Source organism: Macaca thibetana, chromosome 8 (genome assembly GCF_024542745.1).
Source record: "Macaca thibetana thibetana isolate TM-01 chromosome 8, ASM2454274v1, whole genome shotgun sequence".
NCBI classification, from domain to species: Eukaryota; Metazoa; Chordata; class Mammalia; order Primates; family Cercopithecidae; genus Macaca; species Macaca thibetana.
In genome coordinates, this window is record NC_065585.1 from 58,754,450 (window position 1) to 59,883,777 (window position 1,129,328).

General features: G+C 38.8%; 11 protein-coding genes, 2 long non-coding RNA genes and 6 pseudogenes across 19 annotated transcripts; 6 read left to right on the forward strand and 13 right to left on the reverse strand.

The window, feature by feature from the left end:
- The first annotated feature begins 47,702 nt into the window (after positions 1 to 47,702).
- RBIS (ribosomal biogenesis factor) lies at positions 47,703 to 920,666 on the forward strand. Of its 2 annotated transcripts, none has more exons than XM_050801245.1 (5): positions 47,703 to 47,706; positions 914,844 to 914,910; positions 917,679 to 917,795; positions 920,132 to 920,248; positions 920,537 to 920,666. In XM_050801245.1, exons 3-5 carry the CDS (start codon positions 917,682 to 917,684, stop codon positions 920,606 to 920,608), a joined length of 303 nt encoding a protein of 100 aa, XP_050657202.1. In that variant the 5' UTR covers positions 47,703 to 47,706; positions 914,844 to 914,910; positions 917,679 to 917,681; the 3' UTR covers positions 920,609 to 920,666. The 2 variants fall into 2 exon arrangements, with proteins under 2 accessions (XP_050657202.1, XP_050657201.1); XM_050801244.1 differs by lacking the exon at positions 47,703 to 47,706 and adding an exon at positions 494,960 to 494,963.
- Positions 50,776 to 66,021, forward strand: SLC7A13 (solute carrier family 7 member 13). The gene is made up of 4 exons (XM_050801233.1): positions 50,776 to 51,566; positions 58,532 to 58,663; positions 62,219 to 62,580; positions 65,717 to 66,021. The coding sequence occupies exons 1-4, from the start codon at positions 50,882 to 50,884 to the stop codon at positions 65,978 to 65,980; spliced, it is 1,443 nt and encodes a 480-aa protein (XP_050657190.1). The 5' UTR covers positions 50,776 to 50,881; the 3' UTR covers positions 65,981 to 66,021.
- Positions 125,552 to 182,100, reverse strand: ATP6V0D2 (ATPase H+ transporting V0 subunit d2). The gene is made up of 8 exons (XM_050801234.1): positions 181,649 to 182,100; positions 166,076 to 166,247; positions 140,080 to 140,258; positions 138,190 to 138,269; positions 136,744 to 136,821; positions 129,483 to 129,659; positions 128,232 to 128,306; positions 125,552 to 126,966 (listed from the first exon to the last, which is right to left on the reverse strand). Exons 1-8 carry the CDS (start codon positions 181,776 to 181,778, stop codon positions 126,805 to 126,807), a joined length of 1,053 nt encoding a protein of 350 aa, XP_050657191.1. The 5' UTR covers positions 181,779 to 182,100; the 3' UTR covers positions 125,552 to 126,804.
- On the forward strand, positions 210,608 to 233,929 carry PSKH2 (protein serine kinase H2). The gene is made up of 3 exons (XM_050801246.1): positions 210,608 to 210,792; positions 215,966 to 216,632; positions 232,261 to 233,929. Exons 1-3 carry the CDS (start codon positions 210,608 to 210,610, stop codon positions 232,570 to 232,572), a joined length of 1,164 nt encoding a protein of 387 aa, XP_050657203.1. The 3' UTR covers positions 232,573 to 233,929.
- LOC126960660 (60S ribosomal protein L36a-like) lies at positions 272,782 to 273,124 on the reverse strand (annotated as a pseudogene).
- LOC126961184 (uncharacterized) lies at positions 379,262 to 384,990 on the reverse strand. The gene is made up of 3 exons (XR_007728213.1): positions 384,845 to 384,990; positions 381,570 to 381,618; positions 379,262 to 379,603 (listed from the first exon to the last, which is right to left on the reverse strand). It is a non-coding gene; the product is annotated as an uncharacterized LOC126961184 (long non-coding RNA).
- Positions 444,156 to 467,143, forward strand: LOC126960662 (mitotic checkpoint protein BUB3-like; annotated as a pseudogene).
- On the reverse strand, positions 512,604 to 521,634 carry LOC126960663 (exonuclease GOR-like). The gene is given in 4 exon segments (XM_050800320.1): positions 512,604 to 512,799; positions 515,583 to 515,769; positions 515,772 to 515,807; positions 519,770 to 521,634. Coding segments are annotated over 4 exon segments (2,250 nt in total). The 5' UTR covers positions 521,601 to 521,634.
- Positions 528,891 to 530,994, reverse strand: LOC126960664 (exonuclease GOR-like; annotated as a pseudogene).
- On the reverse strand, positions 538,247 to 540,347 carry LOC126960665 (exonuclease GOR-like; annotated as a pseudogene).
- LOC126960666 (exonuclease GOR-like) lies at positions 547,593 to 549,693 on the reverse strand (annotated as a pseudogene).
- On the reverse strand, positions 556,929 to 559,029 carry LOC126960667 (exonuclease GOR-like; annotated as a pseudogene).
- Positions 660,420 to 678,755, reverse strand: CA2 (carbonic anhydrase 2). Its single transcript, XM_050801243.1, has 7 exons — positions 678,264 to 678,755; positions 676,920 to 677,117; positions 668,217 to 668,335; positions 667,618 to 667,710; positions 666,217 to 666,279; positions 664,797 to 664,952; positions 660,420 to 661,239 (listed from the first exon to the last, which is right to left on the reverse strand). The coding sequence occupies exons 1-7, from the start codon at positions 678,295 to 678,297 to the stop codon at positions 661,120 to 661,122; spliced, it is 783 nt and encodes a 260-aa protein (XP_050657200.1). The 5' UTR covers positions 678,298 to 678,755; the 3' UTR covers positions 660,420 to 661,119.
- Positions 693,370 to 704,077, reverse strand: CA3 (carbonic anhydrase 3). Its single transcript, XM_050801242.1, has 7 exons — positions 703,369 to 704,077; positions 702,406 to 702,603; positions 700,165 to 700,283; positions 698,235 to 698,327; positions 697,131 to 697,193; positions 696,079 to 696,234; positions 693,370 to 694,357 (listed from the first exon to the last, which is right to left on the reverse strand). The coding sequence occupies exons 1-7, from the start codon at positions 703,400 to 703,402 to the stop codon at positions 694,238 to 694,240; spliced, it is 783 nt and encodes a 260-aa protein (XP_050657199.1). The 5' UTR covers positions 703,403 to 704,077; the 3' UTR covers positions 693,370 to 694,237.
- Positions 759,006 to 810,427, forward strand: CA1 (carbonic anhydrase 1). The gene is made up of 8 exons (XM_050801241.1): positions 759,006 to 759,114; positions 796,636 to 796,696; positions 800,057 to 800,254; positions 801,443 to 801,561; positions 805,138 to 805,233; positions 806,192 to 806,254; positions 808,891 to 809,046; positions 809,985 to 810,427. The coding sequence occupies exons 2-8, from the start codon at positions 796,660 to 796,662 to the stop codon at positions 810,099 to 810,101; spliced, it is 786 nt and encodes a 261-aa protein (XP_050657198.1). The 5' UTR covers positions 759,006 to 759,114; positions 796,636 to 796,659; the 3' UTR covers positions 810,102 to 810,427.
- On the reverse strand, positions 853,912 to 890,746 carry CA13 (carbonic anhydrase 13). Its single transcript, XM_050801240.1, has 7 exons — positions 890,470 to 890,746; positions 885,489 to 885,686; positions 877,099 to 877,217; positions 869,980 to 870,075; positions 868,725 to 868,787; positions 868,054 to 868,209; positions 853,912 to 856,770 (listed from the first exon to the last, which is right to left on the reverse strand). The coding sequence occupies exons 1-7, from the start codon at positions 890,504 to 890,506 to the stop codon at positions 856,651 to 856,653; spliced, it is 789 nt and encodes a 262-aa protein (XP_050657197.1). The 5' UTR covers positions 890,507 to 890,746; the 3' UTR covers positions 853,912 to 856,650.
- On the reverse strand, positions 920,653 to 965,828 carry E2F5 (E2F transcription factor 5). 2 transcript variants are annotated; one of them, XM_050801236.1, is made up of 8 exons: positions 965,595 to 965,828; positions 932,434 to 932,543; positions 931,426 to 931,589; positions 928,888 to 928,929; positions 927,623 to 927,687; positions 925,707 to 925,974; positions 922,939 to 922,983; positions 920,653 to 921,420 (listed from the first exon to the last, which is right to left on the reverse strand). In XM_050801236.1, exons 1-8 carry the CDS (start codon positions 965,826 to 965,828, stop codon positions 921,311 to 921,313), a joined length of 1,038 nt encoding a protein of 345 aa, XP_050657193.1. In that variant the 3' UTR covers positions 920,653 to 921,310. The 2 variants fall into 2 exon arrangements, with proteins under 2 accessions (XP_050657193.1, XP_050657192.1); XM_050801235.1 differs by having other exon boundaries at positions 922,939 to 922,986.
- Positions 965,829 to 995,065: 29,237 nt separating this feature from the next.
- On the reverse strand, positions 995,066 to 1,036,244 carry LRRCC1 (leucine rich repeat and coiled-coil centrosomal protein 1). 5 transcript variants are annotated; one of them, XM_050800268.1, is made up of 19 exons: positions 1,036,002 to 1,036,244; positions 1,033,588 to 1,033,793; positions 1,033,217 to 1,033,282; positions 1,030,303 to 1,030,470; positions 1,028,104 to 1,028,279; positions 1,027,796 to 1,028,005; positions 1,019,818 to 1,020,011; positions 1,018,515 to 1,018,662; positions 1,016,930 to 1,017,078; positions 1,013,402 to 1,013,606; positions 1,012,536 to 1,012,675; positions 1,010,939 to 1,011,140; positions 1,007,928 to 1,008,113; positions 1,006,996 to 1,007,170; positions 1,005,309 to 1,005,472; positions 1,002,875 to 1,003,083; positions 1,002,643 to 1,002,780; positions 999,589 to 999,724; positions 995,066 to 995,744 (listed from the first exon to the last, which is right to left on the reverse strand). In XM_050800268.1, the coding sequence occupies exons 1-19, from the start codon at positions 1,036,097 to 1,036,099 to the stop codon at positions 995,622 to 995,624; spliced, it is 3,093 nt and encodes a 1,030-aa protein (XP_050656225.1). In that variant the 5' UTR covers positions 1,036,100 to 1,036,244; the 3' UTR covers positions 995,066 to 995,621. The 5 variants fall into 5 exon arrangements, with proteins under 5 accessions (XP_050656225.1, XP_050656226.1, XP_050656228.1 ...); XM_050800269.1 differs by lacking the exons at positions 1,027,796 to 1,028,005; positions 1,028,104 to 1,028,279; positions 1,033,217 to 1,033,282; positions 1,033,588 to 1,033,793; positions 1,036,002 to 1,036,244 and having other exon boundaries at positions 1,030,303 to 1,030,428; XM_050800271.1 differs by lacking the exons at positions 1,027,796 to 1,028,005; positions 1,028,104 to 1,028,279; positions 1,030,303 to 1,030,470; ... (1 more) ...; positions 1,033,588 to 1,033,793; positions 1,036,002 to 1,036,244 and adding an exon at positions 1,027,381 to 1,027,779.
- A 31-nt stretch (positions 1,036,245 to 1,036,275) lies between these two features.
- On the forward strand, positions 1,036,276 to 1,113,558 carry LOC126960596 (uncharacterized). Its single transcript, XR_007728072.1, has 7 exons — positions 1,036,276 to 1,036,436; positions 1,074,915 to 1,075,057; positions 1,088,690 to 1,088,792; positions 1,089,272 to 1,089,413; positions 1,089,542 to 1,089,659; positions 1,111,021 to 1,111,123; positions 1,113,473 to 1,113,558. It is a non-coding gene; the product is annotated as an uncharacterized LOC126960596 (long non-coding RNA).
- The last annotated feature ends 15,770 nt before the right edge of the window (positions 1,113,559 to 1,129,328 follow it).

The window sequence follows — 1,129,328 nt, forward strand, 5'->3', positions numbered from 1 at the left end:
TTTTTACTTCAAAAATTTTGTTTAAGGGGTGATGACTGCCTGTCCACATCCATTCTTGTCTGGCTTAGAACATTTAATTGACTGGAAGTCTTTTGAATCTAAATCCCTCAGCCATAGGCGTCCCATTGAGGAACAGGATGGGCCCCAGGTGGGCAGCCATGCCACCCCGGCAACATCATGGGACAATATAAACATTTGGTGGCCACTGATGTTGCCTCTGGCAAATCTTGGCCAGAAGGGGGAGAATGTAAACCAAAACTAAAATTCTAGGGCCCCTGTAGCCAACTGAAAGGATTCCTCTTCTTGGCCAGGACATTCTGAAGTTAACCTGAAAAACTCGTTCAGGCCCTGACAGGAAGGGAGGGTCAGACATGCCTCATGTCTTCCTCCCTTTTGGAATTCAGGAAAAGCTGATCAGCATTTAACATCAACACAGACCTTAAGTTTGACAAGAAACATTTACAATCTATTCTCTCTGAAGCCTGCTTCTTCTGCATGATAAAACTTTGGTCTCCACAAACTTTTATTGTAACCCAGACATTCCTTTCTATTGATAATAACTCTTTTGACCAATTGCCAATTACAAAAATTTTAAATCTACCTATAACGTGGAAGTCCCTTCCCCCTACCTTTAAGTTGTCCTTCCTTTCTGGATTGAACCAATGTATATCTTTTATATATTTGATTGATGTCCCATGTCTCCCTAAAATGTATACAACTAAGCTATACCCAGACCACCTTGGGCACATGTTCTCAGGATCTGCTGTGGGCTGTGCCACTGGCCGTTGGTCAGTCACTCATATTTGGCTCAGAATAAATTTCTTCAAATAGTTCACAGAGTTTGACTCTTCGTCAAAAAGAGTGAGTACCTTCTGGCTTCAGATCAGTTGTCCAAATGAGTGTGTCTCCCTGATAGTGAGTCCATCTCATAGTTAGCTTCCTCTATTGAACCAGTTTCTCCCATCACTCATTCCTACAAAATAGGATGACTCAGTTAATTTTACTACAAAAGCAAAGTACTGGACATAAAGACTAATTGCAGGCATTTGTTTGGCTTGATAGTACTAAAATTTGTACTCTTGAAAAGTCCTGGCTGAGTGTGTTGGCTCATACCTGTAATCCCAGCACTTTGAGAGGGTGACACAGTTGAATTGCTTGAGCTCAGGAGTTTGAGACCAGTCTGAGTGACATGGAGAAACCCTGTCTTTACAAAAAATACAAAAATTAGTCAGGCATGGTGGTGTACACCTGTAGTTCCAGCTGCTCAGGAGGCTGAGTTGGGAGGATCGCTTGAGCCTCGGAGGTCAAGGCTGCAGGGAGCTATGATTGGACTACTGCACTCCAGCCTAACTGACAGCCAGACCCCGTGTCAAAAAAAAGTCCCAGTATTTCAAATGCTGCTGTGACATCTTTGAGCCTCACAGGGTCTTAATGGCCTAACTGTGAGTTCCTTTGCCTTTGCCAGATATTCCCCAGACTCATCAGGAGAGGCTCACCACCTGACTAGTTCGCTTCTTTGCTGGAGCAGCCACACTCCACCTAGACCTCACCCTAATGGGAACCAGAAGGCAGCTCATCCACTTGTTACTACAAAGCCTGACTCCCACAGCCCTTGCTGGCTCGGTATACTCTCAAGTGCAACCCCTGTGTGTCCCTGCATGGCAGGCATCGTCCTTTTCCTCTGAGCTGTGAATGTATGTGACTGACTAACTGCTTTCATTCTCATCTGTCCAGTGTTGGTTGCCGCATGTTTGTCCATCTCATGCTACTCGGGGTGAAGGACCCCTCCTTCACTAACAGGGTGAATGGAAGATAATCAGAACAGGATGGTTAGGAGGCTCGCCACACCGCATTGCCCAACTTTGCAGCAGAATTTTGTATTTTTTTCTTCTGACCATTTTTGTTAAGAGTATGACCTTAAGGGGCACCTGTTTCATTATTTGGTTTAGTGTGTTTGTTTGATTGATGGTTCCATTACTTAAACGTTGTGGAGAAGACAGTTTTGAGGTGTAACTTTTTGTTTCAAAATTATAGACAATCATCTTGTAGAAGAACGTAGAATGACAATGTACGGGGGTGTTGAGGAGCAGTCAGCACCGATATCATTATCGGACATGAACGATAAATAAGACAGGAAAATTTAAATAAGAATGACCAGCCTGGGCAACATGGTGAAACCTTATCTCTACTAAAAATATAAAAAATTAGCCGGGCCTGGTGGTGCATGCCTGTAAATTGCTTGAGACAGAGGTTGCAGTGAGCTGAGATCGTACCACTACACTCCAGTCTGGGCAACACAGTGAGACCTTGTATCCAAAAAAAAAAAAAAAAAAAAAAAAAGACCATTTTTGTATTGGCATTTTAAAAAGGCCAAAAATAACTTATAGACTTAAAAAAATAACTCAGTACCACTATACCATATGATCGCTATGTCTTTTTAGTTTATGATAAAGTCTTATTCGTTTATGATAGGCTAATGTTAGTGCCATCAAAGACAAACTGGAGCTACTGAGTTCCAGAACAAATGCATCCCAAAGGGCATATATTTAGAGACTAACTCTACTTCTGAAGATTAAAAAATTGCTTTAGGCAGGGCATGGTAGCTCATGCCTATAAATCCAGCACTTTGAGAGGCTGAGGTAGGAGGATTTCTTGAAGCCAGGAGTTTGAGACCAGCCTGGGCAATATAACAAAACCCTATTTCTTCAAAAAATAAAAAAAATTAGCCAGGTGTGGTGGCATGTGTGTGTGGTGTTAGCAACTTGGGATGCTGAGGTGGGAGGATTGCTTGAGCCCAGGAGATTGAGGTTGCAGTGAGCTGTGATAGCACCATTGACCTCCAGCCTGGGGAACAGAGCAAGACCCTGTCTCAAAAAAAAAAAAAAAAAAAAAAAAAAAAAAAAAAAAAAAAAAAAAAATTCCCTTAGAATGTCTTGTTTTCTACTTCTAGAATACTCTTCAGGACCTATCTTTGCATGCATCTATGTAATATACAATGATTTTTATTATCAGTGCATTTTATCTCTCAATTTGGCAATTACAAACTGCTATCTTTTTACCTGTAAGTAAAACATAATGTGCTAGTCCCTATGTTTCATCTTGAGTCAAGTGCCATACACATCTGCCTCTGTGCTGTCCTGAATCAGCTGCTTGCACCTACATGACATGACCTACTTTTACTGCTGACTTTTTTTTCCTTTTTTTTTTTTTTTTGACGGAGTCGCACTCTGTCACCCAGGCCAGAGTGCAGTGGCACAATCTAGGCTCACTGCAACCTCTACCTCCTGGGTTCAAGCAATTCTCGTGTCTGAGCCTCCTGAGTAGCTGGGATTACAAGCGTACACTACCACGCCTGGCTAATTTTTGGGTTTTTAGTAGAGAAAGGGTTTCACCATATTTCCCAGGCTGGCCTCAAACTCCTGACTTAAAGTGATCCACCTGTCTCAGCCTCTCAAAGTGCTGGGATTACAGGTATAAGCCACCATGCCCGGCCACTGCTGACTATTTTTAAAAGAACACTCTGATATGGCTCTTCTCTCTCTCCTTCCCCTCCTCTTCTGTTCTTTTGTCTTGCTCTGCTTCTCCCACCTCCTTTCTTTCTCTTGCTTTCTCCATTTTCAGCAGCTTGTTTTGTGCTTTTCCCCTATGATTTTGACTATACCACATGGCCAATAAATCTTAGAGAATATTCATTTATTCATTCATTCAATGAAGAATAGTTTTTGATTACCTTCTGTGTCAAAAATCAAAGTAGGGACTAAGTTTATAGAAATGAAAACAACGGAATCAACCTTAAAAATCTTCAAAATATAGTAGGGAGACAAAAGAACATCAAAAGTACAATGAGCGTCATAATGAATATATTTAAGGATTTTATGGAGTACAGATGAGGGGCATCTATTACATTAAAATTCACTGAAAAGTGGAATTTAATATCCTTAGTTATTCACAGGAGAGCTTTATCCATTTGGAATTAATAAAATGATCCCATCTCCAGAGAGAAGCTTTCCAAATGTGCCTTCTGCATTATGTGACTCCTGTAACATGACTTGATAGAGATATCTGTTAAATAACCTTTTATTTTTAGCACCTTTTGGACAAATGTAGCATTTACATTTGTGATGCTGAAATGCATTACAAGCCAAGAGGGCCAGATACTTTTGTCATTCCCAATATATGATGTTCCCACATTTCCAGTTAGGGTTGTGATGATAATGTTTATTTGTTTATTTATTTTATTTTATTTTTAGATGAAGTCTTACTCTGTCACCCAGGCTGGAGTGCAGTGGCACGATCTTGGCTCACTGCAACCTCTGCCTTCCGGGTTCAAGCGATTCTGCTGCCTTGACCTCCTGAGTAGCTGGGATTACAGGTGTGCAGCACCAAACCTGGATAATATTTTTTTGTATTTTTAGTAGAGATGGGGCTTCGCCATGTTGCCCAGGCTGGTCTCAAACTCCTGACCTCAAGTAATCTGCCTGCCTCGGCCTTCCAAAGTGCTGGGATTACATGTGTGAGCCACCGCACCCAGCCAGTTAATGTTTATTGTGTATTGACTTTAATCATTGAATTAAATAATCATCTCAATAAATGAATTATCTTTTGCAGATTTAAACTTCCTTATTACTGAAAATGTAACTTAAATGGCTATACCAAAAGTTCAAGCATCTTCGATCTTATAAGGAAAGAATGTCTTCATATAACTCTTTCTCCTTAAAAAGAAGATGCTACTGTAACGATCTGACTGACACTCAGAACACCTGTGTGTAGTACTCTTTGTCCACTCAGTCGACTGTGAAATTATTCTACAATAATGTTGTTTAAGTTCCAATTTTTCCAGTTTGTTGTTTTGCATCTTACCTTATAGGCCCTACTTAATAAGAACTCTCAAGTTTGATACGTCAAAACAATTCCTCACTAGAGAGAGGGCAGATAGCTCTTGCTGTAGTTGAACAAAGACCTTTACTGCTCTCTAGGAAGGATGATCTGTTTGAACAATTATGCAGTTAGTCATGCATGCAGGTTTAATAACCGTTGATGGATCATTCATAAACTATCACTCTGCATTTCTTCTTAATCAGAGGGCAAGTGGAGTAGGCAACTTCCTAAGTGGTGCTCTGAAAATTCCCACACTTTGATGTCAATCCACCACCTACAATTTCTGTGTTAACCTTCTTAACCTTATTCCTTTGGGTTGGAAAAACTATTTGGTCTTTGGTGCCTCAAAAGGATAAGGAGAATGTTGACAGCAAGAATAAATGGATAACAACATTCCTATTATAGGATTGTTGGTCAAAACTTTCTTGACTTAAAAAACTAGGAAAAGATGCTCTAATTAATAAACTTGTGCAAAATACCTAAGATGATGATGACGATGGTGATGATGATGGCAACTAACAAGTATGAAGCAATTACAGTATGCTAAGCATGTTGCTAAGAGTTTAACACGGATTATCATATCTAATACTCACATCAACAAAAAGTTCGATGCTTTCATTATCTGTGCTTTGTGGATAAAGAAACTGAGGCTTAAACAAAGTTGAATAAAGAGCCACGGGTATTCGATTAATATGTATTCGGGTTGAGAATCTAACGTTGGATTTCTGACTCTGCTGTCAAAGCTCTTAACCAATGTTCTGCGAGTGTCCTGGGCTGCAGGAAAGAACAGCTGGAATAAGGACTAATGGGGCTGTTTTATATCTCTCTTCCCATTTCAGCTTTCTTCCAAATGGCTTCTCTCAAATTCTACTTTAATTGCTAATTTATTCATCCAGCAGCCACTTAGTGGCCACCAACTAAGATCTTGGGACTATGCTTGATACTGTGAATATAAAAATAATTGTTAGGTAGTTCCCTCCTTCAGGCAGCTCATAGCTCAATGGGACATCTAGAAAATAACAAAGAATTGTAGAAACAGCATGGCGAGGACCATGCAGGAACAAGCAAGGAGCGTTGGGCAAGTACAACTGGCACTGGGGAGATTTGATGACTGTCAGGGTGACACTACACTATTGTTTGAAGTTCCAAGAGGTGGCCAGGTGCAGTGGCTCATGCTCGTAATCCCAGTACTTTGGGAGGCTGAGACAGGGGGATCACTTGAGGCCAAGAGTTCAAGACCAGTCTGGCCAATATGGTGAAACCCTGTCTCTACTAAAAATACAAAAATTAGCTGGGCATGATGGTGGGCGCCTGTAATTTCAGCTACTCGGGAGACTGAAGCAGGAGAATTGCTCAAACACAGGAGGGAGAGGGTGCAGTGAGCTGAGATCACGCCACTGCATTCCAGCCTGGGCGACAGAGTGAGACTCTGTCTCAAAAATAAATAAGTTAAATAAAGAAAGAAGTTCCAAGACGTGCAGTCTTTTCCCTTCCTCTTTTCTTAGCTGTTCTTTACCTCATTCTTTCATCAAATAGTTAATGTAATTAGATTAAAAATAACCACGGGAACCATACAGTGGTTACAAGCTCAATCTCTGGTTACTGAACCTCTCAGAGCCTCATGGCTTCTCATTTGTACTTGTTAGGTTTGTTGGATATTGGTGAATATTAAATTAGAAATAATGTCATCACATTCTAACCATCCTTCCCTGCTTTACTTTTCAGAATAGCTCTTACCACTCACTGATATATTGTTAATCAGTTTGCTTGGCTTAGCCTACTCGTATGAACACTCCATGAAAGCCGGGATATGCTGGGCATGGTTTCTCACACCTGTAATCCTTGCACTTTGGGAGGCTGAGGTGGGAGAATTGCTTGAGCCCAAGAGTTCAAGACCAGCCTGGGCAATATAGTGAGAACTCATCTCTACAAATAAAACAAAATTTGATGGGCATGGTGACACATGCCTGTAGTCCTAGCTACTCAGCATGCTGAGACAGGAGGATCATTTGAGCCCAGGGGACAGTGGCTGCAGTGAGTTGAGATGTGCCTGGCAACAGAGCAAGACCCTGTCTCAAACAACAACAACAAACAAACAAACAAACAAAAAAAAAAAAGGAAAAGAAAAGGAAGCGGGAATATTATCTGCTTTCTTTATTAATATAACCCATATACCAAGAATAGCATTTGGAACTTAGTATTTGAATAAAGAAGATGGCCAAATAGGAACAGCTCCAGTCTCCAACTCCCAGCGCGAGCGACACAGAAGACCGGTGATTTCTGCATTTTCAACTGAGGTACTGGGTTCATCTCACTGGGGAGTGCCGGACGATCGGTGCTGGTCAGCTGCTGCAGCCTGACCAGCCAGAGCTGAAGCAGGGCGAGGCATCGCCTCACCTGGGAAGCACAAGGGGGAAGGGAATCCCTTTTCCTAGCCAGGGGAACTGAGACACACAACACCTGGAAAATCGGGTAACTCCCACCCCAATACTGCGCTTTAAGCAAACAGGCACACCAGGAGATCATATCCCACACCTGGCCGGGAGGGTCCCACGCCCACGGAGCCTCCCTCATTGCTAGCACAGCAGTCTGCGATATCGCGGCAAGGCAGCAACGAGGCTGGGGTAGGGGCGCCCGCCATTGCTGAGGCTTAAGTAGGTAAACAAAGCTGCTGGGAAGCTCGAACTGGGTGGAGCTCACAGCAGCTCAAGGAAACCTGCCTGTCTCTGTAGACTCCACCTCTGGGGACAAGGCAGTAACAAAAGCAGCTGAAACCTCTGCAGACGCAAACGACTCTGTCTGACAGCTTTGAAGAGAGCAGTGGATCTCCCAACACGGAGGTTGAGATCTGAGAAGGGACAGACTCCCTGCTCAAGTGGGTCCCTGACCCCTGAGTAGCCTAACTGGGAGACATCCCCCACTAGGGGCAGTCTGACACCCCACACCTCACAGGGTGGAGTACACCCCTGAGAGGAAGCTTCCAAAGCAAGAATCAGACAGGTACACTCGCTGTTCAGAAATATTCTATCTTCTGCAGCCTCTGCTGCTGATACCCAGGCAAACAGGGTCTGGAGTGGACCTCAAGCAATCTCCAACAGACCTACAGCTGAGGGTCCTGACTGTTAGAAGGAAAACTATCAAACAGGAAGGACACCTACACCAAAACCCCATCAGTACATCACCATCATCAAAGACCAGAGGCAGATAAAACCACAAAGATGGGGAAAAAGCAGGGCAGAAAAGCTGGAAATTCAAAAAATAAGAGCACGCATCTCCCCCGGCAAAGGAGCGCAGCTCATCACCAGCAACGGATCAAAGCTGGACGGAGAATGACTTTGACGAGATGAGAGCAGAAAGCTTCAGTCCATCAAATTTCTCAGAGCTAAAGGAGGAATTACGTACCCAGCGCAAAGAAACTAAAAATCTTGAAAAAAAAGTGGAAGAATTGATGGCTAGAGTAATTAATGCAGAGAAGGTCATAAACGAAATGAAAGAGATGAAAACCATGACATGAGAAATACGTGACAAATGCACAAGCTTCAGTAACCGACTCAATCAACTGGAAGAAAGAGTATCTGCGATTGAGGATCAAATGAATGAAATGAAGTGAGAAGAGAAACCAAAAGAAAAAAGAAGAAAAAGAAATGAACAAAGCCTGCAAGAAGTATGGGATTATGTAAAAAGACCAAATCTACGTCTGATTGGGGTGCCTGAAAGTGAGGGGGAAAATGGAACCAAGTTGGAAAACACTCTTCAGGATATCATCCAGGAGAACTTCCCCAATCTAGTAGGGCAGGCCAACATTCAAATCCAGGAAATACAGAGAACGCCACAAAGATACTCCTCGAGAAGAGCAACTCCAAGACACATAATTGCCAGATTCACCAAAGTTGAAATGAAGGAAAAAATCTTAAGGGCAGCCAGAAAGAAAGGTCGGGTTACCCACAAAGGGAAGCCCATCAGACTAACAGCAGATCTCTCGGCAGAAACTCTCCAAGCCAGAAGAGAGTGGGGGCCAATATTCAACATTCTTAAAGAAAAGAATTTTCAACCCAGAATTTCATATCCAGCCAAACTAAGTTTCATAAGTGAAGGAGAAATAAAATCCTTTACAGATAAGCAAATGCTTAGAGATTTTGTCACCACTAGGCCTGCCTTACAAGAGCTCCTGAAGGAAGCACTCAACATGGAAAGGAACAACCGTTACCAGCCATTGCAAAAACATGCCAAAATGTAAAGACCATCGAGGCTAGGAAGAAACTGCATCAACTAACGAGCAAAATAACCAGTTAATATCATAATGGCAGGATCAAGTTCACACATAACAATCTTAACCTTAAATGTAAATGGACTAAATGCTCCAATTAAAAGACACAGACTGGCAAACTGGATAAAGAGTCAAGACCCATCAGTCTGCTGTATTCAGGAGACCCATCTCACATTCAGAGACATACATAGGCTCAAAATAAAGGGATGGAGGAAGATTTACCAAGCAAATGGAGAACAAAAAAAAGGGGGGCTTGCAATACTAGTATCTGATAAAACAGACTTTAAACCATCAAAGATCAAAAGAGACAAAGAAGGCCATTACATAATGGTTAAGGGATCAATTCAACAGGAAGAGCTAACTATCCTAAATATATATGCACCCAATACAGGAGCACCCAGATTCATAAAACAAGTCCTTAGAGACTTACAAAGAGACTTAGACTCCCATACAATAATAATGGGAGACTTCAACACTCCACTGTCAACATTAGACAGATCAACGAGACAGAAAGTTAACAAGGATATCCAGAAATTGAACTCATCTCTGCAGCAAGCAGACCTAATAGACATCTATAGAACTCTCCACCCCAAATCAACAGAATATACATTCTTCTCAGCACCACATCGTACTTACTCCAAAATCGACCACGTAATTGGAAGTAAAGCACTCCTCAGCAAATGTACAAGAACAGAAATTATAACAAACTGTCTCTCAGACCACAGTGCAATCAAACTAGAACTCAGGACTAAGAAACTCAATCAAAACTGCTCAACTACATGGAAACTGAACAACCTGCTCCTGAATGACTACTGGGTACATAACGAAATGAAGGCAGAAATAAAGATGTTCTTTGAAACCAATGAGAACAAAGATACAACATACCAGAATCTCTGGGACACATTTAAAGCAGTGTGTAGAGGGAAATTTATAGCACTAAATGCCCACAAGAGAAAGCAGGAAAGATCTAAAATTGACACTCTAACATCGCAATTAAAAGAACTAGAGAAGCAAGAGCAAACACATTCGAAAGCTAGCAGAAGGCAAGAAATAACTAAGATCAGAGCAGAACTGAAGGAGATAGAGACACAAAAAAACTCTCCAAAAAATCAATGAATCCAGGAGTTGGTTTTTTGAAAAGATCAACAAAATTGACAGACCACTAGCAAGACTAATAAAGAAGAAAAGAGAGAAGAATCAAATCGACGCAATTAAAAATGATAAAGGGGATATCACCACCGACCCCACAGAAATACAAACTACCATCAGAGAATACTATAAACACCTCTACGCAAATAAACTGGAAAATCTAGAAGAAATGGATAATTTCCTGGACACTTACACTCTTCCAAGACTAAACCAGGAAGAAGTTGAATCCCTGAATAGACCAATAGCAGGCTCTGAAATTGAGGCAATAATTAATAGCCTACCAACCAAAAAAAGTCCAGGACCAGATGGATTCACAGCTGAATTCTACCAGAGATACAAGGAGGAGTTGGTACCATTCCTTCTGAAACTATTCCAATCAATAGAAAAAGAGGGAATCCTCCCTAACTCATTTTATGAGGCCAACATCATCCTGATACCAAAGCCTGGCAGAGACACAACAAAAAAAGAGAATTTTAGACCAATATCCCTGATGAACATCGATGCAAAAATCCTCAATAAAATACTGGCAAACCGGATTCAGCAACACATCAAAAAGCTTATCCACCATGATCAAGTGGGCTTCATCCCTGGGATGCAAGGCTGGTTCAACATTTGCAAATCAATAAACATAATCCAGCATATAAACAGAACCAAAGACAAGAACCACATGATTATCTCAATAGATGCAGAAAAGGCTTTTGACAAAATTCAACAGCCCTTCATGCTAAAAACGCTCAATAAATTCGGTATTGATGGAACGTACCTCAAAATAATAAGAGCTATTTATGACAAACCCACAGCCAATATCATACTGAATGGGCAAAAACTGGAAAAATTCCCTTTGAAAACTGGCACAAGACAGGGATGCCCTCTCCCACCACTCCTATTCAACATAGTGTTGGAAGTTCTGGCTAGGGCAATTAGGCAAGAGAAAGAAATCAAGGGTATTCAGTTAGGAAAAGAAGAAGTCAAATTGTCCCTGTTTGCAGATGACATGATTGTATATTTAGAAAACCCCATTGTCTCAGCCCAAAATCTCCTTAAGCTGATAAGCAACTTCAGCAAAGTCTCAGGATACAAAATTAATGTGCCAAAATCACAAGCATTCTTATACACCAGTAACAGACAAACAGAGAGCCAAATCAGGAATGAACTTCCATTCACAATTGCTTCAAAGAGAATCAAATACCTAGGAATCCAACTTACAAGGGATGTAAAGGACCTCTTCAAGGAGAACTACAAACCACTGCTCAGTGAAATCAAAGAGGACACAAACAAATGGAAGAACATACCATGCTCATGGATAGGAAGAATCAATATCGTGAAAATGGCCATACTGCCCAAGGTAATTTATAGATTCAATGCCATCCCCATCAAGCTACCAATGAGTTTCTTCACAGAATTGGAAAAAACTGCTTTAAAGTTCATATGGAACCAAAAAAGAGCCCGCATCTCCAAGACAATCCTAAGTCAAAAGAACAAAGCTGGAGGCATCACGCTACCTGACTTCAAACTATACTACAAGGCTACAGTAACCAAAACAGCATGGTACTGGTACCAAAACAGAGATATAGACCAATGGAACAGAACAGAGTCCTCAGAAATAATACCACACATCTACAGCCATCTGATCTTTGACAAACCTGAGAGAAACAAGAAATGGGGAAAGGATTCCCTATTTAATAAATGGTGCTGGGAAAATTGGCTAGCCATAAGTAGAAAGCTGAAACTGGATCCTTTCCTTACTCCTTATACGAAAATTAATTCAGGATGGATTAGAGACTTAAATGTTAGACCTAATACCATAAAAATCCTAGAGGAAAACCTAGGTAGTACCATTCAGGACATAGGCATGGGCAAAGACTTCATGTCTAAAACACCAAAAGCAATGGCAGCAAAAGCCAAAATTGACAAATGGGATCTCATTAAACTAAAGAGCTTCTGCACAGCAAAAGAAACTACCATCAGAGTGAACAGGCAACCTACAGAATGGGAGAAAATTTTTGCAATCTACTCATCTGACAAAGGGCTAATATCCAGAACCTACAAAGAACTCAAACAAATTTACAAGAAAAAAACAAACAACCCCATCAAAAAGTGGGCAAAGGATATGAACAGACATTTCTCAAAAGAAGACATTCATACAGCCAACAGACACTTGAAAAAATGCTCATCATCACTGGCCATCAGAGAAATGCAAATCAAAACCACAATGAGATACCATCTCACACCAGTTAGAATGGTGATCATTCAAAAGTCAGGAAACAACAGGTGCTGGAGAGGATGTGGAGAAATAGGAACACTTTTACACTGTTGGTGGAATTGTAAACTAGTTCAACCATTATGGAAAACAGTATGGCGATTCCTCAAGGATCTAGAACTAGATGTACCATGCGACCCAGCCATCCCATTACTGGGTATATACCCAAAGGATTATAAATTATGCTGCTATAAAGACACATGCACACGTATGTTTATTGCAGCACTATTCACAATAGCAAAGACTTGGAATCAACCCAAATGTCCATCAGTGACAGATTGGATTAAGAAAATGTGGCACATATACACCATGGAATACTATGCAGCCATAAAAACGGATGAGTTTGTGTCCTTTGTAGGGACATGGATGCAGCTGGAAACCATCATTCTTAGCAAACTATCACAAGAACAGAAAACCAAACACCGCATGTTCTCACTCATAGGTGGGAACTGAACAATGAGATCACTTGGACTCAGGAAGGGGAACATCACACACCGGGGCCTATCATGGGGAGGGGGGGGAGGGGGGAGGGGGGAGGGATTGCATTGGGAGTTATACCTGATGTAAATGACGAGTTGACGGGTGCAGGACACCAACATGGCACAAGTATACATATGTAACAAACCTGCACGTTATGCACATGTACCCTACAACTTAAAGTATAATAATAATAAATAAATTAAAAAAAAATAAGTGAATGAATGTCAGTAAAACATTTAGCAGAGTCTGGCTGATAGTAAACACTCAATAAAGATGAATTTTTATCATCATCATTATTATTATTTTAGAGACAGTGTCTTAAGGTCTTGCTATATTGCTCAGGCTGGCCTTAAATTCCTGGGTTCAAGCTGTCCTCCTGCCTCAGCCTCCTAAGTAGCTGGGATTACAAACTGCATCTGATTATGATTATTGCTCGATATATATATATTTGCATTTCAAAAGTGGTAAACCTTTACAAGGGAAAATTCACTAGCATTGTCTTGTGTGTCCTGTTTAGTTATCTTCTGCCCATTTCCATTTCTCCATCATTCTCAGTTATTTCACTAACGAATACCCTAAAAGGCGTTAAATGATTGGTTTACCTTTAACATTAGTATTTAAGAATTAAATGCCTGAACACACAATAAATTAAGAAAAGAAGGATGAATCCTTCATTGTCGGTTTGGAACTAGTGGTTGAAATATTGGCACCAGCAGTGGAGGTATTTTTGGAGAAGGGAAGTAACAAAACTCAGGAATGGCTGAGGATATTGTTTGTCAATGCTTTTAATTCTTTTTTCCCTTTCTGCACCTTTTAAATCGTACCATTAACCTGCTACATTCTGACTATCACACAGTCAGATGACATTTGTGTGTTTATAACATGAACGTTTTCTACTTTGAGATATGATTGCTTGTGTTGCCCTGAAGAAAATCTTCTTATCCACCTCCTCCTGGCTAGGGCAGGAAATGGCTATAATCCTGACACATACGTGGAGTTTGATGACTCAGGAGTGTGCTTTCCTTTTAATCAAAATCCTGACAAAGACATCTGTATTAAATCATCTCCTCTTATTTAGTTTTACTTTAAAATTTCAGAGGTGGCTCTGTTGTTTGAAGTCACTAACCTCGTTGTCATTTTCTGTATCATCAGAGAAATATGCAGAGACCTGTCATGAAGTTTCAAATCTAAACTGTCAATCTAGCCTGACTTTTTTCTTTTGGGGTAAAAATTGATAGGTATATTATTTGTACAATTGGAGTCTCTGAAAGAGATATATCAATAGTTAAGATTTCAAAACCTTAGTGAAAAGTTCACAACATCAACACATAAACTCATGTAGATCAGAAAATTTCAGAATTTATCTAAGTATAATGCCATATCTAGAAACTGCAGTGGCAAACTGGTAAAAACCAAATATGAAAAGTAAAATCTTAGACCCAACCAGAGAAAGACAAATTACTTAGAAGGATATAATGCAAGAGATGGCTGATTCTTGATTAGGAACAATGGAGGTCAGAGTAGACAGTAAAATAAATTTCAAAAAACCTGAAACTACCATTATAACTTTAAACAATTTCTTATAAAGTGAGAATATTCTTTAAAAATGGGTGTAATAAAGACTTTGTGATAACCAAGTGCTGAGAAACCTAGCGTGGTTTTGATCCCAATGATCACATCTTCATTTTACCTATCTGTAATATTTTCTCTATGGGATACTTGTTTTTATTGACTTTTAGTATTCTTTAACTTACAGTTCATCTTGTTTGCTGAACACCACTGATTCAGGAACACTGTCAAGTGCTTCTTTCCCTGACATAGCTTGTAAATAGCCACCAGGGCAGAAAGCTGTAAAAAAAAAGAATAAAAAAAAAATAACTCTTTGAAGATGATCCCAACTTCAAATAAAGATTAAATATGCGGTAAATCAATAATGATAAAACACTATAATAATTTTATTTCTGAAATGAGCTACTATATGAATGCATCTAAATTCATACCTAGTCTATTATAAGTTCACATTGTTTTAAACAATTTCTATCTCTTTGCATTGATCTGCATGCTTATTTCATTAAAAACCAAAAGAATTGTTAGTATTTGTCTTACTAAATTCTTTCTTTCTGTATTTTCTCTGTGAAATTTGTAAGTTATGTTCAAAAGGAAATAATTGTGCCAAAATAAAATAGTCTCTTCGGTTTTCCTAAACATTTCTACTGATACTGATTTTTTAAATTATTTTATTTTATTTTTATAGAGATGGAGTCTTACTATGTTGCCCAAGCTGGTCTTGAACTCCTGGGTTCGAACAATCCTCTTGCTTCAGCCTCCCAAATTGTTGGGATTATGGGCATAAGCCACTATACCCAGCCTCTACAGATACTATTTCGAAGAGAAGGGTAATACCATTTGTCCAATCAACATTTTTCCCCTGTGTGAAAGCCGACACATTGGGATATTCATCTCTATTTTTCCCACGTGTACATTTTTAAAAATTCTCAAGTGCCTTAGAGAAACACACTATGTGTGTGCGTATTCAATTAAAAATAAGACACATCAATTTCCTGCTCAAATACTACAATTATATGGCAATATTTTATTATTGTGCCTTAAGGTTAGTTATTATTCCCATTTTTGCAGATTCAGTCTCACAGCTTCAAATTCACAGTACCTGGCAGTAATTTAAATTATAAATGGTAATAATCAGAGAGCAGAATTATCATTTCTTTGATTCTAGATACAAACTTCTCTTAGCTGCTTTGGAAGACCATCATACCACTGAGTCATGTGTAACATTGTTTTACAACTAATACATATCAGTCTTTTACAAAAACTCGTGACTGGTGAGCTACACTTTCTCTTTTTGGTTATTAATGACAACAATACTTAGATGAAACTGCATACTAACTGAACATGGACAAATAAAGTAGTAGAAAAATATTTTTATTATTACAATTTTTTTCTTTTTCCTTTATGCTTTGTAAGTTTTACAACCATTATACTAATAAAAATGTACTTTTTCAGTGATGTGTTGGAGTGGGCTTGTACTGGTTTACAAGAGCTGATGGTTGGGCACCTATTCCCATTTCCAAGTCTAGTGACATCAGGTTGATAACTTGAAATTGGCCTTAGTGGAAGTATTTGCATTATAGGAAGTAGCAAATGTGACAAACCAGGGCTCTTGTCTCTTTAGACCTGGAGAGCTGGTTGTTAAACATTTACCAGCATACCACCTTTAGTATTGTATCAATGCTAATTTTCTGATTTTGATAATTATACTAAAGTTATATGAGGAAGTACCATTGTTTTTAGTAAACACACCCTGAAATATTCAAAGACAAAGACATTTTATATCTACAGCTTACTTTCAATAGGTTACGGTCCTGTGCCACGAAACAATGTTTTGGTCAATGATTGACTGCATATACAATAGTAGTCCCATAAAGTTATAATACTGTATTTTTACTGAAACTTTTCTGTGTTTAGATACATTTAGATCTACAAATACTTACCATTCTGTTACAATTGCCTACGGTATTCAGTACAGTAACCTGCTGTACAGGTTTGTAGCCTAGGAGTGAAACCACCTTTGCAAAGACTATGACAGTGAAAGAAGTCTAGCATGACTGACTCCATCTTGCTTCTAGCTTCACAGGCTGGCTCTTCTCACTCATTCCTGGGTGTAGACCAAGCTAACCATGGGGGGAATTTACAGTTTAACTTGGAAGTAAGGAAAATAATAATGCTTCTCTGAAACTAACCCCTTCCTTGCTCAGAGACTGAAGCTGCCTTTGTAAAACTAATACAAAGCCATGAGATTAGGATTATGGCAGGGGCCTGAGTTCTGCTAAAATGTAGGTATAGTTTCTATAATCCCTTATTGATCAGGAGTCATGTGGCCAGAGGTCACAAGATTTGTGACTTCCCCAATTGCTCTCCAATAGATAACATCACTGTTGTAGTACCTAAGATTGGACTTTCGAGATGTTTTTCAGACTTTTGCATCCTGGTAACTGACTGACCCCACCTGGACCTGTGACTCATGACTCAACCATTCCTGTGGCCTCCATCCAAAGGTGGACTTAGTGTATAAGGACCATTTCTGCACCCCTCTGGTTTCATCCACAACCAATCAGCAGCACCCGTTCCCTACCCCCACTGCCCACCAAATTATCCATAAGAACCCTGGCCTCTGAGTTCTTGGAAAGACTGATTTGGGTGATAACTCCAGCCCTTCCACTTGGCTAGCTCTGCATTAATTAAACTTTTTCTCTACTGGAATACTGCAGTCTCAGTGAATTGATTTTGTCTGTGCGGTGGGCAGGAAGAACCCACATTCGGTGACTGCAGGAGCAGTAGGCTATACCATATAGCCTGGGTGTATAGCAGGCTATACTATCTAGATTTGTGTAAGTACACTCTAATGTTCATAAAATGATGAAATCATTTTATGAGGCATTTCTCAGAACGTATCCTTGTTGTTACATGATGCATGACTATATATATATAAATGTATGCATATATATGCATGTTTGTGTGTGTGTGTATGTGTATAGTATATAGGCATAAGAGAGTTATGATAGGAAGAGACAGAGAAGGAGAGAATGATAAAGCAAATGTGGTGAAATGTTAACATTTGTGGAATTTGGGTAATGGTTATAAGGAATTCTTTGTATTATTTTTGTAATTTTTCTGTAACTTTGAAATTATTTCAAAACAAAAGGTTAAAAAGAAGTGTCCTTGAGGCTAGAATATAGTGGTACGAGAAACAAAGAATGGAAAAGAACAGAAAAAGCCAAGAACACATTCTTGAAAGGTGACATAAAGTAGTGTTTAGGAGTGTAGACGCTGGAGCTAGGCTGCCTGGGTTCAAAAGTCAGCTCTGTGTTATTTTCTGTGGTCTTGTCCCACTAAACCTCTGTGTACCTCTTTCATCTGTAAAATGGAGTAATAATAATATCTATGTAAAGGAAAACTGTTTCTCTACTTAAAACACTCTGACAGTAAATGTATGAGTTTTCCATAACAAGTGAATCTCTAATTTTCTGCAGACATGGGTGTCCTATAATTTAATTCACTTTTGATACTAACTACCCAGGGCTAGTTCAGACCCCACAGGTTAAGGGTTCAGTTCCACACGACTGCTTCCCATTTCAGATGCCCATCACAAGTAGTGAGTCCTCAAGTTACTCACACTTCTGTCTGATGTGGCTACAAATCCTGGCTTCTAACAACTTCCTCCTCAGGTTCGATCGTTTGCCATAATGGCTAACGGAACTCAGGGCAATACTTTGTTTACTATTAGCAATTTATTATTAAGGAGATTATGAAGGATACAAATGAACAGCCAGATGAAGAGGTACATGAAGTGAGGTCTGGAAGGTCCTGAGCCCAAGAGATTCTGTCCTTTAGTGTCAGGATATGCCAGTGTCTGTGGATCTGATTACCAGCCAGGAAGTTCTTCAAACCCTGTTGTTTAGAGTTTTTATGGAGGTTCCATTACATAGGCATGATTGATTAAATCACTGGCCACTGGTGATTAACTTGATCCCCAGTCCCTCTCCCCTTCCTAGAGGTTTGGGGGTAGTGCTAAAAGTTCCAACACTCTAATCACCTGGGTGCTTTCTGTCCAAGAGTCACCTCATCAGCATAAGCTCAGGTATACAGAAAGGGGTTTATTATGAATAACAAAAGATGCTCTCCTCACATCTGTCACTCAGAAAATTTCAAAAGTTTTAGAAGCTCTTTGGTCAGGAATCAGGAACTAAGAACAAACATCAAACAAAAGATACTCCTATCACCCTCTCACTTAGGAAATTACAAAGGTTTTAGTAGCTTTGTGCCAGGAACTGGGAAAGAGAACAAATACATGATTCTTATTGTGTCACATTATGCCATCCAGTTGTGATGATTGAACAGTTAATATATAAAGCACTTGTGTCAGTGACTGGCCCTTAGTGAGTATTAGCTATTACTGTTTTTATTGGCTTTGAGTTCCAAAATAGGGTATTGAAGTTTCCAAAATCAGCTTGGGCAACGTGGCAAGACACTGTCTCTAAAAAAAAAAAAAAGAAAGAAAAAAAAAAAAAAAGAAAATTAACCAGGCATGGTGGCTTGTGCCTGTAGTCTGAGTTACTCAGGTTGCTGAGGCAGGAAGATCACTTGAGCCTGGGAGGCAGAGGTTGTAGAAAGGTGAGATTGCATCATTGCACTCTTGCTTGGGTGACAGAGTGAGACCCTGTCTCAAAAAAAAAAAAAAAAAAAAAAAAATAGTTTCCAAGAGTCAACAGTCAGGTGCTTGGGAGAGGAAAGTGCTCTCAAAATTCCAAATTCTTGGCTTTAATCACCAAGAACCAAAGTTGGTAGACTTAAAACAAAAAGTATACTATAACCATTATGGAATGTGATGGTGTAGGATATAGATAAAAGGGTAGTTTTAAGTTACAAGGTAAGGAAATTAAAAAACAAAACTCAAGACAGAAACCCAACCACCAAAAATATTTTTCCTTGGCTGGAGTAAGGTATTTGGGGAGAATTTGGAAAAAAGAGCTAGAGAGCTTAGATAAAATGTGAGGCTTTGCTCCCTGTCTCTCTAGTCTTACTTTTCCAGGTTGAAATCTTTATATCAATGATGATGATAATGGTGATATTTACTGAGCAGTAACTATATGCCAGACTGTTCTAAGAGCTTTATGTGGATGATGTAATACAATTCTCCCAACAAAACTTTGGGGTAGGAATTATTATCACCATTGGTACATGAGAACTTAGGAGGCAGAAATGGCAAGTAAATTGCCCAGAGTCAGACAGTTAACAAGTGTTGAAACAGAATTAGAACCCAGATAAATGCCATGGCCTGTACCATCTCCAGTGGGTTTGGGGATTATAAAGAAGGGTGACTTGTGCTTGCATCCCATGTGGAATTTGAGGAGGAGAGAAACTTGATAGAATATTCAAGTGAGAGTGGCCCCCAGGATGCCACCCTGCTATCCACCTCCTGGCACTGATCCTTGTGTAGTCCCCTTCCACACTGCATCAGTGTCACCGGTAGAATATGGCAGCAGTGATGGCATATGACGTCTGAGGCCAGGCCAAAAAAGACAGCATGGCTTCTGCCTTGTTCTCTCTCTCACATCACTTGCTCTGAGGGAAGCTAGCTGGCGTGTCCTGGGGAGCATTCAGAACCTCTGCAAAAAGGCCCACGTGTTAGTGTTAAAAGGAAAACTTTGGACAAATTTAAGTTAGCAGAGTTTAATTGAGCAAGAAAAAAAAAAAAAAAAACAATCCATGACTCAGGGAACCCACAGAATCATAGGAGATTCTGAGAGACTCCAGGGATGGCACATGGGATGCACAGAAAAAGGAAATGAGGTGCAGAAACACCTGGATTGATTACAGCTCGGCATTTGCCTTATTTGAACATGGTTTGAACAGTTGGCTGCCGTGAGTGGTTGAAGTACGGCTGCTGGGGATCGTCTGAGACTCAGTTCTTGCTACAGAAGCATACTCCTAAGTTAGGATTTTCAATTTGCTCCCCTACTAGGTTAGGTTGTGGTTTTTCCATAAGGGCTCAAGTATGCGACCTATAGAGGCTTTCTCAGGCCAGATTTCAGTTTGATTTAACATGAGAAACTGCAGCCTGTGGTCAATAGCCAGTGAGGACTGAAGCCTCCCACCAACAGCCACGTGAATGAGTTTAGACATGGATTGACCAGCCCCAGGCAAAGTTTCAGGTCACTGTGTATGGCAGATGCACCTGACAGCAACAACTTAACTTAGACATACCCTGAGAATGACCCTATGGTTTAAGAACAATGTGCGTTTAGAGTTCCAAGCAAAGAAATCCAGGGGTGGCCAACCTAGAGATTCATTCCTTATCTATGAGAAACATCTGAACCCCTGTTCATCCCACAGAATGCAAGCCGTACAGGGGAGTGAGGCCTTTTGTTTGGGTTAAGTGAAGATTGCCAGGTGGAGCTTGATGGGGGAGGGTGCTAAGTGAAAATGCTGTATAAATTGTATACTTTTACAAGTGGATTCAGTTCCATGCAGCCCACCGCCCTTGGACTTCCCTGTATATACGTCCCCTCAATAAATCCTATGTCTCATTTGCTGGCTCCATGTGTCTTCTTCGTCCTTTTGAACATAGTACCATCCCTACTGAAGTTAATAGGGGTCCAGCACGACAAACTGTAGCACTAACTGATACTGTGATTGCAGCCTCAGATCTGAGCCAGAACCACCCAGCTAAGTTGCTCCTTAATTCTTAACCAGCAGAAATACATGTTTGTTGTTTTAAGCCACTAAATGTTGGGGTGATAGGCAGCATAGCAACACATAGTCTAGCACAAACAAAAGACAGCCTCAAAAGAAATGGTGGTGTAGCAAAGAAAGTATCAGCTAGACCACTTTCCCCCTTTAAGACTTTTTGGCTAAGAACCAAGATCTACCAGGGAAGTCCAGGGATAGGGTTATAGAACCCTGTAGCGGGGTCTGCAAGGTGGACCATCCATGCCAAGGCAACAGACTCAGTGTTATGCCAGCTGAGGACATATATGGGAAGCAGTGGAGACAGAGGTCGATGCTCAAGACCTCTGTCTCTTCCTTTCTCACTGGCACAATACAAGTCACCCAGGAACTCATACAATCCTAAGAACATTACTCAGGAAAAAAGGGCCAAAGGAGAAGGGAGAGGTGGGATAGTCATAAGAGACTGAGTTTTAAACTGAAAGTAACTAAGCTACCTTGAAGTGGTGAGAATGAATTTTCTTCTCAGATGAAAATTGGGGTTTCAGAGTAAAATTAATTTCAGGTACAGAGAAAATAAGTTATTTATGGCCTTTTGCTCACTCAACATTTGTAGTTAAAAATCTTCACACCCACTATTTCATGATTGATAGTAGCGACCTCTTTATTCCAGAGCAAGGTAAAAAAAAAATAGATCAGTGGTGTCACAAAAAATCAGTGTTGTCTTTATTTAGAGGGAATATGTGACTTTGAATTATTTTTGGTATTGGGAAATACATTTTTATGGAGCACAGTATCTCTGGAATTGCACTAATGATGGCCAATACTCCTGATGCACTCATGGTGTTCCATAAAATGATTCTCACTATTTTACAAATATTAAACTCATTCCATTCTCACAACAAATTTATGGTACACTTATTACCATCAACCCTCGCTTTAAAATGGTGAAACTGAGACAAAGAAGGTTAAGCAAAGTGCCAAAGGTCATAACTAGTCAGGCTCTGAGATCTATGAACTTAACCATTACCTTCTCATGCTCCTCAGCTTGTATCTGATAGTTCTTCAATTTTTTTCCCCCAGTATATCAGGTTTGTCCTGGGAGCTGTGACTAAGTTGGAAAAGTGTAAGATACGGAAGTAGATTTAACGTGTATTCTTATGATGATACTAGACAAGGAGCTTATTGGCTTGTGTCTTAAATGGAGTTAATTATACTCACCTACATGCACAAGTATTTGTGGATATAATTCTGTTATATCTGGACTTCACTTTAAAGGTGAATAGCATTGGATGTCCTGGCTGTGGTGTGGAGGACTGCACAGATCTTCAAGGGTTGGCTTGTAAACATGTAATCAGAAGAGCCGGTTGCTGCCTGAGAATCCAGAGCAAGTTTTAAATAGCTCACTGAGAGCTAAGCTGGTCTTTTTATGTCCAAGTTATCAAAAATAGTTTCCTAATTTGTGTGTGTGACCTTTTCTGGCTACAGATGCTGAGCCATGAAGGCCATTCTGCCTTTGCTTGTCTCTTGTCTGGAGGCAAGAGCAAACTCAAGGCATTCTCAAATATGAACTACAATTTAAAAACCTAAATAATCTCAAACATGGTGCCTGCATAGAGTCCTGTGAGGTCCATGAGTTTCTCTGAGTTCGATGGAATCACTCTCTCTGTCACATACCTTTAAGACAGGGGATGGGAAATGGAGCCTTGGTAGCTGTGTCCTACTTTCTTCAGAATGTTAAGTCAGAAACCAAAACAGCCATCAATAAAGAGAAGCCTGGAGATTCTTCTATAGACAACTTGAGACTCTTTAACATTGTCGATTAACTTGTTTTACCTGACTCGCCTAATAATTTATAGGAAGAAGCATTACTATGATCTAATGGCTCTGCTCACTACTTTTCATTGACCTAGAAGACAGGTTCAAACATTTCTAAATCTTTTTCATGACCTTTTTACTTGAGAAGAGTTCTGATAAACACTCATTATGTGAAGTCAGTGGGGAAGATGAAAAATTATGTCCATGTGGAGAGACTGTCTAGAATGCTGATCATGTGGAAATATTATGAAACATGAAAAATAAACTAAGGAAAACTAGAGAATAAACATCCAAAGTACTTAGGGAGCCAAATTTTGGCACTATTTTCCACTTTAAAAAAATCGGCTACTATAGTCCAGAAAAAAATATGTTTCAGTGTTCTTCTCTATAAAGAGATTTATAAGTTCCTAGCTAGCAGAACTTATTATATTTGTACGAAATACAAAGTTATGAACTTCTATTACCATTGCTAATCGGCAAAGAATTTGTTTTAATTTTCTAGGTGAGTTAGTTGCAATTTAACACTGTTTATTTTGCTGATCCAAGATGGTAAGCTAGCATTTATTCAAAGAATGGAATAAATAGCATTTTATTTTCCTTAGTTACAAAATAGCTATTCCTGAAAATTTTGTATTACTCTTTTCCTATGACTTTAATTTAGGCTCACTAGGTGTTTTGTTTAATTTTAGCTTACTGGTTCTTGAACCCCCCCAGAAAGAAATTTTTAAATGATGCATTCTAGGCACGCATAATGAATGCTATAAACTTCTGCTTCATCATAACTTTTCTTGCACATTAATACTGTTTACCATGGGTCTATTTCAACTCTGTGGAGCTCTTTTACATTTATGATTATGACCATTTCTGCTTCTTTTCTTTTTAAAATTTTAATTTTGCTGCAGAAATCTACTAGCCCAGCTGATCTTTTTGATCAGGTCACAGAAGGCATCTATAAGTCACTGATCTATGTATGCCTTTGGGCTGAGTGCCTACTCCTGGTAGACACACAGGCCGAAGGTAAGCAAGTCCTCAAGGAAAAAGATGTGCAATACTGGGCACTACTGGCATATTATTATTCCGTATAATACAAAGTAATAACCTAAACGTTATCCTAGTTCCTTGAATATTGAATGTCCTAGTACCTTGAATATTCTTTTGAGATAAATTCCTTACTGTTTATTATGGAGCTCTTGAACTTGATTTATTTCATAACAAGCATCTTAGGACAAATAATTAAAAACAGCTTTTGAAAACTTGCTGCCATGGTTGGTTAGCTGACCCAACAGTTCTTCTTACCTCTCAAGCTAAAGAATTTTCATGAATTTTATTGATATTCTGGTAAAATAAATATGTGGGGCAGCACAACCGCCCTCCTGTTCCTCTTGCTTTGGCTTAGATTCTGTGTCTGAAGCTCTAGCAGCCATCTATGGCTGTCAGGGAGTCCCTTTGACAAAAGGGAGCCATTGAACTGATGTCGACCCTAGGCTTCCTCTTATGCAAGAAAAAAAAATGACTCTATTTTGAAAAATTCACTCAGATTTCTGATATCTTGATTTGCACATAGTCCTAACTAATACAATGAAATACAGTTATATCAAATATGGTTAATACCAAAGTATGATTATTCCAAATACTTAGAGAACTGATGATGTTGAAGCCAAAATGTACATTGCCCCATTTTTTAATGCAATGAAGAATTTCAAGACTAATTTCAACACTGAAAAAAGTACTTACTAGTTTGCTTTCTTCCCCTTTCCGTTTGCCAGTTTACTCTATTTATAAGCTTTTAAGTGTCACCTCATATGCTGGGTAAACTGTATTGCTTTACAAGCAGAGGCTTTTATCAATTGGTCATTTCCCTCAAAACATTATATGCTAATATAAAAATTTCCGCTTTGGAAGAACTAAGGATTTGAAGCATGTAATTAAATTAATAGCAAAAGGATAAATTAGATCTCTTTGCTTCCTTTCTTCATCTCTCTTTCTCCAACTCTTTCTTCTTTCAACATTTCTCTTTAGTCTTCCCACTCTCCTGTTTTTTTTTTTCTTTCCCATAGCTGGTTCTTTATAGTATTGCACAGTGCAATGAGATATATTTTTCATGAAGGATCTAGAGATCTTTTCTTAGTATTTATAACTAAGTATTAAGTTATAAGTAAAAGCGTGACAGATACTTTTTTTCTTATAATTTTGTAAGGATTTTTTCTTTGCCAGCATGTTATATAACATATTATGCAATAGAACTAGTAATGAAAAAGTTATCCAAATCTTCAGTTTCAAGTAATTTCCCCACATTTTTTTCTGTAGAAATATCATCTTCTGAGGTACATGCCATTATGTCACAATGGTGAATTTTTGATCCAAGTCAAAATATGAGGTCTCAAGTGATAGTTAACATTTGATTATTTACCAAAGTTTTTCTGTTTACATGTAGAGAAATACTGCATCTTTTAATGGTACACTTATCAGCTAAATGACGTAAGTGCATCAGTGTGCGACAAATAAGGCAAGGCTAAAGAACATAAGTTGGTATGTTATAAATGTTTAAAACCGAACAGGATCAAAACCAAAATGCTTAATGTTAAGTAAAACGTATTTAAAGCAAACCTATATCATTTCCTCACACAAAAAGGCCACATAGAAGATATCTAAATGAGAGGAACAAAACAGAACATACTTTCCAGTTTTTACTAAACTAAAGGAAATGTAAAAGAATCTATTGGAACAATATATCTATGCCTGTATTAGTCTAATAATCTAAATAGACATTATTTAACCAGATTCCAAAGTTCAAGGACAACATAGTTGAAAGATCTCTGATTTTAAAATCAATGTTTGTATAAGTAAACCTTTGTGCCCAAGCTGTAAATTATTAAAATAAGTAAATAATGAGTTCCCAGGTCTCCTCGTTAGGTCTTCCACATGCAATGTTTTGTTTAAATGCCTCACTCACTCTTTGGTAGTTCATTACTAGTGATAGTCTGGGCATTTTTAGATTTGCCAATGATACATGGGGATTAAGTACCCACCAGCATGTCCTCATGCAAATTTCAGGTTAGCTATTCCTGCCACATTCTCAGAGTTAAAGTTTGAGAACCTCTGTGAAGGGTAGAGTTCTTTGCCTAGCAGTTTCTCAAGTGTCCATTCCTTTATTTTCTGTATAGTTCACTTTGATTTTTGTCTCTAGGCCCTTCTTTGTCATGCGGCAGAAAACTTAGTTTAGTCATTTTTAAGTAAAAGTCAATTCAGTTATTTTTCAGTCATTTAATTTTGAAATTTAATCATATTCAGGATGTTCCTTCTTTCAGTCCCTTGTTGCTGTCTTTTTTTCCTGGGTTGGAGTTTTAAATTTTAGGGGCATATGTAACTGCTACTGTGGTAATGTTGTACCAGAGTCAGGTTGGAGCTGGGTATCTTATTGCTACAAAGAGTCTGTTTTGTCAGTCCATGATCTCTATTTTAATAACATTAAATGGCTTGGACTTCCTAGCCATTCCTAAACTCCAAAAGGAGAAGGGTATAATGAGGCATGTCTGACACCCGCCTCCCCACTGCACCCTTCCTATCACGTCCTAAATTAGTTTTTCAGGTTTCTTTGGGATACTGAAGCAAGGTCCTTGTCCATTAAGTCAGCTGGGGAGACTTAGAATTTTATGTTTGGTTTACAATGTCAAGGATAAAAGAGCTTATGGCTGTGAGTTCCATCACTCTCTTTCTTCCTCTCTCTTTCTCTCCTTCTCTCACATGTGCTCTCTCTCCATGTAATGATTTCTACCATGTTATGACATAGCAGGAAGGCTCTCACTAGCTGCAAACCCTCATTCTTGGACTTCCTAGCCATTAGAACTGTAACAAATAAATCCCTGTTTTTTATATATTACCCAGTCTCAGGTATTCTGTTATAGGAGCAGAAAATGAACCAAGACAGAACATTGGTCTGAGAAGTGTAACTGTCGCTGTAACAAATACCTAAAAATGTGGAAGCAGTTTTGGAACTGGGTAATGGGTAAAGACTGGAGGAATTTGGATGAGCAGGCTAATGTCAAAAGACAAAATTACAAGTTTAGCTTGAAGATCTTAATTGGCTTCTATTGCAATTCCAGAGTCAGACAACACTTCATTGTATAAAATAGAATAAGTATTCCAATGAATTGAGCAGAAGGGATTGGTTTTCTGGACAGAAAACGGCTGAAGACAGTAGAAACAAAGAATAAAAACAGATGGTCATTTCAAAAATACTTTTCTTATAAGAACAGGACAGGGAGACCGAACAACAGAAAAATAACTGATTGGTTAACATTAGGTTACTTTTTGTTGTAAAGATTAAAACAGAGGGAACTTCATTATCATGCTGATTGAATATTGAAACTGGCCTGTTTGGGAAATTGGCTATCTCTTTTGTGATTTCTTGGAAGGTCAGATAAAAACTTAATTTTGTTATGCTGATCTAAAACTTTAGTATGGGTGACGCCATTTTGATTTTTAGTCTGGTCTGTTGAGGCCTACTTCAGGACCTTAATCTAAAACAAAGTCGTTCTATGATTTTTATTTAACACTAGAAGAAGCCTAGATTGCTATAAGTGAAGCACTAAGGAAAATTCTGACAAGGGCTCAGAAGACAAGAGCTGTAGGGAGAGCCAAAATCTTAGGGATTACGTTAGTGGTTGTGATCAGAATGTTGGTAAAAATATGAATGGCAAAGACTTTTCTGATGAGAACTCAGACAGATATGAGGGGAAAAAGCACTGGAATCTGGAATAAAGGCTCATCTTGTTATACAGTTACAAAGAACTTGGAAGAATTATGTCCATGTCCTAAACTTTGTTGAAGACAAACTTAAGCATGATGTACTGGGATATCTGGAAGAAGAAGTATATAAACAACAAAGTATTCAAGGTACTACATGGCTTCTTTTGGCTGCTTACAGTAAAATTAGAGAAGAAAGAAATGATTTAAATCAAAATTTATAATTAAATGCGAAGCAGAATGGAAAAATTTAGAAAACTCTGAGCCTGGCCATGCAAAAAGTCAAAAAGCATGTTGGAAGAGAATATTAAGGGTGTGGTCAAGTGAGCAGTTGCTAAAATGATTAATAAGGATAAAAAGAAGGGAGTTTGTATTCATCAAGACAATGGAAGAAGGACCCCAAGGGCATTTTAGAGATCTTTGAGGCAAGCTAGAACTTTGAAGGCAAGATACCCAAAGACGTACCTATGGAACTTCAGTGTTCACCGCCCTACACCACCTTGGGACTCTGCTCCCTGATTTCTGGTGCAGCGCCCCTCAGCTGCCTCAGTTGTGGCTCAGGTGGGCCCAAGTGTGGCCCAACCCTGCTCCAGGAGGTAAAATCATAAACCTTGGCAGTGTCCACATGAGTATGTGTTTGAAAATACTTGCTTTCTGTCTATTGCTTATCTTTTCATTTTTTAAATGGTGCCTTTAGAAGTGCAAAAGTTTTAAACATTGCTGAGGTCCAATTTATCAATACTGTTCTTTTACAAACCATGCTTTTGGTCTTTACCTAACCCAATATCTCAAAGATTTTCTTCTACTACTGAAGAAAATGAACTCAAAATAAATCATAAACTTAAATGTAGGAGCCAAAGCAATGACACTTTTAAAGGAAGTTTTATTGTTTTGGCTCCTACATTTAAGTTTATGATTTATTTTTAGTTAATTTTTGATATGGTCCGAGGCAAAAGTCTAAGTTCATCTTTTTGCATGTGGACATCTAATGGTCCTAGTACCATTTGTTAAACAGACTATACTTTCCCCAGTGAATTGCCTTGGTAACTTTGTTAAAAATCAGTTTAATAAAATCTAGGTTTTATTTTGGAGCTCTCAATTATGTTCTGTGAATCGTGAATCTATATGCCTAAGTACTACTATGGTCAGGGGTGGTGGCTACAGGATGAAGCTCCTCTGCCTTTGGAAAGGGGAGAGAAGAGTGGAAAGGACTATGTCTTGTGGTTTGAATGGCAGCTGAGCTGCAATAGAATAGAATACCAGGTAGATTTCTAAGGTTTTTGACTCTAGTCTCTGACTTCCGGATGGCACTTCTGGACCCACCTGGGGCCTGGGGGACCTCACTACCATGCAAAAAAAGACACAGGCCTGGATGGCTTTGCCACTTGCTGATTGTAGAGCCCTGGGATCTTGAGTGAACATAGGCAGTAGCCAGGGCATGGTTACAGCAGGCCTTGGACAAGACCCAGTGCTGGGCTGGTTTCAGGTCTGACCCAGCACAGTCATAGTGATGGTGGCTAAAGGGGTGCTTGTGTCACTCCACTCCCAGCTTTAGGTGGCTCAGAACAGAGAGAGATGGTCTGTATGTTTGGGAGAAAGCAAAGGAAGGGAAAGAGTCTCTGCCTGGTAATCCAGCAGTTTCTCCAAGATTTTGTCCAAGACCATCAAGGCAGTACCTCTACGAGTCTGCAAGAACCACAGCATCACTGGGTTTGGCATGCCCTTTAAAGCAGATAAAGCTTGGATCACAATACCCAAGTACTTCCAAATATTTGGAAAGTCTTCCCAAGAAGGATGGCTACAAATAAGCCAAGACAGTAAAGACTAAATACCTAAGCCTTCAATGCCCAGATACAGAAGAATATCTACTAGCATCAACGCCATTCAGGAAAATGAGACCTCTCCAAATGAACTAAATAGGACACCAGGGACCAACCCTGGAACAACAATGACATGTGATCTTTCAGATAGAAAATTCAAATTAGCTGTGCTGAGGAAACTCAAAGAAGTTAAAGACAACACAGAGAAGGAATTCAGAATTCTATCAGATAAATCTAACAAAGAGATTGAAATAATAACTAAGAATGAAGCACAAATTTTGGAGTTGAAAGGTGTAATTGGCATACTGAAGAATGCATCAGAGTCCTTTAACAGCAGAATGGTTCAAGCAGAAGAAAAAATCAGTGAGCTTAAAGATGGTCTATTTGAAAATATACAGTTTCAAATATAGGTCAGGTGTGGTGGCTCACACTTGTAATCCCAGCACTTTGGGAAGCCGGAGCAGGTGTATCACTTGAGGCTAGGAGTTTGAAACCAGCCTGGCCAATATGGCAAAACCCCATCTCTACTAAAAATACAAAAATTAGCTGGGCACGATGGTGCATGCCTGTAATCCCAGCTACTCAGGAGACTGAGGCATGAGAATCACTTGAACCTGGAAGGCAGAGGTTGCAGTGAGCCAAGATCATGCCACTGCACTCCAGTCTGGGTGACAGAGTGAGACTCTGTGTTAAAAAATGAAATAAAAATAAAATAATGCTTATTTTAAGAAATAAGATAAAAAAGATTTAAAAATTAAAAAAAATACACAATCAGAAGAGACAAAAGAAAAAAGAATAAAAAAGAATGAAGTATGCCTATAGGATTTAGTCATGCTAAATAGTCTCAAAAGAGCAAATCTGAGAGTTATTGGCCTTAAATAGGAGGTAGAAAAAGAGATAGGGATAGAAAGCTTATTCAAAGGGATAACAACAGAGAACTTCCCAAACCTAGAGAAAGATATCAATATCCAAATACAAGAAGGTTATAGAACACCAAACAGATGTAACCTAAAGAAGACTACCTCAAGGGGCATTTAATAATCAAACTCGCAAAGGTCAAGGATAAAGAAAGAATCCTAAAATCAGCAAGAGAAAAGAAACAACGTACAGTGAAACTCCAATATATCTGGCAGCAGACTTTTCAGTGGAAACCTTGCAGGCCAGGAAAGAGTGCCTGATATATTTAAAGTGCTGAAGGAAAAAACTTTTATCCTGGAATAGTCTATCTGTTGAAAAGATCCTTCAAACATCAAGAAGCAATAGCTGAGGGATGTCATCAATACCAGGCATGTCTTACATGAAATGCTAAAGGGTGTACTTTAATCAGAAAGAAAAAGACATTAATGAGCAATAAATAATCACCTGAAGGTACAAAACTTACTGGTAATAGTAAGCACACAGAAAACCACAGAATATTATAACATTTGTAACTATGGTGTGCAAACTACTCTTATCCTAAGTAGAAAGAATAAATGATGGACTAATATAAAATAGTAAGTACAATAACTTTTTAAGACATGGTCAGTACAGTAAGATATAAATAGAAACAACAAAAAGTTAAGTGGGGGGATGCAGTTAAGACAAGTATTTATTAGTTTTCTTTCTTGCTTCTTTTACTGTGTATGCAAATAGTGTTACATTGTTAACAGGTTAAAATAATGGGTTATAAGACAGTAATTGCAAGCTTCATGACAACCTCAAACCAAAAAACATACAAATGTATACATAAAAAATAAAAAAGCAAAAAACTAAATCATGTCACAAGAAAAAATCATCTTCACTAGAGGAAGACAGGAATGAAAGGAGAAGGAAGGAAGAGAAAAGCACAAAACAACCAGAAAACAAATAACAAAATGGCAGGAGTAAATCCTTACTTATCAATAATAATAATGAATGGAAATGGACTAGACTTTCCAATAAAAAGACATTGTCAAGCTGAATGGATGAAAAAGCAAGACCCATTGATCTGTTGTCTACAAGAAACACAGTTCACCTATAAAGACACACATAAACTCAAAATAAAGAGATAGAAAAAAGTAAGAAGCACAGATGTGTTGCCTATAAGAACCACACTTCACCTGTAAAGACACACTCAAACTGAAAAATAAAGAGATGGTTTCTATTGGTTTTCATGCTAATGGAAACACAACAAAAACAAAGAAACAAACAAACAAGAACAGATGTCACTAGACTAACATCAGATAAAATAGATTTCAAGACGAAAACTGTAATAAGTTCTGATGCTTACTTGAGTCATGTAAAATAATTGTAAGAAGAGACAAAGAAGGTTACTATACAATGATAAAGAGGACAATTCAGCAAGAGGATATAACAATTATAAATATATAAGCACTCAACACTGGAACACTAAGATATATAAAGAAAATACTATTAGACCTAAAGAGAGAGACAGCCCCCAGTACAATAATAGCTAGAGACTACAACACCCCACTTTCACCACTGCAAAAATCTTTCAGACAGAAAAATCAGACTTAATCTGCACTATAGCCCAAATTAATCTAATAGATATTTATGGAACATTTTATCCAAGAGCTGCAGAATATGCTCTTTTCCAGAGCACATGGATCATTCTCAAGGATAGACCATATGTTAGGTCACAAAACACGTCTTACAATATTCAAAAACAATTGAAATAACATCAAGCATCTCCTCTGGCCACAATGGAATAAAACTACAAATTAATAACAAAAGGAATTTTGGAAACTACACAAATACATGGAAATTAAACATCATGCTCCTGAATGACCAGTGGGTCAATGAAGAAATTAAGGAGGAAATTGAAAAATTTCTTGACACGAGTGATAATTGAAACACAACATACCAAAACCTATGGGATAGAGCAAAAATAGTACTAAGAGAAAAAGTTATGGTTATAAGTACCTACATCAGCAAAAAGGAAAAACTTCAAATAAACAACCTAATGATGCACCTTAAAGAACTAGAAAAGCAAGAGCAAACCAAAATCAAAATTAGCAGAAGAAAATAAATAATAAAGATCAGAGCAGAAATAGATGAAATTGGAATGAGGCCGGGAGCAGTGGCCCACACTTGTAATCCCAGCACTTTGGGAAGCTGAAGCGGGTGGACCACTTGAGGTGAGGAGTTAGAGGCCAGCCTGACCAACATGGTGAAACCCTGTCTATACTAAAAATATCAAAAATTAGCCAGGTGTGATGGTGGAGGACTGTAGTCCCAGCTACTTGGGAGGCTGAGGCACAAGAATCATTTGAGCCTGAGAGGTGGAGGTTAAAGTGAGTAGCGATTGTGCCACTACACTCCAGCCTGGGCAACAGAGCGAGACTCCATTAAAAAAAAAATTGATGAAATCAAAAGTTGTTTTTTGGAAAAGTTAAACAGAATTGACATACCTTTAGCCAGGTTATTTAAGAAAAAAGACAAAAGATCCAAATAAATAAAACCAGAAATGAAAAAGGAGCCATTATAACTGATACTGAAGGAATTCAAAGGATTATTGGTGGCTACTATGAGTAACTATATGCCATTAAATCAGAAAATCCAGATGAATTGGACAAATTCCTAGATACAACCTACCAAGATTGAATCAGGAGGAAATCCAAAACTGGAACAGACCAATAACAAGTAATAAGATCAAATCGGTTATAAAAATCTCCCAGTAAAGAAAATTACAGGACCTGATGGTGTCACTGTTGAATTCTGCCAAACATTTAAAGAAAAATTAATACCAATCATACTCAAACTATTCCGATACATAGAGGAGGAGGAGGTACTTGTAAACTCATTCTATGAGGCCGGTATTACCCTGATACTGAAACCAGGCAAAGACACATCCAAAAACAGAAAACTACAGGCCAATATCTCTGATGAATACTGATGCAAAAATACTCAGCAAAATGCTAGCAAACTGAATTCAACAATACATTAGAGAGATATTTCATCTTGACCAAACGGGATTTATCCCTGGGATGCAAAGTTGGATGCAACATATGCAAATCAATCAATGTGATATACCATATTAACCAAATGAAACATGATCATTTCAATTGTTGCTAAAGAAGCATTTGATATAATTCAGCATCCCTTGGTGATAAAAACCCTAAAAAATCCGGAAATAGGAGGAACATTCCTTAACATAATAAAAGCCATATACCACAGAACCACAACTATTCTGATACCAAATAGGGAAAAACTGAAAGCCTTTCCTCTAAAATATAAAACACAACAAGGATGTCCACTGTCACCACTGTTGTTCAACATAGTGTAGGAAGCCCCAGCTAGATAGAGAAATCAGACTACAGAAAGATAAAAAGGGCATAAATTGGAAAGGAAGAAGTCAAATTATCCTCACTTGCAGATGATAGGATCTTATATTTGGAAAAACCTAAAGATGCCATCAAAAGACTATTAGAACTAATAAACAAATTCAGAAAAATGGAAACACAACAGTGTCAACAGTGGACAATGTGAAAAAGAAATAAAAAAGTAATCCTATTTACAATAGCCACACATAAAATTCAATACCTAGGAATTAACCAAAGAAGTGAAAGATCTCTATAATGAAAACTATAAAATGCTGATTAAAAAAATTGAAGAGGACACCAGAAATGAAAAAATTTTCCATGTTCATGAATTGGAAGAATCAACGTTGTTAAAATGTTCATATTACTGCCCAAAGAAATCTACAGATTTAATGCAATTCCTATCAAAATACCAGCGACATTCCTCACAGAAATAGAAAAAAAAATCCAAAATTTATATGGAATCACAAAAGACCCAGAATAGCTAAAGCTATCCTAAACAAAAAGAACTAAACTGCAGAAGTCACATTACCAGACTTCAAATTCTACTACAGAGCCATAGTAACCAAAACAGCATGGTACTGGCATAAAAGCAGACACATAGACCAACAGAACAGAATAGAGAATGCAGAAACAAATCCACACACCTACAATGAATTCATTTTTGACAAATTTCCAAGAACACACTGGGGAAAGAGAATCTCTTTAATAAATGGTGCTGGGAAAACTATACACATATTCAGAAGAATAAAACTAGACCCCCATCTCTTGCCATATACAAAAATCAAATCAAAATGGATTAAGACTTACATCTAAGACCTCAAACTATGAAACTCCTACAAGAAAACATTGGGGGAAATCTCCAGGACGTTGGTCTGTGCAACAGTTTATTGAGTAATACCCCACAAGTACAGGCAACCAAAGCAAACATGGACAAATAGGATCACATCAAGTTAAAAAGCTTCTGCACAGCAAAGGATACAATCAACAAAGTGAAGAGACACCCCACAGAATGGGATAAAATATTTGCAAACTACCCATTCGACAAGGGATTAATAGTCAGAATATATAAGGAGTTCAAACAACTCTATAGGAAAAAATATAATTCGGTCAAAAATGGGCAAAAGATTTAAGTTGACATTTCTAAAAAGAAGACATACAAATGGCAAACAGAAATATGAAAAGGTGTTCAACATCACCGATCATCAGAGAAATGCAAATCAAAACTACAACGAGATATTATTTCACCCCAATCAAAATGGCTTATATCCAAGAGACAAATGGCTTTTATCCAAATAACAAATGCTGGTAAGGATGTGCAAAAAAAGGGAACCCTTGTAAACCGTTGGTGGGAATGCCAATTAGTGCAACCACTAAGGAGAACAGTTTGGAGTTTACTTAACAAACTAAAAATTGTGCTACCATATGATCCAGCAATCCCTCTGGATTTCCAAAAGAAAATAAATCCATAAATTGAAGAGATATCTGCATTCCTATGTTTGTTGCAGCACTGTTTACAGTAGCTAAGATTTGGAAGCAACATAAGCGTTCATCAACAGATGAATAAATAAGTAAAATGTACACATGCACAATGGAGTGCTATTCAGCCATGATAAAAAATGAGATCCAGTCATTTGCATCAACATGGATGGAACTGGAGACCACTATGTTTACTGAAATAAGCCAGGCACAGAGAGACAAACATTGCATGTTCTCCATTATTTGTGAGATCTAAAAATGAAAGCAATTGAACTCATGGACATAGAGAGTAGAAGGATGATTATCAGAGGCTGGGAAGGGTGGGGGAATTGGTGCAGAGGTGAGGATGGTTAAAGGATACAAAACAAAATAGTTAAAAAGAATGGATAAGGCTTCCTATTTGTTATTGCAACAAGGTGACTATAGTCAATAATCAATAATAACAACTGAACATTTAAAAATAACTTCACGAATGTAGTTGGATTATTTGCAACTCAATGGATAAATGTTTGAGGGGATGGATACCCCATTCTTCATAGTGTTCTTGTTTCACATTGCATGTCTGTACCAAAACATCTCATGTACCCATATATACACCTACTATGCACCCAGAAAAGTTAAAAATGAAGAAGAAAGCAAATAAATAAAAAAATCCATATGCCTTTATGTCTGTGTACCAGTACCAAATTATAGCTTTTATAATAAGTTTTGAAATTGGGAAGTAAATGTCCTCCAACTTTGTTCTTATTTTTCTAAATTATTTTGACTACTTTGGGTGTTTTTCATTTTCACATAATTTTCAGGATTTATCAATTTCCACACACAAAAAAATCTACTGGAATTTTTGATAGGGATTGTGTTGAATCTATAAATGAATTTGGGAGATAGTTGCTATCTTCGCAATATTGGTTCTTCTAATAAACAGACATGAAATGTCTTTGTATTTATTTAGATCTTATTTAATTGAATTCAGCAAAATTTTGTTATTTTCAGTGTATGTTTTATATTTTTCTGCTAAGTTTATTCATATTTTATTCTTTTTGTTGCTACTATGAATGGCATTTTATTCTTAATTTCACTTTTATTTAGAAATATAATTGATTTTTATATACTTATCTTGTATCTTGCAATAAAGCAATAGATTTTATCTGAAAAGCAGTTTCAGGTTTACAGAACAATTGAGCAGAAACTACTGAGAATGTCCACATTTTCCCTCCACCCACTACCACTCCCCTTTCATGCTCCCTACCCAGTTTCCCCTATTATTAACATCTTGCATTAGCATGGTACATTTGTTACCCTTGATGAGCCAAAACTGGTACATTGTCATTAACTAAAGTTCATAATTTACATTCGAGTTTCTCCTTATTGTATATTCTGTGGGTTTTTACAAATGTATAATGATGTGTGTACACCATTACAGTATCATATCTGAATACTTTCACTACCCTAAAAATCCCCTGCACTTCATTTGTTTCCTTCTTCCCTCATGCCTCCAGAAAACACATCCTTTTTCTCCCTCCAGAGTTGTGCCTTTCGCAGAATATCATATGATTGAAATCATGCAATATGTAGTCTTTTTAGTTTAACTTCTTTCACTTAACAGTATGCACTTAATGTTTATTTCATGTTTTGTTGTAGCTTGATAGCTCATTTAATTGCTGAATAATATTTCATTGTATATTGGAGTATACCACAGCTAGGATGTACCACTGTTTATCTATTTACTTAATGAAGGATATTTTGACTGCTTCCAAGTTTTAGCAGATTGTGAATAAAGCTGATACAATTCTTCATGTGCAGGTTTTTGTGTATATATTTCAGCTCATTTGAGTAAATACCAAGGAACACAATTGCTGGATCATATGGTAAACCTATGTTTATTTTTGTCAGAAACTTCCAAACTGTTTTTCAATTTTACTGTATCATTTTTTCATTCCCACTAGTAATGAGAATCTCCATCGCTCCACATCCTTGTCAGCCTTTGGTGCTGTAAATGTTCTGGATTTTAGCCATTTTAATAGGTATGTCATGAGATCTCACTGTTGTTTTAGTTGGCAATTCCCTGACGACATATGATGTTGAGTATCTTTTCATATGCTTATTTGCTATCTACATGTTTTCTTTGGTGAGCTGTCTGTTCAGGTTTTTTTTTTTTTTTTTTTTTTTTTTTTTTTTTTTTTTTTTTTTGCTCACTTATTAATTAATTGGGTTGCTTACTTTCTTATTGCTGAGTTTTGTTTTAATAGTCATTTCTATATTTTAGGTATAATGATTCATCAGATATGTGTTTTGCAAATATTTACTTCCAGTCTGTGGCTTATATTTTTATTCTCCTAAGAGTGATTTTTTGTGAGCAGAAGTTTTTAATTGTAATGAAGTATAACATCAATTTTTGCTTTCATATGTTGTGCTTTTGGTGTTGTATCTAAGAAGTCACCACCAAACCCAAGGTCACCTAGCTTTTATCTTATGTTACATTCTAGAACTTTGTGGTTTCTTGTTCTAAATTTAGGTCTCTAATCCATTTGGGGTTAATTTTTGTGAAAAGTGTATGATCTGTGACTAGATTCACTTTTTTTTTTTGCATATGAATGTCCATTTGTTCTAGCACCCTTTATTGAAAAGACTCTCTTTTCTCTATTAAATTGCCTTCGCTCTTTTGTCAAAGTTTAATTGATTATATCTGTGTCTGTCTATTTCTGGGCTGCTATTCTGTTCCCTTGATTTATTTTTTAACCTTTTGCCAATACCGTATTTTCTTAGTTATTGTAGTTTCCTTCTTTTTTAAAAAAAATTTCTAGTTTAACTTGATTTGTATAATTTTCCTCCTCCTAAATTTATTAATACTTACTTCATGACTTAACATATGATTTATCCTGGAGAATATCCCATATGTGCTTGAAAAGAATGTATACTCTTGGTGTTGATGGGTGTTTGGTCAAGTTGGTTGATAATGTTTTTTACGTTTTATGTATTCTTGCTGAATTTTTTTACTAGTTGTTCTATTAGTTTTTACTTTGTTGCTTAGGCTTGAAACTTATCAGTTTTCAAGAGTGGAATATTAAAGTTTATAACTACTATTGTTGAATTTTCTATTTCTACCTTGAATTTTGCCAGTTTTAGTTTTGTGTATTTAGGGATCAGTTATTAGATGTTTATAATTTTTATGTAGTACTGCTGAGTTGATGCTTTTATCATCATAAAATGTCTCTCCCATCCAGTAGCAATTTTTTAAAGTTTATTTTGTCTTTTATTAGTATAACCTCTCCAGCTCCATTTTGGTTACTGTTTGCATTATATGTCTTTTACTCATCTTTTTACTTCTAGCTGATTTGTGTCTTTGAATCTAAGTTCTCTCTTGTAGACAGCATATAATTGGATCATGTAGTTTTATCCATTCAACCTGCCTCTGCCTTTTGGATTGGAGCATTTAATTATTTACATTTAATTTAATGACTGATACGGTGGGATATATGTCTGCCATTTTACTATTTGTTTCCTGTGTGTCTTGTGTCTTTTTTGTTCGTCTCTTTCCTCATGACTGACTTCTCTTGTGTTAAATAGATGTCTTCAATGTTATCATTTAAATTCTCATGTTGTTTCTTCTACTCTTTTTAAAAATATTATTTCTTAGTGGTTATCCTCAGGATTACAACTGCTATCTTAAAGCAATCTAGTCTGGATGAATACTAACTTAATTTCAATAGTACACAGAAATACAGAAATTTTGCTCCAGTATCACTCCATTCCCTCCTTCCTCTTACGTGATATTATTATACAGATTACATCTTTATACATTAGACCATCAATACAGATTTATATTTATTCCTTTATGCACTTGTCTTCTAATTCAGAGAAGAAAAGCAGTACAAAAATTATAATTTTATTTGTCTTTCGTTTAAGGCTGAAGGAGCCCCTTTAGGGCAGATTTGCTGGTTGTAAATTCTGTAAGCTTTTGTTTACCTTGGAATACATTTCTCTCACAGTTTTGAAAATTGTTTTGTTAGATATAGAACTTTTGGTCAGTGGTTGCCCCTTCCCCTAACACTTCAAGTATGTCATCATGCTACTTTCTGATCTCCATAGTTTCTGATGAAATGTCAGCATTAATAGTTTTGAGAATTTCTTGTACATAATGATTTAATTTTCTCTTATTGCTCTCAAGATTCTCTCTTTGTGTCTTTCTGCAGTTTGACTATGATGTATTAATGTGTGTCTTTCTTTGAATTTTTCTACTTGGGGTTCATTTGTTTTTTCTATCAATGTTGGGAAGATTTCAGTCATTATATACTCAACTATTCTTTCTATCTCTTCCTCTCCAATCCTTCTGGTACTCTTACTATGTGTTTGTATTTTGTCTTTTATTAGTATAACTTCTCCAGCTCTATTTTGGGTACTGTTTGTATTATATATCTTTTATTCATCTTTTTACTTCCAGCTGATTTGTATCCTTTCATACAAGATGGATACAAAGGATGGAGAGGCTGACTATTTGATAGCACAACAGGGTGACTATAGTCAATAGTCAATAATAACAACTGTACATTTAAAAATAATTTACAGAATGTAATTGGATTGTTTGCAAATCAGTGGATAAATGCTTGAGGGGATGGATACTCCATTCTTCATAATGCACTTGTTTCACATTGCATGTCAGTACTAAGACATATCATGTACCCATATGTACACCTACTGTGTACCCACAAAATTAAAAATGAAAAAAAAAACAAATAAAAAATCCATATGCCTAGATGTCTATGTACCTGTATCAGATTATAGCTTTTATAATAAGTTTTGAAATTGAGAATTGAATGTCTTCCAAGTTTGTTCTTCCTTTTCTAAATTATTTTGAGTACTTTGCGTGTTTTCATTTTCCCATAGTTTTTAGGATTTATCAATTTCCACACACACACACAAAAAGCCTACTGAAATTTTTGATAGGCATTGTGTTGAATCTATAAATGAATTTGGGAGATAATTGCTATCTTCATAATATTGATTCTTCTAACGAACAAACATGAAATGTCTTTTTATTTATTTAGATCTGCTTGATGGCATCACACTGGTCTCTGTGACTCTTTTCATTTTTCTTCGTTCTTTTTTCTTTCTGTTTCTCAGAGTGGATAATCTTATTTGATCTATTTTCAAGTTCACTGATTCTTTTATTCCTGCCAGCTCTAATCTGTTATTGAGCTCCTCTAGTGAGTTTTTCATTTTAGTTATTGTACTTTTCAATTCCACAAATTGTATCTGGTTCTTTTTTATAATGATTTATCTTTAATATTCTCTATTTGGTGAGATGTCACTGTCACACTTTAATTTTTTACACTCTGTTTCCTTTAATTCTCTGAACTGATTTAAAATGTTTTTCTGAGGTCAGGTGCGGTGGCTTACACCTATAATCCCAGCACTTTGGGAGGCCAAGGCGGGCGGATCACAAGGTCAGGAGATTGAGACCATCCTGGCTAACACGGTGAAACCCTGTCTCTACTAAAAATACAAAAAATTAGCCAGGTGAGGTGGCAGGCGTCTGTAGTCCCAGTTACTCGGGAGGCTGAGGCGGGAGAATGGCATGAACCTGGGAGGCAGAGCTTGCTGTGAGCCAAGATTGCACCACTGCACTCCAGCCTGGGTGACAGAGTGACTCCATCTCAAAAAAAAAAAAAAAAAAAAAAAAAAAGCTTTTCTGATATGTTCAACATCTTGGTTTCCCTAGGGGGGAGTTTCTATTGACTACCATTTTCCTGTGTATGGGCCACACCTTTTTGGTTTTTTAAATAAGCCACATACATTTTTATTGAAAACTGGACATTTTAGTAATATAATATGGTGACTCTCAAAATCAGGTTCCTTCTGCCCAGAGTTTGTTGTTGTTATTGTTTTATTGCTGCTGCTGGTGTGTGTGTGTGTGTGTGTGTGTGTGTATGTGTGTGTGTGTGTGTTCATTCAATCACTTTCCTGGACTAATTTATAAAGTCTATATTATGGGTTGAATTGTATCCCTTGAAAAATATATGTTTAGTTCTAATCCTCAGTGCCTCAGAATGTGTCCTTATTTGGAAATAGGATCTTCACAGAGGTTATTGGGTTAAAACGTGGTCATTAGGTTCGACCCTAATTCAACATGAGTGTTGTTCTTATAAAAAGGAAATTTGGACACAGAGACATATAGGCACAGTGGGAAGATAATATGAAGGCCGACAGAGAGAAAACAGAATGTGACTATAGTAGTACATTTATAAACTAAAGAAGCCCGAGGATTAAATCACTAGAAGCTAGAAGAGGCCAGAGAAGTTCTCACCTAGAGTTGCCAGTGAGAACATGGCCCTGACATCTCAATTTTGAATTTCTAGTCTCCAGAACTGTGAGACAATAAATTTCTTTTGTCTAAAGTCACCTAGGTTTTGGCACTTTGAACTAATACAATCTATATTTTCTGTAGTGTGCAGCCTCTGAATTCTCTACTAAGAAGCGTTAGTATTCAGCTATTGACTGATTAGAGATTTCCATAAATACTTTGAACCAATAAATCTTCCATTGTTTGCCAAAGAGCTCTCTGTGTTTGTGTTGAGGCACTCTGATGCTCAGGCAATTTTCCACTCAGCCTTAAACTTCACTTACTGTTTTCACAGGGTCTCAAGGTGAGCCAGAGGTGAGATACTGGAGTCCTTTCAGTTCTTTCCTGAGCATTTGCACAGCCCTGAACATGCACATGGCCTTCTAGGTCTTCAGGGATATGCCAGGGACTTTCAAAGGCCCTATAAAGATCTTTTCCTTCAGATATTCCAGGCTGGGATTTTATTTTCCTATACTAGTATTGTTGCCTTAGGCAACTGCTGTGTTAGATAATCACAATTGATTGTTTTAGACAAATACTCTGCATATAGGAATTTTTCCCACAGAGCAATATCTGAGTTATGTCAAATGACAACAGTGCCCTGCAAATGGGACTTCTTCAAAAAGCTAAGAGATACATTAAATAAAAACAATGCTATTGGCTAGGCACAGTGGCTCACACCTGTAATCCTAGCACTTTGGGAGGCTGAGTTGGGAAGACCTCTTGAGCCCAAGAGTTCAAGACCAGCCTGGGCAACATGGCAAAGCCCTGTCTCTACAAAAAACTAGCCAGGTGTGGTATCATATGCCTGTAGTCCCAGCTACTTAGGAAGATGAGGTGAAAGGATAACCTGAGCCCTGGAGGTCTAGACTGCAGTGAGCCAAGATTGCACCACTGTACTTCAGCTTGGGTGACAGAGTGCGATCCTGCCTTTAAAAAAATTGCTCTGAAAATGGGATCTTTTGAGAAACTCCTGGTTTTCCACTTTCTAGTGGCTGAGAGACTGTGGTTTTCTGACAGCCCAATGAGTTCATCTTGCCTGCTACCCAGATATAACCAATTTATCAAGACAGGGGAATTGCGATAGAGAATTTAGTACATGTAGAGCCAACTAAACAGAAGACCAAAGTTTTATTATTAATCAAATCAGCCTCCTTGAAAATTTGGAGGCTAGGGTTTCAAAAAGATAGGTTGGCAGGCAAGTGGTTAGGGAATAGGTGCTGTTGATTGGTTGGGAATACAATCATAGGGGTAGGGTATCTGTCGGCATGGTGGGAAAAACTACAGGGAAAGGATGCAAACCTTCTGAAAGGTCGGAAGGTTTTGCAGAACAGTGGGGGAGAATAGCTGAAGGCAGCTGTTCTATAACCCTGAGGCAGAAGGCAAGGAGTAGGTACAAGGGAGTATAGGGGAATTTATCTTAAACAGTCTTGTTTATATTGATCAGGAACTGACCTTTGATCAGCTGTGTGTGTGACATTCCCTGAAAGGGGAACAATAAATGTTAATTACTTGCAGGTTGTGTTTGCTCCAGGTTTTCGGCATTGTGCCTGCACTGAATAAAAGCAAGCAGCTCCAGGTTCTTGGGGCTGCTCCCTGGCCACTAGAGCCAGGCAGTCACCTAGCTGTTCTTACATTGCATACCTACTTGTGTCTGAGTACTCATTTCATCTGCTGGCCAGGGTCTGTAGGACAGACCTCGGAGTGTGGAAAATGGTCCTAGTGTGCCAGATCCACTTCTGAATCAGGGCCACAGGACCAGTTGAATCATGAATCCCACCTCCAGGTAGAGTCATTCAGTCATCAGAAATGCAAAAATCTGAAAAGACACCTCACAAGGCCAATCTTAGGTTCTAGTAGTGATGTTATTTACAGGAGTAATTGGAGAAGTTACAAATCTTGTGACCTTCGCAACAAAGGCTGGTTATAGTTTAACTACACCTGCATTTTACACCATGATCTGTGCCCATGTAAGACAGTGCATTTAATTGATAAATGTGCATGATCTGATTGTTCCACCAACTGGCTGTTTCATTGTCTCTCTCCTTTTCCTCCGGTCTCCCTGTTCCCTGAGACACAACAATATTAAAATTAGGCCAATTAAGAACCCTACAATGGCTCTAAGTGTTCAAGTGAATGGCAGAGTTGCATGTCTTTCACTTTAAATCAAAAGCTAGACGTGATGAAGCTTAGTGACAAAAGCATGTTGAAAGCTGAGATAGGTTGAAAGCTAGGCCTCTTGAGCCAAGCAATTAGCTATGTTATGCATGCAAAAATAAAGTGCTTGAAGGAAATTAATAGTACTATTTCAGTAAACATCTGAATGAAAAGAAAGAAAACCACCTTATTACTGATATACAAAAAATTTAAGTGGTCTGGATAGAAGATCAAGCCAAACATTCCCTTAAGCCAAAGCCTAATCCAGAGCAAGGACCTAAATCTCTTCAGTTCCATGAAGGGTGAGAGACGTGAAGAAGCTTCAGAAGAAAAATTTGAATCCAGCAAAAGTTGGTTCATGAGGTTTCAGGAAAGAAGCCATCTCCATAACATAAAAATGCAAGGTAAAGCAGCAAATTCTGATATAGAACCTGCAGTAAGTTTTCTGGAAGATCTAGCTGAGATCATTGATGAAGGTGGTTACCCTAAGTAGCATATTTTCAGTGGAGATGAAGCAGCCTTCTATTGGAAGATGTCATATAGGACTTTCATAGCTAGAGAGGAGAAGTCAAGGCCTGGCTTCAAAGTTTCAAAGAACAGCTGACTCTTGTTAGGGGCTAGTTTAGTTGGCGACTTTAAATTGAAGCCAATGTTTGTGCACCACTCCAAAATCTAGGACCCTCAAGAATTATGCTAACTCTACTCTACTCTACTTTTCAAATGGAACAACACACCTTGGATGACAGCACATCTGTTTACAGCATGGTTGGTTTTACTCAATATTTTAAACTCACTCTTGAGACCTACTGCTCAGAAAAAAAAGATTCCTTTCAAAAGTTTACTGAACATTGATCATACACCTGGTCATGCAATAACTGATGGAGATGTACAAGAAGATTAATGTTGTTTTCATACCTGCTAACACAATATTCATTCTGCAGCCTATGGATCGAAGAGAATTTTGACTTTCAAGTCTTCTTATTTAAGAAATACATTTCATAAGGCTGTAGTTGCCATGGATCATGATTCTTCTAATGGATCAGGGAAAAGTAAATTGAAAGCCTTCTGGAAAGAATTCATCATTCTAGATAGCATTAAGAACACAGTGATTCATGGTAGAAGATCAAAATATCAGCATTAATAGGAATTTGGAATAAGATTATTTTAACCCTCATGGGTGACTGGTGGGTTCAAAACTTCAGTGGAGAAAGAAATTGAAGATGTAGTGGAAATAGCAAGAGAACCAGAAGTGGAACTACAAGCTTGTGATAAAATCTGTACAGATCAGGAAATGCTTCTTGTGAATGAGCAAAGAAAATGGTTTCTTGAGATCTGTAACTGGTGAAGATGCTGTGAACATTGTTGAAATGATGAAAAAGGGTTTAGAGTATTACATAAACTTGGCTGATAAAACAGCAGCAATGTTTGAAAGGATCAACTCCAATTTAGAAAGAAGTTCTACTGTGGGTATAATGCTATCAAACAGCATAGCGTGCTACAGAGAAATCTTTCATGAAGAGAAGAGTCAATTAATGAGGCAAACTTGATAGCTGTCTTATTTTAAGAAATTGCCATACTGGTCAGGTGCAGTGGCGCACTCCTGTAATCTCAGCACTTTGGGAGGCTGAGGCAGGCGGATCACCTCAGGTTAGATGCTTGAGACCAGCCTGGCCAACATGACAAAACCCCGTCTCTACTAAAAATGCATAAATTAGTTGGGTGTGGTGGAGCATGGCTGTAATCCCAGCTACTTGGGAGGCTGAGGCAGGAGAATTGCTTGAACTCAGTAGGCAAGTTGCAGTGAGCCAAGATCACACCACTGCACTCCAGCCTGGGTGACAGAGCAAGATTCTGTCTCAAAAAAAAAAAAAAAAAAAAAAAAAAGAAAAAGAAAAAACAACAAAAAAAACTGAAAACAAACAGACAATAAAACCACACAAAAACCCAAAAAAGAAATTGTCACAGCCACCTCTGCCTTCGGCAACCACCACCCTGATCAGTCAGCAGCCATCAACATTGAGGTAAGATCATCCACCAGCGAAACATTACAACTTGTTGAAGCCTCAGATAATCATAAGCAGTTTTTTTTTTTTTTTTTTTTTTTAGTAATAAAGCATTTTAAAAATATTTTTAAGGACATAATTCTATTACACACTTAAAGGACTACAATATAGAATAAACATATATATATATATATGCATATATATATGCATTGGGAAACCAAAATATTTATGTGATTTGTTTTATTACAATATTAACTTTGTTGTGGTGGTCTGGAGATGAACCTGCGAAATTTTTGAGGTATACCTATGAAGATCATGAGCTTTGGATAACCCAGGACGAGATGTAAATCCTGGCTCTTCTACTTCCAAGAGAGATGAAATGGACAAGTTCCCTAAAATCTTTAAACATTTTTTTTTTGCATTGCTGTACAATTGAGTTAATAATATATACTCTCTAAGATTGACACTTTCAGTCCTATCATCATGACAGTTCTTCTCTTAGTAGTGTAATTATAGAAAAAGAAAAACAAAGATAAAAAGAAATATCATTGTAAATCTTCAGGTGGCAACACTTAATGCCATTCAATATGTCTCCTCTCTTTTGTTTTCAGTCTCCTGTTTCCACAAGTCATTTATAAGATGATATGAACATGACAATTTTTCAGTTAGCTTTCTGAAGTTCCTGTCCAAAAGCTGAACATACCTACATGCTGTGTGAAAGATATTCATCTGGGCACTGAAGGAACTGTGCAGCTGAGTCTAATATTGGAGAACTTACACATCTTCCTCTTTGATGTATAATAGTAGGCCCACACAGAATGTCCAAGAATAGCCTCCTTAGACTAGAGGGCACTGCTTCAAGGAATATATCTCCTGAGTTTGGAGAATCTCCGATATTCTTGAAAGTTAACAGAAATGGGGATTGATTTCCCAGCCTATCTCTTATCTTACATTCTACATTTTCAGAGTCATGGACCTACCTGAGTAGGGTAGTGCACCAGGAATGCAGAATACATCATAGCCTTTTGCTCCTTATATTAGGAATCAAGAAGATTTAGAAGCAGAGCCTCTAAATCTATATCTATGTCTTTCTATATCTATGCCTATACCTTTATCTGAATCTTGTCTCTATCTTTATTACCTATTTAGGTATTTATAAAAATTAACAGGATTTACTCTGTTACAGAGATTTGACCTTAAGCAACTATGGGAGGTAGCTGGGCAGTCTCTACAAGGCTGTTGTCCTTAAGTCTGATGCTGGGAACTTGAAGTACAAGTAATTCAGAAAGGACAATATATGTAAAAGTGAGGGAGAGCAAAAACAAATTGGAACTCACAGGCATGAGTTGAAGACCAGGAAGATGGATTGAAATCTGTGCCAGTTCTCATGACCTCTGACCTCAATGGTGTGGTATCTTGCAGAAGTTGAGGTCCATTATCATGGAACTAAATATACATGCTTGTCCCAGGAGCTGTAAAAGCTGAAGGAGGATCTCACAGAAGGTGGAAGAATTGTACGCTCAGTCACAACCCCACATTAATGAGGAAAACCAGCAGATACATGACAATGACAGCAATTATATGGGTCATCACATGTTAAATAATGAATGTTGTAAAAGAAAAACTGCACCATTTGTTAAAAATGGCAAGATAGATTTCATATGAGCTACTGAAATAAGGGAGAGAGATTTCAGTATAGAACTGAGCTCAACTCCAAATACAGCAAAGACAGCTGGGGATTTGTAGTCAATGAACAGAATGAGGGGGTTAATGGATGGACAGTTACCAAGAAGAGCTTGATTGTATATCAAGAGTGAGGAGATTCTTGCTAAGCTGAGCTCAGCTGGCCAAGGATGAGGCCTGGTCAGGAAGAGAGATCAAAGGAGCCTGACTGAAGTTTAGTCATGGGAAAATTTCTTATCAGTGTGAACTACCAATGCAATTGCTGTTTCACTTCTGTACTCCACATCTCACACAGACATCTTCCTTATGAGAATTCCTTCCTTATGAGAATCTTCCTAATTGAGAATTTAGGAAAACGTGGTTCAGTCTAGCCAAGGTAACAACTACAAAACGACCACACTCCCATTTGGTGGTCCTGGTTCTTCTGGACTTATATATTTTCCTGTTGTGAGATCCAAGGCTTGGATAGTGGATTCCCTCACCATCTTCCCTAAGAGTAGATTGTTAGGTAGGGAATTTATTGGTGGGACAATGGTCACCTTTGTCCCATGCTTCTACTTTGTCTCTATTGCAGCCAAGGGCAGATCTGACTAGGCTCGTGAAACTTTAACCCACTTTGCTTGCTTTTAGCTAGTTTCACTGTTTTAAAAGATTACTAACTCTAAACGAATGTCACATAGCTAAGCAGTACATCACAAGACTCCCTTGAACTTCCCTATAGATACCATCTCTGACGCATGTATGGGTCACAGTGGTAGCAGTTGCCTACATTGCTTTTCAGGAACCTAGAGTCAACTCTTGTCCAGTTTAAACCAGGTGAGACCACCACCCCTCCACCTGGGTGGGCCTCCACGAATGTCCAATGTGGGATCTTTTGACATCAGAGTGCCATTTATAAGATGTCATTTATAAGCTCCACCCTCATATCATGATAACATTATCATTTTCTGAACATCCATCCTATGGGGAGCCATGAAGCTTGAATGTGCTTGCACAGAACATCAATTATCTCACTTGTCCTTCTCCTCAGTCACCTTTCTCCATGCCTCAGACCATCTACTCCTCAATCCCATAAATATTCTTAAACCCCATCTTTGAGGAGGCAGATCTGAGACCTGTTCTCCAATCTCTTCACTTGGCTTAAAGAGAAAGGAATAAATCCTCTCTTTTTCGGAAAGCTCATCATCTTCGCCATTGGCATACTGTGCAGTGAACAAAACAGGCCTGGTTCAGTAACACAATCTTTTGGAGAGCTTTCTGGTATTCTTTTCACACTCCCAGGTCCTTGCTTTTTGAGACAAGAAAGAAGGCACGGTTTTATTTGGGACATGGACCTGGTCATGTTTACTGAAATCTATATAGTTTTTTGTTTGTTTGTTTGTTTGAAACAGAGTCTGGTTCCATCTCCCAGGCTGGAGTGCAGTGGCCCACTCTCAGCTCACTGCAACCTCCGCCTCCCAGGTTCAAGCAGTTCTCCTGCCTCAGTCTCCCTAGTAGCGTGGGCACCACCACGCCCAGCTAATTTTGGTATTTTTAGTAGAGACGGGGTTTCGCCATGTTGGCCAGGCTGGTTTTAAACTCTTGATCTCAGGTGATCCACCGACCTTGGCCTCCCAAAGTGCTGGGATTACAGGCATGAGCCACCCACTGCACCCAGCCCTATATCACTATGTAGTATTATCAGTGAATTTTCTTGGATCCAATCTGCCAGAAAATAGCCAGTTTTCCCAAACCAAAGCAAAACCAAGCAATTTCACTTTCACTTACTCTTAGGGGACAATTGAGAAATACTTTACTAGACCGGGCGTGGTGGCTCATGCCTGTAATCCCAGCACTTTGGGAGGCAGAGGTGGGTGAATCATCTGAGGTCAGGAGTTTGAGACCAGCCTGGCCAACATGGGGAAACCCTATCTCTACCGAAAAAAATCCCCACAAAAGTTAGCTGGGTGTGGTGGTGCATGCCTCTAGTCCCAGCTTTTAAAAAAAGAGAGAGAGAGAGAGAGAGAGAGAGAGAGAGAGAGAGAGAGAGAGAGAGAGAAATTCTTATTTCCTAGGCTTAAATGTGCTCCAGGCTTATGAGCCTTTGGAAATTCTCAGGACAGGGCTTTTCATTATAAAGTCAACAAATGTGGGAGCCACTCCTAGACTTGTAGGTTAGGACAAGACAGTTAGGACCCTCCTTCCCTCTGTCCCTGGGGCCAGTTCTTCTCCTGTACTTTCTGTTCACAATTTTCTGTATGTGACTAAGGCTACCAGAATGATAGGTGACTGGTTAAACGACAGGCTTATGTTTTAGGACATTTCCCTCCCTTGCCTTGCTAATTAGCTTCTGTGAATATAAGCCTGATAAATTGTTTCCTGAAAGCTTAGTGATTTTAAAAAAATGTGAAGAAGAGGGAAGCAAGGTAGTAAAAGGATAGTGAGCTAATTCCTCCATGTTCATGGGAAGAGGTCAGTATTTGCTTTCTAAAGTTGAGATATTTAGAAATAAAAGTCTTTTTGTATTATTTAGAGTTATGAAGGCAACCACCAAAAAGATCTAAAACCATACACACTTTAAAATGGTTGGCTTTTAATCCCAGCGATTTGGGAGACAAGGCGGGAGGATCACTTGAGCACAGGAGTTCAAAACCAGCCTGGCCAACAAAGTGAGATCCTCGTCTCTACTGAAAATAAAACAAAACAATAACCACCAAAAACCTTAGCCAGGTGTGGTGGCTCACGCCTGTGGTCCCAGCTACTTGGGAGGCTAAGGTGGAAGAGTTACTTGAGTCCAGGAGGTCAAGGCTGTACTCCAGCCCAGGTGACAGAGTGAGACTCTGTCTCAAAAAATAAAATAAAATAATAAAATAAAATGATTGTTTCCAAAGGAGGGAACTAGGAATGCATTTTGGAAGCAGTGAAGCAGAGCAGGAAGCCCCAGCTTTGTACTGTAACCCATGTCTTCTTGGAAATTCCTTTTTTAAAAAATCTGAGTGCATTATTTTGATAATAATTGAAAGACAAGTCAGACCAAAGCCTTCTACATGTTGGTCTATTTTATTGAATGTGTCACATATATTTTGTTACTTATTATTTTTTGTCCCCATCTTCCACCTCTATTTTGTTAATTATTAAAACCAAGCTATACTTAATGAAAAGGGAACAGAAAGGACAGCATTATTTTATTTCAGGAATCCATCAACATCCTTTGCAGCTACATAGGCAGGAAAATCTAGAAATTGTAATTTATATAGAATTTGAAAAGTCTTCAATTACAATGGATAGAGGGAAGAAAATACAGCTCAAGAGAGTGTTTGGATATTGCTGGGGCACAAGTTTTTTACTTATTAATATCATTGGTGCAGGAATTTTTGTGTCCCCCAAAGGTGTGTTGGCATACTCTTGCATGAACGTGGGAGTCTCCCTGTGCGTTTGGGCTGGCTGTGCCGTACTGGCCATGACATCAACTCTTTGCTCTGCAGAGATAAGTATAAGCTTCCCATGCAGTGGAGCTCAATACTACTTTCTCAAGAGATACTTTGGCTCCACAGTTGCTTTCTTGAATCTCTGGACATCCTTGTTTCTGGGGTCAGGGGTAGTTGCTGGCCAAGCTCTGCTCCTTGCTGAGTACAGCATCCAGCCTTTTTTCCCCAGCTGCTCTGTCCCAAAGCTGCCAAAGAAATGTCTGGCATTGGCCATGTTGTGGATTGTAGGAATTCTGACTTCTCGTGGTGTGAAAGAAGTGACTTGGCTTCAGATGGCTAGCTCGGTGCTGAAAGTGTCCATACTGAGCTTCATTTCCCTAACTGGAGTAGTGTTCCTGGTAAGAGGGAAAAAGGAGAATGTAGAACGGTTTCAGAATGCTTTTGATGCTGAATTTCCAGATATCTCTCACCTTATACAAGCCATCTTCCAAGGATATTTTGCATATTCAGGCGGGGGATGCTTTACACTTATAGCAGGTAACAATCCATTGAGGAAGAAAAAATCTAAAATCATGACTTATTGCATACAGTATGAAATGCCTATCATTTGTTGTATTTTGAGTCTTAAATGATTCAATGTTTCTTTCTTCTTTGTGACTTTCTAAATCAGATCATGCCAGCCTTGCACTTGTTACCTACTCTTAATTATCTTCCGGTTTATTCTAAGGTACTTATTTGATTGAACAGCTTCTCTTTTACAACTTTCCTTTCTGGGACCACAGATATATGACTTCTGTGTTAATCTGTTTCCTTTCTGTTAATGGATGAAAGCTGGGGTTGTGAAAATATTCCCCACCCATGAAACTGTAAATCCAGGAATGATCCAATGCTGGACTATGTTTGTGTTGTAGGTAGGTATGACACATTGAGGCTCTAAGTATTTTTATTTACTTACTTTTGGAATTATGTTTTATATTTTATTATAACTTTTTCCTTTCATTGATGAATGTAGTAATACAAACCGATTTTACATGCAATTGACCTTTTTCACATCAAGCATTCTAATTAATGATAAAACTATAATTTTCTTGTGTGCATTATAAAAGCTGCCACCCTACAACAACCTTGGATGCATTTAAAAGTTAAATTAGGGCTGGGTGTGATGGCTCATGCCTATAATCCCAATACTTTGAGAGGCCGAAATGGGAAGATTGCTTGAGCCTAGGAGTTTGAGACCAACCTGTGCAAAATAGTGAGATCCCTCTCCTCAGATTTCTTTTTCTTTCTTTCTTTTCTTTTCTTTTCTTTTCTTTTCTTTTCTTTTTTTTCTTTCTTTCTTTCTTTCTTTCTTTTTCTTTCTCTCTCTCTTTCTCTCTCTCTCTCTCTCTCTCTCTCTCTCTCTCTCTCTCTCTCTTTCTCTCTTTCTCTCTCTCTCTTTCTCTCTTTCTCTCTTTCTCTCTTTCTCTCTCTCTCTCTCTCTTTCTCTCTTTCTCTCTTTCTCTCTTTCTCTCTTTCTCTCTTTCTCTCTTTCTCTCTTTCTCTCTTTCTCTCTTTCTCTCTTTCTCTCTTTCTCTTTCTTTCTTTCTTTCTTTCTTTCTTTCTTTCTTTCTTTCTTTCTTTCTTTCTTTCTTTCTTTCTTTCTTTCTTTCTTTCATTTTTGACAGAGTTTTCCTCTTGTTGCCCAGGCTGGAGTACAGTGGTGTGATTTCAGCTCTCTGCAACCTCCCGGGTTCAAGCAATTGTCCTGCCTCAGACGCCAGGGTAGCTGGGACTACAGGTGTGCACCACTATGCCTGGCTTATTTTTGTATTTTTAGTAAAGACAGGTTTTCACCATGTTGGCCAGGTTGGTCTCGAACACTTGACCTCAGGTGAGCCAACTGCCTCTGCTTCCCAAAGTGCTGGGATTGCAGGCATGAGCCACCACACATGGCCACCTCCTCAGATTTCTGAAAAAATTATCTGAACATAGAAGTGCACACTTTTAATCCTAGCTACTAAGAGGCTGAGGTGGGAGGATCGCTTGAGCCCAGGAGTTTGAGGCTGCAGTAAGCTGTGATTGCACCACTGCACTCCAGTTTGGGCTACAGAGTGAGACCCTGTCTCAAAAAAAAAGAAAAATAAATAAATAAATAAATAAGTAATAAGTTAGCCCACAATGCAAAGATACTATAACCAGGATTATAGGAGCCCGAAAGAGGCTCCCTTCCTTCCGCTAGCCTACAGACGAGTACTCCCTGGACACCCAAAACAGGAACTTCTCCAGCAGTTCAGACCCCTTGACCACAATGACAGCACTGGGCAGCTGACTGAAGTGGGTGCCAAAGTGGAACAGCATCTTCTTGATTCACTCAGGACATCAGAGAAGAGCAACAAGTGCTGGATTTTTGCCTTGCACTTTTACTATGCTCTTAAGCATCGTTATTCTTATATATTCGGGGATCATGTATAAGTTTACTACATGGATTTATTTGTATAATAGTGAGGTCTGGGTTTCTAGTGTACCCATCACCCTAACAGTGAACATGTACCCAATAGGTAATTTTTCAACCCTTAGCCCCCACCCACTCTCCCCACTTTTGGAATCATCAGTGTCACAGTTTCCTCTGTATATCCATGTGTACTCACTGTTTAGCTCCCATATATCAGTGAGAATATACAGTATTTGATTTTCTGTTTTTGAATTATTTCTCTTAGGATGATGGTCTCTAGTTGCATCCATGTTGCTGGAAAAGACATGATCTCATTCTTTTTATGGTTGCATGATATTCCATGGTGTATATATACCACATTTTTAAAAAATCCAGTCATGCATTGATGGACACTTAGGTTGATTCCATGACTTTGCTATTGTGAATAGTGCTGCAATAAACATGCAAGTGCGGAGGTCGTTTTGATATAACAATTTCTGTTCCTGTGGGTAGAGACGCAGTAGTGAAATTGCTGGGTCAAATGGTAGTTCTGCTTTTTGGTCTTTGTAGGTTCTTAAGTATCTTTAAAGAGTAGAGAAGCATAGATATTGTAGATTGCTCTGAGGCTATATACCCTTCCCTTCAATGTTAGAACAGAAGTTTTCATCTTTTCATTTTCAAAGTCAGTCTTTTCCCTTGAATTCTTTATCTTTTCCCTCCCATCACCTTAAGGACTTTTCTTTCACATTCTTTTATTTCATTTTTTCTCAACTTCAATTTTTTTAAAAAAATCAGTTCTTTTCCTTGTTATTTAAATATATATCAGACTCTTAACTACTGAACAAAACTTTTTAAAATCTCAAGTCCCCCGCCACTAATTTATCTATCATTCATGAAATCATTTGAGTAGCCACCATCTTTTCAAAGACTGTTTTTAAAACCCTGTACTAGTGCCTCTAGATGAGTAAGATACAGTCTTTATCAAAGAGGCTTACAGTCTAGTAGGAGAGGCAATACCTAGATTTGGGTCTGCCATTACCAACTATAGCAAGTATTTTCTCCTTTCCAGTCTCTTTTTTTTTTTATCTGCAAAATGTATATCATGGTTTAAAATCACTATAATTCTTGCCTTATAAACAAATAATTTGATACAGTATTTAATGGATAGCCATAACAGAACAATATAATTACTTTGGAAATCAGCAGAAAGGTCACTTTTTGCTGTCACTGAGTGGAAAAGGTGGCAATTTGAATTGAACCCACAAAATTCCAGAAAAATATGAGTGAAGCCATGGAGAATAGAAGCATGCAGCATAGATAGTAGACAAGGTATGTAACCTCAGGTGACTACAAAATGGTTTCCATCTGAGAGTCTTGGTATTAGATATGATTACTAAGGCAAGTACATACAAAGATGAAGGACAAAATACATAGGGTTGATTACTAAGGCAAGTACATAGAGAGACGAAGGACAAAATGGCATAGGGTCGGAGGGAGGCAGATGACTGGACAATGCCAACTTTTAAGCAGGAGGTAGAGAAGGAAGATTCAGTGAAGAAGCCAGAGGAGGCTCAGAGTGTTATAGAGGAAAATCAGAATATGTTTCAAAAAGCAGGGGATAATCTATCTGGTTAAATGCTTCAGAAGTCAAGGAGCATGAGGACTGGTTAGAGCACTGTCACTGATAATGTAAGAAGTCATTGGTGAATTTTGAACATGAGAGGAAATCAGTTTGCATTGAGTTAAAAATAAGGTATTGAGAAAAGAAAGCTATGAGGATATTTCTGTTTTACGTGGCTTGTGATTAAATGGGCCAATTTCAGCAGCTGGCATAACGAGCAAAAGTTTCTCATTGTTTCTTGCTTTCAAGGCTAGAAGCAATATTTCTGGATTTTTATTTGAGCCAGTTTCATTGTATCCCATTGCAGAGATGTGCCATTGTTAGATAATTATTGTCAGCTGAAAATATATTTACAGAATTTATTCATGCTGACCTATAAACTGTTATGGAATTCCTCACAAGCCTGTAGTGGTGAACAAAAGTTGGAGGAATTTCAGTGTGTGCTGGAGTTGTTAATTTACAAAATAAGTCTTAAGTACATCTAAGTTTTAAGTAACACTTTTACCTGCAAAATTGTGATTTGTAGACAGGTGACTTTGCAAGGTGTAGGAATACCTATCTTTTTTAAAAATTTTTATTTTTTATCACCCAGGCTGGAGTGCTGCTGTGCAATCACAGTTCACTGCAGCCTTGACCTTCTGGGCTCGATTGATCCTCTCACCTCAGCCTCCTGAGTAGTTGCGACTACAGGCACTCACCATCATGCCCCGCTAATTTTTTTTTTGTGTGTGGATTTTTAGTAGAGACGAGGTTTTGGTATGTTCCTCAGAATGGCCTTTAACTTCTGGGCTCCATTGATCCACCTGCCTATACCTCCCAAAGTGCTGGGTTTACAGATGTGAGCCACCACACCTGGCTGGAATACCCATCTTCTAAGTTCAAGAGTCAAGGATATTTGTCGCCTGTCTGGCTATTATAACTTTTTATTATAAATTAAATTGTAATCTCCATCTCCTTTTTACAAATCAAGTACATGATGAGAACAAGTAAAAGGCTCAGAAGAAAGTACAATTAATCCAAAAAATTGCCCTTTTGTCCCAAAGCTTTAATAACTATAGTAATTAACAACAACCGTATATTCAGCACTTACTATATGCTAAACACTAGGATTGGAATCTTGTTGTCCCTATAGTTTTCACTATAAGGAGATTGAAACCTTGACAGCCAATACATTGTCCAGAAGTCCCACAATAGTAAGTGGTGCAGGCAGGGTTAAAATTAAAACCTTCTCAAATTTTTTACTGTTCAAGTTCTTAATCAGCTCAGATTAGTGTACCCCATGGGCATTAGATCCAACCCCTGGGCAGACACAGATAGAAGAAATTTGATATAGTCAAATGATAGATATTTATTAGCAAAGGGGGTTTGGTTTTAAATAGCAGAAACCCACTCACATTAGCTTAAGCAATAAAAGGGGAACTTACTGGAAGGATTGTGCTATATTTTAAGGAAGATTTGGGCAACCAATCTTCAGGAGCAAAAAAAATTGGGAAGCAGACTGAATGTGGTGACTCACATTTTTAATCTGCACTTTGGGAGGCCTAGACTGGAGGATTGCTTGAGGCCAGGAGTTCAAGACCAGCCCAGGCAACATAGCGAGACCCCCGTCTCTATAAAATAAATAATTAATATGAAAAAATAGGGAAGTTCTAGAAATTAAAAAAAAATTGTTTTCTCATCTTCCTTTCTTTTTTAAAACCATTACGTTGCTTTTCTCTTGACCTTTGGTTCAAATTCTTGAGATAAATTTTCTTGTATACTGAAAATGATTGGCTTCCGGTGGATCTGAGGTCTGTTCTTTGTTCCTTGCCACTGGGCAGGGCACAGGGTGCCATTGTATATTATGGTTATAGATGATCATTTCTTCATGGCACAGAGCAATTTTCCGGGTAGGACAAACTTTGGGGAAACGGTGTGATGAATGGAACAATATTTAACATAAAACTGTCCTAGAAAATCCACTCTATATGATGCTAAATTACAACTGTTTCGGCCTTCTTTGCACTTAATATTGGCATAAAGGAATGGTCAAGAGCATACAGGGAGAGAGAAGTTATGACGGACTCTTCAACTCCTTTCAATATACGATATGAGAAATGTATAATAGGAAAATTTTGCTAGCCAGGGAGAGAGTTTCCTTTCCCATTTTCCAAGAAGTAATTATTTTCCTGAGATCTGAAGGAAGGGTAGAGGTCAACTAGGCAACTAGGAAAGAACATTCCACATAAGAAAACAGACCCTATGGCAAGAAGGGAGAAGACATTGTTGAGGAACTGCAAAGGCCAGTCTGTCTGTATCTGTCTATATATGAAACACACATAGCAAGAGAAACTATCACATTGTCACATAATATATCCCCATAGCACTTAGTTTCTTTTCATACAGACACTTTCCATAGTTTCATTATTTTAACCTCTTATTTATGCAATTGTTTACTCATGTGTAGCTTTTCTTCTTGAGGTCAAACTTCATGTAGTTTCTGCTCACTGCTGGATTACCACTATCCAAACTCAGTGCCTGGAATTAATAGATGAGGCTAAACACGTAAGTAGGCTTCAAATGGTACAGGACTTATGGGCTCCGATTTCATTTTTTATTCTTCAGTCTTTCTTCAGAAATTTCACCATCTATGGAGAAAATGAAGCATATTTCATATTTTTCTTCATGTAGCTATATTAGGCAGGTGGGTGTGTAGCAGCCCACCAGTGTGTGCTTGTGTGTATGTGTGTGTGTGCGCGCGCGCATTTCAGTGTATGTGTAGTGGTGGTGGCTGAATGAATAGGAAGAGCTTAGCCCAATTTTTGACACATGGAGCGATGATGGTAGGAATGTAAGTTAGTATAATGTCTATGGAAAACAGTATGGAGATTTCTCAAAGAACTAAAAATAGAACTACAATTTGATCCAGCAATCCCACTACTGGGTATCTATCCAAAAGAAAACAAATCAATAGGATACCTGCACTCATGTTTATCACAACACTATTGTGTGTTTGTATATACATATGTATACACACCACAGTATACTACACAGTCATAAAAAATAATGAAATCATGTCTTTTTCAGCAACATGAATGCAGCTGGAGACCATCATCCTAAGTGAAATAACTCAAAAATAGAAAGAGAAATATTTTACCTTCTCACTCATAATTAACTACAAAATGTGTACTTATGGATGTAGAGGGTAAAATGATGACCCATAGAGACTTGGAAGGGAGAGGGAGTGGACAGGTGGCTGACGAAAAATTACTTCATGGGTACAATGTACGTTATTCAGGTTATGGATACCCTGAAACCCTAACTTGACCAGCACACAATCTATGCATGTAATAAAATCATAGAAAAGGCATAACCATCCTTGGTATGCTTGCACCTCATAAATTTATACAAATACAAAAATATTAATCTAAAAATAATGAATTTTAGAAATAATGTTTACCAATTATGATTTTGTCCTCTTTTGTGTTATAGGGGAGCTGAAGAAACCCAGAACAACAATTCCCAAATGCATATTTACTGCGTTACCTCTGGTGACTGTAGTTTATTTACTGGTTAACATTTCCTATCTGACTGTTCTTACACCCAGGGAAATTCTCTCTTCAGGTTTGTATGCAAATGGCTAAAACAATAAATAAAGTGCTCGTCCTTTCAACATACCTTAACTATCATTTCACCAGTCAGGACCACTGTTTACTGTTCATTATTCTATGTATATAATCAACTTATAATTTTCTAAAATAACAGAGGGCCAAAGGGAATGATTTGTCTTAGAAAAGATATTCATGTTTAAGCATGGTTATGCCTTTTCTGATAGTATGAAAAGATGTATATAATGTTGATGTATGCTGTAGATCAGATTCAAAATATTAGTATTCCTTTCATGATCTCATCTCACCAGAGTGACACTATGTAATCAGTGTTTACATCTACTGTAAAACTTTCAAAATGTTTGAGTCTCAATGTTTTTCCAGGTGTCACAAAAAATGATCAAGTTGAAATGTAGAATATTGGCAGTCAAAAGAGTAGATGCTAATGTTCAATTGATGCATATCAATATTTCGAGTAGCTGGGATAACAGGCATGGGCCACCACACCTGGCTAACTTTTGTATATTTAGTAGAGATAGGGTTTTGTCATGTTGGCCAGGCTGTTCCGACTTCAAGTGATTCTCCCTCTTGACCTCTCAAAGGGCTGGTATTACAGGCGTGAACCACCAGGCCCAAACCTAGGTTCTCAAATTAAGAAATTTTAAAGATTAAGAGATGTATTTTTTTCAAACAGGTATATGTAAAAAATGTGAAAAGTTCCCAGATGAATATAGAGCATCTATGATATGGCATGAATTGTATGCTGCATTTTATTTAAGGAACATTGAAAGAATTATACCAGGCTGTGATAAATATTAGATTCTAATATTTGTGGTTTACATAGAAAAAGAAACAATGGTATTAATTATGTAACATTTTCGTCTGTGTCCATGTCAGAGCTCTGACTTGTGTTTCTTCACATATTTTCCTCCTGGGGGGGGAAAAAAAAAAAGCCTTTATTGTGAATAAGTACCACAACTGAGAAGGGAAGGGTGTTCTTCTAGAACAAGGGGTATGGAAATGACTTAGTGAGGAGCCCTGTCCCAGCTTTGAAAATTGAGGATTTCATTGTTCCCAAAGTCCTGCCACAGACTGCTGACAGGGTGCTCACATTTGGTTTTCTTGAGAGTTCCATGCCATATTTAAAACTAGAGAAAATTGGCATGGGACAAGATAATCTAAAACAGTAAATACATTTTATGGAAGCAGAAGCTGAGAAGGTTTCCCTGTCCAGATACAGCCTAAAAGTAGCTGGTCCCAAGTACCCAGATATGGTTAAGAATTTTGGAAAGATAGCCAATGATAGGCAATAAATAAATAAATAAATTAAAAATAATAATAATAAAAGAATGTTGAAGAGAAAGTGAGAATTTTAGAATCATTTATTGGTAAATTAATGCAATTATTTTCTGAGGTCAATTTTGTAACATCATCCTTATTTTAAAATGTGTATACCTTTGGACTCACAAGTCCCACTTCTAAGAATTTACTCTAAGGAGACTTGAACAACTATCAAGAATGGAAGGCATGAGTGTTTTCATTAAAGCCCATTTTATATTAGCAAGAAATTGAACATAAACTACAAATAAAACAATATGAAATGGGTAGATAAAGTCATTGACAGTTATATAATGGAATGCTGAGAATTTGCTAGAATAATTAGATGCATGCAAATGTACCAATAAGAGCAAGATGCACCTGCAAAAACAAGCCTAAGTGAGCGTACACAAACATGCACACTCATACACAACCCTAATCAGTGCTTATACATTCATACCAAATTTCTGGAAGAGGATCCAAACAGCTGTTAATGGTGGTTACATTTGCTGCGCATGAATGGGAGGTTGGTGAAGAGAGGGACATTTACTTTTCACTTTATGTGCTTCAGTGCTATTTATTTTACTTTTCACCCAAAACATGTATGAAATCATTTTTAAAAGAGAAGAAACAACATGTGGAAAGTGTAACAAAGAAAAAACATCCCTTATGGCATAGAGCTAAAGATGATGTAGAAAGATGTATCGTTTTTGCCAGCCAGCACTGACAGAGCTGCACCTGATCCTCCTCAAGTTATAACTAACCACGTTTGTAGAATGCACACTGGTAAATTGAAGGGGAATTTCCTTTGCATTACTGGAAATAAATATTTTGGAAATGTGACTGAAAATGTGAAATTTATGGAGGTATGGGTGTCCGGGAAAAACAACTAACAATATCTTCCTGAAAAGAACAATAAATGAGACAGGAGATATTTTTAAGGAAGATCCAAAGTTGTAGAATAGCACTAAGGAAAACAAGTGAAATGGCACTTGAGGCTATTTAAAAAGGGTTACAAAAATTAAAGATCTTTAAGAACAAGGGCTATTAATGATATTTTAATTTTGTCACATTTGGGAAGTCCTACCTTGTGTTACAAGCCAGTATGTTGATGTCCCAAAAGTCCCTCTAGAAACCAACCTTGGTACAAGAGCATAGGCTCCAAGGACACATACCCCCAGGGACCTCAGGCCCCATTGTGCTCATTCCATTGAAAAACTGAGAATTTGTTTCTCTCTGACCAAGTGATCTGTCCTAGCATATATTCACATAATATGAACTGAATCAAGTGAATTCTCACAAACAGTGGATGCTTTTCTTCACAGGTTCGTTTTTTTTCCTGTGGACTTTTATTAAATTAGTACCTGTAAGGTCTCATCTTTAAGCAAAAAAAAAAAAAAAAAAAAAAAAAAAAAAAAAAAAAAAAAAAAAAAAGTAGAATATTCTCTAATGGTTAGTTTCTTAATCTCAGTACCATGAACATTTTATACTGTATAATTTTTTGTTGTAGTGAACTGTCCTGTGCATTATAAGATGTTTAGCAACATCCTTGGCTTCTACTCACCAGATACGAGCAGCAACCTTCTACCTCCCCAGTTGTGACAGCCAAAAAAGTCTCCAGACATTCCCAAATGACCCTGAGGAGTAAATTCAGCTCCAATTGAGAGCTATCGGTCTATAGAAAAGTCCCAAATGTCATACATATTTTTAATGGTGTGTAATTTATTTTCTTCTTCTACGTGGTTCCTTTTTCTGCGAAGTATTTCAAATTGCACTGTGCTGTGGGAAAGTCTCATTCTGGTGTCAGTAGTGTTGCACTGTGCTTTTTGGCCTCTGAATGTAACTATTAAGACTCTATAAACTAGTTTTAGAAAATAAGCATGGATTCAATCGTCCATTCAACAAAATCAATTCATTTCACAAGTGTTTATTGAAAGCCTACTATATGTCTGTCACAGAGTGAGCCACTAGTTTTATAGAAAATAAATGGATTGTCCTTGCCCTCTAAAACATTCTTGGTCTATTGGGGAAGACATATAAAATGATAACCATTTACAATACAGTGTGATAGGGCTCAAATAGACACCTTTAAAAGGTGTTATGTAAGTGTAACTAAGGAAATAAACAATAAAATTAAGCAAATTGAATGTTATTCCTTAAGTTTATGTTTTTATGTTGAAATAATATTAAAGGGTTTATCATTAGTATTTCTCTTTTAACACGTTTTCTTTTGTGTGTTTTTGTTTTCCTGCAGATGCTGTAGCTATCACATGGGCTAATCGAGTTTTTCCCTCATTGGCATGGATTATGCCTTTTGCTATTTCTACCTCATTATTTAGCAACCTTCTGATTTCTATATTTAAATCATCGAGACCAATATATCTTGCAAGCCAAGAGGGCCAACTGCCTTTGCTATTTAATACACTTAATAGTCACTCCTCTCCATTTACAGCTGTGCTGCTACTTGTCACTTTGGGATCCCTTGCAATTATCTTAACAAGTCTAATTGATTTGATAAACTATATTTTTTTCACGAATTCATTATGGTCTATATTATTAATGATAGGAATATTAAGGCGGAGATACCAGGAACCCAATCTATCTATACCTTATAAGGTAAAATTTGATTTTCTAATTCTTTTCTGTGTGAAAGAACAGATATTGAGTATAACTGTATTTCAGATTATAATCAAGGCATCTATAAGTAGATCTTCTGAATACTCAGTTATTGTGAAACATAAGAATAATCTGGTCTTGGTTTTAATTTTCATTTTTATTGGCTAGGTTACTCAATATAAAGTCTCTTATATTCCATTTAATGGTTTATTAGAGAGAAAAACAGTTCTCTGGATGGTTAGACAGATCATTATGAGTCTTTTGAACAGATATTATTTTGTCTACCTATGTAACTAGTTATGCATATGAATGTCTTCCACAGTCAGGGTCAGATTTAGCAGATGAGAAACAGAAGAGGCAAGGTGAGGTCACAAGTGATAACATCCACTGTTCTGAAACATCAACTTACTTTGTTGGCAAATTCCAGTCTTTCAACTTTACTTATTTTAAACTGACTTTCAGTCTGGATGAAAAAAATTTTCACAGGAGAGGAGACAACCATTTAATTGTAGAAAAACAAATAAGCAGCAAAACTTGGTAGCATAAGAATGTTATTGGAGAAAGATGGCCCTGACACTGATGATCAGAATAATAAAATAATCTTGGTTGCCTAGGTAGGTTGTTCAAAGCTTGGCTTGGAGGATCACCTTTAATCCTCTCAGTAATAGAAAGGTGGATTCTATTGTTATTCCCATTTTACAGATAAGAAAACAGACTTAGAAAAGTTAGGTCACTTGCCCAAGCTCACACAGCGTGGATTAGAGCAAGATTTAAATCTAGGCAGTCTCTTTGGAGTGTTTGACTCTCGCTAAATACAAAATATAAGAAAGAACTGCTGAGAGAACGAAAGCAATGTTCCCATCACCAGCTGTGGTTGATTTATGTCCTTCTTTCCTTTCCAGCCTTCTTTTCAACTTCTTCCATCCAGTCATCTCTTAATTGTTGTGTATCTGAGTATTAGTTGTCAAGAAGCAACTATATTTTAAGCACCTTGCTAGGTACTCTGAGTAGAAAAATAATTAAGACTTGGCTCCTGCCTTTAGTCAGGTTATAATCTATCTGGACAGTCATGTAAACCAAAAATCATGGCGTGATGATTGCTACCTAGTGATCTGCAGAGGAAGCTCAGAGAACACATACGGAGAGAGATCGAATCTACAGCAGGGTTGATGGTCGTAGTCCCCCTTGGATGTGCCTCCCTAACGTCTGCTCTCTGTATAGTTTCACATGCTGCATCTTTTTAATGTCTTTTGCTGTTTTCTCACCCACACTTTTGTTAGATCACTGACCCTAATAGATACAATTATGAAGAAGTTATGAACTGGGGGATAAATTAGTTCTACACAAATAACAGCATAAGATAATCATTAAGAGCTTTGGGCTCAAGTCCAGTTGCTTGGCTAATAGCTGAGTTTAGTCTTGTTATTGAACCTCTGAACCTCAGTTTCTTCAGATGTAAAATGGGAAAAAATAATACCTACCTCCTATTAACATTGGATGTATTAAGTAAGCTAAGGCATGCAAACAATCCAGGGTCTGACATTGATGGCTATTATTGCTTATATTATTATTCAACTTACATTTGCATCAGAAAGGAAGGCAAGAACAGCCTTAAGTACAAGTGGCTAAAATTTGTCTTGTATGCCCCCAGGAGTGCTCTTTTCTTTTCTCTCAATTATTTGATAACTGATACTGAGCCATGAGATGATAAAGTATCTTTATTATTTATTTATTTATTTATTTATTTTGTTTTTTGAAATGGAGTCTCACTCTGTCGCCCAGGATGGAGTGCAGTGGCGCAATCTCAGCTCACTGCAAACTCCACCTCCTGGGTTCACGCCAATCTTCTGCCTCAGCCTCCCGAGTAGCTGGGACTACAGGAGCTCACCACCACACCTGGCTAATTCTTTTGTATTTTTAGTAGAGACGGAGTTTCACCACGTTAACCTGGATGGTCTCGATCTCCTGATCTCGTGATCCGCCTGTCTCAGCCTCCCAAAGGGCTGGGATTACAGGTGTGAACCACCGTACCCGGCCTAAAGTATCTTTTTCAAGGATGCTTTATAAACTAAGAAGAGATTATTATTTTTTTTTTTTGAGACAGAGTCTCTTGTCGTCCAGGCTGGAGAGGCTGGAATGCAGTGGCGTGATCTTGGCTCACTGCAACCTCCGCCTCCTGAGTTCAAGTGATTCTCCTGCCTCAGCCTCCCAAGTAGCTGGGATTACAGGTGCCCGCCACCACACCCAGCTAATTTTTGTTTTTTTAGTAGAGACGGAGTTCCACCATGTTGCCCAAGCTGATCTCGATCTCCTGACCTCATGATCCACCAGCCTTGGCCTCACAAAGTGCTGGGATTACAGGCGTGAGCCACTGTGCCCGGCCAAGAAGAGATTCTTAATGATTAAATCCCAACAAAAGATCCTCTAATGAAAGGGTTTTGTTTCATAAATTATGACTAGCTGTCTTATATATATCTTTGGGGAATGTAGATTCATATTAGTTATATCTTATATCAATTTTCTCCCTAGGTTGGGTAATGTTGTAGAGAACTCTTACAATTCTAACACAAAGCAGGTACCAAGGACTGGTCTTTAAGGCTTTTGGCAAAACAAAAACAAAATAGAAAACAGGGAAAATTGTTTTAGCTAAAATTTTTGTCTTGATTTTTTTTTTTAATATGTTGAGCCTATAAAGTTATAACATTTACCTGTCAGTATTTACCTGTGTAACAGAGGGTCTGAGGATGGTTCTTCTGTTTTGTCATGAATTTCTTACTGCCTTGAGATATTTTCCAAAGAAGATTTTTGTTACTTCCATTGGGCCTTAGAAATTCCCTCTTAACAGATTCATGGTACTCAGATCAGTAGATTGTGATCTTATCAGCAAATGGTTCTAGTTATTTCCATTCATGGACAGTCAAATGCTAGATGCCCATTCCCTCCAACCTGACAATGAGTCTTCAACGTCTCCTTTCACTCAGGCATTTATCTGACTTCTAAGCCAGGTTTATTCAACTTTACAGCTAATTTAGCCTGTTTAATTAGCTTGTATCTCTGCATTTTTATTTATATAAAGATGCAGGTATCATTCATGGATGTTCATATCTAATATTTTTTCAAACTTTGCTCTTTTCAGGTGTTTCTGCCATTTCCATTAACCACAATAGTCATCGACGTGGGCTTGGTTGTGATACCATTGGTAAAGTCTCCAAATGTGCATTATGTCTACGTGCTTCTGTTAGTTCTCAGCGGATTACTATTTTACATACCTTTAATGCATTTTAAAATAAGATTGGCTTGGTTTGAGAAGATGACTTGCTATTTACAATTACTATTTAATATTTGCCTCCCTGATACGTCTGAGGAACAGATGTCAGAAGTGCAAACTGTTAAAAAATAGCCTTCTAAAAAACGTATATCAGATTCCAAATCAAGGTTAAACATGATAGAACATTCATGGTGAAATTCCTATGATAACTATTTTTTTTTCTCAAATGAAATAAGTAATGTATACAAAAGTACCCAAGACAGTACCTGGCTTCAAAGTCACTAAGAAATTGTTATGCATAACTAAAGCTCTGCTTTGTGTGGTAAAAAACTTAAGTCCTGGTTTGCATAGCTTGATAGAGTGATTATACATCTCCCATTCTCTAACTCTTTTTTCTGTATCCCACCCCTTTTCTACTGAATTTGTGGGAATCCTATAATAAAAGTGAATGACTAAAAATTTTAAAAGCATTCCTTATCTTCATCTTTCCTGAGTCCTTTTTTTTTGAGGTGGGCGGGGCCAGGGAAGATGCTGATTTGAAGATGAAAAGAATAATTCTATTTTTCCAGTTGGCTTTTCCCTTCTAGAATGCAGCACTTTTTTTTTTTTTTTTTTTTTTTTTTTTTTCTCATCGAGATGGAGCTTCACTCTGTTGCCTGGGCTGGAGTGCAGTGGCGTGATCTCGGCTCACTGCAACCTCCACCTCCTGGGTTCAAGGGATTCTCCTGCCTCAGCCTCCTGAGTAGCTGGGGTTATAGGCACCTGCCACTATACTCAGCTAATTTTTTGTATTTTTGGTAGAGACTGAGTTTCACCATATTGGCCAGGCTGGTCTCAAACTCCTGAACTCGTGATTTGCCTGCCTTGACCGCCCAAAGTGTTGGGATTACAGGCGTGAGCCGCTGTGCCTGGACCCAGTTTTTTTTTTTCAAGCTAATAACTATTTTAGAAGCATGGGGCTGGGCGTGGCAGCTCACATCTGTAATCCCAGCACTTTAGGAGGCTGAGGCAGGCGGATTACTTGAGGTTAGGAGTTCAAGGCCAGCCTGGCCAACATGGTGAAAACCCGTGTCTACCAAAAATATAAAATTAGCTGGGTGTGGTGGTGTGCACCTGTAATCACAGCTACTCGGGAGGCTGAGGCAGGAGAATCACTTGAACTCAGGAGGCAGAGGTTGCAGTGAGCAGAGATCGTGCCACTGCACTTCAGCCTGGGTGACAGAGTGAGACTCTGTCTCAATAAAACAAGAAGCATGAATCTTTAGGTTAATTTACTTTGAGTGCCTTTAAGAAAAATGTTGACATGTCTTAGAAGAACAGCATTACTGTGTCTTCATTTGATTTATTAATAAGTGTGACCTACTGGGAATGATGTAGTTGTATATAAAGTGTGTGTAATAGATGGCTAAGTGGATAGCATCCCAGGAGTCACACTCATCCAGCATCATTCAGTTTAAAAAATTCATCCACATAGCTTAGAATTTTAAAAGATCTGGTTTAGAGTTGTCTTCAGAAAGTGGGAATGTGGGAAGATGTCCAGTGACCTTTGTTAGCCAGCTTTATTCCCAGCCTCCCTTTATCCCTCAGAGGTGGCATCCACAGATGTCGAAGGACTTGTCAAGTTTGAGGAACTATCCCCTGGTGTGATGGTTAGTTTTATGTGTCAACTTGGCTGGATCATGGGGCCCGGACATTTGATCACACATTATTCTGGATGTTTCTGCAAGGGTGTTTTTTGGATAAGATTAACATTTAAATAGTTGGATTCTGAGGGAAGCACAATGCCCTTCCTATTGTGAGTGGGCCTCGTCCAATAAGTTGAAGTCCTTGATAGAACAAAGACTGACTTCCCCAAGGGGGAATTCTGTCAGCAGATGGCCTTCGGACTAGAATTGCGACATCAGCTCTTCCATGGGTCTCTAGCCTGTCAGGCCACCAGGCCACACTACAGATTTTGGACTTGCCAGCCTCCAGCCTGCATGATTCCGTGAGCCAAGCCAATTCCTTAAAAATAAATTCTCTCTCTCTCTCTCTCTCTCTCTCTACCTCTCGCTCTTTATCCATATACACATCCATGGGTCTGTTTCTTTGGAGAAGCCAATAACATATTTAAGTTAGCATGGTAGATATCTATTTATAGCATACTACTTATTTATTCCTAAGACAGTTGCCTTATGTGGGCCTCATGGTTCAACATTCCCTTCACATAAACCTCCACTACACTTAGACAACTGCCCAACTTTCCTCTTCCTATGAGCTTTCAACACAGTATGCGACAAAATACTTCCTGAGCTTAGTTTCATAGACATCATCCACATTTTATAAATTCAGGATCAGAGCTTCAGATTCTGGAGACCTGGAAGATATTCAAATTACAAGTGAGAAGAACCAACGATTTGACTGACATTAGATTGAGAAAAAATCTTAAATGTTTACAGCAGCCCCACAAAGTAACTCTCTCATCTATGTTTGTATACTGCCAGGGATGGGGGAATCACTACTTGCTAAAGATGCTGGTCCTATCTTTGGACAGCTTTGTTTTCCAAAAGCTTTTCCTAATAATATGAAGCTGCAATGTAATTTCTATCTGTTAGGTAAGTCTAATCATCTTTCACATGATATCCTTTTAGATATTGTGGCTCTGTGTCTTTTCCAGATTAAAACCCCCCAGTAGTCCAAAGTTGCTGCTTTTGAAAACCTTGAACCCTGTACACCTTGCCAGGCCCTTTTAAACGTAACGATGTCTTAAATTTTTATGCCATAAACATTGTAGTCTTTCTGAATGTGGTCTGACTATGGCAGAGCAGAGTGGAGCTATCATTTCCCTTATTTTAAATATTCTAGTTTTGTGCACTGTTTTGGTGCCACTATACACTTAAACGTCCTACGTCTTTCATGAAAGTCATGGCCGAGACCTGCCTATTCTAAGACTGTGTGGGACATTACGTCGGCAAGTCTAATAGGTCAATACAATTTCTCAGGGAAACTTTTGTTCCACAGGACGATAACAAGAAATTGGCTGACGGTAGCAAGAGCGGGGTTATAAAATTTCAAGACTTCAAGGAAAGTCGCAACATGAATTTCATTATAGCTTTTATATTTTATATTATTTTTGGAAATAAGGCCTTACAAAATATATGTGTAGTAAATTTTCTGCTTTGCAATTCCTTTTGTTCTACTTCAGACCACCAGCAATTCATCTTCCTGCTATGTTTCTTTTAAGAAGAGTCTATTTCGAAGCCATCTATAAAGAATTCCTGGCTGGGCGTAGTGGCTCATGCCTGTAATCCCCCAACTTGGTAGGCAGAGGTGGGTTGGTCACGAGGTCAAGAGATCGAGACCATCCTGGTCAACATGGTGAAACCCTGTTTCTACTAAAAATACAAAACTTAGCTGGATGTGGTGGCGGGCACCTATAGTCCCAGCTACTCTGGAGGCTGAGGCAGAAGAATCACTTGAACCCAGGAGGCAGAGTTTGCAATGAGCCGAGATAGCACCACTGCATTCCAGCCTGGCAACAGTGTGAGACTGTCTCAAAAAAAAAAAAAAAAAAAAAAAAAAGAGTTCCTTTGATGACGTCGGGCAAGGACTTATTTGCTATACTCTCTGAGTTGAGGCTTGTGGTACTTAGCTATTTGACACAGGTGTGCTGTGAAGATTAATGAGTTTCGTGTGACATACTTTGAAGTTGAAAAGTAATCACTTTTCTATTGTACATATAGGGCCTTCAAGGTGTTATCTCTTGTTTGTATCATGAAATTTGCAAAGCAGACACTACCTGAGAAGCTTCTACCTCCTCTCTATTCAGAACAGGTTTACTTTTTTTATTCTATTTTTTTTTTTTAATTGAGATGGGGCCTCACTCTGTCATCCAAGTCGAAGTTCATTGGCACAATCTTTGCTCACTACAACCTTGGCCTCCCAGGCTCAAGTGATCCACCCACTTCAGCCTCTCAAGTAGCTGGGACTACAAATGCATGCCACGAAGCCTGCCTAATTTGTTTGTATTTTTGGTAGAGAAGGAGTTCTGCCATATTGCCCAGGCTGATCTTGCACTCCTGAGCTCAAGCCATCAGCCTGCCTTCACCTCCCAAAGTGCTAGGATTACAGGCATGAGCCATTGAGCCCTGCCCGGAACAGGTTTAAATAGCTTTGTGAGGTTGTATTCACTTCCTAGAGCTGCCGTAACAAATTATCACAAATTCAATTGGCTTAAAATAACAGAAATTTATTCTCTTGCAGGAGGTCAGAAGTCTAAAATTATCCTAAGCAAATTAACACAAGAACAGAAAACTAAATACCATATGTTCTCACTTATAAATGGGAGCTAAACATTGGGTACTTGTGGACAGAAAAATGGCAACAATTGACACTGGGGACTTTTAGAGGGGGGAGTGGGGAGAGGGGCAAGGGTTGAAAAACTGACTACTGGGTATTATGCTCAATACCTGCTGATGGTATCATTAGGTCTCATACCTAAACTACAGCATCGTGCAATGTACCCAGGTAACCAACCTGCACATGTACCCCCTGAATCTAAAAACAAAGTTGAAAAAGAAAAAGATAAAATTAAAATTAAAAAACAAATCTCCCTCTCCTTTCTCTCATCAGATTAGCAGTCATTGGATTTAGGGCCCACTCCAAATCCAGGATATTCCTGTCTCAAGATCCTGAACTTCTTACCTCTGCAAAGAACCTTATTCCAAGCAAGGTCACATTCTGATGTTTCCTCTAGATCTGTTTATAAGAAGACCATTATTCAACCCACGAAGCTAGGTCCTCCTCATTATCCAACTCCATTCCCAGTTTGTGTGGTGGCCTCTTGCAGCTATAGAGGCTGGTTCAAGAAGGCCACCCTGATTTTGCTTCTCTCTGTAGGTAGTAATTCATCTGCATGTTGGAGTTGGAACTAAAATATGGAATCTGAAAAAGTCTCAAACTTCATCCCAAGATGTAGTACTGTGAGCCTCCATTATTAGCAATGTCTCCTAAAATGATGGGATCAGTGTTTCAAAAGGAACCTTAAACTAGACTTGAGAAACAGCCAGGTAATGGCCAGAGCTGGGTTATTCTGACTGATGCCAGGGTGTCCCAGCAGACAAAGAGAGAGTATTGGGAATTCTTGACAAGCAAGAACCTGGATGTTACTATTTACATCATGTTTTCTTATCTTGACTAATGATGTGGTTTTGAAGGAAATAATTGTCCTGCAATCAATCTGTTCACATCTTTCCATTAGGCCTAGGCCTCTCTGAGATGACTTCTCTCTGAGTTGCTGCTTGTTCAGTATCTTGTATATGAAACCAGTAGGAAGAAAAAAAGTCACTTTGCTTAAGTGTCAGCTCTGTGCCAGAGGGTTAGGAATGCTGGCGTAGTTCCCAGAATACAGGATATACGCTTATTTTCAAGCATGAGAAACAAACTACCTGAATGTAGAGAAGTCACAATAACTTTATAGGGAGCAAAGTTTCAGAATTGTATTTCTAAGTAACGGACTTCTATTACTTTAAGGTGAAGAAAAAAATAAGCGTCCCTTTATTTAGCTGTAAAGCGGAAGTGGGTTATTTCTCAGATCCTTCCCAGGTGTAACAAATGACAAGCATTCTTCTTGTTTTAAAAAATGTCAAATTGTATTTTAGATTAAGAGGTACATGTGTAGGTTTGTTACATGGGTATATTGCATAATGCTGGGGTTTGGGATGCAAATGATCCCATCATGCTGATAGTGAGCATAGTACCCAATAGGTGGTTTTTCAGCCCATGCTCTCCTCTCCCTGTCCATCTAGTAGTTCTGATTGTCTCTTGTTCCTATCTTTAGGTTTATGTGTACTCATTGTTTAGTTCCCACTTATAAGTGAGAACATGCAGCATTCGGTTTTCTGTTCCTGCAAAAATTTGCTTAGGATAATGGCCTCTAGCTTCATCCATGTTCCTGCAAAGAACATGAATTTATTAATTTTTAGTACAGTATAGTTCTATATGTATGGTGAATATAGTACTGTATATGCACCACATTTTCTTTATCCAGTCCACCATGGACGGACATTCAGGTTGATTCCATGTCTTTGCTATTGTGAATAGTGCTGTGAAGAACATATGAAGGCCTGTGTCTTTTTGATAGAATGAATTATTTTACTTTGGGTATATACCAAATAGTGGAATTGCTGAGTTGAATGGCAGTTCTCTTTTAAGTTCTTTGAGGAATCTCCAAACTGCTTTCCCCAGTGGCTCAGTCTACATTTCCACCAACAGTGTATAAGCGTTCCCTTTTCTCCACAGCCCTGACAGCATCTGTTACTTTTTGACTTTTTAATAACCACCATTCTGCTTAGTGTGAGATGGTATCTGTGGTTTTGATTATAATGCATTTGAACATTGTGTGGTATAAATCAGCTGTTTCTCACTTTGTCTTATTTTTAGTTTAAGGATCCACGGTCTTGAGACTGCTAAATCAGTTACCTTTTATCCATTCACTTTCTAGTTTCCAATATTTTGTTGCTCTCTTCTTTGTGGGGTTATTTATTTTAAAAGTTCCTTTATTACCATTTTTGTGAGATTCCAGAAGGGTGGCTAAAACAGATGTTTCTTTAATCTGCTGTCTTAATGTGGATGCTTAAAAAGTTTCAATAATTTAAGAGTGTTTAAAATGTTGCAAATGTTTTTTTAACAAATAAAATGCCAGTCAAGAAATCTGGATCAATAATACTAACCACTCTCAATAAAGTTTAAAGGAAAAACGTTGAAAGAGATTTGACTTATAAATCTCTGTCTCAGTGATCCAAATTGTTCTAAAACAAAAATATAATAATTTCTGAGTTAAAGTCTTATGGAAGAAGGCTGTCTATAGCAAGCAAGAACATTCTTTATCACATGGCAGCTATGAGCACTTTAGTGGATGAGGGAGACTCTATTGTTTGCCTCTTTCTCCTTTGATAAGAAAAAATTGATTTTATATGAATAAAAGGTAAAATCACTCCTGTCTTAAGAGGATGTATCATAAATGATCTTAGCCAATCACTGTCATCCTAGGCTCCTTGCCTGTGATTGGCTTTGGTGTAGGCATGGGACCCAGTTGTTGCCAATAAAATGTAAAGAGGAGTCTAATGTAGAGTTTATAAGAAAGACTGTCCTCCCCAATTGAACGACAAAAATCCAAAAAATTCTCTATTCTTTCCTTTCTTGGATTTTGTCATGTAAAGATGTGATACTTGAAGCCGTGCTGGCCAGCTTGTGACCCTGAGGTGAAAGCTGGGAGAACCAGGGACAAACAGACAGAGCCAACGTATTGTTTTGCTGCAAACCTAACCAACTCTGAAACTTCCTGCTTCCAGACTTTTTATTATGTGACTTAATTAAATATGGCTATGGTTTAAGACATTGTTGTCCAATTTTTCTATTTCAAGCCAAAAATAGTTTTGTGTTTGTTTATTCGTTCATTTTTGCAACGGGATCTTGCTATGTTGCTCAGGCTGTACTCGAACTGTGATGGCCTCAGCCTACTGAGTGACTGGGACTATAGGCAAGCACTACCATACCCAGCTAGTCAATGTCTTCAAACCTGTTTTATCCTCTACAAATTAGAGTTAATACCTAGCACTTAGGTTTTTTTAAAAAATGAAAACCAAATGTGATAACATGTTAAAAATGAGAAAAGGAGTGGGGTGCAGTGGCTCACACCTGTAACCCCATCACTTTGGGAGGCTGAGGAGGGTGGATTGCTTGAGCTCAGGACCAGCCTGGGCAACTTGGGAAACCCTGTCTCTACAAAATGAATAAATAAATAAATAAATAAATAAATAAGCTAGATATGGTAGCACGTGCTTGTAGTCCTAACTATTCAGGAGGCTCAGACAGGAGGATCACTTGAGCCTGGGAGGTCAAGGCTGCAGTGAGCTGTGACTGCAGCCTGGGTGACAAAGCAAGACTCTGTCTTAAAAAAGGAAAAATTTAAAAGAGAGAGAGAGACAGTGTTTTTCTCGGTGTCTGGCACTCTAAAGAAATGGTAGTTAACAATTATTTTAAATTAAGACTTCTATTTTTAAGATTTTAATAACTGTCTTCATAACACCCATGATTTGGCCTAATGAGTGTATGCAAATTAGATACATACGCAGCTTATTTTTCATGCCCAATATCTGGCGCATAGTAAGTACTCCATAAAATTTTAAAAACAAGTAAACATAGTAGCTATCCAATACATCTTTACTAAATGAGTAAAGAAAAGAATAGATGGGCAAGTGAATGAACTAATAAGTGTAAACAGTTTCAAGTGACTTGATTACTTTAAAAAGCTAGAAGAAACAGTGGCATGGTATCCAAATCAATTCTGTGGAAAACATAATAGATACAATTCCTCTGGAAAACAGGATAGCATGATAAGTAGCAAAATATAAACCCTGCATAGGGCATTGTGTAGTGTCACTTAGTACTGATGAAGTAGTGCATTGTACCATGGAAAATAATCCTGGAGCCCCTCATGGGAAATCTCTCTGAATTGTATAAAAGACAGACCTAGTCTCTCACCCTCTCTAGGATTTTATCTGGGAATCTCACATGCTTGTGTAGCATCAAGTTTCAATTGATATAATACATGTATAGCATTTTGCCATAAACAAGACTCAATAAAACAAATGGAATGTGCTGGAGAGTTTTCTACAGAACGAGGTGTTCCTCATAGAAGCCTGTGGCCTCTATAATTAATTCTCTTTCTTTTCTGAACTGATGGGCTCATTCTGGGCACCAAGCAGAATTTTAGCTAGAATTTCATCATCTGTTGGTCCCAATCTTATCACAACAGTTTGTATTTTTAAAAGAAATACATAACATTGAAAAATAATATGATTTTCTGTTGCTCACAGGAAACATGCATTGTGCTTTTTATTGGAAAATTCTGGCTCACATACCTCTTTATGTCACATCTGAACTCAAAGCCCATTCTTGTTTTGGAATTTTTTTAAAGCCTGATTCCAAATTCTCTAGAAATCAGCATTTAAAAAGCAAGAGCTCAAAATTTTGTGATGTTTTTGATGCTGATTCAACAGAATCCAAGTTACCTCAGGTCAATATAAAGAAAGTGACTTAAACCAATTATTCAATTTGTGTAATGTTTTCTGGAAAGAAGTAAATGATTTATTTCTAAATATTTTATGACTCCAAAGGCTGAATCTTAAAGCTATGGTTTTAAAAAGCCAACACCATCGAAGAATTAATGCTCTAATTTCTTTGGTTGTTCGTCTGGAAAGCTATTGTAAGATTATGGGCACATATGCGGTTGAGAGAAAAAAGCCACTAAGAGACAGTGCCATATGCTTTCTTTACCTTGGATCTGAGCTGAAAAAAATGACTCTTGTTGAGTCCCAGGGGTGAGTAGGCTTCAAGTTCAGTGGAAGACTCAGCTTGTGGTTTGATGAGGGCACACCCTAGTTCACAAATTCATGAATCAGTCATGATGGAAGAGAAAGTGTGGCTGGTTTGCGTAGAACCTGACTGCATTGAAGAAATTTCCAGCTCTGGCGAAAGTAGTAAAATGAAGGTTCAAACTCCAGTTGGAGAGTAGAATATCCAGCTAAAGTGTTTCTAAATTTGGGTATATGAAAATTTGAGAATGACAATTATCACTCTCTGCACTGGAGATGGAGCTTTTGTTTGCAGGTTCCCAGTGACGACGGAGTTGTCTATGACAATACGTCATCCTCCTAGCATTGCTGTGAGGCTTAAATAAAATTATGTGTAGCCATTGTTTAGCCTATCATAAGGGTTCAGGAAATGTTAGTGTATCATTATTATATGTGCTGTACGAAACAGCTATTGCACAGAGACAATATCTCTATAGATTATCTCAGATGCTACTCCAGATCAGGTGATTATAAAATGAGCAAGTCAGCCATTCAATCTCAGACATCCATGCTTTACTGATTCTTATTTTTATAACAAGATAGAGTGGATGAAATAATTTCTGATGTTTTAAGAGAGAATTACCTTTTATCCTACAAGCATCAAGGCTCCTCAAAAAATTACTGGAAAATTTTCAGTAGAGTTGAATGAAAATGATAATGCTGATTATTAGAATCAGAGTGTTTTGCCAAATTATGTGTCTGAGACAGTGCAGAAATAACCTGCCTGCCTCGCCTGCCTCACAGCCTCTTCCCTCTCTCACTGTCTCTTGCCAATTTTCTATCGCATCTTTTCAATATTTCAAAGAAGGATAAGAATACAGTCAGCTACCTGTGAAAAAGTTGAATATACATATTAAAGGAAATTGCTAAGCATGTATTATTGTCATATTTTGAAAGGGTACATTTTAGAATATAGAAAAATCAGAAAGAAAAGAAAGCCCTTTAAAACTATGTGAAGGAACAAAGGAAATAGAAACCAATCTTCAGACACAGAAATATAATTAACATACTACACAGATAAAAACATTATCTGGCTTGGAGGTCAGTAATAGCATATTTTCTATACAGTTTCTAAAGGCAAGACCTTCAGGGATTTATTTATAATTTATATTTTCTTCTTACCTTGGAAATAACTATTTTTCTCAACTTGATTTCTTGGTAGTGAAAATGATTTCCAAATGTTTGAGTTTCTTTTGAAAGGTATCTGATGGAGAGAATAAAATGTCAACATGTCCCTAAGTTTCATGTTGGTTGATCTAATCTCCAAGAAGCAATTTTTTCAATACAGTATAAAATTGTTACTGAACTGAACCCTGACATTTTCATCTGCCTACTTGCGCTGGTGCACTGAAATGTTTCACTGGAATTTCAAACTCAGCATGTACAAAATTGAACATCTTTTCTACCAGATTTCCTCTACTTTCACCTCTCAGCTAGGGGCCAATATATTCCTAGCAATGTAGACTCGTAGGTGACAGTCACATTTGAGCTCTCTCTTCTCCCACCTCCCATATTCAGTTGGTGATCTAAATTCCATTTGTTCTACCTTGACAGGTTTCTTGCACTGATCCTCTCCTTTCTATTGCCACATTTACTTTTCTAGAAAAAGTCTTTAATATCTTTTTCTAGCAGTTACTGCAATATCTTTGTAATTATTCATCCTGCATTTAGTTGCATTCTTTTCCAATCCATCTTTCTCATTGGTGCTAGTTTCATCTTCCTGAACCATAGCTACGAACATGTCATTCTCCTGTTCAAAATCCTACAATGTGTTATCTCACTAAGATTAGAGCAGCATTTAAAGTTCTTCCACAATATTCACATATCATTCTAATCTTTAAAATGTCCATCATTTTTAGCCACAGGTAATGGCACACACATGTGATCTCAGCTACTCAGGAGATTGAAGTGGGAGGATTGCTTGAGTCCAGGCAGTCAAGGTTGCAGGGAGCTGTGATTGCACCACTGCACACCAACCTGGGCAACAGAGCGAGACTCCATCTCTATTAAAAAAAATTAAAATGTCCATCATTTTTTAAGCATCTGTGTCAGGAACTGTTAGAGCCTTCACCTGTATTAACTTTATTTCTCATTACTAGGCCAATGTGGTAAGACTCTATGAGCAGTAAGACTCCTTGAGACAGGGTGGGACAGGGGTGGATGGTGGGTGCATTCTAGCTATTAAGAAGGTGCTGGTGATCGTGGAGCCCTCCCATGCTAACTCAGTGGAAGAGGGTTTTGAAATACAACCAAGGAGAGAAGAACATAGCTGTTATTTTACTTAAGTACTTGAAGTTATGCTACTAGGGGAGATATGAATATCTTATGTAGGTTCATGGAGGGAGGCTATCTGGTTTTATATTCTAAAGATAACCAAAGAAAAACAAACTGAACACCCAAACTCCAAACCACATTGGAAAATGATCTTCCTCTTCTCCTCCCTGAGACTTGAATCTTCCTCTTCTTTCTCACCCTGCAGTGAACACAGAGAAAGGGGAGAAAGACTATGATTCAAAACTTATGCTAGGAGGTGGGGCGTGGTGGCTCACGCCTGTAATCCCAGCACTTTGAGAGGCCGAGGTGGATGGACCCTTGAGATCAGGAGTTCGAGACCAGCTTGGCCAACATGGTGAAACCCCGTCTCTACTAAAAATACAAAAATTAGCTGGGCGTGGCGGCACATGCGTGTAATTCCAGCTACTCAGGAGGCTGAAGCTGAGAATCACTTGAACCCGGGAGATGGAGGTTGCAGTGAGCCGAGATCATGCCACTGCACTCCAGCCTGGGTGACAGAATGAGACTCCATAAAAAAACAAAAACAAAAATAAAAACAAAAATAAAACCAACCAAACAACAACAACAACACAACCACCAAACCTTATGCTGGGAGGAAGCAATATTTCAGATACTAAGGAAAGCTTAAGAATTCTAGCTGCTGGGGGAATGGAAGTGTCCAAAGTCAGGAAAGAATGAGGAAAACATGATGGTGAAAGTAGAAACTTTGCGGAGAGGTGGTAAGAGGATAAGGAACATAGGAGAGGGTCAATACAGGACAATCTGTTGACATAGGAAATATTCATTTGAGGATACCCGGAAGACCTGGGTAGTTCAATTGCATGCATAAAATTTTAATTGTGATGAAATACATATAACATAAAATTTACCATTTTAACAATTTTTAAGTGTACAGTTCTGTAGCATTGAGTATATTTCATTTTTTTCTTTTTCTTTCTTTCTTTCTTTTTATTTTTTATTTTTTTTGAGACAGAGTCTCACTCTGTCACCCAGGCTAGAGTGCAGTGGCACAATCTTGGCTCACTGCAACCTTCATCTTCTGGGTTCAAGAGATTCTCCTGCCTCAGTCTCCCGAGTAACTGAGACTACAGGTGCCTGGCTAAGAGCTACGGACATGTCATTCTCCTCTACAAACTCCTACAATGTGTTATCTCACTAAGATTAGAGCAGCATTTAAAGTTCTTCCACAATATTCACATATCATTCTAATCTTTAAAATGTCCATCATTTTTAGCCATGGGTAATGGTGCACACCTGTGGTCCCAGCTACTCAGGAGGTTGAAGTGGGAGGATTGCTTGAGTCCAGGCAGTCAAGGTTGCAGGGAGCTATGATCGCACCACTGCACACCAACCTGGGTAACAGAGCGAGACTCCATCTCACCTGTCTAATTTTGTATTTTCAGTAGAGACAGAGTTTCACCATGTTGGCCAGGCTGGTCTTGAACTCCTGACCTCAAGTGATCCGCCCACCTTGGCCTCCCAAAGTGCTGGGATTACAGGCATGAGCCACTGCACCCGGCCGCATTAAGTATGTTTCACATTGTTGTGCAACCATCACCTCCATCCATCTCCAGAATTTATTCGTTTTTCCCCCACTGAAACTCCGTACTCCTTAAACACTTAATTTCCATCCTCCCTCGCTGCTGTTTCCCGGCAACCAGCATTCTAATTTGTGTCTCTGAATTTGACTACTCCAGGTACCTCAAATAAGTGGGATCATAGTACTGTTCTTTTGTGACTGGCTTATTTCATTTAGCATAATGTCTTCAAGATTCATCCATGTTGTAGCTTGTATTTCCTTCGTTTTTAAGACTGAATAATATTCCATTTTGTGTATATATCACATTTTGTTTATCCATTTATCTTTGACAAATACTTGGCCAACTCCATGTTCATATAACTAGAATAGAGGGTAAAATGCTCCCCTTCTCCCAAGGCTATGTTATTTGGATTATCACTGAGATCTTGATAGGGTGTCTCGAAATTTGCTTGAAATTTTCTGTGTGAAGTCATAGAAACGCCTCACCATCTCCGGGGCTAATGCAATACCAGGTACCTGAGACTCTTTTTTTTTTTTTCTTTAAGAACACTGAATTCCTTACCCACCTTCGCCTTCCCCAGACACCTTATACCCAAATCTTGCCACCCCCAAAGCCAAAGTCAGGACCATATGACCTAGATACAACTACTTTCCATCAGAAGACCCTCCACCTTTTGCCAGACCCATTTTAATGCAAATGTTTCTTAATTTTTTTTATTATACTTTAAGTTCTAGGGTACATGTGCACAACGTGCAGGTTTGTTACATATGTGTACATGTGCCATGTTGGTGTGCTGCACCCATTAACTCGTCATTTACATTAGGTATATCTCCTAATGCTATCCCTTTCCCCCTCCCCCACAATAGGACCCAGTGTGTGATGTTCCCCTTCCTGTGTCCAAGTGATCTTATTGTTCAATTCCCACCTATGAGTGAGAATATGTGGTATTTGGTTTTCTGTTGTTGCGATAGTTTGCTGAGAATGATGGTTTCCAGCTGCATCCATGTCCCTACAAAGGACACGAACTTATCCTTTTTTATGGCTGCATAGTATTCCATGGTGCATATGTGCCACATTTTCTTAATCCAGTCTGTCACTGATGGGCATTTGGGTTGATTCCAAGTCTTTGCTATTGTGAATACTGCTGCAATAAACATACGTGTGCATGTGTCTTTATAGCAGCATGACTTATAATACTTTGGGTATATCCTCAGAAATGGGATGACTGGGTCAAATGGTATTTCTAGTTCTAGATCCTTGAGGAATCGCCACACTCTTTTCCACAATGGTTGAACTAGTTTACAGTCCCACCAACAGTGTAAAAGTATTCCTATTTCTTCACATCATCTCCAGCATCTGCTGTTTCCTGATTTTTTAATGATTGCCATTCTTACTGGTGTGAGATGGTATCTCATTGTGGTTTTGATTTGCATTTCTCTGATGGCGAGTGAAGATGAGCATTTTTTCATGTGTCTGTTGGCTGTATGAATGTCTTCTTTTGAGAAGTGTCTGTTCATATCCTTTGCCCACTTTTTGATGGAGCTGTTTGTTTTTTTCTTGTAAATTTGTTTGAGTTCTTTATAGGTTCTGGATATTAACCCTTTGTCAGATGAGTGGATTGCAAAAATTTTCTCCCATTCTGTAGGTTGCCTGTTCACTCTGATAGTAGTTTGTTTCGCTATGCAGAAGCTCTTTAGTTTAATTAGATCCCATTTGTCAGTTTTGGCTTTTGTTGCCATTGCTTTTGGTGTTTTGGACATGAAGTCCTTGCCCATGCCTATGTCCCGAATGGTATTACCTAGGTTTTCTTCTAGGGTTTTGATGGTTTTAGGTCTAACATTTAAATGTCTAATCCAGCTTGAATTAATTTTTGTATAAGGTGTAAGGAAAGGATCCAGTTTCAGCTTTCTACTTATGGCTAGCCAATTTTCCCAGCACCATTTATTAAATAGGGAATCCTTTCCCCATTTCTTGTTTTTGTCAGGTTTGTCAAAGATCAGATGGTTGTAGATGTGTGGTATTATTTCTGAGGACTCTGTTCTGTTCCATTGGTCTATATATCTGTTTTGGTACCAGTACCATGCTGTTTTGGTTACTGTAGCCTTGTAGTATAGTTTGAAGTCAGGTAGCGTGATGCCTCCAGCTTCGTTCTTTTGGCTTAGGATTGTCTTGGCAATGCAGGGTCTTTTTTGCTTCCATATGAACTTTAAAGCAGTTTTTCCAATTCTGTGAAGAAAGTCACTGGTAGCTTAATGGGGATGGCATTGAATCTATAAATTACCTTGGGCTGTATGGCCATTTTTCACAATATTGATTCTTCCTATCCATGAGCATGGTATGTTCTTCCATTTGTTTGTGTCTTTTTTATTTCACTGAGCAGTGGTTTCTAGTTCTCCTTGAAGAGGTCCTTTACATCCCTTGTAAGTTGGATTCCTAGGTATTTTATTCTCTCTGTAGTAATTGTGAATGGGAGTTCATTCATGATTTGGCTCTCTGTTTGTCTGTTCCTGGTGTATAAGAATGCTTGTGATTTTTGCACATTGATTTTGTATCCTGAGACTTTGCTGAAGTTGCTTATCAGCTTAAGGAGATTTTGGGCTGAGACAGTGGGGTTTTCTAAATATACAATCATGTCATCTGCAAACAGGGACAATTTGACTTATTTTTTCCTGACTGAATACCCTTTATTTCTTTCTCTTGCCTGATTGCCCTAGCCAGAACTTCCAACACTATGTTGAATAGGAGTGGTGAGAGAGGGCATCCTTGTCTTGTGCCAGTTTTTAAAGGGAATTTTTCCAGTTTTTGCCCATTCAGTATGATATTGGCTGTGGGTTTGTCATAAATAGCTCTTATTATTTTGAGATATGTTCCATCAATACTGAATTTATTGAGAGTTTTTAACATGAAGGGCTGTTGAATTTTGTCAAAGGCCTTTTCTGCATCTATTGAGTTAATCATGTGGTTTTTGTCTTTGGTTCTGTTTATATGCTGGATTACATTTATTGATTTGCGTATGTTGAACCAGCCTTGCATCCCAGGGATGAAGTCCGCTTGGTCATGGTGGATAAGCTTTTTGATGTGCTGGATTTGGTTTGCCAGTATTTTATTGAGGATTTTTGCATCGATGTTCATCAGGGATACTGGACTAAAATTCCCTTTTTTTGTTGTATCTCTGTCAGGCTTTGGTATCAGGGCGATGTTGGCCTTGTAAAATGAGCTAGGGAGGATTCCCTCTTTTTCTATGGATTGAAATAGTTTCAGAAGAAATGGTACCAACTCCTCCTTGTACCTCTGGTAGAATTCGACTGTGAATCCATCTGGTCCTGGTTTGGTTGGTAGGCTATTAATTATTGCCTCAATTTCAGAGCCTGCTATTGGTCTATTCAGAGATTCAACTTCTTCCTGGTTTAGTCTTGGGAGAGTGTAAGTGTCCAGGAAATTATCCATTTCTTCTAGGTTTTCTAGTTTATTTGCATAGAGGTATTTATAGTATTCTCTGATGGTAGTTTGTATTTCTCTGGGGTCGGTGGTGATATCCCATTTATCATTTTTTGTTGCATCTATTTGATTCTTCTCTCTTTTCTTCTTTATTAGTCTTGCTAGTGGTCTATCAATTTTGTTGATCTTTTTCAAAAAACCAGCTCCTAGATTCATTGATTTTTTTGGAGGGTTTTTTGTGTCTCCATCTCCTTCAGTTCTGCTCTGATCTTAGTTATTTCTTGCCTTCTGCTAGCTTTTGAATGTGTTTGCTCTTGCTTCTATAGTTCTTTTAGTTGTGATGTTAGGGTGTCACTTTTAGAACTTTTCTACTTTCTCTTGTGGGCATTTAGTGCTATAAATTTCCCTCTACACACTGCTTTAAATGTGTCCCAGAGATTCTGGTATGTTGTATCTTTGTTCTCATTGGTTTCAAAAAGCATCTTTATTTCTGCCTTCATTTCGTTATGTACCCAGTAGTCATTCAGAAGCAGGTTGTTCAGTTTCCATGTAGTTGAGCAGTTTTGATTGAGTTTCTTAGTCCTGAGTTCTAGTTTGATTGCACTGTGGTCTGAGAGACAGTTTGTTATAATTTCTGTTCTTGTACATTTGCTGAGGAGTGCTTTACTTCCAACTATGTGGTCATTTTGGAATAAGTGTGATGTGGTGCTGAGAAGAATGTATATTCTGTTGATTTGGGGTGGAGAGTTCTGTAGATGTCTATTAGGTTCGCTTGGTGCGGAGTTGAGTTCAATTCCTGGATATCCTTGTTAACTTTCTGTCTTGTTGATCTGTCTAATGTTGACAGTGGGGTGTTAAAGTCTCTCATTATTATTGTGTGGGAGTCTCAGTCTCTTTGTAAGTCTCTAAGGACATGCTTTATGAATCTGGGTGCTCCTGTATTGGGTGCATATATATTTAGGATTAGCTATTCCTGATGAATTGATCCCTTTACCATTATGTAATGGCCTTCTTTGTCTCTTTTGATCTTTGCTGGTTTAAAGTTTGTTTTATCAGTGACTAGGATTGCAACTCCTGCTTTTTTTTGTTTTCCATTTGCTTGGTAGATCTTCTTCCATCCCTTTATTTTGAGGCTATGTGTATCTCTGCATGTGAGATGGGTCTTCTGAATACAGCAAACTAATAGGTCTTGACTCTTTATCCAATTTGCCAGTCTGTGTCTTTTAATTGGACCATATAGTCCATTTACATTTAAGGTTAATATTGTTATGTGTGAACTTGATCCTGTCATTATGATATTAGCTGGTTATTTTGCTCATTAGTTGATGCAGTTTCTTCCTAGCATAGATGGACTTTACATTTTGGCATGTTTTTGCAATGGCTGGTACCTGTTGTCCCTTTCCATGTTTAGTATTTCCTTCAGGATCTCTTGTAGGGCAGGCCTGGTGGTGACAAAATCTCTAAGCATTTGCTTGTCTGTAAAGGATTTTATTTCTCCTTCACTTATGAAACTTAGTTTGGCTAGATAAGAAATTCTGGGTTGAAAATTCTTTTCTTTAAGAATGTTGAATATTGGCCCCCACTCTCTTCTGGCTTGTAGAGTTTCTGCTGAGAGATCTGCTGTTAGTCTGATGGGCTTCCCTTTGTGTGTAACCTGACCTTTCTCTCTGGCTGCCCTTAACATTTTTTCCTTCATTTCAACTTTGGTGAATCTGACATTTATGTGTCTTGGAGTTGCTCTTCTTGAGGAGTATATTTGTGGCATTCTCTGTATTTCCTGAATTTGAATGTTGGCCTGCCTTACTAGGTTGGGGAAGTTCTCCTTCTCCTGGATGATATGCTGCAGAGTGTTTTCCAACTTGGATCCATTTTCCCCATCACTTTCAGGCACACCAATGAGACGTAGATTTAGTCTTTTCACATAATCCACATAATCCCATATTTCTTGGAGGCTTTGTTCATTTCTTTTAACTCTTTTTTCTCTACACTTCTCTTCTCACTTCATTTCATTCATTTGATCTTCAATCGCTGATACTCTTTCTTCCAGTTGATCAAATTAGTTACTGAAGCTTGTGCATTTGTCATGTAGTTCTCGTGTTATGGTTTTCATCTCTATCAGTTCTTTTAAGGACTTCTCTACATTGGTTATTCTCGTTAGCCATTCGTCAAATCTTTTTTCAAGGTTTTTAGTTTCTTTGTGCTGGTTACGTAGTTCCTCCTTTAGCTCTGAGAAGTTTGATCGACTGAAGCCTTCTTCTCTCAACTCATCAAAGTCATTCTCCGTCCAGTGTTGTTCCGTTGCTGTTGATGAGCTGCGTTCCTTTGGAGGGGGAGATGCGCTCTGATTTTTTGAATTTCCAGCTTTTCTGCACTGCTTTTTCCCCATCTTTGTGGTTTTATCTGCCTTTGGTCTTTGATGATGGTGACGTACCAATGGAGTTTTGGTGTGGGTGACCTTTCTGTTTGGTAGTTTTCCTTCTAACAGTCAGGACCATCAGCTGCAGGCCTGTTGGAGTTTGCTTGAGGTCCACTCCAGACCCTGTTTGCCTGGGTATCAGCAGCGGAGGCTGCAGAAGATAGAATATTGCTGTACAGTGAGTGTTGCTGTCTGATTCTTGCTCTGGAAGCTTTGTCTCAGGGGTGTACCCAGCTGTGTGAGGTGTGAGGCGTCAGTCTGCACCTAGTGGGAGATGTCTCCCAGTTAGGCTACTCAGGGGTCAGGGACCCGCTTGAGCAGGCAGTCTTTCCATTCTCAGATCTCAATCTCCGTACTGGGAGATCCACTGCTCTCTTCAAAGCTGTCAGACAGGGACATTTACCTCTGCCGAGGTTTCTGCTGCTTTTTGTTTAGCTCTGTCCCCAGAGGTGGAGTCTACAGAGGCAGGCAGGCCTCCTTGAGCTGTGGTGGGCTCACCCAATTCAAGCTTCCTGGTGGCTTTGTTTACCTATTTAAGCCTCAGCAATGACGGGCGCCTGTTCCCCAGCCTTGCTGCCGCCTTGCAGTTAGATCTCAGACTGCTGTGCTAGCAATGAGGGAGGCTCCATGGGTGCGGGACCCTCCGGGCCAGGTGTGGGATATAATCTCCTGGTGTGCCATTTGCTAAGACCCTTGGTAAAGCACAGTATTAGGGTGGGAGTTAGTTACCCAATTTTCCAGATGTTGTGTGTCTCAATTTCCTTTGGCTAGGAAAAGGAATTCCCTTCTCCCTTGCACTTCTCATGTGAGGTGATGCCTTGCCCTGCTTCAGCTCTCGCTGGTTGGGCTGCACCCATGGACCAGCGCCAACTGTCCGACATGCCCCAGTGAGATGAACCCAGTATCTCAGTTGAAAATGCTTAAGTCACCCATCTTCTGTGTCACTCACACTGGGAGCTGGAGGCTGGAGCTGTTTCTATTCGGCCATCTTGGGCATGCCCTTACATTTCTTAATTTTTAAAGTTATAAACAATGTAGTCTTTCCAGACTATGGCAGTGCCAAGAGTTGAACTTAAATCTGTCTTGATCAACACTCATACTATTTCCACCATCCCATTATCTTTTACCTAGAGACAGTCAAAGTCTCCCATCAGGTAGAGACCACCTGGGCCAGATGGAGGGGAAGGTGCACTGTTGGTGGGGAGGAATCAACAGTGGTGGTAGGAGCGTGTTTTGTATAAAAATGGCATTGATCTTTGACTTTTAAGTGTCTCAAGTTGCTGCTTCATATTTCTTTCTTTAATACATTTTTATTATAGCCTTAAAAGTCACCAGTCCTGTTACTTTAAAAAACTAAAATATCAGTTTTAGAGAAACTGCCCAAGAGAAACAATTGCTCTTCCTTTTCCTATCTCTTCTTCTGATAAACAACCATCTCCTCATTTCTGGGCTTAAATTTTACAACTTCCCAGTGTACATTCTGACTAAACTAACCTAAACTGATTAATTGTTCCTTCAACATTCAATTTACTTCTTCATTTCAGTCTTTTTGTGTATAATATCATCACCTGGAATGCTTTCCTTTGTCTCCATCTTTGTTATCAAGACACCAGACTGAATCCTTCCTTGAAATCTCTGTTCTCCAAGCAGTAGGAGTCTTCTCTTTAATGAACTCTCAAGTTCCTACAGAGAATTTAACAAATTCTGATATGCATTCTAGATATGATGCATATATATTTCCTCATTTCAGATTACAGACTTCTAAGAGGCAGCAACGTATTTTATTGTTAAAGTGTAAGTTCCAAAATGGTAAAATCATGACTCTTATACAAATATAACTCTTATACAAACATGTATCAAAGATTATATCATTAATTAGTGAGAGAACTAGTATGATGTTAAAACTGGTTCGAATTTGACTTACAGAGATTTGTTTTCCTCATGGGACAAAATTAATTTATGTCATCACGAACAGGAATGATTTACATTGTTATCAGTTTTCTACAACTTAACTTCTACCCTCACAGATTTGCCAAAACATAGTCAACCTAAAAGAATCAAAGGTCACATCCCTAGAGAATCACATAATTCCAGATAATCTTTCTGCTAACTTCCAGGATTCCACTGAAAGGACACCAAGTAGTCTCTGCTGGCCATCTCCAAGTCAGTGACAAATTTTTCTTATATTACCCATCTTCATTTATCATAAAATGCCAAAAATGTGAATCTTATACTGGAAAAACAATATACCATTGAATAAGTATTATTACTGTTATTTAGAAAATATAAAGTAAATAGAAATATGAAAAAAGTCACAATTAGGTAACTCTTACAAGTACTTCCTACTAATTTTAGACCACTTAATGAATTCTAAGCTTGTCAGGTCTTTAACTTTAGAACAATTTTAGTAGTACTATTTAGGAACTCTTCTAGTTCCAGGGAGTAGGCAGACCCAACTCACCTAATTTTAATTAGCTTACCCAAGACATATTTAATTTTAATGATCAGTAGCACTTAACACCAATTTTTAGGAAATGAAATAAATTATGCTCTGGGCATTCCCAAAATATGTTGTTTTGATTGTTACTACCTCAAACAACTTAGTTCTCCCAAATGATTCAGTAAGTAAACTAATCTTTTTATTATTATTATTATACTTTAAATTCTAGGGTACATGTGCACAGCATGCAGGTTTGTTACATATGTATACATGTGCCATGTTGGTGTGCTGCACCCATTAACTTGTCATTTACATTAGGCATATCTCCAAATACTATCCCTCCCCCCTCCCTCCACCCCAAGAACAGGCCCCAGTGTGTTGGGAAAAACTACTTTAAAGTTCAAATGGAACCAAAAAAGAGACCACATTGCCAAGACAATCCTAAGCCAAAAGAACAAAGCTGGAGGCATCATGCTACCTGTCTTCAAACTATACTACAAGGCTATAGTAACCAAAACAGCATGGTACTGGTACCGAAACAGAGAGATACACCAACGGAATAGAATAGAGTCCTCAGAAATAACACCACACATCTACAACCATCTGATCTTTGACAAACCTGACAAAAACAAGAAATGGGGAAAGGATTCCCTATTTAATAAATGGTGCTGGGAAAACTGGCTAGCCATAAGTAGAAAGCTGAAACTGGATCCCTTCCTTACACCTTATACAAAAATTAATTCAAGATAGATTAGAGACTTAAATGTTAGACCTGAAACCATAAAAACCCTAGAAGAAAACCTAGGCAATACCATTCAGGACATAGGCATGGGCAAGGACTTCATGTCCAAAACACCAAAAGCAATGGCAACAAAAGCCAAAACTGACAAATGGATCTAATTAAACTAAAGAGCTTCTGCACAGCAAAAGAAACTACCATCAGAGTGAATAGGCAACCTACAGAATGGGAGTAAACTAATCTTAACTGTATTTTATCTAAATCTTCTAAAAAATATTTGATAATAGAAATCCTTTAATATGCTGGTTGTGGTTGGTGGCTCACGCTTGTATCCCAACATTTTGGGAGACCATTGTGGGAGGATCACTTGAGCCCAGGAGTTTGAGAGTAGCCTGGACAACATAATGAGCCTCTGTCTCTTTAGTAAAAAAAGGAATATATATATTACATGTTATATATATACATGTAATATGTATATATGTATGTGTATGTATATTGATAGGTAGTACTATGTGTAGGTTTTCCAAACTGTATATTATTTGTTTTGATAGGTAGTACTATTTAATTAACAAATAGTACATGTTTTGGAAAACCTACACATAAAATAACACATGAGAAGTTTATTGAAAATTTTTGTCTTATAAATTAAAAAAGAAACTAAGATTATTTTTTCATGCAAGGAATATTTATATGCCTACTATTTGCCAGGAAAAAACTTTTCAGGAATTGAAAAGTGTTTTGAGAGTAGAAATGGAAAATAATCTAATAAGTAGGAAGCCACAGCATTATGGCCCATTTACTATGATAAATTATCTCTACACAGTGATGTTTTCCTGGTACCTAAAGGAAAGGCTATGAATCAATGTAGAATTTACAAGATGCAGTTTCAGTTGAGCTTAAAGAGCTACCAAAGAAACCAGGTCAGTTTTGTGCCTATGTAGAACCAAACTAATCTCTATAATTAGTCCAGCTAAAATCACTTAATTAATGAATATTCTTAATTAATTCATTAAAAGACAATCCAAGGTTGCTGACTTTAGGTTTTCAGAGGAAAATTCAGATTAACTGGTTTCTGGTCCAAGAAACTTCTCACAACTGACTTTTTGCCAAATGTTTGACGGACGTGCAGACCACATCAGGTATTAAAATGGCAATTTCCGTGGGCAACTTGGTTTGCATTCCTCTCATTGTTATCAGTGTTGGCACTGCATTAGTTTATCTTCGTAATCACTTCAAGGGCCAGAGAACGTTCGAAGGAGCTAGGGCCACATGTCACCTTCACAACAAGAGTTTTGGAAGCTGTTTCTCATGGATGTTGGAGGAGGTTAGAGAGGCGTTCCAGCATAGGGTCTGTTGGGAGGAAGAGGAGGCCTGAGGCGACTGCTGAAGGTGGCTCTTCCACTCCCAACAGCAGCTGAGGAGTGGCAGGGAGGGTGCTAGGGACAATTGTTGATGCTTACTGGAGGAAGCCCTGGGAGAAGATGTGGTGCAAAAGGAAGGGGGATGCAGACAAAATCAGGGGCAAATTTCCCCTGTGAAATCCCTGAGATTTCATCATTGCCACTGAAATTCTGTCATGGGAAAAAATATCTAATGCATGATGGATGATTTTTTAAAATGTTGAATTTAGTCACCCTTACATCCTACATTACTGCTAGCATGGCCATCATTAATGTGTAATTATTGAGTGCTTGCTGAGTGGATGCCCTTTAAATAGGAAGTCTGGAATTATTGTAAACCATGGGAAAAGGGTGGATAATTTCTGGAGGATTTAACAGAGAAACTAACAGTCACATATTAAACATAAAAATTAAATATAAATGTATGTCCATATAAACAACTGAATGGCTATTTTAACTTTGAGTTAGTGTGTTCAGATTGGAGATGATACATTCAAACTGAGAACAGGTTATAATCTGTTTATGTTGGAAACAATATAACGTTATAAAAGAATTTTATACACTTTTTCAATAGTTACTTAATTACTTTAACATTAAGCTTATGAGATAAATGCTATTTAATAAGGAATCAGTTATAAAACTATTTCATGTACTTAAAGTACTATGTTCTTTAAATACAGTCTTATTATGCCACCTTCATTCCCACCAGTGGTCCCATGAATCACTGGAACCACTCAGATAACAATGACAGACTTAAGTTACATAATATCTGTAGGCTTTCTGGCCTCTTACTTATAGGCAAACTCTTTATAAATGGGAATATGAAAGACAAGATTAACTACAGATATGATTCTTTTAAGGATTATGGTGTCTCTTAACTCTTTGTCAAGTTAACCCAAAGAGATTCAAATAAGGAGTAGGTCAGAAAACAGTTATCTGCCTTTTGGGGGAAGGGAGCTGCAATCTTGCATTTGAAATCTTGACTCCCCTCTGTGTGAGAGTGGTCCCCTCAGAGCACACCTGCCCTACTCTGGCTCGACTGCAAGCCTGATCAAAACCCATAAGCTCCTATCCAAGGGCACCAAGGTAGACCAGGTTAATGAAGTAAAGGCTCACTCTCCTTTACCAACACCCACCATTGCAGTATACAGAACTGTTTCCTCAAACTTTATTACATTGCTCAGTGTAATTCAAGAGTGATATCCAATATGCTTCAAATATGACTGTTCCCAAAGTTCGTAGGGCAGGGGTCCTCAGGTACAGATCTGTGGCCTATTAGGAACTGGGCCACACAGCAGGAGGTAAGCAGCAGGTAAGAGAATGAAGTTTCATCTGTATTTACAGCTGCTCCCCATGGCTTGCATTACTGCCTGAGTTTCACCTCCTGTCAGATCAATGGCAGCATTAGATTCTCATAGGAACATGAACCCTGTTGTAAATTTTGCACACAAGAGATCTAGGTTGTGTGCTCCTTATGAGAATCTAATGCTTGATGTTCTCTCACTGATATGGTTTGCCTGTGTCCCCACCCAAATCTCATCTTGAACTGTAGTTCCCATAATCCCCATGTGTTTTGGGAGGGATCTTGTAGGAGGTAACTGAATCATGGGGATGGTTACCTCCTTGCTGTTCTCGTGATAGTGAGTGAGTTCTCATGAGATCTGACTGTTTTATATGGAACTTTTTCTGTTTTGCTTGGCACTTCTCCTTCATTCCACCATAGGAAGAAGGATGTGTTTGCTTGCCCTTCTGCCATGATTGTAAGTTTCCTGAGACCTCCCCAGCTGTGAGGAACTGTGAGTCAATTAAACCTCTTTTCTTTATAAATTATCCAGTCTTGGGTCTTTCTTCATAGCAACGTGAGAACAGACTAATACGGTAAATTTGTACCTCAGAGAGTGGGGTGCTGCTATAAAGATACCCAAAAATGTGGAAGTGACTTTGAAATTCTGTAACAGGAAGAGGTTGGAACAGTTTGCAGTGCTCAGAAGAAGATAAAAAATGTGGGAACGTTTGGAACTTGCTAGAGACTTGGAGGCGTCAGAAGACAAGATGTGGGAAAGTTTGGAACTTCCTAGAGACTTGTTGACTTTGTTTGACCAAAATGCTGATGGTGATATGGACATAAAGTCCAGGCTGAAGTGGTCTCAGATGGAGATGAGGAACCTGTTGGGAATTGGAGCAAAAATGATTCTTGCTATGCTTTAGCAAAGAGACTGCCACCAGGTGGCATTTTGCCCTGGTGCCAAAGATCTGTGGAACTTTGAACTTGAGAGATATTATTTAGGGTATCTGGTGGAAGAAATTTCTAAGTGGCAAAGGATTCAAGAGGAGGCAAAGCATTCAAGAGGAAGCAAAGCATAAAAGTTTTGAAAATGTGCAGCCTGACGATGTGATAGAAAAGAAAAACCAATTTTCTGGGGAGAAATTCAAGCCTGCTGCAGAAATTTGCATAAGTAGTGAGGAGTGGAATGTTAATCACCAAAATGACAGGGAAAATGTCTCCAGGGCATGTCAGAGACCTTCATGGCAGCCCCTTCCATTACAGGACTGTAGGCCTAGGACAAAAAAATTGTTTCATGGGCTGAGCCCAAGGCCCCCTGATCTATGCAGCCTCAGAACATGGTGTCCTACATCCCAGCTGCTTCAACTCCAGCTGTGGCTAAAACGGGCCAAGGTATAGCTTAGGCTGTTGCTTCAGAGGGCACAAGCACCAGGCCTTGGTGACTTACACCTGATGTTGGGCCTGTAGGTGCACAGAAGTCAAGAATTGAGGTTGGGGAACCTCCACCTAGATTTCAGAGGATGTGTGGAAATGCCTGGATATCCAGGCAGAATTTTGCCATAGGAGTGGAGCCCTCATGGAGAAACTCTGCTAGAGCAATGCAGAAAGAAAATGTGGAGTTGGAGCCCTGACACAGAGTTCCCACTGGGGCACTGCCTAATGGAGCTGTGAGAAGAGGGCCACCATCCTCCAGATTCCAGATGATAGATCCACCAACACCTTGCACTGTGCACCTGGAAAAGCTGCGGGCACTCAATACCAGCCTGTGCAAGCAGCCAGGAGCAGGGCTGTACCCTGCAAAGCCACAGGACCAGAGCTGCCCAAGGCTTTCAGAGCCTTCCTATTCTATCAGTGTGACCTGGATGTAAGATATAGAGTCAAAGGAGTACTTTGAAAGGTTTAGTGGCTGCCCTATTGGATTTCAGACTTGCATGGGACCTGTAGACCCTTTGTTTGGCCAATTTCTCTCATTTGGAAGGTATTTACCCAATGTCTGTAATGCCATTATATCTATAAAGTAACTAACTTGCTTTTGATTTTACAGGCTCATAGGCAGAAGGGACTTGCCTTGTTTTAGATGAGACTTTGGACTTGGACTTTTGGTTAATGCGTGAATGAGCTAAGATTTTGGGGACTGTTGGAAAGGCATGATTGTGTTTTGAAATGTGAGAATGTGAGATTTGGGAGAGGCCACAGGCAGAACGATATGATTTGGCTATGTCCCCACCCAAATCTCATCTTAGACTGTAGTTCCCATAATCTCCATGTGTTGTGGGAGGGATCAAGTGGGAGACAATTGAATCATGGCCATGGTTACCCCCATGCTGTTCTCGTGACACTGAGCGAATTCTCATGAGATCTGATGGTTTTACAAGGGTTTTTTTCCCCCTGTGCCTGGCACTTTTCCTTCCTGCCACCATGTGAAGAAGGATGTTTGCTTCCCCTTCCACCATGATTGTAAGTTTGCTGCTGCCTCCCCAGCCCTGTGGAATTGTGAGTTAATGAAACGCTTTTCTTAATAAATTGCCCAGTCTTGGGTATTTCTTCATAGTAGCATGAGAACAGACTAACACAGTCACTGTCTCCCCTCACCCCAATATGGGACCACTTAGTTGCAGGAAAAAAGGCTTAAGGCTCCCATTGATTTTACATTATGGTGAGTTGTATGACTATTTCACTATATATTACAAAGTAATAATAACATAAATAAAGTGCACAATAAATATAATGCACTTGAATCATCCTGAAACTATCAACCCCCACCTTCAGTCCATGTAAAACTTGTTTTCCACAAAACCAATCCCTGGTGCCCAAAAGACTGGGGACCTCTGCCATAGGGACAGCACCCAAGAAGCTACAACATTCATAAGGGAACTCCTCTTGGGCTCATCCATGTTACTAATCAGGCTTCTTCCACCCCATGTGTCATGTTTCTGACTTCTGTTCTGCAGATTTCTACCCTCCTTTTCAGAAACTATTTTGGGAAACGTTATGTTCTGAATGTTTATGTTCCCCATTCCCAAATTGATATGTTGATGTCTATGCAGGCAAGATGATGGCATTGGGAGGCAAGGAGTTTGAGGGGTGATTAGGTTATAAGGACATAGTCCTCATAAATAGGATTAGTGCACTTATAAAAGAGACCTAAGAGAGACCCCTTGCCACTTCCACCATGTGAGGATACAATGAGAAGCAGACCCTCACAAGGCATGAATTGCTGGTGCTTTGATCTCAGTCTTCCCAGCCTTCAGAACTGTGAGAAACACATTTCTGTTGTTTATAAGCCACCCAGTCTACGGTATTTTGTTATAAGCAGCCCAAGTGGGCTAAGACAGAGATGATGCCTCTTAGCCAGAGAGATTAATCTGTTTCCATGCTATTCTCTTCCACAGAAGTATTTTTTCCTAACTCTGAGTCCTTGCTTTTGAAGTAATGTTCTTGAGGCTGGGGGCAGTGAGAGAGCCAAAGACCCTGTCAACAGTGCAGTCCATAACCTGTGCTGACACTCTTCGAATAGCTTGGCAATATCCAGGGTGGGCACGAGTTCCCCAGGACAAGTCAACCTGTGAGAACACTGTAAGTGGAAGGAAGGGCACTTTATTCCTCCAACTGTGCAGTGAGGAACACACAAAACACACACACACCACACAACACACACACATACAAACACACACACATACACACAGAGAAAACACACACAAAAACAAAACACACACACATACACACACACATATGTATACACACACACTCAAACCACACACACCACCTTCCAAAGCTATATGTTAATCCTTAGAGACAGTGAATTCCAGTTCTCTAAGAAAGTTGGGAAATATCTTTTTCATCCATAACTAAATTACTATTTCATATTTTTTAGGCTAAGCAAAAAAATAGTTTTGCCTTCTTCCCTTGTTTCCAAATATTTCTTACAATGAACAACCCCTTTACTTCCCAAAGGCCCTGCCAAGGTGCTGAGATCAGTTTCTTTCAAGAAGAGGGAGGTGGAAGTTTTATTCTTCTAGTTACCTCTTATTCCTGCAGTTACATTTTTAACACAATAACCCAGGAGATTCATTAATTTATTCAATAGTTCTTCATTCATTCACTGATTCATTCAACAGATGTTTGTTGAGTACTAATGTGTGCTAATCAATGCTTGGGAAAATACAAATAAAACAAGATATGCCTTCAGTCCACAAATATCTCACAATATCATTAATTATAATACTATGTGAAAAGTGCTATGGGAAGTGCGAGGTGGGCATAGAGACAGTTGCAATTACATTTTCCTTGAAGAGTCATGGTCCTATTTTCCATCTGTTTTCATTGATAATGAGAAGTAGTAGCTCAGTTGTGAAAAAGGATTTTTTTCCCCTTTTTCTGAATTTGTACAGGACCATCACTCAGAATTAATGTTGGGTTTTTGGAGATGTGTGTGGTATGTGTGTGTTTTCATTTCAACTACCCCCTCTGTTCAACTGGAAGAAGAAACTGCCACACTTTCAACTTAGGGTGGTGGGCGATGTGGCAAAGATGACTGGACCTGGAAAACCCACCCACCTGGATACCTTCTGTAAAGTCTTCACTTCATTTCAGGAATTAAAGATTCTTGGCTGGGCACGGTGACTCACGCCTGTAATCCCAGCACTTTGGGAGGCCGAGGCAGGCAGATTACCTGAAGTGGGGAGTTCGAGACCAGCCTGACCAACATGGAGAAAGCCCGTCTCTACTAAAAATACAAAATTAGCCAGGCATGGTGGTGCATGCCTGTAATTCCAGTTACTTGGGAGGCTGAGGCAGGAGAATCGCTTGAACCCCAGAGGTGGAGGTTGCAGTGAGCCGAGATTGCACCATTGCACTCCAGCCTGGGCAATAAATGCAAAATTCCATCTCAAAAAAAAGCAAAAAAAAGCAAAAAACAAAAACAAAACAAATCTAAAGATTCTCATAGCACAGATACCAGTCAATCTCACCAGCTTCACCCTTGCAAGAAAGCCACTTTGTAACTGTACACACAGTTACTCTTGTGCTTCTGGAAATCTCCTGGGTCTTCTACTCTCCTGGATCCACAGCTGCCTCTGGTAGAGGAGAGTGAAGGGGTGAGAATAAGGTATGGGTGATGTCAGTGATGGTATGAAGATGTGAGGTCCATTCGTCAATCCATCTTATGAGTATTTGTTGAGCAGGTGCGCTGGAGCAGGCACTGTGGTAGGCTACAGAGACACTGTGTTCATTGATAAGACACAGATCTGTGGCAGACAGCTAGTTGTCTCCCTATATTTATTTTATGTCTTTATTTTTTGAGACAGGGTCTCGCCCCGTCACCCAGGCTGGAGTTCAGTGGTGCAATCTCGGCTCACTGCAACCTCCGCCATGTTGGCCAGGCTGGTCTCGAACTCCTGACGTCAGGTGATTTGCCTGGCTCAGTCTCCCAAAATGCTGGTATTACAGGCATGAACCACCATGCTTGGCCTATCTCCCTATATTTAATCTCCTCTCCTTCCCTAGTATTGATAATCGCCAGTAAAGCCTACAGTGTGCAGGTTCTTTTGCTATTAGGTGTACTCATGTGACAAAGTTGTGGCTAATGTAATGTGAGTGGAAGCAGCATTTGCTACTTTGGAGAGCTCAGCTTTTAAAGTATTCAACTTGTGCACCTCTCATCCTTTTCCTGTTCTTATTGACAAAGAGGTAGCAAGAACTTGGCAGCTTGACTGAGAGATGGAGGCTACGTATTGAGGGCAGCAGAGCAATCTCATCAGTGCTAGAAGATTATATGAAAAAAAATATATGTGCAGCTTGTATAAGTGACATTACTTGGAGTTCTATTTGTTAAAGTGTTTTAGCCTGTACCTTAATTAATGCAGGCCTTGCCTTCCTTGAGCTTACAGTCTACAGGGAAACTTAGTAATCAACTGATCTCAAAATAAATATATAATAAAAACTGAGTTAAAAGTTACATCTGTAAGGGCCAGAATAGTGAAGTGAAGTAGTACAATAAAATGAAAAATATTTAGCAAATTATAAAATGCCGTTTTAGGGTAAATTATTGAACGGTAGTGTCTAATAAGATGTACAAGCTCTAAGTCATATAAAAAGGAAAAATACTAAAGTTTGAACAGAACAACATTACTAGTATTTATATTATAATGCTAGGTTTAGAAATAAAAGGTAGAGGCCAGGCACAGTGGCTCACACCTGTAATCACAGCACTTTGGGAGGCTGAGGCAAGTGAATCACCTGAGATAGGAGTTCGAGACCAGCCTGGACAACATGGTGAAACCCTGTCTTTACTGAAAATGCAAAAATTAGCTGGGCATGGTGGAGCATGCCTATAATCCCAGCTATTCGGGAGGCTGAGGCAGGAGGATTGCTTGAACCCAGGAGGCAGATGGTGCAGTAAGCCAAGATTGCGCCACTGCACTCCAGCCTGGGTGACAGAGTGAGACCCTGTCTCAAAATACATACATACATACATACATACATACATACATACATAACAAAGAAAAATGTTTATATAAGGTAAATCTATCTAGACAAACATGAGGACAGATGAAGTACAAATAACATCCAAGCAAAAAGTACAAGCTATTTCTTTTATTAAGGAAAAGAATGAGATTATTTTTTGTCTAAATCATTGGCTTGTCCACAATGATCAGATGCAACTGAAAGACTGTGCAAATGTCTGCTCATTTTGTGTAGACTTGAGACTAATTTTGTGTAGAAGCCAGAGACTAATTACAACAAACAGTGTGTACTGACAGGAAAAAACAACACACAACTAGAATAATGCTTCACTAAAGAACAAGAAGCACTTTCAGAATGATAGACACACAAGCAAATTTAATAAGGTAATGCATAAATGTGCAATTTTACAAGCAAGGAACATCGCATCACTGGATGACATCCAGATACAAGAATAAGAAAACCAGTGGGAGAGGCCAACTCATGAACTGAGAGCTGACCACTTAGTCTTATTATTCTATGTAGAATCTTTGTTTCTGTTATGCCTAATATGGAGATAATTTGGACTTGAAACCATGGGAGATTGACTAGGCCCTCAATGTCAATCTAAAACATATCTACTAAAGCACACTTTGTATAAAAATTAAAAACAACAACCACTAATTATGGAAAATAGTAGCAACTCTTACGCCATATTATCCCATGGTGGGGAATTTCAGTATCCCTAAATTAAGATGCAATAATGTGGGAGAAATAAATATATCAAGTAAAATACAATATTTGCAAAAAATATTGCCTTTACTAATTAGTTCACATGCTAAACTAAATATAATTTAGTACCATAGAGACCAAAAAAAAAAATTCACTGGAGGGGAAGAGAGAAGAATGAAAAATGTATGAATGGTTAAAAATACCAATATAGCAATGAATATATTTTTTCCATATAAATGCAAATTTTGCCAGTGGATATAATCTTAATAGTTATGATGATGATGAATTTTCACTTCATTAGAATTCAAGTTAAATGAGTTACTGGAAGTGTTTTCCAAGAGAGTTCTGATAATTTAAACAAATCTCTTCATGAGAAAATAGTTTACTACCATGTTTTGGCTTTATCAGCATATAAAGGAGAAGAGTGTGTGTTTCTGGAAAGCTGACTTTTAAAATGGGAAAGAAGAACATTTAAAGACTCCATTGAAAATATTACCCTCATTTACTCTGACATAATTAAAAACATTTTTTTTTCTGAGTCTTCTTGCTACAGAACGTAATTTTATTACAACAAAAGTCATATCTAATTCAAGTTAAGTATGTGTTAATATCATGATTCAATTATGGCTGCTTTAGAGAAACAAACATTTCATCATTTAGAAAATAAATTGTGATACCATCTTAAGTGGAATATAGAAAAAACTAATAAAAATAGAAAAATCTAGGAAACATTTTAATATGCATAATCATATCTACGTATTATTTTATCATTTTCAGGACATTATCACAGACATCACATTGTTTTGAGATCTGTAAAATCCAGGTGAGAGCAGGCACTTATTCAATAGGTACTTACCTAGCACCAACTATGTGCCAGGCACTGAAAAGCACTAAGGATTTAATGTAGGGCAAACAGAGAGTCACTGATTTCTTGGAGTTTATGGTTTCCTGGGAAAGGCAGCCAACATATTTGATAGTTCTTAAATATAAGGAACTATGACACATTAGAGAAACTTAAAGTTGGTCGATATGGTTAAAGTACAGAATGGAAGAATGGTTAAGTCTGGAGACAGAAGTGAGTGCTGCTAAACTGGTTCTCCTGCGTGAAGGAGAGAGGGGAGGTGTGGAGAAAACCCTTTGTAGCATTTGCCAGTTTCCACAGGGTACATACTCTCCCCACGTCCAATGATTCAGCAATTAGCTCGCAAAATTCCAGAATATTTAATCAACTGTATGCAGGTTCCAGCCAGTACGAGCCAGATCTAACACACTCCCTTTCTTCTCCAGAGGCTAGATCATGCAGGATCCTTGTATGCCATAAGCAGTTTGATTATTATCTTAAAGAGCAACAGAAGAACATATTTTTATTATATGTTATATATAGTGGACTTCTTCAGCATCAGCTTGCAGCATCAGCTTGTGAGGGTCCAAGAGAAAGACGGTGATGGCTAGAGTAAGAGTGATGGCAATAGAGAATAAGCAGTTGACAAAGTCAAGAAACAATCTGATGGTAAAATCAACAAGTCTTAGTGATGGACTAAGACACAAGGCAGAGGATGATGTCTACAGGTCTCTGACTTGCAAAACTGGAAGGGTGGATGGGTAATGGTATCAAGATAGAAAACCCTTGGGTCAGGAGAAATAGGTTTTAGGGGAAAAGACCATGAGGTCAGTTTTGAATTTGTAGATTTTTATGAACCTTTCTTTCAGATCTCCAGATCTCCAGAAAATGTTGAGTGGGTAGTGAGATGTGCGGATTTGGAGATTAGGAGAGGTTTGGGCTGAAGATAACCTTTCGGGAGTCAAAGTTTCAATTACATGATAATTGATACCATGCACTGATATTATAACCTAGGGAGAAAATACAAAGTGAGAAAAATGAGGACACTTAGGAATGATTCTTGAGAATATGCAGCATTTAAAGACAAGCAGAAGAGGCTGAGCCAGGAAAAGAGGGACACCATGGCCAGTGGGTAGGAGGAAAGCCAGGAGACTCCTCGGCTTTTCTTGGTCACAGAAGCCAAGAGAAGAGAGTGCTCAGGATGGATGGAGGGGGCAATGTTGCTGAATGTCAGACAAGTAGCTTGTCCAAGCTCACCCTGGGGATTAGGATGCAAACATTCTCACTGTGTTTGTCAAGAACAAATTCTTAGTCTAACCAGAGCAGATAGAAAGAAAAGATATTTCAAGGATATGCAGATTTCGTTGATAAATGAAGACAGTATCTGAGATTAATGAGAATTGGAACTGGAAAGAGCTTATCTTTTATTGTCATTGTATTTGATTATAATTATTATATGTAGTATTGGATATAATTATGCTATGTTATTAGCATTAACTGTAAGTTTACTGTGAGACACTGCTCTGCACTTCACATGCATCTTTCTTTTGATTCTTACAATCCTGTGAGAATGATACTACTATTAGCTTCATTTTACAAATGAGAAAAATGAGTTTTAGAGAGGTTAAGTAACTTGTTCAAGGTCACACAAGGTGATAGGGGAGTCAGGGTTCAGAGCTAGGTTTAAGTGATTCCAAAGCTCATACCCTTGAACAATGTACAGATTGGCATTAATCAAGGCATCTATTCCCAGGGGCCAGGCATGGTGGCCTTACACCTGTAATCCTAGTGTTTTGGGAGGCCAAGGCAGGAGGATCATTTAAGGCCAGAAGTTCAAGACTAGCCTGGGCAACATAGCAAAACCCTCTCTCTAAAACAAAAATAAAATAAAATAAGTTATCTGGGCAAGGTGGTACAAGCCTGTGGTCCTAGCTACTTGGGAGGCTCAGATGGGAGGATCACTTGATCCTAGGATGTCAAGGCTGCAGTGAGCTATGATACCATGCCACTGCACTCCAGACTAGGTGACAGAGTGAGACCCTGTCTCTATTAAGAAAACAAAAAGTGTCTACTCCCTCGATCACCGCTCTCCCCTCAGAGGCCCAGTCACATATGCTCTGTCCAGAGTGCTCCATTCTCCATTCTTATAGTGGACTTCTTCAGCATCAGCTTGCATACGACCCATCATAGTCTTAGCCCTGATTCTTTATGAGCTTAGCACCTACACATCCCAATTCTAAACCTCACAGAGGAATGTGCTCAGACCAGTTCATCTAGGATGTAGAAGGAAGGCAGGTGCCCTCTCATGATTCAAACAGCTATGTCTAGGGATTGAGGTCATAAAGAGAGTAGTGTTTTGGGGCAGGGACTGTTACCTCAGAGTGAAGCAGAAACAGGATTGCTGTTTTGGATACACATACTCTCAAATTCTCAGTCTTTTTGTATCTTCAACCTTTCTTCTGACTTTTTCCTAAACATATAAACATGTTCCTCTCAGTTTTAGTCGGATATTTTTAATGGTAAATGACAGAAACTCAGCTACAATTTATTTAAGCAGAAAGAGAAATTTTATTGTAGAAATACTGATGATCTCAGATCTTGAGAGAAAGAATGTTTCTGGCTCTGCAGGAACAATCAGAAGCAAGGATCTAAATGTTGCTAGCACTCTTATCTTTCTTTCTGTCTTTCTGTTTGTCTTTCTTCTTCACATTTCTCTACATTTTTATTTGTCTTTATCATTGCAGGTTGCTTTTCAAAACATGATGGAAAACATGGCTGCCAACCAATTTTACAGCTTACAGTTTCAATCACTGAAATGAAATTGATTTGGTATTTCTCCAGTATAAAATCTAAAAATCTCATGGTGGGGAAACTGGCTCATTTGAGTACATTAGCCACTCCTCATTCATCCAGGTGGTTCATTGGAATGGATTCTTTGGACCAATTTGGATTAGATTAACTACCAATTAATTCTGACAAGGAAATGGATCATATAAGAAACATGATATCTCTCAGCCAGGTGTAGTGGCTCATGCCTGTAATCCCAGCACTTTGGGAGGGTGAAGCAGGTGAATCACTTGAGATCAAGAGCTCGAGACTAGCCTGGCCAACATGGTGAAACCCCATCTCTACTTAAAAATACAAACATTATCCCAGCGTTATGGCAGGCACCTGTATTCCCAGCTACTCAGGAGGCTGAGGTAGGAGAATTGCTTGAACCTGTGAGGCAGAGGTTGCAGTGAGCTGAGATTGTGCCACTTCACTCCAGCCTGGGCGACAGAGCAAGACTCCATCTCAAAAAAAAAAAAAAAATACACAAGAAATATGATATCTCTCATTCTTCTATCCCATGTTAGTGGAACTGCTTTGGGAGGACATCAGAAGAAGAAGTTTCCAAGAGAAGCAGGTTGCTCCATTCTCGTCTTCCTAATGGCTGGTTTCCTCTGCCTCAGCTTGCACATGGCCCATCAAAGTCTTATCCATGAGTTCCTTTCTCATGAAGGTGCTGAGCTAACTACAGTCTTCCTTCTCACCTTCCTTTATTCATCCCTTGTCTCCAGGGTTCTATCTGGTGATCACTGAATATTCTAAGTATTTTACATGTGAAACCTCATCAATATTCACACTTAGAATTGCTATATTATGTTGTTGACTCAGAAATACAAGTTTCTAGTCTTTCCCTCTTCTTTTGACTGCAGACCCAAGTTTGCACTTAGCCTCTGAATGATTTTAACTTTTTAAACATTCTCTTAAGTTGCTTATATCAGTTAGTGACCTCCCTATCTAGCCTGAGAAAGAAGACTGAATTTCTCTGGACCTCTCTAAATGGTCTGTTGCAGCAGTCTTATAGCTGGTCTTCTCTTCTTTGAATTCTTTTCCACATTGCTGCCAAAGTTGTCTTTTTTTTTTTTTTCTTTTGGCAGGGTCTCACTCTGTTGCCCAGATTGGAGTGCAATAGTGAGATCATGGCTCACTTCAGATTCAAGCCGCTAGGCTCAGGTGATCATCCCACTTCAGCTGCCAAAGTGGCTGGGGCTACAGGCATACACCACAATGCATGGATAATTTTTATGCTTTGTAGAGACAAGACTTTGCCAACTTGCCCAGGCTGGTCTCAAACTCCTGGGCTCAAGAGATCCATGTGCTCAGCCTCCCAATGTGCTGGATTATAGACATGAACCACTGTGCCTGGCCAAAGTTGTTGTTCCAAAACCAACTCCAGTCATGATACTTTCCCAAATAAAAAATCTTTTAATGACTCTCCATTGTCCAAAGCCTCAACTTCACTCACCTTAATGTGCATAATAGAAATTTCAGGTACTGCTTCTCTCTCCAGACTCATTTTCAGTAATCTCCTCAGAATCCAAACCTTCAAAAACACTGAACCATTTGCAGCTCCTACCTGAGCCATGCTCTTTGTAGATACAGGATGCTTTGAAATGCAGTTTTTCTATAGTTTTTCTCTCTTCCCATTTCATAGCAAATTCCCACTTATCCTTTGAAATTCAACCCAAACATTCTTTCTTCTATAAAGTTTTCCCTGACATCATCAAGTCTATGTAGATTGATGCTTTTCTTCAATGCTTCTAATAACTACCTAAATAGGTGCAAGCCTGCATTATACCTGCTATGATGCTAATCACTTTAGTTACACATCTGCATTTTCGACTTGAGGTAGAGCTTATTTTTTTATACCTGCAGTGTCGTCTTCTTCCTGGTACACTGAAGGTATTTAATAAAGTGTTGAAATTATTAATTTATAAAGATAAAAATATGGAAAAACCAAAGTTCTGTTTATTACTAATTCATCTGGAACTTGATTATGAGCTCATCAAAAATAGCATTCCCAAATCAGGTTGCTACTCAGTACATGATTCTCTGAGTGGCCCTGTCAGTATCACTCTTCCTTTTATGCTTATCCCATATCATTTGCATTGGCTATTAATCCAAAAGCAGAAATTCTAAGTCCAGCTGGGCCAACAGGATATTCCCCCCACAGGCATGTGAAAATGACTTGAGGTTTTTCAGAAATGGAAGTTTCTGAGAGCTGAGTCATCCGATGTGAGTGTCTTACAGAGAGGATTTGTGAGCAACCAGGCCTGATGATTTCCCTGGATCTGTTCCCATTTCTGTCCTCTTCAAGGACTACGTACACTGCTTTTCCTTTGATTTTGTGAGCAGCCCTTTTCACACGCTCCCCTATTTCACTGCGATGAGCTAGAGTCAGTTTCTTTTGCTTATAAATAAAAGAATCTTAACCAAAGCACCAATTATAAAAATACTGAAAGATTGCAAACACTATTGACTGATTCACTATTCTGAGGGTTAATGACTAGGTTCTCATAAACGCACACAGTGAAGCTCTTTGAGCATACAGATTTTGTAGCTTTCTAAGAGGTTAGATTTAGCAGAAACAAAGGTAGGCAAATTCTTGTTACTCTTTTCTACAAAACCACATGAACTCAATTTAAACATTGTTTTCATTTCAGGTGTCCTTTTTTCATTTTTTTCATAAAAGAATATATTTTTCCCTTTCTAGAAATAGTCTTTTCACTTCAAATTTAAAATGCCATGTTAAGTTAGCATAGAATTTTGGCTTCAATTGTTCCTAGATGTTAGGTCCACTTCTCCTCAATGCCAATTAAAATGACATAGTCTGACGTATGTGTATCTGATGTTTCCATAGCAGCTAACACTAAGCAGCTTTACTTCCTAATTAGCTTGACGGTACACTGTGAAATTCCTTCTATCCAAAGACGAGATGTTATAAGATATGGTCTTTGTGTAAACATAACCTTCTATGACAGGAAGCCAAAAAGCAAAATTTATCCAGATGAAACAGAAAGGGGAAATGTGCTCAGCCAAAGTGTTAAATTCAAGCTGAGATTTGGCAGAACACTGGGAAGAAAATATCCTCTACCGTTTTGTTAGCACACGCACACTCAGTGGAATACTTAATAATCAGAATGAATGTAAGGCTTGGTTTTGTAATGCAGTTTGGCAACTGACATCTCCAGTACCCGAGGTCTGTACATATCGTCACAAGACATTATTTAATATTGATTTAGAGGACACATCAGCCTGCTGATTCAGCTCCACTACTTGCTGTCAACAACAGTGATAATATTATAAAAACCCTCATGTACTCAGCGGTTATTTAACAAAGTAATCTCAGCTTTCAGGAAATAGAAAATAATCCATCAAGCTAAAAAGCTTACCAAGAATTCAAAGCAGCATCTCAAAGTCCAGGTGCTAAAGCTGATCTGATCTCTATTTACTCTTATGTTAGACTTAATTCTAACCAGTATAAAAATTTAGTTTTATGGCTCCCAAAAAATAAGCAGCAAATAAGAAGACAGAGACAAGTGACTTCTATTACACTGACAGCGAAAGAGGGGAAAGAACATTATAGAAAAGCAAGAATAAAACTGCAAAATGTATACTTGTCTGGAGTCACTTCAAAGAAGGACAAATATTGGTGTAAGGAAGAGACTCAGTGAAGAAATAAAAGAAAGAAAGAAAAAGGACAAATAGCCCAATTTAGCTTAGTAGCCCCCGAGGCAACTCTGTATTATTATTGGAAGGGTGGGCATCCTGAACCATCAAGAAGAGTTTGGTAAATTCTGTGTGGTGGCCTCTAGTTATGAAGAAAGCAGCTGGGTGGGGTGGCTCATGCTTGTAATCCCAGTACTTTGGGGTCCTCAGGTGAGCGGATCACTTGAGGTCAGGAGTTCAAGACCATCATGGCTGACATGGTGAAACCTTGTCTCTAGTAAAAAACAAAACAAAACAAAACAAAAAAACAAAAGCTAACTAGGAATGGTGGTGCATTCTTGTAATCCCAGCTACTCAGGAGGCTGAGGCAGGAGGGGAATTGCTTGAATACAGGAGGCTGAGGTTGCAGTGAGCCAAGATTGTGCCATTACACTCCAGCCTGGGCACCTGGGCAACAGAGCAAGGCATGGTTTAAAGAAAAAAAAAAGGAAAGAAAAAAGAAAGCAGAAACATATTTAAATTTCAAGAAGAATGTATTATAACACTGAATGGAGGCAGGGATGAGGGGAGGATACTGAAGGAAGAGGAGCAGCCATGAGTCCCAGGAGCCATGAACAAAATAGATGTGACTAAGGGCTCAGTTGTTGCAGCAGACCTTACCACGAAGGACTTGGGAGTGGAAACAGAAAGGAGGGTTAGGAGGAGTAACTGGAATTGCCAGATAAGCACGTAAACTGCTCCAGGGTCCTAGGGAAGAGAGGCCTTGAGATGGTAACAGAAGAAATCACTTACAAAAGAGACCGTACAGTGTAGTGTAGGCTGCTGTGGAAGTTGAGAGGTCCCATTGCTTAGAATTCATCTGCAGCCAGCTGTAATTTGGGAATAAAGCAAAATTATTTTAGTCACGCATCTATAAACAGGTACTTTGATATCTAATGCCAAATGTTTGATTTAATTTGAAAAGCATGTTTTGCTTATTTTCAGCAAGCATTGTGCTGTGAATTAATGAAGGCATAAAAGATAATGAAGAGATTCTTCCAAGATGGCCGAATAGGAACAGCTCCAGTCTGCAGCTCCCAGCGTGATTGATGCAGAAGACGGGTGATTTCTGCATTTCCAACTGAGGCAAGGGTTCAGGGGATTTCCCTTTCCTAGCCAAGGGAAGCCGTGACAGACAGTACCTGGAAAAATGGGACACTCCCATCCAAATACTGCACTTTTGCAATGGTCTTAGCAAATGGTACACCAAGAGATTATATCCCATGCCTGGCTCGGTGGATCCCATGCCCACAGAGTCTTGCTCACTGCTAGTGCAGAAGTCTGAGATTGACCTGAGAGGCAGCAGCCTGGCACGGGGAGGAGCGTCTGCCATTGCTGAGGGTTGAGTAGGTAAACAAAGCAACTGGGGAAGCTGGAACTGGTTGGAGCCCACCACAGCTCAGTCACGCCTGCTGCCTCTGTAGACTCCACCTCTATGGGCAGGGCATAGCTGAACAAAAGGCAGCAGAAACTTCTGCAGACTTAAACATCCCTGTCTGACAGCTCTGAAGAGAGCAGTGGTTCTCCCAGCACAGTGTTTGAGCTCAGAGAATGGACAGACTGCCTCCTCAAGTGGGTCCCTGACCCCCATGTAGCCTAACTAGGAGACACCTCCCAGTAGGGGCCGACTGACACCTCATACAGATGGGTGACCCTCTGGGACGAAGCTTCCAGAGGAAGTATCAGGCAGCAATATTTACTGTTCTGCAATATTTGCTGTTTTGCAGCTCTGCTGGTGATACCCAGGCAAACAGGGTCTGGAGTGGACGTCCAGCAAACTCCAACAGACCTGCAGCTGAGGGAGCTGACTGTCAGAAGGAAAACTAACAAACAGAAAGGAATAGCATCAACATCAACAAAAGGGACATCCACACCAAAACCCCATCTGTAGGTCACCAACATCAAAGACCAAAGGTAGATAAAACCACAAAAATGGGGAGAAACCAGAGCAGAAAGCTGAAAATTCTAAAAACCAGAGCACTACTTCTCCTTCAAAGGATTGCAACTCCTCACCAACAACGGAACAAAGCTGGATGGAGAATGACTTTGACGAACTGACAGAAGTAGGCTTCAGAAGGCCGGAAATAACAAACTTCTTTGAGCTAAAGGAGGATGTTCGAACCCATTGCAAGGAAGTTAAGAACCTTGAAAAAAGATTAGACGAAAAACTAACTAGAATAAGCAGTGTACAGAAGACCTTAAATGACCTGATGGAGCTGAAAACTGTGGTAAGAGAACGATATGATGCATGCACAAGCTTCAATAGCTGATTTGACCAAGTGGAAGAAAGGGTATCAGTGACTGAAGATCAAATCAATGAACTAAGGTGAGAAGAGAAATTTAGAGAAAAAAGAGTAAAAAGAAATGAACAAAACCTCCAAGAAATATGGGACTATGTGAAGAGACCAAATCTATGTTTGATTGGTGTACTTGAAAGTGACAGAAAGAAAGGAACCAAGCTGGAAAACACTCTTCAGGATATTATCCAGGAGAACTTCCCTAACATAGCAAGGTAGGCCAACATTCAAATTCAGGAAATACAGAGAATGCCACAAAGATGCTCCTCGAGAAGAGCAACCTCAAGACACATAATTGTCAGATTCGTCAAGGTTGAAATGAAGGAAAAAATCTTAAGGGCAGCCAGAGAGAAAGATCAGGTTACCCACAAAGGGAAGCCCATCAGACTAACAGCAGATCTCTTGGCAGAAACTCTGCAAGCCGGAAGAGAGTGGGGGTCAATATTCAACATTCTTAAAAAAATAATTTTCAACCCAGAATTTCATATCCAGCCAAACTAAGCTTCACAAGTGAAGGAGAAATAAAATCCTTTACAGACAAGCAAATGCTGAGAGATTTTGTCACCACCAGGCCTGCCTTACAAGAGCTCCTGGAGGAAGCAGTAAACATGGAAAGGAACAACCTGTACCAGCCACTGCAAAAACATGCCAAATTGTGAAGACCGTCAATGCTATGAAGAAACTGCATCAACTAATGGACAAAATAAGCAGCTGACATAATAAGGACAGAATCAAATTCACACATAACAATATTAACCTTAAATGTAAATGGGCTAAATGCCCCAATTAAATTGGATAAAGAGTCAAGACCCATCAGTGTGCTGTATTCAGGAGACCCATCTCACGTGCAGAGAGACATATAGGCTCAAAATAAAGGGCTGGAGGAAGATCTACCAAGCAAATGGAAAGTAAAAAAAAGCAGGGGTTGCAATCCTAGTCTCTGATAAAACAGACTTTAAACCAAGAAAGATCAAAAGAGACAAAGAAGGCCATTTCATAATGGTGAAGGGATCAATTCAACAAGAAGAGCTAACTATCCTAAATACATATGCACCCAATACTGGTGCACCCAGATTCATAAAACAAGTCCTTAGAGACCTACAAAGATATTTAGACTCCCAAACAATAACAATGGAAGACTTTAACACCCCACTGTCAATATTAGACAGATCAACAAGATAGAAAGTTAACAAGGATATCCAGGACTTGAACTCAGCTCTGCACCAAGCAGACCTAATAGATGTCTACAGAATTCTCTACCCCAAATCAACAGAATATACATTCTTCTCAGCACCACATCACACTTATTCCAAAATTGACCACATACTTGTAAGTAAAGCACTCCTCAGCAAATGTAAAGGAACAGAAATCACAATAAACTGTCTCTCAGACCACAGTGCAATCAAATTAGAACACGGGATGGAAGAACTCACTTAAAACCGCAGAACTATATGGAAACTGAACAACCTGTTCCTGAATGACTACTGAGTACATAACAAAATGAAGGCAGAAATAAAGATGCTCTTTGAAATCAATGAGAACAAAGACACAACACACTAGAATTTAAACAGTGTGTAGAGGGAAATTTATAGCACTAAATGCCCACAAAAGAAAGCAAGAAAGATCTAAAATCAACACCCTAACATCACAATTAAAAGAACTAGAGAAACAAGTGCAACCATATTCAAAAACTAGCAGAAGCCAAGAAATAACTAAGATCAGAGCAGAACTGAGAGAATTAGAGACACAAAAAACCCTTCAAAAAATCAATGAATCCAGGAGCTGTTTTTTTGAAAAGATCAACAAAATTGATACACCGCTAGCAAGACTGATAAAGAAGAAAAGAGAGAAGAATCAAATAGATGCAACAAAAAATGATAAAAGGGATATCACCACTGATCCCACATAAATACAAACGACCATCAGAGAATACTATAAACACCTCTATGCAAACAAATTAGAAAATTTAGAAGAAATGGAAAAATTCCTGGATACATACACCTGCCCAAGACTAAACCAGGAAGAAGTTGAATCTCTGAATAGACCAATAACAGGCTCTGAAATTGAGGCAATAATTAATAGCCTACCAACCAAAAAAAGTCCAGGATCAGACAGATTCAGAGCCTAACTCTACCAGAGGTACAAAGAGGAGCAGCCGAACTCTACCAGAGATACAAAGAAGAGCAGGTATCATTCCTTCTGAAACTATTCCAATCAATAGAAAAAGAAGGAATACTCCCTAACTCATTTTATGGGGCCAGCATCATCCTGATACCAAAATCTGGCAGAGACACAACAAAAAAAGAGAATTTTAGACCGATATCCCTGATGAACATCTGTGAAAATCCTCAATAAAATACTGGTAAACCGAATCCAGCAGCACATCAAAAAGCTTATCCACCATCATCAAGTTGGCTTCATCCCTGGGGTTTGATGCTGGTTCAACATATGCAAATTAATAAATGTAATCCATCACATAAACAGAATCAATGACAAAAAACACATGATTATCTCAATAGATGCAGAAAAGGCCTTTGACAAAATTCAACAGCCCTTCATGCTAAAAACTCTCACTAAACTAGGTATTGATGGAACATATCTCAAAATAATAAGAGCTATTTATGACAAACCCACAGCCTATATCATACTGAATGGGCAAAAACTGGAAGCATTCCCTTTGAAAACTGGCACAAGACAGGGATGCCCTCTCTTACCACTCCTATTCAACATAGTGTTGGAAGTTCTGGCTAGGGCAATCAGGCAAGAGAAAGAAATAAAGGGTATTCAATTAGGAAAAGAGGAAGTCAAATTGTCCCTGTTTGCAGATGACATGATTGTATATTTAGAAAACCCCATCGTCTCAGTCCAAAATATCCTTAAGCTAATAAGCAACTTCAGCAAAGTCTCAGGATACAAAATCAATGTGCAAAAATCACAAGCATTCCTATATACCAATAACAGACAGAGATCCAAATCATGAGTGAACTCCCATTCACAATTGCTACAGAGAGAATAACAAACCTAGGAATCCAACTTAAAAGGATGTGAAGGACCTCTTCAAGGAGAACTAGAAACCACTGCTCAATGAAATAAAAGAGGACACAAAAAGATGGAAGAACATTCCATACTCATGGTTAGGAAGAATCAATATTGTGAAAATGGCCATTCTGCCCAAGGTAATTTATAGATTCAATGCCATCCCCATCAAGCTACCTATGACTTTCTTCACAGAATTGGAAAAAACTACTTTAAAGTTCGTATGGAACCAAAAAAGAGCCTGCATTGCCAAGACAATCCTAAGCAAAAAGAACAAAGCTGGAGACATCACACTACCTGACTTCAAACTATACTACAAGGCTACAGTAATTCAAACAGCATGGTACTGGTACCAAAACAGAGAGATAGACCAATGGAACAGAACAGAGGCCTCAGAAATAACAACGTCTAGAAAATCTAGAAGAAATGGAAAAATTCCTGGACACATACACCCGCCTGTGAAAGAAGATCTACCAAGCAAATGGAAAGTAAAAAAAAAGTTACATAGGTATACATGTGCCATGTATATCTCCATCCCTTTATTTTGAGCCTATGTGTGTTTCTGCACATGAGATGGGTTTCCCGAATACAGCACACTGATGGGTCTTGACTCTTTATCCAATTTGTCAGTCTGTGTCTTTTAATTGGGGCGTTTAGCCCATTTACATTTAAGGTTAATATTGTTATGTGTGAATTTGATCCTGTCATTATGATGTTAGCTGGTTATTTTGCCTATTAGTTGATGCAGTTTCTTCATAGCATTGACGGTCTTTACACATACACATCTACAACCATCTGATCTTTGACAAACCTGACAAAAGCAAGAAATGGGGAAAGGATTCCCTATTTAATAAATGGTGTGGAAAACGGGCTAGCCACATGTAGACAGCTGAAACTGGATCCCTTCCTTACACCTTATACAAAAATTAATTCAAGATGGATTAAAGGCTTAAATGTTAGACGTGAAACCACAGAAACCCTAGAAGAAAACCTAGGCAATACTATTCAGGACATAGGCATGGGCAAGGACTTCATGACTAAAACACCATAACCAATGACGACAAAGCCAAAATAGACAAATGGGATCTAATTAAACTAACAAGCTTCTGCACAGCAAAAGAAACTACCATCAGAGTGAACAGGCAACCCAGAGAATGGGAGAAAATTTTTGCAACTACCCATCTTACAAAGGGCTAATATCCAGAATCTACAAAGAACTTAAACAAATTTATAAGAAAAAAAACCCAATCAAAAAGTGGGCAAAGGATATGAACAGACACTTCTCAAAAGAAGACATTTATGCAGCCAACAAACACATGAAAAAATGCTCATCATCACTGGTCATCAGAGAAATGCAAATCAAAACCACAATGAGATACCATCTCATACCAGTTAGAATGGCGATCATTAGAAAGTCAGGAAACAACAGATGCTGGAAAGGATGTGGAGAAATAGGAACACTTTTACACTGTTGGTGGGAGTTTAAAGTAGTTCAACCATTGTGAAAGATAGTGTGGTTATTCCTCAAGGATCTAGAACCAGAAATACCATTTGACCCAGCGATCCCATTATTGGGTATCTACCCAAGGAATTATAAATCATGCTACCATATGGACACATGCACATATATGTTTATTGAGGCACTATTCACAATAGCAAAAACTTGGAACCAATCCAAATGTCCATCAGTGATAGACTGGATTAAGAAAATGTAGCACATATACACCATGGAATACTATGCAGCCATAAAAAAGGCTGAATTCTTGTCCTTTGCAGGGACATGGATGCAGCTGGCAACCGTCATTCCGAGCAAACTCTCACAAGGACAGAATACCAAACACTGCGTGTCTTCACTCCTAGGTGGGAACTGAACAATGAGAACACTTGGACACAGGGTGGGGAACATCACACTCTGGGACCTGTTGTGGGGTGGGGGAAATGGGGAGGGATAGCATTAGGAGAAATATCTAATGTAAATGATGAGTTAATGGGTGCTGCAAACCAACATGGCATATGTATACCTATGTAACAAACCTGCACATTGTGCACATGTACCCTAAAACTTAGAGTACAATTAAAAAAAGAAAAGAAAAATTAATGCAAGGTTTTTTTTTTTTAAAGATAACGAAGACATGGTATTCACTTTCCAGATGCATTCAATACAGTGACTGGGATAGTCACACATGCAAGTCATTCTAATGCCAGTCTGTCTGAAGGTGGTATGAATAGAACATTTATTGAGCACTTTGTACTAAGCTGTGTACTGCCTGTGCATTTAAACATATTAATATATTAAACATAGCAATTATATTTAACATATTAAACATACTATATAATTTCAATCCTATAGAAATTTCAAGGAATAGTTGCAATTATCCCACTTTCATAGATGTGGAAACTGAATCTTAAAAGTTCAGTAACGTGCCTCAGGCCACAAAGTTCTGGAAATTAAAATGGATTCAAATTCCTCTAACTCTTCTCTTAGACTTGTTTTCTTTTCTGGTCTAGCCAGTTCCTTCCCTCCCTCGCTTGCTTCCTTCCTTCCTTCCTTCCTTCCTTCCTTCCTTCCTTCCTTCCTTCCTTCCTTCCTTCCTTCCTTCCTTCCTCTCTTTCTTTCTCTCTTTCTTATCTTTTTTTCATAGTCTCCCTCTGTTGCCCAGGCTGTGATCTCGGCTCACTGCAACCTTTGACTCTGGGGTTCAAGAGAATCTCATGACTCAGCCTGCCGACTAACTGGGATTACAGGCACGCTCTATTATGCCTGGCTAATTATTATTATTATTATCACTTTTAGACATAGCCTCACCCTGCCACCCAGGTTGGACTGCAGTGGCGTGATCTCAACTCACTGCAAACTCCTTCTCCTGGGTTCAAGCGATTCTCCTGCCTCAGCCTCCTGGGTAGCTGGGATTACAGGCACGAGTCACCACATATTTTTAGTAGAGATGGGATTTCACCATGTTGGCCAGGCTTGTCTCGAACTCCTGACCCCAAGTGATCTGCCCACTTGGGTCTCCCAAAGTGCTGGGGTTACAGGTGTTAGCCACCGCACCGGGGCCCCAGTTGATTTCTGAAAGTTGATTTTATTTGTTTCATCCTCAAAAAGAGTCAAAGCATTTATTTCTAAGACCCTCATCAGCCGGGCACTGCCTAGCAGAGTAAAGGGGATCCGTTTTGAAGGGTGGAACAAGAATAGATTAAGAGGGGAAGATCTACTTGGAGGTTGGAAACCTTTTCATTATCCCAAAGAATGAATATGGAGAATGGAGTTCGCCTCTGAATTTGGCATTTTGACCTTTTAAACTCTCATGCCCATGTATTACCAAAGCAACTAATAGTCTTTGAGGTAGCCCTGTTTTAAAATATTTCTCAGCACTTTGGGAGGCCGAGACGGGCGGATCACGAGGTCAGGAGATCGAGACCATCTTGGCTAATACGGTGAAACCCCGTCTCTACTAAAAAAATACAAAAAAAACTAGCCGGGCGAGGTGGCGGGCGCCTGTGGTCCCAGCTACTCAGGAGGCTGAGGCAGGAGAATGGCGTGAACCCGGGAGGCGGAGCTTGCAGTGAGCTGAAATCCGGCCACTGCACTCCAGCCTGGGCGAAAGAGGGAGACTTCGTCTCAAAAAAAAAAAAAAAAAAAAAAAAAAATATTTCTCCATGACTATGAAGTTGGTTCTAGTCAAAGGACTTAAGCACAGATCAAAAGAGCTACAAATAATCACCAGTATGTGTAAAATAACTTTATCTTTTCGGACTTTCCTTAACCTAGGCCAGTATTTCATAGATCTTCCTAACTGTATACATATTACAGTATTAGGATTATTGAACTGGTTTAACCAGGAGGTGTCTCCTTGAAGCACTTCTATTTTGGAATGATGCGTTTAAGAAACTTTTGACAAGATTAGATTTATTGTTTACATGTCTAGGAGGAGCAAGTGTTACTGAGGAAACAATGCCAGTCCACAGTGAATGCATTTTCACCATTCTTCACCTCAAAAGAAAATTGCACAACTACAGAGGTTTCATAAAACTCTGTGCATTCACGTGGCTTTTGGTCTGTGTTTAGACATGGTTTGTTTCTTAATCTTAACCTATTCCTGAAAAAGTCCATTGTGAAATGTCCGTCCCCACATCCCCAAGGTTTCTGCATTTAAGTAAAAATCATTGTTTGAACAGACATGGAAATTGTTTGAACAGATGCCTAAATGCTACCTAATAATCAGAAAAGCATATTATGCTTATGTTATAAATATGAAATTCCTAAAACAATTTTTTTCAGACGATCTTATTGTTCTAGCTGAATAGTATCCCATCTGAGAAGCTTTCTGTTCTTAATAGGATGAATGATTTGTGGCATGGTGCCTGGTGTACAGACACTAGGTTCAGTCAAATGTCGGGGACTTTGGAATTACCTTAAATGCCATTTGCAGTTGTTTGAAATCATTTCTATTCTTCTCCTTTTTCTTATTTTATTTGTCTTTTTTTCCTTAATACGTCCATTAATTTTTATCACTGAGATGGAATATTCTAGGCTTCTGCTTTTTTCTTGCCTTCAACCCTTTGAAGGAGAAATAAGATAATTAGTTGAATAAACAAACAGTACATGGCAGAGTAAATCTCCCTTGATAATTCAGTGTAATTTTTCCTCCTTTAATGCACCCCAGACTAGAGGAAATTAACCAGTCTTTTAGGTATTCTAGGTTTCTGTGAATTTCAAGATAGATATTAAGTATTTGAACAGAAAGGCAAATTGGATTGAGAATCATTGCGCATTTGTTTTAGCAATTAGGGGACACCATGGAGCAATCTGTGAATTTACCTGTTACTAGGGTTTGCCCCTCGTAGACACCTGTATTTGTAGACTATGAGAAGTAGGCTCTATTTAGTTAAGGGGTATATTTCTGTGAACTGGCTTGCCTACTGTCTGGTGATGCTGTGCCCAATGTTATGCAGGCAAAGAATGGCACTCTGGCTGCTCCCACTCTCAGTGGATGCTGTGCTTGGTGCAGATCCTTGTTTGTTGCAAGGATCAGGTGTGGGTGCTGATGCAGTACTTGCCCCAGCTATACATTTATTCATCCAAAAAATATGTTGGATGCCTACTATGTGCTGAATATTGCAGTATGCTCCAGCGATTCATCAGTGAAGGGACAGCAGGGGTCCTTTCTAAAGTGTTGCTCTGTGTTTTCTGAGTGAGGCAGTGACATCTTTTCAAATTAAGTGTCTTCGCCGTTTCCATTTCTGGGCACTAAAATGTCTGCCTTCAGTGAAAATCTATGAATCCATTGGCCTAATTATGTTTTGACATTTCTTTCTGTAATTTGAATCAGAATTTACAGGTAGAAGAATTTGTTCATTTATTCACTAAACAATTATATATTTAGTACTGCCATATGTGCCTGACCCTATGCCGAGCATTGAGTAAACAGCAGCGATCAAAAAGATAAGTTCCTTACTTTCACAGTGTGTATTTGGATGGGAAGACCAACATTGCAAAACAAAGAAACAGATACATTTATGATTACAAATTGTGATAAGAATTATGAGCTTAAAAAACAGGGTGCTTCGCTGGGAGTGGTAGCTCATGCTTGCAATCCCAACATTTTAAGAGGCTGAGGCAGGAAGATTGCTTGAGGACAGGAGTTTTAGACACCCCAAGCAACATAGTGAGATCCCATCTCCAAAAAGAAAAAAGAATAGCTAAGTGTGGTGGTATGCACCTCTAGTCTCACTACAGGTACATACCTGATGGGGAGGCTGAGGCAGGAGAGCCACTTGAGCCCAGGAGTTTGGGGCTGCAGTGAGCTAAGATCATGCCCCTGGACTCCAACCTGGGTGACAGAGTGAGACTCTGCCTCTAAAACCAAGCAATCAAACAGGGAGCTTTGAGAGAGAATAATATAAGGAACCTCCTTGTGCTTGGAAGATCTCTTTTAGGAGGTGATATGAGATATTGTCATGTACTGGTGATTTGCACAATTCTAAAGTTATGGGAGGTGGTCACTGGCGTTGGGCAACCTGGCAATGTGGTGACATTGAAACCTGAAGGGAAGAAAGAGCCAGCCATGTGACAATCCATTGGGAAAAGTCTCTATGTAGAGAGAACATGTATGATGGCCTCAAAATGCACATCAAAACTAGGTGTATCGGCAACCTCAAAAAAGGCCAGTGAGAATAGGTTAGCAGACAGCAAGAAGCCAACAGGAGAAGAGAATGGAAAGGTAGGCAAAGACCTGACCATTATGGGCCTTGTAAGTCACGGTAAAGTTTTTGAGTTTGCTTCAAATCTAATGAGATACAATGGAGAGTCTTAATAAGAGGGTGACATGGTCTTAGGTTTTTAAAGCTCTCTCAGTTGTAGAAGGAGTAATAGGTTGAAAGAGACAGAATAGAGACAAGTTAGAGGTTTATAGCCCTAATCAAAACAAAAGATGATAAGGATTAGGTTTAGGAGATGGGTTAAAGGAATATAATTGGGAGAATTTATTGATGGGTTGCAGATGATAGGTGAGAAAGATTAAGATCTCATAATATAACTTCATTACTGACATTTTAAATTTAAAATCTTAATAAACCAAAGCTTTAATAACTAGCGTTTTAAATAATTTTAAGGTTGAACAATGACAGAATTACTTGCAAATAGAAGTCTCAAATTACACTGAGCATAACATAATCTGGTACTCAGTAAATAAGCAAATATATATTTAACAAATAACTTGGTAAAGTAAGTAGAATTTTGCCTCTTCTAACAACTTATGAAAGTAAATTAACACTACATTATTTTTATCGTATTTACTGATTTCTCAAATATTAGTGAAATAATAAATATTAAGACTGAAAAGGTTTACCTGAAGTGCCTTGGCAGACAGTCACTGGCAAACCCAGAACATTTTTGTTGCTGTTGTACAGAAGGGACTCTTTCTGCTGGGCTGGGTAGTTGGTGAGATGGGAGCCTGAGCCGCTGCTGCTGCTCCCTTTGTCACTACCTGGGGAAAGACAGACAGACAGTTCTTCATGACATTTTTGAAGCCCTGGGTACAGTTCCATGAGCTCTTCAACTTTCCAATGATGCGATGTGATATATTTACCTTTTGTATTTTAAACTAGTGTGATAGGATTTCTGTCATTTTTTGACAGAATGTATTCTGAGCAAGCAAGGATCTTAGTCTCAAACTAGAGGCTGTAACTTAAGGAGAAGGGGAAAAATGAAGCTAACATTAAGAATCAGGACCCTTGACATCTAATTTTGACTCTTCTACTCTTAGGTTTTCTGACTTTAGTTTTCTTATTTGGAAAACTAGTATCCATTCTAGCCCTGAAATTTCTATATTTCTAAGGACCTGTTTTATGTCTGTATTTTAGAATCTTACTTAAATCACACATCCTTTTTTTTTTTTGTCTCTGTAGGAAAGATAGAGCTGTAAGGAAATAAAGATGTGTTTCTTAGAAGGCTAAATTGAATAAGAAAACCAAGGAGTATTCATCTTAATGTACTAAAGTTGTCAGCTCAAGATATGATCATAAAAGTAGATTGATTTACTGTAGAAAAATTAATGGGTCATACATGTATGTAAATTTATTTATGGAGATATTATGTTGACATTTAGCTTGAATTTTTTTTGTAAGATAAAGACCTAGCTATCGATAACATAGAGAATGCTAATCTCTTAGCAACATACAAAACGAATTGTGCTGACCAGGTGGTTTGAGGTCCATAAAAGGTATCATAAAAATATAAAAATGGACTCTCATAGTATTGGCTTGTATCTCTTTGGAGAAACCATGGGTTATACATCTGTTCTCTGGCTTGGTTAAAACTGTTTCCTTTATTTTCCACATCACTGAGTGCATACAAAATGATAACAGAGGCTGGGTTCAGTGGCCCACACCTGTAATCCTAGCACTTTGGGAGGCCAAGGCAGGAGGATTGTTTGAGGCCAGGATCTCAAGACAAACAAAGCAAGACCCTCTCTCTACCAGCAATTATATATATATAAATTAGCCAAGCATGGTGCACCTGTAGTCCTAGCTACTGAGGAGGCTGAGGTGGGAGGATTATTTGAGCCCAGAAGTTCAAGGCTGCAGTGAGCTATGATCACACCATTACACTCAAGCCTGGGGGACAAAGTGAAACTCTGTCTCTAAAATCAACCAATCAATAAATAAATCAATCAATATTAAATAAAAATTAAAAAATAAAATGATAACAGGTGTATGCTTCCCTTTGGAAGAGAAGACTGATGTTGGGCCAAGAATACTGGAAGCCACAGACATCCTGAGACTGTGAGAATGAACGTTTGTACAGCCCTGTAATTCACACGAGGTGCATGTGTGCTTTGACATACTGGCTGAGAAACTCTGGCTTAAAAACGTAAAGGTGACATAGATGTTCCCATAAATTTTTTTGTTTTTTTTCCAAATGAATGCTCAAAAACTCCCTTCCTGGCCAGGCACGGTGGCTCACGTTTGTAATCCCAACACTTTGGGAGGTCGAGGTGGGTGGATCACGAGGTCAGGAGTTTGAGACCAGCCTGGCCAATGTAGTGAAACCCCGTCTCTACTAAAAATACAAAAATACAAAAATTAGCTGGTGGACATCTGTAATCGCGGCTACTCAGGAGGCTGAGGCAGGAGAATCGCTTGAACACGGGAGGTGGAGGTTGCAGCGAGCCGAGATTGCGTCACTACACTCCAGCCTAGGCAACAGGGTGAGACTCCATTTCAAAAAACAAACAAACAAACAAACAAAACCTCCCTTCCTTAAATTCTGGCCTTAGATTTGCGTCAGTTGGCAGTGTCATTTAGTCCCTAAAACTTAATATAACAGGGGTGCTAGCCCTTTTATAAGCCTGTAAAGAAATACTCTTGCTCTACATAAACTTTATACAATAAGCAGACTACTTCGTAATTCCTATTTAATAAAAAGGGAGCTTTTCCCTTGTGTCTGCAACAACCACATTAACAGAATGCCTAAGATGAGGGATCACTCTCTATTAAGTATAGCTGTGCAGGTGGGGGTGGGTCCTTTGGCTGTCCAGCAAAAGCTGCCATACTGCCTTCTCTTGGTCTGTGAGAGGTTAAATGCTTTGCTTCCACAGTGTCTGTGAGTTTAAAGCTAGCATTTGTTTTCTTATTCTGAGTCTATTCTTTATAAATTTAGTGTTTACAATAGTTAAAATTGGTAAAATACATAGGGAAAACCTAAAGAACTTAGGTGGGAAAATGTTCAAGCATTAGCTTGATCTGAAAAGAATGTGCTTCTCATTCATATGCTTTTACTTCGTTTTCCTCAGGTAAAGTTATCTCTCAAAGCAGGCTACTCTCATGGCTCCAACCCAGAGTGAATTTTCAAAACAGTCCTACTCCCTGTTGAGGTTTCTTCTGCATTGACTGTTGATTTTGGCTTTATTTATTTATTTTTTTTACAGAGGCGTTCCATTTCTCTTTGCTGCTGCCTTCCCATATTTTAAAATTACTCCTGTCTTGAGTCAATTTATGTTTTCCATGTGGCTTTGGAGGGGTGAGCAGTGTGCCCAGCTGTTTTTGATTTATACACACTCATTCTCTCCACAGTCTTGCCTGAAAATGGCCTCATCAATGCAGGAGAGCAGAGGCTACTTCCTGAACATAAAGATACATGCTTCCCCCTGGGAAATATACTGATTTAAATTTCCACCTGCTCTTCCGGGATTTATAGTATTTACTGAGGAGGTTATGTGTCTGTCCTGCTCACTATTTACTCTTCCACTTGGCTTACTTTTATTTGACTTTAAGCAATAAAAGTTGACTAAAAAGATAGAAATGATTCATTTCTAGGTGACACGAGGAAATGTGAGAGTGCAATTTCCTTCCATTTCACCAAAGGTAAAGGCTTAAAAGTAGTTTTTTTTTTTTCCATTTGATCATTCAGTCCTGGAGTGTGCTTCAAGAAACATCAGCTGTTCAGCATTTACTTTTATTTTACTTTATTTTTTATTTTCCTACAACATGGTCACTGCACAATTAAAAAAAAAAAACTCACAAATTTTCACCTACTGTTCTTGCAAAAACCAGTAGCATTGGGTAATGCATTTAATGAATAAGAACATTAATAGTTTTAAGAAGTAGAATATGGATGCTTTGGAGTATAATTTCAATTCGTTATGTAAGCAAACTACTTGTGACCTTGGTCTCTTCACCTTCTCCGTGATTGACATGATTGACTTGGTTAGGCAGGTAGGGAGCCCTTCTCCAGCTAAGAGGTTGCCTCCATCCTGAAGCTACTTGCTCAGCACAACAGGATGTCCTTCTAAGAGATGGGAAAAGTATGTGTGTACGTATACTTTATTTTTCAAATTAAAATTATTTTCCATTTATTGCTTTCTAACCTGTCATTTCTTCCATTCCCCAACTTATGCAATGGAGATGTCTATCCTGGACTCTATAGAGGTCTATATCTAGATTGCTCATGAATGGATTTTAGAGCATCCATAGCCCTTTCATGCATTATGCAAAAATTTTGGGAGGATGTGCAAATGTCTATTATTCTGAAGAAACATATCCATGGATTGAAGTCATTGTTAACGACTTATTAAATTCTATAAATAAAATAATCTTGATGTTTCATGGAGTTATATCCAGTATAAGACACAGTTAAACTATGAAGTGTTAATTCCCTATGACATAATTTATGTTTGTTTATTTATTTGCATATCTGGATCCTACAGAACTTCCTTATGATCCACCTACTGAAAAGCATTGGGGCTCTGAAGGATTTATTCAACATATGCAACTGTCATTATACAACCATGGTGAATCCTTGTGTACAAATACATGATCTAGACACTGGGATCTGGGATTTTGGTCACCCACCCATCCAAGCTGATCTTAATAAATATATTACTGAATTTTTAAAAATCGAATAATGAAGATATTAAATCTGAATTCTGTTTGTTTTTTATTTTCAAAATAATCTTTTAATTTTTTAAAATTCCTGATGTTGTAGAAATAACCGGAAATATATTGGTATCCACTCTTACATTTATATGAAAAACAAAATTTAAAACTCAAGTTGAAATAAACCCAAAATGTGAAACAGTGAGCATCTTACACAATGAAATGTACATCTCAGCATTAACAACTAAGTAGCTAAATAGATGCTTTAATTTTTTAAAACCTACAAAAGTAGGATCAGAAAATGTATAAATTATTTAAAATCTAGAATTGCTATTTGCTTAAAAGATAAAGGTAATAATGACATTCACCACTGAAGAGCTTGACTCAGTGTCAGCGAATCTGGTGCTGCCATCTGACCATCGATAAGAGATCCATCCCACTAGCAAGTATCACCAGTCTCAGGGATACCAGGAGTCTGCTATTGCCGTAGAGCTACCGATGTAGGTTTATATTTTGTCAGTAAGCCTAGCTTTTGAATGGCGTTTGTGGATCTAGTTAGAATGGTAATTCTCAGGGGACAATTCCTTTCTAATGTATTGATACTCACAATGGTCTCTATGTGCATCTTCTTTACTTATTCTGCTTTCATTCCAAAGATAACTCTAACCTGGCCTTGCTTACATAAGAAGCCAGATGTCATCCATGTTGAGTAGGGCTGTGATGAGTTGGATTTCAATTACTGACCAAATGTTCAGTAAGTGGTGGAAGTTGAAAACTGCAGCACAGCTGACTGAGGAGAAAGGGGGAGTCAGTGGAAAAGCCGTATGGAATAATGAAGATGCTGGAGAGAGGGATTACTTAGGTAAAGTAGTTTGGGCATTATTCAAGTTTCCACGTCCTGTGTTTGTGCATGTATAAAACTTACACATCTTATGACTATGCAGTCATCCAAGATGACATCAAAACTCTTGGGCTCAGCTATTGTGAGACATAAGGGATGAAATCACTGAGAATAATGCCATCTGATAATGCCACATATATTCCTCAGCAATTCTTACTCAGTATATATAGTGTATATAAGTACTAGTGATTCCATTTGCTGAAGTGAAGAGAAAATGACTCAAAGTGAATAAAATGAATCATATAACAGGGAGAATTTTGTCTGCTTCTGAGAGTAACTAAGACAAAACAGAATGAAACTGTAATTGCATCTTTCCTGTGTCTTGTCTGTGAGATCTAAGAGATCTAAGTGGTAGACTTAAAAATTACTATTAATGAAGTGCCTCAGATCTGATTATCACCAAGACTTTCTTCTCTCTACAATTTGTTTTGTTATTTGAGTTGGAGTCTTGCTCTGTCGCCAGGCTGGAGTGCAGTGGTACGATCTCGGCTCACTGCAACCTCCACCTCCTGGGTTCAAGCGGTTCTCCTGCCTCAACGCCTGAGCAGCTGGGATTACAGGTGTGTGCCACCACGCCTGGCTAATTTTTGTATTTTTAGTAGAAATGGGATTTCGCCATGTTGGCCAGGCTGATCTCAAATTCCTGACCTCAAGTGATCTGCCCACCTCAGCCTCCCAAAGTTCTGGGAGTACAGGAGTGAGCCAGGCCTATAAATATTTCTTTTAGCCTCCCAATGCCCTGTTACACTGTTGCCATGCTGTGGAGGGGATGGGGGGCCCTCCAGGGTGCTTAATGGAATTCTGTCATTGTTCAGTAATACTTAGCTTCTGGGCCAAACTCAAATTCACTATCCCCACCAGCCCTCAGTCAGTGTTCCTTTTTCCTAAAGCATCTAAACAACCAAAATGACTGCATTTCTTCTGAAATGTTCTCCAAATGTCCTGAGAATTGCAGCTGCTACATTTGTATCCCATAGAGCAACACAATTCTGCAACTGCAAAATCTCATTAGAGGACTAGCAAATTCTGCCCTCAGATAGGCTGATAGAGGACCTGGGAACCTCTGAGAGCAATGGATGGGAGCAGAAGGCTGGAGACCCTCAGAATACAGACAGGACTGGCTGCAGACCACCAAGAATTCTGCCTAGAGTTTAATTGGAATATAATGTTCTGACACTAACTGCAGCAGATAGAGGAGGAATTTGAGGGACTGATGAAATGTTCAGGAGGAGAGTAGAGAAGGGATGGTGAAGTGCCTCAGCTTCAGTCACTTAGAACAAGATTTTTTTTTTTTTTTTGAGACGGAGTCTTGCTGTGTGGCCCGGGCTGGACTGTAGTGGTCCAATCTTGACTTACTGCAACCTCCGCCTCTCAGGCTCAAACAATCCTCCCACCTCAGCCTCCCGAGTAGGTGGGACTACAGACATGTATCACCACATCTGGCTAATTTTTGTGTTTTTAGCAGAGACGGGGTTTTACCATGTTGGCCAGGATGGTCTCAAATGCCCGACCTCAAGTGATTTACTTGCCTTGGCCTCCCGAAATCCTGGGATTACAGGTGTGAGCCACTGCACCCTGCTCAAGAAATTAGTTTTTGCTTCACTGTTTTCCGTGTTCCATATATAGTACCTGAACTTTTGGGCCTCATTTTATAAGATGTTTTTCAAAGGTTCATGTTTTCCATTGCAGCCCAGTTTCCTGAGGCATGATGAAGCAGTCAGATCCCCGCTCAGCCACTGAAAAGCTGTGAAACTTCAAGGTAAATTCTTCAAATCGCAACATATATATCCTTATCCATGCCAGGGGCACACTTTCTACTTGCCCCAAGGGATTAGGGAAGTTCCTTTCTTCTATATTCACATAACGGTTGGACTCTTGGGTAGCTGAGGAAGGGGTTAGAAGGATTGGAATCTTCTGTTTATATCCAGGAAAACAGAATTTAACTTCAGCCTACAGCCTTGTGGCACATTAAGGGCCCTACCCATACCACAGAGAGGTGGGGTGGGAAGGGGATAGTCTGAGAATCACCTTGGAGTCTTTCTTCAAGCTACCCCTTTCCCATCAGTGTCTTTTCTCCCAACCTTTAAGGGAGCCCTAAGCCTTAAATCCATCATCAAAAACCACAAGTTAAAATGAACAACAGGGGTGTCTCTGGGTCCAAGTCCCCCACCGTGAAGGACAGCATCCTGAGCAAGGCGGGGAAGATGCTTTCCAGACCAGGGGCCTTACTTGGTCAGTGGCTGCTTTGGTTCCAGCTGAGGGGTCTGCACTGGAGTCCTCCAGGGGGATACCATCAGGACCCCAGTGTGGGTTGGGCCTCCTGCATAGATGTGAGGCGGGGCACTTGGCTTTCTTCCTGGTTCTATGAGCCACTACTTTACTGTATGCTTAAAAGTTCCATTGGCTGGGTGTGGTGGCTGTATTCCTAGCACTTTGGGAAGTTGAGGTGGGAGGAATGCCTGAGCCCAGGAGTTTGAGATCAGCCTGGGCAACATGTAGAGACACTATCTCTACCTTAAAAAAGAAAAAGAATTAGCCAGTTGTGGTCGCACACACCTCTAGTTCCAGCTACTTGGGAGGCTGAGAAGCAGGAGGATCACTTGAACCTGCGAGGTTGAGGCTCCAGTGAGCTGTGATCCCACCCCTGCATTCCAGCCTGGGTGATGGAGCAAGATCCTGTTTCAACAACAACAAAAAGGTTCCTATCACTAAAATTACTAAAATATTTAACTAAAAAAGCTGGATTTTTGCAGAAAATTTGATTTACTCCTTGTTCTATGCATCTAATTCTAGATATCAATATTTGTATACTCTCTGTAAATATTCTGATTTGAAGAATTTTCAAATATATATGGGTTTATTTTTTAAAACATAGCAAATGTAGATTTTACATTTAGGAATATCTTTTATATTTAAAGGAAGGACTTGAGCAGTGCTGTGTTGCCTTTGTTTTCCTGGTAGCTCTATGCACCATTGCTACTGAGATTTTAATAGAGAATCCATACCCTGCAAACTGAACTTGCGGTTTTTGAATGAGTAAACTACAATTAAGGAGGTCATTTTCTTCTCATGTAAAGAAGGAAGAAACCACAAGAAAGAGAGATATACCTTTTATTTAGAGAAAGGTGTGAAAAGCAAATTTATTAACAAATTGAACACTGCTTGCATCTAGAAGATAGAATTTGGAGTTGTGTTGCTTTCTCAAGCTGATTGGATCAAAGTATATTAGAAAAACAAAATAAGGGGCCAGGTGCGGTGGCTGAACAAGGGGCCTGTAATCCCAGCACTTTGGGAGGCCGAGTAGGGTGGATCATGACGTCAGGAGTTCAAGATCAGCCTGACCAAGATGGTGAAACCCCAGCTCTACTAAAAATACAAAAAATTAGCCAGGTGTGGTGGTGGGCACCTGTAATCCCAGCTACTTGGGAGGCTTAGGCAGAGAATTGCTTGAATCCAGGAGGCAGAGGTTGCAGTGAGCCGAGATTGTGCCACTGCACTCCAACCTGGGCGACAGAGCGAAACTCTGTCTCAAAAAAAAAAAAAAAAAAAAAAAAAAGCAAAACAAACAAACAACACATTTTCCAACAAATGTGAACCATGTTGGCTACATACAGCTTTGGATTTCTGTGAATCTAGGCAAGGAACAGACAGTTAAAATGTCAATGAAGCCCAGCACAGTGGCTCACGCATATAATCCCAACACTTTGGGAGGCCAAGGGGGATTGTGGATCCCTTGAGCCCAGCAATTCGACACTAGCCTGGGTAATATGTAGAAACCCTGTCTCTACAAAAAATACAAAAATTAGCTTTGTGTGGTGGTGTGCACTTGTAGTCCCAGCTACTTGGGAGGCTGAGAAGTGGGAGGATCACTTGAGCCTGGGAAGTGGAGGCTGCAGTGAGCTGTGATCACACCACTGCACTGTAGCCTAGGTGACAGACTGAGACCTTGTCTAGAAAAAAATTTAAAAGAGAAAAAGCAAAGGAGACATTCAGTATTTGGACCTGTAGCGAAGCATGGAAAAGCATGAATAAAATACTTTTATTAGGTCCAATTTTTAACATGATCAAACAAGAATAAGAAAAATACCATAGGGTTAATTAAAATTAACCTGTAAGACCCAGTGAAGAATGAGACAGACATGTGGAAACAAGATCTAATGCCACTGAGAGTAAGGAAATGCTTTGTTTCAGGGCTGGCTTACTGTGTTTCCATGGATTTGCAGCTCAAGAAGATATAGTGTGGCTTACTTTTGTGTAGTCTAGATAATACAACATAATTTCTTTTATTTTCTTCAATAACTTCCTTTCAACATTTATAATTTTCTGCATTTGAGAACTTCACTTGGGTTATAAAATTGGAATGTAACTGTTGATTTTAGTTCGATGCCTCTGTGAAATACATTCTGCTATCCACACAATATTTCTCATTTCCTGTTCCTTCAGCTTTACATATGCATAAAACACACCGTAGTGGAACTGTCTGTTGAATGCCAGCACATTCATTTGTACCTGAGGAAAGAAAAAAAGTAACACAGATCATCAACTTATTTGGAACATTATGAAATAATATTAAGCTGCTGACTGGCTTGTACATTTGCAGTGCTTATTTGTGTTTAAATAAGCAATCTCTAAATTGGGCCTAATAGAGGAGTATGGTGACAACTCAGAAAGTTCTAAATGGAGAGTGTCACTCTGCAGATAAATGTAGACAATGGAAGTTATTAAAGTAGAATCACAAGAAAAGCTCCAAATTGAAATAGGATAACTTTTACACTGTTGGTGGGAGTGTAAATTAGTTTAACCATTGTGGAACATAGTGTGGCAATTCTTCAAGGATCTAGAACCAACACCACCATTTGACCCAGCAATCCCATTACTGGGTATATACCAAAAGGATTATAAATCATTCTATTATAAAGATACATGTGCACATGTTTATTGCGGTACTGTTCCTAATAGCAAAGACTTGGAACCAACCCAAATGCCCATCAATGATAGACAAGATAAAGAAAATGTGGCACATATACACAGTGGAATACTATGCAGCCATAAAAAATGATGAGCTCATGTCTTTTGCAGGGACATGAATGAAGCTGGAAACCATCATTCTCAGCACACTAACACAGGAACAGAAAACCAAACACCACACGTTCTCACTCATAAGTGGGAGTTGAACAATGAGAACATATGAGCACAGGGAGGGGAACATCACACACTGGGGCCTGTTGGTGGCGGGGGCAGGGGGGAGCATAGGGGAGGGATAGCATTAGGAGAAATACCTAATGTAGATGAGGGGTCGAGGGGTGCAGCAAACCACCATGGCACATGTATACCTATGTAACAAACCTGCACGTTGTGCACATGTATCCCAGAACTTAAAGTATAATAATTTTTTTTAAAAAAAGAAACATTATCTCGTATGATTAACCAAAATTTTACACTAAAATTTGTAGCATTTGTAATAACGTTCTTCAGCAAATTCCATGAGGAATGGAATGTACTTCCATTAATTCCTGCAGTTTTTAAGTAAACTCTTTTAGAAGGGGGAAAAAAAAGAAAAAAGAAAAGCTCCAAACTTTAGCAGCACTGCTAGCATGAAGATTCCTAGGTGTGTGTGTAACTTTGTAGTAATAATACAGTAATACTGCTTATCAGGCTATGAATGTGCCTAATCAATTGATATGATCAGTTGTAAAAAGAAAATCCAAAGTAAGAAAATATATAAAATCCACAGTAAAAGAAAAATAAGCTAATAGCATTTTCACTTATCATACCTCATGCTCGTAAAACACGTCCTCCAATGTCTTTCCCCCACTGCCACCTACAGCTTCAAATAAAGGTTTGTATACCTTAAAAACAAAAATGTTAATTTTAAATACATTTTCATTTCTTATAAATGTATGTAAGTATATTTTTCCTAGCATTATAGAAATTGCACACATATTTAAGAAAAAAAACTATACCAGGAGGACTGAAGGTTTTTTTTTATAGGATTTTGGCCTCCCAAAGAAACAACAAAAAATCCAAATAACAAGAGTGAGGATGAAATTCTAGCCTACTGGCTTGTTTAGGGCTACAAGGCAATTCAACTCTCAGTATACAGTGTTTGAACTCATTTTCTCACTCAGGGTCTTGGGGCTAGCTAGGTACATTATAGAAGCTCAGTGAATGCTCATGATTTGATCGGTATGGGCTCACAGGTTCTTTGAGATGAAAATTGATAAAATTCACATGCGATTTCCAGTGTGGAAGGGGTCAAATGTGGGAGAAATTCAAATTTTCATATTGTGCTAAAGAGTCTCACGCAATTACTTATGAGATGTCACAAAGTTTATGCATTTGCTGACTTTCATCTTTCCTGGAGTGCTTCAGAACCCCACAGGAAAAGATGAGTGTCATTCTAGCCCTGGAAAAGTTACCTGGAGGTTATGTAACTCTGTGCAAGTCAGAGGGAATGGAAGCTGAGCCGACGCGTACAACCTTAAGCTGAGGTGTTTTAGGTGCTCCAAGAGCAACTGGATGCTGGAGTGGGGGAAGGACACAAGCAGCTGTCTTTCCTCTCCTGATTTCTGGCCACTCAGCAAGGTGAGTGGAAAAACTAATACATCCATATCCTTCCTTGCAGTCCACCTAGACGTTCTGTGCCTAACCTGGTTTTCTTAGTGGGTACCTGAAAGGGCTGCTGGATCAGACTATTTTACATAACGTTGATATGAGCTCACATTTCCAGAACACTCCACCAGTCTCCTGGGGGAACTTGCTTTATCAAACACTTCAAAAGGAGTGCTCAGATGACCATTCCCCAGAGATTTAAACAAGTACTTGCTTGGCAGGAACCTTAAAAATTAGCAGCTTGGGCTAAAAACTTAACGTGTCCCTTGCTGAAGCTTGCTTCAGCACTGCTTGCTACCTTACAAATGTTATTACTTCTTTTGAGTGTAAGTGGACATTTGATGTGTGAGCTTCTAAAGCACATGGAAATGAATTAACACAAGGGACTTAGGGAAGCCAGGGTCATCACATACTCCGTAATGATCTGCTACGTTCTTCATCTGGTCAAAGTCTTCTGCTTGAGCCAACAGCCGCAACCCCTCAGGATAGAGCTTGCCGAAGGTTGGATAGAGGGTCTCCCGGTCTTCTTTGCTCAATTCAGTACCAAAGGAGTTAAGAGTGATGATAAAAGCACGTCTGTCGGCCTCAAACTGAATTTGCAAGACAAAAACCAGTAAAATCTAATAAACTGCTAAATGCTATAAACAGACTCTTAACTACACAAATTCATTTCTGAAATGATTTGCTTTCCTTTCTGGATCTATGTCTAATTATACTCCAGACATGTGTTATTAGTGTTCCCCTAGTCTTTTCTTGTAATGGAGTAACTCTGCTTGCCAGAGAAGGATCACACAGCAGCAATGATGACCTATGACTCCTGAAACCCCAGTAAGCTTTATTTCCCGGGCACCCTGCAATGAATTCCTCACGTGTCTCTGTCACATTAGGCCACCAGCGTCGCAAGTGTCTCTTCTATAAAAAGGAGAATAATACCTATTTCTTAGGGTTCATTCAGGTACAGAACCAGGTAATATAAGTGGAAGTGCTTAGAATGATATTTGGAACAAAAAGTGCATGCCATACATGTTAATATCGCTTCCTAGTTGTCAATGTCAGCATAACTTTTTACATAATGAAATTTTGTGCTACCTACCATTTGTTTATACTTTCATGCCTTTGGTTTTCTTTGTTAGTGTCCTAGGTGAGGTATCAATAAATCTAAGACTAGCTAAGAACTATGTGGGGTGGGACAAGTAATGTTTCTCTCAAGAAGTTTTCTTCTTTGTAAGATGCTGGAGTGTGGCTAACGATCTTCAAGATAGGTCAACACATACTCACAGCCTGTCTTCTCTGTGCTGAACTAGGCACCTGGGCTCCCATCCCTCCATCATTCCTATTTCATCTGACCCCTCAAGTCTTTCTTGAAATTTCATTTATATTCCTTTGAGCTCCATGTTTCTACTGTCTCTTGGTTCTCCTCCTATCGACTCTGGCCATTCCATCTCAGTCTCTCCTTCAGGGACTCCTCCTCTGCCTACTGTGGGGGCTTGCCATGGTTTCCTTGGGCTAAGCAGCAATTCTCTAGGTACTGCAAATGTCCAGTACTTACCACTTCATTTTGAAATCTGTGCCTGTGTTTCTCCCCACTTCATTGTTCTTTTTTTTTTTCTTTCTTTTGAGATTGGGTCTCACTCTCTCATCCAGGCTGGAGTGCAGTGGTGGGGTCAGGAGTCACTGCAACCTCAACCTCCCAGGGCTCAGGTGATCCTCCCACTTCAGCCTCCCAAGTGGCAGGGACTACAGGCATGTGACACCATGCCTGGCTAATTTTTCTTGTAGAGATGGGATTTTGCCATAATGCCCAGGCTGGTCATGAACTCCTAGGCTCAAGAAATCCTCCCTCCTGGGCCTTCTAAGTGTTAGGATTACAGGCATGAGCCACCATGCCCAGCCTTTTGTTCCTTTTTTAATAGCCAGTGCCTGACACATAAGAAAGTCTTAAGTACTTACTGAATCCAACAGAGTGATGTGTGATCCCCTAATACTTTGAAAATTCTCCAACATTCTCCATAATGTTGCTATTCAAAGCAATATTTTGTGGCTCAGTAGCTTTGACGTCACCTGGAAGCTTGTTAGAAGTGCAGAGTCTCAGGCCACAGTCCAGCCCTACTCAACCAGAATCTGCATTTTCATAGGATTCCCAGGCTATCCGTATGCACATGAAAGCTGAAAAGAATTGCTGTGCTATCCTCTAATCAGCTTTTGACTGGTTAACCGATAACAAAACCCAACTTGCAACAGATTTCACCGGAACTGTTATGTAAGAACAGGTGTTTTCTATCAGGAGAGTGAGAGTTAGTTCCATCTGATCCTTTTGATTGCTCTCACGGAGATTATGGGTGAGCTGAAAAGTAGGGAGTGGCTTTATTTGGAAGCAAAGGCAGCTGTCTCTGGCTACTGAATATAACCAGTCCTGTCAGTAATTTTAGACCTTCTAGGGATAAGAGAAGAAGTGCAAGAGGAAGATTTCATGGCAATAAGAAAACTTCAGACAAAAATTAGGGCAGCAAGAGCAACAATGGAGGTAATTGTCCCAGATGTTCTTTAATGTGCTCTCTGATTCTAAAATGTTATGATCTTATAAGAGAATTAGGGCAAGGTAGGCAGCATTGCAGACATGCAAACAGCAGAGGCCAGGTTGGAGGAGGGAGCTGCAGGAAGTAAAACAGGATGTTTTGGAGGAATTGTCATCGCTCAATCATTGGAAAAGCAATTGGAGAAGTGGGAAGGACAGATAGCTGGGGAGAGAATATGAATACAAGAAGAAAGGACTTTGTCTGATACAGGTTATCAGAGCCCCCCATCTTCTCACTACCTTCTTGTCCTTGTTACCACTTCTTCCCTTAGCCTACCACACATGTGCTCTCTTCCATAACTCTGCATGCCGAAATCCTCCCTGCATTCGCGTCCCATCAATTGTCATCTTTTTCATAAGAAGTCCTTCCATTTCTTCTCTAATTGGATATGATTCCCTTTGAACCCTGATTACATTCCATTTTCCTTTTATCATAACTGACTATGTATCTACCTTGCTTTTCTAGTCTAGAGGCTCTTTTGGGTGTGTATATTATCCTCTTAGGGAAAAAAACCCATCATTTTAGAATTGGAAAAGGACTGTTCTTTGACCATCCCCAAGCAGAGTTTGACACGCATTTGATTAGAGGAGACCGAATGGTCTGGTGTAGTGTGACTTAGCTCCTGTTTCTTGCAGAGAGTTGGCATGCTGTGTGGTATGGTGTATGTTGGTAGTCCTGTACCTTTCCTTTTACTCTTCCCTATAAAAACATACTCATGTTAAAACTAGACCTTATTTTTTGTTGTTATTGCAAGAGATAGCAATATACTGTTGGGAAGAAGGGCACACCTGGCAGGAGGCAGTAGGCGGAGGTGTCAGTGGCAATGGAAAAGAGTAAAGTGAACTGGAATGGAGCCCAGCCTTATCAGCATACACTGACCAGTAGAGATTAAACAAACATATTTTATGCTTGTTTTTCACTGCCCTATTAACTATAAGATTGAAGAGTAGGAGTAAAAGGCAAATATTATACTACAGTGCATTTGCCTTGAACATAAGTCAATTTCTTTTTTTTTCATATGAAGTTATAATCTTGTAATTAGGTCAGATTTTCACATGTAAGCTGAGCTTAATGGTCTCTTCTACCATATTAAGTCTCCGGCCAAATGAGAGTAAATGAGAATATACATGGAATTTATAAATAGTAAGTGCTCTATAGTTACAAAAATAAAAGGGAGGTAATTACACGATCGAAAGTATTTATGTAAACTGACAAACACCCTTTGATCATATAATTATAAACGTTTTAACTCCATGCCCTATGTAGCTGATATTTCTATATAAATAAAAATGGTTCAATGGATTTTTATTTTTATTTTTTAGAGACAGGATCTCACTCTGTCGCCCAGCCTGGAGTGAGGTGGTTTATGGCTCACTGGAACCTGGAACTTCTGGGCTGAGGTGATCTTCCCACCTCAGCCTCCTGAGTAGCCAGGACTATAGGTGTGTTCCACCAGACCTGGTTAATTTCTGTATTTTTGTAGAGGTGGGATTTTGCTATGTTGTCCAGGCTGGTCTCAAACTCCTGGCTTCAAGCAATTCTTCTGCATAGGTCCCCCAAGGTGCTGGGATTGCAGGCATAAACTACCATGCCTACCTGCATTCTTTTTTAACGCTGTTTGAAACAAACAAACAACTAATTAATCTGATACCATGAAGATTGGAAAAGTACAATGAGAACACTGGGCATATCATAATTTGATCATATCATCCCAGTGATAAGCATTTTTCTGATACTATCTTTTTTTTTTACATTACCGAGGATTACAAAGACATAATTCTTACCTATTTCTTACCTATTCAAAGACAGAATTCTTACCTTACCTATTTACCAATTCTTATAGTACACAGTATGATCTTGCTTATGAATTAGCATTTATGTTTATATAAAAGAATTGTGAATGGTGAATTTAATGCAGAGGCACTATGGCACAGTGGATAAGCACATAAGTACCGGAGCCAACTGCCTGCATTCCAATCCTGACTTACTAGCTGTGAGACACAAGGTAAGTTACTAGCCTTCTCTGTGCCTCAGTTGCTCCTTCTGAAAAACAGATACTAGACTACCTATTCTGTGTGGTTTTGAAGTCTAAGTGAATTCATGTATATAAAGCACTCAGCAATAGTGCTATTGTATACCTTTGATAAGGTTTTGAGTCTTCATATAACTTTTATTTCACATATTTCACAGGTAGAAAGTACACAAACCATTTCTAAACCACAAGAATTATGCTGAGTAGAAATTCTACTTTTGAGCCATAGATAATACAGATTCTTATAGTGTGGCTAGTAGCTGAATTTATGAAAAGAAAGGGTAAGGCTTCATAGGGTCACTAGTTACTCATGTTGCATGATTAGCATGACTGAGAGAGACTATTTTTCATTCTGTCATTTACTATGCCTTAAAAATGTTATTTATTTATTCGATATCCACTTTCTGTACAATATAGATAAGGACAAAAATATTTTTTGGAGATCTTTAATGATAAGATTTTCACTTCATAATTATTTAGGCTTTATTTTAAGAATTTCAGGCTGGGACAACATAAATACATAAATAGACCTCATCTTTTTTTCTTTTCTTTCTTTCTTTCTTTCTTTCTTTCTTTCTTTCTTTCTTTCTTTCTTTCTTTCTTTCTTTCTTTCTTTTCTTCCTTTCTTTCTTTCTTTCCTTCTTCTTCCTTCCTTCCTTCCTTCCTTCCTTCCTTCTTTCTTCTTTCTTTCTTTTCTTTCTTCCTTCCTTCCTTCCTTCCTTCCTTCCTTCCTTCCTTCCTTCCTTCCTTCCTTCTTCCTTCCTTCCTTCCTTCCTTCTTCCTTCTTTTCTTTCTTCCTTCTTTTCCTTTCTTTTCTTTCTTTCTTTCTTTCTTTCTTTCTTTCTTTCTTTCTTTCTTTCTTTCTTTCTTTCTTTCTTTTTTCTGATGGAGTCTCACTCTGTCGCCCAGGCTGGAGTGCAGTGGCGTAATCTCGGCTCACTGCAACCTCCACCTCCCAGGTTCGACCTTCATGCCTCCTGTGCCTCAGTCTCCCAAGAATCTGGGATTACATACGTGCACCACCACATCCGGCTAATTTTTTTTTGATTTGTTATTAGAGACAGGGTTTCACCATGTTGGTCAGGCTGGTCTCAAACTCCCAACCTCAGGTGCTACACCCACCTTGGCCTCCCAGAGTGCTGGGATTATAGGTATGAGACACCATGCCCAGCCAAGACCTGGTCTTTTCAAAAAAATAAAAAACTTAGCTGGGCATGGTGGCATGGGCATGTGGTCCCAGCTACTCAGGAGGCTGAGGTGGGAGGATCGTTTGAGCCCAAGAGGTCGAGGCTGCAGTGAGCCATGATCATGCCACTGCACTCCTCCAGTTTGGGTAACAGAGTGAGGCCGCATCTCAAAAACAACAAACAAAATCTCAATAAGGAATAGCAGAATATTTTCAACTATAAAACTTTTTGTTTCTTTTTTCTATATCACCAGTCATCAAGCAAGTAAAATTTTAATGATTAGATGTTTTGAGGGGAGCTAATTTTATCATATGTGATTTCAGAGCATTAGGTTGAAATATTTGCAAATGAAGTTAATTTTTTTTCTTCTTACCTAAAGGGTAATGCTTATTAGGCTTTTCTCAAAATCAGAATTCCACCCACCAGTGAAGTCACTGTACCAGATAATGTAATGATGAAAAATATTCTTTAGATAAAATGTAGTTTCACAGGGCAAAGTAAGGGCTTATAAAAGCCCAAAGTGATATTTTTTTCTTTTTAAGTGAATTAGAAAATTATTTACTAGCAAGAGGAATAGATGTAAAGTACTCAGTGCAAATTATGTGCAGGATGCCCCACAAATCCTTCTGATCTCTGCCCTGAATCTCCCATGCATTTGTGGGTCAATATTCTTATGCAAGAGGACTCCTAAGCATAGATGAAATCTGTAGTCCTTAAGAGGAATTAACAAGAGTATCACATCACCTAGAGAGGTAGATACCCATGGTGGCGTTTGACACGTAATTAAATGAGCTTACCCACTGTGAATCACATAGCTAAGGGGTCTTCCTGCCAAAAGCTGGAATGCTCATGGGATGCTTGGGGCAGCCTTTATTTTAGGATTTATAAGGTACAATGTCCCTGTGGATGAAGTTATAGTGGACTTTTGGTGCCAAGTTGTGGGGGTTCCCAACTACTCAATGTTCCCTCACCAGAGGGAATCTGGGTCATTATTGAGTGTCTATAGTCCATTCATTACTCATAGGGTCAGAGGCATTTGAACCAGAGCAACTCCATCTTGAATAGGAGCTGGGTAGAATAAGGCTGAGACCTACTGGGCTGCATTCCTAGATGGTTAGGCGTTCTAAGTCACACGACGAGATAGGAGGTTGGCATAAGATACAGGTCATAAACACTTTGCTGATAAAACAGGCTGCAGTAAAGAAGCCTGCTAAAACCTATGAAACCAAGAGTGACCATGGTCTTCTTTACTGCTACCCTTCCACCTGCACCATGACAGTTTACAAAGGCCATGACAATGTCAGGAAGTTACCCTATATGGTCTAAAAAGGGTAGACATGAGTAATCCACCCCTTGTTCAGCATATAATCAAGAAATAACCATAAACACGAGTAACCAGCAGCCCTCGGGGCTGCTCTGCCTATGAAGTAGCCATGCTTTTACTCCTTTACTTTCTTAATAAACTTACTTTCACTTTATAGACCCAAATTCTTTCTTGCTGAGATTCAAGAACCCTCTGTTGGGGTCTGGGGTGGGACTCTTTTCCAGTAACAACAGTATACTAAATTTTTATTGTTTATAATCTATTTTTTACATACTACATCAAAATGAATCATAGCCTAATCTGTGTAAGCATTATTATTTTCTAATTCCAAGATAACTTTTCCATGTAGAAAACTTCCAGGCTCCAACTTAAAGAGTTGGAAAATACAACTCTTAACCAAATACATCAAATAATATATATAGTAAAATGTACTGCTTGTCTTATTTCTAGATTAAAAAAAACCTTCAAAGATAAGGAAATTTAAGTAAGGTTAAAACAATAAAAAATATGGAAGCACCTTATATAGCATAACAAAATTCAAGGACTCTTTCTTACCTCAAGAATGGGACACATAACGTCTGCTGTGACATCACCATGATTCTTACAGAATTTATAGAATGCCTCAAGGTAAGACTTAAAAAGAAAAAAGATCATAAAGTGATATAATGAATATATATATTCCTTTTGAAAATTTCTAGATCAGCTTTTCATGGTTTATCAAATGCTTTAATGGAAATTGAATTACATCTCCCATAGGGAGATATTTTATAATAAATTTGGTAGAAGCTTTCATATTGCAGCATGTTGCACAGACTAAAAAGGAAATCCAGAAAAGGACAAAACTGCATTTATCATAACTTATAATTACTTAACAAGCACTTTTTTTGCATGGTTTTGGATTATTTCATATGGTTAATTCTTGCTATTTTAACAAGAGTGCCAAGTTCTTTTCTGAGATCAGTGAATAATTTTAGATTCAGCCCTATGCTGACATTTAATCTCTTATAGAGGCACATTTGGGACAGCTTTGAGCTTGGAGCTATATGGGAAAGGTTGTAGGGTCAGACTGCCTGAGTTTGGATCCCAACTCTAATACGTTTTAGCTAACTGACTTCTTCCAAAGAAACCTTGGCTCTCCAAGCCTCAGTTTTCTCCTCTGAGGAATGGAGATAGCATAAACATCATATTTTTGCCAGGTGGATTAAGTGAGTTAAGGCCTATAAATTACTTAGAACAGTGCCTTCTGTTAGTTATATCTCAAAGATGCCTCCTCTAGGCCCATAAGTCACTTTACCAAAAGGAACACTGCCTGCAATACGCTTTTGAAAGGACCACAAGTTTGAACACAGGATGCCATGTATATGGCATGGCCGTATATATTCAGTTACTCTGTGTGAGTGTCCAAAGAGGCTATGGTTATTTGAGTAAAAATGGATAGATTTTGCTCAGTCTATAGTATATACAGCTACTCAAATGGTGGCAGCACAGTCCAGACAGACAATCAGATTATGCAAAGTGGTACCTATGATGCAGTGTACACAAATTGTTCATTCTGGTATGCTGCACAGTGTAGATTAAAATTGTGTGGGCAGATTAGCTGTGAGATTCAGGGATACTAACAAGATTGAGGTCAGAGATGAACACTGCATAACAGAAGGTTTACTATGTGTGCTGGTTGCTTTAAATGGATTGATATTGTTCATCCCACTTATTCACCTACCACCATCCAAACACCTTTTATGTTCCAGATACCATGCAAGGAGCTGGGAATATGGAAGAATAGGGCATGTTATTTCCTCTCAAATATCTTGCTGGCTAGGGGAAGCTGACATGCATGCATTTAACTAGAGAATAGGCCAGAACTATAAAAGTTATATTCCAAATATGCACAGTTTCATAATTGCAGAAGTTGGTTAATGAGCAACGTAACTTTTATTAGAGAACACTAGTCACAATATATTGTGTAATCAAGAAAAACGCAATATTTGGGAAAACCATTACCTTGTATAGTTTATTGCGCAGCAATTCAATATTCAGTTCATCTAGAGCATTTTCAGACATGCAGTCTTGGAAGAACGGAGCTGAAAGCAGAAATTGCCATACCAAAAAATGAATCTTAAGCAAGATTATAAACTGTAGAAAATGTATCCTGAACACACCACCCTCTGCTCACTCCTGACAAGAACACTGCAGAGTTGCAATCCATACACTCAACTAAATAAGGCTAATAGTAATGAGGATGAAAGCACTTATTACTTTTTAAGCATTTATCATGTGTAAGCCCTAAACCGGGGGGCCCCAACCCGCAGGCCACAAACCAACACCGGTCCGTGGCCTGTTAGGAATTGAGGTGAATAGTGGGCCAGAGAATGGCTTCAACTGTAATTATAATTATATAACCATTCCCCATTGCTTGCATTACCACCTGAGCTCTGCCTCCTGTTGGATCAGTGGCAGCATTAGATTCTCATAGGAGAGCAAACCCTATTGTGAACTGTGCATGTGAGAGATCTAGGTTGCACGCTACTTATGAGAGTCCAATGCCTGATGATCTGTCACTGTCTCCCATCACCCACAGATGGGACTGTCTAATTGCAGGAAAATAAGCTCAGGGCTCCCACTGGTTTTACATTATGGTGAGTTGTATCATTATTTCATTAGATATTACAATGTAGTAATTATAGAAATAATGTGCACAATAAATGTAATGTGTTTGAATCATCCTGAAACCATCCCCTCTCTCCCATGTTGGAAAAGTTGTCTTCCACGAAACCAGACCCTGGTGCCCAAAAGGTTGAGGACTACTAAACCTCACTCACTACACTACACACTGAATATACTTTCACTTAATCTTCACAACACCTTGGAGCTATTCACTTAAGGCTTTTTTGGAAGTCCCCCCTCCTCTACTATCTAATGATAATATTTATTATTTGCAACTTTAGTATGTGCCAAGCATGGAGTTGTACTTAAATTGTGTTTTATTTTTAAAACTCTGTTATAAAAAGACATGATTATTTCCAAAATGAGGAAACTGGGATGAATTGAATTGCTCCTAGTCACCTTGTTGGGACCGGGCAGAGCCTGGCTTCATGCTCATGCCTGTCTGATTGCGGTCTCAACCTCTCTCGACTAGCCTATGGTATCTCAGCATCGGGTGCTTAATGATGACACAAATATTTTTTTTTCCTTTTTAAAATACCTATTTTAAACAGCAACTATTTTGACAAATGATCAATAGTGAATTGCTACTATCCAGATTTCCTGACAATATTAGATAATGATGCTTATACAATTATCTCTTTAGCATTTTGAATACTACAACTCTTGTTAGTGCCAAATTATAATGAAATTAACAATCATTTCATCATTGCTTCTGATGACTTGACATCTCAGTCATGCTCTTGAGCATCTCAGAAAAATGACATTTTTAAACTTCCCGAAACAAAATGCTTCCTATATGCAACCGTATCTAGACAGAAGTTTAAATGGAAGGACAAGAAACTAATCCTATAAAACCAAGCTAGAAAATTACATTTTTTTGAAGAATGACAAGTTCTATTATTTATTTGCTATGACCTGGTATAAAGTGAAGGGTTTGAAGGTTGAGAGATGAGCCCCAATTCCTTCTCTACTACAAATGGTTCACATGTGATCTGAGCAGGTTGCTTCATTTGTCCTCATCTGAAAAATGAGGGAGCTGAACTAGATGATTCCTTAATGTCTCTGCCACTTCCGGGAATCTGCATAGTATGCTACTGTATACATGGAAAAAAAATTGTGAAATCAAAGTACATTTTCTTTTGGACCACAGGGAAGAAAAAATAGTACATTTTCTAATGACTGTGATAACATACACAAGCAGCTACCAAATTACCTAAGTGTTCCTACCTAATGGCGTTTCGATCAGAATGGCATTAAAGAGATCTGAAGGTGTCTCTGCAATGTTGACAGCTTCCATTTCTGTGAAACGGCCCAAGGGGTGGCACTTCCCCAGAATTTCTTTCACAGATTTTTTCTGCAATGCACCATTCATCAGCAGAATCACATTGTCTATCATGTAACCGCACCTGGTTTAGAAGACAACTCAATCATTAGAGGACAACTGCAAAAGGATAAGAAGAATCCTACAAGTAAAAAATACACACCTTTGAGGTACACACTGTTTCATTCAGAAAATACATGAGTCTCTTTTTATTTTGAACACTGGAGTTTACGAGATGTGGAGAAAAATATATGACCTCTGAGACTGTCATAAATTGAAAAGGCATATTCAATACTCTTTTTTTTTTTTTTTTTTTTTTTTTGAGACAGAGTCTCTCTCTGTCACCCTGACTGGAATGCAGTGGCCCAATCTGGGCTTACTGCAACCTCCGCCTCCCGGGTTCAAGTGATTCTCCTGCCTCAGCTTCCCAAGTAGCTCTCGCCACCATGCCCAGCTAATTTTTGTATTTTTAGTAGGTACAGGGTTTCAGCATGTTGGCCAAGCTGGTCTCAAACTCCTGACATCAGGTGATCTGCCCACCTTGGCCTCCCAAAATTCTGGAATTATAGGCGTGAGCCACTGTGCCTGCACCTGGCCATGAAAAAGCATATTCAATATTCTAACAACTAACTAAATAAAACCTTGGCTGGTGGGAATATGCGGAAGAAGCCCCTCCATAGTCACTGTCAAATGCGATGGGGCAGGGGTAAGCGTGTGAACTTGTTTGGTTTATCAGAATGGACAAAGGGCTTGAAAAGTTGAAAAACACAGACCTGAAGCATCTTACTCTACTTTAAAAAGTGACAACTATATTTGAATCTGCAATGAAGTCTATCACTGAGGATTCAAAATTTAATGCTAAAAAATACTGTGTAATTCTGTCCTCATATGAGATCACATTGTGAATTTTCTAGGCCACCTTCCCCACATACCCAAGAGTTTATTAATTCATATTAATTCATATTTTAATCCTTTTAATGTGATTTCTTTATTTGATATAAGCTCTGCTCAGGATATCCTGGGTGCGTGTCCTGGTTCACTCATGTACTCAGCACCTAGGATATTCCAAGCAATGAGGTTGAGAAGTAAATGAGACCGGGGCATTCCTTTACAGAGAATAAAGCTTAAGTGAGGAACTGGACACAGAATCATTTACAATAAATCACAATAGGGCATACATGCTATGCAAAATAAATTATAGGGTGGTGTGGAGAATCATAGCTGGACACTAAACCAGTCCTGGAATTAGACTTGCTAGAGAAATGACAGTCAAGTAGAAACTTGAAGAATTAGTAGGAGCCGGTCAGCCCAAAGGGGCTGGGAACTGGGGGAAAGCACGTTTCAAGGCGGAAGGAAGAACGTTTGAAAAGCCCCAGAGATGAGAACACGAGGACACTCAGGGAGTTTCCTTTGCCTGGGCCGAGCAACGGAGGTTACTGACTGCCCTTACACTGAAGGGACCATTATGACCTATGTAAATATTAAAACAGGAGAAGAGGTAAACAAACACCTATACAGTAAGGGCAGTCAGTATCCTCCGTTGCCCTTAACATCCAAGTTCCTCATCTTGTCTTTCAGTACCCACATGCTCAGCCCCAGCCCCGGCTCCAGTGCTCGGCCCAGGCAAAGGAAACTCCGAGTGTCCTTGTGTTCTCATCTCTGGGGCTTTGCAAACGTCCTTCCTTCTGCCTTGAAACGTGCTTTTCCCCAGTTCCCAGCCCCTTTCCAGAGTCTGGCTGCATGGGGGACAGACTTCCTGGGCAGGGAATTCATTTCTGGCTGGAAAAGGGGGTCTCCTTCATTGTGGAGCTTCTACAGCTTACTCCCAAAAATTCTAACTAAAGAAGTTTTTGAAGCAGGCAATTATCCCTTTATAAAAAGCACATGACTATAAAGTTTCTTCACCTCCTGAACAGCAGTACCAAATTTAGACACTATGGAATTTTAGAATCCTTTTTATCTCTTCAAAATGATATTAAAATGGAAGTGCTTATTTAACTGTCCCTTTATGGCTCAAAAGCAATTACCTGAGAGGGCAATTGCTAGCACTTAATAATCCTTAGCAGACTCTAGACATTTAATTGTTCCCCACAACCCCCCTGCAATGTAAAAGCATCCGAGCTGTGAACATTCCCAATTAGCAGAGGACTATTAGAGCAACGTTGACGGGCAACCAACGTCAATGGTGTGAGTAGGATGCAGCCTGCGTATAACACGCAGACGTGCCTCTACAATGTGTGCATGTGTGTGTATTAAATATTTTTATTTTTACTTTTTTACTAATAGGCTAAGCCCTATATGGCAATGAGCAAGAGCTTTATAGATTGAGTTCAATTTTATTTCAACTCTTACTGAGAGGCCTTGTTTCTAAAATGGAACAATAACACCAGTTCTTGCAGTGTTGCTCAGAAACACTGAGAACCCAGGGCTTAGCCTACGATGAGGGGCAGGGGTGTCTCTTTCCTGTCCCCTTTCTCATTTCCATCACACATTGGTACCAGGTATATAATTATCATTGGCTGTTGGGGTGACAGGGACATAGTGTAACCAGAAGACAGTTTACTTTCTCCAGACTATAACGTTTGTAGCTCTCCAGGGAGTCATGCAGGCAATGGTTGCGAAGCAAATAATTGCTGACATTACCTGAGTAATTTTTGAACAAAAAGACACTAGGGTGTTTACCTAATTCAAACCCCTGTTTTAGATAGTTATCCTCATAAGTAGTGACAGAGCCACCCATTCAGTTAGGTTAATTTTTCTCCTACTCATGGTCTAGACAAATGTCCTTTGACACCTGTAAAAATCATAGTCACCTAAAACTGTGATGAGCAAATTACTCAATTTCAAAAATTTTAGGATATTAAAATTTTTTTAAATGCTGATTCTTTTTGAGGTTTTTACTATGTGGCAGTAATTATGTGCACACTCTCACTCAAGCTTCACAACAACTCAATGCTGTAAGAACCATTATTAAGGAAAACCGAGTCTTAGCAGTACTAAATACCTTGCCCAAGATCACAGTGCTGGCAAGCAGCAGAGTTGGGTCCCTAAAATCAAAGTGCTGGCTCTCCCTAGAAGGTTCAGATAAAAGAGCTCAAGCCAGATGATATTTTAACATTTCCATTTGATCTTAGAGCTATTCTTTCTCCTCCTGCTCCCTAGCTTAAGGATCTCAAAGATAACTATATTTTCTGTATGATAACTACCACATTCTGGTGCTATAACAGTTGCTAAGAGGTCAAATAATATAGAGCCATAATTTGGTAAGTTAGAAGAATTGCTCTTCTCTGAATAAAAATTTTAGTACTTCAGTGTCATTAGCAATAGCTGAGAAATGACTGTCATTCACAAAGCACTCTGGCATGAGATAGAAAAAGAGAAACGCCTTCTAAGAAAAACACAGTTCAGTGAAGAAGCTCTCCAGGGTATTACCTCTTCATTGTCACACCCACCCTTTCCCACCCACCACCCCCAATGCCTAGAAAATGCGAATCAGTTCTCCCACTCTATAATTTTGCCGTTTTCTGAATAATATATAACTGGCAGCAGATAATAAGTGACATTTTGAGACTGGCTATTTAGCCCTGCTCGGTGTTCTTGAGATACATGTAATACATTCAAGCTGTTGCATGTAAACTGTTTGTTCCTTTTTATTGGTGAGTAGTATTCCATGGTATTGATATACCACAGTGTATTTAACCATTCACCTATTGATGGACATTTGTGTTTTTTTCTAGTTTTTGGCTATTACAAATAAAAACTGTTAAGAACATCTCTGTGCTGATTTTTATATTAAAATAAGTTTTTATTATTCTTGGATAAATGCCCTGAAGTGCAGTTGCTAAATGGCATAGTAAGAGTATGTTTAGTTTTTTAAGAAACTGCAAGACTATTTTTTAGAGTAGCTGTCCCAATTTTAGCGCAGTATTAAAAACTTTACTTCTTTTTAAGTGTCTTTTCTTTCCCTGTTTATAACTGTTATAAATATTTCCTCTATATACATCAAGAACCACATCAGACAGTGTAATGATTTTGCTTCAACTGTCAAATACAATTTAGAAAACTCAGGAGGAGAAAGAGTGTATTGTATTTACCCATATTTTTCTCCTTTCTGTTGTTCTTTCTTTTTTCCTGTTGTTTCAAAATTACTCTTTTTATCATTTCCTTTGTGTTTCAAATGCTTTGTTTAGCCATTCTTTTAGTGTAGGTCTGCTGGTGACAAAATCTCTTAGTTTTCCTTCATCTTAGAATGTCTTGATTTTCCCTTCATTCCTGAAGAATATTTTCACTGAATACAAAATGCTAATTTTTTTCTTGTCTTTAGTGCTTGAAAAATACTACACTGCTTGCTTCTGGCTCCGTGGTGCCTAATGAGAAATCTATGGTTCAAATTGCTTCTCTCTTATTGGTAAGGAGTCATTTCCCATAGCTTTCAAGATTTGTTTTATCTTTTTTTCTTTCAAAAGTTTGATTATGACATGTCTTGGCCTGGATTTCACTGGATTTTTCCTGTTTGGACTTTCACTTAGCTTCTTGAATCAGTGGGTGTGTGTCTTTTGCCAAATGGGGGGGAATTTTCAGCCATTATTTCTTTGAATACTTTTTCAACCTTTCTTTTTTTCTCCTCTCATTCTGGGATTTATTACTACTCTGCACGTGGCCTCTATTGACACCAAGGCTAAAAGAGGGCTTATTACTGCTGGGAGGTGGTCAAAGGCCCAGCTTCCCGCTTGGCCCTCTCTGACCCCATTTACAGCCAGGTGAGGGTAGACATCTGGGCCCCCACTAAGCCTTTGCTTAAAGGGGTAGGGTTGCAGTTTTTCCCATGGCACTTGGTTAGAGTAGAGTCATTATTATCTAAAGATATTCTTGTTGTGGCCAGGCGTGGTGGCTCACGCCTATAATCCCAGCACTTTGGGAGGCCAAGACAGGTAGATCACAAGGTCGGGAGTTCGAGACCAGCCTGGCCTTGGTGAAACCCCGTCTCTACTAAAAATATAAAAATTAGCTGGGCTTGGTGGCGGGCGCCTGTAGTCCTAGCTACTCAGGAGGCCGAGGCAGGAGAATCGCTTGAACCCAGGAGGCAGAGGTTGCAGTGAGCCGAGACTGCACCACTGCACTCTAGCCTGGGCGACGGAGCGAGACTCTGTCTCAAAAAAAAAAAAAAAGACTTTCTACTTGTGAGGTTGCCCCTTTCCTGGTCCTTTGGCTAGAGAGAACAGGCTTTTCTTGGGGCTTTTTTGTATGTGCCCGTTGGCTTTCTGGGCTGTAAGAGTCTCTAGCATCCAGCTGGGAGTGTATGAGACAAAAGGAAAACCCAAGAAACTCAAAACCAAGCCATTTCCTGGGTCTCAAGTTTCTTAGCCAATCGGTCTTCTCTCTACCTTTTAGTCATTAGTGTCCTCCAAGATGCCAATACTTCAACCGCAATAAGATAGCATCTTACCCAATTTAGAATGGATAGTATTAAAAAGACAAACAATAAAATATACTGGAGAGAGGATGTGGAGAAAAGGAGATTCTTATACACCATTGGTAGAAATTTCAGTTAGCACAGCTACTGTGGAAAACAGTATGAAGATATCTCAAAAAACTAAAAACAGAAACACCATACAATGCAGCAATCCCACTACTGGGTATCTATACTAAGGAAAATAAATCAGTATATCAAAGGGATACCTGCATGCACATGTTTATTGCAGCACCATTCACGATAACAAAGATATGGAATTAACCTAAGCATCCATCAACAGATGAATGGGTAAAGAAAGTATGGTATAGATACACAATAGAATACTATTCTGTCATAAAAAGAATAATATGTCATTTGCAGCCACATGGATGGAATTGGAGGTCATTATGTTAAGTAAAATAAACCAGGCACAGAAAGCCAAATATCGTATGCACTCACTCATGTGTGGGAACTAAAGAAAGTTGATCTCATAAAGGTAATCAATAGAATGACAGATAATAGAGGCTAGAAAGGGTGGGTGGTGGGGAGGGGGAGATGAGGAGAAGCACATTAAGAGGTACAAATATACAGTTAGATAAAAGGTATAAGTCTATAGACAGTAGAGCAGAGTGACTATAGTTAACAATGTATGACATATTTCAAAATAGACTGATGGTTCCCAACATAGATATGACAAATACTCAAAGTAATAGACTCATCAAATACCCCGACCTGATCATTACACATTCTATAACTGTACCAAAACATCGCATGGACCCCATAAATATAGAAAAGATTATGTATCAATTAAAAAAACAACACTCTAATACTTCAAATAGTCCTGTGGTTCGTTTAGTGCCCTGAAGTTTTTTATACCTCAGGGCTATACATCACAGTATGGTGTAAAAGGATGGTGGAAAAAGAACAATTGTGATAAGGAGGTGATAATGGGAACCCAGCACAGTGTTCTGGCTTCAAGTACTCTTAGGTAGTTTTAGTACATATACATATAGGCACTCAGGATCTGGAAACTGGTCATCTTGTAATCACTCCTGTCTCCATAACCCTTGGAAAGCATCCTGTAGACCTAGGGGGACACGTACAACAGGGGAAAGATTGCTGTACTATAGAATGTTCAAAATTATTCACTAAGATAGGTTTTAATTTCTTTCTTTTTTAAATTTCAATTTTTGCATATGTTTTTAAATGGACATAAGACTGGGTGCAGTGGCTCACACCTGTAATCTCAGCACTTTGGGAGGCCGAGGCAGGCAAATCACCTGAGGTCAGGAGTTCGAGACCAGCCTGGCCAACATGGTAAAACCCCATCTCCACTTAAAATACAAAAATTAGCCAGGCATGGTGACAGGTGCCAGTAATCCCAGCTACTTGGGAGGCTGAGGCAGGAGAATCGCTTGAACCGGGGAGGCAGAGGTTGTAGTGAGCTGAGATCGCACCACTGCACTCCAGCCTGGGTGACAAAGCGAAACTCCGTCTCAAAAAATAAAATAAATAAAAATGACTGAGTGCGGTGGCTCACACCTGTAATCCCAGCATTTTGGGAGGCTGAGGCGGGCAGATCACGAGGTCAAGAGATCAAGACCATCCTGGCCAACATGGTGAAACTCTGTCTCTACTAAAAAATACAAAAATTAGCTGGGCGTGTTAGTGTGCACCTGTAGTTCCAGCTACTTGGGAGGCTGAAGCAGGAGAATCGCTTGAACCCAGGAGGCAGAGGTTGCAGTGAGCTGAGATTGCACCACTGCACTCCAGCCTGGTGACAGAGTGAGACTTCGTCCCCCTGCCACACAAAATAAATAAATAAATAAATATAAAATGGACATAATATATTAGAAAAATGCATATAATATATAATTAAGTATGTTAGCATATTATGTTGGTCTTGTGTTTTAATGATTGAGGTATATGATTAAAGGATGGTGATCACTGATCTAAGGGGACAGAAGGGACGTTGGACATTATATAACAAAGAACTGCTAGCCACACTGTTATTTGTCTCTAAGATAAAATCCAAAAGGGTCTCTGAGGTAGAGAAGGGGAGAGTTAAGATTTCTGATGTACTTACGAGTACTGAGTCAGAGTGAGCAGAGATGGCGATAAACCCAGACCTTGAGAACAGAATCGAAAGGGGAAAAACTGGGGTGAGGGGTCATTATGCCAGCAGAAATGCTCCGAGGCTTCCCCAGTAGGGCACATGGGGAGGAGGACAGAGGCAGGCAGCTGGGCATATTATTCTTCCTCTCAAGTACCAGCAAGAAGGTGGCTTCACTCTGGGGAGACAGTGCTTTTCAGGCTGCATCTGCCAGGATTTGCAATGGTATTTGATGAGTGTAAACACCCCTCCAGGACACCTTCCTTCTCATTCCTGGAACTTGAATTCTGTGATCACTTGTCTTATGATTGCCCTATCTCCCAGGCCTGTCATTTTCTTTTTCTTTTTAGCTCATTTGTTGTTTTGTTTTTCCTGTCTGTCTCTTAAGCATTGCACACCCTGAGACTAGAAAACCTCTGTTTTGTAAAATTATTTTTAACATAACTTAATTTTTAGAATAAGTTTAGATTCACGGAAAAAATTGGGATTATGGTACAGAGAGTTTCCGTATACCCCATACCCAGTTTCTTCTTATTAACGTCTTAAAATAGTTTGGCACATTAGTTATAATTCATGAATCAATATTAACATATTGTTATTAATTAAAGTCCATATTGTATTATTTCCTTGGTTTTTAAGGGATAGGAAGGAGATTTTTGCAAGGAAGAAGGAGAAAGAGTGAAAATGGTAAAAAAAAAAAAAAAGGAGCACAAAGAGTTGTCACAGAATGAGACAAGGACATCAACAACGGTAAATGACATGGTGAATTAGGAAAGAGCTGAAAAAATATCCATTGGACTTAGCTGTTAGAATGGCTTTTGGTGACTTGATGGGGAAGGAAATAAGTCTGAAGTGGAATGAGGAAATAAGTGAGAAAATAGGGAAGTATAGATTATTATTTTCTTTTGTTTTTTGAAACAGGGTCTCTCTTTGTGACCCAGGCTGGAGTGCTGAGGTGCAATCACAGATCACTGCAGCCTCGACCTCCTGGGCTCAAGCAATCCTCCCACCTCAGTCTCCAGAGTAACTGCAGCTGCAGGCATGCACCATCATGCCTGGTCAATTTTTTCCTTTTTTTTTTTTTTTCCTGAGGCAGAGTCTCACTCTGTTGCCCAGGCTGGAGTGCAGTGGTGCCATCTCGGCTTACTGCAATCTCCACCTCCCAGGTTCAAGCAGTTCTCCTGCCTCAGCCTCCTGAGTAGCTGGGACTACAGGCATGCATGACCACGCCCAGCTAATTTTTGTATTTTTAGTAGAGATGGGGTTTCACCATGATGGCCAGGCTGGCCTCGAATTCCTGACCTCAGGTGATCCGCAGGTCTTGGCCGCCCAAAGTGCAGGGATTACAGGCGTGAGACACGCACCTGGCCATTTTTTTTTTTTTTTCCTTTTTTATAGAGAAAGGGTCTCCCTGTGTTGCCTAGGCTGGTCTCAAACTCCTGGGCTCAGGCAATCCTCCCACCTCAGCCTACCAAAGTACTGGGATTACAGGCATGAGTCACCATGCCTGACCAGATTATTCTTTTTAACAAACTTGGCATCACAGGGTGAGAAGAGGTAGACAACTACTGTCTTCACAGGGTCACTGCAAACTAAATCAAATTACATATAGGAAAGCAGTTTGTAAATCATAAATAAATTGTCACAATAGAAGGAGCGCAGGCTTTGAAACAGCTAAACCTGATTTAAGCCCAGCTGTGTAACTTAAAAACCCTAAAAGTTCCATTTCTTCAGTTTTGAAATTAAAATATTTATTCAATATTGAATGGTTGGTATCAGGCTTACATATGAAAGCACTTGTAGAGTGCCTTGGATAAAGGAGGACATACACTGTTAGAAGAAGATATTTTCTTGTAAAGTGGACTTTGCAGGAAATTATAAACCACATCATCTTGAATGTAAAACATCTGAGAAAAGTTTATTTGCGGTAAGCCTGAGCTTTCTTCATCTCCGTAGTTTTGGATTTAGTTTTAGCTAAGAGAGTTCTTTCTAAATTTACCTGTTGCTCTTAGATAATAAGAGATTATCATGTCAGCTGTGGTGTGAAGACAAGAAGCTGAGTGGTAGAGTCATTTGGAAGGCTGGGACACCAAAAAAGATCATAAATCATATTACTCAATAGTGTTGAGATACTAGCCCTCAAGTCTGATTTATACGTATTTCATAAAACCTGTTACCGGCCGGGCGCAGTGGCTCACGCCTGTATTCCCAGCACTTTGGGAGGCCGAGGCGGGCGGATCACGAGATCAGGAGATTGAGACCATCCTGGCTGACCCGGTGAAACCCCATCTCTGCCAAAAACACAAAAAATTAGCTTGGCGTTGTGGCAGGCGCCTGTAGTCCCAGCTACTCGGCAGGAGAATGAAGTGAACCCGGGAGGCGGAGGTTGCAGTGAGTCGAGATCACACCACTGCACTCCAGATATAGGCTCCGTCTCAAAAAAAAAGAAAACCAAACAAAAAACAAACAAACAAAAAAACACAAAAAACCTGTTACCGTCTTGTTTTGTGTCTTGTAACCCCAGAGCTGTCTTTGTGTGGTCATTATTTTATATGATGTTTTCTTTAAGTTATCTGAACTTCAAAAAGTTCAATGTTACCTCTTTGGAAATGTAACCACTAATCTCAAAACAATGCTTGCCAGCTGTTTGTCAAAACTGGTAACAGCGTTCATATAAAGAGACCTGACCCCCTTTGCTAGTTGGAGGCACCTTAAGACTCAGTCTGAACTCCGTCCTTTGTACCTGAGGGAACATTTAACTTGGTGATGACAACAGCTTCACTGTCTACACACATTGTGACTAATATTTGACTTGATCACAGGAGCCACATCCCTTTTATTGTTTGTTTGTTTGTTTGTTTGTTTTGAGTTGGAGTTCCACTCTTGTTGCCCAGGCCGGAGTGCAATGGCGTGATCTTGGCTCACTGCAACCTCCACCTCATGGGTTCAAGGGATTCTCCTGCCTCAGCCTCCTGAGTAGCTGGGATTACAGGCACCCACCACCATACCCAGCTAATTTTTTGTTTTTTTTTTTTCATAGAAATGAGGGTTTCACCTTGGCCAGACTGGTCTTCACCCACCTCAGCCTCCCAAAGTGCTGGGATTACAGGCGTGAGCCACTGCCTGGCCTTATTTTATTTTTTTAGAGGCAGGGTCTTTCTCTGTCATCCAAACCCAAGTGGCACAATCATAGCTCACCACAACCTCTAATTGCTAGGCTCAAGTGATCCTTCCACCATGGCCTTCCAAAGTGCTGAGATTATAGGAGCGAGCCACCGTGCCTGGCCCAGAAAGCCACATCCTTGTATCAGGCCTTGATTGCTACAGGTTTCCTTTCTACCTAGAAGGCCGCATCCACATCCTTCATCTGCAACATGTAATCAAATTCTTAATGACAACCATTTTGTTTTAGGTGACCAGAACTATGTGAGATGTTGGCTAGGTAACAATTATACATAGAGAATGTACGGGGGTAGGGACATAAAATGCATGTTCAGGCTGGGAACTGTGGCTCATTCGTGTAATTTTATCTCTTTGGAAAGCCAAGGCAGGAGGATCGCTTGAGCTCAGGAGTTTGAGACCAGCCTGGCCAACATGGCAAAACCCCCCTCTCTACCAAAAATACAGAAATTAGCTGGGCGTGCTGCTGCGCGCCTGTAGTTTCAGCTACTCAGGAGGCTGAGGTTGCAGTGAGCCATGATCACACCACTGCACTGTAGCCTGGGTGACAGAATGAGACCCTGTCTCAATTAAAAAAAGAAAAAAAAGCATTTCAGGGGTCATTGTTCATGGAAAGGACCGGGGTGTGTGTGTGAAAGGCATCTTTCATTTAGGAGTTTCATTGAGGAATTAAATAATTTATAAAAATACACCAAATGTATTTCACAATTTTTCAGTATATGAATTTTCAAATGAAAGTTTTCCTTGATTACATTGGTAAACATTTTTGTTATACCGTGGATTTGTTCAATCCAGCACTAACCACATATGCTTACATGGGGCAACCCTGTCATATTGCATGATTTGCTAGTCAGCTGAATTTAGAATATCCCCATAAACATTCTTCTGTCTCTTAAAATTTGACATTTTTGGTAACATTTCTTCCTTCTCTGAAGCTTCCCTATTTTAAATAGAGGAAGTGAAAATTAAAATAATTTGAAAAAGCAAACAATTTTGCTGTCACACTTGTTTTTCCTTATAGCAAAAAAAAAAAAAAAAAAAAAAAAAAACTGAAAAATTACTTAGATGTCAGCATTGCCATAATAGCATATTTTAGAACAAGAATGCTGATCACTTTGCATTTCCCAAGCCCTTGGTGGCTCTGGAATTTTAAGAAACCTCTTCAGTATTTAAGATTCTCTACAATCTTGGTCTAACCCAACTGTTTAGATTAAAAATTCCTCAAACTTAACTTGTCCTTTTCTAGATTAATGTCTTGGTTCCTACTCTTATCTAGATGTATAATTTCCCTTCCTTACCAATTGTTAAAAGTTAAAATCCTCCCCATCCTTTAAGGCCATATTCAAGTATCATATTCTTCCTGAAGCTTTTAAAATGTCTCCAGCTAGAGGTGATATCTTTTTTCTTTCTAGATTTCTGTATTTATATTTATCCTGGGGTGAAATTAATTTTCTATATACATTGGCAGTAGCAGTGATGAACATAAGGAATAGTTAGCTCATTCATTCACAAATATTTATTACGTATTTAGTGTGACATAAGGCTTGGATTCCAGTACTAATTCTGCCACTGTAGAGCTGTATGTTCTTGAGTAAGTCATTTTACACGTTCATTTCAAACATAGTTATTTACAGAGAATAAGTAACTGTGGGGGAGTGGGAGTGGGAGAGCATCAGGAAGAATAGCTAATGGATGCTGGGCTTAATACCTACATGATGGGATGATCTGTGCAGCAAACCACCAAGGCACACATTTACTTAAGTAACAAACCTGCACATCCTGCACATGTACACCTGAACTTTATACTATATACATATTAATATATATAGATTGAGCATGGTGGCTCATGCCTATAATCCCAGCTCTTTGGGAGGCTGAGGCAGGCAGATCACTTGAGGTCAGGAGTTCGAGACCAGTCTTGCCAACATGGCAAAACCCAGTCTCTACTAAAAATACAAAAATTAGCTGGGCATGGTGGTGTGTGCCTGTAATCCCAGCTACTCAGGAGGCTGAGGCAGGAGAATCACTAAAACTCAGGAGGTGGAGGTTGCAGTGAACCAAGAGCGCACACCTGCACTCTAGCCTGGGTGACAGAGTGAGACTCTGTCTCAGAAAAACAAATAAATAAATTAATTTAATTAAGTAAATAATACATAAATTAAAAATGTATTAAATAAAACATATCTGTATATATTTATGCAAAAAATTATAATAGATTACATTTTAAAAGGACAAATTGTAGACAATACATATATGATCTCACTGTTCTAAAACAAACAATAAGCCCAACTGTGTACATTTATATTTGTGTTTACATATAATCACATGCATATATAAAAAAACATTTTTCACAAAGAAAAAGTTTAGAAAGATATGCATGAAAGTTTTGAGTGGTTACCTCTGGACTCTGTGACATGAATTCTGAAGTATAGTCTTTACTTAATCCGTTTCCTTATTTCTAAAAAGCCAACAATATTAGTACACTCCATACGGTTGCTGTGAAAATTGATTAAATTTAATACAGGAAAGTGATTATAAAGGTACTAACTTGTGTAGTGAGCACAAAATACAATTTAGTAAAAAAAAATCTCTCATTTTTTTAAAGACACGTGATTATTTTCAATTAAAAAATAAACAAGATAAAATAAAACTAGGACAATGGATAAGTGTGGATTTCAGTCTCCATCCTGAAAATGAAGGTTATGGGACAGTTTCAAATCTCTTAAACTAAAAGGAGTAGTATTTCGGAAAACAGGTTACTGGGATCAGTATCGCCCCCTGGTGGTTGATTGATGCCTTGCCAGACAGTTGCCCAAGCACAAGGCAAAGACTATGCCCACCTTGGTCCTGATTTGTATCCCACTCAGAACTGTTGTAGCGATGGCATCCTAAGCTCTTTCACATCCATTACCTTAACATCCTCAACCTCAGACACTAATTTTGCTGACATGTGGCATCAGCAACCCAACAACAGTAGTGGCGGGGCCTGTGTTTTCTGTTCTCTCTGCTGTTTGCCTCTCTCCAGCCATGTCCACCTACAAATGCTTAGCCTTTCAAGCCTGAGCTTGGGCATCACCTGCCTCATGCCACCTTTTCTCACTCACACAGGTGAACATTATACTCAAATACACAAATAAAATTAGCTACATTTGTTGAGCATGTGTATGGATGTATGGGTATATTTATGTACTGTGTAAGTATACATTTTTTCAATCAGTCAGTTTCAGGGGATTGTGATCTGTGTAGTCACACAGGACTCCATGCTTGGTTTAATTCTCTGCTGCTGTTCTCTTGAAATCATTGAACATATTTTAAACAAGGAGCTCTATATTTTGCACCGGGCCTCACAAAATATGTAGCTGGTTCTGTTTTTAAACTCACAACTCTATATTGTATATAATTATGATCCCTGTACTACAGATGAGGAAACCAAGGCTTTGAGTGACTAAGGGACTTTTTTTGAGATCCTACAGTTGGTATATTGTAGACCCAGTTTAGAGTCTACCTACTGGTTATAAGAATTTCCCACCTGTATCAGGGTCACCTGGAGAGCTTTTAGAAGAGCAAATTTATTGACTGCATTCCAGAACCTAGTAAATCATAATTTTTAAAAGTATGTTCTTAGAAACTGCACCTTAAGTAACTCTTCCATTGGTTAATGAACAAAGTCTATATTCAATTCATTTCTAATCTTAGAGTCTCACATAAGCCTTTACTCATAGCCACTTACTGTTCTGCTGATTAAATGAATATCATTCAGTTTCAGAGAGACCAAGTATAGCTTCGGCAGAATAGCACCAGTGTTTTTCAGTTCACAAAATGCTTGAGAGTTTTAAACACTGAAGGTCTTATCAGCAACTGTAGTAGGGACATGTTTGCCCTACACTTGCTCCCCTTTCACTATTCCCATTGAATACCTGAGTGCAAAGCCTTTAAGACAGTGCAATCTATAAGACCACAGAAGAACTTTTCCTACTAGAGACGCAGGATCACAAGGGCATGGTGGTGTCAAAAAGCCAATTTCATATTATTGGAAATTTGATTGTTGAAGTTAGAATTCAACAAATTAAATACTATGCAGAATTTGGGGAAAGAAAGACACAAAACTCAACGCATCTGTGTTCATGACCAGATGGAAGGCTATATACTCATCAAAAGATGTAGGAAAAATGCCGATAATATACAGAGAAAAACCAAGATTCAAAATCAAAATGATGATAATGTTAGTTCTTTAAAAATGTATAGAAAAAGAGTATAGGGATATGTCAATTGATGGTGAGATTTAGGGTGATTTATTTACTTCTCTAATTTCCTCTAATTTACAATGGTCTTCCTAGTCTCTTTGGTAAGAACTAAAAATAAAATCCACTTACCTGACTTACAAATCCTTGCTTTCGGCCGGGCGCGGTGGCTCAAGCCTGTAATCCCAGCACTTTGGGAGGCCGAGGCGGGTGGATCACGAGGTCAGGAGATCGAGACTATCCTGGCTAACATGGTGAAACCCCGTCTCTACTAAAAATACAAAAAACTAGCCGGGCATGGTGGCGGGCGCCTGTAGTCTCAGCTACTTGGGAGGCTGAGGCGGGAGAATGGCGTGAACCCGGGAGGCGGAGCTTGCAGTGAGCCGAGATCACGCCACTGCACTCCAGCCTGGGAGACACAGCGAGACTCCGTCTCAAAAAAAAAAAAAAACAAAAAAAAAAACAAAAAAAAAACAAATCCTTGCTTTCCTTAACTTAGAATTCCCAGGAATTATTGTCTGCTTTCCCTCATGCCTCGTAAATCAAGATACTAAATCCTGTTAAGTCTATCTCTCAAATGAATCTAATCATACTCCCCGCCTTCCTGTCTCTACCCTTCAAAGTTCCAATCTAAGCTTTTAAAATAGCTTCCTCTATTGTTTCTCTGCTTTGAGTTCCATCCCCTCCATGCATCTTTTATAATACTAACAAAATTATTTTCCTAAGATATACATCAGATCAGCCCCCTCACTTTGCAAAGCAGTAGGAGTTAAAAAGTAAAAACATGCAAATAAGCAAAAAAGAAAAAAATGATCACTTTTGGAATGCTATTTGGAGTGACTTGATATCACCTCTTAGGCTCTTTACTTACCAGCTACAAGGACTTGGACACTTTATTTTTAAATATGCCCCAGGAAATCAGCATAATAATAGCAATCGACAGTTATTGAACAAGTACTACGTGCACAATAATCCTAAGAACAGGTACTCTCCCATTGGCTAGATGAGAAATTAATGCTTAGATGTCAAACCGCATTTGGCCACACAGCCAGAGGTAGGGGAAGTGTTCAACCACTCTATCACATGGCCACCCAGGGGGAGAATACTTCTCCCCTTACAGGGTGGTGACCATTAAGTGAGGGGGTATCGTCTGCAGCACACAAGAAGCATGTAATTGATAGCACTTTCTGAAAGCCTTCAGACACTTAGCGGCAAAGCCTTTCACCCGGTCAAACTCTTTACTCTCTTGTCCAAGTATCTATTCTCCCTACTCATGTCTAGGTTCCAGCAACATCTGAGTTGCCATGTCATCTCCAAACACAAAATCCTTTCATGCCTCACTTATTCTTTCAATCCATGCCAATTTTAAACAATGGCCAAAATTCTACTTTCTCTACAAAATCATTTAAAGTCAAAATTCGTTGTTCCAGTCCTCTAGGTTCTTCTCATTGAATGTTCAAGCTTCTATTATAGCTATGGCTTAATTCTGTCTTACTTTTACACCATTTGTGGACTTGCTTGCTGCATTAGAATGTAAGCTCTTATTGAGCTAGAGTTATGTTATTCGTTTTTTGACTCTCTGGTGATAGAGTGATCAACTCATCTGGTTTTCCAAGGACTTTCCTGGCATCAACACTACAAGTTCTGAGTCCTGGAAAACACTTTGGGTAAACTAAGGTGTTCAGTACCCTAATTTACAGCACACCACAAAGGCTGTAGATGGTTTATTATGTGTCATTGGGATATTTTAAAACTTTGATTAGCTGTTGGGAATGAATCTTTAAAGATTTCTTCAGTGTGTGGTCCTTAACCTCAGATTCTCAGTAATCTGAGAATTAGGACTTTAACCTAGGATTACTCATTACTGTTTAAGTACCAAAGATGATATTTTCTTGGTCATCCTCTATTCAGAAATTTTACAGCCTCTGAGGTGGGATACTTCGAATGCTTGAGAGATTATTTTTAAAAAATGTCTAGTTTTAAAAAAGATGAGAAGTTGAAATGCTGATGGAAAATGTTGGATAGGAAGGAAGAAAAATAAAACAACCAAGGCCTATATTAAATGGTCTCTTCATTAAAATGTTATTGGATTCATTCCTTTGTTTCACACAACTGTGTATAATTATAGTATACAAACCCTCCAGCAGATCTTCCTGCTATTAAGTATTTAAAAATATCCATTCCAGATTTTCAAAATAAGTTTCACATGTACAGTAATTATATCTCATAAAATGTGCAATGCTTAAGATTATATTTATTATTCCAACTTAAATTTAGACTGTCTCTATTAAAATTGATTTAATCATTTGTATAATGTTGTCTTGGGCATTTCCTAATAGGACAGGAAGTTACTTCATTTGATGGAATTTCATGGGTGCTAAAGAGACCCTTGACTTTGGAAGACATACTGGAAGAGAGATAAGAGAAAGGGTTTCAGAACTGTGGGATACCTTTCCACCATTTGTATACCCTTTCTCCCCTTCCTTCCTTCCTTCCTTCCTTCCTTCCTTCCTTCCTTCCTTCCTTCCTTCCTTCCTTTCTTTCTTTCTTTCTTTCTTTTTCTTTCTTTCTTTCTTTCCTTCTTCCTTCTCTCTCTTTTTCTTTCTTTCTTTCTTTCTTCTTTCTCTCTCCTTTCTTTCTCTCTTTCTTTCCCTCCCTCCCTCCCTCTCTCTCTCTCTCTCTCTCTCTTTCTCTTTCTTTCTTTCTTTCTTTCTTTCTTTCTTTCTTTCTTTCTTTCTTTCTTCTCTCTCTCTCTCTCTCTCTTCTTTCTTTCTTTCTTTCTTTCTTTCTTTCTTTCTTTCTTTCTTTCTTTCTTTCTTTCTTTCTTTCTTTCTTTCTTTCTTTCTCCCCCGCCTCCTCCTTCTTGTTGTTGTTGTTCTTCTTCTTCCTCTTCTTCTTCCTGAAATAGTGGAGTCTTGCTCTGTCACCCAGGCTGGAGTGCAGTGGCATGATCTCAGCTCACTGCAACCTCCACCTCCCAGGTTCAAGCAATTCTCATGCCTCAGCCTACTAAGTAGCTAGGACTACAGGTGTGTGCCACCACACCTGGCTAATTTTTGTATTTTTAGCAGAGACAGAGTTTCATCATATTGGCTAGGCTGGTCTCAAACTCCTGACCTCAAGTGATCTACCCACCTCGGCCTCCCAAAGTACTGGGATTACAGGCATGAGCCACTGTGTCCAGCCATTACCGTTTCTTATTGTAATAAATCTCTAAGCTCCACAGAGAGCAGCTGAATGCTGCCAGGGTTGCAAGTCACAAGACATTACATGACATGATGGGACAGATCATGGATGGAGATTCAGAAGACCTAGGCTTTGGTGCTATCTAGTTTCCGACGGGGAGATAATGCTATCTGTATAGGTAACTGTCAAGAGAAGCTCATGAAAGTATTTGTGAAAGTCACCTCCAAGTAATCAAGCTGGGGCACCCTGATGAAACATTTTTAATCAGAGGTGCACCTCAGTACAACCTGGGTGCCTTCCAAAATATAGATGGGCCCCACTCCAAGGCCAATTAGATCAGAATCTCCTGAAGTAGGGGTCAAGAATATAAGTGGTTTCTGAAGACCCACAGATATTTCTGATTTGCTTGCCTTATTATAAACTACCTGGACAGTGGCAAGATCATTAGCTTGCTAGACTGATAGACCTGGAATGGAATCCTTTCATGTCTCTTGCCTTTGTGACTTTGAAAAATGCATTAGTTCATTGACCCTTCATTTCCATGCTTTGCAGGGTTCTTGTGTAGAGGTGAAGGTAAAACATCTAGGTCAGAGTAAATATGTTCAGGGGTCTGATAAGTAGGTTAAATACAGGAGTGTTGGAGACTGTGGCTAATGGAAGAATGCAGCCTTGAAAAAATGGTTTATTTATTTATTTATTTATTTATTTATTTATTTATTCATTTATTTAAAGAGACAGGGTCTTGCTCTGTTGCCCAGGCTGGTGAATCAAACTCCTGCATTTAAGTGATCCTCCTGCCTCAGCCTCCTGAGAAACTGGTATTACAGGTGCAAGCCACCACACCTGACTTCAAAGTGTTTTTTGTATGTTTGCTTTTGTTTTTGTTTTGTTTTGTTTGGAGACAGGGTCTTACTCTGTCAAGCTGAGGTACAGTGGCATGATCATGGCTCTGCAGTCTCAATCTCCTAGACTCAAGCAATCCTCCTGCCTCAGACTCCCCAGTAACTGGGACTACAGGTATGCACCACCACACTGGATTAATTTTTAATTTTTTCTCTTGTAGAGACAGGGTCTCACTATGTTTGCCAGGCTTTTGAAACTCCTGGCCCCAAGTGATCCTTCTGCCTTGGCCTCCCAAAGTGCTGGGATTACAGACATGAGCTACTGTGCCTGGCTCAAAGTGTATTTTTTAAAAGTTATTTTCTAAAACACTGAGCTGGCCTCACAAAATATATCTGCAGGCATGACATCCAGTTTTACCCCTAACATAATGGTCAATAAAAAACCAATTCTCAACTGCTATATAAAATATAAACTGCTGAGTTATCTGGATATATTTTTCTAGCTCTGTGTAACGTACTGCTGAATGCAGAATTCTATATTGATTCAACAAATATTCAATGCCCATTAGGTAACAGCGAGTCTAGACAGAGATACTAAAAGCACTAATTCAAAGCATGTATTGCCAATAGGAAGAGTAGATACACTAAAATATATCCTTTAGTAACAATACTAATACTACCAAAACCACCTTTCCAATTTTAATTTTGCATTAACATTCTACCCTGGGCTTTGTGACTATCTGTATTTTTGTAAACCATTAAAAAAATACGGCTTATAACTAGAAATATTTAAAATTTTAAGTAATTATTTTTGTTTTAGAAACAGTATATTTTAACACAGTAATTTGTTGTGAAATAAGGACACTTGCTTAATTAATGAATGCTAAGTTTCCTTCCATGTCTAAGAGTCTATGATTAGGGCCAGGCATGGTGGCTCATGCTTGTAATCCCAGCACTTTGGGAGACCGAGGGGCGTAGATCACCTGAGATCAGGAGTTCGAGACCAGCCTGGCTAACATGGCGAAACCCCATCTTTACTAAAAATACAAAAATTAGCCAGGTGTGGTGGTGTGCACCTGTAATCCCTGCTACTTGGGAGGCTGAGGCAGGAGAATTGCTTGAACCTGGGAGGCAGAGGTTGCAGTGAGCCGAGGTCGCACCACTGCACTCCAGCCTGGGTGACAGCGCGAGACTCCATTTCAAAAGAGAAAAGAAAAAAGATCCTGTGATTAGGAAACAAAAAATCTGTGGGATCATCAATGAGAGGAACCTTTGATCAAAGGACTCACAGCTGTCTTTAGAACTAGAGCATTTCCCAGTGTATTCTGGGCACATTTCCTTTATATGAGATTTGTTTCCCAACCCCAAAGTACAAACCCTGGCAGCTTTCTGACTTAGATAAAATTGGGCTGCCCTCTGTCACTGTCATGGTCAGATTTTCTGAACTCAATGAAAATCTGAGCAAAATAATTTAATGAAGCCTACTGCTAACAGTTATTTCAAACCACGACGCCACCACTTGTTAGATCTGTGATCAGGGCAAATTATTGCACTTAAGTTCTAGGTTCCTCATCCTTAGAATGGTGATGGTAAGAATTGAGTAAGACTTGTCAGGAGGGTTAAATGAGAGAATGTTTGTAAAGCACTTAGCTTTCCAACCCAATAAAGTCCCCGGCATATAGTAATATTCTGTAAATGTTGTCTAGTATGTTGATTATTATTTTTCCTTCCACACAACTAGGACCATCTTGTCCCTCAGCTCAGGAATCTTTACTGTTTTCCGTAATTATCCATGCCAGGCATTTTTGCAGGAGGCACCACTGCTTGCAGAGCCTCTCTCACGGCAGCTATTGAAGATTAGACATGAATTTGGATCTGACTCAGCCCAAAGCCTAAGCACTTTCTACTTCCTCCCAACCATCACTGGGAGGAGGAAAATGTTCTGTGAGTAATCCCGGCATCTTCTTTCGTCTCTTTTACATTTTGGATTTCTCCTTAAGGTTTTTACTTTTTAGGAAGGGCCTTGCAGATACCAACAAAATACACCACATACACACACAACCTTGAAAAATACTCTGCGAACGGGTGCGTTGGCTCACGCCTGCAATCTCAGCACTTTGAAAGGCTGAGGCCGGTAGATCACTTGAGGTCAGGAGTTGAAGACCAGCCTGACCAACATGGGGAAACCCCATCTCTACTAAAAATAAATAAATAAATATATATCTATATACAAAATTTAGCTGGGCGTGGTGGCGTGCCCCTGTAATCCCAACTACTCCGGAGGCTGAGGCACGAGAATCACTTGAACCCGGGAGGCGGAGGTTGCAGTGAGCCAAGATCATGCCACTGCACTCCAGCCTGGGCAACAAGAGTGAAACTCCGTCTCAAAAAGAGAGAGAGAGAGAGAGAAAGAAAGAAAGAAAGAAAGAAAGAAAGAAAGAAAGAAAGAAAGAAAGAAAGAAAGAAAGAAAGAAAGAAAGAAAGAAAGAAAGAAAGAAAGAAAGAAAGAAAGGAAGGAAGGAAGGAAGGAAGGAAGGAAGGAAGGAGAGAGAGAAAGAAAGAAAGGGAGGGAGGAAGGAAGGAAGGAGGAAGGAAGGAAAAGAAAGAAAGAAAGGAAGGAAGAAAGAAAGAAAGAAAAAGAAAGAGAGAGAGAGAAAGAAAGAAAGAAAGAAAAAAAAAGAAAGAAAAGAAAAGAAAAGAAAAGAAAAGAAAAGAAAAGAAAAGAAAAGAAAAGAAAAGAAAAGAAAAGAAACACTATGATGTGATAAAGCTCAACTTCCTTAGCCTGGCATCAAAGACTTTCTGTAACGTGACTGGAGTTTGCATCTCCAGCCTCCTTCCCCCACTTCCTCCTTCCCATTTGGCACACACACTCCAGCCAAAACTGAACTGTTCCTCACGCATGGAACAACCTTCCCATCTACATGTTTCAGCCCCGGATGCTGAGGCTTCTCCCGTGTGTCAAATTCTACACTGTTTCCAGGCTCAGCAACATCAGCCCTTCTGGAAGGCTTTCCAGAATCGCGGAACTGAGTCCTATGTAAGTTCATATCTAATCTCTACCCCTGACTAGCTTTTGTGAATTCTTTGAAATTTGTGAATTCTTTGAAAACATCAGCATCTGTGTCTTGCCTGTAAGTAATATGGAAGGAATTATCCTAACCCATAGCGCTGATAGGAGGACTGAGAGGGGCAAACAAGAAACATTGGCACTAACGCCATGTCTCAGGTATATCCACAATTCCTTCCTTACTTGACCTATGGTCATTTCTTCTACTTACTTACTTACTTATAGAAATGGAGAGCTATTTGGGAAAAACAATTTCAGCTAGATCTGTAGTCTAATTCTTTACATGAAAATAAATTCTAAGATGGACCAAAGTTTTAAATGTAAAAAAATGAAACAACATCTGTAACAACAAATAAATAGAAGAAAAGACAAGTGAATTTATTCATGAATTTGGAGTGGAGAAGGCCTTTCTAAACAGGGTACAGTAAAATACCCAGAAGCCAATGAATAAAAACATTGATGAGTATAGCTAATTTAAAGCATTCAATGTTTCCACAGCAAAAAAAAAAAAAACACAAACATAAAAATTAAATTGTATCATACCAAGAAAATAGTTTTGCAACATATATTATGAAGGGCTAAAACTTTCTTAATTTACAAAGAGCTGTTTTACGTCATCAAAAACTGCTGAAAACTCTAATAAAAATAGGTAATTAGGTCATGTATCAAATCCACATAAATAATATGAAATGATCAATTTCACTCATGAAGAAATATAAATTGAAGCAAAGAGATACTATTTTTTTTAACCTATGGGCTGACAAAAGTTAAAAAGAAAATATCCAATGTCGATAATGGTGTAAGGACACAGGCCTTTTCACAGGCTGTTTTAGGGGATTCAAATTGGTGCTACCTTTGTTGAGTACTTAGAAATATTTACTAAAATATGAAAATGCACTTTCCTTTGATTCACCACTTCCACTGCTAAAAACTGAGCTTAGAAATAAGTTCAAGATCTGCATGGAAATAAGCTAATTGGTCTACGGCCATACCAGCCTGAACGCACCTGATCTCATCTAATCTCAGAAGAAATAAGCTAATTGCAAAATTTTTTGTAATGGGAAAAAATAAAAATAATTTAGCTACTTGTCAATAGATGATTGGTAAATGGAGTCATGACACATATAATCAATTCTATGCAGTTATTTAAAAATTATGATGTTTTCCAGGCATGATGGCAGACGTCTATAATCCCAGCAGTTTGGGAGGCCAAGGTGAGAGGATGGCTTGAGCCCAGGAGTTCAAGACCACCCTGGGCAATGTAGTGAGACTCTGTCTGTAAAAACAGAAATAAATATAAAATAAAAAGAATGACATTCGCAAGCATATTTCTAAGAAATAATAAGTGGGAAAAAAGTACAGAAGGAATATGTTTCCATTTGTATAAATTTGAAATGTATGGGTGGGAGACTGTGTAGCAATAGACACACATACATGTAAGTATTTTTCTGGAATAACACATAAGAAACTGAGAAGTGGTTACTTTTGGGAGAGAAACTGAGTGGGAGAAGAAGGGGACATGTAGACACAGAGTGATATTTTTATTTTATGCTTTTCTGAACTCTTGAAAGATTGTAATCATGTCCCTTAATTACTTTTCTTTTTTTCTTAAAGATATTATTCATTAAGTAAAGTTGATCCTCGGATTGTATGATGTGATGTGAAATCCCAAACAGAAGAGACTTCCTTTACTTCTGCTCTTGCCTGCTGTCAATAATAGGAAATTTGCATTGGTTTTCCTTTGTGCCAAAGGCCTAGGAATGCAGTTCTGTTTTCATGGAATATTTTCTGGTTGCCATATTTAGATGCCAAGGGATATCTGCTACAGTGTGAGAAATCTTGCTGACTGATATTTTCCCCTGAAATTAAAGGCATGTGTACAAATTAAGGTCCACTTAACTTTGTTCAGCTCAGCAAGTACATTTGGATCTTCTTAGTTCCAATCTCTTGTTTGCAGGACTCAAGGGCAGAGATACTGTTATTTGTAAAGTGGAAGAATGGATGATGGAGGCTGGGCATGGTGGCTCACACCTGTAATCCCAGCACTTTGGAAGGCCGAGGTGGGTGGATCACCTGAGGTTGGAAGTTCGAGACCAGCCCAGACAACATGGTGAAACCCCCGTCTCTACTAAAAATACAAAATTAGCCGGGCATGGTGGCACGTGCCTGCATGCCTCCTTCCCATTTGGCACACCCACTCCAGCCAAAACTGAGGTTGAGGCAGGAGAATCGCTTGAACCCTGGAGGCAGAGGTTGCAGTGAGTCAAGATCATGCCAGTGTACTCCAGCCTGAGTGACGGAGTGAGACTCAGTCTCAAGGAAAAAAAAAAAAAAGAAAAAAAAAGAATGGATGATGGAGATATGGAAGGACAAAGAAAGAATAGAAGGATAGAGGGAGTATCTGCCTGGTCAGATAAGCGGATTCTTTCATTCCCTGGTCCTTGAGGCAACACTGTCATTTTATCGTTCAACCAGACAGATGCTGAAACTGCTCTTTCAGAAAGAGTCTCTGCCTTCTACCTTTCCAGGCTTTCTCTTGTGATATTTTCTTGGAATCTGCCTCTAAAAATCTTAAGTTGTCTCCCAAAGCCATGCCTTCACACAGCCAATGCCCAGTTTCCTTTATTCATACAACATGTCTCTAATTTCCTTTTTCTAGTACTGAGCAGTGTTTGACATGAAGTCCTGTTCTTTTGTTCCCCTTTGATTAATCTTTGGCTTGTATTATCCAGCATTTTTTTTTTTTTGATATTTTCTTTCCACAAATATATTGATGCCTTAGTGCCAGGCACTAGACCTGGGCTAGGACCTAGTCTTCAGAACTTTGTGCTTTACGTCTAAATTTTATCTGCATAACACACAGCTCATCCATTTGTGGGTCTTTGTTCTGTTTTTCAGCTAGGAGAACTGGAAAGGCACAAACCTATTTCAAATGGTCCATTTCAGCACTAAGTAAGATTTATCAATTGGTGTCATAAAAGTGCAGTTTACTATTATGTGGGAGTTCAATTTTTTTTTTTTTTTGAGATAGAATCTCACTCTGTCACCCTGGCCGGAGTGCAGCAGCACGCTATCGGCTCACTGCAACCTCCACCTCCTGGCTTCAAGCGATTCTGCCTCAGCCTCCCAAGTAGCTGGGACTACAGAGGAGCGCCACTACACCTGGCTAATTTTTGTATTTTTAGTAGAGATGGGGTTTCACCATATTGGGCAGGTTGGTCTCGATCTCCTGACCTCATGATCCACACGCCTCGGCCTCCCAAAATGCTGGGATTACAGGCGTGAGCCACCGCTCCCAGCACTAGATATTTTTTAGAATGAGGAGCTCATGTGTTGCACAATTGGAACTGTGGGTGATGGATAAAAATAAAACACATACAACTTTCACAACAGCTACTTATACTGTTACAAAGGGAATTAGCCGCGGTATATGTGACCTTATGAATACTGTGAGATATTGTCAACCCCATCCTCAAAAGTGATCTAAAAATGTCACATAACATTTACCTTCAGCACTAACACCTAAACACTGGCAACACTTTTTTTTTTATTAAATGAAAACTGAAAATATTCCTTTAGATGGAGGCTACCACCACTGATACAGTCACGTTTATAAATCAATGAAATCCATTTTCTAATGCAAAAATGTGGCTCTGTGAGCTGATCGGTTGCTAAAATTTGAATGAATTTAAACTTACAAACAATGTAAAAGGTCTTAAGTCTCACTCTGGCTTAATACCCCCCAACCCCACGAGTACTCTTAGGGGTCATCCGCACAAGTACATTGGGGCTTATTGGGGCTTTCTGTCGTCACTTACGTCATATAGGTGAGAAATGTGCTAAGGGGCTCCAGGGAATGATTCCGGAAATACTCAAATTCTCCACATAGTCTTTTCCTCATCTCGGTGTCAATTTTGGAAACAGTAAGAGGATTTGTTTGATTAGCCAAAAAGTTACCATAGTCAGTAGTCTGGAGATGAATTTTCAGGTCTGAAATTAAATAAAACCCAATTCAGGTTAAATTTTGAGCATACACAAATAGCTTTTTCAACATTAGTTGAATTCATGACAATTTTATGGTACATACATATGTATTATCTTATTAGATTTTAATATGAGGTCTAAATATGATTTAAACTTGATCTCTAAAGCAACAGAAAATGTAATGTGAATATGGATAATCCAGCACACCACAAAATGTGTTTTTCTTTTGTTTTGAGAGGGAGTCTTCCTCTGTAGCCCAGGCAGGAGTACAGTGGTGCGATCTCAGCTCACTGCAACCTCTGCCTCCTGGGTTCACGCAATTCTCCTGCCTCAGTCTCCCATGTAGCTGGGACCACAGGCGCATGCCACTATGCCCAGCTAATTTTTGCAATTTTTAAAGTAGAGACAGGGTTTCACCATGTTGGCCAGGCTGGTCTCGAACTCTTGACCTCAAGTGATCTGTTTACCTCAGCCTCCCAAAGTGCTGGGATTACAGGCAGGAACCACTGTCCCTGGCCCTCACAAAATATTTCAATTACCTAAGAAGTCTGGTATTATTTAGAAGGTCTGAAAAAAAAACAAAAAACAAAAAACTAACAAACACCTAATCCACAGATAGCAAACAGGTTTTAGTCATTTGGAAATAGCTACCTGGGAAACTGTTGAGGATACTAATGCTCCATCTCAGCTTGATGGAAAAGATAAATGTATTAGTAGTAGCTACCGTGGGTGTGGGGGCAGGTGGCATGGGCAGTCATCGCTGCTCTGTTTCAGTATCCTTTTATTACAGATGAAGAAATTGAAGCTCAGTGGGACTAAATGGTGGAGTTATCTAATGAGATTGAAGTAGGAGATTAGTCCCCTTATTCTTATAACCCAGCATCGTTTCCACCAGACCATGCCATGCATCCGTTAAATGTCATCCATTTTGGTTGCCAGGTAATTGGATTGAACTGAATTTCAGCTTTGTTGATTGTCACTTCCTCCTGAACAAACCTTGTGTTTTCTAGCATCCATACTTCAGTCAATGCTGACCCAACCCCACTCTAGAATTTTTTTCCCGCACCCCTTTTCAGATTGGCTTATTATGATCTACCCTTCAAGGTCTGGTTGTAACATTAAAATAATAGTTGCCAGTGATTGAGTGCTTATTAGGTACTAGGTACTGTACTGAACTTGTATTATCTCATTTAATACTCAAGGCAATTTTATGAGGTAAAAATGATTTCTATGCCTTTGTGCAGATAAGAACACTGAAGCTCAGAGAGGTTAGTAACTTGTTCAAGATCACATAGATTAAAACATTTAAAAATCTCACGTAGATAAACTGTGATTCAAAACCAGGTATACCTGACTTCAAAGTCACTTAAAACTTTATTTTATTGCCAACCAATTCAATTAGATTATCACTTGCTCTGTAAAGATTTACTTATCTCAGGCAGAATTATTCACTCTCACTCATCTGAATTTGAAAGTACTTTGATAAAACCTCTAGCATAACATCTATTATAGGATATTATATAGTCTTAAGCATGTTAACCCAGAAGGCAGTTACACTATCTTAGTTACATATTTTATCTGTGACTGCTTGTGCAGAACCCAACATGTAAGTGTTATTGCATATCTGAGTGTCTAAAATGTCCTTGGCAACATCCAGCACACATATGGAGCTTATTGGATCTGCATTCAAACATTTATTAAGCATCTATTACATGCTGCCAACTACAGGAGACCCAAAGATAAACCAGACATATTCCTCATTCCCAAGGAAACTCACTGTTTGGTAAAGGAGGAGGCAGCCACAGATGATTCAAACAATGTGTTAATTCAGTGATAAAGATAAGGTCCTTGATTTATGGGAACATAGAAAATGAGACCCAGATCCATAGCGATAGGAGCAAGAAGCCTAGGAAAGTGTCTTGAAGGAGATGAGCCTTAGAATACTGTGTTAAGAGTGGAGGAAGAGGGGAGAAAGAATAAGAATAGGGGCAGGCATTCGATGACTTAGTACAGGTGTGGTGTGTGCAAGGAGCTCAAAGCAGTTCAGTGTTGCTGAAGCATTAAGTGGGAGAGAAATAAATTGAAAATAGAACTCCCATATGATCTAGCTATTTGGATATATACTACCGGGTATATATCCAAAGGAAACGAAATCAGTATGTTGAAGAGATATCTGTACTCCTACATTCATTACAACATTGCTCACGATAGCTAAGACATAGAATCAAGCTAAGTGCCCATCAACGGATGAATGGACAAAGGAAAGGTGGTATGAATATACCATAGGATACTGCTCAACCTCCAGAAAGAAAGAAATCCTGTCATTTGTGACAACTGAGAAGTAGAGAGTAAAGTAGTGGTCATCAAAGGGCGAGGAGTGGGCCAGGAGTGGTGGCTTATGCCTGTAATCCCAGCATTTTGGGAGGCAGAGGTGGGAAGATCCCTTGAGCCCAGGGGCTCAAGGCTGCAGTGAGCTATGATCACGCCACTGTATTCTAGCCTGGGTGACAAAGCAAGATCCTGTCTCTACATTTAAAAAAAAGAAAGAAAGAAAAGAAAAAGAAAAAAAGAAAAAAAAAAAAGACAGTGGGGGACAGGTGAGAGGGTGAGGGATCGGAAAGATGTCAAAGGATACAAAATTCAGTTAGATTCAGTTAGACAAGAGGAATAACTTCAAGAGACCTATGGTACAAAACGGTGACTATAGTAAATAGCAATGTATTGTATCTTTAAAATCATGTAAATAGTAGATTTTGTGTTCTCCCCACAAAATTTGGTATGTGAATTAACATATATGTTAATTCACTTGATTGATAACATATAGGTCACATTGGGCAGGCTTCCAAATTAACCTGCCTGGCAGAGTTCTTACGATGCCTATCCTGTCCTGTCCTATCCCAGAGTAAAGAATCTTACCGTGAGTCCCTCAAATTGTTGATGTACTGATTAATACATAACCTACTGACACTGAAAAGGACATTGATTTGTTTCTGAATCATCAAATTTTGGTGATTAGTTTCTGCATCATGAAGTTTATTGATTGTCTTGCATGTAGACATTGTAGCCTGTATATCATCTGTAGCCAGTGATCGTAACCTCTATGTTGTAACCTCCAATGAAAAGAACAACGGTAGTATGAAGAGTCCTCCTCTGTTCTTCTAAACTTTCCCTTAAAAGTCTTCCAACTCACAGCAGACTCTGGGACACACCCAGCTTTGTTGCTGTGTCTTCCTTGATCAGTCCTCACACTTGGCTTCCAATAAACCTTTGTTGAACTATTTCTGCCTTAACAGACTTAATTTCGGTTGATACAACAATTAATACATATATTAAAACAACGTAGGCTGGGCGTGTGGCTCACACCTGTAATCTCAGCACTTTGGGAGGCTGAGGCGGGTGTATCACTTGAGATCAGGAATTCCATCCAGATCAGCCTGGCCAACATGGTGAAACCCCATCTCTACTAAAAATACAAAAATTAGTTGGGTGTGGTGGTGTGTGCCTGTAATCCCAGCTACTCAGGAGGCTGAGGCATGAGAATTGCTTGAAGCTGGGAGGCAGAAGTTGCAGTGGGCTGAGATTGCACCACTGCACTCCAGTCTGGGCAAAGCAATGAGAGACTGTCTCAAAAAATATAAAATAAAATAAAACATCATGTTGCATATGATAAATATATGCATTTTTTGTGTGTCCATTTCAAAGGAGCGGTAGAGAAGGGCAGGTAAGAATTGAAGCCAAAGAAATAAGCAGGACTGTCCTAAGGACGGTTTGGTATGCCATGTTTATCCGGAGATAACAGGAAGCCACTACTGCGGGCTGTGAATTGACTGCTCTGGTAGCTGGGGGAGGGTGGATCTGCAATTAGGGACAATGTGGTTCTTGCAGTCTTCCTCAGTGTCTGGAGTAGATTTTGTGTCAGAAATGCTGTTTATCTGATGGCAGAATTTATTTGCTCAATTGCCTATTTAATTAACTTAAAACAATTCTACTTTGTTGCCATGCCTTATTTGGCTTTCATTTTGGCATTTCAGATTTTTATGCAATTTGACAGTTTGAATCCTCAGCACCAAGGAATATTTGCCAACAGAAGTGACACAAATGGTATTTCTTTCAAAACCATGATATTTTGCTCATGTGACATATGTTTCTTTCAAGCTAAATAACTTTCAAACCTTTCAGCTGCCAGGGACATCCTGAAATTAAATGTCTCAGTGTTTCAGACCCTATAGGAATCTTACAATACTGTAATCAGTGAAAAGGCAAATGGAATAGAAGGAACCTCTCTTTCCCAGCACGAAAATGATCCAAGGGATGCTTGCTTTCAGATTCTAAGAGAATCTTAGGGTCTGAAATGCACTCTGGGATGATGATAGACTGTCAATAATAACAACAATACTCACAGTTTTATAGTTTTCAAAATGAGTTCACTTAATTTTTGTTCCTGCATTTCCCTAAATGCTTATCCAAACAGGTATGTGAGTAATAAGAGTTTGTGGTAAAATAAATTTGGAAGGCACGAGCTTCTTTACTGTAGGAGTTGAAAGCCTTTACTACATGAAAGTGATTTCTTCGAAAAGAGTATGGGACAGAACCTCCCAAGCCACTAAAAAACAATGGGCTGCCCACAGAGCACACTTGGGAAAATTACACTACTTTTTATCTAGAAAGGTAGCATGGCAAATGGTGTTTTTTCCTTTTTATTAAAATAAGGAAAAAAGAATGTATTCCAAACTGTAGGATCACCACCAACTAAATCAATTTAATAGGTGTCACACAGCAATAGAATTAAAAAAACTAGATTATACCATTTTAACAAATAGAGTCTATACATAGTGTGAATGTGTGCCTGCATGTATGCACTCAGACATAATATAAACATGCGTTTTGTGTGGGTTGCAGTCACTGTGTGAAGGGAATTATCTGATATCACTTGGCTAGCGAATGAGTCAGGATAGGGAAGTTAGACTTCATGATTATTGTCTACTAATTTGTTGGCAGACTATTTTTAGAACATTCCTTTTTGCTGGGCGTGGTGGCTGATGCTTGTAACCCCAACTACTCTGGAGGCTGAGGTGGGAGGTTTGCTGAGCCCAGGAGTTTGAGACCAGTCTGGATAACATAGGGAGACCCTGTCTCTACTAAAAATAAAGATTGTCTACTGTTCTATCCAAGCAGCCTCCTGCCTTTCCCCACACTCTGCTGCTGCTGAACTTAGGGAAATTATCTGACTTTTCTGAGCTCAGTTTCCTCATCTACAAAATGGATATAGTCTATGCTTTCAGGCTGTTTTGGGGATTAAACAAGATTGTCTGGTACAGTGGCTCACGCCTGTAATCCCAGGACTTTGGGAGGCCGAGGTGGGAGGACTGCTTGAGGCCAGGAGTTTCAGACTAGACTGGGCAACATAGCAAAACCCCATCTCTACAAAAGAAAAAAAAAGTTAGCTGAGCATGGTGGCACATGCCTGTGGTCCTCCTACTCAGGAAGCTGAGGTGGGAGAATTGCTTGAGCCTGGGAGGTGGAGTGAGCCATGTTCAAGCTACTGCACTCTGGTTCAGGCAATAGAGTGAGACCCTGTCTCAAAAAAGAAAACAAACAAACAAAAAAAGATGATGCAGGTAGGTAAAGAGCCAGCATAGAAAATCCACCACAAAATATTATTTTTTCAATTGTACTCACCTATCTCCAAAATAAATTGCTAGGGAATTCAGCTTTTATTCTCTAAACCAGAATTTTTCCAACCAACCTATTGGAATCAACCATCAAATCTGATAATTACTCAGACTTTTAATAAGTACACCAGAAGATGTACAACCGGACACTTCTTTTTTTTTTTTTTTTTTTTTTTTTGAGACAGAGTTTTGCTCTTTTTGCCCAGGCTGGAGTACAATGGCACGATCTCAGCTCGCTGCAACCTCCGCCTGCTGGGTTCAAGCGATTCTCCTGCCTCAGCCTCCCAAGTAGCTGGGATTACAGGCATGTGCCACCATGCCTGGCTAATTTTTGGTTTCTCCATGTTGGTCAGGCAGGTCTTGAACTCCCGACCTCAGGTGATCCACCCGCCTGGGCCTCCCAAAGTGCTGGGATTATAGGCGTGAGCCACCGCGCCCGGCCACAACCAGACACTTCTTTCTCCATTTTTGCTAATGTACTGCTATTCTCAGGGTGTTGAAACTTCAAAGTCCTCTTTGGTGCTTTATTACTCCCAATGTCCTGCATTTCTTCCCTGATTTCTGCTCCTTACTCCCATTTTGAATGACATCTGGCACTTCGATTACTGCAGCAATCTTTGAAGCGATTTTCCCAGGCTCATTTCTCCTCATGTGCTCCCCGCTTCAAGTTTAATCTTTCCTAAGAATTGTTTTGGTCCTGTAATGATCCTAAAAATAGCTCGGAGCCACTGAAAAGCTTTAGGCAGATTAAAAACAACTTTTATAAAATTTGTAGAGCGTTTTACCATTGCCAGAATGGTTTCAGTATACATAATCTCTTAACTTGAGCAATAATCCTGTTTCATAGATGAAGAAACTGAGGCTCAGAGAAGTAACTTCTTCCTATTTTCCACGCTGGCAAGTAGTTGACTGAGGTAATACCTGACTCTTGCCCTCATTCAGTGTTAGCTTCAGGATCTTGAAACTTCAAATCAAACCTTCAAAGTTTTTCAGAGTTTTCCCAACCTGAATTCCAGCCTTATCTCCAAGTATTCTAGTATTGCAGCCTAACTGGTTTATTCCTCATCCACAGGCTTTTATTTTTTCCCTTTTTTAATTCATTTGTTTTCTCTGACTGCTAGAATGTCTTGACATCTCAATTCTTCTCCTCCTGAAAACCCATTTCATTGGCCTTTTATCAACCTATTATTCAAGACTTGGTTCACCTTCAAGTATATCTGCTATCAATAGGTTTGAACCATTTTTGGATTTTGAATTTTTATCTCACTTTACTTATTTGTGACGTCCTATCAACTATACAGTTGCCTAGGTAGTAAATGGTGTCTTTTTTTTTTTTTTTTTTTAAAGACAGATTCTTGCTCTGTCACCCAGGCTAAAGTACACTGGCATAATCATAGCTCACTGCAACTTTGAACTCCTGGCCTCTAGCAATCCTCTTGCCTCGGCCTCCCAAAGTGCTGGGATTACAAACATGAGCCACTGCATCCAGCCTTTTCTTTTTTGTACTCTCCACAGCTCCAAATGCATTTTTTTTTTTTGCCACATAAATGAGCCTCAAATATTAGATTTAATTTGTGATTAAAACTGAAGATCTTATAGCAGTGACCCCAGAGAACTTCATTATGCAGTCCAGTAAATCTTACTGATGTTGAAAATCTTCATTTTAATTTTTATTTACCAAAATAAATATTTTCAAAACTGGTGCTTTCTGAAGGAGAACAGAATAAACTAAATGGAGTCATATCCAAATGCCGTTATCCAAAACCATAAAATGGAAAGAACTATTTCAGGAATTCCAAAGTCTAGCAGAAGAGGGAAAACAAATTCTTGTTGTATATAAACTACAGTGCAGGGGTGTATTTTTAAGATTTACAATTTACAAAACATCTTCAGATATTTTGGATCCTCCCAGTGAACTGGGAGTTAGGCCAGGGAGATACCATCTAAAGATGAGATAAGAAAGCACTTATCAGTGCTCACGCTTGTAATCTCAGCATTTTGGGAGGCTGAAGCAGGAGGATTGTTTGAGGCCAGGAGTTTGAGATCACCCTGGGCAACAAAGAGAGACCTTGTCTTTGCAAATGACAAAAAAATTAGCCAGGCTTGGTGGCACACACCTGTGGTCCGCACCCAGATACTTGAAAGGCTAAGGTGGGAGGATCACTTGAGCTTAGGAGGTTGAAGCTGCATTGAGCCATGATCACGCTACAAGCTACTGCATTCCCTGGCTTGGGCAACAGAATGAGACCCTGTCTCAAAACAAATTAAAGAAAAAAAAAAAAAAAAAAAAAAGCACCATGTTAAAGGTTAAGCAGCTTGCTTAGAATCCCAGAACCATAAAGTAGAAGATCCAGGACTTGAACCCAACATGCAGATATTCCCAGCGTGTATTTTCAGATTCTTACTACATGCAAAATACACTCTCAGGCTTAGGGAGGTAGAAGAGAGAAAAGTTTAAGGTGTGCTTTCTGCCCTTAAGAGGTTTATAGGCAACCGGGCACAGTGGTTCACGTCTGTAATCTCAGGACTTTGGAAAGCCGAGGTGAGCGGATCACGAAATCAGGAGATCGAGACTATCCTGGCTAACGCGGTGAAACCCCGTCTCTACTAAAAATACAAAAAAATAGCAGGGCGTGGTGGTGGGCGCCTGTAGTCCCAGCTACTCGGGAGACTGAGGCAGGAGAATGGCATGAACCCGGGAGGCGGAACTTGCAGTGAGCCGAGATAGCTCCACTGCACTCCAGCCTGGGCAACAGAGACTCCATCTCAAAAAAAAAAAAAAAAAAAAAAAAAAAAAAAAAAAGAAAGAAAGAAAAAGAAGTTTACAGGCTGGGCACTTGGTGGCTTATGCCTGTAACCTCAGTACTTTGGGAGGCTTAGGTGGGCAGATCACTTGAGCTCAGGAGTTCAAGACCAGCCGGGGCAACATGACAAAACCCTGTCTCTACAAAAATTAGCCAGGAACAGTGGTCCGTGCCTGTAGTCCCAGCTACTCAGGAGGCTGAGGTGGGAGGGTCACTGAAGTCCAGGAGAGGTAGAGGTTGCAGTAACTGAGATTGTGCCACTACACTCCAGCCTGGGTGTCAGAGTCAGACCCTGTCTTAAAAAAAAATAAAAAAGCTTGCAATAAAGCAGATAGAGCTATGCATTTATTTATCGGTTAAGCCTGTAACTGCAGCAGCCTCTAGAGCTAGACAGACAGATGAGGCAAATGTTCTGCCTCAGGATGACACATCTATGCAAATGTCACAGATGTTATACAGGATAGGTTCATTACAAGATACCGTGGAGCATAAAGTTGAAGCTTGTCAATTCCATCCCATCATAGATACTGTAGAAGGGGGCTTACAGAGGAAGTGGCTTAAATGGAGACTTTAAAGGGAGATGGTCGCTTTCCAGGGACATGGGATAAGGGATGGAATTTGTGATTGAAGGAGCAGCTTTAGAAAAGGCAAAGCATTCTGGGGAAGGGCTTACAAGGTAGATCAGCTTTTTAAGCACAGTGTCATTTATTTTGCCTGATGGAAGCTATTGATGAGTGTGTGTGTGTGTGTGTGTGTGTGTGTGTGTATTTTAAATAGGAAAGAGAATTGGATATGTCTCTTTAATATAAGGCAGAAAAAACACTATAATTAGAGGTACAAATAATGTCTAAGGAAGCAAAGACAAAACTCTTTGAAATCAGTCATCTTCCTATATGTTATTTTGAAATTAAAAATAAGTAATAGGTGTATATACGGGTAAACAGTGACAGGTCCCTATGCTTGTAACTCACCTACCCACCACCCCCTGCCACTCATTCCTAGCTTCACGTAACCTCTATTTTTAGTTTCTTTTTAATCCTTTCACAGTTTCTTTGTATCTAGGCAATCATATAGGAAGTATATTTTTAAAATTTATCCCCCTTTTTACTGAAGAGTGCCATGCCACACCTGGTTCTTCCCCTTGCTTTTCTGACTTAATGTATCTTGGTAATCTTTCCATATGTCTCATTTTAGACTGCTTCCTCATGTGTTTTTCCTTTTATATGCAGAATATTCTATTATGTGAATGTTCCGTAACTTACTTATTCCTGGCTGGTTGTGGTGGCTCAGGCCTATAATCCCAGCATGTTGGAAGGCAAAGGTGGGACGATTGCTTGAGCCCAGGAGTTCGAGAGTAGCCTGGGCAACATAAGACCCTGTCTCTACTAAAAAATAAATTTAAAAAAATGAAAACTTATTTCCTGCAGAGGGACACTTGATTTGTTACCATCGTTTGCTATTCCAAACTATGCCACATAAAGGCCAGCCGCGGCGGGTCATGCCTGTAATCCCAGCACTTTGGGAGGCTGAGGTGGGTGGATCACTTGAGGTTAGGAGTTTGAGACCTGCCATGGCCAACATAGTGAGACCTCATCTCTACTAAAAATACAAAAGATTAGCCAGGCATGGTGGTGCACGCCTGTAGTCCCAGCTACTCAGAACGCAGAGGCACAAGAATCACTTGAACCCAGGAGGCAAAGGTTGCTGTGAGCCGAGATTGCGCCATTACACTCCAGCCAGGGTGACATAGCAAGACTCCATCTCAACAACAACAACAACAAACTCTGCCACATAGAGAGTCTTGTACAGCTGTCATCTCACATGTGTGTAAGTTTGTCTGTGAGACTTGGAATTCCTGGACAAAGTGTATAAGCATTTGGAATTTCGGTAGGTACTACCCAATTGCCATCCTTAAGGGGTTCTCATTTTTCTAATATTTTTATTCTCCAGATGGGATGCTTTTTAGGGCAGGGACTCTATCTTATTCATCTTTACTCTCTTGGCCCTAGCTAGAAAGTACTTACTAGATGGTGTTGAATTAATTCCTACCTGAAGACACAGTTGGAGAAGCTCTGAAGCTCAAGCCCCTTGACAGGGCACCATTGTTGGTGAGATATAATCAGCTTTCCTAATTCCCTTCTAAACAAATTGTGGCAAGGACAAAGTAAAGACTTAATCCAGGCCGGCAGCTCACGTCTGTAATCCCAGCACTTTAGGAGGCCAAGGCGGGCAGATCACCTGAGGTCAGGAGTTTGAGACCAGCCTGGCCAACATGGTGAAATCCCATCTCTACTAGAAAAAAAAAATTAGCCAGGCATGGTGGTGCATGCCCGTAATTCTAGCTACTTGGGAGGCTGAGGCAGAAGAATCGCTTGAACCTGGGAGGCAGAGGTTGCAGTGAGTCAAGATCATGCTATTCGACACTAGCCTAGGTAACAGGAGCTAAACTGCGTCTCAAAAAAAAAAAAAAAAGGCTTAATACAGAATGACCTCCCACATCTTGAGAGCCAGTGGACACTGCTATCATATGTTTTAGAAAAGACTATTTACTACTAAACTTCAAGTATTAATTTACTATTTTGTCTTTTTTGAGAAGGGAAGAATATTTCCAAAAGTCTTATTTGTAATTTTTAAAAATTCTGATGCTGTTGTAGTTCTGGACAGCTTTGTAGTTCTGGATGGCCCCTGAAGACATGCACTAGCCTGGGAAAAGTGCGAGTAATTATCAGGCATCACAAGCAATCTGTCAGGTGGTAGGTAGTCAGGGTTTGTGTGACTAGTTTCCTCTGGTTTCTGTGGCTTTCAACACAGCACACTCAGCCCTGTTTTTACAGCAACAATGAATCAGCCAGATGACCCAAGTAAACCCAGGCAACAAACCACCATTGGGAAAAAAAGATATGAGAGTCAGGGGAGGATTCAAGCTCAATTCTTACTCTCCCACAGATGGGACCCCTCCCAGCTTTGCTATTGGGAGGCTTTGGGAGTCCTTTGCTATTGGGAGTCCTTTCAAAATAACAGTAGTGTTATTTTTTTAAAAGAATATCCTATGCTCTTTCAAAGTTACTGTTTTGGTTCAAAGTCACTTTTAAAGACCCTAAAGTTTCTTTATAGGTACAACTTTAAAGCAGTACCAGTGACAAAGGCAATGGGAACTAATTTCCTTCTTCTGTACCTAGGAAAGGCTGAGTCACAGTGGATCCAGAGATCTGAATCAAGTCACAATTAGTCAGGGGCAGGCGTCGGAATACATGAGTATTTCTTACTGCACTGAACCCAATTATGCACACAATTAAGCACAATTATGAATACTAACACTTTTCAAAGCTTTGCTAGATGATCTTTATTTTCTCTCTTCTAAATTTACCCAAAACCTTATATGTTCCTTGCAAGTTGTTCTAAAACAATTTGTTGCTATCAGAACACTTTCCTTTTAAAGACCAGATGACTTAAAAAGACTAAAAGCAAATTTAATCTTGGCCAAGTTAGTTTTTCTTTTACAGAAAGTGCCTGCTTCAACATATGGTATTGGAATGGCACAGTGTAACATGTTCTTTATCCATAGTTTGTATGGTGTATATTTTGCGCAAAAGTAAACTAAAATCCTTAAGCCCTGAGAATTCTATTCCAACAAGTGCCTTTGATTCTTCTCAACTCTGAATCTAGCTCCGGGTGGACTGAGTCTCCCTAAGTACATTCACAGATGCAACTGTTGCATTGCTGTTCACACACTCTTTATTTCTCAACATCCTATAAAATAATCAGGTAGAACACTCATTATTTTCTATTTCAAAATGGAGTGGACATCAACTCAACACAGACCTAGTCATATATCTTCAATTTATACTCAGGAGGCAATGGCATATTTTTGTGGAAAAGGAGACACAGATAGCTCTATCCATCCTCCATCACTGTGACAGCCTGTTAGGTGGTCACAGCCATTCTAAGTCCTAGTGTCCTCAACTAACAGAGGACATGAAATTCTTGTTTAGATTTGTTTTCTCAGCAGTCAGTCATGATAACCTAAACATGGTTTGATGATTCACGCTTGATATTTCTGGGAGTCTCTGAACAGTAGACTGGCATACAGATTCAAATGTAGTTGAGAATTGGGAGGAGAGAGAGGTAGAAATCATGAGACACAATGACAACAAAGCAATAGAGCACAGGTGGGGTGGCTTCAGGTGGTTTCCCATCCCCTGACGTTGTATGGAAAATTCTGCATATGCCTGATTTACAAGCTTTATTTTTGAGATCTTTGAGAGGGTTTGAAACCTTTTCTTCTCTCCCAAACTGAAAATGAAGATACCAGATTCAGCTTACTGTCTGCGTAGAGGATAGATCTGTTAATCTCATTTCTTCCTCCTTCTATCTATCCCCTTGCCTCAACAAGTCTTTTGATTAAAATGGACTTTGGCAGAAAATATAGGGAGCAGTTTTTAAATTCCTGATTTTTATCTTTTTACTTTCTAGAATTCTTTTTTTTTTTTTTTTTTTCCTGAGACAGGGTCTCACTCTGTCACCCAGGCTGGAGCACAGTGGTGCAGTTACAGCTCACTGCAGCCTCAACCTTTTAGGCTCAAGCCATCCTCCTGCCACAGCCTCCCAAGTAGCTGGGACTACAGGCATGCACCGCCATGCCTAGTCTATTTTTAAAATTTTTAGTAGAGATGAGGTCTTGCTATGTTGCTCAGGCTGGTCTTGAACTCCTGGTCTCAAGCAATCCTCCCACCTAGGCCTTTCAAAATGCTGGGATTATAGGCATGAGCCACTACACCCAACTTATTTTCTAGAATTCTTTTTTTTTTTTTTGAGACAGAGTTTCACTCTGTCGCCTAGGCTGGAGTGCAGTGGCGTTATCTCAACTCACTGCAACCTCTGCCTCTCAGGTTCAAGAAATTATCCTGCCTCAGTCTCCCGAATAGCTGGGATTACAGGTGTCTGCCACCACACCCGACTAATTTTTTCTATTTCTAGTAGACATGGGGTTTTACAGGTGTGAGCCACCTCTCCAGGCCTAGAATTCTTTATATGGCTTTAGATACGGCTTCCCTTGATTTATCTCTGAATTTTCTTTCTTTCTTTCTCTCTTTCTCTTCTCTTTCTTTCTTTCTTTCTTTCTTTCTTTCTTTCTTTCTTTCTTTCTTTCTTTCTTTTCTCTCTCTCTCTTTCTTTCTTTCTTTTTGTATCACAAAGATATTTTATGTTTTCCTTGCATTTAAATTTGCATTCCTTAGCTCATTTAAGAACTTGGCTGAAAACTAAATATAATTCATTAAAATGGCTTCTCTCAGAAACACTTAGTCAGCCCTGTGTTCTTTATTTTATGCAGATTTTCTATACATGATTAACATTCTCCAGTCACCAAACTCCTATTTTCATACGCTGAAGTGACTTAAGACTTGGGGTTTTACTGTAATTATTTGTAGTCAACAGAGTTAGTTATCTGAAAGGTTCTTGCTGTTTGCAATGCTAATGGAAGAGCAGGGTTTGTCCTAACTTGGGTGGTTCTGTCTGAACTCTGGCTTTAACTGGTCAGAACTATAAACAAGTGGCCTCAGGACCCTTCAGCCCTACTTGAGGAGGCTGCAAAGTCACGTTTAGAAGATTCATTGGTTCGTTTTTGCCTTTTAATATCCTTCCTAGGAGGCTTTATTCTTAGCGCTTTCTTGCCTTTTCTAGGATAACCTGGAAGCGCTAAACCACCTTATTATTGACCTATATGGGTTTTATAAGTATGTTTCAAAATGAGTGAGTGTAGCTGTTTTTAATAATAAAAATACTTTTACAGATGTGGAATCTTTGGTAACGTTTTGGAAAAAAATTGTGGTTTAGAGACAGTTTCCACTTGTTGAGTACTTATTTATTATAACTGAGAACACTGTGGCTCAGAGGCTTGGAGCCACAGGTCACCTACTCAGGCATGACAGAAGTCAAATCCAGGACTATTGAATCCAGGGCTGGCCCCACCAGTAACGTCTCTTGATTTTTTTTTAAACTTCAGTTAAAGGTAAACTTCAAACTCTCAAATTAATAGATACTGAGAAATGTGATAGAATAAAATTCTATAGAACAAGGTTTTAAATATATATATTTTTTTCTTTGCCATAGATCCCTTGGCAGTTTGGAGAAGTCCTTCTCCAAATAATGTTTATAAATATGTAGAATGAAAATACACAGGATTACAGAGGAAACCAAATATTTTTAAACATAGTTATCAAAATGTCTTTAAAATGTATAAGAATCTGGCCGGGCATGGTGGCTCATGCCTGTAATTCCAGCACTTTGGGAGGCCAAGGCAGCAGATCACCTGAGGTCAGGAGTTCGAGACCAGCCTGGCCAACATGGTAAAACCCCATCTCTCCAAAAAGTACAAAAATTAGTCGGGCCAGGTGGTGGGCACCTGTAATCCCAGTTACTTGGGAGACTGAGGCAAGAGAATCACTTGAACCCAGGAGGCAGAAGTTGCAGTGAGCCAAGACCACGCCACTATACTTCAGCCTATGCAACAAGAGTGAAACTCTGTCTCAATAAATAAATAAATAATAAAAGATGCGTGTAATATCTAACTTCAAAATAGAGAAAACATACATGACATTTCAAGGTATCTGCAAGAACTTTAAAGGGATATGAAAACATTGAATTTTTGTTGGTGACAGTGTCACAGCTACTACTTATCTTAACCACTGTGATTTGTTGCCTACATTCGTAATGAAAGATGTTATATTTCACTTAGAGATTAAAAATAGAGATGTATTTTTTTTCCTCATTCAAGTTTATGGACCCCAGAAATCTGGACTGCAGGAATAAGGATCTGCTCAGAACTCTCAAACCATAGGATTATGGGTTTTTTTTCTCCATGCTTCTGGAGAGCGACATCATTTCAATTTTTTTTTTTTTCTTTTTAAAGGGTGAGAAGAGTTACACTTACCTTCTAGGGTCTCACACTGGACCAGGTTGATATAGTCTTGCTGGGTCAGGAGACTGGCCTTGCATCCTCGAACCAGGCCCTCCAGGTAGCCATGGTCCACGTTGAAGTACAGCTCTGCACCTTCGAGCATGGGGGAAGAGATCGAAGCCAAGGTAGGGTGAAACAGCTCTGTAGTTCTGGACGGCCCCTGAAGACATGCACTAGCCTGGGAAAAGTGCGAGTAATTATCAGGCAGCACAAGCAATCTGTCAGGTGGTAGTCAGGGTTTGTGTGACTAGTTTCCTCTGGTTTCAGTGGCTTTCAACACAGCACACTCAGCCCTGTTTTTACAGCAACAATGAATCAGCCAGATGACCCAAGTAAACCCAGGCAACAAACCACCATTGGGAAAAAAAGATATGAGAGTCAGGGGAGGATTCAAGCTCAATTCTTACTCTCCCACAGATGGGACCCTTCCCAGCTTTGCTGGGAGGCTTCAAACACCTGAATGTTTTGTAAACATTCCTACCACCAGCTGAGCTTTCATCTGTAATTTACACTAACCCAGAATTCTTTGAGGATTATCAACATGAACATCAACATGAACAAAGAGAGGGTTTTTTTTTTTTTTTTTTTTTTTTTTTGAGACGGAGTCTCGCTCTGTTGCCCAGGCTGGAGTGCAGTGGCCAGATCTCAGCTCACTGCAAGCTCCACCTCCCAGGTTTATGCCATTCTCCTGCCTCAGCCTCCCGAGTAGCTGGGACTACAGGCGCCCGCCACCTCGCCCGGCTAGTTTTTTTGTATTTTTTAGTAGAGACGGGGTTTCACCGTGTTAGCCAGGATGGTCTCGATCTCCTGACCTCGTGATCCGCCCGTCTCGGCCTCCCAAAGTGCTGGGATTACAGGCTTGAGCCACCGCACCCGGCCTGAGAGGGTCTTTTAGTAAAAATAATTTAATATAGACCGGCATGGTGTCTTACCTGTAATCTCAGCACTTTGGGAGGCTTAAGGGGGCAGATCACCTGAGGTGGAGACCAGCTTGACCAGCATGGTGAAACCCCGTCTCTACCAAAAATACAAAAATTAGCCGGGCTTTGTGGTGCATGCCTGTAATTCCAGCTACTTGGGAGGCTGAGGCATGAGAATTGATTGAACCTGGGAGGCGGAGGTTGCAGTGAGCTGAGATCATGCCATTCCTCTCCAGCCTGGGGGATAGAGTGAGAGTCTGTCTCAAAATAATAATAATGATAATTATTATTATTATTATAATTATATAAGTAAATCAAATGTGGCTAGGCAGTTTGAAGAGTCATGAGAACCTAATTCTGCTACACAGTTCATTTGTAAGACAAATGGTCAGAAATGTCCTAAAATTGCCAAAGGATCGTAGCTGCTTCCTAGCCAGTCAAAGGGCACAGCCCAGAAAACAGTCCTGGAAGCAGATACACAACGCTATGATTCTATAATAATAAGCCACTACCTCTGCAAAATTGGACTGCTTATAAGGCACCCTATTTTCTTTTTCCTACTTAAATCTCATGATTACTCTGCGATGTGGATCTGCACGGACAATATTATTACTAAAATCACAAATAAGGAACAAGTCCTCAGAAGCTGTGAGGCAGCTCAAAACGCATAGCTGGCAATACAATAAGTATTTAATGAAGCTGGGACTTAAGTTGAGTTTCATGCTTCAGAAGGAGTGCTTGTTCTCCCATATATTGTATTTAGTTAAAAAATTATGTCAAATATCCTGAATGCTATTTGCATATAGAGTGTTTCATATATATTGTGTCAAATCTTTAATTGGAACTAAAGTCCCAGGAATTCTCCAGTCTCTACCACGGTATTTCCAAACTGTGTGGGAGAAGCTAGATAAAATGGAATCAATGTAAATTCTGCTTTGATTGTTGAAAATCACAGAGAATCAAACTTACCTTTATGCAGTGCCCAGACTTTGAAAGTATTCAATAAATAGAGGCTCTCGTTATGTTATCATTCTCTATCCACCCACCACAATTCCACCATCCTTAAACACCCTGAGTGTGTTTTATGTTGAATCAATCACTTATTTATCACTTCTGTGGTCTAAAGACGGTTACCTATCCTCAGTTTTATAGAGTTCAAACTAATACAACTTAAATAAATTATAAACACCACGCTTATCTTTTCCTAATTATTTTACTATGTTTAACTATTATTTGTGCACTTGAGGTGATTATGGCTATTGTATTTGTAAGGTAGATATTCTATATAATGACATGCTGTCATGCATCTCTTCTCAACTCCGGGTTGAATGACATAATGATGGTAGCTTGTAGCAGACCATGGCAGGAATGAAGTATTTTACCATGAAAATAGTCAAATGTTGCAAATCAGGGCTTGATTCATTGGTTAATTGTCCGGTCTTGAGAAAAAGATGGAGAAAATGTTAATAAAGCAAAAGTATGTAATGTTTATAGTCATTATATTGTAAATTGCAACCAATTTGAAGAAATGTTCTATTAGTATTTAAAAACTGTTATCTGATTCAGCAAGGAAGCCACTCACTTTATGAAGAACAAGAGAAGTTTTGACATATGTCTTCGTTGTTTCACTTTCATGTTATTCATTATGTAAACAGAAATATTAGCCAGCATTTATGTTGGATATTCACTTATTTGTCAATTGCAAGTATAGGTTGGGTACAGATAGAAGAATTGAACAAACAAAAAAATCAATGAAAATGTTCTGTGAAAATCAATTCACTATTGAATTGGAATTTACAATGAAGAGTGTTTTTTTTGGCTGGGCGCAGTGACTCACGCCTGTAATTTCAGCACTTTGGGAGGCTGAGGCAGGTGGATTGCTTAATAAGGCCAAGAGTCTGAGATCAGCCTAGGCAACATAGTGAGACTTGGTGTCCACAAAAAAATTTTAAAAAATTAACCAGGCATGGTGGTGCACACCTGTGGTCCTAGCTACTTGGGAAGCTGAGGTGGGAGTATCACTTGAGCTGGCTAGGCACAGGTTGCAGTGAGCCAAGATCACACCACTGCACTCCAGCCTGGGTGACACAGTGAGAGCCCATTTCAAAGAAAAAGTATTATTTTATTGTTACTTATAAATTGGGTGATACACATTCTTTGCATCAATAAAATTGAAAATAAACATGCCATACATTTTTACGGACAGCCAGTTGTTACACATGCATACCACAACATCTTCAGAGTCTTGCCTAGAGCCAGTCCTGCAGGTCAACATGCTCAAAAAAAAAAAAAAAAAAAAAAAAAAAAGGATTTTGTTGCTGTGTGTGTGCAGAACAACTTTCCAATTTGCCATATTTTACATTTATATGTAGATACAAGTTTCGATGCATCTTTAAAATAATAGTCACCCACATTTTTTGCTATTACGAAATTAAGGCAGCAAAGTGTTCCCCTTTCCCTCCACATTGTCCTTCTCACCTGGCAGAAGTAAAAATGTCTCACTCCTGCTAAAGGTACTTGTCATAAATGCCATCAAGCTCACAAGAGATGAGAGGAAACCAAAAAGAATGACAAGATCTGGAGTTTCTTTATAAATGGGTCCTTATGGTGAAAACATAACAAAATTGTCATTCCAGTGTTTCAACTACCAGTGATGTTCAGGAGAGTGGGCTTTGGAGTGTGACGGGCATGGGTTTGTGACTCTGTCTCTCTAATGGCCATGTGTGAAATGGAAATAATAACACCTGCCTCATAGGTTGTTGCCAAAACGAAATAAGATAAAATCTTTAACATGCTTAGCACAGGTGGGCATGTGTGCTAAGTACTTGGTGAAAGGAAGCTACAGTTTTAGTTATCCATGATTAATGACGGTCTGAAAATATTACATGGAAAATTCCAGAAATAAACAATTCATATATTTTAAACTTTGTGTCATTCTGGACAATGTGATGAAATCTCTCTCTCGCCAGCCCTCTATGCCCCAGCCAGAACATGAATCCTCCCTTTGTCCTCCAGGCTGTAGGCACCCCCGATTGTGAGTCACTTAGTAGCCATCTCAATTATCAAACCAAGTGTCAAGACATTTGTTTTGTGTTCAAGTAACACTTATTTTACTTAATAATGAACTCAACGTGCAAGAGTAGTACATCTAATTTATAGATAAACTTTAAATTACGCAGGTATGTATGTACAGGAAAAAACAGTACATAAAGAGTTTCCATTGGGGTGGATTAGGAGGGTCTATTGTACAAAAACCACTGTAATCACTTTTATTTATTTGTTTATTTATTTTTTGAGAAGGAGTCTCACTCTGTCCCCCAGGCTGGAGTGCAGTGGCACGATCTCGGCTCACTTCAACCTGTAACTCCCGGCTTCAAGCGATTCTCCTACCTCAGCCTCTGAGTAGCTGGGATTACAGGCACATGCCATCAAGCCCAGCTAATCTTTGTATTTTTAGTAAAGATGGGGTTTCACCGTGTTGGCCAGGCTACTCTCAAACTCCTGGCCTCAAGTGATCTGCCCACCCCAGCCTCCCAAAGTCCTGGGATTACAGGCGTGACCCACTGAGACTGGCCTGTAATCACTTTTAGATTGAATTTCCTAAATCCAGGAACAGTGCCTTATTCATTTTTCTTTTTTCTTTTCTTTTCTTTTTTTTTTTCTTTTGTTTTAAGAGGCAGGGACTCACTGTCACCCCGGCTGAAGTGCAGTGGTGTGATCATGGCTTACTTCAGTCTTGAACTCTTGGTCTCAAACCATCTTCCCACCTCAGGTTCCTGAGCAGCTGATACTACGGGTGCACACCAACAGTCCTGGCTCATTTTTCCATCTCTCCAGTGCTTAGTAGCATGCCTTGTTGGGGGCCAGAGAATTCAATACTCATTTCATGAATTAACTAGAGTCAGAGTTTTAAAATGACTTAAAATTGCTTTTACAGAATATTTAATTCCCCGTTTCTCTAGGAAACACTATAATTGGTAAGTGTATCTGAAGAGTGAGGGTATTTTGTGGTTTTGTAGTGTAATGCACATACATATATAATTGTGGATGTGTGTATATCTGTATAGGATGTACAGGAATTATTGTGACTTTCTGTCAGCTTCAGGGGTTCCCAAGAGTCATTATCTTCATAGCATTAGAGGATCAATTTATTCTGCAAGGAAAGGAGATATTCCTTGACGAAGTATAGTATAGTGTCTGTCACACTGAGCATAAAGAGCTTCTTTCTAGATGTAGTAGGTTCTTCAAAGCACAGTGTGAAAGCAAAGGAGAGGAAGGCTGCTTCCCACACACAGTCCTCCGATGTCTTCGATGCAGCTAAGGCAGCCCAAGGCTTTGCCAACTCTAAAGTAGTTGTCAGGGTGGACAGTCATATCCACTCTCAAACAGCCCCTGAGAGCATCTTTAGAGGCAGTGTGTGGTACACAATGCCCCCCAGAGCAGACCTATGATGCCATGGTTAATAGCCAATCAAAGGCCAGGTCAAAGCCCTTTCCTAGGACTATCGCACTTTAAAACCAAACCAAAACAAAACTTTTAAACTTTTTAGGTTGGGTACAGTGGCTCATGCCTGTGATCCCAGCACTTTGTGAGGCGGAGGCAGGTAGATCCCTTGAGCCTAGGAGTCCGAGACCAGCCTGGGCAACAGGAAAAAATCACGTCCTTACAAAAAGTACAAACAAACAAAAATTGACCAGGCATGGTGGGCACGTGCCTGTAGTCTCAGCTACTTGGGAGTCTGAGGTGGGAGAATCGATTGAGCCCTCAGAGGTTAAGGCTTCAGTGAGCCTTGATCACACCACTGCACTCCAGCCTGGGCAACAGAGTGAGAACCTGTCTCAAAAAACCAAAACCAAAAACCAAAAAAAAAAATCCCAAAACAAAAAAACCAAAACCAAACTTTTAAGTTTTTTATGATGGAAAATTTTAAATATACAAGAAAGAAACACTACTATAATTAACTCCCACATATCCATCACCTACGTTCAATAATTATGGACTCATGGCCAACCTTGTGTCAGTTATACAAGGGATCAGTAAAGTATCTTTTATATAGGTCAAATAGTAAATATTTTAGGAATTGTGGGCCATTTCATCTCTGTTGAAACAACTCAACGTTGCTATTGTGGTGGAGAAGCAGCCGTATATCACACATAAATGAACGAACGTGGCTGTGTTCCAGTGTAACTTTTTTTACAGAAACAGTTCATGGGTCAGATTTGACTTCTAGGGTATAATTTGCCAACCCCTGATCTATATATAACCTTGCTCCCTTTCTTCCTACCCTGAATTATTTTCAGTTAAAACCAAGATATATTATTTTATCCATAAACATTTCAGTACTCTAAAAGATAAAGCTCCTCTTGCAATATAATTACAATTCTATTAGCATACTTAAAGTTATTCCTTAATATCAACAAAATCTAGGCTGGACACGATGGTTCACGCCTGTTATCTCAACACTCTGGAAGGCCAAGGCAGGTGGATTACCTGAGGTCAGGAGTTTGAGACTAACCTGGCCAACATGGCAAAATCCCGTCTCTACCAAAATACAAAAATTAGCCAGACATGGTGGTGGGTGCCTGTCTTCCCAGCTGAGGCTGAGGCAGGAGAATCGCTTGAACCCAGGAAGCAGAGTTTGCAGTGAGCCAAGGTCTCTCCACTGCACTCCAGCCTGGGAGACAGGGTGAGACTCAGTCTCAAACAAACAACAACAAAACCCCAAAATCTAGTCAATGTTCAAACTTTTCCAATTGTTTTATAATTTTTATTTTCTATTTTTGCAGTTGGTTTATTTGAATAGGAGACACTACAATTGGTTTACATGTTTTTATATTTTCTTTTAGGTATGACTTCCCTCCTCTAACCCTTCTTTGCAAGAAACTGGTGGGTCATGTATCCTGTAGAGTTTTCCACATTTGGAATTTGCTGATTGCATCCTGTGGTGTCATTTAACTTGTGGTGGTGTCCCCTGCAATTCCTATAAATTGGTAGTTAGATCTGGAGCCTAGATTACAATTATGTTAGATTTTTCTTTTGTAAGAATACTCATAGCAGTACTGAATACTTGCATCAGAATGCATGTAACATTTGTCTCTCACTTTTTTTTTCAAAGCAGCCATTTATGATCACCACCTAGATCCACTATTTCATTAAGAATAACAAAATAATGATATTTTTAGTTTATTATTCCTTCATTCATTAGCTGAAATACTCTAAAAAAGAAACATCAACTATTGGTTACCCTAGTATACAGTTTGTATAAAAAAGTCAGGATAGGCCAGGTGCGGTGGCTCACACCTGTAATCCCAGTACTTTGGGAGACCAAGGCAGGTGGACCATGAGGTCAGGAGTTCAAGACCAGCCTGGCCAAGATGGTGAAACCTGGTCTCTGCTAAAAATACAAAAATTAGCTGGGCTTGGTGGCAGATGCCTGTTGTCCCAGCTGAGGCTGAGGCAGGAGAATCACTTGAACCCAGGAGGCGGAGTTTGCAGTGAGTTGAGATCACACCACTGCACTGCACTCCAGCCTGGGCGACAGAGCAAGACTTTGTCTCAAAAAAAAAAAAAAAAGGAAGAACAAGCAGGATAAAGGCCAAAGTGACCAATAAGGGTTTCTAACAAATAAAGATATTATTAACGTACATATTTAAACATGATTAACACGTTCTTTTGATATAACTCTGGCAAGATTTTTTGTCCTTCCTTCCTTCCTTCCTTCCTTCCTTCCTTCCTTCCTTCCTTCCTTCCTTCCTTCCTTCCTTCCTTCCTTCCTTCCTTCCTTCCTCTCTCTCTCTCTCTTTCTTTTCTTTCTTTCTTTCTTTCTTTCTCTCTCTTTCTCTCTCTCTCTCTCTTTCTTTCTTTTCGACAGTCTTGCTCTGTCACCCAGGCTGGATCACAGTGGTGCAATCTTGGTTCACTGCACCCTCTGCCTCCCAGGTTCAGGCGCCCGCCACTGCACCCAGCTAATTTTTGTATTTTTAGTAGCAGCGGGGTTTCACCATGTTGGCCAGGCGGGTCTTGAATTCCTGACCTCAAGTGATCCACTCACCTCAGCCTCCAAAGTGCTGGGATTACAGGCGTGAGCCACCACACCTGGCCAACTCTGACAGTTTTTGATAGCTTCCTTGCTTTCTGTAATGACTGGATCTTCCTAGCTCATTTTATACAATTTTTTGCCCAGACCTAGAATGAGCTGTTCTTGGAGAAGCTCTGGTTTAACCTTGCAGTTTTTATTCCTGCTGCTTTATTAAGATATAATTGACAAAATTTGAATATATTTACTGTATAGAATGTGAATTTTTGATACATGTATACATTGCGAAATGATTACCTTTTTTTGTATGTGTATAAAGAGAAAAATTTAAGATCTAGTCTCTTAAATTTTAAGTGTACCATACAGTATTGTCACCTATACTCACCATGCTGCACATTGGGTCCCCCAGATTTACTCACCTTGTAACTGAACATTAGTACTCGTGGACAAACATCTCCCCATTTCCCCCACCTCCAGCCCCTGGCAATCAACATTCTACTTGTACTCTCTGTTTCTTTGAGTTCAACTTTTTCAGATGCCTCATATAAGTGAGGTCATACAGTTTTTGTCTTCTTAATCCCACTTCCGGGCATGTGTCCAAAGGAAATAAAGTCAATATCTCAAAGAGATATTTGCACTCCCATGTTCATTACAGCACATTATTCACAATAGCCAAGACATGGAAACCCAGTGTCCATCAGTGGATGAATGGATAAAGAAAATTAATAAAGCAAATACATTTATATGTATATGTGTATATTTATATGTGTGTGTGTCTGTGTGTATATATATAATGGAGTATGTATTATTTATTATTATTTATTTAGTCATAAAAGAGAAGGAAATCCATTTGTAACAACATTGATGAGCTTTGAGAAGATGGCAGTCCTTTTGTTAAAAAAAAAAAAGGAAATTAAAAGAAAAAGATATGGAATCTCACTATGTTGCCCAGACTGCTCACCTGGGCTCAAGTGATCCTCTACCGGGGCCTACCAAAGTGCTGGGATTCCAGGAAGACTGCAGTTCTTAGTGCATGTTCAGAAAAATGCAAAGCCCTTGCAGTGTGTGGACGATATAATACGTGGTGTGATGGCCCCACACTCGTCTCTGGAATCTAAAGTGAGGGCCCAGGAGGCACACATCTAAGAGCAGATGTGCTCAGTAGGGAACAGTGCTTTTGTGGATGGCTATGTGGTTACCTTTTCTTAACTTTCTCTCTACTAATTAAGTTTTTTAACTAGAACATGTCAAAACAAAACAAACCTTCCGTATCAGTCCAAGAAAAACATTTTCCTGGAAAAAGTGAATTATAAAGTCATATGAACTTGATGCCTGTGTATGTTCTTCAAGGATTCTAGCTTCACTAAGGCAGATTACAGTGAGAAAACTTAGCATGTGACTGTCTTCAGTATCAGAACACTGCAGGCAAACATGATAGCTCTCTTGACATTGATTCAGAACAGATATTATGCTCCTCAGCCAGAACACACTTCTGGTTAACTTGCTTTTGATAAACAGAGGAGAATTTGTGAACTGTCGCCAGAACCATTGACTTCTTGGACTACTTCACCCAGAAGGATCTCTTATGTTTGGGGTTGGAAGTGGGGACCACTTATGCTTTGTTGATTTTGGCAATTTAAAGTTATAAGAATATTTTAATAGTTTCTTCTTCCTGAAGAGAAGACTAAAAGAATTTCAGGTGTTGGTTGGCTGTTAAGTCTTCCTTGGCAGTAATTTGTAATGTGTTATTTGCCCAAATGGTTTACCTTTTGTATTTTAACAAAATAATATTTTTGCTATTATATATTAATTAAACCTGGACCTAATTTAGTATATCTTCCTTCATAGTATCTCACTGTTCTTCAGTGACCTTATTTCATTTCTTGTTACAAAATCTGTCTAGTGGCAAGAATTTTTATTTGAATTAGAAAAATGGAAAAATCGATAATCATTTATTAACATTTAGATAAAATATTTATGTAGGTATTAACTACAAAGCAAAGGTAAAAAGTGCAAAATCATGGAATAACTGTATATTTCAAATGCTTAAGGGAATTACTTCGTACTTTAATCCAAATTCTATATTCTGATTGCAGTGAAATGAATAATTACCTGGGAAAGATGATAATTTTTTTCTATATTTTATTGTATTTTATTGTCGTTATTTTCTTTTCTGCTTACCAGAGCAATGCATACTTTTTAAAAAATTGAGCCATTAAAAAAATATATGAGATTAAAGCTACCTAATACCACTCTTAAAGAGAACCTCTCATAACAATTTGGGGAACCACTAAAATTGCTTATTGAAGCACCGAAATACTTGCTTGGGGTGGCAGAATTAATTTTCAAAGGTCATTTTGATTTTGAACCACAAGAGGTCACCATAACATTATAGCAAGTGTCTACATTTGGTTCCTCCCATCTGCAAATTTTTAATTTGAAATTTGTCATGTCAAAGTTTTAACAAGTGGCTTCAGGTTGTTTATGTTAAGAGATTCTTTAGACATCTCACTAAGTGTCAAGGAGTTCTGCTATTCCCTAGCTCTTACTCACTCCTCAAACCACTGTTGGTCTTCATCACAAATGTCAAGCCCTTCTTCTCTTTCCTAAACGGCAAGTAACTTTTTACCTCTTTGGCTGTTATTTCACACTCTATGTATGTTTTCATTTCCTCTGTATATTCACAGTGACTTATTTCATTTTAAGAATCCCTGAGTTTGCTCTGTTAAAAAAGAGAGCTCTGTGAACAAACAGGTTTGGGAAATGCAGTAGATAATCAACGTGTCATCTTGGACAGTCAGCATGCGTATTAACATAGTAAAGTCTCTGAGAAGCCCTTCATAATTAAAGGTGTCTAACTTTAACCCAGCACTTTCCAAACAATTTATTGGACAATGGCTTCCTTTGTTTAGACAATTGTATTAGTCCTTTTTCACACTGTTATAAATAACTACCTGAGCCTGGGTATTGTATTTTGTTTTGTATTATATTATATTATATTTTACTAAGAGACAGGGTCTCCCTATGCTGCATAGGCTGGTCTCAAACTCCTGGATTCAAGTGATCCTCTTGCCTCGGCCTCCCAAGTGCTGAGACTGAGTAATTTATAAAGAAGAGGTTTAATTGGCTCATGGTTCCACAGGTTATACAGAAAGCATGGCTGGGGAGGCCTCAGGAAACTTACAATCATGGCAGAAGGTGTAGAGGAAGGAGAAACGTCTTACATGGCCAGAGAAGGAGCAAGAGAGAGAGAGGGAAGATGCCACACACACACACTTTAAAACAACCAGATCTTGTGAGAACTCTATCAGGAGACAGTACTACAAGAATGGTGCTAAACCGTTAGAAACCACCCCCATGAGCCAATCACCTCCCACCAGGCCCCACCTTTCACACTGGGGATTACAATTCAACATGAGATTTGGGTGGGGACACAAAGCCAAACCTTATGACTATTTAATACCTGTAGCAACCTGAAGAAGTGATATTCTTTTGAACATTATCTGGGAAATTCTGATTTCTAACATTAACTATTTTAAAAGTGTTACAAAACTCATATGTCACACTATTCTATAAATATCCACTTCATTTTTAACTTGAATAAATTATATCTTTTGGATTCGCATGAATTTAAAATTTGTATTTTAAAATATGTATTTTTAAAGCTTGACAGTATTTTCTTCTCTCGTCCAAATATTTCCTATTTTTATTTTTTTTTTTTTTTGTATTTTGATGGCAATGATCCCAGGAGCTGTCTTACTACAGCAATAACTCGTATGGTAATTACACAAACTAATGATGGAAAATTCACCAGCTGGAATTGTAAATGGCATTATTATGTTGAGAATACTATTTTCATGAGAAATAATGAACTAAGAAAAGTGAATAATAGGCAGAAAAGTCATTATTTTAAATTATTATAAGGCTACAAAAATGTCACAGAAGAAAGATTAGTAATCAGAAAAAGGTTTTATACTAACAAACCTTGTAATCTTAGTGTATGAAGAGACCTCAGTGTCATTTGATATAATGTCATATCACCTGCAGAAATCGGGAAGAACTCATGACTGAGGCTGATCATTAAATTTTCAGATATCTTCAAGTAGTAGAAATATCTGTTTACTAGCAAAGCAAAACGTGTTCCCATGAAACTAATCTATTGGTTCTATTTCTGCAACGTATAGGTTTTCTTTTTTTGAAATGACCTTTTTATTTTCCGGAAAATAAATTTCTTGATGTAAGAGTTCTCCAAAGATCACATGCAATAGAATAATAGAACATATTGGCAATAACAGAGAACTTAGGACAACAAAAACAGCCTTCTTACCTTAAAGAAAGAGAAACTCAACTTCTGGAAGATTAAGAAAATTTTTTTAAAATGTTAAATTAAATTAAATTAAAAAATTGTAAACATCTTTATTGAAATATGATTCAATGCCATAAAAGCCAACCATTTAAAGTGTGCAATTCGGTGGTTTCTTATATTCAGAATTGTGCAATCATTCCCAAAATTTAAGTTTAGAACATTTTTATCACTGAAAAGAGAAATCTCATGCCCATTACTACTCATTTCCCAATGTCTCTCTCCTACTTTCCCCCACCTCTACACAGTCGCTAATCTACTGTCTTTATAGATTTACCTATTCTGGGCATTTCATATAAATGGAATAATATAATTTGTGTTCTTTTGTGTTTGTCTTCTTTTGCTCAGCAACATTTCAAGATTCATCCATGTTGTAGCATATACAAGTACTTTACTCCTTTTTATTGCCAAATAATATTCCTTTCTCTATTTTTTCTTTCTCAAATCTTTTTAAAAAATAATTTCAACTTTTATTTTAGATTCGGGTGTGTGTGTGCAGGTTTGCTACATAGGTATATTGCATGATGCTGAGGTTTGGGGTACAGATGATCCTGTCACTCAAGCAGTGAGCATAATACCTGGTAGGTAGTTTTTCAGCCCATGCCCTCCTCCCTCTCTTTCTGCTCTAGCAGTCTCCAGTGTCTATTGTTCCCATCTTTATGTCCATGTGTACTCCATGTTTAGCTTCCTCTTACAAATGGAACATGCAGTATTTGGTTTTCTGTTCCTGTGTTAAGTTGCTTAGGATAATGAACTCCAGCTGCATCCATATTGTTGCAGAGGACATGATTTCATTATTTTTATGGCTGCATAGTGTTCCATGGTGTATATATGTACCACGTTTTCTTTATTTAACCCACCTTTGATGGGCACCTATGTTGCCCAGGGCTGATACCCACCTAGGTTGATTCAGTGTCTTTGCTCTTGTGACTAGTGCTGTGATAAACATGTGAGTCCATGTGTCTTTTTGGTAAACTAATTTATTTTCTTTCTGGTATATACCCAATAATGGGATTGCTGGGTTGAATGGTAGTTCTGTTTTAAGTTCTTTGAGAAATCTCCAAATTGTTTTCCAAAGTGGCTGAGCTAATTTACATTCTCATCAACAGTGTATAAGCATTTTTTTTTCTCTAAAACCTCACTCACATCTGTTATTTTTGTTTGTTTTTTAATAATAGCCATTCTGACTGGTGTGAGATAGTATCTCATTGTGGTTTTGATTTTCGTTTATCTGATGATTAGTGATCACGAGCATTCTTTTCTTATATTTGTTGGCTGCTTATACGTCTTCTTTTGAGAAGTACCTGTTCGTGTCTTTTGCCCACTTTTTAATGGGGTTACTTATTTTTCACTTGTTGATTTGTTTAGTTCCTTACAGATTGTGGATATTAGACCTTTGTTGGATGCACAGTTTGTAAATATTTTCTCTCATTCTGTAGGTTGTCTGTTTACTCTATTGATAGTTTCTTTTGTTGTACAGAAGCTCTTTAATTAGTCCCCATTTGTAAACTTTTGTTTTCGTTGCAGTTGCTTTTGAGGACTTGGTCATAAATTCTTCCTTAAGGCTAACTTCCAGAATGGTGTAAGAATTAAAAAACAAACAAACAAACAAACAAAAAAAACAGACATCACAAATCAATAATGGCAGAACTGGGGGTAAAACAAAGATATTACAATTCCAGGTTTATGATGCATTTATGTTTTATTTTAAAATTGATTCATAAACTAAACATAATTTTGTTCAAATATGAGTTAACTATTCAATTTACCTTAGAGCTCTATTCTGAAATGGGGTTTATTCTTCTGGGGAAAAACTTCTACCTCTCTATTTCCACCATGAGACGGCAGGCTACTGAATAGTACACAATACAGGATCTTAGATACAAGTATCAGTGAAAAGAGCGGTAAATTGCAAAGTCAGCAAAGATAGGAGGTTGTAAGATTTGGGTGAGTGGAATTTACTTGGGGAGAATGAGGTCGTCACTTTCCCACTCCACTCTACTGCTAAAGCAATGAGATCCAGTCTAATGTCTCCTGAACCCTAAGATGTAACTTGCTTTGGCGATCTCACTTGTGTGGTGAGTAGAAAATGAGAAAATTTAATCCAGAGAACAGAGATTGATCACACAGCACATTTCAGTGTCATCATGTATCCAATATAGAAGGCTTTTCTGGGTATATGCAAAAGGCAGAAACAATAAAGGGAAAAAATGGAAAAATTTCTACATAAATATTTAAAATATCTATATGTTTAAAAATTACCATAAACAAAACTGAAATACAAGACTGGCAACATTTATTTTTGAGTCCCAGAGACTGAACCATCTGCTAAGAAGGGAGTATTCCTTTGGGCAGGACTGAATATACCAAAGAGTTAATATCTTTAATTTATAAACAGCACATTAATAAAGGAAAAAAAAATTGACAAAGGGCAGATAGTTTTATTGTGAGGGTGGAGGGGAGAGTAACCCAAAAGAAAAATTGACAAAAAAGAGACAATTCGCAAACAGGAGTATAAGTGGCCGAAAAATGTCAGGAGCAAAATTGAAACTTTCTAATAATCAAAGAAATGTAAATTCTAACTATCAGGTTTTATTGAATTCTTCATAAAATTGAAAAATTGGTATTACCGGTTGAGTTCCTCAGGAAGCAGGATGTTTAGTTAATTTTTAACTTTAATTTTAGTGTGTAGGACGTTTATTAGGGAGGGTCCTGGAATTAACACCTGTGGAAAGAGTGGCAGTAAGATTGGGCAGAGGGAGAACTTGAGCTCTGACGCAGACTCAAAGAAGGCCTCAGCCTACCCTGCAAGGAGCTCTGGAGTTGTGATGACCTTCAGAGTGACTGGAGACAAAGAACTGGGCCTTTATACCTTCTGTATATCGGTCCTTAGACATGAGCTTAGGCATGACCTTGGGCGAGGCAATTTTCTTTAGCTGAGTCATTCCCAAAGAGGAACCAGCCAGGGGCTTACAGACGGTGGGGCAGTGGGAGCAGCCACCTCTGGGTGCAGGTAAGAAAGAAGAGCGATGCCTATAGAGAATTTAAAAACAATAACGAACTGCCTACAAAGTGGGTCTGCTTTTTAATACCACCATACACCACCAAGTCTAAACAATGTCAGTGATAAAATACTGTCTCTCCAAACTTTTGTTGGTCTAAGGTCAAAATAATTGAAATTACTGTGGAATTTAATAATATGTAGGTAAGCTTCACATTTGCACAGTTGTATTAGTCATGTGTGATACAGTGATATAAGAAGAAATATCTATCTGCATATCTATAGCTATATCTATCTATATCTGCTACCTCTCTATATCTATCTATATCTGTATTTGCTATCTATATCTATATCAATAGATACAGATTTTTTCTAGCTATCTCTATCTATATTTATATCTATATCTATCTATATCAATCTATATCTATATCTGCTATCTATCTATATCTATTGATATGAATAGCTATATCTATATATTTGTTGCCAGGAACTGGGGACAGATATGTAGATATGCTTCTCAACTATATATGTCTATATCTATATCTGTCTATATGTACAGATATAGATAGATATAGCTCTAGTTGAGGAGCATCTGTATAGATATATTTATAGATATAGATATATTGGTCCCTGCCCTCAGTTCCTGGCGTAGAGCTCCTAAAACCCTCACAGACGGGGGTGCTATAAGTATTTTTTGTTCTAATATTTGTTCTAATAGTATTCGGTCTCTGACCCCGGTTTCTGACACAGAGCTCTTAAATCCCTTGAAATTTCTTGGGTGACAGGATCTTTTTTATTGTTCTAATGAGGCAGATCTTGGAGATTCCTCAAGAGCCTCAGGATGTGGGCTGTTGCCAGGGGAACCAACCATGTGATGAGAGGGGTGGAACTTTCAGTTCATTGGGTGCTTGTGAAAAATGAAGATGTTTGGCTTTCCCAGGCTGGTATTTTGAGAACAGTGTTCTCGAATTTGTGCTTTTTTTTTTTTTTTTTTGAGACAGGGTCTTGCTCTGTTGCCCAGGCTGGAGTGCAGTGGTGCAGTCACAGATCACTACAGCCTCGACCTACTGGACTTAAGCCATCCTCCTGCCTCTCAGCCTTCCTAGTCACTAGAGCCATAGGTGCATGCCACTATGCCTGGCTATTTATTTATTTATAATTTTTTGTAGAAATGAGGTCTCCCTATGTTGCCCAGGCTTAGAATTTCCATTTTTAACTAGCTCCCTGGGTTATTTTTACATTAAAATGAATTATTATTATTATTATTATTATTATTAGAAATGGATTCTCACTATGTTGCCCAGGCTGGTCTTGAACTCCTGGGCTCAAGTAATCCTCCCACCTTAGCCTGCCAAAGAACTGGGATTACAGGCATGAAGCAATGTGCCCAGACCCTGATTTATGCACATTAAAGTTGTAGAACTGTTGATAATGACTGGGATCAAGGGTGACAAAAATAACAATACACATATTGAACTAGTGAATACTTTTTTTTTTTTGAAACAGGGTTTGGCGCTGTCACCCAGGCTGGAGTGCAGTGGGGCAATCTTGGCTTACTGCATCCTCCCCATCCTGGGCTCAAGTGATCCTCCCACTGCAGCCTCCTGAGTAGCTGGGACTCCAGGCTCGTGCCACCATGCCTGGCTAATTTTATTTTGTATTTTTTATAGAGATGAGGTTTTGCCATGTTGCCCAGGCTGGCCTCAAACTGCTGAGCTCAAGTGATCCTTCCGCTTTGGCCTCTCAAAATACTGGGATTACAGGCATAAGCCACCGTTTCCGGCCCCTGAATACTTTTATTTTTAAATTTTATTTATTTATTTATTTATTTGAGACACGGTCTTGCTTTGTCACCCAGGTTGGAGTGCAGTGGTGCAACCATGGCTCACTGCAGCCTTGACCTCCTGGGCTCAACCAATCCTCCCACCTCAACCTCCTGAGTAGCTGGGACTACAGGCATACACCACCAAGCCCAGCTAATGTTTAAATTTTTTGTTGAGACAGGGTCTCGCTGTATTTCTCAGGCTGGTCTCAAACTCCTGGACACAAGTGATCCTCCTGCTTTGGCCTCCGAACGTGTTGGGATTATAGGCATGAGCCACGGCCCCCAATCTGTGAATGCTTTCAAATTCTGAATTTTATTTGACTCCTTATCTAAGCTATTTTCCTAGCAAGTGATTATATAATCAACATTTTAAAAGGCCCAAACACATAGAGACAATCAATGATGCAATTTTAATAACCTGAGAGCTCTTTTTCTCTCAGAAATTTACTACTTCATTAGGGTACCCAACATGTATTTAGAAATTGAAGTAAATAAACCAAGAGCCAATGTCTTAAACAAAACAAAGAAAACATGAGATAGCATTTCAGAAAGAATACTTCACATAATGGAGGAACAAATTCTGGATCTAAACGTCCTGTGGTATTCCTGAAACTAAATGACCCCTGACAAATTTGGACACCAAACAAGTTGATAACAGGATGAAGATAATTAGGTCTTGAGAGCTTTCACAGTTGGCTTCAGCTTGACCATAGTCTTCTCTTGGGCAGTAGGGCTGTGTCCCACATTCCGAGGCTAATGTTTGGAAGGAAACTGTGACCTCCCATTTCAATCCACAGCAGGGTTTTCCAAAATGTTGCAGAAAGAAAATTGGTCACAGACTAACAGTTGGAGAGAAAAGTATGGTCAAAGGTGCAATTGATGGTGTTCTAGGAAGAAAATGCTATTTCCCTGGAGAGAAAGAATTGTGTGGAAATTATAGATATATGAGAAGTATCTTTCATAGATTGTGAAAATGCATAGAATCTACAAATCAAACAAGAACCAAGGTTCTTTACCCTGTTAACTTTTTAAAACCTTGTTTATCTTAAACATTGCAGCAAGGAAAGCCAGAGTACGTTTCAGTAAATAGTTAGGAAATGTTGATCTATTTAAATTAGAAATCAGTTTTGAAATGTTTGTGAAAACTTTGCAAAAATTCTTCAAATAAAAGTGCAGAACTGATTTTTACTTGTTAAAATGTTCATTTGAAAATAGTTTATCTAGATATTCAATGTTATTTTTTAAAATAATAATTACATTGAACACTTGATATCTATGGCATCCATGAAAATTGTGTCTTGCAAACCTCCTACTATGGGGAACACAGTTGATCGGGGGCCCCAGGGTCCGAGCTTTGAAATCCATCTTTGAGTTTGCATAACAGCTACACCACCCGTGAGCAGCTCCTCATCAGCTGTCTGAGTGTGGTGAAGATGCTACAGCTGATCTTTTTCTGACAGACAGGGGACTCCTTTCTCAGTTGACTTTGACTCAAGGACTCCCTGATGGCCTGCATAGCACTCCGAGACACTTTCTCTCAACCCTCTTCAGTGGCTTTCCTAGTCTTTCCCATCACTCTCTTTATTTTTTTTTACATGAATATTATACCTAATAAAATCCTTGCCCATTTAGTCCTGTCTTGGCATCTGCTTCTTGGAAGATCTAGAATAACAGTATCTCGTTGGTAGCTTCTTCCCTCAGAATTATATTCTGATTGGAGGTTACAGTGGTTGAATTTGAGGCCCAGGAATAAAAATGCATTTTTTTTTTTTGTAAAAGAAAAATCTACTATGAAACTGGAATCTGGACTACAGTGTTGGAAAGTTTAAAAATGTCTAACTGCTGACATGCCACTGGTATTTATTTAGTTTCTTTTTGTTTCCATTATCCTCTTACTTTGGATGATTTGGTCCTCTTTTTCATATTTATTTCTCTATCACCTAGTAACTGCACATTTTCCTTTCAAGATGTTTTACTTGAAATTGCATGAGTTAATAGTTATCTTAGGACTTTAAAAAGTTTATGAAATGGAGGGAACATCCCCTGAAGAAATGAAACATAAATAAATATAAATAACTGATTATGGCAAAGTCAAAGAACTTGATTAAAAAAGCATAGATATAAATATATTTAAAAATAAATAAGCATACAGATACAGCCTCATAATAGTGTTTTAAAGTTTTAAAATTTAAATATTATTAACTTATTTTTAGAGATGGGGTCTTTCCATGTTGCCCAAGCTGTTCTCAAACTCCTGGGCTCAAGCAATCCTCTTGCCTTAACCTCCCAAATTGCTGGGATAAGTGTCAGCCACCGTGCCCAGCAAGTCTGATAATAATGTTAATGTCATATGAGGGATGGGTGTGGTAGCTAGCTCCTGTAATCTGAGCACTTTGGGACGCTGAGGTGGGAGGATCACTTGAGGTCAGGAGTTCAAGACCAGCCTGGCCAACATGGTGAAACCCTGTCTCTACCAAAAATACAAAAATTAGCTAGGTGTGGTGGTGTGTACCTGTAGTCCCAGCTACTCAGGAGGCTGAGGCGAGAGGATCCCCTGGGAGGCAGAGGTTGCAGTGATCTGAGATTGCACCACTGCATTACAGCGTGGATGACAGAGTGATACTCCCTCTCAATTAAAAAATATCTATCTATCTAGATATCTTTATCTATAGATATCTAAATATATCTATGTATCATATGGGCTACAGACAATTAACAAACATTTATAGATTGAAGTCAGGTAGCATGATGCCTCCAGCTTTGTTCTTCTTGCCCAGGATTGTCTTGGCAATGTGGGCTCTTTTTTGGTTCCATATGAAGTTTACAGTAGTTTTTCCAATTCTGTGAAGAAAGTCAGTGGTAGCTTGATGGGGATAACATTGAATCTATAAATTACCTTGGGCAGTATGTCCATTTTCAGGATATTGATTCTTCCTATCCGTGAGCATGGAATATTTTTCCATTTGTTTGTGTTCTCTCTTATTTCCTTGAGCAGTGGTTTGCAGTTCTCCTTGAAGAGGTCCTTCACATCCCTTGTAAGTCGTATTCCTAGGTATTTTATTCTCTTTGTAGCAATTGTGAATGGGCGTTCACTCATGATTTGGCTCTCTGTTTGTCTGTTATTGGTGTATAGGAATGCTTGTGATTTTTGTACACTGATTTTGTATCCTGAGACTTTGCTGAAGTTGCTCATCAGCTTAAGGAAATTTTGGCTGAGACGACAGGATTTTCTAAATATACAATCATGTCATCTACAAACAGAGACAATTTGACTTCCTCTCTTCCTATCTGAATACCCTTCATTTCTTTCTCTTGCCTGATTGCCCTGGCCAGAACTTCCAATACTGTGTTAAATAGGAGTGGTGAGAGAGGGCATGGTTATCTTCTGCCAGTTTTCAAAGGGAATGCTTCTAGTTTTTGCCCATTCAGTATGATATTGGCTGTGAGTTTGTCATAAATAGCTCTTATTATTTTGAGATAAGTTCCATCGATACCTAGTTTATTGAGAGTTTTTAGCATGAAGGGGTATTGAATTTTGTCGAAGGCCTTTTCTGCATCTATTGAGATACTCATGTGGTTTTTGTCATTGGTTCTGTTTATGTGATGGATTATGTTTATTGATTTGTGTATGTTGAATCAGCCTTGCATCCCAGGGATGAAGCCCACTTGATCATGGTGGATAAGCTTTTTGATGTGCTGCTGGATTTAGTTTGCCAGTATTTTATTGAGGATTTTCGCATCAATGTTCATCAGGGATATTGGCCTGAAATTTTCTTTTTTTTGTTGTGTCTCTGCCAGGTTTTGGTATCAGGATGATGCTAGCCTCATAAAATGAGTTAGGGAGGATTCCCTCTTTTTCTATTGTTTGGAATAGTTTCAGAAGGAATGGTACCAGCTCCTCTTTGTACTTCTGGTAGAATTCAGCTGTGAGTCCGTCTGGTCCTGGACTTTTTTCGGTTGGTAGGCTATTAATTGCTGCCTTAATTTCAGAACTTGTTATTGGTTTATTCAGTGATTCGACTTCTTCCTGGTTTAGACTTGGGAAGGTCTATGTGTCCAGGAATTTATCCATTTCTTCTAGATTTTCTAGTTTATTTGCATAGAGGTGTTTATAGTATTCTTTGATGGTAGTTTGCATTTCTGTGTGATCAGTGGTAATCTCCCCTATATCATTTTTTATTCCATCTATTTGATTCTTCCCTCTTTTCTTCTTTATTAGTCTGGCTAGCAGTCTATCTACTTTGTTGATCTTTTCAAAAAACTAGCTCCTGGATTCATTGATTTTTTGAGGGTTTTTTCATGTCTCTAATTCTTTCAGTTCTGCTCTGATCTTAGTTATTTCTTGTCTTTTGCTAGATTTTGAATTTGTTTGCTGTTGCTTCTCTAGTTCTTTTAATTTTAATGTTAAGGTATCAATTTTAGATCTTTCCTTCTTTCTCTTGTGGGCATTTAGTGCTATAAATTTTCCTTCAAACTGTACTACAAGGCTACAGTAACCAAAACAGCATAGTACTGGTACCAAAACGGATATATAGACCAATGGAACCCAACAGAGGCCTCAGAAATAACACCACACATCTACAACCATCTGATCTTTGACAAACCTGACACAAACAAGCAATGAGTAAAAGATTGCCTATTTAATAAATGGTGTTGAGAAAACTGAATAGCCATATGCAGAAAACTGAACCTGGACCCCTTCCTTACACCTTATACAAAAATCAACTCAAGATGGATCAAAGACTTAAACGTAAGTCCTAGGACCATAAAAGTCCTAGAAGAAAACCTGGGCAATACCATTCAGGACATAGGCATGGGCAAAGACTTCATGTCTAAAACACCAAAAGCAATGGCAACAAAAACCAAAATTGACAAATGGAATCCAGTTAAACTAAAGAGCTTCTGCTCTTTAGAAACTATCTTCAGAGTGAACAGGCAACCTACAGTATGGGAGAAAATTTTTGTAATCTATCCATTGGACAAAGGGCTAATATCCAGAATCTATAAGGAACTGAAAGAAATTTAAAGAAAAAAAAACAACCAACCACATCAAAAAGTGGGCAAAGGATACGAACAGACACTTCTCAAAAGAAGATATTTACGCAGCCAACAGACATGTGAAAAAATGGTCATCATCACTGGTCATCAGAGAAATGCAAATCAAAACCACAGTAAGATACCATCTGACACCAGTTAGAAGGGCAATCATTAAAAAGTCAGGAAACAACAGATGCTGGAGAGGATGTGGAGAAATAGGGATGCTTTTACATTGTTGGTGGGCATGTAAATTAGTTCAACCATTGTGGAAGAAAGTGTGGTGATTTCTCAAGGATCTAGAACTAGAAATACCATTTGACCTAGCAATCCCATTACTGGGTATATACCCAAAGGATTATAAATCCTTCTTCCATAAAGGACACATTTACACATATGTTTACTGTGGCACCATTCACAATAGCAAAGACTTGGAACCAACCCAAATGTCCATCAATAGTAGACTGGATAAAGAAAATGTGGCACGTATACACTGTGGAATACTATGCTGCCATGAAAAAGGATGAGTTCATGTACTTTGTAGGGACATGGATGAAACTGGAAGCCATCACTTTCAGAAAACTAACACAGGAATAGAAAACAAAATAGCGCATGTTCTCACTCATAAGTGGGAGTTGAACAATGAGAACATATGGGCACAGGGAGGGGAACATCACAAACTGATGTCTGTCAGGGATTGGGAGGCTGGGGAGGGATAACATTAGGAGAAATACCTAACATAGGTGATGGGTTGATGGGTGCAACAAACCACCATGGCACGTATATATCTATGTAATAAAACTGCACGTTCTGCTCATGTACCCCAGAACTTAAAGTATAATAAAAAAATGTATAGAGATCATTCTTTGTTTGGAATACTTGGGTGGACACAAAGATTCAGGTTTCCAAGAGGCTTACTACCTAGTTATGATTAGAGTTGACCACATGAAAGAAAAAGTCATAGAAGCCCAGGCTTGGAAGGGATCTGAAGGTTCAAGTCCAATCACCCTTGTGCTTGAGTATCCTTTTCCTCAGCAAGGCCAAGAGATGCCCAGGCTGCTTAAACAGCTCCAGTGACAGACAGTCTGCAATTTCCTAAACATAGTGTTCATCTCTAGATTTATCTTTGACTTTCAAAATTCCTCTTTGAGTGTGGTTGCTGAAGCCTATAATCCCAGCACTTTGGGAGGCTGAGGCAGGAGGATCACTTGAGCCCAGGAGTTGGAGACTAGCTTGACCAATGTAGTGAGATCCTTTCTCAAAAAAAAAAAAAAATTTATCTCTGTAGTGAAATTTCACTCTTCAGTCCCACTTCCATGACAGTAGAAGCCAGCCTCCATGACGGCTTCTCCAAATCCCCACCGCCTGGTAGCCACACCCCTGCGGAGTTTCCTCTCATATTAACAAGAGTTGCTCTGCGTGACCAATATCATGTGGCAAAAGTGATGGCATGCCACTTCTGAGATTGAGTTAGGAGAGACCGAAGCTTCTGTTTGCATGTTCTCCTGCTCATTTGCTCAGGCACACTCACACTCCTCACTGGCTGTGGGGGACGCCAGCTGTCATGCTGCAAGGACACTCAGGCAGCCTATTGAGAAGCCCACGTGGTGAGGAGTGGAAGCCTTCTGCCAACAGCCAGCTGGGAACTGAGGCCTGCTGACAGTCACGTGCATGCACTTGGAAGGGGATTCAGTTCCTGTCAAGCCTTGTGATGACTATAGCCTCATCAGACAGCTTGGCTCCAACCTTCCTCCTGAAATCCTGAGCCAGATCTACCCTCTCAGATACTCAATCTTCAGAAAATGTGAGAAAACAAATGCTTGTTGTTTTAAAACTGTACAATTTTGGGGAAATTTGTTATGCAGCAATAGATGACTAATGCAACACCTTGAAGCCATTTCTTTATTTATTTTTGAGACATTGTCTATATCAAAAGAAAAAAAAGACATTGTCTGTATCAAAAAAAAAAAAAAAAAAAAAAGAAAAGAAAAAAAAAAAAAATCAGCCAGGTGTAGTGATGTGCACCTGTAGTTCCAGGTACTCAGGAGGCTGAGGTGGGAAAATTGCTTGAACCCTGAGCCCGGAGGTCAATGCTGTGGTGAGCTGTGATCATATCATTGCACTCCAGCCTGGGTGACAGAAAGAGATATAGTCTGTAAAAAATAACAAATACAGAGTAAAAGAATTAAATGATTCCCAACAACCCTATGACATTTGTGTTACTATTATTTCAATTTCACAGATAAGAAAACTGAGAAGACAGAGAGGTTAAATATCTTTCCTAAGGTCACAGAACTGGTAAGTGGTATACCAGGACTTGAACCTGGAAAGTCTCTTCTCAGAGCTGTCTCAGGAGGTTGCCATCAGGCTGCCGGCCAGAGCTGCAGTAGTCTCAAGGCTTGGCTGAGGTTGAGAATCAGTTCCTAGGATCACGCCCATAGTTGTCAGCAAGCCTCAGTTCTTTGCTCTCTGTCAGCTGGAGACCTCCCTTCCTCATCATAGGAACTTATTTTATCAGTGACTTTTTAAAATGAGATCATGCTCTGTAGGCTTTTTTTTTTTTTTTTTTACCTTGCAACATATTGTAACTGTTTTATCATGTAACTAAACATATTTCTAGCCATCATTTTTGAAGGTTTTGGATGCGAATTGCCAACTTGAAAAGGCAGAAATCCTTTAGGCAAATCAGCAGAACAGTGAAATACTCTATCACTTTATCTTTTGAAATTTATACACTAAAATAAGAAAACTTAATTTCCTGTTGTGCCTGGAGACTTCTTTGAGTCACTACTATAACAAAATGAAATGTGTGTTTTTACTGGACAGTAGAGATTTTTTTCTATCACTTATTACTATATACTAATTTTTTTTTGTAGTTTTAAGACAAAATTTATAAAACTTGAAAAAGCTAAATATTCTTTCTTTGGTGCTAAATATAAAGATATGCAAGTTAACATGAATTATTCATTAGTGTAGTGACAGAAAAATACTCCCAGTAATTCAAAAATTATGACTGACTTGTCTGACTTATTCAAGTCCTGTTTTTGTAAGGTGTTGTGATAGTGCAAAATAGTTTGGCAGGGTGGCAGGAAAGCGCTCACCATCTCCGAGTTTCACACAAAGCCATCCTACTCAGAGGCTCGTTATTATTTGTTTATGGGAAGAAAACTGTGAGAGTAGCTTTGCATTGTTGGTTTCACACGTCATGGTGTATGTGAAATTGGCTTAAAAGAGCCCCATGCCAGTTGTCATTATAAACACAGATCCTACACCTTGGGGAAAAGGCAGCTGATAAGCTGTATGCCTTCAAACTGATGTTTAAGGCAGGAGATCACTTTAGAGAAAATTAATCCCAGTAGGGGGGATCTAAAGAGACATAAAACTTGAAAAGCAACAACATTGAAGCTATTTCAAGCAGAACTAATGTCTAAATGAAGCAAGTTCTTCATCTTACCTGTTAAAAACGAAGGTTCTATCTTTTTAGCTGTAAGGTAAAGGGGGGTATAGTATTGTAGGGCTTCCCAGTGTATCACTTCCTTAGGGTATCCCTAGTTACTTGTTGTGTACTCTTTATGTTACTGGAGTATGATAAAAACTGATGACAGAATATCATGATTGTATTCTTTTCCATATTTTCCATCAATATTGTTCATCAAAGAAAGAAGTGAGTTTTGTCTAAATGTTAGTCTAAATCAGCAATGATTTTTTGATTTGGCATAGTTCCTTAAATCCTTGCAGTGGAATACTCTTTAGGGGTTGGATTATACTTTGTGAAGAATATCTCTCATAAACCAAGCCACTTAATTAAATCGCTGTATGAAATGTAAGTCAGAGAGTTATTCTAGGAAGCTGCTATAGTTTCAGAATCTCGATAGTCCAGGACACATTCTGAATTTAATTCTTTGTGTCCTCCTAATTCTTCTTTTTAAAAACTTCGTGTAGAGTAGAATCTGGCATCAGGTGACGGGAGCTATATATTACACATTATTAGGAAAGTTACAGTTGACTAGTAAGAATTTGTGACTTTTGAGAAATAAATGGCAGTTGAAGTATGATTTTTTTGTTGTTGTTAAAAAGGAGGTCCAATCTAATTACTCTTTATAATAAATACCATGTCACAGGACCATTTCCATTTATTAAGTTGCTTTAAGTGTCACAGGTAGCCACTTGTAAGCACTAAACACGTTGATATAAAAATAAAGCTTCATTTAAAGCTGGCCTTAAGTCTAAGTCTAGAGCTATTTTAACATTTTATTACTTTAATTAAGTTAAATATATAATTTAAAGAACTATGAAGAGTTAATTAATGGGTGAATAGCAAATGGTCCCAAACAATGCTTGCGTGGTCTCCATATAATCGAGCAATTGTACACAATAAAGAGAAATACATGCAGGAGAGTCTATGTATTTGGATATTTTTCTATACGTTACTTTATGAATTATTCTTTCTGAGACTAGTCATATTAAAAGGATATACTTATGACCATTTTAACATTTCAGAGCTTAGTGGAAGTCCTTGAAAGTAAAACTTTCAAGTGCACAGGTACTTACATTTTGTCTCCAGGCAAAGTATTTACATCAACAACACTTCTAGTTCATAGTTGGGGCTTTCCAAAAGAGAACTAATCAGTGGTTCTATTAATGTTTTCATTTTTAAAGGGCTTTAAAATCAGCGACTGTGTTTTCCAATTTTCAAGAAACACGGTTTAGGCTTAGCGGGAGGCTTGTGACAAAGCTTTCTCTGCTGTGCGGCCAGCCGCAGCCAGCACAGAAGAGGCTTCTGCAGCCTACTGTGAAGGCCCTCATTGCTGGAAGAAGGCAGACAGGCAGAGGGACTGTGTCTGCTGTCTTCACTGCTGCCCAGGTTTAGGTTTTATAGTAGATGCTTCCTATATGCTGTGCGATCCTTATGCAAACAATCCTTACAACAGGCTCTCTGAGGAACGCATTTTGGTTTTTTCCTGAGCAGTACCTTAACATCTGACTTCAGTTTGTTCCCTTTGTTTCTGTCTTCCATTCTGTTTATGCTATTAGGTTGATGCAAAAGTAATTGCAGCTTTTGCCTTTATTTATTTATTTATTTATTTATTTATTTATTTTTGACATGGAGTCTCGCTTTGTCACCCAGGCTGGAATGCAGTGACGGGATCTCAACTCACTGCAACCTTTGCCTCCCAGGTTCAAGCAGTTCTCCTTCCTCAGCCTCTCAAGTAGCTGGGTCTACAGGCACGCACCACCAGGTCTAGCCAGTGTTTGTATTTTTTGTAGAGATGGAATTTCACCATGTTGGTCAGGGTGGTCTAGATCTCCTGACCTCAGGTGATCCACCTGCCTCGGCCTCCCAAAGTGCTGGGATTACAGGTGTGAGCCACTATGCCTGGCCTTGCCTTTACTTTTAATGGCAAAAACACAATTGCTTTTGCTCCAGCCTAATAAATAGCCTATTCTGCAAATTAATTCAAAAGCTCAAGACATGTAAGAACGAGTTGTTTACCTGCTTAAAATAAACCTTGTTTCCTTGTTTCTTAGTAGTTGGAAAATTCTGAGGGTTCTTTAGGAAGAAAAGTCCATTATTTGGTAGTTATGCTCTCTTTGCAGGATGAACTAATTTTCCCTCAGCTATATGCAAGCCATATTTTAAATTTTCCATCAAAATATAGCTCTGGGAAAATTCATGACTACTTTATTCATCACAGACATTCCTTGTTAAACCAAACTACAAATTAAATGAAATTAGAAAGGAAATTACACAAATTGAAGTAGCACTGGCCTGGAAATCAGGAAACAGCCTCCAGTTCCAGTTCTACAACTTGTGAGGCATGTGATCTTGATTTGCTTGATCGTGACTGGATTTCATTTCCCACACATCATTTGTGTGTGTGTGTGTGTGTGTGTGTGTGTGTGTGTGTGTATGAATGAATATAATTGACAAATGTCAATGAGGTCTAATCAATATAGTGATATAATCAATATACCTTTATCAAAATGATAAATATTTATAAGTATAATACTGTGTGTGTATAATTTATATACACACATTCACATACATGTATAATATATATAAATAATATAAGAATGAAATGTATAGAAAATGTAAAGTTACTATATATATTTATATATACACACACATATATATACACATACATATATATATACACACACACACACACACACACAGGTTTTCTCCTTGTATTTGCTTAGGGTGTTCGTCTGGGTTCTAAACATCTATTGTGGCCCTAAGTTTTTCTGTCTTAGATGGATTACCCGTAAGATGGTCATGAGGGCCAGACACAGGCCTTTGTCAACTGTTTAATGCAATAGAAGGCAGTGAAGTTCTACTTTAAATATTATAAGCTCTTAGAATTTTAATTGTTCATGTCATCCGAATATGAGCTCAGCGAAAAGTTCTTTAGAGGGGCGATATCCTTTATAGAATCGTATAACTGTATATGTTCACTTCCTCAGGTTAGAGATGCAGAAAGTGAAGCCCAGAGAATTAGGCGCAGGCTCTGCCTGCTGGTTGACTTTGCTTTCATCACGTCAGATTACACACACAGACGGTGACCAGCGATGCTCCAGGCATCTCGGTCGTCAGCGGGTATCCTGAGGGCTGTCCGCCTGACCACGACCCCCCAGTGGGGTTTCTTTCCGAGTGTGCCGCCCCTCGCAGCTGCTCTGGGATAAAGGGCGGAGGAACAGAGCTGGCTGCTTCCCGAGTCCCCGGGTCCTGCGAGCGCCGGTCGTGTTGCGGGTATGGGGTGCGGCGCCAGCAGGAAGGTGGTCCCGGGGCCGCCAGCGCTGGCCTGGGCCAAGCACGAAGGTCAAAGTCAAGCCGGCGTCGGAGGTGCGGGGCCACGGCCCGAGGCGGCGGCCCAGGCGGCGCAGAGGATACAGGTGGCTCGCTTCCGAGCCAAGTTCGACCCCCGGGTCCTTGCCAGGTAAAGCGCCACGTGAGGAACTGGCCTGGGACTGGGCTGACAAAGAAAAATCCCTGGCCAAGACCGCCTCAAGGTTTCCTTCAGCTTGACTCAATTTTGGACAGGGTTCTTTCGGATGATAGACCACTGATCTACCCTTCTCTGCCCTTTTAAGATGTAAATCTTCTACAACCCAAGAGTGTCCTTTTCAAGCACCTGGGAGCCATCCCTTTGAAATGTAGTCATCAAGAGAGTCAGGGCCACTGTCTCCCAGTCTCTGTGGGAGGGTAGGAGCCTAACTTCCATTAGGGCCAGGTAGCAAACACAGATCTCATTGACCACCTCTCCCTAACCTTCCCCCATTCTTTTCCACTAGCTCACCCCAGCGCTTAAAAACTTTCTTGCCTTTTCTTTCAAAGGCGTCCATTTCCTTTCCTCTGTTGCAGAAGCCTTGACCCCTATTGCAATAGTCTGGGATAAGCCTTCTTTGCTGTGTTCCATAAGTGCCCAGTACAATTTATCTTTGACATCTCTGAGCAGGGAGTTCAGAGGATGGGAAAAAAGAGAGCAGGAGCAGCAGCAAACAAGGGAAAGAATTCCTGTCTTCAGAGGTGGGGTGTGGGGCTGTGAGAGGACTGCCTACCAACCTCCAGCGTCTGTGGCAGAAGACAGCTTTGCCACCAATATCCTGGGGCTGGGTCCTACCAGACCTGGTGTGTGAAGGATCTTCCACTAAATTCTAAAAATTGGGATTACAGTGAGTGAACTAGAGACACGCCTTTGAGTCAGCCAGGCTTAAGGTCCAGTTCTATCTCTTCTATCATGTACCATTTAGACTATTCCTTAGCTTTTTTCCTTCCTTAGTTTCTGCCTCTGTAAAATGGGAGTATCTATCTCATAAGACTGTTGGCAGCATAATTAAAGTAACACATGCAAATTATGCTGCACAGTGCATGGCACCAGTCCTCCTGTAGACATTAGTGCAATGCTGATTACTGTCTTCATGAAGTACAAATAAGCCCTCGCTATGTAGAAGATTGCAAGTTGGTTGGCCTCCTCAGAGTGTACCATGTTGGACATGTTGGACATTTTGACCAAGTAAATCACAGAATCCCCTTCTCCTCTGTGTGTTTGGGGGCACACAATAATGGGTGGCTCAGCTGGCTTCCCAAGGCACTTCTGGTCCTAGAATTGCACACTCACTTCATCACAGTGCTCTGTCCAGAATCTATGCAGAGCCATTTCCTGGCTCTTTGAGAACTTTTAATGACTCCTGGAGGATTAGTCCAGTGGCTGCTAAGTTTAGAGAAGAATAAAACTGACTAATATGACTGAACTGAATCTGAGTAGGTACAGGGTCTTGTCAAGACTGAATGGGTTAAATAGCATCTCTGGTCATTTGTAGTCAGAGAGTTGATGCTAGTCTGATCTAGTCTTCATCCACCCTCCTCATTCCCAATCCCCGGGTAGACCCAGCCCCATAGAGTGTAAAGGGATCACAGAAGTAGAGGATCTCAACATTACAACGGGCTTCAGAGACTGTAACTCAAGGCTCATCTTTAACCAATGAGTAGTTGAGTTCCCAAAGGTTAAGTGATGACTTGTCCAAGTTAATGGTAGAATTGGGACTAGAACACAGTCATCTTTCTTCTCCATTGTGATTCCATCTATAACTTTTGCAGAAAAGAGATGATAGAATTTAAATATGAGTATATTTACTTTCTTTTTTTTCTTTTTTTTTTTTTTTTTTTGAGACGGAGTCTCGCTCTGTCTCCCAGGCTGGAGTGCAGTGGCCGGATCTCAGCTCACTGTAAGCTCCGCCTCCGGGTTTACGCCATTCTCGTGCCTCAGCCTCCCAAGTATCTGGGACTACAGGCACCCGCCACCTCACCCGGCTAGTTTTTTGTATTTTTTTAGTAGAGACGGGGTTTCACCGTGTTCGCCAGGATGGTCTTGATCTCCTGACCTCATGATCCGCCCGTCTCAGCCTCCCAAAGTGCTGGGATTACAGGCTTGAGCCACCGCGCCCGGCTATATTTACTTTCTTGTTGGGAGTTTATTACAATTGTTTCTCTCAAGCAGATTGTGACATTATTATTATTTTCTTGTTTCAAATCTTTATGTTCAAAAATTCCCAGTTTGTATAATAGCAACTGAGGTTAAAGTAATATTTCCAATTTATGTAGTCTCTGGAATGATACAAAATAGCCCCACCTATAAACTGACTTTGAGGCTACTCTTTTAAGAGAGTGGAGGGGTAAAAGTGAAGGAAATGAAAAGACCTTATAGAGGCATTCTTCCCTGCTTGATGTGATTTTTACTTAATATTTTCAATATATATATGATGATTCAGGAATAATATGTATTCAGTGAATGATTCTTTTGTTCAATGTTTATTGCTACTTCTCTGTGCTAGGCACTTTACAAGGTATAACCACGCAAATCATAAAGATGGTCACCGTTCATGGCTGTTGAGGACTCATGAGCACGGCTGCAGCTGTAAGAATTTGTTATGGGACAAATTGAATAACAATCTGAAGCATTTACTTCCACCACTCTAAATCTTGGCTTAAAGTGTACTGTTTCCTCCAATGCCAAATTACTAGCAATTTTTCAAATATTGGAAATATGAAGGCCCCTTAACAGTATTGAAAAAAGCTTCTTTTATTTGAGCAAAAGAGTGTAGTTCTCAGAAATGGTAGTTTGTTTGATATGATTAATTCTGTGAACAAATGAGTTTGGTGGCAGCTTTGAGGGCATGGCGATAAATTAGCATTTGCAGAGTGCTTTCATCCATAATAGAGGTAATATAAAACTTGGTTGGTCTGCAAAGCAATAGAATTTGAAATGCCTGTGATTATCTTCAAAATCACACTGGGAATGCATGTAAATAAAAAAGCAGAGATGGAAAGGGAAAAGGGGAAAGAATCTATTTAAGATTACTAAATTGCTATCTGTTTTGATAAGGTAATTGGCCAGAAAATTAAGTGCTCTGTGGAGAACAAAGCTGTTTTCTGTAATCTGGTACAGCCAAATGTCATTTTTATTCAATACACACAGGAATATAAAGAACAAACAAGAAGGCAAAGAAAAAAAAAACGTTACAGGAAAAATAAGCTCAATAAAAGAAGTAAGACTATTTAAAGAATAGTTTAGTATTTGTATTTGAATCTTCAGTATTGAATATGTGGTATAAAAACGTGCCTTCTCCCTGGGTGCTCCCTGAGTACATTCCATTCTCTGTCATCCTTAGCTAGGAGAGGTTTTATTAAAATGAAGTCTGGGTACAGTGGCTCACATCTGTAATCCCAACACTTTGGGAGGCTGAGGTGGGCAGATCACTTCAGGTCAGGAGTGCAAGACCAGCCTGGCCAACAAGGTGAAACCCCGTCTCTAATCTAAAAAAAATACAAAAATTAGCCGGGCAAGGTGGCGTGCACCTGTAATCCCAGCTACTCAGGAGGCTGAGACAGGAGAATCACTTGAACCCAGGAGGCAGAGGTTGCAGTGAGCCAAGATCATGCCACTGTACTCCAGCTTGGGTGACAGAGCAAGACTCCATCTCAAAAAAAAAAAAAAAAAAAAAAAAAAAAAAAAAAAAGAAAAGAAAAAGAAAAAAGAAAAGAAAGGAGACCTGTGTTCTAATCCTGACTCTGCAACGATTGGCTAATGTGTTCTTTAAATTTCCTCATTGGTAAAACAAGAAGTTGGATTAAATACCCAACTTTAATATTCTTTCCAGCTATAAAATAATGATTTTAAGTCTAGCATTTTCTCGACACATCTTAAATATGAGGTAGAGGGCTAAATTTGATAGGATTCCTTTTTAATTTTTTTCTTTTTAATTTTTGAGACAGAAGTATCACTCTGTCACCCAGGCTGGAGTGCAATGGTCTGGTCACAGGCCACTGCAACCTCAAATTCCTGGGCTCAAAGGATCCTCCTGCCTCAGTCCCCCGAGTAGCTGGGGCTATAGCTGTGCATCATGATTGGCTAATTTTTAAATTTGTTATAGAGAAGGGTTCTCACTTTGTTGCTCAGGTTGGTCTCAAACATCTAGGCTCGAGCAATCCTGCCATCTCGGCCTCCCAAAGTGCTGGGATTGCACAATGAGTCACCGTGCCTGGCCAGATTCTTAAATTTTAATAGAGGTTTACACAGATAATTAAAGCTTAAGATCCCTAGCATTTGAAATCTGAGCTGACATCCAGGCCTTTTTTTTCTTCAACTTTTATTTTAAGTTCAGGGATACATGTGCAGGATGTGCAGATTTGTTACATAGGTAAAAGGGTGTTCTTGGCCTTTTTGTGGGATAATTGGTTTACAGATTATTGACATACATTCCATGTTAAAATTCTCTTCACTGCCTAGAGATTCCAAGCGCGGGAATGGGGATGGAGGGAGACTGTGAGAAACTACTGGCTGCAAGGTGGCCATAGCACTACTCCCACCAGACTGCTGAAACCTGCTCTTATAATAGCACAGCTGCATTTACTTCTTCCTTAGTAACAGCTACTGTGTACAAGACGAGCCTGGGGCTGAGCTCACAGCCAAGCAACACAAAGAAACACACTGTTTATTTATTCTCTGTCTCCTGATATGGGATCCTCTGTCTTTTGAGAAATTATAAACAGGAGTAAGCTTCTACTGTATTCTCCCCCACTTGATTTGTTTGTTGTTGAAGAATGATAAAAACAAGGGCTAGAGGAAGGGAAGAAAGTAGTAGAAGGGGGTCTTAACATTCTTGAAACAGTTTTTGTAAAATGCATTTGAAGGGGCTGGATTTGAATCCCATCCATTCCAACCATAATCTGGGGGGCCTTGAGAACTCATTTAACTTCTTTTTAAGTCTGAATTTCTTTATTTGAAAAAGGGGGGTATCATTATATTACCCAGCAGGGTTTTAGTACGGATAAGATTTTTAAAAATTGTTGGTATATAATAACTGTATAATAAATGGTAGTTATTGTATTTAAGGTTGTCTTTCTACCAACAAATTACCTTTATAGCATTTTCTTCCATTTCGATACAGGATTTGGGGCAGCTTTCAAAAATAATAAACACAAGTAATAATTAGCAAAGAAATCTGATGGGAGGAATAGAAGGATAGAAAAAATGATATAAAGCATGGACTTACGTAATTTTGAGAATCATCACTTCTGGGGATAACATGTTTGTTTTTTCTTCCCAACAGATATGATATCAAAGCTCTTATTGGGACAGGTAGTTTCAGCAGCGTTGTCAGGGTAGAGCAGAAGATCACCAAGAAACCTTTTGCAATAAAAGTGATGGAAACCAGAGAGAGAGAAGGTAGAGAATCGTGTGTGTCTGAGCTGAGCGTCCTGCGGCGGGTTAGCCATCGTTACATTGTCCAGCTCGTGGAGATCTTTGAGGCTGAGGATCGAGTTTACATGGTAATGGAGCTGGCTACCGGAGGGGAGCTCTTTGATCGACTCATTGCTCAGGGATCCTTTACAGAGCAGGATGCTGTCAGGATCCTCCGGATGGTTGCTGATGGGATTAGGTATTTGCACGCGCTGCGAATAACTCATAGGAACCTAAAGCCCGAAAACCTCTTATACTATCATCCAGGTGCAGAGTCGAAAATTTTAATTACAGATTTTGGTTTGGCACACTCTGGGAACAAAAGCGGTGACTGGACAATGAAGACACTCTGTGGGACCCCAGAGTACATAGCTCCTGAGGTTTTGCTAAGGAAGCCTTATACCAGTGCAGTGGACATGTGGGCTCTTGGTGTGATCACATATGTTTTACTTAGCGGATTCCTGCCTTTTGAAGATGAAAATCAGACAAGGCTTTACAGGAAGATTCTGAAAGGCAAATATAATTATACAGGAGAGGTAAGAGAGCATTATTTTATTTCTATGGTGTTGGTTTAGAGTGGGGTTTCTCCACCTTGCCACTTTTGACATTTAAGACTGGATTCTTTATTGGGGTTGTCCTGTGTGCTGTAGGATGTTTAGCAGCATCCCTGGCCTCTACTCCAAATACCAGTAATGCACCTCCTCCAGTTGTGGGACCCCCCAAATGTCTCCAGACATTGTTAAATGTCCCCTGTGGGGCAAAATCGCCCCTGACTGAGAGCCATTTGACTCAAGATAGCAAGGGCCTCCATTACTAGCTGCCTGTGGTTAGCACATGACACTGACAATCAAGTAGATAAATGAGTTTCTCTGCAGTATTTTTTCTCCAGTCTGTGCAGAGCCGGAGCTGGCTGACTAGACTAATGTGTTCACAGAAGCTCAGCATGACGCTTGGGTGTTTGGTGAGAGATTTTTCTGCCTTAAATCTTGATGATCCAAGCCCTTTTTGTGATGAAGTGTTTTCTCAGCGAAATGTTTAACCTCACAGCTTGTGTAAAATATTTATCCACTGATTAAACTTGAAACTCCCAATGTTCATGAACGTGTTAACTTTTTGTTGTTTTGGGTAGGGAAGGAAAGTTGCCAATGCTTGTGTGTGGGAAGCCTGACAAAATAGGAAATTCAGTTCATGTGCAGCAGATGAGCAGATTTATTTGACTTTTAATTTCTCATAAAGAAAAATATTGATATTTGCTTATACCTACTTAAAACGTAGCATGTATATCTACAGCAACATCTTTGAGCAAAATTAAAGTTAAATAACAAATTTAAATATAATGTTTTCTACATTCTGACAGACCTTTAGTGCCTTATGGTACATGTATAGGTTTTTGCAAACTCATATAAATTGATAAATAAGAACTAAAATTTACACAAGGAAGTAGGAAGGGATGGGAAAAATTCACAGACAATGCAATACCATTGATTTTTAAAAGTCTGAAAAATGTCCAGCCTCACTAATGACCAAAGAAATGCAAATGAACACAAAAATGTCTTTTTATTTGTCTTTCAAATTCATAAAGATAAAACAGAAAACAACTAAATTCTACTCATGGCTGCGAAGGGTACTGAGAGAATAGCTCTCTCACTAAGTACTAGTAGAGGACAAATTGTCACAGGTTTCTTGGAAAGTAGTTTGAAAACATGTATCTAGAACTGTATTAGTCCGTTTTCACACTACTGTAAAGAAACATCCAAGACTGGGTAATTTACATTAAAAAAAAAGTTTAGTTGTCTCACAGTTCTGCATGGCTGGGGAGACCTCAGGAAATTTACAATCATGACGGAAGGCAAAGGGGAAGCAAGCTTGGACCTTCTCACATGGCAACAGGAGAGATAAGAGAAGAGGAAAGAGCCCTTTATAAAACCATCAGATCTCGTGAGAACTCACTCACTATCATGAGAATAACATGGGGGAAACTGCCCCATGATCCAATTACCTCCACTTGGTTCCCCTCCTGACACTTGGGGACTACAGGGATTACAATTTGAGATGAGATTTGGGTGGGGACACAGAGCCAAACCATATTAAGAACTTTAAAAAACTTATGTATTTTGATCTGATAATTCAACTTGTAAAAATCTAAGTAATCCCAGATGCAGCAAAAGTTTCACTATAAGAGTACTAATCCGAACTGTATTTACAAAAGTAAAAAATTAAAAAGAGTCCTGAGAGAATGTTTGAATAAATTATGGAACATCCATATGATAGAGTATGATAGTCCCCAATTTATGCACATTTAAAAATTGTAATGACATTGGAAAATTTTCACAATATACTGCCAAGTGGAATAAAAGCAGGATATAAACTGTGTATACACTATGATCACATTCATGTGGGAAAATGTTTGCATGGGAAAAGGCTAGGAGGAGATACAATAGAATGTTTACAGGGCTTTTCTCCTGGTATGGAGATTTGGATCATTTTGATTTTCTTTATAGCTTGAGTATCTTTGTATTTCTGTTTTTGTTTTGTTTACAAAGAATACACATTTCTGTTTTGGTTTTATCTGCCACTGCATAACAAACCATCCACAAACCTAGTGGCTTAAAACAATCATCACCTTTTTATGACTCATGAACCTGTGGTTGACGAGGCTCAGCTTGTGACTCTTCTGTACCACATGATGTTGGGTGGGACTGCAGTCATCTGGGGGCTTGACTGGGATGGAATATCCATGAGGGTCCCACTCAAACGTCTGGCATCTTGGTGGGGATGGCTGGAATCTGGGTTCAACTAGATCACTGGGACTCCTAGGACTTTGTCTCTCATTCTCTCTATGCATCTTTGGCTCTCTTTTCCTCCACGGGTTTCTCTATGTGCTTTCTCCAGCAGGGCAGCCAGATTTTTTACATGACAGCTGAGGGAAGGGGATATTCCAATAGGGAGCTATGGAAGTTGCCAGTCCTCTTCAAGGCTAAACTTGAAAATAGCACAGATCCATGTCTGTCTCATTCTGTGGTTACTGAGTCCTAGGCCAGCCATGATTCAGTGTTGGGGGGAACTACACAGAGTGTGATATTGGGGTTATGGTCCATGGAGGCCATATTTGGACTAGATATTATAATTATTTTTTAATGTGAAAGAATAATAAACAACATACAATATTGTCTGTTACAAAGTCCTTTTGTTAGGTTTAATTCAGAGAGTTCCTAAGGTCAGTATCCCCAGAAGCAACTCTGAGAAGAGGATTCATGTGCAAGTGATTTATTGTGGAGAGACTCTAGGGGAGACAGATAGGGGAGTGAGGGGAGCAGGACAAGAAAGGCAAAGAGGCCAAGGCCACAGAGGGTAGGCCTTATTCAGCAGGGGAGATATTAATACTTCTCAGCATTGTCCAGAGGCTAATGGGAGGGTTTTCACACCACACCTATCTGTTGGTCACTGGGGTTGGTAATGGTGGTAAATTCTCAGGCCCTCTGAGGTCAAGGCAAAGTGACTCCATGAGCCCCGGGGCAGACTGCTGAAAAAGAGCAGGGGGCTGAGTTTTAGAAGCAAAGCACTTAAAAAGAGGGGTGTGTGCATGCATACAGGAAAGACAGGCCCAGGGTCTAGATGAAGCACTGACAGCATCTCCAGAGTGGGAATTGCAAGGCACCCTCTGTTTCTTGAGGAAATGCCTGCCTATAGCCCCAGAGTACTGACAGCATACACCACAGAGGAGTGCGGCTGCTTGTAATGAAGTTCTGGATTTATATGATCTTCATTTTCTTCCCCAAGTCTGTCAGGAACTCATGTCCAGCATATTAACATTTCTTTTGATATCACAAAGTGTCTTAGTCAGCGCAGGCTGCCATAATAAAATACCACAGGCTTGGTGGCTTAATTACTTGGAGGCCTCATCTCCAAATATAGCCACACTGGGGGTTAGGGCTCAACAGATAATTTTGAGAGAATAAAATACTCAGTCCATAATACCAAGGAATCATATATTGGTAGACTCAGAAAATATCATCATGTTTTCATTTGTCATCATATTATTGTATATTTAACATCTATTGTCCATCTAGTAATTGCTAATTATACTAATTTTATTTAAAACCAGGTGACCACTGTAGGGTAAAGAGAATTTTCCTTCCCCTTCTTCTGAATATAATTTGAATCTATAAGACCTACTGACAATAGGCAGATTAACAGGAGAAGATGTATGCAAATTTATTTCTGTGCACAGGAGCCACACAAAAGATGAGACTTAAAGAAGGGCCAAATGCCTGAAGTTTTTATACTGTACAGAAAGGAAGAGAGAATTGGAGTCTGGAGACAGGTTACGGGAGGGACAGGGGAGCAAAGGCATGCTGAGCAACGGCTGTCTTGTTTTGCAGATGGTGTCTCTCAGGTAGCAGCTCTCAGAAAGAATAGATGGAATCCAGTGGTGACGGTTTCCCTGTTGGAACTTTAATAGTGTCAGATATTTCCTATGAGTGAATCTTTCCTAGTTCAGGATAAGGCTGATAAGGGGTCTCAGAGAAATCCTGTTTACATCCACTGTTTACTTTGCTAATGTAGATTTCCTCTACAGATGCAAATCTTTTCCACAAAAGGACAGTCATTGCTGTGTCTGCAGCCCCTCTAAAGAGCCATCTCAAAATATGCCAAAGAAGTATATCTTGGTGGATATATTTTGGTTTCCCATATCATCAAGTCTGGAAGCATAGATGTGGTAGACAGAATAATGGCCCACCAAAGATGTCCACGCCCTAATACCCAGAACCTGTGATTGTTACCTTATGTGGTAAAAGAGAATTTGTAGATGTGATTAAGTTAAAACTCTTGAGATTGGGAGATTATTCTGGATAATCTGGGAGGCCCAATATGGTCACAAGTTTCTTTATAGTACGGAGACAAGTGGGTCAAAGCTAGAGAGAAGAGATATGACTATGGAAACAGGTTGAAGTGATGTGCCTTTGAAGGTGGAGAGAGGGGTCATGAGGTAAGGAATAAGGACAGTCTCTAGGAGCTGGAAAAAGCAAGGAATGCATTTTCTCCTAGAGCCTCTGGAAGGAACACAGCTCTGGTGACAGTTTGATGCTAGCCCATAAGACCCATTTTAGACTTCTGATTTGCAGAACTGTAAAGTAATAATTCACATTTTTAAAAAAGGCTTTCTTTTGCCTATAACTGAAATTCCAGATATGACACATGTATAAATCACTTATTTTTCCCAGAATTCAGGTATAAAAATCAAATTAAATAGGTCGGGCATTGTGGTGCACACCTGTAACCCCAAAACTTTGGGAGGCCAAAGCAGGCGGATTGCTTGAGCTCAGGAGTTCTAGACCTGCCTGGGCAACACGGCAAAACATTATCTCTACAAAAAATACAAAAAGTTAGCCAAGCATAGTGATGTGTGCCTGTAGTCCCAGCTATTCTGGAGACTGAGAGGGGCAGATTGCTTGAGCCTGGGAGGTCTAGGTTGCAGTAAGCTAAGATTGCAACACTGCACTCCAGCCTGGGTGACAGAGTGAAACCCTGTCTCAAATAAATAAATAAATGAAATAAAATAAATTGGATGAAAACTTCCAGAGATTTATGTGGTATACCTCTTATGGTGAAGGGGAGTGATGTGTTTAATATAAATACTAAATATTATACTAGTATCTAACAGAGCCATACTCTAGCTCCACCCATATATAAGTAAAAATTAGCCAAAATACTAATGTTTAACTTTTTTGGATTTTGTTTTGAAATATATTCTTTTTCATGAAATCTGCAATGGTCATTCCACTTCTGTCGTTCTTTCCCTTTTCCGAATACCGTTTAGAATTACAATTAATTTCATTTGTTCTAATTTAATCTGGTTGCTATAGGTTGTTGCTTTAAGACATTATAAGCTCCTTAAAGGCTGAGATACTGCCATATTTTCTCTGTGTGTTCAATAAGACATCTAAACGGAATAAGCATGGAGAATGCATTCAATTACAAATAAATTGCTTTTGAAAAGTATTAAAAGTTTCTGATTTATAACTGCATGAGTAAATGTATCTCAAATATAACTGTTTTGAACACAGCCTAGAATTTCTGACTTATAGTTAGGTAGATTATTAGATAATTAACATCTTTAATTGCTGAATGTATTAGATCCATTCTGGAACATGTAGATGGTCTGAAAGGCTACATTTACCCTATTCACTGGGTTTTGCAGGGTAGGCGTGGGCTTTCCCTTTTCTAGTTGCTTTCTGCAATGCTGGAGGAGCAGCCAGGGTAGACAGGTACAGCAGATGGTGGAGAAGGGATGGAAGAGAGCAAAGATTTCCTCCCCAGTGTGCAAGGAAGGCCTTCATTTATCTGCTTGATTGCCAGTGCCATCACAATGGCTCTTGGATGGTGGCAGAGCTCGTGCTTGAGACACTAAGTAAAGGACTCATCATGGAGACCATTTGAAGACATGTTTATGTGGTCCTCACCCCTTCCTTCTGGTCAGGCCTTCCTCGTGCCAGAAATTTTGTTCAGCTCTGGGAATAACCCCATAAAAATTGCTCAGTGTCTCTGCTTTTAGGAGCCTGATGGTCTTGGCTGAGAGATCAAGTATGATTATGTATCTCTTCTACTACAAGTGCTTTAATACAAGTGGGAACAAAGCCTCAAAGTTCACAGGGGCAATGGAAGAAAATCTATCATTTCTTAGGAAAATTGGGTCAGGGTCCAGGAAAAGGGCCACATCTGTGCTATCTTGGAGGAAGGGTAGGAATTTCTGGAAGGAAGAAGATTCCAAATAGGCAGAATATATGCAAAAGCATATAAGGGAATACACTAACTAGTAAAATGTAAAAACTTTAGGCCAGGAGCAGTGGCTTATGCCTGTAATCCCAGCACTTTGGGAGGCCGAGGCGAGCAGATCACGAGGTCAAGAGATCGAGACCATCCTGGCCAACATGGTGAAACCTCGTCTCTACTAAAAATACAAAAATTAGCTGGGTGTGATGGCGCGTACCTGTAATCCTAGCTACTCAGGAAGCTGAGGCAGGAGAATTGCTCCAACCCAGGAGGCGGAGGATGCAGTAAGCCAAGATTGTGCCACTGCACTCCAGACACTGCACTCCAGCCTGGTGACAGAGTGAGACTCTTTCTCAAAAACACAAAAACAAAAATAAAAACAAACAAACAAAAAACTTTAGAGCTCAGATGCATGCATATGTGAGTGTGTGTGTGTGTGTGTGTGTGTGTGTGTGTGTGTGTACATGCATGCATATTGATATAAGTATTTTGAAAAACTATGTAATATAATAAAGAACACAATCTGGGCCAGGCATGGTGGCTCATATTTATAATCCCAGTGCTTTGGGAGGCTGAGGTGAGAGGATCACTTGAGCCCAAGAGTTCAAGGCCAGCCTGGGCAACATGACAAGACCCCATCTCCACAAAAAACATTTTTTTAAAATTAGGTGGGCATGGTGGCATGTGCCTATAGTCCTAGCCACTTGAGAGGCTGAGTCAAGAGGATCATGGCTGCAGCGAGCTATGATCACACCACTGCACTCTAGTCTTCTGGATAACAGAGTGAGACCTTCTCTCTAAACAAGAACAACAACAAACAAACCAAACAAACAAAAAAAATCCATGATCTGGAACAAGACTGGCTGGATTCCACTACCAGCTCTGCAATTTACTAACTCTATAACTTTGGACATTAAAAAATTTTCTGTATCTCAGTTTCTGCATTTGTGAAATGGTAATCATGGTGGCACCTACCTAACAGGGTTGTTGTGAAGATCAATTGAGCTAATAGATTTAGGTGCTGAGACTATTTTCACATGCTACTATGTACAGAGTTAGTGCTATATATATGTTCGTTATTTTTGTTATTGTTACTATTAACTTGGGAGACTGGGACTGAAAGTTTGAATTTTGCATAAGTAAGTGATTAGTTTTATGGCTTTTTTCTGCAGTACAAACTTCATTTATCAAGTGCACCTTTTAAATCTTTTACATGGAATAGTGAAGAAAGGTTGGTGTTAGAATTTTAATATTAATGATTAATTACAAGAATTCTCATCAATGAGTTGTGAATCATATATTATTGTCTAATTATATTCCACTGTATCACAGTCATGTTTTTTTGGTGAGCAATACACTGATTTTTTAAAAAGGAGTCTTACAACCATATTAGCCAGCTGACAAGGACAGACAGTGGTATTAAAAACATTTTTTTCTTTTTTGAGAGACAAGGTCTCACTCTGTCACCCAGCAGGCTGGAGTGCAGTGGCGTGATCATAGCTCACTGCAACCCCAAATTCCCTGGGCTCAAGCAATCTTCTCACCTCTGCTTTCAGAGTAGCTGGAACTACAGGTATGTGCCATGCACAGCTCATTTTAAAAAAAAAAAAATGTTTTGCAGAGATAGGGCCTCATTATATTGCCCAGGCTGGTCCTGAACTCTTGGTCTCAAGTGTTCCTTCTGCCTTGACCTCCTGAGTTGCTGGGATTACAGATGTGAACCACAGTACCTGGCCTAAAAACGTATATATGTATATATATTTTTAAATCCCGCATGGATATTGATAGAAAATGGTCCCTATCTACTTAGGTTCATCTATGATTCTCACACTGTTAGGAAAAACTTTTGCTGATATTCTCTTTTAGAAGTAACATGTCTGATTGATTAAGCTCATTTTCATCAGCCATGATCCCAATTTTGTTCTGTCTCCTTTTCTCCACTAATTTCTCTTATTCTCTTGTTCTCCATTCAGGTTATTAAGTAGGAAAAAAGGAAACAAAAGCAGAACCTTCAGTATTTTAATTCTCTTTCCATCATGACTAGAATTCTTGGAATGAATACTCTACCATATTTCAGATAGGTCTGCTAAGCCTTAATTCCTGTAATTTGTTTCCCATTCCTATGATTTAGTTCCTAAGTACTTATGCTCACCAAAAAATGTGGTGCCTAACAGTTTTTAATGATATTTTTACTTTAAAAGTTATTTTATAGAAAATAATTTTAGTGGTTTTAAATCTTACAAAAGTAAATTCATTTTCTGCTCTATCACTTTCTTCGTCTCTTCTCTGACTTGCCTTAAACTGAATGGATATAAACCTTCATCTCTTAAACTCAATCACAGACAATAACGTTTCTAGGAAGGGAAATGATGGTGGTGCATTTTGTTTTGACTGTGTAGATTTCACCTTGCATTAGTGATTAGAGTATAAACGTAACTATGCTGTCTGCTTCCTTGATTAGGTTGCATCTTGACCTTGGTATCATCAGTGGAATTCACAGAGTTGAGAGGAAGGGAACTATTTGAGTAAAGTTTCCAGAAACTGACTTAATATTAATACTATGTTTATATTATATTTTATTAGTTTTATACTGCAAGAACTAGTTATAAATAATAAACACATTATTCTATATGTTTATACTATAAGCACTAGTTATGAATAATAAATGTATATTATGCATAGAAGAATGAGTCATCTGTTGATTTGGGATTCAAAGGCCAGTTTTAAAAAAAATTATTTTGGCCACTCTTGTGTTGTTTTTTCTTTGGAGAAAATGGAACACCCCTCTTGTTAACTTCTGGTGCTTTGAAAAATAGTAGGTGCTCAAAAAACTGCAACTGTCCCCAATTTTACTTAAATTTAGTGTTTTCCAATATGAGTAAAGAAATGGAAGCATTCCTTCTCTCAAAGCAGAACCCCTTCACGCACAAAAATATCCTCTTTATGAGCCTAGTGTAAGATTAGTTAACTTTCCATTTTAAAATTAAATGGTACCTATGACTTGTGAGTATGTATTCACTCTTCCCAGAGTTTACAAATGCCCCAGCAGACAGAGCATTCTGACATAATTAGTCAACGCTTTTCCTTCTGCAGTTTCATTTTTGGCAAGATAAAGCATTAAAAATCTGCTTTGTAGATTGAGAAATAAAGAAATAAAAATATTAAATATCTATGACAAAAATGATGTATGGAATCTTCTGCTCCCTGAGAGGTGGAAGAGTAATTTTTGCCGTGTCTACTACTAACACAATCATGCAGAGTAATCAGTTTGGGGCATATTTACGTAACTTTTTTTTTTTTTTTTTTGAGACGGAGTCTTGCTCTATCACCCAGGCTGGAGTGCAGTGGCCGGATCTCAGCTCACTGCAAGCTCCGCCTCCCGGGTTCCCGCCATTCTCCTGCCTCAGCCTCCCGAGTAGCTGGGACTACAGGCGCCCGCCACCTCGCCCGGCTAGTTTTTTGTATTTTTTTAGTAGAGACGGGGTTTCACCGTGTTAGCCAGGATGGTCTCGATCTCCTGACCTTGTGATCCGCCCGTCTCGGCCTCCCAAAGTGCTGGGATTACAGGCTTGAGCCACCGCGCCCGGCCTACGTAACATTTATTTGCAAAGCCTTGAGTTAAATTCTACAAAGACCATACACTAATGTTCAAAGAAGGAAGGAAAATTCATCAGAAGGTTGTCACGAGTAGAAATTTTTAATAAAACTTAGGATTTTTGTGGAGATAAATGCGACAATGAGTTCTTCTAGTGCAAGGAATTGAAGGATAGCTTATTTATTTATTTTTTAAAAATAGAGATATTTGTAGCTTTTAAAAAATTATTTAATGAAATCCACTGATAAGTACCCTATACTTCAAGAGCTCTATATTTAGCAAATTGCAACATTAATTACAATCTTAAATTCAAAGGTTTGCATCTAGAATTTTAGGGACTGGGTCTATGTTGTGTGTGTGTATGTGTGTATAGTGTTTAGCTTTTTAATACTTTTTGTTTCTTTGTATTTTGAGACAGGGTCTTGCTCTGTCACCCAGGCTGGTTACTGTGGTATGATCACAGTTCACTGCAGCCTCAACCTCCTGGGCTTAAGTGACCCTGCCACCTCAGCCTCCAGAGAAGCTGAGACTAGAGGTGCGCGTCACCACACTAAACTAATTTTTGTATTTATTGTAGAGACAATGTCTCACTGTGTTACCCAGGTTGGTCTTGAACTCTTGGGCTCAAGTGGTCCTTCTGCCTCGGCCTTCCAAAATGCTGGGATTTCTGGCATGAGCCACCACTCCTGGTCCTAATAAGTATTTTTAATAATGATTCTTTGTGGGCATTTATGCAAAGGAACTGAGAAATATTAAAGCGTTGACTAGTTGTAGGACTGTTAGTCATTTTTAAACCAGTTACCTAGTTAGCTTTTGGATATTTACTAATCTCTTTCACAAGATATTAAATTAGCCCCACTAATTTGTGTTCATAAAAAAGAAGAGAATGAAAATATTGATCTTGAATATATGACTCTTGTCTCCCGGAAGAGGAGCCACCAATCTCCATGGGATTCCTGGGACTCATGGTGAGGAGGAGAGATAGGGGAACCATAGTACACAAAGTGATGGGTGATCCCTAGATAAAGAGAAACCTGAACAGAACATTTAATTTGGAAACTGATGCAGAAAACTGGAGAGGGAAGGGTCTGACTACCAGACCATGGAAGGCAACTGAAAGGAAGAAGAGGACAGAATAGGAGGGAGTTGGAGAACAGAGCCAGCGAGCGGCAAGTTGGGGAGATGGGTTAGAGAGTCACCACTGAGAGGAAGTTAGAGAAATCGTGCTGGAGAAGAGTCCAGCAAGGTCCTCGCCAGGGCAGGTCAGGCTGTGTTGTGCGACGAGAGCCAGACTCTTTTAAAGGGCCTGGATGTGGGCAAGCAGTAGAGGAAAATTGTTCATCAAAAAACTGGAAAGCAGTAAACTATAATCATTTTTTACTTCTCTGAAGGTGAGAGTCAAGATATCTAGAGCATGTAAGATACCATCCCTCTGAATTCCTTTGAATCCTTTAAAGCTAATAAGTAGTGCAGTTGCTGGTATAAGGTTCAGTTTTGTGCCTGTTTTGGGTTACTGTTGTTTTACACGGTGAAGCCAATCTCTATTGGAAAAGACAGAAAAATAAGCAAAGAACCAGATGAAGAAAATAGAAAGGGGGAAAAAAAGCCCTGAAATATCCACAAATGTTACAATTTACTTGCAACTAAATTAATTTAATGATCTTGGGATAAAATAAAGTTCTCCTTTTCTTTGTAACATGGTTCATCACCTCTTAACACATAACTTTTTTTTTGAGGGTGCACATTTATCATGCTATCGCGAGTGGAACTGGTTTGAGAATTATTGGATAATTTTCATATTCCAGTTCTCTAAGTTCAGTTAGTTAATCTGTCCACAAAAGAACTGAGGAAGGAGTTAAGGTGTAAGGATTTAATACAAACAAGAACAACAGTAACAATATTTACAGGTTGAAAATCATTTTTCACATCCTTGGTCTAATTTGGTCCTAATGACAATCTCGTGAAGGAGATATGATGATCCCCATTTTTCTGACAAGGAAACTGAGACCCTGAGGTGGCAGAGCTGTGTGTGGTCAGACAGCCTGTCTAGTCCAGATCCACTGACCTCATGCTTTTTCCACAGTAAGATGCGTTAGCAGTGGGGCTCGGGGCGGTGTCTACCTGAGACTGTCGAGAAACGCCAAACAAAGAGGAATTTTGAAGCAAAGAGTGGAGATGGCCAAATTTGGGAGGAGAAATTATAAGGAAAGCTTATTGGACATCAAGTGGATGGGAAAGCTGGTGAAAAGACTAAATGATGTTGTCAGGTGACAGCTGGTCCATAGTGGGTATTCGATTCAAGCTATGGTTTCGTAGTTGTTTTTGGTTATATAGCACTATTAGTTAAACATCTGGGGGCATGCATACTCCATTTTTATTCATTAATAGATATGTACATATATGTATATTAGTCTATTTTATACTTTACTAAACAGATGAAAATCGATTTTAGATTAATAAAAGAAAAATGAAATAGTTCATTTTCTTTCCGTAGCTGCCCTTTTCTAATACGAAATGTGAAGTTGACTCCTAGATACTCTCCAGTTGTTCTTTATGGCTCAGGAATTCTGCAATTTATAACTCATGTTTGAATAATAAGCTTTGGCTGAAGAACTTTTTTTCCAGTTACTTTATTTTCTGCAACTGCATTTTAATGTACAATCATTTGGGGTCATCTTAATAAGCTCTCCATAAACCTTGCTGCACATATTTTATATTCTTTCAGAAAGATTCAGTTGCTTGTCTTAAAATGTTCCAGAGGAGCCATCTAATTTAACCTTCATTTAAATAGTCTTGAGCTCAGATAAATGTGTCTGGATTCAGGGCCAAATAGATGTCTAGCCAGAACCAGAGGGCATGGCATTGTGAGTGTCAGCCACTGATGTGCTTTTTCTAGACTTGCAGAGGTTATACTTTATTTTTCCTGTGTTTGAGTATTTATCAGATATGCTCATTTATTTTATGACTTTTATTTCTGGGATAAATATTTCTCATGTCTCATTTACCTAAATACACTGAAGGAAAAAAAAGAAGAGTTCTTTTACTGGTTTCTTATTCAAATTCTGGATTAAGGTTGGGGGGAGTGGTTCATGCCTGTAATCCTAACACTTTGGGCGGCCGAGGCGGGCGGATCATCTGAAGTTAGGAGTTTGAGACCAGCCTGGCTAACGTGGTGAAACCCTGTTTCTACAAAAATACAAAAATTACCTGGGCTTGGTGGCACATGCCTGTAATCCCAACTAGTTGGAAGAGTGAGGCACGAGAATCGCCTGAACCCGGGAGGTGGAGGTTGCAGTGAGCCAAGATCGTGCCACTGCACTCCAGCCTGGGCGACACAGTGAGACACCATCTCAAAAACAAACAAACAAACAAATTCTGAGTTAAGTTGGCGTGGGTGGGGGTAGCAGTGGGCCTGTAGTCACAGTTACTTGGGAAACTGAGGCAGGAGGATGGCTTGAGACCAGGAGTTCAAGTCCAGCCCGGGCAACATAACAAGACCCCATCTCTAAAAAAACAAACAAATTAACAAAAAACAAAACCTAGAGTTAATAGGGTGCGCAGAGATTGGAGAGTGTGGTGTCTATGTATGGACTCTGATTTATCCTTACACAAGGGCAAAGACAATACATAGAAGGATTCCCTTGTCTTTCCTTGGAAACACCATCTTTTAAAAACACTCATCAACTAGAAAGTATATTTGAGATACAGCAAACGTACGGGCAATTTTCTCAATGTTTCTCTTTTGTAGAGGACAAAGGATACTAAACTGCAGTGTTTTCCAGGTATGTGGTATCTGCTGGTAGTGTCAACCTAAAGGATGAGGCTGAGGCACAAAATATAATTTTTAAGAGCTTGTGTGATCAGGCCAAAGTGAGGACAGCTGCTCTGGAAAACGTCCTAACTTCTGTGAGGCGTGTGCTCTTCGGTCTGGGCTGATACAAAGTTGTTTGAGAGGAATTAACACTGGTTTACAGAAATAACATTGATTAGTGATTGGCTATGTTGTTGAACTGCAGGGTATGAGTGATGGTGTCCAACCTATGGCACTTTATGGCTACTTGGTGTTAGTTAGTGTAGAACCCACATAGCAAGTGGCTTCAGGAGGTAATTATTTAGCTCAAGAGGGGAATGAGAAGTGAAGGCTGTTATATTTCAGTGCCTTTCTTGGCCTGATAATTTAAAGGGGCTTGCATTCCTCAGATTAAATGTTTCTTTTCTTTCTCAGCAGATAATGCAGAAAGCAAATTTGAGTATAAAGCAACAGTCTTCTTATCCCCATGCTCACAAATGCCACAATGAAGTGCTGCTATTGTACTTAAAGTATATGCAATTGCTGTAAACACTGCCACAATAAATCCCTGAAATAGGAACTACTTAGCCGTGCATATTGTACTGTGTCATCGCTGTTACATGTCGAATCTATTTGTAGTCAAATCTATTTTAATCTATTTATTACATGTTGACTCTATTTGTTCCCAGCTGACTGGGAACAGTGAGGGCCCAGTGTGTTTGAGGAAGTGCACTTCACTTCATTCCCTCCTTTCCTTCCTTCCTTCCTTCCTTCCTTCCTTCCTTCCTTCCTTCCTTCCTTCCTTCCTTCCTTCCTTCCTTCCTTCCCTCCCTTTCTCTCTTTCTTTTCCTTCCTTCCTCTTTCTTTCTTTCTTTCTTTCTTTCTTTCTTTCTTTCTTTCTTTCTTTCTTTCTTTCTTTCTTTCTTTCTTTCTTTCTTTCTTTCTTTCTTTCTTTTCTGTTTTCTTTCTTTCTTTTCTTTCTCTTTCTTTCTCTCTTTTTTTCTTTCTTTCTCTTTCTTTCGTTTCTTTCTTTTCTCTCTTTCCCTCTCTCTGCCTCTCCCCTCCCCTCCCCTCCTCTCTCCTCTTCTCTTCTCCTCTCTTCTTTCTCTTCTCTTCTCTTCTCTTCTCTTCTCTTCTCTTCTCTTCTCTTCTCTTCTCTCTCCTCTCTCTCTCTCTCTCTCCCTCTCTCCTTCTCCTCTTTCTTTCTTTTGAGAGACAGGGTCTCACTCTGTCATCCAGGCGGGAGTGTGGTGGTGCCATCATAGCTCACTGCAGCCTTGAATGTCTATGCGCAAGGAATCGTCCCACCTCAGCTTCCTGAGTAGTTGGGATTACAAACATGTGCCAGTGTGCCTGGCTAATTTTTACATTTTCTGTAGAGATGGGGTCTTGCTGTGTTGCCCAGGCTGGTCTCAAGCTCCTGGACTCAAAAGATCCTTCTTCCTCAGCCTCCCAAAGTGCTGGGATTACAGACGTGAGCCACTGTGCCTGGCTCAGAGCAAGCTTTCAAAGGGAGGGGAAAGCTGATGATTTCTCAATCCATTCCACTTTCCCCTTCTACTCCTTCTCATTCTTGAAGTCACAGGAACTCTGTGAGATGACCACAATGTTGCACACATTGACCTGATGTTGACATAGTTCATAAAAGACAGCTGCTTTGCCTTGTCCAGCTCCTGTAAGTGCAGTATGGGAACTCGTATTGATAACAACAGCACAATGGACAGATTTCTGAGAAGGTTTTCTCACTCATTGGACAGAGTTTGGAAGAGAATTTCTGTGTTTGTGTTTGTCTTTTTCTTCTGTGAAAGTTTTTTCTTTTCCTCCCTCAAAAGTGGTTGTTTAGTTCCTCTATGTATGTAATGACACAGTATTAAAATTGCTTATTCGAAAAAGTTTTTTTGGATTTGATTGACATTAATCTATGTAATTAAGAATAGGGTTCTTTGTGTTTGTGTATATTTCTATTTTGTTGATTTTATTCTAACTTATTTATTTTTGTTCTCAGCCTTGGCCAAGCATTTCCCACTTGGCAAAGGACTTTATAGACAAACTACTGATTTTGGAGGCTGGTCATCGCATGTCAGCTGGCCAGGCCTTGGACCATCCCTGGGTGATCAACATGGCTGCAGGGTCTTCCATGAAGAATCTCCAGAGGGCCATTTCCCGAAACCTCATGCAGAGGGCCTCTCCCCACTCTCAGAGTCCTGGATCTGCACAGTCTTCTAAGTCACATTATTCTCACAAATCCAGGCATATGTGGAGCAAGAGAAACTTAAGGATAGAAGAATCGCCACTGTGTGTGTCTGCACTTTTGTAAGCAGATGACCTCTAAAACCATTTTGGCCTATTTTAGGACCATTTCATCATGATTTGGGCACCCTCAAGTTCCAAGGACATGGGACTCCGTGGTATTATTGATACTGTTGACCTTGACTTTTGACATTTTCTTGTTCTATAATTTTTCCTATACCTATATTCATTTTCCCAAAATATACTGCTGCAAACGATTAATAGTTTAGTAAATACTAGTTATGTTTAGATAACTGGAAACAATAAATAGATGAGAAAAACTTTAAAGTATTTAATGGATTAAATAAAAGATAATACTATAGGAATAAGGGATTGTATGTGAGCATGGTGAATCAGAGATATAGCAGGAATAGTTAGATATGGGAACATATGTCTTTATCCTGAAATCACTGATTTTTACCTAAGCCCCAGTATACAGTGTTAACTAGGTAACACTCAAGGTAGTTATAAATGGCTGTTAATTTCATATTTAGTGTGCAAATATTTATGAAAAATTATTAACTATGGGGCCTATAAAGAACTATAAGATATTTCAATCTCTCAGAAACTTTTAGTCTAATTGGGGCATTACTCACGGGAAAAAGTGGAGATTTTTAAGAATCATAAAATAGTGATTTTTTTTCTAGTATTAGCATTCACCAACCACCAGTGTTTAGAAAAAAAAAAAAAAAAAATGATCATCTTGCTTCTTATCACTACTGTCAACCCTTTTTAGTATGTACTGGTTTCTTCTAGAATTATTTTATCAAATATCTTGATGACTTTAAACACTCACCATGAAATAATTATAGGTAACGCAATAAAGAGGTATGTTTCAGAACTTAGTTCTCTAGGCAAGTCACATATGGCCTGATCTCTTATACAGTAAATTTTTGTAAAATGATATAAAGATTGAAATATTATTAATTATAATTAATCTAATTAAAAATCTGTGAGTCACTCATATGTGTGGGTAAACATAGTAAATAAATGATTGATTGATATTGCTTATTTTATTAAGTAAAATCATAAAATGCCAGAACGACATTTATTGTAACCTTAAAATCGGTCTCAATTTTTTCATTTTATTTTTCTCTTTTAGGCTATATAGATGGAACAGCTATATATCTGATATATAGATATGAATATGTAATTAGTGATGCAACTAGTTTCTTTTTAAGTTGTAATGCTGTATCACATGATATATGACAGTCCTGGATTAATTCCTTTAATATAGAAAGACACTTACAAATTTATTAAATAATAGAAAAATGGGCAAATATTTTACCAGGTGGTTTGTAAACATATAGATGGCTAATAAGTACATTACAAATGCTTAGTTTCATTTGTAATTTACAAAATGAAAATTAAAATGACAAAGAAAACAAAAACTTAAAAGGCAAAGAATTTGTTTACCTGTCAGATCAAAACAATTTAAAACTTAGATAATACATATGGTGGAAGGTTGCAGGCAAGCAGATACTCTCATGCCCTGCAGAGAGAGAGGAGTGCAATTTGGTACCACCCCATGGCATTGGGGGACAGTTTGGTAGTAATATCTACTCACATTAAAAATACATTGATCTTTGACCTAATTGTATCATTTGTAGAAATTTGTCCTACACATATTATTGCCAAGGTATGTATAAAACATTGTGCATAAGGTATAAAACACTGTTATTATAGTAACAAGAGTCATAAATAAATGCCTATCAGTAGGGAATGCCTTAAAGCATGTTACATTTAAGCAAAGGTCTACCATGTAGCCATTAAAAATAATGCAGTAGATCTATAAGTTTTGTTATATAACATGTTATTGTGTTAAATGAGAAAACAAGAAGCACAGAAGTATTATAGTATGGTCTCCTTTGTGTGAAAAAAAAAGTGTTCAGAAGCTTGAAAGATTGCTAAGAATTTGATAAAGGAGATAGTGATTATTTCTGGAGAAAAAAAGAATAAGTCTGGGTGGGAGGGAAAGGTTTACTTTTCATTTTACATGTATTTCTACCCTAACTTTAAAAAAATTAATGCATTTCGGCTGACTGCAATGGTTCACACCTGTAATACCAGCACTTTGGGAGGCTGAGGCGGGTGGATCACTTGAGGCCAAGAGTTGGAGACCAGCCTGGCCAACATGGCAAGACCTCGTCTCTACTAAAAATACAAAAATTAGCCGGACGTGGTGAATGCCAGCTACTCAGGAAGCTGAGTCATGAGAATCACTTGATCCCCGGAGGTCAAGGTTGCCATAAGCAGAGATCACGCCACTGCACTCCAGCCTGGGTGACAGAGTGAGACCCTGTTTCAAACAAACAAACAAAAAAGATGCATTTCTTTTAAGTCTATAGTAAAGAGAAAATGCAATTAAAAATGCAAGTGGCAAAAGGGAAACAATCTAAAAGGGAGAAGCTTGAATAAGCACCCCCATAGGAACTGCGGATTGACTAACGAGATGTGAAAACTGGTTCTTTTTAATTGAATTTTTCATATATTTGCCCCCTGAAGTTTTTAGAATACAAAAAAGCAATCAAAATTTCTAATGCTAATATTTTTCAGATTTCTTAAGTGATCAGAAAATCACTTTCACATGCTGCCATGGTCATTTTATCCTAACATTTATTGAAAACTTACTCTGTGCCAAGTACCATGCTAAGACTTTAACATACATTATTTCATTTGCTCCTCACAACAAAGCTATAAGGTATTATTCTTAATTTGGTTTCTATCTGAGGAAACTGAGGTTCACAGATGTGAAGTAACTTATCCAAGGTCATCAGTACATAAATAGCAGATTTGGAATCAGAAACTCAGAACTTCTCCCTTAATCTCTTTGTTGGATCATTTCCAAGAATTGAGAATGCAAAAGGCAGGTTCTGATGACTTAGATTTTGTCTATGCTGCCACAAAGAAACAATGCCATACAATATTATGCTGAGTTATGGTGTAAATATTTGTAGTTTCCATGGATAATTGACTTTCACCTTTGCCTGTGTAGGTTGCCTTGAGGTGCTTTTCTACCCTCACCAGCCCTAATGAGCCTGCCCAGCAGGCATCCTCAAGTCCAAGGGCAGGACAAGGTTATTGCTTGGACAACAAAGGATATTAAACGCAGGAAAAAGTGCGAGGTCTAGGAGAAGTGGGGCTGGGCTAGGAAGACGGTCAAGCCTCAGAGATCAGCAAAGGCAGGGAGTTTGTAATCTGGGAAGGGTGTCTGGAGAAGAAGAGACCAGAAGAATCTCAGACACATGCTCTGGGCAACCCAGGCTCAAGAACCCAGGTAGAGGGAAACAATTAGGTGTCAGAGCCTTTGAAGAGGGGCTTAACAGTGAGTCAAAAATTTCTCAAGGTCAGAGTGCTTGTGTACATGGTGACTGGGGGACCATTAGTGAGACAGCCTACATGATGGGAGGATTGACAGGTAGGCAGTGCCTCTTGACTCCTACGTTTTTAAGTTCTCAAGAGCAAGGACCAGTCTTATTTATCTTTGAAATCCCGGGATCTGGCAGCCCACATATAGCTGGCGCTCAGTTAGTGTTTGAAAATGAACTGTGGACTGGTCTCTGTATCCCCTTTTCTCTGCTCAGCAGCCAGAGTTTCCTTTGAAGATCTTCTAAATCACTCGCCTCTGTTTAGAAGGATGAATGAGATGGGAAAGGAAGAGGCATGACGAGGGAGACAAGATGCCTAGCAGGATGTACAGTGGGAATTTTCATTCGTAGAAAAGAAATCCTTCTGTCCCCTGCTGAGTACCCCCCAGCCCTCGCTAAGAATCCTCCCAACCTTAAAGGCTTTTGAATGGAAGGTTGTGGTTGGGTAATTAGTTCTCTTCTCTCCAGCTTTTGTAAAGTTCTTACAAATCAACTCAGTTTGTTTTTTAACTGCTCCTCTAGTAAGCTCATGGTTCTCTCAGAGGCTTAGCTTCCTGTTATCTTGATTTGGTGTGACAAGGAACTTCTACGTCAGTTTATCCCCCAGAATGGAATTCTCCCCATTCCCTTTTCCTACTGCAGATGAAACAGACCAACAAGCAAATTAACCAACCAACCAATCATCTTACCTTTCTAAATTCTACTTTTGAATAAATAGGTTTTGACAGTCCTACAAATTAGACATATCATTTAGCTTTATTGTGAACTCCTGAGAGAAAAATAGATAAACTAGCACTTTTTCATCTATTTTGACCCTATTCTACCATCCTCTGGTGAAATTAGGTATTGCAAATCAATTTCTAAATATGAGGATATTATTTTCTTTATTTGACCAGAGTTAATATCAGTAGAGTGAAAAGAGCACTCAGATTATTTTATAATAAACACATTAAACCTCACCTTTTCTTTTCTTTTTTTTTTTTTTCTTGTGACACAAGGTCTTACTACTGTTGCCCAGGCTGGTATGCAGTGGCATGATCTCAACTCACTGCAGTCTCAACCATCTGGGCTCACGTGATCCTTCCACCTCATCCTCCTGAGTAGCTGGAACCACAGATACGCCTCGCTATGCCTGGCTAATTTTTGTATTTTCAGTAGAGACAGAATTTCCCCATGTTGCCCAGGCTAGTCTCAAACTCCTGGCCTCAAGTGATCTGCCTGTCTTGGCCTCCAAACATGCTGGGATTTCAGGCACGATCCGCCCCGCCCAGCTGTGTTTCATTTTTCTTATTACTTTTGTGGAATCACTTTTACTTAGTTCCTAATAGAAAAAAAACAAGTGTCTCCTGAACGATAATGTAAACTTCTTTCATTGCTATGTAATATTCATTTAGGTTTCGTCTTATATTATTATTTGTTCTGAGCCCTCTTACCTTAGTATATTCTCTCTCACCCTTTTTCTGTTTCCTGGAAGCTACGTGATAGCTCGTTGTCATCTTTGCCTGCCATATTTTATTTTTCAGTTTTTATGGTGGTTTTATTGAAACACAAAAAGTGCACATGAGCTGTCTCTTCATTTTCTTTGCTGCACAGCCTGGCATTGTGGTTGGTGACTCTGATGGCCAGCTGGGTGGCCCTTTCCATGTGACTTTGCTATCCTGGAAGGAAACACTGTGAGTGATCTCAGCACAGTAAGATTTGTTGCACATCAGCAGCACTTTCAGCCCCTTGACGTTGTGGACCGGGAACTTCTGGAAGCCATGGGCAGCATATGTGTGTGTGTGTGGTTTTTTTTTTTTTTTATGTGCTCATAACTAATGTTGGGCATCAATATCTGGCCCTTGAACTTTCTACGAACCATGTTGTCAATACTTCTGGGTTTCCCATCAGTTACACTTAATTTTGACATGTTGGTCTGACTGGTGCTGGATGAACCTCTTGGTCCTCTTTTTGACGATCTTGGGCTTCATGAGGGATCTAAGAACCGCCATGATGCTGCAGAGAAGATGGCTGCCATCTCTGTAGGCAGTGCTGAGGAAGACAGCTTTGCTTGCCATATTTTAAAAATGTTTGTTTAAAAGATCTGCTTTCAATGACATACACAGAATGTTAATGACTATGCTTTGAAGGGTTCTATAATGTTTGACATAACCTGTATAACAGAAATCATGCTCACATGAGTTGTAGTTAGTCACCTTTTCATACTATTGTGTTATACCATTGTCTATTAGCTACATATAAATATGTGATGACAAAAAGTGTATAGAATTCTGGAAAGTTAAAATCTTTAGGCTAATGTACAAACACTTTCCATTTAATATGACAAATAATGACTGACTTGTGCTTGGGATTTTTTTTTTTTTTTTTTTTTTACTTTTACTACAGATGCTTTATTTATTTATTTTAAATTTTATTTATTTATTTTTTGAGGTGAGGTCCTCCTATGATGGCAGGTTGGTCTTTACCTTTTGGCCTCAAGCAATCCTCCCACATCGGCTTCCCAAGGTCCTAGGATTACAGATGTGAGCCGCCACACCTGGCCATTAGAAGCTTTACTTTAAAAAGTCATTTTTACCAAGAGTTAAATTCACAGAGGAAGGTTCTAAAACCTTAAACATGAGTTAATATGAATTTCAATCTTGAGACCTAAGACGATGCATTAGATTCCTAGGGTTGCTGTAACAAAATACCACAAACCAGGTGGCTTAAAACAACAGAAATTCATTCCCTCACAGTTCTGGGGGCCAGAAGTCCAAAATCCAGGTATCTCCTGGTTTGGTTCCTTTAGGAGGCTCTGAGGGAGAATCTGTTCCGTCCCTCTCTCCCAGCTTCTGGTGGTGGCCGGCAGCCCTTCGCGCTCCATGGTATGTGACTGGCCCCCTGTTTCTGCTGTAGTCTTCACTTGGCTTTCTCCTCTGTGTGTCCCTGTGTCTTTTCCTCTTCTGTCTTTTATAAGGATTCTCATCATTGGATTCAGGGGTCCATCCTATTTCAGGATGATTTCATCTTCAGATCCTTACCTTAATTACATTTGAAAAGACTCATTCCAAGTAAGGTCACAGTCTGAGATTCTGCTTGGACATATCTTTTAGGGGTCATTTTGCCACCTACCACACATGGAAATCATGACCTGTGGTGTGCAGCTCTGAAGAAAATACGTGCTATCTTCCCTGAGCACTGGCATCCTAAACCACTTTCTTTGTCTTTCTGTTGTCTCTGGACTTGGTTTTGTGGCCTTACTTTCAATATTTTATGAAATGGTGCTTTCAGGATTAATTAGTGGATTTTTTCAGAACAATATTCTATATAATTGTTCCAATTCCATAAGATTATATAATAACATTCTATTTCTTGGTATATAAATTCAGGAAAAGAGAATCTTATTTGCCTCTGAGAAATAATTAATTGAAAGTACCAGATATTACTGTCTGTTTATTTATTCATTTTCCTATTTTAAAAGTTTTAAGGTATCTTATGTAAATAGATAAAAATGAGACAAAAGTCCATTTGACTTGAGTGGAAGAGGAATGCAGGAAAAAAAACCTGAAAGTAGAAGGGATAGGAAAAACTAAGATAATATTCTCACATAAAAATTAGAAATAAAAATATAAAAAATTTAAAACCATAAATTACAGCAGGTGACTTTGTATTTGACTTTGTTTTCTGGCAGCCCATTCAAAGAAGAAAGCAGGCACATGGTTCAATGTGGTTATAAAATTAAAACAAATAATTTTAATTAGTTGCTTGAGGGAAGCACATACATTCCTGACCCAGACTCAAAAGAAAATTTCTTGTGGGATCTCCCAGGGAGGATGTACAATGTAATTAACAAGTGCAATGCAATTAGCAACATCCTCTTAGTAAACACAGTGAGCAGTTTCCGCAGTTTCTTGTTCATAATGTCCCTCAATGTCGGCCAGTGGGTAATTTGATGAAAATAAGTCCAGGGAGCTCAAAAGAACATGGTCCAGGGACGGAGCTCTGTGTTTGTCTGGATTACTGGAGAGAGGGATTTTTAGAAGATTCGAATGAAGGAATAGCTTACTTGCTTTTCAAGTAATATTCCAAAAATACTGTTTCTCACCCTGATTTTAGTTTGCATTGCACAGCAGTGATTCCAGGTCCTACACACAACAGTACCTGCAAGGTGGCTGCCCGCAGTGCCAGCTCAAGGCATAGCCGTGTGGCTGAACTGGCAGCTGGTAGGCTGGGCTGACAACCTGTGCCACACACATGCTGGGCAGAAGCTGCCTCCCCTCCACATGGAGGTGGGATGAGGGCACATCCTTGGATGCCCCAGAATTTTCTTCAGAAACTGGAGCCTGCTGCAGTGCACAAAGGAAAGGGCAACCAAGGCCACCAAAACTCCAGAGTGAATGGCATGGATTATTTTAATATTTGAAAAACCTTAAAGTGACAGTGGCAAAATACTTACTTCTGATACGTAAAATAAATTTAACAAAGTATCACATGACTTTTATTGTTAGTGTCCCCTCTTGGTGTACCTTCTTCTAAAATAAACTGGCATAAAGAACTGTTTCTAGGGAAATTGAATAAATTAGTGTGTTATGTAGAATTAATATCTTTATGCTAGTTAAAAGTTGGGGAACCTCTGATAAAGATGATGACTATGATTTAAAAATAGATCTCTAGTTCTTCTTCCCAGCAGATATCCAACAGGAGGGTCATTTATCTATTTAAAGCATACCTAGTTTCTGATAAGAGAGCCTCTTCATCTATATTTTGGCTACTTATGATTTTATTTTTATAGGATTCCTTATCAATTATTAACACATTTTCTTGATAACAATAAATCATCTAAGTACAGATGGAATCTCCTCCCACCGGTGAAGGCAAATCCTTGTCTCAGCAGAAGAGCAGAAAAGCAAGAGCAAGCAGCTTTTCCTTGGATACCTTATACCACAGCAAAGCCAGGGAGAAGTCAATTACATTTGCTTCCCATGATGCTGCAAAGCTTTGGGGCGAGTAGGAAAATCTAGGACTTTTATGTTGTTGAGTCCTTGACCACCCACACCTCCTAACCCCCTTTAACATCAACACCTCCGGCATTTAAAACGTGGGGCAGTGAGTCTGTAGCGGGAGGATGCAGAGGCTGCTGCGTGTTTATGGAGCCGTCCAGGGGATTAACCGGCTGGGTTCAGCTGGGTAGTTCTCTTTTGGATCTGGAAGCGGAGTTCTTGTTCTCACAAAATGTCTAAAGTTAGATTCATGCTCCAGGCAGTTCTCCTGGTACCAGCTTGGTGTGGCGGCTCTGGCCACAGTTTAGAGCAACTTCAGAAGCCCGCTGTTTCACTCGGTGCCAGAGCTGGCTTCACTTTTGAAGCGATTAGCGAAGCTCAGCGCTGGGCGCCTTGCATTAGCATTGCTTCAGTGCTAAGGACATTCCTGGCCGCAGTCACTGCCATTTTCCCCTAGCCACAGGTGCGACTTAGAGACAAGCAGAATTGTGAGCAGCGGGTGGATCATGCGGGAGAGAGCCTTTCACGGCCTTTAGGACAGACTTGTGCTTAGAAGGGAAAAAGAAAGCAAAAGGGAAAGGAATCAAGGATGTGGCCACGTCTTAGCCCACACTCCAATGTCCTTAAAGCAACCCAGGGACTCTTCTTCTCCCACCAGAGTTCATGTGAAATAAAGCCCCCCTCCAGAGTGGAGAGGCCACCCCAGAGTTATTTGTGAATCACAGCTTAGGTCTGAGGGTTTCACTAATCCCAGCTCCAACCAAGGCAGAGGACCCGGGACTGGGACTGGCACCTTTCCAAGACATGGCCAGTCTCCATTGGCACTCGCAGACAAAGCGGGAGACACTAACAGCTGAGGGGACCAGGCTTATTTTTCTCTGGCAGAAAAGCCAGGGAAGAAGGAGGCAGTTTGGAAATGTGGCTGTGCACAAATGCCAACTTCAAAGTGCTCTGTGTACAAAAGCCAGCGCAGAAAGCAGGCTTCTTAGTGGAAAGCAGTGTATTGCCCCAGTGGGAACTGTAGTCCGTGAAAGATCAGAATTACCGAAACAACTGTTTTCTATATTGAAGTATGGATGATTCTGAATATAGGGCTCTCTTTGTAGAGACTAGCCTGTGGCTGCTGGGTACAAAATAACAGAAAAAATACAGCAAAATCAGTCCAGTCCTGGGCTCTTAACATTCCTACCTATGCAGACTTCAGGGAAGAAAAAAGTGTCTGAGCACAATTTTTATCAAAAGGCTTCACAAAATTGGTAGATGGATTGAAACATGGGTGTTGTAATTTTGAAAATGCAGTTTTTTTTTTTTTTTACAATTCTGACATATTTTCAAAACAAGGAGAGAAATTGTTGAGAAACAGACATCTAATCACGACATTGCAAAGTAGTAAACAAGGTTTTCAACAATAATGAAGCATAATTCATCATATTTGTCTTACTAAATACAATTTTTATGAAAGTAAAATAAATCCTATTGTTAATAAATATTTTATCATTAATGAAGACAAGTTAAAATTACTTTTAAAGAATTGTTTTATTTTTAGCTTGTCTTTTTGAAATTTCTAGTTTTGCATAATTTTCTTGAAGTATATGTTCATATAATGGCATAAGTAGATAATTTAATAGTAAACAAAAATAAGTAAATATATTTACTGATAAAGACTAAATAAGAAAGTTTGGAGACCATTCATCAAAGCTATCAAAAGACATTTCTAATAATCTGCACGCTCAGAAAGATTAAAGTAATTGATATTATTGAATATCCTGAGGTTTACTTTGGACTCAGAAATGCAGCCTCAACTGAATTTTGTCCACAGAATCAAAAGCAAAGGAAAGGTCAACAATAGCCATAGAATAACTTTGTTATTCCTAGCAGATTTTTTCGTAAGAGGATTAAGAATGTAATTGTGGTTTATATCCCAGCCTATATATTTATCAAGAAGAGAAAAATGGGAAAATTGAATCATTTTTTGCAATGTCTGATAAGCTAATAGTTTACAACTTAGAGAAAGAAACAGATTACCTTTTTAAAGATAGGAAAGCCCACCTATAGTTTCAGAAAGAAGGGATATACTTGTAGATGTTATAAAGAGAGAGAGGCCAGGATGGAAGTCCAAACACTCTTCCTAACAGTCTTTAAGTAGTTCTGTGGTCAGAGCATCACATTGTTAGTCAATTCACATCCATTTTTTTTCAGCCTTCTATGTATAGAAAGCAGGGCTATTTTAAAACTTTCTTTCACAAAGTAATGTTCTGCTAAAATCAACTTCAATCCTGAAGAATGCTGTAGTTATATATATTGAGACAGGGTCTTGCTCTGTCACCCAGGTTGGAGCACAGTGATGTGCTCATGGCTCACTAAAGCCTCGATTTCCCAGGCTTACATGATTCTCCCACCTCAGCCTCCCTAGAAACTGGGACTACAGGTGTATGTCACCACGCCCAGCTAATCTTTTTTTTTTTTTTTTTTTTCTTTTTTAGAGTTGGGGTTTCACCATGTTCCCGGGGCTGGTCTCAAACTCCTGGGCTCGAGCAATCTACCCACCTTTGCCTCCCAAAGTGCTGGGATTATAGGTGTAAACCACTGCGCCTGGCTGTAGCTATGTGTTTACCCAGTTCTATTTTTAAATTTATTTTTATTTATTATATATTTATTTATTTTTGAGACAATGTCTTGCTCTGTTGCTTACGCTTGGGATCGTGCCTAAGGGCACAATCACGGCTTACTGTAGCCATGACCTCCCAGACTCAAGCGATCCTCCTACCTCAGCCTCTCTGATAGCTGGGACTACAGGCACGTATCATCACACCTGGGTAATTTATTTAAAAAAAGTTTTGGTAGAAATGGGGTCTCACTATGTTGCCCAGGCTTGTCTCAAACTCCTGGGCTCAAGCAATCCTATGACCTTGGCTCCCCAAAGTACTGGGATTACAGGTGCGAGCCACCATAAAATAGAGCCACCAGTTCTATCTGAAATCTTCAATAGATTTTAGTAGCATTTCCAAGTAATGATAAATATTATGCTTTCAAAAGAAATGCCAACTCTGAAATTTGTTTAAGCCAATGAACATTTCCATTGTAGACATAATAGCAAAATATGAAATGTGAGATGCAGCCTACACAAGTCGATGATCAGAAAATCCAGAGACACTTTGCCTAAATGATTGATTACCCTTTTCGGAGGAGCCAGTATGGCAGGCCTGGGACTCCTGGTCACATGTGGCTTCTCTGTGGGGTGATGACTCATCATCACTCTCATCCATCAGCCTCTGTCTGTCTGTCTAGCCCAGCTGAACACCCCCATTCCCCTCTCCCCCAAGTAAAAGATGGCCTGAGGCTCTTTGTTTACTTTAGCAGAACTGAAGAGCTAAGGTTGTCTGCTTCACGTATCACTTAGCAAAACAGCAGCAGCAGCAGCAATAATAATAATAAAACCTGTAAATATAATTCATTCTTTTTTTCTGGCCAGGTCAAAAATTGCTTCTTTAAAAAACATACAGGTTTGGCCGGGCGCGGTGGCTCAAGCCTGTAATCCCAGCCCTTTGGGAGGCCGAGACGGGCGGATCACGAGGTCGGGAAATCGAGACCATCCTGGCTAACATGGTGAAACCCCGTCTCTACTAAAAAATACAAAAAACTAGCCGGGCGAGGTGGCGGGCGCCTGTAGTCCCAGCTACTGGGGAGGCTGAGGCAGGAGAATGGCGTAAACCCGGGAGGCGGAGCTTGCAGTGAGCTGAGATCCGGCCACTGCACTCCAGCCTGGGCGGCAGAGCGAGACTCTGTCTCAAAAAAACAAAACAAAACAAACAAACAAACAAAAAAAAAAAACATACAGGTTTAAATATTCCAAACTCAATATTTAAAAGATAACTCTTCAGATTAACCATGCCACTGCTCTTCTGACCTTGTGCTTAATGCAGAGGTAGCTGGACCTGTTGGGAAGAACCCATGTCCTCTAGGGTTCTAAGGAACTCCTTGTAGCTACGATAAGCTATCAGTGGAGGAGGTGGCACATTGTCACTCGTTAAAGGGTCTGTAGAACTTTTTTCATTCACATAAACTGTGATGATCAAAACGTCCAAGGTTTGTGCCAGCTGCATTATCACAGCACGAGCAGCCACCTCACACATGTCCCGTCAGTCCCTTTCTGCTTCAATTTCATCACCAAACCCAGTCTTCTACCTCCACAATGCCTCTCCACAATGTCTCTCTCATTCATTTACTTTTATCCATTCCTGTTCTAGATCTTTGTATTTTTCTAAATTCTGCACTACTGCAGTAGCTTTCAGACTGGTAGCTCTGTTTTCAGTTTCTGTTCTTTTTAATTCATTTTCCACATTACACACACACAAACACACACACACACGCACACTTCTAAAACACAGAACTTGATTGTGGCATCAGCATTCTTAAAATCCTTGAAAGAAAAGGCCTCCCAATAATCCACTGAATACATCAAAACTCCAACTACCGTCTTCTCATGCCATCTTTCTAGTCATCTCCTCGCCCTCGTCCTGCCTGCCCTACCCACCATGTGTCGTGGTGACACTGCAGACCTCAGGTCACTGAAACACTCTGTGGGTGCTGCATTTTCTTTCAGTGACTCCAATTGTAATGTCTGGCCACAGCCGTGTGCCAACTATTTTTGCTGTTTGTCAGCATAGAGCCTCAATTAAGGCCAAGTTACATAAAAATGATTGTATAGCTTCACTTCTAGAGATTGTTGTTATTCTTTGTAAGGACACGCCTCTATCATGTAAGACAATCACTAATTGTCTTAGTCATTAGTCTAGATTAGTCTAATCTAGACTAGATTATTATTGTCTAATCTGGTCCTGCTGCAGGACAACACTAGTGTAAGTTCTCATGAAAATAAAATCTGAAGTAGATTCATGTGATCTCATCACCTGGGTTCTAAACAGTGATGACACTTGGCTGACCCTTGTTATGTCTGCTTAGTTGCAATGATAGTCATGGTTCTTTTGGAAGAACAATGGATATTCTGTTTCTTCATTCAGGCTCATGACTTTATCCAACTCATGACTAATTTTTTGTGTATAAATTTTATTGGTTTTTTGGTGGGGGTTATAACAGATGTACATGCTCATTGTGCAAATATGTAAACCCCAAAGAGAAAATCAAATTACCCATAATTACAATACTCAGAGATATCTACTGCCCACATTACCATACTTTATAAATATGTATGCGCTGTTTGGTCTCCACTTTTATATTGTGGAATTTTTCTATCTCTTTAAATATTCCTTCAAACATTTTTAATGACTACCTGATGCTTTAGCATGTGGATATATCATAACTTATTTGGCCATTATCCTACTTTTGAGCATTTAGTTTATTTCCAAAACTTTGCTATTGTAAATAAATGGTATGATGAAAATGCTTGTAATGTCTTTCTTTTCATTTTTGTTATTGGGATAAATTATCAGAATACAATTGGCAGATCAAAGAGAATGAACTTTTTATCCTCTAAAAAGTTTACATAAATGTACACTTTCCACGCCCTTGCCAAGATATTGGGTACTGGTAGTTTAAAAATAATCTGATCTACTCAAATAGATGAAAAATGATATCTTGCCTTAATTTGGATTTCTTTACTTTCCAGCGGCAAGTGAACCCAAAGATGAATTTGAGGGTAGAGACTAGAACTCAGGACATATGTATGGAAGGATAGTGTATGTTACTTTGATAAGCCATCTCTACCCCTGTCATGTCTTTACTTGCCTATCAAAAATAAAACAAACAAAATATTCAAACCCGAAATGCCTTGTTCTATAATTTATTGACACATTTTATACAATAGCTTATTTTAATGAGATTTTCTTGGCAATCCCATGTTCTTCCCTCTGCTGCTGACATCAGAGCTTGGTTAAGGGGTCAGGGCTCACTCAGTAGTCAAGATTGAGACCTGCCTAAACTCAGGCCCAAGAGAATATAAGCAGTGATGGTTTATGGCCTTCAATTTGAGGCAGGGGCAGGAATAGACGGCTCATTTGCCTCAAAACTTCTGTGAAATAAAATGTTGCTAAAAGAAAAGAAATGGCATTTATTTTGTCTTTGTAGTGCCTGCAACTGTTCTCACCAAAATTCTGCAGTTATGCTTTCAGGGACGATACAGTTAAGTGGCTTAACTCCATTTGGGGAAGTTGCTGGTGACTAACAGGCTCTTGGTTACAAAATAAGTAGAAAATGTAAGAACTCTTATCACCAGTAGCTGGCAACTTCTCACAAGGAATGAAAATACCAACTTTTAACTCTACTTTGTTGAAATGTTAGAGACAGTTCAATTTATAATTCAGAAACCAATTTCCACTTCCGTAAAACAAACAAAGCAAGGAGGCAAGCAGAGTGAATTATTCTTCACTGAAACGGACTATTCTTCTTTAAGGCTACAGACCTAGAGAGCTGAGACCTGCATGTGCTTCTGGTTAGGCAAATGCTATAATTGCATATTTCTAACCTCAGTTCCTCTCTCTAAAGTGCCATACTAACGTGAGGCATTTTTTTGAATAAGGATCCTTGACAGCCACACTATCAGGCCATCGATATCAAATCGCTGAAAGCCTCAACTAAGGCCAAGTTACATAAAAATGACTTTGTATAGCTTCACTGCCAGAGATTTTTGATATTCTTTGTAAGGACACCTCTGTCATGTAAGACAATCACTCTGGATATCAAAATTTTGTCCTTTGAATGGCAGTATAATTCTACCAAATTGTTGATATTTCTACTCTTGTCCATTCAGATTTTCTTAGAACTCGGTTTGTTCCAGGCACTGCATACAGCGTGGTGGCCACAAAGATGAAAGAGACTGGGTTCCTACCTGTCTAGGACAGTGGAAATAGGCATGTGTGGGAACAAAGCACGTGGACCCAATAGATAATTGTTTTGAAATGTGTACAGAGCATGATGTTAACAGAGACAAAGGACTTCTGACCTAGTATTGCCAGTGTGGTCCCTTCTAAATGATGGATGAATTCTCTATGTATCTAAGATTTAGATGCTTATTCCTAGTAAAGCAGATTGTATTAATAAGCATTTGACACTAGATGGAGCCATAAGACGTTCAGATGTTAGCACTTTGTAGGTCTGGAGTACTACTAGTTCAAACAGAAGTTTGAAGTTAAAAATTTATTAAGGAAAAGTTACCGTGTATAGAGCTAACATTTTTTACTTTCACATATATAGTCACATTTTTTACTTTAAAAACTAAATAAATTGTAGAACTACATTTTAGATGATTACAAAGTGGATTTTTTGTTTAAAAATTATATGTAGATATTACCATACAGCAAAATGTTCAGTGTTTTTTTATATTTTCAAGTTCAATCTTTATTAAACAGCCACTGTCTTCTATGTCAAGATGGTATAGGTTATGAGTCAAGAAAGTATTACTCCAAGTAATGAAGCGGTTGCATTCTAATGAGTCTTTTTATTTTCAGAAAACTTTGCCATAAGAACAGATAATACTGGAGCGAAAACATGTACAAAATAGAATTACAATAGAAAAATATTTCTTATTTAAATAAATTCTAACTTAATGAATGAACAATTATTAAATGCTCCTGAGTATTGTAACCTGGGCTAAGTGCTTAAATGACATAAAATATCATTTAGTTTTCGAAGGGAACCTTTGAAATAATTATCATGATTCATGATTCTCTTTTTATGATAGAGGAAACTCAGTCTCTGAGAAGTTAGTAATTTGCAGAAGATCATATTGTTAATAAATGCCAGGATGACTAATAATGTCAGATTGTCAAAGATCAAATGGATGCCTACATGTGAATTTCAACATTTAAATCTGAAAAGCTTCTTCATTTGTTTTTCAAATATCTACCCCCTGCTATCTATATTCACCCTTTCTGCTACTTCTATTAAATAAATGTTGGAGCTCCTTCATTTATCTTCCAAATGTTTTATTTTCCTTTTTTTTTTTTTTTTATCACTCCCTGCCCTATTTTAAGTAATTTCCCCAAACCTATCTTCCAAAATTGCTGATTTTCTCAATTCTGTTCAATCTGTTATTTAATCTTTTCATTAAGCATTTATTTCTATAATTCTATTTCTATTTTATTTGGTCAGGTCTTTTTTTATTAGATCTTGTCTTAGGGATCCTATTGGAGAAGAAGTTTAGTGCCAAGGGTTAAATAAAGGTGGAGGTTCTGGAGTCAGACTGCCTGGTTTGCATCCTGACTGTGTGGTCTTGGGTGGGTTACTTAACCTCCTTGGGTCCCAGTCTCCTCTTGTAAAGTACGGTCGTAAAACCTACTCATGGGGTCACTCTGAGTAACAGATGAAATCACAAATGTGAAGCAATCAGCAAGCACTTTATATTAGGTAGGTGCTCAATAAATGTTGACTTTGTTAGGATGCATTCCTTTTATGATTTCTCCATGATCAGAAGTTCTTGAAAAGCAGCCTCTGTCATTTGTTGCATCTTCTGGCTTTCTCTATGGCTACTCATAGAGCATTTGGAAGTTTGTAATTTTTTTTTTTTTTTTTTTTTTGAGACAGGGACTTGCTCTGTCACCCAGGCTGGAGTGCAGTGGTGTGATCTCAGCTCACTGCAACCTCCACCTCCCAGGTTCAAGTAATTCTCCTGCCTCAGCCTCCCAAGTAGCTGGGATTACAAGTGCCCATCACCATGCCCGGCTAATATTTTGTATCTTTAGTAGAGATGGGTTTCACCATGTTGGTCAGGCTGGTCTTGAACTCCTGACCTCAGGTGATCCACCCACCTCAGCCTCCCAAAGTGCTGGGATTACAGGCGTGAGCCACCACGCCTAGCCAGAAGTCTGTAATTTTTGACTGTGAGCTTATCCAAGTGAAATTGTTTTCCACAGATCTCCTGCGGTGCCATGGGTTGCAAAGATGTCCTTATAGGGTGAGGTCACATTTGCCTCTGTGTGTCTGAACCAGCTTTGGTGATAAGTTCTCAGTTTGGGTAGGGTCTCATGTAGACAGGGCCACCTCAGATCCCACACTCACACAGGGTGGGGACTTGATGTTCTGATTTCTAAGGGGTGAATCTCCTTCCACCCAAGGCCCTCTCACACTGTGTCCCTGAGCCCAAAGAACAGGTGGCTCAGTTTCTTGTCTTAGTTCTAGAAACTGAATAGCCTTTTAATGGCTCTCAGATTTAAACCGGAAAATTCCTCCGTTCAGTGCCCCATCTTTCTCCATACTCAGGGGACCATCACACTGTCAAGGGATCAAAGCTGATATCTAGCCCTGAGGCCTTAGATGAACACAAAAGCTCAGTGTCTTCTCTGGTTTTGCTTTTGCTTGTGACTCTGGTACCCAGTTCTGGCTTTGTTTAAAACATGCCTAAGTTAAGAAGCTTTCCCCGTTTGTACTAAAGCATACTTTTAAAACATTGCATTCTTAAATGTTATCTAGAATTTTTGTGCTTTTGAAAGAGTGGGATGTTTTTTCCCACTAGCTCAGTCCACCATATGGACTGGAATTCCAGTTTTACCATTTGAAAAAGAAACCCGGCATTGAGAAAGATAGATTAGATGGAGGTGAAGTGAGTGATGGCTGTTCTTGGGTGGGTAGTGGGGCTTGTCATCTCCCCAGCCTGCCTACACAAATGGAATATTGTCTGCTGCAGTGGTATGGTCCCAACAACAACTTTGCTCTTTTCTTCCAGATAAAGCTCCCTAGAATTCCCACCCTGTCTAGGAATGCAGCTTGGCAGATAAGGCAGGTTTTGTGCCTCCCTTAGGGAATCTCCCTCCACAATTCTATCCCCCATCCCTAGTGACATGACTTGTTCAGTTTGGCCAATGCACTTTGTGAGTTCCTGGATTATGATCCTTGCTGCTCCCAGCCCCACAAGAGCTCATATAAGTTGTATTCCAGATGTTTCCAACACTTTCTCCATTACTGCTACCCACCCAGGGCACAGGGGCCACTAGCACCCACCCCCACTCCCACTCTGCCCTGCCCTCACTTCTCATCTCCCGGCATTCTAATCCTTTCATATCGTGGTCTCCAAAAGCTATGAAGCTAAACAGAAATTGTTCTTTCAGAGTTTTACTCCTGTTTTGACTTAAAAAGCCAAACTTTATATAATATTTAAAGAGGTTTATTTTGAGCCAAACATGAGTGATCATGGCTTGGGATATAGCCTCAGGAGGTCCTAAGAACATGTGCCAAAGGTGGTTGTGTTGCAGCTTCGTTTTATACATTTTAGGGAGACAGAAGTTACAGGCAAACACATAAATCAATATGTGTAAGATATACATTGGTTTGGTGTGAAAAGTCAGGACATCCTGAAGTGGGAGCTTACAGGCTACAGGGGCATTCAATGATTTTCTGATTGGCAATTGGTTGAAAGAGTTAAGCTTTGCCTGAAGAGTTGAATTCAGCAGAAAAAAATCTTGAGTTAATAAGATAAGGGGGATTGTGGAAGCCAAGTTTCTTGTTACATAGATGAAGCCTCCAGGTAACAGGCTTCAGAAAGAATACATGGTAAATATCTCTTATATGATGGACCTTAAAAGGTGTCAGACTCTTCATTTAAATCTCTCCTGGATCTGGAAAAGACCTAGAATGTAAAGGAGATTCTCTACAGAGGTGGTTGGAGTGCAGAGAGGGTGAATAAGCCCAGCATAACTATGGGTGAATTGAGTCTGCTGTCTCTTCATGTGGGCATGCCAAGAGTCTTTAAAAGGCTGAAGAGGTGCTGCTCCCTTGCTTGCATCTTCTGCTTTGACTGCTCCTCTCTGACTTACAGAACACTTTGCCCTGTGCACCTACTCCTGGCTTTCTCTCTGCTCAGGACTCCTTTCTCCTCCTTAGCTCCTTGACTTGACTCCCCAGTGTTCCATACATAGATGGACCACATACATTCTGAGAAACTGAGCTTCAGATGGATTCTTCCTGATTTCATAGAACCAAGCAAGACCCAATTGGACTCACTCTTTTCAGCCTAGCTCTCTATAGTCACTTTTCCCATAATTGCTTCCCACAGTTTTTAAGGCATAACTATAATTAATCTTGATTAATAGCCAACTGATCAAGAAGTGTTTCAGTGTAGTGAATATTTTCCTTAAATAGAAATTTTAAAAGGTGAGTTATGTCCACTGTCTTTGGAAACAACTCTATATTTTAGTAGACATGTCTAGATGCCAAGCTAAATATACATCTGGACCATACGAAGTTGAGCAGCTGATTGCTATCTTATTCCAGAACATTTTCTCCTCTTTTTCCTGGTTAACTGTTGCTCACTTTTTATGTATCAATTGAAATGTTTTCTGAGAGAGACTTGATTGGAATCCTTAGTCTCTGTTTTTGTTTTTTTGTTTTATTTTGTTTTGTTTTGTCCAGAGCACCTATTTCACTATTGCGTTTGTACAATTGGAATTATATACTTGTTTGAATGATTGCTTATTGAGCCCATCTTTTCCTCGATACTGTAAAGTCTATGAAGCTCTTATTTCCTCAGGATCTTACACAGTGCTTGGTACCTGGAAGACACACTAAATATTTATTAAGTAAAGACATTAATGAATCTTGCTCCTTTAAGAAATTGTTCTGCTAACTAACAGCTACGGTTATAGGGAGAAATGGCTCTCTGGGACCAGGGGAATATTTGAAAATATATGTTTGACTCCACTCAAACCTACACAGCTCAAGACCAGTTTGTTTATTAGACAAGAAAATGGCTAAGTTCTAATTATTAATTTGTAAGTGAATGCCCAGTCATAGGAGGTTGATGATGAACTTGAAGCTGAAAACTAAATGGAATTTAAAGGTAATAGGTTCATTGAACCTGGGGTGGGAAATAAAGCATCTGTTATTTTGTGTATATAAGACTTTATGTTTCACAAGTATAACAAATAGAGAAGCATATGTTGACAGAAGGAAATTGAAATGCAGGGAATAGAAATTGCAATCACAGTTTTCTGTTACAGGGCTTACAATATTGCCAATATTTACTGACAAGCTTTTGGGACAATAAATAACTGAAAAGATAGTGATAATAAAGCAAATAAGAGCAATAATTGTGATATTCATGGAAATGCACGATAGTGCAGACAAGAGTAATTCACTCTCCCTAGGAAAGTCAAGTAAAGCTATAGAGAGAAGGTGACACAAACTAGGTCCTGAAAGATGAGTAGGGGCTCACCACCTGGCAGAAAGAAGAAAGATAATTCTAGGAAGAAGAAATGTATGCATATGGCATGATGATGTTTGGGAACACAGCATTTCTGAAGATCAGAGAGACATTGAGTGTGATGGGGTAGGGGCAGGTGGTGGGCAGTGATAAAAAGGGAGGCTGGGAGGTGAGGCTGTGGCTGGCCTGGGAAGAGCCTTTCATGCTATGCTTTCAGGGATGGCAGTGGAAAAACAGTTTACATTACAAAATAACATGGCAATTAACTACTGGAAGATGATATATTTTCTGACTGGCATATATCTTCCCTTTTGAGGTTTCCACATTAGAAAGTAAGGAAGAGAACTATTTAGCATAAATATGACTGCATTTGTTACTCTGGCCATTAAAAGAGTCTCAAATGCTGTAACCGATGTTGTGCTTCCTCAGCAGAGTTCTGGGAAGAGACAAGTAGCAGTACAGTACAGCAGTTCAGAACATAAAAGTTTGGCTTTAGATTGTCTGAGTTTGAATATTGGCTCTCTCTTGACTAAGTGATTTAACCCCTTAAAGCCTCATCTGTGAAATGGACTTGAAAACAGTATTACTGATGACAATAGACACACAGGGCACTACTAGATGGGGAAGACAGGGAGGGGTCAGGGTTGAAAAACTAACTGTTGGGTACTATGCTCACTACCTGGATGACAGGATTAGTCGTACTCCAACCTCACTACCATGCAATATACCCATGTAACAAACCTGCACATTATTCGGAATCTAAAATAAAATTTGAAATTATAAAGAAAAAAATATATATATATGAATTTTTTTTCTTTTTTTCTTTTCTTTCTTTTTTTTTTTTTTTTTTTGAGACAGGGTTCCACTGTGTCACCCAGACTGGAGTGTAGTGGCGTGATCTCGGCTCACTGCAACCTCTGCCCCCTGGGGTCAAGCAACCCTCCCACCTCAGCTTCCCAGGTAGCTGGGATTACAGGCATGCACAACCACACCTAGCTAATTTTTGTATTTTGTGTAGAAATGGCATTTTGCCATGTTGCTCACGCTGGTCTTGAACTCCTGGACTCAAGTGCTCCACTGGCCTTGGCCTCCCAAAATCCTGAGATTACAGTCATGAGGCACCACACCCAGCCTGAAAATAGTATTACTTAACTTCACGGATTTGCATGAGAATTGAAATAATACTTGCAAAACACTCAGTTCAGTGCCTCCCACAAATAGAAATAATAAATATTAGGTAACAAGAGGTCAACATTCAAGATGCATTCAGTACACATCAGAATCCAGTCTCTTATCTCATAGAGCCTAAATCAGTACTCATTCAATCTGAGAGTTACTTCACTGGAACTTCACTGACATCAGAAATAAACTTGTTTTTCTGGGGCTATACTAAATATTCCTTCCCAGAATCTGCACAGAAATTCCAATGATGGATGAACAACAACTGCTTGGCATGTCAGTCACTCCAAGACTTTGACATCATTAAGGTAATCTAAGCACAGGTAGTTTTGTCTTAACTATTTTTTTAAAGAATAATTAAGAGACTTGAAAACTACATTGTAGTTACTGTGAAGCAAAATAATTGGAGTGACCTTGAAGCAGTCGTTACTCTTGTCATCATGAAAATGATAGAATAAAATGAGCCGAGACACACAAATTAATGGAAGATCATGCATAAGTTTTTACACTACATGGCTTAGAAAATTCAAAGAAAGGTTTTAGTAGCTAGGCAAGAGGAAAAATGTGGACAAGAAAGGCCATGGCAGAAGAGCTTTAAGAAAAATGGCTGGTAAGAACAGCTCTTTATCTCCTTCTCTCTGTCTCTCCTTGTCCTCTCCCTGAAGGAGTGGAGAAGGAGAGTGACTGGGGAGGAATTAGTTAAGAGGCTGGCTTAGCATAGCCAAGCACAATGATAAGTTCCAGAAAAAAGGCCCTGGACATCTTAGATTTCTAACAAAGAAAAGAAAAGAAAACAAAATATGCCAGCTATTTGTTTGGTAAAAGGAGTGAAGGGCACCTCTTCACATTTTATTATGAAAGGAAAAATCTTGTTCATACAGCCCATCTCCACTCACTGCTGGGCTGAACACAGAGAAGGGAGAGAAGTAATTATGTGCAGAATACATACTCCCTGGGTGAGCGGGAGCCGGGCATGTACAACTGCAGGTAGAATATTGGAAAATTTCAAGAACAAGAATTATGTTAACTTAGAAAATTGCCTCAAGTCAGGACTTTGAGATGACTGTGGGGATTATGAAAATGAATTATCCCCATATGTGATGATTACATAAGGAACTTGGTAGGCTTGTACTTATATTTCTTAGGCCTGCTGAGGATTGGATCTCCCCACTACATGTTGTCTCTCTCTCTTTTTTATTTTTTTGAGACAAAGTCTTGCTCTGTCATCCAGGATGGAGTGCAGTGGCATGATCTTGGCTTACTGCAGCCTCAACTTGCAGGGCTCAAGCGGTCCTCCTCCCCAGCCTCCTGAGTAGCTGGGACGACAGGCCCATGTCACCACACCTGGTTGATGTTTTGAAAAAGTGTTTTTAGGGTCCAGGAGTGTTGGCTTACACCTGTAATGCTAGAACTTTGGGAGGCCAAGGCAGGAGGATTTCTTGAGCCCAGGAGTTTGAGACCAGCCTAAGCAACACAGTGAGACTGAGACTGAGAGATTTAAAGAGAGAGAGAGAGAGGTCAGGAGTGGTGGCTCACACCTGTAATCCCAGCTTTCTTTATCCTGGTCTCACCGCATTGCCTAGGCTTATATTGAACTTCTGGTCTCAGGTGATCCTCCCGCCTTGGACTCCCCAGATAATGGGATTATAGAAATGAGCCACTGCGCCTGGCCTCTTTCTCTCTTAACATTTCTTGATCCTTCTGTTGAATACTTTTAGTTAATATTTCAGGGAGTAAACATTAAAGACACAACCAATGAATAACTAAATCGATGTGCCTATGTTTTAGTTTTTACCTACTAGATTTTCAAGTCCTTAAGGGCAAGAAACATCATGATGTCTCCACAACATTCTATAATTACCAATAATTTGACCTCAAGTGAGTCACGTGAACTGTCTGTGCCATGGTTTCATTAGCTACAAGATACAAATGGTAGCTGCTCCAACATCATTTATTTCTTGTGATAATATAATGAAATGATACAAGTGAAGTGTATATCATGGTGCCTGACCCATGAGCTCTATTTGTGGATATGTTGCCCAATGTTTGTAAATGCCCCGTTAGACCTTTCAGTCAGAGGGTGAAATCTCTCAAAGATTTTATTGTACTGCCCCTATGAGATTCCTAGAATGCTGTAACAAAGTATCCCAGACCAGATGGCTTAACACAACAGAAACGTATTGTCTCATAGTTTTCATGGCTAACAGGCTGAAATTAAGGCGTTGTGAGGGCTATGCTCCCTCTGAAACCTGCAGGAGAAAATTCTTCCTTGCCTCTTCCTAGCTTCTGGTGGTTTGCTGTCAATCTTTGGTGTTCCTGGCTTGTATCTGCAGCAATTCCATCTCAATCTCCATTGTCATATAGCCTTCTCCCTGCATGTCTTTCTTCCTCCCATAAGACACCATCATACTGGATTTGTGGCCCACCCTCTTCCAGTATGACCTTATCTTAACTAATTGTATCTCCAGTGGTCCTATTTTCAAAGATACTGCAGGTTAGGACTTCAATATATCTTTTTAGGGGGTCTCAAGTAAGCCCATAAAACAACTTTATTTTATGTTCATTAACTCTATGACTACCTATAACCATCAAACATTAGTTCCAATTAAATAAACCGTGAAAGGGGAGGTTGTTTAGATTGCCCAAGATTATGGAAGATGGAAGTCAAACTCTCTGCTTCACAGCTCTTTACTAATAAAATACCTAACTGCAGGTATGTGACTGTAGATAAATAAATCACAAATGAAAAGTCAGCTTTTTTGGTAAGCAATTGCTTGATTTACATGTATTTACACATATTGTGTTTATGTTATGGTTGTGTGCTCATGTCAGGCTTGTTTGCAACAATGTAGAATGCAATACCAAAGCAACAACCTGGAAATAAAGTAAGTGGTGTTTTGAACGCAATCTGGTACAGATGAGGTAGATGAATGTGATGTTGAAGGTTTTTATTGTTTTGTTTTTGCGTGTTTGTTTTTTGAGACAGGGTCTCACTCTGTCACTCAGGGCTGGAGTGCAGTTGCACAATCATAGCTCACTGCAACTTTGGCCTCTTGAGCTCAAGCGATCCTCCCGCCTCAGCCCCTGGAGTAGCTAGGATTACAGGTATGTGCCACCATGCCTGGCCAATTTTTTATTTTTTGTAGAGACAGGGTCTCACTAGTTGCCTAGGCTGGTCTCATAGACCTGGGCTCAAGTGATCGCCCTGCCTTGGCCTCCCAAGTGCTTGGATTACAGGAGTGAGCCACTACTCCCATGCTGTGTGTCTTTTTTTGTTCATTTGTGTGTTCAATAAAGAAGAAAACATTATTTTCCAGGAAAAAGATGACAAAGGGAATCCAACAAAAAGAGCACCTTTTGGGATCTTGGTGAAGTCAGAACCAAGTTACAATGTCTGAAGTTGTAAAAGCACATAGACAGGAAAGCAGTGTCCACATAAAACACGCAAATGACCTGAGCAGTCCCGAGACTTATTATGAATGAGGATACAGAGAGACACTCAGTACCTTTTCTGTGGTTCCTGGGCAGGTATGGTTATTAGAATGTTGGACTCCAGAGCCCTTGCTTGATTAATCATCTCATGCAGCCTCTATCTAGTTGGGACCTGCCTTGCCCCACTGTTTCTACCACCTCATGAAGATTTCTCAGTCCCAGGCTTCACATTTGGGCCTCTCAAGACCCCACCTTCTCAGAGAAGATGTCATTGAGCAACAATATTTTCATTACATCATCCTTGTTTTGTATTTGCATTTGTTGAAGAATACCTCATTTTGATTATACTTTGTAGGAATAAACTTGATTATTTGAAATGCAATTAAAAGTGAAACCTATATGACAGCAAGAATAATTATGGAACACCAGTTGAGCAAGGTTTATGTACAAAACACTGCCTCACTCCTTTTTACCCATCAACCCATCAATTTGATCCTCAGAACTCTTTAGACATAAGGTTAGATAAGAGGTACTGTTATTTGTTATTCAGAGATTAGAAAACAGATTCATGAGGTTGGTGCTTTGTCCAAAGTCTACTGAGAAGAGAGTCATTCAGTCTGGAGAGATGTTGAGATCATCTTTGGTCTTAGATGTTTCTGTTCTCTTCTGGAAGCTTACTAGGCCTACAGCTAGTATTGATCATACATTTTGTTTGTTTAGGTCCATTACATGGCCATCACTGCTGGTTGCTCAGAGTCACATCTCATAGTGCTGCCTGGCTATTCCTGAGGAAGTCTCACATGTGCAGACGATCAGCTCTGGAGTGCATAATGCTGCTGTTATAAATTTGCATTTTCTAGTTGTAGAAATACAAAAATATTCCAAGGAAATGCACACAAAGTGTTTTTGAAAAGCAAACATTTGTGCAAAAATGATGTTTTTCATTTTTCTCTGTGTTGCTGGCTGTATTTCTTTGGAAGGTGATTATTATACTGAATGATTGTTAGCACAGAACGTCAAGGCCATCACGATCTCATCTTATGCAGTCAGCATTTCTATTGAATTACAAATGTGGCATTCATATTCTCAAACCATTTTTGTCTTTCTGGCATTTGCCTGAAAGACTGAGTTCCGTTGCTTGTTTTAATAATCTATCTCTCTTTGACATATAATAATTCAGATCTTCCTTTATGTGGAAAGATGAGCATCCCTCCTGTGATGAGATGCTCACCGCCATTTCTGACCTAGAGGTAGGGTCGTAGCAGGTAGGGGTGGAGTGTGGGGCTCTGGGTCTGACATAAGGTCAGAATCCCACTCTGCTTCTGTGCTCAAAATTGCTTAACTTCTTTTGTTCTTGGTTCACCCATTAGTAAAATAAGGATAATAGCAATTATACCTGTTTCTTAGCATTTTAGTGAAGATTAAAGGAGATTGTTTGGGGGGAAAATGCTTTTCCTTTTCGGTACTCTCAGAACACTTCTGGTTACCAAAACATGGGGATTTCTCCCTTACCACACAATTCTCCAATTCTTTGCAGACACCAACTGGGTGTCCTACAATTTGTAAACCAAAATTAAAATTCTAACCTTCCCAGCAGGCTGAATGGAACCCCTCTTGCCCAATGGTACCCCAAAGAAACCTGAAAAACTAGTTCAGGCCATGTTGTGAAATGGGGTGAATATGCTTCATTACACCCTCATCCCTTTGGAGCTTAGACACAACTGACCAGCATTAACATTAAAACAGATATCTTAAAATTCACGAAACACACTCTGTAGCAAGAGATACCAAATTCTGACTCTGGTATTGCATCACATGACAGAAAACAGGCCCTGAAGGGAATCAAAGTAATTTTATCCTCAAATTTATTTATTTAACGTGAGAATCTCTTTCCCTTGCTAGGTCTTTTCAGCAAAGTCTGACACCTTTTAGGGTCAAATAAGAGATATTCACCATCTATTTTCTCTGAAGCCTACTACCTGGAGACTTCATGTACATGACAAGAACCTTGGCCTCCACACCTCATTTATCTAAACTTAAGCACTTTTTCTGCTGAATTCAGCTCTTCAGGCAGAGCTCACCTTTTCCAACCGATTGCTAAATATTTGAATCCACAGATGACCTAGAGCCCCTGCTGTGAGATACCCTGCCTTGCCAGCTCAAACCAATGTATACCTTACATGTGTTGATTTAAGTCTTTTCCTATAATTTCTGTCTCTCAAAAATGTATAAAACCAAGCTATAACCCAAACACCTTGGGTACATATTCTCAGGACCTCTTGAGGCTATGTTATGGGCCACAGTCCTTAACCTTGGTGAATTAAAACTTTAATCTGATTGAGACTTCTCTCAGATACTTTTTGGTTTCCAAATTCAATTAAATTCTGACACTAACATAAGTTAGTGCACACCCCCACAGGTGAAGGGCTCAGGCCCATATGACTGCCTCCATGTAAGATGCTAATTGCAAGTAGTGGGTTTCCAGGTTACTCACAACTTCTGATGGACCATTTACAAACTGGAGGGTCTCATAACCCCCTTCTTGGGTTTGAGCATTTGCTAGAATGGCTCACAGAACTCAGGGAAACACTATCTTTACCTATTTTACTATAAAGGATGCAACTCAGGAACAGGCAAATGGAAGAGGTATATAGAGCAAGGTATGGGGGAATGAAACCACCTTTGCAAAGATTATGTTACTAAAACACCACAGGTTTATCCTAGGTCCAGTTGCTTGCCACAATGAAAGCCAATCACTGAGACAATGAGTATTTCCAGGAAAGAAGGCTCTAATCCAAGGCTACAGAAGAGGAGATGGGAGGTCAGACTCAAATCCATCTCCCTGACCAACTAAAATTGGGGTTTATATAGCAGGGAAGGAACATAACTACATGTGTGTAAACAGGAATTGGGTGGGGGTGAGTAAGGAAGAGGAGTTAATTAACCAACATGAAGCAGATGGTCAGATAGGCAATCATGACAGGTGAGAGATGTGGCATCTTATTGTTCAGATTCAGTGATCTGGTAAGTTTCAGTTTCTTGATACTATCTGGGAGGACTGATGGTTGGTTTCCTGAGAAAGGACTCAGATAAGATAAATGTAACTTTCTTAAGTTTTAAGATTGGAAGTATCAATTTCTATGTTTATTCAAAATAAACCATAAACATCACTTCTATGGGAGAATTGGGCCAGTTTCAGTCTCCCCTATTTATCAGTTCCTCAATCATGTGGAATCTGATCGTTCATCCTTCTGGCTGCTTCATGCTAAGGAAGAGCATTGTGGGTAGTTCCATGCCATGGGTGATCATGTGACTACTCAGGAATCAGAGGTTAATCTAATATCATGATTTTCTTCAGAAGTACATTTTTTTTCCTCTCCAGTCCACAACTTTCACCAAAGACAAATCACAGCAGGACCAACCTACCTGCAAAATAATCTTCAGTCCCACTATACTGGGCCTGATTACCCACATGAAGTACAACAAGAATCACTGTCCATAAAGGCTCTTCTAAATTGACTTTTCTTAAACCTCTCACAAGGCCATTTTAGTCAAAGCCCTGGGAAAATAACCAGTTCTTCCAACTGTATCCCATTATGAAAGAAAACAAATTTTTATTGAACTTATGCAAACAACCACATTGTCATGAATTGAGAATATTCACAAATAGTTTATGAATTCTGGAGAAATTAGGCAGAAAGAGGAATATGACTCAAATTCTGCATACTCTACTTATTTGCTAAAGGCTATAAATAGCTCAAAGAAAAAATTCTGTAGACTATGAAAAGCGAAAGAATCAGCAATGTTTCAAAGAAAAAAAGCCATTATAAAGTATTTCTGCCTCCATTAGTTCAGTCCATGCAATCAACTTCTGCTCTGCTCCATATTGGATTTGTAAATGTTATCAACACATCCACCTTTCAATTAGAGTCCTGGACATTTTTCTCTAGTCCAGTGGTATAATCTCCAGTTACGAGAAACATGCATTGAAGAGTCCTTTTCATGAACTCTCCCAAAGAAGCAAGCCCTGGACTATAGCTGATTATAAACTGCTTTTTGCAAAGAATCAAAGCAAAACAATTGTGGATGACAAAAGTTTCAGGACAGACACAATTGACAAAGAAATTTGGCATATAAAAATTTATATTTTTGTGGCATATAAAAATTTAATGTAATAATCATAATTATTACTGACAACATATGTTAAGACATATCAGGATTTTAGGAATCTCATAAAATCCTGAGACACATTAACAGCACATCTATATAAATATAACCCAAAGAAAGTTAAATACCACCTCATATTGACGATGCTTCCTGCATAACTTTAACAGAACAAATAATCCTAATATGTCTCTCTTGAACTTTAGGAGACCCAATATCCAAAAAAAGTTAGAGTAAGGTCAAAATGATGAATTTAGAAGTTGATATTTTGCTTTTGGAAAGTTTGTCAAATGTCAAAGGCTTAAGACACTTGATATCACAAAATAGATTTGCAGGTCACTATAAAATAGTCATTCATTTGGCCAAAATGATAAAAACATATACTTTTTGATAAAGATGAAACTTAGTTTTCCAAACAATAAGACCTAATACAGACAACATATGGCCAGCTAAATCTGTCTTCTCCCCTCCATTTTGTTCCCCGGCAGTTTACTCAAAAGTTAAACAAAAATCTCTTATTAATATTACACAAAAATTTTGTTCAAAAGAGAAAAAGAAATTTTACATTTGTATGGTGTATTATTAATGTTAAAGCTAATTTTAATAAAGCTTTATAAACAAGTCTATCTAATTTTAATCAGTTTGACCATAAGGTAAGATTTCCAAAAACCTTTTATAACCTTTTACAATTTTTTTTTTTTTAAAGAGCAGATCGATGCTTCAAGAAAACACTATTATACCAGCACTGGCCTTGCATCAGTGTACTTTTGATATTAATGTTTAATTTATAGAGAAACTGTGAATTAATTTCATCCCTCAAAATCTGCCCTTACAATCTCACATGCCCATGTCTCCCATGATAATTCCTGGGCCTAGAGGGATTGAATAGTTTTAATTTTTGGCTTTGTGTGAAAGCAGTTCATTTTGATTGTTACTTTCTCCTGGGTCTGAAGATAAGGCTTTGGTGTGAATGTTCAAGATTTAGAAGGAGTAAGGGAGTAAGTGCCTTTTTTAGATCCTGGAGTCAAAGCCTTGTAACTTTTCAACAGAAGGACTAGGTAATAGGACATTTATACTGTGGAAAGTCCTATCATTCTCTCTAACATGTCACAAATTAAAACACTGTGACTTAGTGTCCAGTAGTTACTGCCCACAGCACTTCAAACCACTGTACTAAAGTGGTGAGGTTATTTCTTGCATGTGTCTAATTGCTAGCAACCTAGTGACAGAACTGAAAAAAAAGCGTAAAAAAAGTGACAGCTCCTATGACAACTTATCAAAGAAAGACAATTAACTTTTCTCTTTATCGCTTAAAAAATGGTAAATGCAAATATCAGTTTTAGAAATTCAGCAGAGGATAAATAATCAATTTTCACTTAAATACTATACAACCAAACAGGGACCTAGTAAGAATAAGCACAGAATAATTTCATTTCGGCTCTTTTAAAAGAGTACCATCACACATTTTCAAGAATGGTTTCTACTGACAACTTATTAGGTAACTTTTGCCACTGGAATCTTTAAACCAATGCAACACTTGTACTTATTTTGTTTTTGAGTATATATCTGAAGGCCTAATGGTAATAAAGGCTTGGGATCAAAAGTCACTGAAAAGTCTCACATTTTTCATTACTACTTAATTCAAGTGCATGTCACTTAATTTTAATAATGGTAAACACAACTAAAGTAATTTGAGAGAAATCCCAGTTAATATGATTTTCCTAAGAACAAAGCCAATATTTCCTGAACATTAAAACTTTGTTCCCATACCACAATTTTCTTCTCATCACCTAAAGGAAAAGACTCGAAATCAACTTAAATTATTGATTGAATTACATTTCAATGGAAAGAAACATAATTTAAACAATTCTACTCCCACCTTCTTTACCAAATAACAAAATAAATATTATACTATTTCTATTCTGAACATTAAAAATAAGTCTTTTATTTGAATTTTTTGCCAGGAAACTTAAGGCTGTTATAGTTCTCTAAATCATCAGAGGTAAGCAAAACCAATCCAGTTTTAAATAGCTGGTATGCTTGATAATTTTTTTTCTTTTGGAGGCTTGACAAAGATTCCTTAGGATTTTAGATAAACAGAGCAAATACGGAACTGTTGGAAATGCCTAAGAAACAAAATGAATATTCACAGAACCAAATACACACCTTAATTTAGAAACTAAAAAACATTGACAGTTTTATATATGTATATGTAAGTAAGACCCCAAGGAGAACAAACAGCAAGTAAATGAAAATTAAAAGCAAAAGTAAACAGGAAAGTAACCCCAATTTTTTCTCCTACTCAATTGACTATGGAGACTGCAGTTGTTACCCAGAGTCTAAAAAGCAAAGAAAAAAACAAACAAAAAAACCCCATGATGGATATCCTGTTCCTTATACACAAAGTAATGTCTTTAAGTCTACCAATACCACTACATATTTTGTACAATTAAGAAAATCACTTTAGACCCATGACCACTAAGTGCATTAGTGCTAGTACTTACTATCTATGCAGAATAGCAGACACAGTGTGAAACAAAGCAATGTGGCAAGTATGTAAAATGTGACTCCATGTTAAATGTAGCTTCATGCTTAACTGCATTAAAAAATAATTGCCAAACTGCCAGTGTATTTCTTTATAATATTTCTCAATTCACTTTCATCAAGACTAAGAGTTTTAACTATGAGCAACATTAATTAGCCAGATTTTTTTTATTTTCTATTGGGTTTTAAAGAATATTTTACTATCTAAATCTTTTCAACTTTTATTTTCTCTGCATGTATGCAAAGATAGACATACAGAGAAACAGACAAAAAAACTACATGTGACATGCACAGACCATCTATGGCACGCTTGGACTTTCTGCTTTGTCCTAAGTTTTCTCTTGTTTAAAATAACCTTTCTTACCAAAAATATATCTTTATATTCATAACTTTCTTTACATTTTTGTCACTTGTTTGCTGGTTCCTTTCTACCCTGTTTTATAAATAACATTTCCAAGTCTCTAATTTGAATGAATCTTTAGATAACTTTTGAATAAGACAAAATTATTCCTTTTTTTCAATAAAGACATATATTATTTGACACATTTTATGTACAAAACTACATATTAACTACAATTCTTATTGTTAGTAACCTTAAATTTTAGTGTAAACCTAGGAAGCAAGAACTCTGAAACTGTCTATTAGATATTAGCATTTTATAGATAAGAACCATACCACAATTTTAAAAAACATGTTTCCTTGTATCATAACACTTTCTCAACTGGAAATGACCCAGACATTCAAGGAGTATCAAAAGTAATTTTAAGATTTTAAATTACACAAAAAGTTTACCCACAAGCATTTATCCTATTTACATGTACTAAATTCCTTCATTTTATAAAAATTTATCTAGATTACTTCTAAAAACTGAGATATTAGACAAAGCTAGTCATTTAAAATTATTTCCTTGTTAACCATTTTTACAGTCTGTGAAGAGCAGGTGCTCACCTAAGTAAGAACCTTAAAATTAAATATGTAGGTATTTTTTCTAATAACTAAGAATATTCAGTTGTTTTTATTAGACTAACTAACATCATTAAACTAGTTTCATTTATCAACGAAGGCACACAAAGATCATTTTATTTTGACTGGGTTTATAGTTTTACAAACTTCTGTGCCAAACACTGACATCTCAAAATATCTAGCAGAGACAAAGATAAAACCCAGACAAAAATGTATCCTAACATTTCTGATGATATTTCTATTTTCATCTTACCAATAATTTTAAAGCTTGTTTGTTTATGAAAGATTTATTTAAGTCATATGAAGTTGACAATGCTTGGACACATTTACTTAATTTATGAGTGTTCTTTTATTTATAAGCCAATTTGGTAGATTAAACATATAACATAACATAACAAATGTACATACACATAAACACATCTAAATATGTACACACATATACAAACAGAGGTCCAATAGCTTTTACTTCAGAACTCTAGCCATACAATCTCACTGGTCTTACAAACACATTCACATGGCTAAACTCTGTTTGCTCCAATAGGTAATTCAAAGGAGGTTGTGAACCAAAATTTTGAGCAAAGCAGTTTCCATGGCGGTTTGGTTTTTAAAGGTCAAACTTCCTCAGTGTCCAAAGAACACTGGAGTCAAACAGCACCACAGAAGAATATTGCATACTAACCAGGCCCAACCTTGCTTGCATAAAAGCCTTGATACATGGAACTCCATCCCACTTTCCCATTCAATAGCATAACCCACAGAAAGGCCAAACTTCTCCAGATTATAAAAAATGTTGAAGCCAAGCAGTATTACCAAAGGATATCAGTTTATCAAATTCTGATTTCCCATGGCTATACTGACACACACACACACACACACACACAATCACAAAAACACAATCCAATGGCTGCAGCAACCAACAAGCCCCAAGACTGTTCAAACTGAAACAGTTACGGTACTTTCCTCTCTCAATCAGCTGGGCTTGTTTAACACGCAAATGGAAACTCCTGTAGAATTATCCAAATAGAAAGAAGCAGATCCCGCTGTCCAGTACCCACAAAATACATTCACTTGCCTGGATGCACACACAACTGCAAACAAGCCTCCAAGAGTGTCCAAACTGAAACAGTCAGGATACTTCCCTCTCTCAGTCAGTCAGGGTTGTTCAATCTCCAAATGGCAGTTCCTTTAAAAATCTCCCAAATTGAGAAGAGCAGATCCTGCAGTCTGGGCCCACTAAGGACACTCTCCTATCTTGATGCAGGTGTCAAATTTCAAAAGCTGTTCTTCCTAAGCAGTCAGGAACACGGTTGGGGCTGGCATTTTTTAAAAGTTTATTTACATTGGCAGGGTCAAATACAGAGACCAAAATCCAACTACAGGTAAAGAAGGGCCAGACAGCTGCTTAGGAGGCCTTCTGAAATTCTCTTGACCCATGACAGCTGAGCCATGACAATGCATTCTCAGTCAGGGAACCAAAATCTGTTACCACAACACCAGGGGTTTGGTCTAGGTCCCGTTGCTCACCACACAGAAAGCCAGTCACTCAGTATTGTCAAAGAAGAAGGCTTTAATCAAGCTATGCAGCCAAGGAGATGGGAGATGAGTCTGAAATCCATCTCCCTGACCAACTAAAATTGGGGGGTTTTATAGCAGGAAAGGAATGTAACTACACATAGGTAAACAGGAATTAGGGGGGGTAATGAAGGAGCTGATCAACAGGAAGCAGGTGGTTGCTTAGCCAATCATGATGCTTGAGGGGTCTGGCATCTTATTGTCCAGATGTGGTGATCTGATAAGTTTCAGTTTCTTGACACTACATGGGAGGCCTGATGGTTGGTTTCTTAAGAGAGGAACTCAGATAAAACAAATGCAACTTTTAAGTTTTAAGATTGAGAGTATCAATTTCTATGTTTAGTCAAAAGAAACAATAAACATCAGTTCTATGGGACAATTGGGCCAGTTTCAATAACAGTGAGAAAATTATGACAGTGAGAGATCTGACCTAAGCAACTGCATCTTGCCTTTAACCTCTGAGCTACCTTTGTTCCTTTCTGGGTGTATGCCATACTAACTTTGAGAGGAATTTTGTTTATAGTTTAAGACAAAGATGATAATAGCCCCCCCGCCAAAACAAATCCTTCCTTGCTTGAAAACCAGATCAGCTTTGTAAAACCAACAAATTAGCCTCAAGATTAGAAATTATGTCCCAGGAGTCAAAGAGCCAGAGGCCACAAGATCACTAGCCTCCCCAGTTGCTTGTACGGATAACATCATTATTGTAAAACCCAAGTTTAGTATTTGAGATTGATATGGTTTGGCTCTGTGTCCCCACCCAAATCTCATCTCTAATTGTAATCCCCTTTTGTTGAGGGAGGGATCTACTGGGAGGTGATTGAATCCTGGAGGCAGTTTCCCCAATACTATTCTCATGATAGTGAGTGAGTTCTCATGAGATCTGATGGTTTTATAAGTGCTTGACAGTTTCTCTTTCACATGCTTTCTATCTCACCTGCTGAGATGTAAGACATGCCTGCTTGTTCTTCTGCCATGATTGTAAGTTGCATGAGGCCTCCCCAGTCATGCAGAGCTGTGAGTCAATCAAACCTCTTTCCTTTTTAAATTACCCAGTCTCAGGTATTTCTTTACAGCAGTGTGAAAACAAACTAGTACAGAGGTAATTTTCAGACCCTGAATTCTGATTAATGAACTGGTACCACCCAGATCAATAAACTGGCTCATCCTGTATTATGGCCCTCTAACCAGGAACTGATTCAGCACAAGAGGACAACTCCAATCCCAGTGATTTCATTCCCAACCCAACCAATCAGCATTCCCCATTCCCTAGCCCCCTGCCTGCGAAACTCTCTTTGAAAAACCCTAGCCTCTGAATTTTCAGGGAGACTAATTTGAGTAATAATAAAACTCTGATTTCCTGTTTAGTTGGCTCTAAGAGTGTTAAACTTTTTATTTATTGTAATCCCGCCATCTTGATAAATTGGCTTTATCTGGGCATCAGACAATATGAACCTCCTGGGCAGTTGCAAAAAGGGGTGCAGAACTTCCATGCCCTGTCCCGATGTGCCACACCTTTGGCAACTAGAACCTTCCTAAATATCTACATTTTTGGCAACTGGAAGCTCTTTGAACTCTAAGTTTTGGGTTTTTTGGAGTCTTCATTACATAGGCATGATTGATTAAGCTATTGGTCCTTAGTGATCAACTTAAACTTCAGCCTCAGTTGAGGCTGAAAGTTCCAGCCCTCTAATCACAAAGTTGGTTCCCCTGGTAACCAGCCCCCAACCCTGAGGCTCTCCAGGAACTCCCAGCCATCAGCCATCTCATTAGCTTACAAAAGGATGCTTATCACTTCAGAGATTCAAGGATTTTAGGAGCTGTGTGCCAGGAAATGGACTAAAAGCAAAATATATATTTCTTATTCTATCACAATATCACAAAATAGTGCATTCAAAGGGCTTAGCACAGTGCTAAATAGTAAGTCTAGAAAAAATATTAGCGAATAGTACCTTCACAGTTACTTCTTCTCTCAATTCAGAAGCCACAGGGCTTGTATTCTAAATGCTTTATAATTATTTACTGAGAACTTTTACCCATAGAGATGTCTTAAGAAATCTTGAATCAGTTTTATGAATTAATCTCAAAGTGAATTTAATGAACACTTAGTGACCATTTCTAGGACATCAGGCACTCTGCTCAGTCCTGAGAGCAGAGGCAACAAATCATGATGAATCCTGTTCTCAAGGATTCTTTCAATGTCTCAAAGGAGACATTTACAAAAACATGATTATAAATTGTAGGTGCAAGGATATAGGGTTGCAGTAGGTACAGGGGGAGTGCCATTTAGTTCTGACTACAGTTCCCAGGGCAAGATCACACACTTGGTGAAGACACAGACCCTTCCTTCTCTCCCTTGTCTGGTGTATCATTCATTCCCATCACATTTGCCTTGTAAACATTTCTTGTCACTCTATGCCACTTCAGTGTCCTAGTTCAGAGGCTCATCGACTCTGGTCTGGACTAGTGCAATGGTCCCTGTGTAATCTCCAGGTGTGTCCAATCCATTGTCAAAAATAAAACATTGGTCTGGATTAGTAAGAAGAGGCTTTATTCAAAATGATTATTGCAAGATGGCGGGTAGTAGGGAGAATGGAAGGAAGGAATTATTGCATCAGGGAGGTGATTGGATCATGGAGGTGGTTTCCCTCATACTGTTCTCATGATAGTTATAATAAAGAGAATGCTCTGACCATGAGATCTGCAAACATCAAAAGAATCTCTCTTTCAGGGGGAGGAATAAATAAGGAGAGAGAACCGGGTGCAGGAAAATGAAATAAAAGAGAATGGCCTAAGTGGACAGTAGACCAGAGTGTGTTGTAATGCCAGCCAGTTCTCAGTGTAGGGGGAGGTTGCTAAGGAGGGTTGTGTGCTGGTTGAAGCTGAGGGTGGGCCAAAGTCAGGGAGTAGGCAGGGAGGAGAGAATCTTCACCAAATATTAAATGAGGTTTGACTAACAAGCATTTTGTTCTGGTTTGTCACCGGGGAAAAACATTTACCTAATTATTTCTGAGGCAAAAAATGGGAATTTGAAGGGTCTGTGTCTGGCTTTGTCATAGGTAAATTAGAGTGATGGTGGAGACACATATGAGTATTATTTAAATTATATAGGGACTCGTTTCCTTGTAGCAAGCTGTCTCCAGAAAACAAAAGGGATTCCTGCATCCCTAAACCATTACCATTTTCAAGGAACACAGGGCTCAGGCAAGTTCAATGTTGTTACCATCTTCTACTCAGCCACAAGAACTTTCTTTCTGAATGCAGGTATGGTCAAGTGAGTCTTTATTTAACATAGTTCCATGGCTCTCACCACAGGATAAAGTCCTTCTTAACGGCCCTTGCATACCTCTCCTGCCATATCTCCACCCTTGCACTCCAGCAACCCCAAACTGCTTGGAGAGTGTGGTCTATGCCATGAGATTTTCAGCCTCTACACCTTTGCCCAAGCTATCCCTTATGCCTGCAATGCCATCTCACCCCTTTACCTGATGAAACCTACACTCTTAATGATCCTCAATGTCTCAGATAAGGCAACATCTTCAGAAGCTGGATACTCTCTTTGGGTTCCTGCAGTATTCTGAAATTACAGCTCTTGTTACACACAGCACATTGTAATAATTGTTTTTCTTGTGTCATTAGCATCAGGAACTATATTATAAACCACAACAGTTAACATTTATTTAGCGTATGTCTGCTTCTTCACCAAGTACTATAAACTCACTTTATAATCTCCATTTTTCAGACAGGAAAACTGAGACTAGAAAAATAAGCAACTTGACAATTGTCATGCAGAGACACTGAATTGCATAGAATGGACATGCTAATGTGAAGATTAACTTAGAATTGCATCTCCCATGTTCTCTAGTGGTGCCTAGTACCCTAGTGGTGACAGAATGTTGGAGCTTGGAGGGATTGTGGTGTATATATCCAGTTCATTGCCACCAGTGTACAGATATTTAACCGTTGGGAGGCAGAAGACACAGAACGTAATGTGATCTAACAATACTGCCTATTCTAGTTCCTGTTGATGTTTAGGATGGCAAGTATATATTTTGTCAATAGTGTAATACTCAAGTTAATTTATGTGTACAGTAAATACAGCCCTAGAAACCTGATATCTTTATTCACAGTTCTGAGAAGCATCCAGCAGCTGTTTGGCTTTCACTCCCAGAGAAAGCTTTCTGGTGTCCAGGGACTTCTCCTTTGCCTCATTCCCTGATCCTCTGATAGTGGCAAAATGTGGGTTCTGTGTCCTTACTATGGCAGATAAAGAGCTACTGAGAAATCCAGTGGTCGTGACTTGTTATTTCATTTATTCACTCAAGCAGTTATTTATTTATTCATTAGATAACCTGACCAATATAAATTTTATTATTTTTTAATTTTATTTTTAAAAGGTAATGTAATTTAATTTTTTTAAGAGATGGAGTCTCCCTTTGTCACCCAGGCTGGAGTGCAGTGGCGTGAACATGGCTCACTGCAGCCCTGACCTCTCAGGCTCAAGCCATCATCCTGCCTCAATCCCCCAAGTAGCTGGGACTACAGGCTTGTGTCACCACGCCCAGCTACTTTTAAATATTTTTTGTAGAGATAGGGTTTTGCCATATTGTCCAGGATGGTCTTGAACTCCTGAGGTCAGACAATCCACTCGCCTCGTCCTTCCAAACTGCTGGGATTACAGGCGTGGGCCGTTGTGCCCAGCCTGACCCATATTTATTAAGCACTTAACTTGTGCTGGGTACTATCCTAGGCTCTGGAGATAAAAAGAAAAATGGGACATGATTCCTATCTTCAAGGAATTTACAAGCTTCTAGAAGAATCAGTCTGGTAAACAAAAAAGCAGTATGAAGATATCACTGCTAAGTTAGAAATAATGTTGAGTAAAGAAGAAGGAATAAAGAAGCTGTGATTCATCAAAGTATTATTTATGGTAATTATGGTATTATTATGGCAAGACCATGGGCTTCCTTACTATTCTAGGATTCATGTCACTCAAGTAATTATAAAAATTAGAGGCAAATTACCAATTAGATTCCATTGAGAGACAGCATGATTCCATCAAAATGCTATTATGATTTTACAGATTTATGTGTGTGTATATATATAGCACAAAATAAGCATACACTTTGAATCATTAACAAAACAGGCAGAGAACATGGGTGCTGATCGCTGAGTCTGAAAATTAGTACATGTCAGAGCATCAGGAATGAAATTGTCTGCCACACTCTCTTGTTAAAATGCCATGAGAGACATCAATGGGCTTTGTTCTGCTTTTCCATCTCTTGTAGGTGGTTGACAAAATAAACTCTGAAAGATCTTCTTAGGAGATACTGTTTCTCATTTTTGTTTTCTTTCCATTCTTGTCCTTCCACACTTGTCAAGGTTCTGTGGGCCTGGTGCCACCTGCCTCATGTCCAAGGGCACACAAAAAGACTGCCGTTTTTGGTAGAAGGCCGCTGGGGGAATACCAACTTACAAAAGAAATACTTGTGAAAGGGAAGTACATACAAGTCCAGGAAATATTTCTTTTTCCTCATGTACTTCTTGTTCGAATGAGAACAAACCATGGTAACTTATTCTGACTGCAGTGTTGTCGGCAAGATGTCATCCTCTTCTTTGCTGAGCTGGTAAATCATTGTAGATTCCTCTGAAGACTTGGCTGGGAGCCCTACACCACTTATTGAAGGCACTTCCTCTTCTCACCAACTAAGGATAGTAGTAATTTTCTTCCCCTGAGGACATAAGTTTATGCTTGTGAAATTCAGAACTTTAAATGGTCCAAATTTGGGAAAATGAAAAAATTATAATGTAGTATAATATATAAAATACTATGATACTAACATTGAGGATTACTTTTTTTACCTTTTTTTTCTCTTTTGAACATAAACTCAAGATTTTACTGTCTTCATAATAAAAGATGACACTGAGAATTGGATCACTTGGCCCTTTCTCTTCTTATATCCTCCCAGTTCAAAATGCATCTTTTAATAGCCTTAGACTTGCAATTGGGCTCAACCACTCAAGCCTTAGCCCAATCTTTTTTGCAGTTTTAGCCTTTTTCTGGAAAATCGGTTTAGTCTGCCCACCATAGCCACTCTGCTTCCTGTCATAATGCCGCTTTCCCTGGGCATACAGAGAATCCTTGCTCTTCTTGTACTGTGTCACTTTGTAGGGTTGGTGCTTGCCACCCTTCTTACAGAAAGTCTGACAGGTTTTAGGAACATTCACCATGTTTGCATGAGTGCTATCGGCATAGAAAGACAGAGGCCGGGTGGGAAACAGAAGTATACAGCACTTTTTTACTTTTCTTTTAACAAGGGCACCATGGTGGAGAGTGGATTGTGTCTTAAAGCCAGATGGCCTTGTAATTGATGGCTTTTGTACTTGCTAGTCAAGTGTACTTAGGTTAATTTCTTAACGTTATTTGTCTCCTATATAGCACCATTTATAGTGGTAGGATTAAATGTGAGTAGAGGACAAGGATACTGCTAAACACTAGCAGATGCCAGGAGCATACTCTGCCCCTCAAGTTTTGACAATCAGAAATGTTTCCAGACACTGCTTGGGTGCTGAAATCATCCCTGGCTGAGAACCATGGTCATAGACAAAGACACCTTGGACTTGGAGAATGGAAAGTGGGCTCCGCTAGTTATAACACCTACTTAAATTTGCTTTTCTCAATTTTAAAATGTAGGAGTTAAGCAAGATGATCTTTAAGGTGATTTCTACTTCTAACAAGCTGTGATTATATGAAAGAAGGAAATAAATGTACCGGAGATTGAGGAAGGCGTGGGGTTGAAGACCAGGGAAATTGGCTAAGATAGGGAGTGGTCAGGTAAGTTATATATTTCTGAGCAGACGAAGTTGAGAATCCATACCACTAAATAGACAGGATTGCCCACTGAAGCTAACCAGCTAGGGAACAAAGGATTGGAAATCCAGACAAGGAACTGGGACTTCTAGAGATGACAGTGATGGTGGTGGTGGTGATGATGATGATGATGGTGATGGTGGTGACAGTTATGGTAAGGACAAAGCAACTAGTATTTATTTAGCACTAACTATGGACCAGGTTCTCAGTCCAGGCAGTGGGGAACAAAAGATCAGCATGTAGACTAGGGTGAGGTGTAATGGTAGATGTTACAGAGGAAAGCTATAAGAGTCAGGCTGCCCTCAGATCCAAGCCAAGGGAAAACAAGAAACTTGGGACTTGGGTCTATATTTCATGGAAGGAAATGAGACAAGACCAGTAGAGAATGTATCTTTGCTGATGAAAGTATTAATGCTTCATTATTAAAATTGAAGTGGAGGCATTTTTAATAGAAACAGAAGAAAGGGAACAGTGAGAGGAGGGGAATCCTAAAGGCGCTAACAAGCAGTGGAGGTGATCAAACAACAAATCAATCTCATCAGTGGAAATATTTCCAGGTCGTAACTCTCATTCTTTCTCTCTTAGGTAGATTTTATTGTTAATTACATTATATTTTATTTATTTTTATGTTGAAACTGAATGAGTTTTGTTTTGGATTTTAGGATTAACGTATAGTTATTTGTCAGAGATTTAATACTTAGTGGAGATGTGCATATATTTTATGTGGTCGTATTTGGTACCGAACAAATGAATCCAGTTCTTAACTTCTTGCTTCATCAGACCCGGTTTGTTTGGCTTTTATTTTTTATTTATTTGTTTATTTTTTGAGATGAAGTCTCACTCTGTTGCTCAGGCTGGAGTGCAGTGGCACAATCTGGGCTCACTGCAACCTCTGTCTCCCGGGTTCAAGCGATTTTCCCAGCCTCAGCCTCCTGAGTAGCTGGGATTACAAGCACACACCACCAAGCCTGGCTAATTTTTGTATTTGTTTTAATAGAGATGGGGTTTCACCATATTGGTCAGGCTGGTCTCAAACTCCTAACCTCAGGTGACCCACCCACTTTCTTGACTTTTAGGAAGATCAGTCTGTTAGGCTGGAGTTGCGATCAGTTACCAGGAAGGAACTTTGGAACTCCAAATCCTTAGTGCATTACAGCATGTGCTTTGGATAGTGACCTGTCTGCACATCCCAAGAAATCTTGCAGCAATGTACATCTGAGGTGAAAACATTTTCCCCCATGAGCAACGGTTAGCAACCCATTTTTAAGTTCATTTTTCACTGAAGTCTATGTTAGTCATCTGTTGCTGCACAACAAATTATCCTCAAACTTAGTGGCTTAAAACAAGAACCATATTTTTCACAGTTTCTGTGAGTCAGAACTTTAGGAACAGCTTAGCTGGGTGATTCTAGCACAGGATCTCTCTTGAGGTTGATGTCAAGAAGTTGGCAGGGCCATCAGTAATCTGAAAGCTCAAGTGGGGATGGAGGATCCACTACTTTGATGTGTTGCTCATGTGGCTGTTGGCAGGAGGCCTCAGTTCCTTATCACATGAGTGTCTGCACATGGCAGCTTGAGTGTTCCCATGACAAGGCAATAGGCTGGTAATTGTTTTCCTTTCTGTGCTCCTAGCACTTATCACCAGATGATGAGCAGAGTCCCTATCTTGATATTATTATTATCAACTGTAGGACCTAGTGTAATGCCTGGGACACATGGTTGGTGCTTGATAATTATTCCCTGAATTGACAGCTAATGAATTATTTTTTTGTGAGACTGTTTTGCTCCTGACAGCAGAGTCAGAGCCCTGGAAGTGTGGCAGAGAGGTGCACCAATGGAAAGTGGAAACGCTCAGAAAACTTGGCCTCCTTCGTTTTCCCCTAGGATAACATCCGAGGAATTTAGCAGACTCTGAAGGCCTTATCCTGTGTCTCTTCTTGACCCAGATAAATACCTTCTGCTTTTCATATCTATTCATTAATTCAACAGATAATTCCTGAGTTTCAACTATGTCTCAGTCAATTTTCTATGTACTAAGGACACAGCTGTGGAAAAAAAAAAATCCCTGTTTTTAGAAAGCTTACATTCTAGTGGAGAAAGAAAGACAATAAACAGATAATATCAGATTACCTTTTTAGCAGATATTGTTATGCAAAATCCAGTAGTTAGGTCATTTAGAAAGAAAACACATTTAAAATTTATTCTTCCAGGCTGCCTGGAGCAAAGAAAAACTATTTGACACCCGCTATCATAGCGATTTCTACCAGGGAGCTGATTATGTATTGACAGATATGCACATAGGGACTTTGTTTCAAGAGAATTTGTAGGGGTACAAAATTACCTAAAATTAGTTAATGAAAACAATAATGAATTATACTTGATGATTAGCCTGATGTTCTAAGTAGAACAGTAGTATTCCAGCATAATAGTCTAAGTAGAATACTAGACTAACTTAAGAAAATAGTAGGGAGGGATAATGACTTTTTTTCTATTGTAAGACAAAAATTGGGATTTTCCAAGGGCAATGTCAAAGGTGTATGTAGAAGCATAATTGAGATCTAATATTGCATAGATAGGTGAGGCATTAGGAATGTGAGTTTTTGAAAAATAATTAAAACCAAGTGAGTTAATAACAAGAAAGTATAGTAGTAGTATTGGCTTTTTCCCTGGGAAACACGCTGGTGATTTTTAATATTATGATTCCTTAATATCTCTTATTCTATACTTCCAGAATAATAGATGGGGTTAGTTTTCAAGGGTAGGGTGACAGGGGTGATGGGGGAGATATAATGTCTCTGACCACACTGAGCTTATATGCAATTCAGGAAAAAAACTCTCTTTCTCTCTGTATCTCTATCATCTCTATCTATCTAAATTTTCTATAGACTTTCCCACTCTTTAATTATGATAATTTATTGGCACAAGTTAATGAATTTGGAAGAAATTTTGCTTCCAGAAGTGAGAGTAGTCCTTAAATAAAATTTTGTAGTGAGGCATCACTTCCACATAATACTGTTAACATAATCAGTGGAAGCTTGACTTATGCATTTATACTTCTCATCGTTGTGCAGTAACTCGGACAAAAAAAAAAATTTTCTTATGGATCTTACACTAGGTGTGCTTAAAATCCCAACCCATCAACACTACTTTCTTAGAATAATAGAGAATAATGATTTAGTTTGGGCAAGTGGTAAAGAAACCATCACCATCAAGAGTGTAACCCAAACACAAACAAGAAATATGTACATTCCTCTTACTTACATTTGAAAAAAATGCAATCTGGAAAATCAAGTATGCGAGTTTAAAAGCATGTAGGTATGCATTTTGATTTGATAGTATGGCTAATGAAAGAAAAACAAATATTACATGCACAAATTTAGAAATCATGTAGTTCTAAATACATTTCAATTAGTTTGGCATTTCCACTACTGATTGGACTAGAAAATTGGTGTGAAAAAAGTTAGCATTTTCATAGGATTACCAAGTAACTCAGTGGTATGGTCTATGGTAGCTATGAAAATAAAATTAATACTTTACTATCAATATTTATAAAGTGTCTCATATCTTCAAAACAATTCACCAAATTAATGCTATCACTTGTTAGGAAGCAGCAACAAAAGTCATTTCAAATAAAATGCAAAAAGAACTTTTGTCTAGGTCTAGCTGAATTATAAGAGTTGGAAACAGATTTTCAGTCCTTTAGCTAAAACCTCCACACTTTGCCAAGGCCTGTCTTCTTGGTCTGATACTTCTTTAAAAATGGCCTCCAACTATATGTTTTTGGTTTTATCTCCTATTTTCTCATCATGCCCATCACACTGTAGCCAAGCTGAAGTTTTTGGGTTTTTTTTTTTTTTTTTTTCCTGTCTCTTTGCTAGTAAATCCTCCTCTCTTGCTGAGAATTTCCATTTCTTCATCTCCGTTTGTGAAATCCTTCACATACATGAGACCCACAGCCACCACTGCACATTTTTTTAAGATCGCTTATGATTTTTCCTGCTGGGTGTGATTTCTTATTTTTTCTGAGAAGCAAAGCTGCTATTATTTCTCACACAATGCCTACCCCAGAGTGCTGAATAAGGTATGAACTCATTAAATGTTGATTAGATGCATTGTGTGTGGAATGATTTTAGTAGGGGACAGCAGAGATGTATTTTTCTTCCCACATCCACAGGGCATTATCCATACCCCATGGTATAATATGGGCAGAAAAGGAATAAATCTGTCCTGGCTCAGAGGAACAATAGGAGTACAGGCAAAGTGCTCAATAAAAACATCCCAAATATACAATATATACAGTGGCTTGCAACAGACTGAAGCTTACTTGTCTCTCATGCAACAGTATCTGATTGAGGCTATAGGGCAGCTCTGCTCTATGTGGTCATTCAGGGACATAGGTTGCTTCCATCATCTTCCTCCTTTTCCCAGGACATTAGCTTGTGTGGAAAGCAGAAGGTGCTTTTCAGGCATGTCTGTGTCCAGTTAGCATGAGGAGTAATAGAGCAAGTCCAGGGAAAATCATTTCCTATTAACAAGTGAAGCAGAAGTTACATCCATCACTTCTGCTTGCACTCCATCAGTGAGAAATTGAGTCACATGGCCACCATTAGCTGCAAGGGTGGCTATAACATTCAGTTTCTAGATGATGCCCTGGAAGAAGAGGAAAGTGCATTTGGTGATGGGGGAGGAGAATGGGTTTGGAGAGGAGGACACTACAAGTCTGCTTCCATCAGTAACTAGGTCTCTGGTCCAGGGAGGATCTAATTAAACTTCAATGAGTCCATACCACCCCTAGGAACTCAACTCCCCCAGCCCTCATCAGAACTCCTTAAGAGGAAAGAGCAAATATCACAAGTAGATGTTGGAATTCAGTTTCAAAAGAAGCAAAACGTTCAAAAAATATCATCAAGAGCTGTAATAACACAAAGGCAAACTTGACATGATGGGACATTCTTCATTATTTGGAGGTGAGAATGGAGAAAGTTGGAGAAGAAAAAAGAGCAGTGAGGATCAACTGAATTTTTTCTACCACCAAGTCCAATGTGAAGGCACTCGTGAGGATTGATTTAAATCCCTTTTATTAGCCGTATATGACAAACCCACAGCCAACATCATACTGAATGGGCAAAAGCTGGAAATGTTCCCTTTGAAAACCAGCACAAGACAAAGACACCTTCCCTTATGACTCCTATTCAACATAGTATTAGAAGTTCTGGCCAGGACAATCAGGCAAGAGAAAGAAATAAAGGCATTCAAATAGGGAGAGGAAGTCAAACTATCCCTATTTACAGTTGACATGATCCTGTAACTAGAAAACCATACTGTCTCAGTCCAAAAGCTTCTTAAGCTGATACGCAACTTCAGCAAAGTCTCAGGAAACGAAATCAATGTGGAAAATCATTAGTATTCCCATCCACAAACAACAGTCAAGCTGAGAGCCAAATCATGAACCAACTCCCATTCACAATTGCCACAAAAAGATTAAAATACCTAGGAATACAGCTAACAAGGAAAGAGAAAGATCTCTATAAGGAGAACTACAAACCACTGCTCAAAAAAATCAGACATGACACAAACAAAAGGAAAAACATTTCATGCTCATGGATAGGAAGAATCAATATTGTTAAAATGGCCATACTGCCCAAAGCAATTTATAGGTTCAGTGCTATTCCCATTAAACTACCATTGACATTCTTCACAGAACTAGAAAAAAACATTTTAAAATTCATATGGAACCAAGCCAGGCGTGGTGACTCATGCCTGTAATGTCAGCACTTTGGGAAACTGAGGTTGGCGGATCACTTGAGGTCAGGAGTTTGAGATCAGCCTGGCCAAACTGGCAAAAACCCATCTCTACTAAAAATGCAAAAATTAGCTGGGCATGGTGGCGTGCACCTATAATTCCAGCTACTTGGGAGGTTGAGGCAGGAGAATCACTTGAACATAGGAGGCAGAGGATGCAGTCAGCTGAAATCATGCCACTGCACTTCAGCCTGGGCAACAGAGTGAGACTCTGTCTCAAAAAAATAAATAAATGAAAAATAAAATTTACATGGAACCCAAAAAGCCTGAATAGCCAAGGCAATCCTAACCAAAAAGAACAAAGCTGGAGACATCACACTATCTGACTTCAAACTATACTACAAGGCTATAGTAACCAAAACAGTGTGGTACTGGTAAAAGGACACATAGACCAATGGAACAGAATAGAGAACCCAGAAATAAGATCACAAACCTACAACTATCTGATCTTTGACAAATTTGATGAAAACAAGCAATGAGGAAAGGATTCAGTAAATTCAATAGATAGTGCTGGGATAGGCAGAAAATTGAAACTGGACTACTTCTTTATGCCATGTACAAAAAAATAACTCAAGATGGATTAAAGACTTAAATGTAAAACCCCAAACTACGAAAACCCTGAAAGACAACCTAGGCATTCAGGACATAGTCACAAGCAAAGATTTCATGATGAAGATGTCAAAACAATTGCAACAAAAGCAAAAATTGACAAATGAGATCTAATTAAACTAAAAATTTTTAGTTTTGTACAGCAAAGAAACTATCAAAGTTTTGCTAACTTTGCATCTGACAAAGGTATATTATCCAGCATCTATACAGAACTTAAACAAAAATTATTTTTTAATTTTTTTAGCTTTATTTTTGTTTGCTTATTATTATTATTATTATTTTTGTTATACTTTAAGTTCTAGGGTACATGTGCACAACATGTGAGTTTGTTACATATGTATACATGTGCCATGTTTGTGTGCTGCACCCATTAACTTGTCATTTACATTAGGTATATCTCCTAATGCTATCCCTCCCCCCTGCCCCCTCCCCACAATAGGACCCAGTGTGTGATGTTCCCCTTCCTGTGTCCAAGTGATCTCATTGTTCAATTCCCACCTATGAGTGAGAACATGTGGTATTTGGTTTTCTGTTCTTGTGATAGTTTGCTGAGAATGACGGTTTCCAGCTGCATCCATGTCCCTACAAGGGACATGAACTCATCCTTTTTTATGGCTGCATAGTATTCCATGGTGTATATGTGCCACATTTTTTTAATCCAGTCTGTCACTGATGGACATTTGGGTTGATTCCAAGTCTTTGCTATTGTGAATAGTGCCGCAATAAACATACATGTGCATGTGTCTTTATAGCAGCATGACTTATAATCCTTTGGCTATATCCCCAGTAATGGGATGGCTGGGTCAAATGGTATTTCTAGTTCTAGATCCTTGAGGAATCGCCACACTGTTTTCCACAATGGTTGAACTAGTTTACAGTCCCACCAACGGTGTAAAAGTGTTCCTATTTCTCCACATCCTCTCCAGCACCTGTTGTTTCCTGATTTTTTAATGATTGCCATTCTAACTGGTGTGAGATGGTATCTCATTGTGGTTTTGATTTGCATTTCTCTGATGGTGAGTGATAGTGAGCATTTTTTCATGTGTCTGTTGGCTGTATGAATGTCTTCTTTTGAGAAGTGTCTGTTCATATCCTTTGCCCACTTTTTGATGGGGTTGTTTGTTTTTTTCTTGTAAATTTGATTGAGTTCTTTATAGGTTCTGGATATTAGCCCTTTGTCAGATGAGTAGATTGCAAAAATTTTCTCCCATTCTGTAGGTTGCCTGTTCACTCTGATGGTAGTTTCTTTTGCTGTGCAGAAGCTCTTTAGTTTAATGAGATCCCATTTGTCAATGTTGGCTTTTGTAACCATTGCTTTTGGTGTTTTAGACATGAAGTCCTTGCCCATGCCTATGTCCTGAATGGTATTACCTAGGTTTTCTTCTAGGGTTTCGATGGTTTTAGGTCTAACATTTAAGTCTCTAATCCATCTTGAATTAATTTTCGTATAAGGAGTAAGGAAAGGATCCAATTTCAGCTTTCTACTTCTGGCTAGCCAATTTTCCTAGCACCATTTATTAAATAGGTAATCCTTTCCCCATTTCTTGTTTTTGTCAGGTTTGTCAAAGATCAGATGGCTGTAGATGTGTGGTATTATTTCTGAGGGCTCTCTTCTGTTCCATTGGTCTATATCTCTGTTTTGGTACCAGTACCATGCTCTTTTGGTTACTGTAGCCTTGTAGTATAGTTTGAAGTCAGGTAGCGTGATGCCTCCAGCTTTGTTCTGTTGGCTTAGGATTGTCTTGGCAATGTGGGATCTTTTTTGGTTCCATATGAACTTTAAAGAAGTTTTTTCCAATTCTGTGAAGAAAGCCAATGGGGATGGCATTGAATCTATAAATTACCATGGACAGTATGGCCATTTTCACAATATTGATTCTTCCTATCCATGAGCATAGTATGTTCTTCCATTTATTTGTGTCCTCTTTTATTTCACTGAGCAGTGGTTTGTAGTTCTCCTTGAAGAGGTCCTTTACATCCCTTGTAAGTTGGATTCCTAGGTATTTTATTCTCTTTGAAGCTATTGTGAATGGGAGTTCATTCATGATTTGGCTCTCTGTTTGTCTGTTACTGGTGTATAAGAATGCTTGTGATTTTTGCATGTTAATTTTGTATCTTGAGACTTTGCTGCAGTTGCTTATCAGCTTAAGGAGAATTTAGGCTGAGACAATGGGGTTTTCTAAATATACAATCATGTCATCTGCAAACAGGGACAATTTGACTTCTTCTTTTCCTAACTGAATACCGTTTATTTCTTTCTCTTGCCTGATTGCCCTGTTTGCTTATTTTATATCAATTTATAGACAGGACATAAGGAACTTAAACAAACATACAAGAGAAAAACAATGCAATTAAAAAGTGGACAAAACACACGAACAGACACTTATCAAAGGAAGACGTACATGCAGCCAACAAGTATATGAAAAAAAGCTCATCAATGATGAGTAGAGAAATGCAAATCAAAACCATAATGTGATACCATCTCACAGCAGTCAGGATGGTTGTTATTAAAAGGTCAAAAAATATGCCAGCGAGGTTGTGGAGAAAAAGGAATGCCTATACACTGTTGTTGGGAGTATAAATTAGCTCAATCATTGTGGAAGACAGTGTGGTGATTCCTCAAAGACTTATAGACAGAAATACCATTGGACCCAGCAATCCCATTACTGGGTATATACCCAAAAGAATATAAATTTTTCTACTATAGAGACACATGCACTTGTATGTTCATTGCCGCACTATTCACAATAGCAAACACATAGAATCAATCTAAATGCCCAATAATGATAGACTGGATAAAGAAAATGTGGTACATATACACCATGGAATACTAGCCAGCCATAAAAAAGAATGAGAGACTGGGTGCATTGGCTCATGCCTGTAATCCCAACACTTTTGGAAGCCAAGATTGGTGGCTCACTTGAGGTCAGGAGTTCAAGCCCACTCTGGCCAATGTGGTGAAACCCCATCTCTACTAAAAATACAAAAATTAGTCAGGTGTGGTTGGCAGGGCAGTGCCTGTAATCCTCCCAGCGACTCAGGAGGCTGAGGCAAGAGAATCACTTGAACCCAGAAGGCGGAGCTTGCAGTGAGCTGCGATTGCACCACTGTACTCCAGCCTGGGTGACAGAGCGATATTTCATCTCAAAAATAAATAAATAAGAACAAGATTACATCCTTCACAGGGGCATGGATGGAGCTGGAGGCCATTATCCTTGGTAAACTAATGCAGGAACAGAAAACTAAATACGACATGTTCTCACATGTTCCCACTAAGTGGGAGCTAAATGGTGAGAACATATGGACACACAGAGGGGAACAGCACACACTGGGGCTTATTACAGGGTAGAGGGTAGGAGGAGGGAGAGAATCAGGAAAAATAACTAATGGATACTAGGCTTAATACCTGGGTTATGAAATAATCTGTACAACAGCCCCTCACGACACATGTTGACTTATGTAACAAAGCTGTTCATCCTGCACATGTACCCCTCAACTTAAAATAAAAGTTAAAAAAAATCCCTTTTATTGTATCCTAACCTGATTGAAACCCAACACCAATCGACAGAAACTTCTGGGATGGAGAAAGTGAATGACCAGTTCCTATTTCTCTGAAGATGTATACAAAAGACACATATTTTTTAAAAAGTTAAAATGCCAAAGGTTTACACAGACAATTGCAGTAACAGAGAGAAAGCAGCCATTTAAAGCATTGTGAAGGAGCAAGAGAATCCGAATTAACCAGTGACAACCCATTTGGAAGTGGCATTTACACTGAGTGAGTCAGGATCTGCAATGAGGCCAACAGAAGTTTCCCCCATGGACATTTCTTGCCTATAGCAGAAGGTGGGAGCATTTTTAGAGTGCCATTTCACTGACCTTTTTATAAATTGCAACAGCAATCCAGAGAATGTTAACAGCCTTATTTTTTTTTCCTATGGAACATAATAAAATCTGTAATAGCTTTAGTTAAATTGTGGCTGCTCAGATAACTTGAAGTGCTTCTATTATTGTGTAGGCAGGAAACCAAGGTACCCAAGGATAAAATTTGGAAAAAGTAGCCAGATTTTCAGAATAAAACAATAAGAATTTGTTATTCTTCCTGAGAGAGAAACTACATAACATATAAATACATTAAAATTATAAATAATTTCTTTAACCTAAAAATGACTACAAACATGAAACCAAAATTCCTTTTTTTGTTTTTTGTTTCTTGACAGTCTCGCTCTGTCACCCAGGCTGGAGTGCAGTGGTGCGATGTTGGCTCACTGCAACCTCCGCCTCCCAGGTTCAAGCGTTTCTTGTGCCTCAGCCTCCTTAGTAGCTGAGATTACAGGCATGCGCCACCACGCCCAGCTGATTTTTTGTCATTTTTATAGAGATAGTGTTTTGCCATGTTAGCCAGGCTGGTCTGGAACTCCTGGCCTCGAGTGATCCACCTGCCTCAGCCTCCCAAAGTGCTGGTATTACAAGCTTGAGTCACCGCACCCGGCTGAAAACAAAATTCCAAGAAACTAAAGGGATTAGAAATATGCTTACTAAAATAAACAAAAATGAAGGCTAAGAAACAGATTTTGTTTTTGATATAAAAGAGAAATTATTTTAGGGGGATATTGGAGAGGCTGAATTTAAGTCCATGGAAAACGATTTTTAGAAATAAATGTACTCATGTCATTGATACATTAGTGCACATATTCTGACATGAACTAACAATACAAGAGGCAGCAGTTTTATGAAGCAGAAACTTTGGGAACACAATGATTTCTGGACTCACTATGTGCTATGTGTTTCCAGCTTCTGAATCCTCTCTGTCATTGTTTCTGTGCTCATATATGTAAGTATACACAGATACATACCCATATATATGGTAAGCATTCAATAAATAGCAGTTACCTCATAATATCATGAGGTTCACATTTACTTTTCCATAGCCTAAGGTGAAGAGAAAGTCAACACAAACAAAATGAATACACAGTTCTATCAATATGGTTTTTAGCTGCAAAAAACGTCACATCGCTTAGTTCTGCTGGAAACCTCCCATAAGCAATTTGGGCTATAGAATAGTTTTTAACCATCACATCACAGAAGCAAATCTTCCTGTTTTAAGTGCCAAGTTGGCAATATAAACAAGCACTCATGTCATTTATAGACACATTTTTAGATGAAGAGCTTACAAAATAAGCTTTGGCTTACTACTGAAAGACCTATTTGGTGTAAATGATTTAATTTTCTGCTCTTTGAGCCTCATTAAATTATATTGTTCAGCAAGAAGTTTGCTGCTAACTAGATTTTATTGTCAAGACAAATCCTAGGAAGTGAAAACTTGGTAATTGTTAATCTTCCTAAAGAAAATGTTGTATTTTTCTTGTTATGTAAAGTTTGGCAATAATCACTTTTCTAAATTATTAGAAAAATGATCTTTTAATTAATTAAAGCATAATTATATTCAGAGATAACACTATATTAGTGTGTAGTAATCTACCATTATATTGAACATTTGAAATTAAATTTCTGGTGACTCCAAAAAATAGTACATCCTGAAATAAAAATAGAAAAATGTTCTTGTTTACTTATTGATCAATTCTGCTCACAGCCGAGATCTTTTTCTCTCTCTTTTTTTTTTTTTTGAGGCAGGGTCTTGCTGTGTTGCCCAGGTTGGAATGTAGTGGCACCATCACAGCTCACTGCAGTCTTGACCTCCCAGTTTTAAGTGATCCTCCCACCTCGGCCTCCCAAGCATCTGGGACCACAGATGTGCGCCACCATGCCTCGCTAATTTCTTAAACGTTTTGTAGAGACAGTGTCCCACTGTGTGGCTCAGTCCCAGGCTGAGTCTGGAATTTCTAAACTCAAGGGATCCTCTCACCTTGGCCTCCCAAAGTTCTGAGATTACAGGGTGGCCAGAGAGATCTTGAGGTTGCAGACAGGGATTGTTACATTTGGCAGTGGGTTTGACCACCTAACAGAAGTTTAGATGCTATCATGTACCCACAGTTTTTTCTTTATTCTTTTTTATCTTTCTTCTTTTAGTTCTTTGATTTAATAGGAATAAATTCAGAAGAGAGGACATGTTTTTAGGCTATTAGGCTATTAGTTTGTGGGTTTTTTTTTTTTTTTTTGGACAGCGTCTCAATGTGTTGCCCAGGCTGCAGTGCAGTGGTGCAGTCTCAGCTCACTGCAGCCTCAATGTCCCAGGCTCAAGTGATTCTCCCATCTCAAACTCCTGAGTAGCTGGGACCACAGGTGCACCCCACCACAGCCAGCTAATTTAAAAAAAAGTTTTTTTGTAGAGATGGGGTTTTGCCATGTTTCCTTGGCTAGTCTGAAATTCCTGGGCCCAAGCGATCCTCCTGCCTCAGCCTCCCAAAGTGCTGGAATTTTAGGCGTGAGCCACCATACCCAGCTCAGTTGTGTTTTTTATGTCAAAAAAGAACTAATATCCTTGAGACGATTGCTATTAGATAATGATAACAATTCCATATCCTAGTTTGTCACCACCCCCACCTCTCAGCAATGAGATATTCAGTAAGTAAACTGCCAATGAAAAATTTAGCAAGAGTAATAAGAATCGGACAAGATTAGGACAGTGAAGACAGAAGGAAAGAAAAGGAGATAAGAGAAAAGATATAGTCTCATGTAGATTCACGTTTTAGGCAAGACAAGACAGGAAATTAAGCAAACTTAGTTTGACATATGCAGCAAATAAAAGGATTTTTGAAATATCACACTGTACATTGGGATATTCAACAAGCAGAAACATTTTTTTCTTTTTTGTCTTTTAAAATGTTGTTTTCCAAAAATGTTGCCAGGGACTGCTTGGCCTAGTGGAGGAGATTGCAAGTCATCTTGAAGCAGACAGACTTTGCTCTGGAAATAACGTCTTGAGATGCTTTTTGTTATGGTTCTATTTTTTAAAAAACTGACACACACAATATCCTAGGAGAAGTATATAACAGAGCAATATTTTTTATTTGTCATAGAATCCTCAGCTATTGCTTGTTTTGTGAAAATGACATGTGGCTCCAGGAGAAGCAGAGATTTTAATAGGGGGATATTTAGTCTTCTAAGAGGAAAAGATTGAGAACTCAATTCCTCCTCATTTGGGAATCAGTGCTATTTGGTATTCTCTGATGGGTTAAAAAGGCCCTGGCTGAGCTCATCTGGCAGAAGACAATCCCAATTCTTACTGAGGGGTACTGGTTGTGAAGGAGAGGGAAGCCTGTGACAAAAGCTCAATGTCAAGGTCAAGTGATCCAGGAAGAGGCAATTCTAGAAACAGCCTACAGTGGGGGCTGGAACCCTCTCCTGACCGAGTCAATCTTGCTCAGTGAGCCTATGGCTGGGCCTATGAAAATTAAAGCAGAATAGGGCCGCATTTCAGACCAGTGGTGGCAGTCAGTGAACCACAGCTCACCCTCAAAAAAAAAAAAAAAAAAAAAAAAAAGCTCTTTATCCTTGATATATGTAATCCAAGAGACCAAGACTAAGTCAGCAGGGGTACGGCCTCCATCACCTCAAGAGTGACCAAGGAGCACGTAGGATTATTCTTTATGAGGCCACAGGAGTACAGACAGGTGATCTGGTCCTCCTGATCTGTAGGAAAGGAGCACTGCAGGGAGGGATGCTGAAAGAAAAAGAAAGCCTTTATTCTGAGGATTGAACCTACACAGATGCAACCTAGTAGATAGAAGAAGCAAACACTCGCCCTCCTGAAAAGTCTCTTGCCAGCCATGAGAGCCTGGGCCACTGATTTAGCTCTTTCACCAAATAACATGGATTTCTACAGTTGTTCTTCAATCAGTAATATTTCTTGTATGCCTGCTATAGTCCAGGAAATGCTGGGTTGCCCAGTTTCAAAGACCTTAGTTCAGTTTTTCTGAACTCAGTTTTCTGCTCGGGTAGGAGGATGGATGGGTTTTCAAATAATGTGTTACTTGCCTTTTTATTTACATGACTGTGATTCTGGATGATGAAAAACCTCTTCTTATGTTCCAAATATTTTAAGGAACATTTTAATGTAAAAAAATCTGAAAAAGAAGGTAAAATCCCTACTATAGATTAATGTTTAGTAATTTTTTTCGTGTTCTCTGAATATTGAGGTGCACTGAAGACCACAAGCTACCTTAGAGCTCCTCGCCTGGGTTCTGGGAAGATAGAGTTAAGTTATGACTCTATACAGCAAGGCAGCACCCAATAATCTACAGAAAGGGTATAATAGGACATCTTTTTAAAAGTTGACCAACAAGCCTGCTTGCCTCCCAATCAACATTCTTAAGGTTATAAAACTGGAATTCTGTTTTAGAAGGAGTGGATCATTGTTCATAGTAAGACAAAAACTAGGCCCTTAGGAGAAGGTTGATGGAAACCACAAAACCTTCCCTTTGGTAATCAAATTTTGTTAGGTTATCAGTAATGCATTATGAAATTCCCAGTTGTACTCAGCTGGCAGGGCAGAATACCCAGTCTTCTGGGCTTAATATCCAGATCAAGTGGTCCTGGAAGACCTGAGTTGTAGGCACAGCCTGTAGCTGAGGCTGGGAATCTTTCCTGATTTAGCCAATATTATACCATTGTGCAGCTTCGTAGGGCCTGTGAGTATGAAATAAGAAACTGAAAGACTGGATTGCAAACTTCCGGTGGCATGAGATGACCACTGGTGAATCCAAATCTGAGGAGAAAGAGAGACCCCTCATTCTTGCCACCTGTTATCTGAGAGATTCTAGGAACATGCACCCACAACCATGGCACATGGAATATTCTCTACATGGCAGCAGTGGTGGCACCATTCGACTCCTCCTGCCCTGTTATATTATGGTTAAGAACACCAAGGCATGTGCTACAGGAATTATGAGAATAAGTAGCAGACGGGCTGTTAGTGAGGCTCCCTGACTTTAAAGGTTACACCTGAATTCCAGCCCAAACTGTTGGAGTCTCAAGAAATGACTGACAGGTGTCAAGGGCATGAGGCCTTGGAATTTTCAGGAAGGGTGACCCTGGGAAGAGGAGAAGGATTCTTATGATTAACTTAGACAACAGTTTGAAGCAATTTTAACTTCGGTAATAAAGAAAATCTGACCTTATTTTGTAGGTGATATCAGGTATGCTTCATAAGGAAAAGATTTGAATTTGTACCACGTGTTTTAGAAACATAGTGTAAATTTATCCAAATTTCAAAAAAGTAATCCTCAAATTTTGTCCTTTAAGATGTCATCATAAGATGGACAAAATTCATTCAGTGGAATGGAAAATTACATTTGTCAAATCTTGTGCTAACCAAGGTGCTTCTCCCACCCAAGAAACACAAGTGTTAATTTTTAACACATCACTGAAACATCCAGAGATAGTTGTAGTAAGTAAACAGTGGTTAAGACCTCTCCTTCCATTTTTCTCAGTGATTCTTATCTGCTAAACCAGACCTAGAATTTAGTGTAGTACAATGTTAGCATATATTGAAAGGGTTGAAAAGTGAGGCAGAATGGATGTAGGCGCTAAGAGAATGAAGGTGGGCGAGGCATTTAAAAATTTTCAAAATGTTAACAATTGCACTTGATATTTTAATTTTTATCAAGAAAACTTTTCCTTAAAGCCATATGTTACTTATTCTGTACCCAGAACAGGAGACACCCTGCATAGTTACCCATTTGTTCTTGCAGTTCTGGTTTCATATGCACATTTTATCAAAAAGAATAAGTAGTCTCCCCTTATCCATGGGAGATACATCCCAAGACCCCCAGAGAGTGCCTGAAACTGTGGATGGTATGGAACCCTGTATGTGCTGTGTTTTTTTTTTCCTATACATATATGCTTATGATAAGGTTTAATTTATCAATTAGGCACAGTAAGAGATTAATACTAATAACTAATGATAAAAATAGAACAATTATAACAATATGGCAGCATCGCTAGTCTTGTGCTTTGGGGACATTATGAAGTAAAGTGAGGGTTACTTGAACATAAGCTCTGTGAAGCCTCTACAGTGAATCTGATAAACAGCTACTGAGTGAGTAATGGGTAGGGAGTGTATACAGCGTGGGTATGCTAGACAAAAGGATGATTCACGCCTGGGCAGGTAGGAGCAGGATGGCATGAGATTTCATCACATTTCTCAGAACACTGTGCAATTTAAAAGTTATGAATTGTTTCTGGGTAACTAAAACTGCACAACATGAAACCATGGATAAGGAGAGCCCTATCGTATTGGTGTCATCTATGATTAATTCAAATGTGTTGACGCATCATTAAACTTATGTGATTTATGAAGGCCAATTTCTTTGGAATGTAGTAACATCATGATGTTTATTACTTGGCAGGCATTTGCAGGTGTTAATTCCCATTATGAGGCATGCACACTGATGGCTACACAGCAGGAAAAGTCTCCTATTGGAGGATACAATTGAGATGTACAAGGCATGGGGCATTTCGTGCTTGATTCTTTTCTTCATGGAGAATTTGGAAGATGGTATTATTTCAGTCATTTAAATATTTATAGAAATTACTCTCTTTAGGAGGAATAACATGATGCCAACATATTGTGGGCTCAAACAAGTATCAGAAAAACCATGTCATCTGATCAATGTCTACTTTTCTTTGTGACATTTCCCATCTCTGAATCCCATGGCAGTTCTGTCTTTGGAATCATCCGTGCAACTCTCTAATGACATGAGGACAACTCTTCAGGTCTAGGTAAAATCACACGTTAAAATTGTCTGTGGCCATCTGTCCAGATTGAAAGGAAGTGGACTATGTGCCTACTTGTCAAGATGCTTCAGTATTTATTTGGGAGTAAGAGTCAAGTCTTGGTGAGATGGCACTGTCTGATCTACTCAACAGAACGTGCAACCCAGATGAATCCGAAGTGGGAATGAGGGTCCCAGTAGGAATAAACAATGCTTTCCTCCTTTATTCCCTTCTTCTTCCTCCCCTCTCTTTGCAGTGGGCCCGCTGAGACCCAAGCTGTCCTGAGGAGAACAGCTGCTTTATGCTCAGGAGATTCGCAGTCAGGGCTGCTGTGTGCTCTTTTTCGAGGTGATAATCTCACCAAAACTCATCTAGGAAGATGGTGGAAAGACTCCTGTCTTGTCAGTTTCTCCTTGAGAGGAAAGTGAAACTAAAATAATCTTTGTAAAGAAGTTGCCAAAAGAAAAATGCAGAAAAATGCTATCTTGCCAACACAATTTGATCTTGAGTAGCCTGTTAGAAGGCAAACTTGGTTCCTCATAAGAAGGCACTTGGTCTGGCCAGGACCTGAGTCTACTGACTCAGCTCTGCAGTCATTTATTCGTTCAATCAACAAAAGATGTTTGATTGCCTAGTACATGTGAGGAAAATACTGTGCTTGCCTATTATAAAAAGCTTCAATAAAAACCTGGTACTTTCATTTTACTGCTTGACACTAGAATGGTTTTAAAAAATACAGTGTGTATTTTAATGTACGTAATTCTGGTTCTAGATTCCATGAAATATCACCTTTCTTTCCTCATACATTTAAGGTGCATTTAAATAAACAAGCTGGCAAAATTTCACTTTCTCATCTTCATCTAAAGATATTTCTAAGCTATGCCTGAGCAGTAAGTTTCACAGTGACATACCAATGTAGCTACTGACCCAATCGGCAGGATCTTTTCTTACACACACTTGCCAGTGGAGGAGTTTCTGCTGGATCATTTATATTCTCACACCCAGTTTTCAGGTCATGTTGCTAGAGACCTGCACAACCAGCCTGGGCAAGGGAAAGAATGGAAAGAGATTCCTCTATGAGAAAGAAGTGAAGTGATCCAAAGTGGAATTAAATAATAGCTTTAAGTTCTAACCAATAGAGCTGACTAGGTTTGTCCTTGCACTACTGAATTGGCTTACATGCACTGCTTAATGGAAAGACACAGCGGACCATTCTCTACCTCTTGAGGCAATGGCCTCCTGTTTAAGTTAAATCATATTTCTATATGCTTCTGTCAGTGCTTCTCCTTTCCCATTTAAAGCATTCAGCAGTCCTGTGAATACTTATTCAATGGGTTTTCCTTGATTGACTGTGAACTTCAAGAAGGCAAAAATACCCTCACCTCCTTGGTTCACTGAGAGGGATAAGCCCAGTTCTAGCAATGGCACTCAATAAATTATACAGAATTTAGTTAAAATAAAAAGTTGAGATTTTTTTTATAGGCATGGGTGACCCATAATTATTTAATAATAACAATAATTTAAATACTATGACTTTATTCTGCTATTACAAATTTAGGAAAAATGGTTTGATTGATAAGGATTTTAGTTAGTATACAGAAAATTAAAAAAAATTGTGCATGGAGTATTCCAGAAATGACCCTTTATGTCAATTCTTGATATATAAGGAAAGGTATGTTTCAGATAGAGATGTGTTTATATATAAAAAACAGAAGTTTTATTTCCAGAGGCAATTCAAGGATGTACTGTCCATAGCCTCCTGTCCTCTATTAGCATTAGCTACGAAACACAACCCATCCAGGGACATTTGTAACATTGTACATGACTTTCATGGAGAAAATCTGAAGTTTATGAGTCATTAATGATTGTTTTACTATTTCATATACAGAGAAGGCCGTAAGTAATAATTAGGTTTTTAGAGATAGGTTTTCAGTGTCATACAGAAGGCAGTGCATAATCTCATTAATAGAATTTCTGTGTTGAATTACTTACACACCCACCTGCATATTTACCCATTCACAGATGGTCTCTAAAACATGAGAATATGTGTAACATATTGCTTTGACTGCTTAATAGCAGTTACTAGTTATTTCCAGAACAGAAATGATTTAACAACAGTAAAGATTATGTGTTCTGAAGCATAAGAGCACCTTGAAGATTGCTTCAGAGAATTTTTCCTGAGGCTTTCGCCATTGCATCAGCTTCTAATTGGTGCCCATTACTTTAGCAATAATTAAAACAAGGTGAACATATTCTAAGAGCGTTTAATATAACTGTGTTAATGAAATTGTCTTCCAGTTAATTAAGATGCTGAATGTTAATATGGTCATAGCTGCTACTGACAGTACTGTTCAATTTCATGCTGGCTTCTGAAGCGAATGTAGCATTACACACATTCTCTGTCCACTGGGTTTCTAATTGGAATGGGGTGCAGGCAAAGCACAGAGAAAGGAAGGAATCACTCAAGGGAAAGGGGCTTTTGATAGACTGGAGTGCAGGAATACTGTACTCAGTGTTATTCAACTGACTCTGGAAATCTTAAGGTGACTGAAGCTGGTTCATAAGAAAGGTGAGTTTGAGGAAGAATTAATATGAGGAAAGGAAAGGAAACAAGGTAATGAGCTTATTTATTTCATTCAAATGCATGTAAAGAAGTAAAGTAAGATTGTGAAAAAAGTAAAGGACCTAATAAGGATTTTAGTTTATTTAGGCTGAAGGAAGTGGTTGCAGTTACACCTAATATGCAGGCCAGGGAGGAGTGCCCAGTGGTCTTGAGGGGCTGCTCATATTTGATCTAAAAGGTTAAGTACAGCTCCTGGGATGAAATAAATAAGTGCGGTAATATGATCATAGAATGCAAAAGTATAGACACCTTTTTGTTAAATATATATTAAAGAAAGCTGGACCCAAAATTGTATTCTAGTCCCAGCTGTGCTGTTTTCTGACTGCAATTCTAGAAAAATCATGCAACTCCTTTTAGTACAGTTCAACATATTTTTTAAAATTATGTGGTCCTGCTCTTTGCAGGGTGCCAGAAACAGAGAAGAAATATCTGCCCTCGAGGAAATTGCAGTGTGGTGGAAGAGGGTGCCCCCTAGACGGACTAAGCCTCAATTCTCCTCAGTTGTAACGTAAAGATAATATGTATCATTTTGGTTCAAATGTGTTTCCTAGAAGGTTAAAAATAAAAGCTTATATCAGTAAAACTAATGGTTTAGTAAAATTAATATTTCAAGTCAGTTTAAAGCATATAAAATTTCTGCAGTAATTCCAATTTGAAAGTTTTGTTTCATTTAGTTGAAAGAAAGGTTTGGTAATGACTTATCAGACATCACATAATCTTAGTTACCGTAAGTGCCCCATGAGGAAAGGTTAATTTTCTATGTGAAGGTGTATGTGAGAGTGTGTGTGTGTGTGTGTGTGTGTGTGTGTATGTGTGATGGTAGGGGTGGGAAGGGGTTGTCCCAGCTAAGAAGGGCCTGACATTCGGAAATATCTGTTGGTAGAATAAGACAAGACCTCTGCTGCTCGGGCATCTATTTGCAACCACCATTCAACATTGGACCTAAGAGTTTCCTGGGAAAAGGAGTTGAACTGTGTCTACAAATGACTTTCAAGAATATATAGCCTTATCTGGAGAAATGAGAGGACTGAGATGGGGAGAGGCAGCATTTAAATTTCAAGGGGCAGCCTAGGTGAGAAGTCATCCTAAGGGAAGTAGTTTAGCCATGGTATGAATAAGACCTGAGCATTGATGAGCACTGATGAGCATCCTTGGCACCACATATGGGCCATTACCTAAAACCAGCCCAGCAGAGAGGTGTCTATGGAATGAAAGATTTGAGTGTAATTCTGTGGTTCCTCAGAGTCCTCTTGTGGGACTCTTTTTTATAGATGCAATGGAGGAGAGAAAGACTTTCAACTTTTCATTTGCAACTAATTTCTAAGTAGTCCTGGAATCACAAATTTAGATGACTCTGCAGTGACAGCATAAGCCACCATATTGCAGCAGACAAACTTTGGCTCAGAGCTGAGCATTGAGCAAAAATGGCAGCATAGGCAAGTGGCAGCCTGGAATGGAGCATTGATAAGACTGTGGTAGCTCAGCAGAGCCAAGCACTGATCACTAGTGATGAGAGGTGAGCCCAGCTCCAAAATGATTTGAAGATGCATGTAGACATCCTCAGCCGTTCTCAGAAACCCCAGAGTTATAGAGAAGCTGAAAGTGCCTCAAAGGTGATGGACAGATAAGACCTTGATGTTAAAATTCTTGTAATAGAATTGGCATCCACAGTGCAAACCAGAAGTGGAAACCAGAAGATGCTATTGTCACATTTTCAGGAGCTCAGCCAATCTTACCTGGGCTTTAGTTTAGCACATAGCTACATTTTAAATTAATCACACCTTTTCCATTAGAATTAGTTGATTTATTTATGACAATGGGGCTGATGCTGTTAAAGAACTGATGCTTGAAATGGATGTGAACCCTTAGAAATCCAGGCTTGAGCAAATATATGAACTACAGGAAGTTTGAATTAAGATTCCAGAGGCCTTTTTAAAGACTCTAGTCATATATAAAACACTTGGCATGCATGTCAGGAAGGAAAAAAATCACGAGTGCAGGCCCATTAGAGTCTGCTGTCAATGAATCCTCAGAAAGATCCAGGGAAAGTTATTCTTAAGTCACCCTTCTAGCATCCTATCTTAGATGTTGATTTTTTTTTTTAAAGGACAAAACCTCTAGCTAGATGTGGGGCAAATACTTTTATGGAACCAGAATCTTTGGATATGAGATCCACTTTATAACATGAAGCTTCAGCATGCAAAGCTTGGAGAAAGAAGGTTCAGTTATTACCAGAAGTCATCCAGTTTTTCCCCTTGGTCATCATAGGTCACAGCTCTCTCCAGCTCAGCTCCATGAGTACTTCCTATGTGTATGGTGCCCTGCTAGGATACCACAGCATCCTGGGAAGCACACGTAGAGGGTGTGCCATAAATGCCAAAGGGAGTTACTGACAAGGCATTCCATCCCAGTTGGAGGCACCAATATATATGTAATAGAAATTAATAAATAGGCTGGACATGGTAGTTCACACCTGTACTTCCAGTAGTTTGGGAGGCTAGCGCAGGAGAATTACTTGAGGCTAGGAGTTCAATACCAGCTTGGGCATTATAGTGAGACCCTTTCTCTAAATATATATATAAAACATATATATAATATATAAAATATATAATATATACATATATAATATATAAAATATATAATATACACATAATATATAATATATAATATATATAATATATACATATAATATATAATATATATAATATATAATATATACAATATATACATATAATATATATATATATATATATATATATATATATATATAATATATAATATATATAATATATACATATATATAATATATAATATATATAATATATACATATTAGCCAGGTGTGTTTTGGAATGTTGAAATGGGAGGATCAGTTAAGCACAGGAGTTCAAGCCTGCAGGGAGCTAAGATCATGCCACCACACTCCAGGCTGGGCAACAGAGTGAGACTCTGTCTCTGTCAATCATTCAGTCAACCAGTCATTGCTGGCATTTGAAGTTAGCTTTAAAGGATACATAGAATTCTCACAGGCAGAGAAGGTCTGGGAAAAGCTATTAAGGTACATAGGGGGAAATTGTGCATCACTGGAAACTACACGTTATCTACAGATTACTCCTCCTGGCTCCCTGATTCTATGAGAGCTATTTTACAGTTCTGTAAGTTGTGGGCAACTGATAGCAATGTGTGCTAGTTTCCACAGGCTGCTGTAACTTTGTGGCATAAAACAATAGAAATTGATTCTCTCATAGTTCTGGAGCCAGAAGTTTGAAATCAAGATGTCATCAGGGCTCCACCTCCTTTGAAGCTCTAAGAGAGCTTCCATTTCTTGCCTCCTCTAGCTTCTGGTGGCTCCAGGCATTCCTTGGCTTGTGGCTGCACCTATCTAACACCTGCTTCTGTGATCACATTGCCTTCCCCATGTCTGCTGCCAAATCTCCACTGTGGGTGTCTTATAAAAATACTTGTCGTTGGATTTAGACCTCAGCTTGTTAATAGAGGACTATCTCTTCAAATTAAAATCCTTAACCTAATTACAGCTTCAAAAAGCATTTTCCCAAACGAGTTAACATTCGCAAGGTCTAGGAATTAAGATGTGGACATCTGTTATTGGGAGCCTATCATTCAACCCACTAAAATGCAAATGAATTTTGTCCATAGATATGCAAATTCAATTTTTCTGGTAAAGGTTTAGTTGACTTCCCTACATCTTACCCTGTTTGGAAAAATCAGGTTTGCCTCTATTTTCACATTCATTTAAATACTCCTGATTTATAAATGAGTCTGTTCTTTAGATTCTCTTTTCAAATGGCAATGACACCTACTGGTATCCTCATTGATTGAGTTAAATGAATAAAATCTGTAATGTGTTCACTTTATATAAACACAAAGATTATGAATTTGGGGGATAATTGTCTTTTAAAGATAGCTGTAAAAGAAAATTGCTGATTGAAAAGAATGTTATAATCGTTTATTTACTTGTTCCCTCTCTTTCTCTCTCTCTTTCCATTAAAATGTAAGGTTCGGCCGGGCACAGTGGTTCACGCCTATAATCCCAGCACTTTGGGAGGCCGAGGCGGGCAGATCACGAGGTCAAGAGATTGAGACCATCCTGGCCAACATGGTGAAACCCCATCTCTCCTAAAGATACAAAATTAGCCGGGCGTGGTCGTGCATGCCTGTAATCCCAACTACTCGGGAGGCTGAAGCAGGAGAATTGCTTGAGCCTGGGAGGTGGAGGTTGCGGTGAGCCGAAATCACCTTTGCACTCCAGCCTGGGCAACAGGAGTGAAACTCTGTCTCAAAAAAAAAAAAAAAAAAAAAAAGGTTTCACAGTAGCAGGCATTTTTTATTTTCTGTTTTGTTCACTGACGTATTTCTAGTATTGAAAAAGCGCCTGATACATGTTAAAGACGTCATAACAACTATTTTTTTTTTAGTGAGTGAATGTTGGATTAAAAAATAATGAGCAATCTGGGGTGTTTTATATTTAAAAGCACTTGGTGGGAGTGAATGTGCTGAAGGAGCAGGGTGCAAATTGTTGGTGTACTTGAATGCCACGCACAAGCATTTAACCTTTGTCTAGGGGTGATGAGGAGTCATTGAAGGTGCAAGCCAATCTTTGACTGAGTTCTGCATTCATCTTGGTCTGTTTTTCTGAAACCAGACTATTAAGGCTCTACCCAGTAATATAATGATTTCTGCTCTGTGTGTAACATTTTTCTTTTTGAAGGGAAGAGAATTTAGATTTTACTAAAATGGAGATTTAGTAATGATAAAAGATAATAGTCACAGTGGCTTATAAAATGACATGAAGACATCAAGCTCAACTTCTGGCTATTGATGTTTGAAAAAGAGATGAAGAATTTTACAGTGAGCAGACACCAATATAAATTTATCTTAGCCTATCTGTACACATCAGAAATTCTTTTTGATGTAATAATATTGTTGAAAAGATCATTATTATTTATTTCAGAATAAAATACGGTATTTAATGATTTTCAATTCCAGATCCTACAAATACATAAATATGAAAGAAGCTAGTGCAAAACCAATAGATGAAACTCAGAAACGTGGTGGGAAATCATGCCTAGTTTCTAATTTTCTGGGTCTTTTTATCTCTATTTAGTTTCTAAATACACATCAAAATATTTTTCTGTGTTACCTAATGTGTCATCACGTCATCCAACATAAAAGAGTATACACTGAATTCATAAAAGGCTTGTTTTTATAAGTTGGCATTTTTGGTAAACAATCTGTATTTTAAATTGATGAATCTTAAATTATTTACTGTAAGGAACTCAGTCAGATTGAATGTAAAATAGCATAGACTTTTTGGTAAGGTCTGAATTTGCTCAGGTCCAGGAGAGTCACAGGGCATCTCTTGTTCAGGGACAGTCCCTACTCTCTCTTTGTATTCTGAATCAATGACTCTGTTGTAGTCAAGGCTACGGGTGACGCATTGTGAGGCCAGGGAGAAATACAATCCCAGCCCTGAAGTTGTTGGAAAGAATACAGATTTGTAGAACACAAATTAGTCTCTAGTATGTTTTAGTGATACTTGAGATCATTAATGACCTGAATTTTCTATAAGTTTAAGTTTCTCTTATTATTCACCCAAACCAAAATTACCCTATTGTTTCCAACCAAGCTGTTTTCTCTCCCATGAAGTCATTTACCAGTGTAAGAACAAACTTTCTAAGTATTCACAGAGAGTTTAAACAGTTTTCAGGGGGAGCGTGCAAGGGAAAATCATGGTTTAGAGAATATAAAAACTACAGATATATTTCTACTATTATAAATCTCACCATGAAATTATATTTTAATGGGCTGCCAAATGAATCGAGACTAGGAAGAATAATAGCTAGAGGACCTTTAAGTGTTTTGTTTCTACTGACTAAACAGAAGAACTGTAAGGAATATTCCTATAGGAATACATCTTAGAACTAGCAAATGCTCTTTTTAATTGGTTGAGAAATAACACCATACATTGATCTTAGTTAATGTTGCTTGTCTCCACATACCAACCGCAAACTTAAAAGAAGTTTTATTTATGTTTTAAAATACTACTACTTCCATCAGAAAAAACTCAAGAAAACTATTCCAGACTACTTCATTCCTCATTTTTTTAAATTAAATACACACATGCTCACACACACGAAATCACCTGCAGTAAATGAATTGACCATGGTCATCTTATTTGAGTTTAAAGGGTGACAGAGGCTCTAATGGGAAGAGGGTCAAACAGCATAAATCTGAGGCAAGAGGAAGGAAAAATGAGCACTGTTCACAAGCCTTGGAAACAAATCACCTAATTAGCACATTTGCAGTTTCTACCCACGGGTAAACCTCTTTGGCTACTAACACATGAGCAGGCTGAAGAACTTCTGGAGACATAGATGTTAATGAGAACTCAAAAGCCTGGGCCAGTGGCTCACACCGGTAATTCCAACACTTTGAGAGGCCAAGGAGGGCGGATTACCTGAGGTCAGGAGTTCAAGACCAGCCTGGCCAACATGGTGAAACCCCTGGTGCTCGCCTGTAATCCCAGCTACTTGGGAAGCTGAGGCAGGAGAATCTCTTGAACCCGGGAGGCGGAGGTTGCAGTGAGCCGAGATCGTGCCTCAGCCTGGATGACAGAGTGAGACTCCGTCTCAGAAGGAAGGAAGGAAGGAAGGAAGGAAACTCAAAAGATGGTGGATCTGACATACAAACATGATTAATTAGTCTCTAGTCTTTATAGTCCTTACTGATAGGGTGGGTGTATGACTTTTTGGTTAGCATCAAGTGTTTATTGATGAAATAAATACATATCCTTTTAGTTAAAACCTTTTTAGCTGAGAAGGGCGTTAATAAGAGAAGGGTAGAAAAGGCTTGGTGAGGGTTAGGAATAATGTTGAAGGAGTTCTGAACATGGGATAAGGCTGTAGTTTCACTTATTTTGCTATTTCTATGTGCCATAGTATCTATATTATTAATTGTTAAGAAGGTAATCAAGAATTATTTTTAAAATTCTTGTATTATTTAACGAAATGTATTATTTAATACATATGTATTAATATATTAATATGTATTATTTAATACACATTATTATATGTATTAAAATATACTTATATATTTTTATATACATACATATTTAAATATGTATGCATATATAAATAATATATATAATATAATGATATATTATTTAATAATAATACATAAATGATTTCCCCAGATATCATGGGAAAAACAGAAGTTTAACTCCTGTCATTTTAATTATTATTTTTTCCAAATTCAATCCCTTATAGATACCAATTTATTATGACTTAGTACACTTTAAAAAATCCACATATAGTAAACTTCACTTTTTTGGGTGCACAGTTCTGTGAATTCTGGCAAATGCATACAGTCCTACGACTAGGATGATATAAAACAGCTCCATCACTTCCCAGATTCTATCCTGCTGCCTATTTATGGCCATCCCCTTTCTCCACACTTAACCCCCGGCAACCAGGGGCTTACGTGCTTTATTCCTCTAGCTTTTTTCCAGGGTTTAAATGCAATCACTATTCTTTTTTTGACAGTATCTTCAAAATTTTCAAAGAGAACTGTATGCCTTTTTGAAAAGAAAAGTATAAATCAAGGATGTGATACCTTCATGTATAGTAGACTTGTTATATTGACATTCATTTCATTAAAAATACATAACATGAGTATTAGTTATGGTTCTGAAACTATACATTTCTTCTTAGACCCTGAAAGGCCAGGCAAGCCCATGTACATCAAATAAAAATAAAGAAATGCTTGGCTGTAAAGGCATATTGAGCTGAGGCCACCTCCAAAATAAGGAGGGACAGTTACTCTGGGAAGAGCAAGATTCTTTTTCTTATTGGCTTCCGGTTAAGCTGGTCATAGAGAGAAGATCTGATGAATGAATGGTATTTGAAACTCTCATATTTGCATGGGAGGGCAGATTCATAGATGAAATTGGTCACTCCACCCAGCCCTTGGATCGAATCCACTGCAATGGTTTTCTTGATGGGTTTCCAGGATGCACAGATCACTACCATGTCGTCTCAGTGGAGAGGCCCCTTAACCAGTCAATGGCATGTGGCAAACTGCACTCCCTTCTGAAAACCTTGAAGCAACTTTGGTTAAAAGCCTCACAGTTTTTCCTTAATAGCAGGCTTTTTTCTTCCACATAATGGCTCTTTCCTTTTCTCTGCCAAACTCCCTGCGTTGTTCAGTAATCAAAAATAATCCCATGAAAGGAAAGCGATGGTATTAAAGTGGTCCACAGGGCCTTGTGCAGGTTCAGCCCACAATGCTGCCTTCGCCCAAAATAGCACAGCACTACATTTATTTGGTAACTGGTTTTGGATAATAACAACAATATTGATTTCTTTTTTTCTTTTTTCCTTAATTTCAGAATTTGCCTTTCCAAAGGGCTACAAACTAATCTTTTAGTTTAACCACAGCCAAGTAGCCTGTCTAGGGTCAAAAGATGTATTTTGATGATTAACTCTTACTGTTACATTGTAGGTATCTGTAGGACTTGTAAATATTTTACTAAATTTCTTTTAAAAAGTCTGTGAACCCATTAATATTGGGAAATTACAAATACATATAAATTATTTAGATATATGTATTAATACTAAGATAAAATCTTGAAATATTAATGTTTATGTGTTACTTTTCCCCACTTATTTATGCATGGCCTTTCTGCCACATTAACTCAAGAAGACTGTTTTAGTGGGAACAAAAGATCAAGAAAGAGTTTGCCTGTCTCCTCCTCCTCCTCCTTTTTGTTTTTTAATTACCTAAGTCACATTCTTGATAATCAGCAGGAGATGAAAGACCTGAGGTAAACAAGCCCCATCTATTATGAATCAATACTAGATTTGGAAAGACATAGAAGAACCAGATTACTCCACCCACACTGCCCTCCTGTCTTCTTAGATCAGAAGTAGGATATCCAAGAAGAAGTAGGGGTTATGGGGCAGAGGACAGGAGGTAGGAACTTCTCTTAGAGGAGTTTGGATGGGTGGGAGATCAGAGGATGGGACCTGGCTAGACTCTGTGGGAAGAGTGGGGTGCCGTGGGGAGACTGCTGAGGACTTTTGGGGTCTGAGCAAGGCTGAAAAACCTTTTAGAGAAGCACATCTTCCTGATCTGGGGAAGGCGTATGAGTCTTTTCCCTGTAAGAGAATTTGATGATTCCCGATGATCCTGAGAAACTTGTGGATGACCCACACATGTAGTCCCAGTAGTCCAGAACATATTTAAGTCCATGGAACAAAGGGTGGGCATCTTTGTATTCAAAGGTGATGGGAAGGTGTGAGGGAAAACACCAACCCCAGCACTGGGATGGGACTGGCTAGCCGCGAACCAGCAAAGAATGAAAGACAATTCCTCAACTTTTAAAAACAGGCAAACTAATTAGAGTATCCACATGAAATAGGATGACTGTGGTCAACCTTAAAGCAGCAAAAATTCCAAGTGTCTCTTTGCTGCCTCTTGCTGCCACAGTCAATGTTTTCTCTTCCTCCCTGGGGGCCTGACTTCTATTTGCATCCATTCACAGCTAGCTGCACCTAACCCCTAACAGAGGTGTCGGCTGGCACATTTTGGGTACAGATTTGAATTTTCACAAGTGGCAAATTAAAGATCATTGAATTCAGAGGTATGTCTCAGGGTGGAATTAAAAGTTTTAGGAGGTTGGATGGGAAAACTTGATGGAATAATAAAAAGGAATGAGCTATGGATATATGAATCAAAATAATGATGTCAAAGATATAGTATATGATGTAATGTATATAAAACTTTAGAAAATGCAAGCTAAATATAGTCACAGATTGCAGTTCAGTGGTTTCTTGGAGGTGAGAGGGGATGGGAAGGGGCAGAAGGGAGGGATTACCACGGGGCACAAGGAGATTTGCGGGGGCGATGGATATGTTCTGCATCCTAATTGTGGTGATGGTTTCACGGTTGTATGCATATGTCAAAAATATCAAAATTTGAAATTTGTGAAGTGTGGTCAGACATGGTGGCTCATGCCTGTAATCCTGGCACTTTGGGAGGCCCAGATGGGTGGATCACTTGAGCCCCGAAGTTCAAGACCACCCTGGGCAACACAGGGAGACCCGTCACTACACATAATTTAAAAATTAGCTGGGCTTGGTGGCAGGTGCCTGTAGTCCCAGCTACTTAGGAGGCTGAGGCAGGAGGATCACCTGAGGCAGGAGGTCCAGGCTGCAGAGAAGCATGATCACGCCTTTGCACTCTAGCCTGAGTGACAGAGAGAAGCTGTCTCAAACAAAAACAAAACAAACAAAAAAGAAATCGGAGAAGTTAATTTTCTATAAATTATAATTCCATAAAGCTGTGAAAAACAAAACTTGATGGAATAAGGAGCCAGATCTGCCTTCCTTGAAGCAGAGCAATCATTTGCCTGCTCCAGCAACTCATAGAGTCGCCCTTGAGAACAGAGTTTCACTCCTCCTTGAAGCTGGTGAAGCTACAGGGCAGAGGGGGTAAAATAACTCAAGGAAGACCACATGGTTCAAGCTGTTACAAAGCTGCAGTGCTGTGGAATGCCAGGCTGTTTGGTGTCTCAGAGAGGCAAGGTTCACTGAACTGTCCTTCATTTCTCCACGGAAGTATTACTTAGCATGAGTGAAGCATCCAGTATGTGCTAGTGACTGAAAATATTGTGGGAAAACACATATTATCATTTAAATTGTAGCATTAGACATGGCCCCTACAGCTACATTAGCAGGCCCTGGCGACTTTTCATTCACTTTGCTTCTCTTCGTGCTACTTCTCTGAGTTGCTTAATAGGCATCTCTAATTTAGCCTTGAAGAGAGGAGAGTTTCCTAACCATCCTTTAATGTATGTTTAGACCTTGTTTAAAGATGTGAAATTGCCTCACAGATAGGGAACCTTAAAACGTGTTTGGGGTCGTGGATAATACCACTTATCTTTAACACATTTGTATTTCAAAGCTCTTTAACTATACCAGCTCCTCTGGCTTCTCACTCTTTCTCCCTTTCCCTGCACTTTAGAAAACAGAGTTCTTTGCTGTGATAAAGGCCACAAGATGGTCCATGAAGAGCCAGGACAGGACTTGATGCTGCTTGGCCCTTTGCCCAGTGCTCTCCCCACTCTCCACAAGAAGAGCCACATGTGCGCAGGAGAGAACTTTCCCATTTGAACTATGTTAGGTATCCGGGAGCAGGAAGCCCCTCACAGGTGCTGGAGCTTGCTATAGGTATAAGCTATTTCTCATTTCAATGATTCAATAAGTCAGACATTCTGACATTCCATGTGCAAAGTATAAAATTGGGCTGCTTAGAATGTTTTTCATTAGTGATGCCCCAAATAAACATTTACTGATTAAACATTTTCATATTCATTCTAAGGAATTACTGTGATTCTGAACTGGAATTATACTGAATATCAGCCTCTTCCTAACAAGGAGCTAAAAAGTATAGTCTGTGCAAAGAGTATTTTATGGAAATAACATGTAAATAATTAAAATAAATCTTAATAATCTTTCCTTCCCAGAGGGGATAATGAGTCATTCTTTTTGCTCACCTCTACATATCTGTCAGAAAAAAAAAAGGCAAACTTCATCAGTATTTGAGATGCTTCCGTGGATGTAAGCCCCTAAACAATCCCTTCCTCCCTCCCATAAAATTAAATTAATCCATGCCTGAAAGCATAGCCCTGTTTCCTTTGCTTATTTTTGTCCTGGAGCATGTCTGATCTCTCTGGCTGTCTCTACTCTAATCCTGCTTATGGACCTTAACTCCTTGAGGTCAGGCAAGGATGCAGCACAGGTTAAAGTGTTGTGAGATATTGCAACTACCTACATCCCTAATGTATTTTTAATATATTTTGAGGTATATTCTTACCTTTGTTTATTTGTTTTAGAACTCTTTTCTAGGAAGAGGGCAAAGCAAACCACCAAGAAATCCATTCATAACCTTCCAGAATGTATAGAGTACCAGGGTTTGGGAGTGGGTCTCCAAGTGATGGGCACAGTGGCTCATCTTGGCTCTACCGCAGGAGGGAGCATTCAGGTGAAGTCGATGCAGGGGCTGCCTTACCCTGAGTTTAGATCCTTGTAGCAGGGAGTGCCTTCAGGAGTATCAAATCATTTTCTCAAACGAGGATCTCATCCCAGGTTCTGTCAAGGGAAGGGGCACTATCTTGGTTTAAGGCAGCTATCTAAGGCAACCTTGCTGCAGCTCTGGGAAGGAGGGGCACAGGAGGATTATCTGAGAGTAGAAGGAGGGGATAAAGCAGGAGAGGATTTAACTGACACATTCTATGACCCGGATCACCCTGGATTTGATCAAATACTTTTTTTTTCTGGTCTTTTTAATTGAGACCCCTAACACTGTTGGTTTGATAGTCTCAGAGTAAATAGATCATTGTTTGTCCACTCAGGGATGTAAAGTTATGCTTGCTACTTATTTTAAATATATATTTCTTGGGTATAGCAAGTATCCTCTTTATGTTGTTTGCCAAAGGAAACAATCTCCAAGCTAAGCAGTCAGTTGAATGGATTGTCTTTCATAGCACTGATAACCAGCCAGCTCACTCTAATATTTCAAAAGCATAATGAACCCCATGCCCCACCACCAATATGTGAAAGCAGTTCTAGAACCAGCAACATTCTATATTGGTAGCAAAGACAATAGGCTTTTCCAGAACAAGTGCTTTGCTGGCTATCCAAGAAATAATGATAATAAAATCAAAATAAAGTAATTTTGGGGTCAAAGCAACATAGAAAGCATTTATTACACAATTTATTATTTCAAAAGGTAGGCACAAAAGAAGAATTTTTTTCTGTTCGTGATAGTTACCTAATGATTTTATTTTAGTAGGCTTCACAACTAAAATCTTGCTGTGTATCAAAATTTTTAATGATATTAACTCTAAATGTAGGCAAAAGTTTTAAATGTGATTTATGTGACTTTCTTAATTCCACATTTGATAATGAACTTTTAAAATCTTTGAAACAGTTGATTTTCATAACATTTTCTCAACTTTCTGTCAATGGACCCTCGATATATATGGCAAAATAATTCATCCTTCAGGAGGTTTCATGCTATCAGATTTAGGAAACCAGAAAAATATTTTAAGATCCAAAAAGATGAGTGGTGAAATTTCACACATGGTGACAGAATGTGAGGAAGCTATTTTGGGACCAAGGGCCATCCCATAGGCAGACGCATAGGTATAGAGGAGGTGAACAGGCTAATCCAATTAATTGTCTTTTTGTTTTTTAAATTTATTTTTAGAGATTTTTCTACTGGTTACAGAACTTTTTATGCAAACATATTATACATGATTATCTTTTTATATATTGTGCGAGAACAAAAGAGAAAGTAAAAAACACGGTTATCCAAGCATGGTATAGGGAAAGAAATCTGGGCTGGTAGCCAGGAAAGGTATATAAATATGAAAAGGAGATATTTTATACTTGATTTTGGATATCCACCCACACTAAGAATACAGAGATAACTTTCAGGATTTGACTATATTTTAAATGGAAACCTGACCAATTAGATTAGAGTTCAGTCTCTTGCTTATCCAGACCCCACAGCCAACCCTTAATTGCTAGTGTGATTATGAGTTTGTCAGTGACCTACATTGAGGCCTAATATTTCACGTTTTAAAATATAGATGTTGAGCAAGTTGAACCTCTAAATCTCCTTTTAGATCCAACCTATCAATGCTGAGTACATGATCCTAATTGTATCTCTTATACACATGAAGTGTTAGGACAAGTGGTGCGCTGAAACTGACTGGTAAGAACACACATCTTTCCAGCTCCTCCTTCAGTGATATCTCGTTGGTATTTTGACATCAGTCAGAGTGGGAATATTTACACTACAGAAATTGGCAGACTCTACAAATGTATCTTCCCCACACAACGGGAAGATTGTTTAATCTTTACCTAAGCACTCACTGAGTAAGTTAATATACTTGTAAAGCTTTTGGAACAGGGCTGGTACATTGTAACGTCTGTATAACCGTTAGCTATTTGAGAAATTCATCTTAATAGAAAATTGTTGCTTTTCAATGATAGGTTTCATTGAATTCACACAATTTAAAAGTTGTTTTCAGCTAGCTGGTGCTCCAGTTTCTCTCAGATGTCTGATCTTACTCCTGTCTGTCCTGTCTTTTAAGCCCTATAAGGCTTAAAGTTTGCATGACCAAATCTATGTCTTGTCTTGTATTATTTTCTAATTTTTAATGTATGAATTGTGTCTTTCCAACTAGATAGCACTTTCACGGAGTGCAGCAGCCATATTTTCTCCTTGTATGTCTCTCTTATTTAACCAATATAGACACCTGGCCGTCAAGGCTGTTGATTAATTAATTGAGCAAAGTCAAAGAATGAGGATAGTGAAAGGGAGGATTTTTAAAAATATCCCAAACAACCTAAATTTCAGGTTGTCTCTGATTCTTTCTTTATGTTCCCATTCCACTCTTGCTCATCTTTGGCCTTTTGCCTATACCCTCACCTATGTTCTCTTTCTTTTCAACTAGGCTGCCTACTCACAGAAGGCAGGAACCCTGCCACGCACCTGTTTGTTATTCCAGTGCCTTATACTTTACAGTTCTTCAGTGCAAATAACAGAAACTAACTTTTACTTAACCTAAAATTATATTTATTGAAAATATATGTAGAAATTTAAAAGCTAAGAAGAAATTGCTGAGGATTCAAGCTTGGGACAAACAGGCCCAGGAAGTCCATGCAGCAGACAGCATTTGGGAATGTTTCCTGGGCACAGCCACCAGAATCTGTCCACTCTGTTTGCTTCATTTGTGCTGTGTCACTCTGCTCACAATTCAAACATCCCTGGGTATAGACTGATTAACAAACTTGAGCCATATGCCCACCCTTGGCTATACCTGGGGAGTGAGAAGAAGAATCTATCAGCCTTTGACAACCTTTTAACTTTTTTTAGAGGGAGTGAAGACTCTTGGATTCACTGTCTCATCAAGGCTATACACGTCTTTTAAGAGATGGTTAGGAAAGCTGAGTGGCTTCCAAATGACAATTGTCCGTTAAAGGATTCAATAAGTATTCGATTTTTTGGTTGATGATAAATGAGAAAATATGGGGGTTAAATTTTTTTCACATTTATTTACGAGGAAAGAGTATCTTTCCATAAACTTTGATGTTAATTTTTTACAACCTTCTATCTATATTCTTATAAAATATCTAGGCCAGGCACAGTGGCTCATGCCTGTAATCCTAGCACTTTGGGAGGCCAAGGCAGGCAGATTGCTTGAGTCCAGGAGTTTGAGACCAGCCTGGGCAACATAGTGAAAACCTGTCTCTACAGAAGCTAAAAAAATTAGGCATAGTGGTGCACCTGTAGTCCCAGCTACTTAGGAGTCTGAGGTAGGAGGATCACCTGAGTCTGCGAAGGTCGAGGCTGCAGTAAGCCTTGATCACACCACTGTCCTCTAGCCTGGGCCACAGAGCAAAATCCTGTCTCAAAAAAAAAAAAAAAAAATCTCTAAAATAATTAATATCCAAAATTAAGAATGGGAAGATAAAAATATGTTCAGTAGGACCCTATTTTAACAGAAAATCACTATTAGAAGTGTCTCACAAATTCAATTACTTCTGTTTCCAATTTAGGCATTGGCTGTAAAAAAAAGTGCTGAGACAACCAGCCTGTTGTAGGGGACCATGGTCTTCACTGTATGGAAGGACTTTGATGTCATATCTATGTTTATTACTGAAACTATGTTCCCATAACTCATAAGGTTGTAGTGACTACCACAAAGTGCTGGACTAATTAAATTCATTGCCAACAGTTCCAGGGTATGCTAGGTTCCACAGGTCACAGTGGCTTCCATACTAACTTCAGTCCCCTCCCTGCACTGTGCAGTGAGGAGTGAGCGCAAAGGAGTTTTGTTTGTTTGTTTGTTTTGTTTTGTTTCATTTTGTTTTAGAGACAGGGTCTTGCTCTGTAGCCCAGTTTGCTGGAGTGCAGCGGTGCCATAATACCTCACTGTAACCTCAAACTTCTGGGCTCAAGGGATCCTCTTGCCTCAGCCTCCCAAGTAACTGTGACTACACGTGCATGCCACCATGCCTGGATAATTTTAAAATCTGTTGTAGAGGTGAGTTCCCACTATATTGTCCAGGTTGGTCTTGCACTCTGGGGCTCAAGCGATCCTTCTGCCTTGGTCTCCCAGAGTACTGGGATTGCAGATGTGAGCCATTATGCTGGACCCCAACGGGGATTTTTAGAGTGATAGTAGGACAATCCCGGAAGAGCCAGGCTTTGGTGGAATGGTCTGCTTGTAGGATTTATGCACCCATTCATTTTTTTCATGCATTCATCAAACATTTATTGAATATCTAGTTCTTTTCCAGGCATTGTGCCAGACACTAAGGACAGAATAGGCTAATACAGTTGCCCCTCTGTATCCATGGATTCAACCAATTGTGGATCAAAAACATTTGAAAAAAAACCATTCATACAGTTTCTTAAGCAAACCTTGAATTTGCCATGTGCCAAGTACTATGTGGAATCCCCACAAATAAAGTGATGTGTCGGCATTTTATTGGGTATTATAAGTAATCTAGAGATGATTTAAAGTATAAATGAGGATGTGCATCAGTTATATGTAAATACTATTTGCTTATGTGTCTATTCCTTCTACCAAACTGTGAGCTGTGGAATTTAGTATCTGTAGGGAAGAGGGTTGAGGCAGTGGGGGGTCTGGTGGGTTTTGGAACCAATCCCTTATGGATACCAACGGATGACTGTATTTAACCAGCACACAAGTCAGCCATATTGGTGATTTACAGCTAGCATCCATTCTAATTGGTCAGAACCTCTCTTGTACTGGTTACTAAATATTTTGAGTATCATCTCTGGATATGAACATGAGTAAGGTAAAGCTCCTATTCTCAAGAAGCTTGCAGTTTGGTAGAAGGGATAGACACATAGGCAAATGAAAGCTCCATGGTACGGGAAGTGCTATTCTTCACCTGACCATCTATTTATTCTAATTTGTTTCAGGTTTCTTGGCTTCTTTACATGTTTAATTTTCATTGTAAAAATTAAATCCATCCAGAAACAAAGTAAAAGTATGCTATATTAATGACCAAGGTATTGCTGGAATTCGCTGACCTCTTGTTCTAACACATTCTTGGAAATAATTTATTTTCCCAGGCAATGTCTATGGCTCTAATACATACTTGGAAATGATTCATTTTCTCAAGGCTTGTATATTCATATAAGCATGACGAATTTCATAATGAGAGACAGAGACAGAAAATAGCCAATGAGCAGCTATGTTCCTACTTTTTCTCAATTATGTTCTACAGATTTTCCTGCAACTCTAAAAACCAATACCTGCTGAGAACCTCCTAAGTACCAGGCGGTAGATGTGAGGGCTGAAAATACAAACATTTGGGAAAACAAAATTCACGAAATTTCTTAAGCAAAACTTGAAGCTTGCCATGTGCCAAGTACTATACAGAATCCACACAAATGAAGTGATGTGTAGGCATTTTATTGGGTATTATAAGTAAGCTGGAGATGATTTAAAGTATAAATGAGGATGTGCATTGGTTATATGTAAATATTATTTGTTTATGTGTATTTTCCTTCTACCAAACTGTGAGCTGTGGATTACAGTTTACAGTAGATGTGAGGGCTGAAAATATAAACATTAAACAGATGTGGCTTCTCTTTTTTTTGAGATGGAGTCTCTCTCTGTCGCCCAGGCTGGAGTGCAATGGTGTGATCTCGGCTCGCTGCAACCTCTACCTCCCAGGTTCAAGTGATTCTCCTGCCTCAGCCTCCCAAGTAGCTGGGATTACAGGCGCCCACCACTAATTTATATATTTTTAGTAGAGACGGGGTTTCGCCATGTTGGCCAGACTGGTTTCAAACTCCTGACCTCATAATTGGCCCAAGTTTGCTAACTCTTCACCTCTTCATATAATTATTTATCAGTTAATTTTAAGGTACTAGGAGTAAACTCTAGTCAATACAAACCAATATCATCATTTTTGTTTTCCTGCATTTCTTTTTTTCTGCACTTGGTGCCATTCTGGTTTTTTTCGAAGGAGTAAGACTGATTTAAGTGTTACCCCATGCAAACCAGTGTCTTTAAATTTGATTTTGGCTCAGTTAACAAATGAAGGAGACAAAAAAGCCACAGCATCTATAGCCTGGTTGGTTAGAATGATGAGGTTGTTAACATTTTGGCTCCTCATCTTTCATTTTTCACCTGGGGCCAATACCATCTTGCCACACACAGGATTCTTTGTATCTTGCTGTTTGATTATGTCATTGTTTATTTTACAGGCAACTAGTGCCCATGAGGTCACCTAGGTGAGACCCCACATGTGTGTGATGTACATTTTTAAGGAGCTGCTTGTACAGCAGTGCACGTTAATGAGCAGGTGGAAGCTACAGAGCAGCTCCAGTAGCAACATGACAGTGTGAAATTGTAAGTGGTGACGTCTGAAGAGGAGTTTGGGAAGAGCAGACTCTGCCTTTCTCATGAACTCATATGAAAAGTCACCTGGGGAGCATTGGGGATTCTAGCTAAGTTGTTTACAGAGGAAACAGGCCAGGTGCGGTGGCTCACACCAGTTATCCCCGCACTTTGGGAGGCTGAGGTGGGTGGATCATTTGAGGTCAAGAGCTTGAAACCAGCCTGGCCAACATGGTGAAGCCATGTCTCTACTTAAAATATGAAAATTAGCTGTGCATGGTGGCACGTGCCTGTAATCCCAGCTACTCAGGAGGCTGAGGCAGGAGAATTGCTGGAATCCAGGAGATGGAGGTTGTAGTGAGCCGGCTGCACTTCAGCCTGGGTGACAGAGTGAGACTCCATCTCAAAAAAAAAAAAAAAAAAAAAAAAAGAGGAACAGCCCCTATGTTTAGCAGGCCATTGGGCCACAGTAATGAAATGCTTGTAAACAAATTACAGGTTAATATTTTCCATTTTAAATGCAGCCAAAACTAATCATGTTAGGATGCTTTCCACACCTCAGCCTTTGAGTGAAATCTGTATCTTCACCCCTGCAAATGAAGAGAACTGGAGGGGGGTCTCCCTGCTTTAAACCTCTAGAGACTTTTGGTTCTGCAGACTGTACAGGAAACATGGAACCAGTATCTGCCTCGCTTCTGATGAGGCCTCAGGAAGCTTTTACTCATGGTGGACAGTGAAGAGGGAGCAGGCCTGTCACATGACAAAAGAGGAAGCAAGAGAAAGAGGAGGAGGGGCCAGGCTCTTTTAAACAACCAGCTCTTGTGATAATTCACGATCAGGGGAAGGACACCAAGCCACTCATGAAGGATCTACCTCCATGACCCAAACACCTCCCACCAGGCCCCACCTCCAACATCGGGGATCACATTTCAACATGAGATTTGGAGGGGACAAATACCCAAACCATATCACTGTAGATTGGCAGGTTCTGGCCATCTTTCTCAGCTTTTAGCTTTTAAATTTCAGCTTCTGCAAAGGTTCTAAATCTAATATAATAATAATAATATCTACCATATACTGATTATGCACCAGACCAGGCGCTTCATGTATTACATCAAAACCTCATGACTCCACAAGGACATCCAGTGCCTTTATTTCATAGGTAAAGAAATTGTGAGAGATTAGGCCACTGCTCAAGTCCTCTTAGCTAATAAATGCTTGAGTCACATTTTGAATGAAGTCCTATGTGACTCATGTTTGTTTTTGTTGAAGTAAAATATGCATATGCCAGGCAATACGAAGAGGCTTACAAATCGCAAAACTTGATGTTCACCCCTTTTCATGCCCTATTGTACTTCCCATTGACAACACTTTCAACTGTCAATTTTCTCTAATGATGTTTAACTCCACTTTTCTAAGTAATATTCTTTGTGATGGTTAATTTTATGTGTCAGCTTGACTGGGCTAAGGGATGCCCAGATAGCTGACAAAACAGTATTTCTGGATGTGTCTGTGAGGATGTTTCCCAAAAAGATGAGCAATTGAATCAATAGACTGAGTAAAGAAGACCCACCCTCACCAGCCTGGGTGGGCATCATCCAATCTGTTGAGGGCCTGAGTAGAACAAAATGCTGAAGTAAGGGCAGATTCATTCTCTTTTTTTCTTTGAGTTGGACATCCATCTTCTGCCCTTGGACACTGGTTCTTGGAATTTCAGAGTTGGATGAGGAATAACAGCATTGGCCCCCAGTTTTCAGGCCTTCAGACTCTGACCGGGACTTGCACCATAGGCCCTCCTGGTTTTCAGGCCTTTGACTTAAACTGGAACTATATCACCAGCTTTCCTAGGCTTCTAGCTTGCAGGCAGCAGATTGTGGGACTTCTCAGCTCCATGCTTGTGTAAGCCAATCCCTCATAATAAATCTCTTTCTGTATATCTCTACATATCCTGTTGGTTCTGTTTCTCTGGAGAACTTGGCCTTATATATGCATATACCATTGTTTCTTTTTTATTTTAAATTAAAAATTACACGAGAAATAAATAAATTTACATTCTCATTGTAAAAGATTCACACAGTACTGAAATTCATTGACTAGAAAGGTTCTCTTTACTTCCCCAATCCTACTCCCCAACCTACTTTTTAACTTTGTATAATGCAAAGTTTTACACACAAATAGATGTGGAGAGGATAACATATTAAACCCCTGTGGCCACTCTCAGTAATCTTTGATAGCATCTCTGCTTTCAGGCATAACAAATGTCCTAGGCACATCTTGTGCATTTCTTATTCCAGACCTGAAATCAGGCATTTCTCCAAGGAATGCTCATTCTTCTTCCTGGAACATGATATTGAGAGGCTCAGCAATATCTGTTAACTTCCTATTACATAGATGAGGAGTTTGCTCTCTTGTATCATTCTCTGTCCTTAATAGCTGATTTCTCAAGAAGTTTGTAATCTAAATGGAGAAAAATTAAGGAACTATTTTAGTAGGGATAAGCAATTATCTGAGAACGGAGATTTACATGTTGGAAGAGGAAAATTTAAAAAAAAATCTGCTTTAACTTTGGGTTAAAGCAGTATTAATGGATGACATTATTATGACCATGTAATATAGTTCATGTATGTATTATGACTATATTTCTATTCTTACATAATTTTTATCTTACCTTTGAGCTATTTATTGTTCTTTTATTTTCATTTGCTCAGTTTTCTATGTACCTTATTCTGTATAATCAAGTCCCCTAGCTGTTTCTTAATGAAATTTTCTTGACAAACACATCAGAAAATCTATCACTCTCATTTTTTATTTTTTATTTTTATTTTTTGTTCTGGACATTTGTTTGAGTCATTCTAATCAATTCTATACTGGTTGTTTTCTTGGCCTATTGTAAAGCTGTTATTCTGAGGCTTTTTCTTTTTTGGTCATCAAGAGAATTCTGTTGGATGTTCTTGTGTGTTGAATCTCCTTGTTTTCTTCTTGGATCTTGTGTCTTCCTTTTTCTTGGTTTATTCCCTTATTTTGATAGTGAATACCCTCCATTAAACTTCTAAGAAAACTACAGATTTGGAGTTTCAAATACCTTGGTGAAGTTTCTAAGAACTTGGATGTCTAAAAAGGTATTTGTTCTACCATTACTCTTGATTAATAGCTTGGCTGGATATGGAATGCAAGATTGAAAATTCTTTTCATAAAGAATTTCATGATGTAGCTCTATTTGTTTCTAGTTTCTAGTGTTGCTTTTGGACTATGATATTATTCTTATACCTGATCCTTAATAAATGATCTTTTTGTTCTCTCTCAAAATTTTGGAGTCTTCTCTTTATTCCTGTATTCTGAAATTTCACAATGATTATCCCTGTTTAAATCATTTTTTTGTTGTTGTTCATTATAGTGGGAACTCAGTGGGCCTTTTAATCTGGATTTCAAGTCTTTAAATTCTAGAATGCTTTTGTGATTTATGCTTTTGATCATTTCTTTTCATCTGTCTTCTTTCTTCCCTATGGAACTTCGATTATTAGATATTTGACTTCTGTGTCACATTTCTTTATCTTTGAGCCCTTTTGTTGAAATATTTTTCTGCTATAGTATATTTTATTTTCCAAGACCTTATACTTGCTGTGTTCCTTTTTAAAAAATAGAAAAAGAGCTTATACTTTCTGTGTTTCTTAATTCAATATCCAGTATCTCTCTGAGGATACACACACACACACACACACATATATGTGTGTGTATATATATGTGTGTGTGTGTATTTGAATATATATATGTGTGTGTATTTGAATAGTGTATCATTGACATGGTTTTACGTGGTTACTGTATGTATGTCCATGTAATGTATCTCTGATAAATAGCATATAAATCAAATTATTGTGAATGTCAAAAATGGTTTTAAAAATATTGTCAAGCATTTCTGATTTAGACAAAGAGAAACCTTCCGGAGCTAATTTAATACAAGAAAACATTTTCTTTTCTATCTGTGAAAGAAGCTTTGTTCTTTTAGTAAGTTGTGGTTCAAAAAGAGCAATTATAAAAATGGCAAAGCCATGACCCATCACAATCTCTCCTTTGATGAGACTGTGGTTGATGCTCTATACCAGTGATCCATGGATTCCCTGCTTGATTACACAGGTAAGTTTAAACCCTGCAGTGAATCAGTGTGTACTGTTACTGACAGGCTTTAATCTGGAGATATGTGATAACACAGTAGAGTCTCATAGCTCTCTGTAACTCTCTTAAGGGGCCCACATCAAAGGGAACATTGTGGTTACGGTAATTTTAAAATGTCTATTGGTTTGTATCTAACCGATAATAGGATGTACCCTGTTCCACTCTATGAATTTTTTTCCTTTTAAATTTCTCTTACTTTGATCTTCTAGTGCATCTGGATGATCTGCTTACTTGAAGAACCTCTCTTGTATCCACAATATACTTGCTATTTCAGATCTGGCTGCTTTCCAAATGGCAGACTGGTTTTAAAACTTTCAGTAAAATTTAGTTAAATGAACCACTTTGTGTTGATATAATAATAACAATCTCTCTTAGTGGTCATTGTTTATTGTCTTTATTGACTCTAGATTTTTTTTAAATTTTCCTCCTCCAACATGTAAATCTCCATTCTCATATCATTGCTTATCCCTGCTAAAGTAGTTCCTTATATTAATTTTTCTCCATTTAGATTACAAACTTCTTGAGAAATCAGACATGATTTTTAAAAAATAAAATTGCTGTATTCCACTAAGCAAAATACCTAATTGATAATTTCTGTTTCCCATTTTGCACAACCTAAAGACTTCTTTTCCTTCTTTGGTATGTTTTCCTAAACTTCTGAGGCCCCAGTTTTTTAGACAACATTGTGCTCCTTGTATAGTAATGCTGGTGTTCCTTACCATTATGTCAGGATATCACCCATCAGAAATGAGGAAGGTTTAGACAGCTGGGGTTTTCAGTGTGTGTGTAAGTGAGTGTGTGTATGTGTGTGTGTACATCTGTGAGCACGTGTGTGAGTGTGAGTGCATGTGCATGTATTCTGGTCATAGAGACACAGCTGGAGATTCCATTGACCTCTTAGTCACTTGCACAGTATGCAGAAGTAGGAGCTTGCTTCTGAGTAGAGCGATGCTGCACACGGGCTCCTCTGCTTCTGTATCCTTCGAGGCAGCTCCAGAGAAACCTGAATTTGAATCTCAGCTTTATCACTTATTAACTGTGTGCTGTAGTTATCTTCAATAGCGAGATAATATTTTTCCCTTGTCATAAAAGTGAGGTGAAGTCTAAATGAGGTCATGCATATAAGGTGTTCAGCACAGACGGAACCTTAATAAACCCCCAACACTTGGTTAAGGAAATGACATGCTTTTTCTAGGCTATTGCTCTGGATACAAAGCAATATTGAGAAAGGTCTTACTTGGACTCTTTTGGTGGCATTTTCAGAATAGGGCAGGACATTATCCAACTTGCAAGAGACTGCTAGCTGAAAATCATCCCATTTTATGGAGAACAGGTAGAAAATCCAGGAGGTGAAATGGAGAACATGTTCAACTGGAGAATTTTATTTCTTATGCATGTCAAATATGTTTCTTTCTCCTGCACTAGCTGTTCCTTCTGCTAGAAGAATATTTATATGACTGGCTAAACTTACTGTTCAGATCTGAGAGTAAATTTGCATTTCTCAGAGAGTTAGTTCCTGATCACCCAACTCAAAGTACTAACACTCTATCTAGTCCTTTTCTTGTTTGTTTTTCATGTTTGTTTATTTCCCTCCACTAGAATCAGCTTTTTGAGAGCTGGCACGTTGTTCATCTGGGTCACTGAATCCCAATGGGTTATTCACAGATGTATTTAGTACATAGTAGGTGCTCAAAAAATATTTCCTGAGAGGTTGTTTAAATGCACAGATCATATTTCAACTAAGAAAGTGAACAGAAGGAAGTTGGTCATTGACTTATTACTAGTAACTCACTACTCTCTATGTATGAAGATACCACTTACTGATGGTTATGAAGCAGATGCTCAATCATTTTTTTTTAATAAGCAGAAGGGCAAGGAGTCAATATAGTTTGTAGTGGAGGGTAGTCATGGATACTGAGAGTATGTTTTAGACACAATTTATCAATGGCCAGCCTCAGGCTGAGACAAAATATAACAGAGTTTGCCGAGGTCTTTCATGCCCAGGCAATCAGTGCTCATATGTTCCCTGTAACTGCGTGCGTACCTTTCCCTGAGTCACCAGTCCTGTGTCTTAATGTTTTTTGCAGCACCTGCATTCTGCTCCTTTATCCTTCCATCAATCAGATCTTATATACTGTGTGTCTCTTTCTCAAGAAGCCTTGTGCAATTCATGGTGATGTCAACAGCAATGAATATTTCCTTCCCTCTGACTTCTTATGAAACCAGGATAACGAAACGAATTAGCATGTATTTTAACATCACTCTCCCTTGTTTGCTGTCTAGCTAACGAACAGTGAACTGGCTGAAGAAAGACCAGCATGAAACACAAAACTAGTTTGATGAAAAATTCAAGAATGAGCCAATATCCATTAAAAGATTGAAGAGGAGATGCTTTGGGCCCACCTCCACTGGGAACAGAAATTCCATTCAGCCAACACCCCCTCCATACCCATTGTCTGAAGGATGCACTGCTGTTGAGTCATAAGTGGGCTCCAGTGGCCCATGTTGACCCTTTGAAATGCCCATGGGACTGTCAATTTTATCTGTTCTGGGAGCAGCCAACCACAGCTAATTACAGGTCTATGGTATTAGTGGAACAAGCTTCAGCTTTTTACAATGACTTGATTGAGAACTGAGTAGATATAGAAGTGTTACATGTTTTTCTGTAATCATAATTATGTAATCTTATTTCATAATCATTAATAACATTTATTGACCAGCTAATATGTGTTGAGTATTTTTGTAAGTGCTTAACACGCAGTTTTTAAAAACTTAACTCCTTTTTACAGAAAGGGTTTACAGAACGCCAGAATGGGTAGGTGATTTTGCCAGAGGTCCTTCAGGTAATAGGAAGCAAAGCCATTTGATCCCAGCTAGTTTGACCCCATAATCCAAGCATTAATCCCTGAACCACACTAGCTCTGGCAAGGGTACAAGTGAGCAGTGCTTACTAACTGACTTAAAACACAATAGGAATTATCCCCAATGAATTCCAACATATAAAATAAAGGGACAATTTTTCTTGCCATAGAAAATCTATTTGATAAGTATGAACAAGTAGTTCAAAAGTTATCAAAAATAATTTCTAATAGTTAAATTCTCTAAAAGAAATGGTGTATCTTATTAAGCATAGTCTCTAAGGCAAAGAACTGTACTTTGCCAATGGCCTCAGGAGGGCTATCATGGGTTATTTTTCCAGATGGATTTTCCATCTGTTCCCACTAGATGGTGCATGGGTTACACAAACACCCCCAATCTCTTTTTGAGAGGAAGTACCCCAAAACAAAAAGAAGAGAAATTGAGCAGAGAAAGGTGAATGTGGAATTTGGACTCAGTTGAAGATAGTAACACCCTAAACAGTGACTTGCTAACTATTGGATCCTGGGTTTTGAGTTCCATCTTTTTTTCCTTTCAGAATAAACACTAATAGCTACTTAATATGAGTTAAAGAAAATGTGAATAATAGTCAAAAGCTGTCTGAGAGTTTGTTTTGTCAGAAAACTGTGTTACCCATAATTGCAGCCAGGACTGGCATTTTGAAAAAGATATTGAGGAACCAATTCCAATGAGCCAAATAAATGCTTCCTTTAATTTTAATGTGTGTTTTCCAGAACAAACCAGAATCTGCGAATTGTTATTTCTTCCTAATTTTCCTCAATTCGTTTGTAATAAAATGGTCATGAATAGCCAGTTACCACTTTCTAATAATCATACAACCAATTATTATGATATTCTAAAATTTCAGATAGTTCAATGAATAGGACCAGAAAATTCTGGGAAATCCCTTGAGAATAAATTTTAAAACCAACAGTCACTTATTCTATTTGAACTTTCATGTCTTCTTCTACAAAATGAAGTAGCAGATCACCAAAACTCTTTGTAGACTTCTTTATGATCTCTAAAGAAAAGAGAACAGTATGGGTGCTTATACCCAGAAACACACATATGTACAGATACACTCCCCTGTTTGAGTCTAAAAGAGAGTTATGTTCTGTTTCCAGAATCAGGAGTATGTGGAAACATTATTATGTTTGCGGAAAGGGTTAGAAAACAAAACCTCATTTATGTAGAAGAATGAGGTGGTAATTGGAATTAGGTACTGCGCAAGAGAGTATTACCATACATTGTATTTTTCTCAACTCATGTAGATCCTGTTTGAAGGCAAAAGATGGTGATGTGATTATAGGTACTAATGTGCACTTCTAGATTAATTTATTACTTTTCATCATATGAGAAGTTCTTTTCTTAACTTTTTTTCTCAGGTAAATCTATTTGATATCTATGTGCATTTAGTATCTCTAAAGACTGAGTAGAGCCATCTCCCACTTAATTAATTGTCAATCTCATCTAATTCCATTCATAAATGGGTCAATAAATATGCCAGCCCTGAGTTGTGCTGGATAATCTATAATTTAGTACAGAAGATGGAAAGCATTCAGTACAAGATTTTACGATATGTAAATGGTGCATAAATGGTTATTCATTTCCTTGAAAAGAGTTTTAGTCCCAGAAAGGAATCAATCCTTCATTGAAAATAAAAAGGACATTTGGTTGTAGTATCACCAGTCATTTTATATCAGAATACAATGCTTTATTTCCAAGAAAAATGGTCAATAATAGGCTCTGTACATCCCTTTAAAGCTGATTTTTCAGGAACAATAAAAAAGATTATGTAAGGTTTTAGTTAGCACTGAATAGTTTCAGCACCAGGTACCTGGGTGTTGCAGATGGAAGTCAAAGGAAAAAGAGGATTTTTAGATGCTCTCTAAAACCACTTCTGTATCTTAAATCTTCAAAGAAATAAGCTTGGTCTATAAATGAAAACAAGTGTTCCAAGAGTCTGGGCATGTCACCCAGTGAATCTGGCTATGCTAGAAATGCTCCCTTTTCTGAGGAAAAAAATAAGTGCTGGGTTCTATGACATGGCCAAAAATGGAAGGTTTTTTCTTAGCTTACAGTCTCTTGGGATCACATATCACTGTAACTCACTCAGATCCTCCAACATGCAGGAGATTGATCTCTACAGTGCTGGGTATTAAACCAGGTAACAGGCTCACTGAGGCCATCATAACTTTATTATAATGCCATTGTTTAGGAGTTAGTAACAAATAATGATGACAATTCAAAATTACTTGCATAACAAAAATATAACTAAAAAACAAACACACAAAACGCTGGCTAGTCAAGGAAATATCTAACACACCAATTCCTGAGAAAATCATCTAGTAGATAAGTCTTGCAGTCGTCATTCTATGGAGAGCAAAGGAAATTTCTGTGAGCTTTCCAAAAATGCTCCTTAGGGTATGCTAATATGGAATTATTTTCTTTCACCTATTTCCCGCAGCATATGCTTACTTGGAGGAAAGAGAACAACCCCAGTGATTGAGCGCTTAGATAAGATAGCTAGTGTCTTGCTTACGGTTGATTAAAAGGAAGTCACATAGTTGTGAAACCTTCAAACCCTAAAGGAAATGGGTGGTATTTGATGGGATAAAACCCACTGGCTGCCTTATATTACAAGGTCTGGATGACATCTTTTTAATTTCTGCTGCCTATTTCATTGACTTCCCAGGTCAAATGAGTGAGACCTATTAATAAGATGCTTCACACAGTCTAAGTTGTTGAGTGGTTTTGGATTTAGTATCTCTGATTTGATCTTAGGTCTTTTTAAAACAACATTGCTTATTTCGAATAAGCTTTGATTCTCCAAGTTAAAAACAAAACCCAAGAAACAAGTGAAGTATACCAATGAAACGTGTTGAAACCAAATGAATACTACAGAGAGACTGTAATTCTTTTTCACTCCAGTGATATGATTTTGTCAACAGGATTTTATTTTGTAGATAACTATCACTTTTAATATATTAATTTTATAGTTTTAAAAATCATTGTCTCTCCTTTCGCTCATTCGTGGCAGTGAACATATTTTTTGCACTTTTTTGTTCTAATTGTAATAAAGACACCATAAATGGAGTGTACTTTGAATCCTAACAGAAATTGTATTGGTAAACATCGTAGATTTCCTCAGCATTATAATCTCTGGAAATAATTGATAATGTTGTCTTTATCAAAAACATATGAGCTCATATGTGATTACATGACCACCTATTACAGCATGGTACCAATCATGGAAAACAATTTTTTTCCCCTTTCAGAACTCTTGCTCTAAGAAGTTTGCCATATAAGACATGAGGGATGATCGTCACTGATTAGTCATAATAAGCAATAGCAGAAAGGTTATATGAGATCATATGAGTATAGCATTTGGTGATATACATATTATTAATATACTGTATATTTGTTGGGTAATTTATTTAGGTATACAGAGCATTGTTTAAATGTATTCTCTCATTCAGCCCTCCAAAGATATTCCCTCTTTTACATATGAACAAACTGAGTCTCAGATAAATGAAGGGATTTTCCCTAAGATACACAGATGGCAAGTGTTAGAGCCAAATGCAGATTTGTTTTGTCCATATCTCATGTACAACAATTGGAGTTTGGAAAATAAATATAGGACATAATTTCTGCCTGGAGGGAACGTGCAGTTTAGTTGGGAAAATGACTGATGCCATGATAACAACTTGTATGGTTGGTAAGTGAGCACAGTCCTGGCACTAGATAGACTTTGCAGTCCTGGCACTAGATAGACTTTGAGTTGACTAAAGTCATATGTAAAGTATAAAGCAGAAAACCTTTGGACTGATCAAAGAGGCTGTTAGAGACATTTATTGTCAAAGGATCTAAGACAATCTGCGATATTTATATATCGCATAGTGCGTCTTTTAGTCTCAATCTGCGATATGAAATGTCTTTTAGTCTAGACCTACCTCTATGCAAATATATAACATCCATAATAACATGTGTTTCCCCAGCAGCCATGCAACACACAATGTAACTACAAAGAGGAAGCCAGACTGTGTCCTTGAGACACGCATTGAGTTTTGCCTCCTAGATAGGTTTCTGGTAGGATCAATAAGTGATGCATGCACGGTATATTGATTAAACATGTTACTGCAAGTGACCTCAGGTTTCGGCCTATGTAAAATCACTAGTTGGTGGTTAATATTCAGCTGGGCTGTAAACTACAGCACAAAAGTGGGAACAGGGTTTGCAATCTGTTAATGTTTTCTTAAAGTCTTGTTAAGTAAGCGCTAAGTTCATCATTAATGGGAGCAACATAAATTGGGTGTTATGATTAACAGTACAACTCTGTACCTTTGTAAAAGGTTATCTTTTATGTCTTTTTGTTCATTAACATAATTGTGTGTTTTGAATAATTATAGCCAAGGGGGAAAAACTGAGAACTGCAAAAGTACTACTGCTTAGTCAAACAGAAAAGTAAGTACTCCAAATAAGACATGTAATTAATTAGAATACTATTGAGGCAGTTAAGTTTCTTTGGTGGGAAAAGAGATAGGGACAATTTAAATATAACTCAGTATCTTACTCTTTATGGAGACGATGGACATTTATGCACATTCACAGAGTCTGGCACCTAGTAGGCATTCAAAAAATGTGCTAGCTTTTATGAAATAGTCATTCTGTTCATCGAAGAATATAAGTCCTTTATCACCTACTCCAGCTTCTCTGCTCCTGAAGCCTTCCATACTTCCCTGGAACCCTCACACACCATAGGCTGATGTTTACCTGACTTGTCCCATCCCCCACACTTGGGCTTTTTAAGGACAAGGACCACATTTTGCATACTTTTCTTTCTCTTTTTGGTAATTAGCATGTCATCTGGCAGATAATACGTACTTAATAAATATTGGTTAAAGGTTACAGTAATGCTTGCATTTTCATTTTTACTGTTTATTAAATTTCATATTGCCTACCTGATTTCAACTAATCAAAATTAAAATTGAATGTTTATAACTTTTCCAAATTTTATTACCAGACACCTTAGCATACTTCAAGATTCCTTCTGCTTCTTGTCCATCGACTGCCCCTTTAATCAGGAAGCTCCCTAGAGTCTACCTCCTCAATAATTAAATACTTTGCCCCCTTTTCCTGTATTTCCATAGCCAGTGCTTTAGTTCACTCCAACACTATTTCTTTCTTCAATAACTGCTGCAGCCTTCAAAACAGTCTCCCTACCTCTATCTAGCCTGATTCCCCTTGAGTTCATATTTCAAATTGAAGTCAGGGGCCATTCTTCACCAAATGTATGATCATGACACTGCCCTTCTTAATTAACTCAGTGAGGTCTTCATAGCTTTTAGTAAAGTTCAGACTCCTCAGTTAAGTACACATGTCCTTTCAGACCTCAGACCCTACCTGTTCTCCTTCTCCATTTTATTCCAGTTGTATTAAACTATTTATTATCTCTTAGCTTGGAGCTTTTATCCCTCCCTCTACCTGAAAGACCTTGCCTCTACCTTCACCTCTTCTTCCCCTCGCTAAATTCAATTCATTTCTTAAGGTTCAATGTAAACTTTGTCTCCTCTAAAAAAACTTTTCTGGATCTTCCCAGGAAGATAGGAGACAATCTTTCTCTGTACTTAGTGCATTCCCATTGCATTCTCTGTGTTGGTACATACCAGACACTCGATACTGTATGTGTATCCATCCGTAGGATGTGAACATACAGGTGTTAAAATTCTTTTAAATACAATTCTAGCTACTTTAATTCAAATAGACATTCTCATATACTTCAAGGCTCCCTGGTTAGGATGGGCCAAGCTGGGGATACAGTGTAAGAATTAAATGAATGTCTATTGGCTTCTGTTAAAGTAATTTATTGAAGTTGTGATAGGATTAAAGGCTGTGAATAACACTCATTGGTAAAAGCATATTTTAAACCTGATTTATATTGTCTAGTTTAGATGAAAGGTGAATAAGAAGACCAAGAAAATGCTGTATCTCTTTTTGAAGGTCCCAAAATACATTATTTTCTACTTTAAGTTGGTTTCATTGAATGTTCAGTAGCTACAAATGCATCTCTATGGGATATATGTAAATCATAACAAGTAATGATTCAACAAATCCCATGTACCCCTACTCAACGTAACTCAAAGTATACTGTATTACCTTTGAAACCCTGTGGCTCTCTCCTTAAGCCCATTCTCGTCCCTCTTCTCAGAGGGATCACTATATTGAATTTTCATCAGGTTCCTATATTTCTTTATAGTTTACCACCTGCTGGTCTTGCATGGTTTTGCACTTTTTATAGAAGAAATCATACTATATGTATTTTTCTATGTCCAGTTTTTTTTTTACTCAGTATAATATTCCTATGATATAACCATGTTGTTTTATGTAGCTGTAATTCACTTCACTTCTGTAGCATATTCTATTATTTGAATATACCAGAGTTTAAAAAAAGAATGCATTCTATGGTTGATAGACCTTTTTGTTGTTCCATTTTTTTTGGCTATTATAAATGATGTGAACTTGTCTAGCATATCTCCTGGTATGGGAGTAGATATCCTTATTTTTTATATGTCTGATACAACTCTATAGAAAATAACACCATACTGGGGCAAGCAATTATTACTCACAATATTGTACTTACATGACAATGCTGCATGGCTACACATCACTTGGTTGTTAGAATTTGGTTGACCATTATAAGCTGGAATAGTTTCCACCCATTTCTACCTGCCATTACTGGCACTACACACATTCCAGAAACCATTGTGTTTAAAGCAATTGCCGTGCTTAACCATATATTATAATAACTTATTCATGTCTCTGTCTCCCCAATGTGACTGGAAGTTTGGGGATAAGTTCAGTAGCTCTGTTATCTTGATATGCTTTTTGCTTTAGTGTCTAGCTCCTATTAGTTGTTTAGTAATTATATTTGAGTGGGCAAGTAGTAGGTACTCCATAAATATTGAATGATAATGGAATAAACAGTATTTACCAAATACCTGTATTATGTTGTTTTTTTTTTTTTTTTGTCACGAGTGTTCTATATATATTTCCTCTCCCACCTGCTCCTTTAAGAGATGAACCAATGAAGAGTAGGGTCTATAGCCATATACCCACTTTGCTTACAGCATTTGGATACAGCACATACTTAGAAACTTTTTCTTCACAGACAACTTGACAATACAAATGCAATGTAACTGTACTTAATAAAAGCTCCAGGCGACTGGAAATAATACAAAATATACTAATATTTAAATATCCTGTTGCCTGCGTTATTTTTCCAAACTGAAGTGTTTATCTTGCTCTGAATTTGGTCATCTCTCCTTATCCATCCCAAACCTTCTTGCCACTACCAAATGTAACTTAACCTGCAATGATATTTTAAACACTTCTTTGAAGTCTCTCAAGTTTTTCCTTCTCTTAGCAGATGAAACAAAGTCCTGAAAACTTCTCATATTGAATTATGTTGAACAATCTCCAGAGCTGCTCAAGTTCACCTCCCATAGCAACACATCGCAGTGTGGGTCCTCAGACCATCTGCATCTGAATCATCCGTGGTGCCTGTTTAAACCTGACCTACTGAGTCAGCATTGCTGAGGCTCAGATCCAGAAATTTGTGATTTCAGCAATCTCCTCTGGTAATTCTTATGCCCATTAAATCCTAACAACTCATTCTCTTATAGAGTAATAAATTCAGTGGGTGGGAGAAGCAGTGACATAGGGGAACACATGCTGGTAGAACATGAGACAAAAACATTCTAAAGAGATTTAGAATACTTCGGAAATACACATTTAACCATAAATTTAAGCCCCAAATTTTGGAACAAATGTGTGGTAATCTTTACGAGTGTATCACAGTTTGACAGATCCATCCCGATCTCTTACTCTCTGTCTCTCTCACTGTGCAATTTCCCAGCTTCGTCATGCTTCGCAGTCCTCCACCTGCCCTCTTCCTGGTAACTGATTCCAGCTTTTCTTTAACAGGGAACCATGAGGTTACCAGGGACACTCCCTCAGCTTCTTGCCCCTGTGCTGTGATACTTGGTGGCACTTCATTCATCCTTCACCGCCCCCGTTCATCTTAGAAGAAGGACAGCCTCCATCCCCACCTGAGAACAATCCTCTCCACTGTGCTCTGCACTTCTCATCTCCACCATTTCCCAGGCCAAGCTTCATCAGTTCCCTGTCTCCCTCTCTTTTGGCTATTCTCCTCGCTATACAGACATCCTCATGACTCTTTCATATTCCCCATCTTAGAAAACGGAGAGAAAAAAAAACCTTCATCTGGTCATTGTTCATCTGGTTATCACTCTACATTTTTTCTTTTTCTTTTGATTTGAGACGGGGTCTTGCTCTGTCATCCAGGCTGGAGTGCAGTGGCATGTTCATGGCTCACTGTAGCCTCAGCCTCCTGGGCTAGAGGGATCCTCTTGCCTCAGCCTCCCCCACCTATCTGGGATTACAGGTGCATGAGAGTACATCTGACTTTTTTTTTTTTTTAAACTTTTTGTAGAGATGGGTCTCCCTATGTTGTCCACACTGGTCTTGAACTCCTGAGCTCAAGTGATCCTCTGGCCTCGGCCTCCCAAAGTGTTAGCGTTACAGGCATGAGCCACCATGCCCAATCTGGGCTTACTGGGCCCCCTGCGTCTCTTCTCCTTTCCCCACACTTCTCATGATCATTAATGCAATCCTCACAATTCCATCAGCATATCTTTAAAAAACAAAATATGATTATGTCATTCTTCAAAAATTTTTAGTGCTTTCATATGCCCCCGGGATAAATATATAAACTCCTTTTCTTGAAACACAAGGTCTTTCCGTGAGTAAAGTCTTATTTCCTTCTCCAGTTTCTTCTGCCACTTCCTTCTTTTATTTTACACTTCAGCTTTACTGCAACATGTCACATCTCCATTTTTCTCAACTTTGCCAACTGCTTGGAACACAGTCTCCCCCGCACCCCACTCTGCTCACACACCCTATTACTTTTCTGCTTACCAGTGTCTCACTCATTCTCCAGCTCCCAGACCCATTGTTACCTCTCTTGTTACTCCTTCCCCATTCTCACAGCAGACCTAGGTTCCTTTGCCCTGTTCCCTGCCCCCTGCCCCCAAGGTTTGCATATATCTTTATTAAACCAAAGTTCTTGTCGTATGAAAATTGTGAGTTTCAAACAATAAACAAAAATGTGGGTTTGCATGTCTATCTTCGCTTAAGACTGCAGACTTTTAGAGTAGGGTATTGCTTGGCATCTGATAGTAAGTTAAGACATATTTGTTAAATAAATAAATGCAGAAATGGGTGAATGAATTTGATAGATATAACTATAAAATTATCTTCATAAAATCAGAAAAAAAGGTTTTTTAAAACTCTGTAATCTGGAGATCTGTTGAAATGACTAATATTTCATGCAGGTCATGGTGGTAAAGCAGAAATAAAAGGAACATCAAGTCCCAAGTATTCAGTCTTGTTTCCCACAGGCACATAAACCAGATGTCCTCATACTTTTTTCCCTGTGCTTTCTGTTTTAAGAAAGAAAGGGACAGGACAACATAACCCACAGGAAATGTTCCATGACATGAAAGAATATCATAAAAGCTGCTATACAACTGGTGAGATGAATGGAAAATAAACTTAGTGATTTAATATAAACTGTCACTTGCTTCTGCGGAAAAGAAACATTGTGCAGCTGCACGCATCCTGGTGAAATCCACATGGGGCTCTGAAAACAGGATCTCTATCTGGTTCGTCTTTGCTTTCTTGACGCTGCCGAACACAGGCTGTACATGCAGTAGGTGTTTGTTGAATGAAAGAGGAAAGAAGAAATCTGATCAATTTTTAAAGAGGCATTGAACAAGTAATTTGAAGGGCACTGAATATTATCCTAATCTCTTGATTATGGTACTTAAGTCAAATGAATGCTGTCAGAAGTTCTTTCACTGCAAAAATAAGCAGACAATAAAAAGGAAAAGATAATGTCTGCAGATGCCATTAAGCATAAGAAGGGACAATGAATCGAAGACAACTCATCTCTCTGGTTACTGGAGGTATTAAAAAATGAGACTTGTTGTTTGGTTAGAAACAGCATGTTCTTGAATCACGTGCCTGCTGCCTTGCTCAGTGTTTTTAACTGCAGCTTAAACAGTGTAGCTTGGGACAGAGGGTGGCAGTAATTGAAGCATTCATCTCACGTGTTCTATCAAGAGCTTGTCTGTGTTCAGTAACTAACTCAGGTGTACTTCTTTCTTTTTGCCTAAGTCTTTCCCTCAACCAACTACCTCTCCAATTCCTCTCAAGATATTCATTGAACACCCACTCTGTTCCAGGCACTGTTCCAGGTGCTGGGGGGACAGCAGGATTCTCTGCCATTGTTCTCATGGAGGCTGTGGTCTAATCCTGAAAAAGCAATGACAAACAAGTAATGCATAGTATGCCAGGTGGGGATAAGAATTATGAGGGGGGTTGGAGGAGGGAGAGCTCTTTTGGACTGGGTGCTCAGAAAATGCATCTCTGAAGAGGCGGCATTTCCTTTCATTTCAGTCCATTTTTCACTTGTACCCACATGATTGTCACAGGGCCTACCGTAGGTGAGTCTGTGGCTGACAGCTGTCATGGTGGGTTTGGTCCTGCTGGATTATTTTCTATTTTTCTTACTGTCCCCTGGCTGTTGTGTGTCCTATACAATTCTACAGAAAAAGCAATTCTCTTCCTATACCTTCACTACTTTTTGAAGCTGCAAAAAAATATTAAAGAGCAATAGCCAAGAGTCTGAAGGCCCCAGTGTATACACACACACACACACACACGCACACTTTTTTATGCCAGTAAATAGTATGAATATTAAATGAGATAATGCTTTAAAATGTTTTGTGCCAGTACCTGATACATAGTAAGTACTCAATAAACACTGTTACGTTATTATCATTACTTTTATTATTATTTCATAGACACTTGTAAAGATATTGCGGGATCTTGCATTCTTTGATACGCTCCCGTTTAGACATCATATTCTCGAAGGCTTGCTGGGTGCAGAACTATAGTAGGTGCACAGGTCCTAGGGAAGACAGAGTTCTCTCCCTTTTTTTCTTATGAGGCAGAGCACACACATCACCTGTTCAACTATTGAAAAACACTTCCATTTACAAAGCAGCCTAACCGAAAGCACAAATTAACACATCCAAATTGAAAACCCAACTCTTTAGGGAAGGATGATTAAAATGTCACCTTCTAGACGATTTCATCTTTTAATCATAGTGCTCCTTCTTAAAGAGAAGCATAAAACCCAGGAAGCCCAGTAGGAGAGGGTTCTATGATTTACCACTTTGAAAATGAGGAGAGAATCTGCCTGCTAGAGAGAGGAGAAGCTCTCAGGGAAATTTTTGGTTAATTAAAAGTAATTCTAACCCACTTGCCATATAACTCTACTCTCTTTTTGGTTTGACTCTTGTAATTTCATTTGGGATAGTTCATTACAGATGGAAGAAAATAAGGTTAGCCTTGATGATTCAAATATCTGAATCTCATATGCCAACTATATTTTTGAGTTTTCAACATAGTTATGAGAAATGATGGTATGGTGAACTCATGAAGCAGCATGGCTATATTCAAATAGATCCATTCCAAAGATTCAGCCAATTAATTTCTGAAGCTAGGGGCATGACTTTAATTTGTAATTTAATTTCTTCCCAATACCTATGTTCCAGGTTACTGTTGCTTTATAACAAATTACCTAAACCTTAGTGACCTAAAACACACAAGTATTTTCTTATCTTTATAGTTTCTGTGAATCAGCTTCTGGGAAGGAAGGTCTTGGCTGGGGCGTTTGGGCACATGATGCTCATGTAGTTGTACACTTAGCTGACCTGGAAAAGCAGGGGCTGGGGCAGGTAGGGGCCCCGTTGATGTCAGGACTTCTTCACGTGATCTCTCTGGGGATGTTTGTTTGGGCTTCCTTCTAGCATGGCCTCCTCGGGGCAGCTGAACTGCTCCTGGGGCACTCCAGCCTCCTGCAGGAGTATTCCAGCTGCCAGGGCGGGAGCTGACCTAGCCTCAGAGGTCATGTACCATCACTCTGCTTCATCCCAATGCTTATGAGTAAGTCACAAGTTTGCCCAAATTCAGGATGGAAGGGGGAGCTGCAAGGTCTTGGAGGAGCATTTGGGATGGGAGATGACATCGTGGCTGCCCTTGGAAAATACAGTCTGCTGCAGTCTACTAATCATAGGTTGCAGGAGGAGGCCTGTGCCAGAAGACTGCCAAATTTCTCAGGAAATGAAAATGTGGTTTCTAGCATTTGTAGTGAGAAACTGGAAATGAGAAGTCAGGAGGGCCTAGATATTAGCTAACTAAACCTAAAAGAGGGGGAAAAACAAACGTTTTCTTGCCTTTTTTTTTTCATATTGGGATAAAAACACCATAGTTATTTGTAATAAAATTGAAGTGTGATTTTTTCATTTAGTACTGCCATATAATTATTCTATGATGAAAGATAATGATCCCGGATCTCTTTAGTAACTTCACCATTTCAAACCCTAACAAAAAACTTTAAAAAAGTTGATACTGATAAGTTTTTTCCTGCTGCCTGAAAGAAGTAGCAAAAAAACTCAAACACTTTATCTCACAGTCACAGGAGAAATGTGATAAAGACCTGTGCAAACGTTATGTGATACCAGTTAGTGCTGAAACCAGGGCCTGAGTCCCTGGTTTACACCTCCTACCTTGCCAATGCTTTATGGTTTGGTTCTGGTTGGACTGATTAGGAATGTAATAGAAACCACGTGGTCTTGAATTATAAATTAATTTGAACCAACTTTCAGGTGTGGGATTCTGTGAGCTGAGAAGTAAATTACAACTCAGAACTACTCATTTTTTAATCATTTATTTTTTAAAATATGTGTAAATATTTCAGCCCCTACCACCAGTAGTTGTATTCAAGACGACTAAGAAAACATAATGCTCTGTAATTTGACTTTATTAATGGGTGACCATTAACATACTCTTGATCTTGACTTTGGGGGGAATTGTTATATTGTTATCTATTTCATTCCATTATGATTTTGCACATGAACATTCCATCATGTGTATACAGGAGAAGGCAAACTCTCCGACAACAAAAGATTCCCCTTAGATTCATATCAGGCCTGAATTTGCTTCCATTGTGGATCATGATATTCACCTCCAGCTTTTTTTTTACTTTAATTTTTTGAGTTTAAAAATTTTTACGGGGTAAATGTATATATATAATTTACCATCTTTACCATTTTCAAGTGTACAGTTCAGTGCCATAAATACATTTATATTCTCCTTTTCCCCTCATCTCCCTTCTTCCTCCCAATGTGGATTTAAATTCTGTGTGTGTGAGTGTGCGTGTGTGTGTGTGTGTCCGTGTGTATGTGCATGTATTGAGTGAAGGTAAATGTTTCAAATGGGCACAAAAATAGGTAGAGGCCAGGCACGGTGGCTCACGCCTGTAATCCCAGCACTTTGAGAGGTGGAGGTGGGCGGATCACTTGAGGCCAGGAGTTCGAGACCAGCTTGACCAACATGGTGAAACCCTGTCTCTACTAAAAAAACAAAAATTAGCCAGGCACAGTGGCTTACGCCTGTAATTCCAGCTAGTCTGAATGCTGAGGCAGGAGAATCACTTGAACCTGGGAAGCAGAGGTTGCAGTGAGAGGAGATAGTGTCACTGCACTCCAGCCTGCGCGACAGAGCAAGACTGTCTCAAAAAAAAAAAAAGAAGTAGATAGGCATTTCAGCAGGACTAGAGAAAGGATACACTCTGAATGAATGGAACAAGCTGGTCCTTATTTGTGAGATAAATACCCTGGACTGCGTGGCTGTCTCCAGAGTCTGTGCTACAGCAGCAAATAACTCAGGTGGGAAAGGCATGTGTCTCAGCTCACCAAACTAAGACTACGCATCTAATTAGCAGAATGTTTCATAACTCCCCACCCTCTTTTAAACGAAAACCCTAGGAGTTTCCTCCTGTGGCCTGCCACTGACAGTGGCTACATGAGCTTCTACTCTGAGTGTTCACATTGATATAGCTCTTAGCACAGATGGTTTGTAGAATCCTTTTTTCTGGAAGCCAATACTGTCAGACATTTTCTCAAAAAGAAAGTGAGAATATCAACAGCAGTAATTTCTTCATTTTACCTTATTTAAACTAAATTGTATGTAGACCCAGACAATTTTTTTTTCAGATCTGCCTACAGTTACAGTTAGAGTGTCAAGGCGGACTGGGAAGCAGTTTGTTCTTTTGTTAAAAGGCAGTTAGGTAAATGCAGATGAACCCTTAAACAGCTCTTTAGTTACTACTGAATAAATTAAGCATGAGTGGCAGCCTGGTATTGGACCATTCTGGGTTAGTCTGACATGTTCCAACTGTCTTCAGGTTGAACTTAAGGATAATACTGTACTTCATCAAATACCACCAACAATTTCAAAACCAGAAATCACTTGTAGGGCTCCACTTCCTCCAAACACCTCCATTTTCATTTGATCCAGGAAAGAAGTTGGCTTTCTGTAACTGTTACTCAGACCTCAAATGCACAGAAAATAAGCCAGCTTGACAACAGAGGAAGAATGACAAATGTTATCTTTGGCAACCAGATCTTAAGTGCTAATGTAGGATAGCAGGGAATGGAGTTTGCAGAAGTGTTAAGTGACCAACATTACGGTGAAATGGGAAATGATGTCAAGGATGTTTCTGTCTAACTTCAGAAGACTCAGTTGCACAGACATTCAGGATGTTTGCACATTTCCAGGGAGAACAAGCAAAATTAGAATACTCAAGTCAAAGAAGCATATAAAACCTGATGACTCACTCTCTCTTTTGCTTAAATAAGAGCCTCAAACACAAATATACAGATTCAATACATCTAAATACGGCACTAAGAAGAGAAAACAAGTTCTCAAATAATGTAACAGAAAAGGGGTGAGTGGCAATTAACAACTTCTTAAAGATCTTCCTATTTAAGAAAAGATTCTATTGATTTAGTCATTTAGAATAGCCATTAAAAGTGGAGACTCGGTAGTGAAATTGCTGTGTTCAACATAAAGACTACATCATTTAGCAGGAGTGTGCCTTTGGGTAGGTTACTTAAATTTTGTTTACCTCAGTTTCCTTATCTGTAAAATGAGAATAGTCATAATATCGATCTCTCCACTAATACTATACTACTATATTTATCTAGATAATATTAATACTGTAGTGTCTAGATAATGTGTGCAAAGAAAGTGCCTGGTACGTGGTGACTACTCAGTAAATCTTAGGAGTTATAATGATGATGACAATTATGATGGTAAGTACCATCTGGAAAACTAACTTCCTTAGGATGCCAGTACCTATAATCCTGGATGATTCCAAATATTCTGTATATTAAGACAATAATCACATTTACAATAACATCAAGGAAAATAAAATACTTCGTAATAAACTTAAGCAAGGAGTTAAAAGACCTATACACTAAAAATGATAAAACATTGATGAAAGAAATTGAAGAGTACACAAATAAATGAAAAAATATCCTGTGTTCATGTTTTGGGAGAATCAGTATTAAAATGTTCATACTATCCAAAGCAATATTCAGATTCAACACAATTCCTAACAAAATTCCAATGACATTCTTCACAGAAATAGAGAAAATGATCCATTTGTATGGAACCACCAAAAAAAAAAAAAAAAGGTGTATGGAACCACAAAAATCCCCAAATAGCCTAAGTAATTTTGCCAAAGAAAAACAGTTGAAGGCATCATACTGCCTGACTAAAATTATATTACAAAGTGATAGTATAGTACTGATACAAAAAAGGAAATGTAGACTCATGGAACAAAATCAAGTCCAGAAAAAAATCCAAACTTATGGTCAACTAATTTTTGACAAGGCACCAAGAGGACACAATGGATAAAAGGTAGTCTCTTCAGTAAATGATACTGGGAAAGCTGGATTTCCACATGCAAAAGAATGAAATAAGACCTCTATCCTGCACCATACATAAAAATCAACTCAAAATTGATAAAAGGCCTAAATGTAAGACCTGAAAGCATAAAACTCCTAGAAGAGAACATAGAAGTTCCTTGATGTTACCCTTGACAATGATTTTTTGAATATCACACCAAAAGCACAAGCTATAGAAGGAAAAATAAGTAAGTGGGATTATATCAAACTAAAAAGCTTACACACAGCAGAGAAAGAAATCAACAAAATGAAAAAGTAACCTCTAGACTGGGAAAAATATTTGCAAACCACATATCTGACAAGGGATTAACATCCAACATTTATAAAGAACTCTCACAACTCAATAGCAGAAAAACAACCCTATTAAAAAATGAGCTAAAAACCTGTGCAAATATTTATCCAAAGAAGACATTAAAAATGGCGAAACAATATATAAAAAGGTGCTATTAACCATAAGGGAAATGAAAATTAAAACTACTATGAGATATCACCTCACATCTGTTAGGATGGGCATTATGAAAAAGACAAGAGATAACAAATACTGGTGAGGATATGGAAAAACAGAAACCCTAGTACACTGTTGGTGGGAAAGTAGTCATGAAAAACAGTGTGGAGGTATCTAAAGAAGTTAAAAACAGAACTACAATATGACCCAGAAATCTCTTTTCTGGGTATATACCCAAAGGGGATGAGATCATCACCTTGTAAAGATACCTGCATCCTTCAATGTTCATTGCAATATTATTCACAATAGCCAAGATATGGAAACAACCTAAGTGCCTGTTGACAGATGAATGGATAAAGAAACTGTGGTATACACATACAATGGAATATTACTCAGCCTTATAAAAGGAGATACTGCCATTTGCCACAATATGGATGAACCTGGAGGATATTATGCTAAGTGAAATAAGCCAGACAAAGAAAGACAAATATTGCATTATCTCACTTATATGTGATATGTTTAAAAAAGTCAAATATACAGAGACAGAAAATAAAACAGTGGTTACCAGAGGCAGTATGGAGCCAGGGGAACAGAGGAGGAAATGGGGCTATGTAGAATGAATGAGTTAGAGATCTAATGTACAACATAAAGACTGTAGTAACTAAAAATCTATTTTATTAGGAATCTTTGTTAAATAAGATGTTAGCTCTTACTGTGCTCTTGTCGCAATAAAAAGTAACTATATGAGTAGCTATATATGTTAATTTGCTTTGCTATAAGTAATCATTTTACTATCTATATGTATCTCATAACATCATGTTGTAGACCCCAGATATACACGATAAATTTCTTTTTAAAATATTCTGTGTAACAGATTTAGTTTTGATATTCTTATGACTTTAAGACAATGACAGGAACTATAGTGGCTGGTTTTGTTTTTTTAATGAAGCAGGCTATTGTCTAAATGTATTAAAGCCAGTCAAAAGATTGACCACATGTGAAAATCTCAGCCAACAGCTCAAGGCGAAAGACAGAAAATATAGGGCTATAATCCTGCAATGTTTCTAAACACAAAGCAGTCACAGCACAGATATGCAAATGAAGTAAAAAATAGGAATCATCATTGCTAGTCTTGAAGGCTTTCTGTCCTAACTGGAGACTCAAGGACAAAGAAACCAAAATGATTTACTGTAATGCTCCAGAGACTCATTTATCAAACAAGGGTACGATTATAGCTTATTTCTTTCTTGGAAATATTTCACATTAGTCTTTCCCCTCCATACACTTTGACCCTACCCTAGCTGGCTTCTTATCCTCTCATGCCAGATTGCTGCCACAATCTAATTGTTCACCCTTATGTGAGACTATTGCTGTCATAACCCTAATCTTAATTGAACTCTTGCTTTAAGGAAGCTTCTGAAACAATTAGCAAAAGTATTCTAAATCCAAATCTTTTATCTCATTCTTCCATTTATTAAGATTCTTCATTACTTTCTACATTAAATCTAAAATTCACTTTCTAGTTTCGAAATTGCAAAGAAACTTTTTTCTTGATGGGAATTATATCTACATTGCTTTTAACATCTAGTTAGAAAATTATATATTGTAAAAAAAGTAACATTTACATTCAAAGTAGTTTAAATACAAGTCCCAACAAGAAAATTATAGAATGTTATAGGCTAACTGTAAAAGTCATCTGGAAAATAAAACATGAAAGAATAATCAATAAATTATTTTTAATGTAAAAGGGAATTTGATCTTTCATATACTGAAGCATGTACTTAAATTATAATAATTAAAACTGCCTCACATTCCTTCAAAAATAGAACAATAGGGTGAACCCAATAGAGAGTTCAGAAACAGAATAATGTATACATTGAAATTTAGTAATGATAAAGGCAATATCTCACATCAGAGTGAAAAGTAGAAACAACTCAGGAAATAATTTTGTGCCAACTAATTTTTCATTTGAGGAAAAAAGGTAAATTATTTAAATTACACTATGTGCAAAAGTGAACTTCAGCTGGGTTAAAAAGTTAAATAAAAATTGTTTAAAAATAATTTCAACTTTTATTTTAGATTCAGGGACTACAAGTTCAGGCTTGTTACATGGGTATGTTGCATGATACTAAGGTTTGGGGTACAGACGATCCTGCCAGCCAGGTAGTGAGCATAGTACTGATAGATAATTTTTCAGTCCATGCCCCCCTCCTTCATTATCCACTCTAGTAGTACTAAATGTCTATTGTTCCCATCTTTATGTCCATGTGTACTCATTGTTTAGCTCCCACTTAAAAGTGAGGATGTGTGGTATTTGGCTTTCTGTTCATGCATTAATTCACTTAGGATAAATGCTTCCAGCTGCACCCATGTTGCTGCAAAGGACATGATTTTATTCTTTTTTATGGCTGCATAGTATTCCATGGTGTATATGTATCACATTTTCTTTATCCAATCCACCATTCATAGGCATCTAAGTTGATTCTATGTCTTTACTATTGTTGATAGCACTGTGATGAACCTACAAGTGCATATGTATATCTTTGGATATATACCTAGTAATGAGATTGCTGAGCTAAATGTTAATTTGGTTTCAAGCACTTTGAGAAATCTCCAAACTGCTCTTCATAGTGGCTGAACTAATTTACATTCCCACCAGCAGTGTATAAGCCTCCTTGTCTCTGCAGTCTCACCAGCATTTGTTATTTTTTGACTGCTTAATAATAGTCATTCTGACTAGTATGAGATGGTATCTCATTGTGGTTTTGATTTTTATTTCTCTGACGATTAGTGATGATGAGCATTTTTTCATATGTTTGGTGGCCACTTGTGCATCTTCTTTTGAGAAGTATCTGTTCATGTCACTTGCCTATTTTTAATGGGATTGTTTGTTTTTTGCTTGTTGATGTAACTTCCTTATAGATTCTAGATATTAGACTTTGTTGGATGCACAGTTTGTATCCAACACAAACACAGCTGTTTGGGATGAATATTTTCTCCCATTCTGTAGATAGTCTTTTAGTCTGTCGCTAGTCTCTCTTGTTAGGCAGAGGAGTTAAATAAAATTTAAAAACTGCTAAAGAATTAAGAGAAAACATGAGAGGATATGTTTACAAATCTGGTATAAAGAGTGTCTTTTAAGCAAGTTGCAAAATGCAAATACCATAAAAATATTCATGATTAAACTCTATACAAATTACAATGTTCTTGTACCATAAAAAAGTTAAGAGTCGCCGGGTGCGGTGGCTCACGCCTGTAATCCCAGCTCAAAAAAAAAAAAAAAAAAAAAAGTTAAGAGTCAAAGAAAAAAAAAGAAGAAAATATTTGTAATACATAAAACAGAGGAGTAGTATTTAGACTATATAAAGAACTCTCACATATCAATAAGGAAAACACAACTAAATAGTCAAATGAACATAGGATAAGGATAGGAAAAGAGAAACAGTGGAAAATATGAAAATAAGTTTCTCTCAGCAACAAGGGAATTCAAATTAAAACAAATGAGGCTTTTTGCCTGTTTAGCAAATTAAATAAAAACAAATTAAATAAAAATGGAGCTAATCTAAGTATTATATGAGGACATAGAGAAGTGAAGAACACTCAAATTGGTTAAGTAGTTTTCCAGAGAAGTTTGGGAATTTTTATTAATATTAATGATGATAGAAAAAGATTCCCATATATGTATAAAATGGCATTTATAAGAATATTCATTTCAGCACTATTGGGAAAAGTAAAAATTGCCAAGCACCTAAGGAAACTCATGACTAAATTATGGTACATTCATATGAAGTAACTATGCGCAAATGAAAGAATAAGGAAGACCTATATTTGGAAAAGAGAAAATATTTTCAAGACTTATTAACTTAAACATGTTGCTAAACTAAATGAACAGAATGATCTCGTTTTTGTAAACAAAACTAAATAAAATCTCACATAACAAAACTAATTTTCTATATGTACGCAGATGTATGTAAATGCATAGAAAATGGTTTGAGAAGACACAAGGCAAAATGCCAATGGTAGTTTTTTTTGTAGCAGGTAACGAAAAATGAGTGGAATTGATTAAAGTGACAGAGATACTTTACCTGTATTTTTACAAAAAGATTGTTTTCATGAACAGCCTCTAAAATATATATATATATTTTTTTAAAAAGTAAAAAAAAAAAATGGTGATGAGATAACATTAGATAGATCATCTCACTCTGGCTAAGGAGCTATTGGGTACCACCTGGCAGAGTAAGCAAATGGTAAACTGAGTCAGGGATGTATATGAAGGTTGTCTTCACCTTTTTCAAGTTACTCCATTGTCAGCCATCTCTGCTAAAAATAATAGTTTACATCTTGCTGTTCTTTTGGATTTGATAAAATGCCTTTCCTAAACCATATAATTTAACTAAGAATTTGGAATGCTGCTCAGATAGGAAGAATAAATTAGTAACTTGGCAGAAGAGAACTCAAGGCTTTGTGAACTAAGAAAAGAAATATGGTTGAAGACAATGGAGGAGAAGAAATTCTGTTGAAAGTGCAAGAATCAAGCAAGAATGAGACAGCGGCTCTGTGGGTGGTAGGGTGGTGGCTTCAATGGATATGTGTTTAGATTCTGGTTGTGTGCTTAGAGAACTAGTTGTGATGACTAAACTTAGTCTGAATTTCTGGCCAGTGAGAATACGCATCTTACAAATGAAATGGATCAGTGCAAGAACAGGAGCAACAATTTGTATATGTTGGTTGGATTACATTATTTTGGCCTGAAATTTCAACACAATGTTAAATATTTGGCCTCCATTTTTGCAACCATTGGTGTGGTGGCAGGACCTGAAATTCTATCTGCCCTAATCTAGCGGGAGTATGCATATTCCAGGTGATAGGAATGGGTTCACAGTCCTCACTTAATTTTGGCTAACACAGCTTCTTTCTCTCTTAAATCGAGTTGTCTCCCTCCTGGAAAGAATATTGTCAGAATAAGACAAACTAGGCCTTAAATTCCAGGTAGAAAGCTGATGGGAAAAAGGAAATTGCTCCTGTAATCCCAGCACTTTGGGAGGCAAAGGTAGGCGGATCACGAGATCAGGAGATCGAGACCATTCTGGCTAACATGGTGAAACCCCATCTCTACTAAAAAAAAAACAAAAAATTAGCTGGGTGTGGTGGCGGGCGCCTGTAGTCCCAGCTACTCAGGAGGCTGAGGCAGGAGAATGGCGTCAACCCGGCAGACGGAGTTTGCAGTGAGCCGAGATAGCACCACTGCACTCCAGCCTGGGTGACAGAGTGAGACTCTGTCTTAAAAACAAAACAAAACAACAACAACAACAACAACAAACAGGACAATTGCGTAGGAGGGGAGGAGGCTTGGGACCACAGTAAAATCATTGTTTTTATATCAAACCAGCCTAGTAGAAAGGAATGGAGGTTAAAGTGTGTGATTTAAAGACCTCTGAGTTCCCTCTCTCCAAGCAAAATCCTCCACACTTTCTCAACTTACCTATTTGAGATTCACCTGGGTTCATTAGTTACACTCCTGGGAATCAGTTTGATTCTTACATCTGGCTGAGGACAGATACCATACAAAAAATTATGACTGATTGATTTAAGAAGACAGACATAAAATACATTATGAGTCAGTTTTTGAGATCAGAGTCAAGGGCTAGCACAGCTTTTGGCAAAACTGCAATTACTTTTGCGCCAACCTAATACATGGTAAGCACTATATAAATGCCTGAATAAATAAATAAATGAGCAAAGAGCTCTGTGATTTAAAACGTGATTTTTGAGCATATGTCAACCATTTCAGGGTAGAAGACAAAATTCAATTTTAGGATCTTTGGAAACAAGAGAAACAGAGGTCAGAGGCCTTGACTGGCCCTACTTAAGACCTCCCCTTGCCCATATATTTTCCATTTCTCTCCTGCTGCAATGGAAACACTTTCCAGGACCAGGGAAAGGCTTCCTAGTTTAGCTGTGTCTCCAATGGAGGCTTCATGTGTTTGCAAACATCTAAGAATTTATTAAAATAAGTTTACCTTTCTTTTTCTCTCCTTTCTTTTTTCTTTCTCTCTCTCTCTCTCCTTCTTTCTTTCTTCCTTTCTTTCTTTCTCTCTCTCTCTCTTTCTTCTTTCCTTCTTTCTTTCTCTTTTCCTTTCTCTCTCTCTCTTTTTTTTTTTTTTTTTGAGATGGAGTATCACTCTGTCACCCAGGCTGGAGTGCAGTGGCATAATCTCAGCTCACTGCAAGCTCCACCTCCTGGGTTCATGCCATTCTCCTGCCTCAGCCTCCTGGGTAGCTGAGACTACCGGCACCTGCCACCACACCCGGCTGATTTTTTGTATTTTTAGTAGAGACGAAGTTTCACCGTTTTAGCCAGGATGGTCTTGATCTCCTGACCTCGTGATCCGCCCACCTCGGCCTCCCAAAGCGCTCGGATTACAGGCGTGAGCCACCGCGCCTGGCTTCTTTTTTTTTTTTTCTTTAAACAGAGGAACCTTGTTCAGGAAACAAATAACAAGTTGGCTTAAAGACTAAGCATAAGCAGAAGAAACATTTGAATGTTTAAAGTCTTAGAAAAAGCTAAAATTAAGGGCCTAATTCTATTGAAGACTTTCAAATGCCAATATTGTGTTCAACTTACCTCTTGTTAGATTCATTTAGGATGCAATGTTCTGGACACGCTGTCAAATTGTTAAGAATAATGGACAAGATCTGGAAGATAAGGTAGTGGGTAGGGATGCATTTTAGGGTGCTTGTGCAAAAGAAGATCTGGAAAGTTGGAGTCCTCAACTCCAAGAATGGTATTTGAGAGAGTACAATGAAGATTCCAAAGAAGATGGGTTGAATTGTAATTACAGGGAGAAAGAAGGAAAGACTGAGAAATAGATATTGGGCTTAAACATCTATTCAATCTACAAATCAAAAATAAGGTAGATAAGCAAGCGGGTAGGGAAGAAAATGAGCAGGTGAACAGGAGAAAGTAGGGCTAGTCGATCAAGAAAATAAAAAAAGAATCAGATGAGAGTCAGAAGACTACGTTGGGGCTGGGTGCAGTGGCTCTCGCCTGTAATTCCAGCACTTTGGGAGGCTGAGGTGGGTGGATCACAAGGTCAGGAGATCAAGACCATCCTGGCTAACACCAGGTTAGAGATGGTGAAACCCCATCTCTACTAAAAAATACAAAAAATTAGCTGGGCGTGGTGGTGGGAGCCTGTAGTCCCAGCTACTCGGGAGGCTGAGGCAGGAGAACAGCGTGAACCCAGGAGGCGGAGCTTGCAGTGAACCGAGATTGAGTCACTGCACTCCAGCCTGGTGACAGAGCTAGACTCCATCTCAAAAAAAAAAAAAAAAAAGAAGATAATGTTGATAGCAGAGTCAATGAGATGAAGTTTTGCACAAACACAGTTGTGATATTATCTACTTCATTGGATCAGTGGTATAATTCTTACCTCTCACCCAGGTTTGATTATTAATGATACACTTTATCTTACCTACCACTGTCCCAAATATGACATAAAGTAGTGCAGATGATCAGCTATGCTTTCCTTATACATGATCAAAGTGGTACATTTTATAGATTGACTATTTAGTGAGGTATTTGGTTCTTAAATAATGAAATTAAGTGTGATTTTGAATTTGGATTAAATACTTCCCAGAGTAACTGTGCTAGCATAAACCAAAGACTTCAGTTTAATTTTAGGAAAATGCACTGTTGATTTAAAATAAAGCATTTTCAAAGTATGCTGCCTGTAGTTTTCTTTAAAAGTTCAAGAAGAAAAATTCTGTAAACACCAAGGCATGACTATTTTTAAATGAAATAAATTTAAATGCATTTTCCCTGTTTCTTGAAATTTGCAATTTACAGTTTATGCAAAAATTATTTTCATTTGGCTGCTGACTTGGTAAATATTTGAAACACAAATGCAAAATATGGATGCAAAAAGTTTTAATATAATCTGCTTGCTGCAGTCTTCAAATTCTCTACATCTTTTGACTTCTACGGCTTTGTAACATATCCAAATTGACACAAAGCATTTATTTAGATGACTTTACCTTGAGAGACTTTAGCAAATCAAAATTCACAGGGCCTTTCATAAATTTATTTTTAAAAATCTGGATCTGACATAGAACTATGTAAAGAAAGGAAAGAAAATGTAGTTTAGTACACAAAATAAACATTTTGAAGACTCAATTGTTCTATTCATGGACTTTTTTGGATAAAAATATTCTTATCTGTGTTTCTGGCTGTGTTTATGTGGGACAAAGGGATCAAATGTAAATCAAAAGTTGGTTTGCACGGTCTGTATGAAGCTGTTTGTTTACAAGTCAGAAATCTCATACAATTTCTTGTTTTTTTTTTTTTTTTTTTTTTTTTTTTTTTTTTTAATTTGCGTAGTTCTTGCTAGTTAGAAGCACTGTTCTTCACACGTTAGTCAATTCTGGTCTTAAAGTTAGCCAAATCTTCAGGTCTGTCAATCTTCTAGAAAGTCATGATTGAATTTTGTGTCTATGAATCACTCTGCAGTTTCCCATTTATTTTAATGTTGTAATGAAGTAAAACTTTAAAGCTATGACTTCAGCATATAACAGAGGTTCTTCAGAATTATCTCCCAAAGATTAATTTGGTTAATAGTAATAATGAAGTATTTCTTAATGTATTAATTTGGCTAGTTATTATCTATAATCTCCTCTCCAACTTAAACTATGGTTGAAAAGACAGGGAATTTTATGATAAGAAGAGAGATAATGATTTCATGGTTTATTTGGAAACTTATCAACTACATCATTGCTGGGACATGTTAAGTTTGAAATAGGCACAGACATTTTTGATAGCTAATAGAGACTGGAAAACAGGCTGCAGAGAAACAAAAGTTGGTCTTCCACTTCCATTTGGGGATTAACGGGATAGTAGCAGAGTCTCATCTGCTGAAGTATGACAACTAGTGGTAGACAAATTTAATGGGCATGATTCTTACTTGAAATATAAGTAAAATAAACATTAGGAGAAATAAAGCTTTCAAATTTTTGTCATGAATACAAAATTTAAAGCAAAATATGTTCAAATGTTCAGAGAATCTCTGCTTATAATGCATAGTGAAATAAGACAAATCACTGAAACTTATAAATGCCCTATATATAAAGTTCTATATCTGTTTCCTGGAAAAGAATACCATTCACGTCATGTTTCTGGTGAGGAAAGAGACAACAAATAAGGAAATTCATCAATTCCAAATGATGTATTTTTAAATATTTCCTTATTTCCTGCTACTCCTAACATTATTTGTTTAAACAATTCAAAGAATTTTAATAGAATCTTTCCTGTATTTCAGATGTCACATTTACTGGCATTTGTAGCTCTGTAAAAGTCAATATGTCAACATGAAATTTTGAAACATGAGGCCTACCAGTTGATGAGAAACTATCTTCCAAATATCAGACTTTATTATTATTAACCAAATTAATCTTAGGGAGATAATTCTGAAGAGCTTCTGTTACATGTTAAAGTTCTTGCTTTGAAACATTAACACATTACAAAATTAAAATAAATGCAAAACTACAAAATGATTCATAGACACAAAATTAAATTATCACTCTCTAGAAGATGGAGAAACCTTAAGATTTGGCTAACTTGAACATACTGTTAATGCAGCAGCCTTCTGTATGTTCATCAATGAAAATTTAGAAATATATTTTATTATATAGGCCTTAATTCTTTTCACAGAGATTCCCTAACAGACCAGGTCATAACTGGTGACTCCTTATTCAGAATCTTACAAATCTGCCAATGGGCTACCTGTGCTGTGCTAATCTGATATGCTTGGCTAATTCTTTTTATAAATCAGAATGGTTTTTTTGCTGAACACATTTAGCAGAAGGAACTTTGCTTTTACATATCCATCAACCAATGATAAGGTGGTCGAGGTATCAGGTAACAACCCAGAAAAACTGAAGTTTTCTGCTTGAGGACTGTCAAAGTTCCAAAGGACTGATGATTTATTGTCTTAAACAAGGATTAAGACGATCTGGTCATTGTTGTGTACAGATTCATGTTATGTGCACTGTAGCTGTACGTTTAAAAATAGACCTAATGAAAAAGTGTTCAAGGTTACTCATTTTTAGGGAAATGGAAATCAAAATCACAAGGAGATATCATCTCAACCCAGTTAGAATGGCCATTATCAAGAAGACAAAAATATAGCAAAAGCTGGTGAGGATGTGGATGTGGAGGATGGGAATCTCTGGTACACCTTTGGTGGGAATATCAATTAGTACAGCCATTACAAAAACAATATGGAGGATCCTCAAAAACTAAAGATAGAACTGCCATATGATCCAGCAATCATATTTCTAGGTATATATCCAAAGTAACTGAAATCTGTAGGTCAAAGAGATACCTGTACTCTCATGTTTATTGCTGCCCTATTTATAATAGCCAAGATGTGGAATCAACCTAAGTGTCTATCAATGGATAAATGGATAAAGAAAATGTGGTATATATTGCATTTTCTCACTTTTAAGTGGAACTAAACAGTGAGCCCACGTGGACATGAATATGGAAACAATAGCCATTGTGAACTACTAGATGGTGGAGGTGGAGTGGTTTAAAAAACTACCTATTGGGTACTATGCTCACTGCCTGAGTGGTGGGAGGGATCCATATGCCAAACCTCAGCATTATACAATATTCCCATGTAACAAATCTGCACATGTAACCTCTGTATCTAAAATGAAAGTTGAAATTAAAAAAATATTTTTAAAAGAAAATGTGGTATATATACACAATGGAATACCACTCAACCTTAAAAAGAATGAAATCCTATCATTTGTGGCAACATGGATGAGCTTGGAGGACCTTATATTAAGGGAAACAGGCCAGACACAGAAAAATAAATACTATATGTTCTCATTCATATGTGGAAGCTAAAAACTGTTGATCTCATAGAAGGAGTGAATAGAATAGTGGTTACCAGAGGCTAGGGAGGGTGGCAGTGAGGAAGACAGGGAGAGTTTGATTGACATACAAAATTATAGCTAGATGGAAGGAATAAGTTGCAGTGTTCTATAGCACTGTAGAGTGGCTATAGTTAACAATAATTTATTGTATATTTTTTTTTTTTTTTTTTTTTTTTTTGAGACGCAGTCTCGCTCTGTCGCCCAGACTGGAGTGCAGTGGCCGGATCTCAGCTCACTGCAAGCTCCGCCTCCCGGGTTCACGCCATTCTCCTGCCTCAGCCTCCCAAGTAGCAGGGACTACAGGCGCCTGCCACCTCGCCCGGCTAGTTTTTTGTATTTTTTAGTAGAGATGGGGTTTCACCGTGTTAGCCAGGATGGTCTCGATCTCCTGACCTCATGATCCACCCGTCTCGTCCTCCCAAAGTGCTGGGATTACAGGCTTGAGCCACCACGCCCGGTCAACAATAATTTATTATATATTTTCAAATAGCTAGAAGAGAGGATTCTGAATGTTCTCAATACAAAAAATGATAAATGTTTGAAGTGATAGATGTGCTAATTATGTATAATTAGTACATGCCAGTGAGAAACAATAAAAAATAATGTTTTTACTTTTCTCACATTTTCTTCCTTTTTTTCCACTCCTTTTCCTCTTTTCTGATGAACGCATATAAATAAGACTAGATGCTTCCATAGCCAGCCAACCTTCCTGTCTCTGGCACACAGGTGAGCTCACAGTCGATCACAGCATCAGGTGATATTGCGGAACGAGGAGGCTGAAGTGTACAGATGAATCCTTCCTAGCGGTTCTCACCATAAATTTATCAGGCTGCCTAAACTACTGCCCACTCGGTTACCCCGGTTACAGCCCACATGATCCATTTTCTCACACCCATAGATGTTCGTCAATAAAACAAAATTCATTATTATCAAAAGAAAAATTTTTTTGGCTTCTTCTGTGAAAGGAACAAATTATTCTTGCATTGAATTTGCTGCCTACTCACAGCCAGTCTCCTTTTGTGCCTTCCTCCTTCTCCAGCCCTTCCTTCTCTTTCTGTTGCTGAACTTAACTGATTTCCGCCTGCGGAGCAGGTACCCCAAGGCCAGGCAGCAGTAGCACAATAGACCTGATTTGGGAAGGACAGGGCAGGACATCTGGCTTCCCTCCAAGATGCTGGCTGCTCCACTCCTTTTTCAGCCTCTACAAACTCAGAGCCTCTGTGCCTCTAAAGTCACGTATATTTTAAAAGCTTACTGATGTTACAACGTAAGGGCATAGTAAGTCACATTTCTTTTGGTTAAGTTAAAGTTGTGATGCTAAGGGCAAACAAAACTATTTCAAGGATTTCACAAACATCAATTATTTCAGAAAAGTAAAGCTAGTGAGTGAGGTAATGGGGAGGATTAGGAGGAACTAGATCCCTCTGCCATTTTAAAAGGGTCAAAGTCAATTTTTAAGTGGCCTAGAACAATTTTTTAAAAGGACCGGATACTGCCTATGAGGCCACAATGTTTGTAAAACATTTGAATGTTTATGTAAACCATATACAAGACCAAACTTTAATAACGCATGCTAAGTATTTATGTGTTTCTATAATGCATGCAACCACTTGCCCACGAAACAGGTGTTTGTATGGATGTTATGTCTACAGTGTCAGAGTTAATCCAAATTAATCCGAGTTAATCCAAACTAACTCTGTGTAAGGAAGTGAACTCTGTAAGGCCTGAGCTGAATTTCTACTTTAGTTTCCCCTAGTCAGGGAAATAAGCTGACGACTTGCATTTATTTTCCAGTAGAACTGTGGTCTGTGAGAAAGGTCTGCTGCTTTCCCTGGTGGGCAGGGCTCTTCACTGGCATGATGAGTTCTTAAACATCTAGCATAGATAGACTCTAAGGGCTCTTACAGTGAAAAAAATCGAGGGACCGGAAATGCTGCTGGAACATAAAGAGGGAAAAGCTTGTTTCTGTTCCACTCGCTTCAGAAAGTACTTAGTGTGCTTAGTCACTAGGGGAGATAAATAAGCTTAGGTGTTATATACATAAATAAGAAAAAAAGTCATTGCTCCAGGCCTGTCATTTGGATTCTAGACATAAGTGCCTCAAACCAGGTAGTGCTACAGGAGTGGGAGGCTGCACCTCCCAGCCTTGAAGGGGCTGAATCATTACAAGAATAGCACCCCCATAAGGCCCACAAGGAGCATTTTGCAATGGGACCATTCTGTCTTTTTTTTTTTGTTTTCTTTTTTTCCTTTTTTTTTTTTTTTTTTTTGAGACAGACTTTTGCTATTGTCGTCCAGGCTGTAGTGCTGTGTCGTGATCTCAGCTCACTGCAACCTCTGCCTCCGGTTTCAAGCAATTCTCCTGCCTCAACCTACCAAGTAGCTGGGATTACAGACGCCCCCCTTCCCCCGCCAACCGTGCCTGGCTAATTTTTGTGTTTTTAGTGGAGACAGGGTTTCACCATCATGGCCAGGCTGGTCTCCAACTCCTGACCTCAGGTGATCCGCCCGCCTTGGCCTCCCAAAGTGCTGGGATTACAGGTGTGAGCTGCCATGCCTGGCCTGGACCACGCTTTATCCTTAACGAGATAGGCCAAATAAATAAGAGCCATTGGACAGAGAAAAACCAAAACCAAAACAGAACAGAACAAAACAAAACAAAAAAAACACCAAAACCTTGAAAAATATTGGTAGAAAACAATCTGTAGCCTAAACATTTCTGATTTTCATTTTAGCCCCTTTCTCTCTCCCAATTTATTCAAAGCACTTGACAGTAAATCAGAGGAAGTTTACATCCAGAGAAAGAGAGTCACGCCAAGAGTAGCCTGCATCCTCTCGTTTCCATTTGGGAATAGACTGTGACCGTGGAGGGGTAGAGTTTGTCTTTCTCTTCGTTGTTCTGGCCTGATTCTGTGATGGCCCAGGAACCTAAGCTTCTCGCTCTGATGGGCTTTCCTTTAGTTTGTCCAGCCCCGGCTTCCCTTATTGAACCAGAGGGAAGGACAGCTGCTGCCTTGTCCTCAGCTCCTACGTAGCTTTGAGGAAGAGCTGTTTGCTGGCCTCAAAAAACTTCTTGGACCAAAGGTTAAATAAAAATAGTAAGATAATCCTCTCATTGCTTCTGTTAAAGAAGGAAAAGGAAGGAAGCCTTAAGACATATAAAGTAGTTTAAAAATAGCATTTGATGTGGCCAGTTTTGAGCATTTAATAGGATAATAAATGTTCATTTATCCCACAAGCATGACCAATTCAGGTGATATAGTACCCATTAGCTGATGCTTTTGACCTTAAAATACTAGCTGCTATTTATTGAGTACCTACTATGTGTGAGCACAAAATATATATTAACTCATTAAGCCTAAAAACAACTCAGTAAGGCAGATGTTACTATGTTCATTTTGGTCATGGGGAACTAATATACTAAGAGATGGAGTAAGTTGTCCAAGGTCAAAGAGCTAGCAAGTGGCAGAAGTAAGAATTAAGCCCAAAGCTTCTGAACTTTCCAGTGGACATTCCACAACCTCAAATGAGTAAGGGAGGGGTCTTTATCCCCTCGACAGGCCCCAGTTGCACTCCACTGCATACAAAGTGGGAGCACTGACCTCAGTAATTACTGTCATTGACCTCACTTAATTCACATGCCAGCCTCTCTGAGTTTTCCTTTAAGGACAAATAACTATGTCTCAAGTCACAGACAGCTCATGAAAACCCTGAAACCTCAAAGTGGCTGGTCTCTGTCTTAGAAAAGTAACTGATGATTATTATCTACATAGGTAGGGAATTTTCCAGCTTCAGAAAAGGGCAAGGGAAAGAAAAGGATGAGAACATACTTCTCCCGAGAACATCCATGGTGGCTCTATGTCAGCACAGCCATCCCTGAGAGTAACAGTGTTTGGCTCGGTGTCTGTGCATAATAAGTTCTTGATAATCGGTGAATGCTCTCTTGAGTGTGGAATGACTCTGTCCTTGGGGAGGTGGGAGGTGGCCATTCAAAGAGTTCAGGACTTGGGCAGGATTGTCCGAATGCACCAATTACGAGTTATTTCTTATTCAGCTCTTGAGGAGCATGGCCATGACCGTTTTGCTCTCAATTCTTATTTAATTTCTCACCTCTTTGCCTAAATTATTCTCATGTAGCCAAAGCAACATAACTTGACACTCTCATTTTATCCTCTATCTTTTGTCCAGGTCCAGTTTATCTGATCTCTACTGTTCAGTCTGCCAAGCAGAGTGTCCCTGAAAGCATTAAGACAGTTTAAATTAATATCCTACCAATCCAGAAAAGTTAGAGAAGCCAGTGAGTCTTCACAAAAGGACAGCTCTTCTTTCTTAGCATGATTAATCAGTGAGGGGAGACTATTTTTATAAAATTTAATTTAATTTAATTTTAAGTTTCAGGATACATGTGCAGGACGTTCAGGTTTATTACATAGGTAAACGTGTGCCATGGTGGTTTGCTGCACCCATCAACCCATCACTTAGGTATTAAGCCCAGCATGCATTAGCTATTTATCCTGATGCTCTCCTTTACCCCGCCCAACTGGAGACTATTAATTCCAAGAAAGTAACTGTGAGAACAAAAAGTTGCTAAACAGATGGAAAGGTTCAGGATTAAAAGATATAATATATGAAAAAAAATTAGCTCAGTTCCTGGCCCAGAGAATAGACTGAACAAATGTTCATTGTCTTTCCCCACAAAGTCTTATGTCACAGAGCCTCTAAAAATATTAAAAGACATAATGTGTATTTCTTTTCTTTCTTTCTTTTTCTTTTTTTTTTTTTTTTTTTTTTTTTTTTTTTTTGAGATGGAGGTTCACTCTTGTTTCCCAGGCTAGAGTGCAGTGGTGCGATCTCAGCTCACTACAACCTCCACCTCCCGGGTTCAAGTGATTCTCCTGCCTCAGCCTTCTGAGTAGCTGGAATTACAGGTGTGTGCCACCACACCTGGCTAATTTTGTATTTTTAATAGAGACAAGGTTTCATCATATTGGTCAGGCTGGTCTCAAACTCCTGACCTCAGATGATCTGCTCACCTTGGTGTCCCAAAGTGCTGGGATTACAGGCATGAGCCATGGCACCTAGTCATTTTCTACATTAACGTTATAAATACACATTATTGGCCGGGCGCGGTGGCTCAAGCCTGTAATCCCAGCACTTTGGGAGGCCGAGACAGGCGCATCACGAAGTCAGGAGATCGAGACTATCCTGGCTAACACAGTGAAACCCCGTCTCTACTAAAAAATACAAAAAACTAGCCGGGCGAGGTGGTGGGCGCCTGTAGTCCCAGCTACTCGGGAGGCTGAGGCAGGAGAATGGCATAAACCCGGGATGTGGAGCTTGCAGTGAGCTGAGATCACCTCACTGCACTCCAGCCTGGGCGACAGAGCGAGACTCTGTCTCAAAAAAAAAAAAAAAAAAAAGTAAATAAATAAATACACATTATTGTGATGATATAAGGTTTAAAGTTTGCACATGACCTCTTTTTTGTTACAGTCACCTGCCAATGCTCTCAGGCCATTTCTCAATCCTTGAGACTCCCAGTCCATCTCTCATTTCCTTTCCCTGCCATAATCATTGTAGTTTCAATAGTCATAGCAATGGTTCTTCCAGGACCTTCGTTTCTGGGATCTTTGACTTTCCCTCCACCCTTCCTCAGCCACTCACTTCGCAATCTCAACTGTAAGCATCCTGCCCTCTGCCAACACCCTGTCTCTTTCCAGCTTGCTTCCCTAATAAGCCATTGACTTGCTATGGTCCACTGTCCTTCACCCCCTCACATTTTCGTTTGACAGGCAATGGGGAAGAAGGAAGACAAAGGTACAACTATGCAGGTGTGAACCACCTGTGTAGGCATCATAGACCATGATATGGAATGTAGATGTGTTTCCACGTAGTTCTACATGAAAAAATCAGTGAATGGAGTTGATGGAAGCAGGTAAGTCTGATTGCTGTGTGAAGAAATGACTTATGAGGACAAAAGGAAACAAATAATGATGAGGCAATTGTAAGAAACAAGGGGAGAAGTAATTGCACATGGACTGGGGCAACAAACAATAAAATGGAGAAAGCAGGCAGGGATGTCACCTATTTTAGAGGCAGACATGACAGGTCTTTGTGATAGCTTGCGTATAGTAATCATGAGGGAGAGGAAGGATTCAAGGATAATTTCTAGTATTTTCTGTTTGTGCAGCTGGATGCTATCATTTACAGAGCTGTGAAGACTGAGAGACAAGCAGATATGAGGGAGGTGAGCACTGGATGAAGGCTGGGTTTTAGACATGTTAAGTTGAAGAGGCCCGTAGGACATTCAAGTGATCATATAGTTAGATTTATGTGAATGGAACTTAAAGGGGTCATTTAGCTGAGAAATACAAAGTTGGGCATTATTAAAATATAGAAGGAACTTCAAATCACAGGAAAGCATGAGATAACTTAGGAAGAGAGTTATAGAAAGAAGAGCTCAGAGCCCAGGACCAAGCAATCATAAACAACAACTTCAGAGGTTAAATGTAGCAAGAGAAAGCAACAATGGACACAGAAAAAGAACAACTAGTGAAGACACATTGCAGAATCTGCTAGAGTTCTGGAAACAACATGTGGTGGTATTTAGGCTTCTGTTTGTGAAGAACAGGAAGACACGTTTTCACTCAAGTTCTAGCCTCCTTGTCAGATTGTTTCTCCACATTCCTCCGCATCCCCTAGGCTCAACTCCAAAATAATTGAGAGACACACTTTTAGTTATTTAGTCTAAGAAAGAGAAGGCTGAGTTGGTGGGTTACAGAGGTGGGAAATGGCCATGTAAAAATTGTCAAAAAGATTAAAAGAGATTATGGGTGTTTTCTGTTATTTCCCTGTTCTCTCATTCTCTAGTTTTACTTTCAGGAAGAAATAATTTCTAAGTCTCTTCTTCTTTTCAATTCAAAAAGAAAAAAGACAGAGGGAAAGAAGGAAAGAATAGCACAGATAAATTACGCTAAATGATGATGGTTTCTTGATTAAATTAAGTTCACTTTAAGTATGGTACATAATCAAATCAAGATTATCTTTGCTTTTTAATTTATTGAATATTATCAGTACAATTATTATACTGAGAATCATTTCTGGGACATATAGAATTCTTAAAATTACAAAGAAACTAATATTCTCAGGGAATCATTTGAAAGTGCTGGTATAAGATGTCTACCTCAGCAACACCAGCTGAACTCAATGTGATGATCTCAACAAGTAGGCAAGTATTCCTTGTAGTTTGATGACCTTCTTCCTCTATTTCCGTATGCCTTCCTGGAGAGAGAGCTGATTAAATAATGAGAAACCTCCATTTTTTGGGCCTGGGAATACAGCCAGTAGTTTTCGTATCCAAGATTGTCACTGAAGTACTCTGAGATCTGAGAACCAAGAAGATGGGAATGAGAGCAAGAAAGCAGAGAATCAATGAGCTCAAGTCTGTTGGAAATTGTTTAAGTGCTACTGTTCTTAGTTTGCTTATATACTGGATTGGGTATGGAAATTCAGGGCAAAAGTCAAAGATAAAGGATCAGGGACATACTAAAGAGAAGTCCTTGGTTTTTGTTTTTGCTTTTTGTTGTTGTTTATTTTTTATAAACAACAAAAAATTGTGGTGGGCCCCAATAATCCCCACCTGGTATTCACTCTGTTGGGTGTTTGCCTCCCACTTTGCATCAGGGTCACTCTTAGTTACCGTTAGAATGTGGCTGAAGCATTGGTAAGCGACTCCAAAGTTAGGTGATAAAAGGCACTGGACTTCTACTGTAGCTCTCTTTTTTGGATTATTCACCCTAATGGAAGCTAACTGCCATGTTGTGAGGCTCTCAAACAGCCCTGTGGAAAAGTCTATGTAGAAAGGGACTGAGAGCTCCAGAACGTAGCTTGGTGGGCTGTTCAGGAAGTGGACTCTCCAGTCCTTCAGATGATTGCAGCCAAGGTCAACATCTTGACTGGGGAATCCAGTGGAGAGACCCTGAGTCAGAACCAGCCTGATAAGCTGTTCCCGGATACCCGACTCTCAGAAAACATGTGAGATAATAAATACTAGTTGTTACAGGCTGTTAAGTTTTGGGGTACTTTATAAGCATCAACAACCTTTCTTGTTGTTCAAAGCTGGAAAGAAATAGGGCTTAGTAAGAAAAAGAAAAGAAAACCCAAAAAACAAACAAAAAAATAAAATAAAATAAAAATTAAAAAAAAAAAAAAGAAAGAAGGCTTAGTATCTTTTGGTCTGTGTAGACTTAGTCCTGAAGAAGTGTGTAGCAAATGAAGAAAGTGTGAGGTCACAATTTCTGGAGTCAGGTAGACATATAGCGAGAAATCAACTATAAATAGTAAGAAAAGTTTCATCTAAGCAAGCAGAATTTCAAGAATAGAGAATAAACAACAGGTAATATGTGGCATCCTGTGCTGCAATTATGATGTCAGGAGCACCCTAACAAGCAGAATGAGTAACAGCAAGGAGTCTATCAGCAGGCTGTATATCCTTGTATCCAGACAGGCAGCACCAGGGAAGACTTTTAGCAGGTAAGAGCCTCAGGCTGAGACTTCTGACTTAGCGCTCATGAAAGAAGATGGGCATGAAGAAAAAGGGACTGGGGACAGGATTATCAAAACGAGGCTCAGGTACTAAGAAAAGTACAAGGACCAAAGCTAATAAGCAATCCACAAAGAAGGGTGAGAACTCGGGAGTAAATCTAGCTGCCAGAAAAGACCCATGAAATCAAAGCTCAATTACTGGAGAAGCTGATTTGTTTAATCCCCCAGAAGTTACCTGGAGCTCCTATGAAAGTGATGAGTCCACCTGCCTAGTATTAATAGTGGTCACTGATCCTAAGATAGAGATAGATATGTGGGCATGATCCAGGTCTGAAAGAGAATCAGGGTTAAAAGAACAGAAGTTTAGGCAAATCCCAAGAACCTGGATTGTTTCTTTGATCTACATAGATTGCTGACAACACTAGAATCTCTTTTCCTATTTTATCCATAAGGATGTAAGAATAGAATCTCAGATTTTTTGGGGTTACCCAGAAGTAAAATTGCTTCCACTGGAATATTTGCTGGATAAGTTTATGTTTTGTTGTCCTACCCACATGGGAGAAATAGAATGAGATAGAGACCTCCATTGGAATAAGAAGTATCCTTAAGAAATATAAATTTAACCAACGCAAAATGTGTAGACCTATGCCAATTGCAATGCTGGGTCATGTGCATGATACTGTTGTGCCATACTACAGATAATTTCTCATGAGCATCTAGTTATTTGCTGACACATTTGATTTTTTTCCCAAAGGAAACTGAAGACAGACTCAGTACCTTTTACAGAGCAATGCTAAGTATACCTGTACAAAACTTTATCATCACTTGTTATTTACTTTGCAGTCTATGTAATAAAGTCACACTGCATTTGTTTGGAGAAACTAGAAATTGGTTTCTAGGCCCAATCTAATTAATTAATTTATTTTTATTTTAGTAAAACATAACATAAAATTTATGATTTTAACCAATTTTAAGTGTAGAGTGGCATTAAGAACATTTACATTGTTGTGCAGCCACCACCACCATCCATCTCTAGGATTATTTCATCAAACCATGTTGACACTCTATGGCAATTAACTCATTCTTCCCTCTCCCCAGCCCCTGATAACTTTTCTTTCTCTATGAATTTGACTACTCTAGGTTCCTCATGTAAGTGGAATCATACAATATTTATCTTTTTATATCTGGTTGATTTTGCCTGGCATTATGTTCTCAAGGTTCACATTGTAGCTTGCATTAGGATTTCATTTGTTTTAAGGCTGCATAATATTGTATTGTATGTACACACCCATTTTGTTAATCCATTCATCTGTTGATGAGACTTAAGTTGTTTCTACATTTTGGCTATTATGAGTAATATTTCTATGATGATTGGGATACAAATATCTGTTCTAATCCTTGCTTAAAATTATTTTGTCTGTATACCCAAAAGTGGAATTGCTGGATCAAGTGATAACTCTATGTTTAATTTTTTGAGGAACCCTCATACTGATTTCCACAGTGGATGTACCATTTTGCATTCCATCAGCAATACACAAATGTTCCAACTTCTCTGTGTCCTTGCCAACATTTGTTATTTTCTGTTTTTTTGTTTTGTTTTGTTTTGTTTTGTTTTGTTTTAATAATAGCCATCCTAATGGGTAAAGTGGTATCTCACTTTGGCTTTGATTTGCATTTCCCTAATGGTTAGTTGTTAGTGGTGTTGAGTATTTTTTTCATGTGCTTATTGACCATTCATATATCTTCTATGGAGAAATGTCTGTCAAGTCCTTACCTCATTTTTTAATTTTTTTTTTTTTTTTTTTTTTTGGTGTTGAGTTTTAGGAATTCACTCTATATTCTGGATATTAATACCTTATCGGATATGTAATTTGCAAATATTTTCTCCCATTCTGTGAACTGCCTTTTAACTCTGTTGATAGTGTCCTTTTATGCATAAAAGTTTTTAATTTTGATGAAATACAATTTATATGTTTTCCTTTATCATCTGTCTTTAGTGTCATGGCCAATAAATTATTGACAAATCTAAGATCGTGAATCTTTTCTCAATTTTTTCTTCTAAGAGTTTTATAGTTTTAGGCCTTACATTTTGGCCTTTGGTTCATTTTGAGTTAATTTTTGTATATAGTGTCAAGTGAGAGTGCAACTCCATTCTTTTGCATGCGGACATCCAGTTTCCTTAGCACCATTTGTTGAAAAGACCGTCCTTTCCCCATTGAATGGTCTTGGCACTCTTGTTGAAAATCATTTGACTACATATGTGAGCTTTTATTTCTGGGCTCTATAGGCTATTCCATTTGTCTGTCTGTCTATCTTTATGCCAGTACCATGCTGTTTTGATTACTGTAGCTTTGTAGTAAGTTTTGAAATCAGAAAGTCTGAGAGCTACAGCTATGCTCTTTCTCAAGATTGTTTTGGGTATTCGAGGTCCCTCAAAATTCCATGTAAATTTTAGCATGGATTTTTCCATTTCCGCAAAACCTTCATTGGGATTTTGCTAGGGATTTCATTGAATCTGTAGGTTGCTTAGGATAGTATTACCACCTAATCAACTTGTATGTAATAATCAAAATACTAACAAATGTTTACTGAGTGATTATCATGTGTTGGAAACTCTTCTAAGCACTTTTCATGAATTATCTAATTTAATTTTTGTGACATCATGAGTTAGGAAATATTACTATCTTCACTGCACTGATGAGTAAACCGAGGCTTGGCAAGATGAAGAGAGTTGCCCAGGTCTTTCTTCTGCTTGGTGAATAGCTGTGCAGTGGCATTGGGGGATCCGGGTCTGATGCCAGAGCTCTCCTAAATGAGTTACCACAGATCTTGCAGCTCATTCTGGAAGGCACTGGAGCTGGCGTCTAGGCCAGATGTCCAGATCCAGACACCAATTGCAGAATTACTACCTGGACCTCATCAGCATGTGCCTGGGTCCTGAAGCCCTCTTCTCATAGCCAAGAACACTTGCTGTCCATCAGCAGGTACAGCATTAACCCAGAGCCCTGGCACACAGGCCTCACTATTAGGAAAGCCTGCTCCTGAGATCATGGGAAAATTTCAGCACAGCTTCCTCTCAACTCCATCTGCAACTGATGTGCCTCCTAGATAAACTGTCATATTATAATCTTTTATCATAAGTATCTTTGCCCTAATAGCTTTTGAACACATGGTGTGTGAGACTCATTTCTTTTTCACTTTTCTCCCTCTTGAATTGAGCCTAGTGCCTGGTCTATGATAGGATCTCAGTAAATACTTGATCTTTTTCAAATACATACAAACATATAAAAGTGAGATATGTGTATATATATATATATATATACACACACACACACAGTATATATTACACATCTATTTATATTGAATATGTATGTGCTCAACTATAATTCTATTACTCTGGGGGAAGAAGAAAATGGTTTTTAGTGTCAGGGGGCAGTCTCAGCTACACATGGTTCCCAGTTATAATTTCCACCTTGTGTTCTAATTGTTAACTAGAACCTAGATTGATTGATCGATTGATTGATTGATTGATTTTTGAGGCAGAGCCTCGCTTTGTTGCCCAGTCTGGAGTGCAGTGGCACAATCTGGGCTCACTACAGCCTCCACCTCTCGGGTTCAAGCGATTCTCGTGTCGTGCCTCAGCCTCCCAAGTAGCTGGGATTATAGGCTAGTGCCACTATGCTTGGCTAGTTTTTGTATTTTTAGTAAAGATGGGCATTTTGCTGTGATGGCCAGGCTGGTTTCGAACTCCTTGCCTCAAGTGATCAGCCTGCCTCAGTCTCCCAAAGTGCTGGGATTACAGATGTGAGCCATCATGCCCGGCCCCTAGTTTTGATTCCTGTTATTGAGAGCTTTTTTTGATGTAAAACCCACTGTCCTCCTCTGACCAGTCCTGAGTCCCAGGGTGCCTCTCGTCATTACGTAGAGAGGCTGAGTCCAGGAGCTTTGCTGTCAGCTGTGAGTAGACTCCCCTGAGTCTACTGTCTATCTGTCAGATCAGCCACATAAATGTCAGCTACAGGGTTCTACTGGGCCACTGGGAAATCTTGTGGCATAGGTTGAATTTTCTGGATATTATCTGTATCTTGTGGACCTGTAACCTGCATGCAACATCCACCTGCCAGCCTGGATCTCCACTTAGAGCTGCGACTGCCTTCCAGCCCCCACACGGACATATCACGAGTTCTAAATGGCTGCATGCCCTCTAATGAAAACCTAACAATTACTGTGGCTTCTAAAACTTTGGGGGATCATAAATCCATTTTGAATAGCTGATGAGAAGTAAATGCCTTCTCTGTAGAAAAAAGAAATATATATATATATGCAAGCATAGATACAATTTTGCATTTAATTTGCAGTTAGCGAACTTCCAAACTGAGGATCTAGAGACTTGGCAGGGTTGGGGGTGGGTCAGGCAGAAGGAGTAGGGCAGACACAAAAGCCACCACCACAGTGGCACTGATTGTCATCACAGTTGTTGCTTCTGCCAGATGGGAGAGGGATGAAGACTTTCATTTGTGATGGAGGACTGCCAGCTCTGGGTGGCAGTTACTCAGTACGACAGGACTCCTTTTATATGTGATTTATTTTATGTATAAAAGGAGTTTTCAAAAATCACAGTCTGTAAAGTGGTTTCATGAATAGGCTGTAATGTGATTACTGAACAAAAAAAAAAGGAGTATGTTCTATCTGTCAGCAGGGGACGATTGCCACCTTTTGCTTAATGTCTTCAGTGTTGAAAAGAAGCGTGGGCAAAGTGAAAAACCCACAATCTAATCTTTCAAATGTGTATCAATAATCATGAGTTAATGGGGCATGAAAAGGAAGGAATTTGAATAATCTTGAGCAAAGATTGCTTCAGATTTTTTTAACATCAATTTTGTAAGTAATTCTAAAATTGAATCAGAAGAAAAAGTAAAATCAGAAAGAATGTTTGGATTTTATTGCTACTGAAAGGTAAAAGAAGAATCTCGTGGAAACCTGAGCTGAAGGTTTCCAAATCATTCTTTCACACACAGTTGAACCAGCCCTGGCTAAACAATTCTGAGGTTAGCTTGGCGATGGCTTTTTCATATTTTGCAGATTAGTAAAGAAGATTAAGTCCACAGAGGATATGTAGTATGCATATATCAACACGTAGTATTTACATTTTGTCATTTTACAAACTATTGTCTTTACAGTTACTTGATACTTGTCAGATTCTAGGAATAGATTAGTGATTCTTGTGAAACCAAGTATTGTGTCCACAGGTGGTTCCTTCCAGCAGCTTCATGGTCTCACCGACTTCAAGAATGAAGCCGTGGACCTCCGCAGTGTTACAGCTCTTAAAGGTGGTGCAGACCCAAAGAGCGAGCAGCCGCAAGATTTATTGTGATGAGTGAAATAACAAAGCTTCCACAGCGTGGAAGGGGACCCAAGCAGGTTGCCGCTGCTGGCTGGGGTGGCCAGCTTTTATTTCCATAATTGTCCCCGCCCATGTCCTGCTGATTGGTCCATTTTACAGAGTGCTGATTGGTCCATTTTACAGAGTGCTGATTGGTCCATTTTACAGAGTGCTGATCAGTCCATTTTACAAATCTCTAGCTAGCCACAGAGCACTGATTGGTGCGTTTTACAATCCTAGCTACAGAGTGTTGATTGGTGCATTTTACAATCCTCTTGTAAGAGAAAAGTTCTCCAAGTCCCCACCCGACCCAGAAGTTTAGCTGGCTTCACCTCTCAGTATCACAGGCCACCAGGACAACAATGTTCATTGGAGTTAATTTCCTTAATAGTTTTACATAATGGAGAAGAATCTGATTCATCCATGTTAAACAATTTAATCTTGAATGAAAAAAAATTTTTGTTATATAAAATGTGAATAGAGAATTTATAGTTCCTGTTGATAAGTAAGGCAAAAGTTATTCCTTAAATGAATTTTTTAGTAATTATTCCCATTTTGTTTTACATAAATTTATCTGATTTTAATTTTATGTTCAACTATTTTATGAGTTATAAGAATCTAGAGCTCAATTATAGCTATTCTTTCCTTTATTTAAATAACATGAAAATAAATAAATAAATGAACATCCTTTCTTACTCATTTCTGCTTCCTTAAGACTTTTCATCCTTTTTTTTTTTTTTTTTTTTTTTTTTTTTTTTTTTTTTTCAAGAGCTACACTGCAACCTCCACCTCCTGGGCTCAAGCAATTCTCCTGCCTCAGCCTCCCAAGTAGCTGGAACCACAGGTGTGCACCACCACGACTGAATAATCTAATTTTTGTGTTTTTAGTAGAGACAGGGTTTCACCATGTTGGCCAGGTTGATCTCAAACTCCTGAACTCAAGTGATCTGCCCGCCTCAGCCTTCCAAAATGCTGGGATTACAGGCATAAGCCACCGCACCTGGTCCATCCTTTATTTTTGAAGAGGAAATATTTATTTTTCCTTTTCTCCAAATATTATATTGGTGCAAAAGTAATTGTAATTTTTGCCATTACTTTTAATTATGCTGTGTTAGCATAAATAAGGAAAACTCTTAAAGTAAGCAATTAAAGAAAGTGGTAGACTCCTAACTATGCACCAGTATATGATTTCTCACTCCTTTGAGGCGTATGGGAGAATTACACATCCCAGTCCCTTCCTTTGCATTGGGGTGAGGCTGTGTGACTGGTTCCATCTAGTGGGTTGTGATTCAGTTCCAGAATTGAGCATTTAATTGACAATGCCAGACCCTCTAGAGTTCTTCTGCTACTACAGTAACGATGTAAGCATGCATGAAGACGGATTCCCTTTCAGTACGTGTCCTTGAGAGTCTATGATGAACAGAACAGTAAGCCGAGCTTACTGCCAACCCACATTAGATAGTTTTCATAAACTAGAAAGAGATCATTGTCAGCTGGGCATGGTAGCTCATGCTTGTAATCCCAGCACTTTGGGAGGTGGGAGGATCCTTTGAGGCCAGGATTTTGAGATGAGCCTGGACAACATAGCGAGAACTTATCTCTAGAAAACATTTTTAAAATCTTAGCTGGGCACATGGTACTTGCCTGGGAGGCTAGGGCGGAAGGGTCACTTGAGCCCAAGGGTTTTTGGGTGCAGTAAGCTATAATCATCCTACTGCACTCTAGGCTGGGCAACAGAGTGAAACCCTGTCTCTAAAAAAATAAAAATAAATTTTTTAAAGCGTCTGTTGATTAAAGCCCCTGAAATTTTGGGGTTGTTAGCCTGTGTGGTTATTTTAACGAATACAGAGAGAACGATTAATAATTTCTAATAATTTTAATGAAACAACTAATAGTAATTCAAACAAAAACTGATATAGATTTGATACATAGTGTATGTTAGATGCTTAAAACTACCCTATGAGGTAGTGATTAATATAATTCTCATTTTATAGATGAGAAAACCAAGTCGCCGAGAGATTAAATAACAAGATTACCCAATTAAGAGGCATTAGAATGAGGATTTGAATTGAAATAGATTTGTTGCCTAGCTTAACTATTAACCAGCATGATCTCCTAATACCTCTGTAATGCACCCTGCAAGATTTTATCAACATGCCCTAGGGAAAATTATGTTCTTGGCTATAACTTTAGTAGTTCTATCTTTTAGTCAGTAACTGTGGATGAGAAACATTTAACAACAAGCTAGTTTTCTTCTCCCCTAAGAAAATCATATTTAAAAATTTCGAAGTTGAATGAACATTTACGGAGTATCCACTATGAACTAGGGATTCTTCCAGTTCTTCTAGATACGTTTTTCATGTATTTTTCTTTGAAGTCCTTTGTCCTTTAAAGTTATAACATTATTATTATTATTATTATTTTTTTTTTTTTTTTTTTTTTTTTTGAGACGGAGTCTCGCTCTATCGCCCAGGCTGGAGTGCAATGGCCGGATCTCAGCTCACTGAAAGCTCCGCCTCCCGGGTTCACGCCGTTCTCCTGCCTCAGCCTCCCGAGTAGCTGGGAGTACAGGCGCCCACCACCTCGCCCGGCTAATTTTTTTTGTATTTTTTTTAGTAGAGACGGGGTTTCACCGTGTTAGCCAGGATGGTCTCGATCTCCTGACCTCGTGATCCGCCCGTCTCGGCCTCCCAAAGTGCTGGGATTACAGGCTTGAGCCACCGCGCCTGGCCTAAAGTTATGACATTATTACCCTCACTTTATAAATAAAGAAATTAAGGCTCAGAAGGAGAGGTAATATGCCAAACAGCACTCAGCTTGTAGGAGGCAGAGCCAGAGTTCAAACCCTGTTCTACTTGACTCAGAATCCCATGCTTTTCCAGTAGGAGATAATTCATACAAATAAACCTAGTAAATGAAGCAAAACTCTGTTAACCAGATTCTTTTAGGATGGAGTGGGCCTTGAACAAAGTTGGCTTAGGAAACTGGGAATTCCTGCCAGCTCTGGATTTTTGGCAGTCGGGGCATATCTCATCATGCTGGTTCAAGCGTGTGCTGTGCTCAGGCTTGCAACCCAACAGCACTGAACTGTGAAATGACTCTCCGTGTGGTTCTTGAAGTGAAAGTTCAGAACGGCTTTCCAAATATGCCTGCAATGACACTACAAAAATGACAAACGCACCATCTGTTACAGCTTCGGGTTATTCCAAAGGTTTCATCCTGAGGAACCTAAAATGTCTCCCTGAAGTTGTGGTTCTTTTAGAGTAAGCACTAGGACTTCAGTCAGCTACAACTTCCTGGCTTCCATAGCACTCAGATGAATGTTTCAGAACATGATCTGATTTCTGTCCTTCATTCTGTCCTTCATTTACTTCAGACTTTCTTCTGCCATTGCATTTTTTTAAACCTTCACTTTAAAGAAAGCATGAAGTGAACTTTTTCATACATTACCCTTTAACAATATTACTGACTTGTCTGTAGAGTCAGCATCAAAACCAACTAAGCACTAAAATTTACATTTACATTCTATGTGAACCTAAGATTGCCGTAAGAGCAGTAGTAAAACCAGGAAGACTTGATTCCTGTTATATCCAATCTTAAGCATATTTGATTTGTCAGGAAAATTCCTCAGCAAGCTGGGAGTGCCTTGCTCCAGATGTGATAACAGAATATTTTATCATAATACAAATAAGTGTAAAGCCCTGCCCTTTACTTGCTCTGAATTTCAAAGTTTATGGAATGTTCTGAATTCCTGATCCCTCTCTCCGTGTGAAATGCTTACCTCAGCTTCTTTACACAGGTCTTGTCAAAGGTTAAGATTTTTGACTCTGTTTTTGGAACTAAATCAAATGTAGTTATAATCTTGATTCTGTTTTAGAAACTAAATCAAATTTAAAAGCATCAATGTCTTTTAAGACTCTTTCTATGAGTGTCACGCAGAGCCTTCTTGCATGCTTGTGGTTTACAGGACCGAAATTGCTTAGAAGGTGGGTCTGGGTATTGTTGACAAGCCAGAGGAATGTCCAGTGTCTAGATCTTCTCTCTCATCCAAAACCAGATGAAGGATCACTAGAAGGCAGCTTTTCCTTCCAGACTTGCAGCAGGAAGGTGCTTAGCTCATCATAGTAACTTTCTTTTCAAATTATTTTGTGTCACTGGATATGCTAATGTTTTTTACATGATAACATAGAATGTAGAACATTATAAATAAGACAAGAAAACAGTGTTAGAGGCCGGGCGCGGTGGCTCAAGCCTGTAATCCCAGCACTTTGGGAGGCCGAGACGGGCGGATCACGAGGTCAGGAGATCGAGACCATCCTGGCTAACACAGTGAAACCCCGTCTCTACTAAAAAAATACAAAAAACTAGCTGGGCGAGGTGGTGGGCGCCTGTAGTCCCAGCTACTCGGGAGGCTGAGGCAGGAGAATGGCGTAAACCCAGGAGGCGGAGCTTGCAATGAGCTGAGATCCGGCCACTGCACTCCAGCCTGGGCGACAGAGCGAGACTCCGTCTCAAAAAAAAAAAAAAAAAAAAAAAAAAAAAAAGAAAACAGTGTTAGAATGTTATCATCTTGTTAGCCTCAGAGATATAACATCTACCTGGGAGAAGTAACTGACTTCAATTGCTGCATATTTCTTCAATTTCTGCATCTCATATTTGAGTTTTTAAATATTTTCCTTCTTACATCACTCCCACCCTCCCCTGCATCCCCATTACTGCTACCAACCTGAGCAATGAGTAAAATCAAACTAAAGAAAGAATATAGTTGCAACGGGCAGAACTGTTTCTTAATAATAAAAACATTTATTGTCCTCAGTATTCCATTTAAAATGGGTCAAGCTGTTTTCACAACCATGACAACAAAAATATGAGTGCTGAAAACATGAAGAAAAGAAAGTTCTAAGCCACTGAAACTTTGTCTCAAATTAAAACACAAATGTTACATTTAATCCTCCTGTTTGTGGAACATTAGTGTCTCCTGAGAGTGTAACAAGTATTTTCACCCTCCCCAATCACCTCTCCCCATTACATACATATACCCTTAAAGAATTTTGTAGTCATCAAGTTTGGGAAACTGCCTGCTCTCTCCTCTTTGTGATTCATAATGTATATATGCATTTTAAAGCCTCTGGGGAGTTCTAGTGAAGAGGACTCTGTGACTTTAACAGAGCATCATTCTCCTGGGAATACTGATTATATTTTGGTAATCACAATTTCAGGAACGCTGGACTAGAGCTATACATAAGAATTAAGGCCCAAACTTGCAGCAACTTAAATACCGGCTGAGCTAGAACCTTGTGTGGGTTCTAGTTATTAATTCTAGTTATTAAAGGGCAGTTATTAATTGTTGCAGAGGTGTTATAGACCTACATGATCAGGGACATGAGCCTGGTGGTCAGAAATAGGGCTTGAATCCAGCTTGGCCACCTAATATTGTGTGTTCAAAGGCAGATTACCTCGTTTATCTTCAGCTCTGATTCCTCAACCACTTATAAAAACTGGGTATGTTAATATATACCTTACAGTGTTATTGGGAGGAGCTGGCACATTTGAACACTGGAATACCTTCAAATAGAAATTCTCTGGGAAGTTACTGGAAATTTGGAAATCTCATTAAATAACAGTCTCTTTAAAGACAATGAATGACTGTGGAAATGTCAACCAAATCAATTTTCTCTCCTTATTTTTTGGTAATTATAGGCTCACAAGAGTCTTTTTTCTTTTAGATCAAAGCAGGTAGTCTCCCTGAGTAATTGTGGCACGATTTCATGGCTCAATGCAAATGTGAAGATGGAATACGTCTGTTTTTCTCAGGCTGTGAGGAGAATTAGTGAAACAAATATAGTTCTGAGGGCATCAGGGGAAGAAGGTATATCTTTTTATCGTGTATTCATCTTGCTGCTTTTTATATTAATGTTGACTATGATATTTACTAGCTTCCATTCATTGCCCTTGTGCCTCCCAAATTCACATCGCATGTTAATTACAAGAAAATTACAGGGGTGGGAGAATTGCTCAAGCTCAGGAGTTTGAGACCAGCCTGGGCAACATAGTGAGACTCCTATCTCATTTTCTTAAAAAAGAAAAATATGGTTTTTTTTCCCTATTCACATATGAACATTTTGATTCATAGAAATGCACCACAAAGATTGGTCTAGGGAGGAAGAGGAACCCTGGAAATAGGATAAAAATTCTATGAAGTGAGAGCTGTCTTGGAGGGGTTGCAGAATATAATGCTGGCAACTGCCATTGAAAAGATTTGGATGCCTTTGTCCCTGAGTAGAATTGTCAAGAATTTGGCAATGTGAGTCATGGGGAAATGCAGGCTTGGCATACATGACAATACAAATACCCTGCATGACATCTACTATGGATTTATATATATGTTTCCTGAGACTTCTGCAAGTAGATTTTTTTTTCCTTGAAAGATTCTTGCTCTGTCTCCCAGGTTGGAGTACAGTGGCCCAATCTCAGCTCGCTGCAACCTCTGCCTCCCAGGCTCAAGCAATTCTTGTGCCTCAGCCTTCCAAGTAGCTGGGATTACAGGTGTGTGCCACCATGACCGACTAATTTTTGTATTTTTAGTAGAGAGGAGGTTTTGCCATGACGGCCAGGCTCGTCTTAAGTGATCTGCCTCCCTTGGCCCCCCAGAGTGTTGGGATTAAAGGCTTGAGCCACCATGCCGGGCCTACAAGTAGCTTTTCCTTAAGACTATGTCTTAGTCCATTTGTGTTGCTATAAAGGAATAGCTGAGGCTTGGTCGTTTATAAAGAAAAGAGGTTTATTTGGCTCATGGTTCTGCAGGCTGTACAGCAAGCATGGCACCAACATCTGCTTCTGATGAGGGCCTCAGGAAGCTTCCACTCATGGCAGAAGGTGAAGGGGAGCCATCGTGTGCAGAGATCACATGGAGAGGAAGAGACAAGAGAGAGAAGGGGGAGGTGCTCTTTTCAACAACCAGTTCTTGCTCTTTTCAGCAACCAGTTCTCACGGGAACTAAAAGTGAGAAGTTGCTCACTCCCAAGACAATGGCACCAAGCCATTCATGAGGGATCCCCCACTGTGATCAAACGCCTTTCACCAGTCCCCACCTCCCACATTGGGGATCAAATTTCAACAAGAGACTTGGTAGGGCCAAACAAAACATATCCAAACCACAGCAGAGTGCTTGTCTTGTATTTCAGATCCTGTTAGAAGTGTGGGTTTTGAGAAGATATGGGTGTGAATTATGTCTGCCGTTAAATGAAAATAATTTTGGAAGATGTGTGTAAAATTGTGCAGATATATCTTCCACACATATTTTCTTCCCTCAAAACCCCTTCATCGCAGTGGGACCCTTATTGCTGCCAGTAGTGATAGTCTTGAAACCATGAATATTGATTCTCGCCAAATTTGAACAATTCTGCTTTACTCTATCATAAAAAAACAAAGCAAAAACAACAACAACGACAAAAACAGGGCCAGGTGTGGTGGCTCACGCCTGTAACCCCAGCACTTTGGGAGGCCAAGGCAGGCAGATCACCTGAGGTCAGGAGTTCGAGACCAGCCGGACCAACGTGGAGAAACCCTGACTCTACTAAAACCACAAAATTAGCAGAGTGTGGTGGCACACACCTGGAGTCCCAGTTACTCAGGAGGCTGAAGCAGGAGAATTGCTTGAACCAGGGTGGGCGGAGGTTGTAATGAGCCTAGATTGCGCCATTGTACTCCAGCCTAGGCAATAAGAGCGAAAGTCCGTCTCAAAAAAAAAAAAAAAAAAAAAAAGCAAAATAGCAAACAAACCTCAATATATGTATTTTGGAGATGTTCTTTTTTTAAAAAAGTTAATAACCATTTTGGGTTCAAGGGCACACATGCAAGTTTGTTACAGGTGAATTGTGTGACACAGAGGTTTGGTGTATGGATTATTTCATTGCTCAGGTAATAAGTGTAGTACCTGATAGGTAATTTTTCGATCCTCACCCTCCTCCCACCCTTCACCCTCAAACAGGATCCAGTGTCTCAAAACCAATATTTTTTTCAGATCCTTTTGTATATTGAATATTGTGCTAGGTCGAATGCTTGTATTAGGGAAATACAACAAACACACATTTATTTATTCAATAAATATTGAGTACTTACTATATGCCAGGCCCTGTATTAGGTCATGGGATATGCTGCTGCACTGAATAAAAACACACACAAAAAAAAGCAAGCAAAAATTCCTGCTGCCGTAGGGCTTATATACTAGTTGGTTAACTGGGGATGACAATAAGCAACATAAGTAAACTGTAGATAAATTAGATAGTGATGAGGAGTGTGTGCTGAGGATAAAACATAGCACAGGGAATGAAGGGTAGGAGAAGGAGTTAAAGTTATAGACAGGGTGGCCCAGAAAGGCCCCGTGAAGAAGGTGATGTTTGAATAAAGACCCAAGAAGGTCAGAGAAGGAGCCCTGTGGATATCTGGAGGAAGAGGCCTGGGTAGGAAGCATGCCTGGCATGTTGGAGGAAAGGCTGGGAGATGGAATGGCTTGGAACAGGTGAATGAGGGGCAGAATAGCAGGAGAGGAGATCACAGGGTCACAGAGAACCAGGCCACACAGAGCATTGTCCATCTTAGAAAGACTCGGGCTTCCACTCTGAGATAGAAAGGCATTAGACGGCTTTTTGTTTGTTTAGGTTTTCTTATGTATTTATTTTTTGTAGATGAGAGAAAGATGTGACTTCCATTTGAACAGCATCACTTTGACTGTGAGTGGTGATTAGAGGGAAGGAAGAAGATGGAAGTGGGAGACCGTTCGGGAGGCTACTGCAGGAATCCAGATGAGCCATGATGGTGACTTGCTGTAAGTCAGGGTGGGTGACAAGTGATTAGACTTGGGGTACACTTAAAAAGTGTATCTGGAAGGACTTTCTGGTGGGTTAGATTGGAAAGGAGGAACGTCAAAGTCTCTGAAGCTTTCAGACTGAGCAAAGGATGAGATGAAGTAGACTGATGGACAAGCAGGTCTGAGTGGGTTGGTGAGATCACTGTCAGTCATGCTGAGCTTGAGGTGCCCATTAGGCAAGTGGCTGTGTCAAGTAGGCGAGTGGATATGGAAGCCTGGACTTGCAGGGAGAGGTCTAGTTTGGAGATATCAGTCTGTAAGTGGGCAGCTTAGAGATAGTATTTAAAGCAATAAAACTGGATGGAATCATCTAGGAATACATTTGGATACAAAAGATAAAAATTCAAGGGGTACACCCTGGATCTCTTATAAAACTAAAGATCTGGAGAATTGGAGGAACCAGGAAAGGTGAGTGAGAAGGAGTGATTTGTGAGGTAGTAGGAAAACCGAGACAGAGATGTAGCAAAGTGTAGAAATTCCTGGGGGAGGGGTACGGAAGAGAGAGGGGTGTGTGTGTGGATACGTGGTATGTATGTCATATAAACTGTATGAAATGCAACTTATAGAAACTAAATTGACTGCTGCATTTAGCAACATGGAGGTCATCTGTGACCTTGAGAAGCACATATAAAACAAAAATAATGGAGCACAGATTAAGTGACTCATGTGTGGTAGAGACCCTGCATGTGAGAACAATTTAAAAGTCTTGTAAAATGTACAGATTCCTGGATCTTATTCCCCAGAGAATTGAACCTGTAACTCTAGTATGATGCCTGGGAAGCTTTCTTTTGAAAATGTACCATTTCACTTAAATGACCAGCCAGATTTTGAATTCCCCACTGTAGGTGCTTCACAATCAGGAGACAGTAGTAATCACACTGAGCACAGAATGTTACCCGAAGCAGAAAAGTTACAGTTGAATAACCAGAGAAGCTAGGAAACCTTATCAACGCCTCATGAGCAATGCAGCCAATTGACCATAATAAATGAGGAAAAGGTGCTCAAATTTCTCCAAGGAGCTCAAACTAGGGAGAGAGGATTTGGAAAAAGGACGTTGAAGCTGAATGCTGCAAACTGCAAGTCCAGCTAAGTGTGTGGGTAACCAAGAGTCACCGGGGGCATCCAAACCTGAATGGGACATTACGAAGTTAATATTTTGTGAATATTATATATGGTAGCATTTTTAAAGAAAATAATTTGGCCGGGCGCGGTGGCTCAAGCCTGTAATCCCAGCACTTTGGGAGGCCGAGGCGGGCGGATCACAAGGTCAGGAGATCGAGACCACAGTGAAACCCCGTCTCTACTAAAAATACAAAAAATTAGCCGGGCGCGGTGGCGGGCGCCTGTAGTTCCAGCTACTCAGGAGGCTGAGGCAGGAGAATGGCGGGAACCCGGGAGGCGGAGCTTGCAGTGAGCTGAGATCGCGCCACTGCACTCCAGCCTGGGCAACAGCGTGAGACTCCGTCTCAAAAAAAAAAAAAAAAAAAGAAAGAAAATAATTTGAAAAATAATCCATTGTGAAGGTTATCTTTCATCTCTAACATTGGTAGGTACTCTGTTTTTCGTTTCCTTGTGGACCTCAGTTTTAGGATTTTTATAATCTTTCTGGCCACTGCCACATCTTTGCAGTTTCTGTCATCACTCTCTTTTCTGCCATTTTTTACATTTATCTTGAACAGTTATTCTCAAGCAATAAACTCTAATGTTCTGATGAGCCCACACATTTTTATCAATATGTAATATTTATTTTTATGTCATTGGGTATAAAATATATTTGTCAGACAGAACCCTGAGCGGAGTGGATCTTGCATTAGAATATAACAGAGAGAAAGTAAGAGGTAAGAGGAGGGTGATGGTACAATCTATCATCCATGCAAGGACACTTTTGGGAGTGAAAAGGGGTGCCATCAACAATAACATCAGGACAACAGGAAGGAAGTGGAATTGTTCAGGTAAATAGGGACATATGGACATCTAGGAACTATGTGTTTTAAAGCTAAGTTTAAAGCTAAAAAGAATGCTCTGCTTTTGGAACTTATGAGAACTTTGCCTTGTGAATATATTGAGTGCGCCCTGGACTGCAAATAGCATTATTTAAACAGCTGCTAATGGGCAACGAGACAGATAGTGCAGGAAATGTGGATACTTTCAGATAAACTGCAAAATACTGTGGCTCCTCTTTCATAGTGGTTGTGCCTTGTGATTATGTGGATCGTTTACATCTATTTTGAGGTTTATACTTTGTATGTCTCAGCTGTGTAATTATGGTAGAGGTTATAATCCCTTCTAATATGCTGCAGAAACTTCTACTATTTGGAAATCCTCAGTGAACACAAAAGGAATGAATACAACTAACGTTCTCCTAGTGATTACTGAGAGAGTTTCCCTGAAGGTTTGTTAAGATAATAATAATATCAACTCCTGCTAAACACTTCCACTCACTTCTAGGAAAGTTCTCCTAGTTGGCATTTCCTCTGTCTTCAGACATCTTCTGGTATCTCCTAGCCTAAATAAGAAAAACTCAGCATGGCCCTGACAACATTTCTATGCACCTTTTCTTTTCAACAATTACCACATTGATTGTTGAATCTAAAGATATATTTTAAATTCATGCTGTTCGATGACCTCACATTATTTTTATACCATTGATCTCTCTCCTTCTGAAAATTCTCTTTCTTTGAAACATTACTATTTGTTTCTGCTTAAACCTTCTAGAACTGCTTCACTGATGCTTTTTTCTCCTCCGTTACCAAAGCTCTTGGTATTGTATGTGGGCAATTCTGTGTATATTCTTGATGTTCTTCTTTTCTAAATTATTTTTATTCTACCCTAGAGGTTTCAATATCACTTTGTTATGCAATGACCCCAAATCATACTGTGACTTTTTTCTTCATCTCTCTCTCACTTATTGCATTTTCTTTTTTTTTTAATTTTAATTTTTAATTTCTGGGGTACACGTGCAGGATGTGCAGGTTTGTTACATAGGTAAACATGTGCCATGGTGGTTTGCTACACCTATCAACCCATCGCCTAGGTATTAGGCCCAGCAAGCATTAACTATTTTTCCTAATGCTCTCCTTCCTCCAATCAGGCCTCAGTGTGTGTTATTCCCCTCCATGTGTCCATGTGATCTCATTGTTCACCTCCCTCTTATAAGTGAGAACACGCAGTGTTTGGTTTTCTGTTCCTGCCTCAGTTTGCTGAGGATAATGGCTTCCAACTCCATCCATGTCCCTGCAAAGGACATGATCTTGTTCTTTTTAATAGCTGCATAGTATTCTATGGTGTATATATAACATAGTTTATCGCTGATGGGCATTTGGGTGATTCCATGTCTTTGCTATTGGGAATAGTGCTGCAATGAACATACATGTGCATGTATCTTTGTAATAGAATGATTTATATTCCTTTGGGGTATATACTCAGTAATGGGATTGCTGGGTCAAATGATATTTCTGGTTCTAGATCTTTGAGGAATTGTCACACCATCTTCCACATGGTTGAACTAATTTACATTCCCACCAACAGTGTAAACACATTCCTATTTCTCTACAACTCTGCCAGCATTGAATTTTTCGTAATACCTCAACTTCAGCTTATCCCAAGGAAAACCCATTCTGTTTTTTGCATGACCAGTCCCCACATTCTACTTCCCTGCACAGTTCTCTACAAAGATTGACTGATGGATACTTTGTGACTGAATAGCATAGCCTTTCACACATTCACACTGTTCTTCCAGTGCTTAACAGTGACAGTCACAGGACATTTTTCATCTTATAAATCTACTTCAGAAATCCCAGGGGCACTAGTCAATTCATACCATCTTAATCCCAAGGAATGGGCAGTGCAGAACTGGGACAGCCTCCCTGCAAATGGGCAAAGGTGGACTCCATAAAAGCTTACAGCATAGAGTTGCTGAACAGAATGCATAATTCACATGGGTAGCTTGTACCTAAGAGAAAGAGGAGGGGATTAAACTGGACTTACCCAGTTTTGCTTCTAAAAGTTGCTGGCCAGATTAAATCATAGAGACTAGGAGAGTTGTAAAAAGGGCATTTCATTCACATTAAAAAAAAGAGAGAGAAAAAAAAGATCGCCTCTCAATAGTCCCAATTTTAATTTTTTTTTAACTCATTGGGCAAATAGTTGGAAACAATAATCAAATCTACCTCTTAATCCAAAAATAACATGAGAGTAACAAGGTGCCCCACATTTGATCATAAAACCCAACCTCAGCATCAGATTGTCAAGGAGAATGAGAGTCCAAAGATAACGTTTCTAAAATTCAAAATCCAAAGTAATTCAAATCCATAATCAATCTTCCTGCCCTTGTGGGCTAATTTCACAGGAATTAAAGTCCAAAATTCATCAACCACCTCAACTTCCTGCTCTTCTCAGTCCCAGCCAGATGGTTCTCGATGCCTGAGGAGTGCTATGATTTCTTCAGCAGCTGCAGCCAAGTCTGTCTCAAGCCAAATCTCTCATGCCCCACTTGACAGTCCCAAAAGATTATCTGAGAACTGGCCCTACTCACCCACCAAATTTAGAAAACAAGCCAGTCTCCAGGCTTCTGGGCCAACTATTTCAGACAAAGATGTGTTTACAACTTAGTGGAAACCCACCATACCCAGTGTTGCCAAAGATCTTAGCAGATACTCATGGCATCAGAGTGATAGAGGATAGGTGGGAAAAAAATCAGATTTTTGCAAGGAAAAAGAAAGCACAGAGGTAGGCCAGGTGTTACACTAGTGCAGCTCCTTTCACATTGAAGGAAGTATCAGGAGTGGGGAGGAAGTGTCCTTCTCACCAACAAAAATTAGAAGTTCAGCATGTGATTTTGCTTAGAACAAATCTCTTTTGTGATTATTTTCTGTCTCTTGACATATATCCACATTTCAAGTAATGGAGTATTTTCATGACTAAATTATAAATGTTTTATTCATACAAAATTAGCTGGGTGTGGTGGCGCACACCTGTAGTCCCAGCTACTCAGGAGGCTGAGGCAGGAGAATTGCTTGAACCTGGGAGGTGGAGGTTGCAGTGAGCAGAGATCACGCCACTGCACTCCAGCCTGGGCAACAGAGCGAGACGCCATGTCAATAAATAAATGAATACAAATAAAAATAAATGTTGTATTCATAGATGTCAGCTCTAGTTCATTTATCCAAACTCAATAAATGACATCTTTATTTCCTGATTCCATTTCATGCAAGAAGCAATGAGAAACTCATATGATATTTGAACCCAAAGGAAATTGTCTGTTGTTTCAAAACTATAGAAACATTCAAGTTGTATATAATATTAGTTACTTAATCATTAGCATGATAACTCTCAAGCTAGTTCACTTCTTAAGGCCATTTTCTCAGTCAACAGCAGTTTCTGAAGAAAAATAAATGCTTTGGCGCTTTTGAATTTAACGTCGATTCCTTCATCAAAAAACAGATAATCATAAATATTCTATAATAGGATTAGTAACCTTTTTCTGTGAAGAGCCTGACAATATGATCCCTGTTGCAATTACTAAACCCTGCTTTTTAGCAAGAAAGAAGCCACAGATGATAGGTAAATGAATGAGTGTGACTATGAAACGATAAAACTATTTACAAACGTGAAATTTGGCCCATTGGCCATAGTTTGCTGACCCCTGTTCTACAGGGATTAGTTTAGGACTCAGTGAGATAATGTGCCTAACACAATGTCTGACACAAGATAGCCATTCAATAGATGCAAGTCTCCCATCTTGCTTTTCATTAGAAGAATTCCTCCAGAGCCTTTTAAGTATTTTAGCCAATTACATATATTCTTTCCGGCTTGGGAGCTCCGAAAGCTTAAAAAGAACAATTATCATTAGTTCCAAGGTATTTGAATAATTACTAAAGTTTGTTGCTTAATTATTGTTGCAAGAGTTCAATAACGCTTGGATCCAGGCTACTAAATTAAAAAAATATGTATTCAAAGAAATTAATTGTTTTTAAGCAGATTCTGAATATGTGAGACTGCTGTTTAATTAAGTTTCTACCTATGACATAAAAACTAATGTGATATCTAGTAGTCTTCCCAGAATGAAACATTAAAAAATAATTATGAGGATAAGCTGGCCCTTTGAATCAATTTTTTAACTAAAATTAATTTTGTCGTCTTCGCTTCCTAAACCAATAATTTCCTCTCTTTTAAAATAACGGAATAGGAACCTACACAAAATTTGTTATAGAGAATTTGACCAAGCCCTTGACGTAGTGTGTATTAAACACATACACATGTTTATGTATGTGTGCGTATATACACTTTCTGCTTGTGTGCAAAATATACAGCATTATCTTTCCCATTTTTAATGGGAATGTGTTACTTTCATGCATAGGACTTCACAACCTAAACTAAGTTTTCTCAACTCTGCCTGCATATTTGAATCACCTGGGAACCTATAAAGTCACTAAAGTCAGGACCTTGTCTCCAAATATTCTGATTTAATTTGTCTGGAAAGAGTTCTGCACTCACATTTTAAAAAACTCCCCAGCTGTTTCTCTATATTGACAGACCGAGTTGTTGAATCTGGCTCTGTACATTGAAGAAAGTAGAAAACTGATTCTGGGAGACAGCTCCTCTTACACCAGACATGAAATTACTGATTTTTGCTGATCAATCAGTAGGTAACTATAAGTGATTTTAAAGAATAATTGCAAAAGGATGTTAAATCACAACATGAAAGTTTAAAGGAAGTTTCTAAGGCATAGACATCCCAGCTGTTTTAGCTTCATGTGATATCCTTTCAGCAGCCAAGTTTTGGCAAGCATAGGAGCTGCAGGAATATTCTGTTAGTCCTGCGGGCTTGCTGTAGCTTCAGTAGTTTTATGTAAGCCCCTTAAACAAATGGATAGATATATTTTCTAAGCGTGAAAACAGTTACGACTTATTTGGACTTTAATTTCTAAAAGCAATTAATTTTTCCTAGCTAAAAATTAGCCTAGAAAACAGGTTAAGCTGATTGACACAGATTGAATATTAATATTGATTGGCATTCCATCTTAATATTGCTTTTAATTGCTGTTAAACACAAGGATTCTTACATGATATGAGTTTAGGAAGTTGGACCAGATTAGGGGAGAGGAGGAGGAGAGAATGCAAAGAACAGTCATTTATGCCTAGAAAGGCTTCAGGCGTAATTCGGTTCGCTGGCAGCTGGGCTACTCTTGTTTTGGTCAAACTCCAGACAACACCTGCTGGAGCTCCACAAACATAGCAGCCCTGTGTCTGAATATTCCAGCTGGGGATGGGGATTTAGCTTTGCTACATTCCAGCTATAGCCCTCTGCACAGCAAATTGAACTTTCTCCCCAGAAGTTCATAACATTCATTGATAACATTCCCTTCATCTTATCCCGGTTGATTTTAATTTGAATTTGCCCTTTGATTTTGAGTCACACTTCAGTGCAAGCTTGAGATTTTGAAACAATAGTTTGGGGCAATACTTAAGAGCAATAGGCTTTTGCTGCCTTTCCAACACAGGCTGGAGAATGGTTCATGTGGTGGTCACAGTTTAGTTTTTAAAACTAAGAGTCTGGGCTGATTTTGTAGCCTGTATTCCAGTTGTGGCAGATTAAAGGATTTTTACACAGTCCTTTTAGATAACCCTCTAAGCACTGGGCACTGCACTTGCTCCACCCCTACAACATATTCTCCACTGGAGCTGGGGCTCCGGAGAAGCTCTTTCATTCTGCCAATAGACAGGGGTTAAGACTGTGATCTAAGTGGAGGATTTGAGGATGTGCTACTGTTTCTATACAGATAAAAATTATAGTACTCAGAACCCAAATTAAAATGAAATGCAAGTTAGTTAAATTCTCCTGGCTCACGCCTTTAGACCCTATTCTTTATCCAATAAATAATAGGAACTGAGATAGGCTGGATTTGAATTCTGTCTTCCCATTACCATTGTGTCGTCTTGAGCTTGTTTCTTTTTCTTTTCGAACTTTGGTTTCTCCATCCAAAAATGGGAATAATGATGTTCCTACCTCATTGGATTAGCAGAAAGATTAAATGAGATAATGTTTGCAAAGTACTTAATGTCATGTCTGACCCATAATAAACGCTTTGTCTATAATATTATTATTAAAAGACAACAAAAGTCAGCTATTACTATGCTGTCTGACACTTAAGCAACTTGCTTTAAGATTGTTTTGTTTTCTTTTGTTCATGTGGTTACTCTCTCTCCAAAACCAAATTATAAAATTTACATCAAAGACAAAGATTTGGGTTTTTTTTCTTTTTCTCTTCTTTCTTTTTAAATCCACTTGAGTTGTTCATTACAGAAGCAAGAGTGAATGCAGCATAAAGAGGAGGACTAGATTGCTTTGAAATGTATCAATCTAAAATGTATGAGTCTGGTAGAACGAATGTATTTTTTACCTTTTACACTATCAGCAACAGACACCCTATTCCCATTTTGTTTTTAACCTCTGCTTTGTATGGAAAGATTATTAATAATTTATAGACAGGGCATTACATAATCTTAAATCATAAAGTGAGAAAATTCTTTCTCCTCGATTATCTTTCATTCCTTCTGATCATGTCAAGGAAAAGTGTCTCAGCTTCAAATTAATAAGGCTTTATTATCTTACTAATCCTGTTAACAAAGAGAGAGTAGGGATCAAAGAGCAGTTTAGTAGGCAACAGTATTTAGTGGTAATTAAATAAATAATATGATATTATTGAAATCCTTCTACATATTTTTATTTAACTCTATTTTTGATGAATTAAACTGGCTAATAAAATATCATTTTTAAAGAAATGATTTGAATAAAAAATTGAGCCATCTGAAAAAATTTATTTACTAAATAATATTACAGTTGATACTCATATATGGAAAGAGTACAACAGTGGCAATTCAACAGCTCCAAATCGGAAAAAGACTAGATGACCTGTTATTTTCCTTCAGACGTACTTCAGGGACCCTGAATGGCAAAGGGAGGATCTGACTCACTCCTTTAGTGCTTGGAGGAACTCATCTGCAGGGTAATGACTCAAAGAGCCATATTGGCATGAATACTCTTCCTTTACCTCCTACTCTGCCTGCTTTATCCCTGTGAGTTGCAAAGAACAGGGAAAAAAAAAAAAAAAACTACAAAAGAAAATGAGATTGGGGTAGGAATAGGAATATTCATTTCCAGATTGTCTGAACATGACATATGCTTTCTCAAAAAAAAAGGTTCTCTCATAAAAATGAAAGATACTGTAGTCTGAACACAAGTCTCATGTTTTAACCCAGCAACTAAGATATCTTATTAGTCAAAGCTGTCAGCTTATTCATGGGTTTGCCTTTTTTTTTCCCCCTGAGATAGGTAGCTACTCTCCAGTATCCACAGGAGACATTTTCTACCTTGTGGATTCTATCTATATGTCTTATCTATCTCTCTATCTATCAATAGTTATCTATCTATCTACCTACCTATCTATCTATCATCTATCATACTCAACATTGTCTTTCAATTCCTTTTGCTGTTCTATACTATTCTGAGATGTTTTTTCATTATTACCTAGAGAATAAGAAATGATTTAATCACTGAATTTAATAAAACAGCCAAAAGACTATGAAATCATTCATTAGAACATTTTAGTCTCATAAAAACTATTTCTTGGTAACCTACAATTGTGTCGTGTTTATGCAAATACTGAAAGTTGACTGGAAGTTCATCCTTTATGCTTTCTCTGCACTGAATCCCAACAATGTCCATTGAATGAGTAGGCCTATGATTTCCATTTAAAACTGATTATTCATTTTAAAAAAAAACTATTTCTATAAGGGGTAAGATTTTACATGTATTTATTAGAGTGTGAGTATGCTCAGTTAACAGGAACTAAGGAACAGGCCACTGGAGACAGGAAGAATTTCAGAGAATAACTAGTTCTTCTCATGCACTTTAGGAGTAGGTAATTAGAGGTCCAGAGAGTTAAATAAACTTGCCGAAGGTTGCACCTTTAATGGTTGCACACAGTTAGAGGTGGAGTCCAGCCCATAGCTTCCCAGGTAAGGGCTCTACCCTATTGTTTACCCACCAAGGCATACAGGACAAGAAACCATTTGTTTTAATTTCCTGTGACATGTCAATCTTCACGATCTTGGCAGCTATTTTAAAGAGAAGGTAATTCCTTCAAATTAACAGTACAAAGCCATTCATTACTCTACTCAACTTTTTATTAAGCACTCCATACTATAGCCTCTAGGAGCTTTTGATCCTAATTTATTATTAGTTGTAAACATGCACTTTTCGTAAATAACTCTATAATTGAGATCAAAGCTGGTATTAAAGCTTTCTCAAGAGCTGAGTTTCTTTCATTTCCTTTTTCAGGCATTTGAACTTTAGGAAATTGCACATCAAGCTGTAGTTTACTATGGGATCCATCCATCTTCCCTTCAAAGCAATGTCTTTCCTTTCATATTAGTTCCTTTGATAAACAGTGTTGAGAGAGCATTGCTAAAGGGAAAATAGAAAAAAAAAGTTATCATCTAGGCATGAAATGATTTCTTCAGAGAAATGTTTTGAGACATATAAAGTAATGTTTTATCTGATAGGTTATTTTGCATGTGGATATGGATGGAGATCATTTTACAAGATACTTTATGCCTATAAATGGTTGGGTGAGTTCATCTTTATATTATATATAATACACATACACACATAGATATATAATATACACACATTAATGTGTGTACGTTAATATCATATTAACATGTCATCTTTACATTGTACTCCTGGACCACAGTTATAAGGAACATTTCTGGAGTCAATGATCTAGGCCAAGCCCTAGCTAGTTAACCCTCTAAGCAATATATTTAAATAGTATGATTGAAATAAGGCTGTATAATTCACCTACTGAAAATGATGTAAGCATCAAATTGCCCTCACAATTTCTTAGTTTTTTTTAATGGGTAAAAAAAATTCTGAGTGAGAAAAAGGAGTATTAAAAACTCAGAATTTTAGTTAAAAGTCAATGTTAATTCAAGGCTAGCTTCTGTGCTCAAAAGCAACCCAGGGCTGGGCACAGTGGCTCACATCTTGTAATCTCAGCATATTGGGAGGCTGAGTTTGGACGATCACTTGAGCCCAAGAGTTCGAGGTTACAGTGACCTATGATAATGGCACTGCTCTCCAGCCTGGGTGACAGAGTGAGATCCTGTCTCTAATGAAAAAAAAAAAAAAAAAAGAAGCAGAAAAGCAAAACAAGAATGCTTCCCCCTCAAAACACACACAAACCAGGTACAGAAATTAAAAAAGAAGAAAAAAAAAACTTTTCTTTTACAGAAAAGATAAAAGTTGGTTCCATTGTGTGCAGTACTCCCTAAAAAGAAATAGAAAAAAAATCTAGGGAGTAATATAATCCTTCTAGTCAACATCCAAAATATGAACCCCCAACTCTGCAGGGCCTTGTGTTGCTCTTGCCTTTCCAGCTTTATTGTGATAGATCTTCAGTCTTATTATGTATTTGACAGCTACGAAAGCTTTCAGGTAAGGCAAATTCTCTCCTCTGAATATCCTAAAATTATATGCCACATTTTGTGGGAATGGATACCAGTTCATCTATTTCTCTGGGAAGATGGCTCACAGAATTTATCAGTCTCAAGGGGATTTGTGGCATAGCTAAGGTTAAGAACCACTGCAAGGGGTAATGTACTGAAAATGGAATTTTAAACATCTGGCGGCAGTTGGGGAAAGACTCTGGGTAGGTCTGCATGGTCTGCACCCCACCAAAAAAGGGTACACACTATATGATTCCAGGTACATATAATTCTGGAAAATGCACACTAAACTATAGTGATAGAAAGCACTGGGGCCTGGGAGGAGGACACAGTGGGAAGAGGAACGGGTTCTGTTTTGAAGCTTTTTTTCTCTTGAACTCTTAGACTTTAATATTGAATGAATTCTCATTTTAGGAAGACAAACCATCTCTGATTCCTAGGGATTCAATTTCCCAGGGATGGTTGGTGGGGATTGTCAGACTTTTGAGTATTCCTTCTAGTTCTAGCTACCTCATATTATTTTTCAGTACAACAATCTTCTCTTGCCAACCCTGATGGTTGTCGGTAAGAAAACTGCACTCCATGCAGTTGCAAACCAACCCGCTTCTAATGCAAAGCTAACTGTGAATACCTTGAGTTGTAGGTACATATGGCAGGGATGGTGTTTTGAAAATATTATCTATATTAATTCTCACAAAAATTCTATAATAGGCATTCTTCTTATATTATACCAATGAAAAAATGAAATGTAGCAAAATTGAGCAATTGACCCAAAGTTACATAATTACTAAGCAAGAAGGTAATAATTTGGAGCAAATAGGTCTGATTCTGCAGAGTCAATACTTGGCTTCACCTCAGTTTAACGACTCTTCAGATAATAACCAATAATTGACACTCAAAGTACTGGTTTCCTACCAACTTACATCTTAGGTTAAAAAATTGCTTGACTTGAATTTCATCTCATATTTCTTCCTGTGATGGAATCAAGTTGCCAAGTATATGAAGAGAGACAAAAAAAAAAAAAAAAAAAAAAACTGAGATAATACACCATGATTAGTAATAATCCCCAAGATGAAGACAAGTTTAAAACTAATTTTTCAAAGAGCATGATTGTTTCATCTTTCTGCTAGAGTAGTCATCATCCACAATCATTTTTAAACTTGCTATGTATGTGTCCTTATCTGTCATTTTCACAAACTACTTTGCCCATACATGTTATTATTTTGAGTGTTTTTTGTTTTTGTTTTTGTTTTTTTGAGACAGAATCTCACTCTGTCACCCAGGATGGAGTGCAGTATGGCGGGATCTTGGCTCACTGCAACGTCTGCTTCCCAGGTTCAAGCGATTCTCATGCCTCAACCTCCCCAGTAGCTGGGACTACAGGCATGCACTACCATGCCCGGCTAATTTTTGTATTTTTAGTAGAGACAGGGTTTTGCCATGTTACCCAGACTGGTCTTGAACTCCTGGCCTCAAGCGATTTGCCTGCGTCGGTCTCCCAAAGTGTTGGGATTACAGGCATGAGCCTCCATTCCCGGCCTACATCAATTTTTTTTTATAAAATGTCATTTCATGGTGAGGGGGAGCAAGGGACTTTTCATGAAAACTACAAGCCACAGTATGTCTCAGTTAGTTATTTTAATTATATGATACTGTAGTAGAATAGTACTTCTTTCATCTTTACACATGCTAGGATTAAGTGTTTTGATATTGATTTTTAAATGAAACCATTTGTACTCTTAACTAGTTTTATAGACTAAAAGACATTGCTATTAAGAGTTTGCATTGCCTTTATTCTCTTGGACTATGACTATTTAAGGAGGGGCCGATCTATAATATTGCCTCCTGAAACACCCACTCTTTACATAACCACAGTCCTAAATCTGCCAAATGTCAGCGTATGCACTATTCACTGAAGGCCATTAAGTCTTGGCATTGCCAATGTGCTCTGTTACTCAGCTGTCAAGGAACTATCCTCAGCAAATGTGGTCTCACTGAGCCTTTACACAAAATTTGACAAGGCAAGAAGGCGGGACCTTGAGAGTCTTTGCAAACTTTTTAGATAAAATATATATTTTCATGGTTGCTTTTTCTGCCTACCAAACCACACGGTAAGTATTATTTTTGTATATATATGTATATGTATTTGTGTGTGCATAAAATCAGAAGTAAGTGGTTTTCCCCCACTGGTACTCTCATTCTTTTTTCCTGCTTTATTTTTATCTCCTGTTCAGTCCAAAATTTCAAGCAGATGTATTAACTGTTTACATGTATATTCCCTCTTAGTTACACTGGGTTATCCAGTGTCTGGTTTATGACATTCAAAACTTCAAAAGGATGGAGAGTTCCAGCAAGACAGTTCTTCATAGCCAAATGTCATTTCCTGTTAGATGACACTACATGTATACATTCTTTCCTCTGGTCTTTTCTTCTCGAGTTTATCTATTCTAAAAGATCTTATGGAAATTAATTCAGAAGAGAGGGAGTCCAAGAATTTCCCTAATCTCTTCAACAAAAAGTCATTGAAGGTAACAAATTAAACTTTCATAATTTAAGAGAAATTCTTCTTCCCACAACTATCAGATAGCCAGTACATGTGGGAACTGGAATTAAATATGGTAAGATTTAAATAAAGTGCCACGCTTACCACTTATTGTATCTGTTTTTTGGAGGAAGATTATTTTCTTCTCTAATCTACAGGTTTTGACTTCTGCCTAGCATTTTCTACCCATATGTAGCAAGATACAGATTTGCAATATTTGCAGATATACAGCAATTGCAGCTAAAATGTTATTTTCATTATTCACCAAGATTACAGTTGTCCCTAATTTGACTGATCATTTAATGTTATTACCCTTTCATCACAGCTGATTCAATAAATTCTCCTACTTCTGAAGGAAAGGATACCTGAATAAATGGATTTAAATATATGATTAATGGCCGGGCACAGCGTCTCACATCTGTAATTCCAGAACTTTGGGAGGTTAAGGTGGATGGATTGCTTGAACTCAGGAGTGTGAGACCAGCCTAGGCAACATGGTGAAACCCTGTCTCTGCAAAAACACAAAAATTAGGCAGGTATGTTGGCACGTGCCTATAGTCCAAGCTACGGGGGAGGCTGAGGTGGGAGGATCACCTGAACTGGGGAAGTTAAGGCTTCTGTAAGCCATGATCACACTACTGTACTCTAGCCTGGGCAACAGAGTGAGACCCTGTCTCAGAAAAAAGTATTAGTATCAGTCTCTCTAAAATATCTAAAATAGGCCGGGCGCGGTGGCTCAAGCCTGTAATCCCAGCACTTTGGGAGGCCGAGACGGGCAGATCACGAGGTCAGGAGATCGAAACCATCCTGGCTGACACTGTGAAACCCCGTCTCTACTAAAAATTACAAAAAAACTAGCCGGGCGAGGTGGCGGGCGCCTGTAGTCCCAGCTACTCTGGAGGTTGAGGCAGGAGAATGGCGTGAACCCGGGAGGCGGAGCTTGCAGTGAGCTGAGATCCGGCCACTGCACTCCAGCCTGGGTGGCAGAGCGAGACTCCGTCTCAAAAAAAAAAAAAAAAAAAAAAAAAAAAAAAAAAAAAAAAATCTAAAATATTATCCCTTAAATATTATGCACCCTCTATGTTGTCCCATTGTATTAGTATAACATCATAGATACCTACATAGATATTTTAGCAGATTTACTGACGTATACTTGAGTATAAAATGTACGGTTTGATAAGTTTAACTTATGTTTGCACCTGTGAAACTGTTATTGCATTAATGTAGCTATATTGCTACATAAATTTTCTTAACCAAAGAATTTTTAAAAAGAGAAAAATTTTAAATAAAATCACAATTTAGGCAGTTAACTCCCAAATTGGTTCATTTTCTTTACCCAGTTTACACACTCAGGATAACATAGTTTGGTTAGTAGATGAACTAGAATAAATTTTACAGCAATTCTAAAATGACCAATATTTTTATTTACTTGTTTTTAACCTAAGAGTTTTTTAATGTTATTGTATCTCACTGGACATCTTTGCAGCCCAAATTTTTCTAGATTCTGTAATACAGAATGTGTTTGACTTTACTTATCCTTGTAGCTAGTATTCGCATGTACAAATTCCAAAACAAAACGAGATTATTTACACAACTAGCTCTCATTCTAAAACTATTTATGACTCCAAGGTGTATTTCCTTTTCATTAGTCTGTACCTGAGTTAAACATTTCCAAAGAAAAAAGTGAGCGTCCTGGAAACCCTCTGTGTTGTCAGTCCCAGCTGTGCAGAAGGTGCCCTGGTGTTGTAACCGGCCCGGTCGTCTGACGCCTGCACCCAGAGATAGCAGTTAGATCTTGCCGAGCCAGAGTTGGTCTGTGACGTGCCTGCAGTGTCTTTGTGTCAAAAATGTACATTCTCCTCCTGCATCTCTGTGACCGTATGAAGGAGAGAGCAGATTGCAACTCTTTTAACACATTTCTCAGAGTTCTGAAGTGAGTTCTTTTTCTTGGAACTTGATGCCTGGGTGCCTTGTTTTTCTGAGCTCAGAAAATTCATCTATTTCTGATCTGTAAAAACTTGCCTTTAGCCCCACATGGATATTGATTTTTTAATATCTTTATTTCTTCTAGCACTTGTTCCTTTAAAGATATCTATGCTATTTTATTGCCTAAGGTAAAGGGGATGAAATACTGTTTTCTATAATGTCTTCCCCATCACAGCCTCAATATAAACATTTATGCTTAAAAAGAGTGTCCCGTGACACTGCTCCCAAACAACTGTGATGTTCTCAGGAGGTGGATGGGCTCCCATTCTTGTACATCTATTTTAGACTGTAGGTCTCTTGAAGGTAATTTATTTTTGCATTTTCACTGTGCTGGCAGAGTCCTCACATGTGGCCAATGCTGAACAATTGTTTATAAAATTAATCTTTTTTGGGCCCAGAAGAGAGGGAAAACACAGTGCTGTATTCTGTCAGGCTAGAGGTAGCAATGATCATAAGAAAAATGCAGTTCTGTGTGATTTATTTTTATTTTTTATTTTTATTTTTTGAGATGGAGTCCCACTTTGTCACCCAGGCTGGAGTGCAGTGGCTCCATCTTGGCTCACTCCAACTTCCGCTTCCTGGGTTCAAGCGATTCTCATGCCTCGACCTCCCAAGTAATTAGGATTAGAGGTGTGTGCCACCAAGCTCGGCTAATTTTTGTGTTTTTTTCTAGTAGAAATGGGATCTGGCCACGTTGGCTAGGCTCGTCTCAAACTCCTGAGCTCAGGTGATCCGCCCACCTCGGCCTCCCAAAATACTGGGATTACAGGCACGAGCCACTGTGCCTGGCCTCTGTGTGATTTTGAAAATTAATATTGGATTGTAAAATTTATTTGATATACATTTAAGTGGAGATTTTAGAGGTATGCCATTATTGCCCAGATCCTAAGAAAATGAATGTTTAGTGCTATTTCTGCATTGTTAATTGCAGACCTTATTTGGTTGAGAGACGGGCAGTTTACACAGTGCTGTAAACTCAGTGAACATCAACACTTCCACCATCTTGTGGAGGATATCTCAGAATAAAATCTCACTATGACAAAAAAAAAATACAAAAATGTAAACTATAAGAAAGTATTTTTAGAATTTGTCTTATTTTTCTCCTCAGGTTAGCATAAAGTTCTGTGCAGATAAATGGAAGTCCAAAACACTGTTAGAGATTCTTATCATCCTTAAGATTCTGAGAAAGCCTGAAAAATGATGAGAAAAAGAAAAACATCTAGTTATATCTTAGTGATAAAGAATAAATGAATTCTTTTAATTTAATCCTCACTGAAAATTCTTAAAATATATTGATCCATATCTCTACCTCAATAAAGACATTATAATTGAATCTTTCTTCAGAAGTCTAGACTCTAGTTCCTTGAGTCATGGTAGTTCTATAATTGTTAATCAAATTCTTGATGAATTTCTAAAACATTATTAATGTGGAGTTCAGGAATATGAAAATATAAAAATTATGTTCTCATATATAAGTTGAAGAAGTAAAATATATGGACAAGATCTGTCTAGTGAATAAGGTAGCATTTCAAATACTAGTAAGACTAATTTCCATTGACTGCAAGATGCCAGAAATTATGATATATACTCTTACTTTTTGTGCCACTTAAGGAGAAAAGCAGTTAGTTATATTTGCAATATGTCGTCGATTGTTAAGATACATCCTGATTTGAGAGATACTGAAATAAGAAATGCATCTTAGAATTAGGGACACACTGCATATTTGGTATAATAGAAAGAGTCAATGACACACTGCTTATTTGATGTCATAGAATAAATTGTAATCAGTACTCATTGGCTTTGAGATGATAACTGCATTGTGACCACATGAGGACTGGTAGGCAGGACATCATCAGGAAGAATGGTGAAGGTCTGAATAAAAATGGAGAAGAGTGGAAGATGAAACATTCCAGGAAGAGCAAGGGAACATAAATAAAAATGTACGATAACACTAGGTGCAGAAACAGAAACGTATGTTAGAATATATATGTGCTAGATCTAGGACATATCTCCAAATTTGCTTTTTTGAATAAAACTCTAGTATGTACTTTCTGGATTTCAAATAAATAAAAGAAATCCTAGATTTCAGAATTATCGGAGATCTTAAAATATTCGAGACTAATATGGTGTCCTTCAGACATTTTTAGTTTACATTTATATCTGAGACAACCGAGTCCATATGAAGAGACATGGATGAGAGGTTTTAAAGCTAGTCAGCAGTGAAGGGAAGATGATGCCTCAGGTCTCCTACCTCTGACATCAGTGCGCCTGGTCCAGGACCAAGGAGCTGCGGATTCCAGTGAATGGGAATCTCAGGATATCCTTCCATGTAACACATGTAACACAAAGACAGCCGGGAGTGCTCATTTCCAGTAATGCTTATTGGGGTCTTCTGACTCATTTCTAGTTAATCACAGAATTATTGTCCATTTAAACCCTACATTCTAAGAAATGTAATTGATAGATGCCACCAGTTACTAAAAATATTTCTAGTGGAAATTGTTGCTAGAGGCAACAATCATTAAATGAACTGGGCAGTATGAGGCCAGAAATATAACTTATTGAGGAAAACAAAATAGATAGTTGTGACCTTCATTAAAGTGTAAAGTACTTGAGTATATGCTAAGTGCTTTTAATAGTACAGGGCAGTTAATACATATCAGTTGTTATCATACCTCCCCAATCTGACAACAATGACCTTGTAAGCTCTAGAATTTAGAAAAATATTGGCTGATTAGCCAAGATAAGCCATGTGTGTGTAGGTATACAAATATATATATATATATAAAACATTTAAAAATACATATATTTGATTTAAGAATATTGTGGAGAATTCTGGATGATGCAGGAAGAGGGCTTTATCATGTCAAAAAATGCTACCGCAACAGAGAAATCAATGGAAAACTGCAAGACTTGCTGTTTTTTTCCTGCTTTCATCAGTGTAATTTTAATTGTCATCATCTGGTTATATAGTTAATATCACTTTCAAAGAACTGTTAGGAAGTTGGAACTAAAGTTCCTGAAATGGCATATTTCTTTAGGAGCCTAAATATGATATAAACATAAAATACAGAAGGAATATTTATCATTAAAATTCTGTTCAAGCCAAGTATTCAAAATAGCTGCATTAGTTTAATTCCTTTGGGTGATTGGGAGAGGTTTATGATATCTAAAAGAGTTATTAAGAATGAGCAATACAAACACAATTTAAACATTTAAGTGATTCTATGATAATGTATATTCTGGATATGTGCACATTTGAACACTCACCCTACCCACTGTTATCATCTTCCCCAAAATTCTTTGGGCTATTTTTAAAATGAAGAGCTATAAATATTAAGAATAAATATTCTTAGCACATCACTTAATCACTGCAGTTGCTGGATAGTATATTCCTTATCAGGGCCTGTATTTGGTCATGGTTTAGCTGAGCTTCGGTGAATTCATTTCAGATTAGGTATGCTTGCCAGAGACAAGAACCTGGTAAGGATATTACATCTGGGTTACACTGGAACACAGAAAATCCATTCAAATATCCAGGAGATAAAGAACAAAAACATAATTTATGTATATGTGCGATACAGACTGTGTTAAAAACCCACAGTTCTTACCTTCACAGAGTTTTAATAAGCCTTACATAGGTATTTACTTACATAATTCATAACAATTATTCATAATAATAATTATAGTTCTACTTGCTGAATTTTCACCATGGTCAGGAGCTGTGTTGATACATTATTGAACTGTTACAACAGCTCTGTTTAGTAGCCATATTCATTTACATCTTACAGTTGAAGAAATTAAGTACAGGGAAGTACAGTGGTTTGAATGAGGTCACACAACGACGTGTCACAGACTCAACTTTGAAGTTGGCCTCTATGTTGTACTATGGCGGGAAAATGTGTTAAGTATTCCAAAAGAGACGTGAGCAAAATGTTGCAGCAAGAGGAAGCCCAGATATTCTACTTGTGGGAGTGAGGATGGCAGATGGGTGGGTCAAAGAAAACTTTACAGAGAATATAACATTCGAACCTATGCTTGAAAGATTGCTAGGAATTCACCAAGGAAAGACCAAAAAAATGTCTCTTTGAAGCTGGAGGTCTGAGAGGGATGTTTGAGGAACAATGAGGACTTCCCATGTGTATAAATAATGGAGGGGGCATTGGTGACAATGAGGTTAGATGATGTTAAACTGATGCTACACTGCAAAGGGCCCTGTAGACCCTGCCAAGGTGTTGGGTTTTATCCTGCGTGCAAAGAGAGTGTATTTATCCTGTGGTTATTGGGATGATTACCTTGGCAGCTTGTAGACAGATGACCCACATTAGTGACACAGGGGATGGTGGAAGGGGAACCTCATTCAAGAATAATTTCTAATGTAGAATTAATAAATGTTGATGACCAAGTAGATGTGAAGATTGAGGAAGAGAGAGTGAAGAATATCATAAAGGCACATCATGATGTTTATTATGTAGGCATGACAGATTAGACCATAAATATACATAATCCTCATAGGTTTACTTCTGAGATTCCAGCCAAGTAATGGAGATAGGTTTGTCCTTGGATCAACCAGTTTTCCCCTGTAAAGAATAACAGATGACAGAATATCTCTTATCACGTAACTAGGATCATTTCCTTCTGATAGCTAGAGTTACATTTCTAAACCTGCATGTCAATTTTAAGTCTAACCCAGGGCAATTTGAATGACTAAGAAGGCATTACAATTTAGACCATTTTAATAATTTGGTTTTATTTATAAACAGCCATTTGCTATGATTAATTTTTACCTTATTGTATGTAAACAGTGGCCAAATATATAGTTTTGCACTGAAATCTGACTTCATTCTGATGGTCCCTGGAGTTCTCTGAAACGGGGTGACTGTCCATCACTCTGTGGCTCACTCAGCCTGCTCTCTGCAGTTTAGCCTGCCTGTTCCCACACCCACCCTCTAGTCAGGGTCTCTCCAGCAAAAATAGTGTTGTTGTTCTCCTCAGCTCCTAAACTGGGGTAGCTGTTGGGACAACAGAAGCTTTATTTGACATAAGCAAAAGAGATAAGATCAAAGTCCTAACAAAAATAGAGTAAGAAGTAGCCTCCCCTTTGAAACCTTCTGTTTATAAAGCCTTCAGCATATCACAAAGGAGACAAGAGGACAGAGACACTGAATGAGATGGTCAAGTTTCTCCATATTTGGAGTTCAGGAGAAGCCAGTTATATATCTTAAAATCCCTTTTCTCCCCACCATTCTTTGAGAGGTTCCCTAAATCACACCTTGTTGAAACCAGACTGAAATGTTCCTTTTGCTTTATGAGAACATGCTCAACTGAATTTTTAAGATATAATGAATAACTTAAAAGTTAATCATTTAAGGTGTGTACTTTAGAAAACAGGAATAATCAGAACCCTACATAGGTTTAAGTGTTTGTAGATCTGCCATTCTATTTTGAGGTCTAATAACAAAAATTTAAAAATATTTCTTCATTATTAATAGTCCCCTCAGATTCTTAGAACTGATCTAATCCTTTTGCTAGATTTTGTGTCCTGAACTTTTTCTTTCTTATTTTTTATTTATTTTATTTCATTTTTATTTATTTTTATTTTACTTACTTTTTAAGGGAAAATATAGTAATAAGTAAGTATATTCTTGTATAGAAGAGTTTCTTGAAACATAGAATCATTCATAAAATATTTCTATTGCTTTAGGTTTAATAAAACATATATAGAGTTCAAGGATTCAATTTGGGCCATATAACTAGGATCTGTATGATTGATTTTTTATTGACAAATGGTGACTTAGGAGGGCCCAGGTTTAGCATGTAGAAAGTAGATACTAATTGTAGTACACATTAAAACCTTATTTATGCATTCCTCATTTTACTGAAAAAAAAACAGGTATGTTGAAATTTATATAATTCACCCTGAATTTATTTAATTCAAGATGTTCTGATTATTTGTATTTTAAAAAGCTTTGCCAAAGCTACCGGGAAGTTTGGATTCTTGGGCTTCAGTATCTCTGCTCTAAAATGCTTTTGGGAACCTTATCTGAATGGTCAGAGTTCTAAGAAGTTTTTCAATTTTCCAATAGTGATTTTGAAAGAGCACAACACACACAAATAATGAATTGCACATGAAAATCATAAAACCACAGGAGAGAAAGAACACTCCAGAACCTGTTAGCCTGGTATCCCAGGAGATAAAATTTTTCCCAGGAGCATAACTCATCTTTGTAAAGATTTTATGCCTCTTCTCTTTAGCTTCTCAAAGAAGTCCTTGGCAGACAAATGGTTAAAAATCCTGGTCTAGGCTTTCCACTGTTTGAATGCTAATCAACCTTACTTTTGCCACTAGATTAGTACCCAGTTAACCAACAAGTACTATGTTAGTCTCCAGGGCTCAGGTTATTTTTATATATAGGAAGGCCATAAGTCATAGCCACAAAAGCAATGCCTCCTTTCTGGTGTGTGTCGTGCTACATCATCTATTACCTCCAAGATTTTGGGATTTCTTTGGGTTTTACACATTCAAGTCAGTGAGGTTGTTTGCATAAACCATGAACTCCAAGTGCTGACTTACCACCCACTGCCTGGGTTAATCTGGTCGCCTCACAATGCCATAGACACTGTCACATTCACCATGAATCAGGAAAGCTAAAAATGTTTAGGAAAAAAATAGGTTCATGGTAATATTTTATTCCTGAAATGTATTATTATTAGTTGATCTATTTAAATATGAAATGAGGCAGGCATAGTTAACTATTGAATAACTATATGTATGTATATGTATGTGTGTGTGTGTATATATTACACATATATTTATATATATTACAGATATATTGTTCTATATAATAAATATATATAAATATAAATATTTTCTATATAATAAATATATAAATATAAATATTTATATATATTACATATATATATTTATATATATATTTAATTTACTTTTATTCCTCACAGGAATAGCATTCTTTGAACACCACTTCACAAGATGTTGCTAAAAGAAGAAATCAAGAATTACAATTTCATCATAATCACTATCTTCAACAAGTCTTCTAGATACATAAGAGGTCTGTGGACTAGTTTTACTTGTAATCTTCATTGTTGTGAATAGCTGCCTTCGCAGCTTTACAAGAAATGGGGTTGATTGAAAGCAAGAGTTCAACTCTAGGGTACAACTTCCCTAAAGAAATTAACAAATTTTATTGAGCCCTTGCCATGTACAAGGTTCTGGGAATGAGGCAAAGATAAAAATGAGATAATTTTGATCTTCTCTCACCAAAATGCATGAAGGAGTTCATAGACTCAATTAATTTGTGTATACAACTTGTATAAATTAACTAGGTGAACTATATCACACTGTTATCCTGTCATACTCTGAGAGAGGAGCAATAAGTTGTAATGGGAGGAAGGCTTCACAAAAGAAGCAACTTTGTTGGAGGTCTTAAAGACTACATAGCATTTGTGTGATGTTTGTCTTCCCCTTCAACAGAAAAACAGGGGAAAGCAGGGGCTGAAACAAGGAGGTGTGACAATGCTTGCTTTGTTCAGAGGCTGGTGAGCCATCCCAGGTGGCCAGAGTGAAGAGTGCTTGAGGGACGTGGTGTGAAGGAAAGCTAGGAGGGTAAACTGTGGACAAAATGTGACTGGCTTTAGATGCCATGTGAAGGGATTTAGACTTTTTTCTACAAACAGTGGTATGCAAAGTAGAGTGGGCAAGGAGATGCATTGTGTGCTGGAAAAAAGAATTAGGGCCTCCTTTATAATTTATTTTTTGTATGTTTCTTTTTAAATGTCTATTTTAAATGTGCTTTCTCAATTTACCTATTAGTGGAACATTACACGAATATCATGTGCCAATTAATATGCATATATTGGGGATCCATGTGCCACCTTTTCCGGGCTGGAGCGTACAATCAAAAGCTTGGGGACCACTGCAAAAGATAAGAAATTTCAGTTTAGGAGTCTATTATACAACATGGTGACTATCGTTAATAACAACGTATTATATACCTGAAACTTACTAAGAGTAGATTTCAAACATTCTCACCACAGAAACTGATAAGTACATTAAGTAATAGGTATGTTAATTAGCTTGACTTGGCCATTCTGCAATATATGCATATATATAGTGCACCATAAATATATAGAATTTTTATTTGTCAATTTAAAAATTTAATGAAATGAAAGTACCCTGAAGCATGAAGCCTAGGACTGTTGTTGTAAGTGCATACCTCTTGTCCAGTCTCGAGAATGGAAACAGATCATCTTCTGAATGGATGATGCTTACTAGATCTGGCCTTCCAGATCTATCACCTCAGAGGTGATATAATTTAGCTCAATTTTTCTACAGATGAACTAGAGTCCAAAGAATCTAAATGATTAACCAAAGCTTTCCTAGTGTGTTGGTGGAAGAACCTGGTCTGGAGAATCCATCTGTATTTCTATGGGAAGCCCACGGGTTTGTTTGTTTGTTTGTTTGTTTTTAAACCAATGATGTTTCTGCCTTTTAACAAGATTCTACCAGCAAATTGAACATAAGTCCTGTGTTATGGCGCTGATGAATAAAACACAAATAACGTTAGCTGAAGCATGATGGAAAGAAGATATATGAAAGTTTACCCTAATGATAGGAAGTATTTTAGGAAAAAAATAAAATTTTAGAAAGAGTGTTTAAAGTGAAAGCTTGTTATCTGGAAAACTGTCATCTGGTGTAACTTCTTACTCTCCAACCCACCTGATAAAACAATGCTCCTGTGCCATGATAAGAGGAGAGGATATGGGTGGGAGGATGATCTGACTCTCAGGACCCTTCACAAACCTCACTCCTTTGACTTGAATTTGAAAGTTTTACAAAACAATATTGTGTTGTTTGGAAATTTCCCTCCTTTATCCTTTCAAAATTAATTTTTAGTAAGAAATCACACCCAGACGTCAGCCTTGAGGTGGGAAACCTTAAAAGCTTTTTATTTCCATTGATTTCTGTTTCATTGCAAATGAGTGCATTTTTTGGTTTGTTTTTTAAGAATTTCCTTAACTATTTCAGGGAAGTTAAATGATGTTTTAAATCTGAGGCTGCAAACTGGCAGCCCATGGATAGAATTTGACTTACGGATTGTTTTTGTCTATTTAGCCCATATTATTTCTTTTAGAATTAAAAAATTCTGAAATCTAATTTTTAATTTTGAAAATTTGAAATAAGAACATCTATATATGCTTTACCTAGACTCACCAATTTTTACACATTTTGTCACATTTGCTTAGTCATTCTCTCTGTCTGTCCAGGTACACACACACACACATACACACACACAGTTCTTTAAAATTTGACAGTAGATTGCATACATTATTGCCCCTTATTTCTTAATATTTCAGTCTTTACATATTTTCAAGAACAATTATAATTCATAACTTCAATACAATACTTACATTTAGAGAATTTAACATTGATACATTTATCTTATCTATTTTCCGTATTCTACTTTCATCCCCTAGTTCAAATAATATTTCTTAAAGCAATTTCCACCAATACATAATCTAGTCCAAGAACGTATTTTGCATTTAGTTGCCATGACTGTTTAGTTTCTTCAATCCGAACCATACCCTCAGCCTTACTTTGGTTTTTGTTTGTTTGCTATATCGATGACATATCTGAAGCATGCAGGCCAGTTATTTTATAGAATGTCATTTAGTTTGGGTTTTTCAAATGTTTCCTCATAATCAGAATTAGGTTATGCATTCTTGGCTAGAATACTCCATAACAGATGTTGTGTCTTTCTCAGAGAACCGTATCTGGCAGCATAAGATGCCCATCTGCCTTTCCTTGGTGGTGTTAATTTTGATCACTTGGTGAAGGTTTTGCCTATTTTCTCCACTGTATTGTTACTATTTTCCCTCTGTCATTATTAAATAATTAGTGAGAGATGCTTTGAGACTGTAGACATCCTGCTTCTTGTTCAATGCCTTTCCCCTCCTTGATTTAGCATCCACCAATGATTCTTGCCTAAATCATTTTTCTGATGATGGATGTAAATGGATTATTTTCTAAGTTCATTATTCTGTCTCTGTATTAATCAGCACCATACTGTAAGAAAGAAATTAACTTTCTTTCTTCTTTCTTTCCACCTTTCTTTCCTTCCTCCCTCTCACCCCTCCCTCCCTTACTCTCTCCTTTCCTTCCTTTCTTTCTTCCCTCCTTCTTTCCTTTGTCCCTCCCTCCTTTCCTCACTGTCCCTCTCTTTCTTTCTTATCAATATGAACTTATGGATTAATTTTTATTCAAAGGTTTGTTTTTAAAATTTTCCTTTTTCCCCATTTAAAAAATTATCATAAAATACATATAACATAAAATTTACCATCTTGACCACTTACTTATAAGTATACAGTTCAGTTCAGGCTAGTCTTGAACTCCTGGACTCAAGTGATTCTCCTACCTCGGCCCCCAAAACTCTGGGATTACAGGTGCAAGCATATTGTTTTTCAGAAGGACTGTACCACTTTACATTCCCATCAACAACGCACAAGCATTCCATTTTCTCTACATTCTTGCCAACATTTGTTATTTTCTTTTTTTAACTATAGCCGTTCTAATGGATATAATGTGGTATCCTATCATAGTTTTGATTTGCTGTTCCCTAATGACTAGTGATGCTGAGCGTGTTTTCATGTGCTTATTGGCCATTTGTACATTTCTATGGAGAAATGTCTGTTCAAGCCCTTTGCTTATTTTTGAATTGGGATGTTTATTTTTTCTTGTTGAGTTTTGGAGTCCTCTCTATATTCTGAATATTAATCCCATATCAGATATGTAATTTGAATTTTTTCCCATTGTGGGTTGCTTTTTTACTCTGTTGATATTGTCTTTTGATGCACAATTTTTAAAATTTTCATAAAGTCCAACTTGTCTAATTTTTCTTTGTTACATATGCTATTGATGTCATAGAAACTATTGCCAAATCCAATGTTGTGACGATTTCCCCCATGTTTTCATCTAAGAGTGTTATAGTTTTAGATCTTACCTTTATGTATTTGATCCATTTTGAATTAATTTTTGTATGTGATGTCAGTTAAAGGTGCAACTTCATTCTTTTGCATGTGAATGCCCAGTTTTCCCAGTACCATTTATGAAAAGACTGTCCTTTCCCCATTGAATGGTCTTGGCACCCTTGTGAAAAATCATTTGATCATATATAGGAGTGTTTATTTCTGGGTTCTATATTTTGTTCCATCTATATATCTTTCTTTATGCTACTATCACACTATTTTGATTACTGTAGACTTGTAATATGTTTCAAAATCAGGAAGTATGAGTCCTCTCACTTTTTTCTTCTTTTTCAAGATTGTTTTGGCTATTCAAGGTCCCTTGTGATTTCATATGAATTTTAGGCTACATTTTTCTGTTTCTGCAGAAACATTATTGATATTTTGATAGGGATTGCACTGAATCTCTCGATAGCTTTGGTAGTATTGACATCTTAATGAGATTAAGTCTTCTAACCCATGAACATGGGAGGTATTTCCATTTATTTACGAACTTCTTAATTTCTTTCAGTAACAATTTGTAGTTCTCATTTACAATGTTTTTCCTTGTTTTTATCCCTCTTTTAAGTTGCTCAATTTAACAACAACATTAACGATAATTTTTATTACTGTACATATAGCATTATAGAAAACAAATTTTCTAAGAGATCAAGATTTGTTTGCAGTCCTTATTTTCATAGACTGATAATTTATCATTGAAATCTTCATATATACTATTTTCTTAATGTTTGTTCTTTATGATTTTATCTCTCTTGTTACTATTGTAGCCTATTATTTGTCTGGCCCCTAAAGGCATTTGAGTTTTATCAACCACTGAAAAAAATTTAAATTATTTTATAAAAGAAGCCAATATGGTTTTTGTGTATAAATAAATCATCCATAATGTAACTCTCACCCACATATAGATATTTTAAAATTTTTATTTTTATATACATGTTCCTTTTTTAAACAAGCAGAATCGTCTTATAGTTAATTCAATTTTATCTAAGGCATACAGTTTGCTACCTGGTGCTGCCCTCAAGTAAAGAATTGAATCTTTATTTGTAATTTGAGATTTTTTTTTACCACAAGGGCAATAATAAATACATATTGCATGTGTGTAATATAATAACTATTATAATAAACTTTACATAAAATGCCTCTTTTTTTTTCTTTTCTTTTTTTTTGAGACGGAGTTTTGCTCTAGTTGCCCAAGCTAGAGTGCAATGGTGTGATCTTGGCTCACTGTAACCTCTGTCTCCCAGGTTCAAGCGATTCTCCTGCCTCAGCCTCCTGAGTAGCTGGGATTACAGGAATGCACCACCACACCTGTCTAAATTTAGAGACGGGGTTTCTCCATGTTGGTCAGGCTGGTCTCGAACTCCTGACCTCAGGTGACCCTCCCGCCTCGGCCTCCCAAGTGCTGGGATTACAGGCATGAGCCACCGTGCCTGGCCCTACATAAAATATCTTAATATTGCTTGCTTGGCATTTACAAGTCCAATGGTCTTTAAGAAAGAAGATTGCATCAGAATTGTCTACCTGTCCTACTTTTAAGAAATTTAAAGAGTGAGCAAAAGTCAGCCCTAGAATACAAAATGTAATTATAATAAGTAGCTTTTAAATGCCATATTAATAAGCAAGGATATAATTATCACAGGTAGATATCTAATCACCTGTTAATTTAAAAAAATCTGTAGTATGGTGTTTTCTAACATCAATCAATTCTCCAATTCTCTGACACCAATTGGGTGTCTACAAATTCAATTCAATGGACTTAGTGTCAGACACAAGTTAAGGGACTCAGCCTCACAAGTCTGCCCCTCCTTCAAACAGCAGTTCCAAGTCTTGGGCCACATGTACTTCTGACCAACTGGCTCTAAATCAGAGGTTCCCACAACTCCCTCCTCAGGTTTGATGCTTCATTAGAGTGGCTGACAGACCTCAGGAAAGGATACAACTGAAGAACAGCAAAATGAAAAAGATTCATAGAACAAGGTATGGGGGTAGGGTGTAGTGTTTCTGTGTACTTTCTCGGTGCACCACCCTCCTAAACTTTGGTGTGTTCACCAACCAGGAAGCTTCCTGAATCTTCATTTCCAAGGATTTTAAAAGCTCTAAGGACAAAAACCAAATATGTTTTCTATTTATACTGTATGTAGATATTTCAGATATAAACTAAGGCTTTCCTTTGGATTTTCATTCTTAAAAGTGGAGAGAAAAAGCAATGTTGGAGACAAAAATGAGTAAATAAGTTGAGAGGAAAATACTCCAAGGGGGAAGGAGTTTTTAGAGATAAAAGAGGAAAAAAGTAAAGTAGAGAAGAGTATTTGTGTGCTATAAACAACTGTTTTGACTTCTTACAACATCCCACAGATTTTCAGAGAAATAATTTGAGGTTTGAATTAGTATGAACTGAATATTAATTATGATAAAAGTTCTGGTCATTTATAATTATTTCTCTTTTAATGATGATGATGTCAATGATGAGGATGATGATAAGTCATACCATTAAACGATAGTGTTTTTCAAAGTTTGCTTATTATTTAGATAGGTATCAGACTTACCATAAACTTTGATGATTGAGTATTTTCATAAACACATAGTTCAATTTCTTAACTGTTGAAGTCACCAGTAGCGTTAAAATGCCACAAGAAAACATGACCAAATAGATATCCTTGAGATTTAATGACTCAGGAAACACTTTAATACAAGCCAATTATTGCAGGATGGTAAAACTATTATAATTATTTACTAAAGAATTGTACAGTGGTTCAGTTATCTTTTCTATCAGAAATACGTAGCCACCAGAGTCTCAAAGTTACTAGGTTCCATAAACAAACATGGCAAATTTGCTTTGTGCTGGCTTTTCAAGTATTTAGTTTAATAAAGAAACATCAATTTAAAATGCCTAAAATAGCTCCCAAAAATAAATTCAGGAATACAGGAACAATGAAAATAGAACTTCTCATCTGCAAAAATCTGATTAATTGCTTCTCAGCCACAGTCTCTAATGGACAAGTGAGTAAGGAGCAGCATATCTTGTGACGAATATCATTGGGAAAAGTTCTGTGATTATCATAGTTTCAGCAGTAAATTTTATTCTTATTGGCTTTCTAAATAATTGTGTTCATCTACTTCATTGCCACACAATATGTATTTAACAATTATATATATATATAACAATTAATTTAATAAGCCTTAATCATATTAAATTTATGTTCAGAGAAGTAGGAGAATTGATGAGAAGGGTCTGAGAGATAATACCCACCCCCTTTCCTCAAATAAACAAAGTAATTATAATAACAACAATAGCTGCTACCATGCATTGAGTGGCTTTCAGTTGTCAGGCACTGTGTATCTCTTACATAAACCTTTTCTTTTTGTCTTAGTCCATTTTTTGCTGCTACAACAGAACAACTGAGACTGGATAATTGATAATGCACAGAGATTTATTGGTTCTGGGGGCTGGGAAGTCCAAGATTGAGGGGCTGGCATCTAGCAAGGACCTTCCTGCTGCATCATCACATGGTAGAAAGACAAAGGGAGGGAAAGAAAGAGTAAGAGATAGAACTTGAAGCCTCAAGCCCTTTTAGAGTTAGCATTAATCTTTTCATGAGGATGGAGTCCTCTTGATTTAAACAGCTTCCATTAGGGTGGCATTGGGGATTAAGTTTCAAAAACACATTTCCCAACCCTGTGGCATTGGGGATTACATTTCAAAAACATGCCTTTTTGGGTTACACATTCAAATCATAGCACCTCTTCTTCCCCAAACTTGTGATGTAGATAGAACCATAGCATCTATTTGCTGATATAATTTTACACTTTTTATTTCCATTCTGTTCTATAGAACTGCAAAGGAATTTATCTAATTCTCAGGATTTACAAACCCAGTGATCTTTAAGAAAGTCTCTCAAGTACATCATTTAATTTTGAAGGCTTACTTCTTCACACCAAATCATCTACATTTTTCTGTTTCTCTGTCTTTTTAAAATTAAAGTTTACCAAACATCCTTGTAGATATGTCTCCCTGAAATGTACATATAAATTCAATGGTCCTCTAGCATGTACATAATTCAGTGTGAGAAAAAAAAATTATTTCCTTGTTCTGGACTCTAAAATTTTATGTGTGTAGCTCAGCTCATTAATTATTGGCCCAGCCTCATCACATTACTCATATAAGTTTTGATGGCAACTACAAAATCAAATTGCTTTTCACATAAGAACTACTTAGCCATAAGCTTCTATCCTGAATCTGGGATTATTGATGGGAAGGATTTTTGTCTTTATATATTTACATTTTTATGCTTGGTTATATATTTATGTATTATTTTTATGTTATTTTATTAATGTATAGCATTTACATATTATTTATATATTATATAACCATATTGTATAAATTATAGAAATACATTTTGTATTTTGTGTATGTCTGTTCATGTGTTTATATTTGATAAATATTTAGTTTACTACATTTTATCTTGTTAGATCTGTCTATCATAACTTTAAAGTCATTTTTAACATATTTTTTCTCTGCCTTCATGTTATCACAATGACCACTTATTCAATAAGTTTGTCAGTTTGCCAAATATAGTATTTCTGTCCTCATTTAAGTCACTGACCAAAAAATTTTTACACACACATATGCACACACACACAGAGACTTGGATAGAACACTATGCACATTTTTGTGCAACAGATCTCTAAAAGCTCTTCCCACTCCCATTCTGCATAACTGAAACTTTACATCTACTTATCAGCTCCCTACCTTTTCTTGTTCCTAGAAACCACCATTTGCTATTGCTATGAGTTTGATTAGAAAGACATAGAATTGGTGTTTGCTTATTGATGACATTTTGACAACATAATTTATTCAGTTCAGCCTCCTGAGAGATCCTCTTATCCTAGAAAGAAAATTATAAGTTTTTTACAAGATAATCTCTAGGATTCAAGTTCTAAGCAATAAACTCATGAAATTAATTCGAAGATTAAATGAGAGCTTCAAAATAGATTCCACCTACCCTCCTAAAAATTTTGGTCTGAAGTTTGAAATTTACTTGATATTTAGACCGTAGCATTTGGAAAAATATGTAATCCTCAGTGCTCAATGAAAGGAAATTCAAGGCAAGTTCAGGTCATGTCAGTAGGCAAAACCTGAATGTAAAACCTCCATGGAAAACTAACAAGAGAGCCAACTGATGTTGTTGGCAGTAATAAATGTTTGTAACTTCTCAGACCCACTACCTGGGCTTTTCTTCCTCAAATTGTAGCTTTCTTCTTTGTCATACGCTGACTTTTGGTTTCTATTTACCTGCATAAGCAATTTTGTTGGCAGGAGTGATTTAATTCTTTTTCTGACTAGATCTCCTCAATAGGAACAGCTCTAAGTAATTGTATATTACAACAAAAAGGAATCAACCATTATTTTGGCTTCTTTCTTTTGGTTGTTCACAGATGAACTCTGCTGGCATAGTTATTGGTCTGCAACTCTTCCATTGATTTTCAAAGGTGAAAAACTGTGTTCCCTCTTCTTAAGGAAGGAAGAGCAGAGGAAAAGCACCTAGATATATTTATTTTCAGATCAACTGAAGTGAGAGCTGCTGATCCACTTGCACTAATTAAAATCAATATCCCAAACAATGAACTGCCGGGATCATCTAGAAACAAGAGACACTTGCCAAATGTAATATTGTATTGACATGCAGGGAGAAGCATACATTTATCCTAAACAGAGGGAAAAAAACAGCCTTGAATTTAGTAAAGCCTGGCCAACTTTTTTTCCATAAAATTGATTCTACATCTTTAGTTTTGACTGGAAGTAGAAATAATCAATCTAATTTTTATTCTAATTAGCTCTCCTTAACTTTATTTTATTCTAGTTAGTTCTAACTAGGTTGAAACAAAGGATAAATAAACATCTCAGAAAACCTCAAGGCATCCTAGTGTGAGTTTCTCTGCATCTCTTAGGAACACATATAGAGTTCGTTTTATTTTGAAAATAAATTTCAAAGTGGTTAAACCATTTATTGTACCTCACACAATACATCAATTATTAAGCTAAGAATTTACATTTTGATTTACACAGTTTGTGAACTGCACAGTCACTCTAAGCTCCTCTGAAAGAGATAGCATATTTGTAAGAGAAGCTTTCAGCCGAACTGGGTCATCCAATGAGACTTAGCTGCTGTTATCTTTAGTTACTCATGCAGCTGTGGCACATTCCAATTTTTTTCAGATTATCTTAAAATGTTGAAATCTTAAAGTCTGCAAACACATATAAAAACTTTTATCATTGTCTTGACATAATCCTCATTAGTAGAAATTATATTATAAATGAAGTTTCTATTTTCCAGAACAGATGTCCTTTTTAGTAAATGGCCTCTTGAAAATTGCTCTGCGAACATCTAAAGCCTGTGATTAGAGCTCTTCAAATGACCAGAAGTCACTACTCAAAAACTTCCTTACCACACAATTACTGGATCATGTGCTTCTCTTGTGCTTCTGTGCTACTCCAGCATAATTCAACTTTTGTTTGGGAGAAAACAGATGGTGTTTGTGTTAGCAATAAACAAATCACTATCTTTTACGGTAATCTAAAAAATTAAAACTTGCATTCTTCTTATGAAATCAAGGACGTGGAAACTATGCCTTAGAAGTATTGATTTCTATTGTGTTACCAAACATTTACTGATTATTGCTAGATTTAGCATTTTTATGTAATTTAATCTAGACATTACTCCTTTGAGGTAGATTCTAAATTTAACTCCATTATGAAAAGAAGGAAACTGTTTAATAGTAATTCCTGCGTCACCCAGAGTCACACAGTAAGTAGGGATATGAAAATAATTATTGGAAGAGATCATGAGAATCTTAACAGTAGTGGTGAGAGTGGAGAGGAGGAGGCCAATGTGGTGAGAGGTAGAGGGAACTGAAGGGACGATTGGGAACCCCTTGTTTGATTCACCTGTCCAGGTGCCAAATAATTAAAGGGGCCATTTCTAAACTTTCATGAGGCCAGTCTCTGCTCTTCAAAAGTCATGCTCTCCCTTGAGGCTTCCATACGTGGCTTTAAACCTCTCTTTGGAGTTGAAAAGCACTACATAGGTTTGGGACTGATATTTCCAGTAAATCTCTCCAAATCTCCAACTAGCTCTTTGGGTTATCTGGGGCATGGGGACATAGGTTGCTGTGTCTCATTGGGGTTACTCTTAAAAAGGCCACTTAACACCGAATGGATGTTTAGGAGATGGGTGATAAGGAGCAGAAAAGTGTACAGGTAGATTTGGGGATTACCAAATTGGAGATCAAACACCTATAATTTTTACTATGTCATCAGCATAGCCTTTCTTCCAAAGTTAAAACTCTTTGTCTGATAAAGGAGGAAATCAAACAATAATTTACAAACAGTTTTTGTTTTACTTTAAATCCAAAGTTGAATGAGGACTAGATCCTAATAAGCTACAATTTTGTCTTGTTTTCCTCAACTAGAAATTACAATAGATAATATGTTGTCTTTTGTTCTTTGTCAGTGTTGTCAGATTCTAGTCTTTACATCTATTGTTAATTTTCATGATCACGACACCCTCCGTATTTGCTTACAAAGCTCCAGGATGCATATGTACAAACCAAACAATAGCCAGGGAAGGACAAAAGTTCATTCATGAGACAGTGTCAGAGCTCCAGCAGAATATAGAAGCCAATTTTTTTTTTCTTTTAAATGGGAATAAAACACACAGGACAGATTATTCTTGTTGTTTGTACTATCACAAGGGCAGATAGTGATATTTGTAGCTCATAATTCTTTCCTTTAGTCCTGCTGCTAAACATCCACTCAGACCACTCAATGGAAAAGAGGCAGGAAAGATTTTACTCGAACATGAATGTTTATTAAAAAAGGTCAACAGATTCTCACTGGATTTTGAACTTAGTTTCTTTTAAAACATATCCTTTTTGAGCTGCCTTTTCATATTTAATATTAATATCAAACTAATCAAATTTAATAAATTAATTGGATCATCAGTTTATAAATAATATAACACTAATTTAATTAATATTTAATATTAAAATCACCTTTTAATAATATTAACAATAGGTATGATAATAATGCCTTTTCATAGCATGTAAAGAGAGAGATTTTATATAGGACTCCTGGGCATGAGGTAAGAAGAGGCAACAGGCTTACTTTGATATAATGGATGAATAGTTTAAATTCCCTTCCTTGTTCTATTAGACCTGGCATTTGGATTCTGGTAACAGCCATGGATTTAGGTGTATGAAGGAGAGCATCTCATAGAAGTCTTTAACATTTTGGTATAAAGTCAGATCTATCTGCTTCAAAATGTAATTGGCCTATTTCATTTTTCCAATTTACTACCATTTCTCAAATATAAGCCTTATCCTAAGCCACCTCTGCAAATTAAATGACAAAAAAAAAAAAATAGAGAGCCTTTGTTCAACCACTCATTCATTTATGAAACACTTACCAGCATGTACTATGCGTCAGGTACCATGCTAGAGACAGAAGAACAGAGATGAATAAGTTATTCTCTCTTGCCTCAAGAAGCTCACAGATATTTTCGTAAGAGCAGTGATGAAGATAATAATAGTAGTAGCTAACATGCATTGAGCACTTAGTATGTGGCATGCAGGTTTCTAAGAACTTTACATAAATAAACTCTTTTAATATAAAATAATATTCTTTTGAAGATAGCTATGTTATTATTCCCATTTCACTGGTGCTTAACTCGAGGCACAGAGAGATTACGTGACTTGCCCAAAGTCACCCAGGACAATGAAGGGTAGAGCTAGGATTTGAACAAAAAAAAAAAAGAAAAAAAAAAGTATAAAAAAAAAAAAAAAAAAAAAAAAAAAAAAAAAAAAAAATAAATAAAAAAAAAAAAAAAAAAGGAAAAAAAAAAAAAAAAAAAAGAAAACTGGCAATTTGACCCAGAACCCATGCTCTCGCATACTGTGCAGTGATGAAAATGGTGCTATGGAAACCATAGAAAGGGTGGGTGCCTCACCAGGGCTGATGATGGTGGCAAGCCAGAAAAGATATTCAAAATGAAACAGAGCTGAGGCTGAGCCTTAAAGAGTGAGTAGAAGTTAGCTAAGAAAGGAATAATGAAGAAAAGATAAGAATATTGTAAATATGGCAGCATGGTCAAGCTGAGGCATGAGCGTGACAGAGAGCAAGGAGAAGGGGCATTTGGTGGTGGGTGAGTGTCAAAAGGATAGGAGATCAGATAACAGTGAGGCTAGAGAAGGTTGGTAGGGCTCCATTTGGATAGGCCTTGAGGGCTTCCTTAGAAAATATGGATCTTATCTTATTCTTGACATTATTCTACATTTTGTGTCTTGTTTTGTTCATTTTGTTGTTTGTTTATATTCATTTGAACTACAATTCATGGGCTGAGTAAATGTCAAGTCACTTGTCTGAGGCTCTCAGTTTCTTCATATAAAATTTATGAGGTTTGGTTACTTAGATCCCTTCTAGTGTTGAGATTTATTTCTGTTTATCTTATCTTTTTAGTGTCTTACTTTTGTGATCAAGTTTTTTTCTAAAGCTAAACTTAGCCAGGTTTATATATCTCTGTCTCTGCTCAACAGAGAAGCATAGTAACTGAAGTTCTAGGTAATTACAGTTTAAAGGAGTAATGCCTCCCCTTTCTCATGTCAGAGTAGATGGTCATGATATTGAGGAATCACACAGCAGGGTGAATTACAAGTTGTACAAGGTGTACATGGGGCTAAATACAAGCTATATTTAGGCGAGGCGTGATTCTCATAAAACACTATAACTTATGCATTAATCCTTTATTCTTTGGCTTTCCTGATTGTAATGAACTCTGATTCAGAGATGTAGCTTTGAACTTTCATCTCTTCTCCCAATTGCCTCATTCCCATTTCTTGTTCCACCAAAATTATGTTATCTTGCAACCAAATCAACTCGCTCCTCCCAGTCTCTTGTTCTTATCTGTGGCCTTCCTCTATTTGGGGACCTGGCTGTGAAATTACATCTTTCATCTGCCGTATGAAAACTATTTTTTTTCTGTTATCAAAGGCAATGGCTTTGCTTCCACCTCTCTTTAAGTGTAGCTTATTTCATATTCCTTGATATACTTGGAATCAATTTCCATTTTGCCACAAGTTTCTTAAAAACTATTTGTTTGCAAAAATATCTGTTATTTTTACTTTAAGATTTGAGAAATACATAGGAAGAAGGAAGCAGCAAGACTCACAAGACATATATAAGTGTACTTTTTTCTTCCTTTCCTCTCTTTCTATTGATTCCTCTACCATTTCCTCCCCTTTTCTCCTTTCTTCTTCACCCAGAAACGATGCAAAATGGTTTTAAAAAGAAATACGACATGACTACTTATAATCAAAGTAAAATTTTGTGGTTGGGAAATCAAGTCAGGGGAAATAGAGAAATCAGGAATGAGGTTACTTTTAAAACAAATGATATGACGTCCTTGCTCCATGCTCCTAAGGGGCCAATCACAAACTTGGCTCCAGCCAGTTTAGCAGCTAATGCTTAGAGGAAATTCTGATTCACTGCACCTAAGACATAGAAGCTAAGCAGCAACATGGTGAACACACCATTGCTTGGGGCTGAGAATTGAGAGAAATCTCTCCCATGAATCCTCATGAAGAAGACCATCTACATACAGCATTTTCCACTATCCTTAGAAAAACCAACCACATATATGAGACTTTTTACCGGTCAGTATTTGGGGGTTTGTATCATGCTAAAACCAATTCATTATACATAACTTAGGGGTCTGGGATGTGCTACAGTCTTGACGTGTAGCTCTCTGCTGGGCTAGTGAACTCAAGCATAGATTTTAGAGGCTGAAGAGCAGTAGTATGTATTCGATGGTTCATTAGTCACAAGAGACGATCTGCGGGGAAAGAAAAGTTTATAGGACCAAATTAATTTGGATAGGCAAATTCTCTTTAAAGATTCAAAGTACATATTTGCATACAAGAGTTGTGAAAAGTCCTGTGATAAAGAAATGTTCTTACTTTTCTAAACATATTTGTACACAGAACTGGTTTTTGTTGTTGTTTTGGCATTGTCTCTCAGTTTATTACTTGGGCCATTTCACTATGTTCAAGGAAGACATGAGTAGTTAATGAAATTAATTGGGTTAATCAAACAAAGTATATCAGAAATTATATCAACTTTTAGATTGTCACAAAATCATGATTACAATTAGGTGAAATGGAATTAAATCTCACAAAAGATTTCAATAACATTTTACTTTAGGTCAAACAAAAACTGTTCCCTTCGGAATCTAAGATGTCCATTGTGATATTTAATAATGACTACTTAAAATACTACTGACATCAATTTAACATACTTATTTGTTTATACTTATTTTCAAGTATACTGAACATAACTGAAAAAGAAAGCCTTCAACTGGTAGAGGTTGACGTTTTTGGAACAGCATTTTTTCTTTTCTTTTCTTTTCTTTTCTTTTCTTTTCTTTTCTCTTCTTTGCTTTCCTTTCCTTTCCTTTCCTTTTCTTTTATTTTCTTTTCTTTCTTTCTTTTTTAACTGACCTAGTTAATCATTTTTAATATCATGGAGCTATACCATGACTAAATTTATAAAAAATATATTTCTTAGATATGCATCAAAAAACTATTTCAGTGAGCCTTATATATTTAATCTCTGGGTACAGATGAAGATTCATAAGTTCTATTCTAGTTTCCTTTTTCAGTGTAAACAGACAGGAAATTAATGAAAGATATTTAAAGAAACACTGTTGCAAGTCTGCTGGTTTTATTATTAGATGTAAAAATTCTCACCAAAACTATTTTTTCTCCAAGCAAACAAACAAATAAATAAGCATCAATGAATAAATTGTACATGGGTCAGAAGTCCTCTCAAAAAAATTTTCCAAGCAGCACCTTTGCAGGGGTTAGTTGTTTTGCATTTTCAGTTCATTCTCTCCCATTTAGTTACACAAATATGCTATTTTGGGATCACTATTTATCTGAGGGCAGATTCTAGCCTATCTTCATTTTCAGAACCCACATAACAATTAAATCATCTTGCTGAGAAAATTATTAGGCAAAAAGGAGAAATTCTGCTTTACCACATTAGACTTCACCAGATTAGGAGGAGTTTTGCACATTGGACATTTTTAAAGAATTATAAACTACTGGTTAAAACTTCCAGTGAGCGCTATGCTTCCCTTTTAAAAGTTATACACAGTATAAAATAGTACAACTGGAAGGGGTTCTATCCCATAATTTTATAGATGCAGACATTGACAACAAGGGGTGGAAAGGGATTTTTCCTATACTACAGACAAGTTTGTGGCAAAAATGAGAATAAAACCTGAACATTCTTATTCCTAGACCAGTGATTTCATGCATAGAAATCTCTATAGAATAGATAAATCATTTTTTTCCTGCTGATCAAATGAGTTTATAAAAACATGAAAGCAGACTTGTAGGGATCTACTAAGCACTGACTGTGTTTGTAAATAACATAGTAGCAATACACTGAGCCAGAAGATACCAAGGTCTAAAGTAATTGTGGTGTTTGGAGGAAGCTCACCCACATTCAAGCTATGTATTGGACTGAGAAAATGTGCAACATGCATTACTATCACATAGCTAATCCTTACTCACCTTCTTCTCTAAAGTACAACTGCCATTTATAAGCTGGAGACATTGAAATACAGATCCAGCTTTCTGTCCTTTGGCCTAACATCATAAATCCAACTGCCTATGGGGCATTCACTCTCGGGCACCTTAAATGTAAGTGAAATCACTTTGCTGCATTTAAGGTGCCTGAGAGTGAATGCCCCACAGACAGTTGGATTTATGTTATCTTAACCTTCAATCCTGTCCCCATCCTGAATTCCTGTCTTAGGAATGCCCTCAACATCCCTTCATCTTCCCAACCTGGAAATCTGGGCATTGCCTTGGACACTTTTCTCTCTTTATCAACCCTCACATCCAACACATCACCACATCGTAGAGCTGTTACTTCCTTGGTAGCTTTGGCAATCATGACCTTATCTCCATCTTCCCTACAGAGCTTTAGTTCAAGCCCCCACCATTTCTGGTGCATTGCTCAGGCCACAGAAAGTAGATTTACTTGGTTATCAGAACGCTTTCAAATTCTACGTAAAGTATTACAGTAAAGGTGGAAAGAGGATAATTCTTTTCCTCCCCATTTTAAATGTTCATGGTGGGCACCTCTATAACAAAAACAAGTTAATAAGAGAAAAACATAACAAGTTTATTTCATGCAACTTTCTTAGAGAAGGTAATTTCAGAGAGAATCCCACCAAGTGACTCCAGGAAAGAGGATCAGGGAGGCAGGGAAAGGGTCAAAAGAGACCTTGATTCTGAGGCTTATTTTTGAGACCTTTCCATTTTCAAAGCAATCAGCATGCCTCAGCACCTTATTTTGGGAAATCTTTTTCTGGGCCCCAATGGTCTTCACCATAGATCTTTGCTTAGGAACTGGCTGATGCTAAAGCATGTTGATGGGTTGAAGCTGCTAATTGAGTTTCCTCTTATTAACAATAACCACATATTCTCTTTCTTCTTTGTTTTGTTAAATATCATGGGAGATAAGGAAGAGTAATGTGGCAGGTGTAGAGTGGGCTTTGGGGACACTTAATTAAATAGGCTACAATAATTTTCATGAAACATGTGAAAAAACGAATCACTTAGGTGCAACATGTGTAGATAGATATAAATATAGATACACTGAGATGACACCATGTCTGTCTTCCTCTTTTTAAAGTGTTTATGTAGTTCTAAGAATGACATGAAGTTAGAAATGTACATAGATGTTAAGCAAATAAAGGTTCACAAAGGTTGATACAAATGAATTTGGGTTACAGCCAATGGAAGTTCTAGGATACAGAAGTATGTGCGTGAATGCATGCATGTGTATGATTATCTCGTTTTCTCCCATTCATGATCAAATACAGTTTTAAGCCATTGATGCAAAAACATCAAGACTGCAGCTCACAGCACTGACTTTTGAAAAAGGGCACATTTACTTTCCGGAAGTTACAATGGAGAATAAGTTGTTTACTCTCTTAATTCTCTTTACTGTAATTTTCCTCCCAAGAGGACTGATTTCATCTCTTTTCTAAATTCCTTTGCCAGAAAATTCACACTTTCCTTTCAATTGAAGGAAGTTAAAGAGTCTAATTAATGACACCTGCAAAAAGCCAGGCAACCAAATAGATTACCTGAATTTCGTAACCCTGCCTTGTAAGAAAGCATTTGGAATTACAAAAGGGCATTTATGCTTCAATCAATAGATGTGCTTTCTGTACCTTTCCAACCCAATGCACTCTGCCAAATTATTCATATGATTCTTATTTAAAAGTGGAATCCTGAAAAAAAAATCAATCAGTTGTCTCTATTTAGATACTTAGTTACCATACATAGCCCAGAATTCCTCCCTTTCTTTTCATTCCTGTCTCCATTTCTAGAGTACTATAAACAGTTAACATATCTGAGAAAGCCTATAAAACTGACATAAGCTTATGTATAAGAAAGCACATCAGCAGACAGGGGACTATGCAGAAGCAAAATAGATCCAAAAATTCATAGGACTTTCAGAGTTAGATAAGAGCACAAAATCCAACTTCCCCATCTCATAGATTATAAAAACTAATTTCGTCCCAGACAGATAATTCAGACTTACGTTACACAGCCAGCAAATGGATAAACTGATATTAGTACCCAAGATTATTATTCTTTCATCCAGAAATCACTGAGGACAGGAAGGGTGATAGGAGCTCATCCAGGCGACCTGTTCTGATGTAGCATTACACTGTCTATTCCAAAGCCTATATAATCAAATTACCACTTCTAAGCTTAAGCATGTTGGATCTGATAAGAAACTATGCAGGTCTAGAAAAATGTAAAAGCGTATCAGGTGACAATTATTTGAAGGGAATTGGGAAGGCTTTTATCCCAAACTTCTCCATTATTAGTCTATGTCATTATTTCCACTTCTCACTTAAGGAATTCCAACATCTGGGAGAATGAGCACATCAAGTAGGGTGCATATGGGCACATACCTATATCAGATAAACGGGGCAATCACTGCCTGTCTTGCGACCGCTCTCTTTTCTCTCTATTCCTCTCTCCCTCCTTCCATCTTTCATTTCTTTTCTTTTCTTTTCTTCCACCTTTCCTTCCTAATGTGTTAGTTATCTACCATGTACCAGCTATTAATAATAGGCACTGCAAATAGAAGCATTAGAAACGCAAAGTTTTGTCCATGAGTAGCTCAAAGTCCAGTGGGAATGACAAATAAATAATGACATGCTTCGCTATTACAGTGTGAGAAGCGCTAATGTGCAGCTCCTCGCACAATCTTATGGGAACCCAGAGGAGGGAAAACCCAAAATTGGAGTTGGATTGGAAGGTGGAGAGAGGGTAGAAATGGTCAGGAAAGTCTTCAAAGATTTCAAGAGAAGGGGTCATGTTCATATTGTCTTATAGGAAAATGTGTGTGTGTGTGTGTGTGTGTGTGTGTGTGTGTGTGTGTGTGTGTTGTGTGAGAGAGAGAAATTGGAGTATTGACGAGGGACAGAGTGGCACAAAGGTATATGAAATAATATGATAGATTTAGAGAATTAGAAGTGATAGAGATGAGTGAATCATAGGTAGCTAAGGAGGTGGTAGAAGATGAGATTCAAAGGAAAGGATTTGCACACCTCCCAAGAAGTTTAAAATGTATCTTCTAATTAATGGGGGGCCATTGGCAGGAATAAGAACCACATAATGATAACTATAATAATTATAAGCACGTTGAGTACTTACTATGTTGTAAGCACTGTTCTTATTATCTTACAAGTATTACATAATTTAATCCTCATAACGTCTGTATGAGACAGATGTTAATAGTATTTCAATGTTACAGATAAAGAAACTGAGGTAGTTTATAACTGTGGCTTAGAAACTTAACCAAGGTCACCAGGTTTTATTAAGAGTTACAGCTAAGATTCATTCAATTCTAGGCAGTCTAGCCTAGGAAACTCTTATACTTAAATACCATATAACAATGGTGGTTCTACAGGGCAAACTGTGGCCAGTAGGCCAAATCCAGCCCACTACCTGCTTTTATATGGCCCTTAAGTTGAGAATGGTATTGACCTTTTTAAGTGATTGAAAACAATAAAAAGGAAAAGAATATTTTGTGAAAGATGAAAATTATTTTGATTTCAAGTTTCAGTGTTCACAAATATAGTTTTATTGGAAGGTGGCCATATCTCTTCAGTTATGTATTGTCTATAGGAATCTTTCAGCTGCACATGGCATACAAAGACTAAAGTATTTCCCATATAACCCTTTATACAAAAACATTGCAGACCCCTGGTACAGTGGAGAGAATGCTGGAAGAAAATGTGCATGCAGACAGGTTTGGAGGTAGAAAAATAGGAGATACTCCTCATTCAAGAAGGCTTAGTTCAGAGCATAGGACATCATCTATAATTAGCGGGGCCACCATAGTTCGAGACCTTGGGAGGCAATTGAAGCAATCAGTTTCCATCACTTAGCCCACTTCCTAATATGTAATAAGACTTGAATAAATAGTGATGAATGAATCAGTGAATGAATTAATGGCTGTAGATTGCAGCCAGTCCTGAGTAAGAGATAAGGCTATTCTCTACTGACATATTTAAGATCCCAGCCTGGAAGATTACTACCTCCTATAACTCTAAGCTATAGAATGGCATCCCCGTATAAGTCTCCCTGCTTCATGGGGCTATGTAAAAGACACCAAATAATTTCAGAGCTAGAAAGAAAGAGAATTTTCGGGCTAAAAAAAAGTAAAGAAAGTTCAACCTTCTCAATGTACAGACTGCAATCTAAAAAATTTAGAGATGGACCCAATGACTTAGATGGTAGAGGATCTGAGACCCTTTCACCCTGTGCTTTTCCTGCTACACTGTCAGGAGGCCAGGTGAAGTTTACATGTCTATCTCTTACAACTTCTTGAAGGGCTGTGGTATGCATTAATCCTTTGAATAAAGGTTCTGGGGAGGACAGTAATCATTTCTGTAGCTTAATCCTTCAAACCACAATTCTACTCTTTCCTCCTACACACCGATACTACCTTGGAGGGATAGAAGGAGAAGCTCTTCCATTTAAGCATTCATTTTATAAGAATTGCTAAAGAGCGTTCTAAGAATTAGAGAATCAAGTAACAAACCCTGCCAGTTGCCTAGGACTTTCCTAGTTTTAAAACTGTAAGTCCCTACATCCCAGTAACTCCCTCAGTTCCAGGCGAATCAAGATGCTTGGCCACCCTACTCGAAATAGGAGAGTCTCTGAGCTTATAGACTTTACAGTCTAGCAGGAGGAACATGCTGAACATATAATTGCAAAAAACATATTTTTAAATTTAGCTACAGTTATTTGATTTTATTTATAATTGTATATTTTATTTTATATTTATAATATTTAATTTAGTTACGAATCCTACAAATAAATATAATCTCATAGGTGAGAGAATGCTTCTTCAAAGAATGTTTAGGCTGAGACCTTAAGCATAAGTAGATGCTAACCGAACAAGGAGGAATAGCAGGAGAAAACTACAGAGAGCATCAAAGGAGAGTGGGGCTCCATGCATTTGAGAAACAGTCGGGAGCCAGAAGATGCCTGGTATTGAGGGTCACGTTAGGGATTTTTAATTTTATGCAAAGAGCAAAGGGAAGTCACTGAAAAATTCTAAAGAGGGCTGAGATGTAATCAGAATTGTTTTTAAATGTTACTCTGGCTACTGTGTGGAGCATGAATTGGAGGTTGGTGTAGACCAAGCTATTGCCATGATCAAGGTGGTTTGATCCAGACAGAAAAAGGCAGACGTAGAAAGATGAGACTTGAGAGATGTAGGGAGATTGAGCTCCTGGGACTTTATTGGTTGATGGAATACCAAGAGTGAATGCAGGATGGGAGGCCATTTACTGAGATTACTGGATTACTGAACACTGGAGGGTTGAAACACAGCTCAATTTTGGCAGTAATCCATTTGAGATATCCAGTGAGAGAAGTCAAGCAGGCAGTTAAGTGTGTGTCCTTAGAATGCAGATGAAAGCATGGAGGTGGAGCTATAAATTTGGGGGTTGTCAAATTTCAGTACCTCTTCAGATACCATCAAAAGAGGTATATGAAGCCATGATAATGGATAACAGTACTTGGAAAGACTATGAAGAATGATACAAGAAGAGGGCTTGAATTGAGGTTTGTTTCTGATCCGCCACCCACTACCCCCAGGTAGTGGGAAGAGGTGAAGGTAACTGCAAGAGGGTAATTGAATAGATATACTGTGGGATCTGAGCCAGCTAAGTAAGAGATGAAAGACCAAAGAGGATTCATGAATAAAGACAAAGAAAGGAAGTGGGGAAGAGGGAACGATAAAGGCATTAGTGAACCCGGTGATGTGAAAGAACAATTGCAGTAATAAATAGTGGAATGAGTGAGCTAGCTAGGAGGTTAGAAGAAGTGTGAATTTTAATTAGTGGTTTTGGAGGCTGTACCATTTCACCTTGATGACATTGGTGTGGCCTTGGTAGGAGACAGCTGTGGCAAAAGTGAAATAGGTAAATATCCACATAAGACTTAAAATCTCCAAGGACAATGGCTAACATCGGTGTGGAGAAGAATTATTTCTCAGGCAAGGGGAGTCTTCCATAAAGGAAGGGGTTGGGACTGGGAAGTCAGTGGATGACTGCAATGAGGAGGGGAAAGGGTGGTTTGGCTCAGCTGGAGTCTCAAAGCAGATGTGGTATTTTTCTTTGTAAAACAGCAGGGGTGGGGGAGTGGAGAATCTGCAGCAATGAAGAGCAATGACCTAAGAGTGGTGGGGGAGCAAAGAAGACACTGACCCACTTCTTATCCATGAGTTTCAGGGAAGGTAAAAGAAGAAATGCTTCCACTTGACAGTGTTGTGGGAAGTGCAGATTCCTCTGAGAAGCCAGGTTTCAGGTAAGGCAGGGAGGCTAAGTAAGTTGAATATGTCAGGTAAGCAAGAAGTAGGGGTTTTGGGCCAAGCAATCTGGAGATGACAGGTTGTTTCAACAAGGGACCTTTTCCTTGAATAGTGACTGGGGAAACCAGGAATGGGTGAAAGGTTGATTGATTCCCTCTTGGGGAAGGAGAAGTGTTTGGGCTTGGTAGCAATGTGGTGTGGGGCCAGGTGTCGCTTTCTAGAAGTCTTCTCTTCTAAGTAGTTGTAATGAGCATGACAGGTGTGGCTGGGGAAGCACTAACAGGGCTCCTGAATGGGGCAAGCAGGCTAGTCAAAATCCCAGGACCCAGGAGAGGGCATCTCTGGAGCCACACTTCCAGGTGGTGTTTGGCTTCCAGCATCCCTTTGGCCTTCTCATGATGAGTGGTGAGCAGACTTCTAAATGAAAGGGCCTGTGAAACTTGAACTATCCTACTGTTCTCTTATATTTGTGCCTTTGTAGTTATTGGTCTAAATGATAAAACAATAAGTAAATGACCCATTTATTTCAGAATCCTCTACTTCCAAAGAGTAGAAGGAAAAATTCCTTTGAAGCTTATGTTGTCTTCTCTGATTTTCATGGAGCTAATCTGGGCCCTTCAACATCTCTAGTTTTCAGTTAGTCCTCAAATTAACTCTTCATGGTAGTGCTCTTAATTAAGCCTACTTTGATCTGTGTTTATCGATCTTTAGCCTAACATTCAAGAGCTGCTTTGTTTTCATGGTCATGGCTCTACAAATTCTGCTTTGCCAGATGATAACTATCATTGCGTATTTATCTAGCTTTGTGTTAGCCATCCGTTTTCTTCAATATCACCCTTGATATTGAGAAATGCTTGTTTCCCTCTCTGAGTTTCTCAGATCAGAGGTGATAAAAGCTGGCCCAGTGATTTATCTGCCACTCAATTGTGTCTGTGTAACCTCTAACAACCCCACCGTTATGTGAAAGTTCACTGTTACAGGGCTTCCCAATACAGGACCTGAGGAAAAAAACAAACGAATGCTAACTTGCCAAGAGTCAAAGATTGTTTTTGATATTTCCACAAGCGATTTCCTTCCCCTTGTAAAATGGCCAGTTCATAGATTGCTCGTGTTAAATGATAGTTATGGGATCTAAAAACCTTGAGAGTATGTCTGATTTTAGCCATGAACATAAAAGTCAGAATTAAGAAAGAAAAGTCTATGAATTTGAACGTTCCTATGCTCTGGAGCCACAGTCTGCATATTGTGTTTACCCCTGAGGGTGAAACGGCTCAGTGTGATCAGCCAGCTCCACAAGGATGTCAAAGCCCAGATCCCTCTGGGTTTTAATTTATGTAACATTCTCTCCTTGGCCTCATCACAGATAGGATAGAGGACTGCAGCCCTTATCTGGAAACCACAACGAGTGATTTTTGCCCCAGTTGCTTCTTCCATTTACTTTAAGGTCTTCAAAGAAACTAGACAGGCTTCTATGTGGCATTACCTCTGGCTAGGCTAAGCTGCCTCATTCCTTGCTTCTGGTACAATCCAATGAAAGGGAAGACTGGGGCAGAGTTTTCTAGGTGAATAATGAAACTCTTATTCCTTGTTCTGGATTGAGTCTGGATTTGTTTGATTATAAGTTTTATTGGTTTGCTTAATGTTTTAAAAATATATATTTGTTTGTATAGTCATTAAACCTCAGGCCCCATGTTCTACTTAATGTTTTTTAAAGTAAACAACAAATGCAACCAGTCCTGTGTATGCTCTTTGAAAGATCAAGCCTGGACCACAGACCAAGACTCATGAAACTCACTGTGATCCTTGCTCCATTCTGCCAAAACATCCCGCTCCTCTAAAACAGTCCTGCATGCTTCTTTTAGAGAAGCTGACACTGCAAACAAATATTTAGAACTAGCTTCCCAGAACTGTCTACAGAGCGACTTGATAAGTCACTCAAGAAAATGTGGCTCGTTTGTTACCTGAGTATCAATACCTCAATTTTATTAAAAACAATACAATACAATACAATACAATACAATACAATACAATACAATACAATACAATACAATACAATCTTCCTGCTATTATCGAGTTTGGTTCCCCACCATACTTATAATTATTTCTTGATGAATTTTGAGAGTTTCTCACATATCAAGTCTTTCCTCAAGGTAATGATTTGTCACTGTTGAAGATATTGGTGTATTGAAGAAAAAAATAATTGTGGGTCAGAAGCTGAAAGTTTGTGTTCTTACATCTTGGATGTTGACTTTGTGAACACAGTCACTGACTTCTTCCAGTCTCCATTGTTCGGTGGTCAAACATGGTTAGAAGTCATTCTTTCAAGTATATATTGAGCAGGATCCAGTTAGCAGTGAGCCCCCGGAATATGAATTGTGATAACCCCCTGATTAGTATAAGGACTGGATTAGACAATGTGGCAATGTTTGTGCACTGGATCCATGAATGTAAGGTGTTATATAATTAACACACTTCTGACCCCGAAAAAAAAATAAAAAGAAAGTTCTGAAAATGTTTTGATCGTTGGCGGAGTCACCAGAGTAAATATTTGTCTTACCAAGGTGCCTGGGACTCACTGAGTATTTATCAAATGAATAAATTTACTGAGCACTGGGACTGAAGAAGAAAATCAATAGCTATACTTGGGATCTGTTGGAATATGTGAATAAATGATTAAGTAACGATACTCATTAAAATATGTATTACTGTATGTTAGGTGAGGTATCTGACATTATTTAACACCTGAACTTCATACTTTAAGAAAGCTTATACTTGAGCATTATACTGAGCATTGAGTGAGGCAGGTTGAATGGTACAGAAGAAATGTCTTAGTCCTATTTTTTGTTGCTATAGCCAAATACCACAGACTGGGTAATTATAAAGAAAAGACATGAATGTGGCTCACAGTTCTGAAGGATGGAGAGTCCAAGAGCATGGCACCAGCATCTGGCAAGGGTCATCCCATGTGGAAGGGCAGAAGTGAGCATGCAAGACACAGAGAGCAAGAGGGGTGGACTTCCTTGCATAACAACACACTCTTGCAATACCTAGCCAACTCCAGTACCAACTTGATCTATTCATGAGTCCTCTGCCCCCACAGACCCAATTACTTCCCAACACTGCTGGATTGGGGGTTAAGTTTTCAACACATGTATTTAGAGGACATATTCAAATGATAGACGGGATCTAAACTCAAAATAATGAAAGTCAGTGGGGCTGCAGCTAATACCACTATGGTTGTTAACAAAGCCCTTTATATTTCCCTGTGATTGCCCTGGTCTAGGGAAATAAGGGTAACATCTTGGGGTTGCATGGTTATGTTTGTAGGTGTTGATGGTTGTTGTTTAAATCAGTAGACATGTCTTGGCTGGCATTAAAGCCGGGTTATGGCCCTAGGGGGCATACCAGGAGGTAAAATGGAAAAGACAGCTGGAATTGGGCTGTGTATGGGTTGGGAATGAGAAAGTCAGCTCAGGATTTCAACTTGTCTGTTGCTGATCCACAGGGAAGGTAAACTGTATAATGGAAACTTAATATATTAAAACATGTAGTTTTTTTGGAATGTTTCTCTTTTAGAATTGCTTTCATGATTTCATGTACAGCCTATTTAAAAGTACTTGGAATTTTTTTTAAACATGTTTATTCATTAACATCGCACTTTTTTTCCCCAAAAGAACAATTTAAAGTAGATAACTGTTCCACTTCTGAATTCTTAGGTCGATTTTTAAAAATTTTTAAATCTTGCTAGTTAATTTGTACTTTAAAACATTTAATGACCCCATCTTTATTTACATATAGTTTTCTAGTAAAAGTTTAACTTTTAAGGATGCCCTTGAATGATAATATTGCCATTAAGGCCCCATAAAGTGCTTTTAATCTTTATCTTTAAAGTACTTTCCTGAAAAGTACATTTCCTGGCACATAATATATCCTACTGGATTTCGAGTCCCTTGCCTGGCAAAACATTGGTAGGGAAAACTGCATGAACTCAAGACGTTGAGTACTTTCAATTCTCTTTATGGTGAACTCAAAACTCAAGGCAATCATTTAATGTTCTCTCCCATATTTAAATTGATTTTCTCATTGGGCCAACTTGACAGGTCTTCATGTCTTAGGGCTCAATGCTGATGTGAATTACTAAAGATAAAACTAGTAGACTGATCAAGTGGAAAAGTAGATTATAGGCTGCAGAGACTTGTCAGTTCAGAACCCAGAGGGAGGGGAAGCTTGAGCCAGAAGGCAAAAAGACCTGGGTGGTTCCTGAAACAGAAAACAGCATCCGGCACTCTTGCTTTCTAGACACATGACAGCAGATAGAAAACAACAGTTTTTATTTCTTTTTAAAGAAGTATTTTTATTACCTAAGGGCTTATCAAAACAGTCCCCAAATAAAGCAGATAGAAATATAATAACTAGGTCATTCTAACAGCTACATTCGCAAATCCAAATTGGCTCCCTAGTTGTGAAATATGCATGTTTTTAAAATTACATGGGAAAGTAATTGGCCCAGAATATGTCTTTAAGGTATTAATTTATTATTTCTTTTATGTAATGCCTTTATTTGGTTTGGGAGATTTTAATATTATTCATCCAAAGAGCATTTAAAAATGCTTCTAAAGCAAACATAACAGGATAGGAGTGTCATCTGTTCTGTGGTCCAGCACAGAAATCAGCCTTGAGCAGCTTGCCAGCCATTTCATCGAGAGTGGGGAGCAGTAAACTGAAACTCACTGCATTCTGAGCTCGGCCATCATTCTACCGGTATCTCTAGTTTTAAAATATAATCACTGGCTTTGTAAAATATGAATCAGTGATCTGAATGGCTGGATATCTAATTTAGTAAAACTACTTTGGATTTTTTTAATTTTAAAAATGCAAAACTGCCTGAGAATGTTGAAGTCCCAGCAAGAGGAGGCCAGTGCTATTTTGGGCTGTCTCTGAAGAATATCACAGAGAAAGGAGGAAGGAAAATGGAGGTAGACACATCTGGGATACTATTTTCAGGCTCCTGGATTCCAGAAAAACTCTGAAAAGCTGGAAAGATACCAGAAGTGTGAAAGGAAATGATTTATGAGTGAAATCATGGCAGAGCTATAAGAACGACTGTTTAGGGTATATCTAAGAACTAAAAAACCAAGGAGAGCAAGAAAAGGCAGGAAAGAAATCCTGACCTGAATCAGTCCACTGGGGGGATTACACATCTTATAAGAACCAGAGCTGTAATTAGACCTTGAGGCCTGTGGATCAGATATTCTGGAGACAAAACAGCAGTCCTCTGTCCTAGCTGCACACCAGCTTCCCCTGAGAAGCTTTTAAAAAAATACCTATGCCTGGATCTCATTCCCAAAGTGCTTGTATAAGAATGAATGCAAATACCTGTATAGATTACAAGAATACTTATAAATTACACAAGAACATTTTTGTAAACGAATATTCAGGTCAAAGATTCTTTTGAATGGCAGCATGATATAATGGAAATCTTAGTTAAATGGTTAAGTATGGAAACTTTTAAATTTTAATTTGAGAAACTGTAATTAATAGTAATGAAACAATTTATGGTGGATGTTTTAACAATTATTTAAACAAAACTATGGTAGCCTTTGTACTCTGTAGATCAGTTCTCATACTTTAATGTACATAAGAATCATCTCATGAAACTTATTAAAATGCAGATTCTGATCTGGTAGGTTTGGTTGGAGTTTGGGATTCTACTTTCTTTAAAAATGTTTTTCTCTTAAATTTTTAAAAAGTTTTGACACACAATTGTACATATGTATGGGGTACAATGTGATATTTCCACACATGTGTATATTCTGCAATGGCCAAATTGGGATAATTAATATATCCACCGACTCAAAACATGTATCATTTCTTTGTAGTAAGACCTTTCAAAATCCTTTCTTCTGGCTATTTTGAAATATTCAATACATTATTGTTACTATAGTAACCCTATTGTGCAATAGGACACCAGAATGTGGATAAACCTGGAAGATATAATGTTAAGTGAAATAAGCCAGACACAGAAAGACAATACGATATGTTCTCATTCATCTGTGGAATCAAAAAAAATTGATTTCATAGAACAGCGGTTGCCAGAGATTGGGGAGGGTGAGGGAGAGGGAAATAGGGAGAGACTGGTCAGCATGTACAAAGGTACAATTAGACAGGAAATTCTGCTTTCTTAAGAAACTCTCAGGTGAGACCAAAACTGCTGGTACATGCACACACACAGAACAGTGAAGCTGCAGAATTTTAAAAGACCTTTTCCCCATATTCTCAGACCTGGAAAACTTCCAGAAAATGAGTTCTACAATTTGGTACATTCACTTCCAATCCAGGAAGGAGGATTGAGAAAAGGAAGATTTTTTTTTAATGCATCATGAATGACTCAGCATTTACCTTAAAAATATAGAGATCATGAGGAAGGCACCTCTTAATCAAAGAAATTTCATTCCTACTATTACCAAAAACAGTCAATTCTTGCACTCTAAAATTAGGTCTTGAGTTGAAGTAAAATGTTAAATGCTATAAATAAACTATGAGCACACACAAAAAACCAGCAATTTCTTTCATGCTAGAAAAATAACTTGGGGCTGATGGGTCTGGCTGGTTTTTGCTGCACATATAGTACCTCGTCTGCAATCATTGCTAACAACAGGGGGCACGTATGTGGCAAAGAAGGTAAAGATTCCGTTGAGAGGCCAGTATTCCTGACAGAGGCCAGGAAGCAAAGGTACTTGGAGTTAATATCTTTTAAAACGTTTTTGATTTTATACTATCCTCAAGGATGTTGTGCATATTCTTTGGGAAATTTGTTGTTGATTTTTTAATTTTCTTGACACAAAGTGAATTAAGCAGACAGACTCTCACCTTCCCAGTAAGAGTTAGACTCTAAGCAAGTCACTTTAAAATTTATAATTCTTTGCCAACTTTAAGTTTAGTTATAGTTCTATTTTTTCAAGTTTGAATTTTTCAAGCCTTTAAAATATCTGTGAAATATCTGGTTGTTATGCTCTCAAATGCTCATCAATTTTTGGCCCAGGGAACAGACTGAATTAAAACTCAAAATATTTCAAATCCATGGCTAATGTGCTCAGAAATAACATTAAGATGTTCTTAGAATCCAAAGGAAATAGAATAAGAGAATGAACAATGCAGAAGCAAAGAACGTTTGATAAACTGGTAGAAATTAAAGGGGGAGTAATGTTTTCTTCCTACTGGCTTTTTTTTTTTTCCTAATTGTATTCCCAAGCAATCTGTTAAATCAAGTTTAGCCTAAAGTTGCCTGCTTACATATTTTAAGTTCAGCTTAAAGGTTTCTCTGTACATCGTGAACTATAACAAGTAGAGGTATAAACAGACTGTAGCCTACTCTTGTGCCAATCGCCAAGTTTTGGCCAATCAAATGTGGCCAACTGTTCAAACCATGTTTAAATAAGGCAAACACCCAGCTGTAACCAATCTAGCTGTTTCTGTACCTCACTTCCGTTTTCTGTATGTCCCTTTTCTTTTTCTGTCCATAAAGCTTTCACCACGTTGCTGCACTGGAATCTCTGAGCCTACTCTGACTGGGGAGGCTGCCCCCATCTGCGAATCATTCTTTGCTCAATTAAACTCTGTTAAATTTAATTCAGCTGAAGTTTTTCCTTTGACCCATCATAGCCTTTCATATTTCAAAGAGAGTTATTCAAAGGATATTAGAGACTGTCTTATACTTGAAGGTTGTGCTCTTTCCAAATTTTCCTTATTAACCAGGTTTAAAAATGTCTTACTTTTTCCACATTTCTGTCTCAATTACTTTAGTCTACAAATATCTTCCAAGAAGGTCTATATGTGTGCTAGCCAATATGGCAGCCACCAGACACACGTGACTACTGAGCACTTGAAATTTGGTTTGTCAAAATCGAGGTGTGCTGTAAGTATAAAATACATACCTAATGTCTAAGACTTAGTATTAAAAAATGTAAAATACCACGTTAATAATTATTATATTGCTTTTATGTTGAAACAATGTTTTAGATGTATTGAGTTTAATAATATTAAAATTTCACTCACTTTTTAAAAAAATAGCTGCTTTTAAAATCACTTGGTTTACATTCAATTTCTATTGAACAGTGCTATTTTATAGTGAATATTTAGATCATTCATTTTGTTTTGAAATAATATTCTATTTACTAAACATCTGTTATATCCTTAAGCTTATTAGTACTTTACCTGTATTAGCTTACTTAATTTAATTGGCTCCACTTTACAAATATTGAGCTTACAGAGGGCAGGTAACTTGCTCAGGTCACACCTCTAGTAAGTGTGAAGGATGGGTTCAAACCTACATCTGTCTGAATCTAAGGCCCATGCTGTCAGCCAGGGGGTTACTAAGGTGAGGCCAGTGAGGCATTCTCTTTGGGCACAAAATTTAAGGGGCCCTAAACAACTCAGCAATTAATATGTATAATATTTTGATAGAATATTTTCTAAAAATCAAATTAGCACAAAAAATTTCAGGATGAATAAAATACACATTTTAAAATAAAGCCAGAATTTGATCCTGCCCTTGCATGATGCGGCCTCGCTTGCCTCCCTTTAATCTTGGCCCTGGCCATAATTCCCCCTTGCAGCCCATTTTGTATGATTTTCCTTTCCTTTTTTTTTTTTTTTTTTTTTTTTTGAGACCGAGTCTCACTCTGTTGCCCAGGCTGGAGTGCAGTGGCCGGATCTCAGCTCACTGCAAGCTCCGCCTCCTGGGTTTACGCCATTCTCCTGCCTCAGCCTCCTGGGTAGCTGGGACTACAGGCGCCCGCCACCTCGCCCAGCTAGTTAATTTTCCTTTCAAATATACCGTCAGCTCTTGGAGATTGGGGTCTAGGCCTCACATTTCATGGCTGCTTCCAGTGGTGCCCAGACCTAGGGAAGTACTGAACACATGGAAGGTGCTGACAAATACACATGCAGTAAAAAGACTAAAAGGAAACATGCTAAAATGTGTAGAGAGGTTTTCTCTGTGTGGTAGGACCAGAGTGATTTTCACTTCACTTCACTTCACTTCACTTCACTTCATAATATATATGAAGTGAATTAAAAACAAATGTGCAATTAAAAACAAACAAAGTTTTACCGAATAAGTTCTGAATGCCATTCAAAACCATAGAGTAAGTAAGCACAACTCCCTAAGAAAGGTAATTAAAATAACAGTCTTACACAGGAAATTAAAAGTTCTTCATAGCCAAACTCAACACATCAAGTATACTGTTGGGAAATCCAAACCTACCCATCTAATTCTCATTGTTCATTATGTGACTCACAGGGTGGACCTTTTAAAACAGGCCCTTTCCGAATACCTATTGTACGGTATGGGCCTGTAATAAAGGCTAAAGGAAACTGATTATTCCTCTTTATAAGAAGTTCTCAATCAGGAGGGCCAAACAGAATCTTCTGTGTAACTTTGAAATTCTCCCTCTCCTCCCCAAATACGCACAATCTTCTATATTTTTCTATCCCCCTTTCCAGCTAAGTTGCTTGCAAAAATAATCCCTGACTCCACTGCCCTTCCCTCCTTTCCTTGTTCAATTCCCTCCCGTCCGACACCCACCCTTCTCTCTACACCGAAACTTCTTTTGTCATGGTTCACATTGACCTTATTGTGCTTCAACCTAACAGTTTACAGCCTGCATCTTTCCTAACTCCTAAGCTGCTTTGCACAGTTGACCATGGCTTCCTTTAAATACTCTTCTCTTGGCTTCCTTGATTCCATATTCTCCTGATTTTCCTTCATATTCTTGGATACTCTTTCTGAGTCCCCTTAAAGGAGGTTTCTTAATGGAAGAATCCTTGTTTCCCAGCCCTCCATAACATCTCCTCAATGGTCAGCATGTAAATAACCATTCAATTTTTAGAAACTTTAACTCCTACAATGGGTTTAGTATTGCATCCCCAGGATTCATCCCCTCCCCTAAATTCAAATCAGTTAGTCAACAGTGGCACCAATTTGGTGGTCAAATAGCCATCATCAATTATTCTGCTAAAATTATCTGGTTTCTTTGCTGCTCTTCCAATTAACCCTTGTCTATTTCATATTTACCATTGTATCCTCAGCATCTGGAGGAGGACCTGGCACATATCAGTATGCATCGGTATGATTTTGGCAGCAAGTAATGGAAACTCCAACTCAAAATGATCTAAGCAAAATACAAATGTTATCTGTCCTATAACTGGAGGTCCAGCATCGAGTACACCAGTGATTTCCTGATGCCAGCAAGAGCTAAGATTCTTCTAGCCCCACCACTTAACTATCTTCTACGTCATCTTTATCCTAAAGTTGATGCCATTCATGACACAACAGGGATACCAGTTAGAGACACGGGAAACAACGTGTTTCCTTGTTGAGAGAATTCCTGTCCTTTTATATCTCTGTACCTCTAGTTAACACTAGATAAGCAACAACAGTAACTGAGCTAGTTATTTTATTTTTAGGGGGTGGAATGGAGGAACACCCATTTGGAGCATTTTACCCAGAAGCGAAAAACTGTTGGTATAGATAATACATAAAGCCAATCAGATTTCACGTATATAATATGAATACAGAGACAATACTTACCACGTGTAAGCAAAATATCTTTGAGATTTCCTCAGGTATGAATCTCTTTCCACTCCTTAGAGTCAAGCCCTTTCAGGAACAAGTTTACAACTTCTGCTGTAAGAAAAGTGCTTTATCTTGAAAATTTCATTTTGCTTTTCCAATCCCCAATTCCTGGGACTAACCACCCCAGAATTTCTGAGGAATAACGATTTTTTTCTGTGTGGTTCTGTAAGTCTTGCCCTCAAACTCAGGGGGAAAAAAACTATACACACACACACACACACACACACACACACACACACACACATATACACACACACATATAACTTCAGAAGCACCCTGAAACTCTATTTTTTGAATGGATGGCCCTGCTAAACAACTTCAATCTCTTCTGACTGATTCAAATTGCCCAAACTTCAAACACTGACTTAAAAGCCATTAAAGGCAAGCTAGTTTCCCTTTCTCTGTGGTGTAATCCTCTTCATATTTCCTAGCTTGGCTGTCATCCTTCCTCTTGCTCTGTTTCAAATCTGGGTTTCCTTTCCCTTGGCTTATATGCTATTTTTAGCCCAATGCCTGTCCTTTGGATTTGTCAGCCACATTTATCCCGGATTAAACTCTCAGCACTGTCTCAAAGCTTTGCTTGAATGCTGCCCTGGCTGGCTCTGCTCTGAACTGTTCTGGGCTGTCAGGTTCCAGGATACTAAATTCCTCCAGTTGTCCTGAGTATGAATGCTTTCTGCATTTCCTCGTGCTCACTTTCTTCATTTTCTGTTTAATTTCTTTCTCGTAATCCATAATTATCAGTACTAGGCAGTCTAAACACTAATTTCCCCTGCATCATTCATTACAGAATAGCTTACACAAGAAGGCATTTGCATTTACATGAGACAACTTTAGCTCTCCCTGTCCAGGGGCATGGGTTCAGCTCAGGTTGGAAGAGCTGGCTCACTTCAATAGGGCTGGCCCCGTTTGCTTTACTTGAGTTAAATGAGTGTGTCTAATTGAAGATCTGGCTCACTCTGTAGACATCAATATCTGAGCCAATGATCAGTGGGATCTAACTAATTCAGGCTTGCTTCATTTATAACATCTGAAAGGACTCTTTACATACAAATCTGGGAAAACAGTAACATCAATTATTAAGGGAAAAGCAACACAATAATTTAGATCAGGGTGGCCAAACTTTTTATTTGAAGAGTCAAATAGTACATAAGTCCTCACTTTACCGTTGTTGATAGATAGGTTCTTGGAAACCGCAACTTTAAGTGCAACGACATATAATGAAACCAATCTTGCCATAGGCTAATTCATCTAAACAAGAGTTAAATTCCTCCTGCATATTTCTGGTCACAAAAACACCACCAAACTTCTAAATAAAAACCCAAAACACTTCTAATATTAAACATTGAAATAAACATAAGCTATACATACATTTAAGATTAATTAAAACAAATGAGTTAATTATTTACCCAATTTTTGGTGAAACACCACCAAACTTCTAAATAAAAACCCAAAACACTTCTAATATTAAACATTGAAATAAACATAAGCTATACATACATTTAAGATTAATTAAAACAAATGAGTTAATTATTTACCCAATTTTTGGTGAAACACCACCAAACTTCTAAATAAAAACCTAAAACACTTCTAATATTAAACATTGAAATAAACATAAGCTATACATACATTTAAGATTAATTAAAACAAATGAGTTAATTATTTACCCAATTTTTGGTGAATCATTGAGTGATGGCAGTTGTAGTAGTCATGGGTTAAATCAAAGAATAAATATTTGCAAAGCGAAAATTGTAAGGAGTACCTCCTCCCACCACACAACTCAAAAGCAAACAAAAACCAACACAGCAGGCTCTCTGAGTGCTTCATACTGCATCTTTCATTGTTGTGCATGTGTATGATTACCATACAGTTTATGACATTTTTACTCTGTAATAATTTGTATTAATTTATTTATTTATTCATTTTCCAAACGGCTTATTCAGGGTCAGGGTGGCCGGAGCCTATCCCAGCAGCTCAGCGAGCAAGGCAGAAACCCACCCTGGACAGGATGCTATCCCATGGCAGGGGCGCTCACACACACACAAACACACTCACGCCTACTGGGATAATTTAGACACCTGTCTCACATTCACATCTTTGAGTTGTGGAAGGAAACCAGAGTGCCCAGAGAAAACCCATGAAGACAATGGTAGAACATGCAAACTCCCCTTGTCTACACCTGGCTGGTAATCAATTCTTTTCTCATCAACAAACATGACATTAAATGAAACGATGTTATCTGAATACCTCCTGTAAATAATTTTGGTTTTGTGACCCTACAGTATCTGTGGCAACTACTCAACTCTGCCTCTATAGTATGAAAGCAGCCATCGTGGGTATGGCTGTGCTCCAGTAAAATTTTATTTACAAAACCATATGGTGGGCCAGATTCTGCCCTCAGGAGTAGTTGTCAGCCTCTGATGTAGATGACCAATATGCAGGTGACCAAAGTTCTTACGTGTTCCCCTAGGTGGTATATGATGTGTACCAGGAGGATAAGAAGGCCTGAGTCCTGTTTGCTGGAAGGTCTCTTTATCTGATTGCAAATGATATAAAATAGTTTTATATTAAGACAAACGCAGATATTTTATGGAATGGAATACAAGATGGCTAATTTTTGGTGTCCTCTTGACTAGATTAAGGAATATCTAGAGAGCTGGACAAGCATCACTTCTGGGTGTGTCTGTGAGGGTGTTTCCAGAGGAGATTGGCATGACTCAGTGAACCGTGTGGGGCAGATTTGCCCTCAATGTCAGCAGGCACCATCCAATCAGCTGGATAGAACAGAAGATAGAGAAAATGTGAGTCTCTCTCTCTCTCCCCTCCCTCCCCACCCCCCGCCCTCCTGGAGCTGGAGTGTTCTTCTTCTGCCCTTAGACATAGGCATTCCAAGCTCTCTGGCCTTTTGACTCTAAGACATGCCAGCCGCCCCCGGGGTTCTCAGGCCATTGGCCTTGGACTGAAAATTACATCATCTGCTTCCCTGGTTCTGAGGCTTTTGAACTTGGACTGAACCATCCTACCAGTATCCCAGGATCTCCAGTTTGCAGATGGCCTGCCATGGGAATTCTCAGCCTCCATAATCCCATCAGCCAATTCTCTTAATAAATCCTCTCTCAAATAGCTATATCTACATATCTACCTCATTGATTCTGTCTCTCTGGGGAACTCTAAATAATATAAAATACAACATCTATAGGCCTTTAAGAGTGAAAATGTGCAGCTTTAAAGGGCTGTGGACTTTGTTAAGACAGGCTCTTGGGAATACATTTTTAGCTCTCCTCTGCTATTATGGGCATTTTGGTAGAAAAGTTTGAGAGCCACTGACTTAGAGATACTTATGTAACTAATTACCACATGGGAACACCAATGTGATCTCATTTAATCACAGCCCCTTCATTTCTCCGGAGATGTCAGAAACACAGCTAGTACTTTCCCATTGCATTGTTTTGAGGTTAATATGCTCAGTACTCTTCTGATATTTCATACGGGTCTCTGCCTACTAGTCACTGGGACTCTCAAACTCTGTCGTTTCCCAGAAGAAGCCAATTATTTCAGCAGAGAGTCCTGAGGTTTTATGCTATTGCTTTGCAGAAGTTGCTGCAATGGTTACATCTTTTCTGGCTCACCTCAAATTTCAACATCATAATTTCAGAGCCTCCTGCTTATCTTGTGCCCCAGTTTCAGCCATTTATTAAGCCTGCCTTGTCTTTTTGATCATCTACTTCTCTCAGGCAGGTCTTCGGAGGTCTTGTTACTCAGACACAGATGAGCAGCATGAGCATCACCTAGGAACTTGTTAGAAATGCAGGATCTCAGACCCCATCCCAGACCTACTGGGTTAGAATTTGCATTTAAACAAAATCTGCAGTGATTTATGTATACATTGAAGTATGTGAAGGCACCCTTTTCATGGCCACAATGATCTCATTGGTCACTTGTTTTGTTTCTGATTACATGGAAGCACCATTCAGTTTTCACATGCTGTGACTGTTAATTTTATGTGTCAACATGGCTGGGATATGGGGCCCACTAGTATGGTCAGACACTGGTCTAGCTTTGCTGTGAATGTATTTTATAGATGTGACTAACATTTACAACTAGTTGAATTTAAGTTGTCAGAATTGTTAGAATCAAAATGGAGTCACTTGCGTGAAAAAAAAATAGAGCTAAAGAAGGTCATGAAAGGAGAGTTCTTATGCATAAATGACTTATAATAAGAATGATCACATATGACTTTGCAAAAACCACAACCTTGCACAAAGGCCATTGCAATTTTGCACAAAAAAAACTTCTGCAAGACATATGCCCAGCAACTTCCTGTCCAACCTTGTTATTGATCCTTGTAGCAAAGATAATTATCTTGCAATAATTATGTAATCTTCCTCATTTTTCTTTTAAAAACCTTTGTCTTCCTTTACCTCCCTGAATGCTCACACAGTTTACTATGGCACACATACAGTGTGTGTCCTATTTCTGAATAGTTACAGTGTTCTATTCCTGAATAAATGTTTTCTTTCAAAGAGCATCTCTCTGTTTGTTATTTAGGTTGACATAAATGTGTCCAGAAGCAGGACCTGAAGCAAAAGAATTTTAGAAGGAATCTGCGATTCTTGGAACTGGTGTGCAGTTTTCACTTGAATTCTCTGAGCTCATCACTTGCATGCCTTGTCTTTTCTGACCTGGTGAATCTTCTCTTAGGCTGAGTCTCTTTTTGATAGAGGCTTTTTGACTTTATTCAGGATTTGGTTTGGTTCTAAGGCAGGCTTCAATAAAGGAACTTGCATGCCTCTTAAAACTATGGAAGTTTTGGGCGTTTGTTTGTTTTACAAACACTTTAAAAGATTACTCTAGTTTTTATAGAATTTGCATTGTTTCTTGGGCATGACTTTTCTGGTGAATTCACATTGGTTCTGGATACCTAGTTTAATGTTTCATTTGGTCTGCATACATGGGTTGAAGTTTTTGTGAACACTCTGATTTAGGTTTAGTTACACATGCCTATAAGTAACTTGGCTCTTCTTTGCCCTAGCTTATTTCTGAAAAGCTTCTGTGAGCAAAAATAAGCATCCTAAATGATGGACACAGAATGACTAATTTAGAAAGCCAGTACCTGAAACACTAGTCGAAATTCCTGACATTCTCTGGCAGGATTTATAGGATTTTCTTTGCTCTTGAGAGATTAATAAGAAAGAAAGTGAGATTCTCAAACATTAAGGCATGCCAGGTTTTCTGAGACTCCAGCTGGCTACATATGATGGTCTGTTCTCATGCACATTTTTAAACTAATGAGCAAACTTCCTTTATGTCAAAGAAAATTCAGAGCTCAATGGTCATTACTCAAACTCTCCAAGCTTGTTAAAAATCTACAACCAACCATAGAGTTAACATGTAGAGCTTTCTAAGTTCTCAATTTCTCTATTTTTTCTTCTGGCTATTTTGAATCTGCTAATTTTCAACTAGTGTTGAGATAAACTCACTGCTTATGGCACACCAGACAAGATGTTAAAAAAAAAAAAGTCTTAAAGATTTTTTTAAATTAATGGCTTTACAAATTACAACAGCTCCATGGCAACCAACAACCTACACATCTTTTGGGAATTAGGTTTGTTTTACTTAACAGTTGCTTGGAGTAATAGAAGAGTTAAATGAATATTTATATTCTAAAAGAAAGGAGGCTGGGTGTGGTGGCTCACACCTACAATCCCAGCACTTTGGGAGGCCAAGGTGGGCAGATCACGAGGTCAGGAGTTTGAGACCAGCCTGGCCAAAGAGATCAGACTGGCCAACATGGTGAAACCTCATCTCTACTAAAAATTAAAAAATTAGCCAGGTGTAGCGGCAGGTGCCTGTAATCCCAGCAACTCGGGAGGCTGGGGCAGGACAATTGCTTGAACCCGGAAGGTGGAAGTTGCAGTGAACTGAGATTGCTTCATTGCACTCTAGCCTGGGTGACAGAGTGAGACTTTGACTCAAAAGGAAGAAAGCCGGGAAGGAGGGAGGGAGGGAGGGAAGGAGGGAAGGAAGGAAGGAAGGATGGAAGGAAGGAAGGAAGGAAGGAAGGAAGGAAGGAAGGAAGGGAGGGAGGGAGGGAGGGAGGGAGGGAGGGAGGGAGGGAGGGAGGGAGGGAGGGGAAAGAAAGAAAGAAAGAAGAAGAAAGAAAGAAAGAAAGAAAGAAAGAAAAAGAAAGAAAGAAAGAAAGAAAGAAAGAAAGAGAGAGAGAGAGAGAGAGAGGGAGGGAGGGAGGGAGGGAGGGAAGGAAGGAAGGAAGGAAGGAAGGAAGGAAGGAAGGAAGGAAGGAAGGAAGGAAGGAAGGAAGGAAGGAAGGAAGGAGGAAGGAGGGAGGGAGGGAGGGAGGGAGGGAGGAGAAAGAAAGAAAAAGAAAGAAAGAAAGAAAGAAAAGAAAGAAAGAAAGAAAGAAAGAAAGAAAGAAAAGAAAGAAAGAAAAAGAAAGAAAGAAAGAAAAAGAAAGAAAGAAAGAAAAGAAAGAAAGAAAGAGAAAGAGAGAGAGGGAGGGAGGGAGGGAGGGAGGAAGGAAGGAAGGAAGGAAGGAAGGAAGGAAGGAAGGAAGGAAGGAAGGAAGATACATATCTATAACAGACTCTCAGATCAAACAGGTCAAGATATTAAACTTACAGCAATAATACAAAGTATCTCCAGCATAAAAAATTCCTTTGTTTGCCACTCAGGAGCCAGAAGAAAAGCAATTAAATAAAACTGCAAGTAGCTTTTTAAAAATACTTCTCTACTCATATTGACTATTCGAACATATTGGCAAACATGAGATAGATTTGTTATTCATTCAAGGACACTTGGAGGTTTGGATTTTCTTGTACAGTACATCCAATACTAGCTCAAATGTATGTTGAAATTTTAAACATTGAACATGTAACCCTAAACTTAATTGCAACTGAAAAAAAGGAAGAAAAAAGATAAAAGAGTTGTTTGTTTGTTTGTTTGTTTAACCCAAACTGTTTTATCCAAAATTTTGTTCTATAGCTTTCATTAGATTACCTAACAGGGCAAATAAAGTTTAGCAATATGAACAGGTTCTATTTTGTCAGAAATATAATTTGGATCCAAATGCCTTTAATCAATTGGTGTGTTAATGTTACTGTTTCACCGTCTCAAGACTAAAATTTCAAAATAAAAGCTAGGGAACCTGCTTATGTCTATATATTTGTGTTGTCTGCATGTTTTTATGTTGTGTGTAGGTGCTATTTTCTTACCAGAATATATGAAAGTGCTCTGATTAACTTAAAAGAAAAAAGTGCCTAAAGTATTTTATCAAAAATATAATAAAAAACCCAAATATTTTTAGTTAATGTGACTTAAGTAAATATTTGATAAATTATTTGATTTTAAATGTGTTGATAAAGTAAAAATAGAAATGTCTTCAGAATTGTCAGTGTACATTTTTGCCTAGATTTATTGGTCAGACAGTTTTATATTCATCTCTGATAGATGTTTTAAAGTGCCAAGGTTTGACACAAAGCTTGTAAAACTATGAATTTAGCCTAGAAACAGAATGATCTTGTTTAACATTGTTGATATAATCAAAACAGCTGCATCTTTTGAGGTACTGGGAAAATATTCATTTATTTAACTTTAAGATTTTTATTTAGGTGAACACCTAATAATCATGGGTTATGAAAATGTTTAACAGGAAAACAACTTCAAACAACTACTAGCTTTGTCTAATATCTCAGTTTTCATAAGTAATCTAGGTAAACTGTTTAAAATACAGTAGTTAAATTGAAATGGGATCAACATATATAAATAAACTTTTTATGTAATTTAAAGTCTTAATGTTATGTTAAATAAAGTGATGGATACTCATTAAATATCTAAGTCATTTTTAAATAAGATAAAATACTTGATATGTGAGAGATGGTTTATAATTTTTTGCCACCTAAGTTTTCACTAGAAACTAAGGTTACTAAGAGTTTAACATTTTAATCAATATATATAAAGTATATCAAAAGATGTGTTTTAATGAGAAAGGCATAAAAATATATTCTTTATTCAGAAAAAAGAACAATTTTGTCTAAATTCAGAGTTTATTATAGGTTGTCTCAAAAAGTAAATTTAGGGAGGTAATAGAAACAAGATAGAAAGGAACCAGTAAGTAGGAGAGGAAAATGTAAAGACATTTGTAAGTATGGGAATGTATTTTTTGGTAAGAAAGCTTAAAAATACAATAATTTTGTATGAGATAGAAAATTGTGTAGTAAATTTTTGTTCTGGAGTAAAATGACTGGTTATTTAAGAAAAGGGAAGTATAGGGCAAAGCAGAAATTCTAAATATGTTACCAAAGGCCTATGCAGGTTGTAAAAGGTCTGTAAAGAATGAATTTATAAAAGAAATTTTTGTGATAAAGTTGGCTATTATTACAACGAAATTATTTATAAGCCTTTTTAAAGATTGAGCTTTAATATTAAAAATACATTAATACAAAACTAAAAAATGTAGTCCATTAGGTTAGAACAAGGTTTATTTTGTTTTTTAAAAAAACATATTTTAAAGATGAGGTCTCACTATGCTGCCGAGGCTGAAGTTGAACTATTGGGGTCAAGCAATCCTTCTGTCTCAGCCTCTCAAGTAGCTGGGACTACACGTGCATACTACTATGCCTGGTTTGTTTCTTTTCTTTCCTTTTTTTTTTTTTTTTAAATGAAGTATTGATCTGTTCTTAGTAAACAGCTTAAACAGTATTGTTTCTTTTCTCTCCTTTTTTAAATGAAGTATCTATCTGTTCTCAGTAAACATTGCAAAAGGTTTTGATTTTTATTCTGAAATCAATTTCTTTAAATTTTTTTATAATCTCCTGAATTGCAGCTTCTTCCTGTTTTATGGGTTCTAGTTCTGTCACGTTGCTTCCTGAGATCCATTTAATTTCTCTAGTTTCAGGTTAAAAATGCTCCCTTTTCATTTAGAATGGTAATTTCATTTCTTAAGGTAGAGTTTTCTTATTGAGGCTTCTCAGATTTCTAGCTCAGAAATTCAACTTCTGCTGTGCGTGATTTGCAGGTCATACATTATTGCTTTTTGCTCTTCCTCTTTCTCCCTTTGACAAGGTCTGGAATGGTAAGTCTCTCCTTCCACTTTTTTGTTAGCTCCTGTAACTTTTTTTTCTTATGGTTCTAACTCTACTCTTATGGCCCAATGCTAAAATGTTTATCTTGAACTTTTAGAAAAGCAATGATTCTCTCCAATATAACTTGATTTTGTACTCAGCTTTTCTTGATGAGTCTGAATTAGTCCATGTAATCCCTGTCTTGGGTATTAGTTTTCTTGTTTACTTCTTTTATAATACAGTGTATACTCATAAACTTGGAAACATTCTCTTCTTTTGTAAAATTAAATTGAAGTACTTATTCATCAGGCACAAATTCCAGGTTATCTAAATGGGCTTTCCATAAGAAAAAGGAATCACACTTCAGAAAGTATTGGGTTTTTGTTTGTTTGTTTTTATTGTTCTGGTAGTCAGCATAAGAAACAAAGATTTTGTATTTATCAAGATAATTTTATGTTGCTTTTATTACGTTTTTGATTACTTAGGAAAACTGAGCTTTAAAAGAGTTGTTTTTTTTTTTTTTTTAATATCCATGTAAGTTGCTGTGTTGCTTTTGAAGTATTTTGTTTATCACACTGTTTAAATGAGTGATTATTATTTCACAGTGACCTGTGATCTATTTTGATAAAGTGTTTTAAACCTTTTGGCATCTTTGATGGGCTTCCTTAGTGTCAAAATTATAAGTTAAATTTTTTAACCTACAATTAACTTTGAGATTTTCTTGTCAGGCCCCTGGAGAACATCAAAAGATGTATCTCCTTTCTTGCAGAGATATTAGATGAGTAGGTGTATTTGGTAAGTTAAATGGGAAGCACTGGCCATTGATAAATGATACTAGATCTTCTTTCAGTTACATTTATGGATATGTTTTTTATGTTAGTGTTCAAAAATTATTTATGTAATCCTCCTCATTTTCCTTTAAAAATCTTTGTCTTCCTTTACCTCTTTGGCCATGCACATTGTTTACTATGACATGTGTACTCTCACTGTCATGTCCTATTCCCAAATAAATATTATTTTCTTTTAGAGAGCCTTTCCATTTTGTATTTAGGTTGACAAGTTAAAGGAGATTATTCTTGATAAGGTGGGTGAACCTCATCCAATTATTTGAAGGCCTTAAGCACAAAAAGTGAAGTTTATTGGAGAAGAAGGAATTCTGTCTCAATACCATAAAATAGAAGTACTGCCTGAGTCTCCAGCCTTCTCTTTCTTGTCCTGCATATTTTAGACTCAAGCTTGCAACAGCAACTCGCTTGACTTTCTAGTTTGCTGGCCTGCTTTATCAATTTTGGACTTGCCTGCCTCCATAATCATGTGAGCCAATTCGTGAAAATAAATCTCTCTCTCTCTCTCTCTATATATATATATATATACACACACACATATATATATATTCAGTCATGCATTCATGCATTGCTTAATAATGGGGATGTGTTAAGGGAAATGTGTCATTAGGTGATTTCATTGTTGTATGAACATCATAGAATGTACTTACACAAACCTAGATAGTATAGCCTTCTACACACCTGGCCTATAAGGTAGAGCCTATTGCTCCTAGGCTACAAACCTATATAGCACGTTACTGTGTTAAATACTGAGGCAATTGTAATACTATGGTATTAGTATATCAAAATATAGAACAGGCCCGGTAAAATAGGACATACAAGATTAAAAATAGTACTCCCGTATAGGGCATTTACCATGAATGGAGCTTGCAGGGTTGGAAGGTGTTCTGGGTAAGTCAGTGAGTGGTGAGTGAATGTGAAGGCCTAGGACATTACCGTACACTACTGTAGACTTTATAAACACTGTACACTTAGGTTACACTAAATTTACAAAACCTTTCTTTCTTCAATAATAAGTTAACCTTAGCTTACTATAACTTTTTTATGTTTAAACTTTTTAATTGTTTTTAAGTTTTTGATGCTTTTGTAATAACACTTACTTAGCTTAAAACACACAGTATAAAGATGTGGAAAAATTCTTTCTTTGTTTATGTCCTTATTCTACAAGCTTTTTCCTGTTTTTAAATTTTTGTTACTTTTTGAACTTTTCTGTTAAAAACTAAGGCACAAACACATACATTATTCTAGGCCTGCATGGGTTCAGGATCATTAATATCACTTCCTCAATGTCCACATCTTGTCCTCATGGAAGGTCTTCAGAGGCAGTAACAGGCATGTCATTTCCTATAATAGCAATGCCTTCTGGAATACCTCGTGAAGGACCTGCCTGATGCTGTTTCAGAATTAACTTTTTGTTTTTGTAATAAGTCAAAGGCATACACTCCAAAATAATGACAAAAAGTATAGTACAGTAAATACATAAACCACTAACATAGTTATTTATTATCATCATCAGGTATTATGTACTGTGCATAATTATATATGTTATACTTTCAAATGACAGGCAGTGAAGTAGGTTTGTTCATGTCAGTGTCATCACGAACATGTAAGTAATGTATTGCATTATGACAGCTACAACATCACTTGGCAAAAGGAAATTTTCAGCTCCATTATAATCTTATGGGACCACCATCATAGATGAGCTCCATCCTTGACCGAAACATCATTATATAGTACATTACTATATATGTATATCTTATTGGTTTTGTGTCTCTCGAGAACCCTTACCAATACACATGCCAAACGGTAACCTCTCGTGGGCAATTATGTAGCCTGACTGGTACCATCATCCATCCACCCACTCATTAATTCATTAATTCACTCAAGTTTTTTTAAGCATCTATATATAATGCCTGTGAGATTACACAACAAAGAAACACCTCAAAGAACTTCCATGCTAGTAAGAGAGACAGCCTGCATATTAAACACATAAATCACCCAGTCAAGGGGCAGTAATGGAGCCATGGAAAAAGTGCAGAAGTAGCAGATAGAGTAACAGCAGCTGGAGATGATGTGTGAATACTTCGTGGAGGAAGTATTGTGAACACAAAACAGCTTTAAACCCCGCCAACATCATTCAGCAAAGATGAAGGTGTTTTGAAACATTCATTAATCCTTTAAAATCCAATATGTAATATCATCTATGCACACACCCCAGGACTAGATTACAATAATTTTCCTTCTTAAAGAAAGATTGAGCACTTAAGTTTCTTTTTTTCTCAATCTAGAAATATTATTAAAATGCATTTAGCATAAGAAATAAAAATTTGTAATAGTGTCAGGCTTATATGGACATTCATTATATATGTTTTTGAACTTTTATTTTAAGTTCACGGGTACAAGTGCAGGTTTGCTACCTAGGTGAACTGTAATAGTTTTTCCATGTGGGAACAAAAAATAACCACAACAAAAGAAGCATATGTAAGAAATAACAAGATAATATATACAGAGAGGAGGAAAGTTTTGCCACGTTGACCTTTCAATTGTCTTTTAATCTTGTCAGAATAATCCCATTTCCTTTTCTTTTTCTTATATATTCTGATGATCATTTTTTCTGATCTACTTTTACCTAATGCGATCCTGCTCAGGTTACAACTCAACATAAGAAATTAACTTTTCTTTTTCCTGTATGTCTTTTAGGGACTCACAAGTTAATTTTCATCCTTCTATTAAATTATAGGATAAAATTATAAAACAAAAACATAAGATTCTGAACCAAATGAACTATCGATGTATTGAACTGAACGGAGTCATTTAGACCTTTGAGTACGCCCTTGTGCAGTGAGTAGAAGAAAGCTACAACTAAGCTTGCTACCGTTTTTTACTGCTTATCACAAAAATGCCCCAAAGCTGGTCTGTATCAGCCACTCCGGTTTACAAATGAGAAACCTGAGGCACTAGAAGGTAAAGTAATTTTATTCTGTGTGTCAGCAGAGCCCTGGAAGGCCATGAGGAAATATGAGCTGCAGGCAATTTAGGGTAAGATAGTTCTTAAGTCAGTGAGTAACCCTCTGAAGAGACAGATTTAAAATTAAAAGCTATAATTAACTGTCTAAGCTGAAGCTTTCTACTGTCCTGTTCATTAGGAAATAATAAAAACAATTTCATATAATTTGAAGAAATAAGTAGAGGAAGGCTGATTAGAAATGGGGAACCTCTGTGGGCTGTGCATGTGTAATGACACCGTGCTAATGACACTGCTGCTGTTGTGGCACGTGTGAGTGTGATCACTGTATTCATGCAGTAGGAGCTAACGTTTGAGTGCACAGGATGAGTAATATAGTACATGCAGGTAATAATGTACTCCTGGATACCGGGGGCTCTGAATCATTCAGAAAAATATTTTAAAAACCACCAGACTCCTCACAATTCACTCCTATAGCTAGTAGGAAGTTAACGCATTATTAAGTGATGGAGTTTGAAGTTTGGACCAAGAATGATAACCCAAGATGGCAGCCCAAGCAGATTTAAGAGGCTGAGAAGCTGAGGAAACTGGGAGATTGGAGTGCATGGCTTATAGACTCCGCTATGCCCTGAACTTGCTTCATCTTTCTGGGCAAGTTTTTTCCTGTCTGTTTCTTCATTTGCAATGAAAGAAAGGAGCTGGATTAGGTGATTTCCAGGGTCCCATACACTCTTGCATTCTCTGATAGCATATTGTGTAACCTGTTTCTCCTGGAGTTCCAGGAGAGACCTGCTCTGCAGCCAGCACCTGCAGGGCCACTTCCAGGCAAACATATCAATGAACAGCTGATCATATTCTGTAAACTCAGCACTTCTGCTGTTTTCCCCCTTCCTGTAGTAGTGACCTCTCCTTCCCAAGAGAGGCTACTCCTTAACTGGGAAGACTGCTCTGAGGCTCCTCCCAGGATATGATGGAAACAACAAGTAATTTCAAGTCTGATTTGAAGAGTAGAGTTCAAATCCTGTTTTCTGTAATTACTGACTGTGTGCTGGTGGTGGTTTCATACTGACTAGCCATGTGACCTGAGGCTCTTTCTAAGCCACAGTTTCTTGATCCATGAAATGAATATAATAATAGTATCTATTTCACAGTTTTATTGCATGAATTAAAGAAAAAAGATAATAATAAGTGATTCTGCCTAAAAGACTATCTGGTAGATTTTTAAAATGTTAGTTCTGTCCCTGCTCTTGCTTTATTAGTGCTTAGAGACAAAGGACGATACTCCAAAAGTCAAATTTTAGATAACATCCAGTGATGAAGGATAGATTTGGCTTCTCATCCTTGCAACTCCATTATCTAGGCAGTTACATATTCTACTGAAACAGCAGGTCTAGATTTTAAGTACACCACCAATTCTCTTTTGATTAGACTAGAAACATGGGCCATAAGCTAGCAACCCACTAAAGAGTGGGTAAGAGTAAATAGCAGTGTGAAGGCCCTTTATACAAGTCTGACATTCCTTATTTATGCCATACCTGTGGGGCTGAAGAGCTAAAACAGAACATAGAAATCCTTCCAGTGTGGTCAATGGGGGAATGTAATGGATGATGATGTAATGCTTTTGTGAGCCAAAAGAAACTGGAGCAACTCAATTGCCCAGAGAAACAAGAGTAAATAGGCAGGATCATGGCCCAGGAGTGAGGACTAGGATGTGGTAATGCAAGCACTGTATATATATATATATATATATATATATATATATATATATATATATATAGCCAACTACAGCAAGGAAGAGGTAAGAAATTTACCCACTGAATTCAGACCTTCTATAAATATTATTCCTTCCTACCAAGATCTAAATCTTCTACAAAATGAAATTTCTTTTTAGGAGGACACCAGCAGCTGCTCGTTGGCTAGAGAAATCAAAATTGAATAATGTGAAAGTTCCTCACTATCCATTACTCTGAAGAATACAAAGAACACTTAAGACAAGATGTCTATCTGGACAAAGTGTTCTTGGTCCCTTTGCCCCTTTGTAGAATGCAAATACCCTGAGGCCAAATGGTCTTGCTACTGTTAACTGAGTTGGTTCCCCATCTCCATATCCCCTACCTGCTTTTTTTTTTTCTTTTTTTTTTTTAATGTCTTGGCTTAAGTTCTAAGAAAATAAACCATGGTAAGAAGCATGGCCAAAAAAAAAAAAGTGCTTTATACTGCACTTATAATGTCTGGGTCCTCATAAGACAGAGAGAGACTAAATTACCTGAAGCTGCACACTAGCAACTATACTAGAACAAGAAACCAAGTTTCTTTCAGAGAATCAAGGATGGTTCTAAATGTGTTGCCAGTTTATTTTAGTTCCAGGCATAAAGCCAGGTTTGGAAGCTGCAAAATGTAAAGAAGGTGTGGTCTCTGATCCTAAGGCACTGAAAAATTAATGAGTGCAACAGACTATTTCTCCTTTGCTATTGTTAACAGGTTGGAACTCAGCATTGAGAGCTTCTATTTGCAGAGGTAGATGCCCAATAGCAAAGTGGTTAAGGTGACTCAGACAGTGTAAACCTAAGGGCAAAATGGTGCCAACCTTGCCACCACACCCGCTGCATGCCTGGTCTTTCCCTTTGTCTTTTCTGAGTCACAGTTTGCAGACTAATAGCCAAGAATAAGGAATGATCCTGGGACCCACGGACAAGTTTGACACTATGAAGCAGTTTCCAGACATCGTATTCCCATGGGTTTCTTGTTCACACCCTTGGCATTGTGTAAATCTATGCGCTGTGTCCATTATCTATGTGGTGCATCCATTATCACACCGCTTAGTGTTTCTCTCAACAAAATGCTTAAAATTAAGCTAATGTGTTATCTTCAAAACAAAGGAAATGAAAATGCTGTGCTAGTTTTGTTAGTTGTTCTAAAATCTTGAGAAACTGAACACATACAGGACCAATTCCTGCTGTTCTTAGGCAGACATTTTTGCAGTCTCTAAAATGCAGAGATTGTCAATGAAATGTTTTAGATTCCAATTTAAATGAAGCATGGCTCTTGGTTATCTTGGCATGAATCAAGGTGAGCTTAGATTTTCAAGACAGATATAATGCCTTATGAATTCCTGACTGAAAATAAAGGACAAAATTACTATTTGCAAATGCACAGTGTATACGAACTATAGGGTGTGTCTGGGACTATAAGGTAAAATGATGCCATCTGAATGATTCATTGAAATTATTGGTGTTTCTCAAGCTATTTTTATTTTCTCACATTAGTAATTGTGTGAAAATTACTAACGTTGTAAGTAAAGTTGAGTGAGTGGGTGCTATCATGGATCAGCCAGGATCCCAGCTTTTATGTTGTACCAGCTTGACAAAATGCTTCTGAAGGAAAGATGGAGGCATCTGTGGTCAGGCTTTGGCATGCACACAGAAGCCATGGAGCCTGACCAGCTCAGCAATAAGAGTTTTAAGAGGTTGGCAAGGAAATGGCAAGATCTGTTGTAGAAGACAGTAGATATGGGTGTATCTGCTTAAATATGAGATCTTGATCTATTTCCTCTCCATGAAAATGCACATTAGGTTATAGACCTTCCTGAGAAAAACAATTCAAAAGAACCATCCATCCTCGTAATATTCTTTTTTTTACTCAAGCAAAATAGATTAATGCAGGGAAAAAGAAGAACCAAGTATGGTTGTATTGGTCCATTTTCACACTGCCGATAAAGACATACCTGAGACTGGGCAATTTACAAAAGAAAGAGGTTTAAATGGACTTACAGTTCCACGTGGCTGGTGAGGAAATCATAGTGGAAGGTGAAAGGCACGTCTCACATGGTGGCAGACAGGAGAAGAGACCTTGTGCAGGGAAACTCCCCCTTATAAAACCATCAGATCTCATGAGACTTACTATCATGAGAACAGCAAGGGAAAGACTTGACCCCATAATTCAATTACCTCCCACCAGGTCCCTCCCACAACATACGGGAATTCAAGATGAGATCTGGGTGGGGACACAGCCAAACCATATCGGCAGTTAACAGATAAATAAGAACTTTCACTGGAAGGTAAACATTGAATGTCAAATGCTGAAGGTATTCAGGCTATGCTCACTAACTCAAGAATGAGCCAACTGACTCCTAATCACTGAATGCATTTGAGATTCTTTTCAAACTGACAATGTTTATACAAAATTAGAAAGGAGCAGGCTTTCCCCTTATCTATGTGCATATACTCCCACAAATCTAGTAAACAAGTACATGATGACTTTGTGCAAAGAAGAAGTGACCTTAATGTAGTTTGGAGGAGCTAGAGATGCTGCAGGAGACAATGGCCCACAGTCCTGCACCCCAGTACAGCCCTCTACTGCTGGAGGCACTGTTCATGTGGTGAAAGTAGAAAATGTCCTTACATTAGTAAGCTCCTTTTAAAAATTCCTGCTCTGAAAAAATAAACAAGAGAGCCAGTGAGTTCTGCAGGGGGATGCGGGGGTTGAGTAGTGCAAAACACAAAATTGGATCTATAACTTATACTGAGCTACCTGGATAAATCTCACACGGATCAAAAATTTAGATGTTAAAAAATGGAAAATAATAAAAGAAGAAGAAAAATGCAAATTTCTTTATAACTAGAAACCAAAATTCATGAAGGAAAAGTTTTTTGTTAGATGAAATAAAATTTTTGTAAAGTTTATTTCTGCAAAAAATTGTGAACAAAATAAAAAACAATTGACATATTGGAAAAAAATATTTGCAATTCATATAACAAAAGATTAGTCTCCCTAATATATAACGCTTCCAGAAATTCATTTAAAAAACCCAACAATCCAAAAGAAAAATGGGCAAGGAATGAACAAATGGTCCACAAAAAAGTAAATAATGACTCTTACACATATGAAGAAACACAACCTCTCCAATAGTAGGATACATGCAAATTGAAACTACATTGAGACACAATTTTCTACCAATCGATAAAAATCCAAAGTAGTAGCACTCTGTTGTCCTGACTGCAGAGAAATAGGTGCTGTGATGTATCGCTGGTGGGATGGTAAATTACTATAACTCCTACAGAGAACTATTTGCATTATATATCAAAATTACAACTGCCTATTTAATTTGACCAAGCAATTTCACTTCTTGATGTTTACACAAATTTTTTGCTACAGCACTTTTTTATAATAGTACAAATCAGTGAGAGAAGTTAAATAAGTTGATACATTTGTATGATAGAATTCTATATAGCAGTTTACCCAAAAAAGAGGAAATGAAATATCTACTGATATGGAATAATTCTATGATTCATTGATAAGAAAGAAATGGTGCATTCTAGTATGTACAACACGCCCATTTGGGGGAGTGGGAAATTGATCAGGAACCTGTATGCACATTCACTGGCATATTCAAGAAGTAACTCTGGAAGGTCATCTAAGATATTGCTAACAGTGCCTGCCTGGATGGTGAACGGATGGAGCCTGAAGGTAGGAAGAAGAATTCCAGTTCTTGAAAAGAATGAGTTTCCAGAAGTACAGCTTTCTGGGATTAGAGGTACAGTCTAGGATCATAGAACTGACCGGGCTTCGTGGCCTACCAGGGATCAGACACATGATTTTGGCTTCATTATCCCAGAGTTCATGCCAGCAGCACTGGCCAGCTCGCAGGCTATAGGAGCACAGCCCATTCCAGAATCAAAGATTAAAGTTAGAAGCTACATTAAGGAGCCTTTGAAATAAGATTTGAGCTCAAGGCTTCTAAGTCCTTCTTTTATTCTACTTATCTTCCATTAGACCAACAGTTCTCAACTGCGGAAAATTTTGTCCCCAGGACACAATTTTGATGGTCGTTACTGGGAAAGGAGGGAGTATGCTACTAGTGTTTTGTGGCTAGAAGCCAAGGAAGCTGCTAAACATCCTACAATGCATAGGAGCAAAAAATAAAATAAAATAAATTTAGCCTAAAATAGTAAAATTGAGATTGAGAACCTTGCCCTAGATAAGATGCCAAAGGAAAGATGAAACTTGTGAGGCCAAGCGAAAACAAATTAAGGAATTGTGTACCATAAAAAACCTTTCAATCCACCCCTGTGTCTGAGGTAGCTTAATTAGAGTCCTGTGTAGGGGCAAGAGATGGATGATTTTTCTATACGCTGGTGTGACAAACACTGTAAAACTTAATCTTTTATCAAACACGAGCTAGATCTTAAAGTACAGTGCCATAGTCAAAGAGTAACAATTCCTTAAATTTCTACATGTTCTGGAAATTGTTTTCCAGTGTTGGCACCTGTCTTTACTGCCCATTTCACTCACAGTCACAATGAGGCTTGATTTACGAAGACCCGCTATTTAGAAACCCTGCAGAGAATCAGTAAAATCCGCGCTCCCACTGCAGAAAGGCTGCTGTCTCTGGGAGGTAGCTGAGCAGCTGCTAAGGAGTCTCCCTTTACTGCCCGCGGCAAAGAGAAAGAAGAAAGAAGCGCTGACTCACTCACTGCCAGACAAATGGGGCGGGGGTGCAGGGGAAAGGGGAGAGAGACGTCTGGAAGAGATGAGAGAATCACTGGGGGAATCATTTCCGATGGCAGAAACACAACAAAACTGCATTCCGATGCCAGGGAAAACATAATCAGAAAGAATGATTCCAAGTAGTATAGAATAAATAATCAGCAGAGTGGAAGACAGTGCTGGCATTCTCCTCAAATGAGCACCACTGTTCCCAAGCCGCTAATCGTATTTCCACGGGAGCTACGTGGTGAGGACCAGATCAGGACCTGGGACATTCCGAGATGGGCCACGCGGCTTCCCTTAGGATGCCTGGTATTTATCCCGTGCCTGTGGGAAACGGCCACTTTCTCACTTTTGCAGGAATTAGGGGAGGGAAAAAAAAGGCCGGAGATGGTGGTTCATGCCTGTAATAACAGCACTTTGGGAGGCCGAGGCGGGCGGATCATCTGAGGTCAGGAGTTCGAGACCAGCCTGACCAACATGAAGAAACCCCTTCTCTACTAAAAATACAAAATTAGCCAGTAATCCCAGCTACTCGGGAGGCTGAGGCAGGAGAATCGCTTGAAGCCAGGAGGTGGAGATTGTGGTGAGCCGAGATCATGCCATTGCACTCCAGCCTGGGCAACAAGAGCAAAACTCCATCTCAAAAAAAAAAAAAAAAAGAGGTGTGGCGCCCCTCTGCCCTGCAGAACTCTGCCTGGATATTTGGCTTCATGGAGCTTTTCCTGACTTCCTTATGGAGCCAGTTCAGCACTCTCAATGAATGAAACAGTGACCTTCACAGCATTCCACACTCCTCCATTCTCCTTCAACTGATTGTCGCTGAGTCATCATGTTGCAATCTCTTCTTAAACTGTTCTTTCTTCTGCTGGTTTCAATTATTCCCTTCTGGCAAGATTGTGAAACTCTGGCTGGTGTTGAATAAGAGGTGGAACTCAGGCACTTAGAGATACAGTACTAGTGAACTCCGTGGGGAGGCAGGGAGCCGGTCAGACTCCTAGGTTAAAGCAACTCAAACAATATTGACCAATTATCATTGTCTACCAGTTTATGCCCTCATGGGAAAGTAGTAGCCATGAAAAATCCCTGAAAAATTACAGAAAACAGCATGCTCCTCAAGAAATGAATAAGAATCTACCTCCGATCTTTTTCTCCTTTGAAGGCTCACTGGGAAAACTATTCCATGCAGAGACGAAGATTCGGGATTAGCCACTATAATTGTCTAGCTACTGAGCCAGGTTTGGCATTGCCTTGGAATGATACTAAAAATCTGAAGAACTGCAGTTTCATGACTTTTAGTGCCGTATTTGAGGCACTTGCCACATACCTTATCTTATTCAATCCTTGCAACACCCCTGGGAAATTGTTGTAGTATTTCCCATTCTGAAGATCAAGAAACCAAAGCCAGAAAGATGACTGTAAATTGCTTAAAATCACCTAGCCCATAACATAGATGTTTCTTCAATGCTAAGATCACAGAGCCCACAACATAGATGACTTTTCTAAACCCTGGTGCTACAAACACTTTGTAGCAACCAGAAAGAATTTGAGAGAACAGAAGCAAAGAAGATTTCTTTAGCATTCACTACGTGTCAAGCACTGTGTTAAGTGTTTGCAGTCGTTACTTTCTTTTTAATCCTGATCACAATCCTGTAATGTGGGTGCCATCATTTTCAACACTGACTAACGGAAGATTATCTAGAACAAGATAGATATATATGGCAGGAGGGTGGGATCTCATTAACAAAAATTGAGAGGTACAACCTGCTTCACCAGCTGAAAATATTGTCAAATCTCCTATTTTTTCTGTTAACAATTTAGGAATTCACATACACTCATACTAGAAAGTCTGAGATCTCATACTAGGGTATCAACACCGTATACATGTTCTCTCACTGAAACTGTTCAAGAATCCCACGATCTTACTCAGTTCAAAAGAATTAATTCTCTTTCCAAATGCCAGGCAGACAGTAAATTAGCATCTGGCTGGTCCCCTCATGTCACTGATTCTGTTCCTTTTGCCTCAGCATCTATTATTGCCACACAGTGTCTCACAGAACACTTTGGTGTTTCCAAGGCCCCAAGGTCCATAGGATAATCACTGTTTCTGTCGGTAAAGCCTCTACTTGTCCTGATTATAGCAGAGGCTCCTGGAAAACCCGCCTATTTGAGCTGTTTACTTTGTACACACATATTCAACCATTGATACCAAAACAGGACTGGCATGCCTGAGTAGAGTGGGTCCACAGGGTTCTCAGCCTTATCTGCCTCCTGTATCAGAGTCAGCCCTGTGCCAGGGGTCTCTAGGCCCTAGCTACAATACACGCTCCCTTTTCATTCATTGCAACCTTCCCTCCAAGACCTGTGATGTTCTTTCCTACCAGGGGACATCTTTCATTGACATTCCAACACAGTAGAAAGGTTTTTCTAACACCAAAACCCATGAAGAAAACAAAACAAGAAAACAAAACAACCTTTATTTCTTTACTTCCAAGCAGTTACTTGGTGCCTGGGTAAATTTTCCCACTTTCTTTTCAGGACCATTTTCTAATCCAAATGACATTGGAAGGGTCACTTACAGGGGCCCATGTATGGTCTATTATTTCTCCTCCCCCCACCGCCAGGACAATAGGTATATGTTGGCCTTACCTCACCATAACTGATGCAGGCCCCTCAAGTAATTTCTCCTATAATAATAATAATTTTTTTTAAAGTGCCTCAAGGTGATTCAGCCTCTAGGCATAGAATAACTTGACACAATTTTCAGAGTTCAACATCACTAGACACTATTAACTTTGTGTGTGAATCCATCAATTGGACAACATTGTTAATTCTACCAGTGCTATCTGTTCCCCCTAAATATGCCCAAACAGTTTATATTGAGATCTAAGCTATATATTTTCTCAAACTACTGGCATAAAACAGAAACAAACATCTAAATAATTCAAAAACATCTTAATAACTAACCCATCACTGTGGAAGTCACAGCTCATAAATACCTTTGGTTCTATCAACATACAGTTATATGATGTTAGACTTGGTGCTGCAGATGGTATGTTTCCTTGTGACACATTATAAGCAAGATAAAATGCATAAATGTCCCTAAAACAAGAACAAAAGAGAGAAACAAAATCCTAACCACAGGAAGCAGGCTAGAATCTTATTTTGTGAAGCCATGAGACATTTCAAATAATGAAAAAAAACTTCCTTTACCCCTTTACCCTGGGAGGAATGTTGAACATTTAAAGGAATGTTACCTCATCAGATAGATAGCGTTAAACACATGTGCTTTCTTCTTTTGTTCTCTTCCAGCTCCTCATTAAAACAAAAGACAATAAACTTTGCCTTAAAGGTATAAACCATAGGGGCAAAAAAATGGGAGAGGGCATGGCAGCATCAAAAATCTTGAAAACAGGAGATGAAAAAAGCAGCCCTAGGTGTAATGGCTCACAGCTGGAATCCCAGCACTTTGGGAGACTGAATCAAGCAGATTGCTTGTACTCAGAACTTTGAGACCAGTCTGGGCAACATGGCAAAATTTCATCTCTACCCGGGAGACGGAAGTGGGAGGATTTCTTGAGCCCAGGAGGTTGAGCTTGCAGTGAGCTGAGATCACACTACTACACTCCAGCCTGGGCAACAGAGTGAGACTTTATCTCCAAAAAAGGAAAAGAAGGGAATGGAAAGGGAAGGGGAAGGGAAGGGGAAGGAGAAGGGGAAGGAGAAAGGCAGGGGAAAGGGAAAGGCAGGGGAAGGGGAAAGAGAAGGGGAAGGGGAAGGAAGGGAAGGGAAGGGGAGGGAAAGGGGAGGGGAGGGGAGGTGGGGAGGGGAAGGGGAGGGAGAGGGGAAGGGGAAGGAGGGGGAGGGGAGGGAAAGGAAAAAAGAGAAGAAAAAGACAGCAGGCCTGTGGAAAGTGAATCCAAAACTAGTGGTAAGGAAAGCTGAAAAGCAATCCAGTTTGTGCCATGAAAGACCAAAGTTCTGAAGCTGACAGCACCACGTAACTCTTGAAGGGGGTTGTGAGTAGAGATGGGCTGGCTAAAATAGGGAGAATGAGTTGAAACTATAAGAGGCTGCTCAATCCCCAGACCCCTTTCCTCACTCACTCCACTAGCTGGATGGCTGAGCCTTCCCACTCCGGTAGCAGATTGGAAATTTACTCTGCATAGAGGGTAAAACAGTCTCCAAACTGGAACATTAACCACAGTTAAGGGTGGAGGTACTCGTTGGCAGTAAATGTTTTAGTAGAACTCACGCCTTCTCTATAACCTGCCATTTCCACTCCTAGGAATATGCGCAACAGGCAGGTGTGCACGGCCCACCAAAATACAGGTTCAAAGATGTTCACAGAATTATTTGTAAAAGTCAAAAACTGGAAACAGTGCAAAGGTTCATCAACAATAGAATGGCCAAATAAATTGTGGCATGTTCTTCCAATGGAAACTCACAAACACAATATTGAATGTAAGACGTCTGACGAAAAGGTTATTTATAAGTTTTCAGTTATAAAAAAGTTCACAAAAGAGGAAAACCTAATCCTATGGTATCAAAAGTCAGGGTAATGTTTAATTTAAGAGAAGTAGGAGGATATAAAGCCTGAGGGGGGACATTAAGGGAGCCTTTGGGCTGCTTCTATTGCTTGAGATGGGTGTGGTTATGTGGGCGTGTTGATTCTGTGATCATTTGTTGAGCTGAACACTTATGATTAGGTCACTTTTTATATGAATGTCATACTTCAATAATAAAGTTAATTTTTAAAAAGCGAGTCAACTAACAGATCTGTAGATTGCATATCAAGTCCGGAAGTCTTAAAGAACCCCTGTGTTCAGTGTAGGATGGGTTTCTTTGTAAAACTTGCCATCAGTGGAAAGGAAGTAGGGGAGGTTGATGAAGGGGGGCTCTTTTAACCCAGGAATCTCTGCAGAGAGGCCATCTGCACCTAGGCCATGACTTCATCACTTACAGTTACTAGACACAAGCAGCTCATTCGCCGTGCACTGGATATTCAGCATAAAAAAGTTTTCTTCATTTCTCCCCAGACCATTTTGGTGGGCAGAATCCTAAAAACATTCCCAAGATTTAGGGACACTGGTGTACTCACACCTTCTCCCAATTATTCAATTAAACACCAATTCACATGCTGAAGTGAAGGGATTTCTTGGATGTAATTAAGATGCCAAATCAACTGATCTTAAGAAAAGGAGACTGTCCTGGGAGAGCCTGACCTGCAATGAGACCTTTAAATGCAGAGTTTTTCTGGATGGCCAGAGTAGAAGAGATCAGAGAGATATACTCAGGCCGGCCTGGAAAAATGTCAACCTCCATGCATGTGGAGGCCTATGGGGGCCAGAGGCAAGGACCTCTGGCATCTTCTAGAAGCCTGGAATGGCCTCTGGGTAAAAGCCAGCAAAAAATGGTGAGTGCACGTCTGATACTGAGAAAAAAATGAACTTTTCCAACAACCAGTGAGCTTGAAAGTGCTCCATTTGAAAACCACACCCCTGTTGACACCTTCATTGAAGCCAGATCAGCCCCGGACCAGAGATCCCAGCCCTGCCCTTCCTGAACTTCCAACCTACAGAAACTGTTAGATGATATATTTGTGTCATTTGAAGCCACTGAGTTTGTGGTAACTTTTTATGCTGCAACAGAACACTAATGCAACCACTTTCTCCCAATATTTCTCTCATCCACCATCTCATTTTCTATGCTGTATTGAAAAGGTGCTAATTACTAGTAACAGTTGCCCTCTTCAGACTTTCTGAGATTATCTAATACAAGAGGTTTCTTTCACTCCTCTTAGCAGTGGATCAATGGAGTCCATATTAATGTCTTGCTAGCATTTAGAACTCATGGGCCTATAACCTCAAAGACTAAAAATAGGGCAAAATTGTAATCTAGAAGATGAAGAATAGTGTGAAAAATGGAGCACACATTTGTTGACCAAAAGCATTAGCATGAATGAGTAATCTCTGAGAGAGGAGTAAGGCCAAAAAAAAAAATTATTTTAATAATATGTAAGAAATTAACCATAGAATTTGTTTCAACTGGGGTATAGAGATAATTTAATAGATATTTAAAAGCTTTAAACCAATCTGTGTGTTACAGAAACAATAAGTGGGGAAGCAGAGAACAATGGTCTGGTGCCAAAAGAGTCCCAGAGGCCAGTCCAGAGGTTCTTTCAGCAGGAGATGCTTGTCTTGGATGCAGGGGTGGAGCCATGCCGCAGATCCTTTGTCTCTGTTGCACCGATTGCATAATTAGTCCACTTAACTCTCCATGCCTTTGCTGGGTCCTCATCCTTCTGCCACCACCTATGGAGGCTGCTTTGCATTTCTTCATCATTGTTATGTTCAACATGAGGCCACTGTTCAAAAACATTATAAATAGGATTTGATAACAAACTTTCTAACTGCAATGAAAATAACCTCCAGGGTTTCAAGCACACATATCCTCTATATTAAAATGAGGTCTGAGTTGAGAAAAGCTGTATTTTGTGAGGGATTGCCCTCACAGGTGCTGGCTGAATGCTTGAGGATTTATAGAAGTAGAAAATTCTGCAGACCTTTGTGGGCTGTGCCAGCGGGGGTCAGGAAAGTTCTGAGAAATGACCTGATTAAATCAGCACATAATAGGAGAAGAAAAGTGCCTCACAGGCCTAAAGACACAATGAGTCTTTGACCAGATGGAGACTTTCACTGCATTTTAAGAAAGTGCAGCTAAAGAAAGAAGTGGTCGGCAGGAAAGACAGCAAATGATATCCAGACCCTCACTGTGTACACAGCACTGGTTACATGACAGAAAATGTATCTGAGTGGCGAGAGTACTCTCAGTGAGGAGATGAAATTTCATGGGTGGCAGAGTCATTTCATCAAGATTTTCTGGACTTCAGAGAAGCTATTTCCCCAAACTAATATCCCTTTCCTGATTTTTTATGAGGAAGGTATTATGGATAAATAACTGGAGCATTGCAAGTTTTTGTTTCTTTGTGTGTTTGTTTGGGTTTTGTTTTTGAGACAGGGTCTCACTCTGTCACCCAGGCTGGAGTGCAGTGGAACAAGCTCGGCTCACCGCAGCCTCAAACTCCTGGGCACAAGCGATCCTCCCATCTCAGCCTTCGAGTAGTCCGGACTACAGGCAAGCACCACCATACTCAGCTAATTTTAAAAAATTGTAAATACAGATGAGGTCTTACTTGTTGCCCAGGCTGGTCTCAAACTACTGGGCTCAAACTATCTTCCTGTCTCAGCCTCCCAAAGTGTTGGTATCACAGGTATGAGCCACTGGGCCCAGCCAAGCATTGTAAGGTTTATGCTTTGTTGTGACTTTGGTTGTCAACGGTGCTTTAAATATTTTACCTTTGCAAATTTACAAAACTTTAAAGCCACTGTGTTAGCTTTGTGATAACTTCGCTTTAGTAGATGAAGTAGATTCTACTATTGGCCCATTTAACTAATGAGAAAACTGAGACACGGGAGTTAACTTACTCATCTTTACCCAGCTAGTCAGGCAATGACTACAAGAGCAGGAGGAGGGTCACGGTGAGACTCTGACTTTACTGGAAAGGTCCAGATATCCATTATTATTGGAAATCCCTTTATTGGAGACTTGAAAATTAGTTCCCAGCTTCCTTCTTTCATTTACTCTCTCTTTTTCCTTAACTATTTTCTTTCTTTTAAAAATTCATTTATTGACCAGCCTGACCAACATGGAGAAACCCCTTCTCTACCAAAAATACAAAATTAGCCTGGCGTGGTGGCGCATGCTTGTAATCCCAGCTACTCTGGAGGCTGAGGCAGGAGAAACACTTGAAACCAGGAGGTGGAGACCGCGGTGAGCCGAGATCGCGTCATTGCGCTCCAGCCTGGGCAGCAAAAGCGAAACTCTGTCTCAAAACAAAACAAAAAAAAAATTTTTTTATTTAGTTCTTTTTTTATTTTCTTTCTTTTATACCTAAGATCTTCTGGCATTTAATTTAAAAGGTTGATTTTATAATGTGTTTACCAAAATAGATAGTTCCCATTCTTCTACTTGAGGAAATAACTTTCAACTCAGTTTTTTAGTTCTTTTACTCTTTATCTCCATATGACTAAATAATTTGCTTATATTGCTACTTACTATTTTTTTAGTTTTGGGATTTTCTATTGGCGTCCCACTAGGAATATAAGGATATACTTTTATTTTATATCTTCACCCTGTTCCACCTCTGTTGTGATAAAATGTTTGTCTTAATTTAACTAGATCAATATTAGTATTTAAATTATTATGAATATTTTGTTATAAACATGCAAATGCTACTTACAATTGAGCCATCTACCATCTAGAATAATTTTTCTTTCCTCCACAAGTTTTAATTTTCACTGGAATTGTGTAGTTTATTCATTTGCTTGTCATTTTGTATAATTATCACAAATTTAACCACAACTCTGCCAGGGTCTAAATCACCTCTCAAAATGATGAGACGTGTCTGTTATAGTATCAGAAGTATGACAGTTCCTACTGTTCTACATTATTGTCAACACTTGATATCATAATTTAAACTTTTTAATCATTCTGGAAGGCATTTCTATGGATATTTCCTACAGTTGTTTTATTCTGCATTTTTTGATGACTAATGAAATTGTGCACTTTGCTATTTCTTTATTAGACATGTAGCTATCTTCTTTTATGATAGAATTGTTTCATCCTTTTCCCCATTTTTAATTGGATTGTACTTTTTCTTAATGATTTGTAAGAATTCTTTATTCTGGATACTAGTCTTGAGGTTAGATGTATTATAAATTTATTCTCCCACTTTCTATGTCTTTTTACTCTCTTAATAAGGTTGTTTGATGAATGTACGTTCCTAATTTTAATGTAGGACAATTTATTCTGTACAGGACCAGCTACATAATTTGCAGGGCTTAGGACAAAATCAAAATGTAGGATCCTATATTCAAAAATTAGTAAAAATTTCAAGATGAGGACATAGAACATTAAACCAAGCATGAAGCCCTGTGTAGCCATGTGAGTCACATGGCAATGAAAGCAGCCCGGATTTCATTTTTTGTGTAGTATTTTTTGAGGCCTCATTTAGAGAATTTTTGGCTACTCCAAGGTCAGGGAGATATTTTCTTACATTATTTCCTAGAAGTTTTTATGTTTTACCTTTTACTTTTTTTTTTTTTTTTTTTGAGACCAAGTGTATTTCTATACATTTTAGAGTCCACATGTCAATTACTACTAAAAAGGACATGCTGAGATTTGCTAATGAGATTGCATTGAGTTTATAGATTAATTTGAGAGGAGTCAAACCTTCATAATATTGAGTCTTCTAATCCATGAATGTGGTATATTTCTTTGTTTATTCTGACTTCTTTAACTTCTTAATCATGTGTTATAGGTTTCTTTGTAGAAGCTTCACACATCTTTAATTCATACGTATTTATGGGATTTTATTTTTGCATTTGTAATTTTTAAATTTTTAATGTCTAATTGATCTTTGTTATGTAAAAATACAGTTGCTTTTATAGAAAGAGCTTATATCCAGCAAACTTGCTGTATTCCTTTATTAATTCTTTGATCTGTAGGTAGATGTGCTTGTGTTTTCTGTGTATACAAATGGGTCATTTTGATAAAAAAAGTTTATTATCTTTAAATTTCATATCCTTTATTTCTTCCTCTTGCCTTATTACACAGCCTAGGACCTTACAATGTTGACTACTGGGCATTCTCATCTGATTCCTCTTCTCACCATTTAGTTTGCTGAAAGATTTTTACAGATATCTTCACCAAGTTAAGGAAGTCTTCTGATAGGTTTCTCAGCTAATCATTCTTTATTATGAGTAAGTGTTATGTTTTAACAAAAGCAGTTACGCACCTATCGAGATTATCATGTGATTATTTTCCTCTATTCTGTTAATGTATTAAGTTACATTGATTGAGTTCAAAGATAAATTTGAGACCTAGAAATGCTGGAATAAACCCAACTTGGTCATGAAGTATTATTCCTTTTATATATAACTAGATTTGGTTTGCTAATACTTGGTTTTATATTGTTACATTTATGATTATGAGCGATTTCTTGTCATTTTTCTTTCTTGTAATGTCTTTGTTAGCTGTCAGTATTGAATTTTTTGTTTGTTTGTTTGTTTGTTTGTTTTGAGACAGAGTCTCGCTCTGTCGCCCAGGCTGGAGTGCAGTGGTGCAATCTCGGCTCACTGCAAGCTCCGCCTCCCGTGTTCAGGCCATTCTCCTGCCTCAGCTTCCTGAGTAGCTGGAACTACAGGCGCCCAACACCACGCCCAGCTAATTTTTTGTATTTTTAGTAGAGACAGGGTTTCACAGTGTTAGCCAGGATGGTCTCGATGTTTTGACCTCGTGATCCACCTGCCTCTGCCTCCCAAAACGTTGGGATTACAGGCGTGAGCCACCGTGCCTGGCCTGTATTGAAATTTTAATAGTTTCTTAAAAGTAGTTAGTAATTATTCTCTCTTTCTCTATTTGTTGAAGGCTTTGTGAGAGATTGACACTACTTCTTCCTTGTTTGGAAAAATTTACTGATGAAGCGTTCATGACCTAGAATATTCTTTTTGACAGAAGTGAATTTATTATCATGCTATTTTACCTAGTGTCCTCACACAAAGGTATAGGACCAGAGGTTGTCTTGCATTGTAGTCTTATCCTATTGCACTCAGCGTCAAATGGTGACAAAATACAGAATTCAAAATTAATATGTGGAAAATTCTTCCATTATATAGATGAATAGATTGTCAGCAGAGGATTTGGTTCTTCTCAGTGAATAGTCAAAATAAGTCTCCTCTCCTGTCAGGAATACACTTGATAATACCCTGACATTTTATAGTTTACATATGAAAGAAACTTGATAGAGGTATCTCTCAAATTTGAAAATCTTAATTTATGTAACATTTAAATAATGACTTATGAATCTCAGCTCACTGCAACCTCCACCTCCTGGGTTCAAGCGATTCTCCTGTCTCAGTCTCCGGAGTACCTGGGATTAAAAGCGTGCACCACCACGCCTGGCTAATTTTTGTATTTTTAGTAGAGACAGGGTTTCAGTATGTTGGCCATGCTGGTCTTGAATTGCTGACCTCAGGTGATCCACCCACCTTGGACTCCCAAAGTGCTGGGATTACAGGCGTAGGCCACCGCGCCCAGCCTGAAAATATATCCACAATGTTTTTTTGTTTTGTTTTTTAACTGAAGAACAAACCAACAATGGTGGTAAGTGGCTTGCCAAAACTCATACGGCAGGTTAAGTGATGGGCCAGAAAGAGAAAAACATGAATTCTGAAAGCAGATGCAACCCAGCTTTAATCAACAACCTCCAACTTGCTAGCTTCATGCTTATGGGCAAACTATATACCCACTGTCATTGCCAGTTTCATCAGCTGTGAAATGGATAATTCACAAGGATAAAGTCTGTTCAGGGGCCACTGGGAAAATCAGTGATTATATATATTTCAGTACCTAACACAAGGCAACACTCAAGAAATGAAAGCATTATTCTTCCCAAACACTCTAGAGCCATCCCCATCATCCTGGGAAACTTCTTTTAATGTTTTCATTTCACACGTATGCTGACATCTTGTCAAAGCCATGCTTGAATTTGTGCCAAACCAGAAATGACTCCCCCAAAGACTTACTACTTATATCACTCATTACCTATATCCTTCCCTGTTCATCCCTAACTACCTGTAACAAGTATATATATACACACACACACATAAATATATATGCACATAACAAATATATATACACATAAATATATATATATACACACACACACAACAAATACATATATTTGTTACAAGCAGTTAGGCATGAACAGGGTAGGAGAGGACTCTTTCCCATCCACTAGGAGTATCAGGTGCCGTTTTGGCAATTACCACATTGCCTCTCTAAAAGTGATATATTGGCATCTGGTGCCAGGGAGAGGCCGTTTCCTGATGCTCCACACCTGTTGCAAAAGTGTTAATTGAATGTAGGCACCAGGGAGAAGCAACTTCCCGGGCATGCACATTAAGAGACAAAATGGCAGAGTGTGATCTTCCAAAGGCACACACCAGAAAAGGAGAATAGCCTCAGACGGGCATACATACAACTTCCTAACCCTTTTATGCCTGAGGTTACAATTGTTTGAATTTTTGCAATCAGACCTTGGCAATGACCTTGAGCAGTAGAATATAAATAATTCCCACATCCTTAGCGTTCCAGTAATGGAACACTAGGCATAAATGGGATTTGTTAAAGACACTGTACCTGCTTGCCTCCCAAGGCTAAGGAGGGCACTGCACATGTGGGCAGCCCATGCTAAGGGAAGAATCATGTGAAAACGAGCCAACCTATAAATTCCTACGATCATGGTTAAATACTGCATTTGACCTCAGTGCCCATTTGGGTCTCTTCCAACCATACTTTCCTTTCCTTTTTTTCCTGTTCTAAAGCCTTTTAAATAAACTTCCACTCCTGATCTGAAACTTGCCTTCATCTCCTTTTCTGTCTTATGCCCCTCAGTCGAATTCTTTCTTCTGAAGAGGCAAAGATTGAGGTTGCTGCAGACCCATATGAATTCACCACCTGTAATTCAGACACCTTCCACCAGTAACATATTTGGTGTCATGATACTTGGATATTTGACACTACTAACATATTCATTCAATATTCTATTATGACTTTTCTCATTCAAAGAAATACTCATTTTCATGTGTAATATTGTATTGGTACACATATGTATTTTTTTCTTTCTTACACAGGATCTTCAAAGATGTGTACAAGAGCCCACAAAGCTAGTTTTGTCCCTGATTTGTGGGAATTTTAAAAATGATGAACTAATTTATAATTATACAATGCTTCATGTTGGTTTGGTAAGTCCTTGCTAGGAAATTGTTCATTTCATCTAAACATTTTTTTAATCAAATTTGTTGTAATATTCTCATTTTATCTTTTTATATATGCATGTATGCTATTGAATCTGTTTCTCTGGAGAACCCCAACTATACACCCCCCTTCCCTAGCTCTATTCCATCCTGCCCATGGTTTAACTTAAAAAAAAAAAAAACCAGTGGCCTGTACTGCCACTGGTTTGTACACACTTCTCATTCTCCCTTATTTATTTAATAAACATTTGTTGAATACCTGCCATGCTAATCACCATGTTAAATGCAGAAGATATCTTGTTTAAAAAGAATGGGCTGGTCCCTATCCTCATAAAGTCTGATGAAGACCCATACTAAACTAGAAATGTAGTAAGATTATCCTCTTAGCTTGCCTTATGAAAGTTATTTTCCTACTTATAGAAACTTTTTCTTTCTTCTGCAATTCAAGACCTACCCTTCACATGAGGCCTACCTCAAGCTTTATCTGTGTTGTCCAAGCTAATATTTCCAAAGTACATGAGAATTACCTTCAATATTTTCCTGTGTGTGTATGCATGTACGTGCTATTTCTTTTGTTTTTATAGAGATAAGAGTATACAGAATTAAGCACATGTAAATGAATGAGCAAATGAGCATATATTGATTGCCTTTGTCTATAGGATATGATAGATGGTCATATCATAAGCTAAGCCATACCTTTGTTTATTATTCCCTACTGCAGACAAACTTCAGAGAGTGTGAGCTCTCCTTGTGTACAAAATTGGACACCACTATTTATCTTATGGCTTCATAGTGGTAACCACAAAACATTTTATCCAGTTCTGACTGTTATAGCAGGTAGCTAGTCAGGCATGAGGAGCCCTTTCCTCCCCACCCACCACAGACACACCAGGAATGTGAGACAACCATTAGGTGATGGTCAGACAGTTGTTAACTATTTATCCAAAATAATGATTAGTCACAGCCAGCACCAGGGAAAGGTAGTCTCCAATAAACAGAAACACATGAAACTGGTAACGAGCAGCTTCCTGATAAGATCTGAGGAGTTGGGCGAGTGGGCTCAAGTATGTGCATTAAAAGGCAAAATGGCAGATTTTAGCTGGTATTTGATCTCTTAGGGACATTTGACTGGTAAGGGAAGAAAGTCTCAAGTCAGCATGCATGTAATTCCAGTGAACACACTGTGCGTGCTGCCCTCCCAAGTGCTAGCAGGCCACTGTGCATGCAGACAGCCCACCCTAAGGGAAGAATCAGGGGAGAGGGAACACAAGACCCGGGAAGCATGCCAACTTATAAAACCCCAATTCAAAGGTTCAAACAGTGCACTTGTCTTTCAAGTACTCACTTGGCCCTCTTCCAAGTGTACTTTCCTTCCTTTTGTTCCTACTCTAAAACTTTGTAATAAACTTTCACTCCTGCTCTAAAACTTGCCTCGGTCTCTCCTTCTGCTATATGCCCCTCGGTCAAATTCTTTCTTCTGAGGAGGCAGGAATTGAGGTTGCTGCATTGTTTTGTTTGCTTTTTAATTCATGAACTTCTGTGATACTCAGAGATCCTATGTGATATGTATTATTACTAATCCAATTTTACAAAGGCTGAAACTGAGACTTAGAGATTAAATAGCTCACCCAATGTCACAGAGCTTGCCAGACCCAAATCCAGGCAGTCTGGGTCCAGTGTTAACCTTGTTAGCCTTTGGGTGATACTTCTAACCAAAGAGGTATTCCACAAATACTAGATAGCATTAAACTATGAAAGCTAACCAATTTAATGAATTTTTGCTATATCAACATAATAAAAGTCATTGGTTTTTACATAGTTGTTAACTGTAATTCCAGATTTCACGAGCATGGTGTTTTGATTTGACTTTAACATGTGAAACAGTAATAAAAAATGAGATTAAAGAAACACAATTTAAAATACTTAAATGGCTGGGTTTATCCTGTAGCATTAGAACAATAAAAAAGGTGAGTATCTGTAGAATTAAAATTATTTTTCAGATGAAACATGAAAAATATTTTACCGTGACTCATTTATTGACGCTATACATTGTATCTTTGTTGTTTCCATTTTCCTTGCAAAAGATATTTGCACCAAAGCTGTCCTTCCCCTGTAGGAGCACAAGTGTGAGCAGATCATTTCAGAAGTCATAAGCTTATGCATTATTTCTGGAAAATTAGGAGCATTACCATTCACACTGTGATTAAGTGTCATTCTGTAATGAGGAAACTATCATCAAAATCTGAAATGAGAAAGGACAAGATAATCATAAAGCACAGGCTGAAAACAAATATCCTTAAAATTAAATTATTTCAGGAAATGAAGTCATCATAATAATTTTTCTAAGTATTCTAGGTATAGTCATGAAGGATAATGTAGTTTGAATACTCACAAACTAAAGACTCAGAGGGTTTTTTTTAAAATGTCATTTCATAAATTATAAAACACTTGCATGTTTCTTTTAATTTTTTAATCAACTCAGGATTCACTACTGTCTGAAAATACATGTTTCTTTTAGACAACCTTGAAAACATAAGAGCAACAAAGAAGAATTTTAAATTCTTAATTTGGTTGCTAACCACAACTCCCTGCTCCCCACCCCTCCCCCACCTTGGCTCCCAAGAGAAGCAGCAAGTGTTTATGGCTCATTCAGGGAGAAAACAAAGGGTTGGAGGCATTCAGCAATGAGGAGCATTTTCCCTGGTTATCCTACCCACTTCATCACTTTGTCTGCAGAAGAACAGAAGATCAAGCAGGCAGAAATTGTGCACATCAGACTCCTGACGTAACATTATGCAGATTTTGAGGCAGGAAAGTGTCTGCCTCATGCAATGACTAAGAATTCCCCTTAAAGGTGTAGAAAAGACAATGTAACGCTTTTCATGACTAGTTATCTGGGTGAGCAAACAACTTAATCCCACTGAGTTTGTTGTTTTCCATCTTTTAAGAAGAAGATAATAGATACTCTCCCTATCTTCCTAATTTTGTAGTAAAGCTGAAACTTCGTGTGTGTATAACATAGCACACATGTAATATATATTATATATAAAAGTGTTTTGGAAAAGGAGGAAGTATTATAAAAGTTTTGGTAATTTTAGATATAAAAGCAGACTTTTAAAGTTCTATTATATGAAGAGAGAGGCAAGAATTATAAATTCTTCAAACTTTCATTGTGTGTTTATTTAGAAAAATTGCCCTGTTTTTATTTATTTACACAAAAGAATAATAAGGACAGCTACCATTTAATAGAGCCCTGGCAGTGCTAAGTATTCCACATGCATTACCTCATTTAATTCCCTCAATAACTGTTATTGATAAACAACTCAAAGCTGGGACGAGGGTGAAGCAAAGGAGGCATTTATTTCAGGTACAAAATTTAACAGGGCACCAAAAAACTCAGCTATTAAATAAATAACATTCTAATATTGTATTTAAAAATCAAAAGTAATCCAAATAAATTCTACAATAAACAAAATATCCACATTTTAACTAAAGACAGGGCAGTTATCTTGTGTAACCTTGAGTAAATAACTTCTTTGTGCCTCTGCTTCTTTATTTAAAATGGGATAATAATAGTAGTACCTGCTCCTTAGGGTCGTAGTGAGGACCTAATGATTTAATGTAAGTGATTAGAACAATGCCTGGCATATTTTAAATGCTTGAAACATGTTGGTTAAAATCATCTAGTATTGTCTTTACTGGTTTTGCAAGTTTAAATGTAAGAAAACTGAGGCTCAAACGATTTAAAAAGCTTGACCAAGTTTACAAATCCAGTTGCAGGATTCACACTCAGAAAGTTTTCCTCCGGAGCCCTTTTCTTAATCACTCCACTATACTGTTTCTCACGCCGGGCGCGGTGGCTCAAGTCTGTAATCCCAGCACTTTGGGAGGCTGAGACGGGCGGATCACGAGGTCAGGAGATCGAGACCATCCTGGTTAATACGGTGAAACCCCATCTCTACTAAAAAATACAAAAAACTAGCCGGGCGAGGGGGCGGGCGCCTGTAGTCCCAGCTACTCAGGAGGCTGAGGCAGGAGAATGGCGTAAACCCGGGAGGCGGAGCTTGCAGTGAGCCGAGATCTGGCCACTGCACTCCAGCCTGGGCGACAGAGCGAGACTCTGTCTCAAAAAAAAAAAAAAAAAAAGAAATCTGTGTGTTCACAGAGCACATTAAGTGTGAATATGTGTGCACCTCACTGGTAGATCATACAATGAAAGCTTTTTAAAAATATCTTGAAATGTTAGTGTATTGACTTAGATGAGTTTTATTAGATTGGCATTGCTTAGCAAAGGAGCACAAAAGAAACGGAAGAAATACCCTACAGTCAGAGTGTGAGATTAAGAGAGCAGGGCCTTCACTTCACCCAAGAGGTTAAGACAGATTATATAACCAGTCCCTTTAGATAAGAGGGCAATCCATCTTCTTGAGGAGATATATCAATGGTTAGGATTCAGTTAAGATATATCAATGGTTAAAATTTAGTTTTTAAACTTGTTCAACTTGTTCATTTGAATGTAGCTATAGATTTTTTTTTCTTAATGAGAATAAACAGAGCTGTTAACAGGGTAAGTGGGAAACAGCACATGTGGTTTTATACAATTGTATCCACAATAGGCAGTTCAAGGCACAGAACAAAAAAGCACTCTTATTTATAGAGCTTCTGACTTCAATTACACCTCTTGGTAAAGCAAGCAAAGAATTATTTATACAGGTTTCTAGGTTGGTCACAATAATGCTTTTTAAGAATGATGCTTAGTTGTTTAAACGTGTGACTCAGTATTCTCTAACCTTCCTGAATCTGTGTTATTTCCTCTTAACTGTTGTCTGTCATTCAGGTTTTGGAAGACAATTTAATTTCCTTTGTGAATGAATAGGGGCAAATTAAAGGACGTATTTCTATGTGTTTCTTTTGAATATTTTCCTCACTGACTACTGGGGTGATATAAACTGCAAAACCTGTAGTCAGAAGTGTAATCCTATGTAGTGAAGTTATATAAGAGCAAGCAGTTCCTCAGAGTCAAGCAATTCAGCAAGAGCCACACGCACATGCACACACACACACACACACAGATGCACAACAGTGATGAAACATGCATGAATAGATTTCTATAATAATCAACAAGAGGACGTCTTTTTACAAAATGCTGAAATTTGCATGATGATTTTTTCACAACGTGTGTATATTTCACAATTTCACAACATATTTATAAGCAATTGGTTCAACTAATAGAAAACATGCCATTTACTTCCCTTATCTTTGGGATCTGGCACTAACTCTGCACCTTACTGTTTCTGTACCCCATTTTCTTACCTAAAAAGAGGTTAATAATATGACTCATCTCATAAACTTGTTGTGACGAATGAATAAGACAAAGCGTGTAGAGTCTTAAGAAGAAGACGTGGCATTTAGTAACTGATCAAATATGTCACCTCTCTCAATATCATTATTACCTTAGAAAAAGCCTTGAAACTTGCCAAAGTAATCGCATCACCTTTAACAATGAGTGCGGAAATGTACCTTCTTGGTTTCAGAGATCCTTATTTCATCCAGGTTTCTAAGGCATCCATTACATCGTAGTAAAATAGCTAACATTCCTTTTTCCTTGCTATTTGTCAACAGCTGCTATGACCTTAATTATCTGTAGAAGGCCTTTAGAATAAGATTTTCGACAATATGCACTACAAGTAAAATTATTCTATAATTATATTCTGTTGTAGTGATTATTGACCATCTTGTTTCTTGCCTTGTCACAAAAAAATTACAGGTATCATTAAAGTATGTCCACTGAGATAGCGAAGGCTCTATTTCCTGTTTCCTATTCCATTAGTGCCCAAATGACTGCCCTCTTTAGAGCTGCTCTGTAAGCTCCCTGACATACAACAGCACAGCTGGGCCTTGCCTTCCTACAACATACAGGATAACATGAAACAGGTCAGTATGTGTAGAGAATGCATGGTGCATATTGAATTTGAAGAGCAAACAAATCTGTTGTACAATCATTACGATCACAGTGACATTTATCTCAAAAAATTAATTTTAGCCCAAGGATTTTTCTAATCAAACATGAAACTTGTCACATGGCACAATGACATGATGATTTTGATGAACAATTACCTGAGGAAAGGTTAACACTTTTGCCCATCATGTTCTAATTAAATAGAATAAAATGGATGACTTTCAATGTGGGGGAAAAAGCAGATTTAAGCAAACTTTAAAAAACTGCCATAAATATTTATCTTTTTTGGCAGTATTATATATCACTTAAGTGGAAACCTACAGAGTTCTACTGCGTGATTGATTTTTGAAGGCTATAAAATTGAGTAACTTGTCATATCTTGGTACTCTCTATGCAAACACTTGTATATATATTTTTTCTGAAGAACTTTTTTTGAGATAGGGTCTTGCTCTGTTGCCCAGGCTCGGGTATAGTGGTGCAATCGTAGCTCACTGCAGCCTCGAAATCCTGGGCTCAAGCAATCCTCTCGCCTCAGCCTCCTGAGTAGCTGGGACTATAGGCACGCACCACCAGGCCCGGCCAATTTTTAACATTTTTGTGTTAAGAGTCAAGGTCTCACTTTGTTGCCCAATCTGGTTTTTGTTTGTTTGTTTGTTTGTTTGTTTGTTTTGAAGTTTTACAGCAGATGGAAAGATTAGAAAATCTGTTTCACCGGGAGAGAGAGATCTGACATCCAAGATTGAGGAAAATGGTGAATGCTGTTACTTTTTTTAGTAGAGAACATTCCCAATTAAAAAAAATTTTTTTAAAGTACGCCGGGCACGTTGGCTCAGGCCTGTAATCCCAGTACTTTGGAAGGTCGGTCGAGACAGGCGGATCACGAGGTCAGGAGATGGAGACCATCCTGGTCAACATGGTGAAATCCCATCTGTACTAAAACACAAAAAAATTAGCGGGGCATACTGGCGCGCGCCTGTAGTCCCAGCTACTCGGGGGACTGAGGCAGGAGAATTACTTGACCCGGGAGGCAGAGGTTGCGGTGAGCTGAGATCACGCCACTGCACTCCAGCCTGGCGACAGAGCAAGACTCTGTCTCAAAAAAAAAAAAAAAAAAAAAAAGTAAAAAACGTGTTTACCTTCAAACTATTTAAGATAGAAAACTAAGTAACATACAGAACACATAATTATATCTGCAATTAAATGTAAAATTCTCAACATTTTATTTTTCATTTCTCTACGTTAACTTTGTTTCAAAATACAAATATATTTTAACATTGCTGGCTCTGAACAACATTAAATTGATTTTAGAACGTGAAAGATAAGAGCCTTAATCAACCATCTCCGCTTAGGAGATCTGGGAGTTTGGAGAGAGATGTAAAGCACCATGGTTCGGCTGAAGGGGTTGTTCTCCATTGGCACCTGAAAGGCAGGATTGGGGTGTGGCTTCCTCATGCCCGAGCCAGTGTGCTTTGTTCTGTTCCTGAGACACAGACAATGCATCTAAGCTTGTCGCTCAGATCCTTTTTTCTAGATCTAAATGGAAACAACAAATGAGTATTTGATCAGCACAAATTCCCTCCAATTGCTAGATAAAACAGCTGACTGCACATGCCCTAGCAAGGCCTGGCCAATGGCTTTTTTTAATTCTGTGAGAAGCACGGTGTTTGTTTTCAGTAGAGATTACATCAAATCCTGGTGATTTCGCCTCCTGTAAGTTTCTCGACTTACCCACTTTTTCCTTCTCCACTACTATTTCGCTACTCCAAAGTACTATATTCTCTCACCTACCTGGGAATAACTGCCTAGAATGCATCCTCCTTTCTCCATACTGTACCTCCTCCCACCCAATTACTTTTTCTATAGTTAGCATTGACCTAGTAGAATGCACACCTGCTCTCATCCATGTCCATCAATGCTGCTGCCCTCTCGTCCGCCACTGCCACCTCAATGGCCTCTCATCTCTCTGATGAAAGAAAAACTTCAGAGTGCTCTGAGGGAAGCAAGGAGGCGGCGGAGGCGGCAGAGAGCGGCAAGTAGTGGAAACGTTGCTTCTGAGGGGAGCCCAAGACGACCAGTTCTAACGAGTTCAAGCTGAACCAGCCACCCGAGGATGGCATCTCCTCGGTGAAGTTTAGCCCCAACACCTCCCAGTTCCTGCTTGTCTCCTCCTGGGACACGTCCGTGCGCCTCTACGGTGTGCCGGCCAACTCCGTGCGGCTCAAGTACCAGCGCACCGGCGCCGTCCTGGACTGCGCCTTCTACCATCCAATGCATGCCTGGAGTGGAGGACTAGATCATCAATTGAAAATGCATGATTTGAACATTGATCAAGAAAATATTGTTGGGACCCATGATGCCCCTATCAGATGTGTTGAATACTGTCCAGAAGTGAATGTGGTGGTCACTGGAAATTGGGATCAGACAGTTTAATTGTGGGATTCCAGAACTCCTTGTAATGCCGGGACCTTCTCTCAGCCTGAAAAGGTATATACCCTCTCAGTGTCTGGAGACCGGCTGATTGTGGGAACAGCAGGCCGCAGTGTTGGTGTGAGACTTACGGAACATGGGTTACGTGCAGCAGCGCAGGGAGTCCAGCCTGAAATACCAGACTCGTTGCATACGAGCCTTTCCAAACAAGCAGGCTTATGTATTAAGTTCTATTGAAGGCCGAGTGGCCGTTGAGTATTTGGACCCAAACCCTGAGGTACAGAAGAAGAAGTATGCCTTCAAATGTCACAGACTAAAAGAAAATAATATTCAGTAGATTTACCCAGTCAATGCCATTTCTTTTCACAATATCCACAATACATTTGCCACAAGTAGTTCTGATGGCTTTGGAAGTATTTGCGATCCATTTAACAAAAAGCGACTGTGCCAGTTCCATCGGTACCCCACGAGCATCGCGTCACTTGCCTTCAGTAATGATGGGACTATGCTTGCAATAATATCATCATATATGTATGAAATGGATGACACGGAACACCCTGAAGATGGTATCTTCATTCGCCAAGTGACAGATGCAGAAACAAAACCCAAGTCACCATGTACTTGACAAGATTTCATTTGCTTAAGTGCCATGTTGATGATAATAAAACAATTTGTGCTCCCCAATGGTGGATTTGTTAATATTAAAGAAACCAGGGAAAATATTAATTTTAATATTATAACAACCTGAAAATAATGGAAAAGAGGTTTTTGAATTTTTTTTTTAAATAAACAGTTTCTTCAGTGCATGAGATGGTTTGATGGTTTGCTGCATTAAAGGTATTTGGGCAAACAAAATTGGAGGGCAGTGACTGCAGTTTTGAGAATCAGTTTTGACCTTGATGATTTTTTGTTTCCACTGTGGAAATGAATGTTTGTAGCTAAATGTAATAAAAATCCCTTTGCATTCTTTCTGGATCTTAAATGGTAGAGGAAAACGCTCATGAGCCATTTGTTTCTTTTGCTGGTTATAGTTGCTAATTCTAAAGCTGCTTCAGACTGCTTCATGAGGAGGTTAATCTACAATTAAACAGTATTTCCTCTTGGCTGTCCATTATTTTCTGAAGCAGATGGTTCATCATTTCCTGGGCTGTTAAACAAAGCGAGGTTAAGGTTAGATTCTTGGGAATCAGCTAGTTTTCCATCGTATTAGGGTACAGAAGGAAAACTAATAAGAACACCTCCTAATATCATTTTGTGACTGTAAACGATTATTTATTAGCAAACAATTGATCCCAGAAGGGCAAATTGTTTGAGTCAGTAATGAGTTGAGAAAAGACAGAATGCATCTGTGTATTTGGAAAAATAATTGTAACATAATTGCAGTGCATTTAGACAGGCATCTATTTGGACCTCTTTCTATCTCTAAATGAATTTTTGGAAACATTAATGAGGTTTACATATTTCTCTGACATTTATATAGTTCTCATGTCCATCTCAGTTGACCAGCAGCTGGTGCTTAAGGTTAAGAAGAAAAAAATTATAGTGAGAATGAGATTCATTTCAATGTAATACACTAAAACAGAACACGAACTTAGCTTGGCCTATTCTAGGTAGTTCCAAACAGTATTTTTGTTGTCAAACTTTAAAATTTATATTAATTTGCAAATGTATGTCTCTGAACAGGACCTTGACATTTCCTGAGATTTATTTTATCTGTGATGTATTTTTTAAAAATTCTTTTGATACAGAGAAGGGTCTTTTTTTTAAACATTTCAATGAAAACTTGGGGTAAGTCTGAACCCATCTTTTGAACTGTATTTTCTTCATTGCAGGTCCACCTAATAATCCTGTGAAAGTGGTTTCTCTATGGAAAGCTATGTTTGCTTCCTACAAATACATGCTTATTCCTTAAGGACTGTGTTAGAGTTACTGTGGATTTCTCTGTTTTCTGTCTTACAAGAAACTTCTCTATGTACCTTTATACTTTGTTTAGGATGAGGAGTCTTTGTGTCCCTGTACAGTAGTCTGACGAATTCCCCCTTCTGTGCCCTAGCAAGCCCAGTTGCTGTATCTGAACAGTTTGAGCTCTTTTTGTAATATAATCTAAACCCATTATTTCTGTGCTGTCTAATAAAGAAGATTCAGAACACTTGAAAAAAAAAAAAGGAAAAGTTCAGCCGAATTAAACTTAAAGGAGCTTAAATGAGCAACAAACAGTTCACAAACTGGGCAGCCCCCAGAATCACAGCAGATTCACAGAGACTCCAGTGCAGCCACGTGGTGGAAGAATATTTATAGACAAAAAAGGTAAATAACGTACAGAAATTGGGAAGTGAGGTACAGAGCAGCTGAATTGGTTACAGGCTGGCGTTTGCCTTATTTGAACACAGTTTGAACACTCAGCAGTGTATGACTGGTTGAAGTCCAGCGCTGGGATTGGCCAAGACCCAGCTATTGTTACAGGTGCATACTCCTAAGTTAGGTTTTCAATTTTGTCTACCTATTAAGCTAGGTTGCAGTTTGTCCACAAGGACTCAAATATAGAAGTACAGAGTCCTTCTCGGGTCACATTTAGTTCACTTTTAACAGCTCCCAAGGTAAAATAGAGTACTGTTAACATGTTTACATGTAGATCTGAGCCGTCCTACCTCTCTGGCCTTATCTTGAAGCAACTTCCTTCTCCTTTTCTTTGTTCTATGCTCAAAAGCCTCTTTCAGTCCCTTTTGTTTGTGGTGCTCCCTCCCCCAACAGGGCATGTTCCCCTGCTGCTTTCTGCACCCAGAAGGCACCTTACCATCCTTTCCTCCTTCTTCCTAGGGCTTCACACCTCACACTTCCACAGCCTCAGAACAGGCTTCTCTTACTTTGGAGGGTAGGCCACTCATCACAGCACTTGTCAGAGTGGTGGTTCTACACTTTTTGTGTGATAATTTAATTAATGAAGCACTTTGAGGGTGAATACAATCTCTCACAGATGGGCTGTCTCAAACTTAATGAAGCAGGCTTAGGTAAACATAGAGAAAGACCTGATTCTGAGCTAAAAATAAACAACAACAGCCCTTGTCAAAAAACAGCAAGTGCTGAATGTCACCTAAATAAATTTAAGTTGTTTAAATTATTTTAAATTCTATTTTTGGAAAGACATTTGTTGAATTTAAAAAGTCAGAAAAGCGATTTTATTAACTTTGATTTCTTAGTTTTCTATATTGAACACAGTTGACTTACCTTAAAAATTATCTTGAGATTTTTAAGTTCTAATCAGTCTTTTTGCTGCATTTCTATGTGGATCAACTTTATTTTCTTCGTTTTTATATGTTTTAATTGTATGTTCTTCAGTTTCTGACCATAGTTATTTTGCGAATGTGATATGCAAAGATGTGTTGTAAGATGCTAATTTTACAGGAATGAAGAGTTGATGGACAACGGCAGCTGATAAAAGGGCTGGAGTTGAACCAGTGGTGTGCTGGTAAATGTTTAATAACTTGCTTATAGAAAAAAAGTACATGTCTATGTATATGCACATTATAAATGTTACTGATATAAAGGATGTATCAAACAAAACTTACAAATAATAAACTACAAAGCACTTTTTATTGTAAATTACATGTAGCCAATTGACCCTCATGGGATGCTTTCACTGATGTTTGCCAAAACACATCCATACATAGTAAATCTACATTTGCAATTTACGAATAAATATAGTTTTAAAATAAGTGCTGGTTCATATTTTCATCTATGTTAATAAGTAAGACTAAAGTAAAACAACGAATATATATGTCAAAACTTCACTTGTTTGGCCATGATGTGAGTAGCTTCTTTGCTAAACCAGATAACAGTCTTTAAATACTGGAAAATTATTTCTCTGTGTGTGTGTGTGTGTGTCTGTGTGTGTGTACGCAGTATTCACAATGTAATGAGTAAAGGAAAAACATACTTTTAAGTTTAATCTGCATTGCTAACGTTTTTCTCCATCATCACTTTTTAAAGTCTAGGCCACTGTCCAATAGAAATATTATGTGAGCCATGTATGTGTAAATTTCTAGTATCTATTTTAAAAATAAACAGATTAAAATTAACTTTGATAATATATCTTATTTGAACAAATATATTCAAAATAGTACAATCTCAAGCTGTAGTAGATATACAAATTAGTAGAGATATTTTACTGCCTTTCTCCATATTGCCTTCAAAATCCAATGTATATTTTATACTTCTAACACATCTTAATTTGTATTAGTCATATTTCAAGTGCTTGATAGCCACATGTGCCTTGGTGCTACCATCTAGGAAGGTACACGTTTAGACAATCAACAAAACAATAAATCAAGCTGTGATCTGTGAAGTTTGCATTTGTGTGTGTGTGTGTGTGTGTGGTATAAATACCCCCACCATGGTCAATTTCAAGTTATCAATGTTATGGAAAGAGATGTGTTGAGCACATTTTTATATAGCATTTCTACCAATTATATAGCATTTCTACCAAACAGCCACAATGGACGTAAAAAACCCTCAAGCACGTAGGGACGAGTAAAATAATTAGGAATTGATGAGTTTGAAGCAATTATTGTTTGTTTTTAATATAAAATTTAATTGTAGGTTTATATAGCTTAATTTTGAGTTAAGGGTGTGTTTATCAACTGGCTCAGAAAATTCCTGGAAATATTACAACTGGTTCTCAGGAGCCAGGATGAGATTGCTCCAGAACACCACTGAATTGAGTCATCAAAATGGATAAATGTCACCGAAGTGTTCTGGTGAAGGGAAAACCTGGCTAAGGAGAACACAAAGCATTGCAAATCTTATCTTCCTTCAAATCCAAATAGTGCATGCCAAATTGATCAGTTTGTGGGAATTCAGAAAGCTAAATGGCAGAAAAATATCACTGGCTGAAAATAGGTTTTCTACAACATTAGAAATGTTGAAGTAAAAATAACAGAGGAATTAAGATCATGGGCCTTGGGGTCAGACAGCTCAACATTTGATTCCTAACTGTGTTATTTCACTACTTGAACAACTGAATAAGGATCTTAATCATTTTGAAATTATCCATACATCTATAAGTGAGGATACTGACTGACATCTACCTTCCTGGTTTCTTGTAATGAAAAATGGACACAAGGTTGCCATTGCCAAAGTATATTCCACAAAAAGACTGATTTTGTGAAATGTCAATACGTATTAATTTGGGGGAAATTCTGGTTAAGTAGGTTAGGAAATTGGAATTTTTCAGCGTACTTAAGTAGCTAAGAAATGAATATAATAAGGAACCCTTGAAATGTATTTGTACATTGATCTCAATTTGTAACAAGTATCTTCATGGCCTATTTATTGTATTCCAAGGAAAACACGGACAAATATTTACAAAGTACTCGGCACAGGTCTGGCATGTGATAATGTGCTCAAGAAAGGGGAACAACAATAATGTAATTTCTAATAATATGATAAAAAATGACTTGTATGTAACCAAGGTATGGTGTGTAGTCCAATGGGGAAAATAAAGGCTTCATGCACAAGCAGATAGTCAATTCATGAACAAAGACATTTTTTACTTTTTATTTTTTTTACATGGGTTCTCACTCTGTTGCCCTGGCTGGAGTGTACTGGTGCAATCATGGCTCATTGTATCTTTGACCTCCTAGACTCAAGGGATCCCCCTGCCTTGACTTCCCAGAACACAGGGATTACAGGTGGTGCAAGCCACCTCACCGTGTCCACAAGGAAATTAAAGTAAAATTATATGACTCCTTCAACCAATTTTTATAGTTCCGGACAGAATGAAATCAAAATGAATTAAAAGACTAGGTCAATTAGCCAGAAAAACACTGGAAGCAGAAGCCAAAGCTAAAAGAAATCCAGGATGAATCAAGGGAAGATTCCTTTTAAAATACATTACAAAGGAAAAGAGCCTTGATTTATAATGAAGAACAGATGAAAGATTCCTGTCTTCTTAGGATTTCCCAGCCAAATTATTAAGAAAGATGAATGAAAAAAAATGAATAGTTACCTGAGACTAAAAAGTATGGATCAAGCTGGGAAAAGCCCCAGAGTCCTAGGAAGTTTCAGCAGGCATGATAAACAGCATTAGTGGGCTGGGACCAACCTCAAGAGACAGAGACAGAAAGCAGAGCAAAAGCAGCGTGGAAAGAAGAAAACTTGTTTGTAGGCAACCAGTTTGGTATAAACTGCTTTGCTCCCAGTGAGTTAACAAACAAACACATGAATGAATGGGATTACAATTACAAGGGGAGAGACCTTCTGCAAAAACTGATCAAAAGAAGAGGACAGTTTGAAGAGGGGCTGGTTATGACCTTTGTGTGGGAGAAACACTTCAATGTTCTGGTACGCAGAGAGATCACAATTGGAGTCTGCAGCTTGGGCTCTCAAATGGAGGCCTATCAAAAAAGACTTGACTTTTCCAGAACCAGGGGCAAGAAATAAACAATTGCCTGGTGTTTATGCAGTTTGGACATGCAAAATTCAGACTTCAGACTTATGTGTTAAGACCTGCCAGGTGATCTGAGACTTATCTTTGGCGGTACATGAAATATAACCTGTTCCAGGACAATACTTACTGTAAAGGAGCATTGAAAATAAAATATTTAAAAAGCTGATTAGGCATGTATATGATATGGTGATGAACTATTCTGAAGAAGTCAGTGTACAAACTAGGAGTATGGGCAATAATTGAGTTTAACTTCCACCATCTGGAATTGCCCTTGGAACTGTATCAGCAGATCCTGGCCAATACTAAATCTAGGAAGGCGCTGATTGAGGATATCAGATTACATCTTTCACCCTTCACCTAGATTCAAGAAACTATATAATAATCATCCCAATTCCTTAGCAAAACCTTAAGGAACAAACAAACAAAAAAGCAATGCTTTTTTAGAATGTATCACCATTAATTCACAGTTCTGGAAATGTGAATTAATGAATTCTGGAAATGATTCTGCTAACCCAAGAATCAAAATTATTCTCTCTTATCCTTCTGAGGCATTCATTTAATCTGTAGTTTAGGATTTCCTTTTGACCTTGTCACTTAAATTGAAATGTAAGACATTTTGATGCTTAGATAATCTTTCCAAATAAAGATCTAGTGAGCACTGACCTTTATGGAGTACGCACCATCAGCACTACAGTGCCCAGGCTAAAATGCTTTGAAAGAAGGGCCGAGGCGGCCGATTATTCTTATTTCAGTTGATCAAGGGCATTTGTGGTATCTCCTCAATTCAGTCTTTTGACATTTAAGAGTTCACAACACAATTGCTTCTAAAGTAAGAATTACTTCATTACACATCCTCTTAGTCCTTTAGGCATGCATTCTTTTTAAAACCTCTCTGCCTCATGGCCTTGCTCCTGCCAAGGACACCATCTTGCCCCTGGCATTCAGCGCTGACCCAGTCTGACAGAAGCAGGGCAGGCCGAAAATAGCAGCAACAAAGGCAGCCAGGCTTGCCCGCTGCTCTAGGGATGCTTTTGCATGTTTTTTTCTTTTTTTAAAATGGTGCAATGAAGCTTTATTACAAGTCTAAAGAGTGAACTTCTGATACAGTTAAGCAGATATAATATATATGAAATACATGTACACACAATTGTATATATGATTGATACTAAACAATACAAATGCATTTATTTTTCTAGTTCCATATCCTGAATGCTCAGCACATATTTTGCACTTAGGCCGGGAGTAACTAGTTGCCCATTTGCTCTGCTGCAATTGTTCTTTCCTCAGACCACTTTGCACCTGAAGTGACTGGCATATGGCGATAATTCAATAAACGTTTACTAAATACCATAATTAGTATATATTGTCAGGACAGCCAACTACACTGCTATAACAAGTGACTCCAGTGTTTATTTCTTGCTTGTGCTTTATGCCCTTCAGGGTCAGCTTCAGCTGTGGTTCTTTTCATGTCACTTCTTTCATTGGCCAGAGAAAGTCACGTGTATGAGCCTGACATCAGTAGGTTGGGAATGTATAATCTGCTTCCAGGGAAGGATAGCACATATTACAATTACTTCTCTTCAGTGCCCACATACAGAACACACTTACCTATCCCCATAGGAGATAACCCTATTATTCATGGCACCAAGCTCAATGAAGAGTGGGAGTTTATGACAGTCTTTACGTTGGTCTAGAGACCTATGAATAAGTTTTAGTGTTAGGCTGTTCTTGCATTGCTATTAAAAAATACCTGAGACTGGGTAATTTGCAAGAAAAAATGTTTAGTTGTTCCCGGTTCTACAGGCTGTACAGGAAGCACAGCTGCATCTGCTTCAGGGAGGCCTCAGGAAGCTTCCAGTCATGGCAGAAGGCAAAGGGGGCGCAGTCACATCAAATGGCAAAAGCAGGAGCAAGAAAGGCGGGGGAGGTGCCATACATTTTTAAACAGCCAGATCTCACAAGAACTCACTCCCTGTCATGAGAATGGCACCAAGGAGATGGTATTAAGCTATTCATGATAAATTCACCCCCATGATCCAATCACCTCCCACCAGGCCCCACCTCCAACACTGAGGATTACAATTCAACATGAGATTTCAGTGGGGACACAGATGCAAACTATATCATTTCTTGACCCCATGCACGTCCAATATACAGTGACTGAGCAGGCTCAGGATAAACACAATAAGTGTTGGCATTTGGAAGAGGGAAGACCAGGAGATACAATAGTCATGGTCTGTAAAAGTTTGAAATCCCACTGGGAAGTTGTAAGCAACCTCTATTTCCCTGAGGGTGGGGGATGTTCCTTGATAATTCTCTGAACCCACCCCCAGGAATGCGTCTACAGTTCATTGCTCTCCATAGGGCTTAGCTTTGCCCTCTAGGAAGTCTTCCTTTTCCATTTTCCTCTTTGGCTACATCTGAAAAGAATGTTGGAGATCATGGTCTCATTGGGAGCCAAGGTGCAGTCCCAGCCTGCTTTTCACTCAGGAAAGTTTAGAGGCCCAAGCCTCAAGAAGCCGCAGTCTCTTTTGGTCCCCGTTGTGTTTTATCAATATAATCACTCACTCAGAAACATACTTGGCTTCTTATCTATTTGATTCCATCAATTCTTTTTGCCAATAGATATGTCTTTCTCTTTGCAACTAATGAGGGTCCATTACTCCTTACAACTAATGTATTAACTAGAAAGTGTTTGAATATAACTGCCCCTTAACAAACAGAAAAATTGAAATACAGAAAACAAAAGAAGTGCACAAAGTATTTCAGGAAATCAATTGCAGGACCTTGTCTACACTTGCACCATTTAGAGCTCGATTTTACATTTAACCCTCTCTTTTTCCATCATGCTTTTGCATGGGTACATTTACTACATAATAAACCTAGGGAGAGATGTTTCTGTCGCAATTGGAATTATATTACAGAACCAGAGTATACAATATACAGCATAGTTCACTATGCACATCCAGAACCTGAATTTAATGAGCGACAGTTGGTGAACAATTAGAATTAGAACTGAAGATAACAGTATCCATAAAACAGTCCTCAGTGTTTACTTGAAACATTGGTTTGTTGTTGTGATCAACCAGTATTTTAATTCATTTATTTGCTTTTTATTTTTTTTCTACTGGCAATCACAATTTAAGAAATTACATACATAATGTATCAGTCAGGGTTCTCTAGAGGGAGAGAACTAATAGGATAAATATATATATAAAGGGGAGTTTATTGAGAAGTATTAACTCACATGATCACAAGGTCCCACAATAGGCCGTCTGCAAGCAGAGGAGCAAGGAAGCCAATCAGAGTCCCAAAGCTGAAGAACTTGGAGTTTGATGTTCAATGGCAGGAAGCATCCAGCATTGGGGAAAGATATAGGCGGGAGGCTAAGCCAGTCTAGTCTTTTCACGTTCTTCTGCCTGCTTTTTATTCTGGCGGCACTGGCAGCTGATTAGATTGTACCCACCCAGATTAAGGGTGGGTCTGCCTTTCCCAGCCCACTGACTTGAATGTTAATCTCTTCATAGACACACCCAGGATCAACACTTTGCATCCTTCAATCCAATCAAGTTGACACTCAGTGTTAACCACCACAAATATGTATACTGAACATGGAGTTTAGAGACATCTTATGAATTTTGAGCACAAGGTTTACAAGGAAGCCAAAATTGGTTCAAAAAATAACAACAGATGTGGCTCACCCACTTTCAATTTTGTGCTACCAGTTGTTAGAAGCAACTGGGATCAAATAGGAAAGAAGCTATTTCTCCAGATAATTTGTCTTATGTCGGTTGACCCAGCCAAAAATAAAAGCATACGGTATAACAATAATTGGAGAGGGAGATTTTTTTATCTATAACATTTCAAAAATCTCATATTTCTGTTATTTTCAGATTCTACTTGGAGTGAAGAGTACAGAATATCTAAAGAGTAGGGAGTATATTTAATAAAAGGCCAGGCACAGTGGCTCACAACTGTAATTCTTGCACTTTGGGAGACTGAGGCAGACAGATCACCTGCGGTCAGGAGTTCGACACTCGCCTGGCTAATATGGTGAATCCTCTTCTCTACTAAAAATACAAAAAAAAAAAAAATTAGCTGGGGGTGGTGGTAGACATCTATAATCTCAGCTACTTGGGAGGCTGAGGCAGGAGTATCACCTCAACCCAGGAGACAGAGTTTGCAATGAGCTGAGGTTGTACCACTGCACTCCAGCCTAGACGACAAGAGCAAAATTCTTATCTCAAAAAAAATAAAAATAAATAAATAAATAAATGACCACTGAAATTTAGAGTGCATTTGAAGAATTTTTCACAAAATGTTTTCTTTTTGCTAGAATGAAACTAAACTTCAACCTTTGCATGCTAATGTTTTTCTGTTATTATTCTAATTTAACTGATTTTAATATTCAAATTATCCCTGATTCATTCAGTCATCAAAATTTAGGAGGCACCCACTATGTGAAAGTCTCAAATAGACATTCTGTAAATATTTTAATTTTAACAATACGAAGATAATAATTCATAAATAAAGATTCCCCCAAAATAGTTTTTCATAAGAGTGAAGACTTAAGACTTAATTTTTTTTTCTGGAAACATGTCACATTCATAGGAAGACTTGATTTTTAACAGTCAAATTAGTTGTTTATTTAATGAACTAGGGAAAAATTGATAACTTCAATTTTTTTTTTTTTTTTTAAGACAGACTCTTGTTCTATTGTCCAGGCTGGAGTGCAGTAGCGTGATCTCAGCTCACTGCAACCTCTGCCTCCCAGGTTCAAGTGATTCTCCTGCCTCAGCCTCCCAATGAACTGAGATTACAGGTGTCCACCATTATGCGTAGCTAATGTTTTGTATTATTAGTAGAGACAGGGTTTCACCATGTTTACCAGGTTGGTCTCGAGCTCCTGACCTTCAGTGATCCACCTGTCTCAGCCTCACAAAGTGCTGGGATTACAGGTGTGAGCCACTGCATCAGGCAAATTTGGTTAATATTAAACTGACAAGGTAATATTTAATCCTAACTTCAGGTAAAGTAGGCTTAAAATCTTATTGGAAGTATTTTATAATGTGTTTCCATGTAAGCCACCATGAATGTCTCAAAAATGCCAAATACTGCAAAAATTATAATTCAGATGGCTGCTCTGTTCATGTTTTTATAGTCAAATTTTCTTGTTCAATTTGGTATTGAGTGCTGGCATGATTCTTGCCTGCCGCCCCTCATTACCAAGAATAACTCAACATTCTCTCATATTTGGCCTTCTACATCGACTTTCTTTTCTCAAATTTGATAGAAAATACTGAAAATATTTTATCTTTACAAGAGCAAGATTTTTAAATGGGTCTTCTTTTTCTTTCTGGAGTAAAGAACAGATATGTTTTAAACAAGCTTAGTTTTCTGCATTTATTTTCACATAACTGATTCTGTTGCATAGTAATTCTAGATTTCCTCCCATCACTTGTCCCAGTAGATACTTTTATCATGACTTATTCCTACTGGGTTCTATTTCTCAATCTCCTTCAACGAGGCCTGTCTAAAGTGGGGCTGGTAAACTACGCTAAATTTAGGATCTGAAAAGCAGGAAATCATCTTAGGTCTTAAACACATCTGTTAAATATGCACCTGTACTCTTAATTTATATAGTACTTGGTTTTGAGTTGTTATAGAAAAGGTATTTCCCCTAGCCAACATGGTAAAATCTCGTCTCGGCTAAAAATACAAAAAATTAGCCATGCATGGTGGTGCATACCTGTAATCCCAGCTACTCGGAGGCTGAGGCAGGAGAATTGCTTGAAACTGGGAGGTGGAGGTTGCAGTGAGCTGGGAGGCAGAGGTTGCAGTGAGCCGAAATCATGCCATTGCACTCCAGCCTGGGTGACACAGCAAGACTTCATCTCAAAAAAAAAAAAAAAAAGTATTTGTGTCATTTTATTGGTTTTTATTGCTAAAATTGTACCTTGCAGTAAAAAAAAAGACCAAATCTATATATTGTACAAAAAAGGGAGAATACAAAGTCCATTGACTCTGTTCAATTTGTAATTTGAAATTACCTATGTGTCTCACATTTGTGGCTTACATTGTATTTCTACTGGACAGCACAGCTTTGGAAAGTGGTGTAAATTTCTTACTCAGTATGTCTCATGTTACCTTTTATTTATTTTACTTTTACTCATTTTTCTTTTCTTTTTTTTTTTTTTTTTTTTTTTTTTTTTGAGACAGACTCTTGCTCTGTCGCCCAGGCTGGAGTATAGGTGTGATCTCAGCTCACTGCCACCTCCACCTCCTGGGTTCAAGTGATTGTCTCATTTCAGCCTCCCAAGTAGCTGGGAATTCTTGATGTTTTCTTTATTTCTTTATACAAAAATCCTTCCACAGTCTCTGTGAAGAGAAACCAGGATTACAAAGCAATGCTCCCTGCTCTCACATTAATTTTCACAAAACTTACATATTGCCTAACACTTCTAGATCTGTGTGAACCTCTCTTCCAAATACTGTCTAACAGATACATTCATCATTAGTAAGTAAGACAATGTAGTAGTGGAGAAAGCCTCATATTATCTTGAAACACAAAGAAAGAATACATAAACAGAATCTACAAAAAAGCAAATGTGAAACAAAGTTCTGGTTGTTTATCTTTAAAATCATAATTCAGAAGTTTGGTAAATTTTAAAGATCTCCTTCTACATTTGAATGCAAATCATAAAATTTCTGCCTTAAAAGGAAATCACCTGGCCGGGCATGGTGGCTCACGCCTGTAATCTCAGCACTTTCAGAGGCCAAAGTGGGTGGATCACGAGGTCAGGAGATCGAGACCATCCTGGCTAAGACAGTGAAACCCCATCTCTACTAAAAATACAAAAAATTAGCCGGGCATGGTGGCACACGCCTGTAGTCACAGCTACTTGCAAGACTGAGGCAAGAGAATTGCTTGAACCCAGGAGGCGGAGGTTGCAGTGCACTCCAGCCTGGGCGACAGAGTGAGACTCCGTCAAAAAAAAAAAAAAAAAAAAAAAAAGAAGGAATGAAGGAAGAAGGAAGGAAAGAAAGAAATCACCTGTGATTCATATATCAGAATATGATTAAATATAGCAACAGTTATTGAGAGCCAACTATATAGCTAATGCTTTGTGAATGTTATTTTTAACCTGCATGAAATTCTACAAAGGAAACATTACTATTATTTTATGGATATGAAAACTGAGACTCAGAGGATAAGTAATTTGGCAAGGTGAAGCAGCACAAACATTCAAGCCAGGTATCCATTCTCACATCTGCTTAACACAAACCCAACGCCTTGTCCATTGTTCCAGGCCCTGTACTTTCACCATAACATGATAGGACTGCAGTGTCCAGCAGGGTAGTGACTAGCCACACGTGCCTATTGACTTGAAATGTGGGCAGGCCAAATCGAGACTAAAACACACACTGGATTTGGAAGACTTAATACCAAAAAAAAGGAATGTGAAATATCATATTAATAATTTTTACGTTGACTATATGCTGAAATAGTTGAAAATATCTTGAATAAATATTTCTAATAATATTTTGAATACCTTGGATTAAATATGTTATTAAACTAATTTTCCTTATTTCTTTTTCACTTTTTAAAATGTGGCTACTAGAAAATATGAAATTACGTACGTGTCTCACATTCGTGGGTTATGTTGTATTTCTACTGGACAGCACAGCTTTGGAAAGTGGTATAAATTTCTTACTCAGTATATCTCATGTTACCTTTTATTTTTCTTTTACTCTTTTTTTTTTTTTTTTTTTAAGACAGACTCTTGCTCTGTCACCCAGGCTGGAGTACAGGTGTGATCTCAGCTCACTGCAACCTCCGCCTCCTGGGTTCAAGTGATTCTCCCACCTCAGCCTCCCGAGTAGCTGGGACCACAGGAACACACCACCATACTCGGCTAATTTTTGTATTTTTAGTAGAGACGGGGTTTCGCCTTGTTGGCCAGGCTGGTCTGGAACTCCTGGCCTCAAGTGATCTGCCTGCCTCGGCCTTCCAAAGTGCTGGGATTACAGGCATGAACCACCGTGCCGGGCCTCTTTTATTTTTTTTTTAAAGACTGTAAAGCTACATGAATGCGGTCATTATCTAGCTGCAGAAAACTTTTATTGGACTCATTAGCAAAGTCTTTCTCCCTGAAGACTTGGATCAGAGGATTTGTAACTTGCTGAGTGCTTGAAAGGCTTTTGGCTACTGCAGCATTTGATTGCTGCATGAATAGAATTTAAGTGCTTTCAAACAAGGGCCAATTCTTGCTTTCTGTTTTGTATTATTTCCACAGTTGTCAATTGTATTGGGAGATAGTTAATGAGCATATTATTGCCTTTAAAATCAATTGGTACAGATGGGTTGAGCAGGACGGGAGCTGAAGGCTCAAAGCAAAACACTATCCCATCTCCTTTTCAATGCCAAAAGAGACATTGCAAATTGTTGTCATTAAATCTCAGATTCACCAAAATAATTTTTATTCCAGAAAAATGTTTATTGATACCGCCCTCCTGCTTATCTCCAACACACTCTCTCTATGCCCCTTGACTTCTGAGGGTGTCATTATCTCCACACTGAAGAGACACAGGTATCTGGCTAAACTCATTCAGAATCTCCCTACCTTCCCCCTTAGTCCCAACCACTTAGATAAACAATCTTATCAGAGTAACATTTTTAAAAGGGAAAAGAAAGGAGAAGCAAAACATATTCAGCCTAATTTAGCTTCTCTGATTTCTAGATTACAATATACAGATGCCCCTAGACTTAAGATGGGATTATATCCCAAAAAACCCATCATAAATTGAAAATATTGTAAGTCAAAAATGCATTTAATACACTTAACCTACTGAACACCATAGCTTAGCCCAGCCTACCTTAATTATGCTCAGAATATTTACATTAGCCTGCAGATGGGCAAAATCATCTAACACAAAATCTATTTTATAATAAAGTGCTGGCCGGGCACTGTGGCTCACACCTGTAATCTCAGCGCTGTAAGAGACTGAGGGAGGAGGATCATGTGAAACCGGGAGTTCGAGGCCAGCCTAGGCAACATAGTGAGATCCCATCTCTACAAAAAACTAAAAAATTAGCCAAGTGTGCTAGTGTGCTGGTGCACACCTATACTGAAATCTAAGGACAATTTCTTAATCCCAAGAGTTCTAGGCTGCAGAGAGCTGTGATGACACCACTGCATTCTAGCCTGGGTAACAGAGTAAGACCCTGTCTCAAAAAAATTAAAAAAAAAACAACAAAACAGTATTCAGTATCTTATGAAATTTATTGAATACTGTACTGAAAGTGAAAACCAGAATAGTTATATGGATACTTGATGTATGATTTCTACTAAATGCATGTTGCTTTTGTACCATCATAAAGTTGAAAAATCATGTGGAACCATTGTAAGTCCAGATCATCTGTAATCAACACATATTTCTATCAATGAAGACACTTTAAGTTGAAAATGATAGAATATAAATTGAGTACATAACAACATCGCAATAAATCTTTTTACATTTTAGGATAATACATAGACTCTTTCCCGAGAAAATCCATTCCGGGCTATTTAATTAGGGCCAATCCTGCATCCAATCCCAAGTTATAGGGTCTGGATTTAGCCAGACATGACCAATCAAATTATCTCTTATTTCTGGTCACAGTAATTGGTTCTGTAATAACATCTGAAACAAGCTGAGCCAATTAGATCCTTCCTAGGATGTTTTATAAAAACCACTGGGAAAGACCATTTCTTTCTGTGAATAGGATGTGCATCTAGGAATGCTGGGGGCTATCTTTCCCACCACACAAAGTAGGCTTATCTGGAATTACAGAGGTAGCAACTTGAAAATATCATTTGATTCCCTGGATTTAACTGTGCCCAAAACCACACATGCCCTATTACATATATCCATGTTCTCTTTTCTTTTTAAATAGGTAATGAAGTGGATTCTGTTATTTTATCCCAAAAGAGTCCTGGTTGACACAAAATCGATATTCAGAGTGGAATGTCATAGGTGACAAACACCAAACCATGAAATAAACTCAACTGAGTTGCAATTGCAATGAAGCACAAAGAAGATCTTTTATCATCATTTTGGACGATAGCAAGTCTTATTAGGGTGTGTTTATGTCAGCTGACTGTCAGCCAAAGTAGCAAATGTAAGAAACCATGTTTGCTTGTTTCTCTTGCCAGCGTAGTTTCATAAAGCCTCTGACTCTGACAACCTACAGCTCTTCAGAAGGATGCTTTGAAGACAAAACAGGATAGAGCATATGGCCCCCACATCTCTTGCCTGAGTCACTATAATCCTTAAAAGATAAACGACCCTAGTTCTTGCCTTTTCCTATGCATAAGATAACATCTGACAGGCATAGTGACTATGCCTCAGTAACCAGATGTACTCTTACACCCAAACTTCGCTATGATTTTGAACATACTGAACCCCCAATACCTGTGTATAAGCTGTGAGCTAAAGCACCATTTTGGAGGAGTCTGACAAAACCTCTGTGATGAATTCCTCCTGGGCTCTAGTCTTCAGTTAACAGTCCTCAGCAAGACTTCTGAATGAAACTAATTTTTTGAGATCTTGATTTTTTTTTAAATTTAGTCAACAAACTAATTTAACAGTCACTTGTATCTTATAACATAGGTCATATTATCACTGAGGTTAGAGCATTAGGAGACAGGAAAAATATCAGGATGTTGGAGTGTGTTAATCATTTTTTTGCAGCCATTAGTAAAGTTCTAAAAAAGGTAAATATCTAAAAACAGACCCATCTGGAAACAGAATAGCCTGCAGCCACGCTAAGGAAGTCCTTGTTGCTTACAGGCCAGACTTCAAAATCTCTGAGAGCCAGATAATCATGGACCCTGGGGGATTTAAGAAGCTGAATTTTCTGGTTCATGTTGTTTAAAGTTAATATTAGCAAAGACAGGGAAGCAGGAAGCACAGAGAAAAATACGTTTTGGACACAGGAAGGACCAAAGAGCTAGCTGAATTCTGTTTACTGAGGGCCGCCAAACTGCTGAATATTCTCGGCTCCCACAAAAGAATAATTATCTCCAATATAAGGCACTATCCCATGTAATGAAGCCTGGGAACAGGATGTAGCAGAGCCCAGCCTCATTAGTGTAACCCATGGGTTCATATTAGCAGGCCAAGGTGAATATTAGGCTAAAGGTAAGTATAGTGGCCAGGTGAGAATTGACAGATACAAGGTAGAGTCCAGATTCAAGTGTCACATCCTGGCCTTAATTTCTAACCTACACAGTCTCAATAATTCAATTTAGTCATCAGTACGAAGAGACATTAAGGAGGTTGGGAGATCCAAGGAAACCCAAGGCTGGTAACCAGGCTGTTCAAACCTGAGGCCAACTCCAAGTTCCTGAACCTACAATGATAGGAATTGTTAAAACAGAATGTTCCCCAGAAGAGGAAGCTCTCAAATGTGCCTTGCATAAGAAGCTGTGACAGATAATAGAAAAAGGAACTCCTCTCAGTGAGTGAAACTGGATGCAACCAGATTAGCTGGCCAAGAAACTCATTCCTTTGCCAGGGCTGGGAGTCTCTGCTTTCCCTATCCAATGGGATACAGTACATGCCACAGACGGAGACCTCTGCATGTTGTTTAGCTTTCTCCTCTTTTCTAAATGGGAACTGTGGTTAGAATTTTGCTGGATGGGCTTATCAGTAAACTAAAGTTGTTAAATTTTCATTTGGACTAGCCAAAATCAAATGTGTATCATTCAGAGATCTTGGAATTGGATGCAATAACTAGATGGACTTTGGGTTGCTTCAACTTGCAGCATGGATGAATGTCCTTTGAATTTCATACAGGTCAAATGCAGGAATCTCTGAAATTGCATGCATTGAGAAAAAGATATGTGTGTGTGTATATATATATATATATATATATATATAAATGCCATACAGCTAAGAGTTAGAATGTAGTCAACATCTGTTATTTCTACCTGCCCAGTGCCCATTCTCACTTCTGTTGATAATATAATCTCTTCCTTGAGGAACTGTAATAGAATTAGTGGGCTTTTATCACAGAATATTTGTCTAGATCATGACCTCTATAAAAACAGTTGTTTAACACTACAGATAAATAAATTTAACTTGTAAATATGAACTATTTCTGACACAACTGAAAAAGGCATAAGTTCTGATGTGGCAGGAGTTTCTGAGTCTTCTTCAGGTATTCTGATTTTACTATACTTCTATACTGATGACTACAAAGATTAGTAAATGACTTATATTAACAATTTATGAAGGAGATATTTTGTTTGAAACTAACACCTGAACAAGTACACATCCTTTACAGGTACCTATTTCAGATGATTCAGGTGGATATGGCCCACAGTTTCCCAGCCTCAGACATGAGTGTGTGACTTGACCTAGCCACTTAAAGTGTCCCATAATCCAGAGACATTCAGAGATTAGGTTTAACCAAAACTATGCTAAGTTGACTCCTCCTACCACTTTTGTGCCAAAACAATAAGAAAAGACATTCATTGTCTTTCCAGAAGGTTAAGCTGTAAGAAATGCATCTGGGGCTGCTGGCAGCAATCTTTTCTGATGTATGGAGAAAACTTTGTTTATTGAGCACTTATTAGGTGTTAAATATTGTGCTACATCTATTCTATGGAAATAGAATTGTAAAAAAATGAATCTAGTCTGTGCAAAGAACCAATAGTCTAGAATATTAGTAATAAGCTCTGTATCAGCCAGATATAAATATTGAATGAATGTGTCCATCAGTGTTCAGTTGCAGAGAACTGAATTCACACTAGCTGGTTTAAGCAGAACAGAATATTGACAATGGATTTTATAATTACCAAAAGAAGAAACTCACCACAAGAAAGAGTCTTGTCTGGGCTGATAACCTGGCTCCAATGCCAAGGCCCTGGGTGTCAGAGAAAAGGACTGACAGGGCAGTGTAGCTGTGCTGGGCTCAGTTTGCTTTGAATAAAATGACCCTGTTTGGAATTCAGGAGCTGAGCACTGAAAGCAATCCCAGTTGGGAATATCAACCCACTTTGGCATAGAATATCACAGTTCAAGTGTTCCAATGGGGATAGAAGATCTCTGTGTACTCTGAAAAAGTATTGCAACATAAGAAGCAGACCTTGGCTAGTGGACTGATCATATTTCCTTGTTTCTTGTCCTTTGAAACGTTTGAGTCCGTTTACCTAAGTAAGCACTTTGTGAAGAGAAACGTATTCCTCAAAAGAGATGCCTGAGTCATACTCTAGACCACTTAAGTCCAATCCTCAAAAGGCATAGATGAAAACTCATTATCTTTTCAAAATGCAGCCAAGGTTAAAAACAACTGGGTTAAATAATCACAAACTAAAACCACATCATATGCTTTCCTTCCTTGTCTTTCTCTATAAGCCTCAAATCCTTCTCAGGTGCTAAAATGGGGATTTTGTCAATGAATTTGTACTAAGAATGTAGCTTCTTTCAATTATGCTTATATTCATTTATTCTTTTGTTCAGCATTCTATAAACAATATGAATGCTTATCCTACTTCCTAACTAGATGCTTCAAATAGAGTGGCAACCAAAATATAGTCTGTAGCTCTCCAGGAACCCAAGAGTTTTCTTCCACCTACCTCCATGCTAGATGGAACTGCATGCTCATTCATGTCTCTCAAACAGACCTCATCAGCTCTATAAAAAATAAAATCCATTGATATAAAGTTTATTCCTAAGTGTTTTTTTCTTCAAGAAATACAACTAATTTCTCATGAGATTTCCAGCATTTCCTGTGTATGCTGAGTTTGGAATAACTTGAACTCAGATGATCCTTGTATCCCAATGTATTTTCTTTTTGTCTGTCAAGTTCAGAATAATCAGAAAGACAAACAAAAAATCATGCCTATTCACATTCGTTCCACATTTTTAATATTTCTAAGGAAATATTAAGGCTAAATTTCTTTATTCAAAAGCATTTCACTTTTCTTTGTTAGGTAACTGAATTACGTTTAGGATTCTAAAAAAAGATAAAAGCTAAAAACTATTTATAGAGCCTTTGATTTGGAGGCTATTGTTTGCAGGTGATTTTAAAATGTATTTTTTAAAGCCCCATTACGTTTCACTGAGGACAGTTTCCCTGGTTTCCATAGTGATATTCAAAATGAGTGTAGGTGCAATCAAAGAGAATGATGGCATTAATAGTTGGTTTAGCATTTCTGTTGAATATGAAGTTTGCCCAATATTTTGAAATAATTGAGCTATTTTTTAAGTCCTCATTCCATAATGGATACATTTGCCAGAAATACTAATCCACCTATTAATGCAATCAGATGTCTCCTTTATGAAATGAGCAACAAAGCCCACTTTGCTTGAAACTTAAAAGAGTTTCAAAGATACTGAAAGTTATTTTGGTTATATCTTGCATTTTTTAAAGATTCTATGAGGAATTATGTCAGGCAATTGCTCAGAAAGCACTTTTTAAACAACTGTGTTCAATGATGTAATAAGAGGGGTGGGGATGAGATGTGTGAGCAGATACAAACTGAGTACAGGGCTTACATCATCTTCAGTCTATTGATGGAACCCAGCCAATGGTTCTATCTGAAAGTTAATTTCCACTATGGTAACCACCAAAGTCAACATATGTAATACAAGAAGTAAAAAAATCATTGAAATAGCTCACAAATCCCTCAGGATGCTCTTTTCTTCCATCTATGCACTATGTGGGATTGACTCAATTACAGGTCAGATACCTGTTGGATCTAATCAATTATTATTGAGTCATTTTAGGAGCAAATAGAATCAACAAGATGTCTTATGACACTTACTCAGTAAACAATGGTTTTCCCCAGCTGCTGTCCTAAAATTCTCATGAATTAAATGAACAACAGTCCTTAGGAGAAATTAAAAAAAAAAAAAAAAAATGAGCCGGGCGCTGTGGCTCAAGCCTGTAATCCCAGCACTTTGGGAGGCCGAGACGGGCGGATCACTAGGTCAGGAGATCGAGACCATCCTGGCTAACACGGTGAAACCCCGTCTCTACTAAAAAATACAAAAAACTAGCCGGGCGAGGTGGCGGGCGCCTGTAGTCCCAGCTACTCAGGAGGCTGAGACAGGAGAATGGCCCGAACCCGGGAGGCGGAGCTTGCAGTGAGCTGAGATCTGGCCACTGCACTCCAGCCTGGGCGACAGAGCGAGACTCCGTCTCAAAAAAAAAAAAAAAAAAAAAAAATGAAACAAGATTTTAAAAACTCCAACTGCACTAGCCAACTGAGAGAAAAATAAACAGTGGCAGATTAGCAGAAGGATCTAATTCAACTTTAGAGGTAAGTACCTTCAAACTCCAGAGGGATAATGAAAATAGCCCTTTACTGTAATTGAATGTATTTCTTTGAATTTACTATTATTTTATGCATTACCCCTTTCTTTCAATGATCATCTTTTTTATCAGAACACCTGAAACTGTAAAATAAGGTAGTCCAGACTTCCATCCGTTATTTATCACATTTTTATATTTACCTGTGGTGATGAGTTTGAGATATGTACATTTAACACTCTGACAGTTTTACATCAGCATAGGCCTTGCACACTGGTTAATTATCAAATAAATACATGCTATGGGCTGAGTTTGGAGAGAAGAACCTCCAAAGTGTATTGCTTGTATGTTGATCACTTCTTTTAGTTACTTAGATATTGATGACACTCTTCCAGTGTTCTAGGTTGAGCATTTAGTTATAAAGTGTGCCCAAGGTGGATTAAGACTGGAGCATAAACATTGTTCTCAAAGGGTTAAGGGGTCTCTGCGTCCTTTTAAAGATCTGAGATCAATCAATCAATGTATCATCTATCTATCCATCCATCCATCCATCCAGTGGGATATTTATTGAGTATATATTGTGTGCGTTCACTGTGCTTGGCATTATGAAGAGGAAAATAGACCCGGTCTCTATTCCCTCTTGTGTAGTGATAGACCTAAATCGAACAGCCCTAATCATTGAAAAAGTGTGTTACAAAGAGGGAATAGGTATTAACAGTGATAATGAGTCTGTATAAGGGAAGAATTTAACTCGACAGGATGTCAGGGAAGACTCAGAAGAAGGGAAGCATGATATGAGAGCTGAAGGAGGAGGAGTTAATAGAAAGATGGCCAGTTTCTCCAAGGAGAAATAGAGATAAAAGTGAAGAGAGAAGTAGACGTAAAACCACATAAGTGCTTGTAGTCCATATTAAAACATTCTATCACTATCTCAAGAGCTATCAGTATTATTAAGGCCATTGAAAAATCTGCTGAGATGTAGGTGGACATTGCCAGATTTTTGTGTTATTGTTAGTAAATGTTTCCTTTTATCTCTAGTAATACTCCTAATCTTGAAGTCTAATTTGTTAGATATTATAGCCACTCAGCTTTCTCTTAATTGGTGTTTACATAATACATACATTTGCTATTATTTTGCTTTTAAACTGTCAATATATATAGTTTGTAAACAGCATGGGGTTGGGTCTTATTTTATAATGTAGTGTGACAATTTCTACCTTTTGATTAGAGAGTTTAGTATTATTGACACAAACAGGGTTAAGGCTGTGGTCTTGTCATTTGTTTTCTATTTGTTCTATCTGTTTTTCATTTATTGTTTTGTTTTCTCCCTCGCTTTTTGGATTAATTATTTTTTACACCTCTATTTTAGCTCATTTATTGGCTTTTCAGTTTTTCTTTTATGCGTTTACACTAGGAATTATAAAATGTATCCTTTATGTATTATGGTCTATTATATATTGATACTATATGATTTCATATTAAATATAAGAACTTTACAATAATATATTTCCATTTACTGTTTCTCATGCTTTGTGCTATTTGCTTTCATTTTGTAATAAATCTCACAATGCATTGTTATTATCTTCACTATAAGCAATCAATTATATTTTAAAGCAATTAAGACAGGAAAAAATCTATATTGCCTACATATTTACCATTTCTTTCATTCTTCATTCTGTTGTATAGATCTGGTTGTGTAAAGGGTTTCATTTTCTTTCAGACTGAAGATTTTTCTTAAAACTATTTCAAAATGTATGAAGCAAAAACTTACAAAATGGAATACAGGAATAGAAATTCACAATTAGAATTGAAAAATTTACTTTTCAACCTTACTTTTTCAATAACAGAAAATGGTAACCAAAAATGGGTAAGGGTGTGAAAGATTTGAGCAACACTGTCAACCAATTTGACTCATTAACATTTATAGAAAATATACTCAACAATACAGAATACCCATTCTATTCAAGGGCATGTGAAACAATCGCTAAGAAGATAATATGTTAAGGCATAAAACAAATGCCAATAATATTAAAATATGAAAATTATACAGAGTATATTATTTTACCATAACAGAATTAAATTATAAATTAATAACAAAAAGATACTTGAAAAGTAGTAAATATTTGGAAATCAAATAATCTATGGGTCAAAGAAGAAATCACAATAGAGTTAGAAAATATTTTGAACTAAGTGACGATAAAAATAAAACATATCAAAAGCATGTGAGATACAGCTAAAGCGGTGGTTAGGGGACATTTATAGCTTTAAATGCTTATATTAGAAAAAAAGTCTAAAATCAGTAATCTATGCTTCTATCTTAAGAATCACAAAAAAGTCAAGAACAAATCAAACCCAAAATAAGTAAAAAGATAGAAACAAGAAAGATGAAAGTAGAAATTAATGAAATACAAAATGGACAAGCTAACAAAGTCTTAAAAATAATTTTTGAAAAGACTGATAACATTGAAAACATTGTGATACCATTTTCATATCTGGTATTTTAAATTTTATGTAATTTAAAGTTCACAACCACATTTTCCTCATATCAGTGTTTCGTAATTTGTTACTGATAAAAAAAATTACCAAAATTTTAAATGACCTTTTAATAATTAGAGCTTATTCGAATTTATTCCTACAATGTTATTCTTACCAAATTCCATTAGTACATGCTTTTCTGAAAGAGAAGAAAAGAATGACATCGTAAGGTGTACTTTGCGGGTTGTATATAACCGTAGATATTCCCATGAGAATGTCTCAAATTTGAATATCACTTGGCATGCTTGATAGAAGGGGGAAAAAAAGGTAAGAATCATTTAAGTAGCTCAGCTAATAAAGTCTCTCTATTAGAACATGAATATTTGTCCAAAAGTTACATGGAATAAAATCACAGAAAAATGATCACGGAACGTGATAAAAGGGTTGAAATAAACCAAGAGTCAAGGTGTTTTAGGCCATTCTTGCATTGCTATAAAGAAACACCTGAGACTGGGTAATTTACAAGAAAAGAGGTTTAGTTGGCTCATGGTTATGCAGGCTGTACAGGAAGCATAGTGGCATCTGCTCCCAGGGTGGCCTCAGGGAGTTTTACTCATGGCAGAAGGTGAAGCAAGAGCAGGCAGTTCACACGGGGAAAGCAAGAGCAAGAGAGATAGTGGTGCTGGTGGCGGGTTGGGGTGGGGTGGGCGCGGGGAGCACTACGCACTTTTAAACAACCGAATCTCATGTGAACTCAGGGGAAGAGCTCACTTATCACCAAGGAAATAGCTCAAACCATTCATTCATGAGGGATCCACCCCCATCATCCAAACACCTCCCACCAGGCTTCACCTTCAGCACTGGGGATTACATTTCAACATAAGATTAGGGCAGAGACAAATATACAAACTGTATCACAAAGTCTGTTGGCACTTGCAACTGTTTCTTTGAGAGAATCCATTAGATCCTATTCCCAAGCTTGAAAAAGAGTTATTTCTAAAAATAAACTCTGCCCTTTAAGTTGAGAAATAAATGTTTTGTTTTACGGGGATCTTTCTAAAACTTCAGATAGCAAATTTCTAAGCAGTGTCAGAATCTTTCAGGATAACATAAATTAAACAGAATTATATTTCTTAAATAAATGTTTCCATTGCTTCATTCCTAAGCATTACACACACACACATATATATATGTGTGTGTGTGTGTGTATATATATATATATATTTTTTTTTTTTCTAAGTGCTGCTTTTGAATGAAGGAAGACTATGACTATTTTACCTACCCAATGCAGAAGTATGGAAGTAAAATTAGTACTATGTCTAGGCAAAGATTTGGTAAAAACATGTTTGTACGATAAATTGTGAATCCTTTGAACTCCCTAGCTATTTTCTGGAACATGTGTGTCTTCTATTTATTTGACAAAAAATGTATAGAGCGGCTGCTATGCTACAGATACTGTGCTAAGTGCTTGGGATGCATCACTGATGAAACAGATTTCTCTCCTTACGGAATTTGAGATTAATTTTCCCAATGAAAAGTTCTAGTCATTTTATAACTCCATTTAAAAACTTTCAGTAGGCCAGGCACGGTGGTTCATGCCTGTAATCCCAGCACTTTGGGAGGCCAAGGCAGGTGGATTACCTGAGATCAAGAGTTCGAGACCAGCCTGATCAACATGGAGAAACCCCGTCTCTACTAAAAATACAAAATTAGCCATCCGTGGTGGCGCATGCCCGTAATCCCAGCTACTTGGGAGTCTGAGGCAGGAGAATTACTTGAACCCGGGAGGCGGAGGTTGCAGTGAGCCAAGATCGTGTCATTGCACTCTAGCCTGGGCAACAAGAGCAAAACTCCATAACAAAACAAACAAACATACAAACACAACTTTCAGTAGTTCCTCGGTTTCTGCTAAGTTAAAAACAAGCTCCTTAGTCTTTCATTAAGACACAATCTGGCCCAAACTTCCTTCTCATGTTTGCCTCCTGTGTTTTATTTTCTTTGGGATGATCTTATACTCTAGTGAAACTGGGAGATTCCTACCCTTAGGTTTTCACCTACCCAGAATGTTCCAGAGCCTGTCTTTATTATCATCTTTCTTTCTCCTTTCAGTCTGTCTTATGTTTCCCCTCCATCTTTCCCTTTCTCCCTCCCTGCCTCCCTCCCTTCCGATCCTCTGTCCCTTCCTACCTATCCACTTATTTCCTCAACAAACGTTGACTGAGTGTCTACAGTGTGCCAGGCACTGTGCTAGATGCTGAGGAGGTAAACGCAGTTTTCTTCTTTTTTCCACTTATTGAAATATAAGCAAGCAAGGCTTGAATTTGAGCACTAAATCTAACTAACACTCTTGAGTGTGGGGCAAGACATGTCGCTCAAATATCTGTCAGCCCTTTTACTGGCCATTGACATCCTATAAGCTCCAAGAGGCCAGGGGCCATGTGTGTTGTTCACTTTTTAATCTCCATTGCTTGGCACATATTCTGGTTATATGGCTGATGTTTATGAGTAATTTTTGAATGAGTGAATGAATGAGAACAAACAATAAGACAGTATAATAACTTTAGAAGAATAGTAGCAGAAGACAAAATTATTGAACTGCCCAAGATCCTTGAAGAGGCTGAGCATAATGGCTCATGCCTGCAATCCCAGCACTTTGGGAGGCCAAGGAGGGAAAATCACTTGAGCCCAGGAGTTCAGGACCAGCCTGGGAAACAGAGAGAGACCTCATTTCTACAAAAAATTTAAAAATTAGCCAGCAGCGGTGGTGTACTCCTGTAGTCCCAGCTATTAGTACTGCTTGAGTCTGTGAGGTCAAGGCAGCAATGAGCGGTGCTCATGCTACTCACTGCACTCCAGTCTGGGTGACACAAAGAGCAAGGCCCTGTCTAAAAAAAAAAAAAAAAAAGAAAAGGAAAAAAGAAATGCATAAGGAGAGAAAACTACTTGGAAGCCTTGGAGTTGCAATGATAAAATCAGTTGAGAGTTGAGTTTCAACTCAGTGTTCTAGGTATATGAAAACCTGAGGATAGGAATCTCCCTGTTTGACTGGAGTATAAAAGATCATCGCAAAGAAAATAAAGCACAGGAGGCAAACATGGGAAGGTAGTTTGGGCCAGACTATGGACTGTTTTAATGAAAGACTGAGGAGTTTGCTCTTAATTTAGTAGAAACCAGGGAATTACTGAAAGTTTTTAAATGGAGTTATAAAAAGGCCAGAAATTGGACTGTTACCCATCTCTGAACTATCCCCAAGCCCAGCAAGTAATGAAAAAGAAAACTTAGAAAACATATTTATTTTAGAGACGTATTTCTTGAATCTAAGGCAAAAAAAAATGTATATTTTCAGTTGCACTTCCTTTGATTAGGCAATGAAAATCTCTTTTTTACTTATTTGCCAAGAAACTCAGCTGAATAGTGCTCAACTCTCAACTCCAGCTAAGCCTCAACTGTAAATGCAGGTGCTATGATTTCTCTCATCAGGGCACAGTAAAGACAAAGTGTGATAATTTAAAACATGAGAACTACACAGGTCCAGTTACACAGGAAGAGATCAATGAGTATAGCCCAGGAACCCTTTATACTCCTGGTGTCTTGAGATAGGACCAACTTGTTATGGATCCTGAATCCTAGTGATGTGATCATAATGTATCAAGCAATAGTAAGTGGCTAGGAACTCTGAAACCAGACTGTCAGGACTTTAATCCTGTCTTTTTCCATTTTTAAGTAGATTTGGGCACCAATTAACATATCTTTGTTTATTTTCTTATCTATAAAATAACTATAATATTACTATTTGCCTCAGAGCATTGTAAAAAATAAGTTAACAGATATAAAAGGCTTGGTAAAAAAATAAAAAATAATAGATACAAAAGGCTTGGTAGGTCGGGCGCGGTAGCTCACGCCTGTAATCCCAGCACTTTGGGAGGCCGAGGTGGGTGGATCACCTGAGGTCAGGAGTTTGAGACCAGCCTGACCAATGTGATGAAAACTCGTCTCTACTAAAAATACAAAAATAGCCACACATGGTGGCATGTTCCTGTAATCCCAGCTACTCGAGAGGTTGAGATAGGAGAATTGCTTGAACCCCGGAGGTGGAGGCTGCAGTGAGCCGAGATTGCGCCATTGCCCTCCAGCCTGGGCAACAAGAGCGAAACTCTGTCTTAATCAATCAATCAATCAGTGGCTTGGTATACATTCCCAGCACATAGAAAGCGTATGATAAACATTAGCTTTTACAAGATTCTTGGTTATAATCAACAGTCTTCAAAGGGGGAACATCATAGTGATTGAGAGCAAGACCCCTCGGGTAAAACTGCCTGGATGCACATTATAGGTCTACCACTTCCTAACTTCCTTTGTGAACTCAAGCAAATTAATGCCTCTGAGTTTAAATTTCCTCCTCTCTAAAATGAGAATACTAATAGTTCCCATTTCATAAGGTTTTGTGAGTTTTAAATCCAATAACTGATCTTACACTTAAAATAGAATCTGGCATATAAGTGTCACTTAGTAAATATTAGCCCTTCTTACAATGAAAAAAAAATGCATGCCCTCAACGTGCTCATAGTCTTGTAAGAGAGAAAATGAAACATGTAACAAATAATTACAACATACAGTGGTCAGGGCTGGTGGGCCTATGCTTAATGAGAGTATGAGACAGACTCCTTTATGTGGAACTTCAGGGAAATAATCACCTAATTGATAGTTAACCAAATATATTTACTGGGTATACTACAAGCACTTAATTACCTGATTGGAATAACAAATATTGACGAAGAAGAGTAAACCCCTCTAGAGAAAATAAGCATTTTCTTAGTGGGACATTTTTGTTTTGATCATTAACGACTTAGCTACATTTCATTTATTCTAGGTTTCCTAAAAGATTGTTCAACTGTGTTAATAACAGTGAATTGGCTCTTGCTTCATAAGAACAGAAAATATGCTTAATTAAGAATGCAAATCACAACTGTACCCCCTCCCCCCCACCCAGTAACTATGCTATTTTCACAGCTTGCTTCATACCTCTTCTACCAGCACCTGATAGTTCTTTGTGTATTTTTGTACTCCAGGGGAAATCATGGTTATTGTCCAGGCTGTGTCTAAATAGGTTGCATGTACCCAAGAGTTTGTGCTATTTCTTTACACTCATCAACTTCATCTTTCTACTTTGTTCCTTTTGTTCGTTCTATTTTTTCCCCCTATGACTATGCTGAGAAAGATCAAAGAGCAGATTCCTACTTTGTGTGAGTATACTGTTGGGGAGATTGAATGTAAGTCAGAAAGGTTTTAACCAAAGCCATCAGAGCCCAAGTAAGCCCGAACGGAGGGGGTTTGCAGTGATGGCTCAGGGTTGTCATTAGATAAAGTGACAATGACTGTACTTGGTTCCGTGGATGTGCTGATTAGTAGAAACTTCTAGTTAATGGAATTGACCGTCTGAAAATATAAAAGGCTATGCTTGGTTTTTCTATGGTTCTGCTTGTTACTTAACTTTCTTGCTATTTTTCAGTTTAGATTTGGTTTGCAATATAATTTTCTTACCCTTTCTTTACCCTTAGAGAGGAATGTAACAGTTTATATAGTTGCTGTCCATGTGAGTGACAAAAAAGAAATCCAAGAAAGTCACACAGAAACTTCCATCTCCATAAGAGACCAGTCTGAAGATTTTATGTCCCAGAAACATCTTGCCATAAATGTATTCCTACTGGGAATAAAAACCTGAACCTCGAGGAAGAAAATACTTTATTAATACTTTCTTAAAGATTTTAATGTTAGTCAGTTTTGGATCATTTATGAAGAGCAGCCTTGAGAACATGTTAGTAAGCTTAAGTAACACTCAATTAAAAAGTCAAAAAGTACTAATTTTGTAGAAACTGCATTGGTTGGGGTCTTTTTCCATCCCCTTGCCCTGCTTTTCTCTCCAGGCTTCAATCTTAAGAGTCCATGTAGTAATAAGACATCTGACAGCAGCTGCAGCCCTCTATCCACCCACGTACAAAGGCAGTAGCATTTCAGTCTCCTCATTGACCTGAGTTGAGTTATGTTGTTAGGTGCCACTTGACTTAGGCATATAAAACATGCCTTTCCCCAAGCCTTAGGACTGAACTGTTGGGGAAGGATGGTTTCTATGGGAAATTTAGGGTGTTCTTAACAAGCACAAAGTGAGAAATGGGATAGTAGGCACTTAGAATACAAAAAATACATTATATTAAAAAGGGCTAGGAAGTCATTTAACAATCAGTAAACATGGATTATATGAGGGAGGCACTTAGCTGTTGGACAAGTAATGCTCTATTAGTATATTGGCTCTCAACAGAAAATAATTTCCCATATTTCCATGTGTTACAATAACAAATTGTGTGAAATAGAGTTTTGGTTTTTTCCTTCCACCCTTAATTCAGACCTTTGACACAAAAATCAGAATTATAGAATATTAGAGCTGGAAAGAATCTGGAGTTTCATTATGGAGCTAGGTACCATTTAATTCAACATAGGGCAGGATTTGCCAAAACATTTTGATCAAGGCCTTCTATAAATAGGAACCTTTTTTTTTTTTTTTTTTTTTTTTTTTGAGACAAAGTGTTGCTCGGTTGCCCAGGCTGGAGTGCAGTGGCGTGATCTCGGCTCACTGCATGCTCCACCTCCTGGGTTCACACCATTCTTCTGCCTCAGCCTCCCGAGTAGCTGGGACTACAGGCATCCGTCACCATGCCCGGCTAATTTTTTTTTTTTTTTTTTGGTATTTTCAGTAGAGACAGGGTTTCACCATGTTAGCCAGGATGGTCTTGATCTCCTGACCTCGTGATCCACCCGCCTCGGCCTCCCAAAGTGCTGGAATTACAGGCGTGATGAATAGCAACTCAGTGAATATGTATATTTATTACTAATAAACTATATTCCGCTACTATCCTACTAATATGCTGTCTATATTATAAATGTACATCAAGAAAAGAAATTGCAAAAAAATTTAAAGATGAGATACATGATATCTTATAATATCTTCCTAATCATGATGGTTTTATGTTTTCATTTGCACAACATTTACTTCCTGAGATTCGTAACTAACTATGATGGACGAAAATCCAAAGTCCAGATAGTCTCTTGATCATTTCAAATATTTGGGCCGATTCATTTCTAGTACTGGTTAAACTGATTTTTGAAAAAAATCCTGTAGTATTGCTGATAAAAGATGGCAATAAGTTTAAGGAAAGGGTCAAGTCTACTGTTTTCTTTCTTGTTTGAATCTGAATTAGTAGTATTTGCTTCATTTTGATTTTTATTTTGTTCTGTTTTTTATCAGAAATCTTTTTAAACCGCATGTCCATTCTAAAAGTATTATTTTATCTAAAACAAAAAATAGTAAATCCATAAAGCTCCTTGACTGGACACTCATCATCTGCCATAAGAGTAATAACCCTCTGTTGAGAGCCACCTGCTCTGTCCTCAGGATGCTTCTCACATCTTAAGTGCTTACAGTCCAATGAAGGACAAACATCAATCTATGTATTCAATACTTTTAAAGCCGATTACTTTCTCATTTCTAAGATAAAGATAAAAATAAGTGCTGTTTTCTCCCCACAACCTGGGACCTGCACCGAACATTCTCTAGATTAGACCAATTCACGCTGGAGACCAAAGACTAGTGGCACAGGATGTGTACAGGCCAACAAGGTCGTTCCTACTGGAAGCCAACTGTGCAGCTTGGCTCTATTTGCCCATCAGTAAAAACAGGATTGTAAAGTGATTCTCACAGAGTTTTTGCAAGGATTAAGTGAGATAATTATTTTCAGTGCTGAGCAACCTTTTCTGAAGGCACAATAAGATGTCTTCATTAGGATCTTGTGTGGCCTGAAGTCAGTACCTATGCTCAAAGGCTAAGTATCAAGTCTGCTAATGATGTGGCCTTGGGCAAATTACTTACACTCTTCAAGGCTCGGTCTCTTCACGTGTTAAATGGGACAGTAATTCATTAGTGGCACAATCTTTTGAGGATTAAGTGAAATAACATTTGTAAAGCTCTTCCCACAGAGCTTGATATAAGGGAGTACTTTATAAGTATTAAATATTGTTTTATTATTATTTTCAGGATGAGTTACAAAAAATGTTTACTAAGCTATTTTCATAATGGATATAACTATATAACCCTTTATAATTATATATAAAATCTTCTTCAATTTAGACTAACTATATCATATAGAACAGCAGTTATAAAGTGGAGTCTGGAATTCCTTGGGTTTTCTGAAACTCTTTCAAAAGCTCTGGTAGGTCTAAAGCATTTTTGTAATGATACTAAGAAGTTGTATTCTTTTATCATTCTCATTCTTTCATGAGTTTACAGTGGAGTTTTCTGAAGGCTACACATGTGATGTTGCAACAGACCCGTTCAGTTGGACACTAAAGAATTTGTCAAAATTTCCTTTACATTCTCTTACTAGATTGTTTTTTGTTTATAACGTATATTTATTTTTCATAAAGATACATTATATGTAATGGTTTGTTATTGTTTTAAGCAAATAAATAAGTTTTAAGTTTTTCTCAGAGTGATTTCAAGGAAGATAAATCTTGACAACTATAACCCACATAAATCAAAATCTATGGGATTCTTAGTAATTTTTTTAGTAAACAAGTTTCTAAAACCAAAACATTTGAGAATTGATATAGAAGATTGTCTGTGAAGAAAATGGCAATGTTTTTAGCCACGAAAATTAGCCACACAGTCTATTCTTTCAGCCTGAAGGTAGAGCCCAGCTGGGCAGATGTGGTTAAGCTGGATGCACGAGCCTTCTCCAGGAAGTGGTACTGTGATGCTGGTGTGAAGCACTGACCATCCTACCTGGTGAAAAGTGGGGACTGTAGACTGGGCATGGTAGTTTACACCTGTAATCCCAGCACTTTGGGAGGCAGAGGCAGGCAGATGACTTGAGCTCAGGAGTTGGAGACTAGCCTGGGCAATATAGTGTGACACTGTCTCTACCAAAAATACAAAAAAAATAAAAATAGCCCGGCATGGTAGTGCATGCCTGTGGTCCCAGCTACTCCAGAGGCTCAGGAGGGAGGATTGCTTCAGCCTGGTGTGTGGAGGTTGCAGTGGGCCAAGATGGTGCCACTGTAGTCGGGGGTGACAGAGGACCCTGTCTCAAAAAAAAAAAAAAAAAAAAAAAAAAAAAAAAGGAGGGTTTGTAGCACAGGATCATGGTGGTTGAAAAGGGCCCCAGAAATGTTGAATGTCTTTCCTAATGTCCCAGTCTATTAGTGACAAAGCGGGAATACCTAATGGAGTATTTATTCCTTCTGCAAATTTTTATCTGAAGGTGAAATTTCAAATACAAAGATTCCAGAGATTCTCACGATTCTCTTTCTGTCTCACAATCCCTTGGAAATATTGTAGAAATAAAATAACAAAACATTGTGATCATTATGAAACATTCATTCATTAAATTGTAATTCCATCTGAATCTTATTGTGACTTTCATCTTATCATTGTCCATTTTAGCTAGACCTTGTAAGATCTACAAATAGAGACATGTTACTATTTTCTAGTTGTCAACAAAGTATACAACTTAAGGACATTTGTCACATTTTGTAGGTCTCTTTAGAGAACTGTTCAACCTAGAATCTGCATTTTCTTCACAAAATGTTTCATACAAATGTCCCATTGCTCTATTCCTTCACTATCTAGTGCTATTTAGGTATTTCTTGTTTGTTCCTCCTTTCCTCCTTCCCTCCCTGTCTCCCTCTCTGCCCTTCCTTCCTCCCTCCTTGCCCTTCATCCCTCCCTCCCTGACCTTTCTCCCTCCCTCCCTGTCCTTCCTCCCTCCCTCCCTCCCTCCCTGTCCTCCCTCCCTGTCCCCCCTCCCTCCATTCCTTCCTTCTTTCCTTCCTTCCTTCCTTCCTTCCTTCCTTCCTTCCTTCCTTCCTTCCTTCCTTCCTTCCTTCCTTCCTTCCTTCCTTCCTTCCTTCCACTTTAAAATAAATCCTATAGAGACAATGGCATATTTCTTCCCTTCTTCATCTCTCATTCTCACATATTAAAGGCCAACTATAACCCATCAACTAGCAGAAAATTGTCCTTCTAGAAAGAAAAGAAATCTCCCTTCTGGTTGTACTCTCTAGATGTTTACAAATGCAAGCAGAGAACTAGTCAGTCAATTCTGTTTGAAATCAGCTTTTCAAGGTGACATGTGGCCTTTTTGTGCTTCAAGATGGTGATGGGATAGAATAGTTTGCTTCTTTTGGTAGATTTTTCTTTAATGGTAATAGAAACCAAGTTTGAGGTTTCATTGTTCCCCTATCAAACTCTTATAAATTCTAAGGATATTTAAATGGTAACAGCTGTGAGACTGCCATAGGAAATTTTGAGGCAGCTTAATCTTTTGCCACAAACAGGCAGTTCCAAAGCGGTAGTAATTTAATAATGTTGTTTTGTTTTGCAACAATGATCTGTGGGCTTAATTTTCTTGCAGTCACAAAGTTTACTGAATGCATTTGCTTGTCCCCTATAGTTTTCTTCCAAGTTATAATTACAGTAATGATTTATATAAAATATTCTTTAAGATGTAGGTTCTGGCTGCCATGCATTATGCAGAAAGTCTCAGAGGCAAAAGTAACTGTGAAGTCCGCAGTTTAGCATTATGGTTAGGAGTTGTTATCAGGCACATCTGAGTTATCATTGTTTCGCCAGACCCTGTTCCATCTTGGGCAGGTCACTTGACGGCCCTCAAACTGTAAACTATAAATTAGGCTTGTAAATAGTTCCTACATGCTGTTGCTATGCAGATTAAATAAGGCTAGGTTAGTACAATTTCAATGCCTAATTAGCAATACAGACATATTTGCCATTTTTATTATTTCATAGGATATGGGAGCTAAAGGCAGAGAGAGGGAGAGAGTGGAAAAGACTGAATAAACAGAAACACAGAAAGTTTTAGGGCCAGGTGCAGTGGCTCATGCCTGTAATCCCAGCACTATGGGAGGCTGAGGCGGGTGGATCACCTGAGGTCAGGGGTTCGAGACCATCCTGATCAACATGGAGAAATCTCTCTCTACTAAAAATACAAAATTAGCGGGTCGTGGTGGCACATGCCTGTAATCCCAGCTACTCGGAAGGCTGAGGCAGGAGAATTGCTTGAACCCGGGAGGCAGAGGTTGCGGTGAGCCGAGATTGCCCCATTGCACTCCAACCTGGACAACAAAAGCAAAACTATGTCTGGGAAACAACAACAAAAAACTCCCGCCGGGCACCTGCATATTAATTAGCAATAGAAGTTAGAAAAATTCACAAGAATGTATGACCAGGCATGGTGACTCATGCCTGTAATCCTAGCACTTTGGGAGGCTGAGGCGGGTGAATCACTTGAGGTCAAGAGTTTGAGACCAGCCTGGTCAATGTGGTGAAACCCCTTCTCTACTAAAAATACACAAAAAATAGTTGGGCGTGGTGGTGCGTGCCTGTAATCTCAGATACTCGGGAGACTGAGGCAGGAGAATCGCTTGAACCCCGGAGGCGGAGGTTGCAGTGAGCCGAGATCAAGCCACTGCACTCCAGCCTGGGCGACAGAGCGAGACTCTGTCACACACACACACACACACACACACACACACACACACACAAAAAAAGAAAGAAAGGAAGAAAGAAAGAGAAAGTTTAACAAAAGAGAAAGTAGTAAAAGAAGTTGTTTAAGAGGTAGCTTTATAAACAAAGGAATAGAAAAAAGGGATATTTGCTTATGGAGACTGAGAAAAAAATGGAATGAAAAAGAAAGATAAACCAATTGCTGAAACATACACTAGGTTTAGAACTTATGCCAGAGATTTGTTTTTCAAACAGTACTGTTTGAGCAAGTACAGATGATATTATTTAGAACTAATTTTTTATAAGGTCTAGCATCATCATTTGCTTCTGGAGATTTGGGTTTCTCTGGAGGCTGGGAAGCAGGAGCAGCTTCTGGAATCTCCCTTGAGGCTTGGCCTCTTGAAAGTTTGACTACTTTGTGACGATGTCCCAAATGCAGACACTTTCAGAGACAACAAAGGTCTTTTACCAATATAGTAATGAAGTTGTAACTGATCAGTGACCCTGCCTTCTGCCCAGAAAAGAATATAATTTTCAGAAGCTTCAGTGAACTGTCTTGGCCTAAAGTCATCTCCTTTCTGTCACCACCTCCCAAACATTTATCTTATATTTAAGATGTTTTTCAGAATCCTCATAAATGCCAGGACATTTTTTGTTCCTTTGAAGGAAAGAAAAAAACAATTGTTCACATGTATTATTTTGTATTTCAGTCTTGAATGGCTTGGGAGAATGAATGCAATACAGAAGTTTGGATTATTTGGATTAAATTCTTTGGGCTTTATATATTCTGCCAGTAAAATCTAAAAGAAAAACAAAAAAGGCCGGACGCAGTGGCTTACGCCTGTAATCCCAATACTTTGGGAGGCTGAGGCGGGCAGATCAGCTGAGGTCAGGAGTTTGAGACCAACCTGGCCAACATGGTGAAACTCCATCTCTATTAAAATTCAAAAAGTAGCTGGGCATAGTGGCAGGCACCTGTAGTCCCAGCTATTTCAGAGGCTGAGGCAGGAGAATCACTTGAAACCAGGAGATGGAGGTTGCAGTGAGCCAAGATCACACCATTGCACTCTAACCTGGTTGACAGGAATGAGACTCTGTCTCAGAAAAAAAAAGAAAGAAAGAAAGAAAGAAAAACAAAAACAAAAAATGCCCAAAACCCGAAACAGACCTGTCTGACTGTCTTACCTTGGAATATTGGAAAACTGAAAGGGCTTGCTCTTGCATTTGAGGTTAATGTTAAATTCTAATTTAGCACCTAAAATAAGTCTTTCTGAAATAATTCTTACATATTGCTCCCTATTGATATTCCAGGTCAGTGTGCCGTGGACCTTTTCCATATTTAAATTATTTATTATAAAATGGCTTTAGTCTTATTTTCTTTCCCCTCTGTTAAATAATACATTCAGTTGGGAATTTTACTGGTTGGCTGCTTACAGCTATGAGTTAAATTACCATTGAGAATGAGAGCTGTGTAAAATCAGATAAGACGACTTCTCACTGTCTTAACAGATAAAACAAGGAAGGCTGTATGTGAGCTTAGAAAACCCTCCAGGAAAACGTGTTTTATCTGGAAAAGAATAGTAAAGGGTACCAAAATGCCACCTACGGAAATCTGAGGTAAATGAGCAGACAGACATTTTCCATTGATGTGTAAACTATGATTCCTTCATGTCACCTCAGCCATTTTCTAACAAGGGTAGGTCAAAAAACACTCACCTCCTGCTTTTTCATGAACCATTGACTTATACTCCTTGACTCAAACTCAAAAAGAGTAATTTAATTTAAAAAAATATGGTAAACATGCCAACTCTAGCTATGGAGTCACCAGTAGCATGTTAATACTTATAGTGTAACGTGTCTCTCCTCCCAGAGTCAACTGTGCTGCCAATGGGCATTTACATGGGCTAACTCCCTTCTGATGTAGACTTAATAGGGCTTTTAAAATCCCTTCAAATCTGACTACATAGCATCCACTCACTCATTCAACAGGTATTTATCAAGTGCCTACTCTGTGCCCAATGCTGTTCTCAACATGTTTAATGCTGGATCCCGATATATTACTGACACAACCCACGAATGAGACCAAGCTGAGTTTCTTGAGTTTATTGATATGGGACAATGGCAGCTCTACCAAATAGCGGTTGTGTCTCTGATTACACAGGCAAGGTCAGATTTGTTGAGAATTAAAAGTTTGGTTGAAAGAGGGTCTTTCAATGTTAGGGAGAGGAGAAGACTAGATTAGAATTGGGTAAGGATCATGATATAACAGTTTAGAATAATCAAGTTATGTGCCTGGGCAAGAGTCTCCTGGAGTGACAAAGTTATGCTAATGAAGACAGTGGACTAGTCAAGTCATGTTAATATTTCCAGTAAACTGTGTGTGGCAGTGCAGGTGGGGATAGGTAGTTCCCATTCTCAGGCACTTAGGATCCACCAGCAGACAAACGGGAGGAAAACCTTTGCATTTGTGTGGTTTACACTCTGGCAATTTCAATCAACCTCAAATTGTGAACAAAAATGACTCGTTTAAATTATGTGTCAGTCACTGTTTTTTTCCTTCACAGTTCAAATTTAGAATTAGCCAGACATTGTATTTATTCATTAGGCTATTCGACCAGGCTTTCTGGACTACTCCAAATGCCTAGCCATTGAGTTAGCTGTGATGGTGATACTCTAGAAATTTTGCTGTTTAGTATATGACACCTCCTTGCAAAGAGATACCTCTTTATACAAGGTAGTAAGTGACTTCTAAGAAACAGTTGTTTATCTGATAAAATTAGTATTTGTTCTAACACAGTGTTCTATTTAGAAAAGTACTTACTTTATAATCACAATGCATGAAAAGGGAAAGTGAGTTAAGTGGAAAGGTGAATTTACAGACTTATATAACCTGATCTAAGATTGTTACATCTGTTTCAAAGTGACTGTGTGTTTGAATAAGACCCAAGATCATTGCATTTACTTGTTCTTATGACTAAGCATGAAGAAACTGGCAGTGTGTCTCCTCCCCAGGGTGGGAATCCCACTTTGTTACTCTACAGGTGATTTAAACACTTGCTAAGGAGTTATAAAACCAGACAGACACAGTAACCTGTGAAGTGTTTTGCTGTAGGTGAGAACTGAGCTCAACCTGAGGGTATGGGGGCACAGAGTACGTGCTCTGCCTAAGGGTATTCACATTGCCCCAGGGGAAAAGAAGGTACAGACCGAAGGAAGACCTGTAGACGTGATTCAGCTTGCCTCTGGCCTTCTTATTAGCCCTGATTAAAACAAGGAAATTCCATAAACTAGGGTTTCACCTTCAGTGTATTGCATCTCCTGGTAGATCTAGAAGCTCATCGGTAAATAGAAAGAAAGCTGCTGTTCACTTCCCTGCTTCATCAGGGAAGTGAACCTCCTTCCTTAATAGAAATTCCACTATACAACCTTCACCCATACAGGGAGAATCAAAATATAAGGCAAGTGAAGGTGTTACAGGCTTTGATTTTACTTATGTAAAATAGTAATAAAAAGGTAACATAGTAATAAAAGGTAGCATAGCAATCATTTCAGCAGCAACAATGGCAATGTTAATTTGGAGAAAAAAGATAAATATAAGTAAATCTCTTTGGGTTAAAGTGTGGTCACTATATTATAATTAAGACCTGTTTAATGCTCATGCATTTTTGTTTAATGTGTGTATTCCAAATGTCATTCTAAATTCAAAATTGTGTTTGTGTATCATAAAACAAAAAGGACCTGTGTTCCTAAATTGGGCATGTGTACCTAATGTGGGCCATATATGGACTTAATGCCCATATAACTCAAATATCTCATTTTTCAGATGCATGAACAAAGACAGAGAGATGGATCTATTTATTCCAAGTGACAAAACATGGTAGAGTTGGAGCCGAAGCCAAACCTTACGATCTCTGCTTATTTATACCCTCTCCCTTTTCTAAAGAGTTTCTCTTCTAAGGTGTGACACAGTAGATAGAACTCTATCTTTGCAAAATTGCTTTTAAAAATTAACAAGGTAATACACACAACTTGAATACAAACAATGTAGAGATCTATAAATTTAAATTTAAAGTAAAATTATCCCCTTTGCTCACTCTTGTTCACACACTTTAGGCCTTACCACTTTAACTTTGCATGTATGCTTGCAGAGTTCTCATGCGCATATAAACATACACAGGCCAGGCACGGTGGCTCACGACTGTAATCCCACCATTTGGGGAGGCCAATGTCGGTGGATCATTTGAGGTCAGGAGTTCAAGACCAGCCTGGCCAACATGGTGAAACCCCATGTCTACTAAAAATACAAAACTTATCTGGGTGTGGTGGCAGGCACCTGTATTCCCAACTACTCAGTAGGCTGAGACAGGAGAATCCCTTGAACCCAGGAGGTGGAGGTTGCAATGAGCCGAGATCGTACCACTGAACTCCAGCCTGGGTGACAGAGGGAGACTGTCTCTCAAAAACAAAACAAAACAAAAAACATATACAATACCTGTATACTTATTTAATTCTAGCTTGTTGTCACCAGAATTGGATTCTAGCTTTGCAATTTGATTTTTTTCTCCAATAACATGTCATGCTCATCCTTCCATATGTAGACAGCTTATTATTTATGTGCAAAGCACTCCATGGTAGGTGAGCCATAAGTTATTTTCAGCATTTCTCTATTGGTAGTTTGGTTGCCACTGATTTCTGGCTAGTACAAAAGTACCTCAGTGTACATCTTTCTTGTATATCCTTTATCAAGTGTGTTAATATTTCTATAGCGGAGGTTAAGTGTGGAATGTCTAGGCCAAAGTGTTTTTGCCTGTGTAAATGTTGGTTGTAAAATTTGGTATGTTCTACCAAATTGCCACCAAAAAAGAAAAGAAAAGAATGTGTCAGTCTACAGCCCAGCAACAGTGACTGCAAGAGCTCTCTCTAACACCGAGTGCCATGGAGGATGGCATTTGTACTACTCCTTTGTATTTACAGGAAGCAAGTTCCCAGATCTTAACAGGAACTTAAATAAACAGAAAGGGGAAATTGGTTGAGCCGGTTTGAGAGAGAAAGGTGCAGCAGTGGCTTTAGAGAACTCTATCACCAGGAACTTCAAGGTCACCAGAGTGCAATCATGCTCCTTTTCACATCTTTCTGTATGTCAGCCGCGTTAGCTCAGTGGGCTTCTCCATGAGCCCTTCTCACTTTCTAAGAAATGAGACACACTTCTGAGTTCATATACTAATAAGTTCCATTAGCTAATAGTAAAAGACACTTCTTCCTCCTATCGTTAGTTGGAAAAGCCCTAGGGGAAATTCTGATTGGCCAGCTTGCATCACAGGCTCACCACTTGGAACAATTATGGTGTGTGTGTATGTGCGTGCTCACACACACGAGTGTGAAGTACTGTGCTTGAATCAGTTGAAAGTGTGTGCCCTGCCAACTCCTGTGCTTGATACTTACAAAAGGCAGAAAATAAATGTTGGATTGACTGATACTGTTAGATATTTTATATCTATGTTGGATATTTTATATATATATGTCTGTGTGTGCATAACTAAAATGAACTAGTCATTTGAATCATTCAATTACCATCAAGCTGGTAATTTGCATGATTAATTTACCTTTAAACTGGTTGCTTAGATGATTGAATGATTAATTTATCCTTTGGAATCTTAGTTCAGCTTTTTACATGTAAAATAATTTGTGTTTGTTTGTTTTTGTTTTTTTGAGATGAAGTCTCACGCTGTCACTCAGGCTGGAGTGCAGTGGTGCGATCTTGTATGATCCACTCGCCTCTGCCTCCCAAAGTGCTGGGATCACAGGCCTCAGCCACTGTGCCCAGCTGTAAAATAATTTTAAAGTTATTCAGATGTTTAAACAACTACTATGGACAGCATCCCTTAGCCTAAAATGTGTTCTCTAAAGGTTTGTTACAAGTTTAGATTGAAGAAATCACTGCAGACTCATATTAGAAAGACTTTTATGACCGACCTTCTGAAGCCTACTTCTGTCAGCTCGTCATTCTCCATCCAGCTTTGTTCCGTTGCTGGCAAGGAGCTGCGATCCTTTGGAGGAGAAGAGGCAGTCTGGATTTGAGAATTTTCAGCTTTTCTGCTCTGGTTTCTCTCCATCTTTGTGGTTTTATCTATGTTTGGTATTTGATGTTGGTGACCTACAGCTGGGGTTTTGGTGTGGATGTCCTTTTTCTTGATGTTGATGCTATTCCTTTTTCTGTTTTTGAGTTTACCTTCTAACAGTCAGGTTCCTCAGCTGTAGATCTTTTTAGTTTGCTGGAGGTCTACTCCAGACCCTGTTTGCCCGGGTTGGTGGGAGTGTAAACCAGTTCAACCATTCTGGAAGACAGTCTGGCGATTCCTCAAGGATCTAGAGTCAGAAATACCAATTGATCCCAATACTGGGTATATACCCAAAATATTAGAAATCATGCTACTATAAAGACACATGCATACGTATGATTATTGTGGCACTATTCACAATAGCAAATACTTGAAACCAACCCAAATGTTCATCAAAGATAAACTGGATTGAGAAAATGTGGCATATATACACCATGGAATACTATGCAGCCATAAAAAAGGATAAGTTCATGTCCTTTGCAGGGGCATGGATGCAGCTAGAAACCATCATTCTGAGCAAACTGTCACAAGGACAGAGAACCAGATACCCCATGTTCTCACTCATAGGTGGGAACTGAACAATGAGAACTCTTGGATACAGGGTGGGGAACATCACACACCGGGGTCTGTCATGGGGTGGAGGGCGGGGGAAGGGATAGCATTGGGAGAAATCCCTAATGTAAATGATGAGATGATGGGTACAGCAGCCAGCACGGCATATGTATACCTATGTAACAAGCCTGCACAGTGTGCACACTTGCCCTAGAACTTCAAGTATAGTAAAAAATAAAAAATAATAATGGAGTAGTAATGTTTTTGTACATTTGATTCAGGTTCTTTTGGACAATGTCCTTAGACAGATTATATAAACTTGATATTCATCAATCAAAGGATACGAAGGTATCAATGACAATCGATATATATCGATATCTATTTCAAATACATATTTTATCAATTTAATGCTGCCTCAAAATACCACACTGTTGTCAGAATTGGGGATAGTGTTTTTTAAAAATCCAGTGATTAAAAATAGTGCCTCATTTACATTTTAATTGCATTTCTATGCTTACTACAGATGTTTGACTTCTCTTGGGTGCTGTAAAGTATTCTCTTCTGACTATATTGTTTTTTTCCTGATGTTTCCCCAATTCTCCATTAAGGCCTTCAAACCAACTAATTTGTAAAGTCTCTCGTAAAAGTTCCGTGTTGCAAATTAAAACCACAATGAGGTCCAGCGCAGTGGTTCACACCTGTAATCCCAGCACATTGGGAAGCCAAGCCTGGTGGAAGAGTTGACGTCAGGAGTTCCAGATGAGCCTGGTCAACATGGTGAAACCCCATCTCTACTAGAAACACAAAATTAGCCAGACATGGTGGTACATGCCTCTACTCTCAGTTGAGGCAGGAGGATCCCTTGAAACTGGGAGGCAGAGGTTGTAGTGAGCCAGTATTATGCCACTGCACTCCAGCCTGGGTGACGTTAGTGAAACTTTGCCTCAAAAAAAAAAGGCATACATACCTAAAAGAATGCTATTCATCCTTAAAATAAAAGAAAGAAAGCATGTCATTTACAACATTAATGAGCCTAGACGATGTTATACTGAGTGAAATAAAGAGGCTGGGCACGGTCGCTCATGCCTCTAATCTCAGTTCCTTGGGATGCTAAGACAGGTGGAGCACTTGAGCTCAGGAGTTCGACATCAACCTGGGCAACAATGGTGAAACCCCATCTCTAGAAAAAATACAACAATTAGCCAGGTGTGGTGTTGGACACCTGTGGTATTAGCTACTCAGGAGGCTGAGGTAGGAGGATCTCTTGACTGCGGGAGGTGGAGGCCGTGGTGAGCCACGTTTGTGTCAATGTACTCCAGCCTGGGTGACAGAGTGAGACCCTGTCTGGAAAAATGAATACAAACATAATAAAGTTTAAAAGAGCAAGCACAGAAAGACAAATGCTGCATGATCTCACTTCTACGTGGAATCTAAAAAAAATTGAACTCATGCGTGTAGAGAGCAGAATGGTGGTTACCCGAGGCAGGGGCTGAGGAGGAATGGGGGAGATGTTAGTCAAACAATACAAAATTTCAGATAGGAATAGTTCTAGACATCTACTGAACAGCATGACAACTATAGTTAATAAATAAGCATTGTATACTTGAAAATTGCTGTAAGTGTAGATTGTAAACATATTCTCATCACAATAAAATATATATGTGAGGAAATGAGTATGCTAATTAGCTCGATTTTCTCATTCCACAATGTATACATATATGAAGCCATAAACATATATGATCTTTATTTTCAACTTATCATAATAATTTAAAATTTAAATAAATTATGAAAATTAAAAGAAATAACACACAATAAAAAAAGGCTTTTATTTATGAAATCTCCACAAAAGGAGTCTATGTTATAAAGGAAAAGAAAATTCCAGCAACAGTAAAATCAATCAGAAATGCCCTACTTCAGTGCTTTCCTCAGTTTGTGTGACAGAGTGGAAATCCAGTTCTTCACTAAGTCAATGTTCTGGAACAGGGTGTGTTTGTATATAGGTGTGTGGGGGCTCACATATACAAATTAAATTAATGGTAATGTAAGCATTCAAATTATCAGTTTACTTTAGTGAGGTACACAGACAACACATACACACGCACACACACACACGTATAAAATCAGCCACTCCACCAAAACTAGCCACTTAGTGTCTCATCTCTCATTGAAGATTCAAAACGGGAACATGGATTTAGACAGGCGTGATGATTCCTTCTCTCCTGGAGCCCAGTTGGAAGTCGCCTGACTGATTCAGACATTGTAATTGGTTGGTTGTGTGGAAGAATCCACTTTGACTCTCACCATACATACTCCTGGGAAGTCAGGTAGTGCAGCGGACAGAGCAAGGGCTCTGCAGCCAGGCTGCCTGCACCTGACTTGTAGCTAGGATACCTCGGATAAACTACTTAACACTTGTGCTTCAGTTTCCTCATCTGTAAAATGGGGATAAGAACGCTGTCTCTCTCACAACTATTATGAGGACTAACTGGGTTAATAGGTGCAAAGTACCAAGTACATAATAAACGAACCACCAGTGCTCCTTACAATCATGAGCATTTGGCGCAGGTGAAGACGCATGGTTTCTTGAGGTATAAAATTAAGCTTTATTTACCTACCCATTGGGTTGTTCCAAGGGTTAATGATACAGTGTTCACGATTTCCCAATGTAAGCCATTATAAGAAGGAAACATAGTTAACATGAATCGAATACCTACTATGTGCGATTGTTTCAAGGCCTGCCATGTGTTGCTTCATTCATGCCTTCTCGTGACCTTATGATCACGCTTTAAAGATAAAAACGTAGAAGCACAAAAACGTCCTTTGTCCAATATGACAAAGCCAGTAAGTGGTGGAAGTTGAATTTGAAGCCAGATGTGTAATTCCAGAGCCCAAGTGCTTCACCCACCTCAGCGTGGTGCCTCTACAGAAAAACAGGTAAGGGCACATGGAGGAGCAAATGCCTTGCCGTTGTTTTTAAATTCTTTTATTTTTACGATTGAAATTCCTAGAGACATTGATTCTGTGCCAGCCCCCGGGGGTGGGGGAAAGCTCGGGTGGGGGAGGGGAGGTTCCGAAAGCCCCAGAGAAGAGGAAGACGCCCAGCAGGGAAGACTGGCAGGAGGCTGGGGGGCCAGGGGGCTGGCTTTGTTCTCAGAGATCATGGAAGTCCAGGTGGGCTGAGGGAGGCTAGCGGTGGAAAAAAGGACAGAGGTCTGGGATGGGCAGAGGGATGGGGCCAGGCGTGAGGGACCGCGGCAGGGACTCGGGGGCCTGGGAGTGGGGGCTCGGGGCTGGGGGAGGCGATTGGTGGAAGGATAGAGGTCTGGGAGGGGCAGAGGGATGGGGACAGTCGCGAGGGGCCGCGGTAGGTACTCCGGGGGACTGGGAGTCCGGGTCGGGGTTAGTCTTGGCTTTTTGCCCTTTGGGCGGGACTTCTCCTTGATTAGATTGGCACTTCAATCCAATCACACTAAACCCAATTAATTTTCCACCACACCGCAGCTTGGGAACGCCTCAGAGGGTCTGCGGATGGAATCAACTGGAACTCCTGGTTGCTACCCTTGGAGCTAGGTTGCTTTTCCTGAGTTAATTAACCGTCCCTGCCCAGCAGTCCTATCATGGCTACTGGTTCTGAGCTACATAGGAGTAAACTGAGCTTCAGGGAGGTTCGTCAACTTGCTCTGGCCCACACAGCACACCAGGGAGTCAGGATTGGGCCGGCAGTCTGCTGCACGCTGGAGGGCAGGACCTCTCTGGGGTGGCCTTTCCCTGCTCTGTGCACTCCTGCACTGTGGGCAATTTGAGGACAGGAAGTGGACGGCATCCACTTCTCTCCAAGGACATGGCCAACGTTCAACACAGGGGGTCTTCAAAAGGTTCACAGGAAATGGACGTTGTGAAAAATCTCTGCATGGATTTCAGTTGTTTTACACTAAAACAAACTTATACTAACTTGTTATAACCTTTCTGAACCAGATCCTGAGGCACTAAGAAGGATGAGACACCCACTGAAAAGGACTCCTATCAGAGCAACACGAATTCCGCTAAAATGGTAGCAAAAACAAACATCAAATTTACGGTGAAGCTTGGGTGGAGGAATGAAGAATTCATTGATGTTTTATGTAAAGCTTATAAGGAGAGTCCCCAGAAGAAATCAGCTGTTGACGAAGGTACAGCTTGTTTTAAGAAGAGATGAGAAGATGTTGAAGATGAATCCTGCAGTGGCTATGAACACCATTGTGCCCAGATCAGCTTGCACCTGGGAGGCAGAGGATGTAGGGAGCCAACATCATGCCACTGCACTCCTGTCCGGGCGACGGGAGGGAAACTCTGTCAAAAAAAAAAAAAAAAAAAAAAAAAAAAAAAGACATACACATCCAATAGAATGCTATTTAAAAAAAAAAGAAGGGAAACATGTCATTTGTAACATGAATGAGCCTAGATGATGTTATACTGAGTGAAATAAAGCTGAGGCCGGGCACGGTGGCTCATGCCTCTAATCCCGGTTCTTTGGCATGCCAAGACAGGTGGAGCACTTGAGCCCAGGAGTTCGTGATCAACCTGGGCAACATGGAGAAAGCCCATCTCTAGAAAAAATACAACAATTAGCCAGGTGTGGTGTGGACGCCTGTGGTATTAGCTACTCAGGAGGCTGAAGTGGGAGGAACTCTTGACCGCGGGAGGTGGAGGCCATGGTGAGCCGTGTTTGTGTCACTGTACTCCAGCCTGGGTAACAGAGTGAGACCTTGTCTGGAAAGATGAATAAATACGTGACAAAGTTGTAAAGAGCAAGCACAGAAAGACAAATGCTGCATGATCTCACTTCTACGTGGAATCTAACAAAATTGAACTCATGCTTGTAGAGAGCAGAAAGGTGGTTACCAGAGGCAGGGGCCGTGGAGGGACTCGGGAGATGTTAGTCAAACAATACAAAATTTCAGATAGGAATAGTTCTAGAGATCTACTGAACAGCATGACAACTATAGTTAATAACTAAGCATTGTATACTTGAAAACAGCTGTAAGTGTAGATTGTAAACATGTTCTCATCACAATAAAATATGTATATAAGGAAATGAGTATGCTAATTAGCTCCATTTTGTCATTCCACAATGTATACACATATGAAACCTCATGTTGAATGCCATGAACATATATAATTTTTATTTTCAACTTAAAATTAAATTTAAATAAATTATGAAAATTAAAAGAAATAACACACAATAAAAAAAAAAATATTTTATTTTTGAAATCTCCAAAGAAGGAGTCTATGTTATAAAGGAAAAGAAAATTCCAGCAACGGTAAAATCAATCAGAAATGCCCTACTTCAGTGCTTTCCTCAGTTTGTGTGACAGAGTGGAAATCCAGTTCTTCACTAAGTCATTGTTCTGGAACAGGGTGTGTTTGTATATAGGTGTGTGGGGGCTCACATATACAAATTAAATTAGTGGTATTGTAAGCATTCAAACTATCAGTTTACTTTAGTGAGGTACACAGACACACACACACACACACACACACACACACGCACGCACACACACACACACCCACACAAACAAGTGTAAAATCAGCCACTCCACCAAAACTAGCTACATAGTGTCTCATCTCTCATTGAAGATTCAAAATGGGAACATGGATTTAGAGAGGTGTGATGATTCCTTCTCTCCTGGAGCCCAGGTGGAAGTCGCCTGACTGATTCAGACATTGTAATTGGTTGGTTGTGTGGAAGAATCCACTTTGACTCTCACCATACATACTCCTGGGAAGTCAGGTAGTGCAGCGGACAGAGCAAGGGCTCTGCAGCCAGGCGCCTGCACCTGACTTGTAGCTAGGATACCTCGGATAAACTGCTTAACACTTGTGCTTCAGTTTCCTCATCTGTAAAATGGGATAAAACGCTATCTCTCTCACAACTATTATGAGGACTAACTGGGTTAATAGGTGCAAAGTACCAAGTACATAATAAACGAACCACCAGTGCTCCTTACAATCATGAGCATTTGGCGCAGGTGAAGACGCATGGTTTCTTGAGGTATAAAATTAAGCTTTATTTACCTACCCCTTGGGTTGTTCCAAGGGTTAATGATACAGTGTTCACGATTTCCCAATGTAAGCCATTATAAGAAGGAAACATAGTTAACATGAATCGAATACCTACTATGTGCGATTGTTTCAAGGCCTGCCATGTGTTGCTTCATTCATGCCTTCTCGTGACCTTATGATCACGCTTTAAAGATAAAAACGTAGAAGCACAAAAACGTCCCTTGTCCAATATGACAAAGCCAGTAAGTGGTGGAAGTTGAATTTGAAGCCAGATGTGTAATTCCAGAGCCCAAGTGCTTCACCCACCTCAGCGTGGTGCCTCTACAGAAAAACAGGTAAGGGCACATGGAGGAGCAAATGCCTTGCCGTTGTTTTTAAATTCTTTTATTTTTACGATTGAAATTCCTAGAGACATTGATTCTGTGCCAGCCCCCGGGGGTGGGGGAAAGCTCGGGTGGGGGAGGGGAGGTTCCGAAAGCCCCAGAGAAGAGGAAGACGCCCAGCAGGGAAGACTGGCAGGAGGCTGGGGGGCCAGGGGGCTGGCTTTGTTCTCAGAGATCATGGAAGTCCAGGTGGGCTGAGGGAGGCTAGCGGTGGAAAAAAGGACAGAGGTCTGGGATGGGCAGAGGGATGGGGCCAGGCGCGAGGGACCGCGGCAGGGACTCGGGGGCCTGGGAGTGGGGGCTCGGGGCTGGGGGAGGCGATTGGTGGAAGGATAGAGGTCTGGGAGGGGCAGAGGGATGGGGACAGTCGCGAGGGGCCGCGGTAGGTACTCCGGGGGACTGGGAGTCCGGGTCGGGGTTAGTCTTGGCTTTTTGCCCTTTGGGCGGGACTTCTCCTTGATTAGATTGGCACTTCAATCCAATCACACTAAACCCAATTAATTTTCCACCACACCAAAGCAGCTTGGGAACGCCTCAGAGGGTCTGCGGATGGAATCAACTGGAACTCCTGGTTGCTACCCTTGGAGCTAGGTTGCTTTTCCTGAGTTAATTAACCGTCCCTGCCCAGCAGTCCTATCATGGCTACTGGTTCTGAGCTACATAGGAGTAAACTGAGCTCCAGGGAGGTTCGTCAACTTGCTCTGGCCCACACAGCACACCAGGGAGTCAGGATTGGGCCGGCAGTCTGCTGCACGCTGGAGGGCAGGACCTCTCTGGGGTGGCCTTTCCCTGCTCTGTGCACTCCTGCACTGTGGGCAATTTGAGGACAGGAAGTGGACGGCATCCACTTCTCTCCAAGGACATGGCCAACGTTCAACACAGGGGGTCTTCAAAAGGTTCACAGAAAATGGACGTTGTGAAAAATCTCTGCATGGATTTCAGTTGTTTTACACTAAAACAAACTTATACTAACTTGTTATAACCTTTCTGAACCAGATCCACGCTGAGGCACTAAGAAGGATGAGACACCCACTGAAAAGGACTCCTATCAGAGCAACACGAATTCCGCTAAAATGGCAGCAAAAACAAACATCAAATTTACGGTGAAGCTTGGGTGGAGGAATGAAGAATTCATTGATGTTTTATGTAAAGCTTATAAGGAGAGTCCCCCGAAGAAATCAGCTGTTGACGAAGGTACAGCTTGTTTTAAGAAGAGATGAGAAGATGTTGAAGATGAATCCTGCAGTGGCTATGAACACCATTGTGCCCAGATCAGCTTGCACCTGGGAGGCAGAGGATGTAGTGAGCCAACATCATGCCACTTCACTCCTGTCCGGGCGACGGGAGGGAAACTCTGGCAAAAAAAAAAAAAAAAAAAAAAAAAGACATACACATCCAATAGAATGCTATTTAAAAATAAAAGAAGGGAAACATGTCATTTGTAACATGAATGAGCCTAGACGATGTTATACTGAGTGAAATAAAGCCGAGGCCGGGCACGGTGGCTCATGCCTCTAATCCCGGTTCTTTGGCATGCCAAGACAGGTGGAGCACTTGAGCCCAGGAGTTCGTGATCAACCTGGGCAACATGGAGAAAGCCCATCTCTAGAAAAAATACAACAATTAGCCAGGTGTGGTGTGGACGCCTGTGGTATTAGCTACTCAGGAGGCTGAAGTGGGAAGATCTCTTGACCGCGGGAGGTGGAGGCCATGGTGAGCCGTGTTTGTGTCACTGTACTCCAGCCTGGGTAACAGAGTGAGACCTTGTCTGGAAAGATGAATAAATACGTGACAAAGTTGTAAAGAGCAAGCACAGAAAGACAAATGCTGCATGATCTCACTTCTACGTGGAATCTAACAAAATTGAACTCATGCTTGTAGAGGGCAGAAAGGTGGTTACCAGAGGCAGGGGCCGTGGAGGGACTCGGGAGATGTTAGTCAAACAATACAAAATTTCAGATAGGAATAGTTCTAGAGATCTACTGAACAGCATGACAACTATAGTTAATAACTAAGCATTGTATACTTGAAAACAGCTGTAAGTGTAGATTGTAAACATGTTCTCATCACAATAAAATATGTATATAAGGAAATGAGTATGCTAATTAGCTCCATTTTGTCATTCCACAATGTATACATATATGAAACCTCATGTTGAATGCCATGAACATATATAATTTTTATTTTCAACTTAAAATTAAATTTAAATAAATTATGAAAATTAAAAGAAATAACACACAATAAAAAAAAAATATTTTATTTTTGAAATCTCCAAAGAAGGAGTCTATGTTATAAAGGAAAAGAAAATTCCAGCAACGGTAAAATCAATCAGAAATGCCCTACTTCAGTGCTTTCCTCAGTTTGTGTGACAGAGTGGAAATCCAGTTCTTCACTAAGTCATTGTTCTGGAACAGGGTGTGTTTGTATATAGGTGTGTGGGGGCTCACATATACAAATTAAATTAATGGTACTGTAAGCATTCAAACTATCAGTTTACTTTAGTGAGGTACACACACACACACACACACACACACGCACGCACGCACACACACACACCCCCACACAAACACGTGTAAGTGTAGATTGTAAACATGTTCTCATCACAATGAAATATGTATGTGAGGAAATGAGTATGCTAATTAGCTCCATTTTGTCATTCCACAACGTATACATATATGAAACCTCATGTTGAACGACATGAACATATAATTTTTATTTTCAACTTAAAATTAAAATTTAAAGTTTAAATAAATTACGAAAATTAAAAGAATTATCGCACAATAAAAAAAAAAAGACTTTATTTATGGAATCTCCACAGAAGGAGTCTATGTTGTAAAGGAAAATTCCAGCAATGGTAAAATCAATCAGAAATGCCCTACTTCAGTGCTTTCCTCAATTTGTGTGACAGAGTGGAAATCCCGTTCTTCACTAAGTCATTGTTCTGGATCAGGGTGTGTTTGTATACAGGTGTGTTGGGGCTCACATATACAAATTAAATTAATGGTACTGTAAGCATTCAAACTATCAGTTTACTTTTGTTAGGTGCACATACACACACACACACACACACACGCACGCGCACACACACACACCCACACAAACAAGTGTAAAATCAGCCACTCCACCAAAACTAGCTACATAGTGTCTCATCTCTCATTGAAGATTCAAAATGGGAACATGGATTTAGACAGGCGTGATGATTCCTTCTCTCCTGGAGCCCAGTTGGAAGTCGCCTGACTGATTCAGACATTGTAATTGGTTGGTTGTGTGGAAGAATCCACTTTGACTCTCACCATACATACTCCTGGGAAGTCAGGTAGTGCAGCGGACAGAGCAAGGGCTCTGCAGCCAGGCGCCTGCACCTGACTTGTAGCTAGGATACCTCGGATAAACTGCTTAACACTTGTGCTTCAGTTTCCTCATCTGTAAAATGGGATAAAACGCTATCTCTCTCACAACTATTATGAGGACTAACTGGGTTAATAGGTGCAAAGTACCAAGTACATAATAAACGAACCACCAGTGCTCCTTACAATCATGAGCATTTGGCGCAGGTGAAGACGCATGGTCTCTTGAGGTATAAAATTAAGCTTTATTTACCTACCCATTGGGTTGTTCCAAGGGTTAATGATACAGTGTTCACGATTTCCCAATGTAAGCCATTATAAGAAGGAAACATAGTTAACATGAATCGAATACCTACTATGTGCGATTGTTTCAAGGCCTGCCATGTGTTGCTTCATTCATGCCTTCTCGTGACCTTATGATCACGCTTTAAAGATAAAAACGTAGAAGCACAAAAACGTCCTTTGTCCAATATGACAAAGCCAGTAAGTGGTGGAAGTTGAATTTGAAGCCAGATGTGTAATTCCAGAGCCCAAGTGCTTCACCCACCTCAGCGTGGTGCCTCTACAGAAAAACAGGTAAGGGCACATGGAGGAGCAAATGCCTTGCCGTTGTTTTTAAATTCTTTTATTTTTACGATTGAAATTCCTAGAGACATTGATTCTGTGCCAGCCCCCGGGGGTGGGGGAAAGCTCGGGTGGGGGAGGGGAGGTTCCGAAAGCCCCAGAGAAGAGGAAGACGCCCAGCAGGGAAGACTGGCAGGAGGCTGGGGGGCCAGGGGGCTGGCTTTGTTCTCAGAGACCAAGGAAGTCCAGGTGGGCTGAGGGAGGTTAGCGGTGGAAGAAGGACAGAGGTCTGGGATGGGCAGAGGGATGGAGACAGTCGCGAGGGACCCCGGCAGGGACTCGGGGGCCTGGGAGTGGGGGCTCGGGGCTGGGGGAGGCGATTGGTGGAAGGATAGAGGTCTGGGAGGGGCAGAGGGATGGGGACAGTCGCGAGGGGCCGCGCGGGGGACTGGAAGTCGGGGTCGGGGTTAGTCTTGGCTTTTTGCCCTCTCCTGCAAAACCGGCTGCTTCGGTTTCTGTCGGTTTGCGGCCAGGTGGACTGGGTTAGCTCTCGGGAGCGATCGCAGTTGTGGAAGAGGCCTGGGTCTGAGGACAGGCCAGGGCGGCGGGAGAGGCGGACGGGTGGCCTCGCTGGATCCCAGCGCGCTCTCGGACTTTCCACATCACCAGCTGCAGGCAGGCGTTTGCGTCCTGGCAGGAGTCGTGCCCGTCCTGGCTGTCCTGGATGATCTGTCCGAGGTAGTCGGCCGTGAGATTCCTTAGGGAGCGCTTGTAGGGGAAACCCCGGTAGTGCGGGAAGAGCACCGCCGTGTCCACCACGGTGCTGTGGATCAGCTTCAGGGCCAGCAGGTCGCTCTCCAGGCTGTGCCCGATGAGGATGGTTTGGGCGCTGAAAAAGCTCAGCAGGATGGCTTGGACTTTCGGCAACGTGATGCTGGTCTGGGCGACGTCGGCCTCGGTCACGCCGGAAAACCTGGTGTTGTAGTCCACGATCTCGTTGTCGGGCTTGACGAAGGTGTCGTACACCACCCGCATGTCGGCGTCCACCACGGTGACACGGGTCAGCTCTAGGCCGTGCGTGGTGTAGCACATCTCACAGTCCAAGGCGTAGATGCCGGGATAAGCGTCTCTGGAAAACTCTTTCTTGAAGGTCTTCACGAAGCCATCCAGGCTCTCCTTGCGGCCGTCCCGCACGTGCTGCTTTGCCACCTGGCAGCCCACGGAGCCAGGAGCGGCTGCACAGCAGGTGTACTGGGTAAGCCGGCCTCCGGCCACTTGGCTGGAGCGGACCCTCCCCCAGTGGTAGTAACACACCTGGTCGCGTACACAGCGGCCCGAAGGCGACACCAGGTACTCGGTGCCACAGCGGCAGCAGACCCTGCGGGAGGAGTCGCCTGGCCCCTTCCCCTGGGCAGTGAAGAGGACGGCGCCTCTGGGCCGCTCGGGGTGCGGGAAGGGGTAGCCGTTCTCCTTGAGCTGCTCCCGAGTGAGCAGGAAGTCCTGGAGGCGGCTGTACAGAGCGGCCCTGCTGAGGCCGGGCATGGAGCTGGGGGTCAGGCCCTTCAGTCTCTTGAGGGCGTTCAGCACCACATTCAGGTAGACGTTCTTGTTGGGGCTGCGGTCGTGGGCCACCTTCTCCTCGTTCAGCGCCTTCTCCTTCGCCTCCTGCTCGGAGGCGCAGAACTGGAGACACTCTTTGGTGAGCAGTTGGAGATAGCCTCGGCGGATGACGGTGGGGACTCGGCACCCAGACTTTCGGAGGAGGATGGGTTTCTTCAGACTCCGTAAGGATGGACGATGGGCGATTCGCTTAGAGCTGTCGGTGGTGGAGGTCCTGTATGCCATCCCTGACCTGTTGTGCGTCTTCCATGGCTGTGTGCCGACCTTGGAGCCATCGGAGCGTTGGTGGCTGCTGGCCACCAGGGTTCTCTTGGCATCTGTGGGACCTGTGTCCAAGCAAGGGCTGGGAAAGTGGGCGATCCTCTTCCTCTCCCTGGGGGCTGAGATGCGGACTGCGGGGGGCCTCTCTGTCAGCCTTGGGGCGGCTGGCAGCCGGCAGGCCGATGCCCTCTGCGCAGGGAAGTACCACGCCTCCGTCACCATCTTGGGCCACTCTGGGGCCACGGCCGGACCGCTATTCTGAGGCTCCGCCTGGATCCCCACAAGCGCTGAGGCCTGGTTGTACATCTGGGGCACCCAGAGCCCGAAGTTCCGGGCAGGCTGATGAGAGGGCAGTGGGAGCTCTAGAGCCTCGAGGGCCAGCTCCTCGGCCACCTTCTTAGCTTCGGGATATCCGGGTGGGAACCAGCAAGGAGCTGTGGCTCTCAACATCTTGCTGCCTTCTGGAGCACTGGCCTGGCTCTGCTGCTCTGCGGACTCGCGGGCTTCAGTGAGTGCCGCGGGCCGCCGCGCCTCGCCTTTATATAGGCACAGGGCAGAGTGGGCGGGACTTCTCCTTGATTAGATTGGCACTTCAATCCAATCACACTAAACCCAATTAATATTCCACCACACCGCAGCTTGGGAACGCCTCAGAGGGTCTGCGGATGGAATCAACTGGAACTCCTGGTTGCTACCCTTGGAGCTAGGTTGCTTTTCCTGAGTTAATTAACCGTCCCTGCCCAGCAGTCCTATCATGGCTACTGGTTCTGAGCTACAGAGGAGTAAACTGAGCTTCAGGGAGGTTCGTCAGCTTGCTCTGGCCCACACAGCACACCAGGGAGTCAGGATTGGGCCGGCAGTCTGCTGCACGTTGGAGGGCAGGACCTCACTGGGGTGGCCTTTCCCTGCTCTGTGCACTCCTGCACTGTGGGCAATTTGAGGACAGGAAGTGGACGGCATCCACTTCTCTCCAAGGACATGGCCAACGTTCAACACAGGGGGTCTTCAAAAGGTTCACAGAAAATGGACGTTGTGAAAAATCTCTGCATGGATTTCAGTTGTTTTACACTAAAACAAACTTATACTAACTTGTTATAACCTTTCTGAACCAGATCCACTCTGAGGCACTAAGAAGGATGAGACACCCACTGAAAAGGACTCCTATCAGAGCAACACGAATTCCGCTAACATGGCAGCAAAAACAAACATCAAATTTACGGTGAAGCTTGGGTGGAGGAATGAAGAATTCATTGATGTTTTATGTAAAGCTTATAAGGAGAGTCCCCCGAAGAAATCAGCTGTTGACGAAGGTACAGCTTGTTTTAAGAAGAGATGAGAAGATGTTGAAGATGAATCCTGCAGTGGCTATGAACACCATTGTGCCCAGATCAGCTTGCACCTGGGAGGCAGAGGATGTAGTGAGCCAACATCATGCCACTGCACTCCTGTCCGGGCGACGGGAGGGAAACTCTGTCAAAAAAAAAAAAAAAAAAAAAAAAAAAAAAAAAGACATACACATCCAATAGAATGCTATTTAAAAAAAAAGAAGGGAAACACGTCATTTGTAACATGAATGAGCCTAGATGATGTTATACTGAGTGAAATAAAGCCGAGGCCGGGCACGGTGGCTCATGCCTCTAATCCCGGTTCTTTGGCATGCCAAGACAGGTGGAGCACTTGAGCCCAGGAGTTGGCGATCAACCTGGGCAACATGGAGGAAGCCCATCTCTAGAAAAAATACAACAATTAGCCAGGTGTGGTGTGGACGCCTGTGGTATTAGCTACTCAGGAGGCTGAAGTGGGAGGAACTCTTGACCGCGGGAGGTGGAGGCCATGGTGAGCCGTGTTTGTGTCACTGTACTCCAGCCTGGGTGATAGAGTGAGACCCCCTCTGGAAAGATGAATAAATACGTGACAAAGTTGTAAAGAGCAAAGACAGAAAGACAAATGCTGCATGATCTCACTTCTACGTGGAATCTAACAAAATTGAACTCATGCTTGTAGAGAGCAGCAAGGTGGTTACCAGAGGCAGGGGCCGTGGAGGGACTCGGGAGATGTTAGTCAAACAATACAAAATTTCAGATAGGAATAGTTCTAGAGATCTACTGAACAGCATGACAACTATAGTTAATAACTAAGCATTGTATACTTGAAAACAGCTGTAAGTGTAGATTGTAAACATGTTCTCATCACAATGAAATATGTATGTGAGAAAATGAGTATGCTAATTAGCTCCATTTTGTCATTCCACAATGTATACATATATGAAACCTCATGTTGAATGCCATGAACATATATAATTTTTATTTTCAACTTAAAATTAAATTTAAATAAATTATGAAAATTAAAAGAAATAACACACAATAAAAAAAACAATATTTTATTTTTGAAATCTCCAAAGAAGGAGTCTATGTTATAAAGGAAAAGAAAATTCCAGCAACGGTAAAATCAATCAGAAATGCCCTACTTCAGTGCTTTCCTCAGTTTGTGTGACAGAGTGGAAATCCAGTTCTTCACTAAGTCATTGTTCTGGAACAGGGTGTGTTTGTATATAGGTGTGGGGGGCTCACATATACAAATTAAATTAGTGGTATTGTAAGCATTCAAACTATCAGTTTACTTTAGTGAGGTACACAGACACACACACACACACACACACACACGCACACACACACACACACACACCCACACAAACAAGTGTAAAATCAGCCACTCCACCAAAACTAGCTACATAGTGTCTCATCTCTCATTGAAGATTCAAAATGGGAACATGGATTTTAGAGAGGTGTGATGATTCCTTCTCTCCTGGAGCCCAGGTGGAAGTCGCCTGACTGATTCAGACATTGTAATTGGTTGGTTGTGTGGAAGAATCCACTTTGACTCTCACCATACATACTCCTGGGAAGTCAGGTAGTGCAGCGGACAGAGCAAGGGCTCTGCAGCCAGGCGCCTGCACCTGACTTGTAGCTAGGATACCTCGGATAAACTGCTTAACACTTGTGCTTCAGTTTCCTCATCTGTAAAATGGGATAAAACGCTATCTCTCTCACAACTATTATGAGGACTAACTGGGTTAATAGGTGCAAAGTACCAAGTACATAATAAACGAACCACCAGTGCTCCTTACAATCATGAGCATTTGGCGCAGGTGAAGACGCATGGTTTCTTGAGGTATAAAATTAAGCTTTATTTACCTACCCCTTGGGTTGTTCCAAGGGTTAATGATACAGTGTTCACGATTTCCCAATGTAAGCCATTATAAGAAGGAAACATAGTTAACATGAATCGAATACCTACTATGTGCGATTGTTTCAAGGCCTGCCATGTGTTGCTTCATTCATGCCTTCTCGTGACCTTATGATCACGCTTTAAAGATAAAAACGTAGAAGCACAAAAACGTCCCTTGTCCAATATGACAAAGCCAGTAAGTGGTGGAAGTTGAATTTGAAGCCAGATGTGTAATTCCAGAGCCCAAGTGCTTCACCCACCTCAGCGTGGTGCCTCTACAGAAAAACAGGTAAGGGCACATGGAGGAGCAAATGCCTTGCCGTTGTTTTTAAATTCTTTTATTTTTACGATTGAAATTCCTAGAGACATTGATTCTGTGCCAGCCCCCGGGGGGGGGGGAAAGCGCGGGGGGGGGGGCGGGGAGGTTCCGAAAGCCCCAGAGAAGAGGAAGACGCCCAGCAGGGAAGACTGGCAGGAGGCTGGGGGGCCAGGGGGCTGGCTTTGTTCTCAGAGATCATGGAAGTCCAGGTGGGCTGAGGGAGGCTAGCGGTGGAAAAAAGGACAGAGGTCTGGGATGGGCAGAGGGATGGGGCCAGGCGCGAGGGACCGCGGCAGGGACTCGGGGGCCTGGGAGTGGGGGCTCGGGGCTGGGGGAGGCGATTGGTGGAAGGATAGAGGTCTGGGAGGGGCAGAGGGATGGGGACAGTCGCGAGGGGCCGCGGTAGGTACTCCGGGGGACTGGGAGTCCGGGTCGGGGTTAGTCTTGGCTTTTTGCCCTTTGGGCGGGACTTCTCCTTGATTAGATTGGCACTTCAATCCAATCACACTAAACCCAATTAATTTTCCACCACACCAAAGCAGCTTGGGAACGCCTCAGAGGGTCTGCGGATGGAATCAACTGGAACTCCTGGTTGCTACCCTTGGAGCTAGGTTGCTTTTCCTGAGTTAATTAACCGTCCCTGCCCAGCAGTCCTATCATGGCTACTGGTTCTGAGCTACATAGGAGTAAACTGAGCTCCAGGGAGGTTCGTCAACTTGCTCTGGCCCACACAGCACACCAGGGAGTCAGGATTGGGCCGGCAGTCTGCTGCACGCTGGAGGGCAGGACCTCTCTGGGGTGGCCTTTCCCTGCTCTGTGCACTCCTGCACTGTGGGCAATTTGAGGACAGGAAGTGGACGGCATCCACTTCTCTCCAAGGACATGGCCAACGTTCAACACAGGGGGTCTTCAAAAGGTTCACAGGAAATGGACGTTGTGAAAAATCTCTGCATGGATTTCAGTTGTTTTACACTAAAACAAACTTATACTAACTTGTTATAACCTTTCTGAACCAGATCCACGCTGAGGCACTAAGAAGGATGAGACACCCACTGAAAAGGACTCCTATCAGAGCAACACGAATTCCGCTAAAATGGCAGCAAAAACAAACATCAAATTTACGGTGAAGCTTGGGTGGAGGAATGAAGAATTCATTGATGTTTTATGTAAAGCTTATAAGGAGAGTCCCCCGAAGAAATCAGCTGTTGACGAAGGTACAGCTTGTTTTAAGAAGAGATGAGAAGATGTTGAAGATGAATCCTGCAGTGGCTATGAACACCATTGTGCCCAGATCAGCTTGCACCTGGGAGGCAGAGGATGTAGTGAGCCAACATCATGCCACTTCACTCCTGTCCGGGCGACGGGAGGGAAACTCTGGCAAAAAAAAAAAAAAAAAAAAAAAAAAAGACATACACATCCAATAGAATGCTATTTAAAAATAAAAGAAGGGAAACATGTCATTTGTAACATGAATGAGCCTAGACGATGTTATACTGAGTGAAATAAAGCCGAGGCCGGGCACGGTGGCTCATGCCTCTAATCCCGGTTCTTTGGCATGCCAAGACAGGTGGAGCACTTGAGCCCAGGAGTTCGTGATCAACCTGGGCAACATGGAGAAAGCCCATCTCTAGAAAAAATACAACAATTAGCCAGGTGTGGTGTGGACGCCTGTGGTATTAGCTACTCAGGAGGCTGAAGTGGGAAGATCTCTTGACCGCGGGAGGTGGAGGCCATGGTGAGCCGTGTTTGTGTCACTGTACTCCAGCCTGGGTAACAGAGTGAGACCTTGTCTGGAAAGATGAATAAATACGTGACAAAGTTGTAAAGAGCAAGCACAGAAAGACAAATGCTGCATGATCTCACTTCTACGTGGAATCTAACAAAATTGAACTCATGCTTGTAGAGGGCAGAAAGGTGGTTACCAGAGGCAGGGGCCGTGGAGGGACTCGGGAGATGTTAGTCAAACAATACAAAATTTCAGATAGGAATAGTTCTAGAGATCTACTGAACAGCATGACAACTATAGTTAATAACTAAGCATTGTATACTTGAAAACAGCTGTAAGTGTAGATTGTAAACATGTTCTCATCACAATAAAATATGTATATAAGGAAATGAGTATGCTAATTAGCTCCATTTTGTCATTCCACAATGTATACATATATGAAACCTCATGTTGAATGCCATGAACATATATAATTTTTATTTTCAACTTAAAATTAAATTTAAATAAATTATGAAAATTAAAAGAAATAACACACAATAAAAAAAAATATTTTATTTTTGAAATCTCCAAAGAAGGAGTCTATGTTATAAAGGAAAAGAAAATTCCAGCAACGGTAAAATCAATCAGAAATGCCCTACTTCAGTGCTTTCCTCAGTTTGTGTGACAGAGTGGAAATCCAGTTCTTCACTAAGTCATTGTTCTGGAACAGGGTGTGTTTGTATATAGGTGTGTGGGGGCTCACATATACAAATTAAATTAATGGTACTGTAAGCATTCAAACTATCAGTTTACTTTAGTGAGGTACACACACACACACACACACACACGCACGCACGCACACACACACACCCCCACACAAACACGTGTAAGTGTAGATTGTAAACATGTTCTCATCACAATGAAATATGTATGTGAGGAAATGAGTATGCTAATTAGCTCCATTTTGTCATTCCACAACGTATACATATATGAAACCTCATGTTGAACGACATGAACATATAATTTTTATATTTTCAACTTAAAATTAAAATTTAAAGTTTAAATAAATTACGAAAATTAAAAGAATTATCGCACAATAAAAAAAAAAAGACTTTATTTATGGAATCTCCACAGAAGGAGTCTATGTTGTAAAGGAAAATTCCAGCAATGGTAAAATCAATCAGAAATGCCCTACTTCAGTGCTTTCCTCAATTTGTGTGACAGAGTGGAAATCCCGTTCTTCACTAAGTCATTGTTCTGGATCAGGGTGTGTTTGTATACAGGTGTGTTGGGGCTCACATATACAAATTAAATTAATGGTACTGTAAGCATTCAAACTATCAGTTTACTTTTGTTAGGTGCACATACACACACACACACACACACGCACGCGCACACACACACACACACAAACAAGTGTAAAATCAGCCACTCCACCAAAACTAGCTACTTAGTATCTCATCTCTCATTGAAGATTCAAAATGGGAACATGGATTTAGACAGGCGTGATGATTCCTTCTCTCCTGGAGCCCAGTTGGAAGTCGCCTGACTGATTCAGACATTGTAATTGGTTGGTTGTGTGGAAGAATCCACTTTGACTCTCACCATACATACTCCTGGGAAGTCAGGTAGTGCAGCGGACAGAGCAAGGGCTCTGCAGCCAGGCGCCTGCACCTGACTTGTAGCTAGGATACCTCGGATAAACTGCTTAACACTTGTGCTTCAGTTTCCTCATCTGTAAAATGGGGATAAAACGCTATCTCTCTCACAACTATTATGAGGACTAACTGGGTTAATAGGTGCAAAGTACCAAGTACATAATAAACGAACCACCAGTGCTCCTTACAATCATGAGCATTTGGCGCAGGTGAAGACGCATGGTCTCTTGAGGTATAAAATTAAGCTTTATTTACCTACCCATTGGGTTGTTCCAAGGGTTAATGATACAGTGTTCACGATTTCCCAATGTAAGCCATTATAAGAAGGAAACATAGTTAACATGAATCGAATACCTACTATGTGCGATTGTTTCAAGGCCTGCCATGTGTTGCTTCATTCATGCCTTCTCGTGACCTTATGATCACGCTTTAAAGATAAAAACGTAGAAGCACAAAAACGTCCTTTGTCCAATATGACAAAGCCAGTAAGTGGTGGAAGTTGAATTTGAAGCCAGATGTGTAATTCCAGAGCCCAAGTGCTTCACCCACCTCAGCGTGGTGCCTCTACAGAAAAACAGGTAAGGGCACATGGAGGAGCAAATGCCTTGCCGTTGTTTTTAAATTCTTTTATTTTTACGATTGAAATTCCTAGAGACATTGATTCTGTGCCAGCCCCCGGGGGTGGGGGAAAGCTCGGGTGGGGGAGGGGAGGTTCCGAAAGCCCCAGAGAAGAGGAAGACGCCCAGCAGGGAAGACTGGCAGGAGGCTGGGGGGCCAGGGGGCTGGCTTTGTTCTCAGAGACCAAGGAAGTCCAGGTGGGCTGAGGGAGGTTAGCGGTGGAAGAAGGACAGAGGTCTGGGATGGGCAGAGGGATGGAGACAGTCGCGAGGGACCCCGGCAGGGACTCGGGGGCCTGGGAGTGGGGGCTCGGGGCTGGGGGAGGCGATTGGTGGAAGGATAGAGGTCTGGGAGGGGCAGAGGGATGGGGACAGTCGCGAGGGGCCGCGCGGGGGACTGGAAGTCGGGGTCGGGGTTAGTCTTGGCTTTTTGCCCTCTCCTGCAAAACCGGCTGCTTCGGTTTCTGTCGGTTTGCGGCCAGGTGGACTGGGTTAGCTCTCGGGAGCGATCGCAGTTGTGGAAGAGGCCTGGGTCTGAGGACAGGCCAGGGCGGCGGGAGAGGCGGACGGGTGGCCTCGCTGGATCCCAGCGCGCTCTCGGACTTTCCACATCACCAGCTGCAGGCAGGCGTTTGCGTCCTGGCAGGAGTCGTGCCCGTCCTGGCTGTCCTGGATGATCTGTCCGAGGTAGTCGGCCGTGAGATTCCTTAGGGAGCGCTTGTAGGGGAAACCCCGGTAGTGCGGGAAGAGGGCACCGCCGTGTCCACCACGGTGCTGTGGATCAGCTTCAGGGCCAGCAGGTCGCTCTCCAGGCTGTGCCCGATGAGGATGGTTTGGGCGCTGAAAAAGCTCAGCAGGATGGCTTGGACTTTCGGCAACGTGATGCTGGTCTGGGCGACGTCGGCCTCGGTCACGCCGGAAAACCTGGTGTTGTAGTCCACGATCTCGTTGTCGGGCTTGACGAAGGTGTCGTACACCACCCGCATGTCGGCGTCCACCACGGTGACACGGGTCAGCTCTAGGCCGTGCGTGGTGTAGCACATCTCACAGTCCAAGGCGTAGATGCCGGGATAAGCGTCTCTGGAAAACTCTTTCTTGAAGGTCTTCACGAAGCCATCCAGGCTCTCCTTGCGGCCGTCCCGCACGTGCTGCTTTGCCACCTGGCAGCCCACGGAGCCAGGAGCGGCTGCACAGCAGGTGTACTGGGTAAGCCGGCCTCCGGCCACTTGGCTGGAGCGGACCCTCCCCCAGTGGTAGTAACACACCTGGTCGCGTACACAGCGGCCCGAAGGCGACACCAGGTACTCGGTGCCACAGCGGCAGCAGACCCTGCGGGAGGAGTCGCCTGGCCCCTTCCCCTGGGCAGTGAAGAGGACGGCGCCTCTGGGCCGCTCGGGGTGCGGGAAGGGGTAGCCGTTCTCCTTGAGCTGCTCCCGAGTGAGCAGGAAGTCCTGGAGGCGGCTGTACAGAGCGGCCCTGCTGAGGCCGGGCATGGAGCTGGGGGTCAGGCCCTTCAGTCTCTTGAGGGCGTTCAGCACCACATTCAGGTAGACGTTCTTGTTGGGGCTGCGGTCGTGGGCCACCTTCTCCTCGTTCAGCGCCTTCTCCTTCGCCTCCTGCTCGGAGGCGCAGAACTGGAGACACTCTTTGGTGAGCAGTTGGAGATAGCCTCGGCGGATGACGGTGGGGACTCGGCACCCAGACTTTCGGAGGAGGATGGGTTTCTTCAGACTCCGTAAGGATGGACGATGGGGCGATTCGCTTAGAGCTGTCGGTGGTGGAGGTCCTGTATGCCATCCCTGACCTGTTGTGCGTCTTCCATGGCTGTGTGCCGACCTTGGAGCCATCGGAGCGTTGGTGGCTGCTGGCCACCAGGGTTCTCTTGGCATCTGTGGGACCTGTGTCCAAGCAAGGGCTGGGAAAGTGGGCGATCCTCTTCCTCTCCCTGGGGGCTGAGATGCGGACTGCGGGGGGCCTCTCTGTCAGCCTTGGGGCGGCTGGCAGCCGGCAGGCCGATGCCCTCTGCGCAGGGAAGTACCACGCCTCCGTCACCATCTTGGGCCACTCTGGGGCCACGGCCGGACCGCTATTCTGAGGCTCCGCCTGGATCCCCACAAGCGCTGAGGCCTGGTTGTACATCTGGGGCACCCAGAGCCCGAAGTTCCGGGCAGGCTGATGAGAGGGCAGTGGGAGCTCTAGAGCCTCGAGGGCCAGCTCCTCGGCCACCTTCTTAGCTTCGGGATATCCGGGTGGGAACCAGCAAGGAGCTGTGGCTCTCAACATCTTGCTGCCTTCTGGAGCACTGGCCTGGCTCTGCTGCTCTGCGGACTCGCGGGCTTCAGTGAGTGCCGCGGCCGCCGCGCCTCGCCTTTATATAGGCACAGGGCAGAGTGGGCGGGACTTCTCCTTGATTAGATTGGCACTTCAATCCAATCACACTAAACCCAATTAATATTCCACCACACCGCAGCTTGGGAACGCCTCAGAGGGTCTGCGGATGGAATCAACTGGAACTCCTGGTTGCTACCCTTGGAGCTAGGTTGCTTTTCCTGAGTTAATTAACCGTCCCTGCCCAGCAGTCCTATCATGGCTACTGGTTCTGAGCTACAGAGGAGTAAACTGAGCTTCAGGGAGGTTCGTCAGCTTGCTCTGGCCCACACAGCACACCAGGGAGTCAGGATTGGGCCGGCAGTCTGCTGCACGTTGGAGGGCAGGACCTCACTGGGGTGGCCTTTCCCTGCTCTGTGCACTCCTGCACTGTGGGCAATTTGAGGACAGGAAGTGGACGGCATCCACTTCTCTCCAAGGACATGGCCAACGTTCAACACAGGGGGTCTTCAAAAGGTTCACAGAAAATGGACGTTGTGAAAAATCTCTGCATGGATTTCAGTTGTTTTACACTAAAACAAACTTATACTAACTTGTTATAACCTTTCTGAACCAGATCCACTCTGAGGCACTAAGAAGGATGAGACACCCACTGAAAAGGACTCCTATCAGAGCAACACGAATTCCGCTAACATGGCAGCAAAAACAAACATCAAATTTACGGTGAAGCTTGGGTGGAGGAATGAAGAATTCATTGATGTTTTATGTAAAGCTTATAAGGAGAGTCCCCCGAAGAAATCAGCTGTTGACGAAGGTACAGCTTGTTTTAAGAAGAGATGAGAAGATGTTGAAGATGAATCCTGCAGTGGCTATGAACACCATTGTGCCCAGATCAGCTTGCACCTGGGAGGCAGAGGATGTAGTGAGCCAACATCATGCCACTGCACTCCTGTCCGGGCGACGGGAGGGAAACTCTGTCAAAAAAAAAAAAAAAAAAAAAAAAAAAAAAAAAGACATACACATCCAATAGAATGCTATTTAAAAAAAAAAGAAGGGAAACATGTCATTTGTAACATGAATGAGCCTAGATGATGTTATACTGAGTGAAATAAAGCCGAGGCCGGGCACGGTGGCTCATGCCTCTAATCCCGGTTCTTTGGCATGCCAAGACAGGTGGAGCACTTGAGCCCAGGAGTTGGCGATCAACCTGGGCAACATGGAGGAAGCCCATCTCTAGAAAAAATACAACAATTAGCCAGGTGTGGTGTGGACGCCTGTGGTATTAGCTACTCAGGAGGCTGAAGTGGGAGGAACTCTTGACCGCGGGAGGTGGAGGCCATGGTGAGCCGTGTTTGTGTCACTGTACTCCAGCCTGGGTGATAGAGTGAGACCCCCTCTGGAAAGATGAATAAATACGTGACAAAGTTGTAAAGAGCAAAGACAGAAAGACAAATGCTGCATGATCTCACTTCTACGTGGAATCTAACAAAATTGAACTCATGCTTGTAGAGAGCAGCAAGGTGGTTACCAGAGGCAGGGGCCGTGGAGGGACTCGGGAGATGTTAGTCAAACAATACAAAATTTCAGATAGGAATAGTTCTAGAGATCTACTGAACAGCATGACAACTATAGTTAATAACTAAGCATTGTATACTTGAAAACAGCTGTAAGTGTAGATTGTAAACATGTTCTCATCACAATGAAATATGTATGTGAGAAAATGAGTATGCTAATTAGCTCCATTTTGTCATTCCACAATGTATACATATATGAAACCTCATGTTGAATGCCATGAACATATATAATTTTTATTTTCAACTTAAAATTAAATTTAAATAAATTATGAAAATTAAAAGAAATAACACACAATAAAAAAAAAATATTTTATTTTTGAAATCTCCAAAGAAGGAGTCTATGTTATAAAGGAAAAGAAAATTCCAGCAACGGTAAAATCAATCAGAAATGCCCTACTTCAGTGCTTTCCTCAGTTTGTGTGACAGAGTGGAAATCCAGTTCTTCACTAAGTCATTGTTCTGGAACAGGGTGTGTTTGTATATAGGTGTGGGGGGCTCACATATACAAATTAAATTAGTGGTATTGTAAGCATTCAAACTATCAGTTTACTTTAGTGAGGTACACAGACACACACACACACACACACACACGCACGCACACACACACACACCCACACAAACAAGTGTAAAATCAGCCACTCCACCAAAACTAGCTACATAGTGTCTCATCTCTCATTGAAGATTCAAAATGGGAACATGGATTTAGAGAGGTGTGATGATTCCTTCTCTCCTGGAGCCCAGGTGGAAGTCGCCTGACTGATTCAGACATTGTAATTGGTTGGTTGTGTGGAAGAATCCACTTTGACTCTCACCATACATACTCCTGGGAAGTCAGGTAGTGCAGCGGACAGAGCAAGGGCTCTGCAGCCAGGCGCCTGCACCTGACTTGTAGCTAGGATACCTCGGATAAACTGCTTAACACTTGTGCTTCAGTTTCCTCATCTGTAAAATGGGATAAAACGCTATCTCTCTCACAACTATTATGAGGACTAACTGGGTTAATAGGTGCAAAGTACCAAGTACATAATAAACGAACCACCAGTGCTCCTTACAATCATGAGCATTTGGCGCAGGTGAAGACGCATGGTTTCTTGAGGTATAAAATTAAGCTTTATTTACCTACCCCTTGGGTTGTTCCAAGGGTTAATGATACAGTGTTCACGATTTCCCAATGTAAGCCATTATAAGAAGGAAACATAGTTAACATGAATCGAATACCTACTATGTGCGATTGTTTCAAGGCCTGCCATGTGTTGCTTCATTCATGCCTTCTCGTGACCTTATGATCACGCTTTAAAGATAAAAACGTAGAAGCACAAAAACGTCCCTTGTCCAATATGACAAAGCCAGTAAGTGGTGGAAGTTGAATTTGAAGCCAGATGTGTAATTCCAGAGCCCAAGTGCTTCACCCACCTCAGCGTGGTGCCTCTACAGAAAAACAGGTAAGGGCACATGGAGGAGCAAATGCCTTGCCGTTGTTTTTAAATTCTTTTATTTTTACGATTGAAATTCCTAGAGACATTGATTCTGTGCCAGCCCCCGGGGGTGGGGGAAAGCTCGGGTGGGGGTGGGGAGGTTCCGAAAGCCCCAGAGAAGAGGAAGACGCCCAGCAGGGAAGACTGGCAGGAGGCTGGGGGGCCAGGGGGCTGGCTTTGTTCTCAGAGATCATGGAAGTCCAGGTGGGCTGAGGGAGGCTAGCGGTGGAAAAAAGGACAGAGGTCTGGGATGGGCAGAGGGATGGGGCCAGGCGCGAGGGACCGCGGCAGGGACTCGGGGGCCTGGGAGTGGGGGCTCGGGGCTGGGGGAGGCGATTGGTGGAAGGATAGAGGTCTGGGAGGGGCAGAGGGATGGGGACAGTCGCGAGGGGCCGCGGTAGGTACTCCGGGGGACTGGGAGTCCGGGTCGGGGTTAGTCTTGGCTTTTTGCCCTTTGGGCGGGACTTCTCCTTGATTAGATTGGCACTTCAATCCAATCACACTAAACCCAATTAATTTTCCACCACACCAAAGCAGCTTGGGAACGCCTCAGAGGGTCTGCGGATGGAATCAACTGGAACTCCTGGTTGCTACCCTTGGAGCTAGGTTGCTTTTCCTGAGTTAATTAACCGTCCCTGCCCAGCAGTCCTATCATGGCTACTGGTTCTGAGCTACATAGGAGTAAACTGAGCTCCAGGGAGGTTCGTCAACTTGCTCTGGCCCACACAGCACACCAGGGAGTCAGGATTGGGCCGGCAGTCTGCTGCACGCTGGAGGGCAGGACCTCTCTGGGGTGGCCTTTCCCTGCTCTGTGCACTCCTGCACTGTGGGCAATTTGAGGACAGGAAGTGGACGGCATCCACTTCTCTCCAAGGACATGGCCAACGTTCAACACAGGGGGTCTTCAAAAGGTTCACAGGAAATGGACGTTGTGAAAAATCTCTGCATGGATTTCAGTTGTTTTACACTAAAACAAACTTATACTAACTTGTTATAACCTTTCTGAACCAGATCCACGCTGAGGCACTAAGAAGGATGAGACACCCACTGAAAAGGACTCCTATCAGAGCAACACGAATTCCGCTAAAATGGCAGCAAAAACAAACATCAAATTTACGGTGAAGCTTGGGTGGAGGAATGAAGAATTCATTGATGTTTTATGTAAAGCTTATAAGGAGAGTCCCCCGAAGAAATCAGCTGTTGACGAAGGTACAGCTTGTTTTAAGAAGAGATGAGAAGATGTTGAAGATGAATCCTGCAGTGGCTATGAACACCATTGTGCCCAGATCAGCTTGCACCTGGGAGGCAGAGGATGTAGTGAGCCAACATCATGCCACTTCACTCCTGTCCGGGCGACGGGAGGGAAACTCTGGCAAAAAAAAAAAAAAAAAAAAAAAAAGAGACATACACATCCAATAGAATGCTATTTAAAAATAAAAGAAGGGAAACATGTCATTTGTAACATGAATGAGCCTAGACGATGTTATACTGAGTGAAATAAAGCCGAGGCCGGGCACGGTGGCTCATGCCTCTAATCCCGGTTCTTTGGCATGCCAAGACAGGTGGAGCACTTGAGCCCAGGAGTTCGTGATCAACCTGGGCAACATGGAGAAAGCCCATCTCTAGAAAAAATACAACAATTAGCCAGGTGTGGTGTGGACGCCTGTGGTATTAGCTACTCAGGAGGCTGAAGTGGGAAGATCTCTTGACCGCGGGAGGTGGAGGCCATGGTGAGCCGTGTTTGTGTCACTGTACTCCAGCCTGGGTAACAGAGTGAGACCTTGTCTGGAAAGATGAATAAATACGTGACAAAGTTGTAAAGAGCAAGCACAGAAAGACAAATGCTGCATGATCTCACTTCTACGTGGAATCTAACAAAATTGAACTCATGCTTGTAGAGGGCAGAAAGGTGGTTACCAGAGGCAGGGGCCGTGGAGGGACTCGGGAGATGTTAGTCAAACAATACAAAATTTCAGATAGGAATAGTTCTAGAGATCTACTGAACAGCATGACAACTATAGTTAATAACTAAGCATTGTATACTTGAAAACAGCTGTAAGTGTAGATTGTAAACATGTTCTCATCACAATAAAATATGTATATAAGGAAATGAGTATGCTAATTAGCTCCATTTTGTCATTCCACACAATGTATACATATATGAAACCTCATGTTGAATGCCATGAACATATATAATTTTTATTTTCAACTTAAAATTAAATTTAAATAAATTATGAAAATTAAAAGAAATAACACACAATAAAAAAAAAATATTTTATTTTTGAAATCTCCAAAGAAGGAGTCTATGTTATAAAGGAAAAGAAAATTCCAGCAACGGTAAAATCAATCAGAAATGCCCTACTTCAGTGCTTTCCTCAGTTTGTGTGACAGAGTGGAAATCCAGTTCTTCACTAAGTCATTGTTCTGGAACAGGGTGTGTTTGTATATAGGTGTGTGGGGGCTCACATATACAAATTAAATTAGTGGTACTGTAAGCATTCAAACTATCAGTTTACTATAGTGAGGTACACACACACACACACACACACACACACGCACGCACGCACACACACACACCCCCACACAAACACGTGTAAGTGTAGATTGTAAACATGTTCTCATCACAATGAAATATGTATGTGAGGAAATGAGTATGCTAATTAGCTCCATTTTGTCATTCCACAACGTATACATATATGAAACCTCATGTTGAACGACATGAACATATAATTTTTATTTTCAACTTAAAATTAAAATTTAAAGTTTAAATAAATTACGAAAATTAAAAGAATTATCGCACAATAAAAAAAAAAAGACTTTATTTATGGAATCTCCACAGAAGGAGTCTATGTTGTAAAGGAAAATTCCAGCAATGGTAAATCAATCAGAAATGCCCTACTTCAGTGCTTTCCTCAATTTGTGTGACAGAGTGGAAATCCCGTTCTTCACTAAGTCATTGTTCTGGATCAGGGTGTGTTTGTATACAGGTGTGTTGGGGCTCACATATACAAATTAAATTAATGGTACTGTAAGCATTCAAACTATCAGTTTACTTTTGTTAGGTGCACATACACACACACACACACACACACGCACGCGCACACACACACACACAAACACCTCTAAAATCAGCCACTCCACCAAAACTAGCTACTTAGTATCTCATCTCTCATTGAAGATTCAAAATGGGAACATGGATTTAGACAGGCGTGATGATTCCTTCTCTCCTGGAGCCCAGTTGGAAGTCGCCTGACTGATTCAGACATTGTAATTGGTTGGTTGTGTGGAAGAATCCACTTTGACTCTCACCATACATACTCCTGGGAAGTCAGGTAGTGCAGCGGACAGAGCAAGGGCTCTGCAGCCAGGCGCCTGCACCTGACTTGTAGCTAGGATACCTCGGATAAACTGCTTAACACTTGTGCTTCAGTTTCCTCATCTGTAAAATGGGGATAAAACGCTATCTCTCTCACAACTATTATGAGGACTAACTGGGTTAATAGGTGCAAAGTACCAAGTACATAATAAACGAACCACCAGTGCTCCTTACAATCATGAGCATTTGGCGCAGGTGAAGACGCATGGTCTCTTGAGGTATAAAATTAAGCTTTATTTACCTACCCATTGGGTTGTTCCAAGGGTTAATGATACAGTGTTCACGATTTCCCAATGTAAGCCATTATAAGAAGGAAACATAGTTAACATGAATCGAATACCTACTATGTGCGATTGTTTCAAGGCCTGCCATGTGTTGCTTCATTCATGCCTTCTCGTGACCTTATGATCACGCTTTAAAGATAAAAACGTAGAAGCACAAAAACGTCCTTTGTCCAATATGACAAAGCCAGTAAGTGGTGGAAGTTGAATTTGAAGCCAGATGTGTAATTCCAGAGCCCAAGTGCTTCACCCACCTCAGCGTGGTGCCTCTACAGAAAAACAGGTAAGGGCACATGGAGGAGCAAATGCCTTGCCGTTGTTTTTAAATTCTTTTATTTTTACGATTGAAATTCCTAGAGACATTGATTCTGTGCCAGCCCCCGGGGGTGGGGGAAAGCTCGGGTGGGGGAGGGGAGGTTCCGAAAGCCCCAGAGAAGAGGAAGACGCCCAGCAGGGAAGACTGGCAGGAGGCTGGGGGGCCAGGGGGCTGGCTTTGTTCTCAGAGACCAAGGAAGTCCAGGTGGGCTGAGGGAGGTTAGCGGTGGAAGAAGGACAGAGGTCTGGGATGGGCAGAGGGATGGAGACAGTCGCGAGGGACCCCGGCAGGGACTCGGGGGCCTGGGAGTGGGGGCTCGGGGCTGGGGGAGGCGATTGGTGGAAGGATAGAGGTCTGGGAGGGGCAGAGGGATGGGGACAGTCGCGAGGGGCCGCGCGGGGGACTGGAAGTCGGGGTCGGGGTTAGTCTTGGCTTTTTGCCCTCTCCTGCAAAACCGGCTGCTTCGGTTTCTGTCGGTTTGCGGCCAGGTGGACTGGGTTAGCTCTCGGGAGCGATCGCAGTTGTGGAAGAGGCCTGGGTCTGAGGACAGGCCAGGGCGGCGGGAGAGGCGGACGGGTGGCCTCGCTGGATCCCAGCGCGCTCTCGGACTTTCCACATCACCAGCTGCAGGCAGGCGTTTGCGTCCTGGCAGGAGTCGTGCCCGTCCTGGCTGTCCTGGATGATCTGTCCGAGGTAGTCGGCCGTGAGATTCCTTAGGGAGCGCTTGTAGGGGAAACCCCGGTAGTGCGGGAAGAGCACCGCCGTGTCCACCACGGTGCTGTGGATCAGCTTCAGGGCCAGCAGGTCGCTCTCCAGGCTGTGCCCGATGAGGATGGTTTGGGCGCTGAAAAAGCTCAGCAGGATGGCTTGGACTTTCGGCAACGTGATGCTGGTCTGGGCGACGTCGGCCTCGGTCACGCCGGAAAACCTGGTGTTGTAGTCCACGATCTCGTTGTCGGGCTTGACGAAGGTGTCGTACACCACCCGCATGTCGGCGTCCACCACGGTGACACGGGTCAGCTCTAGGCCGTGCGTGGTGTAGCACATCTCACAGTCCAAGGCGTAGATGCCGGGATAAGCGTCTCTGGAAAACTCTTTCTTGAAGGTCTTCACGAAGCCATCCAGGCTCTCCTTGCGGCCGTCCCGCACGTGCTGCTTTGCCACCTGGCAGCCCACGGAGCCAGGAGCGGCTGCACAGCAGGTGTACTGGGTAAGCCGGCCTCCGGCCACTTGGCTGGAGCGGACCCTCCCCCAGTGGTAGTAACACACCTGGTCGCGTACACAGCGGCCCGAAGGCGACACCAGGTACTCGGTGCCACAGCGGCAGCAGACCCTGCGGGAGGAGTCGCCTGGCCCCTTCCCCTGGGCAGTGAAGAGGACGGCGCCTCTGGGCCGCTCGGGGTGCGGGAAGGGGTAGCCGTTCTCCTTGAGCTGCTCCCGAGTGAGCAGGAAGTCCTGGAGGCGGCTGTACAGAGCGGCCCTGCTGAGGCCGGGCATGGAGCTGGGGGTCAGGCCCTTCAGTCTCTTGAGGGCGTTCAGCACCACATTCAGGTAGACGTTCTTGTTGGGGCTGCGGTCGTGGGCCACCTTCTCCTCGTTCAGCGCCTTCTCCTTCGCCTCCTGCTCGGAGGCGCAGAACTGGAGACACTCTTTGGTGAGCAGTTGGAGATAGCCTCGGCGGATGACGGTGGGGACTCGGCACCCAGACTTTCGGAGGAGGATGGGTTTCTTCAGACTCCGTAAGGATGGACGATGGGCGATTCGCTTAGAGCTGTCGGTGGTGGAGGTCCTGTATGCCATCCCTGACCTGTTGTGCGTCTTCCATGGCTGTGTGCCGACCTTGGAGCCATCGGAGCGTTGGTGGCTGCTGGCCACCAGGGTTCTCTTGGCATCTGTGGGACCTGTGTCCAAGCAAGGGCTGGGAAAGTGGGCGATCCTCTTCCTCTCCCTGGGGGCTGAGATGCGGACTGCGGGGGGCCTCTCTGTCAGCCTTGGGGCGGCTGGCAGCCGGCAGGCCGATGCCCTCTGCGCAGGGAAGTACCACGCCTCCGTCACCATCTTGGGCCACTCTGGGGCCACGGCCGGACCGCTATTCTGAGGCTCCGCCTGGATCCCCACAAGCGCTGAGGCCTGGTTGTACATCTGGGGCACCCAGAGCCCGAAGTTCCGGGCAGGCTGATGAGAGGGCAGTGGGAGCTCTAGAGCCTCGAGGGCCAGCTCCTCGGCCACCTTCTTAGCTTCGGGATATCCGGGTGGGAACCAGCAAGGAGCTGTGGCTCTCAACATCTTGCTGCCTTCTGGAGCACTGGCCTGGCTCTGCTGCTCTGCGGACTCGCGGGCTTCAGTGAGTGCCCGCGGCCGCCGCGCCTCGCCTTTATATAGGCACAGGGCAGAGTGGGCGGGACTTCTCCTTGATTAGATTGGCACTTCAATCCAATCACACTAAACCCAATTAATATTCCACCACACCGCAGCTTGGGAACGCCTCAGAGGGTCTGCGGATGGAATCAACTGGAACTCCTGGTTGCTACCCTTGGAGCTAGGTTGCTTTTCCTGAGTTAATTAACCGTCCCTGCCCAGCAGTCCTATCATGGCTACTGGTTCTGAGCTACAGAGGAGTAAACTGAGCTTCAGGGAGGTTCGTCAGCTTGCTCTGGCCCACACAGCACACCAGGGAGTCAGGATTGGGCCGGCAGTCTGCTGCACGTTGGAGGGCAGGACCTCACTGGGGTGGCCTTTCCCTGCTCTGTGCACTCCTGCACTGTGGGCAATTTGAGGACAGGAAGTGGACGGCATCCACTTCTCTCCAAGGACATGGCCAACGTTCAACACAGGGGGTCTTCAAAAGGTTCACAGAAAATGGACGTTGTGAAAAATCTCTGCATGGATTTCAGTTGTTTTACACTAAAACAAACTTATACTAACTTGTTATAACCTTTCTGAACCAGATCCACTCTGAGGCACTAAGAAGGATGAGACACCCACTGAAAAGGACTCCTATCAGAGCAACACGAATTCCGCTAACATGGCAGCAAAAACAAACATCAAATTTACGGTGAAGCTTGGGTGGAGGAATGAAGAATTCATTGATGTTTTATGTAAAGCTTATAAGGAGAGTCCCCCGAAGAAATCAGCTGTTGACGAAGGTACAGCTTGTTTTAAGAAGAGATGAGAAGATGTTGAAGATGAATCCTGCAGTGGCTATGAACACCATTGTGCCCAGATCAGCTTGCACCTGGGAGGCAGAGGATGTAGTGAGCCAACATCATGCCACTGCACTCCTGTCCGGGCGACGGGAGGGAAACTCTGTCAAAAAAAAAAAAAAAAAAAAAAAGACATACACATCCAATAGAATGCTATTTAAAAAAAAAAGAAGGGAAACACGTCATTTGTAACATGAATGAGCCTAGATGATGTTATACTGAGTGAAATAAAGCCGAGGCCGGGCACGGTGGCTCATGCCTCTAATCCCGGTTCTTTGGCATGCCAAGACAGGTGGAGCACTTGAGCCCAGGAGTTGGCGATCAACCTGGGCAACATGGAGGAAGCCCATCTCTAGAAAAAATACAACAATTAGCCAGGTGTGGTGTGGACGCCTGTGGTATTAGCTACTCAGGAGGCTGAAGTGGGAGGAACTCTTGACCGCGGGAGGTGGAGGCCATGGTGAGCCGTGTTTGTGTCACTGTACTCCAGCCTGGGTGATAGAGTGAGACCCCCTCTGGAAAGATGAATAAATACGTGACAAAGTTGTAAAGAGCAAAGACAGAAAGACAAATGCTGCATGATCTCACTTCTACGTGGAATCTAACAAAATTGAACTCATGCTTGTAGAGAGCAGCAAGGTGGTTACCAGAGGCAGGGGCCGTGGAGGGACTCGGGAGATGTTAGTCAAACAATACAAAATTTCAGATAGGAATAGTTCTAGAGATCTACTGAACAGCATGACAACTATAGTTAATAACTAAGCATTGTATACTTGAAAACAGCTGTAAGTGTAGATTGTAAACATGTTCTCATCACAATGAAATATGTATGTGAGAAAATGAGTATGCTAATTAGCTCCATTTTGTCATTCCACAATGTATACATATATGAAACCTCATGTTGAATGCCATGAACATATATAATTTTTATTTTCAACTTAAAATTAAATTTAAATAAATTATGAAAATTAAAAGAAATAACACACAATAAAAAAAAATATTTTATTTTTGAAATCTCCAAAGAAGGAGTCTATGTTATAAAGGAAAAGAAAATTCCAGCAACGGTAAAATCAATCAGAAATGCCCTACTTCAGTGCTTTCCTCAGTTTGTGTGACAGAGTGGAAATCCAGTTCTTCACTAAGTCATTGTTCTGGAACAGGGTGTGTTTGTATATAGGTGTGGGGGGCTCACATATACAAATTAAATTAGTGGTATTGTAAGCATTCAAACTATCAGTTTACTTTAGTGAGGTACACAGACACACACACACACACACACACACACACACGCACGCACACACACACACACCCACACAAACAAGTGTAAAATCAGCCACTCCACCAAAACTAGCTACATAGTGTCTCATCTCTCATTGAAGATTCAAAATGGGAACATGGATTTAGAGAGGTGTGATGATTCCTTCTCTCCTGGAGCCCAGGTGGAAGTCGCCTGACTGATTCAGACATTGTAATTGGTTGGTTGTGTGGAAGAATCCACTTTGACTCTCACCATACATACTCCTGGGAAGTCAGGTAGTGCAGCGGACAGAGCAAGGGCTCTGCAGCCAGGCGCCTGCACCTGACTTGTAGCTAGGATACCTCGGATAAACTGCTTAACACTTGTGCTTCAGTTTCCTCATCTGTAAAATGGGATAAAACGCTATCTCTCTCACAACTATTATGAGGACTAACTGGGTTAATAGGTGCAAAGTACCAAGTACATAATAAACGAACCACCAGTGCTCCTTACAATCATGAGCATTTGGCGCAGGTGAAGACGCATGGTTTCTTGAGGTATAAAATTAAGCTTTATTTACCTACCCCTTGGGTTGTTCCAAGGGTTAATGATACAGTGTTCACGATTTCCCAATGTAAGCCATTATAAGAAGGAAACATAGTTAACATGAATCGAATACCTACTATGTGCGATTGTTTCAAGGCCTGCCATGTGTTGCTTCATTCATGCCTTCTCGTGACCTTATGATCACGCTTTAAAGATAAAAACGTAGAAGCACAAAAACGTCCCTTGTCCAATATGACAAAGCCAGTAAGTGGTGGAAGTTGAATTTGAAGCCAGATGTGTAATTCCAGAGCCCAAGTGCTTCACCCACCTCAGCGTGGTGCCTCTACAGAAAAACAGGTAAGGGCACATGGAGGAGCAAATGCCTTGCCGTTGTTTTTAAATTCTTTTATTTTTACGATTGAAATTCCTAGAGACATTGATTCTGTGCCAGCCCCCGGGGGTGGGGGAAAGCTCGGGTGGGGGAGGGGAGGTTCCGAAAGCCCCAGAGAAGAGGAAGACGCCCAGCAGGGAAGACTGGCAGGAGGCTGGGGGGCCAGGGGGCTGGCTTTGTTCTCAGAGATCATGGAAGTCCAGGTGGGCTGAGGGAGGCTAGCGGTGGAAAAAAGGACAGAGGTCTGGGATGGGCAGAGGGATGGGGCCAGGCGCGAGGGACCGCGGCAGGGACTCGGGGGCCTGGGAGTGGGGGCTCGGGGCTGGGGGAGGCGATTGGTGGAAGGATAGAGGTCTGGGAGGGGCAGAGGGATGGGGACAGTCGCGAGGGGCCGCGGTAGGTACTCCGGGGGACTGGGAGTCCGGGTCGGGGTTAGTCTTGGCTTTTTGCCCTTTGGGCGGGACTTCTCCTTGATTAGATTGGCACTTCAATCCAATCACACTAAACCCAATTAATTTTCCACACACACCAAAGCAGCTTGGGAACGCCTCAGAGGGTCTGCGGATGGAATCAACTGGAACTCCTGGTTGCTACCCTTGGAGCTAGGTTGCTTTTCCTGAGTTAATTAACCGTCCCTGCCCAGCAGTCCTATCATGGCTACTGGTTCTGAGCTACATAGGAGTAAACTGAGCTCCAGGGAGGTTCGTCAACTTGCTCTGGCCCACACAGCACACCAGGGAGTCAGGATTGGGCCGGCAGTCTGCTGCACGCTGGAGGGCAGGACCTCTCTGGGGTGGCCTTTCCCTGCTCTGTGCACTCCTGCACTGTGGGCAATTTGAGGACAGGAAGTGGACGGCATCCACTTCTCTCCAAGGACATGGCCAACGTTCAACACAGGGGGTCTTCAAAAGGTTCACAGGAAATGGACGTTGTGAAAAATCTCTGCATGGATTTCAGTTGTTTTACACTAAAACAAACTTATACTAACTTGTTATAACCTTTCTGAACCAGATCCACGCTGAGGCACTAAGAAGGATGAGACACCCACTGAAAAGGACTCCTATCAGAGCAACACGAATTCCGCTAAAATGGCAGCAAAAACAAACATCAAATTTACGGTGAAGCTTGGGTGGAGGAATGAAGAATTCATTGATGTTTTATGTAAAGCTTATAAGGAGAGTCCCCCGAAGAAATCAGCTGTTGACGAAGGTACAGCTTGTTTTAAGAAGAGATGAGAAGATGTTGAAGATGAATCCTGCAGTGGCTATGAACACCATTGTGCCCAGATCAGCTTGCACCTGGGAGGCAGAGGATGTAGTGAGCCAACATCATGCCACTTCACTCCTGTCCGGGCGACGGGAGGGAAACTCTGGCAAAAAAAAAAAAAAAAAAAAAAAAAAAAAAGACATACACATCCAATAGAATGCTATTTAAAAATAAAAGAAGGGAAACATGTCATTTGTAACATGAATGAGCCTAGACGATGTTATACTGAGTGAAATAAAGCCGAGGCCGGGCACGGTGGCTCATGCCTCTAATCCCGGTTCTTTGGCATGCCAAGACAGGTGGAGCACTTGAGCCCAGGAGTTCGTGATCAACCTGGGCAACATGGAGAAAGCCCATCTCTAGAAAAAATACAACAATTAGCCAGGTGTGGTGTGGACGCCTGTGGTATTAGCTACTCAGGAGGCTGAAGTGGGAAGATCTCTTGACCGCGGGAGGTGGAGGCCATGGTGAGCCGTGTTTGTGTCACTGTACTCCAGCCTGGGTAACAGAGTGAGACCTTGTCTGGAAAGATGAATAAATACGTGACAAAGTTGTAAAGAGCAAGCACAGAAAGACAAATGCTGCATGATCTCACTTCTACGTGGAATCTAACAAAATTGAACTCATGCTTGTAGAGGGCAGAAAGGTGGTTACCAGAGGCAGGGGCCGTGGAGGGACTCGGGAGATGTTAGTCAAACAATACAAAATTTCAGATAGGAATAGTTCTAGAGATCTACTGAACAGCATGACAACTATAGTTAATAACTAAGCATTGTATACTTGAAAACAGCTGTAAGTGTAGATTGTAAACATGTTCTCATCACAATAAAATATGTATATAAGGAAATGAGTATGCTAATTAGCTCCATTTTGTCATTCCACAATGTATACATATATGAAACCTCATGTTGAATGCCATGAACATATATAATTTTTATTTTCAACTTAAAATTAAATTTAAATAAATTATGAAAATTAAAAGAAATAACACACAATAAAAAAAAATATTTTATTTTTGAAATCTCCAAAGAAGGAGTCTATGTTATAAAGGAAAAGAAAATTCCAGCAACGGTAAAATCAATCAGAAATGCCCTACTTCAGTGCTTTCCTCAGTTTGTGTGACAGAGTGGAAATCCAGTTCTTCACTAAGTCATTGTTCTGGAACAGGGTGTGTTTGTATATAGGTGTGTGGGGGCTCACATATACAAATTAAATTAATGGTACTGTAAGCATTCAAACTATCAGTTTACTTTAGTGAGGTACACACACACACACACGCACGCACGCACACACACACACACCCCCACACAAACACGTGTAAGTGTAGATTGTAAACATGTTCTCATCACAATGAAATATGTATGTGAGGAAATGAGTATGCTAATTAGCTCCATTTTGTCATTCCACAACGTATACATATATGAAACCTCATGTTGAACGACATGAACATATAATTTTTATTTTCAACTTAAAATTAAAATTTAAAGTTTAAATAAATTACGAAAATTAAAAGAATTATCGCACAATAAAAAAAAAAAGACTTTATTTATGGAATCTCCACAGAAGGAGTCTATGTTGTAAAGGAAAATTCCAGCAATGGTAAAATCAATCAGAAATGCCCTACTTCAGTGCTTTCCTCAATTTGTGTGACAGAGTGGAAATCCCGTTCTTCACTAAGTCATTGTTCTGGATCAGGGTGTGTTTGTATACAGGTGTGTTGGGGCTCACATATACAAATTAAATTAATGGTACTGTAAGCATTCAAACTATCAGTTTACTTTTGTTAGGTGCACATACACACACACACACACACACACGCACGCGCACACACACACACCCACACAAACAAGTGTAAAATCAGCCACTCCACCAAAACTAGCTACTTAGTATCTCATCTCTCATTGAAGATTCAAAATGGGAACATGGATTTAGACAGGCGTGATGATTCCTTCTCTCCTGGAGCCCAGTTGGAAGTCGCCTGACTGATTCAGACATTGTAATTGGTTGGTTGTGTGGAAGAATCCACTTTGACTCTCACCATACATACTCCTGGGAAGTCAGGTAGTGCAGCGGACAGAGCAAGGGCTCTGCAGCCAGGCGCCTGCACCTGACTTGTAGCTAGGATACCTCGGATAAACTGCTTAACACTTGTGCTTCAGTTTCCTCATCTGTAAAATGGGGATAAAACGCTATCTCTCTCACAACTATTATGAGGACTAACTGGGTTAATAGGTGCAAAGTACCAAGTACATAATAAACGAACCACCAGTGCTCCTTACAATCATGAGCATTTGGCGCAGGTGAAGACGCATGGTCTCTTGAGGTATAAAATTAAGCTTTATTTACCTACCCATTGGGTTGTTCCAAGGGTTAATGATACAGTGTTCACGATTTCCCAATGTAAGCCATTATAAGAAGGAAACATAGTTAACATGAATCGAATACCTACTATGTGCGATTGTTTCAAGGCCTGCCATGTGTTGCTTCATTCATGCCTTCTCGTGACCTTATGATCACGCTTTAAAGATAAAAACGTAGAAGCACAAAAACGTCCTTTGTCCAATATGACAAAGCCAGTAAGTGGTGGAAGTTGAATTTGAAGCCAGATGTGTAATTCCAGAGCCCAAGTGCTTCACCCACCTCAGCGTGGTGCCTCTACAGAAAAACAGGTAAGGGCACATGGAGGAGCAAATGCCTTGCCGTTGTTTTTAAATTCTTTTATTTTTACGATTGAAATTCCTAGAGACATTGATTCTGTGCCAGCCCCCGGGGGTGGGGGAAAACTCGGGTGGGGGGAGGGGAGGTTCCGAAAGCCCCAGAGAAGAGGAAGACGCCCAGCAGGGAAGACTGGCAGGAGGCTGGGGGGCCAGGGGGCTGGCTTTGTTCTCAGAGACCAAGGAAGTCCAGGTGGGCTGAGGGAGGTTAGCGGTGGAAGAAGGACAGAGGTCTGGGATGGGCAGAGGGATGGAGACAGTCGCGAGGGACCCCGGCAGGGACTCGGGGGCCTGGGAGTGGGGGCTCGGGGCTGGGGGAGGCGATTGGTGGAAGGATAGAGGTCTGGGAGGGGCAGAGGGATGGGGACAGTCGCGAGGGGCCGCGCGGGGGACTGGAAGTCGGGGTCGGGGTTAGTCTTGGCTTTTTGCCCTCTCCTGCAAAACCGGCTGCTTCGGTTTCTGTCGGTTTGCGGCCAGGTGGACTGGGTTAGCTCTCGGGAGCGATCGCAGTTGTGGAAGAGGCCTGGGTCTGAGGACAGGCCAGGGCGGCGGGAGAGGCGGACGGGTGGCCTCGCTGGATCCCAGCGCGCTCTCGGACTTTCCACATCACCAGCTGCAGGCAGGCGTTTGCGTCCTGGCAGGAGTCGTGCCCGTCCTGGCTGTCCTGGATGATCTGTCCGAGGTAGTCGGCCGTGAGATTCCTTAGGGAGCGCTTGTAGGGGAAACCCCGGTAGTGCGGGAAGAGCACCGCCGTGTCCACCACGGTGCTGTGGATCAGCTTCAGGGCCAGCAGGTCGCTCTCCAGGCTGTGCCCGATGAGGATGGTTTGGGCGCTGAAAAAGCTCAGCAGGATGGCTTGGACTTTCGGCAACGTGATGCTGGTCTGGGCGACGTCGGCCTCGGTCACGCCGGAAAACCTGGTGTTGTAGTCCACGATCTCGTTGTCGGGCTTGACGAAGGTGTCGTACACCACCCGCATGTCGGCGTCCACCACGGTGACACGGGTCAGCTCTAGGCCGTGCGTGGTGTAGCACATCTCACAGTCCAAGGCGTAGATGCCGGGATAAGCGTCTCTGGAAAACTCTTTCTTGAAGGTCTTCACGAAGCCATCCAGGCTCTCCTTGCGGCCGTCCCGCACGTGCTGCTTTGCCACCTGGCAGCCCACGGAGCCAGGAGCGGCTGCACAGCAGGTGTACTGGGTAAGCCGGCCTCCGGCCACTTGGCTGGAGCGGACCCTCCCCCAGTGGTAGTAACACACCTGGTCGCGTACACAGCGGCCCGAAGGCGACACCAGGTACTCGGTGCCACAGCGGCAGCAGACCCTGCGGGAGGAGTCGCCTGGCCCCTTCCCCTGGGCAGTGAAGAGGACGGCGCCTCTGGGCCGCTCGGGGTGCGGGAAGGGGTAGCCGTTCTCCTTGAGCTGCTCCCGAGTGAGCAGGAAGTCCTGGAGGCGGCTGTACAGAGCGGCCCTGCTGAGGCCGGGCATGGAGCTGGGGGTCAGGCCCTTCAGTCTCTTGAGGGCGTTCAGCACCACATTCAGGTAGACGTTCTTGTTGGGGCTGCGGTCGTGGGCCACCTTCTCCTCGTTCAGCGCCTTCTCCTTCGCCTCCTGCTCGGAGGCGCAGAACTGGAGACACTCTTTGGTGAGCAGTTGGAGATAGCCTCGGCGGATGACGGTGGGGACTCGGCACCCAGACTTTCGGAGGAGGATGGGTTTCTTCAGACTCCGTAAGGATGGACGATGGGCGATTCGCTTAGAGCTGTCGGTGGTGGAGGTCCTGTATGCCATCCCTGACCTGTTGTGCGTCTTCCATGGCTGTGTGCCGACCTTGGAGCCATCGGAGCGTTGGTGGCTGCTGGCCACCAGGGTTCTCTTGGCATCTGTGGGACCTGTGTCCAAGCAAGGGCTGGGAAAGTGGGCGATCCTCTTCCTCTCCCTGGGGGCTGAGATGCGGACTGCGGGGGGCCTCTCTGTCAGCCTTGGGGCGGCTGGCAGCCGGCAGGCCGATGCCCTCTGCGCAGGGAAGTACCACGCCTCCGTCACCATCTTGGGCCACTCTGGGGCCACGGCCGGACCGCTATTCTGAGGCTCCGCCTGGATCCCCACAAGCGCTGAGGCCTGGTTGTACATCTGGGGCACCCAGAGCCCGAAGTTCCGGGCAGGCTGATGAGAGGGCAGTGGGAGCTCTAGAGCCTCGAGGGCCAGCTCCTCGGCCACCTTCTTAGCTTCGGGATATCCGGGTGGGAACCAGCAAGGAGCTGTGGCTCTCAACATCTTGCTGCCTTCTGGAGCACTGGCCTGGCTCTGCTGCTCTGCGGACTCGCGGGCTTCAGTGAGTGCCGCGGCCGCCGCGCCTCGCCTTTATATAGGCACAGGGCAGAGTGGGCGGGACTTCTCCTTGATTAGATTGGCACTTCAATCCAATCACACTAAACCCAATTAATATTCCACCACACCGCAGCTTGGGAACGCCTCAGAGGGTCTGCGGATGGAATCAACTGGATCTCCTGGTTGCTACCCTTGGAGCTAGTGCTTTTCCTGAGTTAATTAACCGTCCCTGCCCAGCAGTCCTATCATGGCTACTGGTTCTGAGCTACAGAGGAGTAAACTGAGCTTCAGGGAGGTTCGTCAGCTTGCTCTGGCCCACACAGCACACCAGGGAGTCAGGATTGGGCCGGCAGTCTGCTGCACGTTGGAGGGCAGGACCTCACTGGGGTGGCCTTTCCCTGCTCTGTGCACTCCTGCACTGTGGGCAATTTGAGGACAGGAAGTGGACGGCATCCACTTCTCTCCAAGGACATGGCCAACGTTCAACACAGGGGGTCTTCAAAAGGTTCACAGAAAATGGACGTTGTGAAAAATCTCTGCATGGATTTCAGTTGTTTTACACTAAAACAAACTTATACTAACTTGTTATAACCTTTCTGAACCAGATCCACTCTGAGGCACTAAGAAGGATGAGACACCCACTGAAAAGGACTCCTATCAGAGCAACACGAATTCCGCTAACATGGCAGCAAAAACAAACATCAAATTTACGGTGAAGCTTGGGTGGAGGAATGAAGAATTCATTGATGTTTTATGTAAAGCTTATAAGGAGAGTCCCCCGAAGAAATCAGCTGTTGACGAAGGTACAGCTTGTTTTAAGAAGAGATGAGAAGATGTTGAAGATGAATCCTGCAGTGGCTATGAACACCATTGTGCCCAGATCAGCTTGCACCTGGGAGGCAGAGGATGTAGTGAGCCAACATCATGCCACTGCACTCCTGTCCGGGCGACGGGAGGGAAACTCTGTCAAAAAAAAAAAAAAAAAAAAAAAAGACATACACATCCAATAGAATGCTATTTAAAAAAAAAAGAAGGGAAACATGTCATTTGTAACATGAATGAGCCTAGATGATGTTATACTGAGTGAAATAAAGCCGAGGCCGGGCACGGTGGCTCATGCCTCTAATCCCGGTTCTTTGGCATGCCAAGACAGGTGGAGCACTTGAGCCCAGGAGTTGGCGATCAACCTGGGCAACATGGAGGAAGCCCATCTCTAGAAAAAATACAACAATTAGCCAGGTGTGGTGTGGACGCCTGTGGTATTAGCTACTCAGGAGGCTGAAGTGGGAGGAACTCTTGACCGCGGGAGGTGGAGGCCATGGTGAGCCGTGTTTGTGTCACTGTACTCCAGCCTGGGTGATAGAGTGAGACCCCCTCTGGAAAGATGAATAAATACGTGACAAAGTTGTAAAGAGCAAAGACAGAAAGACAAATGCTGCATGATCTCACTTCTACGTGGAATCTAACAAAATTGAACTCATGCTTGTAGAGAGCAGCAAGGTGGTTACCAGAGGCAGGGGCCGTGGAGGGACTCGGGAGATGTTAGTCAAACAATACAAAATTTCAGATAGGAATAGTTCTAGAGATCTACTGAACAGCATGACAACTATAGTTAATAACTAAGCATTGTATACTTGAAAACAGCTGTAAGTGTAGATTGTAAACATGTTCTCATCACAATGAAATATGTATGTGAGAAAATGAGTATGCTAATTAGCTCCATTTTGTCATTCCACAATGTATACATATATGAAACCTCATGTTGAATGCCATGAACATATATAATTTTTATTTTCAACTTAAAATTAAATTTAAATAAATTATGAAAATTAAAAGAAATAACACACAATAAAAAAAAAATATTTTATTTTTGAAATCTCCAAAGAAGGAGTCTATGTTATAAAGGAAAAGAAAATTCCAGCAACGGTAAAATCAATCAGAAATGCCCTACTTCAGTGCTTTCCTCAGTTTGTGTGACAGAGTGGAAATCCAGTTCTTCACTAAGTCATTGTTCTGGAACAGGGTGTGTTTGTATATAGGTGTGTGGGGGCTCACATATACAAATTAAATTAGTGGTATTGTAAGCATTCAAACTATCAGTTTACTTTAGTGAGGTACACAGACACACACACACACACACACACACACGCACGCACACACACACACACCCACACAAACAAGTGTAAAATCAGCCACTCCACAAAACTAGCTACATAGTGTCTCATCTCTCATTGAAGATTCAAAATGGGAACATGGATTTAGAGAGGTGTGATGATTCCTTCTCTCCTGGAGCCCAGGTGGAAGTCGCCTGACTGATTCAGACATTGTAATTGGTTGGTTGTGTGGAAGAATCCACTTTGACTCTCACCATACATACTCCTGGGAAGTCAGGTAGTGCAGCGGACAGAGCAAGGGCTCTGCAGCCAGGCGCCTGCACCTGACTTGTAGCTAGGATACCTCGGATAAACTGCTTAACACTTGTGCTTCAGTTTCCTCATCTGTAAAATGGGATAAAACGCTATCTCTCTCACAACTATTATGAGGACTAACTGGGTTAATAGGTGCAAAGTACCAAGTACATAATAAACGAACCACCAGTGCTCCTTACAATCATGAGCATTTGGCGCAGGTGAAGACGCATGGTTTCTTGAGGTATAAAATTAAGCTTTATTTACCTACCCCTTGGGTTGTTCCAAGGGTTAATGATACAGTGTTCACGATTTCCCAATGTAAGCCATTATAAGAAGGAAACATAGTTAACATGAATCGAATACCTACTATGTGCGATTGTTTCAAGGCCTGCCATGTGTTGCTTCATTCATGCCTTCTCGTGACCTTATGATCACGCTTTAAAGATAAAAACGTAGAAGCACAAAAACGTCCCTTGTCCAATATGACAAAGCCAGTAAGTGGTGGAAGTTGAATTTGAAGCCAGATGTGTAATTCCAGAGCCCAAGTGCTTCACCCACCTCAGCGTGGTGCCTCTACAGAAAAACAGGTAAGGGCACATGGAGGAGCAAATGCCTTGCCGTTGTTTTTAAATTCTTTTATTTTTACGATTGAAATTCCTAGAGACATTGATTCTGTGCCAGCCCCCGGGGGTGGGGGAAAGCTCGGGTGGGGGAGGGGAGGTTCCGAAAGCCCCAGAGAAGAGGAAGACGCCCAGCAGGGAAGACTGGCAGGAGGCTGGGGGGCCAGGGGGCTGGCTTTGTTCTCAGAGATCATGGAAGTCCAGGTGGGCTGAGGGAGGCTAGCGGTGGAAAAAAGGACAGAGGTCTGGGATGGGCAGAGGGATGGGGCCAGGCGCGAGGGACCGCGGCAGGGACTCGGGGGCCTGGGAGTGGGGGCTCGGGGCTGGGGGAGGCGATTGGTGGAAGGATAGAGGTCTGGGAGGGGCAGAGGGATGGGGACAGTCGCGAGGGGCCGCGGTAGGTACTCCGGGGGACTGGGAGTCCGGGTCGGGGTTAGTCTTGGCTTTTTGCCCTTTGGGCGGGACTTCTCCTTGATTAGATTGGCACTTCAATCCAATCACACTAAACCCAATTAATTTTCCACCACACCAAAGCAGCTTGGGAACGCCTCAGAGGGTCTGCGGATGGAATCAACTGGAACTCCTGGTTGCTACCCTTGGAGCTAGGTTGCTTTTCCTGAGTTAATTAACCGTCCCTGCCCAGCAGTCCTATCATGGCTACTGGTTCTGAGCTACATAGGAGTAAACTGAGCTCCAGGGAGGTTCGTCAACTTGCTCTGGCCCACACAGCACACCAGGGAGTCAGGATTGGGCCGGCAGTCTGCTGCACGCTGGAGGGCAGGACCTCTCTGGGGTGGCCTTTCCCTGCTCTGTGCACTCCTGCACTGTGGGCAATTTGAGGACAGGAAGTGGACGGCATCCACTTCTCTCCAAGGACATGGCCAACGTTCAACACAGGGGGTCTTCAAAAGGTTCACAGGAAATGGACGTTGTGAAAAATCTCTGCATGGATTTCAGTTGTTTTACACTAAAACAAACTTATACTAACTTGTTATAACCTTTCTGAACCAGATCCACGCTGAGGCACTAAGAAGGATGAGACACCCACTGAAAAGGACTCCTATCAGAGCAACACGAATTCCGCTAAAATGGCAGCAAAAACAAACATCAAATTTACGGTGAAGCTTGGGTGGAGGAATGAAGAATTCATTGATGTTTTATGTAAAGCTTATAAGGAGAGTCCCCCGAAGAAATCAGCTGTTGACGAAGGTACAGCTTGTTTTAAGAAGAGATGAGAAGATGTTGAAGATGAATCCTGCAGTGGCTATGAACACCATTGTGCCCAGATCAGCTTGCACCTGGGAGGCAGAGGATGTAGTGAGCCAACATCATGCCACTTCACTCCTGTCCGGGCGACGGGAGGGAAACTCAAAAAAAAAAAAAAAAAAAAAAAAAAAAGACATACACATCCAATAGAATGCTATTTAAAAATAAAAGAAGGGAAACATGTCATTTGTAACATGAATGAGCCTAGACGATGTTATACTGAGTGAAATAAAGCCGAGGCCGGGCACGGTGGCTCATGCCTCTAATCCCGGTTCTTTGGCATGCCAAGACAGGTGGAGCACTTGAGCCCAGGAGTTCGTGATCAACCTGGGCAACATGGAGAAAGCCCATCTCTAGAAAAAATACAACAATTAGCCAGGTGTGGTGTGGACGCCTGTGGTATTAGCTACTCAGGAGGCTGAAGTGGGAAGATCTCTTGACCGCGGGAGGTGGAGGCCATGGTGAGCCGTGTTTGTGTCACTGTACTCCAGCCTGGGTAACAGAGTGAGACCTTGTCTGGAAAGATGAATAAATACGTGACAAAGTTGTAAAGAGCAAGCACAGAAAGACAAATGCTGCATGATCTCACTTCTACGTGGAATCTAACAAAATTGAACTCATGCTTGTAGAGGGCAGAAAGGTGGTTACCAGAGGCAGGGGCCGTGGAGGGACTCGGGAGATGTTAGTCAAACAATACAAAATTTCAGATAGGAATAGTTCTAGAGATCTACTGAACAGCATGACAACTATAGTTAATAACTAAGCATTGTATACTTGAAAACAGCTGTAAGTGTAGATTGTAAACATGTTCTCATCACAATAAAATATGTATATAAGGAAATGAGTATGCTAATTAGCTCCATTTTGTCATTCCACAATGTATACATATATGAAACTCTCATGTTGAATGCCATGAACATATATAATTTTTATTTTCAACTTAAAATTAAATTTAAATAAATTATGAAAATTAAAAGAAATAACACACAATAAAAAAAAATATTTTATTTTTGAAATCTCCAAAGAAGGAGTCTATGTTATAAAGGAAAAGAAAATTCCAGCAACGGTAAAATCAATCAGAAATGCCCTACTTCAGTGCTTTCCTCAGTTTGTGTGACAGAGTGGAAATCCAGTTCTTCACTAAGTCATTGTTCTGGAACAGGGTGTGTTTGTATATAGGTGTGTGGGGGCTCACATATACAAATTAAATTAATGGTACTGTAAGCATTCAAACTATCAGTTTACTTTAGTGAGGTACACACACACACACACACACACACACGCACGCACGTACACACACACACCCCCACACAAACACGTGTAAGTGTAGATTGTAAACATGTTCTCATCACAATGAAATATGTATGTGAGGAAATGAGTATGCTAATTAGCTCCATTTTGTCATTCCACAACGTATACATATATGAAACCTCATGTTGAACGACATGAACATATAATTTTTATTTTCAACTTAAAATTAAAATTTAAAGTTTAAATAAATTACGAAAATTAAAAGAATTATCGCACAATAAAAAAAAAAAGACTTTATTTATGGAATCTCCACAGAAGGAGTCTATGTTGTAAAGGAAAATTCCAGCAATGGTAAAATCAATCAGAAATGCCCTACTTCAGTGCTTTCCTCAATTTGTGTGACAGAGTGGAAATCCCGTTCTTCACTAAGTCATTGTTCTGGATCAGGGTGTGTTTGTATACAGGTGTGTTGGGGCTCACATATACAAATTAAATTAATGGTACTGTAAGCATTCAAACTATCAGTTTACTTTTGTTAGGTGCACATACACACACACACACACACACGCACGCGCACACACACACACACAAACACCTCTAAAATCAGCCACTCCACCAAAACTAGCTACTTAGTATCTCATCTCTCATTGAAGATTCAAAATGGGAACATGGATTTAGACAGGCGTGATGATTCCTTCTCTCCTGGAGCCCAGTTGGAAGTCGCCTGACTGATTCAGACATTGTAATTGGTTGGTTGTGTGGAAGAATCCACTTTGACTCTCACCATACATACTCCTGGGAAGTCAGGTAGTGCAGCGGACAGAGCAAGGGCTCTGCAGCCAGGCGCCTGCACCTGACTTGTAGCTAGGATACCTCGGATAAACTGCTTAACACTTGTGCTTCAGTTTCCTCATCTGTAAAATGGGGATAAAACGCTATCTCTCTCACAACTATTATGAGGACTAACTGGGTTAATAGGTGCAAAGTACCAAGTACATAATAAACGAACCACCAGTGCTCCTTACAATCATGAGCATTTGGCGCAGGTGAAGACGCATGGTCTCTTGAGGTATAAAATTAAGCTTTATTTACCTACCCATTGGGTTGTTCCAAGGGTTAATGATACAGTGTTCACGATTTCCCAATGTAAGCCATTATAAGAAGGAAACATAGTTAACATGAATCGAATACCTACTATGTGCGATTGTTTCAAGGCCTGCCATGTGTTGCTTCATTCATGCCTTCTCGTGACCTTATGATCACGCTTTAAAGATAAAAACGTAGAAGCACAAAAACGTCCTTTGTCCAATATGACAAAGCCAGTAAGTGGTGGAAGTTGAATTTGAAGCCAGATGTGTAATTCCAGAGCCCAAGTGCTTCACCCACCTCAGCGTGGTGCCTCTACAGAAAAACAGGTAAGGGCACATGGAGGAGCAAATGCCTTGCCGTTGTTTTTAAATTCTTTTATTTTTACGATTGAAATTCCTAGAGACATTGATTCTGTGCCAGCCCCCGGGGGTGGGGGAAAACTCGGGTGGGGGAGGGGAGGTTCCGAAAGCCCCAGAGAAGAGGAAGACGCCCAGCAGGGAAGACTGGCAGGAGGCTGGGGGGCCAGGGGCCTGGCTTTGTTCTCAGAGACCAAGGAAGTCCAGGTGGGCTGAGGGAGGTTAGCGGTGGAAGAAGGACAGAGGTCTGGGATGGGCAGAGGGATGGAGACAGTCGCGAGGGACCCCGGCAGGGACTCGGGGGCCTGGGAGTGGGGGCTCGGGGCTGGGGGAGGCGATTGGTGGAAGGATAGAGGTCTGGGAGGGGCAGAGGGATGGGGACAGTCGCGAGGGGCCGCGCGGGGGACTGGAAGTCGGGGTCGGGGTTAGTCTTGGCTTTTTGCCCTCTCCTGCAAAACCGGCTGCTTCGGTTTCTGTCGGTTTGCGGCCAGGTGGACTGGGTTAGCTCTCGGGAGCGATCGCAGTTGTGGAAGAGGCCTGGGTCTGAGGACAGGCCAGGGCGGCGGGAGAGGCGGACGGGTGGCCTCGCTGGATCCCAGCGCGCTCTCGGACTTTCCACATCACCAGCTGCAGGCAGGCGTTTGCGTCCTGGCAGGAGTCGTGCCCGTCCTGGCTGTCCTGGATGATCTGTCCGAGGTAGTCGGCCGTGAGATTCCTTAGGGAGCGCTTGTAGGGGAAACCCCGGTAGTGCGGGAAGAGCACCGCCGTGTCCACCACGGTGCTGTGGATCAGCTTCAGGGCCAGCAGGTCGCTCTCCAGGCTGTGCCCGATGAGGATGGTTTGGGCGCTGAAAAAGCTCAGCAGGATGGCTTGGACTTTCGGCAACGTGATGCTGGTCTGGGCGACGTCGGCCTCGGTCACGCCGGAAAACCTGGTGTTGTAGTCCACGATCTCGTTGTCGGGCTTGACGAAGGTGTCGTACACCACCCGCATGTCGGCGTCCACCACGGTGACACGGGTCAGCTCTAGGCCGTGCGTGGTGTAGCACATCTCACAGTCCAAGGCGTAGATGCCGGGATAAGCGTCTCTGGAAAACTCTTTCTTGAAGGTCTTCACGAAGCCATCCAGGCTCTCCTTGCGGCCGTCCCGCACGTGCTGCTTTGCCACCTGGCAGCCCACGGAGCCAGGAGCGGCTGCACAGCAGGTGTACTGGGTAAGCCGGCCTCCGGCCACTTGGCTGGAGCGGACCCTCCCCCAGTGGTAGTAACACACCTGGTCGCGTACACAGCGGCCCGAAGGCGACACCAGGTACTCGGTGCCACAGCGGCAGCAGACCCTGCGGGAGGAGTCGCCTGGCCCCTTCCCCTGGGCAGTGAAGAGGACGGCGCCTCTGGGCCGCTCGGGGTGCGGGAAGGGGTAGCCGTTCTCCTTGAGCTGCTCCCGAGTGAGCAGGAAGTCCTGGAGGCGGCTGTACAGAGCGGCCCTGCTGAGGCCGGGCATGGAGCTGGGGGTCAGGCCCTTCAGTCTCTTGAGGGCGTTCAGCACCACATTCAGGTAGACGTTCTTGTTGGGGCTGCGGTCGTGGGCCACCTTCTCCTCGTTCAGCGCCTTCTCCTTCGCCTCCTGCTCGGAGGCGCAGAACTGGAGACACTCTTTGGTGAGCAGTTGGAGATAGCCTCGGCGGATGACGGTGGGGACTCGGCACCCAGACTTTCGGAGGAGGATGGGTTTCTTCAGACTCCGTAAGGATGGACGATGGGCGATTCGCTTAGAGCTGTCGGTGGTGGAGGTCCTGTATGCCATCCCTGACCTGTTGTGCGTCTTCCATGGCTGTGTGCCGACCTTGGAGCCATCGGAGCGTTGGTGGCTGCTGGCCACCAGGGTTCTCTTGGCATCTGTGGGACCTGTGTCCAAGCAAGGGCTGGGAAAGTGGGCGATCCTCTTCCTCTCCCTGGGGGCTGAGATGCGGACTGCGGGGGGCCTCTCTGTCAGCCTTGGGGCGGCTGGCAGCCGGCAGGCCGATGCCCTCTGCGCAGGGAAGTACCACGCCTCCGTCACCATCTTGGGCCACTCTGGGGCCACGGCCGGACCGCTATTCTGAGGCTCCGCCTGGATCCCCACAAGCGCTGAGGCCTGGTTGTACATCTGGGGCACCCAGAGCCCGAAGTTCCGGGCAGGCTGATGAGAGGGCAGTGGGAGCTCTAGAGCCTCGAGGGCCAGCTCCTCGGCCACCTTCTTAGCTTCGGGATATCCGGGTGGGAACCAGCAAGGAGCTGTGGCTCTCAACATCTTGCTGCCTTCTGGAGCACTGGCCTGGCTCTGCTGCTCTGCGGACTCGCGGGCTTCAGTGAGTGCCGCGGCCGCCGCGCCTCGCCTTTATATAGGCACAGGGCAGAGTGGGCGGGACTTCTCCTTGATTAGATTGGCACTTCAATCCAATCACACTAAACCCAATTAATATTCCACCACACCGCAGCTTGGGAACGCCTCAGAGGGTCTGCGGATGGAATCAACTGGAACTCCTGGTTGCTACCCTTGGAGCTAGGTTGCTTTTCCTGAGTTAATTAACCGTCCCTGCCCAGCAGTCCTATCATGGCTACTGGTTCTGAGCTACAGAGGAGTAAACTGAGCTTCAGGGAGGTTCGTCAGCTTGCTCTGGCCCACACAGCACACCAGGGAGTCAGGATTGGGCCGGCAGTCTGCTGCACGTTGGAGGGCAGGACCTCACTGGGGTGGCCTTTCCCTGCTCTGTGCACTCCTGCACTGTGGGCAATTTGAGGACAGGAAGTGGACGGCATCCACTTCTCTCCAAGGACATGGCCAACGTTCAACACAGGGGGTCTTCAAAAGGTTCACAGAAAATGGACGTTGTGAAAAATCTCTGCATGGATTTCAGTTGTTTTACACTAAAACAAACTTATACTAACTTGTTATAACCTTTCTGAACCAGATCCACTCTGAGGCACTAAGAAGGATGAGACACCCACTGAAAAGGACTCCTATCAGAGCAACACGAATTCCGCTAACATGGCAGCAAAAACAAACATCAAATTTACGGTGAAGCTTGGGTGGAGGAATGAAGAATTCATTGATGTTTTATGTAAAGCTTATAAGGAGAGTCCCCCGAAGAAATCAGCTGTTGACGAAGGTACAGCTTGTTTTAAGAAGAGATGAGAAGATGTTGAAGATGAATCCTGCAGTGGCTATGAACACCATTGTGCCCAGATCAGCTTGCACCTGGGAGGCAGAGGATGTAGTGAGCCAACATCATGCCACTGCACTCCTGTCCGGGCGACGGGAGGGAAACTCTGTCAAAAAAAAAAAAAAAAAAAAAAAGACATACACATCCAATAGAATGCTATTTAAAAAAAAAAGAAGGGAAACACGTCATTTGTAACATGAATGAGCCTAGATGATGTTATACTGAGTGAAATAAAGCCGAGGCCGGGCACGGTGGCTCATGCCTCTAATCCCGGTTCTTTGGCATGCCAAGACAGGTGGAGCACTTGAGCCCAGGAGTTGGCGATCAACCTGGGCAACATGGAGGAAGCCCATCTCTAGAAAAAATACAACAATTAGCCAGGTGTGGTGTGGACGCCTGTGGTATTAGCTACTCAGGAGGCTGAAGTGGGAGGAACTCTTGACCGCGGGAGGTGGAGGCCATGGTGAGCCGTGTTTGTGTCACTGTACTCCAGCCTGGGGTGATAGAGTGAGACCCCCTCTGGAAAGATGAATAAATACGTGACAAAGTTGTAAAGAGCAAAGACAGAAAGACAAATGCTGCATGATCTCACTTCTACGTGGAATCTAACAAAATTGAACTCATGCTTGTAGAGAGCAGCAAGGTGGTTACCAGAGGCAGGGGCCGTGGAGGGACTCGGGAGATGTTAGTCAAACAATACAAAATTTCAGATAGGAATAGTTCTAGAGATCTACTGAGCAGCATGACAACTATAGTTAATAACTAAGCATTGTATACTTGAAAACAGCTGTAAGTGTAGATTGTAAACATGTTCTCATCACAATGAAATATGTATGTCAGAAAATGAGTATGCTAATTAGCTCCATTTTGTCATTCCACAATGTATACATATATGAAACCTCATGTTGAATGCCATGAACATATATAATTTTTATTTTCAACTTAAAATTAAATTTAAATAAATTATGAAAATTAAATGAAATAACACACAATAAAAAAAAAATATATTTTATTTTTGAAATCTCCAAAGAAGGAGTCTATGTTATAAAGGAAAAGAAAATTCCAGCAACGGTAAAATCAATCAGAAATGCCCTACCCAGTGCTTTCCTCAGTTTGTGTGACAGAGTGGAAATCCAGTTCTTCACTAAGTCATTGCTCTGGAACAAGGTGTGTTTGTATATAGGTGAGTGGGGGCTCACATATACAAATTAAATTAATGGTACTGTAAGCATTCAAACTATCAGTTTACTTTAGTGAGGTACACAGACACACACATACACACACACACCCACGCACGCACACACACACACACACAAACACGTGTAAAATCAGCCACTCCACCAAAACTAGCTACTTAGTATCTCGTCTCTCATTGAAGATTCAAAATGGGAACATGGATTTAGAGAGGTGTGATGATTCCTTCTCTCCTGGAGCCCAGCTGGAAGTCGCCTGACTGATTCAGACATTGTAATTGGTTGGCTGTGTGGAAGAATCCACTTTGACTCTCACCATACATACTCCTGGGAAGTCAGGTAGTGCAGCGGACAGAGCAAGGGCTCTGCAGCCAGGCTGCTGCACCTGACTTGTAGCTAGGATACCTCGGATAAACTACATAACACTTGTGCTTCAGTTTCCTATCTGTAAAATGGGGATAAGAACGCTATTCCTCTCACAACTATTAAGAGGACTAACTGGGTTAATAGGTGCAAAGTACCAAGTACATAATAAACGAACCACCAGTGCTCCTTACAATCATGAGCATTTGGCGCAGGTGAAGACGCATGGTCTCTTGAGGTATAAAATTAAGCTTTATTTACCTACCCATTGGGTTGTTCCAAGGATTAATGATACAGTGTTCACGAATTCCCATTATAAGCTATTATAAGAAGGAAACAGAGTTAACATGAATGGAGTACCTACTATGTGCGATTGTTTCAAGGCTTGCCATGTGTTGCTTCATTCATTCCTCACCGTGACAATTATGATTACACATTAAAGAAAAAACGTAGACGCACAAAGACGTCTTTTGTCGAATATGACAAAGCCAGTAAGTGGTGGAAGTTGAATTTGAAGCCAGATGTGTAATTCCAGAGCCCAAGTGCTTCACCCACCTCAGCGTGGTGCCTCTACAGAAAAACAGGTAAGGGCACATGGAGGAGCAAATGCCTTGCCGTCGTTTTTAAATTCTTTTATTTTTACGATCGAAATTCCTAGAGACATTGATTCTGTGCCTGCCTCTGGGGGTGGGGGAAAGCTCGGGTGGGGGAGGGGAGGTTCCGAAAGCCCCAGAGAAGAGGAAGACGCCCAGGAGGGAAGACTGGCAGGAGGCTGGGGGGCCAGGGGGCTGGCTTTGTTCTCAGAGATCATGGAAGTCCAGGTGGGCTGACAGAGGCTAGCGGTGGAAGGAGGACAGAGGTCTGGGAGGGGCAGAGGGATGGGGCCAGGCGCGAGGGACCGCGGCAGGGACTCGGGGGCCTGGGAGTGGGGGCTCGGGGCTGGGGGAGGCGATTGGTGGAAGGATAGAGGTCTGGGAGGGGCAGAGGGATGGGGACAGTCGCGAGGGGCCGCGGTAGATACTCCGGGGGACTGGGAGTCGGGGTCGGGGTAGTCTTGGCTTTTTGCCCTTTGGGCGGGACTTCTCCTTGATTAGATTGGCACTTCAATCCAATCACACTAAACCCAATTAATTTTCCACCACACCGCAGCTTGGGAACGCCTCAGAGGGTCTGCGGATGGAATCAACTGGAACTCCTGGTTGCTACCCTTGGAGCTAAGGTTGCTTTTCCTGAGTTAATTAACCGTCCCTGCCCAGCAGTCCTATCATGGCTACTGGTTCTGAGCTACATAGGAGTAAACTGAGCTTCAGGGAGGTTCGTCAGCTTGCTCTGGCCCACACAGCACACCAGGGAGTCAGGATTGGGCTGGCAGTCTGCTGCACGCTGGAGGGCAGGACCTCTCTGGGGTGGCCTTTCCCTGCTCTGTGCACTCCTGCACTGTGGGCAATTTGAGGACAGGAAGTGGACGGCATCCACTTCTCTCCAAGGACATGGCCAAGGTTCAACACAGGGGATCTTCAAAAGGTTCACAGAAAATGGACGTTGTGAAAAATCTCTGCATGGATTTCAGTTGTTTTACACTAAAACAAACTTATACTAACTTGTTATAACCTTTCTGAACCAGATCCACGCTGAGGCACTATGAAGGATGAGACACCCACTGAAAAGGACTCCTATCAGAGCAACACGAATTCCGCTAAAATGGCAGCAAAAACAAACATCAAATTTACGGTGAAGCTTGGGTGGAGGAATGAAGAATTCATTGATGTTTTATGTAAAGCTTATAAGGAGAGTCCCCCGAAGAAATCAGCTGTTGACGAAGGTACAGCTTGTTTTAAGAAGAGATGAGAAGATGTTGAAGATGAATCCTGCAGTGGCTATGAACACCATTGTGCCCAGATCAGCTTGCACCTGGGAGGCAGAGGATGTAGTGAGCCAACATCATGCCACTGCACTCCTGTCCGGGCGACGGGAGGGAAACTCTGTCAAAAAAAAAAAAAAAAAAAAAAAAAAAAGACATACACATCCAATAGAATGCTATTTAAAAAAAAAAAGAAGGGAAACATGTCATTTGTGACATGAATGAGCCTAGATGATGTTATACTGAGTGAAATAAAGCCGAGGCCGGGCACGGTGGCTCATGCCTCTAATCCCGGTTCTTTGGCATGCCAAGACAGGTGGAGCACTTGAGCCCAGGAGTTGGCGATCAACCTGTGCAACATGGAGAAGGCCCATCTCTAGAAAAAATACAACAATTAGCCAGGTGTGGTGTGGACACCTGTGGTATTAGCTACTCAGGAGGCTGAAGTGGGAGGATCTCTTGACCGCGGGAGGTGGAGGCCATGGTGAGCCGTGTTTGTGTCACTGTACTCCAGCCTGGGTGACAGAGTGAGACCCCCTCTGGAAAGATGTATAAATACGTGACAAAGTTATAAAGAGCAAAGACAGAAAGACAAATGCTGCATGATCTCACTTCTACCTGGAATCTAACAAAATTGAACTCATGCTTGTAGAGAGTAGAAAGGTGGTTACCAGAGGCAGGGGCCGTGGAGGGACTCGGGAGATGTTAGTCAAACAATACAAAATTTCAGATAGGAATAGTTCTAGAGATCTACTGAACAGCATGACAACTATAGTTAATAACTAAGCATTGTATACTTGAAAACAGCTGTAAGTGTAGATTGTAAACATGTTCTCATCACAATAAAATATGTATATAAGGAAATGAGTATGCTAATTAGCTCCATTTTGTCATTCCACAATGTATACATATATGAAACCTCATGTTGAATGCCATGAACATATATAATTTTTATTTTCAACTTAAAATTAAATTTAAATAAATTATGAAAATTAAAAGAAATAACACACAATAAAAAAAAATATTTTATTTTTGAAGTCTCCAAAGAAGGAGTCTATGTTATAAAGGAAAAGAAAATTCCAGCAACGGTAAAATCAATCAGAAATGCCCTACTTCAGTGCTTTCCTCAGTTTGTGTGACAGAGTGGAAACAAACATCAAATTTACGGTGAAGCTTGGGTGGAAGAATGAAGAATTCATTGATGTTTTATGAAAAGCTTCTAAGGACAGTCCCCCAATGAAATCAGCTGTTTATATATGTATAACTTGTTTTAATGAGCAGAGTTTTCAGTGAAAATTTCATACCGGAGGAGTCACGATCTTGTGTCATGTCTTCGACGAATTGTAACCGGAAAATGGAACCTTGCTTTTCCAATATTATCCTGAAGACAAAGCATCATCAAGGCGATGGCTTCCAAGAGGTGGCTGTTGTCCCCTCAAAGGATAAGCGGGCCATTTGAAAGCCGCCATCTTGGGACCAGTGTTTTGGGACACTCAAGGTATTTTTCTTGTTGACTTCCTGAAGGGCCAAACATCTGCTTATTAGGAGAATGTTTTGAGAAACTTAGACAAAGCTTTAGCAGAAAAATGCTCGGAAAATCTCACCAGAGTCCTTTTTCACCACATCAATGCTCTGCTCATTCCTCTCATTAAACAAGGGCAGTTTTGTCAGTTTCAATGAGCTATCATGAGGAATTCACCTTACAGCCTGATTTTACTCCTTCTAACTTCTTTTTGTTTCCTAATTATAAAAAGTCTCCTTGCCTTACTTGGAAGGATGAGAGATGGGATCGTCCTGTTCTCTCCCAGGACAGGGTGGTCAGACTTGAGTTTCCTTTCTCCTCACTCTTCTCTTCCTTGAGGGAGCTGCTGTGCCAGACAGACCTTGTCCTCTGTCTTGACACTAACAGATTCTTTTAAGATTCTCACCGGCATTCCTCCATGGGGTCAAAGTCGATGGACTTATTTCTTCAGGGTTCAGTGGTCCACATCCTTACCCGCACCTTTGCCAGTGCAGGGTGGGGTACAGGAGTGGGAAAGTGGGTGGCTCAGAGCCCACTTCTTCAGCTTGGGGGTATCCTGGGAGGAACCCTTGTCCACTGAGCAGGTCTTCATCTCCACCAACTTCTCCAGTGGGACATTTCCGGCACCCCTTCTTGTTCAGCAGCTTATGGGGGCCAGGTGAACCTCTGCTAGTAACCAGCCTTAAGCCCTTTCTCCATTTCACTTATTTTTACGATGCCTAGGTAACTTTCGAACCTCATTATCCAGAACAGCAAAGGGACAAGGGGTGAGAAGAGTGGCAGTCTGGGTTTGCAGCATGGTGCTGCCTTAGAGGAGTTGTTCAGTCTTCGGTTGTGTGAATCTTCACCTGGCTGATTTGTGGGAATCCCTCCACAAATTCCCGAAATTTTGTAGGTTTTGCCTTCCAATATTCATTTTTACAATGTTGAGTGCTTTAAGTGACTTTAAATGACTAAGCATGAAGAGTGCTATGCTGGAAAGTGATGATATGGGTGGTAGGGACTCCTCGGAATAGACGAGTAGAGTTTTACTATTATAACTAGGAGGCTAATAAAAAAGGAACTGAACATTATCCACAATAAAAGAAGCACAGACTCACAAAACCCCATACCAACTACACTAAAATGGAAATCATTCTATTTGGAAACACAGCTTAATTGGAAAACATTAAATAATCTCATCAAACATTTTTTTTTTTTAGTGGATGGCAGGGCTATGCAGGGAAAACAGCAATGATTCTGGCACCTACTTAACTTTATTCCATTAAATTCACCCAACAAGCCTCCAGAGAAGATAGTACTGCTTTGATATTACAAAGGGAAAAATAGGTATGGCATCTCTTAAAAGCATGATATTCTAGGATTGGAATAACTTTAAATCCACAGATAAATTTCTGAGGGATTTTTGCCATAGGGTACCTTCCACCTTACTGTAAACAACATCTTAAATTTGTCTGCAATGCTAATGGATTACATGCATGCAACCGGAAAAAGCACAGTATGAGAAGCTCTTGCTTAACAACTCATTGTGAGCACTAGTGAAAAGTGTGGGGTCTCATCACTTTTCCCTCCGTGTTTTGCCTGTTGGTTTCTCCACACTATCAGGAGCATTTCACCAACTCACTGTGGCTCAGTGCCCCCTACGCAGCCTGTTGCGGAAATCAGTGAGTATTGAAGACCTGCCTCTGGTGTGTCAGGAAGTTGTGCCTTCTGGCCACTCTGATTTGCGATCTTCTCCCTCAGTGTACAGCCACCTACACCTGGGTAATCAACATTGCCAGCATGGTAAGAATGTCCCTTCATCACTATTGCCGCTAGTCTTTCCCACTCCTGTGCCCTGTTTCTTCTTTATTTGAACCCAAGAATGAGTAAATATAATATTTTCAAACATCTCTCCCCCTTCACTGTTACTTCCAACATTCCACCATCCTAATTCCATCAGAAGCATTTAGTCTCTCCATCCTAAGGTGGTGAAATCCCTGTAGGCATTTATAAGTATACCTGGACATAAGAAATAGGACACACCATTTTATTAACTAAATATATGATTGCTAGGTTTGTATTTATGCTTTGTTTATTTTGTTTTATAAATATGTATCACTCGCATGGTTCAAAATGCAGTAGGCACAGAGAGTATATATGATAGAAACAGATCGTCCTTCCCCGCACTCAGCAACCGAGTTTTTCCTCACATGGGCACTCAAAGGTTTCATTGTCCCAAATATCAGCCTAAGCGCAGTTTACGTTTAGTAAGCGATAACTATAAATAGTCCCACATCCAAAGGGAGAGGAATTAGGTTTCACCTTTTCAAGGAAGGACCATCAAGGATTTTTCCATGTACTTAAAAACCATCCCACGTATACAACCATTTTTATTGACACAAATTTAGTAGGAAAAAAAAAGACTCCACTTCTTAATTTGTTTTATTTAACAATAAGTCTTGAAGATCATTCCAAGTTAACATTTTGAAAGTTTGCTTTATTTTGTTTTGGCTGCATAGTATTCCTCTGTAAGGATGAACGTACTATAATTTACTTAGCCAGCCTCTTACTGATGTGCAATTAAGTAGTTTTTAAATCACTTACTCTTAAAAATATTGTTTCTCACACATAAATATTTCCATGAAGTAAATTTGTTGAAGTAGGATTGTTGGATCAAAGAATCCATCCATTTGTGATTTTGAAAAATTTGTACTGTATTTGTGATATTGTAAAATTTGCCATCATAGACGACATTCTAATTTACACCACCACCAGCATAGGGAAGGCGTATGGAAAAGCACCATTTAGAAGACACATTTTCTCTTCATTTCAGTTGAAAGAATCTGACATTGCAGCCATTGTCTTCTTCCATAATGACAATGGAGGGGAAAACATGAGATGACAAATTACCTTCATGTATCTTTCTGTCATAAGCAGCTCCCAGAGCTAGAAATACCCAAGGCAATTATTTTAAAGAAGCACAGATGTAAATTCTCCTGTGCTGGAGGCAAGTCTGCCACTAACATTTGCAGATAAAACACATCACCGACTTCTACATTCTGCCCTTCTTCAGCATGAAAGGTTTCCTCTGTGGCAAAGATGGAATATGCAATCACGTATTGATTCATGTATTTAACAGATGTCTATGTATTTCCTACCTACCATGTGTCTGGTGATGTACACCCTCAGGCAGCTTATTGTGAAATTACAATATCTAGAGACCAAGGCTAAAGTGAAGCCAAACCCCAGCACAGATGATGGAAGGAGAACCCTGCTGTGGAAAGGAGAGTCATTCTAGTTCAAAAGGAGAGGAAACACAGCAATTCTGTCTGGCAAACAAAAGCTGTTTTTACTTTTTCACTTTTTCGGGTTTTGTCCTTGTAATCTCACAGCACAGTTGTTCAGAGTATGGGTTTTGGATTAAAATTGCTCTTCTATACATCTTAACACTTCTGTTTCCTCATCTGTGAAATGCCAGTGATAGTCGGAATTCTCTCATGGGTTACAGTGAAGATTAAACAGAGCAACATAAGCTCAATTCTTAGATTAGAGATTTGCAGATACGAAACTAGCTAAAAGCGTTAGCTTTTAAATATTAAAATAATATTACTACATTTAATGTTATATTTTTATACCATTGTTAATATAATGTTTAACATTTTCATGTGATTCAGCATTACAACCTAGCTTCTTATTGGCTGTATTCGTTAGCCAATGCTGCATAAAATATTTCCTCAAAACCTAGGCTGTTGGCTGAAGGATGCCCTCATTCTTTGGCGACTTGGGCTTCTGCAGCATGGCAGCTTGCTTCATCAAGGTGAGCAAGAAGAGAAGGCAAGACAAAGAGTGCCAGCAAGACACAAGTCTTGGCCTTTTATAATTTAATCTTAGAGGTACCATCACTTCTGCCACATTCTGTTTATCAGAAACAAGTTACTAGGTGCAGCCCACACACAAAAGCAGAGGATTCCACATGGGAATGAATACAGAAGAACTTTACGATCATGTAAGATGTTACCATTTGGTGAAACTGGGTTAAGGGCATGCAAGTAGTCATTTTAAAAGCATCTTCCCCCACACCCCAGCCCCGCCGCCAGCACTTTGGGAGGCCAAGGTGGGCGGATCGCTTGAGGTCAGGAGTTTGAGACCATCCTGGCCAATGTGGTGAAAACCCGTCTCTACTAAAACTGCAAACATTAGCCCAGCATGATGGAATAACAACTGTAACAACATTGCAGCATTATTTAAATTGCATTTCCATTCTCAGGAGCATTATGATTTGATTAATTGCCAGCATGATGGGGGTGAGCCGTTCCTGGGAGAGAAAAGAAAGCATTTTATGAAAACCTGAAAATTATTTCAATCTAGGTAAATAAATGACAGCATAAATAAATCACCTTCAATTGACTACTTGGCATTCTTTTACCTTTCGGAAATTTGCTAAGGAGACAGCATCCATTTATTCAGTGAAGTAAAATAGGATTAATCAATTAATAGTTTTGATATAGTGATGACCTGTGGTGAATACAATTAAATTCCTACCATATTTTTACATCAAAATAATGTTTCAAATGGCTCTAATATTGAAATGCAGACAAATAAATACATTCACCAAACTACAAAGAAAAATTGTTTTTCTACCTTTGAAGTGGAGAATCCATTTCTGTGTGAGCAAACTCAGAACTTAAAAAAATTTTTAAATGAGTTTTAATATGTAAAAATTAAAATTTTCCACTAGACACAGTGCCTCACACCTGGAATCCTAGCACTTTGGGAGGCCGAGGCAGGTGGATCACTTGAGGCCAGGAGTTCAAGAGAACCCTGGCCAATGTGGTTGTATTTCATCTCTACTAAAAATATAAAAAAAAAAAAAAAAAAAAAAAAAAAAAAAAAAAAAAACAGGTAACTGGGCCTTGTATGGTGGTGGGTAACTGTAATCCCAGCTACTCAGGAGCTTGAGCCTGGCAGGCAGAGGTTGTATCGGCCGAGATCATACCACTGCACTCCAGCCTAGACAGGAGAGTGAGACTCCGTCTAAAAAAGTAAAAAAATAAAAAAAATTAAAATTTTCTGCAGGACCAAAAACAAAGTAAAAATAAGGGCATAATGTTAAACGATACACAAGCTAAAAAAATGTTTGCAACATATGTTATTGTAAAGTTGATAATTTCCTGAATATAGAAACATTTCTATAAGTTATAAAAGGAACAAAAAGAAAATGCTCAGAGAATATTTAAAAGTGATTTTGAAGAAAATGTACGTGACCTTCAAAGGTGAAAAAATTCTGTCTCACTCACAGTAAAATAAATACATATTAAAATTATAAAGAGGTACTATTTTTCACCTATTAGGTTACAAAATTCCCATAAGTACAAAAAAGTCAGTACTCCTAAATTGCTGGTAGGACAATAAATTGACATAACATTTTGAAAGGACAGTTTGTCAATATCTATGTCAATTTTAAATACACATTCCCATCAGTTCAACACTTCGTCTTCTAAGAATTTATACCTCTCACATATATATGCACAAAGAAGTATATTCAAAGATATTCACTGAAACATTATTTAAAACACAAAATCATAATGTATCATTACAATAGAATATTATTTGACCACTGGTTGGGCACGGTGGCTCATGCCTGTAATCCCAGCACTTTGGGAGACTGAGGCAGGCAGATTACCTGAGGTCAGGAGTTTGAGACCAGCCTGGCCGACATGGTGAAACCCTGTCTCTACTAAAAATACAAAAACTAGCCGAGCGTGGTGGTGTGCACCTGTAATCCAAGCTACTCAAGAGGCTGAGGCAGGAGAACCCCTTGAACTTGGGAGGCGGAGGTTGCAGTGAGCCGAGATCAAGCCATTGCACTCCAGCCTGGGCGACAGAGCGAGACTCCATCTCAAAAATAAAAATAAAAAGGCCACATACAGACACATATTCATGCACACACAGAAACATCTGTATATGTATAGACTCTCTCTCTGGGATGATGCACAAAAAATGGATAACAATGGTTGTCTCTGAAGACGCAACATTAAAGAAGATCCTTAAAGAATTTCCCTTAAAGAAGACCAGGGGCTTTAAGGGACAAGGTGAGAGGTGAGTTTGCTTTTCACCATCTAGTTGTTTTATGCTTTTTTTCAATATTTGTATGCATTTTCCATACAAAATAAATATTTTAAACATTTCAAAAAATTTAAAAATGTGTTACCAAGAGGCACAATCAATACCATGGTAAACCCAACCCCAATATCAAAATAGCTTACATTTTACTTTAGGCACCCTTCAAAGAATGGTGATTTAGACAGAGTCTCATATTGGACTTTCTTGGACATTGGTGGCGAATAAAAACATATTTTCATTATTTCTAGCTAATGTCTGCTGAACCAAATGAAACTAATTAAATCAGAAAATTTAGTGAGATCACTTAATTGTTTTTATAAAATTTAATTTTGCTACATTGTTTTAAAATAATTAATTATTTCATTTAACCTCTATTGTACATGTGTGGGGCAGACTGCTAGACGATAAAAGAGATTGAAGTACAGTGCTTATCACACAAAGAATTTCTTAGGTCATACAGGAAAAATGAATTTATGTGCCTATGGTAGTGTTTATTACATTGTGTATTTGGTCTCTTTGGTTCATATTCTCCTTAAGGTTAATTCTCACTTGCTTGAATAACAAAATCAGTGATGACAGTAATAAATTATAACCTAAAGAATACAATAAAAATATATAAATCTACACTGATAGAAATGAATAATTGTCTAAATAATGGAAAAGGGTTGACCCTTTCTCATAATTGTATTCCCATTAAGAAATGTAGATAGAATGATGGAACTAGAAAATCCCCATTTGGCAAACACCATAGTAGAATTGTTGCAGACACAAATGAAGAATGAACAGTAAAATTAGTGAGTGACACTATGGTAAGAAACAGGACATTTGCATAATCTCAAAGTATCTCTCAACAACATACTTAATAATTACAAAGGGCAACATAGTAACTTTACATTGGCGGACAGCTCCATAGCCAAATGATTAAGTTTAATGTCACCAGCAAGAAGATCTATCCATATTATGTACCCTTTTACAACTTTGTTTCTGTGATAATACTGCCAAAAATGCATAACCTTAATCTAGTCATAAAAAGCATCAGACAAACCAAAATTCTACAAAATAGTTGACCAGTATCCTTTAAAAAAAGTCAATGTCATGAAAGAAAAAGAAAGACAGCAACTGTCACAGATTGGAAGCAACTAAAGAGACATGACAACTAAATGCAATGTGGGGATTTTGGTTTAGCTCTTGGAATAGAAACAGGACATTAGTGTGAAAACAGGAATTTCTAATAAAGTCTATAGATTAGTCAGTAGTGTTGTATTTAGTTAATAATATAAATTTCCAATTTCCTAGTTTCAGTGATTATATTATGATTATGTAAGATGTTACCATTTGGTGAAACTGACTGAAAGATATACAAGAACTCTCTGTACTATCTTTTTTTATTTTTTATTTTATTTATTTATTTTTTTGAGATGGAGTTTTGCTCTTGTTGACCAGGCTGGAGTGCAATGGCGCGATCTCAGCTCACTGCAACCTCTACCTCCCGGGTTCAAGAGATTCTCCTGCCTTAGCCCCCAGAATAGCTGGGATTACAGGCATGAACCACCATGCCCAGCTAATTTTGTATTTTCAGTAGAGACGGGGTTTCTCCATGTTGGTCAGGTTGGTCTCGAACTCCCGACCTCAGATGATCTGCCCACCTCAGCCTCCCAAAGTGCTGAGATTATAGGCGTGAGCCACAGCGCCCAGCCCCCTGTACTATTTCTGAAACTTCTGGGTAAGCCTAAAATTTCAAACTTAATTTAAAAAAATAACAGGGAACACAAATCCTTAACGGAAGTTTTGATCAACTCAAAAGACTTTAATAAATGTCACAGCAACTTGGTTGCTGCTATCATGGGAGAAAATCTAGCTTCAGTTACTTGAGGCAAATAGGCCAAGCTCAATTTAAAGAAAAATGAAAATCTTTCTTGACTCCTTTTTTTGTGTAATATTTGATATATCAGACAGACTGTTTTACCAAATAACCATCTAAACCTTGAGATCTACCCATAAGGAAATGCTCTCAAGTAATGAGAAAGGACAAATTTTGACAGAACAAAAGAAATGTTTACTTTTTCCGTATTTCCAGATTTGTGTATCTCCCTTTGGTCTACATGTGGCTAAAATCTCATTACAATTCCAGGTCAGTTTACAATGGCATGAAAGAGCTGGTCTAGGAAAACAAGGGATAAGATTCACAAGTAGTGTGAAACAATGACTTCTCAGTAGTTCTCATCCAGGATAAAATACAATATTAAGAGACTCATTAAAAAAAAAAAGACTCATTATCAAAAAAAGACTCATTATCAGAAAAAGACTCATTATCAAAAAAAGACTCATTCTTTTTGTATGGCACTGTGAGCCCTTCTAGGATCCAGGAGCTTTGAGAGAATAGGACAGAAAATAAAGCCTATTTCCAACTACAGATTGTTTATTATCTAATTTGGAATAAAAAAAAAACCACACAAAATGACTTAAAAATTAAATGCAAAACAACATATTATGGCTGCACTTCAATTAAATGAAATCCAGCTAGTCAAAACCCTTAATTAACTTTGTTTTCTTTCCAGTTTCCCCTTAACTCGAGGGGAGGTGAGCAAGGGGGCTGCCATGCATAGTCCAAAGTATTCAGGCCCTGCTGGATCTGCCTCTGCCTGCACCAGCCTTCTGACTTCTCCTTTCGCTCCCCTCCCAGCTGGCCCTGATCAACTCCACTGGCCTCCTTGGTCTTCTTCAGGGAGCACCAAGAAGCTCCAGAAGTTCTGAGAAGCCTGCATCCGCACCTCTTCCGAAATTGCTTCTCCCGCCCTTTTTCATATGCTTCCTTCTACTTACTTCAGGTTTCTGATTGAAGGTCACTGGGATGTTCTCTGAGTATCCAATGCCAATCAGCTGGCTGTCCCTCACCCCACAGTCCCTATTCTCCTTAGTCAGCTTTATTTTTCTCCATAGCTCTTACCACCATTTAGTACACTGTACATTTAGGTGCATTCATTTATTGTCTGTCCTCTACCTCTCATGAAAGTGAATCCCATGAGAGCAGGAACACCATCTGTTTGTTTGTTTTTTCACTTTTGTATCCTAGGGCCTAAAAAGTCCTTGCATATTAGTAGGTGTCATTATTTGTTGAATGAATAAATGGACATGCTTCATCATCTATTTATCCCAATGTCTTACAACCTCTGTAATTCCCGGTATCTGTGAAAATAATCTGTTCCTCTACTACGGCACTTAATGCATTCTGCTCCCCTTAGCATTATTTTATATGAGTATTATATTCCCCTGTTGGACTCTAAGGTTTCCTAAGACTGAGCCTATTCATCATTAAGGGCCTAGCACATAGTAAACATTGAAAGAATGAATACATTTGCCCTTAATGATCTAGTGCCTTAAAGCATGGCAGGAACCCAAATCTCCAAAGTAAGAGTCAATCTTTTATTATATTTTGTTTTCTAGCACTATAAAATATGTTATATCTTAGAAATATTTCAACAAGATAACAACTAAAAGGATATTTTGTTGAGCTGTCATTTCATACAAAATCCAATTAGCCAATACAATGCTTTTTCTAACTTAGCTGAGATAAAGGTTCATTGGAAAAAAAGAAATGAATCTTACTTTCATTAAACCAGGGAAATGAAACAAAACATACAAATGAGTGCCAAAAACATTAAAGATATTCAATTGACATTAGAAATCAACTTTTCTGGGTGCAGAAGGAAAAATTACTTCATCTGGCATATTAATGTTTGTGCCCTCTGACTTTTAGCCTCCTGTAAAATTTGTGACCACATTTTCCCTGATTTATGTTAGTCCTGGTCTCCAAAAATTCAGTAGGAGTGTAATAGGTGTGATCATTGGCTGCTTGAACCAGGCCTCTGTGGGCCCAAAATGGATGGAGCCAGTAGAGTCAGACCAGAGCTTAGAGAGGCCCAGGAGAGGAAAGTCTGGATAGGCAGATGATGTTCAGTATGTTTAGCGGAATCTGACCAAAGGAAATAGGACAGGACTTGGGGAATGTCATGTCTGAAGTCCAGATGAAGGTGGGTGTCTCAGCATTTACTATTGAGCTGGGCAGAGCACAGATGCAAGGAGTACAGATTTAGCATTCAAGAACAGGACTCTTGTCCTTGGGAGGATTGTTTCAAACTTTAAACTACAGCAAGATAATCCTCAATCAGAGAGAAAAGTACTCCATGTCTTGGTAATTCACCTAATTCCCCAGGGATAAAGGAACAGAACAGTTGGAAATTTGGTCACAAACAGTAGCAAACCAAGAGCCAATTCCCCAGTAATTGCACCTAAGATCAGATTTGACTTGCTGACTTAAGGTCTGTAACTAAGAAGAATCATTGGTCTCAGTGGATAGAGGCATGCTAATCCAGAGGACAAGCTGGATGGCCCAGCTGGGGAGCTGGAAACCTGTCCTTCCAGGAGAGAGCAGAGGTGCACCAGACTGCAAGGGAGGTCTTCCCACCTCGTCCCCATGGACTGCCAGCTTTCTCGCCGAAGGAGTTAGTTTCAGCCTAGAGGCATTTCATTTACCTTGTATACTAAAAACCTTTGTCATTACCTCTGGGAGAAAGAAAACAGGATAGAAGGCTGAGTATTGGAATTCTCTTTCCTAGCGTTTCGTGTTTTGTTTTTAATGGGCAGGCATTGGAGTCAATATGGAGAAGCCACTAATTCAGGATATGAAAGATTTTGGGTGTAATTATTTCAATAGACTGTGCATTTAGGTAATTACACAAGTTTCTGCTTTCTTTAAGTATTGTCCACACGGACTATGTAAAGTCATCTGCTATGAGAAAAGTGCCCCTTCTCCCACAGAAAGGTGATTACAGAGGTCTGGAAATAAACTCTGTATCAATGTGAGAGTAGAGGAAGAAAAAGGAAAAAACAGAGTTACTGAGATAGAAAAAAATACAAGATTTTAGGTTTGTAATTTTTATGGTAAAGGAACTATTACGAGAAAATATAGCTATCTCAAAATGTGAACATAGCTAGAATTCTGCCCTGGATTCAGGAGCAATTAAAGTATGAGTGTTAGAGTATGTTGAGACTAAAAATTCAAGAATAGAGGACAAAAGGGGTAAAGGTGAAGGAAACCTTTAGGGAAAAAAAGAAAAAAAGAAGTCAGGAAAAAATAAAGGTGATCCCAGGAGGCTGGATTGAAGAGCCAAGACCAAATGTAGCCTAACGATGAGACCATTGCACCAGCCAGGATGATTCTAAGCCGGAGAGTGAGCAGATCGCCCTTAAGCAAGGCTGTTTGGTAGCCTGAGCTCAACTCCCAGAGCAACACGATGGGGTACCTTTTGCACGATCCAATGCAAGGGTTAGTGACAGCCCCTCACAGTGCAGTATCCCTAAGTATTTGGGTGCTGATTTACAGTGAACCAAAGTAGGGTATAGATAATATACACCCTCGTAATGAGAGAAAGACTGAATAGTAGGTGTTTTCTGCTTAAAATTACAAGCAAGAATTTTCTTATTTGTTTCCTCTTGTCTATGTTTCTTTCTGTCTTTTTCAAAGTGCCTTTGAAATAAGACATAAGTAATTATTCATAGAAAATTATCTCATAAAAGCAAATTCCTTGAGGCAGAAACTGAATGTTTTATTTATTTATTTTATATTCCCATGTCTACTTCAGTGCTGGGCAACACAGGGGGACTTAAAAAAATTACTAATTGACCTTTATGAAGGAAACTGAAGTTGTGTGTGTCCAAGCTGTGGTGATCTCGGGGTTAGTTATGAGAGCCAACTTGTATCTCCTACCTGAACTCAAATTACCAGACCCATAATCTTCTTGGATTCATGCACTATTACAATTTGAAATTTAAATGATTCCTTTTATGGTTTTAAATGAACAGATTAGTTTTATTCGTGTGAGTTCAATGTGAGTTCTTATGCAATGAAAGTTCTTTTTAGCTTATTATGACTGTACTAAGAAAAAGAATTAGACCTTAGTGTTTAAAGAATTTTAAAAATGTACCTCCAAACCATAAAACATTTGTTTTTTTAAGTTTTCAATGCTTTAATCTCATTTTCTCCTCTCATCATATACAGAATATTCTGATTATTTTGTTAGTCCTGTTCTCTGTACCACCAATTCCCCAACTATTTGGTTTACCTCTTTCATTTAAATATTTCTTCTTTTCTAATGTTTTCTGTTGATTTAACTAAGAATATTTACGGAATTTAACTAAGAATATTTAGTTATTTATTCCTTCTTTTCTAATCTTTTCTGTTAATTTAACTACGAATATCTACTAACTTAGCTAAGAGTATTTACTGCAAGGTGATTAGCAAATCACCATGTGATTTTTTTTTTTCTGTTTGCTATGCCTTCCTTTTTCACCCTCAAAATTAGTCTTTGGTGCATCAATTAGTCATTATTATTAACTATTACTTTACAAAAACAAGTCCTGCTTTTCTCTAAAGATCTGACACACTTAAAGTATAACCATTAATTTCCTGATTCATGGAGCCGTGTTTTATGTCCTATTTCTTCACAAGCATGAACACGTTTTGAAACAGTGGCTCCATGCAATCTCTCTTTATAAGGTGTTAGGAACCAGATGTATTTTCTTTGACTGGTATCTGACTCATTAAGATTACTGGTTTCTTTACTTTTAAAAATCCCTCTGTTAATCAAGTTAGTACCATTCTAATTCTAAAATCATATGTTGCCATTTTAAAATGTATTTTAGGAAAAAAGTAAGTAGATACAATTCTTAAATTTATTTATGTAAATTGATGCAAAAATGTGAGAAAAAGAAATGATGAATCATGGGCTGCTTGTTCTCACTAGACGATTTCTCCGAACCACAAAAATATTGGTCTCTCAGTCCAGTGAATTTTCACCATTCTGAGATTGGTCTCATTTCGTATTTTAAAGCAGGGGCTCCATTGTTATTATAACAGACATTATTTTGTACATATTTAGCATTAATTAGCTTCCAAACCCTTAGACATTATTCCATAATTTTTGTTTGAAAATTTGAGTAAATTATGTGTGTGTGTGTGTCTGTGCATGTGTGTGTGAATTGAATGATAAATTTAAATACTTGGAATAAATTAATATTTGATTTTTGATATAGACTAAAATAGCACATTTGATACAATTAAGAATTTTTATAAGGTTAGCTGTAAACAGTTATAAATAAGTAATTATCCTCTTCATCAAATATACAGCTTAATTACTTAAATTTTTCCAATTTTGAGACAGTTCTGCTACTAATAGGTGGAATTCAATTCATTTGCTGGTGAAAACTTTGTACAAATTTTAAGAATATAATAAAAGACAGGAGCTTTTTCCAACTTTATGTTACAGCTGTTTCAAGGCGGTTTACTGCAGTGCTTTGGAGTCCTGTCTAAATCTTTTCTCCCATCTTCAAAGTTGTGTAACCTTAAACACATTGTTTAATCCCTTTGTGATTCAGTTTTTACCTTTTTAAAGCAGGATGACAATATGTCTACCTCACAGGGTCATTGAGGGTATTGTATGAGTCAGTAATGATCCTCTATGTGTGATACTCAACAAAGACTCAGTGCTTGTTGGGTGGCACATTCCCTTCCAAACCAGAACTTACGTTGTATTTCCTAACAAACTTCCAACCAACAAAAATATCCCTAAATTATTTATTTATTTATTTATCTGTGAGACTGCCTCACTCTGTTGCCCAGGCTGGAGTGCAGTGGTGTGATCAATTAAGCTCACTTAATTGAGCTTAATGAGCTCAATTAATCTCACTGCAGTCTCTTGACTTTTGGGATCAGGTGATCCTCCCACCTCAGCCTCCAGAGTAGCTGAGCCTAGAGGTGTTCCCACCAAACTGGCTAATTTTTCTATATTTTTGTGAAGATGAGGCTTCACATGTTGCCCAGGCTAGTCTCAAACTCCTAGGCTCAAACAATCCTCCCACCTGGGCCTCCCAAAATGCTGGGATTACAGGCTCTAGCCACCGTCCCCAGCCTAAACTTTTACACTTTTGTAAAACCATCAGAACTTCAATACAGAACTTCAGTGTCATAGTCATGTTTGTTCTTTTAAACCAACACTTGCTACTCACCATATTTTCAAATGCATATTATTATGTTTTACTTTAAAAGCTTATATACTGCCAGGCGCGGTGACTCACGCCTGTTATCCCAGCACTTTGGGAGGCCGAGGCGGGCAGATCACCTGAGGTTAGGAGTTCGAGACCAGCCTGGTCAACACTGTGAAACCCCGTCTCTGCTAAAAATACAAAAATTAGCAGGGTGTGGCAGCAGGCACCTGTAATCCCAGGTACTCAGTAGGCTGAGGCAGGAGAATCACTTGAACCTGGGAGGCGGAGGTTGCAGTGAGCTGAGATGGCTGCCACTGCACTCCAGCCTTCATGCGACAAAGCAAGACTCCGTCTCAAAAAAACAAAGCAAAACAAAACAAAAACTTATTTACTTGTAAAACAAAAAAGTTTATTTACTTGTGAGCACAAGGCTCACCCTTTCCTATAAATCATAAAGTAATTCCCATAAAGCAATTTCTGCAACAATATTGATTGTCAGAGGAAGGATTGGACCTGAGAATACTGGAGTTTAAAGGCAGACTATAATTCTGCAATATTAAGAAACAGGGTTAAGTGGTCCCTAACTCTTGACTGGTGAGCATTCTACGGCTTCCCTCCTGAAATATTGTTCTCATAAATGGCAACATTTTGCTTTTTAAAAATTTAAGTCTGTAATCTTTTTTCCTTCCCACAACTTTGGCTGCAAAAGCAAATCATCAGAATTTTTAATAAAGGATTTTCTTAACTTACGGTGTTTTGAAAATTAAATAAAATCCTTTTCCGAATTCAAAAAAAGCTGTATATATACATTATACTTTTTTTTCCAGGTCATTCATTCTTCATTTCTGTAATTAAATGGGATGGAGAGGAAGTTTATTTAGCTCTGAACTTGAATTTCCCCTTTCTTCAAGGGAAGTGGGTTCAGTTAGAAGCCAAACAATTAGGTTTTACATTGGGAAGAAAGATTCACAGAGCACAAAATACCTGGAGTACAACTTTTATTTCTCCCTCAGATAATAAAGAAAGAAAACAGAAATAATTCATAGCACCAACTTCAGTGAAAATAATTCCTCTTGGAAGCCTGTTGCTGCCAATGTCAGGTATCTGTCCATAATGGCAGAAACAGGAAGAAATTCTTTTTTTTTTTTTTTCCTCAAAGAAATGCTCAAACTCTCTGGGTCTAGAGCTCAGAGTAGTACAAGGAAAATCTCTGCAGTGGAGTGTACAGTCTGGAAGACAACAGTCTCACACAAATGTAGACTTTGGAGCTCTGGGTCCAAGGGTCTTTTGAGTCTCAGTTAACATTAACTAAGGGAAGAAAAGTCTTAAAGTCCTCAATACCTAAACCTTTAATAGACATCAAGACATCTCAAATGCCATCTGAAATGCTTACAAATAGACACTCTAGATTTATAGACGGGCTTTTTCTGAAAATAAAATTGCACCAATATGTATTTCTGACCTTACTACACATCTGGAGGAAGAGCATTATTGTATTATTAGACCAGGCCTCCAGACTCCGCTTGGCCATGGGAAAAATTAAACAAAGAAGGAATTCATACGTGCAGTTATAGTCTGTCAGTTATGGTAAGAACTGGAATAAACAAAATTGGTATTTAGCAAACCACGTGTATTTCTAACCTCACCCTGAGAATCACTAACCAGACACAAACAATAAACTGTTATTCCTAAATCCAGAAATATAACAACATCCATAGATGTTTGTTTGATCTGTGCTTCTCAGGTCACTCACGGTGGCTTAATAAGTGTCTTCCAAATTTCTCCTGACCTCATTAATCTGTGGACTCAAATGAGATCACTGTATTATTTAGACTCTCCTTTAGCTCAATGACACTCACCACGTTGACAAATTCTGAGGGTCCCTCTCCCTCTCTCTTTCCTCTGAGCGTCCCCGGGGACTGTCTCTGCCTGCTTCTGGATGGATCTGGACCCATCATCTCCCTAGTGTACCCTAGACCAGGGCTTGTGAAGTTCTACTTCAGCAGATGCCAGTTATTCCCTTGCAGCATCCTCAGAACTATTCTGTTGTGTGCTGCTGCTCACTGCAAACTGCCGCTTAGGTGATCTACTCAGAAACCTTCTCCTTTGTGAAATTAGAAGGAAGCCCCTTCCTCCTCTGGATCAGCAAACTTGTGGGTGACCCAAGCTGCAAGAGCCCACTATATTTAAATACAAATCTTCCTCCCTATGGTATTAGGAAACTTCCAGTTTGTCTGGTATCAGGGTGGGTTCCGGTTCCAGCCCTACACTGGTTCCAGATGCAGACCCTTCTCTGAGTCTCCTCACTTTGAATAAATTCTTTCAAGGGGCCCACAATTCCTTCTTATAATTTGCTTTCTGTCATTTTCCACTCTTCTAATTAATTGGGCATATAAATATATTTGAATTCCAATCATAGACCATGTTCTGGTTCTTCTCACAGGTAGTTCCTCAGCCATTATAAAGTTGGCCAATGAAATCAGATAACAGAGAGGAGGGTGTCACCTAACCCTATATCCCAACTGTGTGTGTGTGTGTGTGTGTGTGTGTATACACATATATATATGGTATATGTACATCTAATTAGATGTGTGTATGTATATATATATACACACACACATACATATGTATCTCCAATTAGAAATAATTGCTATGTGTATCTCTAATTGGATATGTGTGTATATATATATAAAATATATATTAGAAATACACATTAAGTAAATTCTGCCTTTACCACGCTAACAAATATAGAAAGTAAACATACATATATATATATATATATACACAACTAACTTTCCCAGATCTCACCACCTATGATGCAAATGGATTTATCTTAATAGATATCATTCAAACTCTACTAGCTTTTATATCTATCATTCAAGCTATCTATCATTATATATATATATATTTATTTATGTATTTTATTTTATATATATATATATATATATATATATATATATAAAATGGGATTTAGGGTTTAGAATCAAATCCCTGGATCTGATTCTAAAATTTTGGGTTCTGATCTTAGGACTGCTACTTACTAGAGGTATAACCTTGGCAAGTTACTTAACCTCATTGCAGTTCAGTTTTCTCATCCCCAAATTTAGAGCAATTATACTTAGCAAACATTGCTACTTTGATATTTGAAAGAGATAATACAATGGGAACTTTGTAAAAAGTTCTTAGTATAAAGGATTTTGTATATGGCAAGAGTCCTCACTTGACCTGTAGCCAGGGTTCAAGAACATGTGAATGTGTCTGGGGAACTTGCCTGCCTGGGCCAGCTAAAATCTTTTTGCAAGAGGGCTGAAGAAACTTCCGAGAGAGACTCCAATCTTACCAAAGGATTCAGATACAAGGCACTTGACTCAGTAAGGAGATTTTGGTCTTCAGAAAAAAGGGTTGATTTTCAGTTTAAGATGAGAATATACCTCTCTTTCAGCTCAACCCCCAACTATGCTCAGGTCTCCCTAAATACCTACTGAGGAAGCTAAGCTTATTTTGATCAGGGCAAGCTTTTAAAAGCTAACAGAGTTTGAATGATATCTATTAAAATGACTCCATTTGTATCATAGGTGATGAGATCTGAGAAAATTAATTTTGTGTATCTGTATATATATATATGCTTAGATTTGTTAGGGTGGCAAAGACAGAATGTAATTGATGTGTATCTCTAATATATATTATATATGATATATATACACATATCCAATTAGAGATATACTTAGGAATTATTTCTATTTGGAGATATATATTATATATATACACCTAATTGGAGATATATATTTTATATATACATCTAATTGGAGATATATATGTGTGTATATATGTATACACATATATATTAGAAATACAAATTCCAATTAGAAATACACATTAAATACATTTCCTAAGAAATTATCCTGTTTACTTCATTAATTTATACAATTTTTTCTGATACTACTGAAAATTATAGTTTCCATTTCTTTATCTTTGATCTACAAAAGTACAGAAAAGTACAAGGTTTAGTTGGTCGCCAGAAAATGGTTTAGGCAATTACAATTAACAATGAATTACTACTTTAAAGGAAACTGTATATAATGGAAATGCTCTTTCCTTTTTTGGAAGGTAGTTATCAACTAAGATGAATGGCTGGTAATGTTTACTTCTTTGTGACTTGTCAAGAAAACAATAAGCAAATCTCAAAGGAGATTGACGAATAAAGTCTCAAGGACAATATCATTCCTGATTGAAATTGTAACCAACTGAAAGACCAAAGGTACAAAATTCAGAATTTCAATGTTTCTTCAAATTGCTAATGGACAAATGGAGAAGAAACTAGAATATTAATTTAACTGTTCACAAAACAACTGAAGGCAGTTACAAGAAGTCAGTCATGGCTGGGCACGGTGGCTCACGCCTGTAATCCCAGCACTTCAGGAGGCCAAGGAGGGTGGATCATGAGGTCAGGAGATTGAGACCATCCTGTCTAACACGGTGAAACCCTGTCTCTCCTAAAAATACAAAAAAAAAAAAAAAAAAAAAAAAAAATTGGCCGGGCATGGTGGCAGGCACCTATAGTCCCAGCTATTCGGGAGGCTGAGGCAGGAGAATGCCGTGAACCCGGGAGGCTGAGTTTGCAGTGAGCCAAGGTCATGCCACTGCACTCCAGCTGGGTAACAGAGCAAGACTCTGTTTCAAAAAAAAAAAAAAAAGTCAGTCATATAACAAAATCTTGAAAGCAAAATTACTGTCTCAAAAAGTAAGGTAACAACTCTCTTAATGGGTGGAGTCACACCCCCTCAAAATTCTTATGTCAAGTCCTAACCTCTAGCACCTCAGAAGGTGACCGCATTTAGAGACAGGGCCTTTAAAAGGGTAATTAAGGTCAAATGAGGTCATATGGGTAGGCCACAATCCAATAAGACTGGAGTCTTTATAAGAACAAAGACAGGATCAGAGGGAAGGTCACATGAAGACAAGGGAGAAGAAAAGGCAAGGAGAGAGTTCTCAGAATGAAACCAACACTGCAAACACTTTAATCTTGAACTTCTAGCCATCACCAATGTAAGGACATACATTTCTGTTTGTTTAAGCCACTTAGTCTGTGGTATTTGTTATGGCAGCCCTAGCAGACAAATATAGTCCCCTATACCAAAAGCCTTCCCAAGAATTTCACACAAAGGAAGGAGGGCCATACCTCTTTTTCTTGAATCGTGAGGTTGTGATAGCCTCTTATGTTTGGATCTTGCTCATAATTTTGCTTTGTATCTGTTATCTCCTGTGCACCCATGACAGCCCCATTAAATGAAAGGCAAGATGGAGGCTGAGAAGGGAACAATGACTTGCCTTGCTCAGTGACAGACTAAATACCACAACAAAACCTCCTGGTTCACTTGTATGGTGGCAGCTAAGGTTTAATGAGGACAGCTATACCATCCCTCCACAGTTACTGATGGGGAGACTGAGGCACCATGTGAGTAGGTGACCTACCCAAGGTCCGCCCAGCAGGAAGCCGACTGCTGGGGCCCAAAGCCAGGTCTTCAGATGTCGGGTCCCATAAGGTTTCCACTGTTCTATGAGAAAAAGGCATGCATGGCTGAGTGTGGTGACTCATGCCTATAACTCCAGCACTTTGGGAGGCAAGCCAACAGGATCACTTGAGCCCAGGAATTCGAGACCAGTATAGGCAATATACTGAGATATCATCTCTACAAAAAAAAAAACAAATTTTTTTTTTAATTAGCCAGGCATAGTGGTGCGAGCCTGTAGTCCCAGCTACTTCACAGGCTGAGGTGGGAGGATCATTTGAACCTGGGAAGTGGAGGCTACAGTGAACCATAATGTCGCCACTGCACTCCAACCTGGGTGACACAGTGAGACCCTGTAAGAAAAGAAAGAAAGAAAGAAAGAAAGAAAGAAAGAAAGAAAGAAAGAAAGAAAGAAAGAAAGAAAGAAAGAAAGAAAGAGAAAGAGAGAGAGAGAGAGAAAGAAAGAAAGAAAGAAAGAGAGAGAAAGAAAGGAGAGAGAGAGAAAGAAAGAGAGAGAGAGAGAAAGAGAGAGAGAGAAAGAGAGAGAGAAAGAAAGAAAGAGAAAGAAAGAAGAGAGAGAGAGAGAGAAAGAAAGAAAGAAAGAAAGAAAGAAAGAAAGAAAGAAAGAAAGAAAGAAAGAAAGAAAGAAAGAAAGAAAGAAAGAGAAGGAAGGAAAGAGAAAGAAAGCAAGCAGGCAGAAAGGGAAGAAAGGAAGAAAGGAAGAAAGGAAGGAAGAAAAGAAAGGTATGCATTTTCTCTGCAGTCCCAGGACAATTCCTGGCATCCTTCTTTCCTTCCTGCTCCTTTCTTTGCCAAGGAGATGCCAGCCCTCAGGTCTAAAGAGAGAATAACCTGTTAGGTTAGGCGTATAGTTATAGCTTTTGAAAGAAATCTTTATTACAAAGGCGAATTTGTGTTTTTATGACTCTAACTTTTGTTTCTAATAAGAAAGAAAAGTTCAATCTCTACATGACAAAAACAAACATATTAAATATGTAAGTAACTACAATCATACATACATGTTATTGTACCCTTTTAGGGAGGGAAAAGATTGTTTTACATAAAGAAAATCATTTAAAGAGACAAACTGGGGACTAGGTTTGGGGGTTTGTAGAGATTTATATAATCACAGAACATTTGTGGGAAAGGAAAGCTGTCTAATAGAGGTTTTTAGGAAACTTAATTTGTAATATATTGTGTGAACCCTGCTGCATGCCAGCCTCCTTGGATGTCTTCAAGGACTGTTCAGTAGAGGCCTACCATCACTTTTCAATGATTTTTGGAGCCGGAATTGTATTTCTTTCTTTGAATGTCATACAGACAAATATAATCCCCTAGGACTGGTCTTAAGGAAGGACAATTTTGTTCAGATACAATTATTTCCCATTAGTTTCACTGAGGAATAGAAAGCAGCTTCTGCTGTGGAATGAGACATTGTGAATTCAAGGGAGTGGGCAGTTGGTAACCAGCCAGAAGAACCTGGAACTCTCTAGACACCAAAATGTGACTCCCGTACAGTCTCTCGGATTACCGAATACCTCTTAGCAAAAGTCACTCTGAAGACTGAAAAGGAGTAGTATCTATTTATCTTTCTACATTTATGTCTATATATTCTACTAAGTAGTTTCTATATACAGATTTTTGATTCACAAAATTATCCCATATGAAAGTTCCATAAAAGAAAAACTATCCATGATTAAAATAACTGTGAAAATCAGAGCTCCTGTTTATAGCTCAATTTGCCCCAGTTGTTGACAATCAACTTCCTGTCTCTCACCTTCATGAGATACAGAGCCAAAGGGTGAAGGAGTAAGGATAACACAGTCTTAAATAAAAAAAGGGAAAAAATTTCTAAAAACTGGTTACCAATTTTCCTAACTGTTCTATCAGAATCTTCTCTTAGTCTTTTAACATTGTTAGTTCACATTTATCAAACAAAATCATCCAGAAAGCAATCAGATCCAGCCAGGTATTGTCAGAGGGGCTGGGCAAGGTCTTGGAATGAAGACATGCATCTGAGCACTCTTTTAGCATGTCCCTGGTTACTTGTGTGAGCACAGGCTGGAGTGCAGTGGTGCAATCACTGCTTACTGCAGCCTCGACTTCCTGGGCTCAGGTGATGCTCCTGCCTCATCCTCTTGAGTAGCTGGGACCACAGGTGTGCACCACTACACTGGCTAATTTTTTTTGTATTTTTAGTAGAGATGGGGTTTCTCCATGTAGCCCAGCCTCATCTGGAACTCCTGGACTCAAGCCGTCGCCCACCTCCTCAGCCTCCCAAAGTGCTGAGATTACAGGTATGAGCCGCCATGCCCGGCCTAGATCCTTACTTTACAAAATATACTATAATGAAAGCCAGATTAAAGATATTAATTTAAAATTAGAAAGTCAAAATAGTAAGTATTGTGGAATATCTTTATAATCTTATAATGGAAAAGAGATATATTTACACGAAACACACAAGATATGCATATCAATTTGACAAAAACTAGAGATATCTTTTTTACAAGTAATATTATAGGCAAAGTTAGTAAACAGATGACAGAATGGCAGAGGATATCAATAATATCTGAAACAGTCAAGGGATTAATATCTTAATAACAGGAAATTCTTGTACATCAAAAGAAAAGAAAATGGACAAGTACTGTAATAAAAATCACACACAAAAAGGAAAACTGAATGGATTAGAGATCCTAAAACTCATCAGTAACCAAAGAAACTCAAATTAAACAACAATATCACTTTAGAGCCATCAAATTAGCAAATTTTTAAAATTAAGATACTGCCCAATACTGATGAGAATGTAAGTCAACTGGAAACTTCACGCCTAATTGATGAAAAGATTTGAGTCACTCTGAACAGCAATCTGACAGTTCTTAATGAAACCTATTGTGAAAAAAGCCTGTGACTCAGCAGTCTCATTCTTGGGTATAAATCTCAGAGACATGCTCTCAAAGTTCATTATGTGATATTTGCAAGGATATTCATTGCAGCATTATTGTATTTCCTGGAAATATGAGGTAATTTATACAACAAAATGCCACATATGTACATTTAAAACTCTTATAAATATCATGTTTTAGAAGGGTGCATACATATCCAAAAAGCTGATGTCTACTAGAGAAGGGAATGTGTTTGGGAGTCAGGAATAAAGGGAATTAAGAAAAGGGGACAAGAGAAAGGTCTTAATTGCCTAAGAATGATGGAGCTTCATAAACTGAGTATATGATCAATTCTACACATGAGGCTCAAATAGAGAAATGTCTTGCTTCTGTATTGCAACCAAAAATTGTTGAAAATCATAACTAAGAATCATGCAAAAATACAGACATGCAAGGAAGTAATGTGGAAAAAAGCAAAAATTGGTGTATCTGAGTGATAAAATTATGTGAAAAAAGTTTCCTTTGTTGTTAAAATGTTGTTAGTGTTAATGACACTTCTCTTTAAACGCAATACAAGGGAAACCCTAACAATGATGTTTGTTGTCAGTGGTGAACATTTTCCAGGGGCAGTGGCTAAGCAAAATTGATAGTCTGAGTAAAAGTACTAATTAGTTATTTATTTGGAGCTTTGTTAATTTTTTTTTAACCTCATAATACTATGGTAAGTATTTTGGCTATTTCTAATATGTCACAATAACTTAGCTTCATTCGTTTACTTAGCACATTTTTGTTCGGTTTTAAGTGCTGAGTATGGTAGCCTCCGGTAATAAGCTTTGGGATTAAGGAAAGGCAGTGGGGCTCTGCTTCAACATCCACTGGCAGATAAGTCTTGACAGTGGGAAGATTTTAAATCTTGTGCATGACCTCCTAAACCAAGAGTTGCAAACCCCTGTTCTCAGTTTTTCTTGATAAACCCAAAAACATGAAAGGACTCACTCAAATCCACTACAACCCGTTCTCCTTGTTAAATCCTCACAGAGTGGACTCACATATCCATAGCCATCTATATCTAAGAACATTTGCTTCCCTCTATACCTCGTATTTTTTTTGTTTCTTTGTTCTCCTTTCCTCCTGAACAATTTCCATTACTGTAATATATAAAACCTCTGTTCACTACCAGCCATGGTTGTCCCACTTTGGGAATGACCTTCCTGCTAGCAGCAAACAAAGGTTTTCATGTGGTTGCTCCCGGTGGCCGTCTTTAGTTCAGGACCTTTCTAGAGTGGCCAATCCTGACATAAAGCTCTGGAATTCAGTCTATACCAATTGTGGCACACTTACATAAACTTCTCAAAGTCTGCTCTTAGGACCAACAGATTTCAGACCAAATAGTCTTTTTGGACCAGTAAGTCTTCAGTATGCCTACCATTCTGTGGCTTCTAAGTCTTGCAAAAGAGCAGATACTTTTTTTTCTTAAAGGTAGAGAGAGTGATTTTCAGGCCCATTGTGGCCTTCACTCTCCTATTCTCTAAAGTAATGGTCAAGCATGAGCCTGAAGCCAGATGACTGAGTTGCAATACCATTTCCATCACTTACTATCTGTGACCTCTTGGGTAAGTTACTTGGGTAAGTTACTCTTGGCTAAGTTAACCTTTCTGTGTCTCAGTTTCCTCATATACAAATTGGAGAAAATAGTAATAATCTCATAAATTTGATGTGAGGATTAATTAAGAACCTAAGTAAGCACTCATTGCATTTCTTCTATTATCATTGTTGCTGTATGCCAACCACTTCAGGCTCTGTGCCAGGTTTGCCATGCTGAATCATAAAAAATCTCTGTTCTCATATTGCATCTATCTTAACAAGTGTCATCAATCTGTTATTTAGCAGCAAATTTCCATTGACTAAAAGGCAAGGCCCTAGTTGCATATCCCAAACACTAGGATTCTTTGTGCCTCCAACTACCCTCTTCTACTTCATCTGTTGGGACCAGAGCTTTCAGGGATTCCTATCTGCTAATCTCTCACTTGTTTCTCATCCTTCAGGGGTTCTTAATATCATAGCCATCTGCTCCAATATCCCCACTCTCTAGAAGGGCAAACCTAGGTATATAAGAAAGGGAACACCAGGAAGAATGTTGTGAGCCTGTTTGTAAACAGAGCAAAGGCAACCTCCTTATAGCCCCTGTAATGATAAGTCAACAACTTATATTGCAATTGAAATCTTCCTCATTGGATTTATGTTAATGTGTCAATGAGGAAAGAGATTAAATGTAGGGTGAATTAAGAGTAGAAAAGTTTTATGAGAAATTACAAATCTAGGCTGAGTGCGGTGGCTCATGCCTCTAATCCCAGCACTTTAGAAGGCCAAGGTGGTTATATTGCTTTAGGCCAGGAGTTCGAGACCAGCCTGACCAACATGGGGAAACTCAGCCTACAGAAAAATACAAAAATTAGCCTGGTGTGGTGGTATGTGCCTGTAGTCCCAGCTACTCAGGAGGCTGAGGCACGAAAATCTCCTAAACCTAGGAGGTGGAAGTTGCAGTGAACTAAGAGCATGCCACTGCACTCCAGCCTAGGCAACAGAGCAAGACTCTGTCTCAGAGAAGAAAAAAAAGAAATTACAAATTTAAATTTGGCTCAAGAAAAGGTGAAAGGCAAGTAGTCCAATCAGCTTGGCTACAATATATGATCCAAGCAAGGCTCCATCTGGTTTAGATGCATCCAGGTGTAAACCTGGTACCAAACAATAAAACTAAACAATACTGTAGTACAACAGATAAGAGGCTACCTTCATCACAGATGAGAGATGCAGAAAGGAAAATAGATTATTGGGAAGAAGACACTGAATAATTCCAGTGAAGACTTGATGGCTGCAAAGGTTGATTCAATCCCTCTGGGCTTATGAAGATAAATCTCTAAGGCATATTATTAACACTTCAACCCAAATGGACCTTGCTTACCCACTGTTATCCCTTGGAAACTACACAAAACAGGTATAGTATGTGTGAGATGGTTGTGTATGTATGTGTATAAATTAAGTAATGGAATAAGTAATGCAATCAATACCTTAAAATTTGAAACTTGAGGCCGGGCACGGTGGCTCATGCCTGAGCAACAAAGCGAGACTCCATCTCCAAAAAAAAAAAAAAAAAAAAAAAAAAAAAAAATTGAAACTTGAATCTCTTAGTGAATTATACTAAACTTTATCCACCCCCCAACATGTCTTACACTTATAAAGTTACTATTTGCCTAAAATAAAATTTGGAATCTTGACTTCATTATGCTGAAAGGAAGCATCTAGATAGATTGATAGGATGGCGATGTGGTTGGGATATTATCCCCTTCAAATCTCATGTTGAAATGTGATCCCCAGTGTTGGAGGTGGGCCTAGTGGGAGGTGATGGGGTCATAATGATGGATACCTCAGGAATAACTTGGTGCCTCATGAATCACCCTCTCTCGCTGTATAACAGGCCTACTCCCCCTTTGTCTTCCACCATGATTGTAAGCTTCCTGTGGCCTCATCAGAAGCTGAGCAGATGCAAGAACCAGGCTTGTACAGCCTGAAAAACCATGAGCCAAGAAATCTCTTTTTTAAAATAAATCATTCAGCCTCAGGTGTTCCTTTATAGCAACACAAAATGAACTAATATTGATGTCCTTAGGGGAAAGTTACCGAAGTCCTAGGATTAGAAACATATTTTCAGTAGCCTATCCTCTGGAACAAATTCTATCTAAAATGTAAAATATTTGAAATTAGTTGAATCTAGAATCTGGTAGGTAAATAGATCTAGTGGGCTGAGAGGAGGCCCAAAGTATGCAACTCATTTCTTTGATTAATGAGGTATTAAATGCTAAATGTTGTTCTAGAATCAAGTGTCTCCAGCCCTGCCTGTGGTTAATGTATATGTACTCATGCCTGAGTGTACTATCCAACCAACAACAAAACAAGCTGCTAGATTTAAATGCCAACCTCTTGCAGATATACAGATGACCACACACTGATACTCAAATATTTATTCTTGTTTATAATAAACCTCAAAATCTAGAGTAATGGTACAGACACCCTGTTTATTTAGAAATATTCCAAGATAAAGCCACTGCTCCTCTTGCAAATATATGTGCTACTTTGTTGAACAATTTGATAGGAATTTTAGGTTAAATGACTATTACCTTTTCTCCCAGACCAGGTTGCCTTTTACTGATTTAAATGTTGACTACAGCAAGTGGAAAGCATAAAAAATATAATGATATAGCCCTATAAAAAAAAATCAAGAAAGGAGAGGCGCAGCCCTGCCTGAACAAATATCATTAAGCCTAACCATACCTAGAGGTCAGGGATTTGTGTCAGTTTTGTGTCTCCAGCAGCCTAGAGAATGCTCATGAGCTGGAGACACAAAATACGTATTTCTTAAATTAATGGTCTTCAATTTTTAAATTATTTTCCATTTCCAATTATAAACACTACATTTCATTCTCTCATTTATTTCATTCCATTTTCTCCTTTTGTGTGCCATTCCTCCAGTATCTCTAATAAGCACATCTGTCTATCCCCAAGACACATGCTAAGCAGCCTAATGTGATGCCTATGCATCTCCAAAACGTTTACTAAGGGAAAAGGGAGACTTTGGAATCTTGCAGGATCAGATTTTGTTCTTCAGAAATGATAACTGAGTAGATGAAAACCTAGAAGACATTCACTCTTTAAAACATTTGCTATCTTGGAAGACTGGGAGGATTGAGGGTTGAGTCAAGAACACCATCCTTACTAAACATATTTTATGCAAATAAGAAAGCTTTTGACCACCAACAAAATTTTCTTAAAAAATACAGCAACAACAACAAAAACCAGTGACCCTGTGAGATATAATTACACCTCAGGACAACCACATAATTTTAATTATGCCAGAATATGTTGGAATATGGTGAAATGTATAGAAAACATGCCCATCTGAAACCCTTTACTGGGCGAAAATGTATTTCACAATAACAAGCTCAAGCAGTAATGAAACCTCCAGTGTATCAGGATGACCTTTCAGACTGTGCCAATGTTGACAAAATCAAGGAACTCTTTGAAAACCTAGATAGGAGAAGCAAATAAGAAACGCCAAGAGATCACACTACATATTTAAGTCAACCAAACCAAGCTTATCTGTAACTTGACAACATTCCTATGAATCAGAAATTATAATGCTTTTTAAAAATGTCTTGGGGTTCTAAATTTTAAATTTGATCTCTTGAAATTGTTCATGTTATGTTTAAGAAATTCCCAGACTAGCAATTAGCTCAAATAGCTATTTAAAAATCAACTTGCATTAAAACTACTCAGCATTAAAATGTTCCATATTATTGAAATATGTTGAAGCCACTTCAGGTGTTTGTCTGGAAATCATGGAACCACATGTGTGCCTATGGTTATATATGCATGTGTATGTATATGCATGTTTATGTATGTGTATATTTGTGTGTGCATACACCTATATATGCCTGTGTATATATGTGTGTGTGTACATGTATAATGTTTAAATATCTTTAAGTACAAAAACAACAAAAAATTCCAACTCAGTGCTTGTTTAGGACAAAATTAAATGCAGATTCTCAAGCCTTAGCATATTAATGCTCTCCAGCTCAAAAGATCAAATGTCAGCATCCACAGTACTTCTAGCGGATTTAAGACAACAGGGAACAAGAATCCCAGATGCTTTGCCTTGTCAGCAAATCTTTTTCAGGTAACTAATCCTTAGCTCATTATGCAGTTTTGCCATCTAAGAGATTTCTTTTACTCCCTCTCTAAGTGTCTGTCTGATTGCATTTGTTCTAACAACTTAACTGCAGTGTACTGTCATTATTACGTGATTTATTAAGTAGCCAAGGGTCAAACATGCTTGAATGTCTACAGTAGATTTCAACAATGTGGGCAGCATAATAGAATGAGACCCAAATAAATGACTGTGTTATAAATATTTTATATTAGTGAAAAAAATGGTAGAAGCTTTTGGGCTTCTCTGAGTCCTTCTGAAAGGATGTGGTTTTTAAACAACAGAGCCACTTCAAAACCAAACTCTAATTTTAATTCAAAGATGATGTCTCTCAGTGTTCCACACCTGAACTCCAGTTGCTATGTAATTCCTAATAAAATTCTAGGTAAAGGACATCACTGTTTTTGTCACTGGATGATGTTCTGAATACCATTTCCATCTCAGTAGCCTCTATTTGACAGCTTAATAGTGCTATGAAGTGAAAGGCATGAAAGAGGATTACAATGCTGGTGTTTGGGGAGTGAAGAATATTTTTAAAGCAGTTAAGGCAGGAAAGAATAGACTGGGTCTAGGGAAAATAACTTATTCAAGATTATTTGAAAAAAATGCAGATAGCGTCACAAAGCTAAGTCTCCTGCTTTCATGTTAAGGATGAAGGATATTTCTTAGCAATTCTGAAAGGCAGCCAGCCTTTAGTTCTTTTGCATTGTAATGAGCCACTTCCTTATTCTCTGCATATGCACCCTGTTGTCCTTACTGACCTTCATTTCTTCCTATAATTGTGGTAACATTTAACATGAGCTCTACCCTTTTAATAAATTTATGAGTGCACAATACAGTATTGTTAACTACAGGTGCAATGTTCTACAGCTGATCTCTAGAGCTTTATTCATCTTGCCAGACTAAGACTTTATGCCCATTGATTAGTAACTCATCATTTCCTCCTCCTCCCAGTCACTGGCCACTATCATCCAACTTTTTCTATGAGTTTGACTACTTTAGATACCTGATCTAACTGGAAAAATGAAGTATTTTTCTTTCACACTGGCTTATTTCACTTAGCACAATGTCCTCATTGTCACATGTGGCAGGATTTCATTCTTTCTTTAAGGCTTAATAATATTCCATTTTTTGATATATATCATGTTTTGCTTATTTGCTTATTCTTCAGTAGACATTAAGGTTGTTTCCACTCTTGGCTATTGTGGATAATGGTGCAATGAACTTAGTAGTGCAAATATCTCTTCAAGATCCTGATGTCAATTTTTTAAAATAAATACCCAGATGTGGAATTGCTGGATCATAAGGAAGTTTATTTCCACACCTGCTCTCATCTTCATCAGGGCTATCCCTATTCACTCATCAGGTCACATCTTAGCTGTCACTTCCCAAAAGAAATCTATCTGGCCCCACCCTCTCACAACTGTATTTCTTGACTACATAGTGTCACATCTCAACAAGCATAGTCCCAAGGCCACGGCACTTGACCAAGTCTTCTTATCTCCTTCTGTGTTCCTCCCTCAGGGAATGGCTCCACATTCATGCAGTAAATCCATCCATTCATGCAGGGGCCCAAGACAGAAATGTGGATGCCATCTTTGGTTCCTCTGTTTTTGTTCCCAACATCAATTTGGTAAACAAGGTTCTCAGTCAAATCTGCCCACTTCTCACCATGCCTACCCTGACTCCTCCAATTCAGGTCACCATCATCATCTCTCACTTGCTTGATGACAATCTCAAAGTTTCGTGTTCTTGACTCCATGATATCTGTTCTCTACTTTATTGTCAGCCATCCTTCTAACATGTGAATCTAATCATTTATTCTTCAGTGCTACCCGTTTACTAGTCTCCATTGCATTGCCTTCAGGATATAATCCAAACTTCTCATCATGATTTACATGGTATGTCATAATCCCTAATCCATAATCTGTGTGGTAGATATTATCACCCTTAGATTGATTATACAGAGATACACCCTTGATTATATAGAGATAATCAAATTATAGTCTCCATGATATTGAAAACCTTGATTAGTGTCATACAGCCAGGAATTGGTGGTGTTAGAGGTGAATTCATATTATAAGCTTGAATAATGTATTCAAGTTTGATTCATATTTAGAAGTTTTAATTTATTTCTTCCCAGGAAGGTATACATTCTAGGGTCCCACTTAACATACTTATGATTTTATACACAGAATAGCATGGATAGATTTCATTAGAATGTTACTCGTATATAAGTTTTTAGACAACTCTTACTTGTTATCTTAGTTGGGTTCTCATCAAAACAGAATCTTATAAAGGATTTGTGTGCAGGTAATTTACTTGGGAGGTGATCCCAAGAGCAGGAGTGGGGAGGATTACGAGCCAGGGAAGGAGAACTAGTCAACCGAAGTATGTGTTAAGGAATGCCAATGCTATGACAGTGGGGCTTAATTTTGTAAGGACCTTGTGAGAAGTGTCCTGGATGCCTCCCAGAATTCCTACCTGAGGGACAGAAAATCGAGAACTTTCCATCAGCTTCTGGCCTCGCTGGTTGAGAGTAACCCTCAGGGGTATTAACTTCCCCCAAGGTTCTAAGCTGCACATATGCAACAACCAAACAAAATCCTGCCAGCTCCTGAGATCTGCAGAACGCCGGGTCAGAAAGCAAAAACAGGCTGCACACATATAGTCTCTCTGCCAGCATGATGGGAATTGAAGGCCACATAGACCTGTTCACAACAAAATCCAAGGTGGTGGCCCCGAGGATAAACCTGGGCACCAGGCATCTAAAACATCCATGTCAAGCATGAAATAATTTAGAAATAGAATGCTATTTACTAATATTTCTAGACTCAGAACAAATTTCAAGTACAAATCATTGGTTATGGATTAACACAAATACATTTTTTCACTGATTTTTCTCTTCAGAAAACAAGTATAATTTAATTATGTGTAGGTGGTCTTGCTAAATGATTCATTTATTGCAAATAAGGACTAGGTATTTAGCTGCAAAGGTGGGGCTAATGAAGAAATCATTCTTTCTGGAAAAGGAACAGAATTCTCCACTATAATAGTCCATTTATAGAAATATTAAATATTAAAAACTCTAGGCCCTAAATTTTTCACACAGAAAATGGTTTTAACCATTGGCAAGAACCTTCCAAGTCATATGACTGATATTTTTGCTTCTTTTTATTCTCAGTCAGTTCTCAAGGTTCTTTGCTGACTTATGTATTAGGGCATTAAGAAGTATGTCAGGATCATCTGTAACTTTTAAAAATGAAATATTTCACATATTTTTTGGAACATGAACTCTTTATATCTATTTCACTTCATTTTAAAATGTATGTTAATATATCCCTAGGCAGGGATAGGGACAAGATAGGAACAGGATGTAATTTAACATATTAACAATAATGACTGCTTGATGTTGGAATTAAAGAAATTTTATTTTCTTCCTTGTGTTATTTCTGGATTTTCTATAGGTCTTACACAATTTTTGTAATATGAAACAATCCTACACTATACATTTTTTGAAAGTTAAATTAAAAAGAAAATACTTTGGTAACCACTTTTAACTCAAATGTGGCCCAAGATACTTTTTATGAAAAACTCACAACGTGAGCTCATGTAGAAAAGTTTCCCTTGCTATGAAAATGTCTCAAGCATTTGATTGTATACTGAGTTAACTTATTTCCCATTTGTGAGAGATGTTAATATCTTTGGTTTGGAGCCCATGCAGAAAGGGTCTGAGAGATGATGAACAATATGTATACAGAAGTGGGAGCTACAGTGGGGAAAAACTATAGTGTCCTTTTTGTAAGATAGGTTGCAGCAGAGCCTTCCAGGCAGGAATGAGGGAAGAACTGCAATATCCCACTGGCCTTAATTTTGACTAGATAGGGACAAACATAGCATTATACCATTTGTCATTTCATGTCATGCCTTTCTGGGTTGGTGATGACCTTGCAGTTTCTGGATAGATTTATCCATATGCTCCTGTTAGGAAGGTTCTTCTGAATATATTCCACTGTATTTCTCCTCCTGTGTTAATGGAAAATTCTGGAAAAGAACCAGAAGCTTTTTACCTAAGGGAGCTGGTGAGCGTATTAATCATTAACCACTGTAATCACACCAAACCAGCCAGAAAAATAGGCTGATAGGCAGAGCCAATAATTCCGTCAAGCTCACTGCTTATGACTAGCAAACCCTACGTGGATCTTTATGTTGTTAACCATGAGTCACTTCCGAGGAGCTCCTTTTCCACAAATTCCTGACATTGTTCAGCTGTCACAACATTTCTAGAGCTGCAGCCCCTTGTCCTTCTCTTCCCAATGGCTGACTGCAGAATGGAACTCCACCTTTCTCCTCTGCCATGTCAGTTTCAAAGACAGTCACATAGGCCCTTCAGGTTTGTCAGAGTTTTTTGTTTTGGGGGGGGGGGTTGTTTGTTTGTTGCTTTGCATCATGAAAAAAAAAAAATGAGCATAACTGAAAATAACAAACAAGGATCAAAGTCTAGTTTCTGATCATCATAGCCCTCATTCTACAATACTGATGCGTTACTGAAATGGTATCTAGTTCCAGCCTCTACTTACATTCTTCAAGTTGTTGTTCCCCAAATAGCCCATCATTTTCTGACTTCCTCATTAGAGAAAGGACTCAGAGTCTTCCCTATTCAAAGTTTTTTTTTATTCTGTGTATGTTGGCAAGGAAAGAAACCAGAACAAAACAAATGTGCCCTTTGTCTTTAGTGATTGATTTTCTTCTCTGTGGATGTCCATACTAGCTATTAGAAAGGCTTTACCTAATTCCCAATCTCCCCACCATTATATGCTCTCTAAATACTACATATTTTCTCTTTACAACAGAGTTTCTGAACTTTGGCACTATTGACATTTTGGGCTGGATGATTCTTTGTTATGCAGGGCTGGACTATGCATTTTAAGATGCTTTGCAGTATCCCTGGACTCTCCCCAGGAGACATCCGTAGTACCACCCCACTGCTTATCCTGGTCATTCATTCCTCAAGTTGGTGCTCCCCAAATATCCCCTAATTCTGACCTCCTCATTAGAGAAGGGAATACAGAGTGTTCCCTACTTGAAGTCTTTACTTCTGTGTATGTTGGCAAGCAAAGAAAACGGCAAAACAAATGTGCCCTTTTTCTTCAGTGGTTAATTTATGACAACCAAAAATGTTGCCAGAAATTGCCAAAAGTCTTCTGAGGGGGAGGGGGCAAAATTACCCCACTTGAGATTAAAAACCACTTCTCTAGAGAACTTATTAAATTTGTAAGTATATGTTTATTTCTGTAATTTTAAGTAATTACTGTCTCTTCCACTAGACTGTAAATTCCAGAAGACTAGGACTATCTCTATTCTAAAACATGCCAAACTTATCTTCCTGGCACATAGTAGCTACGTATTAAATATATATTGAATTAGTTAATGAATAAATGCTGTGGTCCATTTTATGAGTGGTTACAATAATTCTGAAAGATCCAGGGTTAGTGTCTGCATCACATTTCATGAGAAAAATGACTGTTCTTGCTATGAGACATAAATTATATTTACAAACTTTAACAATATGTAAGGGACATGACGTTTGAGACATACGAGTAACTTTTTTTATATTATTATTTGAAAAACTTGCAAGTAGAAGAGTTTAAAGTTTTTTCAAAAATTGATCTGAATTTTAATTTACATCATATTTCTCCATAAATTTTATCTGAATGTTTGTGAGTATGCGGGTACATTTATTAATGCTGATGCCAGAATAATTGTTTAGTTCTTGTAAAACATTTTATTAGCCGGGTGTGGTGGCTTATACCTGTAATCCCAAAACTCTGGGAGGCTGAGGCGGGCAAATCACTTGAGGTCAGGAGTTCAAGACCAGCCTGGTCAATATGGTGAAACCCCGTCTCTACTAAAAATACAAAAATTAACTTGGCATGTGGCATATACCTGTAGTCCTAGCTACTCGGGGAGGCTGAGGCAGGAGAATCGTTTGAACCCAGGAGGCGGAGTTTGTGGTGAGCCAAGATTGAGCCACTGCACTCCAATGTGGGCAACAGAGAAAGACTCTATCTCAAAAAACAGAATTGTTGAATTTATTATAATTTAAAATTTTTAATTACAAAATTAATATTCACATACTCTAAAAAAATAATTTAAAAGAATTTAAACTATACAGATAAAGTAAAGCCCTTGACTGTTTCACAAACTAGTGTTATCCTCATAGTTGAAAACCGTAGTTTTGTTTTTTAATAAGTATTAAGATATTAAGTTTTCATCCCCATACACACATTTATTTCCTGGCTCTTGACACCAAACAGTTAGTGGCATTCATCACCTTGGAGGAGAGCTAGCACACTCAAATGAACCAAACAGCAAGTCCAGTTCTTACATTTCTAAGCACACTTTTGAAAATCATGACAAAAACCATAGGCTTGAAAACCTTTTTAAAATTTTTTGATTACAAATATAGTGTTTTTGGTTTTGTTTTGAGCTTTGAGACTCAAAAGTAAAATTTGGGCAGAGTTGAGTAAAAGGGAAAAAAGCCACAAACAATAGCTTGAAAAGAGACTAGCTGCAGATTCAGAATAACTACCCCACCTCCATCCCTTCCCCCAGAGGCATAGTAGATAATACCAGCCCTGGGAATGGAGAGAGAGCAACAGTCAGACATCCACGTAGGTCTTGGGGAAGAGAAGACTTTGACCAGGTGCTACAAAATTGATGGAAAGAGGGCTGTTCCAATGATCCATTGTGGCATAACAAATTACCATAAAATTTTAATGGTTCAAAACAAAAGTAATTATTTTATTACCTCTCACAGTTTCTGTTAATCAAGAATTCAAGAAGGACTTGGCTGGGTGGTTCTGGCTCTGAGAAGCCTATATATTCAGTGTCCATTTCCCTGTGAATGGTATAATACCCCTGTCTGCATGGGCAGACACCAAGTGGAGACCATTCCCACCCCAAATGTTATGGCCCTTTAGCACCTGTGAATGTACATGATGGCTAAGGTAAGAGAAAGTCCTGAATTGATATCTGGAAGTGACCAGATTAAGTTTTCTACCATCAGTCCACATTGGGGCTCAACATATAATCTCTATGTTGATTTACAGAAAAATAAAGAATGCTATTAGTTTCATTTTCATAAGATACCCACTACATTACTATTCCCTCTTGGGTGAACATTTAGATTGTTTCCAATTTTTTACCACAGAAATTATGCTGCAATGACAACTTGTACATGCTCATATGTGTATATGTCTATTTCTCTAGAAAAGATAAAATTTAAATAAAAATTCAACAGATTCTTTGTGCTTTTCCACAAGGAATTATCCTGCCCAACCATTCATTGTATTACTACAATGTGAGCTACTTGAGGACAGGGATTTTTGTGTGTTCTATGAATATTATTTGTACAATAAACTTACATTGAACATAGTTATCCTTTATGTGTCAAATAAGTCTATTCTTTCTTCTCATCTTTGGAATAATCTCATGAGCCCTTTTTCTCAGAGAGTTCCATGTTTCCTGAATAAAACTAATGCCATAAGCAGTCTTAGAAACCAGCTAAGAAAGACTGAGGAGGAGTTTGAGTAGGAAGTTGGCTAGGGGCCCCTTGCTCAAGAATACCAACCCTGTCATCTATGAAGCTGTGATTTTTACAGCATAATTGTTAAGGGTCTTGAGGAGGTTTGATCCTCTACTAAATGCAAGTATTCTCAGTAGATAATAAATCTTCTGCCCCCAACCCATCACCACCAATAATTTTACCATAGTTATCAGCTGGTAATTTAAACATGGCTTGACAGAAACAAAGAAGACCAATTTTAATTGAGATTTTTTAAAAAAATAAGAAGACCGAAAGAGAAGGACACTAAAGACATAAAATCTCTTAACTTCGTTTTGCCTGGAGCCCACCTTGCCTGGGATTAGAGATGACAAAGTTTATATTTAGAGAACTTCAGTTGCTTGACAGTTACATTTCATCTGTGAATGTCATTCATTCTTTTCTTCTCAGGTTTTCTTTTATCAATGTAAATCCACCGGATAAGTGCTATACCTACTTTTATTTAATGCATGAAGAAGGATTATTAGACATCAATAAGCATCTGTAATGTCACAATACTGTCATTAAAATGTTCAGGTTTTATTTCTCTTTTCACACAGGACAGCCCAGGCAAGTAGAACAATGGTGTCTGCTCTCTCATCCACACAGTACTACCATAGTAGAAACTGGCTTTTTAAAATCAAGTCTGGGCACGGTGGCTCACAGCTGTAATCCTAGCACTTTAGGAGGCCAAGGCAAGCGGTTCACAAGGTCAGGAGTTCAAGACCAGCCTGGCCAACATGGTGAAACCCTGTCTCTACTAAAAAAAAAAAAAAAAAAAAAAAAAAAATTAGCCTGGCATGGTGGTGCAGGCCTGCAATCCCAGCTACTAAGGAGGCTGAGGCAGGAGAATTGCTTGAACCCAGGAGGCAGAGGTTGCAGTGAGCTGAGATCGTGTCACAGCACTCCAGCCTGACAGAGCAAGACTCCATCTCAAAAAAAAAAAAAAAAAAAAAATCCCAAACAAATGACTAAACAAGAAAAATGCAGACCAGGGTTTTTTCTAGGGGATCTTAAAACTGTAGATAAGTTTTGTCAGTCAGCTTGAGATTTACCTTTTAGCTAAATATAATTATGGAATAAATAGACCTTGGAAAAAGACAGGTGGGAGGGAAAGGGAGATTGCTCACGCACCCTCAAGGATGTTCTTGAGACTTTCAGGATTACAAAAGCCATTGTTTTCTGCTTCTCTAAATCAACCAATAGCAAAGGTTTCACATAAAAATGTTCTTGGGAAAAAAGCAAGACAAGTAAAACAAATAAAAGAAAAATCTATATGCAAAAAGTTATTTTTTGTTATTTCCCTTTGTCAACTGGCTAATGATCAGTTAGAAAATGAGGCTATGATAGCTCCGCTGGCAGTCTAATAATTTAATTTTTTCCAAACTTGGCTTCTATACGTGTTTCTAGAGAAGGAAGCTCTTGGCATTTCAAAAGAGTGTTAACAACCTAAGACTTCATCGGATTGAACAGACCTGGATGATTCCTTCTGTTCCTATGGCTCATTCTTAGCTGATCTTCAAATGTCATTTAGATGACATTCAACAGCAATTTATGTCCATGCATATTGAATATTCACTGTGTGCCTCATAATTTATGCATCTATCACATTTAATTATCATAACAACTTTATGACTTGAATACCAACGTTAACCCCATTTTGGAGTAGAGAATGGAGGCATGTTGTGCTAAAGTCATATGTGTTTAGCTGTTTGTATGGGATTTAAATGCACGTAGTCTGACCCTGAGGCATATGCTTAACCTTCATGCAATCAATCCTTCAATCTGGCTATATGCTTTCCTATGTGCACCCGTGGATCCAAGCGCCTACACTATCCTTGAACTTTTAAAATGTCACTGTGGCTGCCTGCTAAATTGCCTGTCTCTCCTACGAGATTGCAAGCAACTTCAAGGCATAAATATTTTCAGTCATAGTCATATTCCCAGTGCCTAGCACATTGCCTGGCACATAAACAAAAACATTTTCGAATGAATATTTTTCCCTCTAGTGATAATAATAGTGAATAGCTTTAACAACTAATCTACCTGGATTCAAATCTTGTTGCTGATACTGACTTCCTATGTTGACCATGGAAAAATCATTAATCCTCTTGGTATCTGTTTCCTTAGAGATAGTAATAGTCTGCTTTGTAATATTGCTATACAGATTAAATGTTAAAATTAGAAAAATTAAAACAGTGCTTGGCACATAGGAAGCCATTTCATGAGGAATTCAATTCACAATTATTTTCTTTTAATGAAGAAGACAATACATTGACATGAAAGAAATAAAAGAAATTCTATTATTAAAAAGAGTCTATTAAGATTCAAAGGAGGATCACATGCTAATGAATGAAAGACAAGATTGATATCTTACACAACAGATGACTATTCTTGGCAATGTAGCTATAATTACAATTTTACATATTGGACAAATATTATCCTTGGCTGCACTTCATGCTTCGGAATTATGGTTATTGACCTCTAAAAACAACTACCTGTAAATCTCAAAGCATTACCTCTAATAGTTCCTCAAAGTGGCTGATCATAAGAATAACTTGGGAGTTAAAAACACACACACGCACACGTTTCCTAGCCTTACCCCTAGAAAGTCTGATTCTTCAGAACTAAAGTGGGAACAGAGTTTGCATTTGGAATGTTGTATTGATCTTTTTTCAATCTGGGAGTCATCGATTCAAGAGAGTTCCACTCCAGTTAGCTACATTAAGCTCTCTTCTTAACCTTATTTTTCAAGAAATACCAGCAGAAATCAGGCCACAGCTGAGAGATCATGCTGCTCCCAACTCCATCCTGGATTTTCCTGGTGTTGCTCTACCCCCTTCAAGGATTTCCCACCAATCACATTTAATCTCTTCTGCTGGGATTTACTAAATACTAAAGATTTTTAAAATACTTTTTAAGGAATGTGTTGGAACCGAATATATCATTCTGTCAATAATTAAAACTGTGGTTGAAATTATTGACTAAAAAAACACACTTTTTGGTAAACACTATCTTTTTTCAAACAAAGCAGGAAAATTATTCATTTCCATGAAATAATAAAGATACTGACATTACTGAGCATCTACCCTGCCTCAGACACAAGCTGATTTTACTCTTTATAATAACCCTGCAAAGTAGGCATGATTTTACTGTCTTGTTGATTAGGAATTGACATTCAGTTCAGTTGAGTAACTTGTTCAGGATCCCATGGCCAGTAAAAGACTGAGCTCAGGTTCTGATCCAGATTTCTGATTCCACATTCAAAGCCATTTCCTCCTTCACTGACCAGTAGGGGGGCATCTCCTTCCTGCAGTGAAAATAACATTCAACTAGGTTTTTTAAAAATTATAATGTATTGTCAACAGGTAATAACATTTTTGGTAACCTTACTTTTTAATAGACAATGTCTTTTTGTTAGAATTACTCCACAGTGCACTGTGAATAGGCTGTGAAAATTGGCAGCACAGGCCAGAGTCTGATTTAGTCAAACATCAATCTACACGTAAAAGTTCTCAGAAAACAAAAAAAGTCTTTAACACTTTGCCAAGCAGTGGAGAGGAGGCTGGATTGAGGGTTACATGTGCTTTCTTCCCACAGTTCAGAACAGTCTACTTCACAGCTTCAAACATCAGTACATATATTTTTCTTCTTTCTTGATCACTTGGAATACACTTGGAAATGCATTTGCTCCATAAGACACATGAAACTGGCAGGTAACCCTCCGGGTGCCCACAGGTGCATAAAATCCATCATTTTGGGCTAGGTGCCCTTCTCAGCTTGGTCAATTTGCTGCCAACAGGAAGGGAAACATTCGCAACCTCTGAGTAGGCAGCCACTGCTCCCAACACCTACTCCAAGCCCTTTGTCTTTCTTCATTTAAAGCCTTATCCCAAAGGTCCTTGGCTGAGCAAGACAAGGAAAATCTCCTCAAAATAGATGACTGCGCATTTATAACCGACTTTAAAAATCTTGTATGGCCGAGTTGGGCTAGTGACTTGGGGTCATTTTCAAGCTTCATTCCATTTTCATTTACTCAGTTATTCACTCATTCATTTATTCAACGCTTCTTAAGGGGCAGCTATGCACCATGTGCTCTGTAAGCACTAGGGATGATTAGTCATCTACTCTCCGTCCTCAAGAAGCTGCCCAAGAGATGCTTTATAAAAGGCAGTCTGATAAGTCCAGTGATGGAGGAATGTGCAGGGCACTGTGGGAGGACAGAAAAGGTTTATCCATCCCAGCGAGAGGAGGTGGGCTGAGGGTGAGGGAAATCTTCCTGGGGAGGCAACCCCTTAGTTCATTCTGACAGGATGAGTGGGAGGAATCCAACTGGGGTGGGAGACAGGGACTTGATGAGGGGTGTTATGGACAATGAGGACAACATGAGCCTAGACTTTAAGGAGGTCACCGTGTGTGTGTCTGTGTGTGTTTGTGTGTGTGTGTACGTGTCTGTGGGGGACTTTTTCATCACTCAGCTTGCATGATGGAGACAGTTAATGAAGTCAGTTCATTCGTGTCATCAGGGAGCAGAACAAAAAAGTTAAGAATGAAAGACTACACTCATAGCTGCCTCATTATTCCTCTGTAGTTACTGATCAGAAGTCCTGAGGTGTTCCAAGATCTAACAGCTTCTGAAAGCATGAAAATTAAGACTGACACTCCATAGGATCCTTGGCAGCTCTTTCTCAAAGGCTTCTCTGGGCTTTCATTTCTTAAGTGGGGAAGTGAAGAACCAGAATTCTGGAGTGATGATGCACGAAGGCTCTAAGGTTGACTGCCTTGGTTTGCATCCTCACTCCAATTGCAGGTTCTATAAACTGAGGCCAATTGCTTAAGTCTCTTTGCCTCAGTTTCATTGTTTATAAAATAAAGAAGATTATGGTTTTTATCTTTGAGTTGCCCTAGTCACAAAATATTCTTAAAGAGCTTAGAAGCTTACCTGGTACAAAAGAAGCACTCAGTGACTGTCCATTTTTACTGTAATTGTTGTTATAGAGGCTCATCTTAAATCTAAAACTTTAGGACTCCCCAGTTATCTCAGATATTTACTGCATAATTTTAACTGTAAAAGTTTAGCAAAGGTTTAGAGAAAGAAAAAGATTTGGGAGCTAGAGTGTCATAAACTGCCACATTATAACAATGGAAGCATTTTTTTGCCCGTTTTCTTATTGAAAATATAATTTATAATACCAAAGCTCATGATACCTATATGTAATTCATATAGTTATTTTAAGATTAAATAAAAAGAAGTATGTAAGGATGCTGAAACGCTTGGTATAGGCATCTGGTATACATATTCAATATGAAATAAATAATTATATTCCCCTTTACACAAATATAAATAGTTACTATTTCCATTAGAGGAGAGAGAATATACAGAATAGAGCATGTGTAACTTTTTGATGAGTCCTGCAAATGTAAGGACAAGAAGACACATGAAATTAATAGGTATTTTATCAAAAACAAACAAAGTGGAAATACTCTTACGGCCACTTGTGGAATTGGGGCTATTGATAGCCACAGAGATATATTTAATAACAGTGCTTTATGGATATCAGTGACATCAATATCATGCAAGCTGAGTGATGGCAATGACAGTACAAAACCTTGGGATGTACACCTGGAGGGTGCAGAAGAAATCCTCCCTCGATACAAAGCAAGAGGATGGAGAGGTATAAAACAAACTAAAAACAGGGGTGATCAAAAAGGCATTCTTAGAAATGTTAATATTAACCACGATCCAACAGATATATTAAGAAAAAGTCATCTTGTAAATAGCATAGAATTATGTATTGAGTAGAACCAGTGCATATATTTATGTACATGATTAAGCTAAAAGCAGAGCTTTTAAGTGGGATCTAGAGAGAAGGAAAAATAATCATGATGAGGCTTCCCCACACTGTCATTGAGTGTCCTGTGGGTGACAACAGCTCCCAGAACATGCTGAGAGAGTGGCAACTAATTATTTGCCAAACCCGTTCCCATGCTTTAGCCTTCTCTTACATCAGCCACCCCTTCTATTCCATTCCCTTACTTAAAAGTTACTTTCAAGACCCTTGCAACAAAGCAGACTAGGAAAATACTAACTTATTCTCTTACTCATGGAGGCAGCCTCCAGTCCTGCCAGCCACAATAATGGCACACTGTTTTATTTAAATGACCAAACCCATACAGTCAATCAGTAAACATTTAGTGTTTTCCCAGGAAGTTTCAGCATCTAGGACTCATGGAGATGACAAAAAAAGTACATTTCATTGATGATGCCATCAGTTCTAAGGCAAACCATAATTTTATTTCAACTGAGAAGGGAGAAACACTTTCAACTAACTGATGACACAATGCCATACTGATAGTATGTATGTATGCATGAGTTGGTCATATCAATTTTCATTGCATTACATTTTTTTTCATCTGTTAAGAGGTAATTAACAATTTCTTCTTCTTTTCATCACCTTGCCTTGCATATGATAAGCAGTCATTTTGCCCACATTTTAGTACAAAATGTAACAAAGCTTCAACCATTTATGGCTCTCTTTTCTTAGGTTATGTAAAGCACTTCATAATTGCTTTGCAAGAAAATATGGAATTGCAGTCATCCCTCCAATCACCAATATCTGCTTCACTACTGTTACATGTATGCCCCCACTTTTCTATTTCTGCATCTTGCTATGTACAAATCACTTTCATTTCATTACTGGATTACAATGTATTCTTTCTATATTCATTTTAAGTGGCAATTAAATTCAACATGTGGATTATCAACAATGCATCAACAGATGTGATGATATTGTTGAGAGCTACAACCAAGTTCACCCATGTGCAGGCAATGACAGCTCTGTCACCATGATGATGGTAACAATCCATAGATTATAAGACACATCCTGCTTTCAGAGATGTTAAAATATGGAGGTCTTGGATAAGTTCATCTTAGAGTGGATAAAATGTAATAATAAGCTTGATTCCTGTCTCCCAAATATCCATACACCATAATTTGTAAATAAGACATAGGCATATAATATGACACCCACAAGTCAGTGATTTGCATAATTTCCAAAAGGCTGTCACAGACAGTAAGTTCTCTAATTCTTCAGTGCAGAAAGAAAATACTTAATATTGATTTAGATTCCTTCCAAAGGGAAGAATGGAGACCCAATTCTCTTTAGTATTTTCGATTCCTGTTATCCTATTCCTACATGGCAAAATAGTGTACAGTGATATTTTATGCAAGGTAATATGACACCTCCACCTTAATTCCCAGGCATTAAAGAGGTGTAGAGTGTTATAACGCAATCCAGAGTGCAGCAAACATTTACCACACAGGCGTTAGTGCAGCAAGTAAAAAGGAATGGGGAGTGTGTGTTCTGAAGGTCAAAGTCTCTTCACAGACCTCGTGCCAGGCAGGCCTAGGTGCTGTCTCCATTAGAATTGGCATATATGTGGATCTGTACATATTTATTCTCAAACCATGTCTCCAACTCAAATATTCTCACCTAGCCTCAAACCACCAATCATTTAAAGAAAGCTCAGCTTAAATCCTCAATAGAGAAAAATGAGATTTGAGGATTACTGGCCACAGGAGGGTGATCAGGGCACTGGAAGAGAACAGATGGACCATTACCAATGGTATCACCCAGAGGACATTCAGCATCTACCATGGCAGCCGTGCAACCATCCATCCTCTTCCTATTCAAGCCCTTCAGCCTGCTTCCATAGTAGAAAACATTTAAATCTATAAACCAAAGGGCGTAGTCCTTAAATCTGAGCATAATACTTGTGTTTTGTGGTTATTTAGAAAGATGTGTAGCTGGCATGTGTTATGGGTGGAATTGTGTCTCCAAAAAGATAGGTTGAAGTCCCACACCCAGTACCTCAGTATGTGAGAATGTGACCTTATTTGGAAATAGTCTCTATAGAGGTAATCAAGTTAAAACGAGGTCATTAGGGTGGGCCCTAATCCAATAGCACTGGTGTCATCGTAAAAAGGGGAAATTCAAACACAGCGACAGATACACACAAAGGAAAAATGTTGTGAAGATACAGAGAGAGAACGCCATGTGAGGAGAGAAGGTTAGAATGATGGTTCTACAAACCAGGGAACGCCATAGAGTGCTGGCAAACCATCAGAGACTAAGAAGAGGCAAGGAAGGATCCTCTTTTTCAGGTTTCAGAGGAAACATGGCAATGACAACACCTTGACTCATGACTTTGAGGTTACAGAATTATGAAACAATAAATTTGTATTGTTTTAAGCCACCCGGTTTATGGTACTTCACTCTGGCAGCCTTCCCTGGGAAATGAACACAGCATAATACAATCTTTTTTTTTTTTTTTTGAGGTGGAGTCTTGCTCTGTTGCCCAGGCTGGAGTGTCCTGGTGCAATCTCAGTTCACTGCAATCTCCACCTCCCGGATTCAAGCAATTCTCATGCCTCAGCCTCCAAAGTAGCTGGGATCACAGGTGCACGCCACCATGCCTGACTAATTTTTTTATTTTTTATTTTTTAATAGAGATGGGTTTTCACCATGCTGTTCAGGCTGGTCTCAAACTCTTGGCCTCAGGTGATCCACCCACCTTGGCCTCCCAAAGTGCTGGGATTACAGGCATGAGCCATTACGCCTGGCAATACAGTTTTTTATTTAGTGGGCTCCTAAGAATGATCAAGTGTCAACACTTCATCATTTGTTCAAAATATTTTTAAACATAGAGGAAAAGTGTGGAAAAGAGGAGCCAAAATACATCTATTTATTTGTTACAAGCTACCAGAGTCCAATGAATGCAGTAGATAGCAACATTTTTGCCCGTGCCGTTTCCAATAGCTACCATAGGAAGTGCTGATGTAAATTTGGCTAAGTGGCTGTTTCCCACTGGAATGTGATTAAAACAAAAGCAATGCTAGATCACACCAAGGATCTCAGGCAAGATGCCAGCTTTTCCAAGGGAGAAAGTTGAAAAGTACTTCAATGGTTCAGAAACTGTTACAAACCAAACATGTCACTGTTGCTGTGAAAAGGAAAGGTCACAAGCATGTTGTTCCAGTGCTGAGGAATTGTGGATGTAGCTGCATGTTGGTTCCCAGGGAATAAAAGATTTTTTTAATTGAAAAGCTTGTGACTGAAACCTAACCCCCAATACCAAAAGCTAATGGATTTATCGTTAGGGTATCCATATCCTATTATCTACTTGAGCATTTTCTAGACTCTAAAAACAACACAAAACTCATTAAACCTTTCTATAATTCAAAGAAACACAAAATCTGAGATATGCAGATATCAAATCATGATCAAGGTATGCTATAACTTAAAACACTCTCAAAATATGAAGTTTCACCTTAACCCAAAAGATGCCAATTTTTCCAGCAAATGTAGCAAGATTTACAGATTTATATACTCTGTTTTTTGATAACACCAAAGATGAAATATACAGTAGGTTTTTTAAAAAGAAAAATGTTATTCAAATATTTGTTAAGATGATATTGTAATCAAGTTTCTTGAGAAATATACCAAAATCAGACTTTATTAACTGATATTTCAAAGTAAAAATGTATTTCAGTATTACAGAATTACATAGAATAAAGACACTATAAATTCTCTTCAGAAGATAAAATGTTATTCAATTTTTTACATATCTAAAATAGTATAAGGAATAGTTCTCTATAGGTTTAATAAGATGCTAAACAAAACCTCACTTGTGTTTTAATACTGATTAAAAAAAATGGTAGATTGTCTATAACTGTCTCAATTCAGAATGCCTCTTTCATTTGTTTCATTGGGATTTGTCACTATTTGGGAAATGAAAACTTTCACTTTCTGTTTTTTCCCTACCTGAAAGCTCTCCTGGACTTCTTTTGGTCATTACATTCAAGCCCAAATTGTTTATTCGTTCACCATTTCTGTCTTCACTCCACAAACCCTTTATGTCATCAAAGCCATGTAGGAGTCTTTAGGTATGACTAAAAGGAAGATGAAAAATTAGTAATTTTTAACAGGTAGTAAGAAAGTCTTCTTTATCCAAAATTCCAAAAGTGACCTCTTATCCCAAACAGCTTTTCTTCTATGTCTTATAAAGCAACTGAGGCAATGAGTTACTGCTCAGTCCTGTGTTTTCTTAGAGTCCTAAGAAAGATTACAGTGATGCAGAGGAATGCACTGTCATGGCTCTTGCTTTCTTCTTAGGAGCTAGCTTGTAGGTCCTCCTTCTGTGCTAAATAACTTTCAGTGATTATTGCGAGGGCTGTGAACACGTTTGGATACCACATGAAATCAATTTGTTAATTTTCACTTGTTTCTCAAAGAATAATTAATCTCTGCGATAGAACCAACTTAACACTTCCATTTTGAGGGTCAGTTACCTGAATCATGTCAATACAGAGATTATTTTCAAAGTTACTGATCCAGTTTTTTAAGGGCCACTGGATAGATTTTAATCATCATGACTTTTAAAGTCAATTAATTACAAGTAACTCAGATGTGTTCTGTTCTGAGACTGTTTCCACACGTTCGTTAAAATTGATTCCCCTTCGGGGTCAGGTTGTACTTGCTTTGTTCCTGCTGAAATCAACATTTTGGACTCCATTAGTTTTCTTGAGTCTTCTTATTTTCAGAAACTTTGCTATGGAAGAATAGCTTTCTCTAACACCCAGAGTTGAGATTCCATGAGAGAGTTAAGATTCCATGAGACTGAGGTTAACACATCCCCTACCTTTCTCTACCCAAGTCAGGATCTAAGCTGGGATCTGAAACTCATACCATCAATCAGTTCAAAATGTTGGTTTTCCCCAGAAGAGTATTTAGGAGTCATGGAGTCAGAAGAGATTAGCACAAGGGAGGCAGAGGATGATGGCAGTGTGATCCTAAGAGGAATCTCAAAGGGCTCCTTCTCCAAAGGTCTCAAGTTTTACACCAATGATTGCCTGAACATGTGGGTAGAGTTGATTAAAAACTGGAATGAAAAATATGTTATTCTCAAGGAACCAGGAGACCCAAGTTACATCTGGTAGGGCCTGGATACCATTTATATTCAGGAATAGAACAGCAACTATTTTTAGATATAATTATTCATAATAATAAAAGGTAGCCTTATTGTCATCTTCACAGATGATACTTATGCTTCTTTAGTTCAACCAAATCTAAAATACATATATTATCACTTCATATTCAATGTCATTAGTTTTTCCTCATGTTTAGTTACTATATTACAATAACATTGCTCTATTATCCTTCATTGTAGGTGAACAATTCCACAATCATATTAAAGATTTAATAATCTTTTGCTTGTTATTTTGGAAAACCAACCACTACTTCTACAATTTCTGTTAGAATGTACATTGTAATTTCAAATAAAATACTTTAAAACAAAATTTTGTAGTATAGCCATTTATGAACTGGGTCCTGATGGTCCTAACAGCTAAGTCCAAGAGACCTGCTAGAAGGGGAGAGTCAGTAGGGAAGGATGTGGGCCTCATATTTAAAAAATTGTTTCACTTTGGTTCTTTCAAAATAACGTATAATTATTTAAAATGAATAAGCAGAATGCTAGAGTCAGGATATTTTCATGAGTTTTAGGTTTCTAGGGCATAAGAAAAGAGAAAAAGAGATGAACTTCTTTTTATAGGGAGATACATTTAAAGAGGGTAGTAATCAGACTGGGTGTGGTGGCTCACGCTTGTAATCCCAGGACTTTGGGAGGCCGAGGTGGGTGGATCACATGAGGTCGGGAGTTCAAGACCAGCTTGATCAACATGGAGAAACCCCGTCTCTACTAAAAATACAAAAAAAATTAGCCAGGCATGGTGGCGCATGCCTGTAATCCCAGCCACTCGAAAGACTGAGGTAGGAGAATCGCTTGAACCCGGGAGGCGGAGGTTGTGGTGAGCCGAGATTGTACCTCCAGCCTGGGCAACAAGAGCAAAACTCCATCTTAAAAAAAAAAAAAAGAAAGAAAGAAAGAAAAAGGAAAAAAAAAAAGAAAGAGGTAGAAATCGGTGAGGGAGTTTGGGGTTAGTGCTGATAAAGGGAAATTTATTGTTTTGAAGGAGAGCCATATACTAGATTAAATATGTGTTGTCAGTGAATTCTGAAGAACATATTTCTCAGTAAGACACTGAGACAAACAAACTAGATAAAGATAAAGAGACTGTAGAATGTGTATATTCTTTGGACCAACCAAAGTAAGGCAGGCCAAGTTTACAGTTGGAGAGAGGTTCCAGCTACATTCAAAGCACTGGCGCCTCTCCCTGTTGCTCTAGTGATTGAGCCCCTCCTAACCTTAATGATTTTATAATATAAGGTAATACACAAGCAAAATAAGTCTCACGTAGGAGTAAGGTCTTGGGAGGAGAGTGTATGGGGTGAAGGATGAGATCGTGAGGGAAGATGCTTAAGTGATCTACACGGAATACTGTCACCCTGAGTGCTACAGCTTCTCACGTTTTAATGCGCACACACTTCACCTGCACGTCTGGTTGAAATGTATATTCTGATTCAGTAAGTCTGGAGTGGAGCCTGGGACTCTTGCATTTCCAAAAGACCACTGCTGGTCCATAGGTCACCTACCCTAGACATCTTGCCTCTCCATTTGACATCAGTGTCAATAAACTATTCATTCCTGAATCTGTCTCAACTGTTCTACCATGTAGCATTGATGTCCAGTAGGAAGTCCTGGGAGTGGGAAACAGTGGGAATCTTTCTCCCTGGGACTTTTGTGAACTGGCTTGACTGTTAGCTGTGGCCACTTGCTGTCTTCGTCAGTTCCTTGGCTTTTGTTGTCGTCAAACTCATCCAAATGGGTCAGGAAAAGTAGAAGTAGGCGCCAATGGGAAGATCATTTAGTAAGTAAAAAATAATTTTGCTTGGATGAACAAGACATACAATATGATGCTGCTAAGAGTGCAAAGATGTATCAGGGCCTCCTAGTCCTAAGAAACTTTTGGTTTAGTACAGAGTTTCTCATCCTCTGAGGAAAGGGAAGCTGCTATCTTTATGTCACTAGCCATTAACTGAGATGTACTACTTCCTTCCAGTGTGAAAGTATGTATCACCATGATATTAGAAGAATCTACAACTCCATCATTAATGGAAATCTCAGATATTTTTATATTACATTATTGCTGTAAATTTCTCTCTCTATATATGTATGTATATATAGAGAAAGACTAATGACAATTCCATCACTGTTTTGGAATTGCAGTCATTATTATACTGACATCAGGGTTCACATGATACTAGTCTTTCTGCCCACAAATGTTATTGTAATACAAGTCAGCCAACTATTGGGCAGTTTTGAAATTCATTTTGATCAGCCACCTGACAGTGAAGTCATGTGTAATACCTTGATGACCTCAGCATCCACATTTCTTTCCCCATCTACAATTTCGTATTAGTCAGTATGTGGAGATGAGTCAAGGACCACTCCACAGTTTAATAATCTTACTTTAGCTAAGCTACAGTAGCTGATACTTTAAAAAATAAAACTAACTTGCTGACACTTTAAATATCATCTTTTTCTTCAATGCGTTAACAAAAACTTGTATACTACTATAACACAAATTTGTCTTTTTAATGTTTTGATAACTGTATTTTACTATTTTAAATAATTTCTCTTATAAGTCTATGCATTATATTTCATGCATTAAAAAATTACTTTGAGAAGGGGTCTGTAGGCTTATTGACTGCAAAAGGTGTCTATGGCCCAGAAAAATGTTCATAACCCTTGATCTGGTAGAATAATGTCCATTTGAAGAGTTCATTACCATAAAAAACACTTTTTTCATAGAGGTAAACTAGTGACTAGAGCTACTCTAAGGTACTGGGCAGCTATTTTCTTAAAAATTCCACAGGACACTGCGCGCAGTGGCTCACGCCTATAATCTGGCAGTGGAGGCCACGGCAGGCAGATCACGAGGTCAGGAGTTCAAGACCAGCCTGGCCAACATGGTGAAACCCCGGATCTACTAAAAAAAGAAAAAATTTGCTGGGCACATGCCTGCAATCCCAGCTATTTGGGAGGCTGAGGCAGAATTGCTTGAACCCGGGAGGCAGAGGTTGCAGAGACCCAAGATAGCACCGCTGCACTGCAGTCTAGCTAGCAAGAGTAAGACTCTGTCTCAAAAAAAAAAAAAAAAAATCCACAGGAAACAGATACTGAGACATTAAGTTCTTGCCCATCATGTATAGAGTCATCCAGGGAGAAGCTGGTTCTGTCTCCAAGGGATCTAGTTTATTCATTTCTCTTTTTTTTGAGACAGAGTCACTCTGTCACCCAGGCTGGAGTTCAGAGGCGCAATCTCTGCTCACTGAAAACTCTGTCTCCCAAGTTCAAGTGATTCTCCTGCCTCAGCCTCCTGAGTAGCTGGGATTACAGGGATGTGCCACCACAACCAGCTAATTGTATTTTTAGTAGACACAGGGTTTCACCATGTTGGCCAGGCTGGTCTTGAACTCCTCACCTCAAGTGATCTGCCTGCCTCGGCCTCCCAAAGTGTTGGGATTACAGGCGTGAGCCAACGCATCCAGCCTTATTCATTTATATATTTTTGGCTGGTCATGTGGCTTATGCCTATAGTCCTAGAACTTTGGGAGGCTGAGGCAGGCCAATGGCTTGAGCCTAGGAGTTCGAGACCAGCCTAAGCAACATGGCAAAACCCCATCTCTATAAAAATACAAATAAATAAATAAATAAATAAATAATAAGAAGGAAAAATTAGCTGGGTATAATGGTTCATGCCTATGGTCCCAGCTACTTGGGAAGCTGAAGTGGGAGGATCACTTAAGCCCGGGTGGTCGAGGCTGCAGGGAACCAAGACCAAGCCACTGCACTCCAGCCTGGGCAATGGAGTGAGACCCTGTCTCAAAAAACCAAAACAAACAAAACAAAGTTTTCTTAGTTCCTACCTACCACATGCCAGGAACAATTCAACCTGTTGGGGATAATAATAGTAACAACAACAAAAAGACCAAGAAAAATGCTATCCTCCTGAAGCTTATATTCTAATGGGTCATCTTTCCTACACTGCAGATACCTCGGATAAAGCAACCACATGTAAGAAAAACAGTGAGAAGGCAGGAGATAGAGACACAAACTTTAGCTAACAACCAAATAAGCAATACTCTTTTCGAGACAACAAGAGACTGTAATTTATTCCTTTCTTCATTCAAAGTGTCTTATATTTAAAAAAATTGTTTACACTTTGGTCCTTTCAAAATAATTTATAATTATTTAAAATGAATAAGCAGAACACTAGAGTCAGGATATTTTCATGAGTTTTAGGTTTCTAGGGCATAATAATTGCAATACATTTATCTGAGATAATTTGTTATTTATACTACTTAAAATTATATTTTCTATGGGCACCCTTTTCTGAAATATTCCAGTGGCCACATGAATAATCTTTGCAACCTTTGCCTTGAAAACTCCCAGGCCAAATTGTTTGAGGTGATGATGTGTACTTAGTCACTAGTGACGTACATACTGGAGCAGTAGGAGAAGTGTTTTCTGAGGAAGATCTTGTCCCAGCATCTAGGCAGTACCTTCACCCACTTTCCTGCAACTGTGGGATGGCCATTCCATTCAGGCATGTGTCTTAGTAACAGACTTTACCCTTACTCTCTGTCTCTTCCATAACTGCACTGCAGGTTCTTGGCAGAAATGACAACTTCAACCATTTGTTGTATAACTTCTCAATGATAGCCTCATTATGAGAACTAGTAAATGTGTAGAAATGCTCAAAGAACATATTCAGTTCTCCAGTTATTCTAAATGTTTTCTTTGGACCAAAACAGAAAATGAAAATAAAAACAATCATGCTTTGAACGCTTATTCCATATCACTGTGCTAAGACATTTACTTAATTGTGTGCTAATAACAATGCCATGTGTAGCTATTAATTATCTTTATTTTGCAGATAAGGCACAGAGAAGTGAAGTTATTTGCCTGAGGTTTTACAGCTAGTAAATGGACTAGTATTCACATCAGTCTGTTGATCCTAAAGAGAGTTACCTTTAACATAGTAAAAGGTTCCACGTCAGAGTATTACATGCTTAAATTATGTTGCTTCAGACCTTTATGAATTATTTTTACTGAAACATGGGTTAGCCTTCCTTTACCAGATGTCATTGCAAAGTGTTCCAGTACATATCCATACAAACTGGCAATGTTGATGATGATTGTTGCATAAATGAGGACTCATCAGAAATTATTCCCAAGTGTGTTGGTCAAATAAGTCTAAGATTCTTCTGAATAACTTTTTTTTTTTTAATCTTAAGGACACTGAATGTCATTGATCATGTTTTCTTCTTTACTTTGGCTACTAGGATGCACAAAGACAATTGATGCCTATCTCTAGCGACTGTACATATGCATTTCAAAATGTCAATTTTACCATAGATATATTATTTTTCTACTCATACTTTTCCTTCATCCTAATTATCTCAATTCTCTCACTTATTTATTTTAGGTATTTTTTATTGCGTATATTTTTAAGTCTACTCAAATCCTTGGTGAAAATAGGCAGAGTAGATTAAGTAAATAAATGCAGCATATTCAAGGTGATTCTAATTACTGTATTAGTCAAGAATTTATTAAGTGCTTACTGTTTTATCAAAACTATTCTAGGCACTGCATTAATACTGAAACCTAAAAACAAAAAAAAAGCCCATATATTCTGATGTTTAAAATATAACTTCTACTTCTTATTTTATTAGCCAAGCAAATGTCTGGCCAAAAGTAAAAAACATGGACTCATAGAAACATCCTAATTCTGGTATTCTGCTTTCTTGTACTATAGCATACAATAATCTTTTCCTTTTTCTTTTTCTTTTTCTTTTTTTTTTCTTACAGTTTCACTCTGTCACCCAGGCTGGAGTGCAGTGGCACAATCTTGGCTCACTGCAACCTCCACCTCCCAGGCTCAAGTGATTCTCCTTCCTCCCGAGTAGCTGGGATCACAGTTGCCCACCACCACAGCCCGCTAATTCTTTTATTTTTAGTAGGCATAGAGTTTCACCATGTTGGTCAGGCTGGTCTTGAACTTCTGCCTCAAGTGATCCACCTGCCTCAGTCTCTCAAAGTGCTGGGATTACAGGCGTGAGCCATAGCACCTGACCTTAATATGTACTTTTAAAAAAAACTATATTGAATATTTTAAACTGTATTGATTTTATAATAACTATATTGAATTTACAGTAACTATAATGAATTTTTAACTATATTGAATATTATCAGCTTGAGCAGTGCAAGGGAGAAGGCATGCAGATCAATTACAATCAAAACACATTTATGAATGAAGCTACAGTAGAGGAAAGCAAAAATAGAGTTTCTTTGACATCTTAACAAACATTAATTAATACCCCAAACTACTTTTGCTCAGCTAGATAATATCCTTGCACCTCTAGGCCTGAGAAGAGCAATGCATTATGCTTTACACAACATTTTTCATGAGACGAAAATGAAATGCAATAGAAGAACCCAGATGTAAGCCAGAGTTTCCTGTTATGACTACTAATCTTATTTTCCAGAGAAAAGAAGAAGTAAACTAAGAAAATTAGTCAAGATTACCCAAAACAGACATGTGTAATTCAGTTTTGCTATCCTTAAAGTTTATCTCACTGAGTGTTCTGACCACCTTTGAAAAAATGAATTATTAAGTAACTTCCGTAAGGCTACTTGGTCAGGTTTTCCTCCAACCTCAAGAGCAATAATGCACACAAATGCATCAGAGTAGGAGGCAATTAAATCTTTAATTGATTTCAATTATTGACAATACTTCAATTAAATTAGGGATTTAGGACTTCTTTCCGCGGCTATCTTTTATTTCCTAGAAAAGTAAGAAAACAGATGTTTTAAACTTCTTGACCATTTACTTATAAAACATATATTTTAATGTTTTTTTCATTACGGTAACTATTATCCACTGTTCTTTTATGAATAGAAACTGCTGTAATGGACTTATTGATTTTTCATAGTTATTTCCAGAGAAGATTGCTACTTAATTCTGTCAAGACAAAACAAAGTTCCTAAAAGGTCTTGAGAAAGGACAATGAAAATAATAAACTAATACTATAATTATTGACCTCTAGACGTAGCTTCAATAATTGTTGAAATGTTCTGACTTTATCTGTGGTTGCCTGGTACAATGACTTTAGAATTAGATAAAATACATTCTTATTTTAAGAACAAAACTGAGATATACCTAATAACTCAAATAAAAAGTATTTTTATGATGTGCAGAATTCTGTGTCAAAGTTATCAAATGTTAAATAATGATCCACTCAAGGTAGGGTTTGTTTACCTTTGAAACAAAAACGTTTCTGTAGACTCATTTGGGCAAGTCTTTATGATTACTGTTACTGACAAATGAAAATTTAAAACAGTTTTTTGTTGTTGGTTTGTTTTCGTTTCTTTTTTCGTTTTTTTTTGAGACAGAATCTTGCTCTGTCCCCCAGGCTGGAGTGCAGTGGCCCAGGCTGGAGTGCAGTGGTATGATCTCAGCTCACTGCCACCTCCGCCTCCCGGGCTCAAGTGATCCCACCTCAGCCTCCCAAGTAGCTTGGACTACAGGCGTGTGTGACCATGCCCGACTGATTTCTGTATTTTGTGTAGAGGCAGGGTTTCGCCATATTGCCCAGTTGGTCTCAAACTCCTGGGCTCAAGCGATCCTCCGTCTTCGACCTCCCAAAGTGCTGAGATTACAAGCGTGAGCCACCCCACCTGACCTAAAACAGGATTTTAATCTCAGTTAAAACATCCACTGTTTGGGTTGTTTTCTGCTGTGGGTCTCTGACAACACTTTCCAAACTCACTTCAACAGTAACAAGAGGTTGATTGGCGCCAATAACTGAGGTCTGACGGTGCTGGGGCTTCAGTCTTTCCATGCCACTTTCTCGTGTTCCTTCAGCTGGGTCCTCTGCTGGGTTTTGGCTTTGTCTTTAGGTGAAACTCCCATCATGGAGACAAGATGGCTCTGATGTTCCAGACATAATATTCGTGGACCACAACATCCAGGAAGCGATCATTTCTTTGAGTAGCTTTTTCTAAAGAGAAGCACGAAAGAGAAGCACGGGCCTTCGTGACCAAAGCTCACATCTCATGAGTTTGAACTGAGCCACTTACCCAGGGGGTGGGGCTGCCCTGACGGGCGTGAGCCAATCACAGCTCCCCACAGGACGTGACGAGGGGCAATGCCCACCCAGACCACAGGCTGCCGCGGACCAAGGCAGGCTGGATGCCAAGCAGACAACTGCAGGGGCCACTCCCGTTCCTAAACTTCTTTCTCCCTTTTTTCGTTCTCCTTTATTTACGGGTGGTGGGGTTGGGGGATATAATATGAAACCCAAGCATACCAAGAGAAACTAAAAATAATTCTCATAGAAAGAAGCCTGGACATCGTGAGTCCTGACTTCCCACTTGTGACATTTTACCAAAGACCCAAACACCAAAATTTACTTAATTCTAGATCAAAGTAAATGTGACTTTTCATAGTATTTTCTCCCCGTTCTTAAGAGAAAAGTTACTGGCAAGACTTTATTGCAACTGGCTCCCAGGCTGCCTCTTATTTGGGAAAAAGCAGCAGGCATGAGGATTCCCATCTCCTTAACAACTTCCTGAGAAAGGCTGCTGCTAGGTGACGTCTCGATGTGAGAGTCCAACGGCAAAGAAGCTGCTAAGTGAGCCGGAGCCCAGAGTTAGGTGATATGTCCTTGTCATGAGAACAGAGACAAAGAGGCCTGCTGAGCCAGCAACTCCTCTTCAACAGCACTGGAAAATAGAAAGAATAGACATGTTGAAGAACGCTATCTAAACAAATCTGTAAATGAGTTCACAGGGGCAAATCATTTCTGAAATAAAAACAATCAACCGTGCCACTAAACTTTATCACTGAATTTTATATCTCTTAGCGACTATTAGAAAAGACAACAGCAGTATCTAGGCATCTACTGAAAGATTCTAGTACCCCTCTTGAAAACAAAAAGATATTGTATTCTAACAAAAATAATAAATAAATTTAGGAATTTGTCCATAGGAGTACACATTACCTATTCATGTTACAAATTGTCCTTCAAAACAATAGAATTCACGGTGTTTCCTATTTGGATTCTTTCATTTTTAAGTCTCTTAAAATTGAGTTTCTAATACATTCTGTCAGCTTCACAAAAAAACACATCACACCCAATTAATGAAATTCCTGTCAGTGGTCAAGCAGCAGATCTGTTAGTGCCTAGAGGAAGCCAGAGAAGTAATCCATCTTGATTTAGTCAAAGCTTTAGACTGTCCCATTTGGCATGTACTGGAATAATCTAGGAAAATATGCTCTCTAGAATTCCACTGACTGCAGAACGGAATCTGTTCATTGATTCATTCATTTAGTCAGTCAGTTGACAAGTGTAACCTGTATACCTATTGCATGCCAGGCACTGGGCTTGGTGCAGTGGTCTCCAACTTCACCACACCCAGAACCAAATGGCAGTTGTAAGAGAAGATAGTGAAGGATGGAAAAAATTGGGGGCAGGAGAGAGGGAAGAAGAAAGAGAAGAAGAGAATGGAGAAATGACAGGAGAGAAGAAGGAAGAAGAAAAATATATCTATTAATGACCAAGTAATATTGCTGGCCAGGCTTGTTTCCTGGCCAAGCCTTTGTTTAGTGAGAATGAACGGGAGAAAAGGGAGAATGTGGTGGAGGCAAAATGTGAAGGGGAGAAAGACCTACCTTAGAGTCTCTACCACCCCTATTCATTAAGTCTCAGTGCCATTCGTAATTCTCACATCAACCCACCTCCTAGATTCAGTGCCATGCCTCTTAACACTGGTTACCTTATCCCAGATTGCTGGGAAGACAACCCTAGTGCCTTGAAACCATCAGTGATGAAACAGAAGATGTAGTCCTATCTCCTTGAGACACAAATCTGAGCAAATATTCCAATGATGTCAGTTAGAGTCTCTATTACTGCATATAGTACTCCTGTAGAGTTATTCTTTAATTCATTCACTCATGCATTGAAGATCTACTATTTTCAGTCACTGTTTCAGTCTATTGAAGGCAATGTTGAACAAGAACTCTCCTCTTATGAAACTTACATATTAGCTGGGGGACACATAGAATGCACAAAGACATTAACAAGAGAATATCAGGTGGTAGGTTTTTTTGAGCTATGCAAAGAATGGAAACAAGATAACATGTTTAATAGAATGATTAGGTGGCTAATCTACATTGGGTGTCAGAGTAGCTTTCACAGTTAGGCTGAGTCTACTAAGCAGGTGCACCCAGTGACATTTTTCTTAATGTCTGGAGGAGAAGGAGTCAGAGAATTGCATTCTAAGTGAGAAGACAACTTAGGCAAATGCCTTAAGGTGAGAATAAATCTGACTTCTTCCAGAATCTTGTGGAAGACCAGTGTGACTGGAGCACAGATGGTGAGGGGAGAGTGGTGTGAGGTGAGGCCTGAAAGGAGGCAGAGGATGCCTCATGAAGGACATCATGGGATAGGGCAAGGGATTTGAGCTTTACTCCTAGGGTAAGAGGAGAGTATTGCAGTACACTGGCATTGTACGCCTTTAGCATTGTCTGTACATATGACATGCTAAAGAGGTTTGTGGGCTTTTCTGGGGTCCAAACCACCATATGAAAAATTGTTTCTATGAGAAATGCTTTCTGAATGCCAAACAAAAATTCTTGCAATTTATTGAAAGCCTGATCAATTTATCATCAGTGCTGAGATCTTTCTCTAATATGGCTTGGGCGTTATTTCAATATTGCTTTACTTTCATTCCTGATGATAAATTTGGAAAATGGAGAACTGCTATTTGAATCTTCCAGGCCTCAAGAAGAAGGTGGCTGGTCATTTACCTCTCTCTTCCAGTGTACAACAAGGCTTACCACTCGCAGAATCCGTTTCAGGATGGTCATTTGTGTTAACTACTACTGAGTCTACAATTCTTAGGCTGTTTAGTTTGTATTTGAAATGTTTTCTGACAAAAAAATTAATTCACAGCATCTTCTCCTTCTTGGTCTTAATTAAACCAACTTTCACTTTGAATTTTTCTGTAAGCCTTTTTGACCTAAAAATATTAGAAATAGGCCGGGCATGGTGGCTCCGCCTGTAATCCCAGCACTTTGGGAGGCCGAGGAGGGCAGATCACGAGGTCAGGAGATCGAAACCATCCTGGCCAACATGGTGAAACCCCGTCTCTACTAAAAAAAATACAAAAAATCAGCCAGGCGTGGTGGCGGGCGCCGGTAGTCCCAACTACTCGGGAGGCTGACACAGGAGAATGGCATGAACCTGGGAGGCGGAGCTTGCAGTGAGCCAAGATCAGGCCACCGCACTCCAGCCTGGATGACAGAGCAAGACTCTGTCTCAAAAATAAATAAATAAATAAAAGAAATAAATCTACCATTTTGAAAATTTCATTAGTAAGCAAAATGTGAAATGCAATTATATGTTTAGTTCTTTGTGAAAATTACTCTCTAGGATTCAATTATTTTATTTTGGGATATACATTTCTTCTAGGATAAGAGATTACTCTAGTATATATTATGGACCACATCAAATAATTTGAAACAAGTTGGAACTTAAATAAATATGTAAATGTAAAATGGTGTTTTTCATTAAGTCAACCACTATCTCACGCACAAAAGACTTCCCTTCAAGCAAGTTACTAAGATAGAAAAAGATGATGTTTTTTATTATCATCTTAAATTGAAGCTCACTGTATCCTTACTGTAAATTACTTTCAGTAGAAGAGATTTTGGGGAGTATTTTTAAGACCTTAGATAAAGCCTTATAATGGAAACTTACCATGTGAATTTCACAGACCCAAAAATCCAGAGGCTAAATAAATTATCAAGTAATATAATAAAATTAAAATAAATTTTATTTTCCAGTTATAGATACTTACCACACAATATTATCAAAATACTTTTTTTAAAACTTCATTTTATGGAAAAATTCAAACACTTCCAAAAGTAGAAAAACTAGTATCGTGAACCTCCATTTATACACCATCCACTTTCCATAATTATCAGCATTTTGTCCACTTGTTTTAGTAACTCCTCAACTTTTGAGAACATTATTAAGAGTTGAAAATAATTATATGCATAAATTGGTAGTTATTTTGAAGTTAACTACAAGATCACTCTCTTTGCTAACATCATATATCTCTTTATGGTTTTTCTACTTTTTATCATAATTATTAGATTTAATTTTAATTTTTTAAGCAAAAATATGATCTACAGTGACTCCTTGTCACAGTTTTTCAGAACATCACATCTTTTACTGCCTTGTGGGAATTCAGTAAAAAATAAGTGTTAATGATTTTGGTGTTTCAGAGTCATAGTGCTTAGGTTAAGAAGAGAGCATACCTCTTATAAATAATACCTGAAAAGGACAAAACAGGAACTCCTTTATTGCTTGACGATAATTGTTGAGTTTTGGCCTTGACGGCATTAATGATAGGAGAGCAATCTCATTATATGAGAATCAATGTAAAATAAAGTAATCTTTTGTGCTTTTGCCTAATGAATAATCTTAGATTTGTTTCCCGAACAGTAGAATCCAGTTTAATAAATCTTCACCTCTGCAGCCATTATTTTATTTAGGGTTTCTGTTATTTCCCCCTTGCAGTTCTGTGATTCACTCTCCTAACATCAGTACATTTTTGCATACTGTCTACCTTCAGTTTGGGAAAATATTTATAAAACTCAATTTTAAACATATTGAAATCCTGCAGAGGTTCCTCGTTGACTTCACAGTAACAGCCATCACTTTAGCATGACTTAGGTGAGCACATCGAATCTGACTCCAATTTCTCTGTCTGCCATCGTAATATGTTGAACTTGCTGCATGAGCTGGAATGACTGTCCAGAATACCCCTTTTGGGTGAAAACTAACTACACCGTCTATTTATTCTTCAGATATTCCTTCATTTAGGGGCCCTGAGTCGTCATCTGTATGAAGTGCTCCTTCTCGGCTCTCACAGAACTGAGCAGGTTATGTTTGTTTGTTTGTTTTTTGAGACAGAGTCTCGCTCTGTCACCAGGCTGGAGTGCAGTGGTGCGATCTCGACTCACTGCAACCTCTGCTTCCAGGGTTCAAGAGATTCTCCTGCCTCAGCCTCCTGAGTAGCTGGAACTACAGGCATGCACCACCACACCTGACTACTTTTTTGTATTTTCAGTAGAGATGGGGTTTCACCATGTTGGGCAGGATGGTCTCGATCTCTTAACCTCGTGATCCACCCACCTCAGCCTCCCAAAGTTCTGGAATTACAGGTGTGAGCCACCGTGCCTGGCTCTGAGCAGGTTATGTTTTAAATGTCCATTGACGTTGTCCTTCCCACCTACACAAAATACTGCCTGAGGCCAGGGATGGTGTTGTACTCATCTTTACATCCTCAGTGTGTTTCCCATTGCTCCGTGTGTACTAAATATCCAATAAAGAGTTGTTTAATAAATGGCTGAAGTAATGAATGAAAGATGCACAATTCTGCTTTTATTTAGTAAAAGAATTTTACTAAAAGGAAAATGGAAAAGTCATCATTTGGAGTGTATTTTCTGCCATAAAAGTTATGGTAGCAAGTTACTTCTAGGCAAGTATAGGATTCTAGATCTATTTCTTAAATATATCTATTCCAGATCTATAATCTCAAAATAGTATTATTCATTGATATCGGATCCATGTTAACAATGTACCCCATCAAGATTTCAGTAGAACATGTGAGTTTAATAAAAGTCCTTTGCTCTTTCATATCACATGGGTTGGTGGTGAGACACAACCCAGATAGCTGTAGCTTCCCTAAGAGAGCTCCAAGGAAACAACAATGAATAAGAAGAAGCTGATTCTATTTTTTCCCTCAAGAAAACAAGCAGGCTTTTCCCAGCAACTGATAGACATAAGTTACTTAGGTTTCTTATGGGATTTATTGAATTATGTTATGAGTATGTATCGTTGCAAATTTAAACCATGTGTATTTTTATACACTGTCTCAAGTCCTTTCAGAAACAGATAGGAGCATAAATTTAAAATAAATAAAGGTACAACTTAATCTATATATAACTACAGAATTGTTGGAACATGCTACATGATATGTTGGTATACTTGTTTCTTATTTGCAAGACTAAATTTATCCGTGTTATTACCTGCAGTGTGGCTATACTGCTTTGCTTTATGCCTAAGAGATTTTAACCTTAGTACTTTAAACAGAAAATGTGACTGCATCATTTAAATTGCTCTGATCTTAACCCAAGGCAATGCATAACAAAAAAAAAAAAAGAGTTGAAAAACTGTACCCCTTTTAAGAACCCAGGGAATATGTAATTCTTTCAAATACATTTAAGAATAGTTTGTCTTGAATGTTGTAATTCAAGCTGCAATTTATTCTTATTTTCAGAGCTTTGCTATAATTTTCTTTCTTATATGCCTTGTACAAAAAAAAAAAAAAAGGTTTGCATCCGTCTGTAACAATGCGTGTTTATAATAAGGCTATGAAAGAACTTTCAAATTTAAAGTACACAATATTTTTTAAAGTTCTCTAATCTTTGTTTTTGTTTCGCTGTGTTTTGTTTTTGTTTGGAGACAGGGTCCTAACTCCGTTGCCCAGGCTGGAGGGCAGTGGTATAACCACGGCTCACTGTAGCAACGACGTCACTAGCTGAAGCTATCCTCCCACCCCAGTCTCCAGAGTGGCTGGGTCTACCGACGTAGGCCACCATGCCCAGCTAAGTTTTTATACTTCTTGTAGAGAAGAAGTTTTGCTATGTTGCCCAGGCTACTCTAGAACTCCTGGGCTCAAGCTATCCTCCTACCCTGGCCTCCCAAAATGCTGGGATTACAGGCATGAGCCACTGCACTTGGCCTTAATTCTCCAATCTTAGTCTAAAAATCATAGGAAAAATTATATGATTCAGATTCAGATTCCATAAACATTTATTGAAAAGCTACTACAGGCTGGGCGCAGTGGCTCATGCGTGTAATCCCAGCACTTTGGGAAGCCAAGGTACAAGGATCACCTGAGCCTGGGAGATTGAGGCTGCAGTAAGCCATGATTCCGCCACTGCACTCTGGCCTGGGTGAAAGAGTAAGAATCTGTCTCAAAAAAAAAAAAAAAAAAAAAAAAAAAAGCTACTACATGCCAGCCACTGCACCACGTTTTTTCTTTGGTATCTTATTTGCTTTTCATAACAATGTGATGAGGAAGGTATTATTATCATCTCCATGTTACAGATGGGCAATTGAGACTCAATGGAGTAAGATGCTTACTATCGCACAGGTAGAATGGAAAGTGCCCAGGAAACAGTCCAGCGCACAGTAGGCATCAGTAAATGCTTGCTGGACCTGAAAATACACTGCCTTTTAATACAAATTTGCTGCTTTTCAGCACTCTTAGATCCTATCACAGTGGGTGAGTAAACATGAGGTTTGGCAATCATTTTGGCTTTTTGTGTATTTATTTTTATATGTGTTTTCTTTTATCTGAACAGGTTATTAAACTGTCTGCCAAATGTTTTACACTATTTAAACATGTTCAAAGTCAACCTTTTCAAATTATATTGTATTATTAACCCACTACATTTCTCTGCCTTGTTGTTTTATAAAGATGTCTAAGAAATTGAAGTAAAGTAGTTTGAGTTTATTTTGATAAATCTGGGAAAACATCCCCTTGTGTTCAATCAATGCTTATATGTTCTAACATTACAGTTTGGACATGAAAATGGCAAACTGCTTTAAGATCAACCTTTACTTTTTACTAATTTCTTGTCCCCTCAGCACATACCACAGTGCCTGGTACATCATAAATATTCAGTGTGTTTAGTTATCAGATAAGTAAAATGATGAATGAACAATTCTTACATTGAATGCCACCTACATATAAAACAAGTAATTCTTTCCTGAAATGTTTGTTTTGATTGCATTCAATCTGGCTGTTTAAAGACAATGTTCAAACTCTGCCACTTACTAGCTGTAGGAACTTGGTCAAATCATAGAAAGAGGCTAAGCCCCAATTTTCTCCTCTTTAAAATGGGGACAATAAACTCTATTTGCAGAATAAATTATGAAAGTTGATGGAAGGTAGTTTTGAAGTTTGTACCTGTTGTGGATTGAATTATACACTCCCCCCAAAAATCGTATGTTGAAGTCCTAACCTAGATTACCTCAAAAGGTGACCTCACTCAGAGATACGATCTTTACAGAGGTAATGAAGTTAAAATGAGACTAATATAGTGGGCCCTAATCCAAAGTGCCTCTTGTCCTTACTCAAAGGGAAGTTTGGAAACAGGCACACACATACACACACACACACACACACAAACACACACACACACAGGGAGAATGCCATGTGAATATGAAGGCAGAGATTAGAGTGATGCCTCTAGATGCCAAAGAATATCAAAGGTCACCCCAAAACCACTAACAACTAGGGAAGAGGCATTAAACAGATTCTTCTCACAGCCTCAAGAACAAATCAACTCTCCTGACACTGGATCTTGGACTCCTAGGCTCCAGAATTGTGAGACAACAAGTTTCTGTTGTTTAAGCCACTTAGTTTGTCGCGTTTTGTTATAGAAGCTCTAGGCAAGTAATACAATGTCTGACTGTGATGATTTCCTCAGTTAAGAAGTTGTAATCGCCAGTTGCAGTGGCTCATGCCTGTAATCCCAGCACTTTGGGAGGCCGAGGCAAGTGGATCACTTGAGGTCACCAGTTCGAGATCAGCCTGGCCAACATGGTAAAACTCCGTCTCTACTAAAAATACAAAAATTAGCTGGGTGTGGTGGCGGGCACCAGAAAGCCCAGCTACTGGGGAGGCTGAGACAGGAGAATCACTTGAACTCGGGAGGCGAAGGTTGCGGTCAGCCGAGATCGTGCCATGGCACTCCAGCCTAAGTGATAGAGTGAGACTCAGTCTCAAAGAAAAGAAGAAGTTAAAAATCATCTTCTGGGAGGAAGGCGTTGGCATAGAGCTAAAAGCTTGAGAAGAGAGACTCATTCTACCTGTAGTTAATGGACATCTCCCATGTGTCAGCTATTATGCTTTGTCACCAGAGATATAACTGTGGCTAAGAGTCATGGCTACTGCCCTCACAGAGCTGAATGCCCAGCAAAGCTTTGAAAGTGCTATGGTGGAGAACAGGTAAAGGAGGCAACTTGGGTTGAGTAAACTAATTGTCAAACCAAGTTCAAACTGTTGATAGGCACAACCTTTTATGACTTAGATTTTACCTGCTTCTTTGACTTCATTTTCAACCTTCAATTGACTCCTTCCCCATCACTCCACATATTGTGTACATATGTGCTTGTGCACATGTGCGCGTGTGCACACACATACGCACACACAGAGGTTATGCTGCCACCACACTCACTTACATTTCCCAAAATTCCAATATTTTTTGTCTTTCACCTTTGCACATTCCCTTCTCTCTGCCTGAAAGTCCCCTCTCCCCCTTTTATTTACTTGGCAGGTTACCAAGTTTTCCTGTATTCTAAACTCAAGCATTATCCTCACATTTTAAATTTTCTGACCAGAGCCTGAGTTAGAGGTATCTCCTCTGCTTCCATAACACCAGACACTCATTATTATACTGGATCGCGATTGGCTGTTGTTTGTTTGAAACCAGAGGCTGAGTGTTTTTCATCTCCCTCCTTCATGCCAAGCACAGTACCCGGAACAACATAGATATGCAATGCACATTTCTTGAATCAAATGAATAATTAATTAATGTAGAAAAAGGTCATATGCAAAGATATTCAGCAACCCATATACACATGGCAAAATACCCCTAGGGCTGATTTTTGGTATCATAGGCACCTGTTCCCTGATCCTGTCTCACTCTGTCCTACAGGCTTCTGCACCCGCCCTCCACATTCTTATCCACCACAAAGGTACCTCTCACCATTAGCCCAGCTTGTCATCAGGTGCTGAATGTGTGTCTCCACCCTTCACCGTTCACTAGGAAAGCCTCTGGAATGCTAGCATTTATCTTTTGGAAAGTTGCCAAGCACAACAGTAAAGCTGTGTGGTGTTTTTCAACTGTGCAACTTTAACATGTCTCAAGGAGGTGCTGAAAAAGTCGTAAAGTACTAAGTCCCTCCTTAGTGATATTTCAATCCCTTTGGAAATAAGTAAATGTGAAAAATTAAGAGGAAAATAAAATAGCTGAAAGATTTCAATTGTTTTCTTTATTTTTAAAAATTTATTTTATTTTACTCTTAATTGACAAATAATAATTGTAGATATGTATGATTATAATGTGATTGTTTTGATATATGTGTATATTATACCACCACATATCTTCAGTGATAGATACAAACAAGTACTTCCTAAAACAGTCATGCAAGAATTAAGAACCATAAATCCTAATTTTTTACTCTGCCTCCGCATTGGATTGTGACTTGGCTTTAATCTCTTGTATTTAGAAAATTTAGATTTTCTCCTATTTATAAAATAATTCAGGTATTTCTACAATGTATGTTCACCTCTGCAAAATTGGACACTAAAAATAAGAGAGCTTATAGAAAGAAGAGAATTGGGGCAAATTCCTCGTAAGCTATGGAATTTTGCAACCAAGAAACTAATAAGAATAATTAACACTCCTAATAGAAATACCAGCATTGTTAAATCTTTCTTTGTATTTACGTCCAATCAGTTAATCTTCACAGTTTTAACTCCTGGTTCTGGTAATTTCCCTTTGAAGGAGAGATCCTAGAGGACACTCTCTTCTAGTAGATTATTTAACAAACATTAGAAATCTTATCCAGAGTGTAACTTTTTTTTTTTTTAATAAAAGGGAAATGTCATTCATTGAAGCTTTGTTATCTGCACTAACAGTTTACCCAAGAAGCTGGGCATAGTAGAAAGTGTAGCAATTCTTGACGCCACTAATCTAGTCTCCACCTGCAGTTCTGCAGATTTCCAGAGTTAATTGTCAGGTCTTTTTCACAGATTGTTAAGGCTCTTTCTTTAGTTGTAAGAAAGCCTACTCTGACCACTTTAAAACATTAACCTGTTGGAAAAAAAAAATTATACATAAACTAAGACACTACTGCTGTGTTATGAAGACATTATTCTCCTATTATCTCCTATTTGCACCAGGGAAACAGTATCAATGAAACAGCTTTAAAGTAGAGCAGATTGTAGTTCTAAATACTTATTTAGTTTATGAACAAAATAATTAACATAGTTTAATATGATCATGTCACAAAACTCTTAAAATTCCGTGAGACAAATATACTATGTAGCTATCAGTATTTCTTTGGAACCTCACAAATAACACTTGCTACAATCACTTCCACTTTCACATTTAAAGGAAATGTATTTTTAGCCAGGGCAACTCCTACCTTGGCTATCTTCCCAGAAAGTTGTGTGTTAAATATATTGAGGCAAAAACAATGAAGACTTGCTCAATTTTTGCTGTGGAAGTTCTTTCGGGCTTTTCCAACAGATACCTTACTGACCAAATGATTTGGAAGACACAGTTCTAAATTCTGCAGCTCAAAATGCTTCTATTGCAGTCTACTAGTTTATTTCCCTCTGGAATAAGGACATTTAAGTATCATTGGAAAGGAACTGTGCTGAATCTGGCATAAATATAAGTCATCTCTTTCTAAGCCTACCAGCTTGACTCAAAAACCGTTGAAATATAAGCAAGAATGATACTGGAGTGCATTGGTACAAAATAAAAAGAAGTGTTTCATTACAGCAGGGATACTTTTAATTTTGCACTTTAGTCTGAAACTAAGTTATGCTCCTGGAAATTGGATGATAAATGTATGTAGTATTCTTCTGTGAGGCTACTGTTTCAGAATAGGTATTTAGCATTTTTATCCTTCTGTATTGATCCTAGGTGAGTTTCTATAATATTAGATATATGTACTCACAATTCATCTACTCATAGAGTTACAGATGTGCAGAATGTTAGAATAGATTGGATCTTAGAAGTCAGTTAGATCATCTGTAGCTTCCTTTCATAGGCCACAACATTGAAAGTCACACGGAAGAAATGAATGGTGGAATATTATAATATTTCTTACAATATTTTCTGGGTTTTTTGAGGGGTAAGTGTGGGAAGAAATTATGATCAGCTGGCAGAAAGGAGAGTGATAATGTGTGGTTTTCTGGTGTGTATATTAAAGCTTATGAATAAAACTACTAGGTATAAGAACTTACCCAACACACAGTGAACCTCAAGGGAGATGGTTGCCCATCTCGTTTCAATTTGATTAAGTTTATGTTCTATTTGATGCTTATTATGTGGGAGACACTGAGCTAGGCGGTTGGCATACAAAGACAAGCAAGAGAGGCAAACATAATAACACTGTTTCTTGAAATTAGTCTTAACTTACTTTGAGACCCAGTTCTACCATCTATTAATTTATTATTAGCTTATTATTAATCTTGGGCAAATCACTTAACCCCTTAGATTTTCAGTTTTATTTATCTGCAAAACTAAGATCCAGTTTGTAAAGTTTGGTTTAAGGAATTAAATATCTCATATGCAGTCGCTTAGCACAGTGCCGGGTATCCAAGATGTATTTGTCTCCCTCAGATCTAGAGCGAGAAGCCTTAGCTTTAAGGTACTCATAATCCAATAGAGACATGAGTAGTGGCTTACCAATGCTGAAGAACAGACACATAATGAATATATGGGAGCACATACGGAAGAGACTGTGTTTCTGATGGAGAAGGATTAAATGTCGGAAAATAATAAAGGAATGTTAGGGGAAGAAACCAAGGAATTTCTGATACGGAAATAGGCAGGAGATAGAAATATTTGGGACGGATTCAACACTGATGGAATAAATGTTGAGGCAAAGCATAGACTATTTATACATAGTACATCTACTTTGTTGAAAATTGGAAACTTTTAGATTAATAGAGAACAAAGAATCATGATTTGTATTATTTCATTTATGCTGATTTCATTCATTCTTTTCACAAATAGCTTCTATGTGTCAACCACTAAACTAGGCACTGGGTATCCAGAGGTAAGCAGAAGAAGACAGTTCTTATTTTCCTGTAACTTACGGTACTTAGAAGGACAAAGAGATCACTAGATTCATAAGTGCTGATAAAATGCAAAGTGCTGTGAAGGAAATGAAGATGCCATTATGGCACCCTTGACAGAACAAAAGGGTTTAGATAAAAGATGTAGGAATACCTTCCTAAGCAATGATGAATCCTGAAGAGAAAGAAGTAGCTAGCTACACTCAACCAGGGAAAAAAATCCAGGCAGAAAGACCAGCAGGAGAGATTTAGAACTGAAAATATGTGTTGGTTCTAGAATATGTACACTGTGTGGCTGATAACTTCAGCACAATGCCTGGAATGTGCTAGATCCTCAACACTTGTTGAATGAATGAATGAATGAATGAATGAATTCTAAAAAGACTGATTAGTTAACAAAGCTGTTGGGCAGGAAAATGACGTAGTCAGATTAATACTTTAGGAAAAGCAGTTCTGCAGCCATCACCAATTAAGATAATTTTGCAATAGCACAAGATTAGAAAGACTGAGAATATATCTAAGACAGGGTTTGTGAGAGACCAGGAGTGAAATGGTTGGGATGGTAATGACGAATAGCTTGATATTCCTACCAATGAAAGGCTAGCTCGGCCATGGTGATAGTGGTAGATCATGGAGGTCCTATGTGTGTTACTTCAGGTCCTAAACTTTATCTTGTGGAAAACAGAAAGGTTTTGAAGAGTTTTTAAGCAGGGGTGTAACTGGTTGCAGTTGCATTTTAGATAGGACATTCTGTGACAGTATGGAAGATAAATTTGAAAGCTCCTCAGATGAAAGGAGGGTTGAAGGCTATTGTAATAGTCCTGTCAGAAATAATGAATAAATTAGATTAGTGGGAAGTAAGCAAAAGTAGGAGGCTATTGTAATATTCCAGGTGAGAGAAACAATGAGTAAATGAAAGAAAGCCATATATCAGACAGAAAGAGCATTGACTCAAACTACTTTGAAAGCAGAATACTTATTTTATTTTATTTATTTTTGAGATGGTGTCTCTCTCTGTTGCCCAGGCTGGAGTGCAGTGGTGTGATCTCGGCTCACTGCATCCTCTGCCTCCCAGGTTCAAGCAATTCTCCTGCCTCAGCCTCCTGAGTAGCTAGGATTACAGGCACCCGCCATCATGCCTGGCTAATTTTTTTATTTTTAGTAGAGACAGGGTTTAGTAGGCCAGGCCGGTCTTGAACTCCTGACCTCAGGTGATCCACCTGCCTCAGCCTCCCAAAGTGCTGGGATTACAGGCGTGAGCCACCGTGCCTGGCAGAATATTCATTTTAGTGCTTAATTGGGTGTGCAGGGAGGAAGGAGTAGGAGGAGTTCAGGGTAATTCACAAGTGTCTGACTGCAGTGATTGTGCCATTAAATGAGCAGGAAAACTAGGAGGAAGACATGGTCAGGATAGGAAAAGGTCATGGGAGTGAGAGTGAGACATAATATCTGAGGAGCCTGTGGTACATCCAAGTGAAGATGCTCATTAGGCATTTGGATATTCAAGTTTATATCCCAGATGTGAGGGCAAAGCTACAAAGATAGGTGAATGGATAGAGAGATAGATACGTAGACAGGTAGATACCTAGATATAGAGGATAGATACTTACATATAATGGATGATAGATAGAGTCATCTAAATATGAGAGTTGCTTAAACCATGTGAATCACCCAGAAAGACCTGTTGAATGGAAGAACAATGGGTAAGAACATAACCTGGAGAAGAAATAGCTTGAGTGGGCAGGGTTGAAGGCCCATGTATGATAGTAAGAAGGAACGAGAAAAGAAATCAGAGGATGACCAGGGGAGACAATTTTTATGATAAACAAAAAAGTTAAGAGCTTTTATTAGAAAAAAAAAATGGACAATACCATCAAATGCTACAAAGTGGTCAAGTAAGATGAGGGCTGAAGACAATCCAGACATATTTGCAAGAATAAGGACTGAACATTGCGGAGATTATGGCCAGAGTAGGATACTGGAATTGAAGATTTTGAATAGAAATTAGTCTACTTGGTGACCAAGTCCCAGGTGAAAATATGACTATATGTGTGACTGAGGCGGAGGGGCAGTCAAGATCTTTAGAGATGAGGAAATCAGGGGACTGTACGGGTCAGGATTTCAGACGGGACATCCATGTGACCACTGAGGTCACCGATATGTTGGCATGATACGAGGTACAAAAAAAGACAATTTTCCCCATCCTTTATGTTTGAGAAGTGAGTAGGAGACCAACTGAAGAATTTATACTAAAGGCAATGAGGTTTTACACAGGGAAAAAGAAGCAATTGAGTTTTCTTAAATCAGATATAGTCTAAAGATGCCTCCTTGCATATTTTAAGTTTGGCCTAAAGATTTCTCTGTACCTCGTGGACTGTAACCTAAATGGAGTTGTATACAGACTGTACTCTACTCTTGTGCCAATCACCAAGTTTTGGCCAAAGGTGCCCAACCATTCAAACCATGTCCAACTAAGGCAAATGCTGAGCTGTAACCAACCTGACTGTTTCTGTACCTCACTTTCATTTTCTGTGCATCACTTTTCTTTTTCTGTCCATAAATCTTCCACCACGTGGCTGCACTGGAGTCTCTGCCCCTACTCTGGCTCAGGAGGCTGCCCGATCTGTGACTCATTCTTTGCTCAGTTAAACTCTCTTAAATTTAATTTGGCTAAAGTTTTTCTATTTACAATTTTGATGCAAGAACTGGGATATAAGAGATTATTGACTCCACTTTATAATCTCAAAGTTCCTGAGGCCCTCATGATGTATGAGTTCAGGATTGTACTGAAAAGGAAAAATGAAAAATTGGTCATAAATAGGAGGCACAGAAGAGCATAGGTTGAGATCAGAGAGAAGTCAAATGGTTTACATTTAAGGAGACTTATCAAGGGCTAATGAAGAGCTTTCAGGACAGCAAGAATTAGTGAGGACAAAAAATTAAACCATGGTCCCCACCCTCATGGAATGTATACTATTGTGGTTAGATGTATCAAAGACTCGATATATGTAAGGTAAGATACATGCCAGATAAGGGGTAGGAAGGAAGTGAACACGGGATGAGAAAGCAGGTTATAGGAGGGGTTGGTCTGCTTAGTGAGGAGAGGCTTCCTGAGAAGTAATAATTATGCTGGGTTCTGAAGGAGCTGGTGGTCTGGGGAGAGGGCACGCACAGGGGAGTGGGGGGACTGTGGTAAGAGGACAGTGTGTGCAAAAGCCTGTGGTAGGAGGACCAGGAGCATCCCATGTCGGGTGGGGTGCACAGCACAGTGAGCATGTGCCGTGGAGAGAAAAGCTGGAGCTAATCATGTCAGGCCTTAGCAGCTTCCAGGAATGGTGGTCTTTATTTAAGGGCATGTTTTGTCCCTGTGACAAGAATCCCCAAACTATCCCTCTAAGGCAGATGGGGAGACCCAAACACATCCTATTTGTTCTGATTGACAAATCAGTTGGTGAGCACGGAGAAAAAAATCTACCCTTTGCTCCAGTGAAGGCTGTTGTGATGCTCACAGTTGACATTTACTTCTTCGAAAGGATTTAACATCTTGGGGATCTTACACAGTTGGTTCTTGGTATCCACAGGTTCCACCTTGGTGGATTCAGCCAACCGCAGATCTAAAATAGTTTTTAAAAGCAATAAATAATTAACAATAAAAATTGAAATACAATACAATATAACCACTATTTACATAACATTTACATTGGATTAGGTATTATAAATAATCTAGAGATGATTTAAAGAATACGGAAGGATATGCATAGGTTATGTGAAAATACTACACCATTTTATTTAAGGGATGTGAGCATCCAAGGATTTTAGCATTTGCTAGAGTAGTCCAGGAACCATTCTCTGCTCTGTGAATACCAACTGTACTTGTGAACAAAGTAGGCAGGTTAAAGTGTCACGTGAGCCCATCCTCCCCCACGCTGCTTCCTGTCTCTCTCCCCTCCATAGGTAAAACAACCTCTTTTGCTAGGACAGTGGTGGAGGGGGGAAGTGAATTAGAAGATGACAGAGATGTAAGATGCCTTTTGATAGAGCTATTTCAAGAATATTTTGTGCATAAAAATCAAATTGCTGTAGGTAAACAAGGAAGTAAAAGTGTTTAGCTAGACAGCTCTTTCAAAAAATGTCAAGAGAATGAGAGGAAGAGCAATGAAAATGAACCCTGAAGAGAAATGAGGTTAAAGGAAACATACTTGTTCATATGGCCTTTTGCAACAACTCTTTGAAGAAAAAAGTTCAAACATTCACAAAAGTAGAAACAATAGTAAAATGAGCCATGTAATTTACTCAGACTAAACAATTATCAAGAATCACATTGCTACTTTTGCAAAATTTTTCTTTTCTCCTGCTCTTTGTGAAACTCCCTTTGTAAAATTACAGGTAGAGAAATTTGACATGGCTGACTCCATCTTGCTTCTCGCTTCACAGGCTGGCTGTTGTCACTCATTCCTGGATGTATGCCAAGCTAACTTTGGGGAAAATTTAGTTTATAGTTTAAATGATAATAGGCCTTCCCAAAAACTAAGCTACCTTTGTAAAACTAATGAAAGGTCACAAAGTTATGAGGATGAGAGGATCCTGAACTCTACTACAATGTAGGCACAGTTAAATAATCACCAGTCATTATTCTGGAGGTCCCAAACTTGTGTCTTCCCCAATAACTCCTGCAGATAGCGTCACTACTGTAGAACCTATGACTGGCTTTTTGAGACGTCTTCTCGGGTTTTTGCATTTCTGACAACCAAATGGCTCCATTGGGACTCACCAACTGGTCCTGTGGCCCGACCCAGGAACCAACTCAGCACAATTGAACAGCTTCAAGTCCCTATGATTTCATCTCCTACCCAACCAATTCCTGGCTCCCTACCCACCAAACTATCTTTGAAAAACCCCTAACCTCTGAGCCTTTGGCAAGATTGATTTGAGTGACAATTCCATCTCCCACAAGGCATGGTTAGGCTCCTGTCAATTAAACTCCTTCTTTACTGCAATGCCATGGTCTCTGTGAATTGATCTCATTTGTGCAGCAGGCAGGAAGAACCCATCAGGAAATTACACCTTTTCCCTAAGTATTTTATGGCAAATTCCAGACATCATGAAATTTAACGTAGTCTTCCTATTCTTACCTATGCTTCACTAAAAATTTATTTTTTCTTTTATGAATATAAAGCTATTGTTATATACAACCAAATTACCAACAATTCCTTGTCACAACCGATACTCGATTCATATTCAAAATTCTTTCATTGTCTCAAAAAATATCCTTTCACAATGAGCTTATTGGAATCAAGATTCAAACATGTTCCAAGTATTATACTGAATTGCTATGTCTCTTTTAAGTTTTCTGCCATCTAAAGTAGCCTCTCTTTGTTACTTTTTTTTTTCATGCTTTGGATTACCTGATAAAACCAGTCAGTTTTTCTACCTCTATATTTTTTATAAATAAAAGTTAGCTTTAAATCCACCCTTCATGGGTGGATTTCATTGGTTTGTTTGTTTTTAGTGATGAGGAGGGCTTAAATTTGTCAAACACAGAGTGAAATTAAAAAGTTGAAGATAGAAGGGAAGGCAAAATAATTTTTAGTGCAAAATGATGAAGAGGTGGAACATAAAAGTTAACTTTGGACTGAAATCAAAGTTTTCTTTTTCTGAAACAAGAGACAGAGGTAAAAATGAATAAATACGTTGGTAAATTTTGAAATGGTAACAGATGTGATAGTCAAAATATTGATTAATAAGCATAATAGTGATAGTCAAAAATCAGCTTGGGAATGAATTGAATTATACAAATCAAGTCTAATGCAGACTGGTCCTGGTTATGAAACAGCGTGCTGGCAACTTCACAGCATCCAGCTAATTCCAGGAGATTTGGGAGGCCTGCCAGTTCCTACACACAAGTCCCTTGTAGACTAAAAGAAGTAGAACATTCCTCTTGTGGGCCCCTCTCACCTCTCCACACCAGAATGCCTGCCATGTTTGACATGGACATCAATCATATGAAACAGATTGTTGCAAACAAACCATGTATGTAAGGGTATTGGTTCACATCAGGTACATATCTGTTTTCAGTGATGGGAAGGAACATTGATATTTGTGCCTAATGGCCTTTATTTTCTCACTGAAGTAGAAAGTAAAGTTACTGGATAAAAGGGAAAGTTAGGATATGGTGAGAATTTTTACAGGTAGATATTTGGGGTCACTGTAGTAGTGAATGAGAAAGTATTTTAGCCAGGGATGAGGTAAAGAGTTTCTGTCAAAATCAACGACCCAGAGGGAATAATTCAGTTCTGGGTCCTGAAGGTACTCGGTTGACCGGTTATAGAGACAAAGCAAGTGGAGTTACTAACATTGCTGAAAAGATATCCAGGAATCAACAAAAACAATATGACTTGCATATATACAAATCTTACTGGTATTGTTTTTTTAAATTAGTAACTGAGGAGAAAAGACAGAGCAAAAATGGTTAAATATTAACAAGTGTTAGGGCCTGGCACAGTGGCTCATGCTTGTGATTCTAGCACTTTGGGAGGCAGAGGCAGGTGGATTGCTCCATCAATCCAGCTCAGGAGTTTCAGACCAGCCTGGGCAACATGGCAAAACCCTGTCTCTACAAAAAATACAAAAATTAGCCAGATGTGGTGGCACATGCTTGTAGTCCCAGCTTGTAGACTAAAAGACTACTCAGGAGGCTGAGGCGGGAGGATCACTTGAGCCCAGGAAGCAGAAGTTGCTCTGAGCTGAGATTGTATCACTGCATTCCAGGCTGAGTGACAGAGCGAGACCCTGTCTAAACAAAACAAAACAAAACAAAATGAAGAAAACCAATTGTTAGTAGAAGATGGTGAGAATATGGGTATTTATTATATTTTGGATACTTTTCTATGATTTCACTATTTATAAAACCTTTAAATAATTGACAGATGAAAGCTAGATTACTAGACATATAAAGTTGAACTAAAAATCAGCTTTAATGAAAATTATTATGAATATATACTTCTGTTTTTTAAATCAGATACTCATAACAAAAATATAAATAATTAAAGAAAGAAGTTAGAGAAAAAGTTAAAAAAAAAAACAGCCAAAGCACTATAATATCAGCACCCCAGTTTATGTATTTCTATTCTCAGTTCTCAAATGGATTTTCATTTGGGGAGGGGCACACAGCATAGCACAAGTTTGTGTAAGTTTTTATTTTAAGAACATATAGTTACAATTTCCATATTATTGTATAAATTTTGTAGCAATTTTTCCTACAGTTTTGTCATACTTTTTAACTATTTTTATAGAAATATTTAACCATTTTTAGTTAAATATTATACTTACCTATTACCCTAGTGAGGTTGCTTTTAGATTTATACTCTTATAAATAATGATGAATGAATATATTTTTTGTTGTTTATTTTCTGAAAATATAGATTTTTTTGGATATTTATGAGTCAAAGGATATGAAAATTACTAAGGTCCTTCATAACAGGTTTAAAGTCTTGCTCCACGAAGCCCAATTGATTTCTAAGAGGATTTACATTTCTACCAGCAAGGTATGAGACCGTCTATTTCACCATACCCAATTCAGCATTAGATAGCACTTACTAATATCTCATGGATAGCTAACTTTCTAGATGAAAATTTACATTTTAATAATTATGATGGCTAACATCTACAGAGTACTGCTCTATAAGTACAGTTAAGTACTTTACAAACATTCATAAGATATGCCTTGCTACTGTCTGGATCTTAAAGAGAATTAAAGTATGCAGTCAGCCAGCCAACGACTGTAAATGAAAGAAGCTCCTGCTAAGTGCCAGACACTGTTCTGGGTGCTGGAAATACATGGATCTTACATAGCACAGATCAGAGAAACAACATAAACAAAACATATAAATAAGTACAATAATTTCAAATAACAGTAGGTGCTTTGCAGAAAACAAAATAGAATGATATATAAGAAAGTGATGGAAGTAGGGCATTGGGGGAACTATTTTTACTAGGATAGTAAAGGAAAATCTTAATAAAATGACATCATTTCAGTTGAGACCTCAAATGAGAGGGAATAGCTGTTTGAAAATCTCAGGGAAAATCATTCCAAGGAGAAGGAATAGCAAGCGTAAAGCCCTTGAGGCTCTGGAATGCAGGGAAAGAGAGGAGGGCAAAATCTTTAAAGAGGAAGGCTGGTCAGATCATGTGAGGCCTTGGGGGAAAGGGAGAGAGTTTGGATTCCCTTATTGATTCAGTGGGAAGCCACTGAAAGCTGTCATGAGGGGAATATATGATTTGATTTATGCCTGTTTGAGCTCTCAGCCTCCTGTGTAGAAAGCAAACTTCAGAGTATCCAGAGTAGAGGAAGAGAGACATGCTGAGATGTTACTGCAGTGGTTCACGGAAGATACAACAATAGTTTGGATAGGGTTGCATGAAGAATGTTAGAGAGAGGAATCAGATGTGATTTGCAAGTGTTTGGCTTGAGCAACTGGAGGGAAGATGATGCAATTTACTGACTTGGAGAATGTTGAGAATGAAGATTACAGAGACAAGCTCAGTTGGTCTTTTTGGTCATATTAAAGTTTAAGATGCCCCTTAGACATCCCAGTGGCAAAATTGAATAGACAATTGGACACGAGGGGCTGTGGTTCAGTGGGGAGGAAGGATAAATATGTGATAGTCTTCAACATGCAGGTGGCATTTGAAATGGAAATCCTGGATTACTCAGGTAGACAGTGTAGCTAGAGGAGGAACAGCAAAGAGTAGGTGCATAGGGAGCTTCATCGGTAGGAGGTCTGGCGGAGAAAGAAAAGCCAGCAAAGGGAGGAGCAAGCCAGAAGAAAAACTAGACATTGAAGCCACTGAAAAAACATTTAAACACAGAAAAAGGAGGAGTGATGAGCTGTGTCAGTTGCATCATGATGTCAAGTAAGATTAGGACACAGAAGGGAGAGTTTGCTTCATTTAGATCTTTGTGATTTTTGTGTGTAGGTCTTTGTGATCTTAAATTAGTGCTATTTCAATGGTCTAGTGGAGACAAAATGCTGATTGAGGTGATCCAGGGAAAGAAGAGAATGGGGAAGTTGAGACAGCAAGTATGAGCAACTTTTTCAAGAGATTTGCTGTGAATAATGACATGGATTTATAGGTGAATTGGTTGACGTAACTTGTCCAGGTGTGCACAGAGAGCAAGTCTTCGGATCTTTACTTGGAAGCATAAATGTTCTGACAAGCGCTTAACCAAATATACTGTTTTGATTTGTATCTAAAGAACACTTTCTAGAAGTATTTACTTAACTGTTTCTTTGATTTTTAGAAAACAATATTACTATCGTCATTGAGACAGTTGCCTGATGTTGAGATGCTGCCAATTCCTAGATAAGAAGTCTGGAAATACTAGATAGCTGGGAGGGGCCCAAAGAATGCCAGAGTGTGGCGAAGATTGTATCACTGAAAAGGTCCATGTCTGTCACAGGAAGAATTATCTGTATATTGTACACTCTTGGCATCCAATTTCCAAAAGAGAAATAATTCCCACTTCCCAACTGCATGCAATACTTTATTGTAGAAAAAGTAGAGCTAAGAATGGTTTCATCATACTTGGCATGAAAGCTTATGTATGACACACCAAGAAAATGATTGCTCTTCAGTTTGTATTTAAGGTCTGCCCGTTATACGTGACACGGGAACTGAACATCACATGAAGTGGGACTGACTCAGAATAATAAAATATATTGGCATATATTGATGTAAAACTTAAAAGGAGACTTTAAGACTGCATGTGGCTTTACTAATAACAAGAATTGAAAGGAGGAAAGGAAGGAGGGAGGGAACAAAGGAAATTAACCAACAATTATTGATCAGTCATGTGCCCCAGTACTATGCTAAGTGCTTAAAAATGCATTATCCTTTTCAGTCCTCACAAAAGACCTTTTAAAGTTACTATGTACATTTTTCAAGATGGTAAAATTGAGGCTCAGGGAGGTTAATTCCCTAAAACAACATAGGTGAATTAAAGAGCCAATGCACGGTCTAACTAAATTCTAGTTCCAGCAATTAAATATAATACCATCATACACTAGCAAAAACTTTGTCAATCATCTATGACACATTATGTTATTTCTTGTTCAAGTTTATTTTGAAAAAGAAAAGTAGTGGCTGGAATTCTTAGAATGCTACTCAACAATGTTCCATTCAACCTTAGTTGTAATTTCTTGTCACATGCTGTTCGTGGGAACATGTCACATAAGGGAAGAAATCCTTGCACCCCTGGCTCAAAATGGGCTTGTAATTCATTCACAAAATCTTTCTGGAATACAGAAATAGAGACTGAGTACAGTTTTGCTAATAGAAGAGACATATTTAAGTGGTCTCTTGTATAGATTTTTTAAAAAATTAATTAAAAAATTTCTCCTGTGTACTCCTGGAATACTGGAAATCTTCAGCACAGAGCCCAGCACCTAATGGGGAGTGGGGATGGAAGGAAGGGTCTCCATAAATGTTAATGGAAATAAAGTGATCTCTGATTACGCATGTGTAGACACTTTGGATTATTTAAAGGAAATAATAAGTCAAGCCACCTTAAGAGATGGGAGGCTAAGAATTTACATAAACAGACCAGACAGAAACAAAGAGCTGTCACAGAGACCCAGACAGCTCTGAGGACTAGCTTCTTAATCCTCCCCTCTGAGTTTTGGGGTTTTTGTCTTGAAGGCTCCCTGTGCTGTGTTGTTTTCCCTTCTCTGTTAGACAATCCTCTTTGTAACCTTCAGGCTGTTTGTAAAGGAAGACTACCTGATAGGCTCACCTATTCATTGTTGTCTCTTCTGGGGAAGAGATCTTGATTTCAAGCCACTTCTTGCTCCAAATTTGAGTTAGGTGTCTTCCACAATCCAATAAGTAAGTGGTCAATGGTGCTCAGAGAACAGCAGAGCACTGCTTTCCTGAAATTATCGAGAAACAACTTTAGCTGGAAGCCGGCCTAACAAGGTGATTATGACCAATTGTGGAGGCTAAGGCAACTCCACCTTGGATGCTAATCTGCCATGTTGGCTTCTGATCAACCCCTGTTCCTGGAGGGCCTCTAACATTTCCAGTTTATCCATTGCTTCTCGTGTAAGCAGAGGTATTTACTGTAAATCCCAACCTTAGGTCAAACAACCTTAATGTTATCATACTTCAGATGTCCTACACATCCCTTTGGAATTATCCTTTCCCTACGGTATATAAGCCCTGGGTTGGTGGGGTAATGGCATGAGGTTCCACCATCTTGTCCCACCACCTCCTGAAATACAGACCAGATACAGTTTCTGATTATAAGTTCCTATTAACCGTTTCTTTCTAAGAAATTGATCTATCAGCTCCTTCTTTGGCCTCTCAGCTTCCTCGAATTTTAGGGTTGGTTTGCATAGCCCTGCCCACCATGGAACACCACAGCATTAGTTTCTATGATCTCTAACCTAATGATCTGATTCAATTTGCATCAACAGAAAGGAGTTTGCCTAATTCTCTGACCAATGCCTTTTCAATACAAGTCTAACTCATTTTTTCCAGTCTTTGAAGAACAATGGGAAATTATATGAAGCATTGTTTCAGAATTCTTTAAAAAAAACATAATATCTGAACTCCAGATGTGCCAGAGTATTAGATACTGAATAAAAAAGTTTGAAAGTGAATTTTTTCTCCTTGTAGCATTGATGAGTTGACACAAAACCCAATTCATGCTTACTTTATACAAAAAGTACTTTTGTCACCTAACAAAACTGTCACAGCTTTATTTTACTAAAGATGAAAGAAATTTGATGCACTGATAACAATAAGTCATGTTCTGACATGTATAGAAATAGCTTTGCAGCCAGGCTCTGTGGTTCACACCTGTAACCCCGGCACTTTGGGAGACCAAGGCAAGTGACTCACCTGAGGTCAGGAGTTTGAGACCAGCTTGGCCAACATGTTGAAGCCCCGTCTCTACTAAAAATACAAAAATTAGCTGGGTGTGGTGGCAGGCACCTGTAATCTCAGCTACTTGGGAGGCAGAGATAAGAGAATTGCTTGAACCTGGGAGGTGGAGGTTGCAGTGAGCCAAGATGGCGCCATTGCACTCCAGCCTGGGCGACAAGAGCGAAACTCCTCTCAAAAAAAAAAAAAAAAAAAAAGAAATAACTTTGCTCTCACTGTAAAAGGACAAGTCTTATAATTATAACTTTATATGGATAACAAATATACCGGTGAAACACAGGACATGAACAAGACACACATCGCTTCCTGAAAAATGAGGCTTGTAACAACATACATTTGAAGAAATCAGGGACATGAGTGCAGCTTGATAAATGTTTATTATTTCTAACTTGGCACCTCCACAAATATTCTGTAAAAGTTTTCACCAATCGTGAAAGATTTACATATAATATAAATACATGGGGCATTAAAATGTGCTTTTTTTCTCCTTTTAAAATTAATATTGAATCTGTCACAGTAATTAAAACATGCCATATATATTTTATGAAATTTTTTAACAGGAAGCAACAATAAAATAAAGTGTAGGTTCGATTAAGACACATTTAGGAATTAGTGAAGAATAAAGTTTCCCTTTGTCATGTAACACAAATTTTTGTGTGAAAAGATATTTTGAATGGTGTTAAGGGTTGAATTGTGTCTCTCCCCCTCAAGATAATATAATGTTAGAGTCCTACTCATTGCCGATGAAATTAGTTAAGATAAGCTCATCTTAACTAATGGAATTGAGTGGGCATTCCATGATATAATCCAATATGACTGGTGTCTATGAAAAGAGGAAATTTGGACATAGATACACAGGGAGCATGCCCTGTGGAAACTGGTGGTATGCTGCCACAAATCAAGTAACTGCCAGAAACTAGGAGACAGGTCTGGAACAGAGCCTTCTCTAGCACTTTCACAGGCCTGGCCAACACCTTCATCTTGGTCCCAGGGTCCAGAGTTGCAAGACAATAAACTATTGTTTAAGCCACTCAGTTTATGGTACATGGTTACAGACACTCTAGTAAACTAATACATGGTCAACCACAGTTGGTAAGTGGATATAGGAATCCCTTCTTACTCAGTGAATCCATAATAAAGTTAAGCTTATATGCTGAGGAGGAGCAGAGTTAGACAATACCCCAAGTGTCTATTAGAATGAATTAGTGTATATAAGAGCTGAAAATCTGCCTGCCTTTGAAAAAGATACAGGAACACTGACCTTATTGAGATTCGAGTCTGTAAAAATGCATAAACTGGGGTGACACGTGATTGAAACCAGATTGCACCATGAAAGGGAAAGCACCAACAGGGAAGATGGTGCCTGGACCCCAAGCTGTCCTCGGTGTGAAGGCCAAATGGGGCCTGTGCTATGGGAGCACTCTAGAGACAATGACGTGTATGTGTGTGCGTGTGTGTGTGAAAGAATTGTGCCTGCCAACATTTAGGAACACAGACAGTTCTAAGCCAATACATTATAATATACAGAGAGACAGGAAGGGATTCTACTCATCTCTTTTTCTTTTTTTTTTATTTTTAATTCCTTGTGTCTTAAAAAAAATTTTTTTTATTTCTGTAGGTTTTTTCGGAAACAGTTGGTATTTAGTTACATGGGTAAGTTCTTTAGTGGTGATTTGTGAGATTTTTGTGCACCCATCACCAGAATAGTATACGCTGAACCTGATTTGTAGTCTTTTATTCCTCATCCCCTTCCCACCCTTTGCCCCTGAGTCCCTAAAGTCTATTGTGTCATTTTTGTGCCTTTGCATTCTTATAGCTTAGCTCCCACTTATGAGTGAAAACCATATGTTTGGTTTTCTATTCCTGAGATACTTCACTCAGAATAATAATCTCCTTTCCCATCCAGGTTGCTGCAAATGCCATTAATTCATTCCTTTGTGTGAATGAGTAGTATTTTATCATTATATATATATATAAAGAAAGAAACCGAGGTGTTTATATACACATATATAAACACACACACACACCCCTCAGTTTCTTTATCCACTTTATCCACTCATTGATTGATGGGCATGTGGGTTGGTTCCACATTTTGGCAATTGTGAATTGTGCTCATCCCTGTTTCAAGAGCATCACAACTTGTGTGAGTTGAAGGAGGTAGGCACTAAGGCCATGAGACTACAAGGCTCAGCTAGAAGCCCTGGCAATGGTGACAGTGCTAGCAGAGATGTGAGTGGATCCCCAGTCCCATGACAATGACAGATCTCCCTTTCTCTCACTGGTAGCAGGAGTGATGGGAGGAGAGAGAATCAGAGACCTTTCAGGGGACCATCACCTGTGGAACTTGCCCACAAGGAATGTCTGTGACTTTCTACTTCATCAGCAGGCAATAATAGTGAATTATGTCCAATGAATGTTTCTTGAATAGATGTGTATACCTCTCAGACCTGAAGGAATCTCTGGGGAGAAAGAATCTTTTGCAGATCAGACTTCCTTGTGAGTCTAACAGATAGGATTGGAGCATCAAAAATGCAAAACTCAATGTAAATGTTTTCTGATTTGTATTCAAATTTAGATATAGCAATCTCACTAGTGTACATATAAAGTCAATTTCTTGTCTTCTATACAAATATAAAATTAATGATTTCAAGGACAATGGCAGAAAACATACATTATGTTCTCGTGGCTATAGCCACCATTTTGTAGTTACTCAGAGAATTTACCTGAGAGGTAGGTAAATGAAAACTAAGCAAGACATTGAATTGCTTGCTACTGGCACAGTAGAAAAGGCTATGAAAATGCTTGGGAGTATCCCAAGAAAAGTGGTTTTGGAACTGTACAAGATCAGCTGAAGAAACAAATGGTGGAGCCTATCAGCCTCTGACTGTCCTGGTAACACTGTCTACCAAGGAAGGCATCAGATACTTGGGTCTTCACAAACTCATTCTAAAGACTTGCATTCCGCAGTGACCATTACCTGCTAAATGACTTCCATTCTGGGGTGGGTGTTCCTTGAGCTATACCCAGAAGAATCAGGTATTCCACTAGGCTTGCAGCATGACCAAAGTTTGTTCTAAAGTAAAAAAAAAAAATACTCAACATGGTTGTTAGAGGCAGCCATATATTCACTTATTTGGTTATACATTTCCAGAAGCCTGGAAAAAACCCCAGTTGCCACATCATGAAGTGAATTTCTGCATGGTTGATTCAATGAACTTTTAATAACCTCAGATAGCATTTGCTGGTGTTAAGAGTTGTACCTAAATTATCTTTTTAAATCCTCAAAACAACCCTTAAGAAGTAGGTACCTTTATTATTTCCATTGAATGGATGAGGAAACTGGAGCCCAGGAAAGTGATAGCTAAGCCAGTGTTTAATTGTCAGTGGTCTGGCTGACCTCACATCTTACTGTACCTGAGTCAGCCAGAAAGAGGTTGATGTGATCCTTAAGTAAGACTGTTGTTTGATTGGAACATATATCTTATTTTGAGTATATTTATAAGAGTAACCATTTATTGAGCACTTACTATGAGCCAGACTACACTGTGCTCTTTGTGCATAATTCCATTTACTTCTCACACTGTCTCTCTGAAATGTATCACTCTCCTCATTTTATACATGAAGGAGCAGGTCTGAGTCACTGAGTCATTAAGTAACACATTCAAGGTTACACAGTTAAAATACAGGCCTCTCAGTCGGACTCTAAAGACTACATTTCTCTAACTTCCTTCTCTTACTTATAAAATTCTCATTTAATCAGTTTCTGATATTTTACCTATTATCCCTGATTAATAATAATGCTGCATATGAAATATTTTTCCTCAAATATGATATTTGTCTTTTCATATTACATTAGACTAAGATAAGCTGAGAAATAGCTTTCAGTTCATTTCACCACAGTGGTCAGTAAGTAAAACAAGTTAAAATGCCAATCTGAAATAGATTAATCATCGCCCTTTCAAACAACAGAAATTAAAGCAAAAGTGAGATGAAAGGGGAGAGGGAATCCTGGCAATATGGAGTTTGTATCCAATACCACCTTGCCCAGGAGCAGTGGAATAGTTCTACAGGTTCCATTGGGGGAAAGCAAGTGTGGCTTACTTGATTAATACAAATTTTTAAAATATAATCTGTAATGTATTTGGGAAGACAACGCAATAGGAAGCAATTGGATTTTATTTTCTGATTACATAAAAGCTTTCTAGACTTTGAAATAAGTGGAGAACATACTAGATATTTATCCATCTACAATTCACTCGTTCCTGTACTGAGCAATATTTCACAGAACGATCAGGAAAGGCATGCATTCTTGGGGCATTATTCAAGAGGTCAGCACAGAGAATATTCCATACCTAGGGAAAAGAGAGGAAAGATGACACACGAAGTCACTCATAGCTGTTTACAGGCAGGAGCCTGGTTTGAGTTAGACTGATAACTGAAGGCCCTTCGTTTTTAGTCACTTTTGGAGCCTTACTAATCATAGTTGGGATTTTTTGAGTGCTTTCAAAGCATGATAGCTTGTCTCTTACCTGGATTAGCTCCCAAGAATCTTATGTGTTAGCTAGTATTATAATCCTCATTTTACAGATGAGAAAAAAAGACATTAACTAACTGGTCCCAGTTCATACAGCTAAGAGACAAAAAGCCAGGCATTACACCTAGACAATCTAATTCCAGAACCCACTGTGGTCAACCACAACATTTGTCACCCTTAAATCCAGGTCATCTCGATGCCACATCTTGTTTAAGGTCTTATACATCTTTTTAAGTTAGCTTTGTATATGTCAGTTTGTTTTGTGCAGAATGTGACTGCTTTCAACTGGCAGGGAACAAATGAATAATAAAACAGTTGATAATAAGTAAATTCCTTTATATGGCTTTATATGACTCTCTCCAGTCTCCCCATGCACGTTTGACTTTTTCAAAATTTGTGATAAAATACATTCAACATACAATTTACCATTTTAACCATTTCTAAACTTACAGTTTGGTGGTATTAAGTACATTCACATTGTTGTACAACCATCACCAACATCCATCTCCAACTTCTCATTACTCTTGAATTTAAAACACATTTATCTATTCATTCAGCAGTGCTACTGAAGTCCAGTTAAACCTCTGCTCTGAGCCAGGTGCTGAGCGAAGTATGGCCCAATTCACTTTCTCAGATTCCCCTTACAGGGCTAGCTGGCCCCACCTGATGAGCTTTATTCCTTATAGTTTGGCCACCAAAACCAGTAGTTAATTGAAAGGGTGGGAATGGGGAGAAGGTTTGATACAGTTAAAGAACAGGCCCTAGGCCATTAAGTGTCATCCTTCATGTGGTGCTGTAGAGAGGATGTGAACACTAAAGCTTGGGCTTGCATCTCCTTTTTGCCTCATATGCTGTGGGATTTGGGCATATTTCCTATCCTCTTTGAGCCACCAAGTCTCCATTTGTAAAATGGGAATAATGTCAGCCTGGTGCAGTGGCTCACGCCTATAATCCCAGCACTTTGGGAGGCCAAGGCAAGCAGATCAACTGAAGTCAGGAGTTCGAGATCAGCCTGGCCAACATGGCGAAACCCTGTCTCTACTACAAATACAAAAAAATTAGCTGGGCATGGTGGCGTGTGCCTGTAATCCCAACTACTTGGGAGGCTGAGGCAGGAGAATTGCTTGAACCCAGGAGGCTGAGGTTGCAGTGAACTGAGATTGTGCCATTGCACTCTAGCCTGGGCAACAAGAGGTAACTCTATCTCAAAAGAAAAAAAAAAAAAGAAGGAATAATGTTTGTTGGGAATACGACAGATAATACGAAAATGATTGCTGACAAGAAAAATAAATATTTGTAATTCTCCTGCCACTTTTATGGAGAGACTTTGAAACTGGAGGAAATTACCTTTGCTAGCCTTTAGCATGCTTAAGTGTGGTACAGTAAACGGTACAGTAACAAGAGACAGCTATGTGTATGTGCGTGTGTGTGTGCATTCACATGTGTGTGAGTTTCTTGGTGTACGTGTGAGAGTGTGTATGTGTGTATTGTGAACGGGGAGGCAGGGAAGGTGGAACTAAATTGCTCTGTGTTAGAAATAGAGAAGAAAATGAGCCCCAAGGGAGGCTCCAGGCACAGGAAACTGCAGCCAGGGGAGATTCTGAGTCCTTGAAGGGGAAGGAGAGAGGATGGTGAATGGGGATTTGGGCCATGAAATGCTGCACACTGTGTGATATAAAACCTCATTCCTTTTTTTATGACAACTGTAGTCCACATTGTTCAATACTTATATTTTCTATTTTTGAGGCTATATGGCTGATGTAGGTGCATGTGGGTGATGTAGGCTATAAGGTAATGTAGGAAGAGATGAATCAGTAAATCCTGTATCAATATTGGCTCCTAAAGGAACCAGGTGGCTCATCAAGGTAGCCGTGTATAAAATATCTTATGTATCACAAAAACACATATTGCCAGCCTTTATCTCACTCTGTCACCAGACTGGAGTGCAGTGGTGCCATCTCAGCTCACTGCAGCCTCCAATTCCCTGGTTCAAGCAATTCTCCTGCCTCAGCCTCTCGAGGCTGGGATTACAGGCATGCGCCACCACGCCCAGCTAGTTTTTTTGTATTTGTAGTAGAGATGGGGTTTCGCCATGTTGACCAGGCTGGTCTCAAACTCCTGACTTTAGGTGATGCACCTGCCTGAGCCTCCCAAAGTGCTGGGATTACAGGCATGAGGCACCGTGCCCGCCCCCCATGCACATTTCTATAGGCTGAAAGGCATCACTGTGCCTGCCAGAACTTTCCAAGCATGCAGACTTGAATTCTTCAGAAAGTAGAAACACAGGTGGACTGAAAAGAGGAAATAAATGACAGTCCAGTGACTGAGCAGTAGACAGACCCTTTCTAGGAGGGCAGATTGCCCTCTGCCAAACGTATCACAATCATTCTTCTAAGAGAAGGTAAAAATACTTCTCTAAAAACATCAGGGACAATCTTTCTTCCAAAGACCAAAGGTATGTGGAAGAAACCTTCAATGTCTGGGTCCTGGTTTGGAGTGTGCAGAGTGCCCAGGACTGTGCTGGACTCACTCTCTCCACTTGCACCTGCAGGCCCCTGTTAGCTGAGGGCTCCTTCTGTTCCTAAACCTCTTTCTGGGCATCTCTACTTGAAAAACAGATCCTTGCTGGTGGGGGCCATGCTGTTCTACAAAATGTAACTCCATCAGGGGTGCTGTGTCCAGCCGCAAGTCAATGGTTGAGATTCTTCCATAACTCCCACAGAGGGACCACCTCTGTTTCCTACACAAGGAAATTGTGCACTGTTCTATTTGTGGAACATGAACCTTTCGGTATCTGAGCCTTCAGAGTTCCTTTTTGTTTCATTCCATAAAATAAATTGTTAAAGATACCAGATGAAAAGTAATGATGCACTTTTTGGATTAAGATGACGGATAGGAGGCAGGACTAGCTTGCAGCTCTTGCTCAGAAGGACAGAGCAGCGTGTAGAGAATCACATCATGAACTTTTGCTCCAAGAACTACCGCAGGAACATACCAGGAAAGCCGAGGGAATCCACAGACCCCTTGAAAGAACTGGATCACTGCAGCAGGCTCCCTGAGATGCTGAAATACTGTGAGTCTGCTTTCTTTCTCAACAGTGAAGTCTGTGGTCTGGGGTAGGTTCTCAGCCCTGGTCACTGGCTGCTTGGAAATAGACTTGGTGCTGCTGGGGGTGCATGGTGGGGGTGAGACTGACCTTTAAAACTGTGGTCTGTGTGGGAGTGGGGTGAGGCCTGTGACTGACAGCTCTCCCCCACTTCCCTGGTGAACTGCATGACTCAGCAGCGGCAGCCATAATCCCTCTGGGAATATAACTCCATTGGCCTGGGAACCACATCCGCATCCTGCATAGCAGCCACAGCAAGTCCCACCCACTGAAGAAAAGTCTAAGCTCAGACATGCCCATCCCTGCCCCAACCTGTTGGTCTTTCTCTCCCCACCCTGTTAACTGAAGACAAAGGTCATAATCTCTTGGGAGCTCTATGGCCCTGCATATTGCCTAAGAAGCCTAAATACTTAACCACATGTCCCCAGGGCAAGTTTGCATCATCCCTATAGGATTGCAGCTGATGCACTCTTGAAAGTGCCACCTCTTAGCTGGGGGCCAACCAACACCAAACCAGTGCACTAAACAAAAATACAACCAGGGACCCTGGCAGAGTCCGCTGCACTCGCCTCCTACCTCCACTGGAACTGGTGCTGGTATCCATGGCTGCAAGACCTGAAGACAGATCACATCACAAGACTCTTTGCAGACACTCCCCAGTGCCAGCCCAGAACAGGTAGCTCTGCTGGGTGGCTAGACCCAGAAGAGCAAAAACAATCACTGCAGTTCAGCTCTCAAGAAGCCCCATTCCTAGGGGAACAGGGAGAACACCACAGCAAGGAAGCACCCCATGGGACAAAAGAATCTGAACAGCAGGCCTTGAATCCCAGATCTTCCCTCTGATATAGTCTACCCAAATGAGAAAGAACCAGAAAAACAATTCCGGTAATAGAACAAAAGAACAAAACAAGGACATTTAACACCTCCAAAATATCATAGCAGATCACTAGCAATGGATCCAAATCGAGACAAAATCTCCAAATTGCCAGAAAGATAATTCAGAAGGTTTATTATTAAGTTAATCAAGAAGGCACCAGAGAAAGGTGAAGTCCAACTTGAAGAAATCAAAAACATGATACAGGATATGAAAGGAAAATTCTTCAGTGAAACAGATAGCATAATTAAAAAACAATCACAACTTCTGGAAATCAAGGACACACTTAGAGAAATGCAACATGCACTGAAAAGTCTCAGCAATAGAATTGAACAAGCAGAGGAAAGAACTTCAGAGCTTGAAGACAAGGCTTTCCAATAAACCCAGTTCATCAAAGACAAAGAAAAAAAAATTTTAATGAACAAAGCCTCCAAGAAGTTTGAGACTATGTTAAGCATCCAAACCTAAGAATAATTGGTGTTGCCCAGGAAAAAGAGAAAGTTAAAAGTTTGGAAAACATATTTGAGGGAAAAATTAAGGAAAACTTTCCCAGCCTTGCTAGAGAGCTAGACATCCAAATACAAGACACTCAAAGAACACCTGGGAAATGTATCACAAAAAGATAATCACCTAGACTCATAACCATCAGGTTACCTAAAGTCAAGACAAAGGAATGAATCTTAAGAGCTGTGAGGTAAAAGCATCAGGTAACCTATAATGGAAAATCTTTCAGATTAACAGCAGATCTCTCAGCAGAAACCCTACAAACTAGAAGAAATTGGGTGCTACCTTTAGCCTCCTTAAACAAAACAATTATCAGTCAAGAATTTTGTATCCAGCAAAACTAATCTTCATAAATGAAGGAAAGATAGTCTTTTCCAGACAAACAAATGCTGAGAGAATTTGCCACTACCAAGCCAGCACTACAAGAACTGCTAAATAAAGCTCTAAGCTGTGAAACAAATCCTTAAAAATACACAAAAATAGAATCTCCTTAAAGCATAAATCACACTAGACTTATATATCAATAACACAATGGAAAAAAAAAAAAAGACTAATGAGGGCAAGAAATAGCATGATGAATAGAATAGTACCTCATAACTCAATACTAACATTGAATGTAAATGTCCTAAATGCTCCACTTAAAAGATAGGGAATGGCAGAATGGATGAGAATTCACCAACCAAGTTTCTCCTGTCTTCAGGAGACTCACCTAACATATAAGAAGTCATATAAACTTAAGGTAAAATGGTGGAAAAAGGTATTCCATGTAAATGAATACCAAAAGCTAGTAGAAGTAGCTATTCTTATATCAGATAAAACAAACTTTAAAGCAACAACAGATAAAAAAGACAAAGCGGGGCATCATTTGATGATAAAAGGACCAGTCCAACAGGAAAATATCACAATTCCAAATATATATGCACCTAACACTGGAGCTCCAAAATTTATAAAGCAATTACTACTAGACCTAAGGAATGAGTTAAACGGCAACACAATAATAGCGGGGGACTCCACTGACAGTACTAGATAAGTCATCAAGATAGAAAGTCAACAAAGAAACAATGGACTTAAACTGTATCCTATACAAAATGGACTTAACAGATACTTAAAGAATATTCTACCCAGTAACTGCAGAATATACATTATATCCATCAGCACAGGGAACACTCCTCAAGATAGACCATATGATAGGCCACAGAACAAGTCTCAGTAAATTTAAGAAAATTGAAATTCTATCAAGTACTCTTTCAGACCACAGTGGAATAACAATGGAAATCAACTCCAAAAAGAACCATCAAAACCATGCAAATACATGGAAATTAAACAACCTGCTCCTGAATGATCGTTCAGTCAATAATGAAATCAAGAAGCTAAAAAATTCTTTGAACTGAACGATAATAGTGACACAGCCTATCAAAATCTCTGGGATGCAGCCAAAGCAGTGCTAAGAGGAAAGTTCATAGCATTAAATATCCACAGCAAAAAGTCCAAAAGAGCACAAATAGACAATCTAAAGTCACACCTCATGGAACTGGGGAAACAATCCAAACCCAAACCCAGCAGAGAAAAGAAATAACCAAGATCAGAGCAGAACAAAATGAAATTGAAACAAACAAACAAAATAAAAAAAACCATAAAAGATAAATGAAACAGAAAACCAGTTCTGTGAAAAGGTAAATAAAATTGATAGATTATTAGAGAGATTAACTAAGAAAAGAATAGAGTAGATCCAAATAAGCTGAATAACAAATAAAATGACAGATATTACAACTGATACCAAAGAAATACAAAAGATTATTATTCAAGGCTACTATGAACAACTTTACATGCATAAACTAGAAAACTTAGAGGAGATGGATAAATTCCTGGAAATATACAACCCTCCTAGATTAAACCAGGAAGAAATGCAAACTCTGATCTGACCAATAACAAGCAGCAAGATTGGAATGGTAATAAAAAAATTGCCAACAAAAAAAAAATCCAGGACCAGATGGATTTACAGCTGAATTCTACCAGACATTCAAAGAAGAATTGGTACCAATCCTATTGACACTATTCCAAAAGATACAGAAAGAGGGAATCCTTAAATCATTCTGTGAAGCCAGTATCATCCTAATACCAAAACCAGGAAAGGACATAACAAAAAAAGGAAACTACAGACCAATATCACTGATGAACATAGATGCAAAACTCCTCCACAGAATACTAATGAACCAAATCTAACAGCATATCAAAAAGATAATCCACCATAATCTGGGTTTCATACCAGAGATGCAAGGATGGCTTAACATACATAAGTCAATAAATTTGATACACCACATAAACAGAATTTAAAACAAAAACCATATGATCATATCAATAGACACAGAAAAAGCATTTGACAAAATCCAGCATTGCTTTATTATTAAAACTCTCAGGAAAATCAGCATAGAAGGGACATACCTTTAGGTAATAAAAGCCGTCTATGATACACCCACAGCAAATATTACACTGAATGAGGAAACGTTGAAAGCTTTCCCCCTGAGAACTGGAACAAGACAAGGATGCCCACTTTCATCACTTCTATTAAACTTAGTACTGGAAGTCCTCACCAGAACAATCAGACAAGAGAAAGAAATAAAGGGCATTCTAACTGGTAAAGGGGAAGTCAAACTGTCATTGTTTGCTGATGATATGATCGTATACCTAAAAAACCCTAAAGACACCTCCAAAAAGCTCCTAGAACTGACAAAGGGATTCAGAATGCAAGATTAATGAACATAAATCAGTAGCTCTGCTATACACCATCAGCGACCAAGCTGAGAATCAGATTGTGATCTCAACCCCTTTCACAATAGCTGCAAAGCAAACAAATAAAAAAGCAAAAAAAAAAAAAAAAAAAAAAAAAAAAAAAAAGTAGGAATGTACATAACCAAGGACATGAAAGACCTCTACAAGGAAAACTGCAAAACACTGCTGAAAGAAATCCTAGATGACACAAACAAATGGAAATACATCCCATGCTCATAGAAGGGTAGAATCAATAGTGTGAAAATGACCATACTGCCAAAAGCAATCTACAAATTCAATGCAATTCCCATCAAAATACCACCATCACTCTTCACAAAACTAGAATAAAAAAAAGGATCTACAATGCATATGGAATTAAAAAAGAGCCCACATAGCCAAAGCAAGACTAAGCAAAAAGAATAAATCTGGAGACATCACATTACCTGACTTCAGACTATGCTATAAGGCCATAATCACCAAAATAGCTTGGTACTGATATAAAAATAGGCCCATAGACCAATGGAACTGACTAGAGAACCTAGAAATAAAGCCAAATGCTTACAGCCAACTGATCTTTGACAAAGTGAACAAAAACATAAAGTGGGGAAAGGACATCCTATTGGAATGGTGCAGGGATAATTGGCAAGCCACACGTAAATGAATGAAATGGGAACCTCATCTCTCACCCTATACAAAAATGAACTGAAGATGGATCAAATACTTAATCTAATACCTGAAATCATAAAGATTCTAGAAGATAACATGAAAAACCCTGGTAGACATTGGCTTGGGCAAAGATTTCATGATCAGGAACCCAAAAACAAATGCAACAAAAACAAAGACAAATAGGTAGGACTCAATTAAACTAAAAATCTTCTGCACAGCAAAAGAAATAATCAGCAGAGTTAACAGACAACCCACAGAGTGGGAGAAAACTTTCACAATCTATACATCTGACAAAGGACTAATATCCAGAATCTACAAAAAGCTCAAAGAAATCAGCAAGAAAAAGCAAATAATCCCATCAAAAAGTGGGCTAAGGACATGAATAGACAATTCTCAAAAGAGGAATTACAAATGACTAGTAAGCATATGGAAAAATGCTCAACATCACTAATTATCAGGGAATACAAATCCAAACCACAATGTAATACCACCTCACTCCTGCAAGAATGACCATAAACAAAAGATAAAAAAAAAAAAAATAGATGTTGGCATGGATGCAGTGGTGAGGGATAAAATACTGAACATTGGGTACAGTGTACACTGCTCAGGTGATGGATGCACCAAAATCTCAGAAATCACCACTAAAGAATTTATTCATGTAACCAAACACCACCTGTTCCCCAAAAATCTATTGAAATAAAAAATAAAAAATTAAAAAACATAAAAGTAATGATGTTACCTTTTGTTAAACATGGAAGCACTATAGATTACTTATAGTATTAGAGGCGGAGGTCGGGGCATATAGATTACTTATATTAGAGGCAGAGGTCAGGGGCGGAGAGGAGATGGAGACAGGAGAGAAATACAAGTTGAACTTCTAGATTTTACCAAGTGGACTAAAGAAATCTCACTGAGTCTTTGGCAGCAGCATATTGCTAAGTGTAACGTGGGTCCTAATTTTGAAATATTTTCTGATGGCCCTTCTCCTATTGTAAAACCAATTTTCTTTCTGTGCATTTTGTCTGCTATTATGACTCTGGGGAAGACACCAGGTGAATGCTGCTTTCAGAAAGAAACAGGGTACAAGAGAATCTGCCGCCACACAGGGAAGAATTACAGAAGGACAAACCAACCTTTTCTGACCCTGTGTGAAGAAGCGGAGAGAAGAATTAAGCAAGGATGTCAGGTACTAGTGTCCTTCTTTGCCCTCATTCTTTAAGGGTCCAATCTGGGTGATAAGCAAAAGCAAGGAAACTGGTTCTTCATCAGAAGATAGGTTGCCTCTGTGTGATTCTTCCTGTATGACAGAGGCTTCCCTTTTACTGTTTCTTTCTGGAAACAAGATTCACCTGGACCCTTCCCCAGGGTCATAAATGAAGAGCTCTAGACTTTGCCACTAGAGGCAGTGGTGGGGATAAGCCTTCTGCTATTAGTACCTCCAAAAACCAGATGGAACAGACCAAACACCAGCAGACACAGATGGAGCCAGGGCCAGCCTAGGCCACCCCACAACAGAGGCCAGCAAGGATCTGGGGGCATTATACAGATCCTGGCCCTCTCCTCTGTCACCCACACACCATCTGTGTGGGCTGCTATGAGTGGAGAATAAAAACCCGAAAAAAGACTGCTGAAACCTGAACAAACTGAGATGTCCTTTACTGACAAGTTTTAATTGCCAGCCGCCCTGCCGCCACTGAGTGGGGATTGGAGATGAGGGTGGTCCCAAGGAAGATGAGATGAGCTGTAGCAAATAAAGCACAACAATCCAGCCTGGGTAACATGGTGAGACCCTGCCTCTACTAAAAATACAAAAAAACAGCCAGGTGTAGTGGTGCACACCTGTGGTCCCAGCTACTGGGGAGGCTGAGGCAGGAGGATCACTTGAGCCCTGGAGGAAGAGGTTGCAGTGAGCTGAGATCGTACCATCATGCTATTGTAGTCCAGCCTGGGCCACAGAGTGAGATCCTATCTCAAAGAGAAAAAAAAAGCAACAATCCTGGGTGTCACTCTCAATATATACCCAGGATCAGAGAGGTTGAGAAGAGCTGGGATTCAAAACAAATAATCAAACTCAGTACAATTCTTTAGGAAAACAGGTGAGAAAGTAAGTTGTTTTGGTTACTTGATCTACAAAGTGACCAAAACAATTCAGTGGGGAAAGGATAGTCTTTTCTACAAATGGTGCTAGGAAAGTTGGATCCTCAGGCCAAAAAACTGAACTTAAATCCTTACCTCATACCATATAAAAAGTTAACTCAAATTGGCTCTTAGACCTATTATTTGGTAGAAAATACAGAATAAAATTTTTGTAAGCTTGAGTTAGCTAAAGATCTAAGGTGAGTTTAGGAAATTTTCTATCTAAAGCAACGAGGTTTTATTCCCTGACGTGTAGAACCTGATATGTGTTCCATTTCATTTTCCAGAATAATTCATTAGCCAAAGACTCCATGGTCAAGGCACAGAGCTAAATCCAGAAAGGCATAATAGTAAGAGATTTATTTTCATTTACTCACTCTTTCCTGTCTGTAATAGTTGTATAATTCATCTTTTTTGTTTGTTTGTGTGTTTCTTTAGAGACAGGGTCTCACTCTGTCACCAAGACTGGAGTACAGTGGTGCAATCATAGCTTACTACAGACTTGATCGCCTGGGTTCATGTGATCCTGGTGCGCGAGATTCCCAAGTAGTTAGGACTACAGGTATGCAACACCACGGTCGAATAATTTTTACATTTTTTATAGAGACAAGGCCTCACTATGTTGCCTAGGCTGGTCTCAAACTGCTAGCCTAAAGCAATCATCCTGCCTCAGCCTCCCAAAGTACTGAGATTACCGGAGTGAGCCACCATGCTCAGCTTAATTTCTCTTTTTAAAATTCAAATTATTATTTCACTTCTGGGTATCAATTGAGTTCCGTTTTTTAATAAAATGAACTTTTATTTATTTTATTCCCAAGGGGCTTATATTGATTCAGTGTGCAGACTCTTCCCCCTTTTCTACCTTGCTACTTTTAATGTAATCATTTCTCTTGAAGAATTAATCTTCATAGGATTGTCATGAAGATCACATGAATGCTCAGAAAGCACTTAAAACGGTACTTGGCATAATAAGTAAATGACCTCCAGAGTTTTTCCTTTTATGGAGATTTCTTCAATTATCAGTAAGCCAATTATGATGGATCATTATTAATAAGGAATTATTATGAATTATAAAAGTAGACATTTGTTCCTCCATTATTGTATTACCCACTACTCAGTCCACAATAAAATAACCCAAAACAGAATTCTGAATTTTATTAGAGAATATATCTAAAATACAATATTTATTAAGTTATGATATATTGTCTGAATTGAAATATACTCTGTATCACAACTCTAATTATAACAATTTTTACACATAACACTTCATTTACATCTCTGTAATTCAAAAGTCACTAAATTACAACGTAATTCATATTTAAGATAACTTTACTATAAATATATAATAATTTTTAAAGTTTTTCTTTAATATAACATCTTGGAATCATGAACATTTATTTTTTCTGGTTTACATTACATAGAATCATGACTATTTTACCTGATTTGCCTTAACTAGCTCAATTTATCACGTGCTATGGATTTGCACTCAATCATTCTACTTTCCTATGTTTTAAAAGCAGCATTTTAGTGAACAATTGAGTGCTCATCACCCTACATGCTGTGAACAAAGTCAAGGTACTTTATTCTTATTTCTTATCCTATATTCTGTGTTACAGAAAAACTACTACCATAAACAAAGCACCAACCAGCCACAGCAGTTGTTTCAAGCATGACAATTGATCTAGTCTTCACATTTTATTAGTAAGCCTATCAAGTAAGAGACAAGCGTCTAGAAAACCAGACACAAAGCAATCAGGGTCCAAATCACCAAGGTAGATCTGTGCTTAGCTAGAGGGAAACACCCGAAGATTCATTATTTGGATACAGGCTATGGGACCATCTTATTTGAAGGAAGCTTTGATTTGCCTGTTCTTCAGTGGCTGAGCCGGGCGCCAGTTGTCCACCATCAGTTCTTCAGGTTCACCCTCCCCATTGAAGTTAAGTTTACGGAATTTCGACATCTAAAAGACACAATAAAACATTGATAATTCACGTTTCACAACAGTATTCAGTTATATGCTTGTGTTGTATCTTTAAATACATTCCCCTGCCAGGCACAATGGCTCATGCCTGTAATCCCAGCACTTTGGAAGGCTGAGGCAGGTGGATCACTTGAGGTCAGCAATTCAAGACCAGCCTGGCCAACATGGCAAAACCCTGTCTCTACTAAAAAAAAAAAATTAGCCAGGTGTGGTGGCGCGCCTGTAATCTCAGCTACTCGGGAGGCTAAGGCACGAGAATCATTTAAACCCTGGAGGCAGAGATTGCAATGAGCTGAGATTGCGCCACTGCACTCCAGCCTAGGCGACAGAGCGAGGCTCTGTCTCAAAAAGCAGAAACAAAAACAAACAAAAATTACATTCCCCAACATTCACAGTGCTGTGCATCAAAGGCCAAAATTCAATTTGATTCCTAATAAATACATAATCACATATAGATTATGTATGCATGCTTTAATATAACAAACCAATTTATACAAAATACACAAATTCATTGGGGCCATTTTTAAAGGAAATTTTCAGTGACCTTTTAATTTTAAAATCTAATCTCAAAAGTCTATAAACTCATACCTTTAGATGCAAAATAATAACAATTTTAGTTCCAAATTAAAGTTTGTTTTCTGCCCCAGGGAAGACAAACTATCACATCTGTACAATTAGATCAAGTGGTCAGGACCTGTAAGCTCTATGGGCTGAGCGACGAGCTGGCATCTCCAAATACACAAAAACACAGAAATGAATTTGCCCAGGCTGATTTGCCTTAACTAGCTCAATTTATTTCATGCTATGGAGTTGCACTCAACCATTCTACTTTCCTGTTTTAAAAATAGCATTTTAGTGAACAATTGTGAGTGCTCATCATCCTACATAGCCCTATTGGTATTTTGCCAATATATGCATTTAACATTAGAACCCCTTGTCACTGGTTGATTTTTACTCCCTTGTAAACTTGTTTCAGTTTACTGGCCACCACTGAGATACAGGAAGCCATTAAACAGTCTCCCACTTCTTCAAGGTTCTTAAAAAGTGCTACTTTCCTCCCTCTAACCAAGACTTGATCCAAATGAAAAAGGGTGGTTTGGGCAGTAATACAGCAGCCCAGGAATCAACAGCCTTTGATCTCTTTTGTCTGGTAATAGTCTCTCAATCACTCCCATAAAGCCACCTTCCATGCACGTACATTATAACATGCACAGCTATGGTTACTGAATGCTAGGGAGCATTCTAAGGATATATAGGGTTGACTCATTACAACAGAATTCCAGCAATCTGAAAGAGAGTCTATTCATAAAGTGTAATCAGGTCAAACTTTTGATCAAACTAGTATAACCGATTTCTGTTCCTCACTGCACCAATTAAATTACACTCGTCACATTAGTCAACTTGACTCATTATTTTAGCATCCCAGAGACAGAGCCTGAGTATAGAAAATAAAGGTAGCAGAATTAGCAGACCCGTTTATACTGCTTACCTAAAATCCACACCCCGCCACCCCTATACTTCCTCATTAACAGACATCGGCCCTCTCCCTGTAAGCCTCAGCGGGGTAATGAAGTTGTAGTGTAAGGAAAGGTTATAATGCCACTTTGTTTTGTAGATGGAGTGTTTACGTTATAATTTAAAACATGGAATTTTTTTTCTTCTTTCACTGTGAGCAATCCAACTTTAAAGCAATAGTCTGACATTTAGAGCCATTATAGCAAATGGATTTATGGTGTATACACACCCACAGGCCGAAATGATCACATTCCCTGGCTAGAGAGTAAGCAAGAAAACACAATTCTAGCCAGTGAGAAGTGAAAGGTTTGCTAGGGGCCTTCAGGGAAAAGCTTCTCCGCTCCTAGGGAGCCAATGGAAGAGGTATTCATTTCCTCCTCAAGAAGTGGTTGTATCCAGATGTGATGCTCAAAACGCTATTGCAACTGCCTTGAAGATGAAGTCCTCACCTGAAGATGGGCAAGGCCAAGTCAAGGGAATCAGACAGAGGAGGACCTGGAGCCCTAGCTTCCTGAGCGAAGCATGAGCCTCCCTCCAGACTCCATGTTATAGGACAAGAAAAATAGCCCTATTGGTATTTTGCCAATATATGCAATTAACATTATTAGTTTAATACCACTTTCAACTTTAAAGAGCAAACTCAGGGCACAAGGATTAATGCAGTAGGTTCAACTGCCCTTATCTATATGTGTGTTTCGGCCTGTGGGTGTGTATACGCCATAAATCTATTTGTTATAATGGCTCTAAATGTCAGACTATTGCTTTAAAGTTGCATTGCTCTCAGTGAAAGAAGAAAAAAAAATTCCATGTTTTAAATTACAACGTAAACACCGCATCTACATAGCAAAGTGGCATTATAATCTTTCCTTACACTATAACTTCAAGAAGCTTGCTCAAATATCTTATTACTACAAGGTCAATCTTCAAGTGACATACTACAAGGCAAGCATGCTATTTTTTAGGCACACTTTGATATGCTACAAGTAATTTTCCAGTTAGATATATATTTCCTTTAAAGAAAGATGTGAAGCATCTTCAGCATTCATAAGTTCATATTCTAAAGGAGGACACAGGAATAGAATCCTTGCTCCCAGACCTGATTCTGTCCCAAGGTAGCTGAAGGGAAAACACTTCAATTTTCCTGTTTCTCAGACTGTTGTTGATCAAAGTGATTCAAGCCAGTGAAATGAGAAAGTTGGACAACATAATCTCTATTGCACATTGCAGCTCTAAACCTCTATTATTCAGCATTTTTGTAGCTTTAAATCACACTATCACTACTCACATAGTGACCATTTTCAAGATTGTTGGCTCCTAAAGCTCTCCTTAAATTATTCAGGATCCAACCTCTTGCGAATCCTAAGGAATGTTCACTTTCTACATTTCAACTGTGCGCTAAGAGACAAGTCTAGGAAAAATTCATTTGTATCCACTTTTGTGGCCACTCATCAGTGACTTAGAAGCTGCATTAATCACTTGAACATCACACAATACATTGTATTGGAAATGTAAGAATACCTGCTCTAAGCCTCTAAAGCAACCTGGAGTAAGTTTTAATAGATATGTGTTCTCCAAGGGATGACTCTCACCTGTCAGGATTCAGAAATGCATTCTGATATAAATAAAACTGCAGAAAGCTCTTATGTGAGTCAGTAGTAAGCTGGGAATTCACTGATATCTATGTAACCTTGAATATGAACTCTCACTTTTCTAAGCCTCAGTTTCCTCATAACTGGCAAAAAAAAAAAAAAAGCATTTATTAGGTGACAGACACCTTTTTCACTGAATCTTTACAATGACTATTCAATTTTACAGGCTAAACAAACTGTGTAAGTTTATAGCTAATAACAACAAAGATTTACTGAATGCTGTTTATTTGCTGAGCACCGTCAAAGGCACTATTTCCACAGCAAGAAGTAGCAGAAGGATTAAATCTCAGGTCTCTCTCACTCTGGAGGCCAAGGTCTTCTGCCTTGACTAAATGCTCCACCTATAAACAGACCTGTCATTAGAAAACCAACCTGCTCGCTGCTGACGCTGATGGGTTCCTTGAGCACAATCCAGGTCACACATTCCAGAAGAGGAGGGGTGGTCAGTGAGCCTGGGTAGGTCCAATAATCCAAGGATTCAGGAAGGAGACCACGAGGATCGAAGTTAGTGAAGTCAGCACTCTTGCCCTAGAACAAGGCAAATACGCAGGTTCAAACCGTCACATTGACACAGTAGGAGGAAGGTAGGAAAGCAGGAGACACAAATAGGTATACTCCTCTCTGATGGTCAAAAACACTTGTTAAAAGAGAGGTCCTATATTCACTGGCAAACAAAATAAAAAGAAATTAACAGAAGACATTCGACTTGAAAATATGTGGCAGGTCTTAGCAAAACAAAACAAAACAAAAACTATTTTCACATGTCCATTTTTCATGTTGGCCATTTATCTAAAATCCTTACATTCTCCATTAAGTCATTAACTGATCACACCCAGTATTTAAAGTGAGACTGCTGCCACTAAAATGAGGTGACTTCAGATTGCAATAACAGAAATAGGGTATCCCTGATGAGGAGGTGATTTTTCTCGCTCTAGGTCAGAATCAAATAACTACATTCTGTTTTGGACACTACACTTTTCAAGCAAACAGGAATGATTTATTGGAAGAGTGACAAGGTGGTGGCAAAGAGAGAAAATGATGTCATATGAGAATAGTTAAAGGGAACTAAAGATAATTAGCTTGAGGTAGGTGAAAAAACAGAGTAGAGAGAGAGTAGGGTTATGTGGAAGAGAGATCAGGTTTATTCTATGAATTCAAGGGGCTCAAGCCAGGGGTGTAGAGTGAGCATTTCAGAGGATAGATGCTGCTTCAATGTGAGGATCAGCTTTATAAAGCCAGGGCTGTCCCTGGTGATAAGTTCCCCATTACGGGAAGTGACTGTAGTGTTTAAACAGATGCTCAACGACCTCAATACAACTATGCTGTAGAGAGGATTTAAATGCAGGATGAATGAATGCAAAGAGGTTATAGAATAGAAATCTCCATGAAACAGGGCCTTGTTTATCTTGTTCACCATTGTATCTACTTGTTTGCAAAGCGACTGGCACATAGTACATACTCAACAAATATCTGCTCTGTGAGTGAGTGAATAATTTGACTAGAGGACCTTTGAACCGCCTTGTAGTCATAAGATTCTCTGACTCTTACATATGGATGTTCAAATGATGGGGGAGCAAGATTAAATAAACACAAGTCTTAGAATTATGCTAGCATTAGGATCAACTTTGTTGAAAGAAACATTAAATATTTAAGGAATATTCTACCTTTATCAACTGCTCATCCAAATATCACATGTCATTGAGACTGTGCAATTTGATCAAAAGAAGTTTCTAAAACCAATGGAGTATTGAAAATCAGTACCCTAAGGAGGTGGCAGAAAATCCAAATTTACCTTTGTTTTAATGGAGTCCAGCACATCAACAACTTTCTGAAGGCCTGGTTTAGCGCTGCCAACCTAAAGAAAAACATAAAGGGCAAGATACTATCACCCAGTTGGTACTGTACCAGTTTTTATTTTTATTTGGGTAGCTCTATTAGAAAACATCCAAATAGCCCAAATCCTCCACTTTATACATGACACCCATCAGTACTGGCTTGATGACACTGACACCATAGACTTGCCTACTTTCACCGAATCTTCAACCTGCCTCGGCTTCCACTCAGATAGTACTCCTGAAACCACTGGCTCAATTATCCCCAGTGACAGAGCTCTAACTTTTAGAATACTCTTCAAGGACTTGCCTTGATTTGGACTTTACACTACGGTCATCCCTTCTTTTTAAAAATTATCTTCTTCTTTGGCTTTCCCTATGCCTTCCAACATCCCAAATCTCTCTTAACTCTTGCCTTTTTTTTTTAGAGTCAGAGTCTTGCTCTGTCACCCAGGCTGTAGTGCAGTGGCATGATGATAGCTCACTGTAACCTCAAACCCCTAGGCTCAAGTGATTTTCCTGCCCTTGCCTCCCGAGTAGCTGGGACTGCAGGTATACACCACCATGCCCAGCTAATTTTGTGTTTTTGTGTTTGTTTGTTTGTTTTATGCCCAGCTAATTTTTAAAATTTTTTCATAGAGATGGAATGGCGCTATGTTGCCCAGGCTGGTCTTGAGCTCCTGGCCTCAAACTATCCTCCTGCCTTGGTGTCCCAAGGTGCTGGGATTATAGGCATAAGCCACCACGCCTGACCCCTTTTAAGTTGTTTAATTTGCATCTCTCCCCTTGTAAAGGCCTTACATTTTGCAGTTTCTCATGATTGCCCCCTGGGCAGCTTTCTCATCTCCCTCTTGGTGCTGTACTTGGATGATTTCATAGATACCTGTAGCTTTCACCTCAACATATGAATCAGAGCTCATAAATCTCCAGTCCAGACTTTTCTCCATTCCCCTTTACCACTGTTTAGAAGGCAGCTCAACCAGTTTTGTCCCACTGTTGCCTGAAATTCACTGTCTTTCCCCTCTTCAGTACCTGATCTTACTTTATCATGATATAGTACTGTTTAGCCTCAGATTAAATGAAAAGAAAACAAACACCTAGCAGTCACCCAAGTTGATCTTTTTATGTTCTTCACGTTTACATTCAAACAGTACCGAATAAACACCTCTCCTATTGTCTTTCTGTCCTCCATCTCCACTGCAACTAGCAGATATGAAAGGAGGAGATAAACTTTAAAACATTTCAGGGACAAAGACATTTCCTAAGCTCTTTTGTAGAATGTCCTGTATGTTACAAATGTTCTGTCTGGTCATTCTTTATTAAAAATAGGAAAAAAAGAAATAATTGGGCCATCAACTAACCTTCAAAAAAATACCTAGAACGGCCAGTCCATCGGGTTGCTGCACAGCTTTCCCAAAATCCCCATATTTTGTGTTCCAGTGAACCAAGTGAAGCTAAGGTGAAGAGACAAAGCCACAGTGAGTGGTTTACACAATCAAAGCCGACAGATTTTGTCCAATGGTCTTTTTCTCACAGTAAAGGTTACTTAGGAAATTGAAAATATGGATAATTTTAAATCAAAACTTTCCTTTCATTTTAATTCGAATTATCCACAGAGTACTTGGTATAATAGCAAGTGTTTTCATCAATAACTCTAAGACAAAGAAATGTACAGTTTTGACAGAAGGCACACATTTGATATCCAAATTTATGTTAAAACAGGATCCTCTAATTTGAGTCTGTTTACTTTTTGCAAATGGTGGAGTTGGAGACAGTAGAGAAAGTTCTGCAGCATTAAGTATAATGTCACAATTAAAGGTTATAAAAAGCAAATATGAAGGTCCTTTGTAAAAGAAGTGGTTCACTGGGTGCGAGTTGAATTTACAAATTAAGCTTTTGAAATTAATGCTATCAACTTATAAACATTTTTCCCTGGAAAGAAAAAAAAAGTATATCTTACCTCTGCAGCATATTTCTTTTTATCCACAGTATGCTCAGAACCTTGCCCATCAAGTGAACCCCAGTGAAAGTGAAACTGAATCAATCTGTAAGTGCCATCCAGGGGTCCTCCCTTGATCACTATAATTAAAAACATATATACATGTAACATATATGTATGTATCTGCATACACATACATACATATGTATACACACATACATTCATACACACGCACATGAAACACATGTCTAAATATTACCATCTTTAGTTCTATTTTACAGTACTAAATGTTTGCCTTTCATCACATTTCACTCTGAAAATTCAATCCAGAGTCAAGTTTAGTCTATGGTGCTGAACAAAATCACTTCGTCTGTTTTTATTCCTCACATGTGTTGTCTGGAGAAAGGATGCTTTTCACATCTTTCTTTCTGAGCATACTGATTCCTTTTTCTGGATTTGTTTTAGAGTCATAGATTCAGGTCCAGAGAGAGAAAATTTTAAGTGAAACTAATAATCCCTCTGTGAATCATTTAGGAAGCACCCATGTAGCCACTGGCCAAATAATTGGTCTGCCACATACACTTGCAAACGTGGGACCGTCTGTTCTACCAAGGCCCAATGGCTGCCATACAGCCTGCTTTGCTAACCTCTGATACCAGTTCTTACACACCCGAATTTGTGAAATAAGTATTCCATTGATCTTAACATTGCAAAATCCAATTATCCTTATATAGGCTTCCCAAATTCTTTAGAATTTGGACTGTCACTGCTGCTGGCTAGCTTTGTTCCCTTAATTTTTTATTATTTATTTACATATATTTTAATTATTATTATTATTATGGTGGCTCACACCTGTAATCCCAGCACTTTGGGAGGCTGAGGTGGGCTGATCACGAGGTCAGGAGATCGAGTCCATCCTGGCTATTATTATTTTTTGAACAAAATCTTGCTCTGTTGCCCAGGCTGGAGTGCAGTGGTGCGATCTCAGCTCACTGCAACCCCCGCCTCAAGCACAATTCAAGTGATTCTCGTGCCTCAGCCTCCCGAGTAGCTGGGATTACAGGCGTGCACTACCATGTCCAGCTAATTTTTATATTTTTAGTAGAGGCAGAGTCTTGCCTTGTCGCCCAGGCTGGTCTGGAACTCCTGAGCTTGAGTGATCCATTCACCTCGGTCTCCTAAAGTGCAGGATTACAGGCATGAACCACCGTGCCCAGCCAAAAGTTTTTATTAATCTTCTTTGACCTTAATTTACTCATCTGTAAAGTGGATACACTAAATCATTTACTATTTTACTAATAATTTATGGATCGTCTTCTATATGCAGTGTAATGTGCTCTATTATCTCTAAGAACTTAAAATTCTAACTTGATAACTATTCCATGATTCTACTATTTTGGCATTAATGTAACTTCACTAAGCCAAATCAGTACTAAAACTCACATACTTGGGCTACGAACTATCTGTACATAACTAACAAGTTGCGTCTTGACAGAGGATTAAAATAGTGTGAAATCACTCTTTCTCCTCCCCTCCACCAAGAAAACTCTGTACCTAACTTTATATATATTAATGGGATTTAACCAATATATTCAAAAGCTTTTAGAGGTAGTTTAGTTCTACAATTTAAATTTTATTTTTCTAGTACTGGGAATTAAACATCTGTTGCTATAAGTGTATTTTATTAGCTTTACTTTATAATTCCATAAAATAACGACCCCAGATTTACTTTGGCATTGCAGAACAAAGGGATAACTTCGGTACAACAAGATTTGTTCATGAGCTTCACCTAAATATGCTTACATGGTAGCAACACCCATTCATCTATTCAAAGTGAAACACTGCTTTGAAGATATTTAAGCAGTGAGGTCTTTCTGTGGTTCCTGATACAACCTCTGGCTGCCAGATCTGTTTTACAGTAGGCCAGGATAAAAAAGGAAGAATGAAAACAGAAAGAATTATAAATGGTGTTATGTTTCAGATCTGCTAAGAAATATGAATTTGGATGTATTCTGACAAAGTCACATCTCTTGGAACACCAAAACAACTTATTATGACAGTATGTTTCCTGATAATTCTATAAGGAAATATTAGCTTCTAATTCTAGACTCTTTTTAAGAGAATGAAAGAATTCTCTTTTTTTTAAATAATAATATACCCTTAAAAATTAAATATATGTTCATGAAATAAATTAATACTGAAAAAAATCCTTTATAATAACTCTTTAAAGCTAGCAACCAACTGGCTGATAATAAGAAGCAAATGTCATTTGTCACATCATTAATTCTACCAAGTGGTAAAACTAACTAAATAAAACTATACTAAGCATCTTGAGATAACCAGTTTTCCAAATGTAGCTTCTTTCTCCCCAATGAAGAATCATAGCAGGATCTTACATTTTAAGGAGAATAAAGTTTATTGCTATTTCTTATTCTTATTCTTTCTCTTACAAATCTTAAAATTTCATCTTAATTTGTTTCTAAGAACATTTAGAATTAGGCAAGAGTGTGTGCAAACTTTTATTAAACAATGCTTGCTAACAGCTAAGACAAAAAAAAAAAAAGAAAAAGTACTCTGGGCTCAATGATTAAACACATTCAGTGCTAATCTCCTATCACCAGATACCTGTTTTAGCCCCTGTTAAAATAAAACTCATTGCTATGAAGATTAGAAACCCACTGTAACTAGAAAAAGTTATTAAATCCTTAACGTTTACTTGCTACAGAAGGCAACAATTCTAGCAAACTCTTAGCATGGAGTTTAGTCAATGAAGTCCTTCAAAAACATGGTTATAATAAATTGACATAAACTCAAACTTTTTATTTGCGAAAAATAAAAGATAATATTTTGGTTTAAGTTAGGGACTTTATGCTATATTCTGGATCTACTTATTTATTTAAATAACTCCATGCCTTTTTCTAAACTGTTGCAGTTTAAAATGAAATCTATTTTCTAATGTAAAAATAATTTTTAAAAATAGCAGAAATTGCTAACTGCGTATTTTTTCTCTGTAAAATCCAGCCATGGCAGTGGCGCTTTAAAGAGTCAATGGTTTATTGTGCCCCAGAAATGTGTTTTGTGCGGGATGGAGACATAAATACAGTTTTCTACTCTAACGTTTTTTCAAGACCTCCCAAATTTAATTTAAATTCAAATCTCAACATCAAGAGCTCCAGCCAATTTTAATTTTCATGATCTGTCATCAATTATACATACTCTGTATATAACAAAAAACAAGCACTAAGTGTAATGTTATAGAATAATCTGTCTTCCTATACATATTATTTGAGGAAATTATATAAATTACTTTTTGAGAAAAATAAGAGATCTAGCAATATTGAAATGAATCACATTGCTTACACAAATTAAAAGCTGAACATTTAATATTTTTTAATTTTTTCTCCCTACTCACTTAAACTAAATTAAGATGCACTGAAGTGACAGACTAAAGACCTTAATGAATGTCAACAGTTTCTTTTAAGTCCAAAATATAAATAAACTAGTCCCAATAATCTTTAGTTTAAAAATAAATTTTAAATGATTTCCTACTAATGAAGCAAATGATTAATTCTACAGAAAACATGTCATTTTCGGGACTATCTTTTCTATAAATAACCTGAAAATGTTAAAATCATGTATTACTGTGTTGACTGTTGGCAGCAGCCAATAATCCTAAGGCTACGTGACAATATAGACAAATCTGGGGATAAAAAACATACACGTGTTCCATTTGTTTTAAAGCAATAAGATTTGTAGCTGTCACTTTCGCTAGAGTAAACACTGTTGAAATTCAACAGAAGTTGTGCTTTCAGCTATGTGGCAATTATATAGGAGTAAAAAAAGAAGCTGTTTTGATGTGAATATAGTAACTACAGTGTTTAGAATATGTCGGTCCATTTTCTAGGTATTTAGGGTTTTGCTGACACCATGACTGTGTGCATGACAAGCCCTTTCATTTGTTGCCATGCTTTCTTTTAACTTAGGACTGCTGTGGAAGAAAACTTCTAGAGCTTCAAAAGCAAGTCTCTGAAAGTCAAGCAGGATCCATGTATGAAGATCCATTATGTCATACAGACAATGGGTCACTTAGAAAGAGCACAGGTAAACTCATCCAGCTTCCTTTAATCTTTTCTTGAAATAACAAACAGATTTTTAAAATTTCAATTTCTAAAAAACAGAAATGATGTAAGACTTGGATAAGAGTTGGCCCAATAATTCTGGCATTGGCTTTCAAAATTTGTCCCTAACTTTGCAATAAAGCAGGAGAGTATTAAACTCCTTAATAAAAGTTAATAAGTTAGCAGGAGTTAATAATTTGACTACTATTCTTTTCTCCTAGATAAGGCCATTAATAAAACATCTCAAGCAGGGTGAGTTATTATTTAATAAGTTTTTTTAAAAACCTAAAGGGATTAGCAATTTTTCATTAACTTAAGGTGAATTTAAGGTGGCTTATTTTCAAAGGAATTTAGAAGATTGATCAGAGCTCTAACCCAAGCTTCTAGTTAAATCCTATTAACTCCACAGTTTAAAAAATTCTCTCAAGCTTAAATCAGCAATAAAGTCAACCCACTCAGTTCCTGATACCCAAGTACCTAAGTTTGGATATAAGAGAACATTTAAAGCATATTGGAAAACCTCGATTTATGAGAAGTTCTAGAAGGCTGAAATCTAATTAAGACAAAGAAGACAGGTAAATGAAACGCATTTAAATGCAGGAAATAAGAGGTATAGGAAATCTAAAAATGTTACCACCACAAAAATAACTCCTAACAAAAAGATGTTAAACTGTTGATTTGTTAAAATTAAATGAGTGAAATAAAAAACTCTTTGACTTAAGTGTACAGAAAAAAATGCCAGTTTTTAAAAAACATGGTATGTACAAACTAAATGTCAAATATGGTTATCCTTCAAATATTTTTATTCAAATTCTATTTTTAAGTGATTGCTATTTAGTCCCTCCAGCAAACTGGCAAGGAGATGACTTAGCAAGTTATTTAAACTCTTCGGCTTCAGTTTCTTCATGTTTATTTTAGGTGAGTTTAACTAGAGTATCTCTACTCTTTGTTTTGGCTTTGAGAGCCTAGGATTGTCTTATTTAAAAAAAAAAAAAATTCTAAAGGGAGTTTTTCCACATGTTTTTTCTTTGTGTGTGGTTTTGTTTGTTTGTTTGTTTTGAGATGGAGTCTCATGCCATCGCCAGGATAGAGTGCAGTGGTGTGGTCTTGGCTCACTGCAACCTCCACCTCCCGGGATCCAGATTCTCCTGCCTCAGCCTCCTGAGTAGCTGGGGTTACAGACGCATGCCACAACACCCAGCTCATTTTTTTGTATTTTTAGTAGAGACGGGGTTTCTACTACTGTTGGCCAGGCTGGTGTTGAATTCCTGACCTCAAGTGATCTGCCTGCCTCAGCCTTCCAAAGTGCTGGGACTACAGGTGTGAGCCACCATGCCTGGCCCCCACATGGTATAATTTTTAAAAATTTCTTCTGTAGATGTCTTTTCCCTTAATATTGACATTGTAATATATTCTGCATCCTTGTTTAACCAAAGTAACTGAAAATGTGGAAAAGAGAGGCAAAATTACAAAGGAATCTTTCCTATGCAAATGAGGGCAAGTCCTTCCTGACCTTGCTTTGAGTGTGCCTTCTTGCCTTTCTGGAGCACATGCTGTGCTCTCTTAAGTCCCCTGGTATTTCCTATCTCCCTTTGCCTGGACTCTTGTCCAAGACATCGAAATCCTTCAAGCCTCCACATAAGCCTTATTTACCCTGGAAAGTCTTTCCTGTCTTACACAGTTAGACTGCTAAGCCTCCTTCATGTTTCCATAGTTCCTCGGAATACTTCCTTTCTGCACTTATCAAAGTGGCAGTCAGGGTCTACTATTTCTGTGTCTTTCTACTTTAGATATTTCCAGCATGGGCTCCGGGAAACAGGAGAGGGACCAGGCCTCCACCCTGCTTTCATGATGCTTAGCTTCCCATGCATTTAAGTGGTGTTAGTAATGATTTTTTTTTTTTTTTGTAGAAGAACTAGGTGGATAATACATGTGTCTCTAAAGGCATGGGTGGGAGCTCCTACCTAAACGCCATGGTTTTCATCTGTTTCACAATCTAAACATGGCCAACTTCTTTCAAAATGTATGCATTGCTCTCCACAAGAAATAGCTGCTAAAAATGTAGCTAGACCCAATTAGTTACTGCTTATGGAGAAATCCGTCAAAGTTTAACAGATTCATGGTAAAATATATAACTATATAATAACTTCATACATAAAATAAGTACATATTCAGTATGATAAACAGAATGCTTCAGAAAATATAAAAATAAAATTTTAAAATACCATCCAACGATGGGAACTAATCTTAAAGCTGTTAAAGAAAAAGTTTATTCAGAAATCTTACCTCAGGTGCAACATTTACAGCAATTGTCTAATAGAGGCGGTCGAAGGGTTCAAATTGTGACAACAACAGAGGCCATTTATTGAGGAACTTCTATGCGCCAGGCACTGGGCTAGGTGCTTTACATATACTGTCCCATTTCATCCTTCCACTGTGGCAGATACTATTGTTACTCCAACTTAACAGTTAAAAACAACTAAAACCTAGACAGTATTACTCGCAAAGTCTCTGAGCTAGTTGTCGGCAGAGCTAGAACTCAACTCTAGGTCTCTCTGACCCCGGTCTATGCTGATAACCACCAGACCATATGTTCAAATCCACTTTCCAATAATATGTATTACTAGAATAATTTATTTCACTATCCATTTTCTTTTCTTTTTTTTTTTTTTTTTTGAGACGGAGTCTCGCTCTGTCGCCCGGGCTGGAGTGCAGTGGCCGGATCTCAGCTCACTGCAAGCTCCGAGCCCGGGTTTACGCCATTCTCCTGCCTCAGCCTCCGAAGTAGCTGGGACTACAGGTGCCCGCCACCTCGCCCGGCTAGCTTTTTGTATTTTTTTTAGTAGAGACGGGGTTTCACCGTGTTAGCCAGGATGGTCTCGATCTCCTGACCTCGTGATCCGCCCGTCTCGGCCTCCCAAAGTGCTGGGATTACAGGCTTGAGCCACCGTGAGGACGATAAGGAATCTCATTTGCTTTCATTTATTGGAGATTTGTTTCTTCAGCGTTCCAAAAAAGACTCAAAGTATCCAATTTCTATGTAGCATCCAATGAGATACAAAATGTGGTAGACATTACATCCATTGAAAACAATGACATCATTGTGGCTCTTTCAAAAAGCACAGCTACAGACTAAAGTAGCTCACTTCTTTTGGTTTGTAAATGACTAGACATGAAATGTTATAGTATCCTTTCTGTATGTGTAATACCTTGAGACCTTTGGCCTTGTCATGTTATAAATATACAGTATTCTTTACAAGGAAAAAAGTGTTTAATTTAATTATATAACACTGTTCCTTTGGAGTGAGAGAAATGCTTGGGAAAGCAATGTAGCAGAATCACTGAACTGTCTTCAATGTACAACCTTGACTTGATTCTAATAAATCATCATACTGTGTCAGAATGTGTGAGTATGATTGTGAGTGTGTGTGTGTGTATGTATGTATGTGTGTACTGGGGACGGTGCACACAGGCAGGCACAGGTAGGTTGAAAACATTTCTCAGATGATCTCCACATTATCCCCCATCTAATTGTCTTCCAGAATCACCATTTCAGAAAGCCAGGTGTTTACAAATTTTTTAAAAGTTGAAAGGAGGGAAAAATTCTTTTTACAAAACCAAGCTGACTATATAGGATAGCTGCTGACAAAGAATAGTCAACCCAAATGGTTATAATTGCATGTTATACAATATATTAGTACCGTAGGTCACTACTCCAAAACTTTCTCATTTTACTGCACCACTCCTCTCACTCCCACCACCAAACAAAATGTGTTTGCAGCACCATTTCATTCAATGACCTTCCTAGCAAAGCACTCAGGAAAATAGGGCACTGGCAATTAAAGTAACTGCTGAGCAAAGAAGGCAGCTACTATGTCTGAATGGGATTGTTCTCTTGTTTCAAAAGAGAGAGAGATTTAAAAAAAAAAAAGCAGCATTTTTTTTTTTTTTTTTACAGTGAGCATCCTGTAAACAGCTCTATTACAAATAAATATGGTAATTGGTTTTGTCAGTAACGGGCCAGGTATGTCCACCAACTCTACAACATCTTCGTTTGTGGAATGAATTTCTGAGTAGATATCAAAATATGCTGCCATCTTTATCACACTAGCCCAATCTTAAGAAATACCCATAACATTTTCCAAGAATTTCAGCATTTTAAATTGGCACGTTTTTTGTTACTTTTCTCGCTGCTACCTTGAAGATAAGGCTCACTAAGATATACTTTTTAATGGATATGCATCAGCTCTGGAAGACAAATATTTTACAATCTTAAAAGTTCAATTAGTGCAAATCTCATCATGATTGATCTTTATTGCTAGGGGACTTTGTGCCTTTTGTGACTTTTCACAGGCATATCGCAGTTATTCAATGCCCTACATAGAAGTCAGGGATTTCACAGAGGAGAAACGGCCCCGGGACACTTCAAACTAATTAGCCTACTTCTCAGAATCTGAGACCTAATGAAAATGATCAGGGTGGCATCCTTGAGTCCTGAGACAAACTGTGCTATTAAGAGGGTTCCTACCACTGTTCCTGGCTCCTTCCATTAAGCTCGGAAAACAGCTACTGTCTGAAATACACAAGTTATTTTCTAAACACTGACCTGCTTTGTCCTGAGAGTCATCAAACTCCACGTTGAAAGAATGACCATTGTTGAGGATCCTCAGAGAAGTTGCTTGATCATAGGAAACAGACAGGGGCTTCAGGGAAGGGTCATACTTGGCTGTATGAGTGTTGATGTCAACAGGGGACTGGCGCTGTCCCTTGGCAATGGGGAAGTCCTTATGCCAGTGCTCAGGTCCTGGAGGAAAGAAGACGTGTGAATCCCCCATTGTAGGGAAAGGTACACCCAGACCCCTAGAGAACAATCATTCCGGAGCCTATCTGCTCAGTTCCAATTTTAGAAGCACCACTTAACAGTGGGGTAAATTTTGGCAAAACACGTAATCTGTGCCTCAGTTTCCACATTTGTAATATGGAATAATTAGAAATTTACCTCATAGATGTCGCTGTAACAATTAGAATTGATATATGTAAAGTTCTTAGATCACTGAGTGCTATATAAATATTAGCTATTTTAAAGTCGTTTTACTGAAATTCAGCAAGTGAAGTTGGGCAGACACTAATGTCAGGGCTTGTGGTTGGGATTTTGGGATATGCAAGCTCACTTAAGACATTCAAGGAGATCCGGATCCTTTCCTCACTGCCCAGGCCCGGGCCCACCCCTCCTTTAACCGTCAGGGTCCCCACTACCTAGGAAGCCCCACACCTTCCAAAGATGCGCTAGGTGCGCCAGAGGCATGCTTCTCTGCTCCGCTGGCTCGGAAGAACCAGGTCTGAGGCCAAGATAAAACCTGATTCCTGGTGTCCGACCCCCTAACATTAGAAGTCGAGAGATGAAGGGAACACTCGGAAATCAGCGCCATGGATTCAAACCAGCACTGGAAAATGCCCCGGGACAGTTCGTGCTGAGCGCCTTAGCCACAGGTGGTGCTGAAACTGCAGGGGTGTGTGGGGGTGGACTGGGGGGGGGAGGGGAAGGGGGAAGGGGAGTCTCTTAATTTCTCTGCGATCAACAACTAGAATTTTCCGTTAAAACCCTTCCCCGCCTCCTCCTAGGTCCGGTTAAAATGATCCCCCAGGTCGGGACCCTGGAGGGACTGTCCTCGGGTCCCGCGGCCAGGGCTGCGCCTCCCCTCCTTCGGGCCCTGTGCGCCTCGGGCGGACGCGGGGATTCCTCGACAGTGGCCTCGCAGCTGGGGCAAGGGGGGCATCCCCGGCGCCGGGGAGCCGCGAGCGGAGTGAGCGCCCGGGGCGCACCTGAGCATCCAGCGCTCCCCGCGGCCGCAGTAAACAGCATGTGCGGGTGCTGTGGGCCCCGGGCCGGCATCCAGGCTCGGGGATCCGGGATCTGGGGGCCGCCGCGCCGGCCACCGCCGGCACTCACCGTTGTGCTTGCCGTACCCCCAGTGATGGGACATGATCGCGCCGGCGGTCTGGGCTGGCCAGGAATCGGCACCGGTCTAGCGGCGGCAGCTCGGGCGCCTGCACTGTATGTCCGCGGGTCGTGCCGGCACCGGCTTTTATAGGCTCCCGCCAACTTCGTGCTCGGGGGCGGCCCGGGGGAGGGGGCCCGGATGGACCTAGGCGACAAGGGGAGGAGGTGACGGGCGGAGGTGATCTCCCCGCGCTCGGGGCGGGCCGGGCGGGCTAGGCTCCGGGGGCGGGGAAAACGCCCTCTGGGCGGGCGTTCAGCGGGGCTCCGGGGCTCCTCTCCCGTCGCCCGGCTCCCCTCGGCCCGCGTCCGGGCCCCAGTGTCCTGGGCTGGCAGCGAAGCTCGGATCTCTGGGCTCGCGTCGGCTGCGGTGGCTCCTGGGCTCCTCCGTCCGACCCGGGCCGCGGAGCGTCTACGCGCACCCCATCCCCCTCCCGGGCGCAGAGTCTGGCGGCGGCGGGGACTGCTCGGGACCCGGACCCCCGGCGCCTTTCATCCCCTGTCCCCATTGTGATCTGTCTCCGGGCCCTGGAGCCCTTCCGCCCCACCCGCGCCGGGGTCTCCAGCGCAAAGGGCTCCGTTTCTGGTTTCCCCGGCCTGGGACTGGCAAGCTGGGTTAGGAGCTATGACCTTGGGGCAAATAGGGATACGATCCTGGAGGCGCAGGGGAGCGCGCAGCACTGAGTGCTGAGAGCCACGCGCCCTCTGCTGCACGGCCGTGGAATAAAACGAGACAGCGGCGCCACAGTCCCCTGCCCGCAGCCCACGCTCGGGCCAGCCTGGAGGATTGCATTTCCTCGTAGGCTGGCGGAGCCTCAGACGAAGTGTTCATCTTCTCCTTCTACTTTCCTTCTCTTTAAAAAATTAACGTGGGTGAGGAGATGTCCTAAGTTGAGTACATATTGATTTGAAATAACCAAAACTTTTAACAAATCACTTTTCTCGGAAGAATCTAGTATGAGAAAGATAATTTCTTCCAAAGGTAAGAGAAGTTCCCCGGCTGGCCAAAAAAACTTGGCATCTGGCATACCTAGGAATCATTCAAAATAGTTTAATAGGAAGGACATTTTGAGGCCTAGCCAGCATTATGACTTTCGTGGGTCCTATGGAGTTTCGCCTTGGGGGTTCCCTTTTTCGTAAACACGCATTTATACCTACACTGAGATAAAGATAAATACCTTAATATTATATATTTAAACATTTTCCTTGATCAAAACATATTTTTTTCTTTTTTGTTCTTAGTTTAAAAGGAAACATTTTCCTGAGCATCTAAAAGTATTGTGGACCTGAGGCACTGTGCTTACAGGGTCTAATGGGTAAGTGAGGCTGTTTTGAGATATAGACAGAATTCATTTCCTACAAGGGACTTTGCCACAAAAAAAAAAAATCCGGGGGATTGTGGGAAGGAGTTCGGATCTGTGGTCTCTGCAATCTCTGAGGGCAATAGTATTAGAGTTACAGTTGGGGAAGCAGGACACAGTTTAATGTGATTGTGTCGGCCTTGACATCACATTACTTACATTTGAAAATATATAGATAAATAAAAGGTAAGTTATTAGTGTACATTTTTGCAATATTTATCTCAAAATCACTCTTTACTATTTATTTCAGTCAATTTCACCCAAACAAATACGATTCATGTTTAGACTTACTTGTTCTTCTTCTAAGATTCTAGAAAATTGTGTGCTTCTGCTTATGTGGGTTTTGGGTTGATGTCACAGGGAATTCTTAGGCACGAAAGCAGCAATACATTTTTAAAATTTTTAGGACCATTGCAAAATGGAGTTTATTTGTGCCTCTGTAGGTGCATCCTATCAGTTGGGTTCCAGTGAGGTAACTTTGATTCTTTACATAATTTTCTTTTTTTTTTTTTTTTTTTTTTTTTTTTTTTTGAGACGGAGTCTCGCTCTGTCGCCAAGGCTGGAGTGCAGTGGCCGGATCTCGGCTCACTGCAAGCTCCGCCTCCCGGGTTAACTTAGTTGCTGTGAGACTCGTCACTTGGCCCTGGGGATATGGCGTTGATAGGTGCCAAGAACTGAGTACAAAGTTTATGAATGTAGAGTGGGTTCCCGGGATTCTGTAGAGGGAGCCAGGCTATTTGATCAGCAGAAATGCTTGTCTTTCGTTTTCTGTGAAACTGGATTATGACTTTCCTAATAGGGATGAAGTAAGAGCATGTTTGATTCTTAAATATGTGTAAAACTTCAAACACCACCAAACTGCAGTTCACCAAATGGATTATTGTTGTGGGAATTTTCCCTTATCTCTCACTTCTGGAAAGTGAATTAATTCTCAGTGGGAGCAGGCCCTCCCCACAGAGCTGCTGTTAGGGAGAGTATCACATGTTCACCACAGGGTGGAGAGTGGTTTGCCTTTGGTTACTCAGAAGCAATCTAAATTTTTTAGTAGCGTTTTTGGTAGTACAGTGGTTGGCTTAGCATTGTTTTATTTTCCTAGTCAATTGTTTTAAATGGAGTTAACTTTATGCATTCACGTCAGTCAGTCCCAATCTAACTTTATTTTACTGAAGGCATTCTTAGCAGGCTGTCATGATTCACTGGCTGCAAAAGACTACTCTAATACTGGATTTGTTAAAATAAAAATAATACTTATCTTATTATGTACCTATGTTTCCATCAGAGGGAAGGATTGGCTCATTTCAGAATAATCCTAAGTAAAGGAACTGACAGTAACTGGAGAAAAGTACTTTTCTTTGCCTCAGAAAAAAAAAAAAATCAGTCAGTATATCAGGAAAATGTAATATAAAAAAATCTTAAAGTCTGTGTTCCAATTATTGGAATACAAAACTTCTAACATATTAATCTTAGTAAAAATGTAAAAGAAAAAGTATTCGCTTTTTCTCAAAAAATGTAAAGATATTGTTAAGATATTTTACAAAGTGATATATACATTATTTATTAAATATTTAATTAAAAAGCTAATAAAAAGCTAGATATTCTCATACTTGTTACAATTATAGTGTTAAAGTAAATATCTGGGACTGGACTCAGTGGCTCATGCCTGTAATCCCAGCACTTTGGTAGGCCAAGGCAGGCGGATTGCTTGAGCTCAGGAGCTCAAGACCAGCCTGGGCAACATGCAAAACCCCATCTTTACAAAAAATAAAAAATTTGCCAGGCATGGTGGTGTGCCCCTGCAGTCCCAGCTGCTTAGGACGCTGAGGTGGGCGGATCGTAGCCCAGAAAGTCGAGGCTGCAGTGAGCCATGATCATGCCACTGCACTCCAGACTGGGAAACAGAGTAAGACCCTGTCTCAAACAAAAAAAAATAAATAAATATCTATGGAGGCCAACAGCCACTTGTTTCTTGGGGCTCCCATAGATCTTTGCGTGCACATCCTTCTGTCCTAATATTAAGCAGTTCTGCATTGTAATCAGATACTCTATTGTAATCATTGGCTTATAATCCAATGACCCAATAAACTGTTGACTGCTCATTTGTAAAGCAGGAATAATGACACCCACCTCATTGTTGTAAGAATTCAGTCGGTGAGCATAGGTAAATCACCTGTCACGTGTAGGCACTCAGTAAATGATGGCTATTCAGTTCCTCCTAGACAGTGCTAAACAGTTAGAAAATAATGTAAGGAATGCAAAATTAAACACCTAGGCCAGGTTCAAGGGAAACATTTAAGAGGAATGAGTCTCCAGCAGCAAGAGGCGTTTTTTTTTTTTTTTAGCTGTTTTTTATTTTTCAGTTTTTATTTTTTTGTGGGAGGACAGAGGAGTGTTTGTGTCATGGAGATGTGCATTCTACCACACTTGTGTTTTTCTTCTTACACTGTGCCCCCTGAAGTTGGGTACTGTGTCACATTATTTATCTCTGTATCTTAGGCACCTAGCACCCTTTACCTAGGCTGAGTCCCAGGATACATGTAGTGGCTACTCACATAGTACTCCTTGAAATTATAAACTTTGAAAAATCCAAATGGAGATAACGGCAGTTTCACTTTGCAGAAGTTAGTAAATAATTTTGTTACAGATTACAGTTAGCAAATAACATTGTGCTAAAATTAGGTTGGTTTTGAATCTGGATTAAGTTACTAGCTTTGTAACTTTGGACAAATTGCTTGATTGTGCTAAGATTCAATTTCCTCGTCTGTAAAACTAGGGTAACAGTAATACCTACGTCACAGAGTTGTGGTGAGGACTAAGATGATACAATGTGTGTGAGGGATTTAACCTAGTGCCAATAGTTAGAACTTGATCAATGTTAGTTATCATTACTACCATTACATGTTTCTCAGCTCCTATTTTGTGCTTAATATTTTCTATGTGATAAGTGGGCTACACAAGATGACTCGTGTCTTCATTCATTCACTCAGCAAATCATTCCGAGTGCTATTATGTGTCAGGCATCAGCACAGAGGCTATAGCCATAAACCAGATCAACATAACTCCTGCCCTCACAGAGTTGACATGGGGATGGATGAGGGTACTACACAATAAATGACTCAAAAAAAAAAAAAGTAAATTTCCAATACTGAGAATTAGTATGAGGAAAGTAAAACAGGAATGAGGTAAAGAATAACAAGTGAGGAAATCCTACTTTAGATGCAGTGATTATAGAAAACCTATTGAAGGAAGTGCATTTGAGGAACCACTAAAAAAAGATCTGGGGAAGGGCATTTCAGGCAGAGGAAACAGCAAGTATAAAGGCCCTGAGAAAGGAAGTTTCTAGAACAGAAAAGCTTGTGACTGGAGCATGGCGATTGAGGAAGAAAAGACAGATAGTGACGTCAGAGAGAGTCAGGGGCTACAGCCTGCAGAGCCTTGCAGACAATGATAGCAAGAAAGGATTTTATACTGGTTGCACAGGGAAGCCATTGGGGAGTGGCTTATGCACAGGTGTATTATGTGCTGGGTGGGTGTAATACAAACTGCAACAATATCGCATTGTAGAATTAAAAGAAGTTTGGAGGTTAACTGGTCCAATTCTTTATTTTATAGATGAGGAAACTTGTAGAAGTCCCCAGATACAACATGCTGTTCCCTAGCTCCTTGCTTTTATTCATCTGACAACTTCCTTTACAGAAAGATCCAAACTCCTTCTTCTGACTATAAAGCCATTTAATCCTGTCTCTGGCTTCCCACTTGGGCTCTGAGTCTCTCAGTATTCTTCTTTGGTAAGATGGGAGGCAGCATCACATGTGGTCAAGAGCCCAGGTTTTATAATTTGGATTTGGCTTCTAGGACTTCTTCACTACATGATCTTATATTATTTGTTTCGCCTTCTCAAAGCTCAGTTTCCGTATGTGAAATGTAATGAGTACCCAGGGCTGCTGATTGTGTCAAATGGACTAGTTTGTGCGAATTGGTTGTGTGAATGAACATGATGCCTGGTATGTTAGCTGCTCCATTAGGATTCTTGTTATTGTAGTCAAAAGCCATAGAATTGTGAAATGGGAATCGACTTTGTAATAAGACAGACCTGAGTTCATACTCTGACTCGAACACTTACTTGCTGCCTCACCTTGAGCAAAGTAATCAATCCCTCTGAACTTCACGAGCTTTATTTGTGGATGGCGACTGGGCGGAGTGGGGTGAAGGGAATTCTACCTCCACAACGTGATGAGCATGAATGTCTGGAAGATGCTAGATACAATCCTGGCACATTTTCTTTGTTGAATAAATGGTATGATTGTCATCGCATGTAATGTTTTCCATTGTCAAATAACAGGTTGACCTTTCTAGTTCTCTAGCTTGGATGAAAATTCACATGTATTTAGTTAACATTATTTGAGTTCCTGATCTATAAAAACAGCTAACACTTACTGAAAACTGATTACGCACCAACACAATTCTGAATATTTCACATAGTCCTACTCTACAGCTGGTGACATTGAGGCATAGAGGTAAGTCAGATTACCCCAGGTAACTCAGCTAGGAAGTGATGAGGCCAGCTATGAAACCAGACAGTTTGAACTATTAGCCATCTGCTGTGTTGTCTCTCCGAGGGCCAGCAAAGTGCCTTCAAGGAGTTTATAAAGGCACCTGCCTTGTCATGATGGAATAGCAGTGCATTAAGATTACGTAAGCAGTACTCCTCTATAAAATAGAATGTTCTATCAAAATGCTGGCCATTTTTAGGGTTTCCTGCTAAATTCCTTTTGACTATTTAGGGTAGCAGGGGATAACAATAACTTTACATATAATAAACAGTTGAATTCAACTTCCCTTAGTAAATAACTTTTCAGACTTTTAAAAATGTAGTTTCTGAATGTGTCTTTGTTTTTTCATAATGACTAGCAACACTTAACTTTTCTATAAATAATAAAATCTATTTAGTTTTGAAGAGTAGTGGATGAATTCCAAGCTCATTACCTAGTTTCATTTCCAACCAGAACTGGAAGAAGTATTAAGTGGGACAATTACACTAAAAATACATAAAGTACACATTTTAAGTATTTTATATTCCAGAACAGCTGCCACATGTGATACTAGCATCAATCTAATAAAAATAAAAGTCCACCTCTTCTTAGAACATAGCTTCTCTGCTGGAGGCAGTTTTGCTCCCCAGGGGGATGTTGACAATGTCTGGACACATTTTTGGTTTTCACAGCTGGGGGAGACAGGGATTGTGTGCCATTGGCCTCTAGTGGATAGAGGCTGGGGATGTTGCTAAACATCCTACAATTCAGAGAATCACTTACTGACAACAGTGAATTTTTCTGTCTGAAACGTTAATAGTACCAAGATTTTGGAACCCTACCTTAAGAGTATACATAAGGTAATGCTTTTGTAAAAGGTCTGTGTTAGAGTTGCATATGTGTCCAGCAACATGTGAGCCCTAGGACAGGGCTTTGCCCATAATACTCCCTCGCTTATCTTTTGTTTATTGGATTGGATAGAAAAGAACAAAATCCAGCCTCTGCACCTTAAGATTGTTGTCTCTTCACTTTGCTTCAACACACTTCCAATGATGGCTTTGCACCTAAATCATAGTGACTTGGTTAAGTTAATATTAGCTTCACCACATGATTAAACTTCTCTTTTGCTTATAAATCACCATTTTGTATAGGGGAATTTTTGACTTCCCTTTAGTTATAAGAATAATTTAACATTTTCCATGCAAGGGGAATTGTAGGCATTACGAATAAGTTTTTTCCTCCTGTTCAAGGGCAGGAGTCCTCATTCACCAGTGTCACTAACTGACAACTGTCTTAAGAGTATACAAGTGGAAAATCAGCATTTTATAATCCTATAACATATGTGGATAGGCTATAGGAAACAAAGATAATTATATTTTATAACTCTGTAGTTTTCTCGTTTGTGTTTATCCAGGTTGATTCTAAAGAAGATAGAAAATCTATAGGCATGAAAAGATGTCTTAAAAAGTTTTGAACTACTCAAAATTAAGATTTGGGGAAATAGAAGTAGTATATAACCTAAGAAAACTGCTGCTGGCTTTGAACCCCCATGACATTTTCTTTGCAATTCTTTGCTTCTTGTTAGATTGTATGTGTTTTTACCATTTCACACAAAGTTTTAAAGATTATTCCATGCAGTTAGCTCTATGCTTCTATTAGTGTCTTTCTCTCTCTCTTCCATCTGAGTACAATGGCTAGAAAATAATACACACTTGAAAGAATAAATGTCATTTAAATATTTTAATGAACAGAAGCAATAATCAAGTATATTTCCCTAGACCTATGTATTGTGAATGCTTTTTTCTTTCTTTTTTTTTTATCTTTTGTCAGCTTTGACCAAGCCAAAAGAGTTACAGCCGAATTCAAAAAGCCACCCAACCCAAGATCAAAACTGATGAGTCAAAAATGTGTGCTATTCCTCCAAGAACTCATTGACATGCCAGTCTCTGACCTTCCCAGGATGAGGCCATTAGCTCATGAACCTAGACTTGAATTCAGTATTTTAGGGGTTTCATTGTACCATCTCTCCATCCATCCATCCTTCCTTCCATGTATCCATCCATCCATTCTTTCCTTCAACTGTGCAGCAGTTCACAGCAGTCTTAATGACTCTCTCTTTTTTAAGATTTGTTATAGAATTATCTGCTACTTCCACTCTCCGGTAGTCCCCACTCGGCGAGACAGTGAATAAGACAGCGGGCCAACATGGCTGGTGAGAAACCACAGGACAGAACGAAGTGGACCAGTTGGCAGGAGATTCTGTAGGCTGATTTTGTTAGCATTCGACTCTGCACCAGCTGCCCCCCACATGACCCTGTACACACTTCAGGGGTGCACATGATGACTGCCCCATGACAGGAAGAAAACATGAGAAATTCTATTTATAGTTAATTTTTTAGCCTCTAAAATTTTCTACTTTGTTTATATTTTATAATATATAAAATAACAAAATACTGTGAATATATACTTTATTTTTTTTAAGTGCAATCTTGTGGGAACATGTGGAAGAACTGTGTCCCAGGGGCCCTACATCATTCAAAAAGAGTCTGGAGTCCATTGCTGACCCAAAGACCCAGGTGACCCAGAGCCGTGTTTTGCAGGTCGCCTGTACCCTCAGTCCTGCTATCTGTTCCTTCTTTCCTATGGCACTGATATCACTGTTCAACATGTATTTCATGCCCAGTGTGTTGGGCACTGTGCTTGTGCCCGATAAGCCCTTTCATTCAGTATTCACAGCCATGTCTAGTATCATTTCTCTTGAGCAATGTTTGGTAGTCGCCTTTATCTTTCTATTTTTTTCTTCTCCTTGATGCTTCTAAGTAGTTCCTTAACCTGCTTTTATTTCTTCCATATTTGACACATAAACACTTTTGAAAAGCATGAAATCTTTTCAAAAAGAGCCTTTCTTATGGCCGGGCATGGTGGCTCACACCTGTAATCCCAGCACTCTGGGAGGCCAAGGTGGGCAGATCACTTGAGGTCAGGAGTTTGAGACAAGCCTGGCCAACCTGCTGAAACCCCATGTCTACTAAAAATACAAAAATTAACCAGGCCTGGTGGCACGTGTCTGTAATCCCAGACAAAACCCCGCCATTGCACTCCAGCCTGGGTGACAGCAGAGTGAGACTGTGTTTCAAAAAACAAAAAAGAGCCTTATTTTAGTCATCTGTGTATACTTTTAAAACTATATACCAAATAGTGGATACTTTTGCCCAGCTGTAGCTATAAACTTTCTTCTTTATGCCTTGTGGTGATTTCATAATTCCTCTGCAACTCTCTGCTCCTCTTGGGGCCTCATCAATGTTTCATATCAATTAAGCTCCCAAGAATAAGAGACTCAGTACACCGCACAATCTTGACAACAGGCCCTTTGTTAGAGAAAACAAACGAAAAGGAATGAATTAGACCTTCTCAGATAAGATGTCATTAAAATACTCTTTTAATTAAGAAATATTTATAATAGGCTGTCTGAAATTTACATATCAAGTTACAAGTTAAGCCGCAAAGTACTTACTATTCCACCCTGCCACTCCCCAGCCCACTACCATCATAACTGACGGTGACTTCTAGTTATTTACTGTCTGAGGTAAAGCTTTTTGTAAAAAAAATTCTCAGCTATACTATAAAGCTCGAGGTAGTAATTATCAGTACCTGAACATACATGGGGCCTATGTTGTTTGTGGAGGAAATTGACCTGAATTTACCATCTATTTGGCAGGTGTGGAGTGGAATGTGTCAGTTGGAAATGCTTATTGGATTTTCAAAAGCATCATACTTTGCTAATCATGACTGTGAAACAAGGATTTGTGTTAGGAAGAGGTATCTTTATTATGTATGTGAACTTGCCATAAATATCTCTACGCAAAACTGAATGAAATGGAGAACTAAAGTCACTAATGAGAAAATTAAGGCAAACTTAGAGAAAAGAGAGAGTGGGGTAGTTCAAGTACCAGCATGAATCATGCCAATTAGTGTCATCAGAGTCTAATGCCACAGACTCATTGCTAATCTACCTCTTCAACTTGCACATTAGAAGCATGAGTGCTAAAAGAGATAAATATGCGGGGAAAGACTCTGCTGTTATATCTCCTAAAACATGTCGCTTTTATGCTAAGTGAAATTAATTATTAAGATTAAAATTTGCAAATGAGAAGCTTTGGATATATGTAAAGCTGCTTCTCTTCTTCCATGCACACTTTTTTTATAGAGAAGCCTGGGTTGCAGCAACAGACATCTGTATATTCTGCATTGAGAAAGTACAAGAACTTTCCCTAATTGAGGAAGTATAAAAACTCATTGAGATGCCAGTCTCTGGCCTTCCTAAGATGAGGCGACAGCTCCCAGTAGCTTGTGGACTTAGACTGGCATTCAGTATTTTAGGAATTTCATTGCACCATCTATCTGTTCATCCATCCATCCCTCTATCAGTTTATCCATCCATCTATTCATTCCTTCAACCATGCAACAAATATCTTTGGGCTCTATTCTAGGTTCCAGATACTGTGTGAAGTGCTGGGGCTTCAATAGTGTAATGAAACAGATAAAGTATTTACCTTCACAAAACCTCCCTGCTGCCACTACTTATCTCACACACACACACACACACACACACACACCAGCTCTTATATTATAAACATAATTTAAAAGTGTTGTTGTTACTCCTAAATTAGTTCCCAGTGTGAGAATCTGAGCTCCTATATATTCACTGATGTGCAGCCTTCTCAGTTCTTAGTTCTTCCCAGCACTTGGCCTTGCCCTTACATCTGCTGTGCTTGGCTTGTACAATTTTCCCACCCTTAATAGGCCCCCTTCTTTGGGGTCCTGATCCATCCATGTGCCCCTTGTGATGCCTTAGATCTTGCTGTAAACTGATCTCACAGGAGCAGAAGCGTGAATTCTGTGAGCGCAGTATTTTCAAACACTTCCATTTGTATTATAGTTCCATGGGAGCCAGGTTCCTTTTAGGGTAAGAATTCCCTTGAACAAATGCATTTGGAACCATCCAAATTTCAAGTGCGCTGAATACATATTATAGAAATGTATGGACATGTTGAACAGAGAATATGTACACTTAATGGCCAAAATATTTCCCTGGAATTCCACTCTCCTCTACCTGAGAAAGATTTAAATACAAGGGAGGATTTGATTCCTGTTTACTGCACAGAGTCAATTCTAACCTGGCTAAAATTAGCTTTTAAATCACTGGGTTTTATGCTGCTGCTGCACACGTGGTCCCCTGTGATTACACCGTTAGATTCGCTCTTACTCCTGCTGTGATTACTTATGCGGTCAAGTTGTCGAGTGGCAGCACCTACTAAACACCTTCACACCTAAAGTAGTGCTTTAACCCTCTACTTAATTCCTTGATGCTAGATTTTATGCCTAGACTGTTTTATCTCCTTGTTTTTTTTGTAGTCGAATCACCCCCAAAGTACAAGCTCTTCTCTCAAGTGTGACTTGTGCATCTCATTTAGGATTCTGACTTTATGGCATGCTCAGACAAGTCCAAAATCAATTTCATGGCAGGAGACTTTCTGTATTTACTATTAAGATAGATTTCCACTTCATGCTGCACTCCAAGGGCTTCTATCTTGCTAACATTTGAAAATCAGTATTGAACAAAAGGAACGCTATGGTTCTTACAACTCTCCTCTTTGGTTTATTTTCTGGATGTTTTGCTAACTCTGTATGTTCCTCAGGAGAGGGGTAGAACTCCTGGAGCAGAAGCTTCCTCAGGAAAAGTTATTTGGTCCTCCTCTGAATCGCTGCTTCTAGTGATGTGCTGGTTTCCAATGTCACCACATCTTGTTTTGCCTGCTATATATATAGGACAAAAGTTACTGTTTTAAAATACCATTTTCACCAATAACAACCAGAGGTGAGCCTGTTACAGAAACTCTTTTAATATTACCTGTTGATGAGGTGTGGATTCACGATATTACTAATAGATACCTAAAGAAAGAAATGTAAGTTTAGGTATTGAATAAGGCATCCAATTTTTTCTTGGTTGGTGTGAAATTAATTAATAAAAGATCATCGTTAACTCCTATTGTGAGTTATGTCAGAAGGACTATTCTAAGTGGTTTACAAGGAATTCTTAAAATCTCTCTGGAGGCAGCTATTACTCTCATTCCTGTTTACAGATGAGGAAACTGAGGCATAGAGAAATTAACTTGCCTGATGCCACACATTCAGCAAGTGTTGTGTGTCTTGAATCTAGTCCTTCTGAATACTGAAGAGGGCTTTAAAATGTTAATTTCCCATTATTTAAGTTTCAGTGCAATAACTACTATTCTTTTATCCCTCAGGCCTTATTTTTGGCTATAAAGACTCTTAAAAATATGTAAGAATCCTTCACTCTCTTTTCTTTTGCATAGGTATTAATGACTAATAGTAAACATTTGAAAAACAGAAATAGGCTGTCAAAAACAATTTTTAAATCTTATTGCTCTGCAATTAGTGTGAATAAAGCACAGCATGGCTTTTAATGTCATAGTCATTTTTGTAATTATTTTGCTGCCATCTAGTGATGCACATGAAATTTTTGTAATATTTTGCTGCCATCTAATGACCTAAGTGAAAATAACATTCAAATATGATTTTATTTTCCCATCTGCATTTTAAGACTTTAAGAACTACTTTAGCGGTAGGTTTTAAAAGAATCATTAAATTTGTATACCTCAAATCTGAAATTTAAAAAATCTGAAATTCACAGTGATTCATTTTTCTTACCTCTTCTCACTTATTCTTCCTCTGCTAAAATAATATATTTTACTCATAACTGGAGCTCATATTTAATATCAGATAAGAAGGCATTAGAAAAGAACCTAGAATCTAATTAACTTTCTTTATGTGGGTTTAGACCATATGTATTTCTCTTAGGCCAATTTTATTTGTGCCAATTCTCATTTTAATAACTGTCATATTAATTTTTCCACATGTATCCAAGCTTGTTAATAGCTGATCAGTTTCAACTATATTTAATTATATAAATGATTATGGTTAAACATTGAGTGCTTCAGTTTTGCATGTTCTGTGTAGAATGCTTCTCACTCATCTACGTAAATATTCACTGATTGTACAGTTTAAAGAATTTTGAATCAATACTCCTGAAATTATTTGCCTTTTCATAAATATATCTGCTCATTTAAAAGGCAGGGATTATATTAACAGTATATTTGCACACTTAGTCTTGGCCGGGTGCGGGGGCTCACGCCTGAAATCCTAGCACTTTGGCAGGCCCAGATGAGCAGATCACCTGATGTCAGGAGTTTGAGGCCAGCTTGAACAACATGGTGAAACCCCATCTCTACTAAAAATACAAAAATTAGCATGGCATCCTGGTGCATGCCTGTAATCCCAGCTACTTGGGAGGCTGAAGAACAAGAATCGCTTGAACCCAGGAGGCAGAAGTGCCAGTGAGCCAAGATCATGCCACTGCACTCCAACCTGGGCAATAGAGTGAGACTTCATCTAAAAAAAAGTTATATATATATGTAAATATAGATATATTTGCATACTTCTAACAATACCCTATATTAGGTAAATTCTTGTTGATTCTGTCCAATTCATAGGCTTTTAATGATATGATATCTGAATGTTATGAAACACGAATTCAAATTAGTTTCTGCCCTATTTTGAAATGTTAAAATACTTGCAATGATTATACCCTGAAGAACAAAAGTTGGCAGATGCTGAAATCTTCTTACCACAGCAGTTCCCAGTCATGCCCCTTTGTAAGGCTGTGTGTATCTGAAATGCAATTGTTTAGGGGCCTGTTTATGATCAGGAAAATGATCCCCCTGCTGAATAAGGACATAGTATGTCTTTAATATTCTAATGGACATCTATAATATCACAGCACTTTGAGTTCAGCACTTTGAGAAGCTGGGAGGAAATTTTAAGATGGGCGATAATTGTGAGCATTGACAATGACTCAGACTGGAGGGAGGGGAGAACTATGTTCTACTAGAAAGCTCCCACCTGAAGCTAATGAGATCATTTTCCAAGGGGATCTAAACTAAGATAAACAAAAAACAATATTCCTATTAACCATGTAATGTGTTGTTCAAGAAGGTAAGTATTTTACCTGGATTCATCTATATTCATGACATCGCTTATTCAACAAATATTGAGTAATCATTATGTGCCAGACACAGTATTAGACAGCAAGGTGAATGTCAGCATGCAAGACTCATATTTGTGCCCTCATAGAGCATATGGTCTATGAAGATAGCCTCTTTTGATGGGGCGTTTTCCCTCAAAACAGTTCTAACCTGTTCAGCCTGTGTACTGGAATAAGGACCATTTGTAGCTGGCATTAAGTCATATGTTCCTCCCCCACATAGAGTCAATACTGGATACATCTTTTACAGTGCATAAGCATTATTAAGTAAGTACCTTGAGAGAATCAGCTTGTGTATTATCACTAATGATCAAAGCTCCACACCTCCTAATTTCAAGGGATTTAATTAACACTTCCAGTTCATACTGACCAACCTGGTTTGACTTCACCTGGGTGGTAATCTATTAAATATCTTTAGCCTCATAGGACTCTGTCACGTCATTTGACTTCTGGCATCTCAGGACTCTCCTGACCCAATATTATTTCATTCCTTAGGGTAATGAACTTATTCCTGTCACTTTTTAAAGTAAGTTAACATATTGGCCAGTGAGGTGATGAAAGACGCATCAAAACCACTAACTGCAAAATTAGACTTTATGTCTAAAGATTTTATATTAAATGGTTTAAAGATCTAAATATATGGATTTTTGCAGTGTTAGGCCAACATCATCCTAAAGACACAATTTTTAAAAATATGGATGTAAAAGCTATAGTCTGACTTGATTTCATGCCCCTGAAACCCATTGTACTAGTCTGAACCCCAGAATTCTAAACCAATTTTGAGGCCTCTGGAAAGTATTTCCCACTATCAGATATATGGCCACACATTCATCTTCTGGTCTGCAGTTTCCTCAGAAGGCCCGTACTAATTTTTTTTTTTTTTTCCTGACGCTCCTTGAGGAATGTAGCATCCAAACTGAGAACTTCAGTCCTTAGTGCCATCCTTCAGCTATAAAAACAAACTTACAAAGTTTGTTGCTCTTAAACTCCATTTTTGTCATTTATGCTGCCCTTCCATTTTAAAAAAAACACAACACTCAACGTTTTCCGTTCATGTCTTTATTGGTTCTGGTGATCAGTACAACTGCTTTAACTTCAAGTGCCATCATTCACTGTTTTGTGTTTAATGATCATTCATTCCAGCCTCCAGTGAGAAAGACAACAGAGGCAGTTTTTATTTTAATAATCATGCAAAGGAAAATGTAGTGAAATTAAAAATAAATGGCCCTCCTTCAGGTAAAGAAAAATACTAGGATAAATTCAACTACAATTATGAAGAAGAAATTCAAATACTGAATCAAAAATTTGAAAACTCCTGATTGTATTGTGTTTTCTTTTCACTAATAATAAAAACCAAGTAATCTTAGTAGCTAAAAGTTCAATAAATGACTGACTTCTTGCTGGTGTTGAGTTAAAACATATTATTAGCTCAGTTCTTGCTGTCCATAGTCATTTTAATTTCTGGCTTATGTTTAATTGTTACATGATCTTCATACACCTCTACTACATGTAGAATTACTCATATTTCTTTAAGATGGACAACTCATAATATAAAAATAAAAACAATGAAGTTCTGTGAAATTTTAGGTAACAGAAAAACTGGTGCCCAATAGCTAGCCATTTTAAAAATATCTTTACTCTTCCATCTCTGTTTCTTCTTCTTTGAAACTTTACTAAAAATGCTACTTTTATAGGAAAGATGATTATTACAGAGATCAAATATGAAATCTATTCTTTCATATTAGGTCTTGTCAAAAGTAACTTTGGTTTCTTGGTGACCACATCTCTCACATTCATTGCTCAGTGTGGAGAAATGAAATAGACTTGGAGTAAGGAGCACCAGAAGGAGGCAAGGAACCAAGCTCTCCAATGGCAGGTTTCCTTTCCTGAAGAGGGCAAGATCCAGCAGCCTCATTTGAAGGAAGCTCTCACTACCCTGTTCTTGATAGGCTGTGGAGGGCGCCAGTTGCCCACAAGGGGCACTGGGGGCTCGTTCTCAGCGCTGGAGAGGAGGCTCCGCAGCTTGGCCATCTGCAAAGGGCAGGGGCAGACTGTTAACAAGACATTCGGATGAACTGGACACACTACGCAACAAAGAGGTGTAAATACTGGTGGGGCTTCTTTTGTTTGTTTGTTTGTTTGTTTGTTTGTTTGTTTGTTTATATGGAGTCTCGCTCTGTAGCCAGGCTGGAGTGCAGTGGTGGGATCTTGACTCACTGCAACTGCAACCTCCACCTCCCAGACTCAAGCGATTCTCCTGCCTCAGCCTTCTGAGTAGCTGGGATTACAGGTATCTGCCACCATACCTGGCTAATTTTTTGTATTTTTAGTAGAAATGGGGTTTCACCATGTTGGCCAGGCTGGTCTCGAACTCCTGACCTCAGGTGATTCACCTGCCTCGGACTCCCAAAGTGCTGGGATTACAGGCGTAAGCCACCATGCCCAGCCAATACTGGTGTTTTAAAAATGACAAGCAAACCACACAACCTATCCCCAGTGTCCAGTCCAGAGCTATTTAGCTAGTCGCTGCAGAGTGACACGCATTTTTTGTTTATTTGTAAAAGCCCTTTTCTTCATTCTGTACAACATCACTATGCCCTCTGGTCACAGCCTTTTCCTCTTGAATTCTGAAACATTTATTTTTTATCTGAGGGGTCAGTATGAACTATATACTTTGTTGGAGAGGATGACCACATCCATATATCAGTGTAAATAAAATGTAATAGACCTTTTTTGTATAAGTTTATGGAGTCAATTATTTTAAGAACAAAAAGAAATTCAACTCACGCTACATTTCCAATTTTTAAATTGTCTTTTCTTTCTTAAAGGATAAGACAATAAATTCTCATTAGTAACACTATGATTCTATATTAAAATATTTTTACATTTCTTCTTGAAAAAAATTTCATTCTTTCCAAATAGTTACATCACTGAACGATGTTGTTAAATTTGATCTTTTAATAAAAATGTCTTTATAAACTGACATAAATATGAAAACTGTTGCCTTATGCAAGAGACACACACTGGGAAACTGATTTTACTATTACAGAACATGCATGCTCTAGGTTGTAAGTCCCTGTGTTGTTTACTTGCTTCAATCTGTTTTTCTCCATGTTCTTGCCCACTTATTTTCTCCTATGTAGCTTTTCCCTGAAAGTGTCTTTAATGAATGTTACTAGGACACTCTTTAGATTGAACACTAAGAAGGGAACCTTGAGAACAGATGCCAAAAATACTGGGAACAGTTTGGAGGTGGAATTACAATCCTGCACTTGGCTGTGTGATCATGGACAAATTACTGAACCTTTGAACCTTGAATTACGTATCTGTAAAACTGCAGAAATAATATATAGCATACAAAATTGTTAAATCCTTTCCATTAGCACCCTTCTCTTCTCCAGGTCTGTATTTATCATCCCATCTCCTTACCAGTGCTCAGTATTTGGCAACATCCAAATTAACAAAGATTCATATTAACCTAAACCCTTTAAAGTGTTTATAGAGCATAAACTCTGTCATGGTCAGTATCAAAACGACTTTTAAATGATTTCTATTTATCCTGGTACCCTTTGGGGGCCAAGTTTTAGAAAGCTGAACAAGCTGGTTGTAACTAACCAGGGCAGACCATGAAATCTCTAGCTATAGAGATGTTCAGTGAGTATCCAGTTAGTAGCTATGTATTTTTGATTTGGTATCTGTATCTTACATAGGCAGACAGCAACATAAGCCCATGTGTTCACAAGGCTGCTCACCTGGTCAGAGCTCACGGTCATGGGCTCCTTCAGCAGCAGCCACACAATGCACTCCTCACAGGGTGGCGTGGTGAATGACCCCTGGTAGGTCCAGTAGTCCCGGCATGCCGGGAACAGGCAGGATGGGTCAAACTTTGTGAAGGGTGCCTCCTTGCCCTGGGTAAGAGCAGGTTGCAGGTGCAGTGAGTGTGTGCATGCACATGCTCACCCACCCCAATGCCCTTATCACTTCATTTGTGAGAATGGATTTCAAATGCAATAGAGAAAATAGAACTTTTGAACAAAGTAGAGGCCTGTCAAAAATAAAGATCAAAGCGGGGAAGCTGGTTTGCACATTATTACTTGATCTGACACAATCATTGTCACACTGTGTTCCTTATTGTTTTAACTGTGAGTAGAATTTGTAATTCTATCACTCCTCAAGAAAAAGGAGAAACTGATATCTCAAGCGTAATTGAATTATTTCATGTAAGTTAATGTTTTGTTGTTGATGATACCAAAAAATATCAGGCTTGCATTTTTATTGAATGTTCTACTTGGAATACTTACTCTCTCTGTTAATAAAACTCAATAATATTTTATTAGAATGGTCGCAAAAAAAATCAAAATTTTTCTGTTACTTACATGAGTCTGTTGTTAAGATTTTAAATTTATAAGTGCTTCCCAGAAAGGTCATCACCAAGACTCAACAGACCAGTGCTGGCTGACATTTAGTATCTCCATGATGGTATGCATGCATATATGCAGTGTGTGTGTGTGGGGGTGGGGAGGCGAGGATGCGGTGACCACTCAACTTCTCTGATTCTCACTTATTCCATTGAGAAAGAGATTATCTGACAGGATGACTATCACCATTAAAAAACTGATATATGTGAAATTGCTCTAAAAACTGCATGCCATACAAATATAATAGCATTTATTTTTATATTTATGCTTAGCATATCCATCAAACTTAGTAACAGATTTTAGGTGAAAAAAAACACTTGAAAATGTGTAAAGAAAATTTGCATAATCTGCTTTATGTGTTAGGAGGGAAAATGATTTTTGTTTACCTTTGTCTTAATCTTTTCCAATGCATCAAGGACAATCTGGAACTCGCCTTTCTCACGTCCTATCTGTAAGAAAACGGAAATCCAAGTATAATTCTTTTACTTCTCCATAATTTAGGATTGTCTTCAAAGCTGATTTTGATTCATCCATCTGCAACTAGTGTTTATAAATCTGCCAGAATATCTCGTACTAAGCAAAAACTTAAGTTTATTTTTCCTCAAGATTTTAGAGTATATATTTTCTGATCTAAATTTGGACTCCAGGCCTCTGAAGTACAGGACCACAAAATTACATGTTGATCTAGTTCTGTGTCTTTGACCTTCTCCGCAAAGTCATTCCACTTTTCTAAAAAACAGATTTAGAACCAAAATGGACCGTATGTTTCCCAAACTAAACTCATTGTCTTTCTTCTTAGACCTACTCCACCTCCTGCTGTGCTGTGTTCAAGCACCAGAAATGACCCAATGAATTGAGAACCTAAAACAAATTAGGTCATTCAAAGAGAAAGAAGCCAGATTTTCACCTCTGGCTTGAAATCTAGATTATGTTACCACTAACCTCATGTGTTAATGACACTAAGTCCTCTTTAAAGCAAGGCTGGCTCAACAACACACACATTCCATGTGCTATCTTAGCCTGGGATCATGTGAGTGGTGACCACCTCAAGCCGAGGGGATGTCCAGCCAGGGACTTGGCATCATATGGTTCCCAACACTGACTTTTCTGGTTTCCAGTGCAATTGAAGTGGAGCAGTGAGAAAGGAAAATGAACATATGCCACCTTTGCCCTTACCACCATGATAATAAGCGCACTCTAAGGCTCTGTCCCCGCCACCTACACACACACACACACACACACACACACATCCCACATCTGGGGAAAATTTAGAAGTGCTAGGGGTCCTGGAGTGTGGTAAAATATACACTTTTAGAGAAAAGCAAGACATTTTGAGCTGATCTTAGCAGAAATATCTTGATTAGTTGAATTAATAATAAAATGTATATAGAGGGAAGAAAGTAAAAATGAAGGAATGAAACTCAAACTATGCTAAGCATTGGTAGGGAAATACATTTTGAAAGAAAATATATGGTCAATTTTTACTTTACCTTCAGAAAAATGCCAATCACAGCGATCCCATCACGCTGCTTCAGGGCTTCTTTAAAAGTGTTATACTTGGGGTTCCAGTGAACCAAATGAAGCTGAAACCATAGAAGACAGATTAGAAGGTAAATTCCTGGAATATGGAAGTAAGTATAACATTATCCACAGTAAATCCAACCGTTGTACAGGCTAAGGTTGCTGAGCACTCTCATAAAAGCTGAGAAAATTTGAAAGAGTAGCATGTAGTATTTTGGTAACACTTCTAGTGGCTCAAATAAAAGGCATATAAAATTATTTATCTCCTTTTATCAACCAGAGCTCTGACACCTGGTAGCAACCTGATCTTAATTTAGAACATGGGTACCAGTTAGGTTAATCAAACTTTCTATGCTGAGTTACAGAGAATGGCAAGAGAATACAATCACTTGCAGCAGTTAAAAAATATTTTATTCAAGACCAAAAGTATGAAATAATCCCATATGCAAAAGTCAAACTGAAAATATTGACTGCATCTGTAAGAAATATACTCAACTTTCCCCATTTGGTTGGGGAAGATGTCTAGAAGGCATTCTCAATATTTAATTTATCTTGCCATGGCTTTCTAGATTGGCTGTAAAGAAACAGAAAGATCACAGTGAAGTACTTTGGGTTTTCTAGCAATTAATTTAACCAAGAACTAAGTTGCCTAATGATTCTGCTTAAAAACATGTTCATAGTGTATTTCTGGGCTTCTGTCACAGCCCCTATGTTAACCAGAGCCTATCTTTGGAAAAGAGAAAGGCAGGAAAAATGAATTGGTTCTCACCTCCAAGGCAACTGCCACCACTTATTGGCTTGGCTTTATAAAGAAAACCTGTCAGAGGCCTGTCTTAAGCCCTTGTAATTTGATGCGTTGATCTGAGTTACGATTCATTCTTTTCTTTAATGGGTTAACTGAGACAGAGAGTAGTATACGCTCAGATTAAATTGTATGTGTGTACACATATCTCTATGTGTGTGTAAATATGTGTGCATGTGTATATATAGATATTCACACACACACATATATATATGCACACGGTTCATTAAGAGATTGGAACATAAGCATTATTCAGAATTTCTAAATGCTATTTTTGGAGTACTATATTCTTATAAAACAGGCAGCATAGGGCACTGGATAAGACGATGAACTCTGAAGCCAGTCTGTATCAGGTAGAGCACTAGCATTCACCAGCCATGTGACTTTATTATGTGTCTTTTCTATGCCTCTGTTTCCTCATTTGTAACCTGTCTCTTAAGGTAGCTAAGAGGATCTAATGAGTTAATACATGTAAGCATTTAATAAGTATTAGCTATCCTTTTTCCAGTTTCATTGAGGACCCTAGGCTTTCTTATTAAGTAGCTATCCAATTTCTAACTTTTTGGGGTTTTTTTCGAGACAGGGTCTTACTCTGTTGCTCAGGCTGGAGCAAAGTGGCACAATCATGGCTTACTGCAGCCTCAACCTCCCAGGCTCAAGTGATCTTCCCACCTCAGTCTCCTGAGTAGCTGGGACCACAGGTGCATGCCATCATGCCAGGCTAATTTTTGTGTTTTTTGTAGAGACAGGGTTTCACCATATTGCCCAGGCTGCTCTCGAACTCCTGGGCTCAAGCAATCCACCTGCCTCAGCCTCCCAAAGTGTTGAGATTACAGGTGTGAACCACTGCACTCGCCCCAGTTTCTTAATGTAACCTTGGAAATCTTCATGTTTGATGCCAACTCACCTATACCCCTTTACCTGTCTAGCCTAGAATGTCTGGCAGCTTCAGTTTAGCTAAAACTAGTACAGCTATTTTCATAACTATAGACTTGAAACAAAAGCAGTGGATGATGCTTTGTTGCTGTGGTTCTTATTTTTAATTTTGCAATTTTCACTGTATGAGACTCAGAATGGATTATGGCAGTTCCTCCTACCTCTGCTGCATACTTGACTCCATCCACGGTGTGCTCAGAGCCATGATCATCCGAAGAGCCCCAGTGAAGATGAAACTGGCGAAGTCGGTAGGGTCCAGGGAGAGGACCCCCTCTCAGCACTGTGATTCAGATAAGCTTGGTCAACAGTGAATTCATGCTTCTTTTACAGAGCTTAATGGACAAAATGTGGTCAGTGTGCTGGGTAGATGGTGCCACTCCCAGGACACCAGACTCCTCATAAAATGAAGTCTTGGGATATGTCAAGATAAATGATTGTTCTTTTCTGTTTTTCTTATTTTGTTTGTTTGTTTCATTATTATTGAAACATCATTTTAACATTTAGGAAAGTAAAATTAAAACAACAGATGGACAATGAGGAGGCATACACCCAGAGAACAGGTCGGTAGTGTGGTGCAGTGGGAAGAATTGGACAGTTGAGAACCAGGTGGATGTAGGTTTCCAATGCTGGCTTCACCCCTTGCTAGTTCTGTGATCTCAGACAAGTTGCTAAACTTCTCTGAACCCACTTTCACATTTCTAAGAAGGTGATAATAATACCAAACTTTCAGAGCTGCTGTGAAGATTAACTGAGATTAAGCACCTTAAAGTGCTCATCATAGTGCCTGCACGATGATCACTGAGCAAATGTGAATTCCTTCTCCCCATGTTGCTTCCAACTACACTTTTCTTTAAGACAGCAAGCAAGAACTTTCATCTATGCCTAATTTAGACCGTGTCTGTTCAAATGAGATGAAATGGAAAATTCAGAAATTTCCCAGAAAACCAATCAATTTATATGACTAAACTAGATAATTCTCAGCAGCATTAATTTGGGCTTGTTGATAAACATCTCAACCCATTGCAGAGTGATTCAGAGGTTCAGATATCTTCCAAAGTATATTGAAAACTATGCAGAAACCGTAAGATCAAGATTTGGCAATATAAGCTAGATCAAAATAGAATTCAGAGCACAGCTATTTTAGAAGAGGTTGGCCACAGTAAGTGGCCCAGGAAAGCCATAAATGTAGACCTCAAACAATGAGGCTAGGCCTATATGAGTTTTTTCATGTAGAAATGGAGTGGTTCAATTCATTGCATTTTTCCTGTCCAGCCACTCAGAACAATTATAGGGACATGTGAGTCCAATTTATTAGAATAAACTGTATGAAATTGGCAATATTCAACTATTTTTGCTTACAAAAATGGCATTTTCATGTGGTTCAATCTAATAGACATGTTTAATTTTGTTATGGTGCTTTCAAAATGGTACTTGATATATAAGGAGAAGGGGAAAAAAGAAAACAATAGCAATACAAAATCACTGTTTAAGAAAATTTAAATTTCTATAACTTGGAACCTCCTAGTAGGTAGGAATTATGAATATCATTCTTCATTACAACATCATTAAGAATGTTCACTTATGTATATCAATAAATGTAACTTTATTAGAAATGTGGCTATAAGGAATTATTTTGCTGTATATCAAGCACCAAAATATTAAAGGAAGATTATTTCTTACCTCATTTATTGTGAAATAAAGTATTTTTGACTAGCATTCTTTTATTTTACTGATTTGCTTACTAGTATAAGTGAAATAAAGAGATTTGTTTTTTCTAAACATGTATTTTTCAGTTGCTGTCTCACACACAAATACTACTCAAGAAGAAATTGTCAGATATTTCAAAAATACCAAAATGATTAATCAGATGAACCCCACTGAAGGCTTGAAGGTAAGTCATCTTCGCACCTTCAATGGCCCCATTCTCTCCCCTAGATTGGTCACCTCCCAAGCACCAGGGGAAGAAAGTGCCTATTTAGGGTTTCTATTATATTTCTGGCTTTGTAGAATGGAATCTACGCAATCGAGAGTGGAAGCCTGGCTCTCCAGACCATGGACAAGAAGCATAAAAATCCTTCAGGTACAGGCCATCAGAGTCTGAAGAATACTCATTTGAGCTTATTGTCATCTCTGTCCTATCATGTTCCATTTCAGGAATGCATTGCCAACTTTTAGCTTGGACATGGGGCCGTTTTCACAGAGAGCAAGTTTGGAGGGTGAGACATTTCTCTTCAATGCATAAATATAATTATTCATAACTAAAGCAAAGTCAAATGTCATCTCCATTTTCAGAGGTAAAGGGCTCCCTCTCCTCACTAATTCTGGTACTGTGTCATAACCCACATTTTGTCAATATGGACATTGAAAACATCCATGTGATTCTACCTCACTGTCATACTTACTTGACCTATCGTAAGTATCATCAAATACAACTCGGCAGGTCTTCCCGTTATTCAGGATGGTCTTGGCAGAGCCACCATCATAAGACACTGACCATGGCTGCAGAGAAGGGTCATGCTTGATGTCTTTAGTATGCAGCTCAATGGGCGACTGGTTTTCCCCCTTGGCATTTGGAAAAAGTTCATGCCAGTGGTCAGGACCTAGGAAATAAAGTCGAGGGGATGTATTTATTTGGTGGCACAACCCAAGGCCTCTTTCTAATTGACTAAACCAGCAAAATGCAGAGAGGCTAGACAGTGATTTCAAAAAGGTCTTAGGTTTCAGACTGGGCAATAAGAGACTTACCGTTCATTTCAGGCCTGTTGGTAGTTTTGTGAATAGCATACATGGAGACTATTTAACTCGGTGTGTTCACTCTGCTTGCTCAAAGGCTTATTTTTGAGATAAACTTTATCACATTTTTTTTAAACCAATGCCACCTTCCATCATACAGTTGGAATACAATAATATTGACCACCTACATTTGAGCATTATGTTGCAGTTTTCAGAGCACACCCGTATTCCTTTTCCTTGGATTAGGGAGAACCTTAGGCAGAGCAGAGATTCTCACACCAGCACCAAGCTCAGGTTAGGTGCTTGTCCAGTCTAACAGAATAAGGGCCAGTCACACCTGACCTCGGGCTGTCTGACTTCTCAGAGGCAACGGGATCTTAGGCAAGTGATCCAACTTCTCTGCACTTCAGTTGCCTCCAAGAGAAATAAAAACTCCATACTAGGGAGAACTAAATGAGATGAAGGGAAAAAAGAAGGAGCAGCATTTGGCAGTTGAAAAACCTCAGTAAATGTTAGGTCTTATCCTACTCCTACATTTTCCACTGCACTCTCTAAAGTTGCCCATTTCTGTGCAATGGCAGGGCTCTCCAGGACCGGCATCTCCTGGCCAGGTCGCCGCTGCCTGCACTCACCGTTGTGACTGGCGTAGCCCCACTCCTTGGCCATGGTCGCCTTCCTCCGCGCTGGACTGCTCCTGCCTTCTCTTCCCCTGCGTGGTGCAGAGTCTCCGAGAGCCCGCGTTTTTATGTAGCTCCCCCCGCACACTGCATGGCCTTATTAGGTCAGCGAGGGTGGGGCAGGGGGCTAAACTAGATTGGGGTGGTATTTGGGAGGCCGGGTGGGGGAAGCCAATGAATTCCAAGAGCGGGACAGCTGTCGAGGTGAGGGGGGCGGAGGTGGGCGAAGGGGCACCTACGCCCCTCCCTGCGCTCTCCCGGGAGTCGTGGCTCCTGGCCCCTCCATCTCTTCCTGTTGTCTCGCAAAACTGCAGGGCTTTCTAACTGGCGCCGACGTGCAGAAATGCAGGCGGCCCTCACCTCGTCCTCTCTCCCTCTTCCATGCATTCTTGGGGATGGGGTGGAGGCAGGGACAGGGTGTCGTAGCTGTGCTTGGCCACGAACTAAAATCTACATCCCGGCGGCTCTTGCAGCCTCACTTACAAGTTGCTTCAAGCGCAGGCTGGCGGTCTGGCTGCGACTCTGGACACTTTTGCGTTTATTTCGTTCTAGCGATCCGGTTACGGAGGCTGGAAAGAACTCGTTTGTTTGCCTGCCCCCTAAGTTTGACTCCCTTTGCAGGCAACATGTAAAATCCTGGGAGCAAAGGATGGGAAGAAAGAGTCCGGAGCGGGGTGGGATGGTGAAGAGGTCCTCCAAGTCCGTTATCCTTAAAGAGATGGCCCTTTCTGGAATCGCACCAGGCAGCATTTCCCAACCTAGCGGATCCTTTTGGTTTGCAGGAAGCCAAGGGCTGGATCTCAGAGAGCGCCCGGCATCCAGGAGATGTCTGGATCCTAGGTTCACGCGGAGCTGGAGACTGGCACTGATTTAGCCACACTCCCTGCGCTGTACCTCTGTCCATGAAAAATCAAGAATATTCTGAAGTATTGGAAGGCTACTAACATAAAATGAGTCATATTTCTTAAAACCTGTGACCTCGCTCTCCAAGATATAATGAGAGATTGCAAGAAAAGGAAGAGGGAAAGATTTACAGAATGGCTTTTAATTTTTTTCTCCCCCTCCTAAGTTGTTTTCTGATACATTGAACCATGCAAAGGAGAATAAAAGCGGCATATCTAGTGTGTACATGACAAAAGTATATTTTTCAATATCTGGTTATGGTTCATATCAAAGAAGTCAGTAGTAGATATTTACAATTTTAAGAGTATATTGTAAAATTTCTCCTGTTTTAATTCAGTAATAATTTTTTAAGACAATGAGGAAAGATAAAGCTAATTTCAGTGCTATCTTGAACAATATTTTAATATACATTTCCTTAATTAACTTTTATTGATAATAGTATTTAGTATTCGGGGATTACAAAACTCGAAAAGGAAATCGCTCGTCATGGCAAAGATAGCTCATCCCTAAGGCATGTGGAATGACTGACCACACTCATAACCTGGACGCCAGGGGAGTCACTCCCCAGGGTATTTTTGTGACAAGGGATTATTTGATCCACACAATAGCAGTGTGGAATCAGGAACTAAGGCAGTTCGGAAAATCCAAGCAAACATAGTAAACAAATGCCCTTAAACTCTGAGCTCCTATCTGTCACTGTTTGATCAGAAAGACTGCAGTGGTTAATGGAGATGTTTTATAGTTCTTATAAAATGTATAATTATTTGTATGAGTAAATCAATCCACTCAATCATTACAATATTCTTTTTCTGGTATGAGTGGTTAGAAGATTGGCAATTAAATTTCATGTTATTTGATATAGTAGTCATACACAGAAGACAATAACATTTATACCAAGAACGATCTAGAAATTCATCATGTTGTTATTATTTATGCATAGAAGGATACTTTTTTAAAAAAATAAGTGCTATTTATGATTAATTTTAAAAGTGCACAATAGCACATAATTTCAAATAAATGCTAGGTAAACTTTGCAAAGTGAAATATTTAATAGCTTTAGATGTGTGGCCTTTAAAATGATGATTTGTATTTCATTATACTTTTTCATAAGAGGTTAATAGAAATTGGAATTTCAAGACAATTTATATTAAATCATGTAATTCTAGGCCATAATAAGTTTTTCAGAAACTTCATCTAAATTTTTCTGCAAATACATTTTTCAAAAACCTCATCAGCAAATTTACTATCTGCATCTTAGCTGATTTACTTCAGCATGTTTGCCTATACATTTCAAAATTCTCTGTCAATAAACAGATAATTCTAAACTGTGTGTTCAAGACTTTGAGATGTCCGGAGTTCACTTGAAAAAGAAAACTGTTAGGTATACACTGAGATAAATAATGCCAGAAAAAAAAAAGAGTGAGTGATGATTAATTACAAATGATCTCCTAGCATATTGGCAGCATTTCTCACAGTGCCATTGTTGAAAAGTTGATATATTGGGCAATTTGTAGGAAATGACTGTATACATATAGAGAAAGAGAGAGAGAGAGAGGAAAATATTTAAGTAAACAAAAGTTATTGGTGGGGAAATAGTGTCCAATATAGAAGTTTCATCTAGGATTGTACGTTAACATTATAAACTTAAAAGATCTGAGGATATAAAATTTAACTATATTTTACTCACGACTTGGCATTTTGTTTTGCAAGATATCAGGTAATATAACTAATTCAAACCTTCTGCAAGTTACCATTTGGCATTTCTATTGTACCACAAAAAAAAAAAGTGAGAAATTGCCCACAAAGTAATTGCAAAATTTTGTCTAGATATTTTACATATTACAGAGGCACGCACTTTCTATTACATTTTCATTTTTATAAAACAAGTTCTGGCATAGGAAGGTGCAAATGGCTGATAAAAATTAAAATTGTTGATTAATCTACTGAACTGTCACAAATAACATAACTTTTACCTTCCTCCCTGACAATGTTATTTTCCAATATTGTGGAAATATTGACTCACTTAGGTTGTATAGGAACATGATAGGCCCAGCCCCTGAGTGTGTCACCAGTGACAGCTGGGCCACTTGAATCAGGTCTTAGATTTTGGCTCCTGTTCATGGCAAATTTGTAGGAGAGCAGCCTGGGCCTTGTCCCAACTGGTCTCCCTCACTGGACTGTATCAACCTAAGGTAGTCACTTTGAGAAGAGGAGCATGAATCCAAAGACGAAGACCTCCCAAATCTGAGCAGCAAGATTTCATCATCAGGGTCAGCAAATGCAAACTATTTTCTTTCAAAAACAAATTCTTCTCTTAGAATATAGTAATAACATCTTAAATGGAAGAAAGTTCCTTAAACTTTATGATTTTTTTAGGATCAAATTTAAATGCTCAAGTTTAGTTTTCAATAACTTGATGACATTAGCTTATAGAACTAAAAAGTGAAATTTTGCTTTAACATTTCAGAAGCATTTAGGTGGCCATTTGCTTAAATTTTTCTTTGACCCCAGTCACTTCATCTTTGAAATGGAGAAAATAACACACCTTGCAGGGTTCTTGTGAGGCTTAAATGAGATGCTAAATGTAAGGCAACTGAGTAGGCCGATGTAGTTAGCACTCAGCAAAGTTAGTGCCCTTCTCTGGCCTTGTTCATTTCATCTAATTTCTCTCTGGGCAACCAGCTACCCTAAATAATCCTTGTTCCTTGTTGGCCATAAACAGTGCCTTCTTTGCATGTCATAAAGCATAGGTGCTAACTTGCAGACATCACTTAAATGAAGGACACGTCCTGCTCATGTAGTATAAAAATTAATACAGCATTCACCGTTTTCTTCAGCTGTTTGAGCTGCATAATCTAATCACCAGTTTACTCTTCCCATAGTGGGAGTCAAAGTAAACATTTTCAACCATACGTGACCAGTTATGCACAAAATGCATTCATCTAACATAATTAATGGAAACGAATAGAATCTAAACAATAAAAATCATATAATTCTGACAAAGCTTAAAACTCCTTTGGCATATTATTTGAATAACAAGTTTTTTAAAGTGAAATTCAAACTCTTCCAAATGGCATTCAGGAGTTTTCAGAAGCCTCGTAGCCTATTTACTTTTCAGCCTTATTCCAGCCTTTCTTCCCAAATTTGCCCACCTTCTGCTTAGCTACAGAGCATCCTTTACTCTTCCTGTAACACACTTTATTCTTGCCTTTCTCACACATTATTCCCTTTGGCTCAATTGTCCTTTCCTTCATTTGTACCTGACAAATTTCAGCTGTTTATACCTATAGTTATGCAGACTGTGTAGGTAGTGAGTATTTATGTAATATTTTATGTGGAAAAAGTTACTTTTTTAAAATATGCATACTTTTAAAAATTTCTCATAGATTCAGAGGCTACATATGCAGATTTGCTACATGAATATATTACGTAGTGGTGAGGTTTGGGCTTCTAGTATATGCGTCACCTGAATAATGAACATAATGCCCAACAGGTAATTTTTCAACCCTCACTGCCCCTCTCACCTTCCCCTCTTTTGGAGTCCCCGTTACCTATTGTTTTCCTCTGTATGTCTATATGTACCCATTGTTTAGTTCCCACTTATAAGTGAGAACATATGGCATTTGATTTTCTGTTTCTGGGTTATTTCATTCAGGATAATGGCCTTCAGCTCCGTCTATGTTTCTCTGAAAGATATGATTTCATTCTTTTTTATGACTGCATAGTATTCCATGGTATATATATGCCACATTTTCTTAATCAAATTCACCATTGATGGACACCTGGGTTCATTCCATGTCTTTGCTAATGTGAATAGTGCTGCAATAAACATACAAATGCAGGTGTAACATTTTTTTTCTTTTGGGTAGATACCTAGTGGTGGATATTGCTGGGTCCATTAGTAATTCTGGTTTTAGTTCTTTGAGAAATATCTATATTATTTTCCATAGAGGTTGTACTAATTTACATTCCCACCAGCAGCGTATAAGCATTCCCTTTTCTCCAAAACTGCACTAACATCTGTTTTTCGACTTTTTAGTAATAGCCTTTCTTACTGGTGTGAGACAGTATCTTTCTTTTTTCTTTTCTTTTTTATTTTACTTTAAGTTCTGGGATACATGTGCTGAACATCCAGGTTTGTTACATAAGTATACATGTGCCATGGTGGTTTGCTGCACCCATCAACCCGTCATCTAGGTTTTAAGCCCCACGTGCATTAGGTAGTTGTCCCAATGCTGTCCCTCCACTTTGTCCCCACTCCCTGATAGGCCCTGGTGTGTGATGTTCATTTCCCTGTGTCCATGTGTGTGAGACGGTATCTTATTGTTGTTTTAATTTGCATTTCTCTAATAATTGGTGATGTTGAACTTTTTTTGCATTTGTTGGCCACTTGTATATTTTCCTCTGAGAAATGTCTGCTCATGTTCTTTGCTCACTTTTTAATGCGATTATTTGTTTTTCTGGACCCTATCTCTCACTGTATACAAAAATTAACTCGAGATGAATTAAAAGACTTATATCTAAGACCTGAAACTATAAAAATCCTAGAAGAAAACCTAGGAAAATCTCTTCAAGACATTGGCCTATGTAAAGAATTTATTATTAAGACCTCAAAAGCAAATGCAACAAAACAAAAAATAAACAAATGAGACTTAATTAAACCAAAAACTTCTAGACAGCAAAATAAATAATCAATAAAGAGACAACCTACAGAATGGGAGAAAATGTTTACACACTATGCATCTGACAATGGACTAATATCCAGAATGTATAAGGAACTCAAACAGTTCAACATGAAAAGTTATTGTCTTAAACCCGCTTTCCTTGGCTCCCTGCAGCCATACTAATTCAAGGCCAAGCCACTGTTGGAGTTGCATTGACTCATATTTGGAGGGTGGAGGTGGGGGGGGTACTATTTTCACTGTGATATAAATTATTTTGCTTCCTTGGAAAACAATCAATCATCTACCTCATGTCTATAGCAGCTAGGAAAAAACAAAACAAACAAACAAACAAAAACTTCAATTCTACATCTGGAGCTTCCTTTAAAGCATTGTTACCCTAGGCTGGTTGGCTGACTTCTCAGAATAATAATTGCCCTGGATACTTCACTTGGTTTTTAACACTAAATGAAGTAATACACCTCAAGCACTTAAAAACTAATATTTTGCATTTATTATTCTCATGTTCTAAGTTTAATTAAATAAATACTTAAGATCTGGGAAGTTTTCATGCAGGAAGCGCGACTTTTAGAAATTGCATCATTTAGGCCGGGCGTGGTGGCTCAAGCCTGTAATCTCTGCACTTTGGGAGGCCAAGACGGGCAGATCACGAGGTCAGGAGATTGAGACCATCCTGGCTAACATGGTGAAACCCCGTCTCTACTAAAACATACAAAAAACCAGCCGGGCGCGGCGGCGGTCGCCTGTAGTCCCGGCTACTCGGGAGGCTGAGGCAGGAGAATGGTGTAAACCTGGGAGGCGGAGCTTGCAGTGAGCTGAGATCTGGCCACTGCACTCCAGCCTGGGCGACAGAGCGAGACTCCGTCTCAAAAAAAAAAAAAAAAAAAAAAAGAAAGAAAAGAAATTGCATCATTTAAAAACTAAAGCATCATTTAAAAAATTGCAAGTGCCATTTTGCAAGGCAAAACGTGGTGAACTGAAGATCATAACATCTTAAAGACATTAAGAGACATTGGAGATTGCCTTTCATCAAATTTCCAAATAACACTGCAGAAAAATATCTGCACTGATTGCTTGAATTTTATAGTCCTTTAATGTTAATTATTTCTTTATTTTTCTAAAATTAAGTAGTGAAGACTAATAGAAATCTTTCAATTAGTATAATGCCCCACAAGCTATTTTATCTCATTTATTCCAAATAAGTAATACAATTTAAATAATGTATTCTTAAAATGTTTTAAATACTGATATAATGACGCATGCAATTCTTAGCATTTTAAGGGTAAACATGTCTACTATAAAAATGCTACTCAAAGCAGGACCAGAGTATATGATTGGTCTGTCATACACATTTTTAAGAAACATGGCATTGGCTAACGGCATGATGAAGAGCACAGTGAAATAAAATGAACAGATAAAATACTCTTAGATAAATTTGAATCTCACGTTAAAATATCAAGATTCCAGTCAATTAGCAGCAATTAACTCTTTCCACAATTCATTACTTATGGTTTCCAGAGGTTAATTTTAAAATCAATTATCTATATCTATATATCTACCTATCTGTCTAGCAATATAGGCATGTTGCCATGGATGTATATCTGTAAGGTATTCTGGAGAGTAAACAAGCTTCATAATCATGGACAAAGTATGTTCTTTATGTTACTGGAAACAGGTCCTGATCCAGACCCCAAGAGAGGGTTCTTGGATATCACGCAAGAGAGAATTCAGGGTGAGCCCACAGAGTAAAGTGAAAGCAAGTTTATTAAGAAAGCAAAGGAATAAAAGAATGGCTACTCCATAGACAGAGCATCCCTGAGGGCTGCTGGTTGCCCATTTTTATGGTTATTTCTTGATTATATGCCATATAAGGGGTTGATTCTTCATGCCTCCCTTTTTTAGATCATATAGGGTAACTTCCTAATGTTGCCATGGCATTTGTAAACTGTCATGGCATTGGCGGGAGTGTAGCAGTGAGAACCACCAGAGGTCACTGTTGTTGCCATCTTTGTTTTGGTGGGGTTTAGCCAGCTTCTTTACTGCAACCTGTTTTATCAGCCAGATCTTTATGACCTGTATCTTGTGCCAACCTCCTATCTCATCCTGTGACTTAGAATGCCTAACCATCTGGGAATGCAGCCCAGTAAGTCTCAGCCTTATTTTACCCAGTGCTTATTCAAGATGGAGTTCCTCTGGTTCAAATGCCTCTGACATTTGTATGAAAATAAATTAACCACCCCATACCCTAGATTGCAATGGGAACAAAAAGAAAATGCTACTCAGTATTTCTACTCTCTCCACGGATCCTAAGATGAACTTATTTTGTGCTCATCTACGAAAAAAATGCTGTCAATTAAACCATAACACACTGCTTTTTTCAAAATCTCACCAATAGTGTCTTAGCACTAAGACTAAGATATGATTAGTTTTTATCTGTTGGCTTTAGAAAAAGTTATTTAGACACTTTTGATTTTGCATCTAAATGATGAGGAGCACCTTGTCGTTGTAAAAAAAAACCATGTATTTTCTCTTTAGATATGGCTCTATAATGTTTGTTACTCTGCTTTACTTAACCTAATCCATCTTCTTGACTTGTGATGTTTTTATAAAAATAATTACTGTGATATAATATTAATTACTCTTATAGGTTACAGTCAACTGAAATCCTACAAATATATATTGGCATATGGTTTGGTATTTGGTATTTAAATAATTTTAAACTAGTATGAAATCCCTAAGTAAAGTTTTTCAAGCCAGAGACATCCTTAATCCAGAGACATCCTTAATCCAGAGACATCCATTTTTCAAGCCAGAGACACCCACTGATGCTAGTTAACAAGTATCAATGTAAAGAAAAATGCAATTATGGATATAATATGATGAGCTACATAGTCTTTGAGACAGTTATAACGCAGACTCATTTATATGGAACATAAAATTAAGAAAGGGAATTTCCAGTTTGAGCGTGAATAGCTATATGAAGCTAACTGCTTCTATGTGCTCTAGTACAGAAACCATTTACTTTGTTTTAGCACAGGAATGTTTTTAATGAAACAGGAATGTTTTTAACTATATCTTAGAAAAATATAGAGAATTCTTTCTATGACCTTGAAAAGCACAATGCAAAATGAATACCTAATGATTTGAAATTCTGCAATACTAAAAGTGTTGAAAGAGATCAGTATAAATATTGATGTCTAAAACAAACGTGTTTTGTTACATGCTAGAATAAATGCTTTTTCTGGAGCCAATTCAGTATGTAAATACAATTGCGATCTTTGGAATTATAGTTTCTTATCTGTATATCTGTAGTTTCTTAGCTATAGTAAGATGTGCTTTTCTTTGTACATCAGAAGTATCAGATGAATTCAAAAGACTGAGAAATTTAGATTCAATACTAAATAAATTCCTTTGTAGGACCTAGTATAGTTTAACCTTGAAACATGCTATTACTTACTAGAAACGAGAGCTAGTCTTTGTAGTTTTAATTTCTCAGAATATCCTATTGAAAAAGGAATATAAGTGAATGAAAAGCACTTGCATGACATGTAAAAGTGAATTACAATGATTGGAGCAGCCAGAGAACATTTCCAGGGCAATGAAGAGACTTCATGTGTCGTTCTTTAAACTAGAGCACCTAATTATCATTAGTTAATATTTATAAATGTCAACAACATAGAAAAATTGGAAAGTATATCCACAATTCAGGAGCCAAAAAAGTTTCAATCTAGACTTGATACTTAAGACGGAGAGACAAGAACTAGTGGGGAAATGGTGGTCATATGGGGAATAATATGAGGCAGAGACATGAGTTGCCCTGCTCCTACTTGAAGATCTATCCTGCCGCCTCCCCACTGCTAATCCCTCATTAAATTCTTAGGTTCTATTGACAGTAACCCTCAGGACACTTGATCCTTCTGTATGGTCAGAACTTGAATCCTCAAGGGAGGCTATCCTGACCAGATTTTTGGTTTTTAGTTTCACACACAGAAGTCATCATTTATTATTGATGTTAAAGACATTCTTCTTTTCAGAAGGTGCCAGGGTAGAGAAGACAAACAATTCACACAGAGAAATCTTATTCAAATGAGAGGGGTGAACCGTGCTGTCCCCGTTGGGCAGAAGCACGCATATAAATACCTTGCTTACAGCCAGATTGATGCACACGTCTCTTCCAAAATAAACAGGGCTGGATTTTTTTGTTTGGCACCCATTGTATTAGGACTCACAGTTATTTTTCTAAGGTATTCTTTTTTACCCACAAGGATCAGAACTGAGCCTGGGAGGAACAGCTGTTCAGATCCTTTTATCTTTGGCCTAAGTCACAAACTTCCCACGTTGATATTTGATTGAAAGAATGAGTAATGGGTATTGTCGACTAGGGTTCAGTACTCAGATTGCAACCAACGACACTGCCTCGTCTGGGACAAGGCGGCAAGAGGAATAAATGGCAGCCCAGTGTGTCTGATGTTGCACATACTTTCCCTTAGCATCATTAAAAGGTGTCATAATCCCCAAACTGAACTTTTTGAAAATGAGTCCATTTGTTCTGATGTAGGAACACTCATTTCTTCACACTTTCACATTGCTGAAATGTTGCATTCCAGCAACAAAAACTGAAGTTTATGTTGATTTTTTTTAACGTTGCCTTATTTAAATAAATTAAGGAAGATCTTTTTGGCAGTGGTAAACTAGAAAGTTGTTCATTACTTCTTATCCTGTAAAAATTTCAGGGAGGGGAATAACACAGGGGGTGGGGGACAAGGGGAGGGAGAGCATTAGGACAAATACCTAATGCATGTGGGGCTTAAAACCTAGATGATGGGTTGATAGGTGCAGCAAACCATCGTAGCACATGTATACCTATGTAATAAACCTGTACATTTTGCACATGTATCCCAGAACTTAAAATAAAAATTCATTGTTCTTTTCACAAGAATAAAGAAATTCAGAAATGTAAGCACTTAATCACATGGAAAATATAACATTATAATAATTTGTTATAAATTATTATAAAAACATAATTTATAATGAATTATAAAAATTATAATAAATTTAATATGCTTTGACTTAAGCATGTATTTTAAATTTAAATTTTGCTACAGATATAGTAAATGGCATGTCATAAATCTTAGTGCAAATCTTCAATCTCTCAGAAGTAGTTTCTTTGCCAACAAACAGAAACTTATGAGGTACTGCATCCCATTCTACAATTTTTAACTCATTACAGTATAGGAGTATATTATTTTGTTCAATGACTGGGCCAACACTTTTCTACAGTCTGTGATACTGGTGACTAATTATAGTAAGCTACTACTTTTAAAGTTCCTATGGATATTGAAACCACCTTTGCAAAAATTGTATCAGTGAGAAACTTATGGCAGTCGGGGAGATCTGATCTAGCCAACCCTCCCTCTTGTCTTTAGCTTTCAAGCTGCTTTAATTACTCTTAGGCTTAGGCTGAGTTAACTTTGGAAGATATTGAGGCTATAATTTATTTAAATATCTTGCAGTTTGGGCTTTCCCCAAAACTTAACCACCTTTATAAAGCTAATGAGAGATCACCAGGTTAGGCGGAGGAGAGGAGCCTGCAAATTTGCTAAGGTGCAGACTGGTCAAAAGATATGCAATTTCTTTAATTACTCCTGCAGAGAATATCACTGGCCTTTTGAGATAACTTTTCTGGTTTTTTGCATGTTGGACACCCATGGCTCTACCACCTGATCCCACTTACCAATGGCTTCTGTGGCCCCACCCAGAAGCAACTCAGTGCAAGAGGACAGCTTCAACTCCCTATGATTTCACCTCTGACCTAACCAGTCAACAGCAAGCACTCACCCATGGCCTAACCATCTCCACCCCTTCCTCTAAACTACCTTTGAAGAACCCCTAACCTATGACCCTTTGATGAGATTGATTTGAGTAATAACTCCATCTCCATGCAGCATGGCCAGCCTTGCGTCAATTAAAGAATTTCTTTACTGCAATGCCATGGTCTTTATTTGTGCAGTGGGCAGGAGGAACCCCTCAGTTGGTTACAGTGTCTTTGACATTCTACATTCAATAAATTCTAAATGGAATAATATTTTAGCAAAATCCAATAAGTTTTAAAAATATATCTAATGAATGTTATTGAAATAATATCATCTATTCATGCATTCTACATATTTATTTGGTGCCTTCTGTGTGCCAAGTTCTGTTCTAGGAACCAGTGGTATATCAAGGAGCAAGAGAGAGAGTTTCTCCTCAAGCTTACATTCTATTGGGTGGTACTGACAAAATTAATAGACTAATATCCATTGTGGCTTGTGATACATGCTAGAATGAAAACTAACGAAAAACTTAGATAAGGAATAATCAGCTATTGATACTCAAAAAGAGTGATCTTCTCTAGACAGATAATTATGGAAGTCTTTCTGTGGAGGTGAAATTAAAGAACTAAAGTATAGAAAAGCATTAGCCACTTGAATTCAAGGAAGAGTATTCTTGGCCATGGGAGCTCCAAGAACACTGTGGCTGGAAGGTAGTAATCCAAGGAGAAGGTGGTGCAAGGTGAAGTTAGGAATGATGGTAGGAGGCAGGACACACAGGGTCCTGCAGGTTACAGCTGATCTTTTCCTTTGGGGCAATGGCAAGTTGGAGAGTATAATGCTGAGGAGGAACACAAGCCAATTCACTTTTGCAGATCACTGACTGATATGTAGGAAATGGAATGGAAGGGGAAGCAGAAAGCAAACAGAGAAGAGTAATTTCTGTTATTATGATTCTGGTGCATAATTTTCTTTATGTGATGAAGCTACAGATTTCAAATAGAGTTTCAAATATTCAAGTAGTGAAATTTGTCTGGCTGTACGTGGAAGAAGAAACAAGAAACAAAACTCAATTATGCGTTTCAATATTGCTATCATTAAAATTAAACAATGCTACGTATTTCTCCACATTAGGAGATGGGACGTGGTTGTCAGTTAGAGGTTCAGGTTAACTAACAGGTCATTGATATTGCTCCTGGTGATCTCATTATATGATTTTTTTCTTATTTTCTTTTCTTTTCTTTTTTTTTTTTTTTTTTTTTTTTTTTTTTTTTTTTTTTTCTTTTTTTGAGATAGAGTTTCACTCTTTTGCCCAGGCTGGAGTTCAATGGTGCAATCTTGGTTCACTGCAACCTCCATCTCCTGGGTTGAAGTGATCCTTCTGCCTCAGCCTCCTGAGTACTTGGGATTACAGGCATGCTGCCACACCTGGCTAATTTTGTATTTTTAGTAGAGATGGAGCTTCACCATGTTGGCCGCTGGTCTCCAACTCCTGACCTCAGGTTATCCATCCCTCTCAGCCTCCCAAAGTGTTGGGATTACAGACATTAGCCACCACACCCGGCTGATTTCTCTTAAAATAGATCTTAAATCATGTAGACCAGAGCAGCCTGAGAAAGGGTAGTATAAAGCTTTACAGCTCCCTCCCCATTAAAGGAAGCACATAGGTTTAGCTATAGCAAGAAATAGGTAATGCTAAAACAAGTTTTTATTTCTTCATTTGTTTGCATTTATTTATGTATTTGGTTAGTTTTTAAATAAATTTAAGAAGACATAAAGCATTGAAATTAAGAGCTGGAACTCTCAGTTCCAGAGACCTGAGACTAAGACTAACTCTGCCACTTACTTAGGGCCAGCAATTTCCCTGAGCTTCAGTTTACTCATTAACAGAATAGAGTTTTAAGGATTAGTTAAGATAATACATGTGAGGAGTGACATCAGGAAGATGGCGGAGTAGAAGATCCCAGCCTTTACACACACACACACACACACGCGCACACACACACACACACACACACAAAATTAGCTATCCAAGAATGAAAATAGCTCTAGGAGAGCTCAGAAGTGTAGTTAAGATACTGTCACAACACAATGAAGCAAAAAATCAAGAAATAACTGCACAAAAATGGTAGGAAGAACAGTTTTAATTTACTGCGTTATCTCATCCCCCAAGCCATCACAGTTCAGCAACCAGTGATAACTCCCCAGCCCACGCATGAGCTTCCCAAACAGGGAAAAGAAGAGCAGGGTGAATGCCCAGCTTCCCCAGCCGTCTGGGCACTGCATGAAAGACGCACTTTGGTTTCATCTACGCAGATTGCTGGGGAAACCAACACAGCTGAGATATCTGAAGATGACTAGAATAAAAGAAGAAGAACAGGGCCTATCAGTATCAGCCACATGACAGAGGACACCATGGTCCCCAGTGGCCTTGAAGTTGTATTGACAACTTGAAGAAAATTGAGCTCATATCAAATATCTTCTCAGTAGAATGAGACTAGAAATCAATAATAGAAATAAAACAGGAAAATTCACAAATACGTGTAAGCTAAACCACACATTCTTAAACAACAATTAAGTAAAAGAGAAAATGAAAAGGCAATTTAAAAAATTATCTCAACAAAAGTAAAAATGAAAATATAACTTACCAAAACTTATGGGATGGGACAAATGCAGTACTAGGAGGGAACTACTTTAATGCCTAGTATTAAATGCCTATGTTAAAGAAGAAAGATATCAATTTAAAAACCTAGATTTATACTCCAAGAAACTAGAAAAATAAGAATAAACTAAACCCAAACTTAGCAAAAAGAGGAAAATGATAGTGTGATGTGAAATAAAGAATAGAGAAAAATCAATAAAACTGAATTGGTTTTTAAAAAGCCAAACAATCAACAAATCCTAAACTAGACTAAGAAACAAAAAGAGGAAGACTCAAATAAATAAACTTGGAAACGATAAAGGAGATATTACAATGGATAACACGGAAATTACAAAACATCATAAGGGACTATTGTGAACAATTATATGCCAAACAAGGAGTTACGTAACTGAGAAGAAATGGACAAATTCCTAGAAACATACAACTCATTACAACTGCATCAAAAAGAAATAGAAAGCCTAAACAGACCAATACCAAGCAAGGAGATTGAATTAATAATCAAAAACCTTCCAACAGGCTGGTGCAGTGGCTCACACCTGCAATCTCAGCACTTCGGGAGGCCAAGGCTGGAGAATAGCTTAAGCCTAGGAGTTTGAGACCTGCCAGAGCAACATAGTAAGACCCCTATGTCTACAAAAACATTAAAAATTAGCCGGGTGTGGTGGTGCATGCCTGTAGTCCCAGCTACTCAGGAAACTGAGGTAGGAGGATTATTTGAGCCCGGGAGGTCGAGGCTGCAATGAGCTGTGATGCTGCCACTGCACTCCAGCCTGGGTGACAGAGGGAGTCTCTGGCTTAAAACAAAAACAAAAACAAAAATCATTCCAACAAAAGCCCCAAACTAAAAGGCTTTGTAGGTGAATTCTACCACATATTTAAAGAAGAGCTGATACCAATCCTTAAACTTCTATGAAGTAGAAGAAGGAACACTCCCAAATTCATTTAAGAATCACTCTGATTCCAAAGCCAGACAAAAACAACACAAGACTGTACTAGCAAACCAAATTCAATAGCACATTCAAAAGATCATGCAGCAGGATCAAGTGGAATTTATCCCTGGTATGCCACGATGGTTCAACTTATGAGAATCAACCAATGTAATACACCACAGTAGTAGAATGAGACAAAGGCCATGTGATGATCTCAACAGATGCAGAAAAAGCATTTGACAAAATTCGGTATTTTTTCATGATAAAAAGTCTTAACAAAATAGGTATGGAAGAAGCTGACCTCAACACAAAAAGGCCATAGATGAAAAACCCAAAGCTAGCATCATAATCAATAGGGAAATAAAGGCCACATATGAAAAACCCACATAATCAACAATGGAGAAATAATAAAAAATTTTTCTTGTAAAATCTGAAACAAGACATGGATGCCCATTCTTACCACTGCTATGCAACATATTACTGGAAGTCACAGAGCAATCTGGCAAGAAAAAAAAAAAATGCATCCAAATCTCAAGGGAAGAGGTAAAATTATCTGTTTTCAAATGATAATATCTTTTATGTAGGAAACCTTAAAGACTTCACAAAAAAAGCTATTCAAACAAATAAATGAACTCAGTAAAGTTGTAGGATACAAAATCAACATACAAAACTCAATGGGATTTCTATGCACCAACAACAAACTATCCAAAAAGGAAATTAAGAAAACAATACCATTTACATTAGCAACAATCAAAAAATAAAATACTTAGGAATTAACTTAAGCAAAGAAGTGAGAGACCTATACACTGAAAATTAAAAAACATTAATGAAGAAAATTTAAAATGACATGAATAAATAAAAAACACCTCATGTTCATGGATTGGGAGAATTGGTATTGTCAAAATGTTCATATTACCTAAGGTGATCTACAGATTCAATATAATTGCTATCAAAATTCTGATGATGTTTACAGAAATAGGAAAAAAAATCTAAAATTCATATGGAACCACAAAAAGTCTTACGTTTATTTAAACATAGTTTTTAAATTTTTAATAGCTTTGGGGTAGGAGTGGGTTTTGTTTACATGGACAAATTGTGCACTAAAATCCCAGTTCACCCAAGTCGTGTACATTGTACATAAAAGGTAGCTTTCCCCACTTCCCCACTTCTGAGTTTCCAATGTCCATTATACCACCCTATATGCCTTTGTGTACCCATACCTTAGCCCCTACTTATAAATGGGAACATGTGGTATTTGGTTTTCAGTTCCTGAGTTACTTCATTTAGAATAATGGTCTCCATCTAATTCCATCAAAGTTACTGCAAAAGACATTATTCTGTTCTTTTTTATGGTTGAGTAGTATTCTATGGTGTGGAGATATACATATATATAGAGAGAGACACATATATATGTGTATGTATATATATATTATGTGTATATATATATTATGCATATATACATATATTTTTTCTTTATCCACCCATCAGTTGATGGACACTTAGATTGATTCTATATCTCTGCAATTATAAATTGTGCTGTGATAAACATATGCGTGCAGGAGGTGTCTTTTTGATATAATGACTTCTTTTCATTTGGGTAAGTACCCCGTAGTGGGATTGCTGGATCAAATGGAAGATTTACTTTTAGTTCTCTAAGAAATCTCCATATTATTTTCCATAGAGGTTTTACTCATTTACATTCCCACCAACACTGTATGAGTGTTCCCTTTTCACCACATTTATGCTAACATCTATTGCTCTTTAACTTTTTAATAATGGCTATCCTGGCTAGGATGGTGGTATCTCATTGTGGTTTTAATTTGTATTTCGCTGATGATTAGTGATGTTGAGCATTTTTTCATCTGTTTCTTGGCCATTTGTATATTTTCTTTTGAGAAATGTCCATTCGTGTCATCTGCCCACTTTTTAATGGGATTATTTGTTTTTTTCTTGGTGACTTAAGTTCCTCATAGATTGTGGATATTAGTCCTTTGTTGAATGCGTGAGTTGCAAATATTTTCTCCCATTCTCTAGGTTGTCTGTTTACTCTGATAATTATTGCTTCTGCTGTGCAGAAGCTTTTTAGTTTAATTTGGTCCCATTTATTAGTATTTATTTATTTGTTTATTTATTTATTTTTGAGACGGAGTCTCACTCTGTCACCAGGCTGGAATGCAATGGCGCGATCTCGGCTCACTGCAACCTCCGACTCCCTGGTTCAAGCACTTCTCCTACCTCAGCCTCTGGAGTAGCTGGGATTACAGGCACGAACCACCATGCCCAGCTGATTTTTGTATTTTTAGTAGAGATGGGGTTTCAGCATGTTGGCCAGGATGGTCTTGAACTCCTGACCTCGTGATCCACCCACATCAGCCTCCCAAAGTGCTGGGATTACAGGCATGAGCCACTGCGCCCAGCCTAGTATTCATTTTTCTTTCTGTTGCATTTGCTTTTGGGGGTCTTAATAGATTCTTTGCCTAGGCCAATGTCCAGAACAATTTTTTCTAGGTTTTTCTCTAAAATTTTTATGGTTTCAGGTCTTAGATGTAAGTCTTTAATTCATCTTGAGTTAATTATTGTATATTGTGAGAGACAGGAATAATAGGTTGTTGTTTTCTCAATGTATGTTTTTGTATGCTTTGCCAAATATCAGTTGGTTGTCAGTATTTTGCTTCATTTCTGAGTTCTCTATTCTGTTCCACTGGTCTACGTATCTATTTTTATACCAGTACTATGCTGCTTTGGTTACCACAACCTTGTAGTATAATTTGAAGTCAGGTAATGTGATGCCTTCAGATTTCTTCTTTTTGCTTAGGACTGCTTGGGCTACTCAGGCTCTTTTTTGATTCCATACGAATTTTAGGAGTTTTTTTCTAATTGTGTGAAAAATGATATTGGTATTTTTACAGAAATTATGTTGAATCTACAGATTGCTTTGAGTAGTATGGTCATTTTCATGATATTAATTCTTCCAATCCATGAGTATGGGTCATCTATTTGTTTGTGTCATCTATTATTTCCCTCAGCAGTGTTTTATAGTCCTCCTTGTAGAGCCCTTTTACCTTCTTGGTTAAGTATATGCCTAGGTTTTTTGTTTTTCTTTTTGTTTTTTGTTTGTGTTTGTTTGTTTGTTTGTTTGTAGTTAGTGTAAAAGGGGTTAGTTTTTTATTTGATTCTCAGCTTGGTTGCTGTTGGTGTACAGCAGTGCTACTGATTTCTGTACATTGATTTTGTAACCTAAGACTTTACTGAATTCATGTATCAGATCTTGGAGTCTTTTGAAGGAATCTTTAGTGTTTTCTGGGTATAAGATCACATCATCAGCAAACAGAGATAGTTTTACTACCTCTTTTCCAACTTGGAGATATTTTTTTCTCTTGCCCAATTGCTCTGACTAGGACTTCCTTAAACATAAAATTTGAAACTATAAAATTCCTAGAAGAAAACATAAGGAAAAACCTTCTTGACACTGGTCTTGGCAATAATTTTCTGGGTATGAAAAGTATAGGTAACAAAATTAAAAATAGACAAGTGGAATTGCATCAAACTAAAAAATTTCTGCACAATAAAGAAAACAACAACCTATAGAATTGGGGAAATGTTTGCAAATAATATATCCAAAATGTATTAATATCCAAAACATATAAGGATCTCATTTTGCTCAATACCCCAAACACAAATATCCTGACTAAAAAATGAGCAAAGAACCTAAATAGACACTTTTCAAAAGAAGAAATTCAAGTGACCAACAGGCGCATGAAGATGTTCTCAACATCACTAATTATTAGGGAAATGAAAAATCAAAACTACAATGAGATATTCACCTCACACCTGCTAGTATGACTATTATAAAAAAGACAAAAGATAACAAGTGTAGGCAAGGATGTGGAGAAAAGAGAACCCCTTACACTGTTGGTGAGAATATAAACTAGTGCAGCCACTATGGAAAACAGTATAAAGCTTCCTCAAACATTCAAAATAGAAATACCGTATGATCCAGCAATCCCACTTCTGGATATATATCCAATGAAATTGAAAACAGGATCATGGAGGTATGCCTGAATTCCCATGTTTATTCCAGCGTTATTCACAATAACTAAGATACGGAAAAAACTAAAATGTCCTTCAGTGGATGAATGGATAAGAAAATGTGATACACACACACAAACAACAGAATGTTATTCAGCCTTTTAAAAAAGAATTAAGTCCTGCTATTTCCGACAACACAAATGAAGCTAGAGGACATTATGCCAAGTGAAATAAACATGACACAGAAAGAGAAATACTGCATGGTTCTCACTTATATGTGGAATTTAAAATAGTCAAACATATGGATACAGAGAGGCCAAGGGAAGAAAGGAATGGAGTGATGTTGGTCAAAGGGCACAAAACTGGTACCTACATAAAGGTGACATATTAATTGGCTTGGAAGAGATGATTTCACAATGTATATGTGTATCAAAATGTCAAGTTGTACACCTTAAATATATACAATTTTGTGTCAATAAAATTAGATCATCACTAAGTAGAGAATTTAAAAGACAAAAAACTCTTTAAATACAAAAAGTTTTTATTTTATTTTAAAGATATTATTATTCTCCATCTCCTAAAAATGGATGAGTCAGATAGAGCTATCATTCAAGTCTAAAAGCAACATTTGCCTTTTGAATTCTGGGCAGTGTGTGTCCCTTTTGTTCTCAGGATGTATTTGAACCCTAAGGCTATTTCTATACACGTCCACTGAATTGGCCAGAGTCTTTATAAATGATTGTGAATCATCCCAAGGTTCAACAGGTAGGAATGGTTCAAATAGTATAGATTCAAGAAATGAACAATTCATTAAACACATCCTTATGATAAAATTTATTTAGTAAAATGAAAAATGCTTACAAAAAATAAAAGTAACATGCTCAGCATGCTACCTGGTATTTAGTAAGCATTCAGTAATTATTAACTTACAAAATAGAAATACAAAGTAGATAAAATTATGTCTGGGCTAATCAGCACCTAATTAAATGAAAATTTCATGAAAGCAGTAACCAGGACTGTTTTGTTCATAACTGTATATTCAATACCTAGCCCAGTGCTTGACAGCAAGTAGGCATATATTAAATATTGTTGTAGGAAGGTAGGCAGGTAAGAAGAAGGAATGCAGGAAGAAAGGGAAGAAGGGAGAAAGGTAATTTCTAACAAACAGAAAGTGAATTGTCTGAGGAAATATCCTCTCTCACACCAAGGAAGAGGAATGGCTTCTGTTTAAGACTGTCTGATAAAAGACTGAAATGTATTGAAGACTTTTGAGATTATAAAGAACTGAATAGGGATTGGAGAACGACTTGTATGCATGTATGATGTACTTTAATATGACATATATGTATAGAGTCTATTCCAGTGTGTGAGTACCTCCAAAATATGCCTCCACCGCTATCATCCTAGGCCAAGCTGTAGACATCCCTCATCTGGACCGCTGCCATCTGTTCTGTGTGTAACTAGAATGTGCTAAACTCCTCCCAGCCTCAGGGCCTTTCAGCTTGCTGCATTCTCTATCTAGACTGATCCTGCTCTAAGCTCTGCACCTGCAGGTTCTTTCCCAACATTCAGGCTTCAGTTTAAAAGTCACTAGCACAGATTGGCTTTTTCTTACTATCCTATCTAAGTATATTCCCCTCTTAATTTTTGAGAGTTAGTACTTATGTTCTTTCTTCCATTTATCAAAATCTATACTTTTTCCTTTGTCTGTTTCCTAGAATGAATTAATCAATTTATTTCTGGTCTGCCTGTCTCAAAGTTATACTGAACAAGGAAATAATTTATTGAAGAAAAATACTATACTATTCTTTTTTTTGTCCAAAAACTTAAACTTTGTGGCAGGGCCTTCAAATTGAAATCAACCAGATATTTGCAAGACAGCATACCATAGAGCACCTGTTGGTCACTCATTTACTATTTAGAGAAAAATAAAATCACCATGCAAGTTGCAGAAAAGTCATTTGCCTAAGATGAGTAAATACGGTAATTTCCATCCCTTACTCGTTCCATTCTTTGGTAGGCATATCCTAGCATGGCATGCATATTGAAATCTCAATTCAGGAATGAAAATCTGAAACCAAGCTATCTGCTTTTGTGTACTCTGGCATTGTTTCATTTAAAATAATCCAAGAATGAAAATATGAGCTACGCTGCTTGCTTTTTTAAACACTGAACGTGTCGATACTGAAATTCCATTGGACAGGCATTTACTCTCCATGAAGGTAAGAGTTCCTGTTGACCTTGAGTTACTCAAATGTCTTAACAATACAACACCCCTCCCCATATATGTATTCACTCTAAGCAGGTAGAATTCTAGCCAGATTATCTAACTGCAATCAACCTATTATAACATATTAAATGACATAGAGACCAAAAGAGTTTTAGGAGAGCAGTTAAGAGCTGCAGTTCTGAATTACAGTGACCTGAGCTGGAAGTCTAGCTTTAACATTTACAACCCATGTATCCTTGAGAAAGTTACTCAGCCTGTCTAAGTCCTCAATTTCTGCATCTATAAAATGGGAGTAATAAAATATTACTTTTTTTGTCAGACTAAATATGATCATGCATGTAGAATATTTTTATAATAATTTTCTCAATTCATATTAGTTGATACTATAACAATAATATTATAATTATTATTGGCTCTTTGAACTCAAACGGATCTTATAAGACATTGAGACAATCTTCAATGAAGTTTCAGTAATACCTCTAAATTATTTAATAGTGTTCATATTCTTGCATAATCCCCACGAACAACTGCTCACTAAATTACAAAGTAGATTATTCCATTTTCCACAACTCCTAATTATCTGAAAATAATTCATGAGCAGAAATTTGTCTCCCTGTCTTGTTTGAGTTTGAATTCTACTAAAGTAAATAGAATTGAATTAAACCACCAGCCCCAAGACATCCCCTTAAATCTTTGAAAATACCTATTTTGAAAATACCTATTTTACTTCCCTTCTCCCCACTCCCACTGTACCATCCAGATCTTCCTATTCCAAGCTAAACACCCCCAGTCTTCACACGACACAGTTTCACTCTTCTGGTCTCTCTGAACATGCTCCAGTTTGTCAATATCCTTCCAAACAATAGCCGCCCCAAACTGAACAAAATGCTTCATAATTTGTCAGACAATAGCAATGACCAGAGTGCAATTACATTCCTTTTCCTGGACACTATATTTTAATGCAGGATAAGAATGCCTTAGCTTTTTTGGCTAACACCTTTGAGTCATATTGAGCTTGCTGTCAATTAAAATATCCAAGTCTTTTTCATGTGAATTCCTGTTAATCCAGTTCTCCCTCAATCCCATATTAATTTCAGCCCATAGTTCCAGTCTGATGAGATCTTTTTAAATCCTGATTCTTTCTTTGAGCATATCAACTATCACTTCCAGCTTTGTGTCAACAACAAATGTGGTCATCCTGCCTTCTGTCTGTCTTCATTTATGTTGATGATAAGATTATCAAATGGGATCCAGCCATTCTCAGAGCCCTGTGACAACTCTAGGGGTGTCCCTCAAGACTGAGATCAGTCCATGAGTTTACATTCCCTGCATTCAGTTATTCAACTCTTTGTGAATATTCTGAATTACATCATCACTCAGTTCCTATTCTTACCCACAAGCACGCTGCTGTTGGAAGCATGCCAAAATGGAACCTCATGGACTTTTCAGCCCTATATAACTTAGTTCAAATTCTTACTTTGTTACTTACTAGCTGTGTGACATCAGGACAGTTATTTAACCTCTCTGAGTTTCTCTTTTCATATTTAAAACATAATTTTAAATTAATAGATAGTTCTGTGAAGAACTATCATATTGATCTCTGAATCACCAATAGCCAGCACAATTCAGGTACATTCTTAGCATATTTCCAAAAGATAATGAATTACTGAACAAGCAAAACAATCAATGACTGGATCAAAATTACTTACTTAAATCATGATACATTGTCTATGGGTTGTTTCTCTAATCTGCTTGTCTAGTTGGCTTATGAAAAAATGATAACAAATTATGTTAGTCAAATTATTCTTAAGTGATTCATTGCTGGCTCCTAATAATCATCATATCTCTTCATTTTTTATTGGTACATAATTCATATATTATAAAGCATATTCTTTTAAGCTGTGCAAATTTAGTGACTTTTATTCACAGAGTTGTGCAAACATCACCAGAATCTAATTTCAGAACATTTCATCAGCGTGAAAAGAAATGCTATACCCATTATCAATCACTTTCCATTTCCTTTCTAAACCCCGAGCCTAGACAACCACTAATCTACTTTCTGTTTCTACAGATTTGCCCATTCTGGATTTTTTATATAAATGAAATCACTTACTACATGGTCTTCTGTGACTATATTCTCTCAATTAGCATAATCTTTTCAAGGTTCATCAAGGACTTAGCTTGTATCAGTACTTCATTCCTTTTTAGGGCCAAATAATATTCCACTATGTGGATGTACCATGTTTTATTTAACCATTCATCAGTTGATGGACTTTTGAGTTATTTCCACTTTTTGGTTATTATGAATAAAGGTGCTATAATGTTTGCACACAAGCTTTTGTGTGAACACATTTTTCATTTTTCTTGGATGTATACCTAGTAGTAGAATTGGTGAGTCATATGGTAACTCCATATTGAACCTTTTGAGGAATGGTTTTTCAAAAGCAGCTGCACCATTTTAAGTCTTATCAGCAAAATAAAAGGGTTCAAATTTCCCTACATCCTAGCTACCACTTTTTATTGTTTCACATTTTTATTATAACCATCTTAGTGAGTGTGTAATGATATCTCGTTGTGGTTTTTATGTGCATTTCCCTAATGACTAATGCTGTTGAACATTTTTCATGTGCTTATTGGCCATTTGTATATCTTCTTTTAAAAATGTCTATTAAAAGTAGTTGCCCATTTTTCTGTTGCACTGTCTTTTTTTAACGTGGAGTTGCGAAAGGTCTTTTATGTTCTGGATAGACTAGTCCCTTATTAAATATATGATTTGCAAATATTTTTTCCCATTCCATGAGTTGTCTTTTAACTTTCTTGATAGTGTCTTTTGAAGTACAAAAGTTTTCAATTTTATGAAGTCTAATTTATTTATTTATTTTGTTGCTGCTCGTGATTTGATGTCATGTCTAAGAAACCATTGCCGAATTCAAGGTCAAAAAGCTTTATGTTTTCTTGTAAGAGTTTAATAGATTTTGTTATTAAATTTAGGTCTTTGATCTGTTTGGAGTTAATTTTTGTATGTGGTGTGAGTGATACAGTTTTATTCTTTTGCATGTGGACATCTAGTTGTCTCAGCACCAAATTTTTGACACAACTATTTTTTTCTCCATTGAATATCCTTGGAACCCTTCCAGCAAATCTATTGACCATAAACTTGAGGTTTATTTCTGGACATTCAATTGTTTCCTAGTGCTCTAGATATCTGTTTTTATGCCAGTACCACATAGTTTTTAATACTGTAGCTTCACAGGAAGTTTTGAAATTGGTAGTATGAATCCATCTTTGTTCTTTTTCAAGTTTATTTAAGCTATCTAAGTTTCCTGCCCTTTCATATACATTTTAAATTAATTGTCTATTTCTGAGGAAAAGACAGCAAACAGCTGGAATTTTTATAGGAACTGCATTGATTATGTAGCTCAATTATTATCTTAATATTAAATCTTGCAATCCATGAACATGGGATATCTTTCCATTTATTTAGATCTTCTTTAATTTATTTCAGCAATGTTTTTACAGTTTTCAACACACAAGTCTTAAACTCCTTTTGTTGATTTTGTTTGTAAATATTTTATTCTTTTTTATACTACTATAAACTGACTTTTTAAATTTTTCCTTTCAGATTGTTCATTGCTACTACATAGAAATACAATTAATTTTTGCATAATTATTTTGTATTTTTCAACTTTGCTAAGCTTGTTTATTAGCACTAATAGCTGTTGTTTTGTACCTTCCCTAGAATTTTCTACTTATAATATCATGTCAGCTGCAAATAGAAATAGTTTTACTCTTTCCTTACCAATTTGGATGCCTTTTATTTCCTTTTCTTGCCAAATTACAGGGAAAAATCTCCAGTACAATGTTGAAAAGAGTAGTGAGAGTGAACATCCTTGCCCTATTCCTGATTCTGGTGGGAAAGCTTTCAGGCTTCTACCATTAAGTATAATGCTAGTTATGGGGTTTTTGTAGATGCTATCAGGTGGGGAATTTGTTTTTCTATTCCCGGTTTGTTGAATGTTTCTATCATGAAAGATTGTTGAATTTCATCAAATACTTTTCCACATCTACTGAGATGATCACATGAGTTTTGTCCTTCATTCTATTAATATGGTGTATTATGTTGATTCATTTTCACATGATGTAACAATCTCACATCCTAGGATAGATCCTACTTAGTTAAGTATGTGATCTTTTTTTCTGCCTTTGGATTCAGTTGACTAGTAATTCAGTGAACCGATGTTTTCCAAATGAACAAGGAATGATCCTATAAAATCATACATAGGTAAACTACCTATTTAAAGTACAAGATAAAATCCAAAGTCATGGATTTTAATGTAACAGAGTGTGGAGAGTTTATTAATACGGTTTTAGATTCTACATTGAAGCTAATATTTAGGAACCTATAACTTGTTGAATATTAGGGTAATACCAAAATATAGCCACAATTATATGAAAAAGCTAACAAAATTCAGTCAGTTCTGCTTTCACATGGAAACATCTGAATTTGTGCCAGCCAGAAAACAAACCTGTTTTGTTTTGAAGGCCTGAATATTTTCCAAAGAGAACCATTAGGTGAATGCAGAACCCAAAAACTCCAGGCACACCCTCATGAGGACATCAAGCCACATCATCTGCATTCAGTGTCACAATTGTTCCATGTGATTTCAGATCACCTCTTGCCACCACTTTACAAAAACTTTCAAGCTACAAGCTTGAGTATTAGGATAATATCAAAACATAGCCACAATTATATGGAAAAACCCCTGTCCTAAAGACTCTTTCATTTTCCCATTTCCTCTTGGCTTATTATATATTTTTTCTCTCTGCTCTCGTCTCTCTTCCTCTCTTCTTACCCTTTACTGCCTTGTTCTTTTATTCCTGCACACATGATGGTGGGTGAGGAAGCCAGTCAGGCAAGCCTGGTGAGAGTGGGAGTTCAGGCACCCACTTCCACAAGGAAACTTTAGATATTTTTCAAGGTAAAATACCATAACTATTACAGTATCCATTTATTTCTTAACCATTTAGAATGTGTAAAACTGTGCTCCTGTTTTATTAGATTCCATTCTGTCTAATTAAATTCCTATCTGCTTTTTATGTGTCACTGGTAAGTTTTTGAGTATTATCTCTTAAATCCTATTTTCCCGTAAATCTTGTGATCTATTTTATTGTGATAAAGTGACTAACATTAAATTCACCATTTAAGCAATTTTAAAGCATACAATCCAGTGTCTTTTAGTATATTCACAATATATGGAACTATCACCACTAATTCCAGAAAATTATCATTACCCCAAAAAGAAACTTCATACCTATTAAGTAGTAACTTCCCATTTCCCCTCCAGTACCCCCTTGCACTGGCAACTATTAGTCTACTTTCTATGAATTTCTGATTCTGGACTTTTTAGATAAATGAAATCATACAATATATGGTTTTGTTGTCTGGCTTCCTCCACTTAACATAAAGTTTTCAGGTTCATCCATGTTTAGTATTTATCGATACTTCATTCCCTTTATGGAAGAATAGTATTTCATTGTACAAATACATGACATTGTGTTTATTCATTCATCAGTTCATGAACATTTGGCTTGTTTACATTTTTGGATATGATGAATAATGCTTCAGTAAACACTAGTATATAAGTATTGGCTTTGAGTCTCTCTTTTCAATTCTGTTGGGTATATAACCAGGAGTAGGATTGATTAATCAGGTAGTAATGCTATGTTTAACTTTGTGAGGAGCAGCCAGACTGTTTTCCTGTCTTTTTAAAAAAAATTATAGCCATCTTAGTGAATATAAAGTTATATTTCTTTGTAGTTCTTATTTACATCTACATTCATAAGGGATTTTTATCTGAAGGTATTTTTTTCTTGTGATCTATCTTTCTGACTTTGGTATAATGATATTATTGGCCTTATGGAATGCATTTAGAAGTGTTGTCTCCTCTTCTACTTTTTGGAAGATTTTGAAAGGATTGGTGCTAATTATTCTTTAAAGGTTTGGTAGAATTCACCAGTGAAGCCATCTAGTTCTAGGCTTTTCTTTGTAGAAAGTTTACCAATTACAGATTCATTATCTTTACTCATTATAGGTCTATTCACATTTTCTATTTCCTTTGGAGTTACTTTTGGTAATTTATGTCCTTCTAGGAGTTTGTCTATTTCATTCAGGTTATTTAATTTGTTGGCATACAATTGCTTATTGTATTATTTTGTAATCCTTTTATTTGTTCTACCCTTTACAATTTAAAGATCATTCTCCTTGTTAGAAAAGAATAACTGATTGTTTGTCATTTATTCCCTTAAAATTTCATCAAACAAAATTTGTTAAACAGGACTACAGTTACTAATATTTATTGAATGATAGAATTTATAAATTTTTTACTAATGTCTATAAGCAGGTCCTTTTAACTGTTCTGTCCTTTTGTAGGGGGAGAAGATGGGGATGGAAGTGGAAATTGCCTTTTTACAGTATATGGCACATTGAAATCTGTTTGTGTATCTCTCCTTCTCCATTTGAGAAATACTTGTATCCAGTATTTGTGTTCTCCTCCAGAATTTTCCGCCTTGGTGTTTTGATATCTGGGGCATGCTTGCTGCCATTTTTCTATGTATCAAATGGAGACAGATGTGCCATGTCAGTAATATTTACACTGGGAAATAAGAACAAACAACAAAATGTTCCAAAAGCAACTTGACAAATAATTCACTCTTAAAAACCTTTTTATGGGTATCTGTGAAAATCAGAGTTTCATTTTTGGGAGATCTCCACTTCACATTCTGCCAGTGTTTATGCACGTGAGCATATAACTCAATAAATGTATTGAATAGACTTCACATGACTAATTCACTCCTCCTAGAAGATACTACCTCTTCCACCCACAATAGTTGATTCATGTGGGCATTCATTTATTGACTGATGCAAGAAATTTGTATTGCCATATGCTAGGAATATAAAAGTGCACAATAGAATAAATGGACAGATGCACCTGCCCTCATGGAGCTTAACGTTCTACTGAGGAGAGACAGACAATAAACAAAATTGATAGAGAAATTTGATAGCATATCAACATGTGACTAGTGGTTTGGAGAAAAAAAGGAAAGGAAATCAGAAGTGTGAGAATAATTTCACAAGGGTGTTCATTTGCTTCCCTGAAAAAGTGGCATTTGCACAAATAACTGGAAGATCTTTTCATGATATGATTTCCCCTGTTGAAATTGGTATCATTATAGGTTTCCTCCTTCAAAGTCTCCCTTTGACATGCAGCACCTGCTTTCCCGCCCCCTGTCACGCACCCCATTGTTTCTTATGTGCCGCTTTTCCACCTCCGACACTTCCATGCATACTTGTCCCTTTTCCAGTCCTCATCAAATATCTTTCCATGCGCTTACTATGGAGGATGTGTTCTCCCAGCAGGAGAGACATTTGTTCCTCTTAGTGACATTTTAAAAAAGTATTTGACTTATATTGTGAGCCTCGTGTAATAGATATATGTCCTCTGAAGAATTTTCCCTTCGGGACGTACTCTCCAAGTTCACCCTTCTACGCCTTCTTCACATGCTGCAATACATTCCAAAACAAGGTTGCCAATTTCTATTATTTTTATGTGGGCCATGATTCTCTACAGCTAGAGCAACCTGTCTTTTCACATGGCAAATAATAATAATAATAATTTTTAATTATTTAAAAAATGTTTTTAATTCCAGCTAATTTTGAAAAACTATTTAATTAACAAGTATTAAATTCAATACTTTATATGTACAAATAGAAAGCAGCCTACCAGTTTTTGTTTTTAATTTCCTTAAGACAGACCCCTCCTATCGAATTAGCAAAAGAGACCCTAAAATCAGAAACCTGGAGAAACCTGGTGTTCCTCCAGGGATATTTATATTATCTAAAAATATTTGTACTCAAGGATTTTTTTTTAGTAATGAGAAATCTTATGGGGGTAAGTTAAATTTTTAAAATTGGAGAGTACGGCCAGGTGCGATGGCTCATGCCTGTAAATCCCAACATTTTGGGAGGCTTAGGCAGGTGGATCGCTTCAGCCCAGGAGTTCAAGACCAGCCTAGACAACATGGTGAAACTTCATCTCTACTAAAAATACAAAAATTAGCCAGGTGTGGTGGTGTTGTAATCTCAGCTACTCAGGAGGCTAAGGCACGAGAATCACTTGAACCTGGGAGGTGGAGGTTGCAGTGAGCCAAGATCATGCCACTGCACTCCAGCCTGGGCAACAGAGCTAGACCCTGTCTCAAACAAAACAAAACAAAACAAAACAAACAAAAACAAAATTGTAGAGTAGGAGCATTCCAGAGGTTGAATTATATTTTCTTTAGTGGGATGCAAAGAGAAAGAAAATTATTTGTTGAGCACCTTACTAGATATTTGTTGAGCGCCTTGTAATGAGTCTTACAATGACTTAAGGAGTTGAACTTTAATGTCCCCATTTGACAATTGATATCACTGAGGCCTGAAAAGCTAAGTAACTTGCTCCAGGTCACAAAGCTATAGACCAGCAAAGCTGATACTTAAATCTGGTCTGTTTGGCTCTAAAGACCATAGTCTATTTTTCTAGTAGTTGGTGTCATAATAGAACTCAAACCGGGCTCATCCCAGAGTAGTTGTTATAGAAATCCAAATTATAAAAGCTTACTAACCAAACAGAGAGTGACTGAGTTACGTACAACTTGTAAAGTACACAAGGATAGTTAATTGAAGAACCATCAATATACATGAAAAAAGTAAATGCATGATTAGTGACAGGAAAAGAGCCAAAACCCAGCCCTACCCCTCACCCACAAAAGCATAAAATGTTTTGCCCTATTACCTTATTAAATTATCTTTAAAACTTTTATTTTCACTATATTTTAGGAAGCATGACAAGTATTGCCAGTATATTTTAGGAAGCATGACAACTACACAAGTATTGAAATTGACATGGTGGTGAGAATTCAAGGTTGGCATGTGAATTATAATCCTAGTGCAAAGTGTACTGAGGGGAGTGTCTTTCCTTCCCTTTGCCAAAGTTGCAATTATCAAGCTGTTAACAGAGCCAGCTTCCCTCCTGGCTCATGCAGAGCACTGATGGGTTCCCATGGTCATGATCTCTACACAGAGTAGTTAGCTCTACTCTGAGAAAACGTGTTGCACAACCACAAACAGCATTTTTAGTCTAGGCCAGACATCATAAAAGTTCACATCCCTGATCAAAAAGGAGAAGGGATTGTGCAAGACAGCATGGATAATTTGCAGAATCACTGCTGGGAAACCAGCTCCATTGCTCATTTTGCTGAAAATTTGTTGTTAGTACAGTAGCCATGTAATTTACTATCCAAACCAGAACTCTTTTGAGGGGGGTGTTACTAACAAATCATCTGGGCCAGGTGTGGTGGGTCACACCTGTAATCCCAGCACTTTGGGAGGTCGAGGTGGGTGGATCACCTGAGGTCAGGAGTTCAAGACCAGCCTGGCCAACATGGTAAAACCCCACCTCTACTAAAAATCCAAAAAAAAAAAAAAAAAAAAAAAAAAAGGCCAAGCATGGTGGCAGACACTTGTAATCCCAGTTACTCAGGAGGCTGAGGCAAGAGAATCACTTGAATCCAGGAGGCAGAGGTTGCAGTGAGCCAGGATAGTGCCATTGCACTCCAATCTGGGCAACAAGGGTGAAATTCCATCTCAAAAAAAAAAAAAAAAAAAAAAAAAAAAAAGGCAGGATAACAGGCCTAAACGGGGGTTGCACCGACAAGTGAAGGACTTATATTACACCAGCTATTACTATCATCGTTGTAAACGAGAAGCAAGCATCTAAATGATATATATATACTATGTAGTGTTACAATCTCCCTGGAATTGCTTCCTTTAAAAGAAGTCTCTGTGTTGGTATTAGCTAGAATCAGAGCCTATTGTGGAGGTAACAGAAGTCTATGATTAAATGATCCTCAGGAAATATTTGTGTGCTACAAGCAAGAACACTTTTCCTGTTTTGCCTTTTGTCCTAAGAATATGAACTCCAAGACAAAGGGACTAACATAGAGAAACTAAGGCTTTCACTATCTCACCTATTGTTTCACAGCATTTTGTTCACAATTGGGAACTAGAGCTTAGCGAGATCTGTTGCCATTTACCTTATTCTGTGTTTATTGATGAACAACTCAAGAAGAAGGATCAAATACTACTCATCTCTGCAGCCCCAGTATTTAACACAGACCTACACAATGCATCTTCTTTAAATGTATGTAGGACAGATGAAAATGGTAGGATCAAGTGTCTTAATCCTGAAACTATGGAATTTACTACATTGACTAACATTGAACTTGAAATAAATTTCCCGGCTGGACGCGGTGGCTCTGCTTTTTTGTAAAAATACAAAACAATTAGCTGGGCATGGTGGTGTGTTCCTGTAGTCCCAGCTACTCAGGAGGCTGAGGCAAGAGAATCACTGGAACCTGGGAGGTGGAGGTCGCAGTGAGCCGAGATTGCTTCACTGCACTCCAGCCTGGGCAACAGAGTGGGACTCCATCTCCAAAAAAAAAAAAAGAAAAGAAAAGGAAATCACTTCTACTTTGCTTTCATATGCAGATGTGGGAGTGAAAGCAAAGCATAGCTTTTCAAGTTTGTTCCAACATGAGCAACTGGCTGAAAAGCAACCTAAACTTTGCCGGTTACTTGTTCAGTCTGTGCAGGGCCTTTTTCTTATCTCAGCTTTGTTGTACAAGCAAGCTATGACTTTTACCAGCTTATTTTTGTGTTTGCTAAGCAGAAATTATTGCAGCATTTCCTAAGATGCCTGGAATGGTAAGTATGCTTTTTGAACTCATGCTACCAGCCATACTTTTCTGTCTCTTCAGCTACCATGGAATCAGAGTTCTAAATAAAGAGCTTACATGTGTTTTCAAACAGCCAAATTCACCTCTGTTTATTTCGCCTCCAGGAATATTCTTTGGCTAGAAGCTCTGGGAGTTTCATTTACTGATAGCTCAGTTAAGTCAGACAATGACATACTTCCAAGATGGCCTTTGGGAAGAATTCAAATAGAGCTGCTTCAAATTCTTTTTAGAAGTAGACAGGACACAAATACATATATTTTTGATAGCAACTATGGAAGAGTTGTGGCATTATATCATTTTTGGAATGAAGTGGGATATAAATAAACAGATAACTATGCAGAGTTCCATCCCAGATATTTGTTTACAAGGAAAAGGTTGGATCCCTCCAATTCATCCTCTTTATTGCAGCCAGTGTTATTTTCCTAAAGTGAGAAACTGATCCTATCTCTGCTCTGCCTCCAATTCTTCCAAGCCTCTCTTCCTCTGCCAGTCCACATTTCTTACCTCCATTTACAAAGCCTGGGGTCCTCTATAACTTCCCGGACTCTCCTCTCACCAGTCACATGCACCTTCTACTCCTACATAGTGACATGGATTGATAGTGCAAATGACCCCCGTTCTCCATCCCTCCACACTCTTTGCAAACTGACTGTGCAGCAGTGACTTCTTTTCCCCCTCTGTGAATCTGCACTGGCTTAGTGACTTGCTTTGCCTTATGGAAGGTGATGGTGTGCTGGTTCTAAATCCAGTCCTCAAGCAGCCTTGTTCTCTCTCTTAGAACCCTGCCTCCACCATGAAAACAAGTCCAGGCCAACTTGGTGGAGGAGAAGAGTTCACACAGAGCAGTAACAAGTTATCCTAACTGAGGCCATCTTAAACCCATCCGCTCCCAGCTTCAGGCCAGTTGATCACAGATTCAGGAGAGAACTCAGCTTAGATCAGCAGAGTACAATGAGATCAGCAGAAGCATCCAGCCTACTCAGAGATACATGAGAGAGAATGGATAATTGTTGTTCAGCAACTGAATTTGGGACGGTTTGTTACACAACGTTTTGTGGCGAAAAGATAACTGATACATATACCAAACTACTTATAGTGCCTGAACAAAAATATTCTTTCACCCCATCACTCTTTTTTTTTTTTTGAAAAAATATTTTTTTAATTTATGTGTTATTCATGGGGCACAAGTACAATTTTGCTGCATTAATATATTACATTGTGATGAAGTCAGGGCCTTCAGTATATTCATCACTGGAGCAATATACATTGTACCCACCAAGCAACCTCCCAACATCCAACCCCGGCAATCCCCCCACCTCTCTAAGTCCCCACTGTATATCATTCCATACTCCGCTTCCACACCCATCACTCCTTTTAAAGATGCTATTATCTCTGCATGGAATAAGTCTCAATTCCATCCATAGTCATTAATATGTCACCCACATTCCCAAGTGTTTTTCTCCCGGGTATTTATCTGACAGGGACAACCCTACTGGCATATCAAGATCTTGCAGCTTGGAATCCCCTGTGAAATCAGCAATAGTGTGGAGAACTGAAATTGCCCTTATTCCTCCTCATCGTCTCTCTCACCTCACAGCTACTCACTCTCTCCTCTATGCTATTTAGTACTTTGCACCTATATGCATTCTGGCAGTTGTCACATTATTTTGCATTTATTTTACATCTTTGTCTCTTCCACTGGACAGTAAGCTCTTTGAGAGGAGAGACCATGCCATTTATTTTGGAGTAGCCAGGGCCTGAGAGACAGGCATTGCTCACATTTGCATGACTGCATTAATTTTCTACTCACTGTGAGTTTGTTTCTTATCAATGAATCTCTGTACTCAAAAAACATGGAAATATAACTCAACATAAGTGAAGACAGTATTTAAGTTTATTTTCAATCAGGTACTAGGCACCATGGTAGCATGAAGGAAATAAAAAATAAATAATAATTAAGTCCATTATTAAAAGGATGGGTTAAGGTTATCATAAAGATTTGTGGGTTTGGGCCAGGTACAGTGGCTCATGCCTATAATCCCAGCACCTTGGGAGGCCAAGGCAGGAGGACTGCTTGAGCCCAGGAGTTTGAGCCCACCCTGTCTCTACAAAAAAACTAAAAAATTTATTCAAGTAGGGTGTGGTGGTGTGCTCCTATAGTCCCAGCTCCTCAGGAGGCTGAGGTGGGAGGATCACTTGAGCTCAGAAGGTTGATGCTGCAGTGAACCATGATCATGTCACTGCACTCAGCCTGGGTGTCAGAGAGAGAGAGCCTGTTTCAAAAAGGAAAGGAAAGATTTGTGGGTTAGGTAATCCCCCACATGATTTGATTTATCCAATTCTTACTTCCTTCAGAAACCAAAAGCTATATTCTATTTGGAACTCATACATTTAATAAGGAGGATATGAGGCAGAAAGGTTCAGGTAATTCTGTCTTGGCAAAAATGTTTGATTCCTATATAGAATTCCTCTCAAAAAACAGATCTCACGACCAGGAGAGATGACTTGCTAAAATCATAAAGTGGATGAAATTTGTTTTAATATTACAATGTACTATCTTCTTCTTTACGATAACCATGCTAGGCGGGTTATTTTGGATGTGTGGAATAAAGACTCTATCAGGATAGCTCAAGTGATAGAGGGGAATTATAAAAATTCTCACACTAAGGCTGACAGGACCTTATTTGAATGAATCTGAGGACAGGAACCATAGGACAGATGTATCACAGGGAAGGGAACTGGAAAGGTGACAACATATATGATGTGTCATCAGCAACAGGAATTCATGTGCCATTAACTCAGCTCCAGTTCACCCTCGTGGTTCCGCCCACCATTACTTCCTGTCTTCCCCCTTACTCCCGGTCTCTGCTTACACCTGAATTAGAAGTCTCATGACTTTGGCCCTGCCTTCCTCATGGCCTCGCTCATTGTGGCTGATCAACTTCTGCTCCTGTGTTAGAGTACTGATTCCTTTCATGTTTCTAAATTCTAATTGCTAAGAGAAATAACATGATGGCATAGCTATTTCACATTTGGCTAAGGCTTCCCACATCAGGTCTCCTAACAAGCTATGGGCCAGCCATGAGATTGGCTACCTTCCTCCTCTGGAAGGGAACACTGTGTCAACACAAGACTGAAGACTGAAATTTACACTTTCTCTGGGGCCTTTGATACACACCATTAGCTTAGCCTTTGTTTCAAAGACAAGAACTGTAACAAGAATTTTTAAGATCCTGATTGGTTGACTTTTTCTTAAGTAGACTCTTAACTAAACCAAGCAGTTTTAGTTACAGCTAAACTGAGCAGAAAGTATTATACAAAGTCCTTGTATGCCCTCTACCCCTACACGTGCAAAGGTCCCCAACTGTCAACCTCCTTCACTAAAGTGATTCATCTGTTACAATCAATAAATGCACATTGACACATTATTATCATCCAAAATCCATCATTTACATTAGAGTTCACTCCTGCAATTGCACGTTCTATGGGTTTTGACAAATGTGTGACATGTATCTACCATTATAATACCTTACAGAGTAGTTTTGCTGCCCTAAAAATCCCCTGTGCTCTGCCAATTCATTCTTCTTTTCTGCCAACCCCTGGCAACCATTGATCTTTTTACCATTTCAATCGTTTGGCCTTTTCCAGAGTGTTGTATAGTTGATAGTTGGATCATACAGTATGTAGCCCTTTATATTGGTTTCTTTCACTTAGTAATATGAATTTAAAGTTCTTCTGTTCTTTTTATGCCTTGATAGCTCATTTCTTTTTAGTGCTAAATAGTAGACCCTTGTCAGGATGTTAAACAGTTTATCTGTTCACCTGCTGAAGGCACATCTTGGTTGCTTCCAAGTTTTGGTAATTATGACAAAACTGCTATAAATGTTCATAGACAGATTTTTGTGTAGACATAAGTTTTCAACTAATTTGGGTAAATACCAAGGAGCACAACTGTCAGGTCATAAGCTAAGAGTATATTTAATTGTGTAAGAAACTGCCAAACTGTCTTCCAATTTGTTGACTTCAAAACGTTCTGTTCTCAAATATTAATACTTTCTTCTCTGAAAGTTAGAATTGACAATCACATACAATAATTTGGCTATGTTCTAATCAGACACAAAAATCCTCCTCTATTGCCTTTCTTACCTCTGCTCCTTGTTCTTCACAACAATCTTCCTAATCTCCATATCTTACCTACCACCCATTTACCACCCAAGAGTGGGATTGCAGAGAACATGAGGCTACAGGCTTGAGCCTCTTCAACTGCTTGACATCTCCTAGATGCAAAATTACTTGTCTCTTTGCCTCTTTGCATTATCTCCTTTCACTTTGACACACACACACACACACACACACACACTCCACAACTCTCCTCCAACCAAACATAATCCATCCATCTGAGCTCCAAACCTCAATCTTACACACATACTTTTCTACGGTTTTCTTTTTATGTCTTAACAATTTCCTTTTCATCTATTTTCTCTCAGCAGGTAAACAAGCTTACTTCACTTACATCTGAAAACAAGAAGCCAAACAAAGGCCTACTATCAACCTGCCATAACTTTCTCTTTCCTTCTCTCTTCTTTCCTCTATAGCAGCAGTGGGTCTGTCCTGTTAACTCAACTTGCGCCCTTACCATCCAGTTTTCTGCACCCCTGTTTTCGACTTTTTTAAACTTTTGCAGCCCTACTCCTTTGAATTTGTGTTCTCTAAGGTCAACAGTTATCTACTAATAGCATAGACTAATGAACACTTTTCAGCTTTGCTCTGGCTCTCTTCCCATTATTTTGAGTGCTTATTTCGACTTATTTCCCAATTTTTACGCGCTCCTACCCTTTGATCTCATCTGCTGATTTGGCTCTCCCGGTTCCTATATATTTATGTACAGACTCTTCTCCTCTTGCTCTTTCTTCTCCTCCTCAAGGTTTCAAGACAGCTGCTTAGACCTAGCTATGGTCCTTTAGGATTGACCTACATAGCTGACCCTCCAGCCTAGCACACCCAAGCCCCACTGATGGGTGATAGGACACCTCAACTCTCTATTATCTCATCAGATTACTTCAACTCTCACTTACATACTAAAGAATCACAAATTTATGTCTCTAGCTGTCTCTTAGAAACATCCACCAGTATGTCCCACAAGAACTTCAAATTTCACACGTCCCAAACTGATCACCTCATGTTAACTCCATATGTGTGTGCCTCCACCAAAATTCTCTTTCTTTATAAATGGATTTCTTGTCATTCAAATCAGTTATGTTTTTGCTTCAGTACTGCTATGGTCTGAATGCTGAATGTATCCACTCAAAATTCCTATGTTGCAATTTAATTGCCAATGTGACAGTATTAAGAGGTGGGGCCTTCAGGAGGTGATTAAGGCATGAAGGTAGATCCTTCATGAATGTGATTAATGACCTTATAAAAGAGGTGCAAGGAAACTGTTAGTATCTTCAATCATGAGAGGACACAGAAAACGCACCCTCTGTGAGGAACAGGCCCTCACAAGACATTAAATCTGCTGGTACCTTGATTTTGGACTTTCTAGCCTCAGGAACTATAAGAAAATAAATTTCTGTTATTTGTAATTGCCTGGTCTAAGATATTTTGTTATAGTAGCAGGAAGAGACTAAGGCAAATAGTGTTAGTTCTATTACAATTGTCTCCTATGATTTTCTCTAAACTTAACCCTCCCCAATTCATCCCCTAATGCACTGCCAGTTGCACACTAACAAACAAATCTGATCGACACTTTCTTATTCAGAAATCTTTGCTAGCCCTCTGCTACCCAAGGAATAAAGCATACACTGCTTGAAGGAAAGCGAGTCCTCCATTATCTGGCCCTTCTCTGCCTCTCCAGCCAAGGTCACTTTCATACTTTATGCTCTAGAAATATTAAATTCTTTATAAATATGTGCTGTGGAGGGCATTTGTCATTTTGGAAGCTATATTATTCTAGATCTAATATGTTTAAACCATACTAATATTTTAACAGGAAGAATGTAACATAAGGAATTAGTTAAATGGGTGTTGGGGTCTAAAGAAAGCAAAGGTGACAACTCAGGTGACACAGAGATAAAAACTGTGGGGGCATCTGCCATCCCTGTGCTTGGAGCAGCAAAGAGAAGAGGTTGGCCTTATGAGAACCCGAAAGCTTAGGGAGAAGGTCCTGTAGAGTTGGGACCCAAACATCTTAGGAGAAAGGACAGCCCCCCTGGTATGTTAGTAGCTCAGAAGGGAGTCACCACTGAGCTAAGGCCCAGGTCACTGAAGATGGAGCACGGGCAGATTGGAGTTGGCCTCTCAGGGTAGGATGTGGGCAATTATGAGGTTGGTTCTTGGAATGTGGGAAGAAACTCAAAACTGGAATTGACTGCCTCAGACAGGGTGAATAATCATTCCTGGGGAGAGCCTGACAGGCACAGGGAGCAAATGAAGAAGGAACAAGTTTCTTCCCCATCCCCTAGCCTTCTCATCTCCTTCTAGGGGTCCCTATTGGTAGAATCTGACAGGGGGCCAATTGGCAATGGAGGAATATGGTTCACACAGTTCCAGCCCCAGTGCCACTAAGAAGAGAGCAAAGAGACAATTGCTTAATAACTAGCATCCAGACAACTTTTGTATGTGAGGAAACATCAAGACTAGTAGAAAGTGGAGCCCTGCATCTCATCCTGAAAGACGAAGGAGGCGGGAGGCTGCTACGACCTTTCTGAGCTCCCTGTAGCTAGAGGACTTATGTTCAGCCAGAGGAAGGTCTCATCTGAGACATTATTCCTAGAGTGGATGATGCAATCAAGAGGGGACAGTGCAGAATTCATCAGTTGTGACTCTGGCAGCAGAAGAGTCCAATATTAAGGGGGAGTGGTCCCAGAACAGGCAGTAATGGTGACCAGCAACAGAGGGCCACTCGTGGCAGGACTGCCAGTGGCAGCAGCCAGGGTCCATCTCTACAAGCTCTGGCCATCCAGTCTGTCCTGGTTCTTCCTTTATTATGAGTTTGGTTCTTTAGATTTCCAGAGGGTTTGGGAGCTACACAGTATTCCTTCAATATATCACCTTTCTGCTTAACTAGCATCATTTTCTAGTGCTTGAATATACATTTATATAACTGACAATAGAGTGATCTGAAATGACTTTTCCCTTTTTCATCAGCCTCTATAATCCCAGGGTAGAGAAAAGGGTCTGTTCTGCAGGCCATTTATGGACACACTTCTGTGTAGTTAGCTGATCTCTCTCTGCCCCTCCTAACCCTCATAGTGCTATTATTGAATGCCCAATACAGGCTTTGGCAGCCAACCGTGGGTGGCTCTGGAACCTCTCCAGGGCTGGCAGCTTCCTTCTCTTTTTTACAAATCTGATTTCTCGAATCTCTATGACACCCCATGCGGGAGGCTTCCTAGAGTACAAAGCTGGTCTCTGTGCCAGAACATGCGAGCATGCTCTGCAGGCTACTTTAGAACAGAGCTTAAACCTCTGCGCATTGACACTTCTAAGCCAGTGGGTTGAGAAGACTGATAGCCTTTTAAAACGTCGTAACTCAGGAGAGAGTTCTAAGGAGCAAATGCCATAAGGACATTCACTGACCAAGTGCTTATTAAACATTTACTGTGGGCCCAGAACTCTGTCCCCTGCTCCCTATTTGAGTTTGAATATGCCTAATGGATTCACCACTCCCTTCTTACTGTGCTAGTCCTCTCTGCTTCTGGTTTCTCCAGGAAGAGCAGAGCCATCTATAAAGACTGGTCAGAAGTGAGTTAAAGTTCATTTTTGCCCCTTCCAATTATAGAATCTCTATTTAAGCTTACTGACCTTTGAGACGTTGAGAGTTTACCAGTCACAAAGAGACTCCAGAGGACTGAAACTAGAGAAATAAAGAAATTGTATGGGTTTTGGCAGATCTTCTAGTATAAATTTTGTAATTTTGTGAACAATAGTCAAAATCCTTCCAATATTATACTTTGGTGAATTTACATGGAATCCCATATAAACAGATGGTTACATTTACTATATAAGTCATTTGCATCAAAAATATTTCTAGTGTCCCAACCTATAATGGAGCATAGAGTTACAGGAAAAGTAGAGTTGACAACTTATTTATTTGTTCCCTTTGCTGTCTCTAGAGCAGGGCTCCACAATACATTTTTTCATAACTGAATTATAATAATGTATTTGCATTCTTGTCCCTTCTGCTTCTCTGCACCTCATTGAGGACCAACTCGGGGTCTGATTCACCTTCATGTATCGAGCACTTGGGCCAGTGCCTGGAATCTAGGAGACAATAAATGGTTTGTGAACACATGAATAAAAACATCTTGAGAAACAAAAGAGGTAAAGAGAGAACTACAGAAAGCTCACAAATGGTGCAATTGGGGAACTACTGTAAGGTGAGTAGTAATGTACAAGATGAGAGTCTGCTGTTTTTGAGCATGAGGGTTGGGGGAATTTCAGGTAAGAAAAATAGAAAACATTTAGGGTTAAAATTGTCTATGCAGGGTTTCATGGAAGCAAGTATTGAGGTGGACCTTAAGGGATAGGATTTGAAATGACAAAAGGAATAAAAGCATTCTTAGTAGAAAGGCAATTTAAGACTGTAGAATGGAAATTTATAGGAGGTATCAATGATTGTATTATAAGTTTGCTGAGTAGAGTAGTGAATGAAAGGGGCTTTCTCTTGCTTGAAATCCCCCTCTACTCTTTTTTTTTTTTTTTTTGTAAATATTCCACCTGTTCTTCAAAGTAATGTTCGTAACTCAGTCTCTTTCCTCAGCTGACTCAGACTGACTCTTGTTACCTCCCATAAAATTATTCCTGCATGTTATTTTCTTGTCCCATTTGATACTTAAAGTATACTACAGTGAAGTGGTGAAAAGAAAGTCCCCAAAATGGACATTTCAATATTAGCTCTTCAACTGACTGGTTTGGTGACTTTGACTAATCATTAAGCCTCCCAAGGACTCTGCTATACAATTTCTAAGATCTTTTGCAAAATAAGAGTCTAAAATTTGTCTTTTTGGCCCTCTGGCATCAAAAGGAGAAAATATCAGACAGAGCCTTCAGTCTGACCAGTTTCAGAAACTCATATGCACTTTCTAACCCAATCCATGTCTTGTCCTGGGTAGGGGAGGTCCTCTTGGCCTTCTCTAGCTACACAAAGTATTCATATAGAAATTGACTCTCAAGACAGACTGCCTTGTTTTGAATTCAATGCTATTACTTTCTAAGTGTTTAATTTGGACAAACTGATTAACCTTATTATGCACAAAATAGGGCTATCAGAGTTCCTACTCCATAAGTTTGTAGCAAAGATTAAAAGAGATAATCCATGAATAATTTAGCACAATTATTCTCAGAGGAGAAGCAGAATGAAGTGATTTTCTTCCTCTCTTCCAGTTTGCTGAAACACTGCTCCAAGAATCATGGCTGCCCCCAGAAGCCATTTGAGCCATTAACATTGCTGTACCTGGCATGGTATAAGCTGATCTTGCCCACATTCTTGGTCCCTCACCTTCCAAGCTAATTTCTATGTGTCATTCAATAAGAAATGTTCAGCTTTCTCCACTGATGGTTCATCTTTCTCTTTCTGACTGATGGTCAGAAGAAATAAGATAAATATATATATATATATATATATATTCAACCCCAGGTTCGAGTTCTCCCATCACTAAATGTAGGAGTGTTTCTGACATGTTCTAACGTTGTATTGCTCTATCTCTAAAGATCTTTGAGTTAATCAGTTTCTAATTAATGAGGCTGAGGAGTGGATCACTTAATTTTATAGGCAAAGAAAAAACTATACATTTCTTCAGAGACTAATGAACAAGGAAGTGATACTTCAAGACAAGTGAGCAGGCATTGTGCTACAAAAGGTCCTGAATCTGGGGAAAGAAGAGATTTTTGTTCCCAAATGTGTGTGTTCCTTATGGAAGTAAGATGTATTATATTTAGAAACACATTGGAAAAATAAGATCTCATCCAGGTGTCAAAATCTAGTTAATAGAGTTCTGCTCTCAGAAACAATTAGAAACAAAGGGAGGAATATACAGAAGGAGGGAGTTTCGGAAGGAGGGAAAGACCCAAAAGATGCTTGGTTTGTTTGTTTTTTGATTAAAAAAAAAAAAAAAAAAAAACCTATGTTGCTATAATTGCCTGAATAAAAGTTATAAACAGAAATGCTAGTTTCTGACCTAAACATATTTTAAATAATAAGATTTTCATGTATGCCTAGGTTCTAGAATCCACATTAGTGTTTTAAAATCTGTAGAGTGAGTTTTCAAATCACTGTTTTAATGGCATCTCACGTAAAGAGGAGTAAACAGACTGAAATTTTGAACCAGTATGTTTCATCTTCAGTAACTTGTCAAGGAGGCACCCAGTAGGTAACATGTATTCTGGAAACTAAAGCCAAAACTGAGTTGAATTTGGTAAGGAAAAACGTTCTTAGCAACTACCCAAAATGAGCAAAGTGAAGTTTCATTTTCCTCAACCAATAATGGGAAAATGAATAAAAATAAACCATTATGCAAAAAAGTTCTGGAAAATAATAAAGTCATTTTTTCCCAAATATAGTATGCTTTTAAAAAATTGAATTCACCCTTTGAAAAAATACACAGGCTGGGTGCAGTGGCTCACACCTGTAATCCCAGCACTTTGGGAGGCCGGGGCGGATGGATCACTTGAGCCCAGGAGTTTGAGACAAGCCTGGGCAACATGGCAAAACCCCATCTCTATGAAGAATGCAAAAAATCAGCCAGGCATGGTGATGTACACCTGTGGTCCCAGCTACTCAGGAGGATGAAGCAGGAGGATCACCTGAGCTCTGGAGGCTGAGGTTGCAGTGAGCCGAGATTGCACCACTGCACTCCAGCCAGGGCAACAGAGAGAGCTTCTATCTCAAAAAAATAAAAAATAAAGAAAACACACAACTTTAATTCCTGAAACTTCCCTAACCACCCTTCAATTCAACTGCATTCAACTGATCAAAGAATACAAGTTTTATTATTCATAAATTCAAGAATATATGTTGCTTTATTGTGGTTGTTTTTTCATAATTATAGTGAATTAAATGAGGAAATGTAGCTCTCTCTGGTGTTAAATATGAAATATTATTTTCATGTTATATATGAAACATAAATTATCTTAATTCAACTCAGAATGAAGTGCACACTTAAATATGTATGATTTCACATATAGTCATTTTATTTTTAATAAGAATTTATATTCATATTTTACTTTTTATATCTAAAAGTAATATGAAGCTCTTTCTTTGTTTATATCATCTCACAACTCAATATATGCATAGTTATAAATTATATTCCTTATTCACACTTTGTCTTTTCTTCTTCCCCTTGAGGAGAGATTGTATGAGAAGAAAGCATTCGAAGGAGAGAAGGAACAATGGCTTTTCAGGAAGAAGAGAAAGAAACCTGATGGTAAGAAAAAAGCCCAGGGTGGGCTGGTGCTCTCAGCTTCCCATTGGAGAGGCACAGCACTGATTTCTAAGAAGACTTTGAGAGAGGGCAATTGTCAGACAGAAATTCCTATAGCCCTATAAAATAACCTGACATACAAATGCTGCAAACATGTGTCAGAGTAATCATGTTGAGGTAAGCCAAACTTAAGATGAAAGATTCTGAAGAGGTGGTAGGTACAGTAAATAAAATAAGAATTTGCTTCCATAATTTCCCACTCAAACTGCTTTATTTTTATTGACATCTGTATTTCTTCCAATTTGCTATTTGGTTTTTGTACAATTCACTTATGGTGTTTCTGCCTTGACAGAATTTTTATGCAGTCAAATTTATCAATCTTTTCTTTTGAATATGGATTGCTAATCATAGTTTAAAAGTCTTTTCCTATACCTAGATTATAGAATTCATCCATCCTTTAGTACTTTTATGGATTCTTTCTTTTTTTCTGTTTTTCATGTGTGAGAGGTGAGGAATTAATCTGACTGTATCTTTTGTCAAAAGACATAATTCTTCTATTTAAAATTTTTATTTAATTAATTAATTAATTAAAATTAATTAATTAATCTATTTATTTATTTTTGAGACAAAGTCTCACTCTGTAGCCCAGGCTGGAGTTCAGGGGCATGATCTTGGCTCAGTGCAACCTCAACCTTCTAGGCTCTAGGGATCCTCCCACCCTTGCCTCCAGAGTAGATGGGACTACCGGCGCATGCCACCACACCCAGCTAATTCTTTGTATTTTTTGTAGACACACGGCTTTGCCATGTTGCCCAAGCTGGTCTTAACTTCTGGGCTCAGGTGGTCTGCCTGCCTTGGCCTCTCAAAGTGCTGGGATTACAGGCATGAGCCACTGCACCCAGCCAACTTTCTTCTTTTCTCAGCAATTTAATAGAAGTCTATCTTTACTCCAGTAATTTGAGACATTACTTTCATTAATATTAAATTTTCATATATATTTGGATCTATTTCTAGACTTTCTATTCTATTTCACTAGTCTGTCTGCCTACTCATGTGACAGTACCACACTATGCTAATGATAGAGGCTTTCTAGTATGTTTTAATAGCTGGTAAAGAAAGTCTCCTCATAGCTTTTAATTTTTTCAGTATTTTACTGGCTACTCTGGTTCGTTGTTTTCTTTTTTTATGGGCATTTTGTTGTATTTAGTATTTTGTTAAGATTGCATTAGAGAGAAATGACATCTTTATGATTGAGTCATCTTACCCAAAATTAATGGCTATCTTTTCATTTGTTCAAGTCTGCTTTTGTGTCCTCCTCATAGAGAGTTTGCACATTTCTTGTTCTGTTCACTTTTAAGTATTTATCTTCTTTTGCTATGTAAATGAAGTTTTCTGTATCATTTTATCTTTTAGCTGGCTATTTTTATTTGGCATATAAATGCTATTTCTACATATTAATTTTATATCCTGCTACATTACTGAATTGTTTTATCATCTTAGTCCATGGACATTCATTTGAAAGCTACATACTGCACACATTCTGACAGATGACATTGCCTAATTGAGGATCCTGTACTTTGGTCAAGGGTATGTGATGTTATTTAGAGTTGAAGGAAAATAATCTACAACAATGTTGAGCCTTAAAAATCTATTTGTTTCAAGAAGAAATCAGCATACTTCCTGATTTCAAAATGGTCTATGAAGAAATGGTAATGAAAACAGTGTGATACTGCTACAAGAATAGACATCTATACCAAATAAATAGAATTGAGAGTCTAGATATAAAACCATACATTTACAGAACGGACATATGGAAGCCAGGGCCAGAAAGGAAATTATGATCTGCTGCATAGTTCTGACTTTCAGAAAGGAGCAAGCAAGTTGGCCGGGCGCGGTGGCCTACACCTGTAATCTCAACACTTTGGGAGACCGAGAGGGGGTGGATTACCTGAAGTCAGGAGTTCAAGACCAGCCTGGCCAACATGGCAAAATCCCATCTCTACTAAAAAATACACAAAATGAGCCAGGTGTGGTGGCCGGTGCCTGTAATCCCAGCTACTGGGGAGGCTGAGGCAGGAGAATCACTTGAACCTGGGAGGCAGGCTGCGGTGAGCCAAGATGGTGCCATTGTACTCCAGCCTGGGCAACAGGGCAAGACTCCATCACAAAAATAAAAATAAAAAAGGAAAGAGCAAGTTGATCTGTTCCTGGCTACATAATCTTTTTATCTGCCAGTAAACTGAAAGTCTAAAATAAATTTTACAAAAAGAGCTATTGAAGAATTTAATATGAATATTCCATAATATGCATATTTATGGGAATACTTACAATTATAATTCTTCTAAATTACTTAAACTAGAAATATACAGTGCCTTATTAACATGTATTATATCAGATTTCAGGAGATTTTGTTGAAGGTAAGGAAAGAATTATGTGAGAATCACTAAATTTACAAACAAAATGAAAATTTGTAGGAGTTCTTTAATCTTTAAATGGGCTCTGGCCTCAAAATTGAGATTGTCTGTGAAAAACTACCATTCTTCATCAAATATTTGAGACAGAAAAACTAGTGAAGCACAAAAGTTATGCATGCAAACGTACAAAGTCTTCATATTTAAAAAAATAATAGTAGCCACAGTTTGTTGAGAACTCGCTAGGTTCTAAGTGTTGTGTTAGTACTTTAAAACATTGTATTACTGAAGTCTCACAAGCACCTAATGCAGTTGGTATTTAGAGTCAGTACTTTACAGATAAGGAAACTAAATGTGAGAGACAGTGGGATCTTTGTCAATGGTCCACAACCACAGCTAGTCCATGGTTGAGCTTGCTACTTTAGCAAACGACTTGCTTTCACATAGCAGGGCTCCCAATAATTAATATTTCTCAACATGTTACCAATGAATAAAGTAACTAAAAATGTAAAATTGTGTATACAAAAGAGAAACATTTTCACCATATTGTTTATCTTAGTTTGCTTTAATTTATTATCTTCTAAAAGATTTGACTGATCCTTTTACACCTGTCTCTCTTTTGTCAGAAGCAAACTCAGTGTTATATAAAAATATGATCACATTTCCCAAAAGGCAAGGTGGTCAGAGAAAGCCAGTGATGATGATATGATACTGGACATTAAATATAGCCTTAAGCCAGACTTAAATTTCAGGTGGAGTCACTTGTCTGCCGAGAGAAATGCCATCATCGCTGATAAGGATTTTCAGACTCTAGCTTCAGAGTCCTGAGTTCTGAGTGATAGTTCCAAATGGTCAGTTAAAATCTGAGATCACAGCCTAGTCTGAATTCCATCAAGTCATGGCACTGAGCCCAAGGGCAAGATTGATTGTACATTTGCAGACTTGGCAGCTTTGGAAATGATGATTTACGGTAATCAACTTTCACCTCTTCCTTTTCTCTGAGATTTATGAAGAACATATTTAGTTTTGGAGGTGTTTGTTGTTGTTGTTGTTTTTCTTACAGAAGAACGATGCTTAGCTTTAGTGACACTCTAACTTCAGAACTAATTCAGAAAATCACACTAAAGTCTTTAATGTGTTTGCATAATAACACATATTTAAAGCATTATAATTACGAATAAAGTAGGATAAATCACCTCCTGGGTATTTATAACCAACTTTAGACTAAAGTAAAAGCTGAACATAGAGTTTGCAAATTATTTAGATTCTGTGTTTCTTCTCCTATGGTTTCTGTCTGGCTTTCAGCTAGTTGTTAAAAGCTGCATAGAGTAAGAGAAAATAGCTTTGCAGGTATTATTTTTAAAAAGAAGACAACTTGAAGTTAACATGATTGCATTCCAATTATTCATGGATTAAATTTTCTATGTGCTGGTTGCCTATTCCTGTTAACCTCTGAAGTAGTTTAGACTTCTTTGAGCATGTATCTAAACTTGTGTCCTAAAATGTAAATAAATGTATGTAAAGATGCATTTTAGTGAGCACAGACATTCCCTTTAAGAAATCAACAGGGAAATAACTAAAATATATGGGAAAAAAAATCATTGGATTGAGTCAGAGTCCTTTTTCATTTTTGGTGACAAATAGATCAGTAATCTAATTTCTCACCAGGAGATTTCAATCTGTGTATCAGTTAAAGTAAATTTGGAACTACTCTTCCACCCCATTGCTGACTCCTACTGTCTTGATGTTGAGCCTTTTCCTGTCCTTTGAATGTCTGCCTCAGTCCTAGATCAATGCATTGTCATTGCCCCTAACAAGTGCAGTTGTCTATGGCTCTCAAATATTGCCCAGGTCAAATTCTCTCAGCCTAGCTTGTGTCCTCTCTGGTGACCTTCAGCCAGCCTGGTCCTGGCATTTACATAAGAACAGGATATTAAAACATTCCCTGTGCATGTTTGAAGTTGATACTCACTGCACAGTTATTTCAGAAACTTTTTAGAACAACTGCTCTATCTTTAAAATGTCTGCAGACAGGTGTCATAAATGGGCCATCCAAGAGTGTCAGAAACCATCAAAGCACTATTTGCAAAGTCAAAGTACTCTAGTGATGTTATTCATGGAACACAGTCTCAAAGCTTGCAGGTCATCTAGTCCAACTCTCTAACTAATTCAATAAATTTTTTCTCCAGCATTCGTGGAAGGGAGCCTGAGGGGAAAGAGCACACGATATTTGTGAAGTCAGAAGGCCTTGGCCTGAGTCCTAGCTCCAGTTCATTCTACCTCTGTGTAAGCAAAATACAAACACTCTGAACCTCAATTTGCACATGTTAAGTACTTGGATACATAGTAAATGCTTAATAAATAATTTTAAATGAATAAACATGACAACAACATCAGTCTCTCAGAGTTGCACTTGCAATTTTCCAAATCATTCTCTTCCTCTCAACTGTGCTGTTGCATATCTTATATTCTGCCTGGGATTGCCTTTGCACCATGTCACCTGGTTAACTAGTACCTGTCCAGAGAAATCTCTCCTGACAAGAGCCTCCTACCCTAGGCACCTGAAGTCTGTCTAGGGTACTCACTTTAAACATTCTGTGCTTACCGAATTAATCACGTGTTACAATCACATGTCTCTACCTACGTCTGCCTGCCAAGCTGTGAGTTTCTTGAGGACAGGACATATTTAGTGTTGGAGGTGTTTGTTGTTACTGTTGTTGTTGTTTTTCTTACAGAAGAACGATGCTTAGCTTTAGTGACACTCTAACTTCAGAACTAATTCAGAAAATCACACTAAAGTCTTTAATGTGTTTGCATAATAACACATATTTAAAGCATTATAATTACGAATAAAGTAGGATAAATCACCTCCTGGGTATTTATAACCAACTTTAGACTAAAGTAAAAGCTGAACATAGAGTTTGCAAATTATCTAGATTCTGTGTTTCTAGTACTCCTCAAATATTGAGGACAGGCACTATGTTTTATTCCTTTATTTCTGTACTTTCCACAGGTGTAGAAGGTCAAGTTAATCACATCTCTCAGTTCAGGGGAAATTGCCATTATTACTGTGAAAGCCCCTTTTTTCTTTTCCCTCTTTGTTACATTACTTTTTAACTTATTCTTTTTTATATCCCCATAACCATCTCCCATTTTTCTCCCCTGCACAAGTGTCCATTATAATGCAACTGTATGTATCTTTTTGTTTGCATGTATTTTCAAAATGAGCTATGTTGTTCTATATAGCTATGTCTTACTTAATTTTAATGAATTGACATACTTTTGTACCAACACTTATTTCCTGACTGGCACATCTTTAATTTTCAATAAATGTCTATGGAATTACAAAGGAATAAGTTAAAAATGTGGTCACTGAATTTACTGTGAATCCGGTTTGGAAAGAAAATTGTGAAATATAGTATGTGAAATTGATGTACAAATAGTCTATTACATTATAAGTGTTACTCGTAATTAGTAATCTTTTAGCTTTTTCTAATATAATTTGAATGGCAGGAAACTCACTAGTTCACAAGAGAGTACATGGTAATCTAAAATAGGGATCCTCAACCTTTTTGGCACCAGGGACTAGTTTCATGGAAGATAATTTTCCCATGGACTGACATGGGGGCGGGGATAATTTAGGAATGATTCAAGTGCATTACATTTATTGTGCACTTTATTTCTATTATTAGTACATTGTAATATATAATGAAATAATTGTACAACTCACTGTAATGTAGAATCAGAGGGAGCCCTGAGCTTGATTTCCTGCAACTAGAAGGTTTCAACTGGGGGTGAGGGCAGACAGTGACAGATCATCAGGCATTAGATTCTCATAAGGAGCACACAAACTAGATCCCTTGTATGCACATTTCTCAATAAGGTTCGTACTCCTATGAGAATCTAATGCTACTGCTGATCTGACATGAAGTGGAGCTCAGGCAGTAATGTGAATGACAGGGAGCAGCTGTAAATACAGATGAAGCTTCCCTCACTGGCCCGCCACTCACCTCCTGCTATGCGACCCTGTTTCTAAAAGGCCAGGGACCTGTACTGTGACCTGTTAGATCAGGGGACTCCTGATCTAAAACACAAAATTTGCGTCATTCATTCTTAGTGAACCAATGCTGGCTCTCGGTGATTACCTCCATCTTTTGGTTTGTAATGTTTATGAGGGTATTTATGCACAGAAAGAGTCTCTTAGTCTACATTATAGGGTTTTCTTTTATTTTTTCTTCTGTTTTTTTGTTTGTTTGTTTGTTTGTCTTTGAAATTGTGCTGTCTTGACCCAGTTTGAGACCCTGGCTAAAGGCTGATAAATCCCCTTTCTCCAGCAGCTGATTAAGTCCACACCTTGAAGACTTTCCTTATCATGCTCTCACACTCACATCTGCCCTAATCTGCCCTGGGACCTAGCACCAAACAGCCAGGGATAGTCCCTAAGCCCCAGGGCCCACCAAAATTATTTAAATCATCCAATCCACAGAGAGCCTATGAAACTGAGCTAGCCCCACCCTGTGCGCCATATGTAAGCTGCCCCCGATAGCTTGCAGTTACTCAGTTTCTCAGTCCCTGATTCAACTCCTGTAAGTGTCCTCCATCAAAAGTCTTCAAATCTTATAAACAATTGGTGCTGTGAGCAGGAAGGTGTGGCCATGATTGTGGACTCTTGAGTAGCTCCTTGTGGGGACAGGGTGCAGGATGTGAGGGTCTGCTCTTGGCTTACTCATTGGCTCCAGACCCACACCAGCACAACTAGGGATGCAACTGCTGCCTGTCAGTGAGCTGCACTTCAGCTGGTGCTGCTGTGCTGCCGGTGCTTGCCAAGTCTCTCCTTATCCACATTCCTGTGTTGGAACGTTAAAAATGAGCAGTGCTGACTGGCTAAACTCCAAAGCTATATACTAGTACAGCTGGGGCCCACCTTAGACCATTAGGAGTGATGAGCCACTTGAGCTGCACTTTGCAGGGTCTGCATTCCCCATGCTTCTGCTCATAGCCGTGTTTGGCAGAAGCCTATTCCAGGAGTCTGTAACTTCTTTGGCAGCAGTGTTTCTTTTTTATTATGTGGGGCAGAATCCTGTTTGTCCGAGTGTTTCAGGTAAACTCTTGTGGAGGAAAGTGTTGGTTGGGCTCTCCCACAATACAGGAACGGCGCCAGGTCTCATTGTCAACTTGACCAATTTAACCAATTACGATAAAGGAACTATAAAGGAACATAGAAATTGGTTAAATTGGAGGGGTTCCTACAGACTAATACTGGAGTTCCAGCCCCAGCCATAGATATATTAATTGGCAAACAACCTGACACCCTAGTAACCATATGCACTCCAATCAGGCCATATGATTTAAAACCCATGTACAGCAGAACCCCTCTCTTCACACGTCTAGAAAAAAACAGGGACTGTTGAGAGCTTTTATATTCAGCTGCCTTTATTTTTATTAATTTTATTTTATTTTAAGTTCTGGGATACAGGTGCAGGATGTGCAGGTTTGTTACATAGGTAAACCAGTGCCATGGTGGTTTGCTGTACCTATCAACCCATCATCTAGGTATTAAGCCCCACATCCATTGGCTTTTATCCTGATGCTCTCCCTCCTCCTGCCATCACCCCAAGAAAGGCCCCAGTGTGTGTTGTTCCCCTCCCTGTGTCCACGTGTTCTCATTGTTCAGCTCCCACTTATAAGTGAGAACATGAGGTGTTTGGTTTTCTGTTCCTGTATTAGTTTGCTGAGGATAATGACTTTGAGCTCCAGGATACAAAACCAATCTGCAAAAATCACAAGCATTCCTATACACCAATGGCAGACAAGCAGAGAGTCAAATCATGAATGAACTCCCATTCACAATTGCTGCAAAGAGAATAAAATACCTAGGAATACAACTAACAAGGAAAGTGAAGGACCTCTTCAAGGAGAACTAAAAACCACTGCTCAATGAAACCAGAGAGGACACAAACAAATGGAAAAACATTCCATGCTCACGGATAGGAAGAATCAATATTGTGAAAATGGCCAAAAGACCCAAAGTAATTTATAGATTTAATGCTATTCCCATCAAGCTACCATTGACTTTCTTCACAGAACTAGAAAAAAACTACTTTAAAATTAATGTGGAACCAAAAAAGAGCCCATATAGCCAAGACAATCCTAAGCAAAAAGAACAAAGCTGGAGGCATTACATTACCCTACTTCAAACTATACTACCAGTTTACAGTAACCAAAACAGCATGGTACTGGTACAAAAACAGACACAGACCAATGGAATAGAATAGAGATCTCAGAAATAAGACTGCACATCTATAGCCATCTGATCTTTGACAAACCTGACAAAAACAAGTAATGGGGAAAGGATTCCTTATTTAGTAAGTGTTGCTGGGAGGAGAACTGGCTAGCTATATGCAGAAAATTGAAACTGAACCCCTTCCTCACATCTTACACAAAAATTAACTCAAGATGGATTAAAGACTTAAATGCAAAACCCAAAAGTAAAAAACAAACAAACAAACAAACAAACAACAACAACAAAAAAACCCTAGAAGAAAATCCAGGCAATACCATTCATAACATAGGCATAGGCAAAGATTTCATGACAAAAATGTCAAAAGCAATTACAACAAAAGCAAAAGTTGACAAATGGGATCTAATTAAACTAAAGAGCTTCTGCACAGCAAAAGGAACTATCATTAGAGCAAACAGGCAACCTACAGAGTGGGAGAAAATTTTTGCAATCTCTCTATCTGACAAAGGTCTAATATCCAGAATCTTCAAGGAACTTAAACAAATTTATAAGAAAAAAAAATGAACAACCCCATTAAAAAGTGGGCAAATGCCATTAACAAACACTTCTCAAAAGAAGACATTTATGTGGCCAAGAAACATGTGAAAACAGCTCAACATCACTGATCATTACAGAAATGCACATTAAAACCACAATGAGATATGATCTCACACCTGTCAGAATGGTGATTATTAAAAAGTCAAGAAAGAACAGATGCCGGCAAGCCTATGGAGAAATAGGAGTGCTTTTACACTGTTGGTGAGAATGTAAATTAGTTCCACCATCGTGGAAGACATTGTAGTGATTCATTAAAGATCTAGAACCAGAAATAGCATTTGACACAGCAATCTCATTACTGGGTATGTACCTAAAAGGATATAAATCATTCTGTTATAAAGATACATGCATATGTATGTTCATTGCAGCACTATTCACAATAACAGAGACATGGAATCAACCCAAATGCCCATCAATGACAGACTGGACAGAGAAAATGTGGTACATATACACCATGGAATACTATGCTACCGTAAAAAGGAACAAGATCCTGTCCTTTGTAGGGACATTTAGCTGCCTTTAATTGAGACTTTGATTGTACCGTTCAGATTCTGGCACTTTGGTCCAATTATAGCAGAATCCTAGATGCCAGCATCTTTGCTAGCTGTGCACCCACAAAGCCTTTGACTTAAAAGACAAGCAAATCAAGCTCCCAGGACCCAACATTGTATTCAAATTCTATGAATGACTCAGCCTCATTATAACACCATAGAGCCACAAAAATATGACCCACATCAACCCTAGTGGGTATCCATGTGGGAAGGATACCCTAGTCCCACACTGCCCTAGCTCAAGACCACGCCATTAAAGATGGCATGCCCCCTGCCTCCCAACCAACTATGGGCAGTGCCAACTACACTGGCACATGGAATGTCTTGCCATTCATAGGAGACCAGAGGCTCTTGGTTTTCCAGTAGCTAGTTACAGTGCTGGCTTCTGTTTTAAAAAGCGAGACCCACAAAACTGGAAGGACTTTTCAGACTTTACAGACACCTATAAAACTGTAAGTTCTGCTCCCTTTGATTGTAATTCCACTCTATACCAGGCTAAGCCCTCATGAGACCAAGTCCAGTGCCTCCTTAATGCTTCCAAGATTCAGGTTCCTGCTAAGCCCACCCACTTCTCCTGCCTAAAGGGTAATCTAACTGAAGTATCCACCCTGTGTGCTCTCCTAGGAGTAAAAGGAGCATCTGCTGGTCTCCCACTGTCAAACCATTCACTCCCTTCCATCGTCTTTCCCTTCCCGTTCTCATTGTCAGTATCCCTACTCCCACCCCCATCTCTTCTGTCCTAACAGCATCTTCTCCTCTTGCCCTCTAAAAGACTACATGAGTAAAATTCAAATCCACTGCCCCAGTTTCTCTGATATTTATACGGGCATCCAAAATACACACACATTTGACTGAAGTAGACTCTTCTGCAGTGACTATCCGTAACTCATCAGCCTGCTTCCACATATCCTACACCACACATTTACCCAACTGATAATTGCTCCAGAGATGAAAAATATTGAGAAATTAAAACCACTTCCAAACGGCCTCTTCTCCTGTATCGGGGTGCCCCCTCATGGCAAGTGGCAACTGCACTTGTGTTTTGTCAATACGTACCACAGGTGGGCTACCCAATGAACAACTGCATGCTCTCACCATATGCCCAACAAAAGCCACTGTCTTCCTCCAGTCCCATTCTTTAGTAATTTCCCTTTACCTAAATCAAGGTACAGTTGTCCAGTCTAAAGATAATGCCACAAAACTATATTGTGTCCCAACCAACAAAGGTGCTTATCCCCTCTACTTTGCCCTTCCATTACCCTGAAACTGGAAGCCATGAGATGCATTCTGGCCTCTCTTGGCATTCCTATTTATGTAAATGTTAATTATTCTTTCCCCATCCAGCCAAACGTCATTGATGTGCCACATTCGTACCTATAATACTGGGACTCACCCTTGCTCTAGGACTCACTGCGATGGCCACAAGGACCATTGCTTTAGTCCGAGAGTCAAAAATAATTGATGCTACCCTACAAATGTCCAAAACTCTAGTATATCATATTTCTAAATTACAGCAAATATTAGTCCTGCTAGACTGGGGAGCTTCGGCAAAAATGTTTTTTGACAGTAAATTTGTCCTTGATTATATATTAACTAGTCAAAGAGGTGCTTGTAACATTATTAGAGCTTCTTGTTGTAGGTGGGTTAACACCACCAATCAAGAGGTCACTAACAGAAAGCCTGGATCACAAAAACCATCACCCTAAAGAAAACCGCCTTACATGTTTAACGCACTCTGAAATTCAGTCAAAATATGACTAAAGGCCCTTGCCAAGACTGATGTATTCTCCTGGCTAACACCAAACAAATGGGAGCCTGGTTACAAGTCAGCCTTCCGGGACTTGTCACATTTCTACTTGGTTTCTTCCTTGTTACTGTCATAATAAAATGTTTTCCTGCTGTTTAGTGCAATTTAGGCCCTATTCTGTAGAAGTCTCCTCTACTGTTCAGGCCACTCAAATACCCCAAATAATTGAGTTCAAAATCAACATCAAGATAGAAAGGAATCAGTGACTAAATATATTTCATATATGGTATTTTTATTGATTATGGTGCTGTCTTGACCTAGTTTTGAGGCCTCGGCTAGAGGCTGGTCAGTTTCCTTTCTTGAGCAGCCGATTAAATCCACACCCCAACCACTTCCCTTATCAGGTTCTCACACTCCGGGGCCACTATGTACCCACTCTAATCACCACAGGGCCAGACATCAGACACTTAAGGACACAGCCCATGCACCAAAGCCCGCCAAAATTGTGCAAATTTTCAAAATTATTCAACCTAGCTAACCCCACCCTTTTTGCTATACATAAGCTGCCCTTTCCCCCTCTAGCTTGTGGTATCCAGTCCTCAGGTGCAACCCCCTGCGTGGTCCTCTGTGGCAGCCTTCTCTCATTCGGAAGTGTAAGTAACAAAATTGAAGTGTTTTGTCTGACTGCTAAAGAATCTTTAAATCTTATAAAATACAGTCCTACCTACATCTTAATTACTATTCAATGAATGAAAGCTGCAAAGTTTTAAAAACCCTTATAGTTTTTCTAAACCTTCTATATTTGTCAAGCAGATCTCTGGAAATCTGGAAATATGAAAAGGATGATATAATATTCTGGCCTCTCTTTTTTTTTTTTTTTTTTTTTTTTTTGAGACAGAGTCTCATTCGGCCACCTATACTAGAGTGCAGTGGCACCATCTCTGCTAACTACAACCTCTGCTTCCTGGGTTCAAGTGATTCTCCTGCCTCAGCCTCCCAAGTAGCTGGGATTACAGGTGTGTGCCACCACACCTGGCTAATTATTGTATTTTTAGTAGAGAGGGGGTTTCACTATGTTTGCAAGGCTGGTCTTGAACTCCTGACCTCAGGTGATCTGCCCTCCTCGGCCTCCCATAGGGCTGGGATTACAGGCATGAGCCACTGCGCCCGGCCAATATAAATTACCATTTAAACTTATTCCATGACTAATCTTCAATTTGAGGTTAATTCCCCTAAACAATTAATGCAATTGATAGATTTGGTTAATTAAGTTCTTTTAAATATCATATATTATATCAATTACAAATTCAGTCTACCTGAATCTCGCAAACATTTCAAATGCCTGACACATTAGTATCTTTTATACATCTTGCAAGTTTAAAAAAGGAGGGAGGGGGTTCTAATAATTAAAGCAATTCCAGTAAAAGTAATAATTCAAATGTATGCAGTAGTAAGTTATGTTCTCTTAAACATTCAAACACTGCATATAGACTGAAGAAAATGCTCTTGTACTTTAAAATTGAAATTATACGGTTCATATAACTGATTTTCTAATATATCAGGTTCTATCAAATGCTTCAAACAACTTAACAATCTATCATAGGTTATCCCAATGATTAAATAATTAAATTTCTAAAGTTAATACAAATATGTTAATATTGTGGATTTGACTAACTTCAACATTCTTATAGTTATTTCTTTCTTCTCCCAGTATTTTAAAGCCACTTATGCAAATAAAGAGAATAGATAGATGTATGATCTGACTGGGCCAAGGATACTGTATCAGAGAATCAAGTCCAGGGTTGAAGTGTCAGTTAAAGAATTTGAGAGAGGGGCAGGGACCTAATTAGGTACCACACATGCTCAGGGACCACACAACACAAAAGTCAATCTGCTGGACATCTCCTTGAGGTAACAGAGCTTTCCAAACTCACACCAGTTCATGCAGTCCGGTATATCATGTGTACCCTTACCTAGTTTTGTAGCCAGGCTGGAGTGCAGTGGCGCGATCTCGGCTCACTGCAACCTCTGCCTCCCGGGTTCAAGCGATTCTCTTGCCTCAGTCTCCCGAGTAGCTGGGACTACAGGTGTGTGCCACCACACTCGGCTAGTTTTTGTATTTTTAGTAGAGACAGGGTTTCACCATGTTGGCCAGGATGGTCTCGATCTCTTGACCTCTGATGATCTATCTGCCCGCCTCAGCCTCCCAAAGTGCTGGGATTACAGGCGTCAGCCACCACGCCCAGCCCCCTTACCCAATTTTTAAAGTTACCTCTTTTACAACTTTTTTGTTTTTTTGAGACAGAATCTCACTGTTACCCAGGCTGGAGTGTAGTGGCATGATCTCTGCTCACTACAACCTCTGCCTTCCGGTTCAAGCAATTCTTGTGTCCCAGCCTCCCAAGTAGCTGGGATTACAAGTATGCCCAAGTAGCTGGGATTACAAGTATGCATCACCATGCCCGGCCAATTTTTGTATTTTTAGTAGAGAAGGGGTTTCACCATGTTGGCCAGGCTGGTCCAGAACTCCTGACCTCAAGCAGTCTGCCAGCCTGGACCTTCCAAAGTACTGGGATTAAAGGCATGAGCCACCATGCCTGCCTTCTTTTATAGCTTATAATTGTGTAATTTGATAGGTGAAATTCCCTCTACAGGATATTATTTACTACTCGACTGAATTTAATGTCTTTATTGCCTGATTGGAGTCAACTTGCTTTTTACATGTTTTATATCCAGTTCAATATCAATAATCCTATTATCATTTTATTGACTATTCCCTACGTGATTAACACTATCTACTGAATACTGTATCTTAGAATATTACCTACATTTGCATCAAGCTCATGATCTATAACTCACCTACATCCACCGTTCTAGTTTTGAAATTTGGGATAGCACGTGCCAGGATATAGTTGTTCTGCCTGAGTCTTCGCTGCACCTCGAGTTATTCTGAGTTTCATCCATCTTATCTGAACATCTTCTGTGCTCTGGATTTTATTCCTCTCCAAGAGACACAAACTCATTTAGAGCATGTAGATCTTCCCTTGGGATGTTTCTATGTATTTTATTCCTTGTTTCTATCATGCCAACATTTGTTCGAAGCTTTCTATTTGTTCTAATTTTTTTTTTTCAAAAGAAAAGGAAAAAACCAGGACTTTTATGGCACCACTGGTCAGTGTAGGGCAGGTGGGTGGGACACAGCATTAGATGTGCTAGTTGGGCAGAACTGTGCTGTTACTTTTCTGAAAGGGGTAAAAAAATACATAAAATAAAACAGTGCAATGCCAGGACAGGCCAGCATGAGATAGGTGAGTTATTCCCTCCGTAGCCTTCCTTCCAGGTTGTTTTATGTGTCTTTCCTTAATGTGTCCTTACTGTCTAATTAGGTTTCTCTCATTGCCCTTATCTTAATGTTTTACAATTATCTAAGGTGGAATAGCACAGTGGAGAGAAGCAAAAATGTTGGAGTGAGATAGACTTAGGCAGAGGTGGCAATATTATAAAAATAATGATGCTTAAGCTGCAAGACCATTCATTGGCTTGATTTACTTCCAAGATCCCAGAAGGGCACAAGAAATGTTTTATATAAAATTTGCAAAAGATATTTAACCACAATCAGTCAACCCCATTATCATTTTACTACAACTGTCCGGCATCATATTTCCTGTATCAGGTGTTGTTGGAGAGGCTGCGGGCATTTTTGAGACCGAAAGGGAGGATGTTGAATTGAGAATAATTTTAGTTTGGCTTTAGTGGGACATATTTATGTGGGTATCAGTCATTTCTGTATATTGATAGTTTATTGCTAGCCATTCAGGGTAGCACCCACTATGCCAAAACAAATAATGCAGGGCCAGAAGTCACATCGAAAAGTGAAAGTGTGCTTCTTAATGGCTCCCAGGTTCAGAAATTTGTAGGTTATTGAAGAGAAACAGATGGTGAAATGCACAGAGGCAGAGCAAATCCAGGGAAAAAAATTTCAACCATCCAATGTGTAAAACTGTAAGCAGAGAATTCCTTTTTAGAATTTGACCAGAAAACCTAGTTAAGACAGGTTCTCTCAGGAATGTATCTGATAATGTCTTATGTACAATTAAAACCACATAATACGTTACAAAAGTTTTTTGATGAAAATAGTGCAAAATTAAAGAATCCTGTGTATTAAGACACAAACCTATAGTAGTACTTCAAATGTGTGTGAAGTTTTATGAATCCCAATATTAATAAGAACAAACACAAATTTTAATCAACCATGCTTGAAATAAGACTGAAATATCTTTCTATTCTCTCTACAGAAAATAATATAAAATTTTTGTCATATGAAGAGATAATTCGGAATCATGAAATTTAAATATAGATAAAAACTATTAGAGAATTGTGTCTGGCAGTGGCTGAATATAAAATTTTTTTTTATTTTGTGATTTTTTGATATTTAACTTTGTAAAATATTTGATTTATTATAAATCATTTTCTTGTTCTATATAGATATTCACTTTAGTCACTAATTTTTATTATTAATTTTGTATTCTTTTTGTGGTGAAATTAAATTTACTACTTTAAACATTTTAAGGTATACAGGTCCGTGGCAGTAAGTACATTGACATTGCTGTGCAACCCCCATCGCGCTTCATCTCCATAACTTTCTCATCTTTCCAAACTGAAACTCCATATTCATTAAACAATAACACGCCACTCCTTCCTCCCCCGAGCTCTGGCAACAATTATTCTATATTCTAGGTATCACATATAAGTGGAATTACACAGTATTTGTCCTTTTCTATCTGGCTTATTTCACTTAGCATAGTATCTTCAATCTTCATCCATATTGTAGCATGTATCATTTCTTTTTAAGGCTGAATAATATTTCCATGTATGAACAGTAGTACCCCTTATCTGCGAGGATACGTTACAATACCTGAAACCATGGATAGTACCGAATCCTATAAACACTATGTTTTTTTCCTTATATAAACACACCTATGACAAAGTTTAAATTTTAAATTAGGAATAGGAAGAGATTAACAACAATAACTAATAATAAAATAGAACAACTATCACAATATTTCATAATAAAAGTTATGTGAATATAGTCTCTTGCTCTCAAAATATCACATTGTACTGTACTCACTCTTCTTGTGATGGGAGATGTTGCAATGCCTCTGTGATGAGATGACAGGAAGTGAATGATGTAAGCATTGTGATGTAGCCATAGTCTTTTAACCTTCTGTGTTCCTGAATCGGTGTAACCAGCCCTTACTTGTAGTAAGCGGCTTGGTGTCACTCATTTCTTGCTTGCTGAAGTCTTCGCAGATGCTCAGTGCTTTCTCTTGCAACAAGTTGTTATCAGAACATGTTTTCTAATTATGTCTTCCACCCACACATTTAATGCCTTTTCCATCTTAACTAAACACCCAGCATGTACCGTAGCTGTAACTTTTACAGTTTCAGTTGCAACAGCAACACTAGCACGAATTTCTTTTTCCTCCTTCACAATTGCCTGGATAGAAGATTTGATTTTACCATAGATCTTAGCAACCTCAGTATATGACTTTTTTCCTTCCCTTATTAAGTCAAGAGCTTTCACATTTTCACTTAAAGGGAGGACTGGTGGCTTCTCTTTGGCACATCCAAATTACCAGTGTCACAAGTCTTGGGCTTTGGGACCATTATGAAGTAAAATAAGGATTTTACTTACACACAAGCACTGCAACATGGCAACAGCAAATCTGATAACCGAGAAGGTACTAAGTGACTCAGGGGAAGGCAGCGTGTACAGAGGCGATACGATGGGCAGAGGGGAGATTCACGGCACCACAAGGATGGAGTGGGATGCTGTGAGATGTCATCACACTACTCAGAATGGCATGCAATTGAAAATGTATTAATTGTTTATTTCTGGAAGTTTCCATTTAATAATTTTGGACTGTGGTGGATCATGTGTAACTGAAATGGAGGAAAGCAAAGCTTTGGTTAAGGGGGAAACTACTGTACACATAGTGCCACATTTTGTTTATTCATTGATCTGACCATAAACACTGGGTTTGTTTCCACCTTTGGACTATTGTGAATAATGCTGCTATGAACACAGCTGTACAAATATCTGTAGCAGCCCCTGTTCTCACTTCTTTCAGATATATACTCAGAAGTGGAATGCTGGACCGTAAGGTGGTTCTATGTTTAATTCTTTGAGGAATCACCATACTGCTTTCCACAATGGTGACAGCTCTTCACATTCCCACCAGAAATGCACAAGGGTTCTAATTTCTCCACATCATCACCAACACTTGTTTTCTGTGGTATTTTTGTCTGGTTGGCTTTTCTTTTTGTTTCATAGTAGCCATCTGATGAGTACAAAGTGCATTCTTTTTTAAAAAGGGCCTCCCAAAAACCTGGGTCTTCCCTGTGGTCGGGTCTGAACTTTAGTTCTACCATGGCATATGGTCCATCGTCCATGATTTTGTTTCCTGGCTTATAAAATGAGGATTAAAAAAACATGCCTCTAGGATTGTTTTAAAGATTTGGTGAAATAATATATGTGAAACCATTAGCATGGAATCTACACTTAAAAAGTAACAATCCCTTTCATTATTATTTACTTACACATCTTTCTCCTGTACAACATTTTGAGCTTCTCACTCTTTTTTTTTTTTTTTTTTTTTTTTTTTTTTTTTGGTCACAACACCCAGCTTAGGACCTGACATATACTTGGTGTTTAATGGATGTTTGATGGTTGAGCTTAAACTCATCCATAGAAGACAGGCCACAATTCTTTTAGTCACAATGCATATAGAAGTTCAAAAGTTCCTCAGTGAAGAGAAACTGGAAGCAAATATCAGAACCTTGCTGCTCTGTAATTCACTGAGTGCAATTAAGTCTTTATCAACACAGTACAATCTTTACTGTTCTCATTCTCTAAAGTAGCTTCACTCATGCTCAGTAGATGATTTTATTTTTCTCATTAAGTTGTAAATTATATTACCTCTCTAGGTATTGCTTTAGACAAATATTTGTATTGGGTGGATCCTACCTGACTACTGTTGACAAGATTCTGGTGCACCAAAGGGCAAGACAGCCTCAATGGCATGTGATTTAGGATGCTGCCTCAGCTGGGCTGATTTCTGCTTGGGTGTACTACACACGGCATTAAAGCCTGAAATATTCAGAGATCCCATTCTTTGGAGGTTGCCTTAGGATTCATGAAAGCCCAGCAACTGTATTCAAAATTGTGAGCATGTGTGTATATGCACACGTACCTGAGAATATGTGCACTTTCAAAGGAAACAAACCTAACTTTTATCATAATTTCAAAGGAATGCATGACCAAAAGAATTAAGATTAACAGACCTAGAAAGCCTAGGGCACCAGAATCATTATCGAGCCAGAGGCTTACCTTTAGGAAAAGAAACACGTCTTGAAACCATTTGTGGTATGAATTCAGATCTTAGGGGAGATAGAACCCCCAATTACTAGGACCAAGGCACAGAATCAGCTAACCAAACTCCAGGGATGAAGAGTCATTGGAGTTGACAGGGTAATTTAAATCTCCTTTAAACTCCCTCTACCTGCACACAAGATAGATACAGAATCCGTGGATCCATCCCAAAGATGGCAGTAGTCATTACAGCTGGGAGCTATTCAGAGAGGCATTCAGATATCACACTGTGCCACATGTTAAATGCAGACAACCAAAGGTGATAGAAGAATTATGACATCAAATTTAAAATTCCTAGAAGTATCCAGAATAGTACGAAAATGTAAATTTAACACTTCTAAGATCCATTTAAACTTAACAATGGCAAGTTATATTTTAACCTATTTTGTGTCTTAATCTGATAAGAAGAAATTTGAAATTGTGCATCTTTTAATACAGGACTGATTAAAATAATTTCTGAGAAAAGTCAATAAAAATGAATATTAGCTAAGAAAAGAAAGTCTAAGACATAAATTTTAAATAGTGTATCTGTACATACTTATACTACACGTTGTCATAAATTTTGAGAGTACTTTTTATTTTTAGAAAATTGAAATTACTTTCTATTTACTCTCTGTAAATAAAAAGCATTTCTACTGAGACATGGTTACTGAGTTGCATATTTACAGAAATGAGCTAGAATGTTTTACTCTCTAACTACAATAAAATCATCCAAGGTGATCATAAAGTTCCCATATCTCTTTCTAAAGAATAAAAATAAAATAGAACAAAGCTAAAAGATTTTTGAAGTTTTTTTTTAAAAAACTCCAAGGTTTTAGTACTATTAAAAATGCCTAAGTTTAGAGGGTTTTGATTCAATTTCCTCTGAATTTCACTCTTCCCATGATAACCAGTCACTACCATTTGTATCCCCAGAGGTCTGAATGAAGTCTGAACAAAGCTTACTTCAATTGATTTCCTGCCAATCTGAGATAGACTGAGACTGTCAAAGTGAAGGAAAACCAGTACAAATAAACATATAAAATACAAGAAGCATAAATCCTTATGGGCTTATAAATTACAGGTATTAATATATAACCATCACTAGTTCTCTAGAACAGTCCTAACCTATTCTATGGCTGTGCCATCTAGCCCTTAATGACGGGGTTCAGCTTCAAAGACAGCTGATTCAATTTCCCCCCATTTCGGTTGCTGGCCTAATTCTGAAAGGTTTGATGTCATGTTATTTCTCACTACAGAGGAAGTAGTTTGCTAGCCACATTAAACCCTATGTAGCCAGATTCTAAGGATCTTAACTTAGTTGGTCAGATATTACTTGGCTATTTGTCGAATTGTAATCCTATCCTCTACATGCAAGTCCAGGACTATAACAGTTTCTTAATCATAAGTAAAAGTAATTTCCAATTAATAAGAAACAGACTAACATGGGTAACAGGCATAAGGGATGAATGGAGAACATCAAGATTGACCCACCATAGTGCCAGGGTTCCCATTCATTTCCCTTTCAGGTAGCCATTTGCAGTATACTTTTAAAAGAGAACCCTGTTCACATGCTTTCTCTTAAGTACAACTTTTGCATCAACCAAAGATGAACTAGCTATTATGATACAAAGGACCAAGGGAAGCTGCTCTGGCTAAACATCTCCTTCTTGCTGGCCCTACCAGTCCATGGCATTTTATTGTTTAAAATGCATTTCTTTACTTAAGATCTTTAAAATCACCATGTAAAGCAAAGATGTGACTAGAAGTTACCACATTAAGCTATTTTCTGTCATTAATGCATTGATATGAATTTGTTTCAAGATGGTTAACTAGCCAAGGTTACTCATTGAATGTTGGAGAGATGCGTCCTAGGCAAGCCGGGGTGATCTCCAAAGTGGGGTAACCAAGAGCATTAGGAAACTGAAGTTGGAAAAGAGAGGGTAGCATGAAAGATGAAATGTGATGTAAATAAGGCTGTAGCAGGGCAAAGTCATTTCACAGATCTGTAAACAAACTGCAATGCTGACCTCTGGTTTCCCTAACATAAGAGCTTTCGCAAAGTAAACATCTTATTTAAAAATAATAGCTCAAATAGCCATGCAATTATGATGCACAGTTTAGCTGAGATGGAGAAGAATCTCAGAGGGAAGAACCCAGAGATTAGGGTTCAAGGCTGGGAGAGAAGTGACTACTTCCTTGGAAATGTTCCTAGGTGTCCTGATCTGCCACTGAGCTACTGCCTTCAAACTCAAACTGCAAGGGAAGCTTTTTTCTAGCTTCCCTGGAAAAAACCCATGACCCCAAAATCCTTCCCTTGAAGCTCTGTCCAGAGACTTGGTACCGCTTCAGGTAGAAAATCTGGGAAGGAGGACCTGCTGGAAAGTTATAAGACTGGCGTGACAGTGACGAGTCCGGAACCTCCTGGCTCTGTTGCACAGTGCTTAAACTCCCTTAGAAATGAGGCATTGCCCCGAAGATAGTATAAGGTTATAATTATCTAAAGTTTTCTTTTTTTTTTTCCATGTTTCTCTTTCCCAAAAAAAAAAAAAGTTTAAGAACAATGAAAAATCAATCTTGAACAATTATAGGGAAACTCAAAAGAGCACACTGTGCATTTCAGCTGCTTCAGTCACAATGAAACAATCATTAAAAAGATATTATGTTTGTTTCACACAAAGAAAATGTGAAAAGAACACCTCCGTATTTTTAAAGCAATCATGTACCACAACTAAAGACAGGTAAAACTTTTAAATGTTAAATTTGGCCAGGCTCGGTGGCTCACACCTGTAATCTCAGCACCTTGGGAGGCAGAGAAGGGTGGATCATGAGGTCAGGAGTTCAAGATCAGCCTGGCCAACATGGTGAAACCTTATCTCTACTAAAAATACAAAAAAATTACCTGGGCATGGTGGCACACGCCTGTAGTCCTAGCTACTCAGGAGGCTGAGGCAGGAGAATCACTTGAACCTGGAAGGCAGAGTTTGTGGTGAGCCGAGATTGCGCCACTGCACTCCAGCCTGGGCAACAGAGTAAGACTCTGCCTCAAAATAATAATAATTATTATTATTTTAAATTTAATTTAATTTTTTAATTTTAAAATTACAAATGATTCGTAAACATTCTGTCCTCTCTTCTTTCAATATTTTGTTTTTGTTTATTTTCTAATATGTATAACTAGCTGGAAACTTCTACAGTTCATATTCTTTTATAAGCAATGAAAAAATAAGTGAGATTTAATACATAGAAATAATTTTCTATTATTCTTAAATACTTTTGTTTTATTTAATGCTTTTGTTTTATACAACATACAAAATACTACAGCAGCACATGTAGTGTAATAGACAGCTTAGTCATAGTCTTACTTTTTAAAAAATTGTATATCATACATAATCTCAACCCCAGTATCAGATCTATCACTTGTGTACATCTTGCCTTTATTCCTATTCTTGCTTCTGGAAATCTTAGCCATTTCTGACAAAGGGTATACAAGGAATATTTCTAAAGCAGTGGCTCCCTAAGTGTGGTCCTCAGAGCAGCAGTATCAGCATCATCTGGGGCTTGCTAGAAATGCAAATTCTCAGCTTCCATTCCAGGCCCACTGAATCAGAAACTCTGAAGGTGAGGCTGGGCAATCTGTGTTTTAACAAAGCCCTCTGATGCACAGAAATGTTTGAGAACCGCTCGCTTAAAGGAACCACAAAGCAAAGATTTTTTAAAAAGGTTTCAGAACTTATCCCTAGCTTTGTTTTTCTCTTTCCAATCATTTAATTTAAAAGTTTTCTCTTATGCCACAGAGTTGAGTGAGATTCCCCTGACTCCCTTGGTTTTTTTCAAACAAGCGTGTTTATTTTCCTCTTAGGAGTATAATCATCATGTAGATCGTACAAAATAAAATAACTTCTCCATGTGTTCATCTGGTTAGGAGATTTCCAATTTTATAAGGCAATAAAACAATATTCAAGGGAGCATAATAGCTATATTGACATGTCAGTAGACATGTAGAAACTACAGAAATGGTTCTTTTCCTCTTATAAACTTTTCTTATTGGTTAAAACAAGATTTTATTAAAATATTGACTCATTCTTAAGGCAAGAAATTTTTAATTTTTAAATTCTATAATCTGTCTCTGAAATTCTTCAGATTAATATCTCAAAATCTTATAAACTTTTAAATATGAGGTTAAGAAAAATTTAAACAATTTTATTACAAAAAGAATATATGTTATTTGCAACTATCAAACAATACAGATGTAAATCAAGTAAAAATTAACAATCTGTCCTCTTTTAGAGTCATGTTCTCTTCAAGGCAACAAATGTTAGTAGACTGGTGTTTCTTTCTAATCTCTCTTCACTGAATGCATAAATGTGTAGATGCGAAAACATTTCATATGCAAAATCAGGATCATATTATGCCATTGCTCTTCAATTCACTTTTTACACTTAAAGTATCACAAAAGCACTTGTCTAGTATCACTATTCAATTCCATTCCCCCTTGAGGTTATTTTGAAATGCCTGCTCTTATAAACATTGATTCAGTTAGCATCCTTGCACATTTATTTCCAATTACTCTTGCTAATTTTTCAATTGCACAGACTCCTAAAAGTGAGATATTTGAATCTAACTCTATGTCCATTTATAATTTAAATAAGAGCTGCAAATGAATTATTGGAGCACTTTGTGTTTCCACAGGAATATTATCAGTCTTTTGAATTTTGTCTCCCACTCCCATGGTCTCTCATTGTTTTGATCTACATTTCTCTAAACAGTGGTCACATAGATTATCTCTTCTCACACTGTTGGCCATTGGCTATTTTGTGAGCAAAAGGTCAAAAGTCTTCCTTGGAGGCTAAGGGGGAAAAGTGACCTTTTGAAGCTCCAGGTGAGAAACAGCATGATGGGTGGCACACAGTAACTCACACCTGTAATCCTAACACTTTGGGAGGCCGAAGTGGAAGGATCACTTGAGCTCAGGAGTTCTAAACCAGCCTGGGCAACATAGTGGGACCTCATCTCTACAAAAATAAATAAGTAAATAAAAAGAAAAAAGAAGGAAGAAAGAGCATGGTGGGGCTTCTCCCCTCCTTAACTGTGTAGATTAACAATAGTTCCGCTGAAAGTTGCAGTTCCTCTCCAGGGCCGCTACAGTTGGCCTGCAGACGCAAGCTGTACATAGGATATTGGCAAAGGGAATTTTTCTCCAAAGACCAAGAGACATCTACCAGGTTTCACTGATTGCACCCACTCAGGGAGCCAAGGGTTCTGAGTTCCTTATCCCAGGGCAAAACATCTATCCTGTACCTAGGGGAGCCACTGCCCTATGCCTGGGTCTATAGAAGCCTTCATTATTTTGGAGGTCCCTAGGCCTTGTGTATTCTACTGATTGATTCTTACCTGCAGGGCATTAACAAGAAGGGGGGGTCATGGATATGCAATGAAATTGTCATCTTTCCCAATATCTTGTATTTTCTTCATGTGTATGGCCACAGTTGTTCACCCTGAACTAAAAAATAAATTAACAAGCCAGGCTATATTGAAGATGAAGAGGGATTTAAAAATAAGATTTAAAGGGAATCAACCATTTATAAATTTATTTAGAATATAATACAAGCAAAGTGCATAAAATGATTTACCAGTTCTTCCAAATGCTCATTTTAAAGCAAAAGCCCTGTGTACGAACGGATGCAGAACACTGTGGCACAAAGTCCATATTTGGCTTCCCCAGCCTGCAATGTGAGAAATTCCTTTTACCATAATAATATTAGGGAGGCTCTGTCCAGCCAAGCAGGGTTCACTTTCTTAAGTCATAGAGGTTTATCATGTCAGACAAAGTTCAGAATCATTTAATCGCACCTTTCATCATCCATTATGGTAGAGACGGAGCTGCCTACTTCTAGATTTATGTGCCTGTAATTTTTTCATGTTGTTCTGAAATGAAGCGCCTGTTAAGTTTACTCCCCAGATAATCCTTTGTTTCTGGAAGTTCATAGAAGTTACCCTTTGTCATCACTAATGTAATATCATCTCACAAGCAGGTATTATAACTCAATTCTGAGATTCCCTCACCCTTTTATATACCGGTGATGCTATAACTAATTACTCTGCTTCATATAGGTCAGCTGTATCTCCAACCAGGGCCTGAGGCCTCCTCCTAAGCCCCTGCCCCATCTGACCACCCACATCCACATCTCATCCTGGACCTCTTGCCCACAGAGGGAGAGCAGATGGCTGCCTCCAGAGCCAAGCAGCAGCTGTTGCTGCCAGTACCGTCTAGAAGCTGAGCACCCACACCCACACCCACCCTCAGCACCTTTCTCTCCACATGCCCCTCGGCTGGCACTGCAGGGTGGATAATGCTCAAGTTAATTTGATACTCCCAGCCCTGTCAGAGTTTATGAGCTATTAAAAATTGAAACTTATTTATTCTCCAGTTAGGTTTCACATTTCTGGTACTAAGACGAGGTCACGTCTTAGGGAAAGAAATGGTATCTCTTTCCTGAAAATAGTGTACTAAGATTCTGGCACCTTTTCCAGCATGAAATTTTTAATAGCTCAGTGTGTATTACAGTGTAGCTTGATTAAAAATGCTGTTACTCTAGCTCCAGATGGTTTTTGTTTTGGATGTGCTCAAAGTGTTTGTTCACCACATCACTAATGTTCTGTAGAAATAAATTAACAAAATCAACTCACTTGCTTATTCATTCCAATATTTAACAAAAGATTCTGATTATCTACTGAAGAGAATGGAAGAGTCCTAGGATTGATAAAATTCAGACTCTGATTTTGAGAGTCTTACTACCCACCTGGTGGAGAGACAAGTGTACACATAAATATAACCAAGGTTTGAATGTGAGTGCTGTCATAAGAAAGATGTAAAACAAACTCTTAGGCAATGCAAAGATGAAAGACTTTATTCAAGAAATACCTATCATTTGAGATGTACTTTTAATGATAGGTTAGATTTTCACAAGTGGATATGTGTGTTTGGGACAAGAGTTGGGCATTTCACATTAAAAAGCAGCACATCGCGAAGTCCGAAGGTAAAGAGAGAGAGACACAGAATAAACTTGGGGATAATAGCCAGGTGCAGTGGCTCATGCCTGTAACTCCAGCATTTTGAGGCCAAGGTGGGCAGATCCCTTGAGCCCAGGAGCTCAAGGCCAGCCTGGGCAACATGGTGAGACCTTGTCTCTATTTAAAAAAAAAAAAAAGAAAAAAGAAAAGAAAAGAAAAGGAAAGAAAGGAAAGAAAAGAAATTTGGGGACAACATATAGTTCTGTTTTACTGAAAAATAAAAAGGAAACTATTGAAATAAAAATCTGGAAAAGTAGATCTGAGGCCCTTGCCTGCTAGGTGGTGGTATTTGCCTTTTATGCAAAGCAGTGGGAAGCTGTTGAAAATTCCCTGACCGTGAATGAGCTGACTGGAACAGGGCTTCAGGGCTATCATTCTTGCAGTAGGTCTTTAGCTGGATATGAGAGAGCAAAGGCTTAGGCAATGAGGTCAGTTAGGATGTGATTTGATGTCAGCAGGTGAGAGGCAATGGTGATGAAAGGAGAAGGAAGAAAAGAACACCAGAGGGGTTGTGAAGATAGAATTGACAGCATTTACCACGAAAGCCTAAGGAAAGGGAAGGAGACACAGATAACTCCAAGCCGGTGGGCCTGGACCCTTACCTTCGATAAAGATGGCAACAGTAACCAACACACTGGAGGCAGGAGGGGAACAATCGCCAATTCATTTGGAGGCAGGAAGAGCTCAGAGTGTGGGCAAGTCACTCAGGGGGTGCTCCCTTTAGCAGAAAGGCTGTGTAGCTGAGTGTTTAGTTAAAGGACTGACATTTTCACAGATATGCCTTGAAAGTATGTAAATCTGTATTTCTTAAATGGTTAGCAAGCAGAGCCCTCAACAGCATTTATCACCTGCATGAACAGATTTATTGTGCTATGCTCCTGTAAATGGTATTCCAAGGATTGGAAAGATGCAGGCAAAATTTTGTCTTAAAATTCTCTCATTAGTAGTAAAAGCAACAAGGGGTTGCCTGAAGCAAAAGTGTTGAGAAAGAAACAAGTTCCCTTTACTTTTTCCTTAAATTGTAAGTGAATGGGATATGCCACAAAACAGCAACCATGATGACTAAGCAAACCTATTTAGACTTAACAGCCTTTATAAAATAAAACTCACAGCAATCTGACTTGCTTTAGTGCTATCGTGCCATAAGGGAATTGAAGGTAAGCAGTCTACATAAATGACTATATTGATAATCATTCTGCCAAACCACACATCTTTAGATCTTTTTAATTGCTTCTTCTCATGTATCTATTGCTAATATCAGCATTGATATTTCCATCAAAATAATATATGATAAGTTAACTACCTAAAAATTTGAATAGAATCAATAGAATCAATGAATGACCAATTAGAACTCTTTTCTGCTGCATCAACTACAGCCAATTGAATGATATCCATCAATATCCAGAGAATGATATGCTTTAGTAATGAAACTATTTGTACATTATATTATTTCAGCCATCACTAACTCCCCTTGCTCTCCCCCTGCCCACAATTATACTCCCAATTTTGCTTTTTAGAAAGCAAAATCCCTGAATCTTTTTCAGCCCTCAGTGAAGCTAATTTCCTTGAATCCCACCCCCTCAAAATATGCCAATTCAATTACACCCAGGGTCGAAAATCATCTTTTATTTCCCGTTTGGCCTGTTTCCTCCTCAGTACCCCAGCCACCACCACCTCCAAACTCCACCATCACTAAATGAGTCCTTGAGAAGTTTCCCCCTGCTTCCTACCTGTAGTAGGCTAAATAATTGACCCCAACGGTTTAATCCCCAGAATCTTTGAAAATGTTGTCTTACACAACACAAGGGACTTCACAGATGTGATTAAATGGAGGATCCTGAGATGGGAGATTATTCTGATTCATCTAGATGGGCCTGATACAATCACAAAGATTCTTATAAGAAGGAGGAAGAAAAGAGGAGGGAGAGAAGATTTTATACTGCTCGCTTTGAGGATGGAGAAGGGCTCATAAGCCAAGGAATGTAGGAGGCTTATAGAAACTGGAAAAGACAACAAAACAAATTCTCCCCTAGAGCCTGCAGAAGGAATGCAAACCTGCCAACCCCTTGATTTTAGCCCCAAAAATGTATTTTGGATTTGTGACCTCTAGAAGTGTCAGGAGAATAAATTTGTGTTGTAAGAGGCTAAAATTTTGGTGATTTGTTTCAGCAGCAGTAGAAAACTACTATGTTAACTCTCTGTATGGTCTGCCACAAACTCAATACCATAAAGATGTGGATTGCCTGCCCAGAGAAGGTAACATGCATGATTAACGTGTACCTTCAGATGATAGTAGCTGGTAAATTGGTGCTAATAGCGCTGGTTCAGTGAAGAAAGGATGAGGTGCAATCCAGACGGAGCTTCCACATAGTAAGTAAGCCCCACTGAGTGTTAGACATCAAGCTCGATACTTCACGTCTGTTATCTTTCTTTTTTTTTTTTTTTAGACAGAGTCTTGCTCTGTCACCTAGAGAGCATCTCACATTGCACCCAGGGAATGCAGTGGTGTGATCTCGGCTCACTGCAACCTCCGCCTCCTGGGTTCAAACGATTCTCCTGTCTCAGCCTCCCGAGTAGCTGGGATTAAAGGTGCTTGCCACCATGCCCAGCTAACTTGTGTATTTTTAGTAGAGACAGGGTTTCGTCACGTTAGCCAGGCTGGTCTCAAACTCCTGGCCTCAAGCAATCATACTGCTTCGGCCTCCCAAAGTACTGAGATTACAGGTGTGAGACATGGCGCCTGGTCACATCTGATATCTCTTTAACATTTTCTTCTTTATTACCTCTTTAAACATCTTTTACGTATACAGTGCTTATCTTATTGGTATCTGGTGGTTTTCATGAACTCATTATTTGATGATTTGGGAGAGTCCTAGATTCCTAAACTGGACAATCTTTCCTTAAAGAGATCAGTAGCCAGTGGTCATCAGCAACCATGAACCAGTTCAGCTTCCCAAGGAGAAGAGTCACAGATTCAGATTTCCCATCCCAGTGACCTGAGCCTCAGAGTTATTATTGGCATCCACTCTCAGGATGGGACAACATGTGCCTCTAAGGCCCAGCTCCAGTTTTGGGGGTTTTGCTTTGTGTTTAGAGGGAAAAGGTGCATTTCCTGAAGGTATCAATTACTTCTTGCAGAACCCACATTCTCTCCAGGAGTGTGGTCTCCCCAGGGCCTGGTGGTTCTGCAAGAGAAATGGTGATGGCAGGTGGTGGTGCAAAAAGAGACGATTTGAATTATGTTTAGGAGGAAGAAGCTATTAAACTTGCTGCTGATTTGATAAATAGATTTTGTGAAAGGAAATATTCAAAGAGGACTCCTAGGTTTCTTCCTTAAGAAATAGGGATGGTATAATGCCATTTACAGTTACCAGAGATGAGAAACAAGAGTTATGCCTGTATCATTTTAAATTATTTATTTATTTATTTATTTATTTAGAGACAAGGGGTGTTGCCCAGACTGGAGTGCAGTGCTGCAAACACAGCTCACTGCAGCTTCGACCTCCCAGGCTCAAGCAATCCTTCCGCCTCAGTCCCCCAAGTAACTGGGACTACAGGCACGTACCACCATGACTGGCTAATTTTTGTGTTTTTTAGTAGAGATGGGGTTTTGCCATGTCGCCCAGGCTGGTCTCAAATTCCTGAGTTCAAGTGATACTCCTGCCTTGGCCTCCCAAAGTGCTGGAATTACGGGCCTGAGCCACTGCGCCCAGCCAACGCTTGTATCGTTTTCTAAAAAGGCTTTACTGTTGAGTGCCCAGGCCACTTTGAATTTTTTTTTACCTTTTAGATTGACAAGGAAAGGTCAGCAGTGTCTTTAGTTTGCATTTAGGCCTACTTTCAGGGAAAACTGGTATTTCATCTTCTTATAAATAAAATCTGGCTGGCTTGATTTTTCTATTTAAGATATGAAAAATTACTAAGTATTTCAAGCAAGTTAGGGTTAGAGGAGGTAAAAGGCTAAAAAATCTCATATTTTGTCTCTCTAGAAGGATTTATGGAGGAAGGGCTATGGGATTTGTTCCCAAAGACTGGCTAACAAAGATTCAATGGGACTTGAACCCTTCTTTCTATATGTTCATAGCTTGCTTTTTCAGTGTCTTCTTTTTAAACAAGTGCTACAACCAGAAAACGTAATTTGTCTGATACATCAGCACATGTTCTCCATGTTCTTCCAGGGAATTTAGTCTCCTTATTGGTAAATCATACACAATACCAGGAAGTGGGTTTTACGCCCTGGGACTCAGGTTTCAGGGTATCTGGATGTCCCAGGGTATATTAAAGAGGCCAGTGCACAGAGATAAGATACATGCCCATATTTTTAGGGGCATTAGTGGAATAAGCCTTTGTTATAACCCCTACCACGTTATCAACAATATGTGAAAGACTGTTGCAAGCAGCTTCTTCGGGGCTCTTGCACAAACAAAGGTAAACAGAAGATAACCATTGATGAAACTGGTTGGTTGTTTCTCCAGCTGCCCCATCCTGCCTCACGTCATTTCCATGCAGGGCTTCCTTTTCATTCGAGGTTTAGTGTCTCTTCTTCCAAACCCTCTCCACCAATTAACACAAGAAAAGTCCTGATATCATCATTTACAAGTGGCTGAATCTTATTTTTCATTTGTTAGCAATTCCAGGTCTTTCTATTTTTAAGAGTTACTTGAATTTCCCTAGGACTCATCCACCGAATGAAGTCACTGACTCATAGATCTGGCCTGCAGGAATAGATTCTCCCCATACTCCACTCCAATCAAAACCCACCATGTTAATTCCTGGATGTTTCATGTGCTCAGAAACAAGTCTGTTCATGTTCTTCCATCTGGCCTTCCTGTTACGGCCTTTCTTGCCTCAAAAGCTATTTTTAAAAGGCACTTCCTCTCTACCTTGGCTTCTGAAAACCATTAAGAGAATGTGGCTTTGCTGAGTAGGGTACAGTGTGTGGGTGTCTTCCCAACTGCACAACATCAAGGTACAAAGTGACACTTCATTTCTTCCAGTTCTCACTGTGTTCAATGTCCTGTGTTGTACTTGGTGAACTAATGGGCTAAAATTTTTACAAATTGCCACCTAAGCCTTCACACAACTTTGCTTTGGCCTTTGATCTCACCAAAATCACCTTGAAAACAGTTCCTTTTCTTTCTACCTGCCATATTTGCTTCATTTAAAAATAATAATAAATTATTGATACCATTAAAGCTTTAATCTAGATTTCCCATTTTCTTTCTTTATTTTTTTCTTCCTGGAGGCAACTGTTATCACCTGAACAGGTAGTTACTTTTCTCAAGTGTATTGTTCATGTGACTGCTACCTAGTATGAATTTGTAAGTTACATGTTGCATTGCTATGCATATTTTTAAACATTATAAAATTGGTATTGTGCTATATACATTGTTCTCTAACTTTTCTTGATTATGTTTTTAAGAATTATGTACGTTGAGCATATAGTTCTGTTTATACTCTACTGTATAACAGTGGCACAATGTACTTGTCTGTTCTCCTGTTGGCTGATATGTAAGTGGTTTCTAGTTTTTAGCTACTAATGATTATGCTTCAAGAAGTATTTTTCCTTTTAAATGGATTTGAAACAATAGTAAGTGTGGAAAACTTATTAGGTTGGTGCAAACATAATTATGGTTTTTGCCATTGAAAGTAATGGCAAAAACCGCAATTATCCTTGTACACCAACCAGATAGAATAAGGATGTATTGTTCTTCAGAGCTCATACTTAGTTGTGGTTGTCACAGAGGGTCATCTACAATTTGGGAAGAGTACTAAGAAGAAAAAGTTGCTTTCCTGGAATATCGCTTTCTTTCCTTCTATCTTCTCCGTAACTCTAATACAACTTTTCACCTACTCTCTTTCTGCCACCAAAACTCTCATATATTGCCAACCCATAGCCCATCCAGATCTTATATTGGCAATAGCTTGCTTTTGGAATTAGGAAGGCCTAAATTAAAATGCTGCCTCTACATCTGTGAAAGTTCAAACAAAGCTATATAGATCATTTGTACTTCATTTTTTCATCTGTAAAAATTTGAGTGATATTAATGACATTATAATATTATTGTGAGAATTAAGAGATAATATCTGGGAACTTATGGTGGACTGCACTCTTCCCATAGAAAGATGAGGTATATCTCCTCATCTTGAATTTGGGGGCAGAGCAGGGTGAAGGGGTCTGTGACTAAGGGCCTCTCCAAGTAATTGCTCCAGCAGAGTAATTAGCTTTCTAAACAGATGCTCAGGCCTCCCAGAGAGTGTTCCTAAAGAAGGGAAGTAGAAGTTGCCAGTCTGATAAGGCCTAAGCCTGGGCACTGGCGTCTGGTCTTTTCCACCATATTCCATTACTCAAAGCAGTGAAAGATATCTGGAATAGCCTCCTAACTGATCTTTTCAGTAATAAGTCTTCCCTTCCTTCAAACCTGTTAATTTCCATTGCATTTAACATACAGTAATTTGACATGTGTAAGGTTCTGAATGATGGTTTTCCTTCCTAAACCATCTCACACTACCTTCGCCTGCTCACTATGCCTCAGCTCTGTTTCAGCTTTCTTGCACATAGCAGACCACCCAAAAACTCAGTGGCTTAGAATGACAACTTTTTTTTTTCTTCTCACTGTTACAGGGTGGATGGGTGGATCTTTCTATTGGTTTTGCCTGGACTTTATTCACTGAGCAAATTTCAGCTGGGTGACTGAATTTCAGCTGGGACAGCTGGAATGTCAGCACCTTGCACTCCAAGTGGTATTTCCTCTTGAAGGAGACCACACCAGGCAGGACTTTCTCACGTGGCTCATCTGTGTTCTAAACAAGCACTTATCAAGCCTTCGCTTGTGTTGTTTGCTGATGTCCCATTGGCCAAATAAGTCATGTGGCCACGCCCTGAGTCGGTATGGGAGGGGACTACATAAGGGCATGGATAGCAGGAGGCAGGATTCATTGGAGGCCATTATCATTAACAAGACCCAAATGCCTCGTTTTATTTCGTAGAATGCATCTAGCTTTTCTTTTGCTTTGAGGTCTTTGCGTAGTCTTCCTTTTAATCATTCAACAAATATTGAGCACCATCAGACACTGGAGAAAATGTTCAGAGCTCTCAAGAATCTCAAGTTCTGAGAAAATAAACTAGGATAATGGGGAGAAAGTGACTGGCGAAAGTGGAGAGTGAAATGAAGTTTAGCGAGGTCAAGAAGGCCTTCTGAGGGGATGGCACTCCATCTGAAAGCTGGTGATGAGAAGGCACAGCAGCGAGGTGTCACAGAGGAGGAGTGTTCTGGCCACACCTCAACCTCGGTCATGGCTGTCCTGTCTCCTCTTGCTTTCCTCTTTGTAAGTAGCCCATTCCTGCCCTTACCACTGCTCACCAAGTTTATCCCTTTAGAAAATTCACCACAATTTTGGGTGATTTGCTGTTGCTCCTTGTTTAAGTCCCTCTTAAACTATAATGCTAATGAAGATAGAGTTGTTTCTGTATGTTTCTTGGATATTTTCATAGATCTATGCTTAGTTGACATTCAAAAACAATTGCTGAATGAATAAATAAATGAATTAACATAGTCACTTGCACAGGTTGAACGCATGACCACAGATGCTCAGGGTGAGATAGGCCAATTCCTCATGAGCCCAGACTACATTTGCCCGTCTCTCAGTTGGGACCAACCCACTGTGCAAGTTCTTTCTACCCTCCTGGGGGTTTCATTTCAGGGGCTATTTGGACTCTTTGGAACTTCCCTGACTCTGAGCTGAGGTCAGTTGCTATCCTGTCCAGCCTAATAGGTTTCAATAAATGTTAAGTCCCAGAGACAAAGCTTTGGGGCTTTGCCCCTTTTCCCTTTAGGAAGTCTGCTGGGATTCATACACAAAATTTCTACCCCTTTTCCCTGCTACTTTCAAATTTGAAATAATAAAAAAAAAAGATTTTATTCTATTTCATTAGATACTACCTCTCATGAACAATGATAGCAGCTATCAATCATACTGTAAGTGCCAGGTAACTAGACACCTGGCCTATATTATCATTAACCCTCACCACAATCCTGCAAGGTAGGATTCTTTTCCCCATTTTCAGATAAGGAAACAGAGGCCTATAGAGGTGAAGTAATTTCCACAATAAATCCGAGGAGTAAAATGTAGATCAGGTGTTCAGGCCTACTTGAGTCCAGATCTGATGATCTTCCTACCAGACACATTGCCTTCGTGTTGACCTGTTCCACATTGGGGATAAAAATACAGCTCCACTGTCTCTTGTCTCCAGCTCTGAAATCCAAAAATTTCTGAAAACCGAAAGTATTCCTGAAAACACATGACCTGATTTGACCTGAACTCATCTGTGGCCTAACCTGACCTGACACAAAGCTATTTATAGTCTTTATTTATTGCATGCACCATGACTTTTCATACATTTGCTCCAAAAATAGTAACGTGTTCAATTACAAGGTGCTCCCCCAGACCCTGATAAGTGCATTCATATATAGTATTTGTGTTACATTGCTTTCAAAAAATCTGAGATATTCTGAATTCTGAAACACATGTGGCCCCAGGGTTTTCAGGTGTGCAACTGGGATTCTGTAATAATAAATTATGTTTGTGAATGGTTTTAGAGCTCACGAAGTTTTTAAGGGTTGAGGAAATTTTATTTTGTTTTCCTCTAGTACACAAAGAAGAATTTAGGAGATTTATCTGTGCCTTATTTTCTTACTCTTCTATAAAGCAGTTTTATTCCTGATTTCAGGCTATTAATCATACTTGATCCCAACAGAACTTTTGAATTATTTCTTCTTGCAGAAAGACATTTAGTTTTAAGATTAAGTAAAAAAAAAAAAAAAAAAAGGAAAGCACTTTTCAGAAGCATTGGTATTCACTTCAGTTAAACTACCTTAAAATTTTTAATTTCCTAAGATAATGGCTTAGAATAACACTAAAGTGAATATACTAAATGGATCCAACCATTAAAACGTATTCTAAAAATAGTGAATAAATATTTTTAAATGTAAGAAAATAATTATAACAAGAGTACCTTGCATTTATCAACTTGCAATTTATAAAACATTTTCACCTACCTGATCTCATATATAATAATAATAATTATTATTATTATAGGAAAGTTGCCATTCACTGAGTGCTATCTTTTCATGAAACACTTTATATACACTATTTACTCATCCTCACAACTGTGTAAGGTTATTATTATTTCTACCTCACAAACAAGAAAACTAAAGTTCAATGAGGCTAACACATTTGCTTCCAATTGCGCAAATAGAAGGTTAGAGTGAATACATGAGAAAAGCTGTGTGTAGAAGGCATTTTCTTTTTGGTATTTTATTCTTACCAACATATGACAACATTCAATGTGTTTTTAATCTCAAGGTTCCTGATTGTCATGGAAAAACTCTTGGGCTGGAGGCACAAAAAGTGGGACCAAATATCAACACTGCCACCCTGACATGGGACTTCTGGCAAGTGACAAAATATTTCAACTTTAATCTCCTCATTTGTGAAATGAAGGACATTATATTCAGCCCACATGTTGTCATGGGAATTATGTCAAATACTAGAAGGATTAAATGCTAGTAAAGGAAGCCAAGAAAGTCATGGCAGGCTGAGGTTCTTGATCTTTCAATGAGAAGAAAAGAAAACTAGACCTGCAATTTATCACTGATCAAAATGGCTTGGTTCACACAGTAAGCTTAGCTTCAAGTTACATTAAAACAAAATAAATAAAATACACTTAATCACTTTTTAAAAATAAAAAGTATATACTTTTAAAAGTGAAAATTTAAACTTGGGCCAGGCATGGTGGCTCATGCCTATAATGCCCCTACTTGAGAGGCCGAGACAAGAGGATCCCTGGAGCCCAGGAGTTCAAGACTAGCCTGAGCAACATAGCAAGACTCTGACTCTACTAAAAGAAAACAAAAGGTAACTAGACATAGTGGCGTGTACCTGTAGTCCCAGCTGCTCGGGAGGCTGAGGCAGGAGGATCGCTAGAGCCCGGGACCTGGGTGCTGCATTGGTCGCGCCACTGCACTCCAGTCTGGGTGACAGAGCAAGACCCTGTCTTTTAAAAATTTGTTTTTATTCTTAAATAAAAAAATAAGTGCACAGGTATAAACATACCTGTGTTTAGTTGCTTTCTCACTAAGCTTTAAAGTTTCTTTCTTTGTACACTCATCTTCATATTTCAGTTAGAGAAAAGCAATTTTGGGGTGGTGTTTCTCAGTGTTCGTGTGTACCAGTTCTTCCTTTGCAGCTACAGTTTTTCTCGCACAGCAGTCAGTGATCTCAGTGCCCTGATTTGCTGCATTTCTCTCAGCCTCTGGTCCAAGCAGTCCCTTGAGCCTGAATTCAACTAGTGGCCAGTATCAGGCCATAAAACAGGGTGAGATAAGAGGGTCCTGTAGTAGAAGCTGGGCTGAGCTGGCAGGAAGGGAATGGGCAGAGCAGGGGCATGCATCCTGACACAGGCAGCAGTCAGTGGTGGTGATATAAGACCAACCACAGATCAAAGACAAGGTCACAGTCTAGATTGGAAGACCGGGGCTAAGGTCCAGGGAGCTGAGTTGCTCCGGATGGCACAGGACAGAATGGAAAGCAGACATACAGGTATAGGTTGGACATTCAAGCTAACCTAAATCTAGCTTCCAGAAAAGACAGGTTCACACAAGTCTATTCCAGGACGTAACTAAGGTATGCTCCATTGGTTTTAAGACTGTGCTCACGAAACTTGTTTTCTCTCTTTATATCAAACACAAAAGCTGTCCTGGAGAGCTACTTATAAGGACAATGAGACTGCTCCTGCCTCCCCACCACCACACACTCCCTTCAATCAGAAGCTGGTTCGCCACCTTGAAAGATCTCTCTTCTCTGTTGTCTCAATGACTTCCACGGGTGACTCCACCTTGAATCTGCTCTCAATCATGTAAAAGCCATCCTTGTTCTATAAGCTATTTGCTTTCCTTTACTTTGTATATATGTGAGGAAACAGATATTTTTTTGAAGAGCTCTAAAAACAGATCATCCCAACAAGATTTTGTCTTAGCACTTTTTCTGGAAGCACGAATGGACTTCCCTGCTAAAACGTGGTACTCCAAGGTGTATCTAAGAAATGAATTTCCTTCCATTCAACTTTCCCTTTAAAGAAAGCTGTCACCTTTGCCTCTCTTTATATACGTTTTTCCTTATGTTAAAAAAAAAAAAAAAAGAAAGAAAGAAAAATGGGCCAGGCACAGTAGCTCACGCCTATAATCCCAGCACTTTGGGAGGCCGAGGTGGGCAGATCACTTGAGGTCAGGAGTTTGATACTAGCCTGGCCAACATGGTGAAACCCCGTCCCTACTAAAAATACACACACAAAAAAAAAATTAGCTGGGTGTGGCACAAGCCTGTAATCCCAGATACTCGGGAGGCTGAGCTGGGAGGATCTCTTGAACCCAGGAGGCAGAGGTTGCAGTGAGCTGAGATCCATGTCACTGCAATCCAGCCTAGGTGACAGAGTGAGACCTGTCTCAAAAAATGAAAAGAAAAAAAAAGTATGTATTACCTTTCCCTCCCTGTCAGGATAGTTATTAGAATCTAAATAGTGAGAGAAGTCATTGAGAAGAACAAAAATCTATGTATTTATTTACAAGGTATTGATATTACTAGACCCCTTTTCCTGTATCCAGTAGCAGTCCTCTCCATATACAAGGAAATGTACCATTCATTTCAGCATTGTTTATAACAATGAGAAATAACCTAAATGTCCATTGACTGAGGAATGGCTAAATAAACAATGGCAATCCATAAAACAGAACATTGCAAAGCCAAAAAAAAAAAAAAAATACTCTTTGTATAATGGCCAAATGCCAAGATAATGGGTTTTGGAGAAAAAGTAAAACAAAACATGTAAAACAGAAAGAAAAATAAAATTACTCTTTGTATAGTAATAGGGCCAAATTCTAATGTATAAGAGGAAAAAGTAAGGGACAAAAAAAGTGTATACAGTATGTATTATTTGTATTTTTTTCAAAAGAGCAAAATGATACATGCAGTTATACCCATGTATATGCATCCAATATCTCTTTAAATGTATGAAATAAATTGATAACTTTGGTTTTCTCTGGAACGGAAAATAGGAGAAGATTTTTTTAATTTTGTACCCTTTTATATCTTTGAATTTGAAACCACATGAACATAGTACCCGTCCAACAAAATTAAATTAAGATCATAAATAAAAATATCCCTGGGTGGTTTTTCACAATGTGTGAGAAACTCAAGATGCAAATGCTACCCAAGTGAGCTGAGTTGCAAGTCTATAGCCTCATGTTAGTTATTCGTGTGGCACAAGATTAATGGCTCATGTTCTTCTTGCTTTCACTTTTCTCCCATTTAAGCCAGGTATTTCTGCTCAAATTTTTGACCACTGGAGAGCACACAGTGACCTTTGTTTCTGGCTCAAAACAGCCTGTACTCTCCCCTCTGGGTCTTGGGTGCCTCAGCAGTATTCTTCCCAAGCCTAAACTCTCAGCCTGTGGTCTAAGCAGTCACTTGAGCCTGAACTCAACTAGTGGTCAGCATCAGACCATAGAACAGGATGGTGTAAGAGGTCCTGGATTAGAAGCTAGGCTGAGTTTGTGACCAGTCTGTCCAACTTGGCAAAACCCCATCTCTACTAAAAATACAAAAATTAGCCAAGCATGGTGGCACATGCCTGTAGTCCCAGCTACTTGGAGGCTGAAGCACGAGAATCGTTTGAATCCGGGAGGCAGAGGCTGCAGTGAGCTGAGATCACACCACTGCACTCCAGCCTGGGCAACAGAGTGAGACTATGTCTCAAAAAAAAAAAATGGAGCTGGGGGCTGAGCTGGCAGGAAGGCGATGGGCAGAGCAGGGGCATGCATCCTGACACAGGCAGCAGTCAGTGGCTATGATATAAGACCAACCACAGGTCAAAGGCAAGGTCACAGTCCAAATTGGAAAACTGGGGCTAAGGTCCAGAGAGCTGAGTTGCTCCAGATGGCACAGGACAGAATGGAAAGCAGGCATACAGGTATTGGTTGGACATTCAAGCTAACCTAAATCTAGCTTCCAGAAAAGACAGGTTCACACATGTCTATTCAGGATGTAACTAAGCTATGCCCCCTCAAATGGTTTTAAGCACTTTTCCTGCTGAGGATGTAGAGAGAGGGAGCCAGGATTCTGCAAGCGCCACTTGTAACATGTAGCGAGGCCAAATGTGATTCTCTCTCCTCCCACACTCAGTGCTGTCTAGCCCATATTTTACACCCTAAGAAGCCATGGGTCATTGAGTTCAAAACACACTTTCTCCATCCACCCCATGAGGTTAGGTTGAATGATTTGGGTGCAGACCTGGTGTTTAACGAGACAGGTTGGTGACATTAATGGTAATATGTAACTGTGAGTTACAAGATCAACCCACAGCTAATTTCAACAACCAGAAGTTGTGGTGCCTGAGACAGTGTCCAGCTGCCATGGTACCATTTGTTTTGTTCCTTGTTCATATTATGATGAGGGGATTAAGTTGTGTTCAAATTAGCTTCATCTAGACACTGCAGTTCAAGTCTTTCGTCAGTAGCTGCATTTTAATCCTACTGGGTTTAATAACAATACTAAAAATCTTTATGGTATGCCATTTAATCATCGACCTTTGCATGACTTCAACAGCAGCCTTACAAGTAACAAAGAATAAATCCTGTGCTTGCCTCTAGGTTTTCTGCAGAGGTAGTGAAAAGAACTGGATTTTCAAGTTCACTTTGGAAGAGGCAAGTAGGAAGGAGACCGAAAGCTGCTCGTAAATCAGTAAATCAGTTGCTTTAGGCAGGACACCTGCCCTGTCAGTCTCAGCTACATCCAAATGGAAAAATGGGTGATCTAGGATTACCCTCAGGCAATGCCAATAGCCAAGGCACTAAAAGGTCACATCTATTATTGCTGGCATTTCTCTCCCCACTGGGCTGTTTTTTGAGTGGATGTCATACTCATCTCATACAGAAGGCATGTCCATCATGCTAGGGCAGTGCTGTCAATATTGGAGCTAATAAAATAAACCCTATTTTTCTTTTCCGCAAACTTCATTATACCTTATACCTAGCTGCTGCTAAAAGGTGATTCCTTTTTTCCTTACCACTCCAACATTACATTTTAGGGACATGAATCCTTAAGCAAAGTTTCATTTGCTGCCTCTGATTTTAAAGTCAAAATGAGTCTTTTAAAAACATTAGCCAAAATAAATGGCACAGTGAGTGCCATACTCAGAAGAGGCTACATAAAGCCACGACATGAACAGTCAATGCTCCCTTGGAAGAAGCCACTGGCCTTTACTAATAATATCATGTTCGCCAGCAAACAATTTGGCACTGTTTGCGTAGCATCAGAAGTTGGGGGAGGACTAGAAACACAATCTTAACACACAAAAATAAATGTGGATAAAAAAGTGTAGCGACAGCTGTTGCCAGCTGCAAGCAACCACGCAGTAAAATCCTGTCCAGCTCTGCAGAGGACTGTATGAGGACTCTTGGAGCCTGAGATAGGAGCGACAAAAGATTGCATTGTAAGAACATCGAACGTGAACCCTGGCTAGCAAGCACCCCTAGGAATTACCAACAGGAGGAATTGAGAGCATTGCCAAGAATTCATCTTGCCCAGATCGAATCACTGCGTAAAATCAGCCCTATTTATTCTAAGCAGTCCACATTAATAAGCTTCATTCTAACTGAGCGGTTCTTAGTCTATGAGGCCCGTAAGAGCTCCTTTGGACTCGGCGGATCTCCATTTTAAAAGCGTTATTGACACAAACCTGGGGAGGTGTTTTTCCTGGAGTTCTTTCTCACCAGACCGGTTCTGGCTGCCTCCTGGGTGATGATGGAAAACTGAGGCACTTGCCAACATGTCATCCCCTCATTTTGCAACCCTCAGGCAGTTGCACAAAGGCTATGTGGAACTTTACCAACTAGTTAAAGGCAGAGTCTGGGACAGTCTTAAAGGAATTAGGACGACTGCAATGTCCAGGTGGTGCATATTAAGGAACTCCATCACCGGGCCAGATAAACTAGGTGCAAGGGGATGCAATTAAGAGCCTTTCATTCAACACCTTTTCACTCATAACCCTGGGATTTTGAAACGCAGAGCTTTTCAAGTCACACTTGAAAACTGTTGCCTAAGCAGCCTCTCCAGAGTTTTCTGATTCCAGAAGCTAAAAGAGCCCTAAGAAACCACAGGAGAAGCTGCCTTGCACTCTTTCTGTGGGAGTCACTGAGGACAGAGTTACATGGTATCAAAGATCTTTAAGAGGTCTGAAAAGTCTTCACTTACTTAGAGCTAAACCCATCTTAGAAATCTGCTTATTTAATATGTTTAGGTAACTGTCATTTGCCTGGAGCAACTTGAAAAAACAATGTTTAGAAAGTAAAACAGGAAATTCAGAATAAGACATGACCTTGACCAGCTAAATTAATTGCCCAAGTAATCTTTTGCATAAAGGAAACAGGATCAGGAAGGACTTTCATTCAAACCTTGCTATTTTGCCTTTAGCTAAGAGGACAGTATTCTTTTCTGAAATTTTGCTGTGAAGATCCTAATAAATAATTTTGCTTTTTTCTCCTTCCTATTCTAGAAATAGAAGGGAGGAGGATCTATTTTGTTCCATCCTGTGGGCTGATCCTTTACACCTAGGACTGGGAGAAATAAAGTAGATTTTTGTGGAAATGTAGAATATGCATTCACCAGCTACACTGGAATCAGCAAGCATAGATCACGAGTAGCTTGGTCTCTCCACACAAATGTGAGAATGGTAGGCCCTGAAAGAGCCTCAGTAGGGATGCATGTGATAGCCTCGTGGGCTGGGCAGGCTGGCTGTGGAGATGCAAAAACCGCAGCATGCAGCATGCATTCTCTCCAAAGATAATGATGGTCTATACCCCATCATCAGCCCCCATGGACAAAATCAAGCCAAAATTATAGGGTCTGTTTTAGGGAAACTACAATGATGTTGTGAGGTAATAGTTTCCCATATGACTAAACTCTTTTGTGATAACAAAGTAAAAAGTAATGAAAAAGTTATTGTTAGTTTGATTTTATAATTTACCATAGTGGGAAGAATTCTTGACCCAGAGTTTAAAGACTTGACATTCCACTTTTAACACTTCCATCTGACTTTGGACAAGTGGCTTAACTTTCTCATCTGTAAAAGCCTCTTTCTTCCTTTTGAAATGGAAATACTGATATTTGTTTTTCTCAGCCTCCGAACTTCTTAAAAGTTATACCTTAAGATCATGTGAGTAAAGAAATTACCGGAGTAAAATGGTCTCATTCTATTGGGTTACTCTAAAAAGAAACTATTTATATTTCTTTCTTTAAAAGCACCTGTTGTGTCCTTAGTGTAGAGGCTAAAAGTAAAAAGACTTTTTAAAAATCAGAAAGCACTTGTAATCATTCCATTTATTCCTTCCCCATTTATTAGAAAAACTCCAGGATGAGGGGGTCGGATTATGTCCCTTGATTTCAAGGCTGATCAGCTAATGTACATCATCCAATCCTTGGAAGCTCAGACATAGCCTTGTGTCCTCCTTAACACCTGGCTGCATTTCAGTTTCAACCATAGCCCATAGTTTTCTATTAGTAGTAGTACACTCAGTAAAAAGTAAAAGCCATCTTTTACTGTGCATCTGCTATGTGCATTAATCGCTAATCCTCATTTAGAAAATATTTTTAGGTATTTTATACTTATTAACCCAGGTTTATCGTAAAGAAATAGCATTACTCAAAGAAATTGGGTTAGACAGATAAAAAAAATTTACAGTTAATACTAATGTAAAAACAACTGTGAAGCAAAAGACAGTCTAGAGACTAAAGGAGCATTGTAGATATTACATCATCCTCATTGTATGTCTTTGTTTACTCTTTTAAGATCAGTAAAGAAGACCTCTGTAATGTACGTTTTCTGTGAACTCTGCCCTTGAGTAATGAGTCGTTCTGCAAATCATTAGTTCAACTAGTGCTCTTGCCACTTTTCTTTGATAGATCTACTAAGACAAAGATCAGATAAAAGTAAATTAAAAAGACAATCTTCTGCATGCAACAATTGATATTTCCAGTACTAGAGCGCATTTAGTTATTGTACCTGTCTTCACTTAATCATAGCTCTGACTTGAGCATTTGATTTAAAAACTACTGCAGAGCAAGTCACCACCCTGTATTTAGCATACTGACTCAATAGGTAAAAGGGCATCACAAAAAATGAATGAAAAAAAATTTCTTCACTGGAGTTAGGTACTAGTAAAAGCATTAAAAATTCAAGAAATTTTATGGGGAGAAATCTCATTTAGAAAAACAGTGAGTAGTTTTTGAAGTGGCTGTTGAAATGAATATTAATTCAGTATTCTTCCTAAAGGAGAAAGTAAGTCAAGAAAACAGCATTTAGGATTTTTAAAAATGTTTGTAAAAGTCTACAAATATGTTTTTAAAATATTACCCGGAAATGTTTGTTAAAAACATAGATTCCCAGGTCTTGGATGCAGAGATTTTGATTCAGTAGTGTTATAATTATACATCACTTCAGTATAAATAACTTTTGTTCATATAATCTAATGCCTAATAGGAATGCTTGATAGTGTCCTAATCAGGACCTGCCCTCTTCAGAGGTGGCTACTTAGTTATTTGTAGTGAAATCAACACCTGAAGTTTTGTTATTTACTATAAAAGATGTTAGAAAGAATTTTGTACAATTAGTGGTATCAAGAGTACCTGAGAAGTAACTGAGAAGGAAAAATTTTCTGGACCCAGAAAATGTCTTGTATGAACATAGGAGTGGAGAAGCCCAGCACTCAAATGCCATTGATGGAGTATGTGAGGTCTAAGCCCCACTGAACCCAGCTCCCTGACCCAAAAGAGGTCTTGATGTCACTGACGTCTGTTTGGAGTGAGCTTTTCATGCAAGGTGCTTGTTGGTGAGCCTCACTTGCAGCCAGCCCACCTGAAACAACAGGCAAGTCATATGACTATTTTCTGGCTATTTGCTTATAATACATGTACACTTGGGAAACTTGATTGTTGAAGACTTGCTTTCACTGAAATGTACCTCTTGGTAATTAGATTGTGGGGGTGGAGTCATCTAACTCCCAGATACCTCTAACAAAGCTACCAATACTTACTAAAAGAGCTTATTTGTTGATTGTCTAAACTGGCCAAGGCCGTTCACAAAAATAAAGGATTGGTTGAGACACACACATTGTATTTTAATATCACTTCAGGTGACTTCGAAGCAGGTGATTTACAAACCACACATTGGGAACCCACTGGATTAAGAAAAGACATGTCATTACACATGTATTTTAGAAATCTAGTCTTTGATAAGAGGATTTGAGACCTAACAAAGCTGATTTCAGGAGTAAGAAGACATTTTTTTAAAATCTTAAAAAGATTTTAGGTAGCTAGAATCCCCAAACAGATGCATGAAGGATGTTACAACAAGGTAACTAATAGAACTGACCTTCACCTCACTTAATATTACTTGAGAACTTATCTTTTTTCATATTTACATGTAGGATTTAGTCTAATATACAGCAAACAGGTATCTATGAAGCAAGTGTTTGAATTTCAGGCCACATGCAATATTTGAACTATTTTGTTTTATATCATCATCTATTTGCCTGAGAGTTAAAATCAAACTCTTTTTTTTTTTTTTGAGGCTTATGTTGATCATTTATATTAGTGCAGAATTTTCTTATTTGTTTATTTAGAGATGGAGTTTCACTCTTGTTGCCCAGGCTGGAGTGCAGTGGCACGGTCTTGGCTCACTGCAACCACTGGCTCCTAGGTTCAAGGGATTCTCCTACCTCAGCCTCCCCGGTAGCTGGGATTACAGGTGCCCACCACTACGCCTGGCTAATTTTTTGTATTTTCAGTAGAGACGGGGTTTCATCATGTTGACCAGGCTGGTCTCAAACTCCTGACCTCAGGTGATCCACCTGCTTCAGCTTCCCAAGGTGCTGGGATTACAGGCACGAGCCACCACATCTGGCAGAAGTTTATGATTTACAAATCATTAATGCATGTTATTTTCTTTTTAGGTGAAAAATGATACTTAACAGTGTCATCATCTGTTCTATAAAGACTCATTTATTTTCCAAACAGTTATAGAAGATAAGGTACAATAGTATATTTTCAATTTTAAAAATAAATTTGGGGATAGTAGTATTAACCTGCCCAAGTTATCCTTCATTCAGTAGAAGAGATTCCTAATTATTAGCATAAAAGTTCACAAGACATTCTCTGAATGTGTGTGTCTTTCTAGCCAATAATTTCAGTAAGCATGACAGTCAATGAGATATACTTAAAACTTAGTATTTTCAAAAGCATGAAATTGTAAGACATTGTGAATGCCTCTATGCATGTATTAAAATGCTTACATATAAAGAGTTGACTTGGTTGTTAATAAAAAACACTCATTAGCAGAGTTAACAACTGCATTAAAAATAAAATGTTCTAAGACAGGAAATAAAAGGTTGAAACTTTTCTTTAGTTACAGTAATAAAAGCCATAAGAGTGATGGATTTTTGAAATTTATATGTCAAAAGTTCAAACTATATTTGAAGAGTTAGATTTTGACACTTACAAAGTGTCAAAAACTTGACACTTACAAAGATCAGTGTTCTCATTCTCCCAGTAATGACTGACAGACACAGACAGGTCACTTCATTCCTCCCATTAATAGAACTGAGAGGGGAAAGGCTTTTTCCTTAATCCAAAAACAAACATGAGTATAGCAAAGCTCATTCACATGCCCAAATATCAATGTACCACAGAACCTGAGTTCAGATCAGTACACTTGGGTAAGCATAGTCCCTGATAAATATTCTATTCTTCTATATCTTTAAAAATATACAATAGTTTAAATTTAAAATGACCATTTAATTATCCTCTCTATAAGTGTTTATTGAGTACCACTGTTTTCCAGGCATGTTATAGGTGAAGAGAACATGATGGTGAAAAAAAATGATCAAGGTTTTATCATATCATAGAGATGCCACTTTAGAGATGATTATAGACATTAAGTAAATTAATTTCACAATACAAGCAAGATAATTTCAAGATGTGACAAATGCTATGAAAGAAATAAGACAGAATGATATAATGGAGTGACTGGGAAAAGGGGGACATGTGAATTTGGAGTTCAGGAAAGTCATATCTAAGCAGGAGATATTTGAGGCCGTACAAAGGTCTGGGTACAGAGCAACCCAGACAGTAGGACAGCAAGCACAAAGGTCCTAAAATGGAAACAAGCTCGGTATGGATGGAGACAAATACAAACACTGGAAGGAATAAAGTTACCAACACAGCTTTGTTACTGGTGATGAGAAAGCCCAACTGAGAGAAAATGATAACTGTGAAATCCAGATAACCCATCCTGCCACTTCAGTTGATTAATCAGAATGTCTAGTTGTCTCAATGCAGAAATGTCCAGGCTAATATCACCATTTTCCATGACCCACTTCTCCACTGGAAATAAGATTTATCTTGCCACCCCAAATGATACCATTTCTGGAGGGGCAGGGAATTTAGGAAGCAATGTGAAAGTCAGGCCTAATTTAATAGTCAACAATGACACTTATTTTCACAATATATATTTCCTCATTTTAGGGAAAATATGAATCCCAGGAAAGCCACTTATTGTTGTGGAACTCTAAGCATTGTAGAACAGCTATGGCTTTTTGGAATTTGGTCCTGCCAAGGTGTGGATTTTTCCTTTCAGTGGCATTTAGCAGATCTCACCCATAACTAGGCATAGATGACACTTTTTTTCACTTTTTGTTCCTTTTATACCAGAGAGTTATTTTCTAAGTACAAATTTAAATTTGAAACTCACCATAATTTATTTGCTTCCAGAAGAGTTCATGTTTTTAATTTTAAAATATTAAAATAAAAATTAGATGAAAAGTATCAAAGGAACTAGAAGAATAAAAGTTAAAATAAGAACTACTAAGGCTCTTAAATATAATTTAAAACTGACTTAAATATATACTTAAAAACACTGAAGAAATGCTTTTTTGAAACACATTTTAGGGTCCTCAAAAATCTTTAGGTGAAATTAATTAGTGTTAATAAATAAATGTAATAATCTAATATATATTATATATGTATAAATTTAAATTATATTATATACTACATATTCTATATAATATATAATTAAATTATATTATATATATAAATTTAAATTATATATATATAATTTAAAAGTGTATATATATATATATATATATATTTTTTTTTTTAGTTTAGAAAAGCAGAGGCTGTGTAGATTAAACTCCTTCTTGGTAGGCAAAAGTAGCCCAAAGATCATCCTGGAAAAGTATACTGGGAGGAGACTGTTGGTGAAAGTGAAGTGAATACAAAATTAAACATCTTGAATTTGGCATAGATTCAGCTGAGAGAAGCAAAATTTGTAAGCAGAAAAAGAGGGATAAAGGTAAATGGGAAGGGTGTTTGGACTCATAAAAGCTCGTTAAACTTCATATCCTTTCTCTATATAATTTTCTGCCTGAGGCAGTACACTAGCACGCCCTGGGTACATAATAAAATAAAAGGTGATAATAGTTAGGGTCCAGTGTCATTCTGTACCTAAAACTTTATTAAATAAATTACCACTCCATATGGATGTTAAAGCATTCATGTAACAAATCATCACATAATCATGTAATGAAAGGGGGTTGCTGTTTTTCAAATTTGTTGATTAATAGAGCAGTTCAAGCTAAAGTTACTTTTCACAAGTATACAATATTAGGAGACAAATTACCTGGCAAAGGGTAGCCTGCTTCTGTCACTCCATGAGCTTCCAGAGTGAAGTGAGCCCAAGGATGAAGCCTGACTCTTGGTCATCTTGAGCCAAACCAAGCTACATCACCTAATCCAATCCTCCAGAAAACAGAATCAACTAGAGGTCAGTGGACAATTGTTGACAGTGGAAGGTTGAGAAAATGTATTAGCTTTGGAATTAGACAGATCTAGGTTTAAACCCTAGGCTTATGGGATATAAACAGCCACTTGCAAGCTTTGTAACCCTGAGGAGGTGTCTTCACCTCTGTAAGCCTCAATTTTTTTTAACATAAAACACAATTTTTATTTATTTATTTATTTTTTTCCAGAAACAGGGTATCACTATGTTGCCCAGGCTGATCTGGAACTCGTAGGCTCAAGAGATCCTCCCATCTCAGCCGAAAACACAGATTTTAATGCCCAATTTTGTTATAATAAGAATTAAATAAGTTGATGCACGTAAAGTTTTTAGCACAGCAGTTGATCCCTATTGGGCCTTCAATAAACAGTACTTTGAAAAAAAAATAATTCCCTTTTAAACAATATCTTCTTATGCTTCCTGAAGCCATAGAATGGGAGCTTGCGTCTCTTCCCACTCTGTGGATGTTCATGACCACATCCCACTCTGCCTATAAGACAATGCACCATCATTAACTGCAAAGGAGCAAACAACGTGTCTCCAGTCAGCCTTGGTGAAAATTGCCCTGATCCTTCTCTTCTTTTAAGGGTTGCAGCAGCTCCTTACAGTGTGAAACGAGGAATGACTATCATGGCATGAAAAAAGCATCACTATGGAAGCTTATTTTTCTGGTTGTCTTCTCTTTAAGCATGTTTAGAGCTTTGAATATGTAGAACTGGTCAGAGTCTGGCACATTCTAATCAGTTTTCTTTGCCTTCCTGAAAAGTCCTGTGTAGCTTCTCATCATTGAGTGGGCATCAGTTTTCATCTTGGTCCAGGCTTAACTTGGACTTAAGAGTATTGTGAGCATAGGAGGGGAATTAATTGTGGCATTTGGTGAAGGTAAGTGAAGAAGGCAACTGGATTAGGAGGCTGAAGTCTTGGCTTCTTGGCTTGTTGCTAGTTATGGCAAAGTACCTCAACATCTCTCAATTACAAAATGCTAATTCTTACTATATAGGATTTGTATGTATGTGTGATGGTGAAATAAAATAATAAGAAAGGGATTTATAAATTATATAGAACTATTAAAAAGGAAGACTTTCATTCTAGTAGACCTATTTGATGTATCAAATAAATATTGGGCCATATTTAACTTTAATATTAATAAAATCTTCTCCATTTATGAATTCCAATATTGCTCCAAAAAGGACTTTATTCTTACCCTGTACATCTGTAAAATGTACCATTATAAATAGCATATATTACAAATGATTAGTAATTTAATTATCTGATTTTAAATTAACATTATGATACTAGTTCAGACCAGCCTGTAAACACACAAATTATTCTCCTGATAAATTACTTTTGCTTATATTGCTTAAGTAACTAACAAAGGTAGAGTTGGAAATCTTAAGTGTACAAAATATTTTCCATTTAGAAAATCTAAAGAATTATATGTGATAATATTAAGCCATATCTTCTACTAACATGAGTGAAACAGGACTTGGCTTTATAAAATCTAGGATTTGATCATTCTCTTTTACAATATAAGAAAATAAAGCAATTGAAACTAACATAGCCCTTGTAGAATTTTTTACAACACTTTTTTTAGATATGTGTACTTCCTGATAAGCAGAGATGATGAAATAATGGCCTATTAAGGGCAAACAAGTTTCTATAAAAATGCCCAAGCAGGGATTTAAGGCATCTCCTGCACGCACAGTTGCAGTTAGTTATTCCAGGTATTATTTTTGTTTTCAGAAAAAGATAACTCAGTAGAAGACAATGGCAAGTCCAGACTGGGGATATGATGACAAAAATGGTAAGAGTTCTCCTGTTTATATAGATCAAAATGATAGCTTCTTTCCATTTCCAACAGAAGAGATATTAAGCATTTAAAATAACGGTACAGCCATAGGTTAATTGTTGAACTGGCTGCTTTAAATAATTATACTATCTTTGCATGTATTCTTAGCATTGTCTTTCGGGGCATGACTGACTACAAAATATGTTTGATATATGTACAGACATACCTCAGAGATACTGCAGGTTCAGGTTCAGACCCCTATCATTAAGCAAATACCACAAGAAAGCAAGTCATATAAAATTTGGAGTTTTCCAGGGCATTTAAAAGTTATGTTTACACTATGCTGTTGTCTATTACGTGCAATAGCATTACGTCCAAAAAATATACCTACCTTAATTAAAAATACTTTATTGCTACAATATGCTAGTGATCATCTGAACCTTCAGAAGTACTAATTTTTTTTTCTTTAAGTCAGAGTCTCACTCTGTTGCCCAGGCTAGAGTGCAATGGCACGATCTAGGCTCACTGCAACCTCTGCCTCCCAGGTTCAAGTGATTCTCCTGCCTCAGCCTCCTGAGTAGCTGAGACTACAGGTGCCCACCACCACACCTAACTAATTTTTTTGTATTTTTAGTAGAGATGGGGTTCCACCGTGTTAGCCAGGATGGTCTCGATCCCCTGACCTCATAATCCACCCTCCTTGGCCTCCCAAAGTGCTGGGATTACAAGTGTGAGCCACCACGCCTAGCCAAGTATTAATCTTTTTGATGGAGAGGGTCTTGCCTCAATGTGGATGACTGCTGACTGATCAGGTGGTGGTTGCTGAAGGTTGGGAAAGCTCAAAGTTATCCATGACTTTGGAATCAACTTCTTCCAAACTCCTGTTAATGTTGATAACTTGACCTTCTCCCATGAATTATGAATGTTCATGCAGAATGGTGAATCCTTTCTAGACAACTTCAATTTCCTTTACTCAGATCCATCATAAAAAAATTATTATCTATGGGAACTACAGGCTTACAAAATGTATTCTTAAATAAGATTTGAAAGTTGAAATTTTTCCTTGATCCATAGACTGCAGAATAGATGCTGTGTTAGTAGGCATGAACATAACATCAATCTCCTTGTACATCTCCATCAGAGCTCCTGGGTGACCAGGTGCATTGCCAATGAGCAGTGATATTTTGAAAGGAATCTTCTTTTACAGAGGAGTAGAGCTCAACAGTGGGCTTCAAAATATTCAGTAAACCAGGCTGTAAACAGATGTGCTGTCATTCAGGCTTTGTTGTTCCTTTTAGAGAACACAGGCAGAGTAGATTGAGCATAATTCTTAACGGTCCTAGGATTTTCAGAATACTAAATGAGTGTTGGCTTCAACTTAAAGTCAACAACTGCATTTGACCCTAACAAAAGAGTCAGGCTATTTTTTAAAACTTTGAAACCATGCATTGACTTCTCCTCTCTAGCTATGAAAGTCTTAGATGTTATCTTCTTCCAATAGAAGGCTGTTTTGTCTACTCTGAAAATCTGTTCTTTAGTGTAGTCACTTTCATTGGTTATCTTAGCTAGATCTTCCGCATAACTGTCTGCAGCTTCTGTATCAGCACTTGCCACTTCACCTCGCACTTTCATGTTATGGAGATGGCATCTTTCTTTAAATCTCATAAACCAACCTCCACTAGCTTCTAACTTTTCTTCTGCAGCTTTTTTGCCTTTCTCAGCCTTCACAGAATTAAAGAGAGCTGTAAGCTTGTGTAATTAGGATTTGGCTTAAGGGAATGTGGTTGTTGGTTTGATCTTCTATCCAGACTACTCAAACTTTCTCCATATCAGCAATAATGCTTCTTTGCTTTCTTATCATTTGTGTGTGCACTGGTGTAGCATGTTTAATTTTCTCTAGGAACTTTTCTTTTGCATTCACAACTTGGCTAACTGGTACAAAAAGTCTACCTTTTGGCCAGTCTCAACTCTTGACATGCCTTCCTCACTGGGCTTAATCATTTCTAGCTTTTGATTCAAAGTGAGAAACATGTGACTCTTCCTCTTACTGGAATACTTACAGGTCATTGTAGGGTTATTAATCAGATTAATTTCAATATTGTTGTCTCAGGGAATAGGAAGACTTATAGAGAGGGAGAGAGATGGGGAACAGCCAGTCAATAAAGTAGTTAAAACACACACAACATTTACAGGCTAAGTACATCATCTTTTTTTTTTTTTTTTTTTGAGACGGAGTCTTGCTCTGTCGCCCAGGCTGGGGTGCAGTGGCCGGATCTCAGCTCACTGCAAGCTCCACCTCCTGGGTTTACGCCATTCTCCTGCCTCAGCTTCCTGAGTAGCTGGGACTACAGGCGCCCGCCACCTCGCCCGGCTAGTTTTTTGTATTTTTTAGTAGAGATGGGGTTTCACCGTGTTAGCCAGGATGGTCTCGATCTCCTGACCTCGTGATCCACCCGTCTCGGCCTCCCAAAGTGCTGGGATTACAGGCTTGAGCCACCGCGCCCGGCCTAAGTTCATCATCTTACTTGGACGTGGTTTATGGTGCCACAACACTATTACAATAGTAACATCAAAGATCACAATGATAGATATATGAACAATTAAAAAGTTTAAAATATTGTGAGAATGACCAAAATGTGACACAGAGACGTGAAGTAAACACATGCTGTTGAAAATATGCCCCTAATAAGCTTGCTTGATGCAAGATTGCTACAAATCTTCAGTTTATAAAAAATGCAATATCTGCAAAGCACAATAAAGTGAAATTCAATAAAATGAGGTATGCTTGTATTAGAAATCTATTGCTGATAACAAAATATGTATAGTCTAATCCTATATACTATGAGTATAGATCTATATTAGTAGTATTGACAAATACATTATTTTATAGTATAATATAGAAAAGAGACCAGGGCAGTGGCTCATGCCTGTAATCCCAGCACTTTGGGAGACAGAGGCGGGTGGATCACTTGAGGTCAGGAGTTCGAGACCAGCCTGGACAACATGATGAAACCCCATCTCTACTAAAAATACAAAAAAATTGGCCAGGTGTGGTGGCACATGCCTGTAATCCCAGACACTCGAGAAGCTGAAGCATGAGAATTGCTTGAGCTTGGGACACAGAGGTTGCAGTGAGCCGAGAGCACATCACTGCACTGCAGCCTGGGTGACAGAGCAAGACTCTGTCAAAAAAAAAAAAAGAAAGAAAGAAAGAAAAGGGACATTTTCAAACACAGAATTTGTATTAATCTTAACAGAATATCATTTAATACACTTAAACCCTAATCTAGTAAGCAAACAGGTAACTACACTCCTAAAACTTGGAATCAAGCATTTGATAAAGTATTGATTTTACACATGTGTTTGTCCTTGTAGGTCCTGAACAATGGAGCAAGCTATATCCCATTGCCAATGGAAATAACCAGTCCCCTGTTGATATTAAAACCAGTGAAGCCAAACATGACACCTCTCTGAAACCTATTAGTGTCTCCTACAACCCAGCCACAGCCAAAGAAATTATCAATGTGGGACATTCCTTCCATGTAAATTTTGAGGACAACGATAACCGATCAGGTGAGCTGAAAGACCCTGCTGATATTTTTTTTCTTACAGTCTGCTGGGGAAGTTTAAAAAATAGTACTCGAGAAACATGACACCCATTCTAAGTCTTTTGTGCTTGTGTGTAGCGTTACTGTAATCTAGTGAGGCATCTTGGACTTCTGGAAAATGCCCAGGTGGTAAAGACAATTTTTGGAATTCCCAGCTCTGTATTTTCAGTCTTTCTTCTCAAAGTCACCATCACATCTCTTCTGGTCATTCTGGTATCTGTGTGCTCACTTCACTCTCTCTGAATAAACAGTATTTATCCAGAAAGGTCTAGTGAACCAGTCATTACAAATATAACAACTGAAAAGAAAAATATTTTCTAATTGGGATGAAGATGAATGAGCACAGTAGAAAAGAAAAACAAAGCAGTGACTGAATTATCCTTATACTCCAGAATCTGGAACAAATTTTGCTACAGAGTTAGCTTTTCATGAAGGTTTATTGAATATTTTATTAAATGACAATTCCATAAAACAGTTCTACTGATTTAAAATGCTAAACTTGTTTGCGAGCTTCTGAAGCCTAAATTTTAAGTACTTTGGGGCTATGTCCATTTTTAATATTAGATTAGGTCTGGTATGATGTGCATTTAGCTAATATTATCATTGGATAGGCTCTCCAAACAAAGTTTTAAAAGTGTCCCACTGCCCCACTGGTACTCTCTCTTGGTCCTTGGCCAGGGATTCTCAACAAAGCTGTCAATATACACTGTTGTGTCTTCATCAGTTGCAGAGTAGGTGATGAATGGTTCATTACTCAAAATAAACTACTAAAGATTTTTGATGCATATTGTCTATGTTGAAAGAATGAAGGAATAAATTTGCAAATAAAAGGAGATTCAAGGACAGCCCTGTAATGATATAATTCACTCACCTTGCAATATGCCTTCTAGGAGTTGGAAATAGGTAAAATTATAGCTCGTGTGCTGGGAAATGTATATAACTCATGGAATATCTCATCAATGCCACAGTCAGGTGTGTACCATACATATGACTGTCATCCTCATAGATGTGGGGTAAAACAAGATGAAAGTGTAGGCACTAATGTTTGTTTTCACTTCTAGTCAACACAATTTAGTGTTGGTTTGTATTAAATGCAACGATAAGCTAGAGTTTGCGGAGCATCAGACTAACAATCGGTTCCCTTTTCTTCCAGTGCTGAAAGGTGGTCCTTTCTCCGACAGCTATAGGCTCTTTCAGTTCCATTTTCACTGGGGCAGTTCAAATGAGTATGGTTCTGAACATACAGTGGATGGAGTGAAATATTCTAGCGAGGTAATGTAATTTAGTAAGTGAGAGATAATTACCCTGAGAGTACTCCCAGAAGCAGTTTCTCCCTTCTCTCCTAAAACAACATCATAACGACTCCAAAGGAATGAGTATTCCACTAATGAACTCCCAGGTTCCATTAAAATCAAGCACAGACACATAACGTTTGGCAAGAGAGTGAAATGTTTCATGTGGAAAGAGGCAGCTAAACTCCTGAGCCCAAGATTCACCTTTCCCTGAGAATGCCTCAAAAACTGTTACCTTAATATCATGGCTAGCTTCAAAGGGTGACACTGCTCTCCTTTAAAGCTCTAACCTCAAATGGAACACACAACCATTTCCTCTTTATTTAAATGTTCAAGTTTGGACACACCAGCAGTATGGTTGTGACCAAGCTGGGACAATTCAATGAGACTCTACTATCAGCTCGAATTTAACCATAGCAATGGTCACAGAGAACAGCATACACCTAGATGAGGGTCTGAGCTTCCCTGGCTCTTAAACTGCTGTCACATGGAATTTGTGACTTATTTCAGGACATTATTACCTGTATATCCAAAGAAAAATTGAAGACATGTACACCAAACTGTCAATAGAGGGTCTGGGAGATTAAAATGGGAGAAATTTTGCTCTTTACTTTAGATGTGTGAATTATATAATACATGTGTACCCATACACGCAGGTTGACTCTTTAATTTTGCTTTCATCAAAGTGAATTCTATAATATACATAATTTTGCAACCTGCTTTTTTCTATTTACCCATTTATCACGATAATTTTTAAAAATCAGAAGAATGGGCCAGGCGCGGTGGCTCAAGCCTGTAATCCCAGCACTTTGGGAGGCCGAGGCGGGCGGATCACGAGGTCAGGAGATCGAGACCATCCTGGCTAACACGGTGAAACCCCGTCTCTACTAAAAATACAAAAAGAAATTAGCCGGGCGTGGTGGCGGGCGCCTGTAGTCCCAGCTACTCGGGAGGCTGAGGCAGGAGAATGGCGTGAACCCGGGAGGCGGAGCTTGCAGTGAGCCGAGATCGCGCCACTGCACTCCAGTCTGGGCCACAGAGCGAGACTGCGTCTCAAAAAAAAAAAAAAAAGAAGAAGAATGAATTTCACCTCACTTTTTTACTTTCTGTATAGTATTTCATTTGGGTGAATACATCATAATTTATTTAACTGCCTTCTATTGATGAACAATCACAACATATGATTTTTGTTTAATTGGTTTCTTTTCCTTTTATTAAAAAATGCTTCAGTAAATATATCTGTACATATATATTGTGCACTAATGAAAGTAATTATGTAGGATAGATTTTTACAGGGCAGATTGCCAAGTTACAAAGTATATGTATCTTTTATTCTGATAGAATATCAGTGATTGTGTACAAATAAAACTTGCTTTACCTTGTGTTGTAAAGCACGACTAACACCTTTCAATGCTGCGAGAATCTGTTAATTGGATTTTCCCCTCCATAAAATTGAAGATAGATTAAAATTAAATGGACTAACAGCCTAAATTAGTATTATCTTTTTGGAAAGACAGTTGGTAGTATCCAAGAAAACTAAATTAGTGACTCTCTCACCTAAATTGAGAAAAATCAATATAACCCATGCTAGATATGAGAGACACTTAGCCACAAAGTTTAGCATGTGATTAAATTCAATTCAATAAACCTTCTTGGGATAGCTATAAGACACTAGATTTGAGAGACAGGGCAGCCTGTTGCCTAAGAATGCAAGTACCCAGCTGACTGCCAGGGTTTGAATCAAAGCTCGACCACTTACTAGCTGTACAACTTCGAACGAATCACTCTATGCTCCAATATTCCTATATAGCGAATCTAGATAATATAACATTAGTATCCATCTCAATGATTGTTAAGAGCATGAAAAGAGTAAACCCATACAGAGCACACTTAGACCAGCACCTTTCATGTTGCATGTGCTGAATAATGTTACTTAACATTTCCATAGAGACACAAGCAAGCCCTTTTCAAGCAGGGAAGTGTAGGCATAAATTATTGTGATTAAATAAATATAGTAGTAAATGGCAGTATGACTATTCACAAAGAAGCACAGGAATACAGATGTAAGAATAATTAATTATAAGTAGGGACAGAATCTAGACTGGCATGGTCAGAGGAAATTGCAATAAGTGATCTCTCTGAATATACTGTCTTAATCATTCTTTTTTCATTCAACAAATATTCATTGAACACCTACAATATGCCAGATACTCTCTTTATTTATTTTTGGTTTGTATTTATTTATTTATTTTTGAGAAAGAGTCTTGCTCTCTCACCCAGGCTGGAGTCCAGAGGTGCAATCTCGGCTCACTGTAACCTCCTTCTCTCAGGTTCAAGTGATTCTCCTGTCTCAGCCTCCTGAGTAGCTGGGATTACAAGCATGTGCCACCATACCTGGCTAATTTTGTATTTTTAGTAGAAACGGAGTTTCACCACGTTGGTCAGGCTGATCTCAAACTCCTGACCTCGTGATCCACCCTCCTCGGCCTCCCAAAGTGCTGAAATTACAGGCGTGAGATACTGTTTTTAAAAAGTACTTGTGATCAGAACTTGCATTTGATAGGGAAAATAAAAATTTCAGAGGAAGGAAGGGAAGAAGGAAGGGAGGGAGGGAGGGAGAAGAATAGGAAGAAGAGAGATTAAATAAGCAATATGGATAGAATTGTTTTGATTTGTGGTGGTTACTTTATGTTGGATGATCAGAAAAGAATTGTTTAAGGAGTGGCATTTGAGTTCAACCCTAACTCAAGACAAAAGTCTGCCACTTGAAGATCATGGGGAAGGAAATTCCAGAGAATATTAGAAGCTAATGCAAAGACTCAAAGTTGTGATGAAGTATAATCTGTAAGATGTGAATGTTGATAGGTGGGGAAAGTAAGAAATGAATGATAATTGTTGTACTTATTGATTCAGCAATTAAAAAACCTTATCCTAGGAAGGTAAATTTAAGCAGGTTTGGCAAGAAGGAAATCTAGAGTTCTATTTTGGCCAGATTAAGTTTGAAACATCTATTAGACATCCATGTAGAGATATCAAGAATACATACATACATACTTGGATATACAAATCTAGAGTTTGCAGAGACATTAAACTGGAGATATTTGAGAGGCATCTCAAAAGGGCACTAATGTGCTTGAAAGAATCCGTTCTTGGCCGAGACTCCCAGATACTCCAGGAACCCTTTCTCACGAATTTACTACAAAGTACCTCATGTGAGAGAAAATTACTACAATCATTTTCCCAAAAACTAGTTAGTCATGTTTCCTGATCCTTTCATAACAAAGAGAGATACATTTAAAGGACTAATATTAAATAACAATATTGTAGGAAAGGACATTTTGCTTACTGGTTCCAGGTTTTGCAATCTCTACTTGGCACACAGATAACCCTTCCTAAGAGTAACAAGGTAACTCCTCTAATCCACTGGATAAAGGTTCACATAAGTTTTATGTATCTAAGCCAAGATACATCATCATATGGTAACAAGTTAACTTATAACTTACCTTTTGTCATCATACTGGTATAAATAATTAATTAACCAGAGTATCATTTTTAGCTTCATATAGTTCACTGGAATTCTGCAAAATACTCCAGCCTTGCTGAAGCTGTCTCAAAGGCTGATGGTTTGGCAGTTATTGGCGTTTTGATGAAGGTGAGTTACAGGTAGTTAAGTTACACAGCTCTGCTTCCAATTAGACCTCAAAATAGAAGGAAATAAGGCAACATATATTTTAGAATTTCTTATTTTAAAGTTCCCATTCAACCGATGACTACAGGTGAAAAAATAGTTCCCTAGGATTTTATTGCTTGGTTTTATCTCTGCTTTTCCCTCTGAGAGAAATGAGTTTCAGGTGCAGGTGAGATAGAAAGGTGTTCATAGGGAAAAAGGAATTTCTATTTCCCAGCTCTTCCAAATTCCCCTTCCTCTAAAATTCCTACCTCATAGACTCTGAAATTTATTAATTTAATATTTCATCAGGAAAGAAATATTATTAAATATTAATAAGGAAACCTGAAACCATAGATTCAGAAATTTATCAATTTAAAATCTCATTAGGAAAGAAATAAAGAGAATTTTTTCTTACAAAGAACATTCAGTTGATTTTTTTAAATGGGAGATGTTGCTCAAATACTCTATAGAAGAATCCCTGAAAAGTTCTACAAAAAAGTTATTATTAAATTGGGTATGCCTGGGTAACTAAGTAACTCTGGAAATTATAGCATCTCTACTTAACCTTTACTGAGCACTTACAATATGCCAAAAACTGTAGTAATGATAAGTAACATAACAGACCAAAATAAGAGATTTGTTTTCATGTCAGTTTTGATAAATTTCTAGATTTTGCCCTGTAAAACTTTGAACATATTGCCAACAATCAAGTTTAATCAAGTTTTTTGTTTGCTACTTTATCCGTAGGTACATATTATAAACAATTTATAGAGTACAAAGGCTCTCAAAGACATACAGCTTGAAAAACTTCTCCTTCTAAAGCAGAGAGAAAATACCTTATCTCTCGTCAGTTGCTAATTGAAAAAAAATTGAAGCTTAGCTAAGCAGTGTTTGATTGACAATAATCTTTATCTCATACTTTATTTTCTTAAATCTCCAGGTTGGTGAGGCCAACCCAAAGCTGCAGAAAGTACTTGATGCCCTCCATGCAATTAAAACCAAGGTAAATACACTAAATAAGTAGTTTAAATCAGAGAACAAGAATTTACAAATCTATGGAAATCATTTAATGAAGTATTAAAACCGGGAAGTAGGAAGGCGATAGCAAAAGCTACCAACTAAAAATCAAGGTGCTACTTCAACATTGCCTACCTCTGAGAAAGTCTCTAATGCAGGGGATTGTTTTGGTTTTTTGTTTTTCATAGTTATGGTTTATTTATTTCAGCAGAATATGGCCTGTAGAAAAGCAGATTACATAGCCATTTAAATTTGCTTGAAAAACTGTATCTAACAAAATTGTGATTTTCCATTTGACAAATAAAGATATCTCTAGTTTTTTAGCAGTACAAATATTCAGAAGTAAAGGGCATTCTTTTGAGATACGATTGATATACAATCTTTGATAACCATAACTCTCATTAGTCAACTCAAAAAATGGATTTTTTGATATACACAAACTTAGCTTTATTGTTTTAATGGTAAGTAGTTAAAACATAAATCAGAGATTTGTCATTTTTTGCAGCATGGAGAACTGTCATATTTTTGTGTAAAATAAATATGACTTATGCTGATTCTAGAAAAGATTAAACTTAAGTGAGTGTCTTATAAAGTATAAATGACAGAAGATAAAAAATAAGCCCTCAACTCAAGAGTTATCAAAAAAATATGAAAAGAAAATAGAAGGAAATAATTAGTGAAGATAAAAGCAGAAAAGAATAAAATAAGAAAGAAAATTTATGGCCGGGTGTGGTGGCTCATGCCTGCAATCCCTGCACTTTGGGAGGCCGAGGCGGGCAGATTGCCTGAGGTTTCAGGATTGAGATTGCAGGAGTTCAAGACCAGCCTGACCAACATAGTGAAATCCCATCTATACCAAAAATACAAAAAATTAGCCAGGCATGGTGGCGCACGCATGTAGTCCTAGCTACTCAGGAGGTTGAGGCGGGAGAATCGCTTGAACCTGGGAGGTGGAGGCTGCAGTGAGCCGAGATTTTGCCACTGCACTCTAGCCTGGGTAACAGAGCAAGACTCTATCTTAAATAAATAAATTTTAAAAAGAAAAATGATGACTAAGTAAGGGGTAAAATTTCATCAATAAATTGAAAAGTTGATTCTTTCGAAGAACAACAAAAAAGTCAGAATATGGGGAAGCTGGATAAAGAGAAAAAAAGCCATACATATAAAACTTTATTAGAAATAAATGGGTTATGACTAAAGATATAGAAGAAAATTTTAAGAGACAAAATTTTTTATAACATTATGCCAATAAATTTGAAAATTTAGATAAAATGGATAATTTTCCAAGAAAATGTGAAGTAAGGGAATTGACTCACAAGGAGTTAGAATACCTAAATAGACTGAGAACCTAAAAGTAAATGTAAACAATAGTCAAAATGTATCTATTAAACGAAAAGACTAGGCCCAGACCATTTCATGGAAAAGGGTTACTCAACTTTTAAGAAACAATCATGCCAGTGTTAACTAACCTGCCCAGATGAAGGAACAGACAGAAAACTTCCTATCAATTTAATGGAATCGATACCAAAACCGGGTATGAAAACTACAAAACACACAAAACAGAAACATAGCATAAACTTTCTTAGGAATATAGCTAAAGGAAATCCTAACATTTATTATAACAAATCAAATTCAACAGTGTATTAAAAGAGTAGTTTCTGAATTAGTAGTGTATATCCCAAAAATACAAGAATGACTCAATATTAGAAAATCTTAAATTAATTCATTATATTAACTAAAGATGAAGAAAACCTCATGATCAACTTGTTAAGTGCTTAAAAATCATTTTATAAAAGTTAATGCCCTTTCTTTAGGATGAAACAAAATGAAAGAAAACTGCCTGAAAACTTCTTGAATTTGATAAAGAATTTTACCTAGAAACTTGTATCAACATTTAACTTCATAGTGAAACACCTGAAGCATTTTCATTTGAATCAGGCACAAGACCAAGCTGCCACTGTGACCATCACAATTGAAAATTATAATAAGGGTCCTAATCAGTGCAACGAAATAATGAAAGAGTACATACTATGACAGATATTGAAATAGCAAAAGCAAAACTATCATTACGTGCAGTTGATATCATCATTAACATCCACCTGAACACTCCAGAAGAATCATCTAAAATACAGAATGCATAAAAGATTAGCATACAAATGTCAGTACATTTCCTATACACCAGTAATAATCAGAAAAGATGATAGGAATAAATAGAATAAAACTAAAACAACCAATATGCATGTCAATAAAGATCTTTGCCATTGAAATAGAATCTGGCATCATTCCTAGAGAAAAAATAAAAGCGTTATACTAGAAGTTAAATATCTTTTAAAGATACAGATTGTAAAAACGTTTTTTGCATCTTTGCTTATCTGCAACCAAATGAAGAAGGAAGAAGATGTCTTGGTCAAAAACTTACATGTAACACATTTTTCATCTTTTTTCTTCTGTTGATATTATTGTTTATACCCACAAACACACCAGTCAAGAAATACTAAATAGTAGAAAAATCAATGACTCTTAGCTAAAATGTCTACATAATGTATAACAAGATAATATAGCATATATATATTCATATAAGTATTTTATATCATGCTGTAATGATGTATTATTTTCTTCCAGGGCAAACGAGCCCCGTTCACAAATTTTGACCCCTCTACTCTCCTTCCTTCATCCCTGGATTTCTGGACCTACTCTGGCTCTCTGACTCATCCTCCTCTTTATGAGAGTGTAACCTGGATCATCTGTAAGGAGAGCATCAGTGTCAGCTCAGAGCAGGTAGAGTTGTGAATGAATGGGAACTGGGAATATGTAGCAGGAATATTACTTTAATTGGTAGTATCAGTGAGAGAGATTATTATTTCAGTCAGCTTTGTGAGAAGTTCATTTTTCCTCCCAACTTAAAAATATTAATTCGGGGACATCGGTTTATTAAACTATCCAAAACTGCATTATAATACAATTTTTTTGACCTTTATACAGAAAAAAAGTGACTCCCACTACTCTTTCCTCCTTAATAAGGAAATGTCCGACCTGTTAAATATCTTCTTAAGCATTTCAGAAATAAAAGAAAAACTGTGTGGACATTTCAATAAGATTTTGGGGAACTGTGGCTGTAAGCTGGCATACCTTGATAGTTGGCAAAATATTTTTGTTCCTTTTGTGGAGCTTAAACTTTGAAATATTCAGCAAAATATCTCATTAACTGTTGTGTATAATTGTGATTACAGTAAGTATCATTGGTTGCTCAACCACTTTTATTATGTGCCTTACATATGTTTTGGTAGCCAATTCTCATAACAAACCTACAGGACAAGAATTGTAGCCTGCTGCTAACTGACATTTGTTGAGCACATGCTGTATGTCAAGCATCATTCTAAGGGCTTTGCATGTATTAACCCGTTTAATCTTCACAACAACACAGTGAAGTAAGTACTATATGGAAACTAAGGTACCAAGCTAATACATCACTCGCCCAACATACCCCAGCTGAAATTAAAAAGTTGATACTTTAACCCAGTCATCAATAATTAAAGCAAAATGCCTGGTTCAAAGGAATGAATGTAATGGATTTAGGGCTTTCTCTCTTCCTATTAGTGATATCACTGCAATTTCTAACTCAGTTTTCTAAATATCAGTGCATTAGTAATACTGTAAATAAAACGCTTTATGCATCTTTAAAAACGTTTTATTTTTAAGATATTTTGTCCTTCCAGCTGGCACAATTCCGCAGTCTTCTATCAAATGTTGAAGGTGGTAACCCTGTCCCCATTCAGCGCAACAACCGCCCAACCCAACCTCTGAAGGGCAGAACAGTGAGAGCTTCATTTTGATGAGTCGGAGAAGAAACTTGTCCTTCCTCAAGAACACAGCCCTGCTTCTGACATAATCCAATAAAATAGTAATTTTTAAGAAACAAATGTATTTCAATATTAGCAAGATAGCACGCCTTCAGATCAACCCGTAAAACTAAGAAACTTAAATTTTTAGTTCTTACTGCTTAATTCAAGTAATCATTAGTAAGCTAGCAAATAGTAATCTGTAAGCATAAGCTTCTGCTTAAATTCAAGTTTAGTTTGAGGAATTCTTTAAAATTACAACTGAGTGATTTGTATGTCTATTCTTTTCAGTTTATTTGAACTAATAATGTTATCTCTTTCTATTGTGCATTCAGTTTCTAAAACCACTAAGTTTCTACTCCATTTACATTCAAAAATCTTACTTTACTTGCAAGAGTATTTTGCCTCAAATGTAACAACCTAAGAGCAACTGAAGATAAAATACTGAGAAATTCATTTGCTTACTCCTGAAGACAAAAATACAGCTGAGATGACAACTGGATTTAATATAATTATGCTGGCCCAACATTGCTACCATTTGTGTTGTCTGTGATCAAAAAGATTATCTTTTATATAGGAGGATGATGCTTCTGGATATTGCTTTCACTTCTTCTCCCCACGTTAGCAAGGACAATGCTTCTCTGCCATTATTACAACTAGTTAGTTTGCATGGAGAATCTTTACTTTAAAATTGGAAGAAAAGTCACAAGTGAGTGGTTTATAAAAATGCTAAAGAAGTCAGCCGGGCACGGTAGCTCACGCCTGTAATCCCAGCACTTTGGAAGGCCGAGGCGGGCGGATCACAAGGTCAGCAGATTGAGATCATCCTGGCTAACACGGTGAAACCCTGTCTCTACTAAACAAAAGACAAAAAATTAGCAGGGCGTGTTGGCGGGCCCCTGTAGTCCCAGCTACTCTGGAGGCTGAGGCAGGAGAATGGCCTGAACCCGGGAGGCGGAGCTTGCAATGAGCCGAGATCGCGCCACTGCACTCCAGCCTGGGCAACAGAGCGAGACTCCGCCTCAAAAAAAAAAAAAAAAAAAAAAAAAAAAAAAAGCTAAAGAAGTCATTTGTGCTTAGAATCATATAGAAACATCATGCAATCTTTTAATCAGATGTGCACTTCACCTTATGCTGTTTTTATCTTTAATTGACACACAATAATTGTACATATTTATGGAGTACAATGTGGTGTTTTTGTTTGTTTTTTGAGACAAGGTCTCACTCTGCCAGCCAGGGTGGAGTGTGATGGTGTGATCATAGCTCACTGCAGCCTCAAACCCCTGGGCTCAAGAATCCACCCACCTCAGCCTCTTGAGTAGTTGGGACTACAGATGCATGTCACCATGCCAGCTTAATTTTTTAATTTTTTTTTTTGTAGAGATATGGTGTCTCTATGTTGCCCAGGCAAGCAGTGTGATATTTTGATTCATGTATACAATGTGTAATGATCAAATCAGGGTAATTAGCATATCCATTACCTTAAACATTTATCATTTCTTTGTGTTGAGAATATTCAAAATCCTTTCCTCTAGCTATTTTAAAATATACAATAAATTATTGTTCATCATAGTCATCCTATTATGCTGTAAAACACTAGAACTTATTCCTCCGATATTGCCGAAGCCATATCTACATCCAGAATTCTACAAATCCTGTGTCCAGTGTTTAATCTTGTTATTTACTTTAGTTATCTCATTTGAAGTAGTAGAGACCAAGCCCAATTGTTCATTTCTGTAAATTTTAGTAAAATTACTTTAAAAACCATAAGCAGATTCTTCGTTGCTCTAAGTAAGCCTTTCTGCAAAGGCTGTGTTTGTTTTAGACCTAAAAACCATACTAAGAGACTTCTTCTGAAATATCTGACTTGGGGCCTAGAATTTAGGTGAATCCTCTTTATTAAAATGTAACTCGTTTTTATTTTATTTTTAATCAAAATTGATTTGTTTTTCTACACAAAGTTGGGAAATTTAGAATTTATTAATTGAAAAAAAATACAAACATAATGGACTCAAATAACACATTAGCTCTGCCCCCATATGCAATCTCTAAATATAAAATACTTTCTTTGCAAAGGAATCCAACTGTGTATGATACTCTATATATGCCAAATATTGAGAAAGCCTGCAACACTTATACCTGGCCTAGGATGTTATTACTTTACATGAGTTGTATTGATAGGATCTTAATTATAAAGTTATCAAAAGCTCTCAAAAGGTGAGTGCTAAAGAGGGATATGAGCTTAAGTTGAGAAATACATTTGCAAAAGATGTTCATTTGAAAACATTTTCTGAAAAGAAATTAAATGATTTAGAAATAAGTTTCATAGGAAGGATCTGAAAAACACTTGACTTGATGGTCCATATATTTTTGAAGAAGGTTAAAATGGATTCCAGCATTTAGATATGTCTGTAAGTCTTATTACAGAAAGGGCAAAAATGTGACAAAAAATACATTATGACCATCAAACATTATCCCTAAGGCAAATGCCAACTGGGGAGCATGTTTCCCCCTACTGCCTCTGCCAGAATTTCATATATTTGGCAGAACTCCTGAGATGCATTATGAATTTCTCTGAAGTAGCCAATAAAAACAGCTGTTGAGAGAAGGTATGTGAACTAGGCATTGGATCATCTGAGAGTGTAACTCATATGTGTCACTGACTCACCCTCCTCTTGTATGTCCTCATCCTTTGTCAACTTACGTCAAGAATTTAAACATCCTGCAAGGACTCTCTGGTTTTTCCATGATGTTTAGCAGCTGACCTTCTTTATGCCGCATCTATTGGCATCTAGAATGATAAGCCAGCTGGTGAGGCCCAGCGTGGGCTCAAGGATAAAGAGTGCTTCTACTCCATTCTGTTTTCTGTCTTTTCACTCGCCCTTCAGAAATACCCCACTGTACACTTATCACTATGGCACCCTTCTGCTGAACTGTGAGTCCAAAATATTTTCTACGTTGTTCATATTTTCTACATTGTTCACTTATGTAAGGTTTAGCAAATGACTCAAAATACATTAAATTCATCATAATAGGAATTAGGGCAAAGGAAATAAAGAAAAAGAAATATCTTCATTAAATTTAATTTCCTTACATGACTCAAAAGAGCAGATATCTATTTATTATAACTCTAGGAACTCCCTATCCGTGGTCTTTCTCTGTTTTGTGGTGGCAGATTCCTACCAATATGTGATTAAAGCTATGAAACTTCTTTTCCTTACCAAAAAAAGTTACATAATCAAATATAGCCAAAATTTTGCAATGAGTCTTAGAATGTTTAGAAACTCAACCTTTTGCTTCCTTTCCCATCACAAAGTCATTCCTGAATCTCAGAAAAAGATCCCTGCTCTAAACTATTTAAAAACTTAACAATGGACTCCAAGGCTCTCTTGATCTTGCATCCTAGTGTAATATTTATTTTTGCTTTTCTACCTCATTCTTTATAACACGTACCTACAAATGGAATGACAGTATATTTCTGGTATCATTCATGAATTATCTTTTATTTCTTTCTCCTCTAAAAGTATTACTTTGGGTTGATGTAAGGTTTCATTGTAGAAGAGATATAAAAAGATTTTTTTAAAAAAGAGAACCCAAACCTTAGTGAATTGTTTATTACTGGTAATAAAAGATTACAAATGAGAATAAAAGGGCATAGAAGAGAAACTTTGACTGAGGAAGACATCATCGGATAAATAAAGGGCCAAAATCATTTTAAAAGCCATCAATATTCTCTGCATCCAAGACCATGAAAGCATAAGGAAATACTTATTTTATAAGCATTATTTTCTTGATTATCTATAAACCCCAAATGTTTATTTACCAACTGATCTCCATGAGACACTGCACGGATTTTCTTATTACTCTTAATATAGTTACCAATTTTTAATCTCGGTAGATACACAAAGAGATAGGCAGACAGACAGACATAGCTACTGTATAAATTAGTATATCTACTTTGGCAAAATGGAACTATGGATATAGGTATTTAACCAATTAACAAAAGGTAGCTGATTTTGTGTTCCTAGACTTAAAGCTAAGGAAAAAAATAAAAAGAGTAAAAAATATTTTAATAGAAATACAACATATTTGAAAGAAATGTGGAGAAGTAGCCATAGGATTCTTGTATAAAATCTTGCTTTCAATAAAGAAGTAAGTCATAAGGAGTAACTTAGAGTCTTAAAAATATGTGCACACTCTCACCATGTACCAAAACAGTGAACTGGTGAACAAACGGCTTGTGTTTGAAGACTTTAGAATGCTCCGATCAGAAGTGCACTTACTAGATGTTGCAGGGAGTCAGGAACCCGGAATGGAGGGACCAGCTGGAGCTGCAGCAGAGGAACATAAGTTGTGAAGATTTCATTTTAATGTGGACATTTATCAGTTCCCAAATAATACTTTTATAATTTCTTATGCCTGTCTTACGTTAATCTCTTAATCCTGTTCTCTTCATAAGCTGAGGATGTACATCACCTCAGGGCCACTGTGATAATTGTGTTAACTGTACAAATTGATTGTAAAACATGTGTGTTTGAACAATATGAAGTCAGTGCACCTTGAAAAAGAACAGAATAACAGTGATTTTTAGGGAACAAGGGAAGACAACCATAAGGTCTTACTGCCTGTGGGGATGGGCAAAAAGAGCCATATTTTTCTTCTTGCAGAGAGCCTATAAACAGACGTGCAAGTAGGGAAGATATCACTAAATTCTTTTCCTCGCAAGGAATATTAATATTAATACCCTGGAAAGGAATGCATTCGTGGGGGGAGGTCTATAAATGGCCACTCTGGGAATGTCTGTCTTGTGCAGTTGAGATAAGGACTGAGATACACTCTGGTCTCCCACAGAACCCTCAGGCTTACTAGGGTGGGGAAAAACTCTGCCCTGGTAAATTTGTGGTCAGACCGATTCTCTGCTCTTGAACCTTATTTTCTGTTGTTTAAGATGTTTATCAAGACAATACATGCACCACTGAACACAGATCCTTAACAGTAGTTCTGCTTTTGCCCTTTGCCTTGTGATCTTTGTTGGACCCTTATCAGTAGTTCTGCTTTTGCCCTTTGTCTTGTTCCCTCAGAAGCATGTGATCTTTGTTAGACCCTTATTAGTAGTTCTGCTTTTTGCCCTTTGAAGCATGTGGTCTTTGTACCTACTGCCTGTTCTTATATCCCCTCCCCTTTTGAAATCCTTAGTAAAAAACTTGAACTTGAGGCTCAGGTGGGCATCACGGTCCTACTAACATGTGATGTCACCCTCAGCGGCCCAGCTGTAAAATTCCTCTCTTTATACTGTCTCTCTTTATTTCTCAGCCAGCTGACGCTTATGGAAAATAGAAAGAACCTACGTTGAAATATTGGGTGTAGGTTCCCCCAATAACTAGAGTTCTCTCACAATGTCATCTTGGATGCTAATCCCCTAACTATGAGAAGATAGATATAGCAGTTATGTTAGAGAAGAACAAACTTTAAATGGCTTTATTTTTTCTCTCAAAAACTAGAGTATATCTTTCCCAAGTCACTAATAAATATTTTAATACCCCTTACAGGTAGAAGCATGTTATGCTATTTAGGTATGTTACCTTCTATTATGTTATTAGATGACCTAAATTGCCAGCAGAAGCAAACATGCATAACAGAATCATATGGTGCTAGAATAACATTTAGCTACTTAAAAAAAAAATAGTTAGAACCTGATCTCACTCATATATTAAAATATATCCAAGATGGGTTAAATTTTTCAACAAAATCATTAATATGCTAGAAAATGCATAAATATTTAAATAATATCTGGTAGGAGAATTGTATTCAAAAACACCAAAGGCAAAACCCAGGAAATGGCAGAATAATTGATTGAACTGTGAAAAATTAAATATGTTGGTTGGCACAAGTATACATATGTAACAAACCTGCACGTTATGCACATGTACCCTACAACTTAAAGTATAATAATAATAAATAAATTTAGAAAAAAGAAAAGAAAAATTAAATATGTTGGTAAAAGCAGCAACAATAAAAAAATTTAATGAAAAGGAAAATGACAACTGGGAATAATGTTTCAATATAACTGGCATCCACAGGAACAATGTCCTTGTTATGTAAAAAGCTTTCACAAGTTTTAACATAAAAATTGAATTTCCAAGACAAAATGTCAAGAAGACATAAAGAGGCAATTTAGTAAAGAAGAAATACAAATAATAAATATATACGTTTTTAAATGACCCAACTTAATAATCAAAGAATTACAGATTAAAATAATGTTCTATCATTCTTTACATTCTTTAAATTAGTAAAGATTTTTAAATACACAGTGCTGTCAATGATGCAAAGAAGTAAGAGCTGTCGTACGTTGCTGAGAAGAGCATAAATTGGTACCATCTGTTCACTATTAATACAAAGGGTGTGTTCCAGAAGAAGTCTTATTATAAAAAATCATGTCGGCCGGGCGCGGTGGCTCAAGCCTGTAATCCCAGCACTTTGGGAGGCCGAGACAGGCGGATCACGATGTCAGGAGATGAAGACCATCCTGGCTAACATGGTGAAACCCCGTCTCTACTAAAAAATACAAAAAAACTAGTCGGGCGAGGTGGTGGGCGCCTGTAGTCCCAGCTACTCGGGAGGCTGAGGCAGGAGAATGGCGTAAACCCGGGAGGCGGAGCTTGCAGTGAGCTGAGATCCGGCCACTGCGCTCCAACCTGGGCGACAGAGCGAGACTCCGTCTCAAAAAAAAGAAAAAAAAGAAAAAAAAAATCATGTAACAAAAAACCATAGATTCAATATAAGACAAAAAGAGTTAAGTGGCAAAATTTTAAACTTGCTATAATAAGGTTCGCTTATCCATAACTTTGGCTTCAAAGGCTATGTGAACCTTTATTAGGTTTATGATCTTAAATTTACATTTTTATCCAAGACTGTTTCAAATGCCCATGTCCAATGCCTATTTGATATCTCCATTTAGATGTCACAAGAACATCTCAAACTACTCAAAACACGGTTCATGATGCCCTCTCAAAGCTGGTTCCCACCAGCCCCACTGTGCACAGAGATGATGAGGCACGAGGAGCTTCCTGTAGCTCAGGGGCTGCTTGGCACAGTGGAAATCCATAAAACATGGCTCTAATCAATGTCACCACTGAGCTTGATGTGATCCCTTCCTTCTAATTTGCACAGTGGAAATCCATAAAACATGGCTCTAATCAATGTCACCACTGAGCTTGATGTGATCCCTTCCTTCTAATTTTTCAAACATAATATTTTTCTTATCATTATCCTCCTCTTTTTTTCTGTTATCAAGAGCAGTGTTCTTGGACTAAACTTCCTATGTCACAAGCTACCTCCTACATTTTTTCTTTTACAGGGACGATAATACCTACCACATGAAGAAATAGATGTATTTCTAGTTCCAGTTCCATATTCCCAGGAAAAGCACCCCAGTTGGCTTGGATGGGACCCAGCTATGGTCCTATCAACTGTGGTTGGACATGGGGTGGAGATCCCATTGAATTCACTGACATTTAGGAAGATAGGCTATAGGCTGCAGGAGCAGATGCAGTTTAGGGGCCATTGTGAACCAAATGGAAACTTTAAAAAGGGTTACCACTTCTTTGAAGATGAGAGAGGAAAAAGATCGGGCTAGGAGTAAAGTTAGGTGAATCTAGGTAAAGTTTAGAACTGGGCTCATTTGAGAAAGACACTCCCAATTCTGAAATCTGAATTTTCCTTGAAATTTTTAATGGTAGAATCCTAGCATGTTGGCCGGGCGCGGTGGCTCAAGCCTGTAATCCCAGCACTTTGGGAGGCCGAGACGGGCGGATTACGAGGTCAGGAGATCGAGACCATCCTGGCTAACACAGTGAAACCCCGTCTCTACTAAAAAAATACAAAAAACTAGCCGGGCGAGGTGGCGGGCGCCTGTAGTCCCAGCTACTCGGGAGGCTGAGGCAGGAGAATGGCGTAAATCCGGGAGGCGGAGCTTGCAGTGAGCAGAGATCTGGCCACTGCACTCCAGCCTGGGTGACAGAGAGAGACTCCACCTCAAAAAAAAAAAAAAAAAAAAAAAAAAAAAAGGAATCCTAGCATGTCAACTTAATATCAAAAACAGCCATTTCCTTCCATCCACCATATGAACTGAATAGCAGGTCAGGAAGTTATTTTTATTTTGTAAATACTAGAGCTAATCATTAAGCCGTTTCCAGGAAAATAAATCCCTATACAAATCAGAAAATTAACTGAGTTAATCAGAAAATCAGCTCAAAAAGAAATCTAAGCTTTCAGGTGGAACACAGATTAAACAGCAGCATTTGTTACTTCCACAGAAATGAAAAGTCTCAGAAAGCTCTGCAGCTTAAATAACATGTAAAAGAAAATAAATGGAAGTTCTTGGAAACATGTATTGCTTCCTTAGATAGCTAAGATTCAATGATAGATAAAGAGAGAAGTTATACCTAGAGAAATAGTTTAGAGCCGAGAGATCTCTCAGGCATTTATTTTCTTTCTAAAATTGGGAAAATAGGGTTTTGGTGTTTTTTTTTTTTGTATTTTTGTGCATTGGCAGTGTTCAAGAAGGGTATATAAACTTTAAATTCCTTATTTCAGCAGAAATACAGTTTTCTGTTGCACTGAAGACGTTAACAAAGACTCAGTTCCAGAGACCACAGCCCAAGCCAAACATTAAGTGTTTGGAAAATGGCACCAATTTTATTAAACACTTGGGAAATCCATAGTTCTGCCAAAATGATAGCTAAGTTTTGCTTTACTTTCTGATGATTTTTTCTTGACATATTTTTCCCCTTGATTTTATTGGACCAAGCAAACAGAAACAGAAGCTCATCCATCTCCCCCTTCACTCTTGTCCCTATTTCAAGTCATTATTTCACTCTGAATTACTTACAGTGACTCTCAAACCTTTCGCCTACCTGAGTCCTGAGCTTTTGATTAAAATTTTACCTCGTCAGGGTCGTTTCCCCTAACCAGAGTTGTCAGGCTCATCATTACATTTTCTCACAGCACCCCAGGCTTCTCCTGAACAGTACTTAGTACAGTTATAATTTGTGTAATTACTCATTTAGTGTTGGTTAATCCTGGTAGGCTGTAAACACTATGAGATCAGTGATGGTGCCTGTTGTCTTCCTTTCTATATTTCCAGCAATTCACACAGTGTCTGATACATTGTAGTTGTTCAATAGACTTTCTTTTAATTTTTATTTTTAATTTTTGAGACAAAGCCTCGCCCTGTCACCAGGCTAGACTGTAGTGGTGCAATCTCAGCTTAGGACAACCTCCACCTCTCACGTTCAAGCAATTCTCCTGCCTTAGCCTCCAGAGTAGCTGAGATTACAGGTGCCCACCACCATGCCCAACTAATTTTTGAACTTTTAATAGAGACAGGGTTTCTCCATGTTGGCCAGGCTAGTCTCGAACTCCTGACCTCAGGTGATCCAACTGCCTCGGCCTCCCAAAATGCTGGGATTACAGGCATGATCCACTGCAAGGCTGACCTCAATAGACTTTTCATAAATTAGTGAACAGAATTTCCTGGCCAGTAATCTATAATCCACAAGTGACTCCCAAACCTGGGAAATAAAAATTACCTAAGGAGTTTTGGGGGTTTTGTTAAGTACAGTTTCCCAAGTCACCTTAATATTCTCACTCTAGAGATCTGGGCTGATTCAGTATATTTCTCAAAGATCCTCAAGTGATTATAATAGCCTGCTATGGTTGGGAGCCCTCCCCCTACTCCTATCTTTCTCTCTGTCTCCTTACACACACACATACACACACACTCTCTCATGCACTCACGCACACATGGTTATGGCTCTCCACTGTCTTCCCAAGTTAAGTACAGTTTGCCTAAAGTTCACAATATGTCTTCCATCTACCTTGTCTTTGTAAGACTTACCTCCCACTTGTTTGCTATTTGTACATTAAGCCTCACAAACCCATTTGACATTCTCTAGACATATCTTGCTTCTCTGTCTCTACTCATGTTCTTCTCTTCTCTAACGGTCTCCTACTTCTTCAGTCAAAATCCTGGCCATACTTTCATGTTGATTTCAAATGCCACCCCTCTAGAAAGTTCCCACAGCTGGATACAAGCCTTACCCAGCATAGCACTCCCCCCAAGACATTAGATGAGCATCTCCCCAAGCTCTTCCCCTTTGTCGTGTTTCATAGGACGCATGCACTTGATTTCTCTCTTCTTTTTTTCTTGTTTTGGAGACCAGCAGGATTGAATTTGCTTCAAGCAGTATAGTTGATCTAGCTTGATAAGGCATATGATAAACATATAAAAAGACTCTATCTTCTTTTAGAGAAGATAGGGCCTCAAACTACAACCTCAAACCTGGGTTCAAGAGATCCTCCTGCTGCTACTTCCTAAATAGCTATATCTCTTCTTTTAGACAACAGAATGCAAAAAGAGCAGGTGAGAGGAAAAAAATAAGGAAGGCAGTGATTCATCTTATCACTCATGTTTGTGTCTCTTGAAGAACTTGAGAAGTTAAAGCATACAGTGGGCACTCAATATATTTGAGTTGAACAGAGGTGCAGCTGTTCTCACCATAAAAAGAATAATACGGGCTGGGTGTGGTGGCTCACGCCTGTAATCTCAGCACTTTGGGAGGCCAAGGCGGGCGGATCACAAGGTAAGGAGTTCAAGACCAGCCTGGCCAACATGGTGAAATGCTGTCTCTACTACAAAAAATAAGCCGGGCATGATGGTGGGTGCCTGTAATCCCAGCTACTCGGGAGGCTTAGGCAGGAGAATCGCTTGAACCCAGAAGGCAGAGGTTGCAGTGAGCCGAGATCGCACCACTGCACTCCAGCCCAGGTGACAGAGTGACACTCCGTCTCAAAAAAAAAAAAAAAAAGAAAAAGAAAAAAAAGAATAATATGTTGTATGAAAAATCAAGCACAAAAAGCCAATATGACAGCTGATTTCTATGCAGCAAAAAAATTAAAGAGTAAATATACATTCAAAAAGTGATACTCTAATTCTGTCTTTATTATTCAAACATTTACTAGGTATTTCACTATGTGGAAAATATTACATTAGTATAAAGGAGATAAATGAATAAGACACTGATCCTATTAATGAGAATCTTACACATTCTAATTTTATTATACGTCTTTAGTTTTTCAACCATTTACTATGCATTTACCACCTGGAAAGCACTACCCTCATGCTGCAAGGCATACAGCAATGAATAAGAATAGAACCCGTCAAAAGGACCTTACAATCCTACTGAGGAGACTTAACTGTAAGACCAATAGGAATTAAATGCATACTATAATATGTACACAACCACATGCTAGGAAGCCAAAGGAATAATGATTTAACTTTGACTTCCTATTGCTAGTTATCCAGCAAGGTTTTTCTATTGGTGTATGAGCTACAAATTTGCCTCTCTTCCAGGATACAATTAATCTGCTCAACAAATTGGAATGCTACAGAAGGGTTTGAAACCTGTTGTTGGCCGTTTCTCCTGGGATGAGGAATATGCAAGATGAATAGGCCTAACTTGAGAAGAATAGATATCATTAAAGAAAAGCCATCTTGTTGTACAAACTAAAATACGTAAAAGATAATGCAACTGACAAATAGTAGTAAGTCCATGCTAAAACTTCAGATACAAGATAATGGTGTGCCCTGGAAAAAAAGCCAGGACCAGCTGGATAATCCAGAATGTAGACACACAATCAAGAGCCCCAGTCCCAAAGTTGAGATTGAGGAACCAGACTTCAATTTCTGTATTAAAAAAAAAAATGGGTGAAAGTGTGTTATTGTCCACATTTTAGACAACCTTGGTTAACAATGCCTGGACTCAGATACACAGAATTGGACAGAAGCAGTTATTAGAACCAGATCACATGGTCAATAGCAATAGCAGGGTTGGCTAGGTGTGGAGTTCCTAGTTGTTAGGGCGGGCTTCTCATATCCCTTCCTTTGTTTAAGCTCAGGTTATATTTTGGATTGTGTTTGCATCAAGCAGTGTAGTTGACCCAGCTATGAAAAGGCGTAAATAAGGAGGGCTTTTAAAAAGAGATATAAGAACAACACAGTCCCCTTTGCTTGCCATTATCAAATTTCCAAGCCAAGTTCAAGCTACATTATTATAAATCTGCTCCCGACCTGTTTTGAAAGGTTACTTGAAATCAAATAGAGCAAACCAAAACTAAAGTTGCGTTAGGTTAAACCTGATTTAAAAATAAATGATTTAACACTTTAAAGAACAAAGGAAACATTCTGTGAAGTTACAGTCTATTTGGAAAATTCGAAAACGATTCCAAATGTTTCCCACTGGGCAATGTGGACAGAGTCTTAAGAAAGGTAACTGAATGGCAGGTTTTTTTCTGTGGACAGAAAACTTGTTGATGCGCATTGTACATTATATCACAGTTATCTATGACCTGATGGACCCATGAGATGAACTTGGACCCAAGGACCTCATAATAGGAATGAACACGGCTGTGTAACAGTAACAGACCAGCTTCACTGAGAACTTAGTGGCACCACTCTGTTGGAGTGAATCTTTTCTTGGTAAGAATGTACCCACTTTGCAATTCAAAGTATTGAAACAATGTAGGCAAATCAACCACAGTTAAACAAGGGTATGTGATAGTGTAGTTAAAATGCTGGAGGCACCGGAAATGGGAGCAAACTTTACCCAAACAACATTTATTAAACAACTAAAATGTGTCACCCCCACGCAGACACCCAGCCTCTCAACTTATCCCGGATCCCTCTTAACTTCCCTCATCATTTCCAAGTCCATTAACACATCATTATTAAAGTCATCCTTGCTTCTTGCAGGGATAATCACCACCCTAACTGGAGCCTCTGCCTCTATGGTTGCCCTTCTCTTAATTATACTTCCCCATCCAGGGTTCAATATAATCAACTATTTCCCTGTATAAAACCCTTTGCGTTCCTCTTTTGATTTAGGATAAACTCTGAGTTCCTTAAAATGGCTCTTGAGACCTCTGGGATGTGTCCTAACTTACCTCTCCTGCTTCACCTCCCACTACTCTCCTCAAGCAACCTGTGCTCCAGCCACACAGACCTGTCTTCAGTTCCCTTAACAGGTTACACCTCTACATTCCTCAGTGCCTTTGCACAGTCAGTAGCATGTCTCGTGGTGCTATATCTTCTTCAAGATGCAAGCAAATATCTGTGTCATTCTAAAAAATTCTTTGGTCCCATAAGAAATAGTTACACAGACCCTTAGACCTAAACAAGAAGGAGACCTGGGCTAAACCCTGCACTTTAGAGGACCTCACACATCATCAACAAACAAAACTAAATTTCTTGAGGAACATATACACATAACTGTCTTTTTGTATCTGATGCTCAGACTGGCACAGCAGAACCCATAGCCCTAAATACCTGTTGTCATGACTAAAATGATTGAGGGCCCAAGGAAATACCTCTCCAAGTCTTTAGTCCTATGTCCTTGAAACAAAAGGCCACTGTGTCTGAACGAGGCAAGGTTTTGTGGGTTGTGCCACTGCCAGTGCTGGAGATGGAGACTGCTGCAGAGCATGGGGAGGATTTGAGCAGTAATAGCACTTAGGCAAGAGAGGCCACAGTAGTCATTCTCTTCAAACAACATATGTGCAGTAGATTCTTACAAAATAAACTGTTACTCCCAGTTCTCAGAAGAGAGAGCCAAGTACACATTTTCTTGTCTATGTGCTCAAATTTATGGTTCTAGAGATACTCACAAATGAATGAGTATTCATAGCAGTTGCATATGGCAGCTGAGGAACATTTTGAAATTTTAAGCAATTCATACTACTCTTAAATGTGCATGTAAGTTGTTCTAGATGTAACATGTGTGACACATCAATCCAATTGGCAACTAGATGGACACTGCTAGAATTGGGAATTGTTTTCTTTTTATAAAAATACAATGTAATTAAATTTTCAAAAAATTGAATTACAAATTTCAGCTTTAACTAATTTTTCAAAAATGCCTTGTTTAATACTTTGATTTTATATCATACCTTTTATTTTTAATAGATGATATAAAAATACATTTTAAAAAATATGAAAATGACAGATTTTTAATTTTGTGTATTATTTAACTTTAACTTGATTTATTTATTTATTGCGACAAAGTCTCTGTTGCCCAGGCTGGAGTCCACTGGCATGCTCTTGGCTCACTGCAACCACTGTCTCCCACGTACAAGCAGTTCTCGTGCCTCAGCCTTCTAAGTAGCTGGGATAACAGGCATGTGCTACTACGCCCAGCTAATTTTTGTATTTTTAGTAGAAACAGGGTTTCACCATGCTGGCCAGGCTGGTCTTGAACTCCTGACCTCAAGTGATCCACCCTCCTCGGCCTTCCAAAGTGCTAGAATTATAGGCGTGAGCCGCCACATCTGGCACGAGTTGATTTTAAAATGTTAACATTATATGCATTGTGAACACAGTATATTTTTAGATATTTACATTATTACTATCAATAGTATACAAATTATGTAAAAATCTTGATCATAAAATTATAATTCACTAGTTTGCTAAAATTAAGGCCAGAAAAATATATTTGTGGAACAAATACATTTTATTTATGAATTATTTTATTTTATTACTCATCTAAACATTACCAAATATTCAATTGAATGCACAGATTTATCCATGAATATTTAAATCAGTTGTATTTGATATTGTACTGACTTTTGGTCACAAAAAATCATAACTTTACATGTACTTTTAATTTTGGCATTATGAAAGTAGCTGTATAAAAGTTGATATATAATGTTCAAATTATTAGGCATATGCCATGTGTGTATCCATGTGTACCTCTCTCACAGCCCCTCAAATGTGGAGGTTAGAACTTCCATTAAACTTTCTCTCCACTGTGCTTACATAGCCCAGTGCACATGTCTTCTACATTCTATTATAGTTATTTGTTCACGGATTTTTTTTTACCACTAAACCATGATCTTGTCAAGGTTGGAGATGTCTTTATCTTTATAATCCAAGTGTCTAGGACATTTCCTGACATGTGGTAGGAGTTAAATAACTTGGTTGAATTAATATATAAATATAAATAAAACAAGGCAGCATTGTTTAAGAGTATGAATTATTGGCTGGGCATGGTGGCTCACGCCTGTAATCCCAGCACTTTGGGAGGCCGAGACAGGCAGATTACCTGAGGTCGAGAGTTCAAGACCAGCCTGACCAAAATGGAGAAACCCCACCTCTACTAAAAATACAAAATTAGCCGGGCATGGTGATGCCTGCCTGTAATCCTAGCTACTCGGGAGGCTGAGGCAGGAGAATCACTTGAACCCAGGAGGCAGAGGTTGCAGTGAGCTGAGATCGTGCCATTGCACTCCAGCCTGGGAAACAAGAGTGAACCTCCATCTCAAAACAACAACAAAAAAAATGAGTATGAATTATTGAGCCTAATGGCCCAGGTTGCTAACCTGGCTCTGGTATTGTCTTTTGACCTCGAATAGTTATCTTAACCTCTCAGCCCCTTGGTTTCCTCATCTATAAAATAGATGTAATAAAATTGCCTACCTTACAAGGTTATGAAGATTGAAGTATTAAATGAAAAAATTAGTTAATTAATATTTACCAAGACTTAAAACTGTGACTGCACATTGGGTAGTATTTGCTAAATAAATACCTAAATGAAATCAAGCAATATTTGTTTAGGCTTAACTAGAAATCATATCTCATTTCATCATCACATCAACCCTGTGAATTATGTACAATTATTATCCTTATTTTACAGATGAGAAAATTGAGGTTCAGAGAGCTCTAGTAGCTGCTTCTGTAGAAGGCCACATAGCTGGAGAGTAGCAAAGCCAGGATGGGAATTCCAGTATTTGTGGAGGTGGTGTTTGAACCCTTAACTGCCCAATAAACTTTCTTTCAAGATACACTTTAAAGATATATATGTATATATAAATTATTAAAATGGGCACAGTGGCTTATGCCTATAATCCAGCACTTTGGGAAGCTGAGGTCCACAGATCACTTGAGGTCAGGAGTTCAAGATCAGCCTGGCAACATGGTGAAACCCCGTCTCTACTAAAATTACAAAAATTAGCTGGACATGGTGGCACGTGCCTATAGTCCCAGCCACTCAGGAGGCTGAGGCAAGAGAATTGCTTGAACCTGGGAGGTAGAGGTTGTAGTAAGCAAAGATTGGGCCACTGCACTCCAGCTTGAGCGAAAGAGTGAGACTCAGTCTCAAAAATAAATGAATTATTAAAACATAGTACTCTTTCTTAGAGCCAAATTATGTTTAATTTTTCCTAAGTCATCATAATGTCCTAAAATTTTGAAGAAAAATGTGTTTGGCATCTAAGCAGCAAAACTGTAGATAAGCAATAAGTGAATAAAGAGTATATATTTGATTGCTTTATATGTCTAAAAGCAATGAGTATAAGTATGTATGTCACTAGCCATTAGAAATACAATATGCTCCTAAGTGACCTCTGATATTGCAGCATTTTATAAGCACTCATATTTATTCTATGGTACATAAAGTACAGGAGAATTATAGATATCTGCCTGATTTTAAAAAATGAAATTAAATCACTTCTATCTGGTCATTTTTGGAGCAGAAACAATAATACTTCTTTCTTCCCAGAACAAAATATTACTAAATGACTTAATAGGACTTCAAGGTATTTCCACTGTATTTTATGCTATCAAGTTTATAAACGTTTCATGAGATGACCTCTACCCTCAAGAACTGTATAATCTAATAAAACAAAATTAACAAGCACAGTTTCATAAGTCACACCTGTTAACAAGGCCAGAAATGAGAGACATTTAAGTTTACAAACCTCGGGATGTTGTGTAATTCTGTGTTTACCTAGGCAGGTTAAACTTGACAGTATAGTCAGAAAAACATACTAAGAAGTAGATTAAATGGTAATGAAGGAATCAGCATGTAAACAAAGATGGCAAATCTCTTGCTCTGCTGAAACAAGAACAGTACTTACAAGTAGATTTGGTCAAGATGACAGCGTTATACTAGAAATGTCATAGATCTCTGCTAAATCCATACAGAGATAATTAACTAACACAAAAAAATGAAACAAGGCCAGGTGTGGTGGCTCACGCCTGTAATCCCAGCACTTTGGAAGGCCGAGGTGGGCAGATCACCTGAGGTCAGGAGTTCAAGACCAGCCTGGCCAACATGGTGAAACCCCTGTGTCTACTAAAAATACAAAAATTAGCCCGGCATGCTGGTGGGCGCCAGTAATTCCACCTACTCAGCAGGCTGAGGCAGCAGAATCACTTGACCTCGGGAGGCAGAGGTTGCAGTGAGCTGAGCTCACACCATTACACTCCAGCCTGGGCAACAAGAGCCAAACTTCATTTCAAAAAGAAAAGAAAAGAAAAGAAAAAAAAATTAAACAGGCAATGGGCTGCTAGCATTGAAAGAAGAATAGATAATATGGACAGAGAGGTTCCAAGATCACAGTTCCTGAAATGTAATATATTCTTCCTGCCTCAAGCTGTTGCCTTTGTATTCTCTGCACATACTTTGTACTCTTTATAGGAATTCATTATATATTTCTTAATAATTCATTTGATGCACAGAAGCACAAATAGAAACATTAACTTTTAGGGTGAGCTATTAAAAAAAAAAAAGAAAAAAAGAAAGCAATAGATGTTCCTATGTTACTCTGCTTCCCAGCATGTATCACATTAATAATTACTAATTGATGTTCGAGATTCCCAAGAAGTCAGGGACTTCATCATTTTATTATCATATTCTAACTGCTTTACATATAGTAGCTACTCAATAAACATTTGTTCACTCATACAGACAATTCATTTGTCGATAAGGTAAGCTTGTTTTGTTTTTGTTCTGAGTGATATTTTGTTGTTCTTAGGGAAAGGAAAAAGAAGCAGACTCATGGAAACAATACAAACAATGTCAACCAGAATTATAAAATGAGAATGCAAGGCTTATATAGACAATGCACTGGATTTTTTATTATCATTAACTTACAAAATCTTCCATTTCCTAACCTTTATTTATGGAACAAGTCTACTTAAAGTAGCCTGACCAGCAAAGAAGAGGATAGATAAGAGTTGGACAAGATGGGAGGAGGAAAAACTGGTTAGTGCAAAGGCTGAGCAGTTTTAAAGGTTAGTGCATTCTGAACATCCTCTTCCTACATGCAAATTGGTGACACTTTTTGAGGCTATTCTGGAGCAACATTGTTTTTTAAAGACTATTTTGAGGGACCACATATAAAAGACCAGATGCAGAGTTCACATCCAACAAATGTTTGTTGAATCTATTAAATAGAAATATTGTCTGGCCAGGCACAGTGGCTCATGCCTATAATCCCAGCACTTTGGGAGGCCAAGGCAGGTGGATCACTTGAGGTCAGTTCAAGACCAGCCTGGCCAACATGGTGAAACCTTGTCTCTACTAAAAATACAAAAATTATCCAGGTGTGGTGGCGAGCACCTGTAGTACCAGCTACTCGGTAGGCTGAGGCAGGAAAATCGCTTGAACCCGGGAGGCAGAGGTTGCAGTGAACCAAGATCATGCCACTGTACTCCAGCCTGGGCAACAGAGCGAGACTCCATCTCAAAAAAAAAAAAAAAAAAAAAAAAGAAAGAAAGACAGAAAGAAAAGAAAAAAATATATTGTCTTTTAGAAGATATACTTTTAAGAGAAAATGAGAAAGTTGTTTCAGGTTTAGATGAGAACTAGGGTATAGAAAACTTCAAGAACCCACTTAAAAGATATTGCTAAGGGATTTCCCAGATCCCTCTACCTGAAAAAAGTAATTCAATTGATTTTCTATTTACTGGGTCAAAGATATTCTTGCATACTCTTAACCTGACTGAGTAAATAACCCAATTCTTTGTGCATGGTTTCAATTTTTCACTTGTATTTATTTATTGTGAGACAGAGTTTCACTCTTGTTGCCCAGGATGGAGTGCAATGGCGCGATCTCTGCTCACTGTAACGCCTCCTGGGTTCAAGCAATTCTCCTGCCTCAGTCTCCCAAGTTTGGGATTACAGGTGCCCACCACCATGCCCAGCTAATTTTTTGTATTTTCAGTAGAGATGGGGTTTCACCATGTTTCTCAGGCTGGTCTCGAACTCCTGACCTCAGGTGATCTGCCTGCCTCAGCCTCCCAAGGTGTTGGGATTACAGAAGTGAGCCACCGCGCCTGGCTATGGTTTCAATTTTTAAACATCTTTCTCGATCTGTGACCTGATGTTTTTTAGATCTGTTCTAATTTGTTTCAGGACTTTGTTAGTGGGAGTCTCCAGAGAAACAGACTTAGGGACGAAACAACTGCTCAACCTTGCCTATCACGGCACGATGTTTCAGAAGTAACTTCAAAAATTAACTTTTGATCCAGGCATGGTGGTGTGCGGCTGTAGTCCCAGCTACTCAGAAGGCTAAGGCAGGAGGATCACTTGGTCTCAGGATCCTCCTGAGGATGTACTGAGGCTGTACTGAGGCATGAACATGCCTGTGAATAGCTACTGCAGTCTAGCATGGGCGACATAGCAAGACCCCATCTCTAAAAGAAATTAGTTAATTTTTAAAAATCTGTATTTCACTCTGTAGTATAACAATTTGAAAATACAGTATTACTATTTTATTTATACTTAAAAATGAATGTATAGATTAACTAAGGAATATTGAGTTCCATCCTCACCACAGAGCATTATTGACAGCATAATTGGTGTTAGATCATCTGGTCCTGTGAGTCCCCATGATGCCTATAGACTATGGAAGCCAAGTATGTAAAGTGTCAGTGTGGAAAAGAAAATTTGGATGTTTTATTGACACAGCAACTGAAAGATTATACCCTACTCAAATTAACTCTGAGTAAATGCCTTTGTAGGGCATTGAAGTCACCGTAGCATTATTTGCTTACTTCCTGAATGAGTAAGTCATCCATAAGAACAAATTCTGTTGGCAAGAGATAAATTTTTAACTAGCAAAGTTGTTAAAAGCTGGTAGTAATCACACTGAGCTCTGAATTTAGGTGGGCAGTGTTGCATTGAATGCTCTGGCATGGAAACATTGCCCTGATAATCCCTGAGCTAAAAAAAAGACGCAGAACACAAAAGGCATCCCGACAGCGGGAACTGGCAACACACTCCTTTCTGTGACCAAACCAGTAAGATGCGTCATTGCTGAACCATCTTCATCTCCAGTCTCCACATCAGCATTTGCTGCCTCGTAGAATTTTATCTTGCTGGTCTTCTCTAAGGAGAATTTAGAATACTTTTTTTTTAAAGGACACCCGGAATGTCATGTTACTGTTCTAAATATGGGAAGATAGAGGGGTATGATCATGCATTTGTGCAGGGGAAGAAGCCCTCTTTATTACCAGAATGGTGAAGTTGCCACCATCTGATATTTTCCAGGACATGTAGGTGAAGAATGTGAGTTAATTGTATGAAAATTAGAAAATACAAATAATGCTTAAGAATGATTAAAAATCACCCATAATCCTTCTGTCCAAAGACCACTATTGAGATGTTGATATATAATCTTTCAGACATATATGTATGGATATATAGATAGAGATAGAGAGATGGTTGAAGATACAGAGGTAGATATATAGATACAGATAATATATAGAGAGATACACAGATTGATAAAAATATATAGATAGATAATTACAAATTGAGACCTAATTCTTCCATAATTCACTTCTTTTGTCAATAATTTCTGAATATTCTTTCATGTGAATTAATAATTTCCACAATGTAATGACAATTTACACTTACAATGACAACTTACAATTTAATGACAAAATAGTATTCTAGTAAATGGGTAAGCCATAATTTATTTAACAAACTCTTTCTGTTGGACATTTAGGTGGTTGTCAATTTTTCTTGATAGACAACTTTGTAGCAATCATCTTGCATAATATTCACATAAATATTGGCACATTGCTTTGATTTTTTTTTCTTGACATAAATTACAGAAGGTGAAATGGCATGCATATTTTCAAACTTCTGGTGCATAATTTCTTTTGAAAGTTAAATCTGGTGTCATAGAGACAGTGAAGTATGCTCTCCCATCATGAGGTCACATTTGCTCAGGGATAACCAATCAAATATAGAATCTAAGATTTTAATAAAGAGCATCTCCTTGCGGGGAGAGGGGGGAAGCACTATTTTTTCCTTTTGAGTGGAACTTCAGGTTTCCTAAATCTCACAGGCTATTTTTACCAGATCCACTGGGCCAATGTACTGTGTAATTATGTCTGATCTACTGTGGCAGTTCAAGGTGGGTTGGGGAAGTGGATTTCCCAAACTTATCAGGGTTGCAGGAGCTACCTCTCTGCCCAAGAGAAAAAAAGAGGGGGCATGATCACCCTACCTTAAAAGGGGTTTAGGGAATCCAAATCTATTTTCTCTCTACAATGATGCCACAAGTTAGAGACATGATGACTCTGAAGGATGGCTCCTCCAGTCTTGGCTGATATTCAGAGTGTACCTGCTTTGCTGCTATCATTTCCTCCATTGCTTTTCCATCCATACACCCATGTTTTCTTTCCCCTACACAATTTTTATATTTCTTTATAGCCATATAATTCCTTATGTACACTACTATCTTGTCTTCTTTTATATACCACATGAATTTCCGTATTGCACAAAATTGCTCCATCTATAGTTTCTTCCCTGTTCCTGAGTCTCTTCCTAGATGACCTGGCTCTCTAAGCTAGGACAAGAGCTAGAACACTAGTGACTGGGGGAAACAAGGGAGTGGTAGTAAACATCCAAAAGTGATTTTACATGCACAAAACTAGGGAAAATTAAAAGATAGAAAGGATCCAACTTCAATGTTATAGAAAGATGACATGAATGGTTCTATTCATTGTAACCGAAATTCTCAGCAACTGCTATAAATGTATAAGTTCATTTACACAAAACCACAATAAGATACCATTAGATATTAACAACTAGTATGATGGTGTTGGGAAGGATGTGGAGAAAGTGGAACCCTCATACGTTGCTGGTGGGAATTAAAAATAATGCAGCCATAGAAAAATTAGTTTGGCAGTCCCTCAAAATGTAAACACTATCATATGACTTAGCAATTCAACTCCGAGATAGCCAAAGAATTGAAAACAGCATTATTCACAATAGCCAAAAGGAGGAAAAAACCCTACATGTCCATCAATAGATAAATGGATAAACTAAATATGGTATGTGCATTCAAAGGAATATTATAACACAGCCATAAAAAGGAATGAAGTTCTGGCACATGCTAGCTACAACGTGGATTAACCTTGAAAACAGGCCAAGTAAACAAGCCAAACATAAAAGGACAAACATTGTATGACTCCACTTATATGAAATATCTAAAATAAAGAAATTCACAGAGGCAAAAAGTAGATTGGAGGTTACCATGGGCTGAAGGAAGGGTGGAATGGGGAATAACTGCTAAATGGTTACAGAGTTTCTGTTTGGAGTTGTAAAAGTGTTTCTTAACTTCTTACCTGTAGTTGCCTTAACTTCTTACCTGCAGTTTTTCTTATGTAAAATGGGAGAATACAAATCAAGATTGGTGTCAAGATTAACTGAAATATTTCATAAACTGATAAGTTAATTCTCAGCATTTAACTGAAACAGTGAGAATCAACCTCCACCATGAGAATTTGTGTGATCTTTTCAAGATTTTCCAGGCAGAGGCTGAAGATTTTATTTTCTCCTTATTCCAAAAGAAGGATTAATTCCCTTCTAATAAGGCCCACTACTGAATGGGAGTTGCCTACCAATAGACCACTCCCATGAAGAGCCACAGCCAGCTGTTCATTGCATCCTTATTCTATAAGTCAGACTCAAGACATCTGGTCAGGGATTTTTAATTATTATCACAATGCATTGTTGTATGTTCTCTATTGCTTCCATAACAGTTTACTACAAACTTAGTGGCTTAAAACAACAAAACTTTATTATTTCATAGTTCCCTAGGTCAGAAGTTCTACATGGTTCGGCTCTTACTGCACGAAAAGTAATTGTCAGCAGGGCTCAGGTCCTTTTTTGGTGGCTCTAAGATCAAATCTGTTTCTCTGACTTTTTCAGCTTTAGAAAGACCACTCACACTCTTGGGGTCATGGCCCATTTCTTCCATCTTCAAAGTGCACACTGTCTCTGACCTCACTTGTGTCATCGCCATTGCTTTCTCCAATCCCAGCCAGGGAAGATTCTCTGCATTTTAAAATGTATGTGATTACATTGAGTCTACCTGGATGATCCAGGAAATCTCCCGTCTCTTAGTCTATACCTTTATTCACATCTCTGAAATTTCTGTTGCCATGTTAGGTAATACAGCCACAGGTTCTGGGGATTCGAATGTCAGCATCTTTCAGGGCCATTATCCTGTCCACCACAATTTCAAACAGTTCAAAGATCTTTCATAAAAGGGAGGATATCCACCTTCGTGCAATGCCCATTCTGAGCATGTTTCTTGGGGCCTTTGTCCTGTATCCATTCCAAAAAGCTCTCTCATTTCAGACATAATACCTAGCTTATGTAACTCTTAGTGTAAGTCATAGTCTTTAATTATCAAGCCAAAGCTTGTCTTTACTGCCATTACCCAGGTCAACTTCTAGAGACTTGTACGTCATAGATGAACAGACTAATTTTTCAACCTGCCTATTACTCTTCGCTGGTAAATGATAGCAAAAGGCATCAGATTTTTTTTTTCCGGAAGTTGTATTGAACTTCTGGAAACCTGAGAGGAAAGAGAAGAGAGATAATACATTAATTTAAATGGTTCAAATTATGTCATAGAAGGACCGATAAATGGATAAATACTATTTTTTATGCTTTGAATAGCTCATCATTGCTTTGCTAAAAACATTCATAACAAACGCCTCTGATTCTCCACTACATCATGTATTTAGTAGTTTTGCATTTCTATAACTGGAGTCAATACTCACTCCCATATCACCTTCTCCTATCGTAGGGCTGACATTTGTTTCCATGATATCTTAAAGGCCACCCATCTTACAGGATACATCATTATTCATTAAATTCAATGCTGTATTATCTTTCATAATCTTAAAAATAACTCACTCTCAAGAAATGAGTAAAGAAAACTAATAATACAGATTTTAAAAATTCTAAAATGTCTCCAGGGTTCCATGCTATTTTAGAGCATCAGCTCTACAGAATGCAAGTGTTAACTGATGCCATTTGCTAGAAAAACGTTTGATTTCCAAAATAGGATCCAGTTTATTGAGTTCATTTTATTTCCTCTTGGCTGTTTTCTTTTTTTTTTTTTCTTTCTTTTCTTTTTTTTTTTTTTTTTTTTTTTTTTTTTTTTTTTTTTTGGATGATTGAATGTCCTCCTGCTTGGAGGCAAGGGCTGAACTACCTGACCTCTTGATGTCTCCTCTAGTCTTACCATTCTTTGCATCTGGATTTTCCTCCTTGTATAATAGAAGAATGATTATTGTCTCTGCACACATTCTTTTACAGTAACCTCTGACCTTTATAAAATGTCAGTTGACTACCTCAGATTTTCTCTTTACATGTCATAGTTCATTAATAACTGGGACTCCTTGTCTCACTTGGCCAAACTAGAGGAAAGCTCTAGCAAGCACTCACTCCAAGCCTACGAGAGAGGTTTATGCTGAAATCAAAGATTGACACAAAACTGTCTCCTGGTTATCTTGTCAAACTCTTCTTTATCTTTTCACTTTATCAGAAGGCCAAGGATGTTTATGGAGATACCATTGCTTTGCTGCTGGTACTATGGATTCCTGGAATAGCAGAGAATCTCAGCAGGGTTCTGGCAGCAAAGGGAGCAGCTTCTCTGTGTTTGTGTGTATTCCTAGCCCACTGTTCTTTTCCCTGGCAGTGCAGTCTACTGCGGGGGTGGCTGTCTCTGGTAGAAAAATAAAATCTAAATTCTAACACATTTATCAGAAACACCCAGGATTTATACCCTTGCAGTAGAGGAAAGATGACTTATTCTTAAACCTATCTTTTCTGAATAGTACCAATCAGAAATTACATATACTTTATATGTTTTTCTACTTTTGCTTTTAAAATACCACTCTCCACCTTAATTTCATGCAGAAAGAAATCCAAATGTAAGAATGCTTTTGTATTTTGTAAAATAAATTGATGAATATTTCCATACTATATAGCTATCTCCCTCACAAGATTGTGGGCCACTTCAAGTCAGGGACAATGTCTTATTCATTTTTGATACCAGTGCCCATAACAGTGTCTTGTGTGTAGTAGGAACTCAGTAAAGGGTGGTCGAATAAATAAATAACAAATATTGTGAAGCAACTATTATTTACTTTTTTATTAATTTAACAGTGACCATACTCATTTATAAATGAATGAGTTTATTCCAAAGTATTAAACAAACATCTACTATGTGTCTGGCACTGCTAGTTCTGGGGATACAAACATGTAATAGACACACCCTTGCTCCTAAGGAGGTCCAGTTGACCAGCAATGGGGGACACGAATACAAAGAACTGCATAACAAGGTGGGCAGTGCTATGAACAAATCACAACAGAACAGAGTTGAAAAACCTCTTCGTTCTGCTCAATGCAGGGATGGTCAAAGAAGATTCAGATGCTATCTTTATGCTGGTCCTTAAAGGAGAGTGCAATCTGCTTTCTTCCAGGAAAGGGAACTTCATAGAAGGGAAGAAAGCATGCATAAGAGCAAAAGAAGAGAAAAACAGAGCTGGCTTAGAGAATCACAAGGTTGTCTGGAGAGATTGGAACACAAGGGGGCTGGCCAGGGAATGGGAAGAAATGAGGTGGAAAAGGGGGTTGGAGCTAGAGAGTGAAAGAAAGCTCTTGAAGGCAGGAGTAAGGGGTTTGGACTCTGCTCTGTTGTCAATGTAACCCTCATCAAAGGTGTGTGGCCAGGGAAAAATACCACCAGCTCTGTGTTCTAGCAATGATGAGTATAGTGGTGAGGGAGTCAGACTGAAGCAAGAGAGTTGGAAGGTTATGACAATAAAGGCCTGAACTAGGGTGATGGGTGTGAAGAAGAGTTTCTTCTTCCAAAGAGACCGTCATATCACATACACAATTTCCAGGTTCCTTCATGGGATCTGAGTGTGAATGTGTGAAGTTGGGGTATCCTATGGCCTCATTAATCCAATCCCTACTGAATATAGAGCCAGGCCTAAAAGCCAACTTTTCTGTGCTAAAAGGTAAATGTATGACTTTTAACAATTAAAATCCTAGTGTCTTCTTGAACTTTAATAAAGACGGACATACTCTGACCTTGTTTGTTCCAACCTTAATGTTGGCATCCATGTGATACCATAGACTGAATGTCTCTGCTTCATGAGAAGAGAGATTAGCACCAGCCAGCAGGGCAGTGTGTGACATCCTTCAGCCATTTGCCACTACCATGTCATGGGTGATGTCATATGGAGGTGAGAAAATTGTACAATTGCTCCTTGTCCTCTCTGCTGAGCTTGCAGGTGGGTTTATAGGTGGGTTTATATGTTTGACTAAGAGAAGTAAACCAGCACATTTGGATATAAAGTAGCCTTAGCCTTCATAATATAAAGGACATTATAAATTATTCAAATCTGGCTGGGCACAGTGGCTCACACCTATAATCCCAGCACTTTGGGAGGCCGAGGCAGGTGGATCACGAGGTCAGGAGTTTGAGAGTAGCCTGGCCAAGATGGTGAAACCTTATCTCGACTAAAACTGCAAAAATTAGCCAGGCGCGGTGGCAGGCGCCTATAATCCCAGCTACTTGGAAGGCCGAGCAGAAGAATCACTTGAACCTGGGCGGCAGAGGTTGCGGTGAGCCGAGATCATGCCACTGTACTCCAGCCTGGGTGACAGAGCAACACTCCATCTCAAAAAAAAAAAAAAAAAAATTACACAAAGCTGAGATTTATAAGAACAATTTACCAATGCATTATCTGGCTTATAAAAAGTGATGCTAATTACCAAAATTGTATTAGAGCAAGATACATTAGAGACTCATTTATTTTAATTTCCAAAAGTCAAAATAGTAAGAGTTATCACTGGTAAGGGGTGAAAATATGAGTGATTTTTTTTCTCTTTCCTTTTTTATTGTCCTTGGTAATGTGATATTTAAAAACCACTACCTGTAGAAAATAAATACATTAACATTTCCTCCAATGCAGCCTTGCGAATAAGCAGCACTAATTACATTCTGCCCCATTTAAATTTCAGAGTGAAGAAATCTTCAGGAAAAGTTCAGTTCCCCAAATTGCAGCCCCTCAATGATGGCTCTCAAGATTCCAAAAGGACCAGTGTGTCTTCCCTTTTCTGTGATCCCTGAATAGCTTTTTAAATTGGCTCTTGAAGTTTTTTGGTTTTTGTTTTTTTAATCTTGACAGGCTTCTTATTCACAGCTAACCTTTTTTCTCACTATTTTTCCAGCCACCTACTGCAGCACATTCTGTGAGCTAAACTTTGGTGGCACCAATCGAGCTTGGCCAGTTAGCCTCACTTGGAACATGGTAGACAAGCTACCTTTAAATTAGGATGATCCAAATACACTAATTTACACTGCTAGATTTTATATTGTTTTATTTTTTGTCTTTTATATGTGTAGGGTTTTTTTGTTTGTTTTTCAAAGCCGTCACTGTTGGGTTGAGAATAAACAGCAAGCACACGTGCTTTGCAATTGTAAATTGCCTTAGCCAGGGCAATTTGTCAATGCTGCTTAACATGCTTATAAATGTTCATACCCTCTAGGCCTAAATTAGTGCCTGGAAATTTAAAGTAAGGAAACGGTTAAGAGGAAAAGCAAAAATAGCATGTGTATGAAGCTGCTCATAGCGATATTTTCTGTAACAATAAAAAATGGAACGAACCTAACTGTTCATTAGAGGAATTCTAAATTACAGGCTAACTCATGATATTTAAACTATTTTGACTATGGCATCCTTTCTTTAATGAATAGTATGCACTAAATATGCAAGTTGATTTTAAATACTTCATTTTTTAAAGTGCAATAGCTCTAGATGAAGCAAGTGGGTAGGGGTAAGAACCAAGACCGGCCTGTTTGTGGTCCTGACCTATCTCCACTCCTGGCCCCAAACCAACTCTGAGAATTCTGAGGGCACTCTGGAGCACACCATAATTCCTATTGTCACTAAAAATAAGTGTTCACCACATTAAAAAAGCATTTACAAGACAACATTTATAAAGTTATGCTAAACGAGAAGAGTGGAACAAATGTGTACTATACGTTCTTAAAACTATATAAAATGTTTAATTAAGAAGATCAGAAAGATGGTGGATAGATGAACATGATTGACTTTATCTTACAAGTTTTTTTTAGAAACATGTAACTCAACTTAATGAAATCTTGTTTTATCAAACCTACTAACTAGCCCAAATGCTTTAGGTAATTAACCTGGCCTTCCTCAGCATTCTCATCTGTAAAATGGGAATAATTATAGTACCTGTATCATGGGGTTATAGTGAGCCTTAAATGAACTGATTTGTGAACAGTGCTTAGAGAAAAATTTAGATTTATTTAGCTGCCCATCTCTTACTCTTTTTCTTCTGCAAAGTAAATGCCTGCCCTCCTCCTGGGCTAAGACTCTCCACAGCAGTCGATCAACTATTGTGAATGGCGAGTAAGGAAGGTGTGCTTCTAAATCCCTCCCACCACCTCTCTTTTCAATATTTGATAAAAAGTAGCATTTCCTGTCTCAAACCTCTAATGCAATTAACAAAATCAGTACAGTTTGAAATTCCATTTCTCTTACATATATGCTGAATATGGGAATTTTTACTTTTAGCTATATATTTTTATTAATCTGATGTTCTATACATATACAGACTGAGGGAAATATTTCAAAGAAGGCTTCAACATTTGAATAAATTGACTAAATATTTAATGGGAAGAAAAAGATCCATATTTGTCTAATGTTACCCATCATGTAAACACAAGATCTGTAGGCTGTTTTGTCTTTTACTGTTTTTCTTCCTTCTATTATTCAGCTGTTGGTTAACGTCCGTTTTCCATCTCTTCCTCCATGCCTCTAATTTTTGAGGCTTATTCCATTGTGTCAGCCTTTCAGCAGAAGCAGCATCTTTTTAAATATAGTAGCACTATTTATTTGTGTGTCAACTTTAATTGGTTAAATCAGCAAACCATACTGACTTAATTGATGTCTAAGTACATTGATTTAAGCCTTACAATTTTTCTAAGGCTAACTCACTTTTAATATAACATTTAAAGAAATGCATCAAGGCTTGTGTTCTTAAGAGGGCAATGTCTACTTTCCCTTCTTCTCCCACCCCCAGCACCTTGTTTTCATTAGAACTTTTTTGTAATTTTGATTTTTATTTTAACTTCCAGGGTACATGTGCAGGATGTGCAGGTTTGTTACATAGGTAAATGTGTGCCATGGTGGTTTGCTGCACTTGTCAACCCATTAGCTAGGTATGAAGCCCAGCATGCATTAGCAATTTTTCCTAATGCTCTCCCTCCTCCTACCCCACCTCCCACTCACAGGCCCCAGTGTGTGTCGTTCCCCTCCCTGTGTCCATGTGTTCTCATCATTCATCTCCCACTTATAAGTGAGAACATGCAGTGTTTGGTTTTCTGTTCCTGTATTAGTTTGCTGAGGATGATGGTTTCCAGCTCCATCCATGTCCTTCCAAAGGACAGGATCTCGTTCCTTTTTATGGCTGCATATTATTCCATGATGTATATGCACCATATTTTCTTTATCCAGTGTATCATTGATGAGCATTTGGATTGATTTCACGTCTTTGATGTTGTGAATAGTGCTGCAATGAACATACGCATGCATGTATCTTTGTAACAGAATGATTTATATTCTTTTGCCTATATGCCCAGTAATGGGATTGCTGGGTCAAATGGTATTTCTGGTTCTAAGTCTTTAAGGAATCACCACACCGTCTTCCTCAGTGGTTGAACTAATTTACATTCCCACCAACAGTGTAGAAGCCTTCCTACTTCTCCACAACCTCACCAGCATCTGTTGTTTCTTGACTTTTTAATAATCACCATTCTGACTGGCGTGAGATGGTATCTCACTGTAGTTTTGATTTGCATTTCTCTAATGATCAGTGATGTTGAGCTTTATCTCACATGTTTGTTGGCCGCATAAATGTCTTCTTTTGAGAAGTATCTGTTCATGTCCTTTGCCCCCTTTTAAGGGAGTTGTTTTTTCCTTGTAAATTTGTTTAAGTTTCTTGTAGATTCTGTATACTCAACCTTTGTAAGATGGATAGATTGCAAAAATTTTCTCCCATTCTGTAGGCTGCCTGTTCACTCTGATGATAGTTTATTTTGCTGTGCAGAAGCTCTTTAGTTTAGTTAGATCCCATTTGTCAATTTGCTTTTGTTGCAACTGCTAGAACTTTTTTTAACCCTCTGTTTGGAAAGTACTAAACATCAGCAGTGACACCTAGTGTCTGGACCTAAAAAAGGAATCTGGAAATACTAGATTGTTCTTAAATCTCCCATGTTGACAGATTGTACACATTCAAACAAATAACAGCTAACATTTATTGAGGGTTCCAGGCACTGCAATAATTCCTTTATGTGCCTCATCCTGTATAAGATGCACACCAAACTTATTATATGGATACTATTATTATTTTCATTTTTATGAATTAGATAAGCAAGACCTGGAGATGTTAAGAAACTTGCCCTCCAGCCTGGGCAAAATGGTGAAACCTTGTCACTTCAAAAAATACAATTAGTCTAGCGTAGTGGTGGGCACCTGTGGTCCCAGCTGCTTGGGAGGCTGATGTGGGAGGATCAGTTGAACCCAGCAGGTCGAGGCTGCAATGAGCCAAGATGTGCCACTGCACTCCAGTCTGGGTGACAGACCAAGACCTTACCTCACACAAAAAAAAAAAAAAAAAAAAAAAAAAAGGAAAGAAAGAAAAAGAAGAAACTTGTTCATTCTAACAAGCCATCGTACTTTATCCTCTGTCCTTCAAGTGAGAGTTAGTACTTCCCTCATGGCCACTGCCCTTAATCTAAATCTAAAAATATGCAGAAAGTCATGCTTATATTGGGCCTTAGGTGATTCAGTTGGGGGTGGGTAGGGCCAGCAATCCCAAAGGCTTCTCCAAATTTTTTCTTATATGAAAAAGCAGTACCTGAGTTCTCTAGAAACTCAAGGCTAGAAAATTCTAATCACATTCCCATAACTTTTCATGAACAAATAAGTGCTTTGCTTGCTCTAATGCTAGGAATGTCCTCTGAAGAATGGAGTCTTGTGTATGGATAACTGGGTAGACAAGGTACCACAGAGGAAAAAGCTAGGCTGGGCAAGGTTGTAAATTGCTTTTAATGCAATCGCTGAGCCTTGAAGGCAGGGATGTGGTCTTGACCCAGCGGAAAACCTGGAATTGAATAAGGAATGGAGAAAGAACAGTATCTAACTTTCAAAGAATCCCAACTCACTGGGAATCTTGACAAGAATGGAGCATGCCAAAGGGAAGGGCAGGGAGGTAAGACAAACACAGGGGCCCTTTGTAAGAAAGATTTTTATCAAAAAGCTTTTAATTAATGGGTCTTTGAAATCCACTGGTTGATCAAAGCTGCTGAAGACCCTTGATCTAGTCCATCCCACCTGCAGAGAAGAACAGTGTTCACAGATGAGACTCTATGCCACTTGTGGAAAACTTAGAACAAGATTACACATTTATAGAAGTATAGGTGAAGAGTAATCCAACATTCAAGCAGCCTTGGCATTAGGAAATTTTAATCCAAACCTGCTTTTACCCGAAGCCAGTTCTCCTTATTTTGTGCTTAGTAGAGGTAGATCACAGAGGGCTGAGCACATCAAATGTTTACTGTTAATGAATACTTCTCTGCCTTCTCTTCCCTAGCAGCAGCAAAAGCAAGGCCCAGTGGAATCAGTTTGGGACCCAGAGGATTAACAATGCCCAGAGCAGGTGGCAGAGCTGCTCCCACAGGGAATGGTGGCCAAGTGATGCACCTGGAAGGTAGGAGGAGGAGAGAGGGAGGTGAAGACAAAAGAGAAGAAATTATGAGACACCAAATGCGAGCTGACTTGACTCACTCATGACCACAAATGAGACACTCTTTGGGAATATTTAGAAATAATTAGAAGAGGGAGACTTCGGAAGGGGCTGAACTCTTGCACTAGCAGGTGGGAGTAAAGTAATGGCCATGGTGCCCCATAGGCTCATTCACTCCCAGGCAGTGCAAATCAGCTTTTCTGATGCGACACCACCACCTGGTGGTTAAGATAAGGAACAAGTCACTGCTGTCTCTGTACCTTCCTTTTTCCTCTTTAGAGGAGATTATGCTCACATAATTGTTTCCTCTGAAGGCTTAATTCCTGTTAAATACTTCTTTTCCTTTACTGCATATTCTCCCTTTCAAGTACTGACCAGTTACTGTAAGAACATTTTATTTTATTCTCTCCATCCTCTCCCTCACTCCCTTTCTCTCTTTCTCACCCTAGCAGTGTTGTTCTGGAAGATAAGGGGCCCATAGTGAAGTGACCACCTGAGTATTGGGAAATATGGCATCTATTATATTGTGAGTAAGGATCTTCACTATGAATCAGCTACTTGAAATAAGATTTATATTGTTGAACATTGCATGAAAACTTTTAGGGGGATTTATCAGGGGAACCAGCTCCCAATATTTCAACGTAGGTTCTTTTCTATTTTCCCTAAGTGTTGGCCGGTCTGAGAAATAAAGGGAAAGAGTACAAAAGGGAGAAATTTTAAAGCTGGGTGTCTGGGGCAGATATCACATGTCGGCAGGTTCCGCGATGCCCCCTGAGCCATAAAACCAGCAAGTTTTTATTACGGATTTCAAAATGGGAGGGGCGTAAAATAGGGTGTGGGTCACAGAGATCACATGCTTCAAGGGCAATAAAGTATCACAAGGCAAATGGGGGCAGAGCGAGACCACAGGACCAGGGCAGAATTAGAATTGCTGATGAAGTTTCACGTCCCACTGGGCACGCATTGTCACTGATAACATCTTATCAGGGGACACGGTTTGAGAGCAGACAACCGGTCTGACTAAAATTTACTAGGCAGGAATTTCCTAATTCTAATAAGCCTGGGGGCACTACAGGAGACCAGGTCTTATTTCATCCCTTATCTGTAACTGTGTAAGACAGACATTCCCAGAGTGGCCATTTTAGAGACCTCCCCCTAGGAATGCATTCTCTTTCTCACGGCTGTTCCTTGCTGAGAAAAAGAATTCAGCAATATTTCTCCTATTCACTTTTGTAAGAAGAGAAATATGACTGTTCTGTCTGGCCCCTCAGGCAGTCAGGCCCAATGGTTATCTCCCTTGTTCCCTGAAAATTGCAGCCATCTTGTCCCTTTTGGATGCCCAGATTTCATATTGTTCCAACACACACACTCTACAAACAATTTGTGCAGATAATGCAATCATCACAGGGTCCTGAGGTGACATACATCCTCAGCTTACGAAGATGACAGGATTAAGAGATTAAAGTAAAGACAGGCATAGGAAATTATAAGAGTATTGATTGGGGAAGTGATAAATGTCCATGAAATAAATATTCACAGTTTATGTTCAGAGATTGCAGAAAAGACAGGCATAAGAAATAAAAGTATTAATTTGGGGAAATAATAAATGTCCATGAAATCTTCACAATTTATATTCTTCTGCCATGGCTTCAGCCGGTCCCTCCATTCAGAGTCCCTGACTTCCCACAACAGGGATTTCAAAGTACTGAAGTACTACCGAAAACACTTTGTGAATATGTGCATGTGCATAGGTGCATTAACGTCTTAAAAACTGCAATATCTTTTAAGGGTTTTTTTTTAAGGAACACCCATGCACTCAATATAACATAAAAGCTGACATATAATTATAGATTTATACCTGATCTTCTATAGATGCACACAACTAATCCAGAAAATTAAGGATTATATTGTCAATGTATGTTAGTTCAAATGTGCATGAAAAAATATTTATTGGTTAATTAAATACTTATTGATGTCTATCATGAGTCAAACACAGTTTAGGTGCTAGAAACTCTGGGAAAAAAAAAAAGAAAGAAACTCTGATTAACAAAATGAAAACCACATCCTTAAGGAGGTTACATTCTTGTAAGAGAGACTGATGTTTAAAAATAAATAATATTATGTTAATAATGTTGTAAGTGCTATGAAAACTAATAAATCAGAGTAAGGAGAAAGAAAGTAACAGGGCTGCTACTTAGAAAGTGTGGTCAGGGAAGGCCTCTTTGAAGAGGTGACATTTGAATGAACGAGGAAGTGATTCATATGAGTACCTGGGGAAGAGCATTACAGGCAAAGAGAATATCCACTGTAAAGATTGAAAAGGCCTGGCAGAAGAAAAACAAGGAGGGTGTCAAGACTGAAGTGTGGTGGGTGGGACAGGGGGAGAGAATGGGGGCAGGAGCTGCAAGATCACAGATCACAGAGTACTCTATATGCCATCATAGGCACAGCAGATTTTGTTCTGAGTGATAGGAAGTCACTGCAGTGTGGAGCTCAATGGAGTGAAGCACTCTGACCTGCTTTTTCAAAGAATCACTCTGGCCCCTGTGTGAACAACGTAGGGGGTAAAGAGTGGAGCAGAGAGACCAGCTGAGAGCCATATTTTAAGAGTAGCATCCATAGGACTTGCTAGCAGATTCAATCTGGGTGTGAGTGAAAGAGAGTGAAGAAATGACTGTGAGTTTTGTGTAGCTAGTGGTGCTATTTACTGAGATGGAGCATCCTGGGGAAGGGAAGGTTTCAGGCACAACAAGGGGATGGGAAGCAGAACTGAGGGATCTGGACATGCTAATGTTGAGGTCACTGTCAGACATTCCATGGAGCAGTCTTATAGGCAGTTGGGTATATGAGTTCCAAGTTCAGGGGAAAGACTGGGAATGGATATATATCTCTGATATATGCTGCTATACACACACACATATATAGTATATGTATCTGAATACATATACATATATGATATATAGTATATATCTGAATATATATACATATATGATATATAGTATATATCTCTGAATATATACGTATATGATATATATACACACATATATGAGACATATATACACACACATATATATATCTCAACTATGTTTTTAAAATCATGGGGCTAGAAAACAAAAATTACCTAGGAAGTGAGTGAAGTAGAGAGAGAACAGACCGGAAAGCAACAGCTGGTGAGGAGGGAGGAAACCAGGACATTCAGCTCAGAAGGCAAGTGAAGAGATAGAAACATGACATATACCCATGTCTAGTAAATAATTAAATTCATGATTAGGCATTCACTAATTCTCTGATTCTGCATCAAGCATTGAAGAGGAATAAGTGGGCAAGGGTGAAAAAGCATAGATAAATTTTGGTTTTGATTTACAACTTAGTTACAAAGTATTTCATATGTACGCTTACCTATATGAAATTATTACAGAACAAGAGTAGGTAATTAAGTTTCACCAAGTCATTTGAAAGATGCTACCTGATCTAATGATAAGCTGACACATTCACAAGAAATATGAGCCATCTATAGAGACTCATTCAAGCATACTGAGATAGATACAGCTGAGATCTTTCTTTTATACAAAAAAAAAAAAGGTTAAAATGGAATATATCCTCCTAGCCTTTTCAATCTTACTGATTTTTAACAAGCGTACACTTTCATTATATATGACAAAAAAGTCTTTGCTTGAATACAAATGAAGTGTATTCTCATAACAAAGAAAACAAACAGAGCTCTCTTTTTCTTCTCTTCCTTAATATTGGTTGAGAAGCCAGATTTGGCTTTGCTTTTTCTTAATAAAGTCATTTATATAAAAGAACATTTGGAGCTCAAATTTCAAATTCTTCTGATGAGCGAGCAGGCTCAGCTGAAAGCATGCTTCTGGGTGGCTGCAAAGCACAACAGAACCTTTCATTATTTGAGGAAGGAGCATTTCAAGCTTGTGTTTGTCCAGGCTCCAATTTCTAAGGGGAAAAACACAGAAAGTACATCCACTATACAGGAAATAAGAGAAGGAAATAGATGAGGGTGTAGGAATTACTGTTTTACTTGATCTCAGGATGTCTGAATGACAGATGGAAAAACCCAGCACAGCATAGTCTTTATGCCAAGAGAAAGGGGCACTGCTAGATACACGATATTTGGGTATTCCCTTGGGACCAGGGCTGCAGAAGTTTCATAGATCCCAAAGATTTTTATTATACAATAACCCTGAAAATTGCCTTTAAAAGTCATTATACCTGTAAAACCTCTACGTAGTCACAGAGCTATGATTAGTCTTACTTATATTTATCTCAGTCAGTTCCTTCTGTCTGCATCCCTGTATTTCTCTTCTTGCATCTCATCCTAGCTGGCTGAGAAAACATTGCATCTACCTGTATCAAATGCTAACACAGGTTTCCTAGAAGAAAATTCCTATGAAAATAAAACATAAATTAAATAGATAAATAATAAAATAAAGAAACAGGTTATATTGACTTTTGGGGGTTATGCTGTCTCATTGTCTTGAATTACAACACTTCACTTTCTTTTGATAAATTCAATAAGTAGTTTTAAACAATATTGTATAGTCCTTGGGGGCTATACTGAGACTTTCCCACAAGAACCTGAGAATAAGTAAAGTGAGCTTAATATTATATGTTTGCTCTCTCAGAGTTGGACTTTGCAATATATACCTTATGAATAACAACCAAAATATGAAAACACTCCTTAAAGGGCACAGTAGCTTCACATTTGAAAATGTTACTTGAGTGCATGTGTTAATATGTCCAATAAAAGGATGTGCCAACTAGGGAAATGGTGGATTTATCACAGAATAGAAAACTGAGAACGACAGAAGCACATATTGCTAGTTTATCCAAATATAATCCAGTGTTTAAGAAAACATTAGTCAACAGGCCAAGTATTTTAGTCCTTTTGGCAAAACTATACATATTTTGAAGAAAATGCTGGGAAGTACAGCCAACAAAATTCTATTATTATGTCCCACTTTGAAAATCACTCTTTAGATGAGTTGGATGTTTCAGACAATTTATTTCTCCTATTTGCCTTATTTTTTCTGAGATCCATACTCACCAAGTAAACATCTTATATAATTTGGTTTCCTGTGTATGGTGGACTTCCTAGTGGTGCTCAAGAAATATTTCTTGAATGAACGTTCATGTTTGATTAGTGTTCCAGCTAATGTAAGACTCATATCACTCATTATAAATTAATAACTTGATTTTTTATCTTATATTTCAGACTTGTGAACTCACTTATGGTAAGTCTGCCAATAAGAAAGGGACATAGTGCTGACAAATTAGGTTTCTGATTTTGCAGAGCTGAGGGCTTGACTCCAGACCTAGAGGACTTCATCAAGGTTCATTCACTCCTGAGACTCTCCAGGAAAATACCCATCTGGTCTACTCCCGGCCACACATGCCTATTGCATTGCTATAATCCAGCAAGAAAAAAAAAAAAAAAAAAAAAAACCACAGTGTAACAAATCTGTCAAGATAGGTTACTGCTCTTTTCCAAGAGAAGAGGAAAGAATTGCAAGGTAGGGCCTTGGAGATGTAAATGCCTACAGGTAGAACAGAAGGCATGAGAAAAAGTGGGAGGCCAATACATGTAAAAGTTGAGACTGGGAAAGAGCATGGCAAAGAAACTTGAAGCTCATGGTCAGAATCATTTAGAAATACACAAGAAAATAGAAGGCACTAGGGAGAGGTTTTCAAAACCGAATGCTTAGAACAAGATGGGTGACAATTTGCTAGCAGCAAAACTAGGTAGGGAATTTTTGTACATTGAACCCAGGGAACTGCTTGGCCAGGGCCTTAAGAGACTATACAACAAGTTGTTGGGACTTGAATTTAAGAAATTAACTCAAACACAATGAAAATTATATTGTCCCTTCAGCTTCTAAACAGGAATTAACACAGATCCCTTGGCCTTGGACTTGATGGGAGGAAGTAAAGTGGCAAGGAAGAGATAACAGTAAAAGTGAGGAAGGGCCATAAAGGAAGAGGGAACCTAGAAGTGCCTGGACTAGAGTGACCAGTGCTGTGTCTAATAGTGTGAACACTATTACCTTTTGGTATCTGGGTAATATATTTGTGTATGTGTATATGGTTTGATTACAGCATATGCCACTCTGCTCAGTAGCACTACTTTAGAGGAAAGGAGTGCTGGGAAGAACAAGTGGTGGGACACTGAATCATGGGGCGTGCTTTATAGGAGTGCTTCTTTTTTTTTTTTGAGATGGAGTCTTGTTCTGTCATCCAGGCTGGAGTACAGTGGCGCAATCTTGGCTCAATGCAACTTCTGCCTCCCGGATTTAAGCGATTCTCCTGTCTTAGCCTCAAAAGTAGCTGAGATTACAGACATGTACCACCACACCCAGCTAATTTTTGCTGTTGTTGTTGTTGTTGTATTTTTAGTAGAGATGGAGTTTCACGATGTTGGCCAGACTGGTCTTGAACTCCTGACCTCAAGTGATCCACCCGCCTTGTCCTCTCAAAGTACTGGAATTACAGGTGTGAGCCACAGTGCCTGGCCACGGGAGTAGTTCTTAATCCTTCTGGTCTCAGGAACCTTTTCACTCTTAAGAGTTACTGAAGATCCCAAAGAGCTTTTGTTTATGTGGATTATATCTGTTGATATTTACTGAATTAGAAATTTAAACAGAAGATTTAAAGTATTTCTTTACTAATTCATTTAAAGGTAATAAATTCATATAACAATAAATTAGCATAAATAACAAATTTTGTGTAAATAATATTTTACCAAAAAAGGTACAAAAAAGAGATATTTACATTCTTTTTTATAAATCCCTTAATGTCTGGCTAAATAGAAGACAGCTGGATTCTTACAGCTATTTCTGCATTCAGTCTGCTGTGATAGGCTGTTTTGTTTGAACTGTTTGAAGGAAATCCAGACTCACACAGATATGTAGCTTGAAAAATGGAGGAGGAAGTTAGTAGCTTTTTCAGAAAATTGCTTTTTCAGAAAATTGTGTATATTTGTCTTCAGTACTACACTAAAACCTAACAAGTGGTGCTTATCCATGTGTTCATTCATCAGGGTTTTCAACAAGTACTTCTTGAACCACCTGCCAGGACAAGGCACTGTGAATAGAAGGCATGATCATTCCGTGCTGGTTGCTAGACAAGTTCAAAGAAGGCTAAGAGAGATGAGGATTAAATCTAACAGACGTGTCTCTGCCTTCTTGGAACTTCAGAGAGGCCAGCAAGAGACAGGCCACAATGCTCAGAACCCAGTGTCCACATGTGAGTCCCACATGGGACACCAACAAGATTGGGTCACCCAGTAGCTCTGTCCTGCTGAAATGCCAAGTTTGCAATTCCAGGTTTAGTTCCCAGGTCTGACAGTCCCTATTCTTCCTCATGCCAGTTAATCACTTTATCAAAGCATTAGCAAGAAAAAAAATTTTAATCTTATGCCTTATTGAAATGCTGACTCTACTTTTGGCTTGAGAAACATCTCTTAATTGAATGACAGTTATCTCCTGGAAACTCTGAATTACCTCATGAATTTTATTCTTTTCTGTCCTATTTGAGCCACTTTTTCAGGTCTAAATAGATATTTGTTGCTTTTGCTGTGCAGAGTATTTTCCCAACCTTTGGGTCCTAGCCCCCATTTTCTTTCACTGCAGTGTCCCTCTGAACCCCACCACTCTTAGTCTGCTCAGTTATGAAAGAAGCTGACTCCCGCTGCTGCCCTGAGCCAATGTTCTCTCCATTTGCCATGAGGACTTGATGAAGAATGGGCATGTGACTCCATCCAGGTCAGTCAGAATTCAAGTCAGACACTTTTTGAAGTCTTTGGACATAAAAGCCCTCCTTTACCTTCTAGAAGCTGTCTTATAGAAGGTGGTATAGGTACAGAGGTGCAGGCATTCATCTGCCAACACGAGGGGAAAGTCTCACTGCTAACAGAGCCCACAGAAGTTGGGGGGCAGCCAAGAAGTAGAGAGACTGAGGCCTGATTGCAGGTCCTGGCTTTGCCATGATGAAAGCCAGCTTTACCTCTGGACTTTTTGATTGTGTGAATCAATAAATTCCATTATTGGTCGGGCGTGGTGGCTCACACCTGTAATCCCAGCATTTTGGGAGGCCAATTCAGGAGGACTGCTTGAGGCCAGGAGTTCAAGACCAGTCTGGATAACATAGCAAGACCCCATCTCTATCAGAAAAAAATTAGCCAGGCATGGTGGTATACATCTGTAGTCCCAGCTACTTCGGAGGCTGAGAGGGAGGATCACTTGAGCCCAGGAATTTGAGGCTGCAGGGAGCCATGTTTGCGTCACTGCACTCCAGCTTGGGTGGCAAAGCAAGACCCTTCTCTAAACGAATAAATAAATAAATTATATTATTTGTTTTGGCTATTTTGAGCTGAGTTCCTATTATTCTAAAACAAAAGAGTCCTCATTGATACATCTCCCTGTCCCCAGACACTAGGTACCAAACCACACAGGGAACCAAAGAACTCAATTTCCAAATATACCACACTTGGAAATCTTCATGCTTTTTGTTAATTTTTCCAGAACTAATAATTTCTTCATTTTCTCCACATTCCCACAGCACTCTATAGATGCCTAAAATTAAGAAAACTAATATTTTGTATTGAGGCATTTTGTTTTTATTCGTGCCGTGGAAGTTTGAGCTGTTTAAGAGCAGGAATAACATCTTAATCATCTTTATATCTCTAATCCCTAGCATTACATTTAGCATCTAACATGTCCAATAAATGGTGGTCAAATTAAATTTACAGAATGGGAGAGAAGTATAACATTGGTTTTCTCTCTCTGGAGACTTCCACCCTAGCATCAGAGTCTTTTGTCTGACCTAATAATGGAGGTGCTCAGCGCTGGTGTCTTGGCTGGTCTTAAGCCCATATGGTCTCAGATTCAATCCTAGACCTTTCCACTAATCTCTGTATCACAAAGTGGATGGCCTTTCATGTGTCTGGCTTCTGGCGAGGTTCCATCTACGGGTACTAGTGGAAATTTAGTGGATACAACAAAGAGAGAACCCAGAGTATTTCTCCCCTCCTCTCTGTCTCAAGTAAGATCTTAGATAATAACTGTGTTTTTTTAAAAAAAATAACCAGATCCTACCACTCAGGCATATTTTCATTTCAACTCAGCTCCTGGGCTCCAAGAACACTGCCTCCTCCTGTGGAAGGCGGGAGCCTCCTGCTCTTGCTAATCTCTTGGTTGCCTCACTGTCCTCTGTTTGGTTTCTCAGCATCTTTCATCACTTGTATAATTAATCCCAAGTATTTACACCCTCTGTTTGGAATACTGAGTGGTTTCTGTCTCCTTTCTGGAACCTGACTGATACTATGCCATCTATTTTTTTTAATGCCAGTATCATTTAATTATGTGTTTGTGTATGTGTTGAGCCTTTAGACACATAATACAGTTATGTATCTCCTCCATAACACAGTTATTTCCAGGAGTCCTTCTTAAAATACAAAATCTTTGTGTAACATATTTTTCCTAAGTCATATCTTCCATAAATAACTTAGGGCTAAGTTATGGTTCATCTGATCTCATTGAGACACAAACCCACACAGTTTCTGCAACTCTCACTCTCTGAGCACAGCTAAGATAAACTGACCATTCTCTTCACCCAGAAGAGCTATATTGGAAGCAAACTCATTTGAAACAAGGAAGTTTAATGTACCCACTTTCTTCCGCTGGGTAACTTATTCTGGCAGGAGTGGTGAAGCAAGAAAATGCTGAAGATCTTCAGGAAGAAAGACTGCTGTCAGCCCATGACAGAGACGGGGGTCCTTGCTTGGTATAATTTCTCTTTAGGGAGGGAAAGGCAGGTTTCCAGCCACACCAGAAAAATCGCCAATTAATTCGACTCAAGAAAGAGTGATTTCTATTCACCAAAATTGAGTATTTACTATACATCAGTCATGGTGCAAGGTGTTAGGGTAGAGTAAGCATACAGGCAAAACTGTGAAGTGGTTCAAGTCCACCTTGATTATCCAAACACTCAGATCATTCACTCTTGTATCAAGCTAACTTTCCTTCTGTCAGAGTCTTTGGTCCTACCAAAAGTTGACATATGAAGATCAGTTATACTCAAGTGCATATCACTACTGGTAACTTGGAAAATTTTCCTGAGTGGAGTTTGCATTTCAATGGGTATTGAAACCTTAACGTAAAGGATTTAGTCTTCTTCAGTAAAATGTGAAAGAGCTTGGTGAGGTAGTTATCTGAGGGCCAGGATGCCTTCCCATCCTCTCAAATAAGACCACTATTTCTTGACCTACATTTTCTGCAGCCCCACTCAGAAGGTACTGAAAGCCTTTCAAAAAATATCCCATTCCCACACCATTTTTGATAGAATGTGTATAAGTAAAGCTACTAACTTTATGTTAGAAAAACTAAAAAGGACTTCCCTATGAACAGCTCAACAAATATTTCAAAGCATAATCTTACTCTTATCCCAACCTCCCCTCCTGTCCCCTGCCCCTCCCCTTCCCTACACCCTCCCCTTCTGCCCTCCCCTCCCCTTCTCCTCCCCTTCCTTTCTGTTCCCTTCCCGAAAATTTAGTCCAATGTCTATAAGATAGAGCCAAGCAAGGTGGACACTGCATGATGACAGGAGGGACAACGCAGCCTAGCCCAGGATGCCAGAACCCAAGCTGAGTGAGACATGCATCTGTGCAGTGTGAGGGTGAGAGGTGAAGTAGTAATGGGGTATTTGCTACACACAGAAGAATGAGCCAAATCAGAAACTATGTTGGGGATAATGGAAGCCAGGTTTCTCACTGTTGGAGAAGGAAATTACAAATATAGAAATGGAGAAAACTAGAATGAACACTGTAGTGCTGGATTAGAATTGGAGATATGAGTGTGAAATCATGTTTTAATGTAAATAAGTATAGACATGTAGATGTTTATCTGTGCGTATACATTCTCAACCACTGTTTATCAAGAGGGCCTCAGAGTAGCAACATTCCAATAGCAATGAGCTCACCCAAATCTTGGTTTTCTCAATACTATTTTCTACTAAAAGAAATCAGGGCTCCTTGGTTCTAGGGCTGGGAAAAGAAAAGTATAAAATGATCCAGGAACATACGATAGCTACCAGAAAGTAAGTACATGGGGACATGACAAAAGGACACACAAGTCAGCTTGAAGGTGCTCCTGCTGGGCAAAACAAAAAATTTGAGCATCAGAATAAACAATGATAACAACAGATTACAGCCTATTAAATAACACAGGTATCTCTAAATCTATGCTGGAAATAAATGAATAAATTACAGGTTTAATGAGGAACAGAATATTTACATACTCTTAAAAGAATCCCTTCCTAACAAATATTTACAAAGGACATAATAACTTTACAACAAAGACATCTAGGAGACACCATCTGATACAGTTTGGCTGTATCCCCACCCAAATCTCATCTTGAATTGTAGCTCCCATAATTCCCACGTGTTATGGGAGGGACCCAGTGGGAGGTAATTGAATCATGAAGGTGGTTTCCCCCATACTGTTCTTGTGGTAGTGAATAAGTCTCAGGAGATCTGATGGTTTTATCAGGGAAAACTGCTTTTGCTTGATTTTCATTCTCTCTCTTGCCTGCCACCATGTAAGATGTGCCTTTTGCCTTCTGCCATGATTGTGAGGTCTCTCCAGCCATGTGGAACTGTGAGTCCATTAAACCTTTTTTTCTTTGTAAATTACCCAGTCTCAGGTAATTGAAGGACACATGAAGGAAACATGAAAACTAAGTGGACAAGTTATTCTTGAATGGATTGAGTGGTTAATAATAAAGCCAAGTTTGTGAAAATGAAAGCTTGTCTCATTTTCTTTATTGTGGTTGAATCCAATTTAAATTAAAATATGAAATGCTTAACAATCATAAAATCAATATTTGCTGTGGTAAACAAAAGAGATCTACACTAGTATTTACAACTTTTTAATTTGTTTAAAAAGGAAGCAATATAACCATTTTAACACACATTTAAACCTTTTGCCTCTAGGAGATATATCAGTTAACACACAATATTCAAGGAAATCAGTGCTGTATAGATATTTTTGGTCTATTAAGGTGCAATTTATAATACAGAACCAACACAACATTGCAGCAGAAACCATAAGTTACAAAGCAGTAACTCTCACAGACAGTAATTAGAACCCCTGTCCTACATGCCCCTCCAGATATAGCAACTTACATTCTTCGAGAAAATAGGTTCTTTCTCTGACTGGGATACTTCACAGGTCTTTCCAAACTAAAGAAACACTTTTCCACTCAACACTGGCTTTCAGAAACCATTAGAACTTTTAGTTTTACAAGTTACAATTAATTAGTATTCCTTTAAAAAGAAACTATTTTCAAAAGATAATGTATTTTACTTGTTATATTAACTTACAGTACATTTGATTTCAAGCAGAGAGATAATTACCAAAGACAGCAAATAAAATTTTTTTAAATATTTGATTCATTAAATAATTGCTACAGATCAATCTTCTAAAAGCCTTAAACTAGACACAGAGGGGAAAAGAACATTGACCAAAGTATTAGCTTCACTCTTCAGGAGCTCACCTTATGCAACAGTATCCACCACTGTTACACAATTTACTGATATTCAGTTACTCTATCAACATTGCAGGATAAGGTTAATTATTAAAATCTACATTCAAGCCAGGCGTGGTGGCTCACGCCTGTAATTCCAGCAACTTGAGAGGCCGAGGCAGGTAGATCACTTGAGGTCAGGAGTTTGAGACCAAACTGGCCAACACTGCAAAACCCCATCTCTACTAAAAATACAAAAATTAGCCAGGTGTGGTGGCAGGTGCCTGTCATCCCAGCCACTAAAGAGGCTGAGGCAGGAGAATCATTTGAACCCGGGAGGTGGAGGTTGCAGTGAGCCGAGATCATGCCACTATACTCCAGCCTCGGTGACAGAGTAAGACTCAGTCATAAAAAAAAAAAAAAAAAAAAAAAAAAACTACATCCAGAGGAAGAGAGATATAAGAAACAAATCATCAAAATCAAGGGAACTCAGGTAAACTTATGTTAGAAGATGACAAAAGTATAGCATGTGTTCAAGTCTTAAATGCGGTTATTAAGTTAATGCTTAGTGTCTCTCCGTTTGTACCAGAAAGAGCAAAAGAAACACTACTCTTATCCCCCACCAAAAACAAACCAAAAAAAAAAAAAATAATAGGTTAAAATTAAGATCAAGCTCCACCTGACAAAATTAAGAGATGGAGGTACATGCATAAAAGGAAAAGTGAGTTTTGCCATGGAAATGGGTTGAAGGGCTTATGGACCCGTTATATATTTATAGGAGACTGAAGTAATTTTTTCCACAAATTGACAGAATAATGGCCCACACAAGACTGCGTCCTGCTTTGCTGCCAAAACACCAGGCAAAAACGGGCAAGGTGTTCATCATGCCTGAGGGCAGCTGTGACTGCACTGGTACTATGTTATATGTTAGTTTCAAACCATGTTAGTGTCATAAACTGGCAGGCATTGCATTTTGTCAACTATTAGCCAGTTCATTATTAACATTACTGAGTGAATATTATATATGGTATAATTCATTACAGTGTAAATAGCCATTTATACCCTGAGGAATTCCTCACCAAGACCATAAGGAATATTTTTGATCAGTGGAGGAGACACATTAAGTAGCTTTATCCCATTGCCCTTAACTCTTATATTGTGCATTTTATTAAAGGTATCATGCAATGAGAGTTAGCAACATAATCACTGCAAAAATTATCCTTATAGGAAAACATAATCTACTTTTTATGAATTGGAATAACAACAAAATATTAAGCAGAATCACTTGTTTCAAAAAAAAGTATCACAATCCTATCATTTGAGATGTAAGTTTCCACCTAACATCACTGAGAGCTGTGACTAATTCAGTCTCTACGGCAAGGTAAAATTTTTAATACATTCTGAAGTTTGCAATGTTAACCATATTTTCATGCAGGTTGAAGTAGACATATTTCATGGCTTTTAATATATGTCAAACAATGCTTACTGTGAATATCCGTGAGTGCAAATATGAGACAGTAAGTTAGTAAAGAGATCTAAGCCAGCTGGGCTTGATGGCCCAGGCCTGAAATCCTAGCACTTTGAGAGGCCAAGGCAGGAGGCTCACTTGAGGCCAGGAGCTGGAGACCAGCCTGGGCAACATAGCAAGACTCCATTTCTAAAAAAAAAAAAAAAAAAAAAAAAAAAAAAAAAAATTAGCCAGGCATGCTGGGTCCTACGTACTCTGGAGGCTGAGGTGGGAGGATCACTTGAGTCCAGGAGCTGGTAGCTACAATTAGCCAAGATGGTACCACTGCACTCCAGCCTGGGTGACAGAGTGAGACCCTATCACTAAAAAAATTACAAGAGAGAGAGAGAGATCTGGTGTTCTTTGTGACACTGAAGCTCATAGTAAAATGGTTCCTATAAATTAGAATTCTACAAAGGAGTTGTTGGCAGAGACTTTTGTGTTGTGTTTTGTTTTGTTTCATTGTCTCTCCACAGCCATGTTTGGGGGAGTTGATTGGTGACAATTTTTAACGGAAAGAGGCTCTCACTTTGCGGCCCTTCAAAGGCTGCGGTGGGCGGTGATTGCTCAGCAGAAAAGCTGCTGCTTCGCCCTCCGCTGTGCACAGGAGACTGCGGAATTTGGCCAGCTGTAGAAGAAGAAAAGAGTTAGCTTCAGCATAGAAATTCCCACCAATATTAATGAATTACCCTGCATAAAGAATTAAGATATATTTATAACCAGGAACAAAAAACATTGCAACGAAATTTTTCTGTTATATGTCATATACAATAAAGAAACTCTTTTGCTAAATTCTCATCGCTCTACAAATACCTACAGGTTCCAAAATTAAACGTATAAGCATTTTTAAGTTGATGATCAAAGTAACAAGAGGAAACATCTAGAGTGTGGTTTAAAGAGTAAATATCTAGAAATCAGAGAATGTTTTTCAATGTTTTTCAATCTCTGTAAACACACACATTTTATGACAAAAATGAACTCAACTATATATGCTCTTTTGAAACCTAATTTTTTCACTTGGTATATATACTAGCCATTTTTGCATGACAATAAATATCAACCTACATCACTATTTTTTATTGCTGAAAACTTTTCTATTATAAATATGTTTTATAAATTTTTAACAATCCCTTGGTGGTTTAATATTATTTATTAAAAGTTAGTACAGGCCTAAAGTGAAGTTGGAAAAATTAAAACTAATTTTATCTTCTCAAAAATATGCACCAAAATTATATTGTCAATTAATAAAAGTAAATCTTTGGTGTTTGTTTTATTTTGATGAAGACAAATTAGGAATGAGAACCTACAGTCTCTAAACTTTGTTAACCATCTAATTTCAGAGTCAAGCAAATTCAGACTAGGACACATCCTTTAGGTTTTCATCAAATACCTGATGCCTAAAATGTTTCTTATACAGTACTAACCAGGATGGGGGGCAGAGGGGAGGGAGGGCCTTTATAAGAAATAGGCAACAGTTTGTAACTATGCTCTAAGGCAATAGGATCAACCATCATATATACAAGCAACCATGTTTTCCACATGTGGTATTTTGAGGGCTTTATTTGTTTGTTTGCTTGTTTTTTGAGACAGAGTCTTGCTCTGTCGCCTAGGCTGGAGTGCAACGGCACAATCTCAGCGCACTGCAACCTAAGCCTCCCAGGTTCAGGCAATTCTCCTGCTTCAGCCTCCCATGTAGCCGGGACTACAGGCACGTGCCACCACGCCCAGCTAATTTTTGTAGTTTTAGTGGAGATGGGGTTTCACCATGTTGGCCAGGATGGTCTCGATCTCTTGACCTCATGATCTGCCCTCCTCAGCCTCCCAAAGTGCTGGGATTACAGGCAGGAGCCACCACACCCAGCCATTTTGAGGTTTTTTTGTTTTGTTTTGTTTTTAAGTACAGATATGGGAAGGAGACAAATGTTTACAACATACTATTACTCATGTTTCAATAGACCAGATCATTATAGCTAAAACCACATGAGGCTTAAGAGAATCTCTGGTCAAGTAGCAGAGGCTAACAGCAGGGGCTAACCTCTGAGACCATAGGAAAGACACCTAGTCTTCTGCAGATCATGACGATCCAGGTCTGTCTGGAGTGGTCATTCCAGGTGGCTGTGCAGGAATTCTGAGTCCTGAATTAAAGCATGGGTCCACAGGCTTCATCAAGCAACCTGCCTCCACAGTGATACTGCTGATTCCTCCGAAGAGGTTGGCTTTATTTTTCTCCCACAACCCCAGCTCCTGCCCCTGTTCAATCCCTCTGGAAGTTGATCATGGCTCCCTGCCCCAGCAGCACTCTCAGCTCACCAGTCTAGAACTGGATCCGACTTCAGCTCCTTCTCTGAACAGCCTGTGTATTTTGGTAAGAGTTCCTAGACCTGTTCTGATGTCTTGCCAAACCCCTTCCCCTTATAACTGGGTCTCACAATCATTTGGCCCAGCTAGGTCAACCCTGTATTTGCCAGTCCCCATTCAGATTTGCTTCTCTTGGCTCTAGGTGTCCTCTACTACTGCCCTGGCCTTAAAATGCACATCCCTGGCTGGTTCCCACTGTTCTTATCCCTTTATGTGGTTCCAGGCTTTATCCAGGCAGGCAACAAAGCTGCCCCCTGTCACTGAGGCTGACTCAGTACCTACAGGTTCCCAGTAGAAATGTTCCCAGTTCAGCCTTGAGGCTGAAGCAGGTATGACCTGTTTTGCTGGTTTCCCTGACTCTAATACTGAAATTCTAATTTCATTGTGTAGCAACTCCAATAAGCTGAAATACTCTTCTTCTATGGTTCTGTAAACAGCTTTACGTCACTCTTACGCTCAAACCTCTTTGATAGCACTCGACTGCCTGCCAAAATTGAGTAATAATAAAAATAAGTTCTGTTACGGAAAATGATGGACTAGGCACTGTGTTAAGTGCTTTACATTACCTCAGTTAATCTCCAAAATATCCTTATCAATAATATATAATTATTCCATTTTACAGATGAGAAACTTGAGGGGTAGCTGAGAAGTTTCAATAAATAAGCCATCTTGACAAGCCATGCACAAACCACAGAGAAACTTGTTTTCTGTTTCCCCATTTTCCCCTATCCTTTTAATTTACATTTTATTATGTAAATATTCAAAAGGACACAAAGGTAGAAAAAGCAACATCATAAATCACCAGGAATCCATGACCTAGCTTCAACAATCATCGACATACAGCCAATTTTTCCATCCATTCTCCCACCAAAGCTCTCTTTGCATTTGCCATCCTACCCAAACTAGGCTATTTTAAAGCAAATTCCAAACATCATATCATTTTAGTGTAAACATTTCCAAATACATCCCTATAATACATCACATTTCTAACATTTTTATAGGTACCCAAAACAAATGTGTCAGCATGGCTTCCAAGCCCCTTGACCACCCAGTTCTAACTAACCTTCCTAGATGGATCTATTATGTCCACACGCATGTCTCACTCTAAGCCAGTTTTGGGAGGGGTGGTCCCAAAGCATCTGAATGAAAATACTTTGAGTTAATTCTTAAAAATTCAGATCCCTGGACCCTACCCCAAATTTGTGAATTGGAATTTCTAATAAGGTCCAAGGATTCACTTTTTTCTTTCTTTCTTTCTTTTTTTAAGATAGAGTCTCGCTCTGTCACTCAGGCTGGATTGCAGTGGCATAATCTCGACTCACTGCAACCTCCACCACCTGGCTTCAAGCAATTCTCATGCCTCAGCCTCCAGAGTAGCTGGGGTTACAGGCAGGCGCTACCACACCAATTTTTTTTTTTTTTTTTTTTTTTTAAGTGGAGACAGGGTTTTGCCATGTTGGCCAGGCTGGTCTTGAACTCCTGGTCTCAAGTGATCCTCCCGCCTCAGCCTTTCAAAGTGCTGGGAGAAAGATTCTCCCCAGGGCCTGAAAGCTTAAGGGAATGAATAATTCCTCCCTCCTCAGACCCAGTCCCAAGGCACAAGGCCACTTGCTCCAGCAGTGTGTGTCAGCAAGATAGCAGAAGCAGGAAGAGAGCTGGCTGGAAGACACACACCCCCTGAAGATCCAGAGGGAGGCCGTATGGGTATATGCAGCGGTCACATCAGACTGGGACACTTCCTGTTTACAGAGGACTATAGAGTCCCTCCCCCATCCTCACGTGGGGATGACGCCATTTTAGGCCTCCCCCCATCTGCACCCAGGCGCTCATTACAACATCGTGTTGCTCCACACCGCCTCGTGTTGTCTGTCTGTTGGTGCGCTCTCAGGGTTCAAATCGATACACAAGCCTTGCATCTAGTATCAGTACCCGCCCTACTGTCCACGGCAGCCCCTCCGAGCTGCCATGAGTGTTATCTATCAGTCTTTCCACTACGGAGGAAAAATACAACAATCCTTTACTTACCATACTCATACAGAAAAATCCTGTTATGGAATCTTAATCGAGGAATGTGTTGAGTCAGGGAAAAGTTACTATAAAGTAAAAAATCTAGGAGTATCTGGCAGTCGTAATGGGACTACATGTCCAAAAGGTAAGCAGTGGCTTTGCTTCACCAAAATTGGACAATGGGGAGCAAACACTCAAGTGCTAGATGATATAAAGAGAGAACAGATTACAGCCAAACAAAAGCCAACAGCCCCCCTCCAAAATTACCCGTGGCATTTCCATCCCTTTATATAAAACTACAAGCAGACATATCCCATCCTAAGCCAGGAAAGAACCTGTTTGTAGATCTAGGAGAACTCATCGCCCTTACCATGAATGTGTGCAATCACTGGGTATGCGGGGGAGCCCATGTGAGTGAACAGTGGCCACGGTATGGAATAGACTCTATTCCACCTTACTTACTAGCATCCCAAAACTCCAGCCTCACTTTCACTCCTCAGGAATGCCCACAGTCCTGGACACGTCTAGTAACAGGGACGATGTGCATATCCCGCAGGTGGAATAAAACCCATCATGCCATAGGTGAAAGCCCCTGTCACCAAACCCTAACAGTCAATGCCTCCACAGCAGAGTGGTAGCCAAAATTACCCCACGGAGCTTGGTCTCCTTCTAACTTAAGCTACCTCAATTATGTCTTGCCAAAAAAGGCCTGGTACTGTACCAACACCCTTAACCCTTATGCCGCATACCCCAGCCTAAGTGCACTATGGGACAATCCTATTAACACCAGCCTACAACAGATTGCCCCTGATGGATTCTTTTGGATATGTGGAACCCAGGCATACTCATGGCTACCTTATCACTGGCAAGGTACTTGCTTCCTAGGCACAATTAAACCTGGATTCTTTTTTACCTCCAAAGCAGGCGGGCAACACCCTCGGAGTCCCTGTGTATGATAACCTAACCAGAGAAAAATGATCCTTGGAGGTAGGAGGGAGCCAAAGATGACAAGAGGACAAGTGGCCTCCACGACGGATCATCAAATATTACGGCCCTGCCACTTGGGCTGAGGATGGTCCATGGGGTTATTGCACTCCCATATATATGCTAAATAGAACAATTAGACTACAAGCTGTTCTAGAGATAATCACTAACCAAACCGCCTCAGCCCTAGAAATGCTCTCACAACAAAACCAAATGCGCGCAGCAGTTTATCAAAACAGGCTAGCACTAAACTACTTATTAGCAGAAGAGGGTGGGATGTATGGTAAGTTTAATATCTATAATTGCTGTCTTAACATAGACAATCATGGAAAAGTGGTTCTAGAAATCGCTTCAAACATCAGAAAAGAAGCCCATGTATCAGTCCAAACCTGGAAGGGATGGGACCCAACAAACCTTCTAGGAGGGTGGTTCTCTTATTTAGAAGGATTTAAAACACTGGTAGGGACAGCAATCTTCATCATTGGGAGCCTCCTGTTTCTCCCTGTGTTATCCCACTAATAATAAAAGCATTAAAACTCTTGTTGAAACTACAGTTAGCCTCCAGGACAATCCAGACGATGCTCCTGCTACAACGACACGATGGATACCAACTTGTCTCTCAAGAATACCCCCAAATTAAGTTTTTCTTTTTCCAAGGTGCCCATGCCACCCTATGTCACTCCTGAAGTAGTTACTGAGAAAGTCATCCCTTTTCCCTTTTCTATAACCAAACCGACAGGAATGAAAGATTCTCCCGGGGACCTGAAAGCTCGGCAGGGGGTGAACAACTCCTCCCTCCTCAGGCTGAGTCCCAAGGCACAAGGCCACTGACGCTAGCAGCATGCGTCAGCAAGATAGCAGAAGCAGAAAGAGAGCTGGCTGGAAGACACATATCCCCTGAAGACCGAGAGAGAGGCCATCCGGGTACCACATAGCAGTTACATCAGACTGAGATACTTCCTGTTTACAGGAGACTATAAAACCCCCGCCTGCCCTGTCCTCACTTGGGACAGACGCCATTTTAGGCCTCAGCCCGTCTGCACCCAGGCGCTCATTAAAACAACGTGTTGCTCCACAGCGCCTCGTGTTGTCTGTTGGCCCGCTCTCGGGGTTCGAATGGATACAAGAGCCTTACATCCCCGGATGCAGACGGGTTGAGGCCTATGGCTTCAGCCCCAAGTGAGGACGGGGCAGGGGTTTTATAGTCCTCTGTAAACAGGAAGTGTCCCAATCTGAAGTAACTGCTACGTAGTACCCAGATGGCCTCCCTCTCGGTCTTCAGGGGGTATGTGTCTTCCGGCCAGCTCTATTCCTGCTTCTGCTATCTTGCTGACTCATGCTGCTGGTGCAAATGCCCTTGCACCTTGGGACCGGGCCTGAGGAGGTAGGAGTTATTCATTCCTTTAAACTTTCAGGCCCTCGGGAGAATCTTTCACTGGGATTACAGGGGTGAGCCATGCGCCCAGCCTGAGAAAGAGCTGTTATCCAGACTATATAAAGGACTCTTGCAAACAACTCAATGTTAAAATGGACAGATGATTTGAACAGATACTTAACAAAAGGAAATACATACATAGCCATTAAGCATATAAAAAATTTTCAAAATCAGTGGTCATTAGATAAATGCAAATTAAAATCACACATACCCACTAGAATACCTAAAGTTAGAAAAATTGACAATGCCAAATGCTTGCAGGGGTATGAAGCAACCAGAAATCTCATACATTGCTGGTGGGAATTTAATATGACACAGCCACTTTAGAAAATAATATAGTAGTACTTTACTCAGCCGGGCACAGTGGCTCATGCCTGTAATCCCAGCACTTTGGGAGGCTGAGGCGGGCAAATCACTTGAGGTCAGGAGTTCGAGACCAGCCTGGCTAACATGGTGAAACCCTGTCTCTACTAAAAATACAAAAATTAGCTGGGTGTGGTGGTGAGTGCCTGTAATCACAGCTACTCAGGAGGCTGAGGCAGGAGAATTGCTTGAACCCGGGAGGTGGTGGTTGCAGTGAACCAAGATCACACCACTGCACTCCAGCCTGGGCAACAAAGCGAGACTCCTTCAGAAAAAAAAAAAAAAAAAGAAAAAGAAAACAATATAATAGTACTTTACAAAATTAAGCAAACATGACCTAGTAATTCCAGTCCTAGGTATTGACACAAGACACATAAAAATGTGTGCACACAAAAGTGTGCAAATTATTCCTAATATCCATATATGGATTGCCATTATTCATAACGGCCAAAAATTAAAAGCAAACCAAATGTCCATCAACTGTGAAATATATTTTTAAAATATAATATATCCATACCATGGAATATTACACAGTAATAAAAATTAATGAAATGGGTCAGGTACCATGGGTCACACCTATAATCCCAACACTTTGGGAGGCCAAGATGGGTAGATCACTTGAGGCCAGGAGTTCAAGACCAGCCTGGCCAACTTTGTGAAACCCCATCTCTACTAAAAATACAAAAATTGGCTGGGCGTGGTGGTGAGTGCTTGTAGTTCCAGCTACTCAGGAGGCTAAGACAGCAGAATCACTTGAACCTGGGAGGTGGAGGTTGCAGTGAGCCAATATCACGCCACTGCACTCCAGCCTGGGCAGCAGGGCCAGACTCTGTCTCTAAGAAAAAAATAAAATAAAATAAAATGGATGAATCTTAAAAAGATTATACCAGTAAAAGAATTCAAACACAAAAATCTATTGTATGACTCATTTAAATAAAATTCTAGAAAAAGTAAAATTCTAGCGACAGCACATCAGTTGTTGCCTAGGACTATAGTGAAGAAGGTGAAAGACTGCAAGAGAGCACCAGAAAATTTTTGGCTGCGATCTCTATCTTTTATTTATTTATTTTGAGATGGAGTCTTGCTCTGTCACCCAGGCTGGAGTGCAGCGGTGCAGTCTGGGCTCACTGCAACCTTGCCTCCCGGGTTCAAGCGATTCTCCTGCCTCAGCCTCCTGAGTAGCTGGGATTATAGGCGTACACCACCACACGTGGCTAATTTTTGTATTTTTAGTAGAGACAGGGTTTTACCATGTTGACCAGGCTGGTCTCGAACTCCAGACCTTAGGAGATTCACCCGCCTTGGCCTCCCAAAATGCTAGGATTAGAGGTGTGAGCCACAGTGGTGGTTGAGAACTACATCTTGACTGCAGTAGTTGTAGCATGTCTATATACAGTTACCAAAATCAGCAACCACACACTTAAAATTCATGAGTTTCACTGCATGCAAATAATATCATAATAAAAAATAGTTATTTTTCTTTAAAAGGAGAGTAGAAACAAAGCCAAGTATTTTGCATATTGAATTTCAGCTAAGTAACCCAATGTTGATGATTTAAGATAACCCAAAGAGACTTGGCAAGAGAAGTTGGCCCTCCAGATAAAATGACAGATTTGTCTTCAAAAGGATCAGAAAATAGTACATTTATCTGCTCACTGGCATGGCAGTTAAGAATTTAGTCCTCAATGAGTGACTCTGAGAGAGAAAAATGGACTTAAATCAAGAAAAAGAAAATGAAAAACATCTGATTTGCCCCTTAGGTCAAACTGTAACTTGACAGGAAACTGTGGAGAAAACCCTAGGAAAAAATCCGGACAACACTACACTTAGTATTCATATCTCCTTGGGCATTTCTTGATTGTGACAGTGTCTCAGACTTACCTTGTTTTTGATGACCTTGGCAGTTTTAATGACCTTGAGAATACTGACTATTTTATAGAATGTCCCCTGACTGGATTTTGCCTGATATTTTTTCATGGTTAGACTGGGACTGAATTTTTTTTCTTTTGCTTTATTCTTTAACTTTTAAAACCACCACAATATCAGATTTTAATAAATTGAATTGTTACTCAAATAACTTTCTCAATTTGGTTAGAAACTAAAATATGTGAAAGTGTTCCTACTAGAGGAGATTTAAGTGGATGCTCCAAAGTGAATTAACAATCACTTCAGAGCTCTAAAACACAGCTATTATTTTATATGCTGTTCTGCAGAAAAACCACATTAATAATAGTAATCCATTGAGCCTCAAATAAGACAAAGTAGTGAATCCACAGCTAGGCAGTCATAATTCCTAAACTTGCAGGTAGATATTTTTAATAAGGTTAACTTTATTATTTTTAAGGAACTAAACTATATATTTTGATATATTCTCCTCCAGATCACTGGTGGATTGAAAGCAAAAAATAAAACTAAACAAAAAGTTATTTTCCAAGTGGCTTTAAGAAATAACAGTCTCCTTGAAATATGATGGAAAATATGATTCCCTTATTAACCACCTTGATGTTACAGTTTATTCATTCTTAATATCATTCAGTTCAAATTTAATAAAGAAATATAAAAGTAAACCATTTAGCATGTGACAGGGAGAAAAATGAATTCCCTTATTAAGGACTCTGAATCAGTAACAGGTCATTTTTCTCATGATACAATGATAGAAAAATTCACAGGAGTTTTCATGTAGGTCAAGCTCTGGATTTCTACACAGACCTTTGTAAAATGTTTTAAAAAGTCTACACACTAGGTTATTATTTGCCTTTAATCCTAAAAACAAGGTCAACAAGGAGAAACACCCAACAGAAAGAAGGATGTGTTCAATGCTCCAAGGGGAAATGCTGCCTGAAATGATCTCGGTAAAGGTGGGCCAGCTCTGGTATCATTAGGAGGAAAAATAAAGAGGTAGGCAGGTGGGCAAGCCCAGTACATGTGTACTTTATTAGCTGCAAAAATTACTAGACTATCACGCCTGTAATCCCAGCACTTTGGGAGGCTGAGGTGGGCAGATCATGAGGTCAGGAGATCGAGACCATCCTGGCTAACATGATGAAACCCCGTCTCTACTTAAAATACAAAGAATTAGCCGGGCGCGGTGGTGGGCGCCTGTAGTCCCAGCTACTCGGGAGGCTGAGGCAGGAGAATGTCGTGAACCCGGGAGGCGGAGCTTGCAGTGAGCCAAGATCGCGCCACTGCACTCCAGCCTGGGCAACAGAGTGAGACTCTGTTTCCAAAAAAAAAAAAAAAAAAATTACTAGACTATGTTCATGATAAGATATTGCACCTAATTCAAAAAGAACAACAAAAACAAAACCAACGAAGAAGCACAGCATCCAGGAACACACAGCATCCACCCATCAGATTGGCCAGCCCCCTGGTTCAGCGCTCCAGGCACAGTTTTTGAACATTAAAGACTGGATATCCTGACTGGGCGCAGTGCCTCATGCCTGTAATCCTAGCACTTCGGGAGGCCGAAGCAAAAGGATCATTTGAGGCCAGAAGTGGATCACTTCAAGACCAGCCAGGGAAATAACGCAAGATCCTGTCTACACAAACTTTTTCAAAGTAATAAGCCAGTCATGGTGGCGTGCCACTGTAGTTCCAGCTACATGGGAGGCTGAGGCAGGAAGATGAACAGCTTGAGCCCAGGAGTTCAAGGTTGGGGTGAGGTATGGTTGCATCCACTCCACACCAGCCTGGTTGACAAACTGGATATCCTGAGTCTGGCAGACTCTTGGCCTACAGGGGAAGCTCCATAAGCATTTAACAGAAGAATGAGTGACTAGATGTCTACACAAAAAGAGCCTCCCCACAGCCTCTCTACAAATGCTTTAAGCATTAAGCCCCTCAGACAGCCCAACAAAAGTTTTTGTCACAAATGCCAAAAGATCAACAATTCTTCCTCTCCCTCTCACTCCCCTCCCCTTTCTCTCTCTTTTCTCTAACACTTAAATGAGATCTACCCTCTTAACAAAAGAAAATTTTTTGAGACAAAAGTCTTGCTCTGGAATGCAGCAGCATGATCCTGATTCACTGCAGCATCTGCCTCTTAGGTTCAAGCAATCCTCCCACCTCAACCCCTCGAGTAGCTGGGACTACAGGCACGCACCACCACACCTGGCTAATTTTTGTATTTTTTGTAGAGACGGGGTTTTACCATGTTGCCCAGGCTGGTCTCAAACTCCAGGGCTCAAGCGATCCACCCATCTCAGCCTCCCAAAGTGCTGAGATTACATGCAGGATCCACTGTGCCCAGCCTACCCACTTAACTAGTTTTTAAGTGTACAAAACAACAATATCTTACACTTAGCAGGCACACATTTCTTAAGGCACTGCACGAATCACTGTCCTCAAGTTTCACTTGGAAATTTGTAGAAGCAGGAGTGGAGACTCAGGTCAGAAAGAAAAATGTCACCTTCTATAAGTAGCCTGTCTCTGATTTTTTTGTTTGTATCTCAGCCTGTTTATATCCCCATATAAAACAGCAACAAAACAAAAGCAAATGATTATAGTGCTCAAAATGATGCTTCACTTTCATCAGTGTCGCTATGTACATTTCTAAGAAGTGGCAAATAAATCGTCTAATCACAGAAGGTCAAATATGAAAAGGGCACAGATCTCATCTAGCCCAATCACCCATCTGATGAATAAAGAGAAAACACAGACTTCAAAACACAGCAGAAATTAAGGGCAGGGTTGAAAAAAAAAAAAAAAAAAAAAAGCCCACTTTCCTCTAAGGGAATCAGTATCAACCTGGAAGAGATTATGTACCTGTTGAGAGCTGACGTTTATCGGTTGCTTTAAAACAATCCATATGACACTCTCAAGAAGAGGTGGAACTGTAAGAGAACCAGGATATGTCCAGTAGTCCCAGGACGGTGGAAGCAGAGATAATGGGTCAAAATTTGTGAATCGAGTTTGTTTACCCTGGGGGAACAAAAAGAATTCCCACAAATTATAATGGGATAGCTTTACATAGACCTCAAAAAACATACATCCATGCACATCCATTATAATTATGTAAATATAGAATATCTGCATCCAGAGTTATCTAATATCTTCTTTTAGTATCTTTTAAAAAGCATCTATCTTCATCTTAAAAATTTTAGATAAAGTAACATATCATATAGATTTATTTAAGAAGCATAAGGTTTGTTTTAATATAAGTGGTCCTTTAAATGTGTTACAATTAAAGGCTTACTCTGTAATATAATACCAGAGACTAGTTATGCATAAGTATATGTATTCATGTTGATTTTAAGTAATTTAAGACCTTTACATTCAAAAGATAAGTGATAACAGGTTACTTCTGCTTTTTTTTCATCAAGTATGCTGCAAACTTCAAAGCAGGCAGCATATGTCTAAGTCTTTAAAGGAAGATAAGAAAATGTGTGAGAGAACAAAAAATACGTTAATTATTAACAAATAGTAATTCATTTTACCTTTTCTTTAATGGAATCCAAAATGTCAGTAATCTTTTGCAGTTGGGAATTAGGTTCACCAATCTAAAAACATAAAATTTCAAAAGAAATGGTTACTGTAGCAGATCAGGTCGGAATCACTCAATTTCAGCCACCATTTTAAAATTATTTTTAAAAAACCTCAGCCAGCACAGAACATACAGTGATTATTCTATAACAAAGCTTCTCTTTTACCTGCCAGTCTTATCATGACAGAAGGATCTGAACAAGATAATATTACAGGGTTCCTGTACTGAACTTGCAGCTTAGACCCAAAACTAATAGTAACAGCTTAATATTTGTTAAGTTTTATCAGTGTTTAAGATGTAGGTTAACTTGAGAGAAACTTTGTGTAAGACAGTCTAACAAATAACCTGCACTACCTAGCTAGATGTGACAGTCAGCCCCTCAATTCAAACGGACAATGGTGGCATCAAAATGCTAGATGCAAACATCTCACATTTGCAGCCTAAAATGATTTGAGGTTGCAAATCAAGAGAATATATCATCATAAGCAAACTCATCATAAATTATAGATTCATAAAGGATCCTCTTTTCATTATTACGGGTGTTCTGAATCTACCTGAAGGTTTTAAAGCACCTGGATCCTGCCACAACCACCCCTACTTGGTGTCCAGAGGCAAGGAACTGTTGCCATCCATGGTATTCCCTGTTCATGAGTTACAACATATGGAGAGTATGGGGTGTGACAAAGGGGCACACCTACAAGAATGTGGAGGCGGAGGAAGGTGAGAAGCCCAACCTGTTCCCAGGTATGATGACAATAATTGTCTAACCAAATGTGAATATTAGATTAAAGGAAATACAATAAATTTTTTTTTTAAAAACCAGTGAGCACATTGGGACAATATGTCATTATGGTGAGACCAGTGTTTGAAAAATCAGGAGCTTGAACTTTATTCTGTCCTAAATAGTATACAATTAGGAAGAGCCCAGAATAAATGTTTTCTTCCAGTATCTCAGTTGTTATTTCTGCTGCTGTTCTTGATGTTGATGCTGCTGTTGTTATTCACATAAAAATGATCAATGGACAATAAGAAGACTTATAAGACAATGCTCCTAAATGAATATATAATTTTTAAATATTCATTGCAAAAGGAAAATGCTACACCTAAATTGAGTTTACTATTAAACAAGACGGTTAAATGTCTACTTGGTGACTGAAGCTCTTTCTTCAACAAGGCTGATCATTTAACATGAAATAGTAGATTCTCACCTGTAAAAACACTCCCAAGACAGCCAGTCCATCTGGTTCATGAGCTGCCTCAACAAAGCTGGGGTATTTGTCTGAATTCCAATGAACAACATGGAGCTGAAAGGGAGATACACAACATAGTAGGAATGTTTTGTTAGACATCCTGAAAAACATAAATGCAAATAAAACATTTACAAATTTTCTGGTGCTGTACACTTATGTATAATGTATTTACCACAAGAATCTTGGACAGAATCCTCTTATTTATTTTTGTCCAAAAGTGAAAGTTCATGCAGTGAAGGATCACAGTCACTTAACTAGCCTGTGGTGCACTATATTAAAGACTATATAGAATGCCTCGAGCATCCTAGCTGGATATGGTAGTGCATGACTATAGTCCCAGCTACTCAGGAGGCTGAGGCAGGAGAATTGCTTGAACCCAGGCGGTGGAGGTTGCAGTGAGCTGAGATTGCGCCACTGCACTCCAGCCTGAGCGACAGAGCAAGACTTCATCTCAGGAAAAAAAAAAAAAAAAAAAGCTTTGAACATCCTTCACAGCCCCTCCAGCCCTAACAAACTCCAGTCATTGCTCCCAAGTAACTGGTGGCTCCTCCGTGTCTTCCACAGATGAGACTACAATGCAGCAGCCTCAGATCAGATCCCGGCTGGCAGTAAAGTCCATGGAAGGGGCCCGAGCTCACAGGTAGGTGGAGAAGTCAACCTCCTACACAGTAGGTTTTTCAGGACAATCCCGCTACCAAGGACAGTGAGGTTGCTTCTAAAACTGCCTAGTTAAATGTTTACTACCTGTCATTTTAAGACTTTTTATGGCTTGAAAACACAAAGTCTCCTTATGAGTAATCATGTTAAATAGCATTCACACTTTTTTATTATTAAGAGCATTTTTAATTGGCAAATCATAAGTGTATACATTTATGGGGCACAATGTAATGTTTTAATATATGTATAAATGTGGAATGATTAAGTCAAACTGATGAACATATTTGTCATCTCACACATAAAAATGCTTATCATTTTGATACACTTACCACGTTCTATGAATATGTTTAGATACTTTGCTGAAAGCAAGTTTCAATGGGGGAAAAAGAGGTAGAAAATGGGAGGGTAGCTGGTGCTACTAAGGAGGGGGATAAATAGACAAGGGGGAAGGGAAGGAGGTGGAGGGCCTGGAACTCTGGAAAACAGACTTCACCCACCTCACAACTCTACTCATATGCAAGCAGCCTCATGCAACACCTAAAGGTATCCTAAATGTTTTACCATTGCAAGCAATACAGTATCTCAAACACACCCACAAGTGTGAAAGATTTCAGAATAACGATAAAGGAGAAAACCACTTTTGGGGAGTCTTCCCCAAAAGGACAAACTGAGACAGAAGCCAAAGGGCAATGCGACATGCCCAAAAGATTTAGCTACGATCATAAGTGGTGATCAAGCCATGGTGTCCAAGGACCTGATATGAGGGACTGACTTCAGACAAGATCTCCTTCTAATGAATCCCTTTTGTTTATCAGGAAGAAAATACTTTTGTGAGTCTTCATGCCCAAATCATCTTTCTAGCTGACTGTTACAGAGAGGATTTAGCATTTTCAAATACATCTTTATCCCATCCTTTAAATATAACTCTATGTCTTACAGGCAATTTATAGGAGATAATTTCTGAATAGATAACAATCATAAACAGTCAACTGTAAAACTATAAAACAGTGTACCATCCACAAATAATCAAGGAAGACTGCGATATCAGGCAAGTAATATAAAAGTGGATTCCTATAGTGCCATGTTGCAAGTTGGTGTGAGATAGTTGGGGGAGGAAAGAAACCTGAAAACACTGGGTGATGAAACAGAATTCATTTGGCTCACATGAGACAGATGACATTCACTGTCAGGGAAGGGCTGATAAGGATGTTAAAATTGTTTCAAGTGGCTCCGTGCCAATGCACCAGTTCTCTTAGTAAGAGATGAGACCAAAGAGAGGAAGATATAAAATGACTTCTTTAGGGTCACAACCAGAACTGATTAAAATATGAATGTGTAACTAAAGAGAGATGAATGGACATATATATATATCCTACATATAACCATCCTTCTGCTAGCTAAAAATACAACTATTTAAACTATGATGGGAAACTAGGCCAAGAAAATCTTTTTCTTTCTCTCCTACACACCTTACTTAACTGGCAGCAATAACTTCACAGAGAAACTGATACCACTTCTATTAACATTTATATTTGAATTAAAACATAAAAAAAAACCCAGCAAACTCACATTTCCTGACTAACATTGACAACAGCAGTGATTTGAGCTGAATGACAAGAAATTGTAGCCACTACAAAAATGAAAATTAGATTCTCCCCTACTGGCAACTAATTTCTAGATAATAATATTAAAATTTAGCAGTTTCAAACACATATTAGTGGTATGCAAAATATACTGCCAAATACTATGCCAAAAATCCATGATGAATGTTGAAATCAGTTTTATTATTAGTTACATATTTAAAATGCTTGCTATATATTTTGCCTAAACTTTCATTAGATAAAGTTCCAAACACAGAATGGACAATTAGCCTAGTTTTGCAGATGCCTAACTTTTGGGATAAAATGTTTCTTGATTTAGATCACTTTAATCTCTCTGTAATATCACAAACCATCATATTAGGCCTAAAATTAAATTTGTATATGTTGCAACTTTAAATGTCTTTTTTCTTTCTTTCACTTCTTCTTTTTACTTACAAGGGAACATAACTTGATGATGGTTATGAACTTAGTACAAAAGTGGCTGGAAAAACTAATCAACTCCTTGGAATCACGGAGCTGAGCACAAAAGGGTTCTTTTGAACGTGAAACCAAATGCAAGGACTCCCAAATGCCCCCATCTCCAGCCTTGACCTCTTCTTAAACTCGAAGTTTTTATCCAACAGCCTACTTGAACATGAGCCTAGAATGCCTAACAAGCATCTCAAACAACGTGTCTAAAACAGAGAGTGAATTCCTCTCTGCATCCTGCTCCTTCCCAGACTTGCACATTTTAGTAAATGGCACCACTAGCCTCCGATATGCTTACACCAAAACCTTAAGAGTGTTTCTAAACTCCTCTTTTTCCTTCCTTCAATCATGACATCCTTTTCATCAGCAAACCCTACTGACTTTATCTCCCAGACATCATAGATTTGTCCAGCTCTCTTCGTCTCCACCACCCCCATAGTCCAATTTACTGTCACTGCTCACTTGAATGACTTCCATGACCTAGTTCTTCTCCCTACTTCAACATTTGCCTGACAACAGCCTCCTCTCCACCCAGCAGCTAGTTATATTTTATAAAATATAAAGCAGAACATGTCATTCCCCTGATCAAAACCTTCCATTGTCTTCTTCCCACTGCATTACAGATAAACTTCAGACTGCTTACCATGCCCAACGGCACCCGATGTGGCATGGTCCCTGCCTGCCTCTCTGGGACAGAGCCCATAACTGTTCCTTTCTCATTAATTCCAATCCTATAGGCCAATGACTTTCTCCTGTTGAACATGCCAGCCACACTCCTGCCTTAGAGCACTTGTGCTTGCTGCTCCCACTTCCTGGAAAGCTCTCTCTAGATTTTTCTCACAGTGCTTTCTTCTTATCATTCAGTCTCAATTCATGTATCACCTCAACGAGGCTTTTCCTAAGCCCTCAGCCACTCTACCAGATCACATGGTATTGTTCCCATCAAAGAACTTACCATGCACCATTTATTTGTTTATTGTCTACCTCTCCCACTCCACCAACCCTGAGGTTTGACCCAGACTTTCTCTCTCTGCATTTCCTATCTCAGTCCAGAAACATGGATCCTGCCCTTCCTCACTCTCAAACCCACCAATCGACAGATCCCACTAAAGCTGCCACTGCCAGCCAGCCAGCCTCCACTTGCACTCTCATTTATTGCCTGGAACTTTCCCCAAAAGTTTCCTCCAAAGCTCCCCTTAGCCACTCCTGCTTCCATCCAATCTATTCTCAAACAATAGTTGTGAATTATTTTTGAAATGCAAATATCACCACTTCCCAATTCAAAGCCATTCAGTGGATTCCCATTGCGCTCAGAATCACCTTCATAATCCTTACCAGGACTTACCTCAGTTAGATCGGGCCCTTCCCAGCCTCTCCAACTTTGCCTCTGACAACTCTCCCCGTCATTCTCCATGCTCTAACTACACTGTTGAAGGACATACTGTTTTTCAAATGTGCAAGCCTCCTTCCCAACCCACATCCTCACACATGATTTTATGCAAAACTACTGCTATCTCCCCAGTTGACCTGGTTCCCTCCCCTTCATCCATCCATCCACCTGGTTTAACTTAAAACAGATGCCCATCCCATAGGGCAGCATTTTCTGACCTCAAATATGTGTGAGGCTGCACTCCCTTCAGGGTAAGCACCAGTAAGCTGTGTAAAGATTAGGAGCGGGTTTGATTCTCAAAGAATTCTTACTGAGTGAAAGAATGAATGAATATATAAGCCAATGAAATAAGAAATAGCCTTGAATGCATATTAAAGAACAGTATACAATTCCAAGGGTGGGTGCAGTGGCTCAGGCCTGTAATCCCAGCACTTTGGGAGGCCAAGGAGGGAAGATTGCTTGAGCCCGGGAGTTTCAGACCAGCCTAGCAAGATGTCCAGACTCTGTCTCTACAAAAAATAAAAAATAATTAGCCAGATGTGGTGGTGCCCACCTGTGGTCCCAGTTGCTCCGGAGGCTAAGGTGGGAGGATCCCTTGAACCCAGGAGGTCAAAGCTACAGTGAGCTATGTTTGTACCGTGGCATTCTAGCCTGGGCAACAGATCTCAAAGAAAAAGAAAGAAAGAAGAAAGAAAATCTATTCCAAGTTTTATTCACAAAGCTTTATCTTTAAATGCTGGTGCTGGTCATAGCTTTTTTGTTAGAGTCTCTCATTAAAAAAAATAAAATAAAATACTGGCTGGGCGCGGTGGTTCACGCCTGTAATCCCAGCACTTTGAGAGTCTGAGGCAGACAGATCGCCTGAGGTCGGGAGTTCGAGACCAGCCTGACCAACATGGAGAAACCCTGTCTCTACTAAAAATACAAAATTAGGCACGGTGGTGCATGCCTGTAATCCCAGCTACTCAGGAGGCTGAGGCAGGAGAAGCACTTGAACCCAGGAGGCGGAGGTTGCAGTGAGCCGAGATCGCACCATTGTACTCTAGCCTGGGCAACAAGAGCAAAACTCTGTCTCAAAAAAAAAAAAAATACTGTTTGTTTAAAGCATGCATAAAAATGTATGTCTTAAAATATACTTAAAAATTCCTAGATGCTTCCGATTTGTATAATATTTACCTGGAGGACTCATACTTAGGTGTCTTAACATGAATTGAGTCTCCAAGGTCTCCATGTGAAACAAAAGAAGGGAAAAGAATTATCTGTAATGTTGTAAGTTGTACCTAAGTTTTTGAATAAGTGAAATTTGCATTACAAATTTTTTCCATTTATAAATATATAAATGAATCAAAGGTTTTGGTCCTTTCTTTCACTGGTTTGCTTTAAATAAATAAATAAGTAATAATGATTTATTGCAGAACAACAACAACAAAAAGTCTTTATCTACAGAAATGGCCCTTGATCTGCAGGTAAGGACTCTGAGCCTTTGACACGTGTCAGGAGGACCCTTTTCAGGAAACTACTTGCCAGCTGGCAGAAAACCTAAGCCTCTCTGAGTATGTAGTACTTTCAAGTTTATTAAAGTACAAGGTGTAACTACACAAAGCATTTTGACCAATTTCCCTGAGTTGCTAAGGAAAATGAGAGACCAGTGATCCAAAGCAACCAGTAATTAGTCCCGAGGGTGCTTTGGACATTTAGTACAACATGTTATATTCAGAACATAAAACTTTAGAAAGAAAACATGAAAACTATTTGGTAAATGATCCAAATTGAGACACCATACAAATTCAGGAGTCCCACTTTCTACCTTCTTGACATAGTTTGTCCATCATCATAAAAAACTTTGTATGTACCTTTTATTTCTCTACCCTGAGGACAGAGCAGGTTCCATACCCTAAAGCTACTTGGCCTCAAACACAAGTGATTTAGTGGCAAAGCAAACGTTTTGGATGATAAACTTAAAAGGGCAGAGGTACATGTCAATGGAAGAGTGAAACTGGAAAAAAGTTCGATTGTCGGATTTCTCTGAACAGCAGGGCTATACGGGGTATCTAAACTCTACAGCTCAGTAACCATGAGAACATGAAGAAAAACTGCACTTGCCTGATAACTTAGCTCTGTCTTGCCTAGGTGACTCAGAAACCAAATTATTTTCACAGGAATAGTACTGATTGAGTCATATAATTCATTTTCATCTCATGGTAAATTTGGGTGTTAGTAATATTTAATCATATTAAATCTGAAGCTTATTATGCTTTGTTCTTTAACCAGAGGATTAAAAAAAGTAGAGTATTTTTTTAATCCAGATTCTGCACAGAGTATTATTAGTGAATATAATTATAAGGAAAAAGGAGTAGAAACAACTCAATAAATGCTTTATTGTGTTATGATTTACCAATAAGCTGAATAATTAACAGATTTTTATTTTATACCTGTAAATATAGAGACAAAGTAGAGTTCAGAAGAGTTTGTCTTTTTTTTTTTTCTCAGTGAAACTTTGCCCTTTACCTATTTAAATATTACCTATTTAATGTGGTCTTTACATATTAGTGGATATTTGTATCTGGATGAAATATGACCACATTTGGACATAAGACAAATGTTTCTCTCTCTACTCACTGGCCTTTCAATAGATAGAAACAATTTGTAATTTGGTATCAGACAGATCTAGATTTAAACCTGTTTCAATGCTTTCTAGCTGGATAAATCGCAACCAGTTTACTCATTTCTAAAATGGGAACATATAACCCTAAGCTCTCAGGGTTGGTTTAAGGCTTAGGAGGGCAACATTTGAAGCTCTCATATTGATAAACTCTCATATTGAATGAATAAAGCCATTTCAGACACTAAGATACCTAATTGGCTCAGGATCTGTTTGGAATCAGTAAAGTTGTCTCTGTACCCTTTAAATCCCACCATGTAGGAGAACCGTGAATCACAAAGATATGTCTGAGGGCTTACCTCTGCAGCATAGCTCACTCCATCTACTATGTGCTCAGAGCCGTGGTCATCAGCAGACCCCCAGTGAAGGTGAAACTGCCGTAACCTGTAGCTTCCAGCGAGAGGACCACCACGCAGAACTAAACACCAACATGTTTTATATTGTTAGCAAGAAAAAAAATTTACATAAGCTGCTCAAACCACAACCTCTCCCTGCATTATTCTGTACGTCCATGTCCTCCAAGGAATTTTTTACAAATATGTCATTTGTTTTGCTGACAAGAATACCACTTTTAAATACGTGTAGAGTGAAAATAGAACATTTCTAAAAACTTAAAGCGTCCACAATACAGATTTTTATGGAACACCTGAGAAATCATCTGGTTAGAAAGCTATAGAAATTAGGGCTTCTGAAAGGTAAGGGAATGGTGGTGTTTACCTGAGGATAAGTCAGCCTGTCTGAATGAGGCTGTGACATGCAGAGAGGTCCAGTTTGAGCTTGGTAGAGCAGTGCAGCATTGTGGTCAGGGCGCAGCGTGCAGCAGTTAGAAGGCCCACACTCATGCTGTCCTTTCCTAATTATGTGATCTTGAACAAACTCTAGCTTCTTTTTTCTCTTTTTTTTCTTGAGACAAGGTCTCACTCTGTTGCCCAAGCTGATGCAATCATGGCTCACTGCAACCTCTAAATTCTGGGCTCAAGTCATCCTCCCACTTCAGCCTCCCGAGTAGCTAGAAGTACAGGCGTGCACCACTACACTCAGCTAATTTTTTTTTTTTTTTTTTTTTTTTTTTTTTTTGTAGAGACGGGGTCTCACTATGCTATCCAGGCTGGTCTCAAACTCCTGGCCTCAAGCGATCCTCCCAAAGTGCTAGAATTACAGGCATGAGCTGCCACACCTGGCCACAAACCCTAACTTCTAAGCTTTATCTTCCACGTGTAAAAACAAGATAGTAATGGCACCTCCTCCTAATGCTGTTATTAAAACAGAAGAAAAATTGAAAACAAAGCACTTATTACTACCTGACACACAGTCAACACAATCAACACAGTTTTTTACTGTAAAAACAGGCAAAGCAGGCACACCTTTTGTCCTTAAATTCTGTATTCTTGGGGAAATGTGAAATACAGGACAAAAATAATTTTTCAAAAACCTGTCATATCTTTGTCACTTTGACAAAGTACATTTGAGTACTTTTCCTCAGCAAATATGATCTCTAAAACTATGACAATAAATCATATCTTAAGTATATAGAAAAATTTCTTAATAGAAAACATAGTCCTAAATTGTCTCATCCTAATTAATCTTTCTTGGGCATGTTTAAAGCATATGAGAGAATCAGGAAGCGTTGGATGCTAAATATACCATAAGCATTATTAAATTTCCATGAACAGTCCTGGCATGATGGCTCACACCTATAATCCCAGTAATTTGGGAAGCCAAGGAGGGAGGATTGCTTGAGCCCAGGAGTTCAAGACCAGCCTGGGCAACATAGCAAGACCCCATCTTATTATTTAAATATATATTTATATAAATTTAATATGTATATATTTAATAAAAATATATGTTATATAGTTGATATTTAACATCTATATAGAGAGCTATTTTATATATATACATTTTTATTTTTTTGGCTGGGTGTGGTGGTTCACACCTGTAACCCCAGCACTTTGGAAGGCTGAGGCAGGTGGATCACTTGAGGTCAGGAGTTTGAGACCAGCCTGGCCAACATGGTGAAACCCTGTATCTACAAAAAGAAAAAAAAAGATACAAAAATTAGCCAAAAGTGCTCACTTAAACCCAGGAAGCAGAGGTTGCAGTGTTTTTGAAAAAAAAAGATACAAAAATTAGCCAAAAGTGCTCGCTTAAACCCAGGAAGCAGAGGTTGCAGTGTTTTGGGTTGTTTTTTTGTTTTGTTTTGTTTTTTGAGACAAGGTCTCTCTTGTTGCCCAGGCTGGAGTACAGTGAGGCTCAAACTCGCAGCCTCAATCAATTCTCCCACATCAGCCTCCCTAGTGGCTGAGACTATAGGCGCACACAGCTATGCCCAGCTAGTTGTATTTTTTTGTAGTGATGGGGTTTCACCATATTGCCCAGGCTGGTCTCAAACTCCTGGGTTCAAGTGATCCTCCTGCCTCAGCCTCACAAATTGCTGGGATTACAGGTGTGAGCCACCATACCAGCCTTAAATTTGACTTTTTAAAAATTGTTGGTAATTTGCTAACCCTAGCCATTTTCCTAAACTACACTATAGTCAGCTGTCTTGAATGACAAACAAGCTGGCAACAGGATCTGTTTGCTCGTGCATTTACTCTCTGCCAATTAGGATGCAAATTCCTTTGAGGCAGAAACTGTTTTGGTCCCCTGTATCTCCAGTGCCTAGAAAGTACTTGAATCAATTAACATTACCAAGATAAAATATGAGACCTCACCTGTTAAGGCACTCCTCCACAAACTTTAGTTTGTAGGGATGCTACTGAAGTTACCTAGGAATCACTAAAATCTAAGTTCTTAGGACTAGTAAACCTGAGAATAATCACTTTATGGTAAACTTGTTCTCTGAAGTAAAGCTACATGAACAGCACATCTGCAATTTGCTTGGAATCTAGAGAAACAAGAAGCAAGAGCACAAATCTGCCAGGATTATGCCGAGAGAAAGACAGAGAGAGAGAGAGAGAGAGAGAGAAACCAAAGAACATAGATGTTCCCACTCAGTAGGACCTTGTATTATTTAGGGAGCCAGAGGAACCTTAGTTAAATCTGACTTACTTTACTCAGAGCATAAATACACCAAGCTACTCTCTCATTCAACAATTATTAAGAGCTTACAATGGGCTAGCAACTATTCAATACTAATTATGCAATGATAAACAAGTTTGTTCTTATCCTTAAGAAACTTAGTCTATTGAAGGAAACAAATAATCATAATAGAGCTTTATATAATTATCACATCGTCATAGATTACCAATTCATTTCCTAGCTATCTTGGCTCCTGGGAGGATTATACACCTATGGTATGTCCACCTACTAAATCTTTTTCTTTTTGTTGTTTGTTTTTGTTTTTAAGAGCATATAGTGTAAGATCTTGTGAATAATTTGTTTGACTTCAGGCAGTTACCTAGAACCAGATAATGGAAGCATAACTGAAAAATTGGCATTTTCCAGAGATGAAAATTAAAGAACAATCACTGAATTCATCAAGTTACTGCTCTTCCTAGCAGGACTTTCTTAATCAGAAGACAACTTTATTTTTGACATCTTTTTAAAATTTCAGCACACATATTTTATCCACAAAAAGAACACACACCATTACTGTTAGTAGTAGTAGTTACTAATTGTTATTGAATGCTTACTATAATCCAAGAACTATTTCATTTATAAAATACAAAAATTAATACCACATATTTTTTAAAAATAAAGGTTCCAGCAATGAATAATGTTTAAGTATTTAAGTGTTAAATGGTAAATATTAATTGATTTCTGGTGGTTTGCAATTTTATTGAGAGTTAATCTATGTATGCTAAGGCACCCTAATGCTGTGTCATGGTATTTTCCATGTGTTTCCGTCATACAAAAGGTTTTTTTTTTTGCGACTTAAACACACATGTATTGAGTGCCTACCATGTGCCAGGCACCATCCTAGGTAGGTAAATAAGACATAGTTGTTGTTCATAGAGAGCTTTAGCTAAATGGAAAGACAGAGAAGCCAACTAGCAGTGAAAACATAATGTGGAGAGTTCTGTGTCAGGAAAATTCCAGGATGCCCTGGGAGCCACAACAAGGGTGATAGGGCCTCAGGTGAGCTTCCCAAAGAAGCAAGATACTGTTTGAGTCCAGAAAGACCAGGAGCTCAGGTGAGAACAGCCTTGTCTTTCTTCATCAGACTACCATTTCCCTGTATATTACAGCCAACCGGAAGTCTTCCTAAAGAATTTCATGAGCCAGGCATGGCACAGTGACTCATGCCTATAATCCCAGCACTTTGGGAAGCTAAGGCGGGTGGATTACTTGAGGCCAGGAGTTCAAGACCAGCTTGACCAACATGGCGAAACCCTGTCTCTACTATAAATGCCAGGAGTTCGAGACCAGATTGACCAACATGGCAAAACCCTGTCTCTACTATAAATGCCAGGAGTTCGAGACCAGATTGACCAACATGGCGAAACCCTGTCTCTACTAAAAATACAAAAAATTAGCTGGGCGTGGTGACGTGCACCTGTAATCCCAGCCACTCAGGAGGCTGAGGTGGGAGAATCACTTGAACCCAGGAGGCAGAGGTTGTAGTGAGCTGAGATTGCACCACTGCACTCCAGCCTGGGTGACACAGTGAGACCTTGTCTTAAAAAAAAAAAAAAAAAAATTTTCATGAGCCAGGCATGGTAGTGTCCGACTGAGTGGGGAGAAGCACTTGAGCCTAGGAGTTCGGGACTTCACTGAGTTATGGCTAGGCCGCTGCATTCCAGCCTGGGAACAAAGCAAGTCAAGAAAAGAAAGAAAAGAAAGAGAGAAAGAGAGAGAGAGGGAGGGCGGGAGGGAGAGAGGAAGAAGGAAGGAAAAAAGGAAGGAAGAAAGGGAGGGAGGGAAAAATTTCACATCCACCCGCTCCCTTTTGCTCCCTTTTGAAAGGATTTCTGAGTAGTTCTCTAAAGGTTTAACTATGGAGCATGGATGTGTCCAGCCAAACAAGCCCTCCAAGGACTATGAGGAAGATTTCATGCCTGTGGTTTATTGACATGCCTGAGGTGGGATTCAGGGTTAATCCTGGTAAAAAATGGCTTCTTTACAAAATGGAAACTGTTTTATTCAAATTAATGTGGTTTGCTACAGAAGGTATCTTTGTGTTTTTTATAGTTTAGCAAAAATAAAAATTAAAAAAAAAAAACAGCAAAAACTTATTTCGTTTAACTACGGTGGTTTCTTCTTTTTAATTGACTTAATCTCCCAAATTGCCATGAAACAATCTCTTTGGTGGGCGGTAGGTTTATCTTGAGAAAAACAGAATAAGAATCATGACCCATATTTACATAGTTACTGTCTCAGAGGACTACAAAGTACTTTATGGATATTTTCAATTAATCCTGGTAATTTTATTGTGAACTAGATAGGAAAAGGATCTTCATTTAAATGAAAGAACACACACTACTGATGACAAAGTATCAAATCTGGAAACATAAATTGATTTCACTGATTAACCCGAAGTAGACAGAAAACGAAAGGAAGAGAAAAACAGAAGAGAGAGAAACCTGGGTTCTCATACAGCAAATTAGAGTAGAAATTTTTTGCCTTATGAATGTCTACATTTATAAAGAAAATACTTAAAGTTTTAGATGAAGTAAAATGTAATCTTTTCTCATTCTAGAATGAGTAGCTTTACTTTTTTTTTTTTTTTTTTTTTTAGATGGAGTCTGCTCTGTTGCCCAGGCTGGAGTGCAGTGGCACGATCTTGGCTCACTGCAACCTGTGCCTCCCAGGTTCAAGCCATTTTCCTGCCTCAGCCTCCTGAGTAGCTGGAATTTCAGATGTGTGTCACCACGCCTGGCTAATTTTTGTATTTTAGTAGAGATGAGGTTTCACCATATTGGCCAGGCTGATCTTGAACTCTTGACCTCAGGTGATCTGCCCACCTCGGCTTCCCAAAGTGCTGGGATTACAGATGTGAGCCACCACACCTGGCCTTATTTTTTTATTTATTTGTCTTTTTATTTTCTGAGACAGTTTCACTTTTTAAATGTTTGAGATATTGTAAACAGTAACAAACTACAATTATGGGTGGTATAAACTTTGTATTTAGAAGACTTGGACACTTTTACAATAAATCTATTACATTAACCACAAGAGATGGGGTCTTCCTATGTTACCCAGCTGCCCTCGAACTCTTGGGCCTAACTAATCATCCTCCTTCCCCAGCAGCATGGTGTACCAGTGTGTGCCAGCATGCTTGGCTTAACCATTTTTATTAATATAGATTCACAAAACTGAGGGGTTGAAAGAAACATAGTTGAATATGTATACAAAAGGCCAGGTCCCTCCTTACTTGCATTTCTTCCAAAAAGTTGAAAATACCATGTATTTATTTGTCTTTATGCATTTTTTACAATGCTCTGATGAAAATGTACTACTTAGGCCAGCATGGTGGCTCCCAGCACTTTAGGAGACCGAGGTGGGTGGATCCCTTGAGCCCAGAAGTTCAAGATCAGCCTGGGCAATATGGCAAAACCTTGTCTCCACAAAAAATACAAAACTTAGCTGGGCATGAGAGCACATGCCTGTGGTACCAGCTACCCAGGAGGCTGAGGCAGGAGGATTGCTTGAGCCCAGGAGGTCAAGGCTGCAGTGAGCCATGATCGCACCACTGCACTCCAGCCTAGGCAACAGAGCAAGACCTTGTCTCAAAAAAATAGATAAATAAATAAAAAAAAAAACTTACCACTTTTATGAATTTGACAAATATGAGGAAAAAATGTGTGTGGGCTTATAATTTTTGCTAACCATAAAGCTTTACATAAATATAAGATATTACTACTAATCTAAATCAGGGCTCAATTAGTAAGTAAAAACTTTCTTTCAATTAAAGATTTTTAAAAATTAACTATATTTTTTCATTAATATAGCTAATACAGCTCCATCCTGATCTTAGACTAAAAATAAAAACAATCTGTCAGAGACCCTAAAAAGTGTTTCCAAATATGATTCTCTCTAATATTTTATCTCATCTTACATTTAAACTTGATACCTTGGGCAGAAACTCTGCCTGGGCAGTAGATCGTCTGAAGAGGGATTAAACATTCATTTCAAGAAAATGTTTTTTTCATCACTTAATAAATTAACAAATAATCTGTGAGTCCATTATTTATTCACGGTGTGAAAGACACTATCCCAAGAACTAATCATTAAATGAAATGATTACATGTCCTAGAAAAAAGTATTAATAGGGAATGTACAGAAAGTTTCCAATATTTATATATTTTTAAAATTAAACTTCTACTTTCCCTCCCTTCAGTGTTCATTATTAGGAGAAAGGTACATAAATAACGATACGAGCATAGATAATACAATTCAACTTTTAAAATTATTTTATTTTTATTTTATCTTTATTTTTTGAGAATGGATCTTGCTCTGTCACCCCCGCTGAGTACAGTGGCACTATCATGGCTCACTGCAGCCTTGACCTCCTGAACTCATGCAATCCTCCTGCCTCAGCCTCCAGAGTAGCTGGGACTACAGGCACACCCCATCGTGCCTGATTAATATTTTATTTTTTGTAGAGATGAGGTCTCACTATGTTGCCCAAGCTGGTCTTAAACTCCTGGACATAAGCAATCCTCCCACCTCAGTCTCCCAAAGTGCTGGGATTATACGTGTGAGCCACCACACCTGGCTGCAGTTTAGCTTTTTAAACAAGATATATTTTAATCTGGAAAGATGTCTATAAAATATTTGTAAATGGGAAAAAAATTTCAGAGTTATATAGCATTATTCCAAATGTATTTTTAATAAGAAAATGCAAAGCAAGGATGATACACATGTATGTATACATAACTAAGCACTGAAATATTATGGAAGAAGTAGTTACTTCAGCAGAGACTGTGGGAAGAAAGAGACATTAATATTTGTCATATGTTTCCATATTGTTTTATTTACTATGAGTGGATATTACTTTGGCAATTAAAATAAGGGAATAAGTTTTTTTAAGAACTAAACTTTTTCTATTAAAGCATGTACTAAATGGCATTATAGGTTTGCAAATAATGCTAAGATAATTATGGCTAATATTTTGCAGAAACAAATCATGAAATATTTATAAAAGCTATTAAACTTCAATATTTTTATAATGGTAAATTCTAAGTTATAACAAGTTAAGGTCAATTTTAAATTATCATGCAACATATCCTTTTCTAAATACTCTTTATTATTTTAAGGTAAGATTATCTGAAGGTTCAAATATATAACAAGATATCTCAATTCACACTAAGAAAAAATGTGCTTCGATTTGACAAATTCCAGGTCTAGCAAAAACAAAACATGAAAGATTAGAGAGTGTATTCTAGGCTGGGCGCGGTGGCTCACGAAGGTAATCCCAAGACTTTGGGAGGTCAAGGCAGGTGGATCACAAGGTCAGAAGATCAAGACCATCCTGGCCAACATGGTGAAACCCTGACTCTACTAAAAATACAAAAAAAATAGCTGGGTATAGTGGTACGCACCTGTAATCCCAGCTACTTGGGAGGCTGAGGCAGGAGAATCGTTTGAATTCAGGAGGAAGAGGAGGAGGTTGCAATGAGCCGAGATCGTGCCATTACACTTCAGCCTGGCATCAGAGCAAGACTCCGTCTCAAAAAAAAAAAAGAGTGTAGTCTAATTATTCAAATGCTTCACCCACCACCACACACACACAAAAAGAAAAGCCAACCTGATTTGTCCTCTGTGTCATCAAAGTCAACATTGAAGGAATGGCCGCTGTTGCTGATGATTTTAGCTGAGCTTGGGTCATACTTGATACTAAGTGGTCGGAGGGAAGAGTCATATTTCACTTCTTGGGTTTTAATCTCAATCGGAGATTGCTGATCGCCATCAGCAATAGGGAAAAATTCCTTCCAGTGAATAGGACCTTAAATATATAGGACCAAAAGAAAAGGATTAAATAAGTTCTTTCTTTCAACAAACATACATTGAGTATAACGCACTGTGCTTGAAATGGAAGAAAACACAAAGATTAATACAGTAAGATTCTCATCCTCAGGTCCTTGGCATCTAATTTTTTTTTTTTTACAAGATGGGTTGTTTTTATTATAGATGTGGGAAACTCTTGGTGTGCCTTAAGTCATTTTCAAAATAAAACTTACCCTTGTAGACAAAGGAGTCTGTAAATTTTATAAAGTACTCTCCAAAGGTAACCTTCTATCAAACTAAAAACAATAATACAATTCATCATTGAAAACAATGACATTCAGTCTCAGCTCCAAGAATGAGCTGTTGCTCCAGAGGTCAAGTTTGCAGATTGGGAGAGTCAAAAAAGCTGAAAAAAGCCATGAAGCAAAGAAAGGGTGTCATTCTTAAAGATGCTGTGCTTACTTCTTTATTCTTCCTTCTATCACTCAGTGCTATCTTCTAGTGTCACTCAGGCCTCCACTCAATTACCTGTGATGTGCAACAGGCATACCAAGAAAACATACAAATTTTTCACCTAGGATAATCCAAATAAAATGGCTGCACCATATCAGGAAATGTAATATTGTTGATTATCTGCAGTGGAGTCAGGTTGTAATTTATTTCTCTCTTTCTTCATTTCAGAAGGTTCTTCTGTGGTTATTTTGCCAATGTTACATTTGAATTTTAACACAAGAGACAAGTGTCATCCCGGTCCTCTATTCAAAACGTCAAAATCATATCCAGTTCACAAATCAGACACATTAGAGGAAACTGAAACGAGCCAATCAGCTGACAGTTCCCTTTTCAATCCTCTTTACTTCTTTGGGAGACTCTATAAAGTCTTGCCTCTCAAAATCAGCAGCAAAGCTGTAGTTTCATGTAAGCTCCACATCATTCTACAAATGTGAGTCACTTTATAGGTTATAGGTTCTTATTCTCTTCTCTCTACTATTCCTGAAATTTATACAGCTATCACCACCTACACTGGGCTACTGACTAAGGTTTACCCACCTACTTTGCTAAACAATCTTTCACTAAAAATCAAGTACTAATTAAAGAAATGCAATATCACAATCATCAAAAAACTCTAAAGAGTAAAACTCTAAATTTTTTTTTTTTTTTTTTTTTGAGACATGGTCTTGCCACATTGCCCAGGCTGGAATGCAGAGGTGTGATCTCAGCTCACTGCAGCCTCAACTTCCCAAACTCAAACAATTCTTCTTCCTCAGCCTCCCAAGTAGCTAAGAATACAGGTGTGCACCACCACACCCACCTACTTTTATAAAAACTGTTTTTTTGTTGAGAGAAAGTCTCACTATAGGCTGGTCTCAAACTCATGGGCTCAGGTGATCCACATGTCTCAGCTTCTCAAAGTGTTGGGATTACAGGCATGAGCCACCACGCCTGGCCCAAATTCTAAATCTAATACCGCTTACTATGCATCATTTTTGCAAAAGAGAATGCACACATACACATATTTTTTCTTTCACATATCCTTCAGGCACAAAAAGTCATAGCATAAATATATAACTATACACTTAGCTTAAAAGGTGTCATCTGACAAACTGGACTTCAAAGCCACTTGAGCATCAAAAGTCCTTGCTTAGAATGTATTACAGAAAAAGCCTTGTTTATTCAATAATTTTACCATCTTTCTGAGTACTTTTTCTATATATAACCCAGACCTTTTTTCCCCCTTAATTCAGAAAAAGCCTTCTATTTCACTGCCACCAAGTAAGAGTTAACCTAATGAAAATTCAATTTCAAATACGCAATGTGTGTTTCACAACATGCAGGTGACATTCTTCCAATCACTAAAGAGTTGCTTTCTTCTCCTAATTGCTTTGCTCTCCTATTTCTAGTCATTTATAAACAGAACTATTTTTCTAAAAAGTCAAACCAAAATAAAATACAAGTAATAATACTTTGTATCACATTTCCAATATTATCTACTAACTACCATAGTCAGTTCAGCACCCTGCCTCTTAAAGACGTACCCTTTTTCAATTTTTCCAAAAAAAATTTCCTCCTCCTCCTCCTCCTTCTCCTCCTTGTCCCCTCCATGACCCCGCAGGCTAGTCTAGAACTCCTGGCCTCAGGCTGTCCTCCCATCTCAGTCTTTTGAGTAGCTAGGATTACAGGTGCAAGCCACCATAATCGGCCTAAACATAATTCTTTTTTTTTTTTTTTCAGACGAGTTTCGCTCTTGTTGCCCAGACTGGAGTGCAATGGCGTGATCTCGGCTCACTGCAACCTCCGCTTCCCAGGTTCAAGCAATTCTCCTGCCTCAGCCTCCTGAATATCTGGGATTACAGGCACGCGCCACCACGCCCGGCTAATTTTGTATTTTTAGTAGAAACGAGATTTCTCCATGTTGGTCAGGCTGGTCTTGAACTCTAGATGTCAGGTGACCCACCCGCCACGGCCTCCCAAAGTGCTGGGATTACAGGCGTGAGCCACCGAGCCCGGCCAGCAGAATTCTTAATTAGAGATATGTGGTGGTTGCTCAATTGATTTAGGAACTTTTAAATATCTACAGTGATACACACTTTTCAGTGATGTCACATTCCCTAAACTAAACTAATAAAGCAGTCAAAAGTTAGGGGAAGACATCTTAAGTTATTTGTCAAGGCAGTACCCTTTCAGGGCTTCAAGACTTGATGTTTCATCAGTGTTGCTATCCCCAGCTTAAGTTTCCTTTTATCTGCTCAGTCACTGGTTTTACCAATGTTTAAACAGAAAAAAAAACAACAACAATAAAACTTGCCTAGTTAAGCCCAGAGCGGTGGCTCACGCCTGTAATTCCAGTACTTTGGGAGGCCAAGGCAGGCAGGTCACTTGAGGTCTGGGGTTCTAGACCAGCCTGGCCAACATAACGAAACCTTGTCTCTGCTAAAAATACAAAAATTAGCCAGGCATGGTGGTGCGTGCCTGTAATCCCAGCTGCTTGGTGGAGCTGAGGCGGGAGAATCGCTTGAACCCAGGAGATAGAGGTGGCAGTGAGCCAAGATAGTGCCACTGTACTCCAGCCTGGGCAACAGAGCAAGACTCATCTTAAAAACAAAAAACAAACAAACAAAAACCTTGCTTAGTATATAATACATTTCCAATAGGATTTTCCCAATCTTTCTCTGAAGACCACACCATTAAGTAAGGATGTGGTCTTCAGAGAGAGATTGCATCTAAAAGAAGGGAATGGCTAACTCCTAACAGAACAATTCCGAATAGAAATACAAAACCACTCCTTATTAATGGCTTTGCTAAGATGAATTTTTTAAATTCCTGAAATAAGCTTCATCTGGGCCAGTGATTTCTAACCTACTAATCAATATCCATTGATTGAAATACCCTTCTTCCTAACTACCATAAGGGCGCAGTTGGGATTCAATGACTGTTAAATAACTCTAATAAAAACGACTTCAGCAGAGAGGGAAATGAAAATAGATTTGTCATGTTTTCCCCCTAAACATTCACTGGAAATTAGCAAAATGTAAGATTATAATTATGGCCTTAATCAAGAAGAAGTCTGTCTATACACCTTTTATTATTAAAGTTATAAATTTTACCTGCTGCCATTTTTAAACTAGCATGTTTAAAAACAGTCTACTATTAGAAATTAAACAGGCTACAATTAGAAACGGAATTTTTCTGTTAGTTTGTGAAATTAAACTTTCTATAAAATTTGACCATTCTATACTATTCAATCATGTACATGCTAATAGAAGGAAAGTATTATTATTCACAGCCTTAATTTTTTTCTTTAATTATTATTACGTATTTACTCCTTAAAAAGACAAAAATTGTATATATTTATGTGTACAACATGATGTTTTGAAATATATGCACATTGAGGAATGGCTAAATCAAGCTTTAATTTTGCCAGTTATTTACTATAAGGCTTTTTGGTGTCACTGCGATTATTTCAAATAATTATTATTTGAAACAATCAGTTCAGTTTAACGTAGTAAGAAGAAAAAATGTTTTTACTTTTGATAATGTGGGATATGCAAGATGAAAAGTGTATGTCTCGTTATTGTTTATCCTATAATTTCAGTAATCCTTTGCTCACCCTGCAAGGATGAGCATGGAAAGAGAGGAAGAGTGAAGAAGTAACCCACGATGTAACTTCATTTCCAGCAAGAACGTGAACCCTTACCAAAGTCCCCAGTAGTAGTCAACCAACTGCAAATTGCTGTGGGAATATTATAGTAACAGTTATTAGGAAACATACAGTTTTTTGTTTGCCACGAAGCCAACTTAGTCTTCAATGTCACAATGCAAGTTAAGATTTCCTAAATATAGTTCCAAAGATTTTCTATGATTTGTTTCTCCTAAGTGAATAGTGAGCTTAAAAGACTGAAAGCGGACTTGTCCTTATTTCATCAAAGTGTGTCATCAGACTTCTAATTTCCAAGCCTTTAATTGATAAGTGGCTGTTACTAGGCAAAGTCCTTGGCTTTTCAGATGAAGGTGAACGCACACGTATGAACACTTGGGAGTTTGGGGAATCCTGATAGAGATACACACCAACGCTCACATCCACTACCAACAACCCGTCCACCCTGACAAGCCAGCTCTCCGCTTCCTGCACTGGGCTCTGAGGAGTGCTGCTAGGTTTAAAGAGGAACCGAAAAGTTTCCCAAAGTGCGAGCCGAGTGTGCGGTCAGCGAGCGCCGGGGCGTCGCGCCAGTCCTCCCGCCCCCCCGCCCAAAGCCCCCCTCGGATCAGGAAAAGGCGCTCACCATTGTGCTCCCGGTATCCCCAGCTGAGCCTCGACATGGTCCCTCGGGGTGGAAGGCAGAGGAAGATGTGGCTGGGCAGCGAGAGCTCGGAGGGAGCGGGCGGAGAGGGGCGCGGGAGGGAGCCTGCTAGGGCGGGACCGCGGGGCGCCGGCGGCAGGAGTGCGAAACCGTGAACCCAGCCCGGGGCGCTCCCGCCCGCGTCCTACAGGCGGCAGAGGCGTGCGGGGAAGGCGCCCCAGCGGCTGGCTGAGTCCTGGAGGGCGCGAGTCCCTGGGGGATCTCCTGACTTCTGAGAAGGAGTCACTCGGGAGAGGAAAGTTTTGCCTAGAGGGCTTCCAGGAAATAAATGAGTCACCAGAGCCTGGAACTGCCAGGCTGGGAGGTAGGGATCCCGGTGGAGGCGTAAAAGAGGTCGGTGATGGTCGTGGCAGTGGTGATTACAAATACAAAACAATAATGACGATGGTAATCACCACCATTGAAAAAATCACTACTTATTAAGGGCTTACCGTGGGCAAGGGTCTTAGCTAAGATGTTTACCCACGTTTTCCCATTAGATACTCTTAGCATTTCCTCGAGAAAGACGTGTGCCCCCTAATTAGGAGATCAGGCTTAGGAGACACGAGGTAACCTGCCCCAGGTCGCACAGCTAAAGCGGGTGGGATCGTTGTTAGAGAGGACCAGCTCCCTGTCCTGGACTGGCTCCATTGCCCATTCACCCTTTCCTTACCCCTTCCTCTCACTCTGCAGACTTGTGGCTTGTTGAGTGAGGAAACCAAAACCAGTTGTTGAGATTTGGTCCCAAAATTCTGCTGTCCTCCTGACCCCGCAAGAAAGAAGGTTTTCAGAACATCTTTCCTGGATGCTTGGTGGGCTTGTTACCCTAGGACTGGAGTCAGAACTAGCTGCAGAGACTTGAATTTCTGGCCTGGAATCGTGAGTGTTCTGGGTTCAAAGTGAAAAATAAAACTTGGGTAGATGAACCACTTTCTACCTCCTTGTCTCGGGTCAGCTGCCTCATATTTTATAAATCCAAGCAACCTCTTTGTAAGGAACCTAGTAAACCCATTTTCAGTAACTGGATGATTTCGTATGTCAAGATGAATAATGTTCTTAACGTTCTAAGTAAATATCAGTTACTGATACCCAATAATAGTGGTTACATGAATGGATGAATGACTGAATAGACCAAAATTGTTAAAGAAATTTTGGTCGTCAGTGGGTTTCAAATACTTCCCAAGTTGTTACTTCTATTGCTTGGGTACGCAGTTTGTAACCACCCAGTGGGTTTAACTTGCCCGCTGTCAAGACAGAGCTATTTATCAAGACAGGGGAATTGCAATCCAGAAAGGGTAATTCATGTAGAGCCGGCTGTGCAGGAGACTGGAGTTTTATTATTACACAAATCAGTCTCCTCAAGCATTGGGGGATCAAAGTTTTTAAGGACAATTTGGTGGGTGGGGGACAGCCAGCAAGTCAGGAGACCTGATTATTTGGGTCAGAGGTGAAATCATAGGGAGTCAAAGCTGTCTTGCAGTCAGTTCCTGGGTGGAGGCCGTGGGATCAGCTGAGCCAGTTTATGGATCTGGGTGGTGCCTGCTGATCCATCAAGTGCAGGGTCTGCAACATATCTAAAGCACTGGTTTTAGGCTTTACAATAGTGATGTTATTCCCAGGAGCAATTTGTGGAGGGTCAGAATCTTGTAGCCTCCAGCTGTATGACTCCTAAACCATAATTTCTCATCTTTTGGCTAATTTGTTGGTCCTACAAAGGTGGTCTAGTCCCCAGGCAAGAAGAGGGTTTGTTTTGGGAAAGGACTGTTACTGTCTTTGTTCTAAACTATAAACTATGTTCCTCCTCAAAGTTAGTTCAGTCTATGCCTAGGAATGAATAAAGACAGCTTGGAAGTTAGAAATAAGATGGAGTTGGTTAGGCCTGATCTCTTTCACTGTCTCAATTATAATTTTGCAGTAGTGGTTTCAAGTTCCTTCTTGTTTAAATTCATAGCTCAGTCTATATAATTTTCTAAAACAGCAACCTAAGTATTGGCAACAACCTTTCATAGGAAACTAGTTAGATCATCTGTAGAGCATCCATCACTCAATGGACTATTTTTTTTTTTGAGATAGAATTTCGCTCTTGTTGCCCAGGCTGGAGTGCAATAGTGCGATTTCGGCTCACTGCAACCTCCGCCTTCCGGGTTCAAGCGATTCTCCTGCCTCAGCCTCCAGAGTAGCTGGGATTACAAGCATGCCCTACTACACCCGGCTAATGTTTGTATTTTTAGTAGAGATGGGGTTTCACCATGTTGGTCAGGCTGGTCTCCAACTCCGGACCTCAGGTGATCCACCTGCCTCGGCCTCCCAAAGTGCTGGGATTACGGATGTGAGCCAACACGCCCAGCTGCCATTCAACGGATTATTGTCCATTTATAAAAAGAATGAAGATCTCCATGAGCAGAGCAGATGTAAAGTGAGTCCTGGGATGTATTGAGGATGCGGGGGCAGGGGAAGCAAAGGAGCAAAGAGTGTATATAATAGACTACATGCTTAAGAAAAAAAAAATAGAAATAAAAAACTGCACACATATTTTCCGATTTTTACCAAAAAAGTAGAGAATAAGCCATAAATCAGTAAAAATGGTTCCTTATAGAGGATGAGCGTGAATGGGGTGGAAGTGTCAGAGGCAATGGAACCAACCTCTGACTCCTAGGTTCAAGCGATTTTTCTGCCTCAGCCTCCTGAGTAGCTGGGACTATAGGTGCACACCACCACACCCGGCTAATTTTTGTATTTTTAGTAGAGACGGGGTTTCACCATGTTGGCCAGGCTGGTCTCGAACTCCTGACCTCGTGATCCGCCCGCCTCGACCTCCCAAAATGCTGGGATTACAGGCATGAGCCACCGCACCGGCCCCTTTTGTTTATTTACTTCTCTAATAAACCTGCTTTACTTTACTCTGTGGACTCACCCCAAATTCTTTCTTGCATGAGATCCAAGAACCCTCTCTCGGGGTTTGGATTGGGACCGCTTTCCAGTAACAGAGGGATAGGGATGAGTAAAGCTTCTCAGTGTATCTTTTTGACTTTTAATCATAAATGTCATTAAATTAACTTCAGCCTAAAGCTGCCTCCTTATATATTTTAGTTCAGCTTAAAGTTTTCTCTGTATATAGTGAACTCTAACCTAACTAGATGTGTAAATAGACTGTAGCCCACTCTTGTGCCAATCACTGAGTGTTGGCCAATCAAAGGCAGCCAACTGTTCAAACCCTGTTCAACTAAGGTAAACTTTGAGCTGTAACAAACCAGCTGTTTCTGTACCTGACTTCCATTTTCTGTCCATCATTTTCCTTTCCCTGTCCATCAATCTAACCACACAGAAGGGCCAGAGTCTCTCTGAACCTATTCTGATTGGAGACGCTGCCCAATTTGCAAATTGTTGTTTGCACAATTAAACTCTGTTCAACTTAATTTGTCTAAGATTTTTCTTTTAACATTGTTCTGCATTTTTAAAAAATAAAATTAAATCAAAGAGAATAAAAAAGCAAACCCTGAAATTGAATTCAAACAGAAACAATTAAAATTAATTGTATATTGAATTGATAATGTAACCATAAAGAAAAAGTTAAATAGCATTCGAATATAGTACTTTGGCTATATATCCTTAGTAGGACATATAACATATTAAGAAGAAATGCAAGAAAATCTTGAACGTTACTAGTAGGTTTGTTTTTGGTAGGATGCTGGTGTTATGCTTCTGAAACCATTTTTCATTGGTTGGTTGGTTTGTTTGTTTTTTGAGATGGAGTTTCGCTCTGCCACCCAGGCTGGAGTGCAGTGGTGCGATCTCGGCTCACTGCAACCTCCACCTCCCGGGTTCAAGCGATTTGCCTGCTTCAGCCTCCCAAGTAGCTGGGATTACAGGTGCCCCTCCTCCCCAACCCCATGCCCTGGCCCTGGTCATTTTGTGTTTTTAGTGGAGACAGGGTTTAACCATGTTGGCCAGGCTGGTCTGGAACTCCTGACAAGTGATCCACCAGCTTCGACCTCCCAAAGTGCTAGGATTACAGGCATGAGCCATTGCGCCTGGCTGGAAACCACTTGTGTGAAAATCGTAAGATAGAGCAAATGAACAAATATATTGATAATCTCTGGAAGCATGATTTTCATTCTGGTTTATATAAAAATAGGAAATGACAGAAGCTAAGAAATAAACCCGTGGTGTTGCATTTGAACATTCTCTTCACTGAACGATCCTAAAAACAATAATATCCCAATAATAATGAAGCTAATAAACCTTAAAATCTATAGCCCTTCACTGAGGGACCACTTCTAAAGCCATATACTAATTTTATATTTGTAACTTTATGTTCCTTTCCTTAAAAAAAAAAAAAGTCCCAAAATTGTAGTAGCTTCAGGCTCTACAAATTTGAATCTCCCCCTTGCTATGAGACACTGAAACTGCCCAGTGGGTTCATCTTGCCCATTTCTTAGGCAGAACTAATTATTGATTAAGACAGGGGAATTGCAATAGAGCTAGCTAAATGAGTGACTGGAGCTTTTTTGTTTGGTTGGTTTTTTGAGACAGGGTCTCATTCTGTCACCTAGGCTGGAGTGGAGTGGTGTAATCATGGCTCACTGCAGCCTCCACCTCTCAGGCTCAAGCATCCTCCTGCCTCAGCCTCCCACGTAGCTGGGATTGCAGGCATGTGCCACCATGCCTGGCTAACTTTTTTTTTTTTTTGTAGGGGGAAGAAACAGGGTCTTACTATGTTGCCCAGGCTGGTGTCAAACTCCTGGGCTCAAGCAATCCTCCTGCCTTGGCCTGCTCCCAAAGTGCTGAAATTACAGGTATGAGCCACCATGCCCTACTCACAGTTTTATTATTACACAAATCAGCCTCCCACCAAAAACCAAGGTTAGGGTTTTTCAAGAACAGTTTGGCAGGCAGAGGGCTAGGGAATGGGTGATGCTGATGGGTTGGAAATGCAATTATAGGGGTGTAGAAAATGGTCCTCATGAGCTGAGTCCACTTTTGGTGGGGGCCACAGAGGAGTTGCTGGTCTGGGTGGGGCCATATGGTCATCATAAATGCAAAAGCCTGAAAAAACATCTCAAAAGGTCAATCTCAGGTCCTACAATAGTGATGTTATTTATGGGAGTAATTGGGGAGGTTACAAATGTCGTGAGCTCCCGAACAAATGGCTTTGGGAAGGGTTATTACCATTGAAATTATAAACTAAATTTCTCCCAAAGTTAGCTTGGTTCACACTCAGAAATGATCAAGGGCAGTTTGGAGGTGAAAAGCAAGAAGAAGTTGTTAGGTCAGACCTCTTTCACTGTTATAATTTTCTCACTATTACGATTTTTGCAAAGGTGATTTAAACACTAGCACCCAGATCTTGTTTCCTAAACAGCAGTCCCCATTCGAAGGAACCAGAGCTACTTGGAGAAGTGACTAGTTTTGTTAGCAGCTGCGAATCTGTACAGGTTTACAGCAACCTCAATTCTTGCCTCCTCAGAAGAAAGAATTTGACCATGGGGCATAGGGCAGAATGAAAGACCAAGGCAAGTTTTACAGTAGGGATGAAAGTTTACTAACAAGTATAGAGGGAACAAAAGGAAGTAAAGTACACCTGGGAGAGGGCCAAGCCAGCAACTTGAGAGACTGAAGTGCACTGTTTGACCTTTGACTTGGGGTTTTATACATCGGCATGCTTCTGGGATCTTGCAATCCTTCTTCCCTGATTCTTCTTTGGGGTGGGCTGTCCACAGGCATAGTGAACTGCCAGCACTTGAAAGGGGCTGCACGCACAGTGTGTTTACCAAAATTGTGCACATGCTCACTTGAGGGGTTTTTCCCTTACCAGTTGAGTGTTCCTAGTGGAAGATCATATACCAGTTAAACTCTGCCATTTGCCTCTTAGTGTGCATGCTTGAGACCACTCAACCAACTCCTGAGATCCTATCAGGAAGCTGCTGATCACCAACTTTAAGTATTTCTATCTATTGGGAGATGGCCTTTTCCTGATGCCAGTTGCAACCAATTATTATTTTAGAGAAGCAGTTTAATAACCGCCTGACCATCACCTGATGGTTGTGTGACATTCTTGGTTGGGGGGCAGCAGGGGCTCTCCTGCCTTGCTTATGTCTGCCTGACTACCTACGTAAGAGTTTCAGGTCTAGAGCAGAGAAAGACCAAGATGAGCCTAGAACATATTTCTTATGCCAGAAAGCTAGAAAGCATTCAAACACACACACACACACAGGCACATTAACACACACACACATACACAGATACGCACAAATAAGCTAGCTTAAAGGAGGACCTGCTGACAAATTTGGGATAATTTGACCATCAAAAGAAATAATGATAGTAATAGATTATAACTCCCCACCCACTGAATATCCATCAATGCATAGTGATGCTGAGAGAGAATGAGAGATCTTCTTTATGTCCACTAGTAAATACAGATTAAATGACAAAATTTTAAAACCACCATTTTTGCAAGGCCTATATAATCTCTGTATAGTCTCTGGTTCAGGCAAGGATCAGTAATGGGTACTAAAACTTCTGGATGAAAGGTTATTGGGGAATAGAATACAGTCTAGGATTAAAAGAGACAAAAGATATGTAACAACCAAATGCAATGTATGACACTTAATTAGATTCTAGGTTACATAAAAACTGTAATAAATGTTTGGGGGCCATTTGGATAAATTTAAATATGGACAGCATCTATGTGATATTATTAATTGATACTAATTCTCTCAGGTGTGATAATGGTACTGAGAATGATTTAAGAGTTCAACACTAAAGCTACAGGCTGAAGTACTGTTTTTTTTTTTTTTTTTTTTTTTTTTTTTTTTGAGATTGAGTGTCCCTCTGTTGGCTGGAATGCGGTGGCGCAATCTCGGCTCACTGCAACCTCCGCCTCCCTGGTTCAAGCAGTTCTCCTGTCTCAGCCTCCTGAGTAGCTGAGACTTCAGGCACACACCACCACGCCCCGCTAATATTTGTATTTTTAGTAGAGACGGGTTTCACCATATTGGTCAGGATGGTCTTGAAACCCTGAACCTAGGTGATCCACCCGCTTCAGCCTCCTAAAGTGCTGGGGCTGAATATCTTGATGTCTGAAACTGACTTCCAAGTGTCTCAGTAAATAATTGATTAATCTAGCTGAAGGATATTTGGGAGCTCATGACACTATTCTTACTATTTTTCAGTAGGTTTGAAATTTTTTCAAAAAAAAAAAAAAAAAAAAAAAAACTGAGGAAACAAAAGAGGAGGAGACTGCCTTGTCCTGATGCCAGCTGCATCTACGTAACGGTTTCAGGTCTAGAGCAGAGAAAGACCAAGATGAGCCTAGAAATCAAATGAATGAATCCATTAACTTACTAAATAACCTTTCATAACTATTTGTGTGGTTTCTCCTTAACAAAGAGCCTCTGTCTCCAGGCTCACAACCATTAAGTGTAATCAAGTAAAAGAAGACTAACACTGGCTGGGCACACCTGTAATCCCAGCACTTTGAGAGGCTAAGGCAGGAGGATTGCTTGAGCCCAGGAGTCCAAGACCGGCCTGGGCAACACAGTGAGACCCTATCTCTGCAAAAAAACCCACAACAATATATATATATATAAAAATATATATATATAAGCCAAGTGTGGTGGCACCCATCTATGGTCCCAGCTACTTGGGAGGCTGAGGTAGAAGAATCACTTGAGTCTGAAAGGTGGAGGCTGCAGTGAATTGCTTGAGCCTGGGAGACGGAGGTTGCAGGGAGCCGTGATCATGTCACTGCACTTCAGCCTGGGTGACAGAGTGAGACCCTGTCTCAAACAGAAAACAAAAACAAAAAGACTAACACTAACCAAATAACCCAGAAATGCTGACCCACAATATGGTCATCATCTCCACCTCACTCTTTTTTTGGTGGGTGGAGGTGTGGGGTTTTTTTTTTTTTTTTTTTTTTTTTTTCACTTCACTTTTGAACCAGTTAGATCCAATTTAAGCTCCCTTAAGGAATGAAATGTGCCTAAGTCCACTCTCCTCTTCAATGACACTGTGTGTCATAATAAAGCAGCACTTGTAGATTACAAATCTAGCCATAAAAATAACAGTAACATATTAAGGAAATATCCCTCATAAGTTCATACTGTTTTATTAGGGCATGTATACAGACTGTCCCTGAGATGCACATTTTTCCAGGTATTCTTGTTTTTTTTTTTTTTTTTTTTTTTTAGACAACCTTGCTCTGTTGGCCAGGCTGGAGTGCATCCTCTTGGCTCACTGCAACCTCCGTCTCCTGGGCTCAAGCAATTCTCCTGCCTCAGCCTCCCGAGTAGCTGGGATTACAGGCCTGTGCCACCACACCCAGCTAATTTTTGTATTTTTAGTAGAGATGGGGTTTCACCATGTTAGCCAGGCTGATCTCAAACTCCTGACCTCAGGTAATCTGCCTGCCGCAGCCTCCCAAAGTGCTGGGATTACAGGCGTGAGCCACCGCGCCCAGCCCCCAGGTATTCTTTTTAAAAACTCTAAATGTGAACCGAAGTAGCTATTATCATCTGATTTTTATCAAGCACGAAACTTAGATGAGCAAGGTTCCCCAGTCCCCTAGAGAGGCAAGCCACACAGTCAGGGACATAGCCCCAGTCTGCAGAGTCCCAAGTCCAAGGTGCTTTCCAGTTTGTGCCCAGCTTCCTTTATTCATTGAGTCCTGTGATTTGTACAACCAGGACTTATTAACCACAAGAATGTCTTATCACTTGATATCTTGTGGAGATTGTTGACTTTATGGAACTGATACTATATGGGGTTTCGATTTCTTTATTTTCTTATTCCTAAGGTTAGGCTTGCATAATGCAGTCTCCCAAAGAGGAATTTGAGACCCAAAAGGGTTAAAGGACTTCCTCAGGTGACCAAGGTTTCATGCCAAGATAAGGATTCTCAGATCAAAATTGAAAGGATAATTTCAGTAAAACTCTTCTCCAGTCACCTCTCCAATGATAACTTTCAGAAACTAGAGCCAAACATTTCTTTGTCCTATATTGTCAGATAAGAACACATTGCTAATACCCAATTTCTACATTTTTGTTCTTTTTTAAATTTTATACAGTTTTCTAATCAAAATTTATCCAGACCCTATTTTGTAGTGTTTCGTATCTTATTTGAGCATATTACAAAAGAAGGTAAAGTGTGAAAGAGAAAAAGGAGGCATCAAGACTATTTAAAGGGAAATACATTTGTATAAATATCAGGTCAGTGTTGAAAAGTCCAGATAATTCATGCCAAAGTAATTCAGCTGTTAAAGAATTTAGTGGTTCCTTGGCCTAGAATGAATAAGTCAATGCCATTCTATTGCTGTCAACTCTTTGAAATATAACCACAGAGAGATATTAGGGGCGTGATAGGCATTCTGTCATCAGCTCTTGTGAGGTTTATCTATTCCTTTCTGTCCTCTAGAAAAGGAAAGTTTGTTCTTTTTATTTATTTATTTATTTTTTGAGAAGGAGTCTCACTCTGTCGCCCAGGCTGGAGTGTAGTGGCACAATCTCAGCTCACCGCAACCCCTGCCTCCTGGGTTCAAGCGATTCTCCTGCCTCAGCCTCCTGAGGAGCTGGGACTACAGGCATGGACCACCACGCCTGGCTAATTTTTGTATTTTCAGTAGAGACGGGGTTTCACCACATTGGCCTTGAACTCCTGACCTCAAGTGATCAGCCTGCCTTGGCCTCTCAAAGTGCTGGAGTTACAAGTGTGAGCCACCGCGCCCCTGGCCAAACAGTTTGTTCTATGAAGAGCAGTACCCATATCCCCCTCTCACCACTGAGGAAGGTGTGATTTACCCTCATTCAAAGAAGTTCTGACTTGGATGCCACCATTTCACTACTGAAAGCTTGCTGTACTAGCCTATGTGCCTAGCAAAACTGCACTCTTGCTGAACATATACTGTTTTATCCTTTATTGCCTCCATTGCCAACTCCATTCACTCTTCTTCATTATTGCCATCAGCATACTAACATGTTCTGGAATTTCTTCTCATTAGGAGGAAAATTTATTCCTGAATTTACATTTTCCACTTGCTACCCACCCATTCTCTCTGGAATTCCCTGGGTTCTTCTTTCTATACTCAACTGCATTATGTGTTAGTTAGGGTTTTTCAAAATCATGTATATGTATTGAGAGAGAAAATGAGATTTATTATTAAAAATGGCTCACTTCATTATGAAGCCTGACAAGTCCCAAGTTCCTCAGAGTGAGTAGCCAAGCTGGAGGCTGGAGACCCAGGAGAGCTGTTGGTGGAGTTTCGGTCCAGAGTCCAGCAGGCTTAAGATCCCAGGTAAAGCCATTATTTCAGTTTGAATTCTAGAGTAGGAAAAAGCCAATGCCGTATCCCAAAGACAATCAGGCAGAAGGGAGTTTCCCTTACTTGGAAGAGGATCCGCTTTTTTTTTTTCTCTCCAGGCTTTCAGCTGATTAGATGAGGCCCAGCTCCTTAGGGAGGCAGTCTGCCTTAGTCTGTCTACTGGTTGAAATGTTAATCTCCTCCAAAAACACCCTCACGTAAACATCCAGAATACTGTTTTACCAAATATCCGAGTACCTCATGGCCCAAATTGACACATACAATTAATCATCACACCAACCTTTAAATTTGGGGGTTTGGGGCTTTCTACTAGAATCTCTCCTCTCTCTACACTCTCTTCCTAGGCTCTTCCGTCAGTTCTTATGGAAGGAATCGACCTAGCTTAGACATCTATTCCAGAACTCTCCAAGTGCTAAGCATATATGTTACTTAAATTTTTGACTAGGTACACTTTAAAAACTAAAAAGGAAAGTGAAATTATTCTTAATGATATATATTATTTAACCTAATACATCCAAAATATCATTTCAACATTAGTCAATATAAAAAAAAATTAATGAACTCACGACTGTAATCCCAGCTCTTTGGGAGGCTGAGGGGGGCGGACTGCCTGAGCTCAGGAGTTTGAAACCAGCCTGGGAAACATGGCGAAACTCCGTCTCTATTAAAAATACAAAAAATTGGCTGGGCATGGTGGTGGGCGCCTCTAATCCCAGCTATTTGGGAAGCTGAGGCAGGAGAATCGCTTGAACCCGGGAGGTGAATGTTGCAGTGAGCCGAGATCATACCACTGCACTCCAGCCTGGGTGACAGAGTGAGACTCTGTCTCAAAAAAAAAAAAAAAAAAAAAAAAAAAACAAGTAAATGAGTGTTTCAGTTATCAATTTATTGTCTTTCACGTCTAATTTTACCCTGCATTACTAGCTCTGTGATAATGAAGCTTTAAGCATTTCTTTTTTGCAGCAAGCATAATGTTCAACTTTCTTCAGTGGAAGGTCATTGCTAGAGAAAGGAACTTGTCTTCCTGGTTCCTGAATGTTGTATTTTTTGTTTTATTCTTGCTCCTGTTGGGCTGTTTTCGGCAGCCACATGTGGCCATGTATAGAGACATCCAGGCACTCTGGCCCAGCAGCACACCCAGAGTATGCAGTCTCTCAGCAAGCTGACAACCCTAGCCCCAACCCAGTGACCACCTCACTGCCCCTCCCAAAACAAACCCCACATACTCCAGGTCTCATGCCACCCTATTGGCAAGCAGATGCCCCAACTCCCTCTGCATACCTGCCCACCAGCCTTAGTCTGCCTGCACCCCAAAGAGTGTTTCCCATGGCCTCCTCACACGGACACTGTGCACTCTGGGCTATGCATCTGTCAGCCAGAGTTGTTCCCAATGCTTTGAGTCCCTCTGCACACCTGCATTCTTGCACACCAGTCTTAGCCCACCTGTACCCTGTTTCTTGCTTGTCTAGTAACTGTGGACCAGCTCAGACCTGGACAACCCAGCAAAATTCTCTGTCATCCACTGGGTTGCAACCGTATCTTCTCCAGTGATCTGAATCCCTTTGGAGTGGAGGCTGGCATCCAAGTTTGTCCCTCATTAGAAACTTCCTTAGCCTCAGGATATTCTTTAGAGTTCTCTTTTACATCTTTACAGTTGCTCCATTATACTTAATAATTATTTACAGTAAACTTTCCCTGTTCAAATTACTGTGTGATTTGTCTCCTGATTGGATCTTAACTGATACTATCATATCTTTTACCTTCTTTTTACTTATTTACCTTCTTTTTACTTACAAAGAGTTCCAAATCTGGCGTATATTTTATTCTGACAGCACATCTCAATTCAGGGTAGCCACATTGCAAGAGCTCAATAGCCACATGAGGCTAGTGGCTACTATGCTGGTGGCACAGCTCTAGATCTACTGAATTATATCCAATGACTTCAACTTAAATTGTTCACATGGAATTATATACTTTTTCCCTGTCCCAATTTCCCTGTCACATTTCTATCTCATCCAATGGTACCACCATCCACTAGATGCACAAACCAGAAACTTCATAGTCACATTAATTTCTGATTTTCTCTTTTTCTCCTCACCTCTAAATTTTGTCTATTTTAACTCCTAAGCAATCAGTTAATTTCACACACACACAAAAAAACACCCCACTATACTATAAGCCTAAAACAAAATTCAGAAGATGTATAATTTTAAAACACTCTGTTTGCCCTTTCTTCCTAATCAAATTTTTTCTGCTTCTAAAAAAGTATCGGGCTGGGCACGGTGGCTCATGCCCGTAATCCCAGCACTTTGGGAGGCCGAGGCAGGTGGATCACTTGAGCCTAGGAATTTGACAACAGCCTGGGCAACATGGTGAAACCCTGTCTCTACAAAAAAAGAAAGAAAAAACAAAAATTAGTTGAGTGTGATGGCACAATCTTGTGGCCCCAGCTACTCACTGAGGCATGAGGATCGCTTGAGCCCAGGAGATGGGAGGCTTCAGTAAGCAGTGATCTCACCAGTGCACTCCAGCCTGGGCAACAAAACAAGCAAGATCCTGTCTCAGAAAAAAAAAAAGAAAAAGAAAGAAAAAAAAGAGAGTGGCCAAGCGCGGTTGTTCACGTCTGTAATCCCAGCACTTTGGGAGGTCGAGCCAAGTGGATTACCTGAGGTCAGGCATTCGAGACCAGCCTGCCTGGCCAACAAGGTGAAACCCCATCTCTACTAAAAATACAAAAATTAGCTGGGTGTGCTGGTACGTGCCTGTAGTCCCAGTTACTCGGGAGGCTGAGGCAGGAGAATAGCTTGAACCCGGGAGGCGGAGGTTGCAGTAGGCTGAGATTGTACCACTGCACTGCAGACTGGGTGACAGAGCAAGACTCCATCTCAAAAAAAAAAAAAAAAAAACCCACCAAAAACGTATAAACAATTTGTGTTAATGAGAATATGGTGAAACAGGAATGCTCATACACTATTGGTAGAAAAGTAGAATATATGATCTTTTGGAGAAAAATTGGTAATTTAAATCAAGAATTTTAAGTGTATTCATAACTTTAGATCCTATTGATAAACATGCTGCCTGAGAAAATATTAAGAAATTCTGTCAAAGATTATGCAAAAGGATGTTAATTACATTGTATTTATAACAGAAAAAAGATCTAGAAACAACAGAAGTGATAATGATAAGAAAAGGGTTGAAACACCTTATGTATATCAAAATGATACAATTTTTGAAAGACATTAAATACCGTATTTCCAAACTACTTATTAATGTGTATATATAGATACATAGATTATAAAATTGTACCTGCACAGAAATTTTAATTTTAATAAGCAATATAGTATGTATGCCTAGAAAAAAAGATTGTAAAGAAATACATCAAAAAAGCTGGGTGCAGTGGCTCACACCTGTAATCCCAGCACTTTGGAAGGCCAAGGCAGGTGGATCACCTGAGGTCAGGAGTTCGAGACCAGCCTGGACAACATGAAGAAAGTCTGTCTCTACTAAAAATACAAAAGTTAGTGGGACGTGGTGGTGCACGCCTGTAGTCCCAGCTACACAGGAGGCTGAGGCAGGAGAATCACTTGAACCTGGGAGGTGGAGATTGCAGTGAGCCTAGATCGTGCCACTGCACTCTAGCCTGGGCGACAGAGCGAGACTCCATCTCAAAAAAAAAAAAAAAAAAAAAAAAGAAAGAATGAATTAATTAATGAAAGCAAAGTACTTGCAATGACCTGCAGAACTCTATGTAACCGCCTTCAGCCGTGCTGCTCTCTGTTCATTAATCATGCCAGGCTCTCTCTGGCTCTTGGCCTTTCTGCCTAGAGCACCCTCCCCCTAGATATCTGCAAGACCCACTCCTTCTCCTCTTTCCAGTATTCTCTCAGTTTTTGACTGTCTGCTTTGGTTTATGTAAACTCTGAAAATAACACTTTCAACTGAAACACAAAATCATAGTTGAGACTTAGCTGAGAGTTTACATTATCAAACTTGGTAATTATAAAGCACTGCATCCTTTCATTTTTTTAAATTTAATAGCACACTGCCTTCTTTGCCTTTGCCAACTTTCTGAGTCTTAAATATGCACCTGCTAAATATTTCACAGTTCCTCTGATTTTTAACCATTACTCATATTTTAACCAAGTATCATAGTGAAAAAGGACGAGGCATGCCCTTGGAATATTTTTATTGTCTTTGTGATGTGTATTTGACCATTCTTAACCCTCGAATATTTCAAATGCAAGTCCTTCTTTGTGACTGTAATTAGTTCAGGTTCAAGATCCCTAGGCATTTGGCCAGGAGATGATTCTAAATCAAATTTGCTTAATTAAATTAATATGATATTTGCGGAGCACCTATCACATCCAAGAAGCAGTGCTACAAGAAGAAAAAAAGTGTTCTTCTTGGTATATCTTGGCTGTGCTAACAGTGATAGTGCTTTACAATCATTTTTAGTGTATGGCTGCAAACCCTTACCTACTTTTTACATTTCAGGAAGTTTTATTTCATTCAGCAAATGCTTCTTTCACACCTCCTATGTCAAGGAAGTATGTGTTCATGAATGGAAACTCAAGGTGACTTTTTTTTTCTGGGCCCTGAAAAGAGCACGAGAGAAAAGCATGTATAAAAGTAACATGGTATTTGAATACAGAAACCATACCATGAAAAGCTAAAGCCTGTGACTCACCTCTTGCAGCTTCATAGTAATCTACTGATGGGAGTCACTTTTCCTTCAGTGCAAAGCATTAACATCTCTTTTCATTAACTGGTTCTTACCCTCCAGATATTTCCAGGAATTTGACCTAGATAGAAAGGTGGTGGATCCTGTTTATTCTGCTGCATTTTCTTATATAGGCCGTGTTATAAATTTTCATTTATAGTCTAGAAATAAATGCTCCTGTCATTAGGGGGTTAAAAAAAGATTCCCCATTTCCACAATCAATCATGAAAATGTTCATCTGATTGGTTCCTCATAAGAAATGTAGATTTGTTTTCCTTCCTTCCTTCCTTCCTTCCTTCCTTCCTTCCTTCCTTCCTTCCTTCCTTCCTTCCTTCCTTCCTTCCTTTCCTCCTCCCTCCCTCCCTCCCTCCCTCCCTCCCTCCCTCCCTCCCTTCCTTCCTTCCTTCCTTCCTTCCTTCCTTCCTTCCTTCTTTCCTTTCTTCCTTCTTTCCTTCCTTCCTTCTTCAGTCTAAAAGACATTAGGTCTTATAAGGAGGAGAGAGACGGCATCATCCCACAGAAAGTCAGAGCCTGAACAGGATGGGGAAACCACCTATTCAGGTGGCAGCACATGAAGATGGCAGCAGCCCAGGTGGATGATGAGAGTCCATGGGGGTGTGGAGGACACCTGCATGGCGTGGAGGTAGGGGAAGTAGGTGGCAACAGTGAAAGAAGACTGGTTACATACAGAAAGATGAACCAAATTGGTACATATATTTCAAATCAGGGAGCCAGGAAAAAATGACAAACATGGAAAGGTAGAAAACTAAAACCTGTGGTATTCAAATGAAATTAGAGATATCAGCATGAACTCATGGTACGTACATATAGAAATAAATACAGTTGGTGTGTGAATATTGATAGGTAGATAGACAAATAGTATGTACATACATGCATGTATTTCCTAGCCATGCTCACTGCAAAGACATGGAAGTATCAACTTCCCAGATCTTGGTTTCTTTTCTTTATTTCTTCTCCCTTTTTTTTTTTTTTTTTTTTTTTTTTGAGATGAAGTTTCACTCTTGTTGCCCAGGCTGGAGTGCAATGGCACGATCTCAGCTCACTGCAACCTCTGCCTCCCAGGTTTAAGTGATTCTCCTGCCTCAGCCTCCCGAACAGCTAGGATTACAGGCACCTGCCACCACGCCCGGCTAATTTTTTTTGTATTTTAGTAGAGACAGGGTTTCACCATGTTGGCCAGGCTGGTCTTGAACTCCAAACCTCAGATGATCTGCCCACCTTGGCCTCCCAAAGTGCTGGGATTACAGACGTGAACCACTATACCTGACCCAGAGTTTGGGTTCTTTTCTTTTTTTTTTTTTTTTTTTTTTTGAGACTGAGTCTCACTCTCTCACTCATGCTGGAGTGCAGTGGTGTGATCTCTGTTCACTGCAACCTCCGCTTCCTGGGTTCAAGTGATTCTCATGCCTCAGCTTCCCAAGTAGCTGGGATTACAAGTGTGCACCACCACACCTGGCTAATTTTAATGTTTTTAGGGTTTTGCCATGTTGGCCAGGCTGGTCTTGAACTCCTGGCCTCAAGCGATACACCTGCCTTGGCCTCCCAAAAAGTGCTGGGATTACAGGCATGAGCCACCACACCTGGCCCCAGATCTTGGTTTCTAAGTATCATTCGTCACCTAAAAGAACCAGGGCTCTGTGGAGAAATGACTGATTCTAAGATTGGCAAAGCATAGGTCCAAAATGAGCCTGAAATGCTTTGTTGTGCCAGAAAGTAAGGAAGTGGTCAAAGAAGGGTAGGGATGGACCAAAATAGTGGGGCACGTGAAGGAGCACTCATTGTCCAAATCTGGGTCCACATGTGGGTCCACACTGTCCAAATGTGAACATCAAAATAAATTATAATAAAAGACTATATAGTCTGAGGCCAGGCGTGGTGGCTCACCTCTGTAATCCCAGCACTTTGGGAGGCTGAGGTGGGCAGATCACTTGAGGTCAGGAGTTTGAGACCAACCTGGCCAATATGGTGAACCCCTGTCTCTGCTAAAAATACAAAAATTAGCAGGCATAGTGGCACATGCCTATAGTCCCAGCTACTCAGGAGGCTGAGGCAGGAGAATCGTTTGAGCCTGGGAGGCAGAGATTGCAGTAAGCAGGGATTGAGCCACTGCATTCCAGCCTAGGTGACAGAGGTAAACTCTGTCTCAAAAAAAAAAAAAAAAAAAAAAAAAAAAAAACCAGACTACAATCTGTTGAATAAGATAGCAACCTATGAGCTCACACTGATCTCAATAAATACATAAGTGGAGGAGAAAGCTTTTACTAGCAATAAAATGTCAACTGATGACTGCAGAAAAGATGGAAATACAAAAATTAAAAATTGGCAATCATCATAGTAACAATTCAGCCAAGAAACATCAATGTGTACCAAAAACAAAAGTTTGATGAATAATGGGATATTCACATAGTTTAAATTGTCTCCTTAAAAAAATACTTACTGATTAAAAAAGGGATAACTTTCTGGTTTTCTTGGTTTTTTTTTTGTTTTTGTTTTTGTTTTTGAAATGGAGTCTTGCTCTTGTTGCCCAGGCTAGAGTGCAGTGGCGTGATCTCTGCTCACTGTAACCTCTGCCTCCTGGGTTCAAGTGATTCTCCTGCCTCAGCCTCCTGAGTATCGGGGACTAAGGCACGCACCACCATGCCTGGCTAATTTTTGTATTGTTTTTAGTAGAGATGGGGTTTCACCATGTTAGCCAGGCTGGTCTCGAACTCCCGACCTCAGGTGATCCACCTGCCTCGGCCTTACAAAGTGCTAGTATTACAGGTGTGAGCCACTGCACCTGGCCTGAGAAGGGACAATTTCATGGGAGAGAAACCTGATAGATACTGTCTTAACGAAGTGATCAAAATTCACATTTCCCTGTAAAGGGACAAATAAAATCATGTACCAAGTAATAGGATGTAATGAAAGATCACAGCACTACTTTTCTGGTGTTTTTGTCTGTCTTTCTCCCCCATCACCCAAAACAGTATACACTAAATCTAATCATGAGAAAACAATAGAAACAGAAACATTCTAGAACATTTCAAAAAAATGATTGAATGGTTATTTTCAAAAGCATCAAGCCAGGAAAGCCAAGGAAAGATTGAGGTTCTATTCAGGTAAGAGGTACCTAAAGAGACATGACAACTTGATGCAACACTTTATCCTGAATAGGATTCTTTTGCTATAAAACATGTTATTGGGATAACTGATGGAATCTGAATGACAATTATGGATTAGATAGCAGTAATATGTCAGTATCCATTTTTTGAGTTTTGATGGCTGCATTGTGATTATGAGGGAGAATATCCTTATTTTTTGGAAATACTAAAGTATTTTAAAATACTAAAGTGAAATGAACCCTTCCTGGTTGTTAAGGCCCTTCATTAGTTTATCTTACCAGTCTCATCTTCAGCAGTATCTCTACAACCCCATCCTCTGCCCATATTAGACCTTTCTCACAATCATAGCATGTCCATCTCTGGGTCTAGGGCTTGCTCATGTTATGCTGTATGTATATGTGTATGTATACAGATATATGTATATGTATCCTTTAAATTTTTATTTATTTATTTATATTTTGAGACAGAGTTTTGCTCTTGTTGCCCATGCTGGTGTGTAATGGCATGATCTCAGCTCACCGCAGCCTCTGCCTCCCGAGTTCCAGCAATTATTCTGCCTCAACCTCCTGAGTAGCTGGGATTACAGGCATGCGCCACCATGCCTGGCTAATTTTGTACTTTTAGTAGAGATGGGGTTTCTCCATGTTGGTCAGGCTGGTCTTAAACTCCTGACCTCAGGTGATCCACCCGCCTCGGCCTCGGCCTCCCAAGATGCTGGGATTACAGGCACGAGCCACCACGCCCGGCCATATGTATGTATATCTACAAGGCCTTACAGCTCCATTTTTGCCAGTTAAAATGCTTGAGTTTAAGAAACTTCATGGTAGGGTATGATGATTTGCGCTTGTAATCCCAACACTTTGGGAGATGAAGGCAGGAGGATTGCTTGAGCCCAGGAGTTCCAGGACAGCCTGAGCAACAGAGTAAGACCTCATCTCTACAAAAAATAAAATTAGCTGGGCATGGTGGCATGCGCCTATAATCTGAACCACTCCGGAGGAGGGGCAGGAGGATTGCCTGAGCCCAGGAAGCAGAGATTGCAGTAAGCCTGTGTGACAGAGCAAGACCCTGTCTCCAAAAAGAGGATCATCAAAACACTTCAATACTTGAGAATAAGTGTGTTAGAAACATCATAAAACTTAAAATTTTAGATAAAATTAAATCTGACTCCGACTTTCCCTTCTTAATTTGGCATAAAAATGTGATCTCAGTCTCAAATATATGGAAGTGGGTGGCTTACCTGACGCCCAGAAAATAGGAAACTTTCTCTGGTCTTCAATTCATCACAGTGGCTGCTGAGTTGCTCAATGCCAAAGTCCAGGTTACATTTAAAGGCAGAAAACTCCATCCCTTCTGTGACATTTATTGGTGCAAGGATCTTACGCTACTGTTCTTAGGGCTGTGGTAGGGGGTGCCACAGGGAGAGTCTCATGCACTTGCAGAAAGCCCTTAACTGCCCTTTCCCCAATCATTTCTCCAGTCTTATCTTCTCCTCTAGGATTAAGCCATTTCCTGTTTCCACTTTCTAAGACAGATCCAGGTGGAAATATCTTCTACATAACTGGGAGCTTCCATTTTTAGCCCAGAAGAATGAAAATTATTGATAACCATCAGATGAAAGGGAACCCAAACTCATGACATTAAGGTTTTTCTACCTTCTTGAAATGCTGGGAGGAAAAATTCTTTTAAGCTGCCTGTGTATTTGAGTATAAAACAGCAATATTCTGAATAATACCACCATGCTGCTCAACTCTAATATAGGGATTGGCAATGTTTTAAAGTTTTAAATTGGTGACTGGGTGCAGTGGCTTACACCTGTAACCGCAGAATCTGGGATGCTAAGGAGGGTGGATCACATGAGTTTAGGAACGCAAGGCCAGCCTGGGCAACATGGCGAAACCATGTCTCTGCAAAAAATACAAAAATTAGCCAAGCATGGTGGTGTGCACCTGTAGTCCCAGCTACTTGGGGGTTCAGGTGGGAGGATCGCTTGAGTCTGGGAAGTGGAGGCTGCAGTGAGCAGTGTTCACGCCATTGCACTCCAGCACAGACAACAGAGTGAGATCCTGTTAAAAAAAAAAAAAAAAAAAAAAAATCAGGGCCGGGTGTGGTGACTCACGCCTGTAATCCCAGAACTTTGGGAGGCTGAGGCTGGTGGATCACCTGAGGTGGGGAGTTTGAGACCAGCCTGACCAACATGGAGAAACCCCATCTCTACTAAAAACACAAAATTAGCCGAGCATGGTGGCGCATGCCTGTAATCCCAGCTACTCAGGAGGCTGAGGCAGGAGAATCGCTTGAAGCCAGGAGGCAGAGGTTGTGGTGAGCTGAGACTGTGCCACTGCACTCCAGCCTGGGCAAAAAGAGCAAAACTCTGTTCCAAAAAAAAAAAAAAAAAAATTAAATTGGTAAAGGACCAGGTAATAAATGTTTCAGGCTTTGCAGGCTATGCGGTTTTTGTTGCAAGTACTCAGCATTACGGTTATAGCATGACAGCAGCCAGATAAGATGTAAACAAATGAGCATGGCTGTGCTGCAATTACTCTTTGTGGACACTGAAACATGAATTTAAAAGAATATGCATGTGTCACTATGTATCATTCTTATGTTGAGTTCCTCCCTATCTTAAGATGTAACTTCATTCTTAGCTCCCAGGCTATACAAAAATAAGTAGTGGGCTGGATCTGGCCTTTGGGCTGAAGTCTGCCTATTGCTGCTCTGAGACAATCAAATGAGAGCTTTAACATGAATATTTCCAGAATTCAGAATTATCTCCACTCATAAATAGCATATTTTGTGCATTTATCATAGTTCTTATCACTTTGTCAAGAATCATTGTTCCCTGTGCATTTACAATCCAGACGATTGTGCCCTGAGAGATAGATATGTGTTATGTCCTTCCTTTGAGCACCCACAGAGCCTAGGTGTCCAAACTATTTTGACTTAATAGAACTGTGTGGTGGAGAGAAGAGAGGGAGGTTGAATAAGTGAGACAAATTTATTATGGAGTATCATATATACAAGGCTGGCTCTGTTCCCTTAGAGGACTATGAGTTTTGTTATAGATGGTTTGTAATTTTATGTGGTGTTCTCATTTTCTTCTTCTCCTTAATTATCTTTGTTTACTTGTTGAATTGCTTCCAAGACAATTATATGAGGTTCAGGTCTGTATAAAGAACTCGGCATTGCGGAGTCTATCCCAGGAAAAGTAAGGTTTCTGAAAGATTATTTTTCTATTTATGATTTTATTGATCTTTAAGATTGTTAGAAAAACTGGAAATTTACTTTTTGCATATATTTTTAAAGATGGAAAATCTTTAAGCTATTTTCTTTATGTATGGTTCATTTGGAACATGGGTAAATATGGCTCTTAGAAAATTAACATGATCCTTTCTTTTGTTTTAGTAATACTTTATGCTTTCAGGTTTTATATTTCACTAACTCTGCACAATAATCCTGTGAAGTAGGTAAGACAGTGGAGTCAAGACTCTTTCAGGTAAAAGTGACTAAAAAATAAAATAAAACAAAGTAGTTTAAGCTCAAAGAAGGTAATATTTTAGTTCAGGTACTTGAGAAATAGAGGGATGGATCTTTCTTCCATCTATGGCTGAATCCAAGGACTCAAATGATCGCATTAGAGTCCTCTGCTCTGTTCAGTTCTGTCTTCTTGTGTGTGTTGCTCTCATTGTAGGAAGACTTCTTCCAAGTTGCTGGAGGAGATGGCCACTAGTAGCCTCCATTTTATATCATCCCAGCACAAAGACACCAAATGCAAGAGACAGCATTTTCCACCAGCTCTAGCTGGAAAATCCTTAGAGGAGGACTGTAGCTATCAGCCCAGCCAGGACCACTTGATCAGAGAAGAATGGTTATCCAGAAAGGGATGCTAAGCAGATAATCAATGTTCTCTGAAGTGGGTATAACGACCGTTTACATGCATATGGGAAAGGGAGGCACAGAGAAATGAAGTAACTTTTCCAAGGTCACACTGTTGGTTGGTGGGAAAGGAAAACCAAAAACCGAGGCCTCCTCACTTAGATCTCTGCTCTTGCCTGAATAACTATGTTATTTTGCCACTTCAAAATAAAAGTGAGACCTACCAGTTTCCATAAAACACTGTAATGTCGTTCTGTCACATCTATTTCTTTGCCTTCTGTATATACATCAATAGCTTCACATTCAAAGAACCAAATAATTATACCCAACTTATTCGCCTCAGTATTTGTGAATAACTCTGGCCTTATAAAAAGTCCAATGGTTTTGTATATGTTTTGCTCTTACACTTTATGGGCATTTTATACCAGCATTTTTAGGTGTTTTTAACAGGTGGATCTTCAGAAAGAACATAAAAGTTTGAATAAACATACATTGGCAAGCAATTATTCCTCTCTCCTTAGTATATTCTATTCCTCAATTTTTTTGTGTGATGGGCATAAACATAATTAAACGATTTATCACAAAAATTGCTTATCTTTCTGTAAGTATTCAAGTGCCTGGTTTGTTGGAAGGAGGACTCGACCAAGTGCTAACCAATGTGGATTTGCGAATTACTAAATTTACAAAAACTTCTAAAAAATTGTTTTAAAAAAGTGCTTAGTTTTACAAAACCGTCTGGCTTTGTCAATTACAAGTTAGTTGTATGGCTGCCAGCAAACGACTTACACTAAACTTTAGTAGTATCATCACTTGCCAAAGAGGAGTGGTTTTATCACCTTATTTTGAGCATAGTGTAGGCTGAACTCTTTTGTAAGCTACAAAATGGCATGTAAATGTCAGTTTTACTGACAGAGCAGTAGCACCGCCATCTCGGACAAACACCGCCACTTTTAAGTTTCAGCTCCCTTTCTAGCCCCGTGCATTTCAAGGAAATCACTTCTCCTCTAACTACAAGCAGATACAAAGAGCAGTCAGTAAAACACAGATAAGACAGCTCAGGCACAGAGTGAAGTAGGGGGAAAGTCTCTTGGGTAACTACCAAACCCCAGTAAAACAGTAGGCCTTAATAAGCACATTCCTTTCTCTTCAGGTGCACTAAGATAGGGAAGCTAAAAGCAGACTTTTAGCTGCCAGTATGCCTGGCAGCTGCAGAAAGATGTACGGGAACAGACACATAACTCTCCCTCCCAGATAAGCACAACAAAGAGACACAGAAGCAGTCCAAGCCTCTGATAAACTCTCCCACCCTGAATCCTTAAAAACTCTTAGTCTGTAAGAGAGTGTGGCTCTGACCTAACTCGGCCAGCCGCCACTCTCAGGTTTATTTAAAATAAAACTGTCCCTGTCGACTATAAAGCCACCCTTCGTGCTTCTCTCCTCTTTATTTCTTACATCTACATTTGTTTGAAATCCAGCTTTTCCTATGATCTGGACAAAATAAATAGAGGCACATGTGAAAAGTTAGCTTTAATAGGGTTATTCTCTTGGAAGAACTGAGTCAATTTTCTTAAAACAGAAAAACCTAGATGACATTATGGGTTGAATGTTTTAAGTTCCTTGGTACCCGCTTTACTTGTATATTTTATATTGTGCCTGGTTTCTTGTGCCTCTGCAGTGCTGCCAAAAATTTTCTTTTTGAAACAAGGAAGCTGCAATGAGAAAAGCATTTCTAACTGGCAGTGCATTACAAATCTTCCTTTCGGAGATTATAGCTCTAGATCTTTTCCAACCTCAAGATTCCCTCTAACGTCAGCAGAGCCCTGGAAACCACCCAGAAGTGCACAGCGCCTCCTCCTGGGAGCGTGGCAGAGTCAGCCGGGAGTTCGCGGCGGAGAGCTGACCTCCAGTGCGGCGGTCTTCACTGTGCAGTCACAGAAGCATCTCGGGAAGTTTCTGCACAAGTACCCACGCCAGGAAGGGGAGACTTGGCTGGCTCTATAATGTCCCAAGCTCGCTTGAGCTGAGGATAAGTCTGCAACACCGCGGAAGACAAGGGACGCTAATGAGACTGGACTTCCGAACCTCGCTTTATGGACGGGGTTTCGCTCTTTCAGTAAACCTTGCTCGGTCGAGTTGGCTCTATGGGCGGGACTACGCCAGGTGGGTGGGAACCCGCTCTATGGGCGGGACTTCCGCCTGTGGGCGGGGCTCCGTTCGGCGGGCGGAGCTATGGCTCGTGAGCGGAATCGTGACTGGTTCATTCTCCCCGGAACTTCCTAGACGCCGTACGTGCCAGATGGTGTCTGCTGGAGCTTAGGAAGCTGCACGCAAGTATTAAATTTCTGGTGAGAGTTTAATAAATTAAGTTTTCTGGAGGGCTGGCGTGAAGTTTGTAGGGGTCGGGGTTGGATTGGGCCGGTTTCTTACCGCTGTGACCTGGAGAGTCGGTTCCGTCGCGCTCTGCCTCAGGCAGCCGTACTGGGTAGCAGGCCCGAAACCCCGGTGCTTGTTGGGCTTTCATCTCCTGACAGGGTCCCAGTTTTGGGGCTGTATCTTTCATGATCAGTTTCCACGTGGTTGTCAGAGAATATCCCTCCACTCGCACACCCCCACTAATGTATTACTTTCTCCACGAACCTTGCTCAGGTCTACAGCTCTAGTAAACCTCTCCTCCACTTGTGTGCTGTCTGTGCATGGTCCTTGTGTATATGATAGGTAGTGTCATGTGTAATCTAATACCTATCATGTCTGTGTATGTTCCGTATATGTCCTGTCATTATGTATGTTCTATATATATTTTTTGTGTATGAAATATAAGTTCTCTACCACACCTGGCATATAGCAGTTGATTAATATATACTAGATGAATGATTGGATTTTGGTTACTATTGTAATGATTTTTTAAAATTTTTATTTATTTATTTTTGAGACTGAGTCTCACTCTGTCGCCCAGGCTGGTGTGCAGTGGCGCGATCTCGGCTCACTGAAACCTCCGCCTCCTCGTGCCTCAGCCTCCCGAGTAGCTGGGATTACAGGCGCGCGTCACCACGCAGGGCTAGTTTTTATTTTTTTAGTGGAAACGGGGTTTCATCATGTTGGCCAGGTTGGTCTCGAACTCCTGACCTCAAGTGATCCGCCCGCCTCGGCCTCCCAAAGTGCTGGGATTACAGGCATGAGCCACTGCGCCCGGCCTGAAATGATTTTAGATTACTTCATTTGACGGATTTTATTATGTGTATTTTATTTTTTGCATCTTCTGTAATAACCATGTATTTTCTATGGCATTCTTTTTTAAGTAGGAGGAATACTGTTGGGGTTCAAAAGCATTGCTGTTTTAGTTAAGTAGTTCCTTAATTACTTACAATGTAGTAAGGCTACATTGAAGGAAGGTGCAAGGCTACGAGTGAGCAAAGGAAAAAAAGGAAGAATGTTCAAGATGTCTGTGCAAGAGAACAGTTAGACCAGGCTGGCTAGAGCAGGGTTTATAGAGACATAGCAGCAGATTTAGGATAGATTCAGCGTGCCAGTAATGTGCCAAGCCAAGGCACGTTGCCCCTTATACATTGGGAGAGCTGTTGAAGGTTTTTAACATTGGGAAGGTCGATCGCATAGCTTGGTGCCAGATAGCCACTGTGCAGATGGCTTAAGCCAGGGGTTGGCAGACTTTCTGTAAAAGGTCAGACACTAAATATTTTGGACTTTGTGGGTCATAGTTATAGCAGGAAAGCATCCATAGCAGCACGACTGAATGGATATAACTGTATTCCAATTAAACTTTATTTTTTATTAATTTTTTTGAGACAGAGTCTTGCTCTGTCACTCAGGCTGGAGTGCAGTGGTGCAATCTTGGCTCACTGCAACCTCCACCTTCCGGATTCAAGCGATTCTCCTTCCTCAGTCTCCTAAGTAGCTGGGATCACAGGCATGTGCCACCACACCCAGCTAATTTTTCTATTTTTAGTAGAGACAAGGTTTCGCCATGGCGAGGCTGGTCTCTGCCTTCGCCTCCCAAAGTGCTGGGATTACAGGTGTGAGCCACCGTGCCTGCACTTGGCCTCCAATTAAACTTTACTTACAAAGACAGGTGCTTGGCCTGATTTGGTCCATGGGCATAGTTTGACAAACAGTGGTTTGAACAAATGGACCTACGGACTTCAACAGTAACACAGTCCTGAGCTAAGCAATACTATATACCATGTTTTTTATAGCTTTTATATTTATACATGAAGTGCAATACCACATAACGTTAGCTCTGATCTAGTCTGCCTGGCTGTAAGTCCTGGCATCTCCTGGTTATTGACAGTGTGACATTGGGCAGATTAACTTCTCTTTGCATCAGTGTTTTAATTTTAATCTTTAAAATGGGGATAATAGTACTTCTTAAAAAGGGTTGTTGTAAGGAGTAAATGAGTTAAAGCACATTAGTGTGCTTGTACATATAATAAAAGCTCAATACATGTTAACCTAATATTTTAAAAATTATTCCTCATATACATAATTAAAGGCAGATCTGAGAGATGTTTTAAGGTAGAATCTACTGGCTTAATACATCTCTAGCTACGGAGGAAAGACAGTATCCAACATTTCAAGGCAAGGGCCATTCACATAGAGGAAATATGGAAGTCATAAAAGTAATTTAAGGGAGAGAGGGAGGTAGGAAGTGGAGGATTAAGGACTGATTTTGATGGGATGCACAGGTGAGAAAGTGGGGAGAGTAAAGAGGAATAAAAAAGAAGTCAAGAAGGAGGCAGAATCAGTCTCTAAAGTATGATAGGAACCAGAATAGCACAGTAGTATATGGACTAACAGAAGGATGGGTACTGCTGAGAATAACAGTTATTGTTTTGATGATATTAATGAATTCAACCAGCAGATATTAATTGGATGCCTCCTATGGGCCCAGTACTGGGGATACAGGAAGGAATTAGATACATACTCTGTACTCAAAGAGCAGAAAATCTAGGAGTGAGAGACATGGAAATAATACATGCACCAACTTTAAAAATACGAGTAAGATGGAATTTCTTAGATTTAATTGGTACCTTTAAAAGCTTAAAATTGACTTACGGTTCATAAATGTGGGCAATTTAATTGAATTTGTTTTCTTTTCTAGACAATGGGCAAGAACAAATTAAGAGGGCCGAAGTCCAGGAATGTATTTCACATAGCCAGCCAAAAAAACTTTAAGGCTAAAAACAAAGCAAAACCAGTTACCACTAATCTTAAGAAGGTGAGTATTAGTTAAGCACTCTGACTTTATTGTTTACAAGCAAAGTGTCATTGTAAGCTACTGAACAACTGTATGCTATTACTTTTTAAAAAGGTTCTTAGTTTTTCCTAGAAAGGTAAGGATGGTTTCATGCATTTGTCTAAAAAAAAAAAAAAAAAAGAAGAAGAAGAAAAATAACCTCCCTTTCTTGAAAACAAATGTTGAAAAGAAAAAAACATTTTAACTACAAATGTGTGAAGCTTCAATGTAATAGTTTTACTGAAGCATAGAACTCATTTAAAAACCACAGTATGGGAAACAGTTCTTATCTCTGAACTCAAATATAAGAATGTATTAATAGAGGCAAGACATGGGATGTCAGTGAGCACCCATTCTTTTTCTACTAATTATCTCTTTGAAGACATCTGCAATTCAAACAAAAACCTGTAAAATGAAGATAAAAAATATTTATTGAAATGTACAATTTGAAAGGAGTTTCTTTCTTTTCTTTGTTTATATTTCAAAATACCTGAGAAATTTCTTCAAGATTAACTAGATTCTTTAAGAAACATTTTTAAAAAAATGTTTTCAAGTTTCAGTAGTAGGTGGGGTTAGCTCTCCAGGACTCAGTTTAATTGTAATAGTCCATAGAAATCTAACATTTCATCTTTCAACTTGCATGAGCTAGCTGAGTTAAGCTTTTTGGTTGAATAGTTTTATGATTTTATAAATGCTAAGAATGAAATTAAGCAGATGATGGGGGTTTTGGGGATAACAGTTTACATAGGATGGTCTTAATAGTTGACACATTGAAACCAAGACTAGAATGATGAAGAGCTAGGAAGTGTTGGGAGTGGTGGGTTTGAGGCAGAGAAATAGCAAGTGCAGAGGCCCTAAGCTAGGGAAAAGCTTGGTGTATTTGACGAAGATTATTTTATTTGGACAGGAGGTACTAGAACTTTTATATATGCCACCAGGTAGGATCTAAGAGAGAGATCTATGGGTAGGTAGCATAAGGTGCAAAGGAGGTAAGGGTTTTGAAGGAGAAACTGTTTGGCAGCAGCAGTGAAGAACAAGAGCACCAACCCTACCTCTCTTACACTTAGAGGAGGAGGACTCCAAGGGAAGCTGTCGTCAGGGGTCCTCCATTAAGACAAGAGGTCAAGGAAGGATTCAGAGATGTACTATTATGTTAGAAGGGACTAAAAGTATTTGATCCAGGTTTCTTGAATAGATGAGGGATAACAGCACTGTAGCCTAGAAAGATTTTGGTCACTCTAAGGATACAGGAAAAAACAAACTCAGTTTCTCTTATTCTCACTCTCATACAGTCACTCAACACTTCCAATACTGTGTTTATGGGGCGATTTCCCCCACACCTAATAATTCTGCAGATGAATCTTCAGCAGGCAGCAGCTAGGTGTCTTTTAATTCAAATCTGACACTGCTGACCTGGAGATAGCATCAGATTCCACAGGTTGAGTCCTAAGCCTCTCTCCAACTTCCAGTGACAATCGCAAGCCCCAGATGTTTTACCTGTGCTTCTCACCAACCAGCTATAAATAAGGGTTCCCATGACCACCTCCTTGGGTTTGATTAATTTGCTAGAGCAGCTCACAGAACCCAGGAAAATACTTTTACCAGTTTATTATAAAAAGTACTACAGAGGAGACAGATGTGTAGCCAGATGGAAGAGGTACAGAGGGCAAGGTACATGGGAAGGCGCATGGAGCTTCCCTGCTCTCTCTGGGTATGCCACTCTCTAGGAGCCCGCGTGTTCAACTATCCAGAAGCTCTTTGAACCCAGGTCTTTTGTAGATTTACGGAGGCTTCATTATGTAGGCATAATTCATTAACTCATTGGCCATTAGTGATGGGCTTAACGTTTATCCCCACTCCTCTCCCTGGAGCACAAAGTCCTAATCTTCTAACCCTGTGTTTTTTATCTGACCAGCCCTCTTCCTGAAGCTATCTAGAGACTCCCAGCTACCAGCCATCTCATTAGCATTCAAAAGACACTCTTATCCCTCTTGATACAATGATTTAAAAAGCTGTATGACAGGAAATGAGGACAAAGACCAAATATGTATATCTTATTATGAATCACAATATCACAGTCACATATTTTGGCCTTCTGTATCAGTAAGTGTGAGGCATATCCACATAAATTCCATTTTTTAAAAACCAAAACCTTTTGTCTAAAATTTCCCAATAAGACTGTAAGAATTTTTGAGTGAATTATCCCTAATTTGTTGGTAAGAGTTTTTAGATTTTAGATTTAACAGGTTAAGGTTGAATATATCTTATCTTTAGTGGTTATGAGATCATAGATTGATGCTTTTTTTCTTTTTTAAAAGATAAATATTATGAATGATGAAAAAGTTAACAGAGTAAATAAAGCTTTTGTAAATGTACAAAAGGAACTTGCACATTTCTCAAAAGGCCCTTCAGTTGAACCTCTGCAGAAAGAATTGGTAAGCAGAAATCATTTGCTTTTTTTTTATGGCTAACAAATTGAGGCTAATAAATTAAACTCCAAGTTTTCAAAGCCTGTAAGTTGAGTGTAACTTTTAGTACTTGGCTCTCTAGTACTAGGCTCTATAGTGTTAATAGCATATTCAGACTCTAAAACATTGTCTGAATATGCAGATTTATTGTTCTACTTCCAAAGATATGACTAGAAAAATTGAATAACAGATTATATAAGTCATCAGTCTGCTATTGTTGTCTACATTTTTAAATATAATACTTTCTCCTTTCAGATTCCTCAGCAGCGTCACGAAAGCAAACCAGTTAATGTTGATGAAGCTACAAAATTAATGGCTCTGTTGTAATATAGTGGTAATGCATCAAATTCTCCACAAAGACCAATAAATTAAATGTTTTATACAATTTTATTTTTAAAAATCTTGTTAATGTACAGGCATTGGCACATTTTAAAAACAAACTACATAAACAGATCTTTCCTATAACCTAGGAAAGTGGAATGTCAGAAGTCAACGAAATGTGATAAACTTAAAGTGCTAAAACAGAAGGCACTTCACAAAATCTGTTCACTGAAACAGTTATATATCCTCGTTTACATCCTTCACTTTACAAGTGGCAGTGAATGTCTGTTTGTATAGAAGGACATACAGAAATACAGGCAGTTTCGTGGCAGTAAAAATATAAGACAAACAAGTAATGAGCCCTTGGCCAACTTGTTTTTGATGACCTGTAGTGTCCTTTAACTTTCCTCTTATAAGAAGAAAAAACAGAAAGATTCACAATTAGAAGAAAAGTTGAAATCCAGAATATAGTTACTTTTGGGAGTGGGGAGGTTTGTGGATATTAAATCACTTATCCCCTAAAGCAATCAGAGCCCTTTGTTTTTATGGTTGAAGTTTTGTGAAGTAAAGAAAGTATTAGGGAAGAACACTTCAGAATCAGTGAACTAAAAAAGGTGTTACATTCATTATTTTAAATACTTAGGTTATTAAGAAGTCTAAAATGTTACACAGTTAGAGGTAGATAACAGTCCCAAGTTTCCATGGAATCTAATAATTTAGTATCTGGACATCAAACAGATCACAAACTCCTTCATTATCATCTAAATTAAAGTTGTAGTCATCTGCCGGGGTAGGAGAAAGCCTTAAGAGAGGAAACACTGCAAACAAAAAACAAATTCATTGTTAAAGATGGTTTCTACATATGGTTAATGATCTTTAACAAAATACTCTCAAATACATCATTCCAAATTAAAGACTTGTGTAATGTGTATTTTAAAAGATTCTCATTTAGTAACAGTTTATACATTGATATTAGATTGAGAAATATAATTTTTTTTGGTTTTTTTTTTAGATGGAGTCTTGCTCTGTTGCCCAGGTGGGAGTGCAGTGACGCAATCTTGGCTCATTGCAAACTCTGCCTCCCGGGTTCACGCCATTCTCCTGCCTCAGCCTCCTGAGTAGCTGGGACCACAGGCACCCGCCAACAGGCCCGGCTAAGTTTTTGTATTTTTAGTAGAGATGGGGTTTCACCATGTTAGCCAGGATGGTCTTGATCTCCTGACCTCGTGATTTGCCCGCCTTGGCCTCCCAAAGTGCTGGGATTACAGGCGTGAGCCACCGTGCCTGGCCTAGAAGTTAAATTTTTTATTGGTTGCACTTACCACTAAGATAATATGACTAAAAGGCACTAATGAGGCCAGGTGCAGTGGCTTATGCCTATAATCCCAACACTTTGGGTGCCTGAGGCAGGTGGATCACTTGAGGCCAGGAGTTCGAGATCAGCCTGGCCAACAAACATGGTGAAACCCCTTCTATACTAAAAATATAAAAAGTAGCCAGATGTGGTGGCAGGCGCCTGTCATCCCAGCTACTCAGGAGGCTGAAACAGGAGAATCACTTGAACCCAGGAGGTGGAGGTTGCAGTGAGCTGAGATCGTGCCACTGCAGTCCAGCCTGGGTGACTGAGGGAGACTCCGTCTAAAACAAAAAACACACAACAAAACACTAATAAAAGTGCTTTGTTTGCCACTTTGCAAACAGAAGAATGAACTGGGCTTACAAAGTCTGCTGATGTTCTCTGCTTCTACATATATGTTTAGTACATCTCTAGTTACCATAACATTTGCTAACTTAACTGCTACCACTTCGTAGGTTTCTACTATATTGTTAGGAACTAGGACTCAGATCCAAGAACTTACAGGAGAGAAATTATTAAAGTAATTAGCATATTGTAGCTAACTGATATTTAATAATTTTTCAGGTTAGATGACAACATGGTTAATGTTAATACTAATTCAGTGACTTCATATTGGCAGCTTGAAATTGGTCAGGGTAGGGGTATTTACAAAAGCAGGTGTTCAGATCATTTGCTGATTTAGACAAGTTATTTTACTCTTCTTGGGCCAAATCCTTCAGGAGTGGAAAGGGCTAACAGTTTATTTTCAATGAAGGTGAGAAGTATCCCCATATGGATCCCTTTCCCTCAAAATGCAAGTAAAGAAAAATAAATTCTGAAGGATGCCTATTACTTACTGTAAGTATTAAGGGAGAACTTTCATGAATCTTCATAGAAAAGCAGTTAGCAAATATATGTTCATTTCTTTTAAATCATGTTTCACTTATAAATTCCACAAAAGCATTACTTTATGAGTTAGTAAAATTTTTAACCTACTTACCATCAGAAGACATTAACTCATCAATGATATCTCCACTAATAGATCCTGCTGGAAACAGTATCAAAGTTTTGTTACATTTCTGTTAACAGTAAAAGATACTTATATTTAAACAAAAGTAGTCACAGCAGCAGCTTGACTGACATGCACATTTATTTAAAGTACTAGTACTTTGTGGACAAGTTGTTTTCATGAGCACCTACTCTGTGCCTGGCATTACTTTTAAACTCCCAAACTCAAGACGAAGACCAAAAGACTCATTATCTGCCAGGCGTGGGGGCTCGTGCTTATAATTCTAGTACTTTGGGAGGCTGAGTGAGGCGGATGGATCGCTTGAGCTCAGGAGTTCCAGACCAGCCTGGGCAACATGGCGAAACCTGTCTTTACAAAAAATATTTAAAAATTAGCCAAGCGTTGGTAGCACGTGCCTATAGTCCCAACTACTTGGAGGACTGTGGTGGGAAGATCACTTGAGCCCAGGAGGTTGAGGCTGTAGTGAGCTGAGATCGTGCCACTGCACACCAGCCTGGCTGAGAAAGTGAAACTCTGTCAAAAAACAAACCAACAAAGAAAAAACTCATCATCGTTCTACCAAAACTGACTCAGTTTTACAGTCAGTAGTTTTAATTCTCCCAATTATTCAACCTTAAAACTTCAACATCACTTTCCATTCCCCCTGTTAAAAAGTTATCTCCAGATCTCACCCATCAAATGTTATTTTGTCTACAGTGTTTGTCAAATCTGTTCGTTATTTCTCTTCCTGATCTCACTGTAATCACTATTTTAGCCTTTTTATTTATTTATTTATTTTGAGACAGGGTCTCGCTCTGTCAGTCAGGCTGGAATACATTAAGTGCTATCATGGTTCACTGCAGCCTTGACCTCCCAGGCTTGTAATCCTCCCACCTTGGCCTCCCTCCCCAGTAGCTGGACCACAGGCACACGTCACGATGCCTAGCTAATTAATTTTTTTTTTTTTTAGAGAGATAGGGTCTCACTGTATTGCTCAGGTTGGTGTCAAATTCTGGGGCTCAAGCAATGTACCTGCCTCAACCTCCCAAAGTGTTGGGATTACAGGCATGAGCCCCACCACACTTAGCCCTTGTTTTAGCCCTAATGTTCTCAGCTATATAACTGCAAACATCTACAGTTTCCATCGCCTCTGAATTCTGCTTCCCAGGGCCAAAAGCATCTTTCCTAATCATATTCTGTGCGCACCATTAGAGGTAATTATGCTATTTCCTTGGTCACACATCTTCACTGGTTTGTTGGATAAATGTCCTAACTACTCTGAAATTCAAAGCCTGCTCTAATTTGGCCCAAAATTACTTTCCTTAGTTAGGATTTCCAAATATGAAACCATAAAAACGGAATACTCACTTTTTAAAAATACTTTGTTGAAGCCAATGTGTTAATTGTGCCTAAGCTAACCCACGTAAAACCCATGTAAAGCTTGCCAGCTCTATATCCTAGATTGTACGCTTTTTAAGGACTACATTTTCTTTTTTTTTTTTTTTTAAGACGGAGTCTTACTCTGTCACCCAGACTGGAGTACAGTGGCACGATCTTGGCTCACTGCAACCTCCAACTCCTGGGTTAAAGCAGTTCTGCCTCAGCCTTCCAAGTAGCTGGGACTACAGGTGTGCACCACCATGCCCAGCTAATTTTTGTATTTTTTAGTAGAGACAGGGCTTCACTGTATGTTGGGCAGGCTGGTCTTGAACCCCTGACCTCAGGTAATCTGCCTGCCTTGGCTTCCTTAAGTGCTGGGATTATAGGTGTGAGCCACTGCGCCCAGCCAGGACTACATTTTCTATTGTGCATCCTAATGGCCTGTTGTATAGACATATTTATAGGGGAAGGAAAGGAATAGATGTGGGCAAAAAGAAGCTAAAAAACATTCCATGTCCAGTTAGATCTTGTTAGTGTCACTTTTAACCTGTGAACTCCCATTTTAGCAATGAGACACATCCTAGAGGTAAAATAAACAATTTGGATTATATACAGTATAGTTGTAAATTATCTGCAAGATGATATCTATATTGGCACAATTCATTCATTCATTCCCTAGTCACTGAGAAACTGCCTACCATGCTCCCTTTATTTGGAATCAGTAAGGTACTGCCAAATTAAGAGTTGCACTCTCTACTCCTGATACCCAGTGTGAATTGTTTTAGCTTTTTACAATTTCATAGATGAAACAACTGAGGAAAGTAAGATTTCCTACATAACTGGAATTGAGACCATTTATCAATTCTATAAAACTAAGCTTCCCAAATAAAAAGTATAACAAAGAATATGGAGAAACAAGAGGCATAAGTCACTATGGTTTATACTAGTTTGATTTTTCTTAAAGGTAGTTGGAACATATTTCACTAATGTATCCTAGACTTAGTAAGAGATAAAAGAACCTTACCAAGTAAACTTCAGGTAAAAGCTGACATCTATATATGCCACAAATGGAAAATTCCACACCCGACCTTGTGATAGGTTGCAGTCAAGCCACAGTCAATACTTTGTTTCACCCAAAAAGTAAAACTATTGTATAAAATTATCTTCAGGCTATGTGAATAAGGTGTGTATGAAACAAATGAATACTGTGTTTAGACTTGGGTCCTATCCCCAAGATATCTTATTATGTATATGCAAATATTCCAAAATGTTGAAAGTGCTTGGGACATTTCTGGTCGCAAGCACTTTGGATAAGAGATACCCAACCTGTTTTTATATTTCTTCCTCTCTAACTTACAAAAGAAAGGCTCTGAACCCACCTGAAGATATTTCTGTAGCTGATGTCTGCTGCAGAGTCTGGCTTCTTTCAGAGACATGTTGCTCAGGCAGATTTTCAGTTGCCATGCTGGATTTCTGTGGAGTCACTGGAGTCAAGGACTGCGAGGAAGGCTGTGTGAGGTCATCAGGTGGGGGAACAGGAAAAACCACGGGCTTAGATGAACTCGACTCTTTATTTATAAGCAGCACATGGATAGGTCCTGAATGACTCTTTAGATTGATCTGGTATTTCTTTTGTCCATTCTGACCCTTTGAAATTATTGGGTATAAATAAATGTATAATTATTAACATTTCTAGCTAACTTAAGACAGTAAAATAAGACAGGCAAAGCTATTAGGGACTTACTAAATTCACACAACACAATAAAGTCATTAAGTCAAAACGCAAAACACAAAAGTAGAGACCTAGAGTAGAATGTAATTTTGAGGGCTCTAAACCACTAGTTTCTGAAAAGTAAGCTTTTCATAAATACTGATCATCAAAAACTCTGTTGTAGAATTCTGGCAACCGTCCATTGTTACCATGTGTGACTACATAACATGTCAGGGCCCAGCAGTGCTCCAGGTATTCTCCATATACAGGAACTTTATCCCTTGGAGTTGGCCACCACAGATGTGATCATTTCAACATGCTTCACAGATCAAACTCTTTTTTTTCCTATCTGCAAGCAAAAGGACAACTAATTTCTCCTACAAAGAAATAAATATAACAGGCTTCCAGCTGAAAAAAGTAATCTGTATCCTGAGGCTTCAGACTCCAGTAATACAAATGCCTAAATGTAAACTTTTTGAATAAGGGGGTGGGGGAAGGAGGTAGATAATATAGTAATCTTTTTCTACTCCTTTTGATTATTGCTTTCAAATTAGTTTGTTTTTAAAAATCTGAATCTGAAAACAAAAATCATGAAATTCATTTATAGAGTCAGTAAATGTCTTTGACTTAATAAGCCAGACAATGTTCTGTAAAAGACCTAATTGAAAGGAATTGATTGTTGATACTTACATTGAACTTTTTCCTCAGTGGCAATTTTTATATCAGTTGTAGATGTGGTGGTGGTGTTTTGAGACAGAGTTTCGCTCTTGTTGCCCAGGCTGGAGTGCAATGGTACAATTTTGGCTCACTGCAACCGCTGCCTCCCAGGTTGAAGCAATTCTCCTGCCTCAGCCTCCCAAGTAGCTGAGATTACAGGCGTGCACCACCACGCCCGGCTAATTTTGTATTTTTAGTAGAGATGGGGTGTCACCATGTTGGTCAGGCTGGTCTTAAACTCCTGACGTCAAGCGATCTACCTGCCTCGGCGTCCCAAAGTGCTGGGATTACAGGGATGAGCCACTGCGCCCAGCCCAATGTGGTCATTTTAACTGATTTTTATAGATTATTGGCCATATCATTAGTCATTTCTTGACATCCTCTAACTTAAAAAATTCAAATTTAAAATAATAATCAAAATGTTAACTCATTTGGTTACTTGGGGATAGATATCTTAGGGATAGGACCCAAGTCTAAACACAAAATTCATTTGTTTCATACACACCTTATTCACATAGCCTGAAGATAATTTTATACAATAGTTTTACTTTTTGTATGAAACAAAAATCACTTGTTAAAGCATTTTGATTACTTTTTAAAAATTGACTTTATTTGAGCTAAATGATACCAATAAATGACTAAGGATATAGTCAATAATCTTTAAAATCATTTATGATTGATTTAGTTCTGTAATTTTACCAAGGTATTAAAGATATACAAATTCAGGTATCAATACTTGCAGATAAAAACTTGAGTAACTCAAAAGTGTTTACACAATTAGCTCACATTCAGCTAAAGAAAATATATTTATCCTTCTTGAGACAGTAGATCCATTCTTCCCACTTATATAAAAGTTATCCTACATACCATTTCTGGAATGGGTACCTCCAGTTGTGTACCAGAAGGTGCCTGAATGGCCAAAAGTGTATCACCTGATCAAAAAAATAAATATAAAAAGTTACATAAAATACTGTTGATCATGGAATACAATGGCAAGAATGTGGACTCTGGAATCAGAATGTTTGGTTCATCCCAAACTAGGTGACCTTGAGCTTTGTTTTTCAATTCTATAAAATGGGGGACACACAACCTCCTGCGTAGATGTATTTTGAGCATTAAATGAGATAATAGGTGTATAAGTATTATACATGGGTTAGGTATATGATTCTCATTAACAAATTCAGCTCAAGTTGATTTTGCTGTCACTAAGACTCCTGTAAAGTCTGAGATTCTTAAAACCATTTAGCCTCAATTAAATAACACTGTTCATTGGATTGAGGATACTGGATATTAGGTATGAGACAGTGAAATGTTGAGCTTAAATGAATTTATTATTTTTGAAGCCAAATTCTACAACAAATCTCTGTTGAGTTGCAGATTAACAGAACTCTCAGCAAACTTCCTTTAAAAACTCAGGAAATACAGTGGTAAAATAGAACAATAGGCCCATATGTATTTCCAATGTAGTCTTACATATCAGATTCTGCTTGATGAGGTACTTGGCTTTTTTAAATAGGTGGATAATAACACAAATTTAAATATGCATAATTTCATTTTACTTGTGCTGTAATTTTGGGAACACACCCCCCCATTTTAGTTATATTAATAACTATAATTACAAAATGATATTGTTATTTTTAAGGAGAAAACACAGGGGCAGCAAATTGCATAGGAATAGGTTTCCTGGTTATAAGATAGATTCACCTAATTCTTTCCTCATGGTTTCTTTGGGTTTCATTTGTGACCAGCATACTTACTGCATATAGTTTCATAAACAGTGCTGATGAGAACCATGTTCTAGTTCAAGTCTGGTCACTAACTCTGTGACTGTGTGACAATGACAGTTGCTTAATCCCACTCTGATTTAGCTTGCCCTCTGCCCCTGCCTCCTTCCCCTTCCACATATAGTTGATCCCTACCAGTGGAGCTAATGAAGTGAATGCTGTGAAAAGCAGCTATTCTCATGAAAACAGAAACAAAAGCAGCCTATCAATACACAGCACGGTACAGTGAGACACAATGTCCACAACTTCTGAAAATAATGACAGGATGAAGACACAGGGAATTCTGAATCACTCCACTAAATAGGTTAAGGAGAGGAAGAATGCAAGGAAAAGTCTAATGGTACTTACCATTAAAGCAATTACAGATGTCTTCATGAGTTACATAGGAAAATGTACTGTCGTAGGAGTTAAGGAACAACATTTATATCAAGCCCTAGGCATTTAAATTAAGGTAATACATCTGAAGGTCAAAATAACTAAATGACCATATGCACAGAGGGACTGCCACACATGGACAGATGAAAAAAGAAATCTAGTCTAGCAAGGTAAAGACAGTCACAATCAAAGGAGTTCCTATCCTTTGCTCTTAGAAGAAGCCATTTTGATTGTGACATTTGAGGACCCTTAGGAGAGAGATGGAAAGCAGTGCACATTCTTCATGGAGGCAAGGGCTTCTGGGGGAAGGGAATGATGGGGAAAAGGAGGTCATCAGCAACCATATCAGCTTCCACATCAGGAATTTTCTGTGATTGTTGATTTTTGTTCTTGTATTAAATGGTCAGGTACAGCCACAAGAGGACACAGAGGAAAGGAAAGGCTCAGAAAAGCAAAGTATTATACCCAGGTCCTAGTGATGGGAGGCAAGGCAGGCTACTCAGGGCCACGTGGTTAAGACACCAGGGTGGTTAGGAGGCAGAAGACAGGAGCGGGAGGAAAGCATTAGCCCAGAGCTTTTATTGGGGTTTCCTTGGGAAAAGAAATGCAGGGTGGCCAGTCATGGTGGCTCACACCACCCAGCACTTTGGCAGGCTGAGGCGGGTGGATCACTTGAGGTCAGGAGTTCAAGACCAGTCTGCCCCTGTGCACAGAGGGACTGCCACACATCGACAGATGAAAAAAGAAGTCGAGTCTATAAATGGTGAAACCCGTCTCTACTAAAATACAAAACTTAGCAGGGCATGGTGGCAAGCGCCTGTAAGCACAGCTACTCCAGAGGCTGAGGCAGGAGAGCTGCTTAAACCCAGGGGATGGAGGTTGCAGTGAGCCGAGATGGCGTCACTGCACTGCAGCCTGGGCGACAGAGCAAGCCTCTATTTCAGGAAAAAAAAAAAAAAAAAAAAAAAAAAAAAAAAAAAATGCGGGGCGGGGAGGACATTTCGATTAGCTAGTTTGGATAATTTTGTTTTGAGATGGAGTTTGCTCTGTTGCCCAAGCTGAACTGCAGTAGTATGATCTTGGCTCACTGCAGCCTCTGCCTCCTGGGTTCAAGCAGTTCTCCTATGGCCTCCCTGGTAGTTGGGATTACAGGTGCACGTGGCCATGCCCAGCTAATTTTTGTACTTTTAGTAGGGACTGGGTTTCACCCTGTTGGCCAGGCTGGTCTCGAACTCCTGACCTCAGGTGATCCACCGACCTTGGCTTCCCAAAGTGCTGGGATTACAGGCGTGAGCCACTGTACTTGGCATAGTTTGTATAATTTTGGTGGGCTCTGAGCTATGCAGGTAGTCCCTAGTTGTCTGGTACCTGGCCCTGGGATGATTAAGGCAGAAGAATATTGCCACCTGGGTGTATGGGCTGGAGAGAGGAGGTCTGGACCTGGACTAGTTAGTTTATATCAAAGGGATGCTTCTGGCTGAGCCCTTGCTGTTTCTAAGAAGTGGCTAGTCCTGGGATGGGCAGTCTTTCCTCGGCCAGAAAGGTTTATTGAGACGTAAAAATACCGTAATATACAGAAAATTTTGTATGTATCACACATAATCATGGTTGGTGCATTGGGAATGGCCAGCATCTTGTAAAGCAGGGCAGCAAAGTCCAAGATAAAATAGATCAATGGCTTTTGAATTTCAGAGCTCCACAGAACACAGCTTGAAAACTCCCATTGTTCTCCAACTGTTAAGGGGCTCGGATCCATAGAAAGGAAATAACAAATGAGATCATGGACTTGTTCACCAAATACATGAAAACATGAAAAGTAAATTATATTGTATACATTAGTCAAAATTTCATGAGGTGCTACAAGGTAAAATATGGTTAGTTTCCTTATGAGTACAGGTAAGTTTATAAACTAAGAGAATCACAGATATCTAAGAGAAGACAGTGGTTTGTAAGAAGCACATGGATATATCAATAATGTTTTCCCCCAATATATGATAGGCACACATGACTTAGACCCCTGTTCTCCAGCAGGAACTATTTTGGGGTTCATATTAGGCAGAAAGTATCAAGTATTGATTGTGGGCACATGATATCTCATCTTTAAATGAAAAGTTTTCAAAACTTTGAGAGCTGCTGAATTTTATACTTCAGAACATTGAACATAATTATTTAAAAATACATATGTACTTAACAATGGCTTCTAATATTCACAGATCTCCTAAGCACACTGGCTAGCATACCGCATTCTATCAATAGGTAGACCAAAAGTCGATTAATCTCTTTTTCTCCCTCGATGCACCACAGGAATAATGCTAATGGATCTGTACTATATAACTTAAAAATGTTAATGTTTAAAAAATATTAGTATATATTATAAGAATATCATAAAATTAAAATGTTATATTTACTTATAAAACTGTCTAAAAACAAAGTGAATGATCTTCAGACTGAAATAATTTATACATACATATTCCAAAGCTATATGTATATGCATAACTTATTTAAAAGGATATCTATTATTAATGGAATCGTCCATCACATTTTTGATGCTTTGCTGTAGCCACAACTTCTGCTGATCAAGTTCTCTTTCCTTCAGTTCTAGATCTTCAATTTCAGCTTTAAGATATCTTAATCTATCTATGACTTCTTTAGTATTACAGCCAGCACCTACACCTCTTAAAAACATATGAGAATTAATATCCTCAGTATCAGATCTAGGTTAATATCACTTAATTTTTACTGTAATAAAACTGACTTATTTAGTAATTATTCAAGATAGAAGTCTTTGCACTCTTAAAATCAAGCACTAAAAATGTTAAAAATTTTAAACACCGTACCTCTTGCTTAGAAAATTTATTGACAAGAACAACCAAATTACAAAAATTCTCAATCTTCCCTACAATGTTTTCTTGTCATCTGGAAGGCCAGACTGGTTGGTGACTGGGTGCCAAAAGAGTGTACTCAGCAGTCACACCTAGCAGTCTCAGGATGTGACTGAGGTGCTGGTAAAATAAATTACAACCTTTTAATGTTTTGGTGGAATTTTGGATAAAACAAAACAAAACAAAAACGATAGTCAAAGGGGACACATTAGAACAACAGAAATTGTTTGTTACATTCAAACGTATAACCAGGCCACAATTAATGACAACATGCATTTCAATCAATTACTATTTACAAAGTACAAATTCCTATGAAAGTAGTTCTTACTCTCAAAGATGGGTAAAGACTTAGGAAGAGGTTAATACAAGATAGTATGCAATGTGTGCCAAATGAGTAATAACTCGAGGAAGAAAGTAAGATTTGAACTTTAAGAGTGAAAATCCAACATCCAAGAGAGCAAGGGAACACCCCAACACAGGAGTGACAAAGAGGTCCAGAGAAGTGTGTTCAGGGACAGCTGAGGGGCCTAGCTGAAACAGAAGATTTGAGAGAGATAAACATTGGGAAGGTCAAATTTTACAGAGCATTGAGAAGAAAAATAAAGGTTTCAGAAGAGGGTGCTGGTTTGCAACTTACTTCCACTGGATACTGTTTTTTGACTTTTTTTCAATCAAGTCAATTCCCTCTAAGACATTGGTGATATCATAAATTCTCCTTTTTTGCCTCACAGCCAAAGTATCAGCAGCCTGTTTAGGAAAGACAACGAGAACAGTGAAATAAAGGGCAAGTCATATTTTAAAGCCAAAAAGGGTTGATTATTAAGTCCACAGCAAGTCCAATCTCAAATTTGACCCAGTCAGTTGCTTGGGGACAATAGCTGAGCATGTTCAAAGCATCTCCCAAACATTGCAAATACCAAAGAAACTATTCCATTTAAAAGCCAGCAGATGTTGGAACAGAGAAAGAAATTAAGGTCATGACACAAAGCCTGCAAAAATAAAAGAACACAATCAGAATACTTTGTGTCACCTTATGGACTAATCCTGAGGAGGAGCTACTAATTGCCTATCCATGTCACCTCCTATCTTATTTCTCTGTTCATAAACAGTCTCATCTAAAGATGCATTATTTGTTTTTTAAATTTTAAAGAATTACATCTCAGCAATTTACTTTGGTAATTAAGACACTTGGAAATTCTGAACTATACGTACACTCATAATACCTTAAAGTCAACATCTACATTTTTAAACTCATAATGAAAACAGAGGAATGAATCATGCCATCCTAACACAAAGCCCATCAACAAGAAATCAGAATCAATAGCTCAAGACTGCACTAGCAGCTGTTATACAAAAACTTGGTAGTTGCATTCACATTAGATAAGATCAATGAAAACAACATATGCTATCATGTTACGAATTAAACAACACTGTACAATTCTTCTGATTAGTTCCAATTCACATTTTTGATGTTTGTTCCCAGAAGAACAAAGAGAACCTCAAAGGAGTTTTCAGAGTGGATTAGACAATAGCCTGTTTTGAATGTGGAGCCACATTTTAAGATTCATGGTAGTTACAAATATTTATGTCTCAACTGACAATTTTCAGCATATTATCTAAAATATCTAAATGAACAGGATTTAGTTTCACATAATTGGTTAACAGCTCTCCAAGAGAGCATCCCTACTTTCTTCATTCTGTAAAAACCTAGCTCAGCACAGTGTTTGCAATCTGGACCTGCCTTCCCCCTGGAGCAGGTGCCACTGACAGCTATACTCACTGTACAGGCATTTGGGATCTAGAGAGAAATGTCAGTTCTCTCAAACCCATTTTTTTTGTGTGTGCTACCAAAACCCCCAGGTTACTACTGTCCCATCATTCAGGTCTTCCTCAGGAAGGGGATTCATGCCTCAGTGGACCAGGAGAGTAAGCAGGATGTGGCAGAAGGAGGAAAAACTGGAGGGTGGGGCTCTTTGTTCTCCAACTCTAACTTGGCACTGTCCCTTCTAGAGAACCAGAAAATTAACAGTAGGACTAGCCATGGTTTGTTTCATTGATACTTTCTTCCCTTGTACTTAGCAATTCCCTTCTTGTTTTATCTGCCTTCATAGAATTTTTACTCTCAACTTTGAGGCTGTTTTTATGAAGAACAATAGATGACAGCAAAATTAACGGTACAAATCTGAAGCTGAGGTTTCATTTCTCACTTTCCTCTCTGTAGAGAAGTAACTCAGAGAACTCCAAGCCATGGCTCTGTGTTATTGGTATCTATGTACTCACAAAAGCGTTCACAGCCATAGCAACAGCACACTGGTTTTGGTATCAGAACATGTTTGTATGAACCAGACCACAAGAGCTAGCCTAGGTCATTAGGCAAAGTGCCATGAGATTTAACTTGTAGCTCAAAGTTTTAAAAAGGTGTCTTGTTTATCATTTATATTTATTACTGCTTAACAATCACAACATTTAAGCCCATTTTCTAAAACTAAACATTATTTCTCAAATACTTTACTATTTAAGTATGTAAACCTATAAATGACTAACATGTACAGATCATATGTAAAAGAATCTCCAGGAGGCTTTTATTTTGGAAAGTCCCATCATTCTTTTTTTTTTTTTTGAGACAGTCTCCCTCTCTTGCCCAGGCTGAAGTGCAGTGGTGTGATCTTGGCTCACTGCAACCTCCACCACCCGGGTTCAAGTGATTCTCCTGCCTCAGCCTCCCAAATAGCTGGGACTACATGTGTGTACCACCACGCCTGGTTAATTTTTGTATTTTTAGTACAGATGGGCTTTCACCATGTTGGCCAGGCTGGTCTCGAGCTCCTGACCCCAGATGATCCACCGGCCTCAAACTCCCAAAGTGTTGGGATTACAGGCGTGAGCCATGGTGCCCAGCCAGTCCCATCATTCTTAAGAAATTCTGAAGCTAAACACACTGAGATCCAATCCCAGGGCTGCCACTTCCTATCTTCAGCTGGCCTCATCGTATGCTCACTAAGCCTCATTTCCTTTTTCATAAAATGGTATAACATATACTGAAAGGAGTATTGTGGGAGTTAAACTGGATAATCTTAGCACAAGGTCTACTGCATAGTGATTACTTAAATATTGGCTAGTCAGCCTCATCATCAAATACAGGTTGAAACGGATTGTGGGTAAGATTGTGTGTAAGATTGGTTAAAGTTTGTGTGTATACAGACCTACCTTGTTTTATGTAGTGTTTGAAAAAGTTGTGTGTGAATTCTTTAAAAACTAATTTGGGGCTTAAATACCTAACAGAATCATACCACGAATCTCCACCACCACCACCACCACCATCACCACTACCTTCCTCCGTTCATTTAACACCAAAATGTTCCAGGCTTGGTTCTGGGTCTTAAAGATATAGTTGTGACAGAACAAAGTCCCTGCCCTCAAAGAAGGGAGGGAAGTTAATAATATACAAATAATTATGTTTGGAGAGAATGCAGGCAAGAGGAAGGTGCTATATCAAATAGGATTTTCAGGGAAAAAGCTCTCTGACAAGGTGATATTTGAACATTTGAATGGAGTAGGAGACCCCTGTGAATGTTTGGTGGCAGAACATTCTGGGCAGAGGAAGCAGCACGCACAAAGGCTTTGAAGTGTGTGGGGTCCTTAGCTCCTTCAAGGAGAGGCAGGCAGGCCAGTGTGGCAGAATAATGAGAGGGAAAATGGAAAAAGGAGATAAAGACAGGAAAGGAGACCAACAAGAAGGCGATGGCAATAATCCATGCAGGAGATGGTAGTGGTATGGAGGGGTAGCTATGAAGATGGTGAAAAATGTTAATATTCTGGATATATTTTGAAGGTATGGCAAGCAGCAGGTCTCTAGAGAGGAATCAGAAATTACTTCAGTTTTTGATAAGAGCAGTTACAGATAAGGTAAACTACAGAAGGAACCAGTTTGGGGCACTGGAAATAAAGAAACTGGCCTTGGACCTTCTGACATCCATGGGGAGAAATCAAGGAGACCACTGGACATGAGAGTGTGTGGCTTAGGGGAGAGATCCAAGCTAGAAATATAAATTCCGTAGTCTTCAGCAAATAGACATTTTACACCACAAGAGGGAATGCACTAGTTTGATACAGGAGGTGAGCATAGAAGGGAAGGTTAAGAACCAGCTCTCGGGAAATGTAAGGTCTAGGAAATGAGGGAGCAACCTGCCACTGAAATCAGAAGAAAAGCAGAAAGTGTGGGGTCTCGGAATCCAAGGAAAGAAAGTGTAAGAAAGTGTGACCATGTCAAGTACTGCTATCACAGCAAGTTAGAATTGATCAGTGATTTGCCTTTGGAAAGATCATGGGTGACCTTGATCAGAGCTGTTTTGGCAGAGAGGTGGGGCTGAAAGTCTTAATGGAGAAATTTCAAGAAAGAATGGAAAGAAAGCTAGAGTAGAGAACTCTTGAAGAGTTCTGCTGCCAAGAGGAAAGGAGAAATGGGGCAATATTTTTAGGGAACTATGGGGTCTCCAGGAAGTTTTTTTTTTCCTTTTAAAGATGGGAGCTATTTCAACATGTGAGTATGCTGATAGGAATGATCTGGTAATAAAGAAGGAAGAGGAATCATTAACAATGCAGAAGAGAGAAGGGACGACTGCTCGAGCTGGCCATAAGTAGGCAAGGTGGGATATGAATTCAATAAGTGAGGATTGGCCTCAGGTAATAACAGGGTATATTAATAACTGAAGTCCAGCAGAGTACCTGGGTACAGATATAGGTACATTAGTAGACCAGGTAGGGAGAAAGGTTAGACATTTCCTTCTGGTTGATTTTTATTCTCTCATCAGCATTGGGATGGGGGAGAAAGGAAAGGAGCTATTAATGGTTGAGAGGAGAGGAGAAAGTGCAAAATATTCATATAAAAAAGCAAGACAATAGGTAGCATGGAAAGAATGCTGGACAGCACTACTGGCCCCTTTGTAGTTGGCGATCATGAATTTAAAGTGAGACCTATCAGCATTATTTTCCATTTTCCTCCAGCCTGGACAGCTGTCTGGGTGCAGACAAGGGGTAGGTGGAGAGCAAAGCAAGTCACCATTCCCATCCCATGCTTGCCACTGTAACTGTTGAATACGTATATGCATGTCTTAATCACATTTACTTTAAAAGGCTACATTTACTCTCATATGATTTTACCTATACAGCCATAAAGGAAGCATCTAATTGTATCATATTAACTCAGTTTACAGAAAAACAAACAAAAATATTCCTCTGAAAGAATTATATCTCCCCTCCAAATATTAAATCCTGTTCTAAAAATATAACCAAAGGTGAACAAAGCAATGTCTATAGGTGGAATAAAATTAAAGCTTGCAATGCTTCTAAGAGGTGCTCAAGACAAATGAACCAGGAAATCTGAGACAGGTAGTCCATAAGTGCTAAAAACGGCTTTAATAATCATGAGGCCACATCCCTTCATTTGAACAAATGAGCCCACTAAGACTCGGTGTTAACTCTGGATAGGGAGAGACATTATGTGGTAGCTTTATTTGAGTTAGGGTTAGCTGAGGCTCATTGGCTCAGGGTTGTTCTTCTGGTGGACCACAATGTTGTATTAAAAAGGCTAATACCAAAACAATAATAGGAAACACCCTGTCTTTCAGGTTCTCCACGCAAAGCAGGTACTTTATTTGCTGTCTTCCAAAATCACAAGAGTCAATACATGTACACTCAATAGTTTAGCTACTGTGATTCAGAAACTAACACTACCATGAAGCAGGCCAGAATCCCAAAATAGAAAATATGCAACAGAAGTACTATATAAAACCAGTCAGTTCCACTTGAAAATAAGATGAGAAGGACCCCAAGTGATGCTCCAAAACTGCCTGTAGAGTATTTTAATGAGAATTAAAATAAAAACTGAAAGAACTTGCTTTCAACTCAGCCACATGGTACTTTATGTTGATCTATTCCATGATGAGGTTTGGACTAATTATTACCTAATTTTAAACACTGTTAAAGATAATTTATATCTTTAGATGTTAATGCAGAATGTTTGATTTCAATCCACAATTAAGAGGAACCTTTTATAAGTCAGTAACAGGATAATTGTGTAACAGAATCTTACAGAGACATTATCTAATTCAATGCTCATGGCAGCTTTGGTGTTCTCTCTGTTATATTGGAAACAGATTCACAAAGCTAATGAATGATCAAGGTGGAATTTAGCATTAACTGCATATTCATAAATACATTTTTGGTAAAACATTTTCAAATGGACTTATATAATTTCAAATGACTTTAAATAAATTTGGTGCACAGCCAAAAGTTTCCAAGTTATATAACTGCATTGAAGAAGCAATTCAAATAACAATTGTCTACAGGAAGTTTCATATAAAGTGTATTAAATGATCTGAAAAAACAGAAAGATCTTAATTTCCACTTATTACTGAAAAATAATAAACAGTAACAAAAAATTGCATACATGTCTAAAGCTCTGGGACTGTGACCAACACCTTACAGAATGAGGTTTAAAAAATGAAATAGTACCTAAAGTAGACAAAATGTTATGAGATAGAAAAATGAGAGATTACTTAAGGTGGGAGCAAACAGGAAATAGTTCCTGGAGGAGGCCACCATGTGTTTTCAATGGGTCTGTAGGGGCTACCAAATCAATAAGGAAATTAAATATAAAAGAATACATAACTTTAAAGACGCAAAGCGCTCCCTCCAGAAGCTGCATGTTTCAATTCCCAGTCACTACCCTACCACAAGGAAATCTCCTTAAAAAATTTTCAGGGGTCGTCTTGTCACTCCAAACTAACTGCTACTGTACTTGGTATTTCTGAAATGCATAAGCTTTAAATCTTTAAAAAAAAAATTTTTAATAAACTTTGTATAAACTTTTAAAAAAGGAAATTCATTTCTATTGTCTTACCAATAGAAATCATTGAAGATGACTCAAATGAAAACAAGATATTTGATAAACTGCCTATTTAGGAAAATATTGCTGAACCTCAGAAATCTATAAATTATTCAGATCTAGAGATTGCTTGCCTACGTTTTCAATTGCATACTTTGAAAATTCTCTTGGCCGATGCAGTGGCTCATGCCTGTAATCCTAGCACTTTGGGAGGCTGAGATGTGAGGACTGCTTGACCCCTGTAGTTCGAGACCAGCCTAGGTAACAGAGGGAGCTCCCTGTCTCTACAAAAAAAAAATTTTAAATTAGCCAGACAAATTGGTACATGCCTGCGGTCCCAGCTATTTGGGAGGCTAAAGTTGGAGGATCACTGGAACCCAGGAGGTTAAGGCTGCAGTGAGCCATGACTGTACCACTGCACTCTAGCCTGGGTGACAGAGTGAGACCCTGTCTCAAAAAGGAAAAAAAGAACAAATAAATAATAATTCTCTTAAGTATTAACTTCCTAAAATAGGAGAAAGATTAAGTGTGAATCTGCTATTCTACTACTGAGATTTGCACCTCCTTCTTTGTTGTTGTTGTTGTTTTTGAGACAGAGTCTTGCTCTGTTGTTCAAGCTGGAGTGCAGTGGCACAATCTCGGCTCACTGCAACCTCCGCCTCCTGGGTACAAGCAATTCTCCTGCCTCAGCCTCCCGAATAGCTGGGACTACAGGCGCATGCCACCACACCTGGCTAATTTTTGTATTTTTAGTAGAGACGGGGTTTCACTGTGTTGGCCAGGCTGGTCTCGAACTCCTGACCTCATGATCGACCCGCCTCGGCCTCCCAAAGTGCTGGGATTACAGACGTGAGCCACCGTGCCCGGCCTCCATATTTAACCTCACCCTGTCAGTAACACAGCATAAAGCTTAGGAACATGGGCTCTGAGGCTGACCCCACTTATTAGCTGTGTGGCCCTGGGCAAGCTACTTAGCCTCAAATTCTTCATCTGTAAGATAACTATGAAGATATTGTTGCTGTGAGGACTAAATGAGTATATTTGAAACAGAAGAGTGTCTGGCATGGCCGGGCATGGTATTAAATTCTACAAAAATTTTAAAAATTAAAAAACAAAAAAACAAAAAAAACAAAGAGGGCCGGGCACAGTGGCTCATACCTGTAATCCCAGCACTTTGAGAGGCCGAGGCGGGTGGAGTTGAAGACCAGCCAAGATGGTGAAACCCTGTCTCTACTAAAACTACAAAAATTAGCCAGGTGCGGTGGCAGGTGCCTGTAATCCCAGCTACTTGGGAGGCGGAGGTAGGAAAATCGCTTGAACCTGGGCAGCAGAGGTTGCAGTGAGCCGAGATCGCACCACTGCACTCCAGCGTGGGTGACAGAGATTCCATCTCAAAAAAAAAAAAAAAAGAAAAACAAACAAACAAAAAAACAACAGGGATAAACCTAAGCTAATCAGAAAACTAAGTTATACACAAAATCTCGTTGCCTAAAGGATAACAAATGGTGTCAGGAACCTAGACTTGTCATATTCAAGAAAAATGTACTAGACAGAATCTACTAGAATGCACATGGATTTTTAAATAATCTAAAAAATCCTGAAGAAATTATAGTGAATATGAACTACGATTTGAGTTCACCTCAACTTTCATGTTAGCTGTCTTCGTAACTGCCAACAGCCCATTCTCAAAACTGATCAAAACTCCCCAAATTACTGTGCACACACATACACAAACATACATGCGTATACAGCAAAATGTCAAAAATTTCCTTCATGGGAACTGAAGAATATATAGAATAAAAAAGAATATATAGAATAAAAAAGATTTGACTATCTCAATAATTAAAACATATAAAAGAAAATATAAAAACCACAAAATAAAACATGGACAAAATATAGAACTCACAAAAACAAAAAAAGTTAATATTCTTGAAAAAGTTTTCAGACTTTTAATGAGTTAATAAAGGAATACACATTAAAACAATAAAAGTGTATCTATACGAAGGCTTATACATGAATTCATAGCAGTATTCATAACAGCCAAAACTATACATTTAGTAGAGTAAATGTATTCATAAGCAAAGTGTGGTACCTCCGTAAAACAAAATACCACTCGGGGAGTGGAAGGAATGAACCAGTGGTACATGCTACAACATGAATGAATCCCAAAAACATGCCAAGTGAAAGAAGCTAAGCACAGAGTACATATGGTACGATTTCACTGACATGAAACTCTAGAAAAGAGTATTCTAATTCACAGGAAAGAAAGCAGAGTGATGGTTGTTTGGGATTGAGGATAAAGTTGAGGACTGACTGGGAGGAGACAAAAGGGAACTGTTTGGGGTGATGGGAATGTTCCACATGTGGTTGAGGTGATGGTCATTCAGGTACAAGTATTTATCAAAACTCATTTAACTGTTCGCTTAAAATAGGAACATTTTATTGATTGATTGAGATGGAGTCTCTCTCTGTTGCCCAGGCTGGAGTGCAGTGGCGTGATCTCCACTCACTGCAACCTTCACCACCTGGGTCCAAGCAATTCTCCTGCCTAAGTCTCCCGAGTAGCTGGATTACAGGCACCTACCACCACGCCCAGCTAATTTTTTAATTTTTAGTAGAGATGGGGTTTTACCACGTTGGCCAGGCTGGTCTCGAACTCCTGACTTCAAGTGATCTGCCCGCTCGGCCTCCCAAAGTGCTGGGATTACAGGCGTGAGCCACTGCGCCCAGCCAGGAGCATTTTAATGTCTGTAAATTATATATATAAAGTTGACTGAAAAAAAGTACTCTTCATTACTTTTCAAATTTGCAAAATATGAGAAAATTAGAATACCCAACATTTATTTTATGTATCCATCTATGTATCTGTCATTTATCCAACAAACACTTCAAGGTAGCATTTACTATGTACCAGATGCTGTTTAAGTGCTTTAAAAGTAAAAACTCATTTTGATAACCTCTTTAATCATAACCACATGAGGTAGGTAATATTATTGTCCCATTTTTGCAAATGAGGAAACCAAGGCTGAGTAACTTGCCCAAAGGCACTAAACATTATAAAGTCAGGACATAAACTCAGAGATACCATGCTACTTCTGATGCTGTGAGATGGTTGGTCACAATCATATGCTGCTATTGGACTGAAAACTAATTTCATCTTTTTGTAATTTGACAACATTAAGTAAAGGACTTAAAAACGGTTATTATGTTCTGCTCCAGTAATTCTTTAGTATAAACTGTCTAAAAGCCCAAAATGTTTTCTGGAACGTTAATTACCTCTATTACTAAAACCAGTGGACACTATGAAGTCCTATTGCATCCTCTGTAGCACTCAACACTGGCTGGCTACTCCCTCATCCCTAAAACATCATTCCCTGGTTTTGGTGTTACCATACCCTCAGGCTTTTCTCTTATCTTATTTTCCATTTCTTCTGCCCTCTGTTACTGAACTACTAGTGTTTCAGAGTTCCATTCTTGTTCCTCTTTCTGCTAAACACCATTTTCCTTACATAAACTTCATAAATCAACCATATCCAAGTCAGACAGGAAGCCCTCAACTTTATCTTGGGTTCCAAATCTGTAATTCCGATAGGCTGCCAGAGACCTACTCTAGGATGTTCCACAGGCATCTTATTCATGTCCAGAACTGAATATACCATTCCTCTCAATTCTTTCTCCCTTTTGATAACTTCTAAGTGAAAATCACCACTATCTACTCCGTTGACCAAGCCAGCAATATGGCAGTCATTGATAATTTTTCCTATACCCATAGACTCAGCACCAGGTTCTGTCATTTCCACTTTCCTATTCCCATAGACTCAGCACCAGGTTCTGTCACTTCCACAATGTGAAGTCACCAGAATCTCTCCATTTCTTATTCTCCCTGCCTCTAATCTAGTTTAGGTCTGTAAATCTGCCTGCAATCCAATATTCTCTTCATGCAACAGTCATCTGATTTATAGCCTCTCAAATGTACCCACATCTTTCTCTGCCTCTTGGCTCTGTCATATACTGTCTTGCTGACTAGGAATGTCCTCTCACTTAACTAAAAACTAATAGCTATTTGTTGAAAGCTTATAATGGACTGACTGGGTCAGCATTGGTAATACAGAAGACGGTCCCTGGCATACAGCGAAACATGGGCAAACAAAGGAATAAGTAATTCCATACTGTGATAAAGGATAGTAAGGCAAAAACCCAGGTTGCTGAGAAGGAGAATAAGCAGGAACCTACTTTAGTCACTTCAGATTAAGGAAAGAGTCAGGACAAGCCTCTGTATGCACTATATTCCCTTAGTTTCCATTGCTAACTGTCACAAATGACTAGAAATGTAGTTGTTTAAGACAACGCAAATTTTTAAAATAAAATTGGCAATTAAAAATTGTACATATTTATCATTTACAAAATGTTGTTTTGAAATATGTATACATTGTAGAATGGCTAAATCAGGCCAGTTAACATCCATTATCTCACATACTGATCTTTTTTTTGTGGTGAGAACACTCAAATTCTATTCTCTTAGCAATTTTCAAGAACGCAATACATTGTTTTTAACGATAGTCACAATGATGTGCATTAGATCTCTCAAATTTATTCTTGTCTAACTGAAATTTTGTATCCTTTGACTAACATCTCCCCAAGCTCCTGGTAACCACCATTCCATTCTTAGATTCTATGAATTTGACTATTTTAGACTCTATATGTAAGTGAGATCATGTGTCTTTCTGTGCCTGGCTTATTTGCTTAACAAAACATCCTCCAGGTTCATCCATGATGTCAAAAACTGACAGGATTTCCTTCTTTTTTTATGGTTGAATAGTAGCACAAATTTATTATCTAATAGTTCTATAGATCAGAAGTCCAAAATGGATCTCACTGATCTAAAATCAAAACATTGATAAGGCTGTGCTCCTTCTAGATGCTCTAAGGAAGAATCCATTTCTTTGCCTTTCCAGCTTCTAGAGGCTATCACACTTCCTGGCTCATGACCCCGTCTTCCAACAGCAGAAAGGTCATTTTCAAGCTTCCAACTCTTTGGTTCTCACTCTCTTCTTCCACTTTTAAGAACTTTCTGATTACAACAGGCCCAGCCATATATTCCAGGAAAAATCTCCCCATCTTGGCCGGGCGTGGTGGCTCACGCCTGTAATCCCAGCACTTTAGAAGGCCGAGGCAGGAGAATCACTTGAGGTCATGAGTTCGAGACCAGCCTGACCAACATGGTGAAACCCGAGTGTCTCTACTGAAAATACAAAAATCAGCCAGGCATGGTGGTGGGCACCTTTAGTCCCAGCTACTTGGGAGGCTGAGACAGGAGAATTGCTTGAACCCAGGAGGCGGAGGTTGCAGTGAGCCGAGATCATGCCATTGCACTTCAGCCCAGGCAACTCCGTCTCAAAAAAAAAAAAAAAAAAAAAAGAAAGAATAATCTCCCCATCTTAAAATCAGCTGATTAGCAACTTTGACCTTAGTTCCCCTTTCCTATGTAACTGAACATATTCACAGGTCCTGGGAATTAGGACATGAACATCTTTGAGGGACCACTGATCTGCCTACAAAAACATCTAAAAGAAGGAAAAAAAAAAAACCAAAAACAGATCAGACGGTTTAGAGAAGTGGCCAGTGTGTGTTTGTATATGTGTGGTACAGTGGTGGTGGTGGTGTGTGTGCATGTGTGTTTACACACATGCAGAAGTCCATTTCAGGCAGCAGGAAACGCCTGTGCAGCAGCCCTGAGGTGGGAAAAGAGGGCATGTGAGAGTGCTGAAACAGTCAGTGAGACTGGAGTCATCTAAGAGGGAGTGCATAGACCAGGTGAGAGAGGAAGGAGGGCCAGACTAGGCAGGATGTTGTAGGTGTCTGAATGTTGTTCTAAGTAGAGGTGTAATATAACCTTAAATTCTTAAATTTGATATATATTGATAACATCGGAATTCCTAGGTCAGTTCCCAGCTACTCCCTGAAGCCTTTTATGGCTTTTGTATCACCAATCCTCAAGGCTCAGGTAGGTGCTTCCAAACACCCCTCACAGTGTGAAAAGTGTGGAACTGCCCATTTCTCTTTTTCTGATAACTATAATCTGGAAACTACTAAAATAAAGAACAATGGGGCACATATCTGTGAACACATTTGTTGTATGAAATAGGAAAAAACCACAAAAACGTATATGCCTACTAATAAGAATGGCTAACTCTGGGTAATATGACAGATCAAAATTATGAAGACATTCTTTTTTTTTTTTTTTTTTGAGACGGAGTCTGGCTCTGTCGCCCAGGCTGGAGTGCAGTGGCCGGATCTCAGCTCACTGCAAGCTCCGCCTCCCGGGTTCACGCCATTCTCCTGGCTCAGCCTCCCGAGTAGCTGGGACTACAGGCGCCCGCCACCTCGCCCAGCTAGTTTTTTTTTTTTTTTGTATTTTAGTAGAGACGGGGTTTCACCGTGTTAGCCAGGATGGTCTCGATCTCCTGACCTCGTGATCCGCCCGTCTCGGCCTCCCAAAGTGCTGGGATTACAGGCTTGAGCCACCGCGCCCGGCCAATTATGAAGACATTCTAAATCATGTTTACAATTTGGAAAAACAGGTTGGGTACAGTGGCTCATGCCTTATAATCCCAGCACTTTCAGAGACTGAGGTGGGCGGATCACTTGGGGCCATGACTTCAAAACCAGCCTGGCCAACATGACGAAACCCCGTCTCTACCCAAATACAAAAATTACCCAGGTGTGGTGGTGCACGCCTGTAATTCCAGCTACTTGGGTGGCTGAGGCAGGAGAATCGCTTGAGCCCGGTGGTGGAGGTTGCAGTAAGTCAAGATCTCACCACTGCATTCCAGCCTGGGTGACAGAGAGAGACTCTGCCTCAAAAATTATAATAATATTAATAAGTAGGAAAAATAAACATTTGATCTCAGCTATAAAAAGATGTAAGAAATGGAAAATGCTAAAAATTGTTGACAGTAGTTCTCCGTGAGTGTTGTATACTGGACAAGTTTTACTCTAGACTATATTAACCTTTTCCCAAGCTTTCTACTATTTGTATGTTACTTCAGTGATTGCATTTAAGGTTGGAAAAGGAACATCAGAAAATATATCCTCACTTTCACAAAAATATTAAGATGTAAAAGGAAACTTATGGACTCTTAATTGAGAACAGTCAGTCTTCACTGGCAAAATTAAAACAATGATTTATTTAGGAAGAGATGGAGCAAGATGGCAGAGTAGGACTCTTCAGCAACTTTCCCCAGCAGAAACATCAATTTGAACAAGTATCCATGCTATAGCATACCTTCACAAGAGCTAAGTAAGCCATGTGAGAGATTATACTATCTGGATGCAGCACAATATTAAGAAAAGTCACATTGAAGAGGGTAAGAAGGGAAGTTTTATATTACCCCGTCATCCTTCCCTCAACCCTAAGAAGCATGGCAAGGAGAGAAACACCATCCCTTTAGCACCAATGCTAGGATTGCCAAAGTAAAACCCAACACTGGTGAGACCACCACAACCCCCTGTTCCAGGCTAGTACCCATGGACTGAAGCTCTAGACCCAGCCTGGTGCCAAGCAGGATCACACAGCCCCAGGCTTCAGGCTTTCATGGCAAACTCAATTTCTGGGCTGCACCAATGCCAGGCTGATGTCAGCAGTCCAGGGCTCTGGACATCTCACAACACCAGGGATATCTCAGTGAACTTTGGCTTCAGATGTGCCCCACTCCTGTGCTGGCCACATCTGCCCCAAGCTTCTGGCCTGCCTCAGTGCTCAAAGTGCTGAAAGAAGCCCTGCCAGCCAAGAATACCAAACCCAACAAAGCTGTCCTTCAGAAATGAAGAAGAGATAAAGCCTGTTCCAGAAAAACAGAAGATGAGGGAATTAATGATTACCAGAACTGTTTTACAAGAAATGGTAAAGGGAGGTCTTCAAGCTCAAAAAAAAAAAGGATGCTAAGGAGTAACACAAAACAATCTCAAAGTCTAAAACTCACTGTTAAAAGTAAGTACACTGACTAAAGATATAAGCAATTTATGCAGCATCATCACAGAATTAAAGTATTCTGGATTTTGTATAAAAGTTAAAAGACAAAACTATTAAAAATCATAATAGCCACAATAATTTGTTAAGCAATAGACAATATAAAAAGATAAAACTTGTAACATCAAATATTCAAAATGTGAGGAGGGGACTGGAATAAAAGTGTAGAGGCTTTTTTGTTGTTAAGGTTTTTTTGTTTGTTTTTGTTTTTATGTGATCAAAGTTGTTATCAGCTTAAAATACCCCATTGTAAGATATTTCTTTTGTAAGCCTCATGGTAACAACAAAACAAAAACCTATAGCAGATACATAAAAAGGCAAGGAATCAAAACATACCACTAGACAACAACATAATTTAGCCACAAAAGAAGATAGAGGTAAAGGAAGAAAACGTCTAAAAAACAACTATAAAACAACAAAATGACAGTATTAACTCCTTACCTATAAATGATAACCTTGAATGTAAGTGTTAATTAAGTTCTCCAATAAAAAGGCAAAGTAGTTAAATGGATTTTTTAAAAAAGACTCAACTTTACGCTGCCTATAAGAGGCTTGCTTCACCTGTAAGGACACAGACCGAAAATGAAGGAATGGAAAAATATACTCCATGCAAATAGAAACCAAAAGAAAGCAGGTGTGGCTATACATATATCAGATTAAATAGATTTTAAGTCAAAAACTATAAAAAGATACAAAGGTCACTATCTAATAATAAAACGGTCAATTCAGCAACAGGAGATATAACAATTGTAAATATGTGTGAACCCAATATTGCAGCACCTAAATATATAAAGAAAGCATCAATCTGAATGGAGAAATAAACAGTAATAATAGTAGGGGATTTCAACAGCCCACTTCCAATAATGGAAAGATCAAAAAGAAAGTCAATAAGAAAATATCAAACATAAACTATACTCCAGATCAAATGAACCTAACATCCATCCAACAGTAGTAGAATACACATTCTTCTCAACTGCACATGGAACATTCTCCAGGTTAGATTATATATGAGGCCAAAAAACCAATCATAACAAATTCTAAAAGACTGAGATAATTACAAGTATCTTTTCTGACCACAATCATTAACAAGAGAAACTACAGAATATTCACAAATACATGGAAATTTAAAAACAACATGCTCTTAAACAACTAATGAGTCAATGAAAAAATATAAAGGGAAATTGAAAAATAACAAATGAAAATGGAAACGATATAACAAAATCTATGAAATACAGCAAAAGCAGTTCTAACAGGGTTTTTTTTTTTTTTTAATGCTTGGATTGTCAGAGAAAACTAAGAGGGAATTTTTAATATATACATATATACTTTAAGTTCTGGGGTACATGTGCAGAACGTGCAGTTTTGTTACATAGGTATACACGTGCCATGGTGGTTTGCTGCAACCATCAACCTGCACCTACATTACATATTTCTCTTAATGCTATCCCTCCCGTAGCCCCCCATCCCCCAACAGGCCCCAGTGTGTAATGTTCCCCTCCCTGTGTCCATGTGTTCTCCTTGTTCAGCTCCCACTTGTGAGTGATAACATGTGGTGTTTGGTTTTCTGTTCTTGTGATAATTTGCTGAGAATGATGGTTTCCAGCTTCATCCACATCCCTGCAAAGGACATCAACTCATCCTTTTTTATGGCTGCGCAGTATTCCATGGTGTGTATGTGCCACATTTTCTTAATCCAGTCTATCATTGATGGACATTTGGGTTTGTTCCAAGTCTTTGCTATTGTGAATAGTGCTGCAATAAACATATGTGTGCATGTGTCTTTATCACAGAATGATTTATACTCCTTTGGGTATATACCCAGTAATGGGATCACTGGGTCAAACGGTATTTCTAGTTCTAGATCCTTGAGGAATTGCCACACTGTCTTCCACAGTGGTTGAACTCATTTACACTCCCACCAACAGTGTAAAAGTATTCCTATTTCTCTAATCCTCTCCAGCATCTGTTGTTTCCTGACTTTTTAATGATTGCCATTCTAACTGGTGTGAGATGGTATCTCACTGTGGTTTTGATATGCATTTCTCTAATGACCAGTGATGATGAGCATTTTTTCATATATTTGTTGGCCGCATAAATATCTTCTTTTGAGAAGTGTCTGTTCATATCCTTTACCCACTTTTTGATAGGATTGTTTTTTTCTTATAAATTTGTTTAAGTTCTTTGTAGATCCTGGGTATGAGCCCTTTGTCAGATGGGTAGATTGCAAAGATTTTCTCCCAATTCTGTAGGTTGCCTGTTCATTGTGATGATAGTTTCTTTTGCTGTGCAGAAGCTCTTTAGTTAGATCCCATTTGTCAATTTTGGCTTTTGTTGCCATTGCTTTTGGTGTTTTAGTCATGAAATCTTTGTTCATGCGTATGTCCTGAATGGTATTGCCTAGGTTTTCTTCTAGGATTTTTCTGGTTTTAGATCCTATGTTTAAGTCTTTAATCCATCTTGAGTTAATTTTTGTATCAGGTGTAAGGAAGGGATCCAGTTTCAGTTTTCTGCATATGGCTAGCCAGTTTTCCCAACATCATTTATTAAATAGAGGATCTTTTCCCCATTGCTTGTTTGTGTTGGGTTTGTCAAAGATCAGATGGTCATAGATGTGTGGTGTTATTTCTGAGGCATCTGTTCTGTTCCATTTGTCTATATATCTGTTTTGGTACCAGTACCATGCTGTTTTGGTTACTGTAGCCTTGTAGTATAGTTTGAAGTCAGGTAGCATGATGCCTCCAGCTTTGTTCTTTTGGCTTAGGATTGTCTTGGCAATACAGGCTCTTTTTTGGTTCCATATGAAGTTTAAAGTAGTTTTTTCCAATTCTGTGAAGAAAGTCATTGGTAGCTTTTTGGGGATAGCATTGAATCTATATATTACCTTGCGCAGTATGGCCATTTTTACGATATTGATTCTTCCTATCCATGAACACGGAATGTTTTTTCCATTTGTTTGTGTCCTCTCTTATTTCCTTACGCAGTGGTTTGTCGTTCTCCTTGAAGAGGTCCTTCACATCCCTTGTAAGTTGTATTCTGAGGTATTTTATTCTCTTAGTAGCAACTGTGAATGGGAGTTCACTCATGATTTGGTGCTCTGTTTGTCTGTTATTGGTGTATAGGAATGCTTGTGATTTTTGCACATTGATTTTGTAATCTGAGACTGCTGAAGTTGCTTATCAGCTTAAGAAGATTTTGGGCTGAGACGATGGGGTTTTCTAAATATATAATCATGTCATCTGCAAACAGAGACCATTTGACTTCCTCTCTTCCTATTTGAATACCATTTATTGCTTTCTCTTGCCTGATTACCCTGGCCAGAACTTCCAATTCTATGTTGAACAGGAGTGGTGAGAGGCAGCATCCTTGTCTTCTGCCAGTTTTCAAAGGGAATGCTTCTAGTTTTTGCCCATTCAGTATGATATTGGCTGTGGGTTGTCATAAATTGCTCTTATTATTTTGAGATATGTTCCACTGATACCTATAGTTTATTGAGAGTTTTTAGCATGAAGGGCTGTTGAACTTTGTTGAAGGCCTTTTCTGCATCTATTGAGATAATCATGTGGTTTTTGTCATTGGTTCTGTTTATGTGATCTCTTTTATTCATTTGCATATGTTGAACCAGCCTTGCATCCCAGGGATGAAGCCAACTTGATCGTGGTGGATAAGGTTTTTGATGTGCTGCTGGATTTGGTTTGCAGTATTTTATTGAGGATTTTCACATCAATGTTCATCAGGGATATGGGCCTGAAATTTTCCTTTTTTGTTGTGTCTCTACCAGGTTTTGGTATCAGGATGATGCTGGCCTCATAAAATTAGTTAGGGAGGATTCTAAGAGGGAATTTTATAGCAACAAATGTCTACATCAAAAAAGATATCAAATAACCTAACGTATCTTAACAAATGAAAATGGAAACAACATAACAAAAGCTATGGAATACAGCAAAAGCAGTTCTAACAGGATTTTTTTTTTTTTTTAAATACTTGGACTGTTAGAGAAAACTAAGAGGGAATTTCATAGCAACAAATGTCTACATTAAAAAGTATCTCAAATAACCTAACATACTTCAAGGAATTAGAAAGACAAGAACAAACTAAGCTCAAAGTTAATAGAAAAAAGAAAATAATAATGATCAGGGCAGGAATAAATGAAATACAGGCTAGAAATATAGATCAACAAAACTGAGTTGTTTTCTGTGTTTGTTTGTTTTGAATTTCAACCTTTATTTTAGACAGAGGGGATACATGTGCAGGTTTGTTACACTGGTATACTACATGATGCTGAGGTTTGGGGTGCAGATCCTGTCAACCATGCAGTGAGTACAATAACCAATTGGTGACTTTTCAATCCATACTCCCCTGCCTGCCTCTCCTCTCTAGTAGTATACAGTATCTATTGGCCCCATCTTTATGTCCATCTGTACTCAGTGTTTAGCTCACATTTATAAGTGAGAACATGCCATATTTGGTTTTCTGTTCCTGCATGAATTTACTTAGGATTATGGCCTCTAGCTGCATCCATGTTGCTACAAAGGACATAGTTTCATTCTTTTTATGGCTACGTAGTATTCCATGCCATATACGTACCACACTTTCTTTATCCAATTCACCCTTGATGGGCACCTACGTTGGTTCCATGTCTATGAACTCGTGAGTCCATGTGTCTTTTTGGTAGAATGATTTGTTTTCTTTTGGGTGTATATTCAGTAATGGAATTGCTGGATCGAATGGTAGTTCAATTCTTAGTTCCTTGAGAAATCTCCAAACTGCCTTCCACTGTGGCTGAATTAATTTACATTCCCACCAACAGAGTATAAGCATTACATTTTCTCCACAGTCTTGCCAGTGTGTGTTATTATCTGACTTTATAATAGCCATTCTGACTAGTATGAGACAGTATCTCAGTATGGTTTTGACTTGCATCTCTCTGATTAGTGATCATAAGCATTTTTTCATGTTTGTTGGCCACTTGTGTATCTTCTTTTGAGAAGTGTCTGTTAATATCCTTTGCTGCCTTTTTTTTTTTTTTTAAAGACATGGTCTCACCCTGTTGCCCAGGCTGGGGTGCAGTGGTGCAGTTTCGGCTCACTGCAACCTCTGCCTCCCGCCTTTGCCCATTTTTTAATGGGGTTGTTTTATGCTTGCTGATTTAAGTTCCTTATAGATTCTTTATATGGTTCCTTATAGATTCCTTATAGATCTCACCTTGTCAGATGCATAGTTTGCAAATATTTTCTCCCATTCTATAGGTTGTCTGTTTACTCTGTAGGCTGATGGTTTCTTTTGCTGTGCAGAAGCTCTTTATTTTAATTAGGTCCCACTTGTCAATTTTTGTTTGTGTTGCTATTGCTTTTGGGGACTTAGCTAAAATTTCTTTGCCAAGACCAGTGTTGAGAAGGGGATTTCCTAGGTTTTCTTCTAGAATTTTTTTTTTTTTTTTTTTTTTTTGAGACAGAGTCTCGCTCTGTTGCCCAGGCTGGTGTGCAGTGGCGCAATCTCGGCTCACTGCAAGCTCTGCCTCCAGGGTTCATGCCATTCTCCTGCATCAGCCTCCTGAGTAGCTGGGATTACAGGTGCCCGCCACCACGCCCAGCTAATTTTTTCTTGTATTTCTAGTAGAGAATGGTCTAGTAGAGAATGATCGAGACCAGGATGGTCTCGATCTCCTGACCTCGTGATCCACCTGCCTCAGCCTCCCAAAGTGCTCGGATTACAGGCATGAGCCACTGCACCCGGCCTCTTCTAGAATTTTTATAGTTTGACATCTTACATTTAAATCTTTTATCCATCTTAATTGTTTTACATGGTGAAAGGTAGGGGTCCAGTTTCATTATTTAGCATACGGCTAGTCAGTTATTCCAGCATTATTTATTAAATAGGGAATCCTTTCCCAATTGCTTTTTTTGGTTGGCTTTGTTGAAAATCAGAAGGTTGTAGGTGTACAGGTTTATTTCTGGGTTCTCTATTCTGTTCCATTGGTCTATGTGTCTGTTTTTGTTCCAGTACCATGCTGTTTTGATTGCTGTAGCCTTATAGTGTAGTTTGAAGTCAGGTAATGTGATGCTTTCAGCCTTGTTCTTTTTGCTTAGGATTGCTATTTGGGCTTTTTGGTTCCATATAAATCTTAGAGTAGTTGTTGGTAATTCTGTGACATTGGTAGTTTGGTAAGAATAGCATTGAATCTGTAAATTGCCTTAGGTAGCATACCTATTTTAAAGATACTGATTGTTCCAGTCCATGAGCATGGAATGTTTTTCCATTCACTTGTGTCATTTCTGATGTCTCAGCAGTGTTTTCTAGTTCTCCTTGTAAGAGATCTTTCACATTATTGATTAGCTGTATTCCTAGGTAACTGAATTTTTTTGTGGCAATTGTAAATGGGATTGTGTTCTTGAGTCTCAGCTTGAATGTTACTGGTGTTCAGAAATGCTACTAATTTTTTTTTGCATTGATTATTGAATCCTGAAACTTTTGCTGAAGTCATTTATCAGTGTTAGGAGCCTTTTGGCAGAGTCTTTAGGGCTTTCTAGGTATAGAATCATATCATCAGCAAAGAGAAATACTTTGACTTATTTTCCTATTTGGATGCCCTGTATTTCTTTCCCTTGCCTGATTTCTCTGGCTAGGACTTCTACTACTGTGTTCAAAAGGAGGGGTGACAGTGGGCATCCTTGTCTTGTTCTGGCTCTCAAGGGGAATGGTTCCAGCTTTTGCCCATTCAGTATGATGTTGGCTATGAGTCTGTCATAGATGGTTCTTATTATTTTGAGGCATGTTCCTTTGACACCTAATCTGTTGTGTGTGTGTGTGTGTTTTTTGTTTGTTTGTTTGTTTGTTTTTTTACCATAAGGGGATGTTGCATTTTCTGGGAAGTTTTTTTCTGTGTCTATTGAGATGATCATATAGTTTTCGCTTTTAATTCTGTTTAGGTGAATTACATTTACTGATTTGCATATGTTGAACTCACCTAGCATCCTAGGAATAGAGCCTACTTAATCATGGTGTATTAGCTTTTTGGTGTCCTTTTGGATTTGGTTTGCTAGTATTTTGTTAAAAATTTTTGTATCTATGTTCATCACGGATACTGGCCTGAAATTTTCTTTTTTCATTGTGTCTCTACCAGATTTTGGTATCAGGATGATGCTGGCTTCATAGAATGAGTTAGGGAGGAGCCCCTCCTCCTCAATTTTTCTTCTTCAGTGATCTAACACTGCTAGTGGGGTGTTGAAGTCTGCCACTATTATTGTGTGCCTGTCTTTTTGTAGGTCAAAAAGAATTTATGAGTTTATGAACTTTTTTTACACATTTCTCAAAAGAAGACATACAATAAGTCAATGTGTATATGGAAAAAATGCTTAATATCACTAATAATTAGGGAAATGAAAATTAAAACCACAATGAGATATCACCTCATACCTGTTAGAATGGCTATAATCAAAGACAAAAGATAACAGGTATTGACAAGGATGTGGAGAAAATGGAGCCCTTGCATATTGGAGATGGGAATGGAAATAAGCAGAGCCATTATAAAAACAGTATGGAGGTTCTTTTAAAAACTAAAATTAGAACTACCGTATGACCCAGCAATCCTACTGCTGAATATATATCCAAGGAAAATGAAATCAGTATTTCAAGGAGATAGCTGCACTCCTGTGTTCACTGCAGCATTATTCAGAGTAGCCAGGATATGGAATCAACTTAAAATATCCATCAGTGAATGAATGGAGAAAGAAAATGTGGTATATACAGACCTACCTCCTTTCATTGCACTACTATTTTTTGTGCTAACAGATACTGTGTTTTGTACCAATTGGAGTTTTGTGGCAACCCTGCATCAAGCAAGTTTATTGGCACCATTTTTGCAACAGCATGTGCTCACTTTATGTCTCAGTATCACATTTTGGTAATTCTTACAATATTTCAAACTTTTTCACTATTATTATATCTGTTATTGGGATCTGTGATTAGTGATCTTTGATGTTACTATTGTAACTGTTCTGGGGTAGGAGAAACTGCACCCACATAAGACTATGAACTAATTCAACAAATGTTGTGTATCTTCTGACTGCTCCACTCCTGGCCATTCTCCTGTCTCTGTCTGTCTCCATGGGCCTCCCTATTCCCTCAGACAAAACAATATTGAAATTAGGCCAGTTAATAACCCTATAATGGCCTCTAAGTGTCCAAGTAAAAGGAAGAGTCATATGTCTTCCATTTTAAATCAAAACCTAGATATGATTAAGTTTAGTGAAGAAGCCATGTCAGAAGCCAAGACAAGCCGAAAGCGAGACCTACTGAGGTAAACACTTAGCCAAGTTGCAGATGCAAAGGAAAAGTACTTGAGTGAACTTAAAAGTGCTACTCCAGATGAACACATTAATGATAAGAACGTGAAAAAGGCTTATTGCTGATATGGAGAAAGTTTGAGTGGTCTGAATAGAAGATAAAACTAGCCACTACATTCCTGCAAGCCAAAGCCTAATCCAGAGGAAGGCTCTAACTCTCTTCAATTCTATGAAGGTTGAGAGAGATGAGAAAGCTGAAGAAGAGAAGTTGGAAGCTAGGTTGGTTCATGAAGTTTAAGGAAGCCATTTCCATAACATAAATGTGCAAACCACAAGTGCTAATGTAGTGAAACAAGTGCTGATGTAGAAGCTGTAGCAAGTTACCTAGAAGATCTAGCTAAGATAATTGATGAAGTGGTTAGACTAAACCACAGATTTTCAACGTAGACAAAAAAGCCTTCTATTGGAAGACGATGGCATATAGGACTTTCATAGCTAGAGAAGTCAATGCATGGCTTCAAAGCTCCAAAGGACAGGCTGAGTCTCTTGTTAGGGTTGAATGCAGTTGGTGACTTTAAGTTGAAGCCAATGTTCATTTAGCATTCCAAAAGTCCTAGGGCCCTTATGATTGATATTAAATCTCCTCTGCCTGTGCTCTATAAATGGAACAACAAATCCTGGATGACAGTACATCTGTTTACAGTGTGGTTTACTAAATATTTTCAGCCTGCTGTTAAGACCTACTCAGAAAACAAGATTCCTTTCAAAATATTACTGCTCTTTGACAATGCACCTGATCACCCAAGAGGTCTGATGGAGATGAACAAAGAGATTAATGTTGTTTTCATGCCTGCTAATACAACCTCCATTCTCCAGCCCATGAAGGAAGGAGTAATTCTGACTTTCAAGTTTTCTTTTGAAACACATTTTGTAAACCTATAGCTGCCACAGATATTGATTCCTCTGACGGATCTGGACAAAGTATAGCTTTCTGGAAAGGATTCACCATTCTAGATACCATTATGAACATCCATAATTCATGAGAGGAGGCAAAAATATCCATATTAATAGAAGTTTGGAAGAAGTTGATTCCAACCCTCATGAATGACTTTGAGGTGTTCATGACTTCAGTGGAGGAAACTAAAGATTCAATTTAAAAAAAGCAATAGAACTAGAAGTGAAGCCTGAAGATGTGACTGAATTGCTGCAATCTTATGATGAAACTGTAATAGATGAATACTGGCGTATGATGGATGGGCAAAGGAAGTGGTTTCTTGAGATGGAATTTACTCCTAGTGAAGATGCTGTGAACATCGTTGAAATGACAACAGAGGATTTTAAATATTTCACAAGTTTAGTTGATAAAGCACAAGAAGGTTTGAGAGGGCTGACTCCAATTTTGAAAGAAGTTCTAATGTGGGTAAAATGCCATCAAACAGCATTTTATGCTACAGAGAAATCTTTGCTACAGAGAAATCTTTTGTGAAAGGAAGAGTCAATTGATGTTGCAAACTTCATTTTTGTCTTCTTTTAAAAAATTGCCACAGCCACCCCAACCTTCAGCCACCATACCCTGATTAGTCAGCAGCCATCAACATTGAGGCAAGATCTCTACCATCAAAATGATTGACTTAATGCAGGCTCAGATGATCATTAACATTTTTAAACAATATAGGATTTTCTAATTAAGGTCTGTACACTTCTTTTTAAGACATGCTACTGCATACTTAATAAAGTATAGTGTAAATGTAAGTTTTCTATGCACTGGGAAACAAAAAAATCTGTGGGACTCATTTTATTGCAATATTCATCTTATTGTGGTGGTTTGGAACTGAACCCACTGGAACTGAACATTATGTTAAACAAAATAAATCAGGCACAGAAAGAGAAACACCACATGATCTCACCCAAATGTGGAATGTAAAAATGTTGATCTCATAGAAGTAGAGAGTAGCATGATGGTTACCTGGGCCTGGGGCGGGGCAGGGAGGAGTGGTTGGGGAGGTATTGGTCAAAGGATACAAATTTCAATTAGAAAGAAGTGCAAGCAATCTATTGTAAAATATGGTGAGTGTAGCTCGTAACACATTGTACTAGGTTAGTGCAAAAGTAATTGTGGTTTTTGTGATTAAATTGCAAAAACCACAATTACTTTTGCACCAGCCTATACTGTGCTAAGAAAAATGCGGGATGTTAGCCTCATCAAATATGGAAGAGAAACAACCTGTAGTCAAAAGGGAGTGATTTGTTAAGTGGTACCTGTCTATCTCGTGACTAGACGTACCAACCAGGGAAAGGCAAAGTATGGAAAGGGGTAACTTTTGTGCTTCCAAAGTAGCTAAGCAGAAGTGGGGAAGCAGTTTTGTCAAATGATCTTTGATTAGGCAAACACCGAGTTTTAAAGAGGCTGTCAAGTTGAGGCCACTTGGTCCATTAGCTGGTGCAGCAAGACCACTACTCAACATTTTCACACTGCCACAAGATTGTTCCTCTAATGGAGTAATGCCCTAGTTTCTCGGAGATGCTGTAAGTGGCATGATGTTACCTAACGCTTAGGCTTAGTTTGATTTCTGGGTCCACCATATGTGTTCTTAAGATGCCAACCTGTTGCTTTTTTTTTTTCCATTTAAAAGGATAGTACCTGCTCCCTCTAACCACCTCACCCCATTCTTGAATGATGTTTTATCCTTTGGAAAGAACAAGGCTATGATGTAGTGACTACTGTCTGTATCTCCTGTGTGTGTCTGTTCTTGTCACAAATGTATTTGGGGACACTGGATGCACTGATTTTCTGTAATAAAGTTTTTTAATCACTCTTCCCAAAAAGTAAAAAATAAAACAAAAAAAAATGCTGGATGTTAAGTGTTTTCACCACAAAAATCATAACTATGTGAGGCAATGCATATATTAATTAGCTAGCCAATGTATATATACTTCAACACATCATACAGTATATGATAAATATATACAATTTTATCTATCAATTTAAGAAATACAAACAGAAAAAATAAATATTTTTAAAAATACCAATATTTATCATACTAAAGAAATGGCATAATACAATATACATACCCAGTCAAATATATGTGTAAGCACATTAATAGGTATCTCATCCAAACATTTCGTGGCCATGTTCACTGATGGGAAGTGGCAGGATAAGGACCAAAAACTCAGAACTGGTGTCTTAAGTTTTAAGTCAATTTATCTTGTCCAGAACTAGAAAAATGAGATGGCTGACTCCCTTTCTTCTTTTATCTATTAAAGTTGTTTTTTCAAATCATGCCAAAACTTCAGGGCCGGGAGCAGCGGCTCACACCTGTAATCCCAGCACTTTGGGAAGCTGAGGTGGGTGGATCATTTGAGGTTGGGAGTTTGAGACCGGCCTGGCCAATATGGTGAAACCCCATCTGTACTAAAAAAAAAAAAATACAAAAATTAGCCAGGTGTGGTGGCATGCGCCTGTAATCCCAGCTACTCAGGAGGCTGAGGTGGGAGAATTGCTTGAACCCAGGAGGTGGAAGTTGCAGAGAGCTGAGATGGCACCACTGCACTCCAGCCTGGGTGACAGAGCAAGACTCCATTTCATAAAAAAACAAAAAAAACTTCAGAGGTAGGTATAACATTTGCTTAGCATGTTGGTTCATGGCATCAATTCTGGCATTAGATTATTGTATTTCACTTACTGTGGATATCAGGTATGGCATTTAACTTCTTTATGACTTGATTTCCTAATCAGAAAATGGAGATGTAGTATCTCCTTTATACTTTTGCTATGAGGATTAAATGAACACAAGGAAAGTACCTGGCACAGTGCTAGTCATTTAGTAATAGTATAATATTTTTCACTATGATATAGCTTTTGTCTCCTGAGAATTATTTCTTCCATTTAGCCAAACGCCTTGCATTTGATAGATGTTTAATGATTAGACCCTGGAATAGATGTATCTTTATCTATGTATTTTAATAGGCTTCATATTTTATTTTAGTTCTATTTCCACAGGTAACAAAGGCTTTGTATTTTTAAGCAGTTTTAAATTCACATCAAAATTGACCAAAATGTAGAGAAAGCTCCCATATGCCCCCGTCCCTGCTCATGCACAACCTCCCCCATTTACAACGTCCTGCACCAGAGTGGTACATTTCTTACAGTTGATGAATCTACACATGATTATCATCCAAAATCCATAGTTAGGGTTAACTCTTGCTGTTTTACACTATGAGTTTTGACAAATGCATAATGACATGTATTCATCATTATGGTACCATTCAGAATAGCTTCACTACCCTAAACACAGTCTGTGCTCCATCTATTCATCCCTCCTACCTTCTAGCCTCTGGCAACCACTGATATTTTACTGTCTCCTTAGTTTTGCCTTTTTCTGAATGTCATATAGTTGGAATCATAGAGTTCACAGTCTTTTCAGATTGGCTTCCTTCACTTAGTAATATGCATTTAAAGTTCTTCCATATCTTTTCATGAATAATACTATATTGTCTGGATGTACAACATTTATATTTTTACCTGCTGAAGAGTATCTTGGTTGCTTCCCAAGTTTCAGCAATTATGAATTAAGATGCTATGAATATCTACGTGTAGGTTTCTGTGTAGTCATGAGTTTTCAACTCTTTTGGGTAATACCATGGGAACACAATTACTGGATTGTATGGTAAGAATATGTTTAGTTTTCTAAGAAACTGCTAAGTTGTATTCCCAAGTGGCTATACCATTTTGCATCTTCATCATCAATGAATGAGAGTTCCTGTTGCTCCACATCCTTGCTAGCTTTTAGTGTTGTCAGTCTTTTGGATTTTTCACCATTCTAATAAATATGCAGTGGTATCTCATTGTTGATAGTTTGTGGCAAAATACATAAAACATCAAATTTATCATCTTAATCATTTTAAGTGTACAGTTCAGTAGTATTAAGTACATTCTCAACATTGTGCAACCAATCATCAGAACACTTCATCCTGCAAACCTGAAACTATACACATTGTATGAGTTTGCTAGGGCTGCCAAAACAAAGTGCCACAGGCTGGGTGGCTTAAACAACAGAAATTTATTTTCTCACAATTCTGGAAGCTAGAAGTCCAAGATCAAGGCATTCATTGGCCCATTTGGTTTCTTCAGAGGCCTCGCTCCTTGGCTTACAGATGATCACCTTCCTGCTGTGTCCTCACATGGTCTTTCCTCTGGGTGGGAGCATCCGTGGCGTCTCTTTGTATATCCAAATTTCCCCTTTCTCATAAGGCCCCCAGTCAGATTAGATCAGGTCACAGCTTAATTTTAGCTTAATTATCTTCAAACGCCCTATCTCCAAATACAATCACATTCTGAGGTATGGAGGTAAAGTCTTCAACATATGAATTTTGGGGGACATATTTCAGCCTCTAACATCCATTAAGCAACAAATTCCATTCTGTCTTCCCTCAACCCCTGGTAACCACCCTTCTCCATTCTGCCTCTAAGAATTTGACTACTCTAGGTACCTCACATAAGTGGAATCATACAGTATTTATCTTTTTTTGTGACTGACTTATTTCACCTAGCATTATATCCTCAAAGTTCATCATGTTGCAGCATATGTCAGCATTTTCTTCCTTTCTAAGGCTGAAGAATATTCCATTGTATATATACCATAATTTGTTAAGCTACTCATCTATTGATGGACATTGGGATTCCATCCGCATTTTGGCTATTATGAATGCTGCTGTTATGAACACAGGTGTATACACACCTTCTTGAGGCCCTGCTTTCAATTCTTTGGGTATACACCCAGGAGTTGAAGGGTCCTGAGAATCTGTAAGCATGCACTAAAGTTCTGGCTGTACTACCCACATATCTCTCCTTAGGCTAATTCTACCTTAAAATATTTGCCCGGTATTATAAACTAGGGTCTTTAGTTGTTGTTGTTGTTGTTGTTTTTTGAGACAGAGTCTCGCTCTGTCACCCAGGCTGGAGTGCAGAGGCGCGATCTTGGCTCACTGCAAGCTTCGCCTCCCGGATTCACGCCATTCTCTTGCCTCAGACTTCTGAGTAGCTGGGACTACAGGCGCCCGCCACCATGCCCAGCTAATTTTTTTTGTATTTTTAGTAGAGACGGGGTTTCACCGTGTTAGCCAGGATCGTCTCCATCTCCTGACCTCATGATCTGCCTGCTTCAGCCTCCCAAACGGCTGGGATTACAGGCATGAGCCACCACGCCCGGCCAAACTAGGGTCTTAAATTATTTATTTATACCAGGATGTATGTAACTCAGGCTATCATAAACGGGTACGCATCAGGGACCTGTCAGATAAGACGCACCATACTTTATCACATTAACTCAGGTATCATTCAGGTAATTTGTAAGTTAAAGAATTATAATAAAGGAGATAAGCAATCTTCATCATGCTTAAAAAAGCTCAAGATGACACCAAAATGGCAAATAAGATGTATAAATTTAGTTATAACTTACATTTAATAGGAATTTTCAAAACAACATACAGATACATAGTCATGACTATCTTAACAGTTGTTCAAATTCTTAACTGTGAACAAGTGGAATCCTAGCTTAATTTATGCAATAACAGAATTTGCCACCAATACCCTCATTTTCAGGAGTGCAGTACCTCCCTTTTCACAATGGGCAGAGGAATAAGAATAATCATGCATTTTTCCATGCCCTTACACAAATGGAAACCTACCTACATACATTTATTTTTGAAGACGACTGAAAGATGGTATAACACAGAGAATAACAATAAATGGTCTAGTTTTGAATCTTAGCTCTCACTTTCTACTGTGTAACTCCAGGCAAGTTATCTAACCTATCTTGGCCTACTTAACTAGAAGTTTCTTATGCTGTGAAATGGGGCTATTCTGCCAAAATGTTCACTGTTGTTAAGAGGATAACATTAGCTAAAAACATGTAAAATGTTTTGCATGTAGTAAGTTCTTGATATATATTAGCTATTAACAGCATAAACTTGCAAACCACATAGCTTGAAATAACCATGATATAATCTCTTATCTCACTGGAATAAAGAAATAATAACTATCCCACCTCCACTACTGTAAATGAGACTATATAGTGTGGGTGAAGCTGCAGAGATAATGAATAAACTTTCCTCAAATCACTTTCAATGTCTTTCTATTGCCTCCTAATTGTTAAGTTACACTATAACAGCTTTATTAAAATTGATTTTCTGTGTTGAGCCATGTTTTTTTTTTTGAGACACGGTTTTGCTTGTTGCCCAGGATGGAGTGCAGTGATGCGATATCGGCTCACTGCAACCTCCGCCTCTTGTGTTCAAGCAATTCTCCTGCCTCAGCCTCCCAAGTAGCTGGGATTATAGGCACCCACCACCACACCTGGCTAATTTTTTTGTATTTCTAGTAGAGAGGGGTGTCACCATGGTGGGCAGGCTGGTCTCGAACGCCTGACCTCAGGTGATCCGCCCACCTCAGCCTCTCAAAGTGCTGAGATTACAGGTGTGAGCCACCACACCTGGCCAAGCCATGTTTTCAATTAATTATACTATTAAGAAGAAATGTGTCACTAAGATACAACCTTACATTCTTATTCTTCAGCAGTATAAGACAGAAAAGAAATAGCATCTATGTGGTCTAGGATACTTTATGATATCCAAAATATTTGAATATTTTACTTGAAGTTTGATATACTTTTTTTATTATTTGGAATATTCAAAAACTGTTTCTTCAAAGCCAGGTGCGGTGGCTCATGCCTGTAATCCCAGCACTTTGGGAGACCAAGGTAGGCGAATACATTTGAGTTCAGAAGTTCGAGACCAGCCTGGAAAACATGGCAAAACCCTGTCTCTACTAAATATACAAAAATTAGCCAGGCATAACGGTGTACACCTGTAGTGCCAGCTACTTGGGAGGCTGAGGCAGAAGAATTGCTTGAGCCCGGGAAGTGGAGGTTGCATTGATCTGAGATTGTATCATTGCACTCTGGCCTGGGCAACAGAATGAGACCCTGTCTCAAAACAAACAAACAAAAAAACAAAACCAACCAAAAAACCATATATATACATAGTTCCTTCAACTGCTTTTAAAAAGTCAAGTGTATAACTTAAAAGTTTCAAAAAAATTATGCTGAAATATGCCCCCACCAAAGTAAGAATACAAGAAAAAGAGAAAATGTGTCTTTATAATTTCAAATTAGAGGAAATTTATAATTGTCAGTGTGAGTCCATCTCTAATATGTATTATCAAACATGTCTTAATGGGCATGGTATAGTGGCTCACACCTGTAATCTCAGCACTTTGAGAGGCTAAGGCGGGCGGATCATTTGAGGTTGGGAGTTCAAGACCAGCCTGGCCAACATGGTGAAACCCCATCTCTACTAAAAATACAAAAATGAGCCGGGAATGGTGGCGGGCGCCTGTAATCCCAGCTACTTGGGAGGCTGAGGCAGGAGAATTGCTTGAATCCGGGAGGCAAGAGCTGCAGTGAGCAGAGATCACACCACTGCACTCCAGCCTGGGCGACAGTGAGACTTCATCTCAAAAAAAAAAAAAAAAAAGTCTTAACGATCTTTTACTATGGTGTACAACACAAAATATCATCAGAAAGATTTCAATGTAAGATTTTTACATATATAAGTATATATAAATAAATGAAAAAGATGTAAAATACATAAAATGTATATGTTTTTCATACATATATACGAAAACTAATGACATTCAAACTCTTTTCTAGGAGTATAAAGTCATTAATATGAGACATAGTGTTATTGTAGAAACCTTCAAATTTTTAAGAGAGTTCCAGAATGAATAAAGCAATTATTGCTATGAAATATCAAACTTTATATCCTACTCACTGCCTCTGTGACTTCTGTAGGGCAATTATATGGCCACAGATGAAACAGGAGGAAGCTAAAGAATTTCAAGTCAAGAAAGGGCAAAGTTACACCATGTCCTGAGGCAAGCTGAGGGAGAAGACCTCAAAGTCTGGTCATCAGAGTTCAGTTTTATCCGGAAAACCCCAAACTTCCCTGATTTTCTTACAATAAAGTCACAGGCTACAGCTGAATTTCTAGATTTTGAACAGCAGTTTGCAACCTGTACTTTGTAACATTCCTGGCTTTCTCTGATAACGTCATGACTTCCTGTGAAATTCTTTAAACAGAATCAATTTTAATTCACTACAGTTTAAATACTACACATGCCATACATCACTTTCAGGGAGAGAATGGAAAAAGGGGCTGTGGTGGAAAAAAGAGAACAAGGAATTTCTAGAGGTGGGAAAAAAAATTCCAGGAATAACGTTTCAAAAAGAAAATAGTAGAAATTACTTACCAAAATGCAAATTATGTGCAGCATGCCTCACTTGTATGAAGTTGAACAATTTAGATAATTCAGTTCAACAATCACTGACTGAACACCAACTATATCCAGGGAACGGAGAGGGCACTGAAAGATCTACTTCCCCTTGGGCTACACTGGAGGAAGGCCTCTAGCAGAAGAGTTGGCCCCTGCAAGTCTTGGCCCTTACATTCAGGGAGCTGCCACTGCTTTATGCAGAGCCTTGAGAATGCAGTGACACTCTCTAGCCAGGTAAGGTGGTCCAGGCACTCCCCTGGGTGCTGGTCCCAATCCTCCAAGGACACATTTAGGGAGTCCAAGGGGATTTGCAGTGATTACTGACCGGTTAGTACTTTTTGTTTGTTTCTAAAACTTTGGTTCTTAAACTTGGCGCGCAGAGTGACCACATTCTCTTTATCCTGAGCGCTGTTGAATTCTTCCAAATCCTTCCTAGATCGGTTAAGTCATTCTGTATGACAGAACAGCTTTTGATGCCTGCTCCTGTTTGAAAAATCTGAACGCAGTAAAGGACGACGCAGGGAGAAAGTTTACTGAGCACTTCCACCTCTTTGGATGAAAGTTGTAAAATATTCCCTTTTTGTGTGATAGCAGATCTCATTTTTAGAAACCCATGCCACATGCCACATGAAGTCACAAATCAAATATCCCTCCTAACTATCAGGGTGATGAAAGAAGTGCATAAGGAAGACAATACTATTTTATCGGGGAGGGGCGTGGAAAGAAGTAGTCTTTTTTTTTTTTTTTTTTTCCCCTTTCATCTGGTGGAGATGGCAGACTGGGTTTTGTTTTTCCTCCTTTTTATTTAAACTACAGGAACATGGTTCCAACTGGAATTGCCTATTAAAACCATCCATTCTTAACAGCAAAATCGATATCCACGGTGTCTCCGGGCAAAGCGCCCGTTACCCCGTGAGCCTCTGCCACAGGTGGACGCTGAGCAACAGACACTCGGTTGCCCTCAGGTCCCTGCGCCCGGAGACAGAAGCCACGCGGGCGCGCTCGAGGTCCTGGGCTCTTTGTCGAGAGCCCGGCGTGGCGCCGGGCCCTATTGGTTACGCGTCCGCTCGGGGCCATCCTGGTCCCTCGTCCCTCCCCCATCCTGGCGTACAGGACCTGGGCGCAGGCCACATGGTCCAAGGACTGTCCGGTCCCGGGTCCCCGCTAGGCGCGTCTACACCACGCCGCTAGACCCACGCGGCGAGGGGCTGGGCTTCCCCGGGACCCACGGGTTCCGAAGTCCGCCCCCGTCCCCGCCTCCCGAGCTCACCGCTTTGAGATCCAGAACGCCGTCCTTGGCCTCCTGCAGCAGCGACACAAACTTGGTAGTGAGCAGCCCCAGGCTCTTCTCGTGCCTGCTGCTGCCGCCCCCGGCGCCCCCAAGCTGCTGCGGCGGCGGCGGCTGCGGGGCTTGCGCCTGCGGAGGCTGCGGCTGCGGCCGCTGGCCCTGCCCCTGCCCTGGCGGCGCCTGCTGGCCCGAGCTCGCGGGCTCTGCCGCCGCCATCGCGTCCCGGCCCCGCGGTGGTCGGGCCCCCGCGCACTTTCGCTCGCCGGCCCCGCCCGCGGCCACCTGCCGGGTCGGCTCCGCTGCAGCCGCTTCCCCGCCGGTCGACAGCGGCAGTACTGGTCGCTGGCTGCTGCAAACAACAGGTGTGCGGCGCCCACGGGAGTCTGGGCCGCTTGTCACGCCGGGTCTCCGCCCCCTCCCCAAGCCCGGGGAAGCGTGAATGAGGCCCACGACCGTGGGGGGAAGGGGTGGAAACGAGGAGAAGGGGCTGCGTGCGAGGGGTGGGGACCTGAGTTTAAATGGCAGGAAGTGACGCCGCCGCCCGCCGTTGCCTAGAAACACATTTTTCTGTAGGAAGGAGGAGCGCACGAGGAGGAGGAGGGGTGTCGGCGCGTGTGTTTCACACTCGCCTCCCTGGCGTTCGCGAGCTGACCCGAGGAATGGTAATCTCACGCGGCAAAGCAGGGAGAAAGAAAAAAAGGAAACAAAAGAAAAAAGACTTTTATCTGGGCAGAAAGTCACAACGCCCAGCGGCCAAACGTTTTTGAGCCGTGAAGTTGGTTGACTGCTCAGTTTGCAGAGCTTCTGCAGTGGGTTACTTACTTTCTCTGGACGGTTTCTGCTATCTTGCTCTTTTCAAGCTCTAGCATCGTTTGCAAATATTTCAATGACTTGGACCAAGTGCAACGTTTTACTTTATAGCTCATCCTTTTAGATTCGGAGTACAGGAAAAGGCATCGTGGAGTGTTAGGGTTGGTTTTCATCAGTCCTTTCTAAGGCCTTTCCTTTCTACATAGAGAAACGCGTAGAGAGAGAAGTTGTGAATTGCCAAAGACAGGCCGTTAGATTCCAGATCTCCTGTGTTTGACCAAAGTTCTTAGTATCTTATTTGAACCAAATTATATTGTATTTGGAATATTGGGTAGCCACAGGCCCTTGGACTTCAGTGATATTCCAAACCGTTGATGGCAAATGACATCATGGAGATACGAGTAAAAGAAAGTTGGGATTTTTTTTCCTCATTATATTACAAACTCTTGAGAATCCAGACTAAATTTTAAATGACTTGGTGTCACACTCAACACTTTGAATATAGTAGACAATAAAGATTAGGTGAATGAGACCAGTAGCGGTGGCTTACTGGTGATTACGTCTGTAATCCCAGCACTTTGGGAGGCCAAGGCAGGCAGATCATTTGAGGTCAGGAGTTCGAGACCAGCGTGGCCAACATGGTAAAAACCCCATCTCTACTAAAAATACAAAAATTAAAATTAGCTGCGCATGATAGTGCCCGCCTATAGTCCCAGCCACTCCAGAGGCTGAGGCAGGAGGATCTCTTAAACCTGGGAGGCAGAGGTTGCAGTGAACCGAGATGGCACCACTGCACTTCAGCCTGGGCAACAAAGTGAGACTCTGTCTGAAAAAAAAAAAAAAAAAAAAAAAAAAAAAAAAAAAGATGATTCCGTATGGCAGTAATTAATCAGGAAGATTTCATGCAAAGAAAGATTTTGCTAAATTTTACATAACAATAAACTAACAAAAAAAGGTCACCGAAGTAGCATCAAATACAACAGCAGCGTTAACTAGTAAAGCTGAACATACCATTTATATAACACATCATAGGCACAGAACTTTATAACCTTTATTAATAACCTATTCATAATAGCCTTTATTTTAATCAAATAAATCTATAAACTTAAAGTTGAAAATCTGAAGTAAAACCTGAAAAATTCAGTTGATGCAACCATTTTCCAACAACCTATGTGAGCAAGGCTATCTCTATGTGATTTGACATGTTTTGCAAATTTATTTTATTGATTATTGTCAAAGAGTATTTCTTAGAATGTACTGAATTAGGAAGATTCTAATTTGTTTTTAACTTTATAACAGAACATTCTGTTATATGTGCAGGGACAGGAATTAATAAAACTAAATGTACTGATATTTTTAAAACTTACACTTCTATGGTGTCTTAGTTTGAGAAAGTACCATAAACTGGGTGACTTAAATAGCAGAAATTAATTTTCTCACAGTTCTGGAGGCTGCAAGTCCAAGATCAGGAGGCTGCCATGGCCAGGCTGTGGTGAGGGCCCCCTTCTTGGCTGTCGGATTGTGGCTTTCTCATTGTGTCCTCATATGGCAGACAGAGAGAGAGAGAGAGACAGAACAGAGAGAGCACAAGCTCTCAGATTTCTTATAAGGGCACTAATTCCATCTGAGGGCTCAATCTTCATGACTTCATCTAAACCTAATCACCTCCCAAAGGCCCCACCTGCAAATACCATCACATTGAGGGTTAGGGTTTCAACATACAAATTTTTGGGAGATATAGTTCAGTTCATGGCATGTAATCATATTTTATAGTAGCTATCTTGGTAATTTTTAAAAACAATATCTTTTAAATTTCAGCTTTAAAAGGTTTTCTACAAAGCAATTATTAGTGATTCTAAAAGGTCAATTAAAAATTTATTTTGTACTGTTATTTGTGTTTTTCACAATGAATTTTTCATCTCTTTAGATTGCCTGGGGTTCAATTAGAAATTATTCACAAATTAGCAGGCATTTTAATTAGCATTCAAAATCTTATGTCTGTCTGAAGAGCTAAAAATCACTTATACCAGTGGTTCCCAGACCTTAGGAAGAAAAATAATCTACAATGTTTGTTAAAAATATAGATGCTTGGATCCAAACCCCAGGGATCAAATTAGCATTTGATATGAGAATATGACCTGTGAGTCCACATTTTTCACAGTTCAGATAATTCTAATGCACAACATAGTCACTCTTTGAGAAACACCAAATAGCACAATGAAAAATAATGCAATATATATTTTTCCTAAAAATCGACAAAGAACAGAGACTGATAATGCAAAAGGTTTTTAAATATTGCTAAATGTTTTTAAAAATTCTATTTTTTTAAAAAAACTAAGAAGCATGATTTTTAAAAAGTTATGATACAAATAACCTTTAAGAACATGATATTGATCAGTTTTGTAATCTAACTTTTATTTCTGTATCCTTTTGACTATAAAGGAAATAACTCTCAAAAGTCTGTAAATTCCTACATCAGTTCTTTGTGCCATTTCTGACAAAGGCTTAAAAATTATTTCCAGCAAAAGTCAAAACTGGCTGGGTGCTCACGCCTGGCCGGGCACTCACTGTTTATAATCCTAGCACTTTGGAGGGCTGAGAGAGGAAGATCACTTGAGCCCAGGAGCTCAGGACCAGCCTGGACAACATGGCAAAAACCCATTTCTACAAAAACTACAAAAATTAGCCGGGTGTGGTAGTGCACACTTGTAGCCCCAGCCACTAGAGAGGCTGAGGTGAGAGGATCACTTAAGCCCAAGTGGTCAAGGATGTAGTGACCTGTGATCCTGCCACTGCACTCCAGCCTGGGTGATAGAGTGAGAATCTATCTTAAAAAAAAAAAAAAAAAAAAAAAAATTGAACTAAACTAAATTTCATTGACCTGTAAGGGTAATAAATGCATGACAGTAATCCTTCATTAAATTCAAATTATGCTGATTAGTTGGGTAGATACTATTATCTATTATAATATTGTTTATATGCCCCTGATTAAATTTTCTTTTTTAAATGCATTTTGGAAGTGCAGCTCCTTATCTAGTTCAGGACTAAGAGGGAAGGCTTAAATATTTTGAAATAGAACAATTTATTAGTCCACAGCTCTTTAAACTTATAGTATCTAACATTTGTGGAATTTCACAAATGCCATTTTTATAGAGATTCAGGATCAATTTACAATATGTACAGTTTTGTCATAATCTGGTAGTTAAATATTTAAGAAAATCCAACACAATTTTGTTTATTGATGATGGCAGACTTTTTTTTTTTTTTTTTTTTTTTTTTTTTTGAGATGGAGTTTTGCTCTTGTTGCCCAGGCTGGAGTACAATGGCATGATCTCAGCTCACTGCAACCTCCGCTTCCCAGGTTCAAGTGACTCTCCTGCCTCAGCCTCCCTAGTAGCTGGGATTACAGGCATGTGCCACCATGCCCAGCTAATTTTGTTTTTTTAGTAGAGATGGGGTTTCGCCATGTTGGTCAGGCTGGTTTCGAACTCCTGACCTCAGGTGATCCACCCACCCTGGTCTGCCAAAGTGCTGGGATTACAGGCATGAGCCACCACACCCGGCCATGCAGACTGATTTTTTAAGTGCAATTAGCCCATTCGGTGATCATAAATGGTTGGAACTTGAAACTCTCAGATGCCCTTTGAGCTAACAAATCTCCATCAGAAGGCTGCTACATCAACCCTAATACCTCCTTCTTGTAATCTGTTAGTGAAAATAAAATACAGTTTTCCATTTTTCCTTTCAAAACCTTGCAACATACAGGCCAGGCACAGTGGCTCACACCTGTGATCCTAGCACTTTGGGAGGCCAAGGTGGGTGGATCACCTGAGGTCAGGAGTTCGAGACAAGCCTGACCAACATGGTGAAATCCCGTCTCTACTAAAAATACAAAAAAGTAGCCGAGCGTGTTGGCATGTGCCTGCAATCCCCGCTACTTGGGAGGCTGAAGCAGGAGAATCACTTGAACCTGGGAGGCAGAGGTTGCAGTGAGCCACGATCGCACCACTGCACTCCAGCCTGGACAACAAGAGTGAAACTCCGTCAAAAACAAAACAAAACAAAACAAAACAAAAAAACCTTGCAACATACAAACATCTATCTTCTGCACTTTCTAGGTTAAAAAAAATAGAAATATATGTTTCAAAGATTATGAATCCTTTTATTATGATAAACAACATCATTCTTTGCCCACTCATGATATGCTTGGTACAACAATATGAGAGAAAATGCATAGACTTTGTCTTCAGAAGTTTGTACCCTATAAGTAGAAACAGGAAGTGCAGATTATACTCAAGCATACATAGAAATATAATTCATACTCTAGAGAGATTTTAAGTTTTATTTAGCGACTAGTACTCTACGTTTTTGCAAAACTTTATGAAGATTGCATCACTAAAGACAGCAAGCACACAGATTTTGTAAGTTCGGTAATGTTGACAAAATAATAGGTGATGCATGCCAACATTGTTAATACTGAGATTAGGAGGGGCTTTCCAGGATTAGGTTACAAAGCAATGTTCTCTTCGCCACTATTCAGGGGGGAAAAAAAAAATCTGACGATCAAAGAAGCCCCTCCTCATACCACCAAAGGTTTAAAGACAACGGGAAGAAGTGGTGTAGACAGATCTGAAAGCCTCTCACCATGTCCTATTCTCAATGAGACATAGCCTAAGAAAATAGAATCTAAAAGCAAGACAGATACATTACCAACAAATACAGTAGTATGTAGATGAAAACAAAAAATGATTTAACAAAAATAAAATAATCCATTGAAAGCTGATATGGTTTGGATGTTTTGTCCTGTTTAAATCTCATGTTGAAATCAGATCCCCAGTGTTGGAGGTGGGGCCTGGTGGGAGGTGTTAGGGTCATGGGGGCAGGTCCCTCATGAGTGTCTTGGTGTGCTCCTACTGGTAATGAGTAAGTTCTCACTCTGAGTTCAAAAGCTGGTTATTTAAATGAGCCTGGAACTTCCTCCTCTCATTCTTGCTGCATCCATCGCTGTGTGAGACCGTGGCTCTTCTTGCCCTCCATCATGACCAGCAGCCTCCTGAGACCCTCACTAGAAGCAAATGATGGAGCTATGATTGTACAGCCTGTAGAATCATGAGCCAAATAGCCCTCTTTCCTCATAAATTTTCCAGCCTCAGGTATTCCTTTACAGCAACAAAAATGGACTAACACAAAAACCATGGCACTACAAAAGCAGACCATGGCAGGGTGGGACTGGGTAGGAGAGAAGGAATCATAACCATGAAGCATGTTGAAAGAATTGTCTACTAGAGGTAATATTGCCAGGCTGTGATTGAAATCCTAGAAAGATTTCAAAGATTCTCATAATATTGGACCTAGACTCCCAAATTCTCAAGGTTATAGAAACAACTGTTTCGTTAGGTTTAAATAAAAAGATATTCTAATAGTTTAAAGAAATGGAGAAAAATCGAATTGCATCTATAAATCATATGCTTACTTAATCTATGTGTATAATGACTGCAGTTGGTACATTCCTTGAAGGAAGACAAGGCAAAATTTAGTCTAATTGCAGATGTAACGACTTTTCTTCTAAATATCATTTTATGAAACCTGGTAGGAGCCCTAGTGGAAAACTGCACAGCAACCCCTTGGTGGAAAGAAACTGATACAGTGTATTGCTATGGGAAAAGAATGTTTTGGTTTGGGTGAGCCTCAGATAAGACACCACAGATTGATGCCCCTAATTCATTCTCAGTATGTATATAAACCAGAGAGAGGGTGCCTGCTACAGAAAGGATGATTTTCATCTCTTTAAAGCCCGAACATATGCTCAACAAGACTCTGGGGCAAGGATCAGGGTGTTTATATTTGATTCTAGCCTTTGTTTCATAAGTTCTAGTAAGCAGGTGTTTGTTTTGCTGTGTAGGTGGCTATCCCTGTATGCCTGAACCAGCAGGTCTTTCAGGAAGTAAGAACTGGGTGAGAGATTTGGTAAAGTGCTCTAGGAAAGATATGGTACGAGCTATCTGATGGGAAGAAATTAGATCAGACTGGGGCTTATATCCCAAGCTGTGACAATAAATGTTGGGAATACCAGTATGACTGGGACATAATGAAAGAACACAGTCAGATTCTAGGGACTGTCTAACAACTGTTAGATTTATGAACTCCAGAGGAGTCACATGGACAAAAATGATGGTTACATCCACCCCACTGCATGGAATGTATAATTGTGAGTCAAGCCTTAGGATTAGGCATAGTAAGTGAGACCCCTTTTTCTCCCTCTCTCCACCAGTGTTATCAAGGAGTAGCAACACTATATCTCCAAAAGAAGTTAAAAAATAAAGAAGATAATTAGGGATCACCATTAGAGTTCCATTCTCTCTCTTTTGAATCCTCCAGTTATTTATGATCATCCCATAAATCATAAATTAGATGGGACATCAAGACTTCTTGATGAAAATCTACCAACTGAATTAAGTAGTCACAATATTGGCATCTTCACTCTCCTACGCCTGGAACATGTGGATTCATCTACTATTTGTCAGAGATTTATTTACTGGGACTTGCAATGGTGATATCAACCTAAGGATATGTACTTTTTTTTTTTTTTTTGAGACAGAATCTCACTCTGTTGCCCAGGCTGAGGTGCAGTGGCATGATCTCCACTCACTGCAACCTCCGCCTCCTGGGTTCAAGTGATTTTCCTGCCTCAGCCTCCTGAGTAGCTGGGATTACAGGTGCGTGCCACCAAGCCTGGATAATTTTTGTATTTTTGGTAGAGATGAGGTTTCACCATATTGGCCAGGCTGGTCTTGAACTCCTGACCTCAAGTGAGCCACCCGCCTCGGCCTCCCAAAGTGCTAGGATTATAGAAAGGAGCCACCACGCTTGGCTGGGTATTTACTTTATCCATTCCACCTACAATATTTAATATTAATAGAGTTTAATAAAGGAAGCTAGCAACTTTTCTTTATTCCCTAATACCTCAACAAAAAAAGAAAGGGGTTAAACTGTTATCCCCAAAAAAACTCAGGGTCTGGCCATGGGAGTGACCATACTGGGACCCCAAGGGATGACAGCAATAGACTTTTTTCTAATTATCTTCCAGAATGTTAAACTGGAAACTGTTTCCATAACATCTCAATCTTGAAGGAGCTCAGCAGTCTTGGAGAGAGCATATCTTGACTTTGGGAATTTGGTGGGCTGTATGCACACTAGTGCACAAGCTGGAAAATAAATGCATAAACATAAATATATAACGGTACATAAACTGAAAGACTAGGGACTTTGAGTTGAGATACTTTTATTTATTTATTTATTTATTTAGACAGAGTCTCACTCTGTTTCCCAGGCTGGAGTGCACTGGTGGGATCTCAGCTCACTGCAGCCTCTGCCTCCTGGGTTCAAGCAGTTGTCCTGTCTCAGCCTCCCGAGTAGCTGGGACTACAGGTGCCTGCCATCATGCCTGGCTAATTTTTGTATTTTTAGTAGAGACAGGGTTTCACCGGATTGGCCAGGCTGGTTTCAAACTCCTGACCTCAGGTGATCCACCTGCCTCAGCCTCTTAGAGTGCTGGGATTATAGATGTGAGCCACCATGCCTGGTCTGAGGTACCTTTAAATCAAGACTTTGGATTAAAGGATAGGATGCAGAGTAAGCGGCCCTTCTGGGACCCCATGACCCAGAGAGCCAAATGATTTGTAAAACCTCTGCCATCTTTTGAATCATCTCTAGGCAAACTGCACACACACGCATGCAGCATGGGTCAATATAATGCCAACTTCCCTATCACACAATGACCTGAGCTGCCTATTATGAACTGAGGATGATCAGCACCTCCTTCTCACAGATAAGTGAGCCTAATACTTTGTCAGGAAATAGAAATGGAATATTCAAAATTATATAAATGGTAACTAAGTCTCGCAGAGTGTTTGCTACCTTAGTGCACAGTAAGGATTCCACAGGTATCTTCATTTGTACATATCCATGTGATATTAGAGAACTACTCATTCCCTCCTGCAGGCTGAAGGAGACATAGATTAAACAGCAATAGAGAGTGCGATTGAGAGTGCCATGAGGAATCCTGGATCCTTGTCTATTTATGGAATATAGCTAATATTATAGCTAAGTGGTCAGAACTGAAAAATTGGGAGTTTTAGGAATTGGTTCAGGCAAAAATTGGACTCATTGTCTGATCTCACTCAAATTCATGTGTCACATATAGACAGATACCTGAAAAATAAAGGATAGGAAGCATAGAAAATAATGATGCCAATTTGGCATGGCCAAATACAGATGAGTACAACTTAATCTGAAGCAGATGCTATAACATCATTTTATGTATTATAGTTTTGAAATAGTACCAAGGATGGATGATGTGTTAATAAGGATGGCCTAGATTATGTTACAATAACAAATAAAATCTCGCATCTCAGAAGCTTAAAACATCATCATCTGCAGTGAAAATGTATTGACCAGAACTAGTTGCATAGACCCATCTAACCACAATGGTGCCATGAAATGTGCCTCAAATGGAACAAAACTCAAATACTTACAAACGGCACTAGTGATGGCATGTTTGTGAAATGAGATTGCATAGATACTGTTGTGGCAAATCACTTCAACTACGAGCAAAATAAGTCACACTTAAGGACTATATCAGAGATGTAAACAGGCAGAGTTTGGTAAGAAAACTAACTACATAGGAGCTCGCCAGCAGAGGGGCGTATAAAGGTCTTACGTAGGGTAACTATTTAATAAGAATGTTAGTTTTCATATTCATTGATAAGGTCCACAGCTGAAGTAAACTGCAGAGAGCTGTAGGCCATTGCTGCTCAAATATGAGTGTAAATCTGTCACCTAGAGTACTTGTTAGGAATGTAGATTCTGGTTGGCAGCACTTTGGGAGGCCGAGTTGGGCAGATCACTTCAGCATAGGAGTTCAAGACCAGTCTGGTCAATATGGTGAAAGCCCGTCTCTACTAAAAATACAAAAAATTAGCTGGACGTGGTGGTGCAGGCCTGTAATCTCAGCTACTTGGGAGGCTGAGGTGGGAGAATCGCTTGAACCCGGGAGACGGAGGCTGCAGTGAGCCAAGACGGCACCACTGCACTCCAACCTGGGTGACAGAGTGAGACCCTATCTCAAAAATAAATAAAAGTGTAGATTTTTATTCAGCAAGTCTGGGGTGGGGCCTGAGAGTCTGCATAATTAAGAAGCTCCCAAGTTATGTAAATGTTCCTGATCCTCGGATCATACTTTGTTTTGCTTTGTTTTTCTTCAGCTTTTATTTTTAGTTCAGGAGTACACGTGCAGGAGGTTTGTTACATAGGTAAACATGTGCCATGACAGTTTGCTGCACAGATCATCTCATCATCCAGGTATTATGCCCAGTATCCATTAGCTGTTCTTCCTGATGCTCTCTTTCCACCCGATGGCCCTCTTCCCCCACAGGCCCCGGTGTGTGTTGTGTGTTTTTCCCCACCATGTGTCTATGTTTTCTCATCATTCAGCTCCCACTTATAAGTAAGAACATGCAATGTTTGGTTTTCTGTACCTGTGTTAGTTTGCTGAGGATAATGGCTTCCAACTTCATCCATGTCCCTGCAAAGAACATGATCTCATTCCCTTTTATGGCTGCATAGTATTCCATGGTATATATGTAGCACATTTTCTTTATCTAGTCTATCAGTGATGGGCATTTAGGTTGATTCCATGTCTTTGCTTTTGTGAATAGTGCGGAAATGAACATAACACATGCACGTGTCTTTATAATGGAATGATTTATATTTCTTTGGGTGTATACCCAGTAATGGGATCTCTGAGTCAAATGGTATTTCTGCCTCTAGATCTTTGAGGAATCACCACACTGTCTTCCACAATGGTTGAACTAATTTACATTCCCACCGATAGTGTAAAAGCGTTCCTTTTTCTCCACTACCTCGCCAGCATCTGTTTTTTTTTTTTTTTTTGACTTTTTAATAATAGTCATTCTGACTGGCATGAGATGGTATCTCATTGTGGTTTTGATTTGCATTTCTCTAATCTCTGACCACACTTTGAGTAGCCAAATTCTAAGCTGTTACAGCACACCATTATGTTGTTTTTCCAGAATACTGTTCCTGGTTATAGACTCTATTAAAAGAGCAGGCCTATCAATGGGGAATCAAATCACAGTATTATTTGTACTAACTGCCAGTGGGATCATGGGATGGTATACTATAGACACATGAACTTTCAAAAGCCAAAGAAATTAACACTGGAAAGATTACTACCCATATTATAAGAAGTAGAACGTGAATTAAATCAAATATACTTTCAGATCTTAATTTCAATTAAGACAGTGGTGTCCTTGCTTCAAAGGGTAAAAATCTCCCTGGATACCAACTGTTTTCTTTCTCCCTTGGGCATTTACATGGGTATGGGACTATACTGAAATGTTGAAATGCTAACAGTGTATCAAAATGGGACTCAAAACCTGGTGATACAATAAATGTTGTGGAGGACCAGGGAGGATAGGATGGAATAGAATTGACTAATTCTATAAATACTATTTTAAAGTGGAATGCAGAGGAAATTTGTGAGCAATATGCCTACTGCCCTCTGCAACATCTGAAGGCATTTGGAGGGTGGTTGCCATAGCAGAACAACCATTCCAAGAAAACATTTCATGAGGCCAGGCACAGTGGCTCACACTTGTAATCCCAGAACCTTGGGAGGCCGAGGCGGGAGAATTGCTTGAGTCATGGAGTTCAAGGCCAGCCTGGGCAACATGGTGAGACCTCATCATTAAAAATAATTTTAAAAAATTAGCCAGGCATGGTGTCATGTGCCTGTCATCCCAGTTACTCAAGAGACTGAGATGAGAGGATCACGTGAGCTGGGGCGGCTAAGGTTGTAGTGAGCCAAGATCATGCCACTGCGCTCCAGTCTTGGTGACAGAATAAGACCCTGTCTTAAAAAAAGAAAAGAAAGAAAGAGAGCGAGAGAGAGAGAGAGAGAGAAGGAAGGAAGGAAGGAAGGAAGGAAGGAAGGAAGGAAGGAAGGAAGGAAGGAAAGGAAGGAAGGAAAGGAAGGAAAGGAAGGAAGGAAGGAAGGAAGGAAGGAAGGAAGGAAGGAAGGAAGGAAGGAAAGAAAGAAATACTCATCAAACTCTAAAATATTTGCAAAGTGATATTCTTGGGAGAAGGAATTTACCATCATGAAACAGTACCATTTATACTAAGAAAGCAAGAAAGGGTCTAAAGACTTAGATGGTACAAGTAGCAGTGCAACATGTATTGGAATAACATACAAGAGAGCAACTGAAGTGATAAAATCACCAAGTTGAGTGTTGCTATCATTCTGGAGGGCTAAAGTAGTCGTCTTCTAACATGAAAGTGCTTCCCACTTTCACCCCAAAGGTTTGTTCTTGGGTAGTGTACTTGTTCTCAGCCAACAAAAATTTCAATGGTTTAAATGCAGCTAGATATAAATCGCCATAACCTTGAAACAGATTCCAGGTGCAGTTCAGAGGAAATCCAGGTGGTCCTGGCCATCCAAATCAGCCCATTCCATTGATACAGGTGTCTTAGGTAGTACAGATTGGGGAGATACTTATTGCCAGGTGTTATTTTTAAGTTATGGCTTCCAGAAAGTATCAGTGTACTACTAACTATATAGGATGAGTTTGGAGGTGTTCCCTCTTTCTCCACTTTCTGAAAGACTTTAACTAGGGACTGGTGTGATGGCTTATGCCTGTAGTCCCAGCACTTTGGGAGGCCAAGGCAGGAAGATTGCTTTAGGCCAGGAGTTCAAGACTGCAGTGAGCTGTGATTGAGCCACTGCACTCCAGCCTGAGTGACAGAGTGAGACACTGTCTAAAAATATATAAATAAATTTTTAAAGAAAGAGGTTAGCTATGATTGGTTTTATTTCTTTTTGATATCATTTATAGCAGGGGTCCCCACCCCCAGGCCATGGACCACTGCTGGTCTGTGACATGTTAGGACCTGGACCGCACAAGCAGGAGGTGAGCTGTGGACCAGCCAGCAAAGCAAAACTCCATGATCAGTGGAGGCATTAGAATCTCATAGGAGCAGGGACCCTACTGTGAACTGTGCATGCAAGGGATCTTGGTTGCACATTTCCTGTGAGACTCTAACTAGTACCTGATGATCTGAGATGGAACAGTTTCATCCCAATACCATCCCCAACCACCGTGCCATCTGTGGAAAAATTGTCTTCCACAAAACTGGTCCCTGGTGCCAAGAAATGGTTGGTGACCACTGGATTTTAGAATTTAAGTTATGGCTTCTGAACCAGTAAAGCCATCTGAAGCTGAGCTTTTCTTTGTGGGAATTCAATTTCTTTACTTGTTATAGGTTGATTCAGATCTTCTATTCTTTCTTGAGTCAGTTTCAGTAATTTGCATCTTTTTAGGAATTTGTTCATTTTAACTAAGCCATCTAATATGCTCTGTAGAGTCTAGAGTTGGTAATGCTGTTTCCTTTTTATTCCTGATTTTGGTAGGGTTTTTTGTTTGTTTGTTTTTTAAGATGGAGTCTCACTCTGTTGCCCATGCTGGAGTGCAGTGGCATGATCTTGGCTCACTGCAACCTCTGTCTCCCAGTTTCAAGTGATTCTCCTGCCTCAGCCTCTCAGGTAGCTGGAATTACAGGCATGAGCCACCATGCCCAGCCATCTGATTTTGGTAGTTTTTATTCTGTCTTTTCTATTGCCCAGAGTTGCTAAAAGTGCATCAATTTTGTTTATATTTTCAAATAACAAATTGTTGGTTTCATTGCTTTTCTCTACTGCCTTTTTGTTTTCTATTTCATTAATTTTAGTACTGATCTTTAATATTTCCATTCTTAGGCTTAAGTGGCTCTTATTTTTCTGATTTCTTAAGAGGGAAGATTAACTTATTGATTTGAAACCATTCTTCTTTTTAACATGGGCATTTAAAGCTATACATTGCCCTCTAAACATTGCTCTGCTGTATCCTATATATTTTGCTCTGTTTTATTTTTATTTTCATTTAATTCAAAATATTTTCTACTTTTCTTTGTGCTTTATTTCTTCACTCATAGGTTATTTAGCTGTTTACTGTTTAATTTGCAAATATTTTTGTATGTCTCAAATTTCTTTCTGTGGTTGATTTCTAATTTAACCACATTGTGGTTTCAGGTAATACTTTTTATGATTTAAAACTTTTTAAATCTGTCGAGATTTGTTTTGTAGTCTAGCATACGATATATGCTAGATAATGGTAGATGTCTACTTAAAAAGAATGCATATTTTGTTGTCTTTGAGCGGAGATCTCTAGAAAATATCAGGTCAGATTAGTTTATAGTGCTGTTCAAGTCTTCATCATTCTTGCTGATTTTCTGCAGGTTGCCCTGTGAGATATTGAGAGTGAAATATTGACATTGGCAAATACAGTTATTGAATGGTCTAGTTTTCCTTTAATTTTTGCTCATGTATTTTGTGGCTTTGTTGTTAGATGCACATAATGGTTATATATTCATGATGTATTTGCCTTTTGTCATTATGAAATATCCATCTTATTTCTAGTAATATTTCCTGCCTTAAAGTTTATTTTGTCTAATACTAATACAGCCAACCCAGTACTCTTATGGCTGCTTTATAAGCAGTGAATTGCAGTATAATTTTCATACCATAAAGTTCACCCACAGTTAAAGTGTAAAATTCAATAATTTTTACAGACCTGAAATTTACAGAGTTGTGCAAACACCATGACAAAGCAATTTTAGAACATTACGATCACTCCAAAAAGATCCCTCTAGCTGATTTGGAGGCATTCACTCCCCATTTGTATCCCTAGCCCCAGTCATCCACGAATCTGCTTTCTGTCTCTGTACACTTGCCTTTTGCAGACATTTAATATAAATGGGATCATACAATATGTGACCTTTTGCATCTGGCTTCCTTCACTGTGCATATTGGTTTTGAGGTTTGATATGGTTTGGTTCTGTGTCTCCACTCAAATCTCATCTCGAATTGTGATCCCTACATGTTGAGGGAGGGACCTGATGGGAGGCGATTGGATCGTGGGGGTGGTTTCCCCCACGCTGTTCTCATGATAGTAAGTTCTCACAAGATTTGATGGTTTTAAAGTGTGTGACTTTCTTTGCTGTCTCTCCTGCCACCATGTAAGACGTGCCTTGCTTCCCCTTAGCCTTCTGCCATGGTTATAAGTTTCCTGAGGCCTCCCCAGCCATGCAGAACTGTGAGTCAATTAAACCTCTTTCCTTTATAAATTACCCAGTCTCAGGTATTCTTTATAGCAGTGTGAAAACAGACTAATACAAGGTTATCCATGTTGTAGTACCTTTTCTTTGTTTCCTTTTATTTCCAAGTAGATTTCCACTGTGTGATCATACCACATTTTATATATCCATTTACCAGTATATGGACATTTGCATTGTTTTCCCATTTTGGCAATTATGAATGATGCTACTATGGACATACATACAAATCTTTGTGTGGGCATGTTTTTATCTTGAGTAGATTGCTAGGAGTGGAATTACTATTTCTGTTAACATGTCAAGAAACTGCCAAAGTGTTTTCCAAAGTGGCTATACCATCTTACACTCCCACCCTGTGTGTTCCGGTTTCTCCACATCCCTGCTAACATTTGTTATTGTTGGTCATTTTTATTAAAACCATTTGGGTGGGTGTGAAATGGCATCTGACTTTTAATTTTCATTTATCTCAGCCTAGTGATGTTGATCACCACTTTTGTGTGCTTATTGGCTGAATGTATATCTTTTTGGGTGAAATGTTTATTCAGATATTTTGGCCCTTTTATACTGTGCAGTCTGTTTTTGGAATTGTACACGTTTTTGTATATTCTGGATATAAATGTTTGATCATATGCATAATTTACAAATATTTTTTCTCAGTCTGTGTTTATCTTTTCATTTTTAATGGTGTGCTTTGAGGCACAAAATTTTTTAATTGTGGTGAAGTCTAATTTATCAATTGTATGTGTATTAGTTTGCTGGGGCTACCACAATATAATTCTACAGACTGAGTGGCTTAAACAACATAAATTAGTTTTTTCACAGTTCTGGAAGGTAGAAGTCCAAGTTCAAGGTATCATTGGGTTTGATTTTTCTGAGGCCTCTTTTCTTGGCTTACAGATGGTCACCTTCCCTATCCCTCACATGGCCTATTCCAAAGTACATGCACATCCTTGGTGTCTCTCTTCCTTCTTATAAGGACACCAGTCAGATTGGATTAAGGTTCATCAATATGACTTCATTGAATTTACCTCTTTAGAGGCTCAGTCTTTAAATACAGTCACATTATGAGGGGTGTTGGGGGTTAGGACTTCAACATGTGAATTTGGGGTTACATGATCAGCCCATAACATTATGGATCATACTTTTTCAAGTCTAAAGAATCTTTGCCTAACCCAAGGGCACAAAGATTTTGTTTCATGTTGTCATCTTTTAAAATGTACAAATATTTAATTGACAAAATTGTATTATTCAGAGTGTACAATGTGATGATTTGATATACATTATACATTGTGTATTGATTACTACAATCACCCATAGTTACCTTTTTTTGAGTGTGTGTTTGAGGAGAGGTGAGGAGGCTTAAAATCTACTCTCTTATCAAACCATACAGTATTATTAACTAAAGTCACCGTGCTGTACATCAGATCCCCAGAACCTATTAATCTTTTGAGTGAGAGTATACATTTTAACCACCATCTCCCAATTTACCCCAACCCCCAGCTCCCAGCAGCCACCATTATGTTCTCTACTTCAGTGAGTTCAACTTTTTTAGATTCCACATGTAAGTGAGATCATACAGTTTTTGTCTTTCTGTGTCTGGCCCTATTTTACTCAGTATAATGTCCTCCAGATTCATCCATATGGTCGCAAATGAAATAATTTCCTTGTTTCTTATGGCTGAATAATATTTCATTTGAATCTACCATTTTTTAAAATCCATTCATCCTTCAGTGAACACTTATGTTGTTTCCATGTTTTGCCATTGTAAATAATGCTGCAATGAACATAAGGATGCAGATAACTCTTTGAGATACTAGTTTTATTTCCTTTGGATATATACCAAGAAGTGGGCCATAAACTTCTAAAAGTTTTATGGTCTTGGCTCTTATATTAATTCATTTTGAATTATTAAAATGATTGAATGCTTAGTCTATCTTTTCTCATCTTTTGCCTATCAACCGATTTGTGTCTTTGAGTCTAAAATGTGTCTCTTATAGGCAAAATATAGTTGGATCTTGACTTAAAAAAAATCTAGTCTGACAATCTCTGTTCATTGACTAGCATATTTAGATCAGGGATCAGCAAACTTTTTCCATAAGAGACTAGATAATACATATTTTAGACTTTTCAGGGAAGTCTCTGTTGCACTCTTAACTTTGCTATTGTAGCACAAAAGCAGCAATAGAATATATAAATGGATGCGCATGGGTGTGTTCCAGGGGAACTTTATTTTTCAAAACAAGCAGCAGACAGAATTTGGCTCGCAGCCTGCATTTGCCAAGTTCTTGTTTAGACCATTCACATTTAATGTAAATATTGATATTATTGCATGTACAGCTGGTACTTCATGATTTGCTTTCTATATATATCAAATGGTTTTATTCCTGTGTTCCTACTTTATTTCCTTCTTTTGTCTGAAATCAACAGTTTTAGTGTGTTATTAAATACCGAATTCTTGTTTTTTCATTATAGAGATAAAATTTACACACTATATAATTCACCAATTTAAGTGTATAATTTATTGATTTTTAATATATTCAGTGCCCCCCAAAACTAAATGTTCCTTTCCCCTCAAACTCCCAGCCACTGGCAACCACTAATCAATCTACTTTCTGTCTTTATAAATTTGCCTATTCTGGACATTTGCATATTGCATGTTGTATCAGTATTCATTTCTTTTTATTGCCAAATAATATTCCATTGTATGGATATACCATATTTTATTTATCCATTCATCACATGATGGATATTTGGATTGTTTCCACCTTTTGGCTCTTTTGAATAATGCTGTTGTTAACATTTGCATATAGGTTTTTGGGTGCACAAAATTTTCATTTCTCCTGGGTATGTACCTAGGGATAGAATTACTGGATTATATAATAACTCTGTTTAACCTTCTGCCGAACTGCCAGAATGTTTTCCAAAGTGGCTGCACCATTGTACATTCCCAGTAGCAGTGTATGAGGATTCCTATTACTACATCATTGTCAACACTTACTATTGCCTTTTATTTATTTATTATTTATTTATTTTCATTTTGTTTTATGTAATTTTTTTGAGACAGAGTCTCACTCTGTCGCCCAGGCTAGAGTGCAGTAGCGCAATCTTGGCTCACTGCAACCTCCACCTCCTGGGCTCAAGCAATTATTGTGCCTCAGCCTCCCGAGTGGCTGGGACTATAGGTGTGCACCACCACACCCAGCTAATTTTTGTATTTTTAGTAGAGAGGGGGTTTCATCATGTTGGCCAGGCTGATCTGGAACTCCTGACCTCAGGTGATCTGCCTGCCTTGACCTCCCAAAGTGCTAGGATTACAGGTGTGAGCCACCACACCCAGACAAGTTGATTTTTTTATATGGTGTCAGGAAGGGATACAGTTTCACTCTTCTGCATATGGCTAACTAGTTATCCCAGTACCATTTATTGAATAGGGAGTCCTTTCTCCATTGCTTGTTTCTGTTAATTTCATCAAAGATCAGATGGTTGTAGGTGTGCAGAATTATTTCTGGGCTCTATGTTCTGTTCCATTGGCCTATATGTCTGTTTTTATACAAATATTATGCTGTTTTGGTTACTGTAACTTTGTAGTATAGTTTGAAATCAGGTAATGTGATGCCTCCAGCTTTGTTATCTTTGCTTAGGATTGCTTTGGATATTTGGGTTCTTTGTTCCATATGAATTTTAAAATAGTCTTTAAAAATTCTGTGAAGAATACATTGGTAGTTTAATAGGAATAACACTGAATCTATAAATTGCTTTGGGCAGTATAACCATTTTGACAATATTGATTCTTCCCATCCATGTACATGGAATGTATTTCCACTTGTTTGTGTCATCTCTGATTTCTTAGAAGAGTGTTTTATAATTCTCATTATAGAGATCTTTCACCTCCTTGATTAGCTGTGTTCCTAAGTAGTTCATTCTTTTTGTGGCTATTGTGAATAGGACTGCATTCTTAATTTGGTTCTCAGCTTGGATGCTGTTGGTGTATAGCAATGCTACTGATTTTTGTACATTGATTTTGTATCCTGAAACTTTGGTGAAGTATCAGATTAAGGAGCTTTTGGGCAGAAACTATGGGGTTTGCTAGGTAAAGAATCATATCATCTTCAAACAGGGGTAGTTTGACTTCCTCCATTCCTATTTGGATGCCCTTTATTTCTTTCTCTTGTTTGATTGCTGTTGCTAGCACTTCCAGTACTATGTTGAATAGAAGTGGTGAGAGAAGGTGTCCTTGTTTTGTTCTGATTTTCAAGTGGAATGTTTCCAGGTTTTGCCCATTCAGTATGATGTTGGCTGTGGGTTTGTCGTAGATAGCTTTCATTATTTTGAAGTACGTTCCTTCAATGTCTAGTTTGTTGAGGGCTTTTAACTGATGGGAAGCTGAATTTTATCAAATCTCGGTGCTCCTGTGTTATGGGCATATATATTTAGGATTGTTAGGTTTTATTGAACTGAACCTTATACCATTATGTATCGTCATTGTCCTTTTTGATCTTTGCTGGTTTAAAGTCTGTTTTGTCTGAAATTAGGATAGCAACACTTGCTTCTTTTCTGTTTTCCATTTGCTTGGTATATTTTTTTCTGTCCTTTTGTGAGCCTATGGGCATCACTGCATGTAAGATGGGGGTCTTGAAGATAGCATACCGATGGGTCTTTCTTCTTTATCTAACTTGCCACTTGGTGCCTTTAAAATATATATATATATATACTTTAAGTTCTAGGGTACATGTGCACAACGTGCAGGTTTGTTACATAGGTATACATGTGCTGTGTTAGTTTGCTGCACCCATCGACTCGTCACTTACATTAGGTATTTCTCCTAATGCTATCCTTCCTCCAGACCCCCACTCCCCAACAGGCCCTGGTGTGTGATGTCCCCAGCCTATGTCCATGTATTATCGTTGCTCAGCTCCCACCTATGAATAAGAACATGTGGCGTTTGGTTTTCTGTCCTTGTAATAGTTTGCTGAGAATGATGATTTCCAGCTTCACCCATGTCCCTGCAAAGGGCATGAACTCATCCTTTTTTATGGCTGCATAGTATTCCATGGTGTATATGTGCCACATTTCCTTAATCCAATCTATCATTGATGGACATTTGGGTTGATTCCAAGTCTTTGCTATTGTGAATAGTGCTACAATAAACATATGTGTGCATGTGTCTTTATCGTAGAATGATTTATACTCCTTTGGGTATATACCCAGTAATGGGATCACTGGGTCAAACGATATTTCTAGTTCTAGATCCTTGAGGAATCGCCACACTGTCTTCTACAATGGTTGAACTCATTTACACTCCCACCAACAGTGTAAAAGCATTCCTATTTCTCCACATCCTCTCCAGCATCTGTTGTTTCCTGACTTTTTAATGTTCACCATTGTAACTGGCGTGAGATGGTATCTCATTGTGGTTTTGATTTGCATTTCTCTAATGACCAGTGATGATGAGCATTTTTTCAAATGTTTGTTGGCTGCATAAATATCCTCTTTAGAGAAGTGTCTGTTCATATCTTTTGTCCACTTTTTGATGAGGTTGTTTTTTCCTTGTAAATGTGTTTAAGTTCTTTGTAGATCCTGGATATGAGCCCTTTGTCAGACGGGTAGATTGCAAAGATTTTCTCCCATTCTGTAGGTTGCCTGTTCACTCTGACGATAGTTTCTTTTGCTGTGCAGAAGCTCTTTAGTTTAATTAGATCCCATTTGTCAATTTTGGCTTTTGTTGCCATTGCTTTTGGTGTTTTAGTTATGAAGTCTTTGCCCATGTGTATGTCTTGAATGGTATTGCCTAGGTTTTCTTCTAGGGTTTTTATGGTTTTAGGTCTAACATTTAAGTCTTTAATCCATCTTGAGTTAATTTTTGTATATGGTGTAAGGAAGGGATCCAGTTTCAGCTTTCTACATATGGCTAGCCAGTTTTCCCAGCACCATTTATTAAATAGGGAATCCTTTCCCCATTGCTTGTTTGTGTCAGGTTTGTCAAAGATCAGATGGTCGTAGACGTGTGATGTTATTTCTGAGGCCTCTGTTCTGTTCCATTTGTCTATATATCTGTTTTGGTACCAGTACCATGCTGTTTTGGTTACTGTAGCCTTGTAGTATAGTTTGAAGTCAGGTAGCATGATGCCTCCAGCTTTGTTCTTTTGGCTTAGGATTGTCTTGGCAATGCAGGCTCTTTTTTGGTTCCATATAAACTTTAGTTTTTTCCCAATTCTGTGAGGAAAGTCATTGGTAGCCCGATGGGGATAGCTATAATTACCTTGGGCAGTATGGCCATTTTTACAATATTGATTCTTCCTATCCATGAGCATGGAATGTTCTTCCATTTGTTTGTGTCCTCTTTTATTTCATTGAGCAGTGGTTTATAGTTCTCCCTGAAGAGGTCCTTCACATCCCTTGTAAGTTGTATTCCTAGGTATTTTATTCTCTTAGTAGCAATTGTGAGTGGGAATTCACTCACGATTTGGTGCTCTGTCTGTTACTGGTGTATAGGAATGCTTGTGATTTTTGCACATTGACTTCGTATCCTGAGACTTTGCTGAAGTTGCTTATCAGCTTAAGAAGATTTTGGGCTGAGATGATGGGGTTTTGTAAATATATAATAATGTCATCTGCAAACAGAGACCATTTGACTTCCTCTTTTCCTAATTGAATACCCTTTATTTCCTTCTCTTGCCTGATTTCACTAGCCAGAAGTTCCAACACTTTGTTGAATAGGAGTGGTGAGAGAGGGCATCCTTGTCTTGTGCTGGTTTTCAAAGGGAAAGCTTCCAGTTTTTGCCCATTCAGTATGATATTGGCTGTGGGTTTGTCATAAATAGCTCTTATTTTGAGACACGTTCCATCAATACCTAGTTTATTGAGAGTTTTTAGCATGAAGGGCTGTTGAATTTTGTTGAAGGCTTTTTCTGCATCTATTGAGATAATCATGTGGTTTTCGTTGTTGGTTTTGTTTATGTGATGGATTACATTTATTGATTTGCATGTGTTGAACCAGCCTTGCATCCCATGGATGAAGCCAACTTGAATGTGGTGGATAAGCTTTTTGATGTGCTGCTGGATTTGGTTTGCCAGTATTTTATTGAGGATTTCTTCACTAATGTTAATCAGGGATATTGTCCTAAAATTCTCTTTTTTGTGTGTCTCTACCAGGCTTTGGTATCAGGGTGATGCTAGCCTCATAAAATGAGTTAGAGAGGATTCCCTCTTTTAATAGAGATTGAAATTGTTTCAGAAGGAATGGTACCAGCTCCTCTTTGTACCTCTGGTAGAATTTGGCTGTGAATCCATCTGGTCTTCGACTTTTTTTGGTTGGTAGGTTAGCAATTATTGCCTCACTTTCAGAACTTGTTATTGGCCTTTTCAGAGATTCAACTTCTTCCTGATTTCCTCTTGGGAGGTTGTATGTGTCCAGGAATTTATCCACTTCTTCTAGATTTTCTAGTTTATGTGCGTAGAGGTGTTTACAGTATGTTCTCTGATGGTAGTTTATATTTCTGTGGGATCGGTGGTGATATCCCCTTTATTTTTTATTGTGTCTATTTGATTCTTCTGTCTTTTCTTATTTATTAGTCTTGCTAGCAGTCTATTTTGTTGATCTTTCAAAAAAATCAGCTCCTGTATTCATTGATTTTTTGAAGAGTTTTTTGTGTCTCTATCTCTGTCAGTTCTGCTCTGATCTTAGTTGTTTCTTGCCTTCTGCTAGCTTTTGAATGTGTTTGCTCTTCTCTAGTTCATTTAAGTGTGATATTAGGGTGTCAATTTTAGATCTTTCTTGCTTTCTCTTGTGGGCATTTAGTACTATAAATTTCCCTCTACACACGTTTTAAATGTGTCCCAGAGATTCTGGTATGTTGTGTCTTTGTTCTCATTGGTTTCAAAGACATCTTTATCTCTGCCTTCATTTCGTTATGTACCCAGTAGTCATTCAGGAGCAGGTTGTTCAGTTTCCATGTAGTTGTGAAGTTTTGAGTGAGTTTATTAATCCTGAGTTCTAATTAGATTTCACTATGGTCTGAGAGAGAGTTTGTTGTGATTTCTGTTCTTTTACATTTGCTGAGGAGTGTTTTACTACCAATTATGTGGTTAATTTTAGAATAAATGCAATGTGGTGCTGAGAAGAATGTATATTCTGTTGATTTGGGGTGGGCAGTTCTGTTGATGTCTATTAGGTCTGCTTACTGCAGAGCTGAGTTCAAGTCCTGTATATCCTTGTTAACCTTCTGTCTCGTTGATATGTCTAATATTGACATGGGGTGTTAAATCTGCCATTAGTATTGTGTGGAAGTCTAAGTCTCTTTGTGTGTCTCTAAGGACTTGCTTTATAAATCTGGGTGCTCCTGTATTGGGTGCATATATATTTAGGATAGTTAGCTCTTCTTGGTGAATTGATCCCTTAACCATTATGTAGTGGCCTTCTTTGTCTCTTTTGATCTTTACTGGTATAAAGTCTGTTTTATCAGAGACTAGGATTGCAATCCCTGCTTTTTTTTTTTTTTTTTTTCCATTTGCTTGGTAGATCTTCCCCCATCCCTTTATTTTGAGTCTGTGTGCATCTCTGCATGTAAGATGGGTCTCCTGAATACAGCACACTGATGGGTCTTGATTCTTTGTCCAATTTGCCAGTCTGTGTCTTTTAACTGGGGCATTTAGCCCACTTCACATTTAAGGTTAATATTGTTATGTTTGAATTTGATCCTGTCATTATGATGCTAGCTGGTTATTTTGCCCATTAATTGATGCAGTTTCTTCATGGCATCGATGGTCTTTAACATTTGGTATATTTTTGCAGTGGCTGGTACCAGTTGTTCCTTTCCATGTTTAATGCTTCCTTCAGGAGCTCTTGTAAGGAAGGCCTGGTGGTGTCAAAATCTCTCAGCATTTGCTTGTCTGTAAAGGATTTTGTTTCTCCTTCACTTATGAAGCTTAGTTTGGCTGGATATGAAATTCTGGATTGAAAATTCTATTCTTTAAGAATGTTGAATATTGGCCCCCACTCTCTTCTGGCTTGTAGGGTCTCTGCTGAGAGATCCGCTGTTAGTCTGATGGGCTTCCCTTTGTGGGTAACCCGACCTTTCTCTCTGGCTGCCCTTAACATTGTTCCCTTCATTTCAACCTTGGTGAATCTGAAAATTATGCATGTTGGGGTTGCTGTTTTCGAGGAGTATCTTTGTGGTGTTCTCTGTATTTCCTGAATTTGAATGTTGGCCTGCCTTGCTAGATTAGGAAAGCTCTCCTGGATAGTAAACCGAAGAGTGTTTTCCAGCTTGGTTCCATTCTCCCCGTCACTTTCAGGTACACCAATCAAACATAGATTTGGTCTTTTCACATAGTCCCATATTTCTTGGAGGGTTTGTTCATTTCTTTTCACTCTTTTTGCTCTAATCATGTCTTCTCACTTTATTTCATTAATTTGATCTTCAATCACTGATATCCTTTCTTCCACTTGATCAAATCAGCTATTGAAGCTTATGCATGCATCAGGAAGTTCTCGTGCCATGGTTTTCAGCTCCATCAGGTCATTTAAGGTCTTCTCTACACTGTTTATTCTAGGTAGCCATTCATCTAACCTTTTTTCAAGGTTTTTAGCTTCCTTGCGATGGGTTAGAACATGCTCTTTTAGCTCAGGGAAGTTTGTTATTACCGACCTTCTGAAGCCTACTTCTGTCAACTCGTCAAACTCATTCTCTGTCCAGTTTTGTTCCCTTGCTGGCAAGGAGCTGTGATCCTTTGGAGGAGAAGAGGCACTGTTTTTTGGAATTTTCAGATTTTCTGCTCTGGTTTCTCCCCATTTTTGTGGTTTTATCTACCTTTGGTCTTTGATGTTGGTGACCTACAGATGGGGTTTTGGTGTTGATGTCCTTTTTGTTGATGTGATGCTATTCCTTTCTGTGTTAGTTTTCCTTCTATCAGTCAGACCCCTTAGCTGCAGGTCTGTTGGAGTTTGCTGGAAGTCCATCCAGACCCTGTTTGCCTGGGTATCACCAGCAGAGGTTCCAGAACAGCAAATATTGCTGCCTGATCCTTCCTCTGGAAGCTTCGTCCTAGAGGGCCACCCACCTATTTGAGGTGTCTGTCAGGCCTTACTGGGAGGTGTTTCCCAGTCAGGCTACACGGGAGTCAGGGACCCATTTGAGGAGGCAGTCTGTCCATTCTTGGAGCTCAATCGCCATGCTGAGAGAACCACTACTTTCATCAGAGCTGTCAGACAGGGACATTTAAGTCTGCAGAAGCTGTCTGCTGCCTTTGTTCTACTATGCCCTGCCCCCCACTCTGTGCCTTTTAATTGGGGGCATTTAGCTATTTACATTCAGTTTGTATTTATATGCATGGATTTGTTTCTGTCATCATCTTGTTACCTGATTATTATATAGTCTTGTTTGTGTGTTTACTTTAGAGTGTCACTGGTCTATGTACTTCAGTGTTTTTGTGGTGGCTAGTAATGATCTTTCCTAACATTGTTTAGTACTCCCATCAGGACTGCTTATAATGCAGATCTGGTGGTAACACAGTCACTTAGCACTTGCTTGTCTGAAAAGAGTCTTATTTCTACTTTGCTTATGAAACTTAGTTTGGTTGGAAATGAAATTCTTGTTGGAAATTGTTTCCTTTACGAATGCTGAATATAGGCCCCCATTCTCTTCTGGCTTGTAGAGTTTTTGCTCAAAGGTCTGCTGTTAACCTAATGGGGTTTCCCCTGAGTTGCCTCTTTTTTCTTTCATTTGGCCTTGGAGAATCTGGTCACTTATGTGTATTAGGGATGGTCTTGTTTAGTATTTTGCAGGGGTTCTCTGCATTTCCTGAGTTTGAATGCTGTCTTCTCTAGCAAGGCTGGTGAAATTTTCATGGATGATATGCTGAAATGTTTTCCAAGTTGCTTGCTTTCCCTCCCTGTCTTTCAGGGATGCCAGTGAGTCACAGATTTGGTTTTGTTACATAATCCCATATTTCTTGGAGGTTTTGTTCATTCTTCATTAGTTTACTTCCATTTTGTCTGACTGAGCTACTTTAGAGAGCAGGCCTTTGGGCTTTGAATTCTTTCCTCAGCTTGGTTGATTCTGCTATTAATATATGCAGTTGCATTCTGAAGTTCTTGAAGTAAGTTTTTCGGTTCTATCAGGTCAGTTAGGTTCTGTCTCAAAATGGTGATTTTGGCTTTTATTTCCTATATTGTTTTATTGTAATCCTTAGAATGCTTGATTGGATTTCAACTATCTCTTGAATGTTGATGATCTTCAGTCCAATCCATGCTCTAATCTCTATTTCTGTCATTTCAGCCATTTCAGCTCAGTTAAGAACGATTGTTGGGGAACTAGTGTAGTTGTTTGGAGGGAAGACATTTTGAGTTTTTGGGTTTTCATAGTTCTTGGTTCTTTCTCATCTGTGTGGGCTGGTGTTCCTTCAATGTTTGAAATTCTTGTCCTTTGGATGGGGCTTTTCTTGTTTGTTTGGTTTTGCTTTTATCTTCTTTGATATCCTTGGGGGGGGGTGGATTCTGACTGTGGTATAAGGTGGGTTCAGCCAACTAGCTGTTTCTGGATTTTTTGGGAGGTCAGGACTCAGCTGAGTATTCCTGGGCTGCCTGTACTTCTAAGTCTGAGGGGCTGGTATTAGGCCCCTGACTTTATTCTCTGGCCCTCTGATGTTGTGAACTCACCATGCTGGAAGTACCAAAGTGTTCCCAGATTGCTGGCCACAACACTCTTTAGGGTGGTTTCATCCAAAGCACTTTATCAAGTGGTGGCAGCAGGATCCATGCTTGTTAATTCATACCAGTGGCAGTGGCAGCACAGCAGAGTGTATACTTGTTGGCTGTGGTGGGGTGCTGATCAGCTGGGGCTGCCAGCCTCCATGTGGGTGTTGGAAGTGGTAGCAGCCTTAATTTTTTGAGATGGAGTCTCACTCTGTCACCCAGGCTGGAGTGCAGTGGTGTGATCTCAGCTCACTGCAACCTCCACCTCCCCAGTTCAAGATATTCTCCTGCCTCAGCCTCCTGAATAGCCGGGATTACAGGCATGCACCACCACACCTGGCCACTTTTTGTATTTTTAGTGGAGACGGCGTTTCATCATGTTGGTCAGGCTGGTCTCGAACTCCTGACCTCGTGATCTGCCTGCTTGAGCCTCCCAAAGTGCTGGGATTACAGGAGTGAGCCCCTGCCCCTGGCCAGCCTTAAACAATTTTTAAATTTCTTTTGTGATTTCTTACTTGACCCATTGCTTATTTAGAAGTGTCTTAAAATTTTCACATATTTGTAAATTTCCCAGTTTTTGTTGTTGTTATTCTAATTTCAGTCCTTTGTGGTCACAGAATGTGCTTTGTATGACTGCAGCACTTTAAAATTTACAGAGGTTCATTTCATGGCCTAGCATGTTATCTAACCTGCAGAATGTTGTGTGCTTTTGATACAGATGTAACAGTATTCTGCTGTTCAGTAGAATGTTGTATAGATGTCTGCTAAGCTTAGTTGGTTTATAGTGTTGATGTCTTTTATTTTCTTGTTGATCTTCTGCTTAGTTGTTCTATCCATGATTGAAAGTGGAGTACTTGTCTCTATTGTTTAATAACCAATTTCTCCATTAAAGTCTGTTTTTGCTTCATATATATTGGGGCTCTCTTGTTAGGTATCACTGATTACAACTTCCTGATTAACATTTTACCATTATAAAATGTCTTTACCTTATGAGTTGGGGAAAGTGTAATTGGGCTCCTGGTACTCTTGGCCTGCCCTATGCATGGAAGGAAGAGAGCCCCCTACAGTTTTGTTACGTGTACCAGGAATTTAGTCTTTGTTGTAACCCTGTTGAAAGACACGAGGAATGCTCATGGCCTGCCCAGCTGGTGAAATATCGTATTTGTTAGTGGAGAAGAAATCTTGTCTTCTTGGCCAGGAGCTCCATTTACTGTGGAGCTGCCATCGGGCTGAACTGAGGGTGAGACATGATCTTGGTTCAGTGCCACAGGTTTTTGCCATTCTTACTGAATTTAAATTTTTCTCGAATAAATGTTTCTTCTTTTGCTGTATACCCTAAGGATAATTTTCAGTGATTTTAAATGGCTGTTTTAAAGTACTTTGCACCAGTTAACGTTTTGGTGGCAAACAGGTCTGCAGAAGTCCTTATTTAGTTATTCCAGAAGTGGAATTTCCAGTGTTCATTTTTAAACTGTATTATTTTCTTAGTGGCTGTTCTAGTGATGACAATATGCATTTTAATTTAATGCAGCCATGTTTACTACTAATTTCATCCGGTAAACTTTTCTGAAATATAGCTCTATTTTCTTCCCCCAACTTTATGCCATTTTTGTCATGTTACATATTTTATAAATTCAACAATAGTTATCATTGCTTTGTGTCTCTAGCTAAAAGAAGAAAAATACATTGTCTTTTATGTAAAAATTTATCCACAAATTTTACTTTTTATAATACTAATTTCTTTCAATGGATTTGAGTCACTTTCTGGTATCATTTCTTTGAAGCCTTTAGGTTTTCTTCAGCTTTTAAGGCAGGCTGGCTATCAATACACTTTCTTGGTCTTCATTAATCTGAGAATGTCTTTATTTTGCATTTACTTTGAAGAACAGTTTTGCTAGCTGTAGAATTCTAGATTCAGTTCCTTTTCTTCCAGCATGTCAAATACATTGCCACTGCCTTCTGGCCTCCATTGTTTCTGATAAGTCAGCTGTTAAACTGTTGTTCCTCTATATGAGAATATTTTCTTGCTCCTTTCAAGAGCTTCCCTAACAGTTTCACTATAAAGTCTAGATGTCATTCTTTGTTTACCCCAGGCTTTACTGAAACCTTGTATTTGTAGGTTTTTGTTTGTTTGTTTGTGGTTTAAGAGACAGGGCTCACTATGTTGCCCAGGCTGGTGTCTTAACTCCTGGGCGCAAACAATCCTCCTGCCTCGGTCTTCCAAAGTGCTGGAATTACAGGTATGAGCCACTGCTCCCAGCCATGTAGGGTATTTTGTCAAACTGAGGAAGTTTTCAGCCATTACTTCTCCAAATATTCACCCCTCTTCTAAGACTCCCATTATACATGTTATGTTTGATGTTGTCTCACAAATTTCAACACAAAGATTATCTATAATGAAATAGGGCCTCCTCCTTATGAAGCACTTAAATTATTTTTGTTCCATTTACTTTTAAAATCTTAGTTCAGTACCGATATCAAGAAAATGTATATTTTCTTCCTTTTGGAAATAGAAGAGGGGCATAGTACTTCAGACTTTTGTTCTGCATACATAGCATATGATGTGACAAAAGTGAAATAGTAATACCGTAATGACCTGGTATGGAATGAAACGAGTTACTGCTTCCAGTTACAATATCAGAATTTCTTCATATACAGTGACTAGAAGGGAGAATGAAGGTAGAACAGTGGTGTTCCTCTTCAGGAACAGACAATATTTATAAAACCTTAAATGTAATCTTTAATGAAAAGATATATGCATTATAAAAAAAGGGGTCAATGAGTGATGTGGAGATGGCTACATATACTTTCTTACGAATTCCACATCTTTTATCATACAGATTTCAAATGCTTTTTGGCAACATAAGCACTTTAAAAGAATTGAGCTACATCAACTAAATGACAATAAATATAATTAGTTCTTCATCATCACAATAAGACAACGATTAAAATATTTCACCTCATATAGTCAAAATACTAATCTTTTCATTTACAAATTTGTAGGCAAATGCGTAATTACCAAACAACGTATAGTACAGAAACAAGAAAAATGCTAAGTCTAGTTATGACAGTTTTTTTCTAATAGACAAAACTGTCAACAATTTATTATAAAAAACCTATACAATTAATACTTGATCAAAAGTCTTTAAAAATATATTCATAATGAAATGTGTAGAAAGAGACATTTCAAAGTCATAGCAGTTACTACGATTACAATATTTAATCATTTTTACAATAGGTCTGCTGGTCCATTTCAATTAAATTCATTCTCAGAACCATCACATATCTTGCTGAATTTCACTTAAAGCAAAAGCAAGTTGCTTAATTTTTGCTTCCATTGTTCTTTTGTTCTTGCACGTTTCTTCCAAAAGTTCACGCATTTCTTTTTCAATTTGATGGACCTAAATTGACATGTAAATTTTACATTTTAATTTCTTAAAGAAAATGAATTTTTAAAATGTACTCTGAAAGAAAAGGTCCACAATTTATTCTTACACATTTTGAAATTTGTGATGTATTTGAAGAAATGACAGTAAAATGTAACTTGCTCAAATGCTAATAGGAAAAATACAGTATTTATACAGTATACAAAGTACTTTCATGCATTAATATATTATCTACTTAGTTTTCATAAACTTCTTGTGAAAAAGACATGGCTCTCTCTCTCTCTCTATATATATATGTATATATATATTTTTTCCTTTTTTTGAGACGGAGTCTCGCTCTGTTGCCCAGGCTGGAGTGCAGTGGCGTGCTCTCTGCTCACTGCAAGCTCCGCTTCCCAGGTTCACGATATTCTCCTGCCTCAGATTCCCGAGTAGCTGGGACTACAGGCATCTGCCACGGTGCCCGGCTAATTTTTTTCTTTGTATTTTTAGTAGAGATGGGGTTTCACCATGTTAGCCAGGATGGTCTCGATCTCCTGACCTTATGATCCGCCCACCTTGGCTTCCCAATGCTGGGATTACAGGTGTGAGCCATCGCGCTTGGCCAAGACATGGAAATATATTTTAACTTAGCCAGGTGTGGTGGCTCACACCTGTAATCCCAGCACTTTGGGAGGCTGAAGTGGGCAGATCACTTGAGGTCAGGAGTTCGAGACCAGCCTGGCCAACATGGTGAAACCCTGCCTCTGCTAAAATTACAAAATTAGCCGGGTGTGGTGGTACACACCTGTAACCCAGCTACTCGGGAAGCTGATGGAGGAGAGTCACTTGAACCCAGGCGGTGGAGGTTGCAGTAAGGCGAGATAGCACCATTGCACTCCAGCCAGAACAAGAGTGAAACTCCATCTCCAAAAAAATATATATATATACACACACAGACACATACACACACACACACACACACACACAATTTTAACTCTATTTTAGAGCTTAGAAAATTTCTAAGTTTATGGTTGTACAGTTTCTATATATCATAGCTAGGACAGAATCCCATGCTTTTGATTAATCCTTCTACAGTCCTATGCTGCTTATCAATGCTGAGTCACAAGTTCAACTTAAACACCAGTTCCTTATAGATTTTTAAAACTGAAATAACCTCCTTCCCCAAAAAAACTCTATCTTTAATGTAGTGCCTACAGCTTTTCTAAAAATGCTGTTGGTGGTTATATATTGCCATCTTTTTGAGAGATCATTTTATCATTTATTCCTAACCTACATTCTCCTAGGAGGAGCTGTAGTTGATATCGTTAACTTCTAATTGAAATTGTCTTTCCTACGATATCATAACTTCTGATAATGTTACCAATATGACCATCTTTTTATGTTTACTTCATGCTTCCTAACCCCTAATATAGATCTCTAAATCTCTTGTCCCTTAGAAAACTAGTATTTCTCCTAATTTAAATAATCACCACTATCTGATACCTCATAATCCCCTGCCTGCAAACCCAATGATCATATATCATATTTAAGCTCTAGTGCTATTTCTAAAACTCTTCCCTTTGATATTACTTGAAACACTTCCCTTAAGTGTTTAAACCTTAAACTTATTTAGTATTGAGGTTAATACTTAAACTTTACTTAGTATTAACTTATTTAGTATTACCTGTAACCTTATTTAAGGTTTAATCCTTATTTAGTATTACCTGATGTACCCTTGTTAAACATTTGGTAGATTTTTAAAATTTTGAGATAGGATATTGCTGTCACCCAGGCTGGAGTGCAGTGGTATGATCATAGCTCACCATAGTCTCAAAATCCTGGGCTCAAGCAATCCTCACATCTCAGCCTCCTGAGCAGACAGGTCTACAGGCGTGTACCACTACGCCAGGATAATTAACACATTTTTTTTTTTTTGTAGAGACGAGATCTTGCTATGTTGCCCAGGCTGGTCTTGAATTCCTGGTCTTGAGTGATACTTCCACCTCAACCTCAACCTCCTAGTAAGTGTTGGGATTACAGGTGTTAAGCCATCATGCCCAGCCTACATTTGGTAGCTTTTTTAAAATTTTGAGATAGAGTTTCACTCTTTTGCCCAGGCTGGAGTGCAATGGTGTGATCTCGGCTCACTGCAACCTCTGCTTCCCGGGTTCAAGCAATTCTCCTGCCTTAGCCTCCTGAGTAGCTGGACTACAGGCATGTGCCACCATGCCCGGCTAATTTTGTATTTTTAGTAGAGATGAGGTTTCTCCATGTTGGTCAGGCTGGTCTTGAACTCCCAGCCTCAGATGATCCACCCACCTCAGCCTCCCAAAGTGCTGGGATCACAGGTGTGAGCCACTGTGCCTGGCCTGCATTTGGTAGTTTTTAAGTAAAATATTTGGAATATCTGTTCACATGAAACAAAAGACTAAATTTTGGACAAGTTATATTCTTATTGCGATTATTTCCAAAGACCTTACTCCCTCTTTTTCTTTGCACAGAGTCCTGAGGATAATGTCATTTAAACAACAACCTTATGATTTTGATTTTTTTTTTTTTGAGACAGGGTCTCGCTCTGTAGTCCAGGCTGGAGTGCAGCGTGGCACAATCTTGGAGCACTGAAATCTCCGCCTCCTAGGCTAAAGTGATCCTGTGACCTCAGTCTCCCAAATAGCTGCGACTACAGGCATGTACCACAACACCCAGCTAATTTTTGTATTTTTAGTGGAGATGGGGTTTCACCATGTTGGCCAGGCTGGTCTTGAATTCCTTAGCTCAACTGATCCACCAGCCTTGGCCTCTGCTGGGATTACAGGCTTGAGCCACGGCACCCAGTCATATAATTTCTATATGGAGCATTACTTTGCCTTTCTGTTGGTGCACTCTTTTATAGTTGCTGATTTCTGTATCTCCAATTTTACAGATACCTTAGTTTCTTATTACCACTTCAGAAGCAGGAAAAAATGGAAATTCATAATTATCTCACCAGAGAGGTCACATAAGAATCACCTGTGAAATAAAAAAATACCTGAGTCTGACTTCAGACTTAGTGAATGAGTCTCTGAGGGGAAGTTCATGAATACGGTGTTTTTTTTTTTTTTTTTTAAGACAGAATCTTGCTTTGTCACCAGGCTGGAGTGCAGGGGCGCCATCTCGGCTCACCACAACTTCCACCTCCCGGGTTCAAGGCATTCTCCTGCCTCAGCCTCTTGAGTAGCTGGAATTACAGGTGCCCACCACCACGCCCAGCTAAGTTTTGTAGTTTTAGTAGAGACGGGGTTTCACCATGTTGGCCAGGATGGTCTTGTTCTCCTGACCTCCTGATCCGCCCGCCTTGGCCTCCCAAAGTGCTGGGATTACATGCGTGAGCCACCGTGCCCGGCCTAAGTACTATTATTAAAAAGCTTCATAGGTGCTTCTGATGTTTGCCTGTCATTTAGCATCACTTTAAACTCATTGCTTTGTTAATCATATTGAGATAATAAAGTTGATAGTCTTGAACCCTAGTACTCTTTGATAACTTTTTCCAAGATGGTGATGGATTATGTTTAATACATTCTGATTTTCACCCTGCCTATGTGTAACCAAACAGACTTCTATCCAAGATTAGATATGAAATTTTTATCCAGAGAGCAGAGAAAGTACACATTAGAATCCAATGTACAATTTTTGTTTAGAAATTAGAATTATGTTCTACAATTAATCTAAGTATTACCAACATTTTACCCTGGTTTCATGATAGTTTTGGTAACATTCTTCATATCTATTTGGTCATGAGATCATGTTGCCTTTTCTCTTTATAATTCTCGAAGATCTAACTTACTTAGCTATAGTCATGTAATATACTGATTACTGAAGTGAATTTTACTTACAGTACCTTTAAATTTGCAGAATCAATACACTTCTGCTTTTCATTTGCCAGTTGTGCTATTTCAGCTTGATGAGCTTCAACAATTGCATCAACTTGTTTTTTAAAGGCATCATCCATACTATGAAGCTTTTCCATTGCATTTCTTAAAAAAACAAGAACACCCACATATATATGTGTATATGTGGTGTGAATGTATAGATTAGGATGTTATTTCTTCTCGGGTGGCTCACATTCATACTAATGAAAATGTAACTCAGTATTATGAAAATATCAAAGGGCTATTACAGGGTAACTAAAGATACAAGTAGTTCATCATCTAGCAAAATCTATTAGGGTAACAATTAGGTTAGGATCATATATCACTAATATTTGTTATATTTTCATTTTCTGAAAGTTAGAGTATTCTGTTTCCCAATTTATTTTGAGTCTTAGAGTATAGTTTTAATTTTATTTTATTTTTGAGACAGCGTCTGGCTGTGTCACCCAGGTTGGAGTGCAGTGGCATGATCATGGCTCAAAGCAACCTCTGGCTCCCAGGTTCAAGTGATTCTCATGCCTCAGCCTCCCAAGTAACTGAGATTACAGGCTGTGCACCACCATGGCCCAGCTAATTTTCTGTATTTTTAGTATAGACAGGGTTTCACTATGTTGGATAGGCTGGTCTTGAACTCCTGGCCTAAAGTGATCTGCCCGCCTTGGCTTCCCAAAGTGCTGGCATTACAGAGGTGAGCCACCATCTGGCTTGAGGGTATAGTTTATAAGCACCGTCACAGATGATGACTACTATCAATCTTTTTTCTCTAGGTTTTCAATGTGATAATTTGAGAAGTGCATACTACAGATGGTTTAAGTTTATGAACATGTATTTGTGGCTTCCTTATGGTAATGCTTAGTGGACAAAACACATTAAATGGTATTCACAAAATTTTCATGCTAAAAGTATCCTGGAGGCAAAACAATTCCTTTATATAAATACAAATAATGCTATTAAAAAAGTAATGTTCATAAAAAGAACACATTTTCTGGTTTTGGTACAGCAATCAGTAATATAACAGATTGAACATAAGGAACATGCATCAAAAGCCTTTTTAAAATTGTACCACTTAGTAGCCAAGTGACTAGGGGCAAGTCACAAGCTGAGTTTTTCAACTATAAGACAGGACGATCCTGCCTGTTCTGCCAAACTTACAGGATTACTGATGGCTTCAAAATAAGATAGAAGAAATCAACCTATAAATTGTAAAAAGCTATACAAGTAAAACCTGTTATTATTAATAATAATTGGCTTATTTTATTACAATTCCATTAAATTAAAAAGTATTTATAGAAGTCTTAGTCATAAAGATAATTCATGTATAAAATCAGGTCTGCATTTTTATATTAACGGTATAATGAATAATGCAATGGAAAAGAGTCTAAAGATTGCTAGGTTTTATAATTTTTATTAGTTTTTTTTTGCTAATTATAGAATATGACTTTCTTTTAGAATCTGAAAGACTCCTAACTGTAAATTTGTTACTGGCAGGATAAAAAACTGCAACAGATTCCAAGCCAAGGTTCTTGTTTTAGTACTTGTTGAAAGCAAAGTGGAACAGGATCTATCAACAGAAAACAACTGTGCTATCAACCAAAACTTTCTGCAGTGTAACAACACTTTCCCATTAGACTGAATCACAACAAGAAATCAAATTCCAGGTTACATTAGATTTGACATAATTAGAACCTACCTTTAAGTGAGATTTTTGGGCTATCCATAGCCATGTTATCTGTATCACTCTGTCTTCACACAATAACTAATCATGAAGCTGTGCTACTTAATTTTGAAGGTTCCAACTGTATAAATTATTTTTAACAAGTTTAGTTATATTATTTAACACAGTAAAACCTTATTTCCTCTTGAGTATTTTATGGAACCCACATAACAGTGGCAACCAGGTACAGATTTTATTTCCTCTCTTTAAAATCGGCTCTTGGCCGGGCATGGTGGCTCATGCCTGTAATCCCAGCCCTTTGTCAGGCTGAGGCGGGTGGGTCACCTGAGGTCAGGAGTTCGAGACCAGACTGGCCAAAATGGTGAAACCCCGTCTCTACTAAAAATACAAAAAATTAGCTGGGTGTGGTGGTGCATGCCTGTAATCCTAGCTACTTGGGAGACTGAGGCAGGAGAATTGCTTGAACCCAGGAGGTGGAAGTTGCAGTGAGCCCAGATTGCGCCATTGCACTCCAGCCTGGGCAATAAGAGCGAAACTCCGTCTCGGAAAAACAAACAAAAAAATTGGCTCTCATTCTCAGCTTGTACTGGCAACTGCTATCTAAATGTCCTCTAGCCTCCTCAGGAGCTCACTGCCCCTGGTAGTCAACTAGCAGTCTCCTCTAAATTTCACTTACAACAACTAAAATATCCCTAGCTGCTTTCATTCAAATACAGTTTAAAATGCTCATCATAATAAAAACAAAATGTTCACATAGCAATTTTTTTTTTTGAGACAAAGTTTCGCTCTTGTTGCCCAGGCTGGAGTATAATGGTGTGATCTCGGCTCACTGCAACCTCCACCTCCCAGGTTCAAGTGATTCTCTGGCTTCAGCCTCCTGAGTAGCTGGGATTACAGGCGCCTGCCACCCCGTCCAGCTAATTTTTTCTATTTTTAGTGGAGATGGGGTTTCACTGTGTTGACCAGGCTGGTCTTGAACTCCTGATCTCAGGTGATCCACCTACCTTGGCCTCCCAAAGTGCTGGGATTGCAGGCGTGAGCCACCACATGTGGCCTGCCTCATATAGCAATTCTTATGTGCCAAGCACTGTTCTAAGAACTAGATAATTCATATAAGCTATATCTATTCATAAATACACACATATATATATAAAATGTCAACCTCTTATCTAAAATTTAAGGTAGGTGCTACTGCTATCTTCATTTTACAGATGAAATGGAAATAAACTTCTTGGCAAGTAACTATGTCCTACGAGATTTTTAGCCCTCCTCTCTTTATACATATTTCACCCATTCCACAGTGTTTATGATTAAGGAGATCTCAAATCCTTTAGAACTTAATGCTTACTTTTGTAGTTCAATACTTTTGTCTCTTTCCGCTTTAAGTTTCTTTTCCTTGTTTTCAAATTTTTCTTTCACTTCTTTTACTTGTGTTTCAAGATGACACAGAAGTTCTCCTTTATCATGCCACTTCCGATTCAGTGTACTAATATGAGAAGTAATTTGAAAAATAAATAGGGTTTATTAAATCATTAAGCCACATTTTATTTCTCAGTGGGAAACACTGTACTATATAATACCTGTAAGCTTTTCTAATTTCTTCAAGTTCTACTTCCTTTCCTTTCAACTGTTGTTTTAGTTTTTCTTTTCTTTCATTGTGCCTTTCTAACTTCTCAAGTATCTCATCCAGTTGTGAGGATTTTTCATCAAGTTGTTCTTGAGTGCATTTTTCTATTTCTGTGATCTTTTCTTGTAATCTTTTGATGTGTTCATCTTTTTCTTGTAAACACTTCAAGACAAAAATTGGTACTTTGTTTTTATTAACTTTAAATGCTTCATATTCTGGTTAATTAGATATGGTTTATCCTTTTAAATAATATTTTAAACACATAAAATGCTTCAAACTATACTACAAGGCTACAGTAACCAAAACAGCATGGTTGCCGGGCGCGGTGGCTCAAGCCTGTAATCCCAGCACTTTGGGAGGCCGAGGCGGGTGGATCACGAGGTCAGGAGATCGAGACCATCCTGGCTAACATGGTGAAACCCCGTCTCTACTAAAAATACAAAAAACTAGCCGGGCGTGGTAGTGGGCGCCTATAGTCCCAGCTACTTGGGAGGCTGAGGCGGGAGAATGGCGTAAACCTGGGAGGCAGAGCTTGCCGTGAGCCAAGATCGCGCCAGTGCACTCCAGCCTGGGAGACACAGACTCCGTCTCAAAAAAAAAAAAACAAAAAACAAACAAACAAAAAAACAGCATGGTACTGGTACCAAAACAGAGATATAGACCAATGGAACAGAACAGAGCCCTCAGAAATAATACCACACATCTACAGCCATCTGATCTTTGACAAACCTGACAAAAACAAGAAATGGGGAAAGGATTCCCTATCTAATAAATGGTGCTGGGAAAATTGACTGGCCATAAGTAGAAAGCTGAAACTGGATCATTTCCTGGATCATTTCCTTACTCCTTATATGAAAATTAATTCAAGATGGATTAGAGACTTAAATGTTAGACCCAAAACCATAAAAACCCTAGAAGAAAACCTAGGTAATACCATTCAGGACATAGGCATGGGCAAGGACTTCATGTCTAAAACACCAAAAGCAACGGCAACAAAAGCCAAAATTGACAAATGGGATCTAATTAAACTAAAAAGCTTCTGCACAGCAAAGGAAACTACCAGCAGAGTGAACAGGTAACCTACAGAATGGGAGAAAATTTTTGTAATCTACTGATCTGACAAAGGGCTAATATCCAGAACCTATAAAGAACTCAATCAAATTTACAAGAAAAAAACAAACCACCCCATCAAAAAGTGGGCAAAGGATATGAACAGACACTTCTCAAAAGAAGACATTCATACAGCCAACAGACACATGAAAAAATGCTCATCATCACTCGCCATCAGAGAAATGCAAATCTAAACCACAATGAGATACCATCTCACACCAGTTAGAATGGCAACCATTAAAAAGTCAGGAAACAACAGATGCTGGAGAGGATGTGGAGAAATAGGAACACTTTTACACTGTTGGTGGGACTGTAAACTAGTTCAACCATTGTGGAAAACAGTGTGGTGATTCCTCAAGGATCTAGAACTAGAAATACCATTTGACCCAGCCATCCCATTACTGGATATATACCCAAAGGATTATAAGTCATGCTGCTATAAAGACACATGCACACGTATGTTTACTGCAGCACTATTCACAATAGCAATGACTTGGAATCAACCCAAATGTCCATCAGTGACAGACTGGATTAAGAAAATGTGGCACATATACACCATGGATTACTATGCAGCCATAAAAAAGGATGAGTTTGTGTCCTTTGTAGGGACATGGATGCAGCTGGAAACCATCATTCTCAGCAAACTATTGCAAGAACAGAAAACCAAATACCGCATGTTCTCACTCATAGGTGGGAACTGAACAATGAGATCACTTGGACACAGGAAAGGGAGCATCACACACCGGGTCCTATTGTGGGGAGGGGGTGGGGGAGGGATAGCATTAGGAGATATACCTAATGTAAATGACGAGTTAATGGGTGCAGCACACCAACATGGCACATGTGTACATATGTAACAAACCTGCATGTTGTGCACATGTACCCTAGAACTTAAAGTATAATTAAAAAAAAAAAAAAAAAAGAAAAAAGAAAAGGAACAAGAACAAAAAACAAAGCAAAAAACCAAAAAAACCACATAAAATGTTCATTGTCTTGTGACTCCTAACCCTTAATTGACACTGGGTATTTCCAGTTATTCCAAAGGCCATAATAAGATTCTCCATTAAATTCTGAAATAAAGTTCATTCCAAATTAATAAATATCATGTAGAACTTTTTAAGAGCAAAAGGGCAAATACTATAAAAAGAAATGCATGATAGTCTACCCTAAATTTTACAACAGTTGAAAAACACTGAAAAACAACTTTTGGATACTTTGATCCAAAGATTTTCAAACCTGCCATCTGCTCTTTAACCAAAATAAAATGTCAAACTTACATCTTTTAATTTTCTAATAGTTTCAGTTTGGTCGTCTATGATTTTGCACTTTATTTTTAATGCATCACTATCACTTTCATTTGTCTTTCGCAGACATTCATTCTCTCTAGATAAACTTTCAATTTGAGCCTCCAATTTGCCACGATTTTGGGCTAGAGAAGATCCTAAGAAACAAAAATCATCAATTACAAACTTTGAAACACCTTGGGGGTTTGTATCTTATTAAACTCTAACGAACTGTAATATAATAATAAAAAAAACTAAATAAAGAATCATAGCTTATAATAGTACAATATGAAGAGAAAAAGGGAAGCAAACAAAAAGGCCTCTTATACACTTGTGGGTATTTTAAAACCTGAAACCACAAATAAAGTTGAGAATAAGTAACTCAGATATGTAATATTAATTCATGCTATGACATTCAAACAAACAAGAGCATATTAAAAATTCCTACAGAGAATGAACGAATAAGCAATGCTCCATTACAACTGAATATCTTGGCCGGGCGCAACTGCTCACTCCTGTAATCCTAGCACTTTAGCAGGCTGAGGTGGGCGGACCACTTGAGGTCAGGAGTTTGAAACCAGGCTGGCCAACATGGTGAAACCCTGTCTCTAGTAAAAATACAAAAAAATTAGCTGGGTGTGGTGGCGCATGCCTGTAATCCCAGCTACTGGGGAGGATGAGGCAGGAGAATTGCTTGAACCTGGGAGGTAGGGTTGCAGCGAGCTGAGATCACACAACTGCACTTCAGCCTGGGCAACAGAGTGAGACTCATCTCAAAAAAAAAAACAAAAACCAAAAAACAAATATTTAGCTATTCATAATTTTAAAGGTATCTGTGAATGTAAAAAAACAAAAACAAAAACCAAAAAAAAAAAAAAACAACCCAGTATATATCTCTTGCTTTACAGAGATTGGAAAGGGAATGAGACTGAGGATTTACTGAAAAATAGTTTTCATTCATATAATATTTTAATTTGTGCATGCACAATAAATGTTGCATATATCAGAAAAGAAAATTAAATGTGTATACTGTACAAATAACTTGAAATCACTGTATAAGAATTACTTTTTGCCAGGTGCGGTGGCTCATGCCTGTAATCCCAGAACTTTGGGAGGCCGAGGTGGGTGGATCACCTGAGGTCAGGAGTTTCAGACCAGCCTGGCCAACATGGTTAAACTCCGTCCCTACTAAAAATACAAAAATTAGCCAGGCGTGGTGACATATGGCTGTAATCCCAGCTATTCAGGAGGCTGAGGCAGGAGAAGCGCTTGAACCCAGAAGGCAGAGGTTGCAGTGAGCCGAGACTGAGCTATCACACTCCAGCCTGGGCAACAAGAGCAAAACTCTGTCTCAAAAAAAAAAAAAATTATTTTTAACAATATATTTAGATGTTACTTTGTAAAAGTACACATGGTTCAGAAAAGTTGTCAAATTATCATGGGAAAAAAAAATTTAAAAAATCAGAGCCATAACTTCTTCATTGGTGTAATAAACTATTTCTCATTTCCTAAGAGGTCTTCATTCCCCTGCGGCTGGCAAATGCCTACTTATTCTTCCAGATAAAGGGTCGCCTTTTTTCTTGGCATCTTTAGGCAGGGTTGAGTCTTTCTGTCTCCCATACCCAGATTTGCTCACTTATAAGAATAAGCTATTTTCCCTTTGAAAATCTCAGAATTTTACCCTGTTGTGCCAGCTCATGTCCCCATACTTTTCTTTCTGTCCTTAAACCAAATATTAGTGATTCCTTGGCTGCTAGCTCAGAAATAAGCTGGACTTTTTCGTGCTTGAGAAGTTCTATTTGAATACTCTTCTGCTTGTCATCTTCAATTAAAATTTCAAGGGTGTTGATTTGATTCTGTATATTCCCCAAAAAGATAAATAAGAATTATTATAAGTGCTTTATTTTCTATTTTTTCCATCTTACAATGAGAAAAAATGTTATTTAAGCAAATACAAGTAAACATTACCAAATTTTACATTAGAAGTTTTAGTTTTACTAACTAAAGACCAATGTAGATCATGAAATAAACAGACGAATTTAAGAGACCACTCCTTTAAACAATCTGAATTTTACTCTAAAATTGTTAAAAAGAAACTATACCTGTAATACTCAAAATTTTCACCACGCATTTATATCAATAGTGTTAAAAGTCACTTTCCAGAAATAAATTTTGGGTAAAATAGCATTAATGTTTAAAATTGAGACAACAGCAATAAAGACATTAATTTAATGATTATTACATCTAAGTATATCTAAAACCACCAGCATCACCGCCACAAAATTAATATCAGCAATCCAAGTGGTGCTTCCCAAACTTTAACCATTTGAGTATCACTTTCACAATTTTTGCTGTATCATTGTACTGCTCGCACCTATTTAACTGAACATGTTTCTTAAAACTAATTTACTTATTTTACCTAAATGCTATCTCATGAGCTATACAATTTGTGAAATCATGAGTTTAATTTCTTTAGTTGTACTATTTTTCTTATATGCAATATATAATTAGTATCATTTAAAAGTTCCTTTTGTGTACTTCCTAAAATTATCACAACCTACTTGAGAAAATAATATAAAAATTTTAAAAACATATAATGTTGCAAAGTCTTACCTGTAAATTTGCTGCTGTTTCTTGTTTCAATTTAGAAACTTCTGCCAGTTTTGTTTTTTGTTCCTTTACCATACAGGTCAGATCTTTAATTAAAGAGGAAGACTCATTTTCTTTTCGTTGAGCCCAAATAAGAGCATGTTTGCTCTTTGCTAACTCAGTCGCAACATTTTCAAAACCATCTTTAACCTATATTCCAAAATTATATTATAAATAGCAGTTCTCCAAATAATTAGAAAATATTTGCTTCTGGAAATAGTATCACAGTTTTAGCAAAAGAGTAAGATTTAAAGATAATCTGTTTCAATCTACTAATTTCCAGATGATGAAACAGAGACCCAGGATGATTATATTTGCCTAAAGTGACCCAGGGAATTAGTGTCAAATCTAAAGCCAGAAATCATTTATTTGGGCTGGGCGTGGTGGCTCATGACTGTAATCCCAGCACTTTGGGAAGCCAAGGAGGGCAGATCACTTGAGGTCAGGAGTTTGAGACCAGCCTGGCCAAAATGGTGAAACCCCATCTCTATTAAAAATACAAAAATGAGCCAGGTGTGGTGGTGCACGCCTGTAAAATCCCAGCTACTTGGGAGGCTGAGGCAGGAGAATTGCTTGAACCTGGGAGGAGGAGGCTGCAGTGAGCTGAGATAGCGCCACTGCACTCCAGCCTGGGTGGCCAGATATTGCTCTAAGCACTGAAATGCATCAGTGAATACCACAGATTAAAATCTTTGCTTTTGTAAAGCTTAAATTCTAGGTGGCAGGGACTGACAATATAACAACAAGCATAATAAATTATACATCATGTTAGATGATACTATATGCTTGGGTAAAAGGTTAGAAGGATGTGAAGTGTGTGAAGTGTTGGGAGATGTGGGTTCAAGTTTAACCGGCATAATCACTGAGAATGCAACAATGGAGCAATGACTGGAAGAAGGCAGGGACTGCAGCCATGCAAATGTGTGGGAAAGGAGTGTTGTAGGCAGGAATGTGCCTGATACACTGGAGGACTAGGAAGAAGGCTGTTGTCACTGGAGTGGCATAAATGAAGGGGAAGGTAGTAGGAGATGAACTCAGAGGGCTAGATTGTGAGGTGTTTTGATCACTACTCTGAATAAAATGAAGGGACAATGGAGGTCTTTGAGGAGAGGAGTCATATTACCAAACATGTATTTTAAAAGAACACTCTAGCTGCTGTGTTGGGCATAAACAGAGGGGGGTAGGGGAAAGATAGAGGCAGAAAGATTAACTTGAAAGCTCTTCATATAATATAAGATAATGTGACATACCAGAGTGGCTATGTTAGAGGTGGTAAGAATTGGCCACATGTATATTTTTCAAATAATGGTGACAGAATCTCTTGAGGTACTCAATGTGTAGTGTCAGAGAAAGAGTAATCAACAATAACTTTGTTGTTGGCTTAACCACCTAGAAGGATGGAGTTGTCTTTCACTGGGACAGGAGAAATGTCAAAGTAGAAGGTTTGGTAATAAAATCAGCAGTGAAGTAGAATATGTTAAATAGGTGGTTAGTCATAGAAGTTTAAAATTCATGCAAAACATCCAGGCTGGAGATATAATGATGCTGGAGGAGTTTACCAAGAGAATGAGTGTGTATAGAAAAGAAAAGGAATTTAAGGGCTGAAAACTTGGGCACTGCAATAATGAAATTGTGGAAAAAATAAGATAAACAAAGAGAGACTGAAAAGACGTGACGTAATGGAAAGCCAAGAAAACCAAGAAATGCAGTATGGTGGAAACCAAGCAAAGAAAGAGTATGGAAGAGGAGAAAGCTATCAACCCTGTCTAATGCTACACCTAGGTCAAATCAGATGAGGACAAACTTAACTGACAACTTTCATAGTGTGGATATTGCTGGTGGCTTTGATAGCACAATGCTAGAAGAGCAATAGAGATAAAAGCCAGATGAGAGCAGCTTGGAGAGGAGAGAAGTAGAGAAATCAAAGACAGCAAATGCCCAATTTTGAGATGTTCTGTTGTAAATGGAAGCAGAGAAACAACATAGTAGTCAAAGGAAGAAATGGAATCAAGTGAGTTTTAAGATGAGAGAAATCACAGCATGTTTGTATGCTGAAGGGAACGATCCAATATAGAGGGAAAAATTGCAGATGTAAGAGAGCAAGAAAGAAGGCTTACTGAAGCCATATCTTTAAGTAGGGAAGAGGCAATGGGATCTAGTATACGTTTGGTGGGACTGGTCGGAGGAGCACAATTATTCCTCTATAGCAAGGGTTACCAAACTTTTTCTAGAAAGTGCCAAACAGTAAACTGTTAGGCTATACAGGCCAGGCCATATGAACTCTGTTGAAAGTACTCAACTATGGCTGGGCACAGTGGCTCACGCCTGTAATCCCAGCAATTTGGGAGGCCGAGGCAGGTGGATCACCTGAGATCAGGAGTTCGAGACCAGCCTATCCAATATGGTGAAACCCTGTCTCTACTAAAAATACAAAAATTAGGCAGGCGTGGTGGCGTGTGACTATAGTCCCAGCTACTTGGGAGGCTGAGACAGGAGAACTGCTTGAATCTGGGAGGCAGAAATTGGAGTGAGCCGAGATCATGCCACTGCACCACTCCAGCCTGGGCGAGAGAGTGAGACTCCATCTCAAAAAAAAAAAAAAAAAAAAATTGTAAAAAATGAGCATGGCTCTGTTCCAATAAAGCTTTACTTAAAAGAGAAATAGGCAGCGGGCCATATTTGGCCTGGGGGCTTTAGTTTTGCCAATCCCTACTCTATAGTAATAGGAGGGAATTCAGGTTTTCTGATTCCTATCCCAATATTCTATAACGTTTACAATCTTACTTAGTTTTTGCAAGAGCAATAAATAGTAGCTATTATTTACTTGAGGAAACTAAGGCCTCTAAGAATGTATATATTTTACTTAAGATTATGAAGCCAACATTTAATACAGCTATGTTTCTAAAACAAGTCCTCTCATCAAACCATATCTTACTGATTCTGTTTTCAATAAAGAGCTGGGCGCCAATTCTTACATCTTGAAATCTTCTGGCTTCAACAGTTAAAGCAATACGGAATTCATTTTCTAAATCCATATACTGCTGGCTTAACATGTCAATTTTCTCTTGGTATTCTTTTATCACTTGCTCATGTTTTTTCTCTTCTTTGGCTATTTCTTTAGCTAAGGCATCCTGGAACTCAGTATCAGTAAAAAACTCCCTTGTTTCAAGTTCCTTCCTAGAGGGAAAAACATATAAAGATAAAAGGATGATACTCACCTGAAAAGAAACATTGTAAAGGTCTTCACATAGTTCTTAATATTCTATATTCGCTATTGTTAATTCAATATCGGCCTCTCGCTTTCAAACACAGTAATTGGGCACAGATAGGTACAAATAATATGAGTTTTATTTGATTGTGTATTTAATAGTGATGGGGATAAGGGAAATATATCAAATCTTAACTTAATGAGATAGTTCAGAATCATTCTATGGCTTCAGAAATTCTTCAGGTGCATTTGCATAAGATATTTCACTTTATCTACTACTTTGGCCAAGTGTTTGACTTGCAATAAATACAGTCTGATTAACACTGGTGGTTTGTTAATAGAAAAAGTCAGTTAAAGTATAAAATTATTTACTAATCTTTTGATATTGGGCCAGTTAGTCCATTCTTTACAGTTCTCCACTACTTTTCTTGCATTACTGAAACCTATAATGTGAAACCCATCATTTCCAGTTTTTGGTTTCTTTAAACTGGAATGAAACTAAGTAAAGCAAAGTAAGTATAAAACTCCTGTATAGGAAACTAAGTACAAAATTCTAGATTTTTGTGATTATTTTCCCCCAGTCTTTTATAGTTGTCTCTTCTACACATGATAACAATTTTCCCCAGAGCACCAAAATTTATGTAGATACAAAACAAAACAGGTTTGGGAATAAATACAATTAACATATGATAATCATACAATTTCACTGGTAGGATAGTACATAAATAACTGAAATAGATAAGCTGAAAATGTTCAAATTACTGCAGATTCTATAGAGCAAGAGTTGACAAACTACAGCCCATCAGCCAAATGTGACCTACAGCCTTTTTCTTTGTAAATAAACTTTTAATGTAACATAGCCATGCTGTTCATTTTATGTATTATCTATGGCTACTTCTGTGCTACAAAGGCAAAGTTAGGTATGGCCTACAGAGCCTGAAATATTTTCTATGTGACCCTTTACAGAAAAATTTCACTGACCTCTCCTTCAGAAGAATAAAGAATACTGATTAATTTACTGATTAATTTACTAATTAACTAACTTGGAGGTCAATTAAAAATTTTCTCTCTATATAAAGACCAACTTTTGGCTGGGTTTGGAGAAATGAAAAATAAGCTATATTGTTATAAACCTATACCTCAAATACTGATAACAAAGGCACCTATTCATTTTTTAGCTACTAGTTCTTGCTATAGGGCTGATTCTAATGTATACATACATGAACACGGCATTTTCCAATAACTGATTCTGTCAGACTATACCAATGCTCAGTCACTATCTTTAAATACTGGTGGTGGGGAACCAGTAGCTTTCTTTTTCTATTTTTAAATGCCAATACATTCCTGAGACATTTTTCATTTACCTGTGTTCCTGTTCTTTCAATGCAAGAAGTTCATGCAGTTGTTGCACTTGTTCTCTTTCTCGATGAAGGGAAGTTCTAAGTAAGTATATTTCTCTATCAGCAGCTGAAGCTTTGAGTTCCACCTCTTGGATCAGTCTTATCTGAGTAAAATGCACACAATTACAGTATTTAGATAATAATCTCCCTTGCTATTTTAATGTCAATTTCCATAAGTACCTTTTAAATGACAGTGTCTGGTGACTAAGTTGATTTTCAAAATTTAGGAAATTAATGATGTTTCAGTCACACAAAGTGCAGCCTTGGAAGGAACAAATACACTAGCATTAACTATTGCTTATTTGCATCACAGATTTTAATAATTTCCATTCAGAAGTATGAAAATGAAATTCCTTCAACCACCTGAAAGCCTTTTTAAAAGCCAGCTCTCTCAGAATAAAAGCCTAACTACCTGCAACATTTCTATCAACTTTTCTTTTTAACTGCTTTAAGAGCTAGTAGTGTTAATTTAGACATAATTCAACAGGCTTTGTGACTGTTAAATTAACAGCAATTTAATTTTTGCATATAGCTCACATTTTTTTTTTGCTTATTTCCAATTTTATTTTTCCAATAATAAAAGGGCTTTCATTGTTGTTAACATCTAAAGTTCATTCAAGAAGATACCTACTATTAGACAGATTTTTTTTTTAAAAAAAGAAAAAACATACTAGCTAATTAGCTAAGAAAGAAGCTTTGCATTTTGTGACAGAAACTTCTTCCATTTAGCCTCACATCTTTTAGGTTTTCTAGGTGGTATAATTTGTTTCACAATAGAAGCTATGAATTTGTTTTAATCTATGCCACTCATACACTAAATAGAGAAATACCTGTGCCGCCTGCTGCTGCCTTTTTTGTCTCTCCATTTTTTCTAACGATTTTTCCAGGGTTCTTAAGTGTTTAAGGTGATCCTCTTGTTGATCTTTTGCTTTCATTAGTTCAACAGTCAGTTTTTTAATTTCATTTTGAAGTTTGTGAACCATAACTTCGAGTTGTCCTTTGGAATTTCTCTCTCTAAAAATAATTTCCTTTAGCCTAAAGCAGAAGTTATATGTGGTGTTAAGTATATACACATATTAAAATGGTAATAAGTGTTCAAACTTAGAGAAGATCTGAAGTATGTTTCAAATTCTAATTACAGTAAAAACTGGCAGAAAAATAGTGCATCTTTCCCCTACTCCTGAACCTAACATTATGATAAAAAGGAAAATATTTTATATAAATTACTATTCCACAGCAGAACTTTACTAAACAATTTGTTTCAGGCATTATACTAGATATGGACTTAAAGGCAAGCAAGATGAATAAGATGGAGTTTTCTCTGCCTTCGAGGAACCCAGCATATCACAGAAGGAATAGACATGATAGATTTATAAAGCGATGTGACAGATGTGCTACATAAATAGCAACCTGTAAGTCAACTTGGACTCCTTGTATCTAACCCAGACACCCAATATTGCTCCCAGCTTTGTGCTGGTTAGAACCCTTTCATTACAACTGAAAACTCTTAATCAGTTTCAATAAAAGAGATAATTTACAGACCTGCATAAGCAAACATAGAGAAGGATGTGGTGGCACTATGCTGAGGGACCACTGAAACCAAGAACATAACACAATCCTAGAATCTGGCTTCAAAAGCAGACTCTAGGAAATCAGATATCGGTGGTCTGCATGGTGTCATGCAAGAATCTTTATGTTTGGGGTAAGGGTACACATCTCTGGGATCATATTCTAATAGCCCTGAACCAAACAGGAAAGAGTATCTTTCTCTAGCTCAATTTAGAATGAGTCCTAGGCAAGGCTCTGATTAGTCCAATTGGATTCATATGTCCACCCCATGAACCAATCACTGTGGCCATAGGATACAGGATGTTTACCCAGCTTAGGCCAAGTGCTCACCCCTTACTACAGACAGGTGGTTGAGATGACAGACTGTAAGTCTACTGTTTGGAAATGGGACACTGACAAAGACGCAGCCTCATGAAGAAATTACTGAGTCATGCAGCCAACCCAGTGTAATTTCCAAGGCATATTTAAAAAAATATATCCATCAACTTCTACATTATGGTCATTTCTCCAATTCTTGTCCTTATCATCTTTCTTCTTGACTTCAATGAGAGTACTCTCCGAACTGGTCTTCCTTTGTTCATGCTCTCAACTCCTGTTTGGTATGCTATATGAAAGAGTGCTAGACTGCATATGGGTTGCGGGCAGGGAAGCCACCGAGAAGTAGAAATGGAACAATCATCTAAGCAACAGATAAGGGCCTAAAGAAAGGTAACAGGTTTGGGATACAGAGGAGATAGTTCAACATCTTTTAAGATGATATCAGTATTAATTGATGAATAAAGATATCAATAAAGATGATAATATCAACTGGCTGTGGGATAGGAGAAAGAGAAAGGAAGCAAAAAAAAAAAAAGATTCCTAGATTTCTATAGCTTTAGTGACTGACTGGATGCTGGATGGGGCACCATTTATTAGGGCAAGAAATATATAATAAAGAAGAAGAATGAGTCCACCTGAGGCCATGCTGATCTTAAGAAACTTATGAGGAATACAGACAGGCATTTTTAGTAGATAATTAGATGAACAGATCTAGTCATCAAGGAGGTTTGGATAATAAAAATACCAAAGTAGATAAGATTCATTTTTTTGAAATTGTATGGCACCCACATGCCAGACCCTTTATTAGGGATACTGATTCCCTACCAAGGCACATAAGGGAATAGGAAGATTAGTAAGGATCTAATCTCAAACAAACATGTGGTAGTGGTGGGGGTGGGGGGTGGCGTAGATAGAAGAATCAGAAAAGATTGGTTTTTCATGAAAACAATGAATGCATAACTTGGGAAACACAGGCACAACAATAGTTAAGTAAGAAGAAAGATAAAGTGTGCCCAAAGTCTTCCAGTTTAAATGGACTGGCTAGCAGCCCTAGACACAGCTTCCTCTAATATCCCGCTAAATACTTAGAATACAGAATAAAGTAAAAATTCATACACATATAACTGAAAACAAAAGATAACAGAGTGCCAAAATTTGGGAATAATTTCAATTATAAGGCAAATGGAACTAAATTGAAATTAAAAACAACTCCTCCAACACTCAGGCTTTGCCTCATGAAACTGCTCCATTCTGAAAAACGGAAGACAGATCTTTTCTCTTCCACTGTCTGTGCATGACTCAGTGACAGGGTCTCTATAAATCTGTCACTACATAATGTTGGTTACTTATCCACTTACTGAAAGCAGGAGTGCTGTTTTTCTGAGGTAGAGCACTCTAACTGAACCATCCTGTTCCCTCATCATACCCAGTGGCTTCTTGTGTCAATTCAGACAGACATTTGTAAAATACAAACAAGGCAGGAAGTTGGTGGGTAGTGGTAGAAGGGCTAACAATAACATTATGCATCATAGCTTTATAATTATAGAGGTTTAATAGCACGCATGTTGCATATTAGAATTGTCTTTATACTCGTCAGGTACAACATATCAGAGAACCATGCAGTGGGGTAGAAAACACCATGTCAGTATCACAAAAGTGCTTAAAAGAAACTGGGAACTGGGCTGTGAACTGTGTACATCAACTTATCCAAATGAGATTTTAGAAGGGGAATTATCCATTGCACAATCAGACAGGAAATGGAACCAGGAGCAACTTCCCAAAGTCTGTTAGCAAATGTCAAGTCTAGAAACCTAGTGCTCATTCAAGGATAAGAAACCATAAGAAACTCTAAAAATCTTATAATCATTTGAGGAAAAGCATAACATTAGAAATAATTACAGGAAACAGAAGAAAAAAAGTTATTGTAATTTAAAAAACTAGTATTTTCACAGAATGAAATGACAGACCTGTATTAAAGAATGCAATACAACAAAACAAAACAAAACAAAAAAACCCCAGATAAAATGGGAGACGTAATGGTGAGGATAGAATAAAAACATTAGATTAAGAAACTGGGCTATATGATACCAAAGCTCCCTGCAGAAGATGAGTATGTGATGAAATCAAACATGACCCAAGAAGCTGAAAGAAAAAGGCTGCCAATGCCTGCCCTTTACAGAATCTGGCACTTTATATAAAAAGTTGTTAATCACTGCTCTAGTCTCTTGCTGTTCTTTACTTATAATATTTACCCGACACCTTCCTGCTTGAGGGCTCAAATACATGTATCTGAATTTCTTGTTGATATAACAAGCTATTAAAGTGCTAAATTATCTAATACAATTAGTTCAAATCAAACTAAAACCACATACATTGTTGTTGATTGAACTACACTGAAACTAAGGAATTAAAGTTCTAAAGTCAGTATTCTTTATGCTATGAGGTATCTTCAGGTTTATTAATTTTTTTACCTATCTGTGGTAAGTAAAGCCAGACTATGAATATCATCTTTTTCATTTGCATGTTTATGCAGCTCATCGATATAATCCATGAGTTTATTTTCGGCTTGCTCAGCTCTCCATCTCTTCTCTCTCTCTTGGTCTAGCTGTTCAACAAGGGACTGAAAAAAAACAACAAAGTTATGTGAACTTACAAAAGTTACCTAACTTCTCACAGCCTCAATTTTCCCATTTATAACAGGGGAATAATAGTACCTACTTCAAAGAGCTGCGGTGAAACTTTTTATTTTATTTTTTTGAGTCTCATTCTGTCACCCAGGCTGGAGTGGAGGGGCATGATCTCAGCTCACTGCAAACTCTGCCTCCTGGGTTCCAGCGATTCTTCTGCCTCAGCTTCCTGAGTAGCTGGGACCACAGGCATGTCCCACCACGCTTGGCTGTTTTTTGTATTTTTAGTAGAGACGGGGTTTCACCACGTTGGTCAGGCTGGTCTCGAACTCCTGACCTCAAGTGATCCACCCACCTTGGCCTCCCAAAGTGTTGGGATTACAGGCGTGAGCCACTGCGCCTGGCCAAAAATTAAGTTAATGGTAGCAAAGCATATAGATAAGTGCAGAACAGTGCCTGCTACATAATAACCAATCAATAAATGTTAGCTGCCATTATTATGCCACAGTAGATAAGATTCGTTTTTTGAAATAGTATATACTCATAGCATGGCACCCACATGCCAGACCCTGTATTAAGGATACAGAGTCCTTACCAAGGCACGCAAGGAATATGAAGATTGGTAAGGATCTAATCTCAAACAAACTTGGGGGGGTAGAATCAGACAAGATTGATTTTTCATGAGAAAAATGAATATATAACTTGGGAAACATAGGCACAATAGGTTAAGTAAGAAGAAAGATGAAGTGTGTCCAAAGTCATAATGATAATTATTATTTTTCAATATTAAAGCCTCTATAGTTGAGAATAAGGGGAGGAAACCAGTAGCCTAAAATGTACCAATTCTATTACTGAAAGAACAATACACAAGTAATATAAGGGGAAGTTAATGAAAAATATAAAATAATGAATCTACAAGTACTGAAGTTTCTCAACATGAGAATTGTCAAGAAAATTTTGAAGAATTAAAAAATTTTTGAACACCTCTTAATCTGGGATCCAGTGGTCCAAAATTGAGTTTCATGAAAGTCCATGAAAACCTTGAAATTATATACATTTGCTTTGAGTGTAAAAATAGGCTTCTTTGAGAAGACCTGTAGAGATTTTTAGATACTGAAAAGGGTCTGACACCCCAAAAAAGTAGGAAGCACTACATTAAGGAATAAGAATTTAAATATTCATAACTGTTTCTTCCTCCAGAAGCATATAACAAATGATTTCACTTAAATCTGATCATAAAAAAATGAAATTTTCATTCATTCAAAAATAACATTACATAAAATCTGGAAATCAGGAAGGAAAAAATAACCAATTTTCATCACTCCAATAAAATTCATACACTTTTTGCTAATAAAAGCATGCATAATTTTTCTGGGACTCTGTATTTAAAATTATTCATACTACTTTTTCTTAATTTCTTAAATCATACCTGGTAAGTGTTGTCTTCTGAGTGACTTTTGTCTACTTTAATTATTTCAGTCTTTGGCTTTTCTGATTCTTGTAACATAGGACAGTTCGCTAAAGATGAGCTTACATATAATTCTTTAAGGTAAGGTGGTTTCATTTTACGATTACAACTGTAAAGAATAAAACATAGCAAATCACTCAAAAAAGTGTGTTCACATTACTTTTCTCTAACATTAACATTTCTAGTTATATATGCAAACAGCTTTTTAAAAAGAATATTAATAAAATTATAGTAACTTGGACAAACTGCTTTATAAATTTTATAATGGGTGTGCTCTGTTGATTAATGAGTACCTCAAGATTTTAAAAAAGATAATGATTTCATAAATGTTCAGGGTTCAACATTTTCAGGTAGGGTAGAATTCTTGTATATATCAGAATAATTTAAAAAGTACTATGGTAAGGTGATACCTAAGAACTCGAAAAGACAGTAAACAGAACTACTCTTTGGGAGTTAAAAGTTTAAAATCGACACATAATGGATCAAAGTTAATAGATTCTATCACTTGGTAGGACCAAAGAAATTCCAGGGTACGTCCTGGAAAAAAGTACAGTGTTTGAAGTGAACTGAATGCCTCTGTGTGTGTGTGTGTGTATATATATATATGTACATGTAAAATGTAATTGGGTAAGTATGGAAGAATTAAACAACAAAACAACAAAATATGCTTTGCAAAAGGAGAATTACAGAAGCAAAAGTTTACTGTAACCATCCCAGAGTAGTCATTTCTGAACCACTTGTCATGGTGATCCCAATTACGAAAGTACAGACATCGGTTTCTCTTGTCCTTATGGCATTAAACACAATCATCTTATTCACATTTAATCCTAAACTCAGTGTCATCTGACTAGGACTTGGCTTTCCATCTAGATCTGCCTACAAAGAGAGAAAAGGCTAGTCATGTAGACTCATGTGTACCAGTCTTATTTCCCACTGTAAACGAATGAAACTAAAACCACATACATTCTTTTTGATTGAACTAAACCTAGATTAAACGAAGGTATTCCAGTTCTAAGGTCAGTATTCTTTATGCTATGAGATATCTTCAGGTTTATACATTAATTTTGCAACTAAGGTACAGACACAGAGAAAAGGATCCTTTTATATACATTTACATGAATGTACTGACCAGATCAGAACCTACAAGGCTGAAAAATCAAATATTCAACATTAGTAAAGTAATAAATATCACCATGAGATAGCTTCGAGAAGCCAGCATTATTAACTTCTGTGTGCCTTAAATTTCTAAAACTAAAACAAGTACCTTACAAAAGAGTTGCAGTTTTTATTGTGGTGCTTAATAGTTTGAATGGTTTTGGCATAATACGGGATTTTTGATCTTCGAGGAACTTTTTTATTGCATTCTTTTCTGTTTCCATAGTCACTTTCAGAAGTTATATCTGTGTCTCTTTTTGGTCTGGGGTCTTTCTCAGGAACATTATCTATTGAATTACAAGTCTAGAATTTAAAAAGCCAACAAAGTTTGTTAAAAGTTCCGTATAAAAAAGATTGAAATTGGAAATTTTCTGAAATATTATGACTTTTTATATGATTAAGGGTTTATAAACTAGAAATGTTTGACATTAAAGACAGGGAATTAAGCTTCTGGTATGGACAAGTAGGCATCTACCATGTTGACTTTCCTGCAGATAACAATTATAAACTCTGGAAAAAATACAAACAAAACAAAACAAAAATAAAAACTACTTGAAGGCCTTAGAAAGTGAACAAAAGTAGGATTATTCTAGAGGGGAGGTGACACTTGGAAAATGGACCAGAATGAGGGTGTTTCTGTTTTTTACGGTTTTTAGCCTGAGAATGTACCACAATCAGTATCATGCAGAGAGTCTAAACCTCAGGTAGGAAAAACCAGACTTCTGGGCCTAAGGAACCAGAGGGCAGTATGAAGTGGACTGCAAGTGGCCCAGCAAAGAATGAAATAAATGAAATGAACTTTGAACTGCTACCTAAGATAAAAACATACAATCTGAGTCAAACCAAGTTAAATGCTTACTAAAAACAAAAATGCCAACCCTCTTTGGAGGACTATAACCAAATCTAGAGTATCCACAACAAAACATTCACGATGTCCAGGATGCACTTCAAAATTGCTCGCCATAGGAAGAACCAGGAAAATGACCTATTCTCAAGAGAAAATGGAGACCAAACCTGAGATGACTCAATGTTTGAATAAGCAAACAAGAACTTTAAAATAGTGATCAAATAGTGATGTTCAGTGAGATAATAAGAAATACGCCTGTCATAAACAAAAAGACCAGAAAACTCAGCGCAGAAGTAGAACTATAAAAAATAGAAATTCTATAACTGAAAAATACAATGTCTGAAGTAGAAACTGACTGAGATTAATAGCAGAATGAGACAATAAAGAAAGAGTACACGAACCTGAAGCTAGCTCAATGGAAGTTATTCGATATGAAGAATACAGAAAAACAAATGTTGACAAAATGTACAGAGCCTTGGGGAATTTTGAGGCAATATCAAAAAGTCTACATGGAATCTGAAAGAGAGAGGAGAGAATGAAGCAGAATAAATATTGGAAGAAAGTTCCCAAATTAGGTGAAAACATAAAATTACAGATTCAGGAAGCATAGAGAAACTGGAAGTAGGATAAACACAAAGAAAACCATCCTTAGGTACAATGCAGTCAAACTGCTGAAAACCAACAGAGACAAATTCTTGACAGTAGCCAAAGAAAAATGGCATATTACATACAAGAAATCAAGGATCTTGAATTCATGTTAACTTTGCAATCAAAACTATGGAGACCAGGGACAGTACTGAAAGAAAAAAAAATTGTCAATTGAGAACTCTATATTCAGTGAAAAAGTCCACTAAGACTAAAGGTGAAACACACTACTATCCACAGATGTAACACTACATTTGCTAAAGGAAGTTCAGACTGGAAGTCCTGGCTGAAGGAATATAACACTAGATGGAAATTTGAATCCTCAAGAAGAAATAAGAGCATCACAGTTGATTTATATACAGATAAATACAAATAATGTTTAAACATTTTACTTGAAATGATACAGTATTAACTCTAAGTAGACTATTTCAAGTCTTTTTTTAGCGCATTCAGACCAAAACAAAACCTAAAGAATTGTGACTAAAAAACCAACATTATGAATTAAAACTGAATTATATCCCAGCACTTTGGGAAGCCAAGGCGGGTGGATCACCTGAGCTGGGGAGTTCAAGGCCAGCCTGACCAACATGGAGAAACTCCGTCTCTACTAAAAATACAAAATTAGCTGGCGTGGTGGCACATGCCTGTAATCCCTGCTACTCAGGATGCTGAGGCAGGAGAATTGCTTGAACCCAGGAGGTGGAGGTTGAGGTGAGCTGAGATCATGCCATTGCATTTCAGCCTGGGCAACAAGAGTGAAACTCCGTCTCAAAAAACAAAATAAAACAAAACAAAACAAAAAAACCTGAATTCTAAAAATTATCCAACAGAAAGTAGGAAAGGAAGAAAAATGAATATAAAACAGAGACAAACAGAAAACAAATAACAATAAAATGGTAGACTCTAATCTAACTTCATTAATGATTACAGTAAATTTTAACAGACTCTTCAAAAGAAGTGATGACCAGATGGGATTTAAAAATAAGACTCACTTTTCTTCTGTCCACAAGACCCATTTAAATATAAAGACACAAACAGATTAAAAGTAAACAGATGCCACGATGAGGTATGCCTCTACACCCACTAGGATGGCTATAATGAAAATGACATAAAAGAACAAGATAGCAAGGATGTGAAAAAACTGGAACCTTCATATACTGCTGCTGAAGATATAAAATAGTGCAGTTACTTTGGAAAGTCTGGTAGTTGCTCCAAAGGTTAAACATATGACCCAGCAATTCTACTTCTAGGTATATAGCCAAGAGAAATGAAAATCTATGTCTACACAAAAACTTATACATAAATATTCATAGAACTATCATAATAATCAAAAGTAGAGGCTACTCAAACGTCTATCAACTGACAAAAGGATAAATAAAATGTGGTATATCCATACAATGGAATAATTATTTGGTAATAAAAAGAAATGAAGTATTGATACATGCTACAATATGGATGAACCTTGAAAATATGCTAAGTGAAAGAAGCTAGTCACAAAAGGCTAAATATTATGATTTCATTTATATAAAATGTTCAAAATAGGCAAATCCAGAGAGAAAGAAAATAGATTTGTGGTTGCTTAGGGTTGAGGGTGTAGGTAAAAGGAAATGAGCAATGACTGAATGTGTAGCACTGAATTGCACACTTCAAATGGGTGAACCACATGGTAAGTGAATAATGTATCTCAATAAGGCTGTTAAAGAGGAACATTTCATAATAATAAAAGAGTAACTTCATTAGAAAGACCAAGCAGTCATAAACGTGTATGTGTTTAATAACAGAGCTTCAAACATAAGAAGCAAATAAAGAACTAAAGGGAGAAACACAATCCACAATCACAGAGATTTAAACACTTCTTCATGCTGCAACTGATAGAACTAGATCAACCCCTCACCTCTACAAACAAAAAAACAAGCATCAGCAAATGATAGAATGGACAAAAAATGAGTAAAGACATGGTTCACCTGAAAATACTATCAATCATGCTGACTTAATTGTAGAATATACATTCTTTTTAAAAGCACAATGAATATCCACCTAGAAAAACCATATGCCAGGCTATAAAAAAACTCAATAAATTTAAAAAGATGGAAATTATTCAGAATATGTTCTCTGAACAAAATGGAAGTAAATCAGAAATCAAGGACCAATAACATATCTATAGAATGACAAATGGTTTAAAAATTAATAAAAGACATTTCTAAATATTTCTTGGATCAAGGAAGAAATCACAAAGGAAATTAGAAAAGTATTTATACAATAGCAAAAGCAAACCATACCAAAATTTGTGGCATGCAGCTAAAACAGTGCTCAGAGGAATATTTATGGCTTTAAATGATCATATTAGGAGATAAGTCTAAAATCAATGATGTAAGTATTTATATTAAGAAGTTACAGCTGGGGGCCGTGCCTTATGCCTATAATCCCAGCACTTTGGAAGGCAGAGGTGGGAGGATCGCTTGAGGCCAGGAGTTCGAGACCAGCCTGGGCAACACGGTGAAAGAAACCCTGTCTCTACTAAAATTACAAACATTAGCCGGGTGTGGCAGCACAGGCCTGTAATCCCAGCTATTTGGGAGGCTGAGGCAGGAGAATCGCTTGAACCCAGGAGCCATGGAGGTTGTAGTGAGCTGAAATCAGGCCACTGCACTCCAGCCTGGGTGACAGAGCAAGACAGTATTAAAAAAAAAAAAAAAAAAGGCGCTAGAAAACAAATAGCAAAGTAAATTCACAGTAGAGGAGGAAAATAACCAGAAATCAAGAACACAGAAAACAAATATTTATCAAATTAACAAAGCCAAAAGTCTATTCTCTGAAAAGATCATCAAAACCCCTTGCTAAGCTAATCAAGCAAATAAATAAAAAATAGAGAAAACACATATTACCAGTATCAGTAATGAAAGAGATTTTCATTACAGATCCTATATAAATTAAAAGTATAATAAGGGAATATTAACAATTTTATGCTGATAATGAGATGAAATGGACAAATTAACTGAAAAATACAACTTACTCAAACTGACAAAGAAAAAAAGAACCCGGAGCGAGATTCTACAGTTTGTAAGGTGATTTAATTTTTTTTTTTTTTTTTAAGAAATTCATTAAAGAAATTTAGTGAAAAGAAAAGCGTTTTCTACAAATGGTACTGAGATAACTGAAAATCCACATGGAAAAGAGTGAACCATATATGTACACAGATCTAAATGCAAAAGGTAAAACCATTAAAACTTTTAGAGGCTAACACAGGAGAATGTTGTTTTGGTATGCACAAAAGTTTTTAAAGTTGCAAAAAACAATGATCCTAAAAGGGAAAAAAATGATAAATTGGACTTTATCAAAATTAAACACTATGGCTTATCAAAAAACCAGTAAGGAAATGAATGTGAGATCCACAAACAGGGAGAAAATATTCATACTAGATATATTTGACAAAACACTGGTGTCTAGCATATATAATAAATTCCTACAACCTGGATAAACAACCCAATTTAAAAATGGGCAAAAATTTTGAACAGGCATTCATAGAAGATAAATATTCAACAAGCGCACAAAAAACTGTCCAACATAACTAATCATTAGTGAAATGTAGATTAAAATCAGAACAAACATCATGATACTCCCCCTAGAATGACTAAAATAAAAGCAATGCTCACCTCACCAAATATTGGTGGTGTGGCAGAAAAACTGGAACAGTCATACATTGTTAGTGAGAATGAAATAGAATAACCACTTTGAGAAAAGTTATCAATTTCTTATAAAACTGAACATACATCTACCCTATAACCCAGAAACTGTACTTCTAGCTGTTTACTGAAGAGAAACAAAGATACATGCTTACAAAAAGATTATACAATAATATTCATTGCAGCTCTACTCACAAACCTCAAATAACCCAGGTTATAAGCTACGTTATAACCTTCAACAGGACAATGGAAAAGTAAAGGGTAATATATTCACAGAATGGCATACTTCATAGAAATAAGTACTGATATACATAATAGCATGGATTTTTAAAAGGTTATGCTGAGTGAAAGAAGCCTTACACAAAAGAGTATACACTGTATGATTCCATTTATATTAGGTTCTAAAACAAATATTAAATAATATATAGTAGACTAAAAATCAGAAAAGTGATTGCCTCTGGAGGCAGTAGAGGACTGCTTGTGGGAGAGGCCATAGGGAACATGATGTTAACCTTCACAGAAGTTTGGATAACAGATATATGTATTCTCAATTCAGGAAATATGCAGACCTGATTTTACATCAAAGAAAACACCTAAAAAATATTTAACTCTAATTAATGATATGCATGCTTAGTATTTAGGGAGAAATGTACTAATGTGTGTAATTTACTTTGAAATGTGTCATAAGATAGTCTGATACATGAATAGATAGCTACATGACAAAATAAATGTAGTAAAACCTTAAATGTAGAATCTAGTTGGTGGATATATTGATATTCAATAAGAAATTCTTTCAAGTTTGCTGAAGAATAAAAATGCTCACAATAGAATGTTGGAGAAAAACTAAAATAAAGGCAAAACAGCTTTTCACAGATATAAAATTTCCCACTTCGGCAGGGTAATTATGATTTTAAGTCCCATGATTAAGAAAAACAAATGTCTTTATTATAGTACAGCACATTGCAGTAATATTATGACTTTATAAGTTGATACTCGAGATGAAATCATTTGAGTGTAAGAACAGCTCAATGCAATTCAAACTGCATGTGTACTCTTTCCACCAAGATAGACAGTTAACAAGAAGTCATTTTCTTAAACATTTTAAATATATATAGCAGAGAATCACCTTTCTTTCCAGATAGCTAGACTCCTGTTTTTGGTTAACAAAGTAGAAAGAACTAGCACTGTAAGTGAGAAGCATGACACAGTTGAAGAATTTGATTGGACATAAGGAGATATGAATTTGGAGCTCAACTATCTTGCAAATAAAGTACTTTTAAATAAGTGATTTAAATTCTGGAACTTCTTTTCTACAACACGGACAATAATGCATTAATCTCTATCTACTTGATTGGGTTGTCAAGAGAATAAAATGAGATCAGCCAATAAGAAACTGAAATGTTCACTTCACATTAAAGACATTAAAAACTTCAATCTAAGTTCTTTCATTGGTAGAAGAGTCAGCCATTAGAAAAGATGAAAGATGAAACCTGAGGAAATGGAGGAGTCCAAAAGTCCAGCCATACAGTATCAATGATGTCAAATAATACGTAGGCCAGCATTCCTGTCTCACTTCTATTACTATCTCCTTATTGGCTCAAACTGAAATCTCTATGGATTTCTGAAACACAGAATCCTCACAGCCTTATTCACTTTCACTCACCTAAGGCAGACCTCTTGTGTATCCAGCATTGTTAATATTATATAAATAATAGTTCAGGATTAAAAACCTCCTGAACCATAACCATTTCATAAGCATTTTCTACTCCTCCCCCCTTCCTAAATTTGAGAAAAAATTTTGACTAAGAAAATTTAGTTATAGAGGTTGGGCGTGGTGGCTCTTGCCTGTAATCCCACTATTTTACGAGGCTGAGGTGGGAGAATCACTTGAAGCCAGGAGTTTGAGACAAGCCTAGGTAACAAAGCGAGACCCAGTCTCCACACAAAAAATTTAAAAATTAGCTAGGCACAGTGGCATGTGCCTATAGTCCCAGCTACTCAGGAGGCTGAGGTGGGAAGATTCTTGGGCCCAAGAGTTCGAGGCTGCAGTGAGCTATGTTCATGCCACCATACTCCAGCCTGGGTGACAGAGTAAGACCCTGACTCTAAAAAAAGAAAATTAGTAATAATAACTTAGTTACAAATTTTTAAGTTGAACTAACATTTGACTAATAGCCTCTTTGACCTATAGCACTATCTTTCTATCCTACACCCAGCTAGAAGGGAAATAAAGTAATAATCTATTGCAGTCAGATAGTAGTGGTACCCAAGAGAACCACCGCCACTGTGGATGATAGTGAGAATGCTGGAGCGAGGGTTGGAGACCTGAATAGCAGTAAATTCTAGGAATTGTAGTTCATAAACATAGCTCACAGATTCTAAAAACTAGAGATTCAGTAGCAGGGGTAAAAAAGGATTAACAGCTCAGGAAAGTATAGATTGATTAGGTGATGGTCTACTGGAAAATGAAATTGATACAGGAACTATGTAAATTAACCTGCCATTCAGCTGTAAGTTGTAGAGGTGATTTTGACCGTTAGTCCACTGAAGAGATCATACAGGCCAAAGTATTCCTTTGCGTTAAGTAACACTGAGTCCAAAGAGTTTCCCCCTTGCTTATGGTGGAAATAAAAGGTGGGTGGAATGGAAGTAATGTGAAATACTGCAGAACAAGACAAAGAAATTACATAATGAAGATGTAAAGGAAGACAAGTAAAATGAGTGAAAAATTTGTTACCTTTTACTACCATTATGCAATAACAGAACCCTATTTCTATAGAGGAAAACAAAAATATATGAACAGTGATGCATTAAAATAGGTTGGTCAGCTAGTACATAATTTTTATTTTACATTTTCTTAACTATGTTTTCTTCAATAAACATGTCTATAAAGAAGTAGGAAAAATAGTTACTTCATTTAGAAGTTGTAAAATTTGATCATCTAATTTCTGAAGTTTTATCTCATTCTGCAAATCGCTTTCATGATTACTTTTCTCTGGCTCAGAAGACTGACACACGGACATAAAAGACGTCAACACAGCATCACTTGGTGGACTTGCAAACTGTTCCAAGGGAACTAACTCATCGATGGGTGCTGTTATCACTGGCATTCTATCAATGATCTATGACACAGAAACAAACCAAAATCCTTTTAATTTATATTCACTTATTGAAATTTGAAGGTATTTTTTATATTACGAAAAAAATGTAAATACTATACCTCATCTTCACTTATATTTAGGGGAGAATCAGAAGAAACTAAATTATCCAAAAGACCCTCTAGGCACTGCAGCTGTGATGAATTTATTTCTGCCAAATTTACTGGTTCACCAAATATGTTCTTGCAATCTAGGATTCTAAGCTGTGGCAAAGTCTGGAGAATAACTGCTCTGTACCCTTGGAAACAAATCATTCAAAATGAAAACTTAAATATTAAAAAAAAGTCAATTATTTCTAGAATAAACCAAATTTATCAGCTACCAGATATATCCCAGGGAATAGTTTCAGAAGGCAAATAATAAACTTGTTACTTATTCAACTTCTCCAGCATGTAATCATTAAAATATAAATATAAATCATTACATATAAAAGAAACAAAACACTTCTCCTCCACTCTCCATTCCTCTCAAATAACCCTCCTGATGAAGTTCAAAAAGTGAAAATAACTATCTCTAAAAAATTACTTTAAATATATAATGCATAAAATCAGCAGATATTTATTCTAGGAAGGAAGCTAAACATGTCTTTTATTTTTTAATATGATTAATATAAACAACATAAATGAACATAAAGCAGGATGATGTGGATAATGACCAAAATGACCAAATTTCCCTAATGAAGTCTCAGTATTAGCAAAATATTCCCTTTGTTCTTTTAAATTACACATAACTAATATTAAATCAGGTAAACTATCAAGTAATCAAGAATAATATGTGTATTTTCCCTAAGAACAATTAAATCTGACAAATTAACATTCCTTTGGTACTACGGTTAACAGGAGCACCTTAATCCTGCATAAACGTAATTTTAAAACTATTTCTAATAAAGACCAACAGAGTGATTGGAAGAATTCCAAAAGTAAGAAAGAAGTCTGACAAATTAGTATTAGAAATCTTGAGGGAAGACAAGTTTTTTCAGCAACAAGTTACCTCTCAATTCTTAAGGGAGGGTGACTGTATTGAGAGAAGTACCTAATCTAGGAAAAAAGATGGAAAACAAAGATTCGAATTGTAGAAACCAGAGGTTCTTGAGACAAGATTTAAAATAAAAAAAAAAAAAAAAAAAATCCAACCCGAGGGTTTACCAGAGAAAAGAAAAATGCAAGGCTTTAGAAATATGGTTTTCTTTCCAGGAAAGGGTTTCCTCAGAAAACTCTCAAATCTGTCTTGATTTTCAGGGAGACTTTATGGAAAACAATAGGAAATATTTTCCACCTTCGGAAAACAATTACCAAACATATCAGATTTTCTTCTGTGAAATAAAATTACCAACACAGGTTTCCCATGCTGCAAAAAGCCTTCTTGTAGTTGTGTATGAATAATAAAATGAAGCCTCTGTAGCTAACTTGTACTCAAGCAGATCGTTAGAATGTATATTCACATTCTACACATTTCTCTCTTATTGTTTGGTTAAGCAATATAAGTGAGTTCTAGAAATGACAGTCTGGTCTGCTTTATCTTTGTCAACTTGATTGATTCCCAATTAGCTCAAATAGCATTTCAGCAGCACTAGCATCTCTATATATTAAACTTTCTCAAAACAAAATCATTTATTAAAAATGTAATAAATTCACATAATATGAAATTCAAAAGGAACATAGTGAAAAATTTTCTCATTTCTTAATCTCCAGTTGCCCAGTTCCCTTTCCTGGAGTTAGCCAATATTATAATTTTTTAAAAGTGTGTATTCTTCTAGATGTTTTATGTACATACTGAGCACACACACACATGCATGCATACACATATATGTATGTATGTAATGTTTGTGTCTGTGTATGTGTGTTACCCTTTTCACACAAATGGTGGCCTACTGTATGCAGTACTTTACAACCTGCTTTTCATCCTCCTAATGTATCTTGGACATAATTATCCATTAGCAGATAAAGAGATGCTATATTCTTTATTGTGGCTGCATAGTATTATACTATTATTAATAGAATGTACCATAATGATACAATTTTGAGGCATTCACTTATCAAATATGAAACTGCCTAAATAGGAGAATCACTGAACTGTTAATCTTGTGTTCTGTAACAGTCATTAGTCTTAATACACTAATTTTATTTGTAACCATGTTTTCTCCAATATAGAAAATGTTGCAAAGCTGAAGACTAAAATGAGGTCACAAATGCCAATTTCAGGAAAATAAGGAAGCTCTGAATATTAACTATTAGAAAAAATATTAAATTAATTGTTTTTACCTGGTAGTCGACAGACAGGGTTATCATCTCCATCTTTCTCCAAAATAAGATTGGTCAGGAAGTGCAATCCTATCGTACACTGAAGTAAGTGATGGATACTATCTATACAATTACTATGTAGATCAATATACCTAAGTTTATGCTTAATTCCATGAAGGGGAATCAACCCTGCAATAGGAAAATAATTCTTTAAATGCCACAGCAATAGTCTTTCCAATAGCTAATTAGAAATAGTGGCTAGACAGGTTATACTTTTAGAGGCAAACGGGCAGCATTAATAAGATCTTGCTGTGAACAGCTATATCTAATGAATAGGCTATCGGTAAAGTTATTTGTTGTTTTGAAGAAACACAAGTTTAACATTTCTTTGAGGCTTTAGTCCCCGAGGTTCCTGGGCTCTGGTTCTCTTCAAAACAAAATAAATCAAAAGAACTTCCCCAGGTGGATGCACACACTCATATGAGAAAAAGGTAAAGCAATGGCTTTAGGCTGCCTCAACACATCAGTCTTGATTAGCAGATATAAGCAAACCCTGTAGTACACTTCAATTTTGCTGGTTTGAATATAAAATAAATACAACAGCATTCATTTAATTCCCTGGTAATATTTCTCATACAAGCTTATCTAGAACATTTTGTAGCAGTTGCTATTGGTGCCTGGCCCAACTTGGACTTCAGCTGCAGCTGTCATGGACGAGTACTAATTGTACAATGGCAGCGTACCCTTCAAGTACTTACAGTTTCTTTTTCTGCCTCAGAACTTTCTCCAAAATGGAGAAACCATTTAAAAAGCCATGTAATCATATGAACATTCACGTACAGGTCTTTGAGTGGACACATTTTAATTTCTCTTTGGTAAATACCTAAGAGTCAGACTGCACAATTATATTTAAGGGTTATGTTTACCATTATAACAATAACAAACTGTCAAACTCAGCCAGGCACAGTGACAGCCAGTACAGGCTCACGCCTGTAGTCTTAGCACTTTGGGAGGATGAGGTGGGTAGATCACTTGAGGCCAGGATTTCAAGACAAGCCTGGCCAACATGGTGAAACCCTGTCTCTACTAAAAATATAAAAAATTAGCCGGGCATGGTGGAGCATGCCTGTAGTCCCAGCTACTCAGGAGGCTAAGACAGGAGAATCGCTGGAACCCAGGAGGCAGAGAGTGCAGTGAGCCAGGATCACACCACTGCACTCTAGAGCGAGACTTTATCTCAAATTAAAAAAAACCAAAAACCTCCTTTCCAAAGTGGTTGTACCATTTTAAATCTACCAGCAATGTATGCAAGTTTCAACTGCTTCACAATCTCACCAGCACTGTCACTGTTTTAGCTATTCTAGGGGTGAAATGGTATTGTGGTTTTAATTTGTATTTCATTAATCACTAAGGATTCCAACCATTTTTTTTTCATGGCTTATTTGCCATTTATGTATCTTCTTGGGGAAGTGTCTGTTCAAATCTTTTGCTGATTTTTTTGGGGGTTGTTTTTCTTCCCCACTATAATGTAAGCCCTGTAACTTATCTTACTTATTGTTGTTGGTTTTTGCATCACTATAAGACAGTGTTTGATATAGTGATCTTCATAAACACGTACTGAGAGAATGAACTATCTTATCCATTCACATTTTTTAGATAAGGAAATTGCATCCAAAGAGTAAACACCTCGCTCAACATTACACAGTAATTAATGACAAGGCCAGGGTTGAAACTCAGTTCCTTCTTTTTTTTTTTTTTGGAGATGGAGTTTCACTCTTGTTGCCCAGGCTGGAGTATAATGCCGCAGTTTCGGCTCACTGCAACCTCTGCCTCCCGGGTTCAGGCGATTCTCCCACCTCAGCCTCCTGAGTAGCTGAGATTATAGGCACACGCCATCAAGTCCGGCTATTCTTGTATTTTTAGAAGAGATGGGGTTTCTCCATGTTGGTCAGGCTGGTCTCGAACTCCCGACCTCGGGCGATCCGCCCGCCTTGGCCTCCCAAAGTGCTGGGATTACAGGCGTGAGACACCGCGCCCGGCGAAACTCAGTTCTAATACCTCACGTCTTTAGAGGAAAAAAGGTTTTAAAAAACTAAAATACAGTTGTTACTTCAGCTTAAGGGTACAAACTAGGTCTTTTTATTTTTTGCATACTAAGCAGCTGGCACAGGGTAGTGTTCTTTTAGTGGGGGAGAAGAGTCAACCAATGAATCAGATTGTTTCAAATATTGATAAGGATTGTGAAGATATTAGAGGAATTCTGCTAGTTCTAACAGATAATTCTAAGAATAGTTATGAAACTGTTCAACTTATCAGCTACATCAATCAATTAAAAAAGGCAACACTTTGAAAATCTTCTTAGCTGTATTACAGATAAAAAGAAAATATCATTTTATTTGCTCCTTAACTTGCAACAGCCTTTGGAATGCGGCATGTCACTGTTCAACATGGTAGCCATTAGCTACACGTGGCTTTTTATTTTCGAAGTAAAATTAAGTAAAATTACAAATTCAGTCCTTAAGTTGCACTAATTATATTTCTAGTGCTCAATAACCACATTTGGCTACTGGCTACCATACTGAACACAGATTAGAACATTTTTACCACTGTGAAAGTTCTATTGGAACTATTCTTCTCTATATAACAGTACATTGACTAATTGGCTAAAATTAAAACATATTCCCTTAAACTGGATCCTTTCCAATCAAGTTTTTCCTGCTACTGATTACCTTGGTTTTTACTTCTAAATTTTGTACTCAGCTGTGGTTCTGGCACCAACAAAACAGAATTATGACTGGAATACACTCTGTAGATGAGCTCTTTGGCTAAAAATTAGATTAATATTCAGAGATATCCAACATGCTTAGCTGAGCTGTTAACTTATCACATGTGGCAAAACATTTAGCATACAGAAAACATAAGCATTTCTACTTACCACTAAGATCATTTATGTGGTTGTATGATAAATTTAGTCTAGTCAGATTAATTAGTTCTTCAAGTCCTAAAAAAAAAAAGTAAAATAAAATAAAGCCTTTATAAAATTTAAATAATTAATTAGAGAGATATAGCATTACAATGTTATTTCAGACTGTTCCAGTCTGGTAACAGCGAAATCACTTTTATTGGCATTTAGAAAAAACAGAATTTTAAAAAAATTGACACTTTTTTGGAGAAAATATTTTGTATAATGAGTTTTGGACTCAATTTTTAAGAGTTTCTGATAATATTTATTCCATTCTTTTGGGAAAAAAAAGGACCTAAATCATTTTCCTTATGTTAAGTGTTATAAGAAAATCACTTACAAACCTTCTACTTTTGTAATCAAATTGCAGGACAAATTTAATGTGCAAAGTTTTGTCAGTGTCTTTAGCCCTTCAATTCGACTTATTTGATTAGATGACAGATCTAGATGTCGTAAATTCCAAATATGATCAATGGCTTCGATCTTGGAGATGTTATTGCAATGAAGATTGATGGCATGAAGAGTTGAATCTAAAGATAATTCTGATATGCTACAAAAGAAAATATATATTATTAAAAAAAAGATTTTAAAAGCATGACCAAATAACTAAAATTAACCAAACAGCATGCAGATACTAAATATGTGCTCTATTCATTGTAGAATGAAATCTTTCCTATTTGTGGTACCTTTGAAATGTCTCACAAAACACAGTGCTTCTTACAACACAACCAAGTATTTTGGATTATTTATACAAATGAGAAACCGCTCAAGGGAGGCAAGTGACAGTGGGCATTTCTAACTCCTATATGCAGTCATCAGCATATATTGAAGGCAGTGCTGAATAATAGTTAATAACTGTAAAGGCTTTGGAATCTTAATATCCCAGTTCGAATCTGCATTCTACCACGGTTTTGCTGTGTGATTTGAGCAAATGACAACTTAAGCCTCAGTTTTCTGACCTCAATTAATTCTCACAATAACTCTAAGCAGTGGGTATCTTAAGGATACCGAAGTGTATAGAAATTAAATAGCTTGCCCAAATTCTTGCAGTTATGTTAACAGAGCGTATGTCAATCCAGATCTCATGCTGGAGATTATAACTTTATTTTCTTCTTCGTGTGCAATAGCTATTTAATCCACAGTCTATTGCATTTTCAAAAAGAAACCATGTTATTGCAATTTCTGTTGAAAAAGTCCCTATTCTCCCTTGTTAAAAGTTAATGGATCTCCCCTAAACAGAACTCATCTCTTCACTCCAATTACTATTTAAAACTGAAGCTTCTCCTGAAGACAGTAGTTCCAGGAACATAAACTACAGTGCACACGGTTTGGAGTTGCTGGATGGGAGATACAGCCAGGAACAGGGACACACAATGTCATGGGCATCTGCTGTAGGTTCATTAGCAGCTATCTTACAGTTGTAGGAAACTTAACTCTGACAGCAGGGAAGCATTTGCAAATTTCAGACTAGCAACCTTTAAATGTTACTATCTGGAGCATTTCGCAATTATCCCGCCCTGTCATTTACTTGAGTTCTTTCTTAGTGCCAGACCTTATGCTATCAACACATGCTCTTAATGACAGTCATTTATTTTCTGACACATTTCAGTTTCTCGACATTAATAATGTGCAGATAATGCGAGATCGTAGAAAAAGCACAGTGAAATTAGACGGAAAATGGGTTTGAATCCGAACTTCATTCTTTACGAAGTGTTTAAAGATGAACAAATTGTCAATAGACTCTGAGTCTCACTCATCACTTGTAAATGAGAAAAATTACTACCTTGTAGAATTACCGTGAGGATTAGTGATAATGTATATAACATGCACACACAGATGGCATTCAGTAAACGGCAGCTAGTATTAAATAGAAATGTAAAATGTCCCTTGAACACCATCTTCTTGGGATCATCTGGCAAAGTTTAAATCAGAATCCAGAACAACATGTTTAATTATCAGTAGCAAAGTTCGCGTAGAGGACACGCTACAAAGGAACAGCATATGCAAAGGCACAGAGAAGTCTGCTATGGAACTGCCTGTAGCTCAGTACAGCTAAATAAAGTGTAAGTGGAGAAATGTTAAGAGTCGAGACTAAAGAGCCTCAAGTGCAGGCGGAGACCTGCTTTACAGAATTGCAGAACCAAGTGCCTCATACGCTTTGCACAAGTCGGGGCTTCGAGAGAGGGAAACGGTGAACTAAATATAGTAAGTTTAGTACTTTCAAAAAGTATATGACTATATGTATTGCAGTGTTCTGTAACAGACAAATGATTTCGAAGGGAGGCAAGGAGAACTGAGGCAAAACTAACAGGCAGCTGCGACTGCCCGCTCATAGCTGCCAGAGATACTATCCTGCAGGTTTTTTTTTTTTCAGAGGGAAGAAGAGGAAAGACGAGAGAACACGAGAAAACCAACAATTAAACGGCAAGCAAAGGAATAAGTAAGCAAAACCAGCAGAAGGAAACAGTGGTCATAAGCTGGTGGAGGACAAGGTCTTGGGGGCAGTTTCAAGGCTAAGCAGAGTCGTGTGAAATGCTGGGCAGGAGACAGGGGCGGGAAGACATCCATCCATGGCTCATTCAACCTGGCACTTCGGCAGAGCAGTTTTGGAGAAGTGGGGAGGCCGAAAGCCAGACTGCGTTCACTTATGGTCTTGGTAAAGCAGTGCCGCGCCTCCGCTCCGCTGTGGCCGCCAGCCACCCACGGCCCCGGCCCTGGCGAATGCGCGGGTCGCTCCCAGCTGCGGAGGGCCCTTTACCTCTGCAAGCCTTTGTCCATGAAGCATACATCCCCGCAGCTGCTGTCGCCGTCTTCGTTTTCCACTTCCGCCTCCGCCGCCGCCGCCGCCGCCTCCATAGCACCGGCGACGGGGAGCGGGGTCTTAACCGGCACCCAGCGAGGGGTCCCTGAGCTTAGGACACGCCTCCCGGAAGCGCGGAAGTGCGGCCCGAGGGGGCGGAGCGAGGACCCACCCTCCAACTGACAGCCGGGAACTTTCCCGCCCTGACGGCTCCGCAAAACTGGAATCCTCGTCCCCACCGTGGAGTTCTTTCCCTTTTACGGCATCTGCGGGTGCGACTCTTCAACTTGCTGTAAAGTGAAACTGCTTCCCGGGCGTGTAGGAGTTGGAGAATGAATGGATTTGTCCTGTGTACCTAGTAGCCGACTGACTTCTGAATGCGGTTTTCACAGGGTTTGGCTTTACGTTCCTTTACATAGTCTTACATACCTATAAATTGTTCCACTGGCCATTGCACCTCCTGTTGATTCATTGAACATTTGTGGGATGCCTTACTGTATGTAGTCACTTCCCTGTATGAGGAAGAAAAAGATGAAACTTATTCTTGTTCCTGGAAACATTCACAGTTCAATAGAGGAAACAGAATTGCCATACAGTATGACGAATGCTAAGAATAACACAAGGACATCTAAACCAACTCTAGAGTGATATGGGTAGTGGGTACGTTTTCTAAAGGAAGTGATTGATGACTGAATAGAGTCTTGCTGGGTCAAGGGGAGCTCTGGATGAAATGGCATTACAGGTGGGAAAGCAATACCTGTATGAGGTCAAATAACCCTCCTGGCTAGATTGCTTCCTAAGGCATAGTAATATTTTAAAACGGAGAAAATGGTGCAGTAGTCCATTTGAAGTGGTCTATTTCCTTTTGAAATAACTCATACAGACAAAAATAAAAAAGATGTTTTAAAAAATGAGCAAAGCCCACACGGCATATAGGACACCATAAAGTGACCAAATATTCAAAATTTTGGAGTCTCAGAAGGCAAAGAGAAAACAATAGAGTTAGAAAAGCGGTTCAACAAAATACTATATGAAAACTTTCCAAGTCTAGCAAGAGATTTAGACACCCAGGCACAGGAGGCCCAAAGATTCCCAAACAGATACAATGAAAAAAGGTTTTCTTAAAAAAAAAAAGATTCATCTTATTTTTTATTTTAGATTCAGGGGGTACATGTGCGGGTTTGTTACATAAGTATATTGCATGATGCTGAGTTTGTGGCTTCTAATGATCCTGTAACCCAAATAGTAAATATAGTACTTGATAGGTGGTTATTCAACTTTTGCCTTCTCCCTTTTGGACCCCCCAGTGTCTATTGTTCCCATCTTTGTGTTCATGCATATCCAATGTTTAGCTGCCACTTAGAAGTGAGAACATATAGTATTTGGTTTTCTGTTTCAGTGTTAATTCACTTAGGATAATGGCCTTCAGCTTCATCCATATTGCTGCAAAGGACATGATTTTGTTCTTTTTTATGGCTGCATGTTGGTGTATATGTGCCACATTTTCTTTATCCAGGCTATCATTGATGGGCATCAGGGTTCATTCCATGTCTTTGCTACTGTGCTGCAATAAACATAGGAATGCAGGTGTCTTTTTGGTAAAATAATTTATTTTTCTTTGGCTAGATACCTGGTCATGAGATTCCTGGGTTCAATGATAGTTCTATTTTTAGTTCTTTGTGAAATCAACAAACTGCTTTCCACCATGGCTGCAATTTGCATTCCCACTGATGGTGTGTAAGCATTCCTTTTTCTCTGCAACCTCACCAACATCTCATATTTTCTGACTTTTTAATAAAAGCCACTCTGCTGCGAGATGATATCTCATCATAGTTTTGATTTGCATTTCTCTGATTATTAGTGATGTTGAGCATTTAAAAAATATGTTTATTGGCTGCTTGCATGTCTTCTTTTGCAAAAAAGAAAAGAAGAAGTCTCCTTTATGGCCCATTGTAGTCAAACTGTTAAAAGTCAAATACAAAGAATTCTGAAAACAGCAAGAGAAAAATTAGTCATTTATAAGGGAACTCTCAACAGACTAACAGTGGGTTTCTCACCAAAAACTTTACAAGCCAGCAGAGACTGGGATGATAAATTCAAAGTGTGAAAGAAAAAAACAAAAAAAGCCAGCCAAGGACACTGTAAACAATAAAGTTATCCTTCATAAACGAAGGAAAAATAAAGGCTTTCCAAGATAAGCAAAAGCTGAGGGAATTCATCACCAGTCGACTGGACCTACAAAAATGCTCATGGTAGTCCTACATACGGAAACAAAAGGACAATATTTACCAGCATGAAAACACACAAATATAGAAAGTCCACTGGTAGATCAAACACACAAATAAGAAAAAGAAAGGACTCAAATATTACCATTACAGAAAACCACCAAACTACAATCATAAACAACGATAGAGATGCAAAGGAACAAGGAATATACAAAAATAACCAGAAATCGATTAATAAAATGGCAGGAATAAGCCCTCACATATCAATCATAACCTTGAATGTAAATGGATTAAATTTTCCACCTGAAAGATATACCTTGAATTAATGGATTAAAAAATGACCCAACAATATTCTGCCTAGAAGAAACTCATCACACTTGTAAAGACACATATGGACTGAAAGTAAAGGGAAGAAAAAAGATATTTTATGCAAATGGAAACCAAAAGCCAGCAGGAATAGCTATATGAATGTTAGACACAATAGACTGTAAGTTTAAAAAAGAGACAAGAAAGGTCATTATGTAATGATAAAGGGATTGGGCACAGTGGCTCACGCCTGTAATCCTAGCACTTTGGGAAGCCGAGGCGGGCAAATCGCCTGAGCTCAGGGGTTTGAGACCAGCCTGGGCAACATGGTGAAACCCCGTCTCTACTAAAATACAAAAAATTAGCCAGGGTTGACTGCATGTGCCTGTAATCCCAGCTACTCAGGAGGCTGAGACAGGAGAATCACTTGAACCAAGGAGGTGGAGGTTGCAGTGAACCAAGATCACACCACTGCACTCCAGCCTGGGCAACAGAGTGAGACTCCGTCTCAAACAAACAAACAAACAAACAAACAAAAGAGCAATTCAGCAAGATGATATAACAATTCTAAACATATATGCTGTCTACACCAAGGCACCCAGATGTATAAAGCAAATATTATTAGATCTAAAGGGAGAGAGAGATTCCAACACAATAATAGTAGGGAAAATTTAAGCACCCCATTCTCAGCATTACATAGATCATCTAGACAGAAAACAATAAACAAACGAACAAACAAACAAAAAATGTTTAATTTAAACTGCACTTTATACCCAATGGATCTAACAGACATTTACAGAAAATTTCATCCGAGAGCCAGAGAATACACATTTTTCTCATCAGCATAGGGAACATTCTCCAGGATAGACTATATTTTAGAACACAAAAAATGGCTTAACAAAATTTTTAAAAATTAAATAATGCAAAGTGTCTTCTCAGACTCCATTAAAACAAAACTAGACATCAATTACAAGAGGAACTTTAGAAACCTCACAAATACATGGAAATTAAAGCACATGCTCCCAAATTATTGAGCAAGAAAGAAATTAAAGAGGAAATCAAAAAATTTTTTAGACCAGTAAGAATCAAAACACAACATACCAACATGTCTGGGATACAGCAAAAGCAATGCTAACTGGGAAATTTATAGTAATTAATGCCTATGTCAAAAAAGTAGGAAAGATTTCAAATAAACAATTTAATGATGCACCTCAAGGAACTAGAAAAGCATGAAGAATCCCAACCCAACATTAGCAGAAGAAAAGAAATCATGAAGATCAGAGCGGAGCTAAATGAAATAGAAGCTTAAAAAAATACAAAGGATCAACAAATTTTTTTTTAAAAAAGGATAAACAAAATTGATAACATGCAAACAAAATTCACTAGCTAGACTAACCAAGAAAAAAAGAAGATACAAGTAAACAAAATCAGAAATGAAGAAGAAGGCATTAAAACTGATGCCACAGAAATACAAAAGAGTGTCAGAGACAATTATGAACAACTGTATGGTAATGAACTGGAAACCCTAAAAGAAATGGTTGAATTCCTTGATACATACAACCTACCAAGATTAAACCAGGAAGAAATAGAAAGCCTAAACAGACCAATAATTAGTAGCTAGATTGAATCAGTAATAAAAAGTCTTCCAACAAAGAAAACTCCAGGACTGGATGGCTTCATGCTGACTCCCACCAATTTTTCAAAGAAGAACCAAAGCCAATTCTCTTCAAGCTATTCAAAAAAATTGAACATGAGGTAATTATCCCCAACTCATTCTCCAAGGCCAGCATTACACTGATACCAAAACTAGACAGGGATGCAAAAAGTAAAGAAAACTACAGGCCAATATCCCTGATGAACAGATGCAAAAATCCTCAATGAAATACTAGCAAACTGAATCCAACAGCACATCAAACAGATACTAAATGATCGAGTGGAATTTATTCCAGGGATGCAGGAATGGTTCAACATATGCAAATGAACACGTGATACATCATATCAACAGAATGAAGGACAAAATCCATATGATCATTTCAGAAGATGCAGAAAATGCATTAGATAAAACTTAGTATTTTCATAATACAAAATCTCAACAAACTAGGCATAGAAAGAACATACTTCAATATAATAAAGGCCATATATGAAAAACTCACAGTTAACATCATACTGAATGGGAAAAAGCTGAAATCCTTTCCTCTAAGAACTGGAACAAGATGAGCGTGCCCACTTTCAGCACTCGTATTTGACATACTACTGGAAATTATAGCTAGAGTAATCGGCAATATAAAGAAATAAAAAGATACTGAAATTGGAAAAGAGAAAGTTAAATTGTCCCTGTTTGCAAATGGCATAACCTTACATCTAAAGAAACTTTAGGATTCTACCAAAAAACTCTTAGATCTGAAAAATAAATTCAGGAAAGTTGCAGCATAGAATTTCATCATACACAAATGTAGCATTTCTATACACTAATAATGAACAAGCTGATAAAGAAACCAAGAAGGCAATCCCATTTACAATAGCTACAAAAATGAAATACTTGGAAATAAATTTAGCCAAGGAGGTGAAAGACAGCCTTTCTCTGCAAGAAAAGCTACAAAAGACTGATGAGGGAAATCGAAGAGTACACAGTCAATTAGAAAGCCATCTCAAGCTCACGTACCAGAAGAATCAACCTTGGCAAAATGACCATACTGCCCAAAGCAATCTACAGATTTAATGCAATCTCTATCAAAATGCCAACGTCAATTTTCACAGAAATAGAAAAAAGAATCATAAAATTGGTGTATAGAATCAACAAAGGGCTTGAATAACTGAAGTAATCCTCAGCAAAAGGAATAAAGCTGAAGACATCACACTACCTGACTTCAAACCATATTACTCGGCTATGGTAACCCAAACAGCATGACATTGCTATTTAAAAAGACACATTGACTGATAGAGAAGAATAGAGAGTCCAGAAATAAACCTGCATACTTAAAACCAAGTGATTTTTGACAAAGGTGCCAGGAACATACATTGTAGAGAAGATATCCTCTTTAATAAATGGTGCTGGGAAAATCAGATATCCATGCAGAAGAATGAAATTGGACTACTATCTCTCACCATATACAAAAAGCAGCTGAAGATGGATTATAAACTTAAATGTAAGACTCCAAATTATAAGGCTACTAGAAGAAAACAGAGAAAACATTTCAGAACATTCGTCTAGGCAAAGATTTTATGGCTAAGACGGCAAAAGCATAGATAACAAAAACAGAAATAGAGAAATGGGATTAAAGTTAAAAAACTGTACAGCAAAGAAAGCCCTCAAGAGTTAGGATACCTGCTGAATGGAAGAAAATATTTGTAAACTATTTATCCAACAAGGGATGAATATCTAAAATATGCAAGGAACTCAACAGTAAAAAAAAATAATAATTTCATTAAAAAGTGGGCAAAGAACGCAAATGGACATTTTTAGAAAGAAGACATACAAATGATCAACAGGTACATGAAAACAATGCTTGTCATTAATCATCAGGGAAATGCAAATCAAAATCAGAATGAGATATCATCTTACCCAGTTAGAATTGCTTTTATTAAAAAAGAGAAAATGTAACAGATTCTGGCAAGAATATGGAGAAAAGGGAACTCTTATACACTGTTGGTAGGAATGTAAATTAATAGGGCCACTATGGAAAACAGTATGGAGAATTCTCATATAACTAAAAATAACACTACCATATGATCCAGCAATTCCACTACTGGGTAATTATCCACAGGAAAGTATATCATTATATCAAAGGGATACCTTCACTCTCATGTTCATTGCAGCACTATTCATAATAGCAAAGATATTGAGTCAACCTAAATGTCCATCAACAGATGAATGCATAAAGAAAATGTGGTAAACACAATGGAGTATTAGTTGGCCCTAAAAAGATGAGATCTTGTCATTTGCAGAAACACGGATGGATCTGGAGGTTATTATGTTAAGTGAAGTAAGCTATGCACAGATTGAGAAATATCACATGTTCTCACTCATATGTGGGAGCTATAACAGTTGATCCCATGGAGGTGGAGGTAGAAAGAATGGTAGATAATAGGCTGGGAAGTGTGTGTGGGTTGGGGAGGATGGATGAAGAGAGATTGGTTAATGAGCACAAACATACAGTTAGGAGAAGTAAGTTCTAATGTTCGATAGCAGAATAGGGTGCCTAGAGTTAACAACAATGTAGTGTATGTTTCTTTTTCTTTCTTATTCTTTGAGACAGAGTTTTGCTCTGTCTCCCAGGCTGGAGTGCAGTGGCGAGATCTTGGCTCACTGCAACCTCCACCTCCTGGGTTCAAGAGATTCTCCTTCCTCAGCCTCCTGAGTAGCTGGGATTACAGGTGTGTACCACCACATCCAGCTAATTTTTGTATTTTTAGTAGAGACAGGGTTTTGCCATGTTGGCCAGGCTGGTCTAGACTTCCTGGCCTCAAGTGATCTACCCACCTTGACCTCTCAAAGTACTGGGATTACAGGTGTGAGCCACTGCGCTCAGCCTGTAGTGTATCTTTCAAAATAGCTAGAAGAGATGACTTAAACTTTCTTAACACATAGAAATAAGAAAATACTTAAGGTGGTAGATACCCCTAATATTTTGACTTGATCATTACTCATTCTATGCATGTAACAAAATAGCATATGTACTCCATGAATATGTACAAATATTAAATATTAACAACACAATTAAAAAATCTGTTATCCCACTCCAAAATCTGTGGAAGTTGGCCAAAAAAATTCATAAGGGAAAATTTATAACTTTAAATAAATGCATTACATAACAAGAATAATAACAGCATTAAAGACTGAAAATCAGTAAACTTTCAAGGAAATAAAAAAGGGAAAGAATAAAAGAAATCCTAAATTAATTTATTAATTAAAATAAAGAATATGGTCATTTCAATGAAGAACTAAAAGTAATTTTTCATGATTAAAAAAGTAGTTAACAAACTAGGAACAGATGGAACAATTGTAACTTAATAAAGGATACCTTTGAAAATCCTACAGCAGTGTTACCCAATAAAACATTAAAAGTATACCTGCTATTGTCTAGAAATGATACTCAGACCATCATGATTGTAACCATATCAATTGTCCTAAAACTTACCTCGCGTTTCATTCAATCACAATAAAAGTCCCAACAGAAGCTTTCCTGGAACTTGAAAATATTATTTCAAAATATATGTCATTTCAAAAATGGTATTTTGATGAAAAATAAAGCAATTAACCATATCAAATATATAAAATATTTAAAAACTGTGGTTATTATAATTATAATATAGACAAATAAATGGAAAAATTAACACTATAGGAATAAACTTTTATAAATATGAAAAGAATTTCTATTACAGCAAATTTATTTACTCACAAAATTTCCTTTCAAAAATATTTCTTTTTCAAATAATCAGATCATGTCTTTTTTTTTTTTTTTTTTCCTTGAGACTGAGTCTTCTTCTGTCTCCCAGGCTGGAGTGCAGTGGTGAGATCTTGGCTCACTGCAACGTCTGCCTCCTGGGTTCAAGCGATTCTCCTGTCTCAGCCTCCCATGTGGCTGGTATTACAGGTGCACACCACCATGCCTGGCTAATTTTTGTATTTTTAGTAGAGACAGGGTTTTGCCACATTGGTCAGACTGGTCTCAAACCCTTGACCTCAGGTGATCCGCCCTCATCTGCCTTCCAAAGCGCTGGGATTACAGGCGTGAGCCACCACACCTGGTCTGATCATGTCCTTTGCAGCAACGTGGAGGGAGCTGGAGGCCAGTATCCTAAGCAAACTAACACAGGAACAGAATACCAAATACTGCATGTTCTCACTTATAAGCGGGAGCTGAATAATGAGTACACATGGACACAAAGAAAGAAACAACAGATACTGGGGCCTACTTAAGGATGGATGGTTCAGGGAAGGTGAGGATCAAAAAACTACCTATTGGGCACTATGCTTATTACACAGGTGACAAAATAGTCTGTACACCAAATACCCATGAAATGCAGTTTACCTATAAAACGAACCTGCACATGTACCTCTAAACCTAAAAGTTAAAAAATATCTCTTTTTTAAAACAAAAGTGGAAACGAATTTTTAAAGCATATTGACATTTTACTGCCATTTTAACATGATTTCTTTGTCCCTAGTTTTATTCTTAAGAGTTTAAAAATACATGATTAGCTAATCAGTTTTTCAGGAACAGAAAAGGAATCCAGCTCAGTTATAATTATTTATTTTTATTTGTCTTGTTTGTATAAATTTACGGGCTACAAATGTAATTTTGTTACATGCATAGATTGATTTCACAGTGGTGAAGTTGAGGCTTTTAGGATATTCAACACTTGAATAATATACATTGCATCCATTAAGTAATCTCTCATAATCTATCCCTTTTACCTCTGCTTAATGAATAGTAAACGTATTTTCTCTTCCATTAGATTTTCATAATAACATTTTTTAAAAAATCTAGCTTACTTTATTGTAAGAATATAATGTACAATACATGTAATATACAAAATATATGTTAATACACTATTTGTGTTATTGGCAAGGCTATTAGCAGTTAAGTTTTGGGGGATTAAAAAGTTGTATGTGGATTTTCAACTGTTTGGGGGTCAGCACCTGTAGCCCCTGTGTTGCTCAAGGGTCAATGGTATATGCAAGGGCTTATTTTGAGATTCTCTATTCTATACCCTTTGTCTATATGTTTGTCCTTATACCTGTAAAACAGTGTTTTGATTACTGTAGCTTTGCAGTACGTTTTGAAATCAGGAAGTGTGATCCCTCCAGCTTTGTTCTTCTTTTTCAAGATTGATTTAGCTACTTGGGGTTCCATGAGATTCCATATATATTTTAGATTTTTAAAATTTCTGTAAAAAATATCATTGGGCTTTTGACAGAGATTGCATCGAATCTGTGGATCTCTTTGGGTAGCATTTGACATCTTAACAATATTAAGTCTTCCAATTAATGTGCAAGGGCTACAGTTCCATTTACTTATGTTTTCTTTAATTTCTTTCAACAACGTTTTGCCGTTTTCATCGTGCAAGTCTGTTACCTTCTTGGTTAAATTAATTCCTAAATAATTTATTCTTTTTGCTGATAGGATAGATGAAATTATTTTAATAATTTCACTTTCAAATTATTCATTATTAGCGTATAAAAATGCAACAGATGTTTGAGCATTGACTTTGTTACTTTGCTGAATTCATTTATTAGTTCTAGCCATTTGTGTGTGTGTGTGTCTTTAGGATTTTCTATATCTAAGATTATATCCTCTGTGAAAAGGATAATTTTACTTCTTTCTTTTAAGTTCAAATTCCTTTTATTTCTTTTTCTTGCCTAATTATCCTGGTCAGAACCTCAAATACTATATTGAATAGAAGTGATGAGAGTGGGTATCCTTAACTTGTTTATGATCTTAGGGGAAAGGCTTTCAACTATTCACCATTGAGTACAATTTTATCTGTGAAGTTGTGCTATATGGCCTTTATTGTGTTGAAATTCATTCAATCAATACCTAATTTGTTGAGAATTCTTATCATGAACGATTATTGAATTTTGTCAAAATTATTTTGGATCAATTGAGATGATCATCGATTTTTTCCTTCATACTGTTAATGTAGTACATTATATTAATCAATTTTCATATATTGAATCCTCCTTGAATTTCAGGAATAAATCACACTTGGTCATGTTTTATAATTCTTTTAATATGATGCTTAATTCAGTTTGCTAGTATTGTGTTTAGGATTTTGGCACCTATTTTCTTAAGGAATATTGGCCTGTAGTTTTTCTTTTTTTGTAATGAGTTTGGCTTGGTATCAGGGTAATGCTGACCTCATAGAATGATAATGTTAGGAAGTGTTCTGTCCTTTTCAATTTTTTTGAAAGGTTTTAGAGGTATTGGATTAGCTCTTTTTTAAATGTTTAGTAGAATTCATCAGTAGAGCCATCAGGCCCAGTGCTATTCTTTGTTAGATTTTTGATTGCTGATTCAATATCCTTATTAGTTATAGAACTACTCAGATTTTCTAACTCTTCATGATTTAGCCTTGGTAGGTTTTATGTGTCTAGGAATTTGTCCATTACAATTAGGTTATCCAATTTATTGGCATAGAGTTGTTCATAATACTTTCTTATACTCCTATTTATTTCTGTGGAATCAGTAATAATGTCTCTACTTCATTTCTGATTTTAGTAATTTGAATCTTCTTTTTTTAAAAAAACATTTATTTATTTATTTTATTATACTTTAAGTTCTAGGGTAAATGTGCACAGCATGCAGGTTTGTTACATATGTATACATGTGCCATGTTGGTGTGCTGCACCCATCAACTCGTCATTTACATTAGGTAGATCTCCTAATGCTATCCCTCCCCCATTCCCCACTCTGCGACAGGCCCCGGTGTGTGATGTTCTCTACCCTGTGTCCAAGTGTTCTCACTGTTCAGTTCCCACCTATGAGTGAGAACATGCGGTGTTTAGTTTTCTGTCCTTGCGATAGTTTGCTCAGAATGAGGTTTCCAGCTTCATTCATGTCCCTGCAAAGGACATGAGCTCATCCTTTTTTATGGCTGCATAGTATTCCATGGTATATATGTGCCACATTTTCTTAATCCAGTCTATCATTGATGGACATTTGGGTTGGTTCCAAGTCATTGCTATTGTGGATAGTGCTGCAATAAATGTGCGTGTGCATGTGTCTTTATAGCTGCATGATTTATAATCCTTTGGGTATATACACAGTAATGGGATCGCTGGGTCAAATGGTATTTCTAGTTCTAGATCCTTGAAGAATTGCCACACTCTTTTCCACAATGGTTGAACTAGTTTACAGTCCCACCAATAGTATAAAAGTGTTCCTATTTCTCGACATCCTCTCCAGCACCTGTTGTTTCCTGACTTTTTAATGATTGCCATTCTAACTGGCATGAGATGGTATCTCATTGTGGTTTTGATGTGCATTTCTCTGATGAGTAATATCCTGAAGAGTGTTTTCCAACTTGGCTCCATTCTCCCTGTCACTTTCAGGTACACCAATCAGACATAGATTTGGTCTTTTCACAGAGTTCCATATTTCTTGGAGGCTTTGTTCATTTCTTTTTACTTTAAAATTCTCTTCTTGCTTCATTTCATTCCTTTGATCTTCAATCACTGATACCCTTTCTTCCACTTGATCGAATCAGCTACTGAAGCTTGTGCATGCATCATGTAGTTCTTGTGCCATGGTTTTCAGCTTAATCAGGTCATTTATCGTCTTCTCTACACTGTTTATTCTAGTTAGCTAGTCGTTTAATATTTTTTCAAGGTTTTTAGTTTCTTTGCAATGGGTTCGAACATCCTCCTTTAGCTCAGAGAAGTTTGTTATTTACGATCATCTGAAGCCTTCTTCTCTCAACTCATCAAAGTCATTCTCCGTCCAGCTTTGTTCCATTGCTGGTGAGGAGCTGCGTTCCTTTGGAGGAGTAGAGGCACTCCGATTTTTAGAATTTTCAAGTTTTCTGCTCTGGTTTCTCCCCATCTTTGTGGTTTTATCTACCTTTGGTCTTGATAATGGTAATGTACAGATGGGGTTTTGGTGTGGATGTCCTTTCTTTGTTAGTTTTCCTTCTAACAGTCAGGACCCTCAGCTGCAGGTCTGTTGGAATTCGCTGGAGTTCCACTCCAGTCCATCTTTGCCTGGGTATCACCAGTGGAGGTTTCAGAACAGCAAATATTGCGAATGGCAAATGTTGCTGCCTGATCTTTCCTCTGGAAGCTTCATTTCAGAGGGGCACCTGGCTGTATGAGGTGTCAGATGGCCCCTACTGGGAGGTGTCTCCCAGTTAGGCTACTCCGGGGTCAGGGACCCACTTGAGATGGCAGTCTGTCCGTTCTCAGATCTCAAACTCCGTGCTGGGAGAAGCACTACTCTCTTCAGAGTTGTCAGACAGGGACGTTTAAGTATGCAGAAGTTTCTGCTGCCTTTTGTTCAGCTATGCCCTGCCCCCAGAGGTGGAGTCTACAGAGGCAGGCAGGCCTCCTTGAGCTGTGGTGTGCTCAACCCAGTTTGAACTTTGTTTACTTACTCAAGCCTCAGCAATGGTGGATGCCCCTCCCCTAGCCGCACTGCCACCTTGCAGTTTGATCGCAGACTGCTGTGCTAGCAGTGAGCGAGGTCCGTGTGTGTGGGACCCTCCAAGCCAGGCGCAGGATATAATCTCCTGGTGTGCCATTTGCTAAGACCATTGGAAAAGCGCAGTATTAGGGTGAGAGTGTCCCGATTTTCCAGGTACCATCTGTCACGGCTTCCCTTGGCTAGGAAAGGGAATTCCCTGACTCTTGCACTTCCCAGGTGAGGTGATGCCCCGCCCTGCTTCAACTCACACTCGTGTGGCCTGCACTCACTGTCCGACAAGCCCCAGTGAGATGAATCTGGTATCTTAGTTGGAAATGCTGAAATCACCCATCTTCGGCATCACTCACACTGGGAGCTGTAGATTGGAGCTGTTCCTATTCGGCCATCTTGGAACCTCCCTGAATCTTCTTTTTTCTTACTGTATCTAGCTACATATTTGTTAATTTTGTTGATCTTTTCAAAGAATCAACTTTTGGTTTCATTCATTTTCTCTATCGTTTTTCTTTTAAAAATGTTTTATTGATACATAATAGTTGTACATATTTTTCTGTACATTTGATAAGTTGATACATTCATATAATCAAGTCAAGGTAATTGGGATATCAGTTTTCTTAACTATTCATCTTTTTTATGCTAAGAAGATACAAATTGTTCTCTTCTAGGTATCTTGAAATGTACAATCAATGTGAACTCTAATAAGCCTTCTGATATATCAAACACCAGGTTTTATATATATATGTATATAGTATGTGTGTATATATATAGTGTTTGTATATATTTATATAGTGTATGTATATATATAATGTATGTGTGTGTATATATATATAGTGTGTGTGTATATATAGTGTGTACCCATTCATCAAGTCCTCTTTCTTATCACCTACTCCAGCCTGTTCTTGGCCTCTAGTAACCACCAGTATGCTCTATCATTATGAGAGCCACTTTATTATGAGTTAGAACATGCAATGTTTGTATTTCTGTGCTTGGCTTATTTCACTTAATATAATGATCTCCGGTTCCATCCATGTTGTTACACATGACATGATTTCATTCTTTTTTAAGGCTAAATAATATATTCCATTGTGTATATATATTACATTTTCTTTGTCCATTCATCCATTGATAGAAACATAGGCTGCTTCCATATTTCAGCTATTGTGAATATTGTTGCAATAATCATGGAAGTGCAGATATCTCTTTAATATATTGATTTCCTCTCAGACATATACCCAGTAGTGGAATTGCTGAATCATACAGTAGTTCTAGTTTTAGATTTTTGAGGAACCTTCATACTGCTTTCCATAGTGGCAGTACTAATTTACCTTTCCATCAAAAGTGTGTGAGGGTTTCCCTTTCTCCACATTTTTTGCCAGCATCTGTTATTACCTCTTTTTTTTTTTTAAATAAAAGTCATTCTAACTGGTGTGAGATGGTATCTTGTTGTGGTATGATTTGCATTTCTATAATGAATAGTGATGTTGAGCATTTTTTTTCATATATCTGTTTACCATTTGTATGCCTTCTTTTGAGAAATGTCTATTCAGATCTTTTGCCCATTTTTAGATTGAATTATTTCTGTGTTTTTCTGTGTGTTTGCCATTGAATTGTTAGACTTCATTATACATTCTATTTATTTTCAAACTATCCATCTGACAAGGGATTATTAATTATACAGAGTCAGTGTAATTACTAATACATACATTCTGTTGTACTTAAGTTAAAGTCTCAGATCAATTAGAAATGTCAACTTAAACACTTAAGAGGAAAGCTACCTAGTTTTAAAAACTAGTCCTAATAGTTTATGAAACTTTTTTTTTTTTTCATCTAGTTGGATCTGGGACTCTGGTATGTATGTTGGTGGAGATGGGGGACAAGAGGGAACATGTTTGAGGTCAATACTGCCTCATTTTGCTGCTTAGAATCTTGTTAAAGTAGCCTTAATTACTGAAGTGACATAAATAGAATATGGATAGGAATGAAGATCATTGAGATTCAGAAAAATGGCAAAACCCAATCCAAGAAAACTAAGAATCACAATAAAATGATACAGTAGCTGAAAGATGAAATAGCCAGTGTAAAAAAGAACCTAACAGATGTGACAGAGCTGAAAACCACACTACGAGAATTTCACAATGCAATCACAAGTATTAACAGCAGAATAGACCAAATTGAAGAAAGAATCTCAGAACTTGAAGACTGGCTCTCTAAAGTAAGAGAGTCAGACAAAAAGAAAGAATGAAAAGGAATGAACAAAAGCTCCAAGAAATAAGGGATTATATAAAGGGGCCAAATTCATGAATCATTGGCATCTCTGAAAGAAAGGAGAGGAAAGCAAACAACTTAGAAAACATATTTCAGGATATCATCCATGAAAATGTCCCCAACCTTTTTAGAGGGGCCAGCAGTCAAATTTAGGAAATACGGAGAACCTCTGCAAGATTCTACACAAAAAGATCATGCCCAAGACACACAATCTTCAGATTTTCCAAGGTTGAAATGAAAGAAAATGGTAAAGGCAGCTAGAGAGAAAGGGCAGGTCACTTACAAAGGGAACTCCATCAGGCTAAAATCCTACAAATCAGAAGAGATTGGTGGCCCATATTCAACATTCTTTTTTTGCTGTTGTTGTTGTTTTGAGACGGAGTCTTGCTCTGTTACCCAGGCTGGAGTGCATTGGCAGAATCTTGGCTCACTACAACCTCTGCCTCCCAGGTTCAAGCGATTTTCCTGCCTCAGCCTCCCGAGTAGCTGGGATTATAGGCGTGCACCACCACACCCAGCTATTTTGTATTTTTAGTAGAGACAGCGTTTCGCCATGTTGGCCAGGCTGGTCTCAAACTCCTGACCTTCAGCATTCTACCCGCCTCAGCCTCCCAAAGTGTTGGGATTATAGGTGTGAGCCACTGTGCCCTGCCAAAGATTGTTAATATTTTAATTTTTTTATTTTAATCTTTATTTTAGATATCACGCTTAGATATTTTCAATGGGAGAGTTGATTTGAATAACTGAGCCTGCTATTAACGGAAATTAGAATTTGAGAGTAGCCTGGCTAAAAATACAAAATTAACCAGGCGTGGTGGTGTGGGCCTGTAATCCCAGTTACTCAGGAGGCTGAGTCAGGAGAATCGCTTGAACCTGGGAGGTGGAGGTTGCAGTGAGCCAGGATCATGTCACTGTATTCCAGCCTGGGTGACAGACCAAGACCCAGTCTCAAAAAAAAAAAAAAAAAAAAAAAAAAAAAGGCTTGGGACTTTCCATTATCTTTTAAGATTGTCAATATTTTATTTTTATTTTTTATATATATATATATATGTATTTTTTTTTTGAGACAGAGTCTCACCCAGCCTGGAGTACAGTGGCGCCATCTCAGCTCACTGCAACCTCCGCGTCCTGGGTTTAAGCGATTCTCCTGCCTCTGCTTCCTGAGTAGCTGGGATTACAGGCGCCTGCCACTGTGCCTGGCTAAGTTTTATATTTTTAGTAGAGACAGGGTTTCACTGTGTTGGCCAGGCTGGTCTCAAACTCCTGATCTTGTGATCCACCCGCCGCGGCCTCCCCAAGTGCTGGAATTGCAGGCATGAGACACCGTGCCCGGCCTTTATTTTTTATTTTTTGAGGCAGAGTCTTGCTTTGTTGCCCAGACTGAAGTGCAGTGGTGTGAACTTGGCTCACTGCAACCTCTGTCTCCCAGGTTCAAGCAATTCTCCTGCCTCAGCCTCCCGAATAGCTGGGCCTACAGGTGCATGCCACCATGCCCGGTTAATTTTTGTATTTTTAGTAGAGGTGGGGTTTCACCATGTTGGCCAGGCTAGTCTTGAACTCTTGACCTAAAGTGATCTGCCTGCCCTGGCCTCCCAAAGTGCTGGGATTACAGGCATAAGCGGCCATGCCAAGCCAAAGATTGTCAATATTTTATTTTTTTGTTTTATTTTTTATTTTAGATATGCTTAGATATTTTTAATGGGAGAGTCGATTTGAAGAATTGAGCCTGCTATTAATGGAAATGAGAAGTTTTTTCTCAAATTCGTCTTACCATTTTATTGTTTTTAAATATTCCCTATTCCCTGGTTTATGTTGAGCAATGTTCCAATGTTTCTCCTGATTTTACCTTAATTCGATACATTTTTATATTTCTATTTCACTTTTCCCTGAATTTTGCCAGCTTACATTTTATTTCTTTCTGTGGTCTTGACATATCTCCTCTGCACTCCTGCAACTCTGCTTTGTGCTCATATGTCACAGACTTGATTGCAGCATACGATTTTTAACATTCGTGGTGAATCCAAGGTCACATTTTCTAATGCATTTTATTGGTCAGCCATTTCTTCTTATTTCATTTCTCCTCTTTCTGTAGAATGTCTTACACAGATTTGGGGATTGTTCCTTTTTGATTAATTACTCATTTTTGAAACAAGCAAATTTTTCCTGGACCAGCTATTAATAGAGTTTCTGTTTAGGAGGGATCATCCAGATTGGCTAGTAGTTCCCCATGCTCTGGAATTTTTTTCTTTTTCTTTTTTTTTTAGATTTTGTTTCTCCCATATTAAGGACATAGTTATCCTTATGTCATTAAGGGACAAATAATTCAGAAAGCAACATCTTTCTTCTATGCTTCCAAAAATATAGATTTCTGAACTTATGGTTTGTCCCTCTGATGAATTTCTTTTTCTTTAAATTTAATTTAATTTAATTTTAAGTTCTAGGGATACACGTGCAGGACGTGCAGGTTTGTTACATAGGTGAATGTGTGCCATGGTGGTTTGCTGCACCTAACAATCCATTACCTAGGTATTAAGCTCCACAAGCATTAGTTCTTTATCCTGATGCTCTCCCTCCTTTCAAGTCCCACCAACAGGCCCCAGTGTGTGTTGTTCCCGTCCTGTGTCCATGTGTTCTCATTGTTCAGCTCCCACTTATAAGTGAGAACATGTGGTATTTGGTTTCTGTTCCTGTGTTAGTTTCTGAGGATGATGGCTTCTAGCTCAATCCATGTTCCTGGAAGGGACATGATCTCATTCCTTTTGCGTAGTATTCCATGGTGTATATGTACCACGTTTTCTTTATCCAGTCTATCATCAGTGGGCATTTGGGTTGATTCCATGTCTTTGCTACTGTGAGTAGTGCTGCAGTGAGCATATGCATGCATGTATCTTTAAAATAGAATGATTTATATTCCTTTGGGTATATATCCAGTAATGGGATTGCTGGGTTAAATGGTATTTCTGCCTCTAGGTCTTTGAGGAATTGCTACACTGTCTTCCACGATGGTTGAACTAACTTACATTCCCACCAACAATGTAAAAGCGTTCCTATTTCTCTACAGCCTCATCAGCATCAATTTCTTGACTTTTTAATAATTGCCATTCTGACTGGTGTGAGATGGTATTTCATTGTGGTTTTAATTTGCATTTCTCTAATAATTAATGATTTTGAGCTTTTTATCATGTTTGTTGGTTGTATAAACATCTTCTTTTCAGAAGTGTCTGTTAATATCCTTTGCCCACTTTTTAATGAACATTTTTTCATGTTTGTTGGCTACTTGTGTGTTTTCTTTAAATGTCTGTTCATGTCCTTTGCTCATTTTTAAAAAATGGGGTTGTTGTTTTCTTGTTTTTGTTTGAGTTCCTTGTAGCTTTTGTATATTAGTTTAAAGGCAATTTTTGAAATGGTGTTGTGGCTGTTTTTATTAAGCCATGCTCTTCCCAGGACAGAATTTGTGTGTTTTAGGATTTCCAGAGTACCTTCACAGATTTTTTTCATTTTATTATTATTACTAATAATGTGTGAGGTGAGCTAATAAGACATCATTTTATTTTAGAGTTGAGTTAACTGAGGATCAGTAACCTTGGATATGTATTGCCCATTTTATCGTATAAAATCTTATTTTCTTTTTCACCGTTTTATTTTTTAATGAGAGCTTACTACTGATTCTCTTTCATATTTAGGAACTCTTTATAACTGGAAATGTACAGTGTAAAAAAAATGTATTCTTAATATATTTGCCCTGATAAGTAAAGTTCAATGGAGAAAGGAAGCTTTTAAAATTTGCCTATTTTTAGGGCAAAAAAAATTAGTTTCTTTACCTATATAGCAGTAATGAAAACAAATTCTGAAAACCTGAAAAATTTATTGTGAACTGAAATTACATACATATGGATAAATATTGCAGAAAGGTTCTGTATTAATTCGTTTTCATGCTGCTGATAAAGACATACCTGACACTGGGTAATTTATAAAGAAAAACAAGTTTAATGGATTCACAGTCCTATCTGGCTGGGGAGGCCTCACAATCATGGTGGAAAGCAAAAGGCACGTCTTATGTGGTGGCAGACAAGAGAGAATGAGAGCCAACTGAAAGGGAAAACCCATTATAAAAGCATCAGATCTTGTGAGAGTTATTCACTACCATGAGAACAATATGGGGGTCATGATTCAATGATCTCCCACCGGGTCCCTCCCACAACATGTAGGAATTATGGGAGCTATAATTCAAGATGAGCTTTGGGTAGGCACACAGCCAAACCATATCAGATCCATACATTCAGTAATGGGAAATTGAGTACTTGAAATGTCTATTCCCTATAGATTTTGGGCATGTGCCTGGAGACAAAGCATATGAGTGACATTTTCTGGGGGGTAGATGTTAACCTAAAACACCCATGATGTCCTTAAAAAATATGTCCCAAGGGATTTAGTAAATATTCTTACAATTTTAATTCTGTTATATCCTATTTAATCTATTGTATTCTGTTTTGTTTTCCTTTTCCATTGTTTTGGTGCTTTCTGTATTTCTGCAGCTGGACTTTATTATTACCTATAATTTTAGCATATGCTCAAAATTAAAGATTGCTTAGTCATTTTAAACTTTTGTCTTTAAATAAGTAAATAACCCAGACATGAACCAATTTAGCATAATTCTCTTAAGGTAGGCAAAAAGACCTACTGTATTAGAGACCCCTCTATTTAGGGGAATAAGAAAGAATCTTGTCTCTGGTTCTAAGTAGCCATACCTGAGAACCCGATTCCCTCTGGAGTCAGGACTATTAGGTAGGACATTTTAACCAGTAAGTAAATCAGTGCCACAAGGGTAGGTGCAGTAATTACACATTTGGGGATATTTTCACTAGGGTTTTTCAGATCTCCTGAGAAAAAAAGGCTTTCTATATAACCTTTGAAAGTGCCTTCACTATAATATATAATAAGAAAAATAAATGAGTCTGCAAACAACAAGAGCTTATTTGTTCATTTTTGTTGAATGTTTACCATGTCTCTGGCACATTATTTATTCTAGTTGTGTTACAGGAAAGGGGTCCAATCCAGACCCCAAGAGAGGGTTCTTGGATCTTGCACAAGAAATAATTCAGGGCAAGTCCATGAAATGAAAGCAAGTTCATTAGGAACGTGGAATAAAATGACCTGCTGATTGCCCATTTTTATGGTTATTTTTTGATTACATGTGAAACAACAAGTGGGTTATTCATGCCTCCCCTTTTTAGACCACTTAGGGTAACTTCCTGATGTTGCCATGGCATTTGTAAACTGTCATGGCACTGGTGGGAGTGTAGCAGTGAGGACAACCAGAGGTCACTCTCATGGCTATCTTGGTTTTGGTGGGTTTTAGCCGGCTTCTTTACTGCTTTACTGCAACCTGCTTTGTCAGTAAGGTCTTTATGACCTATATCTTGTGCAGACCTCCTATCTCATCCTGTGACTTAGAATGCCTTAACCATCTGGAAAAGCAGTCTAGTAGGTTTTAGTCTTGTTTTACCCAGCTCCTATTCAAGATGGAGTTGCTCTGGTTCACCTGCCTCTGACAGTTGTATTGTAATTGTATTAAATTCTGGGGTCTCAATGTTATATCCCTGAGATATTCAACATGGGCCTTTGGGTTGAGAGAGTATAGGTCATAAACCTTGAACTCTAGATCATAATGGGAGCTAACTCTCCCCTACCATGTGGCTGACATGTTAGAATTGTAACTGTGTTAATGAAGGGTTAAAATAGCTTATCTGTCCATCTGGTCACAATATTCTAGGACATTCGGGTAGACTCTCCTGTACTTTTAACTCATTGGATTAAGTGTCTGGACTAGTTAAGCCTTGGATTAAACTTCAGTGTATATTGCCAACACCAAAACTGACATGGGTATTTAACTATTTGGAAAATACAAAATTATATACAACCTCTTCAAAATAATTCACATGCATTAAAGAGTAAAATGCAAAAAGTAAGACCATAATAATGTAGAGAAAAAAGTATTTATATGAAAAAGTATATATTTATCTAAATCTTGAGATGGGAAAATACTTTTTAAATATAAAGACAGTGAAAAATTAAAAGATCAATTGTTTGATACTGTAGATATTAAGTCTTAAAAATCTCATGAATGAAATTAAAAATTGAAGAACCAGCTGGGAAAAAATACTTGCCTCCCATCCTACAAGAAAGAAGTATAAATGATTGTGATCATTTGCAAAACTCTTCCCTCTCTTTAGTAATAGGAGAAGAAGTGGGATATAACACTGAGGTTTAATCTCCATAAGTCTAAGTGGCAAAAGAATGAGAAAGGTATGATAATGCCATGGGTAGTCACATTAAGGTATATTTGTAGAACCTTTCTGGAAGGCAACTTGGACAATATTTCTCAAGACTTTTCTTAATGTTTTTATCCTTTTTTAGTAATTTTACTTCAAGTTTTTTCTAATAAAGCAATGAGCGATCCAACCAAGATTTATATAGAAGGATGCCAATTGCAACAATAAGTATTAAATTTAAAATAGAAAAACTGGAAACAACTCTAGGATCCATCAATGAAGAAAATGGTTAAATAATGGTAAATATTCATGTGATAGAATACTATGCTTTCATTAAGACCCAGTTATATTTAATAATATTTGTAAATTCTCGTTAAGTATGTATTAGCTCATTTTCATGCTGCTGATAAAGACATACCCAAGACTGGGCAATTTACAAAGGAAAGAGGTTTAATGGAGAACTCATAGTTCCATGTGGTTGGGGAAGTCTCACAATCATGGTGGAAGGCAAGGAGGAGCAAGTCACGTCTTACATGGATGACAGCAGGAAAGAGAGAGCTTATGCAGGGAAACTCCCCCTTATAAAACCATCAGATCTTCCGAGACTTATTCACTATTGTGAAAAAAGAACAGGAAAGACCTGCACCCATGATTCAATTACCTCCCACTGGGTGCCCACCACAACATGTGAAGATTCAAGATGAGATTTGGGTGGGGACACAGGCAAATCATATTAAGGTACTTTAAGTAAAATAAAGTCATAAGGTTATATGTGCTGTGTGATTCCCCCACCATAGGTGTGTACATGCGAGATAATTGGTTTAAAGTAATCTTTATTTTAATTTATATTTTCTGCATTTTAAATTTTTTCTCTGGTGATAATTATAATTAAAAAACAGAGACTGATAAACTCTTTTGTTCAGTGGAAAAAATGCGATTTGCCTTGGAGTCTTTAAGCTGCTCCAGATTTATGTGCACTTGCTTTAATTGTAAATACCTGAAAAAATATTTCACCCTCCAAAGTTGGTAGGCCACATGTGTAGAGAGCTTATTGCATTTCAGCCCTCTAATAAAGTAAAAGCTTAGCACATCATATCAAAGCAACATACTGTTTTTTTTTTTTCCTAAGAATTAAAGTACTTGGTTGTTACATGTTTATAGCTTAGTGGTGGTTCTTATAATTAAATAAATTAATTTTACCTGCTATTCAGACAAGGACTCCCCAGCCTGAATACACATAAAATTCTTGGAGAAAGGCTTCTGCAATCTGTGAGACATCTGGAATTGTGGCATGAAAATCTTTCTCAAACCTGACTAAGTGCTCTTTTCTTTCTCTCACAACAGCATTATTCCAGTTGGAGATATAAAGCGGAGAACTATCATTCTCATAACTGTTCTGAGAGTCACCATGTCACATCTTTCACTCCTCAAGCCTTCAGAATTCCAGTGCTAAACATTTATCTGGCATCTAAGGAATAAAGCATTCAGGATAGAAAGGCTGTGATACTACCCTGCTAGTGTCAATCCATATGCACCAGGTCCTGCTGAGGGGTTAAATAGGTTGATACAGGGATGGAAGAAAACAATAAAGTGTCTGAGAGAAATTCTGAGGAAAAAATACTGTGCACCACCTTTAGGGAAGGTCACCTGTAGCTCTGCATGACTAAGAGCAGCCATCATAGACACTATGGCACAAGCAGCCCAAATACTCAGGGAGACTCCACATTGAGTGAGGTGTATTTTAATGCTCCTTCAGGAGAAACAAATATGCGCGTACCTATTTTGATACCGAATAACAAATTTGTTCCATGGAAATGTCCTATTACTCATTGAAGCCAGGTATTTTCCTCCTTCTTCATTTTTTAAACTGGAAACTTAATTTAGAAAACATAAATTCCCAGTTTTTATTCTGTTTGCTGTGCTTCTGAAAGGCTTCATGTAATCTTCTTGTAGTTAAGTATTTTGCTTTCCTCTTCCTCCCTTACTCAAATATATTTTGTTATAGCACCTAACATAATTTTAAAAACTCACTTGTGAGTTAATTGAACTAATTTCTGAAATCTTAATATTAAAGTTAAAATGTTTTACCTGTTAAGCATTTAAAAAGCTGTGCACAATTAAGCAAGTTAGACACAGCTAATTGAGAATAAGAGATGAAAAAAATGCAACCTCATTAATGTTGACCCTTACACAGTAATTCTTTACATTTGTACAATGAGAAAATTACTATAGAATGATGAAAAATATGAGGTTTGAATCACATGATAGCATATCTTGAATCACACACTCATCTGCCACTTCCTAGTAATTCTGTTTCTTATTGATTTCAATTTCATCATTAAACAATAGATCTGATAATCCCTATCTTGTTTTTAAAAATAGAATTATATAAAGGAGTTGAAGTAGTTTATCTATAAAGAAATACTAATAAAAATCTCCTGGTAGTGTACATAATGTACATTATGACTCCATAAATGTTAGTTTTGTAATTGGGTTATTCTAATTATTACTATCTACAGTATATAGAGGGTGCTTCAGCTACTTTAAGATGCTTTAAAATATTTTGCAGTTAGTTGCAAATTAGGCTTAATTTTCCACAAGCACATCACTTAGTACACATATTTTGGGTTTTATACTTCCTCTATTGAACAAATTTACAAGCAAAAAGACTCTTATATAAGCATAATTTATCTTGTCAACAATATGTTGAATTAATCTTTATCCTCTTGAAGCTCCTGTTTAAAGAAGATATATATAAACCAACAGTTTTTAATACAGCAGTTGTAAACTTAATAGCCAACCTTTCCGTGGCACCTACTATGTGCCAGGAGCTGTGTTTAACACTTATAGTAACTTATTAAATCAATCAGCTACCTTGTCAGATAATACAGATAAATAAGGAAATCAAGGTATAGGAAATTAAGTAATTTTCCAAGGTTACTGTTACATAACAAAAAATGTATATTCAGTCTTTGCCCCTGGTTCCTGGCACAGAGCTCCTAAAACTCTTGGAATTTCCTGAATGATAGACGTAAGAGGAGCATATATTTTGCTATTTATAATAAGCACCTTTCAGCTACCCCTGAATTTATGCTAGTGAGGTGACTCTTGGAGGATGGGGGCTGGTTGCGGGGATAACCACCATGTGATTAGAGGATTAGAACTTTTAACACCAATTCCAGGGAGGAAAGAAGGGCAGGAGATTAAATTAATCACCAATGATCAATGATTTGATCCATCATACCTATTTAATGGGGCATTTATAAAACTCCTACACTATGGGGTTTGGAGAGATTCTGGGTTGGTGAATACATTCACATGTTGGGAGCACGGTGCACCTCAAACTCCATGGGGACAGAAGCTCTGATGCTCAGGACTCTTCCAGACCTCACCCTATGTACCCCTTCATCTGGTGCTCATATGTATCCTTTATAATAGCCTTTACAATAAGCTGGTAATTGCAAGTAAAGTGTTTTCCTGAGTTCTTTGAGCAATTATAGCAAATTATTGAAGAAGGGTTTGTGAAAACTCTTGATTTGTAGCCAAGTTGGACAGAAGTGTGGGTAACCTGGGAATCTATTATAATACATATGCTTGGCATCTGATGGTGGTGGGCAGTTTTGTGGGACTGAGCCCTTAGTGTGTGAGGTCTGTGCTAACTTCAGGCAGTTAGTGTGAGAATTGAATTAAATTGTCAGATAACCAGTTGGTCTCTGTGGAGAACTGGAGTCTTCAGTAGAAAACCCACACATTTGGTGTCAGAAGTCTTGTGAGTACTAAAACTTCTTTTTTTGTGTAGTCACTCAGCTATTCACTTAAATGAACTGAAATTAAAAATTTAATGTTTATAAAATTTTTTTAACATATTTATGATTTTACTTATAAAGAAATCTGTAAAGCCACAAAAAGTCAAGACACAATTCAATGATTGAAAACCGGTTTGTTTACTTAATGGCAACTTTTTCGTGGGTCCTTTACTTATCCAACCTCAGCAGTGCCTCTCCTTTGCAGGCACTGGATTAGGATTGAGCACCCAAGTCCAACTCCAAGAATAAGCGCATTGGTAGCCTCATTCTCCCTTTTCTCACAAGTGGTAAAGTTACCATGGTCTGTCAGTACAGGTTATTGCAACCAGATAAATAGACTTACGTCTTGACTGTGAGAATAGTGTTCTGAAAATCTCTATACCTGTTATAGTTAAAAGCAAAGCTCCTTGGAAATAGTCTACAGTGCTTTTCCTCTATTTTCCTTTTTCTGAAAAAGCTTTCTTTTCGTACTCAACCTATGATAAATCTTGGAACTAGCGTCCTGATGAAAGATTTGAAGTATAAATAGTATGTGGTATTTTGTTTCTAAAATTCTGTAATTTTGGCCAGGTGTGGTGGCTCACGCTTGTAATCCCAGCACTTTGGGAGGCTGAGATGGGTGGATCACCTGAGGTTGGGAGTTCGAGACCAGACTGACAACATGGAGAAACCCCATCTCTACTAAAAATACAAAAATTAGCCAGGTGTGGTGGCAGGTGCCTGTAATCCCAGCTACTTGGGAGGCTGAGGCATGAGAATCACTTGAACCTGGGAGGCAGAGGTTGTAATGAGCTAAGATCACGCTGTTGCACTCCAGCCTGGGCAATAAGAGTGAAACTCTGTCTCAAAAAAAAAAAATTCTATAATTTTTTTCCTTTACTATCTCTTCTTCCACTTTTTATGATAGCTATCATAAGACACAATTTTTTTTAGGTAATTTTAAAATTATACTTTAAGTTCATAAGACATAATTATTAAGATAAATGTAAAATAAAAGGTTATTGCAATCAAATTTTGAAAATCAAACTGCATTAGCATGAAAAACAGTTTTATTAATATATTTATATGATGTTCACATATATTCAAATATATTCTTTTGATTTTTGTCAACCTAAATAACAAACAGGCTCTCTAAAAGAAAATGTATTTATTTTTGAATAAAGCATCGCAGTGGGAATACTCATGCCATAATAAACTATGTACACATTCAGGAAGGCAAAGAAAGACAAAGGTTTTTAAAGGAAAAAATGAGGATTATTACACAATTGTTTTGAAATATTTTCCTTGGTTACATAGATCAATAAGAAGGGTGATGACAGTCAGTGGTTGTCCAGTAGAAACTTCCACTGGAACAGGCACCAGGGTAGGAAATCCTAAACTATAATTGATGAAGTGTGGAGGTTCAGTGTGGATAAGACTGAGAGATTAAAAACTCTGAAGGGACATAGAAACTCTGGTCGTAAGGGAGGCCCTCACATTTTGGTGAGTTTTACCACCAGGAGTTCTACCAGGTCCTCACAGCGAATATCAGAGAAAAATTCACACATGAATCTGTCACAAGGAGGGAAAAATGAACCATTCTGAAATATGCTAAAGCATTTTATTCTTCACAAGGCTTTCCTGCAGGAGAAACTATTTTACCAGAGCTTGACCTACTGGGCTTATGTCAGAGCCTCATCTTCCTATAGGAAGGGAAATACTCAACTCCACTCATCTTGCTCTACCTAAGGGGGAAAAACTGAGAAGCACTTGCTACATTCACGGTCCAGAGTATACACTCACCAAAAGACTGAGATCTTATCACAGGATTGTAGAATACTTCCCCTCTACCTGTACCTTACCACTACATTACTAAAGACCTATTTGCTGCAGTTTCTTTAACCCAGTACATTATATCTGCCTAGCAACAAAAAATAAGACATAATTAAAGGCAAATAACACAGTTTGAAGAGACTGAACAGGCATCAGAACCAGAACAATACCCAGATATGGCAGGAACGTTGGAATGATCAGACCATAAATTTGAAAATAACTATGATTAATATGCTAAAGGCTTTAATGGAAATAGTAGACAGCATCCAGTAACAGATGGGTAATGTCAGCAGAAAGATGGAAATTCTAAGAAAGAATAAAAAAGAATTATTAGAGATCAAAAACATTACGGTAGAAATGAAGAATGCCTTTGATGATAGGCTTATTAGTAGACTGACCATAGCAGAAAAAAATCTCTAAATTTGAGGATATAACAGTAGAAACTTCCAAAACTGAAGAGCAGAGAAAAAGGACTGAAAAAAGAAAAAAACCCAGAATATCCAAGAACTGTGGGCTAACTACAAAAAGTATAACATATGCATGATGGGGATACTAGAAAAAGAAGAAAGAGAGGAAGGAACAGAAGAAATATTTCAAGCAGTAATGACTGAGAATCTTCTCAAATTATTTTTAGACTCCAAAACACAGATGCAGGAAGCTCAGAGAACATTAGGCAGTATAAATGCCAAAAAACTACATCTAAGCACATCATTTTCAAACTACAGAAAAAGAATCTAGAGGAAAAAAACACCTACCTCTACCTATATAGAAGCAAGGATAAGAAGCACACTTGACTTCTCCTCAGAAACCATGCAAGCAAAAAGAGAATGGGGTAACATATTTAAAGCATTGAGTGAAAGAAACCACCAATCTGTACTGCTATGCCTTATGAAATTACTCTTTAAGATTGAAGCAGAAATAAAGGTTTCCTCAGACATAGAAAAATTGAGGGAATTTGTTGCCAGTAAACCTGCCTTGCAAGACATGTTAGATCAAAAGTACTTCAGAGAAAAGGAAAATAATATAGTTCAGAAACTCAAATCTACATATAGAAGGAAAACGTGTCAGAGAAGCAACAAGTGAAAGTAAAATGAAAGCTTACTTTTCTTATTCTTAATTGGCCTAACAGAGAACATTATTCAAAATAATAATAGAAACAATGTATTTGAAAAAATATACATATTCTGTATATGCTTATGCATGAGTGAAATGAATGATAGCAATGATACTATGGGTGGGAGGGAAGAATTAGGAATATTTTGTTATTGTTAGGCATTTGCACTATCTGTGAAGTGGTATAGTATTATTTGAAAGTGGAGTTGGATTAGTCGTAAATGGACATTGCAAACTCTAGGGCAACCACTAAAAAAGTAGAAAAAAGAGGTATAATCAACGTGCTAACAAGGGAGAAAAATGGAATCATAAAATGGTAAATTAAAACCACAAAAGGCAGAAAAACTGTGCAATACAAAAACAGGAACAAAAAACAAGGGCAACAAATAGCACAACAAATATGGTAGCTTACGGTAGCTATTAATCTAACTATATCAATAGTCCCTTTGTGCATCAATGGTCTAATGCACCAATTAAAGGACAGAGATTGTCAGAGTGGATAAAAAAACAAGACCTAATTATATGTTGTTTACAAGAAATCCACTTTCAATATAGAGATACATATAGATTAAGGGTAAATTCATGGAGAAAATAATACCGTGCTAACACTAATCATAAGAAAGTAGGAGTAGTTACTTTAATTTTAGAAAGAGTAGACATCACTGCAAGAAAAGTTAACAGGTTTAAAGAGAGCATTACATAATGATAAAGATTTCAGTAGTCAAAGATGACATATGAATCATGAATGTATATATACCTAACAATAGGGGATCAAAATTTGCAAGGCAAAAACTCCTAGAACTGCAAGGAGAAATAGATAAATTTGCTAATATAACTGGAGACTTCAGCGTCAGTCTATCAGAAAGAATGATGCACCCAGCAGAAAATCAGTAAGGACATAAACTCAAAAGCACTACAAACCCACTGGATATAATTGACATCTGTAGAGTTCTTCATCCAAGAACAGCATAATATACATTATTTTTCACATGGGACATTCACAAAGGTAGACCACATTCTGGACCATAAAACACACCTTTAAAAAATTTTAAAGAACAGAATTAATACAATTTCTAGTCTCAGACAATAATGAAATTAATAATAACAGAAAGATAGCTGGAAAAATTCCCACATATTTGGAGATTAAGCAACATTCTTATAAATAACCCATGGGTGAAAGAAGAAATCTCAAGATGAATTAAAAATATTTTGAACTAAATGAAAATGAAAATACAAGTTATTAAAATAGGGGATACAGAGAAAGCAATACTTAGAGGAAAATTTATAGCATTGTATGCATATGTTTGAAAAAAGAAAGATCTAAAATTAATCTAAGCTTCCACTATAGAAAGCTAGAAAAGTAGAATAAATTAAGTCCAAAGTAAGCAGAAAAAATTAAAAAATAAAAATTAGAGCAGGAAACAGGCTGGGCATGGTGGCTCATGCCTATAATCCCAGCACTTTGGGAGGCCAAGGAGGGTGGATTACCTGAGATCAGGAGTTTGAGACCAGCCTAGCCAACATGGTGAAACCCCATCTCTACTAAAAATACAAAAATTAGCCAGATGTGGTGGCAGACGCCTGTAATCCCAGCTAGTCGGGAGGCTGAGGCAGAAGAATTGCTGAATCTGGCAGGCAGAGATTGCAGTGAGCCAAGATTGCACCACTGCTCTCCAACCTGGGTTGACAGAGGGAGACTCCATCTCAAAAAAAAAAAAAAAAAAAAAAAAAAAAAAAAAAAATATATATATATATATATATATATATATGCAGGAAACAATGAAATTGAAAACAGGAAATTAATAGAGAAAATTAACAAAACCAAAAGCTGATTCTTTGGAAAGATCATTAAAGTCAATAAACTTCCAGTCAGGCTAACTAAGAAAAAAAGAGAGAGGGGTTACTAATATCAGAAATGAAAGAGAGGACATAATATTGATCCCATAGACATAAAAAGGATAACAAATGAATACCATGAACAACTCTCTGGCCACACATTTAATAACCTAGATGAAATAAATGGAGCAATTTCTTCAAAGACAATCTGTCAAAGCTCACACAAGAAGAAATAGGCAGTTTGGATACGTCTATGTTTATTAAAGAAATGGAATCAATCAAAACTTTGCAAAATAGAAGGCCCCACGCCCAGATAGGTTCATTGGTGAATTCTACCAAATATTTAAAAAAGATATTTTACTAATTATCTACAATCTCTTTGAAGGAAGAAGCAGAGGGAATTTTTTCTAACTCATTCTAGAAAATGAGTAGACAAATTATAGGCTATAAGAAAATATTTGCAAAGGATATACAGGACTGTCAGCCAAAATAAACAAAGAACTTAAAACTCAACAATAAGAAAATGAGCAACCTGTTAAAATGAGCAAAAGACTTGAACTAAGAAAAGAAGATAGGCTGAGCGCGGTGGCTCACGCCTGTAATCCCAGCACTTTGGGAGGCTGAGGTGGGCGGATCACCTGAGGTTGGGAGTTTGAGACTAGCCTGACCAACATGGAGAAACCCCGTCTCCACTAAAAATACAAAATTAGTCGGGCATGGTGGCGCATGCCTGTCAGGGAGGTTGAGGCAGGAGAATCGTTTGAACCCGGGAGGCGGAGGTTGTGGTGAGCCGAGATCATGCCATTGCACTCCAGCCTGGGGAACAAGAGTGAAACTCTGTCTCAAAAAAAAAAAAAAAAAAAAAAAAAAAAAAAAAAAAAAAAAAAGAAAAGAAAAGAAGATAGACACATCACAAGTAAGCATATAAAAATATTCAGCATTATATTATTAGGGAATTGCAAATTAAAACACTGAGATACCATTATACACTTAGAACAGTCAGAATCAAGATCACTGAAAACACCATTTGCAGGCTAGAATATGCAACAACGAGAACTCTCATCATTTATTGGTGTTGGAAATGTAAAATGATACAGCCACCTTGGAAGACAGTTGACAGTTTCTCACAAAATGAGCCATATTCGTACCATATGATCCAGCAATCACAGTTTGTGGTATATACTCAAAGGATTTGAAAACATGTCCACACAAAAACCTGCACATGGGTATTTATGCAGTTTGTTCATTATTGCCCAAACTTGGAGGCAATCCAGATGCCTTTCAATAGGAATGCATCTATAAACTGTGGTACAGCTATACAAAGGAATATTATTCAGTGCTATAAAGAAGTGAGCTGTCAAGCCATAAAAAGACATGGAAGAAACGTAATGGAACATTTATGAAAGAAGCCATCTAAAAAGGCTACACACTGTATGATTCCAAATACATGACATTCTGGTATGGCAAAACTATGAAGACAATAAAATGATTATTAGTGGCCAGTGGGTAGGTTGGGGAGGCGGATGAATAGACAGAGAACAGAGGATTTTTTTTTAGGGCAGTAAAACTACTCTGTATCATACTACAGTAGTGAATACATGTCATTGTACATTTGTCGAAACCCATATAATGTACAACACCAAAAGTGTAATCTAATATAAACTATGGGCTTTGGGTAATAATAATGTGTCAACGTAGGTTCATCACATGTAACAATGTACTATTTTTGTGTGTGATGCTGATAGCGGAAGAGATTGTGCTTGTGTGGGAACAGGAGATACATGTGAACTCTGTACTTTCCAAATCAATTTTGCTGTGAACCTAAAGCTGCTCTAAAAATAAATTTTATTAATTAAAAAAATTGCACCAAACTATGAGTTTAAAGGGAAGGTTTAATTATATTACTGCTCAAATGTTTCTGCAGGTGGCAGACCTCACTGCTCAGGCAGGAGACACTTCTGCCTTTGGCAAAGAGAAACATGGAGAAAATTCTTTCTTGACTCTAGCTAGCTTTACAATCTCTGGTAAAAGGCACTGAGACATGGCATTTCTCCTTATTAGCTTTGGGATCTTGTATATGTCTCTTAACATGTCTAGCTTTGAGTTTCTCTTTCTATAAATGAGATAAAAATAACCCATACAGATTTGTGGTGAGGAATAAATGGAATGAATATAAGAAGGTGTTTGGTAAAGAGCTTGGTATATATGAAGCAGTGAATAAATCTTGACATGTGAATCTCAGTCAGGGTGATGCAACATAGAATCTTTACATTTGAGTAATGTTTTTCTAAGTGGCTGTGCTATCAAATGTTGTCTGCACAAGTTTGGTCATTGTTAAGAAAGACAGAAATCTAGGAGGCAGTGTAAGAATTAGCTGTTGAAGCTGGAAGTAAATTTATTGAAGTCTTCCTATTCATATGGAACACACCTCTCCTAAACACTTTGCATGCATTATGTCATTTAATCCATCAAATGACACCATGAAGTAGGCATTATTGCTCCCCTCTTATTTATAGGTTAAGAAAGTGTAGCTTACAGATCAATCAACTGTCTAACCTCAGGACCCAAATTTCTCTGTTTGCAAATATGGGAATCTCTATCCTCAGAACCACAGTTATATTCTGAATAGAGAGTTATTCTATTTTTATTTTTTTTCCAGTTTTGCTTGAGAAAGAAGCGGAGGGAAAGAGGAAATAGGGTCCTCACTGAATTTACATCTCCAAGGATATTTAAGCTTAATAGAAGATCTAAAGAAAGTTGATTATTTCATAGGGGTTCTAAACTTTGGGGAAATAATCCCAGAGAGTCCAGTCAAGGCAATTGTGATTGTCCAGAACTGCTCTGGTATACTCAAATGTCTAGAACAGAATCCAACATTCCAAAACTCCTTAGGGCTGAGTTTCCTGATGTTTGTTCCAGAACACACTGGTGTGTCCTGTGAATGGGATTCAGAAGTGGGAAAAATGTTGTTCTCTATGTGAGAACCTGGAGGGAGCCGTGGGCTGCCATAGCTTCCAGACTGCTTGCCTCCATCTTTGAGTCACTCATCTGTTTACTCCCGTGTGGCATGCCAGCATTTTGTTTGGGTACAATGATGCTATGTTCCATGAGCTAGAAGCTCAGCTCCCCAGAAGATGGATAATGAGCTTAGTAGAGAGTGTAAAGGGATAAAATGCCAAGGTTCACATAGCCAGAAACAAGCAAAGCAGTAAAACCTGACTGATGCGTGATTAGCTATTTCTTCTTCCAGGAACAACTGGTATCCTCGACTCAGAGCCATGGTGCAAGAGAGGGCATCAGGGACCATTAATCCCCATGCAAATGCGATTTTGTTAGATGGGAAATTGAGAGGTCTCAAGAGGTGGAGTGTTTTCATGCTCAGAGTTACACAGTGTCTTCCTAAGCCAGAATTAGATTAGTTATAGAATTTTGCACGGTCAGTGAAAGAGAGGAAGTCTAGGAATTGGTAAAGAAAGACTTTCATTAAGGGGTAATTACAATAGAAGACTATTGTAATAGAGCTCAAAACCCTATTTCCAGAAACATTTCAAGGAAGGAGTGGGTAGGGAAAGCTTTTATATGCAGAGACTGGGGGATAGGTGGGCATGGAAAGAGGAGAGTGTGGAAAACTGCTGGGGGTGATCTTGAAATTTAAGGAACTGAGTCAAACATTGCAATAACAAGAAAGTTGAGGTAGGAAATGTCTGTAGTCAGGCATGTGAGTGCATGGGAGCATGGCAGAGGGGTGAAGTCTGAACCTGAGATGGAGTTGACAGTGAAGAAAGTTCACACAGAGTTTAGAGCCTCCTTGTCCTAGTCAAGCAAGCCTAAGTCATGTCAAGATGAACATTTGATCAGTCTTGTTAATATCAAGGCACTATTGCTTTTAGCTACTGTCTACTTTTGTTTTCAGAGTTTAACAAGTAATGTTTTATATATATTTACAATATATGATGTATCTTAAAGGAACTTCGTTCTTGCTACTTTTTTATGCTACCATTGTCCAGTTACCACAGTCTGTTTAAGGTATATCTACTGTCCTGGCTCTCATATTGTTAGAGCATATTATTATAGGTACAACTTTAGCAGTTGGATTACTGAATAGGTCAGTTGACTTGAAACAGATTTGAAAATTCTATTCAGGAGCAGACTATACTTCTAATCTAAGCTAGACATTTTGTGAAAGTGTATGCTTGGTAATAAGAGAGACTAGAGATTTATTTATTCAGTAAATATTTTTCTGTGTATTTATCATGTTCCTGGTAGTAAACTAGGAGTTGAAAACAAAAAGTTGAATAAAAGTTGTTTTCTGGATACAAGGAGCTCCTAATTTGAACTAAGAGTTATATTATTATGTGGTATAAGCTATATGTAAACACAAAGGTGGTATCTATTTTTTTTATGGAACATGGCCATACTCTATCTTTGAGACAGCTGGTTTAATGCCAGTCATTACTTTTCCTACATGGGAATTTGTCTTGACACTTTTAAACTTGTATGGGTTCCCCTTCTTTGTCTTATTTGTCATTTTCCCACTCCAAGGACAATCTTTTTCCTTGAAATTTTGTAATAGTATTGCATACTTCGAATCACATGCCCCACCCACTATGGAAAAAACTGCTGCAGATATTGTTACAAAGCATCAACCTCATTTATTTTTTGTTTGCTTGAAGAACCTAACTGGATTTTAAACACAGCAGTGCAAATCTTCAATATGATAGATCCCCTGGTCTTGCTGAAGGGAAAGTCATTGAGATACATGTGTTTGCTTCTTTGTGCTACACTTTCTTTGAGAAAAGGGACATGATAAGAAAAGTTGGAGTACACACCTGCCTCCTCCCTTCAACCCCTGTTGTCCTCTAAAGCTGACTCTAACTTTGTGATAAAGCAAAGAAGTTTTGAGATAAATAGGGAATGCTGGGGAAGACAAAGCATGAAGAGGAGAAACCAAGAGACATAAAAGCAGATGGTTGCAGCACAGTATTGGCCACAGCCGTATACAATTGTGCTGGACATGTTTCAAGGCTGCCGTGGTTCTTTGGGTCCTTCCTGAGTAACTCCTTACCTCTTCACCTAGCTACCAGCTGTGCTCCTCCACCCTCCTTATGTCATATTATGTAACTTTCATTCTTCAAAACCCACTCTGTTGCTTCATACTTTATGCCTTTTTATATCTGTTGACATTTTGATTGTTTTCCTTATGCAATCTTCAAACAACACATGCTGAACTTGAAGTCAACTTCATGCATGTGAATTGCAGGTGTTAGGTCGCTTTCTTTACTGTTCTTATTGTTAAGTTTTCTTAATGATTTTTGGTAGGGAGCTTTGAAGATACATCAAATGTTGATATTGATCTAATTCTACTTTATATAATATAATTTATTTTGCAGAGATTTTAAAAAAACTAATAATAAAAAGTCAACTTTAAACTAGAGTTCAGCTGACTAGAACTCTCAAGCAACTTTTTTCTCCTCAATTTTTACTTACAGAGAAAGGTATTGTGACAAGTCAGCAACTTATATAAGGGATATGCTTTAAAAAACTAACATCTCTAAGGTGAAATTTGAGAATCAGCCCACAATCTATTCTTTTTTCTTTTTTTGAGATGGAGTTTTGCTCTTGTCACCCAGGTATATTTAACATTTACATCAGTAGAATTGTGCAATGACAACTAAGGTTTAGAATGAATCATTAAGGAAGAATTTTATTTATTTAACAGTAATCGAAAGACAAAAATAAATGTTGACATATTTTCTATATATAAATATACACACATGTTTTCATAGCAAGGCTTAATTAAAAAGGATTTCAGTTGCTCAAGTTTCTGATTACCATGGGAGAACAATGAATTCCTTCAGAAAACTGTTTAATTCATTTTTCTTTTATATGTGACCTAAAATTTCTAACTTATGAGAGTAGTTGGAAGATGTTTTGAATTAGTATCTCATTTCAAAAGAGATAGGGATCTTTCTGATTTGGTGTGACCTACTTCTTGGCAAGTAGTGTAAAAATATTTGGATATGAAAATGAAATCTAAATCCCAACTTTAGATCAGGATATTAAATATCACTCAGTAATTTACTTGGGGTTTATTAAATTCTGAATAAAATTTTGTCTGTTCTCTGTGGGAAGGAAAATCGTTACATAGTGGTATCAAGGGGTTCCAAGTCTAACATGGAGGATTTTTCTTAGTGTCTGCCATGTCAAATGGATAAAGGAAATCATAAATAGATGAATACATTTGACTACATTAAAAAACATAAATCATATTTAATCAAAAGTCTTTTATTGATTTAATTCCTGCCTTGTTTAATTAAGGATATTGAGGTAGTTGAAGTAGACTAAAAAGGAAAATATGCAAATTAAAAGGCAAATAACCTTTAGGAAAAATGTTTTAAGTATGTACAGATAGTTAATTCCTTGATTAAATGAATAGCACATAAAATTGATAAGAATATTAACATTCTCATAGGCTAATGGGAATAAAAATTGACCGATACTTTGAAAAAAGGAACTAGAACTACGAAATAAATTGAGAAATGTGTCCAATGTCAATAATAGTAAAATAGATGCACATTTTATTCAATTGTAAAAATTATAATACATTGTGGATGTTTTTCAGTTACACTAACCAATGCTACAGATATGTTGAAACTGACATTTTCTTAACACTTGTGCATTATGCTTTGGTTTGCCAACACCTGGCCTATAGAATAACATCCAGATTCTTAGCACACCTCCCTTTACAATCTGTTATCAGTCTAATTTTCTCAAGGTGCATCTCCATGACTTTCCCACACACAACTTTCTTGCTGGCCTTGCTGAAGAGATGTGCTTCTCACTCTTCACTACTACTGTCCATGTTGGTCTTTCTGACAGACCATTTACTTTCTACATTGTCATCCTCACGAATACCTATTTGTTACTCAAATTTTAGTACTGGTCTCATCTCCTCTCTACTCTCTGAAGGCTTCCCTAAAGACTCTTGTAATCTTTATTTTTTTCATTCTCTCTGCCCCATAAAATATTGTCTCCAACATTGTTATAAGGACTAGACTCAATAATTGCTTTGACATGTGGCAAATTTTCTAGGTAGGAAAGAGGTGTTCTGTGATACCTACTCATCACCTATCTGATACCCTATCAAGGAAATTATTTTGATACTTCATGCCTTATTTTGGCATGTTATTTCTATTTGACTAAGATAATTTACTTCTTTTTCTTACTTTATATGATTATATACAAATGAGCATAGTCTGTTATTACTTTTCAAATGCTAACTTTTATCCTAATATCTGTCTCTATCTCTCCTCTTTCATTAGCCTTACTTCTCATACAGTATTACTTTTAATCTTCTTACTTGTCTTCAATCCAGACTTTGTAAGGTACTTAATTATTGCAGGTGTAAGCATCTGTTAAGTTTGGTTTATCTTCTTTTGAGTCATACTGATCATTCACATTCATAGATTGAATTATGTGTTATTTTTATTATAAATTACTTTTATTTTCTGTTTTATTTTACTATTATAAATTATATGCTTGTTTGTTTTTAATTTAGTTGTGTACGTAGGCTAACTTACCAACGTATTTTATGTCAAGATAATAAAGAAATATTACACAATATTTATTATAAAAGAGGCACTGTGTCTGGCCGGTTTGAAGCTACAAACATAATGTCTCATGTCTACATAAGGTGTGCCTGGGAAGTCCCACAGAGAGCCCAACAGCCACCTTGTGTAAGAACTTTGTTAGCACTAACTAGGATGAAGCAGAAAGCCTGGAAATGTGAACTGACTATGCTGGCTATCTTTGTTCAACTACATTGCCCTACAAATGGTCAAGACTTCGGTGGCAGTTTTAAAACTGAAAATATAGATTACAATAGTCAAGGTTACTACTCTGGACATGCAAACTTTGAGTATAAAAAGTAATTTAATAGCTCTAAGGTGAAGTAAAACTTTGAATAAAAACCAGAGGTTTCAGTGTCATGTGGGAAATGGTCTAGATAATCTTTAATTGCAATCTGAATCTTTAGGTTCTTCAGATTCTTCACTACTGAATTCCTATAATTCTGTATACACAATGTTATCAGGTATATTATTAATGTTAAGTATGTTAAAAGTGAATCTAAATATCTTTTTTACCGAAGCAAAAATATTAAATAGTAATTATAAATTTTTGCTATCATATTGTATTTCTCAAGTCTAGCAATTGTCAATTTTCTTAAGTTTTCCAAGAATCTTTTATAGTCTTAAAAATTATGGAGGCCTCCAAAGAGCTTTTGCTTAAGTGGGTAACATCTATTAATATTTTACATAATGGAAATTAAAACTAAGACATTAAAATATAATGTAACAATTCATTTAAAGTGACAAAAGAAACAATTACATAATATTATACATAAATTATATTTAAAGAAAGAACTGTATTTTCTAAAACAAAAAATATAGTGAGAAGAATGGCATTGTTTTGCAGTTTTTCAAATATCTCTAATGTCTGGTATAATGGCTGGATTCTAATATTTGCTTTTGTATTTAATTTGTTGTTCTATGTTGTGGCTAACTGTATGGAGAAAATCCATTCTTACACAGATGCATATTTGGAAAAAAAACAAGGAACATTTTAATAGCCTTTTAAGATAACTGGATTTCTTTCCTGAAATATAAGTACATATGTCAAAACTCAACGTGTAATTGTTTCTTAACGGTTAGTTGGAAAACAGCATTGCAAATCATTTTAATGAACTTTTCACATACTGTAATATCAAAATCCAATGGCCTGTCTTGCATATTGAATGAGTCTACCTATACATGATTTTGTACATTATATAGTCTTAATTTAGAAAATGTGGGTTCAATTATTTCTGATGATCTTTTCATCATTGACTCGATATAAAAAAAATCACATACATCAGTATCATCACTGATCTCTTGAAAAAATCATTAAGTATTGTGAATCCACCAGTCTCATCACAGCAGATAAAAATCTCTAGCATTCTACTTTTCACTTAAAAGCGTGGATTATATCAGTGGTAACAGATACGCCTAATACTCAAGTGTGAATAACCATAGTGTTTTTGTCATTGTTTAAATTTAAGATGATGGTCCAAGGGAAAAAATGTCCAGTTCAGCCTGCAACTCAACAACTGTAAGAAAGCTTTTTTCCAAGAAATAATTGTATTTCTAGATGGCATCAGTGGCAATTTACACATACTTCCCCTTTTATCAACAGAACATTAAGGTAGGTACTTAAAGAGTCAAGATTTAATGTAATTTATGTTTTGTATTCTTTCATCAAAAATATTTTTAGGGAGCATATATTTAGGGCAACTTGAATCTATGTCTCCCAGGTTGCAGTCTTCAAATTCAGCCCGAATAAACTGTCCATTTACATTTAATTTTTTTTTGAGATGGAGTCTTGCCTCTCTATCACCCAGGCTGGAGTGCAGTGGTGTGATCTCGGCTCACTGCAACCTCCACCTCCCGGGTCCAAGTGATTCTCCTGCTTCAGCCTCCTGAGTAGCTGGGGTTACAGGTGCCTACCACCACGCCCAGCTAATTTTTGTATTTTTAGTAGAGATGGGTTTTTACCATGTTGTCCTGGCTAGTGTCAAACTCCTGACCTCAGGTGATCCACCTGCCTTGGCCTCCCAAAGTGCTGGGATTACAAAGTGCTGTGAGCCACTGTGCCTTGCCAAAAAAAGAACATTCTTAAATGAAACCAGCTTTTTTTTTTTTTTTTTTTTTTTTTTCCTGCACGTGCATGGTGGGAAAAAATACAATGAGCACTAATACAGTTTGGCTCTATTTCCTTGATTTGTGCTAAGAAGCACTATTTTTACCCTTCATTTCGCCATTGTAAAAATATTAGTTTACTTAGTGAAAAAGGTAAATAACATGTTAGTACTAGTAGGAAAAGTTTTTGACAGATCCCCGCTGGAAGGGTCTCCATCTCAGGTGTTCACAGAACACCCTTTGAGAACTGCTTGTCTAGTCCTTCTATCTTTCTCTCTCTAGAATGATTATTTCTTGCTTTTTATCTATCCTAAAACTTACATCTCTGTCTCCATCCTCATTCTTAACTTTATTTACTTAAATATAGAGAATTTCTCAAACTCCTTTATCAAATCTACCTACCAACCAGCACCTGGGTCAAAATATTCTGCCTTCCTTCCCATTTCTGTGGCTGAATTATCTATTCATGCTCCTATCTCATGCCATCTCCACCACTTTTGCCTTTGATTCTGAGACAGGAGTTCAGCAAAACTTGTTTCTCAAGACACAGGTTACAAAGACCCTGCTGATAAAACAGAATGCTGTAAAGAAGCCAGCAGAAACCAGTCAGAATCAAGACGGCAACAAAAGCTACCTCTGGTTGTTCTTACCGCTCATTATGCACTGATTATAATGGATAAGCCTGCTAAAAGAAACTCCTACCATTGCCACCAGTTTACAAATGCCATGGCAACGTTTGGAAGTTACATGGTCCAAAAGGGCAGGAACCCTCAGTTCCACTCCCTGCTTTTTTCCCAGAAAACTGATGAATAATCTACCCCATATTTAGCATAAAATTAAGAAATAACCATAAAGATGGCCAGCCAACAACCCACGAGGGCTACTCTGCCTAGGGAGTAGCCACCCTTTTACTCTTTTGTTTTCTTAATGAACGTGCTTTCATTTTACTCTGTTGTCTCACTCTTGAATTCTTTCCTGTGCAAAGTCAACAACCCACTTGGCCTCCTGGCCTGAGCCTCAATTTTGGGGTTTGCTGCGTGACAATTCCATCTTCCCAAGATGTTTAAAATTGGACTCTTCATCTTCTTCCCAACATGGTACATTGGCAGTCTTCTCATCTCAATTAATGGCAACTCAACCCTTTCCATTATGTTGGCCTAAAGCATTGAAATCATCCTGCATGACTCTCTTCTATCATCCCTGACAGCTACCCTGTCAAGATACCACATTTATTCTAGCTTCAAAATACATTTAGTTTTGAGTTCTGTCTTAACACCCCCACTGCTACTGCTCTGGTTCAAGCCCCCACTGATTATTATTTTAATTGGTTTGTAATTGGTCTTCTGTCTTCCAATCTTGATTTTCTATAGCCTATTATCAAAACAACAGCTAAAGAGATATTTTAAAAACTGAAGTCAAATCACATTAACTTCAAAAGTCATCCTATCACACTTAACGTGATAGCAGAAATTTTCAGCAGCCTGTCAGCTTTGCATGATTTGGCCTTCAATCTTTTCTTCCTTTCTCACTGACGTTATCTCCTTTCTCTCTTTGCCTGACTTACTTTGCTCAAATCACAGAGGCCTCCTTGTAGATCTTTGGAGCCACAAGGCATGATCCTAATTTACAGCCATGCTGTACTTCTTCCTGAAGGGCATTTCCCCCAATACCTGATTTCCCCCTTACTTCACATTGCTTCTCAAATGCCACTAATCAGAAAACTCTCCTTGCGTACCTATGTAAAGTAGCCTTACTACAGCCACTCTATTTCCTTAACTTGCTCAATACATACTTATAGTAAGTATCATCCTTGAACATATTATTTATTTATTTAATTATTTGTTGTCTATTTCTATGATTCTATTAGAATGTAAGCTCTGTGAAGACAGGGACATTTTCTTTTTCTTTAATTAATTTTTTTTTTAACTTTAAGTTTCAGGCTACATGTGCAGAATGTGCAGGTTTGTTACAAAGGTATCTGTGTGGCATGGTGGTTGGCTGCACTTACTAGCCCACTAAGCCCCACATGCATTAGCTATTTGTCCTGATACTCTCCCTCCCCTTGCCACCCCCCAACCCTTTCTAGCTCCAGTGTGTGTTGTTCCCCTCCCTGTGTCCATATGTCCTGATTGTTCAACTCCCACTTATGAGTGAGAACATGTGGTGTTTGGTTTTCTTTTCTTGTGTTAGTTTGCTTAGGATGATAGCTTCCAGCTTCATCAGTGTCAAGACAGGGACAATTTTCTGATTATTACTGCTATGTTTCTGACTCCTAGAACAGTTCCTGGCATGTAGCAGGCATTCAATACAGATGTTTTTGACACTTAGATCAAGATGGCTGGCTAAAGGTGCTCAGCACTAACCTCCCTAAAAAAGAAGGACCAAAACAACAAATAGATAACCACAAGTTGAATAGAGTGTCTAGAGAACACTGGAATTTAGCAAGGAAGTGACAGAGACTCTCTGAGGCATGGAAGCTTGGGATAGGACCATAGAGAGCAAAGCAAACAAACTGGCCGGGATTAACTGGAAGAACTCATTCAGGGAGAAGTAAAGCAAGAGATCCTCAGCAATCCACACTCTTACTACAGATTCCTGCAGTCCTAGTTATGAGAGCCCAATATCCCTGAAGGCCCCGAACACAATACAGGGAGCTGCCTGGAGTCCACAAAACTGTATTATTCCACAGAGGAAATTTACACTGGGTCCTCCCAACTCACTGACACCCAGGTTACTGCAGCCTGGTGCCATTTTGAGAGGGGAGCAAACACAAGACTGCATCCTGCCCAGGGGCCTAATAGCCCTTGCATCTCCATATCCCTGGGGCACCATTGACATGACACCACATCTACCCAGAGGGCTGCAGTGTTTTGACACCAGTGATGCAGCCATGACCTTGGGACCCAAGCCAACACAGTGCCCTGTACTCTGGGGAACAAGAGGTCCAAAACAGCAGGAAAGTTGCCCTCAAGAGAGTGGGAGCCAGTGTGTGATCTTCTCAGAACCTGAGAGCTGCCCACCTGGGGTCTGCTGCCCTTACCATCAGCAACTCTGTCCCCTTCAGCAGTGGAACCACCCAGGGGCTGAAAACTGGCTTGCCCATAGCCAGCTCACTGTTGTCGGCAACCCTGCCCCCTTCAACTTGGATCACCAGAGCCCAACAACCAGCTCACACAAGGCCTGCTGCCCCCGCTGTCAGGTAACTTTGTCCCTTTGGCAGCAGAACCACATGGGCGCCTGAAGATCAGCCTACATGGGGCTTACTACTGCCACCACCAGCAACCCTACCTTCCTCAACAGTGGGGCTGCTATGCACCTGCATGGCACCCAGAGGTCCAAGGACTGGTCTGCCTGGTTCTCGCTACTACCACCATTGACACCCTGCCCTTTCCAGCAGCATAGCCATTGCACACCTGTGCATGCCTCTCAGGGACCTGAGGGATCTACCTTCCCAGTGTCCTCATCCTCAGCAAAGCCACATCATAGCCTCCACAAGCAACCACAGCCTACACCACTGAGGCATTTGCAGACACTGCTGTTACTGATTATGGCCAAAGAAATCATGCAGAGACTACACTACTGCATCCACCCAGAAACAAAACCAAGCACCCTACCTAACTAACACTATAGGACACATTTACAGGAAAAGGTCTCTAATTATGGAAGCTACTTCATAAAGTTGGGAGAAGTAACTATTTCACCAGAAGTTCAGATATAAACATAGGGCCACAAGAAACCAAAACCAAAACCAAAACCAAACCAAACCAAAACAAAACAAAAAACAGGAAGGAAACAGAACATCTCCAAAAGAACACAATAATTATCGAGTAACATGCCCCAAAGAAAAGGAAATGTGTGAAATGCCTGATATGGAATTCAAAATAATAATCTTAATATTAACAAAATCAAGAAAACAATTCATGATCTAATAAGATTCAGCAGGAAAAGCAAGGGTGGTTAATGGGTACAAAAATAAAGTTAGAATGAATAAGATCTAGTATTTGATAGCACAACAGGGTGACAATAATTTATTGTACATTTAAAAATAACAGTATAACCGGAGTGTTCATAACACAAAGAAATGATAAATGCTTGAGGTGGTGAATACCCTATTTACCCTGATGTGATTATTATACATTGTATGCCTGCATCAACATATCTCTTGTACCCCATAAATATATACAACTACTATGTACACATAACAAAAATCTAAAAATTAAAAGAGATTCAACAGAGAGATAGATATTATAAAAAAGAACCAAACAGAAATGTTGGAAGTGAATAATTCAAGGAATTAAACAAAAAATCCAATTGAGAGCTTCAACAATAGACTAGAGCAAGTAGAAGAAAGCATTTCTAAATGTGAAAACAGGTCTTTTAAAAATAACCATTGAACACAAAAAAAGGAAAAGAAAAAGGAGGAAAAAAGAATGAAGAAAGCCTGTGTGACATATGGGACACGATTAAGTAAACAAAGTTTTGTGCTGTGGGAGTTTCAGAAGCAGAAGAGGTGGGAAAAGGCATAGAAAACCTATTTAACAAAATAATAGCTGAAACTTTCCCTCATCTTGGGAGAGATATGGACTTCCAGATACACAAAGTTCAAAGCTTCCCAAATAGATTCAACCCCAAAAAGTTTTCTACAAGACACATTATAGGCAAACTGTCAAAATTAAAAGACAGAGAAAGAATTCTAAAAGCAGCAAGAAAAAAGCATCAAGTCATATATAAGGGAATCTTCTTCAGACAAACAGATTTCTCAGCAGAAACCTTATAGGCTAGAAGAGAATGAGGTGATATACACAAAATGCTGAAAGAAAGAAATTGATAGGCAATAATAATATAGCTGATAAAACTATCTTTCAGAAATGAAGAAATGAATTCTTTCCCAGAAAAGCACAAGCTTGTCATTACCACTAGACTGTCTATACAAGAAATGTCTAAGGGAGTCACACATTTGAAAGAGAAAAGATGGTATCTACCATAATGAAAACACATGAAAGTGTAAAACTCACTGGTAAAACAGACACACAAATGAGAAAAAGAAAGGAATCAAACTTTAGTACTACAGAATATCACTAAACCACAAAGATAAATAAAAAGAGAAGAAGAAACAAAGGATACACAAACAACTAGAAAACATTTAACAAAATGCTAAGAGTAAGTCCTCGCTTATCAATAACAACCTTGGATGTAAGTAGTATAAGTTCCTGAATTAAAATATATAGACTGTCTAAATGGATAAAAAACAAGACCTAACTATATACTGCCTACAAGAAATTCACTTCACCTACACACACAAAAACAGAAAGTGAATAGAAACAAAAAGATATTTCACACACAAAAAAATCAAAAGTAAGAGTAGCTATGCTTATACCAAACAAAAAAGACTTTAAGTCAGAAAACATAAAAGAAGCTAGAAAGGCATTACATAATGATAATGATAAAGGAATCAGTTCAGCAAGAGGTTATAACTATGCTTCAGTATTACACGCACACGCGTGCACACACACACACACACACACACACACCCCCAATACCGGAGCACCCAGATATATAAAGCAAATATTATTAGAGCTAAAAAGGTAAGGGTGGCATGTTAGGTACATATTTGTCATTTCACCATTTACTGGCTAGCAAGACTTGACAAGAATATGTGTCTAGCATGGGCAACTGAGCCTCACTTGGTATTTCATTTAGCATTTCAAGTGTGTGATGAAGTTGCCTTGTCTGGTGCAATTTTATGTGGCCAGATATGCACAGGTCTGAATTCACAAAAGACCTCATTTTCCTAATCAAGAACAGGTTTAAAAGAGATTCATACATGTCCAGAGGACTTTACTTCCAGGTATGTTGAGAGAGAGAGAGAGAGAGAGAGAGAGAGAGAAAGAAACACACACACACACACACAGAGAGAGAGAGAGAGGGAGAAAGGGGGGGGGAGAGAGAGAGAAAAAAACAGAGAGAGAAAGAGACAGACACAGAGAGAAACACAGAGAGAGAAACAGAGAGATACACTAAAGGTAGAGGTTAGCAAATTGAAGACCTTTGAAGCATACCACTTTCTTTGCTGTATACTTGATTTCTAAAAAAGTAGAAGTGAAAGTTTACTTTACCATAGTAAATTCTAATAAATGCACCTTTGCTTAATTAAGCTTTGGTGATATTTTTGGAAATTCAACAATGTGAAAGTTCTACCAAGATCTTTTCAAGAAATCTTCATTGCAGCAACTCAAGACCCTCAACTCAAAAACAGTGTGCTTCACGAAGGTTCCTTGAGCCTCCTGTTTGGGCTATGCTATCTAACACTGCAGTATGAGATATTTCACCTTGGGTCTGACCTATTATTTGCTTTTTGTTGAGCTCCAAAATGCTAAGGTTTGTTTTTGTTTCCTCAGAAATTAGATCTCCTTTAATAATCCTTTTATTATGTAATCAGATTTAAAAGTTTTTTGCTTATTGGAAAACTGCCTTGCTAGTAATAACATTATTTTCTCTGTCTGTCCTTCTCCCTATTTGATGTGATTCTGCTACAGCAAATTCACAGGGAAGAGGACCAGTTTAGGCCCTGTTGAGCCCATTCTTTAAGACAGTCCTGGGACCTAAGGAATTCAGAAGTTTTCTCCTTAGAATGGCGTTCTTTGGATGCATTTTGCCTTCGGTCACTTATTAAAAACCTTACGAAAACTTTACCCACACTTACCTTGTTTTTTCTAGTGAGAGTCTGACTGCAGAAAAGATCTCCTCTTCAAACCTTCTATCTACTAGGAAATGCGTATTTTTCAGATTTTAGGCAGCCCACCAATTAGGTTGTGGAGTCTCAAAACATTAAGAGCATAAGCAATGCGTTCAACTGATTGTTGCGTAGAATATGACATCTTACTAGAGGTAAAATCTGCCTGGATGGCAGAACTTAATCACGCTCACCAGAGCTTTGCCGACTAGTGAGTAATAATAGAGTTAAGATATCTACTGAAAGTAGTACGCCTTTGGAGTAGTCCATGATTTTTGAATACTGAAAAAATGAGGGTTTTTCTTTAACCTCTGCAGAAATCCCAGTGAAAAAAGTGAAAAATAATCAGCTCATTTAAGAATTTGTAGGTATTTTAATGCTTTCTAAGAAGGTAACTATGATAAAAGTATTAATCCATACAAGAAGGTAGAGCATTGAGGCTAAAGGAAATGCTCAAGCTGCTGATTGATTACACCTGACAGGCAGCCCTCACAAAAGAACTGGCCCTTATAATGCATGAGGAAGCTGACTACAATGCACAGGCTACTATAAAAATGCCAGAAATGTGGCATCACTTTGGTTCCAAGTGTGAAACAGTTACTGGGGAAAAACCTGGTAGATAATTGGGCAATTGATGTCTGGTGCTTTCAGGACAAGTGCTTTGTGATGCCAGACATTACAAAATATTCCCTAAGCCAGAGAGGACAAATCAGCTATTATACTCAAGTAACTAGTGGAAGGGACTTTTTGCAAAGGGATGAGGTGCCTTTGTGCATGTCTTATCTAACAAAACATTGAAAAATTATTATTTTCAATATTATGTGATCAAAATTCCAGCTGAGACCAAATAAGGCTACCAATAATAGTAGCTTTTAGATAGGATCTGAAAACATATTGCTTTGCACCATGGCTCAGTGTGGAAGTGCACAACGGGGAAGAAAGAAAAATATATGGTAAATATTAAAAATTACATACCTTTAAAAGTTGAGACTTAGAATAAGAAATATCTATCTGCAGTCATACTCCTGATTCTTCCTCCCAGAAGAAACCATTTTCTGTTATTTTCAGAGCTTGTCTCCATACTTCTAAGTATAATTTTATCATTTAAAAAAATTTTCAGTTTAGATATTAAAATTGTTAACTAAAGAGATTCAGCTCTTTTACATGAACCTACCAGTTCCATTATTTTCTCTCTTCCTGTCTTCCCAAAGTAGTTATATCACAATTTATTAAATTGTTATTTGGTTTTTGCACTGTCTACACCCTTTAAATATTTTCAGCTAAGCAATTTATTAAATTTATTTTTTCTTGTATTTTTTATTTTCTATTTTTCTTTCATGTACCTCTTACTAATTAATTCCCAAATATTTTGATGGAACTGCAATCTCTTGTCCATATATCCAAGCAGCTGTTTTGTTTGTTTGTTTGTTGTCCTTTTTAGATATTTCTTAGAGTTCTCAATCCTTCTGCTCCAATTTTTACTGGTTACTTTCTTTGTTTCACAGATGGAATCTTGAGACTCACCATTATGATCAGTCTGGGAATTTCCCTTTACCTCTTTCCTTCATCCTATGTCCTGAATATCATGTTTTCATTATTTCCTGGTTTATACTCTGCTGGAGTACAAATCCTACAGTAATTTCTTGAGAAGGGCTGTAACTATTTTGCCTTCAGTTTTTGAGTTGTTTGGGGATTCATCTTCTGGCTTCCTGCATAGTCTTCCTTAGTTATCAGCTTCTCTAAAGGCAATGTCAGTTACTATCCATTCTTCTAAGTTCTAAAATTTTGTTTCATCTCTTATTTGCTGCTGTTTCCTACTCTGTTCTCTTTATCTTTACACATTGCACATATTTTATTCCTTTATTGTCATTGTAGTGGGGTTTCAGGAGGAAGCAAGTAGCAGCACATTTGTTCAATATACCGTGTTAACTATAAAACTCTCATCTCATTTTTAGTTACCAGAATCGAGAATGACTAATTTGATGTGCATACAGTGAAGGCCAGAAGTAGCTCAGGAAAAAAGTCATTCAACAGAACAGTTAATGTATTAAATTGCTGCTGCCAGATGGAGGTTATACATTCTTCACTGTTGAGGATATTGTGGGCTTTTCCTCCTGTTTTAATTTTTAGTTTCACTAAACAAAATGGGCACTAGATGGCTCTATAAAAGCATATGTATTCAGAACATTCCATTCAGCTCAAGAATTAAAAAGCATAAAATCTTTCAGAACAAAAGAAAATTTAAGCATCTTTTTTAGTTATGAGAAAGTGAGTTGAAAACTATTACTAGCCATTAAGGAATAAATTACACACTTTAAATTTTTGAAGTATTCTTTATTGTCAATAAATATTTATCAAATATGTATGAAATGCCAGCTACTAGGAGCAGTGCTGGAGCTGTAGTGATAAGAGAAACAAAAACGGCCCTGTGGAATTTACTGGCAAAAAAAAAAAAAAAAAAATTCAGAAGATAAACAGATAATTACAAATGATGAATTAAATAGTTCCAAGAATGCAAAGTTGTTTTTTTAAAAATTTTCTACATTTATATCCTAATTTTCTTTTTTTCCTTTTTTTTTTTTTTTATTATACTTTTAAGTTCTGGGTTACGTGTGCAGAACATGCAGTTTTGTTACATACGTATACATGTGCCATGGTGGTTTGCTGCACCCCTCAAACTGTCACCTACGTTAGGTATTTTTCCTAATGTTACCCTTCCCCTAGCCACCCACCTCCTGACAGGCCCTGGTGTGTGATGTTCCCCTCCCTGTGTCCACATGTTTTCATTGTTCAACTCTCACTTACACGTGAGAACATGTGATGTTTTGTTTTCTGATCTTCTGATAGTTTTCTGAGAATGATGGTTTCCAGCTTCATCCATGTCCCTGAAAAGGACATGAACTCATCCTTTTTTTATGGCTGCATAGTATTCCACGGGGTATGTGTGCCACATTTTCTTAATCCAGGCTAACATTGATGGGCATTTGGGTTGGTTTCAAGTCTTTGCTATTGTGAATAGTGGAGCAATAAACATACATATGCATGTGTCTTTATGGTAGTATGATTTATATTCCTTTGGGTAGATGCCCAATAATTGGATTGCTGGGTCAAATGGCATTTCTAGTTCTAGATCCTTGAGGAATTGCCACACTGTCTTCCACCATGGTTGAACTAATTTACACTCCCACAAACAGTGTAAAACCATTCCTATTTTTCCACAACCTCTCCAGCATCTGTTGTCTCCTGACTTTTTAATGTTCACCATTGTAACTGGCATGAGATGGTATCTCATTGTGGTTTTGATTTGCATTTCTCTAATGACCAGTGATGATGAGCATTTTTCATATGTCTTTTGGCTGCATAAATGTCTTCTTTTGAGAAGTGTCTGTTCATATCTGTTGCCCATTTTTTGATGCTTTTTTATTGTTGTTGTTGTTATTTTCTTGTAAATTTGTTTAAGTCCTTTGTAGATTCTGGATATTATCCCTTTGTCAGATGGATAGATTGCAAAAATTTTCTCCCATTCTGTACATTGCCTGTTCTCTCTGATGACAGTTTCTTTTGCTGTGCAGAAGCTCTTTAGTTTAATTAGATCCCATTTGTCAATTTTGGGTTTTGTTGCCATTGCTTTTGGTGTTTTAGACACGAGTCTTTGCCCATGCCTATGTCCTGAATGGTATTGCCCAAGTTTTCTCCTAGGATTTTTATGATCCTAGGTCTTACATTTAAGTCTTTGATCCATCTTGAGTTGATTTTTGTATAAGGTGTAAGGAAAGGGTCCAGTTTCAGTTTTCTGCATATGGCTAGCCAGTTTTCCCAACACCGTTTATTAAAAAGGAAATCTTTTCCCCATTGCTTGTTTGTGTCAGGTTTGTCAAAGATCAGATGGTTGTAGATGTGTGGTGTTATTTCTGAGGCCTCTGTTCTGTTCCATTTGTCTATATATCTATTTTGGTACCAGTACCATGCTGTTTTGGTTACTGTAGCCTTGTAGTATAGTTTGAAGTCAGGTAATGTGATGCCTCCAGCTTTGTTCTTCTTGCCCTGGATTGTCTTGGCCATGCGGGCTCTTTTTTGGTTTCATATGAAGTTTGAAGTAGTTTTTTTCCAATACTGTGAAGAAAGTCAGTGGTAGTTTGATGGGAATAGCATTGAATCTATAAATTACCTTGGGCAGTACGGCCATTTTCACAATATTGATTCTTCCTATCCATGAGCATGGAATGTTTTTCCATTTGTTTGTGTCCTCTCTTATTTCCTTGAGCAGTAGTTTGTAGTTCTCCTTGAAGAGGTCCTTCACATCCCTTTTAAGTTGGATTCCTAGGTATTTTATTCTTTTAGTAGCAGTTGTGAATGGGAGTTCACTCATGATTTGGCACTCTGTTTGTCTGTTATTGGTGTATAGGAATGCTTGAGATTTTTGCATGTTGATTTTGTGTCCTGAGACTTTGCTGAAGTTGCTTATCAGCTTAAGGAGATTTTGGGCTGAGATGATGGGGTTTTCTAAATACACAATCATGTCATCTGCAAATAGAGACAATTTGACTTCCTCTCTTCCTATTTGAATACCCTTTATTACTTTCTGTTGCCTGATTGGCCTGGCCAGAACTTCCAATACTATGTTGAATAGGAGTGGTGAGAGAGGGCATCCTTGTCTTGTGCTGGTTTTCAAAGGGTATGCTTCCAGTTTTTGCTTATTCAGTATGATATTGGCTGTGGGTTTGTCATAAATAGCTCTTATTATTTTGAGATACGTTTCATCGATGCCTAGTTTGTTGAGAGGTTTTTAGCATGAAGGGGTGTTGAATTTTATCAAAGGCCTTTTCTGCATCTATTGGGATAATCATGTGGTTTTTGTCTTTGGTTCTGTTTATGTGATGGATTACGTTTATTGATTTGAGTATCCTGAACCAGCCTAAGAATGCAAAGTTTTATGAAAAGATATAAGGTGGTGTTGGAACATGTAGCAGGATGTTTGACTTAGACTAGGTCAAGAAAGCTTCTTTGAGGATGTGAGGTCCCAGCTGATGTCTGAAGAATAAATAGACTGATGAAGCAACTGCCTGAAAAGATGTGTGTTCTAGGCTGAGGAGCAGCACAGTTAAGGTTCCCATGACATGGCAGAGAACATGAGACTGAGAGAAGGCCAAGCTTCCTGGAGTGGAGTGGATAGAGAGAGAGTGGGACTAGGTGAGGCTTGTGAGGTTTCAGGGGCCAAATCATGAAGGTCTGGGATTTCACACTGAGTCTCCGGGAGGTGGAAAGCTATGAGTGTTTTAAGCACACTAGTCATGAATTTATGAATTCATGTTTTTATAGCTAACTCTTGTCACCGTGTGAAGTATGGATTGGATTTGGTAAAATTTCAACTTTTCTAAAGTTGTCCAAATCACTGGATTAATGATGGTCACCAAGGAATGATTGAAATCGTGTATAGTAGTGGCTTTAAGGGTGTGGCTTAGAATCTAGTTAGGGACATGGTAGTCCCCTAGATAAAACCATCAAAGGAAACTTTTGCAGAATACATATATATATAAATTTTTTTCCTCATATATCTTATATTTTAAAAATGTATACATGTATTCATATTGATATGGTTTGACTCTGTGTCCCCACACAAATCTCATCTTGAATTGTAATCCTCATGTGTTGAGCAAGGGAAGTGATTGCATTATGGGGGGTGGTTTTCCCCATGCTGTTCTCATGATAGTGAGTGAGTCTCACAAGATCTGATGGTTTTAAAAGTGGCAGTTTTTCCTATGCTGACTCTCTCTTTCTCCTGCCAGCTTGTGAAGAAGATACCTGCTTTTCCCTCTGCCCTGATTGTAAGTTTCCTAAGGCCTTCCAAGCCATGCGGAAATGTGTCAATTAAATATCCTTTATAAATTACCCAGTCTTGGGTAGTGTCTTTATAGCAGTGTGAAAAAGGACTAACACACACACACACACACACATTCACACAGAGCACTATAGCTAAATGCTTACAGTATAATGTGGTCTATGATTCTTATTAAAGTTATTATTTTATTTTTTGATTGAATTTTTAGTTAAGTAAAAATTACTTTATTGTTTATTTTTAATTAAATAGGCATTACTTTAATTGATATTTGGTTTGGATTGTATCATAAGATGTGAAGGGATTGAGAATGAGGTACAATGGCATAACTTTGCCTACTTTTTGTTATTTCTCATATATTATGTATAACATATAATATTATTCTCCACTATGTGTTTGTACTAGTTTAGCCTTAATCAGTTCAGTCTTCATTTGATCTATAATTGAACAACCCAAGCCATGGGAACATACTATAAATTTTTCTAGAAATTTTAGAGTTGGAAAGGGTGTTACTGATCTTTTTTTTTTTTTTTTTTTTAATTTTACACTGTGTTTTTGTGGAATCTTAGGCAGTTCTTTTAGGGTGTCTATAAGTTGCCTGGGAAGTGGATGAGTTTCAAACTGGCAATACTCTGCCTTCCTCTGCTTTAACTGGAGAAACCCTGCTTATTGGTAAGCTTTTGTGCAAAATTTCATATGATGAGAACTTCATGTTGATATAAAGTTGGAAATACTCTGATTTGTTCAATATACTCATTTTCATGGGAGCACACTGAGGGCCAGGGTTGTAAAAGGATTTTCACAATTTCCAAATAAAAGAAACAGGACTTTCCCTTAGACATCTGGTGTAAGCAACTCACGAATTCCATTACACACAAAGATAAGCTGACGTGTAAATAAATTTGCATGACTTTTTAAAATGAGAAAGCCCAAGTATTTCAATAAGAAATATAGAATTCCCAGAGTAAATAGAAATTAAAAGTTATACAATGTACATATAAAGAGAAAAACATTGTTCTCTTGTATGATGAAATCATATTCTTGTTTTAAATTGTACTGCTTTGCTTAGGTCCATGTTTAAATATAGTAGCATTTACTATAGTCTCTTACAGATTATAGATGTTCGAAATTTTTTTTCTGACCCTTTTTAGGAGTATCTGGAAGGAGGCTACACAGAAATTAGCAGGAAATAAGTGACAGCAAAATTTATCAGTTAAGAAGTGACCAAAGAATTAACTGCAACCCCCATCTGGTGCACTATCACATGGTGAAGTGTTAAGTGACAATAGCAATGTAAGAACCTGGCTGCTCTTGGGGATACTTTCAGGTTGATAAGTCCTAAGAATTCAAATGCTGGAATAATAACAGTCCTAAGAATTCAAATGCCCATTTTTCTAGGAGAAAATTATTTTTTTTTGTAGTTTTGGGAATCTGGTTCAGAGAATCATGAAAGACCAGTGGAGGCATCACTGTGAGCAAGAGTAATAACCACAATATTTAACCATCAATAGGAAGAGGACTTAAAGCAATCAGAATACAGTAAGTCTGGATCAAAGTTTTTGGGGTCCTCTACTGATTCAGATATTATCCCTTCAGTTGCTGGATACGGGGTTTGCTAGGGGGAAGGCATAGGGGCTTAGGATAGTGACTATTTACCAAGTACTACAGAAATATGTCAATGTACTAATGTTACTGGCTGAAATTCAGTTCCTTTTATGGGAATAAAAAGTCTTTCTCTTTGAAGAATGTTGCCCGGAAATTTATCTGGATCTACTGTATTTATTTCTTAAATCTCTTCTCTTGCCCATCTGTGCACTCATGCAAAATTTGATCGTGGATTTGCTCTTTAGATTCAGATATCACTCTGACTTATTATTTCATCTTTACCTCTTTCCCACATGCACTAATATTTTAGACTTTGGTGACTCACTTATCTCTGCTATTATTGGTGGCTGACCTCAGTTTATTGCTTTTTGATTACTTTGCTACATTTGTAAATTTTTCAAACATAATTTTGGGAGCTCAAAGAATGCCATCATTTTATACAAGAGGTGAGGGAAATATATAGAGTAAGTACCTTTCAAAGTTAAAAGGGTAGTGCTTCAGATGCAATTAATATGTGTTCTCTGGTAAAGTAGTTAAACAAATCGGGAAAACAATAAGTGGTTATGAATTTAGACGTTTTCTGTGGGAAAACAAAGAAAGTCTTGATAAACCTCCTAGGTTAAAGTTCAATTAACTATTGATTAATTAATTTAAATATTCTTAAAATTATAGTTATGGTATTATTTTCAAGCTTGCTTTCAGTCAACATTCCCCACAGCATTGGATTGTTGTGTATAGTGCTTCTTTAAAAATATTTATTTCTAGCTCCCATTCTGAAGAGAAATTTTTGTTACTGAATGAGAATTTCCTAGAAGAGGACCTGGAAATCTAGATGTTAAGAAGCACCCCAGTTAAATCTTATAAACAACCAATTTGAGAGACATTGTTCTGTTTTATAGATCATGTTGTTACAAGGCAATGTTCAAGAACAATCAGAGTGTTTAGTTGAATACTCATAAACATATTTGCTTCTAAATCTATATAAGTAATATTTTTTGTACAAAATGCATTAGTGCTTTAATAGCATAATGTTATAGAAAAAACATTATCTAACACAACTTTCAGTTTATCTATTGTAGATATAAGTTATTTTACAACTTTATAAGTGGTAGGATACTGGTAATGATAAAATGATTCTTTTCCATAGAAAGGTAAATTGTGTCTTATGTAAATGCAATTGATATTGACCTATTCTGCATGTTTTAAGCAAATTTATTATTTCATGCACACACATAGACACACACACACAAACACACACACACATACTCTTTGGGTCATTCTAACATCTTACTGGTTCTCTCAAGAATGAATGAGTCAGGAAGTCCTAGCCAGAGCAACCAAACGAGGGAAAGAAATAAAAGGCATTCAAATAGCAAAATAAGTCAAACTATCTGTCTTCACTGATGACATGATTCTATACCTAGAAAACCATAAAGACTCCACCAAAAGGCTGCTAGAACTGCTACAGGATTTTAGCAAGGTTTCAGAATATGAAATTAATGTACAAAAATTTCTGATGTATTTCTATACATCAGTAATGTTAGGCTGAGAGTCAAATCAAGAACATAATTCCATTCACAATAGCCACAAAGAAAATGAAATACTTAGGAATATAGCTAACCAAAGAGGTGAAAGATGTCGACAAATAAAACTATGAAACACTGCTGAAAGAAGTCAGAGGTGACACAAATAAATGGAAAAATATTCCATGCTTATGGATTGAAAGAATCAATATCATTAAAATGGCCATACTGCCCAAATCAACTTACAGATTCAATGCTATTTGCATCAAACTAACAATGTTATTCTTCACAGAGTTAGAAAAAACTAGCCTAAAATTCATGTGGAACCAAAGAACAGCCTGAATAGCCAAGGCAATTCTAAGCAAAAAGAAAAAAGAGTCATCACACTACCTGACTTCAAACTCTACTATCAGGTTATAGTAACCAAAATGGCATGGTACTGGTACAAAAACAGGCACATAGACCAATGGAACAGAATAGAAAACATAGAAATAAAACTGCACACTTATCACCATCTGATGTTTGACAAGGCTGACAGAAACAAGCAATGGGGAAAGGATTCCTTATTCAATAAGTAGTGCTGGGATAACTGGCTAGCCATATGTAGAAGAATGAAACCAGATCCTTAGATCTTTTACTGTATATAAAAATTAACTCAAGATGGATTAATGATTTAAATGTAAGATCTAAAACTATAAAAATCCTAGAAGAAAACCTAGAAAATGCCTTTCTTGACACTGGCTTGGCAAAGAAGTTTTGACTTAAGTCCTCAAAAGCAATTGCAACAAAAACAAAAATTGACAAGTGGGGCCTAATTAAACTAAAAAGCTTCTGCACAGCAAATGAAATTATCAGCAGAGTACTTAGACAAACTACAGAATAGGGAAAATATTCATAAGCTATGCATCTGACAAAGGTCTAATATCCAGAATCTATAAGAAACTGAAATCGACAAGCAAAAAACAACCCCACTAAAAAATGGGCAAAGGACAAGATCAGACTTCTTAAAAGAGAACATACAAGTGAGGTTGTTTTTTGAAAATGTTCATATCATATGAAAAATGTTCAACATCATTAATCATTAGAGAAATGCAAATCAAAACCACAATGAGATACCATCTCACATCAATCAGAATGGCTATTTTTAAAAAGTCAAAAAATAACAGATGCTGGTAAGATTGCAGAAAAAAGGAGATGTTTATATGCTACTGGTGGGAATGTAATTTAGTTCAGCCATTGTGGAAAGAAGTGTGGCGATTTCTCCAAGAACTTAAAAAGTCAAAAAATAACAGATGTTGACGAGGCTGTGGAGAAAGGGGGATGCTTATGTACTGTTGATGGAAATGTAAATTAGTTCAGCCACTGTGGAGAGCAATTTGGACATTCTCTAAGAGCTTAAAACAGAGCTACCATTTGACCCAGCAATCTCATTATTGGGTATATACCTAAAGGAATATATATCGTTATACCAAAAAGACACATGCATTCATATGTTCATCACAGCACTATTCACTATAGCAAAGACATGGAATCAATCTAAGTGACTATCAATGATTGACTGGATAAAGAAAATGTGGTACATATATACCATGAAATACTACACAACCATAAAAAGGAATGAAATCATGTCCTTTGCAGCAACATGGATGGAACTCAAGGCTATAATCCTAAGTGAACCAGTGCAGGAACAAAAAACCAAATACCACATGTTCTTACTTATAAGTGGGAGCTAAACACTGAGCACACATTAACATAAACATGGGAACAATAGACACCATGGACTACCAGAGAGGGGAGGGGTGGGGAGGGGGGCATGGGTCGAAAATCTACTGGGTACTGTGCTCATGACCTGGGTGCAATATATCCATGTAAGAAACCTACACATGTACTCCCTATAAATGAAATAAAAGTTGAAATTAAAAAGAAAAGAGCCAAGACACTCAGTGAAGAAGCAGAGAGTAGAATGGTGGTTGACAGAGAAGAGGAGAGGCAAATAGGGAGGCGTTGGTCAAAGGGTACAAAGGTCCATTTTTACAAGATGAATAGTAAGTCCTAGATCTCTACTGTATGTCATGATGAAATACAACACAATACTTTATTGCATACCTAAAAATTTGTTAACAGGATAGGTCTTATGTTAAGCATTAACATAAGACATACACAAAAAATAAAAAGGATGAGAGGGATAAAGGAATTAATGAATCAAATAATACCTATGAGGAGTGCTCGTTTAATATTTATATCACATTCATAATTATCCCCTCTTTAAAAAATTATCAACAGAAAGTATGTTATCCACATCTTTTGTATCCACCCAAGAAAGAACCAAGCCATCAGTTATTATACTGCTTTTTCACTCAAAAAGTATACATAGTGCCTAGTTGAAATTAATCAACCACCCTAAAATTTACCTTTTATAAAGCACATTGAGAGTTATATTTTTAGAGGAATTGAGAAAACAGTTTCTAGGGGCAATGCCACTCTGGTGAATTATATACACTATATTGGACAACGTGGACCATGACAATTTTCAGAGCAGGAGGATTACTGTTAAGTTACTACTTGGGAATCTATATTTGTGCTCTGACACTACTCTCTGTTCTTCCATGGGAGAGAAAAGCTCTAACGAGTGTCTCAGTCTGGGTTGCCCAAAGTAACTGATGCAATCCTGATTCCATATGGTTTAGTCTTTCATAGGTACTTTCTCCACATTATTTATGAATATAGGTCTTGAGTTTAGTAATGAGGGAGATCACATTGCCTGCTTCAGTGACTCAGAACTGAGGCAGACACATAAACTTATTATGATATTAATAATAGAGGAAGGTACAAGCTACACAGTAACCATGGAAACATAGTTAAATGATCAAGGAGTATCCGGAATTTTTAACAGAAAATGTGACATTTAAACATGATCATAATTTTTTTTTCTAGAATGTTTATTTAGTCTTTTAATTATTAAAGTAGTACACAAATCCATTCTAGCCATAAAAATGTCAAACATGAAAGCAAGGTCCTTAAGGATGAATTAGGGAGGTGGGTCTAGAGAGGAGAGTACATGCCAGTGAGTGGAAAATCACAAGTGAAACAGGTGTCATGAAACAGGCATGACATCTTTGGGGAATGTGAATAAGTTATTCAATGTAACTGGGACATAGGATATTATGGGGAGTGATTGACATGAAATTGCAAAGAAGCCTGGGTCAAGGTTTTAAAGGACTATGTTTAGATGTTTAGATTTTCCCCTTTGGCAGTGGGGAACCATTAAAGAGTTTTAGGCACAGAAATAACTTGATTGGATCTGGATTAGAAAGATCACATTGGGAATGAGCTAAGGTAGGAAGGGTCTGAAATCAGAGAGAAAAACACAGAGTTTTATCTGCATAGTTTATTTGAAATCTCACACAAGTATAGGCATTGTTATTTCCATTTTCTTAATGAAGAAATCAAAATCTAGAGGAATTGGGCAATTATTTTCCAGGGTCATGAGCTAGTAGGTGATATGTAATAGGAATCTAACCTCATGCCTCCTGACCCAAGCCCAGGTGTTCTGCTTTAGTCTTTGCTGCCATTCCAGTGATGTTATTGTAGTTAGGTGAGAAATACAGAATGCACTGAGGGCATGCAATGGGCATAAAACAACCAGGAATCTGTTAGAAACATCATTGTTAGTGACTTACTGACTATTGTGAGATAGACTTCTAAAGAATATTGAGACTGAAAATTACAGGACCTGGGTTCTTATCCCACATCTGATCTCAGCTGCGTCGGTGATTGTGGAAAGTCATTAAAACATTTTGTGATTCCATCTTATTCTCTGTAGAGCGAGGAGGTTGGTCTAGCTAATTTCTAGAGTCCCTTTCAACCTTAAACGTCTCTCTTTCTTCATAAACATCACTGTGGGCTGATGTGTTTACAGACAGTGAGACAGTGTCACGGGACAGGTGAGGCTATTCATCATTTCCACTCCTATTTAAGATGTGATCAATGTCTTTTTTCTGTTTCGTTGGCATCATATATTTGTCTTTAATGTACAAAATACCACAGTACATTGTAATTGCTTACAGGGGGAATATTAAAAAAACATTTAACAACCAGTTCAGCATAGGCACTAACCTAATGGGAGAACCCAGTTGCAAACAAGCGGAATGGTCCTCTGGTATGTGAGAGCCGAGTATCAGTTCTCAGGGCTTGCATGTTTGAGTCTTCTCTGGACTGTAAGTGACTCAAGGGCAGGACCTGTGTATTTCTAATTTTGGATCAAATTTTAAGCCAGTACTCGTCTTAGAATTTCAACATTATGTGCCCAATTTGTTGGATGAACAAGTAATTAATTTCCAGCATTTCCTTAGTGTCTGACAATGCACATACCTGCGTTGCTTGAGCTTGTAGTTAGAGAAAAGGATGGCTGAATAGCTCTGCCTTCAATGGAAAGCTGCCAACCCTGAGAGTAAGCAGTCACAGAAATACCTAAGACACTGGGCATTAATTAATTTCTAAAGATCTTTTATTCCTTCTTTAGAGAGTCAATTGTATCATACAACTTGGACTTCTTAAATTTTCTCTTTTTTAAATAAGAGGATTTCAATGGCAACAATTTATTTCTTATTTATTTATTTATCACTTTATAAGCTATGGCGTTTTCCAGTGAAAGTTTTAAAAAAGCCACATAGGTTTAATTTTATCGGCATCTCAGGACTCTTCTTTTTAAATCTCTTCTTCACAGTTTATCCTTTTCCTGATTATCTAATCATGTACACTGTGATTGTAGTGATTGTAAGGCTTTCATACGTCCAAGATGGCTGAGTCACCATTTTGAATTTATGTTCAAAGCAGCCATAAGGAAACACACACACACACACACACACACACACACTCCTTCAGTCAAGACATATTGATTAAAACTCTTCTTATTTGTTGCATGATGTTGCATGAACTGTACAGTCTTCAGTTCCTTTGTGTCCAGACTACTTTAACTATAACTATATTTAAGAGTGTTAGGGTCTAATTTAGGCTGATGTGTAGTCAAGCAGCTATATTGAAATCATGCAGCTTCTTGTTTAGAAAATGTATATCATCAAAACTCTTATGACTCTAGTTTTCTTTTTTCCTATTTTTAATTCTATGATTCAGTGCCACTTTCTCTATTTCTATTCTGTTTTACATTATTAACGCTTCCTCCAATGTAAACATTTGTTCATTTTTTGAGAGAATTTGCATATTCTCCAATTGTACATTTAGTATCTAACAGGAACTTTTCCCCAAACAGATTCAGCTCTTTGCTGTTTTGAATTAATGGCATGTTTGTGAGCTGAAATGTAATAATGTATTCATGACATGTGAAAGAGAGGTATACAGAGTCATTGTTAACAGCAAGGACTCTTTTTTTTTTGAGACGGAGTCTCGCTGTGTTGCCCAGGCTGGAGTGCAGTGGCCGGATCTCAGCTCACTGCAAGCTCCGCCTCCCGGGTTTACGCCATTCTCCTGCCTCAGCCTCCCAAGTAGCTGGGACTACAGGCATCCGCCACCTCGCCCGGCTAGTTTTTTGTATTTTTTAGTAGAGACGGGGTTTCACCGTGTTAGCCAGGATGGTTTCCATCTCCTGACCTCATGATCCGCCCGTCTCGGCCTCCCTACAGCAAGGACTCTTAGAATCTGCAGCCTGAATTCAAATCCTGCCTCTGCCCCACCCAGTTGTACATCATTGAGCAAGTTACTTTACCTGAGACTTGGTATTCTGATATTTAAAGTCGGGTAGTTATGGTACCTATATCATAGAGTTATCAAGCAATTAATATAGGATTTGGAACATAGTAAGCTCAAAATGTTAGCTTAAAAAGTAAAAGCATAATGGAACTGTAAAGCTGATACATACAATCATGCATCACTTAACGATGAGAATACATTCTGAGAAATGCAGTGAGGTGATTTCATCATTGTTCAAACATCATAGAGTGTGCTTACGCAACCCTAGATGGCATAGCCTACTACACGCTTAGGCTATATGGTAGAGCCTATTGCTGCTACGCTACAAGCTTGTACAGCATATTACTGAATACTGTAGGCAATTGTAACAGGATGGAATTTGTGTACCTAAATATAGAAAAGATACAATAAAAATACTGTATTTAATCTTATGGAACCACCATCTTATATGTTGTCCACCATTGCCTGAAATTTGTTATGTGGTGCAAGATTGTAAATGCACATATTATATCTAGTATTATTAGTACTGAGCAAAAATTCATGATTAGCTATTTCAAAATTCATTTCTTAATGAAGTTTATTCCTTGACATCAACTGATTTACCATTCATTCCCACCCTTTATCATTGTGCACAGCACTCTGTGCATACAAACATAACCCTGGCGATTACATTGAATTATTGTCAGCTTCCATCCACTCCAGCGTTGGACTGTTACTCTTCCTTTATCATTTAAATAATAACATCTGGAACTCTTCCCTCCCTACCATGATGAGATACCCAGCATCTCTCTCATGAAAATGCCTCTGAGGTCCTCTCCTCTCTTGTGTCTCTTTTTACCTCTCCTGAGCTGGCTGTACTGATATCTGATCCTCTGTTCCTGATCTCTTCTCTCCACTCAAGCCAGCCCTAAATGATACAGTCTTTTCCCTTCATTTCCTGCAAACACCACTCGCATAAGACATTTGTATGTATTAGACTTTTATTTTCTGAGGATTTGAAAGGATTTGCTGTATTATGGAAAAATGTGTTAAATTATCTAAAATTGTATATTTCACATTTTTCTTCATAAGAGCTTCTCTTCTCACTACAGGGAATTTCTCAACAGCTTGCTTTATTCCTGAATCTCCTGATTTTCCGGCCTTGGGCCTGTCCCACTCTCTCCAAAGACTCCCTATTCATTAATGTCCTCCTCCCACAGGGCCCAGAGCTCAACCTTTCTCCAACTTTATTATGCGAAACAGTTCTGTTTTCTCTATGTCAGTTTTAGCCCATTTGTCCATGTCCTGAGGGCTTTTGTTTTGAATACACATTTTCTTTTAAGCAACTGCTGCCAGCTTTAAAATAATATTCTCTTTCTACCCTTAACTCAAAGATAAATAAGCTATAAATTTTGCTTTTGTAGCCACAGTTGATTCTCAACAGAGTGATCCTTTTAAATTGTGAGTCAGTTACTTCAGCCCCCTGCCATGGCTTCCAGACTCACTCCGAGCAACAGCCATGGTCTTTGCAATGTTTGCAGGACTTCAAGGACCTTCTTGGTCATCTCTCTGACTCTATGTTATCATACTCTCCTCCTCTCTCATCTTCCTCCAACAGCGCTGGCCTCTTTGTTATGCCTTGAACCCAAAGCCTATCAGCCACATATTCACCAAACATCTTTCTACCTCAGGGCCTTCGTACTTGTTATTCCTTCCCCATGGAAAGCTCTTCATTCAGATATCAAATGATTTCAAACTTCACTGCCTTTGAGTTATTTTCTGATGGCCATTGATAAAATAGCCAGAATTTGAAAATCTCTCCTTCTTTGAGAAATCACAGCTTTCCATATTACTCATTTACTTACATATTTGATTATTGTCTACATCTTTCCACTAGAAGGTAAGCTCCAGGAGGCCAGGGACTTTGTGTGTTCTGTTTACTGCCATATCTCAGCAATATATCAGGCACATAGGAGTTGCTCAATACACTTTTGATGATTGAATCAATACATGCAGAAATAGTGGTAGACATTAGGTGCTTGAGGGGCACAAAGAGGTGAGTTGTGTTTGGAGGGATCAGGGAAAACTTCACAGACAAGGAAAAATAAACTAGATGAACAAGAAGCCAGGATAAGGAGAGCTTTCATGAGACAGAGGAAGCATGATGTGTAAAGGCATGAAAGAATGAGGTGCTTTTAGGAATCAAAAGACTTTTAATATTGCCAAACTGTATATTCTTTGTGTGTACAAAGGGCAGCCTTCCTCCAAGTATTGGCCACAAACCCGGTGCACTGGTGCAGATTTGCGGATAAGCTAATGAAGCTTCAGGGCCTCTCAATTGCATAATCTGATGAGAGGCTCTATCGATGTGTTTAGAAGGTTATGTTTTTGAAAAGTTTGCCACAGTAAGATATTTTAATTACAATTGGCTAAAAGAGCTGTCTCTTTCCACTCTGACTCACCTCTGTTACACTTCTCATGTGAGGTAGTGTTGAAACGGTCACAGGCAATTTTGGGAATGTGACCTGGGATTCTTTTAATTTGACCTTAGTGGAATACTACATGGTTCATAGTCACTTCCGTGTATAGTTAAATTTTCGCGGGTATTGCTGAATAACTTCCACAAAAACTATCACCTGTTGCATCAACTCACTGACATCAAGACATGAAGATGTAGGACCTGGAATCATACTGTGATAAGAATGTGTCCGTGGTGTCCAATACTAGAAGAAGGAAGAGAGTGAGGAGGAACAAGTGAGAAATGTTCAGGGCCAGAAACTAGCCTGCAGAACATTCTTCAACATATTCTAGTTCATAGATAGAAGAAATCTAGTTCAGAGATACAAGAAAGACATTTTTTCTCAATTTGAAAACAATCTTCGCAATCTAAATGTATCACCTACTAGAAGCCTAAACAAACTCCCTAGCTTGCCCAAATTAAAATCTTGACGAGTGACTGAAATCCAAATTCAGCCTTGGGCCTCTGTGGCTTTTATGTTTTCCCTTGCCCCACCATGTTTATCTCTATCCATGCTGAGACACCCCAAACCTCCAGACATGGATCAAATGCTAAATTAGGTAACTTGATGATACAACCTGGACTGTGGAGACTCGCAGCCCAGCAGGATGGAATTTGGTCAGTGAGAAGTGGGAGGAAGAAAGAAACCAAGATATAAATTCCCTCTCCTTTTTACTTTCCTATAAGGTATGCTTTTTCTTGCAACCATTCAGAAAGTCCTCCTTGCTGAACTAGTGCACTGCTGAGAGATGTGACGTGTTTCTTTGCAGTTTGTTGTAAAATGCTGGCCAGCAGGGCCATGTAGCATGTTGTTTCAAGTCTTTCCTTGCCTTGCAGCTTTTTTTTTGTTCATTCTCACCTTTCCTACCTTGCACCTTCTAACTTAAGTGTCAGCAGTTCAATCTTTGCTCAGGCTCTTGCCCATGGCAATCCAACTGAGAAGTTACGAAGAATGGACTGTGGCAGTACCAGTAAGAAAGGGAAGCACATGAGAGATGTAAGGCAAGTTAATTGAAAAGAATTCAGTGATCAAGTTAATACTGTAGGAAGAGGAGGTGGGATGAATTGACTATTCCCAGGTTTCTAGTGTGGGCACTGAGTGAATCATGGCGCTGAACAGGTCATATAGTAGAATGGATTTTAAGATAAATAATAAATTTGGTTTCAGACTTGTTGAATTTTATATGTCCTGGATTAAGAAGTAGTAGTTGGAGAGGACTTAACTCTGGAATAGACAAAATAGACAATAAAGTGAAAAGTGAATTAGGGAAGGCAAATGTAGGCATAATTATAGGCCAAATATGAAAAGAATTAGGAAAGCAAAATTTTCCCAGGAGGGAGTAGACAACTGTGACAAATGGCATAGAGATTTCATGAAATGGGAAGCTTACAAAGCAACAAGATGTCACAAGTGATAATTAAGACTTAATAACAGGGATGTCACAAGTGGTCTTGTGAGAGGAGGTCCAATGAAGTGGCCTGCAGGGAAGCCAGAGAGATGGGATTCAGGAGTGAAAGATCACTTGCACTGCAAGAACCATTCCTTTATGCTCAGTTTATGCTCCTTTCTCAGTTTATGCTGAGCATAAACCTGTGCAGAGGAGACCCTGATGATTGATACTGCAGATTCCTGTTGTCTAATAAAATGGTCCATCACTTTTAATCAGCAATCTATTTATCCATTTCTGATTAACTCCCGCTAAGTTTCCTCATAAAAAATTGTTTTTAATCTCAATAAGATACAAACTCACATGACATCAGCAACACTCCATGGATACACAATTATGGTTACCAATCATCCCTGCTTGCCCTGGACCAAGGGATTTCCTGGGAAGTGGACTTTCAGGGCTAAAATTGGGAAAGTCCTGGGTAAATTGGGACAAGACAGTCACCCCCTATGGTCCCATCTTACTTGTTGAGAATAAGAATCTAAGTGACAGCTTATGGGACCTTATGTTTTCTCTGCCATAAAATTATTCTTTGGTTTCCCTATATTCTGATATTATTCTATATGAGAAGAATTATTACTTTCTCCTTTCCAAATATAAATCATCCAGTTGTGTCCTGATCCATTGACCCTTGTATTTGGAATTTTGCCCCTTCAAGTGATGTCTCCTTTTTTGTTATTTTAGATGTCTTCCTTTCTTTAAACTTCTTCTTTCCACCTATAAACACACTTGTCTCTTCCCAGTTAAGGAAAAACAACTTCGCTTGGCCTTTTCCCTCTTATGTTATCTTATCTCTCTCCTCCCCTAGTATATGAAATTTCCCTCCCTCCCTCCCTCCCTCCCTCCCGCCCTTCCTTCCTTCCTTCCTTCCTTCCTTCCTTCCTTCCTTCCTTCCTTCCTTCCTTCCTTCCTTCCTTCCTTCCTTCCTTCCTTCCTTCTTGCTTTTGAGACAGGGTATCACTCTGTTGACCAGGCTGGAGTTCAGTGGTGTGAACATGGCTCACTGCAGTCTCGACTTTCTGGGTTCAAGCCATCCTCCAACCTCATCCTCCTGAGAAGCTGGGACTACAGGTACCGACCACCACATCTGACTAATTTTCCTTCCTATGTTGCTCAGGCTGGTCTCAAACTGCTGGGCTCAAGTGATCTTCCTGCCTTGTCCTCCCAAAGCACTGGAGTTATAGGCATGAGCCACCACACTCGGCCAAATATGTTAAATTTCATGAGAGTAGGGTGAGAACTCTGCCTGAACTCATGAGTTAGTTCTTCTTCTTCTCCTGCTTTTGTCCCCAGAATTTCACTAAAACAGTTCTCTTAACAACAGCAAGTGGTTCAACCAATGATTTGTTAATTTTTATTCTTTCACTTCTTCAGATTCTTGGATGAATTTTCCTGTATTGATTTTCTTCTTGAAATGCTTTTCTCTCTTGGCTTCTATGACACAGCCCCATCCTGATACTCCCTTGCTGTCTAATATTTTGTTTCCTCTACTGACTTATTTTTCTCTTTCTATCCTCTAAAATTTGGCATTCTTCAGTGTTTTGCACTTACTCTTCTTTCTATTCTACTAGTTGGCCACTATATCTCTTTTTGTTAGCTTAACAATTATTTCAAAGATGGTTCTAAACCCTTTGTTTCCAGATACTCCCTTGAGACTGAAGCCTTTATTTCCAGGTACACTTTGTGTATCTTAAACCAGAAATCCTTCTGAACTCCACCTTAGCCTAAGTCTGAATTTAAGATATTCTTCCACTTCCTCTTCCCGCCGCCAAAAGCTCCTCTTCCTGAGTCATATTTTTAATAGCTTACCACCTGTTTTTGTGGTCATCTGTGCTCAAAAGTCCAAGATTCTCCATCATAAGGAGTTCCTTTGTTCTAATTCAAATTTAATCAATTACTAAACTCTGTGGAGTTTAACTCAGACATATCTCTTGAATATGTTTCTTTTATCTGGTGTTCTTGCTACCACTGCCCTAGGTTAGGCCCTTATGGCGTTATGTTTTTCTTACACCCTAGCCAGTATGCTTATTTCTGATCTCTCACCACCTTTCCATTCTGTGCTCTGCTTGCTTATACTGACCTTCAAGTTTCTCTAAAATATGACCTACAACTACTTTTTTAAAAGCCCTTCCTCCTAGTAGTCCCCTGAGCACATCTATGCTCCACTGTAAGTGGTCTGTAGTTATTCCTAAAATATATTCTATAATGAATCATTGCATTGTTCTTTGCCCATGCTTTTCTCTCCATCTAGAATGACTATCCCATTGTAGACAACAAACTTGTGTTGATGCACTTCTTCTAATATCTTCAGAATTCCTCAGGCACTTGTGGCCTTCTAGTTAATTATTATCTATAACTTTCTTTTGCTATCTTCTTATAGTATGGACCATAGGATGTCCTCATAGGATCAAAATTCCTAGACTATATGGATATGGCAGCTCATGCCTGTAATCCAAGCACTTAGGGAGGCAGAAGCAGGAGGATCACTTGAGCCCAGCAGTTTGAGATGAGCCTGGGCAAGACAATTAGTTAGCTTCCTTAGTTAGTTAGATAGATTAGTTTCCTTTCTCCACAAAAAAGGGGAAAAAAGCCCTCAAAATTCCAAGACTGCTTAGATACTTTCATATGCTCTTTATAGTGACTTGTGTTCAGTAGATACTCAATAAAATGTTTATCAAAGTGTACTTATGTATTTCAGTTTCATATGTTTGAGGCCTGAAATATTATTTCAAAAGTTTTTGGAATTGCATTAATTCCTTTGTTGATCAGAAGGGCAAAAACAGCTGACATGGTTTGGCTGTATCTCCACCCAAATCTCAAGTTGAATTGTAGCTTCCAGAATTCACATGTGTTGTGGGAGGGACCCAGGGGGAAGTAATTGAATCATGGGGGCCAATCTTTCCCATGCTATTCTTGTAATAGTGAATAAGTCTCATGAAATCTGATGGGTTTATCCAGGGTTTTCCCCTTTCGCTTCTTCCTCGTTTTCTCTTGCCACCACCATGTAAAAAGTGCCTTTCACCTCCTGCCATGATTCTGAGGCCTCCCCAGTCATGTAGAACTGTAAGTCCAATTAAACCTCTTTTTTTTCCTAGTCTTGGGTATGTCTTTATCAGCAGTGTGAATATGAACTAATACAGTACATTGGTACCAGTAGAGTGGGGTGTTGCTGAAAAGATACCTGAAAATGTGGAAGCGACTTTGGAACTGAGTAACAGAGGTTGGAAAAGTTTGGAGGGCTCAGAAGAAGACAGGACAATGTAGAAAAGTTTGGAACCTCCTAGAGGCTTGTTGAATGACTTTGAGATAAATGCTGATAGTGATATGAACAATAAGGCCTAGGCTAAGGTGCTCTCAGATGGAGATGAAAAACTTGTTGGAAGCTGAAGCAAGGGTGACTCTTATTATGTTTCAGCAAAGAGACTGGCAGCATTTACCCCTGTCCTAGAGATTTGTGGAACTTTGAACTTAAGAGAGATGATTTACGGTACATGGCAGAAGAAATTTCCTTTATTATTATTATTATACTATAAGTTCTGGGATACATATGCAGAAGGTGCAATTTTGTTACATAGGTATACACGTGCCATGGTGGTTTGCTGCACCCATCAACCCATCACCTACATTAGGTATTTCTCCTAATGTTATTCTCCTCACCAGCTCTCCACCCTCTGACAGGTCCCGGTGTGTGAAGTTTCCCTCCCTATGTCCATGTGTTCTCATTTTTCAACTTCCACTTATGAGTGAGAACATGCAGTATTTGGTTTTCTGTTCTTGTGATAGTTTGCTGAGAATGGTGGTTTCCAGTTTCATCCATGTCCCTGCAAAGGACATGAACTCATCCCTTTTTATGGCTGCATAGTATATTCAAAAGGTGACTTGGGTGCTGTTAAAAGCATTCTGTTTTAAAAGGTAAATAGCATAAAAGTTTAGACAATTTGCAGCCTGATGATGCAATAGAAAAGAAAAATCCATTTCTGAGGAGAAATTCCAGCCAGCTGCAGAAACTTGCATAAGTAGCAAGGAACCTAATGTTAATCCCCAAGACAATGGGGAAAATGTCTCCAGGCCATGTCAGAGGACCAGTAGGAAAAAGTAGTTTCCTGGCCAGGCCCAGGGTCTCCATGCTGTGTGCAGCCTAGGAACTTGGTGCCCTGTGTCCCATCAGCTCCAGCTGTGGCTGAAAGGGGCCAATGTAGAACCTGGGCTGTGGCTCCGGAGGTGGAAGCCCCAAGCCTTGGCAGCTTCCACATGGTGCTGAGCCTGCGGGTGCACAGAAGTCAAGAACTGAGGTTTGGGAATCTCCATCTAGATTCCAGGAGATGTATGGAAATGCCTGGATGCTCAGACAAAAGTTTGCTTCAGGGGTGGGGCCCTCATGGAGAACATCTGCTCCGGCAGTGGAGAAGGGAAATATGATGTCCAGAGCACCCACACAGAGTCCCTACTGGGGCACTGCTTAGTGGAGGTGTGAGAAGAGGGCCACTGTCCTCCAGACCCCAGAATGGTAGATCCACTGACAGCTTGCACCTTTTGCCTGGAAAAGCTGCAGACACTCAATGCCAGCCCATTAAAGCAGCTGGGAGGGAGCCACAGGGGTGGAGCTGCCCAAGACCATGGGAACCCACCTCTTGCATCAGCGTGACCTGCATGTGAGACCTGGAGTCAAAGGAGATCATTTTGGAACTTTAAAATTTGACTGCACTGCTGGATTTTGAACTTGCCTGGGACATGTAACCCCTTTGTTTTCGCCAATTTCTTCCATTTGGAATGATTGTATTTACCCAATCCCTGTATCTCCATTATATCTAGGAAGTAACTAGCTTGCTTTTGTTTTTACAGGCTCATAGGCAGAAGGGACTTGTCTTTTCTCAGATGAGACGTTGGACTGTGGACTTTTGGGTTAACCCTGAAATGAATTAGGACTTTGAGGAACTGTTGGGAAGGCACTATTAGTTTTGAAATGTGAGGACATAAGATTTGGAGTGGCCAGGGAAGGAATGATATGGATTGGTTTTGTTCCCACACAAATCTCAAGTTGAATTTTATCTCCCAGAATTCCTACATGTGGTAGGAGGGACCCTGGGGGAGGCAATTAAATCATGGGGGCTGGTCTTTCCCGTGTTATTCTTGTGATAGTGAATACATCTCACAAGATCTGATGGGTTTATTAGGAGTTTCTGCTTTTTCTTCTTCCTCATTTTCTCTTGCTGTCACCATGTAGGAAGTGCCTTTCACCTCCCCCCATGATTCTGAGGCCTCCCCAGGCATATGGAACTGAAAATCCAATTAAATCTCCTTTTCTTCCCAGTCTTGGGTATGTCTTCATCAGCAGCGTGAAAACAGACTAATACAACAGCTGAAGCAAATGGTCACCAGGTGGCAGTGCTACAGAGTTGTTTAGAGATCTGAACAGAAATAAATTAGGATATTTTCTGCCCTTATCCATAGAAAATCACAGAATCAGCTTTGGAAGGAAATTGAAGACACTGCAGTTCTATATTCTAGTTGTAAAGATGAGAAAATTAAGGCCCAATTATATAGAAATATATACGTCTCTCTATCGGCCCACTACCTCTCTCCTTTTTCTCTCTGTATATGTGCAGACACGTATCTGCACATATACTTAGAGACCATTGGTTGAACCGCTGCTAGAAAGGATTTTCAAGATTTTTCTGTTTTTTCTTTAATAGATAAAGAAAGTGAAATTATGACCATGGGGATATATCAGTTAGGACAATTGATTATGAGTGTCATAAATTCAACATAAACTTGTTTTTAAATGAAAATAAAAGTAGGATGATTATTCACTCAAGCATCTGCAGAGTCAAGGGATAGTCCTGGCTTCAAGTAAGGGTAAATCCAAGGATGCAGCCCCCATTCCTGTCCTGCTTTCCTCTATGGAGGTTTTATTTCAAGCTTTGTAGGGTGGCCCCCCAGCTGCTCTTGCCTTATATTACCCTACTGCTAAAGTTTCTGCAAAAAGAAAATAGCTTTCTTCTCTAATGGCTTCAACAAGAGCCGTGAAATGGATCCCATTAGGCAAACTGGGTCACATATTCCAGCTGGAGTGTAGGTGGGCCCTGTTTACCTCTACCAGGAATGAGGGTGGTTTGGGGCAATGGCAACATGTACAGTTTTACAGGATGCTCACTGCAGGAAGGTGCCCAGCTACATGGTGACTAGGGTCTGAAATCCATCTGAGCTCCACTTGCCATGGCATGATCCACAGGGCCTAGACAGGAGACATTTTCTAATTTGCCTGTGGTCTGCATTATCAGAAGAATGAATGAATGCTGGGTAGACCTAAATAAAAATGTCTACTTTAAGTGGCTATCAAAAAATATTCTTATTAACTTTGATTTTATTTTTCTTTATTTCTTTCTTTTAGAAATAGGAGACAGGATTGTGTCATACAAAATGTGTGGGATTTAGAGTTGGAATGCCTAGGTAAAAATATTGGCTCTGCCACTTGCTGACTGTGGGAGTTTGGGAAGATTTAATATTTCTCATTCCGTTTACTTATATGTAATAATCACATTTCAGAGAGGTTGGAGGATTAAAAGAAATACATAAAAGTTGATCACACAGCATGGGACACAGTAGCAGCTCAATTAATGTTAATTAACTGTGGCAATTTTAAAACATGGGCCCCAAATTCTTTGATACTCCTCCCGGAGAAAGGTAGATCTCTTTCCCCTTCTTTTGAGTTAGGGAATACTTGTAACTGCATCAACCAACACAGCATGGAGAAGTGACATCATGTGACTTCTGAGGCTAGGTCATAAAATATCACTCAATTTCCTCCTAAAATGCAGCTTCAAATGCATCTCAGAAGTTTCCTCTTGGCATACTCACACTTTGAACCCAGCCACCATGCTGTGAGAGCTCAAGCCACATGGAGAGAGAGAGCTCCCTGTAACCTTTCAGCAGGAGGAATGTCGGAGAATTTTGGGGCCGTGTTTTTAAAATGCATGTTGTGGAAAGTACTATAATGAGCGTTATTTTCCTTATGAGTACTTATTTCCTTCATTATTGAGTGTCTATAATTGTGATGTTTAAACTTGGCTAGGTTATGGTGTCTAGCTGTTTGGTCAAGCACCAGTATAGATGTTCCTCTGATGACTTTTTTTTAGATGTGATTAACATTAAATCAGTTTACTTTGAGTAAAGCAAGTTGTTCTCCATAATGTGGGTGGGCTTTATCTAATCAGTTGAAGGCCTTAAGAGAAAAGACAGAAGTTTTCTGAAGAAGGAATTCTCAAGACTGCAACATCAAAATCCTCCCTGAGCTGAATTTGGTCTCAAGACTACAACATCAGCTGTCACCTGAATTTCTAGTCTGCTAACCTGCTCTATCAATTTCAGACTTATCAGACCCCACTATTGCATGAGCCAAGTCCCAGTTCCTTAAAATAAATCTCTCTTATATATAAAATCTGTTATATATCAAATCATATTTGTTCTGTTTCTCTGGTGGAATATTAATTAATACAGTAAACAATAAAAACAAAGAGAGAAATCTTAAGAGAGAATTTAATTTCAACTGCTAGTTGATTTTGAGTACTTCATACCTGTTCCCACACTTTAGAATTAGAGTGCTTATAAAGGTTCTTAAATTATTCTACATTTGTTTAACTTTGCAACCCTGATAAGAATGCAAGCTCCACATCTCATAATGCTAATCTTGTATCTCTCATACCTCCCATTGTATAGAATTCAGCTCAATAAACCTCTATAGGTTAGTCTCTGGCAGTGTGTGAACAAGTTTGCTCTTAATCATACAAAACTATTATTGTGAGGACTGTGTGCCTATTTAATCACATTTTCAACTGACTTTTTTTGTTCCACTGTCTCATTGACTCATTATGTAAATGTCATTATTGTGCAAGTAATATTTGCAAGTAGGAGTGGGATAATAATTTCCCCTGTTTACACAGAGATTTGCGATCTGATGGTTGGAGATAACATTAGGTGACTCACAAAGTGTTGTCTTGGTAGAATATATCAAGGATGCAGCTTTGTGATTTATTGATTGCCTCAAATCAACCATCCTTTCCCCACCCCTCAATGACCTTCATGAATCTGACGTCTAGATGTTTTCATTTGTCTCATCGGAGCCTAGCAGATGGAATCCACACAACTTTTCCCCCCCAAGTTTCTATGTAATCCTATTAAAAACAGTCTGCATTTTGTCCAATTAACACTGAACTTTTAAGAGGAGAAGCACATGCTATAATGGGAAAAAATAAACAAAAATCAAAAGACCTAGGTGCTGGTGCCAGGTCTTGACTTTTTCATTAAATTAATAGGAGTTTCTAGACACATATCTTTACAGCTTCGATTTTTATCTAAAACATGACCAGTTTTTACGCCTGTAATCCCAGCACTTTGGGAGGCCGAGGCGGGCGGATCACAAGGTCAGGAGATCGAGACCACGGTGAAACCCCGTCTCTACTAAAAATACAAAAAATTAGCCGGGCGCGGTGGCGGGCGCCTGTAGTCCCAGCTACTCAGGAGGCTGAGGCAGGAGAATGGCGTAAACCCAGGAGGCGGAGCTTGCAGTGAGCCGAGATCGCGCCACTGCACTCCAGCCTGGGCGACAGAGCGAGACTCCGTCTCAAAAAACAAAAAACAAAAAACAAACAAACAAAAAAAAAAAAAAAAGAAAATTTGCATTTTACTACTTAGTAACTATTACATTTTAACTTGGGATCATTTCTGAAGAAATCTTTTTACCAAGCTCCTACGGAGTCATTGCTAAGACGTTGCTAAGGAGAAGTAGCTGAGATTGGCCTAATTTAAAATTTATAATTTATTAATTATGACCAGCTGCAGGGAAAGGAAAGCAACTAGCAGATTTCCTGCAGGGAAAGGAAAGCAACTAGGAGAGAATTGAATTTTTAGAAAGTAAAAAAGGATAATATATATCTTCTAGATTAAGGGATGAACTGGGCAATTGCCCCTGAGCTGGGAGAGAGATTATAACAAAATCATGAGCTGTTGCTGGAAAAAAAAGAGCAAAGATCCAACTTTGAGACTTTTAAGTAACTAAATAGTTGGAGCCTCAATAGAACTGCATTAAATTATTTCATCCAATGAAGAAGCTAAAAGATGTGGGGCATTACGTCCATCGAATAAAGGAAGGACACTCTAGAGACAGTGTGGATCCATGAGAATCTGCCTAGAATCTCTAGAATAAAAGTCTCAGGACTGTTTCAGATAAAAATGGAACAACTTCTCTTCCCCACTAGCCTAACTTTTTTTCTAACTTCATTTCTGAACCAGAGGACCTGAGCCCTTTCTGAGTTCCTGGCCCATTGCCTACACCAAGCCTTGCCTTTTGGTTTTCAGTTCTCATTTGCAGGACTACCTACTCAGTAGACATCTGCAGGATCCTAACTGATCTGGAGTCTTGATGGGCAGTCTAGTATCCTGACAGGGACAATCCATGCTATTAAAATTTTTGGTTATTTCAAATCTGCATCTGTTTCAAAGAAGGAGATTCCTTTAGCCTGGACAGTGGGAAAACACCTGTGGCAATAAGCAATTTCCAAAACTTGTTTTAAGTAGCAAAATGTCTATACAACGTGCTTTTGTAGGTCTGATGACGAATGAGGGCCTACAAGTGCCAGCTCTTCCCATGCATTTTGCATATTCTCACAGCAACTTTGCAAGTAGTTGTTTTTATCCCCATTCAACAAATAAAAACAAGTTCAGAGAACTTAATGTGTTAGATAGCAGAGGTAATGAAAAGTGTCCTCAGCATTCAAAACCAGGATGGTTAATTCTTTCCCTTAACAACATAGGGCCTGGATGGCTCTGAGTGAGTTACTTAGTTCTTTGTCATTTTACCATGACTAATTTAATATTTGTAATACTTAGTTTATAAGATTGTTGTTTATTTAATAAAATATACTTACTAGAGGCTATATTTGTAAGGCTAAAGTTTTGATAGAATCCAAAAAGTAAAACTGAAAGATGAAGTGCTTAGCCTAAAGATTGACTTTTTGAAAAAATATCATGTTATGCATCTGAGACATTTATTTATTTATAAAATATTTTACAAAGTTATTAAGTTTCAATGTGCCTAATCTACAACTGCACCTCTTTTTCCTCAGTTAACATCATCAACTATGATGGGAGCTTATTTATTTTATTCTGTAGTTTTCTGGAAAAATTACTTAACTTCTGATTCTGACAAGACAGCATGAAACTATTCAAGTAAGTGTCTCTAAAATGATAATTTTTATATCCATGGCACTTCTCAAGAACTATTGATATCATCTCATCTAATGACTTCTTGGATTGACAACACAGAAAAACTATTTTCCCACAAAAATGTGCTCTTTGTGGTAGACTAGATTCCAAATGTATGTGTTTCCTTGACTATTGAAAGGTATTGTCAAAATGATGTGAGAAAAATCCCATTTTAAGAACTACGTTACCAGGTTACTTTAAATTTCTCTCAGTATGCTAATAAAATGCGGAGCTAGATCTAGGCGTTTTTGTGCTACAGGCAATTTTTTCTCTACCTATTGCCTTTTCCTCTACTTTGCTTTATGGACTGTCAGAACACAGAGTCTCCTTTGGAATACTCAGAGTCAAGCTCTTTGGAAGTAGGAACTACTTTTGGTTATCCTCGAATAAGCAGGTAAAATGGCCATCTATCTTGCTTAAGAGATCTTAGTTTTAATGACCTTATGTATTGATAATTGATACTTAGCCTGATACTCTGCTAAGTATTTTTCATTCATTATCACAATCCTATGGGGCAAGTACTATCATTCTCATTTTACAGAAGAGGAAACTAAGGATCAGAGACACTGAAGACTTACATGATTTTTTGTCGCTACAAAATGGTAGACCTTCAATATCACTCAGACCTTTGTACCTCCAAGGTCCAGGCTGTCAACCTCTCTGTTCTACTGTCACGTTCAAGGCTTTGGAGTTCCTTGTTTCTTCACAATCTGTTGAACCCCAATCAACCTTCCTGAGACTCGCAATAATAGTTTTTAATTTTTTTGTAATACTTGTTACATTTTTGCTTGAAAGTAATGATGCTAATCACTTAGCGAGCCTTTCTTTCTTTCTTCTTTTCCTTCCTTCCTTCCTTCCTTCCTTCCTTCCTTCCTTCCTTCCTTCCTTCCTTCCTTCCTTCCTTCCTTCCCTCCCTTCTTCCCTTCTTCCTTCCTTCCTTCCTTTGACAATCTGAAATGTTTTTAGTATGCAGAACTGGTTTAGGATTTTTACAACTATTTCATTAGAATTTTTACTCACTTTTTTTTTTGGCCTGAGTACTTTGTCTTTCATGAATATTTTTTATATATTGGGTCTATGACTCACTGAATTAGAAAATACAGTTACTGAGTTGAGAAATAGCACTAATGGCATAAAGTTTAAGGAGCCAATTTAGACCTTCTTTTGGTTTCAAAGACTTAGAAAATTGTAGCCACTTCTGTACAAAATATTCATATTACATTAAGAGTGAATGAACTATTAAATAAAATGCAAAGTCAGAAGACTTAGCCTTGGGTTATCATCTGAATTTTCCTTTTGATTTATTGTATGGAATAGAATACATCTTCTGCTGCTTTACATTTTCTCCTTCTTCTCTTTCTTCTCTTCTTCCCTTTTATTTCTTCCATTTTAGTGTCTAAAAATTAGCCATGACATTGTTTCATATACTTATTTACAATAATATTATAAGGATTGGCAAATTAATTAATTTGTCAGAAAAGGATGTTATTACCTAGTGGAGTAAAACATCTCCTCTTTCTCTGTTCCCACCTTTGTAGAAGGAAGCTTTTGTTCATAAAACACACTGAATTTGAGGGAAAAATGGCTATGGCTACACATGTGTTTATAAAATGAGCCTTTCTAGAAAGTGGATGAATCAAACTGGGGCAAATTCTTTATATTGTATACTAAGATTGGAGAGGAAGAAAGGGAGGGCTGAAAGCGTAGATACCAAACTGGTATGCTGATGGAAGACATATTTATATGTATATACACATATATGATATGTACATTTATGTAATATATAATATATATATGTGATGGTTCTTATATCAATATAGAATTTTAATATACTCAATTTGTGACAAATTAATTTCTAAAAATTTTCATAGTTCTTTGGAAAATATTTCTTCTAAAATCAGAGAAAACAGGTAAGTTTTGAAGTTTTTCTATTCTACTTCTGAACATGAATTCATTAATGTAAGCATGTGGCTATGCATACTATTTTTAGAAACTGAGTAATTTCATTTCTGTTCAAATATATTGTATAGAAAATTTGGACAAATGCTTTTAGCTTAAGAAAGTAATTGACCAAAATATAACCTTGTTAATGTCTGTTAATTTAGTTAACATTAATGGTATATGGCAATTATACTTTGGCAAATACTACAAAATACTATGTAACATGCTGAGAGTAAGCGTAACTTTTAGATCACACATAGGTACTAAGTACAATGTGTTTCTCCAAATTTATTATGATGTCAGGTGTAACTCTATTCATGGTACCAATTTTGAAAGTTTTTCATGTTGAAAATTTGCCTCTTTATTACATAGACAAAAAAGTTGTTATAAAATTGAAAATAAAGACGAAGCAAAAGATGATTTTTTTTTCCAAATTGTGAGAACTGCTACCCAGGTGAGTACTGGAATATCAAGGAACTCCTAGGTAACATTTTTGTGGGCTTTGTAAAATGTAAAAAAATTATTGTATATTCTTGGTTTAACCTTTAATAGTAATAGCAACAGTAATAATAGCAGCTAACACGTATTGAATGATTACTGTAAGTTAGAAAGGATGATAGGTGCTTTGTGTGTATTATAGTACTTAACATACAATAACATTACAAAATAGGCAGTGATAATGCCTATGTCTTACAGATGAAGAAACAAAGCTCAGGCAGGCAGGCTGGCTGGCAGAAGTTCACAGAGCTGTGTCAGCAGCACAGCCTGACGGGAATCCACATCTGTTCAAAGCCAAAGATGGTGTTCTTAACCCTCATGCTCTTCATCAGTGCTGTGCTGGCAGCCTAAAAGAACACCGGCACTTCCCAAAAGTAGCTCATTTCTTTTTCAGGGATTAAATATACATTGTGGACCTCATACACGTGAAATATGTTAGGGCTGTTTATCAGAAGATGGAAAACTTTTAAGTTTTGGAAACATTTTATTGAAGAACTCATGAATATGGGAAAATAATAAGCATTCAACATTGAATTGAAATGTTTTTGATATTTTAACAAACAATAATTAAATAAAACATAAATTTAGGGAGTTACAGCAACATCTTAAATAATTTAGAGAAGAATGATGTTTCCTTACTGTTTTTGCAAAAGATGCTCATGGCCAGTCTCATTCATAGGCGAGTCTAATTTCAGAGTGGATGAAAGAATCAGAATTTTGCAGCTGAAGAGACTTTAGAAGTCATCCAGATAAATCACTCTGAGTTTTCTAGACAGAGGCTTGTCTCATTTTTCTTTAAACACCTCTAGTGATGGAATGTGCTATGCCTTCTGGGGCATCACATTTCATCCTAACAGCTTTTGTTAGTTCTTTCTTTCAATTGAGTCCAAATCTACATCTGTAATTTCCACCCCATTCCTTCCTTGTCTTTCCTTTTCCAAATAACAGCCCAGATCTTTTCTTTCTCTTGCTCCAATTCCCTATTTTTCTCAAGTACTACATACGTAACATGGTTCTGGGTCCTCTTGTCATTCTGATTGATTTTCATAGTATATATGTTCCTTTTCTTTAAGTTCATTCTTAAGTGTGTGATTCCAAACAAAAGACAATGCACAAAGAACTGTTAGTAAATTGCAGAATAAAATAGCACTATCATTTTCCTTGATTCACAATGTTTTATGTGAATAGTACATGAAAATACTAACCACAAAAACACACAATAAAAATTATCAGCCTGCTGTTTACTCAGACTAAATGTAATGAAAAACTTAATCAATAATGCAATAATATAACATGAGGATTATAGTTATAGAACTGTATTGGGGGTTTCGTTCAATAAATAGATTTTTAGCTGCTCTTGTCACACAAAAAAGTGTGTGAGATGCTTCACTATAGTAGCCATATACATATACATATAATCATATGTGTATCACATAACATCGTGTTGTAAACTTCAAATATATGCAATAAAAATTATTTGAAAAACTAATATGACAATACAATTGCTCTTGCTACCAGCACAGTTTAAATTCAAAACTTTAGACTAATAATAGACTACAGAAAATACTTGGTCACAGAAAACGTTAGTCTTTTTAAGCTGCATCTAACTTGAATTTCTCCCTCTTCTCACCCATGCTTGTTTAATGACTACCCATTATTCTGTCGCCTCACCTTCTCTGTCCTCTAAGAAACTGCCCCTAAATATTTCAGCTTTGGTTGAGCTGCTTCTTTCTTAAATTCTTATTGAAAGTTAAAATTTTGTTAAAAATATCTTCAGTTAATAATCTACCAATAAAAAATTAATAATGTTGATGTTTATGACATCTATTATTTATACAAAATCTAATATTACCATTTCTAAAAAAATCTAAACATTAATTAAAGAGAACTATAAAGCTCAACATAGTACTGCTCTAAGTAGTTTTGTAATACAAGTTATAATTTAATATTGAATACCTTGGATTAATTTTAAGACTTGATAAATATGTTCTGATCTCATAACCCAGTTTTATCCACAATAAGTGAACTATTCTTAATATTGGCAATTGAGTAAATTGTTGAAAGTTGTAGTGTAATGAATGACATGCAATCAGTTAGAACCACTTAACAATTCTTTTAATAAATGAGCATACTCAAAGCCCACAAGACTTTGGTTCTGAGTTGTAAATTAATTAAAAGGTGAGCAGTTCCCTTCTTTGTTTTCAATAAATACATTTATTCAATTCCTTTCAGTAAAAATGATTATTTCCTCAGAATTCTAATTAAAATTCCAGTTAAATACTTAATTCTTTTGACCTCTAAATAATATACTTCCTTAATGTGCATTTGTGCATTCAAGTTCTTATTCCACGTAATGTGCATTTGTATAGTCTCCCAGTATAAACTGAAGTTTGCTTACTTGTAAAAAACGTATTGTTTTTACCCACTGCAAGATTTTAGAGGGAGCATAGGGTCTGCAGCCTGATCCATCTGAAGGAATGTTTATCTCCAGTATCTCTGTCTTGTTCATTGCAAACATAGCTCATTTTTGTCCTTGTCTGACAGATTTTCTTTTCAATGAAACATTTTGGTCTTTTCATAAATGCAATTTTTGCCTATTACTTAACCACTCTGTACCTCTATTTCTTCATCTGTAAAAGAAGAAGAATGGTTCTTTCTTACAGGGTGTTGTGAGTGTTAAATGTGTTAATACATACAAAGCATTTTGAACACAGTGAATAGCATGCTGTTAGTAGTAGTAGCTTGTGAAAGTGAATAATATGCTGTTAATAGCACATAGTGAATAATGTACTGTTAGTAGTAGTAGCTTGTGAAAGTGCCCATTACCAAGTAGTAAGGGAATCCACGGTTCTTAGTTGTCTGGGGAGAAAGATTTCGGCCGAGTGACAATTCAGATAACAGAGAGTTTTACTGAAGGGAAATGGAGAGCAGAGAGTTTATAGATAGAGAGACGGTACACTGAAAGGTGAGGCCGAACGGGTTGCCAGAAGAGGGTGAACCAGCAGCAGCCCCAGGGTTCTGTGTTGGGTTTTGATGCTGTTGGATTTTTTCTTGAAGTTAGCTCCTCTTTGTTTAGTCTCTGCCTTTTTTCTCTGTCTAGTTTTCCCGCTCCTGCCTTCAATCCCTGCCTTTTCCCCACCTAGTTCCTACCCCAGGCTTGTAGGACCCTCCCTTACTATTAGTTGGTGTGCACACGTGCGCTCGATGTTTGGATCTCAAATTTATCTAATGGCTGCGTTGCTCATTACCGCCACCCCTAGGAAGGTTGTTTAGCGGGTCAAATCTATACTTACTGTGCCTGCGAATCTCTGACAAATTTTCTCCTTTGAACTCTTCCCTTTTATCAGCATGTACCTAGTGACATTCTGACATCTTAACTGTAGAATGAGTGATTACTGGGCATCTTAAGGAGCACTGCTTCCTGTATAGGTTTTTCCCCTCCTCTTGGCTCGTATCTGCATGCATGTTTCGGGTGATCTCTGGGGTGTGAGATTATCCAGACCTCCTTTTTCTCAGGGGCTCTCGCTCCTGGTCATGTCTAGCTCTAGCTGTCTGCCTACTGGAACACTACCACAACACAACACTAGTTGAAGTAATGCTAAATAATCAATACGCCAGATTTCTCCCCTACAAAATCTATAGCAATGGTAGTCATTTGCTGACATGGAATAACAACAATTTGGTGATTTTTTGCCTTTTTGCTCCATTAAGACTCCTAGATGAACTATAAATTCAACTTAGGTTTATACAAAATAATTTGAATTAAAGAAATATCAAGTGGAAAAATTTGTTCAGCAGGTGGAAATATATTAAAATTAGGGAAAGTATTATTTAAAAATTTTGCTTTTTAATATACTTACATTCATTTTTATTATCATTAAAATTTTTATTTGTTTCAAATCCTTGTGCAATTATGTCTCAGATTACTCAACTTCATGGTTGGTCCTTTGGTTGATGCTTTTGAATGAAAATAACATATTCTAGAACTATCCTTACATGAACCAATAACAGAGAGGCTAAGTAGTTCTACCCTGGACTGAGAGTCAGTAATATAGTAATTTATTCTGCCATTTTCCAAATAATAAATGTATATTGACTGACTTCATCAGTAAGAAACTACTCTGTATTCACAGGCCCTTCAGATTTTTAAAGAAACTTAGATTCATCAAAAGCTTGGGGCATATAGTCAGATCCCCCTGAAGATCCTCACATTAACAAAGAACCTTATTTTGGAGCCCAGAAACTTTTAGATACAAGAAAGCTCTGTATTTTAGATAAAAAGAAAGCTCTGTATTCATTAGGACCATTTCACACCAAAAGTTTCTGTTTCTGTATAAAGGTTCTAACATACAGCATAATCTAACTAATACTAATTATGATGAATAGATGATTTAATTCCAAATGAAACTAAATTATAACTAGAGATGCTATTTTTTCCTCAGCTTAGACTAGCACAGTCTTCATAATTACATAAAAATATTACAGGTCTTGTCTTAAGAAAGATTTACCAGAGACTTGTGTTGTTTTTAGGTGCACGAACTCAGTAAATGTAAATTGAGAAACTCTTTGGTTCAGAAAATTCATTTGGTGCCTCTATGAGTTTATTATTGTAAATGGGAAGTATATGTACATTTTAACCTATAATCCTGACAACAGAAATCAAAACAGGAAATATCAATGTAGTTGAAATAGTTTTTGCTGTTGGAATAGAAGGCCATGGAAAGAATGTGCTGCTAATACACACAATCCTCCACACTTCACCACTCTCACCCCACCAAACAAACAAACCTGAAAACACCCTTGAATGCGGAAAACTCATACCTGTCAGGTCTAGAATTGTTTTCATCTTAAGACTTAAGTTTTCTTAACTCTCAAGTTAAGATTTCTTTGGCTGTGAAGTACTGACTTCTAAATATAACTCCATAGTCTCCCAATAATTACTAGAATTGGAAACAAATGAGTGTTTTATTGTTCCAAAAATAAAAGACTGCCAAAAGAATGGGCGTTTGCCACCATTGCCTTCATTTAAAAGAACATGCCACTGACTTTGAAAGTAATTCTAAAAGAAGAAGTTAAAAAGCTTCAACAATGGCAGCATTATAAAAATGTCTACAGGGGGCTGACAACATCATTCACTTTTCATTTGTATATGTCTACTCTACCCTATTTTCAAATACTCATTTGGAAACACAAGTTCTGGTATTAAAAAAGACCCAGTCTTGTAACTTCATTACACTAGTATCATATACTAAAAGAATTTTTACCATTCCACATTAATAAGATAAATACAACAGATTCCTTCAATATATTATTCCCCATATCTATCTGTCTCTCTCTCTCTCTCTCTCTATATATATATATATATATATATTTTAAAGAAGTATTTATTAGCACTTTAAAGAGTTATTTTTTAAGGAGGAGATAATTAGATGAAGTGATTCATCTTTTTGCTTGCTCGCTTTCATCTAAGCCAAATGATACATCTGTAGAAACATGGATGGGAATCAGAATATACACACACTATATATATGGGGTGTGTGTGTATATATATAGTAACAAAATACATAGTATATGTATGTATATATACTATACTATGTACTATACATATAGTGTATATATATTATATATATAAAAACAATAATTTTACTAATAAAATTACTTAAAGGAAAACTTTTGAAAGAATCATACTTGACTTCAATCATGATCTAAAGATATTCTTTCAGGAAATTCAGGGATGTATGGGTTTTCATGAAAATGATTCTGAAGCCCAATTTTAGCAGCACTGAATTTCTTGTTTTTCTGTCATCAGTAAGAGGAATGCAGCGATTCATGAGCTTCTCAGCCTGTTCTTTGTCTCACCTGTGACACTAAAATAGTCCATTTTTCTAAGTGCTCCAGGCATCCCAAACTCAATTATTAACAGATTAAATTTCTATGAATGTTTAAAAACAGTTGAGGTAGATAAGAGTTGTGATTCTCTACTATTTTCCAAATAATAAATGTACATTGACTGACTGCATTAGTAAGAAACTACTCTGTATTCACAGGCCCTTCAAATTTTTAAAGAAATTCAGATTCATCAAAAGCTTGGGGTATAGTCAGAAAACTTGTTTTTACTGCTATGCTACTACTACCTACCTTAATAACTTTGGGAGATGTTTCTCAAAATCTTTTGTTGTATCTCAATTTCATTATTTTGATGATGGAAATGATAATAATGGCAATGACCTCACAGGCATTTGAGTTTGGGATTATAAAAGTGCTTTGTGACTAGAACAGTGAGTTGTTATTCGCATTATTGTGAACTGAACAGAACTACTCTGATGGCCACCAGCTTTATCATGGCACTAACAATAGAAAGAGAGTAGCCAATTTTCCATTTCATTATCATTCTGCCTTGCTACAGGCTATTTTAAAATGAACAGATTGTTAATAGATGCCCACCTTTTGTACCACTTATATTGTAGGGTACATAAAGATATATAAAATACGAGAAGCAGCTTGGTGTGGTGGAAAGAACTTGGACTTGAATCCTGTCTCTTTCCTTCACTTCCTCTGTGATCTAGGAGTCACTTAGCTTATCTGAGCCTCCATTCACTCTTCTGTAAAAGGGGTTAAGAAATACTCATTTTAGAAGACTGGTGTAAGAATTAAAAACTGAAACTGAGTCAAGTGCCTGGCACATTATATGTATCAGATACATTCTTATTATGGTACCTGATGAAAGGAAACTGAAAATGTCTGATGCTTAAGGAATATGCACCCCAATGCCCTCCTTATTCCTCATAAAGACATAGCTTGACCTGGGGGTTTAGCAAGTGAGACATGAGTCCTGACAGGTCACAGATGTCCCGAGTCTACTTGTATTTTATGATTTGTCCATGACTGACACTGCAACTTAACTCTTTAATGATAACTAGGTCCAGCACAGAGCTTTCTTTGAGGTCATTGCCATTATTATCATATCCATTGTCAAAATAATGAAACGGAGATACAACAAAAGATTTTGAGAAACATCCCCCAAAGTAATTAAGGTAGATAGTAGCACAGCAAGAACTTAAAAACAAATTTTCGGATACATACAATGTGCCAGGCACTTGACTCAGTTTCAGTTTTTAATTCTCACATCAGTTTTCAGAACCAATATGTTAGATAGATAAATAGATAGACAGACAGACAGACAGACAGATAGATAGATAGATAGATAATAGGTAGATAGGTAGATTAGATAGACAGATAGATAATAGGTAGATAGGTAGATTAGATAGACAGATGAGAGATTTATTAGGGAAATTGGCTCACATGATTATAGAGGCCAAGAAGTCCTGCAGTAGGTTGTCTGCAAGCTGGAGAACCAGGGAGGCTGATAGGGTGGCTCAATCCAAGTCTTAAGGCTTCAGAACCAGGGAAGCCACTGATGTAACTCTCAGTCTAAGATTGAAGACCTGAGAACCTAGGGGGCGCTACTGCAAGTCCGAGGCTCCAAAGGCTGAGAATCTGGAGTTCTCATGTCCAAGGGCAGAAGAATGGTGTCCCAACTCCTGGAGAGAATGAATTCCCATTTCCTCTGCCCTCTTGTTCTATCTGGGCCCTCAAATTGGATAGTGTCTGCCTACATTGAAGGTGGATCTTCCTTACTCAGTCCATGGATTCAAATGCTAATCTCTTCTGGAAACATCCTCACAGGTATACCTAGAAATGTTTTACTAGCTATCTGTGTCCCTCTTAGTCCAGTCAAGTAGACATCTAAAATTAACCATCAGAGTACCCATTGAATATTAATAGTTTACAATTACCTAGTTCTGTTTATTTTCCTTTCCTCTTCCCTAGATTCAGGTCCCAAGCTATGTAATCAAGCATATGTCACTTATATTTTTAGACTTCATCTTGTCCATCTGTAAAATGAAGGATTTGGGTTAGATGCCAGCTAAAGTTATTTGCATTTCTTACATTTAATGATTTCAGAAATTAGCAATCTTTTGCTGCAGGAAGACTGCCCCAGATCTGTCGTTGAGGTGCTGGTGATGATTACATCTGCTATGGAAGTGGACAGATGAAATTATAATGGGGGTCCCAACCATCTGAGGGCAAGCAATGAAAGAAGCCAGAGGGTCATGACAGAGAGGAGCACTAAGCATTATAGGCACACTTCATTTTTGAATGAGGTCTGGTGCCACTTCTGTGGAGAACACCCACAAATTGTGGACATAACAGCCACTGAGCAGGCTGTTAAATCAGGGAAATCCTGAGAAACTCCCTTTCTGCCTCTTCCTGCAGTATGAGTGATTAGAGTTCCATTTGCCCAGTTTAGTCCAGTCTTTCCTATATAGGTTGTTCTTTCCAACTTTTAAAATTTCCTATGTAGTACCACTGTCCAGATCAACAAATGCTTATTCCTCTGAAGAAATCTGGATTCCTAGTGCTGAGGACTGGCTAAGAACTCTTGTAAATGGTTACTTTTTCTAGTAGGACAGATTGCATTTCAAAGTGAAGAAGATTTGAACAAGCATAGTGCATGCTTTGGATTGACATGCAGACCTCCTTAAGGACAGCTACACAGTGTTGGGACCTCCATGTTCTAATGTAATAAATTACACTGTTAGAAAAGGGTGGTGTCTGTGTCTTATTGTATGGATGTTGCTAATAATTTTCCATCTCTTTCTCTGGGTCCAACATCCCTGACTTTTAAAATTTAAATTTTCTTGTCTTGGACTTGCCATTGGTCCTTTGACTGGGGGAAGATACATAAAAACGGAACAAAGCTGGATGGAGAATTACTTTGACGAGTTGAGAGAATAAGGCTTCAGACAATTGGTAATAACAAACTTCTCTGAGCTAAAGGAGGATGTTCGAACCCATTTGCAAAGAAGCTAAAAACCTTGAAAAAAGATTAGACGAATGGCTAACTAGAATAAACAGTGTAGAGAAGACCTTAAAATGACCTGATGGAGCTGAAAACCATGGCACGAGAACTACATGATGCATGCACAAGCTTTAGTAGCCGATTTGATCAAGTGGAAGAAAGGGTATCAGTGATTGAAGATCAAATGAATGAAATGAAGTGAGAAGAGAAGTTTAGAGAAAAAAATAAAAAGAAAGAGAGTGTTTATCTGGAAAATCAGTAAACTATTTTAATCTACAGTATTACCCTTACACTCACACAAAAGGGTTCTTACTTTGCTTTGGTTCTCCATTTGCCATCATATTCTCCATTATATGGAGAGTCTGTGGGTCCAACGGAACATGCCTATGCAAAATTTGCACCATCTTTTTATCTAGACCATGTTTTGGATATTTGGGATCCCAGAACATGAGAGAAGGGATGCCTTTCCCAAACAATGTTCAACTTACTTGCAGAATCTGCATGAGTCTTTTCCTTGAGTCTGGTCTCAGGCAAGATTTATGGTCCAAAATGAGAACTGCACAAATGATGAGTACATCTCTTGGCCCAAGAGGTGGCTTTGGAGTGGCTGGTTGCAGAATGGGAGATGTGGCTAGCTCTTAGATATGTAGGTTTGAATAGACATATCTGTGGCATGAGAATCCTCATGGTGCGGAATGAAGCCAGATGCAAGGAAGAGAGAAAAAGCCAGGGACAGGAGCTGAGTGCACCTTGATGTGGGCCTGGCTTTTCCTACACTGCCACATTTTTGGGTGGCATTCTGAGGATTCCAAGAACTGTAAAGGCAGAAGTGTATTTTATTTGAGATTATTGGCTTCACCTATAACTTTAAATATTTAGGAGGGGACGGTTCCAAGATGGCTGAATAGAAACAGCTCCAGTCTATTGTTCCCAGCATGAGCAATGCAGAAGATGGATGATTTCTGCAATTCCAACTGAGGTACTGGCTTCATCTCACTGGGGATTGTCAGACAGTGGGTGCAGCCCATGGAGCAGGGTGGGGCATCACCTCACCCGGGAAGCACAAAGGGTCAGAGAATTCCCTTTCCCAGTGAAGGGAAGCCGTGACAGACAGTACCTGGAAAATCAGGACACTCCCACCCTAATACTGCACTTTTCCAATGGTCTTAGCAAATGGCACACCAGGAGATTATATCCCACACCTGGCTCAGAGGGTCCCACACCCATGGAGCCTCTCACTACTAGCACAGCAGTCTGAGATCAATCTGCAAGGTGGCAGCGAGGCTGGGGGAGGGGCATAACCATTGCTGAGGCTTAAGTAGGTAAACAAAGTGGCCAGGAAGCTCGAACTGGGTGGAACCCACCGCAGCTCAAGGAGGTCTGCCTGCCTTTGTAGACTCCACCTCTGGGGGCAGGGCAGAGTTTAAAAAAAGACGGCAGAAACTTCTGCAGACTTAAACATCCCTGTTTGACAGCTTTGAAGAGAGTAGTGGTTTTCCCAGCATGGAGTTTGAGATCTGAGAATGGCCAGACTGCCGCCTCAAGTGGATTCCTGACCCCTGAGTAACCTAACTGGGAGACACCTCCCAGTACAGGCCAACTGACACATCATACAGCCAGGTGCCCTCTGAGGTGAAGCTTCCAGAGGAAGGATCAGGCAGCAACATTTGCCATTCTGCAATATTTGCTGTTCTGCAGCCTCCACTGGTGATACCCAGGCAAACAGGGTCTGGAGTGGACCTGCAGCAAACTCCAACAGACCTGCAGCTGAGGGTCCTGACTGTTAGAAAGAAAGCTAACAAACAGAAAGGACAACTACACCAAAACCCCATCTGTACATCACCATCAGCAAAGACCAAAGGTAGATAAAACCACAAAGATGGGGAGAAACCAGAGCAGAAAAGCTGAAAATTCTAAAAATCAGAGTGCTGCTTCTCCTCCAAAGGAACACAGCTCCTCACCAGCAACGGAACAAAGCTGGATGAAGAATGACTTTGACGAGTTGAGAGAATAAAGCTTCAGACGATTGGTAATAACAAACTTCTCTGAGCTAAAGGAGGATGTTTGAACCCATCGCAAAGAAGCTAAAAACCTTGAAAAAAGATTAGACGAATGGCTAACTAGAATAAACAGTGTAGAGAAGACCTTAAATCACCAGATGGAGCTGAAAACCATGGCACGAGAACTACGTGATGCATGCACAAGCTTTAGTAGCTGATTTGATCAAGTGGAAGAAATGGTATCAGGGATTGAAGATCAAATGAATGAAATGAAGTGAGAAGAGAAGTTTAGAGAAAAAAAAGTAAAAAGAAATGAACAAAGACTCCAAGAAATATGTGATTATGTGAAAAGACCAAATTTATGTTTGACTGGTACACCTGAAAGTGACGGGGAGAATGGAACCAAATTGGAAAACATTCTTCAGGATATTATCCAGGAGAACTTCCCCAACCTAGCAAGGCAGGCCAACATTGAAATCCAGGAAATACAGAGAATGCCACAAAGATACTCCTTGAGAAGAGCAACTCCAAGAAACATAACTGTCAAATTCAACAAAGTTGAAGTGAAGGAAAATATGTTAAGGGCAGCCAGAGAGAAAGGTCAGGTTACCCACAAAGGGAAGCCCATCAGACTAACAGTAGATCTCTCGGCAGAAACTCTGCAAGCCAGAAGAGAGTGGGGGCCAATATTCAACCTTCTTAAAGAATTTTTAACCCAGAATTTCATATCCAGCCAAACTAAGCTTCGTAAGTGAAGGAGAAATAAAATCCTTTACAGACAAGCAAAAGCTGAGAGATTTTGTCACCACCAGGCCTGCCTTAGAAGAGCTCCTGAAGGAAACACTACACATGGAAAGGAACAACTGGTACCAGCCACTGAAAAAACATGCCAAATTGTAAAGACAATCAATGCTAGGAAGAAACTGCATCAACTAATGGGCAAAATAACCAGCTAACATCATAATGACAGGATCAAATTCACACATAACAATATTAACCTTAAATGTAAATGGGCTAAGTGCTCCAATTAAAAGACACAAACTGGCAAATTGGATAAAAAGTCAAGACCCATCAGTGTGCTGTATTCAGGAGACCCATCTCAGGTGCAGAGACACACATAGGCTCAAAATAAAGGGATGGAGAAAGATCTACCAAGCAAATGGAAAGCAAAATAAAAAGCAGTGTTTGCAATCCTAGTCTCTGATAAAACAGGCTTTATACCAACAGAGATCAAAAGAGACAAGGCCATTACATAATGGTAAAGGGATCAATTCAACAAGAAGAGCTAACTATCCTAAATATATATGCACCCAATACAGGAGCACCCAGATTCATAAAGCAAGTCCTTAGAGACCCTCAAAGAGACTTAGACAACTACACAATAATAATGGGAGACTTTAACATCCCACTGTCAACACTGGACAGATCAACAGGACAGAAATTTAACAGGGATATACAGAAATTGAATCCAGCTCTGCATCAAGTGGACCTAATAGACATCTACAGAACTCTCCACCCCAAATCAACAGAATGTACATTCTTCTCAGCACCACATTGCACTTATTCCAAAATTGACTACATAGTTGGAAGTAAAGCATTTCTCAGCAAGTGTAAAAGAATAGAAATTATAACAAACTGTCTCTCAGATCACAGTGCAATCAAACTAGAACTCAGGATTAAGAAACTCACTCAAAACCACTCAACTATATGGAAACTGAACAATCTGCTCCTGAATGACTACTGGGTACATATTGAAATGAAGGCAGAAATAAAGATGTTCTTTGAAACCAATGAGAACAAAGACACAACATACCAGAATCTCTGGGACACATTTAAAGCAGTGTGTAGAGGGAAATTTGTAGCACTAAATGCCCACAAGAGAAAGCAGAAAAGATCTAACATTGACACCCTAACATTACAATTAAAAGAACTAGAGAAGCAAGAGAAAACACATTCAAAAGGTAGCAGAAGGCAAGAAATAACTAAGATCAGAGCAGAACTGAAGGAGATAGAGACCAATAAATAAATAAATAAATAAATAAATACATAAATACATAAATAAAACAAAAACAAACCTCCAAAAAATCAACAAATCCAGGAGCTGGTTTTTTGAAAAGATCAACAAAATTGATAGACCATTAGCAAGACTAATAAAGAAGAAAAGAGAGAAGAATCAGATGGATGCAATGAAAAATGATAAAGGGGATATCAACACCAATCCCACAGAAATACAAACTACCATCAGAGAATACTATAAACACCTCTATACAAATAAACTAGAAAATCTAGAAAAAATGGATAAATTCCTGGACACATATACTCTTCCAAGACTAAACCAGGAAGAATCTGAATCCCTGAAAAGACCAATAGCAGGCTCTGAAATTGAGGCAATATTAATAGCCTACCAACCATAAAAAGTTCAGGAGCAGACAGATTCACAACCGAATTCTACAAGAGGTACAAAGAGGAGCTGGTACCATTCCTTCTGAAACTATTCCAATACATAGAAAAAGAGGGATTCCTCCCTAACTCATTTTATGAGGCCAGCTTCAACCTGATACCAAAGCCTGGCAGAGACACACAAAAGAAGATAATTTTAGACCAATATCCCTGATGAACATAGATGAAAAGATCCTCAATAAAATACTGGCAAACTGAATCCAGCAGCACATGAAAAAGCTTATCTACCATGATCAAGTCGGCTTCATCCCTGGGATGCAAGGCTGGTTCAACATACAAAAATCACTAAATGTAATCCATCATATAACCAGAAGCAAGACAAAAACCATATGATTATCTCAATAGATGCAGAAAAGGTCTTCAACAATATTCAACAGCTCTTCATGGTAAAAACTCTCAATAAACTAGGTATTGATGGGACGTATCTCAAAATAGTAAGAGCTATTTATGACAAACCCACAGCCAATATCATACTGAATGGGCAAAACCTGGAAGCATTCCCTTTGAAAACTGGCACAAGACAGGGATGCCCTCTCTCACCACTCCTATTCAACATAGTGTAGGAAGTTCAGGCCAGGGCAATCAGGCAGGAGAAAGAAATAAAGGGTATTCAATTAGGAAAAGAGGAAGTCGAATTGTCCCTGTTTGCAGATGACATGATTGTATATTTAGAAAACCCCATTGTCTCAGCCCAAAATCTTCTTAAGCTGATAAGCAACCTCAGCAAAGTCTCAGTATACAAAATCAATGTGCAAAAATCACAAACATTCCTATACACAAATAACAGACAAACAGAGAGCCAAATCACGAGTGAACTCCCATTCACAATTGCTTCAAATAGAATAAAATACCCAGGAATCCAACTTAAAAGGGATGTGAAGGACCTCTTCAAGGAGAGCTACAAAACACTGCTCAACAAAAAAAAAGAAGACACAAACAAATGGAAGAATATTCCAAGCTCATGATAGGAAGAATCAATATCATGAAAATGGTTATACTGCCCAAAGTAATTTATAGATTCAATGCTATCCCCATTAAACTACCATGGACTTTCTTCACAGAATTGGAAAAAACTACTTTAAACTTCATATGGAATGAAAAAAGAGCCCACATTGCCAAGACAATCCTAAGTCAAAAGAACAAAGCTGGAGGCATCACACTACCTGACTTCAAACTATACTACAAGGCTACAGTAACCAAAACAGCATGGTACTGGTACCAAAACAGAGATAGACCCCAATGGAACAGAATACAACCCTCAGAAATAATACTACACATCTACAACCATCTGATTTTTGACATATCTGACAAAAACAAGAAATGGGGAAAGGATTCCCTATTTAATACATGGTGCTGGGAAAACTGGCTAGCCATATGTAGAAAACTGAAACTGGATCCCTTCCTTACACCTTTATACAAAAATTAATTCAAGATGGATTAGAGACTTAAATGTTAGACCTAAAACCATAAAAACCCTAGAAGAAAACCTAGGCAATACAATTCAGAACATAGGCATGGGCAAGGACTTCATGTCTAAAACACCAAAAGCAACGGCAGCAAAAGCCAAAATTGACAAATGGGATCTAATTAAACTAAAGAGCTTCTGCACAGCAAAACAAATTACTATCAGAGGGAATAGGCAACCTACAGAATGTGAGAAAATTTTTACAATCTATCCATCTGACAAAGGGCTTATATCCAGAATCTGCATAGAATTCAAACAATTTTACAATAAAAAAAAAACAAACAACCCCATCAAAAAGTGGACAAAGGATATGAAAAGACACTTCTCAAAAGAAGACATTTATGCAGCCAACAGACACATTAAAAAATGCTCATCATCACTTGCCATCAGAAAAATGCAAATCAAAACCACAATGAGATACCATCTCACACCAGTTAGAGTGGCGATCATTAAAAAGTCTGGAAAGAACAGGTGCTGGAGAGGATGTAGAGAAATAGGAACACTTTTACACTATTGATGGGACTGTAAACTAGTTCAACCATTGTGGAAGTCAGTGTGGCAATTCCTTAAGGATCTAGAACTAGAAATACCCTTTGACCCAGCCATCCCATTACTGGGTATATACCCAAAGGATTATAAATCATGCTGCTATAAAGACACATGCACACATATGTTTATTGTGGCACTATTCACAATAGCAAAGACTTGGAACCAACCCAAATGTCCATCAATGATAGACTGGATTAAGAAAATGTGACACATATACACCATGGAATGCTATGCAGCCATAAAAATGGATGAGTTCATGTCCTTTGTAGGGATATGGATGAAGCTGGAAACCATCATTCTGAGCAAACTATTGCAAGGACAGAAAACCAAATGCCGCATGTTCTCACTCATAGGTGGGAATTGAACAATGAGAACACTTGGACACAGGGTGGG

Bases quoted from the DNA above. Each gene is read 5' to 3' on its own strand.
- SLC7A13 (XM_050801233.1), top strand. From the start codon at position 50,882: ATGGATAGAGGGAAGAAAATACAGCTCAAGAGAGTGTTTGGATATTGC. The intron at 51,567-58,531 runs GTAACAATCCAT...TTTGTGTTATAG, and splicing joins ATGCTTTACACTTATAGCAG to GGGAGCTGAAGAAACCCAGA. The intron at 62,581-65,716 runs GTAAAATTTGAT...TGCTCTTTTCAG, and splicing joins ATCTATCTATACCTTATAAG to GTGTTTCTGCCATTTCCATT.
- ATP6V0D2 (XM_050801234.1), bottom strand. From the start codon at position 181,778: ATGCTCGAAGGTGCAGAGCTGTACTTCAACGTGGACCATGGCTACCTG. The intron at 138,270-140,079 runs GTAGGAACACTT...TTCTGCTTTCAG, and splicing joins TCTGATCGAAACGCCATTAG to CTCCGTTCTTCCAAGACTGC. The intron at 129,660-136,743 runs GTAAGAAAGAGT...TTGCAAATTCAG, and splicing joins TTATGTGTCCCATTCTTGAG to TTTGAGGCCGACAGACGTGC.
- PSKH2 (XM_050801246.1), top strand. From the start codon at position 210,608: ATGGGGTGCGGCGCCAGCAGGAAGGTGGTCCCGGGGCCGCCAGCGCTG. The intron at 210,793-215,965 runs GTAAAGCGCCAC...TCTTCCCAACAG, and splicing joins GACCCCCGGGTCCTTGCCAG to ATATGATATCAAAGCTCTTA. The intron at 216,633-232,260 runs GTAAGAGAGCAT...TTTTGTTCTCAG, and splicing joins AATATAATTATACAGGAGAG to CCTTGGCCAAGCATTTCCCA.
- CA2 (XM_050801243.1), bottom strand. From the start codon at position 678,297: ATGTCCCATCACTGGGGGTACGGCAAGCACAACG. The intron at 677,118-678,263 runs GTGAGTGCCGGC...TCTTTCCTCCAG, and splicing joins GGGGTACGGCAAGCACAACG to GACCTGAGCACTGGCATAAG. The intron at 661,240-664,796 runs GTTGGTTTTCTA...TGTGTCTTTTAG, and splicing joins TCAGCGTCAGCAGCGAGCAG to ATGTCGAAATTCCGTAAACT.
- CA3 (XM_050801242.1), bottom strand. From the start codon at position 703,402: ATGGCCAAGGAGTGGGGCTACGCCAGTCACAACG. The intron at 698,328-700,164 runs GTAGGAGGAACT...CTATGGTTTCAG, and splicing joins GAGTCAAGTATGCAGCAGAG to CTTCATTTGGTTCACTGGAA. The intron at 694,358-696,078 runs GTGAGCAGCCTT...TGCCCTTTGCAG, and splicing joins TGACCGTGAGCTCTGACCAG to ATGGCCAAGCTGCGGAGCCT.
- CA1 (XM_050801241.1), top strand. From the start codon at position 796,660: ATGGCAAGTCCAGACTGGGGATATGATGACAAAAATG. The intron at 806,255-808,890 runs GTAAATACACTA...ATTTTCTTCCAG, and splicing joins TCCATGCAATTAAAACCAAG to GGCAAACGAGCCCCGTTCAC. The intron at 809,047-809,984 runs GTAGAGTTGTGA...TTGTCCTTCCAG, and splicing joins TCAGTGTCAGCTCAGAGCAG to CTGGCACAATTCCGCAGTCT.
- CA13 (XM_050801240.1), bottom strand. From the start codon at position 890,506: ATGTCGAGGCTCAGCTGGGGATACCGGGAGCACAATG. The intron at 877,218-885,488 runs GTTGGCTTTTCT...GTTGGTGTTTAG, and splicing joins TGACACAGAGGACAAATCAG to TTCTGCGTGGTGGTCCTCTC. The intron at 868,210-868,724 runs GTAAAATGAATT...TTGTTCCCCCAG, and splicing joins TGGATTCCATTAAAGAAAAG to GGTAAACAAACTCGATTCAC.
- RBIS (XM_050801245.1), top strand. From the start codon at position 917,682: ATGGGCAAGAACAAATTAAGAGGGCCGAAGTCCAGGAATGTATTTCAC. The intron at 917,796-920,131 runs GTGAGTATTAGT...CTTTTTTAAAAG, and splicing joins TTACCACTAATCTTAAGAAG to ATAAATATTATGAATGATGA. The intron at 920,249-920,536 runs GTAAGCAGAAAT...TTCTCCTTTCAG, and splicing joins AACCTCTGCAGAAAGAATTG to ATTCCTCAGCAGCGTCACGA.
- E2F5 (XM_050801235.1), bottom strand. From the start codon at position 965,828: ATGGCGGCGGCAGAGCCCGCGAGCTCGGGCCAGCAGGCGCCGCCAGGG. The intron at 932,544-965,594 runs GTGAGCTCGGGA...TTTCCTAAACAG, and splicing joins GCGTTCTGGATCTCAAAGCG to GCTGCTGATACTTTGGCTGT. The intron at 922,987-925,706 runs GTGGGTTCAGAG...TACTGTTTCCAG, and splicing joins AGCTACAGAAATATCTTCAG to CAGGATCTATTAGTGGAGAT.
- LRRCC1 (XM_050800268.1), bottom strand. From the start codon at position 1,036,099: ATGGAGGCGGCGGCGGCGGCGGCGGAGGCGGAAGTGGAAAACGAAGAC. The intron at 1,020,012-1,027,795 runs GTAACTATTTTT...TTTAAATTCTAG, and splicing joins TTTTACAACTTCTAAATGAA to ACTTGTAATTCAATAGATAA. The intron at 1,013,607-1,016,929 runs GTAAAAAAATTA...CTTCTGCTTTAG, and splicing joins GCTTTACTTACCACAGATAG to GCTAAAGGAAATTATTTTTA.